General features: G+C 33.3%; 5 protein-coding genes and 1 long non-coding RNA gene across 12 annotated transcripts; 4 read left to right on the forward strand and 2 right to left on the reverse strand.

Annotated features, from left to right (window-relative positions):
* Nucleotides 1-9,371: 9,371 nt before the first annotated feature.
* Nucleotides 9,372-14,116, reverse strand: LOC140442237 (facilitated trehalose transporter Tret1-like). The gene is made up of 2 exons (XM_072533315.1): nucleotides 14,008-14,116; nucleotides 9,372-11,261 (listed from the first exon to the last, which is right to left on the reverse strand). The coding sequence occupies exons 1-2, from the start codon at nucleotides 14,078-14,080 to the stop codon at nucleotides 9,895-9,897; spliced, it is 1,440 nt and encodes a 479-aa protein (XP_072389416.1). The 5' UTR covers nucleotides 14,081-14,116; the 3' UTR covers nucleotides 9,372-9,894.
* Nucleotides 14,117-50,030: 35,914 nt separating this feature from the next.
* Nucleotides 50,031-150,699, forward strand: ds (dachsous cadherin-related 1). Its single transcript, XM_072521074.1, has 11 exons — nucleotides 50,031-50,213; nucleotides 64,586-65,071; nucleotides 98,689-98,867; nucleotides 100,523-100,936; nucleotides 111,553-111,742; nucleotides 113,314-113,562; nucleotides 136,805-138,361; nucleotides 138,944-139,649; nucleotides 140,357-141,786; nucleotides 143,591-143,891; nucleotides 144,896-150,699. The coding sequence occupies exons 1-11, from the start codon at nucleotides 50,069-50,071 to the stop codon at nucleotides 147,501-147,503; spliced, it is 8,265 nt and encodes a 2,754-aa protein (XP_072377175.1). The 5' UTR covers nucleotides 50,031-50,068; the 3' UTR covers nucleotides 147,504-150,699.
* A 4,459-nt stretch (nucleotides 150,700-155,158) lies between these two features.
* LOC140437305 (uncharacterized) lies at nucleotides 155,159-155,674 on the forward strand. Its single transcript, XM_072526754.1, has one exon. The coding sequence runs from the start codon at nucleotides 155,159-155,161 to the stop codon at nucleotides 155,672-155,674; it is 516 nt and encodes a 171-aa protein (XP_072382855.1).
* A 3,474-nt stretch (nucleotides 155,675-159,148) lies between these two features.
* Nucleotides 159,149-182,397, forward strand: Traf-like (TNF-receptor-associated factor-like). The gene is made up of 5 exons (XM_072521075.1): nucleotides 159,149-159,528; nucleotides 163,608-163,911; nucleotides 171,743-172,599; nucleotides 176,109-176,261; nucleotides 179,027-182,397. The coding sequence occupies exons 1-5, from the start codon at nucleotides 159,451-159,453 to the stop codon at nucleotides 179,219-179,221; spliced, it is 1,587 nt and encodes a 528-aa protein (XP_072377176.1). The 5' UTR covers nucleotides 159,149-159,450; the 3' UTR covers nucleotides 179,222-182,397.
* An 18,691-nt stretch (nucleotides 182,398-201,088) lies between these two features.
* Prosap (SH3 and multiple ankyrin repeat domains prosap) lies at nucleotides 201,089-583,129 on the reverse strand. Of its 7 annotated transcripts, none has more exons than XM_072521080.1 (18): nucleotides 582,995-583,129; nucleotides 371,824-371,899; nucleotides 317,573-317,744; nucleotides 239,289-239,414; nucleotides 238,604-238,784; nucleotides 236,536-236,855; nucleotides 230,145-230,406; nucleotides 224,876-225,085; nucleotides 220,651-220,848; nucleotides 219,192-219,429; nucleotides 216,679-216,945; nucleotides 216,353-216,618; nucleotides 215,556-215,869; nucleotides 215,119-215,407; nucleotides 213,564-213,818; nucleotides 212,096-212,309; nucleotides 207,937-208,199; nucleotides 201,089-201,499 (listed from the first exon to the last, which is right to left on the reverse strand). In XM_072521080.1, the coding sequence occupies exons 3-18, from the start codon at nucleotides 317,720-317,722 to the stop codon at nucleotides 201,231-201,233; spliced, it is 3,822 nt and encodes a 1,273-aa protein (XP_072377181.1). In that variant the 5' UTR covers nucleotides 317,723-317,744; nucleotides 371,824-371,899; nucleotides 582,995-583,129; the 3' UTR covers nucleotides 201,089-201,230. The 7 variants fall into 7 exon arrangements, with proteins under 7 accessions (XP_072377181.1, XP_072377180.1, XP_072377182.1 ...); XM_072521079.1 differs by lacking the exon at nucleotides 582,995-583,129 and adding an exon at nucleotides 544,506-544,757; XM_072521081.1 differs by lacking the exon at nucleotides 582,995-583,129 and adding an exon at nucleotides 423,847-423,865.
* Nucleotides 583,130-765,370: 182,241 nt separating this feature from the next.
* Nucleotides 765,371-886,702, forward strand: LOC140432917 (uncharacterized). Its single transcript, XR_011949842.1, has 4 exons — nucleotides 765,371-765,999; nucleotides 848,230-848,378; nucleotides 881,035-881,290; nucleotides 886,266-886,702. It is a non-coding gene; the product is annotated as an uncharacterized lncRNA (long non-coding RNA).
* Nucleotides 886,703-905,924: the final 19,222 nt, after the last annotated feature.

Raw genomic sequence — 905,924 nt, forward strand, 5'->3', positions numbered from 1 at the left:
TGTTAGGAACGCATGTATTGCTTTTCCTATGGGTCTATGTCCGATATTATTTGTGCTAATTTAGCTGCAGTTCAAATATTTTATTTAATTAATAAACCCAAAGTACCATTAGGTATTGTATTGTTTCTTTGATTTTTTTCCACGCTGCGATCTTCCTTCTCATTCCATGAGCCCTTGTCATGGCGTGGCAACAGTCTAAATATCTATTGGCTGCCATACTGTCCTAGATGGACGGCTTCATGTAGGAATTTTCCGACCGAGGTCTTTATTTCGTTTGCCCATCGTGTTGAAGATCTTTCTCTTAGTTTTCGGCCTTCTATCTTTACTTCCCCTACTGATAGTTTCATGATCCCCGTTCTTCTAGTAATGTGGCCGAAGAAGTAATTTAGGTATGTTCAGTTTACTTTTTTTAATAGCCTGTCTTTTATATAAAGCTCTTTCAAAATTGAGAGGCTGGTTCTGTGTTCTGTCCAGGACACGAGTTGAATTCTTCTGCAGATTCATCTACATTTCAAAGGCTTACTTCTATCGATTCATCTGCGTATTTAGCTATCGGATGGTAAATTCGTAAAAGAATGCATGGTTGCTGTAAGCAACATTATTTGTCCAGAAAAAAGTAATGAGTTTCAGTCTTTAGATTCTGTCTGATCGAATTGACGGTATCGCTGTAATTGCCTACACTTAAAACAAAATACAAAAGCTTTAAATACTTTTTAATAACTATGAACGAGAGCACTGACACAAGCGATACTGGCCAGTTGCTGATTTTCATTAGAGGAATTGATCAAGAGTTTAGTATTACCGAAAAATTAGCAAGCTAGCAATCCCTGAAAGGCAACACTACAAGAATGTGAATTATGATTCGTGTTTTGAGGGCAATTAAAAGGTAAACTTGCCTAAAAAAAATATGTAATATAACCACGGATGCAGCACCCAATATGATGGGCAGGGCTGTAGGGTTTATGGGAATATTTTGTAAAGAAAAGCCTAATAATAATGTATTATTTCTGCACTGCTTATTATATCAGGATATGTTGTGTAGAGCAGCTATTTACATACAACCCGTATTGAGCGTGGTTGTTCTTATTAACAATACGTTCTTCTTCTTCTTTAGATGCAAATCCACTAATGGATGTTAGCGATCACATTTTCCATTAATTCTCTATTTCTTGCAATATGTATCAGAGATTGTATGTCGTTAATCCCTGTCCATTGCCTTATGTTTCGGAGCCAGGACATTTTCTTGCGTCCCATTCCTCTCTTGCCTTCAATTTTACTCTCGATTATAAGTTGGAGGAACTGGTATTTTTCATTTCGCATGATGTGACCTAGATACGCCGTTTTCCTTTTCTTGATGGTTTCGAAAAGTTGGCGTTCTTGGTTTATTCTTTTAAGGACATCTATATTTGTGATTTTCGCTGTCCATGGTATTTTTAGGATACGGCGATAGAGCCACATTTCGAAAGCTTCTAATCTGTTTATATCCCTCGTTTTGAGTGTCCAGCCCTCTACGCCATATAGCAGCACTGACCACACGTAGCACTTAGTAAACCTTAGTCTCAGTTAAAGATCGAACTCTGAACAAGTCAGTACCTTCTTGGATTTTACGAAAGCTTGTCGAGCTTGCTCAATGCGACATTTTACTTCCCTGTCCGATGCCCAGTCTTCAAAAAGCCACGATCCCAGGTATTTAAATTTACTCACTCTTTCAATGGACTTAGTATTCAGTGTTATGGTGGAGTTTTCAAGTGCATCCAAGTTTCTGGAGATGATCATAAATTTGGTTTTTTTGGTATTAATCTCTAATCCCATTCGCTTACTGTATTCTCCGATTATAGTGACAAGTTGTTGAAGATCGACTATGTTGTCACAAATTAAGACACCATCATCAGCATATCGTATGTTGTTGATCAGTACTCCATTTACTTTGATTCCCATCTGTGCATCCTCCAGAGACTCTTGAAATATGGCTTCCGAATAAATGTTAAATAAAAGATGGGAAAGCACACATCCCTGTCGAACGCCCCTTCTTATATGTATGGGTTTGGATATAGAATTGTCTATTTTTAACTGTGCCGTTTGATGCCAGTACAAGTTTTCAATGCATCTTATGTCTTTACAATACGTTCACAAGGTTTAATATATAGACAACTCCAATAGTTTTTAAAATCCACCGAAAGGGAATTTTTTAATCTTCCCAACCATACTAAAGTGAGATGGTTAAGCTGCGGTAACGCATTTGAGAGAGTATGGAATTTAAGAAAGGAGATTCAGAACTTTTTGACGAAGCAAGGCAAATGGGACGACCATCATCACATCTGATCATGCCTGACGAAAATTGGCCCTCTAAATTCGGATCAAGGACATTGACCAACCTGAGCTTAGTATTCCTTGTTATTATTCGATCTTTCCATATTTTAATTAATCCTCTGCATCCTTGTTTTAATCTTTTTTTGCCTTGAAATCTGAAAGTTCTTCATTCTAAAGCTTTAATAAATTCTGGAATATTCTATTCCCTTCTTCCCTGAAAAATTCCAAATATTATCTATTCTTATTTTTATGTTAATGTTATTTTTATATTAATGAAATAGAGATGGATCTATTTTCCTTTAATATTACCTTCTGCATTAACTATTGCCTTCTTAAATATTGGAACTGTTATATCGGTGGTTTAGTAACAATCCTTTTGTTTTGTTTTTGTTCGGAATACTTCATTTAGCCATTCACAAAGTTTTGTCCCTTTGTCTAGATATTTCATTATTTTAGACGTAATTTCGTCCTGTCCTGGAACTTTACCCATCTTTAGTGTATCACAGTACTTTTGTGATCTTAATATTGGTTGACCTGTACTATCATAACTTTTTCGTCTTGTATTCCTTATTGGGATTACTCTCTGAATTATGTTAGTTCTTCTTTTTGTTTTTCCGTCTATTTATTTTAATCAGGACGTGATTTTTCTTATTTTCCATGTTTTTCAGTCTGTCAAAGCTGTGTCAAAGTGTTTTATTATATATTAATTTATTATATTAATAAATTAGTTTTTAATGACTCAAATAGTTTTCATTTATTATATCTCGTTTTGTCTCAAAAAACATTATTTTTCTCAAGACAACCCATCTGTCCATGATGCGATAAAGAATTACTTCAGTTGGAATATAAATGGACCGCCTATCCACCATATTGTCCAGACTTAACTTCGTGTAAGCTAAGCCCGGTAAACAACCTTTTAGAATTAATGGTAATATCATAGCCAGTAGAACGAGAAGATAAATACGAATACTGGCAAGAAACTGATCTTTCTTTGTAATGCAACTGATGAGGTCAAAATTTCTCTTACGAGGTGCAGTAATACGTCCAGCAGTCAAATACAGGACGCTAAAAATAAGTAAATAAATTATTGTGATGGACACTTAATATTCTTTGAGTAACATATGGCCCTTACAGAGATAGCGTGACAAACGAATGGAGGCGCAGAAACAACAAGTTCGAGAATCTTTTCTCAAAGTGATACGTAGTATTGAAAATCGCCTTATATACAATGTGTTTTGGAAAAGACCAGATGTAAGAAGATGTGTAGGACGCCCCAGAAAGAAGTAGAAAGATGCAGTCAGAGAGAATCTGGAGAAAATAGGAGTGACACAATGGAAAATAGTGGCACATGACCGACAAGAATGGAAGGTAATAATAAAGACTCGCGGCAAAGACTCACGAAGAGTTGTAAAGCCATTGATAATGATGATAACCATAGTCAACCAGGTGGGTGGTCGACCAAATAGATGTTTATTTCCTACAAATATTCAGATGCTATACGAGTCCTGTCAGAGCTACCATACTATCTCGAAATTAAATGTTTTATTAACACTTTTCTCTAATTGACTACGATACCTTGGAATTTTTTCTGCGATTTTAATAGCATATCTTTTTCCTTACTTATGTACTGATATTAACGTGCTTCTCTTACATTTTTTATTCCTCTTTACAATTTTGTAACGCTCCCTAATTTTTAACAGCTTAATGTGACGATCACAAAATAATTGTGTGCATTCACAATAGCGAATAACAATTTTTTTCGTAATTTTCGAGATATTTTTAATATATACAGTAATAAAATCTGACGTTGACAAAATCTAATCTTATTTTAGTTCAGTAAGCTACGAAACAACAATTTAACTGTATTTACGCGAATGACTAAAACAAACTTCTATTTTAAGCTAGTTTTCTTTGCGAAATGACTGATTTATGATGGTTAATTTTTGTTTGTTTTTTTGTATTTGAACAAAATTCGCTAGATAAAAAATTGGAAAAATATGCTATATTTAGAAGGAAAGTCAAATAAGAATATTGCAAATACAATAACCTCAACCGTAAATATAATTAAAAAAATGGTAGCAGTTTCTAACTTGTAAAACTTTTTAGTAATTGGTATAAAATTATATAATTATATTCCTAGAATTATCTGCAGAACGTTGTGCAATGATACTGACCTTGCTGCAACATCCGAAATACTTTAAATCATTGTTTTTGCTATGGAGCATAACTATTGTAAAAGCAATGATAATGGGTGAAATACACAAAACAAACTTTCTTCTAGTTGTTGTTGGATATTCTTGTTGGATGCTCGCGATTTGTTTGGCCAACTTAAGTTTGTTTACAGCGACTCTGAACTTGATGTTTTACTTGTTGCTCAAGGCTGAACAAAACGAATCAGAAAACCAATTGTAAAATCATAGGACATGGATATAACAATATATATATATATATATATATATATATATATATATATATATATATATATATATATATATAGATAGAACAAACTGAGACATGGAAATATCATACAAAATATAGAAAGAAATAGATGAAGATCCAAGTAATATACGAAAGAAATATATAAGTCATAAATATCTAGGGCCTGCGTAGCGCAAGCGGTAGGATGCTTGCCTCGCACGCCGGTGGTCCGGAGTTCGAATCCTACCGCCGGCAAGAACAACTAGACATTTTTAAAAATGTCTATAGGCCCCAGGTCGACTCAGCCTGAATAAAATGAGTACCTTGGGTAAAACCAGGGGTAATAATTGGCGGTTGGAGCGTAGCACTAGCCATGTTACCTTCCTTGTATACCGTAGGCCCTAGATATAGCAGACTACCCTGCTATACTCCCAAAGCCGCGCAGCGGTATAAAACGGGAGACTATTATTATTATTATTATAAATATCTAACAAAAAATCTAACTACAAAACGATATTTAAGTTAATGGACCAAAGTTATAAATACAAAACAATTAAGAGAAAGGAACTAGTTACAAAAACAAAAAAGCCAAAGAGATATGGTTTAAAAAACTAAGGAACAATGTAAATAAATAAAGCCAAAAATTATTAAACAAGATGTAAAACAGCGTCAATATATAGCATAAATTAAAAGAGATATCAGGAATCCAGAAGAAAAACCAGATCAGTATGTTTAACTATCTATTGTATATGAAAAAATATTCAATATTTAGCCAATATTTATTTATTCAGACCTAAGAACAAATAAAAAACATGGACTGAATAGTTACGTGAATTATTTTTAGCCAATATAAACAACTTTGCTGAAATAAAGAGTGAAACCGGCCAAATATATTAAAAGAACTGGTATTATACTCGTATTATGTACACCTCATGAATGATAGTTATCCTCAGTTATTACAATTTCGCAAATAGAGAATTCAAAAGAATGCTATGTTCACCGAACAATCTCGTAAACGAATCATTTACTTAAGATATTTCTTAAAATGAAAAGCTAGAACTCGAAAATAAACATTTCTACAAAATGTAATACGAGAGATGCAAAGATTGGGGAATTCGTATCGCAAAACACCATGACCTGGTTAAGAAACCAAAGAGATTAATTTGGTTGCACCACAAAGGAACTGTGTAGAACAGAAGTATATACAAGTTAAAACGACTTGATGATATCCAATCTCCGTTAGGAGAGGAACATCAAGAAAAACAATACTTTCAATGGTAAAGGCAATGCAACTTTTAATGTGTTGTTTATCATTTCTTTGTTTTTATTTTATTCAGTTTCTCTATAATTCCCAGTATTAATTTGTCGTTTGCGTTCAGCAAATGTAATAAAACCATTTATTACTATCACTTTGTTGCAGAAGTTATGTTATTTTTGACATATAAATAGAATGGTTTAATATTGATAAGCTGGTGACGAAGTGCGCCTTGGTTTATGACCGTAATTAAGCAATGTTATGTTTGAATGGCAGTGTTATTACGCTCTTCCGGAAACATGATGTTAGAAGACCTTGTATTATTTCGTAGATAAGATTTGAACAAAATGTTTTAAAACAAAATGTGTAAATGTTATGAGTAGTATAAGTTTCTAAACAAATAATTAATCTTAATATAGAAAAAGAAAGGAAATAAGACTCAGTAAATGATTGCGACAATGAAACCAACAACTAAGAACAGGCGAGCACTTGCAAAATAAAAGAGAAGAACATAGGAAAATATACAGGAAAATATCACTTATGGCAAACATTTTTTTGGCAGAAGTGATCAATGAACTCCGCAAAAACAGCCAGAATCCCATCCTATTATATATCAGATCTGACAAGGCTCGTTTTTTTAACCTCGTGAGAGAATTTTTGACCTCATTAGATGTTGCTTTGCAAGGAAAGATTTGTTTCGCCAGTATTCGCGTTTCAATTTCTCATTTTACTGGCTGTGATATCATCGTTAATTCTAAAGGATTTTTCACCGGTTTTGTGGACAAGAAATAGTCAAACGGCGTTACGTTTGGACAATAAGGTGGATAAATGGTCAGTTTGTATTCCAGTTGAAGTAAATTTTTTTATGCAAATGCCACATAATGCGCAAACGAGTTGTCTCGATAGAAAATAATATTTTATGCAAAAAAGCAAGATACGACGAATGAAAACTATTTGCGTAATTAAAAACTATTTTATGACAGTCTCAAACAGCTTTGACAGACTGAAATACATTCAAAAGAAAGGAAATTTTGTTCTGATTAGAATACATAGATAGAGGCAATACTTGAAAGAACTAACAAATATCAATGAGAAATACAAGATAAAAAGATTATGATAACGAAGGTCAATCAATAGTGATGAACAAGATCACGGAATACTTTCACAGATCTTGAAATTATTTTAAATAAAGTTGATGAAACAACTGAAGCTGTTTTTAAAAGTCATCCACAAAAGAATTTGCAACAAATTGCACCCAATCAGTTTGGATTTGTAAACGCCGTTGATACGAGGGGCAGGTGTGGTTTTAAAAATGTAGAGATGTCAGCTGTAATGTTTTTGCATGCCTGATTGACTACAAGAAGGCTTTCGATAGTGTCAGGCATAAACAAATGATGAAAGTGCTGAAGAGGACAGGTATTGACGGAGGAGACCTAAAAATAATAGCTACCCTGTATTGAAATCAATCAGCGGTGTTCCAAATAGATGGAGAATATAGAGATCCGGTCAAAATCTACAATGGTGCAGAATTTCACCAATCTGTACTCGGAGCATATTTTTGAAAAGGCTCTAAAAGATTTTGAAAGCATCTCAATAAATGGAATCAAGCTCAATAAACTGCGGTATGCAGATGATACAATAGTGTTTTCCAATATCATAAAAACTTAACGAACAAAATAACGGAAACAAGTAGAACATATGGACTGGATATAAACACCAGTAAAACCAAGCTAATGATCATCAGCAAGGAAAACTTAACTGAAGCAAATCTGTATGTGAACCAAATAAGAATCGAACGTGTCTTATAGTACAACTACTTGGGAACTATAACCAATGAGTCTTGGACAATATCCAAGAGATTAAATGTCGCATCGGAAAGGTAAAAAGTGCATTCTTGACTATGAGCTCTGTGTTCAAGAGCGATGACCTCACCCTAGAAACAAAAATAAGACACCTTAAATGTTACGTGTACTCAGTGCTTGTGTACGGAGTAGAAACGTGGACATTGAAGGCAAAAACTTTATTAAAACTTCAAGCTTTTGAGCTATGGTTATACAGAAGGATCCTGAAGATACAATGTACAGACAAAGTCACCAATGAAGAAGTACTGCGAAGGATGAACACAACCGCGGATTTGGTCAACATCGTGAAGGGCCGTAAGCAGTACTTGGGACATATAATGAGAACTCAAGGCAGATATAAGCTACTTCAATGCATTTTGCAAGGTAAAATTAAAGAAAAAAGGGCCCCAAGACGAAGAAGAATATCCTGGCTTGCTAACTTGAGAGCATGGTATAGAAAGACCTCAACATAGCTATTCCGTATAGCAACCAACAAAGTCATTATAGCCAGAATGATCGCCAACGTTCGGAACGGACAGGCACCCTAAGAAGAAGAAAGTTTATGTGACATTATTGTAGCTCAAAGTTGGAAGAGCTTTTGATTTATATAACGTGCAGTCGGAAATCATAAAACTGTTAACTACTATGAAAAAACACCCAGGAAGTTTATATGGGAGTGATAGAATAACCTGATTAATTAATTAAATCAGTAAAAAATGAAATGTATATGCTTGTAAATATAAAAATATTCAATTGGCACAACTCATCACAATTATCAGCACAAAGTGAGACCACTTACCTTTTGTTCTAATTCTCGTTGCAGGAAATGTATATATTCCTGGCAGAAATGAACTTTCGCTAAACCCGCAGTTAAGAATTGATGTTTTGCAACACACTGTGGAAAAGATTCTGTTGATTTTGACAAGGCTACCATTCTATTTACGGAACGACACCTACGCCTCCCCTACGCAAACGGTAAAGCTTTTACCGCCTAAAAGTCAAGAAATCACGTGGAAAATAGTTGGAAAACTCTCGATTTGCAGCCTTATCAAACTAATAAAAAATCAAAAACACTTGCCAGTTTATTGATAAAGAAAAAATATACGATTCGGGATTAAAACTAATGAATTGAGCAACTTTTATAAAATATGTAGAGATTTAAAAAATGATAATTTTAAACTTTATAAGAAAATCAGGGAACTTACTGACAAGACAAGAAAATAACAGTAATGTACTCTCTGAACGAAATGAGAAAATAATTCAAGACATTAAGGATATATTAAAAAGATTAAGATAGTATGTACAAGATTGACGTTTAATCTTTGGCAAGTTTTGATTATCCTTATCACCAAATTGATTAAAAGCAGGTGCCAAACTGCTAAAATTTCCTGTATTTAGGTTAAGGGAGATAACTATTTTAAAATTGCTGACAGCTATGTTGGTGCTGATTTTAAACTAAGTTGGAAAAAAAATAAAAAACTGGAAAAAGTATTTTTATAAAAATATATTTTAAATTATATAAATTATAAACAACAATAAATATATATACAGATACTGTAATCACAGATTAAATCTTAAATTAGATACTAATATTAGACAGTTTAAAAAAACCTATACACTATTTTTAAACATAACATTCTTTACAATATACGAGTATTTACCTTTTCAGGAAATGCTTAGGTCTTTGAATATATGAAGCCTAAAAAATTATTCCGTAGTTAAACTGACAGTAAAATCTAAAGCAATAAAGAAATCGTTATAATAGTTACACTCAGTAACAGAGAAACTAATTAAATCGAGCTGCAAAATAGCACCCAAAGCTAAATAATTAAGATTATTTCGTAAATGAAATATCAATGTCAAAAAACACCACATAACTTGATGTAGATGCAGAGTTAAAAATATCAGCGGGAAATAAAAAAGAGATCAAATTTTTTGATACCTGCCACAGCATTAAACCAATTATCAAGTGAATGGTTCAATTTTTACCATCTACGGAACGTATGTAACGTGAATAATTCTAAAATTTACAGTCTTAATAAAGTTTTACTATGAAAGTTTGTTATTTGTCTAAATTCTGTTGACGGTATTCCTCATTTCCAGAGTAGTCGTTTGTTCTCCGATTAAATACTGCTGAATTTCCTCTAGTGTTTTTCCTTTAGTCTCCGGTACGTACTTAATCACAAAAACTAACCCGATAGTACTGCAAATTGCGAAGAACAAAAAGGGTACCGACATTGTCTGGAACTGATCTATAGTAATCTGAAATATTTTAGATACAACAACGCCCATGAGAACAGAAAAGGTGTCAGCTATACCCAAAGCTCTAGCTTTGACATTAGTTGGAAAGAGTTCGCTGAGAACACTCACTGGACCGTATGCCAGTCCTATACTGAAGAGAACGTTGTACGACACTAAAGCTGTTATTGGTATCCAATCCAAGTTTTCGATGATGCCTGCCTGGAAATCTTTGAGGTAGAAATACATACCTAGTAAAAACACAGATATAGCACAACCTGCAGTGGAAATGATCATTAAAAGTCTCTTTCCGAATCTGTCCACTATAAAGTACGTGCTGGTTGCCACTGCAACTAACTCCACGCAACAATAGACAATTACTGAGAGAGTGGGATCGATACTACTACCAGATTCCCTAAAAATTGTTTCTGTATAGAACAAACATGGGTTTTTACCACTAAATTTGTTGGTCAAATTTAAGATCAAGAAAATACAACAAGCTTTTCTGTTACTGGAAACACTGAACAAGTCAATAATGCCAGCTTTCTCGGATCGTTCCTGACGCGTAACTGCTTTGCATATACTTTCCATTTCATCGTCAACTGCTGCCTTTCCTCTAAATATCTCCAACGATTCCTTGGCTTTAATGTAGTTATTCCTTTTAACGTAAAAATAAGGAGACTCAGGCATAAACGCAAAGAACAGAAAATGTACTATAGGTATTGCAGCACAAACAATACTGGAAGTAAATATATTCATGATAGATCCAACAATATTTATAAACAAAGTACCAGTTATAGCGAATATAGCTATAGTTGCAGTCAGAAAACCTCTGATCTTGGGGTCAGAAATTTCTCCAATGTACATCGGTAACGCTGTATACGAAGCTCCTTCCGTAGCTCCAATAATGAACCTATAAATAGATATTTCCCAAATTGTCGTCGAAAAAGCAATAAGAATGAAGCTTGCTGCTACTATCGGAGCCATTATTAAAACCGTAACCTTGCGGCCTAGTATATCAGATACATACATAGCTGCGAGGGCTCCGAACGGTGATCCAAGTAGTGGAGCGACAGCACACCAGGAACCTTCTTCGTTTGTCGGAGGTGTTATTGATTCTGTGTCGTTTGCCATCAGTTTCGGTAGGTACGGAGATGTCCAACCAAGATTTATCCCAGAACTCATTATCGAGAATGCTCCTGAAAAAAAAAACATTTACTTATATTATGATCCTTTTCGGAAAAAAACAAAATCTTCACTCGGATTTTCGGGTAGGGATTATTTATAATGTAGGATATGGTAGAATCTTGAAATCTTGACAGTTTTACACGAAAGAGTATGGAGTTGGTGAATGCAGTAAAAAAAAGGAGAGTACAAATTGAGTGCACTCAAGAAACTAGGTGGAAAGGACAAAGAACGAAAGATTTACGGATACAAATTGTGGTATGTAGGGAAGCTTAACACTAAGGATAGGATTGATATAATTGCTGAGAAAGAAATGAAAGAGAATGTAGTAAAAGTTGTAAGAACGCGCAATAGAATAAGGGCAATGAATCTTTCAATAAATTCGTTATGTATGTGGACCATTATTGTTGTTGAGTTCAGTGTTTCCTTTATTAACTAGATATATTTTTAAGGGATGTTGTTCCTAATATGTTATATAACTGGTTTGTCTGTATTGATTGATTTCACGTAAAATTCTTATACACATTTTTGAAGGTTCTAAAAGGTGCTTAAAACTGCTTAGAATAAAAATATGATGACTAAAAACGAATTATCGAGACTAGTGAATCTATGTGAAGAACAGTTATTTTGTGACGTTACTCGTGACGTCTTGTCCTGGCGCTAGTTCCATGACGTTCGCCTCTGCATTTTACTATAGATAAAAAAATAATACAATGCTAGTATAGCAGCTTTTCTTCAAGAATGCAATATTTAAAAAAGAACCTTTTATGACCAATAGGAACCAAGATAACAATGTTTTCTTAAATTATATTTTCATTATTTATAAACACTAAGAGCTGAAAATTGAACCTATTTTAAGTGAAGATCTTACTTTTGTGATACAACGTATAGATGACATATACAATGAAGAAGTTAAAAGTTATAACCCGGTAAAATGGTGGTACTCGTAAAATACCGAGTTCTGTTCCGTTTTTTTTTTGGAATGGAACTTCAAATTAAAGCGCGCTTTAAAAATTTGCAATATCTAGCCTTCTGTGGCACAAAGAACATTCATTTTTTAAACTGAAGTAACTCGAGAAAATAATAAGAATACCGGAAAAGTAAATGAATTATTTTTTCTATAAAAAATTTTCGTAAGAAATACTTAAATTTTGATACGAATCTGTTTGTATTTGAAAGAAGAATTAACAATAATTATTATACATTTTTATAAATGATATACATTAAACAATAAACGTTAAATATTTATTACGAAATACTAAAATATTGCAGTTTTTTGGCGCGCTTCAAATTAAAGTTCCATTAAAAAAAAAGGAGCTCGAACAGGCGGCATTTTATGACTACCATCACTTTAACGAGTTATACCTTTTTATTCCTTCTCGAACTATAAAATGAATCATCAAATTTAGATCTTTGTTTATAATCTGTTCAACTTTTAACTAACTTATGTTTTTTTACCATGTTTTCAGTGAGCCGACTTTCAAGTGCGTGACATAAAAAATATTAACGTTATTATAAATGTTTTTTTAATATCAATTTTGATAAAATTTTGAAATTTTTTAATCTATCTTAAAATTGAAGCCTCAAAGAATCGATTGCGATTTGCTGCAGTCACTGTTTGGAAGTACAATTGTTTAAATAATCGCTCTCAAATTAGGAATAAACAAATTTAATAACGTACAAACTATTTGGTCTTTCCAGCTGAGGTTTAACACACTTCAGTAACTTATTAATTGTCATAATTTCGTAGTAGATAAATTACATGGCATTATCCAAATAACAAAGCTATTAACTTATAAATTAGTGCAAAAAGATTTGTGAGTAGCTATCCCTCACATATCATTTAGAACCTTTAAAAACCTGTATAAGATTTTAGATAAGTGAAATCGATGTTTTTTCATGGAGAGACTGAGGTACTAGGATTGATATAATATAGTAAGGGGATAGTAGATGAAGATGCATACCATAGCTTGAGAGTGAAAGAAGTCGAGTGATATATATTTTCTAACAGAAAGATCGAAATGAAACTGAAAGAAAAATTCTATAAACTGCCAATTGGTCATTTTATTGGGCAATTGATGCAAAAACGACGGGAGTTAGGACTGGTTGAGCACCTTTGATATGTCACTACTCAAAATAGAAGCCTAGAACTATAATTAAGAAACAGAATCGGCATAAGGATACATACTAAGAAAAAAATATTGTAGGGAACGAAAAAATTGGGTCGGTAAACTAAATATCAACGCTTCTTGAAATAAACAAAAAGCATGAATAACAGGTTCTGCAGAAATAAGTAATAATAAGATCAATTAAGTAAAAGAGAAATGAAATTAACATCTCTAAAATCGTATAAATGTACTCATATACGATTAAAAATTGTGGAAGATTATAAATTATAATACTCGCTCAAGAGTAATTTTGGGTGACAATAATGAAAAAATTACTCAAAAACTTAACAAGGCGGAAAATAGAAAATTTAGGTAATAACTAAAGAAAAAGCCACCCTTCCCAAAATTATTTAATGGAGTAAAATAACTAGAGAGCAAAACATAGACGTTAATACTTTATTCTCTAATTAAAAAGTTTTAAATTAAATGGAATTGGATGAGCCAAAAAAGTCTGGACGATATATATTAACTGATAACTTTTGAATTAGCTATGATAATAGATATAAAAGTATTTAATACGTTTCAAAGGGGCAGTGCTCATAGATTAGTGAGGAGACATATTTTTTTTAAATGAATTTTGTAGTGACTTTACCTGTAATAGTGGCTACATATTGAAATAGATCACCCCTATTGTAAAACACTAACTTCTTAATATCCACAATCATTTTGGATAACACTGATAAACTTTCTATAGATGTCAAGCTTTTAGTACATGATCCATTCTTTTATATTAATATACAAGGTAAATAAACTAATCCCATTACAATACTTTTTGTAGGTACTCACGAGATCTCTTGAAAATCGTTTTGACAAAGACGATAATATGAAATATTTGCTTTGTTTGTGATAGAGATTCAAAGTAATTTGTAATTTTTTTTTGTATTTTTAGTCTACCGAAATAAAGATAAGAAATAATTTTCCAGTATTTTCCTTATTTAGAATTACTTAAATACACAAAGTATTATATAAAACTAAATTATATAAACAAATAATAGTTATGATGACATGGTTTTTACTATTTCGTTATCAAATAAGAGATTAACAAGAGAAAATAACTTACCTAGCTTATTTTTGTACTAAAAATAAAACAGTTTCCATAACAAACATTTATTCTTCTTCAAGGACAAAACCACTAAGAAATTAATTTTAAAAGTTTGTCATAATGTCTGGGGAATCATTACTTCCTTAATTAAACAATTTCCAGTAACACTAACAAATTTTCTCTAGCTGCTCTATCTGAGTGTTTCGCAAAATGAGTGGCCTTTTGAATTCTAAATTTTATCGGATTATCTGGTTGAAACCGTCGTCTTGGTCTTCTCTCCGGAATGTTTCCAGAAACAATTAACCTCTCTAAATTATCTCTTCGAACTACGTGACCCAAGAACTTTAGAATTCTAGAAAGCTAACACTGACTGTTTAGGTAAACTTTGTCGTTCTCGTTAATCGGATAAATTTCTCAGGTATACCAAATTCACACATTTGAATTATCTGAATTATTTGAATTAATTATCTTGCTTTGAAGACGTCCATTAGCTCTTAGTGGCGGACTTTATCGAAAGCCTTGTTGTAATCTATGAGGCAGACGTACATATCTTGGTTCACATCCAAGCATCTCTGGATTAGCACGTTGAATGTAAAGGAAGCTTCATGGGTAGCTACGCCTCTACGGAATCCAAGTATTTTGTAAATGCGTTTATGGATGATCTTTAAAAACATTTTAAGTGTGTGTGACATCAGGCTTATGGTGCGGTGGTCGGTGCATTCTCTACCATTTTTCTCTTTTGGGAGACAAATAAATGTTGAGGTCAACCATTAAAGAGCTTTAAGAGGACATCCATGTACTCATTTTCTATTATTTTAAGGATATCAATAGGCTGTTGATCTGGCCCCGGGCTTTTTCCGTTTCTGGTGTTCTTTAGTGCATACAATATTTCTTTCTTTGTAATTTCTATACTTGTTTCTCTGTCCTCGAAAAATATGTCTTGTAGGTTTCCTCTTTCTTCATCGAAGAGCTCTTCCATAGTATATTATTTCCATTGTTTTAGCTTTTCGTCAGTCGTTATCATAGTATTTCTATTTTTATCTAAAAGAGTTGTGTTGTGGTTTCTTTTTTGCAGCTCTGCCATTTCTTTAGCCTTTTTATGTAGGTTAAATAGCTCGTATTTGTTCTGAAGATATTTGATCTCTTTACATTTTTCCTCATAGTAAGTTTATTTTGCCTATCTTATAATTTCTCTGATTTCGTTGTTAATGATTTTGTAATTTGTCTTTGTTCTTGGCTTGTCTTCTTTGGTCCATCCTGCCGAGTATTTCGTCGGTCATCCAGTAGTCTCTCTTTCTTATCGGTTCTTTTATATTGAAATTATTCAATAGTACATTGAAATTACTTTAGATAGAAGAGAAAGGAGTACATAAAAGCCTTCTCGAAAGACAAAGGTGCAAATATCTCCTAGCAAGCTCTTGATTTCTGTATATTGGTCTTGGTATCTTCTCCCCATCTGGTAAAATAAAGAACAGTCATAACCAAATCATCATCAAAACATATTTGTGCGTTTAAAGGCAATACATAATTGTAATAAAATTTACTACCAAAGCTTTTTCCAACCCTCTTTTACGTTTATTCTTCATGAAAAAACATATATTTTGTTAAATATCACGGCATGTAACATGATTTTTAATGTAGTTATGAATTCACATCTAGCAATCATTTCATGTCGCTCTTTCATTTTATTACCCTTTATTAATAATTTCCAACATTTCTTCTAACCGATACTTATAATTTTTAATTTTTATGTCATAAGTCGACTATGAATTATTGATTTGTTGCTGCCAACTAAATGTTACTGAATCCCTGCGGAACACCCTATAGTATTACCTTAATTAATAAAACAGCATATCTTTTCGTAATTAATTACATTACTTACTTTGAAAAATATAAAATTGTTATCATTCCTATTTGGATTTGTACGTGTGATTTGAATGGCAATGTCTTCAGATGAATTATTAATTTCCCATAACTAATACTATTATAAGTTGATGATGTACATCGTAAGCTCGATCAGGAGATCCTCATTAAAAATTACAGTACAGAAAAGAAGTACGCACTTGTTTGATGCAGAAGAAATACAATTAATATTAATATAGAAAATTGTTTATAAACTACTTACCAGGTCTTGCAGGCCTATGGGGAAAAGATTCAATTAAACTTTTTAAATTGTTTTTTTCCGGATTTATATTTAACATGGCATATACAGCTTAAGATAAGGTATTGTTTATTGGCTTGAACAAGAGTAATAAAAAAAACTCTATCAAGAACTGAACAAGCGAGAAAAACATTCTTAAACATGACCCTTTTTGGATGTTGCTTGAACCATCCATAAAATAATAGAAAATGGGTACATGGATGTCTTTTTAAAGCTCTTTAATGAAATTTATCAGTCAGGTGATATACCCAATGAATGGGTGACCTCAATATTTATTTGTCTCCTAAAAAAGAAAAATGCTAGAGAATGCACCGACCACCACATCATAAGCCTGATATCTCACACACATAAAATGTTTTTAAAGATCATCCACAAAGGCATTTACCACATACTTGGTATGGATATTAAAAAGGTCTGAATTGGTCTGTTTCATAGATTACAACAAGGCTTTCGATAAAGGTTGCCACAAAGAGCTAATGGACGTTCTCAAACCAAAGCAATTACAATGAAATGACCTTTGAATTATAACAAATCTATAATATAAACAGCAGGCTCACATACATATTAATGAACACACATCAGAAGAGTTCGAAATTAAAAGAGGAGTGGGATAGGGGTGTGTATTCTCACCACTACTATTCAAAGCATACTTTGGAGAAATTATGAAAAGAGCTCTGGAGGGAGAAGCAGCAGGAATAAAGAGCAATGGAACATTAATTAACAACATTAAATATGCGGACGATACTATCATAATAGCACACAACCTCCAAGACCTCCAAAAGCTAATGAACAAGATAGTTGAGTATGGAGAAGAATATGGATTATCAATAACCATCAAGAAAACTAAACTTATGAGGATATCAAAAACCAAAAATAATGATGAAAGCCTGACAATTAACGGTAAATCTTTAGAACAAGTTGAAAACTACAATTATCTTGGCACAATAATTAATCACACAAACGATTACTCCAAAGAAATAAAAATTCGAATAGAGAAAGCACGAACAAACTTCAATAAAATGGGAAAGGTACTTTGTGCAAGAGAACTGAAATTAGATTTGAGAGTTAAGCTGGCAAGTTGTTATATATTCTCGACTCTGCTTTACGGGATAAAAGCATGGACACTTAACGCGTCGACTATTTAAAAGTTGGAAGCATTTGAACTGTGGGTGTATAGAAGAATCCTGAAGAGATCAACGAAATCATGAGAAGAGTCAACAAAAGAATTGAAATATTGGAAACTATCAAGACACGAAAGCTGCAATACCTAGGGCATGTTATGCATAATGAAAGATACAACATACTTCAATTAATTATACAAGGAAAAATCCAGGGCAAGAGAAGTGTAGGAAGGAAAAGAGCCTTATGGCTGCGTAACTTAAGGGAATGGTACGGATGCATATCAATCGAACTATTCAGAACGGCAGCATCTAAGATCAGAATAGCCATGATGATTACCAACTTCCGTCGCGGAGATGGCACGTAAATGGTTGGTGGAGAGCGAGTCCTGGGTTCGAAACTAGCGTTTGGAATTGGTACTTGGTTCAACAGAACAAATTACCAGGGATAAGATAAGATAAGATAGATAGATAGATCTTTAGATAAATAGATAGATAGATATGGTAAAATTACGTTAAAATTACCATAGATAAGTAGAAAAAGATAGGAAAGGGTGCCACCTAACTTTTTGTAACTAAAAGAAGAAAGTTAAGAAACCTTAGATCTAAAAGAAAGTTAAGAAACAACAACACGATATTCTGAAAACCGAAAATGTAAACTATAGCTATCAAATGGTCTAAATTTAATATTTATTCAGGGAATTTGTTGGTAGTGAATAATAAAAACAGGTTATTAAAAAACAAAAACAATTTAGAACTCTACAATATGAAAAGTAAAAAGAACTCTGTCGTAAAACGAGAATAGAATCCGCACTTAGTTTATTTATGGAATAAACTTGGCACTGTATTTATTAGATTAAATTCCTGTGGTTATTAAAATACAATGACTCTATATATAGTAAAGTAGAATGTAGAGTAAAATACAGTTAGTGTAATCTTCTTTGATTACTCTGGTAATTAATTTTACCTCAACAGGTGGACAAAAATATGATCATCATCATCATTCTGGCTGTACAACCTCTCGTGGGTCCTAACCTCCTCAAGAATTGGTCTCCAGTCGTCCCTATCCATCGCCTTTCTCCGCCAAGCACGTATTTCCATATTTCTCATGTCTTCATCGATGTTATCCAGGAACCTTGTTCTAGTTCTTCCCCTTCTTCTCTGACCAACGGCTCTGTCAATGAGCGTTTTTCTAGCTGGGATAAAGATATGATCTCAAATTGTAAAAGATCACAGCAACTCTCAAAATTTTTCAAAAATAAAATAATTAACTTATAATCGTTGTCCTCTTCTAGTAAACTAAACTAAACTAAACTTAGTAAATAACTACTAAAAAACTGATAATTAATTCAACTGTATTAGTATTACTAAGAATACATATGTATTTATCTTATTAAGGGATCGGATATTAGTGTCGTTCGATATCTCTAACGATAGTTCATTAGTAAAAATGTATGAACTTGTGTAAATGGATATTTTTTAATTTTTCAACAATATACTCGATTTTTCTATCAAAATGTCATATTCTAGTAATAATCAGTAACGCGCACCAATGTTATTTAATAGCGAACATACCAAGCCCGATATTAGGAATTCATAAGCGTTTTGATTCAAAGTGTTAAGAAATAAAGCACAAACCACTAAGGCAACACCCTCCATTGTCTTCCAGTCCATTTGCTGACAATGGATTCGCACCAGTGCCGGCAATATCGCAAATATTATGGTAAACCGTGATGATGGTGATCCCGAATCTGCATACAAAACGTTACGAAAATGTACACATTCAGAAGAAGAAAGGGGGCGATTTGCATGTACCAAAATTGTATTTAAATTTCGAACAGATTTGAGATTAAAAAAGGACTGAGGATATTTGCAAACAGAACAGGCGGGATGCTGGCCCAAGAAAGTATAATATATATATATATATATATATATATATATATATATATATATATATATATATATATATATATATATACAACGTCACCTAGGAAAAAAATCTGAACAAATCAACTGACAGATAAAATAAATTAAAATTATCTGGAAAATAAATTGTGTTTATTATAGCTCGTTATTATGTTGTAGGTTATCGCGAAATCAAAAATATAACCGAAATATTGTTTATCATGGGTGAGAGACATGGATAATAAAATATTTAATGAAATCGGAGAGTATGATCAGTATGATGTTTATTGTTTATGTGCGAGAATATAATATTTGACGTAGAATTGAACACTTTACTTTTTGTAAGACTTTTTTAAAGGGTTAAGACAGGTGTCAACCGACAGTGATTTATATTCTGAGAAAATTTTCATTTACTTAGTATAGGGATTTAACATTTTCATAATCTACATAATTAAAAAATGGATTAATTAACCTTTTTCGAGAGATATTGGTGCTATTGATTCTATAATACTAGTATCGGATTCCAAAATGAAAATATGCACATAGTACCTAGGTTGTCAGATTCTTTTAATAATTATAAAATACATTCAATTATATATATATAAAAAAAAACAAAGTAAGTATACAAAATATCCAGAGTGTAGTAGGAAATTTTTAAAACTTTCTATAAATCTTCTATATAATATATGGAATATTGCTTTTAAATTCTGACAATTTAGTGATGCTTCTTGGATATGGTTTTCTAGGTACCTACCAAGTAGTAATAAATAATTCTGTATTCTTGATAAGAAGTTTAAATGGAGATAATAGAAATGGGTTCTTACAAGGAGATTCTGATTACAAAATCAAGCCATTTTTAAGATGTCCACTAAACAATCCAAATTCTATAATGAATTTCATATTAGAACCAGATATACAACATAACTTTTTATGTATGTAAGAGAAGGTTTAGGTACTATTTCATCCAGGGGAAGTGGTTGTAAAGTTGAAAAAATTCAATCGTTCTAATCTACAGTAAAATTCTACGAGTATATCCTAGCGAGATATCAAAATTAAGACAATTTTGAAGATGAATTGCTAAAAGAAGACATTACATAACTTTTTGAAGTTAAAGATGTTTGAGTTAACCTTATATAAAATTTTAGTGTTCTGGAAAAACCTGAAAAGAATCATTAAACGTGTATTACTTTTTTTTTCGTTATTAAATTTTTCTTTACATAATTTAATTTATTCTTGCCACCACAAATTGTATAATCAAAAGAGATATTAAAACATTATTGTGATTTCTTTGACAATTAATTAAATATTGGAATGTTCCGAAATAAATTTTACGTTTATCTTACAAATAAGTAACCGCAACATAATTTGACGTGAAAAGACCGGTACATTTTATTTTATAAATAAATGTCTATCCTTCAGATAAATATCTGTCAGATAGAACAATAATTATCTGGATGTGAAAAGACCGGCCCTCGATGCAAGAAGTTAATTATTTTAAACATTTAATTTTTAATTCTTTTGAAAATTTTGTTGATCCTAAAAAATTGGCTGCGAATTTGGTGATCGGTAAAAAATATAATACAAATCTCGAGCTTTCCCAACAAATAAATTGCCAAACTAGAATTACGCTGGTTTTATACGTAGATCGATTTCTTAAGACGACTTTACGCAAAAAGTTCAGCGACTCTCCAAAAGTGACTTATTTGATTAGATGCAATTGATTGGATCCCCCGTCGCATGGGGACGGGCAAAATCACTAGTATATTATAACGACATAAGTGGAGAACCAGCGAAGACTTGTCCAGAAAAAAACAAAAACTTAATAACTCCTTTAGAAAAATGGACGTGCTTCCGGTCCAGAGAATCAGTACCTCAAACTTGAAAAGGCAATAAGAAAGAAAGGAAGAATCACAGAGGCATAACAGTAACAAGCACGCCCAGTAAATCATAGAGGAAAATGATAAATAAATAGAGAAAAGAGAACAACAAAACGGCTTTGGAGAATGCAGTCAACTATTAATAGCATATTCTGCCTAACTTAAATAGAAAAAAGATCGCAAGGTCAAAAGAAGTGCATCTATTAATAGATCTGAAAAAGCATATGATACTGTTGCGATAATAAAACTATAAGAAGCCTTGGAAAAACGTAAATGTAATTGTAATAATCGCCAATAAAGAATTATATGAAGGTACAGGCAGAGTAAAAACAGTATTCCTATGATTATAGGATCACAGTTCTAACGTTAAATTACAAAATAACCTTCTCTTTATTGCTATTCGTAAACCGATATTTAATTTTGCAACTAGAAAAAAATTAGCAAAATCGAATAAATACTGTAAATATCATATAAATTGATATCATTAGTGACATAAGTATGTTTCAGTATGTCTAGTATGTAGCAAATGACTGCTCTAAGCAATGAACATAGTTGTGTAGATTATTTCGTTTAGGTTACAAAACTGTGTCGCTGCTAAAAGCATTCTTAACATTCAGGCCAGCCAATAATTGTCCATGTAAATGAGCAAGCTGTGTTAGTTTACCATTTTGGTGCAATTGATCCGAATTTTACTAGAAAATCAACAATTTTTATGTTCTTAACTCCTATCTGCTCAAATATTAGTAATCTACTCGGCGGTTTTAAAAATTACATTTTATTAGGTTACCACAGAATGTAGACAAGAACTTGAGTACTTAAATAAAGCAAAAATTCAAATGAATATGCCAGACAATGTTAAAAGGAAGTAAAATTGAGAAAAAGCAATAAAAAAGAAGTGAAATATTTTTGTAGAAGAAATTTGCGAAACAAAATTGTAAATAGACAAAATTACACGATAATTATTTAATATAAAAGCAAGGTACAATCCACTTAAACCTTGCAAATGTAATTTTTAAACACAGTTCTACACAGTGCGTGTCCAACCCTCCTTAATATTTTCTGAACTATAAAACTTATGTTAATACATTTTTTGTCACTAAACTAATGTACCTGTGTATTATTTTTATGATATTTTATTGACATAAACATTTAAAATAGCGGACAGACGCCATTTTTTAAAATTATTCTAAATAGAATCCTATGGCAATTAACACCTAATTTCAAAAGTTGTTTTGTTACTCAAAACGTTCGTTAGTCTTGTAAGTAAATTTGGAATAGAATAGAAATATATGCTTTATTGTCACTGAAAATTGTGCAATTGTGCAATTTTATGGACAAAGCTTACTAAAAGTCAAAAAAAATAACAATAATAATTAAAATTTACTAAAATTACATAAATCGTTAATATAGCAAAATAAAATATACAATCCATTGCAAAATTTCACTAAATTGCAAATTGCATTACGAACTAGTTTACAAATAAGTTTAAGCTGCTGCTTGTGATACCCAAATATATATAAAAAATACTTTGTTGCTTTTACCTAAACATACTGTAATTTCTTAGTTATTCGTTAAGAAACTCTGCCACTGAATAATATGATTTTTCAGGTAGATAAGCTTTTGTCAATTTACGGAACTTAAGAAAAGAAGTTGTAGATTTAAGTTGCAAAGTGAGATGGTTGTATAATTTTTTGCCGAATATAATATAGATTTCTTTACTAAGTTCGCTAGTCTTTACCTTTTATGAAAAACGTTTGTATAGGTCCATTTCTTTTTTCAGTTTCGCACAATCAATTCGTTGTCTTATTGACATCTTTCAAAAGCATGACGTTGTCAAAATTTTTCTGACATGTGGCAGGTAATACATAGTTTGAAAGTTGTAAATACAGATTGTTCGAAAAATCCAATACTTTCGTATAAGTAAAGTAAATTTTGTAAGATATCTCCTCTTCAATATTATTATTAGAATTTTTAATATCAGATTGAGATAGTTTTGAACTTTCTGAATGTTGACTACCTCCATTTTAAATATAATTGAATCTGATAAACAGGTCAACAAAACCGTTCAAAAAATTGTTCTGTTATTGAAATAAGGCAATTGCGCAAATCAAAAATTTTTTATTGTAAACAAGCACACTGGAAGTAGGGCCGTTGACCCGGTAGATGGCGCTGATAGACTCAACGGCGTGGGCTCGCTTGGCTGTCCTAGCGTATATACATACATTTAAAGACCGATGATGATCGGTTTCATATACCGAGTGGACGAAAAAAAAACTGTAAAACTAAAAAAATGTATCTCAAAATTTAGCTTCTAATTATTATTATTTACTATCTGAACTGTTATATTATTTCATTGGTCAAGTAGATAGAACAGTTCTTGTCTTGCTTTTCCCTGTTCTGAAAAATCTCATCTCTCGCTAGTTTCAACTGTACTTATTTTAATATTGATGTGAAGCTATTTTATTGTGACATCTTAATTTACTATTTTTACTGGAAATTACTAAATGGAGAAGAAATACCTGCGGAATGGACACAAGCATACATCACATCCATACATAAGAAAGGAAACAACAAAGAAAAACTAGAAACTGACATAATAGGAAAAATTGGAGAAGACCAAGCAGGGTTCACAGTAGGAAAATCATGCCTAGACCATACATACACATTAGAACAACTGATAGAGAAGAAAATGGCAAAAGGTAGACCGGTCCATCTGGCCTTTGTTGATCTAAAGAAAGCATATGACTCAATACCTAGAGTTAAATTATGGGAAGCAATGAATGATCTCGGAATCCGACAAACACTAATAAAAGCAGTTAAAGCACTATACAAAGAAAACAAAGTAGCTATTAAATGTGCAAATAAAGCCTACAATCCATTTAAGACGACAAAAGGACTTCTACAAGGCTGTGCTACGTCCCCTACTCTGTTTAAAATATTCTTGGAAAAGACACTCAAACCATGAAGGAGAAAGTGCGAAGGAATGGGCATACCAGTAAGAGACGAATACCTATACACCTTAAGTTTTGCCGACGATCAAGTAGTCATCGCACAAGATGAAGAAGATCTCAGCTTTATGCTCAGAAAACTAGAAGAAGAATATAAAAACAACGAAATGGAAATAAACTTAGAGAAAACCGAATACCTAACAACAGAAAACAAGGATATGAGAAACCTAGAGATAGACGAGGAAAGACAAATAAATGGAACAGATAAATTCAAGTATTTAGGAACCATAATATCGAACCAGGGAACAACAGAAGAAGATATAAACAACAGACTGAGACAAACAAGAAACTGTATAAGACAACTAAACTCAGTGTTGTGGGATAAGAACATTACGATAAAGACAAAAAAGAGAATATATAGCACCCTGACAAGAAGTATCCTGACATATGGGTCCGAAAACTGGACAATAAACAAGAGAAATAGAGGTAGAATAAGAGCAGTAGAAATGGAGTTCCTGAGGAGAAGCTGTAGACTTACAAAAAGAGACAGAATTGAAAACGCAGAGATTAAGCGGAGAATGGGAGTGCAATCAGACATAATCGACTATATAGAGGAGAAGAGACTATCCTGGTACGGCCACGTCAGAAGAGCGGACAGAGGACGCTGGATAAACAAAATCACAGACTGGAGCCCGATTGGAAGAAGAAAAAGAGGAAGACCCCGAAGGTCATTCAGAGATGAAATCGACGAGGCTATGGAGAAAAGAACCCTGCGAGATGGAGACTGGAATGACAGGGAAAATTGGAGAAAACGGTTGAGTGAAGGAAGACGGTGAAAACTGTGGAAATCCTTAGTAGTAGTATTGGAAATTAGCAACAATTTTACTTAAAATGCTAAAATAAGTTTATTTTAACGTTTCAATTTCCACTTCGGAAGTCATTCACAAAATACCGTATTTTGGAAACGATTTTGGAAGTAGAAATCGAAACGTTAAAATAAACTTATTTTAAAGTAAGATTGTGGCTTATTCCCAATAAAAATAGTAAATTATAGTTATCTCTGTGTCGTTGTCCAGGTCTTTTATCCATGTACTGTAGTAGGTGTAACCATTGTACTTTCTTCTCTTCATCGTCATCACTGGCTCGATACCACTTTTTTGGTCTTAGTCTATTCCAGGATTTTTTTCTATTCTGATCTTTTTTGTGCTTTTTTTTCAATTTTTATTTTTAAGGTTGTTACATCATTTTCTATTTGTTTGATGTATCTCAGCTTCGGAATCCCTTTTGTTCTTTTTCCTACTGGCTGACTACTAGAAAACTGCTGGATATCTACAACGTTTGCTTATTTGGCTTGGTATTCCGCCTTCTTCCATTCTTTCCACATGTGCCACCCAACGCAGCCACCCTATTTTAATAAGTGTTTCGATATTTTTTTGTTTGTTGGTCTTTTTAATAAAAGTATGTCAATAAATGTATTGACAGAAGTCTGGACACTAAAAAAACCGTTCCGTCTATTTGTGCTAGTCATACAAAGACGTCAATTCAACACAATAATTTGTCACGTATTTTTATTAATTTTATTAACAAGCCTGGACTGGATGAATAGCAAATTTGAGCATTAACAAAACTAATGTATAAAACTACTTCATTATTCTGTCTTCTATGTTCCAAATTTGTACCGTAAACAAAGTCAAAATAGCCTTGTTAATAGCCAACGTCCGAAACGGACAGGGCAAAGGAAGAAGAAGAAGATATTCCAAATTGAACATACACTTTCCCTAATTTCTTCCTGTTCTGTCGGTCTTGAGCTTCCTGCAGCCAGTTCTTAGCAATTCTTTTCACGTCTTCTGTCCGTCGTATAAGTGATCTCACTCTGTATCTTCTGTCTGCTCCTGTTCCACCGCCCGCCATCAGATTTCACTTAAGCCATGCTTTGCGCGCTTTGATATCCATGACGCCTGTCCTTCTTATTTCTCCGTTTCTAATCCTGTCCTGGGTTAAGGAAATTATTTTGGTGCCATAAGTGATAGCTAGTAATACACATTGGTCGAACGTCTTTTTTTTCAAATATTTTGTTGAGCTTGAAGATGGCTGATAGAGTTCCATATGCAGCCCATGTTAAAGTGATTCTTCTCTGCAGTTCAATGGGTTGGTTGTTCCTAGCAATTTGGATTTCCCCTATCTAAGTATTTATATTTTTATGAACTAATCCTATTTCGTTGCAGTCTACTTTTGGATTTTCACTTTGGATTTATCATGTATTGTGTCTTTTCAAAATTTGTGTTCAAATCAACTTCCTTACAGACATCTAACTCAGTAAGCAGAGTTTCAAAGTTAAGTCTTATTAGAAATATGTCGTCCGCAAAGCGTAGGTGGAAAAGTATTTCGCAGTCCATTTTGACGTCCCACCCAAATGGTTTGACAGTTTGTTCCAGGACTGTCGTAGAGTTTAAGAGAAAACGAGTCTACTTGTCTGATTTCTCTTTTGATTTTTATACATGTTGTATCTATGTGTAATCTTACGACCATGTTGGATTATTGTATATGATTCAGATCAGTTTGGAGTACCGATAATCTATATGACTTTTCTCCAACGCTTTCATTACGCTCTTAATTTCTATCGTACCAAATGCTTTGCGAACGCTTACGAAACCCAAGGAGCAACGGTCGATTGTATTCGATGGATTTTTCTATAATCCCTTTTATGCAGTGGATGTCGTCGTTAGTGCTTAAACTTCTCCTAAAACTCGTCTGTATCTTATGTTAGTAAAAATAATTTTCTTTCTATTGTCTTTGTTATTATTCTTGTAAATAGCTTATAGAGGTAGTTTATAGGTCCGTAATTCTCGAGGTCTATTGGATCGCCCTTTTTGTGTAATAAAATGGTAAATGCGCTATGCAATCTTGTGATTATTTCGATTTGGTGCAGACATAAGTTGAATAGTTCCTTTATATTTTCTAAAAATCTTTCTCCTCCAATCTTTGCGGATTCTATAACGTTATTGTTTTCATAAAACTTATTCTGTGCTGGAACTCTTATTCATGACCAATCTCTTACATGGTTCGTACATACAAACTACATAAATCCCCGTTTTGGGCTTTACCAAAGTAAATATTAAATTTTGGGGCGTCATTAACCTTAAATAAATTCAAGAACGTGATCGGTTACACAAAATGATGTTCAATAGGTCCAGATATCTAACAACTAGTAATCCAGCAAAGCTTGGTTACAAATTTATCAATGGATTGCAGTCAAAAATATTTTTATGGTATAAGGTTTCTATTAACTGTTAAATACATCTTTTCAATTTTTGTAAGATGTGTGCTATAGAGTATCTGTATTGTTTTTATAATATGAGGAAGTCGTTGTATTATATCGATAAAACGGTGTCTTCGCTCGCATAGAGAAATTGAGACACACCGTATAGTAAGAATCCGGACCGGATACTTTAGCTTGCATCGACGATGGACCTGGGCCGGTTTATGTACTATTAACATAGCGGACCCGAAAGCGACTCCTGACACATTCATATCGAGAAAGTGGAATCTAAGAGAAAATGCACATTTTTAAACTTTATTGCTACCTATTTTGACTTTTTTACATTATTGTTTGGATATATTTATTATCGATACTAGTCTTCTTCTTAGAGCGTTGTCTCACTACGGAAGTTGGCAATCATATTGACTTTTTTTATTTTCAAAGTTGCTGCTATAAGCAAATCGATCGATCTGCATTGATATAAATCACGTAGATTCTTAAAGACTGCTCTGTTACCTTCGACCAACAGATCTTCTTCCTTAAATCTTTCCCTGTATTATGAGTCTCAAAATTTCATATTTTGGTCCCCTTATCCCGTGGCCTAGGTATTCCAGTTTTTCTGTTTGTATAGTGGTGATCGGTGTTTCTTCATCAATCCTCTTCAGTACTTATTTATTTGTAATCATATGGTATTTTTAATACTCTACCATATAACAAGAGTTCGAAAGCCTCGATTATTTTTAAAATTGAATTTTTTTAGTGTCCAAGTCTTAGCTTCATATAATAATATTGAAAATATTGGTTTTATTCGTATAAACGCTGATCTGGCAATTTATATTCGCCTGTTTATTTCTTATGATCATTGGTTTCATTGATCAAAGTTCTTAAGTACTGATATTTTTCTACTTCTTGCTGAAAACATTTGTCTGTGGTGCGTTCTCATTTCGGGAAAGCGTATTTCCAAGGTTGTAATTGTAATTGTAATTTCATGGGATGTAAATTTTGGAAAAAGTGTAGCTTCAAATTCCCAGTCGATTTTAATATTTAAACTAAGTGATTACGAGAAGAACAAATAGATAGTTTGTTTTTATTTATAAATAGAAAACTCATTTTATAAATAGGTATTTGATTAATAAATACTACAGTGCGAAAAAGCAGAGGATAATTTTCCGGGCGACCACTTTGAACACAACTTTTTTATTTTGAAATGTTTTACGGGACAATTGCAGAATTTAGACAATCAAAGGTTAGCATCAGTTAAAGTCAACACAGTATCACAACAGTTACACCACCGTTATTTGTAAAACAACGATCTGATTAAGTTAAAATTTTGTGGTGTGGTGTTTTGATGGGAGAATATCTGTGGCCACAAATTTAGCTGGTGGAGGTACCGTGTGAATTTTTGGTGTTGGATTGGACAACCAACTGATCAACTGATATTTGTTTTTCAAGATTATTTGGTACAAGTAGTTCAGGAAACACGTAAAGGATAGCTCTGGCTATTACCTCAAGCAGGATAGGTATCGTTGTGCATGAAGATAGTATTCTTCTTCTTTCCTATAAGCAATTCTGTTTGTTCGTTGGCGGATTGCGCAGTCGGCCGATATTTCTTCCATCGATTGCTGAAAATGTATTGGTGGTTTGTCTTCTACCTTATAATTTTGTTAATAACTGCTGTTAGTTGTTACACGATACTTTAGTATTTCACTTATTACCCAATCTTCACCTGCAGCATTTCTATTCTTGAAAAATACCCAAATGTGTTTCCTACACGTTCGTGTTAATTTCTTCGATAGTAATTATTTCTGGTTCCAATGTCATTTTTTGTCCTATTGTATATAGCTTCTTTAGATATTCAAGTCATGTATTCTTTTCTATGTGTTTGTGATCTATGATTTCCTTGGAGCACGTATTTGGTTTTTTATCTTGTAATTGTCGTATGCTTGTTATATTTTAGTTGATATGCAGGAATTTTTCTTCTCTTTACATTTTTCCTTTACTTCACTTCTGGACAGAACTATCTTTAACTTTGTTCCCAATGTGGAGCAATTTTTTTTATTTATTTTCCTTTCGTCAAAAACGAAAAGAAAAAATCAAATATTTGATTTAATTTTTGGCCAGCTTTGTTAACTTGCAAATCGCTTTTTCTTTAATGATATTGTAAAGTGCAAAAAACTGGTCTCTTCTTGTTCCTAGTATAATTGACTTATAAGATCCACATAAGAGGTATTTTTGAGGACATTTAGCGTCAACCAGTTCATTGACAAGTATACAAGGGCATAAGAAGATTACAAGAAAATACAAAATGAAACACATGCATTTATAAGAAGAACTTATATTAAGAACAAGCACTGGAAACACTAAACAACGAAGGTAAAAGAATTAATAGACAAGCAACACATCGAAAGGGATACATGGATTGACTACCAAAAAATTTATATATAGAGGAACAACAAATGACATTGAAACCATAAATATTAGAAATAACCAAAATCGAAGAAGTTCACATATGCAAGCATAAAATATGATCGTCCAGAAATTAAAGAACATTTTTGCATAAAAAAACAACAAAGGATATCAACGCAAAATTTTACCTTAATGGCACTATACGGCGTAACCGCCACATTAACTGTGAGATGAAATCAAGAATCTATAAGGCCAGTATAAGACCAATAATGGCGTACGAATCAAAAACAAGAGCTGACACTGACTCAGCCAAAACACAAAGAATTCTGGAAACCACAGAAATAAGATTACTCAGAAGACTTACAGGAAACATAATGAGAAACCGAATAAGTGACAAGTGACTAAAATAAAATGTAATGTACGCGGTATAAACGGGTTAACACTAAATAGAAAAAAGAGAGGAGGAACAATTCCATCAGTAAAATGGCGGACACTCTTCCATAGTGACAATCTTCCATATGAACTGGCAAATAAACAAGCAAAATTGTTTATATAATGGAAGAAGTAGAAGAAAAAGAAGAGGAAGAAGAAGAGTCCATTGACGACGAAGATCAACAAGATTGTAAGAAGGAAAGTATAAGTAGCAGTCCTCTACGGTGGTGAAGCGTTTTGGCTAGAGTAAAGAAGAATAGGATAGTTTTTTTGTTTGTAGGACTGTTTAAGATATAATATGATCTGAATAATATTGTCTGTTTTTTAGTAGGACCGAGAGAAACTTTCCCCGGGAAAGTTACTAAACTTGAAATTATATCTATACCCTTTAAGTTTCGCTTTTTGCTTGTTGTAGTAATGATGGAGGAAAACAATATTTGGGTGCAAGTTTAGCTTCTTTGCTATATAAAATAGTTAAAGAAGAGAATATTTTCCAGTTAAATGTAAAAGTGTATTCCAGAAATCACACAAATTACTTACACAGCAGAGCGTGGCTTCAAGAATCATAACACTTTAAATTTTATCAAACTTTAATGTATTTACTACTTCTGCTAATTTAGTAGTAGTTAGCTACTGCGTTCTACAATAAATAAATATTTTGACGGACCCAATATACAAAGATTGTTTCATTTGTACATGAAATGCTTTCAAAACGTTTCTTACTGTATATTTGGAATAGATATGAAAGAGACAATATATAATCGTCTGGCGCACTTGTAAACTAAACGTATATGTACAATTACTAGCAGGAACGATTTGATTCAATTCTATTATTCCACGCTTGCTTTTTAGCAATCCTCGCGAGTTCGCTACTACTCCTTCTGACATTCAATGAATGCCTCGCCGTCAATATTCACTGACAGCATAATTTGTCAGTAGTAAAAGTACGTCCTTGGCGAAACTTGAACACTTTATATCACCGAGCACAGGTGATTCTGGTTTATAAAATTTCCACAAGTTTTACCCGCGGCCGATCTCGTAATAATGTTTAATAAGTGCGCGATTACAGGGTTCGCCGATCATAATACGAGATCGACGATAATTTATCCCCCTTGTGCGCGTACTATCCGTGTTATTTTCCTCTCTTTCCTCGCCAGAGAGTGGCGTTCGGTAGCGTCAGCCCTAGGCGGCGACATGCAAATGGAACCTTACGGAAAGCCGACTGATATGGCGATTTAGCAAAATTTTCGTGCGGAAGCCACTGATTTGCACCGGATAATTGAATTAGGTACTGAAAATCGGAGCCGGATTGTGAAATATTAGCGCCTTGAGCTACGGCCGATTTTAATCCTGTTGCCTTAACGAAATCAATCAAGCAATTATTTCGCTATTAAACGTTCCAACAGGTGATTGCTTATATATTTTCTCTTTCTTTGCCATCTACTTTTATTAGAGTAAAATGTAGAACGTGAATCATTTAAACTATTTAATGTATCAATTTTCTTCAATGCCAATTGTTGTTCTAACAATCTGTACATCATTTTTCTTCTTCATTGTTTATTCTTTCTTCTCATATTCCTCCAGTTCTCACTCGTTTGTTCTCATCGATTGTTCTTAGTTTATTAATAGAGTTCTTTTGTGTATGTGAAGAGTTTTAGCTGTAAGTAAATGCAGGCCCGTTCCTAGGGGAGTGAGCGCCTGCGTGCAGGATTTTTTGTGCGCCCCCATATTATGTTTTTAATATACCTATATCATAACATGTTCTTGTGATATAATTGAAAATACGATATGAATGTAAAAAGAAAAATAAAACGAACCATGTTTGAAAAAAGGTTTTATTTTCAAAATTAAATGAAGAAAAAAGCTCATTTTAAAACAATATTATTATATAAGATAACAGTAAGAAAGAAAATACTGAATTCGCAAATTAATAAGGCATTCTGCAATATAACATGAAACAATAACGAAAAGGAGATACTCTCAATGCAAAAAACCTTTATTAAATAATACATATATACCAAGTGAAAAATAATTAAATAACAAATATTGGAATTACAACATGATACGTCGTGCTTTCACAGATGCAAGCTCATTAGTCATTTCATTGTGATCAATGGCTTCACAAATTTTATTTTCAATTGAAATGAGTTCCAACTTGAAGGTTAGCTTGGACAGCATTTGGTAAACTGAACTATATACTCAGAAATCAACAAATTCAATTACATCTCAGATCTAAAGTTTTTGATGCATGCATTATACCGATATTAACTTATGCGGCACAAACATGGACAATCACAAAAAAGAATATGAATATACTTAGAGTCACTCAACACGCGATGGAAAGAGCAATGCTAGGTATATCACTTAAAGACAAGAAAACAAACACATGGATAAGACAGAAAACCAAAGTCACCGATGTGGTGCAAAAATCATTAAAGTTGAAATGGAAATACGCTGGACATGTAGCTAGGAGCGATCTAAACAAATGGCACAGATTAATTTTAACCTGGAGACCATACCAACACAAAAGACCCAGAGGCAGACCTCCTATGAGGGACAGATGATCTGAAAAGGACTGCCGGGAAAACTGGCTACAAGTAGCGTACAATCAAAAACAATGGAAATGAAGACTTGAAGAGGCTTATGTTCAGATGTGGACGTGAATGGCTAGACGAAGAAGAAGAAGAAGAAGACTGCCAAATCTGATAACCTTTCTTGGCACATTGACGTTCTTAAATAATTTTTTATGAGCTTTAGCTTTGAAAAACTCCTTTCGCCAGATGCCACCGAAATTGGAAGGGCAGGAATATTCTCAAGGCTATAAATAGATTTGGAAACAAGGATTGTAAATTTTTCTTTATTATATAATTTAAAATATCTATGGGCGAATCCGAAATTTTGCTAGAGTTTGTGATTGGGTTAAGAACTTTGTATGACAGATTTTCATTATGCAAATCAAGACCATCAATATCTTTGCATACGTTTCCTTCATGTTGAATTTGTAAAGCTAAATCCAAATCCATACATGATCTTTTAATCACATCAGAATCTAGATTTTGAAAATTATCCAAAAATACAAATAAATCGTGGCACTTATCTATTCCCTCAAAGCGTCTTTGTAGGGATTGAATTGTTGTGTCCAAAATTTGAAAATAAAAACTGATCTTAAATTTTTGTTTTGGATCGAATACTGTTTCATCTGTACCTTCATACGAAAATTTAAGCTTCGTCTTTCTTTGTCTCAATAATGGAAATGTTTGCTCTACATCACTTTTTTCTGCTTCTGCTACATTCTCATTCATGAAAATCTCGAAATGTTTGTCTGACCTTTTTTCAGTGAAATAAATAATAAGATTTTTTTATTTCTGTATGGCATTCATTTAAAGTTGTATTTGGATTCTGAACCATTTTACTTACTATATAACTTTTGTTAACACATCATGTCAAATTATAATAGAAAAAATCAATTTGAACGTTTTAATTTTGTCTAATAGTGACCTTGCTGAATGTTTCGTGTTCATATCTCTTGAATTATCTTTCACCAAATCATGTAAACTTTTACAAATTTCGAGGAATTGAAATCTAAGAGGGCGAATGGCTTTGACTCTGCTTTCCCATCGTGTTTCACTTACTGATTTTAAAGTTAAGTTTGGTACATTCCTTTTTAAAATGTCCAATCTGTAGGGTGAAACAGAAAAAAAAATTGAACAACTCCTGAATAATTGAAATAAAAACTACAGTCTCATATGAAATTTTAGCTGCATCATTGATACTTAAATTAAAAGTGTGAGCTGAACAAGGCAAAAACATTGCTCTGGGATTAATTTTTAGAATTTGAGCTTGAAGGCCCACATGCTTGCCAGACATATTTCCCCCATTGTCGTAACCCTGACCTCTTATGTCATCAAGGTTTATTTCAAATTTTGATAATATTTCTTCTTTTAAAAAATTGAAGAGCCTTTCTCCTCTAGTATTTAAAACTTTGAAAAAACCCAGAAAGTGTTATCTAATTTCGACTTCATATGGAGAACAATAAACGAAGCGAATTATGACCGTCAGCTGCTTAACATGGCTAGCATCTGTAGATTCATCCAAAATAATTGAGTAATATTTTGCTGTTCTGAGGCAACTCAGAATTTCTTTCTGAATATTTCTTGACAATAAATGAATTAATTCATTTTGGAAGCGATTGCTTAGGTAATGAGGCATATTTCGGCACAACCCTTTAGACCTTCGAATATTGCTCAGGTGTTCCATCATAATTGGATCGAATTTAGCAATCATTTCAACTAATTTCAAAAAAATTGCCATTATTAGTCTCATAAAGATTCGTACTGTCACCCCTGAAAGCTAAATTTTGGCCAGGTAAATACTACACAATACAAATCATTCTTTTAATGATTCCACGCCATAGCTGTTTTTCAATTTCATAATATTTTTGTTGCTCTTTATCAATAGTACATTATTTACTCAAACGCGGCGAGCGGCATTAGACGGCGCGTCGTTTGCTGACACTAATAAAATTGTAGGGTGGTAATTTAATTAGTAATTTTGGTATTATAATAGGGAATAGCAATCGGATGAAGTGATTGCTTTAGCGCTTACCGGGGAAATACTGAACACTGACTTTTTTTGTTTTAGAAGTGAGAATATTTTTGTAATGGTAACCAAATATTTGGCGCATCTAAAATTTAGCGCCTGCGTGCGGGGCATTCATTGCATACCCGCCAGGAACGGCCCTGAGTAAATGCCTGTAAATCTAAGGCAGAATGACATCAATAACGTCAACAGGAAGAAGCATTTTCGTTTTTTAAACGAAGCATTTGACAGAATATTAATAGACCTAATTAAGTTACTAAAATATAAAACGAATTGATTAAGTACCACAAAACAATAAAGAAAGGTTACGCAGTTGGAAGAGATGACATAGCATTGTCAAGCATATTGGTAGAGACGGTAGATATATGCTCCAACAATTCGAATTTTAATTCATGGATTTTAGCCATTGCCAAAATGATCATATGGCATGATGCATTGTCCTGATGAAAAAGGATTTTTTTTATTCTGCAAACCAGATCTTTTTTCACGATTTTTTTCTTCAGTTGGTTACAATAATATTTAAAATTTATTCTTTTACCAGTTTCCATCTAATCCACAAAAAATTCCTTTCGCGTCTTATAAAACTGATGCTCACACCTTCTTGGCCAATTTCTGGACACGAACTCTTTTCAGTACCGAAGAATCGTGTTCACGCTACTATTTAGCCACTTTATTCTTCAATAGCGCTCTAAATGTTGCTAAGAAAGTCATATTCGAAAGTGTTTTTTTTTTCAGTGTTAGCGAATGCGCCACCCATACAGCTTCAGTGAATACAGCTTTCTGAAGTTCAATAATTCAGTCAAAATCTATGTTAGTTTCCCGAAGATTCTCTAATACGATATCGCATATTTTTTCTACGATTTTTGGCGTTGTTGTTGTTTTTGGGCGTCCTTAACGTGAATCTTCAAGGCTTGTACGACATTTAAATTCAGTAACCCATCTTTTTACTATACTAATTGAAGGCAAAAAAAAAAAAATTGATCTCAACTTGCTTCTTAATAAAATATAAATGAAAATGAGAAGACAAACAAAGAAATTGCAAAGAACTAAAAAAGAGAAAAAAATTTGCATTGAAAATATGTGGCAATATACAAAATAGAAGCAAATAAAATTGTTTAAGAAAGACTATTGTTTTTTTTTTTAGTAATTATTGATTGTTTAGATCCAAATTCTTGAAGATGTCAAGTCTGACCAATAAGATTCTGTCTGTCTGAAACCGGATAGACGTCCCTCACCGTGTACGACTACAACTACGAACTGCTAGATGTGCGAATCGGTCGCATTTTCCGATGTACTTACTTCACAGTAATTGTTATGTACGTTATAAAAACTAGCCGAGGACATGTTGGTCTTCCTCGTCGCGATTCCTTGGCTTAATCGCAATCGTGTAAAAGAATACAAAGAGTAGCTTGTGCCAGAGATGAACAAAGCCACGCAAATGACTTAATCTCGGCATTTGCGCGTCGATGCTGCCGATGTCGCCGCCGATGCGTTTCCCCGAAATAATAGTCTTTCCCTTACTTATCCTCTTAACATAACCAGTGGCGCAACATTATCTACTACTATCTTCGTACTAACAGCGACATGGAGATAGTTAATAAATTTTTCATCTTCTTTGGTAACGTCTTCCACAGTTGTTGATAAAACATTATTACGAAGAAATAATTCGATACCACGACAGATAAGTCAGGAAATTAATGTATCAAGATAAATATTTGTGCATGTGTAACGGTATAAAAACTTTGTTAAATTAACGCAAAAGTAATAGTTTATTAAGAATAACGCTTATTATAAAGATAGATTAAGTAAGAGTGCATTTTTACTTTGCTAGCTTGTTGTAGACTGCATATGCTTCTGCATTTATCAATGATTTCTTTAAGCCTGTTGTTGATGATGAAAACATTAGACAGGGTTGCAATTGAACGGATGTTATAGATTATAAAAGCTTTCTATTGTGTAATTATTGCAGCTTTTTCTCACAGCTTCTCAAATTCTTTTAATGTTGTGAATCAGTTCCCATTACTTTCATTTTTAGGGTGACTAGGATTGAATTACATTTAGTATCTAAAGACACTTTATGTGGGTGTAGTATGAATGTTTTTAACTCATTAATATTGGTTAGACTAAACGCGCCATTCCTGAAACTTCAAAAGATCCCTATGATGTAAATCAGTATTACACATCTAACAATTCATCAAAACACAATTACCAATTGCTTTAATACCACGCTTAATCGGTAACACGTTACCTTTGCAGCAGTATTTTGTGATCTATGGTCGAGTAAGCAAAACATCCTGAATTAAACATAATTTCTATAAAAACTAATCTAATAGCTGTTATATTATAGCTTATAGCCCGTCCAGATTTAGCCATACAGCTCACACTCCCTCTAAGGGGAAAATTCACTCATCCCAGATACTTACGGTATCAAAAATATTGAGTTCTGGTGGGACTCTTTCCGTGTTATCGAGCCCTAGGTGACTTGGTTTGTTGGAGTATCTCCCAAAAATTTTCGTACACATCTGGACGTCGCGAGGAGAACTGCTTTCTGCATAGCCTTATAAAGATGTTCATTTAGACCCAGCTGTTTTATGTTCGCTAGGAGGTTTTTGAGAATAACACCAGTAGTAGATAGAATAGTACGTACTGTCTGGGTACTTTCCATTCTCCATTGTCTCCTGATTTGGATTTCTAGATCTTTTCGTTGTATTTAACAAGCAAATTATTGGTGTTATGTATCGCCACATCAATGTGTTGTTTACCTTGTAAGTTTATTAACTAGTATGAGATCTGGTCTATTATGTGCCACTGGTTGGTCTGTGAGCACAGTGCGGTCCCAGTATAGCTTGCAGTTGTTATTTTCAAGCATTATGTCAGAAACATATTGATAATAAGGAAGATGGTCGGTTTGGAGAAGTCCCAGTTTGTCAGCTAGTTCTTGGTGAATAATCTTTCCTACTGAGTCATGGCGTTCTTTATAATCAGTTCCGACAAACGCCTGGCAGCCCCCGGCGAGATGTTTTCTTGGGCTTGGCATCCATACCGGCATTTGTCATTTTTAGCTTGAGGATCTTTAACAATATATTTCAGGTAATTTTTAGTTGGAATAACCTGATCCTGAATGGCAAGTGGCAAGTAGAAAGCCCTCAGTCTCGGGAAACATCTTTCCTGATATCAACCAATAATTCGACGCTGTATTGTCGACATTCTTGGCTGATCTTATTGAGATATCGCCCATGCAGAGGTTTACTCATCTAGGTGCACATTTTTTCTTGTTTGGTCAGATGGTTTATGTGCATTTCTTGTTCCCTCAGTTTAAGCGGTGTTGTATCATCTACTGCTCAAATTGCTCGATGTAAGGTAGATGTCTCAGCTTGCACCTGAAAATAAGTTCTTTAATTAGCAACCCGTCTATCCAATTGCTCACCTATGTTCATAAGTCCTCTTCCCCCTTGATATCGCGGTAATATTGTTTTCTCTACTGTACTGCGTGGATGGTGTTTTTGCGCCTTTGTGAGAAATGTTCTTACTTTCCGCTGAAGACTCTCTATATCTGTTTTTGACTTTATAATACCAAATGAGTAGCTCAGCGCGGAACAGGCGTATGTATTTAATGACTTACACAAATTTTTACTATTAAGATATGACCGATTTAGTTGTCTTACTCTTCGTACAAACTGTTTACACGTTAAAGAAAACTGCGATTCTTCGAATTAAATAACACCTAAAACTACCAAAGAAATTAAATCCTAAGAAGAATACCAAAAGAACATATTGATAGACCAAACAAGGAATATAAATATAGACGAAATAGATGCTGACGGTTTCGTTTCGATTCAATTTATGACTCTCATCATTCTTCTACACGTGTTAGGTTAATCTTGTATCAGTAAGCTTGTGAGAAGATTTAACTGAATCAGCAACTGGGTCCACGCTGTACGTTGCGGTTGTCCACGAGTTTTTTCGAGCTACGAACTGTCTTCTTTGTGTGCTGTTATGTTGTTTTTTTGTATGATTTCTCTCTGGTGTTTTGTTTTCTCTTTGGTGTTTTTATTATTTTCTCTCTAGTATATGTTTGATTTTATTCGATTATTTGTTGTTTCGTCTTTTGTGCTTTCATCTATGGAAAGCGTCATACCTCATTATCTCTCGCATTATGTGACTTGGATGGTTCTCTATCTCTGCGAACATTGTCCTTGCTTTGTCTTTCATAATCTCAGTCGCTCTGATTTGCTGCAATTCTCTAAAAAGGAATCTTTCTGCAACGTATCTCGGTACGTTGGCTGCTTCTCTTAGGCTGCTGTTGTGGCCGCTTGTATTTTCTTTTTGAATGTATTGCATATGTCTCTCCATGTGAGATGCATACGTTAGTATAGGAAGAATTATACTACTTATTAATCTTATCTTCGTTTTTATTCTTAGTTTGCTTTTTCTTCCTGCTAGGCCTCCTATTGACGCTTTGGCTATGTTGGCTTTTTGTATCGTAGCGTCTACGTGTTTACTGAACGTTAAGCCTTTGTCCATAATTACTCCGAGGTATTTCGCTTCGCTTTTCCATTCGATGGGGTTGTTTTGCACAGTCACTTGTTCTTCTGGTTGCTGGTGCATCTTTTTGAAAGGTACAGCCTGCGTCTTTTCGGAGTTTAAAGCTATTTTCTTTTTTAAACTCCATTTATCTATATCATCTAACGCTGTTTGTAGGTTGTTTATCGCTATGTCTATGTTTCTATGTTTGGCCGCTATCGCTGTGTCGTCGGCATATAGGCTTAGTAATGTACCTGTTGTTCTAGGTATGTCTGCTGTGTATATTGTGTATAGTAGAGGTGATAGTACCGCTTCCTGTGTTACTCAAGCCTCCGGGTTTCCTAGTTCGGACAGGACTTGTTCTATTCGAACTCTGAAACTACGATTGCTTGAGTACTAAGAGATTAGTCTTGTCATTGCTCCACTGTAACCGTATCTTCTCATTTTATAAATCAGTTCTTTATGCCAGACTCTGTCGAAAGCTTTACTTACATCTAGGAAAGCAACTCCTGTGTATTGTTTGTCGTTAAATCCAGCTGCTATGTACTCTGTTAATCTGACTACTTGTAGCTCACTAGAGTGCTCTGATCTGAAGCTGAATTGTGCTTCGGGTATAATATATAATCTATCTGTTTCAGCTTGGAGTCTGCTGAGTATTACTCTCTCTACAATCTTGCTGATTGTAGGTAGTAAGCTTGGTAGTAATTTTGCGAGAATGCGCTGTCTTTTCCTGGCTTTGGTAACATTATGACATGGGCCTCTTTCCATCTGTTTGGGAATCTTTTAAATCTTAGCATCGAGTTTATATATTTTATTTATTTATCATATCATATTTATCATATAGATATTTTTATTTATCATATAGATATTTGTTAATTATACTATGGCTCTCGCTGGTAGGTATTATAGAGCCCTGTTTGTTATTTGATCTGGAGCAGGTGCTTTTTTCGGCGAACTATTTTTAATTAGCTCGTCTAACTCCTCCGGTGATGTATGAAGGATGATTTTGTTAAGATTCTCGGGTCTTTGTCTTTTTCTTTTGGCTTCTTCTATGAAATCAATGTCCTCGTACTGAATCAAAACGCGCCGCCTAGCAGGCAATTATATAAATAAATATAGATGGTTCCGTTTCGATTCAATTCGTTTCACACCATTCTTCTACACGTGTTTCAAGGTTGACCTCAAGGTTCACCTTTTATCAAGAAGACTTGTGAGACAATTATTCTGGATCAAAACGCACCCGATAGTTGGCAATTATAGTAAAATAATGTACCAAAGTATACAATTAGCGACCTCTAACAGAATATTAATACCATAAACATGTATAAGATAGACATACATGAGGAGGTACAAAATAAAAAGAAAATTGAAAAAAAAAGCATTCATACAATGATATAAATCAGAATACTGACTTAGAATCGTTCAAAACAAGTCACCGTCATCTTAGAAAGGAAACATTAAAGAAAAACTGGAAAAACAAAGAGCACAAGAAGAATAACAAGAAAAAGTAAGTAATAAATAGATCATACAGCAAAATCCTGGAGATATGTCATTAATTTTAATAAGAAAGAGAAGAAGATTAGCACTCTACGCCAATGATTGTAAGGAAGAGTTTGCATAACTAAGCAAGCTCTCTTAATTGATTGCTTACAACCGGTTGAACCCAGCCTCTAGTTCAGGACAAAGCCTATCGTAATTGCGAAACATAATGAATTAGTTTCACATTACACTCTTATTTTGTTATTTTTTACTATATATAGAGGTTTGAGTATTTCTCAAGCGGCCTTAAAAAGTACTACATAGCTTTGCAAGCATCGTATGTTGTTCAATCGTCTCATGCATCAAATGAGGGTAAGGAGATAAAATCACGTTTGCTTTATTTTTGTAATTATAAGAGACTTCAGAGTAAATATGTTTTTTGAAACTATTCTTCTAAATTACCTGACAGTGCGTTAATATGGATACTCTTGTCAATAGCCATCTTATCTTAACGCAGTGGAAAAGCCCAATTAGCTTAATACGATATGAGAGGTAGAATTAATAGTAAACCAAAATTATCACCAACGTTAATGTCCAAGCGTGACACAAAGTAATAAAAAGAAAAACAACAGCAACGGGGTAATTTATTTGGTCAAATTATTTTCATTTTACAAATTGTTTCTACATAATATATCATTTCTCAATGATAGTAACTCTGCTCATCTTCTTTTGGGTGCCGTAACTAATGGAAGTTGGCGATCACTTCTACAAATTCATCACCATTTTGGACTTTTCCTGTTACAATTTGGATGTATCGTCCTGTCCAGTTCTTGATGTTATGCAGAACATAATACGTTTCCGCCTGTTTTATTTTCATTTGACTTCTTGTTCTGAGCCTAAGGTCTCATGTATCCAGCATTCTAGATATTTAAACTTTTCAACTTGTTTAATTATATTTGTTTTTAAGTCACCATAGAATATAATAGATAATATGAAATAAATTTAGATAGCCGACAATTTGGTTTTAAAACTATGACAACACTTATATTGTTTGGTAAAGAACACACTACACCGTAAGGTATCACAAAGAACTATGCAAAATCTAGCAAATGTACGTTCTAGAGCTTTGTTATTACAAAATGTTAAAAATTAAATTTCTGCAATTCCATATCTTTCTTCTTCAATACTTTTCTGTTATATGCATTCGGTATATAGTAAAAAGTATCAAAAGCCATCTCCAACATATTGTACCCATCACATACACAAATTGTGATTATTTTCTAGGAGTATTTCTATGTTTCTACAATACCAACAATAAAATTTCTCGGTAAAAATTTGAAAGTTCTTACACAATGGCATTTATTCGAATGTGTTTTCAACATGCATGGTGTCTACAAAATCTATTTACAAGTAATTATCAACTCATCTAAAAATACTAAAAATCTTGACAATAAAAGTTTTTACAAGAATTAGAGAAAGTTATTACCTGGTGGAAAACGGCGCCTTGATGTAATAATATGTCTCTTGCAAAAAATTGTATAAACTTTTTTGCCTTTTTGTCTATTTAACATTAATGTTTTGATGCACTAGAGCTGAATATTTCTTAGTTTTGCTGATGCTACCTACATATGCGCATGACACTGACTGGACACTGTGGTATTGGATTGTTTTCAAAACAAGACATAAATGTTGTTTTGATAATTTCTATTATATCGAAATGTGTAACTAGCAGACAGAGCTTAATAAAATATGACATAATGCTAGTTGTTCGGTCCCTTCACACATATTTTTCTTTTCACTAATCTAAGTATTTTATTAATAATTTCTTTTAAGTCGCCATATTAATATTATTAAGAGATAATTAGGGACGATTTGGCGTGCACAGCTACACTCAGTATTCGTATAATCACCGTGCGAGAAACACTCCAGTTTTTGTGTAACCATCCACTCTCAGTGTGATTTTTCTTAAAACATAACACCAACATTGTTAAAATAAATGTATGATAGATGTAAGTCTCATAGGTAATTAAAACATCTATACAGAAGTCATTGTTGATTGTAATGCTAAAATAGAAAAACACACTATATTTTAGCAGTCATCTAGCGAGATGGTGAACAATATGCCAAAGTAAACCAATGGGAAGGGTAAAAGTGCAGTGGGGTTTACCCTTAAAAACAATTTAGGCATAAATACCTTAACCACTTTCTTATTCAAAAAGATAGAACGAATTTGATATATCATGTACACATAGAAAATCTTTTTAGTAGAAGATCATAGTGGAAGATCTTTTTTGGGGTGAACCTCACTTACTTCTCAGGGGTATGAAAAATAGATTACAACCTAATCTTAGACCTACCGAATAAATATATAAAATTTCATAAAAATCACAGCCATTTCGTATGAGTATGGCAACTAAATCTGTGACACTAATATGGATATAAAAAAAGGGGGTTAGTAACAGAGGAGTGAAAATAATTAACTGCATGTATTTTTTAAAGCTGCCTCATAAAAATATAAAAATAAAAAATTTTGTTTAAAAAATAAAAGAAATTGGGTTGGACCACCCTTATTCCTTAAGCCGCGTTTACACGATGACAATTGGCGAGACAATTGTCAGAAGACAACTGACTGGCATGAAATTATTGTCTTCGTCTAAACACTTCAGACCAATTGCCTTGCCAACTTGCCAAAATTCAGTTGTCTCCGGGAGTAGACTGAGGACAATGAGCTGCGCCCAGTGAGCCCCCCCCCCCACTCGAAATCTCAATTGTCGCGACAATTGGCGCTGTGTGAACGGTGTAAGCCAGTAGTGCTGTCTTGTTTTTTGCCAGTTCCCTCACCGGACACAACAGATAACGAGCAGTCGGCCATGTTTTAGCTGTCTACTGCCATGGCAATAGTTGGCCCCGTATAAACATCTTCTCGTTCAACTGGACTGGCCTTCGACAATCCGCAACCACGTGATGGCAATTGTCTCGCCAATTGTCAACGTGTAAACGCGGCTTTAAAGTGGGTATGAAAAATAGATCACAACCTATTCTCAGATCTATCGAATACACATGTAAAATTTCATAAAATTCGGTACAGTTGTTTCGGAGGAGTATGGCGACGAACACTGTATATATATATATATATATATATATATATATATATATATATATATATATATATATATATATGTATATTTAAGTATAAGTAAAATGTAATGGCATGTCTCGCAAAACAGGAAAACAAAATAGGTATATCGATGGAATGCCAGTAGTTCAGATTTCTTTGTTCAGATGGCGTTAGGATTTTAAATCTAAACCAATATAAAGCTTTAAACAATTTTGTATTCAATTCTACCTTAAAAATATTATTAAAATTAATTATTAATATGTAATTAATACATTATTATTAAACTAAATATGATTGAAATGTCAAATGGTGGTAGTTCAAATTTCTTTCCGATATGGCGTCGTTAGTGTACTGGATAAACGGTGTGACTTGCCATCATAGCCTTTATATAGATAGATAGTATTATATTCAGGTCTTTGTTCTATTAGTAATGATTTGTAATACTCTTGCCAATTTTCTAATGATATAGAGTTTATTTTTACTTCTCCTTTTCCAGATCGAATATTTTTTTATGAATCTCCATGATTCTTTAGATTATATTATATAGTACTTCTAAGTAAGTATCTAACTCCTGACACTTGTCTTTGGGTTTTTTGGTAATTCTTTAGGAGGTTATTTCCATATATAGGCGATTCGATGCCATAGGCGTCGTGGTGTACGTTATGCACTATGTTGAATTCACAAAATTAAAATTTAAAAATTACAACAAAACTACTAATATGCGCTACTAATAATTAATAATTATAAATAGATTTGTACAAAAAAAAAACAAATCTTTTCAATATTATAACAAATATTTCAGGTTATACCTACTCGTTCATCTGAGGAGATGTACCTCATTATATATTTTTTACACTATCAGTGGTTCAATAATTACAGAAAATAAACTAGTTGCTCTATCCCCGATCTAACTAATAATTATGGTAATATCCATCTTTCTACTCTGTTAACGACTTGAGGTCGTCTTCGTCTAATGGGAGAAAGTGGGGCAAACGTGTAAGTTTATCCGCACGCATTAGGTAATTGAGCTGGCAATGAAAATTGATTCGTAATAATTACTATCCCTCTTAACTAATACATTGATTTTGGACTGTTTAATCGTAAATTGCTGAAAATAATTTATCCATATTATCAATAGAAGCTGTACAATAGTCCTTTTTATTTGTGTTATCCTCATAATATTATTATTATTGCCAAATAAAAATATACCAGAGATAAGGAAAGACCCAATAGAAATTACTAGAATCCAACAAAACTATGAGATTAGAAAAACGCAAGACTATTTTTGGTCCACAAGAAAGGATGAACTGTCAGTCTATATTCCTAATATCACGTATGTGTAGGATTTACATCAACGTATCGTTAAATAACATATCCTTTGGAATAGACGAATTCCAAATACCATAACAAATAATACTTCGATACGAGTACAGTATGATAGGTCGATTATATACAGTAGTGGAAAAATAAAATTCAACACACTGCTTTATGTTATTCAGAGATATCCAAAACGCTTTTGACTTCTTCTTCTTAACGTGCCTGATCCCTAAGGATATTGGCGCTCATCATGGCCCATTTGACTCTATCTGCAGCTGTTCTGAAAAGTTCTATTGACGTTTTCCCACTCCATTGTCTCAGGTTCTTCAGCCAGGACGTGCGCCTTCTCTCCGGTTCTCTTTTGCCTTCCACCTTCCCTTGTATGACCAGCCGCATCAATTCGTATTTCTTGTTTCTTAGTATGTGACCAAAGTAGCTCATTTTTTCTTTTCTTTATAGTGTTGAGTATTTCTTTATCTTTTTTCATTCTTCGTAGCGTTTCCGCATTTGTTATGTGTTGTGTCCGAGATATTTTCCACATTCTTCAATAACACCACATTTCAAAATCAATGAGTTTTTTCTCTGTCGCCTCTGTAATTGTCCAGGCCTCAACTCCATACAACAGGACAGAGAACACGTAGTATATCAATACTCTAGTTCTAATTTCGATGTTAAGTTTTCCATTGCATAGTATTGCTTTCATCTTATTAAAAGCACTTCTAGCTATCTCAATACGCCGTTTTATTTCCGTACTTCTATCCCTTAGCAACCTAAGTACTGATATCTGTGCACCCTGCCTAATGAATAATTGTTTTATGTAGGCATCTTGTTCATAAGAAGCAAAAATTACGATACATATTGTAAAAAAAATGACTAAAACCTATATTAGGGTATGGGAGAGACTGACAAATTTCATTTGAAAGTAGGATTGTATTAGGTAACAGCGAAACTACAGGGTTGCATTTCCTGGTGCTTAATGGATGCTGATGATGTGTAAAGGCGGGTACACATATGTGAGCAGAACTGTTCGCGAACCGTTTGTGAACGCTATATTTGTTAATTTGTACGACGGGACGAACCGCTTGCGAGCTGTTCATTCGTTGCTCGTCAGGAACCACAGCCTGTCGGTTTTTGGGACGAACACAAAGAATGTTCGCAGTTAAATTTGGACGGAGTTCGAGACTATAAATTGTTTCTGCTAAGTGTGCGATGAGATCATTCGGTTAAACAAAATTGCTGAACGAGCGCGGCTTATTCAAAAGTAACGAGAGAGATTAATAACAGATAATGTAAACAAAATACCGAAATGTTTAGAATAACGAAGTAAATTAATTCTCGGTTTGTTATTAGATACTTAGGGTATTGGATAGCGGGAACATAAACATATTTTCAACGAACTCTTCGCGAACAGCTCACGAGCAATTCGCAAACAGTTCGGCTCGCATATGTGTACCCACCTTTAGTAGGAAATACTGAAAGGGATTCAACGCAAAAACTGAAACAGTGCAGATAAGTTCTTAAGGAAAAATGTATAAAACTATATAAAATTTAAGTAGGGCAAACACAGAGTATTTGGAATGTTTATTTAAGGATGGTTTTGCTACAAATAAAATAATAACCCGCAAAGGAATAAAAGCAAAGATATTGTATATAACAGGTATCAAGGATTATCAGTTGTAAATCCTTATTATTACTAAATTACGCTTTCTAGATATTTAATATTTATACCGAATAGAAGATTTATATTTGTTAACATATTATCCAAACCTCCTTTAACTATGATAACTATCTTTCTAAAGAATTTTATTGTATTACAAGCACAGCTAAATCCCCCTTTCAGATTTTTTTGCGTGTTCTAAAATTTCTTTTTTTTATCTGTTTCTGGTTTTTCTGGTCGAGTTCACACGACTTCCACAATATGCTTTAGAGTAGAAGCATTAAACAACTAGAATTTTCAATTCGTGTAGACAAACTATATAAACGTTTTTTGATACTAAAAAGTTGATTATTATTTTCAAAACGTATACGTGTCCTTCTTACCCCTAACTCGTATACGGTGTTACGGCTTTTTTCAGCATGCATATTCCTTAGTAATGACGTACCTCCCACCTCATACCTGAGCTATAATCAGTCATGTCTAAGAAAACACTTCTAAAACTCACTCGGATGGGACTTTGATATATTATTTGTGTGAAAGACAAGATGTTAAAAAGATCCAGAATTTGTTGTACCATCATGTCAGCCTTAAACCTTTCACATACCTATTGGGTTTCACTGGATTACCGGGGCGGGTAGAAAGTTTTGTTTCGCACGGGACCACCCTAAAAGAAAAACTAATGTAAAAGAAATAAATAATAGTATACGAAGTTTTCAAAATATGATACTGCAGATCCTCTAAAAGTTTTCAGATGTAAAAGATGTTTTTTTAGAGGTACATATTTTTAACTGTTGGCCATTTTAACAGGTGTCAAGTGTTTAATGTAAGTTTGGTTTGGCATTTCAGCGTAAATAGACATAACGCCTGAATAACGCTTCCAAATTTTACAAATTTATTTTGAAAATATTTAGTCCAGGTTTAGTCTAAATGATAATATGCACCCACAGACACGTCGTAGAGTGCGTACAGAAGAAACTGTTGCTGTTGTAGACCGTAGCATACAGGAAGACCCGAATCAGTCTATCTGCCATCGTGCACAGCGGTTGGATACTTGTCCATCGACTTTATGGAAGATTTTGCGGAAAGACCTTACTTTGCGAGCTTACAAAATCCAACTTATGCAAGAATTAAAGGTACATTATCATCTAGCAAGGTCTAGATTCGTAGGTTTGGTGAGTAGGTCCAAAACGAAATTGCCGTTGATTTTTATTTTCATAAGCGAATTTTGTTTAGTGTTGAAGCTCACTTTTGGTTGAATGGCTACGTCACCAAACAAAACTGTCCTATTTGGAGTTAAGATACTCCTCAAATGTATGTTGAGAAACCATTACATTCAGAAAAACTGAGTGTTTGGTGTGCTTTATTGTCTGGTGGAATCATTGGACCATACTTCTTCAAAAACGATGCTGGCCAGAACGTTACAGTCAATGGTGACCGCTATAAAGTCATGATTACTGTCTTTTTTATTCCCCAATTGAACAAACATGATGTGCAGGAGCTGTCATTTCAATAAAACGGCACAACATGTTACATAGTTCGTACAACAATTGATTTATTAAAGCAAATGTTTGCTAACAGCATAGTTTCACGTTTCGGAGCGTGAATTGGCCTCCAAAATCGTGCGATTTAACACTGCTAGACTATTTTATGTAAGGTGATAGTCCACGCCGATAAGCTTGAATCCATTGACCACTTGAACGAAAACATTCGCCGCGTTATTGCCGATATGTCGCGGCAAATAGTGGAAAAAGTGATTGGATGAAAATTGGACCTCCAGATTAGACTACATCAGATCCAGCCATGACGGTCATATACCAGAAATCATATTTAAATTATAATACCAAAAGACCAAAAGATTATCTTTCGAGTAAAGTCAATTTCATGTCAATTGATAAAAATGATCTTTGTTTTATTCTATTTCAAAGTTCTATGCCTATAAAAAAAACACCCTTTATCTATTTTGACATCTTTTTTTGAGTTGAGATCTATTGAATCTATAGATATCGGCAAGAAACTTTATTATTTTGTCTTTAAGGAAAAGGTTTAAAATTTAGTAATCTAAATATAGAATGTTTATCTAAAGATGAAACAAGTCCTCTATTTTAGTTTTAGATATCTAATATTTTTTTTACATTTACGTGTTCGGCAGCTATGGACATTCGCACAGGGTCGATTACAAATAACATTATAAGAGATACAGTAGCATTAATAAGTTATGTCATATAAAAATATTTTTGAATTTGAATAATACAATGATATATTTCAAAAAAACTGAAAAACCCTGTAGTTAAGAGTCGTTGAAACTAGCTATAAAAATAGGTTTAAATACGTTTGAATCAAATAATAATCATGGTTTTATTTGATAAACTAATGACACGAAATACATCTTCCCTGCTCGAAAGGGAGACTACTTTTTCCACCGGTTAATGCCAGCCAACTGGCTGCCATTAACTGGTAACAGGAAACGGCAACTGATTTCACTGTCAGTTGTCACTGGCATGCTTGACAGATAAGCCGACATCTGATGTCGTCAGGAAGCAGTGTGTTAGTTTGGTGTGGCCAATACGGATTCTTAAAAAATTGTAAGGTCTTGTCTAGAGAGTCTCTTGGGGCCGATATCTAAAATTTGTATTATAGACTAATCGAAAAACAGATAGCGTGCAGTAAAGATAAAATTTTTGTCTGCTGGATCTTTCAAATCAAGTGATATATAAAATTTTAATTCTGGTCTACTTGTAGATGATTTTAACTGATTTTGTTTCTTTTCTTTTACAGGTCTCTGCTACAGATCCAGATTGCGGCGTCAATGCCATGGTAAACTATACCTTGGGCGAAGGAAACACAAAGTTAAAGGAATTCCACGTTCGTTCTGATAGTGGTGAAATATGTATCAGTTCCGCACTAGACTACGAAACACGAAATGTTTATGAATTTCCTGTTATTGCTACGGACAGGGGTAAGTCTAAATTTTTGCTATTATTTATAATTCGGTAAATGATGGTGTAAAAAAGTTTCAAATAATTCAAGCGTTTGCTAGTCTCTGTCACATATTTAACGTTTTTTCTGAGAAAATGTACTAAAAGCTATTGAATCAGAAACGGAAGATTATTATTACAGTGTCACCAGAATACATGATATTAATAACCAATATTAGTTGTATTCATTTAACCGTAATGATAGCCGATAAGATAGAAAATTTAAGAAGAGTCGAGTGCATAAATAAAAGATTGTGACGATCTCATGGGAAAATCAGTTTATGAACGTTGAATTTTTTTAAAATAATGAAGGAATTAAAAGATATTTACTTAGTTAATCCTTAAGCCCTGTTTACCTTTCAGGTGTAAGTCATTTGAGGTTTTGGGGTAAAATCCTCTCCAAATGCCGCGGTTCTTTGCCATCGACGCCGCTTTTTTCCAACTGTTTCCTCGCCTCTCCAGCGCTTTTCAATCTCGCTGTTCCACGACCATGCTGGTCTTCCTCTTCTTCGTTTTTAGTCCACTACTGCTTGCCACGCTAGGTTCACTTTTCTATTATCATCCATGCGGACCAAATGACCAAATTGTCTTTGTTCGACTTTTTCTAAGACCGATACAACATTGCATTGTTCCCGTATAAAATCGTTACTTAGTCTATCGCTTAACGTCCAAATTTCTGAGCCATATAGTAGCAAGAGTACGTATACACTGTTAAACACTTTTATTTTGGTGCTGATACTGATCTCATTTCTTCGAATAAACGCCTAATGCATAGTAACCTTTAGTAGCATTCGTTACGTCACATTGTTGATTACTGGTTCCATTTTTCTCTCCGCATTTACAGTCGATCTGTTGATCTCTTCTGACATGAATTTCTTCAGCTTTCTGGGAAACCACAGTATTTTTAATTTCCTCTAGGTTGATTCATTATGTATTTATTAACACATTTATTTCAAACTTTTTGTAGGTTTTTTGTCTATTTGCCACAATAACTAAATCATCAGCATAGATTAATTCAGATATGAATATTTGTCGTAATTTTCTGACTCCTACTCCTAAGTGTTTGGCACTTCTTCAAGCTTTTTGGCTATTTTATGCATTAATGTAGCAAACAAGAGAGGACTTCTTCTTATCTACGATAAATTTTCGTAACAAATTCTTTCGATTTTTGGTTGCTTATTCTGATCACATTTTTTGTACAGCTGTATATACTTTACTACTCTACCCTAGAGCATACTCTACCTTATTTGACGTTTCGGCTACAGGTACAGTTCAAACATCGATTTTAGTATTATATTTTTAATTTTTAAATTTATATATTCAAATTATTTTCGAGACTTGCGGTCGTATATTCTTTATAAAATATCGCATTTTTCAAAGAGATATTTTAATAATGGAAATAGATGTTGCAAAACTAGAGAAACTATCTCAAGAATGTGATTCCATATATCACTTCCAAATACACAGTTAAAGCATAACATTGGCATTCTTAAACCATAACCCATCAACTACTTATTTATGAAGTGCAAACAAAACAAAAAAGGTAAGATCACGATGTCATTCCTCACCATCGATGTACCCACGATAACGTGCATCTCCATGTTTCCGAGAGGCCGGCAGCTGTTTTATTTTTCTATAACGAATCAGAGCTGGAATGGTTACTGTTACTTCTAACGTATTGGGCAATTTTGATTTAAAAGATGTTTCTAACTTCAATTTCATTATTTTATTAAAATTTTATTACTATAGTCGATTTGGAAATATATGAGTTCAGTTTTATGACAGAAGATTACAACCATCTTTGTACAGGATTCTCCAAAAGAGTTATTATATCGATACCTTCTTGTCTTAGTTTTCTACAAGACGTTAACCGACAAACGTCGGTTATAGTACAAATACAATATAAAATGTAAATAATTATGCTTTAAGGGTTTAAACCAGAAAATTTTTGTCACTATTATTGTCTGCTTACAGTTTTACAAATAAAATGAATGTACTTTACTTCGAATTGTTTTACATCATTGACTTTTTACTGGGGTTTTCTCCCTGTTGACTTTTTCGGTGTTTCTGTAATAGTTAGTTGCTTTCGTCGTTTCGAAAATTTTTATGGTTGCTTCTTCAACTCCGGTCATGGTTAAACACTTAAAAACTTTACATACTTAGAACATTACCTATTATTATGATGTTCATGTACATAAGCGTATTATACATTTAAAACTATAGTTTTCAAATGCACTGTTAAATTAAAGGACATTTCAGTTTTTTCTGTCAATAAATGCATATTTTATTAATTTTAAATCATTTCCTTTATTTTGTTAGTTGTCTCTTGTTTTTGGGCATAGTTTTTATTGAATTATATATTTGGCAAGTGAATACAACCTTTTTAGCTACCACAACAGTTTTATTCGGATTCGAATTTTATTTCAATTATTCGAACACTTTATTCTCCAGCGCTTTACTTTGTACAGATATTAATTTGGTTGGTGACTTTTGCATGGCGTTTTGACACAATATATGACATTTAACATGACACATGACATTTGATGTGAGATATTTCAGTCTGCATCACTTCTCATGTTCGATGTCACGTATTATATTGATAGGCTTTTGCCAATTTCAAGAACTTAAGGAAAGAATTTGTAGAGTTAAGTTGCAAAGGGAGATGGTTGTAATATTTTTTTTGGCGAATATAATATAGATTTCTTTATTAACTCAGTGGACGGGATGGGTAAATACACATCAAAGGTTCAATTTCTGGTGGAGTAGTCATGATTAGGTCTAGCCGGAAAAACATGTAAGTGTTTACGAATTAAGCAAACAGTTTCTAAAATATATTAAGAGGAAAGAGTTAAAATAGCGTTATTTTTGAAGTAGCTTCTGCAATGTGTTATTCTACTGAGGCCAAAAAGATACCGTATTGCTCTTACACAATCAAAAGCTTTGGCATAATCACAAAAAAATAGTGGCAAGGTAAAGATTATTGTTTAGTGCTTGATAGACCTCATGTAGTACAGAAAACGTAGCATCACTGACTTTGTGTCTCTCAATAATTTGCATAGGACCGGTAGTAAGGCAATAGATCTATAGTTGCAGAAATTCGATTTTTCACCACCCTTATAAAGAGGAATAATAATGGCTATCTTAAGGAACTCTCGAAATATTCTTTTTTCAAAGGAATCATTAATAAGTGGGTCCAGGACTTCCAACACATTTTTTGGTAGATTTAGGAAAGTGTTTATGGATAGTCCATCAGTACTACAGGAAGATTAGCTTTTGATACTACCGTTTGTTTGGATCAGTTCAGATTTATCAACTGGTCTTATAAAGAATGAATTCGAGACCTTTTTTGAATTGTGGAGATAGGAAATAGGATCTTGTTATGGCAAAATAGTTGATGTTATATTTTTATTCACATTAACGAAGAATTCATTTAGATTTTCAGGGTTTGGAAGAGAAAATATTTGAGCTGTATTAGTTTTATTTCGAAGATCGTTTACTATGGACCAAGTTTCTCCTACAACATTTTTAGAGCTTCCTAGTCGATTTTGATAGTACATTTTTAGCTGTTTTGATAAGATTTAGATAGGTTCGTGTAATGACAACTAATTCTCCACTAAAGTTGCAGCTTTGCAGATATGTGCTTATTTTGTATAATAAAGCATAATTTGCCACTAATCAATCTTATACCAGCGTGTTCCAAGACATTTTGATGCTGAATGACTCAATTTTCTTCAAAACCACAACACTCTGTAGACATATCGAAATTTTATGCTAGTTATCTTTATGTATTTATCCGAATTGTCCAAATTGTTTTATTCTTTTATTATACAAATCAATTTGTTAGAAGTAGAAAGTGAAAACGCCATAAAGATAAAATTCCCAAACTTACATATCATTCAGTTTTTTTATAAATAACTAATCGGCCATAAATTTAAAGGATATCTAAAATGACCCAATAAATACACAAATGTTAAAAGGTCATAATTTCTTTCTATTCAATACACCCATGCACATTAGCATGACAAACGAGAAGTTTTGAAGTCGACACCATCTTTATGGTAAAACTAAAATCCGCGCAACCATTTTGATTTATGCCGGATATAAAATAGCACCGGTTCATTTGCCTAATACCTACAAGGAGACCCCTTTAAAAATACGAAATATAAAAGTATGTAAAAAAATTTAAAAATACTAGAATTTTGCAACGAAGCACACTTAACTTTAAAACTTACAAATTTTATTTATATCGGATTTTTTTTAACTGCTGTTTGACGTTTCGATTGCCACTCTCGAAATCATTTTTAAAAAAGATTATTTTAAAAATTCTGAGAAAATATATAATGGTATAACCAACGAGTTGTTGGTAGGTTATGTTTTTCAAAATTGATAGTTGACATGCTTGGCCTCGATCTTGTAGGCAACAGTATGCTTATGGTTGAAGAAATTATAAGTTATTTTCGAGGGTGTTGTTGTTGCCCTCGGGGTATCAAGTTCTGACTGTTTTGTGTGTTTTATTGTCTTATATGTTTGTGTAATGTGTATCGTAGTCATAGTTGTGTAACGTAGGTTGTGTAACGTGGTTTATATGTTAGTGTATTTTGTCTTGCATATGTATTGTGTATAAATTGTAGGTGATGTCTCTGACTTCCTATTACCACGCAATTGTTGGTATGTTCTTATTAATGACTTCTAGTATTGACAACTACCGTTACTAACTGTAGGAAAGCCTGCTATATTTTGCTGATGGGTTTGCTACACATTTTTCTTCATTAAGTAGGATGAGAGCTGCTTATTTGACCTTTCTCTTTTTCATGTCTGTTTCTGTCATGATCATTAAAGGATCTTTACACTGTGCTCGTTGTCCCAGGTATGTTTGCATATATGGGATCTGTCAAGTCTTTGTTCTTGATGTATGTTTTATGCTCATTTATCCTGACCCTTAGTGATTCCTGTTTCTCCCAGGTAGAAATTGTTGCATTTACAGGGTATCTTAAAGACACAGTTTTTTTATCTTTCATTGGAGCAAGTATTTCGTGTTCTATCATATAATTATTTGATAATTCCTTTTTTGATGTTTACGTTGTTGTTTGAGTGGTAATCTAAGTATCTCTTGGTGTTGGTTGGTTTTGTATAAACTTTGTTTACATATTCTATGCCCTCTTTTGTGATTAATACATCCAGAAAAGGATTTGGATTATTGTTTTCTTTTTCCATGGTAAATTTAGTTGGTTCTTCTGTATTGTTGATGTCCACCAGAAATTTATTCACTGCTTCTGGTTCATGCTTAATATCCGAAATTTTGCTTATATAAATCATTATCTAGTTGAAAATAAGTATTGTTTCTGTAAAATGGAAGTATCTTGATGATAGCTGATAGGTACATTCAGTTTGGTTTTATTGTCAATGTATCATGCTTTTTATTATTTTTTAAAGTTTTCTTTAATGGTACATTGATAAAAAACCTGGTGATATCGAAACTAATTAGCATATTGTTGGAATTCAAATCTATTTCTGCTAGTTTCTGTAAGAATTGCTGTAATTTTCGTATTTCTATGACTGTAGTAAAAAGATCTAATAGTTGTGCAGTCAGCATGAGAGGACTATCAACTATCATCAAGCAGCTTCAAAATTTGACAAATCGTTGGGTTATAAAACGGTACATTTTCGTCAGCATCAAAAAATATGTTATTATTTAAATTTTAAATAGAAATTTACGATGACTTTAAATATGACTATTCAGTTTGAGAAATGATACCAGGACACCCACGTTTCTTATTCTATCCAGTCAGCGTGGATATAATTAAACAATATAATTGGAAGTTACCCATGTTGACATTTTCCCATACATTTATAGTGATGGACACCCAAAATGGATTATCTTTTTGAAAATTTGATCAGTTACTTTTCTTTTAATATTACTAGGAAATTGACCATTATTAGCAGATAGGTTTATAATGTAAAATAAGATTAGAAATAAAATAAGGTTATATATTTTATTATTTGGTCAGCACCAACTGGTTTGGTATAACTTAAGAGACCTACCAAATTTTTAACATCAAACGATATTACCTCATACAAAAAATGTTACAGGAAGGGGACTGGCTAAACAGGAAAAATTGGAGAAAACGGTTGAGTGAAGGAATACAGTGAAAGCTGTGGAAATCCTTGTATATATATACAAAAAATGTGTTATTAATTATCATAATTAAGAAATTTTTAATCATATAATTTTTAAAGTGCCTTAATATTGTGTATTTAGCTAAGAGAAAAATATTCATAAAATCTTTTTGGTATTTGCTTATAATTTGTCAATGTTTCATCTCAAATTGTCCTTAGTTGTCTCTTCCCTCAGTATTATTTTTGTTTTTTCCAGTTTGATGATTTACAGTATTTCGGGTTTTGATCCCTAAAGAGCCAATTTAAGACCCCACGATGGGTCATCTGTCAATTTCCTAGAAAAATACACAGGAATTCATCTATTAGTGTTCGTAATCTCTTTAGTATGATAGGAATATATAAAGTTGTATTAACTTAAATCAGTCCTTAGCTTCCGAACAATATCTTCTTCTTCTTCTAATGGCGCTACAACCCTTTGTGAGTCTTGGCCTGCTTAACAATGTTCTTCCATTCTGCCCTGTCGGATACTTTCCTTCGCCACTGCCTGATGTTCATGGTTTTAAGATCCCTCTCTACGTCGTCTATCCATCTTTTACGGGGCCTTCCTCTTGTTCTGTTTCTTTGGGGCTTTCATCTCTGGACTACTTTTACAGCTCGATTATCTGGCATTCTTTCTAGGTGACCAAGCCAGTTTAGTCTTTGTGACTTTACAAATCTGACAATATCTGCGCTCTGCATTAGTTAATCCAGCTCGTGGTTCATTTTAATTCTCCACGAACTATCGCTGCATTGGGTTGGTCCAAATATCTTCCTTAGTATTTTGCGCTCAAATATTCTCAGTTGATTTTCATCAGTGGTTGAGAGGGTCCACGTTTCACATTCATATGTGACCACTGGTCTAATTACTGTTTTGTAGATTTTCAGCTTAGACTCACGATTCAGTAACTTACTTTTCATTAAGTCTTTGTATGCATAAAAGCACTTATTACCGCTAAGAATCCGTGCTTGTATTTCTTGACTGATGTTGTTGTTGTCATTTATTATTGAGCCTAGGTAGGGAAAAGTGGAGGCATATTTGTAGGTATGGTTGTCTACCTTCAGATTCTCATGTTCATTCGATTTTGTGCACTCCATATATTTTGTTTTGCTTTCATTTATATATAGACCAAACGTAGCAGCTTCTCGTTTCAGTTCTATAACTTTTTCGCTTAATACCCTTTTGTTGCGGCTTATTATGGCAACATCATCCGCATATTTGCATAGATCTTGTATTAATACAGCCGTTTATATCCAGTTTTCTAACAACAGCTTCTAAAGTTAGATTAAAAAGTGTTGTTGATAAGGCATCCCCTTGTCTAACTCCATTTTCAATATCAAAGGCCTGCGTCATATCTCCATCTATTCTCACCATAGCTTTGGAACCCTCCAGAGTCATTCGTATAAGTTTAACCAACTTATTGGGTATCCCTAACATAGATAGTTGCTTTAACATCTTTTGTCGATCTACTCCATCAAACGCCTGTTTGAAATCGATATACAAGTTGTAAATAGGTATGTTATATTCAACACATTTTTCATGTATACCTCTTAACATATGTATTTGGTCTATAGTTGACCTCTTTGGTCTGAAGCCACATTGGTATTCACCAATAATCTCCTCCGAAAACGATATCACCAATAATCTCTTCCGAACAATATAGCTATACAATTATTCTTAAAAAAGGTACCGTCAAAGTATACATGTAAATCAGATATTGATGACACCCTGTATAATGGGCGACAATTATTCATTCAATGTAGTACCTATAAATTTCGTTTCCTTGTATCTTTTCAGTTAAAATAGAAACATTAACATAAATGAATCGAAATGATCTCTCATAACTAGTTTGTTTATTAGGCTCAAACACGAATCTTAAACAGATTTCAGTACGTTTTAATTTATAATCGGGTTCTTACATTTATACATAGGCGTAATAAAATAATAAATATTATTGCTGGTACGGACGGTTTAATTAATTTTTTTATTAATCAGCGAGAGGCAGGAAACGAAAAAGGTACCAAGATGATTGGGTCCGCATGAAAAATATTATAGATCTTTTTTTGAAGAAAAATTTCATTCAAGACCATTTTTTGTGCTATTTATATTATAAGTACTATATTTATTAAGAATTAAACACCCCTTTTATTTATTGGTTTATTTTCACTTTTCCACCTCTAAAATAATTCTCAAAATACACTCATGGACAAAAATATCGAATATTTTGGAATTTTCCAATTTTTTTTTGTAGTCACTATTATTTCAAAATAATTTTAGATTACTGATAATACTTATATATGTAGTAGGCTGATGTACTCAACTGGTTTAAAATATATTTATTTTCACGTTTATTTAGTGGTTAGTGTCATTCGTACATTTTATCAAAAAAATCCTTCTTTACGTAAAGGAAAAATCATACTAATTCGGTTATTTTTAGTTTAATTTATTAAGTTTAATTAAATATTGTTTTGATTTAACTAAGTTTAAAACATGTATCGTACCAATTCGGCACTGCGATGAAGTCCAAGTAGTACATATTGTAATTTTGTACGAGGAGGGATATGCACAGAAAGGTATCGCACGACGTCTCAGCAGAACTGAATCTATAGTTTCAATTACTCTAAAAAGGTACCGCGAAACAGGAAATTGTGTACGAGGGCCTGGTCAAGGACGCCCAAGGTGCACAACTGCAATTGATGACCGTTTTTTGGTTCTTAATTCTACACGAAATCGTTCATTGACATCGATGAACCTCATAAATGAGCTATTAAATGTTAGACAAGTTAATGTGAGTTCACAAACAGTTAGACGAAGATCAAAAGAAGCAAACTTAAAGCCCAGATGGCTCGCCAAAGTTCCACGTCTTCTCCAAAATCATAAAGCTCGTCGTTTGGAATTTGCAAGAACACATATTTAGTGGAATATCGACAACTGGAAAAACGTTATTTTCACTGATGAGACCAGAATCCTATTATGGAAGCCAGATGGTCAAAACTACGTCTACAGAAGAGTTGGAGAACGATTCGCCAGCTGCAGTCTCGCCCAGACCGTTAAATTTGGAGTTGCTGGCATACTTCTTTGGGAAGGTGTTAGTTGGGAGGTACGTAATGCACTTGTGGAAGTGATTGGACGGATGAGTGGTGATTCTTACGTTTAAAACATCCTGCAAGATCATGTTTTGTCATATATTGGTTACATTGGATATGAAAGATTTACGTTAATGCACGATAATGCTCGACCACCGTCTAGCCCGGATTTAAATACAATAGAGCACATGTGGGATCGCCTAAAACGCAGCATACGACAAAGAAATCTCTTTCCAAATACGATAGAGCAGCTTCAGCTTGCTGCACAGGATGAATGGAATGCAATTTCCCAAGGATATGTCCAAAATTTACTTGCAAGTATGCTGAGAACGATTCAAGCAGAAATAAGAGCTAGAGGGGGGAATACTCGTTACTGATCATGCACTTCTTTCAGTTTAAACCAGTTGTTTAAGCAATTTAAATTATCATTTATTTACAGAGAAATAACCTTATTCATTTTCCGAGTCCATGAGAGCAGCCCAAAATCGCAAGAGATGGAGAGAATTGACAGCCCGCATTGTAGGAAATCACGATCCTCAGCAATGAGGAAACGACAAGAGAGAGAACCTTATTCACCTAATATTAAACATTTATTTTTTTCACAATTTTTTCCGCATAAAAACTTAAAATTGTTTATTAAATATTGTTATAATAAACTCTATTTTACAATAAACGACTTGCTTGACCAGAATTTATTTTGAAAAAACAAAAATTTTAAAATTCCAAAATATTCGATATTTTTGTCCATGAGTGTAATTATGTTTGATGACTGGATGAAGATTCCAGAAAAAATTCAGGTAAAAAAAACTATTTCGAAAAAAGATAGAGGTGAATTAAGATATGATCTACCCGTTGTTTCTATCGATTACCTTTTTGTTTTTATTTTTATTGGTGTCTACTTGGTTTGTTAGCGATTTTGTTTAATTTCTTATAATTATGGAAGCATTTTGCTGCTTAATTGATAATATTGACAATAATGATATATAAAGTACAAAGTACTGTCTTTTAAGAAGGTTTTCAAAGGCGCAAAAAGTCAATCATTGGTTGAATAAATCATCGGCAATAAGTCAATATCAATATTTCTTTCATTCTACGTCAAATATAAGCCTCGATTACGTGTGTCTATTCATTTGTGTTGATTGTTTCTTTGCAGCCATTAATGACCAGCAATTCGTTCTATGTCATCGATCCATCTGGTTTGATATCTGGCCCTGGTTCTCTTATATTAACAATTCAGTTTGTCCATTATCTAATAACCATTCAACAATTCAATGCTTAGCAAATTTTGCTTCGCTGTCATAGAAAGAGCCGAAGTCGAAGGGTTAAAAAACGATCTCATTATGAAAGCTTAGCCGTTTCAAGCCAGTTATGATTCTTACTTACATTTTGATATTTATTTATGGAAACTCTTCAAGTCAAAAGTATCAATAGGCTAGTGAACATCTGGATCAAGCCATCTTTGCTTTTTTGCTCTACGCGAGATATTTGTGAACGTTCCGTTTCTCTTAGACTGGATAGGATTACGATGGCAACAAAGAGTTCCCTGTAGGAAAAAATTAACTTATTTGACGACGACCTAAACACAAGCCACGTGCTCTGTCTGTGGGGAAACAATACGACGCTTGGCGAATTCTGTCATCGAAAGATCCGACGCCAAAAGATCAAAAAATGACTTTACTATGCCCGTCACAAGCCAGTTATCCCTATTAGTAATATTTCTGATATCTCTTACTAGAAATTCTTCAAGCCAAAAGCATCGATAGGCTATAGTGAACATTTGGATTAAAACAACTTTTTCATTTTTGCTTTACGCGTGATTTGAACACCTGCAGCAATCAAACTCCCCTAACAGTGTCCTCAAATCAGACTAGAGGTAAGTTGATACTGGAAAAGAAGCCTAGTCGAATACACGAAAGGCAAGCCTTATTGGAAGCACAAAACCGACGAACGACACAACACAACGAAACATCACTCCTTGCCCTTAGCTCAAGAATACCATGAAAAATATTGTTTGGTAAGCGAACAAACATATTTGTATTAAAATATGGTAATACAAGAAAGACCTTTGTATAAGCAATTTTGCTTGTTTATTGCGGTTTGTTACCTGTATCGAAGATTTCTTCCGTAATCGGCCGACATTTCTACCACTTAAGGATTTATCTCTTGCTATGTTGACGACTCTTGTATACGCCATTCTACTGATGTCATTATTCTGTTCTTTTTTTCTATTTAGTGTCCACTAAATTAAAAAAGGCCAAATAAGGGAGGAGTTTCCAGCGCAAAGTTACCCCCTACTGATGGAGTATAAATATTTCTCTCATAGAGACAGGGTTATGCCTCGCAACAGGGAAATTTAGCAAAGAAATTTAAAAAAGAAATAGTTATATCAACTATGAAACCAGGAAACGATCCATCGTAATCTTACAGCTAATATAATAATTTAATTCCTACGCCACTGTCTGTGTATGAATTGATTTTGTTTCCAGATAAGACAAACGGAATTTGAAAAAAGATGAAAGTTTTTTTCGTTGTTGTCATATGTAAATAGCTACTCTCACTCATTTATAAGAACGATATTTATGATCAAATCTGGTAAATAAATTACCGATTGCCAATTTTATTAGTAGTTCGTGTGAACATCGCTGAAGAAATTTGTTGTTACATGAAAATCAGACACCTGATTCTAATATAAGCGAATAAAATAATCTACCGAGGAAAGTTATTTATATTCAACTACATTTAGTATTGATTCTGTAGTCTAATGTATTCACATATTGACAGGAGGAAATAAAAGCTGCCTGGAAGAAAGGACACATTAAAAAAGGCTGTATCTTATCATCAATATTGTTTAGTACATTCTCAAAATATTTATTATGAAATAAAAAAAATGGTTCAATATCTATGAAGATATTTTTAATCGCCGCTCTAAATACTACTGCAGCTGCCTGTGAATTCAAACCATTCTCTTAGGTACTTAAGACAGGATATATTGGTCTTCAAAAAATTTATTAAAATCCTTTATAAAAGGTATATATTAAAAAACCCAATCGGGCTATATCAAAACCACAAAACGTTTTCGGAATCCATATTCCATCATCAGTGTCTAGGTGTACCTACATGTTTAGAGCCACTAAATATCTGGGTATAAACCCGTACGGTTTTAGGATAGTTTTTATAGGAAAGTACGAATAGCACGAAATAAGTCACCAAATGGACGAAGAAGTATTGGCAGACCAAGAAAAAGATTGTGCGATAATTTAAACAATTTAGGAGGCTAATATTGAAGAAGAAACAGACTTTACAGCCTACATACAAGAAGGAAGAAGAAGAAAAACAAATATAAGGTCAGATTAGGAACCTATTCTGGTCCAAGCTTCTTTAGTTTTGATAAAGAAGGCTTACCATTTTTTTAAATTATTAGATTTATGGGTTAAACAATGAAATTTTTTGAATAGGTCCAATATAGACACGAATTGAACTAAAAAGTGAACTGGACAAAATGCACACAGTTAACGAATTAACAATTTAGACATAAATCATAATTTGCCACACAAAAAACAACAGCTTGAGAGCGGTGTAATGAACATTTTGACATTTATGACACTCCTTAATCCAATGTTTTAACCTTGTTTAGGCTATTACCTCTTCAAGGAAGGGGTACTATTTTTTTCCGGAGCAAGGAGGGTATGGTAAACGTGATGATGAATGCTTGTGGAGATGTAGATGTAGATTGCTAAAAAGTTGGAGTTCAGAAGGTGGCATGTGTGATATGGACGATATGATAAAGCGCACAAGACAAATCGTTGGCGAAGAAGGCTAAATAAGTCAAAGGGAGGTACTTGCAGGGGTTACCAGCCATACTGGGAACGGCTCTTAATCAGCGTTTTTGGCTTGCAGTTGTTAGCTGCAATATTTAATGGTAAATGATTCTAATATATCAAAATACTCATCACAAAGTTCATTTCCACTGTTGTGTGTTGAGTCCTGCGTCTTTTACTTTACTTTTTTACTTTGGAGAAGAGACGTAGGAGAACATGCTGCCAAATTAAAATGGAGCTTCGCAGGACCCAATGCCCGACTGAAGGATAAGAGATGGAACCACGAAATACAACAGTGGATGCCATGGTTAGGAAAGAGAAGCAGAGGAAGACCATAAATGAGATGGGTTGATGATATTAAGAAGATCGGGGGACACAATTGGAAGCAAGTGGCGCAAACTACAAGACACTGGATTGATTTGGGGGAGGCCAAAGTTGCCAAAATGTCCAAAGTTGGATTACTTAAGGCTGAAAAAGAAGAAGAAGTGTTGAGTCCTGAGGTTCTTTAGCTTTGATCCTGATCGTCCGATTGGAGAAATAGGAATTTATTAGTTTAACGAAAGAAGTGGGCAATCCAGAAAGGTGGTTTTTCGGTCAGGTCTGGCACACAGCTTCACATAATGCCTTCAGAACGTCCAGGAATATGCCCAAGACGTGTTTTCTTTCGTTAATTAATTGTGAAACACCACCTTTCAACACAAACCATCTTATAGTAAGAGCACTATTAAATAATTAGGTTATTGTTCTATAATTGAACACATGCGGTTGCCTCTTTGCTTATTTTCTCTTTGTGTTGTAGCGTGAGGTCGTTGCCTTTTTCTGCGCTGTCTTTTATCTATGCTGCACTATGCATATTCCATGGTCTTATCTTCTCTTTCAATGAAGTCCTCTATGGGATGGCAACCTATAGTACATAGTACGGGTTTTTTGTTGTCTTTTCAAATTTGGTGTACCATTCGAGTTTTTGTTTGTCTTTTTTTTTAATAGTTTGTTGGTTTTTAATTCCTAATTTGGTAAATATACCTTAAATATTTTTTTATTTCTGGATAATTTCATACAAGTACGTTCAAAACAAACGAAAAGATTCAGGCAATCTAGAAGAGGTGTAGGACCAATTTATTCATCAGAAAATTCTTCTCCTTCCTAGACTCACAATAGTTTTCAATAAATTTTACTTAAAATAAAATAAAAAATAATTTATACTTGTACTTAACTCACTTAACAAACCGTTTAAATAATATAAAAAATAGGAATTTTTTTAAAACTTGTATTAAACCAAATATTTTCTTTTTCAGGTGGACTTAGTACAACAGCAATGGTCAAAATCCAAATTACAGACATCAATGACAACAACCCGATTTTCTATCCATCAGAATACAACGTTTCGCTTCGAGAAAGCGGCGTATCCTCATCTGCCACCAGTCCAGTCGTTGTAGTCGCCGCCACCGATTTGGATTCAGGAAAATTCGGCGCAATCACCTACAAAATAGTCGCCGGCAACGACGCCGACCTTTTTAGAATAGAGAAAACTACGGGGGAAATATTTATTAACAGACCTAGTTTGTTATCTGCTAGAGGACAGCCATATCACAGATTAAATATCAGTGCTATCGACGGAGGGAATTTAAAATCCATCAAAGACGCTGAAGTTTTCATCAGCATTATCGACTCTGCTCAGAGGCCTCCTATTTTTGAACATACTCGGTATACCTACACGGTTAGTGAAAATGTAAGAAAAGACACTGTTATTGGAAACGTTAAGGCGACAGTGTTCAATAATGGTAAGTTTTTGAATATTTCAATACTTTTGGGTATTAAAACCATTACTAATTAGCTTCTTAGTCAATTGTTAATTTGCACTGTACACCATAAATGTATTACACTCAGTTCATTGGTAAGGTTATATTTTGTCCACATGGGAGTGGCTACAAATTACTAATAAATCACGCAGATGTATTCATAGCAAATATTATTTCTAAGTTAAAAATAAAACATTATTCACATGCTGTATAGTAACAAAATAAAACTGAGTCAATTAAAACAATTAAATAAAGGTTTACAAGAATGGTTAGAATGGCGACCTATTAATAACAAGGACCAAAAACCTACTTTAACCATGCACTTAATATAGAGGAAAAAGAAGAAAACCTGGAAGGCGAGGGAGATGAGGTAAGGGAAGTAGACGACAGGGAAGAGGAGCCACCAACGATTCTTGAAGTTAAAGATGCAGTTAAAAAACTAGCCAGAAACAAAACACTCAGAATAGATAATCTTCCAGCTAAACTATATAAAGAAGGTGGACATGATACCATAATGGCATTTTAGTATCTTATAAAAGAAATATGGATACAGAAATCGCTCCTCAATGATTGGAATATTGAAATACTTTGCACCATACACAAAAAAAGGAGATATCTGTAAATGTTCTAACCACAGAGGAATTACGCTTCTAAATGCAGCCTTTAAAATATTTTCCACAGTTCTATGTCACCATACGGCACCATATGTAGAACGGATAGTAGGAAAATACGAGGCTGGTTTCAGAGGTGGTAAATCGGCAATTCATTAGATTACAACCCTGAAACAAATTTTAGAAAAAACACTGGAATATGGCATTGATATTTATTACATATTTATAACAAAATAGTGTACGATTCTGTGAATAGAAGAGAAATGTTCAAAGCAATGAAAGAGCTAGGAATACCCAATCAATCAGTAAATTTAACAAAACTAACTCTTGAAAAAGTTGAATGTAGAGTACGAATTCAGAAGGAACTGTCTGAACCTTATAAAAAAAATAACGGGCTGCGCCAGGGAGATCCTCTCTCCTGTATACTGATCAATCTGGTTTTAAAGCATTCAACCTGCAGCGTTAAAAGAATCAACTACTAAAATGGGTTTAATAATAAACACCAACAAAACGAAGTATATGAAAATAAGCACGCAACCACAAATCCTACTACCACTTGTTATAGAAAACGACGTCATCGAAGCAGTGAACAAATTTGTATAACTCGGAGCGCTCCTTAACACTGAAAACAGATGCTATTTTGGGCTTGATCACACACATTATGATAAAGTTAGTTATCCAAGATAAAGTCACTTAAAGATAATTTGTTTTTGGTCTTTTAAGTGACATAACGGCTATTTAGTGTGTCGTTTACCGACTTACATTTAATGTTTTGACGACTAAAGTAATTATGTATAGGTGTGACAGTAAAATGAAAACATGGAACATGAAACGAGAAATCAGATAATACGAGAAGAAATAACAAGGCAACCTAAGCACCACAAAATAGCATTTGTACTGTAATTGATAATGAATATTATTTAGCGATATTTAGTGATATTTATAGAAATATCGACATATTATATAGAGACTCAAAGTTAAATATAAAGATGGTATACAAAATCCCGAAAAAAGATGAGTTCGATGTTTGTTAGACAATACTGTAACAGACCCTAAAAACTGAACAAAACTGAGCAAATTTTGTGTATATCCTGTAAATATTGCGGAGGTACTTTATATTAGATAAAATGTAAATCTATTAAAATTAAATATAGTGTCTAGTCGACTATTTATTAAGGACTGTGGCTGTACTTTATAGCCTTATTCTGTGAAAATTGATATCTCGTTGAGTTCAAGGATTCTGATCCTATTGAAGGTCTTATTTTACGACCGTTTTATTACTCATTTGCAGTTTCATTATCGACAAACGTTCTAAATAAGTTTCCTTCGAACAGTGGCGTTTCATTGAGAGTTTTTTTCCTGAATTTTCATCCTCATCCATAGGACAAAATAAGGGTATGTAGCTAAAACATCAATAAAACAATAATTAAGTGCGACTCTGAAGTTTCGCGTCGAAAAACTTAAGAAATGGCTTTGGGTAGCCGAATATGTAATCTAATAAGGTAATTCAGCCGAAGAAACGATTCTTCCCACTTCTAACAAAACTTTTTCTTCATGTTTATGAATTATTTCGAATTCAGTTATGTAGATGCCATGGTCCTCATCTCAGCCAGAATCACAAAAACTTTAAAGTAATAGGTTAAAACCTAAAATGGATATGCGACTTAAATTATAACATGTCAGTGGATCAGGTAGGCTAATGAATAAGTAGTACGGCAAGGTATACGCTTTCTTTGTTACCCATTTCATTGATTCGTACTAGAAGGAATATACGAATATAAATAAATCAGAAATAGAACGAATACTTTAGTTAGACAAATAAAATGGGAACACTGGCAGAGCTTATGTGCCGGTGTTTCCTTCCGCGTTCTTCACGACTTCTACGGAACACAAAAAGAAATATGGAGAATGATCAGAGGACAAATAAAAGAGATGAACGAACTAATAAAAACGAAACACATTCAGAAGGCAACATGGGTAGACTACTTTTGATCACTATTTACTAAAGGTGACGGTAATGAATCATTAACACCAAAGGTGACGACAAACGAAGAAATAAATTGAGGAGGAAGAGATAAAGGAAGCATTAAGGAAATTAAAAAATAGAAAATCATTGGAGAGAACAGAATACCGAACGAACTCCTAAAGTACGGAGGGCCAGATCTGACCAAACAACTATTAAAACTAATCCAAAAAATAATAGAACAAAACAAAATTCCTCAAGAATGGAGATCGAGCATCCTAATACCTCTTCTCAAAAAGGGAGACAAATCGGACCAGGAAAATTACAGAGGAATTAATTTATTAAACACAACACTAAGGGCCTATTGTTGGAACGCTTATCAGAACTTGATAGTAATCAAATATTTAATTAAAATCAAATACGTCACATTTTGAGGTTATGTTGACTGATTTATTTTATTCAATTTTATTATTTTGCGTTTTAATTTAAAATAAACCATAACTAAACTCTTTCTGATGTTAGTTTCATGTTTTTGTTTACAAATCAATAATAATAAGCAATTTTTAATAATTTTGACAGCTGCTGTGACGTATTTGATTGTAATTAAAAATTTGATTACAGTCAAGTTTTGATTAGCGTTCGAACAATCGGCCCTAAAATTAACAACCAAAGTGATAACAAATAAACAAGATTACACGAAACCCGCATATCTATGTTTCGTGGATCTTAAGAAGGTATTTGATTGGGTTAAATTAAAGGACGTTATCCAGTTATTGTACACAAAAGAGATACCTCTAGGAATAATCAAAACGATCGAAAATATCTACAAAAACAACACAATTAAAGTAAAAGTAGAAGAAGAACTAACCGACCCTATTGAAGCAGGCAATGGGATAAGACAGGGAGGTTCCCTGAGTCCATGTATTCTTCAACCTGATTATGGATAAAATAATAAAAAAAGTAAAAACTAAAAAAGAATACCAAATGGGAGAAAAACAACTTAAAATAATCCTAAAATAATAAACGACGCAATACTACTCTCTCAAAATGAAGACGATTTACAGCGTATGCTGCACCAATTTAATATAACCGCCAGAAAATTTAACATGTTAATTTCCCCACAAAATGCATAGTTACAACAGCAAATTTACTAAGATCTAAATTTGAGCTGGAAGGTCAAATAATAGAACAAATGATGGAGTTTAAATATCTAGGCATCACATTATCTAGCTACTGAGAGCTCGAAACTGAAGTGGAAGATCAAGTGAATACAGCAAATAAAGACGCAGGTTACCTTCTTCTTCTTAACATGCCATACACCAAAGTGCGTAGGCGACTATCTCATTACTAGAATTCTGTTCTTGGCGGCGTGACACAGCTCGCCTGTATTGTGTATTCCTGTCCATTCTTTAATATTCCTTAACCAGGATAATTGTTTGCGGCCGCCTCCTCTTCTACCTTCGATCTTTCCTTGTAGGATTAACTGTGGTATTTCATATTATGCTCCTCTCAATATCTGCCCAAGGTAACCAATCTTGCGTTTTTTAATTAATTCAAAGAGTTCTCTTTCCACGCCGGCTCTCTTAAGGACGTCATCGTTTCGAACTCTATCCACCCAAGGTATGCGCATCATTCTTCTCAATGACCACATTTCAAATGCTTCAAGTTTGTTGATAGATGTTTTTTTCAAAGTCCACGTTTCCATGCCATATCATTCTGTAGCGTATTTCGAAATTTAGGTTTTGATTACATAGGAGCGGTCTGAATTTCACAAAAGCTTGTCTTGCCATTTGTATTCGGGTTTTTATCTCTTGTTGTGGATCCGATTGGTCATTGATTGTGGTGCCAAGGTATTTAAAAGTTTTCACGCGTTTTATGCGATCGTCACCTATGCATATTATCGGGTTTTCTGGAGGGTTTCTGCTAATGACCATATATTTCGTTTTCAAAATGTTGATTTTGAGGCCATATTTTTTACCTATGCTATTCACCCTATCAAGTAATAACTACTGATCTTCCAAATTATCAGTTATAATCACTGTGTCGTCCGCATAGCGTAGGTTGCTAATTGGTATGCCGTTCACCTTAATGCCTAATTCCGTGTCTTCTAATGCTTCCGCAAATATATTTTCAACATATAAATTTAAAAGCATCGGAGAGAGTATGCAGCCTTGGCGGACACCTTTCCGGATTTCAAATTCATCCATATAATGGTCTTGATCAATCCTCACCTTTGCCATTTGGTTCCAGTATAGATTCTGAATAATTCTGATCTCCTTCTGGTCAATGTTGGCCCTATGTAGTAGTTCCATCATGATATCATGTTTAACATTGTCAAATGCCTTCTCGTGGTCGATGAAGGTGAGGTAGACATCTTTTCGTTGATCTAAACAGTTTTGTATTAAGGTGTTCAAACATAAAATTGCCTCTCTTGTTCCTAATCCTCCCTTAAAACCGAATTGTGTTGACCCGCTAAGTTCTTCTAGTATCTTGTACATTCTTGAGTGTAATATCCTAAAGAAGAGTTTCAGCAAATGACTCATTAAACTGATTAAGCGGTGTTCATTGCATTTTGTGGCATTAGCTGTTTTTAGGATCATCACAAAGGATGACTGCAGCCATTCTCGCGGAATGTAACCAGTATTATAAATTCTATTAAACAGGTTTACCAAGATTTCGATATTCTCCTCGTCTAGTAGTTTTATTGCTGCTATATTATTTTCATCTGGACCTGTTGCTTTATGCATCTTTGTGGTTCTAACTGCATATTCTATTTCACTTCGCATTATTGATGGCCCTGATAAGTTTTCGGAAGGAAGTTTGCACGTTGGTTGTGTTGGTCTTTCCTCATTAAAAAGTCTTTCTGCGTATTCTTTCCACGCCATTGCTATCTCCTCTTCTGACTCTATGTATCCGTTTCTGTCGTTGCGTATTCTTGTTCTGTGGTGACTTTTGTGTATATTCAATATTTCTTTGATCTTCTTATGTAGTCCAAAACTATCTCCTTTTTCCTGCAATTGTTCTATTTCGTTGCACCTTTCCACCATCCAACGTTCTTTTGCTTTCTTAATTTTCTGGCGAATTTCTTTGTGTATCTGTTTGTATTTGTCTTGATTACGTTGTTGTTTATGTTGCCTTCGCTTTTCCATTAGATCCATAATTTCGTCCGTTATCCAGGTTACCTAAATGAAACAATATGGATGAATAAAAATATCGGGAAAGAAATGAAAGGCAGAATTTGGCAAGGCCAACTTGCCCAGCGGAATTTCGATAATACCTGACAACAATAAACTCTCAGGGACTAAAGTACACGTTTTTTCAGTTAGAAGCCAGTACGAGTTCTAATTTGTAATCAGACTCCTAGGTTTGATAAAATTAAGCTCCTACTTTATTTCACCCACACTATTTGTCGTTCCTTACTTTGGTTATGTATATTTTCTTACCTTGTATATCTTTATTGATATTTATTTGATGTTTGATATTTGACTTGTTTATATATTTCCGTTTTTGTTTTCAATTTCACTAATGGAAAAGACAATCATTTTTAAAATCTTGTGACTAAGCCTAAATTTATGATTCTTATTTTAAATAGCTTTAAAATCACTATCCACCTTCTCAAAAAGCGGATCCAACAGATTTCTGTAGTGTACATATCCCCAGGAATAGATAAGATTTTCCAAGTCTTATTACAGACTATAGCAAAGATCATATACAAGATGCTCAATGAAGGAAATATCCAATTCTCGATTTAAATTTGATAAAAGTCAGTCGATTTAGTGAACGAATATACTTCAGGGATAATTTTCGAAAACCCTTAAATGTGATAGATCCTTAAGGCAGCTTTACATCTAGGCTATGCAAGTCTCATGCTATGCAAGTCCGTCTTGCATGGCACATCTCTTGCCTAGCTTGACCTTTTTGCATCAGAGATATTTCTGTGCAATTTTAGATCCCACTTTCATTGTTGCCAACAGAGAAAATATTTATCAATTTGAGGTTATTTTATTTTAAATAAATATAATTAAGTACTAAAATAAATAATATAATAAATAAATATACACTATTTATGGTTATTAAAAGGGTGAAGGATGTCAACCAAAGAAAAGAAAACATTGTTATTGTTGAATATTGCTGTTGTAGCAACAACCATGAAAAATAATAAAAAAAGAAAACCTAGAAAATGCTGGGTCAAACCTTGGTTGAATGCAGGACTGGGAAATTTGAAGTTACCCCAAGAGTTCTTGGATGCTAGAGACCTTCAAAGTTTTAAAAACTTTCTTCGAATGAACGAGTCCACTTTCCTTAAGCTCCTGGAAAAAATTAATCCCTTAATTCAGAAAAGAGATACCAATTTTCGCCAGTGCATTCCATCAAGGACAAAATTAATTATAACTTTAAGGTATCTGGCAACTGGTGAAACGTTTCGATCTCTAATGTACAATTTTAGAGTATCAGAATCAGCTATATCTCAATTTATTCCCATTGTGTGTAGGGCAATTTATGATATACGCTAAAGATAGAGATAAGGTTATGTTTTATTCTGTAATCTATTATAAATTGTTATGTTGGCAACATGAATTTTAACGATAAATTGCAAGAAAATAGCATGAAAAATAGAACATGTTCTAATTTTTCGTCTAGCACAGGAATTGCATGGAAATAGCCCGTGGGCATGCGCAGTTCCATGATCTGTCTTGCTTGGCTCTTGCCTAGCATGAAAATAGCATAATGTAAAACTGTCTTTAAACTCTTCGCTGGTTATGAACACGACATACTACATAAATGTCGCAATCTAAAACTGCAGTTATTTAAATACTATTCCATTAATACAACCTCGTTCTACAACTTTATTTTTAACTACAGGAATTCTATTTACAAAAGAAAAGCACAGCAAAATGTCGAGTTTATAGCAATGTTAACTAGCGGTAATGAAGTCGAATGCGTAAACGAAAAAAAAAACATTAATTTAGTTGATCCTTTTCGAAATTAACTTTAGAGCCGAGACTAAGTCCGTAGTTATCTTTTTTACCGATTTCGATTTTTATCCACTGAGTAACTGTTGGCTGTAGATCTTTTACAGCTTTTTAAAAACGGTGCCATGCGTATCATAATTACAGCCGGACATATACATACTATACACCGTTTTATGACTTTGACTGTTACATTTTTTTTGTTTGTGTTCAATTTTGAATGTAGTTAGTACTGTTAAAAGACAATACACAAAAGGAAGTGCTCTCTTAAAATTTTAGTGTCGAGAATATCTAATACATTTCATGGTACATCTAGTTACATCCTATTTCGATTTCCTTGCTTGCTTTTTCTTCATTACACGAGTCGTTCATTAAATTATATAAATTAATTAGTACCTAAAGGCTGCCTTTGGAAATATATATTTTTCAAAGAAATCGTTAATTACTGAAACCAGGACTTCCAACACATTATTTGGGAGATTTAAGAACATTTTTATGGATAGTTCATCAGTACTACAGGAAGATTTGCTTTTGATACTACTAATTGCTTGGATCAATTCAGTTTTATCAACTGGTCTTATAAAGAATGAATTCGAGACCTTTTTTGAATTGGGGACTTGGGTAATAGGATCTTGTGGCAAACTAGCTGATAGTTTTACTCACATTAGCGAAGTATTTAATTAGATTTTCAGGGTTTGGAAGAGAAAATGTTTGAGCTGTGTTAATTTTATTTCGAAGATCGTTTATTATGGACCAAGTTTTCCTTGCAATATTTTTAGAGCTTCTCAGAGGATAGTTATAGTACATTTTTTTAGCTGTTTTGATAAGTTTTAGATAGGTTCCTTTGTACTTGTAGATTTTTCTCCTTTTCTTTTTTCTCGCAACAACGCGAACTGCTTTAACCTTAAATATTTTGGTAGGAAACCTTGTTTATTTATCTGAAATGTAAAAATATTCGACATTATCATCAGTTGGCGCTACAGCCCTTCGTGAGCCTTGGCCTGCTTCAAAACATTCTTCCATCCTTCCCTATCGAGTGTCTGTCTTCTCCAGCCCCTCACTCCAATCTCCCTTAGATCTTCCTGTATATCGTTCAGATATCTGAGTTTAGGTCGCCCCCTTCTTCTTCTTCCGACCGGCCTGTTTAGCATAGTTATTTTAGTGGGATCACTCTCATCCATCAGCATAACGTGGCCCACCCACCTTAGGCGGTTTATTTTGATGGTCTTCACAATATCTGCATTACCAAAAAGTCTACAGAGTTCAAAGTTATATCGCCTTCTCTACAGACCCTGTTCGTTTACTCCGCCATATATGGTCCTCAATACTTTTCTTTCAAAGACTCGCAGTAACTCTTCATCTCGGGTTGTCATTGCCCATGTTTCCGATCCGTATGTGAGCACTGTGCATATTATTGTTTTATAAAGTTTGCACTTTGTTGCTATTGACATACTTCTCGCTCTTAGTTGAGGGCCCAGGCCAAAATAACAGCGGTTAGCCACGCATATTCTTTTTTTTTATCTCGTTTGATGTGTTATTTTTGTAGTCTACCAGTGATCCTAAGTAGCAGAATTCTTCTACCATTTCTATCGTTTCGTGTTGCACCTGTAAGTTATTTTGTTGAATTCTTGATATGGTCGGCATATATTTAGTTTTCTGGATGTCAATCAGAAGTCCGATGTTTTCGGCATTTTTGATACGTGTGAAAGCCTCCACTGCTTCATTTTGGGTTCTTCCAATTATGACGATATCATCAGCGTATGCCATTATTTGCATACTACGGGTATATATCGTACCTTTTAAGTTTATTCCCGAATCTCTCATAACTCATAACTCTCTCATAACGAAAAATATTCGACATTCTATCGCCTATTTTGGTTGTTTATTTCATATACTATTTTAAATTAATGTAATATTGAGAGGGAAGAGTGAAATAAAAAAAGGCTAGCGATTGATTTCGCCAGAGGGAATTTGGAAGTGTAAGTGAACAAGTTCATTATTCTCATTCCAATTCGAAATTCCAAGACCTAATTTCTAAAATGTTTCATAAAAACTCTATGAATTTTTATGATTTACATAGGTGATAAAAAACTGCTACAAGCTGTCTCATATTTCTCTAAATTACTTTATCTATTTGATAGCACTTTGCACTTTACTATTTTGACTTATATCTCTATGGTTTCTAATTTTTTCTAATGTTTTTATTAGAGGTCCAGCACCGGAGTATCTGTTCACTTAGATTAATTTGTTTTTAGAAAAATCGTAACTCATATTTGTTACATATTTCGATTACCTTGTCTCAAGGATAATTAAATATTATATTTATATACCGTAAGATCAATCAAATTTAATTAACATAATAGAAATATTTATAATTAACTACTAAAATATTTCAATACCAAACAGTATACGTATTTTATATTATATGAATATAAATAATGACACTAGACAATACAGATAAAGCCGGTACGAATAACATTTGCCAGATAGAATACTAAAAGTTTAATTAATTGCTTCCATATCTAATAAAATCTGCTAATTAATTAATTTTTATGTGCAAAATATTTTGCTTACAAATTTGTAAAAATATGTTCCTGTCAACTTTAACAAATTGTTGCTAAATGATTTCTCCTCGTATTGAACGCAAACATCAAAAAGGATTTGTAAAATTTAGATCGTTTTGATTTTGAGGCACGCAATTAATAGTGAATAGTGTGAATAATAAGTGATATCATTAATTCGTCGATTATACTTATGAAATATACATGTCTTATAACATTAAAAGTACTATTTTTCAATATATCTATTTCAAAACGAGTTAAAACATCAATTTTTGTCAAATAGTATACACAATTTTTTATTTTGATTTCGGAATTTCGTTAATAAAATATAATAAATGTACTTTCTGAATGAACGTTTCTGTCTCTTTTTTTTTCTCTTTGTCATCGTCATCATCATTCTGGCTTTACAACCCTGCGTGGGTCCTAGCCTCCTTAAGAATTTCCTTCCAGTCGTCAATATATATCGCCTTTCTCCGTCAATCACGTATTCTCATATTTCTCATGTCTTCATCGATGTTATCAAGGAATCTTGTTCCAGATAGTCCTCTTCTTCTCTGACCAATGGTTCTATCGAGGAGCGTTTTTCTAGCTAGACTATTTTGTTCCATCCGCATTACATGCCCTATCCACCTCAGACGTCCTATCTTAATATGTCTTACGATATCCATTGTCTGTTTTATTTTTGTATTTCTCGATATATATTTGTCGATTTACGGAGGAGATTAAGCCCCAAATTGCATCTGATGGCCGTGCAATCGTGCAAAATTCTGCGGTTTATCTCTGTTGTAGTAATATTTTCAGTGTTAAGTCAACTTATTCAAGAGTTGGTTTTGTTAAATTTACCAACTGATTTGGTATTCCTAGCTCTTTCATTTCTTTGGATATTTCTCTTCTATTCACAGAGTCGTAGGCTGCTTTGTAGTTTATAAAATGTAATGAGTGGCATTGATACTCATTACATATTTATAGTGTTTTTTCCATAATTTGTTTTAGGGTTGCAATCTGATGAATTGTCGATTTAACACTTTTGAAACCAGCCTGGTATTTTCCTACTATCCGTTCTGCATATGGTGCCTGCCATACCTGAGTATAATACCATAGAAGCGTAATTCCTCTGTGGTTAGAGCATTTACAGATATCTCCTTTTTTGTGTATGGTGCAAAGTATTCCAATATTCCAATCATTGAGGAGCGATTTCTGTGTCCATATTTTTTTTATAAGCTACTAAAATGTGATTATGGTATCATGTCCACCTTCTTTAAATACTTCAGCTGGGAGATTCCGGGTGATTTGTTTCTGGCTAGTTTTTTAACTGCTTTTTTAACTTCAAGAATCGTTGGTGGTTCCTCTTCCCTCTCTTCTGTTTCCCTTACCTGATCTCTTTCGTCTTTTAGGTTTTCTTCTTCTTCCTCTATATTAAGTGCGTGGTTAAAATATTTCTTAATAACTTAAAGTAAACTTTCTTATAGAATGCTCTGAATTCTGTCTCTCTGTCGAGGTTTTCTATGTATTTAAGTTCCTCATTTGGATGCTTTCGTTTTTTTCTTTGTGTATACTCTTTTCTTTTCTTTGTCTGGCAATTCTCTACAGTTGTTCTAGTTTGTTGGGTAAGCATCTTTATGTAGGCTTCATTTTTTGTTCTGATGCTTTCTTGCATTCATTGTCTCTTGCAATTTTTCTCTTTGTGTCCCTGAGAAATTTTGGTATAAATCTGCTGAAAATTCCTTGTTGTCTGAGGTTACTCACTTACGATAGATTGATAGATTATATTATGAATATGATGATATTATTACACCGTAGTATTAGCAGAAACAGAAGACCAACTAAATATATTGATGAACATATTATCAGAAGAAAGTCACAGGCTGGGCTTGGACATTAACTTTTCCAAAACCAAAATTCTGGTATTCCACAAAAACCCCCATGAACAAGTTACACCTAACATACAAATAAATGGTATCACCCTTCTGAGTTACCAAAGCTTCATATACCTGGGCAGAGAACTAAATAGTCAACTAGACCACCCAAAAGAAATTAGAAGCATTGAAATAGCAAGATCTGGTTTCATGAATATGCGTAAAATGCTCTGTAACCCCAAGCTATCAGTCTCAATAAGGTTGAGAACACTAAAGTGTTATGTGTGGTCTCTATTACTATATGGCTGTGAGACCTGGACATTAAAACAGTATGACGTCAACAACTTAAATTCATTTGAAATGTGGATGTACCGCCGAAGGCTAAGAATAAGCTGGACCAGCAGAACTACGAATGAAGAAGTACTGAGAGCAATGAACACACGCCGTCATCTGGTCAATACTATCAAAATTAAAAAGACGTCATATCTAGGACACATAATGCGCCATAGGGAATTTGAGCAGCTCCAAGTAATATTAGAAGGCAAGATTGAAGGTAAAAGGGGCATAGGACGAAAGAAAAAATCTTGGCTACGAAACATCAGAGATTGGACCCACACAAAAGGAAATGAAATAATTCATTAAGTCCAGAATAGAGAGAAATTTGCCATATTGATCGCCAACCTCAACAGAGAAGGCACTTAGGAGGAGGAGGATAGATTATACCAATTTGTAAAGATGGAAGTAGTTCCGTAGTTGTGTAGGCTTCTAAGGATATTTTATTGTAGTTACGAAGTCTTTGAAAATATACGGTTTGGTGGTCTAATAAAGTCAATTCACAAGAGATTCCACAAAACAGTATTTTTCACAATCATTGATCTATATTTTGGTGAGTTGCTTGACACAGTGACCAATTACGAAGTAGACAAGAGATGAAATCCCAAATTAAAAATTTATTCGTATTATCATTATATCATATATTACGGGTCATTCGGGTATACATATAAAAAATTTTGTTGCATATTCAGAACGTTTTATTTTGATTTAAATAAGTGCGCATTTTTTAGATTGAAATTTAGATTTATTCAATTTTATTCTCTAACAGTTGAGAGAACTGATAAAGGAATCTTATGAACTGTACCCCTATAAACAGCTTAAACGTATGAATGGTCACTTGACAGTAATTTATTAGCCTCTTTTAATACCAAATAAAGTTTATATCGATCAGTAAAATCAAGTAAACTTATAAACTGTTTTTTGTCGTTGGTAGACCAGTAAAGTGATATAAAAGAAGATAATTTGGCTTTTTAATTTGTACTGATAGTATAATTGGTTAAACATGTTAAGAGGTTATTAAAGATTGTAATTAAGTTGGTATTAATGGCATACAGTGGACAAGTAAATAACATTTAGCTAGCTGAAACTAATCAATATATTTGATATCCCATGGCAACTTGATAAAAATAAGACATGAAAAAACAACGAAGATTATTAAAAGAAAAACAATAAAAAAGCAAAATTTAGCAAAGAAACTTAACTCTAAAAGACTAAACACTTCATTCACTAAACGTGAATAGCTATAATATCTTTTAAAAAAGAACATCTAATTAAATTAAGAATCAGTTATAGAATGTTGATTTATACGAGATTATTCTTTACTTTCCTGGTATGTAGGTATCATTACCAAATCAGCAAAGACGAATCTCTCGATAACGATCTTCAAATACGCGAGGACTGGGTACATTTCTTCGGTAGTCTTCAAAAATACGCAACTCAGTTGTGTGTAGACGACTGCATTGCTTTTAAAGTGACTTGCCGCATGTCAGCCTCCCCGGTCCCTTCTGTCGCCCCTCTCTATCATGACAAGCACTGATGACCCGTTTGGTAAGCTTTTGGGGGTTTAAAACAGCAAACCAAGTTTTCACCACAGCTATAAATCTTGGCTCAGTGACAAGATAGTCTGTGATTTTCAATAGGTTATGGGCACAATCGAGGATTGTCGCGACTCAGCAAACATACGACGAAGGAATCATCATTCTTCGTTCTTCGCGTATATTTCGTCTTTTGCTACAAGCAAACGAAACATTAAAAGAATTATTTTAACTCATCGATTATGCAAATGAGATAAATCTGCTCAAGAAATAAGTATTTATCTTGAAACAGAAAGGAAAAATGTATCAGGAAGTTGTAAAACAAAAAATAAAAAACGCGAGACCAGCGTACTAATTATTATAACTAGTTTTCAACTTTTTATACATACATTAAAAAGCGTTAAAAACTAATAGATTTTGAAAGTAAATTCATTCTCAAAGATAGTCTCACTGTTTCAGCACAAACATCGATGGTATGATTGGAATTATCTATGTAACAAACAAACGGTTAAATTGTAATATTTAATTTTTTCTATGATTGTTGATTTGTTTGCCATGAAATCCTTTTCCATTGCGATCAGCGATAAGTGATTAATTTTTAAACTGTATTTAATCATGAAGGAAAATCTACGAATAAATTATGCAGATATAAGAAAATATCTGCTTGGTTAAATAATATGGAAATATGGGACTTCATAAGAGGTCAAAGAATGGAGGTAAAGGAACTAATAGAACCAAAACACATAGAAAAGGATACGTGGATTGACTACCTAAAAACGCTCTATGCAGAGGAAGAACAAACGACGCTACAACTGGAAACACCACAAATTACCACAGATCAAGAACATATAAATGTTCAGGAAGTTCGAAAAATACTTGAAAACCTGACGAACAGAAAAGCAGCAGGAAAAGTGGGGATACCAAACGGGTTAATGAAATATTGTGGAGGAGTAATGACAGAACAATTAACAACATTAAATAATAAAATACAATAAAATATTGGAAGAATGGATAACGAGCGAACTAATTCTACTATTCAAAAAAGGAGATAAAAAACAGCCAGAAAACTACAGAGGTATAAACTTGTTAAATACGAGTACTACACTAAAACTTACAACTAAAATTTACTAAATTTACTAAATTAAAAAAAAAAAGTACTAATAAATCAGAGGATAAGTTTAGCAGATGAACAACGGGGTTTTCCTAGTGGAAGATCGTGTACAGATGCAATATTCGTTATAAAGTAAATTACTGAGAATTCACTAGAGTATAATAGACCAGCATTTCTGTATCTGATTGACCTAAAGAAAGCGTTTGGCAGATAAAATAAATATTATAAAAACTATTGAAAACATCTACCAAAACAACAAAATGGAAGTTAGAATAGATGGACAACTTACAGAACCTATAGAAATAGACAGCGGAATAAGACAAGGAGATTCATTGAGCCCCATGCTCTTCAATTTGATCATGGATAAAATCATCAAAAGCGTTAACAAATGAAGAGGCTGTTGATAAGTAATATAAGATACACCATTGCCTTTATTGGTAGATTCATGAAGTTTTTTCCTTCTTGTATAGATGTGTATTAGATATCTATAGATCGGGATCATTTATTGTATCTTCGTAGCTGTCTTCTACATCATTTGTATATTATAGTGGTCCTATAGTGATCCTCTATACTTAAAAATATTACTTTATACAATTATTTTACCAGCAAAAATTAGCATCTTATTATGAAAGTTATATAGCTGATCCTGTATTTTTGTCCTATTAAATTTTTCAAAGAATTTAGCTTTACTGTTTTAGTTTTGGTTTAAAACTCTTTCAGTGCAGAATAAAAAAAAATTAAATTAAGATATATAAAATACAACTATTCGACGAACTGTTCTGTGCGTTGATTATCAGTGAAATCAAATTGCCATGAGCTGAAAACATAAAAAAGGAAAACCAATTACAGCTTTTTATTTAGCCTAGCAAAAAACGACAATGAAATTATAAATTTTAAATTAGGAATTAATGATATAAAGCGGCGTTTAATGTAAAAATTCAACAGTATTGAGGAAGTCGCGGAACTTTATATTTTTGCACGAAACGTAGCAATCTCTAATTGGTGTTAAATCTCGCTAACAAGAAGCTAATTACTTTTTACAACTTCTGAAGTTAAGAATCTGTGTAAGCATTCATTGAAAATCTTCGCCTTTTACTTACTTAACCAGAAGGAAATGGGAAACCATTATGGATGATTTATTGGACGTAATGGTTGTAAAATAGAAATGTATAATATCAATTAATTTCAGTTTGTTACAACGAAAAAAAGTTCAATATACTCAAATGAACTTACTATAAGATTATTTTTAATGTAAAAGACATTGACAATACATGTGTTTTTAAATTGTTGTTTTTGATATTTCACTTGTATTATTAAAGTTCTCACTGTTGTCAAATCTTCATAAGGCATCATCCAATTTATCAAAAGTCTCCACCTATTATATATAGTCTACCTTTCTTTGAACGATATCAGAAGTTGAGTAAATAAAATATTTTTCAGTTTATAATTATTAAAAAACTCCAAACGTTTTTGGGACTGCTGAAATACGAAATCGTCTACCGAAAATTAAAGCCTATTGAATCGCGTTTACCAGTCGCTGCGCAGATCTTTCTAGAATACAATGGCCAACTCTTCACTTACTCCCGAAATGTCGTCCGAGACATGCACACACATACACACATCCCCCGGCAAAATAATTGCCCTTTTCTGCAGTCCACAGGACCGTACCTGAAATATGCGTAGGCAATTTGGATAATTTTTTATTTTCGTATATGCTGGACAATTTAAATTTTATATAATTTAGATAATGTTAACAGATTTTCTTGTAAATGTTCTAAAGAACAGGGTTAACTTTAATTAAAGTCATTCAGAATTTTGGATTATTTGACGAACATCGAAAAAAAGTATTGTTTTATTTATTGATTGATTTATATTTTTATATTCCTTTTGTATTTTCCGGATTTGACTCCGCGTTGAATAATTAAAAAAAAAGAAAAACCATTATTTAGATGACGTTTCGGCAACGTCGCACTTGCCATTGTCAAGTCAAATAGTATCGCTTCGTGCTGGTGCTTTAAGTAAACTGGTTCTCTAAGCAATCAATTAAACCCAGCCTGGAAGACATGTTCACCCTTAGAATTACGTTCGGGTGAAACAATTCATTGCAGCAAGGAATAAACTGGTTCTCCATTGTAGTGTAGTGTTGGTTGTGTGGGTTTTTGGTGTTTTTCTTGTGTTTGGATGGCTACGGTGTCCTGTTTTAGGCTTTTGCCTCTTCAGGACGTGTTTTCCTTAGTGTTGGGTGTATGGCACTGGATTTTGGTATGTGTCCACTGGTGTGCTGCGTGGTGTTTGTTGGTGGTTGCTGCTCTCACTAGTCCTGGACAATCGGGGGCGAAAGGGATACAAGTGAACGGTTCCTTTCAAAATTTTTGGTCTAAAACAAAATTAGTAAGTATATGAAAATATTTATAAGTTTATTAATTTACTAAATTTATTAAATTATTGTATGAATATCGCGACGCGTGAGGGCAGCTGTGGACTGGTACCTCAAAAAATCGACGGGGTATCGTTGTGCAATGGGATCGGAAAACCACAGAAAACCGATCCCCCCCCCTCGTCGGTGTCAGTTCGAAATGAACATTTAGTATCATAATAAGCGACGGTAAAAGAGGGGAGTTGCCTCCTGTATGTCAATGTATTCATCAGGGAGCTCGTTGCTGACGAGTTCCAGCAGAATAGCGGGTAGGAATGGGAGTTTGGGTTTAGGTTTTCTTCTGAATACATTGCCGAGGGATGAGCAGGTAGTTTTGAGGATGCTTTGGGCTCTGAGGTTTTGGCCACGGATGGTGCGAATTGTATAACTTCTGCTCAGAGAGGAAAGCCTCTCATTGATGGGCTGGATATTCGACAGGCGATGAATGAGTGCAGAAGGATAGTCGCATCGTTTTCTGTTTAGTTTACGTAAGATTCTCCTTTCCAGTGTAAGTAGTCTATTGCTGAGATGTTTGGGCATCACAGCACAAATGCAAGATCTTTACTCGATGACCGGCCGATTCTTGGCAGCGCTTCTTGCGATTGGCCCTTTACGTATATGGGTAGGTTGTGTCCTACTTGTCGGCTTTGTTGTTCGATTTACTTGTGTATTCTTCTTCAACACCGTTTTCCATGTCATTTTAAGCAATTGAGCATCATCTCTTTGGTTTGGATTGTTGGGATTTTTTTCAATTTCTATTGCTTTAGATTTCACGTTTTTTTTATTTCAATGTTATCCAGCATCGTCGTTTGGTTCAGATTTATTTTATGTCCTGTATTTGAGATATGTTGTGCAAGAACTCATTTCAATGGCATTTCTATGTTCTTCTCGTCTAACATGGATTCTTCGATTGGTTTGTCAGATGTACGATTGATTTTCTAACGATATGGTATACTCCTTGATTTTCTAACGATATTGTTGTTTCTCCGGTTGGTAGAATAGTTTTAAGATTTTTTAGTTGGTATAAAATATCGTTTCTATTTTGAGTTTACTTACTGCTCTTTCTATTTTTTCTGTTGTATCCTTTACATATGTTAGGATGGTTTTTAAAAATCGGTTTTTTGTCTTTTGTTAGATCCTTACCGCTTCTTTGGGCATTCTGGGCCTTATAGATGACGTATGACGAGAATTCGTTTTTTCTTAACGCTGTTTTTATATTCTGCATTTCTTCAGAGAGACAGGAAGAAATTGACTAACAGGTTTATTTAATAGAATTATGTTCATGAGACAAATGTTAAACGAACGAAGAAGCAATATATCAGTATCTGTTTACAAAAGAAAAGAAGATTTACTTTATTTATAAAGCTATTTAATCACACTTAGAAAATATGGGGGAGTGTAATTGATATGTGAAGAAACCGAAATATCTGATCAGTCTGGTTTTATGCAAGACAAATCAATAGATGCAATTTTCATTATGGAAAAGATAGAGTTCTTTGAGAGATACTGTGGTGAACACTCAAGAAGAAAAGAGTTTCAAGTTTCATGTGAAAGTAGGATTCTCCAGGTCTCAGTGCTTAGTCCTTATTTATTTTTACTATTTTTGGATCAGATAACAGGTTCACATTCCCTGGTACTTAATATATGCTGACGATGGACTGTTAGTAGGAAATACTGAAAGAGATTTAGAAGAAAAACTGAAACAGTGGGTGCAAACTCTTAAGAAAAAATGTTTAATACTTGGTATTAAAAGTGGATTGAAACGATTGTGAAAAGCAATAGTTTCAAGTACCTAGAACCATTAGTACAGAGTAATATGGAAATAGATGAAGAGGCACCAATTGATGCCAAAATGACCCAGACATAGCCAATTTAGCCGTCCAGATCCAGTTTGTTGTGTATAGATTGAAAGTGGTCCTCATCTTGTAATCTTATCCGATCTTAGTTTGGTTTTTTCATTTTTTTTTGTTATTGGATGTAATTTTCTTTATAAAAATGCTGGACTAGTTTTTCTTTTAGTAATTTTAACACATATTATAAATTTATTCAATCAAAGTGTTTATCTTCTTTTTCTGCTTCAAAATGCATGCAATTTTTTTAATTATAATTTTTGACTAAATTAAAATACTGACTATACGAAAATTTCTTAAACCGTCTCTGGTCTCGTGGTTGTTGTGTTCTTCTTTCCTCTGTTAACCTGTCATACCTTGGAGTTGAATCCGTTTTGCCTAAATGCTAATAAGGCCCTATACAACTGGCAAAACAAAAAACTAACACGGTATTTATTACCGTATTATTTGATTTAATTAGTATGCTTGGGTATTATATTAAGTCTGGTCGAGAACATACAGGGTGATTTATTACACAAATAGTTTATTTATTTATTTATTTTTTGTCGAATAATTGCTCTTGCTAATGAGGTTTTATTGGATTGTTAATTAAAGCAAGGTCGTTTGGGCAAAAAATGATTTTGAACCAGTTTTCAAGCGTCACAATACGGAGAATTCAAAACACATTGAATTAACGAGGCTTTAGTGCTGGTACATTTATAGACGTTTCGAATTTGAATAAAAACTTGACAATTTACACAAAAAATAAATTGATGTATTGAACAAAAGTTAATCGCTAGTGAAATTTTTATACGACTGATCATTCATATTAATAAATTGGTTTCAAAGTAGATTAAATCTACATGCATTATGTATTTAATCAAAAAGGCATATGTTTTCGTATCTACAGGGTGTATTACAATAATAGGATAAACTGAATCATTTTTTTAATAAGGCATTCAACAAGTATTACTTTACATTTAGATCAAACTCCTTTTCTTATATAAAGAATTCATATTTTATCAATTCGTAGTGTCACGTTAACAACAAACATTCCTAGAAAATTGTTGCAAAAGGTAAGGAATAAGGCAAATATAACAAATTCATACTACTGTAAGTTGATATAATGTTCACTATACTTCTTGTTAATAATATAATGAATCTGATTGAAACCATTAATTAATTAGATAAAAACATAATAAATATGCTATAAAATCTTATTTCATTAAAATACGAAAGTATATACAATAGTAAGTAATGTAGGATACAGGGAGAAAATTCACGATCCTTTAAAATAAAGGGGAGACTCAGACAAGGGTATGCCCTGGCTTGCCTCCTATTTAACATTGCCTTGGAAAAGGCAGTCCGAGACTCACGAATTAGAGACGGCGATACTATTTACAATAGATCGATACAAATCTTAGCATACGATGATGATATTGACATAATAGGGCGTAGCAATCAAGATGTTGAGCAATATTTACTAGAATTGGAAACGGCGGCGAAACAGGTCAGTTTAGTCATCAACTAAGACAAAGCCAAGTACATGTTGGTTACTAAATATCCTCTAGCAAATGAGCAACGGGAAACAGCATTTGGAAGTTATATCTTTGAACGTCTTGACAGCTTCACATACCTTGGCTCCCTAGTGACTACTATCAATTAAACAAACAAAGAAATAAAAAGACGAATGAAATATTACAAATAGGGCACACTGTGGACTCCAAAAACAATTCCACTCAAAAAATATAGAAATAAAAACTAAAATTATTATATAAAAAGCACTGCTGAGGCCAGCCCTCATATACGGAGCGGAAACATAGACTCTAACGCAGAAGGATGAAAGACTTCTGGGAATATTCGAGCGTAAGATAGAAAAAAAAAACTAAACTAAAATGACGATCCATTAATATATATTAAACATGCAATTTGCCACACTTACGAAATAGTGTAAATAGGTGATGTAACAGCTATTAAGTGTAAACTGCAAAACTTTAACGATGACCTTGAAATAATAGCAATCAACAGATCACCATCACTGTCAAAGAATAAATTCTTACATCAGCTATACCAATATCTTGCAAATTATTCTCCTAACGGAGACGTGAGTTTGATCTTGGGAGATATTAATCTAGATATTGTACGAAATACTAGCGCCAAGTATTAATACCTGAATATTATAAGAAAACATGAATTTTTGCCTGCAATTACATCTAATACTCATGGCCTGCTTGGACCAAATTTTCATCAATTCACATATACTTCCTGAGTATATCTATTCAGTTGTGGTAGATTATGTAATCACTGACCTTAATCCAGTATACCTAAAGGTAGATTTTTGTTTGTCAGAAAAAAAGCAAAGCCCTACAGACAAATATAAAGAGTATCTTGACTATATAAAGCTTATTTCCCTTTTAATGAAAGAAAGTCTACCAGGATCTCTACCGAATCACTTATAACATATTTTTGAAAAACACGTACCGTTCGCGTCATAAAAAACTGGTACAACTCTTATTACGGAAAATCATGTTTTTCAAGTTGTGTAAGTTGATCTTGTCACATGTGTCATTCTAATTTCTAGGGAACTGTTGCCAGTTCAACGAAAATATTATATGAAATCAGGTAAAAGCAGGGCTGTGTGACAGACCGCCAGTTTTGAGTATTCTAAAAACTAAAACATCGAGCATTCTCGATCAGTCAGTCACATTAAATTTGTTTAAACATGCATCCTAAAAAATTCTCATATTAATTTTGTAATTTTTCATTATCTCAATTAAGTACTCATACCTTGATTTGTGTTTTATTATAATTTATGAAAATATTGCAATTCAAATATAGTGATAGATAAAATCAATCTAGACATAACTTTAAATTATTATAATAAAACTTTACAGTGAGGTATTGGATTGTAACTGTCACTTTATAATCTACGTAGGATAAAGTATAATGTTAGTTTTTGTTAATGTTATCGTTCATATAATAAATAATAAATTAATCTTGGTAGTTGGCCTGTGACTAAACTTATTGATACAAAATACAGTTCGTGTTCGGTAGGTAATTGAAGTAAAAAATTAGGTACAGTAGATGCATTCCAATGTTCCCTGTGCCAATAATCTAGGTTTAAAGATCCTTCAAATATTTTGGATATTAGCTGAACCCTATCTCTGGTTATTAAATTTATTAAATACGGTTTTTTGTTGTTAATGATAAAAATAATACTTATCTACTAATATCTTTATTTTTATTTAATTAGATTTAGTGCAATTCCGTTATCTGTGATGGCAACAGCGAATTAATTCACGAACCACTGTATCCAGTCTGAACCCAGGTTTACATTGGGAAAAAAAAGTGTACCAGTTTTATATGACGGGAAGTGTACAACATTCCACAAATCACGTAAAACTGGATAAAGAGTGGATTAGTTAAATGTAGTGAAGAAAAGAACAAGCTTTCTAAAACGTTACGGAAAGAACCCGATAATAAAGAGTTAAGGAAATCATTTAACGAATATAATAAAAAACTTAAGTAAGCGAAACAAATCAAAGATAGATCTGTAAATATCTTCTTGTCTTCCTCAAATAACGAAAGTGAAAAAATTGCTCGCTCCGAAAAAATGTTAAAAAAAGCGAACTTTTTTTGTTCAAACTCAGGAATTCCGCAATGAAATTTAATGGGACTTTGCAGACGGTTTACGAGAATGATTGCCTACCACGTACCAGAGATTTTAGTGGTACAAATGTTTTAATAAAATGACTTGAACGTAGTTTAGAAAATAGTTCGAAATGGTTCAATAACACCTTACTCTAAATATTAGAGTCATTGCTGCAGATTTGATTATTAATAAAGAAACAGTGAAACACATTTTCCATGAGGAACTAATCATGTGGGAAGTGTGTGCCCAAAAACACACAGTCTCGGCACACAGACGAAGATGAAACGTAAATACTCCGTCGAAAAGGACTCAGACTTCTTGAAACAGGTTACAATTTGCGCTCCAACATAGACTTTTCAATATGATCCTGAAACCAACCGGCAATTAAGGTAGTGGAGAATGAAACCAAACTCTTCGAGTGTCAAAAAAATGAGGATGAGCAAATATAAGGCGATTTGATTATTTTCTTTTATGTACGAGATGTAGTTCACTTGGAATTGGTACATCAGTTAATCAATATTATTATTTATGAGTTTTTCTGAGACGATAAAAAATTTCTAAAAAGAGATGGCCCGAAATGTAGAACGAGAACTTTTGGATACCCTATTAAGACAGCACGCGGCTCACAACGCGTACTCTATTAACACCAACTCAGAGTCATGGAGATGGAGTATCCGCCCTATTCTCGGAGCGGATAAGGGATATAAGGGATAAAATAATAAACGGATGACATATAAACCACATACGTTATGCTGATGATACTTCCATATTCGTAGATAAGTTGGAGCATTGTCAACAACTCTTGAATGATGTCTGCAGAATAGAAAACTTTATTCATATATTAGAACATTTTAAAAAACTAACTAAGCTCAAAAATGGTTACCGTATTTATGGAGTTTTTTAGTTCAAAATTATTTATTATTAAAACCAATGGTCTAAGTCGTCTTCAGTCTGAACCAAACTGAAATATCTTCAAGAAGAAATATATTTATAATTGGTCGGCGCTTTCACCAGACGAATAATCCAACATCATTAACTCAAATTAATTACACTCAACATTCCTGACAACACAAAAACAATAAGCTTAAGCATAAACACGGAGATAACAGATAATGAAGTCATCATACGTTACAAGATGACATTGATTTGTTCAATTAACAACGATTGTTTCCCACACAACTTAAACTTTCGTCGTTTGAATTCAACGACGCTGATTCGCATCGTCACCTTTGTTTGTCAAGCTCGTAAATCTGCTTCTCGTCTTCTTTCTTGTCAATCTGACCTCGCTTTAATTAACTAGGCTAAGCACGACAAAAAAAAAAGTCAGTGCTGATCGTAAACCGGGCCAACAATTTGTTTTTTATTTATTTGTTTGAAACGCAGACTGTAAAAATTTAAATGCCGATGATTGCTTTAGGTGCAATTATTAAAATGTATGCGTTACTATTTATTTGTAACTTTACTCAATATATCATAAAAAACAACAACATTAGATACTGTTCATTAGCATAGTCTATTATGGTGTTGCATTGAATCTACATTGCCTTTGTTGTACCTATAACGTTTCATCGTTGGACTCAAGATATGGCTTATTTTCACAAATAATGACTTCATTTGGTTCAAATCTATTTCCTTTGAGCATTTTTTAAGTTCTCTAAGAAGGGTGATTTTTTTATATTACTATATTGCGTGATTTAAAACAACTCATGACAGAAATTTTGAAGAATCGGTTAATGCTTTTCTCACAGTCTCCTTTGTCATTTTCGTTTGTTCTTCTACTGTATGTATGAAACTTGTGTGATTTGCGACAAATGTTCCCATAACATCAATCTGAAATTCCTCATCTAGTACTCTCCGTTTATTTCTTCTTTTATTTAACACCGAACCTGTTTTGGATAACTTGCTACAAAATAACCAACACGCTGTTGTAACATTAGATGGAAATAGTACGAGTGTGCAATAAATAAGCACAGGAGTGAGACAAGGCTGTGTACTTTCACCATTACTATTTAATATATACTCCAAAGATTTATTTAGACAAGCACTTCAAAAATATTGTTGTACTTTTGAATGTCCATAAGCAATAAAAAACCGATATACAAATTTTATTACTTAAATAAAAATTAAAATTATTGATATTTCATAAAGACACGGGCATATGAATTTTCAAACATCCTGTATAAGACAAAATATGTATTTTAAGTTGTTCGAAGAATTGTTCATTAGGCCTCAGAGACAAGACTTTCAAATATTATCGATAAGAAATTTAAATAAGTCGGTTATTGTGAAATGGTTTTACCCGGAATAAAAGTGTATATAGAAAGTGTTGAACAATGGACCGGGATTTGCGGTGGTTTTCTCCCCGAAAGATTATATCGGTAAAAGTTTATTAACAAAAGACATTGAATTGAGAAACAGGTATCGTTTGTAGCTATTAGTAAGAAATATTTGTAAAGTAGATAGATTTAGTTAGAATAATTAAAGAAGATTTGTTTTCTGGAATTACCCGAATGACGTTTTATAGAGAGAGTTGGGTGGTAACGATATACTCACAAGAGGTGGATGATTTTTATTGGTCAAATTTTGAATGCAAGGAGGTTTGGTTTTGGCTATGAGATAGGAGAGAGAAAAAAAGGTGAGTTAGTCAGTTTTCGTCGTCCAAGAAGGAAGGAGCTTTGTGATTTGTGTTTGTTTGAAGTCCCGAAGACGTAATTTACCGGGTGTGTTTATTTGCGGTGGAAAAGCTGACCAGTGTGAGGAACGGGGTACAGAGAGATAGAAAACCAAAGGGCCTAAGAATATTAATAGCAGACGAAGCCGGAAACATTTGGAGATACAAGGACAGATAGGAGAAAGGTGTACGTCATCTGGACCACAATAGGAGCAGAAGCAGAGAAAGGTTTTTTTTGTTGTGGCGTGGCCATAGAATTGCAACGGCAGAGAAGGAAAGGTCAGTCAAATTTCATTAGAGCCGGAGTGTGATTTTCATTTATTAATTAAGTAAATTGAATAAATAATAGAGACAGTTAATTTTGCGATCACTAAAAAAAAAAGGAATTATAAAAAGAGCTTAGTTATAACACATATTAAAAATCAATGTAAAATAACATTTGGGTCCATGATAGAAAACAACTTCTCATATATTTAAAGTTAGTATATTGCAAATATTACAGGATTGATTGTTGTATAAAATTTCATTAAAATAAAGGACATCTCACATATAGTTCAGTTGAAATTCTATGTATTTTATTCAGGTCATATTACCTATCCCGATTAGGACGCCAATTGGAAAATATTTTGAATCCACGATCAAAGGTAAATCGTACAATTTAAATAGCCTGAGATTGTAATTAATTAATGCTGATTTATTGTGATTAATTGGAGATTAGTTCATTTAATAAATATAGACAGGATTTTTCCTAAGTAAGCAATATAATACAATTTAAATAGCATAACAAAATGGCCCCCAACGTGTAAAGCTTTGAAAAATATTTCTAGTTGGCAAATTTGAAAGGATAGGAGTAGACGAGCAGATATTTGAAAGTTTATATGCCGGGGATAAAGTGAAATATTATGTAAAAATTGAGGACATAAAGATTATATATTTTTTTTAAGATACAATTTACCATAATTGATTTATTCGTGATATTGACAATTTATAGGTTACCATAATTGATTTATTTGTGTGATATTTAAATTTGATAATTTTACCATACTTGAATGATTTGATTGATTTTGACATTTGATATTTTACCATTTGATTTATTTGTGGGATATTGAAATTTGATACTCGTACTCAAGAGTTATTACATTTGAACAGGAAAAGTCCCGTTTGTTGCAACAGACCAGTAGAATTTTATATTTGGCGGGGAAATTATTGCACAAATTTCAAAGTTTCATATTTGGCGGGGATAAATAATCTAACGAACATGTCGGCCACAAGGAGTCAAAGCAAAACGCAAGAAAGGAAAGAGGATAAGATAGAAGAGGAAACAATTATTGATGAAGGATCGGATAATGAAGGAAATGCTACAATAATGGAGGAAAGAAAAGAAACAGGGATGTTAGAAAAATTATTAGCTATGATGCAAATACAGACACAACAAATACAAGAATCGTCACAAAAAATGGATAAAAATCAACTGGAAACAAAACACATAATGGATGAATCACAACAAAGAACGGAACAAAAATTGGACAATTTGGAAGAAAACCAAAGAAAAATGGAACAAAAAATGGAAACGCGTATGGACAAATATGAAAACGAAATAAAAGTCTGTTTAGAAAGAAGTAGGGAAGAAACAGAGAGGAAAATAGAATTGCAGAGAGAAGAAATCGAAACTAAAATGAAGGATATTCAGAGTATGCAAAAAAGGGAATTAGAACAGATAGAAATAAAATTTGAAAATGCGCTACAAGAAGACCGGAAAGAAACGGAAAGGAGATTTAAACAAATTGCAGAGATGGAGATAAGAGGAGTAGAAAGAAAGGAAGTCATCGTACATAGCACAGAAGACGTAAAAGTACGATTTGGCGGGGATATAAGGAAAATACACCCAGTGCCTTTTATAAATAACCTAAAGGAAAAAGTCAAATACATAGGACCGTTTGCAACAGCAAAGGAAACCATCAGAAACCATCTCACAGAAGAGGCAAATCTTTGGTTTGTCAGCAAGGAAGAAGAATTGGACAATTGGCAAGATTTTGAGAGAAGATTCTTAAATTATTTCTGGGGAAAAATCCAGCAACTACAAGTAAATAAAGAGTTACAAAATGGAAAATACCATGAGAGGATGGGCGTATCAGAAAAGATGTACGCATTACAACTCTATAATAATGCAAAACATTTGCAATATAATTATTCATCAGAACAATTGGTAGAGTTGATATCGCGACATTTTGAAGATACCTTGGAAGACCACATAAATCTCCAAAATTACAAGGACATTGACAGCTTATGTCAATTTTTGCAAATGAGAGAATCACATAGGCATGAAAGAAGAGAAAGAAGACCGCAAGAAAATTATAGACAAAGAGAAAACCAAGAATATAGAGATAGAGGTCAAAATTTTAGAAGAGATTATACAAGACGAGAATTCATACCTAGACGGGGATATGAAAATAGACCGAACGGAAGAGAGAATTATGAACCCAGAACCCAGAGATGGAATGAAAACAGGGATCGGGAAAATCAGAGTAGAAATAACCGCCCATACCAAGGAAACAGATACAATAACCCACGGAATGAACAGGAATCTCGCGGTAATCGATACGGGAATGATAGACCAAAAGAGAACAGAAGAGAAATAAATAATATGCAAAGAGAAGAAAATGAATATGAGAGAGAAGATGACGGGAGAGAAAACACAGAAGAACAACAGGCGTGTTTTCAAGAAGGCGCTCACTAAAAACGAAGAAACAAACAGGAATTTTTTGTCACCCCAAGGAATTTATTAAACTGGCAGGAAACAATGAAAAGAGAAATGGAGTTAATTTAAAATTTGTGGATGGATTTATAAATGAGAAACCAATTAAAATTATGATAGACACAGGCTCTGAAATAACACTGGTCAACAGAAAATTAATCGAAGAAGTAAATTTAACAAGTCTAATTTATAAAATACCTAGGGTGAATTTAGTGGGCGCAAATAAACGGACATTGGCAACAATAAATGAAGGTATACGAGTAATGGTACGATTGAAAAAAAATATGTATGCACTTCAATGTGTAATAATGCCGAATATGTCACATGACATGATTGTAGGCGTTGACGAATTAACGGAAAAACATGTAGTGATCGACTTCAAAACCAATACGATGAAAATAACCAAGGAAAAAGAAGAAGAACAGGATAAGGAACAAGAGAAACAAATTACGGACGAATCAGAGAAAGAACAAACGGTGGAAATGAACCTGGCGACGAAGAAAGGAAAAGGAAGAAAGAGGGGAAAAGGTCTGAAAAAGATCAAAGAAAAAAAAACCTGGGATTCCTCAAAAGATGAGACGAGCTCAGGAGAAGAAGATGGAAAAATTTTGACAAGAAATAAAAGCAAAACTTGGGATTCCTCAAAAGAAGAGACGAGCCCAACAAAAAAAAACACAAAGGAAAATGAAGAGGACACAATGGAGACAGTGGTGTTTGAAGAAGACACGGAGTACACGGTGAATATGTGCGAAAAATTTGATGGGAGAGAAAAAAAATTGATATGTGGAGAAGGCAAAGAAAATGATTTGCGTATAATTTTAAGAGACTATGAAACGCTGATAAATGAGGAAAACCGAGTGGCCACAAAATACGAGCACTCATTTGAGGTGAAAAACTTGAGAAATTTTCGATCGAAGACTTATCCAATTCCTTATAAGTATCGGCAAGAAGTAAAGCAAGAAATCAAAAAAATGTTGGAAGATCAAATCATTGAGAGATGTGACTCACCCTATATTAACCCAATTGTGATAGTGAAGAAGAGCAGTGGAGAGTTAAGACTCTGTTTAGATGCCCGAAATATCAACCAACACACAGTATCACAATATGAATCACCGTTAAATATCGAGGCCATTTTTGGAAGGATCACGGGATCACATATTTTCTCAAAAATTGATCTAAAGCATAGTTTTTGGTTAATACCTTTGGCTGAAAAGTGTAGAAACTACACTGCCTTTTCAATTGATGGTATAGTATACCGATTTAAGGTAGTTCCGTTTGGATTACAAAGCGCCTGTGCAGCACTTGTACGAGCTTTGCATACCATTTTGAATCACCATGAAGAGTTCATCGTCCATTACATCGACGATTTATTAATTTTTTCACAAGATATGCAGAGTCATGTGGAACATATCAAAATAATTTTGAAAGAATTGGACACAGCGGGATTAAAACTAAACATTGAAAAATGTCAATTTTTTCAAAAGGAAGTGATTTATTTGGGTTTCAAACTTGACACCGAAACTGTAAGTCTAGCCGAGGACAGAGTAAAGCTCATCGACGAATACCCAAGACCAACAAATCTAAAAACATTGCGAGGGTTTCTCGGTACGATAAATTATTTCAAGAAATTAATTCCCGATTTAAGCCAAAAAGAAATTCCTTTAATAAAATTGTTAAAGAAAGGGACAAAATGGAATTGGAAAGAAGAACAGGAGGAAGCTTTCAAAATATTGAAACAAGAATTTGCTAAAGGAACAAAAATATATCACCCTATTTACAATTTGCCGTTTATACTCCGTACGGATGCGTCGATACAGAAATTTGCAGGAGTGTTGTCGCAAATACAAAACGGCCAAGAGGTTCCGATATGTTTTATATCTCGAGTGACTAAAACACATGAGAGAAAATACAGTGTCACCGAGTTGGAATTCGCCAGTGTACTATTTTGCGTAAACAAATTAAGGTTTTACTTATTGGGAGCTAAATTCACCATCGAAACGGATCATGCAGCATTGATACACATCATGAAGAATCGATTGGTAAATAACAGAATACACAGAGGCATTCTGCTCTTACAAGAGTATGATTTCCAATTTCGATACATCAAAGGGAAAGACAACATAATAGCTGACGCTTTAACACGGGACGAAGATACAGGAAAAAAGGAGACAATTACATTACATGTGGGATTGAATATACTGACACAAGACGAAGGGATATTTTCGTTAAATGAGATAAGGACCGACCAGGAAGGCCTAGAAGAAAGAGAAAAGAGAAGAGCAGAGCTAGAAAACGAGATATTTTTTAAGAGAATAGACGGAAAGGAATTATATTTAGTGACACCGACATTGGCAGAAAGAATCATCAAGAAACTACACGAGGAAAATGGACATATTGGCAGTAGAAAGGTATGGCTTGTATTTAGGGAAAACTACATCAGTCGACAAGATTACCGCATTGCAAAAGAGATCACACAGAAATGCGAAGTATGCCAGAAATACAAGAGCAGGAATTTTAAAAACGAAAATATTGCAAAGAGCATTGTTTCCCGGAACAACCTGGACATTATAGCCATCGACATGTTAAGCGATCTAATTGTGACCACGCAAAGGAACAAGCATATTCTGGTGATGGTGGATGTGTTCTCAAAATACGTAAAATTATATAGTTGCCGCACCACAAAAGGGGAAGAAATATTGAGAAAAATAGACAATTTCATCGCTACGGTAGGAACCCCAAGAAAAATTTTACTAGACAATGCAACGTACTTCCGAAATGATCGTTTCAAGGGACAGCTTAGAGAACGGGGAATCGAGACGAACTTTGTAAGCATCAGGCATCCCCAAAGTAATCCTTCTGAGCGATTTATACAAGAGGTAACGAAATTTCTTCGTATTGCAACGGATGGTCAACATCGGCGATGGGACAGAAAATTGGGAGAAATAGAGATGTACCTAAATTCCATGCCAAGTACAGTAACGAAAGAAACACCAGAATACATCATGAAAGGCGTCATGCCGATAAGACCGTGGGAAGATCCAGAACAAAGAGAGTATCGACAGGTTATAGAAACCGTTCAGAGGAGATTAAGAAGAAGCAATGAGAAATACATCCAGAGACAGGGTCATAATAGGAAACGAAGACCAGTAACTTTCCAAAAGGGTGACAAAGTAATGGTAAGAGCATTAAGAGTGTCAAATCTTCAGACCGGTATTTGCGCAAAATTGATGCCTGTTTTCGAAGGGCCATACATAGTAAACAACGAAGATGGAGTAAACAGCTATGAGTTGAAACATATGGATTCTGAAAAGATCAGAGGTATTTATAATATCCATGATGTATATAAATATCACGAATGAAGATTTAAATTTGTATAAAGTAGATAGTAGGATAGGATAATACGTAGCATAAGTACAGATAGCATACAGGAAGTGCGTTTATTTTGCCTCGAGAAAATTTAGTTGCATAAATTGATAAATTTTATCGATTACAAAGGCGGGGATTTGTTGTACTTTTGAATGTCCATAAGCAATAAAAAACCGATATACAAATTTTATTACTTAAATAAAAATTAAAATTATTGATATTTCATAAAGACACGGGCATATGAATTTTCAAACATCCTGTATAAGACAAAATATGTATTTTAAGTTGTTCGAAGAATTGTTCATTAGGCCTCAGAGACAAGACTTTCAAATATTATCGATAAGAAATTTAAATAAGTCGGTTATTGTGAAATGGTTTTACCCGGAATAAAAGTGTATATAGAAAGTGTTGAACAATGGACCGGGATTTGCGGTGGTTTTCTCCCCGAAAGATTATATCGGTAAAAGTTTATTAACAAAAGACATTGAATTGAGAAACAGGTATCGTTTGTAGCTATTAGTAAGAAATATTTGTAAAGTAGATAGATTTAGTTAGAATAATTAAAGAAGATTTGTTTTCTGGAATTACCCGAATGACGTTTTATAGAGAGAGTTGGGTGGTAACGATATACTCACAAGAGGTGGATGATTTTTATTGGTCAAATTTTGAATGCAAGGAGGTTTGGTTTTGGCTATGAGACAGGAGAGAGAAAAAAAGGTGAGTTAGTCAGTTTTCGTCGTCCAAGAAGGAAGGAGCTTTGTGATTTGTGTTTGTTTGAAGTCCCGAAGACGTAATTTACCGGGTGTGTTTATTTGCGGTGGAAAAGCTGACCAGTGTGAGGAACGGGGTACAGAGAGATAGAAAACCAAAGGGCCTAAGAATATTAATAGCAGACGAAGCCGGAAACATTTGGAGATACAAGGACAGATAGGAGAAAGGTGTACGTCATCTGGACCACAATAGGAGCAGAAGCAGAGAAAGGTTTTTTTTGTTGTGGCGTGGCCATAGAATTGCAACGGCAGAGAAGGAAAGGTCAGTCAAATTTCATTAGAGCCGGAGTGTGATTTTCATTTATTAATTAAGTAAATTGAATAAATAATAGAGACAGTTAATTTTGCGATCACTAAAAAAAAAAGGAATTATAAAAAGAGCTTAGTTATAACACATATTAAAAATCAATGTAAAATAACATTTGGGTCCATGATAGAAAACAACTTCTCATATATTTAAAGTTAGTATATTGCAAATATTACAGGATTGATTGTTGTATAAAATTTTATTAAAATAAAGGACATCTCACATATAGTTCAGTTGAAATTCTATGTATTTTATTCAGGTCATATTACCTATCCCGATTAGGACGCCAATTGGAAAATATTTTGAATCCACGATCAAAGGTAAATCGTACAATTTAAATAGCCTGAGATTGTAATTAATTAATGCTGATTTATTGTGATTAATTGGAGATTAGTTCATTTAATAAATATAGACAGGATTTTTCCTAAGTAAGCAATATAATACAATTTAAATAGCATAACAATATATAGAAGGGATTAAAATAAATAGTAAAACTATAAATAATATTCGTTATGCTAGCAATATGACTGAAAATGAGAAAGCCCTGTAGACACTACTAAACACACTTTGCGATACTGGAGACAGTTTGGTTTAACAATAAATATAAATATAAACAAAAACGATGGTTATCTGTAAGAGAGGTAAAATCATAATAAGGATCCAGATAGAATCCAGATGGATGCCGTCCTTGGCAATTTATACCCTTCGCAGTTTCATCTAAACACTGTAAATTTTTTCGCTCTCCCACTTGTGCATTGAAATAACTAACAATTACAGCACTGCTTTCTTTTTAATGGTATTACAAAAAAATAAAAACTATAATGAATTTAGTATTTTTATTTAATTTTAAAAAACATGTATTATTTAATATTAATCTTGGGTTTTTCTTTCAGGTGGACGATCAAACATAAGATATTCAATCTACTCTGGGGATCCAGATGGTTTATTCAGTATTGACAGTGTGACAGGTGTTATAGCTACAGCATCTAATTTGGACCACGAGACTAAATCGAATGTACTGCTCAACGTGCAGGCAACTAGCGGAGCGCCCCCAGTTTATGGTCACACACAAGTGAGTAATTGTGTCTTTTTTTCTTGTACCATGCTCGACCATTGAATGTTGGAGGTTTCGCGTGGACCTGTTTTTGCCGACAATGTTGTCCTGGATCATTAAGAAATAGAAGTTTATATTTCTTTGGACTATTTGGCGTTTGAAGTCGAGTAGCTTTTTTAGCTAGTTTAATAAATCTCAAAGTTATGTTAGATCAAGTTCTTTATGTTTCGAGTTTTTCTTGTTCTTTAATGATAACGTTTTATTTTCCCCCAACCACACGATTTTCTGATGGTCTATATGTTTCTACTTTCTTATTATTTCACCTCTCTGTACGTATTGAAAGTATCGTACTGTTTATTTAATTCTTCTTTTTCTAGATAATTGTTGGTATAGATTCTGTTTTATTCTTCGACATTTTTATTTATTTTTTTTTTTTGCCGGATTTATCTTTATCGCTAAAACTTATATTGAATTTTGGCCTCATTCACACTTTGCCAGTGTCTACTTCGCTTCGCTACATCTCTTCACCGCCTGAGATACATCGTTCTAAATTTCTCTCTTAAGTCTTTCCTCTTCTTTCGTACAATATTTTATTCTGTGGTTCAAGTCTTGCCAATCTTCTCGACTTTAAAAACGTATTAACTCTTGGAAGTTCCAAATTACTTTTTATTTTCTAAAACATACTTTCTCGCAATGGTCCGTAGATCCTTTGAAGTGTGTTTCCTCTAAATATTTGAAGAGAGTCACTTAACCTTTGTCATCCACTAGGTTTAAGCAGAAGAGACTAATCAGAGTAAGATTTGAAGTAGACGGCAATGTATACTTCGGTAGCTTTATACAAGCAAAATCGCGTAAGCCTTTTGAGATCTCTTGATCTACTCTATTACATAAATCATTCTGCAAAAACACCGATTTAAGCCTGGTTTGTATGTACAATTGACTACATGGTACTGCGGCATCGTACGTGTCTCACACACAATTGAATTATTTGGTTGACCATTTAATTCCATTATCGTTTATTTACTTACTAGCTAAGGTGAAGCGCATGCGTCGTTCACTCACGAGGTGGTGACTGACACGATATTATTGAGCCAAGGGCACGCAGTAAAGTTTCATTGCGTTGTGTCGTTAGTCAGTACTAGAGCCGGTGAGCTACTCCTGCCATCTGACGCACTTACTCAAGCGGGTAGTGGTTCGAAACTATAATGCGTGAGATTATGCTTGAAAGACCGTAGTCAAAAGTGGCAATGATATTTCTTAGAGTTTCGAGAATTGGAAGGCTCAAAACATGTTGGTTAAAAATCTTTTAAAAAAATAGACGACTTATGCACCTGATCTTATACGATCTATTGACGCAGCTTGGGAATTCGTCTTTTCGATAAAAAAAATATTGATATCTATTAAACTGTTAAGGATTTATGTGGTCTTTAGCTGGTCTCGGTTCCTCCTCTTCTTTTATTTCTTCTGATTGAAATTCCGCTTCTATTGGAGATTGGAAATCATTCTAGCAATTTTAATTTTGTTTGTTATGCGCCTGAATAGTTCAATTGATAGTGCTTTTACTAGATGCGTCCAAATTCCTATTTCTGTCTCAGTAATGGTTGGTCAGAAGTTATCACGCTTTTTTTATACCTAGTTCTTACTAACTTTACTCACCTCTTATATTTTTGCAGGTGAACATTGAAATAGAAGATGTCAACGATAATGCCCCTGAATTCGACTCAACTATCGTCAGAATTTCCGTGCCCGAAAACGTCGAGACGGGCTTACCATTATACTCTGCGCATGCTAAAGATAAAGACTCAGGCCCAAACGGTATAGTAACTTACAAAATAGTCAACAATCCCTACGGAGGTCTCTTTAAGATCGATAGTAAATTGGGAGATTTGACGATTACGCGACATTTGGATTATGAAACGTCTCAGAGGCACAGTTTGATGATTACGGCTACAGATACTGGCGTGCCACCGTTATCTGCTAATTTGACAGTTTTAGTAGAGGTGCAGGACGTGAACGACAACGCTCCTGTTTTCGAACGGAAGGAGTATTCTTTGAGCATTTTGGAATCACTAACAGTCAACACACAGGTAAGTTCGAATTATTTTTGTTTCAATTAAAAACTTACGTAGATAGTTAGTTATACCACAACTAGCACTAGGGTTTTCCCAGAACGGGGTGCATAGGTGAAATTAAGAAGTAACAAAAAAAACGAATTTATAGAACCAACTGATAAGCTTTATAGTTTATTCGTCTTCCGGGTTTGGACCGTGTCATTTGTGAGTGACCCAAAAGTGGGTTCATCTCGACGTTTCGCTACAATTGTATGTAGCTTCTTCAGGAGAACAAAAAAGAAAACAAAAGACAGGAAGATGGGTAGTTAGCAACGGTAACTGTTACTCAACGCAACCAGAGGCGAATACTAACTACCAAGATGGGCATTTGGTCACAGTAACTCAACTACTTAACGCAGCCAGAGGTGAAAACCAAATGCCAGGACAGGGATTCACGTCCAACAGCTCAGAACACTAACGCGTCGAGAGGCGGGAAGTGAATCCGTCTTTTGTTTTCTTTTTTGTTCTCCTGAAGAAGCTACATACAATTGTAGCGAAACGTCGAGATGAACCCACTTTTGGGTCACTCACAAATGACACGGTCCAAACCCGGAAGACAAATAAACTATAATTCTGACTCTGGCCGTGCAAGCCTACGATTTCATTCAACTGATAAGCATTTACTTAAGAATAAGAAAACTGTTTTTAATTTAATAAATAACAACTCTGGTGCCATCTGTTGTAGATCTAAACATTTTTTAACGATTTGTCGGCGTTTATTTTGCTTTAATATATTATATAATTAATTGTATAGGATCTTTAATTAAGCAATTACTATATTTAAATTTAAATAAAACAATAAATAAATAAAAGTAATAAATAAAAATTAAGTAAGATCTCCAAGATGTCAAATATTTATCTTAACATAATATTATATTTCTTATTCATTGGTTTTATAGCATTTTTTTGTTGTTAGTCTTCTATTATCCATTTTTGGTCATAGGTCAACATGTGTTGTATATAATTCAAATCCTGATACACTACTGGTTGATTGTCTGCAAAATTCTAGCTATATACATGGTTATCATTGTAAGCAAAGTTCCTACAGCCTCTGTCACTTCTCGCATTTCGACCGCCATCGTTTTCTGTCCATCCATTCGTCTTCTTTGATGGCTCTATCTCTCATTATGTGCTGTACATTTTCTTCCCAGATAACTGAAGGCTTTCTCCTTCTTTTTCTTTGTTGTGGTATGTAATTTAAAGCTTTCTGTCTACACTGGAATATATAGTATTTTTCCTTCTTCTAATATCTTCATTACTGATATGATTTTTTCTGAATACACCATGCTCTCCTTAGAAAATCCATTTTTACTACTTCTTTTCTTTTTCTAACCTTTTCTAACTTTTTCTAATGTTTTTCGTGATCTGCCAAACTTCTGCCAAAGTCATAAAAGGCTCTACCAAGGTTCGATAGATTGTCAATTTCGTTTCTTGTCTAATATCTTTAGACCATAGTAGAGAGTTAAGAATGATTACCGCTTTTTTCCCTGCTGCGTTCTGTTCTCGATGTCTCTTTTGGTAGTGTCTTCTTTAGATATTATAGATCGGAGATATTTATATTTATTGCATGTTTTTGTGTTTCGTATTTCTAACTGGATCTTCTTCATCATCTCCTATTTTAAGATACTCTGTCTTTAACATATTCATATTGAGGCCCCATTGTTCATATTCTTTCTTTAGTTTTCTAAACATGTAGTCCATGTCTTCCACATCATTCGCTACGACTACCTGATCATCTGCGAAAAATAAAGTTGTTAGACATTTACCACCGCCTATGTCTATTCCCATTCCGGATACTTGTTTTCTCCACTGCTCTAGCGATGATTGAATATATATTTTAAATAAGGTCGGAGACAGACAACATCCTTGTTTAAGCACCTTTGTTATTGGAAATGATTCAGATATAAAGTTTCCTTCTTTAACGACACTTCTTGCATTTTTGTGTATATTTGCGATAACATCCACATACTCTCTACTGAGAACTACTTTCGTTAATGTTTGAAACAGTTTTTCCAAAGGTACCGTATCGTATGACTTCTCTAAATCTACAAACAATAGTGGGTAGATAGATTCCTTGCCTTCCGTTTTTCGATTACTTGCTGCAGAACGAATATACCATCAGTGCACGATCTTACTGCACGAAATCCATTTTGTTCTTCTATGTTTTCGTATTCTGATTCTATTCTTTTTTTATTATTCGACCGTACAACCTCCCCACTGAGCTGATAACAGTTATTCCCCTACAATTAGACCATTTGCGTTTATCCCCTTTCTTGAATATTAAGCTAATGTATCCAACATTCCAATCATCAGCGATATTTTGTCCTTTTAAGCATTTGTTAAATAGTTGAACCAACATCTCATGTAATATTTTTGGTCCATACTTTACCAACTCATTTGGGATGTCTCCAGATTCTGCTGCTTTGCCGTTTTTCGATCTTGTGAGGGCATCGCTTAACTCTCCGGTTGTTATCTCAATTATTTGTGTATGTTCGGATATTTCTTCCATTTCGATCTCTTGGAATTTACATCTTGGATATTTATACCTATCCACCTCTGCACATCTTCGATCCCACATCTCATTTTTAATTTTCACTACTTCTCTTTTTACATCTCGATTTAATTTTTTATATATCTTGCAATCTTCCTCCTTTCTCGTTGATATCCACTTCTGATAAGCAGTTTTCTTCTTATTTGTGTATTTGTGTAAGGTCTCTATGTTGAAAAAATCCATTCATAATTTTGAGAGACATTGTTTCACAAAAATCTCTTAGACGCATTCCCTTGTCATTGGTTATTTGTTCCCCATATCTTCCTACGATTCTGTTATTTTCTTCCCTCCCTACTCTGCCGTTTAAATCTCCTAGTATAAAGATTTCACAGCTTTCTTTAACTTCAGAGAGTATTTCATTCATCTTGTTGTAGAAATCGTCTTTACTTTCTGGATCTGCATCTTCATTTGGAGCATAGACTCCGACAATTACGATGTCTTGCTTATTCTCTTTTATTTCCAGTATTAGCAGTTGTTCATTTACTTCAGTCCATGATTTAATATTGGTTTTAAGATTTTTTCGAATGGCCATAGAGACTCCTCTCTTAGCTCTGTTATCTTGACTCACTCCACTGTATATATGTATATATTCTCATATCTCTTTATTTCTTTTTTCCTTTTTCTTGGTTTCAGTGAGAATACATATATCTATTTTTCTTTCCGCTAATTCTTTATTTTCTTTTTTCTTTTCCGTTGCATTAGTCGTCTTTGTTTTGATCCATCCTTTGTATTACGAGGTTTTTGGTCGAAATTGTTAGTATTTATTTCTTTTGACAAGGGATGAGTTGCTAGCCCATCGCCCTAACTCTCCTCCTTTATCCAGGCTTGGGACCAGCACCGGCATTTACTGAGCTATTCAATCCACCCAGCACTTACCGGAGGCGGAGTTGGCTCTATAGTGTTTAGAGCTATTTGTAGATAAACATTGAACAAAATTGGAAAGAGGATACACGCTTTTACAAGTCTTCAAGAGATGTAGATATATTTATTTACAAATTTATTCAATTATTTATATTAGATAAGGAATACAACAAATAAATTTCAAAATCTGCAAAACTAATTTAATGAGCCAGCTTCAGAGGGCAAGACAGGGCAGGGGCTTATACGAATGGAAGAAGTACGATAAAGCAACAAACAAACGGCTTCCGAAAAAAAAAACATCATAGCCCTTTCCAGGTCTACAAATGTTATATATAGGTCGTAATTGCAAAAATTTACATTCTTCTTTATCACGCACATACTCAATAATGAATTTCTGATAGATTTCATTAATGAAATAACACCACCCGTACCATGATTTGACAGAAAACGCCGAATAACTAGCATTCTTCCAAATACCATCGTTTCTAATAATTAATTGATTTAAAAAGAAAAAAGTGCATCGAATCGAATGTATCATACTTTATCTAAGTTTGTTACGGTTGAATTCTTCGATTCCCCAACCGTGAATAAAGCGTTTTTTGCAATTCATTTCGAAGAAGAACCCATTTAGAATTGTTTTCCCATAAATTGAGAAAAATCTTTTTCGAAGCGACCCAACAAAAACACAAATACGGACTGATGAAGGTGATGAGAACAGTGTCAAAGCTAGGAAGTATTGTTTCGTGATTAGTTTTGCGGTAGTCTCTTGTTTCTGTCTTGTTTGTGGGTCAGTAAACTTGAATAGGAGAGATTTAGTCTGATTAAAATAGTCAACATTTTTGCGGTGTGAGAAGGGGATAAATTCTGTACTATTTTTATTCTTGAATCAATATACCTTGCACTTGTATTTGACGTGTCGGGTGTTACGGTACATTTGATGCTTTGATTTGCAGTTCTTGTACCAAGAGCTGCAAAAGCATCTTCTTTTGCGTTCTTCCTAAATTTTTCCTAGCTGAGATCGATCTCATATTTCCATTTTATTGCCTGTGGTTTTTGTTTTTCCTTTTAATCTTTTTATATAAAGTTTTTTGTTCTTAGATCAAAGTATTTTACATTATGTAGTCGTTTTGTATGTAAATCATTAGTTTAAGAGTCTTCCATTGATTGAATTTTATACTCATTTTTCCCACTAGTATGCTATGATCACTACCGTGAGATTTGTCATATCGTGTTGAAGTTATTCTAGTACGTAAGACGAATCTTAACTCTTCGTTGTAGACAAAATGTAAACATTAAGATGAAGAACTACCACAATTTCACTCATTTTGACTATCTACCCTTCTTTTCTTCTCAGTCTTTTCTCTCAGTTTTCTAATGACTGTTTCATATGAACTGTTGTCTATATCTACATCAGAGTTAGAGCATGTCATAAAAACTGCAAAAGTTAGAAAAGATCTTGGTCCAGATGAAACACCAATATTTACTTTTTGTAAAAAGCATCATCCTCTATTTCATTCAATAATATTGTGCTAATACGTTTTTCTGTCGCCTTATTCGCCAGTTGCACATGCTGACAGAAGTGTAAATGACACTTCACCAGAATTTCTGTCTGATATAACTATACACAGCTTTTTCTTCCATTTCACAGCAAATGTTGCAAAATTTATTTCTCTTAGGAATTTTGGACGAGATATTTTTCCTTTCTTTATGAAGGTAACCCTAGTCCTTATCCCATTTTCGATCTATGTTTTTATTTTAAACGTCTTTGTGCTTTTTTTTGTGATTTGTGAATCCTGAATCCTCTGGTAATAGGTCTGGAAAGATTTTATCTACATCTGGTAATTCTATGGCCCCAAGGTATACATTACTCACTCGAGTAGTCTGCTTTTGCATGTGTTTCTTGGTGTTGAAGCAGCCTCCTTCGTTGGATTCTGGCTTTTGTTCTAATTGTACATTTTTATTGCGTTTTTAGGTCAAAATTATTATTATTGATAAACAATTCATTGAAATGATCAAGTTCTTTTTTGCTTCTTCTTTTTCGAGCGCCTCATCCTTTAATTACATTGAGGATCATCCCGACTCATTTTACTTTGTATGAAACAGTTCAGAAGAGCTCTATTGTTGTTTTTCCACTTCACTTTCCTTTCACTTTTCCTTGTATAACCAATCTTCATCGTTGTTAGCTTGGTAGTCATTTGATAGTTGTTATACGTATTTAATTACGTATTGTTTGATGCAGTGAGCAACAAAATAATTTCAGTAGGTAAGCAGTGGGCAATAAATATCTAGCGGAAAACTATCAAAAAAATATATATTAAGCGTGGATGATACAAGAGATGACATAACAAAGTAAAGAATTTGTTTCGATTACCGGAATCACTGACTTTCAATGGTAAGAAGCAGATAACTGGAAAATATTTGCAAACAATTTGAGTTAAAGATAAGCAGCAAGGTAAGCCAGAACAGAAGATAGTTTTATGCCTTTATCTTAAGGATTTTACGGACAGGGTCTTCAGAATAATTTCACAAAATAGGTATTAAGTTGATACATACTTCACTTTACTGTGACGTGATAAATTTGCGTAGTCGTTTCTTTAGATAAAGATCTAGAGTAGCTTATATCAGTTCCAGAACAGCGTAGAATAGGTCTAGAAAAGCTCAGAATAGGTCTAGATAAGCTTAGAACAGGCCCAGAATGTCTCAGAACTATTTAAGACCTTTTTTGTATAATACTGCTTGTTATTGAGTTAGTTGAAACGCCTAGTTCAAATTATGGATCCAGCACGGATCAAAATAGGTCTAAAACAGCTTAATATAGGTTCAGAATAGCTTAGAACACGCCAAGAATGACTTAAAGCAGATCTGAATAATTTGTATGTTAAAAACTACTTGGTATTAGTGCATTTGGAACACCCACCAGTCCAATGTGTCGTCACAAAACTGCTCAGGGTAGTTTCTCTAGAACTACCTCTTAGAACAGCTTACAAAACTACAAAACATCCTGAAAAGCTCAGAATATGTCTAAAAGGGCATAAAATAGATACAGAATAGTTTAAGATAGGCTCAGGCTAGCTTAGAACTGATCTAGACCTGTTGTTTGTAGAACATTCCTTGGTATTGAGTCAGTTGGACGATCTACTCCACTGTGTCGTCATAAATCTACAGAGTCGTTTTCCTATAACTGTCTCTGTTCATAAGAGCTCAGAATCATTTCCCTATAACTGTCTCTGTTCATAACAGCTCAGAATAGGTTAAAATATGTACAAAATAGCTTTGGATAGGTCCAGAATAGCTCAGAACAGATCTAGACCTTTTGTTTGTAGAAATCTCATTGTAGTTCACTTGCAACACTATTAAAAAACATTTAGCATATATGAAAACGCTAGTTTTCATATATGCTAAAAATTATATTTAAAATTTTTAATTCCTGACAAATACCTCAGAAATATTGGTCTAAATGAATTTATTTGACGCGTTTTATGTTGTTTCCATCATCTAAAATTGACGTTTTAAATACATTACCGGGAAACACGGTACTCTCAGGAAATTCCTTCAGTACTCTCTTATTATTCGAAGATAAAAATTGCCATAAATATAAAAATAACAGTAACAATAGGCGTTAAAGAACAATAGCGCATTGTTTGTTTTGCAGGATTTTAGTACGGGCTTATGCAAATTGACGAGGTATAAGAGGGTATTTGCCTTATTATCTGGATATTGTTGATGCGTTGTCCGCGTCTCCAGCCTACATTGATATTAAATTATGGTGTAGCAGTTAGGGCTTAACATTCACGGTATTTTAATCAGACCAACTGAAAAATTTCAATATTATAAGTCAGGATTGTTATCCGATGATTTGTAGCGGTAATGATATTGTCAAAACATATTTTTTATTTGAGAGTACTTGTTTTCCAACCCCAGTAACTTATATGCCCCAAATTGCGCAAATTTATGTTTATTATCACACGTCAAATAGCACCATACACTGTAGAATTGTTTACACAAGAATACGTAGTACACTCATATGCGAAAAATGCTTCTATTCAATTAAGTGGTTATTTTCTTTCGATAATCATATTTGGGTAAGTTGTTTTTTGTTTTTTACTGCTCTAAATAGAACAATCAAACTAGTATCCGGGTAAAATATTTTCTAAAAAGAAAAGTATTTTTGATACTTCTGAATATTTTCTATATTCTATCGTCAAAGTGTCTGAACTGTACCATTTTTATAAATATCTTTCGCATTCAGTTTCATTAGTGATTTTATAACGCAAAAATAAAAGTATAAAAGTATTTATTTGTCATTTGTTCTTTGTATTCTTTTATTCAGTTGTTAATGGTGCTAATGTTAGCGGGAGTCTAGGGGTGGCACCAATGGTTGTCAAAATAACGGAGCAGAGGCTTAAAGCAATTTAAAAAATTTGCAGGTTTGCAATTTGCAAAGTTGTAAGTTCCTATAAGAAGTTGGAGAAAAAGATCTAAGATCTAAAAAGTAACTAAAACTTAAAGTCTGACTTATATGAAAATTAAATATATAATATGGCTTTTTCGAACTAAGAAATTACTTTCCTTCTAATTTTCGGAGGAGCAATTCCGATTAATGGCTATGAGCGATGAACTGGAGTAGGTTTCAACCGATGTTATTAGAGTCGTTTGATTTATAGCGTGATTAACACGGTGAAGTGAGCGGAAAGATTTCAAACTGGGGCTGAATAGTCTCCTGCAGAGAAACACAAAGCCATAGCTGATGTTTTTAGCACACTTGACCTAGCTACCCAACTTATTCCAGTATTATGTTATTTCTTGAGGAAACCTTTGTCCTTTTGTAATCACAGTTAGCTTTTGATGTGAAAGTACGATTAAATTCTACCCCCAAGTATTTTGATTCTATACAGTTCTCTAGAAGTTCTCATTTTTTTCTTTTTTCTGCTTTTACTTTTCTGTTAACTTCTATTCTTCTATTAACTTCTCATTTATGATGGTGGAGATTCTGTGAGTATCATCCGTTAAAAAATTTTGAAAGCATGGCAAAGCAATGAAACTGGAAATATTTGGCTTTAATGTGTGCTTTACCTGATTTTAGATGTGCGACCTCCCTTGATTTTTGCCATAGCTAGGTATTTTTAAAATTCCTAAACACGGGTTCATCATTAATAAGAACCAATTTATTGTTTCTCTTCCAAAATTTTTGATCTGGTACGTTCTATTGTCATCCAAGCTTGGAAAGTACATAAGTCAGTCTCTGTCAGATCACCAAAGATAATACGTGGTATATAATTGTAATTATGCGGAAGAGGATGTAACAATGTCATGTTTTACATACACTACTATATTTGTGAAAAGTTTTTACACCTATAAACGTAAAATATACAAATAACAAGTTAATGCACCTAAAAATAACAAAGTTTTTTATATGACGAATAAATAGCACGCATCACTGATGCAATCAAGCACAATTACGATCATAAATGTTTGATGTTTTTCAAATTGATGAAAATTAGATATTATTTTGAAACCACATACCTCCAGCAAAGTTGCACGCTCTCTAATTAGAAACATTTTTTAGAAAATCGTTTATACTCTTCGGTAATTGCTTCCTCCATAAAACATTAAATATTAAATATTTGCCTTGTAGTTAATTTATTATTACAGATTTCTAGAAGTAAAACAAAGTAACGGAACACAATTACGTATTCTACTAAAGGAAATCTAATAAACAGCTTTTTCCCTACAAAAAGTCATAGAGACAAGCTCACATGAAAGTAAATAATAGAGCAAGATAATGCAGCTCAAAAGTATATAGTGAACAATTCCAATAACGGTAAAAGCGTCCGAGAAATGTATGTAAATTTCTGTGTTTCCGTGTCTCACTTTATCATACTTATTCTTAATGAAAATGCTCCAGGACTGTGTTAGTAGACCTTTTAGCGCCTTTGCTGATACTTTTGTTGTCTCTGTAGCCTGAAGTATCTTAATTATTAATATAAAAAAATTCATCCTTGAATTTTCGTACTTATCTTCCAATTTCTTTTCGGGTAATTTGCTTTCGTATTGTGTAAATGTTGCATTATTCTGTTGGGATTCTCCTGGGATGCTTGTCCTCAGATTTTACTTTTTTTCGCATTTGATAATTGATTACTCTCTTGTTATCAAACGATTAAACAAATCATGGAACGTATCCATCATTCATATTTATCCTCAAATGTGCGTATTTTTACTCGAGGCAATGCATCGATCAAGGTCTCCTCCCCTTGTTTCCACTTTCGTGTACATTGCGCCATTTATATCCTGATATTTCGTTTGTCCTCAGGTGGTGCCCATTCCAACAGTGTTTTGTCCATCGACCAGCTATGTGTCCTTCCTTTCTCCATTTTATTTGCGAAAAAAAGTTAAGCCCAGTAATCTTTTTTAATCTCGAATTGTGCCCTTATGTAATGATAAAAAATTATTTGAGTTCTTCGCAACATTTACTGCGCATATCATAGACTAAATTGAAACGATATGAGTTACACTAGACACTAATTTCATAACGAACGACACATTCATCATATAATAATGTTTAAAATATAATCCTAAATATCACCTCCCATGGTTGTCGTGTTGCAACAAAGCGCCAGTAACTGTTTTGAAAACATTTTCGTGTAGGTCACACCCACCTTATTCACATTCAAACAAGTACACATTCTTCCATACTTTATCGACTATACTAATAGAAAATTAATATTTTAACATTTACGTTTCTCATGAAATACATTTAAGCGATGAATAGTTTTATTTACCGAGATCTCAGTTGCTTCATACTTCTTGTTTAATTATCTGTGTTTGCTTAAATTAATCCTAATTGTAGAGTGCTTTAAGCATTAAGCAAAACCAGCAATTTGCAAGACCCGTCAAACTTATACTAAAATCTTTAGATATATGTAAAACTAAGATTAATATTATTATAATAATTATTGTCAAACTTGTTCAGTTACCAGGTTTGACCGATTCTTTCACTAATATTTCCTTAGCTAATTTATAATGTCCTTTTTACCATGCAGTATTAGAAATTTTCTACATTTTTTATCCAAAACTCCCCCAAAAAATAGTGGGAAATCAATTCCCACTATTTGTTCTAATCTAGCTCTTAAATTAAATTATTTAACTTCTTGTATTTTAATGATCTATTATTTTTTTGCAGATACTACAGCTCACCGCTATAGATGCCGACAGCGGCAACAACGCCAGAATAACCTATCGTCTACTATCGTATGCTAATTCTTCAGACGATTCGGATATTCAGGAAATCTTCGGCATTTTTCCCAATAGCGGTTGGCTTTATCTTCGCTCTCCACTCGATCGAGAAACTAAGGACAAATATATATTAACAGGTTAGTAATAATTATTCAATAAATAATCAATTAATACGACTGTATTTGATCTTGCATGACAACGTTTTTCAAAATGTCAATACGAACATATAACTCTACCTCCCATTTTATTGATGTTTTTGTTGAGTATAGTTGTCACTAGTACCACAGTAAACTATGGTCAACCTTACAGCAAACCAACATTAAACATGGCCTTATCAAAGCAGTCCAAAGTCAGTATAAAGGAACGACTGCAAAAATTAAAACTGGATCAAGGATATCTAAGGGATTTAAGGTTACGAAAGGACTAAAGCAGGGGTGCTGTATTTCGCCTACCCTTTTCAAAATTTATCTGGAACAAGCACTCAAGCTGTGGAAAAGAAAATGTAATGGCATGGGAATCCCTCTCAACGACGAGACTACACTGTACACCTTATGTTTCGCTGATGACCAAATACTGATTGCTCAAGATCATGACGACTTGAGTTACATGACTCGGAAGCTAATAGAAAAATATAATAAATGGGGTCTCGAAGTCAACATTCAGAAAACTGAAACCATGTGTATTGGAGGGACAAAGCAGTCCATTATATTAAACGATGGGGTAGAAATTAGACACTGTGATGAATACAAGTACCTGGGTATGAAGATAACTCAAGATGGAACACTCGATGCTGCTATAAAAAACAGAAACATACAGGGTAGAAAAGCCATATCCAGGATGAACGGCATTCTGTGGAACCAAAAAATATCTAAAACGAACAAACAACTCATATACAACACCATACTTAAAAGTGAAATCACATATGGCAGTGAAGTTTGGCCAATGAAACAAAGAACAGATAAACTGTTACTAGCAACAGAAATGGACTTCTGGAGAAGAGCAGCAGGCAAATCAAGAAGAGATCGGATACCAAATGAGAGAATACGAGAAATGATGGGAGTCAAGCATACAATAGTTGATGACATAAAAACAAAACAGTTAATATGGTACGGCCATGTACAGAGAATGCCAGATGCCAGGATTTCGAAACAGATTTTGACGTGGACACCACAAGGAAGCAGAAAAAGAGGAAGACCGAGAAGAAGCTGGAGAGAGGGAATTGAAAAAGAACTAAAGGAAAGAGAAATCTCTCCAGGCCTATGGTTAAATAGAGAAGAATGGCGGTTAGGAGTCGGAAGGCGTCGGAGAACGCTGTGAACCGATAGTAGTAGTATAGTTGTCACTATCGATAACTGTGTTACCCACAGTTATATTGATCTTCAACTTCCGCCCAAGAGGTCTACTTATCACAAAGCAATTTTTTCCTCCTTGTCTTCTTTATTGGTAATGAAACTTTCTAACCTCCTATTTTTACTTATGATGTAGTTTCTAATTTATGGTTGATATTCATTTTGGATAAACATTTGAAAATTTTAGCTGTATAGTCTGTCGAGAGTCTTCTTCATATTAACAAATCCGAGGTAAAGATGTTCATGTGTTTTTTCTTTACTTATGATTCATTCATAATTATTCTCAATCCGTTTTGCAAAGCATTTGTAAATTTGACATTGATGTTCTTTTCAAACATTTACAATTATTTCTTTTTCAGTTGCCGCCAGCGATAACGGTACTCCTTCGGAAACAGCTACCACCAAAGTAATACTAGAGATCCTAGATGCTAACGATAACGATCCAGTGTTTGCCAGAGACTCATACGAATTTAAGATCGAAGAAAATTTGAGGAGGGGGACACTCGTGGGGAAAGTCATGGCTACAGATGCTGATATTGAACAGAACGCGGCATTGAGATACAGCCTAATACCTGGAAATAGCAGTTTTCAGATCAATCAAATCACCGGTAAGTAAAAGATTATTTATTAAAGCCGGTTTATATTATTAACAGCTTTGTAATCTTAAAAGTATACTTCAATACATTCTAAAATGACTGTGTTTTTGATGCTTGAACGGACACGAAACACGTAAACTCTCAAAACAGACAAATTTTATACTTTATTGAAGTGATATTCACCTATATTCAGCGGTATTTAAGATCCAGTTGATTTATATTACACAGGTACATAGTCGTGCAAATGGGGTTTGAATTTAACAATAAACTAAGTGGTTTATTAGCACTTGGTTTATTGTCAAATAAACTATATGTAGATGGAAGATTGAACAGAAATACCAAATAAATAAAGTAAAGCGTCGCTTTTATTACTTTCTTGAAAATCTTACACTACAAAGACTGTTCATATTCTTAATAATACGAAACTACGGCGAATGTTTGTTTGATATTAGTTTTGAGATGTTAATGAGTTGGCGCGAAGACTGTTGTTGAAAGAGCGGGTGGCGTCATCTCTTTTATTGAGACACTTCGGGCGTTTTTTGATCTCAATGACTTCCCAAATCTCTCTTGATTCAAGCACCGTAGTTTGGATTACTGTTGTATTTATTCGTAATTTTTGTAGTTTTAAAAACTCTAAATTTTTATTCAAATTTACGTAAAAGTATTAAGTTGCTGGTTTGCCAGTGAGAATTTATCTTATTCTCGCTTCGCTTCGAGTTTTCTGCACTATGGGTAATTCACTCTTCCCATCGACTCGTTTGATTAGTTGATATTGTCCAGTTCTCATCTTTTTGACTGTATTTAGCTGTCGTCTGCTAAGATTGATTATACTAAATGACAGCTCCATGTCAATGTTGGGTTGGGCTGAAGTAACTTCTTCTGATCGCTCTGTATGCCTATACATATTTGCACGGGCCTGAATCAATCTCACCCATCACAAGACACATGCAGTTGTATATGTACGCAGCCAGCATGTCATTAACTAATAGCTTACTCAAAATTGCCGTGTGTTTATGTGATATATATTTTGAAATGTACCAGTAAAACCAGTAGTTTTATTTTTAGAATATAATGATAATGAGAATGTAGTAATAATAAATAAATTCTATGTTATATTTAACAAATTTTGGAAATTACTAATCATTAAACAAAATGTATATAGAAACAAATTAAGATTTTTAAAATTTCAAAGAACTTAAATGTGTGGTCTTATTATAAAAAATTATTAACAATTCAGTAATAAGCAGACATAAAATTTCATATATAATATAATAAGCGAGTTTACAGCTGGCGCCATTTCTCGTATCCTAATTTCCAGCTTTTCTGTCAAAGCAATCTTCAGTTTTTAAATATCTGGCGGTCATTGCATCTTCGACATCCCCTCTCCATGACCGTCTTGGTCTAACTCGGTTTCTTCTAGTGGGCGGAGTCCATATTTTTATCCTTTTTGATCATCTATTTTTAGCCATTCTCTGCAGGTGTCAGAGACTTCATACTTTTACACTTCTTTACATTTTTCAATCGAGGTTATTTATGGTATTCAGTAAGAACGTGACACCCACCATTTTTTTTATGTATTTTTCTCAGTGAAAAACCTGTTATTTTCAATGTTTTATAGGTTTTTTATCCAACTGGATACGATGACGATAACGCTAATATTCATATCTGAGCAACCGAGTGCTGTTATCTCTTTTATTGAGATAGTTAGGGCGTTTTTCATTCTCAATGACTTCTCGAATAATTCTTGTGAGTAATCTAAAAGTTCTGGAAGTATTCTGAAATTTAAACGTAACAATAAACGTGTTTTCAATTAAAATTGGGATAAATTTCCATGAAATAGAGTAGATAATGCTGATAAACTTGAAAAAATTATTCACCCAATTATTTTAAATAAATATCTGTGATTAAATTTGTTTGATCGTATTTCTATTGTCTCCGTCACTGCTGCAAGAGAAAAAGAAAGATCTTGGGCAATTAACCGACGATATTGAAGTGTTTGTAAGCATTCAACCGTTAAAAACTCGTAAATAAATTGGCTAAGAACTTATTTACAACAATATCCATGCAAAACTATCATAAATTAGAATCGTGGTTTCGAGCCTGTGCTAGATAGCCTAGAAACGTTGTTTCGCGAGATGGATAACCCCAACCGGTACGACTATGAAAACCAATCATGCAGCTCTTTGAGGCTGCAGTTTTTTTTTTTCGATGGCGGTGTGCACTTGAGAGGACTTTATAGCTGCCACACAAGAAAGTATAGATTTAATTAACAAATTCATAAAGCTACCTCTGCACAATAGAACACAAATTATTCCTATGGTTTTTCTGTGAATGTTTAAACGGCTGTTTCTATAATTTTAAAACAATAATCTTGTACTTTAAGTACCCTTTCGATCATTGAAGTAGCATCTTGACTTTTGAAACTAAATTGTTAGTTTTGTCTTATACATGGCACGTATATTTATTATTTGAATTACCGTGTACTTCTGCTTCTTCTTACTAACATCAATCTTAATTTATATCTGTTCCATATTGTTATAATGAGTTGTTCAGAATATATAATATTTTTGCGTTATACTAGAGCAGATGTTCCCAAATTTTTTTTCTCTCGTAGACCCCCTGCTATTCTCTTGGAAAAATTTAAATTTTTAACAGTATTAAGGCATCTATAGAACTCAGATATCAGAGAAGACAGACACTCGAACGGAAAGGCTGGAAGAATGTTTTGAAGCAGACCAGGGCTCACGACGGACTGCAGCGCCAACTAATGATGATGATGAAGTACCTATAGTTTAAAAATTAAAAAAAAACAACCCACTTTTACACATTTATTAATTAAATTTAAATCAAAATATATTACCTGATACATGAAAAAAAAACTAAGCAAAAAATAAATTTATTTAATGGTAGGGATGAACTCTATGGTTTAATAATAAAGTATCAACATTTGGCAATAATTTAATTAGATCTAATCTCAAATATCCTCAATTAATGATGTTCAGTTTGTTTCTTTTTTTTTGTTTTGAGATATATGTGATATAAATATGTAACTGTGCTGAAATCCTTTTCTACTAGGTATGAAGATGGAAGAGCAATTAAAAACTTTCTTTTTAGGGATAAGTAACAGATATGTCTTTTTGAAGAAAGAAATGTTGATATCCCTTTCTAAACTGTACATTAAGTTATTCCTTACTACTCATTCTAATCAATTCCTCTTAATTAATATCCGTTTGTTTAATATCACCCAATGGATCGATAATCCATTGCGCTAGTACCAGCGTCATAATATTTTCAAATCTAGTTTAAAATCTGAATAGACGGCATTCAAATGTTAGACTCATAATAAAACATCGTCTTCCTGGAGATTCTTTTCATCTTATTTTATTCTATTCTATTTTATTCACAGCAACTCGAAATAGATCAGTCCACTTCCTAAGATTGGCCAGCCAGGATATACGTGTACGTCCAGGGCCTCTCTTACCCTTAATCTGGCCTTATAGAATCAACTGTAGAAGTCACTGGCAGATTACCTGGGGCCATTTGAAGAACTGGAAAAATATACCACCATATTAAATTTAGCAACCAAATCTGTCAAATAAGCAATCTTCATTAAGTTTTCTTTTATATTTTCCTCGTCATTTTCTTCTTTAATCTGTATAAATAACCGCGTATTCAACGCATTGTTTTGGATTCGGTTTACTGTATCAATTAAAAAAGTTAGAGAACTAGCTGGTCTTTATCATAAGAAAACTCCACATACTATAACCGATTCGTCGGGAAAAATGATAATAGACGAACATGAAATTCGAACAACCTGGTGTAATTATATAAATGAACTGTATAATGATGATAGACCCGAAGAACTGGAGACTTTAGTTGAAGGTGAAGGACCAGAAATACTAAAATCAGAAATACTGCATGCTATAAAGTTAGCAAAGAACAAGAAAGCCGTTGGCCCTGATAACATACCGACAGAGATGTTAAAGCTTATAAATGAGGAAAACATTGGAATACTGGTCAAGCTTTTCAATGATGTTTATTCGACTGGTGATATCCCTGAAGATTGGTTAAAGTCCGAATTCATAACACTACCAAAAAAACAACGTCCGAAAAACTGTGGCGATTATAGAATGATAAGTCTTATGAGCCACACTTTGAAAATATTTCTACGCATCATCCACAGTAGAATCAGAGATAAATGTGAAGAAGACCAGGATGAAACACAATTTGGCTTCAGAAATGGACTGGGAACTTGGGACGCCCTCTTTGCACTAAATGTATTACTGCAGAAATATCGAGATCAAAGGAAAGACGTCTTTGCTCTATTTATTGACTATGAAAAGGCCTTTGATCGAGTACAGCATTACAATATTAAAAGATAAAGGAGTTGATAGTCAAGACATACGATTCATAGAAAAGTTATACTGGCGTCAAACAGCGACAGCTCGCATAAACGGAAAATCAACAGAAATATGTAAAATACAAAGAGATGTCAGACAGGGTTGTATACTGTCCCCACTGTTATTTAATTTATATTCAGATAGAGTATTTAAAGAAGCGCTGCATAATTTGGAATGGGGCATGAAAGTTAATGAAATTCTGATAAATACAATCAGATATGATGCAGACGATACAGTTATTTTAAGTGATGACATGAATGGATTACAATGCCTTTTAAATCCCATTGATACAGTGGGAGGAGAGTTTGGCCTAAACATAAACTGTTCAAAAACAAAACACATGGTGTTTAGCCGTTTAGTACATCAAGATGCACGATTATATGTTGATGGTCATATAATTCAAAGAGTGTCCAGTTTTAATTATCTTGGTTGCCATACTACTGAACAACTAGATCCAGATCAAGAGATAAAACGTAGAATCGAGATAGCCCGCACGACATTTTTAAAAATGAAGTCATTCTTCTGTAATGATAACTTGCAACTTCAACTTCGAAAGCGCATGGTTAAATGCTACATTTGGTCAGTCCTCTTATACGGTGTCGAAGCATGGACATTAAAAATATCCACCATTAATCGTCTGGAGGCTTTTGAAATGTGGCTGCACAGACGTATACTAAAAATTCCATGGACGGCTATGCTGACAAATGTGGCAGTCCTTGAGAGAGCAAATGCTGCTCGCGAGCTGCTTGATAACATCAAATGTAGAAAGATGGCCTATTTTGGACACGTAGTAAGGAGAGACCGATATAATATTCTTCAACTTATTATGATGGGTAAAATCGAAGGACGCAGAGAAATTGGTAGAAAGCAGGCCTCTTGGTTGAAGAATATCAGGGAGTGGACAGGAATGAGGAAAGCTGAGCAACTCTTTAGAATAGCTCAAGACAGAGACAGTTTCGCCATGTTAATCGCTAACGTCAAGGGGATTTGATAGGGCACGTTAAGAAGAAGTATCAATGATAAATTTTAGAGATTCGTGCGCAAGCTTACTTTCAAATTTTTAGCAACAAAATGTTGTCTACCTTTGACAGTTTGTTTCCAAGACTCCAAGTGCATTTTCTTTTAAAAAACTTAGAAATCCGCGATAACGCCCAATTATGGCAGGTGCCCCATCCGTAGCGACCAATATAATATTTTTTCCAAGAAGAAAGTCTTCAAAACACGAAATATTGATTCGCCTGTAGTATTAGTTGTCCAAAGTTTGGCAAATAACAATCTTCGTGGATATTTTGATCCTTAATTAAACGAACTTGTGTAAATAATAATGCATCATTATCAGGTATAGTTGACTCGTCCAACTGTATAGAAAAATGGGTCGTTTGTAAATAAATATGCAAGAAGCTTTCAACATCATAACTCATTTCATCAATGCGTCTTTGAATGACAACAAATACAGTGGTAAAGACGGTGAGAGGAGGTTTCCCAATAAGAAGACGATCAGTACGAAGATCACGAAAACGATGGAACGACAACTTACTGGAGGAACATTGTAAAACCGACATAGTCATGTTTACACAAAAGAGAAGAAGCAGGAACGCAGATTAAATTCCATAACTGCTATCCTCTAATGATGTAGATAATATATGAAAAAAAGTTTATAATAAATCACTGTTTTAATAATCTGGTAACATTTTTCATTGGTCAAAGATGGACAAATTTAAAAATGTTTTTATTATTTGGTCTTCCCTCGTAGATATGTATTATTACGTATAAACAATCCTCTTGGCATTTTAATAAAGGCAGAATTAAATCGTCTGTTGTAAATTGACGATTACAAATGTTCGTCTAATCCATTAAATTCTGGTGTAGGTAGGCACAAAAATATTATTTATATGATCTTGCTTCGGGACATAGAAGTTAGTTGTCATCTCAGAGTCTTAAATACATACCGGTATACCGTTATTCCCGTAACTATGACAATTCAATTAATTTTTAACTGTAGATTAATTAAATGCTAATGATGATAGTCTTCGTAAATTCGATTATTTATTGACTTAAAAAAATCGAGAAATGTGCGAATCTATTGACATTTTTCATTATACATATATCTGTTTATACAGGATTTGCCAATCAACTGAGTCCACGCGCATAGTTGGCAATATTTATTGGATTTTGTGAAAATGATAAAACAGGCCGATTTTGATTCCAATGGAGAGATCTTTTAACAATATAGGCATTTGTCATTTGTCAACCCCCTTCCTTTTAGTACCACTAATTCTAAATGGGGAATGTAACATGTGTGGTACATCATTAGACATACCTTGAATACCTATGCTGTACGCATTTCTTAATTTGTCTTTAAAATATTTTAATTCCATTATTTTTGCCAAACTTTTTAACGGGTATTGTTAATCCACTATTATTCCTACGCTGTCCTTCATAATATTGATTACGAACTCTTTTTATTTTATTCTTTTTCACCATTTTTTGTTAAATCAAGAAAGAGCGATGAAAAAAAAGGAACAAGACATGTCTGGGGCTTCCTATCTTTAAATTTAAACAGAATCAAGTCGCACGATCTTGGTGAACAGTTCACATCACTTCCACGTGAGATGACCGACCATGCTCTCAAATTATCCGTACAGAAAGTCCAATGTGGTATAAGCTGTGTGGTACGTAACATCGTCCTATTGAAACCACATGCATTCATAGAGTGGCTTGCTCATTCTCCGGATCTTAATCCGTTAGATTTTTTTGTTTTGGGCTTATATAAAATCATGTGTTTACATTAGGCGATCAACATGTTTGGAGCATTTCAAACAAATCATTGTTGATTAATGTGAACTAATACGTGGAGAAATGTTGAAAAGAGACATGATTCCGAATTTAATAATAGGTTTGCACAACTAAATATCCAAAGCTGTTAGGCAAGACCTCGAAAATACAACCGAGAACAAATTAAACATACCATTGAGAACAATAGAAGTATAAAAGTATTGAGAAAAAGACTAAAAACAGGGACAAGGCAGATAATAAATATTAAAGATAGAAATGGTCATCTTACAACCAACAGAGAGGAAATCCTTAAAATTGTTGAAGACTTCTACAAATTACTGTACTCAAGCCAACACAATGCAATTAGCAGTGAAGATCAAGTACCAGAAATATTAATAAGGAAAAAGGGCATTTTCAACCAAGAATTACAACTACTACCAGAAATCACAATAGACGAAATAATACTAGCCCTGAGAAAAGCTAAGAATAACAAATCTCTAGGCGAAGATTGTGTAGTTTGGAGAAGGCACTTGCCTATAAATAAAAAGAAAATGAAAAACCTTTCATGTACCTTTTGGACAGTAGTATACCCGACAAATGGCTCAATGCTGAGGTAATTATATTGTACAAATAGGAGCTAACCATTAATTATAAACCTACAGACCTATAAGTCTTCTTAGTCACCTATACAAACTCCTTACAAGAATAGTAACGAATCATCTTGAGAAAAAACTTGATTTCTAAGAGCCAATAGAGCAAGCGGAATTTCGTATCGGATTTGGAACAAATGATTACCTACAGAGCATTAAAACGGTAATAGAAAGACTATCGAATGCAATCGAACACTCGTTCTGGCTTCTTTAGATTTCCATGAAGCCTTTGACACGGTAGAATTTAACAAAATCCTAGAAGCACTACAAGCATGCTGCATTGACTACCGATATACAAGGTTAATTTGCAATACATACAAAACGCAACTATGGCGGTGAAACTATATAAAAACATGAATCATATCCCAATCGGCTGAGGAGTCAGACAGGGTGATATCTTATCGCCTAAACTGTTTACCGCAGTACTAGAATGTACTTGTAAAAAACTTAACTGGGAAGAGAAAGGCCTTAACAGTTCGCAGACGACATAGTTTTGTTCTCGGACAACCTCAAGACTCAAGACAACTTAAGACGAAGAACATTAGTTGCAGATTTCATAATTTCTTGAATTGGTGGACGAAAAGTTTGCTTGAGTGGAGGGCGAGGTTAGACAAAAGAAGTAGAGGAAAACTGCCTATTTCTTGGACTGACGATCCCAAGAAAATGACAAGAAATTGGATGAAAAGTGCTCAACATTAAGCATAACGAACAAAAATGAAGGAGGCCTATGTCCACAAGTGGGCGCAAATAGCTGGGGAATGATGATGATGATGTTGATGATGATAATGATGATGAGCTTCAACAATATGGCCTCTACCACTTGTCAAATTTCAAAAGACACAAACGACAGTAGAAAGCCATAAAAAAGATTATTAATTCTACTCAGTCGGATGATTATCTCGAAGCTCTATTATACATTTTCTTGTCCTTACTAGGACGCTCATATCACTATCTAATGCTCATAGCGCTATATAATTATACAATCAGGATCGTTCTTATTTTTTCGTCAATATTTCGCCTTAGTGTAGATATTGCTCATACTACATATGACACGTACATACCCTACGTAGCAAAGTAGTCAGTTAAGGTTAGTTATTTTCAAAACAAACTGTAAAAAGTGTTGACAAGATTAATTAATCAAAATATTTCATAATCAACTACTTAGAAGTTTGGTTTGATTCTGGTCTTATGTTGAGGAAAAGGGACACCCACAACATAACGAATTCTATTGATATGCTGTTTTTATTTTGTTTTCGTTAGTTTGAATTTTAGAATTATTTCCTTGCGTCATAGCCGAACTATCACATCGATATATCATATGTACGTTTTATAAAGTTTTTATGCTTGTTATGATCTTCAATGCTTTCTGAAGTTTTTCGCTTATACACTAAAATCTCTCAAGTTTTTGATCAGTGTTGTTTTTTTTGCCAAAACGTAATACCGGAGATAATTAAAATGGATCAGTTGTTTTTGTGCATGATCATCAGTTACTATTTTTGGTCTTATTGTGTATTTACCTTCAAATTCCCTAAATTAAAGTTCTTACAAGCATCAAACTAAAAACGGATTATATTTATCTTATGTTTTAATTATTTTGTCTACTTATGTTAAAATGGATGCACAAATTTATTGTAAGGAAGTCTCACACGCTGGCGAGTTTTAAAGAAAGTCCAATTCTTCAATTTTAAACATGTAAAATTACCCGTTACACATTTCACCGCTTATAGCAATTTTATGACCTCTAAAACTGCTTATTATTGCTCACAATTGAGTTATAAGTATACTAAGAACACCACTACGTTTATGGAAGTGGCACATTCACGATTGATTCATGTACCTTAATGCGATTAGCGAGTGCATTTCATGTGGTTCCGATATACATCGCGATAATCCCTGCCCAAGGAGATAATACTAAAAATGATTTATGTGATGTAGAAGGGACAAAGTGATGCTTTCTTTTTTACGCTGATTATTCTGGATCATAAATCGTGGCTACGATCAACTTTTGGTTGCCGCCTTCACAGTAAGCGTAAAAACGAGAAAGTGTATGAGCTGTACAACGTGCTTAGCTATAAGGTAATAACAATAAAAGTTGTAAACTTCAAAAATTGTCTAGTTTTACGAAATATAAAAAGTTTTTTCCAGTACTATTAGACGTCAATACGAGTCAGATTCATCAAAACCCAGATACTTACAAAGTATTACAAAACTTTTTTTGCTAAATGTGGCTAATTATCGTCTCTCTAAGTTTTGGAAATTTATTATCGACTTTACAAATGTACACGACATCTTTAATGTTGCTGCCATGACTGGAAGCATCGTAGTTGCTCCTTTGAAGTTAACCCGTTCAGCATCGCGGTTACAGATTCCCCATCCTTCTCTACGTCGCCATAATGAGTGCATCTTTATCTTGGGGATTAAGAAAAAGTTACAGGGGTGATATCGGGGCTATAAAGTGGGTGCGGCAAAGTTAGAATGCCTGATCCACCAAAATCCTTTTCACAATTAACGACGAATTGTCAAGGTGCAATATCCAGCTATTCTCAGCGAGTTCAGGTCACACACAAAAAATGCGTATCCACAGCCGTTTTTGTTAACCTCCTCCCAACTCGTAATAACAAGAAGGATTACCAATAAAAACCTAGGCGGAGAATCAGATCAAAAAGAAAGGATTATCGATAAGAACATTAAAAATGTGAATAAGAATTTTTAGTACTTGCAATAGCATAAGATGTGAGAGTCTTAGTTTTATGTAAAATGGATAAGTGGGATGTTTTATTTTAAGATAAGGAAAGATTTAAAAAGAGTAACAACCCGAGTCAAATTGTGATCAGAAACAAACAGTAAAATATAGACTAATAAATAAAGAAATATGAGACAGATAAAGTATAGAAACTATTTTTTTCATAGAAAATTCATAAAAAAAATCATTAAATGCGTGGTCCAGAAAGTACAGTAACATCAGAAAAAGAAAAAATACTTCATAAAAGCTGAAGATTTCTGTATCATGTTATAGAAAGGACATTTCACTGTAAGGTTTCCGGAGGTACCCGAAGACAAAGAAGAGGATGTCATAGATCAATTCTATGACGAAGTACAGACCATCTAGTAGATATCACCAACGACAATGTAAATAGAATATAGTATTTACAGCTTTCAAGGTCATGGTCGTTGGAAGTACCTACGTTCCCCACAAGAATATCCATAAAGTAACATGGACTTCATAGATAGATAACATCTTAATAGAAACCAGGCGCTTCTCTAATATATTGGATATACGTACCTATCTCGGGACTAATATAGATTTAAATCACTTCTTGGTAGGCGTAAAATAAAAGCAATGAAATAAAAACACAGTAGATAAGAATTTAACAGCTGGCGAGCAGTAGGATATATGTAGAAGAACAATTAAGGAAGCGGCAGATGTTGAAGCAGCGTTCGATGATGAATGTGAAGATATCACTAAGAGAAAAAACTATGCGTTTAAACCTATGCAATAAAGAAGAACACCGGATAAGGAGCAAACGTACAAGGAACTCAGGAAGGAGGAAAAACGCGTTCAGCGAACAAAAATGTGAACCTTGGAAAATTATGCAATAGCTTCAATTACTAGGAAAAAATGAAACTAGAAAGTTCTATAACATCCTAAATAAGACAAGAAAAGAATTCAAACCACGGCTGATGATGTGTAGAGACAAAAATGGGCATATAGTTAGTACCAGTGACGTAGTACAAAACAGATGGGTTGAAAACTTCAAAGAACTACTTGAAAGTACTTCTTCTTCTTTAGATGCAAATCCACTAATGGATGTTAGCGATCACATTTTCCATTAATTCTCTATTTCTTGCAATATGTATCAGAGATTGTATGTCGTTAATCCCTGTCCATTGCCTTATGTTTCGGAGCCAGGACATTTTCTTGCGTCCCATTCCTCTCTTGCCTTCAATTTTACCCTCGATTATAAGTTGGAGGAACTGGTATTTTTCATTTCGCATGATGTGACCTAGATACGCCGTTTTCCTTTTCTTGATGGTTCCGAAAAGTTGGCGTTCTTGGTTTATTCTTTTAAGAACATCTATATTTGTGATTTTCGCTGTCCATGGTATTTTTAGGATACGGCGATAGAGCCACATTTCGAAAGCTTCTAATCTGTTTATATCCCTCGTTTTGAGTGTCCAGCCCTCTACGCCATATAGCAGCACTGACCACACGTAGCACTTAGTAAACCTTAGTCTCAGTTGAAGATCGAACTCTGAACAAGTCAGTACCTTCTTGAATTTTACGAAAGCTTGTCGAGGTTGCTCAATGCGACATTTTACTTCCCTGTCCGATGCCCAGTCTTCAAAAAGCCACGATCCCAGGTATTTAAATTTACTCACTCTTTCAATGGACTTTGTATTCAGTGTTATGGTGGAGTTTTCAAGTGCATCCACGTTTCTGGAGATGATCATAAATTTGGTTTTTTTGGTATTAATCTCTAATCCCATTCGCTTACTGTATTCTCCGATTATAGTGACAAGTTGTTGAAGATCGACTATGTTGTCACAAATTAAGACACCATCATCAGCATATCGTATGTTGTTGATCAGTACTCCATTCACTTTGATTCCCATCTTTGCATCCTCCAGAGACTCTTGAAATATGGCTTCCGAATAAATGTTAAATAAAAGAGGGGAAAGCACACATCCCTGTCGAACGCCCCTTCTTATATGTATGGGTTTGGATATAGAATTGTCTATTTTTAACTTTGCCGTTTGATGCCAGTACAAGTTTTCAATGCATCTTATGTCTTTTTGGTCTATATCAACTTTCTTGAGGATCTGCATTAACTTGTGGTGTTGGACACGATCAAACGCTTTTTGGTAATCTAAAAAGCATAGGAACACATCCTTCTTCTGATCGTAACAATTTTGGACCAGCACCTGTGTTGCTACTATTGCTTCTCGTGTTCCTAAACCTTGCCTAAACCCGAACTGGGAGTCACTGATGTCCCATTCACATTTTTTGTATACTCTTTGATGGAGTATTTTTAAGAATATCTTTAAAGTGTGACTCATCAGGCTAATGAGTCTGTGATCCTCACATCTTTTTGCATTGACTTTCTTGGGCAGGGGAATAAAGGTAGAGCGTAACCACTGTTGAGGATAGCAGCCAGTTTCATAAATTAAGTTAAATATTTTGTGTAGTGCTTAAATTCCCCTTTCATCCAGTAATTTGAGTATTTCTGACGGGATTTCATCTGGTCCAGGTGCCTTATTGTTTTTTGAATTGAATATTGCCTTTTCTATCTCCTCTTTGGTGATTGAAGGGCCAGTCAGCTGGTCGTCTGTATAAACTTCACTCATGGGTCTTTCGTCATGGAAGAGCTTCTGGATATAATTTTCCCATATATCAATTTTTTCCTTTTCACCCAGCACTATCTGGTTATCCTGATTAACTATGGTGGTTGGTCTTCGTTTTCTGTATATTCCAGCAGTCTCCTTAAGCTTTTTATGTAAATTACGGTCGTCGTGCTATCGTTGTAAATGTTCTAGATCGATACATTGTTGCTTAAGCCATTCATTTTTTGCTATTCTTATTTTTGCTTTTATTTGCCTGTTAATGTTTTCATACATATTGCTGCCATCTTGTTTATTCTTGTGTCTTCGTCGTTCTTCCATTAGTAATAGTATTTCGTCTGTCATCCATTTTTTCCTCTTGTTATTTCGTTTGTACCCTAAGTTGTTTTTCATGATGTCTGTTACAGCACTTGTAATCGTATTCCATGTTGGTGTTAGATCTTCGGCAATGTTTGTCGTCAATATTTGAATTTGTGCGTTTATTTCATTGCTTATTTCTGCTTGTATCATTGGGTCTTTCAGTTTGTCCAGTGCTATATGTTGTTGTGAAAGTACCGAACTTCCGAAGTAGAACCTCCTTCAATATTAAAAGTGAGAGACGCAATTACACGCCTAATGAAAGAAGTCTAAGAGTTAATAAGTACACTAAACTCTACCTCCGCCGAGGTAGATTTATAAATTACCCTCAAAAAATGTAGTATATGACAATCTTATTCTTTAAAAGCTAGATATCTATAACCTTAGTAGAAATCGATTACGAATAATTTGGTCAACTAAATTTTGCAAAGATATTCCTGAACTATCGATATTTAAACCACAATTGTATATTGCCTTATTAATTTAGCGATAACTAGACGGTGCCGCTCTCTCGAAGAACCGTAGTACCAAAATAAGTTGTATTTTTATTTGAAAAACATTTTACCAAGCCTTATTACCTATTACACAAACACGCACACACAATTCAATAAGTGAGCGCTCTCTTTTAACTCTAAGAGCTTAATTAAAAATACAAGACACTCAAGTACATCCTGAATAAATACGACGATATACACCTCACCAGATCTTTACCTGACAGATTTTTTGATCTTTTCGTTAATAGTAAATCCGTGTATTTGGTTCCTGTGCAAACGTTCGACAAAAAGCATCTTGATTTCATGTCGATGTCGACTAAATGAAATACAAACATACTCGAAACCTTTGTTCGACCCGACACGGCGACTACACTTTTTTAGATATATAACTTGGGGTTATTTGCACTTGTGGAGACGCGAAAGACTTTCGATAGTCATAAGAAACTATATTTCAGGCTCAATCAAATGTATATAGCTTTTTATTGGAAGACTATTATTTTATTAGTTTTTTAATAGGTTTTCTGAGTTTTGATCAAAACTGAGTAGCGGTCGTAGCTCAGCGGCTAAGAAACTAGCATATCGATCCTCAGCACCATCGATCCAGATCACCTCGGTACCATAACCGATAAGACATATCTAGATATACGAGTAAATAAAATAAATCTAGGCATTAAAAACAAAAGTAGAATAAGTCTTATATTATCATCATCATTCTGGCTTTACAACTCTGCTTGGGTCCTAGCCTCCTCAAGAATTTCTCTAAAGTCGTCCCTATCCATCGCCTTCCTCCGCCAACCACGTATTCCCATATTTCTCATGTCTTCATCGATGTTATCAAGTAACCTTTTTCTGGATCTTCCTCTTCTTCTCTGACCTATGGGTCTATCAAGAAGCGTTTTTAGTTGGGTCATTTTGTTCCATCCGCATTACATGCCCTATCCACCTCAGACGTCGTAACTTAATATGTTTTATTATATATTGAACCAATAGTTGTGATATGTGACTTAAAGTAGTAAACACAGTATTCTGATTCTTTTCTCTACGGAAAGTTTTCAATTTTCCTAATAAATCTTTCAACGAAAAGATTTTATTTTATATTAATTTAAATAAGAACACTGGTTTCAAAAAATTTTTCAGCCACATAGAGTTCGACCCTGTTAAAATGGTACGTCCAATGCATTTGTTACACTGCACGGAGACTTTCATAATAGTTAACAGACAAAAGCGACGCGGTTAATCAAAAAAGAAGAGGGAATCCGATCTAACAATTTTTTCTAATCGGGACGATGACAAAAAATATTAAAATCGTTTTGAAGTATAGACCTTTGTTAGTAATGGATTGCTGAAGTTGTGACGTCGTCGTGTGTAGATGTGGTTGGTGTAGCTGAAATAAATGTTTGTATTTAAAAGTATACTGCCAGTAAAATATATGTTTTGAATAAATTAGAGATGTCGTAGAAAAACTAAAAAAGATGGGAAAACCATGTCGACTTTGACATGTCAAGACCATGTGTCGACTTTGTTAGATAGTTTATAAAGGAGTTCTTCTTCTTCTTAAAGTGCCTATCCGTTCCGGACGTTGGCGATCATCACGGCTATCTTCACTTTGCTTATTGCAGCGCGGAACAGTTCAGTGGTAGTCGTGTTATACCACTTTCGCAAATTTTGAAGCCAGGAAATGCGTCTTCTTCCCGGTCCTCTCTTACCATTTACTTTCCCTTGGAGAATCAGCTGGAGAAGGCCGTAACGTTCTTGGTTTCTCATTACATGACCTAGATATTCCAACTTTTTAGTTTTGACGGTCATGAGAATTTCACATTCTTTCCCCATTCTATGCAGGACCTCCACATTAGTAACTCTGTCAACCCAGGATATACGTAAGATGCGCCTATAACACCACATTTCGAAAGCTTCGAGCCGATTCATAGATGCAACAGTCAGTGTCCATGCTTCCATTCCGTAGAGCAGAACTGTGAATATGTAGCAGTTCAATATACGGCATTTTGTTTTTAATGATATGTCTCGACTGTTGAAAATAGTTCTCATTCTAACGAATGCTGCTTTTGCTTTTATTATTCGCTGTTTAATTTCTGTTAAGTGGTCCCATTGGCTATTTAAATTGGTGCCTAGATATGTATATTGCTCGACTCTTTCGATATTCTGTTGGTTGATTGTAAGTTGAGCGTTTAGTATTGGTTTTTTACTAATTGTCATAAATTTGGTTTTCTTTATGTTAAGAGCTAGTCCGTATCTGTTGCTGACTTCTGTTATGCGATTTGTTAATATCTGTAAGTCATTCAGATTATCGGCAAAAACTAAGGAGTTGCTATGGTTTATACCTAATTAAATTCGTTAACCTCTCTCTTAATACTTTATCAATTCCAGACTCTATGAAAATGGCGATAGTGGTACCACTGTATAAAGTACGAGAGTAAAAGCAACCTCGAAGTTATCGTGCAATATTTCTTTTAATAGCCATGACGAAGATCCTGAAAGTATGTGTAAATAACCAAATATTACAGGTGTTTGATTCATCTAGCCTTGTTGGTCTTGAGCACTTGTATCTCTTTATTAAAATACCATATTGCTTAACATCTCCTTTTCCTGTCTTTTCCAAGGCAATGTTAAGTAGGAGTTAAGCATCCCCTTGTCTGAGCCTATCCTTTATTTCAAAAGATCGAGAATTTTCTCCCTATATCCTAACGCTGGCTTTTAAGTTGGACATTGTCATTCTCGTTAATCGGATAAGTTTTTCTGGTATACCAAACTCACGTATTGATTGATATAGTACTGTTCTCTTGACACTCTCGTATGCGGCCTTGAAGTCGACGAATAGGTGATGGGTTTAATGTTAAATTCTAAAGTTTTCTCGAGGATCTGTCTATTGAATGAATCTGGTAAATTGTTGATTTTTCTGAAGTAAATCTGGCCTGGTATTTTCCAACTATGCAAACTGTGTAAACTTGTAACCTTTTGTAGAGAATATTTGCTAGTAGTTTGTAAACATTTGTTAACAAGGCTATACCTCTCTGGTTATCACACTGGAGCTGATCGCCTTTTTTATGTAACGGGCTTATTACGCCTTAAGACCATTCATAGGGCATGGTCTCATTTTGCCAAACGAGAAGTAGAAGTTTATGCAGTGCTTGTACTAGGGCGTTACCACTATTCATGTAGAGCTCACTACAAATTTGATCAGTTCCTGGTCTTTATTATTTTTAAGCTTTTTAATGGATTGAGCAACCTCTTCAGTGGTAGGTGGTCTTTCGTTTGGGTTAAATAGATTCCGACCATTTCGATATGCTACGGTGTTATCTGCTTGTTCGTTATATTAGCCGTCAAATTTTACGTCGAAAAATTCAACCCATCGGTTCAAGATTGAGGCCGTATCACTTAGGATATTTCCTTCGCCATCCTTACAGCTCCCTATTCTTGGCTTACTCTTTTCTCATTATGTTTTCATTTCTGTAGAACTTTCGAGTTTCGTTTTGATTTCTTAGCCATTCTGTGTTTTCTAACTGCTTTTTTTCAAATTGCCTTTTATTCTTCTATGTTATCTTATTTCTTCCCTTCTTATAGTCCGGGATTCCTCCTTTGCTCTTCTTGATTTGTTTGCTTGATTTGTCTTTAGGTAGTTTTACTGCGTTATTACAGTTTTTTCTTAGCCAATCCGCTGACCTTTTACCAACAGGTAGAATAAAAACAAGTATTCATTGAGAATTTAAAACAAACTTAGCATATATGGATATTAGACAATAATGTCATAAGTGCCTCTCTAGTTTATTGCCTATGGTTCTGCTTAAAGGGCGTCCCACCGTGGATCTGGAATGCTCGTAGAGGGCATTCAAAGGTAATGTGTTGTATGGTTTGTCTTGGATCACAATCTGAATACCTAGTTTCCCCATTTTTCTAGAATGTTTCCACATTTACCGCACCAAGATATGATTCTATTTAGTGTCATCCATATCTTGCGATTCAAATAAAAACCTGGGACAAGCTGATCAGAATGAAGTACTCTATGAATATGTGATTATATGCTCTCTTTCCATCTTTTCTTCTGATACTATTTTATCTCAAAATTGGCCGCTAATAGAGACCTAGAGGTTCATAGAAGCTGGTTTCCAAGAAGAATATCTTGGTCTGTCGGTATGTCTGGATGGAAAGTAAGCAAATAAAATCATTATGCATTACAATGTCTAAGAGATATTAACTGGAAAAATAAAGATATGATATATGGAAAGTACGTAAGCATATATATAACCAATAATGACAAACAAATATCAGCAGATATAGCAGAGGTAAATAGAGAAATGAAAGACTTGAGGTCAATTGCTGTGGAAATAATAAGAATGCCAAATAACCCCACATAAAATATATCTTTAAAATACAGAATATTATACGATGGAGAAGACAAAGTAGACTAGAACGAAACCAGCATATTATATAAATTGATATTTAGAGATTAGTTCAAATAGCAAGCGATTTAAGACCAAAAGTCACCAGACAATAAAAAAAACCTTCAAAGGCAGGCGAGTAGCTGGAAGTCAGTGTCACAAATACGATTATAGCCTTAAAATCGGACTAACATAAGAAACACAAGAACCTAGTTTACTTCCAAAAGGATTTCTTGTCAATTACCTCCACTCTAAATATGAAATGCTTGATTACAATGTGTTAAAATTGTTAATAATGCATACATTATTCCGCTAATACTTGAAATAAATCGTTTGGATACTTCAACGAAAAGAAAAGTCACTAAAGTCATGACACCAAACAGTTTACACATACTTATAGACAATATTTAGCAACATCTGCATTTTTTCTATCGTAAAGCGAGGGAGTGGAGATATTTTAATTGCGTGTTCTTAAGTGCCATTTTATAGTTCAATAAAAGAAGAAAATACCGTTAAGAATTAATAGGAATTAAAGGTAATATTGTTCTTTAATCAAATTACAACTGTGTAGGTGTTTAATATAGATGATTTAGGAAAAAATAATGGTAATAAATGTGAGAAATAGTTATTGTTATATATAATTTTATATTACGATTTAAATATTATAAAGTATATTTTGTATACGAAAGAACTCGTAATGTAGGTACCTATAATAATAGACATGAAGTGGACACCTAGACTAAAATGCTACTCATACATCAAAGAACGAATTGGAAAAATATTAAAATTTGTTAAAAGTCATTGCACAATGATAGGCTTAATGTTTCATAGGAAAGCAACAATAGATCTTTGCAAATCACTCCGAAAAATACTTCGCAAATCCAATAAAACAGATCAAGTGGTTATTTATAAATACACATGAAGTCCTCAACGATGTATATTGTTAATAAATTACTCGAGTAATCCACAGAGGTGACGTATATTCTGATATTCTGACAATTTCTGACAATTTTGGATGCGCCACACCCAACAAAGCCCCTGCGGACATTTGAACGATGATATATTTCTTTCAAAATGGTATCAAGAGTCTTTTCAAAGGAATAAACAATTTTGATGATTATTCATACACACTTTGTTGTATTTAAATTTAAAAATATGAAACGCTAAATTAAAAAGTCTATATTTTCGATAAAAATATTCATCAATTCTTGGAAAGCAGGAACTATTACAATTATTATGAACATTCACCACGTCATAGATAGTCCCTTATCGTTTCACACTTGACACATGATGGATTATTTACCGCCGAGATACGGCGAGATATGACATTTCTAAAGTATATCTAATAAAGTATTGTCAAAACCATACTGTTTTTGAGATATTTCAATACTTTTATAGTAGATTTCTCCAGTCTTTTAAGTCCAACCTACAACAATGTCCATAATATACGATAACATTTGAAATGACTTTTGGGTAAATAAAAATAGTTTTTGTTATATATTCAAATCAACTGTACAAATTAACAAAAGAACTGAAACTAAACTCATACCATGAGCAAGTTCATCTTTTAATTATTAGTAAAACCTTTTTTATTGTGTCTACCGATTCATTTCACATAAATATCACTTTCAGGCCATGCAACCGAGAGAAAACCGCAAATACTTCTCGGTTTTTGAAACACTTGGTTAATCTTGACACCTCGACAAGGCCTGGTTAAACAGCAAAGTTTATTTTATTTTATAAACTTTTATAAACTCTTAAAAGTAAAATATAAGAAATATCTTGTTCAATAAACTGGTGTGTATGGTTATTTTTTTATAATACATATAGAAGAAATTTTAAAAATCAAGTAATAAGCATCAAATCAATTATCATAAAACGCTATACAGATGACACGGTTATTTTTGCAGACAGTTTATACAGTTTACAACAACTAATAAACAAAGTAAATAAAGTAAGTGGAAGATTTGGACTACACGTAAACATTCAAAAACTAAGTTTATGGTCATCAGCAAAAATAAAATTAGAGGCCTCCAACTGCTTATCAACAATACTCCAGTGGACCGAGTAAAACAGTTTACCTATCTTAGAATGATAGTAAACAAACAATGGAATCACTCACAAGAAATAAAATGTAGAATAGAGAAGGCTAGGAGTGCATTCAACAATATGGCCAAACTCTTTAAAAGCGACAACCTTAATCTGGAGATAAAAGTAAGGCTCCTACGATATTATATCTTCTCAATGTTATACTACGGACTTGAATGCTGGACACCCACTGAAGCGATGGAGACAAAACTTAAATCCTTCGAGATGTGGCTATACAGAGAAATCCTAAGGCTATCATGGAACGACAAGATAATCAACAAGACTGTATTACGAAGAACGGGGAAAGAAAGAGAAGTGATGTATACGATAAAAAGGACAAAGTTATATATCTCGAATATCTCGGACACATAATGAGAAACTGCACTAAATACAGATTACTGAGGAAAAAAACTGAGGAAATAGTTCTCCACAACAATAACTAATCTATTTAAAGCATCAGTTAATAAAATAATTATAGCCAGGATAATCGCCAATATTTGAAACCAATAGGCACCAAAAGAAAAAGAACGTGTTGAGTAAAGATGGCTTTTATTCCTCCTTTAAGTACTTGGAAAGGATAAAGATATATTCATTACATTATTCGGGATGTCTCGCACGCTTCAACATCCATTATTGCTTCCTCCCCAGCGAAGTTCAAACGAGAAGGTCCTATAGAATCTCCATCGCTGCTGTTGGTGTGCTCGTCAAAATCCATTTGATTTCAAGAAAGTCTGTGCATCTTACTTAATTTAATGTACTGCTTTGCTGTATTTTTGGCCACCATATTACTGATGCATGTGGTATTGCTGATTTTGCAACACACCCAGTATTACCTCTTAGTTTTCCAGTACTTACTCCATCCTCTTTACGAGAAGAAGCAGTACCATTTTTTGAAAAAATCATCATCAGCAATTGGCACTACAACCCTATGTGGGCCCTGGCCTGCCTCAAAACAAACATTTTTTTATCCTTCTCTGTCGAGTGTCTGTCTTTTCTATCCCCTTACACCAATCTCCCTTAAATCGTCCATTACATCGTCAAGATATCTGAGTTTAGGTCGTCTTCTTCTTTTTCTTCTTCCGACTTATTCTTCTATTATATTGTTTATTTTTTGAAAGAATTCTGCTCTATATTCATAATAAGCCTATCGAGCAATTATTTTAAAGTCAGCCGATTTATAAATGACAGCCGATTTATAGGCCACAGAGAGACCTATTAGTCTGATAGGTGTAGCTTTTTCTTGTCCAATTTAGGTATAGGTATAGGTTTATCTTTTATTTTGGTCCAGCTGCTCTCAATTTTTCTGAAAAGCTTTTTGCAATTCCTGAACTATTGTTGAAACAGTTTGATGTCTTCTATCGCTTTGAGTAAAGATAGGTTTTATTACACCTATAGCTATTTAACTTCAAAAAGTACCTAATTTATTTTGTTATAAATTTTAGTAATATCTTAGCTTATAGCAGTATCTCCTGAATAAGAGCACCTTAATCTCACATACTACATGGGGATTATTGCGTTAATTAATATTCATGGAGGATAAGTTTATCAAATGAACAACAGGGTTTTCGTGGTGGAAGATCCTGTACAGATGCAATATTTGTTATAAAACAAATTACTGAGAAATCACCAGAGTATAATAGACCAGTATTTCTGTGTCTTATTGACCTAAAGAAAGCGTTTAACAGAGTAAGACTCAAAGATGTATTCCATCTTCTGTTTAATGGAGAATTTTTCCTAAATATTATAAAAACTATCAAAAATATCGACCAAAATAACAAAATCGAAGTCAGAATAGATGGATAACTTACAGAACCTATGTGTAACAACCTTCAATAGACGTAATAATCCGCCAATGAAAAAACAGAATTGTTTATAAAGAAAAAAAAAAAGAAGAAGAGGAATACGAAGAAGCATTTCGTGACAGATATGGTACTTAAAGCAGAATTATTTGAGGTGGAAGTTGTGCAATTGATTATTCTAATATAATCATCATTTAAATAAAGGGTGTGATATATATGCTAATAACAATTGACAATGCAGTTCTCTTCTTCTTCTTAGAGTGCCATATCCCTACGGAACGTCGGCGACTACCATGCTTATAATATTTTTATACTGATCTCGGTCTTGCGCTACGTGTAGCAATTGGTCCGCTGTCAAACCTGTCCACTGCCGCAAATTACTCAACCAAGAGAGTTTCTTCCGTCCTATCCATTTCTTTCGTTCGATTTTACCGTTGAGAATTAGCCGAAGGAACTCATATCTTGGTCCTCTGATTATATGTCCAAGATATTCTAGTTTACGCCTCTTAATAATATTTAATAGAGTTCGTTGATGTTCCATTCTTCGAAGAACTTCTTCGTTTCTAGTTCTGCTAGTCCATGGAATTTTTAGTATCCTTCGATACAACCACATCTCAAACACCTCGATTTTATTCATGAGCAGTTATTCATGAGAACAGTTCTCTAGTCGTTCTCAAAAAACTTTTTGCTTCGTATTTAATAAAAAACTAACTTAAGGTATTTATTCTTTTATTATGTTAATTCACCTGTGTTACTGTCTATATTGTCTTTATACTGTTTAATCCACATTACTTAAGTCATTAAATCCTTGTTATAATTCGTGGATGATTAACAGCTAACAAATTACTATAAAACGTTTATTTCTTTGTATTTGTTCTATACTAAAAATTTGTATGATTCATGATAGATAGAACTGGTGTCGTTTATTTTATATTTACATTAAATAATTTGTTTTAGGTGAAATAACTACCAAAGATCCCTTAGATCGAGAACAAAAACAATCCCACGACTTAGTGGTAGAAGCCAGAGACCAAGGCGTTCCCTCACGAAGCTCTCGAGTTGTAGTTGTCATCTCAGTACTAGACGTAAATGACAATGCTCCCGAAATAGTTGACCCACAAGAAGACGTTATCAGTGTTCGAGAAGAACAGCCTCCTGGTACCGAAGTGGTTCGTGTTAGAGCAGTAGACATCGATAATGGACCAAACGCTACAATCACCTACTCGGTGGTAAAGAATAGAGATTTTGACGGCCACAACGTTTTTTCTATTGATCCTGTAACTGGTGTCATCAAAACAAGAATGATTTTGGACCACGAAGAGAAAACTATCTATAGATTGGCAGTAGCTGCAACAGACGGTGGTCAGCCTCCAAAACAGAGTGTTCGAATTTTAAGAGTCGAAGTATTAGACCTTAATGATAACAGACCGACTTTCACCAGCTCCAGTCTTGTATTTACTGTAAAGGAAGATGCATCGATTGGTCATGTAGTGGGATCCATATCTATATCGGAACCAGTCCACGAAAATTCGCTAAATGGAGCAGGCGGATACATTACTTATACTCTTAACTCGTTATCGTCAGACACTTTGGGTGATGCTTTTGATATAGATAGAAGTACAGGATCATTAGTTGTTTCGCGACAGCTAGACAGAGAGACCCAGTCAGAATATAGATTGGAAGTGAGAGCATTGGACACTAGTGCTATGAATAATCCGCAGAGTAGTGCTATTACAGTTAGAATAGATGTAGCTGATGTAAATGATAATGCTCCTAAATGGCCGCAAGATCCTATGACTTTTCAAGTTAACGAAAATACTGACATTGGTACTTCCATCTACAATTTTACCGCCTCAGATGCAGACACTGGCAGCAATAGTGATCTTAGGTATAACTTATTAAGGCAGTATCCTCCTTCGAATTGTTTTATGATAGATTCCTTGACCGGAACCTTGAATTTGGTATCAAAATTGGATTTTGAAGTCACTCAAGAATACACGCTAGTCATTGCTGCAACTGACCAATCACATAATGTGTCTGAAAGGCTTAGTACTTCCGTTACAGCACGAATATTAGTAACTGACTTTAACGACAATACTCCTAAATTCCTATCACCTACTTCTTCTGTGTTTATAAGTGAGTCTAGTATAATTGGTATGACATTAGCACATATAATAGCAGTAGACTTAGACAGTGGTGATAATGGAAGAGTTACTTATGTGATATCTAGCGGAAACGAACATGGCACTTTCTCTTTAGGTTACGACACAGGAAGCCTCACGTTAACCAAACCCCTACCGTCTAGTCAAAAGTCTTTTTTATTGAACATAACAGCTAACGATCATGGCACACCTACCAGAAGAGCCACCATGGAACTGAAAGTGGTTGTCCAAGGTTCTATAGATAGTGTTCCCAAGTTTCTAGAGGTTCAATACATGGCTGAAGTTTCTGAAGATGTCGCGGTCGGTTCGGTCATTACCACAGTTACTGCAAGATCTGGAGTACCGTCAGAAAGTAAGTTCTTTATTTTTATAATTTTATCATTTATCATTCATCTTTTATCCTATATCAAGGTAATATATTTAGTATTAAAAATATGTTCTTGTTTTATATTATATTTTCAAAAATGCCAGAGATTTTATTTTGCTGAAATCTTGTAAGAGATATCAGAATTCGTGTCTGGTACTTAAAGAATGCGTTTTTGTCGCACCGATAGTAAAAAAAACTTATGTTTCGCGTTTACTCCTTGGAGGTTGGGTTGATGGAATTCTGGCCTCTAAGCAGGGCCACCATCCTATTTATTGTACGACGAGTCTGCCTCCCTTACACAAGAGGTAAAGCCTAAATCAAGAAAACACGTGGAAAAAAGTAGAACTCTTGGTTTGCAGCTTTATCGAAGTAATAAAAAACACTTGCGAGTTTATTGATAACGTAAAGGTAAAATATATGATTCGGAATTAAAATTAAAAAGCCCTAAATACTTTTTCAAATTGCAAATATTAATTAATAACGATCAAATTGAATTATTTGTAACGTTATCTTCTTTAAAACTAAAAATATTTTAAATAATATTCTATACAAATATTTTTTTTGCAGCCAACAACCTCACGTTTATCCTGCCCTCGGACGAAACTTTTGGAATCATCTCACCAACCGGAGAAGTAATTACGAAGAAGACACTCGACAGGGAAGAAGTAGAAACGTATATTTTAACAATATACGTTAGTGAATCTTCGCATAAAAATACCATTTTCGATATGACGACACTTGTCATTAAAGTGACTGACATAAACGATAATGCTCCAATTTTCCAGCCTGGATCTTGCTACGGATTATCTGTCCCGGAAAATTCGGATACAGCTGTTATCCATACTATTGTCGCCGAAGATGAAGACGAAGACGCAAACGGAGAAATTTTCTATAGTATAACGAGTGGCAATATAGGAAACAAATTCAGCGTCGATGCAAAGAACGGTGATATCTCAGTCAGACCTTTAGACAGAGAGAGCCAATCGAGATATCACTTAACTATAGTTGCGAGAGATCGAGGTAGTCCCTCTTTACAAAGTACCTGCAATTTAACAATTTCTGTCGAAGACCAGAATGACAACGATCCCAAGTTCGATTTGTCGAAATATTCTACTGCGATTTTAGAAGATGTGCCAATCGATACTTCGGTTCTTAAAGTCCATGCTTCGGATGCAGATCTTGGAATGAACGCCAGAATTATTTATTCATTAGCTAACGAGAGTCATTGGTTATTTCGAGTTGATAATAAAACTGGAGTTATAACTACTGCAGGGTGAGTATACTGATTATAGTACAATAATTTGCATTAGAATGCAAAACTTTTAGTTAAAATTATGATTCGTTTTCAATAAATCTAATATTCAACTCCCATTTCTCCGTGACGTTAATTGGCGCGGTTGTTGCGGATAACAAAAGTCGGGATAAGCTGCTAACTGGTTAAAGGAATATAAATTAAGTTTCACGTAAAGCTCTAATTTACAATTTTTAATGTAAACTTAAATTTTTTACACCTTTTGAAAGTAGTCTGTCTGTGTTTCTTAACGCGTATCAGTTTTTCAGCGAATAGGGCTTTATCCTAGTCCTCGAGGTAATCTAGAAGTCTATTCACGTGACACAAGACCGCTTCGTGAATTACTCGTCCTTTAGAATCGCTTTCCTTTTCTTCTCCTTCATCCCATTGCGTTACTTAAAGTGATGAGTCAACCATCCAGATGACGCAATAAAACTTCCGAAGTCCCATGCGTCATAAATTTTACTTTTGCAACAATTATTAGACCTGATGCGGGTGTTTGCATGTTACGAACTTGGGCTATCCGTTCTACCAATACTATCTATAACTCCTCGTAAGACGAGGTTTTCATTGTTTTCTTTTCTTTACGATAGAGGAGCTTTCTAATACTAACGCAAGTGAAAGAAGTTTACTCTTTAATATACTTGTTTGACTGTATAGCTTTATCTAATTCATCTTTTCGTTTACAGTATCTTCGATAGAGAACACCAAAGTATCTACAACTTCCTCATAGTAGCAACAGATGGAGGAAAATACAATGCTCGGTCCCAAAGCGTTCCAGTCACCGTCAAAATTTTGGACGTCAACGACAACAAACCCATCTTCACTCACTATCCATTTAAGCATAAAGTAGCTCCTTACATTCAACCAGGACAAATGATTCTGAAAGTAACTGCTAACGATGCCGATGAAGGTACCAACGCAGACATCGTCTATAGTATATCCAGAGATGACTCCTATGGAAAGTTTAGAATCAACCCAAACTCTGGGATCATTACTACAACGCAAAGTCTTGCCAGTAACAAAGGAAAAGTTCTATATCTGAATATACTGGCAACAGATAAAGGTAATCCCCCAAGGAGCTCCTCTGGACTGGTGGAAATTATAGTAGGTGATATGCAAGAAGGTTCTCCTGAGTTACGGTTTCAAAACGACACTTATACTGTCCAAATAGCTGAAAATGCAGAACAATTCAGAGATATTATACAAGTAGCTGCTATCAGAAGCGACGGCAGACGACAAAAGATCGTTTATTATATAGGCAGTGGCAATGAAGATAATATCTTCGTCATTAATTCTGACAGCGGCATTATTCAAGTGCGAGATCCAAAGAATCTAGACTACGAACTTCACAAAACTATTAATTTGGTCGTTGAAGCCAAAACGGAAGGTTCTCCTACATTACACGGTTATTGTAAAGTTGTTATTCAACTCACCGATGAGAATGACAACTCGCCGAAGTTCACACAACAACAGTATGCCGCTAGTGTTTGGGAAGGCAACAAAAAGGGCGAATTCGTGCTGCAAGTAGTTGCCTCAGATGCAGACGAAGGAGCCAATTCCCGTATTCTCTACCACATAGTCGACGGCAATCACGATAATGCTTTTAAGATTGAACCCGCCTTTAGTGGAATACTTAAAACTAATATTGTTTTAGACCGAGAAATTCGCGACTTATATCGGCTGACTGTCATTGCAACAGACGAAGGTGTACCTCAAATGACAGGAACTGCGAGAATTAGAATCAACGTAGTCGACATTAACGACAATCAACCGACTTTTCCACCACACAGCATAATAACAGTCAAGGAAGATACACCAGTAGGAACCGTACTAACCATCGTAACTGCCAACGATGTCGATACATACCCACCTCTTACTTACAGCTTTGCTAAGAATAACTTTAAAAACGATCTGCAGTACTTTAGCATCGATAGATACAGCGGGAAAGTTGTTTTGAAGAAACCTTTGGACTTTGAGCTGTGGCAGGAGTGCAAAATTGGGATTGTCGCTTCGGACATGGCACATATAGCTCAAACGACCCTTACGATCAAGGTCATGGATGTTAACGACAATGCTCCTGTATTCCTGCAACCGTCGTACTTTGCCAGTTTACCAGGTGAGTCAGATTACTTTATAAATTGATTTCATGATATTTTTGTCAAGTTCAAGTGAACAAATGTTCATACAAAGACATTTTTGAACCATTTTGTATTTATAAGATGTATGAGTATATAAATTCGTTAGAGAATTTCGTAAAGAAGATTTATTGACTATAGGTGCTCCTGTTCGACTTTTATTGCGGTTATTGCGTGCTATTTAAGTCAGAAATAGAGACAGTATGCTCTTTGCTCTTCCTCTTTTTGTTTTTATTTGTAGGTTTATACGAGGAACTTAATTCTAAGTCTTTTTCTGGGTCATCTCCATTTTTCTTTTATTTCCATGTCATACTGAGCGTGTAGAGTTACAATGAAATGCTGTAAGACACGGTGCGCTTTACTCTGACAAGCCTATGCTTTCCCAGATTTCGCCAAATAGTCTGTGGCATCGCTTATACAACATTTTTACTCCTGTGCTATATATTCCCTGGTTGCGATGGTAATATACCTCTGAACTGGATAATAAAGTATCGTAAAGTATGATCAGTCATTTGTGCTGTTGATAGTTGAGAAAAAATGGAAACGATTCGGAGGAGCTTGCTGATTTAGCGAAATTTGATACCATGAGTCAGATGTTTACTGCTAATTTCAGGCCACTTGTGCTTGATATCTGTATCCGTCACCTGTACAACCACCTGTTACCAACTCTCATGTTATTTGCTGCAATCTGGTGATTTGCAGCTCCTTTATCATGTATGCCGTTGAACCGCTGGTTTAAATACCTTATTCACACCAGTCCTATTTTCCTATATATTTATAGCACATTTCCTGAGAATTTTCCTACGTAGTTTTTTCTGCGCGTTCGTCCTACCCAGTATAAGACGGACACCTCTCCTCACACACTCTCCGATTTACACGGACTTGGAATGAGACTGGTGGCTCGTATTGTTCGTGGGAGAGACTTGTAATGTCAGAATGAAAGTGGTGGGAACAAAAATTTTGTTAGGCTCAAAAAACCTAACATCTGTCGTTGTGCCTACTTGCCCGGTAGAACCTATCAGCCATCGATAAAAATAAGGTGGCTTAAGAAGTAAATAATGAAGAGTTGGAGGCCACAGAGTGAATTACCAAATTTGTATTTTTTCCGAAAATATTTATGTAGCGCACTATTCTGTAATTATATCTTTTTAATTTTAACTCTACCAAAAAAAGTTATATTCACTTGTCTCTTAATCTTGAAGTAGAGAAACACTTACAAATAGACATTAAAAACGTAGACCCTTTGTCAGATTTTAATTGCGCTCCATACGGGTCGTTTTCAATCTATACAGTAAATCGTGTCCAATGTTCTCTTACTATAAACTTTTTATTTTATAATTTATGTATTTTCTTGTGTACTTGCCTTGTTGGCAGATATTTCTTGATTTATTGCTGCAATATGTATTTTCTTCTTCTATTACATTAAATCTCTGGTTTTGTTATTGATCTATGACTTTAAAATTTTTGTTACCTTCAAGTCAATTTCCCTGATTCCTATACTTTCGTTTGTAGCTTGTATTATGTTACAGTCTAGTCTTGCTCCTCTGATACAACTTACAAATTAAGTTCGTCTTCGTTCTTTATCCTTTACCTTTACCATTTTACCTTGTATCACACGTTGTACTCTAATGTCTTTATTTCTTACAATCGAGAATTGTATATAGATAATAGAGAAGTTTTTTAAAGTCAACCATCACTTTTTATTTAACACTAAAATCATCAATATTTGTTACATTGGTTTTTGAAATAAATACTCAACGTAAAATGTCTTTTATTTTTTTTTAGATGGTACTTCGGGAAGCCTCACTGACGTAATAACTCTAAACGCAAGCGACGCAGACATGGAAGACAACGCTAAAATCACTTACTCCTTGGTGGATGCAGCACCAGGATTTTCAATAGACAGCAACGATGGAATTGTAAGGGTCAATCTGTCTGCGGCCTCTCGTTACAGCGAGGACATTCTGCTAACTGTTAAAGCCAGTGACAACGGAATTCCCCCACTACACACAGTAGTACCAGTTAAAGTTAGAAGCAACGGTGGCGTTAGTACCGGGCTGAAGTCATTGAACAAAATGGAGTACAAGTAAGTCTTTTTTTCTCTTTTATATTTTTTTGTTAGAATATTAAGTATACAAGGAAACCTACATTACTTCTTGGTTTAGCGATGCTCTGAAGATCTTATAGATGGGTTATCATATTTATTGTCGGGAGACATTGATCAGTTTCGATTTATTTCTAATATATTTCTTTTGCTATTTCTAAAACATTGATCCTCAGATGGTGTATTTGGGTGATCTGCTACTGACAAATCTATTTTAATGTATTCCATTAACTTTCATTTTCTTCAGTAGAGCCCGTATTAATATTATCATTTTTATCAAGAAACTACTTCTATCATCCATCTTTGAACCATCATCTACTTACCAGAATTATCAAATTCTAGCAAACCTGTAAGTTTATTTGAGCTGTTCGTCGATATTGATTATCTAATACGTTTACTCGCTAAGTGCCACTAAAAAATCAACTATGACTACGACATTGAAGAGATTTAATACAAAACTCATTATTACCTACATACATGTAATATTACATTTAATATAATAAAGTAATTAATTTTGTGCTATGTTGGCCAAATTTTTACAACAATTTGAAGATACAAAATCTTTGTAGTAGCACAACATTTCAATCATAGTAATATTTGCTGTTTTTTTCTTTAGACCATGTATTACCTGGCTGACTTTAGAAACAGTTGTTTGATAAAAGGAAAAAGTTTCTTTACTTGAAAAAATTACATTTTAATTGAAATCCATTGATTTCCACGGTGTCATTCCTACTTCGGGGATCCTTCTTAAGATGATATTTTTTCCAAAGATTAACATATTAGATAGACCAAGAGAGATAAATTATTGTTGAGGCAATGGGGTATCAGTGAGGTGTCAAAGGCAGTGTTTTTAATATACTGCGTTTATACCAAATCATAATAAATCACCAATCGTTCTTAAAATATTAGGACTGTCAAGTAGATAATAGACAAATACAACAAATAATAGTTTGCAGTGTAGTCTAATTTTTGTATTTTTGTTTTAGGATTAATGTGCCAGAAAACATCACAAAAGGATCAACAATAATGAATCTAGCAAAACCAATTAACACACCTTCCGGATTCTTTAGAATCGTCGACGGTAACGAAGAAAGTATATTCGAAATAATTAATCCAGCCGATACGCTCATCCTCATCAAAACTCTAAACCGAGAAGTGCAAAGCAGTTATAATCTAAAGATATCGACTGATAGTTCCTCTTTGTCCCTGGTGAATGTTCAAATAACGGTAGAAGATTGTAACGACAATGCTCCGGTGTTTCAAACCACCGATTACGAAAAAACAATTAGTGAAAATCTTCCAGTTGGTTCATCGATTGAAACAATAGTCGCCACTGACGCTGACTTGACTGGCTCGCTTAATTCTGAAATTATCTACGACATCACATCCGGAAATGATGAAGGAAGCTTTAAGTTAAACCCTGATACGGGTGTATTATACGTTAATAAAACTTTGGATTTCGACAGAGGTAACACTGAATACAATTTCGTTATAAGAGCTTGTGACAAGGGCGTTCCAAGCCTCTGCTCTCTAAATACCTTCCAAATAACCTTACAAGATGAAAACGATAATGAGCCAAAATTCCCAGTATCAGAGTACTACGAATTTGTAGGAGAAAACGAACCTGTAGGTACAGCTGTTTTCACTGTCCACGCTACTGATGCCGATAAAGGTCCTTTTGGTCAATTAACTTACTCAATAGTGCCTTCGTATGCTCAACTAGATAATTCCTGGAAGTTGTTCCATATAGATCCCGCCACAGGAGTTGTTACCACTTCCACTGTGTTCGATTACGAACAAAGAAGTCGTTATAATTTTGTGGTGCAAGCCGAAGATGCTGGAGGTAAAACTACTTCGGTAAAAGTCAGGGTAGAGATTGAGGGTAAAGACGAATTTCATCCACAGTTCACAGAAAGAACGTACAAGCTAACTCTACCTACTTCCTCTGCACTTCCTGTTGGTTATGTAGTGGGACATGTCACGGCGACTGATCGGGATAAAGGTCCAGATGGAAGAGTAGTTTACCAATTGACGACGCAGCATTCATACTTTAAAGTTAATAGAACTACTGGTGATATACTTATCAAGAAGAAGTTGGATTATTCTGAATTGCCGACTTCTGGTAGGGAGATTAGTTTGGTAATAACAGCGAGTTCGGGTAGACAAGGTTCTTTGGCTAATATGACGGTAGTTGAGATCATATTAGATCCACTGGCAGATCCTGGCACTAATTTAGCTATCAACAGAGACGGAGATACAGCTGTATCGGCTGCTAGTGGTGGAATAGCTGACTGGGCCTTAGGATTATTAATTGCTTTGATATTACTGATAATTACATTCGGAGCAGTATTCGTATTCTTGCATATGAGAAATAAGCGGAATAAAAAAATTAATAAACCAAATCTAGGCAACGATACTGTATCTACGTCGAATAATTACGTGGATCCTAGCGCTTTTGACACGATACCGATTAGAAGTGGAGTTGGTTCATTACAAGGAAGCAACAACCAGTTTGCGCCTCCGAAATACGACGAAATACCACCATACGGAGCTGCCCATCCGGCGAGTTCCAATTCCGGTGCTGCAACAACTTCAGAGTTGTCAGGATCTGAACAGTCTGGTTCTAGTGGTAGAGGTTCTGCTGAGGACGACGGTGAAGACGAGGAAATTCGAATGATTAATGAAGGACCTTTGCAAAGAGAAGCTGGACATAGGAAGAGCGAAGAAGGTGATAGTCTTTCAAATACTTCGGTGAGGAATACTCAGGAGTACTTAGCACGTTTGGGCATTATTAATAATAATATATCAAGTCTACCACCGGCTAGTACTAGACTGCATACAGATCCGAGAAGTAGTAAAGCAGTACAATTAGATATTTTTGACGAAGAAGTCGGTAATGAGAACGATATTACGAATCTCATATACGCCAAATTGAATGATGTTGCTGGAAGCGACAGAGCTAGCTCTACAAACGAGGGTGCTACCGTGGGTGGTTCTAATTTAAGTACAACTATGGATCATATGATAAACGGTTACGGAGACGTGCCTGCGGTAACGCATCAGCCTTCTATGAACGGTTCTTTAAGTTCCATAGTGCACAGCGAGGAAGAATTAGCGGGTAGTTATAATTGGGACTATTTATTAGACTGGGGACCGCAGTACCAGCCGCTGGCTCACGTGTTCTCGGAAATAGCAAGACTGAAAGACGATACCGCGTCGGTTCATAGTGGGGCCAGTGCGACGTCTAGTATAAAAAGTAAAAACTCAGTTGCTCATTCTAAAACTGTACCTCCTCCTCTCATAACCAGTGTCGCGCCGCGCTCAATAGCGATGCCAGTGTTAAACTCAAGAGGAGCTGCTAGTCACCACAATCAGATGATGATGCTGCCCAGGTCGCCTATCAACCATGACGTGTCAGGCGCTACTTCGACGGCAATGTCGCCGAGCTTTTCGCCTAGTTTATCCCCTCTAGCTACCAAGTCTCCGTCGGTGTCGCCACTTGTTGCTCCGGGGTTACCAGCTGCCCATCATGTAATGGCTCGACAGACTGCTTCTAGAAATAAATCAGTGGTGGATGCGGAACTGAGAATTTAAAATGTGTATTTTATAGTAATTGTCGCGTTTTGGCTGTGCTGCATTCTACAGACTGATCCGACCACTTCTAACAAATTTTTAAGGTAGCAGTTGCGCCACGTTTTACCGAAAGTACATTCTGTGAATGTCAGTCATTTTACCTTATCAAATTGCCGTTAATTAAACGTAATAAGGTAACATATTGCTATTTTATAAATTTACCTCAACCCCAATGTTAGTTTAAATATGTATATGTATATTTTGTAGATAACAAGAATCTTAATAAAATGCTCATATAGGCAGCCAGTTCTGCCTGCCATTCTTAGCCATAAAAACTACTAACAGTTTCAGTTTTGTACGTCGAAAACAAAATTCTTTGATTTTGAATTGGTACTATGATTACTGCAGCTATATTGGTGTCCAACTTAGGGTAAGCTGCTATCTTGCATGTGAGTGATGTATCATTTGGAGTTTCATTTTCTCCAACTTACGTAGGAAGACTTGTCCAGTCATATCATACCTACGAACTGGTGGACAATCCAAAATCACTTTGTTTTACTGCTAATAAGTTTTCGTCATATCATGGCACATGGGAGAACAATATTCTGATGTGTTTTGCATCTATCTTTAATGCAGAAGATACGATGTAGTTTCCTTTACTAGAACTATCCATTGAATCAAAATTCACTTTTTGACCGATTGCTGCTCGAAATTATTCATATCTTTCAACTCTTCTTCAAATTAGTTTACAAAACACCCCTTAACACTCTCCGTATACTTTCTAGAAGTCTCAGGTAATTGACTACTTATTACTTTACCTACCACCATTTAATATTGTGCAACTTAACTATCTCCTATTATCCAACATTCCAATAATTCCTCTAATACTACCTTCTGATCGATTAAAAGCTTCCATCATTTTTTTTATTTCTTTAACACACAAAATTCTTCATTTTTGTTGCATTTTGACGAAATAAAACCCTTTTTCTGTGTCCTTATTATCACCTTCTGTACTGTTAGAATCCCTTAACCATATATTATTGCATGAAATGTTTAACTTTTCTCAATTCTTCTTCCATTAAGTTTATAACAAACTTTTTAATACTATACTTATGTCTCGAATTTCACAATAATTGACTACTCACTTGACAGCCACTACGACAAAAAAATGACACCATTTGACCATCCATTATCATTCAGCCTTATCTCTATCACTCCAGTTACCATATTCTTTGTTTTTTGACTTTTTTCCACTTTAGACACTAATATCCAAAATACTTCATTTTGTATTTTACTTTTATCTTATTTTATTATACTCTTATCCCCTGAATAAAGTCTTCCGATCTATTGGAAGCTTTCAGTTAACAAAAACTCCTTGATACCATCATCCGATCTTTAAGAAGCTTTCTATCATTTTATTATTAACCCAAAATTGATATTTTGACATTACACTGACGTTACTTTTTGGCCATCCACCCTCTTTCTATACTCCCAACATCTTTATCTAAGTTAGTAAAATCTTTCTGCCATCGATTATTTCTTGGTCTTTTTTTTAATTTTGGTCAACTCTCAGACCCTCCCGTCGGCTATTTGGTTGACAAAAATTACTCTCGGACGTTCTAAACCAAGTTTATCGTCATCGATTATTATCTCCTTCGACCACTTTGGCCTTCAAAAATGTTCAGTTTGCTTACTCGCTGACATTTCATCTCTATTTCTACACTCTCATCACCTTCATCTAATCAACTATAATCTTCCTGCCATCGATGATTTTTTTTTTACTCGCCATTATCTCAAACTATTAATTTTATTCACCTCTCCGAAAATTTGGTTGCCAAACATCCTCCTAATACCACCTTCTGACCTAGAAGTTCCCCGTTATTGATGATTGTGTTCTTAAACCAATACGATCCAAAAATTTTACTTGGTTACTCTCTGGCAATCCAGCTATCTTGGTAAAAAGGTGGAAAGATGCAGTCAAAGAAGATCTAGAGAAAATGGAGGTGCGACAATGGGAATTACTGGCACAGGACCGACAAACATGGAAGGCAATAGTAAACGCGGCAAAGACTCACGAAGAGTTGTAGCGCCATTGATGATGATGATGAATCCAGCTATCTTCCTTCACTCTTAACACCTTCATCTGACCTGCTACAATTTTCCGGCCGACTATCATTCTCCTTAAGATATAACTATTTTAAAGTTTTTAATTTTGGTTAACTTTTTAACAATTTGGTTACCAAAAGTTGTCCCCTAACACCACCCTCTGATCTTCTAGAAGCTTCATTAAATATTTTCTTCTTCAACTACTAAATTCTAAAAATGTTCACTTTGGTTACTCTCTGAGCTTCCCACTCTCTTCCTACACACTCAACACTTTCAACTGACCAACCATAATCTTCCTGCCACCGATTATTTCTTCTTTAGCCATTACTATCTTAAACTTTTAATTTTTGCCAACTCTTCGGTGATTTGTTTGCCAAAAAACTTTCTAATAGTATCCTCTGACCTTCTTAAAGCTTCTTGCCATTAATTATTTATTTCTTCAACCACTACGACCGAAAAATGCTAATTTTGGTTACTCTCTGACCTTCCAACTGAATTTCTACATTTTTTTTTACCTCTGCGGGGCCTGCTAAATGTCTCGATACATTGATCTTTTTTACTCCTTCATCTACTAACACCCAAATCTTGGCAAACTCTTTGGTCATATAATTGACAAAAACTTCGGATCTACCAAAAACCTTATCACTTAGCAGCATCACTTAAACGCACTATAACTTATAAACTGATGCTTTCATTGGGTCCACTTTTTAAAATTGACTTCCTAAAGCATATAAACTTTTGCTAGTGGCGCCATCTATACAGTAGATCTGAAACTTATTAAGTTACTTAGCAATTTAACTGTCAAAACTTTGGGAATCAAAAGAATAATAATTTCCGAAAAATGCCTAATATTAAAAATTGTAGCAAAGAATTTTGTTTTCTTGCATATTTTATGTAGGTTTTAAATTATTTTCCTTGTGTAAAAATTGTAATTATTTTTGTTTTATACTTCGAAAGCCGTGACAACGACCAATCTTGTTAACCGAATTACCATAAAGACATTATTGAAAAATGACAGTTGACATTTATGTTTATATGCCTGTACCTAATAAACCATCGACTGAACATTGCTGATCGAGTATCAGATTGTAAAAATGTATATTGTGAATAAATAAATGAATTTATTAATATAACTTTATTGTTTTTATTTTATTATATTAAACTTGCCATGTACCTTTATTCATTACCCTTGACATCGAAAATTCAAGACAAAATTACCTTTGGTTGAAAAACAGCGATTTCTAAAGTTTTAGATTTAATAAGAACACTAGAGAAAATGAAAGACTAAAAATTTTTTTTTTAAACAATGACAATCTTTCGGATTTAGTACCAGGCAGGGGAAGCAAAAACAGAAAAGGATTAGTTAGTCAATCATATGTTCAAGAATTTAAAATGCTCTCAAAATCCGAGAATGATTCGGATTTAGTACCAGAAAAGCAGTAAGGGAAAAGAGGTCAATCAAATAATGTTTAAGACTTTTAAGATTCTCTTAAAATCCGACAATTTTTCTGATTTAGTACCAAGAGAGTAGAAATGGAAAAGGTTGTTGATCAATTTATTATCATCCTCTAAAAATCTGCTAATTTAGTACCAGGAGAGCAGAAACGGAAAAAGGTGAGTCAGTCAAATGTTCAGTACTTTAACATCCTCTAAAAATCCGATCATTTGTTGAATTTTGTACCAGGAGAGTAGAAACACGAGGATAGGTGTAGATTATGACTTAGAAGTAGCGATTTTTGGAGGGATCGCATAAGATCGAAATATGAAAGTTAGCGAACGTATGAGGATCTGATGAAAGAAAGTATATCAGGACGGCACCATCCTGATGTCTCCGTAAGTAAAGGGTGGTGTTAAGCTGGTCCTGGCTGCAGCTATGGAGTGGAGAAAGGTTCGCCTCAGCGCCAAGATGGTCGACCATGCTTTCTATGTGGTTTACTAGAAATTCAGCACCACCAGTGCGTTTCTAGTTGCATATTCCCCAGCTAGTGTCGAGAAAATACATAATGAGAGGAATTTAAAATTGTTTGCATTCAAAAACTTCCCGTTTAATGAAGTTGATAAAAAGCAAACAAAATAGTCCTGTTGTAGCGTCCACTAGTATCCTTCACTTGTAAAGAAACAGACAAAAATATAAAATGAACACATAAACATTCTCTGTAAAGGTTAAATAACATTTATTGTATCTACTAAAACACCATTTTAATTGCATATTTAGACTATTATTTATCAAAACATATGCATTTAAATAATTACTATTATCATGCTATTGGCGATGTAGAATTTTTTTATTCCAATAGATTGTTTGGTTTCACTTAATGTTAGTAACATAGTTTGTGCGATAAGAAATACTTTAATTGATTGTAGTAACAGTGTTTATTTGATTATTATTTGTAGTATGCAAAGACGTCTGTAAAATAAAATTTATATTTGTCGATTTAGTTTCTCATAAAAATATTTGTGCATATGTAAAATTTGGTTCATATTGCTGTTTTCTTTTTCGATGGTGTTTTGTCCACCCAGTTGCATTCTGTCTGAGCTCTTCCACTTATAATTCTGGCTCTACCATGTTGCTGAGTCTCTTGATCTACCTTTCTTCTTCCAGTTGTTTTCCAGATTATATTATTCGTGTTCTTAATTGGTTTTAGTTTTTATTATTATTATATAAGTAATAAGGGCAGGGGAGCAAGCTCCAATTATATCCAAATAATATCGTTGTAAAAATAATGATAATTAATAATGATAATATGTAGTCCTATAAATAAAATATAGTAGTATCAGGTCTATTTTTGAAACTGTTTACTGTAGTTGCAGATAAGGTACTTCGGTCCAAATTATTCTAGACATTAGTATGCTGTTTGGCAAGAAGCTTACTCTGGACATATGTTGTCATATGTTTTCCCTTTAACTTGTAATGTTGGCCGGTTAGTCCTTCGTCTTGATTTAAAATAAATATGGTGTCCAGATTCCCAAAATAGTAGAACACGGCAGAACTTCTTCTTCTTGATGTGCCTATCCGGTTACGAATGTTGGCGATCATCATGGCAATCTTTATCTTATCTGCAGCAGCGCGGAAAAGCTGCACATATGCTGTATTGAACTAGATTCTGAGATTCTTTAACCAAGATGTTTTTCTTCTTCCTGGACCTCGTTTTCCAAATATTTTTCCTTGCAGGATGGCTTGAAGGAGAGCATATCTGTATTAATTTCGCATAATAAGGACATAACTTCTTCTTCTTTAAGTGCCATCTCCGCGACGAAGGTTGGCAATCATCATGGCTATTCTGACCTTCAAGGCAGCTGCTCTGAACAATTGCCTTGAGCTGCAATCAAACCACTCTCTCAGGTTCTTCAACCAGGAAACGCGTCTTCTTCCTACGCTTCTCTCTAGGACATAACTAGGTCACCTTAAATACGTAGATGCTCATGCTCGAATGTAGTTAGATAAGCAATGACGAGTGTATCTTCTTAACTAGGCCTTACACGGCCGAATGCGGGTCTTGTAGCTTTACGCTGCAAATTTTCGAGTAAAATCTTATCACGACTGATATCTTGACTTCACACCGACCTGGCAATCTTAAGAATGGGTCTGAATTATTTTGAGTGTAAAACATTTGCAGATCAGAGACAGTATCGACTTTGTAATTATCACTTCAAGATCGTTGTCGGTGGTTACCGAGTTAAGGGGTGTTCATTCTTATAGTACGTAGAGATGGGTTATTTCTAATGATGTGTAATACAACGCATTTCTTAATGTTAAGAGAAAGTAACCATTCTGAGGACCATTTGAAGAAAAAGTTTGTTAATAATAGCATTCACATATAATTTTGTATAATCAGCGTACATTAAAACCTTACTGGTCACAATGAGTGGAAGATCACTGGTGTAGACACAAAAGAGTAGTGGTCCAATTACTGATCCTTATGCGATTCCTTACTTAATTGGTTTGTGTAGTGAATAGGCTTCTCCAATACGAACCCGGAAGTATATCTCGGATAGAAAATTTTGAATCCAAAGGTTTAACTTTTTCCGGATACCATAGTTATCGACTTTAGCTAGTAATTGACGTTGGGGAACACGTCAATATTGTTGATAGGATGCAAGTTGTTTAAATATGACGACCAATTATTTATACAATGAAGTAAGTTTGTGATCATTGAACGACTTTTATATAGAAAGAAACTCAGATATAGCTTTAAAAATAATGGATTCCATTAAAACCGACAATAGGAACTGGGCTGATTTATTGCAATTAGGTTTATTGCCTTTTTAAAAAATAAGAGTTACCGAAGCCAAGTTACAGAATGAAAGGAGATAACGGTGGTTAAATGAGGCGTCTATTATGGAAACGAGGAGAAAAAACGAGCTTATTTTAACCAATGCAGGTAATGAATTCTTCCGTCGTTTTCGTAAATGATGTTTAATTGCTTCCGGTGTGAAAGAGACGTTTTCCAGAGTTACTTGAGATATGGACACATTATTTGCGGAACGGTATAGTTAAGTTTATCTGTAAAATATTGAGAAAAGGATAACGAATAATATTTCGAGGGTTCGTTATTCAAAGAACATTATAATTCGTCAGCTTTTTGAAGTAATGTTATGGAGACTTTAGAAGATAAAAATGTGGGTTTTGTTTTGTTTGGTACTGTTCTTAGGTTTAGTAATGATTGTTCGACTCGGTTGGAAAAAATATGGTATTGTATGATCATAAATAATTTGAATAGCAGTACGAAGAAAAGAGTCCCATATTGACGACGGATCTGAGCCATTAAGAAAAATAGATTGCCAGTCTCTCTGGGATAAAACAGAAATAACATGAAAAACTGATTAGTGGCATATGTTTGCGAAAATATTTTTTTTTTGCATAGCGGTGTAAGCTAAACTGAATCTGGGCTGTAATAAGCTAGTGGTCAGAATGACTCACAGGAGATGACACTTTAAGTGGAAAAATTAATTGATCGTCAGTTGTGAAAATTAAGTCTAAAATTAAACAATGATTGTTGGCTCTAAACCTTGTATCCTGGTTTCCGAGGATATCAGTCCAAACGGATAATCCGTATGTTAAGACTGACGTGACTCCTGACGACAGTAATGCCTTCTTGGTTGGTTTTGGACTACCTACATATATTCGGCATGATATGGCTTCCTGACTATTGAAGTTTTAGCACTGACATGCTATATCTGCTGCTTGAAGCTAAGTTGGGTAACAATCATCACTCCCAACTAGCGAAGGAATCGCTATAATGTGATTTCATGTTCTCCAATGCGGTTTACACTTTACACCTGTTTCAAGCCGCTTATTATTTTGGGCTCTTCTGCTCCGTTTTTTGTGGAGAATCACTACATCCTTTTTTTGTTTTCTTGTTCTGTGCCGTCGTTCTTCACAAGCTATTGTGTAATTTTGCCCAACTGGTGATTAATTTTCGTGGCACGTTCTCACAAGCTTCTTCTAGTTGTTCGTAGAAGTCCAATTTGTCTTCATTACATGCATCTTCTATTCGAGCGTAAACGTTTATTATTGATATATTGACTCTGGAATAATACAGTGAAAAAATAATGTAAAATTTCTAGGAATGACATTCGACCAACATCTAAATTGGAAAGAACATATTAAAAAATTGGCAATCGAATGCCAAGCAAGACTTAATATCCTTAAATCACTATCTAAAAAAGTCTGGGGGGCAGATAAACAAACTATGCTCTCTCTCTACAGAACTCTAATCAGATCTAAATTAGACTATGGCGCAATAGCATATTCATTGGCTACTGAGTCTTCCCTTAAAACTTTAGATTCAATACACAATACTGCACCCCGCATTGTCTTGGAAGCTTACAGAACCACACCAATAGAAAGCCTGTATTGTGAAGCAGCTGAACCATCACTATATCACAGAAGAACGTACTTAAAGTTAACCTATGCAATTAAATCAAATGCAAATCCTAACAACCACACCTTCAAATATGATCACCTTAACCGATTATCCACATGTTTCTCCAATAAACCACGTCTACATAAACCTTTCTACCACCGAATCAAAATGGATCTCTCATCTCTGAACACCGCCTTACCTGTTTTGAACCAGTTTTGAACTGTTTTGAACCTGCTGCACCATGGACTTTGGGAGTACCTAAAATAATAACTACCCTAACATCATTGGACAAACACACTACTAACCATAGTATAATACATCAAAATCTGCAAAACTTATTATCAAAGTATACAAATTTCTCTCAAATTTATACAGATGCTTCAAAATCAACAGATGGCGTGAGAGCAGCAGTTATATCCTCTAATATGTGTCAAAAATATAAGTTGCCAATACACTATAGTACTCTTAATGCAGAATTATATGCCATATACGAGGCACTCACATATATTATGTCCTCACCAAATCAGAAATATATAATTTTGACTGATTCATTAAACTCACTACAATCTATAGGAAGAATATACCCAGGGAATCATATTCTTGAAAAAATAAAACAAAATCTGATAGAGATAGAAAATTGTAATAAGGAGGTAATCTTTATTTGGATCCCATCACATAATGGTATTAGAGGTAATGAAGAAGCAGATAAGTGTGCGCGTGAAGCCGTCAATTCAGCTGACTCTATTATTGTGAAATACGTGATAGCTAGTGATGTTTCAAGTGTTATCAAATCGCGGATCCTAAGTGAGTGGCAAAACCGGTGGGAATTTTCAGTGTCCAATCTTCGGAATATTAAACCGGACATTAAACCATGGAGATGTCTCCCCACTAAAAGAAGGGATCAAGTGACAATAACTCGTCTTAGATTAGGTCATATCAGTGCTACGCACAAGTTCTTAATTACTAAAGAATCCGAACCAAAATGTGAGCAGTGTAACGTTAAACTCTCGGTGAAACATGTTGTTGTAGACTGTCCAGTTTTCTCCACAGCAAGAATCAATTAAGGTATCTCAATAAACTTAGAGAAAGCACTTGGTGCAAATTGTTCATTCACATTCGCAAATATGTTAAACTACTTAAAAGCTATTAATTTTGTTAATATATAATATATTTAATATTGTAAATCTGATTCTCGCTATTAACCTTCGGGTTGATGCGAATTTGTAAATAAAAAAAAAAAATACAGTGTGAAGTTTTTATTTTCTCAGAAAGACGGTTTTATTCATATAGCTCATTTCTCTTCCCTAGACCAAAATCACCAATTAATTCACCGCTTTTCCCTTTACCAATTTTCGCATTCAAGTCACCCATAATAAGGCTCTGCATAAACGCTCTGATAATACCTAATAAGGTTGAAATACGTATAAGCAGGCGGATGGCAGATGTCCTGCATTGAAATTAAATCTAAAACCGTCGTTATATTTTATTTCTTTACTTGGTTTCGAGTACTGGAAACTAATTCACTAAGAATTTTTGCCGTGATTAACGACATGTGGAATGCAAATTGTAGATTTCCTTGTCGACTAATTCATCAATCTGTCTGCTTTGCAATTTGTAGAAAGCGCAGTGGTAATAATTTGAATTAAGTTTCGGTAAGTAGGCAATCTTAGGATTTCTAATGTTTTTATTTTCTATTTCTCGCTGCTTGTTCCATCTTATTTCTTAAAGTGTTAAGATAATGTAGTTCATACTTTCTTATCACGTAAGATCTTTACGTCTTACATCTGCCAATGCTTTAAAACATTCTTTAGACGAATAATTTATATCATCATCATCATCATCCAGCCCCATTTTCACATCCATTGTTGGATATAGGCCTCCTCCAAACGTCTCCAGTTCTCTCTATCTCTAGCTGCTGCAATCCAGTTTGTTTCTATTCTCCTTAGGTCGTCGGTCCATCGGGTGGGTGGTCTGCCTCGACTTCGCTTGTCGGCTCTTGGTCTCCACTCCAATAATCTCTTCGTCCATCTTCTGTCTTCCATTCTAGCAACATGTCCAGCCCACCTCCACTTTTGTTTATTGATTCGCAGTATAATATCGTCTACGCCAGTTCGTCGGCGTATCTCCTGATTTCTCACGCGATCTTTCAAGGTCAGGCCCAGCATTGATCTCTCCATTCGTCTTTGTGTTACCCTCAGTTTTTCGGCAGTAGCTTTCGTTAAAGTTAGGGTCTCTGCTCCGTAGGTCAAGACTGGTAAGATGCATTGGTTAAATGCCTTCTTTTTCAGGTGAATTGGGGTATTTGTTTTAAAAATGTCTCTCATCCTTCCATATGCCGCCCATCCCAACGTGATTCGTCTATTTAGCTCGCAGGTTTGGTTGTCTCTGGTTATTCTGATTTCATGACCCAAGTATGTGTATTTATCGATTAATTCTACCTTGTTGTTATTGATCTGTATCTCTTCGCTGGGAACCATATTGGTCATCATTTTGGTTTTCTCGAAATTTATCTCCAGCCCAGTTTCTTGTAGTATGTAATTCAGTTCTTGGAGCATGTCTTTGATCTCTCCCAGATTATCTGACAGAAACACGATATCGTCCGCAAAACGTAGATGGTTTAATCTTTCTCCATCGATGGATATTCCTTTCTGTTGCCATGTTAGTCTTTTAAATGCATACTCAAGAACGGTAATGAACAGCTTTGGTGACATGGTATCACCTTGCCTGACTCCCCTTTTTATCTTTATTTTATTAGTTGCTGAATGTAGACTTATGTTTGTTGTGGCATTTTCATATATATTTTTAACTATATTACAATATCTGTGGTCGACCCTGCAATCTTGTAGTGCTCTTAAGATGGACGGTAATTCCACTGTATCAAACGCCTTTTTAAAGTCTACAAATATCAATGCCAAGGGACGGTTATATTCGTTAGTTTTTTCTATCAGGGTTTTTAGGCACTGCAGGTGATCGTTTGTGCCGTAATTAGGGCGGAAACCGGCTTGTTCCCGAGGTTGGTAAAAATCCAGCTTTGTCTCTAATCTGTTCGTTATTATTCGGGTGTATAATTTATAAAGATGGTTAAGGAGACTGATTGGTCTGTATCTTTCCAGGTCTGCTATATCTCCCTTCTTGTGTAAGAGTACAGTTATTGAATTATTTCACTTTGTTGGGATATTTTGATTCCATAGGCATAGATTAAAGAGCTTTTGAATTTTGGTTATCAGTACTGAGCCTCCTATCTTTATCGCTTCTGTGACGACACCGTCCTCCCCCGGAGTTTTGTTATTCTTCATCTTTTTTAGAGCCTTGTAAATTTCGTCCAAGGAAATTTCTGGGATATCTTCGGAACCCTGATTTTGAACCTTCCTCTGCTGATATTCAACTATATCTAGAGTCGATTGGTTGCTATTCGCTATGGTCGAATAATTTATAGTAGGATATAAATTATGGTATTCATAGATATTCCATGGAATAAAAATATCACAAAGAAAAAACATTTAATGTACCCATATAAAACTTAAATAAAAAACATTTAACTGAATTTATTTTGCATCCTTTCCACCGCTAATAAGGTACGACTATGACAATATCGATTTTAAAAGCTACTTAATTTTAAATGTAGGTATAAGGTTTCATAAAGATAAACGAAGATAATGTTACACTTGTTGTCGTACTCCCTCTATATGACATCATATTGTATTTTAAATTTTAAACTCTGTTGCAAATATGTCAGATATTTCGAAAAATAATTCGGCAGGCTACTTGGAATACCTTACAATACTTGGGTAAATTACTGATCTAGACGAAAACTTTGTAGATTACGAATTTAGTACGTTTGAGCTTCAACTAGCAAGGTCTGCGTGCGCGTTTTTAATCTAATCTAGTGTTTGATGTATGAACCATCCTTGTTTTATTTTCGAACCGTAAATGTGTATCACCTTCTCTGACTGATAATAGTGAATAATGTGATATGATAACAATACCGAACAAATATGGAAAATAATCGTAGGGCTACACCAAAATACACCTGCTACTTTTGTAATAAAACCCTTGAAAATGAAACGGAGGTGGTAAGTATCATAATATATATTTATTTTGTGATAAATAATATAAACATGTACTAAAAATTTCTCTTTATGTCTGTATTACCTGATGTATATGATTTAAAGACCTGATAATCTATTAAATCCATTATTGCATTCTATTATATCATTTCTTTTGGTCAAATATTCTTTACCTTTATATTCTGTTATTCAATTCTTCTGTTCATTGTACCTCATCTTTTTGTAGTAGGTACCCTCCTTTTTGTATTGCACTATGTTTAGATGCAGCATCTTCTATTTTATTATATTGGCTTTTTGTCCCAGTAGATATTTTCTCTATTTCTTGTATCATTTTTATATGTAAGACTATGTTGTTCAATATTTTCAATAAAGTTATGAGAAACCTGAATTGAAATCTTTTTAGTCTTTAAAATGTACAAAAATGTCTCAAAATGATCCACACATTTTGCTGGTAGTACCTGAAGAAAATGTTGGCTAAAGGCTTTTCTAGAACTTTCGAAGCACTGTTTAAATGAGTTGTTTTGAGGTACATCCATAATATTTTAGTAGAGTCCTCAGCCAAGATATTTATCTTTTTTCGAGACTTCTGTCCACATTTTGCTTTGGATTTTGGATTATGAGCCACAAGATGCCGTATTAATATATATCGTGTTTCAGTTAGTTTTGATGCTCTTACTAACTTTCATAATTTCGTTACTTAATGTTGAGTGGGAATCCATACTCTTTTGTCTTCTTCTTAGCCTTCTATTACCCATTTTTGGACACAGGCCTCTTCCAACTCCTTCCATCGAACATTATTCTCAGCAACATCCTTCCAATTTTGTTCTGGCTATTTTTTATTGTTATCAAATATCATGACAAGAAGTGTGTAGTGGCTATACACTTTGCTCCTCAAGCATTGAGATATTCTGCGGCTCCTAAGCATCCTACGGAGTTTTCCAAATCCTGCCCATGCCAGTCTTGCCCTTAGAGTGATTTCCTCACTTTGAAAAAAGAGAAAGAGATAGGCCCTACAAGAAGAAGATATTTATCTCATTTTCATTTATAGTTATACGTCTAGAGTAGTTTGTGTTTGTCATTGTTTTTAGTTGTGTCATATATATTTTCAGGCTTACGTATTGGGAGCTATCTGCGAGTTACTTCACTATAGTTTGTAATTCCTCGAATGTAGTCGCTATAATCACGATGTCGTCAACGAATCTGAGATGGTTTAACTTGTTGTCACTACCGTTGATGCCATATGTTAACCAATTTGTAGTTTGAAAACGTCTTCTAGGTCTAGATTAAACAGCTTTGGCGATATTACGTCGCCTTGTCGAACTACTCTCTTAATGGGGATGGGATTTGTATTATGGTCTAATTGTACTATTATAGTTGCGTTTTCATATATGTATATTATGTATTAGTTACACATTTACACGGTCGAACAACTAATAGAAAAAAGAATGGCCAAAAATAGATCTGTCCATCTGATCTTAAGAAGGCATATGACTCAATACCTAGAACCAAGCTATGGGAAGCAATGGAAGACATCGAAGTTCCACGAAGATTAATAAACGCGGTAAAAGCACTCTACAAGAATAACGAAGTAGCTATCAAAACGGGCAATAGAATATGCAGTCCATTTTAGACGACAAAGGGACTACTACAGGGTTGCTCCACATCCCCCACCCTGTTCAAAATATACCTGGAAAAAACCCTAAAACCATGGAAAAGGAAGTGCGAAGGAATGGGTATACCAGTAAGGAACGAATATCTATATACGCTAAGTTTTGCCGACGACCAAATAGTGATCGCACAAGACGAGGATGACCTCAGTTTTATGATGAGAAAACTGGAGCAGGAATATACAAAGAATGGGATGGAAATAAACACAACAATTATATAGCTTGTTCTATGGACCCATTCTATGGAATGTTAAATACATCAGCTCAATATTCAAGAAAGGGGATAAACGCAAATGCATTAATTAAATTGTGCTTTTTTAAATATTATCGATGAAATTCCACAAATGGTCGTCCTTTTTTGTTATTCTTTTCCCCTATTTTCTATACAGTGTATTTTTTTTTGTTTGCTACTGTTTGGGACACATTTATTTTTAACACAGCTTTTTATTTGGAGTTTATTTTTCTTCTTCTAGTATTAGCCGCATTAATGCGCCTATAGCTTTTGGTAAATCTACAAAGCATAGAAACATTTTACTTTGTTAGTTTTTTTTTTCATAACAACTCGGATGAGATGAGGATTTCCATGATCTAGACTAATGATATTCACTATATTGTTTCAATATCGGTCTGAAAATAGACTCAAATATTGTTTTTTAATTGGTCCTGTACCACAAATTTAGTGATTATTATCAGTTTTGCTATTTTTGGGCATATTTTGTCAAATCCTAGACTTTTTAAATTTTAATTTTCTAATGGTCAATTGTATTTCACTTTTTAAGATCTACAAACTTTTGTGACTGGCTGAGAGCAATATCGTCCCTACACTCATTAACTCATCTTTCATGTTGTAGATCAATTGCCCTTTTGTGTCTACATTTTTTGCATATTAAATTACTCTATTGGCTATTCGAATTTTAAGAAATAAACAACTATGTGATGAAAGTGAACCCGCATAGGTAAATTGCATAAAATATCTCTGAATATTTCGATTGCACTAGCTGTACTTGAATTCCATAAAAATTATCACTTAAACCATGTAAACTCTACAATTTGGAGAGATTACATCATGTCAAAAAGTCTAGATAAACTATAATCGATTGACAGATTCGGAAGATATAATTTATTTTGTAAATAAAACACTAAAATCCAAACAGTGATCTAAATCTTCACAGAATTTAATCGGAAACACTTGATAATGCTTTAATATCATAGTACGTTTCTCATAGTTTTTCAGACATGGGCGTTAACTAACGATAATGTAGAGAAGGTACTCTTAAAGCAGTATTTCCCAAACCTTTTTGCCCCGTAGATAATTTTTTCGTAAATCTTCGTAAAAATCTTGACGATAAACTAAACAAGGTGTTTTTCCATCTAAACATACGAACTTTATTAAACAAAATCAATATTTTCTTGAAGGTTTTAGGTTTATTTGAACAATGGCTTACTTCTTTAGCTTTCTGCATACTTAGAATAACACATTGCAGAAGCTAGTTTAAAAATCATGGGATTTTAACTCTTCCCTCTTTATATATTCTAGAAACTGCTTGCTTAATTTGTAAACACATACATGTTTTTCCAGCAAGACCTAATCATGACTAATCCACCAGAAATTCAACATTTGATGTATATTTACCAATCCCGTCCACTGAGTTAGTAAAGAAATCTATATTAAATTCGACAAAAAAATTATACAACCATCTACTTTTGCAACTTAAATCTACAACTTCTTCCGGTAAGTTCCGTAAATTGAGAAAAGCCTATCTATCTGAAAGACCATATTATTCAGTGGCATAGTTTCTTAATGAATAACTAAGAAATTACAGTACGTTTATGTACAAGTAACTAAACTCATTTTATATATATTTGGGTATCACATGCAGCAACTTAAACTTATTAGTTCTTAAGATTTTATTATGCAATTCGCAATTTAGTTAAATTTTGCAATGGATTGTATATTTTATTATCTTTTATTTTGTGATATTTACGATTTATGTAAGTTTAGTCAATTTTAATAGGTATTGTTATTTTGTTTGACTTTTTGTAAGCTTTGTCCATAAAATTGTACAATTTTCAGTAATAATAAAGCATATTTCTAGTTATTATTAATTATCCTATTAATTATCCTTATTTGCAATCAATCGTTTTCGAGTCGTGTGCTGCTCTCGCAGATAATACTGTATTGTTTGTTTGTTCCTTATGGCTGAAATTGTCGAACTTGTTGCACAAATTATTTTTTTAACGACGTACCCTCCTTAACTAAGTTGTATGGAATACCATGTTTATATATATTATTTACGTATGATACACCTTTCAAAAAGTCAATAACCCACCGTTTTTAGTTATTCTACACATATATTAACCAAATTATCCATCTTATCGCGTTTAAATAAATGTGTAAGCACATTGTTAATTCCGTAGGGTCATACATCAGTGTGCGGTAGCGTTTTGGTTCCATGCCCCAACAACTGCGGTGCTTACATTCAAAGAATGGCGTTGAAGAAACACAACGTCGAGTGCGTTAATAAAACCAATCATACGCTGCCTAAGCAAAAAGTGATGCGACAGCAGGTTCCAATGCAGCAAGTGCCGACACAGCAGATACATCTACAGCCGGTTCCCATACAGCCTAATCAAATACAGCAAACTACTTATCAACCAGTACCGAATTATATGGTGCATACAGATGCTAGAAATATGATAGCTACGAAACAGCTATCTAAAAGTGAGTATCTATTTTAATAACATTATGTATGAACTATTTTATTTAATAGTTGCGGTAAGAAATATAGTAGAACTCTCAAATTTGCACGTTTTGATAGTTCTGCTTTAAGATAAAGTGCGGCGGCGGGTTGTTCTGGTAATTACATACGTAATTAAAAATATTTATTTTTTGTTTGGGGATATACCGGTAAAGTAGGACATATCGTATGTTTTAAAATTAATTTTAAACATTTTTTATTTACATTTCACCTTAAAGGGACTCTCCGTCCTACTGCATGCTTGCATTCAGTGGCGCACCTAGAAGTTTTCAAGGGGGGGGCTAGGTTGAGCACCGAATTTTTTTTATGATACCTCCATGTGAGTCCTTAAAATTTGGGTTTTAGTTTAATTTAAAGTACTACAGATAGCAGTGTCAAAGGTTCAGTTATCTGTTATCCTGCCTACCAACTAAAATCACTCTCGCCTACTTGTGAGCAGTTCGCAGTTGACTTTCGCAAGTATCGTACTCCGAAAATGAGATGGCCGCTGTAAGGTTGACGACATTTTTGAAACACACCTTTCTCTTATCTAGATCTTATCTCTGTCATTGTTCCGGTTAGTGTTTCATAGGTATGAACCTTGAATTCATACCTATTTCTCTATACATTCTGTTTCTCTCCACTGTACATCTATTACATTATTGTGTGTGTAACAATGTTGGAAAATTCGCAGTATAGGCATTTATTTGTTTTTGTGCCAGGGGGAAGGGGGGCTAACCCCCAAAACCCCCCTGGGTGCGCTACAGTTGCATTGATAATATAATATGTGGAATAGCTTTTGTAATTACCCTTGTTATTGTTAGAACTATCGATACTTAAACAACTTTATAAAAACAGAATTAAATCTTAAATTAACGTAAGTATACAGTTGAAATTTTTTAAGATTCAGCAAAAAATGCAATCATATTCCCGCTCTTTTTTTATTTATTTTAAAAACACAAATTCTAAAAATATAAAAACTTTTTTAAAGTAAGAGTCTTTTTATTTTCCAAAAAAAAATATTTTTTTTTAGAAATTTTATTGTCTGTCAAACAAAGAAATCATCCTTAATTGCATTAGTAGTAGGCCACTGCATAATCTCTTCAAAAAATATCTTCAATCTTTTTTTATTAATTGGTAGTTTACCATCCGGATGGGCCAGAATTGCTGCTAAAAATGGTATTCTGTCACTTATTTTAAGTTTAAAGTTGTTAATGACAAAACCATTAATATATTCCGATACTGTTATAGTCCCTGGTTGGTTTGAAGAATAAAAATAATGGTAATAGTTTGAAATATGGAAAGTGATTTTTTTATCCTTTTCTTTTCTACCCATATTTTGAATTCCAAAGACGTTGTAGGTTAGTTGACATAAATAAACATTACCTTTATATAGCATTTTTCATATAAAAATGCTTGCACGTCATTCAAGATCTACGACGTCAGAACCCCACAGCGTTGCCAAAACATCAGAATAGTTAGTAAGTGAGGAATTTTTTAAATGTCATCTATTTGTCAAACTATTATATTAACAGTAAATGCACTTAGTTTTAATACTACTGCAATACACTAAAATACATAAGAAAACATTTTAATACAAATTTATATATTCTAAATTTTAAACTTACCTCTTTTAGGGCTTTAATAGTAAAGACGTCCCGCCATTATTTCTTGTTTAAAATAATCTATCTTATATGAAAGCTTATCAGCTTTCTACAGACTATTTATTTGTTTTGGCATAGCACAATCACAATACACAACAATAATTAGTTTTTAAAGCTATTAATCTAAATTTAATATGTATTTATAAATACAATTTATTCATGATTAAATGTGTATGATCAAATTGTGTAAGAAATCAAAACATAAACAAAATTCTTACTCTCAAAAAGCGGCAACACTTTATACACTTTTGCCACACGCTGAACTGTCAATAAAATTTGAAGTATTTCCGTATCAGTTGCGTACAATTGTCTCATCTATTTAATTAAAATTATTATTTTGTGGAATATTAGACTTACAGAGTTATTTCATAAAATTTATTTTATTAATAATAACAAATGTTTTTGGTTATTTAATCAATATAATTCTAAAATTTTCAATATAATGATGATTACATTTTTCTGATTATTACACCATGTTGACGCCTATGAAAGATCGAGCAGTTCCGTATGGGTTTCGTGTTATTAGCTGTGTTAGGAAAATTTGAACTCTAAGGTTGACGTTCTGGTAATTTTAAATATAAGTGACGTCACTTTATATAAATTGTGACGTGCAAGCATTTTTATATGAAAAATGCTGTAATTTTCATATTCTTCCCCACACAGCCTCGCTTTCTTAATAATTTCTGACTTGTGACAAATGTCAATATTGCTAAAAATTTACTCATGTTTTTTCTGAAAAGACCCGTTCATTTATATTTTAATTTTAACAAAAATTATTTGTAAATTTGGGATCTACACAAAAAATATAAAAATAACTTAGTTTAGAAATCATGTTGAAAGATCACTATGTTTCGCTTTAGTCTTCGATTTGGTAATGGCCTCATAAGGTTCGTTGCAAGATTATTAGGATGATCTTCAAGGCTCAGAGCATATTTTTGGGAGCAATTTGTGATCTCTTCTTTAACAGTCCTGACTTTAAGGTCAATCGTAATGAACAGATTAGGTACATGCCATGGTACATGTCATGTAATGTAATATAATGACGCGTAGGACTTTTGATTATAACCTCTCCGAGATATCTACATTAGACCTGGACTCTGATCCTCATAGCGGGATAACTCCCTACTGGTTTTATGATTGATTTATACACTAATATCTTATTATGTAGTTGTGATCTTTTACCTAGTAACCAATGAAGTCTGTTAAGCTTAAGGCCCAGTTGTTTTCTTTTCATGAATATATGTTTTTTCCATGTTAGCCGCCTGTCGAGATGCATACCCAGGTATTTGACATGATCTTTTCGTTGTTACACTTGGTTATTTAAAAACACTGGTGGGCGTGTGTTTTTTTTATTAGTAAATGAGATATGGATTGACTTGCTCTCGTTTACTTTTCTCTCCACTTTCTCAGTCAAATTTGTATTTTGTTAAGATTGGATTGTAGTAACTGTGAAGCAACGTTGGGGTTCAGGTGTGAAGCTAAAATTGCGTTGTCATCTGCGTACGTTTTAAACCGATGTGTACCGATCGTAATGTCTTACTAGGAAATGCCAGTCATGGAGGTAGGACTTGAGGATAAGGAAATAATTTAAGGGAGGACTTCTCTAAGCTTGTAGAGTAGACCAGTGTGCCCTTATCATGAACTTTATCAAAGGCTTGAGAAACATCCAAAAAGGCTGCTGAACAGCATTTCCCTTCTTCTAAAGCACGAATAAAATTACAGACTTTATGTATTTACGCAGTGGTGGCATGTTTATCTAAAGCAAAGCTGTTGGTAAGATATTAGTTGGATTTCTGCAAGAATTGGTTGTAATCTATCCAACAGTAGTTTTTCAAAAACTTTTGACATCATCCGTTGAGCTTCCGTTTTTGGATCGAAATCTGACAGTAAAATCGCTATATGTTTTGTGGCCACGCACAGGATACTTCCAACAATCTCATTGGTTCCCTGGAATCGATCTGCTCGTTTAATAAGTGTTGGACGAGTTCTTTTGTAAAAACCTCTTTTCTTTTGTTTCCCATTTATTATTTTTATATTTAATCAGCTGACGGTTGATATCTTTAACAGGCGTCACGGGTGCAATTGAACTACTTGATATTCTTGGTTTAGGTGGCAGCTCAGTCAAATTCACAGAACATGGTGGCTGTTCTGTGACTGCGTCACCTGACCTTGTGGTCTCTGTCACATCATTTTGTTCTCTTAAAATATATGTATTGTTATTGTTATTCTTAGTTTTTGCGGCATTTTTTACCTCCATGGAAATTTGTGGTAACTTTTAAGTTAGATAGTAAGATTTGAGTTTTACTTCTCAAGTCACAAATTAATTGATTTAGTAAATGAATGATCGTATTTTCCATGCCATCCCCACTATTTAAGGTTATCTTAGAATCACAACAAATCACACTCGTTTCATCTAAAATTTGAAGTTTACCGGCCCAATCCGGTGCCGTGCATAATTTATGGAATGCTTTTCAACACTTTACACACATATTATTGTGATTATTTTCTTAGTTTTGCAACAAGTTTTTTTTTTTAATATCCAATGTTTATTGCAATCTGTCTCATTATAAACAATAAGCAATATGTATAATATATGTACAATAACATAGTGGGAAGCTGCCCAGTGGCGAGCACCCAGGTAAAAGATAACATAAATATAATCTATGATATATCAACTAATTTAAACTTTCACTTAACAAACAGAGTTTAATACAGGTAAACATCACTGACACACATATGAGAATCACAAGGCAAAAATACAAATTAAGGAAAGATTTAGAAAACACCTGAATAGAAACTTGTTATTTCACCGCACCATGACATTATGTTCTATTTTTCCTGATTTACTAGAGGTCCAAAGGGTCTGGTCGTTTTAATCTTCTTACGTGTGAAATGTTGAGCAGATCCGTGGCCAGCGGATTTGGATGGCAGGATAGTCTGTTCTTGTATACAGAGTTTACAGCAGATATTGCTTCGCAAACTGTTGGTAGCTGTAAATCGTGGTGTAATCTGTGGTTCGTGATATACCAAGGGGCATTACAGATCTGGCGCAGTACTTTCGATTGGAAACGTTGAAGTTTTTGTATGTTGGTATTACTTGCTGTACCCCAGATTTGTGCTGCATATTGCCATACCGGTTTTAAAATACATTTATATATCAGAAGTTTGTTCTCCAGGCTAAGATTTGATTTTCGACTCATGTACCAATACATTTTCCTGTAGATTAAGCTGAGTTGAAGGCGTTTCTTCCAGATGTGGATGCCCCAATTAAGTTTGCTATCCAAATGGATTCGTAAGTATTTAACGACGTTATTAACTGGTAGTGGAGTGTTGTTTATAGAAACTGGTGGCGCGACACCTTTTTTTAAAGTAAACGTTATTTGTGTTGATTTTAAACTGTTAACTTGGACCCGCCACAGCTTAAGCCAGCTCTCTAGTTTAAGTAGGTGATTTTGTAATACCTGGACTGCTTCAGCTGCTGTAGAATTTGAAGCCATGATAACTGTGTCATCGGCATATGTAGCGATTGTTGTATTGGTCGTCGTTGGGAGATCTGATGTGAATATTAAGTAGACATTGAGAGACATCTAGAAATGCAGCAGTACAGTAATTTTTTTGTTCAAGCGAATTTCTGATAGTCTTTACCACCCTATGAATTTGTTCGATAGTACCATGTTGTTTCCTAAACCCAAACTGATAATTCGGTAAAACATTACTGTCATATAAAATAAGCTCCAGTCTTCTCAGAAAAAGCCGTTCAAATACTTTAGATATAATAGGCAACAAGCTAATAGGACGGTATGAAGATACTTCCATGTGATCCTTATTAGGTGTTGGAATCAGAACAATTTGAGCAACTTTCCATTGGAGTGAAAAATAACCTGTTTTTAATATTGAATTAAATATATAAGTAATTAAACTTACGCCTTCGTTGGGTAGATTTTTTAGTACTAAACTAGATATTAAGTCATATCCAGGTGACTTTTTAATTTCCAGATTATCAATTATTTCTTTGATTTCAGATTTCTTAACAGGTTTAATAGGTGGAGCCATTTGATATGGTGCATTTGCGACTTCATGGATAGCTTGTTCTTCTTCAACTGAGACTTTCCTCTGATGCGGTTGAAATACCTGGCATAGATGATTTGCAAAAGTATATGCTTTATCTATGTCAGTTTTAGCCCAAGTGCCATTTTGTTTCCTGATTGGCATATTCATTTGTTCGTTGTGTTTAAGTTTTTTTGTTAGTTTCCACAGCGAATAGTTTGTATCATCTGCAGGTGAGAGGTTCTTTAAATATTTGTTGATTCCACTGTCTTTATGTTGGATCAGTTTTCTTTTGAGTAGTCTGCAAGCTCTATTCAGCTTTGTTTTATCTTCTGGATGCCTAGTGAGCTGCCATATCTTTCGCAGTTTTCTTTTTTCCAATATGAGTGTATTTATGTGTGCAGGATAGGACTCGGAATTGTGTTTGTAATAAATTTCTGGGGTGGACGTCCAAGCAGCTTGCTGAATAACTGTAGTTAAGTGAGCAACTGCGTTTTCTATGTCACTATCACTTTTAAGAGGCAAGTTTAGATTGATGGATATTTTTATTTCTTCTCTATATCTGTTCCAGTTTGTTCTTTTATTAGATAGTGTTAAATGTTTAGAACAGTTATGAATTTGGCTTTGTAGATCTATGAAGAAAGGGGAATGATCTGATGAGAGGTCAAATGAAGGAGAAATTTGGAGGTAGGTATGTGATATTCCTTTTACTATAGCAAAATCAATAAGATCAGGAATTTTTTGTCTATCAGTAGGCCAATACGTAGGCTCTCCAGTAGAAAAAGGAATTAAATGATTCTCATTAATACTTTTTAATAATTCTCGTCCACGTGAGGTTACGATTCTGGAACTCCATTTATGATGTTTGGCATTATAATCTCCAGCAGAAATGAAACGGTGTCCTAGCATCTTAAAGTATTCAGTAAAATGATCAGCTTTAATTATTTTATTCGGTGGACAGTAAACAGCAGATAGAATAATCGAGCCTTGTGAATCTTCGACCGACACTGATGTGGCTTGGATGTTAACTTTACTAATTTTATTTGTTTCATGATGCTTAATGTTATTTCTTATAATAATTGCCGTATCTCCGTGGGCTTTACCTAATGGATGTTGAGTTACATAGGTTGAATATTTGGGAATATGGAAATGGCTCTTATTAGTCATGTGTGCTTCGGAAATAAACATAACATTTAGATTATGAGAGTAACTAAAGGCTTTAACCTCATGGAACTAAGTAATTAAGCCATTGGCATTCCAACAGCACATCTTTAGTTTAGTGTTGAAGGTTAAGCTTAGATATCAGAGAAATTATGAGATCAAACATCTTATCCATTCTTTCCATTAACTTATGTACTAGTAGTTCTAGATTATTTTGTATATGTTGAGGAGTTGTTGTTTCTATTATATGAGGAGTCTCATCTATGGTAGATGTATTTCTATTATCTCTTCCTGCAACAATTTTCGCATAGCTTGTAGTTGGTTGAGTGCTTGAGTTGCAACAAGTAAACTTGATTTTTTTACTCTTGCTGTCGCGATCATCCTTATCGGACGCCATCTTTTTGACTATGACTGTTCAACTGTTGATATGTATCTAAGATTATTACTATTAATTGCCACATACAGTTCCCTAGTAAGTGTGTTAAGCATTGTAGTCGCCTTCCGCAAGACTTCCCAAGTAAAACAGGTAAAAAGGGCGACATCAAACGTCGCTGCATTGTTCGCAGTTCTACAATATATGTTACCGTAACTATACATATAAAGTGCGACTCTTAAATATTAGTTTTTTTTTTAAATTTATATTATTTGTATTTATATTAGAAATATATTTAAATGAAAACAAAATGAAGAACCGCACATTCATATAGTAAGACATGGTGACATTATATAGATTCCGTACCAAATAGAATAGATATGCTGACATCTTAGCAAAGTGAGGTAAGATTCACCTTCCAGTATTGAAAAAGTGCACATGAAAGATAAATTATACACCGTATGACGTCCTTGAAGCAATAAACAACGTTTAATAAATATCTTTGAATGTTAGTTGTGATATTTTCATTGTTTTGCGTCGTACGCTAAATGAATAATTTTGTTGTTTTAGATACCAATGAGATACTAAAGAATGACAACAAGGAAGAACTCTATAAGCTCTCTAGAAAACTTGCCGATCTCGAAAGCCGCTTTCACTTCCAGCAAAAAAACCAAAATCAAACGTCTGTTTCGCTACAAAACTTCGAAAATTTAAAAACTGCCCAGCTACAGCTCAACTTAGATATAGAAAAGCTAAAATATCAAACTCAAATTGCGTACGATTGGAGAACGAAGACTGACACAATCATTAGTACTTTACGACTAAATATATCAAGTGTAGAGAATTATAAAAGGGACATCGATTCGAATTTGATGAGTTTACAGAACAGAATTATGCTTATGGAGAAATTGCAGGACCAAATTAGTTACCTGAAGGATAGTTTTCTACGGGAACAAGCTTATAACAGACAGGTGGATATGGATTTCAATGAAAAACTCGAAGAATTAAAGAAGTTGTTGGCTCAAGAGAACGCGAAGAGTGTGGCTATATTGGGAGATCTTAAAGATAGTGTAGATGGTTTGAGACAAGACATGGAAGGTGCTAAAGCCAGATTAGAGGATCAAGGAATTCAATTTACAAATATTATCTACGATTTAAGAGGGGTCGGCCAAATTGCAGCTGAAGCTAACAAGAAAATAGAGAAGTTAGAAGAAGATTTTACTGAATTAAAAAAGCAAATGACCCAGATGAAATTGGATATGGAGATTTTAGAGAGTTTGAGTGGTTCCAGCGATTTTAGACCAAAGCCCGGGAGATTGCTGTGGAAAATTACGGAAGTTGATACTAAGATGGTGCAAGCAAAACAGTCTAATAGTGTTATAAAAAGTCCTATATTCTTTACTCATGAATATGGGTATCGTGTTCGAGTGAGTATTTTTTTTTTCTTTTTTACAGATTTTTTGGACTTTATTTTTGCTTAAAACAATTTATTTCCTTATTTCCGATAAAATCTGATAAAAGATAATAGTACGAGATCGTACTGCAAGATCACTACGTTCAAAACGTTTCGTAATCTAGGGACTTAAGTATATTATTATTTTGTCGAAAACAGTGTCTCCCATTTAGTCTAAATTCCATATTTTCTCTTCTTCCTTGATCTATTAAGACAGATCTATGTCTTTTGTTTACTTACCTCAAAAACTATTTTAAAGTTAATAAATATAATGAAGTCTATTTAATAAATATAAAACAAAGTCATATTCACAAGACACAGAACACACCACGCCAATGCAGATATGGACGTTTGATGATGAAGAAACCGAACGAATAAACTATATATATCCCATTCCCACTCTTTCCAAAGACGTAAATATATATACCAGCGACGTGTTGGTAAGTTTACCGGTGTTTCAAAGTATTCAGCGAACTTGTTCAACTATTCGCTCGTGAATCGCACCGGTATGCAGAAAGTATATTGTTACGGGGGAAAAGTATATGGAACCTTTTTACTTTTCACTTAACCACATTGGCGGTATATACAGGGTGTTCCAAAAAGGTATATCATAAAAATTAAATCTTGCATTCCAGGAACAAAAATAAATTGATTGAATCCAACTTACCTTAGTACAAAAGTGTACACAAAAAAAGTTACAGCCCTTTGAAGTTACAAAATAAAAATTTCTTTTCTTGCATTATATCCTAAACTACTTGACATTTTGTAATAAAAATAGACACGTTACTTTCTTGTTCTGAAAACATTTTTCATACACAAGAAACAACAAAATCTAAGCGCACAGAAAAAATTTTTGGCCCCATCACTTTTTTCAAAAAACAGTTTTTATTGAGTTACGGCCCTTTTCATTAACCTTTAAAAAATTACGTGAAACTAAATAAATGGCTTATATGAATTAACAAGTACAAAAATGTCTATAACCTCTATAAATATGATATTACAATAAATGTTCAAAATGACCCCCATTTTCTTCAATACACATTCGGTATCGTTTTAATAAGGAAAACCGAATGCGCTGAAAAATCATATTTCTCTGAAGGAATTGATTTGCAGCTTCAAGTATTTTAACCCTCAATTTTTGTTCGTCCTCTATTGTTACAGAATATACTTTCTCTTTCATAAACCCCCAAAAACAAACGCCCATGGGGTTAAGACCTGAACTTCTGGGTGGCCAAGAAATAGGTGCGTCACGACCCCTTCCAATCCACCGACCAGAATACTGCCTGCAAAGGTATTCCCGGACTTCATTACTGTAATGCGGTGGAGCGCCATCTTGTAGAAACCACATATTTTGCTTTATTGTAATATTTACTTCTTCCAAATACTCTTAAATCGTTTGCCAAGAACTGCAAATAATTATCAACATTTAAATTGTTGGAAAGAAATACTGGGTCTATTAGATTGTTATCCACAATTCCTGCCCAAACAATAACTTTGAAAGTCCATTGGTGATTGAGTCGTTTTTTTTTGGCGTGAGGATTTTCGTCGACCCAAATGTGCTCGTTATGATGGTTTGTTATTTCATTTCTACTGAAGGTAGCCTCGCGGGAAACAAAATATTTCTAATAAAATTAATATTTCGAGTATTTTTCATTAACAACCAATCGTAAAATCCAATCCTTTTAGGATAATCTTCAACCAGTAACTCTTGAACCGTTGTTAAGTGATAGGGTTTTAGCAGCTGATCCTTCAAACTCCTCCAAACCCTTACGCGAGGAACATTTAGTTGAGCAGCTATTATCTTTATACTTGTTCCAGGGACTTCTTCAATGATTTCTAAAAGATCTTCATCAGTTGCATCCATTATTGGACGACCACTGTTGCCAGCAACTTGCGGTTGAAATGTGCCCGTTTCCCGTAAACGACAATCAATGGTCAGAAATAATCGTCTATCAGGTGTATTTCGATTGGGGTGTTTTACTGCATAACGCCTTGCGGCTGCTGCACTATTTCCTTGACATTCACCTACGATATTGCCGATAGTTTATAAAAATCCTAATGTAATCTGATCCAACTTACTCAAAGTTAAATGCATATCTGCCATTTCCTGAAATGTGTAGGTCATTGTAATATCAAAATTTTTAATATTAATCTTATTCACACAATAAATAATAGCTTCAACTATTTTTGTAATTATTGTATCCGTAAAAACTAGTTGTAATTTTAGGGCCAACTAGGGAAAAACTGGATTTTCGAAAAAGTGATAGGACGCAAAAAAGTTTTAAAAATAATGTGTTAAACTAATGATGCCACAAAATTCATTTGACTTGCACGTACTCAAAAGTTTGGGGGATTTGGGGCTGCAAATCTCCCTTAAAATTTTTCTGTGCGCTTAGATTTTGTTGTTTCTTTTGTACGAAAAATTCTTTCAGAACAAGAAAGTAACGTGTCCATTTTTATTACAAAATGTCAAGTAGTTTATGAGATAATGCAAAAAAACAATTTTTATTTTGTAACTTCAAAGGGCTGTAACTTTTTTGTGTTCACTTTTGTACTAAGGTAAGTTGGATTCAATCAATTTATTTTTGTCCCCGGAATGCGTGATTTAATTGATGACATATCTTTTTGAAACACCCTGTATAAGTATACACAATAAAAATGACCCTGGAAAGTACCGATAAGTATTAACTTCTGACATGTAGTATCGCCGCTGTTAGCTCTCAGTTAAATTTCTAAATAAGTCACCTTTAGTTTAAAATTTTTATAGTATAGTGTCAGTTGTGTGAGTTTTTAAAGCCTGCGTCAATAGATAGTATTAATCTAATGCATATTATTACAATACACAAACCAGTGTCATTGCGATAAGTAAAATAACTCTATGTTCTTCTTCTTCAAGTGCCCTCTCCGCTACGGAGTTTGGCAATCATCATTGCTATTCGTATCTTTGAAGCTGTTGCTCTAAATAATTGGTTAGATGTGCACTGGAACCAGTCTCTTAAATTACGCAGCCAAGATATACATCGTCTCCCCACGCTTCGTTTGCCCTGAATCTTTCCTTGGATAATTAACTGGAGCAATCGGTACTTTTTCCCTCTCATCACATGACCAAAATATTCCAACTTTCTTCTCTTGATGGTGATCAACAGCTCCCGTTCTTTGTTCATTCTTCGAAGAACTTCACTATTTGTTACTTTGTCCAAGGTATTTGGACTTTTAACTCTATGTTACTTATCTTTAATAGCTCGCGTTTTTAACACTTGGCAACCCTAATTTGAGTCCATTTTTTCTTAGGAAACCTTATATCATCATATTAAAAAAATTAGCTTTAATTTTATATAAAAAACATGCATAGGTATATGTTATGTGAAGCGTTGTTTATGCAGTAAAAGTAGAGATCCTGCAGTGGAATCTTAGACTATAATAATTAGTTACGTAGTAATATTTTAGTTACCTAATATATATAATTTGCTTATATATTTTTAGATATTAATGTATATGAATGGACTAAAAAAGTGGAAAGATAGATATGCCCTGCTATGTGTACATGTCCTAAAGGGCGAATATGATATGGTTTTAAATTGGCCTTGTCATATTGAGGGATACGTAACGTTAAGGCCAATAAGTGACGCAGCCGCAGTAAGTATAATATATGTAGAAGAAAACTCACTTTAACAAAAATTTTTATCAACCCTTAACAGAGTGGAAGGTATTTTCGTTAAGATTTCTTAAGCGAGACAAATTTAAAGGTGTGATCTTTCGTCTTACGTTGATTAAAGTAGAATGTGGATAATTAAAATGATTTTAATTCCTTTCCGTCGATAATTGTCTTTTAACAGTAGTTTCTTGAAGGGTGTTGGAGGTAAGCGTTTACAAAAAGCTTGAGAATGGCACGTAACAATAAGTAATACTAAAACGACGAGGATTAAGTAAACAATATCTCGTCACAGTAGGTATTTAAATAAAAACGATTACAAAATGGATAAAACAGTGTATTTCTCCTTCGATAGTGATAAGTCGACCGTTCTATAACTTTATTTGCCCGAGCCCGATCGTCAAAACTCTCTCGAAGATTACCCGATAGGGGTTTAACGTTAAATACGAGGTATTAAGGTGTATTATGGTATAGTGTAGGATTATTCTTTCTGTATCACTGTAGAGTTCTTTAATGACACTTATTATTTTTTATAATATTCATATTTCCTGTAGTGCTTTTCATATGACCGTATGACAATTTTTAAACGTGTCGTAGGCTCTCTTGAAGTCCACAATGCATATGAACAGAAGAGAATTACTGCGACTGTTCTACCATTACTCGAAGTGTGTTAATTTGGTCTATGCATAATCGGTGCAATTATTAATATAATTTCAAAGTTTTTTTTTTATTTAGCACCCCAATGTATTTACAATCTGTAATAAAATTAGAATAAGTAAATTGTGTGACAATTTTTAACAATATACATATTGTAGAAAATTGTCCATTGCAATTTCCTGTATATTCTTGGCACTAAAATAGTGTCACGTATGTCTTAGCGTTTGGTTGTTCTTCTGCTTCTAGATTCTATTGGGCTTTTGCGACTACCTCGTTGCTACCAGAACAACAATCAGAGAGATATATCAAAATATGCGTTTTTAACAGACACAAGCAGGTCTGAGAGAAAAGCATCTGTTGCTACCGGTAGTCAACTGTCGAGAGGATCCGCAGTATTTTTCGGAACCACTATAAGAGAAAGAGCTGTGAAAACGTCCGTTCGCGTTGGACACAGCTAGGAGAGAGAGGGTTTTTTTGTTTTGCTATTGTAAAACTGTCTGTATGTCTAAAGGGGTGGGGTTGAAATGGAAATAGGAACTACCAAGGGTTGGACTAAGGTAATGATTTTTAATATTGAGGTTGAGAATTATAGGAATTAATACAGCGAAAAATATAACATGGTTTTTCGTATGTGAAAAATTGAACAATCGGTTTGTCTGAAGCCGGCTTTTTCCTTCCTTTATTGGTTCCACAATGTTTGGCAATCGGTTGTTTATTATTATTGCTGTTACTTTAATTCTGGTATTCAGAAGTGTGATTCCTCTCCAATTTTCGAAATATCTTTTGTCACCCTTTTTTATTAAAAAAGGAATATTTATTAAATGTCCGTTTTCTATTATTTGAAAAACTTTTCTCTCCAGGCCCTTTGTCTTTTAACAAATCTGGTGGAATATTGTCAGGGCCAGCTGTTTGTGTGCTTTCAGTTATTCCCATATTTCTCATGTCTTTATCGATGTTATCAAGGAACTTGTTCTGCGTTTTTCCAGCTGAGTTATTTTGTTCCATCCGCATTACAAATCCTATCCACCTCTGAGGTCCTATCTAAATATGTTTTACGATATCAGGTTTCTGGTATATTCTATAAAGTTCGAAGTTGTATTGTCTTCTCCACACTCCATTGTCATTCACTGCTCCATAGATTCGCCTTAGTACTTTTCTTTCGAAACATCCAACATGTTTTCATTATTTTTTGTTAGAGTCCAACTCCCTGAACCATATGTTAGGACTGGGCGTATATAATTGTGGACTCGATGTAATTGTGGATTTAAGGAGGAGATTGAGCCCAAAATAGGATCTGTTGGCCGTGCAAATTCTGCGGTTTATCTCTGCGGTAGTATTATTTTTAGTGTTAAGGAACGCTCCAAGGTATACAAATTCGTTCACTGCTTCGATGACGTCGTTTTCTATAACGAGTGGTCGTAGGATTTGTGGTTGTGCGCTTATTTTCATATACTTCGTTTTGTTGGTGTTTATTATTAAACCCATTTTTGTAGCTGATTCTTATAATGCTACATAAGCCGCTGGTACAGCGTTTTTCCTTCTTCCCACAATATTGATACAATTAGCATAGGCCAGGATTTGAACTGATTTATTATATATTGAACCAGTGGTTGTGATTTGTGACATACGTATTACTTTTTTCAGAGCCAGATGGAACAGTATACAGGAGAGCTTTCAGTTTTTCTCCATTGCTATTTCTTGTATTGTTGGTTCATTGGTGTTAATTCTTGGTTTGTTGACATTGGGTTTTATTTTTGTGCGTCTTCTGGTAGTGCTACGACTGCACTTAGAGATTCACTGAAATATTCATGCCATATTTCGTCTTGTTTCTTTGGGAATGTTATATCTTTACCTGTATTCCTATTTACAAATTGGTTGGTGGGTAGCATATCTTTTGTTGGATAGTTATTTAATGACATATAATTGTTTCATGTCTTGTTGTTCATCGGCGAACCAAGAGTCATGAGCAAGAGTCTCTGCCCATTTTCTTTTGTTTTTTTTTGCTGCTTTCTTGGCAACTTTATTCGCTTCATATATTATGCTTTACTTTACTGTAAATGTAATAAAATGTATTTTAATATTTTTGTTTCAGGTAAAACCCTTCACAAAACTCATAACGGCCAAAAGACAAGAAGGCAACGAGGAATGCGAAGAACCCCAAGAGTCTTCCTCGTGTTATATCTTCATTCCTCATACAACATTATTTAAGAATAATTATGTTAAGGACGACACAATTTTCATCGATATTAAAATTAAAGAAACCAATAAATTGGAAACTAGTTTATAGGATAGGCTTATATAAATGCGGAGTATGTACCTGATGTATATTTAATATTTGACTTAAAAATTTGCCTGCTTTATTCTAAGACACACAGACTATATAGTGTAATTAGAACAATTTTATAAAGAGAAAGGCAGCAATGTAACCATCATCATCATCATCATCACAAGTCTATCATAAGTGGTTGGTTATGGACCTTGGCCTGCTCACAAAGAAGTCGCCACACCTGTAGATTCCTGGCAACATTCTGGCAATATATTTGGTTTTTTCCTTGTTTACCACAAGTCCTAATTCACTTGTCGCGTCCGCAAGCCTTGTTAAACACTGTACCATGTCTATCATACTTCTGCCCACTATAACAATCTCGTCAGCGAACGCGAGAATTTTGCGTCGATCTATTAAAAATAGTTTCATTCATTCTAATATTTAATTGTCTGATTGCCTTTTCCAAGGTAATATTAAAGAGGAGATACGCCAGCGTGCCCCTCTGTCTTAGACCATTATTAATGTCAAAGAACGTAGAGTTTTCTCCTTCAATTCTAACGCATGAGCTTACGTTTTGCATTATTAGTTGGGTCAACTTAACTAACTTAAGTAGGATTCCGAACTCTATCATTGCATTATATAATTCATTTCTTTGCACACTGTCATAGGCTGCTTTGAAGTCGACGAAGAGATGGTATGTATCTATGTTATATTCTAGTGACTTTTCTAAAATCTGCCTATGTGCTTGAATTTGATGTGTAGTTGACTTTCCAGTTCCAGCAGTAATTCTACATTGATATTGACCAACAATATCCTTTGTAAAATGATTAAGTTTTTCAAACAATACATTGCCTAAGATTTTAAACGCAGATCTAACAGAGTAATGCCTCTATAATTCTTACATTCCAGTTGATCACCCTTTTTATGCAACAGACATGTTATTTCCTTTAGCCACTCTTCTGGTACCAATTCATTTTGCCATATAAGTACTATTCGTTCATGGATTGCTGCAAAAACTTGATTATCACCTTTTTTTTATACATTTCCGAACATATTTGATCGATTCCTGAGGCTTTATTGTCTTTGAGTTTTAGGATAGCATTTGACACTTCTCTTGTTGGATCTTCACCTAACTGGACTGTGTAGTTGACGTTATAGATTTTGTTGATTGTCTATGTTGTAACCTCCTTCAATATCTTTGTGTGTTTTTACAAATTTTTAATCTTGGTTTAAATTCTCGACAGCTATTATTTAAGGATTTGTAGTATTTCCTCCTTTCGCTATTTTCTCACTATTTCCTATTTATTCACTACTAGAAATAGTGATCACTATCTATTTTTGCTCCTCTAAAGACCTAACATGTTAGTTACATTAAAGCAATGTAACCGAAGTTGCAAAATTACTCTTTCAAAAAAATATCCACTTTGGCTATCTCTAATATATATCTATCTCTGCTGATGACAGCTGAAGTATTTCTAGTTAATAACTACGGTAATAAAATTACTTTCAATTTGGGTATAATGATTTTACCGGGAAGGAGAAAAAGAAGTTACGATTTTGAGAAACGTGCTGAAACAAGACGAATGACAACTGGACACTGGACATTTTCCCTTTCTGTGAGTGCCAATCCATTACCGAATGTAGGCAACCAGCATTGCTATTCTTAGTATATTGGTAATAGCAGCGAATAAAATATGTAGTATTTGTTTGAAACCATGACCTCAGGTTCTTTATCCAGCAGATTTTTTGTTATGACGCCTTCTTCCTGATATTTTTCTTGTAATATTAGTTTTAATATTTCATATGTTGTCTTCTATTTAAATATGAATAGAATAAATTATGGAAAAATTATAGAAAGTGAATGTAGTGTGAATTAAACTCACAGTCTCTATTTACTTAACCTTTATTTATTTTCACAAGAAGGAGACCAGTCTCTACATTCATGTAAGACTTTATTAGGCTGGCATTATTTGTGTATGCCCCAGCTTTATGCCTTGACATTTCATAATTAGGGCTCTTTGTGCTGCAGAATTTTTAATTCTTTGGAACGTTGTGGCTTTTTGACTTCTCTAGGAAAGATATCTAGGCCGCTATGTGTTTCGCTTAAATACCTTACTGCGCTTCTTGTATTTGGTAAAAAAAAAACGTAGAAATCAGATCGCAACTAAACTGTCGAATAAGACCCCGCAAACTTTTATGCGCACATCACGTAGTTTAGCGAAGCACATAGCAGTCTAGATATACAGTTCTATACATATATATCTGGTGTTGAACTAATCTGAACGTCATCAAAACAACGGTTTGTCTAAAATCCAAACGTATTCAACACAGACTTAAATCCGGAAAACCACAGATACTGAAAAAGTAAAATAAATTAACAAAACAAGTAAATATACTACCGTATTGAGAATTTCTTAAAAGAAGTAGAGCTATCGTACTATAAAAAAACCCTATTGTAGCACTCGACAAAAGCACTTCGTAGGCAATTACCAAGTAACTAATACTGGTACTGTCACGAATGAACTCGGTTGACGATATTACTATACACTTTTATTTAATAATTTCACAATCCGTCCCTTCCTGTGAATTATATTATTTAAATATCATGTTTGTGAAAACCTGGTTAAAAGTAGTGTGCAACTTCCAGTAAACATAACCCACCTACTGTCACTGAATCAGAAATCAATGTACGAACTCATATGTAATCACTTATATCACGAATATATAATATAAATTTGTTAAAATCAAGTTTTAATTTATAAATATAGCATAAATCGTTCAAAAATATGTGGCAAAAAGTTTCCATGTCAAATACACTCTCATCATGATTATCAACCCTTTAACTCTCCCATTATACCACTAGTGTAACTGTATCTGCTATCTTCTGGGCCTCCAGTATATAAGAAACTTAACAGGACCATGTTATACTTTAATTTTCTATTATTCCCCTGGTTTTAGCCAAGGTATAACTCATTTTATTCAGGCTGAGTCGACCTGGGATAAAAATATCTAAATGTTTTTGCCGGCGCTCTCAGACACTCTACCGCCTACCCAATCCGCATTTATATTTTCAGGATACGTATTTTATTATTGTTTTAAATATTTATTGTTGACACCAAATGTTTATAAATTTGTTATATAAATAGGAAGAAATGTATTATTTGTAAAATATATGTTTAACAAAGATACTATGTTTATTGGCAGTGTTTTTTATGGTGCTATATCTTGAAATTTGTGTTGTATTTAATAAAAAAGAACGATGAGAAGATGCACAACACACACACAACAATTTTTGCTGAACCCCAGGTCCGAGTGACGTGTGTGTTCCAATGGAACAGAGGGACCCACATGTCCGAAGATCAAACCGGTCACACTCCGTAATGGAGTGACATCTATCTGACCCCTAAGGTCTAACCAACTATCCCTCCCCATCACAGGATATAATGAATGAGGAGGCTTTGTACTGAAAGTTACTTTGGATGTCCTGGGTAATGGGACATCCTCTATTTTACTTTATGTGCTTTAGCCACCTGATTTTAGGGGTAGCTGGAAGACCCTTTTCTCCCTATAAATGACTGAAGTTAATTTTTATATGACTTTGGACTTGTGTCCCAAAATGTGTATTTCGGACAGCGAGTCACCGACCTAAGCCAGTGACTCCCTGCCCGGATTGTGTGTGCTCGGTCACTCAGTCGCCGAATTGGCAAAATAATTTTTGGTCTCCTCGTCGGCTGAGCGACCAAAGGGATGATGAGAAGATGAATGACCTTCGGATGTTTATACTTACCGCATTGTTTAATCGTACTGGATCTAAAAAATCTTAGTTTTATATATAGCGTACCTATTTAAGTAAGAGTAATAATATTTCATTGGGTTTAATACATTTATTTAAACATGCTTTTTAACAAAGTATCCAAGAATCAACAATGTCCCAAAACCCCTGTTCTAACAATGATCTTGACAAGTAGTGACAACTGACAAAGAGTCTCCATACATTGTGCCTAGAGCCCCGTGACCGTAATCATAACCTACTGATATGACATCTTTCCCCTTACATTTGATAGTCCTTAAAACGCACTGGAGGCCTTTTGATTCTAGCACTAGTTCTATTTTCAGCATTCATCTGGGAGGTTGAAGGTTCCTCTACTCCACAACTCTGATTCCCAGATGAGGAGTTTAATGATCTATCATTATGTGCGAAATCAGTATTCTTCTTAATTTCCGCTTTAACTAGGGAAGGCCTCAAGTGATAACTGTTTCGCCTGACCACTTCCCCATTTTCTTTCTGCACTAAATAAGATCTGGGTGCCTCATCTATTTTTTCCAGAATTTTACCTGGTCTCCATTCTCTACCCTCTCTGACACCCACATTCTCTCCTGGCACTATTTCTCTTCTTACCTTGGTGTTTCTATCATAATAATTTTTATATTCGTTTCTTTTTGCCTTCAGTTTCTCCCACTCTTCCTCTAGATTTATGTCTTTGTGCTTTTTATTTGATGGTAGCTTCGATCTAAGAACCCTGTTAGTCACTAATTGGGCCGGTGTTTTATCTGTTCCATTTATTGGAGTATTTCGATACTCCAGGAGCGCTATATCTAAGTCGTCACACTTTCTAAGCATGCTTTTTGCAATTTGAACGGCTCGTTCTGCCTGTCCATTAGACCGTGGATAGCGGGGACTGGACGTTACAAACCGAAAATCCCAGTCTTTAGCAAATTGCTGACAATGCCACGAATTATAAGGCATGTTATCTGATATGACTTCATAGGGTATTCCGTGTGTTGAAAAAATTTTCTTTAACTCCTTGATAACCACCTAAGAAGTTTTTGAATTAATTTTCACTATATCGAGCCATTTAGAAAAATAATCGATCAGAACTAGATATGACTGTCCACCATAATCTAATATATCACTTGCTACCTTTTCAAAAGGCGCTTGAGGCAACTCTCTAAGTAATAGTGGTTTTTTAGCATTGTGACTTTTAAATATCTCACACTTGCTACAATTTCTTACCCAGTCTTCTATACTTTTGTTCATTTGTGGCCAATGTAATATCTGTCTTGCTCTCTGTTGGGTTTTCTGAATGCCAAAATGACTTGAATGCAATAATCTTAGCATGCTCTCTCTCAATATTTTTGGGACTATAACTCTGTCTTTGTAAAATATTAGTCCGTCAAGTAAATATAGTTCATTTCTTATATAATAATAATACCTAATTGATTCGCTTACTCTTGACAAAGTTTTGGGCCACCCTTGTATACAATATTTCTTTACTAGTTTCAGATCCTCATCAGCATCCACTTCAGTCCTAAATTGTTCTCTCTTCTCATCAGTCATGTCAATAGTATGAACTATTTCTGTAATAAATTTATCATCATCCACTTCATCTTTTATAAAATTCCTCGATAATAAATCTGCCACATGCATGAACTTGCCTGGCTTAAATTTTACCTCTATGTCATATTTAGATAATCTTACCCTAATCCTTTGTAATCTCGGCGACATTATGTCCGCAATGCCTTTATGCATTAATGCCTCCAAAGGCTTATGGTCAGAATCAATTTGCACTTTCCTTCCGTAGATAAAATTGTGAAATTTATTGCATGCATAAAGGATTGCCAAGAACTCCTTTTCAATTTGACTCATATTTGACTCTGCTCTCGTTAGCGCCCTAGATGCAAATGCTACCGGTCTGTTATTCTGTAAGAGACAGCACCCCAAGCCATTACTACTACTGTCAGTCTGTATCACGGTTGGTAACTTCTCATTGAAATTGGCAAGCACACTACTTGACATAATTACTTCTTTTATTTTATTTAGTGCATCAGAATGTCTATATGTCCATACCCATGCATTACTTTTTTTTAAGAGTTCTCTTAAGGGCGTGGAAATCTCTGACAAGTTTGGAATGAATGCCCTTAAATAATTAACCATTCCCAAAATTTGTTGTAATTCCTTTTTATTTTCTGGATCCTTCAATCTTCTTATCGCTTCTACTTTTTTGTTGTCAGCTCTCATCCCATCTTTATCAAAGATATGACCCAAGTATCTAACACTTTCAACGCAATATTGTATTTTGTTTGGGTTAAATTTCACATTTAGTTCTCTAGCCCTATCTAACACCTTATTCAGTGTATTATTATGCTCTTCTATTGACTCACCACAAATTAATAGATCATCGAAGTAGACTATACAACCTGGAATATCTGCAAAATTTTCAGAATTTAATTTCTGGAAGTATTCAGGTGCTATGTTAAGACCAAATGGCAGGCGGCAAAATTTATATGTGCCAAATATAGTGCCAAAAGCACATAAATTACTGGATTGCTCATCCAGTTCTACTTGGTAAAAACCCTCCTTAAAATCTAGAACTGTAAAAAATGACTTACCCTGTAACATTGAACGAATCTCATCAACAGTAGGTATTATACAAAATTCCCGTTCCAATGCCTTGTTCAGGTCACGAGGATCTAGGCAGATACGTAATGATTTATCAGTTTTCTCAACAATTACCAGGTTACTAAGCCACTGCGTAGGACCATCAACCTTTGCGATGATTCCTCGCTTTTCAAGATCAATTAGTTGATTATTAAGTTTAGGCTTGATTGTAAGTGGGACTCTACGAGGTGGCCTAGCCACTGGCACTGCATTTTCTTTAAGCTTTAAACTACATTTTTTCTGAAATTTACCTAAACCTGAAAAAACATCCTTATTCATTTCTACAAATTTTTCTTTAGAATGCAGTGTTATGTTATCAATTTTATTAATTAAATCAAGCTCTATGGTAGAACATAAACCCAAGATAGGTGTTGATCTTTCCTTTACAACAACAAAATCTAATAAATGATCAATATTTTTATATTTACAGACAAGTTTTATTATACCCAAAGGAATGATCTTAAAACCACCATATGTCTCAAGTATGACCTTAGTTTCTTTTAATTCATTAATTTTGCAAACTTTTTCAACAAAAACCTTGGGTAAAATGTTAACCTGTGCCCCTGTATCTATTTTAAAAGGTATATCAATGTTATTAATTTTTAAATTTTCCATCCAGTCTTTATTATTTTTATTCTTAATTTCATTAACAGTGATTGATGAAATCATGAAATCATCTACTTCATTATTTTCACTTTCTTCCACTTGTACCTCTCTTACTAACCTACCATGATAACACACTTTATCAAAATGCCCATATTTACCACACTTTCTACACTTTTTTCCATATGCTGGACACCTCCTTGGTCTATGGACACTCCCACAGTTTCTGCAGTTAATTCACCTCTAGAAGAACTTGCACCCCTGACTGTTTGGACTGAATTATGCCCCTGCTTGACTTTACTTCCAATTGATTCAATTTTCACCTTCTCTAAGCTGTTCTGAACTTCTTTTATTTGAGCTTGAGATACTTCATGCATTTTACATATTTCAATAGCTTTAGTCAGATCTAAATTAATTGTTTTTAACATGCTTTGTTGTGCATCCTTACTATTGGTGCCTAATACTATTCTATCTCTGACCATTGAAAATGCTTCAACACCAAACTCACAATTTCTTACTTTATTTTTTAAATTTGTTAAAAAGTGGTCAAAAGGCTCTCCTTCTTCTTGAATGCGCTTATAAAACAAATATCTTTCATAAACCACGTTTTTTCAAGGGGTAACATAAGACTCAAATGCTTCCAATACATCTGCTAGCTTTCCTTGTTGGACCTCTGTTAATTCCAAACTGTTATAAATCTCAATGCCTTCTTCTCCAATTAAATTGAGTAAAATTGCTACCTTAACTTCATCACTTTTACCACTTTTTCCTGATGCCATCAGATATACTTCAAAACTTTGCTTAAATCGTTTAAAATTTTCGGCCACATTGCCTTCAAATGATAATGGATTTGGTAACCTTGCTTCCATGATTTTTGTTTAATTTCCACTAGACTGCGCCAAGTAATAATATTTCATTGGGTTTAATACATTTATTTAAACATGCTTTTTAACAAAGTCTCCAAGAATCAACAATGTCCCAAAACCCCTGTTCTAACAATGATCTTGACAAGTAGTGACAACTGACAAACAGTCTCCATACATTGTGCCTAGAGCCCCGTGACCGTAATCATAACCTACTGATATGACAGTAAGCACTACCTATCATTAAGTTAAAATAAAATAAAGTATTTCTGAGGTATTATTTAAATTTTTTGTTGATTTGAAAGTTCTCTCGATGCCATTATTTATGAAATTGGTGACGCACATCTGACATGTTCAATTTTCCATGACTCTGGCGCATAAATCAGGCTGAATTTGACCGATGGCCTGAGTTATGTTAACTTCGAGAATTGCTATCATTTGTGGCTTATTCGCATAGAGCTGTGATTTGAGAAACGCCTACAACGAGTCTAACAGGGTCAAATCGCATGATCTTGGCGGCCAGTTAACATCATCTCCACGTGAGATCACCATGCCCTCAAATCGCTCGTGCAGAATAGTTAATATAGAACTTAGGGCTATTGGATTTTATACGTATTGGTTCTATTAAGTGTCCAAAATTACGTTGATAATCATTGACCTATAGCACTTGTCGTTGACGGCCTTTATCAAACAAATATGAACCGATTACGCGCCAGCCCAAAATTTATACCAAACAGTAACTTCTTCGATCTAATCTGGATCTCATTTGGATGGGTAACGTCCCACTGAAGGTGATTTTTCGATGAAAATTATAGTCAGTTTCCTATTTGGTTACACCTTATTCACACCAATTATATTCTTCTATTATCGCCCTCGTACCTTCTTATTCTTCTATACGTGCCCTATCAGTGATCAGAATACTATCTTATGTGAACAACTGATTCTCAGAGACTCACAACGTATGACCCGCGCGGATTCTTGTTGAAGTTTTAACGCGCTTTAAAAATACAACAAAAATTATATGAGCATCTTATTTATTGTTGAATATCATGTTTATATACAAAAACTTTATTGCAGTATATTATTTTTGTCATAGAAAAAATAGGAAGAATGATTCCCAGTGAATCATAAAAGTAATATTGTCACTATTCTGGCAAAAAATCAAATAAATAAATAAAAACAAATTAATCAGTAATTATCTTTCTTAAATACAAATACTATGCTTTCATCAAATGGAAGAATGTGTATTAAGTCAATAAGACAAGTCATATAAAAGAGAGCTATTGGATCTATAATACCACGCACAACAAAAAAATATATGTGGTAAAAGGAATTAATAAAAATTACACAAAATAAATCACTGTGTAGAGATTATGATAAAAGATGAGACAAGAGAATAACAAAAGACAAACTTTCAGGCTACTTAAGGCAATATGTAGGGACAAGTAAATAAAATATTCTTCAATGATATATATGGACAGGAAATTTTCCCATTAGTCTCCTTAATTATCTGGATAAACTAATCTCTATGAGTAGTTGTGGTAAGACTCGAAAAAAATATTTACCTTTTGCCAATCACGAGCATAGTCTCAATTTCGTACTAGATACAGATCAAAAAAGCACTCTATGACTCTAATAGCAAAACTATGAAATATAAGAAGTCTTTAATACTAATTGTTTGCAGATTTTTAAAAGAGATTTGACACACTAAATAGATTTAAAATCGACCCATCGCATTAATTTCCAACTTATTCAAAATACCTTCAAAAACTAAACCACGAGTTTAAGACTGTGTTTTGCAGTTTGTCTTGCAACCAATTAATTTTACAACTTTTAGAAATCGCCATTTTAAAGTTTCTTTCATGTTTTAAAAGATAAAGTTTCGTAATAACTAAAAAAAAGTCAGATACCTGGATTTGTCACAGTAACAAGAGAAATCTTATTTCCTCGGACTACCATGGCAACTCTTTATAAACAGAACTTGGCAGATTCAACAGGTAGAGAAGTTAAAAACAAAAGGAAAGAGAGCATATTATGCAAAAAGAAAAAAAGATTGCCAACTTGTAAAAACCTAAGCGACAGCTTCAAAGAACCTATTAAGACTTATTGTGAAGTACGTTTGTGAAACATAAAACCATGCTGAAGACGAAGATAACCCAAAACCTTTCGAAAGAAAGATGCAGAGTGATATTTATAGAATCCATATGAATTTTGAGCTAATCAATCGTACCGTTATTATAAATTTTATCAACTGTTCCGAATATAAGCCAACCGAAAATATATTACAGGGAAATGAGTATAATATGAGTTATTATGAGTAATATAAATTAATGCTTCCAAATCTAAGTCACAAAACATTCTATGACAAAATATTCAATGTCCTTAAAAAATTTTAAAAATTATTTAACATTGACCAATTAATGGAATTTTGGGTGTAGAGTTGTGTTATAGAGGTAGCACCTTTTATCGGAACGACCACATCGAGCGTCATAGACGGGAGATGGTTCTTGATAACTGGTCCTCATAAGACAACTATCTCTCACTTATGGCTCCACGTGCCACATCCCGGCCAACTGCATTAGTCTGCAGGCTAAACTAAGTGAGGGTAGCCGAATATGGCGAAAATTCCACTGAGCGATTGCCGGTATAAGCAATCCCACACTTACTGACCAACGGCTTCGGGCGGATGAGTTGGTAAGTGCTTATGTCTTATGTCCTGGCGCTAAGAAATTAGCACCAAAGGCGAATGAATCAAGTAAATGGTCAATGGCATAAGGATGCAGAAGGCAAGGATGAAACACTGCATTAAAGATCCAATTATATATCTCTAGTACACACATCAAGGCAATAAGTACTAAAAAGAAAAGAAACTGATCATGGAAATCGGAGACCAAGATCCGGCAGGGGAGGAACAGATAAGTACTCCCAGATAGAGAAACAAGTATAGAAATTACAAAAAAAGAAGTATTGTATGCAATAAAGAACACCAGAAACGGCAAAAGCTCGGGGCAAGATCAACTGCCTATTGATATCTTCAAAATAATAGAAAATGAGTACATGGATGTCCTCTTAAAACTCTTTAATGAAATTTATTAGTCGGGTGACATACCCAATGAATGGTTGACCTATAAACGCATGATAAACGCATTTACCAAATACTTGTTATGGATATTGAAGAAACCCAATTTGGATTCCGTCGACTCGTAGGTACCCGTGAAGCCCTCTTTGCATTCAACGTACTAATCGAGAGATGCTTGGATGTGAACCAAGATATGTACGTCTGTTTCATAGACTACAACAAGGCTTTCGATAAAGTCCGCCACAAAGAGCTAATGGACGTCCTCAAAGCAAAACAATTACAATACAAATCTATATTATAAACAGCAGGCACGCATACGCATTAATGAACACACACCAGAAGAGTTCGAAAATTAAAAGAGGGGTGCGACAGGGGTGTATATTGTCATCACTACTATTCCATGCATACTCTAAAGAAATTATGAAAAGAGCTCTTGAGGGAGAAACAACAGGAATAAAGGTCAATGGAACACCAATTAACAATGAACAAGATAGTTGAGTATGGATAAGAATATGGATTATCAATAAACACCAAGAAAAAAATTTATGAGGATATCAAAAACCCAAAATAATGATGAAAGCCTGACAATAAACGGTAAAACTTTAAAACAAGTAGAAAACTACATCTATCTTGGCACGATAATTAATTACACAGACTATTATTTCAAAGAAATCAAAGTTAGAATACAGAAAGCATGAACAAATAAGAAGAAAAATTAATGAAAAAAATTAATCTTTCTTGATCATATTGTATTTTTATAATCTTCTTTATTGCGATCATCATGTAGAGTAGGGATATTAATAATCCCATTCAAGGCGTTTACTTTAGAAGTAAATGGCTAAATTGTCATTACTAACAAAGTAGGTAATATTAAACTGTCAAAGGATTTTATGGAGCGAAAATAAGCAAACATAATAGGTAGAATTAGTTTGTTTGCATTTAGAGAAAGAATTCCGGACTAGAAATCGAAACATCAGTTTATAAGATTAATTACCTCAGGGTACCAAAAAAGGGATCATACTAGATCTTAAATTCTTTTATAAATATCAATACATATGCTGCAATGAACTATACAGTAAAAATATTAGTAATAAACGAGGAACGAAAAACAATTAATTGCATATCTAAAACACATGAAAACAACATAAACAAACATTAGTAAAAAATTTTTAAAAATATCAAAACATAATAATTTTTTGCCGAAATAACACAGTGACAATATTCTTGAAATAAAAAAATGTGAAACTAACATAAAACATAGCATTTATTAATAAAAAAAAACAACCTTTTGAGATTCTGTTACGTGAACTGTATCAACAACTAGTGTATTCCAATAAAAATATGTGCACTGTTTAATTACTACTAAATGTGAAATAAATAGGCACAGAAATTATATATACATAAAAATCTATCAACCTCCAACATTTCCGTTAGATCTAGCCAGCCGCGGTATAGACTAAATTATGATTTTTGTTTTATCTAAAAATATCAGTCAATGTTAACAGCCTGCAGCTAAAAAACTATGATAGTGTACTCCAAGTCCACTATCTAGTACACTAAATCTACTAAAGTCGAAACATAAGTAACAAGTAAAATAACAAAAAAAACTTCACTTTACTTCAGTGCTGAAATAACACAACAGAAATAAGAATAATAACAGATACTAATAACAGATAATAACAAATAGAAGAACAAAAAAACACCCACCCTAATCTTGATTAATATTTAAAACATTAGATAGAAAAAGACAAAGAATGGCAGAAAGAGAACACAAGCCAGAGTCAACGTCACATTTTTTCGACATGTCAGCTTTCAGTTTAGCGTCAATGTCATGTTTATCTACTTTATTGAATGCCCTTTATCGAACAATTTTAATTAAATAGGTATTTATTTCTTTTTACGCTCGTTTTTGACAGTCGTAGATAACATAGAATCATACAAACACAGTAGATAACTTAAAAATACGAGAAAATAGCTTCAAACTTCAATTAAGATGTCACATTTCGACGTGACGCTAATGTGTAGCTTTAAACTTTAAAAATATCATATTTAACGTAAAATACGACGTGGAATTACATGTTACGTGCAATATGACATTTGAAAAGTGCTATTGGACAGGGCATGTGACTTTCCAACGTGGCCTCATACCTTACGAGTTTCTTAGTGGTTCATACATGACCTTGAATGAGCCAAAAATGAACAGAATGAGCCTTAAGATTTTTTTATGAAGATTTACATGAGGAAATGGTATTTCTGGTACTTTTTTAAAAACAAATTTGATTTTTGATTAATTTTTAACCATATAGCGTAATATAATTTCTAAAATATTTTCTTCTCATAATATTAGATACTTGATTTGGGTGTTTGTTCATACAAGCTACATAATTGATGTCTGAGAAAGAATTGTTTCTTTATATAGATCATTAAGAACGCAACACTTTACATTTCTATATAAAACAAAAATCAGGATCTCTTCCGGTACTAGTTCTAACAGAAAATTGTAGTTACTGCACAAAAACTTGCAGTCGTACAGTAACTGTAACCCCATCAATATATTTACAAATTTAACCTAGTTCTTATCGATGGATAGGCAATATTTGAGCATATCTTACAAAACAAATAACACAATGTTACAAATAGTTGATAAAATACACAATTATAAACAAAAATAGGGAGTGACTCGTATCGAGTAGCGTGTAATGGTGCGAAATATTTGAGAAGTTGGTTCATTTATTACATTTTTTGAATATTATCCTTTATTAAACGATATATTATATATATTAAATGGTTGATAACTTAAAGCATTCCAAACCATTCCTCCTTTCCTTTGCGGGAGTGATCATCTAATCTAATCATAAATGAACTATATAACAGATTATACATACTAACGAAAGTAACTTTAATGTACTCTTCAATAACAGAATACATAAAACAAACAAAAATGTCAATAAAACAAGCATAAGCAATTTGTCGTCTCTCATGCCAGTATGAGGGATATACATACATACCAGACATACATACGAGATTTGTATAACAGATCTCATTCAATACAATGCAGAGGAGGACAAGGATGCATACTGTACCCTCTTTTCTTTTATAAGTATTCGGAAAAAATTTCTATGAATGCCGTAGAAGATGCAGACAAGATAATACTGGCGAAGAACAGAGAAATATTCAACAAAAATGGTTTGGAGACATCTGCAAAGAAGCTGAGGCTTCTTTTCTAATTTTAATTACACACTTATATGCTCAAGAATGCTTCAATTAAGACAAAAACAGTGTATCTATTCAAATAAAGCGACAAGGAGATAATCATTGCGAAAAGTGAGAATGTGGACTACAAAATAATTGTACTTTTATAAAAAAATCAAGTACTATACAAAAAATTTAAGTTAAATCGCGAAGGGCAAATAGGTTTCAGTAATAGTGATCATTTTATACCAAAACATTTTGGTCGATAGTTACAGTGTTGTTGCCACTATTGAGTGAAAAAGAGATTATTTAGATTTGAAAGTACCTTTTAAAACAAATTAAAAATATCTATATTCTTGATTATAATAAAAATATAAATACGTTAGCGAAAAACAACAATCTGCTGTCCAAACTGCTTAGAAGGTATAATATCCACGCCTGTGGCTTATTGCCTCAAGCTCGCGGTTCAACTTAACTTTGTCATATAGTACTTCGAATAAAATGGATAAATAGTAAAGATAACAATGGTAAATAAGGAAGAGATAAGGATGGTAATATATTGACAGAACAGCAAGAGATACTAAGTAGATGGACAGAACATTTTACGGAAAAGTTTGAAGGAGATCGGAGAGAGACGACCCCTGACATACCATTAGACCAAGCAGACAACAGAGAAAAGACTCCACCAACAATAGCCGAGATTAGAGCAGCAGTAGAAAAATTAAAGTACAATAAAGCACCGGGATCGGATCAAATAGCATCGGAGTTACTAAAGGAAGGAGGAGACGCACTACAAAAAACAATACATGAATTGATAACAAAGATATGGTCGAATAAACAGCTACCAACGGAGTGGAATAGCGGTATTATTGTACCACTACATAAAAAAGGAAATCAGTTAGAATGTGGAAACTACCGTGGAATCACGCTGCTGAATGCAGCATACAAAATAATGTCCAATGTCATTTATGAAAGACTTAGACCACACGCTGAAAAAATAGTTGGCAAATACCAAAGTGGCTTCTGTAGACAGAAGTCAACAATAGACCAGATATTTGTTCTGCGACAGATCCTCGAAAAAACAAGTGAATATAACATCGACACCCATCATCTCTTCATAGACTTTGAAAGCGCATATGACAATATAAACCGAGAATTCTTAATAAAAGCAATGAAAGAATTTAATATACCAACACAACTAATAGAACTGATAAAAGAATCTCTAAAAGTAGAAAGTAGAATCCGGATACAAAATGAATTAACGGAAACAATAGATGTGAAAAAGGGACTACGCCAGGGAGACGCTCTATCATGCATCTTGTTCAACATCGTGCTCGAGAAAATACTGAGGGACACAACAGTCAATACACGAGGAACAATAATTAATAAAAGCGTGCAAATACTAGCATTTGCAGATGATGTTGACATAATCGCAAGATCAAGAAGAGAAATGATAGAGGCATACAACCAAATAGAACGAGCTGCACAAAATAGTGGTCTTAAAATCAATCAGACCAAAACAAAATATATGCAGGTAAGAAAAAACGCAGAAATAAGGCAGCCACAAAATATAACAATAGGAGAATACAACATAGAGGAGGTAAAAAACTTTATATACTTGGGATCCCTAGTCACGTCTGATAATAACGTCACGGAGGAAGTGAAGAGGCGAATATTTATTGCAAATAAATGTTACCATGGCTTAATTAGACACCTAAGATCAGATAACGTCGCAAGAAAGACAAAATGCCAAATATATAAAACCCTAATAAGACCGGTACTCACATATGGCTCAGAAACCTGGACACTTACTAAAAGAGAGGAAACGTTGTTAGCCACCTTCGAAAGAAAAATCTTGCGACACATATATAAGGGCACAAAAGAAAACGGAATATGGCGAAGACGATACAACTCTGAACTATACAAAATATACCAGGACCCGGATATTATAACATTCATCAAAATAGGACGGCTGCGTTGGATAGGACATGTAGAAAGAATGGAAGAAGGCGAAATACCAAACAAAATATTCAAACAGATGCCAGTAGGAAAAAGAACAAGAGGAAGACCGAAACTGAGATACTTAGAACAAATAGAAAATGATATAACAACCTTAAAAATAAAAGACTGAAAAAAAAAGCACGAAACAGATCGGAATGGAGAAGAATCCTAGAACAGGCCAAGACCCAAAAAGGGTTGTCGAGCCAGTGATGATGATGAACAATGGTAAATTCTAATTAAAGAGAAAAATGAGAATAGATCTTGATAGTCAAGAAGTTTATGATAGAAAGCAAACTGAGGATTGGTCTAAATAAAACTATTTTGTTGAAGCTCAAACAGTAGAATTACAAAAGTATTACGGAAAAATGTACATCGGTAATTAAAATAATCACTTAGTTGAGAATAATTTTACCAAACACTTAGTTCTCAAACAATTTTATTTTTACTGTATTATCCGTAATGCAAAAAACTGTTTTAATAATCCCAAACCAATCGATTACTCGTTAAAACTCATTTAATATTATATCTAGCACTCTAAAATGACAATATCCATTACGGCGTCAGTTTTTTCGATGTCTTCATTCTAAACAAATTGCATCTAAGCAATTTCATTAGCACATCAATTAAAAAAATGGTTTTTTTAAAATAAATCCAACTTCTCAAATATTACAAACTGAATTCAAAAGTTAAAACAAATCACAATTACATTAACCAACAACAATAATATATATGAACACTTCAATAAGTCCAAAAATATCGTTTCTAATTAATATATATTTTGGCAGGATGAATATAATATAAATGACGGAATGTTTCTAAATACAAAGACTTGATTAAGGCAAAAAGAAGCTTTGGATTAAAAAAAGTTTCGGTTTCGCAACCCAATAACAGTTTTATTAGCTATATATAATAGAGGCAGGTCGTTACAGGCCGTTTGAAGGTGAAATATGCAATACATCTATTCTATGGCTCTACAATTCAATTGAAACCCTTGCCTTTATGAGCATTATTCATTAAGGTCTATTAGCCATTCTCCTCCACCATCAACTGCCAAGGAAATTTGCATTAACAGTTTTTTTGAACGCTTGTTGTCTTCCATTCTAAATATATGGCCTGTCCATTGAAGACGCTGTAGCTATATTATAAATTTCATAATTGTATCTGATTCGCCACCTGTTGTTCCGATTTGTAAGGCCTAGCAACAAATACTCAAATAGAATGACCCCATTTGTGTTATTTTTTGTAAATTGTTAAGTCTAGATAAGAGTTTGTAGTAGAAACAATTTTAAAAAATTACATTTAAGCAAATAGCCAGTTTCATGATTTTAGAGAGATGTAGGTGCTTCAGAAGATCAAAAGTTGTGAAATTACTATATATAAAGATAATATGTACATATTAGAAACAATGAGCTCTACCATTATGTACCAAACCACTTAATGTCCGAACTTCAAGTTCTGCACCTGACATATAGATGGTGCCAATAGTAATATATCCACATGATCTATAGAAAGTATAACCGTATAAACATCATCTATCACATTTTAGCATAATTGCACCCTTAGTTTACAGTTTATAGTGATTTATTGAAAGTGGTTTTTGCAATTTTTAAAACAATGCTTACTATCACAGCCACCTAAAGCTTACAAGCCGTGAAGTGAGAAAATTGGCAACGTTGGAGGTAGTCCGATAGCCCTGTGTTTACTTGGAGAGATTATGCTAATTTTGTTTGTATTTCTTGTATTATTGGTAAATTATTCGATTAAGAAAAAGGTATGTATTTTTTACGTATATTGTAATAATTGTGTGAAGCATTTAGATATATATTATTCAGACAAATAATACGTACAAACTGTTAAATTCACAAATTCAGACACTGCTTTAGTAATTACAAACCCCAAGTCGATGTTAATTTATTGGTACAGGGTACAGTAGTAATATGATATTCTAACATATTTTTTTAATTACAGATGCCGAGACACTGCAGTGTACCAAATTGCAAATCAAATTATGCAACTACTTTAAAGTATGAAAAGGCCCAAAGTACATTCTCTTTTCCCAAAAACGATCACCTTCGTACTCAGTGGGTTAGATCTATTAACCGTGAAGATTTCACAGTAACTTCTAGTTCGGTAGTATGTAAAAAACATTTTGATGCAACGGATATTATTGAAAGTGAGTCATTCATTGATAAAAATGGTACGGTTCTTCAACGAAATTTGGTTTTTCCCAAGTTGAAAGAGAATGCGATACCAAGAATTTTTGAAAACCAACCGTCATATTTATCTAACCCAAAACCACCAACAAGAAAAAATCCTGAAACTAGACGAGCAGAAATAAGTCTCTGGGAAGAAAATAATATAAAAGAACTCGAAAACAAAGACCTTATCGTGCATTTCAAGAAATTTTTACAAAGTTTTAGTGAGAGGGTCGAGTTAAAAAACTGGCAAATAAAAGTTGTAGAAGAAAGGATTTGTTTTTATTTATTAAATATTGACAATCAGTGCAGTGATGAGTGTATAAAAGTTATTTCAAACATTAACATTAGGAAGGAATTACTTGTATCTGTTTATGTGAAGGACATAAACAGATGTTTGTGGAACAGCTGTTAGAGAACTATATTTTAAAATTTCTGTGATTTTCTCCAATACTTTGTTAAATAACTTCACAAAAAACAAGAATAATGAAATTATGACAAAGAAACTAACTAAAAGTTTATCATTTCAATAACATTTTTCTAAGCCACTCTTAATAAATATAATATTCGCTCAAGGGATACTAGAATTCAATAAACTGCAAGTTGTTTACAAAAATATTAAAAGATTATTTTCTTTTTTTTTAACATAAATTATGTAAATAATGTAAGCTGAATGCACTTGTATTACTTTTAAATTCTATTAATATTACACCTCATTGTATTTAATGTTTTGCAGTTTTAATAGATGTGATATATATGTACCTTATCAGACTATTTTGTACGATTTTTTTACTTAATTCTAACTTTATAGCGAATATTATGATGTTCCTCTTTTATTTATTATTTTGTTGGGCTCTTTACAGTCGGACTACTTCTAACAGCTGATGCTGCGTTGCCATTTTTATTTCACGGCTTGTAAGCTTTAGGTGGCTGTGTTACTATGGTCGCCCAAAAGCCAGCAGTTGTCCCGAGAAATACAAAAAGTCAAAATCATTTTGCCTTATTTTTATATGACATATAATGAGGTAGAATGGTAGATAGATGAGATGAAAATATCTACCCGGCAATATATTTACAATGTGTCCCAAATAAATAGAGTTTTTACGTCAATAAAAGGTAATTGATGAGATTTGGATTCATCACTTCACTCAAAAGTGAAATCAATCAAAGTGTTTTATTTTTCTTACCATCATTTCTCAGCATACTTTCTCAATATCCAATATATGACGCTTACAGTAAAGAAATTGCTTTGTTTTTTTTTAGTATGAGTTCGAAGCAGACATCAGTCAAAATCAAATTAATCTCGCTCGTAATATAGAGTGTTTTAGTTTTCTTAGCATCATTTCTTAGTAGACAGCTATCAAAATCAAATAGATGGCGCTCGTAGTAATGCTCTATTTTTTGTTGACATGATTTTAAATTAAAGCTGTACGTAACGATGGATGAAAATCTGGTAATGTATTCACAATTTGCATCAAGAAATAAAGTTTTTACATCAATATAAGCCAATGAATGGGACTTCGATAGACCACTTTACTCAAAAGTGAAATGGACTCTCAGATAATTTAACATCTGCAGGTGAAAGACGTCCAAAGCAACCGAAGGTGCAAACATTACCTCGGATTCGGATATTTTGTTTATAGATTGCCTTTGGGAAGTAATAACCATCAAGAGCGAATATTATATTGTATTATTGGTGTATTTGAAGGAAGACTAAATAATCACAAATGAAGAAGAAACAATTCGTTTACCAAGTGCCAATTATGAGAAAAGCATACGAATTAAAATATGAATTGTTTGCACATCCACCACATTCTACAGATTTGGTTCCTAGTAACTACTGGCTATTTTTAGATATTAAAAGAAGACTGAGATCCGAAAGTTATTGTGAAATTAAGTAGAGTAGCGTATGAATCAGATACAGTCTTCAAAGGCGTTGTAACAACCAGCAAATAAAGAAGTTGTCAATTTCAAAAACAATAAAAATGCGCAATTACCATCGATTATTTTCGAAACTGACTCCTTCTTCGGAAAAATATCGTATTTACTAATCCAATACTGACCCGAATCAGCATAAATAAATACTTCATTCAATAAAACATTTAGCATCAGCCGTTTACAGCTATTCCGTTAAAAACTATCTTCTTTACCTTTTAGTTTAAAAAAATCCTACAAGTCTTCTGTTCTGAAAATACTGAACGAATAGATTGAAGCATATCGTGCAGTTGACACTGAAGTTAACAGTGTTCGCTGCTAAAATTAGAGCAATGGATATTTATTTGGTAGATACTACTTTTGTATAAGATAATTGTGAGACCTAGGTAGTAACTACGATCTTGCACAGCTTTTATTAAAAAAAAATTGATAAAAATTAAAGGTTTATACTTACTTAAAGTAAGTATGATTTTAAAAACTTAATTTACTGACGAAATTTAGTTTCATAGTACGTTTTGAATGCATAAAGTGAAAGTTTTGTAGCTTGCTAAACCACCATTACTATGTCGGTGTACATTTTGAAAATTGCTGTCAATAATACATTATTATTGTGCTACGTATATAATATACGATTTATATAAGATTTTATATACCTACTATTTAGTTAAAGAAACGTTGATATACCTAATAATGATATAACATGGTTGTTCACAAGTCCTGATATGGTGGTGGTAGTATAGAAAATCCTTTATTTTTCTTAGCATCATTTCTTAGAAGACAGCTGTCAAAATCTAATAGATGGCGCTTACAGTATAGAAAGTGCTTTATGGTTCTTAACATCTTTTCTCAGCAAACAGCTGTCACGATCCTATAGATGCACTTTTTCTGAACCAGTGGAAAGCTGCTAAAACCCAATAGATGGCGCTTGAAGCTTAGCATCATTTTTCAGCAGATAGCTGTCAAAATCCAATAGACATATTTATAAGACTACTTCGGAAATACAAGTTAAAAACACTGGGAACTTAATTTTGTTGTTGTTTTTATTAAAATTGGACATGTCTATTGCAGGTAGAGATACAATCATTGCTCCTGACTCACCCAATAAATACTTTCTTAAAGAGCATGTTGATGAAGCATTAGAAATTCTTATAAGACAGTTATAGGCTTCTATGAAGGATAGGTACTGTATTTCCGACTCATCTGATTTATGAAAAAGAGTCTTAATAACGTTTTTAACTGCTCAAAAAATATAGACAGTTGTTTAACCATTTATATGTGCTTTTCATTGTATTGACAACTAATCAAATAGTTGTCAAATGCGGAGTTAAATCAGTTTGACAATTTCAAAAAGACAAAGATTTTAAGGTTAAGGTGAGCACTAAACTGCACAATACGTAAGTATATATAATTTTATAACTAAAAAGTTTTGTGGAGGTAAAAATTGACTCAAAAACAAAAATACACCCTTATTAGTAAACAAAAAATATTCTGTTTTTATTTAGTTTTAAACAAAAATATTCTGTTTTTATTTAGTTTGCAATTTTAATATATATTTTTTTTTATCTAAAAAATAAACGAGTGTTTTGTATATATAAAAATAAATAAACAATTTTTAATAAAAGCTCTGCATGTAATTGTCATTGAATATCAAAAATTGAGTATTAAATCGTAAAAAAGTGTAATGTAAAAAACGACATTGATGTGTAGAGTCAGCCTTTTAGGTTTACTGACTGTGTAGTCGATTTTGTTTCAGTTTCGGTTGCGTATTGACTGCTAATGTGCCTTTTGGTACTGCGCCGACGATCCGCACTCTAGTAATCTGCCGGTTATCACTGAACTGTGGCGGGGGCGCCACCACGACGTCGCTAAAATTGGGGTTGTTCTCGCCGAACTCCGGGGGCGGCGGCAAGCAAAACTCTTCTTTTTCGTCCGTTTCGTTTTCGATGGGTGGGGGTAGTTGCGCCAAAGACACTGCGTGGCGTTTTAGTGTACCTAAAATCAAACAAATACATTCCATATAGCTACATTTCAATATTCGAAGAAAATCGGAGAAACGAAGAGAATTTAACTCAGAAACGCATATTTCATTTATAGATTTTAAAAATGCCTTCGACTGAGTTATTGAAGACAAGTTATTTAAATTTATGAAAAAAAAAACAGGATGCAAGCATCCATATTATCAACATGTATGCTCGAGAATGACAACTGCAATCTTCACCAGGACCGCACTGATTTTGAGAGATCAACAAAGTACTCTATCTTTTAAATTAAACAACAAATTATTCCAACAATCTTCTGATGATAAAGAAGTTAAGTTCATGTTTGAATACGCGGCATTGTCTTCACCGTAATGGATCGTTCAATCGGAATAAAAATAAATTAATGAAATGTTTCAAAATATTTGTAAAACTATTAAATATCTCTCTCTTTTGGTCGGGTAATTTGGTCGATCCATCTTGTTAAGGATCTTCCTCGTGATCTTCGGCGTTCTATCTTTCCTTGGATAACAATTCTTTCCATGTTTTCTGTGTCTGCTCTCGTAACATGTCTCGTAACAAATTTTAATTATTGGAGATGGACCTTACTGTAGAGCCATTTGATGAGCTTTATCTCATTGAAAAACTAAATTATTTTTCCTGTGGTCGGTCCACGCAAATCATAACATTCTCCTCCTACAGAAAATTTCAGTGGCGTCTATCTTTCTTCTTTCCACTTGTCGTAGGGTCCAAGATTCACATCTGTATGCCAGTGTTGGGAATATTAGGTAGTTGATCAACCTCATGAGATTTGAGAGTGCTTGCATATTTTGGCCATCTTTCCTCCAGCGACTTTTGCTAGATCAAATCTTCGTTTTATTTTTTCTTTTAGTGACCCTGTGTTTGTGATCAATGATTCCAGATTTAAGTATGAGGTCACAACGCCAAACTAGTCAATCTTGGTTCGGAGAAATAAGAAAGTCCTATTAAGTAAGCTTTATATTGAGCGAGTGGTCTATTATCAAAATCGCCAATATCCACCTTTATCAATTTTCTATAGAGACAATTCAAAAAGAATTATGAACATTGGCAATTATGATACTAATATTGTAACTTTGGTTACTTTTTCACAAATTACGCTGCCTCCGAGTCATTTAAAACGGGTCTAGTTAAATCAAAAGTCATTATTGTCAAATTTTATTTGATTTTAATGAAATTACACTGACACTATTATATTTTCTTTGTTTAGTGGACCACAGACTGGTAAATCCATGTTCTGTAAAGATGGTCTGTAGTATTCCAACCTTGAATTTTGGAGCCAAGTGTTTTCAAAATAAATTTCCAGCAAACTCTTGACGTCTTTTAACTTCTTGGGACTGACACTGTGTATATGGTTGGTTTCAAGTTTAGCTAAATTAATATGAGACAACTTTTTTTTAAACTTGTTTGGGCTTTGAAACACAGTTGAAACGTTGAATTTTTTATTACTCTCCACCAAATGTCTTCAGCGTTTTTGATGAATCGACGCAAATAAAGTCGTTTGCATTCGGTAAGTCTAAAATGCCACTGTCTTGCTAATTTTAGGAAGATATCAGCATCAGTCTTCCAGTCGAAAATGTTAAAATATTGGTCAACAAAGTAGTGCAGTGTTTTTTAATAATATATTTTGCAGGACTTCAAGCCTTTTTATTTTTCTTTCGATCAGTCCAAATATTTAATTGTGAGTGATAAATGAGTACCCTCTAAAAGGCTAATAGGTCCATTATCTTTATATTTCCTGGAGCTTGCTGGGATAACCATGTCGAGCACATTCTTGACTACCACATTCTGTTGCACAGCACTAGTTACCTTTGACATAATATATTATCTGTTTGGCATAAACAGTGCCAGATTAAAGAGCATCCAGCAATAGCTGAATGAGTTTTGAGACGTAAACGCAGCCTTTGAGTACCTCTAAACAACGGTAAGATTATGTAAACAAAGCTGCATGCCTGTAATATTCCTGCTGGACACTTTTGATAAAGTTTGATGTTTTTGTGAAAAGAGAAAGTGATTGTGTTGGAATTTTCTTCATTCGGCAAATTATATAATGCCCTGGCTCAAAGCTTGTGGATTATTTTTTGATACATTAAATAGCTTTCTCACCTACTTTAGATAGCTTAATTTTCCTCTAGTAATAAACAGGTGGAACCCAAATCTATACGTGTCTCGAAAAGAATAAATTAAAATTTTTGTTAAAAGCCTCTCAGAAAGGGCTTTCCTTGACCGGTTCATTCGACGGATCACTTGAGTAAAATTGGTAAAGCTTAGTAATGTTTGTCTTTAGATGGATATTTCCGTTTAAATTTGACACGGCACTAATATGACTCAATATATTTGAGCTTCATTATAAAAGCCACTACACTTTTCTTCTGATTTAAAAACTTTCCTGTCTTTCTGTCTTTACTCCTTCTTTCAATAGGTACATTATTGTAATTTTTATAAATTTCAATGGCTGTCACGTAATGCGAAATATGATCAGATATGCCTTTAGACAGATAACCGTATTATCAGTCAAATTAATGAGATATTGGCACGTCGTTGTTATCGTCGATCTCCTCGATGTTCCTGGATAAATTTCAATACTATTCAATATAAATGCATCTTGTGAAATCATTGTTGAATTGGTCTAGAATAGTTCCTTGACTTCTGCAAGATTAGTTAGTTAAATTTTTGCATTAGAAAGCTGTTAAATTGTGCTGGGCACTGAGGTTGCTTTAGTACTTTTTCGATATATCTGCAATAGAAAGAAGAGGTCCACTTGTAGCCGAGACTCTTATATCAGTAGTTTTTTGATTTTAACGTTTTCTATCATACACTGGTTAGTCAAAGACAAGAGATTTTAAACCAAAAAAAGTTTTAAACCAAACTGCTACAAATATTGCACCTATCTAAGACTTTTATTAATATTATATTTCCATTTTGCAGGTTGTCTGATTTTTATTCGGCTTTTTGTTAGTAATCAATGTCTCCATTCACTATTAATCCAACCATGATTCGAAGGATGTCTTTGGCATCGAATTCATTATCATTCCATTGCCGATGTAGCTCCCATTACGATGCAGCTTCAATCCCATAACGAGTGTGTATTTCGGGGATGGATACTTAACCCCATTTTTTCATCTCCATTTCCAGTTTTTGATTACCATTTTTCTTTTTGGGTCAGGATATTCAATTCTTTAGAAGCAGGATCACCATGCAAAGTAAAGACTATATCTATTTATCTATCGTGCAGTAGGTAGAACGAGAAATCTTCTTATTTTTCTCACAAACAAACTTAATTTTAAATTGAATTTATTAATAATTTTTTAATGCATGCTAATAATAGTTATGGTAGGACGACGATGAATGCAACCCAGTTATAATTGTTGACCTTGTTTGCCAAGCACATTTTTATTTTATAATGTATTATGTAGGTCATTGTTATACAAACATTTTCTGTGTGGTCATTATATTTAAGGTTCTAATAAACAGCTTATGTAGAAAAAACAAAATAAACATATTATTTTTGAAGTGAAAACTTCTTTAGCGACGTTATGTGCCTTTTTTTAACAAGGACTTTAAATCTATTCCTGTTCCCCTTATAAGAAAAACGAGTTCGTCTCTTACAACGCTTACAACCTAACCCAACCTAACCTAAAGATTTGAAAATAAACAAGCATTGACTAACGTAAGTCAACTATGTTGCTTGTTTTAGGTATTCAGGTCACCAGCATGAAAGAAAGTCTCCTGATTGGCGCTTTTAAACATCGGTTGTTTTGATACGAAAATTCCCAAGTCTTAGGTTACTTTGACAACAATAGCATAATTGATGGTGATTATTAAGAACATATTGGCTCTTTTAAGACTAAACGTTACTCACAGTCGATAGGTATTTATGAGACGAATTAGAAATACGAGATTTTGATACTAGACGACTTAAGTATTTTAAGTGCTACTAGAATTCTGGATATAATCTAGTATGTAAAATAATGTTTGTCAATGATAAATTTAAATCCAAATGTCCAAATACTTTGGATTGTCTTACAAGTAAGCATAATGCTTTTTATGAATATTTGCATACTATGGAGTATCCCACACGGTTTTTTTAATAAATAGGGGATTACATTTAACTATTAAAATATAAGTTAATTAATATATTGTAACGATGCTCTGCTCGTTTAATAGTTCGAACCGTGGGAGTGTCAATATTTGCGCATCCACTTCTACAACGTGACGGCGAAGTGGGAATCAGAACGGCTATTTAAGGCGTGTGAATAGCGGAATTAGACAGTCTTGTAGCTAGCGCTCTAGGCTCCCTGACTCGCCGGTGTAGTGAACCTGCGAGCCATCTTGGACAGAGAGATTTCCGTATTGAGGATCATACTCTGTCCTTAACCAAGCGGAACCCATCGGTACTGTGTATTGAACATTACCGTGGATCTGCACAGAGCCAAGCCGGACAGACAGATTTCCGTATTGAGGATCGTACTCTGTCCTTAGCCAAGTGGAACCCATCGGTATTTGTGTATTGAACATTACCGTGGGTCTGCTATTTCATTTCTTCATTAGTAATAATTAGTTTCTTTTCTTTTATAGACGTTCGCCGGGGAATTCATTCATCGCGGGACCCAGACGGAAACGTAGAATTCATTTTATTTTTGTTTTATAAGTATACAACGTAGAATTCCTTTTTTTATTTTTTATTTATTGTATATATACTAAATAGATTTATTTTTATTTCAAACCTGTGTTTTACTGAGTCTGTCGCCCCGAAAGAGCTACCCATCACAAACTGGCGCCCGAGCAAAAGTTAATAACATGCCGACAGATAAAGACACAGACTCAGTAACAGGTACGTCGTGGATAAATCGACTTTGCAAAGAGGAATTGCAGAACAAGGCCAAAAAATGCGGCTTAGATCCCAAGGGAACCGTCGACGAATTGAGAGCACGACTCCGAACCTATTTTAAAAATTGCGAGGAAGCTACAGGAACAATCGCAAAAGAAAAAACTTCCAAGGGAACAGAATCCGACACACTGACCCAGGAAATTTCGGGCATCCGAAGACAATTACAGGAATTAACAATAACGAAACAAATGGGGCAACCAGAATTGCTAAATCAAGTACGAAAGTGGAACACACACTTCGACAAGAAACATTCGGATGCAATAGAATTCTTAGAGAGGATAGACGAATTAAGCTTGGCCTACGAGATCGATAAACAAGATCTACTAAGAGCATTACCAGAATTATTAGGAGACCACGCTTTGTTATGGTACAGAAACAATAACAAAAATTGGAAGTCATGGACAGATTTCAGCGAAGATTTTAAAAAAGCTTTCTATCCAGGGGATATTTGCTACAACTAGAAGAGGAAATCCGAAACAGAAAACAGAGACATAACGAACCAGTAGATAGATATATCACGGAGATTCAAACATTAATCAGACGAGAAGGATCTTTTTCTAAAAACCAAGAACTTGAAAGGATATACAAAAATTTGTTACCAGAATATAAGCTTTATGCTCGCCGCCGGGATTTCGGAAACTTAACCGAATTACAGGATTTAGCCCAAGAATACGAAGCTCTAGAAGACGAAAAGACCCGAGCAAATCAGATTTGCCGTGGAAACTGGAGACGCACGGACCAAGCGGAGTACGATTTCAAACATTTCTCGATTCAATTCAATGCCAAATATAAACAAAATGTGGATAATCATCCATCAAACTTATTGTGCGATCCTGTGGAGTCAGCAGTAAATATGTGTCATAAATTTCGTATTTAAAAGCAAATTTTGGTATTACAATATATTTTTAGTATTTTGAAATGTGAGTAGCGTTAGACGCCGTCTTGTGTTTTCATCAGTAAACCTGAGTTCTGATGTATTGGTAAGTTTATCAATAAAGAAAAAGAATCTACAATCTTTATTTATTCTGAAATGAAACATGGATAATTGGTTGGGTTAGCCGTGTGAAGGCCCAACATAACACTACCTACCTTGGTGTTTATTAAGAACCAAAAACCTTTTGAGTGTTTTCTTGTGGTATGTTTAACTCAAATATTATTTTATATGAGATTTAAATACAATTGATTGTGAAGAGAACTACATTTTACAATTACTTTGAAGTTTCCATTTACAATTCGGAAATCGTTTTTAAAAATTAATTACCATCAATTGTGGCTTAATTCCATACAAAAACATGCCTCACGAAGACAGTTTCAAAATCTTTTTATTTTATTTACATTTAGATGGAGCAAAAGTAAGTACCTTTTATGTCAAAAGTTAAATCAGGGTAACAAAACAATAAACAAATAAATAAAATTTTTATTAGTACTAGATCCAAATTATCAGATTCTAATATAAAATAGCACCCATCTACAACGATTAGTACCACGGTTACATTATATATCTGCGATAAACAAAATCTCACCTATTTGTGCCCGCTGATTTTTGTTACCGGACACTATACTGTTTTGTTCGGTAAGCTCGGTATTCCCGCAGGGCATAATCTCCTGATCGGAACTGACCCCGGACGAGCTATTATCACCGTCTTCCAAAGCAGCGTCCGCTTCTTTCTGTTTCTTTAGAAGGTCGTCTGGGTACGATTTGGAGGATTTCAGAAGGGATCGGCCGCGCTGTATTTCCTCGACGCTAAAGCTATGCGGTATCGAGCTGCTCCCCGAAGAACTTCCACTAAAAATAAAATAATGTAATTAGAAATAAGGATACAACTGAAAGAAGCCTGTGAAGTATTTATTACAATCAAATACATAGTTGTAAGCAGAGATCTATCACTAGAGTTTAACAAGCCTGATCATGCAGACCAATCTATTCCTGTTCTGCAGTCACCGAGCCCAGACTTTGCAATAAGACGCCACAGGATGTAAAGTGTGTTCATTAACACCATTGAATGTTACTTACGCTTTTCCAACTAAACAGAAAGACACACAGTAATGGCAGCAGGTAAAGAATATGGAGAAAATACAGACACATAAAAATGAGTTTTTGTAACGATGTGCATCGCCTCCGTACCGTCAGCGCTTCGTAGATACATACGATGAAAGGACTACGACGATATAAAACAGCGTACGCCACTAGAGAGAGTCCAGTTCCGCTAGAGTGCGAATCAAGTAGAAACTCCACCGGGACCCTGGGTATCGACTGGAGGCCAACCGCTTCTGATAAAATATTGATCTAGAGGCAGCTCCGTACCTGATCTTGGAGTATTGATCTGAGACGGATCTATTGTTTCCTGTGACTAAGTACTGATTAGTCGCTGTCTACTCCTCGTCGAACCGACTGTTGATTGGCCCGTTCCACCTCTATTCCTATGACTCGTCCCTTCTCGTCTGTGCCGAGTGTGTGTTAACACACCGTAATTACCGTTTAGATTTTATAACATTTTAATTTTATTTTGTTAATTCTTTATTTCAAATATATTTTTCTTTAAAGTAAACCTGTGTTTTAATGAGTCTGCTCTCTAAAAGAACTACTTGTCACATCTTTTACCATTGATTTGGGGTAGAAGACAAAAAAGATGTGGCAGCTGGAAGCTTTGTGGCCATAGAAACCGAGAAAAAGACGAACAGGCTATATTAATTAGTTTCAATTTTTATTTGATGAATTGTGTCAACGTAAAAATGCGATTTTTAATATTACTGATAACTAGACTTCGGCAAATATGCATATTGCATATTTTGCATATTGTGCATATTTTATGCAAATATTTCATATTTTGGCATATTTGTATAAAAGTTTGCATAAAGTGCATAAAAGTTCAGATTTTTATACTGTATTTGAAAATTTTTAAACATACCAATTTATTTCAATTCTTGTATAAAATTTTGTAGTCATTTTAATCAAGAAATGATCTAAGTACGTAATCTCTACAGGTACAAAACATTTACAATTTCAAAGAAGATCAATTTAAGTAGCCCTCAACATTCTTAGAAAGTCTCGGTCACTGAGGCATTCAGTTATTGGATAATCGCTAAGGGTTCGCTCATTTGCATTTTATGATCTAATCCCCAAATCTATCTACAATTTATTGTATCTTAACAGCAGGTAAACGGCTAATAGTTTTGTTCTTAATTTAGGGATTTTCCAAAATCTCCCAGTTTATTGAATTAGGTACCTAAACATTTCTAATTTGATTCTCAGATTTGTAAATCATTTTTGTTTTGATATTCAAAGCGTAAACACTCGTTGTGCGTAACAAAAAGGAAGATTGTGATTTTATAATGCCTAAAACAACCAGTGCTTCAACTTGGATTAAACCTTATAAAGAGCTGTCTATGGATATGGGAAAAATCTACTGTTCAGTCTGTGGCAAAATTGTAAGTATCTAATATTTTCTATTAAATATCTAATATTTCATACATACAGGGTGGTTCCAAATGAAACTTACAACGTTTGACTGTAGATACTTCTCGAAAAATTGAACAAAACGATATAGTTAATGAGGGGTCAAACTTATTTACTTTTCGAGATACAGTGATACGGTGTTAAAATTAAAAAAAATTAAATTCTTTTAGTTAATAACAACAATAACTTTAAAACCAATAAACGTATTTACTTGAAATTTAGTACTCGTAAGTTGTTTTTAAATGAAAAATAGCTTCCTTTAGTGAGAAAAAATTGTCCATGGTACAATACAATGGTGTGTATTTAGAAAAATTTTTCACCTTTACTTTTTTTTTATGAAGTCAGCTATTCTAAAACACAATTATTTTTATTGTAATTGAATTAACAAAAAAAAACTTTTGTTGAATTTTAAAATAATTTATATGATGTACTAATGGTTAGTAACAAAAACTAATTTGTGGATTAATACTGCATTTAAAACACTTAGCGAGTGTTTTTTTTTCCAAACCAGTTATTTGATTAACCAAAAACACCTTGTATATTTTTATATTTTAAAGGTTGGGTTAAAATGAAGGTTTTTATTTTTATTTATAGATAGCATGTGAGAAGAAATTTCAGATAGACCAACATGTGAGAACTGCTTCACACATTGCAAAAAAAGGAAAAATAGGAGGAAAACATCAAACTTCAATGGCTAAATGTTTCCAATCTACTTCAAAAAAATTAGATGAGCAAGAAACTTTTAATGAAGACTTGTGTCGCGCATTAGTGTCTGCAAACATACCGCTTTCAAAATTAGCAAATGAAAATTTTAGTTCGTTTCTAAAAAAATATTGCAAACTTAATGTTCCAAGGATCGGTCTCTAAGAAGAAATAATGTGAACGGGCTATACTCATCGGTGTTAATTAATATTAAGGAAGAAATTGCAGATAATTATTTTTACATATCTGTAGACGAAACCACTGATTCCTCAGGAAAGTATATTGCTCATTTATTGATTGGTGTTCTTAAAGAAGATACCTTACCAAAATCTCATCTTATTTCATGCCAGCAACTTGAGAAAACAAATGCTTTAACAATTTCGCGTTTTATACAAGAAACATTAGCAACTTTTTTTCTTCTGACAACTATTCCTTCTAATAAATTACTGCTTATTTTATCGGATGCTGCTCCTTATATGGTGAAAGCAGGACAAAATTTAAAAATATTTTTCCCAGATTTAATGTTACTTGTGTAGCGCATGGATTAAACAGAGTTGCAGAGGAAATACGAAAAAAGTTTCCTCTTGTAAATACCATGATATCCAGTGTCAAAAAAGTATTTCTTAAATCTCCTATAAGAATTCAACTTTATAAAGAAATGCTATCTAACATTCCTCTTCCACCACAACCTATTTTAACGCGATGGGGAACATGGTTAGAAGCAGCTAATTTTTATGCAGATCATTTTGTTAAAATAAAGAACATAATTGATACGTTAACAGATGAAAGTTCCCAATCTCTTTTGGATTCTAAACAAACTTTTCAGAGTAACTTGCTTCAACAAGAACTTTCATTTATAAAATCAAATTTTAGTTTTGTTCAAAAAACAATTACTCAGTTAGAATCACCAAAACTGTCATTGTTCGAAAGTACAGCATTAATAAAAGAATTTGCGTCATGTTGTCGGAACGTTAGAGGTAATATTGGAAAAGATATTTTAAAAAAATTTGAAGCTACTATGGAAAAAAATAAAGGTTACCATATTCTTTCTGAAGTAGTCAGTGTTCTAGCTGGAAATATTTCGGAAACAATTAATTTAGAACCAAATGTTTTGGTTAGTTTGAAAAATGCTCCCGTTACATCAGTTGATGTTGAACGAATTTTTTCCATATATAAATATATGTACTCAGACAGAAGCCACAAGTTTTTGTTAGAAAATTTTGAACACCACTTGGTCATTTATTGTTACCATAATTCTAAATAAGTTTATTCATACTTAAAAATGATGTAGTTACTTAAAATAAATGTAAATCTTAATGAATAGTAGGAAATATTTAGTTATGTACACTTTTTTTTTAAATAAAATTGTTACTATTTTACGATTTTTTTATTTATTTGTATGCATATTTTGTAAAATATTTGCATATTTTCGGGTAAACACGTGCATATTTATGCGCATATTTTCTACATTTTTATTTGCATATTTGCCGAAGTCTACTGATAACTATCTAATGGTTACTTACCTTGCATTACTATTTCCACTATTTTCTGTAGCTTGAAGCTGTATGCTATTGATTCGACTAGCCAAACTATCGGTTTTCCTCGGAACGGTTTCGCTTTCCCCTTCGGAATCGGTGCAGCTGTAATCCGGTTCTGGTATCGGGGGTGCTCCAGGTTGCTGTGATAATTTTGGATTCGATTTGCTCGAGACTACTTTTTTCCTGCGTTCTCTTGACCCTAAAACAAAATGTTTTCATCTATTTTAGTCCGAAATGGCTAAAATTAATGCTACAACTTTAACTTTAGGCTTTTGTTGGCCAAAAAACGATAGATATTCTTTATAGAACACTGGGAATATAATGCGCAGGAGTTTGGATAGTGCAGTATGAAATTCCTTTAAGAGGTCAATCAAAAAGAAATAAAGTCACAAAAATGCATTGATGAAACACATAAATGAAGAGAAGAGTAGGGGAATACTGTCAAAAAGAAAGTGTTTTTCCACCACCAAGTTCAATGTGAAACAGATATAGGGAAATTCTATTTCATTTAACCACTGAGCGTCAACGAAATCCTCAAATATTGATTGAACATATTATGTTCCATTAAATAATATTATTTTAATATTTTATTTTGTATTTCATCAGTTATTTGCGCAGATTCATTCACTCTATTGTTAAAGTACTCATATAAAGAGCCGTTACCTATATTCCTAAATCATGTTTTAATTATGTTGTACATGACTGCATAGTATTACACGAACGATATCCTGTAACCTCAACTCATACACTAAAAGTTTCTTGCATGCTCACTTGTCACTTTAGCCATCAAGATAACCAAATTCATCCCCAATTGAACATGTGCGGTACATGATGGATTGAAGGCATCTTAGTTTGTAGCGCACTCCTTAGACTTTATAATTATTTAGATATGAATGAGTAATTGCAATGAGAACACACATAACGACATCAGTCAGATTTCTGTCAAGATTTTCGTGTAATTGTGGGTAATCAGAATACGGACCAGAGCAAGGCAGTCACATCATTTTTACAATATATTTAATTTAAGCACTACATAATTTATTACATGCTTTGGTATCTATAACTAATAACGAAATATGAATATTGACAATATGTAAAATCTCTCTTTAAACAACAGTTTGATGTACACTCAAATCATTAAGTTATCGAGATTTGCTCATGTGGAGATACCTGCAGTTCACCGGCAGATTATATCAATTATAAATAGGTAATTATACACTGGTTCACGGTTTAAGGTTGTTATACATCTAATCAATTGCTAATCTAAGAGCATTATAGAGAAATGATGCATCTAGACATGAGTAGCCTTTTTTTAAGTTGTTTTAACTGAATTTAAACTTACTTTATATTTATAAAAAATAACCTTCTTACATCACTTCAATTTTGCTTAATATCTGTAATCTTACACACGATTCATTCAATATGACTAAAGGAAAATTTTTTGTCAACTTACCAGTAGAATGCGACCTCGAAGCCCTGATTGGTTGAGCATAGGGATTACTCTGTTGTGTGTCAGCTGGTACTTTATTCGAAATATTGTTGTTCGTCGGTTTAAAAGTATTATTCGTTCTCATACTCTGCGACTTTCTGATTTGGGTTTTAGATGTATGAGACGGTAAACTTTTAGATCTGTAGCCGACTGTTTTCATATCTTCTGGAGATGCATACAATTTTGCACTGGCTGTTGGATTAAAGGAAGATACGATACCTAGAAAGTGATCAATATTTCATTACTTTGAAACATTAAGTGTTAAAAGCTGTTAAAAACTGTTAAAACCTGTTAAAAACTGTTAAAAACGGTTAAAAACTGTTAAAATTGTTACAAATATCAGGAACTGGCAAGCAGTTAAAAACTGTTACAGCTGTTCAAAACTTTCAAAAAGCTGATAAAAATTGTTAAAGCTGTTAAACACTGTTGAAACTGTTATAAAACTGTTAAAACTGTTAAGAACTGTTAAGAACTATTAAAAATTGTTAATAATTGATAACAACTGCCAATAGTAGTTAACAACCATTATAACTGAAGTTATGATTATAAGCAATTTGCATTTTAACAGTTATGTCAGATACGGAAATACGATAGATGGCAAAAGAATCACAAATCTTAGATCTTAGAAATCAAGTCATGATCAGGTAATAACTGTTAATAGTTGTTAACAGCTGTTAAAAATAGTTTATAGCTGTTTGTAATTGTTGAAAATTGTTACTGGCTATTGGTAGCCTTTAGTATAGCTCGTAACAACTGTTATTAATGTTAACTGTTAAATTGTTTAACGATTTCTACTTAAAAATATGTTCAAGGAAATGACTTTATTTCATTTTTTCCGAAAGTAATTTAGATAAGTCTAGCTAGATTTAATTAAAAGGAAACCAAAGTTTGGATCTTAAGAGACATTTGAAAATAAAGAAGTTTCATATGCATTTAAAGTTTTTATCTTCTGATTTTGTTTAATAAACAAATGATATTTAATATGAAATTAGTATATACCAATCACAAATCTGCAAAATAATTTTACATTTAGATTACAAGGAACTAGAAAAGGATAGACGGTGATAAAGAAAGACAAAGAGAGACTTAAAAGGCTAGAGACGCATATACACCGACAACATCAGAAAGAAATAAAGTTAAAGAAGGACACAAAGGACAGAGAAACACAAAAAAAGAAAATGTAAGTAAGAAAGATGAACACTGAAAAATAATGTCAAAGAGGGAGAAAAAGAGGGAAATATGATGAGATCGACAAACGGTATACAGTAATTAAGAGGTACTTAGTGCCAAAGAGAAAAAGAGAGAATGCCTAATTAGAGTAGATAAACCAACCTGTATCTATACCGTAAGTGGTCAAGGTCAAGTCTGTCTGATCCATAACCTTTCCTAGATTAGGCAAACTTGACCCTGACCACTTTCGGTCGGTATACAGCTTGGTTTATCTAGTAATGAGATACTGAGATAGAAAATTAAAGAAATACTCATATTCTTATATTGTTCTTAAACAAAAAATCCTTACCTTCGTCTGGGATTTCCCTATTCAAGTGATCATACTCTGAGTGCTTTCCTCTGGAAACGTCAACCTTAACGAGCTGCACTTGAGAAGGTATCGGTGGTGGCGGATGACTCGGAGGTGGTAAACTTCTATTTCCCAGTAAAAGTGAAATATCCTCCTGACTGCGATGGAATTTACTCGGCAACGTTTGACAATTGTAAGCTACATCTTGAACCAAATCAGGAGTGCTGTGGAAGGTTCGTTTCAGTTCTTTTCCACCGGTGAAAAGTTCTGTGAACTTCACTTTGGGGTTCTAAAACAAAAAATCATTAGTTTTGTATATGTGTTGGTCAAATTCTTGCAAGTTTAGTGAATAAAAGTAAAATATAGATTTTTTATAAATTTAAACAACTAAAAAAACTGAGAATGATAAACTGAGACATTGAAAGTGCGATACTTACTTTGGTTTTACTCCTTTTCATCTCAGCAACACTGGCATATACCCTTCCCTTGCTGGGCGAACCTGAAGAATTGGAGCATTGGAATCTGGAGCTGCTCATCAAGGAGCTTTGGCTCATGGCGTTGCTCTCTTTCTGTTTCTGGAACAGTTCTTCTAACACAGAATGTTTTAGACTAGTAGAGGAAGGTCTCTGTCTGATCGACGCTGTTCGGGGTTGAACCGGAGTAGAGGTACAAGTACTACCTGGAGTGGATTGGTGTATCGACTCCGCTGAACTTGATTTTGTTATATCATCAGTCTCATCTTTTTCTCCTCCTAGTAAGAACAATAAATATTGTTAAAAACATTTATTGTCGAGATTTTATCAATATTTACTTTTGTAAGTTAGAATTGGGTTGTTTTATGAATTATGTATAGCCCATTCACTATATGTATACAGCTTTGGAATAGTAAACAAAGTTATTTTCAAACCATTTAGATGAAAATTTGGTGTAAGACAAGGCTGTATTGTATCACCAATACTATTAATAATATATGAAGGGGAATAATTTCGAATTACCTCAATAAATATGTATATTGTCTACTTACAAGCTATCTGCAAGATTATAAGCTCTCAAATGTTGACTGCTTCTTTTCAAAACAATTAACTCTCGTAATGACAATAGCAGTGAGTATTAAAGTGATCTGGGTAAACAATAGACCAATATTATAGAAGTCCTGATGACTACTTTAGAGAGAGTATTAAAAGAATACACACACACACACATACAAATAAATATAAAAACAAAAGTCTCTTACCTAATCCCGCAACCATGCTCTTTGCTCTGGCTCTTCCGACGCTGAGCGTGGTCTTTGGATCTCTTCTGGGCGGCAACGGGGCCTGCGTTGACCTGCCCAACGTACCGCCATAGTTTACCGCTTTTCTCGGTAAGGTAGCAAATCGACTACTCAACGGAATAGTGCCTGTACCTCCTGGTAAAATGGTCGATTTGCTCATAGGAAGAACCCCACAAACAGGGGGCCCCAGAGACATGACCGTCATTTGAACCAGATCTCCAGATTTTCTATTAAAACATATACACTAGTAAGTAATTGATTTTGAAAAAAGGGAATGGAAAAAGTACCTTATAAGATCTACGACATGTTCGTGTGAAGCCGAAGAAACATCTTCGTTATTTATTTCGAGTAGGAAATCCCCCTTTTTGAGTCCCGCAATGTCAGCAACGCCGCCAGGGTCTACATCGTCGAGGTACTGAAGAGCTGGACACTTGTCTGAGGGAGTTAAATCCATAAGGGGTGAGGTGGCTTTGGCTCCACGTAAAATAAATCCAAAACCCTTCTTGCCTTTATGAAGCACCACCGTGCGTGGTTCAGCAGGTAAGTTTGCAAATCTAAAAAAAATAATCTTTATTTGTTTTCAAAACTACTAACAACTTGAATTCTGCCATTTTTTTATCAGAATATCATGCGAGATACTGTCAAAAGATCTAGTAAGTCACATAGTACTAATATGGATATTGGGATAACAATATTAAATTAGCGATCAAGTCAGAAATTAGAAATAATGCGACTTTGTCTATATTGCAAAAGTCGATACGAGACTATTTAAAGCATTTTGCATACTCAATCCATTTATTCATCCAGTGAAGAGTACAGAATAAAACATAAACTTTGCTTCCTCTTCCAGTGTCACAATCCATGTCAGAATCGTTATCTAAGACAATTTCTTCATTTTCTTTAGATGAACTAAAATCCTGATTCTTAACACCCTTCTTGCTAAACTTGATTGTTAATTTCTTCTTAGCAATAGTTTTTGCTTTCTTGTTCTTTGTTTTTGTGGAAGGCACATTGTTCATTTCCAATTTCAAAATTCCCTTTTTTCCCGAGACACTTTTCTCTTTTCTATTCTGATAAACTACTTTCTAAAGCATCTTTATATGGGGTACCTGTAATAAAGACAGATCCTTTCCTGGACTTTTTTTATGACCAGTCTAGTAAAACGACATGCTCCGTAAAGGGTTAATGTCTATACACCGCACTTTTTTATTTCTAAGATTCGAAATTCTATTATAAGATGAATCTTCCAAGTATTTGGTTGTGTCAAAACTTCTTGGACGAGTCACATGCCTTGCAAGCAGAGTCACTTGCCATTATTGCTCAGCATCGAGTAGATTTGGAGCTGGAATTTGGTCACCTTTCATTTGATGGTGAATGGAAAGACGTAATCTTGCTTAGATAGAATAGCTGCCAAGCTGTCCTTAAATTTCAGTATTTAAAAGTTACTTTAAAAGATGTTAAGAGTCTGGATGTTTTAATTTATGGATTTCACATTTTGCTTCTGAAAAATGTTGTATCATCGATTGTACATCTTCTAATTTGGTGTCTGGTAATAATCTTGTTATGTTTAAGGACTTAGTAACGGATGCTAATTTGTTATTTCTGTTGTTTGTGCGTGCTATCGTGTTTTTTCCTGCACAGTGTTGGGATTTTGAAGCGCTACGATTTAGTTTACTACTAGAATTTAAACTGCGCATATCGTCTGGCTTACTCCGATATCATCTTTGGTTGCGTTGTTATTATATCTCGTGATTTTTCGATCAACGTGATTCCATTTCGGTTTTGTCGTCAACATAACCTACATTTTGATGAGAGAAAATCCCTTACAAAAATTTGATTCTTTTGTTTATTTCTCAACCATTATGGTAAAACTTTTCACAGTTTAAACATTTCAATACAGCACATTTTTACAAAATTCAATAAGTAGTTTTTGCCATGTTGCCAATATATTCGTATGGAATACACTGGAAAACTGGGGGAATAGAGAGTGGGAAACGGTACGTTTCCGTACGGTTTCAGCTTATAGGGGACCTCATTTCTGGAGTGTCCTTTGGATTAACCTTTGGTAAATTCTTATAAGGTTTCTGCATTTTATCTTTTAAATTTTACACAACTTCTTACTGTTCCTTTTCCGTCTAGTACTCGTATATTGTCCGTATGTGATGTAATGTTTATTGTATGTCTCAATGGAGTGAGATAAACTGCTTTTGTTGGGAATTATAATAATTTTTTTCATTGGCTAGCTCCAGATTTCTTCAATTTTCTCAATTTTCCCGTTAATCTTGGCACAATATGAATAATGGAACTAAATTTATTATCTTACTTTCTTTGGCAGTTTTCTTTGTCATATATATCTATATGTCTCTGTGTATTTATCTCGTTTTTCAATTAAATGGTTTATTAATACTATTCACACAGGTTCTAAAACGAATACAGAAACCGAACATAAAGCTCATTATTATGTAAGAGTACTCGATTGATGTTCACGGAATAAAACTAAAAAATATACTTTTTGGTGAAGGAAACAGATGAAGAGTTGTGAATGTGTATTAATCCCTATTTCTACTTATTCATGTGGTTTGAACTAATCAGTAGATTGTGAATTTACTAATTGGTCAAAATTTAATTTGTGTGATTTCATTTTTGTTCTTTGTTAACTCATCATAATGGATTATGATAATAGATTTAAGAAACTAAAATTTATACTCTAAAACTGTGTTACTATTTCCTGAAGATAAAGATTTTTTTTACTACTCTAATAAAGAAAGCAATCTAGAAAATAATTATTTTTTGTACTTACGATTTCTTTGTTGCTCTTGGAGCAGTAGCAAAATGCTTAGAGGTGCTTTCCCTCCTACCGAGTACTCGGCTACTGGTCTGGCTTGGAGGTCTCGGATCTTTCGCTACCATCATCGGAGCTTGGATATTGTGATGACGTAGGCGAACTTCCTGAGCACACGACGCTGGAAAGTAACCAGTGCGGCCACCACCACTCTTTATTTTTCCCTCTAGATACCCATCGTCAGTTGCAGCAAGGACTATAAGTAAATTAAGGTTGTTTTAATAATTTAGATTAACTTTGTTATGTTATCTTTTAAAATTAAAAGGATCCCAATTTTGACAATTATATCTGCTAGTACTCATTTACAAGAAAGAACATAGCAAGGACTGTAACACTTATAAGAGAGTTGTTCTATTTAGCAAAAAAGGACAATAAATAAAGAGAAACAACAATTGCTAGAGACAAAATCTTGGGACTGGTGGACATCAAAACGGAGGTGCAACCAATATAGATTTGAGCTTATGAAATAGAGCAAGAAGTAGTTAAAAATTTGTTAATTTATGCGTCTATGTTAATGACAACTGGAATATGAGCAAAAAATAAGAATGGTCATTAAGAAGATAACCAGAGCTGTCTTCTATAACATAAAAAGATCACTTTAATAAAGATATTACATGAGTTTGACAAGTATTTGAGATGTAAATGTACCAAAGAATATTACAGATAACCTGAAGCGTTCCCAAAATTGAAATATGTCGAGCAAATGGTAAGAAATCTTCTACAGCAAATGGTAAGAAAGGAACCTAACTAATAACCTTCTACACTTCATAATACAGTGAAGAGCATCTGAAAAACCTAGGCTAAAGAAGACAATCATGGTCCCATAATCTCCAAGAATGGTACCATAAGAAATCTAATCTGATTACCAACGTTTGATAACACAGCTCTACAAAAATAAAAAAAAATTTAATGTTGGAGAAGTCATAACAAATTTTTACAGTTTTGCAATTTAGTCTTTGAAATACACAACAGATTAATGGCGTCTTTTTATTGACAGTTGAAAACGTAGATGGAATGTGCCCTTTTATACATTGGTGTTAAATTTGGGTCAATACTCATTGGTCGGTCTACCACTTTGCACAATTACACAAAAAATCAACACTTTAACATCAAGAGATTAACCTTTAGTAAATGATAGAAAACAAAACATAATAAAGGAACCATTAGTTACAAGAGAAGAAATTATATTACCACCTTTGTATATCAAATTGGAGCTTATGAAGCAATTTGTAAAGTCTTTGGACATTTCTCACGTAAATTTTCTAGAATAATGAGAGAAAAACTGACAAAAAAAAAGATATTTTTGAAATCAAAGTGTCAAAAATATATAAACTTGGTTCTTACTTCTCCAGCACCAACATGGCTGTTGACTTATAGATAGACAAATAGTCATAACATATATACAATAAAATCTTACCTTCTATAATATCTCCTTCTCTTATACTGATATGACCATCTTCTTTCGATGTATAGGATTCTATGCAGACGACGGTGCTGCCAGGCATCCAGATGGTGCAGTTGGTCGTGTCCGAATTGGCGGTACCCACTCCGGAACTGTCGCTGATGATGTCGCTTGTGTCGCCCAGGCTTTTATCTGTAACACCCAGTGCGAACACTGAGTACCATCAAATCATTTGTAAAGGCACAAGGTTAATGTTATGTGGATGAGAAATGTGTCCAACAGAACATGTTTTTTTGGAATTGTTTATTAAAATTTTAGGTTACATTTTACTATTAGGTTTTAATTTTTTTGCAAAAAAGTTTCATTAAAATTAGATATAGTACTGCTTATTCGAAATAAAGAGTACAAGCAAAATATATTTTTGTTTACTTATGTTTTAGGAAAGATCGTTGATATTTCGGATAACAATCCCTACTTAGAATTGGAAATAAAATAAAAAAACTAATATTTTTTTAAAATTTTATAATTATAAATTAATTTCTTATGAAGTTGAGGCCTTATAGCAATTAGGCTATAAGATCTTTATCAAGAGTATCTTTATTTAAATTAATAGTCCAATGGAGCTCAAAATCATAGGGTAAATATTATTAATTCTATAAAATGCTTTCCGATATTCGATAAAATGTTTCAGATTTTTAGCTTGTTTAGAAAACTATAACAAATTTTTACTTTTATGGCATCTTAATCATAATTTAAAAGAAGATACTAAAATGTTTATTCAAATTTAAATTTAAATACTTATTTAAATATATATATTTTTTAAATGTTTTACTGTGTTGTGTGAAAGATGAATTTGTAACGAATAATGATTTGGTTTAATGATTTGATTTAAAATTGGAAATTGGACAAAATAGAGAGGTCTAAGTGAGCCATTCCTGAATTAGAGCAAGTTTTTTGTTAATTTAGAAAATTAACATTCAAGGAAACATTCACTTATGCACATGCTATACATCAATCATAAAATGCAGTAGATTTTAATTAAAATTGCCACTACAACGTAATTATTGATAATAATTTTTACAAAATAGATTTTTTTAATGTTTTGAATACAAAAACTTTGGTAAATTTAATTTTAAAATCATTTTTAAGTTGTTTTTTAACTATGATCAAAATATGAGGATAAATATTAGTTATATTTGTTTCAGCAATTTCGTTGATATATACAATGTATCGAATCTGATGGTTTCACCAAAGGGAGAAATTAAATTAGAATAAATATTAACATAACGTAATAAAAACCATAAAAAACGAAGTACTTAAACTTCTTTTTTGTTAGCTATATTAAAAATATCCTAAAGGAGCAGTTGAAACGCCAAAACTTTTTCGATCCTACTCAACCATCATCAGTGAGTCTTGAAAACCAAGCAATTCAATTTATCTTTATTTAATGCAAATGGGTAAAATTCAGACTGTTGATAAAAAATATCTCTTTTCACATGTGAAAAAGTGTATTCATTTGTATAAAAAGTGCGAGGGCAGAAATAGGAGTTTCCATTGCTGTATACAAGAAATTTATAAAAAAAACAATAAAAGTTGGATAGATAACAACAACGAATATGATATAAAGACGTAAAATTGGAATAAGGAGAGAAATATAGAACGGTAAAGTTCTAGGGCCTGAAGATATCCCCATTGAACAAGTGAAACATGGTCCAAACATAATGTTAGAAACGTTCGGGGACATTTTTAATAAATGCTTAATTGAAGGCCAAAACATTCCTCCAAATTGAAATCTAACAATATGTAGGTTTCATCTATACAAAAGGAGGGGAAAGTATGCGATAATTATAAAAGCATTAGCGTCACTAGCTCGATGGGAAGGATCTATGGACGAATCCTTAAACAAAGAATAAAGGCGAAGGCAAAAATCATACAATTGTTATTGATGGCACAACTGTATATCAAGCTCGGAGCTTTTTGAATGACGTCATAGTTAGATCTGTTTCTGCACAATCTAGAATGATCGTTCCAGCGTAAATGTAAACAGCAAAGACAACGAAAAATATGAGCCAAATTAAAACATAAAAATATTTTTAAAAAACGGTTCTTCTCCTTATGATTATGCCCTCTCTCCCGGCGGAGGTTAGTAATTATTACAGCTATTTTTCTTTTTGATAATGTTGGTAATGGTTTTTCATAATGTTTTCGAGTTGTAAAGTCAGTGAAGAAGACGAAGAAGATAATATTGGCTTGAATAACTCAATGGAATTACAGCCTAACTATTTACGGAGCTTTCATGAGATTCATAAAAAACGGCCCAACGCCGAAAGGTACAAATAGGTCTACTGATTAAGTAAAGTAAAAAAAAAGTCATGAAATTCTTCGTCTTTCTCTCGATAGTTTCTCTCTATTTTACCCTGCATAATAGTAATGCAATAATTAACTTTTTTGTTAATATAATAATATATTTAATTTTTTTAGCTTCATGCTCAGTCTTTAGTGATTGCTGGCTTCTATTTATTTTTTCTAAAAAGTCTTGTAAGTCTTTCAGCTTACCAACAACTAAAACTTCCTCAAAAGGTACTCGGAGTAGAGATTAGATAGTAGTGGAGAAGTTTTTTATCTCTGTATAACACATTGTTGGATTTCTATCTATTTAAAAAAATCACCAGCTACATTCGTAGCTGCTCTTTGATTCCTGTAAAGCTGCTATATCATTATTCTATCATTGCTATCGATAGTTTATCTTATTCTCTAAATTTATCATATAATTGATCATGTTTTCATTTCAAATGCCTTTTGATCGTCAATAAAAGGTATCCTATATAAATATTGATCTTTATGTCATGCTTCTCTGGTTCCCAAGTTATTTTTAAAACCAAATTCAGTTACAATAATATCAGCATCTAGTTTTTTGTATATACCTTCTTGGATTATTCTTGTTTAAAATATATTTATTATTTTCAATATTTTTATGGTACGGCTTATGAGACCTATTGTCTGTATATGCCTGTAATTTGATCGATCCATTTTATTGGGGATCTTTCTCGTAATTTTTGGCCTTCTACCTTTCCTTGGATAATGAGTCTTTCCATGTTTTCTGTGTCTGCTCTGATAACGTGTCTAGAGTATTCTAATTTTGTCTCAAGCGAAATTAAGTACTGTGGTACGCCTGTTTCTCTTAGTATCTACTATAAATGTAGCCATTTGACCCTGAACGCTTTGCGATAATCGATGAAACAACAGTATAGTAGGATATTGAATTTTTCCTAGACTTTTCTATTATTTGTCTTATGTTCAGAAGATGTTCTCCAATATTTGTACCTTTGGTAAATCGAGTTGGCTCTTGGAATATTTCTCTTTGTAGGAAAGTTTTCAGTCTCTCATTGATTATGTGTAGCATTATTTTGCTGGCATATGAGATAAGAGTGACCGTTCTATAACTATCCCATTTATGAAAGCTACTTTTTTTGACTGTAAGATATATACACAGAAATATTTATATATCTTCTTTTTATATAGACATGACTCTGTCTGTTTTTCAATGTGCCTCCAGTAAGTTGTCGTTCCATCGTTTTCGTAGTCTTCCTACTGATCGTCTTCCTATTGAGGAACCGTCTCTTGTCGTTTTTACTACTCTATTTGATGTCATTCGGCTTATATGATCGTTCCATTCTACTCTTCTATTTCTTATCTAGTTCTTGATGTTCTCCACCTTGCATCTACGTCGTATATCTGTACTTCCAGCTCTGTCCCATAGTGTCTTACCATCAATTTTTCTAAGAGTTTTTATCTCTTCTGTTTTTCCCTACTGTTTCATCCTGTTTGTTTTCTGTGTCAGGTGTTGGTTCTGCCGCGTATGTCATTATTGGTCTGATGACAGCTTTGTAAATTCTGCCTTTCATTTCTTTCCCGATATTTTTATTTCTTAATATTGTTTTATTCAGGCAGCCTGCGGCTGTGTTTGCTCTATTCACTTAATCTTCCAATTCCTGTTAATTTAATTAACTTACGAGCAGCGCAAATTTTAAATTATGTAAGTTATAAACTACTGCGTGTGTATATAATAACAAATTATTTTTGTAACAAGGAGATATTTAAAATTTCTTGGTCCCGATTCTGCAGAGACACGTGGCCTGTCTACACTATCATAATAATATTTTAGATTTTATTTTTACATTGTTTACAAAATCTACTGCATTTTACGAAATATATACTTAAAAAGTAAAATATACGTTACCTGTCACAATACTGGCTGTATCAGTCTCGTGTCCGGGCAGAGCACTTCCCTCCGAGAGGCTGGAACTGGCTGAACTGAAAGGTGCTGAGGATCTGTCACTAGGACAAGGACTTGGAGGTAGGGCTAGGGTACTCATGGACGGTGCCCTGTTGAGCCATCCTATGGCAGATCTGCGCTTCGGATTATAACTAGGTGGACCGCGAAAAGGGACTGAAAGTAACACGTCTGACATCAAGGGGTGTGGATTATTATATGGGGATAATCACTGGGGAGTTTTAAGGGGAAATGAACAATTCTAGACAGCTATGGCCAGTTTGATTTAGTACCAGTTGTTCTTGAGTAACATTTTCTGAGTATCTTCTCAATAAACTTATTTTTTTGTATTATTGTTAAATAAGTTAGATACTTGAATTATTGTGCATGACCTTTTCCTTCGTTTGGACCATGGACCTTACCATGACGGTAAACACTATCGTGTCTACCGTCCTACTAAAGAGACTATTTATAAGTATATAGACAGTTTGAAACGTACTCGTCAAATGATCACTCAAAAACGACGTGTTTATTAAATTTAATTTGTTTTTAGACATTTCAAATAAAGAATTTGTTAACCATTATGATATTAGTACTAAATTAAAAATGCTTTTTTATAGAGGTCCTGAAATTTTATATTTGGTTTAATATTCCTGATTTTGCAGTAACTCTTTTGATTTATAATTTTGTCTGTCTCCCTTGATCTATTATAGACTAGGCGGGATCTGTAGAAATTCAGACCATAATGGACATTTTCCATAGGAAGCTATTTTTTTGCTAGAATCCCTTCAGGATGTGCCCAATATCGATAATCACGATATGCGCCAGTTGCAAACCCTGTGCTAAATTTTTTATTTAACAAAATCTGAAAAAAAATTGAAAATTTCTCATTTTTTTGCTCCTATTTTCGTTTATAATTCGGAAAATATTGATCCTAGAGAAAAAATTATCGGAAGTTAAAAGTTTCGTTATTCAATTTTACACAATATTTCGTTAGCTAGACATTGAAAATTTAATATTTATTGTTGAAAAAATAGCAATAATTGGAAAAAAAAGTACAAAAAAATGAAGTTAATCCTTTAAATGTTTTCGACTTTCTAAACTTGACATACAAGCTCCATATTCCGCCTAGAAAAACTTTTTAATATGTTTAAAACGTGTGCTAAATTTTGTTAAGATCGGTCGGATAGGTTTTGCATAATAATTTTGCAATCCAGCCTACTGGAAAAAAATCGCAAATTTTCAAATTTATAGTAGGCCTTAAATAAGGCTTTCAGATAGTTGCAAATTTTTTTACATATAAAGGAAGGCTCAAACTTTTAAACGCTTTTTGTAAAATTCAAATCGGTTCACTAGGAGAGCCTAGAAATTTTTTTAAAGTTTTAAACATTTTTTAGGCTTATAAACAAATTGAATAACTTAACGAGTTTTAAACATATCCTTCCAAAAAAAGAAAAAGACTTTAACAAAAAATTATTGAAGATTGAGTCAAAATAAAATTTATTTATGAAAAAATAAATTTTTTTTCGTTCGCCTTTGTTTTAAGAATTTAAATTATTTATTAACAATTTATAAATAGATATTTGTTTACTAAAAGTAACAATTTACTTCAATGTATAAATTGCAAGCTCAAAAAAAATGCATGAAGAAAAAATGCAAATACTTGTTTAACATACAATTGTTTATTGCAAATTTCCCAATTTGCAATTAAAAATGGTATTTGAAAATATGATATTTATAATTCTTGTTGTCCGAGACAGCGATTAAAAAAAAAGAGCCAAATTGGTTAACAAGAAGCCGAGATAATGCAATTTTTAGCGCGCGCTATGATTTTGCGCACATTTCGAGTGAATGTCCCCCACCACCACCTCTCATGCATTCCGAGAGACATTTTACGCGAAAACGGTTTTTTATTTGTCTTTCTTATGGATGTTGCCATGAAGCGCATTACGTAAAACTTTTGATATAAAAAGTACTTGAGAAGACGAGGGTATTTGTTTAAAAACGAGCCCTCTATCACTTATGGTTACACGGCAAATGTATGCACACTTTGACCTTCAATATCTCGGCAACCAGTAAGCCTAATGTATCTTTTTTCTTAAAGAAGCATCTTTTAATGTTCTTTAAGTGTATAAATTTTAAAATTGAAATGTTTAAAGCTCATAAAGTTATTCAATTTGTTTATAAGCCTAATATATATAAAAAATGTTTAAAACTTTAAAAAAATTTCTAGGCTCTACTAGTGAACCGATTTGAATTTTACAAAAAGCGTTTGAAAGTTTAAGCCTTTCTTTAAGTGTAAAAAAATTTGCAACTATCTGAGAGGCTTATTTAGGGCCTACTATAAATTTGAAAATTTGCGATTTTTTTCCAGTAGGCTGGATTTCAAAATTATTATGCAAAACCTATCCTACCGATCTTAACGAAATTTAGCACACGTTTTAAACATATTAAAAAGTTTTTCTAGGCGGAATATGGAGCTTGTAAGTCAAGTTTAGAAAATCGAAAACATTTAAAGGATTAACTTTATTTTTTTGTACTTTTTTTTCCAATTATTGCTATTTTTTCAACAATAAACATTAAATTTTCAATTTCTACCTAACAAAATATTGTGTAAAATGGAATAACGAAACTTTTAACTTCTTATAACTTTTTCTCTAGGATCAATATTTTCCGAATAATAAACGAAAATAGGAGCAAAAAAATGAGAAATTTTCAATTGTTTTCAGATTTTATTAAATAAAAAATTTAGCACAGGGTTTGCGACTGGCGCATATCGTGATTATCGATATTGGGCACATCCTGAAGGGATTCCAGCAAAAAAATAGCTTCCTATGGAAAATGTCCAATCCAAAACAGATCCCGCCTAGACTATTAAGGCCTGTGTAGACCTTTATATTCAAATATCGCCAGCCATTCGTTTATGTTTATAGTTGGGTTAACTGCTCAGCTTTTAGCTTGTTTGTAGCTTTTCGCCTTGTCTAATTAAAATTAAATGAAAGAAAGAAAATCAATAATTAGCACAAACATGTAATAATGAAGATAATTTGAAAAAATATAGCAGTTGTAAAGCTTTATCAACAGATAGTCAATCATTTGAACAAAATTAATACTTTAAAAAACATAATGGTCAACTTTTTTATTTAACTCTTATAAAAAAAGTTTTTTATTTATCTGAAATAAATATTTCGATGTTAGATCTACCGAATAGTATATCAAAATTCAGTAAAACATGCACGCGAATAAAATTAATGAAATTTATATGATAATAGTAAAAATAAATCAATAGTGGCATGCGGTTAAAAGAACATCAAACATTAAATAATAACAAAGTGAGTTAATATGATAATTTTCTATATGGATGGATAAAACGTTTTTTAAAAAATTCGAGTGATTTAGCCGTTTTCTAATATTTGATTGATTACAGACTTGACAGGTTTCAGTATATGTGCGGAATCATTCAGAAAACGTTGAAGAACAAGACAAGAAAGGATATAATGATAAAACTGTATTATACAATGGCTGCCCCTACGAAAAAAGAATTCTTGGAAGAGTAAAAGGCATTAAATAATTTTATAGACAGAAAAGTAACTAAATATCTACTTGATCTAACTAAACAAATCCTAAATTATTAATATTTGATAAATAAAGCCTCTCAGAAGCCATCAATATCTAGGACTGATCCTATAGAAGATTTTGTTTCAGTGAACCTCATGAATTATTGTTTGTTATTCTTAAAATTACTCTCAAGATTGTTTGGAATCACCTGCCTGTTGTTTTTAATAAAATCCATATCTGGTTCGTTAGAAGATCTCTGTTGTTTTATCCGTTTAAGTTTTAATTTTAATTCGGCTAACAACAGACTTTGGTTAGATGGAACATCGGCACCAGGAAGCGTTTTTACAGATTTAACTTCATTTCTGTAACGCTCACTGATGGTTATCTAGGTAATTTGATTGCTTATAATATTATGAGCGGTATCTGATGGAGATTTCCACGTATAAAATCTCTGTTTAGGCAGTTCGAAGAAGGTATTCATTACACATAGGTTATATTCTTTGCAAAAATCTGTGAAATAGTCTCCTTTTTCATTTCTATTACCCAGTCCAAAATCTCCAGTAATGATACTTTGTCTACCTTTTAGCATTTTAAGGTCACCCATAAGAATAGTAAGATCTCTAGTCTTGAGTTAGTAAGTAACAGTTTTTACACCTAAAACTTTTTACATCTGCGTAAAACTCTCAAGTTCTTCTAGTTCATTCATTTTTATACTCTTATCGAACTTTAAAGCCTCAAAAATCGATGACTTTCAACTAAAATTCTGAAAGCTTAATTCTTTAATGAACTATCTTGTTTGCTTTCCTTTTGTACTACTACTACTACAGCTAAAAATCGATTATTTTTAGTGAAAAATCAGAACAATTGAACGACAAACAAACAAAGCAAAACGCCACCATAATCAAGAAGACTAACGTAAATAGCTGATTGCTAACTTATAAAGCAAATAGATAAACTGTGAGATGAAATCAAGAATATATTAGACCAGTATAAGACCAATAATGACATACGTATCAGAAACAAGACCTGACACAGCCAAAACACAGAGAATGCTGGAAACACCAGAAATGAGAATACTCAGAAGGATCACAGAATATCAAATAAGGAGTGACGTGATCAAAATTATAATATACAAAGTATAAACGAGTGAACACTAACCAGAGAAAAAGAATGGAACAATCACATTAGCCGAATCGCGGACACAAGCGTCTTTAAATAGCAAGGGACAAATCACCAGGTGGTAGAAGTATTGGCCGACCAAGTAATAGATAAAGTGACTAACCTTGTTTTAGAATACATAGCATTAATACAGACCAAGTAACAAATTTCTGAGCGTTTAGGAACGAAGAAGAATAGAAAATTCCAGGGCAGTAGTAAAAAAATAAACTACATTGTAAGTTAGTGAAAAGTAAACCAGAACGATGGCGAATGTCTGATGAAGATGTTACACCACCAGAATAAGATTAACAATATTAACAAGTATTTTTGTATGTACGTTTCTTTAATTTTTACTTTAATTTTTTATCTTTAAATTAAAATACAAATTAACACATGTCTTCAATCATTTATTTTTTAAAAAACGTTTTAAAACATTTTTTATCTCATGCAATACATGAAATCAACCATACATCACCCAGTCTAATTCAATCGAACAACCATCTTACAACAAAAAACTTACCAACATCTTCCTGTTTGTATTTTTGAATAATCTCAGCCAGCTCCATGTTCCCAGCGATGACGGCTACTTGACAAGGTGTCTGGTTAGCGTAGTTCAAAGCTTGCCTGTCCGCGCCTCGGAACAACAACTGTCGAGCACATGATTCTTGGCCGTTGACTGCGCAAACGTGGAGCGGGGTATTCCCAGAGGCGTTTTTAGCGTTCATGTCCGCTCCGTAAAAGAGGAGGTGTTCGAGATGAGCTTGGAGACCAGTTCGACAAGCCTGAAAATATAAATATTTATTTATCAACGAGATTTATTTACAATTCAATTTCAAATATAAATATAAAGAATCCTAGACTAATTTTGTCAAACAATAATCAAAACAATAAACAGCAATAACATATAAATAACTATATCATAAAAATGAATACATTTAAAACAAAAATATGGAATCTACAAATCCTTGAAAGCTAGTTAAATGTTATGCTTAAAAACGGTCAACGATGTTCCAGTAAAATCTACACCCTCATCATGATTGGCAAGGGGGGAGAAACGTGCCACTGGACTATACAAACTATAGTTAGTGATGTGATATGAAACATCAAACAATAACAGTATTTCTGGTAACCCTAATAGGCATTTTAAAAGAGAACAGCTCAAGCAGGAGAGGGCAACAAATGTGACCAGATAACAGCATAAAAAGAAGTACTGCATCTGACATTATCCTGCGGTTTTCCACAGGATAATGATAAGTTAGATTAGCATATCTTCAGTAAGAGTAAATATACAAAAGTCTTTCAATTTAGGCTTAACTTTTTCAATAGCATGTAGATGGATTTGGTAGAACGAAGACATTGTACAATATCTTTGTCGAATGAATGGATAGATCCCTTGAATCCCTCTAGATCTAGAAAATGTATTACAGTAACATTTACTAATATTCAAACTCATTTCATGAGCTATTGACCAATTGTGAACAGTGGCTATAGCCTTATTTAAATTAATACATCCATTAACACTATTTACTCTTGCATATAACTCATCTGCAAATAATAAAAATTAGAAAAACTGAAAATCCAAATCAATGTCGTTTATAAACAGATTGAAAATCAACGGTGCAATGTGAGATCCCTGAGGAACACCAATATAAGCTGAAATCTAATTTCCTGACAAAAGCAGCATAATTAATCCTATTAAAGGCTTTATTGAAATCAGTATAAATACCATCCATTTGACTGCCACTATCTATTGAATTATACTAATGACAAAAACAATGCTGCTCTTTAATGATAACATTCGTACAATGATAATGCCAAGAAGTAAATTTTGTCACAAATAGTCCAATTAACTTTTCACTGGATTTATGTGTTGGCATGACAAAACTGCCCCGCCAAAACACTTTTTCCATATGTTTAAAATTCCAATTACGAGTGACTAATTAAACAACATGCAAATGGGTTTACTTAAGAGTATAACCACACCTTATGAAAAAATCAGAACCTTTAAATACCTGAGAATGCCTGTGCAAGAGTTATATTACAGACAGGAATGTCAACATCAGCTAAATGATCAGAATAGGAAAGTCACAAAGAACATTCAGGTATTCATTTGTGTAAACAGAAGAAAAATGAGATGTAAAAAGGTTAGTATTCTAGACCTAGTATAACATATACTACGTATTCATTGAATTATAATGAATTCAATAACACCTGGACGTAAATATCGAGAGTACGCCATTGGCAGTATACGAGTACACATCAAGGTAAATTCATAATACTGGATAAGTGCTTCAAATCAAACAAAATAGTACAAAGCAGATTAATTTAATATGAATTAACAATAGGGACACTAGACAAAAAATACTCATAGATGACATAAAAAGTAAAACCGAAATATAAAGAAGTTTACGATAGGAAACACTTGATGTGGATATATAGGCCCAAAGTTAAAGTAAAAAGAAACTTAACAGGTTATAAAAGTGACGAGCTAACTGACGAAAAGAAAAAATCAAACACGAATCAGCACACACAAGAAGAATATGTATTGGATGGCATGGGTTATATAGGCTTTGAGATTATGAAAAGCTAATAAATTCCTATCTCTCCAATCGGACGATCAGGATCAAAGTTAACGACATTTTATTCACACCCTTTACTCCACAAGCTGGAGTACCCCAGGGATCAATTCTTGCTCCAATATTATACACCGCCTACAATAGTTACATCCCCCGCCCGAAGCATAGATCGGAAACCCTTCTTCTGTATGCGGATGAAACTGCACTCCTCACGTCAGGGCCACATAGGGAGGGTGGACAATTGTCTGTATTCGAAAGAACACAAAACTATTTAGATCGTGTCATTAGGTGGTGCAATAGATGGAGAGTGACCATCTTCTTCTTCAAGTGATATCTTCGTTCCGAAGGTTGGCGATCATCAGGGCTATACGTATTTTCGAAACTGCTGACCGAAACAATTCGTTGCTGCTACAGCTATACCATTCCCGTAGATTCTTTAGCCAGGAGTTTCGTCTTCTTCCTATGGACCTTTTTCCTGCTATTTTCCCTTGCATAATTATTCGAAGCAGTTCATATCTTTCGCCTCTTGTAATGTGTCCCAAGTATTGCAGTTTTCGTTTTTTGATCGTAAATATGACTTCCTTTTCTTTATTCATTCTTCTCAAGACCTCGACATTTGTGACTCTCTCGATCCATGATATTCTCAGGATTCTGCGATACATCCACAGTTCAAATGCCTCTAATTTTTTGGTATCAATCTTTTTCAACGTCCATGACTCCATTCCGTAGAACAGCACAGAAAGTACGTAACATCTCATCAGGCGAAGTTTTATTTCAAGGCTCAAATCTCTTCCGCAGAACACTCTCTTCATTTTAGTGAATATGGATCTGGCTTTTTCTATTCTTATTTTGATTTCTGCTGAGCTATCGTTGTCTTCATTTATAAAAGTGCCTAAATATTTGTATTTGCTAACTCGATCGATAATTTCATTGTGTAAATATAAATTTTGGACATTTTGTGTTGATTTCGATATTACCATAAATTTAGTTTTCTTTATGTTCAAAGATAGTCCATATTCTTCGCTGCAGTCTGCTATCTTATTCACCAATGTCTGTAGCTCTTCAAGTGTTTCTGCGATCAGAACGGTGTCGTCGGCAAATCTCAGATTGTTTAATCTAACACCATTTATTTTAATACCTACGGATTGCTCAGAGAGTGTTCTATTCATTACGTCTTCGGAATAGAGATTAAACAGGGTTGGTGACAGTATACACCCTTGTCTCACACCTTGCTTTATTTCAATTTCTTCAGTGATATTATTCTCTACTCTCACTACTGCTTTCTGATTGTAGTACATATTTGCTTGAGTGACCATAAACGCCTCCAAAACTCAACTTATTTTATTCAAATCATCAAATTGTTGCAATGTTCATGGCCGGATAACCTTGTTAGAAGAGAACCTTATTCTCAGAAACTCAGTTTCCTATTTGGGAGTTCATTATTTTAACAGGACTCTCAACTGGAAAACTGGCATTCAAGATACCCTAGACAGGGTGAGAGGTTTAAACTCCTGGCAGCGCTGTCCGGTAAAATGGACAGGACGTCAACTAAAAACACCATCATGGCCACCGAAAGGAAAATCCTCAGATTCTGCATAAGGAAGTGCAGATACTATCAATCAGCGCATATACATCAGGCAGCCAATCTAATCTAATCTAATGAACGAAGATATGTGCAGAAAACTGGAAGCATTTGAGATGTGGCTATATTGGAGAATGCTTAAGATCCCATGGACTGACCGAGTCAAAAATGAGGAGGTCCTCAGAAGAATGAATAAGAATAGAGAAGTACTGACCACCATCAAATCTCGAAAGTTACAGTTCTTCGGACATATTATGCGAAATGAATCCAGATTTAGTCTCCTTCAATCCATCCTGCAAGGAAAAATATTAGGAAAACGAGGTCCAGAAAGAAGAAGAAAATCTTGGTTAAAAAACCTCAGAATCTGGTTCAATACAACATCTGTGCAGCTTTTCCGCACTGCTGCAAATAAGATAAAGATTGCCATGATGATCGCCAACATTCGCAACGGATAGGCACATCAAGAAGAAGAAGAAGCCCATGTAACACCGATTAAGGATAGAATCCTATCCCTCGGTAGGAGGTATGTCCTTCGGACCATTACAGGCTCTAACAACCGAGCCAAATAAATTTAAAGACGCCTTGCAATCGCCGAGGTCAAACACTCACCAGGGTTCCCAAAAGAAAAGTTCCGTTTTCTCCAGCTAAACTTCTACACAACACTAGACAAGAACTCCCTGATGAGTATTTTGAAATTCTAGAATCATTCCCCATCAAATATCGCAGCTAATAACTGCACGCCAAAAACGCTGATAAAGAGCCGTTCCTAGTATGACTGGTAACACCTGAAGTACCTCCTTCGATTTGTTTGGAATTCTACACCAACAATTCTTCTTGTGCGCTTCACCATATCGTCCACATCACTCACGCCACCTTCTGAACCCCAGCTTTTTAACAATCCAACTACATCTCCACAAGTATTCGACATCACGTTTATCCCACCCCCCTTACTCCGGAAAAAAAAGCAGTACCCCTTCCTTAAAGAGGCACAGAGCCTAAACAAGGTTAAAACATTGGATTGATCGAAAAACTACAAAGTGATTTTAATGAATTTAACTGTATTCGTGTAGGAGGTAGATCTACAACAGAATGGAAAAACGTGTACGGAAAATAATGAAAGAAATCTCAATGAAGATTGTAATGAAAACATGGGAGTACCTAACCAACTACTTAACCTAATAAGAAATCTGTATGATAAAAACTCAGCCAAAGTTATAATACACGGAATATATTCAGATGCGTCCAAAGCAAAAAAAGAAATTAGACAGGGATGTATACTATCACCACTATTGTAAAACATTCTGAATATATAATGAGAAAAGTACTAGACGAATGGGATGGAGGAATCACTATAGAAGGCAGAAAAATCAGCAACCTATGATACGCAGATGACACATATACTAACAGCGAATGAAGTCGAAATGCTAACCATCACTGAACGGCTAAGCCAGATAAGCGAAGAATTCGGACTTCAAATCCATCGCACATAAACCACGTGGTGAATTTCAAAGTGGTAAACATATTTATATATTTGTGCTCTATCCAGTCCTGATAGGACTGAGATCAAAGCCTTCGAAATGTTGGTATATAAAAGTTAGCATGTCATGGATAGAACATAGAACCAACTTGTCAATTCTAGAAGAACTTCATATAAAAGACTAATTTACTTCAGCCACATAGCTAGAAGAACGGAGATTATGGAACTATTGGTAGCAGAAGAAAAGGTAGAAGGCTAAAAACCAAGAGGAACATCCCCAAGACGATGGGCAGATCAAATAGAGACTCGGGTGGGAAAATCCCTACATAAAGCCGTATATATGACACAGAATCGCAGCCAATGAAGACAGCAAGCCAATAATATATAGTCTCACTACGCTGTGACAAGGGCTCAAGGAATGAGGAGGAGGAAGAAGAAATCAAGTAGTTGTAAGGAATAAAACACAGGAAACTTGAATAATCTCTTCATATTCAAGATGCAGTAAGACACACCTATGTTATTGACCTAGTGTACTTTAATCTTGACCAATAAAGGAGATCTTCTAAAACGACTAACCTATAAAGTAAAGTTATGTGATATAAGGAAAAAAATCTTTAAGTAGGTTAAGAACAAGAACCTGATATTATAATAACTCCTAAACATGTTTATGTTTAAAATGAAAATCTATATATGAAAAGTATCTTACCGATGTTTATGTTTATTTGTGCTATTGTTAATGTAAACCTAAACCAACCTTGGAGACGAATACTTAAAGCATTCTATTTTTAATCAACGGATCATTCAGAACAAACTGCTGATCAGTCGTTATGTGGGGTCGCAAGTTGCGATTTACCTCAATTGTAAACACGTTAGAAGTTTGTATTAAAAAGGGAAAAATAATATCTGTGTTTTCTTGGTAAAAAATATTGATCTGAACCTAAGTTGGGCGGAATGGTAAAAGTCCAACACCACCTGGTGACTCTATCTATCGAATAAGCATCTTCGGATTCGAAAAGAAAATATATGCGGAAGATAAAAACCGTAAATTCAAATGAAACATTGGAGGAAATTATCCATCCTCATACTGGTGTTGTTTCTTTAATATGGAACCTGCTGTACCTGTATCAAATAGGCGCTGATTTGGCAATAGAAGAAGGAAATTCTACCCAATTAGACACAGTAGCCCCAAAAAGTTATTTAGATATTTAAACTGTAATCTAAAAAGTTATCTATGGCCATTAAAAAGAAGAAAACTAAGTATAATTCGTATGTTTACCTGGTGCACCTCCTGCCAACCTTGCGCATCCTGGGCTCCTGTGGTAGCATGATCGTGTAGCAAAGTTTCTGTAAAAGTTGGATCTACAACTAAGGTAATGGTGTAGTAAAGGGGAGTCAGTCCTTTATTGTCTTTATAATTCGGTGAGGCTCCTAATTCTAACAGAGTTTTTAAGGCTTCTAAACTTCGATGTTCTACGGAACGGTGTAAAGCTGTCGAACCGTCTTTTTTCCTGTAGTCCAGTAACGCACCACCGTTTACTAATGCCATAAGGACTTTCGCTGGCTTTTTAATGCCTGTTGCTATGGTCAGTGGAGTTTCTAGAAAAAAATAAAATAAAAAATGGTATTAATGCTGTAACACATTCCTTTTCATATCTGAAAGGGCATATAGGCTTCTTAAATATTAGTGAAAGATAGGATATAGTGAACTTATTTACAATATTTACAAAAATGTCACCATGACGGTTAAGATATACGATAAGAACCGAACAATAAAAATAAAATGTGGGATAAGGCAAGGAGATACATTGTCCCCGAAATTATTTATAACGGCATTAAAGTATGTTCAATTGGGACCACAGAGGACTAACAATAGACGGCGAAAAGTTTAGCCATCTCCGTTTCGCAGATGACATTGTCCTTATCACAGATAATTTAGGAGAAGCCACAGATATGTTATATGAATTGGACTTTGCAATATAACTATTCAGAATAAAGTGGTAGAATTGGTGGAGAAATATACGTATTTGAGTCATTAAATAAGAATCAGCAGGAATAACCAAACATGAGAAATCCAAAGACTAATTAAATTAAATTACTTTAATGTGGGCAGCCTGGAAAACTGCGAGACACACTTAGGGCCAACATACCAATTAGCCTCAAAAGAAAAGTATTTGACCAATGCGTATTACGGGTCATGACCTATGGGGCGGAAACTATGACTCTAACCAAGACTACGGCTTCGAAATCGAAATCACAGAGACGAATGGAACGGTCTATGCTGGGAATGACGTTACAGGACCGACTAAGAAACAAAGATCTGCGAAGAAGGACGAGTATTACTGATGTTGTGCAGAACGGAATTGAACTGGAACTGGGCAGGCCCTGTAGCGAGAATGCACGACTCACGATGGACGAGCAAAATTACAAATTGGAGCAGACAAACGTAGTAGAGGAAGACCACCTACACGTTGGACTGACATCAGGCATATCACTAAAAATTGACAATAAAGAGCAGAAAATCGTAAAGAATATGGAGGAGTTGAAGAAATACCTATGTCCAGCAGTGGACGTGATAAATGAAGGCTGAATGATAATGATGATGACCTAAATACTCTAACACTGAAATTCTCTCATAAGTCCCACAATGAGAATAGAATGGAAAGAAATGTATAGAAACAGTTAAAAGTCACAACAATTCTAAAGTTGCCGAGTTTCCTCGTCAGCACGGTACTTAAAAATATTGAGAGAAAGTGTTTTCCTCCGTATTTCGCAGATTAGTATTTTAACTTCTTACTTCTCAGTATAAATTTAAAACAAAAATTAAATGAATCGCAGAATTGTATCTACATGTAGAGAAGGAAGTACTACGAGACTCATGATATTGGGTTGTTTAGGTTGTTACAGGAAGATTCTAAAAGGAGAGCTTCCTCATAAAGACCTTTTTTGCTCAGAATGATCCAAAAAGCCCAAAAAAGATAAACTTTGATCAGATAAAAGGCATATATCGAGTACAGTTGAAGATATTTTGAGCCTTTTATCTGATCAAAGTTCATTTATTCGAGCATTCAACCTTATATTTATTTAAAAAAGATAATTTTTGGATTCTGTTTAACAAAATTGTTAAACAATTTCTGGCCAAAAATTTTGCTGATCACCCTTCAGATTTGTTTATTGGGGATATTTTTGAACAGGAATTTGCAAAGAAACCGAATCAGAAACATTTTTCTTACTGGAGCGGCCTCACAACATGGACTATTTGTCGCATCGACTAGAGTGCGCATTTAAAACAGGTCTAAACTGGCTTTACTGTAATATGAAACTTTAATAAAAGTTACAAAACTCACCTCCGGTTTCCTGGCAGTGAAAATTGGGATCTAAACCCTTAGAGCATATTTTGGTAATTTTTTCCACCTGCCCGTTTTGAACGTAGTCTATAAAACGACGTAGATTTGCCCTTGTATGCAGACTTTTGAGTTGCTTCTCGTCGAGCGACATCATTTTGTAGACTCTTCTCTTGTATTTTAGCTAAAAAAAAAAGAAAACAATAAATACATCGACTTAATAACAGGGACTGTCACATAAAAATATGAAAAAAATTGTAATTTGACTAGTAGGTTAGAACTCAAATATTGATTGAATGGTATACATAACATTTACTCTTCAATTTTGAACACCTGTCATGTTTCGGTTTATCTTATAATCTTTCCTGAGTAGTACCATTATTTTATTTTGTGCATTTCCTTTCTATCAATCATCTTTCTTCATATTTTCTAAATATCGTCCAATTGAAAACGATTTACAGAGAAGATAAAATTTTGTTTGCAGGATGATAAAACAGTGAACGGAAAATCGCCCACGAAATAGAAAAGTAACAAGGGCAAAGATCTGGAGGTAACTTGCTACAATTAGCTGATTGCCGGAAAAAGGTATTTGTAGCAGGAGGCAGCTGTACTTACAACAAAAATAAATAAAAAATGTATAGGGTAAATATTTTGTAGTTAAGTGCATAAAAAATTTAAAAATACTCACCTCTAGATATCCCACTGGACCATTAAAAGGATAATCTCCAAGGCGTCGTTCCTCGTCCAGGAACTTTCCTGCTCTGCCATTATCCGGAGGACAAAAAAGGCCATAATTGAAGCTTTCTTTTAGTTCCTAAAATATAAAATACTGAATTAGCAATTAAGGTTTAAATATTTGATTTTCCTACCGCAATATACGGGTAATCTTTTAGAAGTTCAGGTTCTCGCACCAGTTCAAATAAAAAAACGTGCATTTCGATCAAATGATTAAACTATAACTAGAACGACCACGTGAATTCATTACCGAAAATTTAAGTTATTATTTTCAATAGGTACGTGCTAGTATTGATAACATTTATATTAAATAATAGTTTTTTAATTATTTCGGGATTACCAGCTGTGAATGGTTTTATTTTGAAATGTTGTACAAGCAGATGGGAAATATTTGTTTCACAACAAAACAAATATTTTGTCAGGTTTACGTAATTATTTTTATATAAAAGCATGCATCCTTTGTTGGTTGGAATATCCATCTATATCGTTTGACATATTTGACAAAGTATTTTATATACGTGAATTCATTCAAACAACGGTTATTAAAACCAATAAAGGTAAAAATAGTCCGAGAAAACTATGTTTATAATATAAGGTTAGGTTTTAGGTTGTTTTAGATGAGGTTTTTTATAGAATTGTACATCTATTTAAAGAAAGTCGTCTACAAAAACAAAGACAGAATAATGAGTTGTTTAAATATAATAGAAGAGAATAGATAGAAGTATAAGTAGATGATGTGGTTTTAAAGATATTAAAAGAGAAAATTAAAATGGCATTAAAAAACTTATATAATAGAATAAAGACTTGTTTAACCGGACCTATTCTAAAACAATGGTTACTTCTCACCTTTTTCACTATCTCTAATAATACAAGCACTGACTACTGCAGTGAATATAGAATGATGATTAATAAGTAATGTTCTCAAATTATTCTTGAAAATATTACATGGTCATATAAATAAAAAACAGAAAGAAGGAATAGGTGATGGTCAGGTTGGGTTCAGAAACGGACGAGGAACCAGTGAGGCGTTATTTACTTTTATTGTGATAGCACAAGAATGTAGGAATATGAATGTGGATGTGTGTTGTTACGTTGATTTAAAAAAAATCATTTTTGACAAAGTGAGACATGAAAAATTAGTCCAAATTCTAAGAAAGACAAGAAGCAGACAAAAGGAATTTAAGAGCAATAACAAAAACCAAAATTGTAATTGATATCGAACCCAGTTCGGAAACTGAAATCAGGAAAGAAGTTAGGCAGCGATGTATTATGTCTTCATTACTATCAATATATATAATGAATACATTTTTGAAGAAACATTACTATCTGAAAGTGAAGGAATAACAATTAACTAACGGAAGAGCTGTTAACAACATAAGATATACAGACGATACCGCGATTATTGTTGAACAATAATAGAAGTAAAGGACAGAACAGTAATAGCAAAGAATGCGTTTGTAAAAATGGAAACGGTTCTCTGCAATAGCGGTCTCAGATTAAAACTGAGAGTAAGAGTTCTAGGATGCTACGTGTTTTCGATACTACAATATGGATTTAAAAGCTAGACACTGAAGCAAGAACACATAAATAAGTTAAAGTCATTTGAAAAGTGGTGTACATATGGATGCTAAGAATAGCATTGACCTAGAAGAAAACTACCACGGAATTTTTGAGAAAACTGGGCAAACAATACCAAATAATAAACACAATAAAAATAAGAAAGTACAATATCTTGTATACGTTATCAAAAGAAAGCGATATGAAAGGTTAAGATTGATAATACAAGGAAAGATAAGAGGAGAAAGGAGTGTGGAAAGACGGAGAGTGTCATGGTTGAAACATTTAAAAAAGTGGTTTAAACGCAGTTCAATACGAAGAGTATAATTAAAAACGGTTCATAGTACCAAAAATAAGCTCGGAAACAGAATGATTTCTCGGAGACGAAACTGGTGAGAAAACGGTCTCATGAATCTAAATAGAAAGAGAACCTTGAGTATGGCGACCTGGAATATAATAGTCCTGAACAAAAAGCAGCAGCAATTAATTAAAGAATTGAATTGAAAGATCACAAGATAGATATCTGGGCCATTAAAGACATGAAAAAAAGAACAAAGGACAGCAGTGGCGAATACCTCCTTATAATAGCAGAGTTCTTAAGAATACTAGAACGAAAGAAGGTGTAGGTCTACTAATAAGCAAGAAACTGACGAATACCATGTAAAAGGTAGACTACGTGTCAGAGTAAATTCTAATTGTCAAACGGAAAACGGACCAACAAAGACTAAAAGGTGATGAATGAAATACCAACAACATTTCCATTGATCATCATAGGAGACATAAATGCAAGCATTGGTAATAGAAAAGTAAAATCTGGAATCAAAATGGGAAAATCCCTATAAAATGAATACAGAATTAATAATACATATTTAAATCACAAAAATTAACCACGAGGACACAAATCGATGATAGGCTAGATTGATAAAGTGATGAGAATACATATAAACAAAACACTAAAAATCGAAACTTAAATTATTATAGGAAAACTGTACGATGAGTCGATGAAAAACTATATCACAGTAGGCTATTACAAAAAATGAAACAACAAATAATCACGTGTGACGAAGATATCGAAATTAGTTGGTAAAAATCAACACCAACATAAAAAATAGCGGCAAAATACACGTGGAGAAACACAAATAAACAGAAACATAAGCAAAAAACACATTTTGGTTTTCACAAGAGATAAAAATAAATTGCCAAAAAAAATGCTATTTAAGATATAAATCTGAGGAGGAGGCTTATGAACAATATAAAAGAGTTTGCACCGAGACACATCCACTAGTCAGATAGAAGAAAATGGAGGAGTGGGAAAGGTTCTCGAAAGAAATGGAACATGATTTTTATGGATTACAAATGAATTACAAACGAGATGTGAAAATTCATAAAAGGTCAAAGAACAGAAATAAAGAAGTACATAAAAATTAGGCAAATAAAGCAAACAACGGAAACTGAATATACTCTTCAAACTCCAGAAATTCCAGTTAATTAATTAACGCAAATAACAGAAACTAAGATAAACAAGCCGGTACAAAGTTGAAAAATAGAAAGATGCGCAGAAATAATGGAATAGCTAATGAACTTATAAAATGTAGTGGAACACAGCTTACATAGCAAGACAATTAGCCATAATGTTTAATAAGATATTAACGCCTTCAAGGATACTTAAGGAATTGACAATGAGTACCATGATTCCTCTGTTTTAAAAAAGTAAAGAAGAGACATTAACTTATTAAGAACTACTTTGAAATTATTGATGAAAATTTAATATACGAACAAATAGTTCCATAGCGGAAAATCGTGTAACGACGCTGTCTTTTTAATCAGGCAAATATCACAGAAAACTATAAAATATAATAAAAAAGCCCACTTATGTTTTGTAGACTTAGAAAAGGCCTTTGACAGAGTAGGGCTCTTGGAAGCAATACACCTGCTATAAAATAGACAAATACCGTTCATCATCATCATTGTGGCTTTAAAACCCGGCGTGGGTACTAGCCTCCCCAAGAATTTTTCTCGAGTTGTCCCTATCCATCGCCATCCACCGCCAAGCAAGCATTCCCATATTTCTCATGTCTTCATCGATGTTATCAAGGAATCTTGTTCTGGGTCTTCCTCTTTGTCTCTACCCAGTGGGTTTAGCTGGGTCATTTTGTTCCATCCGCATTACATGCCCTATCTCAAACGTCCTATCTTAATGTGGTTTACGATATCTGGTTCCTGGTATATTCTATAAAGTTCGAAGTTATATCGTCTTCTCCACACTACATTGTCACTGCTCCATCGATTCGCCTTAGTACTTTTCTTTCGAAAGATACTAACATGTTTTCATTACTTTTTGTTGGAGTCCAGGTCTCTGACCCAAATGTTAGGACTGGGCGTATTATTGTTTTGTCCAGTTTTATTTTTGTATTTCTCGATATAATGATGGATTTAAGGAAGATATTTAGCTCAAACTAGCATCCGTTGTCAGTGCAAACTCTGCGGTTTATCTCTTAGATTTTTAGGTTAGGCAAATACCATTAGATATCATAAAATAATAGACACCATATACGCAAGAAACGGAAACGACTGAACTGACAGAATTTACAACTGTAATCAGACAAGGGGATTGATTGAGCTTACTTTTATTTAATCTTATATTATACAAGGTTTTAAAACAAATAAAAAAACATACTAAATGGGAAACAAATAAATAAAGATAATATGCTACGCCGACGAAGCAGTTCTGATAGCAGAGAATTAAGATGATTTCAACGAATGCTACACCAGTTTAATATCCAAGCCAAGAAATTTAACATGAAAATTTCGTCAAATAAAATGAAAAGCTTAGTAATATCAAAGGAACCACTAAGGTGCAAACTTAACATTGAAAAACAAATGATAGAATGTAATGATATTTACACATCTGGAAATAAACTAATCGAGCAACAGTAACATTGAAGAGGAAGTAAGGGAACAAGTGGCAAAAGCAAGAAGATCAGCAAGATGCCTAAACAACAAAATATGGATAAACAGACACTTGATACTGTAATTTGATCTATAAAATATAGTGAAACACAGCTTATAAGACAATTAGCCATAATGTTTAATAAGATATTAACGCCTTCAAGGATACTTAAGGAATAGACAATGAGTACCATGATTCCTTTGTTTTGAAAAGGTAAAGAACGACCCAAATAACTACGGAGACATTAACTTATTAAGAACTATTTTGAAATTACTGATGAAAATTCAATATACGAACAAATAGTTCCATAGCGGAAAATCGTGTAACGACGCTGTCTTTTTAATCAGGCAAATATCACAGAAAACTATAAAATATAATAAAAAAGCCCACTTATGTTTTGTAGACTTAGAAAAGGCCTTTGACAGAGTAGGGCTCTTGGAAGCAATACACCTGCTATAAAATAGACAAATACCGTTCATCATCATCATTGTGGCTTTAAAACCCGGCGTGGGTACTAGCCTCCCCAAGAATTTTTCTCGAGTTGTCCCTATCCATCGCCATCCACCGCCAAGCAAGCATTCCCATATTTCTCATGTCTTCATCGATGTTATCAAGGAATCTTGTTCTGGGTCTTCCTCTTTGTCTCTACCCAGTGGGTTTAGCTGGGTCATTTTGTTCCATCCGCATTACATGCCCTATCTCAAACGTCCTATCTTAATGTGGTTTACGATATCTGGTTCCTGGTATATTCTATAAAGTTCGAAGTTATATCGTCTTCTCCACACTACATTGTCACTGCTCCATCGATTCGCCTTAGTACTTTTCTTTCGAAAGATACTAACATGTTTTCATTACTTTTTGTTGGAGTCCAGGTCTCTGACCCAAATGTTAGGACTGGGCGTATTATTGTTTTGTCCAGTTTTATTTTTGTATTTCTCGATATAATGATGGATTTAAGGAAGATATTTAGCTCAAACTAGCATCCGTTGTCAGTGCAAACTCTGCGGTTTATCTCTTAGATTTTTAGGTTAGGCAAATACCATTAGATATCATAAAATAATAGACACCATATACGCAAGAAACGGAAACGACTGAACTGACAGAATTTACAACTGTAATCAGACAAGGGGATTGATTGAGCTTACTTTTATTTAATCTTATATTATACAAGGTTTTAAAACAAATAAAAAAACATACTAAATGGGAAACAAATAAATAAAGATAATATGCTACGCCGACGATGCAGTTCTGATAGCAGAGAATTAAGATGATTTCAACGAATGCTACACCAGTTTAACATCCAAGCCAAGAAATTTAACATGAAAATTTCGTCAAATAAAATAAAAAACTTAGTAATATCAAAGGAACTACTAAGGTGCAAACTTAACATTTAAAAACAAATGATAGAATGTAATGATATTTACACATCTGGAAATAAATTAATCGAGCAACAGTAACAATGAAGAGGAAGTAAGGGAACAAGTGGCAAAAGCAAGCAGATCATCAAGATGCCTTAACAACAAAATATGGATAAACAGACACTTGATACTGTAATTTGATCTAACATAACATATATCTCAGGAACAAGACCAGACACAAGCACGACAAGAAAATATTTAGAGACAAATGAAATGCGCATCCTCAGAAGAATAAATGAAAACACATTACTAGACAGAACAAGAAGTAATGAGATTAGAGATTTATGTAGACTATATATAATATTATTGAATGGGAGCAACGAAAAAAATACTTTATCAGTTGAATGGCAGAAAACAGACTAGTCAGAATAGTCCGGGATAATTCGCCAACTGGAGGAAAAAGCACAGAAGAAAAAAAAAAGTTTTCAGTAAATTTAGCCATATCACATGCAGCAGCAATCTATTAAAATATGAAATTTGTATTAATATTTTCCATGGTTAAAGAAGTTGCTTTTTCACCTAAGTCTAAAAAGTTTTTGTTTCGCCGAGAAATGAAAAATCGAAAATTTAATTAAAATTTTTTAAACCACCTTTATAAACTAATTAGGACTAATTTATGTATCAATTTTCTCTAAAAAATACTCTCTCAATAAAGTTTTCTCTGCCCGTTGGGACTTTATCGTCGTTTATTTAAAGCCCTTTCAAAAACCGAGTTTCTCAGAAGTTCTATCGAACCGTATGAAATAATGACCTGATTTATCAAGCCCGAATACTGCTAAAAACAGTATATACATTTTTATAAAAGTAAATTTCTAAAGAATTATCAAATATTCGGGATTTTTATACATAAAAGTAAGTTATAATAAAGATACACAGTATCTGATGGAACTGTTTAAAGGAAAGGAAAATAATAATCAACATAATAAAGTCCCTGAATTAAGACACGAAATAGAAATCAGTTTTCAGGAAGTAGAGATAGCCATAAATTCACTAAAAATATAAAGTCACCAGGACCAAACGGAATAAACAAAGAGCTTCTAAAACACCGGAGAGAAAGTATAACCCTAGAGATGACAAAACTTATGCAAAAACTAATATTGCACTGCAAGATTCCAGACGCATGTAGAAACAGCATAATGATACCAATATTCAAGAAAGGGGATAAAGAAGACCCCAACAATTATAGAGGCATAAATCTACTAAATACTACACTTCAGCTTACCACAAAAGTCCTAGCCAACAAAATCAATAAACTAATAACTTTATCAGATTAACAACAAGGATTCAGATTTGTACTAAGACAAATCACGGAAGGCCATCGAGTACAATAAACCAGCATATCTATGTTTTATAGACCTAACTAAGGCTTTCGATCGCATCCAAGTCAAAGACTTCTTACACCTACTGTATAAAAAAATATACCAATCAATATTATACAAACCTTCAAAACATCTACTTTCATAATCGAATACAGGCAAAGTGAAATGGAAAACTAACACAGTGTATACCAGTACAAAGCGGAGTCAGACAGGGTAACTAGTTTAGCCCACTTGTCTTTAATATAATATTGGACGAAATAATACAAGCAGTACGTAAAGGTTATTGTTACAGAATGAAGAACAAAGAAATCCAAATATTATGTTATGCAGACGACGCCCGACGCCGCATTAATCGCCGAGACAGAAAACGAACTCCAAAGATTAACACACATCTTCAATACAACAGCCAAGAAATACAATATCATAATATCAGCAGGTGGACGAAAAGAATTCTGGAATGGAGACCTAGACGCGATGTTTATCGTAATCGAGGACGTCCTCCAACAAGGTGGTCAGATGACATCAAGCGCATTCAGTACAAGTTGATTCAGGGTGCTCAAGATAGAATGCATTGGAATTATTTACGGAAGGCCTATGTCCAGCAGTGGACTCAAAACGGCTGATGATGAATATCAGCAGAAAAAAACAAATGTATGACATTTAAATACCCACTACGATGTAAAATCGAAATTGTTGGGAAAATAATAAAGCAGAAAGCAAGGTTTAGATATCTGAGAATAGATATAACTAGTTGCGGAGATGTTGAAGAAGAAGTACAACAACAAAGCTTAAAAGCAAGTAAAGCGGCGGGATCTCTTAATGACACAATCTGGAAGAACAAACAATTAAGACAAAACACAAAATTAAGAATCTATAAAGAGGCAATTAGACCTATATTAACATACACGACGGAGACAAGACCTGACACATCTAAAACGAGACGACTACTAGAAACAACAGAGATGAAAATACTTCGACGAATATGAGGGAAAAGTCTGGTGGATAGGGAGAGAAGCGAGAACATAAGAAGAGCATGTAATATAGAAGACATAAATGGATGGTTGACAAAACGGAAATAGGAGTGAACACATTAGTAGAATGACAGAGGATAGGATAATACGAATAGCACAAGATAAGTCACCAAATGGACGAAGGAGTATTGGCAGACCAAGAAAAAGATGGTGCGATAATTTAAACAATTTAGGGGGCTAATATAGGGGTCACAAAGACTAAACTGGCTTGGTCACCTAGAAAGAATGCCAGATAATCGAGCTGTAAAAGTAGTCCAGAGATGGAAGCCCCAAGGAAACAGAACAAGAGGAAGGCCCCGTAAAAGATGGATAGACGACGTAGAGAGGGATCTTAAAACCATGAACATCAGGCAGTGGCGAAGGAAAGTATCCGACAGGGCAGAATGGAAGAACATTGTTAAGCAGGCCAAGACTCACAAAGGGTTGTAGCGCCATTAGAAGAAGAAGAAGAGGGGGCTAATATTGAAGAAGAAACAGGCTTTAAAGCCTACATACAAGAAGAAAGAAAAGAAGTAAATCTGTACAACTGGAATTGTACAGAGTTATACTCGATTTGGAAATATATGATAGGTTTATGTAGTATGAAAATAATATGTACATAATAATAAATATAGATATGTGTAGAATATAGAAAGTGTTACGAATTAAAAGGAACTCTTCTTAGCTTTCTATCGTTCATTTTTGAACATAGGCATCTTTCAACTCCTTCCATTGATCTCTATCCTGAGCAATATACTTCTAATTTGTTCCGGCAATTCTTTTGATGTCGTCTATCCATCTCATATGTGGTCTTCCTCTTGGTCGTCTACCATTGTAAGGTCTTTAATGTTGTATTGTGGCGTTCCAACATTGGTTTTTTTTCTAACAGTGTGGCCTGCATAGCTCCACCACAGTTTGTAATTCCTTGTTGGATGCTGAGAATTCCATGGCAACAAAAAGTTACCAATGGTGAGGTACTTCAGCGCTTAAGTAAACAATCAGCATAATTAAAGAGAGAAAAATACTTGAGTCATGTGTGGAGTGGTGAATGATATGAATTACTCCAAATAATATTGGAAGGAAAAGCTCATGGAAAAAGATCAGTTGGAAGACGCCAGAACTCGTGGCTGAAAGACCTGAGGAGGTGGTTTGATCGCTCATCCGCAAAAATCTTTTACAATTGTCATTTGAATCGTCAACCTTCGAAAGGAGACGGCGCAATAAGAAGAAGAAGAAGAGATGAAACTACTTTTTTATCTATAATCGTCAATGCATTATTAAAACAATACGTTTAATATTTCAACATGGCGATTTTAAAAATTTATTTATTATGGTATTGTGCAGTATTATTGTTATTTATTCACTAACATTTATTTGTTAGATGTCTCATAGATGATAAACCTAAAGCGTCTTTAAATATTAAAAAAGTCTTTTAAAAAATTAGCTTAATCAACGTTTTAATAATTAACTACATATCTCGTTTAAAGATATTGACTTTTTGCATAACTTAATCAGAATTAACGAGCAATATTTCCCAAACCGCCTTTTCCACCAAAAACAACATCAATAAAGAAAATTAACATATAACATTTTATATATTTTGGAGGAAAAAACCGGTTTGAAACATAAATCAAATAAGTTTATATGGGAACATGAACCGCGATGGTGAATTTGACGGTGATAATGATGATCATGCTAATATATAACTAATAATAAAAAGCGAGCATATCACTAAAAAGCGTCATTAACCATGCAAAAGACTTAATTACTTCCCGTAAACTTTAATTAGATTCGACATTAATGGGTCCAGGAATCCACGCAGGAGATATATGAAACTATAAAATCCTTTTGAAATTGGTCAGCTGATTGGAAAAGTAAATTAAACAAGGACTGAAAGAATATGCTGCGGTTAATTCGTTATAAAAAGTACCGTATGGTATAATTACGATTTATAACATAATACCGTTTTTGCATACCATAGAAGTAATACCTATTTCAATAAATTTAGTTAACTACTATAAAGAATATTATTAAAATAAGGAGACAAAAAAAATATATTGAAATATCATAAAAATATTAGCACTATATTATTCTACATCGAAAACCTTTTATTACTTCTAAAATACTAAAAGGTTTTCGATTTTAAATGAAATAATAATTGCTGGAGACAGTACACAGGAATGTTTTATTCGACTAAACAATGTAAACAAACTGTGTAAAAATGTATAATGGCAAATGGATGAAAAAATATAGTGGTGACCGAAAACTGATAAAAGGACTAGAGAAAAACTAACTTCAAGCTGGTCATATGTTTTCAAAAGAGACTTAAAATGTTGAAAACAGAAGCAAATGGCTACTATTTTTAGAAAAAATTCATATTTAACAGTAATTGCAGACAGTGAATGTTGATACCGTAAGTGTTTCTCATATTTACAAAAATATCTCAGCTAACTATCTGGATATCAATGACTGCTGGAACATGAACTCTGATCACTTATCGATAATTTTAACTATGAGTGATACAGTGAGAAAAAAAGGATTTTAATCCAATATTGACTAATAAAAAACTGACTGGGAGAGCTTCAAAATAAACCTTGAACACAAAATTAATACGATAAATTACATAAATAAAAATATAAATAATAGAAAACCAAGTATAATAGTTCGTTTTTATTGTATTCTTAAGCAGTCTAGTCAGAGTATTCTTACGAATATTCAAGAACTCGGTCAACTATAAAGTGTAAACTCGGAATGCTGTAAAACCCAGTGAAATTAATAAAGTTAAACAAATTTTTATTGAAAATTATTCGTTGGAAAACCCTCTATAATATTTCTCTGATGTCTTTTTATGGTAAAATGGTAAAAAACAGATTAAGAGAGAGTCGTAGAATTTTATAAAAAAATAAGATCAACTCAATCCGAAATAAAAAAAAATAATTTCTGTTATGTATACTTATATACTCTTATACCCATTAAAATAAACGCTAAAAAAATTAATAATATATTAAAATGTCATAACAATATAGTATTTCTTCAAGTCAATCAGTAAAAATAGAAATCAAATAAAATTAAAACCTGCTGCATAATTTCCAAACGCACAACGCCTACCCTGCGATATTTGGATAAAAAACTCGTTTGTCTGTCTATGCCAAACTTTTTTGTTAGCGTAGGTCAAGTGTGCACTGAATTTTCGAATGTGCATTGACGCAAAGACAATAGATAGGTACCTGTAAATGCCATTTTGAGATTCGATATCTAGAGTAATGGACGAATAATTGGCGTGGGTTACATAAATTTGTGAAAATTGTTTAAAGTATGTTAATAAGGTCTCAATTAAACTACTGTATTGGCTGAACATATATTAATAATATTCATACATTACAACATGATCATGTCGCCCATTGTCCCCGTTGGGAAGTGGTGTTGACTTGACATTGACATATTTGACATAGTTACCAGGTTTACGTTAAGCCTATCTTACATTAATGTCAAACACCTTCCCCTTAAAGATTAAGGCGTACCCTAGGTTTAATTGTACGTCCGAATTTTGAAACATTACATTTCTTACTATCATTATTTTTTGAGCAGCTATAATGAGGACTTACAATATCAGTATTCCTATGTTCATTAAACAATTTTGTTAAATCATTATCCTGAATACATACATTATTTAAATCATTATTATCATTATCCTTATAACTATTTGGGTTTGTGTGTGGATACAACTCAGGTTCAAGATACATGTCTGCTACATCTGATTTTGTATGTGATGGTCTTATGTGTCTTGTGTTTCTTCTAACTATCCTATTATTGCATTCCTTTCTTATCCAGTACGATCTGGGTTCTTTAGCTTTTTCTACAATAACAGCTTTATACCATACTTTATCAACACTACTCTTAACAACTACATTATCCCCCCTTTTATAAGTTGTTGGTGTACGTTTACTATGTTTATCATACTGAACTTTTGTTTTTTGTTGTTGGTCCGATAACAGTTTATAAATCTCATTCTGAATTTTAGGTTGTAATTGTTCACTATTTACTGGTATTTATGTTCTCAAAGATCTACTATTTAATATTTGTGATGGAGATGCACTTAATGAAATAATAGCAGTATTATTATATTCTTAAACTAACTCACGATAATCAGAGTTTTCTGTAAAACTTTTTTTTTAAATTTGTTTACAAATTCCTACAGCCTTTTCAGCAAGGCCATTACTTTGGTGGTAATGAGGTGAACATGTCAGGACTGTAATTTGTTTATTATCGTAATATTTTTTACACTTAAATGATATAAATGGTAAATTATCTGCAATTAAAAATTGAGGATAGCCAAATCTGGAAAAAACATCTTGCATTGCATCTATTATGGCTTCAGATGTTTTATTATTTAATGATAGCATCTCTATCCAATGGGAAAAATAATCTATTAGAATTAAGTAAGATTTACCACCAAATTCCAAAATATCAGCCGCAATTTTATTAAACCTCAATTTTGGTATTGAATGTGCTAACATTGGCTCTCTATAATTATTTGGCATGAATTTTTCACAAATTCTACATTTTTTTATAAACTGGACAATATCATCCCTAAGGTTTGGCCAAAAAAATAAAGATCTTGCTTTATTAATAGTTTTACTAGTTCCTATATGACCTTTATGTAACAGAGTAATCATTTCCTGTTTTAGAGATTTTGGTACAATTATTTTATTTTCAACAAAAACAATTCCTGCTTCAACATATATATCATTTTTAATACTGTAATATGGCTTTATATACTCTGGAATCTTGTTTTCTTTAGGCCAGCCTTTATAATAAAAATCAACAATTGTAGCCAAAACTTTATCTTTAGAGGTTTCTTCTCTTATCATATTTCTTTTTCTCTATCTTCTGTGTATGATTAATATTTCCTGTGTTAACATTTCTTACAAAAAATTCATTAGAAGAGGTTGACTCACAATCATCTTTTTCAGTACTTTTAATATTTTTGACCTTGCAGGCAACTGCATAATGGTTTTTTAGTCCACACTTGTTACACTTCTTGCCATAAGCTGGGCATTCCCTCGGACCATGCTTTTTTGCACACCTTACATTAATGTCAAACAAAAATAACTTTGTAAAAAGGCAGAAATTACTGTTTTAGTGTGTAATCTGGTGATTTGTGTCTCAGTTTGCTTCAGAAATGAATATTTTTGCAAGGTAAGTCTTATTTTTGTGTGACATGTTGATTACTTACATGAAATATTGCCTGGTTTACTAAAAGATATTAAATATGACAATATATAATACATTACATGCAGAAAATAATTAATTATTTATTATAATTTGTTATAATTTGTTGAAGTATGGTCGTTTAATTCTAAATTTATTATGTTTTTGTTGAATTTTTTTGTTAGTCTGTCATACAAAGAGTTATGAGAGAATCAAACAACTTAGTAATTTCACAAAACTCTGTATTTTCTAATACTCTGTAATATTTGTATGATAGGTCAGTGCCAGGAACTGCAATGTAAGTTTTTGTTACCTTATTTAAAATTTACATTAAAAAAGCGATTTATCAAGACTAACTACTTTTTAAAAATTGTTATAGGTTATGTAGTATTGTTTAAAGACTATTTAATGAATCGTTCTGCAATGTTTATCACATATTGTCCATTACAAAAGCCACCTTTTGATGAAAAATTGAACGTTGTAAAGTCATTTTTACAAAAGTTATAAACAATTTATTCCTTTTTACAAATTTGACCTCTTTTTAACCTTTATTAATAAATAAACGCACCAAAAAACTTTTACCACAGCCCATATTAAAGATTTTTCAGTAACTGATTCTTTTCTGAGTTTTTTTTGATCAAATATAATGGTTAGATGTTAAATAGACAATTGTTATACAGTAGTTACAATGACTGTAAAAAAGACACTGTATTTTTGCTCTTTTTTCTGAGCTACATATGAAAAATTCAATTGTTTAGTAAATGATGTAAAGTAATATTTCTACCATTTTTGTTAAAGTTTAATATTTTTAATAAATATATTAAAAAAAAAACAAAAATCTGCTGATTTTAAAATAGTTCTGAGGCATTTGACTCTGAATATTTTACCAATTTGAGACAATTCAAATTACAATTGGTTCATAATTTGTTTAAAAAATTGCAAAAAAACTATCCAAAAATTTCTAAAAGTTCAATTTTTGTTTATTTTTTGAAAATGGTATATATCAGCTTGAAATTTACACCAAAAATATGCATTACTTCTGAGTTACTGTAAATATATCATCAAAGAACATTTTAAGTTGTCATAAAGTTGTTCTTCCCTAGAGTTAGATTCCCATTATTTTTCTAATGCGTTGGTTGGTAATCCTTTCTCTTCTAGATCTATCTGCAGTTCTTCTCCAAAAATCCATTTCCGTTGATCTTTTAGTAGCCACAGTTGTATAAAGTGACACTTTTCACTATTGTCTCATATATTCTCTTTTAATTTTCTTTGCTAATGGATTTGTCCCATCCCAAACAAGATATTAATAGTTAAAAAAAAATAAATGAGTCCTTTAAGTATAATTCTCTTAATCTTAAAGCTTTTCAACTCATCAAAAAACCAATTTTGTAGAGAACTTTAAGCCCACTTAAGAACACAACTCTGTTTTACTCTATCTATTGGGTCAGATGTTATGTCGATGTATGGGACTTTGCTTTCTGTATCACTGTAGAGTTTTTTGATAAGATTTATTATTTTTTCTGGTATTTCTATTTGCTGTAGTGCTTTCCATATGACCATGTGTGCCTATGTTTTACGTTCTATCATTCTACTAGTAGTGGCTATCCATTTCGGATGTTGGTGACCACCATGGTAAACTGTATTTTGCAATCTGCTGCTCTGAAAAGATTTGTGGTTGTTGTGATGAAACATGTACGTAGATTTTTCAGCCAGGAAATTCTTTGCCTTCCTGGTCCTTGTTTTCTCTATTGAAATCCTGCAGAGGTTCCAATCGAAGAGGTTCTAATGAAGGCATACATCGTGATCTCTCAGTAAGTGTTGTGGGCCATCAAAAAGTGTAGTGATAGGTTTTTAGCGGTTTATAGCGGTTAGAAAGTCACCCAAATTCTAGTGCGGTAAATCTACTGGACAACAGCAGGGAAGTGAGAAGACTTAAGAGACACAAACCCGTGGACTTACCAGATAGATTTCATAAGTAAATTGTTTAGAATATAAATTTTTTTGAAATATCACTTTTAGTTAAATTCAATAAGGAAGGTACCAGCACTGGCGGGTATTCTTCGCTCATGTTAATTTCTCTGTTTAAATTATCAAATTTGATTATTGTCCAAATAGGACAGATTGCAAATATTTACTTGGAAAATAAAAAAGATATGTAGAGAGACGCCCTTCTATTACCAAAATGTATCCTTGTAACACATAACTGTTATACAATTATTTCCGTCTTTTATATTAATTACACATACGTATTTTAGTTCAGTGTAAATAACATAGGGTTTGATCTAATTTTATCGTAGTAATATTCACACGAACCTGCAAAAACTACTTTGGGTTTGGCCTCAACGTATAGTGATTTACTTCTACCAGTTGCTAATAAAAACGTGCAAATTTCCCGTTCCAGCTTATTTATTACAAGTAATACAGCAAATGAAATTGGATAAATAACAAAATAACCATCTAATGCAAACTGTTCTAACGCTACTTCATATTTTAAGTGCATGCTCAGTTAAGATAAATCATTTTCGATCTTTCAATAAGCAGAGTCGGTTCACTCAGTTTTAGGATTAGATCTTTAATTATAGAAAAACATATAAAGTTTAGGATTTATCAAAATTATGTGTACTTAATTATTCATATTACCGTACAACAACTATATTTTTCTTTTGATTGCCTCCTGTTGAACAGATGTTAAAGGTGAAAATAGTCAATTCGGTTTAAATTTCATTAAATAACTTTCTTCTTTTAAAGAGATTTGTTAAGTTACTTTTAGAAAAATCACTAAGATTTCTGAGCAAACATTATGTTGCGTACAACTGTATTTTTTGCATTGTATCTTGACTACATAGCGTAGGCTACGAGTTATCTATAATAATAGTTATTTTTCTTCAGGTGCTAAATATGTATATAATTCTTTTCTATGGCCGCAAGACGACCAAAGTATATATAGTCGCGGCGTCTAATAATACAAATTATTCTCTTATACTTGCTAGCCAAGAATGTCGTTTTCTACCAGGTTCCGTTTTCCCTTAATTTTTCCTTGTAGTATTACTTTTAGTATCGAGTAAAGGAGTCCACTCAACACCTGTCACAAGTAAAGTATTTAACCATGTTTGTCCATATTCTATTCACAGCTTAGAGGCTTCGATCCTATTTAAAATATTTACTTTAAATTTCAACTGGCGTTGTGGAGTCAAGCGGACCCCCAGTACTTTTTAAATCCATGTAAAACTTGCAAATTTAGCATTTATGCCTGGCGGCGCCATGTACCTTCAAGTTGGTGCACATCAACTGTGATTCAGTATTGCTCTGAATAGCCAGCGATAAAATAAGAGAGTGACCATAACTCTGCTTCTGAGATGGAAGATCAGGATGACAATGATAGGACAGAAACAACAAATGGAAAGTTTTATTTTGGTAAAACTCGATACAAGTGGTCTGTTGTTCCATCTAATTCAGATTTGAATATTAGAACAAAAAAACCCAATCTGGTAAAAGTATTCCCGGGGTTAAAACGAGCTGCAAAATCTCTGATTCCTTAAAAGCATGGAGCCTTCTTTTCACAGAGGATATGAAAAACGAAATAGTTCTACGGACAATTGAAAAGAGATTGTTATTTCTAGATAAATTTAGTAATTCTGATAGAACAGAACTGAGAGAACCAACAAAGAGAGAATTTAGAGCGTTTCTCGCTATCTCGTATTACTCTGCAATGTTTAAGTCAAATGATGAAGACTTGCACGAAATTATTACAACAGATCGAACGGGACGAGACATATTCAGATCCATTATATCTTTAAAAAGAATATGTGTTGCTCGCATGTCTATATAAGTTTGTTGACTGAATAGTTAGTGTGCATATTTTATTGCTTTTGATTTAGGTTTGATAATGCAGATGGTCGAGAAGAACTTAAAACTAATAATCGAACTGCAGCAGTGCCTTGGTTATTTGAGCGTTTTGTAAAAAAATTGCCAAGACTGATATTCTATGGAAGAATTGTGTTGTATCGACGAAATGCTGATATGATTTCGCGGTAGATGTAGATTCAGCATATGCATACCTAATAAAAATTGGAAATATGGACTGAAAATTATGGCCCTAACAGACGCAAGTATCCACTATTTCTATAATGGCTATATTTACTGTAGTTAGGATAGTGATGGTTTTTCTCTAACAAATGAGGAGAGATGTTTCATGAAACCAACACAAGCGGTGTTGAGATTGTGTCATTCAGTTGCCAATTCAGACCAAAATGTCACAGCAGACAATTGGTTGGAAGAAGAATGGATCGATAGAAGATGCGTTAAGAAAACGAGGACTGACCTATGTTGGCACGCTCAAGCATAACAAAAAGGAAATACCTATGCAGTTCTTTCCTAGTCGGAGCAGAACTGAAAGGTCTTTCATTTATGGTTTTTCAAATGACTACACTATAATTTCCTACGTTCAAAAAAAGGGAAGGCAGTTGTGTTAATATCATCAATGCACCATACCGAATGTGAGGACATAGAATCTATTAAACCCGAAATTATTTGCTTCTATAATCAAACAAATGGTGGTGTGGATGCACTAGATCAAAAATTTACCACACATTCTTTTAACCGGCGAACTAGGCGATGGCCATTTACATGGATGTTATCAAAACAACCAAGCCATAGAGAGAAAAGCCTTTTACAAAATTCTTGCAAGACAACGTGCAGAACCATATCTCTATATTAGACTGTACAATTTTCGATCACCTAGGGAGCTTCCCATAGGTATCAGTAGAATACTAAAGAAAGCTTTACCTGAAGCAGAGAGGAGAGAATTAAATAATCAGAATCAGAAACGAAAGAAATGTGGTATCTGTGATCAAAAGAATGACAAAAAAAAACAAAAATTTCGTGCAGCAAATGTTCCCGAATCATGTCCGGCGAGAGCAGGGCATATATTTGCAAGAATTGCATTTAGAAAAATGTTATTTGTAAATAGTTCGCTTTTTGTTGATAATAATTGATTTAATTAAAAAGTTTGTATATTTTAGTTGCTTGTTCTTTATATGAAAGAAAACATCAAGAAAAAAATAGTGATTTTTTTATATTTCTTTTGTAAGAAATTATGTTGTTACCAAAAAACCTTGAAAAATAAGTTATGTTACATGTTTTTAGCATTTGTCAATATTAATGAAAAATAAATAGAAAATGGGCTTACATGGTTTTATTCCAGCTTAAATGATTACAAATTATAACGAACTAATGAATTATGTCTTTATTAATTTCACAAAAAACTCAAAAAAGGGGGTCCGAGAGACCCCAGGATGCAGTTGACGGCAGAATAAACCACAACGCCAGTTGAGGGTTAAGTGACCAAGTTTCGACTCTATACAGCACAATAATGTTTAATTATAATTAAAATATCTACAAAGAAGGTTCTTACTTTTAAAAATGTTGGTTTTGGCACGGCCTATCCGGTCTTTTACTTCTTCATCACAATTCCATCTTTCTTTAATGTAGCTTTGAGATAAGTAGAAATTTTGGATAGGTTTTCTTTCATATGGCGACAAAAGTTAAATTTAACCATTCCAATGGAATTTGCTGAGTCGTATTATCATTATCACAATGCTACAGCCCTTAAATGGCCTCAACCTTCTTAAGCTTTCTGCTTTGTCCTTTACTTGGCAACACCTTTCTTCTTAGCATCCTGTGTTACCGCGTCTATCCATGCCAGCTCTGGTCTGAACCGTCTTCCTATTCCCACTGGCTGTGTTAAAATCCCGCTCACTGCATAGGGTTTCGCTTAATTATAGTGGTAATATCTTTTTCTACCAATCTTATTCTTGTAGATATTTTAGATATTTTAAGTGTGTTACTCATAAGACTAACTTTTTTTGTACTAGATTCATAAAATAATTTAGGAACCCCCATTTCGAAAAAATCTGGTATAAAAGTTTTCCACACCGGACCTGCATTTACATAGTAAAACCAAGCGGAGTTTGAATTAACGGTAGTTGGGGAATTTGAATATATTATTGGAGGTTTCTGGCAAATTGAAGTTGTGGAAGAAATTTTATTATATTGTAGGCGAATATGGTAATGATTTTGAAATTATATAAATTTATTTTTTCTTATAATATAAAAAATTTGATAATACTCTGTCTTGAGATTAGTATTAAGTTCATATCTTTATCCATATATAAAAATGATTTCAATAATATCAATAAAATTAAACAAACTATCGTTAATACTGTATTGTCATAAAAACTAAACTAAACTGCCGCAATCGGCAGCTTTGGTCCTGGACAGCTATTTGATTTCTTACAGCGCAATCGAACAATGTGTTCTTGACAGAATGAAACCAATATATTGCCTCTTTCGTTTTTTTCTCATCATTCTCGTTTTACAACCCTGCATAGGTCCTAGCCTCCTCAAGAATTTCTCTCAAGTCGTCCCTATTCATCGCCTTCTTCCGCCAAGCACGTATTCTTATCTTTCATTTCTACTTGTTCGTAATATATGTTCTCCAACATTGTTATCATATTGTCCCTTGTATACTTTTTTCTTAAGATAACAGTGGTTTTATTCTTCTTGGTGTGGGACAAAAATTGTATAATTTCCTGTTAAAAGAATATAATATTTGCTTCTAGTTTAGCACCTGTTGGATCATAGACTTCAATAATATTTAAATTAATTTAAATCACCATTTTCTGGTCAGAAATTTTTACAACGTTAAAAACTCAATAAGCTGTTTTAGAATTAAGAGCATAATAATAACACCATTACGTTGCCTGTGCCTGTGAACGTCGTTCTTAAAATACTAAAACGTATTATTGTTATCTTGTAATTTTTCGCTGTTTCAGTTATTTTCTTCCTCTTCTTCTTGTAAGACATGTTTCTCTTTATTCTATTATTCCAGCTCTTGTGTTGTTGATGTCAAACTGTCATACCATTACTACTGGAGTCTTTTTAGTGGTCTTTTTGTATTGAGTTTATATGTTTTTCTGTCGAGATGATCTTTCCATTTGTGGCATCGTGCTTATGTTCATCTCACCACATCCTGGACTCAGTTTCTTTCAATCTATCCTCATTCATGATTTTATCTCTAAGAGAAATTTTTCTTATGGTTCTCAATACTTTCATTTCTGTATTAAGTTATAAATTAACTTTTCTACAAGTTGCCGTAATACGAAGATCATCTCGGTTGTAGATCTATTGGTACTAAATCCTTGTTGTGCTTCTGATATTCAAACAGTGTTAATTAATGTCTGTGACAAGATTTTTGTTAACAATTTCGATGCAACGTCTAATATCTAAGCCTTGGCCAAAGAAGTTCTTGTTGACAACCTTCCATAGAGGTATTAATATGCCAATGAACAAGAAATTTTTATATTGTTATTATTATGCTTGCTCTCCATTCTTCTGATATGATACCATATATATTTTTGTCGATTCTGGCACGACCTCTGGGCTACTGTATAATAAGTTCGTTATCGATACCATATCCGTTCATGGCGATTTTCTGTTTCTAATTTTCTTCATTGCTATTTGTACCACTTTATTAGTTATATCTTTGTCATTGTCAATTACTTCATCTCAGTTATTTTCAAGATATTTATTATTTGCCCTTTTTAGAAGATTAACAAATTTTCTCATCTGTAAATTTATTTATTTATTTATTGACGGGCTAAACCCTTTTTCAGTTTGTGTACAATATGTATAAAATACAGTAAGATACATAAGCTAGCTACAACAGTTTTTTAACATGTTTTTTAAATGATGCAGTTGAAGTATTAAATAATTCTAAATCTGTTTGGTAATTGTTCGCCGTAATCCTAGAAATAACTTTATTAAATCCATAATTGTAGAATGGAAATCTACAAAAATATTACCCTGTTCCAAAAATCTTGATTTTGTAGCCGATGGTTAAAAGCAAATATGTCTTGGTTGCTTCTGTTGTGTTGTAAGAGCTTATTTTTTGCTGCAGTTCGGTACCTAAGCCGCGTTGCTTTAATTCTGCGCCAAGTTGTTGTCTTTTTTTCCGAAAACTGTGACATAATTCTTGGAGTTTTCGCACCTTCAAAGGAATTCTCTTCTAATCTCTCCAAAAACGACGATCTTCATGAGCGGTAGACATTTTTGGTCGTCCAGAACTTTGCTTTCTTTCGAGAGTTTCTTGTTCTCTCCATCTTTTATTAATATTACAGACTGTTGTTTTGCTTACATTAAAATGGTTCGCAACGGCAGATAGTGACCAACCATCTTCTAATTTAGTTACAATTCTTGCTTTTAGTTCTTTGCTAGCATATGGAGCCATTTTTTGAGGTTGAACCGAATAAATTATCTGGCAAATTTTAAGATTTGGCAGTGACAGTGACAGTATGTAAATAATAAGTATTTATCCTTTAAAATACATTGCTCAATTTTCTACAAAATACGTTTTAAGAGCGGTATCAGTTTTTTTAGGAACTAGCTGTACATGCTTTTAACAACCCATGTGCTAAATTTCATTGGTTTTTGATTTTTGATGTGTTTTCAATAGGAATACCACTAGTGATTCAATTTTCACGATAAGTCTGTCGATTTACTTCTAAACGAAACTGAGTTGCTTGAAAACACCACGAGTCCGTAGGACGAGTGGTGTTTTCTTTAAGAAACTCAGTTGAGTTTAGAAATAAAAGACAGACTTATAAGCTAAATTAAATCACGAGTGGTATTTTATTAGACTATTTCATGAAAAAAGTGATAGGTCAAAAATTCAGTAGAATGAGAGGAAGGAATTTAATAATAATAATTTGTTATAATTATTTTTTACCTATAACAATAAATAATTTGTACACGAAAAAAATACATTATTCTCGACTGTAATTATTATAAACGGTGCAATTGTAAAAATTTTGAATAGTATGTAAATTGTCTCCATATATAAGATTTAGATTTTCTTGTGTTACTCGGTATATTTTCTTCAATGTCTTGGTTTATAACTTCGTTTGAAGTACCACCGAAACGACTCATTTTGACGTATACAGCTACAATAATTGTTTTGGCAAACGTCAAACTTTGCTTTGCGATCGGTATCCATGGTTACGTCGTTGAAAACACGAAGCTGACACCAATCAGAATTGAAAGACAGTTGGTGTTTTCGCGATAACACAAGCTGTCTTTGGTTTGTGATTGGTCAGATTATGTGAAAATTTTAAGATGAGTGAAATAGTCAATCAAACAACATAATTTAACGTTACTAATATCTTCTTTTAACAAATTAATATTTAAATATTGGTAACACTATATATAAGAGGGCAAGTAAAAAAGATGTTATATTTTACAAGACTAATTAATTGCGTCACCACTAACACACAAATAAGTTTCCTTAATTAACCGGATCATTATAAATAAATTTTATAATTTATATCGTTCAGGTTGTATGGCTACTATAAAATTATTATTTATGGTGCTTTTAATTCATTAATATGTAGTGATCTTTTAAAAACTGTTATAATTTAATTTATGTTATAATATTTTATATATAATATACTATACTATAATATACTATATTATAATATAAATTGCATAAAAAAGATGCACTTTTCTCCTTTAAAATGATTTTTGATTTTAGTCAATAGGACATTCTGATCATACGATATCGAATTTTTACCGTCGAATTGACACAAATTTTATTTAAAATTTATTTTGCGCGCGTAGCTGCCTCGCTTCAAGCGATATTTTTGGGAGAACAGTTTATTTTACACAAAAAGTGCTAATGAACATTTTTGTTCAAAATTATCTTAGCTACATTTTTTATTTAAAATATTTTTTTCTACGACACACAGATTCTTGGTAAATCGAGATTTTTCGTTTGTTTTTTCCCCTAAGAGCGGAGGTGGTTTTCGGGTAGAAGCCAAGTATATATATAAGGTTCTTGAACTCCTAAGTGGAGCATAGAGCTTCAGTGAAAACGCGCCATCGGGTTCTATTTTGCGCTAAGGCCTTCACCTCATTACAAGACTTTCCTTGACCTCTTATCTCGTCCATGATGGATCTTCTCCAAGTTTGTACTGGACGACCTCTTTTTCTTTTCCCTTGGGGATTTCACTCTAGGGCAGTCTTTGGGATACTGGAACTATTTTTTCGAAGTGTGTGACCGATCCAGCCCCACTTTCTGGACTTAATTTCATTTTGTACCCTCTTTTGTTTGGTCAGGCGTAGCAGATCTTCGTTTCTGATGGTGTTAGGCCAGAATATACGATTCTTCGTAGACATTTGTTAACAAAGACCTGCAGTTTGTCTGTGAGGGTGTTGGTCACTTTCCAGGTTTCACATCCGTAGAGTAGAACAGACATGAATTTGATCGGAATATTCGAATCTTTGTCCTTGTAGTATACTCGCCAGATCTCCAAACAGGGTTGAGCGTGCTGAAAGCTTGTTGGGCTTTTTGTATCCTCATACGAATATCGTCTTCTGTACCTCCGTTTTCTATTATGACACTTCCAAGATACGTAAAGTTTTTCACATTTTCAATCTGCATATTGTCGATAGTAAATAGCGTGTTGTTCCTTGCATTAATTCTCATGGACTTGGTTTTACTAATATTGATTTTCAAACCTATTTTATTGGCTTCAGTGGACAGCAAATAGAGAGAGTGACAAAATATAAATATCTGGGAGCTTACATCAACACAGAATTAGATCCAGACCAAGAGGTCCGGGTACGAATAGAAATGGCAAGGGCAGCGTTCTTAAAATTCAAACAATTGTTCTGTGACAAAAATCTGAATACTGCGCTGAGACTGAGGTTTGTTGAATGTTACGTCTGGTCGCAACTATTGTACGGGGTAGAAACATGGACACTTAAAGCGCAAATAGTTAAAAAGATTGAAGCCTTTGAACTTTGGATATACCGGAGAATGTTGAGAATTCCATGGACTACCAGGGTCACCAATGAGGAAGTGCTGAGAAGGATGAGTCGAGACAAAAAATTGTTGAGAACGATAAAAGTACGCAAGACTGCATACCTTGGACACATACTAAGAAATAATAAATATAGTCTTCTGCAGGTCATCATGCAGGGTAGAGTCGATGGCAAAAAGGGAATAGGTAGAAAGAGGAAGTCATGGCTGCGAAATATTCGAGACTGGACAAACATGACTGTAGACGAATTATTCCACGTTGCAAAAGACAGAGAAGCTTTTAAAAATGTGGTCGCCAACCTCCGTTAATGGGGACGGCATAGGAAGAAGAAGAAGTGGAAAGTGTTTCCAAAATTGGTAAGCCAGATCTTGGAACCTTTGTCCGCGTAGCTAAGTAGTATAAATAAATTCATTTATTTATAACAAAACTAAAGCATATTTGGCATTTGGTAATGGTAAAGCTATTATATTTAACAATTTTTTTTTGAAAATTACCAAAATCAAAAATCTTCGTCGGACCGGGCGGGGTCTATTTTGACCCCAGATCACAATTTTTGGCTGTTATTTTATAGATCTTATTTTTTAATCGGCAGTCTTCCCTCAATCTGTAGTTTATATATTGTATTGATAAAAAAAATATATGCCTACAAGAAAATTTGACAGTTAGATTAAATTTAAACTTCAATTTTATAGGCTGGGGTCCCCTCCTAATACCCCGGTCAGCCTTTTATGTCATATAAAATGAATTCTAATAATAAAGTTGTAATAATGTGGGAATCCCATAGATTTTAGTTTACTATCGTTTTATAAAAGGGTTTTACATGTTTATTTGGGGAATTCCTCGAGCTGCGATAAAATGTAACGAAATAATATAAATATATTGAGTTCCAGTGTCAGTTGGTTTCTTGTCGTATTTGTGAATAGTGAACATAAGTTACGTTTCATTTATATCTACATGAAAGCAATTGACTGAAGATGAACTTTTACGCTTATTTGAAAATGATGATCCAGAGCTTGATATCAATGAGGATACATCAAGTGATTTAGAAGAGGAAGACAATGTAACAGAGGTAGAAGAAGAAAATGACCTTATTATTGATTAAATCATAGAGCAAAATGAACCAACAGTTAGTGACTCCGAAGGCTTACCGGTATATGTATCTAAAGATGGAACTGAGTGGTCAAGGTTGCCAAAAAATACAAAAGTGAAACGCGCAAAGGCCAATATTCTAAGACATGCTCTAGGACTTACAAATTACAGTGATGATATATCAATTATCAAAAACGCTTTCCTTCTGTTTTCTTTCAGACGAAATTTGAAACATAATTTTCATGAAAACTAATCAGAAGGCTCAAGCGTGTTACGATAAATGGAATAGTAAAAACCCAAATAAAACTAAAGTGTATGTTTGCGTTGATTCTGTAGAGATTCAAGCCTATATTGGAGTATTGCTTATAAGTAGAGCTTTTCATGGATTGAAAGAGGAGATCGATATGCTTTGGTGTGACGATATTGCTTATTGCCGTCCTATAATACCAGCTGCCATGTCTAGAGATAGGTTCAAACAAAAAACTTCATTTATACGTTTTGACAATTTTAAAACCAGACACGAACGAAAAACGGTAGACAAACTGATTCCAATAAGAGATATATGTGATATTTGTATTTCTAATTGTAAGAAATCACTTAATCCAGCCGACCATCTGTGTAGATGAGCAGCTCGTGTCTTTTAGAGGTAAAGCACCATTCCGAGTTTATATGAAGAGCAAACCTGACAAGTACGGATAAAAGATATGGGTCCTTGTGGACTGCATTACTTCTTTCATTGTAAACATGCAAATTTATTTGGGTAAGCTTTTAGATTGCCAATAAGAAAACAAGTTAATTTTTAAATCTATTAGGTAATTTTTAGGAAAACAATGTCCTAAGGAGAAAAAGCTCAAGGCCAAAGAGTTGTCCTAGACTTGATAGGCCATTTAGAATGAGGGTTTGAAATAACAACTGACAATTTGTTTACAAGTTTACAACTTGCGGATAAGTTATGGGAGAAGAATATAACTCTCTGTGGAACTCTTCGAAAAAATAAAACATTTATTCCAAGGGAGCGTCTACCAGCATCATATAAAACAGATTATTCAAGTATGTTTGCTTAACAGGTACGCTCCCCATTCACCTCCTAGCTAAAGAAAGATACACTTTATATAACAGAGAAAACGGTCATTTACCGGAAATAAAATCCGAAGTAAGATCACATATGCTCCAAATATGGCAAAATGAATGGGAGGCACAAACGGAGAGGGCACAATGGACCAAAATGTTAATCCCTGATGTGGTAACTTGGTCTAAATGGAGGTTCAGAAGGTTAAATTATTTTTTTACACAATTTCTCACCGGCCATGGCTCCTTTAGGTCATACACGTATAGAATAAAGAAGACAACAAATGTTTTGTGCATAGACTGTGGTGTCATAGACGACGCAGAACACTGCATTTTTGCTTGCACTACTTTCCAAAGAGAACGGAATAATCTAATATCAAGGCTAGGAGCGATAACGCCCAACAATCTGATACAGAAAGCGACGCAAAACAAAGAATCCTACGATGTTACTGTCGACATAATTACGCAAATTATAAAGAAAAAGGAGACGCTAGAAAGAGCGAGACAGAAACAGGGTGGTTGAGGTAACAAATTGCATAATACGCTGTCATGAGTTCTTTACAGCTCGGCTGCCCGACGGAATAGACGGCACCTTTACAGCCAGATCTGTAATTATATTACGTACGTAGTTTTCACGACCTCATGCCTTTTTTAATTCACATTCCTTCCTTGTCAGGCTGAACAGACCTGCACTTTTATGAACCCATATTTTGTTTCCCCACAATACCGTCTCTGCATATCATTTTAAGTGGTTCATATCGTTTTTAGGTAAGAACCCTTTTACAATTTTCTCCCAAATTTTCAGACTGCACAAGGCATCTTAATGTTTCGTTCACCTATTGAACTCGTCCGGGGGTGCCTTGTCCAAAGAAGGGGTGGTTTTTAGTTGGTAGGCGACTGGTCAGGGGTGCATGTGGCGCATATAATCCATACTTTGGATGCTATGTCCTAGCATGTGCTCCTTTCCGGATCGAATCCAACAGTACTAGGGACATCTTCCCTAGTCGGTTTAGAATCTTTCCACCTCAGTCCAAAAAAAAAAGTATGTTTGCTTTTAGAAAACATCGAACGTTAGTCTCTTATGTTCCAAAACCAAGAACTACAGAACCAAGTAGACGTTTTCGATGGTTTGCATAATATTGAATGGTATGTTTCTTTTATACAGTAGGTGTAAGACGTCTTCGACTTGGATGCGATCGAAAACCTTTAGTCAGGTCTATAAAATATAGATATGCTGGTTTATTGTCCTCGATGGCCTTTTCTGTGATTTGTCTTAGTACAAATACGGCATCTACGCAGGATATTCCGGATCTGAATCCTTGTTGTTCATCTGATAAAGTTGTTAGTTTATTAATTTTGATGGTAAGGACTTTTGTGGTAAGCTTAAGTGCGGTGTTTAGTAGATTTATACCTCTATAATTGTTGGAGTCATCTCCTTTCTTGGACATTGGTATTATTATGCTGTGTCTCCATGCATCTGGAATCTTGTAATATTAGTTTTTGTATAAGTTTTTTTATCTCTAGGGTTATACTTTTTCCTCCGTGTTTTAGAATTCAGGTCCGATATTGTGTTGATTATTATTTTACTTTCCTTTAAACAGTTCTGTCAGGTATCTTTCCCATTCGTTTGTTGGTATGCTATTGTATTCTTTCAATTCTGCCATTTCTTTCCGTTAGTTTCTTACGAATCTCCATATTTGTTTTTGTGTACCGTAGAAGTCGCTTTCCATCCTTTCTGTAAACTGTTCCCAGTATACATTTTTTGTTCTTCTTACCAACTGCTTTGTTTCATTTCGTATGTTTCTATAGGTGTCTCGGGATTCTGGAGTATTTGATGTTTTGTACTTCGTGTAGGCCTCTCGTTTCTCTTTACATTTCTGATTTTTCTTAAAAACATAATAATTCAACGCAAAGTCAAACGCGATAAACCACAGAAAACATATAATATGTATTAGAAGATATAAAAAAGCATAAAAGAAATTCAAACTTTTTATTTATTCAGTGTATGAAGCAAAAATGTCAAGGGAGTTCTTGACTTGCTTATTTTTAATTATTTTTACTGCTCGGGAAAGTTTACCACTGTATAATCTTAATTTAAATAAGTTAGAAAGTTTTGGAGTTCTGCCGAAGTTGAAATACCGACAAAACAGCGAACTGAGTTTATGTTTAGCTTGAGAGGAATTAGGAAGTTTTTTAATAAACATGCAGAAAGTAAAGGAGCAGATGCTATTTCTAACTACTAAGCTAACAAAAGTATAAATACCGGAAGGAACTAGGATCAAATTAGATGGACGTATATTTTAGTGATGGCTGTTGGTGTTTTGTTTTCGTATAATTAAATATCTTTGACTTTACAATAGTTTATTGTTATTTTTCGTAAATGGTCTAGAACAAAGCGCTGAAGATTTTTTTTGTTTTTCCGGAAAAACATTAACAATGCAAATGTTTAATAAAAATGTAAACACACAACTTAAATGCTACAATAGCAAGAAACATAAAAGCAAGTTATAAGCATTAACATTGCTTTAGAAGAGTATGAAAGTGTATATTAAGGATGGAATTGTGACTGAGTTTTTCAGAGTTGGTCATAATCTGATAGAAATTTCGTTCAACTTACTTGTATTAGCATGGAATACAGCAACTGGGGGAGGAACATAGAAATGGTCAGTCTAGACAACTTTATAAGGACCTAAAAACAATGAAGGGCAACCCGACCAACAGCCCAAAATTTATAAAAGACGATGCAGGACAATTGCTCACACACGACGAGGAGATAAGCCGCCAATGTAGAAAGTATGTTGAGCAACTCTTACATACACAAAAACCCACAACGACAGGGCAACAAAGACAGTACCAGTTAGCCGAACCTCAAATACCAGGGCCACACTAGCTGAAGTAAAGTCCGCATTTTCGTCCAGACGGCATACAGCATACAGGCGGAACTACTAAAAAAAGGGGGAGAAAAGCTCCACCTTGAGATATATCATCTTATAAGAGAAGTCTGGGAAAGAGAAGAAATACCGAAACACTGGCATGAAAGCCATATAGTACCTATCCACAAGAAGGGAGACAAACAAATATATCGGAACTATAAAGGAATATCGTTAATCAATACAACGTACAAAATTATATCCATAATACTGTCTAGAAGGCTAACTCCATACGCAGAGGAAATAATAAGCGACTACCAAAGCGGATTCAGACCGGAAAAGTCGACCATAGACCAGATATTCGTCCTACGCCAGGTGCTGGAAAAAAACTAGGAATTCAACCGCGATGTACACCAAATCTTCGTGGACTTTAAACAAGCTTACGATTCTGTTAGCAGAGAAGCATTTTGGGAGACCATGGTAGAAATGGGAGTACCTGGAAAGCTGGTACGATTAGCACAGGTGAACACAGAGAACGCTTTCGCACGGATCAGAATGGGCAGTACCACGTCGGAGGAATTCCTCATTGACACCGGCCATGGACAAGGAGATCCTCTCGCCCCCCTGCTATTTAATTTTGCACTGAAACATGCGGTAAGGAAAGCTTAACCACAACTGACAAACGGATTTGCCGCCCAAGGATCAAAAATACTAATGGCGTTTCAAGTACCTGGGAGCGACCATAACATCTTATGATCATAACATAAACAGGCATATTACTCAATAATGACCGTACTTTAATCAAAAATACTCTAAATACAATCAAAAATAAGAGTGTACAAGACAATAATTCATCCCACAATAACGTATGGAAGCGAGACATGGACTCTGAACCAGCGGCAAACGACAAAATTAGTGGTACTGGAAAGAAAGATACTGCGGACTATCTATAGGCCTTGCAGAGAAGAGACAACAGGAGAATGGAGAAAAAGGCACAACGATGAACTTCAGATAGTATATGGAGATGAAAACATAGTACGCTACATTAAAGCAAACCGAATAAGATGGGCGGGCCACGTACTAAGATCAAGTGACGAAAGACTCCTGAACGCCACATTCTGGGAAAGGCCCGATGGCAGAAAGTCAGTTGGTCGCCCAAGAAAGAGATAGAAGGACGCAGTAGCCAGTGATCTACGCAAAATGGGAATACAGCAATGGGAAATAGCTGCTCAGGACCGACAACAATGGAGGGAAATAGTAAACGCGGCCAAGACTCATAAAGTTGTAGAGCCAAATGATGATGATGAATTTTTATTAGTAGATCAGACTCCAATTAGTCAAAAAACGCTGAATTGTGTATGCTTAGAACAAAATCAAGTTCATGTTTAATGTTAGCCAATTGAAATAGTTTTTTAATGTATGTCACAATATTGTTCTGAAGCTACTTTCTTGTGGCATTTTAAATTAATTACTATTTAAATGGAAATAAGCCACAATTAAAGGTTAAAATACATTTATTGACGTTTCAATTTCCACTTCGGAAATCGTTCTCAAAATACAAACATTAGTAAATTAAACAAATTTTGTTTTTTGTTACTTAGTGAAAAAATCTTCTAATAATTTAATTTTATCTGACTCATCTATATTGACAATTCAGACATACATTATACATTTTAAAGTAGACGACTTTAAAATGATATTGCCAATATTGTTGAGTTGCGTTCCTGGGACGACTTTACTTATAAGATAGTTCATTCGATTACATGAAATCAACTTTAACTTGAGAATATCCGTCAGAAAAGATCATAAAATGTAATTCGTCTTTAAAAAGACAAATACATGCCATGATGACAGTAAAATTCTCCTGTTAGTGATTCCATAGTAAATTATGAGGGAAAAACCAGGAAAAAAACCTCATAATACTATCCCGACATGGTAAGTATTTGATCGTGCATTTAGTTTACCTTCAATAAACACCAAATTCCGATTTTATATGTTTGTTATTTAAAAAACATAAATGATGTATTCTCTATATGTTACTGACTTACCAATACTGGTATTTTCCTTTTAATAACTTCCTCTTTCAATATGGGTAACCAGATCCTACTACATTCTGCCGAGGAATTCGCGACACAATTGGTCTCATTTAGCATAATTAGAGCCGCTTCTTTGATTTTTCTCTTTTTACCATCCGTTTCTTTTAGGACTATATTTGAATCATTCCATTGAACCCTATGTTCATTATCCCATGCGTGTTTACAGATTTGAGATCTATCAAATTCTCTATTTTTAATATAGGATTGATGTTCACTTATTCTAACATTTAATGGTCTTGATGTTTCACCTAAATAAAACTGATCGCATTCACAAGGTATTTTATAAATGCAATTCTTTGTCCTTTCTTGTTCATTGTTAGGTTTGGTTTTGGACAAAATAGATCTCAACGTGTTTGTTGTTTTGAATGTTGTTGAAATGTTAAATTTATTTCCTATCCTTTTAAGCTTTTCCGATAATCCTTTTATGTATGGTATTGTTATTTTCCTCGTATTATTCCTTGCATATGCTGCAGGATCTCGTTCTAAGTTGTTTTGTTCTATTCGATCGATTGTTGAAAATTCCTTATTTATAAACGATAAAGGATAATCATTTTTTAATAAAACAGATGTTAACAAATGTTTTTCCTCCAAGAACGAATTTTCGTTAGAACAAGTAATTTTGGCTCTATCGTATAAGGATTTAATAATTCCCTTTTTAATATTAATATTGTGATTTGATTTGAAATTTAAATATCTGTTGGTGTGTGTTGGTTTTCTATACACCTGAGTTTCGTATCCAGTATCGTTCTTAGAGATTAAAACATCCAGAACAGGTAATGTGTTATTATATTCCTTTTCCATGGTAAATGTTATTGTCTCTTCTTTATCGTTAATATCATTTAGGAATGTGTCCAACAACTCTGATCCATGAGGCCATATTGAGAATACATCATCTACATAATATCTCCACCATACTGAAGGTTTTAAATTTTGTTTAGAAATAATATTTGTTTCAAAATCTTCCATAAATATATCGGCTAATAATGGAGATAAACTAGAGCCCATTGCTTGTCCAAAACTTTGTTTATAGAATTCATTATTTAGTTGAAAGTATGTATTATCAGTACATAATGTTATTAACTCCATTATAGCTGATATATTTAGTCTTGTTCTAGTTGCCAATGTATCATCACTTTCTAATTTTGTCTTGACTATATTTAAAGTCTTATCTAATGGCACATTCGTAAATGAACTATTTATGTCAAAACTTACTAAAGTATTATTTGAATTAAATTCAATATTTGATAATTTATTTAAAAAATGTTGTGTATTTTTTATAAATGTGTCATTTTTATTTGCAATTGGTTTTAAAATATTTAATAAAAATTTTGATAGTTCACTACAAGGAGAATTCATGGTACTACAAATGGGTCTAAGTGGTATATTCGTTTTATGAATTTTCGGTACTCCATAAAAATGAGGGGTCTTACTGTAATGAGGTGTAATTAATCTTCTCTGATAACTGGGTAAACAATCTTTAAACTTGATTTTAAGTATGTCACAATTAAGAAACACTATGTTGTCCCCATAAATGATTCCTTAATGCCACTATCAAAATTAGCCAAGATTCTTCTGAACTAATTTAATTTTTTCGAAATTAATTGAATTGCTAATCAGATATACTAATATATTTGTTTATTGGGATGTAAGAAACGACAGAACACATAAAACTATGTTGTCGTCTAAGCCCATGACAAAGAAAAGGAATGCAACCTTTGGAAAATTGTAAAACCTTGTACTGTTTAAAAACAATCAAAGAGATGTAGATACTTTAATAAGCTCGATCCCCATATTTGGTTCTATTACCAATGTACTAATCATAGCAATATTCGCTACCCACAAGTAGAGCCGTGCAAAAATATATCCAATAATGTTTTACATACACAACTATTCTATTTAATTTTCCAATTGCAAAAAATTAACTTAGCTCGGTCATAAATTTACCAGTCACGCCGCTTAAAATTACGTTGTGTTTTTTTATATCAATTTCGGCTCCTTTGGGTGAATTATCTTTATATACCTTAAGAGATTACGACAATTACTCTTTTGTACACTCTGCATCAGCTTCGATCGTGATACGAGATACAAAAGACGATGAACTTTAGCATCTATTAAAGCCGAATCTGCAAGTAACGTTTAACGAAAAAAAGGCGCGGTCACACATTTAAAATAAGATGCTAATTTTTAGTTACTAGTGCGTTCAAGAAAGGATACGAGGGATTTTTAGAAAATACACTACAAAGTGTTTAAACAGTCAATGGTATCTGTAAAGTCAGAGAACAAATTGAGATCAATAAAATAAACATTTTTATTCTTCTCTTTATTCCGATTACCGAATATAGGCCTCTCCTAATCCTCGCCATTCATCTCTGTTGTCATTGTCTTTTTGTAAGACGTTTCCACATTGGTCCTGCGTTCTTTTAATATCGTCGCTCCAGCGCATTTGTGGTCTTCCTCGTAGTATTTTTTCTTCATACGGCCGCCAATTCCTGATTTCTTTATTCCACCGGCCATCCTTAAGACGTTCGTTATGTTCAGCCCATTTCCATTTCAGTTTAGTCGCCTGTTCGACAGCATCTTTTACTTTTCTTCTATTACGAATATCTTCATTGGTTTTTGAGTGAGATACCCAGCATCTATCGTTCCATAGCTCTCTTGAGTTTTCCTGATCTTCTCCATGTTTATTTTAGTAAATGCCCAGGTTTGAGCTCCATATGTAAGTACAGGTAGGATACAGTAATTAAACACTTTGGTTCGCAGTCTTTCAGATATATTTTTTTTTAAACATAAAATAAACAAATAAACAGTTTCCTTGAAACTACAAACAATATTACAATACTTGATAACTACTTTAACTGAATGACATAATCATTTAAAATCTCAATTAAGAGACATTTGTGGATATTTCGAGGACATCTTACGGAACTGTCGTATCAGAGCTCCTTCTTTTATAGTTATTTGCCCCAAATAACTGATCTATCAGGGATCGACTAAAGGCAAGGTGAATCGGTTCCGTAGTATGGAGCTAATCTCTCGATATGAACTAGTTTGGGTTTACTTCAAGTTGAAAACTGGATGCGGTACATTAGATCGTTTATTTTCTGTAGGACGGTGTACGGATCCTCCCAGTTTTTCTCTAAGTTTCTGAAAAAGTACTTTCTTACTTTTGGGATTATAATAACCATACTAGGTCACCTCTTTTGAATGTTATCTTGGTAGCCTACATGTACAGCCTGGCCTTGGCTTGATCACTTTGAAGCTTCAAACTTTTACGAGCAAACTCTTAGACTTTTTGCAATCTTTATTTCAAATTTTTGATTTACGTCAGGGATGAAATTTCTTTCTCTTCGCAGGGATCCAATCTTCTTAAAATAATATCTTGAGCAAGAATGATGAAAGAGTTGCCAATGTGAGGTTATAATACTGGTATATGAGAAATAAGTTCATACTCACAATCTTGGGTAGTTTCTATTTTTTATTGTAAATTTATAGTAAATTTTGGGCATCAATAAAAAATAAAAACTATTTAAAATTGTGAGTATTGACTCATTTCTCATATACCAGTATCTTGAGGAAGCTTCCTTACTCTTTCAGTCATCATCATCGATAGATATAATCGATCGTTTCATGTTCAGAACTTCTTTATAGTCAAACATGAATAGAGGAATTACAGTATCCTAATATTTTTGACTAATGAACAATTAAAAGGTATTGACAAACAGTGCTATTATTAGTTCAGGAAATGAAGCTCGAAAAAAGTTAAAACCTCGCAGTTTTTTCGTCCTGCATGGATTGAGTTGAAATTTTAACAGAAGGTAGGTGATAGCCCAAGGATCAAAATCTATATCGAATCGAAGTGCGATGAATGGTTTTAGGGGTGAAAACTACCCCTAATTTTCAAAAATTATAAAATAACATATTAAACCTGAATATGGGTAAGATTTGGTTTGAATTAGTTAAATAATGATTATTTTATACTTTTGAATAGAGTTCCATCATATTTTAACCCTTAAAAAGCAACCCTTGTTAGAGATTAATGTAAAAATATACTAATTCTAAAAAAATGATTTCGCCTTGGATCGATTTGGATAAAAATTTGGATTTAAGCTCAACTCACCCTCTGCTTTATAGTTTATGTCATGCTGATGAACCCTGATTGTTCTTAGTCGTGAAAACTACCCCCAATTTTCAAATTTTTTCAAATTACAAATCTTAAGATGAATGAAATTTGGTTTGGATTAGTTAAATAGTGATTTTTTTATACTTTAAAATACAATTTCATAAATTTTCAACCCTTAAAAATCAATTGTTATGAGTGCTATAGGTAAAAACAATTTTTTGCCAAAATTTTGCAACTTTACAACTTTTGAAAATCACCCTTAACAACATTGCAGTTTTTATAAACTAATTTTATCGATATAAATTGAAAAAAGTAGAATTAAATACAAAAAAATTTATCAACATAAAAAGGCACCATATATTCTTATACATTTACATAAATAGTTGAAAATATTTACATTTATAGGTAAAACAATTATAATATTAATTTTATTCGTCATCAATTATATATTCATCGTGATCTATGTCATGCTCATCTTCTTCAATTATTGGTGGACTATTATTCCACCCTTCACCTGAGCACCCAGAACAAGTAGAGTTACAGTATAAACCAACTTTTCTGCACCCACATGAAACGCCGCATCCTTTTTTGCATTGGCAAAAAATAATTTTCAAAAGCTTTTCAAATATGAGCAGATGTTTTATTCTGTTGTATGGGATTTCAAAATAAGAACGCTTAAAATTTCGAATGTATAACGCCCCACTAACTAATATACCGGTTTTGTAGATTATTATGCTCCGAAATGTACTGTACTATACTAATGGAATTTTCCGGAAAAAAAAAATTAATACAAGGATCTGTGAATTAAATCTTTTTGGAACTCTTGGTTTTTAAATGGGGTGAGTTTAAAGGGCTCGAAAAAGATGGTGCTTGATCGTAAATCGATGCTTTAAACGGCTATATCTCGCCAAATATTCATTGTACAACAAATCTAAATAAAGGAAAATTTTAGTCATTAAAAAAGCTACAATTTAGTAAATTTTTATTTATTTCATATATTCAGTATTTTCGGGGATATTTAAAAAAAGAAGTGTAAAAAATATGAAATTGTAAATCGTTTCTCGCTTTAAGCTGTACTTTTTCTAAAACTAAGCATTTTAAATGGGCCAAACTTCTTGGACGTATTAACAATACATGGACAAAGAGAATTGCAGAAGGGTGAATATCGATTTTAATTATAGAGGTGGTTAGGGGGTTGTTTTCATCGATTTTTTCGTAAAAAAATGAGGTATTGACCTTATTTTCATCATAACTCACTCAATTTTTGAGCTAGAGTCTTTTTTATGATAGGTCTATTTATGCTCTTTAAAAAAGTTTCTATGAGTTTTCTTCCAAAAATGCATCATTTTCCCGATATTTGACTTTGAATCTTTCAAATTTGGCATTTGAAGAAAACCGCTGAACATTGATAGGCCGTATTTCGGTTCCTATTATATCGCAAAAACATTTCAAAAAATGAATTGTATTTGTCTTTTTAAAAGCTATAAATTTGTTCTCTACAATTTTTTTGATAAAATGAACCATTTTCGAGTTATTCGCGAAAAATCGATTAAAAACGTCGATTTTTTCGTCTAAAAGTTGTTTGATTCAATCGCGAATAATTTGAAAAATATCAGTTTTACAAAAAAAATGTAAAGAACATTTTTTGTTTAGAATCACTTTTTTAATCGAAACCTCTGGTTAAAACGTAAAAAACAATTTTTCACCCCCGAGATGGGGTGGCAAACACCCCCAAGGCTTTAGCGCACTTTGGTCCGATATAGATTTTGATCCATAGGCTATTACCTACCTTCTGTTAAAATTTCAAGTCAATCCACGCAGGACGAAAAAATTGCGAGGTGAAATGCTTCATTTCCTGGACTATATGTACTACAACGATTTCGTCCAAGAATCGCAGAATATCCACTGCAAGTCGTTCAAAGGCTCTCCGGAAATAATTGTGCTATTTTATCACGAGTTTTTTGGCCATTAAATAAATCGCATTTCTTATACCAGTCTTCTACATCTCGTCGACAATTAATCCAGAAAAATTTGTCCAAACTCTGGCAAGTGTTCTTACTGCCGTAAAGTTCCTGTAACACACTTTTTTTGTGTGATTTTGGCAGTACCAATTGGTGGACTGTACGCACTCCATCGGGACCATCCCACCTGCGATATAACAGACCATTGGAAAGATACAAAGATTCCCACTGAGTATTTGGTTATTTCATGCCAAATAGGTCTTACTCCATTTTTAAGCTATTCTCATATGACTTTTAAGTCATTATCTTTCTTTTACAGTTCTCTTAGGCTTACCACTTGATGTTTTAGTGATGTAAAGAATTTTGCTTTTCTTTTTAGCTGCTGACCTTGTTCTGTGCCTTCTTTCAACCTCAGGTCTCAAGCCCCTTGGTAATAGCTTCACTTTCTTCTCGAGTTCTCTGAATTGTCGTTAGTCTAAGAGATTTGGATTTTGTAGTTTTGTAACTTTTTCTTTTATGACTATTTTCTTCATTTACAATATTATTAGTGTTTACTAAATCCAATTTAGAATTTTTTATTATTTATTATCAGAATCCACTTAAGTTTACAGAAACCACTAACCACACACAAGTACTCACATTCTATTTCCATTCCTTGGATTTTTTGTACCATTTTAAAGCTATTACAACATACAATACAATACAATAACCTTGTCTTAAACCTTAATAGGTTTTATGCAGCTGTACTGAGAGTGTGGTTTATGTTTTAAACTTCCTGGAGTTTCATTTTAAAGAGTTTTAAAAGATCATTACCATTTGTATTTGATGATCCCTCGTATTACATTTTTTCGTTCGTTTGATGCTACCCACACTAACGACCATTGAACGATTAACCTTGCTTTTAATATTAATCTTGAAGGTCAGTTTTTAAATTTATAGTCTTCAGCTTAACACCTGTTAACCACCAATCATAACTATAACATTTTTTTGTTGCTATTTTAAATATATTAACGACTTTAAAAAGCCGTAAAAGTTAGGTGAGATGTGGGATTTAAACCTACAATCTTTTCCTCGAGTTGTAGCTACCGAATGGACGAGGAAATCCAACAGTTAATACTTAAAAGTCAAAAAGTGGTGAAAAAATATGGATCGAATTAAGAAAAATTATTTTAACAATTTAATTATTTTTAATAATGATTAAAGCATATCTAGAAAATTAAGGATATAGGATTGGATGGGAAAGAGTGTATTTGTAAATCATGTGTAAGATCAATAATGATATTACGCGATAAAAATCAAAAGCAGATAGAGCAAAAACAAAAAGAATACTACAGAGGAAGTACTCTTCTTTGTCAACCATTTTCCATCCACTCCTGAATGTAGGTCTCTCCCAATTGCTTCCATCTTTCTCTATCTTGCGCCAATTTAATCCACTGTTTGCCTGCCACTGTTCTTATGTCATCTACCCATCTTTTTTGAGGTCTTCCCGTGCGTCTTGTTGTCGTCCTTGGTCTCCATTCTAGAATTCTCCGTGTCCACCTGTTGTCATTATATCGGGCTACGTGACCTGCCCAGCGCCATTTCATTTTTGCAATTTCTTCCACAATATCCCTAATCTTCGTTCTACGTCTTATCTCGGTGTTTCTAATCTTGTCTCTTAGTGATATTCCAAGCATGATTCGTTCCATTGCTCTTTGCGTTGTTTCTAATTTTTTAGCAGATTTTTTGGTAAGGGCTACTGTCTCCAAGCCGTAAGTACAAACTGGTAGTATGCATGTGTTATACACCTTTTTCTTTAAGTTTACAGGAATGGGGGTGTTTTTCAAGATATATGCTAATTTGCCGAAAGCGCCCCATACCAGTTGTGTTCTTCTTTTAATTTCAGCATCTTGATTTGGTTTTCCTAGTTTGATAACATGACCTAGATATACATAATGTTCAACATTTTCTATGGTATGATTTTGTATTGTTATATTTGTCTGGTCTCGGCTCAGTATTTTTGTTTTGCTGTAGTTCATTTTTAAGCCTACCGCTCCTGAAACTGCATTTAATTGTTGTAACATATCATTTAGTTCTTGGATATTGTCGGCTATTAAAACTATGTCATCTGCGAATCGCAAGTGGTTTAAGTATGATCCGTCGACGTTGATACTCTTATTGTTCCATTCTAGTTTCTTAAAAATGTCTTCTAGAGCAAGGGTAATTAGTTTGGGAGAGATGGTGTCTCCTTGTCTTACTCCCCGTTGTAGTCTTATGGGATTAGTTTTTGTGCTTTCGTCCAGCTTTATCTGCATGGTGGCATTTTCATATATGTTTTTAATTATGTTAGTGTATCTTGAATCTATACGTGCATTTTCTAGATATTCAAGCACTGCCCATAATTCGATGGAATCGAATGCTTTATGGAAATCGACGAACGCCATATGAATTGGAACATTATACTCGGTGCATTTTTCTATCAGTGTTCTTACGGTGTGCAAGTGGTCTATGGTACTAAAATGTTTTCTGAATCTAGCCTGCTCGATAGGTTGATAAAAATCGAGCTTATGTGTTAGGCGGTTGGTTATGATTTTAGTTAGTAATTTATACAGATGTGAGAGCAAGGATATTGGTCGGTAATTCTCGATGTTTGCTTTGTCTCCTTTCTTGAATAGTAAAATGACTTCGGAGTTGTACCATTCTTGAGGAATCTTTCCTTCATCAATTGCTTTATTAAATAAAATATTTAATACCTGTTCTATTTTTCTTCCACCGATTTTTAACATTTCGACTGTAATTTTATCCTCTCCCGGACATTTATTCGTTTTTAGTTGATTTAGGGCCATTCTTATTTCATAGTCGGTTATGTCCGGTATTTCTTCTGAGCCGGTGTTAATTATTGTTCGTTCAGTACGTCGTTGTTGTGGTTGTGTATTTGCCGAGTATAATTTAGTGTAGAATTTTTCAATGGCCTCGCTTATTTCCTTTCTGTCTCGGACGGTGACGTTTTTCTCATTTTTTATTTCTATGATTTTTCTTGTGCCGTTTGAGTTTTTTGCTTTGAGTACTTTCATATTGCAGTTATCTTGTATTATATTTTTTATTAGATTGTTAGTATAGTTTCTATGATCGTTCCTAATTTCTTTCTTCACGTTTTTGTTTAAACTTTTGAAGCTGAGGAAGTACAGAGATCAATAATTGTTAGTAAAAGAAAAAATAAAGGGACAGATACCAAATAACCAAATAAGATATGTGTGTAAAATTCATGATTTTGTTCAATGATGAAGACAGAAAAGACGAAAGCGGATCCAGTATGTTACATGAATAAATAGCGAGAGAGTAGCCCAAAAAACAAGGAATTTACGACCCACAGTCAAGTAGCAGCAGTATAATTAAGTATAATTGAGGAGCTTTTTTACAAAACTGCATAAATCCACTTTTTAAAAATTTTCAGGAGACGTAAAAACGTGCTGCAGCTGTTGTACTAACATTTTTGAAATTTCAGAGAACGTAATCACTTGAGGTTAGATTTAGAGAAATAAACCGTTAATTAACATTATTTTTATTGATTTGCATCAACAAAATCTAGCCATGTGTCTGTTGGAGATATCGCGTTTTGTAAAAAAAGATGGGAGATATTAACTTTTGTCAAACTAACAATATCTTAGAAATAAGAAATTTAAAAGGTACCCACGAAAACAAAGGAGGAGTACAAAAAATTTAGATGTGATCATTTTTTGGCTCATCCTCCAAGCAATCACACTCGCTATCATGGTAGTTGTGGGTTTCTGGATCTGGATCACTAGTAACTTTGTGGTGAAGAGCATTAATATACCAATGAAGATCAGCGATCTCTTTCCAATTTTGTCTAAAGTGGGTTTGCGATAAATGAAGGACATCTTTTTTTTTCTCTTTAGTCACGGAATGAGATAGTGGGATTTGGGGAAGAGCCTGAAGAAAATCATTTTTATTTTTTTTTTACAATTCTTCTAAAAGTTTCTGTTCCACTATCGAACTTACAGTTGGCGCAGCATTTTATTTTGGTTGAAGTATGCCGGTCCCTTTTTTGATTTTCTTATTAATGAGCCGTTAGGTTTGGCTGATTCCTTTTATCTTTTGATAAATTATTTCAAGGCTTTTAATATCGTATATCACCCAGTCTTGTCCCGGTTTCTGTACAGAGCCAAACTGATACCAAAGATGGTGTCAGTTTTTTTCAAGCGCTTGTCCACACGGCCAAAAGCTCGATCAGCTAGAAGCAAACTTTTTCCACGAGTCGGAAAGGTTACATGAATTTTCTGTACATTCTCTGGAGACTCATTTTTAAGCCAATGGCACAAAACATGAACAATATGAGCATTTTTATTTTGGTCAGCGCAACCATCACAAAATAACGATACTGAAGAAAAAGACGAAATATATTGGCGTCTTAAGTGAAGGATGAGTGCATCACCGATTGGAGTTTTAGGGAGTGGGTGCACTTGTTGCAAATTAAAAACAAAACTATAAGTATCACTGGGAACTTCCTTCATTAGTTCCCAGCTTGTGAATATGAAGTTTAGTCATTGGACTAATTCTTTCAACTGAGCCGCGAGCGTTTTGTTGAATAAGATATTTCAGATGAGTGCTCGTAACGCATGCGTCTGTAGCTGGAGAGGAAAATTCAATGTTAAAATCGGTTACAAAAATACGGTGAAAACATCAATAGCTCACGTGCAAATCGGTAGTGTAAGCATCCTTAAACATTTTATATAACTTATTTACACTTCTAAAGAAGGAGATGTTAGGTTTTGTATAAAAAACGAGTGAACATAGGGTAAAGGTTTTTGAGTGGATTAATTAAGTTTTGTGGAAGAAACGTGATTGTTAGGATTATTTTAAATGGGAAATATTAACTTTTAACACATGAGACTTATACACAAGATCTAAGGCAGACCAAACTCTCGAAATTCAACAAAATGTGTATTTTAGCCGGAAATGGATTTATGCAGTTTTGTAAAAAAGCCCTTAAATTAAGCAATTATGACTAGACAACATCACAAGAGACATGTGAACAAGGGTAAGACTGAAGTTGAGATATAAAGAATAAATAGAAGAAGATATCGCAAATTTAAAAAAGAAATTTAAAATAAATTGCGAAGATTAGAATGAGAAATTTTTTTTAAGCAAGTTAAAACCCAAAAAGAAATGTCGAACCAATGATGACGATGATTTACACTAATATTAAAGTTTTGAACTGTAACATATTTTATTATATTATAATAATGAAACAAATAAATTACTGGAATATATGCACTCTACATTGTCGTAGAGAATTAACGTTACTTAAACAACGACATATTTCACTAACTTTAGTAATATATTAACAAACACACAAAGTTCAGCTGTATACACATAACATTTCTGCCCGCGTAAGCCTTCTACATAGAACAGTTTGGTTTAGCATAACTTAATATTCGTTTTACATTCTGATTTATGTAGTTAACACTTAAATGGAACATAGGTAAATATTTATTTGAGTAGAAACTAAATTATAATGAATTCATTTGTATGTAGTGCATTGTAATAAAATAATGATAAAGACGTAAAAGTTTAATAATATCTGCAATTGGTCTCATTTAGCATAATTAAAGCCGCTTCTTTGATTTTTATCTTTTTACCATCCGTTTCTTTTAACACTATATTTGAATCATTCCATTGAACCCTGTGTTCATTATCCCATGCGTGTTTATATATTTGAGATCTATCAAATTCTCTATTTTTAATATAAGATTGATGTTCACTTATTCTAACATTTAATGGCCTTGATGTTTCACCTAAATAAAACTGATCGCATTCACAAGGTATTTTATAAATACAATTTTTTGTCCTTTCTTGTTTATTGTTAGGTTTAGTTTTAGACAAAATAGATCTCAATGTGTTGAATGTTGTTAAAATGTTTTTAATTTAATTTAATTTCAAATAAATTCAACATTGTGTAGCAAATTCCTCGGCAAAATGCAGTAGGATCTGGTTACCTATATAAAAAGAGGAAGTTAATAAAAGGAAAATATCACTATTAGCAAGTCAGTAACATATCGAGGATACATCATTTATGTTTTTTAAATAACAAACATATAAAATCAGAATTTGGTGTTTATTGAAGGTAAACTAAAGGTACGACCAAATTCTTACCATGTTGGGATAGTATTATGAGGTTTTTTTCCTGGTTTTTTCTTCATGATTTACTATGGAATCACTAACAGGAGAATTTTACTGTCATCATGGTATGTGGTTGCCTTTTTAAAGACGAATTGCATGCTATGATTTTTTTCTGACGGATATTCTCGAGTTAGAGTTGATTTCATGTAATCGAATGAACTATCTACGAAAAAAGACATCCCAGGAACGCAACTCAGCAATATTGGCAATATCATTTTAAAGTCGTCTACTTTAAAATATATAATATACCTATGTCTGAATTGTCAATGTAAATGAGTCAGATAAAAGTAAATTATTAGAAGAATTTTTCACCAAGTAACAAAAAGAAAACAAAATTTGTTTAATTATTAATGTTTGTATTTTGAGAACGATTTTCGTCGGAAGTGAAAATTGAAACGTTAATAAACCTACTTTAACCTTCAATTGTGGCTTATTCCCATTAAAATAGTAATTGTCCATAACTCCATTAATTTTGCTCCGATCACTCTAAAATTTTAACTGGATTTTCTTAAAGAGTTCTCTAATAAAAACTAAAACAAAAACGCAAAAATGGCCAACCCTACCCCTACCCTTAAGGTTGTAGTCGTATTTGAACGTTGACTATGGGTCGTAAATCCTTTGTTTTTAGGACAACTCTCTCGCTATTTATTCATGTATGTAAGATACTGAATCCGCTTTCGTTTTTTCTGTCTTCATCATCGAACAAAACCATAAATTTTACAAACATCTCTTATTTGGTTAATTGGTATTCTGACTCTTTTCTTCTGTCTTCTACTAGTAATTATTGATCTTTGTACTTCCTAGTATTCTTTTTGTTTTTGCTCTATCTGCTTTTGATTTTTATCGCATATATCATTAGTGATCTTACACATGATTTACAAATATACTCTTTAACCTTTAAATCCTATATCCTTAATTTTCAAGATAATATGCTTTAATCATTATGACGTGGTTGCGTGTTCAGTCCTCTACCTGTTAAACATATACAACGTACCTGAACTAGAAAAGGATACTATAACCACCTGTGCAGATGATACTGCTATCCTAGCAGTACCACTGATACCAGAAAAGAAACAGCAGAAAAATTACAGCAGTTAATAAAATGCAGAATTGGACTAAAAAGTGGAGTATCAAACTAAATAAATTTTTCCGTATAAATTTTTTATCCATTTATGATTAATTTTAACACCCTCAAAATCATTGATTAATGACCCCTATTAATGAATGATTTTCTATTAATGAATGATTTTATTATAGGCAACACAACATACATTGCTTGTATAATAATTTAACCACATTTTAACGCTCTGTGATTGGCAGTGACCTGTGGTGTAGGCAACCAAACATATAGGTACCTATTTATATTCCCACTAAAAAATTATTTAAAATGACATAGCCGCTGTAAGAACTGTCTGCCATTGTATGTCATTATTTATCGTTAAGTAAATAAAAATTTAAACTAAGATATTTTTGAAATGAAAAAGACAGCAAAGATTTGATTTCACGTACAAAGCGTCTATGTATCTGTTGATACGTATTTCGACTTAATAAGTCTCATCAGAACAGTTATTCATAGCCGTTCTTAACGTGAAAAATAATCTTTTCTGTCTTTTAGGAAGCAACAATAAAATGGCTTCGTTATGGACGCAATAGCGACATCTGATAGAAAAATCGGTAAGATAGTTTCGAAACAAATTCAGATTTCTGCTTTAATCTGAACCTTCTATAAATGCAAGGTATAACAGACGTTGATAAAGATGTTAATAGAGACATAGGGAATCTAAAATTTGCATTCCACGACATGTCTATCAACTAAGCAGAAATCCTTAACGAATTTGTTTCTTGTGCTCATACAGAGTAGATCCGAATAAAATGTAAAAAGACAGAAAAGATTATTTTTCACGTTAAGAACGGCTATGAATAACTGTTCTGATGAGACTTATTAAGTCGAAATATGTATCAACAGATACATAGACGCTTTGTACGTGAAATCAAATCTTTGCTGTCTTTTTCATTTTATTCGGATCTACTCTGTATGAGTACAAGAAACAAATTCGTTAAGGATTTCTGCTTAGTTGATAGACATGTCGTGGAATGCAAATTTTAGATTCCCCATGTCTCTATTAACATCTTTATCAACGTCTGTTATACCTTGCATTTATAGAAGGTTCAGATTAAAGCAGAAATCTGAATTTGTTTCGAAACTATCTTACCGATTTTAAGATATTTTTATTTCTGAAAAGTTCGGTAGACGGAAAAGTTTTGTAACGAACTCGTGAATTAAAATGGCGATTAACAATCTCGAACATTAACATTAATATATCTCAATTGTTAATCGCCCTTATTAATACACTTGTTGGTTAAATAACTATAAATCAATTCACGTTAATTTTTAAAACTTTAATTATATTGATGTTCACAATGTTTTATAGCCGTGTATTAAATATCGTCTTGTTATTCGCACTTATCATTCGATGTATATCAACACAACTTAAAAAAAAATAGCCAACATCACCTTCGGATATTTATCGACCACGACACTATTTATATAAAAAACAAATCTGATTTTTAAATGATCTTGAAAATCTTTTAGACATCTAATTACGTCTTCAATCTAATTTATCTGGTTCAACTAATATGAATATTAATCGGAGTGACGGCTAAATAGAAGTTTTAAATTTCAAAACAGGTAAGGCACTCATTTTCTGCCTCCGCACATGCTTTTTATAGCAATATAATCAGAGTCGGACTATAAGAACGATGCATACGTGATTTACATAATGTCTTATATACGGTGATCGCATATTTTGTTGATTCTGTAGCTGTAAAAACCATCTTAATAATATTTGAATTATGAGCTGCAAAACATTCTACCTTTCTCATTCTCAAGACATTTTATTTTTATCTTGTGTTATCACTTCTTGATCTTTGATCTCTGGATACTTTTCATAGAGATCGTTGGTAGATTGGGATTCTTCTTCTTCTTAAAGTGCCTATCCGTTCCGGACGGTGGCGATCATCACGGCTATCTTCACTTTGCTTATTGCAGCGCGGAACAGTTCAGTGGTAGTCGTGTTATACCACTTTCGCAAATTTTGAAGCCAGGAAATGCGTCTTCTTCCCGGTCCTCTCTTACCATTTACTTTCCCTTGGAGAATCAGCTGGAGAAGGCCGTAACGTTCTTGATTTCTCATTACATGACCTAGATATTCCAACTTTTTAGTTTTGACGGTCATGAGAATTTCACATTCTTTCCCCATTCTACGCAGGACCTCCACATTAGTAACTCTGTCAACCCAGGATATACGTAAGATGCGCCTATAACACCACATTTCGAAAGCTTCGAGCCGATTCATAGATGCAACAGTCAGTGTCCATGCTTCCATTCCGTAGAGCAGAACTGTGAATATGTAGCAGTTCAATAGACGGCATTTTGTTTTTAATGATATGTCTCGACTGTTGAAAATAGTTCTCATTCTAACGAATGCTGCTTTTGCTTTTATTATTCGCTGTTTAATTTCTGTTGAGTGGTCCCATTGGCTATTTAAATTGGTGCCTAGATATGTATATTGCTCGCTATATTGGGATTAATTTAATTAATTGGCTAATTTAGTAAATCCTCTCCGATAGTTTATTTGCAACCCTAGTTACGCTGAATATTGAGTTACCACAAACTGCATCCCGAACTTTAGTGAAACTTTGTGACAAACTCACTCAAAGATCATCCAAACAAGATACAATCCAAAACTGTAAGCTGAATAATTAATACAAATGCAACTACACACTTCAAGGAGATAACCACAGGCAATATAAATAAAATAAAAATAAATATATCAATAGAATAGTGAGAAAAATATGTCATAAGATTATAAATAAGTCAATGAAGAGAGAACCCAAAATCATTTTCTAATATAGCAAAAATCAAATAGAGTATGGATGAATAGCAAACTAAAAAGAAGAAGTAAAGCCTAAAAGACCAAAATATCTGGTAATTGAAGAATAAAAAATGTTAAGCAGCTTGAAAAGCCATAAAGAAAAGTCCGTTATGGATTTATTAAAAAATAGCGCCAATCTTTCAGTATCTAGTTTTGGTGTACCAAACACAAATTTCTACGATTATTTTGCGCTGTCTTGATACCTGAACTTTGAACCTTTAGTTGTCATCGGCTGAATAATTCTCGATAGCAAATTCTTTTCCCCATCATCATCTAGCCTTCATTTATCACGTCCATTGCTGGACATAAGCCTCGTGTGGTGTGGACGTGTGGTCCGACAGGGATGTATACTATTATCCCTGCTGTTCAACATACACTCTGAGGAAATATTTCAAGAATCAATAGAGCAGTTTGAATTAATGGAGAATGTATCAATATCATCAGATACGCAGTAGACACGGTGTTATTTGCTGACAGTTATGAATCCTCCTAGGAGTAAATGAATAGAATCACAGATTTAAGTCAGAAATGGTACTTTTACTAACCATTAAGGAAACAAAATGTATGATGATCTTTAAGAAGAAACAGCAATTTTGAAGAATTATTGTGAATGGTCAACCTATAAAAAGAGTAAAAACATACCGTACCTGGGTACGAACGTCAATGAAAATTTGAGCCATTCCCTAGAAATCAAATGTAGAAGAGAAAAAGCCAGATCTACACTTAAAAAAATGCCTAAACTATCCAAATTCCATGATTTATCAGTATCCATCCAAATCAGGTTACTAGGATGTTATATCTTTCCTATACTATTGTACGCAGTTGAGTCGTGGACTCTCACAGATGCTATCTGCAAGAAAATTGACCGTTAACCATAAAAAACAGTCAAAATCGAATACCTCGGTCACATCATGAGGAACAGCGAAAGATATAGGTTGCTGAAATTAATTCTGCACGGAAAGATAAAAGCCAAATGAGGATCAAATCATTTCAGATCAGCAGTTTGCAAATTCCAGATTGCTATGATGGTCGCCAATATCCGAAACGGATATGCACTACAAGAAGAAGACACAACGTCAATGCTTATTTTTAATTGTCGGTACTACAAATATATGATGACATATTTACCTCGAGAAAGGCTCATAGTTATGTTTAATTTGTAAACTAAATTGCTAAAAATATCGATTTTATAAATTATTAACAAGTTCGCGTTAACGACGGCCCTGTTTTAATTCGGTATAAATTAATTTCTATAATATAACAACTCCGGTGAGCCTAATGTAAAATAATCGTCACGAAAGGTTTTTGCCGTAAATGGCGTGGATCGCGTTCACTGCTTTTGGTTCATCGACTTTCAAGTCATACTTTTTTGTTTCAATCATATTACTTTATTTAAAAACTGGTAATATTTTGGTTGTACTGGTAATGTTTGGTAATATTTACTTCCAAAAATTATGCAAGCCCAACGCTTTTATGCCCACAAAAACTACGCTTTTACTAAAAATAGTGTCCACTCTAAAAATGATAAAAAAATCAATTTCTATTTCAAACCTCATAAGTTTATTTTTTAATATTTACTCCATTTTTCTAATAAAATATTAATTTATTGATTATTTTAGACTGTGTAAATATTAAATGCAACGCCCATGTTTGGGTAATGTGTCAAATGTTTTACATCAAAAACTACAGTTAAAAGAATTTCGTACTGTTGTAAATATTGATTTGAATCAACGTTATTAATTCTAATTAAAAACAAGCCAAGAAAACATTCAGTATCTTACTGGGAGCTGCCAGCTAAATTGGCTAAATATAAAGAAGAGCAGGTCTCAGTAAGAAATATCCTTCATCAAGAGATAACAAACTGGGACTTCTCAAAATCAACAATCTCCCTTATTATCAATAGGTCACAGACAATACGCTGGATGGCATGGATTAAACCTTATAAAGAGCTGTCTATGGATATGGGAAAAATCTACTGTTCAGTCTGTGGCAAAATTGTAAGTATCTAATATTTTCTATTAAATATCTAATATTTCATACATACAGGGTGTTTCCAAATGACACTTACAACGTTTGACTGTAGATACTTCTCGAAAAATTGAACAAAACGATATAGTTAATGAGGGGTCAAACTTATTTACTTTTCGAGATACAGGGTGTTAAAATTAAAAAAAAATTAAAATTCTTTTAGTTAATAACAACAATAACTTTAAAACCAATAAACGTATTTACTTGAAATTTAGTACTCGTAGGTTGTTTTTAAATGAAAAATAGCTTCCTTTAGTGAGAAAAAATTGTCCATGGTACAATACAATGGTGTGTATTTAGAAAAATTTTTCACCTTTACTTTTTTTTATGAAGTCAGCTATTCTAAAACACAATTATTTTTATTGTAATTAAATTAACAAAAAAAAAACTTTTGTTGAATTTTAAAATAAGTTATATGATGTACTAATGGTTAGTAACAAATTCTAATTTGTGGATTAATACTGCATTTAAAACACTTAGCGAGTGTTTTTTTTTCCAAACCAGTTATTTGATTAACCAAAAACACCTTGTAAATTTTTATATTTTAAAGGTTGGGTTAAAATAAAGGTTTTTATTTTTATTTATAGATAGCATGTGAGACGAAATTTCAGATAGACCAACATGTGAGAACTGCTTCACACATTGCAAAAAAAGGAAAAATAGGAGGAAAACATCAAACTTCAATGGCTAAATGTTTCCAATCTACTTAAAAAAATTAGATGAGCAAGAAACTTTTAATGAAGACTTGTGTCGCGCATTAGTGTCTGCAAACATACCGCTTTCAAAATTAGCAAATGTAAATTTTAGTTCGTTTCTAAAAAAATATTGCAAACTTAATGTTCCAAGTGATCGGTCTCTAAGAAGAAATAATGTGAACGGGCTATACTCGTCGGTGTTAATTAATATTAAGGAAGAAATTGCAGATAATTATTTTTACATATCTGTAGACGAAACCACTGATTCCTCAGGAAAGTATATTGCTCATTTATTGATTGGTGTTCTTAAAGAAGATACCTTACCAAAATAACATCTTATTTCATGCCAGCAACTTGAGAAAACAAATGCTTTAACAATTTCGCGTATTATACAAGAAACATTAGCAACTTTTTTTCTTTCGACAACTATTCCTTCTAATAAATTACTGCTTATTTTATCGGATGCTGCTCCTTATATGGTGAAAGCAGGACAAAATTTAAAAATATTTTTCCCAGATTTAATACATGTTACTTGTGTAGCGCATGGATTAAACAGAGTTGCAGAGGAAATACGAAAAAAGTTTCCTCTTGTAAATACCATGATATCCAGTGTCAAAAAAGTATTTCTTAAATCTCCTATAAGAATTCAACTTTATAAAGAAATGCTACCTAACATTCCTCTTCCACCACAACCTATTTTAACGCGATGGGGAACATGGTTAGAAGCAGCTAATTTTTATGCAGATCATTTTGTTAAAATAAAGAACATAATTGATACGTTAACAGATGAAAGTTCCCAATCTCTTTTGTATTCTAAACAAACTTTTCAGAGTAACTTGCTTCAACAAGAACTTTCATTTATAAAATCAAATTTTAGTTTTGTTCAAAAAACAATTACTCAGTTAGAATCACCAACCCTGTCATTGTTCGAAAGTACAGCATTAATAAAAGAATTTGCGTCATGTTGTCGGAACGTTAGAGGTAATATTGGAAAAGATATTTTAAAAAAAATTTGAAGCTACTATGGAAAAAAATAAAGGTTACCATATTCTTTCTGAAGTAGTCAGTGTTCTAGCTGGAAATATTTCGGAAACAATTAATTTAGAACCAAATGTTTTGGTTAGTTTGAAAAATGCTCCCGTTACATCAGTTGATGTTGAACGAAGTTTTTCCATATATAAATATATGTACTCAGACAGAAGCCACAAGTTTTTGTTAGAAAATTTTAAACACCACTTGGTCATTTATTGTTACCATAATTCTAAATAAGTTTATTCATACTTAAAAATGATGTAGTTACTTAAAATAAATGTAAATCTTAATGAATAGTAGAAAGATTTAGTTATGTACACTTTTTTTTTTAAATAAAATTTGATGGTTTGTAAAATTGTTACTATTTTACGATTTTTTTATTTATTTGTATGCATATTTTGTAAAATATTTGCATATTTTCGGGTAAACACGTGCATATTTATGTGCATATTTTCTACATTTTTATTTGCATATTTGCCGAAGTCTATTAATAAACAAAGGAAGTATGATTTTAAGAAAAAATACTATCTTGAGCTAGTGTGGGCCTACTTACAAGCGTGTGATATAAAAAATATCAAAGTTTTTATAAAACTTGTAAGCCAAAAAGTTAGTCCTTTTTTAAACGGTTTTTTTAATAACAATTTTCATAAAATGTTAAAATATTTTTAATGTATCTTCAAATTGAAGCTTCAAGGAATCGATTGCGATCTGCTACAAATTAAATAAACTGCAAACTATTTGGCCAATATAGCTGAGATTTACCACACTTTAATAAATCATTAACTGCCATAATTTTAAATAGTTATATTGTCATTATTCAAAAACAAAATTATTAACATTTAACAAAAATAAAAGTTTTTTGCAATTATCTCGATTAATTGTTTATGTATTTCAATTGTGAAACTCGCAAACTAAAGATTTTTTTAAAATCTACAACTTTTATTTAAACTATTTTTTTCTAAAATCTATAAGAACTGTTTTACAGACCAATGACTGGGGTAATTGGTAAGCAAGCTGATTTTTTTCTTGTAACTTTTACTTCTACGACGACACACTGATCATTAAATGTTCCTTTTTTGAAAGAGATAGTATTACCAGCATTAAAATCTCTACAGAAACTCCTCATATTCTATTCATATTCATAGTCATTTATCTAAAAATCTATCACTATACGGTCTAAATCGATTCTAACCTATCTACAGCATTCATGCTCTACAATATCTAGGTCATGCATTAATGCGTGCAACTGAGTGTACCTACCCTATACCAAGTGGCCACCTACGAGTGTTACGAGTGTAAAGCACCACCACCACAAATGAAAAACAAAACAAACATATTAAAACATCATCAAATTCACCCAAGTATCGCTGAAAAAAAGTCAGTCAAGTTAGTAACATAACAATAATTGCAATTCTGTTTAATGCTAGTGTATTTCGTTAATTATATTAGACAGCAAACTTTGGTTAGATTTTTTTGCCCCAACTTATTGCTAAAACATATGTAATATACCACCAATACCTTCATTTTATAAAATATATAAACTACATAATTATTGTCTCTTTTATGTTATATTTATTTAGCTAGTTCTACTGGTAGATAAAAAATCTTGAATGTCCATTTAAATTAAATTGGGGCTTACAAACTTATCTCCATTAATAAAATACCACTTGTAGTGCTATTATAACCGCAGATATACAAGTAATAGTTTTAAAAGCATGTGCAACGAGTTATGTAGCCAAACACTCAATCGTTTTATTTTACGAACATTTAGCATCGCGCATGTGTTTGCCATCTACTATAGAAGATGGCAAAAAAACATTTAAACTGAAGCGACAAAAAATGCATTATTTGGGTAACAAAATATCCAAATAAAGTTATAGTATTGGCATTATAGTTGATAATATAACTCAAAAAGGGTTTTTAATTTTTTTCGCTACTCAGATTGTGTTTGATACGTAAAATAAATATAATCCAAGTATAAGCAAAATAGTCACCTTCTATGGCCAAATTGACAATACCTTTAAACATAACTAAAAGAAATTATATAAATATGATAATGGGCGATTTAAACACTCAAGTCGGTCAAGGAGAAGTAAAGAATCGTGTCTGGAGATGTAGTTTGGAAAAGAAATATATGTAAACGTAGCTATAGGCTTGTTGAATTCTCGAACCCTGATGAATTATAACTGCAAATACTTTGTTCAGATTTTCTTAACTCTTGAAGGTCACCATCACCAAGCTAGGAAAAAAATTTGTTCTACTTTTTCAAATACCACCAAAAATATTGGCCTGCAATAGAAGATCCAGAAACATCAGTCCTCAATTCAAACGTGGACCTTCATTGACTAAGGCTCTTTAAAACTTTCTTCTCATAAACTCTGAACTAAGAATCCTGAGAGTAATATTCAATGGCATCTGTGAAAATGAAAGTGGAGGTACAACTATGAGATATATTACCAATAAAAACAGTTATCTAGTGGTGAAGATGTCGTATTTTCCATAAAAATACATAGATTAAGATGGGTAAGAGATTTAGCAAGATCACAGCAGAACAAATCCTTATATCACAGCCTGGGGAAAGACTATGGAGTGGAAGGCCAAAACTTGTATGGAAGGATGGTGTAAACAAAGATGCTGAAAAAAGGTGTAGCAAACTGAAAACGATCGGCAATGGGATGACTGACTGCACCAGCAGCATTCTAATGGTGAAAATAATGCGGAACCAGCAACTGTCGACCATAAATGGGAAAAAAAATTTAACATGAGCTTATTTCTGGTGGAAAATAAAAGAAACACTAAAAGAAAAAATAAAACCTTGGAGAATGAAGAAAGAATACAGCAAAATACTTGAATAAGACAGGTATTAGATTTAGCACAAGGACATAATATCCTTAAAAATAGTAAAGGCGATAAAACTGCTGATGTGAATTATACATTGTTTTAATGGACCAATTGCAATATTACGAGAATCACCAATATTACTAGAAGAAATAATATATGCCATCAAAAACACTAAGGAACGCGAAGCTACTGGGCCAGATGTGCTCATCAAATTATTGAAATTCATTAATTAAATATAATACATCAGAAAGCCGCAATGAATCTGCAGTGTCTGTGTATGCAATTGATATTTATAGCCAAAAGCTGCTCAGATCACAGATCTTTAATGAGTTATAAATATTCTTCTATTTTATACACAGTAGAATCGTTAAAACCCTTTAATATAAAATTGATGAAACACAATTATTTGGATTTAGAAATGGTATAGTCATAAGGTCACTGCATTTATAGCGACGGTCAGCAAGTTCCGCATCGTCATGATGTTTTGCAAACTTGGACAGAATATGGAACTTAAAGATGGAGAACAAGAGTCAACCAAGATTGTGTCAACATACAACGTCGAACCTCTGATTCAAAACGAAAAATGCTGATATATGTTAAGTAAACCAAACAAAAATTCAATAATATTTTTTTTTCTAACTGAACACAACGCTTGCTCGCCACAAGTCAGGTATCTCTGCAGTAATTGCACTTACATACCTGCAGTTTCTATGTCTACTGAACATTCGGATCAAGCCAATGTTTGCCCTTTTACTTAAGGCGAGGTTTCTGTTCTTAGGACACCTGTTTGTAGCACTAGGACCCGAGGTGGGTTTTGGCTGACTGCACAAGTTTCCATCGCACATGGTCGTCCATAATAGTCGGTGGCCCAACGCATTCGTGGGCATCCTAAGGGTCTTCTCCCTGTTGGAACTTTCTTGGCAGTGGTTACTAACGAATACTGTTCGAATTCGGTATTGGTTAGTGACGATTTTTTTCTCCAAGCATCGTGAGTTTTATTTCCATTGAATTCAATTTTATGTAACAATAAAACACTGAAAACTTTGTTTTCAAAACTTCCACAAAATTTATTTTAAATTCTTATTACTACAGCTGTTTCGGCTGATTGCTTTTCTCAAGTGATCTGTTTTTGGCATGGGTTTATACTTTATAGTCTCTAATGAAATAGGTTGAGGAATGGAGAACTGTTTGTCTCAAGCTGGTCATTCAGAATTATATCTGTGTTTTTTAATTTGTTTATTTCCATAGATTCTAACAAAGATAGCTTAAGGCCTTTATTTTGAATGTGTAGAATTTTAAATTTGTCATTAAAAGAATGATTATGATCTAGAAGGTGAAGTGCGTATGTAGAATCTGTTTTTCTATTATTGAAAGCCCTTTTATGTTCTGCTATTCGTTTATTAAAATTTCTACCTGTTTGACCAATGTAAGTTTTTGGACAGTCGCCACATTTAAGTTTGTACACACCACTGTGTAAGTGTTTTTTATGTTGGCTCTTGTTGTTTTTAATATATTTGCCTAGGTTGTTATTTGTTCTGAAAGCTGGTGTTATTCCAATATATTCAATTCAATTTTCATGAAAAGAATTAAATTCTTTTATTACCCTAATTACTTAATTAATTAATAATATAATCCTAGATAATTATCAATACCGCTAGAACATCTAATTAAAAAAATCAACCTAAAGATGATGGAGTAAAGCACAAAAATGTTACAAACGCCTCAGCTATCTCATCTACGATAAAATATTTACGAATCAACAGAATATCGATTACTTCAACTATTTTAATAAAAATACTTCGATGGCATTTACTAATTTCGTATTTAATTAGCATATTTTACTAATTAAAAACGATCTGGCAAAAACTTGCTTTAATTAATTGTTTTATTAGCCTTAATGAATTCCGTCTTTTTGGATTTTGCTGCCAAAAAAAAAATTATGGTTTTTCAGTCACCTGTGAGTTTATTTATTTATTTTATAAAAATGAATTTGGTGCTTTGGATTTGAAACTATACTAAAAATTAGAAAAACAAAACAAAATATAGAAATAAGAACAAGGTAAGGGTTAATTATAGGGTGATTAAAAACTATTAATCAAGAACTAGCAAAATCAAACCCTTATTAGAAAATGCAAAATATACAAACTAAAAAATAATCGTTGGTTTTTCTCTTGCTAATAAACAATATATAAATATAAGGTTGAATGCTTGAATAAATGAACTTTGATCAAATAAAAGGCATATATCGAGCACAGTTTAATTTAATCTTGCCCAAGTACTTTCGATCCCTAGATCATCTTCAGGGGCATTTCGTCAATTGCGGCCTATCTGACAAGAACAAAATGTCATAAACATATAATTGTACATTACACTACACTAATAACCAATATGTACGACGTATCTACATTGTCTGATTTCTCGATTTATCATATTTTGTTACTAAATATCTACATAACACCCTGCTGGTAGCTTTTTACTCATCTTTTCACCACTGTATTCTTCTTTTGCTTTGAATTAATTTCGACAACACAGGCACAGACAATAGGGAAATTAGAAAACGAATAAGCCAGGCCCGTAGAACAATTGGATGCCTTAACGGAGTTCTTTGGAGCTCAGAAATTGGTAAAAGACGAAAATACAATATATATGAATCTCTCATAAAAACCAGCTTAACCTATTGTACAGAGACATGGAGACTAACAGAAAGCAATAAAAGAAAACTCGAAGCAACAGAAATGGATGTATTTAGACGATCACTTCGAATATCTAGGGCAGACAGAATTAGAAACGATGAAATAAGGAATCGGATGGGGGTAGATAGATCACTGGCAACAGACATAGAAAGGAAACAACTTATATGGTATGGCCATGTTCAAAGAATGCCAGAAACAAGACTACCAAAAATCGCCATGAAATGGATACCACCAAATCGTAAGAAACGAGGAAGACCAAAAAGAACATGGAAGGAGGGAATAACAAAGGCAATGAGCTCCCGAGACTTGACCGAAGAACAATGGAATGATAGAAATTCGTGGAAATTAGGCATCGGACAACGACGCAAGACGTTTTGAAACCGATATATATATATATATATTCTTCTTTTGCATTTTAACGAACACTCTCATTTCTCTGTCGCTAGGGGAGGCTTTCTGGTACATCTACAGAGGCCCCAATGTCACCTAGCCATATTTTGTTTTCAAATATTTACGTAACGCCCTATTGCTATTTTTTTTTCCATTTAAACGAACACTCTCACCCCTTTGACGTTAGGGGAGGCTTTTTTATATCTACAGATGCCACAACGCCACCTTGTCATCCAAATCTGTCATCAAAGTGATGCAAAGTGGTGCAAATACTTTATTCATTTCAACGAACACCTATTTTTCTACTTCTCACCATTTTCACCTCTAAAAGACCCCTCTAATGATAGAAGAGGCTTTCTTCTACACTTATACTTTTTGTACAACACCCGTTACATCCCCAGAGGCTACTTCTACGGGCCCAACGCCATATATCTAACCATCCAGCTGCCCGCCATTTTTGATTTGAAATTCCCATATTTTATCTTTTATTTAAAGAAGAAATATCAACAAATAACAGACGAATTACAAAAACCAAAAAGTCTAAAATAAATAAAAATATACGAAAAATGAGAAATGTTTAGAAATGTCATCATCATCAGATCGATCTCTCTTTTTAGATCTTGGCATATTCTGATCTCTTCCTTGATTATTTTTTCATTGTGCCATATATCCAAGTTTTTGTTTTCTTTTTGACCTTTTTCAGTTCATAAATAAAAACATGTCCTATCAAAGTTTAATGTATTTGTCAGGATCAATTATAAGAGGTGCAGCAAAGTCAAACACATAGCGGCCTAGTTACAAACATATTTCATCAACTAAATAAAGATTCTGGCTTTTGGATTCTGAAAGTGGCTGTATCTTGGGAACCCTGTACTTTCTATCATCTAAAATCGCCATCAGAGCTACCACCTATGAATTCAATATCCAAAACAAGACCAGTGCCGACACACGCTACAAAAAGCACGTCCTGAAGAGGCACGAGGATATGTCGAAACTTGCTAACCCATATACACCAAACAAAGAAGAATACAATATCAATGACAATACTATTTATGGCAATCGTATTTGCTATATACATTAATATCCAATAATACACTTAATCCAGATAATTAATATTTAGACACAAGTTCTAAGTACATAGTTTTGTTTATCAACTTGGTAAATATTGTGGGATATTGCTAACTCATTAATCTCTTGTAGATACTATTATCAGTAATCTATATAATCTTATAATTTCACCATATACCGTCTTAGCATTTAAAATGTGTACATAAGACCATTCATTTCATTCAATAATAAAAGTAAATAAATTTCTCTTAGAAATTGTTGAAATCAAAACACAATATATACTCTCTGAGAAGACAACAATAACCAAAGAATATATAGTCCATGTAGAGTACAAATTGGATTAAATAAACACACGGGATCTGACCTTTATCACAATAAACAAAGTGCCACATGTATGAAGCTTTTAGAAGTCTGTCCTATCACACGAATCATAAACATGGTCAAAAACGATGCAAAACTATTGGCTACGTTTATACGAAAAATTTTGATGGACTTATACAGGGTGAGTCATAACTATTGGGACATAGACTAAGGACAGGTTATTTGGATCAAAATATGGCTATTGGGCCAAATATGCCTTAATGTTAATAAAATGTTGCTGAGAAAAAAGATACAGGGTGTTAAAGTTAATTTTTGTTTTTCGTTTTTTGCTAATAGTTTCCCTGTATATTTATAAATTGCTATCAAAATTGGCACAGAGGCATAATCTTAGACAAGAAATAGTATTTTATTTACAATTCCACTATCAAATACCAAACTAATAAACAAAGTTGCAACTAACGTAAGGTTTCCGTTTTGACGATAAATCAAAACTAAACACACTTTAACTTAAAAGAACTCACAAAAATTCAAACTAAATGTTCTAGATGGTCTTCTCCGATTTCTATGCCTTTTCTAATTCTTTTTATAAAGGATTTTCGGACGTTAAAAAAATATCATTCTGTCCCCTTATAAGATTAGCTGCATTTTGAATGTATCTCCAAAGTTCGTCTCGTGTATTAATTTCATTAGCATAAACTAAGGACTTTATATGTCCCCAAAAATAAAAATCTAGCGGGTTGTACTCAGGACTTCTTGGTGGCCATTGAAAATCACTGCCTTTGCCAATCCATCGTTGAGGAAATACGTCATTAAGATGATTTCTAACAGCTAATGAAAAATGAGGTGGCGCTCCATCCTGCATAAACCACATTTTTCTTCTTACATCCAGTGACAGATCATCTAAAATATCACTAACAGTATTTTCCAAAAAGAATAAATAAGAATCTCCATTTAAATTCGGAGGAAGAACATAAGGCCCTAGTAGTTGGTCGCCTATAATGCCACACCAAATATTCAATTTAAACTCATGCTGAAAACGTCTAGCTTTAATAGCATGCGGGTTTTCTTCTTCCCAATAATGACTATTTCGCCAATTAAAAACCCCTCGTCTGGTAAAAGTTGCTTAGTCGGTGAACATAATTTTCTTAATAAAGTGTCTGTCATTGCGATGTTTATTCAGAATACGTTGGCAAAACTGTAACCGTCGTGGAAGATCTGTTAGAAGTAAATTTTGAACAGGAGTGAAGTGATTAGGATGGAGGTTCTCTTTTTTTAGAATTCTAACAATAGACGACTGACGTTGCTGCTGATAGATATCGTGAACTTATTTCAGGATTTTCATCTACTCGAACCAAAAGTTCATCTTCTTGATAAGGTGTGATTTGTTTCGGTCGACCACCCCGATTTTTAGTATGAAATGACCCAGTTTCACCTAAACTACGATATAATCTTGCAAAAGTTTTGTGATTTGGTTGCCTTCTGTTTGCGTATAACATTCCTTACCTTCTGGCTGCCGAGCGACCGCAAAAATTTTCTTGTGCGTATACGCAAATCATATCTAGTAAAATGATTGTGACGAGGCATTTCAATCAAAAAAAGTAATGATTACTTTTAAAAAATGCAACATTACACTACAGTGTCACATCAAAAATAATTTACTCTGAACAAATGACATTTATCAACAACAATTATCTGACAGTCCAAAGCACACTTTTCATAAATGAAATAATATTTGAAATCCTTTTTTAAGACTCTAAGCAGTTCGACTGCGTTTTTATCGAAAACGGTTGAAATTATCATGTTTAAACAAAAGTACCAATTTTACGTAAAAATGATGTTTACGTCATATTTTCTAATAAAAATTACTAAAAAGTTTCATCAGAAAAAGTTTAGACTCAATTTGATCATTAGAAATGATCCACGTGGCGCCCTCTATGACAAAAAGTAAAATTGTAAATAAAATACTATTTCATGTCTAAAATTATGTCTCTGTGCCAATTTTGATAGCAATTTATAAATATACAGGGAAACTATTAGCAAAAAACGAAAAACAAAAATTAACTTTAACACCCTGTATCATTTTATTAAGGCATATTTGGCCCAATAGCCATATTTGGGTCCAAATAACCTGTCCTTAGTCTATGTCCCAATAGTTCTGACTCACCCTGTATATAGGCGTTAAGAGAACACTGTCTGGTTAAAATATGTCAAAATTATTTGTAAAAAGCACCATAGACTAGAGCTTATAATATTCGAAAGAAGAAGAATAATAGATAAACTCAGTTTTAATATTATTGTTACGCAGGTATACCAATCTGTTTGGTAAACATCTGAACTGAAAAACTTAAGTGATGTATTTGAAAGATTGAGAAATGCCAATTTACACTCGTACTATTTAGGACATATCGTTCAGCAGAAGGAATTAAAACTAATATAGAGAAGATTTCAGTTATTAAAGATTGGCCTAAACCAGGAAATAAAAAGGAAATTAGAAGTTTTCTTGGAGTCTGTTCAAATTATCGAAAATTTATTAAAGATTTTGGCAGCATTGCTAAGCCGATTTATCGACTTACCTAAAACAACATTGGATTTTATCGGACACCAGATTGTCAAAATGTCTTCGTAGATTTAAAAAAACGATTTAGAACAGCACCTATCCTAGCCTATCCAAGAGAAGATGGCAAATTTCTGTTGGATTGTGACGCATCTCGGCATGGTATTGGCACCGTATTATCACAAGATTAGGCAGACGAAGAAGTTATTGCATATTTTAGTAAAACAACAAGGCTGAAAAGAATCATTGCGTTACCAGAAAAGAGCTCCTAGCTATTATAAAAGCCAGAAGGACAAATTACTCGGTGGATAAAGAGACTCTAACAGTATAACTTCGACGTAATACATTAAAAAGGGCCTCTTTATAACAAGGCCGATATTCTTTCTGGGCGACACTGTTTGGAACGACAATACCAATAGTAAAAAATACGTAAAGATAAAGAGAAATAACCGAAGAAGTAAATTTCCAGATAACCACAGTTATACAGGAAGAATTTATTCTCCTGTATATTGTAAACCGGTTATTTTCCATCGACGATGATCACCAAAAAAAATTAAATTTCCTCAAGATCAAATTTTTTAAGATGGACTCTCTGCGATGAACAATGTTTATCCCTGTGGCAGATCGAAAATTTAAAAGAAAATTTTTACAAAGTCTATGAATAGCATCCCCTTTCTATTACTTTTCCTTAGCAGTAAATATATTGTAGGTTGTTGAAGGCTCGACTTATAAAGTGTCTTTAATTATGCGGTTAATGAACTGGCATGGGTGGAAGAGCGTGATTTGGTAAAACGGACTAAATAAATGACAGCCACTTTGACAGATGTAGTTTCAACAATATGGCTTATGCCAGCTGTCAAAAATTGTTTCAAAACTTTTATATAATTTCTTCTTTGCAATCTTTGCCTAAAATGTCTAAATACTGTCATGCAGGACATATTTCCTTCATTCTTTCGTTAAGATAATGTACATACTTTCAAATTATATAATTTACATCAGATATAAATCTCTACACCTTCGACGTACGTGACATTCACACAGGTAAGTATTATATTTAAATTAGTTGTTCGAAATTAGATTATTTATCATTATCAAATTAGATATTTTAATATTACCCAACTTTAAGGATACTTAAAATACTACTATATTCTCAAAACTGATATCTTGCATCGTTACGTTAGACAGTTGTATGTATTAAAAAACGCTATTAAAAATGATGTTTTGTTATTCAAATAACAGCAGAAAAATAGCAGAGACGAAAACACTTAGAAATTGATGGTAAGACACTATGGGACAGAGCTAGAAATACAGATATACGACGTAGATGCAAGGTGGAGAACATCAAGAACTGGGTAAGAAATAGAAGAGTAAAATGGAACGATCATATAAGCCGAATGACAAAAAAATAGAGTAGTAAAGACGGCAAGAGACGGTTTCCCAATTGGAAAACGATCAGTAGGAAGACCGCGCAAACGATGAAACGACAAATTACTGGAGGCACATTTTATAACAGAGAGAGTTATGTATACACAGAAAGAAGAAGAAGACATATTTAGATCTATTCATACGCATTGTTCTTTGTATTGCTATGAATTGCCTTATAAATCTCTTCTATTTTTATCTTCACTAGTTCTATAATGTAAGGACTTCTTTGGTCTTTCTTTTCTTTTTCTCTTTGATAGTTTTTATTACTAGCACTACTAGTCTGTAATATTTTTCGTATATTTGTATCACGGTAGCTCCTTTTTTTTTCTGGTATCTGTAAGACACGGGATAAGGAGCAAATGTACAAAGATCTTAGGAAGGAGGAAAAACGCATACATAGAAGGAAAAAGCGGACCTTCGAAAACCAGATTATGCAAGAGCTTCAATCATTAAAGGGGCAAAATGAAACTAGAAAGTTCTATAATATCCTAAATAAGACAAGAAAAGAATTTAAACCACGGCTGACGATGTGTAGAGACAAAAATGGACATATAGTCAGTACCGCTGACGCAGTACAAAGCAGATGGGTTGAGCACTTCAAAGAACTACTTGGTACCGAAGTGGAAAATGATGCGTCACCCCAAAAACCAAAAAATAACACTCACGTAGAACCTCCTTCAATATTTGAAGTGAAAGACGCAATCACACGACTCAAAAATAGCAAGTCCCAGGAGTGGATTGTATCCCCGCAGAGCTCATCAAACATGGAGGTAACAGCATTATGCACCAAATTCACAACATAATAGTCAAAGTCTGGGAAAAAGAACAAATGCCAGAGGAATGGTGCACTGGAATCATATGTCCACTGCACAAAAAGGGAGATTTGTTGGAATGTAAAAATTATAGGGGTATAACTCTTCTGAATACAATGTACAAAATATTCTCCAACACCCTGTACAGCCGTTTAAGTACGTACGTGGAAGAAATCCTTGGTGAGTATCAAAGCGGTTTTAGGCCAGGTAGGTCAACAATTGACCAGATTTTTGTGCTACGTCAAATCTTAGAAAAAACCAATGAATTTAATATTGACACGTTCCATCTCTTTGTGGACTTTAAGTCAGCGTATGATAGCGTCCTAAGAGGTAAATTATACGAAGCCATGAATGAACTTAACATTCCCCATAAATTAATAAGGCTCGTAAAAACAACTATGAGTAAAGTGATCTGCAGAGTGCAAATACAAGGCGATATGTCACAAGCGTTTAAAACATATGCAGGGTTACGGCAGGGAGACTTTAATAAATCAACGCAGATTATGGCTTACGCTGACGATCTGGATTTGATCGCACGTACTACACGAGGACTTAAAGAGATGACTTCCACCTTCTTGACAGCCGCACAAAATATGGGCCTTAAAATAAACGAGGAAAAAACCAAAATGTTAGCATCTATTCCAAATAACAGAGATAGAGCTAGAAACGCCGAAGTAAACTTTAGTATAGACCAATATAATTTTGAGGTAGTAAATAAGTTCACATATTTGGGTTCTCTCATAACAAACGATAATGACACATCTGAAGAAGTAAAACGGAGGGTACTGCTAGCAAACAAATGTTATTTTGGACTAAGCAAGCAGCTAAAAAACAGAAATTTAAGCCAGAAAACCAAACTAATAATATATAGAACACTCATCCTACCAGTGCTGACATATGGGTCAGAAACATGGACCATCTCCAAAACAGACGCAAATCTTCTGCTCGTCTTCGAAAGGAAGATACTAAGAAGAATAATGGGCGCATTCTGTGAGAATGGTATTTGGAGAAGGCGATATAATTTCAAATTGTACGAGAAGTATAAAAAAATAGTAAATGGTAGAGATGTAATATCCTTCATAAAAATAGGTAGGCTTAGATGGGCTGGACATGTGTCAAGAGCAAATGAAAATTACCCACCCAGACGAACTCTATTATCGGTCCCAGTGGGAAATAGGAGTAGAGGCAGACCACGACTGAGATGGAGGGAGGGTGTGGACGAGGACGCAAGGAAAATCGGCGCGGCAAATTGGCAACGGTTGGCGATGAACAGAAACGACTGGCGAAATAGACTGGGGAAGGTCAAGGCTCAACTAGAACACCTAGAGCTGCAGCACCACTGATGATGATGATGATCTGTAAGACACCCCCCTGTATTCATTATTTTGTTTGCTCGGTTTGTTTTTATGGGATTTTGTAATGTGTATACATAGCATCTTCGCCAAAAAATGCTTTTTTACTGCGCTGTCGGACAAGTTCCAAAACAGTTTTTTTTTTTTTCATAGAACACTATATAATTTAACATGACTTTAAGTAAATATTTCAAGCAGTTTTACGGGATTTGCGGAATTTTGAGTGGTACAAATGTTTTGAAGAGAGAAAGGAAGACGATGACAATGGCATTGCCGAATATGTGAACATTAGTAAAGAAACAGTGGGACACATTTTGAATAAGTAATTAAACATAAGGAAAAATTCGCAAAAATAGAATAGGAATAGGAATGACAAAAAGTTCACGGATCCTCCAATAAGATAACGCGTAGGCTCACAATGCGCAGAGTTACGGATCATCCACCATATTCACCACATTTAGCACCTTGCGATTTCTATCTGTTTAAAAATCCAATCTTGGTTAAAGTGGAAATTAAAAAATTATACAAAATGGATGCATAAAGAAGTTATATCAACAGTCTAGGAACATAATCGACACAGCTCGTATATCGTCATTGTTTCCTTTTCAGTTGGTGTTACTCTAAAATATTGGTATTCTTTTGTATTCCTAATCGCCTTTTCATTAATGTTTAAATATTAGGCTACATAGTACACTTTTTAAAAATATCAAATAGTTTGTTATCGAACGGGAAAATAGAAAAGATAAAATGAAAGGGGTCACTTTTATATTAAGACTTAATAATTAATATGTATACGGAAGTCATCTAAGAACAAATTAACATATTTTTTTACAAAAAGTTCCACAAAGATTTCAAAAGAGTCTGTTCTTTACGTATTTTCTAAGAAAGCACATATTGTATACATCTCCTCCGCGAAATCCTATACGGATGAGAATCATAATACTCTCAGTGACATAAATCATTCGCGAAGAAGGTAGTATCGAAAAGCTAGATTAAAAGTTATTGAAAAATAATTCCTGATTTTAGATACGTGATTCATGGCACCGGATGATTTCTGGTCGGTCATGATTTACTGCTGAAAAAATCGTGTGCTGCCTTCAATAACCAGTCAGATTTTTAGGCTTGTATCGACAGAAAAAAATTAATTAAAGCTTTTTTGTTGTTGTATCGACAGCCTGGGTTTTACGATGAACAAATATATGGTAATTTATTGCTAATCCTTTTATTTATACTGATAGAAATATATTAAGTACAGGGAAGTGGTCAATTCTATTTTAAAATGGGGTATTAAAATATATTATTAAAAAAACAGAGCCTTTTTTATCTTTGTATTAAGATTAATAGGCACCTGTCTACTAGTTTCTCCACTCGTTCGTCTAAGCATTCTTATAGCTAGTTCCATGCAATATTATAAATATTTATTTTTAGTTTCTTTGTAATATTCCAATTACACAATACAAAACTTTCCTTTTTCAATTATATTCATTTTGCTTATCTACTTTATGCATCTACATCTTTTTCTCCACTACTACGTAATATATTGGTCCTAGATGCATAAAACTATTACTTGACATAATTATTTTACGATTCAAAGTCATCGTCAGTACAGGAAGTCGAGAATGCAATACAAACTCTAAAAAATCGGAAGTCATGCAGACCACAAGGTATACCAAATGAATTATTAAAACATAGCCCCCAAGTATTACGGGAATTACTTACGTATGTCTTCACCTTATTCTATAATGGACACGACTTATCACCGGAGTGGACAAAAGCACATATTAACAACATCTACAAAAAAGGATATAGAAAGAATTGTTTAAACTACAGGGGGCTAAGTGTCCTAAATTCACTCTCAAGACTGTATGGAAAAAAAATAAAAAACAAAATTGAAAAAGAGATGACAGATGAAGAACAGAATGGCTTTCGTGCAGGCAGATTCTGTATGGACAGTATATTCTCTCTAAAGCAAGTTATCGAGAAAAGATTAGCCCACAACCTTTCAACTCATATTGTCTTTATAGATCTGGCAAAGGCATACGATAGTGTACCACTTTCAATGCTTTGGGTAGCAATGGAAAAACAAGGAATAAGCAAAAAATATATACAAGCAGTACAACAGCTCTACAAAAATATGACGGCAAACATTAAAATTGGAAATAGATTAACTAGAGAAATTCCTATTAGTAAGGGCCTAAAGCAAGGCTGCTGCATAGCACCTACACTCTTCAAAATATATCTAAATGAGGCACTCTCAGTGTGGAGAAGAAAGTGCTGCAATATGGGCATCCCAATCGGAGATAATAGATTGTACACGATACACTTCGCTGACGACCAAGTCATTCTAGCTGAAGACGAGAGTGATGTAGGCTACATGCTTAGAAAACTGGAAGACGAGTATTCCAAATGGGGCCTCACATTTAATATACAAAAAACTGAGTACTTAGTTGTAGGAGAAAAACCAGAAAGCCTACAAATCGAAACGGAAACTATAAAACCAAAAGACAATTTTAAATACTTGGGAGTCCAAATAACATCAAAAGCAGGAAGTAGCGAAGAAATACACTCCAGAATTGGCCAAGCAAGATCAGCCACCAGACAGCTACACGGACTAATATGGAATAAAAAAATAACAAAAGAAAATAAAAGAAGAATTTATAAAACAATAATAGAAAGTATTGGGCTATACGGCGCCGAACTCTGGGAAATAAACCAAAGAAACAAATCAGAAATTAAGGCCATGGAAATGAACTACTGGAGACGATGTTGCCAGCTCACTAGACTTGATAGGGTGAGAAACGAAGATATTCGGAGAGAAATGGAAATCGATCTAGACATAATAGACACAATCGAAGCCCAAAGACTTAACTGGTATAGACACCTTCAGAGAATGCCTAAAAATAGATAGTCAAAAAAAAATAGAAGAATGCACTCCGCCAACTAGAAGAAAACGAGGTAGACCAAGACGATCCTGAAGAGACGATGTCGACGATGCAATGACCGCCAGAGATCTAACAACTGAAGATTGCTTCGACAGAAAACGCTGGAAATTAGGATGCGAGAAGCGGCGCCAGCTGTAGAAGACTCTCTTGTTATATATAAAGTCATCATTTTATTTATAGTAACTCCATGTTTAAATGGACATTACAAATATTCTGTTTAAAACCTTTTCCTCAAGATCTTACCTCTGTTCTTGCTCCAGTTTTTTTTCTAAATACGTTTTAGTATTTCCTAGAAAAACTACATTAAGCATCAAGAAATGCAACTCTGTAATTTCCCTATTATCTAATCCAGCCGAAATAAATGGAGCACTGAGCATTTTACCACAATATGACTTTTAAGAGTAACTTTTCTTCGTTTCTCGATAATATTTTTTATACTGTCGTTAGTACAGCTGTCTTTTTTAAAACCTTGTTGTCCTCCTATAATGGCCTCTGTAATATATTTTAATATACTTTTCATCATTTTGGAAAATACTTTAAAATGCAATCCTATCAATGCTCCCACTGGCTGAAATGGTTGAAATATATTTTCTCTTTGGGATTTCTTGTTTATGTTCTGTTTTTTTTTGTTATTAACGTATATGTTGAACTGGCTTATTTCTCTTTTCCGCCGCCTTCCAGAAGGAGTAATCGGTCCATTTAAAATCAGTTAGTTCTCTTATCTACTTACTGATTGATTCGTTTTTAATTTTAGCGATTTCTCTTTGCAACTGTTGTGTGAGCCTGTTTAGCTTATTTTTTTTTTCAGTTAATCGAGTCCTCTGCCATACCTTCCAAGCCTTTTTTTTTTCCTGAATAAACTCTCTAATTTTTATGGAATAACTTTTTCCTAATATTGTTCTTTGACTTGACAGAATGTTGGATGTTTATCATAAATAAAGTACACATTATGAGCCCTTAAGTAAAAATGGAGATTAGCTCTAGATCGAGACATAGTTAAAAGCCAATTTTGAGAACAAAAACAACACTTAGAACGTCAGGAATAAAAGAATCTCTGTAAAATACAGAATAATCTAAGATCGGGGCACACAGGGGAAACGAGAATGGAACCACCATGTTACACGGATAGATAGTGAAAGCTTAGCCTTAAAGATAGCTGATAATCAACATCACAAACATGCCTATAGTCTTAAGATCGAACAAGAACAGTCAGAAGACCTAATGTAAAAAGAAGACGAAGAAACTTTATGATGAATCTTACATTAAACACAAGGAATCTGATAGATTTCAAATATACAAATATGCATTGGGCAACTAACAATGAAAAGATTTATCCACAATTTTAAAAGAAACTAGTAAAATGAAGAAAATTGAGACCAGCTCCCTTCTTACTAAATGCAGAAAATTGCTCATTAAACCGTCAATAAAATGTTGAAGGATTCAGTCACCGATATGAAAAAAGCCTTCTTCTCATTGCGCTATCCCCTTTTGAAGGTTGGAGATCCAAATGGCAATTGAAGCTTTGAAAACAGCTGCACGAAGGTTTTCTGCGAATAAGCGGTCAAACCATTCTCTTAGATCTTTCAGCCAAGAGTTCAGACGTCTTCTTACACATATTTTGCCTTGTACTTTACCTTTCAATATGATAAGAAGTAATTTATATCTTTTACCAAAGTATTGTACTTTTTGCTCTTTCATTATTTGTAGTAATTCTTTTTGGATACTTATGCATCAACTTACCTCATCGTTGGTAACTTTTTGTACCCATAAAATTCTTAGCATTCGCCTGTATATATAGATCTCAAAGGCAAAAAAGAAGTAGGTAATAAAAAATACCAACATTGATGAGAACATATCAAGAACATCTCAGTTGTTTTTATTGCCATTGTACGTGATAGCGTTAAAGAATATTAGATATTTTACAATCACATAGTTATACAAATTTTTGTTTACTTTTTTATCTTGTAATTTTTTTATGTTACTAGGGTTAAAAGTTTATATTATATGTGATTAGAAAAAATCAACTAATAATTAAAATCTGCAAATAGGACAGTGAAAAGAATTCCATGCCATTATTGTACATTTTTCAATGATGTATTAGCGTACGTGACTTCACGCTGACTAGGGCGATATTATTCCATACCTTTATTTGTTAAACAACGTTAGTGTGTTGTAATTTATATTTAATAAACAAAACGATCGTAATCGTACATTCTTTCAAAGGTAGAGGCGCCTATTGTTATTTTAAAATAAATTTTGTAACAAGCCACTTTAGATAACGCACTGGGTAATCCTCTATCTAATATTAGCAAACATCGATGGTGTATAGGTTGACAATTTGAAAATGTCCCACCACTAATGACTTTATTACGATAAAAGTTGGAAAAACTGGTTTATTTGGCAAAGTGAATATTTTAAGGCCCCAAGATATTTAACTTCCTACCAAAGGTAAATGTTATCATTAAAATTATAAATGGGACAAGAGGTCAAGTGGCACATCAAAGAGTATTTAATTTTCTCTTCAATTCTTAGAAGTTTGAAAAAATCGCATTAGGAAGCTACAAAAGTAATTAAATGTATTTAGTAGAACAGTGTTTTTCAATCTGTGGGTCGCGACACCTAAGGGGATCGCAAAGCTTTACTCGGAGGTCGCCGTAGAAAGAAAATATTGCACAAAAAAAGGTCTACTTCTCTTTTTAGTTTTAATGTCTACCATTGAAGAAAATGTCAGTTCACAAAATTATGATGTGGCGAATTGCAGTAATAATTTAAGAGCTTCACTTGCCTGATCTACATATTCGTGTTTTCTTTTCATCTAAAATACGTCGACACTTTGCGACTAAAACTCCATTTTAAACATACCATCAGCAGCTAAATCTAGAAGACATTCTTTTATTTTTGTGGTTCTTTTTTATATCCACATCCATTGATTTGTTCAAAAAAAAAATTTAAAATCCGTCTAGCTATTGTCAAATATATCAAAAGTTGCTCTTGTAAATTATGCAAGCTCTGTATCATACAAGGAATGTGAGCCGATACTGCAAAATTTTGGTCTGTTGTATTATTTTCAACAATCTTATAAACACATGTAAAATACTTATACATATTGTTTTGTCGAGAAGTTGACCACAAACGAAATTTTGCATGAAATGCTTTTACTTTATCTTTAGCTATTGTTCTGAAGCTATTTTCTTGTGGCATTTTAAATTAATTTATATTTAAATGGGAATAAGCCACAATTAAAGGTTAAAATACGTTTATTGACGTTTCAATTTCCACTTCGGAAATCGTTCTCAAAATACAACGAATTAAGTATTTTGAGAACGATTTCCGAAGTGGAAATTGAAACGTCAATAAACGTATTTTAACCTTTAATTGTGGCTTATTCCCATTTAAATATACATTAATTTATCTTTAGCTGTTAAAATATTTTCTTATCTTCTTTAAAAGTTCTTGTCAAAGTTCATCAAAAGCCTTGGATGAAAACAAAGGAAGAGAATACAGAATGGGAAACAAAGAAATAAAAATACTATGTTACGCAGACGACGCAATATTGATAGCCCAATATGAAGATAGTCTGCAAAGACTGGTCCACAGATTTAACATAAGAGCAAAAAAATTTAATATGACAATCCCATCCCAAAATACATGGGAATTACACTGTATAGCTATAGAAACCTGGACAAAGAAGTGAGAGATCAAATACAAAAAGCAAATAGACTGATATAATGATTTAATAACACTATATGGCGAAACAGACACATTAACACTGAGATGATGTCAAGAATTTATAAAGCCAATGTAAAACCAATAATGACATATGCCTCAGAAACAAGAGAGATGAGAGTACTGAGAAGATTTACAGAAAATATGCTGAATATGTCTTCACTTCTCTGTCGATCATTCGAAGAAAATGTAATATACAGTGTATAAATGAATGAACACAAAATAGAAAAAAGAATGAAATAACTATATAAGCAGAATGGAGGACACCTGTGGCGTTAAAATAGCAAGAGATAAGTCACCAATCGGCAGAAGAAGTATCGGGCGATTGCGCAAAAGATAGAGTGACAAGCTCCAATAGAGGTATTAATTCGTCAATGAACAACCAGAATGGCTTACAAAGAGAAAGAAAAAGAAGAAGTTCTTGTTCGATATATTAAGGTGACTAAAAATATCTGCCAAAAATGCCAATTTTAAGAGCCAAATAGGGTCAGAAAAACGATAAGCATATTCAGATTTTGCATCTTGTAAGAACATTAACAATTCAGCTCTCAGTTCCAGAGTTTTTGGTAATAGCTTTTCTTTCGATAACCACCTGACCTCTGTGTGATATGGAGATTTTAATGAAGCGAGCCCATTTTTCACAGACGATTCTGAATAGCTTTGCAAAGCTGTACCGTTGATAGAATTCACAAATTGTATTACCTCCTTGAGCACGTCATTTAAACAAGTTGTTACCTTAGCAGCTAGAGCTTGTCAATAAAGAAAACAGTGTGTCCGGGATATATTTGGCAATATCGAATTTAATTTTGCAATGAATCCGCTATTTTTGCCAGTCATAACTTTAGCGCCAACGCTACAAATAGCGATACAGTTTTTCCATTCAATATTGTAGTTGCAAGTGCTTTCTAAAAACATATCGTCCAACCACTGTCCAGTAGTTTTTGCAGGAAGTGCTTTGCAAAATAAGATTTCTTCCGTGATACCGCCACCTGATTTAAATCACACTAATGCTGTAGATTCATCAAATTGCAAAGCAAAATTTGGCTGTTCCTTAATTTTTTGACTCCTTGTTCTTGAATGTCATTGGTCATATCGTTTATTCTACGTGGAATAGTATTGTCAAAAAGTGGTATGTTTTTTAATCTGTTTGCCTCCTGTTTCCTGACCATAATTGAAACCATATCAAGTGCTGCTGACAAAATAAGATTTTCGACAATTGTGTGTGGATTCACTGCTTTAGCAACTCGATATGTCCCTTTGAAACTAGGTAATAATGTTGACTCGTTGTGGCTTTATTTTTTCTTTTCTGCAATCTTGCATTAATCGGTAAAACAATGATTTGTATAGTTTAGTAGGAGTCTGTATCTTTCTGTACTTCTTCATTTACATTTGGACTTCTAAGCCTGTTAGTGATGTTTTTCGAGTCCGTTCTGCAATTGTTGCATCTTTGAGTCTTTGCACATTTTATTTCTTTCGATCCATTTTATTTTCTTTCCTGACGTTTGAAATGAGTCTATGTTTGCGCCTCTATAATTTGTGCAGTTCATTACGCCTGTTCTTCTTCATGTTCTAGTTCAAGTTCTTCTACTATTTCGTTGTCCAATCATAATCGTTTAGAACATAGATAACGCTAACACAAAGGAATATAACAACATAGACTCTGCATGGGAGAATATAAAATTAACTTTGACATACGCATCAGGAACATGCTCTAAAATCTATCAGACAACAGCACTCAAAGGTATAAACAGACAGAAACAGAGGTAAGGAAAGTAATGAAAAGGAAAAAAAGAAGTGCTAGCAACAGAGATATAGAAATAATAGTAAAAACAATGATGTAAGACAATTCTTAACAGAAATTTCAGGGATCAAGGCTGATTACCAAGCCAGAACAGGAAACTTTCTTCAACAAGACAGCAGAGAGATTATTAGTAATGCCGAGAAAAATATTTAAACCTGGAAGGAAAACTTCTGTCAACTGTAAACGATAAATCTAGCGAAAATTCATCAAACATAGATGTGCATACAGCTTAAATATAAGACCATTACTCGATATGTCATAAAATAATCCAGTAATTCAAAAATTAAAAATAATAAGGTACCAGGCAGCAATGATATGCCCGAAGAATATCTATAGTGTATTTTTATGTATGAGAGAGTAATAAAACAATAAATTATGTATGCAAATCCCTAAACTGTTGATACGGGTGACTCAATGAAAAACAGATATTTGTCAACAAGTTTACAGAAGTATATAGGAAAACAATTTTAAATTGAGTATGACCACCAGGTATAAAGGTTGGAGCAGAATAGAATACAATAGTTGTGAGGGTTACTAATCCCTAAATAAGGTTGCCAGTGTCGGAGTGATGGAGGTTAACAGGTACTAATGAATTTGCAAGAAATGTAAGATGTTTATTTTATTGGTTATATATAACCAATAAAAGTTTAATAAGTACCTACCTATTTGCAAAATAAAGTTTAATTCTTTAGATAAAATAAAACGTTTTATTTTATCTGAAATGAGTGCATTCCACGAAGTAAGGGTTTCAACAATCAAACATTTAATTCTTTAATTCCAGGAATCTACGACAGTAATTGACTAGATAATTACCTTCTAAACTTATTCCACAGAAAATGTGATAGTGGGTTTTTCCATTTTGTAGGAAGGTCCAAGTGGCGTATTCAAAATTCTTAACAGTTCACTAAAAGTAGGTACTTCAGTTGCAAGGTGCAGTTTATTGTGTATACTAGTGTTATGGAAAATTTGGAAGTGCCGTGTAAACGCCGAAAAATTGGTCCTCTAACAGTTAATGAAAAAACATTAATATTTAATTGTTTTAAATCATTTACAGACAAACGTTTATGTGAAAGTGTTGATGAGACCGCTGAGTTAGTTAGCAGTACACTTGGTGTTGGGAAATCTACGATTTACAGAGTTATTAAAGAAGAGAAATGTGGTAGTTTTCAAATGCCACGTAATGCTCCAGGGAAACCAAAATTTCAAATAGAATATCATTTTAAAGAAGGACTTCGACGGAAAGTGCATGAATTCTTCTTTAGACAAGAATTTCCAACATTGGATAAAGTTCTTGTCTCAGTTCGAGATGATAAGGATTACCCAGAAATGAGTCGAAGTACGTTATGGAAACTTTTAAAAGAAATAGGCTTCCGCTGGAAAAAGAATCCCAGAAAGTCTATTTTATTAGAAAGAAGCGATATTGTCATATGGAGAAGACATTTTCTAAGAACCATAAAGGAAATGAGAAACCAAAAAAGAAAAATATTTTATCTTGATGAAACATGGATCAACGAGGGTCATACACCAAATAAATTTTGGCAGGATGAAACTGTTACAAGTCAAAGGCACGCTTTTGTAAATAACTTATCTACTGGTTTAAACCCACCATCAGGAAAGGGACGCAGGCTGATAATAGTACACATTGGCAGTTCAGACGGTTTTGTTGAAGGTGGTTTATTAACTTTTGAATCAACTCGTACCGGTGACTACCATGAAGACATGAACGCTGATGTCTTTCAAGAATGGTTCGAACAAATGATAGATCTTCTTCCTAAGAACTGTGTAATAGTAATGGATAATGCAAGTTATCACTCCAGACTTATAGAAGGACTGCCCACAACCAAGTGGTTAAAAAAAGACTTGCAGAATTGGCTGAGTTCAAAAAATATTACGTACCATCCCGGATCTATAAGAAAGGAACTTTATTCGTTGTGTGCCCTTCATAAAGAAAAATTTAAAAAATACGAAATTGATGAAATTGCCAAAAATCGTGGAATGACAGTACTTAGATCCCCACCATATCATTGTGAATTAAACCCGATTGAACTGGTATGGGCACAGATAAAGAGTGAAGTTTCAAGAAAAAATACCACTTTTAAAATTCATGATGTTAAACAGTTGTTTTTGGAGGCCGTAAATAATGTAAAACCTGAAAACTGGGAAAAGGCAGTAAATCACACTATTAAAGAAGAGGAAAAAATGTGGAAGCTGGACAATATTACTGATAAAATGATCGAGCCAGTTATTATAAATCTTGGTTCTGAAAGTTCATCTTCTGAATCTGATTTGGATTTGTAACAAGTAGCTGTAAGTTTTATATTAATATTTTTATTCATCTACTTAACATACCTTAGACGGTTTTAAAAACTCTTTTTCTCTTTTGTAATTTTTAAAAATTAAAAAAAATGTGAATTTTTTAAAACCCTTTTTAATGTAGGCCAGTCAGTTCTAATATAGTGTGTGATAAAAGAGGTCACTTTTGTTTACATACACATAACACTTTATAACACTGAAATAATTCATTTATTTTTTACAATTATTCAAAGTAATTTTTCAATTAATCTTGAGCACGCCCATGGAGTGGTCGGAGCTACCAGTTAAAATTATGCTAATTACTCTCTCGTTCATAAAAATAAACTATAAAACACTGAGTGTGAAACTAATAGTGAAACTTTACAATTAAAAGGCGCATACTGAAAATGTTTTTATAAGATTTGGGCATAGAAATCCCACATTTTTGCGAATTTGTATCTTTCGGCGTATCAAAACACACCGCGACGTTTTAAAAAGCAATAAAAGACCCACATTAATAGCCCTACAAAGCATTTTCGTGTTTTGTTAGTTTATTACCTCAGAACTACGGCACTAAATTTGTTAACAAAAACCCTCCACGCTTTTGTTTTGTTTGTTGGGTAGTAAATTTGAAAGCGTGGTTTATGTAGGTGGAAATGTCGTTGGTTTTATTAGGAACGACGTTATTTTTTTTATTCGCGTAAGGGTCTATTCACACGATACGGTTTTCGATAGTTAGGAAACCTGTAAATGATGGACAAAAAGAAAGTGACTGAAATGCTCAAAGAAAATATGGTAAAAAGGTTTTGAAAGTTATTGGAATATTGGAAGCTTTAAATTTAAAAACTCTTAGAATCACAAACTGAAAAGATACCAATACAACACAAAGACACATAAGAAATAGTACAGACCAAGTTTTTATTAACCGCCTCTAAATATTATATACTCTTTTTATACAAAAGCATATCTTCAAGAAAGAGGCCAACCCGGTTTGTACTAAATCCAACACTTCCTTAATAGTTGAAATACATAACTCTTGTATACCAGTATACCAGAGCCAAAGGATGTTTGTTAAATTATTTCAAATCAACTAAACCGTATATCAAATTGTAAACTATTATTATATAAAACATATTATATATCTTGTCTGTGCATGTCCTTCCTCTAATAACCTTAGTGGTTGATGCGGCTATCTTTGAGTAAATAAAAAAAATTAAATGCTTAAATATACAGTTTGTATTTGATATCTGAATTTGGAAAAGTTGATATCTACTTACAATAAATACTCCTATGCAGAATGATGGATATAATACTGTGTACTTGCTTTTCTAATTTATTTTAACACATTTACATAACTTTTTAAAACTTTATAGAAGCCTTATTCCAGAAACTACTAACTCAAACACTTTGACACAGACAAACTTATAACTATTTGTACAACGAATATGTAATTTTCGATAGTATTTATACATTTTTGGACAAACAATGCAGTTGTTGTTCTTTTCAAGGTGAATTTATCATTTATCATTTTTCCGTATAAATAAAGGACAAGGTGCTATCAACGGTATTTTGATAGTGATTTATATCAGCTAGCAGTACATATTTATATCGTAGATTAGTGTGAAAAACAACAAGTTTTAAACGAACTGTGTGCGAAGTAATATTCAGAAAAGGACCTTTTACTGTATATGAGTACCAAAAAATTGTTCTTTTTTCTATGTTTGTCTTCAATACTTTCCTCCATTATGAGATGAAGAATGGTTATGTCCACTTTCCTGATAATTTTGTGCTAGATAAGCTATTTTATAAATACTTAGCAGTTCTCTATCTACTTTCATAATTTTTGACGTATTATTAATTGTTTTGCGTTACTTTTTTGAGATACTAAGCTTCCCCTGTATATTGTGTATTGAGTAGAGAGAACAGGGAGAGCAGAGAAGAGAGAACGTACAGAATCCTGCTGCAGTTGTTCTTTTACAGCTTATATGTATCTGCAAGATTATTGTGTTTTACTCGCGTATAATATGCCTTTTGTAATCTATAATAAATCGATTCCATAAGTTTCAAGGAAATCATTGTGGAAATAACAATCCAGATGATAAAGCAACAATTTGGATTGCTGTGATTCTTACAGATAATTCTTTGAATTTTAGAGAAATAACTAATTTTTCGCGAACTAAGAATATGGAACTGGAGAAATATAGAACGTTGGAAATGATGGAACGACGATTCCTATTAGTAAAAATATGTTTTTTGCTTACTCAAAAAAAATATCGTTGAGTAAACAGTATACATATATAAAAGAGACAAACTAATGATAAAATTGGGAAAATTCGTTGTTTAAAATATTGTGGAAGACTTAAGAGTTATTCTAAGGCATAAATCACAGACAAAAATATCAGAGATCATTGTAAGGTAAATTTTGACAATACATTTGATAATATCGTCTAATTATTTTAAAAAGTTCATGTCAATACTCGTTTATAACTCAGTAATATAAATAAAATATTATATATATATATATATACATATATATATATATATATATATATATATATATATATCAATTCGTATTCATAATTTAATAAGAAATAAAACTCTTACCTTCGGTAGCGCAGCCAGACACTGTTGCTTGACATCCCAGACTAATTGATCCCTAGGAAATTGGAGGCATTTTTGGACGTTAAGTTCGGGGACATGGATCCTGACCAAGAGGTGGCCCTCCTCGGGGCCTCTCTCGTCCTCCTCCTCCATCAGTCGGGCTAGTTCTTCACATCTGCAACAAATTTAAATTGTTAAGAATAAACGAAAGAGAGAATCACCCATGCTATAAGCCAACCACCAGAAGTCAGTACAGACACATATTCAAATACTGAATTTAATATCGGCTTTTTGCACCGAAAAAAAATCAGTATCTCACTTGTAATCTACCTAATACTTCACAGTTTTCACGAACTGGGAATCTAAATTCGCCGATGCATTTTCGAATGGCATCAAGATCGAGGGAAAACGGCTAAATTGTGAGGTTCCAAAATCTAACAGTTCCGTTCCGGTCCGACTAAAATACTGTGCTGCAAAAGCGGACATCTCAGCAAATAATGCCGAAAAAAAGATTTATCTGTTCATTCTGTGGACAACAACACAGGTCTTCTGCATATCCCAAGATATCTGATCCAGAATGTCCCAACTGTAATGGAGCTTACCCTGCATTCTCACCAAGATGCTCACACCGCAAAACACAACCCAAAAATTTCAAACAAAAACCCAACTTGTATACTCACCCATACAAATCCCTTCATACGACCCTTCATTCCTCGAACATGAAATCATTAATTCATTTCACTTCCATGATCCTTTTTAATATAGAGGAGTGACACTATCCGTTATCTCAACCAAATGTCCAACACATTATATGGGTACGCAATATCTACCTCCTGTTATAATAACTCAATAAACCAAACCTTCACCCAACTCCGCACATATACACATAACACAACACTCACATGTACTCCGATATACACTTATCATATACCCACATACATCATCTAAATATATATACTCTTATTATAAATATATATACCACATATACACTTTACCTCCACCAAGCTCACAATCATAAACATATAACCACCCAGAGAAAAAGCCGACAACACACAACCAATAACTATACCAACATACCAATAACCCATAAACACACACATCCTAATATCAAACAACAAACATTGAGCATCACAAACACTCCTTAACAGTCGAATTCAAATCACAAGGACAGTAGCCTGGATAGTGACCTGGACTCTAACAAAAAATAATGAAAACATGTTAGAATATTTCGAAAGAAAAATACTAAGGCGAATCTATGGAGCAGTGAATGACAATGGAGTGTGGAGAAGATGACACAACTTTGAACTTTATAGAATATACCAGGAACTTGATATCGTAAAATATATTAAGATAGGAGGTCTGAGGTGGATTTGACATGTAACGCGGATGGAACAAAATGACCCAGCTAGAAAAACGCTCCTTGATAGAGCCATTGATCAAAAAAGAAGAGGAAGACCCAGAACAAGGTTCCCTGATAACATCGATGAAGATATGAGAAATATGGGAATACGTGCTTGGCGGAGAAAGGCGATGGATAGGGACGACTGGAGAGAAATTCTTGAGGATGAATTTTATAAACTGTTTTATAATTTAAAATGCTCATTTTGTCATAAATAAATCTAACATATATTATTTTATTTACTTCTTGTTAGTATGTATGATTTGAATTCTTTGATACTTGCTTGAGTAAAAGAAATCACGTTAAGGTAAAATCAATAAAATAACTAATAATAATCTATTTGAGTCCGCTAGATGCAAAACTCTGTATTTGCAAAAATTGTAAAAATTGAGTTTTAGCTGACAGTTATTTGTCACATGTTCTAGCTATCTGCTGATGTAAAAATTCAGCAGCAAAGTAAGGTATTTACTAAGAAAAAGGCATTAGAAATCTTGAATCAGACGCAAAACTATGTATTTGTCAGCCTATGCCAGTTGCATAACTGTGTAATTGCAATTGGCCAATCGCTTACATTGTTTGAGTCACATGACACGTCTCATGTGCACATGTCAATTATTCCATCATTCGCCATTACCGGTTTCACTGTTTGTTATTTGAGTACTAAAAACACCAAGTTTATTGCAAATAATTAACATTATGGATCTTCATGTGCATATTAGACCTTGTGAAAAAGGAAAAGGGAGAAAACGAGTTGTACAAACAGAAAAATGGAAACGAAATGTAATGAAACTTAAGAGGTAAGAGGTGTCTACAATTAACTAGATAGGTTTGGGACTTATTGTCAATATTTTTAGGCATAAACCTAAGGATTTACCCGGTTTTCCCACCTGTAACCATACAAAGAAAGTGTATTGTTGTATAGATTTAAAAATGCGAGACATTCAGCGTTTCCATAATAATCTGTATTCAACAACTGACAAAATAAAACAAGATATTTTTTTGCTGAAATTTTGTGAAGGTCAAAAGCCCAAGAGATCAGGTACAAACCTACATGGAATTTCAATTAAATATTTTGTTCCTACAGTAGAGGGTGGACTTTTAAGAGTATGCAAGACAGCATTTCTTGGAATAACTCATTTAAGTTCTGAAAGAATAGAGCGTGTTGTAAGAACGTTTGTTATCCGGGGTGAAATACCAAAAGAGAGAAGAGGGGGAGATACAACAAAAGGTAGATTTGATTCAATAAAATTATTTATCCAAACATTTATGGGGCGTTTGAACGGTGCAGAGAGTCATTATAATAGAGGACGATCGACTAGATTGTATTTACCATGTGATCTGAATTTTACAAAGCTTTACAGAATGTATTGTCAACGTCATCCACATCATTCCGTAAAGTTATCATATTTCCGAACATACGTTAATGAACACTACAACATATCATTCGGCACTCCCTTAGTAGATGCTTGTTCTGCGTGTCTCAGAGCGAAGGAAATTTTGAGAAAAGAAAATTCAGAAGAAGAAAAGTTAAAGGTTATAACAGAGCAGAGAGTTCATACGTTAAGAGCTAAAGCCTTTTATTCTTTGTTAAAAAATGAATCAAATCATAACATACAAATATTTTCTTTTGATTGTCAAAAAAATCTTTCTTTGCCAAAGCTTCCCGACCAGGCGGTTTATTTCTCACAGCAAATAAATTTTTATAATTTCACCATCGTGGCTGGAAATTTGAAATCCCATCTTTCTTCTACAAATGTGACGTCATATGTGTGGCTGGACCATCCAAAAGATTCAAATGCTGTTGCCTCTGCTGTACATGATACTCTCATAAAATTCAACTTTAAAAATCAAATCTAAAAAGTTCACCTATTTGCAGATGGATGTGGTGGACAGAACAAAAATAGCACGATGATGTCTATGATAATCTACTGGTTGGTTTATGAAGCACCTGGTCACATCAAGGAAGTGGAGTTTACGTTTCCTGTTGTTGGTCATTCCTTTTTGCCACCAGATAGGATTTTCGGTATGATAGAAAGGGAGATAAAAAAGAAGAACGTTGTAATAAACAGAAAAGAATATGAAGACATAATTGGAAAACACTCAAAGGTGCTGAGACTTGGTAAAGACTGGCAGATATTAGACTGGAGAAAGACGAGTGACGTTGTTGTTAAAAAACCTTCCCAGTGGCATTTTAAATGTAATGCAACGAAACGATTTATATTTTCTAAGGACAAAGATTATATGGCTACGGTAAGGGGGGAAATATTTTATCGTTCTGACATAGGGTTCAGCAAGTCTATAATACGAAAAGGGAAAAAGATTTCTTTATTGAAACCAAGGTTACAACAGATTAGATGTTCATTGAAAGGAGATAAATCGTCCATAGGCACTCTCCTTTGAAACAATTTTGGTGAAAATTGGAGAGACCAGCCGGATCTCAAATTTTATAAAATTATAGATACTGGCGTACAAGCAAATAATAACGAGAGTGCTGCAGAAAATGATCATATTGATGATGAGGACCCAGAGGAACTTAGAGTTTAGGAATTAATATAAATATATACATATTATAATTTGTAATACCTTTTGTACTTTGGATAAAAATAAACTTCACTAAAAGTTTACTTCCACATGCTTTCTTCCTTATTCCTACCACACTAGGTTTAGAAAACAGACTAATATAACAACCACTAATATCGTTAATGGTTGACTATTATCATGTATTTGCAAATGTTAGTTGCATAAATCTGTATTTACATAGTTCACTTGCAAAACTCGGTATTTTCAAATTTTTCTTCCTTTTCTAGCAAACCCAATAACTTTTCTAAGAAAAAAATCATTATATTTTACCTAATAAAGCATTTATCTATCACAAAAAAGTGCCATTTATTATGTCTAAGGTTTTTTGTAAAATTTATCAGTTTTTTGCAAATAACTCAGTTTGACTTATACAGTAAATACAAAGTTTTGCATCTAGCGGACTCATTTATTTTGATATATACTCAATAGTTACCATTTATAGGCACATACTTTGTTGAAATATCATTTTATAAACCTAATACAATGATCTTCACCTAAAATTCTTAAAAAACTTGGTAATGTAACTCGACCTAAATTAGGACCAGTAATTTTAACAACAATGCGGTACGTGAAAGTGAAAGTGAAAAGCTGAGGAAAAGTTCTAAAATATAGATTAAGAAAACTATAAAAAATACTAAAATTAACGAAGTAAAAAAATAAAATGTTTTGGAAATTTTTATAAATCGCTCTCATCTGAACTAAGCAAAAATGAGTTACAATGTTTTTCATATCAGGTGTCGATATATACCTGACAAATTAGAACTTTTTTACTGGATATATTGTTTATGTCGCTTTTGCTATTTTAAAAGATGAATGAAAGTGTACTACGATGATGATGAGCAAGAAATTATAATTAAACCTACGTGCTGGTTGAGGTAAAAGACCACATGTCCTCCAAAATTTCCTTCCTCTTTCTTTTTTTCCAAAAGATCGACATTTTCACTTTTTAGTCTAGACAAATAACAATTTAAAAATCACTAATTCATTAACAAATAACAGGTTAACTGTTTTTCACACGGAGCACATGTTTCACGAAACAAATTTTGCAAATCCAAGTGACGTGACGACCTATGTTCAAACAACTTACATTCTTCTCAAACAGACACTCACTCAACAATGATGTCTGTCTGTTTGTTTTAGTGTGTGTATTTTATCTATACTGAGATTAGATTAGACATATTTTTAATCTGTGTTTTGCTATATGCAAATTCTTCAGATATTTGCATGACAGATCAAGCTTAATCAGATGGTCTATATAATTGAATGTAGATATGCATTAGTGATGCCCCGATAGTAAATAATTTGTGACTAAAATATCAATGTTAATAGTTATCATAATAAAATTTTATTATGATTACTATTTATGTTCGAATTCAAATTCAAATTCTTTATTTTCTTTCTGACAAACATAGTTTGTATAGAATTAGTCATAAATATACATTGCTATATTAATAAATATATCAATTTATTGAAAGTGTTACACCTCTTAAAAACTGAACGTAACGCCTGTTTTGCTAGTGTTAATTTTCGGTCATGTCAAAAACTACATTAAAATGAAATTTGTAATATAAATAGGAAACTTTATTAAATGTAACATAAATAAAATGAACTAAATTATAAATTAATAAATTCATAATTCCAAACAATTTACTCATCAGCAATAACTATTTACTTAAATGTTTAAAATGATATTCACCAACCTCCAAACAATTATAAAGTTGCTGTTAAAAATTACGGAGAACATTTAAGAGAATTTTAGAAGTTACTAGACTACAATCATGCAGTCTTTTTATATAACCCCATATGAAGAAGTCCAGGAGAGTTAAATTGGTGGATTTCTTCTCCTGGACTTCTTCATATGGGGTTATTTAAAAAGCAAGATTTATACCTATCATTCCAGCTTTATTGGAAGGACTAAGATAACTAATAGTAGATGCATGTAGTGTAGTATACTATGTATATCAATATAATCTATTTTAAGGTTTATTACAATATAAGACAAAGGTTTCTTTTAACCATATTGCGGCACCATCCCCCATATCTAAGTAGCAAATTTATAGAAAGAAAAACTTCAATGTCATTAATTAAATCATTGGTTTTATTAACCATAAAACCTTGTTTATATAAACATAAAGCATCTGAATTAAATCTTATGTTCTTGGTGTATTCTTCTTGCCTATGTATAAAAAACGTTAAATATAAACATTTTCTTGCCAAAGTGCTGGACGTATGACTTTTTTGTTTATTAAGTTTGGCTTTATATATTTTTCTGGTAAACGGAAGAGAATATAAATCCAGATTCTATCACTGAACACAGATTGCATAAACAGGTGCAACAATGCACAGATTTTAAAAATTTGATCAAACTGCCTTTGAACATTTTTGGGGACCATCTGTATTATAAATGTAAGTCAACATATTTAGAGACATTTTTTAGACAGTTCGACTTCGTACTTCCAAAAATGAGTTTTCTTCTTGCTGGTGTACTGTTTGCCATGGTGCATCTGTACTTTGTCCAGATGTTAATAGTTGACAAATTCATTGTCCATGTCGTTGTTTATTTAAATCAATTAAACTTAATATGTCCTTGCACATGAAAAAATACGATTTTGTCGTAGTTATAAATTTGCCAAAAAGTTTACCATGTTAGGACGTGCCCAAATTTATTAACAGACTTATAGTATGCTAAGCGATTTTGTACTGGCTTTGTGGCCAATAAATTGGTGGGAATAATTTGTACCTATTTTAAATTTATCGCCACAAACTGCGGCAAATTCGATATTATTAATGCAACTAGGATTATTTCAATTTATCTGGCAATGAATTTAAACTTGTATGGTAATCCAGATTATTAGAGAAATTCCCAGAGACACTTTAATATTTTATTACAGACTACATAATCTCCATTAATAATTTCAGTGCATAACTGAATAGTGACTTTGGAATGACCTCTGCGGCAGTCTGGGTGCATTAAAGGATTTAATCAATGATTCATGTGACACAGTTTCTATACTAAAATGAGTTAATGGAGTCCTAGAACGTCTGTAAAAATAAAAAGCTTTTTTAAGTAGCATAGGGCAAAAGCTTTAGTGATATCAACTGATATTTTTCAAAGAATAATACTAAATAAAAACCTTCCAAACTAAGGAAATCTAATCATTATATGAGAAAGTAAATAATATTAAAAATTACCTCTAAATGGTACTTCAGTCTGTGAATCGCTACATATTACATACTAACTTACAATTTTTTATATCACCAACGAGATGGTAGCTGTAGACAACCAGCTATGTCGACTATGCCGACATCTGGAGCGCCACAAGCATCTTCACAATCAAATAAAAAACAAACAGAAAAAATCCATGAGAAAATTTTTCCCATCCGCCAACTAAAGTGAAATGGTCAATGGTGCTATAAAAGTCGTAAGGAAAGAAGTGATTCTTCTCTTCCTTAGATGCGATAAAAGTTGTACCGTTCGTTAAAAAATATTTAAAAGCAATATTTACGACTGGATGCTTGGTAATATGAAGAAAAACAGTGATTCAAGGTCTTAGCGTTAAGCGTCTACATTATCGTCGTCTGGATATACAAATCCTAATTCAGAAGAAAAAAACATGCTGAGCCTCAATGCTTTTGGTATCTACCTCAGCCCTAAACCAGCCTGTAGTATTATACATAATTTTTTATATAAGTCACTTCCTTGTTGTAGAATCCGTCTTGTTCCTTATTATGTAATATATCCCTTTACAAAAAATTCTCTCTTTCGTACTCGTTCTTCTTTTCTACAACTTTATAAATTTCGTTCTGTAATTAAATTATTAGAACTCCTATAATATTCTTGAAATTTTCAACATTTTAGTTTTATTTTCTCCCGTAAAGTATTTTGTTTTACAAAGTCCCTTTCAACTCATAGCTTAGGCATACCTAAATAGCGGTGACGGTAGAGAAGGGCCTCATTGAATTCGCGATGGATACACAAAAACATTTCAATTAAAGAAGGCGCGCGCAACAGGCGGGCTAATTTCTCATAATATTCGTTATTAAGTAGGAGGTTACCTCCGACTCCTTAATTACAACACCCGTCGCAAAAAAGGGGACCGTACAATATGATTACGTAGATTTTTGATTTTGTATACGTCTTTAATGAGATCGAGGCCACAAACGAAACGGAGAATAATCAATAATTTTTATTTAACTTTTTAATAAATATATAAGGATGTTTTAAATAGTATATAAATATAATAGTATATATATATATATATATATATATATATATATATATATATATATATATATATCGATTATATTGACGACAAAAGGACTTCTACAAGGCTGTGCTACGTCCCCTACTCTGTTTAAAATATTCTTGGAAAAGACACTCAAACCATGGAGGAGAAAGTGCGAAGGAATGGGCATACCAGTAACAGACGAATACCTATACACCTTAAGTTTTGCCGACGATCAAGTAGTCATCGCACAAGATGAAGAAGATCTTAGCTTTATGCTCAGAAAACTAGAAGAAGAATATAAAAACAACGGAATGGAAATAAACTTAGAGAAAACCGAATACCTAACAACAGAAAACAAGGATATGAGAAACCTAGAGATAGACGAGGGAAGACAAATAAATGGAACAGATAAATTCAAGTATTTAGGAACCATAATATCGAACCAGGGAACAACAGAAGAAGATATAAACAACAGACTGAGACAAACAAGAAACTGTATAAGACAACTAAACTCAGTGTTGTGGGATAAGAACATTACGATAAAGACAAAAAAGAGAATATATAATACCCTGACAAGAAGTATCCTGACATATGGGTCCGAAAACTGGACAATAAACAAGAGAAATAGAGGTAGAATAAGAGCAGTAGAAATGGAGTTCCTGAGGAGAAGCTGTAGACTTACAAAAAGAGACAGAATTGAAAACGCAGAGATTAAGCGGAGAATGGGAGTGCAATCAGACATAATCGACTATATAGAGGAGAAGAGACTATCCTGGTACGGCCACGTCAGAAGAGCGGACAGAGGACGCTGGATAAACAAAATCACAGAATGGGGCCCGATTGGAAGAAGAAAGAGAGGAAGACCCCGAAGGTCATTCAGAGATGAAATCGACGAGGCTATGGAGAAAAGAACCCTGCGAGATGGAGACTGGAATGACAGGGAAAATTGGAGAAAACGGTTGAGTGAAGGAAGACAGTGAAAACTGTGGAAATCCTTAGTAGTAGTAGTAGTATATCGATTATAATTGCGCCGAGCTTTCGACATCCTCTTTGATGTCTTCTTCAGGGCTTCCGAGGTCTCAGTCTCCCAAACCCCAGACACTACTACACTGATCACTAACTAACGCATCTCCGACTAAATCTCCGACAATGGTTTGGGATGACCTCAGCGGAGCTGTTTCGCAGAGCAGTCAACAAAACCATGATAGCCTTGATGATCGCCAACATCCGGACCGGATAAGGCACTGAAGAAGAAGAAGAAGAAGATTGGCTGATCGTCGGCAAAAGCAGATGAAGAACAGCTCTTTCTTATCTTAGCAGCGACGAGGACATTAGAAAGAGGATAATATTAAAAAAGTTGCAATTAGACAACTGCATCCGGACAACTGAAATAGAAACACCAAAATAGGAATTAAAAGACGCCTTTTTAAGAACATTATAAAGAGTATTGCGGTATATGGATCTGAGGAGTTAAAGATTACAAAAAAAAGAAAACAGATTTAAAGCAGTCGAAATGAATTTGTAACATCGAAGTTGCCTCTTTAGATTGGTGGACTCTTTTGAGTGGCCAACCCTGTATATTGATTCACAATTTAAAATTATTTTACATCTATAACAACTTAGTAACTCTAATTACTGACCAATGCTAATAAATAATTGCTTTATTATGGTTGATCAATTAGCAGAGATACTACTTATAGCGCAATTAGCTTTTGATGGATGTTTAATGAAAGAATGTGATTTTAAAAGTTGCCGTGTCGCGATGATTTAAATATACATTTTCGTTGGAAACTTTTTTCTGGGAATAAGCGTCCCTATGACATACAGTCGCTCGGTGAGGGGTTAATTTGAAACAGAAATGTAACATCCGCTACGCAGACGCCTCGCTATACGATGTTAACGGAACCGGATGAAACACTTAGCTCTCAGAATCGTATTTGGTGAATCGGAGTGTTGATTTTAATCATATCCTCTTGCAATTATTATATTACTTTGTAGACATGTCGTAAACAAGACTAAAACAAAGTGAAAAATAAACAAGAAATGTTGAACCGATTCAGACACGAAGTGAATAATTTAATGCTCTCTTGAAACAGTTACAGATAAAAGCTATTTCGTTTAGCAGTCCGGTTTAAATACGGTTTAAATTGAACAAGGGATCAAAATCAACATTTTTTTCATAGTTTTCACAACATTTTCTCATTTATCTCGAAAACCATTGATTTTTAAAAAATGTGTATGTAGTTATATGTATGCGTATGCATACATGTTTTATGTATACCTATATTAAATGTTACTATTTGAGCTTTAAATAGATGCTGAAAACTGGAATAAACAGTATTTTTGTAGGTAATTGTATGAAATATTTGCAAAATTATAAACACGCTTACCATTTCATGCGGTAGTTATGGCTTTGAAAATTCGTCTACTAACATTAGAAGGCCCATTTCGTAGATATTTATGAAACTATAGTTTTAAATTCGTATGTAGTAATAGGATAAAAATATTAATTTTCCAAAAGCTTAAAAAAGTCTCCTTTTAGAGACTTTTAACGTCTTAAAAGAAGACCCCTAAAAAAAATCCAACAAGACTGGTTCAAAAAAGAACATAAAACTAGATTTGAAACAAACGATCAAAAGAAATAAGAAGGCAATGTGGATTATATTTCCCAAATCTTCAGAGAAATACAAAAACATTGTTGTCGGAATGAACCGAGAGATTTATTTCAAAAGGTAAAACTCCTTAACAGAGAGTTTAAACCTCAAACGTAGTCTGTGATGGATAAGAAAGGTAAAGACCGATATTGACAAACTTTTGAAAATGTGGCGAAATTGTTAGGGTGATTTACATAGAAATAACGAGACTCTATAGCTCTCCGACTACACTAGATAACCTAGTGGCTTGCTCTCTGAAGTAAAAGCTGCAATTAAATAAAACGATAAAGGGAAATAAATGCCTATGGAATTAAAGTAATACCAAAAGAAAGGCTGCAGTCACTAGGTAACAAAGGATTACATATCATCCATTCTATTTGTGTCACCGTTTGTAATTCGAGAAAATGGCCATCTAATTGGTGTTCCTCAATTTATATTCGTGAGTAAAATGTAAACGTGAGCAAATCCTGAACCGTAAACAACTCATTGAATAGTCGAGAGCATTTCATATACCTATAATATTATGCTTGGTTAACTACCAGAAGGCATTCGATTGTGTAATTTGGATAAATATTTGGTCTATTTTAATAGATATTTGTGCACCGATGGCTTTAGAAAAATGGGTATATGGAGTAACGGTGGCTGGCAGAAAAATCTTCAATTTAAGATTTGCTGGTGACAATACACTTACAGGATCTAATGAACAAGAAATGCTAGATATTTTACGAAGAGTTAAGTTGGAAAATAATAAAATTGGTCTTAAAATTAATAAACACAAGGCTAAAATAATATTGATAGACATATTCCACACTATTTAACTGACTAACCACTTGCTGGAACATGAGATAGTAGTCAAGTCTTTATCTGGTATAATTAACTACGGCAACTGCAAAGCAGAAATTGTAAGACGCATTGATATCAGAAAGACAGATCTATATTTAAAAAAAAATCAAGACGAGACTGGGGAATGCACTTGTAATCCCAAAACTTCTATACGTGATAGAAACTTGAAGTCTTTGCGCACAAGAATACCACCAAAAATTAATACCTTTGGAAAAAGGTTTTCGAGAGTAATGCTGCGCATACCCTGGAGAGCTCATCGGATAATAATTTTCATTTTTAAACAATTTGACATTAAAAAAAGGCTATTCACAACATGTCTGCAGCGAATTCATTAAACAAACAGTTCTTTGGTTACGTGGTTTGCAGAGGTGACGATAATTTAGAGATTAATTGATTCTGGAAACGTTCCAGGGAGAAAACCAAGAGGAAAGTCACCAACCAGATGGTCCGACCAATTTCAAAATTCAGCAAGCCACTTATTCTGCGAAATCTTTAGAGCAGCTGAAGATGGAGACTAATGAAGAAAATTTATTATGAGTTTTGGAAGAAATTACTATCCTCAGTAATGGAGAAACGACAAGTGAGAAAGTGCTATAGATAAACAGAGAAGAATAGAAAAAAGCTGAAAATGTCAGTTTCGGGACCCCCAAAAAGATGCCAAAAAGTTTGTCACTTCATCCTAAAATCTCGTCTCATGGAGGGGGGGGGGCGGAAAGTTCAGAATCTGGACCTTGAAAAAAATGTTTAAAACAAAAATATAGCTGAGATAATTTTGAAAGAATGTTAGCACTTTTTATGTAGAACAAACTGTTCTATCAAAAACAACACTCGAAGCGACTGGCGATTTTGAATGACAGTTACACGCGCGAAATCACTTTTTTAAATAAAATTTGTACCAACTCGACGATAAAAATTTAATATCTTTTAAAAATGATCTCACGTTACGGGAAATTTTTTCACGAGAACGGCCTTAGTGGTGAAATTTGCAGTTGAAGTTGTATATTTTTGAAAAACTCTATTAGGTGCAGATCCGGCGAACACGCTGGCAAGGTTCATTTTATTAATTCCATCTTCCTCTAAATAGCGCTTCCTCGAAATGCAGAGTGATGTCGCGCATTATCTTGCATTAACAGAAAATCATGGCCGATATATTGAGAAAAGGGTACTACGTGATTTGCTAAAATTTCCTGAATATACCGGTGCGCAGTCAATGAACCCTCAATAAATACCAATTCAGTATGCACCTCTCGGGATATTCTTGCCCATAGAATCACCGAACCCCCTCCATGGCTAACGCGGGGACTGAAAGCGCACTCCGCAAATCTCTCTCCAGTTCGACGCCATACTCGTTCTCTCCCATCTGATGAGTGAAGACAGTATCTCGACTCATCCGTAAAAAGAACATTACTCCATTGCCTAAATTCCAATGTAAATGTTTCCTGGAAAATTGTAGTCTAGTAACTCTGTGCCGTGGAAGTAATTTGGGCTCAATTGCTGGTCTGTAACTTTGCCAACCAAATTCATGTAATCTTCGACAAACTGTAAATACACTTACATTATTGCCTCGAACCTCTTGAAGCTGATTTCTTGTTTGCACCGCTGTTAAATTACGATCCCGCAAATCGTTGCAACGGCTTTCGCACAATCTTCGACACTGAGAACTATGATCAATCATAGGTTAACAAAATGTCAGTGTCAATATGACATAATGATAACAGTTACCAAAGCCACCTAGTCGTATTACAAAATTACTCCAAAATAATCATAATTTAAAAAGTCTTAAATTGTGGGTGGCAAATTCATTTGGCTCTAAAAAATGAACTAAGGCATATTTTGACATGAAACGAAAAACACAAAGCTTAGGAGACATGGTTGCAACCGAAAAATAAGGTTTTACGAACATTTGCAAACGGAATTATTCCACAGAATGTTTCAAAGTCAAATATAAAATTTTATCCAAAAACTGACTATACCAAATTAAAATTTATAAACTTATATACAGAGCGTTAAAAAAAAAATCATCAAAATAGGGCTAAAAATTAAAAAGATTGGAATACCTTGAGTTTGACCAAAATTTTCTCCGTCGCGTTTTTTTGCATGTGAATGTAGTTTTATATTATACTAGACAATCTTCTTTCTGTTGTCTAGAAAATTTTAGCTGGTCAATGTTGTTACCGGCTGTATGTCACTTGTAATTGCTAATTAAAGAAATACTTGATGATCTTTGGAAAATATTTAAAAACACTGTTATCCAAATGACGAAGAAAGAACGAAGTACGTGACACATAGAGAGCAGACAAAAATGAAACCCAAACAGTGTGATGAACAAATGAAGGAAAACAAGAAATGATACTGAAAAACAGATTGAAAATTAGTATTAGACCAAATTATAACGAAGTCACAGAGCGACTTTCCACGGAAAAGAAGTACAATTCAAAAGAAATGGCGAAAAACAGAAAAGACTAAGAAATTTTGTAAATAGAATAATTTATAGAATACAATAATAAGATATTATTGTATTCTATAATATCATTGTTTTTGATTTTTAAATTAAATTCAGTTTATTTCCTATTATATCCCAAATATTAAGAAGGAAAATAACATACCCATAACCTTCATAAAGCCACATAAACGAGATCCTATCTCGTTTTATATAAAACTCTGTCATTTTATCACCAAAACACAAAACTTTCGTTACGATATTTAATCAATTATCACTATACACTATCATTAAAGCCTTTTTAATCCACAATATAACGAAACTTGCACTCCACGCACCTGTTACACCTAGCCAACCAGTAACTAGATACTCGATCGGAGTTTCTTGTATTCGAAGACAACAAACAGGTACATACTAAATACCTTTTTAATTATTGTTTATATTAGAGGTGTTTAGGTATGTAAATATATTTTATATTGACTGGAAATACTTGGCTTCGATTCAGCGGTCAACGGAAACCGATAATGTTTACCTTTATTTTTCGATAAATTTCGTTAACTTTCCTACGCACATGTGGATAGTCAGTAGCGGTGCTGAAGAGGCTAAGATTCCACAGTGACGTGGATAAAGACTGTAAGGGTGTATTTAAGGTAGTTCTATATACAGTGACTTCTATCTATATATAGTTTTCCCGAAACTTTGTTTTTCCATGATTTTGCTGAAACTTTGCACAGTTCATATTCATAGTATTACTTAGTGATTGCACTAAGGGATTTTTAATCGGTCGACGCGTTCTTGTTTTATACAAAAAATATATTTTAAAAACTATGAAAATGGGAAAAATGCTAAAAAATATGAAACGAAAATTCATTTAAATATATTTCAAAACTTCAAATTTCATTTTTTTTAATTCTTTCGTTCAATTATGAGCAAAATAATTGAATATGACAATCTTATCTCAGAAAACTAAAACAATAGTAGTCAGCAAAGAACCAACCAGATGTAAAATAGAAATTAATGGTATCAATATTGAACAAGTAATGGAAATAAAATACCCTGAAGTTCCACTGTTCAGCTTTGGAGACCTGGACAAAGATGTAGACTGAGAGATCAAGTACAACAAGCAAATAGACTGGCAGGGTACCTTAATAACACTATATGACGAAACAGAATCATTAACACGGAGATAAAGTCAAGAATTTATAAAGCCAATGTAAGACCAATAATGACATATGCCTCAGAAACAAGTCCCGACACAGCCACAACGCAAAGGCTACTGGAAACTGCCGAGATGAGAGTACTGAGAAGAATTAAAGGAAATACGCTGAGAGCTGAGACATCGAATGAGAAGTGAAGACATTAGAAGAAAATGTAATGTACAGTGTGTAAATGAATGGACAGAAAATAGAAAAAAAAGAATGGCATAACCAAATAAGTAGAATGGAGGAAACCCGTGTAGTCAAAATAGCATGAGATAAGACACCAATCGGCAGAAGAAGTCTCGAACGACCACGCAAAAGATGGAGTGACAACCTTCCATAGAGGCATTAATCCGCTAATAAACAAGCAGAATTGCTTATAAAGAGAAAGACGAAGAAGAATTATGAGCCAACTGCATAAGCTATAAGAACATTTTTAAATTTAGATGAACTTGCACCGAAATATTCTGCAAAAAATGGGGGACGAGGAAAAGTGCAGGAAAAACAACAGAAATTTTGTTTACAACTTATTTAACTGCTAAATTTTAATCTGTGTGAATTTTAAATAAAATAGATTTTTGATTTTTAAAATACATTTATTTGAAAAAGTTGTGTTTTTTTTTCTTCACGAGCTATGTAACTCTTTAATTCAAACAACTTTCGTTAACAGTAACTGTCAAACCATTGTACAAATAAATAAAGACCAATGCTAGTTACTTAGCCTCAATATATTTTCATTAGTATTGAATCAGATAACAACGGAACTACAGGGTAAGATTCCTTCGCTCTTGACTTATGCTGATGATGTAGGGTTATTGGAAAACAGTAAAAATGATTTAAAACAAAAACTGAAATAGTGAAGGTGGAAACCAGCTCTTGAGGAGAATAATTCAAAACTTAGTCGAACAAAAATGATTATTTGGAATATTTATTTAAAGATAGAGTTACTACATATAAAGTGATATCTTGGATAGTGGATGAATGTAGAAATAATTCCAAGTACGTAGGATCGGTATTACAAAGTAATACTCAAGCTGAAGGGAAAATTCTGTAAGACAGTCATAATATTAGCTATGATGTATAAAATTGAATGTTGTTTAGTTAAAAAGAAACAAGAACAAGGAATGCATGCCGCGATAATGAGAATGCTCAGATGGATGACTGAAAAAGGATAAAATTAATAATAAGTATATTAGGGGATATTCCATGGACTAGCAGAACTAGAAACGAAGAAGTTCTTCGAAGAATGGGACATCAACGAACTCTATTAAATATTATTAAGAGGCGTAAACTAGAATATCTTGGACATATAATCAGAGGACCAAGATATGAGTTCCGGCTAATTCTCAACGGTAAAATCGAAGGAAAGAAATGGATAGGACGGAAGAACTCTCTTGGTTGAGGAATTTGCGGCAGTGGACAGGTTTGACAGCGGACCAATTGCTACACGTAGCGCAAGACCGAGATCAGTATAAAAATATTATAAGCATGGTAGTCGCCGACGTTCCGTAGGGATATGGCACTCTAAGAAGAAGATATTAGGGGAAGTCTAGGAGTCGCACCAATTGATGCCAAAATGAGATAGCATAGGGTGATGGTTCTCGATGTTCAACATCGAGACATTAATGACCCAATACGAAGAATTGCTCATCTGCGGGTTCCTGGAAGAAGTAGGAGAGGATCACCAGAGAAAACCTGGAAGCAGACGCTTAGGCAGGATATGTCGGTAAATGGGATTAATATTAGTATGACCCAAAATAAAAGCTTGTGGCGAAATGATGAGGACTTGTAAAGCAATGCAGTTATCAACAAATATGTTACTCATGAAATTTATTATAAATACCACTTTATTAACGGTATTTCTGTTTACTTAGAAATTTATGTACATGTGTCATACAAATTATAACTTATAAAATTTTGTGACTCATAATTATATTAACAGAATTAATAATCAAGATAATATTGTGCCATCGATAGTTTTTGTCATTTAATATCTAAGTATTTACTGCAGGTAATAGTAAACAGTGGCGATAAAATGTTTTTCTCTTATCTTGCGATTGTTTAAAATATATTTATCTTTGAGATCCTAATTTTGTAATTGTGTGTGTCAATAATACGCATTAGATAAAAACTTTCTTGTAAATAAATCGAATTCATAAAACTGAACAATAAACTTTTGCCTAAGAACAGAAAAACTCCCAAGGTTTGATACTAATTTATAACTTTTATAAAGCTGTGTTTCTCCATATACAAGTATAAATTCAATTTAATTAAATAGAGGAGATCCACTGGATAAAAAAATACGAAATATAAAAAAAAACAGTTCCTAAATTATACGTTTCTAGAAAGATTAGGAGAGAAATAGCAAAGATGACATGATGGGAGGGCATATATACCCTTCACAGACCTGTTCTGCATATATTGGTATATCCCAAGACACAAAATTTTTGCTTAAGGAGAAATATAATGGGGCAAGCTTATCCCGTATAGAAATAAAATGAAAAATAATGATATTGATGGTACCAATTCCAGTTTTTGACTTGTTTTGTTTCGCAATTCGACTCCTTCAGACCACTTCGTTAGTATAATGCAGCTTAATCACTCTTTTGTATCACAAGATGATTCTATTTACCCTAAGTCTAAATGGAAAACTAAAAAAGTCAATTGGCGTCAGTGTAATCTCTTTTCACACCTTGATTATGATAACATGCTTTTTTTCAACAATACTAACGAATAATACGAATTTCTCTTAAATAGAGTTTGCTTTAAGCCATTCAATTCATTTTAAAAAACCTTTTAAAAATAAACGGTTGCTGCCACCGTACTGGGACGAAGAATGTGACGTTAGAGTCAGGCGGAGAAAATACCTATAAAAATTATAGTTCATTAGAAAATTTTAAAGTTGTTAAAAAAATAACCTTAAAAACTAAATAATTGTTAAACACTAAAGCAAACAATTACCGGATAAAGTATTGCAGTAATTTGAATAAAAATACCCCTACAAATAATTTTTCGCAACAAGCAAAAAAATAAAAAGAATTCCAGCATCTGGTTATATATGTATGTGAAAGTTTCGATTGGCAGGAATCTTTTTCTCAAAAATTGCACCCGATTGCGTATGTAATAATTTTGAAAAATGATGTAGCAATAGAACTAGAGTTTGCTTTAAAAAAAAATGGAATAATTCAGCTCCTAGTTTAGATCAAGTCACAAATCATACGATCTGGATCTTACCTCGCAGAGAAAAATTATTTCTACTTAAAATATTATGTTGTAACGTTATAAACGTCACATCTTTAGTAATTTATATTTTAATAATTATTTCATTTTAATTTCTTTATTAATTTCTTTATCTTCAGTTTAATTTTTACTATTTTTCACAAAATAGTTGGCGCCCTATGTTTTTTCTTTTCTTCCTCTGTCTTTATTTTCTCTCTCTTTCTGTCCCGTAGAATAAATATTCGCCCTCTCTCTTTTTGTTCGGCAGACTATTCTGTTCCGTGTTGACAGACAAGCTAGTTTGATGATATCTATAGCAACATCCTATGACATCTGTGCTAACTTCATTCAGTCTCCCACCTTCTGTCAAAACAACTTTTCTGTAGTGGGATTATTTTTTGCCTCTTTTTGAACTTTATAAAAGAAGGCAAAAATTATTAAAAGACTCATTTTTATGGTCTACAAATTCTCTTGGGTTTATTAGACGTATCAAAACTTTATTGGTTTACTGGACAGTTTACTGGACATTTTATTAGTTTACTGGACAATTTATTGGTTTACTGGACAGTTTATTGGTTTATTGGATTTATTGGCTTTATATCAACCACCTTATTTGGAGTTCAACAATTGGTCAGGACATACAGCCACGTGTGACTGCAGCTCTCCAGAAGCCACAAATTCTAATTGGAGGACCCAACAGCTAGAACACACAAGCAGTCCATTGAAGCAATAAGTAACACTTATTAACTGTTAAGCTTTGGCAGGGTTAATTATTGTTTTTTTTTTATTCATTTAAATAAATATGTTGGGTTAAAATTTGTCTTATTTGCTATTAACTGAGAACTCAGGTTCAATCCCTAGTTTAAGACAAGACGAACTCACCCTTGAGATACTGAGCTAGGCAAGGTATAGACGATCAGCTCCCATGGTTGATTGAGGTATTATTTTCACAATAGTACTTCAATTCTCTTTGGTAGTCTCATCGTTACAATGTACACTCCTACCGCCCTATTTATCATATTTCGTGCATTTTGTATCTAATTTAACAACTATGCAGTTTAATATAGCATTTACATGAATAAAAGCTCATATTGGTCAATAACATAATAAAACAGTAGATCAGTTGGCAAAAGACAGTATTTTCAATGGCGAGGAAGTTTAAATGATATTGGACTTTAAGAATGCATATGCATAACCAGAAGTAAAGCCAAGTTATATGATAACTGGTATTAATACTGTCCAAATCGTCTGACAAAGTATACTCTTTTGCTTCTGAAAATCCAGATGGATTATTGACATAAAAATTTATATTTTTGAAGATACGGTATTGTTCCTATTTCTCAATTAAAATTCGGCCACGCATATTATCTCGCACATTTATATAAAATTAATTTAATACAGACGGGTTTGTGCGAAAATTGCAATACAATAAGTGACTCGTTCATGTGACAAGTATGTGATACCAAAAAATATATTGAATACTCAGCTATTGCAAGAAACGGTATATCCCCTGTATAAACTTATGAACTTACGATCTTTAAACAAACCGTTAATTTTTATCATTCTTGTAGGTTTTGTTGAGTCTTGTAAATTGCAACTTTAGCTTAGGTCTAGCTTTAAGTTACCTTTATTTTTTTTCTTGGTAACAATATCCCTTATCCCCTAGTCTAGTTAGTCTCTTCTTAACGTATGGTCCTAAAGTTTTGGGAAAAATGTCATCAGTTATTGACATTTAATAAACAAAGCAGAATATTTTGGTTTGTGCTCTGTAGAATGTCTTATAAAATTGATATTCGTCGAGGTGTTTAAAATATGGTTGGGCGAATGTCGAAACGAGATATTGTTAATATTTATCGAGATCAAAACATAAGCAAATCGACAATTTATCGCAAAATCAGAGAATGTAAAGAAGGGATACCATGTGTTAACTTGCGTAAAAGTGGCCGACCGCGGATTTTGAACCATATAAGAGAGGCAAGACTGGCAAAACTGGCCAGAAGATTTCATGTTAGAAAGACTACAGTATACAGGACCCCATCGAGTAACAATATTATCTAGCGGAAAAGAAAGAAAGCTCCAAAATACACAGAGGATCAATTAGAGAGAATTCCGAGATGTTGCCGCGCGTTAAGGCGAGTGCATTTCGTCAACAAGTTGTTTCGTGATGGACGATGAAAAATATTTTACTTTGTCCAACTCTGAGATGAAGGGTAACGATGGGTTTTACACGAACGATTACGAAAATGTACCTGATGAAATAAAATTCAAAAGTAAGAAAAAATTTGGGGATAAAATTTTGGTATGGTGTGCAATTTCTAAGGCTGGCTTTATCTCACAGCCCTACATTGGTGTTGTTCGAGGCGAAGCCTTAAACGCAAATATCTATATTCAAAGATGTCTCTCTAAATTGCTTCAGTTTGTAAACACACATCATGCAAATGATCAAATAGTCTTTTGGCCAGATCTTGCTTCATGTCATTACGCAAGGATCACAAGGGACTGGTACGAAACTAACAACATTACCTTTGTACCGAAAGCAGACAATCCCCCCAACCTACCTCAGGCTCGTCCAATTGAAGAGTTCTGGGCAATATTAAGTCGGAAAGTCTATAATAACGGATGGGAAGCACAAAGTCAGGAACAGTTAAGACGCCGCATATATACAAAAATTAGAGAAATTGACGCCGAGGTCGTCCAAAGAATGATGCAACGTGTCATGGGAATTATTAGGCAAATCGAAAATAATGGTCCCTTGTCTGTCATTTGAATTTTGATTTATAATAAGGATAGTTAAGTTAAATTTTTGAATAATTTAATAAAAATATAAGATTATTGTGGTCAGAGTTATATGCTCTTGAAATTTTTCCCAAAACTTTAGGACCATACGTTAGTCATACTGCCCTGGTGACAGTGAAAAGTTTTTTCCCTCGCCTGTCCTTGACTGTTCGATTAGGTTCATAATAATCTTAGTGTATGGTAGGTTTAGTTATGCATTATTTTGAGAAATGTTGCACACATTTCCAAACACATTATACCAGACGAAATAAATATCTGTCCCTCTTCGATTATATTATATTTGGATAAACTTTCGCATTCAGGTAAATGAAAATTCTGGCAGTCATCCCCATTTATGACTTTATCTCTCATTTTTCCTCTGATTCCTTTTCTCTATTCTAATGTTGGTCTTCCTCTTCGTCTTCTATTCCATGGAACATAACTTAAGGCCTGATTTGGCCATTTTTGCCATTTTTTATTTAAATTATTTCTCATTCGTTGTGTATATCAAATGATATACTTTATGTTTTTGTTGGATTTCTAATAATATTTTTTTATATTCTTTGTTCTTGTTGTTACTCTTTAAGTTCCTTATCTCGCATTTTTACTCTTGGATCTCACTTTTTAATGTTTGAGATTTTGGCATTTATTTTGCTTTTTACCAGTTAGTCTGCATTCCCCCTCGTCTGATACGCACATTTGTTTACCTCATTGATGTCTGGAGTAATACCATGATCTATGATGTTCAGTAACTCCATCCGGGAAAATATCAGTATACTGTTTTAACATTCCTTTCCCGTGAACTTGCTCCAATTGTCGGATTATATACGATTTTATAAATAAAACAATTTCGTTTTGATATCTGATAAGGCAATCGTTGATACAGCTATTTCAAGGTTTTCCAACTATTGTTTTTGTATAAGTTATTTTTATGTTGTGTTTGATAAACACTTTCTTATACCTTGTGTCATATAGAAAACAATACGTATTACTAGTATTTCAAGACAATATCGTACCGACTTTGAATTTCACGAAGTTGCTATAACTACTTACATAATCCTTTAATAAAATGTGGTAAGTATACAAGACTTACCTTGCACAGTATTCTATATGAGTCCGCTAGATGCAAAACTTTGTATTTACTGTATAGGTAAGTCAAACTGAGTTATTTGCAAAAAACTGATAAATTTTGCAAAAAACCTTAGACATAATAAATGGCACTTTTTGTGATAGATAAATGCTTTATTAGGTAAAATATAATGATTTTTTTCTTAGAAAAGTTATTGGGTTTGCTAGAAAAGGAAGAAAAATTTGAAAATACTGAGTTTTGCAAGTGAACTATGTAAATACAGATTTATGCAACTAACATTTGCAAATACATGATAATAGTCAACCATTAACGATATTAGTGGTTGTTATATTAGTCTGTTTTCTAAACCTAGTGTGTTAGGAATAAGGAAGAAAGCATGTGGAAGTAAACTTTTAGTGAAGTTTATTTTTATCCAAAGTACAAAAGGTATTACAAATTATAATATGTATATATTTATATTAATTCCTAAACTCTAAGTTCCTCTGGGTCCTCATCATCAATATGATCATTTTCTGCAGCACTCTCGTTATTATTTGCTTGTACGCCAGTATCTATAATTTTATAAAATTTGAGATCCGGCTGGTCTCTCCAATTTTCACCAAAATGGTTTCTAAGGAGAGTGCCTATGGACGATTTATTTCCTTTCAATGAACATCCAATCTGTTGTAACTTTGGTTTCAATAAAGAAATCTTTTTCCCTTTTCGTATTATAGACTTGCTGAACCCTATGTCAGAACGATAAAATATTTCCCCCCTTACCGTAGCCATATAATCTTTGTCCTTAGAAAATATAAATCGTTTCGTTGCATTACATTTAAAATGCCACTGGGAAGGTTTTTTAACAACAACGTCACTCGTCTTTCTCCAGTCTGATATATGCCAGTCTTTACCAAGTCTCAGCACCTTTGAGTGTTTTCCAATTATGTCTTCATATTCTTTTCTGTTTATTACAACGTTCTTCTTTTTTATCTTCCTTTCTATCATACCGAAAATCCTATCTGGTGGCAAAAAGGAATGACCAACAACATAAACCAACCAGTAGATTATCATAGACATCATCGTGCTATTTTTGTTCTGTCCACCACATCCATCTGCAAATAGGTGAACTTTTTCGATTTGATTTTTAAAGTTGAATTTTATAAGAGTATCATGTACAGCAGAGGCAACAGCATTTGAATCTTTTGGATGTTCAAACTCCAGCCACACATATGACGTCACATTTGTAGAAGAAAGATGGGATTTCGAATTTCCAGCCACGATGGTGAAATTATAAAAATTTATTTGCTGTGAGAAATAAGCCGCCTGGTCGGGAAGCTTTGGCAAAGAAAGATTTTTTTGAAAATATTTGTATGTTATGATTTGATTCATTTTTTAACAAAGAATAAAAGGCTTTAGCTCTTAACGTATGAACTCTCTGCTCTGTTATAACCTTTAACTTTTCTTCTTCTGAATTTTCTTTTCTCAAAATTTTCTTTGCTCTGAGACACGCAGAACAAGCATCTACTAAGGGAGTGCCGAATGATATGTTGTAGTGTTCATTAACGTATGTTCGGAAATATGATAACTTTACGGAATGATGTGGATGACGTTGACAATACATTCTGTAAAGCTTTGTAAAATTCAGATCACATGGTAAATACAATCTAGTCGATCGTTCTCTATTATAATGACTCTCTGCACCGTTCAAACGCCCCATAAATGTTTGGATAGATAATTTTATTGGATCAAATCTACCTTTTGTTGTATCTCCCCCTCTTCTCTCTTTTGGTATTTCACCCCGGATAACAAACGTTCTTACAGCACGCTCTATTCTTTCAGAACTTAAGTGAGTTATTCCAAGAAATGCTGTCTTGCATACTCTTAAAAGTCCACCCTCTACTGTAGGAACAAAATATTTAATTGAAATTCCATGTAGGTTTGTACCTGATCTCTTGGGCTTTTGACCTTCACAAAATTTTAGCAAAAAAATATCTTGTTTTATTTTGTCAGTTGTTGAATACAGATTATTATGGAAATGCTGAATGTCTCGCATTTTTAAATCTATACAACAATACACTTTCTTTGTATGGTTACAGGTGGGAAAACCGGGTAAATCCTTAGGTTTATGCCTAAAAATATTGACAATAAGTCCCAAACCTATCTAGTTAATTGTAGACACCTCTTACCTCTTAAGTTTCATTACATTTCGTTTCCATTTTTCTGTTTGTACAACTCGTTTTCTCCCTTTTCCTTTTTCACAAGGTCTAATATGCACATGAAGATCCATAATGTTAATTATTTGCAATAAACTTGGTGTTTTTAGTACTCAAATAACAAACAGTGAAACCGGTAATGGCGAATGATGGAATAATTGACATGTGCACATGAGACGTGTCATGTGACTCAAACAATGTAAGCGATTAGCCAATTGCAATTACACAGTTATGCAACTGGCATAGGCTGACAAATACAGAGTTTTGCGTCTGATTCAAGATTTCTAATGCCTTTTTCTTAGTAAATACCTTACTTTGCTGCTGAATTTCTACATCAGCAGATAGCTATAACATGTGACAAATAACTGTCAGCTAAAACTCAATTTTTACAATTTTTGCAAATACAGAGTTTTGCATCTAGCGGACTCATATAGTTATCTATTAATTATTTTATCTATTTGTCATATATTTTTTTAATTATCGGAAACGTATCACGCACGAACTATTATTGGTCTTTTTTTACCATAAATCATTACATATCTATTATAATCTATAAAGCTAGATTAAATAAGAGAATGAAAATATCATATTAAATTTTCTTTAGTTATTGCTGTCAGATATCCTAATATTCCTGGAGTTCTGAGAACTTTTAAAGCAAAGCTTCCACACTAGCGATATATTACTTTTTTCTCTTTACTAAAATGCCGAGACGAGCGTCACGAAAGTAGCGCTACAAGATGGCGTCGTCACGGGTAGCGTCACAAACTAGCGGTATGTAACAACGATTTACTACTATTGATCAATTTGTTTTTAGTCGTCCTATATTTATTCTCCAACTGCTTGAAAAATGACTAACAAAATGCAGATATTAAATGAGAAAAAAAATTCAAAGAATATCTGGAAATAAAGAAAAAGGAATCGATTCGCAACGATTGGCAAAATTTAAAAGACATAAATGTCATTAAACTAATAACAATATTGAATCATCTGTTCCTCAGTGTCGAGTGACAGGTCTAGACAGATTGAGATCTCAGTGCCGTTTGACGGTTCTCGTATTTTTGGAGAACAAGATACTGATACGTCACGATTGAGCGGAGTAGGCAGATGGAGACCCCGAACTGAATCTGAACTAATCCAAACAACCAGTAGTATCAAAAGCAAATCTTCCTGTAGTACTGATGGACTATCCATAAATATTTTCTTAAATCTCCCAAATAATGTGTTGGAAGTCCTGTTCTCACTAATTAACGATACCTTTGAAAAAGATATATTTCCAGAGTGCCTAAAGACAGCCATTATTATTCATCTTCATAAAGGTGGTGAAAAATCTAATGTCTGCAACTATAGACCTATTGCCATACTACCGGTCCTATCCAAAATTATTGAGACTTATAAAAGCCCGACGAATAATCTTTATACTGCCACTGTTTTTTGTGACTATTCCAAAGCTTTTGACTGTGTAAATTACGACATTTTGATAAAAAAAACTAAATTTCTACGGAGTTCAAGGTATTTCTTTGAATTGGTTCCAATATTATCAATTTTTCTTTTTGCTGGTGATACCAGTATTACCTAAGGGAACTCTAATATTGTAACTCTTCATGCACTTATAACTTCTGATTTACTAAAAATAAAAACCTGGTCCGACGTTAATTTACTCTCTTTTCACGTGAATAAGACAGTAGCGTTATCCTATAAAGGAGCTTTTCAACCCTTGCTTCTTAATAAAAGCCAGATTAGTATCGTTAATTCTTTAAAATTTATTGGTTTTTTTATAGACAGCAACCTTAAATGGTGAAAGACACAGTGAACAGCGATGCACAAGCCCTTTTAGGAGTCCGTGTATGGAGAAGATCAGCCAGATAATAAAGCAAAAAATAAAGGAGGTTAAGGCTTAATTTGGTCTGTAGTGCCGTAGAAGAAGAAGAACCTTAAATGGTCCCTTCATAATGATTTGTTAAATAAGAAACTAGCCTCAGGCTGCTATGCAATAATATCTGTTTCGAAGGAAATTAATTTAGCATCTTCCAAAATAACATATCTGTTTGAGGTTCTAGTACAGCTGCCTAATCTGATGTTATTTTTAAATTACAAAAAAGAGCAATACGCACGTTTTTTTTTTGGCCTTAGTAGAATAACACATTGCAGAAGCTACTTCAAAAATCACGGGATTTTAGCTCTTCCCTCTCTATATTGTTATGATTGTTTATTTTGAGTTCAAACTTAGTTTATTGAGCCAATAAAAAAGAATTATAACTTATCTGTTATCAAAAGTAAAATAATCCTTATATTACCTGTGTTCGATGGATTCAAAAGATTTTCTAGTTGTCTTTTATCGGGAGAGAAGAAAAAGGATAAGAATACAAATATATTATATTACAAAGATTTACGTTTCTTTATTTTATATGAACGAATAAAACAATTATTAAATTCTGTCGTTATCTTATCAATCAGCATACAAGAAAATAAATCAAATTATTATGATAATAAGATTATAAAGCTACATACATTTATATTACGTGAAAAACCAATTTTACTTAAAATTTTCTTTACTTAAAAAAAGAAACCACGAAACTTTAAACTTTTGATTAGTCTAACAAAACCTCAGTTCTTAAATTTGAATGCTAATGACCATGACGTCAAAACGATCCTTCACAGATATAAAATTCAATTGTACAAACACTTACAGTTTATTTTCTTCTTGAGTTGTATGTTGGAACATACCCAGAAAAGTCCAGTCTCCTCAAGGATGTGATCTCCCCTCTTTGGCACCTCGGCTCCTTCTTAACGTCTCCGCAAACCTCCTGCAGACTACACAAAAAACACCTGATTCACTTCTCCAAACTCCGCTACTTATTTATGACACCAGGACCTCCTTTTGTCAACTTGCCGTAAGAATACTTTCACATATACTTTATAAAATGCCCACGGTAGATACAAGGACCTCTTTTAATCTACTTGTTATCTCCTTCTTCAAACTATTCACTTCTTTTCGTTACGCCGGTATCCAAACTCACGAACCACACCCTATCTTGAGACAAACGACTGTTTCCTTTCGATGACCAAAATATGACTGACTTTTCCTGTCTCATGATCGACTACCAAATTCCCATTTAAAAACGACCGTCCAATCAAAAAGCTCAAATTGTGTTTACCATGATTTTGGAAAAGCCTAATTTCGGTTTCAGAGAAATCTAAATAGTTTACTTTAAAATTGGTTTTTTCAATACATCATTTATACATATTTCAAAAGATTAGAATATGGTCATTTAATACTCGACTATACAAACAATAAAAAGATTAACTCACAGGTAAAATGTCTTCTAATTCTAAACAAAGGTTTTTTGATAATTTTGTTTGAAACGGAAAAAGGTCGTTTGCCAAACAAATTTCTATTCTTATCTACACTAAATCTTATCTTAAATTACTATATACAATTTGTTTCTATTGATATCTTAAAATTTTATTCCGATGGATATTTTTATTTATTTTTCTTTGGTTGGGAAAGAAGAAACATAACAATATATTCTAGAAACTGTTTGCTTTATTCGTAATCACCTACATGTTTTTCCAGCAAGACCTAATGATGACTACTCCACCAAAAATTCAACATTTGATGTGTATTTACCGATCCCGTTCACTGAGTTAGTAAAGAAATCTATATTATATTCAGCAAAGAAATTATACAACCATCTCCCTTTGCAACTTAAATCTACAACTTCTTTCCTTAAGTTCCGTAAATTGACAAAAGCTTATCTATCTGAAAGACCATATTATTCAGTGGAAGAGTTTCTTAATCAACAACAAGAAATTACAGTACGTTTAGGTACAAGCAACAAAGTATTTTTATATATATTTGGGTATCACATGCAGCAGCTTAGCTTAAACTTATTCGTAAACTAGTTGGTAAGGTTTTACTATGCAATTTGCAATTTAGTGAAATTTTGCAATGGATTGTATATTTTATTATGTTTTATTTTGTGATATTGACGATTTATGTAATTCTATTAAATTTTAATTGTTATTGTTATTGTTTTGTTAATTTTTAGTGACAATAAAGCATATTTCTGTAACTCGAAAAGTACTATATTCCTCTTGATAATGGCTCAAAAATGGGTGCTGAAACGTCGAGTTTTAAATTTTCAACGATGTTCTTTCCGATAACTTAGTAATTTATATTATCATGTTTAAGAAAGCAACTGGTTTATCAACGAATAGCAAACTACTTTCTTAATATAAAACCACTTTCATATAAAGCTGAAAGAATTTTCCTAACGTCTATATTTTTATTTCTCTCGCGTACAAAACACATTAGTCGAGTACTGTATTAAAATTTGGGACTATAAAACAAACATATAAATCTTTATCTAATCGTAATTGCCTATGAAAAATTTAATTGATAATTACAGAGTGAAAGTTGATAATAGTTTCAAACTACATATAAGTTTGAGTTCCTCGACGAAATGCCAAAACGTCACGACCTTTTCATCAATAAATTAAAAAAAATGTTTGTTACATGACACATGAAGAAAGCATCCGCCTTATGCCCGTACTATTAACTCTTTCTCTCGTCACGATAAAGTAATTTTATAAACGTAGTAGAAAAATTGTTGTACTTAATTCTTATTACGAAATCAGGCGGTTGTTTGAATGGTACGCCATATGTAATTATGCGTATACCCCCCAGGTAGAAAATATATGTCTATAGTGGCACAGTAGCAAAACTTATTAAGTATTTTATTGCAGTGATTTTCGCCATATATAGCAGTTACATCACCACTCTCACTTATAGTGCTAAGTATTCTTCAAAGTCTCTTTGATAATTCCATTTGATTCCCTGGGTTACCCCTTTTTAAAATTTGTGTCGATAATCTACAATTTGCCAGTGTCGAGTTATTGGATAAAATTATAAGACTTGTCTTGATCCGTAGAAATGTGTAACATTGAAAAATTATGGGAAGTAAGAAATTCTTTTCATTGTGATGGTTAAATCCAAACTACCATCAAAAATGTTTTCGTGGCTATCTATCTCAGACTTACCTAGACTTAAAAGAGCGATGTTAGGATATAAAGAAAGCATTTAACACGTGCTGGAACAATATTTAAAAAAAGCTGCACATTTTTATGACATATAGCATTTGAGTAAGAGTTGAAGGTTCACATTCAAAAGAACATTTTGAAGAAAAGTTCCTCAAGGTTCTATAATTAGTCCGACGTTATTCTCAATAGCTATAAATGATATAAATACAAATTTACAAATACCTTTGAAAGCTCGTTTTAACGCAGATGGACTAGTGGTCTATATCAAGGGCAAAAATCCCTCTCTTATGTTGAAATCCTTCCAGAATTTTCTAGAACAATTAGAAGAATGGTCCTACGGCAGGGGATTTAAGTTTTCCGTATCTCAAAACAGTGGAAATGGTTTTCACGAATAAACATGCTTTCAGTAAACCAATATTAAAATCTTGAATATGGTTCAATCAAAAACCGTCTTGGAAAAAGCAAACAGATCAACTCGTCGCACCAGCAAGAAAAGATTAAATTAAAGAAATATATTAAGAACATTATCTAACAGGGATTGTGGTACTTATTATGATATCCTAATTAGTCTGTATACAGTATTTATTAGATCTAAATTAGATTATGGCTCTATTGCGTACACATCTACGTCTGACACAACACTGAAGCTCTTGAAAATTTCAACAAAAATAAAATACCAAAACGCTTAATCCTAAACGATTCTCTTGGGGCTGTACAAATTTTAATCATGTGTATCCTAAAAGCTCCCTAGACAAAATGGTAAAATCTGAACTAAAATAGGCTCAAGAAAATTCCAGACGCATTACCTTCATATGGAACCCATCTTGATGTTGATTCAACATCAATGGGTTCAGAGGGTATCAACCCCCAATTGATATTGATGGCAACGAAACGAAATTTTACAGGTTTATCAATCACGTGGTCTATAAACTCGTTCCATTAGACAGAGATTTACAAACAAGTATTAAAAATTTTGGATTTTTTAAAATTAATTATTTTTATCAACAGGAATGTTATTATTTTTTCGCATAGCAACATTTAATATAGTATGGTAATATTATTGTACTATTTTAACGTTGGCAACACCGCCCTATCTGCCATTTATAGACAGAATTGCGTCCTGTCAACTAGTGTGCATTTTATAACCTCAAATACTGTCTGTGAACATTTGAATTATAAACTGTTTTTATTGCAGAGGTGAGTTTTTATCCTTTTTTTATTATTTTTAGGTTATAAACATATGCAGTAAAGTTATTGGTATAATTAACGGTATTATACATTTTTAGATGGGGAAAAAAGCTGATCTGTCACCAAAACTATAGACCAAATACATATGTTAAGAGGTATACATGAAAAATGTGTTGAATATAACATACCTATTTACAACTTGTATATCGATTTCAAACAGGCGTTTGATGGAGTAGATCGACAAAAGATGTTAAAGCAACTATCTATGTTAGGGATACCCAATAAGTTGGTTAAACTTATACGAATGACTCGTGGAGGGTTCCAAAGCTATGGTGGGAATAGATGGAGATATGACGCAGGCCTTTGATATTGAAAATGAAGTTAGACAAGGGGATGCCTTATCAACAACACTTTTTAATCTAACTTTAGACGCTGTTGTTAGAAAACTGGATATAAACGGCTGTATTAATAAAAGATCTATGCAACTATGCGCATATGCGGATGATGTTGCCATAATAAGCCGCAACAAAAGGGTATTAAGCAAAAAAGTTATAGAACTGAAACGAGAAGCTGCTACGTTTGGTCTATATATAAATGAAAGCAAAACAAAATATATGGAGTGCACAAAATCGAATGAACATGAGAATCTGAAGGTAGACAACCATACCTACAAATATGCCTCCACTTTTCCCTACCTAGGCTCAATAATAAATGACAACAACAACATCAGTCAAGAAATACAAGCACGGATTCTTAGCGGTAATAAGTGCTTTTATGCATACAAAGACTTAATGAAAAGTAAGTTACTGAATCGTGAGTCTAAGCTGAGAATCTACAAAACAGTAATTAAACCAGTGGTCACATATGGATGTGAAACGTGGACCCTCTCAACCACTGATGAAAATCAACTGAGAATATTTGAGCGCAAAATACTAAGGAAGATATTTGGACCAACCCAATGCAGCGATGGTTTGTGGAGAATTAAAATGAACCACGAGCTGGCTGAACTAATGCAGAGCGCAGATATTGTCAGATTTGTAAAGTCAGAAAGACTAAACTGGCTTGGTCACCTAGAAAGAATGCCAGATAATCGAGCTGTAAAAGTAGTCCAGAGATGGAAGCCCCAAGGAAACAGAACAAGAGGAAGGCCCCATAAAAGATGGATAGACGACGTAGAGAGGGATCTTAAAACCATGAACATCAGGCAGTGGCGAAGGAAAATATCCGACAGGGCAGAATGGAAGAACATTGTTAAGCAGGCCAAGACTCACAAAGGGTTGTAGCGCCATTAGAAGAAGAAGAAGAAGATTATACATTTTTAGATGGGGAAAAAAGCTGATCTGTCACCAAAACGAGTAGGCCAGGTATTTTCACTTCTAAAAGCTGGACAAATGTCTCAAAATGAAATAGCAGCACTGGTAGGAGTATCAAGACGTTCTGTAAGGAATAAAAAACAGAAAATTGCATCTAGAGTTAATTTGGATACAAAGCGTCAGGGTCACAGCGGAAGACATCGAGTGACTACTCCTAGGACTGATCGAAAAATAAAAGATATTTGCCTAGTAAACAGAAAGAAAACACTGGTCGAAAACGAACTGGTAGCTAGGACACCAGTTCTAAAGTCAAGGCTTTCTCCGGTTATGATAAAGAAACGTTTCGAATGGGCACAAAAATACAGAAACTAGACAGTGGAAGACTGGAAAAAGGTATATTTGTGTTGTTTTGCTTGAATATCAATATAAAAAACTGAAAAAACATGAGCATTTTTAAAAATTTTGTTTATTTCAGGTCTGCTTCTCGGACGAATCCGCTTTTCAAGTTTTGACAGAAAAAACAAAGTTTAACTAAGTTTTAAAGAGAAATAGAAGCCCGACTGCATTGTGCCCACCATCAAACACCCACCGCCACTCATGGTCTGGTCTGTGGTATCTGGTAAAGGTACAGGCCGTCTCTACGTGGTGGAAAACACGATGAGACAAGACCAGTACCGGAAAGTACTCGAGACGAGACTTTTGCCACAGCTGCAGGAATGAAGAAGAGGAACCCATAATTATGCACGATGGTGCTCCTTGCCACAAGGCTAAGAGTATTTAAACTTATTTTAAAACAAAAAAAAATTAAGTTCTTGGCTGGCCAGGCAAGTCGCCTGATATGAACGCTATTGAGAATAATTTTTGTTAACTTTTTTAGTACAGTTTAATTACCTAAGAGTTAATATTCACAAACAAGAACAAAACAGTAAATTTTTTCAAACAAATTTGTCCTTGCTTTGCCTAATAATTTAGCCAGGTACTGTATGTCTATATGATTTTTTGCGATCCTAACCTAACCTCACTTTTTGTCCAATTGTAAATAAATATTTATTGTTTTAAATATATATTATAAATTAAGTAAATTTTTGTTTTTTGCAATTCTACTTTAATGTCATCAGGCAATAATATTATTAAATTAATTTTTCTTTGAATTTTAAGACTAAAAATTTGGAAATATTGTACATCTTTTCTTAAAAAAATTAGGTATTTTTCAGCTTTCATGCTGCAATCGACAGTTGACATCGATGCTTTTTATGATTTTAACTCGGAAAAGTGGAATCACTATTACTATTACTGTAGCAGTTTGCACTTCAACAAATATTGCCTAAGTATAATATTATAAGTTATAAACATTTTACGATGACAAGAAATTTGGTCAATATGAGTGCTTTAAACTTGACGTATATCCCCTCCCGACAGCTGCTCAGAACGAATAGGCAAAATCAAAGCAAAATCAGCTATATGTCTTCAAATATTTGTTATCATTCACCCATCATATACATTGTAAAACCTTCATAAATCTGTGTAAAAGATTTTTACGTAAAATCGACGATTTTTTCTTGATTGACCAAGATGTTTGTTTAAGATATTCGCGAAACACAATATAATATTATGCTGTGTATTTCTGAACTACCTATTTGCTCATTTACTACAACTAACATATACTTTAACTGCAATTTCTTGAGTAAAAGTAGTCAGGTAAAATATATGTGACACTACTCGTACTGCAAAAAAATCTATAATCGCTACGCCTCTGGCAGTCTGCTATATTCATTTATACTGTCAACAATGAACGCAAATAGGAAGCAGGCACCTGGCAGGATAATTGATTGTACGTATCGAGACCTACTTTGGAGATTCTGAATTGCTTTTCCTTGTTCCGTGGGTCTTGTCGCTAGCTAAATTATAGAGACTGTGCTAGACACACTGCAATTATGGTAGTGCATCCGAAAACAAGCTGATAATATCAGTGTTTCAAAACTTTGAGGATTCAATTTCGTGCTTGTATAATATATAAGCTGTGGTCAAAAAACAATTTTAGCATTATAAAAGTTAACAAACAGTTGAAGTTGAGATTATTAAGTGTATCTAGTTCTATGGCTCTTTATTTGTTGTACAGTTTTGATCAGGACTATAAATATGATCATTTGTACTTTCTTAATTTATTCGCTAATTTAAAAATCATAGCTTCCATTAAGTCTTCTGCTATGATCATTCTCTTTTACGTTATATCTATATGTGGTTCACTATGGCATTTCTCAAAAAACTTCTATCTCATCATCATTATTATTTGGGTTTTTATCAAGATTAAAAGAAGCGAAAGACAAGGATGCTTAGTGTTGTCATCGAATGCTATAGTCTGTGAACTAGTACGCATTTCGATGCGCATCGCCCCGCCTTGAATTTTCCCATTGGCTCTTGACCTGGAAATCCCTATTTATCTCTCGAACAGCGCATATAAATATTGGCGATTTTCAGGTCAGCAAGTCAGTTCCTCACGGGCTCGCCGAGAGCTTAGTGCTCTCGGGGCTCTGCTTCCTGCATTTATTTTCCATACTCTGTGGCTGAGAATTGTTTCAACTTAACTTGGTGTTTTTATTTCGACGAAGAAATTGTCATGTAAGAAATATCTTGCCTTTTTCAAGGCAAGACACCGAAGATAAATATTTTCCAAGTCCATAACCCGAAAATGGACTTAAGTAGAGGAGCTCTCGACAGTATATTCGAAGCCCTCTACAGAGCACCCGGAGACAACAGAAGGTGGTTAGATCCTTATTTGTTCCCCCGAGGTGACAGTGTCACCTATTAACCAACATATTTTCTTTGATTTATTTAAAATAACTTGAGCCATTCTAAGACAATTTAAAAAAATTTTGTAATTTATATAATCGAGCATCCTCAATCACAAAAAATCACAAAACTTGTGAATTGGGTATTCTTTTAGGATGTTCATAAACCAGGAGCACTGCCTGCATCCTGGTCTGCTTCTACTTTCGACAGTGCAGTCAATATACCGTTCTAAAAATATATGAATGGCTATAAATGTTCAATTAACTCTTCTTTTAGATTGCAGACTGAGTATGCCACTTTCATCGATTGTAGTTTTCAACTTGTTCCAAAGTTTTACCGTTAATTATCATGGACAAAAACGTAGATGTTGCGGCGGTTGGGGCTGGCAAAATTTTACCGACCGTGGGAAAAAGCGGCATCCTTTGATGTTTGTACCTGCTCAGGTATTCGAGTGACGTCAAGCTCACTGACAAGTCGAGTCTTTTCGTCTCTTTCGTTGTCTTCTTTTCGTCAGCTGATCTGTTTCTTGTCACATGTCACCTTCTTTTATTCACTAATTGAACGTCCACTGCTTGCCAGAAAAACCCAATATTTTATACACTGCTACATATAAGCTTGCGTTTTTTTCGTCTAGTGCTCGACACAGATTTTTCGCCCAGTACTCTACATAGGTCTACGATTCTTTCCTCCAGTGCTTTACATAGGTCTACGATTATTTCCTCCAATGCTCTATATAGGTCTACGATTCTTTGGCTAGACACAGGTCTTGTCGTTAACATCATACGGTCACACTGCCCAAATTAGATAACCAATATTATAATAAAATTATAAAAGACAATAATTTCAAGCAGCTTATTATGCGTATCTGTTACTGTTGTATCATGGTGAAGAGAAGTAAAACAACTTTTCTTTTCTTTGGTACATACAAAAGAAAAGTGTATCCGTTCTGAAATTCAAATATACTGGAAGAAACTTCTCGTTATATTGCGTTTGGTCCCAGACACGGGAGCAACCAATCTTTCTACAATGCCTTTCGGAGAATTGCTAACTTGGAATGGACCTTCCGGCTGTTGTCCTACATACACCTCCATATTGAGTGGTAGTTCGTATGTGCGTCCCCTAATACATGTACCTTGATTACATATTTTGATGGCTATTTGGCATATATTGCCTGAAAGCACATCTCCCTCTGAACGATTTAAGCTTCTCGTTAATTGTCAAAAATTAAGAGGGAGAATGAGAAGATTTTCAATTTTCCACCAACCTGTAGAAGAAAGCTCTAATATGAGCTAGTTTATCTAACTTGACTTTTAATTTACGGTTTTATTTGTTATCGAAGCTTAGACATAAAATTAAAAATTCGAATCGAGGTTGGCTCGTTGTGCAATGGAAAACATTCATTCCTGTTTTGTCAGTGTTCCACAATTCATATAAATGACGATGGTTATTTCTGAATGCATCAGACAGGTAAAGGAGCCCCTATACAGCCTTGATTTCTATCACATGTATTCCCATATTGTGGAGATTTTTTTGCAACGTTCAGATTTTTCTGCAATTCGTTGGTTAGTATGCTTAACCAAGTTAACAATCATTTGTCCATCAATAAATAGCAGGAAGCACTCAATTGGTGTCTTGGCATGCTTTACGTGATTTTTGACTGCCGGTAAATGTGTAATTAAGTTTTCTGTTCTTGTTCCAAAATTTCGGTTATTGGGTTCTTTACTCCATTTCATTCCATTTTTTCCGGAATAATAACAACTTTGTCTGATACTTTCTACTAAAACAGCTTGCTGATTTCCATTCTCTTCTTCGGATTCTTGTTCCATATCGGGATAATCGCTGTTGATACTTACATTGTCAATATTGTCTTCTGCTCTAAATCTAATGAGCAATAAATTAGTCTTCATTTTCACACTTCCCAGATACATGAGATGAGCCTGCTCTTTTTCAAAGTCGCCCATTATTTCCAAATCTACGAGAGTGAAATTATGAATAACTCAATATAAGTAGTAGTACGGTATATCTAGTTGCCGACTGACCTGACTACATCAGATTGTAGACAAATATGTATTCGAAAGCTACTGAAGCGTTGTTGGCGTTTGGAGTGAAATTTGAACTTATAACGGTTACTCTCTGAACTCTGGGGTTTCTCACACCCCACGTGTCGAACGCCGGGTTAAGAGAAACTGGAGCAAGGTGATTGGTTAACGAGTTTATTTATTATAATTAGGGAAGTATTAATTATTTATAGACAAGTATATGAAGAAACCGATATATCCGAAAATCAATTGGGCTTTATACAAACAAAGCTTATAAATATGCCCTAAATGCCCTAGATAAGGTTTCAAACGCTTTACAATACTTAAGTGCTCGGTGATTGTCTGATTTTAACAATTTTTATTGGTAATAATTTTTGTTTAAGTACATAAAATCATCCAACCGATTAGTATTTCTAATGTACTGGTAACATGATCGTTTCCTTCATTTTGCGAGTGAAATGAGTGTGGGGGAATTTTGAGAGGAAATAATAAGGTCCTGGTACTTTCATAACTTTCATCAGATGTATCGCGTTTTTGATTTCCGACTCCGTAATAGGTAGCCCAATGTGATTTAGATAGCATAGATTATTGTACTGCTATTTCGTCACTATCAAATAGAGCTCTCACATAATTTCTAAGTTTCCTAAGTTTCTAATTCCACTTTTGCACAAAGTTTTTTCTACTATTATTCTTCCAGTACGATCAATTATTCTATTCGGTTAGTTATATCTGTGAACAACGGCTTTTTCCGGAACTCACTTATACAGACTATCTCTCAAGCCATGAATCAATAACTTGTTTGTTGCATTTCTAATTATTTGTTGTATTTTCACGTGTTATGTTTTGCTCTTAATTTTGACTTATCTTATTTTATCAAGTTACTCCAGAATTTAAGCTTTTTGCACCTCTTAATCACATTGAAGCATTTTAGAAGACTTCTCCTATTTGTACATTCTGTATTTTTTAACCTTTCTATGATATGTTTATAACTATTTTTGTTCCTTTTAATTTTATTCAAATGTCAACATATTCTTTGGCACTTTATCCTGACTGTCTCAGTTTAAAGTTAGTCACTCATATGCAAATTTCTTATCTTATATTAATTTAATGTCTAAAAAAACAGGATAGCAAGAAACAGGAAAAGACAAATTTACGACTATCATGTCCAACGCCAATAAAACTGTGTTCTTTCGCCGCCTTCACTTTTAATTAATTGTCACCCATAGTGAACTCGGAGATGGCAAAACTATAAATATTTTTTTATGTCTCGACAAAGGTTGCTGCCTGAATAGCCAAGTCTCAAGCCGTTATATAACCAAATTAAAAGACAACTGGCAGATCAACACAATAGCGAAGTTGAAAGTTCAACATCCTAAAATTTACATCGTCGTTTGTAATAACTGAACGGAGGACCTTACTAAACATGGCAAAATTGGTTTTGTGCGTTGTACGATAAATTATTATTACAAGCAATGTTCAGTGGTTAATAATTTTAAACAATAAGCAGAAATATTTTATATATACGGAATAATACTTCTACGCAATTTTATCGTTACGGTGTCAAGTGTTTATTTTTCAAAAAGGGTACGGCATACAATAGAAATTTAACAAAAAAATAGCAATAGAAGTTTTAATGTGGATTTAAATAAAAAGAAAAAACAACTAAATATGTACCTAAATATTTAGATTGCTACAGTATCTATTCGAATCACCATCTTATAGACAACTTTAAGTGAAAATAAATTATTGGCTTACAAATGTAAAAATTCGAAAACCCACAGAATGTAGACTTGCGTATATCTTGCGAGGCCCCTTCCAAAACGGAGATAATAACAGCTATCAAATCTCTGATACATAACAAGTCTCCGGGAATCGATAACATTGCTGCCGAAATACTTAAAACTGATCTGCATCTAACTGCTGAACTTTTGCTTCCCATCATCCGAGAGGTGTGAGAAACAAACCGCGTTCCAGTGGGCTGGAAAAGAGGTATCAATATTAAGCTTCCAAAAAAGGACAACCTCACACTGTCCAAAAATTGGAGAGGAATAACCTTGCTTACCGCAATAAATAAAATCTTTATGACCATCATACTTAAAAGATTAATAAACAAGATTGAATTTCGAGCTGGTCAAGCAGGCCTTAGACCAGAATCCTCCTGCGTAGACCACATTAATACTGTGAGGGTAATAATGGAACAATCAATTGAATGGAACACAAACCTATACATGGTTTTTGTTTACTTTGAGCGTGCCTTTGACAGCTTATCTCATGCTGCTTTATGGAAAATTTTAGAGCTAAGAAACATCCCGCATAAAATAATTTCCATTATAAAGTCACTGTATACTGAGGCGAAATGCAGCGTTACACACAATGGAATCAACATCGACGAATTTGACATATTTACTGGAGTCCGACAAGGATGCGTGCTTTCTCCGTTTCAGAAGTAAACTATGTTCTCCGTAAACGAGACTCCGACACAAGAGGGATAAAATGGACGTTAACCACACGCCTAAGCGATCTGGAATACGCCGACGATATCTGCCTGTTAGGACAAAGGTTCCAAGATGTGGCTGATCAATTGGAAACACTTTCCACTGAAGTCAATAAAGTAGGTTTGAAAATCAATATTAGTAAAACCAAATCCATGAGAGTAAATGCAAGAAACAACACGCTATTTACTATCAACAACATGCAGCTCAAAGAATGCATTCAGCATGCTCAACCCTGTTTGGAGATCTGGCGAATATACTACAAGGACAAAGATCTGCATATTAAATTCAAATGTCATGTCTGTTCTACTCTACGGATGTGAAACCTGGAAAGTGACAAAAACCCTTACAGATAAACTGCAGATCTTTATTAATAAATATCTACGACGAATTGTTCGTATTTTCTGGCCTAACATTACCAGAAACGAAGATCTACTATACCTGACAGAACAAAAATAGGTAGAACATCAAATAAATTCCAAAAAGTGGGGTTGGATTGGTCACACACTCAGAAAAGATAATTCCAGTATTGCAAAGATTGCCCTAGAGTAGTATCCAAGAAAAAATAAAAAGAGGTCGCTCAGTATAATCATGAAGAAGATCCATCATGGACGAGATAAGAGGTCAAGGAAAGTCTTGGAATGAGGTGAAGGCCTTAACGCAAAATAGAACTCGATGGCGCGTTTTCACTGAAGCTCTATACGCCAATTAGGAGTTCAAGAACCTTATATACAAATTTAAAAATTAGATGGATTCTATTTTATATTACTTGTACTAAGTTCATACAAAAAAATAAAAAATCATGCAAAATTGGGAGGAATACAAAACGATTAGAAATATGGTTAGTACTTTAGCTATCAGAAGAGAAAAAAGGCTTTCTATTTTATTAAGTCTTTGGGATTCCTTAAAAAAATAGGTCTTGGTAGGGATACTCAAAATACTACACGACTATCAGAAAATTTAAGTATAATTTCTGCAATGAATGAATACTTTACAAATTTTGTTCCTACCATGAATCTTGAGTTACCTACCACTTAACAGCTTTTATAATAGTAATCATCGTGTAAATATTGGTTCAAATTTTTCTTGTATCCAAGAAAGTAACATATTAAGTATCAAAAGTACTACTATCGCATGTGACAAAATAAATATACTTACGATTAGTATGTCGGTATAAGCCGGTACAAGCAATCCTCCCACTTACTGACCAACGGCTTCGGGCGGATGAGCTGGTAAGTGACAGGGCACTCCTTTGTCCTAGGGTTGGGAAACTGGCCCTAAAGGAGGATGAGCTAAGACATTAGCCAACGGCATAATGATACAGAAGGCAACATGAAACAAAGGCAAAATAAGATAATGAGAAATTAAATAGATTACATAATGATCAAAGAAAGATATCGGAATGGTATTACTGCAGTCAAAACACAACCTGGAGCAGATATAGCATCTAACCTTAATCTCTTAGGAGCACATATGAAAAATAAAATGAAAAGAATAGAGAAGACAGCAAAAGTGGAAATAACTGATATAAATGCACTAAGAGATCTCCAGAAATTATAGAAAATATAAAAAAAAAATAAATAAATGAACGTCTAAACACCGTACATATTAAAGGGGAATGCAATAAAGAAAACATCAACAAAAACTGGAAAAAATAAAGGCCTACTTAATAGAGCCTTTAAAAAAGTATCTACGCAAAACCAAAGAAAAGAAAAAAGATTGGATGACGGACGAAACACTAAACTTGATGAATAAAAGAAGAGTATATAAGGACAAAAATAAATGATTGTACCAGTAAACACAAAACTAAATACGGCGACAAATTCGAATAGCAAAAGAACATTGGTTAAAAGAGAAATGTGATGAAATAGAAATGCTACAAAACAAACATGACAGCTTTAATTTATACAAGAAAATAAAAGAATTAACTAGAAGACCAGAATACAAACAAAATATACTAGTTGATGAAAAAGGAGAAACGGTAATGTATACAAAAAACAAATGACGGTATCGGCAAACTATATAGAACAGCTATTTAACGACAAACGAGACAAAATAGATAACGAATATTTCGTTGAAGAGACTAGACCAGAAATAACAGAAAGTGAAGTAAAACACACAATTAAAGTAATGGAAACTGGGAGAGCAGTAGGACCAGACGAAATACCGACAGAAATATTGCAACTTATCGCCGACTGCAATATACATGTTATTGTCGAATTATTTAATATCATATTGGCGACGTGCAAGTACTTGGATGTGATACGAGAAACGATCGTGCGCGAGTAGCGGAGAAATCTTGCATTTTTTACTGCACATTTCATAGATTTCATAAATTCATATTGTTAATTGTCAAATTGTCATATTTCATATTCGTTTGTTTATTTACACCTTCTGTCACTGAAGAAAATGGGATTTAGTAAATGATGTGTTATAAATTGTAAAAATACAACAAAAAATTGTGAATTTAAGTTTTATTCGTTTCCAACTTCAAAGCACAAATCACTACAAAAAGCATAAGTAACATAACCTAAATTATGCATTATTCTTCCGCCCGATTTTAAAGTCAGTTTGAAATAAATAATAAATAAAAATTCACTTTTAAGTGTAAATTTTAGTTTCATAACACTCACTCAGAGTTCACTTTAACCCAAAAATCATATGGCTCAGATTTGTTTGTCTAATAACACTTGCTTGTATTACATAGCTTTGTCCATTTTTTCTAAATTCTTCCACATTCTTAACATGATTTGCCACTACTAAAGCTTTTTTCTTTGACTCAGTGCTTGGTTGAAAAGTTATTTGGTGATTTACTTTCTCAAATCCAGTTTTTATTATTGCATCCATATTAACAGTAATGCTGTAATTTAATAATATATTTATTTGTATTTACACTACATACAACGTTTACCGTTTAATAGCATACCTACATAACCTCAATCTTACTTTTTCTTCTTATTCTTTTTTGTGGCTACGTCCTTGACATTTATCCGGTAACCTCGATCTAACATGAAAGCGCAGTAAATTTTGCTGATTTACGACACCAGGTGTCGCTCTTCCGAACTTGCACGGTCCGAATACACAACAGGTATATTACCTAAAGAATGGCTTCTATCAACATTTTTGACTATACCGAAAAAAAAGCAAATAGCAGAGCAGATAAGACCAAGACCAGAAATTGTAACAAGGAAAAGGGGCATTGCCAACCAAGAATCAGAACTGCTACAGAAAATCACAATAGACGAAATAAAGCTAGCCCTAAGAAAAGCTAAGAATAACAAATCTTCAGGCGAAGATTGTGTAGTTACTGATGCAATCAAAATCGAAGGCACTTGCCTAGTTAAGAAAATAAAAAACCTTTTTAACATGTGCCTTTTGTACAAAAAAAAGAGATCCCCATTAATTAGAAAACTACAGACCTATAAGTCTTTTTAGTCACCTATACAAACTCCTTACAAGAATAATAACAAATCATCTTGAGAAAAAACTTGATTTCTACCAGCCAATAGAGCAAGCGGGCATTCGTAGCGGATTTTTAACAAAATGGTCATCCACAGAGTATTAAATCGGTAATAGAAAAGACTAAAATACAATCGACCACTTGTTCTGGATTTTGTAGAATTCCATAAAGCCTTTGACATGGTAGAATTTGACAAAATCCTGGAAGCACTACAAGCATGCCGCATTGACTATCGATATACAAGGTTAATTTACAATACATACAAGAACGCAACCATATTGGTGAAACTACATAAAACCACGGATCATATCCCAATCGGCAGAGGAGTCCGAGTGGGTGATACCTTATTGTCTAAACTGTTTACCGCAGTACTAGAATATGCTTTAGAATAGACTAGAATATTAACAAATTTAAAATTAGCAGACGACATAGTTTTGTTCGGACAACCTTAAGGAGATATGTACAATGCTACATGAACTTCAGTTAGTGTGTGCCAGTGGGGGTCTTAAAATAAACATCTTCAAAACAAAATTCATGACAAACCTAGTACCTAGCGGAAATATCAATATTGGAGACAACGAAGTAGAGCTGGTGGAAAATGCGAAAATGCGAACTTCGAAGAAGAATAAACCTAGCATGGGCAGCCTATGGAAAACTCAAAGACATCTTTAAAAGCGATATACCAATTTCTTAAAAACGTAAAACATTTGACCAATGTGTGTTGCCTGTGATGACCTATGGTGCCGAAACTTTAACGTTGACAGATACAACTTCTAAAACGCTGCAAATAGTTCAGAGGAAAATGGAAAAATCAATGTATATCGTTTCGTGAACGAGTTCGAAATGAAGACTTAAGACGAAAAACAGGAGTTATCTAATAACTGACTTTGTCTCAAATTGCTTGCAATAATTCTCGACGTGACTAAAACACAACAAAGCGTAAATCACTTAATTTAAACTTTTAGTCCTTTCCTAGTGATAATTAAATAATTGTCTTACACAATATAGTTTTATACTGGGTAGTCGGTATATCCGTTTTTTATATTGTGAGTACAAGATGTTCTTGATAATTAGCTTGATTAATTTCAAATCAATTTTCTTTGCAGAAACAAATAATTATCGAAAATGTCTAAGACAAATTGTGTACTAGCAATAACTAAATGTTTTAAAGCAATGTCTGGGGCAAGTGCAATCCGTCTTAAAAAATCGCATTACCGAGTCCACTATCTAGAAGTTGATTGTATGTGCTACCCCCCACATTGTATACCTATATCATATAACAACCTCCGAGATATGATTTGACACTTGGAAATATTTACGGTGACCCCTCCCCCACCCCCATTGGCGGTCAATGCCTGTCTGTTCGTGAGAGACCGCGATGCACGATGCTGCAGTGTTTGTTGCCATAGCCTCGCACAACAAAAAAATGTTAGAGGTAGAAAGAATAAATAACGGTTTCTTCATGTGGTAACAGTCGTTCGAAAAAGTCTTATTGGGACAGAACATCTACAATTTTAAACATAAATGCTTGGTACACCGCGTTTTTATTGTCTAACTGCACAATGGCCTCATTGTATAAATCGTCTCTACAAGGGGGGTTGGATATCTCCAACCCCCCTTGTATATAGAGATATGCAGATAGTGTTGATGAGAGCTACACAGTTAGTGATATAATAATAATACTTTTGTCATTTATGGTGTATTTAAAGTTGTTTGTTACTAATAATAAGAATAATGTACCATAATTCTTGCTGAAGAAGGATTCTTGAACTATTGAAAAGTTCTGCGAATTCTTCTATTGCATTTACATGTAAGCTACTTTTTTTGCTTACTATTTTTAAATTATTAAAAAACTTAACCTTAAAAAGTTAATGTAGTGATTTGATACCAACCTTAGACTAGCAATATTATTAAATATTCTACGACCAATATTATAAGCCTCGTTTTATTTCAGAATCAAATAATACACCAAGCAATGGTGTTTTAAATGAAGAGCATATTATCAGAGATGCCTTGAATTTTGATGAAAAAAATATTCATGGTGGAAATGAAATCTGATCTGCATTACTGAAATGGGAAGATAAGATCATTCCTGGCAATGATATAGCATAAATCATACTATGGTCAGTACGGCCAGAATAAAAATTCTTTTGGATACTCAATAAGCATCCTTACGTAAAAATCATCACTCAGAAATTTATTCAATCCTTCTATGAGCCTTGGTAGAATATCAGATCGATTTTCATCAATATCTTCAGGATTTGTTTTTTCAATAAATGAAAATGAGTAACCAAAATGTTTATAATAAAAATAATTCAATAAAATAGAGTTGCCATATAACTATACTAGCTAAGTACACACAAGTACTCACAATCCAATGTTATTTATGTTTGATATGGTTATACTTTACTAACATAAACAACTTTTTTAATTAAGAAAAAAACACAGCTAGAAGGATTCGAAATTTCAAGAAAAACAAACTACAAACTTCTATGTATATGTAACTGACAAATTAAATCTCTAATAAATATCTGTAACGAAATTAATAAAAACAAAATTATTTACAACAGAATGGAAATTCCTATTAACAAATCATAAAACAACTTTTTCTATTTTCCTTTTTTACCTAGTTTATACATTTTAAAGACAAGTTTGTTATCGACTAATCACAAAAAGCAATATTTTTAAACGTCCAACCTTCAAAATATTCTTTGAACCAAATACTTCCAATGAATCACACTTGGATTTAATTAGTTGACAACAAAACATATAGAAAGCATTATAGACGATCTCAGGAGGTAATTGGTCAAGTAAATAACCAATTACCTGCTGTAAGTTGACTCATTTTTTGAAATAGGTGGATCATTTAATGAATCATTATCACTCAGAAGTTTCTAGTAAAGGATCACACCCACATGGAGGCGTACACTGTCCATGCGCTGATAGAGCGAAAGAGAAAAAAACTTAAAATCCGAAATAAAATAAACGCCCTGGGACTGGCAGCAATTAGTCAGACAAACCTCAATTAAATATACTCTACATAATATGAAACGAGAATATTTTAAAAATTTTAGGTCTTTGTATGATGTTAAAACATCTCAAAATCCGCCTTTGATTAATATAAAAAGAGACATTAACAAACAACAATAAAACAAAACAGCATGGGAACTCTGTTTTTGAAAAGTAATTTTCATGATGAAAAGCAGGAGATTGACATTGTTAGGTTTCGAAGCAGACATCTTACATTGCCAAAATATTTGCAACTAGTATCACAACAAAAGTATAATGATCTATTGCCATTACTGCCATCTGTTTCTAAATTTTGCCATGATTTTTTTAAAAACTTAAAGCATACTAGTAATACTAATAGTGACTATCCAGAAGGAAATTTACTGGAGGATGACTGAGGGGTTTGTACGTAAAATACCATTTTGGATAAACACATAGATGTATTATTTGTATTTGTAAAGGTGAATTGTATGGTTAAATAAATTTTGTAAGTCAAATAGTATTGTAGTTTTTATTGAATACCCCAAACTAAGTCTTACACTACAATAACTTTATTAGAGGGATACAACACCACGGCCATTAAAATGGTTAAAAAACACAGAAAAAAGTTTTTTAATTATAACAAATGCATTATGTAAATAACAATAGATAGAATGTTCTATTAAAATGTTTCAATATCTCAATAAATAGCTGCAGTAATAATACTTTTTGGGGAGAAAAAGTTTAAGACGGCTCTCTTGTAAAGTTATGAAAATGGACATAGTGTTGTATCCTTATATCCGAGGTAGTAGTAGTGTCCCGTGTAGTAGTGTCTTAGGACTCGGGAGACTGTGACCTCGGATACCCTGAAGAAGACATCAGAGAGGATGTCGAAAGCTAGGCGCAATGGAAATCAACGCGGTTCAACCCGAAAGATTGGTGAGTTTAATATTAATTTTTATAATAGTATTAATCTTAGCTCTAGGTTTATAATCATCCGTTGAACTTTCCGAGTTTCACTTTGTATCAGCCCGAGTGTCTGATAAAGCAGGGATGCTAAAATGAGTCATAACAATATTGATACCGATTAAAGCACGGGAAGTTTAACGAATTTGTCCTCCTATGCCATATATTTGCCATTCAATTTAACAAAGCGATAGTAGCTTTTGCTAAAAGATTTAATCTTTTACATACACAATATATAGAGTTATTAATGCGATTTTATCTTCTCCCATCTCGCAAATTTATATGTTATGCCATATAACTATAAAAATTCTATCACCTGACCTTTTCTTAGCTTTCGGTAAGTTACACTGATTATTTTTAAAGGTGTGTTGCGGTAGATTTGGAACATTTATGCACATTTATCGAAAAAAAAAAAACAAACGTTATCTTAAAATGAATTACTATTCAAAATAGAAATATTTATATGAGATAGAGATTTATATGAGAAAATATATAAAATATTAAACCTCACTTTTTGATTATAAAAGTGAGAAATGTAAAAAATAGAAACATAGAATGTATAAAAAGTCTTCTTCTTCTTCTCTTTCGTACGTTAATTTTATGACCTGTGTTTACTGGGTAATAGTTAAGTTAGTCTTATTTATGATCCTGAAGATCAGCTGTCGTGTTATCTTCTTGGTGGTCTTCCTGGGAGCCTTCTTCTGTTTAGTTTCTCACCTCTTACAATTTTGGCAATTCTATTTTCTATTGTTCCCGTGACATGTTTTCTATTGTTCCCGTGACATGTTCATTCCAATGTCTTCTTCATTCTCGTCCCTATCTTACTACATCATAGCCACATTTCCCTTTCTTACTCGACCCTGTTTAGTTTTTCGCACATAGACCATAGTGTCTTCATCTCAGCTGTTCTGTTTTTGTGTTTAGGTCTATTATTTTCGTAAAGACTTTCGATGTTGTGTCAAGCATTGATCCTTCTCTGTGAATAACTAAATTTTTTTGTTTGATATTAATGCTTATTTTTCACTGTCGAATTACTTCGTCTTCCCGAGTTATTTTGTTGAAATTTTTTGCTATTTTCTTTGATAGGCGTGATTTTCCATATTTTATTTATTCGTTTGTAATTATATTTTTTCCTGGTGCTCTTAAGTTATTAATTTTTCGTAATGTATTTTAAAACTTGACGTCACAAATTTCAGATGCGATAAAAATATGGCACGAATAAAAAATAACAATATTGTTGGGCCGTTAACTTTGTAATTTCAAATCAAGGATTTCTTGAATATCCTCAGTCTTGTCCATCCTAAGCAAGCTGATTCCATTATGCTAAATAACATTGAGTCTTACAGGAGCATCTTTCACAAATCTAGCAGGACGGTGCGAAATAAGCAATTAAATAGCGTACAAGGTTACCGTAATTAAATCCATTACACTTAATTTTTTAGGAATATCTTAAATTAAAATGAACAACATTTTGAATAATTTTTAATATATACATTTGAATAATAGTGTATATGTTTTATTTTTGATTGTGTATATTATTTTTACGGTAATTACGTTATAATTAATTGGCTCAGGTGCCTATAGATATGGGCATGTAATAAGACAAAGGGATTCCTAAGCCCTACTCTTTTCAATAGCATATCATGGATAAAGTCATAAAGAGCGTCAATAAAGGAAGAAGGAAGAATAAAATTAAAATTCTCTGTTACCCAGACGATGCAATATTGATATCCCAGAATTAAGGTAGCCTTCAAAGACTAGTTCACCGATTTAATTCAAGAGTAAAAGAATTTAACATAAAGATTTCAACTCAATTGAACAAGTAATGGAAATAAAGTACCTAGAGATTACACTGTCCAGCTGTGGGCACGTTGAAAAAGAAGTAAGAGATCAAGTACAAAGAGCGAATAGTTGAGCAGAATATCTTAATAATAGTATATCGTTCAAAAGATCCGTGTGTGTCAAAGGGCGATGGAGCGTGCTATGTTGGGCGTTTCACTACGAGACAAGATCCCAAATCGCCAGCTACGACAAAGAACAGGAGTGGCTGATGCAGTAGAGAGAGTAGCAACACTAAAATGGAACTGGGCAGGTCACGTGGCTCGAATGACAGACAATAGATGGACAAAGCGGATACTGGAATGGAGACCAAGAGATGATGCCTACCGAAGTAGAGGTCGTCCACCAACACGTTGGACTGACGATCTAAAACGTTGTCATAGGAATTGGATGCAAGAGGCACAAGATCGAAATAGATGGAAAATTATAAGGGAGATCTATGTCCAGCAGTGGATAAGCGAAGATTGAATGATGATGATGATGAGTATATCGTTAAACCGACACATTAATTGTGAGATATCAAAAATCCGTAAGGCCAGTATAAGACCAATAAGAACGTATGCATCAGAAATAAGACTCGACACAGTAAAAGCACAGTGAATGCTGGAAACTGCAAAAATGAGAATACTTAGAATAAGAGTTACAAAAAACACACTGAAAGACCGAATAAGTAGTGACGAGATCAGAACAAAATGTAATATACTGGGTATAAATTTGTGGACACGAAACAGAAAAAAAGATTGGAACAATCACATCAGTAGAATGACGGATATAACAGTCATTAAAATAGAAAGGGACAAATCACCAAGTGGTAGAAGAAGTATCGGCAAATGACAATGACTAGAGATGGCCTGAAAATCTTCCCTAGAGGCAACAATATGCCAATAAACTAGCAAATATAATGTGATTGAAAGAAATAGGTATATTTTTATACTTATAGTTCAGAGCAGGAGTAGTTCATAGATGGAAAGTGGATGTCTTGGTATTCAAAGAGTGGAACGGTACCAAGTAATCCTTTAACCAAAATAGACCTTACCAATATATATAATATATAAACTTTTATATAATATTAAATAACCTTACAACCATTAATCTCATTGCAGGAAATTTCTAAGTAGTTCTTTAATTGTTCTCCACTCAAAACAAAATGGTCCTGCCTTTCCAATTTTTCCCTTTATTTATTGGAATTAAGATAATAAGGTGAGAAGTTTCCAAATTGCCACCCTGTATATGTAAATAATATAAAAAAGAAATTTAATAACTACAGAAACGTAAGTCGTTCTCTCAGCTCGACATATACAAAAGTATCTGTTTACAATGTGCGTGGGCCTTCCACTTTCCGTTTTAGTAGGCGAAAAGTCTCACAAGAAAGATTATTTTTTATTGCGATAGCGAGATCCAGATATTAACAGATATGGACTTTTATTATTTATAAGCTAAACGGATTGTGTTCAGATCTGTAAAGATTTTGCGGAAGGCAGTGGCGTAGATAAAAATTTTTTTAGGTATTTTTTAATTTACAAAATCATTTTTTTGTAAAAAAAGTTACGTGCACATTTAATAATGATGAAATATATATATATATATATATATATATATATATATATATATATATATATATATATATATATATATATATATATATATATATATATATATATATATATATATATAAAGGGGAGAGCAACACCAGTGCTTCCATACTCGTAGTAGGAAGTACACAAGAAAAGACTAAAAAGGAATAGAAAAAAAATTAAATATTAAGGATTAAAAACGGACAAACATTTGCACAAAAGGAAGAACGGGCTCTAAGCCAGACTCTAGGTTATGTTCTTTGGTTCTAAACAAGCTTTACATCATCATTAACCTTTGTGTCTAAAAAGTTAGGCGTTTTTTTTTACTTTCTGATCTTCCTTATTAAACAAAGTACAAAAAATTCTGGAGGTTTTTTTCTATTTTGTTCAATCCAGGGCATATTTAAATATTCACTTAACATGCTTCGTATATTAATTGGCAAAAACCTGATCGATGAGCGATAAACGAACAGCGAATTAATTAAAGCTTTGGTCCGATTATTCAGATAAATTTTACGTTCTTCAATAACTCCAGTATAAGTTTTACATACTATATTTTAATTAATAGCAGCAACGTCCAAATCCGTAAAAAAATATCAAGTGGTTAGCGGCAACAAAATCTGGAAACAGGATACTTTGATTTAATTCGTCAACCACATCGAATCCTCCTTTTTTTAGATTGTAGAACATAACAATCTCAGGTTTTAGCTGTTCACCAGACTAAGTATCCATGTAATCACCGAATTAATATATAGACAACATCACTGCTTTTTCCCTGCATATGTTTTCATATTGCAGGTATAAAACATTCTCGAATCTACTGAGGCATGTGTTTTAATGCCATATTTGGCAGGTTTGTTCAATATATTGCCGAAATTGCAACGTCCTTTAAAACTTTTTAACATTTCATCCACCGTACAATATTCTCCAACTTGGTAATTTTCTTTACATCTGGACACGAAATGATTCAATGTTTGTCTAATTAACATTGTCAAATCTTAGTATCCGTTCTAAAAAATAAAAGCGTTTTCGTGACATCGTTAGTATAAAACAAGCAGGTGAAAATATCGAATTCTTCCAAAGTTTCTTAGTATTTAGATATTGAGCCTTCCGTACTCCAGCCATGTATAATAGGCCAATAAAAGCATATATCTCTGTAGTATTCATTTTCTTTGCAATCTCTTTCTCTGGTATTAATTGTCTCGTATTATGGCTATATAAATATTTGTGTAATATACCATTTTCTCCATCATTGCTTGTGTAATATATAATCATCAGCAAGTTTCCGAAGCATTTGTATTTTTTGCAACATTTTTTACTTCGGGAATATGACTAAAATTATTCTTTCTAGGCATTCGTACATTTGGTCGTGGAGAATAAGCCATCCAGTAAATTTTTCTGTTTTTACCAGGAAAATTGTGTCGAGACGCATAGGCACAATTATCGTCAACTTCATTATGAAACGCCTTCATCGGATTGTTCGGAGTCCGTATTATGTTCACTGTATTCACTGGGAGCCATATTTTCGATGTCTACTCGTCCGTCATCTTCCATCATTTCTTGATTTGGGCCTTGTTCTTGGCAGTTCCACGGTATGTCAGCCATCATCTTTTCTCTTTGAATATCTTCATATCGAATTTACCCTACGTCTATAAGCATTCGTCCTCTACTAATTGTGTACTATTTTAAATTATATTCTAACAATAATAAAACATACTGTATATCAAAAAACTTACATTTACTTATCAGAATTTTCTTTGACCCTACAAGCTATATGTTAACGTAAGAACTCGCTCGATGTGAGAAATTCTCACAAAGGTCTGCACACTCTTAAAAATTTTAAAAATTATGGTTTTTAACCGATAGTACTAAAAGACTTGCACACAAAAATTTATTGCACACCACCACATGACAAACGTGTTAAATTCTGCTACCCCTGTTTAAGTTTGGGTATCAACTTCCTTCGTTTGATTTCTACTTCTTTAACCATTTTAACTAATAATGCTCGTTGCATATCATGAAAATTAACAGAATATAATTTTTTACAGTCTTGCTTAAAATTTTCTTGTCCTATTCTGGCAAAACAATTACACTTGCATAAATACTAACGAAATTCCTACTCCTTGCGTAATTTTCCACCTTGGTCAACATAGTATTAATTGATATAATCTATACAATATGGTTTACTCCCTTTATTTTTACAACCGTTGTTGGATATCGGTGATTTTTTTCTTTAATAAACTTTGAAAAACACAATAAATAACACAAATGCTTCAGGCAATAATACAATAAGGAATAGGTACTAGAGGACATAATCCAAAAGTACAAATACCTATAGATAGAAAAAAATCGTATATTTTTAGTAAAATTTGAAGTAAAACAACTAATGAAACAATAGAATCCACTATGTAAGATAACTTACTTTCGCGGATCATCTAGTAATAATAATAACACACACAAAGAAGTAAACAAAACATCACGAGAAAGGTGCGACGAGAATCTGAAAAATTTGAAGTTAAAAAGAATTTTGACACGAAACAACAGAATCCACAGTCTAAGGTAATTGGCTTTTGCAATTGACCTAGTAATAATACTAACACAAAAAACGGAACAAGGCATGACAAGAGAGGTAATATCGGAAACAGATAAAATTTCGATTGAGAATAAAAAAAAAGAACAAATGTTTGAGCCGAATCTGTTTACTCTTAAAGTTGGAACGACATGAAATTGAGTTATAAATTTATGGATAGAACAAAATTTTATACTTTCACTAAATTAGGAAAAACAGTTTAAACACTTCTTTTATCAGGTAGGGTGCTAGATAGATCATTGCCGTATTTTTCTATTACCATATTACTAGACCATTTGCAAAGACCTGCTCTTCTATTATTTTTGTGTCAAGAAGCAAGATCAGATCAAACATCAGGAGCGACCACTGGAGGAGAAAAAGCACTCCTGCTTTGGGCACCACTAGCTGTTTTGGTCACAATCTTCTCTTCTTGCAGGTCTTTTGAAATCAGCCTATTTTCCAACACTGCTTTGATCTAGTTGCTTGTGGTAAAAAATATCCCTGTTGATGCTGCTGCATCATAAAATATATTTGGTACTGCATTTTTAAATGCGCCTTCTATATCTAGAAAGTTTCTTTTTAGTAAATCACCATAGTAGAAATGCAAAGATTTCCATTGACGAAACCAAAAATTCAGTTTTTGGCTTTAATCTGTGCCTTCTATAAATTTGCAAGGCAAAACAGACGATGCTAAAAGGTGTAAGAGAAGTATGGGGAATCTAAAGAAATCTATGGCGTACATATTGAAGCCATTTTATTGTTGCTTCTTTTGCCAGAAAAGATTTGATTTTACTTTTAGAGCTTCTGTACCAGACGCTCTGATGAATCCTGGTAGGATGAAATAGGTATAGGCGAATATATAGAGGCACTATACGTAAAATAAATATTAGCTGTCTTTCTTTTATTTCGGTTTACTCTATATGAGTATAATAAACCACTACGCCAAGGATTTTTGCTTAGATAATAAAGTATAGAAGGATTATTTAAAGATGATGATATAACGGAAAACAAAATGTATAAGAAATCTAATTAGGAAAATTGATCCTGTGAAAGATCCTGTAAAACGAATAATGATTATAATAATGATGAAAGCAAAAACAACAAATAAACCTTTCTAAATTGTTCTGAATACCGACATACTGTAATCGACAGATATTTTACAAAATAGCATAAATTAAAAAAGTGTTTCCATTGAATTTCTTCTATCAAAGTATTTATAACACTATTTCTATAATAAAACTTTATATATTTTTTTAAAAACTTACAACAATACTAATAATAAATTATTATTATAAATAGATTTAAATAGACGTACGCCAGTGAATAATTGTTCATCTAAAGTTAGTGACCATGCGGAATGATTTATCGATACTTACTATAAAGCTTGGAGAAGAAGAACCTGCAATAATTCTTCAGGTGACATTCATGAGGGCGTTTGAATACTTCAATTAACTGAAAAAAAAAAATAAATAAAATAAAGAAATGCTAATATACCCTTAACTAGAAAATTGATTTTATTTTTTAAGGTCTGTGTTTTGTATTCTTTACATAAATAAAGTTAATACAATAAAAATGAACTAGGTAAAGGAATCGATAAGTAGAAAATATAAGCATATTTTTCTCCCACTTTATTATTATTACTAATAATAATTTTTACACTATTTCAAAGACTTATCTTATTGGTTATTATCTTGGACCTCCTTTTTCTTCTTCTTTTTGTGTAGGCATGACTGATTTTTGATGTGTCTCCTGTGAAGTTGTCTTTCAATGTTGATGTTCAAAACATTTAAGGTTTGATAAAATTGAATATTACTCTAGAACACTATGAACTAATCTGTATAAATAAAAATTAATCTCTGAAATGTTTGTACGCGCATAAATTCAGAACGACTGCACCGAATTAGAGAATTCTTTTTTTGTTGTATTTGTTATTATCTGTCGAAGATTTATTGTAAAAGATAGATTTCAAGAAATTGTACGAAAAGACGTAAAAAACAGTTTTTCTGTCATTTTAAATAGCAATATAACTAATAGACGTCGCGATACTATGATCAACATAGAAAGCTATAATTAGCAAAATAAATGTCAGTATTGATAGATTGACATAACGACATAACTGATCCCATCTGATAGCATATCAGATGGGAATATATTATGTCAATGAAGCAGTTTGGAGAATCTTTTCATTTTCCATGAAAATGATAACAAACGTTATCAAACAGTAGTTAATTTAGATGTTTACCTAGTGAATAGACAACGACTTTATTTCACGAGAAAAAACGCAACGCAAAGAGCTGAATGATTACCAACAACAACGTTGAAATATTATCCCTTCTTAAAGAGAGACTTAAGAACATATATTATATTGTTAGGTAGATTTAAGTTCGGCGGTAAGTCAAAAAGGGTTTATTAAAATAAAGTAAAATAGTCACTAGAATATAACATAGAAACACACCATCTCTTCAAAGCAGCCTATGACAGTGTGAAAAGAACTGCATTATATAATGCAATGATAGACTTTGGGATCCCACTTAAGTTAGTTAAGTTGACCCAACTAACAATGCAAAACGTAAGCTCATGCGTTAGAATTAAATCAGAAAACTCTACGTTCTTTGACATTAATAATGGTCTAAGACAGGGGGACGCGTTGGCGTGTCTGCTCTTTAATATTGCCTTGGAAAAGGCAATCAGACAATTAAATATTAGAATGAATGGAACTATTTTTAATAGATCGACGCAAATTCTCGCATTCGCTGACGATATAGTTATAGTAGGCAGAAGTATGAGAGACATGATGCAGTGTTTTACAAGGCTTGCGGACGCAGCAAGTCAATTAGGACTTGTGGTAAACGAGGAAACAACTAAATATATGTTGGTTTCTAAAAATCCTCGAAATATCCAACAGAGAATTTAAATTAACAGCCATATCTTTAAGCAAGTCAAACAATTTACATATCTTGGATCGCTAGTAAACTCAACAAACACGACAAGCGACGAAATAAAAAAGACGCATAGCAATAGCAAACAGAACTATACGAAAATGGTTGCGTTTAATTGCTATCGACACATTTAACTTCAGCAAACAGAACTGTTCACGGCCTCCAAAAACATTTAAAATATAAAAATATAAAACGTGCAGTAAAGCTTAATATATACAGGTCCCTAATAAGACCGGTTTTGATATATGGGGCTAAAACGTGGATCTTATCTCAAAATGATCAAAGACTTCTTGGTATTTTTGAGAGAAAAATTCTTATAAAGATTTTTGGGGCCGTAAATAAAAATGGGCCATAGCATCGAAGATACAACTTTGAACTATATCAGTTATACACCGATCCAGATATTGCGAAATTCGTTAAAGTGCAGAGACTTAGATGGGCTGGACACATTGCTAGGATGTTAGATCACGAATACACGAAGAGATTAACATTTTCAAAACCAGAGGGCACAATAAGCAGAGGACGACCACGAATGAGATTGATTGATGATGTGGAAGAAGACCTACAGATTCTAAGGGTTAGAAGATGGAGGGAAGTTGCCAGGAATCGACAGAAGTGGCGACTTCTTTGTGAGCAGGCCAAGATCTACAACGGGTTGTGGAGCCACTTATGATGATAACAAAATTAAAAGTGAAATTTAAAAAAAAAAAAAATGAAATAAAATTAAATTAAATTAAAATTAAATGAAATAAATTAGAATAAAATGGAATGAAGTGGAATAAAAATAGAGTAAAATAAAATAAAATAAAATAAATTAAAATAAAATGAAATAAAGTCGAATAAAATAGAATAAAATAGAATAAAGTCGAATATTATAGAATAAAATATAATAAAATGGAATAACATAGAATAAAATAAATTAAAATAAAATATAATAAAATAAAATAGTCATTTGTCAAAAATTTCTCTTAGTTAATAGACTGGAAAGAGTAGCTTATTAAACTTTCATACATTGTTTAGTTTTAAGGCGGTAAGAAGTTCGCCAGATCAGCTAGTAGTCAATCGAATTTAAAACTACGGACTGACAAAAATTTTTCTAGACATTGTACTATTGATGAGTTGAGAGCACTTCTGAAAGTAAAAAATTAAAACTTGGCTGATTTTATAACATACATCTGGCAACAGATTACAAGTCAAGGTTGACTAAGTGTTAGTATCCTAAGCTAAAAAAAAATTTTAAAAAGTAATTGTTGTCGGGATTCTTGACCGATGGTATAATTTATGTCCATGTAAACGAACTTAATATACGAGAAAAATAAAATCTGACAAACGTTACAAAAAATAACAATTTAATCATCGTACTGCAATCGAACTGCAACAACAAAAGCCAAAATGCAAGCGTCAACTATTAAGAAAGAACAACAGTTCTAGCTCATTCCTCCAAAAACTCGTCAGTATACCCGAAACTTTACAGTTTACCCAAAGTACATAAGACAGGGTTACCAGGTAACCACTGGCAAAATTTTTGGCTGACCAGCTACAATCATAAGCAGAGGTAGCGGACTGTCACGTCAATAACGCAAGCGATCTTTCGAACGTAGAAAGGACTTAAGTAGAGTCTAGGCACTTATTACAGTGTAGCCCAAAATAAACAGTACTAAACTTGTAATTATTTTATTGTTTTAAAAAATACATATTATTGACACTTTATAACATGTTCCAAATAAGCTTCTCCTCTCTTAAGACAGACTTCATACAGATATTCCAGATTTCTCGTAATGTTATGGAATAAAAGTTGTCTCAAGTCCGCGAAGAAGACTCTAACGGCATCGTTTAACTCATTTATGGTTTGTGGTGCCCGTTTAAAAACGGCAGTTTTAGACATGCCCCAAATGTATGCGTCTGGAGGGATGTGCAGGACAGGGAAAGTCAGTAAATCGTGAAATGAATTTGTTTGGAAAATGTCCATGATAAAATTGACGAACTGCGACAGCAGTGTGACAAGTTGTCACATCCTGCTGGAAAAATTGTTCTCGAAATACCAAATTACGTGCACGACAAAATTGGCGTAGATCAGGGATAAAGCGTGTTAAAATTTGTATGTACCTCTGTTATATTAAGTGTGACTTGCCTGCCATTTTCTTCGATAAAGTATAGACCAATGATTCCGTGTCACGAAACTGCACACCAGACACTCACTTTTGCGCTATGTAAAGGAACTTCTTGAACTTCATCTGGTCTGGCAAAGCCCATAAATCGATTTGTGCGACGATATACATGGCCTGACAAATTAAAATGTGCTTCGTCTGAAAACCATACATTTTTCAAAAATTCAAGATTTTCATACTGTAATACAAGAATTCTGGCACAATATTCCACTCTACTGTGATCATCCCTGGGTTGTAATTATTGATGTACCTGAATCACATACGAAAATGAATCCAGCTATTTCACGATTCTTTGCAAGGAAGTTCGTTTTAAGCCAAGATGCAACGCGCTTTTTGTCTGGCTGGCTTTCGGATTTTCCAAGATTCGCTAAAAACACGTTCATGATTATCGTTGTTGTTAACTGTCCTGGGACGCCCGTTAATTGTTAACTGATCACAAACGTATTGCGGACTTGCACTATTACGTCGGCCGATTCCGCATGAGCGAAAATAATGCTCCACAAGAAACACTTTCTCCTCTGTACTTAACACCATTTTTAACAATTAGGCCTTAATAATTAATTGTTTAAGGATTACTTGACAGGTTTATACTAGTTAATTTGAATATGACAGCGCGCACAAAGAGACATCTAGGTTTCAGTTTCAGTACTGTTTATTTTGGGCACTACTGTAGTTAGCTTTGATGTACCCTTGTTATTCACTAATATTCCAGTTAAAGAATCATTAGAAATTATACTCAATACCAAAGAATATAATAAACGTGGCGAAGCATTGCTTGTCTCAAATAACACCTATTAAATCTACAAGGACCAGAAGTACAGACAAATTGAAGGAGCAGCGATAAGTTTACCACTGTCTGTCTGTCTTTTTCTGGCTTCTAATAAAATGATCAAAAACCAGAAGAATGAACAAACATTAGAAATATGAGAAAGAAAAATTGTTTGGAATATATATGGGGTAACCAAAAATAAGGATCATAGATGGTCAAGAAAAAAGAATATAGAGAGGATAATCATAGGAACAAAGAAACTATTGGTGACACACAAAAACAGGAAGACCAAAAACATTTTTTTTTATTTTATAAAATATTTAAAACTTATATAAAATTATTATTGTTAAGTATCGGACTGAAAAAATAAAATACAAGAAAGGAAATAATGTATTCGAAATGCTCTTCATAGATAAGTACATATCTCTCCAGATTTAACTCTTGTTAAGAAACCGCCGTTAGTAAGAAATTATGTAGAACATTTCTCACAATATTACCAAAATCGTATAAATTATATTTCCCTCATCTCTTGCCCGTATGCAGTTAACTATACCATACAAGAGTGCTGCCTGTGTTGCTTGCAATTTCATAAGAATTTCATTGGTATTTAGCGTTTTATTTACGACAGGTTAAAGAAAGTAATTCTTTTCAATGCAGCGGCGTCACCTATTACGTATTTGTCGGTCGCCTTCGAGTAGACCTTACCGTAGGTATATTGAGCGGAATAAAATTATAATCAAACTGATGTATTTAGTGCAGCGGCAGATAAAATATTGGCAGTTACATTAATGAAAGTAGTCAGTTCAGGCACGCGATTCCTCCGTCAGGTTGTGTTTTATTAGTACAGCAATAACGGACCAAGTGACGTTAGAAGGGGAGACAGAGAAAGAAGAGGTTTTGAATAGAAAGATACTGTTTATAACCTATTTTTAGTTGGTTTTTATTATTGTACCAGATTTTTATTGAAATGTTGAAGATAATTTGAGCTCAGTAGCACTTTAATCGCCATTTCGGATATATATGGCCGATACAAGCAACAAACATAGGCATAATAAACAAGTACCTGAAGAACTGGAAGAACATTCAAACAGCTATAAAGCACACGAGCTTTATGACAATGCTACGTATTTATCTCGAGAAATCAAACCACAAACACAAATTATATGACGGAGAACTGATGCCAAAAAATACTGCGAAAAACTGTTACATGATATTGATGGACCCGTGAATAACAATCCAGATTCTAATCACATAAAGATGAAATCTTCAGTTTTAAGATTGAAAGGGGCAAAGCTTCCTGGATAGCTTGTATTTTTTGCTAAAGCCATACACATTACAGTATTTTTGTTTTTTTCTATGATATATTCTATTAAACGAACTTTCAAAATACTTTCAAAAATTTTTCTGAAGAAGGAAATAATAGAAATGCCATTTTTTCAGGTATCAATAAATTTTTAATGTCTTCATTTCTTATTCTTTGGAAATTCGTAGTGATTTTCCATTTTTATAAATTTCTACAATTTTTTCGTTTTTTTTTCTGCACCATATAATATACACCAGGTGTGCCAAAAGTAGTGGGCCTGTCTCGAAATTTACAGCGGATCAAAAAACTGAAAAACGTGTGTTTAATATTTTTCAAAAATCTTTCGAATGACACCTAACAAGACCTTTAAACTCTTTAATATATTGCAATCTTTGATAGAAACATCCATTTTTTTTTATTGACGACGTGTATGTTTTATGAAAAAATAAGTTACTTGTATTCGAGATATTTTTCAAATTGTTGGTAGATGGCGCTATAATAAAAAAATACGATTTTGATACATTGAAACTAAGAAAATTATGGAAACGGTCAATATTTCGAAAAATACACTTTCAAATGAAAAATCAACTTTGAAATTTAATAGAAAATACAATTTTTTATTGCAGATTCGGATTCTACGAGGAAATAGATTTTCCTCGTAGAGTCTGATCTCAATTTTTTTTATACGCGATAGATGGCGCTGCAATTGCAGAAACACAAATACAGATCAGATAGATGGCGCTTTACTTGCAAAACAATTCTTTCTCGCAAATGAAATTATTGCTCCAGCTAATACATCTAGTTACAATCTATCTAACTCGATGAGCTTATAATGAGCAGGTTAACGTAATTCATTGATTGTGTATCTACTGTGAGGATTTTCCATATAAAATGATTACAATATTACAATATTGCACTAAATTATTGATTATTTTAATTGTTTTAAACACTGTCATCAAAAAATAAACATTCCCACGTAAGATTTTAAAATTTTACCTCACCTTACCCCATAGAGGGTATTGGTGTGGGTCGTCTTTGGTCTCACTCAATAGATTTTAAAAAACTATTACATGTTTTTTGGTTTTTCATTTGGAAGTGTATTTTTCGATATATTAGGGCGTTTGTATAATTTTCCGATATTCCGTATATATACGAATAAATCGTATTTTTCCGATTATACCGCCAATAATAATTCGAAAAATGTCTTGAATAAATACTTATTTTTTATAAGGAATCCAAATCGACAATAAAAATGGAGGTTTTCATTTATTATTTCAAAATTATCCTTTCCCATTCTCAGGAAGTGCGGACGGGAGTCGTGTTTAGTATTATTCGATAAATTTTTGAAAAATAGTAAACACGTGTTTTCAGTTTTTCAATACAATATTAATTTCGCGAAATATTTGACCGTCCGCTTCTTTTGGCACACCCGGTATAAACTGATTTTTATGATGAGCCCGTAGATGCTAAATTTTCTTGTGTCAATATCTGGGTAATTTGTTTGAGCTATTCTTATTATTTTAATAAATATATTGTCAAACACCATCTTATGACGTTACTGTGATACCTACTGCAAAAACTACAAAAATACCTAGTATTTACAATGTAAAGAATTTAACGACACAATTATTGGAAAAAGACGTTTTTGAAAGTTTTCATATTTACCATTTTAAATCAACTTGTTTTCATTTTGTCATTTTATTTTATAATTTTTAATAGTTTTTTATATTACAAATACGTAACACAAAATTTACAATTCCTTTTCTGTTCTTTCTCGATGTCAAATATACAAAACTCAAAGATTAACACGATATGAATTCCTTTCAAACACCAACGGTATAAAGCTGTACAAAATCCCTTTTTTTATCTCCACACTTTATTCTCAGCATTCACGTACTTTTTATCACGTAATTCATCCGTCTAAAAGATAATACTTTGCGATTGGCAATAGGCATGGTGGTATACATAGGCGTAGGTAGGTAAAGGTTTGTGGAGATTAATGTGGAAAGCCTGGTGTTGGTCTGCAGAATGTGCACTTAAATTTTGACCATGACGGAGTTGGCGTATGCATGTTTCGCTCTCTTATACTGTATGTTTTAATAGTATCAGAAAAGTAGCTGAGAAGAGCTGAATTGTAGAAACCCAGGACAGAGGGAGATGGAAAGAGTTCTTCTCCACAATGTGTGGAGAAGGATGCTAAATAGGTAGAATTTGTACAAAAATGAAACCCAATCATTGCAAAGCAGAAAGAGACATGTTAGCTTAAGACGCGCACAGACTTACAAACCAAATGTTGCTTGTGAACCAACAAAGATCCGTCTCTAGTGAGAATTTCGACTAACACAAAGGAATTTTTATTTAGAGTGTGGACATAGTGGTAGATTCTAAGTTACTGTGATAAACTAGTTACTGTAATATTGTTCTGAAGCTATTTTCTTGTGGCATTTTAAATTAATTTATATTTAAATGGGAATAAGCCACAATTAAAGGTTAAAATACGTTTATTGACGTTTCAATTTCCACTTCGGAAATCGTTCTCAAAATACAAACATTAGTAAATTAAACAAATTTTGTTTTTTATTGAATAATATAATAAAAAACAAAATTTGTTTAATTTACTAATGTTTGTATTTTGAGAACGATTTCCGAAGTGGAAATTGAAACGTCAATAAACGTATTTTAACCTTTAATTGTGGCTTATTCCCATTTAAATTTAAATTAGTTACTGTAATAAGTTACTGTGAAAAATTAAAAGCAAAATATCTTGAAATGATTGGTAAATTATATTTCTGGTCTTTTCTGATAATTCTTCAAAAATCTGATGTCAAAAAAAATTTAAATTTTGATCTGATGACATTTGACTACACAGATTAATATTTAAATCCATGGGTAAAACAGTTGGGCCAATTCAAAATCTATGAAAGTGCACAACACGAGACGAATTGACATAAAATGTTAATTCGACAAAATTTACAGAGGCAATGACATAAGTATTTAGATAGATTCATAATTCATAATTAAGCTTACGATTTTTTAATAATTTTTTAAGCCGTGCCGAATAGAAGATAGTTTCATCAGCAACACACAGCTTCAGGTAGTCAAAAGATGTTGAAATTGATTGATCCGTTGAGCAAGGTTTACATTCACATTTGTTAATAGTTGTAGACCACGCTACTCACCTTGAATAGATTACGTATCACATCAGAGTTAGTAATAGAGTGTCGCGAGTCACTACCTCGAGCTCTGAATGGTAATACCAGCATCCAGAGGTGGGTTAAAGGCAGACCTAAAATTCTTAGGACCTGGAGATCTTTTTGGTTGGTCAACTACAACAATCGCGGAAATTGTCAAATGTCACTCCCATACTCAAACCGTAAGAAAATGGAAAGAAGGGCAAAGATGTAGACTTGCCAGGATAACACTAAATAACCTCGAAAAGTCAACATCAACCAAGTACTTGGGAATGGCCAGGAAAACCCTACACAGTTGGTTTTTAAATTGGTAATTGTCAACTAAGCAAACACCTCCACACACTGGGGCTAGTAGACATACCTTTATGCAGGAAGTGTGAACCTTCCTTGTCCACCTTCCTAGAAATGGCACGATAGACAATGAGCTAAGGACGACAGCTCCCAGAGAGGATGGGTTAGGAACGACAGATCTCTACTCTACAGATACAGATAGCTGTAGACCAAATTATATCCCTTGACAATAGTAGACAGCTTTAAGGAAGATAGGAACAATTTTGTTAAACGGTTTATTTAATAAAATTATGGAAATGGGACATATGTCAAACAAATGAAGAAACAGTTTATTGATACATGTTTACAAAAAAATGAAGATATACAATAATACACAAGCAACAGATCCATAAACTAATTAGTCACAGCATGAAAATATAGAAGAGAGAAATTGATAGACGGAAACATGAAGAAACCAAAATATTTGAAAATCAGTGTGCGTGTATGCAAGACAGATCAACAGCAAATGCAATTTTCGTTATAGGTAGCTGATAAAAAAAGTAGGTATAAACAAACGCCCATAACTAACAGTAGAGTTTGGACGGGATAAATAAAATGGAAGGTGGCGAGCAGTGTGTTAGAGAACGTTCTAATGAAACTGAAAAGAAAATTCTACAAAACTGCCATAAGATCAGCTATGAATTATGGAAATGAATGATTTTGAATGAATGAATGAATAGGTGTGACAGATATAAGAATGCTTATATATTCTATAAGAAGGAAAAAAGAATGATGATATTTGATTTTTAATCTATCGTTAACCATCAAACCTAAGCCCAAAATGATCTATTCCTAATTTTACAATTGTACAATAAAAGATATAAGTTATAATTGTTTACTATATTTTTAAAAGCAAAGGCACAAACATTAGAATGTTTCACAGTACAAAACTCTGCTAAAACAGTGTAGTAAAAATACTTAATACATGTATCATGTACGTCTATGTCAGTTTTAGAGACAATAACATAATATCGCTGTTTACAGATACCCGCACTCAATAATTAAGACTTTATATGTTGTAAATCAGATCCTACCTTAAGGATCAGATACTTCTCCGTCTCTATGGCTGTGTGACTACTCCAAGCACCAGTGGCGGATTTGACAAGGGGTAACGCAACGAAAATTTAAATTTGTTTTTAACGAAATAATTTTTGTACCAAATAACAGATGCTATATTCAGTGACAAATCTGCAAAATTTATTAATTGTAGTTTTTCCTTTTATCTTTTATTGTAATCTCTATTAAGTGACCATAACAAAAATATCTGTATTGTTTTGAAAATACTGTGGACACTGTTTGTATTATTTTGACGACGTTTCGGCAAGGAAGCACTTGCCATCGTCATGTCAGGTAGTAACGCTGCTTGCTGCTCAACTGACTCTCATGATCGGTGCGGTTACTTATATAGCTGATCAAGGCGCGCTTCTCTCGAACGGTCCTTGGCAAGGATCCACTTGTGATCCGTCTTGTCCGTGTGTAGGTAGGAGGAGTCCTACTAGTCGGCCTTTAACTTAGTTCTTAAAGGTTCAACACCTATATATGTATATGTATCCCTAGGTACAGTTGGTTCCTAAAAAACTGATACGACTCTTAGTAAGATTTAATCATTTTGAGCAGTGTATTTGATTGGTCTGACATTATATTCTATTTATTATGACAGACAAATAATAAAATAAACAATCAATTGATTACATATGTTAATTCATAAATTTTGTGTAATAATTATTAAGGTCTAAATTTTGATATTTTGAATTTCTGCATGTTATAAAGATTATATAAATGATAGTTTTTACAAAAAAACACTCGAAAGAAAGCGAGGGTCTGGAAGACCAAAACTATACTAAATTTAGGTATGTAGAAATAAAATTAATATTTTGTAATATCTTCATTAGGATTGATAACAGCTTGTAGTCTTCGGTCCATCTGCGTAAAAGAAACGATGAAATTGTCTTTTTCAGAGAGCTCTTCCCAAACCTGTTGTATACCCTGCCACAGCTCTTCAGCATTTTGTGGTATAAAATTAGACTGATAAAAAAGTTTTATAATAACCCCCTATACATTCTCTATTGGGTTTAAATCTGGACTGTAGCTGGGCCATGGTAAGGTTTCGACGTTGCTATTCTGGAGCCACTGGTTTATTATATTGGCAGTGTGAACAGGGCAATTAGCTTGTTGGAGGATAAAATTATTTTTTGGATACAGCTGTTCTACACTGGGAAACATGATGTTTTCTAGAATATTCAGATAAGTCTGCCCAGCAAGTTTGCCATCAGTACACTATACCATTCCCATTCAATTTTGCCCTTTTTAGAAGATTGAAAAATTTTCTTATCTGTAAATATTACCTTGTCCCAAAATCTTGATTTTGTAGCTGATGGTTTAAAGCAAATATAAGTCTTGATTGCTTCTGTTGTGGTGTAAGAGCTTGTTTTTTTGCTGCAGTTCGGTGCCTATGAGGCAATGCTTTAATTATGTGCCAAGTTGTTGTCTTTCTTCTCCGAAACTGTGACATAATTCTTGGAGTTTTCGCACCTTCAAAAGGATTCTCTTCTAATCTCTCCAAAAGCGTACGATCTTCATGAGCGGTAGACATTTTTGGTCTTCCAGAACTTTGCTTTCTTCCAATAGTTTCTTGTTCCCTCCATCTTTTATTTATATTAAAAACTTTTGTTTTGCTTACGTTAAAATGGTTCGCTACGGCAGATAGTGACCAACCATCTTCTAATTCCGATACAATTCTTGATTTTAGTTCTTTGCTAGCATGTGGAGTCATTTTTAGAAGTTGAACAGAATAAGTTATGTGACAAATTTTAATATTTGGCAGTGACAGTGACAGTATGTAAATAATAAGTATTTATACTTAAAAATACTGTTGTAAAAACAACCTGTATAATATTGTAATAGTATAGTTATTTTATCAAATTGTGCGCTCAGGTCGTCAGCTATCGTGTTAACGTGTGTGCGACTGATTCCCTACATCAGGGACCCGTCCTCCCCTCGTTATATAACTTAGGACAGACAGTGCTAATTTGCCTCTCGGCAAGTAAAGACGGGCTGGGGTGTGATCCCGAAAAGTGCGTGGTGCGTAAGTGATAAATGCGCTTGTAAAACCCGGTGTTTTGTGTTAAACGTATATCAGTTTGTTTCTCTCAATTCTATGTATCTCTGTTACTGCCTCCCAGCACTGTAAAGTTAATGATATTTGTATAACTCCTTTTAGTATTATCAGAATTGCGATAATTATCAATGTTGAATTAGCCCTTAAGTTCACTATAAATAAATCGAAGGAAAAATACATTTTAATTGTTTTATTGCTTCAGTGGTCCTTAATAAATATTTTGAAGCAATTAGGTGTTCAAATACGCCTCTCTTAAATGTGGATAGTTTGGCAACAAAGTTTACCCTTTCCATCAAATACACTGCTCAATTTTCTACAAAATACTCTTTAAGAGTCGTATCAGTTTTTTAGCAACCAGCTGTACAACACCGTGATGCACTTTGGTTGACAAGGGTGAAGTAAATAGTTTCTTACTCCCTTTTTAATTAACATATTATATATTTTTAAACATCAGCTTTAAGTCAATATTAAAAAACGATAATAAAATGTGCCCAAGTAATAATAAAAATCTTTGTTTCAAAACAGCACCAAGGTACGATTTCCCCTATATAAAATAACAATAAAACCAAAATAACATTCACCGATTATAATGACTTTTGACCTCAGAATTGGAATATTCAACAATTTTAATTTTATGTGCGGTTTTATTTCCCATAAAACAACTAGCAAATGTTTATACATGGCTACAAAAACAGATTAATATTATTTTAATTCATATACTAATAAAGACGAGATATTAAATATACCTTTAAAAAAACATAACGGAATTTGATATACTAATGGCCAATTTTTTTGGTGCTTTTTTTTTGTGTAAAATAAAAAACAATACTGTGAGAAATTCCGACCAAAAACAATATAAAATTGTTATGTTTTTTTATTGCATGACTATGAAATTTATCAAAACAATTCAGGCGCACATTTATAACAGTACATACAAATTTACACGTTAGGATTTAGACTTTTTATGTAATTGGTAACCGTTAACGATAAATTAATACCTTTCCTATTATATTCTAGACAATATGATTATAAATTTCAAGAAAATGTACGGAGTCAAATGTTAAAGATACTTAACAAAGCTAGGATGATCTTGTGGTCTAAAAATGTTATCGTAATTTTAACTACAGGTTTTCATTTTGTCAAAACGTCATTTTAGCTTGTCAACACAATTTGGCTATTTTTCGCAGAATTTTCCTTCATTTTGATCTCATTTTTTCCTTGTTTTTTCAGTTGGACATTTTCAAAGTTTTTAGATTATATTTTTTCACTGGCTTATATCTGAGTTTGGTATTCCCTTTGATTTTTTCCACTGTCACCGGTCTTTTCATTTCCTTTGAATTTTTCTTATTCTCCATCTGTTTAATTAGGCCCTTACGACGTAAACGTGTAATCTATATAAATGTTTTTTGTGTACTGTATATAGTTCAAAATTATATCGTCTACATAATATATTTGACTTCCCCTAACGAGTGCTGTTATCCCGTGTCTTCTTTAAATTTTTCTTTGAGAATTATATTCGTTTTTTCAATATTCCCCTTTGTTGTGTTTTTTTTTATTTTTTTTATTTTATTTATTTAATACACGGGATAACCCCATTAACAGTTTAAATTACAATGTACAATATCATAAATCATTAATCAATATTAAAAAGTTTATAAAAGTTTAAAAAATGAGACTAAACATTTTCCACCCTAAAAAACAAACAAAATATAACAGAAACAAAATTTAACAATCCCAATATACATATCACAAAGCAAGAGATATTTTTAACTGAGTTAAAGTTATATTAAAAATATCAAAATCACGAACATTTAATTGCCCCATGTCTTTGTTTAATGGGTTGTGAATACCATAGGTTCTTCTATGGAAATGAATATTAAAAACATTGTGATAACTAGACTTCGGCAAATATGCATATTGCATATTTTGCATATTGTGCATTTTTTATGCAAATATTTCATATTTTGGCATATTTGTATAAAAGTTTGCATAAAGTGCATAAAAGTTCAGATTTTTATACTGTATTTGAAAATTTTTAAACATACCAATTTATTTCAATTCTTGTATAAAATTTTGTAGTCATTTTAATCAAGAAATGATCTAAGTACGTAATCTCTACAGGTACAAAACATTTACAATTTCAAAGAAGATCAATTTAAGTAGCCCTCAACATTCTTAGAAAGTCTCGGTCACTGAGGCATTTAGTTATTGGATAATCGCTAAGGGTTCGCTCATTTGCATTTTATGATCTAATCCCCAAATCTATCTACAATTTATTGTATCTTAACAGCAGGTAAACGGCTAATAGTTTTGTTCCTAATTTAGGGATTTTCCAAAATCTCCCAGTTTATTGAATTAGGTACCTAAACATTTCTAATTTGATGCTCAGATTTGTAAATCATTTTTGTTTTGATATTCAAAGCGTAAACACTCGTTGTGCGTAACAAAAAGGAAGATTGTGATTTTATAATGCCTAAAACAACCAGTGCTTCAACTTGGATTACACCTTATAAAGAGCTGTCTATGGATATGGGAAAAATCTACTGTTCAGTCTGTGGCAAAATTGTAAGTATCTAATATTTTCTATTAAATATCTAATATTTCATACATACAGGGTGTTTCCAAATGACACTTACAACGTTTGACTGAAGATACTTCTCGAAAAATTGAACAAAACGATATAGTTAATGAGGGGTCAAACTTATTTACTTTTCGAGATACAGGGTGTTAAAATTAAAAAAAAATTAAATTCTTTTAGTTAATAACAACAATAACTTTAAAACCAATAAACGTATTTACTTGAAATTTAGTACTCGTAGGTTGTTTTTAAATGAAAAATAGCTTCCTTTAGTGAGAAAAAATTGTCCATGGTACAATACAATGAAGTGTATTTAGAAAAATTTTTCACCTTTACTTTTTTTTATGAAGTCAGCTATTCTAAAACACAATTATTTTTATTGTAATTGAATTAACAAAAAAAAACTTTTGTTGAATTTTAAAATAAGTTATATGATGTACTAATGGTTAGTAACAAAAACTAATTTGTGGATTAATACTGCATTTAAAACACTTAGCGAGTGTTTTTTTTTCCAAACCAGTTATTTGATTAACCAAAAACACCTTGTATATTTTTATATTTTAAAGGTTGGGTTAAAATAAAGGTTTTTATTTTTATTTATAGATAGCATGTGAGAAGAAATTTCAGATAGACCAACATGTGAGAACTGCTTCACACATTGCAAAAAAAGGAAAAATAGGAGGAAAACATCAAACTTCAATGGCTAAATGTTTCCAATCTACTTCAAAAAAATTAGATGAGCAAGAAACTTTTAATGAAGACTTGTGTCGCGCATTAGTGTCTGCAAACATACCGCTTTCAAAATTAGCAAATGTAAATTTTAGTTCGTTTCTAAAAAAATATTGCAAACTTAATGTTCCAAGTGATCGGTCTCTAAGAAGAAATAATGTGAACGGGCTATACTCGTCGGTGTTAATTAATATTAAGGAAGAAATTGCAGATAATTATTTTTACATATCTGTAGACGAAACCACTGATTCCTCAGGAAAGTATATTGCTCATTTATTGATTGGTGTTCTTAAAGAAGATACCTTACCAAAATCTCATCTTATTTCATGCCAGCAACTTGAGAAAACAAATGCTTTAACAATTTCGCGTTTTATACAAGAAACATTAGCAACTTTTTTTCTTCCGACAACTATTCCTTCTAATAAATTACTGCTTATTTTATCGGATGCTGCTCCTTATATGGTGAAAGCAGGACAAAATTTAAAAATATTTTTCCCAGATTTAATACATGTTACTTGTGTAGCGCATGGATTAAACAGAGTTGCAGAGGAAATACGAAAAAAGTTTCCTCTTGTAAATACCATGATATCCAGTGTCAAAAAAGTATTTCTTAAATCTCCTATAAGAATTCAACTTTATAAAGAAATGCTACCTAACATTCCTCTTCCACCACAACCTATTTTAACGCGATGGGGAACATGGTTAGAAGCAGCTAATTTTTATGCAGATCATTTTGTTAAAATAAAGAACATAATTGATACGTTAACAGATGAAAGTTCTCAATCTCTTTTGGATTCTAAACAAACTTTTCAGAGTAACTTGCTTCAACAAGAACTTTCATTTATAAAATCAAATTTTAGTTTTGTTCAAAAAACAATTACTCAGTTAGAATCACCAAAACTGTCATTGTTCGAAAGTACAGCATTAATAAAAGAATTTGCGTCATGTTGTCGGAACGTTAGAGGTAATATTGGAAAAGATATTTTAAAAAAATTTGAAGCTACTATGGAAAAAAATAAAGGTTACCATATTCTTTCTGAAGTAGTCAGTGTTCTAGCTGGAAATATTTCGGAAACAATTAATTTAGAACCAAATGTTTTGGTTAGTTTGAAAAATGCTCCCGTTACATCAGTTGATGTTGAACGAAGTTTTTTCATATATAAATATATGTACTCAGACAGAAGCCACAAGTTTTTGTTAGAAAATTTTGAACACCACTTGGTCATTTATTGTTACCATAATTCTAAATAAGTTTATTCATACTTAAAAATGATGTAGTTACTTAAAATAAATGTAAATCTTAATGAATAGTAGGAAATATTTAGTTATGTACACTTTTTTTTTTAAATAAAATTGTTACTATTTTACGATTTTTTTATTTATTTGTATGCATATTTTGTAAAATATTTGCATATTTTCGGGTAAACACGTGCATATTTATGCGCATATTTTCTACATTTTTATTTGCATATTAGCCGAAGTCTAGTGATAACGAAGAGCTGGATGAGGAACATTAAAGTAAATCTGACTTAACAGGTTCGGACAATCTATAAATCCATGTATGATCTTATATATAAATATAGTTCCTGAAATATCACGACGGTTGTTGAGTGAGGGTAAAGATAATTGTCGTTCAATACAGGAATAATCATGATTTTCAATAGTAGTGTGGACATGGTCGCCACAATATCTCAAAAATTTATGCTGGACTCTTTCTATGGTATCACTATTGTTCTGAAAATAGGGTGACCAAATAACTAAGCAACAATACACTAATCTTGTTGAATTATAGAAAAAATACCTGTAATTCCTAGTAACGAAACCGAGAAGTCTAGATGACTTTCTTGAAATAGAGTTTATGTGGTCACAGAAAGTAAGCTTCTCATCGAAAATAACACCCAAATCCCGAATAGAAGAAACATAATTCAGTGGCTGATTATTAATAGTATAGCTTGTTCCAATTCTATTGACTTTACGAGAAAAACTTATAAAACAACATTTTCTTACAGTTAATTGGAGTTTGTTCTGATTGCACCAATTTTGTAGTAGGTCTTAGTCATCTTGTAGCAAGGCTTGATCTTTTAAGCTATCTACAACTTTCCAAAATTTCAAGACATCTGCCAACATTAGACATTTGCTATTTAGGAAACAGAAAGTGATGTCGGTAACGAAGATATTAAAAAGAAGTGGAGAAGTGTGGCCTCCTTATAGAACTCCAGATGTTACTGTGATACTGTCAGACAGATGACAACCTATCGACTCTTTGACTTCTCCCATATGTAGAGTTTTTAATCCATTCAATGTGTATATTGCATCTACCTGTTTACGGTCTTCCATATGAGATAATGTATCAGATTGATAGCAAATCAAGTTTGTTGCAGTGGATTTTTTGCTATGAAAATCATGTTGTAATATTCAATATTGTCTTTCTGACCATTTTTAAATATAGAAACAACAAAGCTTTCTTTCCATGAAGAAAGAAACATAGAGGTTTCCAGATATCTATTAAACAATATAACAAATGGTTTTACAAGGTTACAGACACACATTTTTAATAAAACTGTATACTTAAATAATAGCTGTTAATAAAACTAATAGGAACTCCATCTGGGCCAGCAGTAAGCTTAAAAATATCGGTTCTGGTAATCTTAGAAACACAAATATTTGTACTAAAGTTGCTACTACAATTGTTTGTACTAAATTTAATGGATGGATAGGTATGTAAAGGTTGTTGTTATTTGGTGAATACATAGTTTGGAAGAACTTCATAAATAAATTATTAGCTATGTCTTGACTTGATAAAATAAAGAGTTGGGTAGGTTATTACTAGATCGCTTATCATTGATGAACTTCCAAAATGATTTTGGATCATTTCTTAGGTCAGTATCTATACCTTTAATATAGATGCTGAAGCAAATTTCAGACAGTTGTTTACATTCAGCTCTTAGGTGGGAAAATCTAATATAGCCATCATCAGAACGATTATTACCATAAATATACTGAGCATATGTTTTCTCCAGAGTCAGTCTTCTAAGATCAGCAGAGAACCACATAAGAAAAGTTAAAGTTCTATATTTCTTCAATGGCACAAGTAAGCAACAGGTAGCACAAAATTCATAAGTAGACGTTTCTGCAAAATAATTACCTGTATCTCGAATGTGGACAAGCCAGAGCATTTTTCTGCAATATGTATCCTTGAACGGCAACTGTCGCTTTCTATTATTTGCTTTTCATCAGTACCAAGATCTTGTGCACAAGTGGTACAATTATTGGTCATTATAACCTCAAAATTTTATCTTCAAATATTTCGTAATACTCGGCTTTTTGCGATCTATTATTGATGAAATATAAAAAGCAATAACCAAATTAACTATTACGCACAATATTATTTTTAATGTGTTTTGAAAACGTAAAAAGTTTTTGGAAAAATAAAGCAGCATAATTTTGTTTGTTTTGATAACTTAACCCTTAACTTGAGATATTATATCTCTTTCTTAATTTCTGTCCATCATTGTTCTTATTTTAAACAGTTTTCTACTTTTGTAAAGCTTTTGATAAAATATTTTGATTTCCAGTATCCAAAATTCAAAGGCTTCGATCTTCTTAAATATCTGCGCTTTTAGTCCATATTTCTTCACCGTATAATAGTGGAGATCAGACGTTTCATTCAACAAACCTTAGTCTCATCGCCGTATAATGATTTCTGTCACATGATAATAGCCTGAATTTTATGGTCTAGATCCAGTTCAGAGTTGATCAAGGCCCTTAGATATTTATCATTTATTTATCTTTCTCTTTGTTACCAACACAGGATTGTTCATTATTTGTAGCACATTTCGATACCCATATCGACCAAGCACTCCGTTTTGGTTAGCTGGAGACAGGTGATCATCGGCTTTTCAAGGAAAAAAACATATTTAAGATATAAATTTGAATGATTTGTATGACGATATGTAAAGCAAATTTCTATCACATTGTTCGTACTTGATATTGATCTCGGATTTCACTAACAAAATTCCTTATTCATTTTGGGTCGATTTCTAAAAAAAAATCAGTCCTATTTTAATCCTAGTTTTTTTGTACTTGGATGTTTTGCTAATAACATTATATTATGTATAATAATGGATTTAAAACTAAAATTAAACTGGAAGGATGCCAACAAAATGTAGAAAGGAAGAATAGCAAAACAATGGTATTTAAAAGTAAAAAATAGGCAAAAAAAGGAAGAAAATACCAACGAACATATTTGTGTAATTGTCGAAAGACCGGAAAGATTTTGTTTTGTTAAGCATGATGTACCGTGTAATATTAACACTGACCTTTTCTCCAATTAACACTGCTCTAGACCTAGAAAAATAAAATAATGACCAGCTGTTCGCAACAAACATTTAAATATATAGTTTATTTAAGTGCTAATTGGTCGCTTTTCTTACACAAACAGCAACTACACACTTTTAACAATAGAAAATCGTTCAACAAATTTAGTATTTCGTGCTCATTGCTTTTCAAAATGATTGGTCATTGACTTAACCTCTTTTTTGTCAACATTTATCTCGGATCGTTATTATTAATACCGTCTACAATTTTCATTGCAATTTACGCAATTTGTATCTACTTACAGTCTGTCAGTTACATAAAATAAATTAGTACGTAACTGATGAAGGTAAGTAGGCTTTTTGGAATTACATCTGTTGTTTGTAATTTACGTTTTTGGCGAAATAGGTTAAACTTGTTTACAATCTTATTTACTATTTATTAGAATGAGAGTATAATCATAAAATTGTTTAAGAAGAAATTTTGATACGGAATAAAAGGGCAAATTCTCAAGGTTCTGCAATAAGCCAAACGAAATCTTAAAAACTGGCAGGAATGTACTTAAAACAAACTAAAAATGGTCGCACAAAAGATTCATCTGTATTAGTCTAATAGTGCTTTTCGCTCTTCTGGAAAAACTCATTTCGCTTGCTTGGATTGTACGGTTACCTCTTTCTGTCGTTGCCCAACTTTCATATCCATATAACAAAATAGATGTGGTACTTGTCTTGTAAAGTTTTATTATTGTATTGTTTCTTGTCTTGTTCTTTAATGTTTGCTGTCCATTTAAGTGGCAATCTTGTGAAATATATTCTTCTTCTTCTTCTCTTGGGTCTACAACCCTTTGTGAATTTTGGCCTGTTTAACAATGCTGTGCCATTTTGACCTGTCGGTTACTTTTGTTTTCCACTTCCTGATGCTTATGGTTTTAAGGTCCTTCTCTACATTGGCCATTCATCTTTTATGGGGCCTTTATCTTGTTCTATTTCGTTAAAGCTTGTATTTCTGGATTACTGTTACCGCTCGATTATGTTTCATTCTTTTTAAACCATTTTCGTCTGACGTTTGTGACTATAAATATAACAATTTCGGCATTAATTCGTAAAGCTGGTGGTTCATTTTAATTTCCCACGAATTATACCAACTTTTAATGAACCAGACGTCGTAACATTCATTACAACACAGCGACGTTGATACGTTTATTTTAAATCTTTAAAGAAAAGAAGGAAAATCTGCATACAGACACCTATGACTCACCCAGGTAGTGTTGGGTTCTTAATAACCTAACGAAGTTGTACCAGGACGAGATGCCCGAAGGAGTTAGACCTTTGACACTTCGTACTGTCACCACTCCGAGACGCTGGGGGTTAAACTAAAAACCTCTTCTATATCAATCCAGACATCGGGAGGGAAGGGCTGATTCCGTGAATTTGTGGATCCGTGTCCACCACCATAAAGGCACTGATCAAACGGTGCCCTCCTAAACCTGAAAAGGTAGCTACGGAAACAGCCATGGCCTGTGAGCATTTGCATAAAATAATAATCTAGCTGCCTATGCCCACAGTCAACCTAGCTTCGAAGGTTCGGGATTAGTGACTTCATCCACTCCGCATATTACGTGTTGCCTTCCACTCTTGCTGCCACTGACCGATTGAAACTAACCCCTCGGCCAGCCTTATCTCATTAATCTCTCGCTCTCCAATGTTCCGCTTCTAGCTAACCACATCCTACAGCTGTAGGAAAAAGAAGTAGAGACCGTTAGCGAATTAGGTGGTTGGATGAAGTTGAGACCGACTAAGGCGTATTAAAAATCAAAAGATGGCCAAAAACTGAACAGAATGGCAACGAATCTTGGATCAGGCCAGGATCCACAGAGGATTGTCGAGACAAAGATGATGATGGTGATGAGAAACTTCGTTTATATTTATTATGGTAACTATAACTGCTTGTCTGTGTTAGTTTGGCTTTTGATGACCTGAGAATTTTAAAGATGTCTGTCAAATTTATTTTCGTATTATTTTAATTTCGTATTTTTAGGTAAATTACATTATAAGTGACTGGATCAATGACAAGTTTTTATTGGGACATATGTCCGCCTATTACTATTACTATATACAATACCCATTTAAATTGTTATGCTTGCGCAAGTATGTTATAAAGTTTTTCTGGCAATTAATTGTTTTAAATACATGTTTTTATTTCGACCAACCAACCGAAAAATGTCTTAGATTCCGACAACAATATAATCGGACAAAACGATTATATCGAAGGTTAAAAGACAAAAAAATAAATAATAGTTTACCAAACACCGCGAGAAATCCCAAAGTTGGGTAATTTTTAAGAAAGAACAACAACAAAACGTTTTATTAGTTAGCAAGGTTAATATTAAATTTATTTGGAAATTTGGTGGTTAATATACCGAGTCATATATTATAGAAGAACAAAATTCCCCGGTTACCACTTTTGATTTTCCAGATATTTATTTATTAAGTCCTTTAGGCTAGTTTCCGTTGAATATATTTATTTCCTAAATATTTAGCAAACGAAACAATTTCCTACTCTTAAATCTAAGCGTAGATATTATTATATCTATAAAGACATAAGACAGAGACAGATGGAAAGAGCTGAGGGAGACCTATGTCCAGCAGTGGACGCATACAGGTTGATGATGATGATGATTATGACTAATGGGATAGACGGGCTTAGAAACCGAAATATCAAAGGTATATTAACGCTATAAAAGGAACTATATAGAGTGTTATATTCGTTGATAAGTTGTCTCATAAATAGTCAACACAAAATACTGTTTACTATAAAAGCCACACACACACACACACACACACACACACACACACACACACACACACACACACACACACACACACACACACCGTTCATATAATACCATTGTCTATTCTTCATGTGTAACAGTTTTATTTAAACTTGTCACATATAAATCATTTACTAGACTACACAACATGAGACATTTAATAACAATAATTAGATAATTGCGATATTAGAAAATTATATGTGACCGACTTTTAAGTCGCTTATTTTTTGTACCATGAAACAAGTACGTATTATATAACCATTATTTAGAAAATTAGCGCGAAATTACTCTATTACATTTCAAAAATAATAAAACTGCTGTACCGTATCATTGCTACTAAATGTGGTACACTGTCTATAGCTTAATCAATCTCGTAATATGTTTTTGATAACATAAATTAATATTTAAGACATGTTAATGAACGAGAAACTTTATGTAACAGAACGGGTGGTGCCAAAATTAAATTTAAATTGAATTTATAGGTAAAACAATATTGTTATATGCTAATTTATAATAATCAAGAAATTTACCCATTAAACCAAATATTGTTCCAAACTTTGGTGTAACTTACCAAAAATTTAAGGTACACTAATGAAATATCACGAATAAAATAAAGTCAAATAAACAACTTTGGAAAACTGGATTGGTCTGAAGGATAAACTAAGTGAGCGTAACCACATGCGGAAAGCAGTACCGAAGAAACATCGGAATCAGTAGTCCTCCCAAGATCCATTAACAGTATTCTTACAAAGGTGGAAGAATGATCCGAGGTTAGGGCACTCTGTTGCCGTTGAGTAGAAAAGTTAGCTTGAAAAAGAAAAGAACCAATAGATTCAACAACATCAGGATACAAAAAGCAAGAAGAAACTCCAGCATTAAAGATTATGAATATCTTAGTAAAATAATTTATCGTGGCAAGTGAAATCTAACACACAGCTACAGTTGACAGCTAAAAATCGATGGCCGCATTAAATGTTTCTCTGGAAAAGGCAAAAACCCTTTCCAACAATATGGCACATATTGGATTTATTGTATGTAAAATATATTCGACAGAAAATTAAAACTAAAAACATCATACTCAACCTTATGTAGGAACAAGGACTCATGTCAGATAAAGATCAAAATTAAATAGAAAAAGGTTATGGCTCTATGATGACCATTACAGAGCACCTGAGGAAGCATCATGTCAACCTTATACTAGGCGACTTTAATGCAAAAATCAGTAAAGAAAAACTAACTAACATCACTGGAGAATACAAGGCGAAATACTATGATAAATATAATTTTGCGAAGAAGAAGAATATTTTGGTTATATCAAGTTCTTGGTTTAAACTGCCTTCCAGAAATCAAAACTCTAAAGCAAAAACGTAATTTTACTAACAATATTGTTATGGATTATTTCCATTATCAAAATTATACATCAAAATTATACAACAAAGTATCATCTCTCAATCTCGGATACAGAATGGGCAACAAAAGAATTGGTATGGTGTGTTACGCAGATGATGCAGCAATTATTGCCGAATCAGAAGATGATCTTCAGAGACAGCTCTTTCAGTTCTCTCAAATAAGCCGCCAACTAAATATAACCATTTCTACCAACAAAACTAAATGTGTGAAAATAGCAAAAGATCCGCTCAGATGTAAGTTAGTGGTTGAGAACAACCACATAGAATAGGTGATGCAATTCCAGTTCAGATATCTGAGCATAGAATAATCTAGCACACACGACCCAGTAAAGGACCTAAAGAGTTAGATCAACAAAGCATCCGCATTGTCGGGATGTCTGCGGGTTGTCTGGTCAAATCCGTATATGCACACAGATAGTAAAATTAGAATCTACAACTTGCATATGACCGATCATGACATATGGCATAGAAGTGCGCCAAGATACCAACAAAACGAAATAGATGCTAAGGGATGCCGAAATGAAAACCCTAACAACAATAGTGGGCCAAACAAGAAGAGACAGGGTGAGAAATACAAACGTGAGAGAGCAGTGCAAAATTCAAGATATTTTAAGATGGGGAAGGCAGCGTAAGAAGATGTGGTACAATCAAGTAAGACGAATGGATGAGAATAGGCTCCCGAAAATTGCCCTAGAAAACAACCCGCCCGGTTTAAGACCTCCCGGAAGACCACCTAAAAGATGGAGGGATAGTTTACAATCTACCTCCCAGGAAATTAACCAGAGGCAGCTTCAGAATTAAACAGATCGAAAGATCTCCAAGAAGTAGAAAAAGAAGAAGAAGATCAAAATTATGTATGAAAATACCAATAATTTATAAATCATTTATAAAACTTAAAATAGCTTCTACTAACCGTGATCTCTAGGTAAACCCCAAATTAAGGACATTAATAATTTACGTTTTCTTTATTTTGTCATATGGAATGGCTACTGAAGGACAATACTATTATATAAAAAACTGAAATAATATTAAATTTGGTGTTCAAAATAAAAGGACATACGTGGAAAACTATACAAAAAGTTATATTTCCAAACACTGGATCATTTTAGTATCTTATCAAAGCTGTACCTCATGGACAAAAAAGCTGTACCAGTATAGAAGATCAATACCAGAAGATCAATAAACAAGTTCATCATTACTGCTTATGATACCAAATACAAGTGACGAACATGAAAGACAAGAAATAAAAGGTAGTGATAGATTGCAATACAACTCAACAATAAAATTGAGAAGAATAGATTTCCATTACTATACATAGAGCGAAATTTTGGACAGTCTATCGGTAGCAACATATTTTTTACATTTATATGTATATACATCAAGAATATTATTAATAAGCAATAGCAATGTCAGGTTTAAATCACGAAAACATGTTTATATACCTAGTCGCTTTAATAGTTTTTGGCAACGAACTGCAACACAACATGCCCAAAATTTAGTAAAGGTATTAATAAAAATTAAGGAAAGTTAATCTGAAATTTAACTCAAAGAGTTGGATACGATGGCTAAATTATTCTAGCACCAATATTTCAACATTCCATCATCCTGTTGAGTTTTGCTTGACTAATGTTGAGTTCACCTATGCCCTGTGTGCCTATATTGATCCGCTTCAGTTTGACACTTTATTGTTAATAATTAAAAAGACATGACTATTTCTATATTAACTTAAAACGCTTTTACATACCTGGATTATGTAGAGTTTAAAAATATACAAAACGGAATACCCTCGCCCTAAGACTTTCTCTCCTTCTTGACTAGCTTTACAACTGGGGTGAGTCTTCGCCGCATCCACTATAGTCCTTCATCTTCTACAATCTTGCGCTCCATTATTGTATCCCAATCCTAGATAAATCTGTCTCTACATCATCCTTTCATCTTTTTTTGGGACGGCCTACTGATCTTCTACCGTCTGGTCTTTAGAAAACACAGTCTTTAGTACTCTGTCTTCCTCCGATCTTATCCGGTTAGCTTTTATATGCCTGACGATTTTTTCAGTACTATACAGAATTACCAATTCAGCATTGCGGCGCCTTCTCCACTCTCCTGTTAATTCATTTCTTTGAGGTCCAAATATCATTCTGAGAACCTTTCCTACAAATATTAGCAGCTTATTTATTTTCCTCTGATGTAGTGTTCGTGTTTCACTTCCATGTGTGGGTGAATAATTGACTGTGAATAATAATTGTCGAAGACTCATACTACCTGTTTTCTTCTCGAGTTATGGAAACACATCTCTTATGTCTCTTGTAGAATGAGCGACTGCATCTAGATCATCTTCATTAGTTTTGATTCTCGATTCGCAAATCCTCCTGTCAGCTCAGGTGATATTTTACTTATTGCATATTCTAAGACCAAATTGAATAGCAACCATGATATGAACTGGCATCGATGTTTTGTTTCCTATCTTTACCTGTGCACATGAGTCTGTGACGCACATTCGAATTAGCTTCACTAATTTTCATGATATTCCTATTTCTAGTACTGCTAGTCAAGCCTACTTCTTTTATCGAATCATTTGCTTGCTGGAAATCTACGAAAATTTAGTGTCCATATCAGTTGAATTTCCAGTTTTCTTTAAGATTTGTGGTATTGTAAATATTTCATCTATTGTTGACCTTCCAGCACGAAAGCCGTATTGGTAATTACCTAGAATATCATCAGAATACGGAGTTTAGCATGATAATTGATATAACTTTATGGTTGCTCAAATTCGGTTGTGTAATGACTCGGCTGTGAATCTGCACAGTTCGGGGGTAAATTCATTCTAAACCTGCTCTATTTTAGATTTAAGTTCCTGTAGGAATAAAGGAAGTTTATACTGTTGTTTCCAAACCAGTTTTTTGTGGTTCTGGTCACTCCGTCCTGCTGAAAAATATAATTGTCGCAAAGATTTAATTTTACAATCCTTGGATAAATAAAGGTTATTTAAAAATATTAGTTGAGATTTCGCAGCATTTACGGTACCCTTAATAAATTCCAAACATCCTAACCTTGAAACTGCCATAAAATCCCAAATAATAACTCCTAGGAAATTTTACGGTACGTTTCAGACAGTTTTTGTGAATGGTCTCATGCTTATTGCGAATAACGTGTTCACAGCAATCACCAACATATATTTCGACCAAGACCAAGAATAATTTATTAAATTATTAGAGCTCGTATTTTCCTGGAATAAGTAGGTACTTGCTTAAAACCACACTCCAGCCAGAGAATTTTTTAAAAATCAATAATATTAAATTAAAACGATTTATTGGTCTCTACTGGAGTGCACAAAAATGTAAAAGAAAACCGAAATATGCAGATCATAAGGCTAACATGGGTACATTTTTAGACTAGCGTAGCAGAATGCATTTTAAATAATATATTAGACGTGCGCAACGATTCGTAACTGTACCTCTATATTATAATAATGCTGTGCTAAAACAATACAAAAGCTACGAAAATTAGAATCGGTACGAAACACCCTGTATCGAGCGCCATGTAAGTGTATGGAGTATGGACAACGTTCACGCTTGACCTGGTGAATGCTTTTCAAGAATTGTGCAACATGTACATATAATTCTAAGTACTATTAACTGGTTACAAGGTATTTTATTTGAAGTATCTACTGTGAGATTTGCAAAGAAATTTATAGGTTATCGAGCGGTTTCAGAGCAATTAAAAAATTGCCGTTTGTTTGGATATTATCATTTTTTGCCTCTCCTGTGCCAAGGTATACATAGAATGCGTTGTTTGCTTAAGAACGTGACATCGATACGAGTGGTTTGGCTTTAACGGCGATATTTTTAACAAGCAAAAATGCAGAAGATTTTTATTAATAGTAATATAATGCCATACAGAACAACACAATGTAATGTAAAAACAACGTGCAAAAATTTACTCCCAAGTATCTTAGAAGAGATTTGGTATATGAGAATACAATAATTTGTCACGAGAACAACGCAACCATTAGTGAAAAATTGTAAATTATAAATGACTTAACAAGAGAGAGAATCCAAAGATGTCGGTGCCCTGTTTTTAGTATTATAGGGAGTTAAGTTAAAATTGTAGGGAGAAAAGGTATTTTGCACTTCGGAAGCTTGAAGAGTAGATGTCCTCTAAAGAGCAAAAAGTTTTGATAAGATTTTGTGCTCAAGAACGTTCATTTGTGGTTCTAAATTTACTGCCTTAATAATCTTGAACCCTAAAAATAGGGTGATTATAAGATGTTTATATCAGCATCCCAGTCAAGTCCTACCTTGGAGCTGGGTTTTGAAGGTGTTATGAAGTGTTTTATTTGTAGAAATTATTATTTTAATTACACGTTGGACTTGTTTTTTGGTTCTGTGTTTAAAGTTTATGCTGAAGCTTGAGTTGTTAAATTACTGGAATGGAGCTTAAAACGAACTTTTAAATGCTTTAGATTTTAATAGATTGGTGATCGAGGGACTGATAATGGTTTATCTTTAATAACAGTAATATGAAGGCATTTGTCTTAGATTTTCCTTTTCCAATTTGGAAAGGAGAGTGTGAGAATGTAGATTTTAAGAACAAGAATTTTTGAAGATGCTAGAAAAGAAGATTACTGTTATAATGATAAGACTTTAAGAAAATAAATGCATCAAGGAACCGAATACTGATAAAATAAAAAGAATGAAGGAATGTACAGAAAAAGAATAATAAAATTGCAGAAGGAAGTTCATACAAGTATACGTGATGAGATAAATTAAGATGTGTAAGATGGTTCTTACCAGATGGTGACTGAAAGGATCGAAAGACCATTCTAGATTGTTTGGGATCGCCCATGAGAGGAGATCTAGCTTCCCTTTTAGGAAGATTGGAAACTTCTCAACCAACTAAAGGCAAACACTTGGCTGCGACAACGCGATTGAAGATAGGAAAGGTAACAGGCCATATGTGTTACAACCGAAGATATGACAAGACAGATTGACAACTGAACATGTAAGCAGTAATTGTAGATTAAAGGGATCAATTATCGCAGCACGGTTGTTTCGACTTCAACCGAAAATAGTTTGACATGGAAAGACTAATATTTGTGTAAATTGTCAACATGGATATGAAGAGCATACAATGTTTGAATGTAAGAACTGGATAAAAAAACATAAGAATATCAGGTGGACTGGTATTGCGATATCAGATAAGAAGTTAGTACTTTAATAATTTGTTCAATTTATATGGGACAATTTAATATTCAAACACTATATTACTGTATAGATATAAATGATAACACATTCTTAAACACCAAAAAATATTTTTTTTTTATTAGAAGAAGATGTCGCATCCACCAAAAGGTTATACACATATATATAAAATGTTTATGGATGTAAGATAATTCACTATATTGTCACAGGAACAGTTTTGACCTAAAGCCTGTGGTAGAGCGAGTGGATCTTGTAGCGCTGTCTTTCTTGGTCATATTTACTACAAATTGTTAAAAAGTGTTCGACTGTTAATCGGACGTTACACTGATCACATATAGGTGGATTTTTCTTTGTGAAAAGGTAGGCGTGCGTTAATCTGGTATGTCCTAGAGGTAAACGCGCAACCGCAATTTGTTCTCGTCTATTGCGCGACGATGGAAACCACTGAGACACATTATTTTTGATTTTATTTAAATTGGAATTCGTTTGAGACCACTCATTTCGCCACAAACACAACACTTTTTAAAATAAGCTTTTAAGTCACTGGAAACACACTTGTCTATAGGCTCCGACAAATCACTTAAAATTGCCTCTCGTGCAATCCTGTCAGCTTCTTCATTTCCTGTTATTCCAACGTGTGAGGGAACCTCACACCTGAGAGTTAGATGATACTGAACGATTGTCTACAGAAGAGTCACTATCTAAGTCTGAAATCTCTTTCCCTAAGTGGTTGTGTAGTTTCTTTTGAAGTTTTGTAAACTTGCTTTTTGTAGATCTATCATTTGCATATTGATAGCTGCTTTGTAAAAGATGGAGTAAACCAGCCATATCAGTTGTAAATTCTTTTACGACGCTAATAGTGTCGGGGGAGCCTTGGACATTATCAATCAGTAAGAACAATTGGTGGAAATTTAAAACGAATGGTGGGGTATAATTATCAATGAAATTTTCAAGAGTTTCCCGTGTAGATTGGACTTTAGATGAGCGAGGTTTTTTTAGTTTAGAGAGTTTGGGTTTTGCAAACAGATTTTCTGATGAAATTGCTGAATCTGAAGGAGGCGTGTCGATCTCACCAATACTGCGTTTTATGGAAGAACTTGCGTTTTCGCAATTGCTATTAGAGTTTTCACTTAGATGATGTGGCTTTATTACATTTGGAAGTACTGGAGCAAACTCATTGGTAGTGACAGAAGTTGAGCTTGTAGTTTTATTTGTAAGATTGGTTAAAATGGTTGTTTCAAAAAATTGTGGTGATGTATCAGTTTTATTAGAATTTTCTGCAGTTGTATCTAATGGAAAAGGAGCTGATAGATTGGAAAATATTGCTTCCGAAGTTTGTGAAAACGGTATTGCCGCTGAAGGACGTTGATTAAAAGTGTTGCTATGAGTAGGAGTATTAGTAGTTTCTTTGTCGTGGAGATTTGTAGGTGTAGGTGATATGCTCGGATTTGATAATGAATAACTTGATGACTGCTGGGTGTTTGGTACCTTGTGTAGTATCCTTATTGAAGCTGTTCGATTTGGTACTTCATTGTTTGACTCAATATGAGTTGATTCCGTTGCTGAACTGGTTTTGCATTGGGATGATATGTGTCCTGCATTTTTGCAAATAAAGCAGGTGAGTGTACCTTGTGACAAAAATATGCTGTAAGGTGTTTGGTCGAAATTTATTAGAATAGAATCTGGAATTGGTGATGTTATAGGGCTATATAAACTTGCCTCCGAAAGCTCAATATGTGACTATATTCGGGAAGAGTCGAGCTAATTTTCAGAAATGTTATTGGGAAAATAAGCTTTAAACCGATATTCTGTAATTCTTCAACTAATACTTGATGAGGAATTGACGGGCAGACTCCAGACAAGACTAGTCTTTCTGCTGGAGAGACAAGTCTTCGTGCTGTTACAACTTCGCCGAGTACTTCTATAGAGCCATGTTGTGTCATGAAGTTATCTACTACGGTTTTGTTTGCCAAATACATGCAGATTCTATTATGAGATAATCTAGATGAAAAAATAATATTTTTTGGGTTGATGATTGTACCCAAAGGAATGAGATAATCCTGCAGTTTAGCATTATCGATACAACTAAATACAATTGCTTGGTTCTTACTCGGAAAAGAATGTGAAGCGGCTGAAGCATAACTGTTTGTGATATTCGAACGTTGATTTACTGGACTGGTTAGATCGGAAGGTGTGTTTACATTGTGTGAAGTCATTTTAAGCTACGGTGGCGAAGGCCTTACTCTGACTCTGGTAAATGAAAAACCAATCGCATGCTACTATAAGCTACTTATAGCAGCTAACCTCACAAAATGATTGTACGGTAGTGTATATTTATTATTTGACGTTTTCTTTTCACAATAATAAAATAATAATTACGTATAGATGACTTACGTAGTAGTATCTAGTAGATAAACACTTTAATTTTAAAAAACTATTTAATAAAACCACTTGTTTTTATTAAAAACTAGGAGTACGATATCAGTACAACTTAACCGTACCTTGCCAGGGCCGGTCTACCAAAAAATATTCTTTTACCAGTTTTGTGACTGTCTATTAATTTAGGTTTCTTAAAAAAATACGAAATATGTTTCTTTGCTCAGTATCGGAGCGTATGCCACTGTAAAGATCACAAACATGCAGCAGGGTAAACAGGCATTATATTTTTCTCTGACCTATATTTTTTCATCACTTCACAGCCATCCATAAAAAGATGTGACATTTTGTTCTTTCTAGGCAACAAACATTTATAGTGCGGTCATTTTTTGCAAAAAAATGTTTTTGTCGTCAAATACTACATGGGTGAGAAACATTTTATATTGTACCACTTTAAGCTATTCGTTAAATTAAAATGTTTGTGTATTGTACTATGTTATTCAGCGTTTATGTTTACTTTCGTGTTAAAGCCATATAAATTTTATTATACCTTGATTTTCAGTTTGCTTAAGATATAGAAAAAAGTTTCGTTTATTTTTGAAAGCAGTGTAGAATAGCCATAGAATCTTGGCTCAACGATAAGGGTAAGGAAATGGAAGAATATTATAGCAAACGTGACAGCTTTAATGTGCACAGAAAAGTCAAAAAAGTAATAGACTGCCGGAGTGATGACGTGTTTTTATTGACATCTGTCAGTTTCACTTTCCAAACAAACCTTGTGGATAATTTGTATTTTTCGTTATTTTTTAATTTTTTTTACAGAATCTTTTCGCTTTTTGCAATATCTAAGTATTCTAATAGTTACTACAACAATTTTACAAGGTTGTGTAAATAATAAAGCAGTTTGTTTTATAAAAGTAGCAATAAAATACCTGTATTAGTAAAGAAAGGTTAGAATTTCTTTAATTTAAACTTTTTAATTATATTTCATAGAAATATAATACCGAATTATGATGGTATTATCGTAAAAAAGAAGAAAAAGCAGCAGAAGAAGCAACATTTTAACTTTATAGAAATTAAAAAGTCTTGGGGTTAATCAAACATTGGCTTTTCAACTGTTATTTGAAAAGTAAATAGCAGTATGGCCGCCGTAACGTCACATTCCGGCTGTCCATTGGAAATACCAGGAAGAAGATGATTAGGATTATATCCAATAAGTAAGGAAATATGGTATTTTAAACTGAAGATAAGGTAAAAACATGGCACAATTGTATTTAAAATATATTCCAAGAGCATCAGCGTCCTTTCAAAAAGCCATCTAACCCGAAGAATGCTGTTAGGACAGGCAAAATAAATCGTCATTGGAAGTGACGTTTAACAGTCAACTCAAAAAAGGTCTTCTTTTGTCCTTATAAATAGGCTTTAGTTTTCACACATACGCTTTTTTTTCAATAGAACTTCGAGTTTGGTTGAGCGTTTGTAGCTACCATCTTTGTCGAATTATAATCCCTCTCATTGGATATTTTATTTTATGGGCTCCTTTAACTTCATTTTTCTTTTTTTTTGTTTATATATTTCTAGTGTTCCGTACTTTCCTAACAATCTTGCTTGTGTATCAGGGTTCTAATCCTACTTAATGATAGTTTAGATTATTGAGTATTATAAAGGGTGTTTTTTTTAGAGGTATAGAACTTTGAAATGGAATAAAAGAAAGATGATTTTTATAAATTTTCATTAAATTGACTTTATTCAAAATATAATCTTTTGGCATTATAATTTAAATATGATTTCTGCCATATGAACGTCATGGCTGGCTCTGACATAGTTTCTCTTGAGGTCCAATTTTCGATCACTTTTCCAATATTTGTCGCTGTATATCAGCAATAATGTGGCGAATGTTGTCCTCGAAGTGATCAATCGTTACATGCTTATAGGTGTAAACTAACAACTTCACATATCTCCACACAAAATGGTACAGCACTGTTGAATCACACGATCTTGGAGGCCAATTTACTATGCGGTTATCAAACGTTTCCTTCAATAAATCAATTGTGGCACGAGCTGTGTGATATGTTGCGCCATCTTATTGAAACGACAGCTACATCACATCATAGTTGTCTAATTGGGGAATGAAAAAGGAAGTAATCATGGCTCTATAGCGGTCACCATTGACTGTAACGTTCTAGCAAGCATCGTGTTTGAAGAAGTACGGTCCAATGATTCCACCAGACCATAAAGCACACCAAACAGTCAGTTTTTCTGGATGTAATGGGTTTTAATATACATTTGAGGATTATCTTAACTCCAAATAGGGCAGTTTTGTTTGTTTACGTAGCCATTGAACCAAAAGAGAGCATCATCGCTAAACGAAAGTCGCTTATGAAAATTGGAATCAACGGCAATTTCGTTTTGAACACACACCGAATCTACGAATCTACGCCTTGCTTAGTGGTAATGTACCTTTAATTCTTGCATGAGTTAGATTTTGTAAGCACGCGAAGCAAGATCTTTCCACAAAATCTTTCATAAAGTGGATGGACACGTATCCAACTATTGTGCGCGATGGCAGATAGACTGATTCGGATCTTCCTGTTTGCTACACTCTATAGCAACAACATCTTCTTCAGTACGCACTGTACGATGTATCTGTGGATGTACATTATCATTTAGAGTAAACGTGGTGCAAAAACGTTCCATAGTTAATCGAATTAGTATTAGATATAAGTATTTCGAACAAAACCACAATTTTTAAAATAAATTTGTACAATTTGGAAGCGTTGTTCAGGCGTCAAGTCTATTTATGCTGAAATACCAAACCAAACTTAACATAAATCCATTGAGTTAGAATCTATGGAGAGGGCATCACGTGACTAAAAACGACCTCACTTCGGCCATATTGTTATGATCGTTTTGACAGATCGTGTATGATTGTTTACGTTTGTTGTTTTTCGAATATTTTTAGTTTTATAATGCTTTTATAAAAACTGTAATAATATATTGTGATAGTGCATAATAATGGTTTCTTGTTCTCAACGTAGTTGCAGTAGCAGAAGCAATGTTAATAAAAAATCTTCAGGAATAAAGTTCTACAGGTTTGTATACAAATATGTAAACAAAGTAATGGCCCGTACTTCAGACAATAAATTAATAATAGTATTTGACTGTATTAATTTATCTTTATGTATATCGTGTTTTTAGTGTTTACCGCGGGATAAATAAATCATAGTTAATAAAAATGTATTGCACTTTTTTGGATTATGATTAAATCTTCTGAATAACTCATATTTGTATAGTAGTTTTAATATTATTGAGTCAGGCTCTGATCCCCCCGCTCTATTGGTATAATCGTTAGCCACACCTACTGACGCCGTTTTTAATACAAACGTTAATATGCTCATAGCTTCTCCATAGATTCTAACTCTATGCATAAATAACTTTACAGCTGTCAAAATGGCCGACAATTAAAAAAGTGTTACCAACTTACATTTTTATACCTCTAAAAAAAAACACCCAAGCCGGTAGTAGTTATGTACTTACTTATGCAACCTTTAAACTTTAACATATCTGCAAAAGTGTCAAGTAGACTTAATAAAATACAGCAGATCATTTTGTGCAGATGGAAAATAGTAAATTATATTTTCGAAAATTAAAAAAAAAATCGTCTATTTTACTTCTAAAATTAAAAAAAAAAAACAAGAACTAGAATATCGCGACGTTGCTACCTAGAAAACCTCACAAAGCAACGAAATCTTCTTAGTTTTTTGTCAAAGGCAAATGGGTTTTGACACGGGTCTCCTCCATTCTGCTTATATGGTTATTCGATTCTTTTTTTCTATTTTGTGTCCATTCATTTATACACTGTACGTTACATTTTCTTCCAATGTCTTCACTTCTCTTTTGATCTCTCGGCGTATTTCCTGTAATTCTTCTTAGTACTCTCATTTCTGCCGTTTCCAGTAGCCTTTGCGTTGTGGCTGTGTTAAGTCTTGTTTCTGAGGTATATGTCATTATTGGTCTTACATTGGCTTTATAAATTCTTGACTTCATCCCAGTGTTAATGTGTTCGTTTCGCCATATAGTGTTATTAAGGCATCCTGCCAGTCTATTTGCTTTTTGTACTTGATCTCTTACTTCTTTGTCCAGGTCTCTACAGCTAGACAGTGTAATTCCCAAATATTTTATTTCCATTACTTGTTCAATACCGATGCCATCAATTTCTATTTTACATCTGGTTGGTTCTTTGCTAACTATTATAGTTTCAGTTTTCTAAGATGAGATTGTCATATTAAATTCTTTTGCTCTCATGTTAAATCTGTGGACCAGTCTTTGCAGACTATCTTCATCTTGGGCTTTCAATATTGCTTTGTCTGTGTAACAGAGTATTTTTATTTCTTTATTTCCCATTTTGTATCCTCTTCCTTTGTTAACGCTTTTGATGATTTCATTCATCATCAAATTGAATGGCATGGGGTTCAATGAATCCCCTTGTCTTATTCCGCTGTTGTCCTTCTATTCTGACTTTCATTTTGTTGTTTTGGTAGATTTATACGCTGGTTTTTGTAATATTTAGAGGAACTTCTTTGTTATGTATTATATGTTTATGTATTATTCTTTGTTATATATGTTAAGTTTTTGTCGAATTTGCGTTCGGTTTTGTGAAAGTTTCTGTGTATTATACAGAAGTGAGTTTTTGACGTGACAACGTCTTAAATTAGGTTGTGGCTCGGAGTCATTCATGAAAAAGTGTAACGCCCGCTCACGTCTGTTACAGTGAGTCACCGAACGAGAGAGAGGCCCGCCGGACCGGCGAATGCCTTGCGTCTCTCTCCCACTCAAACATGATCGGTCCGCTGCGCGCGCAGCACTAGAGAATTAGGCGCGTTGAATCGGTGCGTGCTTCCGTGCTTGTGTCTCTGTCTTTCTCGAGCGTTCTTGGCGTTCAAGACACATTACAGCAGAAACACTTCCTTTTATTTCATATTTCTCCTATCATCGTCCTATCCTCAACAAAATCACTCAAATAGAAATTAGTTAAGTTTAAGTTTACATGTACAATGTTTTAGTAAACAAAATATATTTCTATAGTTAAAATTTGTGCAATTCTTATTTTCATTCAATTCCTTGTTCCTATTGTGCAATTTAATAATATTCATATCAATAAATATTCTACCGAGAAAAAGACGTTGTCACGTAAAATCTTCGCCCGTAAAACCGACTTTACAGGCAACCGATTTTTTTATCTAGGAAAATTAGCTGTCATTTACTCAACTCAATATTTTTGTACCAAAATTTTAAATAACACTCTTAAAATATTGTACTATAATGTACTAATGTTATAAATATTTTATATTAATCAATTTAAAAAAAAATAATTTTAAAAATATATTTAAAATTTGGAAAATAAACCCTGCCCCTAACCTTAAAGCTAAAACAGTGAAACGTGTGAGTCACTAGGAAAAAAAATGTAAAAAACTTTTGAAACAATTAAACAAAAATATTTTATTTGCATATTGTTTAGTTAATGAATTTGTATGATTAATGCACAGAATTCAATAAAAAAAATATCTGAAATTATTAAATTAATCTTTCCAATGGAGTGTATAAAACAATATAAATAAAAAAAAATATTTTGTCCCAATTCACCTGTACTAACACAAGACATTTATAAACATTCCTTTAAAAATTTATTTTCAAAATATAAGCAATTAACTGAAGGGACATCATTTCCACACTGAACTGAAAAAGTATGAAAAGACGATGAAAAAATCAGTGTTGTATCAAGAGCTGGAAAAATTGCCCACAGGTTTTCTTAATTGTCTGGAAAAAGGATCTTTGAAGATAATAAAGAGTATACAGTATTTATTTTACTCATAAATGATCAGACAAAAATGTGTTTAAACATTGTTGATCCCAATTTATTTGTCTGCAAAAGCAGATGGTTTTGCGTGATGACTACACTATTAAAAATACGTATCAACAGCAAATAGACCTCGGAAATGGCTCTATATAAATAAGTTATTTTCCAAAAATCAATTTTCGTTGCTTTAGGTAACGCCAATAATTTTTTTTTCAGTAGTCATAGTTCACAGCTTTATATAGAGAGAATTTTTACCATAGTTTTATATATTCTCTGTTTATATCCAGCAAGGAGACTCCCGTTCTCGTTCCAGGTAGCGCGTAGAAAACCCTTATTGCTCCTAGTACGACATCACTCTCAGAAGGGCATTTCCTCCTTCCCCACAGTCTGACTCACGCAGTCTAACTCATACAGCCTGACCCACTTTTCTAGCTTTAACTTCCAGCATCTTTGCCTTTTAGCTTTGCCTTGGTCCAGCTGTCTTTCTCCCTCTTCTTTTTTCTTGATCACTTCAATCTGATTGATATCTTCAATCATTCTCTCAACCATTTCTCTCACTGTCACAATTCACGCCTGTCTCTCTTTCCATTCTGTTCCTTTCTACTATCCATCTGTTGCACTCTGACATCGTATGTGTCACAGTGTCCGAGTGTCTACAGTATAGGCATTCATCGGTGTCAGCCTTTCCGAACCTAGAGAGGTAGGCCCTAAAACATCCATGTCCTGTTAGCACCTGCGTCAGGAAATAATCCAGTCGCCTGTGTCCACAGTCCACTCAATCTCTTATGTTCGGGATCAGAATTTTTTTCGTCCATTGTGCCACATCCTCCGTCTTGTTCCATTCTTCTTGCCATCTTTCAATTGACCTTTCCCTTTCCTGTCTTCTCTTGGCCATAGTAAGGTTTGGGCCTCTTCTCTCATTGAGCTCTTTTCTTTTCACCGCCAAAACATGCAACGGAACACATCCAGTAATCCACAAGGCTGCCGCAGACTCAGTCCTGTAAGCGCATGCCACTTGCAGCAGACTTGTTCTGTCCACTCATGTCATGAGCCTCCTATAGGCCGTTATCTCTACCGCCCCGCTCCAGACTGGTGCCGCGTAGAGGACGATCGACTGTATAACACCGTGTAAAACGCTCCTCCTTTCGAAATTGGCTCAACGTTACGCATCATCCTTCCCAACGCATATGAATAATGCAATATGAATACCTAGATATTTGTAGTCGTAGCAGTGATGTATCCTAGTTCTGTCGTCCAATATGAGATCTGTTTTGTTGATCACCAGTACATAAGTAATCGGTTTTCTTTTTATTGAATTCTAGATTCCATTCCTCGTACTATTTAATTCATTTTTGTACTATTACTTGATTGTCTAAAAAGTTGAGCGAATATTATGGTGTGTGTGTTGGTGAATGGTATTTCCATTGTTCTACATTTTTGTTTTCATCTTTTTAAAGGGCCTTCAGAGCATATTTTATTTTAAGATCCTTGCTTCAATCCCTTTGATGTTACAAACCCTGTTATTTGTGTTCCAGTTTTTATTCTTTTATGAATTAATTGTATAGTACTTTGAGGACTTCTAATAATTCAATATTAATATTCGTACTTTTAATTGTTTGTTTGCCACAGCTTCTTCAATGGAACGCTATCGTAAGCATTCCGCAGGTCGACGAACAACATATATTTTTTTTATATCTAATTTAAGAAGAAAATGTGGTCAATAGTTGATCGTGGAAATCATAAGACTTTTTTTAGACTGGACATATACTAAAACAAAAATTACAATTTTTGTTATTAATGGAAAAGTCTATCAAATAGTAAGACTTACATTATAAGTTAGAAACTTGGACTAAAAGTAATCGACAAAAATAATAAAAAGTACGACCAATGCTTCGATACGGCCAAAGTTTTTTCCCCCACCTATCGCCAATCTCCAGGCACTAAAAGAAGATAGACAACAACACCGACGTTTATCATTTCTAGTTGAATTAGCCTTATTGTTTCACTTTAAAAATCAACTTCAACAATAAATTTTGCTTTAGGGCAGTCTCACACCTTAAACTGTATTATAAAACTATGCGTGCGTATTATTCTGACATGCGAGAAGTTTAAACATAGTAGTATTGTGTTTAAGTCGAAGAAAAAATAAACATAAGACTTTGGAATGTGCAACTAAAACCATTATCTATAAAGAACAACTCGTTGTTTGAATTTTCATGAGACTATGCTTTTGAAAAATGTTATTGCGTATATCCGTTAGACTTATTTTACTACGAAGAGTGTAAAATAGAGTTATTTGTATGCAAATATTATACAGAGTGATCAACTTTATGATTTTCTATAGTTTATTTCATAGTGAGTAAACAAAAATAATTTTTGGCACCCTTAATTACATTTATCAATCGGCTTCACACATAATAATATGTTCTATAGAATAAAAATATGCTTTATTGTCACTGAAAATTGTACAATTTTTATGGACAAAGCTACTAAAATTACATAGATCGTCCATATCACAAAATAAAAGTTAATATAATCAATTGCAAAATTTAACTAAATTGCAAATTGGATAATAATACCTTACGAATAAGTTTAAGTTTCTGCATGTCATACCCATATACAGGGTGAGTCATGAGGAACTTTACATACTTCTACCATGTAGAGTCCCTCAGGGAGCATATCATGTGGCCACTAAAAAATGTCAACTCCTCTTCTTTATTAATTAACAGGGTGATTTGTGTAATTGACCATTTATTTCATTTTACTTTAGTGTTTATACGGCTCATTTGATTTTTTTAATTTTTGCATGATACAGTACACTACTATCAAGCATTCGACTGGTATTAGCTAAATTAAAAAATTCCAGGACTGGCTTTGGAAAAATTAATTTAGGGATTCGTATTAAATATTACACCCTGTACATATTTTTTTTTAAATGCAATAAGTGATTTTCAAACTACATAAATAGCCAATGAAAACGACATATGCGACAATGTTGTCGCACTTTTATTAAATTTTTAGTGAACGATCAAATCTTACCAAAAATAGAACAACCATAATGAAGGTAATTAATTTAAACAAATGTTATAAATTTCAAACATTTTAATTGAAATGATAAACTGAGTCACTGCACAACAAAAAACAGTAACTACAACAATAACGAAGAACAATTTAAAAAAAAACTAAAAATATGTACATAGTTATGATAAACCCATAAATTAGAACTGGAAAAGATACAATAATGGTAACAAAATAAAGATAATTCAAAATAGATTTTCGAAATGGAACCCTGCAGCCTGTACACATTTTTGTTGCCGAATTGTTAATTGACGTATTGAATTACGGATACTCTGGGGATCGTTTCTAATAGTATTACAACAATGTATAATTCTATCAATTAATTGTTGTCGGTTATTATAGTTTATTTTTATGAACGAGAGAGTAATTAGCATAATTTTAACTGGTAGCTCCGACCACTCCATGGGCGTGCTCAAGATTAATTGAAAAATTACTTTGAATAATTGTAAAAAATAAATGAATTATTTCAGTGTTATAAAGTGTTATGTGTATGTAAACAAAAGTGACCTCTTTTATCACACACTATATTAGAACTGACTGGCCTACATTAAAAAGGGTTTTAAAAAATTCACATTTTTTTTTAATTTTTAAAAATTACAAAAGAGAAAAAGAGTTTTTAGAACCGTCTAAGGTATGTTAAATAGATGAATAAAAATATTAATATAAAACTTACAGCTACTTGTTACAAATCCAAATCAGATTCAGAAGATGAACTTTCAGAACCAAGATTAGTAATAACCGGCTCGATCATTTTATCAGTAATATTGTCCAGCTTCCACATTTTTTCCTCTTCTTTAATAGTGTGATTTACTGCCTTTTCCCAGTTTTCAGGTTTTACATTATTTACGGCCTCCAAAAACAACTGTTTAACATCATGAATTTTAAAAGTGGTATTTTTTCTTGAAACTTCACTCTTTATCTGTGCCCATACCAGTTCAATCGGGTTTAATTCACAATGATATGGTGGGGATCTAAGTACTGTCATTCCACGATTTTTGGCAATTTCATCAATTTCGTATTTTTTAAATTTTTCTTTATGAAGGGCACACAACGAATAAAGTTCCTTTCTTATAGATCCGGGATGGTACGTAATATTTTTTGAACTCAGACAATTCTGCAAGTCTTTTTTTAACCACTTGGTTGTGGGCAGTTCTTCTATAAGTCTGGAGTGATAACTTGCATTATCCATTACTATTACACAGTTCTTAGGAAGAAGATCTATCATTTGTTCGAACCATTCTTGAAAGACATCAGCGTTCATGTCTTCATGGTAGTCACCGGTACGAGTTGATTCAAAAATTAATAAACCACCTTCAACAAAACCGTCTGAACTGCCAATGTGTACTATTATCAGCCTGCGTCCCTTTCCTGATGGTGGGTTTAAACCAGTAGATAAGTTATTTACAAAAGCGTGCCTTTGACTTGTAACAGTTTCATCCTGCCAAAATTTATTTGGTGTATGACCCTCGTTGATCCATGTTTCATCAAGATAAAATATTTTTCTTTTTTGGTTTCTCATTTCCTTTATGGTTCTTAGAAAATGTCTTCTCCATATGACAATATCGCTTCTTTCTAATAAAATAGACTTTCTAGGATTCTTTTTCCAGCGGAAGCCTATTTCTTTTAAAAGTTTCCATAACGTACTTCGACTCATTTCTGGGTAATCCTTATTATCTCGAACTGAGACAAGAACTTTATCCAATGTTGGAAATTCTTGTCTAAAGAAGAATTCATGCACTTTCCGTCGAAGTCCTTCTTTAAAATAATATTCTATTTGAAATTTTGGTTTCCCTGGAGCATTACGTGGCATTTGAAAACTACCACATTTCTCTTCTTTAATAACTCTGTAAATCGTAGATTTCCCAACACCAAGTGTACTGCTAACTAACTCAACGGTCTCATCAACACTTTCACATAAACGTTTGTCTGTAAATGATTTAAATCAATTAAATATTAATGTTTTTTCATTAACTGTTAGAGGACCAATTTTTCGGCGTTTACACGGCACTTCCAAATTTTCCATAACACTAGTATACACAATAAACTGCACCTTGCAACTGAAGTACCTACTTTTAGTGAACTGTTAAGAATTTTAAATACGCCACTTGGACCTTCCTATATACAAAATGGAAAACCCACTATCAGATTTTCTGTGGAATAAGTTTAGAAGGTAATTATCTAGTCAATTACTGTCGTAGATTCCTGGAATTAAAGAATTAAATGTTTGATTGTTGAAACCCTTACTTCGTGGAATGCACTCATTTCAGATAAAATAAAACGTTTTATTTTATCTAAAGAATTAAACTTTATTTTGCAAATAGGCAAAGAATTAAACTTTATTTTGCAAATAGATAAAATAAAACGTTTTATTTTATCTAAAGAATTAAACTTTATTTTGCAAATAGGTAGGTACTTATTAAACTTTTATTGGTTATATATAACCAATAAAATAAACATCTTACATTTCTTGCAAATTCATTGGTACCTGTTAACCTCCATCACTCCGACACTGGCAACCTTATTTAGGGATTAGTAAATCCTCACAACTATTGTATTCTATTCTGCTCCAACCTTTATACCTGGTGGTCATACTCAATTTAAAATTGTTTTCCTATATACTTCTGTAAACTTGTTGACAAATATCTGTTTTTCATTGATTCGCCCGTATCAACAGTTTAGGGATTTGCATACATAATTTATTGTTTTATTACTCTCTCATACATAAAAATACACTATAATATTCACTGCGTAAACTAGTTGCTTCACTCGTCCCCAAATATGGTAATCAACGGGATTGAAATCAGGGGATCTTAAAGGCCACGAAATAGGACCTGCACGTCCTATCCACCTGTTGCCATAAACATTATTGAGATGTTGTCTCACTGCCAGTAAAAAGTGTGGGGGTGCCCCATCATGCTAAAAATACATCCCTCGGATAGCAACGTTCGCGTTGGCAAGTAAATTCGGCAAAATATTTTGTAGAAAGTTCAAATAGACCTGCCCTGTTAAAGGACCATCAAAAAAGTGAGGACCTACTAATTGGTTATTTATGACACCAATCCACACGTTAACCGAAAACCTAAACTGAGAACGACGTTCTCGAATAGCATGGGGATTTTCTTCTGCCCACACATGTGAATTTCGTGAATTATTTATCCCGTCTCTGGTAAATTGGGCTTCATCTGTAAATAGTGTCCTGTTATTATTATTAATAATACTTTTAGGCACAATATGTCAGTAACATCTTTAGAATTACAGTTAACCTGAATAAATTTTTAAAAAAGTTTACTGTTTTTTCATCAAGAAACTCCATAAAATAAAGCCACAAACGCCGTTTGTAGCTTTATTAAAAACACACTTCCCGACACATCTTTCAATTATCTTGCCGTTAAGGATAAAAATTAATAATTTCAACCTTTATTAAATTTCAATCATCATAAACCTAAGATGTACCTCCAACGCGTCTAGTACAAAAGGCTTTGTCTAGTACTTACTGAATGTGGTTTTATAGAGACATGTATTTTTATAAATAAACCGTACCGTTTTATGGCATGCCATAAAATCTCCGGGTAAGTTTATTGCGAAGATCAAACAAAGCTATCTAGATGGAATTTATGGTACAGGTAATTTTTACACTACAGGTGTTTTTTTTTTCGTGAGGTTTTAATGAATCATTATGTGTTTGTACTTCTTATATGGGTAGAAAAATATAGAGTGAATTGCTTAAAAGGCGTCGCTGATTAGTTTGATTTCAATACAGGATAAAAATTCAGTAAAATATTTCTGTATAACTTCATAAATAAAATGTTCAATATGGTCTTATTCTTTTAATACCTTAGGCAACAATTTATCTGCTAATAGGTCAGTCCATTGACAAAGCTTTGGGAGTCATGGGTATTTTTTGCCACCAATTCCTCCTTTCCTTCTATTCTTCCTTAGAGTATAAACTGCTATATCGGGTATCTGTTAACTCTCATTATATAGTTAAGTTTCTCTCTTTTTTATCGTTTTCGTAAATTAACGTTCTGTTTCTTTAACATTTTGGGAACTTAATTTTGAAAAACGCTGATTTTGTTCTGAAGATTAGTAAAATTATTAGATTGTTTGAGAAAGTACCGTTTACTGATTTGTTGGTCATCTGAATCTGATTATGCTGTCCTGAATGGTGAGAGTGATATTTTTAAACGAATATTGATGATATAGTAGTTATTTTAGTTCTGTTATTTTATTATAAAAATTTGTTATATGATTTTACCTTTTTTTTGTCAAAAAAAAACTGATAATATTAAGAAGAATCGTAGTTTAGAAAGAAGAAACGGGGCAACAGAGGAAAGAGACAGAGAAAATACCCAAAGTCGAAAACTACGTGGCTAAAAGAAGAGAAGTTTATAGTAGTATAGAAAACTTTGTAGAGAGAAGATTATAGCTAGAAAAGCAAGGAAGAAACATACATAAACAAAGAGGTATACTTTCTACCATGACGTTAAGAAATCCATAGAAACTAAAAAGAATAATCCACAATATTGCAGAAACAAAGATGATTTACTTCTAGGAGAAACAACAAAAAAATTAAAGAGATGCGCGGAATACTTTAAAGATCTGTTAAATTCAGACCAACGAGAGGAACTAGAGGAAAATGAGAATTGGCAAGAAGATGGAAAATTAACTTTGAATGAAGTCAAGCTTTTTAAGGAAGGCAGTGAATGAAAAAATATTTAGCTTGGCAGTAGTAGTTTAGCGAAAGAAAGAAATGCCGAAACAATGAAATAGCTTAATTATCCTTTCTTGTTTTCTGTTGTTTTTCGTGAAACTGAGTCGTCTTCTTGTATTTTTGTTATTTTTTTTTATAGCAGTCCATGTTACTGTAACGTCTGTCTGTATCAAGTTCTCCAGCGGTTCTATTTCTTTTTCAACCTTGATACTTGTTTCATTTTTTTAAGGTTTTTCAGTTGTGAGACGTCTATTTTTCTTGACACTTTTTTCCTTTTAACTTTAAGGAAACTTTTTAGTCTAAAATCCATAAGAACTGGATTGTCAGCTTCAGGATAGGTTTTAGTAGATTTTATGTACTTCTTGGAGATGTTATGGAGCAAAATGAAGTCAATTTAATTTCTAACAATTTTATCCTTTCTGTCTGCAGGTGATTTCCAAGTGTATAGCCTTCTAGGATGGTGTTTGAAGAAGATGTTGGCTACTAAAAGGTTGTTCTCTACGCAGAATTGTACCAGTCTCTTCCCCATATTGTTTCTGGTACAGAGACCGTATGCTCCTATGTTGTCTCTTTCGGCACCACGACCAATTTTGGCGGTTCACCCATTATCATCGTTATCTCGCCTTTTTTGTCCGGCGCATTATTTCATCTATATTGTTATAATACTTTTCAATTTCTTTCTGTAATTTGTCACTTGTTGGAGCATAGACTGGAATAATATTCAGGTTGGAATCGAGGAAAAGATGGTCAGACAATGTCAATTGAGGCTAAAAACCGAAGTAAAACAGGCATTTTGCCTATTTATAAAGTAGGAAGAAGAAGAAGAAGAAGAAGAAGAAGAAGAAGAAGAAGAAGAAGTCTATAACTGACATCGCAATCTTGTCCGATACTAATATAGCCATTCCATATTGAAAGGCTATACGTTCCAAAAATTATTAGGAAAAGATTAATGAAATATGAAAATAAAGATATTGGAGAATACCAGGGAGGATTTAGACCAGAAAGACAACTATTTATCAAATTAGTATATTTTGAGAATCTACAATACAGTAATCAGACACAATGTGAGGTATGCCAGCGAAACGTGATTATAAAACAGCAGGAAGAAAAGAAAGTGCAGATCTGGGAAAGAAAGGTGCTCAGAAAAAATTTTGGAACCCAAATAGCTAGATGGCTTGGTCACATTATACGAATAGAAGATAATCAAAATGTTAAAAAAATACTGAAAGAGAAATAAATGGGAAAAAAAGAGGAGGATGTCCAAAGAAAAAATGATTTGAAGCAGAAAAGCAAGATTTATCAAAAATAGGCGTGAGAGGTTGGAGAGAAAAAGAAAGGGACCGGAAAAAATGGGAAGAAATAACTAAGTTTTTGGAATCCAGGGGCCTACAACGCATGTAATGCTGTGGTATATTACCTGTTAAGCTAATTAATAAGCCTCTTTTTCACGAAGCAAGTAGGGGATGTAGCAAGCAACCATAGCGAATTTTTTCTGTGATTTGATCAGACTATTGCACCAGACTTTTTGGGGATTGATACAAAGGTCGATTGCAGACGTTGAATGGGAATTGTGGCTACCTAATATTATATTATTAACGCATTATATTAGCCACATCTAATGTTGTTAATGTTCCCGTTAACAACATTAGATATGCGGACGACACTGTGATCTTAGCCGAAAACATTGAAGATCTTCAGAGACTGATGACCAGAATAGCAGAGTATGGAAAAGAGTATGGTCTAACAATGAATGTCAAGAAGACGAAATTTATGAGAATATCGAAAACTCAAAGAAATAACGAGAATCTTCTAATAAACGAAACCAACGTCGAACAAGTGGACAAATAGGCATACCTGGGAACAATGATTAACTCCACAAATGATTACAATCAGGAGATCAAAATAATAATAGCAAAGGCTAGAGCAAATTTCAACAAAATGAGAAGAGTTCTATGTACCAGGGATTTAAAACTGGAACTAAGAGTTAGGTTGGCGAGGTTGTAGTTAGTTGCTATGTTTTTTCGACCTTATTTTATGGAATGGAATCTTGGACCTTGAATGCTACATCAATGAAAAAACTGGAATCATTCGAACTGTAGGTGTACAGAAGAATTCTGAAAATATCATGGACAGAACACGTCACAAACAAAGAGGTTCTGGGAAGGATGAACAAAGAAATGGAAATTTTAAATACAAGAAAAACAAGAAAATTAGAATATCTTGGACATATTACACGTGGAGAGAAATACACTTTGCTCCAACTGATTATGCAGGGAAAGATCCAAGGAAAGAGAAGCATAGGGAGGCGTAGAATGTCATGGCTGCGCAACCTGAGAGAGTGGTACGGATGTACATCAAATGAACTTTTCAGAGCAGCCGTCTCAAAAGTCCGAATAGCTATGATGATTGCCGACCTCCGCCGCGGAGATGGCACTTGAAGAAGAAGAATATTATATTGGACTTAAAAGTTCAATTATTGTATCGATGACATTTTCATAAATGAGTCTTAGTAATTCGATAGGCACATCATCTGGCTCTTCGCAGTGTTTTGTGTTTTATCCTTTCATTTCTATTATGATTTTAATGGTAGATTATTTTAAAAGAAATATTTATGATATAGTAATTAACTGCATAGTAAAAACAAAATACACAATCGCAAAAAAATATGAAAATAAAGATTTTTCTTAGTTGCGTGATTATTATCCGGCTGCGAATTTATAAGTAGAGAAAATGACTTCAACAAGTCTTGTAATTGTGTTTATTAACTAAAACCAAGTTAAATACGAGCTTTGCTTCTTAATATTGTCAGTTTACCTCTTGAGCCAATTAATTAGCGTATTGTCTACGAAACGCTTATTTTAAAAAGTGTTTCAATCTTTTTCTCCGAGTTTTAGCAGCACAAAAGAGGTAAATTTTAAAAAATCCAATATTAAAGGCCGTTCATTGACGTTCGCTCTAGTCTCTTATTCACCGGGGATGCTGCAGAAATTTCTGCGGGCAAAAGTACACTCTCGCAGAGGTCGATGAACTTTTTAGTGGTTTGAAGCTTGCGACGGGATTTTGGACGCTTCCGCATTACGTCCTTCCATTATGTAACACTAATATAGGTCAAACTGTTCTGGTTTTCACTCTTTTTACACGTATAGATGCATTCGTGGACGAGAGGACAGGTCGTATGTTATGGCTAAATTGTATATTTCGATTTTCGATTCGGTGTGCACAAAAATATTGAAAGGACGACAAAAATTGATTACACGCGAACTTTATCAACAGCAACTAATTTTTTAAGAGAAAAACAAACTAAACTAAAGAGTATTTTGACTAAATGTGGATTGGAAATTTGCAATTGACCAAGGTCTTAGAGGAATAAGCATAAAAATATATTCATGCAATGTGATTAAACAATCATATACAAATATGTTATCTGAAATTATAAAAGTTGAGAAATCAATAACGTATAGATGAAATCATAATAATAACCCATGTGATACACCTTGGTTAACCTTAAAACCATAAGACATTTTTATTAATTTTAACTACGATAGAAACTACATTATTTAAACTTAAACAATTTAAGGAATGTGTGTTTCTTATTTGTTTGTGTCTCTAATTCTTAGTGCTTTATATGCTCTATTTATAATCGATTCAGGATTAAAAGATATGATTTTCAATAGATTGCCGGTATTTGGTAAACTGTTCTCATTAACAATAATCTATACTTATATTTATAATCTTTATGTCTATATCCCAATGTATATGGAACCTTGATTTATTTTATCACCTTTATAATATTACAGAAAAATTTGATTCCATATCAGGAGCATTTTATTTCAAATAGGTGGTCAATTCTTCATCACCGACCCGTCCGGCAAGCGTGGTGTTGTAATGCCAATATACCCCGCAAAACACAACATGTTGAACCTGAAACAAAATGGGACGATACCCCAGGTGGGTAGCAGCTCAGAATCCCACACCGGAAAACCGGTCAGCCTCACGGATTCTGGGGGAGGCACAAGCTCAACAAAACGCGCCAAAACAGATACGAAAAAACAAAAATAGTTACTACTAGCCAAATACAACATCCAATCGATGTTGTATTTGGCTAAAGATGAAAAAGTCTACGAATTAGAAGAAGAACTATCCAAAATAAAGTGGGATATTGTAGGACTGTCAGAAGTGAAAAGAAGAGGCGAACAATACATGCATCTAAACTCTGGAAATCGCCTATACTATACAAGGTAAATAGACGAAACATATGGCGGAGTAGGATTACTTGTCAAAAAGTATCTCACACCATTTATTTCTACATATAAAAGGGTTTCTGATAGAGTAGATTATAATAGACCTAGATAATAAAACCCAGATCAAGGTTATACAAGTGTATGCTCCGACAAAAACACATCAGGAAGAGGTAGTTGAAATGTTTTACGAAGATTTGATAACAGCATTAAAAGAAAATGATACAAAGTATACCATTATTATGGGAGATTTCAACGCAAAATTAGGCAAAAAAGAAGAAAATAATTAAACTAAAATAGGGATGCATGGTTATGGCATACGAAATGAAAGAGGAGAAAAATTATATAACTTCATAGAACAACAAAATTTATATGCCATTAACACACTTTAAGAAACCAGCAAACCAAAAATGGACGTGGATACCTCCCGATAAAAAGACGAAAAACGAGATCGATTAGTTCTTGTGTGGAAACAAATACATTCTTGAAGATATAACTGCTCTCAATCGATTCACAACTGGCAGCGATCATCGCCTTTTGAGAGCAAGGATTCTTGTTAAACAGACGAAAACCAGTAGAAACAGGCCACATAATTATTATAATCAGATAGATCAAACTAAAATGCCACAGAAGAGAGATAAGTACAGAGAAGTTTTAAAACAGAATTTGTAAAACATTATCAACAAGAATATTCCGACATAAACACAATTAATAAAGAAATGCAACAAAAGCTCTTCAAAGTAGAACTGACTGTTGCAAAGAAAATGAAAAATAAGGAAGACAGAATAAGTGATGGAACAAAACGGTTGATGAAAAAGAGAAGCACATTTTTAAGTGAAGGAAACCGAAACACCGATGGTTTCAAAGAATTGAATAAACAAATATAAAAGGAAGTAAAAGAAGATTTAAGGATCTACGATGTAAACAAGGTAGAAAAAATAAAAAAGAACCGAGGCCTGAAATGTTTAAGATCAAACTTAGGAAAGCCTATAACAATCTCATTAAAGGATAAAGATGGAAAAGAAATAAGAGAAAAGAACGAAATCCTAAAAGTTACTCAAACATTTTACCGTGATTTATATTCCTCAAACAAGAATCCAGATAACACTGCAAAGAAAGATCTTAAGAGAAATATAACGAATGTCAACTCAGAAATACTCCCTAAAATATAATCCTTCGAAATAAAACAAGCTATGACACAACTAAAGAACAATAAGGCTCCGAGCCCAGATGGAATACTTGTAGAAATGTTGAAGAATGGGAGTGAAATTATTCTCGAAGAATTGAAAATTTTTTTCAACGAATGTCTTCACAGAGGAGAAGTCCTAGAAGATTGGAATGAAAGTTTGACAATACTTCTCTTTAAAAAAGGAGACGGGAGAGAGCTGAAGAACTATAGGCCAATATCCTTGCTGTCCCAAATGTACAAACTGTTTTTGAGAGTAATAAATAACAGGTTAACGTCGAAGCTCGATAGCTATCAACCGGTGGAGCAGGCAGGATTCCGAAAGGGTTACAGTACAGCGGATCATCTTCTTACAGCCAAAACGCTAATAGTGAAAGCCAATGAATATCACTTGAACTTATACATTGGCTTCGTTAATTATGAAAAGGCATTCGACTCCATATAACTTTGGGCAATAGGGAGAGCTTTGAACAACTGCAGGATAGACTCCCAATACAGAATGCTCATACATATTATTTACAAGTAAGAGAATACATCTTCCTGGGATAGATAATAAAAGTTAACAAAGAAAATCAAACTGCCGAAATTACCAGAAGCATAAGATTAGCGTGGGCAGGATTTGGAAAACTGAGTTTGATCTTGAAAAGCACTAAAATAGAACAATATTTGAAAATCAGAATTAACTCTTGATTAAAATCGTTAGAAACAAATAGGGACTAAGAAATATGAATATAACTGTACAAGCTGCCACCTGGATTTGGTATTTTTTAGTTTATCTTGCAATTTCTTACATTTTTCCTTTTTTAATTTTTTAATTTACTATTTTTGTTGTTCATTTTATTTTCAAATCTATAATAGTGTAATACATAAGAAAACCCAATTATTTAGAGACATTTTAAAAAGAATCAGATAAAATGGTGGACAATATTTGGTATTTTATTGGAATAATTGTGAGGACACTCACTATGAAGGATACAGAAGAATTAAACATCAATAGCCAAAATACAGTTCTTAGATTTACATACATTTGATTTCAAGAGATATTTTTGTTAGTGTATTAAAATCAAAACTCACCATGAGTGTTTCTTGAACTAACCTGAAACAAAAATAAATTTTTAATAAAACAGTAAATATTTTCTGTCCTGTAATGAAGAAAAATATGGTGAACAATTTGAAAATAAATATTGGCCAAAAAAAAATTGGGAAAGAAGAATACGTCTAAGGATATTAGTGATATATTATATTTACAGATTTTGCATTTTTTCTTTACCAATTTTATTTACGTTCTTCGGTATTTAGTGTGATTTTCCATTTTGTGATTTTTATTGTTTTTAATTAAATAGTTTTTTATTTAGCAAAATGTTGCTTAATCTACTGTTTTTTATTCTTTTGATTTTTTCAATTTATATTATTTTTTGTAGTGTTATATATGTTGTTATTTTAGATTTATTACACGCTGCTTCTATATTCTTTTTACTTGTTTATCCTATTACCAACAGAACTTGGTGCCTGGAGCCAGGTGTTGCTTTGGCTCAGACCACTACCCAGCAGTAGCTTGCTTAGCTAAAATGATAAAAAAAGTCGAGAAATGGAGATAGATATGTCAAGTATAGGTGAAATAAATAATAAAATATTTACAAAAGTCAAAAACATCCAAGAAAGTGAAAAAAAAAACGTACAAAATAAGTAAAAATTAAGACAAAAAAAAAGCAATTAAATTGGCGACAGAAGATAAGCAATAACCTCAAAAATGAAATATCAGAAATGGATGTCGAAATAAATTTTAGTGCTTATAAATCAAGCTAAAAGACTTTATTTAATATAAATTGATAGACAGATTTATCTAAAGAAGAATAAGATAAACAAATTGAGGGTGGTTGACCAATTAGTACAAAGATGTGAAATAAAAATTTCAATATAAATGTTTGTCTTTTTAGTTTTGCATATAGCCGCTTAGAGGATGCCACCACTAAAGCCTTTCAACATAAATGTTACCTTAATCTTTCGTTGACATAAATCGAAAGTTTCATTGCATTGATACAACAAGTCGTGTAGATACAGTGAATTTTTGAACTTAGCAAGTCGGTCGAAAAGTGAATCTTAGCCGAAAACATTTTCGAGCAATATTTTTGAAGATGATTATTATAACAGCAATGTCTCGCTGAAATGGATTATGTGTTTGGAAATATAGCGTCATACCAGTCAACTATTTCCTGTTGGTATTGCGAATTTCAATGTGGTCGTTGATGCATTGATACGTGTAGTATACCGAGAGATAGAGGCATCTTTGGGCATTTAAGGACCTCAATTCAAATGATCCTACATGAAAAACTGGGTTTTACAACGTTGGTTACCCGTTGGATCAGATCCCAGAAGAACAAAAAGCGGTTCGCGTCAATTGGTGTCTAAAAACACTCTAACAGTTCAACAAAGAACGCTCAAAAAACGTTTATATTATTGTTAGTGAGGATGAATCTTAGATTTACTCCTACGAACCGACAAATAAACGCCAATGCGCTGTGTGGGTAACGATGGGGAAAAACCAACAAAAGTGATCCGTTCACAAAGCGTGTCAAAGAAATGGTCGCAACTTTTGTGTCAAAATCTGGTCACGTGGCAACAATTGCTTTAGAAAATCGAAGAACGGTTACTTCTGATTGGTATATAACCGTTTGTTTACCAGAAGTTATTGCGAAACTCCGACAAAGCAACACACAACGGCGAATCATCCTACATCAGGACAATGCAAGAGCTCACACTGTCCAAAGAGTTTTTGGAGCTTTAAAACATTGAATTGTTCAACCATTTACCTTATAGTCCCGACGTAAGTCCAATTGACTTCTTCCCAAAGATCAAGTATTCAATGCTTGGATAGCGAATCCAGTGCTTTAAAATAACGATTTTGTCGGTTTCAACTAAAGACTGGAATAACTGTTTTACCAATTGTTTTGAACGTATGCAAAAGTGTATCGATCTTGGTGGGACATATTTTAAAAAGCAATGAAGTACTTTAAAGTCTATGTATTTTTTGTCTGTATGGCTATATGCAAAATTAAAAAGACAACTAAAAAATTTAAGTAGAAGTAGGATAAAAATAAAAAGCCTGCTCAAATATTCAGAGAGTACATTAATAATGGATATATCAACAATTTATGTAGGACCAAGTGTGAATTACCTTTTTGTTAGATCTTTTAATACAGTATACACCACAGGGATAAGAGATTTCTATAGGGATCCCGATAACGCTATTACAAATATGGCAGCGAATACCGAACTATAGGATTAATAAATCATACAGTTCTTTTTTTTTTTATTAAATATTTTTGCACAACGCAGCCTTGATTTAAAACAAAAAGTGTATGTACGTGGAAATATTGTATCTTGATAACCTGCTTGTAGCAGCTTCAAAATGTATTACCAGCTCAGCAATTTTTCCTATTTCTTTTTACGATATCCAATCCTTAGTAATCTTCAGTCGTTTCCACTTTAAAAGCTACTTAGATTTTTAGTGCTGCTGCTTCCAAAGTTCCTCTAATCCTCTATCCTAATCATAATCCACTGTATTCAATCATAATCGTATTTCTCGCCTTATACGTTTCCAATTTTATCATTTTCTCGAGCTTTTTTGCTATTATGGCTTCATTTCTTCTATTTATTGTTTGCACATACTTTTTGATATTCTATCTCTTGATTTTATTACTTTTTTCCTTTTCTTGTCTCGTCATGTCTGTTAGTTCCTCGTGTAGTTTTGCTTTCTCCTCCTTATTTCTTGAGCCCTTGTCAGGACGTGGTGACACTCTAAATATTATTGGCTGCGATCCTGTGCCATATAAACGGCTTCATGTAGGGATTTTTCCACCAGAGTTGTCATTTGGTCTGCCCATCGTGTTGGAGATCTTCCTCTCGGCCTTCTACCTTTTCTTCTACTACCAATAGTTTCACAATCCCCGTTCTTTTTGCTGTGAGGCTGAAATAATTTAAGTACGCTAGGTTAACTTTTTTGATAGCCTGTCTTTTATATGAAGCTCTTCCAGAATTGACAGGTTGGTGCTATGTTCTGTCCAGGACACGCGTAGAATTCTTCAGACAGCCCACATCCTCAGTTTTGCCTCAGCTTATGTTAAATCACGTTCATTAAAATTTCTACGTGCCTATTAGTTACTTTATTCTTATTCTTTATAATGAGTTTTTTATTATTGTTAATTTTGACTGTCACTGAGGGCTTACCATGCGCGATTTTATGTTCTGTGTTTACAAAGTTTTATTCCCCAATTTTTTATCCATTTTTTCAATTCTTTTCTTTTCTTAAATTACATATTTCATCCTGAATTTTTTTAAATCTTTCCGGATTGATTTCGTCGCTTACAAGTTCTACCATAGTTTCTTTCAATTCTTGATTTTCTCGCACTTTAGTAATTGGGGACCGACCGAAATAACTGTTTACTTTATTTGAAAGTATCTGCATTATTCTATTCTTCTCCTTCATCCTTTCATCCATCTACAAATTGTTTAAAATAATAAATAAATCTCCTTAAATTACCTTTTCACGCCTATGTATTGTTTTTATAAAATATTACTAATTGTTCTTTTACTGTTCACAAAACTTTGTACCATTTCGTACTAAAGCCGCTTGAACTACTCAGAACTCGCAGCGCAATATTGTTTGTATGCGCTAACCGTATCATATTTGAAAAAGTTTTGATTATATTTACAATTTATCTTATTCGTTAAACTCACTCTCTCAATATTAGTCCACTAAAAAACGCACTTTGCGAAAATATCAACTCAATACTGCCCGAAATTTGGAATTAACCTTCCGTTAGGCGCGCCCACCAAAGTAACTAGAACGATCCCGCCTATCTCGGACATACGCCTCTGTAGTTATATTATTTTAAGCAATAATTGAAAATAATAATATTATATAATATTTATTTAAATCTACATAGAGGTATTCTACAAGACAAGAAATCATTATAGAAGTAAAAATCTTGATATTATTGTTGTAATACGATATTCAAGAACTCCAACTAAGTTAAATTTCAAATTTAATAATTTTTACATAAATTAAATTTTGGTAACTTAAAAAGAAACATTTATATTAAATTTTATCATTCTATAAATGAGTTTTATGCCTTTTCCAACAAAAAAAAATACTTTAACCATTTTTTCTCTTAAATGCTTCATAAAACCAAAATTGTAAGTTTTTAATGTAATCTTCCTCCTCAGATTCTATCGTATTTTATTCTAACTTAGAATCTCCTTCACATTCCTGGATAACCTTAACTTTGTCAATGTCACTGTCGTCTATAAAATTTTCTTTATCACTCGAATTATTACATATGTACCATATACGATACAGGTATAACCTACTTGAATACACTAACCTCAAGCGTCAAAATTTGACAACGGATTAGTATTACCAAAATAGACAAATAGATAAAAGCACGAGTCATCACTCTCTCAAATCGAAAGGATAAGTAACGAAGCCGTTTTACACACGTCTATAATAGTTTTTTAAAGATACAGTTTTCTTATTGTCTTATTTGTACCCGTCGTCCATCTTCTGGCTGCGTGTTTCTCGTTATCATATGCTTTCCAACCAACAGAAAAAGTTAGACATCTTGTAAACACTAAATGAACCAAGCTTTCATTCAAAATAGTTTTGAGTGTCATCCAAAAGATATATTTTACTATAGAGTGTTAAAATTCTATATACTAGAAATACATATAATAATGTTTTCCCTCGTATATTGCTATAAATTTAACCTTGTCCGAAAATCTGAATTATATGAATGAATATAGTGTGTCATTCTTTTATTCATTTAAAAATTATTAAAATTCGTTTATAAATAAAAAAAGTTACAAAAGAATTTAAACGTTCAGCATCCCAGTTTTTATTTATTACTTTTATACTGAAGTCAAAACACTAATATTATAAGTATCAACAGATATTAGCAAACAGAATAAATCATAGAGTATATTACATATAATTAATAAACAGTTGTTATTGCTTCTAATCTTATTGTTTGGCTTGTCGATATTTCAAGCTTAATTACTATTATTTACATAATTAATATTAGGTAAAGATAAAAGTAATAATATCGCTTTACATGTCGAATGCTAGTCATGCCTCTCAATAATAACATAAATTAGAAAACTATTTATAGCCAATCTTGAATATTTCAATAAATCGAATAGTTTGAACACAGTCATAACGTTTATGAATTAAAATGTATTAAAAATTTTTTTTCGCGTATAAAATTACTTCTTTTAAAGTTCTGTGTTCTTTAGAAGGTTGGCGATCTTCATGATTACCTGAACTCTGTTGATTGCTGCTCAAAAAAGCTGGTTAGACGAGCAATTAAACTACCCTCTAAAATTGTACAGCCATGATATACATCGCCTTCCAATGATACGCTTTCCTAAAATCTTTTCTAAAGCCACATCTCGAAAGCTTCCACTTTCCTCATCATCACTTTAGTCATAGTGGCTGCCTTTGTACCGTATAGCATATATACTATACTAGAGCATATATACTATACTATACTATACTATATACTATATATGTAATATCTTAGAGTAATTATCTGAATATCACAAAGTTTTATTGCAAAAAGATTGCAAGATGTTTATATTTACATACACATCGGATATTATGGCCACTAATAATAAAATATTAAGTTGGGCATTACTGTTTGGTTTCTTGATAAATTAGAAACTTGATTTTGTCCAAGGTCATATTTGAGTCTTAATGTAAACTTGCCATACAAACTTTTTGGATTATTAGTCTTATATATTCTTATATATTCTTATATATTCTTGCCATCGACTCCGTTTGGATGGGTTTGCTGATTGTCGCTTCCAGATTAGTAGAATAATAAATAACCCTACCCCAAATGTCGGAAGTTTGTGGAGATATATACAAGATAGATTATGTCATGACCAGGAAATAACACTCTTATTCGTACGAAAACATACCCTGCGGATGGTTTTGGCTCAGATCATAATACTGTAGTCTCTATCATCGAGGTTAAACAAAAAATAAAAAACCTATTGTAAAACCTTGGAACTTGGATAAACTGAGAAATAAAAAATTAGAAAAGATAGAGAGAACGAAATGTATAGAGAGAACATTGTATAAATCCAATCATAAAATCAGTCTAACATAAATAAGCAAAAGAAACAAAGTGTGCGGTCAAATTTTACAGAAAAGTGTCGGAAATAAATTCGCTTCGGCTATATATTTCTTAGAAAGGATAGTTTAAAAATGCCTTTAGTAGGTACACAATGAATAATATTGAATAGCCAGGGTCAGTGTAAATAGAGACTGTTGTCTTCATAAATCATACTTTCATACATTTTATAAATACAATTTTTAATAAACATTTCTCAAAATTTGTAGCTACCTAAATACAAATACTTCTTACTTAATATTTTATTACGATATTATCACTAAAGTATTATTATGTTACAGCTCATATTCCCTTGTTCAATATTTGATTGGGTTTCCATTCCTAGTCAGAAATTACGTGTCAGAAGTGATATATTTCTTAGAAAAGATTGGTAATTAATATTCTTCTTCCTTTGCCCTATCCGTTTCGGACGTTGGCTATTAACAAGGCTATTTTGACTTTGTTTACGGCACCTCTGAACAGTTCGGTCGATGTTAGTCCGAACCATTGTCGCAGGTTATGCATCCATGAGTGTCGTCTTCTTCCCGGTCCCCTCCTACTGTCGATTCTTCCTTGGACTATTAACTGTAGCAGCCGGTACTTAGTATGCCTCATAACATGTCCGAAGTACTCAAGCTTCCGTTTCTTTACGGTGAAGATTATTTCTTTGCTTTTGCCTATTCTCTGCATTACTTCCACGTTAGTGATGTGGTCTGTCCAGGATATCCGAAGAATACGGCGATATATCCACAGCTCAAAGGATTCTAGTTTCTTCAGGGTGGCTTCCGTTGTGGTCCATGCCTCTGCTCCATAGAACAAGACCGGGAAGACATAACACTTGACCAGTCTTAATTTTAGTTCCATTGAGATTTTGCTTGTGAACCACTTTTTCATATTGTTGAACGCGTTTCGCGCTTTTTCAATTCGTGATCTTATTTCTGTTGACTGGTCCCATTTTGTGTTGACTGTGGTTCCAAGATATGTGTATGTCTCCACTTGTTCTATTTTTCGGTTGTTTAATGTCAATTGCATCGGAGGTTGTTGTGTTCTGCTGATGAGCATGCATTTATTTTTGGTTGTATTAAGTTCTAAACCATATTTTTGACTTGCTGTGTGTATGCTTTGCATGAGTCTTTGAAGCTCGTTGCAGTCATTTGCGATAATAACTGTGTCGTCAGCATATCTAATATTATTGATTACCTCTCCGTTTACTTTGATACCCTCCGAAACTTCTCCCAGTGCTTCTCTGAAGATTTGTTCAGAGTATATATTGAACAGGAGCGGCGAGGGCACGCTTAATATTATACCTATAATTTTATGATAAGAAATAGGAGTGGTGCGTATCTCAATATTAAAATAAGTGAATTGTTAAGAGAAAAGGGCAAGTATATACTAGTTATTGACAATTACTATTATAACTTCCATAAAGTGTTTGCTAGTTGCAAAGCATTTGATAAAACTCAAAATATTTGTAACAGTGTAGTTGAATATAGTTATAACTACAACTATAAAAGTTAAAAGCGAAATTAAACAAACAGACACCGAAACTTTTACTCTAGAAAATGTATATTTGATTAGAAAAAATATTTATAATGACAGAAAACCAGTTATTCCTAAAATTATGAAGTGCGTGCAGGAAATACATGAATAATAACTCCATTGAAGTGACAACCGATCCAAAAGAACAATTTTGATTAAAAATGATCCAGTACAAAAATCTGTTGCTTTTTCTTGTATCTAAAACTTAACATTTTTAAGTAAATTAGAAGCAATTTATGTTGATAAATGTAGATGGAACTTTTAAATTCTGCGCAAAATTTAAAGAACAATATAAAGAAATGAAAAATTATATCAAAAATTACAGAAAATTTTTTTTAATCTCGAACAATCTCGTTGCTTAAGAAATTATTAAAATCAGTCAAACTGCGTGTACCAGAATCTGAAGGTAGATAAATAGTACAAAAGGTACAACATAGTTACTTTCCTACAATAATGTGGATATAAAAATTTTAATTCATGGACTTGCTGCAGCTCCCTCCTACAGGTCTTGAAACAAATGCTACCAGAATGTTACCGAACCCCTGGAGAAATATTACAATTAGAACCTCTATTTTATTTAGTTTCAAGTTTATATTTTATTTATATTATCAGATATATATATATATATATATATATATATATATATATATTAAACTTAGAGCTAAGATTAATATTATTATAAAAATTAATATTAAACTCACCAGTCTTCCGGGTTGAACCGCGTCGATATCCATTTTGCCGAGCTTTTGACATCCTCTCTGATGTTTTCTTCAGGGCTTCCGAGGTCTCAGTCTCCCGAGCCCCCAGACACTACTACACTCACTAGTCACTTCTAGTTCACTCACTAGTTCACTACTACTAGTAGTAGAGTGTAGTAGTGAACTAGTGAGTGAACTAGAAGTGACTAGTGAGTGTAGTAGTGTCTGGGGGCTCGGGAGACTGAGACCTCGGAAGCCCTGAAGAAGACATCAGAGAGGATGTCGAAAGCTCTGCAAAATGGATATCGACGCGGTTCAACCCGGAAGACTGGTGAGTTTAATATTAATTTTTATAATAATATTAATCTTAGCTCTAAGTTTAATTGTACTAACCGCGGAAATCTTTCCGAACATATATATATATATATATATATATATATAATATATATATATATATATATAATATATATATATATATATATATATATATATATATATATATATATATATATATATATATATTAAGCTAAAACTAAAATGTTAAAACATTAGCATCATTGTATACAAAAACTAAATCACCTATTAGTATTATGGAAAGTTCAAATGTAGTTTATATAATACCATGCGAAAATTGTGATAAGTCATACATCGGACACACATCTAGAAATCTAATAGGCAGACTAACATCACATAAAAGTGACCTTAGAAATAATAAAAATACGTGTGCATTAATAGATCATGCAATTAATAAAAATCATTCATTTAATTTCAATGAAACTAATATATTAAGACGTGAAAACCAATTAAATAAAAGAGAATTCTTAGAAATGGTATGCATAAATAAATATCAATGCGTTAATAAAAAAACTGATATTGATAAACTAAGCAATATCTATAATTACATTCTATCTTACGAAAATTAATACTATAATTTTCTAATATTAGATTTTCTGACTATAAATACTATAATTTCAAAAAATTTAAATATTCATTTTTGGCGCCACTTTGTACGTAACCATAATAACAATCAAAAGCTAGTTATCAATAACAAAAAATATAATAAACAGAAACAAGTGTCTTTCTGACCTAAATCAAACATCAACATAATCAATGTCATAATGAATTTCTACAAAATTAAATAAAATTAAAATATTGTACTTCATAACTATATAATTTTATTAAGTTAAGTTTTAATGTTTTGTAAATTTGAAAATTTAATGGATTAACCCCATGTTGTAAGTTTTTATACTAGTTTTATACAATGCTATTTAATTATAATTTCATTGTATTTACTGATACCATATTTTAGCATATCCTGAAGAAGCAAATAAATTTTGCGAAAGCTTGATAAAGAACAAAGAGTTTCACTTTCCTGCCCTATTAATGACTGCAACCTCAAAATAAAACTTTATTATATATATATATATATATATATATATATATATATATATATATATATATATATATATATATATATATATATATATATATATATATATATATATATATATATATATTTAACTAAAATAAACATATTGTAGGTTAAAAATTGTCGAGAGCATTATTGTTGATTGGATTTTTTATACCTATCTAGATTTTTGCAACGTATAAATTTTATTTAATGAATTTTCAACAAATATTGATTAAACAGTATTAAAATTGCCCCACACGATCGTAACAGCATTTTATGATTAGTTATCTGCATTTATCAAGGCATTTAAAACCCACACGAAATGAAATGCAGGAAAACGAGCATTGTAATGGATTAGTTGCATTTATGTATAGGGTGATTTATCTAGAATCGATTTGATTATCAACGAAAAGTTGGCCAAATATAGGAAACTAACAGCATTAGCCAGAGTAAGAACGTTTTTGGGATCTATAATGATAGAGAGAATTTACTAGATTTAAATAAAGTAAAATACTTCACTTACGTAGGAATTACTTTAAAAAATGCATAAAAGGAAACTTAAAATACGGTCTCGTGACTCTACGGTCTGTATTTCTAAGTATTAATTCCGTTAGTTGAACAGGCTGGAGCGTTATTTTAAATTCTAATCTAGCTTGAGACAGTTTTTGAATAGTATACAGTTTTGAAATGTAAATATAAATGTGAAATGTGAAAATGAAATGTAAATGTATAGGTAATCTGATGACTACTTTTTACTCTGGATTTTTCTGAATAAACTGTCCCAATCTAAAAATTTGGACAGTTGCTGATATATAAGGTCGAAAATAATACTAAATAAGGAAATTCAAACTGAAGAAATAAAAAGAAGAAGAAAGTTAGCTTGGGCAGCATTAGGTAAACTGAACTATATACTCAGAAATCAACAAATTCAATTACATCTTAAAAAAAAATCCACAAGGAAAATAATTCCTGTAGCTGGCGGTAGACCACGTATAACAAAAGAGGTTAGTCTTTGTATGTGGGTATATTTTATTTTATAAAAACCCTTAAAAGGGCAACATTAAAAGCACGAACGTTTTCGGAACAACTGTTCCATCATCAGGTTAAAATACCTAAAATAAGTATAAACTATTTAATTACAGCAAACATGGTTTAAAATTTTGACTAAGGTTAAAGAAACAATAAGATGGTTATACTTACAGGTTACCATGCCTGAGCCACCAAAATATTTGGGTAAAAACCCTTTAAAATGAAATGTGTTACCAAAGATTGTACATGATGTTGATAATATTATACGATGTTTAATATTTTAATTAGATTTTACTTCAGGTAACATACACCCATGCTTAAGTGAGTTCCAGTGTCCGGAGAGTAAACCTCTTCAAACGGACTTCAGCTGGCAACTGATTGATAAGACACCTATGAACGGTGTCAAAAACAAAATGTCAATGAACCATGAAACAGTGTTAGTTAAACATTATATTACTACAGCCAAAAGATTAAAAAACTTTGATGATGTTAAAATGATAACAGCAATCCAGGTGTTGGGATTTAAAAATTTTTCTATAATTATTTAATATTGAATATAAAAGATGTAAATTACTGGTGTTGTTGAAGGTCATGTTTAAGAGGATGACGTATGCATTAGGCAGCTTATGTTACTCTTTATCGTATGGAGTGTGGTCTAAAAGGTGTAATTTGTGACGAATTAGCTGAAATATATGGAAATGTCCTTTTATGTTGCTTACATCTAGGACAAGGAAAAATAAATAGTATATATTTGTAGCTAATGTAAGACTTCGTATGTAGATGAAATTGTTTAATACTGCTTGTATCGTAAAAATTTTAATATAATTGAGTCCAATACATTGAGAAAAGGAATTGAAAATCTTCCGGCTGAAGGAATTAAAGTTATAATATATGTGATTAAATTTAAAAATTTGGAAAGGCTGAGATCCTCAGAGACCTGGCAGGAATAAAAGTAAATGAAAAGACTAAAGAATAAAGGAGAGTGGGTTAAAGGGGAATGAATGAGTTAATCAACAAAATTAGAGATGATAGAGGTCCTTCATGCTTAAAGCATCTAGCAACCTGAACAAATATACTTTCTGAATGTGAATTCTGATGAATTGCTGGATTGTGTTTAAATGTTTACTGAGTTTAGAACTAATGAGTGGATGGTAGATATATGAAAAGACAGAGAACTAGTAAAAGAAAAAGAATGGACAGGAATATGATGTAAACGTGAAGATTGTAAAATAATAAAATAGTGAGGTATAATAGATATGATGTTAACAATAGGGGGCTGAAAAATTCTTTTATAGGGAGTGTTGTGACAGTAGTGTAGAGAGAATGGTTGTTTTAAAAAGCAACAATTGTTGAGAAGGATTAAGGTGTTGACGATTATAGAGGAAGGTCAGATAAAGAAGATGGGGTAAATTTGAGAAGTGTGGGTTATGAGAAGAGTTGTCGGTGTAAGGGTTGGAAGTCACGGTTGAAAGATACATGGCGATTAACGCAGTTGGGGCTTCTTTGCTTTTCCTTGACTATTTCCAAGTCTTCATATAGATCTAATTTTAGAAAATTTTTTTGGGGTATATTATGTAACAAAGAGACGTCTTCTGGTATGTTGAGGGTATGTTTATGTTGTGCAAGATGTTGTGAGAAGGTGGAAGTGTTCTCTTTTTTAGTGTGTTCTAGGGAACGGGAAGTTAGTGATCTACAGGTTCTAACTATATATGTAGCATCACAATCAGAGCACTGTAATTTGTAAACACCACTACGATCCATGTAGTTGATGCAATCTTTTGAATTGGTTAAACATTGTCCTAGATTGTTCAGGACTTTAAAAGAAATGTGGGTATTCTCAACAGATCTTTTTAGGATATATCTGATATCTCCAGAAAGACGTTCTTGAAGGTAAGGTAAGGAAGCATAATGAGGTTTAATGGTCAAGTCTCTGGGGAACGGGGAACTGGGGAATTACATCTTAGATCTAAAGTTTTTGATGCATGCATTATCTCGATATTAACTTATGCGACACAAACATGGACAATCACAAAAAATAATATGAATATACTTAGAGTCACTCAACACGCGATGGAAAGAGCAATGCTAGGTATATCACTTAAGGACAAGAAAACAAACACATGGATAAGACAGAAAACCAAAGTCACCGATGTGGTGCAAAAATCATTAAAGTTGAAATGGGAATACGCTGGACATGTAGCTAGGAGCGATACTAACAAATGGCACAGATCAATTTTAACCTGGAGACCATACCAACACAAAAGAACCAGAGGTAGACCTCCTATGAGATGGACAGATGATCTGAAAAGGACTGCCGGGAAAAATTGGCTACAAGTAGCGTACAATAAAAAACAATGGAAAGGAAGACTTGCAGAGGCTTATGTTCAGATGTGGACGTGAATGGCTAGACAAAGAAGAAGAAGAAGAAGGTCGAATGACACACTGTATTTCTTCAATATATTGAGTATTTGATGTTTCACATTAGTAGATGCAAAAGTAAAAAAAAATAAATGAATTAAGAGACATACATCAAAAAATGTCTCTATTTTTGTGAATCTAAACTCAGCGTCATTAAAAGGTTTAAAGATTTCCTGGCTAGTTTCATCTAATGTCAGTTGAATTTTTTCTTTCTAGGTGCTTTGTCATTTTTAAGAAGTTGAGAAGCCACTAAGACATTTGGAGAATTGCCAGCGTTTTCAGTGAAGTCTTAACCAAGATTCTTCAATAGTTTCTAAGCCAATCTAATGTTGTTTGTCAAGTTGATGTGTTTCGGGAGGTTACATAATTTTTATCCTCTATTTTATAGCTCGCCCAAAACCTTTAAAAAATCCACAATTAAAAAGTTAAAAAAGAAGTATAAACACTTCTGTTTTTTTTTAATTTGAGTATATAAATTTTAAAGCATTATCCAAAAGGATTTGTTGAAACATCTAAAATGTTGTTGCTGGCAGCCTATCATAGTATGTTACATAGACTAACAGCAATTCCTATGTCAAAATACAATTTTGAGACAGAATTAAATATCATTAAGCAAATAGCAGTAAACAATGGATACAACGAACAAACAATTAATAAAATGTTAAATCAAAAACTACACAAGAAAGCCCTGAACTTAGTATTTCCACCACCAGAGAAAAAACCCAGTACCTTCTGCTCGATTACATATACAGGCAAAATATCAACAAAAATAGCCAAACACATAAAAAAGAAAGGAATAACACCAGCTTTCAGAACAAATAACAACCTAGGCAAATATATTAAAAACAACAAGAGCCAACATAAAAAACACTTACACAGTGGTGTGTACAAACTTAAATGTGGCGACTGCTCAAAAACTTACATTGGTCAAACAGGTAGAAATTTTAATAAACGAATAGCAGAACATAAAAGGGCTTTCAATAAGAGAAAAACAGATTCTACATACGCACTTCACCTTCTAGGTTATAATCATTCTTTTAATGGCGAATCTAAAATTCTCCACATTTAAAATAAAGGCCTTAAGCTATCTTTGTTAGAATCTATGGAAATCAACAAATTAAAAAACACAGATATAATTCTGAATGACCAGCTTGAGATAAACAGTTCTCCCCTCCTCAACCTATTTCATTAGAGACTATAAAGTGTAAACTCATACCAAAAACAGATCACTTGAGAAAGGCAATTAGCCGAAACAGCTGTAGTGATAAGAATTTAAAATAAATTTTGTGGAAGTTTAAAAACAAAGTTTTCAGTGTTTTATTGTTATGTAAAATGTTATTTTCGGCCTTATAACACATATCAAGATTTACTGATGCTTCTCTATTTGACATTTTTCCAAGATGCATTACTGATTTACGATCTAAGATTAAAGTTATAATGGAAATCCATATTAGCATCACACTGTAAATAGAAACGACTATCAAGGTATTTGCTACCTACACTTCATTAATTACTAATCCAAGTGCAATATTGTTTTCCGCGCACGTATCTTATCCATTTGCTATAAATAATATGGTGTAATATACTCAAGATGACAAGTTAATTTCATATTTTATAAACTGTAATATTTGTTTCTGTACAGCTGAAATTATTGCGATTGCTAATTGACATTTATATATTATATACAACATATTATTATTCTAATCCGGTTACGTAGTGGAATGTTTTATCGTATATAATATCATAAGTATGAATGCTTGTTGCCTGGCAATTTTCGCGAATTAAATTTTGACAATTAAGTTACGAGACGTCAGTCGAGTGATTTTATCAAAATTTCATAAGCGAAAATTGCCAAAAGGCAACAAACTTGAATACAACCAGAAGAAAGTTTTGCCGGTAAATAATTTTCTGTCGAATGATATTCGAGAAGACTGTTTCACGAGACCATTAATGTACCATCTCAACGAAACATAATCTTTATTTATTTGTTAACAATATTAAATGTACAATTCTGTGGCTAGAAGGCAAAAGGGGATAACTCTCATTTGGAAGTTGTTCAGTACAGACATTTTTAGTTCATATGGGCTTTTTGTTACATTATAGACGTAATATTAGTAACGTTTGTATATTTCTAGATCCGACTTACATTCTGTTAGATATATTTTGGTCTTTTTTCTTAAATTAATATCTATGTGTCCAATATTTTGATAAATTAAAAAAAATATTTTAGGATATTTATTATTTTTAATTATTTCAAGAAAGCATAAGGAGATAAGTCAAGTTATAGTTGAAATGGACATAAAATCATCTTGGTAAAGGGGGTTATGTAGATTTATACCCTTATGCTCGGTAGTAACTTAACTAACAGTATATGTGCACTGTAGTGTTAACTGCAGTTATTTCTACTTACAACGGGCAACCACAATAAAGTAAAGAAAATATTTTGTTCTGAATATACCATTGACAGAACAAGAAATAAAAAGTGAATTTTTTCAAAAAGTTTATTAAACATGGAGGTTTCTACAGCAATCTGATGATACGTTTACAAATTAACAATTGATCAAGATGATACTTAGAAAGAGAATTAAAGGCGCATTCTAAACACAAAATAAAAATATATATTCTATATAATACGAACAGAATAGCTTTCGCAGAAAGAAAAAACAAATGATGAACACAAATATTTTTCGGAAGCTGTTTCTTTAAAATAATAAATTACACAAACTTTTTGTTTTAGAATATTTTATTAAAAATTGTCATCACTAAAATAATTATCTATGTCTGGATCTGTGTCAGCAGTATTATCCAGATCTTGTGAATTTGGTCCACGATAAAATTATTTTGCACTCTTATTAACTAACTCAATAAGGTCTAAAAGATCGCTTACTTTTTCACTTTACAAGTTATCTAAAATAATGTCCTTGATATCGATGGGTGTATCTTTTTTTTGTCTTCTAAAATTTATTTCTTGAAATGGCTCATATTCCTGAAGCGATGTTTTAAAATTAATAATACCAAATTCCTTGGTGTATCTTAGCCATTTCATATTTCTCCAGCAAATTTCAGTCTTATTGTCTGTCTTCTTTCTCTTTATTAACATTCCTTAGAATATATTTTTAAAATTAAAAAAAAAGATTTGGGGTCATTTCAACTACCGTAAACTGTTTGGTTTGTTTTCTCTGTTTTTTGTTTTTGTTTAGCGGTAGTAGTACGTTCTGTTCCTGCAGATCTTACTAAGTTATACCAATCTCTAGGTACATGGATAGGAAATAAGCATTTTTTTTAATTTCTCTATTGTTGCGTGATCTACTCCATGTTAGTATGGCCAGGCACTAAAAATTTATGATCAATTACCTTTAAGTTATTATTTTGACTTAATAAAGGGGTAAACATTGCTGCCAAAAATAAGTTTTTATTTTGTATGCCACAAGTATCACTGCATAAAATAACGTGCTCTATTTCAGAAGGTAAATTGAAAATATGATAAATCACTACCATTATAATGTACTATAAAATAAAACCTCTTTTTTCAAGAAAACATCGATCATTAGTACGTCAAAGAAGAAGAGTTATAAAATGAGTACATACAAAACTATTTTCCATTGGTTAAAAAAGTGAAGGATTTTTCTTTATTCGAATCAAAGGCTGGGTAGGTATGAACGTAATTTACTAATATTTCAGTCTTGTTGGGAACAATCGGATTCAAATCTGAAAATAACGGTAAATCAGTACTATGTATAAAGTATTATAAAAAAACTTCACCCTACATAAAACATGCAGACTTATTTTCTCCAATTTTCTAACTAATTAGGACTATAAAAATATTTAAATGTATTTAAAAATGTCAATAAACGTATCCTCTCCTATCCTGGTAAAAAATATGTTACCAGGATAGGAGAGGAAATATGGATCCTGTAAGGTCACTTCATTTTAAGAATAAAATAATACCACAGTATATTGCTTAAAAATAATAGCAATATACTGTGATAATACTCACTATATTTTTTTTCCTCACGACCACGATTTTCTTTGTTTTCATCTAGATAATTCCCTGCGAAACAAAATCACAAAATATTATTTAAAAAATTTAAATATATTGGCAATTAACTTACTTGTATTTGATGGCTTGTAATCGTTATTGTCGTTGTTTAAACACCTTGATACAAGCCCTTTAGTTCATTCGCGAATGGAGGAATAATAATTGTTATTTCGAGTTGCCATCGTAGTGAACGTTCTTTGCATGTGCTCTCTTCACAATCTAGACAAGTACTGCCAAGAAACTGATACGAATATGATTTGCGTGGACACCGCATTCTTGCAAAAAGGGATAACTTTGTATATCCTAGCGATACTTTCATATATATTTCTTTTATCACATTCCGGCAAAAGGGGATATATTGATTTAATGCCTTTTACTAGCACACATCTTGAATAATTCTAAAGTTAACATGACTTAAATAGTTTTGCTTTTCAGTTAATTTCATAATGTTAGAAATATTGTGCACATATATCATTTTACTAGTAATTACTATTTTGCACTCCAGAAGATATCTTGAGTTATATCCTTAAAACAGTCGATTAAATTGTAGCCGAGTTACCCCTTTTTGATCAATATTGATGATATTTTAATTAGTAAACTTTCACTTAACTCTCTTTACCAAGATTGTGCAGAATCAAAAATGCTGTCGAATGGTATACATAACACTATTTTGCAAAAAATCGACTTATCCCCTTTTGCCTTCCAGCCACAGAATTATAATAAGCTATAGTAGTTTGCCTATTCTTTTCTACCAAAGCACGATTTTGTGTATTGTTGAACTGTAGCATTTGGGAACACGAGGATCCAGCTGCATTTATTGTTCTGAGATTTTCCATCAACTTCTGGTGGTGACTGGAATCCAGCTGCAGATATGGTTTTAGAGAGCTTGCATTTGAGTGACCCGCTAATTTAATTAACTCATGTTCAGAAACACCTTGCTTAAACAAGGCTGACGTAGCTGAAAATCGATGAGAATGGTTTGTTATTTTATGTTTTTTTTCTGTTTATTTCAATTTTTTCAGCTGACATTTTCGTCCAGTTGGATACGGTGTTGATTCCAAGTGGACAGTTTTTGAACCAAGATCCATTCTTCCAGTTGGGGTGAACGGTAAGAAAAAGTCTGTCTGATAAAACCTTTGGTCCCCTTTTTTCCATTAATTTGAAAAATAATCTAACTGGGCATAAATTTTCGTTTGATGAATTTCTTACCAGCCATTTGCAAAATGCCAAACTTTTCGAACCGCCTTGATTTGTTTTGTAAAAAATGCTGTTGTAGTCAATTCGGCCCGTAAATTCTCCCATAACATCAAATTCCTTCTGCAAAAAGTGAATCTTGCAGTTTACTGACTCATTACCTCTCCAAGCAAGTTTAAATGAGCAAAAGTGAAAAAACTTTTTTTTGTGTTCCATCGGGGGTTTTCTCGTCGTTGCTTTGGATGATTTTTAATAGTTCTTCAGTGGATAATGCTTTTGAACTGAGTTTTCTTTTTCTTAGACACTTTAAAGCTGCCTCCGCTTGGTATCTCTCGCCAATCTTGCACATTTCAAAGATATATCTGTGAAAGGGTCGATTTTTATGCCGTACTCCGTAAAATATTTTTCTTGTTCCATTTTTGCTGTAGTATTTCACATTGACTTTACAGACGATTCTTTATGGTGTTCGCCATTGCCTTTTTTCATGTTAAAGGTCTAATCCTCGAGAATTTTGCTAGAATCGTTATGGTAAAACATCTTTCGAGCGAAAAATTTCTCACTCGTAGAAACTCTGAAAATTGGGTCCAAATAGAGCTTCTGGACCTTTGCGTGTTCAATGTGGGACATTTTTCGAAACCAATTTTTAGATTTCTTCACCTGACTGGCATCCAAGTCTTGATTTTTCGTCTGAATTTATTAAATCTGCCCAAAATTAATATTTGTCATAATTTTATCGTTGAGAAATCACGGACAGGAAGAAGTTTTGTCAGTAGGCAACGTGGCATTGCTATAACGTTTTATCAGTTAAAAATAGTCTAGTGAAATAGTCGGTTAAAAAAGTCATTCTGAATTTTTAGTCCTCTTCCCTTTGTATAGTTTCCTTTCGGCTTTTTTCTTGAAAATCTTGTTTTTTTTTTCCTATTACAAAATGGCAATCTTCAAGTGGCTGTATATCCAAGGAGGGCCTTTGTAACGTCTCTTGATTTGTTAAATCTTCTATTATAGCAGCATTTGTTAACCGATTTGTTCCAGATGTTAGCTGCTAGAAACTTGACTTTTAACTTATCTCGTCTACTAAAGAACACACACTTATTAGGCAACATGCCATTGTCTTTATACGAGGCATCTTGATACGAAACCACAAGAAAATTACGAAAAAGATGTCCAAAATAGATGTCGCTGTGAAGATGGAATTGTAAAAGCTCAGTAATGAAGAATAAGAAGGTATTATAGTTTTGGTTTCACAATATCAATATCACATGAATAAAAAACAAGCTTGTAGTATATTCCTATATCCTTTCTACAACTAAGCATATATTCTTCTTTAAATACAATCGTCTGTATTAATTCATGTGCGCTAGTGTGACTAACAATTGCTGAACTTGCAATAACCTAGACGACAGTACTTCTTATAATCAATCAAACTAATATTAGTAGCATTTTTTTTGGCAGATCTTGGACTTTCTTGTATGTCTTAATGTATTGCCTTAATTAGTTTAAACAAAGACTTAAGCAATGTCACACAATATTACAGTCTTCATTCGAACCTATTGAGCCGTGTCACAGTTCTTGTGTATTTTTGGTTTGAGTTGCGTAAATGGTTTATTTAAGATGGTCCCAGTGGAAAAAATCCAAAGGTTTGAAACCTAGAGATCTAACTGACCATTCTATTGCACCTACGCGAGTAATTCACAGTGCGAGAAAACGCTCCTCCACTCCTGAAACCTGAACTATACGTTAAGGCAATGTTCTATCTTGCTGAAACATTACCAGTTCCTATGACAGATTATCGCCGTTTCGTAAAGTTCTGTGATCATAGAATCAAAATATGCAACTGAGCACAAACAAGCTACAACATGTGTGAAGATAAAAACACGTACCGTAAATTTGAGTTCAATATATGGTCCTCCTAGACACTTCATTAAAAGAGAACAATATAAAGAGTTTATGAACACTTAAGGAAAAAGATACATCATCGGTGACTTTAATGCAAAGAATACCTACTGGGGCTCTAAGCTAAATACAACTAAAGAAAAAGAACTATTGTCAGCTGTTAAAAAACAGAAGGGTAAAGTAATATCTACTGATAGACCAACATACTGGCCTACCGATAGGAACAAAATTCTAGACCTGATTTCTTTATTTACAAAAATATCTCAGCTAACTATCTGGATATCAATGACGGCTGGAACATGAACTCTGATTACTCACCGATAATTTTAACTATAAGTGATACAGTGATTAAAAAAGAGTTTAATCCAATATTGACTAATAAAGAAACTGATTGGGAGAGCTTCAAAATAAACCTTGAACATAAAATTAATCTTTCTGTGCCATTGAGAAACACGAGGCAACTTGATGACGAATTAGAAATTTTTATAAAAAATATCCCAAGTAGCTTGGGAAAATACTCCCACAATAACTTCTAGAACAAAGGGGAACAACTATCCAAAAAAAAATTAGAGAACTCATAGTAGAAAAAAGGAAGTTAAGAAAAAATGGCAGCAATACAGAGCTCCACCAGACAAAACTAGTCTAAATAAGCTACACAAAAACTAAAAAGGGAGATACAGAATATAAAAAATTTACCAATTAATGCTTTTTTAAGTAATTTAATAGCTGACCAGAACACAGATTATTCGTTATGGAAGGCAACAAAAAGAATGAAGAGACCAACTATTCATTATCTTCCTATCAAGTTGGAAAACGGCAACTGGACTAGAAGTAACGAACAGAAAGAGAACGACTTGCAGATCATTTAGAAAGCTCGTTTAAACCTAACGACAATGATGGCGAAGAACTGAGATGGATATGATGTTATAACAGGAGAACTATTAAAAAATCTACCAAGAAAAGCCATAGTTAAGCTGACACACCTAATAGATCCTGCTTTTAGATTGAGATATGTTCCCATACTCTGGTAAGTAGCCGAAGTCATTATGATCGCCGAACCAGGTAAACCTCCTAATGAAGTGAAATCCTATCGACCATCACTCCTTCCGGTAATGTCAAAACTATTTGAAAAACTTCTATTGACAACATTAAAACCAATAATAGAAAGAAAAAATCTTATACCAAATCATCAATTTGGCTTCAGAAATAAACATTTTACTATAGATCAAGTTCACAGAATAACAAATATATTAGAAAAACATTAGAAGAAAAGAAAGTCTGCTCTACAATCTTCTTGGACGTAGCACAGGCGTTTGATAAAGTCTGGCATGACGGTTTAACCTATAAACTAAGAACGTTTATGCCTAAACAGTGTTCAGAAATCTTAGAATCATACATTGCGAATAGATATTTGAGAGTAAAACAAGAAGAAGTGTACACCGACTTAAGAGAGATCAAAGTTGGCGTGCCACATGGGGGTGTATTAGGTCCGGTCCTGTACCTATTTATACGTGTGACATTCCAGAGCTAGAACAAACACTTTTGCCCCTTCGTAGATGATACAGCCATATTAGCGATAGGAGACACTAGTGACGAATGGCGAATGGTGAGACCAGAAAATGTCGAATAAAATTAAATGAGGCTAAATCTGCACACATTAACTTTACAAATAAAAAAATAGAAAATTTCCCAGTTAGAATAAATGATACCCACTTTCCTTATGCAACATCAACAAAACACTTGGGTATCAACCTAGACACAAGGCTGCGCTGAAAAGTCCTCCACCAGGACCTAGGTATGGAAACTGTGACTGAAATAATCAAGATAACAGCAGAAAGTCACGAGCAGAGGCTGCATAGTCATGTGAATGTCGAGGCAATCCAGCTTCTTGACAATACTGAACTAAAGAGAAGACTCATAAGGATAAAACCATTTGAGTTAGTGTAGAGTATAGTGCTGTGATGTTATTACATGTTAATTGTAAGAGTATAGCAGAATACAAACACCGTACAGGTGTTATACCAAAAAAGGATCAATACCAGTAATAAGTAAGAAATTATTAATCCCTGCAATGATGAATCTAATGTAACTTTTTATAATATTTTTATTGTAGCGTATACGTTGTAATTTAACTAACAAAGTTTAGTGAACATTTCATTTTAATAATAAAATGGTAAATAGGTAAATAAAGTTAGATTTATTGTAACCATAATTTTTTATTTCATTATTTAGTGTAATTTTTTATCCTGTTTATAAAACTCCGCACGTCTATCCACTGCACGAGTCCACCAATTCTATATTAGATCGACGATACCATACAATTGCCGTTAATACTCCAAATAATGTTCTTGATTGCTTCTTTGTAGCCGCAGTAGCTGTAATTGCATTGTCCTGCTCCCGAAAGGTCCTCCATAAATAAATTAAGGCAAGCTCCAACCATACTTCGCGAAGGAACAATCCTGGTAATGGTAGTTAACTGTCAGGAGATTTTCAGGAGGTTATTTACTGCTAGAATATAATTTCGGTCTAGAAATCTTCTGAATAATAAATCTCGGTTGTCTACAGGTTGTTATTTAGATGCTTTCTGGGAATATGTGACACCCTAAATAAATGCTCAAATCTTCACCACCAAATAGTGTAGATATAAAAAATATAATTGTGTATTACAAAATCTTAAATAATTAAAGTGCTTATTGAAAATGGCAAATAGCCAAAACGTTTTAGCCAAATTATTAAGTGTTTTATTTATATAGTGTATTTTTATGTATGAGAGAGTAATAAAACAATAAATTATGTATGCAAATCCCTAAACTGTTGATACGGGTGACTCAATGAAAAACAGATATTTGTCAACAAGTTTACAGAAGTATATAGGAAAACAATTTTAAATTGAGTATGACCACCAGGTATAAAGGTTGGAGCAGAATAGAATACAATAGTTGTGAGGGTTACTAATCCCTAAATAAGGTTGCCAGTGTCGGAGTGATGGAGGTTAACAGGTACTAATGAATTTGCAAGAAACGTAAGATGTTTATTTTATTGGTTATATATAACCAATAAAAGTTTAATAAGTACCTACCTATTTGCAAAATAAAGTTTAATTCTTTAGATAAAATAAAACGTTTTATTTTATCTATTTGCAAAATAAAGTTTAATTCTTTGCCTATTTGCAAAATAAAGTATAATTCTTTAGATAAAATAAAACGTTTTATTTTATCTGAAATGAGTGCATTCCACGAAGTAAGGGTTTCAACAATCAAACATTTAATTCTTTAATTCCAGGAATCTACGACAGTAATTGACTAGATAATTACCTTCTAAACTTATTCCACAGCAAATGTGATAGTGGGTTTTTCCATTTTGTATATAGGAAGGTCCAAGTGGCGTATTCAAAATTCTTAACAGTTCACTAAAAGTAGGTACTTCAGTTGCAAGGTGCAATTTATTGTGTATACTAGTGTTATGGAAAATTTGGAAGTGCCGTGTAAACGCCGAAAAATTGGTCGTCTAACAGTTAATGAAAAAACATTAATATTTAATTGTTTTAAATCATTTACAGACAAACGTTTATGTGAAAGTGTTGATGAGACCATTGAGTTAGTTAGCAGTACACTTGGTGTTGGGAAATCTACGATTTACAGAGTTATTAAAGAAGAGAAATGTGGTAGTTTTCAAATGCCACGTAATGCTCCAGGGAAACCAAAATTTCAAATAGAATATCATTTTAAAGAAGGACTTCTTTTTCTTAAAGAAGGAATTCTTCTTTAGACAAGAATTTCCAACATTGGATAAAGTTCTTGTCTCAGTTCGAGATGATAAGGATTACCCAGAAATGAGTCGAAGTACGTTATGGAAACTTTTAAAAGAAATAGGCTTCCGCTGGAAAAAGAATCCCAGAAAGTCTATTTTATTAGAAAAGAGCGATATTGTCATATGGAGAAGACATTTTTTAAGAACCATAAAGGAAATGAGAAACCAAAAAATAAAAATATTTTATCTTGATGAAACATGGATCAACGAGGGTCATACACCAAATAAATTTTGGCAGGATGAAACTGTTACAAGTCAAAGGCACGCTTTTGTAAATAACTTATCTACTGGTTTAAACCCACCATCAGGAAAGGGACGCAGGCTGATAATAGTACACATTGGCAGTTCAGACGGTTTTGTTGAAGGTGGTTTATTTTCTTTTGAATCAACTCGTACCGGTGACTACCATGAAGACATGAACGCTGATGTCTTTCAAGAATGGTTCGAACAAATGATAGATCTTCTTCCTAAGAACTGTGTAATAGTAATGGATAATGCAAGTTATCACTCCAGACTTATAGAAGGACTGCCCACAACCAAGTGGTTAAAAAAAGACTTGCAGAATTGGCTGAGTTCAAAAAATATTACGTACCATCCCGGATCTATAAGAAAGGAACTTTATTCGTTGTGTCCCCTTCATAAAGAAAAATTTAAAAAATACGAAATTGATGAAATTGCCAAAAATCGTGGAATGACAGTACTTAGATCCCCACCATATCATTGTGAATTAAACCCGATTGAACTGGTATGGGCACAGATAAAGAGTGAAGTTTCAAGAAAAAATACCACTTTTAAAATTCATGATGTTAAACAGTTGTTTTTGGAGGCCGTAAATCCTGAAAACTGGGAAAAGGCAGTAAATCACACTATTAAAAAAGAGGAAAAAATGTGGAAGCTGGACAATATTACTGATAAAATGATCGAGCCAGTTATTATAAATCTTGGTTCTGAAAGTTCATCTTCTGAATCTGATTTGGATTTGTAACAAGTAGCTGTAAGTTTTATATTAATATTTTTATTCATCTATTTAACATACCTTAGACGGTTTTAAAAACTCTTTTTCTCTTTTGTAATTTTTAAAAATTAAAAAAAATGTGAATTTTTTAAAACCCTTTTTAATGTAGGCCAGTCAGTTCTAATATAGTGTGTGATAAAAGAGGTCACTTTTGTTTACATACACATAACACTTTATAACACTGAAATAATTCATTTATTTTTTACAATTATTCAAAGTAATTTTTCAATTAATCTTGAGCACGCCCATGGAGTGGTCGGAGCTACCAGTTAAAATTATGCTAATTACTCTCTCGTTCATAAAAATAAACTATAACAGAACGACAAACCCAGGAATTAAAATTCTATTTATAGAGTGTGTCGCATCTACTAACACAAAGAAATAATTTTTATTTAAAAAAACAATAATTTTAATAACTAATTAAATTAAAAAAATATATATATTTAAATCAATAATTTTCATAGAACAAATGACAACGTATCAACGTATACATTTTTCAATTCTTTTACGATTATGTCTGGATACTCGTCTAAGTTCTGGGATGCTGATATCTTGACAGGTTTTATTCTGACACAAAGTCCAACCCGATTTCTGTACCACGTTTTAAAAACTTTACTTTTTATTACTTCCCAAAAATAAAAATCGAGTGGTGTAATATCAGGGGACCTCGGACGCCAGGGTTCAAAACGATTTTTTTTCCTATCCAGCGCATAGGAAATTTTTGATTTAACCATTGACGAACAATCCTTGAATTGTGAATGGATGTACCATATCTCTGGAAATACATATTCTGTCGCACATTGAGAGGAAGTTCTTATATAGCATCCAATAATTCCTCATCGAAAAAGTTAACTAGAAGACCAGCATTTAATGATTCATTAGAGAAAAAGAACCTATTATTTGGTTTCCCAAAATTCCACACCAGATATGTACAATTTTGAGATGTCGGTAAAGATAATCGTATTCAGAAAATGCCTGTCATTAAAAAAATTACAATAACAATAATCTAATCTCATATTCTCATCACCCTCTTTTAACATACGTAAGAATTTTGGTTTATAGGGCTAGATTTTATGACATATGATTTTATACTTGCTAATATTCAGCTGAGATAATAAATCATGAAGACTCATGCGTGGATTTCCTGCCAGTATATCGTTATCCTCAGGAAGCCGGTGTATTCGCCTAGTTTGGCCATTTTAATGGATTTTAATAACACTGCCAGTTTCATTGAAAAGAGCTTTTTAAACGGCTGTTTTTCCATGTGTAAGGGGAACACGTTACGGATCTCTCTCTGTAGCAACTCTGCTTCTACGAACAACAACTCCAAACAATTGGATTAACGTCAACGGCATTTTAATTCGGTGATCACTAAAATAACCTAAATAATAAACTAAATGTAATAAACTGAAAGTTTATTCTCATTGACATTAATATATTTATATAAAATTCGATTAAAAATTGCAGTTGCGTCTATTTTTAGTGCACCTGAGTCTATTTGAACTATATTCCTGGTATATATTGCCAATTTGTATTCACTTATCTAGTACACTGCTGCCAAATTGCCCTATTTTCCTAGTACACTTAACAAATAGGCATTTCATCGGTTTCAATGACTTCTCTTTTGAAACGTTCCATTCGCATCATTCCGTTAGATGCACCTCCCGGAGATGTTATCACAAAGCATCAAATAAAATTCATTCCAGTTTCCCATTTAGAGCTGTATCAATTACCTTATCAGCAAAGAACGAAATTCCAATCTCCGGCATAGCGACAAAGAATCATTTCGCCATCATAGGCGAACGACAGAGCTAGCGGGAGAAGTAGACGAAGACGGGGTTATGGCGTCGTCACGGACCGGAGACAAGGACGGATAAAAAACAGTGGAGAGTCTCGCGCGTTGCCTGGCAACGTGGCAGACGCCGGCTGATCAATAGCGGCAACCTGAAAATGTTTCCAGATGCCGGTGGCCTCATGTATAGGGAGTATTATAGTTCGGTCATTTGTTCACCCACTAAAAGATACACGCAATAGATATATAGGAACATAATAAAATAAAATTTACATATAAGCCAAATCAAATTTACAAAAGTCTCGAGGGAAACTTAGTTGTCCCTTAATAGTATAAATATAAGAATATTTTATTCTTCATTCCACGGTTCTGACATCAAGCTTTGTTTGTAAAAGGAATATATATTTATTACTTAATTAGTCAGTTACTCAAAATCTTTCTAAAAATAATTCACAAGAAATTTATGAATATTTAGACAGTCCTAATCAAATAAACCATCCATCCAAATGGGCAACCCCTAATGAAGTAAAAAGTCTAATAAAAAACCTCAATATAAAAAAAGTCGCCTGGATAACGGCCAACATATTAAATAATCTACCCAGAAAAGGAACAATGAGTCCTACTCAAATCATAATTTCGATACTAAGAACAGGCTATTTTCTTGCACAATAGAAGTTACCAGAAATCATTACCACTCCAAAACCAGGAAAACCTGCACGTGAGATTACATCATACCGACCAATTAGCCTATTACCAATTATGTCCAAAGTCGCAGAGAATACAAATATTATACCTAGTCGTCAGTTCGGTTTTCGCCAAAAACACGGCACAACTGAACAAGTGCTTAAGGTGGTAGAAAAGATACAATCAGCCTTCGAGGAAAAGCAATGCCATTCTACTACTTTATGTTAGTCAGGCATTTGGCAAGGTCTGGCATCCAAAATTACTATTCAAACTGAAGAAAGCAATATCTTAGCCTAAAAGACTATTTTATTCATGATACGAGGAACCTGTGTCTAACATCAACAACATAAATGCAGGGGTATGGCAAGGCAGTTTCTTAGGACTTATTCTATACGTAATCTTTACAGCTGATTTCCTAACTAAAGAAGAATCGATTTATAATCGAAACATTAGCAGATGGCACTGCAATTCTTGTCAAAAACACAGATCCCATACAAGCAGCTAAAATTTTCCAACAAACCATACATTTAATTGAAATTTGAGCTAAGAAATGGAAGATAAAGATCAACGAAGCAAAATCAGTTAACGTGATATTTACTTAATGTCACAAAGAAACACCAAATACCCTAATGTATAACACATTCCTAAAAATGATACTGTAAAATATCTTGGATGATACCTTGACAAGAGGCTAACATGGAGGACATACATCTGGATAAAGAGGAAGCAATTAGGAATAAAATTCAAAAACACTACTGGTTACTCGGCCGTAAACCCACCTTATCATTATCTAACAAAATATTAGTGTATAAAGCAATCATCTCTGCAAAGTGGTATTGCTTGGCCCGTCGTTCACTAGACGCAATTGACTGATGTATTAGCGTGACTTGGGTCTTCCAAATCTCTCGTGGGCTTCCTTCAATTTTATTTGCTTCTGGGTGAACGTCGTGTTTCACCTTTATCACAAAAATCATCCTAGTACAAACATCTTCGTTGGTAGACACTTTTTAGAGCACGTACTCTGATTTGGCGAATAGTGATTGCTGATTGTATAGGGTATACCTAATTGGAAGTGTGTGTATAATATTCGAGCATTTGTTCTTTACTTCAGAACTCTTGAGTCGCGGGTGTAGTTACTAGTCTTTCAGGTTTCGAACTCTTACAAGACTGTCCACCCTTCCAGTTTCCTGGGAGCTTAGGTTTTAGAATTATCGCAGATTCCAAATTTCTAAGTGGTGGGTAAGTTATTGTTTCGTACTCATCCAGCTAATTCCACAACCATTGAATTGAATTGGGATTGAACTGTAGGGAACTGCAGCAGATAGCGACATAGCAATATTAGAGCGATTTTAATCTAAGATACTTCATGCCATTACTGATGTGCCGTAGTTCATGCCAAATGCAGACATTTACAGGGACTTGAGAAGATCGAAACGGTGAAGAAAATTATTGTTAAAAGTAGTAATTATTATTTTAAACATTTGGAAAAACACCCCAAAAAGTTAGCAGTAAATTTATTGGAAAACTCTACACAACTAAATAGATTGAGCATTAGAACCCCTTTTGACTTTTCCATCATTTAGTAAATAGGTGTCCAGATTTAGTTTAGTTATTATTAATAAACTTACTAGGAGTTAATAGTCATTGGACTAAAACTCTTGCTTGCACATTATGTTCGTTCAACCAAAATACTTAGTGTTACTTGTTTGTATGTAACGGACTTTTGTTCTGCAAGCAGAAGAACAAGGGAAGAAAAGAAGAGGTGGACTACTAAGGAAGTGATTTGATGCAGTCCGGGCTTATATAGAAGAAATGGAAACAATGGACTGGAGAGAATAAGTGAAGAACCGGATCAAGTGAAAAAAACTAGTCAAGACTATAGAAGCCAAGAGCCTCTAAGGCCTGTAGTGATGTTATATATTTACACTTAATAATGCAAATCATTCCTTAAATAATGACAATTCAGAGATATATTATACATGTTAAAGTTGAAGGCCTTAAAATAATAGATTTATAATGTATTTATGGGCAGACGAAATTTACTTAAAAATGCCTGACAAAAAAATGATAGAATGTGATTTTCGTTTATAAAGGCAACCACATTCTATCATAATAATAAGATTCTCTCTTTAGAAACCCTATTTGTAATTGAGGAAAACCCAAGAAAACAGTTTACTCTCAGTATTAACAGCAAATTATTCCAATTTTATATGTATGTGCCTTTAAAACCTAATTGATGTATCCTCGATATCTCATTGATTTACTGGTGATATTTTATTTTTTAGTGATTTCTTCTTTTAATATTGGTAACCAAATTAAAAATATGATATTTCCAATTAAAAATAAGTTCATATATTGTTATTTTTCTTTATTAGTTCAGTGAAATAATTTATATTTTGACGTGACAACGTCTTAAATTAGGTTGTGGCTCGGAGTCACTCATGAAAAAGTGTAACGCCCGCTCACGTCTGTTACGATGAGTCACCGAACGAGAGAGAGGCCCGCCGGACCGGCGAATGCCTTGCGTCTCTCTCCCACTCAAACATGATCGGTCCGCTGCGCGCGCAGCACTAGAGAATTAGGCGCGTTGAATCGGTGCGTGCTTGTGTCTCTGTCTTTCTCGAGCGTTCTTGGCGTTGGAAAACCGAGAAAGCGTCATAATACAAGTTCACACGCGTGGTTAAAGTATCGTCAGCTGTGTCTGTAGTGAAAATGTGGAGTGCTTAGATTCGTCATTTACAATAACTACAACAATAAAGGTAAATAATTGTACACTAATATTTCATTATCGTAAACTATGATTGATTGATTAATTGTTAGATTGACACAAAAGTTGAGAAACTGAGTTTATAGGTTATGTCATACTATTGACAAATGTTGATAGTGTTAAGTAAATTATTAGTTTAAATCACTCTGCAATCAATCGTAATTCAGTCGATTCAGTCATATCAATAAATATTCTACCGAGAAAAAGACGTTGTCACGTAAAATCTTCGCCCGTAAAACCGACTTTACAGGCAACCGATTTTTTTTTTTTCAATGCCGACCAATCGACTTTAAGCGAACCATTGATGGCTGATTAAATGGATTTATTAGTACTGGCTTTATTATTACTACACTATAAGTAACTACGTTAAATTTTAGAATGAATTTAAGCTCCCGTACTGTATATAGAAAATTATAAATGAATTTGTGGAATATCCTGAATATTTCTCCACTTTTGGTTTTAAAATTTATTACAAGCTGGAGTGCGACGTGACATAGAAAAATTGAATACTTCAAAAATTTCACATTCTTTGTACTAAATTGCAATTTCTCGTTAAAAATTAAAAATATATAAAAAATCCTAAAAAATATATAAAATGTTCGAATAAATACAGAAGGGATCATGTATTGTAAATTTTGTTCGTCCGCTCTAATATTTCGGTTTGCAAAAAAAGCCTTTTGGTTATCTACTAAATTTCTGAGCTCAGGTTGTGTATTTGTAATCTTTTTAACACTTATTATACACTCTTTTACAAACATTTTTAAAACTACTTCATTAGTTTAAATAGAAAGACTGTGCGACTTACTAATGTATAGTCTTCACATTTCTTCGCGTTCTTCGTAGAGTTTTTAGGTATTGCTATGAACGTGGAAGTCAATCATTGTCGTAGTATTTTGTCATGCACTAACTGTCAGTGGAGCAATCCAGTCTACTATTTTAACAATCAGATTCTGGGATAGATAGATAGATTTTACTAAATTATTTTATAAGAACAACTGCAAACCATCCTGGATGAAATACCTCATGAAGAACCCTTAATTCTTATGGGTGACTTTAATTCACGAATCGGAAATGAAATAGTTTCAGGAGTAAAACAAAGATTTAATGAAAACCATATCAACGCAAATGAATAACCCATGGCTAATCTCTGTGCTTTTAACGAACTGAGAATCAATAATACATTTTTCGGCCATAAGCTCCAGTATAAATATACATTTGAAAACTCCAGGGGGCACAAATCTATTATTAATTTTATAGTCACTAATAGAAAAATCCACCTAAAGCAGGTTCTAGATATCCGAACTTTAAACTCAGCAGACGCAGGTAGTGAACACAAACTAGTACTAGCACAAAAAAGAATGAAAATAACACCAAAACATTTTCTACATTGAAATCACCAAGGAAAAATTTAATGTAGAATCACTGTGGAATGACTATACAAGAGAAATATACCAAAGGAGGCCAGCACAGAAGACACAGCTGAAACAAATAGACGACGTCGAAGATATAAACGCGAGCTGGGAGAAAATTATATAGAATAATAAAGAAGCCGCAGCAGAAGCTCTAGGAAAACGCAAAGTCATACTGAACAAAAGAAACAACAACAATACACCATGCTTCAGAAAAAAAAAATGTAAAAAGAAACGAGAGGCCTACACGAAGTACAAAACATCAAATACTCCAGAATCCCGAGTTATCTATAGAAGAATACGAAATGAAACAAAGCAGTCGGTAAGAACAATAAAAAATTAATACTGGATACAGTTTACAAAAAGGATGGAAAGCGACTTCTACGGTACACAAAAACAAATATGGAAGTTCATAAGAAACCAACGAAAAGAAATGACAGAATTGCAGGAATACAATAACATACCAGAAAACGAATGGGAAAGATACCTGACGGAACTGTTTAAAGGAAAGGAAAAGAATAATCAACACAATAACGTACCTGAATTAGGACACGAAATAGAAATCAGTTTTCAGGAAGCAGAGAGCCGTAAATTCACTCAAAAATAAAAAGTCACCGGGAGCAGACAAAATAACCAACGAGCTTCTAAAACACGGAAGAGAAAGTATAATCCTAAAGATGACAAAACTTATACAAAAACTAATATTGCACTGCAAGATACCAGACGCATGCAGAAACAGCATGATGATACCAATATTCAAGAAAGAAGATAAAGAAGACCCCAACAATTATAGAGGTATAAATCTACTGAACACTGCACTTAAGCTTACCATAAAAGGCCTAACCAACCAAATCAATGAACTAACACTTTATCAGATGAACAACAAGGATTCGGATCCGGAAGATCCTGCGTAGACGTCGTATTTGTACTAAGACAAATCACATAAAAGGCCATCGAGTACAATAAACCAGCATATATATGTTTTATAGACCTGACAAAGGCTTTCGATCGTATCCAAGTCGAAGACTTTTTACACCTACTGTATAAAAGAAACATATTAATCAATATTATACAAACCATCGAAAACATCTACTTCTACATCTTCTACATCTATAGAGAGGACGAAAACAAACACATTAGTAACATGGCAGAGGAGAGGATAGTACAAATAGCACGAGATAAGTCACCAAATCGACGAAGAAGTATTGGCAGACCAAGAAAAGATGGTGCGATAATTACAATACAGGAAGGAAGAAGAATTTTTTGTGACAATACATCTCTTGATGACGATGACGTAATTAAATTGCAGTTGCACTGCTGATGTGCAGTCTCCTGTGTAGTTTTGGTATTCCATATCCAGTAGTTTGGGACTTTGAGATTTACAAGTATTTAACAAGATTTACAATTCAAGTAGGTACATTTGATTTGTATAAAGTGTTTTAAAGTTTTAGATCCAGTACTAAAAACGTAAAATAGAGGCAAGAATTGGCAAGAAAAGGCAAGGAAACCACTGCTTTTCATTGCCTTTAACTAACAATAGCTAGACACAAATCAATATTAATATAATTCATCACTTAGAATAAAAATCATCTCTTCTTCGTCACTGTTTTGTGTAGATAAATTTTAAAATTTATTCGTGGAATTTTATTTGCATAAATATTATATTTCATAACACTCCCATGGAAATAAAAATATTCATAAACGATTTCAGCCGGTTCAGTTTTTAATGCGAGAGTGATGTATGTAGAATAGATAGCGAGTAGAAGATAGAAAACGTTATCTCGTTCCTAAGACATTAGGTTGAATTAGTCGTAGAATATCTACCTGAAAAAAAAAACCGTAATTGATACCGCATTGATAATGATGAACGGTCCAATTTATTAACTGTAACCGATATACAAGGTGACCATGCTCGTATTAGAAACTATAAAACATTTTAATGATTGTGAGATATGATCAGAGTAATTTTTTTCGTCGGTATTTTTTAGACATGAATATTTTAAACAGCCAGAACAGTAGCTTGGTATCTGCAGTTGTTACAAAAAAGAACGATGTTGAGTGTTAGTGTTTGAAACAATTAACAACTTGATATACTTATGATTAGACTTGCTTTAAATATACAATATATGCAAAATGTATATATTGCATATTTCGCATATTTTGTGCAAATATCTGGGGATTTTGCATATTTATACAAAACATTGCATAAAATGCATAAACGTTAAAATGTTCAATTTATTTCAATATTTCAGTCTTTAATATTACCCACACTACCTATAGATACTTTACCTAATGTTTCAAAAGTTTCAAAAATTTTTCAAAATGTTTTGGGTTTCAAAAGTTTATGGCAGGAATACAAATTTGTTCACTGCTTCGATGACGTCGTTTTCTATAACACGTGGTCTTAGGATTTGTGGTTGCATGCTTATTTTAATATACTTCGGTTTGTTGGTGTTTATTATTAAACTCATTTCTGTAGCTGATTCTTTTAATGCTACATACGCCTCTCAAACAGCATTTTCCGTTTTCCCTACAATATTGATATCATAAGCATAGGTAAGGATTTGCACTGATTTATTATATATTGAACCAATGGTTGTGATTTGTGACATACATATTACTTTTTTCAGAACCAGATTAAACGGTATACAGGAGAGAGGGTCTCCCTGGCGCAGCCCATTAGTTGTTTTAAAAAGTTCATTAATTAATATACCATTAATAAATATATTTTTCCATTGACAGTATTTATATTTTCTAAAATAAATGCATATTTTTTTAAAGAAATGTATATTTAATGCATATTTTTACCGGCATATAACCGGCACCTATGCCAGTGTAGTTTCCAAGACTGCCAGTGGTTTTGAATTGAGTAGGGGCTCTTCAGTACTGCTTGGAAAACACACTCGGAGGGGGGTAGTTCTTAACCTCAACACGTCGCGTCCCAATGGCTGATAGGGAATGTCCTACAGATATGTGGGACAGGTGTGAATAAAGCTTTGTAAATTAAACACCCGCGGATCAACTGGGAGCGTGGCATAGGGCAGCAGCTGCGTCGATACAGGATCGGAGCGGTAGAGAAAAATCTCTTTACCGGTCTGATACTGAATAATGACAGGCGTTAATTATGATTTAACCGGTTGTGATACTGCAAAGTAACCGAACGATTACCGGTATAAGTAATTCCCCATTTGTTGGCCAATAGCTACGGGTGAAGAACTGACATGTGGTAGGGCACTTCTTTGTCCTGAAGCTAAGAAATTGACTCCAAAAGCGGAAGAGCTAAATTGTCCAACGGCATTGAGATGTAGAAAGCCACGGAATGACAATCACAATAAAGATCAGTAAGGATATCCCCAGGACACCACAATGGTTGAAAATCCAAAAAAAGGCCCTCAGTCCCGGGACTCCCTTAAGTGGAGAGAGGGTGCTAAGAATCCCCTGGTTAGCCAATAATGTCATAAAAGTTAAAAGGATCGGATACCAAGCAGGCAAAGCAGCAAATAGTATTCAAGAAATGACTCGCTTGAACATAGATATTTTATGATGCAGTGAAGTTCGATGGCCAAATTCTGGAATAAGAATTATAAATGAACACCAAATCTATTATTCTGTAGGCGATACAACAAGATACAGAAATGGCGTAGCAAGAATAGTAAAAAGGGAAATAGCTAAAGCAGTAATACGATTTACGCCCATATCAGACAGAGTTGTGCTATTGAAAATTAACTCAAGTCCCTCTAATATAAACATCATTCAGGTCTAAGTACCGACATCAGAATCCACTAAAGAAGAAATAGAAAATTCTTATCAGACTTTAGAAGTCTCTCCAAAAAACATAAACTTACTATTATCATGGGCGATTTCAATACCAACATAGGACAAGGTAAAGTCGAGCATGTCGTGGCGGCATATGATCTTGGCATAAGAAACGAAAGAGGAGAAAGGCTGCTCCAATTCTGCCAAGAGACGGATATGGTTGTAAATAATACACTTTTTAAATTATACCCAAGAAGGCTTTATACATAGAAAGCACCCGATGATACCCCAGGAAAAATCAGAAGAAACCAAATAAATAAAAGGTTTAGAAATTCTATTATGTCAACAAAAACATAGTCAGGCTCAAATGTCTTCTCAGATCATAGTCTATTTGTTGCACATATCAACATACGACTCAAAATAATTCATAAGAAAATGAGGCCCAAGATAGATATAAGACTACTTAAAGAAACTGACATCCAGAAAAAAGTAAAAACAGAGATTAATAAGAATTTTGCGAAAATAGTTAGACACTACTAGAGGCATAAAAGAACAGTAGAAAGAAATGAAGACATCTATTGCCACAATTTCGCATGAATATCTAAAATCAAAAAAAGAAAAGAAGCAAGAATGAATGACAGATAAAATATTGCAAATGATGAAAGGGCGAAGAAAATTGAAAGGTAAAAATGACAATGAATACAAAAAATTGCATAAGACTATGGCTGACGGAGAAATCTACTAAAATTGAAACACTGCAATGCAAACATGACGATTTCCATATGCACAAAATAATTAAAGAAGTACAGAACACCAGAAAACAACGCCATACAGGTATAGTTTTAGACATTAAAGGCCAGATTTTGCCACATCATGCGTAATAATAAATACCGACTTCTACAATTGATTATACAAGGCAAGATTGAGGGTAAGAGAGGCCCTGGACGTAGACGTTTATCCTAGCCAGCCAATCATAGAAAGTGGACTGGTCTAACGTTAACAGATCTATTTCGAGCTGCTGTGAATAGAATAAAATCGGTTAATATAAATCGGTCTACTTATGATTCAAAATGAATAAGATAAAGTAGGAATTTGACAAACATTCATTTAATATACACTTGTTTGAGCACAAGTTTGAGCGATCATCAGCAAATTTTGTTGAGGTATAAAGATCCATAGAGTTAGCTAAAATTGAAACAGTGACTCAACCATACGACATATTAGTAGAGATAACAGACGATTTAAAAGGTAAAGAACTGGAGCTCATTGCGACCACAGCTTTTTGAAACCCAATACTTCCGTCAAAATATTGCTTTCACTGCCCAATGAGATGCCTAGGGCTTTTACTAAATCTCTTTCAGTCAGTCGACAATATTCCAATACGATATCCTGTATTTTCTCCAAGATTTCTGGTGTTGTTGTTTTTGGACGTCTTTGACGTGGATCGTCTTCAAAGCTTGTACGATGACGCAAGGTTTAAATGCAGCAACCCATATTTCGACAGTACTAATTAAAGGCAAACATTTCTGTACACCTAAAAATACACTTTCAATTTCGTTAATAAATTTCCTTTCCTTAAAACTTAAGGACAAAAATAATAAATTAATCACTGCATGATACTTCCATTGTAAAAAAAATTTGTGAATCGCAAAACTTATGGACCAGCCTAGTATTAACTATAATTTTGTTCGATGTGTCACCGTATATAAAAAACAAAACGCAATCTGATCTCCGATGTTTAAAAGACCTCCAGCTGTCGCAAGAAGTGATTTGACCTGGTAATTTATATCAAATAATTGTACAAGTAGGTAATTGTAGTAATGAAATCGTGTGGAAATAATATAGAATTATGGTTAACTGTAAATGAGTCGAGTACAGCACACCACACCGGAAGAAAGCACTAGTCGTCTACGAAATCCTCTTGATCAGTTTAAGTCTTAATAATTAGGAATAATAAAAGAGTCCATGGAGAGATTAAGCATGTCGTAATAGCTGTACTTTTAGAACGAGATTTAAAAAAAATTACTGTAATGCTCGAGGGAAAGCAAGCGCACGCTGAAAAAAGGTTTTTCTTTAAATGGACACTTAACAAGTAGGGGATTCGGTTTTTCGTCTAGCTCAGATTTGGTTGGTATTTGGGAAAAGTATCTTCTCTCAAAGTCTTTAGTTATTTCCAGAGAAAAGAAAGTGACTGTGAAAAATTCCCTCACAGTATTGATCTTTTAGGTTAAATCATTCGCCCAAAAATAAAAAAAAAGAGTTTAAAAATACGCCTCATATTATGTATGGTAATTAAGTATGTTTTTACTTAAGTGATTTTTATCCTTTTAATTTATGTGTTGTTTTCATTTTTTTCTGTATTCTTTTTTTTTCGAATTGATAGTGTAGATATTTATTTCTTCTATTATGTCCGAAATTCTTTTAAATACCAAATTTTGTAATGCCTTGCACTTTTCTGAAATATATATATATATATATATATATATATATATATATATATATATATATATATTCTGCAAGTTTTTAGGTAAATTATCTTTTCATTATCATTCTGTGTTGCTCTTACTCCTACGCGAGGTCGGCTTTCGTAGTTACATTTCTTCAAAAGTTTCTATCTTTATCATAATTCTAGCTTTTCTACCCTATGTGGGTCCTAGCCTCCTAAAAAATTTCTCTCCAGTCGTCCTTATCCATCGCCTTCCTTCGCCAAGCACGTATTCCCACATTTATAATGTCTTTATCGAGGTTATCAAGGAACCTTGTTCTGGGTCTTCCTGTTCTTCTCTGATCAATGGGTCTATCAAGGAGTGTTTTTCTAGCTGGATCATTTTGTTCCTTCCGCATTACATGCCCTAACCAGACGTCCTACCTCAATATGTTTTACGATATATGGTCCCTGGTATATTCTATAAAGTTAGTCTTCTCTAGGATCTGTTGGCCGTGAAAATTCTGCTATTTATCTCTGCCGTAGTATTATTTTCAGTGATAAGGAGCGCTCTTAGGTATACAAATTTGTTGACTGCTTCGATGACGTCTTTTTTTATAGCAAGAGGTCGTAGGTTGCGTGCTTATTCTTATATACTTGTTTTGTTGGTGTTTATTGTTAAAGATGAGATGAAAACACTTGATGGTAAGACACTATGGGACAGAGCCAGAAGTACAGATATACGACGTAGATGCAAGATAGAGAACATAAGAATTGGGTAAGAAATAGAAGAGTAGAATGAAACGATCATATAAACTGAATGACAACAAATAGAGTAGTAAAGACGGCAAGAGACGGTTCCCCAATAGGAAGACGATCAGTAGGACCACGATAACGATGGAACGACAACTTACTGCAGGAACATTGAAAAACAGACAGAGTCATGTCTATATAAAAAGAAGAGGAATTTTTTCGATAAGCTGCTGTAATGCTATTATGGTATCGTGACCACCTTTTTTTTGCAGGGAGATTATCTATTCCAGGTCATTTGTTCTGGTTCATCAACTTCACGAATATTTGGTGGTTTCTCTTCCCTCTCGTGTGTTTCCCTTACCTCATCTCTTTCGTCTTCCAGGTTTTCTTCTTCTTCCTATCTATTAAGTGCCTGGTTAAAGTATTCCACCTATCTATTCAATACATCTTTCCTTGTTGTTCATAGTTCGCCATTCTGACTTCTGCATTGTCTTGTGGTTGCCTTGAATTATTTTCTGTTGATTTTAACTGTCTGATAGAATGCTGTGAATTCTTTCTCTATGTTGACGTTTTCTATATATTTAAGTTCGTTATTTAAGTGATTCGGTTGTTTCTTTTTTGTATCCTCTTTTTAAGTTTTTATCTTGGGTAATATAAATAATATCAACTCCCTTTGCCGACATGTCCTACCCAAGCGTCCTCCAGATCTTCTTTGGTCTTCCTGTCCATATCTGTAATGGTGAAGACTCTTATAATCTGATACATTTTATGTATAAGAGATCTGCTTTCTTTCAAAACCATCTTCAATTAACTGACTGAGTCAGAATAACAATTTATGCTGTACAATTTCTATTGGAACTAAAATTTGCTTTGTGTAGGATCAATATTGATTCAGCCATGGTACTTGGCTGTTAAGCCACAATCTCTCGAATATCTTGTACGTGTAGGAAATCAAGAAATTGTGCCGGCAGTTTTTTGGGTTCATTGCCATTTTGACTAGTTTTAGTATAGCTATTACCTTAATATTTTTTAGTTGTTCCACGATTTTATCATCCATGGTAATTTGTCGTTTTTATATTTTTTAATGGCTTATTTTTAGGTTTTCCATTGTAAAGTAGTTTTTAGTTACTATGGATATACTGATGGACTCTATAGATTCTTCCTCTACCATTTTCGCAATTTTTAAAGCGGTGTGTTTTTTATTTTATTATTTTTTATCCATCAAAACTTTTTATTTTAAAATGTCCAACAAACCATTTTCAATTAACCTCGTTGTCGAAAGAATTTATTTTAAAATGACTAAAATTGTTAACTGCATTATAATTATATTACTTTTTACATTTTCAGATCTAATTACATCCAATAATAATTTAAAAAGTAATTTCCCCAGTTTCCTCTTATTCGATACAATTTACCTTTTAAGCGACACCAACCAACAACTAGGAAATATTCCACAGGAAATTAAATACCCCAACCCGAACTTAAACGTCCACATTTATAAATACAAAGTATAAATAATGCAGATGGTGCACAAAAGTAATATACTTTTTACCTGATTGTATCTTTCAGTTCCAAATTATTTGATAACAACAAAGCAAAAGGTAGAAAATAAACAAAGATCGTGAAAAGAAAGATTCCTTGATAAAGTTACGCTACAGTTTAGGTAATATCCGCGACACCTCAAGGCAATGCAGAAGGGTGCATTGCAAGGGGTAGTAAAACTAGATGGGGACAAATACTCCCTCTCAAAATGAGATTTTTTTTATGACTACGCAATAATTGTCCAGATAATCAGAATTACGGAGTTTCTTGAGGCAGCAACGATAAAACACGAAATTTTCTTTTGTTTTACCATTTATAAGATTAGATAAATTTTTAAAGAACGTCAGTTTCCTTTTTCCTGTTGATTTTCAGTTGATTATTCGTTTTGGTGTTTGGTCTTTAGCATTGTTTAAATATCTGTACCATATTGGTTTTTTCGTCAATTGCAGTTCTTTTGCTGTTTTCATATCTAATAGCTTTGTCTTATATCGTACATTTTTTGTGCTAAATGACGAAATTTAATCCTTGCCACACTTATTATAAATTTGAAGATTAACAAAATAAAAAAAATGGTTTATACCAGGGTTAAAACTAAAAAAAGTAACGGAATGGAATCCATTGTAAAAGAATGAAAATATAACAAAAATTAAAAGACAAATAATTTACGGGCAATGTAAGGTCAAAAAATGTAAGGATATGATTTTATAGAAAATTTATGGGAAAATTTGAGATAACCAAGGTTTTGGATTTTTATTTTTATCTTCCACAAAAAAAAGTTTTTACGAAATTTGGTGAAAACTTACTTTTTTATGTCTTAATCACACTGTAATTTTTTGATAAAAACATTTATTTTTCCCCTATTTTTTCTTTTTCGACCATTTTCAAAGGCTTCAGCCTTGGTTTATATTTTCAAGGTATGCTAAAGTATAAAGAAATAATATTCGGAAAACAACCATGTTTTAGATTGCTTACAGGTTTTAATGAATTCCCTACTCCATTTTGTCTATACTTCACTTCTTCACTTTTCTTTCGATCTCTCAGCGTATTTCCTGAAACTCTTTTCAGTACTCTCATCTCTGTCGTTTCTCCTAGCCTTTGCGTTGTGGCTGTGTCGGGTCTTGTTTCTGAGGCATATGTCATTATTGGTCTTACACTGGCTTTATACATTCTTGACTTTATCTCAGTGTTAATGTGTCTATTTCGTCATAAAGTGTTATTAAGGCAGCTTGCCAGTCTATTTGCTTTTTGTACTTGATCTCTTACTTCTTTTTCCAGGTCTCCATAGCTAGACAGTGTAATTCCGAGGTATTTAATTTCCATTACTTGTTTAATACTGATGGCATCCAACTCCGTCTGAAGTTTTGTTGCGTTGATCGAGTAGCTCGAGAGAACTGTAGCCAGACCGCCGGATAAAGGCAATCTACAGCCAGGTTAGCACCCTACTGATAGACTTTAAAACCATATAGCTCATACAAACAGGATTATGCCTCGGTGTTTAATTTAGTGTGAATTATATTATTGATCTTATTGACTTTGTTCAATGAACATTTCTATAGAGCAGTTTTAAATTGATAAGGAAATTCTAGATAAATTTGGATTTTATTATCTATATTAATACATTCATCTGCAGGAAAAGGCTTGAAAACCGTTTTAAAATGTGTGCGAAAATTTCGGCTTTTTCTTTATTGCTTTTTGTCCATGCGCCATCTTCATGTGAATTGGTAGGTTGAAGAATTAAGGACATTCTATTTGCCTTGGTGCTTTCCAGAATGAATACTCGGTAGATTATGTATGCAAACGATGTCTGAAATAAGAATGTATACCATTGTTTTTGTAATTATTTAATAACGCTTTCAACTGTGCTGTAGCTCTATTCAGATTGGTCTTGTCTTATGGTGTTCTGGTCAGCTCTGTCATCTATTTCTTAATATTGGTTTTTTAATAATTTTTTAGAATAGAGTCGATGGCAAAAAGGGAATAGGTAGAAAGAGGAAGTCATGGCTGCGAAATATTTGAGACTGGACAAAAATGACTGTAGACGAATTATTCCACGTTGCAAAAGACAGAGAAACTTTTAGAAATGTGGTCGCCAACCTCCGTCAATGGGGACGGCATAGGAAGAAGAAGAATAATTTTTTGTTTGATTTTATTAGATAGTTCATAAGTAGGTCATTTTATTTCCTGGATTGTCGTAGATTTCCATGCAGCTTGTTGTATGGATTGGTTAAGGTATTATGTGGCATTATCACAAACATCTTGGCTAAAAAGTCTAAATATATGTACACACATAAATCATTGGTGTTTTTTTTTTAAGAAAATCATGTTGCTTATATGTATTTTCAATACTTAATTATTCTTGAATATACAATTAACCATAAACCATTACTAAATAGGCTTTTCCATAAAAAGAAAAAAAGATCTACGTGAATTAAAGGGCTACAAGGTAATACTCGGTGAGAAGAAATATCGGCGAGGACCAAAAAACATTCCTATCATAGTGAGATGTCGCTAATACAGAGCTTTTGGATATGTTATTTTTAATTTTTTAATTTTCGAAATCCGTCTCGGTGGTTATTCTGCCCCCGGCTCTCGATTACTTACTCCTTACAAGAAGAGTTCGGATTTCACTTGGGAAGACAGATGGAGCTGGGCGGTCGCCTTGGCATAAACTTAAGAGCCATTTCAATTAACTCAATCTCAATAAAATAGCAAGGGCGGCCATGTTCCACCATGTTCATGACTCTTAGTCACGTCACTCACTGATTTATAATCACTTAGGCTACCGATCGAACAGAACAAAACGGCCGATGATGGCAAATAGGCCAGTCAACTTGTTTATGATACAAAAGCAAAATGAATTTGATACCTTTAGAGAGTATAGTGAATAGGAAATTGTATCTACTTTATTTAGTGGGAATTTCCCACCATTTTAATTGATAGTATGTTTATTTTGACGTTTTGATTTTCACACATTCTTTAAATATTGTGGGTTTTAATACAAAATCTATAGGTTTCTGTTTCTCTTCAATACTGGGGTTGTTTTACTTTTTATTCTATACAGTAAAATACAGAGGCGAGCGTTACGGAACAAGCGCCACAAGAAGGCATCGTCACGGGTAGCGTTATAAAACTAATTGAGTATAAATTTTTTCTCTAAACGTAGAACGTATGTTTTCTCTAATCTCGCTATTATCAAATTTCTTCTTCTTCTTTCAGTGCCTATTCGTTCCGAATATTGGCAATCATTCTAGCTATAATTATTTTATTGACTGATGCTTTAAATAGATTCGTTGTTGTTGTGGAAAACTATTTCCTCAGGTTCTTCAACCATGATATTCTCCTTCTCCCAATTCCTCGCTTTCCGAATACTTTACCCTGTAGGATTACCTTCAGTAATCTGTATTTAGTGCTGTTTCTCATTATATGTCCGAGATATTCCAACTTTCTCCTTTTAATGGTATACATCACCTCTCTTTCTTTGCCCACTCTTCGTAATACGGTCTCATTGGTTATCTTGTCTGTCCATGATATCCTTAGAATTCGCCTGTATAGCCACATCTCGAAGGCTTCAAGTTTTTTCTCCATTGCTTCAGTTAGTGTCCAGGATTCAACTTCGTAATACAATATTGAGAATATATAACATCGTAGGAGCCTTACTTTTATCTCCAGATTAAGATTGTGGCTTTTAAAGAGTTTGGCCATGTTATTGAATGCACTCCTAGCCTTCTCTATTCTACATTTTATTTCCTGTGAGTGATTCCATTGTTCATTTACTGTTGTTCCAAGATAGTTATACTGTTTTACTCGGTCCACTGGTGTATTATTGATAAGTAGTTGAGCGTCTCTAACTTTATTTTTGCTGATGATCATAAATTTAGTTTTTGTTATATTTACTTGAAGTCCAAATCTTTCACTTACTTCATTTACTTTGTTTATTAGTTGCTGTAAACTGTTCAAATTGTCTGCAAAAATAACGGTGTCGTCTGCATAACCGATGTTGTTTAGGCGTTCTCCATTTAGAAGTATTCCATTTTCGCATTTTTCCAAGGCTTCACTAAATATTTCCTCTGAATATAGATTAAATAATATAGGTGAAAGTATACAACCTTGTCTAACGCCTCGTAGAATCTGGATCATTTCCGTTGGTTCACCTCCAAAATTCGTTCTTATTGTGGCTGATTGGTTCCAGTATAAATTTTGTATTATCAAATTATCAAATTTAGTATCTGTTAAATTTATAAATCTATTGAAAAAATTATGGTTTGAAACGATGATTGCAATAATAAAAAGTAAAAGAGAAGAAAAAAATATTAAGTAAAATGAAATGCTGGTCCTATCAATATAACCAAACAAAAAAAGCATTAAAAAAATTTAGCCAGAATGACATGGGCCAACAACTCGTTAAAACAAAGTAACATCATATTTTTGCTTACTTTGTTCTAACGAGTTTTTGGCCCATGTCATTCTAGCTAAATTTTTTTAATGCTTTTTTGTTTGGTAATATTGATAGGACCAGCATTTCCTTTTACTGGTGAAGCAAAGCCAATGCAATAAATAATAAAAAGAATAATGTAACAATAAAACACTGAAAACTTTGTTTTCAATACTTCCACAAAATTTATTTTAAACTCTTATCACTACAGCTGTTTCGGCTGATTTCCTTTCTCAAGTGATCTATTTTTGGCATGCGTTTACACTTTATAGCCTCTAATGAAATAGGTTGAGGAGGGGAGAACTGCTTGTCTCAAGTTGGTCATTCAGAATTATATCTGTGTTTTTTAATTTGTTGATTTCCATAGATTCTAAAAAATACAGCTTAAGGCCTTTATTTTGAATGTGAAGAATTTTAAATTGGTCATTAAAAGATGAATTATTTTAAGTAGAGTCATACAGTGTGTAGATATACTGTTGTATTTTTGGAAAGATCAAGGCCACTAGAGATATTACTTAAAATAAAAATTAGTCTATAAGCGATTCATTTTAAACCCTATTCATTCTACAAATTCCCAATCGTCAACATAACCACGTGTAAGCCAAACAGGGTCGTACTGATGTACGACCTATGTATCATATGATTTTTAAAAATATTTAATTTTGAAACCGTTAGTGTAAGAATTTCTTGAAATTTAATCATTATATCACAATTAAACTAAAGTCTAAAAAATAACACGACTAGTAAATAACTTAACAATAACTATAACATAAATATAACACAATATAATTAACTTAAAAATCAACACGATACAATTTGAATTTAAAATGATGGCAAATTAGGATCTGTAACATGAGAATATATCTCGCTTACGGTAATAAATTAATTTTTATAGGCTCTTGACGAATGAGACGGCGAATATCAACACGTGCTCATGTTTACTGATGGGAATTTGGTAAACGAATATACTTTACAAAACAATATCCTCTTCATTTTTAAAATGTCCTGAAGAAACGAGCTAATAATATCCTAATGAAATAACATACAAAAATTCAATCACTTTCTAATACGTACATAAACACTTAAGAATCTTAATTCACACTAACTAAATAAAAACTGACTCGGTCCATTAACTGATTAATATTTCTTTCTTGGTCTAAAGAACCTGCTAAATCAATAGTCCACGTGACATATGTAAGCGTTCATCGTTTGTTTCACTTTGCTGAATTGAGACTAACATCATCGCATGTCCACGATTTAAGATAAGAGATATCCTTAGCTTTATTTGTCTCGTTTCTGAGAACGTTTATTTTTCATGTCGTCTAGTGGCATCAATAATGATATAAACGAATTATTACGTTTAAAATACAAAGAACTATATAATATTTGTTATAAAAATGAGCAGAAAAAAGACCATTTTTAAACTGGAGTAAATATTTTTGTTTACTTTTACTTCTTTCCGAGGTTTACAAATTTGTTGCTGTTTCGGCATCACACTTTGATCTGTATTTTATAGAGCGTTCTGCATTTTATTATTTTGTTTGGTTTGTAATTTATTTAGTTAATCGATTAATTCAACCATTCTGTTAATATCGCAAACCTTCTAGGGATTGCAGTGCGAATCAGAATCATAAACGAAAATGTCAAGAAATAAAACCAAAATCGTAGATATAATAGACGAACTAACATAAGCAAAATAGCAAAAGTAAAAGGACACGCAGGTTACCAGAATGGTGAATGGTGTTAACAAACGAAGAGACATGTATCTTCCAGAAACAGCAGTGGATGCAACACTGTGAGAATCTTTGGTATAATAACCATGCAGATATATAAAAGATAAGTTAGAAAATATTGGTCCATATAACTATTCAAGAACTCAAATCTCAACATTCAAAGAATAAAAAATCAACAGGGACAGACAAAAAAATATTACAAAGATATTATACAAGAAGAATAACAAAGTATTCGAAAAGCAAGCCCACGAGAAAGTTTTTATTATAAAGAAATGTAAACAATAGTATAATAGACAGTCAAAACCAAAAAAATTAAACTAAATTATACTACAATTAAACTGCGCCGGGCTTTCGACATTCTCTCTTATGTAGTATTCAGGGCTTCTGAGGTCTCAGTCTCCAGAGTTCCCAGACACTACTACACTGATCACTATTCAATTCATTACTGCTACTGGGAACAGCGGACGGTTCATTTATACCGTCGACGATGACGTGGTTTGAGTGGAGGTTGTTGTGGGGATTGGTGTGAATATTTCTGACAGCTGGATTTTGATTGGAGACTAAAGCGGACGATGTTTTTTTTATGAGAGGTCTCCATGTCAAAGGTAATCGGATGCCATCATCTGGCATTCACTCCATGTCATTTTTGAAATTAAGATTTTAATTAGCCGGTGTACCGAACGATATTTTCTTTATGAGAGGTCTCCATGTCGAAGGTAACCGTATGTTGTCATCTCTTTTATTGAGACAATTTGGCTTTTTTCTAATTTCTATATCTTCTCATATAATTCTCGGTTTATAGAAGCGGATCTATGGTTCTGGAGTTTTCAAAATTTCTTTTGTTACCGGTATGAAGATGGTATTAATCTAGTGCTGAAATTGAGTCGGAATTGCTAACAGAAATGGAATTCTTATAAATCCTATTTTGGATTCTACGATTTCTTTGGCTCATACATATTAAGATCGGTGGCAATTTGCACAAGGAATTTCATGAACTCCATGTTGTCTTCATTTGGAATGTTGTCTTTGATTGATCGGACATCAATCGGATCATAGGAGAAAAGATGAAAGTTTTTGTTGGAGGGTAAATATTGTCTTTAATCCTCTTGATTTAAGAATTTGGTCGATTTTGTCAGTGACACCTTTGATGTAAGGAAGAAAAGCTTTCGTATGGTAGAGGTCTGAGCCCTTTGGTTGAGATTGAGTGGGAGATTGATATCTGTGGATGCTACTATTGATGTGATTTTTGCGATAACCGTTTTGTATAAGGGCTTGTTTTAAATTAGAGAGGTCAGCGGTCTACTTGCATCATCTTAAAGACATATTCATCTGGAGACAAGGGTATTAATAACTGAATTAATTTATGAAGGTGGATGGTAAGAGTTGACATGTAAGAAACGATGGGTGGTATGGTTGGTTTTCGGTAAACAGAGTGATGAAAACCTTGGGATTAGTTTATATCAGTTGTCCAAGAAGAGTGAAAGGCATTATAACACTTAATAGACACAAAAATAAATATGGTAGTCTGATAATTAAACTTCGCTAAAGGTCTTCAAAACAGGCGTTTGTTTTATCAATTATCTCTTCGTTCAAGCTGAATTTTGTAGGTGTAAGCAATTTCCTCAGATTTGAGTAGACAGAATAATCGGAGAGGGTCAAATAAGAAGAATAAGCTGAATGAAAAAGCAACTCGAATAGTACCTTATGAATTTTTGACATTATTTTAACGCTCTTGTGACCCGCTGCATTGTCTTGGAGTCTCTTCTGTATATGGGACCGTTTTTTACCGAGTTCTTGCTTAAATTTCAAGATTGTCAATTCAAAAATACAGTGGTAAAAAAAACTTTGCCAATGCATTGAGCCATTCTTTCATTCTGTTCTCTGGGGTGTGGTAGTAGATCCAGGTTTCGTCAATGGTTACCAATCGACGCTAAAAGTCGAGGGTTTGAGCTTCAAAAAGTGCAAACACTGCTGAGATGTGGTCACACGATCATGTTTTTGGTCAATGATCAGCAAACGCAGTACTTATCGACACATATCGATAGAAGAATTGTTTATGAAGTATCGTTGAACAAGTTGGCTACTTCACCTTAAGATCTTTTTCTATCTTATAATTAAACGTTAAGTTTACTGAATTACTTCAAAATATGTGACACTGAGAAGATTTATTTGTTTATAACTTTAAAAGTACATCTCGTAACATTACAAGCATCAAATTTGAAGTCCCTATATTGCAGAATATATCGGTTTTTGTATCCTGGTTTTTGTACAATTCGGACCATCCGTTGAAATATTTCGTTAAATTCATTGATCTTACCAATTATGAAACAATGTCGTCAACAAATCTGAGGACCTTACATAGTCGTCATCGATTTTGATTCCTTGTTCATCGCATTCTAATTGTTTATAGAATTTGTGGATATATTTATCAAATTAGAAATAACGTTGATTAAAAACTGAGGTGAATTTTCAATTATTTTAAAAATTTAAAAGACAGTTTTCATCGACTCTCGTGAGACGAGTGTTAAGGCCTAAACCCAGAAAGTTTAGATCTCTTTTACATTTTGTGTTGTGTTCTATTCAAAATTTGTCTAGGTCGTGATAATATTTTTATAAGTTCTTGGACAAAACTGTAGGAAACAGTCCTGTAGACAAACTGTTTAAGCTGTAAGTTTCTAAAATCAAAACTATTATATATTTCCAAATCGACTATAACGAAAACGATTATAATGATAATCATATCAAACACACTAAATGGAAAATATCCATTTTAGTAAATTTTATAACCATCTACCTCTTTAACATTTAGTCCGTAATATTCTTATAGGGTACAATCTCTTATCTTCGATAATCTCAGCTATGGCATATAACAAAAAACCATTATAAGCGTTACAGCCACACGGCACAAACGTGTCCATTCTTCCTGTTCGAGCTCCGGAGATGAATTTTAATAAAGCACAGAGAGAGGTTAAGATGGTGTAAGTTTGTGGTCGGTTTATGAATTATTCACACTTTGTAGGCATTTGATAGTTGCACTACGTTCCTGTCAACGGCACGGTGCATGCCTTAACAACACTTAAAATGCACTTGTTAGAATTTGTGAGGAAAATACTTTATGATATTGAAATTTTACGAGCGGCGGTCGTTGTTGAGGGAGTGTGTAGAATTTTTAACGATTCCTGGAACTGTCCATGTGTGAGTTTACCCCTGGCTATAATGCGTAACTTGTTTATTATCTTTAATGGGAATTACCTACAATTTTAGTTGAAAATACATTTATTTTCACTAAAAAAAAAACATAACAAAAGGCAATAAATATCTTTCACTTAAAAATAAAACAGGGGAACTGTAATTTCGTTTTATTAAGTGTGTGACTTGTTGTCAACTAACTTTTGGTTTCGAATCGAGAAATAACTGCAGATTTTTTTTACCACGTCAACTTTATAAGATAGACGTTAGTCCAAAAATCATAAAAATGGTCATATAAAGGAAAATAAAGTAAAACTTACCAAATATATTGTTTACAAAAGCATTTACTAGAAGTTAAATTGTTTTTATACAAATAATTGTTTTAGTAGCGAACGTTAATTACATATTAAAACAAAAAGTTTTACTTATATTTGTTTCTAGAGTGTTAAATGTAAAGACATTCTCGCTTGATGCTTAAACCATAGTCAGCCATTACATGTACATCTCTTCCACATGATGCTGAGCCACCACGAGCATCTAATTTTTGGTAGAATCGTTTATCCTGCCCATCACTGGCTGCATTAAGACTTTTCGGAAAATCAGCAAGGTGGCTATGTGAAAAATGCTATTTAATTCTCATGTTCTAAGCTAGCAATTTGAAGCTCTCCAAAAGGTGCTCTACAATTTTAGAAAATACGTGAACCGTCAAAAACACTTGCCTTTATTATAATGTTATTTTTGTCAACAAGTTATTGATGTAGATCAAGACAGAAGATCTGTTGGCCGAAGACAGAATTCTTTATTGTAGAATCTGTTTTTTATTGTCTTTATAGAGAGAGAGTCTGGAATCTTCAAAATACTAATTTTAGTGCAGGACTCGTTCTTCGTACTTCAGATGATAGTTCGCGAGGTACTTTAAAACGACCTCTCATCGCCGAGTCTACACCAAACGCCTATCTACTAAACCAGACCCTCCTCTGTCATTAAGCGATTGGAAAGCGGAATGGCTGCTGTAAGACGGGCATCACTGTCGAAGTACTACCTTTATTTATCCACAGACTGTTAGCAAGAAGGCTCTCTGTCCCTTTTCCTAGTGTTTCCTTTTTTGGTCCCAAAAACGGTTTTTTTAGAGGCATCTCGTTCCAGGTAGCGCGTGGATGATTCTCAATGCTTCTAGTCTGGCGTCACTCCCAGACGGGCATTTCCTCCTTCCTCACAGTCTGACTCACGCAGTCTAACTCACATAGTCTAACTCATACAGTCTGACTCACCTTTCTATCTTCAACTTCCAGCATCTTTCCCTCTTACTTTTGCTGCTGGTCCAGAAGTATAATTTATAAGTTGAAAGTTCGGGGTCTCAATCAAAAGCTCTTAATACTACTGCAAAAGGAATAATAGTTAATGAAGTGGTATTAAAGAATGTAAGATTTGCTGATAAGGCTATATTATTAGCGTTGAATATAAGAGATTTGGGAACGATTGAATTATTATTCTAACAATAACAGTTTTTGAATAAATCTTCATCATTATCAGTGGCATTACAGCTCGTTATGAGCCAAAGCCTTCTTCAGAACAATCTTCCATTCGCCCCTGTCTCTGGCAACTCTTCTCCATGCTTTAACTCTGATGGATTTTAGATCATCCTCTATGTTATCTTGATACCTATGTTTTGGTCTTCCTCTGGCTCGTCTTCCCACTGGTCCTCTTCGGTCGAAAATTTTTCTGATCGTTGCATCTTCATCTCGCCGAATTACATGTCCTACCCTTTGAAGGCGTGCTAATTTAATACATTTTACATAGTCAGGTTCCCCAAAACTTCTATATAACTCAAAGTTGTAGCGCCTACGCCACAAAGCCTGTTCTTGGACTCCTTCATATATTTTCATTAGAATTTTTCTCTCGAAACGTTTAAGCAATTCTTGGTCGTTCTGTGTAAGTGACCACGTTTCAGACCCGTATGTTAACACTGGCCTTATTAGTGTTTTATATATGGTAACTTTAATTTTTCTGGGTAGTTTTGGGGCCATATGTTTCCTCAAGCCATAATAGCACTTATTGGCAAGCACTATTCTTCTTTTAATTTCTTCGCTAACATTGTTGTCTTTGGTCAGCAGCGAGCCCAGGTAGTCGAATGTGCCCACACCTTCCAGTTCCAGATCATCAATTAATAGTCTAGGTATCTGGTTGCCTGATCTAGTACAATACATAATACTGTGCGTTTATTTTTAATCCCATTCTAAGTACAGACGCCCTTAGTGATCGAAATGCTTCGATCAGAGATTCTGTGGACCTCGCAATAATGTCTATGTCATCTGCATGTCCGACCACTTGTACAGATTTATTAAAGATGGTGATATTCGTATTAATATAGCACTCTCGAATTACTTTTTCTAGTGCATTTGAATAAATCTTATTATAATAAACAAGGCGCAAAGTCCGGATCGGCATTTAATTATTGGTAAAAGAGTCATTGAAAAACTATCATTCTAAATATATTAAGGATGACTGATAACTTCAAGATAAGGAAATAAAAAGTAGAAGAGATATTGCACATACGGTCTTGAATAGAATGAAAGTTCTTTTGCAACCGAGACTTACATCTTTGATTGGGGATGTACTTAACACTAGAAGAACATAGAAAACATTGAAGTGTTTGAGATGTTATAATACCTTTGTAGTTTAAAAATTTTGTAAATGGATATAATAAGAAATAAAGAGATTAAACGAGTGTTCAGAGTTTTGACAACAGTAGAAAGGAAAAATCTTCAGATACCTGGTGATGGCGGAAAATACTGCTGAAAAATGTAATGCATGGCACAATAAACGGAAAAAGGGTGTAGGCCGAAAAAAAACCTGAAAATTGCGTTAGTTATTAGTAGCTGAGAAACTGTAGTTCAAGTGAATTATATAGAAGAGACAACTATAATGTTAGACTAGCCGTTATAATATATAATATCCAATAGGAGTGGCACTAAAAGAAGAAGAAATACGGAAATACATAAACGAACAAACTATAAAGAAATATTTCTTGCACGTCTATAAAATACGTAAAATTAAAAATTCCTTCAGAAATTGATTATTCTACCTAACGATTTCTGAATTTAAATATTTTCGAAGCGCCTCTTTGAAGTTGATACCGATTATTCTATTAAACGGTTTAGTACATTATTACAGAGTGTTTAGTGGAGAAGATTATAAAGAAAGGACAGATATAATGTTAAACACATCAAATATTAAGGCAGGGCTATTATTATTAAGAGTACCCGCCTGAGAGGCAATTTTGCCCATTTATTGCCGCACTTATTGACGCGGATTTTATATTCACGCTAATATAATGTTAATAGCTTTGAATATGTTAATATTCTATCTACAGGATGTATCAACAAATATATAATAAAATATCGGCCAAACCAAAATTGTTATTAAAGAAACATGAATACACAAAAAACATTAGTTTACAAAACAACATAATATAAACAGAATGGATAAAAATATACTATCTAAACAAATAGAATAAAAAAGATATTTATTCTTTATTCGTTCGTCTTCTCCAAATATTCTCTGCCGTCTTTATTCCTCCGAAGATTTTTCTGAACACCTTTTTTCCCCAGATCTTTACTTTCTTTTCTTCCTGCTGGTTCATAACCCACCTTTCACTGGCATACATCACTGTGGGTTTGATTACTGTCCTGTAGACCCGCAGTTTAGCTATTCTTGACACATTTTTTGCTCTCATTAATGAATGTAGTGACCATATCGCTCTGCTTCCCTTCATTAATCTTTTGTCTATCTCTTTTTCTTTTTTTCCCGTGTTCGTTATGGTTACTCCTCAGTATCCAAATTCTAACACTTTTTCAAAACTATGGACAGTCTCTTTTCTTTCATTTTGATATATTTGTTATTATTTGTTACGTCATCTCTCATTTCCATATATTGCGTTTTTGTATGGTTTATTAATCCGTATCTTTTCGCTTCTTCTTAAAATTTCTGGAAAATTGTTTCTAAATGTTTTTTGTTCTCGGTAGTATCACCATATCATCCGCGTACGCTATGTACTGTTCCCTGCTATTGAAAATAGTCCTGCTTGTGCTTATATTTGATCTTCTTACGATTTGTTCTAATACTAGGTTGAATAAATTTGTTGATAGCGGATCCTCTTGTTTTAAACCTCAATTCACTGTGAACTGTCTTGAAAAGCTTCCTTCCTATTCATCGTGTTCCTAAGCGTCATTCTCACTAGCTTTATAAGCTTTTCTGGTATTTCTAATGTTCTTATGGCCTTATATGGCATCGTTCAATTTAGGGAGTCATATGCTTGTTTAAAATCGATGAATAACATATGTAGTCCTATCCTAAGTTTTGTTCGTAGCTATTATTTTGTATTAAATTTTAACATACTTATTTAATTAGTAGTTGTTCTTCCTGATCTAAAACCTACCTGGTATTCTCCAATCACTTTGTTATTATATTTTATTAATCTTTTCCTAATAATTTTTGCAAGAATTTTATAGACTACTTCTAATAGTGCTATACCTCTATAGTTTTCGCACTCCGTTTTTTATCTCCTTCTTTATAGATAGGACAAATAAAAGCGCTATTTTATTGTTACGGCATTTCTTCCTTTTGATAAAATTATTAGTGTCAAGTGAAATATCCTTTTCTTCAATCTTTCGCCACCTTTTTCTACTAGAAGTAACCCTTCTTTGTTTCTGCAATACTGTGGATTATTCATTGTAGTTTCTCTGAATTTCTTACCTTCTTGGTAGAAATTCTTTACCTCTTTGTTTATGTAGGCTTCTTCTATGTTTTTCAATCGCTATTCTAGCTGTTCTCTTTTCTTTTTTCTGCGAATTTTCTTTTTTCATTCCCGTTCTTCTCAGCACATAGTTTTCCATCGCATTTTGGGTATTTTTTTTATCTCTTTGTAGTTTTGCCCTTTTTCTTCTTGCCATAACATTCCTACATTCTTCATCAAACCAGTCTTGCCGTCTTTTTATATGCTCTCTTCCTATACACTTTTCCGCTGCTTCTACCATGGTTGTCTGTATGATCTAATGTTTCACTCTTGATATATAACCTCTTTGACTGGATTCTCTACTTTTTTATTTATTTCTTCCTCTAGTTTGTTTACAACTTGCTTCTACTGAAGGCGCTCTAATTGGTAATTTAATCTATCTCTAACAGGTTTTGGTATTATTGGTAGTTCTTGTTTTAGTTTTGCTATTATTAGTGTATGGTCATTTGCCCCTCTGTAACTCCTGCAATCGATTATTGCCTTATCATGTTTGCTTTACATTAGCACATGATCTATCTGATTGTTTATTTTTCCATCGGGTGATGGTTTTGGTTTCCAAGTCTTTATCTTCAGTGAGCGCATGTAAATTAATGATACTTATCTTCATATACTTTTCTCTTACTGTAAATCAATGATACTTATCTTCCTTTACTTCCTATACATAGTGTAGCAAAAACAGATGGAATATCAGAAAGTCGTTTGAGGATAGTATATGCAAGTCCTCTAATATCATATTTCTTAAGTGTATTGTATGTGAAACAGTGTCAAGTGCCTTGATAAATCTAGAAACATACAAAGAGCTGGTCTCTCATTATCTAGAGCTTTGTAGATGTTAACTGTTAGAGCAAAGATTGCATATTCAGTGGATTTTCCTTCTTAAGACAAATACTGACATAAAGATAGTATATTGAATTCGTTAAAAAAAATTGTAAATCTTATTTTAATTATTTTTTCTGATAATTTGCTTATGTTTGAGATTAGGATGACAGGCCCATTTTGACAATATATTTCTTCGCCAGCAGTTTAATAGTTCCATTTTTTAAAATATCTGAAAAAAAGGGTTTTGAAATCTCTTTTGTTATTTTTTTTAAGTTTAAGATCTAATATTATCATGTCCTGCTGACTTTTTATTTTTTAAAGGTTTCATTAATTCTGCAACCTTATTTTCAGTTTTTGGAAATAGGTACATAGTATTATTTATTTCCAATATATTTTCTCGAAATTTACTTGACTTAGGAATCATTTCTGCATATCGTTTTCCCAAATCGGTATGGTAGTCTACAAATTCATTTAATACGTCTGTTTTATTAGTTAATATTTTATCATTTTGTGTTTTTATCAATTGTGTGTTTGTTTTTGAAGCTGTTTTTCCACATAGTTATATTTACATATATCCATAAGTTTTTTTGACATATTTTTATTAGCATTTATTAACCCTTCTGCATAAGCTTTTTTAGCTTGTTTACATTTTGCAACATTATTTTTATTTATTTTATACATGTTCCGTACATTTTTATCATGGGGATGAGTTTTTAACGACTTGAATAAATTATTTTTTTCATTTATTGATTTAAGTAACGGTGTTGGTATCCATGGTTTTGTATATTTTTTTTTTGTTTAATTTTTATTTTGTAAGCATTTAAATTTATATAATCTTGTAGTTTTGTAATGAACAATTTCATGTTTTTATTAACATAAATGAATGAATTAATTAAGATTGAGATAAGAAATATCATTAGGGATGCCAAATCACATGATTTATCACATAGTAATAAAATGATAATGATAATTTGTGACATGAAAACGTATACTAACCAAAAATAAGAGATTTTGAAAATTTTCTTAGCTTTAGAACAATATATTGAACCCTTTCTATTCTTTGTATATTAACTGATGTATATTGTCGCTTATTATAACTATTACTGGAATAAGTACTTTCACCAGTTCATTCTTTTGATACTCACTTTCAATCTATTATAGATATGATGGATTCTCTATGGTAAAGTATTTATTTCCACCTATAAATTCGACCTAGTTTTGTAAGATATGCATTCAAAGAAGCATTTCTCTTTTATTTTTAATTATATTTATTATAATAAGTACCGTGTAATGCCTTACTATTATCATAAGCGAGCAACGATTCGTTGATTTGTGATATCTAGTTAATTTACTGAACCTTGTACAGGATGTTGGATTTTGATTTTTGTTTGAGATTCTGAGTTGATTTACCAGAAGAGTAAATACATTACGAAGGTATATTTATATGTATATAGTTTATCTCAACGGTAAAAAATAAAAAATAAAATGGTCAGAGATGTGAAGAGGTCAAAAACAATTTGTATAATGTTAAAACTAATTTCCTCTGGCCTGTTTTGCGGTAAATATTTTATATTTTTTATAATATTTTAGATATTAAGGATATCTATTTATTAGAGATATTAAGACTCAGAATTTCCTGGCTAAGAAACCTAGGAGAGTGGTATAGTTGCAGTTCAGATCTTTTCAGAGCTGCCGCCAATAAGGTACGGATAGATATGATGATAGCCTACCTCCGATAGGACAAGGAACTTCGAAGAAGAAGATAATATTTTTCAGATTGAATATGTGTAAAAATGTGAACCTATGAATAACTGTAGCAGTTATATTAAAGAGTTCCACACAACTGCTCTTATATTATCGTAATCCTTTTTTATATCTGGTCTTTCATTTTTCTTATCAGGTCTCATAACTTGCTATCTCAACCTATTAGAAGTTAGTGCAGACCATCGAGAGTCTTGGTCTGTACGTGTCTTCTCCATATTCTTACTCCAATCTGTCTCTCTCTAGTCTTCCTCTACATCGTCCAAATATCCGAGTTGAGTTCGTCCCCTCCTCCTCCTCACAACCGGCTTGTTTAGCACAGTTATTTTAGTGCAGTGTTACTTTTATCCATTTGCATCATGTAGCCCACCCATCTTGAGCAGTTTATGCCTGATGATATTGCTTTCTCCATAGCCGCTGCTCATTAACTCCGCTGTATTCCATTCTTCACGTAGAGTGCATTTTTGCAATACCTGTGTCAGTAGCTTATGGAAAAGGGTTGCAAATTTAAATATTTTTTCTAAGAGGTTGGCTTATCCAGGTGATTTTTTTTTAGCTATAGAGTGAATTATTTTATTTACTTTTTCGGTGATTGTTAGTTCATTCTTTTCGTGCTTGAGCTCTATGGGGTTCTCATACTCATTTCCTATTTTTTTCATTAAGTAACGTACTAAAGTATTCCTTCCTGTCACATTTTCAGTACTTTTACTTTTTTGTTCAAAAAATCTCCATTCTGAGACTTAATCTGATTTGCTTGAGTCTTTGAGTCTTGAATTTTTCTTTTAGTGTTAACGTTTTTTGAATGTTCTGTGTTTGTGGTCTCTGTTGAATCTTTTTATTTTTTATTCGATATTTTTCAACATAAGTTGCAGAATACAACAAACCATTGGCATTGACTAGGAGGAAGCATTCGATGCCATAAGCTATCAGAAAATGTTAAAAGCATTGACAGAATGCCGAATAGACCATCGCTATACTAACATAATTAAATATCTACCAAAATGCCACAGTTAGCTTACGACTATCTGAACAAGAAACCAATAAATTCTGTATACGGCGAAGAGTACGGCAAGGAGACACAGTCTTTCCAAAGCTATTCACGACGTTTTTAGAACATACTTGTAAGAAGGCATATCTGAATGAGCATGGTATTAATATAAATGGAGAAAAGCTCAGTAATTTAAGATTTGCAGATGGCATCGTCTTCTGGATGAAAAGAGCTGAGGGAGACCTATTTACAGCAGTTTACGCCTACAGGTTGATGATGATGATGATTTTTCAACATTGCTTCTAGTTCTCCTGATGATCAATCTGAGATACGCGTTATTTTTTCCTTTGGTTACCTCTTTGCATTTTTCATCAAACCTATTGTTTTGCTATCCTTTAAATACCTTACCCAACATTTCCTCTGTTGTCTCTTGAAGAGTGAATTTTAGTTTATGTTAAGTTCAGTGGAGCCTACTTCGGTACTGGTGGTTTCTGTTAGTTTACAATCTAAGCATATTTAAAATCATTTTATAACGTCAACACACTTTAATTTATCAACGTTGTTCGGTAAAGAAATAGCTGACAAAAGTTAATAATAAAAAGCTTCTCATCCACCAATACTTAACGAAGGCAACGTTGCTCAGGTTGTGAGCTTCATTGGGAATGGCTAAGGAGATAGATGATTAATATCTAGACAGAGTTAACTGAAAATACAGTCTCGTCATAAGTTTTAAATTAAAGAAATTCCAAAGAAATTTAGCATGCTAAGATTTCCGACTACGAGAAAAGGATCTGAGTCGATGTAAGCGCCTTCATAGCTTCTGCAGTCTAATATGTTTGACCTAAGTCTTAAATCAAACAATACGTGGTCTATTTAATTTTGGGTCTTTTTATCTTGGGACGTCCACGTTATTTACGTATATACTTATGTTGGAAATGTGTACTGCTAATGGACATAGTCAAAGATGTAAAATTTACAATTCTGGTTCTATTGTTACAGTCTTGATATACACTGTATCTTACCTTAGCATTTATGTCCTCAATAATCATCTTAACATCGTCATTAAGACATAGTCTATAAGTTTGTTGCAGTTTATCATAATTTTCTTATTTATTATTTATATCTGGTTTTGTAGAATAGTAGTAGAAGTCAAATAATTTTATTTGAACTTTGAATTATACTAAAAATATGTATTATTTTTTACGTACCAATTGCAATGTTGATACACCTGCTACTCTAATACTTCAGTGATACCAACCTGAAAAAAAGATAACATCAGGTTAATATATTAGACACTATTTATTTAATAGAAAAGTTCTTTAAGAAGATTTAAATCTTTTTTAGGTTTAGTCGAGCAAAAAAAAAATGAACAAGGAATAACAAAACAAAAGATTGTATTTATAAATTATCTTGGCAAAGCGGAAATTTAATTTGGGCGCAACTTTAAGTTTAAAAATGTTTATTAATCTTGTTGTTTTGAAATGACCAGATAATGATATCCAACAGTGAACGCCGACTAGAAAAGTAATCAAAAAGTTTACAAAATGGGGTGTGAAAATAAATATAAATAAAACGTAAGATCTAGAAGTTGGAAGAAAACCATCGAGCAAAAAGACAAAAGAGGGAATGTAAAGGTAGTGGGGGGCAAAAATATTGTTAGACAGGAAGTGCCATCTTGAGAGGCCACATTAAACAAGGAAAGAGAGACTCTTTCCTTGTTTAAGAAATCAAATTTAGTTGGGTTATGTTATTGCTGATGTTATTGTTTGTCCCAACTGTCAGATGAAAAATTATTTGTATTTTCTATTGAAGTTTTTTAACAATTGTTTCACATTTTAGACTATTATTGTTATTATTTAATTAAAACTTTATTATGTTCTAGTGTTAAAAAAAGTGTATTATGTATTAATATTATGTAATATAACAAATAAATAGATAAATTAGAACACCTACACCACTGTATGATTATTGTGAAGTGTCATGAAATTTAAATTTGGCGCATTCGCATTTCCGGATATGTCCGCCATCAGAGGCCACTTTTTTGGTCTCCTTCTCATAACGATTAGTCTTTCCTGTCTTTTGTCTTTTTGCTTGATGAAGAAAACCAAAAAAATCACATTTTAATGAGTTTTTTTGAATGTGGTAACGGCATATTCAAAATTATTCATTCTATTTAACGCAAACTGTCAACACATTCTATTTTCAAAAATTATAAAGTTCGGTTCACGTTGCTTCAACAAAACCACATTATTGCATGTTCTAACAAAGCTGTAATTTTACTTTTAAATTTTTTACTTTTTCTTATGTTTTGTCTATTTTACTCAGTTTACCGTGATCCAGTGAAATTTTCCTATTTAATCTACTCAACCTATTCATCGAACTATTCAGATCAGAATAGCCATGATGATTTCCAATTTCTGTTACGGAGATGGCACGTAAAGAAGAAGAAGTAAAATTTTATGTAAAATACTTTCAGCTTTTAGACATGGCTTTAATTGTTCGGTGGTCTTTGCATTTCGGTTGTGTACATCTTCTTATCCTTCTTCTTCATTCCAGGTCTTAGTTATGTTTTGGCACCTTAAACTTTCATTGATTTATTCTTCTTCTTCTTTAGATGCAAATCCACTAATGGATCTCTATTTCTTGCAATATGTATTACAGATTGTATGTCGTTAATCCCTGTCCATTGCCTTATGTTTCGGAGCCAGGACATTTTCTTGCGTCCCATTCCTCTCTTGCCTTCAATTTTACCCTCGATTATAAGTTGGAGGAACTGGTATTTTTCATTTCGTATGATGTGACCTAGATACGCCGTTTTCCTTTTCTTAATGGTTTCAAAAAGTTGGCGTTCTTGGTTTATTCTTTTAAGGACATCTATATTTGTGATTTTCGCTCTCCATGTTATTTTTAGGATACGGCGATAGAGCCACATTTCGAAAGCATCTAATCTGTTTATATCCCTCGTCTTGAGTGTCCAGCCCTCTACGCCATATAGCAGCACTGACCACACGTAGCACTTAGTAAACCTTAGTCTCAGTTGAAGATCGAACTCTGAACAAGTCAGTACCTTCTTGAATTTTACGAAAGCTTGTCGAGCTTGCTCAATCCGACATTTTACTTCCCTGTCCGATGCCCAGTCTTCAAAAAGTCACGATCCCAGGTATTTAAATTTACTCACTCTTTCAATGGACTTAGTATTCAGTGTTATGGTGGAGTTTTCAAGTGCATCTAAGTTTCTGGAGAGGATCACAAATTTGGTTTTTTTGGTATTAATCTCTAATTCCATTCGCTTACTGTATTCTCCGATTATAGTGACGATATAAGTTGTTGAAGATTGACTATGTTGTCACAAATTAAGACACCATCATCAGCATATCGTATATTGTTGATCAATACTACATTCACTTTGATTCCCATCTTTGCATCCTCCAAAGACTCTTGAAATATGGCTTCCGAATAAATGTTTAATAAAAGAGGGGAAAGCACACATCCCTGTCGAACGCCCCTTCTTATATGTATGGGTTTGGATATAGAATTGTCTATTTTTAACTGTGCCGTTTGATGCCAGTACAAGTTTTCAATGCATCTTATATCTTTTTGGTCTATATCAACTTTCTTGAGGATCTGCATTAACTTGTGGTGTTGGACACGATCAAAAGCTTTTTGGTAATCTAAAAAGCATAGGAACACATCCTTCTTCTGATCGTAACACTTTTGGACCAGCACCTGTATTGCTACTATTACTTCTCGTGTTCCTAAACCTTGCCTAAACCCGAACTGGGAGTCACTGATGTCCCATTCACATTTTTTGTATAATCTTGTATAATTTCTTTGTATAATTGATTTATTAGAAGAAGCATTCTTAAGTAGTATGTAAACAGTAGATAAGTATATAAGTAAAAAATTTTATGTTTATTTAGCCTGTTTCTCTTTGTAAAAACAATGTTTTTTTTAAAACAATTTTTCATTTTTTATATGGGTTGAGCAAGTTGATAAACGCACTATAGACGCATTTGACTCGATTCTTAGAGATATGAACCTTATAAAAAGACCTCGAAATATTGTTACCGAAAAAAATTACTGTTTACCAAAGTCATGTGTTACGTAGAGATGGTCTGGAGAAGCTGACACTGTAGGGAACGGTGCAATCAGCGAGAGCTAGAGGAAGAGCACCAACAAGATACGTAAATCACATTACAGAAGAAGTAAAAGCCCAACTAAACCATTGCTTTAGAATTGCAGAAGACAAAGAAAGTTGGAAACAAATCACAAAAAATTCAAAAGATGTCATGATGTCTGAACCCGACGACCGAATTGGGTCTAGCTTTAGGTTTAAGTGTACAAACCTCGCAACCCTTTCTGAATTATTGATTATACGTAGGCGGTTCGATAAGTACTTAGCCTTACAGCTCGATGGTGCCACTATCTCAAGAAAGATCTACTGTCGTGTAATACTTTTTCGTAGACAGCTATTGCCAAAATTTCAGTCAAATCGAACTCATAGTTTTGTTTCGATCGCGTATGAAGGCGGGCGTGTCCGCGGATTTTAGAAAAATAGAAAAAGACTTCGTTTCTTGTTTTTGCAAACGAAATCACGCAGAGAAATCAAAGAGCGCTTAGATGCTGTGTCGTCGACTCTTTTTCTTCGATGGCAACCCTCAAAAATTGGTTTAAGGAATTTCAACATGGTTGATAAGCCACGCTCAGGTGCCTCGAAATCTACTACCATGGAGGATACCGTGACAAAAATCTACGATCTCATATTGGCAGACCGCCGACTGAAGGTACGTGGGATAACTCATGCAGTGGGAATCTCAAAGGCCGAGTATGTCATATCCTGCTTGAAATTTTGCCACGTTTACTCATTCCACACAACAAGCTTAACCGTGAGACCACTTCCAGCAGTGCTTGACGCTATTTAAGCATAATACGAAGAAATTTCTACATCATTTCGTAGCCATTGACGAACCATGAATTCATTGGTATACACCAGGGACCAAGAAACAGTTAAAACAGTGGCGGAACTCGGCGAACGTGCTCCAAAGGAGGAGAAGACTGCCTGTCGGCTGGAAAAGTAATGGCTACCATTTTCTGGGATTCAAAAGGGCAAAACGGTCACAGGCCTCTACTACGCCGAATTATTGGGCCGAATTGCAGAAAAAATGACCCCATTTAGCGAAGAAAAAGTGCTCTTTTAACATGACAACGGACAGGCGTATACCTACGCCGTTGCATGGCGAAATTGGTTGAACTGAAATGGGCTACCAACTGTTGTCCCATCCACCATATTCTCGAAATTTGGCCCCGTATGATTTCTTTTTATTTCCAAACTTAAAAAAGGCACCGCCCTAGTATATTATGATTTTTTATCTCCGCCATGGATTTTTTACATTTATAGTGCACTCGTAAAATTGAAATAAATTTATTTTTATGTATATTTTCCTTAGCCGTCAAAGTGTGGGTTTATTTTATTAGTATTATTCCGCAGTCGTTGAAACTTCTCAAAGTTTTTTATTGGCACGTTTGGTTATGTGAGAAAAATATTTTCGCCATATCCTTTCGTAATTTAGTTAAACTTTCGGATAAAAGTTAGGTTGTATTTTATTCTTCTCTTTCTTCTGACTGTTGCTGTACATTGTTCTATAAAGTCGTTTTCTAACTTAAATTTGTTGTTTTATGAGTTAGACCGAGACGTATTGATTTTTATGTTTTATAAAAGTCGAAAAATGTCCTATTTAAATCACATTTTGGCGAGGCGTCAAATTAAATCACGAGGCGTCCAGTAGTGTATGTTATCTTTAATAATAAAAGCAAGATAGAAGGACGAAGGATAGTTGGTTGACAACAAGCATTGTGTCTGGGAATGAGACGGGTATTTGTAGTGTCGATTAAATCTTTCGACTTGCGCACTATCAAAACAAATTCGCCAGAACGATTACCAATATTAGAGAGTCCAAACAGACTATATAAAAAAGAAGAAAGCTAAAAGTGAAAAAGAAATAGTGCTATTTAGGTAGAAACATTCACCGAGTAAAAAGTAAATCACTTCTAGTTCATTCTGTAGATATAACACGTATCGTATACGTATGTATCGTAAAAATATAATCGTCGAAAACTTCAAAAGTGAGTTCTCCATAACAAACTGTGATCAACAAATCTTGTATCTCCTTCAATATTTGTATTAATCAAACGACATTATACCAGTTAGAATTTTAATACAATAGTCGAACCTTATTTGTTTATCTGGTTCAACTATTCCTACAAAAGTCCTTCCTTAATCCATGTTTCATTAAAAATAAAAAAATTAGTGTCTTATCTACTCAGTTTTCGAATTTCTTTTAAATTATCGCCTCCCCCAATAAATTGCTTCTTTCTTTTTACAGCGAAGATTTTCTATCGTGCTTCTTGCATAAAAAAATATTAAATGATTAATGAAAGCGGCTAATCCATCCAGAATTGTCATTTAATATATTTAACAGTTAAGATTTTTTAGATGGTTCGAAATATAAGTAAATTTAATAACAATTCAGAAGCAATTTTCTTAGTCAATACAGGGTGTCCCATAATTAATTGGACATTAGCTAATGGGTGATAGCTGACATCAAAATAAAGCGTTTGAGCTTAAATTGCTTAGGCAAAATGTTGCTAGTTTTCGTTCTACAGGGTGATTCATTAATATTTTTTTATATTATTTTTAGGGATATATTGAAAACTATTCAACCGATTTAAGTAAAATTTGGTATCTTACTATTATTTAGTATGCTTAATATGAAAATGATATTAGTTTTACCGATGTCACTAGGTTCATTGGTTAACATTGGTTCATTAATTAGACCATAATTTTTTTTCCCGCCCTGTATAAACATTCTAGGAAAAAAACATAAAATAACATTCAATTCTACACAAAAAAGGTATTCTTGTTTCAAATCAAAAAAGTACACCGTTTTCGAAATAAACGTATTTTTTAGAGACGTGCATAAAATAAAAAAATTTTACAAAAACTTATGTAAATTCAAACTTTATTCAACAGGTCTTAAATAAAAGTGAATATTAAATGTATTAGTAGTAGATAATTTTTGCAAACAAAATGCATATGATTGAAACAATTATTTTTATTAAACCATTGATCCAGTAACAAATTTTAAAAAAATCAGAAATTAAATTAAACAATGAAGTGAATATAAAACAATTAACAAAGTGAATAATTCAAAACGAAACGAAAAAAAATTACAATAAGTGTTCAAAATGTGCACCATTAGATAAACTACATAATCTAAATCTTTTGTGTAAGTTTTGTCTTATTTTAAATAATGAGTTTCTTTGGGCCCTAATTACGTTAACTCCCTCTACAATATTTTGCCATAACTCGTGACGGTTATTTATTTTTTATAAACAAGTGACTTTAGGTAGCCCCACAAGTGAAAGTCTAGGGGATTTAGTTCGGGACTGTGTGCTGGCCATGGGTATACACTACCTCTACCAATCCACCTTTGAGGATAAATTTCATCTAGATAATTTCTAACTTCTAGGCTATAATGTGGTGGTGCACCATCATGCATGTACCAAGAGTTCCGTCTCAAATTTAGAGGTATGTCTTCTAAAAGAGTTGGTAAATCTTTTCTCAAAAAATTTAGATACGTTACTCCGTCAAGCCTAGTTGGTAATTCGAATGGTCCTACAATACAATCCCCAAATATGCCACACCAGATATTTATGGAAAACTCGTGTTGAAAATGATGTTCTTGAAATGCATGAGGATTTTCTGTCGCGTAGGTATGGCTATTGCGCCAGTTAAATACGCCCCTTCTAGTAAATGTGGCTTCATCGGTAAATAAAATTTTATTATAAAACATTGGATCGTCTAAATGCCGCCCCATCCTAAACTGACTAAATCGGAGCCTTGCTGGAAAATCCTGTGGTAAAAGATTCTGTACTGGAGTAAAACTATACGGATACAGATTTTCTGTCCGTACTATTCTTGACACCGTAGATTTGCTTATACCAGTGGCCGCAGAAACAAGCCTTTTACTGGTTTCTGGATCTTCTGCAACACGCACAACAATTTCATCCTCCATATCCGCATCAATTACTCTCGGTCTTCCAGCATTCCTATTTTTGGGATGAAATGACCCTGTTTCGCCTAATCTGTCGAACAATGATTTAATAGTTTTATGGTTTGATTGCCTTCTATTGGGATAAAGTTCGAAATAGAGTTCAGCTGCTTTACGAGAACAAAAATTTTCCTGGGCATACAAACAGATTATATCGCGCATTTCTACATTAGAAAATTCACTATGACGTGGCATTTTTCCTTTATCTTAAGTGGTTTATAAAAAACTTAATAGCACTTTGACAAATAATGACTCGCCCTGCACTTTGACAACTAATAATAAATATATTCGTGGTTACCTTTGACAACTAATAATAAATAAATTCGTAGTTACGTCTTGACGTTGTCATTAAGTTCAAAGCATACTTGTTTTGCAAAAAATTAAATAGAGACATGCATCATTAACAAAATACGTTTATTTCGAAAACGGTGTACTTTTTTGATTTGAAACAAGAATACCTTTTTTGTGTAGAATTGAATGTTATTTCATGTTTTTTTCCTAGAATGTTTATACAGGGCGGACAAAAAAATTATGGCCCCATTAATGAACCAATGTTACAGTAGGTGGCGCCACCTAGTGTCAATGGAAAAACTAATATCATTTTCTTATTAAGCATACTTAATAATAGCAAGATACCAAATTTCACTTAAATCGGTTAAATAGTTTTCAATATATCCATAAAAATAATATAAAAAAATATTAATGAATTTCCCTGTAGAACGAAAACTAGCAACAATTTTCCTAAGCAATTTGAGCTCAAACGCTTTATTTTGATGTCATCTATCACCCATTAGCTAATGTCCAATTAATTATGGGACACCCTGTATATTTAAATAAATTACTTGTGGTAAAAACAATATTCTGAAATAATTGTTTGCATTATAAAAGTAGTAATGTAATGACTATTAATATTACACTTAATAAATTAAACGAATCCTATTAACCTATATAGCATTTATAATAGCCGTTAACTGTAAACTTCTGCAACAGTTGTATCTCACGAGATTGTTTGTTGGAGTGCCGTATGCTTCAACCAGCTATCGATATTGGCTATTATTATAACACCTGTTGCATAAGATGAAAATATTGAGGACGATTTTATTTAAACAATTAAATTAAGTATTTTATTATGAACATGGCTTTTGAAATTTATTCGATTTTGAAGTCTATTTAAGAAAAATAATTCATAACGATTTTGAAATGCTTTTTGGTTAGCTGATACATTGCTTTCCTTATATGAATAAGTATCCATTTATTTATTTTATGTTTTGTTTCGTCACCGATTGAAAAATGAAAACATACAAGTTAAATTAATATTTTATTGAAAATACATCGACAGATAAATTTATATACAATTATTAATACTTACTATAACTGAATAAGAAGGATGAGCTTGATGGTCTCATACCAAATATTTAATGAGTGGTTGTAAATTCGTAAGGTAAAGTCTTATCTATGTTCAACGATTTGCAAATCTATTTCTTTTTTGACGTGACAACGTCTTAAATTAGGTTGTGGCTCGGAGTCACTCATGAAAAAGTGTAACGCCCGCTCACGTCTGTTACGATGAGTCACCGAACGAGAGAGAGGCCCGCCGGACCGGCGAATGCCTTGCGTCTCTCTCCCACTCAAACATGATCGGTCCGCTGCGCGCGCAGCACTAGAGAATTAGGCGCGTTGAATCGGTGCGTGCTTGTGTCTCTGTCTTTCTCGAGCGTTCTTGGCGTTGGAAAACCGAGAAAGCGTCATAATACAAGTTCACACGTGTGGTTAAAGTATCGTCAGCTGTGTCTGTAGTGAAAATGTGGAGTGCTTAGATTCGTCATTTACAACAACTACAACAATAAAGGTATGAATAAATTTTGAAATATATATATTCTATATAATACTATATACATAATACATAACTATACATACAATAGACATAATAATATATATTATGTCTATTGTGCAATTTAATAATATTCATATCAATAAATATTCTACCGAGAAAAAGACGTTGTCACGTAAAATCTTCGCCCGTAAAACCGACTTTACAGGCAACCGATTTTTTTTTTCTTAAGCAGATTGGTAACCGAGCTAAAACCTTTTTCCACTACGTAGGAAAATGGAACGGCTATCAAAAACCTTTTACGACAGTCCATAACGCGGGATAAGGAAAAGATATAACTTACTGAAGTCGGAATTGTTGATACTCCTTTCTGAATTTCACTTTAAATAAATAAATAAACACTATATTTTCTTTTTGACAAACATAGTCTGTATATGGGTAGATTTTTACACTGACCAAAACCGTGTGGGTTACTAACAATTACATTATTTATAAGTAAAAATGAAGTCTTTGTAAATAGCTGCATTCAAAGATTTTTTAAAATACCTAAGGAATTGTTATCGGACAGAAACCACTTTTTTACTCTCACTTTTTTATAAATTGGTAGCACCTTTCTAATTTTTATGTAATTTGGAAAATCGCCATTTGAAAACAATCTTCTTCTTCTTAAAGTGCCCTCTCCTCAATGGAGGTTGGCTACTACAATTTTAAAATCTTCTCTATCTTCAGCTGTTCTTATTAGCTGTTCAAAATTTAGCCCTGTCCATTGTCGGATGTTTCTGAGCCACGATAGTCTTTTCCTTCCTAGGCCTCTCTTTCCCTCGATTTTTCCTTTCACTATAAGTTGGGCATATTGGTACTTATTATTTCTCAGTATGTGGCCTAGGTTTGACGTTTTTCTAACTTTTACTGTGTTAAAAAGTTCCCTTTCCTTGCCTATTCTATGCAGCACTTCTTTGTTTGAGGTATGCGATGTCCATGAAATTTTGAGTATTCTCCGGTATATCCACATTTCAAAGGCCTCCAATTTATTTACGGTTGATGTTTTAAGGATCCACGTTTCAACTGCATATAGAAGAGTCGACCAGACGTAGCATTTTGATAAACGTAGTCGAATTTCGAGTTTTATTCGAGAATCACAAAGCAGTTTTTTTATTTTTTCGAAAGATTTTCTGGCCTGTTCTATTCTTGATTTTATTTCTAGATCAGGATTTAGGCTGCTATCGATCCAACATCCCATGTACTTAAATCTATTGACCTGTTCTAAAATGTGACATCACTTTGGTTTTTTTAATGTTTATTTTCATTCATAATTGCTCACAGGTCGAGTTGGTCTTGTCGATGAGTCGTTGTAGACCTACGTCGGAATCCGCAATTAACACTGTATCATCGGCGTATCTGATACTGTTGATATTTACGCCATTCACCTTGACTCCATCCTTGGAATCCTCCAATGCTTCTTTAAATAGAAACTCGGAGTAAAGATTAAACAGCAGAGGCGACAGAACACATCCTTGTCTAACTCTCCTCCTAATTTCTACTTCTGCGGAAGTGGAACCTTCGATCCTAACTCTGACGTTTTGGTTCCAGTACAAGTTTTTTAAGAATTTGATGTCTTTTCCATCTAAAACGACTTCTTGCAAACGTTCTAATAGTAGGTCGTGTCTTACTTTATCAAATGCTTTTTCGAAGTCTATAAAGCATATAAATATATCTTTCTGTTGATCGTAGCATTTTTGGGCGAGAACGAGTAAATTGAACAGGGCTTCTCTCGTTCCCATGCCGGCTCTGAATCCAAACTGATCGTCTCCGATGATTGTTTCGCACTTTCTATAGATACGATTATGTACGATTTTTAGTAGGACTTTTACTGCATGACTCATAAGGCTTATCAGACGGAACTCATTGCAGTGTTGTGGGTTTGGCTTTTTTGGTATGGATGAATATTGACTCCAGCCAATCTTGGGGTATTTTACCTGTATCATAAATGCGATTGAATAAAAAGACAAATATTTCGATATTTTCTTCGCTGATTAATTAAAAACAATAATTGAAAACAATAAATTAACTAAATGTGTTATTGGCGATATTATAAAAGAATAACCTTTTTAGTAGAAACCCAGGAATTTCATCATCTATCTAAAACTTATCAAAACAGCTAAAAAATTTACTATCAAAATCATCTGAGAAGCTTTAAAAATGTTGCAAAAGAAACTTGGTCCATAATAAACGATCTTCTAAATAAAACTAACACAGCTTAAACATTTTCTCTTCCCAATCCTGAAAATCTAAATAAATACTTCGTTAATATGAGTAAAAATATAACATCAACTATTTCCTATCTCCCCAATTCAAAAAAGGTCTCGAATTCATTCTTTATAAGACAAGTTGATAAATCTAAACTGATCCAAACACTCAGTAGTATTAAAAGCAAATTTTTCTGTAGTACTGATGGACTATTCATAAAAATTTTCTTAAATCCTTCCAAAAAATGTGTTGGAAGTCCTAGTATCACTTATTAATGATTCCTTTGAAAAAGGTATATTTTCAGAGTACCTAAAGACAGCCATTGTTATTCCTCTTGCAAGAATGAGATCACATCGACCAGAATGTGATCCGTAATTTAATTAAAAGTATGTCTCTTCAGATACAAGCTGTCATTAATGTAAGAGGAGAAAATACATGCTATTGATGAAGATTTTTTTTCAATAATTCTTAGTTTTATTAATTTTTTTGTCAATTTTTTAACAATAGTCCCCACTTTCTTTTAACTGTAAACTGGTTACTTCTAAATTTTTTCCCGCCAGTGTATATAGACCACTTTGAAAATCTATGATCCACACTTTTCAGATAAGTGGACACATACATTGTTGGTTTATCGTTTTTACAGAAATCCAAACAAGCGTGGAAAGACGCCAGAAGAGATTGCAAGACGATATTTAACTTATCACTAGGAAAAAATGGGTTTCGATTGCTCTAAATATAAAGACGTAAAAAAACTTTGATTACTAAAATACTGAAGCTAAATCAATGTTGAGAAGAATATAGAAAAAAAGACATCAATGCCTCAGCCTACAATCTTTCACTTTGTCTATCTTTAATTAACCATGCAAAAGCTTTCAATAACGTAGAACTGTATGCATTCGGAGAGGCACTAGAGAAAAGTCAAATAGGCTCCAGATACAGAACATTAATACATAATACAGAACCATCGTAATTAGAGCAGGTCTTGGAATTAGTTATCCTTTGGTTAAAAAAATCGGTTGCCTGTAAAGTCGGTTTTACGGGCGAAGATTTTACGTGACAACGTCTTTTTCTCGGTAGAATATTTATTGATATGAATATTATTAAATTGCACAATAGGAACAAGGAATTGCCGCTATAAACTCAGTTTCTCAACTTTTGTGTCAATCTAACAATTAATCAATCAATCATAGTTTACGATAATGAAATATTAGTGTACAATTATTTACCTTTAGGCTACATTTACGCCTTACACCTAACGGTAGAAAGGCTTAGGACTAAGTAAGTAAGTAAGTAAGTAAGTATTTACCTTTATTGTTGTAGTTGTTGTAAATGACGAATCTACTCACGAATTGAAGACAAATCTCACGATCTCACGATTAAGGTCTTACATCTTACGATTTTTAAATTTTTTTTAAATTTCAAGTGTTTCTAATAAAATGCATGGGAGGAAATCAGCTTTTTTTAGATTGTCACCTTGAAATATCCATAAATTGACTGTATTTTTGTATCAAAGTGGGCTACTTCAATTAACTCAATTAATATACACAAAATAATATAAACAAAGCTTAAAAGGTTCTTTATGCTTTGAAAGTGGTTTATAAACAACTGAATTGTAATGTATATTTTACCGCCTTTAATAAATATGAAGTATAGACTAAATTTTGTGTAAAGAACAAACATTCAACAGACCTAATAGTAAAAACATATTGATTTAAGTGTGAATTTGAGATAATGTGCTGACAAAATGTTAAATCCTAAGAAAACAAAATTATGTTTTTATGTATATTCATTATACTTAATACTCTTGGGTAAAATACCTCATATCATATATGTCTTTAGACACAGTTAATAATTTTCATTGAAGTTTAAACTATAAAGAATGTTTACAATCATTGCTCAATATTAAATGGATAAATCCATAGCAATATTATAAAAGAATATAGGTCCCTAGGTAATTTCCTAAAATTATATCTGATACTGGTGGTTCCCCCTAAAATAGGACACTGTAAGCACTCCACTTTTCACTACAGACACAGCTGACGATACTTTCAACGATTTTCAACTTTAGCGATTCAACGCGCCTAATTCTCTAGTGCCGCGCGCAGCGGACCGATCATGTTTGAGTGGGAGAGAGACGCAAGGCATTCGCCGGTCCGGCGGGCCTCTCTCTCGTTCGGTGAGTTACTGTAACAGACGTGAGCGGGCGTTACACTTTTTCTTAAATGACTCCGAGCCACAACCTAATTTAAGACGTTGTCACGTCAAAAGTGATTTACTACTACAAAGGTATTTAAAATATATAATAAGTACCCAAACTGTATATGTAATGTTGTATTCTACTACGGACGCTTTATATATTTTTTCTTTTATTTGATTTTTTATTTGTCTGAAACTAAAACTAAAAAAAACTCGCCATACGGGGAGTAAAATAAAGTGTGACACTTTAGAATGGTGCTAATGGTGTATATAGGGAGTATTAGTACAATGGATCTTCGTGATGCCTTCGAAATTTAGATATGCCGACGTGTACTTACATCTCGTGTGAATATCTCGTCATCAATGACGAAGTTTTGAGAAGAATAAAAAAAAACAGAAAACTGTTAACATTATTCAAGATGAGAAAGACACAGAGCAAGCACATATCTGTCTTGGATACAAGTCTTGGATGTAGGAAGTATTTCCGGGTAAAGCAAATCCTTGATTCGACACGACTCAATTCACATACACCCTTTAGAATGCTCGCCGAAATTGTTGCAAATCTACACCGATTTATACATCACTTAAAGGAAAAGAAAATCTTAAGAAATATGTGTTCCGATTAGAAACCCAGTAGTAATGAGGTCAATGTCATATTTATGGGCCAGCATATTATATTGACTAATTATGGAAAATGTGTAATGAACTAGGTTTTTTTAATCAGCTAAATCTATTGCTATTCTGTGCTTCTAAAATTTCTTATTCTTTTTAGAATAAATTGTGTCGATAAATTAATCATCTAGTTCTTTTAATAAGCCAGCAAGTACTTTCTATTACAAATTAATACAAAATTAAACCACACGCAGATACTTGTTCGGTGTAGTTATCAATTTAATTGCTTTTAAAGTTGTTTAAGTATACACGATATGAGAACCTGCAGGCGGATGATCTAATAATACCGAGGACACAATTAGCGGGCTAAATCTATTGTTCCAATTAAACCATGGAATTGCATCATTACATCTCATTACGTGTAATAATAAACAATAAATATTATCGCGAAAAAATACAGCAGGATGATGAGGTAATCATAAAATGTACAATCTAAATAAAATCGTAGTACAGTTTAAAAATGTTATTTTAATGTGTCTTATAATTATGGAAATCATATTATCATCATGATCGCGTTATTCCCATTTGTTCCGATTTGAAGTTGTCAGTCTTCAGGTGGCAGTTTGTTCCTGTGCAGTTGAAATGTTCTAATGTCATTTCTGATATCTTCTTTAGTTTCTTTGGTATCTGCAGTTCCTTTAATGCCTTTTTATAGTGTTGTAACGTACAATAAACCTGGACGGATTACAGCAGCCATATATGCCACCTTCGATATATAGTTCATCTGGGAGATTATCTATTCCGGGTGATTTATTTCTGGCTAGTTTTTTAACTGCATCTTTAACTTTAAGAATCTTTGGTGGTTCCTCTTCCCTCTCATCTGCTCCCATTACCTCATCTCTTTTGTCTTCCACGTTTTCTTCTTCTTCCTCTATAAGTGCCTGGTTAAATTATTCCACCCATATATTCAATACTATATGTATTGAATAATACTATATGTAACCGGTAAAATTTTCCCAGTCGGTCTATCTGATTTCGTTGGTGTCATTTGTCAATGTAAATAAACAACTAGATTAAGTTAATTCTCGTGGAAGATTTAGAGACGAAATTCTAAGTGTTTCTCTATCTAAGATCTGTAAAACCCAAATTACAACCTCTCGGTAAATTTTTAGGGACATACATTGAGGGGAAATCGATATAGAATACTACAACTGATCCTTAAAGGCAAAATAGAAGGCCTAATAGGTGTAGGAAGAAAACAGGTTTGTTGGTTAAAAAACATTCATGAATGGACTCAAATGCAGGACAATTATTCCATGTGGCAGAAGATCGAGAAGCCTTGACAATGGTGATCTCCAACGTCAGATAACTCTGATATGACGTGTGAAGAAGAAGAAGCAAATGTTTATGGTATGCAGAGTGGAAAAAAATGTTGCAGTATTAAATACACTTTAAAGTCAGTTTTTTTTAAGACTTTAATATATACCGTAGATTTAGGTAAAGAGGACAGAATTATTTACTTGAATGACGCGGTCATCATTAGAATATTCTTTATATTATGTTTACTAGTGCTCTAAAAATTTCATTTGTTAACCGATAACGTGCAAGATTGCACTGCCATAACATTCGCCTTATTATTATTCTCCTTACATCTGTATACCACCCCTAGCAGTATAGATCCTCTTATACTGCTAAGGTTATACCACAAACTCTCATAGTGTTGCATCCATTGTTGTTCGTTAATGATTTCTCAGTGGGTGGTATCATTTTCTCGTTATTGTTGGATTAGTTAACTTAAATAAACTACACGGTAACACTCTTTGGTGCGTATACAACTGGCATAACACCAACTATGATGTACAAAACTAAATGTTACTAGTTAAAAAAAAGAGGAATGCAGGTGGTGAAAAAGGGGTTAAATTATGCAGTGAATTATGTAATGTGAAAATAAGTTATACAAAAAATTGCAAATTCCTGGAAGTAGTATGAGAGGCAGACCAAACAAGACACTTAGGCAGTGCATTACATATGGTTATGTTATACTGTTAGAATGTTTGTTTGATGATGTTATACAGATAATATTAATACTGTCAAATTTCCAGGACTACATATAGATAATTTACTCCTCTATCATCATTAAAAGATATCTATCATTCAAAATGTGTATGCTCAACAAACATTAGCTACATTAAAAAAATTTAAATAAATAGTAATCCGTACCTGTACCGATGTAGAAATACATATTGGCAAAGCAATAAAAAATCGATTGATTCTCGCCAAATATAAAAAACCGATTGAGACTAATTCAGATTTAACAATAGGTCCTAATTTGTCTGACGAAATTTGGCACGTGAAGAAATCATAATATATTCCCAGGTATTCAGACAGACCATTCATTTAGACGAGTTTTTTATCGACCCACAATAACAAGCCTCCATCCAATAACAATGTAGTTAGTTTGTGTGAGATCCGTAACAAATAAGAAAACAAATTTTGTCGTGAATGACTGGGAGATTTAGTTGTGAAGTATTGGCATTGCATGAATGGTAAAAGGTCGAGAAGGACAATATTATCCGCTTTTGCATGTATAGAAATATTTAAGAACACACATTGAAAACAATGTATTTGTAATAGTTTTAAAAAGCTCTAAAAACTACAACTAATGACGAAATAATATTAAATGTCGATTTTATATGAAATTGCAGCAAATTATAAAGAAAACTTATAAAGACTTAAGTAGATACGTGACCGCTACACAATAATTCACTGCACTCTTTGTTAGGCGTGCTTAATTTGAAATTTCACTACACAAAAAAAAAATGTTTGCCATTGGGGCCCCTATGGTCTGCAGTTTCAATATATCAAGGTTTTTCTCATCTTGATATTGACTTGACTACATTGATATTAAGATTCCAAAGAGGGTTTCAATAAATGAGATTAGGATTCCTCATCATATGACGAAACATCTTCAGCTTCTCAGACGTTTAGTTAAGCCAAATTTAATGATTTGGTGTGTGATTTGGCCATTTCAAAAAAAAAAAACAGAAAATACAGTAATTACCCTCCAAATTACAGAAAAAACATCTACTTCATTACTCTTCGAAATTTTCATCTTTCCGGATAATATAATATATTATCCAAGGTTGACAAGGAAAATGATATTCCTGTAGTTGGCTGTACACTATGAATCACAAAAGTTTTATTTAAAAATCCTTTATAAATGGTATAGGTCAGGGGCGCCTATATTGAACCGGCTCGGCTCCTAAATTGGCCCTTTGCAGATTTGAGCGAACCGACAACAAGTGGTGCTATCCGATAATACCAACTAGAACTACATCCCGTAGTGTTAGAGTTTAAACACATGGGCAGCTGTAAACAACGGTTGATAAAATATTAGTGTTTTCTCAAAGATACTACTACTTACCGTTCAAGTAAGTAATCACAACATTTATTTCTCAAGATTCATTAAAAAGGCTTAGGGATTGTTTTCGTGACCTAACCTTCAAATTTGATATTGTTAAGCTTTAAAACAAGATTTCCTAAATTGGACCAGCAATTCACTTGTAAATTGGACCGGTCCAATGAACCGTATTATAAATTAAACCAGTCCCATTTAGTTTTAGATAGATTTATTTTTTAATAAATCTTCAACAACGTCAATGTCAGAAAATATTAGTCAAGAAGCGAAAATATCAAATTGGGAGCATTCCTAGTGAATAGAAGAGGGTAAATACTACTGTGGTTTGTTGTGCTAGTGCAGCAGGGCAGTTTGTACCATCCATAATAATTTTTAAGATAAAATTGTCATTATTGGCGATACTGGATATATCAGTAGCGATCTTTTTGTGGCATGGCTCAATCATTTCATTGAAATAGTTAGCCAATCCCTGAGGCCTCAGTTATACAGTAAAAACTTAAAAGCTCTACAAATTGCCAGTGATAATGGAATTAGGTTATTACAGTTACCAAGTCACACTACACACAGACTTCAACTGTTGGATGTTGGATTCTTCAGAGCCTTTCAAAATGTTTATGGACAAGGCTTTCAAAAATGGTTGTGGTATAACGTGGGTCAAACGTTTTCAGGTTTTCGAGATAATTGGAGTTGCTGCAACAGTGAGAAATGCACAAAACGCTTTTCGGGCTATTGGCACTTGGCCTATAGACGAAAATGTTTTGAAAGAAACTGATTTCAGCTTCAATAATGTTTGATAGTGCATTAAACTCTAACCATGAATCCCAACAGGAGGCATTCTCTTCTGAAGAAGATAATATTCCATTGGCAGAACGAACGAAGAGAGCAGCATCAACTTCCATAAATACTATTTCAGTTCAGGATATTTCGCCGTTACCTATAAAGAAATCAAAATCATCAAAAGTTTGCCGCACCCAGGACTCAATTGAATTGACTAGTTCCCCGTACAAAACGAACTTGAGGCATCTAAAGTAAAATCGGTTAAAACTACTTTAAAACTGTCAAAAATTGGTTATTAAAAAAAAGATAGCAAAATTAGGTGTAGCTAAATATGATTTGCGAGCCATTGATAAAATAATAGAGAACACCTTTATAAAATATGTTTTTTTTTCTTTTTACATTCTTTTTTTTGCACATGAAGAGTATTAAAACAAGTTTACATAAGCCTTTCGTCTGGAGAACAAATTTGGCAGATTAAATATTTTTTTTGTAACAAAGAATTCCAATAGTGTCGATTTCGCAGTAAAGTGCACACTTCCCAAAATGAACGCTACCTGTAACTCCGCTTGTTTTAAATGTCTCATTTGTGCTTCGACTTTCTGTTCAAATGCAACGGATAAACGTTTATTATTGCCACCATTAGTGTTTATTAGTGCCATTATTTGTGTTTATTTATTGATAAAAATGCCTTTGACTGTTGAAACGGCACAAATTGTTGCACTTGTGGAAGACGGTCACACTCAACGGCAACTCACAAGAACTGTTGGCGTAAGCCTTTCTACGGTTCAACGTGTGCTTCAACGCTTTCAGGAGGCAAGTTTGCTAACCAGGCGACCTGGCTCTGGACGAAGGAGAACGACGACGGCACTAGATGACCGTTTCCTTGTGTTTCAGTCTTTACGAAACCGGACCTTAACAGCGGTTATGCATCAAAATCGTCTAGAGGAAGTACGAAATCGCAATTTTAGTGTTGCAACAGTCAGAAGAAGACTTCGTTCTTCTTGACTATCTTCTCGGGTAATGGCTAGAGGACCGCCACTTCGCCGGGTGCCTTGAGTTGCACGACTAGCTTTTGCTCAACAATACGCGCATTGGGAAATTAACGATTGTAGCAAAGTGTTATTCTCAGATGAATCCAGTTTCTGCCTAACTGGATCCGATGGACGTGTAAGAGTTTGGAGGAGAACCGGTGAACGATTTTCACAAGCTTGCATTGCTCCAAGAATGCCATTTGGTGGACGCTCGGCCATGGCTTGGGGAGGTATATCTTCCGACTTCCACATAGAATTACCCTTCATCGAAAATGGGTCCCTAACTGCACGAAGGTACATTACGGAGATTCCGAAAGAACATGTTATGCCCAACATGACAGGGCTTGGAGAAAACGCCGTTTTTATGCAGGACAACGTGCGATTGCACGTTGCCGGGATCAGTATGTAATGCTAGGACGAAGTTAGAATTACGAGGGTAGCCTGGCCAGCTAGGTCTCCGGACCTGAATCCCATCGAACATCTGGGACGATTTGAAAAAACGTATTCAAACCCATACACCTCCTCCTAACAACGCACAGGAGCTTAAGGATCTGTTAGTGAGAGAGTGGAATAACATACCACAACATGTAATCCGGAGAAAAATTGAGAGTATGCCCCGTCATCTGCAAGAGGTTATTAGAGCAAGAGGAGGCAATACACGATATTGGTCATTAAAATTTCACTGATTTTTTACCACGTTCTGTATTTTCCATCTTTTTTCGTATGTCTTATTTATCAACAATTTGACTTATTTTCTGTTTTTTTCAATAAATACAATAAAAAACCATTTTTTTTCTTTCAAAACAAAAATCGATGACAAATAAAAAATACATTAGCCAAAAAAAGGTTATTACTGCACCAGAGGCAAAAATATTTAAGAAACTTGAAATTTTCAAGATGACCCGGATTTTATGATCGCGAGTGTATATTATACTATACAAAGGTTCAAAATAATAATCAAGATCTTTGTATAACAAGAAAACTTTTATTTTGTTCACACTATTAATATAATTTTATACTAAATTTCCTCACCATCTGAGTCATCATCACTATTCTCATTGTCCTTTTCAGCCGGTGTGCTTTCTTGAAATAAAAGTGTCTACTTTCTTCTGTTAAATACTTAAACAAATCTCTCACGTCTTTTATTTTAGACTGATTAATAGAAACCCGAGGCAAAGGTGTAAGAGTATGATCAAATGGTAATGTTTTTGAATATTTCAAAGGGGTAAACATTTCAAAGTAGGTTTTAGAAGCAGCCAGTGTCCCACAAGCTTTATACTTTAGCACGCGATACTGTTATATTTTAAACTCACAATCTTTATTCACAGGCTTCTTTAAAAAATAAAGAAGACGTGCTGCATCCCAGTCACATATTATAGAGGAGTTATGTTTGCGGCAAAAAGGAGAAGGAGTTTGTCTCTACTGTACGATTTTTTCTAGGTAGACTTTGGGTTCCTCGGCATCTTGAACTCATTTTAAGGCCTGTCTTATAACCCAAAAATTTCTGTCGCACTTACTGAAGGAGTGCATCTGATAGAAGAACAATACGCTTGGTATTAGGATAATCTGTTAATTTATTGTGAATACAGTCAAAGATGAATAAAGCAATACTACTTGCTCCCTTTTTACATTAAGATTCATGAAGGAATATACATATGATAATCCATCATTATACTACTACTACTAAGGATTTCCACAGTTTTCACTGTCTTCCTTCACTCAACCGTTTTCTCCAATTTTCCCTGTCATTCCAGTCGCAGGTCCATCGCAGTCCATCTCGCAGGGTTCTTTTCTCCATAGCCTCGTCGATTTCATCTCTGAATGACCTTCGGGGTCTTCCTCTCTTTCTTCTTCCAATCGGGCTCCATTCTGTGATTTTGTTTATCCAGCGTCCTCTGTCCGCTCTTCTGACGTGGCCGTACCAGGATAGTCTCTTCTCCTCTATATAGTCGATTATGTCTGATTGCACTCCCATTCTCCGCTTAATCTCTGCGTTTTCAATTCTGTCTCTTTTTGTAAGTCTACAGCTTCTCCTCAGGAACTCCATTTCTACTGCTCTTATTCTACCTCTATTTCTCTTGTTTATTGTCCAGTTTTCGGACCCATATGTCAGGATACTTCTTGTCAGGGTGTTATATATTCTCTTTTTTGTCTTTATCGTAATGTTCTTATCCCACAACACTGAGTTTAGTTGTCTTATACAGTTTCTTGTTTGTCTCAGTCTGTTGTTTATATCTTCTTCTGTTGTTCCCTGGTTCGATATTATGGTTCCTAGATACTTGAATTTATCTGTTCCATTTATTTGTCTTCCCTCGTCTATCTCTAGGTTTCTCATATCCTTGTTTTCTGTTGTTAGGTATTCGGTTTTCTCTAAGTTTATTTCCATTCCGTTGTTTTTATATTCTTCTTCTAGTTTTCTGAGCATAAAGCTGAGATCTTCTTCATCTTGTGTGATGACTACTTGATCGTCGGCAAAACTTAAGGTGTATAGGTATTCGTCTCTTACTGGTATGCCCATTCCTTCGCACTTTCTTCTCCATGGTTTGAGTGTCTTTTCCAAGAATATTTTAAACAGAGTAGGGGACGTAGCACAGCCTAATATGACCTAATCCAATATAATACCTAATCCATCATTATGAACGTCTATATTGATTACGTATATCCATAAATGTCTTTTATAGAACTATTTTATTATACTGAGCTTTAGCAACGTTAAATTTTGTGCGTAATCAAATTCCAGGACAAGAATACCACTATCATATGTTGTTTTTTTCAAGTAATCATTTTTTAGCTTGGAATATGCCTCGAGTCTCTTTATATGCAGATTGTAATCAACACGGGATTCATCGGCTAGAAAAATAAGGGTAATTTCTAAAAAGAAATAGTACCTTAATGAAATATTAGTTCAAAAACTAGCCTATAAATTAAAAACCACGGCGGCTGCTATCAAAGTACCAACATTTTCATCATGAAGTCTCTTCATACATGTACTTACTAGGAATTAAAATGCATATATGTATCTCACGTAACTGCTGCTCGTGAATATTAAAGAGGCAGCTACTAGTACTAGTAGTACACTCTGTAAGTACTTTTCTAATTAATGCGTGGAACGTTTTTATTTTCCCATTGATTAAATACGTTGGAACTATTCAATACATGTACCTTGGAGATAAGCGTTGTTAAATATGGATTTTCTCACATTATTTTTCGCTCAAACGGGCGTTTCGTAATGTGCTTAACAATTGGACGAAAACACTGCAGGAAGTGTTAGATTAATCAATGAAATAGTACACCGAAAAGTGTTTGTATAGAAAAGTATATTAAGTTAAATACAGAGAAAAGCAATTAAGTCTTGTTTAAAGTCAACATACCAGCCCTTAACTATTTTTTCTTGACGGAGAATACTTCAAATATAACTTATCGAGCTTCTGCTTTTCCGGAGTAATAATTTTTTCCATCAGAAAGCAATGTTCTATGAACGTATGATAATATCTTGTGTATTAAATACGATATTATCGTATATAATAACAAATTATTTTAGTAAAGGCGTCGTTTATAACAGACCGAGGAGTTGCTTAACCAGTCATCCACTCATTTAAATATAAATGATGTAATTGAATCAGTAATTAACCGTATTCAGATCATTTAATCACTTTTCGACTATTTTCGGTGTTTATCGTCAGTGCATTTAACGTTTCTTTAATTCGCGGTAATCAAATATTCAGATAAAACGAAAATTAAACAACGGTGGCTTAATTGCTCTCGGTGCCGTTAGAAAATCTATAAAGTTTCGTAGGAATGGCATTGTAAAACTTTTCGTAGTGCTTGCATTAAGGAAGTTAAGCTGGAAAAGGTGCAATTGATGGTAGCGTACATTTTATGGCGGCGAGAAATAAAATGAAATTGTTTTTAACAGAATTACCTGTGATAACGTTGGTAAAAAATGTTCCGAAAAGTGGTAATAGATAAATAAGGTGCTGGCATCAACTTCTTCTTTCATATATACCTAAACCTGTTTATTTTGTATTCATGTATATTATATGTTAATGTAGCACTTTCAATAAAACTGATTGGCTGGAGTGTAGATTTGGTCAGACTCATTAATTGTCTCCATTTTTGAATGAAGTATTCAAAATGCTCCATTTAAGTAAAAAACTTTTATTCATTAATATTTTGTAATTCATTTTATATGGAAAAGCTTTTTGTACCTAGTAGTAAATGATTTTTGCACGTGTACAAGTATCACTGATTGTAGCCGCAGGCGCACAAATCGTACATCGTGCAGACCAATCGAAGAATACAGGTAAGATAAGAAGCACATCGAAATGCCATCGAAAGGAAAGGCGTCATCCTTAGCACATCATTCATAAGCACAGGACATAAAGTAGGCTTAAATCTAGCAACAATGCTAGCTATCATTGAAAATAGGACAAAAAGTACAATCAGCAAAAAAAAAGAAACTGAACAACATCCTAAAAAATTAAATACAATAAATGATGCCTGAACACCAAATTACACGAGAACCAATTGTACAAAAATAAAGAAATCAAACACACAACTAACCTGCGAATAAAATCCCACCACATTTTAGCGCACCGTACTAAGCAAAAGAAGCGTTGCAACATATTAAAGCGAAATTATATAAATATCTCAAATAAAACTTTCTGGCATACCTACAAGACTTTTGTTTGGGCTTATAATCGAATACAAGGCCTGTGTCTACGCGTCACTAAACAATCGCTAACTAACACCTTTGTGACAATACAAAGGAAAATCTTCACAAAAACTGTAGGAAACGTGCATACTTTTCGTCAGCATTAATTTACCAAGTTGCGAATCTACCATTAATAAAGGGCAGAGTCGGCTTCCTTGGCAAAAGATACATATTCTGCACAATAACTAGCTCCAACAACAGAGCTAAGCAAACTCTAAGGAGTCCTTGCCACCGCCGAGGGCATATACTCACCAGGTCGAGAAAACGGAGAAATCTTTTGATTTTTTTTAATTTGTATACTTTTTAATTTTCATCTGTTTTAAGCAAAGTGTAAGGTTTATTTGAACTAAACTACTTCGTCTGTATCTACCTTACGAATAAGTGATTAAGATACATTAAATATTACATAAATAGTTTTATTTCATCCTCCATAACTTAAGAGGAATCCAACAGGAAACTATTGTAGAGGTATCGTCAGTGTATCTTAAATCATTGCTACGAATACACTTTTTGTTTTGTTGTTCAAACTAAAATCTTTTACACATAAATTTTGTGCAGAAGTGGAACAAGAATTTATTCTGTACGCAGTTCATTGGCGATCTTTAAATTTGTTTCTTGATTCCAGTTTTATTTAGCGTATGGACTTTCACAGTACGATAAATATACAAATACAATAATATATACATATATATTAAATATATTATTTAAACGCTAAAGATGACAGAATGAATGACACTAAATATTAATGTCCAATTTACATAGCCATTCAATTGCTTCTGGGGAACATTCCGCAAAGTCCTGATTCAAGCAGTCTGAAACACAATGGCTTATGGTCTGTCTAGGTTGTCCGCAATCGCACTGTGTACTTTCTGCACGACCCCACCTGAACAGCGAATCAGCACATTTACCATATCCGGTACGTATACGATTAAGCCTTGCCCAAGTGGACCGGGGCAGATTTGATCCGATGAAACCCTGAGTTGGGGTGGATATCTTAATATAGTCCGATTCTACTGTTGGCATCCATCTTGTTGTCCATTGCCTATGTATCTCATAGGAATTACCAATTTTTCGGGCAGATCGTATTGGAGGATTTCTAGATCTCAGTCGCTGGTGCTCTTTTGAGATGTCTGGGATATCTTGATGTATTGGTAATTGTACGTTGGCTACAATTTTCTGGTACTCTCTCACTAATGCAGCTGTACGGCGTAGATCTGGTGGAGCAATATTGCTCAGAGTAGGCAGCCATCTTACTGGCGTTGGTTTTATTGTTCCAGTGATTATTCTCATGGTTTGGTTAAGTTGGACATCGATTTTGCTTGTATGTGCACTATTTAGCCATACTGGTGCACAATATTCTGCCACTGAAAAAACCAAAGCTAGAGCAGAGGTCCGAAGAGTATCTGCAGAAGCACCCCAAGTTGTTCCGGCAAGTTTTGATATTAAGTTATTTCTTGTTCTTAGTTTACCGGCTGTGTTTGTAAGATGACTTTTGAAGGTAAGTGTTCTATCAAGTGTGACGCCTAGATATTTGGGGTTGTTGTTATGTTTGATAGCTGTATCATTTAGAGTTACATTGAGAGTATCGCCCGCAAGTTGATTCGACAGGTGAAAGAGACAGGTTTCAGTTTTGCTTGTGTTAGGATGTAAGCGCCAGTTCTTAAAATATTTACTTAGTGTAGTTAAGTCCTCGTTTAGAGCTCGTTCTCCTGCTTCTTTACTATTATCTTGGAAGCCAATGGCCAGGTCGTCAGCATAAGCAAATTTTCTTGATTTTGTTTCAGGTATATCTGCTGTATAAAGGTTAAATAATAAAGGAGCTAGCACTGAGCCTTGAGGTAAGCCGTTGTTAAGTTTTCTAACGTTACTCTGTGCATCATTCATATATACCTGAAACAGTCTGTTAGTCAGTAGATTGTTTATCAGCTGACAAGTTTTGATGCAAGGTATGATTTTCATCAGCTTATAAATAAGGCCCCCTCTCCACACAGTGTCATACGCAGCCGTGAGATCTATAAATGTTATGGCAGATTTTTCGCGTCTTTCAAAGCCAGCTTCAATAAATGTAGTTAAGGATAGCACTTGGTCACAGCAACTTCGTCCTCTTCTAAATCCAGCTTGTTCAATTGGTATCGCATCCTCAATGGTGTCACATATTCGGTTATATAAAAGCCGTTCTAGTAATTTATAACAGCAACTGAGTAAGGCAATAGGCCGGTAACTTTCAGGCAGCTTGTTGTCTTTGCCAGGCTTCTGTATTGCGATAATTTTTGTTCTTTTGAATTCTGGAGGTAGCACAGCTGTATTCACAATGTCGCTAAAGAATTTTTTGAGCCACTGTCGTGTTTTTGTACCAGTGTGGACTATAAACTCAGGATACATTCCACCGAAGCCTGCTGCTTTTCCTGTTTTAGTTTGATTAAGCGCTTCGTTTATTTCATCCAATGAGAAGGCACGTGAGTATTCTGATGTTGCGGGAGTATTTGCTTTAAGTTGTTTAAGAGCTCTTTTTACGGTAGATGTATGAGTTTTCTCAGATGGAGCTCAAGAGTTCTCGTTTATTCTATTGGCTATTTTATTTGGCTCAATTGTTGATTTGTTTAAATGTTGCGCTCTTCTTGCTTCGCCCAGTTTGCGGATCAGTCCCCATGCTTTTCAACTGGAACGTGAGAAATCAATATGTTCTACGGTAGACTTCCATTTATTAAGTCTTGTTGAGTCCAGTAACTTCAGTAAGTTGTCACCAATTTCGGGATCTTCTGATTTCAAAAATTCGTCATATAGTTTTTGGCTTTCTTCCGTCCAGCCTGGGATGTACTCCTTTCGGAAACCTCGGGGGATATGTTTTTTAGCGATAGAGATAACCATTCCTAAAAAACGGTGATAATTGTTGGCCTTTGGGTCAATGAAGCGAATGCAGGTGTCCAGCTCTTTGGTGAATTCGGGCCAATTTCCTTTGTTAAAATTCCAACGGGGTCTCGGCGTGGATTCAACGATAGGAATTTGTATGCCTAGTTCGATTATGACAGGTCGATGTTGGCTGTGAGGGAAACTGGGAAGTACAGTTCGAGAGCTTGGAAGTGGTTGCATCTGTGAGTTAGTGAAAACCCAGCATAGATCAGGGTTGTAGCCTTTGCGCCATCTTCTAGAAAAGAAGGTAGTTTTATCTTTTAGACTATGGATAAGGTGAATATTATTTTCTTCGTTCCACTTCAGTAGATTCTCCCCATTTTCATCATTGTTTTCATATCTCCATTTGTTGTGGTGACTGTTAAAGTCCCCAATGTAAACTGTAGGTTGGTTGTCTACAGCTTTTATTACATCTCCTGGCCATTTAGTTAATGGTGGTTTGTAGATGTTTTTTATGATTACGCCATTCACTTCTGTAGAGACTATGGACACATTATTTTCGCAGCTGCAGTCCGTCATCTTAGCATTTTGTATAATGTTATGCACGTAAGTTGCAGTGCCATAAACATTGCTGTAAGTGGCTCCAATCATGCTATATCCCGGAATTTTACCCCTCTTAAGAAGCTCGGTTTCCGATGGTGCGTGAGTTTCTTGAATGGTTATGACGTCAACGTTATTTTCGATTAGTAGTTTTTAAAGAAATTCGGATTTTGATCTACTAATTCCTTCTATGTTTATTTGACATATACGGAGGGTAGGCCCGATACGTCTCGTCAAAGGGTGTTGATAAACACCTTTGTAGTTTTCCATATTTCTATATGGAGATTCCAGTATAATTGGTGTATCATTCAAATGTCACCAGAATATAATCTCAACTCATCTTATTTTTTTTAATGTGGACAAATTTTTCAATAATGCTTAGTTAGTTTTTGTACAAGTTTGTTTTATACAATTTACATGGAAAATTATTGAAGCTGGATTTAAGATCGATTAAGATCTTGTTTGTGACACCACTGGATACAGAGAAATTTTAAATTTTCAATTTATATCTTCGCTAGCTAAAGACGAACTTAGCATACAATGGACAATGTTATAGGAAACACCTTCTTAATTTTGTGTGTCGAATCGTAGAATACATTTGAATAATGTTATATTTATTGCAAGTAATTTTTTGTTAATAAATATTAATGTGTCATTTTTGTAATACATGTTTTGTTACGAATTTGTTAACATGTATTAATTGGAAATTGTAGGTTACGTATGGTATGGTGTACATTTTTTTATTCAAAGTGAAAATAAAATAAAGGCAATTTATATTCAGATATTCCATCTGTGGTTTACATATATATTGCATGGTGGCCAGTTGAAAATCTACTACCATTAATAACTTCAGTTTAACCCTATTAAAAGGATTAAAGTTAAATTTTGTTTCCCTGTTTCTTAGCGTGGAGAGAACGATGGTTGTCTATTTTGGCTCTGTTTAGATTGTTTTAAAGTTAACATGAAGTCAGTAGTGGTCAAAAGCTACTTCAGCACCTAGATACGTCTTTGCAAATTTGATAGAATTTCTGTATCTTCTTAAGTGTATTTATAACCACATAATTTATCTGGTTTCTTACGATTTTACCCTCTGTAGACGTATTTCATCTATTGGTGAAAGCTTGTATAATGTGCTTGTTATAAACATTTCTTTTTCTTGGACAGATTCGACCAATATTCCATGTTCTCCAATCAAATCTTCGCATTTTCTTTGTCTACTTTTGGCATTGAAACCACTCATTAAAATAAGTATTTTATGTTTTTAACATGTTTTAATACTTGTTCGATATGACCGTAAAAGTCTTCGATATCTTTGTCTTAACTCTGAGTTGTAGATGCATAATTTTGCACTATATTTATTTTAATTTTTGGGGTCATCATCTTTCTAGCTTTACAACCTTCCTACAAGGGACCTAGCCTCCTCTATTCCGAGAATATGGATTTTCAGTCCAGTTATTTCCTTTTCTAAATTATTTAATGTTCCAGCTTAAAAAAGACTTCTTACTATCAAAATTCTACTGAGGCCTTGTCTGTATTTCAATTTTCAAATTTTCCATTGCTTTCTCCATCGCAGTTTAAAGAAGATTTAAATTTCCAGTTTCCACTAATAGATTGATTTAGGATCATTTCCCTTAGACTGCTTGACATCAGAGTAGGATGCGAAACTTTGATAATTACGTAAAAGAAGGGGTCTAAAACATAATCTCAGGTACCAGTAGATATAATTATGTCTAACGTAGGCAGAGACGCATCCCTGAAGTAGATCTATCATCTACCGGTATCTACCCGCTACGTAAATACCACGTGGGTTTGTACGAATTAGCTAAACTTTTATAATCAACAATTTTTCTAGAATTCTAAAGGAAATTGGTAATAATTTAATATAATAATAATTCTGTTTCTTCTCCTAATATGAAAATTAAAATGAGCTGAGAATCTTTCCATGTTAGAAGGACGTACCCCTTTAACTAAATCACCATCGATGAGAATACTTTTGACTCCATTTTGTTTTCGTATAGAGGTCGCTAGAATGGTAAATAATTTCATAATAACTGCATAAAATGAATGTATGGATGGATGGAATAAATGTATTCTTAAAATCATCTTGTAGTTTTTAGCAAGCTCAAAATAAACTAAAATAATCTTATTGTTCTTCAAGCTGTTTGTATCTAAGCCTGACAAAGGTCTCCCCAAGAGTTCTCCGATCTTCTCTGTCTTTTGTTATTTTAGGTTAGGGTTTGCTTTGATGTCGTTTTTGTGGTCTTCTTTAGCTACCACTGTATTAATAAAATAATGCAGAACAAAATTTAAACACGTACGTAAACAAGTGGAAGATCAAGTGAATAAAGCCAACAGAGCCGCTGGTTGCCTAAATAAAACAATATGGAGAAATAAAAATATCGGGAGAGAAACGAAAGGCCGAATTTACAAAACAGTCATCAGACCAATAATGACATATGCGGAAGAAACAAGACCTGACACAGAGAGGACAAAAAGAATGTTAGAAACAGCAGAGATGTAAACACTTAGAAAAATTGATGGTAATCCAGACACTATGGGACAGAGCTAGAAGTGTAATCAAGAACTGGTTAAGAAATAGAAGAGTAGAATGTAACGATCATATAAGCCGAATGACAACAAATAGGGTAGTAAAGACGGCAAGAGACGGTTCCCCAATAGGAAGACGATCAGTACTTTTATATAGACAGACAGAGTCATGTCTATATAAAAGGAAGAAGAAAAAGAAGAAAATTTAAACAAATAAACAAAATGGATGAAAATTCACTAATTAAATAAATACTACAATACAAACCGAAAGGACGCTCGTTAAAATGCACTAAAACACAACAAACGCCTGTTCACGTTCTTTTTATTAAAATATTTTTGTGTGCCATAAATAATTAATCTTCTTTATCGATGATTGTTAGGATTTGATCAATTTTAAAACCAAGGACGATGTATACTTAAATATATATTATTAGGATCATTACGACACAAAATTGATACCGCAGTATAATTAAGGATATTTATCAGATAAAAAGGCACGATATATGCGAATTTATAAAAAGTTACGAATGCAAATCTATATTTTAAATCAGGAAGAGTAATTTACCACTATTTTATTACGCAATAGCTTGGTTTTATTGTATTTCTACCACACATCATCTTTGGTTTTCAGCAGAGTGATTTTGCTGGTCACGTATTAACCACAACACTTCTATTGATCTACTTACAAGCCGTTGTTTAATACGGTTATTTTTTTCATGTACCTAAACTATTATACTGATATTTGAATTTCAAAAAGTTTTACATATTACTACTGACACGACCAATAATTAAAAACTTCGTTAAACAAAGCATTTTCAACTGCCATTATAGGTTGTATCTAATGTTTGCACAATTGCTTTGTAACTTTAATGTAACTTTATTTAAAGTACACTCAATAATTAACAAATTCGGTTTATATAGTAGCACTAATATATTTTATCAAACAGTTAAACTTTCGTGGACTGGCATAACGGTTTGACGATGGATTACTCATGTAAAAATTCCTGGGACTCTTGAATAAATTGCCGCTACAGGCTCAGCATACAATACAACAAATCTGCGTCTATTTCCTAATGGGTACATGTAAACTCATCTCAACTCTTACTTACTTACTTAATCAGTAGACCCATTTGTACCTTTCGGTGTTGGGCCGTTTAAAATACAATTCATTACATTACACTATTTGACAGTCTTCTGAGGTGTCCTAGCTCTTAACGAACTTTCTCCATTCCTTCCTATTGGATGCCATCTGTGTTGCTTCCTGCCAAGTCTTACCCTTACTCTGTAGTATCTGCGAGATGTCACTGTTCCATTCTTTAATGGGTCTTCCTCTTCTGTTCTTCCCTATTGGTTTGGCGTCCCACACTCTTTTAACTTGTCTATTATTGTCCATCCGGGTTAGATATCCGAACCATGCCAATTTTTTCTCTTTGATTGAGTCGAGTATCGGTTTGATTTTGAGTCTTTCTCTTATTTCTTCATTTCTGATTCTATCAGTTCTTTTTACTCCTATCGTTCTTCTGAGGTATTTCATCTCTGCTGCCTGAATTCTGCTCTGATGTCTTTTGTTTAATATCCAATTTTCTGCTCCATATGTCACTGTAGGTCTATATATTGTTTTGTATATTGTCATCTTGGTCTTTGTTGATATTTCTTTCTTATTAAGGAATCCTCTATTTAGTGCTTGGAATAGTTTTCCTGTGTTTTCCATTCTGTTGTTAAGATCATCCTCGATGTCTCCTTTGTTGTTGATTACTGTTCCTAAGTATTTGTATGAATTTGTCTGTATTATTTTTTGTTGGTCTATCATTACTTCTATTTGATCTTCCGTCCCTTGTTTCCTTGATATTTTCATTATTTGAGTCTTCTCTTTGTTTACGTTTAAGTTGTATTTGCTTGCTTCTAGGTTCCATTTCTCTAAGTTGTATTTCAGTTTTTCTGCAGTTTCCGCAATTAATACTATGTCGTCTGCAAATATACACATCTCAGCATTTATCATTTGCATTCTGTTCCAACCGATGCAGTATTTCTTGAATGTTTTCTTACATTCTTTCACTATCTCATCTATTACATTTATGAATAGTACTGGGCTGAGACTTCCCCCTTGTCTAACTCCTTGGGTTGTTTCAAATGGTTCTGACTGTATATTTAACATTCTTACTGTATTTGTTGTTTTCATGTATATACTCTTTGTTGCTTCTATCAGTTCTTCACTTACTTGTTTCTTCTTTAGGCTTTGCCATATATCTTTTCTTTTGACTGAGTCGAATGCTTTTTCCATGTCTATAAAGCTCAGATGTATTTCTTTATTTTTCTTTAAGGCTTTTTCTATTACTTGTTGCATGTTGCATATATGGTCTTGTGTGTTGTGTCCTTTCCTGAATCCACTTTGTACATCCTCTAATTTATGTTCTATTTCTTTTCTAATTTTCCTTTCTATTATGGTTTCGTATACTTTTGCTGCTACACATAGTAGTGATATACCTCTATAGTTCCTACAGTCTCTTGTGTTTCCTTTCTTGTATATAGGTATAATTACTGCATTTGTCCATTCTCTGGGTATTACTTTTCTCTTCCATATTAGGTTATATATGTATAACAATTTTTCTTTTGCTTTTACTCCTATATATTTCATCATTTCTGGTGCTACTTCATCGCTTCCTGGTGCTTTTCCAATCTTTATCTTTCTTATTGCTTCTTCCAGTTCTTCTTTTTCTATAGTTTCTGGATTTTCCGTGTTTCTCATGGATACTCTCCTGTTGTGGCTTTCCTTCTCCATTGTATTCGCTTGATTTCCATTCAGTATCAGCTGAAAATGTTCCCTCCATCTTTCCATTATTGTCTTATCGTCGTTTATTATTGTTCCTTCCTTGTTCATTATTTGTTTCAGTTTCGTTTCTTTGTTGCTTCTTAGGTTTTTCAGTGTTCTGTAAAATAATTTTACGTTTTCTGTGCTGTTTTCTTCCATTTTTTCCCCGAATTTTTCCCAACTTTTCTTTTTCTCTTTCTTAACTATCTCTTTAACTTTTGTTCTTTGTCTCTTATAATTTTCATATTTTTGTTGTGTTTTGTCTTGGATGTATTCTTTCCATAATTTCTTCTTTTCTTTTATTTCTCTTTTCACTTCATCGTTCCACCAAGATGTTCGTTTTCCTCTGTTGTTATTTTTTGTGGTTCCACATATTGATTTAGCTGTTTTTATCATCGCATTTTTAAATTTTCCCCATTCTTCTTCTATTGTTTCTGTTATTTCATGTTCATTATCCATCTCTTTCTCTAGTCCTTCTGAGTATCTTATTCTAGTTGTTTCTTCCCTTAGTTTATAAATTTTTATTATTTCTTTGTGTTTTCTGTTTATGTTCTCATTTCTTTTTATTTCAACTCATTATCATAAATACCCTCGTAGATAGTATAAACTCATCGCCGCAATAAAAGCTGGAATTAAAAAAATAGACCCAGAAAAATTTGCAAACTGATCATTGGCCTACCTGCACTCCGTGGTAGGTTAATGGTTGCAACCCACTAAGAGTTGATAATTTGAAAGAATAATCCGATATAATAAGTCCGATTGCAAATAAACCATTGAAGTTGGAAACTATTTCAGATCTAACCAAAAATAGCACATGCTCACAAATATTTTCCACCTAGTTTGAGTTTGATTTAAGGTTAATTTTATTTCCACCTAGTTTGATCTCTTCGAACACTACTCTGTCATCGCCAGGGGATTTTTTATTTTTCATTTCTAAAAGTGCCGTTTTGATTTCGTAGGGAGTTATTTCTGGCGTTAATTCTGATCCCTGGTTTGTGATTGTGGGGTTTTGTGATATTGAAGAGATACAAATGATATTTCTTGTGTGACGTACATCTTTAGATACAATTAGACTGGGTATTTTGTCTTCGTTTATTGACACCTTGTGCTGATCGATTCTTTATGTATCTTCTCTCAAAGCTTCTAACTTTATTGTTTTTGAACTCGAATTTCTATAATTTTTGATTCAATATCCTTTGATATAAACGTCTTATAGATCCATGTTATAAGAAATGTATTTTAAAAACTACATACCAAGAATTGAAAATAATTATCATTTAGGCGGTACTCTAGATACACTTAATTGATCCGCCCACCGTACTCTACCAATGTGATCATTAGCAAAGTCTAAACAAGGCGGTACAATTTTTTCTAGGACTGTTTATAAATAGTCCGATTCGTTGCTGTTATCAGCACTACCGAAAACTGTCTATACCAATAATCGTAAAATAAATATTTTAGACCACGTAAATAAGAAATTATCAAGACAATTAGTTAAAACGATTAAGATTAATCAAAAAACCGAAAAAACAATCGGTGGGCATATTGAAACACCGTTAAAATGAGCTGTGGTAAAAGTTTTTTGGTACATTTATCAACTAATAAACAATTAAAATGGAATAAATTGTTAATATCTTTTGCAAAAATTATTTTACTCCATGGACAAACTTGCAAAAGATAGTATAGAAACAGGAGAATTAGGAACTGATGAGAACGTGCCACGTTCGAAAAAATTGGTATGTTTAAGCCTCGTGTACCCTCGAGAATCTTCTTCATTTATTTATTGTTATATTGTTTAAGTGTTTCCTTCAACAGTTCCCGATGTAGGTATTTGTTGCGGATATCGTTGATGATATTCCTGGTTCGATTCATTTCGTTGACTCTATTGCGGACTCTATTGTCGAAACTATGATTGGTTCAGCTGTTTTCCGCCTTATTGGCACATATTGTAGTCTGAATGAGGCGGTTTTTTAGTTTTACGATTGCCTTTCTCAGTAATTGATGTAGAGTTTTAATTAATATTATAAGAAAAGTAGTTTGCACCGTGAAAATGTATTTTAAGCTTGTAATACAGGAATCATAAAATTGTCTCTTTATGTTGCTAAGCAAACTGGTAAGTTTAAATATCTGTTTTCCATAGTTGTTAATGAAGAATTACTTTTCCGCCATAATAGCATTCGAACAAGTAAAGATATGACTGAATTTTTGGTAATATACATATCTAATTAAAATTGACCTTTTTAGAGCGTTTTTTACCATTTATGACCTAAAAGCAATATTTTTACCTTAAAGTGAGCCTCTTTTATAATGCAAATTAAAAAAATACCATTATAAAATACAATAGTTAATTTAATATTAACCCAGTTATACCAGTCAATGTTTTGGCTTTTATTTTTCAAACCTTTGCATCAAGGTCACGTAAGTCAATTTAATAATAGCCGTTTGTGCTGTTAAAATCATTATACATATTCATGTCTATAATTTGTGCTTTCCGAAGTATGATTTATAACTATTTTGTTATTGTTCCAGGCGAGACCGTTGGAGAGGTCAGGGTGAGTATTTCTCAAATATAGAAGTGTGACACAAATACCAATAACTGTTTGTTTATTATTTAAGTTTACGAAAATTTACAACAGTGTTTTATAAAATTTCACATATATATATATATATATATATATATATATATATATATATATATATATATATATATATGCATGTATTATATGTATAAAAGATTAAATCTAGCAAAAGCTGCTATCGCTTTGTTGAATTAAATGGCCAAATATATGACCTACGAGGACAAATTCGTTAAACTCGAATTGGTATCAATAAGGTGTAATGAATCATTTTGGCCTATCCCAGCCTCATCAGAGACTTGGGCTGATACAAATTCAAACTGGGAAAGTCCAACGAATGTCTCCTAAAGCTTCACCACCGCAGTGGTTAGCGTACAGAGGCGCCACCGGCTTTTGCGGCCGTGAACGAAAACGATATAATAATATCGTTTCCTGTCCTCTGGGCTATGCGAAATATAGTATAAAAGAATAAATCTTCTAGCAAAAGTTTCTATCGCTTTGTTGAATTAAATGGCCTAATATATGGCCTAGGATGACAAATTCGTTAAACTTCCCGTACTCGAATCGGTATCAATAAAGTGTTATGAATCATTTCGGCCTATCCCAGCCTCATCAGACACTTGGGCTGATACAAATTCAAACTCGGAAAGTCCAACGAATGTCTCCTAAAACTTTATATGTGTGTGTATGTGTGTATTCTATTGTAGATACAGAAATTTTTTAATTCCTGGGATTGTCTGTCTGTTACAAATAAAACACTTAATAATTGTTTTAACGTTTCGGCAATTTCCAATTTTCAATAAGCTCTTTAATTATACAAACATTTCTTAATATAATTCATATTTATGGTTGAGCTGTATGCTTCACGGATCTGTACTAATCTATCACCTCTCTTGTTTTTGTCTCGTCTATAGTGTATTTTTATGTATAAGAGAGTAATAAAACAATAAATTATGTATGCAAATCCCTAAACTGTTGATACGGGTGACTCAATGAAAAACAGATATTTGTCAACAAGTTTACAGAAGTATATAGGAAAACAATTTTAAATTGAGTATGACCACCAGGTATAAAGGTTGGAGCAGAATAGAATACAATAGTTGTGAGGGTTACTAATCCCTAAATAAGGTTGCCAGTGTCGGAGTGATGGAGGTTAACAGGTACTAATGAATTTGCAAGAAATGTAAGATGTTTATTTTATTGGTTATATATAACCAATAAAAGTTTAATAAGTACCTGCCTAATAGGTACCTACCTATTTGCAAAATAAAGTTTAATTCTTTAGATAAAATAAAACGTTTTATTTTATCTGAAATGAGTGCATTCCACGAAGTAAGGGTTTCAACAATCAAACATTTAATTCCAGGAATCTACGACAGTAATTGACTAGATAATTACCTTCTAAACTTATTCCACAGAAAATGTGATAGTGGGTTTTTCCATTTTGTAGGAAGGTCCAAGTGGCGTATTCAAAATTCTTAACAGTTCACTAAAAGTAGGTACTTCAGTTGCAAGGTGCAGTTTATTGTGTATACTAGTGTTATGGAAAATTTGGAAGTGCCGTGTAAACGCCGAAAAATTGGTCCTCTAACAGTTAATGAAAAAACATTAATATTTAATTGTTTTAAATCATTTACAGACAAACGTTTATGTGAAAGTGTTGATGAGACCGTTGAGTTAGTTAGCAGTACACTTGGTGTTGGGAAATCTACGATTTACAGAGTTATTAAAGAAGAGAAATGTGGTAGCCACGGTTCAAATGCCACGTAATGCTCCAGGGAAACCAAAATTTCAAATAGAATATCATTTTAAAGAAGGACTTCGACGGAAAGTGCATGAATTCTTCTTTAGACAAGAATTTCCAACATTGGATAAAGTTCTTGTCTCAGTTCGAGATGATAAGGATTACCCAGAAATGAGTCGAAGTACGTTATGGAAACTTTTAAAAGAAATAGGCTTCCGCTGGAAAAAGAATCCCAGAAAGTCTATTTTATTAGAAAGAAGCGATATTGTCATATGGAGAAGACATTTTCTAAGAACCATAAAGGAAATGAGAAACCAAAAAAGAAAAATATTTTATCTTGATGAAACATGGATCAACGAGGGTCATACACCAAATAAATTTTGGCAGGATGAAACTGTTACAAGTCAAAGGCACGCTTTTGTAAATAACTTATCTACTGGTTTAAACCCACCATCAGGAAAGGGACGCAGGCTGATAATAGTACACATTGGCAGTTCAGACGGTTTTGTTGAAGGTGGTTTATTAACTTTTGAATCAACTCGTACCGGTGACTACCATGAAGACATGAACGCTGATATCTTTCAAGAATGGTTTGAAAAAATGATAGATCTTCTTCCTAAGAACTGTGTAATAGTAATGGATAATGCAAGTTATCACTCCAGACTTATAGAAGGACTGCCCACAACCAAGTGGTTAAAAAAAGACTTGCAGAATTGGCTGAGTTCAAAAAATATTACGTACCATCCCGGATCTATAAGAAAGGAACTTTATTCGTTGTGTGCCCTTCATAAAGAAAAATTTAAAAAATACGAAATTTATGAAATTGCCAAAAATCGTGGAATGACAGTAGTTAGATCCCCACTATATCATTGTGAATTAAACCCGATTGAACTGGTATGGGCACAGATAAAGAGTGAAGTTTCAAGAAAAAATACCACTTTTAAAATTCATGATGTTAAACAGTTGTTTTTTGAGGCCGTAAATAATGTAAAACCTGAAAACTGGGAAAAGGCAGTAAATCACACTATTAAAGAAAAGGAAAAAATGTGGACAATATTACTGATAAAATGATCGAGCCAGTTATTATAAATCTTGGTTCTGAAAGTTCATCTTCTGAATCTGATTTGGATTTGTAACAAGTAGCTGTAAGTTTTATATTAATATTTTTATTCATCTATTTAACATACCTTAGACGGTTTTAAAAACTCTTTTTCTCTTTTGTAATTTTTAAAAATTAAAAAAAATGTGAATTTTTTAAAACCCTTTTTAATGTAGGCCAGTCAGTTCTAATATAGTGTGTGATAAAAGAGGTCACTTTTGTTTACATACACATAACACTTTATAACACTGAAATATTTCATTTATTTTTTACAATTATTCAAAGTAATTTTTCAATTAATCTTGAGCACGCCCATGGAGTGGTCGGAGCTACCAGTTAAAATTATGCTAATTACTCTCTCGTTCATAAAAATAAACTATAACCCGAAATTTCTTACTAGTTTAATCGAGTTTTCTTTTCCTACTTTGTCGTTTAAGTCCCCCATTATTATTTTAACACCTCTTATTTTAGTAATTTGATGATAGCTTTTTTGATTTGTTCGTAAGATCTATTTCTTGATCTTTCTTCTCTGCTGAAGGTGCGTATGTTTATATTAAGTTTAGTTTCCCTTTTTTTCTTGTTATTTGTTACAAAATTACAATTAAAATTTCCACTTTGCGGAAAGGGGTCCTCAAAATTCTCAAGAACCCTTAAAGGTTGAAAAACCCAAGATTAAAGACCGACTATCGTCAACCACATCTTCAAAACATCAACCACAATAAATATATGTGGTTTGCGAAATTGAATTTTTGTTCGCACCACCTTCGCGGTTTCAAATATCGAGAATTGTTTTGCATTAAAAGGTGTGACTATTTGAATGCCAAAACTGTTTGTTGAACTGTAATTAAAAAGTTTTTGCTCTTTCAAATTAACAACTTCCAATGAAATTCATAAATAATGATCACTTGTGATGCAAGATGTGTTTTTAATGGGAATTAAAAATATTTTGGCAATTGTTTTAGTCATGCGTGTCGAATATAAGCTGCACCTACCAATACGAGGTATCAATATTAAAGGGGAGCAATATTTTGTAACATCATTGTTTTAAAATTATTTTATTCTTACATTTTTTTTTCTATGATTCTCATAATTTAGATATAAGTCATTTTGTGTGAGGACTGTTCAAACTAGATAAGATTTTAAATCGATGCGTTCTTGTCTCAGTTTTGTACAAGAATAACGACGATAGCTCGTAGATCATTCCTACTCATATTAAGTAAATCTTTGGATCTTTTCTCTGGATCTCGCCTATCTAGTAGTTTCGCTTTTTTAGTTCCCTTCAATACCGGTATGTTCAGGCGCCTACTTGCTTACTTTGTTATTTTTTCCGATCAAAATTAGATTCTAAAACAGTTCCAAACTAACTTGAAACGATTCCAGTGTCTTTAGTGTAGCCTGTCCATTCGATATAATTTTTATAAATATGTCCCACAATTCTTTATTAGTTCCTGCAGGTACATCTTTATAGCTAAACTATCACTTGGAAGATAGAAGAGGGACTAAACCTAGACTTTTACTAAGGCTTCCTTCTTTTCCTCCATTTACTCCAGCTCCAACTCCTTCATCGTTTTTAAAACCTTCTTTATTCCGTTTACTATAATCATGGAAAGATAAACGGCTTTTCGAAATCATATTTAGGTTGCATTGCATCTGGCAACAGTTCCAACTTTGGTTGATTTTTAATTATCTCACCATATTTCTCCACATACCTTTATTTTTGCTTCCTGGCGCCTGCTTATCCGCTTTCGATATGCTTCTACCTTCTGGATAACACTTCTCAGCTACCAATCAAAAAGGATTCAAGCGAAACCAAAAAGTATATGTAAACGCCAAGACCTTATGTCGAAATGAATTAGTATGGAACCATAGTATCAATAGTATGGCAAACATTCTTTTATGTACATTTTAAAACTATTTTTCTTTGTAATTTTGAGTCTATAATATTTTTATAGACTCGTATTTTCTTAATATACAGGGTGGTCCTAAAGTAATTGTACAAACAGAAACCATAGATTCTGCACTTTAAAATATTACGATTTAAGCCAACTTGCTTTAATAAAATGTTGATATTAAGAAAGATACAGGGTGTTAAAGTGGAAATTTAAAATTCTATTTTTCGCTATAACTTTTACGTTTGTAAATATTTTTGGACAAAAATTTATAATTGGACGCTTTTAAGTAGGATAAATTATAATTTTATACATAAATTAATGTTACTGATAGATGGCGCCACATATGCCACAGGTGTGGCATAGATTTGCGCTTAACTTTTTTGCTCTTAAAGTTACCTCTATTTGTGTTAAAAAATATTAAACATACATTATTTTTACAAAGAAAAGGTATACTTGTTAGTAACCTCAAAATTTAACCGTTTTTGAGATAATCGCATTTTATAAGTCAGCTGCCTCATAATTCTTAGTTGTGATATTTGTGCGGTAAAGCACTCAATACCTGTAGATAAGCATATTTCATAGTTTATTCTTATTAAAATAACTCAAAGATGATAATGTAACATTACAAAATTTTTGTTATGGCTGCTAAATGTGTTATTGGAGAAAATATTATTCATCTTCTTCTTTAGGTGCCGTGTCCGTATTCAGACGCTGGCCGTCATCATGTATACAATTTCCCTTTTCTATCGTTTCTTAAATTTATATACCTACTGGCGTTGTATTACTTTTTCCCTATTGTAAAATGCTGAAAAACCAAAATATATGGTTTATGTAAGATGGTACACCACCACATTCTAGAGAGAAGGCGTTGAGAACATAGTTAAATATACCTTTTCTGAACGTTGGATTGGACGTGGCAGTCATATTCCTTGGCAATGTGGTGAGATATTGATATAATTATTTAATTTATAAAAAAACCCAAAATAATACTTATTATTCATTACGTAAATTGTTGTTTACCCATTTTTATTATGACAAATGGTAACTAAATCACAGGTATGAAATAACACACGTGTCTTGTTTCATAATACTTTTGCTACAAATCTTACCTTAAAGACTCAGCATTTTTACAAAAACATCATCGTTGGCCTAATAACCGATATTGTTATAAATATAGTAAACAAACAGGCAATTTAGTTCAGCATAATATTAGTTCGTTAGTTCATAATATTATCATCATTATCATAATAGTCCATTTGTTCAAAAGTAATTATAGTTACTCGTAAGCTTATATGAGTGTATATAAGTAACCAATGAATGAGATACATCACAGTTTAATACATTATTTAACCTTTGCGACATAATATACTATAAGATTTGGATATAGATTCGTCCATTATACATTATAGCCACCACGTAGCCCAGAATTTAATCCGCTTGATTTTGGTGTATGGGGCGTATTAAAAGAACGTGTCTATAAGAATGCCATGAACATTTGCAACCAAATATGGGAAGAAATAAATACTGCAACAGTTTCTTTAGAACCAATGATGCTATTTAATATGAGATGATTTTTATGGAATATATTGACAAATGAATTAATGAAAATGGTAGACATATCGAACACTTACTTTAACAAAAAGTTTAGTAATTTAGTTTAACTATTTCTTAATTTGGTTTGTAAACAAAATGTTTTGATTACGACTTTAATTTAACATAAAATATAAAATGTTTGATGTAAAATCCTATTATTCTGTTTTTTGTCATATCCTATTATTAATTATCCTGCTGATATATTTATTTTATTTAATATTTCGTTAACTACTAACTTTAGTTATTGGTATTTTATACCAAAATTTAGATTTATTAATGTTTTTGTCTATTTTTTCTTCGTTGCCTGAGGTAATTGCCTTAACTCAGAAATATGCAGCTGATTTGTAAAATGCGATTATCTCGAAAACTATTAAGTTTAAAAGTTATTAACAGGTATACCTTTTTTTTGTTGAAATAATGTATCTTTAATATTTTGTATCACAAATACAGTTCACTCAAAGAGCAAAAAAGTTAAGTGCAAATTTATGCCACATATGTGGCATATGTGGCGCCCTCTATCCGCTACATCAAAGTGTGCATCAAATTATAATTTCTTATATTTAAAAGTACCCAGTTGTAAATTTTTGTGCATAAATGTTTACAAACATGAAAGTTATAGCCAAAAATAAAATTTTTAATTTGCACTTTAACACCCTGTATCTTTCTTAATATCAACATTTTATTAAAGCAATTTAGCTTAAATCGTAATATTTTAAAGTGTAGAATCTACTGTTTCTTTTTGTACAATTACTTAAGGACCACCCTGTATAACTTTATATTGTTGTTTTTATTTAGTGCAACCTGTAGATTACTATAGAACCTTGATTGGTAGCCGCGCGATTTCCGGAATGAAATAAAACTTGGATTTTTCTACCGTCTTAATTTACTTTTGTAAGAGAATTTTGACGATAGTACAAAAGATAAATGGAAAAGACGCCCAATAATGGAAACTTTTATTAAGAAATGGAAAAAGTATAATCACACTTTTCAAAGACTCTCATTAGCGTTAGGGGCTCTTGTTGGAAATTGCTTAGAATAAAATTTAGAGGGTGGATAATGAAAAAGATCAAAGTGAATAAAATGTCAGAAAAATGTATGGTTAAAGTTAAAGTGAGAAAATTGTTCGCCCTTTTATATAATTTATTATTATTTATATTTTTATATAATATATGTATATATGATCTATCCTCTTAAGTATTTTTCTCCTCCTCTTTTCACTTACTTGCATCTCAATAATTCTTCATAATAGTTTATTATGATTACGAAGGACTTGCTCTAAGCATTTTAAGTCCAGTCGCTCCCGACGTATTTTAATTTTGTATTAAGTATTTTATACTTAAGGGAGGTGAAGCTACTTCGGTCCACACACACTTAGTCTTGTACAAACCAACGCGATAAACACTCCAATTTTGTATAAAACCACCACCCAAGTTTAAAGAGAAGCTATCCATGAACCAGTGCACTCTGGAAGAAGCAGAAGTATTAATTCAACATCACAGGTACAGTAATTTGATTTGCATACACACCAATATTTTATATTTAACCTATTTCGAAATACAAGATAATACCAGCACCTATAAATAAACATTTGGACAATGGTTAATTCTCAATATTTTTAAATACAATTGTTACACACTGACTTTGACTCTATTGAACAAAGTGGTTGTTCTTTTTCTTCTTTTAAAGTGTCCAATTGCTGCGGTTGCAGGTTTCGACATCTGCTGTATTATTTTGTCTTTTAAATACGTGTAAGCATTTTATGTATGTCCATAGTTTAGAGTTTTCTACTGCATTTTCTTTAATTATTTGTCTATGTTGGTAGTTCTTGTGTTGGTCTTATTCATGCTGGTCGTAATCATGTTTTTAATGGTAGTCCTGTCGTCTTCTTCTTAGCATTTACCTGTCAGAAAGTAGTCCTTCGTCCATCTTAGGTCTGCTACTGGTGATCAAATCAACGCAGTGTTCTTGAATAAAGACTTGGTTGATGCTTGACTTGACAGTTGCACCTCTACATCATTAGTTCGTTCTACTACTTGTTTAATATTTATAGCTCTTAGGTATGCTTTATATCAGGTATCGTTCTCTTTTAATTTTGTATAAATTTTTATATTTCTTTTTAAAACTTATCTTTATAAGTTTTTTTCCATTTAGGATTGTCTGAATTTTTCTTAGATGAATCGTGTCCTGTCTCTCTGTAAGCTGTTTATCTTGTATCTTTGTGTTATTTGTAGATGTTATTTGTGTTATTGCTACAGTCTTGTAGGTATACTTTCCTTTTCTCGTACGCTAAATCTTCTAAACTTTGGCTTTCTATAATACTATGTTTAAGATTTCATAGCATTTGGGTAGTTTTGCTCGTTCTTGAAGAGATATTGTGAGACCGTGAATACTAGACCAGGCTGTAGGAGTATATTTCCGAGAACTTGTGTTTTAAAATAGTCCTCCACAATCCCCAAGCACACCACCAATCCCTGTCCCTCGAAATATGGATCAATTTCTGGTTGTACTATTTTTGCATTGAAGCCGCTTGATTTTCGAAGTAGCGTTAAGCGCTTGGCTCTTATTTTTTTTTAGCCCTTTTTCTATCCGAATTGTCGAATAAAGGCCTCTCCCATTTCTCGCCATTCATCCCTGTTGTGTGCTAGGCGTTTCCACATTGGTCCTGCGACTCTTTTGATATCGTCGCTCCAGCGCATTTGAGGTCTTCCTCTTGGTCTCTTCGCATCGTACGGTCGCCAGTTTCCGACTTCTTTGTTCCATCTACCATCTTCGAGACGTTCGTTGTGTCCAGCCCATTTCCATTTTAATTTAGCTGCTTGTTTCGCGGCGTCCTTTATTTTTGTTTTGTTCCGGATTGCTTCGTTCGTTTGCCGATCTATTAGTGAGATACCAAGCATCTGTCGTTCCATGGCTCGCTGAGTTTTTCGAATCTTGTCCATGTTCTTTTTTGTGAATGTCCAGGTTTGAGCTCCGTAAGTGAGAACGGGAAGGATACAAGAATCGAACACTTTGGTTCGAAGGTTTTGGGGTATCTTTTTGTCTTTCAGTATGTATGAGAGTTTTCCAAATGCGACCCATCCAATTCTTACTCGTCTGCTTATTTCGGTAGTTTGGTTTTCTTTGTTTACCTTGATATTCTGACCCAGATATATGTATTCTTCTACATGTTTCACTTTTGTTTCTTGGATGTTTATCCTCGGTTGATTATCTTTATTCGACATTAGCTTAGTTTTACTCAGATTCATTTTCAGTCCTTTTTTTATGGATTCCGTATGAAGCTCATTGATCATCGTCTTCAGTTCTTTCCAGCTGTTGGCTATTAGTACTACGTCATCTGCATATCTTAGATGGTTTAAATACTTTCCGTTTATCGACAGTCCCTTCGTTTCCCAATTTAGTGATTTAAAGATGTCTTCAAGTGCGGCAGTAAATAGTTTTGGAGATATGGTGTCTCCCTGTCTTACTCCTCGGTTGATTTTTATTGGCCTCGTTTTCATTCCGTTATCCATCGTGACTACCATTTCAGCGTATTGGTATATATTATGTATTAATATCCTATATCTAGAATCTATTCTGCTGTTGACCAGTGCTTCCTCAATAGCCCATAATTCTATGCTGTCAAAAGCTTTCTCGTAGTCTATAAATGCTAAACAGATTGATAAATTGTATTCGTTAACTTTTTCTATTAGGACCTTTACTGTGTGAAGATGGTCACATGTACTGAACCCTTTTCTAAATCCGGCTTGCTCTACTGGTTGATATACATAGAACTTTGTTGTCAATCTATTTGTAATTATTTTTGTGAATGTTTTATAAAGTTGTGATAGTAGTGATATTGGACGATAATTTTTCAGATCTGTATTGTCCCCTTTTTTGTGTATTAATATTGTGTTAGCAGTATTCCATTCCCTTGGTATGTTTCCTTCAAATAGGCATTTATTAAAAAGTATTTTTAGGTACCTGATGACTTCTTCTCCTCCTTCTTTCAACATTTCTGCCAGAATTCCATCACTACCCGGTGCTTTATTTCTTTTCAATTCTTTAATTGCATTTTCTATTTCTAGTTCGCTTATTTCGGGCATTACTTCAGAATTTACGTTTGTTATTTGTCTTTTCAGATTTTGCTTTGAAGAGTCGGGGGGATCGTTTTTTGAGCGGTATAACTCAGTATAGAAGTTTTCAACTATGTTTGATATCTGAGCTTTGCTTGTTTCTAGTTGGCCTTGTTGATTTTTCATAGTTATAATATTTTTCTTTCCTAATTTCGGTTTGATATATTTCAGACTTTGATTTTTCTCTATCACTCTTTCTACATGTTCTTGTTAATGCTTTTTAATATCGTCTTTTATCTGTTTTCGTATGGCTCGATTAAGTTCTTTGTATTCTGTGGTATTTTTTTTTGTTTAGTGACAGGAGCTCTTTTCGTTGTTTCAGCATATTCTTCGATTCTGCACTTATTTTGGATTTTTTGTTGTTATGGCGGGTTGCTACTTCTGCATTCTGCTAGCATTCAATAGTTCTTTTGTTATAACTGAGTTAATTTTATTAACGCTGAGTTGTTCTAGATTCAGTGCTTGGGCGGTTTTTAATTTGCTAGCATATTTTTCTTTATCGACTTTTAGCTTTTCTGTGTCTATTTGTATCGTGTTATTAAAGTTAATTCTACGTTTGCTATACTTAATCCTTAGTTTAGCTCTAACCATTCTGTGATCACTACCCAGAGAGACATTATTTATTACTGTTACATCTTCTACGATACCTTTCTTGTTACACATGATGTAATCGATTTCGTTCCTTGTTTTTCCGTCTGGTGATAACCACGTCCACTTTCTTTGCGGTTTTTTCTTATAAACTGTGTTCATTACGAAATATTTGTTGCTATGTAGGAAGTTAACCAGGGTTTCTCCTCTCTCATTTCTAACACCATAGCCGAATTCACCAATATAGTTTTCGCTTTCTTCTAGTCGTTGTCCAATCTTAGCGGCTCTTATTACCATCTTCTATATGTCATCACTATATGTTCTATGTGTGTGTAGTCTATGTTTATTAGGGCTGTGTAGAGGCCCAGATCAAAATTTGACGCCCGGAGATATACAGGGTGCGACAAATAAACGGTATAGGGAAGTATTTACAAAAAATGTTGAGAATAACGTAAATATTTCTAAAATTAAAAAATATACAGGATGTACCATTAAAAAAACGAAGTAATAAGCAACTTCCAGTATAACCGGAAGTAGCAAATAGTATTTTCATTAAATAGGTCACTCTTCAAAACCTCTTTATTCCAATTTTCATGATTTAATTACCATTAGTTCTCAAGATATTTCTAATTAGCCGTTTATCTGTCGCACCCTGTATTGATCTCCACCTTGGATTGTTGTCCAAAAGAGTTTATAGTGTTTTATTTTGAGGCTGAAATGTTTCCGTCTGATGTTTTTCTCGTAGCGTGTTAGTTCTCTCAGAATAAGCTTTGAGTGGTGTATCGCTGTATAACGTCTGTGCCTTCCCGAGCATCATTTGCAGTATTTTCTGTTGTATTGTTTCCCTATACATAAACCTGTTGGACACGTATTGGAGCGTTCTAGCAGCTATCCTTTTGCTCTTGTTTAGCCTTGCGTGTATCTTTTTGTTTGTTTTACATGTATGCCCCCATGCTGCTGAGGGTAGGACAACGGTGTTGACTAATCTCATTTTTGCTTTGAAGCGCTTTTAAGAATTTACTTTTTGTTTCTCTAATGCAACTTATCTACTGAATGTTGACATGTGCCATAAATATCGGTAATTCGGTGGCGTTTCTACATACTTGGCTTTGTTTGACTATTTCTATTTCAATTTCAACGATATTTCGGCCTAGTTATTTAGTTGTGGCATTTTCTAGAACACTATAGCTAGGGGCTTCTTGTCCTTTACGACTATTTTCCGTTAAATGCACCACAATTCTTTTGTCGAGCTTATTTTATTGTTTTTAAGTGGTTTGGTCAGGTCTTAGGCTTTTTATAAATATAACAATATCGTCGCTCGTCAGCCTATAGACTCTGTAACGTTTCTGGGGTTCCAGGCATGTCATTGCCTTAATATATTAAACAATTTTTTTATCTCATAAACTCTGTTATTTCCTATTTGTTCCGAGCTAAAAGTACTGGTTTCATAGTTTTTTTTTTGGCATAGACTTTTAGCCATTCAGCCAGACTCAACATGGTAAAAAAAAGATTGTCTGATTTTATAATAACATAAATATACAAAACAGTAAACAGGTAAACAGGGTCACTCTCTTCTCGCCTAGGGGCCCATCAAGGCATTTTTTTTTACATACAACACTAGGCCACGGTAAGAAAGGAATTTAAACAATTGGGTTAGAGACAAAGGATTTCATAGTTCATGTAGTTCATTAGTTTTTCTATATCTTTTGCAGTTTTCCATGTATTAATCGCAGGGAGAAGAGAGGGACTGCACAAATTTAAATAACCGACATTTCGAAAATATTTATTTCCATTCATTTGTGTAATACGTGACATAATATAGGATATAATTATTATTTACATAAAAAAACTGTTCCGCTAGTTCCCGCATATACTATATCATACCCTTGACCCTCTAGTATAATCCAATATATAAAAATATCGTGTTATACAAATCAGTTTAACAGTAATTCAATCTCGTGTTTTGCATAAAATAAAAATTTCTTCTTTCTTCTAGTAAATAAATATGCGTAGTATTTATAAAATTAAGTAATATAACACCTGTGAATTAATATCTTTTTCTTCGTATCAGGTAGGTGCAACATGATTTAGTCATGGATCGCTTTAGTCATAACGTTTTCCGCATTCGTTTTGGATATTACGAGGGTTTCCCAAAAGTTCGGAATAAAGAATAAATCATTATCTCATTTGTCACTGTTTTATATGCTGTAGGATCTGATTCCAGGAGCTTTATGGGCAAACTTGGATAAAATAATTAACAAGCTTAACCTTAAGCTTCAAGAAAAAGTGTATGAATATGAGAAGAGGACTATATTGAATCCAAAGTCAGTAAGGTTTTTTTATATATCAATAGGAACTTGTGTATCAATTTGTAAGACTAGGTAGATAGTAGTTTCCGTAAAGAAAAAAATATAAGAATATGACCAACAGATCTGTGTACTTAAAATTTAATACAGATTTCCCTTATACTAATAGAGACTTTTGTGCCAAGTTTTAACGTCCTTGAATTTTTTCTCCATAAACAGCATTATAATTAGGGAAGACTTAGTTCAACAGCGTTTTTATTTAGACCAAGAGAAAAATATGTATGTATGCGTTATTTTCTTTAAGCTCCCATTCATTGAAGAATTAGTTTTAATTGAAAAAAATGCATTTTTGGTTTTGCCATTATCGACTTCGATATTTGTAATCCTAACTAACCAGAAGAACCTCAAAATTCGTCTATAACACTTGAACATTTGGAAATGAATTGAGAAATTTTGATACTAACAACAAATTAAAAATCACGAACACGTTATTTAGACTTAACAGATATTTATAAATAGGCATAACGTGCTTAAGGATAGAAATTGATAACAGACAATAAAGTTGTCTGCAGTTGAAGAAATTGCAGCGAATTTTCATGTAGGAACAGACAACAATGGCTTAAATCCCGGAATGAAGAAGAATAAAATGACATTAAATGGGACCTAGCATACAATCTATGTCACCAAACTAAATTTTCAACTGTCAACTGTTGTTAACTTTGCATTTTTTAAAACGAAAATTGAAAAAAATTTCAATTTTTGTTGTAAAAGAAGCAGTGGGTGAACCATTTAAACAGACAATGTATTTCACCGTTTAACAGAAACGTCATTGAAAACGCTACGTTTAAAGTGGCTACAGAAATTCTGGTTTGCGACTGTTTTAGCGCAACAAGTAGAAGTTTCGATATGTAACAGTGGATAATATTATCGATTCAGCACTCAACTGAGTTAAATCAGCAGTCAGCTGAGTTAACAGCAGCAGGTGAAAGTTGTCGAAAGCGCCCAAGGACGCCACAATCACGAACATCCCAATATTTTTGGGCTGCGCAGTATATTTTATTGACCGATTATGTTGAGCAAGGAAAGGAAGAAAATATGTAAGAAAAAAACAGCTAAAAATAAAGAAGAAAAAAGTGTTCTTTTATTAAGAAAATGAGTGTATGACAATTCAACAATTCACTGTGTTCCTAAAGGCGCGTTTTCACGGGTCGATCTGGATTGAACGATTTAGGTCGATTATGAAATCGAAAGCAAATTGAATATGTAAACCATAAATCGACTTGGCCGTTCGGCGGAGTGAGTCGATTCGACGGAAGTAGAAAGACTGTCTACTTTTGATGGGCGATTGTCGCCGAATCGATGACGAACGACTGGAATCGAATGTGTAAACATCTCGTCGAACGAAAACACAACGTGCAGAAAGCCGAGTAGAGTACTTCTAGCGTGTATACAGTTGTTGTTTTTAGTGCGACAAGCTGTAATTTTGGGAAAAAATGAGTGAAAATGGTCAGATGCAGACATGGCAAGATTTTTGGATGCTTAATAAAACTATGATGTATTATGGAATCCACAAACTGAGCTTTATAGCAATCTACAAGCGAGGCGAGTAGCATTGCGAGCAATTCTACAACATATGAATAAACCGAATATGTCTGAAAATTACTTGAAAAATAAAATAAAAAATATTACAACATACAAATTGCGCAACAAATTAATTGCACATCTACATTAATCATTTCAAGTGATGCCGTTTTGTACCACAATTAATTCAACATTTATCGCCTGTCGTGTAAACCTTTTTGCTTTCCACACAGATCGAATTATGGTCGAACGATCCAAATCGTTCAACCTAGATCGACCCGTGAAAACGCGCCTTAAAAGCGCGTTTTCACTGGTCGATCTAGGTTGAACGATTTGGATCTTTCGAGCATAATTCGATCTGTGTGGAAAGCAAAAAGGTTTACACGACAGGATATGAATGTTGAATTAATTGTGGTACAAAATGGCGTCACCTGAAATGATTAATGTAGGTGTGCAATTAATTTGTTGTGCAATTTGGGAAGAAATCGCTAAATCAAACAAAAAGAAAAAAAAACGAACGTTGTGGACCCGACCGTGGATTGTGAGACGAAATACCCATGGTGCATCACAAATCCTGCTTTAAGAAATTGTTGTGGAAGATCCAGAGGCTTATAGAAATCATCTAAGATTGGATAATGCTCACTTTAGAGAACTTTTAGAAAAAACTGCTGAGACAAGTCAAAAAAACGATATAAATATGCGTGAAGCATTACCAGCAGGGCTAAAATTGCAAATAGCTCTTCGATTTCTAGCCACTGGAGACAGCTATGTGTAAATGATTTATTAAGGACTACTATAACACAATGAATGTTTTTAAAAATAAAAAAAAATATTATCTACCTACCGTGTTTGATTGGCTTTTTCCGCCTCCCATCGTTACTCTTCACAGAAAACTATCAGTATGTTTAAGCCAAATTAGAACCGGTACATATAAGTCGTCAAGTCCAGGGCCACTCTTTAGTGATTTCAATACTTTGATCAATTCACGATTGTATGTTGTTCTAATATATTGGGTTTATTCATATGTTGTAGAATTGCTTGCAATGCCTCTTGCCTCGCCTGTAGATTGCGATAAAGCTCGGTTTGTGGATTCCATACTACATTATAGCTTTGATAAGCATCCAAAAATCTTGCCATGTCTGCATCTGACCATTTTTCAGTCATTTTCTCCCAAAATTACAGCTTGTCGTACTAAAAACAACTTTATACACGCTAGAAGTACTTTACTCGGCTTTCGGTACGTTGTGTTTCCGTTCGACCAGGTGTTTACACATTCGATTCCAGTCGTTCGACATCGATTCGGCGACAATCGCCCGTCAAAAGTAGACAGTCTTTCTATTTCCGTTGAATCGACTCACTCCACCGAACGGCCAAGTCGATTTATGGTTTACATATTCAATTTGCTTTCGATTTCATAATCGACCTAAATCGTTCAATCTAGATCGACCCGTGAAAACGCGCCTTTAGATCTTACCCTCTGTATTTATAAACCATAAAGAGTGTTCCAGAAAACCGGATTAAATGAGGAACTTATTGCTGAAATTAAGGCATAATTTGAATCCAAGGGCGAAATTGTTCTACAAATAAAGCATCTATCTTATAAATTTTGGAATCAGTTTATTATCCTAAAAAGATGCTATTTTAAAAAATCGAAGTCGAATTTTGGCTTAAAATTTAATTTTATCAATTAAATCCAGAAATTCGTGCAGCTTTACAAAACTCGTTTATGAATGTAAAAAACACTTTTTTTATTCTGCTACCGATTAATGAAAAATTAAGGTCGCGCTACTAAAATTTTTACACTTCCTCTTTTTTATGTTATAACAGCCAACTGTTAATTATCTACTCTAATTATTTTATAGAATTGCATAACGCTTATTGTTAAAAAAAGTCGCAATTGATGTTTAAAGTGTTATAAAACAATAAAATTGTGTTTTTATTTTAAAATAATTTAAGTCGTTATTCAAATAATTCGTTATAGCAGTTTTTCTGCTCTAGTAATTTCTCACCTATCCAGATTTGTATTATTTCTTTTTTATTTGGAGCCTTGTCGGCGGAATAAAATAAAACCAACAGAAAAACAGAAATTAAGAATTTAAGTTTTCTGTTTTTTTCTTTAACATACCTAAGTATGTAAAAAGTTAAAAAATGATCAAGAAAACAGGGATGTTGACTTACTAAAATATTGCTTTTAATACTTTTTTTATATTTTTATGTATCATTTTGACATAAACTTTCCTATTACAAATAAAAAATTTAAAGCTAATAGTAATAAATAGGTTATAGTGTATTTTTATGTATGAGAGAGTAATAAAACAATAAATTATGTATGCAAATCCCTAAACTCTTGATACGGGTGACTCAATGAAAAACAGATATTTGTCAACAAGTTTACAGAAGTATATAGGAAAACAATTTTAAATTGAGTATGACCACCAGGTATAAAGGTTGGAGCAGAATAGAATACAATAGTTGTGAGGTTTACTAATCCCTAAATAAGGTTGCCAGTGTCGGAGTGATGGAGGTTAACAGGTACTAATGAATTTGAAAGAAATGTAAGATGTTTATTTTATTGGTTATATATAACCAATAAAAGTTTAATAAGTACCTACCTATTTGCAAAATAAAGTTTAATTCTTTAGATAAAATAAAACGTTTTATTTTATCTATTTGCAAAATAAAGTTTAATTCTTTGCCTATTTGCAAAATAAAGTTTAATTCTTTAGATAAAATAAAACGTTTTATTTTATCTGAAATGAGTGCATTCCACGAAGTAAGGGTTTCAACAATCAAACATTTAATTCTTTAATTCCAGGAATCTACGACAGTAATTGACTAGATAATTACCTTCTAAACTTATTCCACAGAAAATGTGATAGTGGGTTTTTCCATTTTGTATACAGGAAGGTCCAAGTGGCGTATTCAAAATTCTTAACAGTTCACTAAAAGTAGGTACTTCAGTTGCAAGGTGCAGTTTGCTGTGTATACTAGTGTTATGGAAAATTTGGAAGTGCCGTGTAAACGCCGAAAAATTGGTCCTCTAACAGTTAATGAAAAAACATTAATATTTATTTGTTTTAAATCATTTACAGACAAACGTTTATGTGAAAGTGTTGATGAGACCGTTGAGTTAGTTAGCAGTACACTTGGTGTTGGGAAATCTACGATTTACAGAGTTATTAAAGAAGAGAAATGTGGTAGTTTTCAAATGCCACGTAATGCTCCAGGGAAACCAAAATTTTAAATAGAATATCATTTTAAAGAAGGACTTCGACGGAAAGTGCATGAATTCTTCTTTAGACAAGAATTTCCAACATTGGATAAAGTTCTTGTCTCAGTTCTAGATGATAAGGATTACCCAGAAATGAGTCGAAGTACGTAATGGTAACTTTTAAAAGAAATAGGCTTCCGCTGGAAAAAGAATCCCAGAAAGTCTAGTTTATTAGAAAGAAGCGATATTGTCATATGGAGAAGACATTTTCTAAGAACCATAAAGGAAATGAGAAACCAAAAAAGAAAAATATTTTATCTTGATGAAACATGGATCAACGAGGGTCATACACCAAATAAATTTTGGCAGGATGAAACTGTTACAAGTCAAAGGCACGCTTTTGTAAATAACTTATCTACTGGTTTAAACCCACCATCAGGAAAGGGACGCAGGCTGATAATAGTACACATTGGCAGTTTAGACGGTTTTGTTGAAGGTGGTTTATTAACTTTTGAATCAACTCGTACCGGTGACTACCATGAAGACATGAACGCTGATGTCTTTCAAGAATGGTTCGAACAAATGATAGATCTTCTTCCTAAGAACTGTGTAATAGTAATGGATAATGCAAATTATCACTCCAGACTTATAGAAGGACTGCCCACAACCAAGTGGTTAAAAAAAAACTTGCAGAATTGGCTGAGTTCAAAAAATATTACGTACCATCCCGGATCTATAAGAAAGGAACTTTATTCGTTGTGTGCCCTTCATAAATAAAAATTTAAAAAATACGAAATTGATGAAATTGCCAAAAATCGTGGAATGACAGTACTTAGATCCCCACCATATCATTGTGAATTAAACCCGATTGAACTGGTATGGGCACAGATAAAGAGTAAAGTTTCAAGAAAAAATACCACTTTTAAAATTCATGATGTTAAACAGATGTTTTTGGAGGCCGTAAATAATGTAAAACCTGAAAACTGGGAAAAGGCGGTAAATCACACTATTAACGAAGAGGAAAAAATATGGAAGCTGGACAATATTACTGATAAAATGATCGAGCCAGTTATTATAAATCTTGGTTCTGAAAGTTCATCTTCTGAATCTGATTTGGATTTGTAACAAGTAGCTGTAAGTTTTATATTAATATTTTTATTCATCTATTTAACATACCTTAGACGGTTTTAAAAACTCTTTTTCTCTTTTGTAATTTTTAAAAATTAAAAAAAATGTGAATTTTTTAAAACCCTTTTTAATGTAGGCCAGTCAGTTCTAATATAGTGTGTGATAAAAGAGTTCACTTTTGTTTACATACACATAACACTTTATAACACTGAAATAATTCATTTATTTTTTACAATTATTCAAAGTAATTTTTCAATTAATCTTGAGCACGCCCATGGAGTGGTCGGAGCTACCAGTTAAAATTATGCTAATTACTCTCTCGTTTATAAAAATAAACTATAATAATGACGTGAAACAATCAAGTCAAGAAACTGAAAAATTTGATTGCATTATCTAGAGCATTTCCTGGGTTGTGTCTTCTTTTTCTTCCTTCTTGTATGTAGGCTTAAAGCCTGTTTCTTCTTCATTATTATCCTCCTAAATTGTTTAAATTATCGCACCATCTTTTTCTTGGTCTACCAATACTTCTTCGTCCATTTGGTGACTTATCTCGTGCTATTCTTCTATATTGCATGCTCTTCTTATGTCTTCGCTTATTTCCCTATCCAACATGCTATTCGTCGGAGTAGTTTCATCTCCATTGTTTCTAGTAGTCGTCTCGTTTTAGATGTGTCAAGTCTTATCTCCGCCGTGTTTGTTAATATAGGTCTAATTGGTGCTTTATAGATTCTTATTTTTGTGTCTTGTCTTAGTTGTTTGTTCTAACTAGTTATATCTATTCCCAGATATCTAAACCTTGCTTCCTGCTATTTTTATTTTCCTATCAATTTCGATTATACATCGTAGTGGGTATTTAGATGTTGTCATACATTTGGTTTTTTCTGCTGATATTATCATATTGTATTTCTTGGCTGTTGTATTGAAGATGTGTGTTAATCTTTGGAGCTCGTCTTCTCTCTTCTTTCTTCCCCATTCTGTAACCATGACCTTTACGTACTGCTTGTGTTATTTCGTCCATTATTATATTAAAGAGAAGAGTTGCGAGATTACTATAAACATAAATAAGAGATCATCAAAAGCTTTTTAATTTAACCATAAAATGCCACTACCAAAATATAATAAACACATCTGATAATCGTTCTGAAACTGCTTGTAAAATTATATCTTATTTTGCAAAATGTAAAAAACATGAAAGTAATATAACGCTATCAAACTGGGATAACATAATTACAGATTCAATAGAAATAGCCAATATTTTATGCTTATTTTATAAAAATGCTCCATTAGAAGCAATTGTGACCATCCCAAAAAAGCTGATAGTACATATAATTGTAAAAACACTGATTTGCATGACCAATTTCGTCTTCTTTCGTACACTACATTAGAATCAAACGAATTATTCAATCAAAAACGAAAAAACTAAAAATCTCAAGGCTTTGATGAAATCCTTGGGTTTTTACTAAAAAAGTTTGTTTCTTTTTTAATATCGCCATTAACATATTTAGTTAATTTATCATTTTCAAATGGCAACTAAACTGGAAAGGCGCTATCAATTCATAAAAAAGGTAACACTAAACAAGTGAATAATTACCGTCCAATAACAATTTCTTCGGTATTTTTAAAAATCTTTGAATACAGCTGTTTACAAAGGCTTAATTCATTTTTACAGATAAATAATATGATTTTTAGTAACCAACATGGTTTCCCGTCTAAAAAATCTAACCATACAGCAATTCATTCCTTTGATGATACTCTCACAAGTTTATTAGATGCAGGAGAAAGTCCTGGTAGGATATTTTGTAATCTCGGCAAGACCTTCGACTGTGTCAATCACGAAATTTTAATTTAAATAATTAAAAAATATGGGTATTCAAGGACTGCATTAAATTGGTTAACATCTTATTTAACTGCACGTCAACAGATATGACAGATTTGCCGAGAAGTCAGATTCATATTCACCTATATTAATATAGCTCAATTTTAGGAACAATTATATTTCTTATTGACGTCAACGATGTTGTCTCGGTTAACTCAGATGTTTATTCTACAATATTTACGGATTATATAAATGCCATAATTAACGGATCTGAAACGTCTTTGGAGTCCAAATTTAATCGTTTACTGTCGGACCTTTACACCTGGTTCTGTAATAATAGACATATTACACCGTAAGGATGTAGTGGCGTCATGTAATTTTTTTGACTATTTGTGTCCAATTATCCCTCTCCTGTACGTGTTCTTTTGCTTCGGAGAATGAGTAATCAGTCATCTCCTTTATTTGGTCCGATCATCGTACTGGAGATCTTCCTCTGGATTTTTTACCCGCTACGTTACCTTCAACTATCGTTCGCTCCATGCCTTCTCTTCTTCTAGTCTATCTGTCCAAAATATCTCAGTACATTTTAGTTGATAGTTGTGATGAATCTAGTTTTTATATAAAGTTCTGCTACAATTGAATTATTTGTGCGATGGGCGGTCCATGGTATGTGCAACATTCGACGGTAGACCCACATTTAAAACGCCATTATACGCTTTGAATCGGATTTTTTTATTGTTTCTGAAGCATAGGTGGCGATAGGAAATATCAATCAATTTTTGGTTTCTTGGGATGTCAGTGTTCTTCCAAATTTTTGTTAGTTTGGTTGTTGCCAATCTGGCCATTGGGAAGCGTAGATAGATCTCGTTTTTGCATCCTCCACTGTTAGTAATAACGGAGCCTAAGAAATTAAATTGCCTGACCACTTCGTAACCTTCCATGATTCTTATCTCTGCCTGGTTGTGTCTGATTCTATCAATGATCATCACTTTGGTTTTCTGTATATTTATTTTCAAACCATATTCCGTACTTAACGTGCTTAGCCTATTCATAATTTTTTCCAGTTCTTCTGGTTATGACGCCAATATAACAGTGCCATCAGTATAACGTAAGTTTTTGATTTTTCTTCCTCCTATCGTTGCTCCACCTTGCCCTTCCTCAAAAACTTAATGCATATTATGTTCACTATATATATATTAAATAGAATAGGGGATATTATGCATCCCTGTCGAACTCCAGATTTTTATTTGAAGTTTTTTGAAACCACATTATTAACTCTTACATTAGCAGTATTATTTACATATAGTTTTTGTAATAAATAGCGGCGGGCGAACTTTCGACACCAAATTGTCTTTGTACCTGGGGTAATCGAAGGGTCAAATTTTATTATAGGAAATTTCGACACCGCGGCGTAAAGCAAGTAGGTAGGTAATTAGCGGCGATGGACATTTGCACCCAAGCAGGACAAGCGGGTTTTCCCAATATTTATTGTCACGGCGGGGGGCGTGGCACTTGTGTACTTGTGACTAAATTATTTCAGTTGTAATTTATTTCTTGTTTGACGTTGACTTGTGCACGTATACGGATATTTAAAAAATGAGTTTGATAACAAGTTCCCATGGTCGAGATTTATTAGTGGTGGAGCATCATTCGTTCTCGAAACAGAAAGTGTTAAAAAGCGGCGAGATATTTTGGCGCTGCATCCAAAGAAACACTAAGTGTTCCGCAAAAGTGTTTACAATAGGCTGTAAGGACCTCACCATCACAAGAAGTGATTTGGTACATAATCATGAAGCCGATCCAAAAAAGCTTGAAGTAAAGATGGTAACCAATGCATGTAAAAGAAAAGCCCAAGAGGACATATTGGAAAAGCCTGCCAAAATTACAAGAACTGCTGTTGCTGAGTGTGATGCCAATTTGCTGACGGTTCCTGACATAGCTAGCATAAGAAAGAACATTTACAACTGTCGTCGTAAACTGTTACCAGGTCCGTTACCAAGAAGCATATCAGAAGTCCATAACGCGGTTAGTAATTATTCTCCTAAAACCTGTCGCAATGAAAGTTTTTTGTTTTTAAATCATCCTGAATTAAATGTAATTGCATTTTCATGCGAGACAAATATTCGTTTGTTGTATAAATTAAAAACTTTGTATATGGATGGTACATTTTCATACAGTACCAAATATTTTCTACAATTATTTACTATACATGGCTTGGAAAATGGACATTATGTTCCTTTAGCATACTGTTTGTTAAAGGACAAATTGTCAATGGCATACAAAAATTTATTTTCTTTATTAAGGTCTAAGATTTTTGAAACATTTCAATTATCATCAGAGCCAACTGAAATATTTATTTACTTGAAAAAGCAATTCACTGTGCTTTATTGTATATGTGGCCCAATGCAAAAATTAGTGGATGCCGTTTTCACTTACACCAAAACTGGTTTAAAAAAATTCAATCTTTGGGTTTGGTACAAGAATATAAGGATACAAATTCAGAAATTGGAAAATGGTTAAGGCATACGTTTGGTTTAACTTATTTAAATCCAATAGAAGTTGAAGAATGCTTTCTTTATGATTTAATGTCATATAAACCTATAAACGCAACACTTGATATATATGCAGATTATTTACTGGAAAATTACATTTTCGATAGCGCTCAATTTCCACCACACATATGGTCTAATCAGAATCCGTCTATTGCGAGGACCACAAATGCCTGTGAATCCTTTCATTCGAGATTTAATTCTTCTTTTTATTCAACACATCCTTCTATTTTTATTTTTATTGAAAAGTTAAAAGAATTTCAAGTAGACACTTATGTCAAAATAAATAGTTTACATATACCAGCAAAAATCAAAGATACTACTGTTAAGGCTAAATTGGCATTTTTGGAGAAAATGATGGATAAACTACGATCCCAACAAATACGTAGGTTAGATTTTATAAAAGCTGTATCTTATAATTCCTATAATAGCAAATAAATCATTGTATACAAGTATATTAACGGTAAAATGTACAAAAATTAGGTACTAGTTGTATTATATTTAGATATTATTACAGTTATAAAAAAATAAAATGCACATTACTTTTATTAAAATAAATTAATTAATTAATTATGGTATTTTATTTATGTCGCAGCTATATTTATTTGGTGTGGAATATACCTGTAAGATAAAAACGGGAATTGGGGCTGGTGTCGAAAATTGCCATTAAATTTTAGTCGCTACCTGCTTAGTGTCGAAATTTCCTACGCCCATAAATAGATTAGATGTTCTGATGTACCCATTTCTCTAAGTATATGCCACATTTTATCCCATTTTACGACATCGAATGCCTTGGAATAGTCAACAAAGCATTAAATATGTTTCTATGCTAAACTCTCGAGATTTTTCGATAATTTGACGAATATTAAGAATATGTTTTCTTGTATCATTTCTGTACATTTTAGTGTTTTATTAGATGCCAAAAATACTATAATCGAATGTAAATTAAATAAATGACCAAAAACAGGTTGTAAGCAGTTGTTAAGTTGGTATTAATGATGTGTCTAGTCTAAGGTATACATTTCGGGAGCAGTTACAGAAAGCTGGCTCTTTCAATGATTCGCTCCGTTCTGGACTCGTCACATGAATCCAGAGCCTATTTCTAATTATAGATTGGGAATGCCCATCTTCCAATTATCATTCCAATGAGCAATTTTCATATTACTTTAAGAATAAATAATAACAACTAGGTAAATAATACCAAAACAAATTCCCAAAGTAAGAGACCTAACATCGCCCAATATAGAATCATCACAAATTACTCCTGGAAAAATTTCTAATTAGAATAGCACTAATCACGAAAAAAGCCAAATATTTTTAAAACACAGAATATCTGGAGGATTAAATGCGAAATAGCTACATAAAAAACATTTAAAATTTTTTTTTTAAGTAACCTGCGTAACAAAGAGAAGAAATGTAAACGAGATAAAAAATACAAAGAAACAAGAAACAGCATCAATATTAAGATAATAAGCATAAAAAACCCGATTTACCAAAGCCATGAATCGCGACATTTATGTGGAACGTAAAAAAGTTTTGTTTGATGAATATAAAAATCTGAAACCAAACAGAAACTTATAGATGTAATGAGAAATATACCTATAGAATAAGAAAAATGAAGTCAACATAAAAGTAAAAAAAAAAATATCAATAAAACTCAATTGAACAATCACGAGTTTTTACAGAGAAAACTAAATTAAAGCGAGGGTAAACGATGTATTTACAAAACGAATTAAACTACACCGTGGTATCAGACAAGGTGATGCACTGAGCCCATTACTATTTATTTTATCATTATGGATAAGTTTGAGGAAAGTCTGCAAAAAAAAGAATACTACTAAAATACTATATTTTTACTAATCATTGAACAATTACTTTGCCTATTTAGAAAACTCGAAAAAACAGGAACACGGTTGATACTAAATGTTTTATGTTTTTGTAGTTTGGTTTGATAGTTTTATTGTAATATTAGTTATAGTAGTGAACAGTGAAATTTGAAGAAAAAAAACGCGAGCGCCGAGAACCATTGAAGAGGTTCTGTAAGTAGGAAAATACTAAGAGACATATTACCAAATAACGAAATAAAATATAATATCTCTATAACAACCAGGATATACGATGGGAAAGAAGGAGGAGAAGTGAGTAGATAAGAATAGATAGTGCTAGACAAACCCAAGGACCCAAGGTGTAATATTAAGAAGATTATTGCTATTGTTTGGGATAGTGTTGGGAAAAAAATTTACAGAAAATAGCAATACTTGGAGAGGAACAGAAGAGACTTATACTCATAATATAAATAGATATTGGAATATTATCTATATAGAAAAAAATAATCATCTACCAGAACTTTTAGATGACAGCCCAAATCAAATACAACGCATTATTTTGAATGATTTGACAAATCATTAAATGGAACTCTAATATTCTTAACACTAAGGTAAATTAAGAGTATTATTCCATCATGTAACTAATTCAAAAAGCCGGTACCCTGTAAATCCTTCGTGTCTTTAACCAAAAGTGGCAATGTACGTATTTGGACACGATTTTATGTAACAAGTTGTACCATAACAATTATTAGGTAGTACTCTTTCACTCTGATTTAACGGTTGTGACATTCCAAAAGGTCATCTGTCCTTCTATGTGTAGGTATATTACGGCACATACACTTTTCCGTTGTTTTTTCTTGCCAATTTAAGAAAATAATGAACCTCGCTATCAAATCTCATATTTACCTTAGTTATTGTTATCCTACACTTCAGTAAAATAAATCCTTTTTTATGTAGCTTTAATAAACTGCTCACCACACACAAAAGTCCTATTTCACGTTACTTTACTTCGATTTGAATAGACGTCATCGAATAAGAGAATCGCAGAAACAAAACACTACGAAGCCTGAACCACCTGAACACCGAAACAACGAACACAGAACGCACTCGACCGTTCGCGCTACAAACAAGAGACTGGCAAAAGCGCTTTAAACAGTTGAACGTAGCATGCCGTGGGCCCACCGTTTCTCTCCCATACATAGCACACTATCACTTTTTTTGAATATCCCGCAATGATTGATGCTATGTTGTTGCGAGTCAAACTACACTTCTTTCTTTCGTTGTTTCTTTCTTTCGGCATACTGTACATGGGTGGAAGAATACGGCAGTGGCGTACAACCCTTTGTACTTTAACAAAGCCGAATGACCCTATTATCCGATTGTTTATATATTTCATTATTTCATTACTTCATTTACAACTATCACTAAGGCCTTCTCAGTACAAGACAATTAGATGAAATTATGAACTGCTAAGATGAATTTATAAAACAAAACAATGGTTTGCAAACACAACTTTAGCATGGTTCTGATTAATATTCGTTCTATAAGATATAAAACAGATGAATTATTTTTGTTTCTATAGGAATTAGGATTTCTTCTGATAGTTGCGGTTTCCGAGCACCGGCTTGAAGTTAACGAGTCTTTTTTGTACAAAAATATACCACAATAATTGCTAGGTATGATCGTCCAAGTTCAGCTCATGGTGGCACCCTAATTCTTTCTTCAAATATTGATTTCTCTCCTATAAAAAAATATGACCTTCTGTTGAAAAAATCTTTGCATTTTTTTCATTTTTGTATTTATAGATCACCTGATTTTTCCACCGAACTATTTTATTAGAACCTGTTAAATTTGTTAGATGACCTACCCAATAAAAGCAGAAAGATTCTATGCGTTGACTTGAATATTACTTATCCTTGGTCAATATATTCAAATCATATGGTTTCACAATACACGATAATTCTCCTACAAGAATTACTAAAACAACATTTACTATAATTGATTATATTGTCTCAAATTTCTCACCCCTTGTTGTACGCTAATGCTGACGTTGAACTATCTGATCATGAAATAGTATATACCCAGTTTGATAATCTTAACAAACAATCCTCGAAAACCCAACGATTAAGAAGGATTTTCCGCTCAGAACTTTCGAAAATTCCAAAATTTGTGCTTGATTTCTGGGTGGCACTTTCCCTCTGTGGATGTGGACTATAATTTTAGTGTTTTTTTAGATAGGCTTGTCTGTATTTTCAATAAGGCATTTCCTTTAATTACAATTAATTCAAAGCCTCACAAACCCTGGACTACCGAAGGTATCCGCATATCAGCCAAGAAAATGCTTTCACTACTGCATATCAAAAAACTTAACTGAATATATCTCTAAGTACAGAGGAATCTATCCAAAACTTATCAAAACAGCTAAAAAATGTACTATTCGAATCGTCTGGGAAGCTCTAATAATGTTATATATAATAAATGATCTTCGAAATAAAACTAACACAGCTCAAACAATTTTTCTTCCAAACCCTAAAAATCTAAATGAATATACTTCGTTAATGTGAGTAAAAATATAACATCAACTATTTTGTCACAACAAGATCCTATTTCATATCACTCCAATTCAAAAAACGTCTTGAATTCATTATTTATAATACCAGTTGATACATCTGAACTGATCCAAATAATCAGTAGTATCAGAAGCAAATCTTCCTGTAGTACTGATGGATTATCCATAAAACTTTTCTTAAATTTTTACATGACGTCTATCAAGCACTAAACAACAATCTTCACACTGCCAGTATTTTTTGTGACTATGTAAAAGCTTTTGATTGCTTAAATCACGCCATTTTGATATAATAACTAAATTTCTACGGAATTCGAGGTATTTCTTTAAATTGGTTCCAATCTTACTTAAGGAATAGGAAACAACTATTTAGAGCAAATGATACTGACTCTAGTCACAAAAGATCTAGTCCACATTGTATGTGGAGTATCACAAGGTTCGGTATTGGGTCCACAACTTCTCCCTATCTTTATAAATGGCATCACTAACTTAAATATCGATGACTAATTTTTTTTGCAGATGATACCAGTATTACCTGGAGAAACTCTAATATCGCAACTTTACTTAAAATCAAAACCTGGTCCGACTATAATTTACTTTCTTTTAACGTATATAAGACAGACATAACGTATATAAGTTATATATTAAGTATATAAGATAACGTATATAAAGGAGCTTTTCAACCCTTGCTTTTTAATAACAGCTAGATCAGTATTATTGATTCTGTAAAATTGCTTGGTATTTCTATAGATAGCAACCTTAAATAGTTCCTTCATATTGATTTGTTATGCTAATGGCCTTTCTTTTTGAGGTTCTAGTACAACTGTCCAATCTGATGATATTTGTAAATTACAAAAAAGAGCAATACGGTATTTTTTCCCTCAGTAGAATAACACATTGGAGAAGTCACTATAAAAATCACGGAATTTTAACTTTTTCCTCTTTATATGTTTTAGAAACTGTTCGCTTAATTTGTAAATACCTACATGTTTTTCCAGCAATACGTAATTATGACTACTCCACAAGAAATTCACCATTTGATGCCCATTTACCGATCCCGTCCACTAAGTTAGTAAAGAAATCTATATTATATCCGGCAAAAAAATTATACAACCATCTCCCTTTGCAACTTAAATCAACAACGTCTTTCCTTAAGTTCCGTAAATTGACAAAAGCCTATCCATCTGAAATATTATCTGATTATATTATTCGGTGGAAGAGTTTTTTAACGAATAACTAAGAAATTGCAGTACGTTTGGGAAAAGCAACTAAAGTATTTTTATATATAATTAGGTATCACATGCAGCAACTTAAAATTATTCGTAAACTAGTTCGTAAGGTTTTATTATAGCCCAGTCTGGTTATACAAAAATCATCGATTTCACGGCAAAATGTTTCGCAGATATCTGAAGCTTTTAAGACATAGGTGGGGGTTACTAGATGACGAATAGATAAAAAGATACTCCTATTTTTACCTTGCGTTTTTTTAAACAATAATTTATGGTCAGAATTTGATTGTTTATCCATAAGTTTTTCCCTTATAATTTAAATATGCAATATTTATACCATTTTTTTTATATTAAGAATATCTTCATTTTCCCGTTTTTTCAATCAAAATTGATCAATAATTTACGGAGATATTTGCAAAAAAGCAGTTTTTTTGCACTAATGTATAAATTTAATTAATTTTTTTATTAACAAAATAAAATGTTATTAATATATTTCAACATTAAGGACTTACAGTCCTTTAAATTTGTGCGAAATTTCCCCCTGATCGGTTAAACAGTTTAAAAGTTATTCAATCTGTTTATCCCTGGGACTAATTATTTAAACCATTGATCTTGCCCTATGAATGATGCTAGACACATTTAAGAAATTTTATAGGATTCTGTAAGACTTATACTATCTCAGAAGTTAAATGAGTATTGAGTTTTCATCGAAATTATTTACAAAATAAACGTTTGAAAAAGGGGTATGTTTTTTACTTATAAACAATTGTAATAACTTCTATATTTTTCAAGCTACAGACTTGTACGTACAACCATTAGATAGCTGTTAAAAAAACTCACATTTCACAAAAAAATAAACCTTCTATGAACAATAGGAACGAAGTTAGCGACAATTTTTTTGTTAATTATATCTCCATTGTTTATAAACATTAAAAAGTAGAATTTGCAAAAATTTTGAATGAAAATCTAACCTTTATATTGAATTTTATAGCTATAAAATTCATCCAATTTTTCGAAACTTAAAACCTTTCGAAACGAAGTTACTTTCGAAAGATCGACATAGGAAAGTGGAGGGGCAACTGTTTTAGCTCCTCGCTGCAAAATTTAATATTATGTTTATCTCTTTTACTTTTTTGTGCATATTGAACGCATCGTACTTTTTCTCATAGGTTTCCATTTCTTCACATTGTTCTTTAATCCACTCCTCTTTGGCTTCTTTTATGCTCTTTTTTATGTGTTTATTTATTTCTTTGTATTTGTCTGGGTAATTCTTCATCTTTCTTCTTTGTTCCATCAAGACTAGTATATCTTGTGTCATCCACCCCTTATTCTTTGTTGTTGTTTTTGTAAGATGTTTCTTTCCTGCTGTTTGTATAGCTGTATTTATGTACTTTAATTTTTGGTTAACGTTGTTTGTATCGTTAATTTGTTGCTGCACTGAACGGAGGTTTTCATTTATTTCTTCTCCTGTTTCTTGTCGTATATTTTTGTTTCTAAGTTTATTTAAATCTAGTGCCTTTCTATGTGGTCTTCTAATCTTTTTTGGTCTCGCCTCTATCACAGTAACAACCGGGTTATGATCTGAGCCTATATTAGCTCCTGGGTACGTCTTAGTACATTTAACAGCATTATGATACCTCCTTGCTATCATAATGTAGTCTATTTGATTTCTCACTATTTTTTCTTTGGTATGTTGTGGAGATGTCCATGTATATAACCGTCGAGGAGGTAATTTGAAAAAGGTATTTGTTATTACGAAGTCTTCACTTTGGCAAAATTGAATTAATCGATCTCCTCTGTCATTTCTGTTTCCAAGCCCATATTTTCCTACTTGTTCTCCTACCTTACCTTGACTCACCTTAGCAATAAGATCGTCCATTAATATGTTAATGTATGGAAAGACTGACTTAATAAGTGAAGACAAACAGCCTGCAACAAAAAGGTTCAGACCTGACAGTGAAGTCGAATAAATGAACCAAATTTTAACTTTTAAACCAATGTATGTAAAGAAAATAAAAAAAGTAAAGTTCAATAAACATTGTAAAATTTATAAGGCAAGTGATGAAAAAATCGACTTATTTTATCAAAGCAGTAAGGCGATTAGATTAATATTGTATATCATATTTGTATGAAAAATAGAATAAAAATCAATATTGTTAATTATAAAAATACAAACAATTATAATTAATATAAGGAATATAATAATATAATGCGTAAAAAATTACCTAAAATTTAATTTTTAAAATATATAAGTATTATTACATCATTGATATAAAATGAAAAAAACATATGTTGATTTTCCGGGATTTTCCGAGATTTATGGGGGGTGAAAATTATGTCATCATTATTAATACTGCGACAGACTATTCAAGCAGATTAAAAAAAGTAAGTACTTATGGTGAATTTCAAATGGACTCAATTTTTCCGAGTTTTCCCATATTTTCCGGCCAGTGAAAACTATGTAGTTATTCATATTTCGACGAGCTACCCCGGAATAAAAAAAGAGGCTTGCAGCTGCAAAGGAAGCCGACATAATGTAAATTTTTCCTACGTGTTGCAATCTGAAATTCCGATGCCGAAAAAAAAACGGAGCTGAAACAGATATCCTCTCCACTTTCCTATGTCGATCTTTCGAAAGTACCGTCGTTTCGAAAAATTAGATAAATTTTATAGCAATAAGTTTCAATATAAAGTTTAGATTTTCATTCAAAATTTGTGCAAATTTTACTTCTTAATGTTTATAAACAATGGAGATATGATTTTTTTAAAAATAGTCACTAACTTCTGTCATTCTGTCATTTGCTAGACCTCAGCTCCATATTTTTCGATGCTTTCGACTTCTGATTTGGATTTTTGTATCTCTTCTAATTTGTGTGTTCCACAGCAAGCAATTTGGTTGTTTTGTCACCTACTTACCTTGTGCAATCTAATTTCAGTCACACTAGAGCCTTTCCTTAGCCACTCTTTAATAATTGTAACTCTAATGTACTTGTATGACCCAACATTCCTAACATCACTTTTAAACTGATTCCGATTCAAACCATTATATTATTTAGCGGTATTATTTGGCGATTAGCAGTATTATTTACATACATTTTTGTAATAAATAGATTCGATGTTCTGGCGTACTCATTTTCTTAAGTATATGCCACATTTTATCCCATTTTACGTTATCGAAGGATAACATTGCAATAGTCAACAAAGCACAATAATGATTCTAAGTGAATCTACTTAAAATTTTAACATCCTACATAATTATTACCAACCTAGAAAACATCTATCTAAGGGGTTTTCACCTATATATTTTATAGCTATAAAAATGTCTACGCAGTACCAGCACTGCATTCCGAAAACGTTCTGTGATTTAGCCCGAAAGGGTTCTGTTAAAAAAATAAACATTTTATAAAGAATTTTTTAATGTGGTTATGTAATTTTTTTGTGGATATTAATAATGTGTCTTTTGTTTTCCTACCTGGAACGAATCGGCATTGTTCTTGGGGAATCTGTGCTAAGAGAATTACTTCAGTAGCATATTAATGCTACTTAATTGTACAATAAGGGCCGATTGTTCGGAGGCTAATCAAAACTTGATTGTAGTCAAATATTTAATTAAAATCAAATACGTCACATTTTGAGGTTATGTTGACTGATTTATTTTATTCAATTTTATTATTTTGCGTTTTAATTTAAAATAAACCATAATTAAACTCTTTCTGGTGTTAATTTCATGTTTTTATGTACAAATCAATAATAATAATAAGCAATTTTTAATAATTTTGACAGCTGCTGTGACTTATTTGATTTTAATTAAATATTTGATTACAATCAAGTTTTGATTAGCGTTCGAACAAGCGGCCCTAATTGTTGCAATCTGTGGATGAACCTTTTTTTATATAGGAATAAAAGTGAGCTTAGAAAAAAGTATAGATATAAGAGTATTTTCTTTTATATATACATAATGTTCTTCCTGTGCTGGTAAATCTTTAACCTTTACACCGATTAGCGAACCGCGTTTTGATGATCGGCTGTATGAGTTTCTCGTCACACCTGTTTATAATATTCTTATTAAATTTCACAAGTCCCATATTCTAATTTTTTTACTTCTTTATTGTAATTTATTTATGCTGAGATATTTAAACGAAATACTTTTATAGATACTTGGCAGTTGCGTGCGAATAATTTACTCTTATCCATTACACGTACTACTATTTTTAATTTAGTTAATTTTATAATTTAAAGTTATGTAGCATTACTTATATATTAAAATGCCCTCAAGAGTATTATCCATTTAACACAGTTTTTTATTGTTTCGAGTTTGACATCTCATCTATCTTAAACTTGCGTGTTCGATAATTGAGTGTTTGCCATGATTTTTTGTTTACTTTTTATTCAACATTAAAAATGTAATTACTTTATAAAAGGACATACATTTTATTTTTTTGGGAACGAAATGGGCCATATAGATTGAACTTTAGTTATGTTAAAATTAGTTTTGAAATTAATTCATAACAAAATGAAAAACAACACCAAAACAAAGGCAATCACGAAAAGAAATACTTCAAATATAAATACATTAGTAAATGTCAAACTAATTAAACAAGTTAAAAAGTTTAAATACACTCGCGATCATAAAATCCGGGTCATCATGGAAATTTCAAGTTTCTTAAATATTTTTGCCTCTGGTGCAGTAATAACCTTTTTTTGGCTAATGTATTTTTTATTTGTCATCAATGTTTGTTTTGAAAGAAAAAAAATGGTTTTTTAATGTTTTTATTGAAAAAAACAGAAAACAAATCAAATTGTTGATAAATAAGACATACGAAAAAAGATGGAAAATACAGAACGTGGTAAAAAATCAGTAAAATTTCAATGACCAATATCGTGTATTGCCTCCCCTTGCTCTAATAACCTGTTGCAGACGACTGGGCATACTCTCAATTTTTCTCCGGATTACATGTTGTGGTATGTTATTCCACTCTCTCACTAACAGATCATTAAGCTCCTGTGCGTTGTTTGGAGGAGGTATATGGGTTTGAATACGTTTTTTCAAATCGTCCCAGAGATGTTCGATGGGATTCAGGTCCGGAGACCTAGCTGTCCAGGGTACCCTCGTAATTCCAACTTCGTCCAAGTATTACATACTGATCCTGGCAACGTGCAGTCGCACGTTGTCCTGCATAAAAACGGCGTTTTCTCCAAGCCCTGCCATGTTGGGCATAACATGTTCTTCCGGAATCTCCGTAATGTACCTTCGTGCAGTTAGGGACCAATTTTCGATGAAGAGTAATTCTGTATGGAAGTCGGAAGATATACCTTCCCAAGCCATGACCGAGCCTCCACCAAATGGCATTCTTGGAGCAATGCAAGCTTGTGAAAATCGTTCACCGGTTCTCCTTTAAACTCTTACACGTCCATCGGATCCAGTTAGGCAGAAACGGGATTCATCTGAGAATAACACTTTGCTACAATGCGCGTATTGTCGAGCAAAAGCTAGTCGTGCAACTCGAGGCACCCGGCAAAGTGGCGGTCCTCTAGCCACTTCTTCTGACTGTTGCAACACTAAAATTGCGATTTCGTACTTCCTCTAGACGATTTTGATGCATAACCGCAATTGAGGTCCGGTTTCGTAAAACCTGAAACACAAGGAAACGGTCATCTAGTGCCTTGGTCGTTCTTCTTCGTCCAAAGCCAGGTCGCCTGGTTAGCAAACTTGCCTCCTGAAAGCGTTGAAGCACTCGTTGAACCGTAGAAAGGCTTACGCCAACAGTTCTTGTGACTTGCCGTTGAGTGTGACCGTCTTCCACAAGTGCAACAATTTGTGCCGTTTCAACAACAGTCAAAGGCATTTTTGTCAAAAAATAAACACTAATAATGGCACTAATAAACACTAATGGTGGCAATAATAAACATTTGTCCGTTGCATTTGAACAGAAAGTCGAAGTACAAACGAGACATTTAAAACAAGCGGAGTTACAGGTAGTGTTAATTTTGGGAAGTGTGCACTTTACCGCGAAATCGGCACTATTGGAATTCTTTGTTACAAAGGAAACCGCAACAATTATCCGAAACGTGCATTATTTTGTATTTGTGTTATTATTATTATTTACGATAAAGCTCGTTAAAAATAAAATATCGGTGATTTTCAAGGTGACCCGGATTTTATGATCGCGAGTGTATCTAAGATGCTAGATACATGAGACTCAGAACAAGAAGTCAAACGTAGAATAGAACATCCAGAAACGCATTTGTAAAAATAAAACAATATTTCACCAATCATCAACCGAGATCTGGATCTAACTCTACGATATCGCATGGTAAAATCCTATCCATGTACACAGTATCCTACTATACACCACAAAGATAACAGTCGATACCTTACAGGGTGACTCCACAAGATATCTAGTTAAAAAAAGAATAACCGAAAATATCAGAAACACATATATCCCAGAAAATGATGGAGTAGAATAAAGCTGGGCAAAAATTAAGTCATATCTTTACCTCGGCCAAGGAAGTAGGAAAAATAAAAAATGATCACTGGGAACGCTGTTTGAAAGAAATGGAACATGATTTTTACGGTCTGCAAAAGGAAATATGGGCGCTTCATAAGAGGTCAAAGAATTGAGGTAAAGAAACTAATAGAACCAAAACACATAGAAAAGGATACGTGGATTGACTACCTAAAAAAGCTCTATGGAAAGGAACAACTTCTTCTTAGAGTGCCGTCTCCCTACGGAGGTTGGCAATCATAGTGACTATTTTTTTTTTGAACTTACTGCTCTAAACAAATCAATCGATCTACATTGATACCAATCACGTATATTCTTCAACCATGAGTTCTGCCTTCGGCCAACAGATCTTCTTTCTTAAATCTTTCCCTATATTATGAGTCTCAAAATTTCATATTTTGGTCCCCTGATCACGTGGCCTAGGTATTCCAGTTTTCTGGTTTGTATAGTGGTGATTAGTTCTGTTTCTTTACGTACCCTCTACAGTACTTCCTTATTTGTAATTCTATCAGTCCATGATATTTTTAATACTCTGCGGTATAACCAGAGTTCGAAAGCCTCGATTCTTTTTAATTTTTTTTTTAATGTCCAAGTCTCAGCTCCATATAATAATATTGAAAATATATTACAGCGAATGGTACTTAGTCTGATCTCCAAATTTAGATTTTTGCACGTTAGGAGTGGCTTCATTCGTATAAACGCTGATCTGGCAATCTCTATTCGCCTGTTTATTTCTGCAGTATAATCATTGGTTTCATTGATCAAAGTTGTAATTAGCATGTACTTCGTTTTTTTAGCGTTTATAGTAATTTTTATCTCTGCACTATTAATACTTAAGCTTTCGATAAGATGTTGTATATCTTCTATACTCGTTGCTATGATCACAGTGTCGTCTGCATATCGTAAGTTGGTAATTATTTTTCCGTTAACGTTAACTCCCACTTTGATATTATTGAGCGTGTTTTGGAAAATTTCTTTGGAGAAGAATTACACGAATAAACACAAAATAGAAAAAAAAGTCAGCATTCGGTAAAAGAAATATCGGATCACCGCGCAAAAGATGGAGTGATAACTTTCCATAGAGGTATTAATCCGCCAATAAACAAGCAGAATTGCTTATAAAGAGGAAGAAGAAGAAGAAGAAGAAAAAGAACTTAGAGACACCTCCAACCGTTTAGAGACCTCCATTAGAAGAAGATCTATAAACCATACAATCGGTTATTGTAATCTTCTAAAACTGAGCACTGAACCTGATTCGTTTTTACCTGCCTCTATTTAATTAATATTAATTTCATTAAATAGTAAATAGTTAAATTTTTACTTTGTTTTTATTAGTATTCACGTCTGTTATTATTGAAGTCAGGAATTATGTGATCATTACTAACTCTTCTAATATATATGGCACTTAAACTTGAAGTTTCTATATTTTTGGTATTGTTTCCTAAGGCTTGTTACGATTTCATAATTCCAGACATGCTTCTTGGTTTTACATCTGGGCTACATGCAAGCTAATTTAGAATTTTAACACTTAAGGAAGTGGAAAATTCTTTCTAGTTAACGTTTTTCTAATATATTACTGTAAATCCAACTGTTCAGATTTTTTAAACAGTTGATAGTTTTTATTAATGTTATATTGTTGCTAACATTTACAACAACTCGTTATTTTTATTAAATACGTATTGTATTACATTTCCTAAGGTATTAAAATGATATAAAAATGACTTTAAACGATGCCTTGCCGTTTTTATTGTTAAATTTTTTATGCTATGCTCCAGTTCTTCTGAAGTGCCACTGTAATTGCCTAATCGTTTAAGATAATTAAGACGTGTTTGACAGGATGTTAACAAATGTTTTAACATAATAAAATCCACTGTTAATAGCACTTTATTTTGATAAAAATGGGTTTCATTTGTTGTCGAGGTCTTACTTCAAGTTATATTGGTCGTAAAATCAAAAAGTATGTTAAGTCCGATTTGTTTATTTACTTTTTGCAAAGTGCCATACAAAAAAAATATTTTCATTAATTCTAAACTAATATCTACCAACCTTTTTCAAACATTGTTACATGTCCTATTTTTCTATATCGTTTCTCAACATTTGTTTCGTTATAGACATACTTCATGGTTTTAGATCTAGACTAAAAGCAGTCTATCGGACGTACTCAAATAATGTCTTATCATATTAGCTTTATATGAACCGATTGTTGCGCATAAAGATGTCCTTTACATTTTAGCGTTTACTGAATAATCACTAGTGTCTTCTTGGCAGCAGGAATGCAATAAGGACTTCCGACTTTTGACAGATAGTAGCGGACATTAGATAGTTGTTGAAGCTATATCTGCCACATCGGATGTTGATATAAGGTTGAATGCTCGAATAAATGAACTTTGATCAAATAAAAGGCAGATATCGGCACAGTTATCGGCAATTAAATCTTGCCCAAGTACTTTCGCTTCCTAGAGCAACTTTAGGGGCATCTGAAATAAGCTAAGAAACGTTTTTTTAACTGAAGAAAAATTAATCAACTTCGATAAAAAAGTTGATGGTAGATAAAATTTTTTATGCGATTAACGTTTTAGACTTATTTCGTCAATTTTGGCCTATCCAACAATCAAAGAATGTCATAAACATAAAATTATACATTACACTACACTACACAAGGACAAACAGTTTAAAATTTTTCAAAAATGCTCTAGGAAGCGAAAGTACTTGGGCAAGATTTAATTAATAAACTGTGCTCGATATCTGCCTTTTATTTGATCAAAGTACATTGGATGTTGTTTATTTAGCCTGTTTGTCCAAATCACCATGAATAGCAAACAAAATATGCAAATGATATTTTTTATTTAAAGCAAAATTGCCGCATCCTCCCAAAGGATATTAGCGACGTTCAGGATGTCATATACACGTCTTTTCAAGGTATGTTTTGTACAGTCAAAAAGAACATGGTCTATACTGTCTACTACTTCACAAATTAAACACTTTGGAGCTTCGCTGTTTAAGAATACGTGGGCGTGTGAATACCTACTATGGCCCAGTCTGGGACGTGTTAGGATTACTTGGGATCTTATGCTTGTTGCTGTTAGTTGCCATGGAGAAATGCTACAAATAATTAAGATTTTAATTTAGTTTTGACACGGAATTTTGCTTTTCCCGGTTTCACTTTATTTTTGAAAAAGGCTTTTAAATCATTTGCCACACTCGACTCTGATATTCGACCTCTGATTCGTCGTTATCGGGAGTATCGCGAGCACTTATATCTGCTAATTCATTGCCTTTGATACAAATGTGGGAAGGTATCTACAAAAAGTTTACTGTTCTGGTGCTATTGGGTTTTCTGAAGTTCCAATTTTATCATTTATATATATATATATATATATATATATATATATATATATATATATATATATATATATATATATATATATATATTTAGGGATTCTACAGTATTCACTGCCTTCCCTCGCTCAACCGTTTCCATCTCTCTCTCTCTGTTGTTCCATTCTCCATCGTTTAGTCCTCTCTTACTCATGGCGTCGTCTACTTCGTTCCTCCAGGATTTTCGGGGTCGTCCTCTTTTCCTTCTTCTTATGGGGCTCCATTCGGTTATTCTTTTTATCCATCTGCTGTCGCTAGCTCTTCTTACATGTCATTTTTACTATGGGATATTTTGGGTAAACATTTTGCATGGCTTTAATTTCACTGAGGCAGTCGGAAAGAACGACACTATAGATGTTTTTGGTATTAATATATTGTAGGCCTTTGCAATGCAAAAACTTCTGATAAGTACATTATAGAATAAGTGAGAAGGTCAAATTTAAAGGGACCGTCTGACATAACAATAGCTGCATCAACTCCTGTTCGGTTTTTGATATATCGAAAAATACACACAACGCAAAAGTCTAGGGATATTTTTATAAATAGACGTATTTTGTTTTTCTGTAATCAACTTAAAAAAAAGAAATACAAAACTTGTAGTCTAAATTGTTGTTTAATATGTCAAAAACCATAAATTGCAAAAAACAGAAAATTGGAACAAAAAAAAATATATTGCAAAAAGCAGAAAATTGGAGCAAAAAAAATATATTGCAAATCACCCATCTTTCACATACCACCATAAAATGTCAAAAATACGAAATATAAACTTAAAATAAAGTATGGCCACCACGTTGGTTTATCACAGCTCTACATCTACTCTTCATGCTCCGAATCACATTGTTAATGTCTGCTTGAAGTAGTTGTGTTCATTGTTCTCTCAGAAGCTCTTTTAATTGAAATTCATTGTAGATATTGCCCATATGTGGAGTAATTCTTCGTTGGAGCATGTCCCATACATGCTCAATGGGATTCAAGTCCGGTGATTGTGCTGGCCACGGCAATACATCAATACTCTCGTTATCCAACCAGTTTGTTACAATATGCGCAACAAGTGGCCGAGCGTTATCATGCATAAAGTAAAAATTTTCTCCAACAGCATCAGCAAACGGCCGCACAACAGGTTCAAGAATAGTGTCCAAATATTGCTGACTTGTGAGAAAGCCGCGTGGGAACAAGAGGTTAGTTCTTCCGTCAATCATGATTCCGCCCCATACCATTAATGTACTACCTCTGTATGTATACACTTCTTGAAGATGTCATAATCGTTCTCCATTTCCGAGTCATCTCCATACTCTTATCCGACGAGAATCTGGATGAAATCCATATCTAGACTCGTCACCAAACAAAACTGTGGCCCAGTCATTGTCAGTCCAATTCTGAAACTCTTGAAATCAGGTTAATCTTGCAGCGCGATTACCTCTAGATAGAAGTAGACATCTCAGTAGTCGCCGACTACGAAGATTGGCTTCATGGAGGCGATTCCTCACAGTACTGCTGCTAATTGTTACATTATGTGCAAGATGTAATTCATTAACCAACTCGGTTGCTGTGATTTTTGGCTGCCTTCTGGCATTTAAAATTAAATATTGGTCTTTAGCAACGGTTGTAGAGCGACCACGTCCTGGATGTTGCTCGGCTGGACACCCAGTGTCTCTAAACCGACGTCACAAACGACTTACGACGCTTTGGGAGACACTCAGCTGGTCAGTAACTTGAGTTTGTCGCATACCAGCTTGAAGGAGGCTCACAGCTCTATTCATCTCGTCCAACGTTAAATGTTGTCGTTGCATGGTAAAAAGACAATATCTTTAACTCACCTATTAAGCAAGAATGGTATAAAGTGACTAAAATTAAAAAACAAACAAAACATAAAAATGTCGATTTTTTGTCCCTTATAAAAAACATTCTAAAACACGTATTGCTATCAGTTTTACAATTTTTTGTTGATAAGAAGTGAGTGTCTGTATCAACAATTATAGTACAAGCAAATTTATATGGTCATGAAATTTCTGTCATTGGTATTGTCAAATTATTAAAATATCCTTAGACTTTTGCGTTGTGTGTATTTTAAACTGATCTTTGTACTGTTGGTTCAAGATAAGGTTTAGCTCTGCTTTAAACATTACTGGATTTGTTTGATCCTTAATATTTAAGCTTAATAATCTTATGATATTCAGTGGTGACAAAATACACCCATATCCAATGCATTTCAATTGATTCAGAAATATCTAGGCCAATTCTAACATTTGCTTGCTCTGGATAGAATAGATTTTGTATCATTCTTAAGTCTTTGTCATCTATTCCTACTTGTTCAATAATTTTTATCAATTTTCCATGCCTAAAATTGTCTAATTTAAACACCTATTTGCAGAATTTTGGAGTGTTAAATAATTTGATCAAAATAATAATTAAAAAAATCTATCTTTTAGTTTTGTGGTATCAGTTTATCTATCCACTCGCAGCCGATGTCTCATGTTCATGATCAAGTTATCCCTCTAAAATTATGAAAACGTTTTTACTTTCAATTTCATGAAAGTTAGTCTTCGAAATAGTATACAAAGATAAAATATATTCTTCATACTAACTAAGAGAAAAACTGCGGGAAGAAATATATTTAGCTAGAAAATATTCGAAAATGGTTTTCAAAAAATTCTGAAATAAAAATCTTTAACCTACAAGTATTATGATTGGCAGTAGACAATGCAAATTTGACAGTTTTTGACATACTTAACCTCAGTCTTAGGGGCATCAATCTATCTGTTTACACTTTTGAAGTTAAAAATTCTCAGGGCAGATGAATCAACTCTATTACCAATGTGAAATAGGGATAGGGTAGACCAAGTACTTGATGGAGGGATGGTGTGAAGCTCTAGGCTCAACTAGGGCTGATGATAAAAATATATATTAACTAAAAAACTTCAAAGTTTTGAGCCAGATTTACTTCCCTGGATTATTATTTCGATTCATAAATGTTTACGAAATATAATGTTTTGCTCTATTTTAATTATATTTTTATTTTAATTTATTTAAAACCTTTTGTATTATTAGAGGTAAGTTAATTTTTCTAAATAATTTCTACGCTCAAATTAATGTTACCTTCTTTTAGAGCCTTGCTAGTATTGCATACTAAATCGTATCCTTACTTAAATTTATATTTATAGAAATATCCAAAGAATATTCATCGTTCACGATTTTTTACAGGATAATTAAACCCACCTTCGAAGTCTTGTCAATGAATCCGCATGTGACTAACTAGGCTCTACTTTATTGCAAAGTGATACAGCTAACAATCTCATAAATAGGTAGAACTTATAACGTAGATGCAGCATGCGTGTGTTGGCTACAAGAAAGATATGAAGAATCTACCGTGTGAAAAGCATGTATATATTAAGGTTCCATGGTGCATAGTGTAGTAGGAAATATTAAATTTTTTTTTATTTTATTTTTATTTATCTAAATATAGTAACTCGACAACTATGGTCATTGGTACAGAAAATATAACATTAGATATATAATAACTACTAATATATATGCTATATTAAATAAAGAAATCAAATAATAATTATATCACATTAACTAATGTATATTGTTTTGAATGAAAGAAAGAGGTATAACGTGGCCTTACTTACGGACCAACAAGTGGAAAAGAGATTAGAAAATGAGATTAACGCAAGATTAGAGAAAGACAACTTGATATTTGATACATTGGAAGAAGAATGGAGTAAAATCGAAACATCAATGACAGTAGCAGCTAATGTTTGCTTAGGCAAGACAGGAGTGAAGAGAGAAGAAGACGAGAAATATAATAGAGCACAAATGCTAAAAAATAAGGCAAAGTTGGAAAAAGGCAATAATATAACTCAAGAAACAACTACAGAACATCAGAAGAAAAGGAAAGAAGCTAAAAGAATCTGCAGGCAAAAAAGAGAGAATATTTGGGAAGAAAATTAAAAACAATAGAGATGCATTACAATAGCAAAGAAATAAAAAATTTCTATCAAGAAGTGAAGAAAAACAGACAAACAAATAACACGCAAACAATTTTTTGTAGGAATAAAAAAGGACTGCTCATGGAAAATACTGCAAAGAAATTAAACACATGGACATAATATTTTTGTGCTAAATAATGAAGAACATATGCAAACAGATGAGGCAATGGGCCAGTCAGAGGACAATGATGATGATTTAAGGAGGGGTCACACTGCAAAGAAAGCTATGTAATTTGACACTGAGAGTGTGGGGAGAGGAGAAAATGCCAGAAAGATGGAATAATGCCGTAATCTGCCCAATACATAAAAAAGGTGACAGAACCCTTTGTGAAAATTACAGAGAGATAGTGCTACTGGATGTTGTACAAAATATTAGCAAAGATCATACGTAATAGGTTGAAAAAATACGAGAATGGCATAGTAGGTGAATACCAAGGAGGGTTTAGAGCAGGAAGATCGACAGTGGACTAAATGTTTACCTTAAAATTGATACAAAATAACAGTCACGAACAAAATCTAAGACTCCACATGCTCGTTATTGATTTTAAACAGGCATATGACATTATCGATTGGGAAAGTTGTATAAAGCTCTACAATATTTAGGAATATCAAAAAAGTTAATAAAATTATTGAAAATGTCCCTAACATGTACACACAATAGAGAGGTCATAAAAGGAAGTATGTCAAATCTGTTTTCGGTTACAAGAGGATTAAGACAAGGGTATCCACTTTCTACTAATCTGTTTAACTTTGTCTTAGAGGCAATAATGAGAGAAAGTAAGATCCAAACTACGGGTACCATTTTCCACTATAAACAGCAATGTATTGCGTACGCAGATGATGTAGTCCTCTTAGTAAGAACAAAAAAAGAACTTGAACACATGTTTAAGAACTTTGAAGATAAAGCAAGAAAATTTGGGTTGTATATAAATGAAGTGAAAACAAAGTATATGGAAATGCGTGGTGAGATAACAGAACACAATTAATTCGTCATACTTAAAACGAGAGGAAAGGATTACAAAATTGAAAATGTCAACCAGTTCGAGTATTTGGGTGTAACAATAACGAATAAAAAGAAGGAAGAAAAAGAAATAGAAATGAGACTATTAAAAGGAAGTAGAGCAATCGGCTCAATAAACAATATTCTAAACCAAAAAATGCAGGGCAGCAAAAATATGAAACAAGTCATTTTCATCAATAAGAAAGATGAAATGAAAATCGAGATATGGGAAAGGAGGGTGTGGCGGAAGATTTTTGGTGGTATTAGGATGGCGGAGGAAAACTGGCGAAGAAGAACAAATAAAGAAGTAATGGAGATGTATGGAAAACCCATAATTGTACAAAAAGTCAAAGCACATAGAATCAGCTGGTTAGTTCACATCACTAATGCCAGAGAAACCCCGCCTTAAAGGAGGCGGGGGTAAAATGAAGAGAGGAAGACCACGGAAAAAGTGGTTAAAAGCAGTTAAAGGTAATTTAAATGGTATAGGAGTGAGTACAGGGTACAGAATTGGCGAGAGAGAACAAACGACCGGAAGAAGTGGAAACAATTAACGAAGAAAATAGAAGCCAAGAAGCCAAGTTTGTTGTGATTAATTCGTCTAATAAGAGTCTTCTAATAATCGATGCTTCTCTTCTAGTTAAGAAGTCCAGTAACAGATGACCAATAAATGGTTGGAGTTCATGAAGAATTGATTTGTTCTTTTGCGATAGGTTTTGCCAGGTATCCTCTATTGACTTTTTGGAAACCAGTTTAAAATGGTTAGCTAATTGAATTATGAAAAGGAACTAGTTAGATGGAAATTAATAACATAAATAGTGGAGTAATTAATTCAGGAGGTAAAGGTTTTATAATAGGATTTTGGACATTTTTATTGGAAGAAGTTAGTATTGTGGCAATTAGTGAATGAACGGGATTAAAGGGATTTGCAGATAATACAGCATATGATGGAAGATATTGACGTCTTTATGTGGGAGGAGGTTCATTAAATTCGCAATACATGCTCTCAATAGGAGTGAAAGGCATCTAGACATAGACGGGGAATGCTATTGTAAACAGAGTTTGATAGAAATTTCTCAGAAGGGCGAGAAAACTTTTCTCACCCGTCTTTAAAAAAAAGACTAATCTTTTTTTTAAATAATTTGTGTTAATGTTAACAGATGGTCAGTTGCTGATCTGTTCACTCTAAAACAATCTGCTGCTTATATTTAACTATATTTATTTTCGATTGTATTTTGAATATTATTTGACAAATGGAATATTAAATTTATTCGTTAAAGTAACGCTGCAATAGTTGTTATATTTTATTTTATTCCCGTTTTTTGTGTATTGTTCTTCTTCTTCTTTTGATGTAGTCATGACTCTGTTTGTTTTTAATTGTGTCTCCAGTGTGTTCTCGTTCCATCGTTTTCGTGGTCTTCCTTCTGATTGTCTTCCTATTGCAGAACCATCTCTTGCCGTCTTCACTACTCTATTTGTTGTCGTTCGGCTTATATGATCGTTTCATTCTACTCTTCTATTTCTTTCCCAGTTCTTAATGTTCTCCACCTTGCATCTACGTCGTGTATCTTTACTTCTAGCTCTGTCCCATAGTGGACTTTCTCCAGTCCACTTTGGATTTTTTTATTTTTATTTCTTTATATTGTTTAATTCAGGCCACCTGTAGCCACCAGCTTGTGTATTGTTGAAAGATGATATTATAAAGTATGCCGATGATGATTTTGGACCTCTTGTTGGTTGTGTCCATTTGAATATGATCATTGTTTGAAAACTAAGATTGGATCATAAATAATATATGTTGTATTTTTTGTTGTCTTTTCCTTAAAATTTTAAATGGATCGAAAGTAAAAGTTTGATGATGATAGTCGATGGAAATTCTATCTTAGGTGATCTGCTTTCTTGGATCTGTTACAGCTGCTGTTTGTTCTTTTTTCTCTTTTCGATTACTATTGTCGTTCTTATGCGAAACTTGGCAATAGTTTTTCAGATCGCTAAAATAGGTCATCTTCTTGGAAACTCTTAATTTATGTTAATGCTCTCTAGCTTTTTTTTTCTGCTAGGACCAATTTGATTGCCGTTTGTCCTGTCGTCTTGATCGACTATAGAAATCTGATGCGTCGATTATAGTAACGTGAAAAAATATTTACGGGTTGCTCAAATGGGTACACTTAAACGGCATAATTTGATATATCGATGACTAACAGATTAATTATGGTACAAATAAGAGCTACACTCCAATCTCAATGTACACTATGTACCAACAATACGATGCTCCGTGTATAAAATTTAATGTTATGAAAATAAAACATTAAGACAACTACAGAATGTGACATAATCCAATTTTAAAATATCTTGAAGGTAAAAATTAACCTTATGTAAAATTACGCATTTGATTGGATATCTCCACATATATTTATCATTTTCCAACTAGCTTGTCGTATATTTTTTTTGCTACTCTTCAATTAAAATCCCTAAATAATATTTCTTTATTTAACTGTTTGAACAATGTATCCATTTTTTGTATTTAACAAGACATAATTTGCCAAATGAATTGAACAGTATATAAAATACTTTGATATAAGACGATCATTGTACCTTAATGTAAAATTAAATTCAAAATACAAGTCTAATACGTACTTTTCTCCCATGCCAACAGGAAAACATCTTAATTCATTTATAATTATCAATTAGAAATGCGACACTGGTTTGTTGTGAGTGGTAATGCCCAGACTGTACCTGTTTTGCTGTACGATTATAACTAAGATAACTAATAAGTGTTTGTTTTTGCTTTAGAAACTTGCTTTAAATTGCTAACCACAGAAGCAGGATGTTTAGTTTGAAATGTCTACGGTAGAAGTATCAAATGAAAGCCATTAATCTAGTCACAAGTTTTTCATAGAGACTCCGGAAACGGCAAACCAAAATGGAAGTTCCTAAAACTATTTTTTTTTAGTAAATCAGGTCGTTAGTTATCTATTCAAATTTGTATCACCACAAATATAAAGAGAGTAGAGACTTTTTAGGCTTTTCTCTGTATTTTCTTTTTTTACTCATTTACTTTTCGATAAAGACATATTCCAATTTTTTCTTCGTCTTTGTGTGTAATTTCAATTTTATCCAGTGATACTTTGAGTTGCATTTTGTCATCCCTCTGGGTGTATTTGTATTATTTTTTGGTTTTCCAGAACGTGGAACCAACAGTATGTATGTCTGTCTATTTGCAAGCTGCGTAACTTTTTTAAAACGTCTATTACGCGGGTTTTCCTTCGAGTTTTTTAATTTCTGCCCGTATCTCGTAAACTTATTCCCAGATTAACCCTCTGCAGAGTTCATTGTGTTAATTGGGATAAAATCAGGTAAAGTTGAAGGAACAAAGTTAGAAGTTAAATATTCCTGATTTTCTTGTCAAAAGCCAATCAACATTTTCTCAGATCGGAAAATATAGAACATTTGAGATGTGTCCAGGAAGTCTACACGTACAGTGGTGATCAATGATATGTAATATAATTAATATGCGTTTTCCAAATCGGTTCCTGATAGCTCAACAGTACCTGGGTATCATTCTTCAAACTATTTTTTATTAATTTGCCAGTAAGATTGGCGAAAACTTTTTTCTCAGGCATTGTAATGCTGTCCAAGTGTCTCAATCTTTTTTTACAAACTCGTTGACCATTGTATTGCGATGACCAGTATAATCCCCAGACCTCAGTCTCGTTGAATATACATATACGGAATAGGGTTTAACAATGAAAAATATGGCGACATTTACAATCTATTTTACTTTCGGGGGAATCCATTGTTCTTTTGATGCTTTATAAGATATTTGGCATTGCCGTTCTATTCGTTTCCATTACAACTCTGTAAGGGCAGCGTTTGCACACTCTAAATAAAAAACAGCCGCAACAATCTGATCTAGATCGTTGTTTTTAACTGTTTCAGTGCAATAAATGGAAGTGTTTAAAGCAATGTACTAGAATGGATGACAAATAGTTACACTATTTCATTTCTGAGTCAATTGGAAATGATCTGATTGAAAAACAGCAAGTAAAATCTTAAAAAAGCGACTAAAAGTTCAGATGCCTCAAAAGAATGCTCCGAAAAGTTTCTTCTGCCAATAGATAATTTAATTTCAAATTATTTCTAGATTGTGACTCTGTTTAGCCTTGTTTGATGTGTAGGAAGTACTTCAAATACGCCAGATTCTGTCCCTTACTTCCAGCTATGCTTATATATATATATATATATATATATATATATATATATATATATATATATATATATATATATATATATATATATATATATATATATATATATATATATATATATATATATATATATCTATACTTAAGCCTTACGTAAAAATAATTCTTGAACATAATTAATAGCTAAAAATGCTTCTTGATGTTAGGAATATCTTTGGTCTTATCTATAGTCATTGCTTCCAGATGGAAGGAAATATTTAAGGAGTTCCAGGATCTATAAAACTAAAATAAAACCGATAATAAAAGATATTTAATTATGTCTATTTTAATGTGTAATTATTTTATGTTTAATAATTTAAATTTATATTAAAATACTCCCATTCTATGAACTAGACCTTCACCAATTCATTTTGCATAGTATTTGTAGTGACAGCTTTGTCGATAATAGAATAACATCAACGCACTATGACTTTTTATATGGGAGGTAAAGAAAATTATTTTTAATTTTGTATATATTATGTTTTGTTATGTAAACTAGGATCTCATTAAAATCGTTGAGCCGTAGATGTTGCACAAATGTTGTACGAGTATAATTTTTGATTTCATTATTTACAATCCCATAAAAACTTCTTTCAGTTTCTGCTAGATATATTTTAAAATCAGTTTTTTATTTTGAAATATAATCCAATCCAAAATAAAAACATAATAAAGATGAGAAGTACAGGCTAAGAATATTTTACTACCCACCACAATAAGATATTAATACACATAATTGACATGGTAAATTAATTGCAATTCCATTGCTTCCAGTTTCTGCTAGATATATTTTAAAATCACTTTTTTATTTTGAAATATAATCCAATAAAAAATAAAAACATAATAAAGATAGGAAGTACAGGCTAAGAATATTTTAATACCCACCACAATAAGATATCAATACACATAATTGACATGGTAAATTTATTGCAATTTTTCCACTTTCTAGTAAATTGCTTACATACTCATTCATCACTTAATATCTAAAAGATACATTTCAAAATATATTCTTCAAACGAAGAAATATAAAAGAACTTTTGGCTGATGTTAGAGTAACATTTATGTTTTTAAAACCAATATTTATGTATATCTCATCTTTGCATAAATACCTTACCGTAAAAACGTCATAGCAACGTCACGTTTCCTACTGACAAAACTCCTTCCTGCCGTGATTTCTCAGCGACAAAATTATGACAGATCCGTCACGAAGGTCACGAAGAATTCTAATTGTTGTCAGTTTGACAAACGTCATTAAGGTGTAATCAATTTTGGACAGATATAATGAATCCAGACAAAAAATTAAGATTTGGATGTCAGTCAGGTGAAGAAATAAAAAAATTGGTTTCGGGAAAATATCCCATTGAACACGCAGAGGTCCAGAAGTTGGACCCAATTTTCGAAGTTCCTATGGGTGAGAAAGTTTACGCTTACTCGACTGACGTCTCGTAATTTAACTGTCAAAATTTAATTCGCGAAAATTGCCAGGCAACAAACTTTCATACCAGTCAAAAATATTGCCGGCAAAATTTTCTCTTATGATAATTAGGATACTTTGATCATAAATGACAATTTCAATTTAACCTAAATTACTACTGTTTCTTAAAATTAAGAGCTTACAATGCTTACAATATAACGTCTCCTATCTAAACTAACAAGATCAAAGTGCACCAATCTAACATGCACACAATAAGCTTTGTCTTCTTCAATCTTCTAGATTGCTCAGTAATATTGAGAAACTGGATTGCCTCAAATATTCTCGTGCCAATAAAGTCGTTACTCGTAACGTCCCGCAATTTTTTTTCTGATTATATCTACAGTTTCCAATCCTAGGTCCTTATGGAGGTCACTGTGTATAAAATTGGGCAGGATGCTAGTGCTTAGAATCAGAAATAACTTCACCCCTAGGATCTTTTGTTTCTTCGATAGCTCGTGGACTGTATATTTATTTTTTCTGTAAGGTTAGTTGAAGGTAACTGCATTCTCAATCTTCTAATTGGCTTACCTTTAAGGTTTTCTATGTATTGTTTGTTTAATAAAACTCAAAAAATCCCAAAGACTATAATATCTAAACACTTTCCTGTCTTATATTAGGCTAAATGTGGGCAAACATTATATCATTATAAACAAATATACTATAAATATATAGTATTTTGTTCTGGAATCTTTGTATTATTGTCATATTGCTTAGTTTAGTGGAGTTTCTTCCAATTGGCCAATACATTTTTTATACCTTATATTTAGTTCTTCACTTTTGTTCTTGACCTAAGCCTTCTGAATTTCTCTTTTTCTTTGTCAACCATTTTCCATCCACTCCTGAATGTAGGTCTCTCCCAATTCCTTCCATCTTTCTCTATCTTGCGCCAATCTAATCCACTGTTTGCCTGCCACTGTTCTTATGTCATTACCTGTGTCATTATATCGGGCTACGTGACCTGCCCAGCGCCATTTCATTTTTGCAATTTCTTCCACAATATCCCTAATCTTCGTTCTACGTCTTATCTCGGTGTTTCTAATCTTGTCTCTTAGTGATATTCCAAGCATGATTCGTTCCATTGCTCTTTGCGTTGTTTCTAATTTTTTAGCAGATTTTTTGGTAAGGGCTACTGTCTCCAAGCGGTAAGTACGAACTGGTAGTATGCATGTGTTATACACCTCTTTCTTTAAGTTTACAGGAATGGAGGTGTTTTTCAAGATATATGCCAATTTGCCGAAAGCGCCCCATGCCAGTTGTGTTCTTCTTTTAATTTCAGCATCTTGATTTGGTTTTCCTAGTTTGATAACATGACCTAGATATACATAATGTTCAACATTTTCTATGGTATGATTTTGTATTGTTATATTTGTCTGGTCTCGGCTCAGTATTTTTGTTTTGCTGTAGTTCATTTTTTTTAAGCCTACCGCTCCTGAAACTGCATTTAATTGTTGTAACATATCATTTAGTTCTTGGATATTGTCGGCTATTAAAACTATGTCATCTGCGAATCGCAAGTGGTTTAAGTATGATCCGTCGACGTTGATACCCTTATTGTTCCATTCTAGTTTCTTAAAAATGTCTTCTAGAGCAAGGGTAAATAGTTTGGGAGAGATGGTGTCTCCTTATCTTACTCCCCGTTGTAGTCTTATGGGATTAGTTTTTGTGCTTTCGTCCAGCTTTATCTGCATGGTGGCATTTTCATATATGTTTTTAATTATGTTAGTGTATCTTGAATCTATACGTGCATTTTCTAGAGATTCAAGCACTGCCCATAATTCGATGGAATCGAATGCTTTATGGAAATCGACGAACGCCATATGAATTGGAACATTATACTCGGTGCATTTTTCTATCAGTGTTCTTACGGTGTGCAAGTGGTCTATGGTACTAAAATGTTTTCTGAATCCAGCCTGCTTGATAGGTTGATAGAAATCGAGCTTATGTGTTAGGCGGTTGGTTATGATTTTAGTTAGTAATTTATACAGATGTGAGAGCAAGGATATTGGTCGGTAATTCTCGATGTTTGCTTTGTCTCCTTTCTTAAATAGTAAAATGACTTCGGAGTTGTACCATTCTTGAGGAATCTTTCCTTCATCAATTACTTTATTAAATAAAATATTTAATACCTGTTCTATTTTTCTTCCATCGATTTTCAACATTTCGACTGTAATTTTATCCTCTCCGGGACATTTATTAACGATACCCCGAACGATACCCAACCACCGATATCCTATTTCAAAAACAAACGAAATACCAAAAAGAGCTAAGTACAAGACTAAAATCAGTAGAGACACTGAGACAAATGGATATAAACGGACTAGCCAATAAAATAAAAGTAACTGTAACAACATCGGTTAAGAAAATATGCTCAAACACGAAAACAGCCAAAACATCTAAACTTCAACCTAATACAATTAAATTACTAAAAGAAAGACGAAACAGAACAGATCGAACTTCGGACAGCTTCAAAAGTTTAAACAAAAACGTGAAGAAAGAAATTAGGAACGATCATAGAAACTATACTAACAATCTAATAAAAAATATAATACAAGATAACTGCAATATGAAAGTACTCAAAGCAAAAAACTCAAACGGCACAAGAAAAATCATAGAAATAAAAAATGAGAAAAACGTCACCATCCGAGACAGAAAGGAAATAAGCGAGGCCATTGAAAAATTCTACACTAAATTATACTCGGCAAATACACAACCACAACAACGACGTACTGAACGAACAATAATTAACACCGGCTCAGAAGAAATACCGGACATAACCGACTATGAAATAAGAATGGCCCTAAATCAACTTCTGAATTTGGTTAACTGATATTTAGACCTTGTTGGGTCCCTCTTCACTAGTCATACCTACTGCTTGGAGAGCCGTATTATCAACAAAGATGATTTCTTTCATCAGCTCCAAGTCTGAAAAAACAGTCTTTCTAGGTAATTATAAAATGCCCTTTATTTATGTGAAGTTGTGAGTACTGGTTGCGCAAAAAACTTTTTAACATATTTTAAACGATTTTATCGAAAACCTCTTTTGTTCTAGTGATCTTTTAAAAATATTTGTGATTCTGTGCACCTGGTCGATTATTGATCCTTATTACTAAACCCGAATTGATGTATTGGAATCAAATAATTAATTTGCTTTAATAATTAGTTTAATTTTCTTGAAGAGAAGTTTATCAAAAAGCTTTGATATCGCAGGGAGCAGAGATATCGGTCTGTATGACGAATCTCATGTACTGGTTTTCCTGTTTTAGAAATTATATTGACTTCAACTATTTTCCTTATCATTGATAATATTTTCATCTTAGTGAAGCATTAATAAAGTTTGTTTGCTTTAAAAAATACACATTGGCTGCAAAATATAACCGAAAGGAAGATCGAAATACAAAGTATTCCACACCGCAGAAGAATGTGTTTAGAGCACCTTTGAATTCTAACCAAAGAAGGATATCCAATCTCCTATGAGATAGGAACATAAATAAGAGAAACTCCATAATAAAAAAATTTACGTCTGAATATTCAATTTCTAATATTAATGACAAACAATAAATAATCCGTTTCCCCTGGGTACGCGCATGGACTTAATACCCTCGGCGAGGATAATTCACTGCGTATTTCAAACTCGAATGGATTTTTGAAATTTGCATTTTGCATATCGAGCTAGGGGAGGCTCGATTAAAACGTTAGAGGGCGTTCACATCGCAGAAATTGTGAAGTGTATGTGTATACCAGACGGTGTAAACAAAGACTAGAGTGATAAATCTCATGAGATGTTGCACTTCCCCTAACCAATTAGCAAAATGAGAATAATGAACTGTACACGACACAAACAAACCGTCGAATCGTTTGTAGGTTATTCAATGTAATTGAGCAAATGCATCGTTAATATTTATTTTGTTGATGGAAAAAATTTAATCGTTTGTCAGAAAAAGTCCTATTATTTCGCGTTACTCTAAATAAACATACAGTCTGTCCCAAACCCTTCTTTCAGTTCGTCACTAATTTTGACGTCATATACGATTTTAAGAATGTCGAGAATTATTGCATGACATTTTAGTTAAATCTGACAGTTGTAGGATTGTAATTGGTTAAATGTGAAAAGGTTATTTTTTTTTAAATATAAAATAAAAACTTTATTGTTTTTTAATATTAAAGGTAAAATTTTTAATTTACATATTAAAGGTTTCATCCTGTATATAAATTTTTATTGCGAATTATATTGAAAAGTCAGTTTGTCATAATTCCTATTCTATACATTCCAAGGAAAGTGCTTAATTAGCTAAGATTTACCATCTCCAATAATTCAAGTTTCATGATGGTTGTTGAAACACGTATATGTCTCCCTTTTAAACATTCTACTAAAGAGTGTTTAGTCAAACTTGAATTTGGTATTTTTGGTATGAAGGGTAACATGTTGGTCTAAAATTAACAAGAAAAAATTTAAAGACGCTAGTGACATTTCAGTAGGTTATGGCAAACCATATTTTGATACAAACCTTCACTAAACATTCTGTATACACGAGTTCTAATAACATGTTCATAGTTATTGGTTAATGAACCGCAGAAACTGGTAATAAAGTTGTCCTAGCTTCTTTTTCTAATTGAAAATAATTTAATAATTTTAATATTAGTCTTTGTTCCTTCTTGGTATATCTCAGCATATTTAAAATATTTTTATGACAATAAATACAAAATTAAATTTTCACTGTAAAATAACTGAAAATACTAACCTGGAATGACAATTATCATTTTATTCGTTGACATTGTGAAAGTACTGTCAAGATCGAGACCTTCTGCGTCAAATTATATTTATGCGCAACATTGATTGGATATCTATTTAGCGTATGATAAACTCCAACCAATTATATATCCGTAAGTAGAATTCGCTTTAATTTACAAATACCCGTAAACGATACATAATTTTTTAAGTTCTATGTATTATAATCACAGACTCACGTTTTTTTCTGTCACTTCCAGTTTAATGCGTTAGAGAGAATTCGATCAACTATGACGCACTGAAAGAAGGGTTTGGGATGAACTATATTAATAATTAGAGAACGAAATATATGCAAATTGCATATAGATGCATATGTAGCATATTTTTGCTCATTTCAAACCACATTCCATTTTTAAGTTAACCGCGATTTATTTTGAGTATTTCAAAAATAAATTATATGAAAGTTTAAAATTTTCGTCTCTCAGTTGGATATAAACTTGGATATGAATGAGCTCATTATCTATTGCTGATTATATATATGGACTTTCCCATTACTAGTTGAATTTAATAAGTATGGGTATCCAAAAAAAGATTATTTTATTAGAGTAGCAAGCTGTACCTACCAGCTTTTAAGGGTCTAATTTAATATTGATAATTTTCTTTTTGTGTTTTGAACGAATTAAACCGAGCAGCTAAGCAAAATTAATGTTGTGTAACCTGATTTACTCAGTAGTTCTTATCGAGCTTTTTCTCGCCACATCTAGTCCTAAATGATTTCAAGTTTTCATCTTAATTCCAATACGTCCAATTCTACCATTTATAATGTATAACTACACTGACCAGCGAAAAAAGTGGCCACTCTATAAATTTCCGAAAATAAAAATTCATTGGAAGGTTTAAAGAACCGTTTCATATTGTATACTAAACATCTTTTATTTTTAAAACAAAAATGGCCATTACTGCTTGATTTCTTAGCATAATTTATTTAATTAGAAGGCTACAAAAGAAAAAAGTGTAATACCGAAACGAATAACATATACTAAGTGACATAGAAATCCGAACACCCAGTTTAAATGATTTTATTTTAATAAAATTTTGTATAAGTACTTAATGAAGCATAATACGTAAATGATTAAAATTTCAAAATAATTGCATTGCTATAAAGCCCTTTTACCTTTAATAATGTGTGGATGCACCCCGATTTGTTACGCATTCTCCAACGCGCCTAGGCATGCTTCTGATCAGGTGGTCAATATCTTCTTGTGGTAGCTCATTTCAGGCAATCACCAACTCCTCTCGAAGTGCTTGTAAAGTCTGAGGAGGACGTTGCAAATTGAGCAATCTCCTACCCATCATATCCCACACGTGCTCAATTGGGGATAAGTCGTGAGATCTTGGTGGCCATGCTAACAATGTGACATCATTATGTTGAAAGAAGTCTATTGTGACTCTTGCAACATGTGGTCGAGCATTATCTTGTTGGAAAGTTGGATTTGCCAGGGTGTCAAGATAGAGTAAAAGGTGGGGTTCTAGAACTTCTTGGATAAAACGCTGCTCGTTCATGTTACCTCTGATGAAGATTAAAGGTGACCTGGAACCATAAGCTATAGCACCCCAAACCATAACTCCAACAGTGTGATGAACATATCTTTCAACAAAAAACTGTGGATTCCTCCTTTCGCCACGTCGCCTTCTAACCCTCGCTCGACCATCGTGCATGCCTAAACAAAATCGAGACTGGTCAGTAAAGACAATACTGTTCCATTACTGATTCCAGAGTGACCGTTCTCTGCACCACTGAAGGCGATTAGGGCGGTGTTCTGGAGTTAAAGGGAGGACCCAGTGTGGTCGGTATTAAAACAGGCCAAAACTTCTCATTCGTCGGTAAACACTTCCCATGCCAATAAATCTTCCGTGTTCTACAAACCATTCATTTGGAATGGAGTTGGTAGTGGAGTAATGGTCTCTTAAGACCACTAATCTTAGACGGCGATCTTTACGGTCTGTTGTTCTACAACGGCGTCCAGTGCCCCTTGCTCATTGCGTATGGCCTTCTTGAAGCCATGCCTGACAACACCTAACCACGGTGTCTACACTTCTTTGCATTCTAACTGCAACTTCCCGAAAAGAAAGTCCAGCTTTCCGAAGTCCCATTATACGGCCCCTATCAAACTCACTAAGTTGACGAAATCGTACAGGTCTCCGTACTCTAGGCATCGTAACCAATCGTAACGAATGACAAGAACCACAATCCGCCAAATTTGGATCTTTACTGCGGCTAAAATATTCATTTTTAGATTGTTAGTGAATTTAAAAACAAAAAGTATAAAAACCGGAATCTCCAACTGATAAGGATAAAAACTTTATCACTTGTTTTTTTTTTCAGTAAGATAAATAAATTTCACCAAATTTTATTGAAATTAAATCATTTAAACTGGGTGTTCGGATTTCTATGTCACTTGGTATACAATAAAAATCACAAGTGCACTTGAACAAAATTGTCTAATATCGGGTATTATGCCCTCAAAACATCAATAACCGTTTGCACACGATTAGGAAGGGAAACGAACAAATTTTGAATAAAAACTTAAGGAAGACGTTTATATTCTTCACGACGCATGTTTTGAAGTTCTGAAAGACTTTTTGGCTAGCCTGCTTGACTTCTAACCCTACGATGAAGTTCATCCCAAAGATATTCGATGATATTCCGATCAGGGCAGCAGGCTGGCCATTCTGGAATATTAATTCCTTCTTCCCCTAAGTAATTTGTCACGATTCTTGCAGTATGCGACCGTGCATTATCATACGTAAAGACGAAATTGTTCCCAATAAATGGACCAAATAGAATTACTGCTTTTGCCAAAAAATCCTTTTTAGACCGGTGAGCATTCAAGGGGCCTGAATTATTGATTAAAATAAGTTCAGTTCGAGCTTCAAATTAGATTCCAGCCCAGACCATGACACAACCACCGCCAAACTTTTTTTTTTGACATACAAGCTTGGATATATCTTTCATTTCTCCGTCTTCAAACCCTCTTCTTGGTTTGCAATTTTCGGTAATCTGGGTTGGAAATAATAGCCGTCCTTTACGGGCGGCTATTGTTCGCCATTAAGGCATCTTCTAACCATTCTCTCAGTTACATTCTCATTTTGAACCTCCTACAGATGTTTTTTTGTAGCAATTGCAATGGAATGGCAGTTTCTTAAAAGTTCCATTACAATGAAACGATCATTTCCTTGCAAGGAAACTTTTCTACGACTGGAACCAGGTCGACGTGAGTAAGTACCCGTCTCTATAAAGTGATGGAAAGCTCTCCGTACTGTAGTTCTCGGAATACCCAAAGTTTCTGATACATAAACTTGACTTCTTCCGTCTTGTAGCAATGTAATAATTCGAGCAACATTACTGTAGATAACACCATATTAATTATTTACTTAGTCAAAATTCACGTTTGAAAACATAAATTACTGTTTAATTAAATGTTTTCAACTTAGAAGATAAGCAGCGACTACAGAAAACAACAACATAAACGTCAAAACTGTCAAAAACAAGCATACGTGATCGCAATAAATATTTAAAGTGAGAAGCAATATGAAACTTCCAATGAATTTTTATTTTCGGAAAGTTATAGGGTGTCCACTTTTTTGCCGTTCAGTGTAGTTTCATACGTTGTTCTATATAGTGATGCATCTTTGGTGAATATCTCTTAAGCCATGATCTCATAGAACGTGAAGCGGCGTTCTTCATGGGTTTACAGTTGCCGAAGAGAAATAGAAAAAGACAAAATCTAAAGACGGAAACTAACGCAACGTGGAATAACGTTTTTCCCTTCAATATTGTAGTTTACGATCCCTGGCATAGAGCAAAACTGTCTATTAATGGTAGACGCGTGCAATGCTAACTTACCCCTAAAACCGTACGCACGTCTAGCGTACAGGTGTACGGTCAGTGTCGTGGAAATTTTACCATAGAGTGGTCGAACAAAGTTAAGATGGAATTTTTATCATTGTATAAATTACCCAACTTAATAAAATTTTTACCGCTAACACTGCTGGTGTACGACAGACTAAACTAGATTAAATGATATCCCACCATATTTTGGGGTATGTCAAGTGAATTTATCAAAAAGCAAATATTTATTAATTTCACAGTAACGTGGGGTACCACACTAACCGTGTTCTCTTTTCTTTTCACTTTTAGCTATTTTCTATTTCTCTTTGCCAACTTGAAGCGGCGAAAAGAACCTCTCCAAGTTTTGTGAGATCGCATCTTTATACTTTCTTACTGTAGTAAATACACTTTGAAAATATCTTCTTGTGTGAGCGATATTAAATTCGTTGTCGTCTTCTATCGACTCGGTTCTATATAATCCAGTTATATTTATTGTTGCCAACTATGCATATATTCAAACATCCCTTGAAACTAATTATATTGAGTAAATTTAATCCTATAATAACCCACAAATATGAAGCCATAAAGTTAATTTAAATAAATTATCTCTATCGATTACATTTAATATTATAATCTATTTGGGTTCGATAATATACAGTAGACTATCTTTTAAAAAATTTCAAAAAGGTGGAGATTTTCAAAAGTTTATCAAAAATGAGTGAATACGTTCAACAACAAAAACTGTGAATATTTTATCACAAAGTCAGTTCGGCGTTTTATCTAATAAATGTACCAGCAATGCTATGGTTTCTGTACTACATGAGATCTATAAAGCACTAAACAATATACTTTACACTGCCACTGTTTTTTGTGACTATGCCAATGTTTTTGATTGTGTAAATCACGACATTTTGAAAAAAAAAACTAAATTTCTACGGAATTCGAGGTGTTTCTTTGAAATGGTTCCAATATTAGTTAAGGAATAGGAAACAACTAGTTAGATCAAATGATACTTACACAAATTATTACTAGTCACAAAAGCATTGTATGTGGAGTACGACAAGGTTCGGTACTGGGTCCTCTACTTTTCCTTTTCTTTATAAATGACATCACTAACTTAAAAATCGATCGAAAAATTTTGTTTTTGCTAATGATACCAGTATTACCTGGACGAACTCAACTACAACTTTTCATGCAATTATAACTTCTGATCTACTTAAAATAAAAACCTAGTCCGACTCTAATTTAGTTTCTTTTAACGTGGATAAGACAGTAGCATTATCCTACTATAGATCAGTATCGTTGATTCTGTAAAATTTCTTGGTATTTTTATAGACAGCAACCTTAAATAGTCCCTTCATATCGATTTGTTAAGTAAGAAACTAGCCTCAGCCTGCTATGCAATAAGATCTGTTTCGAAGGAAATCGATTTAGCATCTTCCAAAATAAAATATTTTTTTTTGTTCGAGTCTCATCTTCGATATGGCCTTCCTTTTTGGGGTTTTAGTACATCTGCCCAATCTGATATTATTTTTAAATTACAAAAAAGAGCAATACGGAATCTTTTTGGCTTCATTAGAATAACACATTGCAGAAACTACTTCAAAAATCACGGGATTTTAACTCTTTCCTCTCTATATATTCTAGAAACTGTTTTCTTAAGTCATAATCACCTACATGTTTTTCCAGCAAGACCTAATTATGACTACTCCACTAGAAATTCAAGCTTTGATGTGTATTTATCAATCCCGTCCACTGACTTAGTAAAGAAATCTATATTATATTAGGCAAAAAAATTATACAATCATCTCCCTTTGCAACAATCTACAACTTTTCCGTAAATTGAGAAAAGCCTATTTATCTGAAAGACGTATTATTTAGTAGAAGAAGAAGAAGAAAGTATTATTTAGTAGAACAGTTTCTTAACGAGTAACTAAGAAATTCAGTTACTTTAAGGTACAAGCAACTAAAACACTTTCTATAATATATTTGGGTATCACATGCAGCAACTAGTTCGTAAGGTTTTATCATGCAATTTGCAATTTAGTGCAATTTTGCAATGGATTGTTTATTAGTTTGAAAACTTAGAGTCTGACTTAGTGTCTTATGACTGAGTCATATATCTTCAAAAAATATATACATAGGAATTATCATGGAAGATTTGAAACATTGAATGAAAAATTGAAGTCGCTGGAGACCAAATCTACCCAATCTCCATTGTTCTTAATCCAGTATTACTGTCTGAGTCTTAGCATTCATTTACGTTTTAAGATATACAGTTTTTCACATTTTTATAATGAGTTCACTGTATCTGACAATTTGTTTCAGCGCTTTTCTTGCCGACATTTTTTAATATATAGATTAAACACATATTTAGAAAATTAACCAGTTGTAATTCTCCAGCTGCATTTCTCGTACATAAAAAGTTTTAGTTTGAAAGAAAAATTGAATCCAAAAATCAATAAAAAAATAAACAAATAATCTTTAATAGCAAAGTTAGATTCAAAATTACAATGAATTGTTAAAAATATTGTCCATTCAGGTCTTAATACATACTAAATCTTTGGAGCAAATAAAACAAAATTTTGTGCAACATTTCTAGTGTGTTTTTGATATCGTCATAATATTTCTACTATATAATTTCTTTGTTTTTGTTCATTGTCTGTAGGTGTTGAATAAATGAAACTTTCTATCTTTAACACATTTTTTTCTGACGTTTCGTTTTCCACTTCCGAAATCGTTTTTTTTTTACTGTGGGACACTTGAAAAGGTGGGTTAAATTTTTTATCAAACAATTTTTAAAAAAAATTACAAAAATTTAATTTTTTTATCCTTTTCGTTGCTATTTCTCGGCAGCTACGCAATATAAAATTTTTGAACAGCAAAGTTTTGCAATTAAAATTACTTTCAGATAAATAATTGTAAATTGAAAAAATAATTAATATTATTGCAAACTTAGCAAAAACCATTAAAAATGATGTCAAAAATCAATGTTTTTTCTAAATATTTTTCAGTTATATGAAAATATAACTCTTTTCTAAAATATTTTTCAGTTATATAAAAGCCAGATAGAATCTTCAAAATTTACCCAAAATTTTTTTAATCACACAAAATTTCAGTACAATCAATTAAGTCTTCTTCTAAATGTTCGTATCTTGTAGAGATGTTGGCGACCACATTGACCCATCTTATTCTATTCACAGCAGCTAGAAATAGTAGGCGTTAATAGAAATCAGTAGGCGTTAGACCAGTCCACTTCCTAAGATTGGCTAGCCAGGATATACGTTTACGTCTAGAGCCTCTATTACGCGTATTTCTTATGCGTATATTGATACTTAAAGATAAGTTGCAGAGAATCTTCCTAAGGCTGTTGAAAGAGCCTATGGCTTTTTCAATATGAGTTTTTATTTCGTAGCTGGGATCCCAAGTATCTTTATTATTGCAGCCCAAATAGGATATTTTTTCCACTCCTAACGGTGTATCGCCTATTGTAACTTGGGCAGTTATATTGGCGTTGTTGGTAATGATCATTATTTTTGTCTTCTTGCAATTTAGTTTTAGACCGTATTTGTTACATGTTTCTACAACGTTGGAAGCTCCTGTGCACTATCTGCCAGCAACACTGTATCGTCTTCATATCTATTGTTTATAAGTTGGCCATTTACAACAATCCCATCTTCTGATTCTTCCATGGCTTCCCTAAAGATGTTTTTAGAGTATATGTTGGATAATGCCGGTGACAATTTGCAACCCTGTCTAACTCCTTTTTCGACTGTGAAGATCTCAGACAGTTCATTTTCCAATCGCACTGTTGCTTGTTGTTAAAGATATAAGTTTGAGATGAGTCTTATATCCTTACCATCGAGTCCTGATGTGTTTAGGATATCGAGTAGTTTCCCGTGTGGGACTTTATCAAATGCCTACTCAAAATCAATGAAACATGCATACATATCACAGTTGACATCCCTGGCTCTCTGTATTAGAACTTGCAAACTAAAAAAAATTTGGTGTATATGCGCGAGTGAATGATAGTAAGGAGTACTTTAAGTACATGGCTCATCAAACTTATTAATATATGTTCTTCACATTTTCTAGTGTTTGGTTTTTTAGTAAGTGGAATGAATATTGATAGTAGCCAGTCTTTTTTTAAGTAACCAGTCTTTTAGATGTTGTTGAATAAGCTTCGTAAGAGCTGTGATTTGGTGTGCCTCTAATAGCTTTAAAATTTCACCATACACCTTATCAGGCCCTGATGATTTCTCATCTTTAATCCGTTTAATGGTCATAGTTGCTTCTTCGTTTGTTATTTCTGGGCCGTAGGTATTGTTTATTTCAGTCGAACTTCGTGCTGTATCTTCGAATCATCATGTTTACGTTGTAGTGTTTCAATTTCCATACATTTCTCCGTCAGCTATGCTTCTTTTGCTCCATCAATTAAGTAGTTGTTGCAAAATATTTTTGCATTTTAAAGTTTTGAACAAAAGTTATTAATTTTTAAAATTATGCAGAGCCTGCAAAAATTTTAAATTTTTAAATTTTTTTAAACATGTAAGAGTGCATTTAAGCTTTGTTCTTCTTCTTCTTCTTCTAATGGCAATACAACCCCTTATGGGTCTTAGCCTGCTTAATAACGTTCGTTCATCTATTTTGTAGGAAATTGAGTTGCAAAACTTTCCTGTCTTTACAATTTTTTTTCTAAAATACATATCTGCAGAGATATAGCAGCGAAAAAGGCAAAAAACATAAATTTTTAAATTTTTTTTTTTACTTTTTTTTACAAATTGTTTGATTAAAAATTTAGCCCACCTTATGAAGTTTCCGCAAAATGAAAGGATGGTTTAATGGAGCGATTAAACCAAGAAGGGGATGTTAAAAAATATATCAACTGGACTATTTAGTCATATGGTCAATACCCAATACAGATACTAAATATCATAAAACTTTTAATATTGGTATATTTTGTAAATATTATATCATCAAGAAGCTCCCAAAAAACAAGATATTTAATTTTTTCTCTGGCTGCGTGCTGCAACCAGTATTTTATAATTCTTTTATATTAAGTTTATTTATGAATGAAATAAGTATATCTGTGATAATACATAGCAGAAAAACACAGCCTTCAAAAAATAGTATCACCAACCACTTGAAAATTGGCTATCCTCAGTGTCATAAACCAGTGGCCACAGCGGTCTGGTATCTTCGAAAAACTGCACAAGATTGATCTATTTATATACATTTAGAAAAAGCTATTTGGAACGTATATTACATTCTGAAAATATTTTCAGGCCATACTAATACAGACCTCTTCCCTCCAACTTAACAAAAACTGTAACGATGGCACGTCCGGAAAAAAAATGTTTCAAAAGCGGAGCCCCAATTCGGATTTGATTTCCGGATGAGGACTATTTCAGGGGAACACCATTACGGCTTAGAAAATTCAAGATAGGGTCTTGTAAACCTATAAAGATATGCTTATACCAAGGAGAACTACAAATTACTTGCATTTAATATAACAAGTGGAAAAGACAAAGAACAAAAGAATAGGTGAGAGATACAAATTATGGTATCCAGGGAAAAATAATATGAAAGAACTTAGTAGAAGTTATAAGAAGTGTTATAATAATGCCATTCTTTAGTAGTCATTATTTAATTGCTGTTTAGTTTACCGATTATAATTTGTAGAGCGGCTGTTCCAAATTACATTAGATGATAATTAATTTATTCTTCAAATTTTTCCTCTATAAAATTCTTCCAAATTACCCTTTTTTGTTTTATGTCTATTATTGGCCTGTAATCGATTAGACCATTTTTTTACTTTTTATCATGTACATTATTTCATCTTTTAGCCATCGTTTTTTTTTTTTTTCATTATTCGTTTTCTCAAAGAAATGTGTTTGAGTTCCTGATCCATAGCGTTTAGTCTCTTATTTTTATGTATCTTTAATTATACCTAAATCATATTTTTCACTTTCGATTCTTCTGATTGTTTTCAGTTTAAGACTACTGAAGTTTGTGATATGACTATATTTCTACACCAGTGTGTGACTTGAATGCGATTATTGCATTTCTAAATCTTTTAATAATGATGATAAAATTAATCTGATTCTTGACAATACTATTTAGACTATCTGATAGTGATCTTCGTGTATATAATAACATAATTTTGATTTGCATTTATTGTACACCTCTCTAAAATAAGTTCATTTTGAATAAAGGGTAAAGACCAATACTAAATAAAATATAGGTATAATATAAATACTAATAGTTAAATAAAAGAAAATATGATTTTTATGTGATACCGTTTAAGACATTTTGACAAAAACAAAGCAATTCAAACGGTCCCTTTATTAAAAACGTAAATTTATGATTTTCTCGCTAATTTCCATAGACCTACCTTGTTTACAAGTGTTCCTTTGTGAAAAATATCCAATTGATTACACCCGAACACACACCACACCACACTTTTACCGATAATAAACCAAAATTTCTCAATATACTTCTCTTTTTGTATAAAACTCCTAGATTGATCCGAGTTAACCGCCCCCTGCTAAAAAACTTTCCACCGCCTCTCAGCAACTGCCTCCTGCGAGGAAAACGTTGAATTGAATTGTTATTCTTGGGGGCGGCCGTGCAACGTTGCCGTCTATTTTACGCGAGTTTTGATCTGATGTGCAAGGGAATGTGTTTTAGGGATTATATGAAGCGCAGTTATGGGGATAAGTAACAAGAATATTGTAAGAAATGTAGCGGATAGGGTTTTATGTTATCCGAGGGTGTGTTAGTTGGAAGTTGAAGATAATGGCTGAGGGTGGACAGATTCGTGATATGAATTAACTTACTTAGGTTCAGGGAAATGTTCAGATTTCTCGGTTTTACATTTAAATGGACCAAAAAGCTTTTAGAATGTTTTAGTTGACAATATTTTTCTAAATATAAGGTATTGTTTAAATAATGAAAGTGGTCAAATATCGTTTTAGAAATTTATCTAATGATTATCATTTATCATCAACTTGGCCCTTCCAACGTTGATATAAATTTCGTACTCGTCTACTCCTAGACAGAATATGTTACTTGAGAGTAAGAGGAAAGTATAGGAAGATAAGTGTCATTAATGTACATGCGCGCGCTGAAGATAAAGACTTAAAGAAACCAAAACAGAGCTCTACGAAAAGCACCCTAATAGGAAATATAAAGAAATACGATATAAAAATATAAAAATATGATATAAAAATAATCATTGGTGACATGAACGCGAAAGTCGTTAAAGAGGAAATATATAATATATTTCTATATTCTATAAAATATAGAAAAATAGCAGGGAGATGAAGTTTACATCAGGAATCAAATGAAAACGGGAAAAGGTTAATAGAAGTTGGTACAGAGAACAAAATGAAGATAGCTAGCACAAGGTTTCATCACAAAGACATTCATAAGGTAACATGGACTTCTCCCGATGGAAAAATAAAAAATTAGATAGATCATGTCCTAATTGAAAACAAACATGGTAAGGCAATAATCGATAGCAGGAGTTACGGAGGTGCAGATAGCAACAGTGACCAAATACTAATAATAGCAAAACTAAAACAAGCTACCAATAATACCAAAACCTGTTAGGGATAGATTAAATTACCAGTTAGAGCGCCTTCAAGAGAAGCAGGTTGTCAACAGACTAGACGAAGAAATAAATAAAAAACTAGAGAATCCAGTCAAACAGGATATAGATGAAGAGTGGCAGACCATACAGACAGCCATGTCGAAAGCAGCAGAAAAGTGTATAGGAAGAGAGCATATAAAAGACGGCAAGAATGTAGAAATGTTTTGGCAAGAAGAAACAGGGAAAAACTACAAAGAGATAAAGAAAATGTCCAAAATGCAATCGAAAACTATGTGGCAAGAAGAAGCAAAGTGAAAAGAATTTTTGAAGATGAAGAAGCCTAAATAAACAAAAAGGTAAAGAATTTCTAACACGAAGTTAAGAAATCCAGAGAAACTATAAAGAATAATCCACAGTATTACAAAGACAAAGAAGGCTTACTTCTAGGTGTAACAACAGAAAGATTAAACAGATGGGCGAAATATTTCAAAGATCTATTAAATACAGACCAACAAGAGGAACTTGAGGGGAATCACAATTGGCAGGAAGATGAAGAAAGGACGTGCGAGGAAAGAACTCTAAATTAAGTCAAAGAAACAATAAGAGGCCTAAAAAATAACAAAAGTGCAGGAGAAAGGGGTATCCCAGTTTCACCACATTTTTAAGGAATGTGGTGAAAAATTGAAGAAAAGAATATTTTACTTGACACTAATAATTTGGCAAAAGGAAAAAATGCCGAACAAATGAAATAGTGCTCTTATTTGTCCTATCTATAAAAAAGCAGACAAAACGGAGTGTGAAAACTATAGAGGTATAGCACCATTAGTAGTCCATAAAATACTTTCAAAAATGTTTAGGAAAAGATAGGAAAAGATAAAATATGATAACAGAGTGACTGGAGAATACGAAGAAGTTTCTAGATAAGAAAGAATAACTACTGATCAAATAAGTACGTTAAAATTATTACAAAATTTTAAACCAGATTTTAAACACGCATATGACTCCCTAAATCGAACGATGCTATATGAGGCCTTGAGAACATTAGAAATACGATAACACTTGGAATACCATCCCAAAGAACTAGATGGCAACAAGGTAAAAATAAGCGAACAAAAGATAAAAATATAAACAACTACGACAGGTATCAAAAATATCTAACCCTTTGACAGGGGTCTCCAAATAACAGTAGGGAACTTCACTACATATTGCTCAGCAGAGAATGGATTTAGATCGAAAAGATATTCCTTTTCGACATTTCCTTTGAGGTATTATTTACTTTATTTGCACACAAAAGCCACCGACAACTTAAGTCAAAAAAGTTAGGCAGGACATAACCGGATTTTGGACACGTTACAACTATACAACTTATACAAAAATACTCCTGGACATTTACCTTGAAACAAAGACGTTTTAGCTAAAGTTGATTTAATCCAGTTACCAAAACTATAGATCTATTCGTAATTATGTGTAAATTATAAAAAATACGTCTTCTAGTTTTCTGTTAGTATATCCAAAAACTTTTTTCTTTGCATATTATATTGATCTTTTCACTTATTTTACATATGACTAATCCTCTACCTTGGAATTACAAAGTATAAATAAATCATCCCACTTTCTAGCTTAACGAGAATGTCTCCTAAAATATTTACAGATTATTTCTACCCGCCGCATCATTTGCACTTCATAATCATCTGTGCAAAGCTCATATTCCTTGAAATATTAATTTGCGCTCAAACAATTGCCCAACGCTACAATGTGGCAAGGCTGCAATCTAGATGAAAGCGCAGGCGTATGTTTTCCCTTTGAACTATAAACTGGACGTTGCCGAGTCGTTGGAAAAGCTGTAACCGACTAGGATAAACTGTAGATCAGTTAGTTCAAAATGAACGAATAATATTTCGCTATAAAATGAAGAGATTGATTCAAGCAACAGTTGTTATGTTTCGACAAGCTTTTACAATTATCATTTAAAAGTTTATAGTAAAGAAAATATAAATGGGCTTTAAATAATTGACTGTTAATGATTTAGAAGATAAAACTTTTATATGGTTCTAAAGCAATTTTCTTGTGACATTTACTATTTTTATTGGGAGTTAATCACACTTTCAGTTTAAAATGAGTTTATTTTGACGTTTTGATTTCCACTCCGAAAACGGTTCTCATAATACATTTTAAATTAAATAAATCAACAAACGATTTCTCAAGCGGAAATCGAATTGCCAAAATAAATGTTTGGATAAAGAAGTTTTGGGTAGTTCCCAATAAAAATAGTAAATGATAAAAACTGTTTATAATCGATTTGGAAATGCATGATAGCATTTTATGACGGAAAATTACACCGGTCTTTATAAATCTTTTACAATTGTGTCTCTTTTTTGTTTATTTCTTTATTTTCTGTTAGATCTTCTCTCTTTCCTTCGATATCTTTCTTTATTCCTTTTCTCCGTTCTTTTTATCATTTAAATCTGTTCAGTTTTTCCACCAAGTTTACCAGGTATTTTTGTAAAATAATCCTTATTTAATCCTTAATTAATTGCGAGACATCATTTTTTATCGCTAATATTCCATTCAAGTAGCAGCTGCCAAAAATAAACCGGAATAGTTTCTTCAGTTCCGTTAAAATTCCAAAAGAAATTTGTTTATTTTGACTTTGTTGTTGTAATTTACAAGGAAATTAAGACATTATTATATTTTATGGGATATATTTTGAACACATTTCACGAATAGACACGGGATTACTATAACACAAGCCGATGAGAAAGTACAATCTTCTTCTTCTCTCTTCTTCTATCTGTTTCGGATTACCATCATAGTAATCTGTATTTTGCAAACTGCTGCTCTGAAAAGATTTGTGGTTGTTGTGTTGAACTAAATACGTGGATTATTCAGCCAGGAAATTCTTCTTCTTCCTGGTTCTCTTTTCCCTTCTACTTTTTCTTGTAGAATTAATTGCAGCAACTCATATCCTTCGCTGTTCTTATGATGTAACTGAGGTATTCGATGTTGGAAGTTTTTATTGTTAGAGGATTCTCTTGGAGTCATATATATCTCTTAACGAATACCACCATGTCATCCGCGTATCTGATGTTATTGATACATTCTCCTTTAATTCTAATTCCGTCTTCAACAAAATTCAGATAACAAAGTATAATGCTGGAGAAAATATATCGACGAACTGTTCGATGATAAAAGAAGGGATCTGGAACACATAGAACTTACTTCAGAAGAAACAGGTCCAGATATTACAAAAGAGGAAAACACATTAAAAACAATGAAATGCGATAACAGCGTTGGACCTGACATGCTTCCTATCGAACTACTAAAAATTGTAGATAAAAAGCACCATTGATGTTATAGTGACATTCTTTAACCAAATTTATAGCTCACGCGTATTACCCAAAGACTGGTTAACGTCGAACTTTATTTGTTTCTATTAAAAAAAAACGCAAGAGAATGTGGCGATTACCGCACCAATAACTTGATATCCCATGTGCTAAAATTACTACTAAGTTAGTACTAATTCCACTCATAACCGAATATATCATAAACTGGACATAGACAATAATAATACACAATTTAGGTTTCGGAAAGACCTAGTAATGCGTGAAGCTCGTTTTTCATTTAATTTACTGATACAAATATGCCTGGATGTAAATCAAGAGATATATGCGTGTTTTATTGACTATATTAAAACATAAATGTCCTAAAATTAAACAAGATAGACTACTATAAGATAAGGGAAACAAACTCTTTATTTTATTAATAAAGTTTTAAATTTAATTATCTACTTGCATTTCGGAATGATATTAAGTCAAAACCGAAAACGTTAGTACTATGAGAATAATTATTAAACATGTTATGTTATTTCATACTATTATTATTGTAATAAGACCTTACAAGCCGCATATTTAAAAGCATTCTATTGTAATCGGCTATATTGGCGTTAATTTTGGTCCGAGAGTCAAGCGAATACACATTTCCTACATAAAATTGGCTAATAGTTCTTCTGCCATACTCAGAATTTTCCTACATCTAACGGTTCGTGAGAAAAATTTCCACTTGGATGTCTGTATTTGCTGAAAATTTCGTGAAAATTAAAAGTGTATATTTCGTTTAAAATTTGAATTATTTCGATTAATCGTGGCCTGCTGATTAAAAAAATCTACACATGTGGCTAAAAATTATGCACCGTTTTGCCGAAAAATGGAAAAAACTGTAGATTTTTTAATTCGATTTTTCCTCTTTTCCGGCAAACTGGGGTTAAGGGAACAGAAAAAATCACATGCTTGGAATAAGTTAGACCAAGTGCATGTACCGAAACAATAAACAAAATTTTTTTTTTGGAAAATTTGGAAAAAATGTTAAAAGGGGGTACCCTTGGATTTTTATCGAATTTGGTTAATCGGCTATATTGGCGTCAATTTTGGTCCGAGAGTCAAGCGAATACACATTTCCTACATAAAATTGGCCCCTCGTTCTTCTGCCATACTCAGAATTTTCCTACATCTAACGGTTCGTGAGAAAATTTCCACTTGGATGTCTGTATTTGCTGAAAATTTCGTGAAAATTAAAAGTGTATATTTTGTTTAAAATTTTAATTAATTCGATTAAGGGTGGCCGGCTGATTAAAAAAATCTAAACACGTTGCCAGAAATTATGCACCGTTTGGCCGGAAAATCGAAAAAACTGCAGATTATTGGATTTTTATCAAATTTCGTTAATCGGCTATATTGGCGTCAATTTTGGTCCGAGAGTCAAGCGAATGAACATTTCCTACATAAAATTGGCTGCTAGTTCTTATGCCATACTCAGAATTTTCCTACATCTAACGGTTCGTGAGAAAAATTTTCACTTGGATGTCTGTATTTGCTGAAAATTTCGTAAAAATTAAAAGTGTATATTTCGTTTAAAATTTGAATTATTTCGATTAAGCGTGGCCTGCTGATTAAAAAAATCTACAAATGTGGCTAAAAATTATGCACCGTTTTGCCGAAAAATATAAAAAACTGTAGATTTTTTAATTCGATTTTTCCTCTTTTCCGGCAAACTGGGGTTAAGGGAACAGAAAAAATCACATGCTTGGAATAAGTTAGACCAAGTGCATGTACCGAAACAATAAACAAAATTTTTTTTTTTGGAAAATTTGGAAAAAATGTTAAAAGGGGGTACCCTTGGATTTTTATCGAATTTGGTTAATCGGCTATATTGGCGTCAATTTTGGTCCGAGAGTCAAGGGAATACACATTTCCTACATAAAATTGGCCGCTCGTTCTTCTGCCATACTCAGAATTTTCCTACATCTAACGGTTCGTGAGAAAAATTTCCACTTGGATGTCTGTATTTGCTGAAAATTTCGTGAAAATTAAAAGTGTATATTTTGTTTAAAATTTTAATTAAGTCGATTAAGGGTGGCCTGCTGATTAAAAAAATCTAAACACTTAGATAGAAAATTTTTGAAACAAAAATCTAAGCAGAATATTCTGCTGATGGTCGTTTATGTGAGTTAGCTGCTGCGACCTATTCCGATTGTAAAGTTTTTATTGAAGTGAAAAGCAATATCTGTCTTTTTCTGGTGAAAATGTTGATCTGAACACTTAGTTAGATCAGAGCTGTAGAAGCCCAATGCCACACTATAATATAATAACTTCAGGATCATGAAAGTTATACTATAAGCAGTCTCCAAAGGACGTGTTAACGAACAGCTGTTAGAGCAAATTGAAATTAGATGTGGGATGAGACAGAGATAAACATTGTTGCCAATTTTTTTAATGCCTGCTCGGAAGAGAACCTGAAAAAAGCTCTAGAAGGTGAAACAGCTAAAACAACGATAAATGAAGTTCCCATTAACCCAAAATATTGAATACCTTTAGAGGCTGGTGACCAGATAGGAATATGAAAGAGGATACGATCTAAGAATGAACGTCAAGAAGACAAAATTTATGAGATTATCGAAAACTCAAAGAAATATCGAGAATCTTCTAATAAACAAAATCAACATCGAACGAGTAGACAAATATGCTTGTTTTGTAACAATGATTAACTCCACAAATGATTATTTCCAGGAAATTAAAATAAGAAGAATGCTCTGCACAAGAGATTTAAACTTGCAGTTAAAAGTTACGTTGGCTTTTTGCCACGTTTTCTCGACTTGGTTATATGGAATGGAAGCTTGGACTTTAAATACGACATCAGAGAAAAATCTGGAATCATTTGAGTTGGGTATATAGAAGAATTATGATGATTGCCGACCTCCGTCGCGGACGCACTTGAAGAAAAAGTTTAATAATTGTACGTGGACTTTGTTACGCATCTTTAATCATTAATTCAGGCCTAATAACATAGAAATGTTTATTATACTTTTTCATTTCAGTGATTAGGGTACCAGATTAGGTCAAAAATTTTGCTGCATCTTTTCAAACGGCATTATAAACTTTCAATTTGTAATTTATCATTATTTTCTTTCTTCCTCTGTTTTCGCATTGGTCGAGTGGATATTCAACGATAAAACAATATATTGGACCATATTGAAGTACTGTACAATAATCTATCATTATAATAATATAAATACGTTCGGTAATATTTGCTCAAACTGTCAATTATAATTCCTTTGTTTCTATTCTAAAGCAACGATGCCGCTAAACTAAAACAACAATGCTTGCTGGCAACCCTGCAACTACCCTCGTTCTTATCGCTCGACTAGCGCTAAAATACAACAACCGCACAGTTTTAGGTAAAGAACCGCTCGGATCAAAACCAGAAGGCAGGAGCATTTCTCTAAATCCGGAAAATTTCGAAGGGCCAGAGCTGGACTCTTAATCGTTACTTTAAAGCTCCTTCGTTATCTGCCCGAGGAACATAACAATTTATAGGCTTGGGGTTAGGGTGTACCCTAGGACGTCCTAAACGTATTAGCGAATCCTTTAAAGGTAATTCTTGATGGGCGGATAGCTCTCAGTACAGTTCAAATAAAGGATGAGTTCTGGGTAACAATTATTGTAGAATATTTGTGATCAAAATGACAAAATTGTAAAAACCAGAGAAGAATGTTGTATTGTACATTTTGAAATTGTTAGAAGAATGTTATATGTAGTTGTTTTAAATATAGATAAATCGTAATAGATTACAATTTCTTTATGTATGAGCCACGTTTTTGCCCATTTTATATTATAGAAGTCAATTCAAGTACTTGATATAGGAGAAATGTGTTTTTAGATTGAAATCTCGAGATTTTTCTATAATTTGGTCAATATTTACAATAAGTTTGATTGTTTTACTTCTTGAAACAAATTTGCATCGTTTTTGGGGAGATATCTAACAAGAAAATGGATTTTAGTCTCATATTGACGGTGCTGAGGAGAAATCTACTTTCGTGAGAGTTAAGAGATTAGCATTACTGTCTTCTTCTTCTTCTTCTTCAGCCTATTTACATCTTCTCCTGGGCAAAGGCCTTCCAATGAGTTCCCCGCTCTTCCCTGTTTTGCACTATTTGGTACCAGTTTCTTCCCACTTCCCACAAAAAAACTGATAAATCTATTATGTAACCATTAAACATTAACTTACGCTTACGATTCGTTCCCTGCTATATTTACTCCAGCTCTCTTATATGGTTGTGAAATCTTTACGCTCAAAGGAATATCTTTAAGAAGCCTTGATTTATAAAAGACTCTTGAAGGGTTCTTTAAGCAAGTTGATTTCTGACATAAAAAAAGAAAAAATATTATACCTTGACAATGTTATAAAAAACACTCTAAAAATATTTTTTTTTAATTTAATATTGAAGAAAAAATTAACTGGGAAGCCACAATCATTTGTGTTTAAAAAATATAAAATATTGGACAAGTTTGGACTCATTTTCACAGTTTCAAGATACACAAAATGGAAATTACTTTACTCACATGATTTCCAACCTTAACTGATTATGGTACAAGAACAAAAAGATTAGTTTCTTAATTTTTATTACAAAATAATTTCTTTCATCTCTTTCATACAGTTGCGGTACATTTTGTTTTTTTTTTTTTTTGTTTTTCCACTATTGTCTTTGGTAATCTGTTAGTGATTTTAATTCTTTGACAATTATTTTACAACCTTTCTTGATTCTTGTGGGCCTGTATGTTCATCTAGTAGTATATACAATTTTGGTCTTTACTTGTGGTATTTAATACGTCTATTTATTTTGACCATATTTTTGTGCTATTGTTGCGCGCACTGTAAATCTTATTTTTTCTTCTTCAAAGTTTTGAGATTCATCAGTCATCATCATCATCTTTGGCTCGACAATCCTCTGTGGATCTTGGCCTGCTCTAAGATTCGTCGCCATTCTGTTCGGTTTCCTGCCATCTTCTGATTTTTAATATCCGTAAGTCGGTTTCAACTCCATCTAACCACCTAATTCGCGGTCGGCCTTTGCTTCTTCTTCCTACAGGTGTTCCTGTGGTTAGCTTTTTAGCAGTCGTATTTTGGCATTCGTATTATGTATCCAGCCTATCTAAGTCGCTGTGTTTTAATAAACGTTATGACATCTGGCTCATCAAAGAGCTGATACAATTCAAAATTATATCTTCTGCGCCACTGCCCTTGGTCGTTTATAGCTCCAAATATTTTGCGGAGTATTTTTCGCTCAAATATTCCCAAAAGTCTTTCATCTTTCTGCGTTAGAGTCCATGTTTCTGCTCCATATGTGATGTTTTCAACAATGTTTTGTATATAATAATTTTATGAGATTCATCAGTAATTTAATTTAATTTCGATTCAGAGCAACTGCATATGTCGCTCTTAATGGACCTAATAAGGTTGAAATACGTATAATCGGCTGGCAAACGCCCTTTATTGAAATTAAATCTAATACCGTCTTTCTGTTTTAGTTCTTTACTCGATTTCGAATACTAGAAACTAATTTCACTAAGAATTTTTGCCGTTATGAACGGCATGTGGAATGCAAATTATTGGTTCCCTTGTCTACTAATTTATCAATCTGTCTGCTTTGCAAGTTGTAGAAAGCACAGGGGTAAAAATTTGAATTTAGTTTGGCAAGTAGAAATCTTAGGATTTCTAGTGTCATTATTTTTATTTGGGTATGTTGATTGATTTGTATACCTGCATACCTTTCTGCTAATGTTCATTGGTTATTTTGCACATTGAGATATAAGAATTATTGATACATTTTATAAAATATATTTATGTAACAATAACAATTTTTTCTTGCTGAGTATTTACTGAATAACAGTTACTCTTTACCCCAACCAGCTAAACCCATCTCTCTACAGTCAGACATAGGAGTGATTAATTATGGACCCAAAATATTGGGGTTGTTTGTCTCTCCCGGTGGAAATGCTTAATGGAAGAATATGTCAAAATGTACGGGGTGAAAACTAAACGGGTGGTAACGTTGAGGTTAATGATGATCTAGAATGTGGGAAAACATGGCGATAATGGGTTTTTCGGTCTGATTTTAAAACATAGTATTTGACAGGGTATCAGTGTTGTCTTTATGTATAGTTTTGGAACATTCAAAAAGTTGTTTCGACAATTTGCTTATCTTTATTATAATATCTTTATGTATTTCATCAATACGTAAAGGTGGCAGCAAAAATCTGTGAAAATTACCGAGGATATTTGCCACAAACTCACTGGGAATGTATATGGAGCATTATTAAAAACATAATTGAAAAAGTATACCAATATATAAAGACGAAATCACGTACAGTAAACTAAAATAGATTAAAAAAAGTTAGTGTATACTACATTTTCTCGAGAACACTTTGTTGCTATCTTTCAACAGTTTTCCTTGTGGTGAGTTTTCCTTGTAAAGTGTCCAAAACTTAAACTTTAATGTCGCATCTCTGTCTAACCCTAAAAAGCTTCGTAAAGCTGTTCATGATCGAACACAGGCTCAAGTAAATAAATCTTAACACGTTGCAGAGATCGTCACCTGCTACAGAAATAGTAATAGTTTTTGTGGATAGGTGGCGCTGATGTTTTCGTTACGGGCAGCTAGACAGACAGAATAAGCAAATTATTTATATTGATAATCCTTCTTTTTTGTACTTAATCCTTCATAAGAATGTTGTTAATTTGAAAATGATTGAAAGAACATTAATTTTTTGTGACACAGCTGATAATCCCAACATAATGTCATAAACCAGTGATAAATAAGTTTAAAATTATTTGAAATTATTTGTCTGATGTTAAAGTAATTTTAATAAACCAATAATGTGGGTTGCTACATAATCTGTTTAGGTATAAAATGTTATCATTAGAAAATACTTAAGTTTATAAGAAAGTTTCTCATTTCAGAAACGACTAACATACTGATGGTGATGACGACGAAAAAGACTACATTGAAACAAAAATCTTCTTTAGATACAATTTTCGAATTAGTAATTTTTATTTTACAGATAGTAACTAACGAAAATTTCTATTCATATGTCTGTTCAGAACAAATTTTCCTGCAAAACAAGGTGTACTTGACCTATAGTAACTTTTACGCAGAAAAACTATTAAATAGTATATGCTTTTAAAGGTTTATTGTTCTTTTAGATCGCTGCATGCGAAGAATAAACATTTTAGTTAGTTCCTGAGTTGCATGCTTAGCAGCCATAAAATGCGTTAATATTTTAACACTTAAAACGTACTTTCTTGGGAAAATGACGAAACTAAACGTCGTGGGAAGATTTTTTAATAATTCACAAATATTAATTTAATAAATAATTACTATGCTGCTCAAAACAATTTGAGAAACAATACTTTTATATTGTCAAAGCTCATTGCTTTATAACAGGTCAAAGGACGGAGATAAAGGCCAAATCACATAGAAAATAATACATAGATTGACTACCTTAAAAAGCTCTATGTAGAGGGAATACAAACGACACTAGAACGGGTAATATCAGAAATAACCACAAATGGTGAACTTAAATATATACAAGAAGAACATATAAGAAGTTCGTAAAATACTTGAAAAGCTGAAAAGTAGGTCACAACCAAATACCAAACGAATTACTGAAATATTGTGTAGCAGCAATGACAGAACAATTAATAACAATAATTAATAAAATTATAAAACACAATAGAATACCGGAAGAATGGAGAACGAGCGAACTAATTCTACTATTCAAAAAAGGAGATAAAAAACAGCCAGAAAACTACAGAGGTATAAAATTGTCAAATACTATCCTAAAACTTTCAACTAAAATTTTACAAGAACTAATGAATCAGAGGATAAGTTTATCAGATGAATAACAGGATCTGTGTACTAGAAGATAGTGTACAGATGCAATATTCGTAATTACTAAGAAATTATTAGATATTAGATATTAGTATAATAAACCAGCATTGCTGTATCTGATGGAAATAAAGAAAATATTTGACAGAGTAAGACTCAAAAATGTAATATATCTTCTATATAATTGGGAAGTTTCCCTAAATATTATAAAAACTATCTACCAAAACAACAAAATGGAAGTCACAGTAAATGGCCAACTTACAGAACCTATAGAAATAGGCAACAAAATAAGACAGGGGGCTCATTAAATTCTATGCTCCTCAATTTATTCATGGATAAAATTATCAAAAGCGTTAACAAAGGAAGAGAATACAGAATGGAAAACAAATAAATAATAATACTCTGTTACGCAGACGACGCAATATAGATTGCCCAAGATGAAGATAGTCTGCAAAGGCTGGTCCATAGATTTAATCAAAGAGCAAAATAATTTAATATGACAATCTCAGAATACTAAAATAATAGTAATCAGCAAAAATAGAAACCAGGTGTAAAATAGGCACATAAGCAGAATAGGGGAGACTTGTGTCGTCAAAGTAGTATAGCTTAGCTTCGTGCCCTTTTAATAAATTGGCAGGACCCTGGTCTTCCTGGCCTTTCGGCATACGACCGTTAACGAAACCTCTGTCCCTACGAGTCCGACACCAAAGTGAAGGGGCCACGCCACGTATGCAAAAATAAACGTTTCGTGGAGCTCCACCTTTCCCGTAGTACCTGTGTTGCGATTACCTCACCTACCCGTTATCCCCCACGGGCGGAATATGCTCGGCAGGCGGAGGAATTTCCACCTCGCACGTAGACAGGTCGACGCCGAGGATCTCTCCTCTACCACTCTTGATTCTCCCGGTGGGTACGTGAAGGGGCAACCAAACCACGCCTGACACAAGGCCAGGAGAGGGATCAGCTCGTTTAACCTCACCAGGCTCTTTTGGAATGAGAGTAGAGCGGTCTCACGAGAGTCTCGTCTTGGATACTAGGAGTGTAGATCGGTAACCGTGTCGCCTCGTGTGTCGTCAAAGTAGCAAGAGATAAGTCACCAATCGGCAGAAGAAGTATCGGACGATCGCGCAAAAGATGGAGTGACAACCTTCCATAGAGGTATTAATCCGCCAATAAACAAGTAGAATTGCTTATAAAGAGGAAAAAAAAATGAAGAATACTTTTATATGGCAGAAATATGTGCAGTCATCAAAAAAAATTCAAGTAGAGTAGGATGTGAAATTACTTATAAATAAGGTATGTATGTATAAAGAGATTTGGAGTAGTTAAAATGTATATACAGGGTGAGTCATGAGGAACTTTACATACTTCTACCATATGTAGAGTCCCTTAGGAAGCATATCATGTGGCCACTAAAAAATGTCAACTCCTCTTCTTTATTAATTAACAGGGTGATTTGTGTAATTGACCATTTATTTCATTTTACTGTAGTGTTGATACGGCTCATTTGATTTTTTTAGTTTTTGCATGATACAGTACACTTCTGTCAAGCATTCGACTGGTATTAGCTAAACTAAAAAATTCCAGGACTGGCTTTGGAAAAATTAATTTAGGGATTCGTATTAAATATTACACCCTGTATAAATTTTTTTTAAAATGCAATAAGTGATTTTCAAACTACATAAATAGCCAATGAAAACGACATATGCGACAATGTTGTCGCACTTTTATTAAATTTTTAGTGAACGATCAAATCTTACCAAAAATAGAACAACCATAATGAAGTATCAAATTATAAGGTAATTAATTTAAACAAATGTTATAAATTTCAAACATTTTAATTGAAATGATAAACTGAGTCACTTCACAACAAAAAACAGTAACTACTAACAATAACGAAGAACAATTTAAAAAAAAAACTAAAAATATGTACATAGTTATGATAAACCCATAAATTAGAACTGGAAAAGATACAATAATGGTAACAAAATAAAAATAATTCAAAATAGATTTTCGAAATGGAACCCTGCAGCCTGTACACATTTTTATTGCCGAATTGTTAATTGACGTATTGAATTACGGATACTCTGGGGATCGTTTCTAATAGTATTATAACAATGTATAATTCTATCAATTAATTGTTGTCGGTTATTAATATTCACTGCGTAAACTAGTTGCTTCAATCGTCCCCAAATATGGTAATCAACGGGATTGAAATCGGGGGATCTTGAAGGCCACGAAATAGGACCTGCACATCCTATCCACCTGTTGCCATAAACATTATTGAGATGTTGTCTCACTGCCAGTAAAAAGTGTGGGGGTGCCCCATCATGCTGATAATACATCCCTCGGATAGCAACGTTCGCGTTGGCAAGCAAATTCGGCAAAATATTTTGTAGAAAGTTCAAATAGACCTGCCCTGTTAAAGGACCATCAAAACAGTGAGGACCTACTAATTGGTTATTTATGACACCAATCCACACGTTAACCGGAAACCTTAACTGAGAACGACGTTCTCGAATAGCATGGGGATTTTCTTCTGCCCACACATGTGAATTTCGTGAATTATTTATCCCGTCTCTGGTAAATTCGGCTTCATCTGTAAATAGTGTCCTGTATAGCGTTGGTCGATTATTGTTAATCCATCTACAAAATTCCAACCTATCGATCTCATCTCCAGCATGTAGTTGCTGAACCATTTGAATGTGATATGGGTATAGATTTTTTTTTTGTAAGACTCTACTTACTTTTGATTGAGGAACATTGAGTTCTCGACTTACTTGTCTAGTGCTTATTGTAGGGTTCATAGTAACGGCGTCCATAATGTCATCTTCCTGCGCTTTATCTACATGTCGCTCTGTTGATCCACTAGGAAAATTGCCATTTTCTCGCAAATAATTAAAAACTGACCCAAATGTTGGATGACTGGGAGTTCGACGATTAGGAAATCTCCTGCGATATTCTCTACTAGCAGCCCTACAATTCCCATTACAGAATCCATAAACAAATATTATGTCTGCATATTCTGTGGTCGAAAACTGATGTGGCATTTTGAACGAAAGTAACAAAAGCTCTACCAAAACTAACACAATGTACTTAACGTAGATATGACAGAAGAAATATGTATTCTTGTACACATAAATAACAATTGATAATGACAATAATGACAATGGGTATAAAATATCAAGAAACGTCAAACGGTCAACGCCAACCTTCATTTTAAACTTTTTTAGATTTATTTTTATTTAGTACAGTTGATGCAATGTATTATTATTTGACATAAAATTTTAATAATTTACAATCAACAAAAACTAACACATACAAGAGGTTTGACTTTTTAATCAATTTAATTTATTATTTATCGAAAATAATGCCCCAATACGATCTATGAGTAAAAATTTAAAATTGAAAAACAATTGATTCTATCGTAGAGATAATACAAAGTGACAGTAAAGATGTTAATTTTCTACGTATTAGATTATGTTGTAGGAACTCATTTTAATTAAAATGTTTGAAATTTATAACATTTGTTTAAATTAATACCTTATAATTTGATACTTCATTATGGTTGTTCTATTTTTGGTAAGATTTGATCGTTCACTAAAAATTTAATAAAAGTGCGACAACATTGTCGCATATGTCGTTTTCATTGGCTACTTATGTAGTTTGAAAATCACTTATTGCATTTTAAAAAAAATTTATACAGGGTGTAATATTTAATACGAATCCCTAAATTAATTTTTCCAAAGCCAGTCCTGGAATTTTTTAGTTTAGCTAATACCAGTCGAATGCTTGATAGTAGTGTACTGTATCATGCAAAAATTTAAAAAATCAAATGAGCCGTATCAACACTACAGTAAAATGAAATAAATGGTCAATTACACAAATCACCCTGTTAATTAATAAAGAAGAGGAGTTGACATTTTTGATTGGCCACATGATATGCTCCCTGAGGGACTCTACATATGGTAGAAGTATGTAAAGTTCCTCATGACTCACCCTGTATTTCGAAGGAAGAAAAAGACAGAACACATTACAAATGAAAAAGTTCTGTGCAAATAAGGAGAAAGAGAGAGAACTATTATTAACAATAAAAAATCAGAGAACACTTGGACATAAATATTTTAATTCTAAGCATAATTTACTAATATCAACTGAGGTTCAGGTAATCCACAGTGTTCTTGGCAACAAAACACAAAATTTACGAGCATATTGTTGTTACCTTCATTAAAAATAAAGACGATACTAAAAGAGCAAGATGATTTACTTGTTGTATAATATCATTAATGTCTTCTCTTGAAATACATAAGCAATTAAGTACGCCACTGTAACGGTATTTACAACTTGGATCAAGGAGAACTGTAATTCGATCTCCGGTGATGAGTGATGATACTAGTATTACCTCAGGTGATTTATATTTAGAGCCAGTTATATACATGTGATATGTGACCGTACATCAGGTTAGTAATTTAGCTTTATCAAATTATTGTAATATTAATTGAATGGGACCACATTTACGACAGCAGTATCTTTATACTAAAGGAAAAATATTGAACTCGTGTCTCCATACGAACCTACAAAATTTCTATATTTTTAAAACAATTAATGTTAAATATTTTTACTGTAAACATTGTTTTTGCCTTTTTATAGTTCAGTTATCTTGCTGCGCAATCCTCGTAAAACTAAAAGGCTATTTTCCTCCCATTCTGCTCTGAATTGGACATAGCCACTCCATCCCGTACTTTTATTATCAATTTAGTTCGCAGTCTTTTAAACTCATCATACCACCTTGTTTTTGATCTTCCTCGATTCTTTTTACTTTTTCCTAGATATAGTCTCGATTTAATAATTTTTATAATCCGTCTGGTATCTACCCATTCGAAAATTGCTCCATACACCTTTCTTTTGCCTATCAGATGTTACTAATGAGTTCGTATATATTTTTTGTCGTTTAATAAGTATCATGATCATTAAAAAGAATGTAGACCAACACTTAATATACAAAAATCAGCACTAGAAAGTCATCATCATCATCATGCAACCTCTTCTGTCCACTGCTGGACATAGATCTCTCCCATTTTTCGCCACTCTTCACGGTTGTGTGCTTCTTGTTGCCATTTCTTGGATATTCGTCTAATGTCGTCCATCCAGTGTGTTGGTGGTCGTCCTCTACTCTGCTGCGTTTGTCTTCTCGTGGGCGCCTTGTGGGTAGCGGGTAGGAACTTCTTTGGAGTCCCTTGGATTCTATTGTATAGTCCTATCAGGGAAAGTGTATCAATCCCTGGCCCCCGCAGATTCCAGGAGCTTCTTGACCCGTGAAGCTAGCACCTGTTAAGGGTTCCTTGTCCAGGGTCACGGATGAAGTCCAGAATGGCATCCAAGGCGACGAAGAATACTTCCATTACGGCGAAGATGGTGGAGCTGGCAATCCTTGATTTTAGGGGTAGTATAAGATCACAAACCTAGAAGCCTCTGACCTGGAGCGGGCAACTTTAAACAGCGTCGGTACTCACAATGAGCGGCTGAATTAAAAACTCACTAACCCGCCTTGCCAGCGTGGTGTTTCAAGGCAAAAACATCCCAACAAAATGCACGAGAAAGTACTGCTCTGAAATCAAAAGTAGAAGAAAATAATATCGGACGGAGATTAAAAAATTATTAAAAGATAAAATAAAACTAAGAAGGATATAACAGCAAACTAGACCTCGTCCCGACAAAAAATTTTAAATCATGCTAATTAAAAAAATTTGTTATTATCTGAGAGGGTTAACAGATAATAATAATATGGCTTTCTCTGTATGGAAGGCAACAAACATATTTAAAAGACGAATAATTTATTTCTCAGGGCTCTTGAACCTCATGAACTTAACAGCCTATGGTTTAATGGTCCTCAATTTCTTTCAAATATTGAATTTTTGCATGCTGAAATTCCATTTTCTATTTTAGATCATATGACTGAATAAAAGGTTATACCCTTTGCTAGGGTCAAACCAGAATCTTTTTTCATAAAATTCTCTATCTTAACGAAAAATAGTGGCTTATTACCTACGATTTGTAAATAATACGAAAAATTAAAATAAAAATCTGGGAGGTGACATCTTGACAGTTGCAGAACTGGATAATAGCCTTAAAACCATTATTAAGCATGAACATTTTTCATTTTTTGAGGAAATAAAATAGCTTACCAACAATACAGCAGTTAAGTCTAATTTAAATTCTTTATGTCCATTCTTGGACTCTGAGGGACTGTTGAGAGTTGGTGGTAGAGTCCAGAACTTAAATATTTCTTCTTCTTCTTCTTCTTCTTCTTCGCGCGACTAGGATTACTCCTGTTTGTCTTCCTCTTATTCTGTTTCAGTCGTTGTTGATTGTACATTATCTTTCCACCTTTTTGGCGCCTTCCAACGGGTCTTCTGCTATGCGGCTTGTTGTTTTTACAGATGTTCGCTAATCTATCTGGTTCCATTTGGTTTACATGTTCGTTCCAGTTTTTTTTCTTTTTTGTATCCACCTGTTAATATTTTGAATTTTGCATTGTTCGCGTATACTTCTGTTGGTTTGTCTGTCTCTTAATGATATGCCCGCTATTGATCTTAATACTTTCATTTCGATATTGTTGATTTTTTGTTTCGTCTTTCTTGTATCGGTTACTGCTGTATATGTTAGGATTGGTCCCACTGTTGTCTTGTATACTTTCATTTTGCTTTCCGTGGTTAGATATTTGTTTCTCCATATGGTTTCTCGGAGGCAACCACTTACTCTTGCCGCTTTTGATGCTTGCCTTGTGGTCTCTGTTCTTATATCCCTGTCACTAGTAATCTCTACTCCTAGGTCGATAATCGATCTGGTCGAAATATTTCGTTTAATAGAAAACATCCGTTAATAGTTCTCAAAAACAATCATATCACTGATCTTTTAATTCACAGAGAGCACTTGAGACTTTTACATGCAGGTCAAAAACAAGTTTTAAATTCATTAAATCAAAATTTTTTAATTGTTAGTGCTACTAAAGAAATTAAAAGGATTTTGTGCAAATGTGTATCCTTCTTCAAATTTAAGGCCAAGTGTAGTGAACAGCAAATGGGATCTCTCCCAGAGCAAAGGGTCGAACAGCGAGGGTTTTTCAGAGTATTGGTATAGACTTAGTCTATATGAATAGTCACGAATTAGAAAGTCTGTAACGATAAAAGCATGTACAGCATTGTGTGTTTGTTTTTCTGTACGCAATTCATATGAAGTTACTCTCAGATCTAACAACTGATACTTTTTTAGCTTCACTAAAAACGTTCATTTCTAGAAGGAGTAAACCATTCAAAATCTTTTGTGACAATTGTGCCACCTTCATGGGAGCAAACAATAAAAATACAAAACATCCCGAGTTATTTTCCAGTATTGGGGGGTATATGGGAGCCTGAGATAAAGAGTGCAAAACATCATATCAAAAGGGTGATGGGAAATATTATTTTAACATATGAGGCGTTTAATACTTTGATTACTCATGTTGAAGGAATATTAAATTCAAGGCCTCTTATGCTAATTAATAGTGATTTAACTGACCTAGACTTGACCCCAGGTCACTTCCTAATAGGAGCTCCTTTGTTGCCCTGAAACTAATTTAACAGAGATTCCTCAAAATAGATTGAAATTTGGAGGTTGTGTGTTTAAATGCAGCACCATTTTTGGCAAAAGTTATACCAAGATTATTTAACGCAACTTCAAAACAGATCTAAATGGAGAAAGTCGTTGCCAAATTTTTAAGAAGTTAGACTTGTACTTGTAAAAGAGGACAACGTTATTTCTTTTGGGTGATCTATAGCAAGAATTATAAAAACTTTTCCTGGTAAAGACGGAAAGGTAAGAATGGTGGAAGTAAAAACTAAAAATGGAACATACGCTCTGTCACACAAATTGCTGTTTTATCCATTAATAATGAACAAATTTAATCAAAAATAAAAAAAGGGTGAAATGGGTGGAGTATCTATTTTTGGTATCAAAACCAAGGCCCCCCAGCATGCTGGCAAAATAAATTCTCAACACAATGTACTTTAACATATTTTATGTTTTGTGTGACACAAGGTGTCCTATGTTTGACTTTAAGTTCCAACACATGCGCATTGTTAAAAAACAAAAGGTTCGTTATACAACGTCGAGCAGAAAGGATGGCTTCGTGTCAGTCCAATAAAAAAATGTACTTAGATAGTAAAAAATATATTATATATAAAAATATAAGTGGCTCTTCCCTTTGGGAATGCAATCAGTTTCATGTAAGTTGTGTTTATGAAATAAAGGTAAAAGGTACTTTATTGTAAAAAGTTACCTAAATTATTCCTAGCCTTCTTACCTGCGAAGTTGCTTTAATGTTGAAAAATCTAACAAGGAGCACGTCAAAGAAGAGATTTATGATCAATTAGAGTCCAATTACCAGTCATGCCCAGAAAATGATATAAAAGTTTGAAGGGAACAGCTATTTCAACCCATAATAGGCAAGCACAGTCTCTGTGAATAATCAAATGATAATGGCAATAGGTTATTAAACCTAGCAAGACCACCTAACATGGTGATTGCCAACACATACTTCGTTTAAAAATATATACACAAAGGCACCTGGAAATAATCAACAGATAGACTTACAGTAAATATGATAGTATAGATCATGTTATTGTAGACTCAAGACACCAATCGATTATAATAAATGAAAAAAAGTAGAGGAGCAAATGCGAATTCCGATCACTAGCTGGTCGGAAGTAGGGCAAGGGACAGAATTTCAAACATAAAAAAGGAAAGAGGTTCTAAACATAAAAGATACAATGTAGGATTCAAAGATACGAACAAAAATAGAGAATATAAAGAAAATATAAACATCGAACTAGAAAACAGACTCAAACATAATTATGAAAACATAAATGAGGAGTGGGAAGGGTTTATAAACATCATAAAAGAAGCAGCTGAATAAATAAAGGCATAGAAGGTAAACAAAGAAGAAGCCGTGCTTTTTATAGACTCTCATCAATGAGACCACTTTCATGAATTGTCCTGTTTTTTAAGTTTTTTGATATAAAAAAAAATTGAAGTATCTATAAATAATTAAATAAATAAATACTGCAATAAGCGACCCTATATATGCATCGCCGTCCTTGGAGACGGCCTTTGCTTAATATATTAAGAACGATAGGATCGTCAATTTTCTAGATAAACGTCACTTGACGTTCATAATAACATGACTATGGTTATGTTAAAAACTGCACGTCTCTAATAAATCACACTATCAAAAACGATAAAGAATACCTCTCATAGGCGTACTAAAGTTGGTATTCTATAGAAATTCTTCGCCTTAAATTTGGCGAGACACTTCCTGTCTCTAGTACGATTGTACCAATATGTAAGATAGTTTTTATAACAGTTTTCTTTATATTGATATAGCGACGCTGAAAAAAAAATCGTCTTCTATTGGATGAAAATTTTTTTTTTCTTCGTTCTATGGTTTAAACATTTGTTGAATCGGTATCTAGATGGCGCATCTGATGACTCTGTTAGCATCTGCGTACAAAATCTTCGGCAATGTATTGTTTGAAAAACATTTTACAAAAGATATTGTTGGTCAATATTAATGCGGAGTTACTTCTGAAAAGCCAACTACACATAAATTCAAGCACATAGGCAGATTTTAGAAAAGTCACTAGAATATAACATAGATACACCCCATCTGTGTGAAAAGAACTGCATTAGATAATGCAATGATAGACTTTGACATTAATAATGGTCTAAGACAGGGGGACGCGCTGGCGTTATATGTTGGTTTCTAAAAACCCCCGAAATATCCAACATAGAATTCAAATTAACAATTATACCTTTGAGCAAGTTAAGAATTCACATATCTTGGATCGCTAGTAAACGCAACAAGCGAATCCATATTCCATGGATTCCTAAAACGTTTTGTGGTATAGCCCGATTGGGTTTTTAAATTATATACCTTTTATAAAGGATTTTTAATAAAAATTTTTGCAGTAAAGCTCAATAGATACAAGACCTTAATAAGACCGGTTTTGAAACGTGGACCTTATCTAAAAATTATGAAAGATTTAACATTTTTAAAAACAAAGGGCACAAGAAGTAGAGGACGACCAGGAAGGAGATGAATTGATGGTGTGGAAGAAGACCTACATATTCTAATGGTCAGAAGATGGAGGGGAGTTGCCAGGAATCGACAGGACTGGGGACTTCTTTGTAAGCAGGCCAAGGTCCGCAACGGATTGTCGAGCCACTTATGATGATGATAATTTCATATTTTATCAGTTGGCTTTTCGTATATTAGTGCTCAGTTAGACTTTTGGTAATTGTTCGAATTACCATAGATTTTTGAAATATCCAGATTACTGTAATTGTGGCTGTCTATCAAGTTGTAATATGTCAGATGTCACTTTTACATTTCCGTTAAGACCAGGAACCATTCTGTCTCCTGCCGCTGACCACAATGTAGTTTCGAAATAATTTTTAAACTGTTTGTCTAGTGTTAGTTTTTGTGTAAATGTACTTAAATGTTTATAACATTCATTGATGTGCTGGATAAAGAACAATTTTTGACGAAGTAATTCTAAAACGGTATATAAATTTTTGTCTCAACCATCAATTTCGAGTTTTTTCAAAGTTTGCTATTTTCTCTCACTTGAAAAGACGTTCGATGATGGAAAAAGGAAGGATTGCCTTCCAACAGATGAAGAAAGTTCTCTGCAATTTAACCTTGAACTTACATCTCCGACACAAAATCCTTAATTGTTATGTGTTTTCTGTTCCTATGTATGGAGCAGAGGCATGGACACTCACTGATACGTAGCCAACATCCATAGAGGATAGGCACTAGCAGAAGAAGAAAAGACGTTTCTTGGCTTCTTTAAGATGCCCCTGAACATGCTCTGAGAGCGAAAGTGCGAAAGTACTTCAGATTTGGAAGCGGTTGATCGGTATGTTCACTTCATCCACTGTTATTCTCAAAAACAATCTCATTGTGTATGATATTATTTCTCATTTAAGAGAAAAAGCAGTAATTTTGTACCAGAATTTGGCCGCCTTGAGAAATCCACAAATGGCTCAAGATATCTAGTCATTAAATGTTGTAGTATATTATAAAATAGGACCAGCTAGAATAAAAGCTCGTAACTTTTATTAATTCAAAGAAAAAATGAAGATATGCCTTATAATGAATGCCTTTTTCATTTGAAGAGTATTTTTCTTCCAGTTTAAATCTATTTTGATTGATTTTGTCTGTTGTATTTTTTAATACACTTAATTTTATGTTTTATATTACTCTATAGTTATATATTGATTTCTTTATTTATACTCCAGTTGTCAGAGTCGAAAATACTACTCAACTCGAGAAAATTAATTTTGGGACCCCAAAAAAGATGTAAAAAAGTATAGCATGAAATTTTAGTTTTGAGTTTAACGTTTAAAACTTTTTTTTTGATTAAACTAGTACATTTTTCAAAAGAACCAAACTTCTGCTAGTACACCAAAAACAGTCTTCTTAAATGCATTTCCCGTGAAGTGCGATCGTTTGAAATGTAAAACATTAAATTCTGCGTTTTTTATTCATATTTTAAATGCTTGTTTAGTGTCATAGGTTCTAAGGATTTATCTCTAAAAATGGAAATTTTACCATGGCTGGTTGATGAAAGTAATCAATTTTATTTATCTCACGAGAATCGTGAAAAATGGCAAAAATCGCGCCACGTTAATTTATTTAACACTTTTATGAAAACTTAGTTTATTCGTAGCAAAATACAAAAACTGCATACGAAAGCTGCACTCTTTACCTTTAAAATGCATCTTTATTGAGATTTTTGTCGATAGGACAGTTGGATCAAAAGATATCGAATTTTTACTGTCGAGCCGATACAAATTGAATATACACTCGCGATCATAAAATCCGGGTCACCTTGAAAATCACCGATATTTCATTTTTAACGAGCTTTATCGTAAATAATAATAACGCAAATACAAACTATTGCATGTTTCTGAGAATTGTTGCGGTTTCCTTTGTAACAAAGAATTCCAATAGTGCCGATTTCGCGGTAAAGTGCTCACTTCCCAAAATGAACGCTACCTGTAACTCCGCTTGTTTAAATGTCTCGTTTGTACTTCGACTTTCTGTTCAAATGCAAACGGACAAACGTTTATTATTGCCACCATTAGTGTTTATTAGTGCCATTATTAGTGTTTATTTTTTGACAAAAATGCCTTCTACGGTTCAACGAGTGCTTCAACGCTTTCAGGAGGCAAGTTTGCTAACCAGGCGATCTGGCTCTGGACGAAGAAGAACGACCAAGACACTAGATGACCGTTTCCTTGTGTTTCAGGCTTTACGAAACCGGACCTCAACTGCGGTTATGCATCAAAATTGTCTAGAGGAAGTACGAAATCGCAATTTTAGTGTTGCAACAGTCAGAAGAAGACTTCGTTCTTCTTGACTATCTTCTCGGGTAATGGCTAGAGGACCGCCACTTCGCCGGGTGCCTCGAGTTACATGACTAGCTTTTGCTCGACAATACGCGCATTGGGGAATTAACGATTGTAGCAAAGTGTTATTCTCAGATGAATCCCGTTTCTGCCTAACTGGATCCGATGGACGTGTAAGAGTTTGGAGAAGAACCGGTGAACGATTTTCACAAGCTTGCATTGCTTCAATAATGCCATTTGGTGGAGGCTCGATCATGGCTTGGGGAGGTATATCTTCCGACTTCCACACAGAATTACCCTTCATCGAAAATGGGTCCCTAACTGCACGAAGGTACATTACGGAGATTCCGGAAGAACATGTTATGCCCAACATGGCAGGGCTTGGAGAAAACGCCGTTTTTATGCAGGACAACGTGCGACCGCACGTTGCCAGGATCAGTATGTAATACTTGGACGAAGTTGGAATTACGAGGGTACCCTGGCCAGCTAGGTCTCCGGACCTGAATCCCATCGAACATCTCTGGTACGATTTGAAAAAACGATTTCAAACGTATTCAAACCCATACCCCTCCTCCTAACAACACACAGGAGCTTAAGGATCTTTTAGTGAGAGAGTGGAATAACATACCACAACATGTAATCCGGAGAAAAATTGAGAGTATGCCCCGTCGTCTGCAAGAGGTTATTAGAGCAAGGGGAGGCAATACACGATATTGGTCATTGAAATTTCACTGATTTTTTACCACGTTCTGTATTTTCCATTTTTTTTTCATATGTCTGTTTTATCAACAATTTGATTTGTTTTCTGTTTTTTTTTTAAATAAAAACAATAAAAAACCATTTTGTTTTTTTTTCAAAACAAACATTGATGACAAATAAAAAATACATTAGCCAAAAAAAAGATTATTACTGCACCAGAGGCAAAAATATTTAAGAAACTTGAAATTTTCAAGATGACCCGGATTTTATGATCGCGAGTGTATATATGGAACCTTGATTTCGCGGACTTAACTGACATTCAAAATCGACGTTCGCTTCAAGCGTTGTTCATGACAGAATAGTTCATTCGTTCATTCTACATAAAAAGGGCTAATATACATTTTTGTTTAAAATTATCTCAGCTACATTTTTTATTTGAAATATTTTTTTCTACGGCGTACAGATTCTTGGTAAATCGATTTTTTTGCGGTTTTTACCCCTCAACGAGGGGTGTCTTTTTTGGGTTGCCAAAATCAATTTTCTCGACAAAATTCAGCTTGTTCGTATCATTATTAGGGGTAAATTCTCTGACGACTGGACCATTATATTCACTTATGTTTATATTTATATTTGACTTGTATTTTCAAAAGAGTGCTACGTTTCTTCCTTTTGATTTGTAAATTAGTATTTGTCTGTTGGTAGAATATGGAAAGAAATAAAAACTTAAAAATCCGATAGACGAATGCCACACATATTTAAACCCAAATAAGATGCTTATAATATTGCTCAGGACAAAGTACTGAAGTAACTACTAAATAATGAACTATTAAATAAAATGTAAATTGTTCTCTCTTGGGCTGAAACTATAATTTCTTTAATTCGTATGAACACAAATTACATACACAAATATGTAATTTTACAAGAATATACTTGTGTGCTTAAAATTTCAACATAAATAAATTAAATAGGAATTTCCGGGTAAACTAAAGAACACAACATATGCAAATAGCGCAAATGGACGTTTACCGGACTCGAAAAACTCATGAAAAATGAGGATTACACCGAACTCAGTACCAGTACGGAACGAACACTTGATCTGTTTACTCACGTACTTAAACCACTCACGTTTTTCAACTGCTCACGTTCACACGTGCTAATTGTGTGTATTCTTGCGCCAAAATCATTCCTATTCGCTCAGATAACAGAGAGAAATGTGCAGGATGTGCACTGCAATTGCAGGACAGGGTTCTTTTAGTTTATGTTAGCTAAATAAATTTACTCCATCAAATTAAATTATCTTATTTATTAAAAGTATAGCCTAAAAAAATATTCTTATATTCACTTATCAGTTAACCTCAGTTGCTTCTGCTTCAAGAAAAAAATTAGAAGCAGGAATGGATTAGGGCAATAATCATATACTTGACATCTTTGTAGTTCTATGACATGATACTTGGACGTTGACAGATGTCATGGAACGTTACTCACTTCAGTACTTACGGAGTTACGTTATGTAGGTTACCACACACATGTTTTAATTAGTGAAATAAAGGAACATAAAATACATTCAACACCATTTGATATGACTGATACCTGATATTTAAATTTCAAATCAAATCACAATATTAATATTAAAAAGGAAATTATTAAATCCTTATACGATAGAGCCAAAATTACTTGTTCTAACGAAAATTCGTTCTTGGAGGAAAAACATTTGTTAACATCTGTTTTATTAAAAAATGATTATCCTTTATCGTTTATAAATAAGGAATTTTCAACAATCGATCGAATAGAACAAAACAACTTAGAACGAGATCCTACAGCATATGCAATGAATAATACGAGGAAAATAACAATACCATACATAAAAGGATTATCGGAAAAGCTTAAAAGAATAGGAAATAAATTCAACATTTCAACAACATTCAAAACAACAAACACGTTGAGATCTATTTTGTCCAAAACCAAACCTAACAATGAACAAGAAAGGACAAAGAATTGCATTCATAAAATACCTTGTGAATGCGATCAGTTTTATTTAGGTGAAACATCAAGACCATTAAATGTTAGAATAAGTGAACATCAATCCTATATTAAAAATAGAGAATTTGATAGATCCCAAATATGTAAACAAGCATGGGATAATGAACATAGGGTTCAATGGAATGATTCAAATATAGTCCTAAAAGAAACGGATGGTAAAAAGAGAAAAATCAAAGAAGCGGCTCTAATTATGCTAAATGAGACCAATTGTGTCGCGAATTCCTCGGCAGAATGTAGTAGGATCTGGTTGCCCATATTGAAAGAGGAAGTTATTAAAAGGAAAATACCAGTATTGGTAAGTCAGTAACATATAGAGAATACATCATTTATGTTTTTTAAATAACAAACATATAAAATCGGAATTTGGTGTATATTGAAGGTAAACTAAATGCACGATCAAATACTTACCATGTCGGGATAGTATTATGAGGTTTTTTCCTGGTTTTTCCCTCATAATTTACTATGGAATCACTAAGAGGAGAATTTTACTGTCATCATGGCATGTATTTGTCTCTTTAAAGACGAATTACATGTTATGATCTTTTCTGACGGATATTCTCAAGTTAAAGTTGATTTCATGTAATCGAATGAACTATCTTAAAAGTAAAGACGTCCCAGGAACGCAACTCAACAATATTGGCAATATCATTTTAAAGTCGTCTAATTTAAAATGTATAATGTATGTCTGAATTGTCAATATAGATGAGTCAGATAAAATTAAATTATTAGAAGAATTTTTCACTAAGTAACAAAAAACAAAATTTGTTTAATTTACTAATGTTTGTACATATTTTGAGAACGATTTCCGAAGTGGAAATTGAAACGTCAATAAACGTATTTTAACCTTTAATTGTGGCTTATTCCCATTTAAATAGTAATATAAATAATATATAATATAAATAAGTAATAGTAATAAAAATTTAAAATGCCACAAGAAAATAGCTTCAGAACAATATTACACAACAGCAATGAAATCCAAAACTAAAAACGCAATAAAATGAAATGGACATGAAATAGTTAAACAAAAAACAGAAAAGCTCGAAACTAAGCAATAAGAATTAAAAGGTCAAACATATTGATGTGGAAGAAGACAATAGAAAACGTTTGCTTAAAAAATAATAAAACAAATACAGCGCACTTACAGAAGTCATTAACGCACAACTAACAATCGATGTACATCTGATAAATCAGTGTTGGTTGGAATAAAAAACACCTAAATCATGACAAGTGGCACAAGTTATATCATTTGTTTAAAAAGCAAACGTAACAATGGCGAAAATCATCAGTATTTGCATGGTTTTTTATTAGTTAGGTTATTTTCAATAGAGGAGTTCGGTTATGTGGAATAACAACAATTAGTTTTAATTTTCATATATCTTAATATTATTGAACTTTAATTTTGAATTAACATACCAACTAAAATAATTATAATTTACTTTGTAATTTTATATTTTAATTATGTATTTTGTCCTCCCGGTATGCCCAATGTAGCAGATTTGCTACAACACAATTTTCAGCGTATATTAAACGGCCACTATACTACTCGCGAAGTTGATCGAAGTTCAGCGAGTACGAGAATGTAGACAGGTACTTCATGCGACTTCGCTTCGCCTCGTTCTACTTCCGTTACTGTCACTCGACTTTACGAGTATGCAGACGTATCAAAAGTGTTATTAGATTTTCAATGTTTTTAGCCATTTGTTCATGTAATTCTGCTTTGGATCAAAGTTTATGTCAAATCTGCAGGTAAGAGCAAGATATATTTTATTATTTACTTTGAAGTTACTCTATTGTCGACAAAATTCCATGATTATTACGGTTGTATCAGATCCGATACATAGCGTTTTTTGCATGGTAATTATGACTCCCAGTAGACCTTCAACTGATAGGTAATTAAAAGAAATACCAGCTAATTTTTTAAATAGTGATGATGATTTAGAAATAAGTGAATCTGAAGAAAGTCCTGAGTTTGCAAACTCAGAAAATAATGGGTGAACATTGAGGATTTTGCCCAATGAATTTGAAGTAGGAATTGTTGTCAACGACGACCATCCTAAACATCAGCTGAAATCTTTTTTAAAGAATACTGATGCCTGTCATAAGTCTCTTACGATGCAAAAGAGGAATATAGTATGGAAAAAATTTAATTATTGATGGGACTTCAACGGAAATAATAAACTTTCCAATAATCTTTTTGGAGTTGAACACACCTTTTGCTTTCTTCAATTACTTTTTTGATCACCAATAGACAAAAAAGTTTTTGAATCTAATCTATATTCAACACAAATAAATCCAAATAAATCAGCTGGACTAATTGATGTAGATATAAAGCAGTATTTAGATATCTGCACCTATATGTAATTGTTACAAATTCCCGATTGCTGCAGTTATTGGTCTCAATCAATAGTAAATAAAGTATCTTTAAATAAACAACGTCATGAGAGAAAAAATATTTGAATTTGTTAGCAAGAAGAAAATGTTAACAAATTTATAAGGGAAGTTCTCAGTGCTCTGCAGAGGGCTTCGACCATCGCAGGTGAAGAATCCTCTGCTAACTCCATCTTGGCTATGAATTATTTTGAACTGAAAGGTTTGGTGTAGCTAGCCTTAAAAAATACTAGCTATTTCTTTATTATTAGCTAAATATTTAACTAATTAGCTAACTAATTAACTAAAACACCAATTTTAGTATAAGTAAAACCAGCCCCAGAGTCTTAAGGTAGAAGATAGGAGAAGAGACCTAGCAAGAGGGCTCCCAAAATGTAGATAACTCTAGCAAAGCAAGTTAAGGACTGACGTGCCTGACCTGAAATTTTTATACACGCGTTTGTAGCGATTTTAGGGATTTCCAGGTCAATGGGCCAGTAGGAGGGATTTGGAGATCGACAACTTCAACGACAATACCAAATTGAATCAAAACAATCCAGATCGAAATCAGCTACATACATTACGACAAATAGTTAACTACTAATAATAAATTTTTAAGCATTTCATTAGCTGAAAAGCTTTCTGTAGATGAACAGATACGTGCTTTCAAAGCCAGGCACTATATGAAGCAGTACATGCCTGTAGAACCTTGTAAGTGGGGTTGCAAACTTTTTATTTTATGTGGTGTTAATGGTTTTTCGTTTCATATAATTTTGAAATCTACACTGGTACTGAACACAATACAACGTTAACAGTCTTAGAAGAACCTCCAGAGCCTGACCTAGGAGCAAGCGCTAACGTGCTTAAAAGAATATCAGGAATTATTTCTGATGCTCAAAATTTTGTTATCTACTGTGACAATTATTGTACGTCTTTGACATTATTGCAATATTTAGCCAATAGGCGACAGCATTGATTAAGTACAGTAAGGCGTAATCGCATTCCAAACTGTAAATTGTCGTCGGGAGATTCTGCAAAAAAAAATAAACCATGGATATTCTGTTGAATACGTATGTGATTTTAAAGGAGTAGAAATATCGTCTGGTGCATGGAAATCAAACAATGGTCAAAGAAGAAGAAGAAGAAGTAGGTCCACGAATAATTTCTAAAATTTTCTTATAGACTTCTTATACGGATTTTTAATTTATTTTATTTTAGTGTATAATATAAAAAAAAAACAAATTATTAAAAACTCAAAACTATTAAAAATGTATCTAAACAAATATAAAGAATGAAAAGCAATGTCTGCCTTTGCAGTTATAAACGTAACTATAATTTTTAAATCCACTTAGATACACACTCATAAATCCAACCACAGCTTACCACGATAATGGCTTTTCACTTCGAATTCATGTAGACCTATCCTTGCCTTATATCGTGGGCAATTGCACTCCATTAATTACTAACGAGCCCTAATACCTCGTAATTTGTTTAAGGAACTGCATTATAGATATTAGGCGGATATACATTAATTTTGGTAGCTCACAACATTCTACAAATTATTGCTGCATTCCCTACGGTATACTCTCCTCTGTAAGGACTTGTAGGATTATTTTGTACAAAAATTTAATGTTTGCTTGTAAAAAATTTTTCAACACAAATTATTATATTTCTATAAACGAAATATCGTATGGCTGTAGACTCAGAGGTTTTATTTGGGGATTGGCTGTTTATAAACCCCAAATAAACTTTTAGTCGTATAATAAATCGTTATCCAAAAAGATAAGTAGTTTAAAATTAATGATAGATCGGTGCATTTTCCGTTAAAATATACATAGGCGTAAATTCTACTTCCGGTAAAAGCAATGGGAACTTGATATGAGATAAAACCATTGTATGGAGGAAAAAATCCTTATTTTAGGATTTTTTGTCGATAAGAAATCGTAGAAACACTGAGGAAACTAATTTGACTTCCAGTAAAACCCGAGTTGCTAAAGAAAGAAGCTCTGAAATGAAGACAGGCTAAATTAATAAATAAGACCGAATTGTGCTTAAAATGTATTGTCTTATTGATTCCGGGACTTACAGTACGTAAAGTGTTCTAATCGTCGAGTAAGTATTTCAGATTAAGACAAGTTGTTTTACTACAAGAGGAATGTTATTCTTAAAGACTATAATTAATACTTTAACGCTGACTATAAACCTTCCTAGAGCAATAAAGTTGTGAAATTAATCTGGCTTTGAAAGTGGGAGGAAACAGTCCTGGCATGTGTTAGACATTAAAGCACCTTTATGATGACAAAATTAGCAATTAAAATGGTGCGCTGATTTACGATCTGCGTTGGCAAAATTTCAGTCATAAATTTTTACGTCCTTCGGTGATTGATTGAAAACTTTACGCATGTATTGATAAGATTGAAATACACAAAAAAACAAAAGACGAAAGAACTCAAATTATGTTTTTCTTTAGGTTACTGACGATTTATTAAAAATTTAATAAAAATTTAAATTTATTAAAAACGTTAACTGGTGCAAACTATAATTATATTAAAAAAGTGGATAGATAGATAGAGAGTTTATTTTAAATCATAATACAAAAATACTTTCACAAGTCATATACATAAGTAAATTCCAAGGATTTTGGGGGGGGGGCAAAAAACTGACGACGCGAAAGACGAAAAAACCTTTAACAATCTTTATCTGTACCTACAATGTCATAACAGAAGAAAATATCACCGAAATGAAAATCAAAATGTCAAAAGTAAAATGGGATATCATTGGAGTCAGTGAAGTAAGGCGACATCGAAAAAACCCAGCAACACTAAAATCAGAGCTTTATATAGTATAGGTAGTGAAACCAAATCAATCGGGGGAGTCGGTTTCTTTGCACACAAAAGACTTGCAGACAACATAGTAAGCATATCCATAAGAGTAGCCTATTTAATCGTAAAGCTAAACCGAATGTATAAAATAAAGATTATTTAAGTATATGCTCCAACAACGGACCATGCGGATGAGCAGAATGAAGAATTCTACGATGATATCTTAACGGCACTGAAATAAACACCAACACACTACACGATTATATGCAGCGACTTTAACGCAAAGATCGATATAAAGCAGAATGAACAGGAAACAGCACTAGGTAAATGCCGTTAGTTCAGATGTTTTTTGCCAGTACTAGGTTGGTCATATATTGTGTTTTGAAAAAATTAATTTAAAGTCCAACTCGTGTGCACGAGCTCTGAAGGTCTTGAAGAAGCTGGCAGGCATGATCTACCCGGTCTGCAATAAGGACTATAAATATCGTCTGCAAATCTCAAGTTGTTCAGAAATTCTCCAGTTATGTTGACTCCAATATTCTCCCAATTATTGTTTTTCATATCACTCTGCGGTAAAGCGGTAAAAACAAAGCGGTAAATAGCTTAGGAGAGATGGGATCTTCTTGCCTAATACCCCTTTGAAGGGAAATGTTGCCATAATACATTCTAACTGCAGCTGAGGCACTATTATATATATATATATATATATATATATATATATATATATATATATATATATATATATATATATATATTCCGAAGAAGAGTTGTGTATCTATGATCAATAATGCACTCTGTAAGAGCTCTTAATATGGAGCTATGCTGGACTGTCAAACGCTTTCTCAAAGTCTACAAATATTAATATCAATGGCTTGTTGTATTCTGCGTATGGGAACGCAAAATCCTGCGAATTATATATGGTCCTTGCAGGGACAGCGTGACAAATGAATGGAGGAACAGATACAACAATGAAATAGAGACTCTCTTCGGAAAAGGAAACATCGTAAGATACATAAAAGCCAATAGATTAAGATGGGCAGGCCAGGTGGTACGGAGTGATGACAGACTGATTAGCAATGTGTTTTGGGAAAGACCAGATGGTAGAAGATCGACAGGAAGGCCTAGAAAAAGGTGGAAAGACACAGTCAGGGAAGACCTGGAGAAGATGGAAGTAAGGCCATGGGAAATAATAGCACAGGATCGGAATCAATGGAAGGCAATAGTAAACGCGGCAAAAATTCACGAAGAGTTGTAAAAGCCAATGATGATGATGATGCTTGTTGTATTCTGTAACTTTCTCTATTAGGGATTTTATTACTTGCAGGTGCAGTGGCGCATCCAGGGGGTTTTTAGGGGTTAACCCCCCCCCCCCAGACCCTATTCCGATGCTGTTACTCACACATTTTAAGGACTAAAAATGGAGGTAACATCATAAAAAAATTCCGTGACCAACCAAACCCCCCCCCCCCAAAGGTAAATTCTAGGTGCGCTACTGTGTAGGTGGTCATTCGTTTCAAAGCCACTCCTAAATCCGGCCTGCTCTAATGGTTGGTGAAAATCCAGCTTAGGTTCCAGTCTGTTATAAAGAGCTTATATAAATGAGACAACAAGCTGATAGCACTGATTAGTAGAAATCTAAACAGTTTAAAGGAGATTTTGCGAAGTTGTTCAAGGAAGCATACAAGAGGGGTTTAGAGTGGTAGACCACTTTAAATATTTTCGAGTCTACGTTCATGGAACTAAAAGAAGCATAGTAATCAATAAAACACATCTGTCAGGAAACAGAACTTACTGGAAATACAACAACTTCCTCAAACATAAGAAGCTTACTCAGATTACTTAACTGAAAATTCACAGAGTGGCAATTCGACCAGTAATCACATATGGTGCTAAAGTAATGCCTGACACAGAAAGATTGAGGATCTTAGAGAGGAAAATCATTCGGAGAATAGCAGGCCCACTAGACTTAGGTAATAATGAATTTAGAAAACTAATGAACTATGAAGTAAGAGAACTTTTGAAAGGAGAATACATCGTCAGATTTATCAAGGCACAGAAACTTGGATGGATGGGATATCTGCGACACAGGGGAAGGAGAAATCTAGAAGCAGTTATTAAAAAAATCATTAAATGGATACACCATAATCATCAGACCACGAAGAAGTCCGAAGACAAGATGGGAGAACCAGATAATTGCGGACCTTAATAAGATGGGAGTTAGAGATTATAAAACCATAAGCAAAAATAGGAGAGAATGGAGAAATATTGTAAAAGACGCGAGATCAGACAACCATTTTCTCATAAAATATTTTCTTGGAAAGATATTTATGTGTATAAAAATATATGAAGAGGGTGATATAAGTTTTCGTTATTTTATTATAAAATAACGAAAATTTGACAGGCTGTAATCACCGGATTTTTGACGCGTTGCAAAATAGAAGGACAAGAATCTAGACCGCAAAAGAGTGTGCTGCGCGAGAAACTTAGAAACTTAAGGAAGTAAGTTGGTTGCACTACAACCGAACTCGAACGGTTGAGTTGTAAACAGAGTTTTAATTGCCTTGATCATATTCAACCTCCGAAAGAGGTTGAATATGATCAACATATTCAACATAACACCATAAAGAAGAGAAGAATTCTTTTATGCACATTGCAAATCTGGTGGGAAATAATAAAAATTAGTAATAAAAAGTTAAGTAATTATTTGACAAAAAACTAATAACACCTTTTTATAATAATTATTGTTTCCAATTTATATTCATAAGTTTATTTAAAGTATACACATATTTCACGGACGTACTTACCATTCATAATTTTAATTATTTGTATAATCTGCAGTAACACCCGTCAGTCAACGTTTTTTATTTGATTTAGCGGCGCTATTGGCATAAACTTAGCTTTAACAAAAACTTTTTATCGGCATCACTTCTGTCCGATTGCTTTATTAATATTCTCGTCGCTCTTCGACAACAAAAATGAGAGTGTTTGTGTTCGGATTGTTAAATAAATTCTTGAGGATTATTGTAGACACTCTTGAATTAAATTATGCCCCAACTTAGTGTTTATTTATGGGCGTATTTGTTACAAAGTACTCGTTGAGTTAGTACCCGGCTTTTATGACTTGTATGAAGTGTTATAAATAGCTACTCTTGACCACATTACCACTTTTTAACGTGTTATTAAAAGGTATTTAAAAAATTTTAAGTTTTATTACACACTTTTTTATTATTAGCATTGGCAATTGCTCAGCCAGTCACAACTATGGAATGGAAACTAGAAATCAGAAAACGGCGAAGAACTTTATAAACTGATTGTATTAGATAAATATAGATATACTTGTATATATATATATATATATATATATATATATATATATATATATATATATATATATATATATATTTCCAGATCTCTGTACTTGGTGATTTTTTCGTTGTATTTAACACGTAAGTTGTTATTGTTAGGTATCGCTACATCAATTAGTGTTGTTTACTTAATAAATTTATTAACTAGTATGAGATCCGGTCTGGTTGGTCTGTAAGCACAGTGTGGTCCCAGTAAAGTTTATAGTTTTCAAGCATTCTCTTAGGGACGCATTGATAATAAGGTAGATAGTCGTTTTGGAGAAGTCCCAGTTCGCTAGCTAGTTCTTGGTGAAGAATATTTCCTACTGAGTCATTGCGTTCTTTATAATCAGTTTCGACAAACTTCTGGCAACCTCCTTAAAATGTTGAATGGTTTCTTGGGCTTGATATCCATATTGGCATTTGTCATTTTGGACCTGTGGTTCTTTGACAATATATTTCAGGTAATTCTTAGTTGAAATGATCTGATCCAAAATGGCAAGTAGAAAGCCCTCAGTCTCGGTAAACACCTTTCCTGATGTCAAACTAGTTCGACGCTGTATTGTCGACATAATCTTGGCTGACTTCATTGAAATGTCGCCCATGCAAAGGTTTTCTCATTCAGGTGCCCAATTTTTTTTTGTTTAGTAAGGTGACTTATGCGCATTTCTTGTTCTCTCAGCTTGAGCGGTGTCATCTACTGAACCGTCAACGGAGCAGGCTGGCCACGAAGGCACAAAAAAAGTCGACTAAATGGAACTAAAGAAAAGAAAACTTAAAACGACGAAACCTAAAAAACAAGATCTAGATTCAGCCTTTTCTTCAGAAGAACAGGATAGTACAGGTAGTGGTGGAGACGAACTATAGCAAGAAAAGTTTGAAATGTTCGATACCGATGATCTCAAATTGAGACACTTTGAGCTTGCCAGATTTAGGCAACCTAGTAAAAGATCGACGATAACATATAAATATGTTGCAAAATTATAGATATTCTTTAATTAGAAGAGTATGAGATAAAATGTTTCAAGAGTGTTTAAAAAAAAACTGTGTTTTGTTCTATGGAAAATGACATTTGCAGTATAGATAAAGGCGACATTTTGGGAAAACTGCCGACCTATTATCCAGGAGAAAGGAAGAAATTTTATTCTGGGACTATTTTCCCAGGTAAACTGGACATTTATGAAAAAATATGAATTCATACACACTATTTACAAACTTTTTCAATGCTTTTTACTCATTTGTGTTAGCAGAAATTTATTTTCTTTTACTTATTTTGTAGCTCAATAAATATTTAAGCATATTCATATCAACTTGTATCTCTATTCTTAACTAGTTTTTGGGTGGCCAAAAATGGGGAAACTGTACGGCCAAATGTAGAAACAGATGACCAAAAGCAGTGATTTTTGTGGTTCAAAATATAAAACGTTATAATATGTTCTTTATGAATTGAATCTTTATGATCAGTTGATCTCCTAGTAGAGCTGATTTAAAAGTAAAAATGGCATTAAGCGTAAAGATTTTATTCCAATCTTACATGTTTCTCAATAGAAAAATAATAAAAAAAAGTTCCTAAAGTGGCCATAAGTGCTGTATCTACTCTATTCCTGAATTGTAATTACAAATGAGTCAAATCAAATTAAATTATTTGAAAAATTTTATTACCAAGTAACAAGAATAGTTGTGGACATCGAATTGCTTGAGGAAAAACGATGACGGGTATGAAAATTTAAATATCTTGGCTCCTACAAAATTGAAAATGAGACACTAGATCAAGAAATTGCCCACAGGATACAGGCTGGTTGGTTTAACTGTGAGCAGAGTACTTTGTGATCGAAAAATGAAGTGCTAAAAGTAAAAATGTACACGAGTGTGGTGAGGCCTCCGTTAGTGTAGGGCGGTGAAATGTGACCTGTAAAGAGGGTTTATAAAAAAAGGTAGGTAGGAAGCTGAATTGAAAATGTTACGGTAGTGTTGGGTAAGACTAAAAGCGACAAGATCAGGAAATACGTAATTAGGAAAAGAGCTGGAGTGACTAGAGTCTCGAAGAAGGTTCACCAACAAAGACTGCAATTATTTGGACAGAAATGAGAATTATGTGTGAAGAAATGTTTAAATGAAGAAGACACGGTGGAGAGAAACGAGTGCCGAAAAAGAGTAAGGAAGAGCGACCACTAAAAAGGGAAAAGCCGAGGACGAAGAAAAAGAATTTACAATAATAAACAACAATCTACACATAATCTTGCTTGCCGAACATGTGACATCTAAACACCTATTTGGGAAAGGATTTGAGTATGTAGAGGGCACGATATGTGCGAACTATATTTGCTAATCTGTCCTTTCTTTAATGTGGAACTTCCTGTAATATAATTTGGAAGAGTAAAAACACTTAATTGGGAACGTAGAAAAACATCGATAAAGAAAAACAAATTATTCTGCATATTGCTCAAATTGAATCACCTGAATAGTTTCTTACATCGCTAATAGATCTAATAACGTTTTTAAATAAAGATTAATGCAAAACCTAAACGCTTTTGCACGATCCTTTTGATCTCAAGCACGCTATGTTCTAGTAATAAATTATTTATAATATAATTATCATTAACATTACTGCCAGTTTTGTTTTTTGTTGCGTACGAAAGCGATACCACAGTTGTTGGTTCCGTTAATGACATTGAACTTTTGGTTTAATAATTACAATTTTCGTCGTATCCAATAAAATCTTTAAATAATAACCGAACAATGTTGAAAAATGATTGATGTACGGGTCAATGAAACGTAGACAAAATTGTTCTTGCTTTATGAATCGTTTTGTGGGCTTTGTTTCAATTTTAAAATTATACCTTTCAATTTCCGGTAGAATCGATATGACAGCCAATGTATCAAAAAAGATTATTAAAATAATAAACATACCGTAACATTTTTTATAAACAATAAAATGTATTAAGGAAAATACTTTATTTTACGAACTTTACACGAAAATAAAAATAATACAAATACCATTAAAATATATTTCAATACCATTAAAATAGGCAATTCGATGTCCCCAATGCTATTCCTCCTAACCACAGGTACTCAGTTTTTGACTTGCTAACTTTAAGTCCTCACTTTTTTATAGCTCTCCAACTTCTCTAACAATTCTTTGTTTAATGTTCCTCCACTAACACGATATCATTCGCAAATAACATTGACCAAGGTATTCCCTCCCTTAGTTTCTCTATCAGTGTATCCATAACAAGAATAAATAAGTAGGAACCTGATACAAGTCCTACACAACTCTCAGATAATTCTCAAGAACCCATTTTTATCATCATCTATAATCTCCGTAGCTCTTATCTAGGAATTGTGTCGTACTTCTTCTAGAGATCTATAAATATCAAATGTAGCTCTTTTCTTCTTGCCGCTTTTCTTAAACTGTTTTAAAACAAATAAGGCATCCGATCTCTTCCTTCTTGGTATAAACGTAAAGTTTTCTCCTATCGATGTCTCCCTCTTTTACCTTTGCCCTATAGTTTTCTCCTAAATTTTTATTCTGTACGACATTAACTTTATCCCTCTGTAGTTATTACAGTCCTGAATGTCCCCTTTATCTTGATACAGTGATACCATCACGCTCTCCCTTAATGCATTGTGCATCCTTTCTTCTTCAAATATCCTATTCATAATTTGTCACAAAGAGTCAATCCCTTTCTCTTCTAGACCCTTCTAAACCTTCACAGGTACCATATCAAATCGTACGATTTTATAACATTCTTCATCCTGCATTGACAACTTCATTTTTTGATATTCCTTGTATTACATTCTCATTTGGATTATCGCACCCTCCGTCTCTTCACTGGTGTTCTTCATTTAGCAACTCATACCATCTTTACTCTAATTTAACATCGCATCTTAACACTTTTCCGTCCGCACTCTGCTAAGCTCACGTCAGGAAAGTCCTTTGATGACTTGTTTCTTGCTTAACAATACTGCATAACCTTTTCATCCCGTCTTGGTTACTTATTATCCTCATAATTCTCTCTTTTAGACTACTCACACCTCTTTCTGGCTTTTTATTCTGCCTAATATTCTTCTATACTTCAGTATTTCATCACCAAGTTTCTTTGTCCTCAGGAGGCCCTTTTCCAGGTGTCTTTTCTAGCACTTCCTTTCCTACTACCATATCTTTTCTGTTGGCTTCACACCAGTTATTTACTGAATCGTTTTCCTTAAGCTTCCACTACTTTACTTCCTGGTGCAAATTAAGGGATAAGGATTTGCCAAAAGTATTCAATTTGATATATAATGGTACCAAGTGATAATATAAAAAATCACTACCCAAATGAATGGCGATAGTTTATAGAGGGTAGCGGTGAAAATGATGAGCCAGCAATGGTAAATGTCGATGAAGTGATTTCCTGGGACACGCAAAATATTACATTACAAACACTGGTTGCGTAAATTAAATTAAAAATGATCATGACTAAACTTTGAAAAAGTGAAATATTTGAAAGATTTTAACAAAGACTAGAATATGTCGACCAAAGGATTAGCCTGTATGATTAAGGTTTTTTATTAGACTAAAAAACTACTTAATATAAAATATATTAAATAACGACCTGAAATTTCAACAAAAAGTCAGACGTTATTTACAGTTTTTAAAACTATCATGCAGTACAAAATTTAATTACTCAGTTTTGCTAACATAAAATATGAAACCAAATGAAATGCCAATAATCTATATTTAAACACGTGCTAAAAAGTCTGGGTTAGCAATGATTGATTTATATTTTTCTAGACCGTAAAACGACTGGAATTATTCGAGTCAAAATTACATTAACTGTTTAAGAGTAAGCACAGAGTAAGTTCGACGTATTCGTATGTTTCTTTTATTATCGATAAAACATATTATCCAGTCCATGTAATTTACTAGGGACTTTAACTGCTTAAGAAACATATTGAAAGCGTTCTTATGCGATCTGAGGTTATATTTACAGTTATGTAATGTACGAAAATTTATGAGTCATTCATCGGCGTGTTAATGAAATCAAAAAATTAACATTTGTATTAACCTACATACTTCGGTATTTTGTCTTTATTGCCATAACTTGTTTACAATGGTTCGCTGGTAAATGAAGAGATCGGTGCTTGAATGCAGTTAAACTACCAGGTGTTTCATTATATTTTTATCTTTACAGAGCTAGTAACGAAAAGGTTAACAGTTATGTTTTGTTTCGGGTTTTGTTTTTTAGAAACCGACTTCAACTATTTACTAACTAACAAAGACTTACCACAAAACTTAAAACACTAAAGCCAGGAAATACACAATAGTATCAAAAATGCTTTATTCATCTTGATATGTATAAACAAACATTAGCTGATATTTGTCCAAAATTAAACACTGATTTATTCATTTATTTATTTATTAATGGTAGCAGTAAAATACAATAAAGAAAAAAATCAGTTAGGCCCCACGAATCACAATCTAAGACAGAAATAATAATCTTAAAAAAAACTAAATAAAGAATAGCAAACTTAAAAATATTAACAGAAATTTAAGTAATTTAAGTAATAATTTAAGTAAAAAGCATATATATATATATATATATATATATATATATATATATATATATATATATATATATATATTAGAAATGATTATTTCGACCAAAAAATAATTTATAAATACGTTCAATTATCGGGTAAAGTGGTCTGTAATAAAAATCTTTCTTTTTTTCGTATATATAATATATAATAACGGATTTATTATGGCTGTCGCCGCTTCTCCGCCCCCAATTTCCATCTTTTTCTGTCATATGCAGTTGCCTCTTCTAAGTCTCTTGCCGCCATTGCTTCATCAATATCGTTGCGCCAACTTCTCCGTGGTCGTCCTCTCTTTCTTCTTTCAGGAGGGATCCATTCCAGTACTCTCCTAGGCCATCTGTACTCTGGCATTCTTTTAACATGTCCGAACCAGATTAATTGTTTTCTTTCTATGTCATCATTGATATTTCTCTCCATTTTCATTTCGTTTCTTATTTGTTCGTTTCTAACTCTCTCCAGTTTCGATCTACCGCAGCTTCGTCTCAGATAATCCATTTCTGTCGTCATAAGTTTGTTTTTATTAGCTTTGGTGACGTCCCATACTTCCGAACCGTAAAGTGTAATACTTTGAACTATACTACCGTAAATGTGTTTTTTGGTTTCTCGTCGAATTGTTTTTTGCCAGAGAAGAGAGTTTAAGGCACGGGTCGCTGCTCTGCCCTTGTTTATTTTTTCCCTGATTTCATCTGCGCTATTTCCCTTCTTGTTGAAAATGACCCCCAAATATTTGCAGGATTGCACGCCTTTGATTTTGTCGTCTTCCAAGACTAGTTCACATATTTCATCTGTTCCCACTGAGAGATATTCACATTTTGTCATATTCATGTTTAGACCTGCCACCACATATTCTTCTTGCAGTTTTCTTACCATATAGCTAAGATCGTAGCTGTCTTCGGCAATTACTACCCGGTCATCCGCAAAGAAAAGTGTATATAGCTTGTTTTCTTCCACCGTTATTCCCATGTTTCTACATTTTTTTACCCATTTCACTAAGGATCTGTCCAAATAGATTTTAAATAAGGTGGGTGACAGACAGCAGCCTTGTCGTAGTCCTTTTGTTGTTTGAAAAGGAGAGGTGATTTCTTGTCCCATTTTAATTCTCGCAAAGTTTTGTTCGTAATATTTTTGAGTGGCGTTAATAAGAATTGGGTTTATTTTCAAGTTACCCATTTCTATCCATAATTGGGAGATCGGTACACTTTCATATGCTTTTTCCAAATCTATTAAAGCTATATGAGTTTCTCTATTTCTCTGCACTCGTTTTTCCATTGCAATTTTTAACGTGAAGATATTATCCATAGTGGAGCGTCCGGCCCTAAATCCCGCTTGTTCTTCGGGTTGTTTGTCTTTGATATCATTTTCTATCAGGTTTCGTAGTACTTTTGAGTATAGTCGGCCTATAGTAGCAATCACTGCGATCCCTCTATAGTTTTTAGGATCCATCTTTGTGCCTTTCTTGTGTATTGGAGAGATATACGATTGTCTCCATTCTTCTGGAACTTCTTCTCCGTTTAAGCATCTTTCGAATAATTTTCGGATCATCTCAAACAGTTTTGATGATCCATATCTAATCAACTCTGGATGTATTCCGCCTGGGCCTGGAGATTTTTTTAATTTCATTCCCTTAACTGCTTCATTCACTTGTTCTATTGATATTTCGATTCTTCCTTTTACTTCCACTTGTTCATTTGTCTGTTTAAACCTTTCTCTTCTCTCTGTTAATAAGTTCTCAAAATGCTCTACCCATGTGTTCTCTGGTATTCTATTTATTATGACTTGGTTTTTTGTCGTTGTTCTCATCGTTTTTATAGTTCTCCAGGCTTCAGAGCTCTTTGTCCCTCCTATATGGTTGTCTAGGTAATGGCATTTTTGTTCCCATGTACTATTTTTCTTTTTAACCACTTCTCGTTTGACTTCTTTATTCAAGTTTTTATATTGTTGTTTTGTACGTTCGTCTCCCTGTTGTAATAACTGTAGATATACTTCCTTCTTTCTTTTTTCTTAATTCTTTTTTTCTTAATTACTCAATATTTCGCCATTTATTTAACAGCTTCTTCAGGAGTAAACTAAAACAATTTGAACATTACAAAAAATGGCGTACAAATACATTTTAAAACACTTACAGAATTTAAAAGATTTTGCAATTAAAAAATGACATTGAAGTATTTGAAATATTGAATGTCAAGATTAAATTGTCTTAAGCACGTTCGTTACAGCTATACGATAAAAAATTAAAATGATTTCAAATGTAAAAATAAAAATAACAATAAAAGAAAAGTTAGAAGAATAATATTTCTTTGATGAATTATTAAGGTTAGTTGTTATTAAGATGAATGTTGGCTATTTTGAATATTTATAAATTTTGTTCAATATGTTACAATATATGTTACTTAACTGTCCAGTGTCCGTTTTATAATTTAAAGTGTTTTTATTTTTGTTAATGTAATACATCTCAAGAAATAATCTACTTTTGTAGTTATCATTCTGTGCCAAAATGTGAGCTTTGTTATAGTCTAGCATATGACCAGTGTTTTCATAGTGCTCAACCACTGCGCAAGTATTTTTTCTCAAGCGGCAATCACTTTTATGTTGTATGATGCGTTGTTTTAGCCATTGTGATGTTTGACCAATATAGCTATTTTGACATCCTAAACACGGTATTTCATAAACGACATTACTTTTATATAAGGTTGGTACTGGGTCTTTGATTTTTGAAAATAGTTGTTTGCTGTTCATGGTATTATATTTTGATATATTTAATATGTGAAAATTATACTTCCTATACTTTTTCAAGAACCCAACTTTCCACCTGTGTCTAGTTTCCATTTTCCAGGTACCAAATGTTATTAAAACATAAAGGGCCTTATATTAGAATCTTTTCATCACACCACTTGACACTGTATAGTTGGTTGCCTAACTACAATCACATAATTTTCTCACCACAATTTCATTTCACATATATAATTTATAAGAATAACATTGATGGTTGATACTGTTATAATTTTATTTTATTTCAACCTTCACAATTTTAAACAACGTTGGCTTCTGTCTTAAATAGACATATACAGTTACACTGACTGCTCTGTCATAACTTCCGTCATATCCTGCCAAGATTGTCATTTCAATCAGTTGCTTTGACAAAGTCCTCGTAGACATACCGTCTCAGGACTTGCAACTTAATGTAGAGTCATATGTCGCCATGTTACCAATCCAACGGTAACTTTAACATCTCAACTGTAAATTAGACATAATGTAAACTAAATTTCATTTAATAGTTTTTTAAAGGGTTTTTACCCACATATTTAGTGGCTACATCCATGTATTAACTAGTAAGTATTAACCACATTTTACATTAACCTTAGTCAAAACTTAAATTATTTCATGTTCTTTTTAATTAAGTGGTTAAATACTATTTTAGGACACTGATGATGGAATACTTATTCCGAAAACGTTTTATCAATTCAACATAGCCCAACTGGGTTTTTTATATACCTTTTTATAAAGGATTTTATTCAAAATTTTGATAAAACCTTATCACTTTAATTCACCATCCATTTTGCTTTTTTTTAAGTTACTTTCGACTAAAATAATTATATATTTCTTCTTTCAACTTAATTATTTTCGAACAAATGTTGGAGCCCTTTTAAATGCATCCGAACATGTAGTACAAAAAACATTGGTAACCGTTTTTGCAACACAACAGCTCTCGTCTCAGAGTCGACGATCCACACCATCTTTCTACCAAGTGAAATTTAGTTCTAAAGCTGTTACTGGCAATAATTTGTTTCTCATCACGACCCAAATCCAGTGAATATACACCACAATTGTTTCTACTGGAAGCAGACATCAATAACCTCAAAAGACGATCTTACGATATCGGACCAATCTTCAGACTAAATGCACAATTTAATGCTTCACTGTGAGTAAACGTTTAATTAAACTGATTAAGTGTAAAACAATTATTAAAAAAAAACTTTTTTTTATCTACCACATCAACCACTAAGGGTTAAAACTATGGACTAAAGTGTCATACTAGAATTAGCAACTAATACAAAAATATAACCAATTTTAACCAGTGTCTTTGTGAAACAGGTAGGTTCTAACAAAATAGAGTACTAAATAAACCAAAATCTTTGCCTATAATTGTAATAACAATTTTTAAATTATTCGCCTATATTGACCAACGAAAGATTCTTCATTTTGTCCTTCTTCTACAAACGACACCTTTCTAATTAATTCTGTGGAACCCGTCTTCTTTAATTTAAGTAATATTCAAACCCGTTTCAGTAGCATCATTATGGTTATTAATAAAATTCATGAGGTGAACAATGTGTCTCCGGAGGAAACAATTATCCAGGTAATTTTAGAAGAAATTGTAATTTGACCGGTAATGATAATTTCCGTTAATGCCAACCGTAATGACTGGAAATAAGAACAGTGTTAATGGTAACTGCAAGTATGTACAACTTTGTTTTAAGGCAGTAAGCTAGTGTTATGTCGAACGACAATTCGTTAATAAAGATTTAAAGAGGTAATAAAGTTCGTAATGGTATTTTCGCACCTTGTCTCTTCCTGATGTTTCGTCTATGACGGCGACTTACGTTATCAAAGTAGCAAGGGTAGCAATTGTCGGTTTTTGCTTACAGATTATGATCGTTACACGTTACTTACAGTTCATCGTTGAATGTCATAGATGTTGATACATTTATTTTTGTCTTCGTTTTACTAATTTTATAATCATCAAAAGAAAGAAAATAAATTTTATTTCGTTAAATAGTGATTGACGTTATCATAAGTTCGTTTAAAATCAATGAAAATATGATGTTGGGCTAGGGCTGAAGTAGTATCGAAATATTTAACTGATAAAGAATGTTCATAAATACGGTTATGGATTCGTCAGTTTGTCTATCCTATGTATGTATGTGGGCAACTGGAACACCATGGTCTTCATTGGTGATTTGGTCTTTTACGGATCTGACAAGATTGGACAACTTGGAGTGAGTAGTGAAAATCGTTTTGATGTTTAGAGGGATAAGAGTTCTACTGATTTTGTCAATGAAACCTTTAATAAAAGGTAGAAAGATTTTCGGTTAATCCGGCGGCAAGGTTTCTTTTTTGGATGGAGTGGAGTTTAGGTGTTTTTGAATGTTCCTATTGATTTGGGTTTTGTGGTAGCCGTTTTGTGAGAGTGTTCGCCTTATTGAATTGATTTCGAATGACCTAGATTATTGTCACTAAGTCTTATGGAACAGGAAATAAGAGTGTTGATAACTGAATTGAGTTGGGCGGGGTGATGATGTGCCTGGGCTGTGTGTCATGGACTATATATCCATAAGATTTAAATAATTATATTTTACATTATGCTCAATACATACCAAAAAACTAATAAATGTATATTCCGCATAGTTTACTCACATATGGTATATATGACTGAATTTTTAACTCCAAAGAGAATAGAAATCTCGTAGAGATACTCACTAACCAGCTAGACCTCCAATAGCAAATAAGAAAAGCCTATTGAAAAAAAAAAAAAGAATTTTACAAAAAAAATTATACTTCTTAACTTTCTGATACTTTACAACTATTCCGAAAGAAATATTTCACTTCCTTAATTTTTTGTCCTCTTCTCTTATTTAAATATTTCAAAATTAAAGTTTTCAGTCAAACTGGTGAGAAATTATAAATTAGATTTTGCAATTGACTAACTTTTCCGTATCTGGGATGTTAGTTGATTTAAATTTTATTTATTATTGGCACAGTCTAAAGCGTAAAAAAGCGAATATTTCCATGAAATTAAACTTGAATAGGCGGCACCGCAGAAACCGAATAACTGTCGAAATCAATGAAGAAACACAATAGTAGCAGCGGCATCAATAGCGTATTGTAAAATGGAGTCGGTAGTGGAAATTGACAAATAACCAAACACAAAAACCGTATAATTTAGAATGATTAAGATTCGTTTATTTGATAGATATGAAAATATTGAAATTGCTCATCGATTTATGGATGCATTTTTACTGGATTGTTATTATAGTACACTATTAAATCTTCTCTTGGGATATTATAGTTAATAAACCTAATAGTATTAATTATTCAGAAAATGTTTTTATTCAATGGTTAATTAATTGCTTTAAATACGTCAAATGACATATTTTCACATGATATATTGTTGTAGTACAGAAATAAGTAAATCATGGATCTAAACAAAGGTATAAGAGAAGATAAATAACAAAATATTAGGAGGAAAAAGCATTCTAACAGAAATACTATAATTAGGACAAAAAAAGTTATAAATTTTATCATTTTCTATGCCTTTATCCCGATCCAGGTGAACTTTGATATTACTTGGGACCACCTTTAGATTGCTCCTAATAGTCCTAATATATTCCAGTTTTATCTTTTTTTGTCACTCCACTCATTCACTTAAACATCGTCATTTCCGCCAAAAAATTCAAATCATAGATGGTCTAAAGGCATTTTTATAGACTTTTCACTTCACTAGAATCTTCCTGTCACACAACACTCGCTTCTTTCCATTTCATCCATCTCGCCCTATGTTCACTGCATGCATCTCCATCTATTTTTCCATTAGTCTGTATTCTTTTTTTTTTAAATTCCGTCTTATATCGAAGGCTTATTTTAAATCATTGTTTCAGATTTTGCATCCAAAATGTTCGCATTATTTCTCATTTACCTTTAAGTTTACGTTCTATAATCAAATGTAGCAATCTGTATATTGTACATGTATTGACATAACCAAAATATTCAACTTTTCTCTTTTTAAGAGTTTGAACGACTCCCGTATTTTTATTAACTCTGCGCAGTATTGGTCTCCATTTCTTGCACCACTCGACTATGAGTAAAGACGAAAAATTTCCATCTCAAACATGGAGCGTTTTCTACCGTTTCCCTGTGAAGGTCCTGTGGGGAGTAGGAGAGGTTACTGGTATATACTGTATATAGAATAGGCGCTAGTATTGAGCTTTGTAGGACTCCTTCTAGAGCAGTGAAGAGTGTGGACTTTATCAGCGACTTTAATACAGATAGTCTGAGCAGAGAGGTAGAAGTGAATTATTCTCAGGAAGGCCTGGTGTAGTTTTTGATTAGACCAGCGTGCCAGACCTAATCAAATGCTTACTAGACATCTAAAAAAACATCGATAGCTTGCATGTTGTGTTATAAATTGCCAGAGAAGTGAAGGTTGCTGCTTCTATTAATGCATTATGTGTGGAGTGGAGAGTTCTGAATCACAATTGAATGTTGAGTATGTTGTGATGTGTTTCTAGGTGTTCTAATATTCTTTCCTTCAGAATCCTCTCGTAGATATTGCCCATAGAGTACTTAGGAGAGAAATTGATGTGTAGAATTTAGCGCTGGTGGGGATTTTCTCTGCTTTAGGTTCCTGATAACAGCTGAAGGTTTGCATTAAAGATTTCGACTTGCAGCGGGAAGATGGGTTCTAATAGTTGTTTGAGTTGAGTCAATAACTATATCTATCTACGATATACGTAGCACTCTGTGATTGTTTTGGTGTCCAGGCCTCGGAGCCGTAGAGTAGCATTGTAAAACATAGCAGACAAATAGCCTTATCCTTTGCTCTATCTTTAGATTTTTATTGCATAATACTTTCATCATATTTACAAATTTGGCGCTAGTGATTTAAATACTAAATAAATAGCAGCGGTGAGAATATACATCCCTGTCTTGACCCTATAAGAATATCTATCTCATCTGACAGTTGATCTTTGATTCTCATTTTGACTTTCTGACTCGAATATAAATTTATTATTATTCTGAAGTCATGGGTATTCTTTATTTTTAGAATCTTGAATAATTTTTCGTGTCGAACCCTGTCGAAGGCCTTTTCAAAATCAGTGAAGAATGTGTAGACATCTTAGTTTATATCTAGATTTCTTTGCGGGAGCACAGTTATTCTGAATAAAGCATCTCTAGTGGCTATGTCATTTCTAAAGCAGCTAATTTTACCATCTAACTTTTTAAAAATCCTATTTTTCGTTCCAGGTATCTTCTTATTTGTCGATCCATATAAAACTAGTTCTCACTTTCTTTGCTCTATGTTTCTCTTATCTAGTTTATCGTACAGACTTTTAATTATACTTCATCTAATTTACTTAGCGTTGCACGTCATCCGCGTCATAGCCCATGAGGTCACATGATACCAACACGAAATATTTAGGCGGTAGGTGTGTTCTTTTTTAGAATCACTTTGCCGAGTACACAGGCATTACAGCCACTAGACATATTTTATTATATACGCGTAGAAATAATATTTAAAGATTTCTATGAATGTTAACTTAAAGAAATACACAATAATATGTTTCATTTAATTTGTATAAATGCATTATAAAGCGTTTTTATGAAGAACATTTGTTCGGAACATACTGTAACTGTAATCGAACGAAGGTGACATTATGGCATAAATTGGTAACACTTATTTGACAGTTGTAGTGTCGACTAATGTTAATAAGTAATGAAAAAAAGTGTTTTTGTTTAAGTATTCCATTTTACATCTTCATACGACGCAAACAAGCGGCTCAAATTGTTTTTAACAAGATTATTTTTTAACTCTTGTTTTGTTTCTATTTATTTACATTAAATATTAATTTGTTTTGTTGTATACACTTGTATACACTTTTGCAATAATTATGTGACCTATTTGATTTAAAATTGATTCAGGATTTTTTTATACTTTGATAACTATGTCAACTTCGATGTCTGTTAATGATAATGACGTGCAAGGGTAAGTAAATTAGATGGACTGTATATGGTTCAGCTTTAACATTTTTATTTATTTTTACAACAGATTTGTTAAAAAACTAAATATTTAAATCAATAAAAGAGTCCTGCTGTTAAATGCATATTTAATAATTTAAATTCCGAAACTGTACTACATTCCAATCGATCTAAATACGTACCGTGTTTATTTCATATACTTCTTGAGAGTACCGGGTCTTTAATGGCATAGACCAGAGTAGTACGATTTTCAAGACAATGGGTGGACACAGTCGGTTTGCGGTGAGACAAACCGTGTGCATTCGACCTAATTCTTGTGTACCTGCTCGGGTACTTGTCTCAATTTCATCCTGTATGGAAAGATATATCTAACAAAAGACCGTTCTCCTCCAGTTAAGTACCACCACGAACGAGCATCTAACGGTATCTCGGCTCTCTAGATTAGGTCACATGTACTACGGCCATCTCTCTTATATAAACTTCTCGTCTTAGAAGTAACGACTCGCGTTGATATGCTATCATTTGTTTTTTGCTGATTGTCAGATGGTTTACAGCAGTCTAGTATAGAGGAGTGCGTTTCCTGAGTACTTACCTTGGAAAATATCTGCAGAACCGGACCTGAAAAATATTAAATTTTAGTGAAAATTGCACCGCACAAATAAAATATAAAAAAAAAACAATGCTCATAAGATTTAAAAAGGTTTGTAAACAACAATTGAATGTAAATTCTTGCCAAAATAAAACTTTTATCACAATTTATTGTGATTTTCAATTACATGTAAAATTTAAAGCAACATCATCATTATTTTTGCCTTTATCATATAATATCAATTCTCTTTACTCAAGTCTTACCTTCCCCATGTCTTATTTGATCTTCCTCTTCTACTTCTTGAACATGACTTAACCTATGCTCTTTCATTTTGAATTAATTGGTGCCACCCCTCTTTCTTTTTAACTGAACAACGTTCATTTTCATACACCATAGCTGGTCTTACGGCTGTTTTATAGAATATTTTCTTCAGCTTTATTGGAATTTTTCTGTCACAGAACACTCGCTTTCTTCCACTTCATCCATTCAACCCTAATTTTACTGCGTGCATCTCCATCTATTTCTCCATTACTCTGTAAAACCGATCCTAAGTACTTAAAACTATTACTTTTCACAATTGTTTCACCATCCAAAGATATCATTTTGCATGTAGGAATTCTATCCTTAAGTAAACATTCCAAATACTCTTAGTCTTATCAAGATTTAAACCTTTTTCCTCAAAAGCCTGTCTCCACTATACTACATCATCAGGATACATTAAGCACCAGGGAATGTTACCCTCTAGTTTCGTTGTTATCTGATTTAAAACTGATGAGACGAAATAAGGACTAATCAAGGCTTTGTGCAATACTACTTTTAAATGAAATTTATCTTGTCTTTTTTATCTCAATTTATTCAGAAAGCTGGTCTTTCATTCTCATACAGCCTTGTTTAAAGACAAGCACATTTAAGACTTCTTCCATCATCATTGTCATCTTTGGCTCGACTTTATGGATCCTGATTTGCTCTAAAATTCGTTCGATTTCTGGCGATATGTTCGATTTCAGATTATGATGCCATCATCTGATTTTTAGTATCCCTAAGTTAGTCTCTTCTCCTTCTAACCACCTGAGTGTTCCTGTGGTTAGCTTTTTATCAATCGTGTTGTCTGGCATTTGTATTATTTGTCCAGCCTATTTAAGTCGCTGTGTTTTAATGAATGTTACGACGTCTGATTCAATAAAGAGTTGGTATAATTCGAAATTAAATCTTTTGCGCCACTGCCTTTGGTCGTTTATAACTCCAAATATTTTGCTGAGTTTTTAACTCGAATATTCCCAAAAGTCTTTCATACTTCTGAGTTAGCGTCCATGTTTCTGCCATGTAAATGTACGTGTGAAATACGGCATGAGCAGTGTTTTGTATATAATAAATTAAGTTCTTCTTTGGATGTTTCTTAAGTGGAATTGTTTTTTCAGTCCATAGTATGTAATATTTGTAAAGTTTTGTGTGTCTTTTAATTTCTCCGCTTGTTTTGGTGGTTGTTTTTGCCGCCTTCCTATTCTAGGAAATATTGACATCTTGCTTTCTACGCCCAATTATGTCATGCCATCAGCGTATGGAAGGATCGAGAATTTTCTCCCTGTATCGTAACGCTGGCTTTTAAGTTAAAAATTGTCATTCTCGTTAATTGGATAAGTTTTTCTGGTATAAAATACTCACTCACAAATTAATTGACATAGTACCTTTCTCTTGACACTGTCGTATGCAACCTTGAATACTTCTTCGTCAAGTAAAAATTTGACTGGCACTGATTATCCAACAGTTAGAATACTTCAGTGTGTACATGGCTGTGGAGTCGTTCTTTTTAAAACTTTGCAATCTTTTTTAATGTTTTTTAAATTGTTTCCATGTGGAATTCCCGATGTATATTTTTGTTGCCGATATACCACTGCCCTTTGACTATATACATTTAGTATTCCTAATAAGTAATATAACTCCTTATATTTCAGTTCTAGTCGCTGTATTCTGCTATTTTAGTTTTGGACCACATAAAGCCCTATAGGTACTAAACTGTTTTCTTGTAACGGACAATTTAATACTTTAGTATAACAGGTTAACTATTTACTTATTTTATAGGTATTAAAAGTGAATTCGATATGAGCAAATATTTCTTTATTAATTTTTAAGCGCCATTTGTTATTCCGTGTATTTATTTTCTTCTGCATTTTGGAGGCATTTGGCAGTGTATTTAAATGCCTCTTTAACAGTTAGTTTTGCCAGAATGCCACAAGTATATAACAAATACAGTATTGGTTCCAAAACGATTTAATGTGGCCTTCCCGCTTTGGTCAGTCGGATATCAACACATGCCTGTTCAACTACCTGCTATCCTACCTATAGTCAATACTCATCTGTTGGGGACTATCAAATCAATTACATGTAATCAAACAAACCAGAATAAAAAAAGTTATCCCAGGAAAGGCACTTCAGAAATATTGACATAAATTTTTAAAACGTTATTTACGTGGCTTATTAAAATTTAAATTTTTAATGAAAAGTAAAAGATTAGCCATTTGTTATGGGGTTCAAAGAAGAACCTTCACGATGTTAATTTTTTGAGATATGATTGGATGTTTTCTCTTCATTGCATACTGAGACGCCCAAGTGGCATTCTTCTGTGCTAACTTCCTTCCATACCAGTTTTACAAGTTTGACATCTTGGCGTCTATGGTATCCTGAGTATTCGTGTTTTTTTTTTGTTTAAAAACTAAAGATTCTTTCTTTTAGAATGAGTGTATTACGTAGGCGAATTAAGTGGGTATATTTTTTTTATTTACAAATATTGTCGCATCAACCTCTAAGGTTATTAGCGATATATAAACATATAAATGAAATAATTGACTTATAAATATTAAATTCTGTAAGTATATTAATGTCTTAAGGGAATTTTACCAATTGTTCCATTTTACATTTCTTTAAGATTTTACTTGTTGATCCGATGATGTGGTTGGTCTGTCTTTGCAACTAATATCTTGGACATTCTACGAGGACATCCTTAACACTCAGTGGAACATTACAATTGTCACATAAAGTAGGATTAGTGTGACTGTTTATATGCCCGTGGGTAAGTGGGGTATGTGCTAGACTAAGTCGAGCAAGAACGACTTGATGATTTCCACGGTTTTACATATGTTTTCATTTCGCGAAGTTTTGGAGTTGAACTGCCCACTGGTTTTGCCACAAATTTTCAAACTTCACTTTAACAAATGATTGAAAGAACCCATAGAAATTGTACAGTATGGTTGCTGTTTTGTAAGGTAGCTAGTTTTTTTTTTAATTAGTAGAGCAATTGGATGTGTTTTGTAAAGCTGGTAATGGTATTAATGGAACTGAGGGAATCGGTAATTATAAGAGCTTTGGATATATTACCGGACTTAATATGAGTGAGAGCTTGGAAGATGGCATATAGCTCGCCGGTATGTATGCAGCTTAAGGATGGTATTTTATCTTCTTTTTGATGTGCCTATCCGTTACGAATGTTGGCGATTATCCTGGCAATCTTTATCTTATCTGCAGCAGCGAGAAAAAGCTGCAAAGATGTTGTATTGAACCAGATTCTGAGGTCGTTTAACCAAGATGTTCTTCTTCTTCCTGGAACTCGTTTTACAAATATTTTTCCTTGCAAGATGGCTTAAAGGAGAGCATATCTGGATTCATTTCGCATAATATGTCCGAAGAACTGTAGCTTTCGAGATTTGATGGTGGTCAGTACCTCTCGGTTCTTATTCGTTCTTCTGAGGACCTCCTCATTTGTGAGTCGGTTAGTCCACGGGATCTTAAGCATTCTCCGATATAGCCACATCTCAAATGCTTCCAGTTTTCTGTACATATCTTCGTTCAAGGTCCACGATTCAACACCATAAAAAAGGACAGAGAAGACGTAGCATCGCAGCATTCTTACTTTTGTATCAAGAGAGAGGTTGTGACTCTTGAAGAAGGTCCCCATCCGTTTGAAGGTGGATCTAGCTTTTCCGATGCGTGCTCTAATCTCCTGGTTGTTGGTCCATTCTTCATTTATTATAGTGCCGAGGTAGTTGTAGTGCGTCACTCTTTCTACAGGGGATTGGTTGACGTAGAGTTGACCTTCTGTTATCTTTTTCTTGCTAATTATGATAATGGTAGTTTATACTCAAGTGTAATATTTGAAGTAACGACAGCTGCCCCAACTCTAGTAGATGTTTTAGAGGCATCTGTGTATACGTGATGGAAGTTAAAAAATTTTGTTTGTTAGAAAGTTTTTTGATGAAAGTATTTTTTTTAAGGAGTAGGGAATATTGTTCTTTCTAAAGATATTTAAGGATGTGTCTGATTGAGGAATCCTTATTGTCTAAGGAAGAATTCCTATGAAGTTGAAATAGGTATTTGGTATCGGAATTTGTAAAGCCATAAGAGTTTGCCTAACTCTTTCGTAGAATGGTGGTTTCACATTCCTATTTTCAGTATATAAGATTTTAAAACGATCAGTGAGTATGTTGTTTCTAGTTAGATTGTTCGGATTATAATTAGCGGCAAATGCATATGTGAGAGTTAAATGCATCCTTCTATATTTATGTCGTGCCTCTCCAGTTTCTGCTCTCATACTTTCTGTTAGCATGCTCCGAAATGCTCCTGTGACTATTTTTAATGGCGTAGTTTGAATAACGTCAAGGTGATGTAATAGAGATTCTGTGGCAGATGCGTATACTATGGAACCTTTATCTATTTTAGATCTTGTTAGGGGATTATTATAAACATGGATTAAGCAGTTATAGTCCGCTCCATAGTTTTTATTAGAGAGAGTTTTCATAAAATTGATTCCATTTTGGCACGTTTTTTTAATTTGCAGTATATTTTTTTTCCATGTTAGATTCGTATCGAAGATCATTCTTAAAAACCTAATGTCATCAGCGTAATTTAAAATTTGGTTATATAATTACGGCTGTGGTTTAATTGGATCACACTTCTTTGTAAATAACAAGCACCAGTTTTCGAGTTCGTGAAGTGCGGTTTGTAAGTGACGCAGAGCTGAGAATATATTTTTCCCTAAAGATATTAACACCAGATCATCTGCATATAATCTGTCCCAAACCAAGCTAGATTTTGATGGTATAATATTATTCATGGCAATTCAAAATAGCGTTGCTCTTATTACAGACCCTTGAGGGGTAAGATATTTTTTAATTTTAATAACAAGCCAATATCACATACTTTATGAGCTGCTTTAATTGTTTAGGAAAATAGCTTACTCAATTTTGTAATTGATCTATCGGTGAATGTTTCGTACGAAATCGAAACTGATGAGGTAGAATAATTGATTATTGGTCAAGTATAGATTGTATTGTTATTAGAAGTATCTTCACACACTTAAAAGACATCTGTACTCATAAAAATAGGACCAGTTTTATGTCGTTGGCCTCTCTCTCAGAATTGCACATAATAAACCATTGCGATAGTACAAGAATCTTTTAGAACACTTAGTTTATTGTCCATAACTATCTTTTATCGGTATTAGAATCTTTATTGCTAAAAGAGAATAATTTCATTAATAAAACGGCTTCCATGAATTATGTGAATAAATTGTTTTGCTATAATTTTGTAATTTAAGTACTTGAACAAGGGCGTAAACTGAAATTTATGGCTTGGTATCGAAGTTACGACCGGACTGTTACTCTACGTTAGAACGTTAATCGGTATGAAGGATATTTTTTAATTGCGTCACATTGGTTTATAATTTAAATTTATGCTTAAAAAATTTTGTTCAACTAGTTTAAACATAATAATAGTTATATTGAGGTGTAAAGAAAAATATACACAATAGGGATGCACGCGGGACGTACCGTCCCAAAAAAGGACTTGACAGCGATTTTTTCAGAATTATTATCCGAATGATATATGGTAATTAAAGTTCTGCAAAAGAACAAGTATCTGCAATATGTTTGCAACTTAAAAATATGTATAGAAATTAACGAAATTTTAAAAAAATATGCTTGACCATATCAGAACTATTTTAAAAAAATTTTTAAAAATTGGAAAAGTTCAGATCACGATATGAATCTGTATGCAAGACCTCGGAATTCCGGGAACCTCGGAACCTCCAGGCGAAGACCATGTTGATAATCTCCACGGATAATGTTTAAACATTGTGTTTAAACAAATACTACCATAAAACAAATTGGGTGTACTGTATTTCTCTAATATTCCATCCTCGCCACAAATTGAAAGCTTTCGATTTATCGGAATGAGGCCGTTCCTTGAAACAAGAAACAGAGACAAAACAGAGAATTAAATAAAAAATATGACAAATAGCGGCTCAATCTAAAAGCAATAAACAAAGAAATTGGATGTTTTTCTGGGTTCTATAGTAGCGAGAAAGATATCAAAGTTTTGTCACTGTACCTACAAGAAAAGTGTGCGCCTTGACGACGAACTGAATCGATATCTAACAGAAGAACGAGAAGACAGAAACATTAAAAAACATCTTCTCTAGGTAGAAAGACAACCAGAATAAATGTCCTACCTTGACTCGTTTGACCAGAGATATCCTATTACTTCCATTCCAGCAGAAAGGTTCTTCTCCAGAACCGGCTTGATCATGAGGAAACAAAGAAGCCGGATGGGACTTGTTTTTGTTTTTAATTTCATGAAAAAAGGTATTCTTTATAAAGTTCTTCATGTTCTAAACCCTAAAATGCAGTCATTAGATATTAATTTTTTTCATTAGAATACGGAATTTTTCAAAAAATATGAATTTTATAAAGGGTAGGTTGGTACTTTTATTTTTAACAATATCGACAATCGTTATTAAGTAACTTTGTTGCTAATTAAAAACTACGGTTTATAATATTGTTGTATCGTATTGTTTTTATATTGTAAATGTATAGGAAATTAAAAAAATAATAATAAACACGTTATCAATATTATAATTTAAAAAAGTGGAATAGTAGGCGGTACTGTAGACTAGCGCGGAATTTCATACGATGTTTTCTGTATTTTTAAAATTTAAATAATATATTTAAAATTAAATAAAATAATTTTATTATGTATTTATTTTTTATATTATAAACAAATTCAATAAATTATGTTTTAAAATAATTTATACAGGGTGTTTTAAAAAGGTATGTCATAAATTAAATCACGCATTCCGGGGACAAAAATAAATTGATTGAAATGAATTTTGTGGCATCATTAGTTTAATACATTATTTTTAAAACTTTTTTTCCGCTTATCACTTTTTCGAAAAACTAGTTTTTTCCTAGTTGGCCATAAAATTACAATTAGGTTCTACGGAGACAATAATTACAAACAGTTCCATCAATAATAGTCAATAATTTGAAGCTATCATTTATTGTGTGAATAAGATTAATATTAAAAATTTTGATATTACAATGGCCTACACATTTCAGGAAATGGCAGATATGCATTTAACTTTGGGTAAGTTGGATCAGATTAAATTATGATTTCAATAAACCATCGGGAATATCGTAGGTGAATGTCAAGGAAATAGTGCAGCAGTCGCAAGGCGTTATGCAGTAAGATACCCCAATCGAAATACACCCGATAGACGATTATGTCTGACCATTGATCATCGTTTACGGGAAACGGGTACATTAAAACCGTAAGGTGCTGGCAATAGTGGTCGTCCAATAATGGATGCAACTGATGAAGAAATTTTAGAAATCATTGAAGAAGTCCCTGGAACAAGTACAAAGGTAATAGCTGCTCAACTAAATGTTCCTCGCGTAAGGGTTTGGAGGCGTTTGAAGGATCAGCTGCTTAAACCCCATCACTTAACAACGGTTCAAGAACTATTGGTTAAAGATTATCCTAAAAGGATTGGATTTTGCGATTGGTTGTTAATGGAAAACACTCGAAATTTTAATTTTATTAGAAATATTTTGTTTACCAACGAGGCTACCTTCAGTAGAAATGGAATAACAAACCATCATAACGAGCACATTTTGGCCGACGAAAATCCTCACGCCAAAAAAACGACTCATCACCAAAGGACTTTCAAAGTTAATGTTTGGGCAGGAATTGTGGATAACAATCTGTATTTCTTCCCAACAATTTAAATGGTGATAATTATTTGCAGTTCTTGGCAAAGGATTTACAAGAGTATTTAGAAGAAGTCTAGGATAAATCTGTGCAGCTAAAAACTTAAAGCTTATCTCGCATATCTTTCAGTGAACTATGCCCTCTAAGGGCACTACCAATTAGTAGTTATACAAAAACTAGAAGCAGGCGAACTCAACACTCGACCATTTTAACATTAACACCATTAAAAGAACAATTAGAAAATAAGGAACAAAAAAAGCAAAAGAAGAATGAGGTTGAGAAAGTTAAACGAACAATTGGAACTACTAAGATAAAACCAGAAAAATTAGTCTAGTTAAAAAAGAAGACTTATGGCGTGAAAGCACGCCAAACACAAGAAAGCGAACTACGTGCAGTATGTTCGGAGTTTGGGTCAAATGAATTACGGGGCAGATGTCGTCTCTGTGGTCTCTGGGCTCATGCAGACTGCACGGACGCGGATACTGCTACTCTTTATATTTGCTCAAACTGTAAATGTAACTAAAGAAATATGTATTTTATACTTAAACCTAAGTAAACTTAACCATTGAACTTGTCCATCTGTGATCGATACTACCCATCTCCATTGTCGATATTACCCGATTGATCGATATTACCCGAATTTTTTGAGTTTCAAAAATATGTATTTTCAAAATATTTGTAATTATTTTATAATATTTTTAAAGCAGTAATTGGTTAACTGAATGAACTAAATGCCCATATTATAAGTTTCTAATTTGTGAAAGCTATAACAAACAGTCTATAACAGTTTTATCATATCTCCTCAGTCCTAATCCCTTTTGGGATGTGGTGACACCATCAGGCCTTTACAGTTTTTTCACGATTTCCCTCCACTTTTCCCTGTTCTATGCTAGTTGTTCGGCTTCATGTAACCCTTGGTTAATCAATATATTTGTTTGATCTATCCAACGGCTTGGAGATCTTCCCCTAGATCTCTTTCCTTCAACTCTACCGTCGACTATGAGTTTTTCCATCGTACCTGTTCTTCTAGCAATGTGTCCAAAATACTGCAAATATCTCTGTTGTATTTGTTAAGCAATCTATCCTTTACTTTAAGTTGTTCTAATATCGATACGTTAGTGCGATGATCAATTCAGAATATCCTTACCTTTCCACACATTTCGTATTGAATTCACGAGTTTTTTCGATTAGCTGTCTGACATTAAGGATGTGTTCTCTTGTGCCTTTTCCTGGAACAAATTCCGCTTATTCTTCTGATATCTGAGGCAATGGAAAAGCTTTTAGTCTTTCATGTATTACATGAAGTAGAACCTTGCTTGCATGGGATATTAGAGTTACCGTTCTATAGTTCTTGCAATCTAGCGGACTTCCTTTTTTGAATATAAGGATGATAGTGCTTGTGCTTTATCGACTTCTCCAAGGCGTTTGACAAGGTCAAACATGATAAACTCATGGAAATACTCAGGAAGATGCATATTGATGGCAAGGATCTGCGCATAATAACCAGTCTCTATTGGAACCAAAGTGCTGAGATAAAGATGGGCAACTTACACAGTGCGAAGATAGATATTAAAAAGGGTGTACGACAGGGATGCGTCCTCTCGCCGCTCCTGTTGAATATATACTCTGAACAAATCTTCAGAGAAGCACTGGGAGAAGTTTCGGAGGGTATCAAAGTAAACGGAGAGATAATCAATAATATTAGATATGCTGACGACACAGTTATTATCGCAAATGACTGCAAGGAGCTTCAAAGACTCATGCAAAGCATACACACAGCAAGTCAAGAATATGGTTTAGAACTCAATACAACCAAAACTAAATGCATGCTCATCAGCAGAACACAACAACCTCCGATGCAATTGACATTAAACAACCGAAAAATAGAACAAGTGGAGACATACACATACCTTGGAACCACAGTCAACACAAAATGGGACCAGTCAACAGAAATAAAATCACGAATTGAAAAAGCGCGAAACGCGTTCAACAATATGAAAAAGTGGTTCACAACCAAAATCTCAATGGAACTAAAATTAAGACTGGTCAAGTGTTATGTCTTCCCGGTCTTGTTCTATGGAGCAGAGGCATGGACCACAACGGAAGCCACCCTGAAGAAACTAGAATCCTTTGAGCTGTGGATATATCGCCGTATTCTTCGGATATCCTGGACAGACCACATCACTAACGTGGAAGTAATGCAGAGAATAGGCAAAAGCAAAGAAATAATCTTCACTGTAAAGAAACGGAAGCTTGAGTACTTCGGACATGTCATGAGGCATACTAAATACCGTGTGCTACAGTTAATAGTCCAAGGAAGAATCGACAGTAGGAGGGGACCGGGAAGAAGACGACACTCATGGATGCATAACCTGCGACAATGGTTCGGACTAACATCGACCGAACTGTTCAGAGGTGCCGTAAACAAAGTCAAAATAGCCTTGTTAATAGCCAACGTCCGAAACGGATAGGGCAAAGGAAGAAGAAGAAGAAGGATGAAAGTGGATGTTGTCCAGTCGTTTGGCCACTCTCCGGTTTCCCAAATCTTTTTGCAGATCATATGCATAATATTTACTCTAACATCTCCAATCTCTTTTAAAACTTCTGCGGCGATCTGGTCCGCGCCAGGAAATTTTCTATTTTTAAACTTTTTGATTGCTTTTTCTACCTCTAACTTTAGAATTTTTGGTTCTGTCTTATGTAGTCGATATTCCCACACCTACCCCTATAGCTCATGAAACAATTTAAACGAGAGAAACTCTAAACAGATAGAAATTTTTACACAATACACTTAACAAGAAAAAGACAATTTGCAAAAACAAAATATGTTCAGAAGAAAATATAATTATTAAATTTGTCTTTATAGCATTATTATAAAAATATGTTTAATTATTTAGAAAATTTAATTTAAGTCAGCTTTGAGGGACACGGACAGGCGCGAGATGTGACAGCGAAAATTGCTGCTGGACGGGACACGGGTTGGGACACAAGCCTGTCCCGCGTGAAACCCTGGTACAAAAAAAAGGGAATTAGGTCGAATATTGTGTAATAAAGAATTATATCGAAATTTAAATTTAAATTCTTCACTTCTACGTAAAAGCAGACGTTAAAATACATATATAATGTGTAGGTAAAAATGATTAAAGAACATCATAATTTCAGGATTAAGATAAACCTGTTCAACTCCGAAATGTTGATATTTGTAATCGATTTGGAAATGGTCAAGTATTTTTATCATCATTTATCATTTTTGTCACTGTATTTTTATCAAACGTGTGCTTCTTTCTATTATTGCCATTAAAACTGTAGCTAGTATTTTGCATAAATGTCAATTTTTATATCTAAAGAAATTTGTTAAACCGTTTTATAGTTACCTACCTATGATTTATTTATCGTATTTATTTTCCTACACACAAGACTCTAATATCATTTAAAACAGTTTTTTCTACTTACGCAGAATTTAAATATTGAAATTTATTACTGTGCCACGAAAGTGCAAGGTCTCTCGTAGGTTGTCGGTAATTTTTGTCGTAATTGGCGTATGATCTAATGGGGCATTGACCTTAAACCTGCCCTGTAAAAAGATGAATGAGATTTGATATTTATGGTAGCGATGTAGGTGGAGAAAATCTGAATAATCGTAACTAGCACAGTCTGAAGGGTGACAGATGGAAAAGATTGATAGAAACTGACATTAAACGGCTTATAATCAGACATCAGCGACCTAAGGAATTATTGGATCCATGTCTCTTCGTGTAAAAGATACACGATTCTTGAAACTCTTTAAAAGAGATAAAAGCTGATTTTACATGATATTTTTATGAGTTCACCATGTAAGACAAGAACAATGTGATGACGAGGCCATGGCCACTCGGCCACTATTTCATAGACGACTTTTTTATACTACAAAGTCATTTGATATCACTCAGATTCATTTTTAGAAAGTTGCAAGATTATGGAATGATAAGTCACGTGTAAGCTCTCAGGATCTTAATTTGTCGAATTTTAAATTTAAGATGACATAGTCTTATACACTGGCGGATTTTTAAAAGCGCTGTGGTGACAAGAGTAAAGGACCGTATCTGCCTAATTATCATTTGGTTTTGTAGATGCTTGGTACTTACGATGAATTGCAAACTCATTTACCTGGAACTCAAAAACTATTCCCAGAACAAAACTAAAAAAATATTAAATCAATTTTTTTTATTACAAACTAGTAACTAAAATGTCAACCATCAGGCCAACTCCTAATACATAAGATAAACGCTTGTGTATTAGCTTAAATCATTAATTAGAACATCAATCTATAACATCGAATATAAACCATGATTGGGAGAATTTGGAAATATATAAGGACATTTTTACAGAGAACCAGGTTTTACTCTCCAGGTACTACGGTGTTTAGACGTTAATATGGATGTGTATTTGTGTTTTGTGGATTTAAGAAAAGCATTTGACAATGTCAATTAAGATCAACAAACAGATATTGTTATTGATATTTTAACAGTGGGTTAAAAAGTAAGAACAAAAATAGGCAATTAACCTACTAAAAGTGTGAAAATCTTAAGAAGTGGTCGACAGGGATGTATAATATCTCCACTCCGAGCAAATATTTGGCATAAAACCTCTAAATGAAATTACAAGCTTTTGTTACAGATATTTTTTTTTAGCTAGATTTAAAATACCATTTGTCATATAAAACCTCATTATGTAAACTAGCATTTTTATTTTAGATATTTACGCAGAAAATAAACAGGAATCTTTCCGCTGATGCGGGCTAGAGACCGATTTTGGGAGAATGATATCACTCTTCAATGGACAGCGGGAGAAGTCAGTTTCATTGTTTTAGTCATGTAGAATTGGTAATGCGAAAGTTTAGTAGTGAGAAGTAGATTGAGTTCGGAACGGGAGGTAGATAGTTTCAAAAAACCGGCAAACTTTTTGTTTTATTCCATGAGTTAGAAGGAGGTGAATTTATTCTCAAAATGCTATTTGACAGTCTTTGTTTGGCAGTGTAAAAAGACTAGACATAGACATTAATGATACCTAATTTGATTTTCGCAAAGGCCTAGGAACCCGTGAAGTTCTTTTTTCACTTAATATACTGATACAGAGATGCCTGGACGTCAACCAAGATATATACGCATGCTTTATTGAATACAATAAAGCATTCAATTAAGTAGGACATCAACAATCAATGAATGTCCTGAAATCAAAGAAGATTGACTTAAGTGACCTCAGGATCATATCAAATTTATATTATAAACAGCTAGCAAAAGTACGTGTTAACGAACAGCTGTCAGAAAAATTGAAATTAGACATGGAGTGAGATGGATCATGCTTATTGTCGCCAATTCTTTTTAATGCCTACTCCCAAGAGATCCTGAAAAAAGCTCTTGAGGGTGAAACAGCTGGAATAAAAGTAAATGGAGTTCCCATTAACAACATTAGATATGCGGACGACACTGTGATCTTAACCGAAAATATTAAAGATTTTCAGAGACTGGCGACCAGAATAGCGGAGTATGGAAAAGAGTACGGTCTAACAATGAACGTCAAGAAGACGAAATTTATGAGAATATTGAAAACTCTAAGAAATGACGAGAATCTTCTAATAAACGGAACCAACGTCGAACAAGTGGACAAATATGCATATCTGGGAATAATGATTAACTCCACAAATGATTACATTTAGGAGATCAAAATCAGAATAGAAAAGGCTAGAGCAAATTTTAACAAAATGAGAAGAGTGCTATGTACAAGGGATTTAAAAATTGGAACTAAGAGTTAGGTTAGTGTTTTTTCGACTTTGTTTTATGGAATGGAATCTTTAACCTTGAATGCGACATCGATGAAAAAACTGGAATCATTCGAGCTGTGGGTGTACAGAAGAATTCTGAAAATATCGTGAACAGAACACGTCACAAACAAAGAGATTCTGAGAAGGATGAATAAAGAAATAGAAATTTTAAATACAATTAAAACAAGAAAATTGGAATATCTCGGACATATTACACGTGGAGAGAAATACACTTGGCTTTAACTGATTATGCAGGGAAAGATCCAAGGAAAGAGAAACATAGCGAGGCGTAGAATGTCATGGCTGCGCAACCTGAGAGAGTGGTACGGATGTACATCAAATGAACTTTTCAGAGCAGCCGTCTCAAAAGTCCGAATAGCTATGATGATTGCCGACCTCCCCCGCAGAGATGGCACTTGAAGAAGAAGATTTGTAATAACTGTTTATGTGAAATAATAATAAATATGTAAGTTTTTTCTTTAAACCAGGAGTTTAAAATTATTTCTTTTAAAAAGATTTTCACCCTTAAAATTTTTTAGGAAAGAAAAACCTTTGTTTCTAACCAGTAAGAGAATTTTTTAAACGATGTCCATTTTAACTCTCCAACTCTCCAACCAAAACTCGAGCACCCATTCGCAAACGTTTCAATTTATTTGCTTACCCTATCTCCAGCACAGTAATTGTTCAGTTCCCCTTTCCAACCCCCTATAAATAATTATATATTGTTACAAGTGACATCCAACTTGGTAGGCAAATAGAAATTGCTACATTTTTAGAACTTACATTAGACTCTAGTGGGGAATCATTGTTCAAAACCTCAAAATCTCATTAAATGATTTTGGGTGAAGAGTTCGTGATAAACATCCACAACTTGCCACAGAGGTTTTGAATGTTCTCCTGTCATTCCAACAACGTACTTGGGTGAAACGGAATTTTTAGCATATACAGCTACAGAAAGAAAATATTGCAATAGACTAGATACCGAACCAGACATAGACACGAGATTTCAACTTTTTTTATCAAGCCTGACATTACCCAGTTGATGATGATTTAAAAACAATTTCATGCGTCTCTTTCAATGAACTTTAATGGTTTTTAAAAGTTTGCGACCGCTAGCATTTCTTGCAGTTATTCCTAAAATCTTCAACTTAATTTGGTCTTTATCTTCTTCGGCCTTTCTCTTCAATTTATTATCAAAACCAAAATTTCATGTTGAAACTAAAATTTTTTAAATCTTAAAATTCAATATAAACGATCATAAATTATTCAAGTTATCTTGATCGTGTTTTATTTATTGCTATTATAAAACTATGTATTTTAAGCCTTTACATTACAGTAACTGTTCAATTACACTTTTTTCTTAATCATTGAACTTAATGAAGTGTAGTAGTTATTGAACCGTATGATACAAACCGAGACGCAAACAAGACTTTTATTTCGTTCTTGTTTTTTTAAGATCATCTCTTTTTATTTATTTTTTTCTTTAAGATTGTCCTCAAGCCAATTTATTAGACATGGTGGGCGAACAACGATGTTTATCGCCTTTTTAATTCAAATCGACACATTTAAGGCTCGTTAAAAGGGGTTCTTTGTTTAAATTATTTTTTAGTACTATATAGCTTCTTGTCACAGGCTTTCAAAAGAGAAAAGTTATTTATCACATAAAAAAATGGACAAAATATGTTTTTAATTGTCTTCTTTAGTTTACTGCTGCTTGGGAAAGCCACTTAAACCTTTCCCTGAAATTGCGGACAGAGGAACAACAGATGCACAAGTCATAACATCTGACAAATAAAATCAGTAATCGATTCTTCTTCTTTCAGTGCCTATTCGTTCCGAATATTGGCAATCATTCTGGCTATAATTATTTTATTGACTGATGCTTTAAATAGATTCGTTGTTGTTGTGGAGAACCATTTCCTCAGGTTCTTCAACCATGATATTCTTCTTCTCCCAATTCCTCGCTTTCCGAATACTTTACCCTGTAGGATTACCTTCAGTAATCTGTATTTAGTGCTGTTTCTCATTATATGTTCGAGATATTCCAACTTTCTTCTTTTATTGGTATACATCACCTCTCTTTCTTTGCCCACTCTTCGTAATACGGTCTCGTTGGTTATCTTGTCTGTCCATGATATCCTTAGAATTCGCCTGTATAGCCACATCTCGAAGACTTCAAGTTTTTTCTCCATTGCTTCAGTTAGTGTCCAGGATTCAACTCCGTAATACAATATTGAGAAGATATAACATCGTAGGAGCCTTACTTTTATCTCCAGATTAAGATTGTGGCTTTTAAAGAGTTTGGCCATGTTATTGAATGCACTCCTAGCCTTCTCTATTCTACATTTTATTTCCTGTGAGTGATCCCATTGTTCATTTACTGTTGTTCCAAGATAGTTATACTGTTTTACTCGGTCCACTGGTGTAATCGATTAATGAATGTTAAAGACAAAATTCTGCAAAATACTGAAACAGATACAAAATTGTTATTAAAAAAACAGAAATAGATAAAAGCCAAAAAGAAATTCTGACACCAACCAGATATAAAAAGAAACAATGGAAAACGGACGAAATATTAGATGTAATGAAAAGAAGTTAACAGAAAAATAAAGATAAATAAAATACAAAATTTAGGGAAAGAAGAATGGTTAAAGAAACAATGCGTGAAAATACAGGAATACCAAAAAAGACATTATAGTTAAAGAAGAAGGTGATGGAAAAGGAAAACCGGAAATGCTAAAGGATACAAATTGAAAACTAGTGTTAAATACTAACAAAAAATTAAAAATATGGATAGAATACATAAATGCGTTGTTCAAAGATAATAAAATAGAACAGATGGACGTAAAAGTAGAAGAGGATGTGGTTTTAAAAGTAATAAAAGAAGAAATTAAAATGGTATCAAAAATGAAAGAATTGGATTTTAGGACCAAAGTATTTATATTTATGAACTAATCCTGTTTCGTTGCAGTCGAGTTTTGGATTTTCGCTTGGTACCAGCAAAACCAATTTCATTACAGGCAGCATCTAACTCAGTAAGTATAGCTCCAATATCTTTAAAGTACACACCAAAGGTGGGTGAGCATTTCGCCGTCGACATTCATTCTTTTAGCATCCCACTCCAATTATTTGAAAGTATGTTCCAGAACTGCCGTAAAGAATTTGGGAGATAACATGTCTTCTTGCCGAATACCTCTTTTGATTTTTATACATTTTGTATCTTTGTGTATAACGTTTCTCCAACGGTCTTATTACGCTGTTAATTTCTATCGTATCGAATGCTTTGCAAAAGTCTACGTAAGCTAGGTTATTCTCGAGATCTGTTGGATCGCCCTTTTTGTGTAATAAAATGGTAAGTGCACTGTTCCATCTTATAGGTGTTTCACTTTGGTGCAGACATAAGTTAGCTTTAATTTTGTTTTTTTCTTTGGGAATTCTTAGCGTCCCCTGAACATTTAAGTTCTGCCGAGGACCAAGGACTATCGGTTTGGTTCCATTTACCACCATACCTTTCTTAGAAAGAAATAATTTATGTTTTAATTTTAAGAAGCTAGAAGCTTGCCTTTCGCCTGTTTTTGTTAGCGATACCCAGAGAGTATTACGTAGATGTGGAATTTTTCGAGATGTGACTTTACAAAAGAATTTTGAGAATATCTTACACAGATAGAGTCACGAATGAAGAAGTGTTGCGAAGACTTAAAAAAAAACAGAAGTAAATATTGAAATAAATACACGAAAACTGCAATACATTGGGCATGTGATGAGAGGAACAAAATACGTGAACCGAGGAAGCAGAATGTCATGCAGGGAAGGATTTTAGGAAAGCGTAGCGTTGGAAGATGACGAATGTCATGGCTGTGCAATTTTAGAGAGTGGTTTAATTGCTTCCCTAACCAGCTTTTTAGAGTTGCTGTAAATATAATACAAATAAACCTTGAGAAAAATAAGATTAATTAAGATCAAGAGAACAAATATTAAAAAATTATATAACTTATATTCAAAATTAATAATTTCTGAATAATTGACGACGATTTATTTATTAAATTAATTGTTGCGAAGACATACACAAAGATATTAATTAATGACGATGATTTATGCAGCAATATCTTGGCTTTTTCTTCGTAAAACAATTAATATCTTCCACGAGTCGCTCTTGGGTCGATATGAAACTAACGAGGCGGAAATATGAACTAAAATTGATTCAACTTTTTACCCGCTAATGAACTGTCATTCGCCGTTGTAATTGTTGCTAAATGCTAAACGAGATCATAGTTGATTTCGGCCTGATTCTCTGATTTATTTTGATAATTTTCATATTTATTATTAAGTCTTATCAAGATCTTCATGGGCTTCATTAATAAATTGTTTGCGGTGGGTTTATTGGTACACGAAGAAACGTTTTTAATTTGTTGGTTGTCTGCGTGTGTTTATGGAAATACAACGACGTGTTTGCTGATAAAATATTCGTATAAAACGTTCACTTTTGTCACTTTAACGACATACTTTTCCTTTCTAAGATTATTTAAATTAAAGATTTCTTAATGTTTAAAGAGAAAAATTTAAAAAAGGTATAACAACGAAATAGTTATAGTTTCTTTTTATATCTTCAATCCGATATGGGTTCGGCTTTTGACTGACATTTATAAATTGCCCATAATATATAGGTATATTCTTAATTTTATCAGATTTTTCACTACACTTATTTAGTCATTGTTTGTTTTTTAGACTTCGATTGTATAGACAACGGACAGAAACAACGAATAAACTAAAAAACTCTATATAGGTACTTCGGTATCGTTCCTGAATAATAAGTTCAGAATCGACTCAGGCTTCTGGCTTAGGACGACGATTCGTCACGAAATCCATAGGCGGTGGTTGTGAGAAATAATCAATCATTACAATGAAATTGCGTGATATAAATTATTTTCTCATTTAATCAAATGTATCGTGTTTCTATCCACTTACCGAGTGTTATTTCATAAATCATTAAGTGTCCCCAAACATCGCTACACTATGTGTATGGTTCTAGACAAGTAATGAAAGGTTTAATTATTAGTAATGAAAGGAAGGATATTGTCAATAAATTACATTAGAAGAAGATGTATTAAAACTTAAAAAGAATGAGTTAATTTTAATAGTACAAATGTTATGATAAGAAGATGCAATACCAAAACTGATCTCAAAATTTTTTAAAGAATTAAGTATTTGCAAACATCGCTACATTATATAATTTAGATACAAAGATGCTCTTAGGCCACGAGTAAAGTAGTGTAGTGGTAATGACAGAAAGATTTAATAGAAAAGCTGATCTATTTTTATTAAGAATTCAATAGCACAAGCGATAAAATATCTAAATAAATAAGAATGAATTTAAGGAAAACGGAGACCATGGCAAACACAGATGAAAAAGTCAAGAGTAATTACAATCAGACAAAACACAGACAAAGACTTACAAGGAAATCTTTTTCTTATCCGTATAGCAGAGTACAGGTCAGCTAGGTCCCACAGAAGGAAGGCTTCTGGTCCTGACGAAATACCTGTAGAATTGTTACGATTATCACCTCCTTCTTTAATAAGATATAGGTTAATATAACTATATCCAAGAAAAGGCATGCCATACAGTGTATGGACTATCGACTTATCAGTTTAATTAGTCACACGCTTAAAATTTTAATAAAAATATTGCATTGTCGCATGTATAAACTTTGTGAGGGGATAACTGGCGATGAGCAGTTTGGTTTCCAAAACGGTATGGGTACTTGAGAGGCTCTTTTGCATGCGACTCTTACAAAAGAGCATTGAGTTTAGAAAAAATATTTACGTAGGTTTTATAGATTTCCAAAAAGCCTTTGACTCAATTGGTCTGGACAAGTATAATATTAGATTGCTTAAAAATCTTTACTACAGTCAGGCCGCTTGTAGTAAGGTGGATAAAGATGTTTCAGATAAAGTTTGTATTAAGCGTGCTTTTAGACAGAGATGTGTTATGTCACCGATGTTGTTTAATGTCTTCACTGAACCAGTTTTTGAAATAGGATTAAATAATAGCCAATACTTGAAAACAAGCACGGCACACAAAGAAGACGAAAAAGAAGAAGGGAAAGGTGAATGCTCTTACCAGCTTTAGCTGGTGGATAGGTGGAACTATGGTGATAGGTGGAGTAGATGAAACTTAACCTGAAACCGTCAAGAAAAAGGAACATCCCTGCCAAAGTCGGGATTTGAGGTATTGGGCTATCTGCTCGATACTCACTAAAAATCTGAAAGATTAAAAACTCAAAAATCTAGCCTCAGAACAGGACTGATAAGCAACGATGAAAAATGCTACGCAAAAAAAAAGATTTTTCAACCTGGAACATCCAAGGAATCTCAAAGAAAACTCAAGAAGTCATAGAAGAACTTAAGAATATAAATGTAGACATAGCAGTTATTACAGAAACTAAACTATAAAGTAAAAAATCTTTCCGGGTTCGAAAACCTCTTCAGGTTCGCGGTTTAAAGGATCGGTCCATTTTTCCACTGTAATTACATAAGAACCTACAGCTCAACAAAGAATCTCCATTATGTTACACAGACGCCTCAGAAAATACATAACAAACGCCATGGAAAGGCATTCACTAAAAAATGATAAAATTGAACATGAATATACAATGAGTATCCATAATGACGGTATTAGATTTTTGTTTTGATACAGGGCAGCGACAACCGCTTATACGTATTTCGACCTCTTTAGGTCTCGTCAGAACGTTATAGCCACTGCCAGAGCAGTGTCGTTGTCGTTTATAGCTTTTTTAGCATTTTTGTCTCCTACTTCGTTATCTGCTATTCCAACATGTGACCTGCTATTCCAACCCAGAGAAACTTGATGCTTGTATCTTTAGTATGCAATTTATTTAGTTATTTCTTTATTAGTAAAGCTAATGGATGCTGCGTGTATATTTTCACGATCATTTACAGGGTGACATAGAATCTGCCACGATTGATATTTTATTCATCTCTTATTTTTATTTGCATGTAGTATCGCTTGGTAAATTGCATAGAGTTCTCCTGTTGCAGTATCTGGAATTCTATGTTTGAGAATCTCTGTGCTATTAATTATGGCCACTCCGATTGCATTTTCAGTTTTAGACGCGTCTGTATAGTATCCTGTGTAATCTGTGTAATCCGAATGAGAGTTAGAAGAGTTGTATGATAAGATTAAGGTTGATGCTATATTTTTGGAAATCTAATAGACCGCAATTAACTGTTAACTTGTGAATTTTTGTAATCCAAGGTGAAGATGATGATATATTTTTGTATAGATATAAGAGTGGTTATTGTTTCCAGTTAAGTAGGCTCATTGATAAATTCTGCGGGAATATGGGAGATTGAACTTTGAAGAGTCATCAGCCATGGATATGTCTAAAATGTTGTTCATTGGAATTTTTTTATTTACAGTTATGCTAGAAGCGTCATTAAGGGTTAATAGCTACCTACAAAGCGCTAGCGTGGGTTCACCTATTTCAACTTATATGCTATTTATCGGAATTGTTCTGTACACTACAAGTATAATCCTTAGGGAGGATACTACAATTTTGTTTAGTCTTTGGTTCGTTTTTATTAGTTTTGTTCCATTTGATAGCATTTTAGTCCCGATATTTGTATTTCAGTACATAATTTTTATTGTTCCAATGCCTAGTTTGTAACTTTTGAGTAATTGCAATTTCTTCAAAAACAATATCAATCTATAGCCGTGGGTGTTGATGATTGAATCGATGCTTTGGTATTTAATGGACTGTATTGAGTTATTTTTAGCTATATATACAATAACCTAATATTTTTGACTTGAACTGCAATTTATTGCCACTAGAACCACTGTACTGTGTAATTCCTTTATTTGAATGATGCCCATTAAGTGATATATACGCCCTTATTGGCGAAAAATAAATAGTTTAGCTAGTAATTCTTGTGACATGCTCTGTCTGGCTCACAGTAGCGTCCCCTTTTTAATTACAGCTATTAAAAAATTTAATTAAATTTTACATGATATTTTGATACTAAACAATGGGAATGGTACCTCGGTTGCCACTTTGTCTTCGTATGTGTCAGATTATTGGACCTTAATATCACCTACTGGCAAAAATGCCAATGGATAGATAAAAGTTTTAATCCCGTAAATGTTTTGTCAATTTACAGGTAGATTATTTTTCATATTAAACTAGTTCCTAATCTTAAAATGTTCCATTAAAGATACATCATTCCGCGAACTAAAATGTTTTGACCGATCCCCGCAAGACCCACACGACTAAAAAAATTAATCCGACAAATTTGGGCAAATTTGATTTGACTAATGACCTACCTGAAAAGCCATTGGGTATGAATGAATCCTGAACAGACAACATCCATCTTAATCGGGTTTGATTCTATAAATTTCGATGACGACACACACAAACACACACCAATGGTACTTGTCATGGGCGTAGGCTAGATTTTATCTTAATGTTTTATTATGTGGTTGTATTACTATTTCGCGTTAATTAAAAATTTTGTAGTTTATTTATATAGGCTTATGGTGCCATTGTATATGTTCGAGTTAGATAACTAGAAAGTTTAATTAAAGACTTGGTACAATATTATAGCGCCGTACTACTTATCACAGATGTAAACCAAAAATTACATGAAGAATAACAGTAGATAAAACTAACAAAAAAACATTTAAAAAAATAAATTATATACAAGGAAAGTAAAGTCAGATTAATTGGACCGAAATATGCCAGGAGACTAAATATACATTAATAAAATTGATATGGAAGAGAAGAATAAAAAAACGAATTCCCTTAAATAAGAAACTTTATTATCATCATCATCAACCTGTATGCCTCCACTGCTGGACATAGGTCTCCCTCAGCTCTTTCCATCTGTCTCTGTCTTGTGCGGCTTGGTCTCCACTCTAAAATACGTTTTGTCCATCGGTTGTCTGATAATCTGGCGATGTGTGCTGCCCAATTCCATTTTAACGACGCGATTTTTTCGACAGCTTCTGTTGATATTGTTCTACTACGTATTTATTCGTTTGGGATTCGGTCTCTCAGAGAGACACTTAACATCTAGCGCTTCATAGCCAACTGAGTCACGCGAATATTATTCACTACCTTTTTTGTGAGTGTTAATGTTTCCGCTATATAAGTGAGTACAGGTAACACATTGGTCAAAGATTTTCCTTTTGAGGCATATGGATAGACCCGATTTAAATACATAGTTTAATTTACCAAACACGTAGGAGCTCACATGTCTGGATACCTCTGCCCAACCGAATTACAAGTCCTATACCGTATTCATTTTACAAATTCCCAATCGTCAATAGAACCACGTGTAAGCCAAACAGGGTCGTACTGATGTACGACGTATGTATCATATGATTTTTAAAAATATTTACTTTTGAAACTGTGAAAGTGTAAGAATTTCTTGAAATTTAATCATTATATCACAATTAAAAACTAAACTCTAAAAAACACGACCAGTAAATAACTTAACAATAACTATAACATAAATATAACACAACGTATTAACTTAAAAATCAACACGATACAATTTGAATTTAAAATGCTGGCAAGTTGGGATCTGAGAATCTGAACATGAGAATCTGTCTCGCTTAAGGTAATAAATTATACTTAATAGCCTCTTGACGAATGAAACGGCGAATATCAACACGTGCTCATATATACTGATGGAAATTTGATAAATAAATGAACTTTAGGTACTTATACGATGTATTTTGTTGCCTATGTTGTTCATATTTCGCCTTAAAACTTTTAAACTTTTGTTTTCTTGAATTATTTTAGTTATTTCTCTTGTATTGTTTTCTTTTACGTCTTTTCGGATTGACCGGTGGATCTTTATTTATTTTCTTTATTGTTGTGTAATTGCAGCAGTATGTTTCCGTCAGCTGGTTTCTTTTAGCTAATTAGCTCTTTGGTATTTTGGCTTAGTTTTTCTTTATGTATCAAAATCATTGGGTATCACTCTCTTTCCGTTTCTGAGTGCCTTCGTTATGCCATAATTTGCTTGATCTACATCTTCTATTTCATCTTGCAAGTCTTGTATTTGTCTGGTTAGTGTATCTTGTCGTTGTTTTCTGGGGGAATTAATTTCTTTTTTCTTGTTATTAGGATCATCTTTGTTCTTTCCAATTTGACATTTAATAGTATCTTAGCTCAGATTAATCTGGTCGCTTCCTATTAAAAATTTGTTGAGTGCTTCAATGTCTTCGATTATTTTTTTTCTGTTTGTTATGATATAATCTATTCATTTTTGGACACTGCTATCTGGGCTGATCCATGTCCATTTATGCTGAGGATTAAATAAGAAACTTAAATATATAGAAAACTTAAATAAAGAGAAAAATTCAGAGTATTCTGTAGAGTATAAAAGAATTCAAGGCAACTACAAATCAATGCAGAAGTCCGAATAGTGATCTAAACACATCAACAGGAAAATATGTATTGAATTAATGTAACGCTCCTTAATAGACCCATTTGTCAGAGAAGAAGAGAAAGACCTAGAACAAGGTTCCTTGATAACATCGATGAAGATATGAGAAATATGGAAATACGTGCTTGGCGGAGGAAGGTGATGGATAGAGATAACTGGAGAGAAATTTTTGAGGAGGCTAAGACCCACGCCCGTGTTAAACCCAGAATGATGATTATGAAAAAAGATACTGTATATTAAGCTTTTTTTATTATTTTCAATATTAATTGAATCATATATTTATAACCTACTACAAAAAGCGACACAAAAGACATTACTTTGGAATGGCACTTGGATGAGTAAGTTCTTTATAAGTAGCGTTGTTTTTTTTGTGCCTATTTTCCAAAGTTAACTATCTTGGCTGTCCTATTCTTTAATTGCCTTCCTTTCATAGCTTTATCTATGTTCCCTTTTTCGTTCATCCTTTGTTAATTGTTTTTTTCTTAATTCGGCTAGAATGTCTGTATTTTGCTAAATTTTTCGTTTAATCACATCAGTGCAAACTCTATTTATCTAGGATGTTTGTATTCTGAAATTGTTTAAGTAATCTGAAGATATTTGGCCAGCTATATTAATTATTTTTTGATCTAAATCATCTAAATTTTGAGATTCTTGATCAGTAAAATATTTGTCTAAATAATAACAAACGTTCCGTCCATATGAGTTGTAGCACTATCTTGCTAAAACCAAACGTGCTGCCTTATTGCTGGAATTGTTTCATTTCGAAGAATGCTTTTATACTTTTGAGTAGTAAGATTATCATCGATAAAGAATGGACCAATCAAATGATTATTTATTATTCCAGCAAAAACGTTTAATTTTTGTAAATATTGAATTTGGCTCTCCCGCATCCAATGAGGATTCTGGTATGTCCAAAACCTATTACAAGTATCATTTAATTGAAATGTTGCTTCATCTAAGAATATAATGTTTAAAGTTTGAATTTTGATCTATTCTAAGCATCACATCGTCACAAGATTCTAAACGCCGCGCGATTCTAAAGCGCCATTTTGTAAAGATACAATTTATTACTTTTCAAATACGGCAGACTAAAAAATGTACTAATTTGAACTTGGGCAGTTCCACGAAGACTACTGTAAGGTTTCTCTGGAAATATTCAAATTTGTAAGGACCTAAAATCATATACTAAAAGAAGAACCAGACTCCTTTGGCAGCAGCATTGGAACTATAACCGTTCGATCTTACACGAAATACAACCGTCAATAACCAGTCAGCCTACATTTGACTATTTAGCCCTCTCAAGACGAGATCTCATTGTGATAAGACGACTTCGGATAGGACATTCAAAACTCACACACGGCTACCTAATGTCCTCTAGCATCCGTCCCTCCTGTCAAAGCTGCCAATCATATTTGACAATCAAACATATTCTCACTGAATTCCATCAACATTCGGCCAGAAGATTACAATACAAACTCAAAAGTGAAGTACGAGATATCCTAAACAACCCTGACCAAATAAAAGCTGTGCTACAATTCCTTAGAGATGAACACTTATATCAAAAAATATAATTAGATTTTAATTTAGACATTGTATAACATATTATTATCATTTCGTATTATTGTAACATATTCTTAATGTAACACTTAATGTTTGTGTAATGAAAATTCATGTTATAGTAACTGTGTAAGTGGCCATAGTAGCCGAGCACGTTAAAGTTGAAATAAAAAAATAATAATAAAATGTTCAAAGTTTCTTTTTTAACCGTTCTCTTCATAGTCGATTTGTAGATAGAACTCATTCCAATTAAAAAAGTATCATTTACAATATCTCTTGCTTCCGAGCATGACCTTTTCCTATCACCCTAGCCCACTACCATTAGTTATGATATTCTTTCTTGTTCATTAAGATTAACAATTTTGAAAAAAAAAACACTTTTATAAGTTTACACTAATGAACCACTTACTTAAAACGTTTTTAAAAGTGATACGTAACAGAATATATCAAAAATGTGAAGAATAAGTGTCATGGACACAATTTGGATTCCGCGACACCTTAGGCACCCAAGAAGCTCTATTCGCTATACAAGTGCTTATCCAGAGGTGCAGAGATGTCAACTGTGATAAATATATTTGTTTTATAGCCTACAAAAAGGCATTTAATAAATTAAAACATGACAGGCTCATATCCATTTTGAAAGAAGCGGGCTTGGATAATAGAGACTTGGGAATTATATATACCAAAATCTCTATAATCAGATACTATGTATTTTCTACATTATTATACAGAATAGAGGCATGGACGCTCTCTGAAGCTTCTTGAAAGTTTTCCATTTGTAATGAGCTGCCATTTGCAACCAAAAAAGATAATAGACATTTTTTAGTAAAATTTTCTTTGCTTCTTTTATCATAGCTAATTTGTTTATTATCTTCTATGTAAAGTAACTTTTTATTTCATTTAGTTTGTGTACGTAGATATACTATTAAAAACCCACATAAAGAAATTTCATGTTGTAGAAAAATAATGAAGCTATTTAATTATCCATATTTACTGACAAGTGTAGACTAAATAAACATCAATTATGTAATTGATAATTAATTTGACTATTGACAAATAACAATATCAAGATTGTTAAATAACGTTTTTGGATTATGCAGTATATTTTATTAATGTTGTTGATACAACGGCAATAAATCATTTTCCCGTGTTGTCTTCTGAGATATTTCAAGAACAACGGCAGTTATACGCAATCAATGATAAGACAGCTGAAGAATTATATAAGAACAAATAAGTAAGAGTAAATGGAATAGGTCTAAAGATGGTGGGGCCAGAGGAGGCTCTGCTTCGGGCTAGAAATCAAACATTCCAACGTAATACGTTGTATATTGAATCAATCAAGTCTGCCGTGCTAGGCTGGAGGAAATTCACAACGAGATACTTGGTACACTGCTAAAAATGTCAAGAGGGATAGGAAGAAAATCCTGCAATTCACCTATTTAGTGTTATAAGTGTCAAAAAAGATGGAGACAAAATTGACAGGTTCCACTATTTATACTGAACAATTTATAAATCATTGAAAGGAGAAAAGAAATGGTACAATGATAAAACGTTATCAATGGCCAAGATCTACTCTGTTATATGGCTGTAAAAAGTGAGCAATGACTTTTTTTCGATATGTAAAAGACTTGGTAGACAGGTTAGGATTCAAAACTTGAAATTACTTATAATATAAAATCATTATTAAAAAGTTTTAAAAAATGAGACTAAAAATCTTACATACTAAAAAAACAAACAAAATATAACAGGAACAAAATTCAACAATCCCAATATACATATCACAAAGCAAGAGATCATTTTAACCGAGTTAAAGTTATATTCAAAAATATCAAAATCGCGAACATTTAATAGCCTCATGTATCTATCCAATGGGTTGTGAACACTATAGGTTGTTCTGTGGAAAGAAATATTGAAAACATTGTGGTAACGTAGAACTTGATGGAGGACATTAAAGTTAATCTGGCTTAATAGGTTTGGGCTTTGGTTTTAGATTTTCAATAGTAGTGTGGACGTGGTAAGCACAATATCTCAAAAATTTATGCTGGACTCTTTCTATGGTATCAATATTGCTCTGAAAGTAGGGTGACCTAACTGAACAGTATTCCAAAATAATTCTAACTAAGCATCAATACACTAATATTGTTGAATTAATGTAGAAATACTTGCAATTCCTAGTAACGAAACCAAGAAGTTTAGATGTCTTTATTGAAATAGAGTTTATGTGGTCACAGGTAAGGTAAGCTTTTCATCGAAAATAACACCCAAATCTCGAATAGAAGAAACTTTATTGAGTGGCCTATTATAAATGGTATAGCTTATTCTAATTCTATTGACATTACGAGAAAAAATTATAAAACAACAATTTTTTTACATTTAAGTGGAGTTTGTTCTGATTGCACCAATTTTGGTAGTCGGTCTAAGTCATCTTGTAGCAAAACTATCAATAACTTTCCAAAATTTCAAGTCATCTGCCAACATTAGACATTTGCTATTTAGGAAACAGGAATCAATCTTAGAAGGACAAATATTTGTACTGAAGTTGCTATTTAATGGATGGATAGGTATGTAAAGGTTGTTATTATTTGGTGAGTACACAGTCTGGAAGAAGTTCATAAATAAATAAATTAGCTATGCCTTGACCACAGCATTAAAAGAAGAAAACTAGAGTATTTGGGTTACATACCAAGAGGAGAAAAATATGAGCTGCTGAGAATTATTATGCAAGGAAGGATCCAAGGAAGAAGAAGCATAGGAAGAAGACGCATCTCCTGGCTGAAGAACCTTAGAGAATGGTTTAACTGTAGTTCACTACAACTTTTCAGAGCAGCAGCCAACAAAGTGACCATAGCCGTTATGATATCCAACCTCCGATAGGAGATGGAACTTTAAGAAGAAGAAGAATGCCTTGACCATTTGTTGCAGATTGGACTTATATAAAATAAGGAGTTAGGTAGGTTTTGAATAGATCGCTTATCATTGATGTACTTCCAAAATGATTTTGGATCATTTCTTAGGCCAGTATCTGTACCTTTAATATAGTTGCTGGAGCAAATTTCAGACAGTTGTTTACATTCAGCTATTAGGTGGGAAAATCTAATATAGTCATCATCAGTACGATTATTAACATAAATATAGTGAGCATATTTTTTCTCCAGAGTCAGTCTTCTAAGATCAGCAGAGGATCACTTGGGAAAAGTTGAAGTTCTATATTTTCAATGGCACAAAGTAAGCAATTCCTATAGAGAGAACTTCATAGAATAATTTTTTAGCAACTTCAATATCGTTAACCATACATGATAATAAAACGAAACAATGCAAAACGAAATAAAAATAAAATATAAAAGGAATAGAAGATTGGACGAAGTATTGGACGTCGCATAAAAAAAATATGCGAATTTTGATATCCCCACTATAAATTTATGGAGATAAACATTTTTACGGTAAATTTGTGAAGTTAAACGATTAAATACCTTGGCAGCTGGATAAACGTAAATTGTGACTCTGATGAAGAGATAATATCCAGGATCGAAATATCACGTAAGGCTTTTATAATCTGGAATCCAGTTTTATGTAATAGAAACTTATCGATGCATATTTTCAAGAACATTCTGAAATCGTATGTGTGATTTTTCTAGTATATGGTTGTGAGACATGGACATTTAAAACCACAATACTAAGCAAATGAGAAGCATTCGAATGGTGGGGCTATCGACGGATCATAAAAATATCATGGGTTTCACATACTTCTAATGAATATGTTCTTAAAATGAATAATTCAGAACGTCTGCTCAAACATACTATAAAGAGGAGAAAAACATAATACTTCCACTATATAATTAGGAACCTAATTACTAGTCCGCCTTATAATACAAGGAAAAGTAAAGGGGAAGAGACGAATTAGTCAATAGCAACTTCCATAGCTGCGTAATATTAGGCAATGGTGTGGTTTTACAGTAGAAGCATTACTTCACGTAGCAACCGATGGAGAATGGTTTCAGGAAATTGTGAACAAGATGGCAGCCAATATCTGAATATGAGGACGGCACTTATAGAAGAAGAAGAAATCATTAAAATTCAGTGTAAAATGTTGACAGTGTTCTATAAAAAATGGTTTGTTCGTGTTTTGTTATATGGACAAAAACTTGGAGACAGCTTGTGTCATTTTAATTCCTTTGTCGTTAGTGTCAATACATTGAAATTCCTGATTGCTACAGACTTCTGCTAGTGATATAGTTTTCGATATACCCTTCTTTTATGTGTTCTTGGTCTAATATTTAGTACGTTGTGTATATATTAAATAAAGGTATATTTATTTAGAGCTACAATTTAGTCCAAGTGATGTCTCTGTAGTTTTCTTTTATAACGTCGAGTCTCTTATTGTCTCCAATGGTGTTATTAGTTGTTTATTAAAGTATGCGTTTCTTCAAGATATTTTTTACATCGCTTTTTAACACCCTACTTAAAACCAGTACCTATTTTATTATTTCCATCTCAGATACATTTAATCTAACTAAAATCTCTTGCTTACTTTGCTATATGTTTTGCTATTTTATAAACCTTTGCTTCTCCTTCCCTTGTATTTAGTTTATCCTCTTTTTTCCAAGGATCTACACTATACGAAACGATTAAATTATTCAGTCGTCCATCTTCTATTTATTCTGCTAATGTTACAATTATGCTCTTCTCCTACTGCGACATCTATTGTTTTAAGTTTTCCCTCTAAGCTATTTATTTGTCTACCTGCGTTTTAGTTTTATATTTGACATATGCCTTTGCACTGCTCTTTGTATTTATGCGTGTATTACACAAAAAAACCAGAAAGTATCGAAAAAAAATCATATTATCAGACATCAATAAAAATATTTAACAGTGTACACTGAATCAATCAAGTCTGCCTTGGTAGGCCAGAGGAAACTCACATCGAGAAACAAATGGCAGTTGCCTTGTGCTGGTCTGCTGGATGTGGACTAAAGTGGAAATTCTTAGTCGATTGGATTGTTGCAAACAGCCATTGGCACTTTTGTAAGTACTTGAAATGGAAACAACTCCAAACAATGGGAATTGCTGTCGGTTTGGGGCATACAAATTAGCGATAGGTACAGAAAACAACGCCAACGTGACTAGCACTAATTTTTCTAATTCATTCCAAACACAAAAAGTAGTGGCGCTTACAGTTATACAACGTCTTTAAACTAAAGTAAAATGGTTGTAATGTTTTTTCTTAGTTTCTTAATTCTAGTTCTTAAAATACAGTGTTCCTAGCTTACCTGAATTTCTTGCTATTTTAGCCCTATTTTTTCCACTTATCAGGCCTCCGAATCCAAAACGAGCTCTTCTTAAAAACACTGTAATATTAGTTTACTTTAAAGTATTACTTTAAAAACAAAATAATATCGATTTAGAGGAGTTATACCACTATAGTTTATTTTTATGAACGAGAGAGTAATTAGCATAATTTTAACTGGTAGCTCCGACCACTCCATGGGCGTGCTCAAGATTAATTGAAAAATTACTTTGAATAATTGTAAAAAATAAATGAATTATTTCAGTGTTATAAAGTGTTATGTGTATGTAAACAAAAGTGACCTCTTTTATCACACACTATATTAGAACTGACTGGCCTACATTAAAAAGGGTTTTAAAAAATTCACATTTTTTAAAATTTTTAAAAATTACAAAAGAGAAAAAGAGTTTTTTAAAACCGTCTAAGGTATGTTAAATAGATGAATAAAAATATTAATATAAAAGTTACAGCTACTTGTTACAAATCCAAATCAGATTCAGAAGATGAACTTTCAGAACCAAGATTTATAATAACTGTCTCGATCATTTTATCAGTAATATTGTCCAGCTTCCACATTTTTTCCTCTTCTTTAATAGTGTGATTTACTGCCTTTTCCCAGTTTTCAGGTTTTACATTATTTACGGCCTCCAAAAACAACTGTTTAACATCATGAATTTTAAAAGTGGTATTTTTTCTTGAAACTTCACTCTTTATCTGTGCCCATACCAGTTCAATCGGGTTTAATTCACAATGATATGGTGGGGATCTAAGTACTGTCATTCCACGATTTTTGGCAATTTCATCAATTTCGTATTTTTTAAATTTTTCTTTATGAAGGGCACACAACGAATAAAGTTCCTTTCTTATAGATCCGGGATGGTACGTAATATTTTTTGAACTCAGTCAATTCTGCAAGTCTTTTTTTAACCACTTGGTTGTGGGCAGTCCTTCTATAAGTCTGGAGTGATAACTTGCATTATCCATTACTATTACACAGTTCTTAGGAAGAAGATCTATCATTTGTTCGAACCATTCTTGAAAGACATCAGCGTTCATGTCTTCATGGTAGTCACCGGTACGAGTTGATTCAAAAGTTAATAAACCACCTTCAACAAAACCGTCTGAACTGCCAATGTGTACTATTATCAGCCTGCGTCCCTTTCCTGATGGTGGGTTTAAACCAGTAAATAAGTTATTTACAAAAGCGTGCCTTTGACTTGTAACAGTTTCATCCTGCCAAAATTTATTTGGTGTATGACCCTCGTTGATCCATGTTTCATCAAGATAAAATATTTTTTTTTTGGTTTCTCATTTCCTTTATGGTTCTTAGAAAATGTCTTCTCCATATGACAATATCGCTTCTTTCTAATAAAATAGACTTTCTGGGATTCTTTTTCCAGCGGAAGCCTATTTCTTTTAAAAGTTTCCATAACGTACTTCGACTCATTTCTGGGTAATCCTTATCATCTCGAACTGAGACAAGAACTTTATCCAATGTTGGAAATTCTTGTCTAAAGAAGAATTCATGCACTTTCCGTCGAAGTCCTTCTTTAAAATGATATTCTATTTGAAATTTTGGTTTCCCTGGAGCATTACGTTGCATTTGAAAACTACCACATTTCTCTTCTTTAATAACTCTGTAAATCGTAGATTTCCCAACACCAAGTGTACTGCTAACTAACTCAACGGTCTCATCAACACTTTCACATAAACGTTTGTCTGTAAATGATTTAAAACAATTAAATATTAATGTTTTTTCATTAACTGTTAGAGGACCAATTTTTCGGCGTTTACACGGCACTTCCAAATTTTCCATAACACTAGTATACACAATAAACTGCACCTTGCAACTGAAGTACCTACTTTTAGTGAACTGTTAAGAATTTTGAATACGCCACTTGGACCTTCCTATATACAAAATGGAAAAACCCACTATCACATTTTCTGTGGAATAAGTTTAGAAGGTAATTATCTAGTCAATTACTGTCGTAGATTCCTGGAATTAAAGAATTAAATGTTTGATTGTTGAAACCCTTACTTCGTGGAATGCACTCATTTCAGATAAAATAAAACGTTTTATTTTATCTAAAGAATTAAAATTTATTTTGCAAATAGGCAAAGAATTAAACTTTATTTTGCAAATAGATAAAATAAAACGTTTTATTTTATCTAAAGAATTAAACTTTATTTTGCAAATAGGTAGGTACTTATTAAACTTTTATTGGTTATATATAACCAATAAAATAAACATCTTACATTTCTTGCAAATTCATTAGTACCTGTTAACCTCCATCACTCCGACACTGGCAACCTTATTTAGGGATTAGTAACCCTCACAACTATTGTATTCTATTCTGCTCCAACCTTTATACCTGGTGGTCATACTCAATTTAAAATTGTTTTCCTATATACTTCTGTAAACTTGTTGACAAATATCTGTTTTTCATTGAGTCACCCGTATCAACAGTTTAGGGATTTGCATACATAATTTATTGTTTTATTACTCTCTCATACATAAAAATACACTATAAAACAGGTGTACAGATGCACTTATATCTCTTCTCTTTCAAGGCCTACTCATAGTTTTTTTTGCACTTATCTGGCCGTCGAATCAGAAACGAACTCTTGTTAAAAACACTGTAGTTTATAATAACGTAAAACTCTGCAGTTTACATTAAAATACTACTTTAACAACAAAATAATATTGCTTTAGAGGAGCTATACCACTATCCATCGAAAATGATACCAAACTCAACTAACAGTCTGACACAGTGGAACAGGGGTACAAATGCACCTGTACCTTTTCTATTTCAAGCCCTACTCATAGTTGGCTTGAGGGCCTGAAGTAACGGCACCTGTTAGACTAATCGCTTAAATCTCTTTACCTCCAAATAGAATGAAAGATTTCTAGTTCAGCTATGCAGTTTTCTCAATGTTTACAAAAATGTCACTTATACCCCTTTACTTCTAGAGTTCTTAATTATAATTTTTTTAATTTGCATTCAAAATCTTGCAGTAAAGTTATTTGCAGACCTTTTGCCTTTAATTTTTTCTAAAATATGTAGATACAGCAACGAAAAGGAAAAAATATTAAATTTATTTTTTTTACACAAATTGTTTAATAAAAATTTTAGCTTATCTTTTGCAAGGTCCGCGTAGTAAAATTATCATTTCCAATAACACAGGTCTGCGACCAAAAAATTGTTTAAAATTTAATAACTGATTTTCATACTGTGTTTAACGCTGATTTCGGGAAAAATAGTGGAAAAATTCCATTACGTACAGTTATTTCACAAAATGAAATAATAAAGAGTAATTAGGAGAAACCAGCAGTATTTTTAGGTCAGCACTTGTTTTTGCCGTTCCCCTACCCATCCACCATTAACAAGCAGTGAGCCTTTGGAAATGTCTTACAATTCACAGCAGCTTTTCGCTAGGTATTGTTTTTATTAGTGCTTTAAAGTGGTGACTATTTTCTTGTATTGTGAAGTTATTGTGCTGTCTAGACATTGGACAATGGATACCAGAGAATGTATAAACATGACAGAATGCTTCTGTTACATTTGCGGTAACTATACCGTTAAACATCAACAAAGAAACGTTTCCGATTTCATTGACAAAGTATATTTTGCTTATTTTGGTATAAAGTTAGGCGATCAAGATAAGCCTTGAGCCCCAACATAAAGTTTGTTCAGTGTGTGTTGAAGAACTGAGGTAATAGTTTCAAGGTAAGGATTTCTTACGTTTTGGAATGCCAATGGTTTAAAAGGAGCCCAAAAATCATATTTATGACTGCTATTTTTGTTCTTGCAACGTACGAGGTTTTAATTTGAGAAACAAAAAAGATATTTCTTACCCTAACATTTAATCATCCATTCGCCCTGTTCCTCCTGGACCTGAAGTGCCAATCCTCCAGATTCTTTGGATAATATACATGATGATCAGGAGCCATTGGACCAGCAAGGTGATAGTGAAGAAGACAGTGAATAATTTAGAATCTAGATTGAAAATTAAACATATGTTTGTTCCGAAAACATTCTTTTCTTGGTATCGATCTAGGAACAATATTTGTATTTTTCTTCTCCCAAGAAGATGACCTGGTGTTTTGCAGGATGTTCCTGGACTTATGACACAATTCAAACTAGAATATGCTCCTGATAAATGGTGACTTTTGATTGATTCTTCAAAAAGAACCCTTAAATTTCAATAAGTATGCTTCTATACCAGTTGGACACTTGGTTTACTGGAAAAAATATTACGAAAACTTTGAACTGGTTTTAAGCAAACTGTGCTATTCAGATCACAAATGGACGTTATGTGCTGATTTAAAAGTAATTTCAATGCTGCTTGGTCAATAAAGTTCCTATACAAAGTTCCCTTGCTTTCTCTGTCATGGGACAGTCGAGACAAAAAGTAACACCACATAAAAAAAACTTGACCCTTGAGAGATATCTTACAAGTAGGGGTTAAAATGTTGACGAGACAAAGAGCTCAAAAAGGTATTATTTCCACCACTTCACATTAGGCTGATAAACTAATTTTTCAAGGCATTGACTAACGAAGGGGAGCGATCTATCATTAGAAAACTAATGAAAGATCAAAAAGAGGTTAGTCTTTGTATGTGGGTATATTTTATTTTATAAAAACCCTTAAAAGGGCAACATTAAAAACACGAACGTTTTCGGAACAACCGTTCCATCATCAGGTTAAAATACAGGTTACCATGCCTGAGCCACCAAAATATTTGGGTAAAAACCCTTTAAAATGTAATGTGTTACCAAAGAGTGTACATGATGTTGATAATATTATATGATGTTTAATATTTTAATTAAATTTTACTTCAGGTAACATACACCCATGCTTAATTGAGTTCCAGTGTCCGGAGAGTAAACCTCTTCAAACGGACTTCAGCTGGCAGTTGCCTCTTTGGTAACACATTACATTTTAAAGGGTTTTTACCCAAATATTTTGGTGGCTCAGGCATGGTAACCTGTATTTTAACCTGATGATGGAATGGTTGTTCCGAAAACGTTCGTGTTTTTAATGTTGCCCTTTTAAGGGTTTTTATAAAATAAAATATACCCACATACAAAGACTAACCTCTTTTTGTTATACGTGGTATACAGCCAGCTACAGGAATTATTTTCCTTGTGGATTTTTTTTAATGAAAGATCACTTCCACCACTTCACATAAAGTTGAGGCTAATAAAACAATTTGTCAAGGTATTGACTAAAGAAGGGAAGGCAACTTTGTGGACAAAATGGAAACAAATTAAAAGGCAGCATGGTTATCTTTTAAATTAGTTGCTGTTGGCTTCCCAAGTAAAAAAAGACATCCAAACTACAAGAAAATCGTCGCAGACATTATCGACAACTTTAAGAAGCTGCGCTGTAACATAAGCAATCAACTTCACTTTGTCATGAGCATGTGATAGCATGTGATAGCTCGTGAGCATGATAGCAAACTACTGCTGGATCATGAAAAGAGATGATTCTCAACGACTTCACAGCTGGAAAAGCAGTAAAAGAAGCTTTGGCAGAAAGCGAGAGCGTTATTATAAGGACTTAGGAACTTAAAGAAAAATATAACTGTAATGGAAATTAGTTTAGAACATTATTAATAAATAAACTAAATTTTATAACGTTGGAAAAAGGTGAAACATTACTTAAATTATATTATTAGTATACCCAAACATACTGCCTACTTTGTGAGAAAACCTGACGTGATAGACAAAAATGGTTTGCATTTTTAAAATCAGCGCAAGAAAGTACATGAAAGTCAGTTATCAAATTTCAAACAAATTATGTACTGAATGTATGTACTGAACCAATGTACCAGCATTGATACAAACTTTCTTATTATATCAGATTCTCTAAGTGCCTTAAATGGTGTCAAGCAGATGTATCCTACTCATGCCAATTTAGCATTAATAAAAGACATGTTATACAATGCCCAAACATGTGGTAAAAACATAACATTTTTATGGGTACCATCCCATGTTGGGATAAAGGTTAATGAAGCAGCTGATAAAGCAGCAACAGAAACTATCAATAACATGACAATTCCTATTATGCAAAACATACCAATTTCAGACCAAAAAACATTAATAAAAACTTACATGAACAAAACCTGGCAAGTAAAATGGAACCAAACAGAAGCAAAATTAAAAAGTATTAAACCAGATGTTACTTCTGCTTTACTACCGCTCCCAGCTAAAAGACATGACCAAGTAGTTATTAACAGACTGCGGCTAGGTCATACAAAATTTACACATGGATACATCATCTCCAAGGACCCTCAGCCGATTTGCCACATCTGTCAAACACCATTTTCAGTGCAACATATAATGATAGACTGTCCAGTGTACTCAACAGCAAGATCGACGGCAAAACTAAAACACAATTTGAAAGAAACTCTTAAAGAAAACATCAGCAATACAATAAATTTTATCAAAAATTGTAAACTGTATAACAAACTGTAACATACCATAAAATGTTTGTATTTTCCAAAACTGTTATGTAAATTTTAATAATATACTAAATGTAACTTTTCTAAAATAAAGATATACCACCCGCTAATAACCCTAGGGGTTGATGCGGTAAAAAAAAAAAAAAAAAAAAAATTTTCAAACAACTTTTAAAAAATATTTTTTGCAGGCCTGTGTAATTATACGAAGCGATTAAAGCACAAAAATAGGATCCTATACGATTTACCCAACCCACAACATATACCGCCTGATGTATGACTAGATTTGCCTAAAAATATAAAAACCCTTTAGTCTCTTTTAAAATATAGACAACAAAATAAGCAATTTACTTTACTTACAGTTAGATCAAACTATTGTACTCAAATCTCAGGTCGTTTACATTTATTGTAGGTAGATAAAAAATGTAACAATTTTTATTCGGCATATCTATTTACGAATAATAAATAGTTTGGAGACACTTTTTACCGCTTATTTCGAACACCTAATGACCGAATCTCGTTACGAACTTCCTCGGACAGACAAGTTTAAAGAGTTCCTGCTGTGATTATAAACCAATCGTTGGATATTTTACTAGAATATAATTTTACACTTCCTTCTGTCAAAGTGAACAAAAAACGTTGCCGGCTTGTAACACACATCACAAATACAAAAAATATAACGATATCTAGTCGATGCTGTTCCGTTTTTGATGAATATATCAACTGATTTGGTACTGACGATTTGGTCCAGTCGCAATAAAGAACATTCTGGAATTTATATTGGAATTTTTATATCTATTCAGATGTTCTCGAATAGTATAATAGTAAAAAAAGATTATGTATCATTTTTCTCGGAAAAAATAATATTAGAAGTATCAACAGCGATAAAAGAGAATATAAATCCTAAGAAAGCTCCAGAATATGATCTCATAACAGGAGAACTATTAAAAAATCTACCAAGAAAAGCCATAATTATTAAACTGACACACCTAATAAATGCTGCTTTTAGATTGAGATATGTTCCCAGACTCTGGAAAGTAGCCGAAGTCATTATGAATACTAAACCAGGTAAACCTCCTAATGAAGTGACATCCTATCGACCAATATCACTTCTTCCGGTGATGTCAAAACTATGTGAAAAACTTCTATTGAAAAGATTAAAAACAATAATAGAAAGAAAAAATTTTGTACCAAATCATCAATTTGATTTCAGAAATAAACATTCCACTACAGATCAAGTTTACAGAATAAGGAATATAATAGAAAAACATCAGAAGAAATAAAGTCTCCTGTACAATCTTCTTGGACGTTGCACAGATGTTTAATAAAGTCTGGCATGAGGATTTAAACCATAAACTAAGAACGTTAGTGCCTAAACAGTATTCGGAAATCTTAGAATCAGACATTGCGAGTAGATATTTCAGAGTAAAACAAGAAGAAGTGTACAACGATTTAGGGGAGATCAAAGCTGGCGTGCCACAAGGGAGTATCCTAGGTTCGGTCCTGTACCTATTGTATACGTGTGGTATTTCAGAGCCAGAACAAAACACTATTGCCACTTTTGCGGATGATACACCCATACTAGAGATAGGAGACACTAATGAAGAAGTGATAAGTTGCAATTATCAGTAAATACAATACATATCTGGACCAGAAAATAGCGAATAAAATTAAATAAGACTAAATCTGCACACATTAACTTAAATAAATAAAAAAATATAAAATTTCCCAGTTAGAATAAATAATACCCAACTTCCTTATGCAACATCAGCAAAATACTTGGGCATCACCGTAGACGCGAGGCTGCACTGGAAAGTCCATGTCAAAAAGAAAAGAGGAGCTTGATATTAGATATAAGAAATTGTATTAGCTGATTGAAAAAATTCTACATTACCCATTCATAATAAATTATCTATTTACAAGCAAGTACTGAGGCCAGTATGGATATATAGGTGCCAACTATATGGGACTGTACCAAAGCTAGTAATCTACATATTCTCCAGATTTCTGAGATTCTCTCAGATTTCAAAACAAAGTACTAAGGAACATTGTTGATGCTCCTTGGAATATCCATAAGAGCAACCTCCACCAGGACCTGGGTATGGAAACTATGACCGTTTCATAGTTTCGAAGTAATCAAGAGAACAGCAGCAAGTCACTAGCAGAGGCTGCATAGTCATCTGAATATCGAGGCAATCCAGCTTCCTGACAACACTGTGAAGCATGTTTAAAATTTCTTTAAATAATTCCCCTTATAAAATCACTTTCACGCCACCTATGTCTATATATTTTGCTAGGAACCTTAAAAATAACACAAAAGCAACGAGCGATTTGTCATGTCTTTTTTTAACAACGAAGTAGTTCGCCAAATATTTCCTGCCTTTTTTTATCTTTCATTTGTTAAATAGAAACCCTTCCTCTTAACAAAGAAATTAGTTTCTATTCTTAAGTATCCGGCTTACCTTCTCAGAAAAACAAAGATGGTTTTCGATGAAATAATCTTTCCTGTCGAGAGAACGTGATCGAGAGAAATATAACTTTGTTGATGAACTATTTGCCTTTTATTGATTTATTACGTATATAAATTAATTTTTTTGTGGATGGTGTATCTCTTTTAGACATTATTATTGATTTATATTACTATTTGATTTATCATATAAACAGTGCATATGTGTCGAACTATTAAGTGTGTACCGCACAATCATAATAACTTTTCTCTTATGGTTTACTTCATTCTCGCGTGATTATCTTAACTGTACCTTACCTTTCTCGCTATCTTATTTTATCTGTCGTAGGTTTCCCTGTTCCTCTAAAAATAGGGTGGTGACCAATTATTTCCCTTCCCTTTATCTTCTAACTTCTCTTCCCTTTATCTTCAGTACTTCTGTAATTGATTCTTTGTATTTGAATTGTAATAAGAGCCCCGACCAAAAGATCTCTACCAGACTGAAACCCGAGCCTAGTACCGTTCTTTGTATAACCTCTACTCTGTCATTAAAGAGAGTAGGGTTTAGTGTAAAAAGAGTATTGTGCTGTGATGTTATTGCATGTTAGTTGTAGTGCATTAGTTGATAGATAAAATTAGAGTAAGCCATAGGGTAAGCCCTTAGATTTAAGTATTTGCTGTTTATTAAGTTAGATCAGCAAATAGCTGATAATTGGTTATTTGTATAAAAAATTGTATGTATAAAAAATACGTATAAAAAAATTAGAGATATTATTTTACAAAAATTTATTCTTCTATTAAAGTCATCGTCATGCAACTCTTGAAGTATCTGGGTTATATAGAGATGAGATTTATGTATTTTTAATCCTTGCAGTTTTTCCGTTTATTTTGCTACTCTTTGTATAGAGATAGTGGACTCTACAACAAATGTAACCAAATAACAATTTGAGCAATTTTATTTAGTACTCGCCACTTATTTCCTCTTTTATTTACCACCCGCACCAGCGCGCTCATTAGAACATTAGAATTGGTGAATAGATACTACCATCTGAATACCAAAGGATATTTAAATCCTACATAACAGATTTATACTGCCAGATAAAATACGGTCCGGTAATAACAACATTGAGACCTATAAACACCGACGTATATCAAAGTAGTGTGCTTTTTTCACTCTTACACTTATACACGGCGGACCTAACTACTTCTGATCAGTGACATAATCATTATCATTCTGGCTTTACAACCCTGCGTAGGTCCTTCTTCTTCTTCTAATGGCGGTACAACCCTTTGTGAGTCTTGGCTTGCTTAACAATGTTCTTCCATTCTGCTCTGTCGGATACTTTCCTTCGCCACTGCCTGATGTTCATGGTTTTAAGATCACTCTCTACGTCTATCCATCTTTTACGGAGCCTTCCTCTTGTTCTGTTTCCTTGGGGTTTCGTGGGTCCTAGCCTTCTAAAAAATTTCTCTCCAGTCGTCCCTATCCATCGCCTTCCTCCGCCAAGCACGTATTCCCATATTTCTAATGTCTTCATTAATGTTATCAAGGAAACTTGTTCTGGCCCTTCCTCTTCTTCTATGACCAATGTGTCTATCAAGGAGCGTTTTTCCAGCTGGGTCATTTTGTTCATCTACATTACATGCCCTATCCACCTCAGACGTCCTATTTTATTGTGTTTTACGATATCTGGCTCCTGGTATATTCTGTAAAATTCGAAGTTTTATCGTCTTTTCCACACTCCATTATCATTCACAGTACTTTTCTTTCAAAACATCCTTTTTATTTTTGTATTTCTCCATATATTTGTGGATTTAAGGAGGAGATTGAGCCCAAATTGAGTGCAAATTCTGCAGATTATCACTGCGGTAGTATCATTTTCAGTGTTAAAGTGCGCTCTCAGATATACAAATTCGTTCCCTTCTTCGATGACGTAATTTTCTAGTTTTCGTAAGATTTTTGGTTGCGGGCTTATTTTCATATACCTCGTTTTGTTGGTGGGGTCCTCTGGCGCAGACCATTATTTCTTTTAAAAGGTTTAGACAATTCCCCCTGAATTCGTACTCTACATTCAACTTTAGTTTTGAGTTAGTTTTGTTAAACTGATTTGGTATTCCTAGCTCTTTCATTGCTGTGAACATTTCCCTTTTATTCACAGATACGTAGGCTGCTTTGTAGTCTATAAATATGTGATTAGTATCAATGCCACATACCAGTGTTTTTCTAAAATTTGCCTCAGGGTTGCAATCTGACGAATTGTCGATTTACAACCTCTGAAACCTGCCTGGTATTTTTCTACCATCCCTTCTGCATATGGTGCCATACGGTGACATAGTACTGTGGAAAATATTTTATACGCTGCATTTAGAAGCGTAATTTCTCTGTGGTTAGAGTATTCAGAGATATCTTCTTTTTTGTGTATGGTGCAAAGTATTCCAATATTCCAATCATTGGGGAGGGATATCTGTGTCCATATTTCTTTTATAAGCTGCTTTAATGTCATTATGGTATCGTACCTTCCTTATATAGTTCAGTGCGGAGATTATTTGTTCAGGGTCAATTGTTTTTGGCTAGATTTTTAACTACATCTTTAACCTCAAGAATCGTTGGTGGTTTAATCAGTGTACCTTGACATAATTTGCCATAATTTGTCAATCTCTCGTCCTACACAAATTTCATCGAATAATCTAGAAGGTTACTTCTAAGTCTACATGAACAACATTCAGATGTTGTATTTAAGAAAATGGCTTGAAAGTAAATCAAACCATGTAACATAACTAAAAATCCGACATGCCTGCCTGTCCAACTAAATAATCAAAATATATCGCAATCCGATGAATGAAAACCTCGACATTCATCTTGGTATACGACTTACTTGAAGAAATCACATCTTTAATAAACAAAAACAACTTGGATTAAAATTAAGACATTTTTTATTGGCTACTTGAAAGATTTGAACTATCACTAGAAAATAAATCATCAGTGTATAAAGTAATTCTAAAATCCGTCTGGACCTATGGTATTCAGCTGTGTGGCGTGCAAGCGAATCCAACATTAAAATCCTGTAGAAGTTCCAATCGAAGGTCCTTAGGCAGATTTTTAATGCACAATATTACATCCCTAACGAACTCACACATGACCTTTTAGTGAGTATTATGCGAGAAGAAATAAAAAAAAGTGTCGTGATAGGCATTTAAATTGGTTAGAAGTTCATCCAAAGACTAGATTAACTGCGGTAAACCTAATGGACCACAGCAGGGAAGTGAGAAGACTTAAGAGATACAAACCCTTGAAATTACCAAATATATTTAGCAAGTAAATTGTTTAGAATATAAGAATAAATATTAACTTTAGTTAAATTCAATTAGGAAGGTACCAGCACTGGCGAGTAATCTTTGCTCATGTTCATTTCTCCTTGACTAAATTAACAAATTTGATTATTGTCCAAATAGGACGGTTTCTTTTACTTGGAAAATAAATAAAAAAATCCTATGTTTTTACTAATGTACATTTTTTTCTGTTGGATAATATAGTTCTTGATTGACTGACCACGTTTTATCTTCTTTGGTTTATTTGTTTTGTTTAGCACTGCAACCGGCCTATTTTAATCATTTTCGGTGCGATGAATTCATATCGAAATTAATTAGTTGAGTCGAAAACGTAAAAAAGCGGTAACAACATATAACGGTAGCTGTAAAAAATGAGTTACAGGCTTACCAAGTTACTGCGCTGTCAACTGGTACAGTAGCGTACAGGAAGTATGCTAATATATATATTTAAGATAAATTAGCTTACATATAACGAAGCAAGCGAAAGATTTTAATAAGATTAGATGTATCAAAGACGAAAAGAATAAAATACTAGTTTATGAAAATGATGTTTAAGGCTCTGAAAGAAATACTTTGACAGTTCAACATACAGGGTGAGTCATGAGGAACTTTACATACTTCTACCATATGTAGAGTCCCTCAGGGAGCATATCATGTGGCCACTAAAAAATGTCAACTCCTCTTCTTTATTAATTAACAGGGTGATTTGTGTAATTGACCATTTATTTCATTTTACTGTAGTGTTTATACGGCTCATTTGATTTTTTTAATTTTTGCATGATACAGTACACTACTATCAAGCATTCGACTGGTATTAGCTAAACTAAAAAATTCCAGGACTGGCTTTGGAAAAATTAATTTGGGGATTCGTATTAAATATAACACCCTGTATAATTTTTTTTTAAATGCAATAAGTGATTTTCAAACTACATAAATAGCCAATGAAAACGACATATGCGACAATGTTGTCGCACTTTTATTAAATTTTTAGTGAACGATCAAATCTTACCAAAAATAGAACAACCATAATGAAGTATCAAATTATAAGGTATTAATTTAAACAAATGTTATAAATTTCAAACATTTTAATTAAAATAAGTTCCTACAACATAATCTAATACGTAGAAAATTAACATCTTTACTGTCACTTTGTATTATCTCTACGATAGAATCAATTGTTTTTCAATTTTAAATTTTTACTCATAGATCGTATTGGGGCATTATTTTCGATAAATAATAAATTAAATTGATTAAAAAGTTAAACCTCTTGTATGTGTTAGTTTTTGTTGATTGTAAATGATTAAAATTTTATGTCAAATAATAATACATTGCATCAACTGTACTAAATAAAAATAAATCTAAAAAAGTTTAAAATGAAGGTTGGCGTTGACCGTTTGACTTTTCTTGATATTTTATACCCATTGTCATTATTGTCATTATCAATTGTTATTTATGTGTACAAGAATACATATTTCTTCTGTTATATCTACGTTAAGTACATTGTGTTAGTTTTGGTAGAGCTTTTGTTACTTTCGTTCAAAATGCCACATCAGTTTTCGACCACAGAATATGCAGACATAATATTTGTTTATGGATTCTGTAATGGGAATGGTAGGGCTGCTAGTAGAGAATATCGCAGGAGATTTCCAAATCGTCGAACTCCCAGTCATCCAACATTTGGGTCAGTTTTTAATTATTTGCGAGAAAATGGCACTTTTCCTAGTGGAACAACAGAGCGACATGTAGATGAAGCGCAGGAAGATGACATTATGGACGCCGTTACTATAAACCCTACAATAAGCACTAGACAAGTAAGTCGAGAACTCAATGTTACTCAGTCAAAAGTAAGAAGAGTCTTAAAAAAAATAATCTATACCCATATCACATTCAAATGGTTCAGCGACTACATGCTGGAGATGAGATCGATAGGTTGGAATTTTGTAGATGGATTAACAATAAACGACCAACGCTATACAGGACACTATTTACAGATGAATCCCAATTTACCAGAGACGGGATAAATAATTCACGAAATTAGTTAGTTCTGAAATTCAGTTAAGGTTTTCGGTGTGGATTGGTGTCATAAATAACCAATTAGTAGGTCCTCACTTTTTTGATGGTCCTTTAACAGGGCAGGTCTATTTGTACTTTCTACAAAATATTTTGCCGAATTTGATTGCCAACGCGAACGTTGCTATCCGAGGGATGTATTTTCAGCATGATGGGGCACCCCCACACTTTTTACTGGCAGTGAGACAACATCTCAATAATGTTTATGGCAACAGGTGGATAGGACGTGCAGGTCCTATTTCGTGCCCTTTAAGATCCCCTGATTTCAATCCCTTTGATTACCATATTTGGGGACGATTAAAGCAATTATTAGTTTACGCAGTAAATATTAATAACCGACAACAATTAATTGATAGAATTATACATTGTTGTAATACTATTAGAAACGATCCCCAGAGTATCCGTAATTCAATACGTCAATTAACAATTCGGCAACAAAAATGTGTACAGGCTGCAGGGTTCCATTTCAAAAATCTATTTTGAATTATTTTTATTTTCTTACCATTATTGTATCTTTTCCAGTTCTAATTTATGGGTTTATCATAACTATGTACATATTTTTAGTTTTTTTTTTTAAATTGTTCTTCGTTATTGTTAGTAGTTACTGTTTTTTGTTGTGCAGTGACTCAGTTTATCATTTCAATTAAAATGTTTGAAATTTATAACATTTGTTTAAATTAATTACCTTATAATTTGATACTTCATTATGGTTGTTCTATTTTTGGTAAGATTTGATCGTTCACTAAAAATTTAATAAAAGTGCGACAACATGTCGTTTTCATTGGCTATTTATGTAGTTTGAAAATCACTTATTGCATTTTAAAAAAAATATATACAGGGTGTAATATTTAATACGAATCCCTAAATTAATTTTTCCAAAGCCAGTCCTGGAATTTTTTAGTTTAGCTAATACCAGTCGAATGCTTGATAGTAGTGTACTGTATCATGCAAAAATTAAAAAAATCAAATGAGCCGTATAAACACTACAGTAAAATGAAATAAATGGCCAATTACACAAATCACCCTGTTAATTAATAAAGAAGAGGAGTTGACATTTTTTAGTGGCCACATGATATGCTCCCTGAGGGACTCTACATATGGTAGAAGTATGTAAAGTTCCCCATGACTCACCCTGTATAATTTAAAAATCACTTGAACTAACGGACACAGTAAAACCAATGGTTAACCGAACATATGCGACTGTAGTGACATCATATGTTGTTTCATGTTTTAACCTTGTTTAGGCGCCAAACCCTCTTCAAGGGTGGTTTTTGTGTTTGGGAAACGTCAGTTTGTGTATGTTGCCGCTCGTCCGAGGCTACGTGGTGGCTACAAAGCTATTATCAGAAGGATTTCCTACCTTTAGGTGCCAGTTGTACCAAGCCAGCTACTAAGTACTACTTGTACAAGTTCCATTGGAAAACGGTCCTTTTTAGATTGTTGGCCTTTTTTGTTTTGTTTGGTTTAAACGCGTAAAGAATAGCTGTGGCTGTGTCCTCACCTAGAATTAGGTATCGTTGTAAATTGAGAATGGAAAACCACAGAAAACCAATCTCTCTGTCCTTATGATTTTGAATGGAACTCTTAAGGAGTTCACTGTTTAGTGTTTGGTGTGTGTGGATTTGTGTAGTTATTGGTTGTGTGACGGATACGTGAAAAAACCGAAATATCCAATAATCAGTTTTATGCGAGCCAATTCATCAACAGCTGCAATTTTCAATATAAGGCAGATGCTGCAGTCATATAACATTACAGAAACAAACGCTCATATGATATTCTCTGGTCTTAAAAAAGCATATTAAAGTTCCTTGAGGGCTTCTGTACTAGATGTTCAATAAGAAAAAATTAGGAGAGTTTTCATTAAACAAAAACAGTGTTATAATCAAATCCATCTAAAATCAACGGTTGAATCTGCAAAAACCAGTAAGTAAACAAAGTTTGTTTACATATATTTAAGCATTTATTGTCAATCGAAAAACACCCATCATTTTTCGAAATTTTGTTGAAATATCAAAACAAGTTCTTCAGGTGAACAGGACCGTACTCAGCCACAATTTAAATTATTAATGTGGCGTTTAAATAATGGATAACAAAAATCCAGGGGACCATGTCCCTAACCCTCCTCTGAACCTTCCCATATCTAGTACTTCAACTCAATACAATTCCCAATCATACGCATCAATTACAACAAAAAATCAAACATCATCCAAATTTCCCGATAAACAGCAAGCCATCTTATTTACTTCCATTGACGACGTAAAAATTGAAGATTATCTAATAGCCTTGGGCAGTACTGTAAATCCTAAAGATATTATTTTCGCCTCACGGATTTCTCAAAATAGAATATGCATTTACTTATCCTCAAAAGAACTAGTAGATAACTTCTTAAAAAATTATGGTTCAATTAAAGTCAACAATCAAATTCTCACTGCCCGCAAATTAATCACTCCAAGTCAAAGAATTGTTTTATCCAATGTATGCCCCAGCATACCACATTCTATTTTAGAAGCAGAGCTAATAAAGCTAGGTCTAAATCTATTATCGCCTATCAACTTTCTTAAAATAAACGCGTCTAGCCCAGAATTTAGTCATATTCTCAGCTTTCGCCGACAAACGTATATTACTCCTTTAGAAAACAATGCAATATTGCCAGCTTCTTTCATAATAAATTTCGACAATACATCATACAGAATTTTCTTACCAACCGACAACCTTGAATGTTTTTCTTGTAAACAAGCAGGTCACTTAGCTGTAGTATGCCCACTTCTACAACATAACGAGCAAACTTCATTAGAGAATTTCGCCCAATGCACAGAAGCCGCCAACACTTTAGCGTCTAATGATGAATCTTGTCAAAACATAAGCGCATCTTCAGTTAATCAAAATGTCAATGTAAGTACCAAAGAACGAAATAAACAGAATACGGAACCAATGAAAACATCTGAAACGGTAGCCCAAGAAACTTCAACGATTTCCATTAAACGACAAATGTCAGAGTCTACACCACCGCTTGAAGACCTCCACAAACAACCTACATTTCAAAAACCCAAACCCAAGAAAATTAAACCGGAAAAATCCATTCACGATGAAATGCAACCATTACAACAAATGTTTGAAGACGATAAACACAATTTTACACTGAACTATAACCAAACTTTAAATTTCTTTGAATCAGCCCCACACAACGCAGACATATTGGATCTTCTTAAAACCTATACAGACAATGTACCAGGTTTCCTTAAGGATCTGGACACTATGTACACTCAAAGTTCAAAAAAACTGAAAACAAAAATCACAAACATTAAAAGAAAATTACAGCATCAACTCTCCAGAACATCTGCATCAATGGACAGCGAACTCTCATCCGTTCCAATTCCCACATTACTTGCATCCGTATCTAAGATGAACTCTCCTTCTGGCAGTGGATACCCCAAAATTGGTGCTGTTAATTAAATGCTTTTTCAACGTTTAAAAGGCATTTTGGCAGTCTATATCCCAGCGGTATTCTCTTGCTTCCTCTGTAAGTCGCGTTAATGGCTTAGCGATATCTGCAAACTTCTTAATAAACCTCCGGTAGTAAGTACATAGTCCAAGAAAACTTCTCACTTGATGTTTGTCAGTTGGTTTTGGCCATTCCTTAATGGAATCGATTTTTCCCTTATGCACGGCCACTCCTTCTTTACTGACTATATGACCCAGATAATTGACTTTACCTTGAAATAGCTAGCACTTCTTGGGGTTTAGCATCAATTGGGCAACAATATTTTTCTTTATTCCACTCTCACCTCAACTATGGTGTAATCATATGGGGCAAATCAACAAATGCACTTTTAGCAGGGGTTAGTTATCTAGAACACTGCGGACCGTTCTTTATCAAATTTAAACGGCAAAATTATGCCGTTTCCTACTGTGGTGATATTTCAAGTTCTGACTGAAATTCACAGAAAATGTTCATATTTAATAAAGCAGTCTGACGTCTACGTTCACAATACATGAAACTGTTACTACCTACGAACAAATCGCTGTAGATTACGTCTTTCAGATAAAAATTGCCTTAATATTATATTTTCCCAAAAATATTAAACAGCTAAGTTGTAATAGTTTTAAAAAAGTTATAAAAAAATATCTTCTGAAACATTGTTTTTACTGCTTAAAAGAATATATGATCATTGCGTAACATCCACTGAACTGCTTACCGTATTATATTCCTTTTTTATATACTATGTATTTTTTTTGACTTACTACAACCAGTATTTGTATTTGTTATGTAGTTAAATAAATAAATTCTATTTTATTTTTTAGAAACTAGGGCAACTGTTGACAGATATACTTATATCGATGAAGAAACTGTTAAGAATTTTTGAGAGTAGAACTCGTCTTCTGAAAAATTTAATGTCAAATTCATTCATTAATTTGATAATTTAGTTGATAACCTAAAACATTACAAAACAAAACAAAGTTGAAAATCATCACTGTACTAGATATATTCGAGCACTACACCTAAAGAGCTGTTTCCTACATCGTACAAACGCCCAGTCACCGCATCTTCAATACCAATTGTCGATTATTTTCAGTCGTGACTTCTTTCTGAAATGACAAAGAAAAGACATGGCAATGATCTCGAAAGATGATACTGATGTCGTGGCCGTGGGGGACTTTTGTTTTTGTTCTTCTCTTCTATTTCTTTTCTGTTATTCTCAAGAGCGGATCCGCAGAATTGCCGAAGGAGCGTTGGCGCCGCCGTTTAAATTAAATCACGAATTTTAAAATAAAGTAATTAGTTTTGGAGGAAAATAAGCATGAAATCGAAGAGAAGATGATGTTCGTTTTAGCTGTCGAGATAATATAGAAACATTTCTGATAGTTTCACCTAAGAAGAGATGAGCTAATAATATTAGATAAGTTTTTGATTGTGTAATTATACTTGAATTTTAACTTCTTATATTATAAAATTTTTCTACATCTACACACAACCGAATTTATATGGAATCATCTACCATTTCTTATTATTTTAAGCAAATTTAAACAAAAACAACATGCGAAGTGAAAAAATATTTATTTTTAAACAATTTAATCACCAATACATATAAATTTAAGAAAACAGTGAACTCTTGAAGTAATAAATTGAAACCACTTTTTTTTAAGATTAATAACATAAAAATTGTTAATGTAAAACGACTAATGTTTAAATTGTTTTTATTTATTTGTATTTTTTTTTAGTAGTCAGTGTAACCACCCCTAACCCTTACGCAAGTTTAAATTTGCGTGGGCATGCTCATAAACAAATTGTCAATATATTATTGTGGCAGGTTGTTCCATTCTTCAAGATCAGCTTGTACTAGCTGTGCAGTGTTTTGTGGATTCTACCTGTGAGGTCTAATTCTTCTTTTAAGAATATCCCACAATTTCTCTATACTATAGAGTTAAGGTCAGATGAGCAAACATGTCACTCCCGAATAGTGATATCTTCTGCTTCAAGGAAGTGTATAATCACTCTGCTGGTATGTGGAAGCGGATTATCATGCATGAAGATTAAATTTCCTTCCATTGTACCTCTTCAGAGCCTAACTCAAATTCTAGAAGTAAATCAACATACCTACGAGTTGTTAAAGTTGGTTAGATGAAAATTAAAGAAGTCTTCTTTACTGATCATAATGCCTCATCAGAATGTTAAGTTAATTTCTGTTTTTGTTTGTCTTCGCTCTCTAAATACACGAATTCGTCGATTATCTGATTTTTCACAAATCTTGGTTTCGACTGAAAATAGCACATTTTGCCAATTTCTAATGTTTCAGTTTTGGTGTTAAAGACACCAATTTAAGAGATTAATATTGAGCTGTCTGGATAACTCGGGAACCACTATTTCTGTCTACAGCTGTATATACTTTGGGTACGAAGTCTTTTTCTTATCATTCCAACAGAAACACTTACATATGTAGCTTCCAAAAGTTTGCCTTTAGAGCTGTGGGTTAGAAATTGTTGAGTCTCTTCTAGCTAATTGACCAATGAAACGATCGTGGCGAGCCATTACTTTGTCTTAGTCTATTTTCAAGAGTTACTAATTCCTGATACCTAGCATAAGTTTTTGACACAACGCCCTGTGTTACGTCAACCACTGCTGCTATGTCCCTCTGAGATATTCCTTGTTCCACAAGACCAATAATATTTCCCCTTTGTACCTGCGCTAACCTCACAATTTATTTTTTTTTTTTTCGTTTTTGAACGCAAAAGTAAGTTTCTTAATTTTCGTTTAATGTACAACTAAAACAAATAATCTACAACCTATTGAGCTGTGCTATCTAATTGTTTTATCGGTTTGTTAATTTTCAACAAAAACCTTTATTCTTCGCAACAATAACAAATTTTTTCAAAAGAAATAAATATTGGTTTGAAGTACCATATAAATTTGTAGATTAGGAAGTTTCTGAAAATGTTTTCTATGGCATTTTCTGGATTAAATCACAATTGATTAATTATTATGAAGATTAAATTTAACATTTTTTTGACGTTTCGACTTCCAATACGGAAATATTTTAAGAAAATTCTGAAACAAAAACTATGAACGCCCTTAATCTGTAAAAAATATAATATTTTACCAACAGGTAGTTATTTTACTCCCTGCTCAACAAGGAAAAAGCTGTATGTGATCGAAAGCAGCAATACAGGGAGAGAGACGGGAAACGATAGAGGTTTTTTTATTGTCATCCAAGAAAATACGACACTCGATCGTAAAACTGTGGTATTAAGTATAGATTAAATTTATCGAGTGCGAACTAATTGATATGAGAAACTTAACAATAAATTACGAAGTTCTGTTACGCAAAAAGCCAAGTCTCAGTCGTAAAATATAACAAGCCAAAGGACATAAAATGCAATTTATAAGAGATTTTCTACAATGTTGACCGTAAACAGTTTTGCGAAATTGGTTATATACTCGGGATAAATACTATAAGAAGAGAAATATTTATCAGGTAATAACTCAGCTTTCTAGAGGAAGAAATAAATCAAAAGCTATAGAATCCAGTCAAACAGGATATAGATGAGGAATGGCAGACAGTACAGACAGCCATGTGGGAAGCAGCGAAAAAGTGCATAGGAAGAGAGCATATAAAAAGACGACGAGACTGGTTCGATGAAGAATGTAGGAATGCTTTGGCAAGAAGAAACAGGGCAAAATTACAAAGAGATAAAGAAAATACCCAAAATGCGATCGAAAACTATGGGACAAGAAGAACGGAAGTGAAAAGAATTTGAAGAAACAAGAAGATAGAACAGCTAGAAAAGAAATTGAAAAACATAGAAGAAGCCTACATAAACAAAGAGGCAAAGAATTTCTACCAAGAAGTTAAGAAATCCAGAGAAACTGCAAAGAATAATCCACAGTATTGCAGAAATATAAAAGGCTTACTTCTAAGAGAAACAACAGAAAAATTAAACAGACGAGCGGAATATTTCGAAGATCTATTAAATACAGACCAGCAAGAAGAACTCGAGGGAAATGAGAATTGGCAAGAAGATGAAGAAGGGACGTGCGAGGAACCAACTTTGAATGAAGACAAAAAAATAATAAGAGACCTAAAAAATAACAAAAGTGCAGGAGAAAGTGGTATCCTAGCAGAGATTTTTAAGGAAGGTGGCGAAAGATTGAAGGAAAGGATATTTAACTTGACATTAATAATTTGGCAAAAGGAAGAAATGCCGAAACAATAGAATAGCGCTATCATTTGTCCTATTTAGAAAAAAGGAGACAAAACGAAATGCGAAAATTATAGAGGTATATCAATTTTAGAAGGACTCTACAAAATACTTTAGGAGCAAAAATTATTAGGAAAAGATTAATAAAATATGATAACAAAGTAAATGGAGTATCAAATTAGTCTGAACTTAGGATTATATACCATATTTATCGATTTTAAACAAGCATATGACTCCTTAAATCGAACGATGATATATGAGGCCATGAGAAAAGAAGAAATACCAAAAAAGCTTATAAGGCTAGTGAGAATGATGCTTAAGAACACGATGAATAGGGTAATGGAAAAAGGAAAGGGGGAGGAAGCTTGTTAAGTCAGTTTACAGTGAATAGAGGTTTAAAACAAGGGAATCCGCTATCAATGAATCTATTCAACCTAGTATTAGAACAAATAGTAAAAAGATCAAATACGAACAGTGCATAGCGTACGCAGATGATGTGGTGATACTAGCGAGAACAAAAAAACATTTGGAAAAAGTTTTCCAGAAATTTAAAGAAGAAGCGAAAAAATACTGATTAATAATAAACCAAACAAAAAGGCAATATATAGAAATGAGAGAAGACAACAAATAATAACAAATATATCAAAACAAAAGGAGCAGAGGCTAGTTTTGAAAAAGTATCGGAATTTGAATACTTAGGAGTAACCTAACCTAACCTAACCCAACCTAACCTAACCATTACGAACACGGGAAAAAAGAAAAAGCAGTTGTAATATAAATTATATCGAATTCGCAAGTCTCTATCAAATGCCTTTTGTAGTTGATAAAACAAATCCATTATCCATTATCCATTGTATTCCTTGTTCGTCCATAAATTTTTGGAATTCTGTATAAAATTTGTCAGGCTGTATCATATTTGGTTTTTCTAATAACTGCTGTGACTTCTTGAATGGTAATCGGGGGTCCTGTTTGGCATTCTATGTCTTCAATGGCAATCTGCCCTTCATCTGCAAATATTTCTTCCATATTTTATATATTTCATATTTCTTCCAAGTGTCTAGTCTCTCTCCCACACTAAGTAGTGGACTACCTTGATTGTCTGCCAAACATCCAACTCTTCTAAGCTTATATAAGCCTTCAGCTTCTTTAACTTTTTTGTGCATATTGAATGAATTGTGTTTCTGTTGCTATAGTTGTATTTCCGCACATTGTTCTCTCAATTGTATGTGCTTAGCCATTCTGATTACTTTTTTTATCTATTTGTCTATTCTTTTATGCAATTTTTTAAGCTCCTGGTCTATTAAATCAGTTTGAATAACGGTATTCAAATTGCTATGTTTATACTATTTTACACACTGTTCTGTGTGTTGGTTTTTCAGTATCCTGATGTCGAATTTGGGTTGACACTACGTCTAATCTTCTTTAGCCTGACCCTCATTTTGCAAATCGGTGGGTTATGGTCTGACTTGATATCGACTCCTGGGTATGTATTGACTGATGTAATGCTGTTACGGATTCTATTATAAATCATAATGTAATCTATTTGATTTCTGACTATGTGGCCTGCAGTATCTTGAGGTAATCTATCCCTACTTTAAACTATTCTTTGCACTGTTATTATTGTCAGAGAAGTATCAGGAAATCATCAATTATTTTAAGAATTTCGATAAGAAGTTCGTCGTTTTGTAATTTGTTTAAATTTCTTCGTACGGTACGTGATTTTTCATATTTGAACAAACCCTATGTATTTTATGTTTACATCATTTGTCAAAGATGTCCGCCACATGTTCTTCTTCTAAATGTTTTGTTATATAAAACAAATAAGCAAAACTAATTATAGTAGTTAAATAAAAAATAGCTCTGAATGAATAAACAAACATCCTTCGTCCTCCAAGACTCACTGAGCTGTATTATAAATACTCGGTTTATTTCAAACTTTCTATATAGATCACAATTACGGCAACTAGAAGCGGATAAGGATTTCGATGTTATCAGTAACCACAGATACATAGCCAAAGTGCACAAACATGCATATTAACCGGACGACTTAACAGAGTTGGGAAGTTATTATAGAAAGCTCTCGAAAGGAACTATACAAAGTTTTATATAGCTTAACGATTTGATGTAATCGACTGTGTGTAAACATATTAGGTATTTTTAAAAATCTGTTTATTGCTAGTGTCAACTTTACCAACAATATATCAATATAGGTCAAATGAAGTGAAATACAAGTGACATAATAAGTATAATGGCGAAATTAGATTATCGTCTTATTTCCTTATTGGTAATTTCAGTAGGACAATAATTGTAATACTGTTGTTTCAGAGTTTATGGTCCAACTTTCACAGACACACAGCAAAACAGAGAAAACATAACATCTGATCATTCGAATTCTGAGCTCTAGATTAATCTTGTAAAAAATGTTTTCATGTTCATGAGTGTTTTTCTCGCTTGTTCGATTCTTGATAGAATTTTTTTTTGGATTATACTTGCTGTTAATTTTTGCTCCCAAATATTTTATGGAAGTTACCTGGTCTATTATTTGTCCCTTGGCATACAAATGTATGTTAACTTATAGAGCCGTATTATTATCCAAGTTGATCCTCAATCTGGAAAATGTATGTATTGATGTTTGCAAAGTTTCCCTACCTTTTATTCTAATAATTTTTAATTTCATCCTATCACTACAATCTGTTTTACAATTTCTAATATTTATCTACAAGTTGTAACACATTTTACCTTAACCTATTGATGTTTGCTACTGTTACATGTAATTTTTCTTCTTCTTCTTCTTCCTCTTTATAAGCAATTCTGCTTGTTCATTCGCGGATTAACCCATGAAGGACTGGAGTTGCCATATGGCAACACTGGTATTGACGTACGAATCTTATTATTTTGAGGTTATGTTAGTTTGTTTTGTTTCCAAGAACGTGCCGGTCTGCAGAAAATAAGTGATTTGAAGATATACACCTAACAAAAACTTAATTCGTTGGTGTTTGTGAGATTTTATAGTCACCGTTTTTGATAGTTGTAAAAATGGATATAAGATTTGTGTAAGTAGCTCAATTTGTCAATTACTTCTGAATAACTATTACATCTAAGTGGCTAAAGTAACAATTATGCTCTAATAGAAACGTCATTTTCCCTCTGTGAATATTTGACAACCCTTGAAAAAAAGCGATCTTTTACAATATTTTGTTTTTATTCATCGCGTTGCCATATGGCAACGCTAGTATCTACAGGCATCTTGTTTTTTCAGGCGGGGTTTCTCTCTACAAGAAGCTTTGAACATGGTTTACGAAGATGACGTCAACGTTAGAAATATTTATGTTGAGCCCCCAAATATTGGAGACCTCACTGATGAAGATTCTGGCGAGGAGGATGGGGGAGGATTCATCGACAATCTGTCTAGAAAACAGCTGGAAGCAAATGTTGAGGTGCAAATGTATGGCGAAGAAGCAGACAAGGAGGATGACGACATCGAATAAGATGCAGTTCAAGCGATGGATATTTCCCAGGAAAGCAGCGGAAGTTTCATCCCACAAACTACCTCTCAAGTGAAGAAAATTGAATACGAGTCCCTAAATTGGATAACGGGTGATTTGGTCGACAATGCCACTAGTTTCCCAGAATATAGCTACGAACCATTCAATACGTTGACACCTGTCGAGATGTTCGAATTATTTTTCGACGAGGATATAATTAGTTACATTCTCAACCAATGCACGAGTTATGCACTACAGAAGAACTTTCCCGACCCCAAAATTTCCGCAAGAGAAATGAGGTGTTTCTTTGCCATTTTGATTCTATGGGGTATAATTGGCTCCCGGGAAAAAAATTTTATTGGGATACGAAAGGCGATATGGGTAATGCAATGGTCATGAACGCTATGCGAAGAGATCGGTTCCTTACAATTTGGCGTTTTTTCCACCTTGCAAATAATGAAGCCATCGATGAAAGGGACAAATATTACAAGATCAGACCCTTAGCTGACTATTTACAGAAAAAATATAAAAAATATTACGTCCCTGAAGGCGAATTAAATTACGACGAATCTATGGTGAAATACTTTGGATGCCACTCATGTAAACAGTTCATAAAAGGAAAGCCGATTCGTTTCGGATACAAAGTTTGGTGCCTCAACACTAAAAGTGGGTATCTTGTAAGCTTCAACATGTACCAAGGAACCGATCCCAAAGCAAATAATCATTATTATAAAGTTTTTGGAGCATGTGCGGCTCCATTCGTCACAATGCTCGATGAACTGCCCAATGATAAATCAAGATTACCCTACAAATTTTTCTGCGACAATTTATTTACGAGCCTCCACCTTTTGAAACATATAAAGGATCGTGACTATAGCCTTACCGGAACAATACGGGAAAATCGCATTCCCAAAAACTGCCCTATAGAATCGAAAGCTAATATGCAGAAACGCAAAAGGGGTGATGTAGAGTCGATTCTCGAGAGAGAAACTGGTATTATAGTTGTAAGATGGTTGGATAACAGCGTCGTAAGTGTAGCGTCAACATGTTATGGGGTGGAACCACAATCGCTCGTGAAAAGATATTCACAAGCTGAAAAGAAAATCATCCAGGTTCAAAGTCCATGCCTGATTGGTAAATATAATAATGCAATGGGGGGCACCGACCTAATGGACGAAAATATAAACCGCTTTAGAATAGGAATAAGGGCAAAAAAATGGTACTGGAGCTTGATTACCTGGATGCTAGATGCGACTATACAAAATGCGTGGGTGCTACATAAAAAATCCGGCAACAAGTTGACACAGTTAGGGTTTAGGCGTGAAATTGTGCAAGCCTATCTGACCAAATACGGAGTGCCTGCAAAACAAGGTGGCCGAGCGTCTAGTTCACTCTCAAGTCGTTCCTTTCATAGAGTATCTGATGATATTAGATACGATGGAGTTTGGAATTTACTGGAACCAGTACCAAATAAAAAGAAAATTAGGTGTGCAGGTGAAGAATGCAGGTCGATCATGAGAACAAGATGCGCCAAATGTGAAGTAGGTTTGTGCACAAAGTATAATGTTAAATTTCATACACAGCTATAGAAAGTTTTTTGCCGATTATCTCTCAATTTCATAGAATATTTTTTACTTTTATTTCATTCGGTTAATGTAGCCATAGGAACCTAGCGTTGCCATTTGGCAACAGGCAATATTTTTAGGTTTTAATATATTTAATAATTATTTTTGTCTTTTTCTAAGTAAGTTTTGTCCATTCATAAGAGTTATTTGTATTATTTATGTAAAATAAAGATTTTCGAAAACTTCGTCCTTCATGGGTTAAAATCTCTATGGAAGGTTGTCACTCCATCTTTTACGCTGTCGTCCGATACTTCTTTTGCCGATTGGTGATTTAATTCTTGCTATTTTGACGACACGGTTCTCCTCCATTTTGCTTATGTGGTTATTCCATTCTTTTTTTCTATTTTGTGTCCATTCATTTATACACTGTACGTTACATTTTCTTCTAATATCTTCACTTCTCTTTCGATCTCTCAGCGTATTTCCCGTAATTCTTCTCAGTACTCTCATCTCTGCTGTTTCCTGCTGCTGTCGGGTCTTGTTTCTGAGGCATATGTCATTATTGGTCTTATACTGGCTTTATAAATTTTTGATTTCATCTCAGTGTTAATGTGTCTGTTTCGCCATATATTGTGATTATGGCATCCTGCCAGTCTATTTGCTTTTTGTACTTGATCGCTCACTTATTTGTCCAGGTGTCCATAGCTAGATAGTATAATTCCCAGGTATTTTATTTCCATTACTTGTTCAATACTGATGCCATCAATTTCTATTTTACGTCTGGTTGGTTCTTTGCTGACTACTATTGTTTTAGTTTTCTGAGATGAAATTGTCATAATTCTTTTGCTCTTATGTTAAATCTGTAGACCAGTCTTTGCAGACTATCTTCATCTTGGGCTATCAATATTGCGTCGTCTACGTAACAGAGTATTTTGGTTTCTCTGTTTCCCATTCTTTATCCTCTTTCTTTGTTAACGCTTTTAATGATTTCATCCATGATCTGTAGGTTCTGTAAGTTGTCCATCTATTCTGACTTCCATTTTGTTGGTTTGGTAGATGTTTTCGATAGTTTTTATAATATTTAGGGAAGCTTCTCTATTATACAGAAGATGGCTTACATCTTTGAGTCTTACTCTGTCAAACGCTTTCTTTACGTCAATCAGACATTAGAATCATTTTAGAATGTAACTTTTAACATAATAAATTATGCATACTATTAGCTAGAGTGAGATTAAGACACACATATCCGGTTAGATTGTCTGTATATACATCCGTTCTACAATATCAGTTTGATTAGTTGCTACCTAAAGTCCGTTAAGACTATATCTCAAGACCAGTAACCCTCGTTGAGAACTTACGTTAACATGAAGTAAATCTGCTGAAAACTTTAACATCCCACATAATAATTATGAACAACAATATATCTAATCTAATACCAATAAAATAATATTAATTTAAATGGTTTTCACCGTTATATTTAGTGGTTTTGAAAAACTAGTGGTTTTGAAAAAAACAAAGTTTTGACACTTTGGATCATAATTTGTTGCTAATAAAACTTGAGGGTATTGGTATTCGTGGTGTAATTCTAAAATGGTTTACTTTCTACCTAGAGAATAGAAGACAAAAAGTAAAGATAACATCTAATGAACTTGTAAACGAATCAAACACATTGGATATCCATTATGGTATCCCTCAGGGTAGTGTATTGGGTCCTCTACTTTTTATAGTATTTATTAATGATATGGCTTTGTTAACTAATTCACTGACTGGGGTTAACATCATCAGTTATGCGGATGATACTAACATTCTAGTCACAGGAACGTCTGATCAAAATTTGCAAAATAAAACCACACAGATACTATCCACCATCAACAGTTATTTCTTATCCAACAAATTAGTTTTGAATAAAGAGAAATCAAAATATATGATTTTCACGTCAAATAATTTATTAAACCATCAAGCCACTATAAAAGCAGCAATAGATAAAACAGACTGCACGAAGTTGCTGGGGGTACTTCTAGACAGTAATTGTAAATGGTCAAACCACATTTCTAATTTGAAATCCAGATTAAGTAGCGCATGTTATGCATTGAGAATTCTTTCACGTCTCTTTCATACATCAGTATTAAAAACAGTATACTTTGCCCATTTTTACTCAATAGCCAAATATGGCATTGAAGTCTGGGGTTGTACATCTGAATTAGAGCAGATATTCGTACTTCAGAAAAGAGCTATTAGGATAATGTATAAAATGAAATTTAGAGATTCTTGTAGAGGCATCTTTAGACAAAACAATATTCTTACAATTCCTGGTCTGTATATATTTTCGTGTATAACGTATTTACATAGCAAAATTTATGAATTTAATAAATTTCAATTTAACCATGTTTATTCAACAAGATTCAGAGACAATCACTTTATGCTTCCACAACATCGTTCTGTTTTGTTGGAAAGTAGCACACATTATGCAGCCATAAGTTTCTTTAACAAATTACCAATAGATATACGAATGAATTTACATCAGCCAAACTTTCGGAGGTGTGTACATCAATACATTTGTGAGCTAGAGCCATACTCTAAAAATAACTTTTAAGTATGTTTTATCGTGTTTATTAATTTATATACTTTTAAGATAACTTTGTAAAATGTAACTTTGACTTGTCTCATACATGTACTTTGTATAATGTCGCATGTGATCAATAAATTTGACTTGACTTGACTTGACTTGACTAGTGGCTTTAAACATGTATATCTAGTAATTATTAGAAGCACCGAAGATGGATATTAGTTTAAAAATTTTCTGTGATTTAGCCCCTAAGGTTTCTTATAAATAAATATACATCCATACATACATACATACATACATACATACATACATATAAGTATACATCGTTAGACGACCTGCCCAATAAAAACAGAAAGATTCTATGCGGTGACTTGAATATTAATTGCGCTGTTGCATGTGTTACCTATTTATTCTTGGTATATATATTTGAATCCTATGGTTTCACAATGCACGCTAATTCTCCTACAAGAATTACTAAAACAACATCTACCGTAATTGATTATATTGTCTCAGATTTCTCACCCCTTGATGTACGGTTTACAATTATTAATGCAGGACTGTCTGATCACGTTGCAGTATATACCAAGTTTAGCATTCCTAACAAGCAATACTACTCGAAAACCCAACGTTTAATTAGGATTTTTTCCTCTCAGAACTTTCGTAAATTCCAAAATGTGTGCTTAATTCTGGGTAGCACTTTCCCGCTGTGGACGTGGACTTTAATTTCAATGATTTTTTAGATAGGCTTGTCTGTATTTTCAATAAAACATTTCCTTTAATTACAATTAAGTCAAAACATCACAAACCCTGGACTACCAAAGGTATCTGCATATCAGCCAAGAATATGCGTTTACTACTGTACATCAAGAAATTTACTACTAACGTATTTGTCACTGAATATATCTTCAAGTAGAAAGGAACCTATCTAAAACTTATCCAAACAGCTAAATGAATGTACTATCAGAATCGTCTGGGAAGCTCTAAAAATGTTGCAAGAGAAACTTGGTCCATAATAAACGATCTTCGAAATATAACTAACATAACTCATTAACATATTCTCTTTCAAAACCTGAAAATCTAAATGAATACTTTTTTAATGTGAGTAAAAATATAACATCTACTATTTTGCCACCACAAGATCCTGTTTCCTATCTCCCCAATTCAAAAAAGGTCTCGAATTCATTCTTTATGACCAGTTGATAAATTTGAACTGATCCAAACAATCAGTAGGTAGTATCAAAAGCAAATCTTCCTGTAGTACTGATGGACTAACCATAGAAATTTTCTAAAATTTCTCAAAAAATGTGTTGGAAGTCCTAGTCTCACTAATTAACGATTCCTTTGAAAAATATATATTTCCAGAGTTCCTAAAGACAGCCATTGTTATTCCTCTTCACAAGGGTGATGAACAATCTTATGTTTGCAACTATAGACCTATTGCCTTACTACTGGTCATATCCAAAATTATTGAGAGACTTATAATAAAGTCCTTTCTCATTGAAAACAACATTATATCACAAAGTCAGTTCGGCTTTATATCTAATAAATGTACCAGCGATGCTATGTTTTCTGTACTACATGGGGGTGTATCAAGCACTAAACAATAATCTTTATACTGCCACTGTTTTTTGTGACTATGCCAAAGCCAATTTCTACGGAATTCGAGGTATTTCTTTGAGTTGGTTCCAATCTTACTTGAGGAATAGGAAACAACTAGTTAGAGCAAATCATACTCTAGCCACATGACTAATGACTCTAGTCACAAAAGCATTGTATGTGGAGTACCACAAGGTTCAGTACTGGGTCCTCTACTTTTCCTTATCTTTATAAATGACATCACTAACTTAAAAATCGATGGACAATTTTTTCTTTTTGCTGATGATACAAGTATTACCTGAAAAGACTCTAGTATTGCAACTATTCATGCAATTATAACTTTTGATCTACTTAAAATAAAAACCTGGTCCGAATCTAATTTACTCTCTTTTATTGTGGATAAGACAGTAGCATTATCCTATAAAGGAGCTCTTCAACCCTTGCTTCTTAATAACAGTCAGATCAGTATCGTTGATTCTGTAAAAATTTTTTGGTATTTGGACCTTAAATGGTCCCTTCATATCGATTTGTTAAGTAAGAAACTAGCTTCAGCCTGCTATACGAGTACAATAAGATCTGCTTTGAAGTAAATCAATTTAGCATCTTCCAAAATAATATATTTGTCTGTGTTCGAGTCTCATCTTGGATATGGTCTTCCTTTTTGGAGTTCTAGTAAAGCTTCCCAATCTGATGTTATTTTTAAATTACAAAAAAGAACAATACAGTATCTTTTTGGACTCAGTGGAATAACACATTGCAGAAGCTACTTCAAAAATCACGGGATTTTAACTCTTCCCTGTTTATATATTCTAGTTTTCCAGCAAGACCTAATCATGACTACTCCACCAGAAATTCAAGCTTTGATGGGTATTTACCGATCCCGTCCTCTGAGTTAGTAAAAAAATCTATATTATATTCGGCAAATAAATTATACAACCATCTACCTTTGCAACTTATATAAAATATACAACTTCTTTTCTTAAATTCCGACTTCTTTCGAAATAAAAATTTGTTTAAAGTGAAAGCCATTACAATACTTGATAGATAGAGAAATAAAGACGAAAGTAAGAAAATAAAAAAAAATAAAGCACAACCCGAATGAAGAAGATAGTTTTGTAAATGAGCAAATTATTGTTCAAATAGTAAACAGATTAAAATATCAGTCAAATACAAAAATAACCTCAGGATAAAATGTGCGTTTTAGCGTAATATAAACCAAAAATTAATCGGTACTGGAAATCGTAACTATAGACCGTTTTCAAATCGTTCTTCCAGCTCTCGGGCGAAGAACTAGCACAATCGTAATTAGCTGTCCCTTATACGGAAAGGTGTACGGTACGGCTCGGTAACGGACCAAGTACTGCCCGTATGCAACGCTTTTTTAGAGAAAGTTAAGGTAGGGTACGCACCGTATCTATGTAGAGTACTAAAATTAAGATTAATCAGTAACTGTATAATGTTATCAGTCGGTTTTAGTTGCTGTAGTGGGCTCGTATTAAAATACAATGAATGGTACAGTTAGTGATGCTATAAAGGACACTATAAGTATATAATTTATTATTTTTTTATTTGTGGAAGCACATTTAATAATAAAGAGGTACGAAAATGAATACATATATGATAACACTTCATCATTATGAATTACGGAGGTAATCTTTTTAAAAGGGACAATAACAAAAAAAGCTACTACAGAAACTATAGAGGCATACTAAATACTTCATATAATATCTACGCAAAGATCATAAATAATAAATAAACTACAGACTCCTACGTAGTTATACAAGATTAACAAAATTCTTCTTCTTCTTCTTCCTTCTTGTATGTAGGCTTTAAAGCCGGTTTCTTCTTTAATATTAGCCTCCTTAATTGTTTAAAATATCGCACCGTCGTTTTCTTGGTTTGCTAATACTTCTTCGTCCATTTGGTGACTTATCTCATGCTATCCGTACTCTCCTATCCTCTGCCATTCCACTACTGGGTTCTTCCCACTCCTGTTTTCGTTTTATCACCCATCCATTTATGTCTTCTACATTCTATGCTCTTCTTATGTTTTCGTTTCTCTCCCTATCGAACAGACTTTTTCCTGATATTCGTCAAAGTATTTTCATCTCTGTTGTTTCTAGTAGTCGTCTCGTTTTAGATGTGTCAGGTCTTGCCTTCGCCGTGTATGTTAATATAGGCTAATTGCTGCTTTATATATTCTTGATTTTGTATCTTGTCTTAGGTATTTGTTCTCCCAGATTGTGTCATTAAGTGATCCCGTCGCTTTACTTGCTTTTAAGTTTTGTTGTCGTACTTCTTCTTCAACTATCTAACTAACATCTCCGTAACTAGTTATATATTCCTAGATATCTAAACCTTGCTTCCTGCTTTATTATTTTCCCATTAATTTCAATTTTACATCGTAGTGGGTATTTAGACGTTGTCACACATTTGGTTTTTTTTTTTTTGCTGATATTGTCATATTGTATGTCTTGGCTGATGTATTGAAGATGTGTGTTGATCTTTGGAGTTCGTCTTCTGTCTCGGCGATTAATGCGTCGTCGTCTGCATAACATAATATTTGGATTTCTTTGTTCGCCATTATGTAACCATAACCATCACGTACTGCTTGTATTATTTCGTCCATTATTAAATTAAAGAGAAGTGGGCTTAACGAGTCACCCTGTCTTACTTCGCTTTGTACTGGTATACACTGTGTTAGTTTTCCATTTATCTTTGCCTGCATTCAAATATGGAAGTAGATGTTTTCGATGGATTCTATAATATTGATTAGTATGTTTTTTTTTATACAGTAGGTGTAAGACGTCTTCGACTTGGATGCGATCGAAAGCCTTTGTCAAGTCTATAAAACATAGTTATGCTGGTTTATTGTACTCGATGGCCTTTTCTGTAATGTGTTTTAGTACAAATACGGCGTCTACGCAGGATCTTTCGGATCTGAATTCTTGTTGTTCATCTGATAAAGTTATTAGTTTATCGATTATGTTGGGTAGGACTTTTCTGGTCAGCTTAAGTGCGGTGTTCAGTAGATTTATACCTCTATATTGTTGGGGTCTTCTTTATTCCTTTCTTGAACATTGGTATCATTGTACTGTTTCTCCATGCGTCTGGTATCTTGCAGTGCAATATTAGTTTTTGTATAAGTTTTGTCATCTCTTAGGTTATACTTTCTCCTCCTTGTTTTAGAAGCTCGTTGGTTATTCCGTCTGGTCCTGGTGACTTTCTATTTTTGAGTGAATTTATGGCTATCTTTACTTCCTGAAAACTGGTTTCTATTTCGTGTCTTAATTCAGGTGCGTTATTGTGTTGATTAGTATTTTCCTTTCCTTTAAACAGTTCCGTCAGGTATTTTCCCATTCGTTTGCTGGTATGTTATTGTATTCCTTCAAATTTGCCATTTCTTTTGGTTGGTTTCTTATGAACCTCCATATTTGTTTTTGTGTACCGTAGAAGTCGCTTACGATTCTTTTTGTAAACTATTCCTAGTGTTCATTTTTTTCTTTTTACCAACTATTGTTTCATTTCGTATTCTTCTATAGGTGTCTCGGGATTCTGGAATATTTGATGTTTTGTACTTCATGTAGGCCTCTCGTTTCTCTTTTTTTTGTATTTTATTTTAAGCTGAAATTTCATGTAAGTTTCATTGATCTCGAAAAAGCTTTTTACTGTGTCGACCGAAATAAGATTTGGAAAATAATAAATGACAACGGCAATCTTTCACAATCATATAAATGCAATCAAAAGTTTGTATAAACACTGGCAAAAAAAAAGATAAATCAAAATAGATCAACGAAAGACAAGACATACAACGTTTTTTCGCCAAACAACATCAGTCGTTGTTTAAGATTTGTTTAAGAATACTTTGAAATTTATACAGCTTTACAAGCCGATGTTGTTTGGTACTTTAATGAAGTGAGAATTACAACTTTAGACTGGCTCTCACGTAGCCCAGATAAGAATCGAGTAAAACATGTCTGGAACTTGGTAAAAAGGCTTATGACTTATGGTAGGCGCAAAATTTTGGGCCAATGCTTTTTAAATGCATTTATTTTATTCAAATCCTGAGAAAACTAATAAATATTTTTAAAAAATTTAAACGCATAATGAAAGATTACATTATTACCGGGGGTCAAAAATCGTTTAAATAAACAAAAAGTTTCTTTTGAATGAGATATTTAAAATTAAAAATAACACTTAATTTTCTCTTTCTTTTCACCCCTGTAACTTATTAAAATAAACATTATAGAGGTTTTCAGGGACTTTCGGCCCTCGAGAATAATGTAATCTTTCATTCTGCGTTTAAATTTTTTAAAAATACTTATTAGTTTTCTCAGGATTCGAAAAAAATTAATGCATTTAAAAAGCATTGGCCCGAAATTTTGCGCCTACACTGTTAAGAGTCGTATCAGTTTTTTTAGGAACCAGCTGTACCTAATACCTAATAAAATGTCCTATCAGAAATATATAACTGTGATACGCCACAATTTATTGGTACATCTTGTATATTTCAAAAGAATTTTGAAATGTACTTTTATCGAACTAAGAGAAAACTATTAATTTAATTTTTTTTTAATCTTTTACCCTTGCGCTATAATCTTCCGTCCCGTTAGTGGTGACTCACCCTGTATATGTTGAATATCTTCACCCGTTATTTTCATTTCTTGTCATCGAAATTAAGTTTATCCAAAAAGGTTTGCCCAAACTAAAGGTTTATCCAACATTTGTTAATGATAAAATCTTCACGTTCAACTGTTTGCCATGCAACACCCTGTATGTCGAAAAGATATCAAGTAGCAAACAAAGAAATCATATTCAAATTGTAAAGACATGACTACCGACTACCAGACCGGTAATTAAATAAAGAAGAAAAACAAAAGTGAAGCTGCTGATTAAGGTATAAATATGTATGAGAAAATTATACGGGGTACGTTTGAGGCACACCGGAAAGCGAAAGTAGTTAAGCGTGACGCTGGTTTTCTGTCATTATTCAAATTTAGGTGCATCTCGAAAAAGAAATCCTTCAGTAATTATTGGGCATACCTATTATACCGAGAATAGTACGTTTCTTTGGTAAATGTTAATTGATATTGTTCTTGGAACCTATAGCGGCATATGCTAACACTGTTATGATCTTCTTCCTGCATCTTTTGATAGGACAACCTACCTTTCTTTCTTTCGGCTTGTTATTTATTGGTTGTTAAGTTCATTGTCGATTTGAATCCTTTCCGTTTATATGTTGCTTGATTCTACTTTGTTATACAAGAATATACTCTCATTTTCTCGTTAATGAAGTAGATAGTTGGTGTTCATTTCTACCAATTTGGACATAAGGTTACTTTATTGTAGCGTTCTATTTTTAATTGAAATTTACTATAATTTCAATTTAAATTATGTTTATTTTGGCGTTTCTAGTTCCAATTTGGAAATCGTTCGAAAATAGTAACTTACGTTCGGTAGTAAAAATGATATGGATATAATCTTGCATAGATACATCAATATCTTCTACTTTCTTAACTTTTCCCTTTTAAGGGGTTGTTGTTCCATACTCTTCTTCGCCACTCAGTTCTATGCCTCGTCTATTCTTTATTTAATCCTATCGTATCTTCTTTATTTAAGACTTTCTTTCTCAATTCCCCTACAACACAGTCCTTCTATCTTCTCTTCAGTTTTCCTCTTTTCCTTAACCTATAACTGCTCTATCCTTCGTCTGATATAGTTTTCATTTCAATGTCTGATTTGACCAATCACCTGCCCTAACTAATCATGTCGTTTCTTATCCTGTTCCTTTAATCTATCCAACCTTAACATTCCTATGTCTCCTAGCCACATATATTTCGTTTTAGACCTGCAACTTGCCAACTTTTCCTCCAATATTTATTTGCTTTCCTCCACTAACACGATATCATTAGCAAAGAGCGTTGACCAAGAAACCCCCTTCCTTACCTTCTCTACTAGTACATCCACAACAAGATTAAACAGGTAGGGACTCAGTAAAGAGCCTTGATGCAAACCAACCCTCATTAGAAAACTTTCGGTCTATCCGACACAATTCCTTACTTTGATGTACGTTGTCTTATAAACATTCTTCACAAACCTAACATACATTTCAGGAACAGAATTTTCTTTCATACTTGTCCATCGCTCTTGACTAAAAACTGTGTCGTACGACTTCTCAAAATCTATAACTATACAAGCTCTATTTTCTTCTTGCTGTATTTCTCTATTATTAACTGTCTCAAAACAAACATGGCATCAGTTGTCCATCTTATTAGCATAAAACCAAACTGTTCTTATCTTATCTTTGCTCCACAGTTCTTTCCCAAGTTTTTGTGCGGTAACTCTCTCCTGAATGTCCTCTTTACTTTTATACAGTAATACAATCACGCCATCTCTCCATGTATTGTGCATCCTTTCTTCCTCATATATACTACTTATCATTTGCCACAAAATATCATCTCTCTTAGAGCCTTTCAAACCTTCACAAGTTTTTACTTCACTTACCATTATTCATCCTGTTTAACACCTCAATAACTTCACCTCTCGTTATCATCGGTATTACTTCCTGATTTGGAGTCCAGCATCCTCTATCTGTCATCTGATGTTCTTCATTTAGCAATTTTCTAAAATACTCATCTTGGCTTTATTTTAACATCGCATCTTAACACTCTTCCATCCGCACTCTTAATCTGCTGCACTTGAGTCAAGTTCTTTGATGACTTGTCCCTTGTTTTAACAATGCTGTATTACCTTGAGTGTTTTCAACCCTCCATACAGCTGTGCAAACGGTTTCCATAGTTCTACCACCAAGTTTCTTTTTATGTGGGAGGTCCTTTACCAGATCTTTTTCCTAGCACTTTCTTTTCCATTGGTACCCCAACTTTGCCGTTGACTTTCCACCAGTCATTTACCGTATCTTTTTCCTCAAACTATTCCAGCACTCTACTCTTATACTTCTGCCAAATGCTTATCCTTTAACTTTCACCATATTACTGTTTACCCCAGATACACCATATCTGGAGTATGGAATTAGTATTTGTCTCATGCAATGCATAAATTAAACGGGCGAATTTGTCTTATATGGAAATACACCTAAGATGGCTGACAAAAACTGAAGATAGACAGGACAAAGGTATAGTGAGAAAAACATATACTCAGTGCTTAAAAATGAAATTAAAATAGAGACCACCTAAGGGAAAACGAGTTAAAAGACTTAAAGAAAACAAATAAAAATTAAACAAAAACGACGCTTTACCGATAGGGTTTAGATTAGATAATTATAATATTTACTACGGCTTTTATATTTCGTATTCTGTTCTCACGATCATCTTCTAATAAAATAAAGTAGTTTGTTATGATTGCATTTTCTCCACATAAAAATGATTATTTATATCGGTATTGTATAAACTACCTCATTTCTGAATTCGTAATGAAGTTAAGCGTTTTATTATTATGATTTTTGTTACGCAAAAGAATTCTCTGGTTGACCTCTGGTGAGGTTAACGATATATACAAATCAGTTGATACTGTTCTATTTTTATTTTTGCTATTTTAATACGTTTTATGACAGTCGACACATGTAAGAGTGAATGACTTTATTTTTAGATGAAAAGAGTACTTTTTGAACTACATACATATTCAGTACTTTTACTTTGAATATTGGTCTATATTTCATACACAGTTAATATAATAAGTAGTTTTGTCTTTCTCCTTTATTAATTAATATTAAACTCGACAGTCTTCCGGATTGAACCGCGTTAATTATCATTGCGCAGAGCTTTTGACATCCTCTTCGATGTCTTCTTCAGGGCTTCCGAGGTTTTAGTCTTCCGAGCCTCTACACACTTCTATACTGATTACTAACCAATTCATTACTGGTACTGCGAGTAGAGGACGGAAGCGTCTATATTCTTTGTTTATACTGTCGATGGTGACGTGGTTTGGGTGGAGGTTGGCGTGAGTTGTGAGTTGGTTTATAGAAGCGGATGTAGGCTATGGTTCTGAAGTTTTCAAAATTAAATTTGTTACTTGTATGAAGATAGTGTTTGTTCGAGCTGAAACTGAATTGCAATTGCGAACAGAAATGGAATGCACAAAACTCCGTGTTGTTCATTTGGAATGTTATCTTTGATTGATGATGATAAGTGACACCTTTGATGTAAGGAAGAGATGCCATCGTATGATGAGGGTATGAGTGTTTAGGTTGAGATTGCGTGGGAGATTGATATCTGTCGACGCTCCTATTAATGTGATTTTTGCAATATCCGTTTTGGATAAGGGATCCGTAATTGTTTTAAATTAGAGAGCTCAGCCGGTCTGCTTGCATCATCGTAAAGGCATATCCATCTGGAGACAAAGGTATTAATAACTGAATTAATGTGTGAAGGGAGTTGATGAGAGTTGGCATGCAAGTAACAATTGGTATGGGTGAGTTTTTAATACACAGAGTGATAAAAACCTTGGGATTAGTTTTTCTTTATGATAAAGTTGAGAAACGATAGGAATGAATCAGTTTGCATTACTATACTATACTTTAATGCATTGTTTAGTGATCAGTGTAGTAGATTCTAGTTGGGGAGACTGAGACCTTGGAAGCCCTGAAGAAGACATCAAAAAATATGTAGAAAGCTCGGCAAAATGATAATCGACTCGGTTCAACCCGGAAGACTGTTAAGTTTAATATACGTCAAAATACGTCAAAAGCATCACAAGTATATCAAACTCTGATGATTAAAAACTTGAACTTTTCTATGACGATGTAACTAAAGTCCTGGAAAAGCAACCAACTCATAATACAAATTTCAAATGCAGTTAGGAGAGACACGAGAAAATATAATAAAAAAATGTACCACCAAAATAATAGAACAAAATAAAAAATTAAATATAGTAATTTTATTAATTATTTTTTTTATTTTACGATTTTTTTTACAATCATCAATTTACAAAAGTTTATTTATTTATTTGAATAATTTTTTGTACATAAGAAAGTAAATAACAACGCTGTTAGTTAAAATCCTTGTTATAGATTATATTACTATTGAAAACGTTTACATGTTTTATATTCAGCTCAGTAGGTATTGATCAAATCCCCACTAAAATAATTAAATACATTTCTTCATATATATCTCCTGTTCTGTCTCACATCATCAACCTATCTGTCAAGGATGGCAAGTTTCCAAGTGACCTTAAAACGGGAGTAGTTAGTCCAATTTTCAAAAAGGGAGATCCATGTTTGGTTGATAATTACAGGCCAATCACCATAACAAGTGTACTCTCTTAATAAATCTACAGAGAGTGCTTCTATTTCATTATTTAATTATATCCACGCTGCTTTGGATCGAAAAAGGTATGTGGGTGCACTCTTTTTTGACTTAACTAAGGCTTTTGACTCTATTGACATTGAAATTATACTGCATAAATTAGAAGCCCTTGATTTTCGGGGTCATTTCTTGAACTGGTTAAGGTCATACTTACAACATCGTAAATTCCTAGTAAAAGTCGATAATAAGAAGTCATCTGTTTTTAATCTTGATCAAGGTGTACCGCAAGGCTCCGTATTGGGACCCTTAATATTTCTTTTATATGTCAATGATTTGATAAATTTTTTAACTGCAGACCATACAGTTCTTTATGCAGATGATTCAACAATTGTAGTTGACGAGTCAACTGAAGTCGAACTCATTTCAAAAATGAACTTAGTAGCACAGGAATTTACAACCTGGTGTAAAAGGAACTCTTTAATGGTAAATGCAAAGAAAACTATTTGTATGCAGTTCTACTCGCGTTGTAAGCCATCCCATGGTTGTAAAATCACAGTTAGTTCTGAGGAAATACCCTTTAGTGATACAGCACTATTTCTTGGTAGCATTCTAGAAAGTAATATGACATGGGATGAAAATGTCACTAAAGTCTGCAAAACAATGAATAAGGGTTACTATGCGATCCTTCAGTTGAAAACCCTATTTAACACCAATCAATTGATAAGTGTGTATTATGCATTGGTTTATTCATATATGGCCTATAATGTTGTCTTATGGGGAAACTCTAGAAACTCTTCTAGAGTTTTTATAACTCAAAAGAGAATTCTTAGATTGATATTCAATATTGATAATAGACAATCATGTCGTAAATATTTTATTGAACACATACTGTTGACTTTTCATGCTTTATACATTTATAAGTGTATTATTCACGTCAAAACTAAATTTCAAAATTTTACCCTCAACTCTGACTTTCATAATTACCCGACAAGACACGGGAGGTTGATAAGCGTGTGTAAACACTCCACAACTCTCTTTGAAATTAGCCCTGATTTTGCAGGATCTAAATTTTACAATTGTTTGCCACTTAATATAAGAAATGAAAATAATATTCAAAAATTCAAAAATAAATTAAAAGCATGCTTGATCAATTATGCGTTTACAACCTAAATGATTATTTTGACTTAATAAAAGACTACATGGAATGAGGACCGACGGGTTCAGATACGCTCTATATCGCATATCTTTTTTTTATATTAATCTATATTTTATTGATTTTGTTTTATGTAATTGTCCTATATAATTTGTTGATCATCTAATCATATTACACAATTCAGTAACTAAATAAAACCCATTAATTTGAGATTTGTGTTTCATAAAATAACTTCACTAACAACAACTTCAGCTATTTTATCTTCTTGTCCCTAAGACACATAACTCTCAGAGAAGCTCTCTCTAACGTGTACCTAAGTGAACCCGAACTAATAACTCTTGGCAAGACAACAATAAGGTTCGTTTAAGAAGACGGTGCGCAATAAAAGAAGCCTTGTAGCAGCAACTAAAAACAAATCATTACTTTATAGCTCTCAACGTTTATTTTGATTTTTATATCGCAAAACTACAATACAAGAAAGGCGGGATAGCCCACACGACCATAGGCGCAGGCATCGGAAAAATATTTTGAGTAAATTTTTTATACAGTTAATATTTTCTTTCAATGCATATTTTTCTAAAAAGCCTTCGAAAAGTACAGGAGTCTGTCGGCATTTTGCCGATTCGGCGGCTGAGTGACCGAGCAGACAAAAATCCAGAACACACTTTTGGGACACAAGTCCAACTCAAGTCAAATAATAAATTCAATCAATCATAAGAAGAAAAGCTTGTTGTCTAGCTATTCCTAAAATTAGGTGGCCTAACCACACAAAGTAAAACAGAGGATGTTCCATTACCCAGGGCATCCAAAGTAACGCTCAGTACAAAGCCTCCTCATTAGTTATGTCCTGCGATGGGGAAAGGTGGTTGGTTATAGCTTGGAGGTCAGATAGGTATCGCTCCTTTAAGGAGTGTGACCGGTGTGATCTTTGGACATGTGTCACACAGAGTCAGAAACAGAAAAGAGTCCCTGACCCGCTAGTGTAGAGGTTGGGTATGGGACTAACGCCCTACCTTGAATAAATCCATTGCTACGAAATCCAAAGTTAAATTTGTTTGACGGAACTCTCGACGACGACTTTTGCAATGCCTAAGGACAATCTGTGTTATATATTAGCACAATATAACGGTCACATTACTGCCATACAAGAATAACGATAGACAGGCCACAGAACGAGACACAAATTTGGGACAGCCTATATCGTCAATAACAAAGTCGAGAACTTTGTTATTGACAACATAGGCAATAAAAGTAGTAGAAAAATTCACATACTTAGGCTCTCTCATGACTAATAATAACTCCATAACGGTAGAAATCAGACGGAGAATAATTCTGGCAAACGAGTGCTATTTTAATTTGCGTAAATACATGAAAGTAGAAACTTAAGCAAGAAAACAAAAATAAGAATATACCCTTATATTGCGAGTGCTGACTTATGGATCGAAGACATTGACCATCTACACAGACAAATGAAAAGCTGTTGCTCATATTTAAACGAAGAATCCTGAACGGAATATTCGGTGACATCTCTGAAAACGGTATTTGGAAGAGGAGGTACAACTATTAGATTAGATATACTACAAATAATAGATATCTGGAATAAAGTAACATCTCTCATTAATATCTCTCATAAAAATAGGAAGACTAAGATGGGCCGAACATCTAGCATTCTAGCAGGATCACAGCAAAACAACCCTCTAGACGAATCTTTATATTACAACCAGTGGGAAGTAGATGAAGAGTTAGGTCAAAAGTTAGATGAAAGGATTATGTAGATGATGCTGTAAAAATAGATGCAGCAAACTGGCAATGGTTGGCAATGGGCAGAGCTGACTGGCTAAATAGACCTAGGAAAGTCTAGGCTCTACTATAAGGCTAAAGCATCAATGATAATATACTATATAATAAGTCTAAAAGTTTTGGTACAAAAATCATTGATTTAAAAATAATCAAAAACAAAAGAATATCAAGTTGCCTTTGAAAACAAAAGTTTGTTTACTTTGTTAAATGTCACTTAAAATTTATTTATTTTGAAGTTTTCGCTTTAAGATGTCATATAAATTAGAGATAAGAAAAAGTGTCTACAACTTGGTTGGGTCGGTACCCAATGCTGAAATCTGTCGAATATTCCAGAATGAAAACATTTATTGCAGAACAATTTATAGAACAATAGCGGAGTGCAAGCAGGGAATACCATGATTACCATGGCTGCAGTTTCCAAAAAGTGAAAGACCACGTGCATTTATTATACAGAAGTCCGAGAGATTGGTAAAAAGAGTACAAAACTAGGTTGGAATGTCAACGAGGGACTTGATCCTAAATATAGACCTTCTAAGAGTACAATATCGTTGGAATTGAGGAGGAGTGGTCTTAAATACCAAAATCGATGTAAGTGCTCCAAATAGTCTTAAGCACAACTCGTTCGTATACCAAGATGGTCTCGTCAACTGGGGGTACATTTTGCCAGTGTAAAAACTATTATTTTAGATGACGAAAAGTATTTCCCTTTGAGTAATTCTGTAATAAAGAGAAACGATGGATTTTATAAGGAGAACGTAAAAGAATGCCCTGACAATGTTATATACAAAACAAAGCGCAATTTGTAGATAAAATGCATGTTTGGTGTGCAATTTCTAATTGGGGTGTATCCAGACCTTTTGTGGGAGGGGCTAGGGGTGAAGCTTTGAATAGTCAGAGCTACATTGATAACTGCCTTTCCAAATTCCTTTAGTTTGTCCACGAACATCATGTTAATGATGATATTATATTTTGACCAGACCTAGCATAATGCCATACTTAAGAGATAATTAAAACTGGCTCGTCCAATCCCAATTTCGGGCTTATTGACTAGGAAGTTTTATCACAGAGGCTGGGAAGCTGAAAATGAAGAGCAATTAAGACGACGAATTTACAAGAAACTTGATCGGAATTCCGTCTAGGACCATGAGAGACATTCAAAGAAATTTACGTTTGGTACAGTAGAATGGGCAACTACATATAATTTGATAATGTAGTTTAGTTAAGTACGGAGTTATAATTTTATGATAACTAGTTATAGTTTAAAAAATTTCTTCATTAAAAAATTCGATAAATATTTTGTGGTAAAAATTTTAGATCATACGTTAATACCTATTCTTCGTTCACAAATTGTTGAGAGCACGAAATATGCCTCAAACTCATAAAACAGTCGTAAATCATAGGCGTTCCTAAGGTGTTTATTCATTAAATAATAATATAATGTTTTAATACTGTTATATATAATATTGATAATATTTTAGTACTAATAAGAAAATAAAATAAGAATTTAACCATTAACAATTTTGTAAATAAGAATACCTTATCTCTTTGGATATTTCAACACTAATCTTCGCGTTTAATCACTTTACTAGAAAACCTGGAATTCATATTCGAAGGTACTATTCGTTCCAAGATAATTAAGATGGAATTCCCCAGATTTTTAATAATATAATTATATTCGAAACTTAACTTGAAAGGGTGAAGTTATTACGAACGAAAACAATTTTTTTGTTTAGTACGTTTTTGATCGCATGTAATTTACGGCTCGTCGGTGTTTCCGCGTCTACGGCAGTAATTAGCGTCTCGAATATTTCTTTTGCGAATTATATGCAGTGCGTGAGTGATTTTTTATTCCATATACCTACGAACATATACGTACCTTTCGCTCGTGCATAGTCGAAAGTTGTGCCAACATGACTGGCGTAGGAGAGTCAACTTTATATAGGTTCCTATCAGAAAGAAAAAAACACGGTATAGCTAACCCAAACACAAACGAACACTTAAAGAGAGGGAAAAAGCCTATTGAAATTGATGAATTTGCTAAAAATGGTATTCGAAGGAAAATTCATGGATTTTTTTTTCAAAAAGGAAATACCAAACCTAAACAAAATTTTACAAGAAGTTAGAGACGACCTGGATTTGCCTCATATCGGACGAACTAAATTGTGGCAAGTTTTAAAAGAATTAAATTTCCGGTGGGAGAAATCAGACCGAAAATCACTTTTGATTGACCGGGAGGAGATAATATGTTGAAGAAGAAATTATCTAAGATCGATACGAAAATTCCGGGCTGAAGGAAGGCCCATCTTCTACCAGGATGAAACGTGGGTAAACTCAGGTCATACTCTAAAAAAAATTTGGTCAGATAAAAATATATTAAGCTCCAGGCAAGCCTTTATGGAAGGTTGGTCTACTGGTATCTCCCCACCTTCTGGTAAAGGCAGTAGATTAATAATTTCTTACATTGGCAGTGAAGAAGGATTTGTTAAGCATGGTTTGTTGGAATTTCAGTCCAAAAGCACAAAAGACTATCACGAGGAAATGACAGCTGATGTTTTCGAAGAGTATTTTGAGCAGATGATTGAACACATACCACCAAATTTAATTATAGTATTAGATAATGCACCTTATCATTCACGACTAGTAGAAAGACTTCCAACGACTGCGTGGAAGAAACAGGATATTCTTGACTGCCTGCGGAATAAGTATCTGCCTTACGAAGATGGAATGGTAAAAGCAGAACTTCTAAAAATTGCCCGGCAACACAAATCTAAGTTCAAGGAATACGTAGTTGACAAAATGATGGAAAGGCGAAACATTACAGTCCTTAGACTTCCACCCTACCACTGCGAAATAAATCCAATTGAACTCATTTGGGCACAAATGAAAAGTTATGTGGCTAGAAAAAATACGTTATATAAAATACAAGCTGTACGTGAATTGTTATACGAGTCTTTACAACATATTACAGAACAAAACTGAAAAGATGCAGTAAGGCATGTAATAGAAGAAGAACAAAAAATGTGGGATCTTGATAACATAATTGATGCGACCGTAGAGATTATTAACCTAATTATTAACCCTCAAGACGACTCGGATTCCGAAGTTGATCCTATTTATTTTGAATTTGAATAGTTTTCTAATCGTAATTATATAAGGTAAGTAATAGTAGTTGTAATCGTAAGGTATTAAAGGGGAAAGGCGCAAAATGTCGCCTGTCAAAATGTTCAACGTGTTTTAAATGTTTCCATTTTTTTTTTCAAATCCTGAGAAAACTAAAAAGCATTTTTGCAAAATTTAAAGGCAGAATGAAATATTTCTTAGAATAAATAAAACGTTTCTTTTGCATGCAATATTTTCAATTAAAAATTATACTATATTTTCTCTTTTATTTTCACCCCTGTTACATAACATATTAAAATAAACATTGTAGAAGTTTTCGGGGACTTTCTGCCATGAGTAATAATGTAGTCTTTCATTCTGCGTTTAAATTTTTCAAAAATATTTATTAGTTTTCTCCGGATTCGAAAATAATGGATACATTTAAAACACATTGGAAATTTTGCTAGGCGACATTTGGCGCCTTTTTCCTTAATTAAATAAATGTATCTTTTACAAATGGCAAGAAACTTTTTATTTTTGAATAAAATAAATAAGTTTTATTAAAAAATACAATTTACATAAGTACAATTTAAAAAATATATTTATTTAGTTCAAATAAATGTTTCAATCATATACTCTACGACACTTGTCGTTCATTTCTAACCATTCAAAATACCCCCGTAATAGGATTATAAGGTATTGTATTCCTTCAGATATAAGGTGGGTAAGTCGAAAACGTCTTAAACCGTCAGTTTTAGTTTGGTGTTTACTATTATATCGTATTACCTATCCTCTCTGTATTTCAGTTTTCTAATTAGGGTTAAACTTGTAGTGAGCTATCAACAAATTGTGAACCGACTATACCAGTATTTTAAAAAGTATTAGGTAATTGTAATATTATATTTATGAACTAGTCCTTGTATATTACCAGTGACCAGTATAAAGTAATAAAATATTTACAAGAAGTGGCACAATCGAGCTAGTCAAAAGATTAATATAAATTTCTTTTGCTTGTTTAATTCGGTAAACGAAATTATACCCACTTGCGTCGAATGTCAAGAATTTTGCACACGCCAATGACCAGTATTACCTTAACGTTTTTTGTTTGTTATCTCTTCAAACTACGTGGGCGATCTAGTAGTAGTACTATTAGTTTGCTATCCGACTTTAGGGTGTGTTTTACTCGGCCATAAAATCTATTTAAATGTTAGTGTATATGCCTAATAAGCTTTTAAGTGTTTGCACATGTGTTACACAGAAATGGTGGAAAATAGAAACGGTGTAAAATCCTTGGTAGTAAATGTACTTGCATCAAGTTCCATACGTTCCTATGGTCGCCATAAAAGCTCTCGTATACGTAATAATAATCTCATAACACCAACGTGAATATTGCAAGATTGCTACATACCGATTGTCTCAACGAAATTTGCATCTCTTGGTAAACTACATTTTTTTGTTTAACATATTCCATAAAATGTTTTCTCTGTATTTCTTCTTCAAGTTCACTCATATACCGAAGATGAAAATCTTTACTGACCGCCGCTCTAAATAGTTCTGCACTGCATTCAAACAATTTCCCCAAGTTCTTAAGCGAGTATATAACAGAAAGGATTCGTTAAAACTTAATACTTAAAAACAAAATCTGAAAAAAAAGTTATATTGCTAATACATACAGAAGACATATAACAAGTAATGGCATCCTGATGTTAAAACAGTCGTTAAATAACGTTGACTGGGCTTTAAGTTGTTTCTCTCAAAACAGCAACAGAATTAGCTCAATTTATTACCAAAATATATGGTAAAGTTAACTGAAATTAATTTTCCAATAAAAAAATCACGAACTCATAGTAAGCTTCCGTGTTCTTGGTTTGATGATGTACTAACAGTAATGCGAGAAAATCTTTCCACAGACAAGATAATTGCTCATGTTACAAAGGAATATAGTGAGTATAAAAAGTTTAAGAAGCACTATAAATCAACAATAGCATTAAAGAAAAAACTAGCTTATGAGAATTTCTTTTCCAATTCAGAAAAATATATCTCGTGATAGTTGAAAAGTTATAAATTATCACAGAAATAAATTTTAAAATTAAAAAGTCTATCCAAGCGCGATTACATCAAACGATTTCAATAATTAACTTTACTTCAGTAGCTAAACAGATTAGAAGTTCTTTTAATTCCCCAAATGAAAATGTAGCCATAGATTTTTTGAAAGATGTACACTCTCCTTGAGACTCTTTATTTTTATTACCTGTTAGTGATAATAAAATCAGGAATGTTTTGCATAGATTGAAAAATTCACACAGCACGAATTTTTATTTCCTAAACAAAAAAAATAATTATGGAAATAATCGATATAGTTAATGACAAATTAATTGTATTACTGAAGGGATTTTCTCAGATGTATTAAAAGTAACAAAAGTGCTATCAGTGTTCAAACAGGGAGCTTTAGATGAAATTGGAATTTATCTCCTATCTCAATCATTCCCATTTTTGGCAAAATTTTTGAGAGTATTCTAAATGTTCGTTTGATAGAATATCTAGAAAAGCACAAAATACTTCACTGTAATCAATATCGCCTTAGAAAAAGTGTAGTACTACACTAGCTATACAGAAAATTGTAAAAGATATAGTTGATGGCTTGGAGAAAGGTCATTTTGTGTCTTTGACATTGTGTGCCTTATCCAAAGCTTTTGACTGTGTTTCTCATGAATTACTGTTGGAAAAAATGCATAAATACGGTATCAGGGGAAACACTTTTAATCTATTTAGATCATACTTAACAAATAAGAAACATGCAGTTTTTCTTAATAACAGTTATTTTGAGTTTAACACTGTCCAATATGGGGTTCCTCAAGGTTTGATATTAGACTTAACTTGACCCTCTTTGTTTCTTATTTATCTGATACTTTTCCTATATGATGTGTTTGCTTCGCAGATGATACAACTCTCATTAATACTGATAATAATTAGCATAATTTAAAAATTATTAGAGATAGTGATACCCAGAAAGTAAAAAACTTGTTTTTACATAATAAAAATAAATAAAGAGAAAAGTCAGAATTTGATTTTTAGTTCCGATTGGAAGTATGTCTCAAGAAATAGTGTTAAACTATTAGTAATCTTTCTAGATGATAATTTGGATTGGAGTGCTCATACAGATTACTCCAGTTCTAGACTTGCTACAAGTATATTTTTAATACGCAACTTACCTTATGTGATTCCTAAAAGTATCCTTAGAATGTGCTACTTCGCACTATTCCATAGCCATCAGTATTATCGTTTAAGCTTAAAATCAAATCACACCCTTTGAAACATTGTTTCTATTCAAAAACATAGTACCTAAGTACAGCTTATACACAATAGTACTAGTTTGGTCAGGGTATTTGCCTATTATGATGATTATTTCATGTGTTCATATTTTTATTTAGTGTGTTTGTCGTTTCTTAAATTGTTAATATTAAATATCTGTTTGTAATATTTAAATTCGCAAAAAATTTATATGTATGTATGTAAAAATTTTCACTATTCCTTTGACTTGTCAAAAACAAAACTATTTTTGTATATTGACTAAATGAATTCTATTTAATTCTATTAAGGTTCTAAGTTGCCCATGATTGTTTAACTCTGTTGTTTGAGTGTATCTTCCTAATTTAATCTCGTGGCCCAGTTACTCATAGGTTGTACTTGTTCCATTTGCGTATCATTTGTTAAAATGTTTTTGGCCAGTACAAGTTTGGTCATGCATTGTGTTTTGTAAATGTTAATTGTAAAACCAAGATGATATCCACTACATGTTACAAAAAATAGATGAAGAATATACTAAGTGGGGCTTATCAATTAATCCATCAAAAACAGAGTACGTAGTAGTGGGAGGTGAAGGAAAGCATTTAGAACTAGGAAGGAAACAAATTCAAAATACTGATAGCTATAAATATCTCGGTGTAAACATTACAAACAATGGTCGGAATACAAAAGAAATAGCGACTAGAATTGGTCAAGGAAATTCAGCAATACGTCAACTGAATAGTATACTTTGGAATAACCACATCACCCGAAACACAAAAATTAGGATATACAAAAGTATCATAGAAAGCATTGCTACATATGGTTCAGAGTTTTGGGTAATAAATAAAAATGACGCATCCAAAATAAAAGCAATGGGAATAAATTATTGGAGAAGATGTTGCCAACTCACTAGAAGAGATAGAGTAAGGAATACTGAAATCAGAGAGCGTATGGGCATAGACATTGACTTCCTGGAAACTATAGAATGCAAAAGGCTGAAATGGTATGGCCATGTAGAAAGGATGAATGATCAACGATGGCCAAAGAGAATGTTACAGTGGATCCCTACCAACCGCAGGAAAAAGGAAAGACCAAGAAGATCGTGGAGACAAGAAGTAAAATGTGCAATGGAAGATAGGAGTCTACAAGTAGATGACTGGAACGATCGCAAGCGTTGGAAGCTAAGTTGCGAGAAACGGCGGCAGCTGTAATAAACTCGTTATGTATATAATTGTAAGGCCAACTCGTGTACAAATGATCTGAAGGTATTGAGAAGTTAGCAGGCATGATCTACCCGGTCTGCAGTAAGAACTATGTCGTCTGCAAATTTCAAGTTGTTCAGAAACTTCCCATTTATGTTGATTCCAATATATTCAACGTTCAAAGTTTAAAAAAAGTAAATACTTTAAGGCCTTAGAAGCCTTTAATATGTGGATATTCGTAAGTTCTTCAAATGCTTAATAAAGAAAGACAATTTATTTGTAACATTAAACACAGAAAAAAATTCCTCCTTTGGTCATGTTATAAGAAATAGTAAAGCAAAGCTTTTGTAATTAATTATCGAAGGAAAACTAGACTCATAGAAATGACTGAGAATACGTAAATGTTTGCGATTGAAAATTGTAAGAAATTGGACTCACATTGATAATAAAGATGACACAGACTCACACAGATGATACCCAATTCGGATTTAGAAAATGAATGAGAAGGAGAGAAGCACTTTTTGCTTTTTATGTTCCGCAACAATTCTTCTTAGTCGTTAACCTGGTGCAGGTATCGTGATATCATGAAGCTATTAGCTAAATTTCCCAATGTTCCTCCACGTTTTTCTATCTTCTGCCATTCTAGCACATTCTGACAATGGAGCGCCAATGGTAGCAACAATATGGTCCGTGTATCGTGTGGGAGATCTACCTCTATTTCTTTTGCCTTCTACTTTTCCCTAGTTGGTAAGTTTTTCAAGACCATTTCTTCGAAGCACATGTGCAAAATAGCTTATTATTTGTTCTGAAACAAATTTATCTACAACAGCGATATTGTTATTCATGACCAGATGATTTTGATTATTGTTAGCTCTGTCAATTATCATGATTCTCGTTTTATCTCTGTTTATTTTAAGGCCCATCGTTAAGCTTACGTCTTCTATCCGTTGTAGCAGGTGAATCAATTCAGCTTCAGAACTAGCGAGGATAGTAGTATCATCTGCATATCTCAAGTTGCAAATCTTCTTCCCGCCAATGTTGATGCCACCGTTCCAGTCCTCAGTAGCTTTCCGCATTATCCATTCACCATAGATGTTAAATAGAATTGGGCTTAGTATGCAGCCTTGTCTCACGCCCTTTGTGACCCTGAAACTATTGGTTAGTTCCCCATTTATTCTAACTCTGGCATAATTGTTATTGTACAGGCTTTTAATTAGCAGTATCAGATGATTGGGGACTCCCATTTCAGACAAATCCGCAACAATGTACAGATATAAATCAGGATTTTTATTGATTTTCAAAAGGCATTCAATATAGTAAGCCATTTAGAACTGGCTAGAGAAAATAATGTCGATAGTCATGTAAGGCAGTCGAGACTGCCTTACATGACTGTCTTGTTTTGGAATTAAAGAGTTACCGTCAAAATTGACAACTATGAAACAAAAATGATAAACATCAAAAGAAGTGTTTGACAGGGGTGTATTGTCCCCATTGTTATTTAACCTTTACAACGAATCTATTTTTAAGAAAGTCTTCTTCTTCTTACGATGCCTATCCGTTCCGGATGTTGGCGATCAACATGGCTATCCTAACTTTGCTTGCTGCTATTCTGAATAGTCCGGTTGTCGATGTATTAAACCACTTTCTCAGGTTTTGTAGCCAAGATATTCTTCTTCTCCCTGGTCCTCTCTTTCCAAATACCTTGCCCTAAAGAATGAGTTGCAACAAGCCGTATCTCTGTTCATGCCTCATAACATGGCCAAGATATTCTAGTTTGCGCTCTTTGATAGTGTTGAAATTCTTAAAATACGTCTGTAACACCACATCTCGAATGCCTCGAGTTTTCTTAAAGAAGCTTCGGAAAGTGTCTAGGCCTCCACTCCGTATAATAACGTAGAAAATACATAGCATCTAATGAGAGAGATTTTGGTAGCAAGTGGTAAATCGTGACTTCTGAAAAGAGACTTCATCATTATGAACTCCGATGAAAGTCTTATTGGAGAAAAAGTACGGTATAGAAATAAATGAAAAAATTTTGAATATAAGATTACAGTTTGCAAAAAGATTTCTTGAAATCAGTTTTGATTTTAACAATTCGTTTTGTCTGCTTAATTTTGCCTAATCATCAAGTCCTGGTTAAGTATAATTCCTAACTAAAAAAGTACTTCCTTTTATATAATCAGCTATGATCACCGGGTTTTTTTGCCGATCAATTTACATTCTTTAAAAAAAAAACTTAAAACCTATTATTTATTATAAGATCATTGTTAATCCACAATACTGACGAACGCTCACTGAAGCGAAGTACTTATTGTTACTATAATCTATCTCTTGTACCAACAATAACTATAATAAAGTGACTATTGAATTGAAATGTGATTAATTGTGTGAGAGAGAACAGCACGCGAGTGCTTGGAATTTCTCAAATGCGGCCGAGGGGAAATTTCTGGACTAATGAGCTAATATTATGAACACGGTATTTCAGATTTAATTGATTGTTAAAAGTGCATTTAGAGCAAAAAAAGTGGCTCGGCGGATAAAAATTCTCGAATAGTTCTTTGTTGGCTGTTGTAATTCTATTAGAGATAAGAAAGAACAGGTGATTGCTTGGTTTAATTACTTTTAAATATGTTTTGATGACAACTGTGAAGAATTAACAGAGTGTGGAGACGACTTGAATGGAAATAGATACAGGGTGACAATTTGAACAATTCTTACTGTTGATATGTTTTCATTTTCATATATAATATAAACTTGTGGACAAACAGGTCAATTAAAAAAAAGAGGACTTTCGGAAATATTTTTAGCCTTTATCTATTCTTATGCTTAAACAACTCTAACAATTTATACTATGCAGTTTCTATAGGGAGTACCTAAAGATCATAAAAAGAGTTAAAAAAGAGTCTTAATACCATAAAACGAAATTAAAAAAAAAACATCACAAATTGAGAAGCCGTCAATAAGAATATTCTTCTAATGAACCAGTTATTGATGTACAAACTAGTAGCAAACAAGATGTACAAAAATCACTAATATTTTCTTTAAACTCAAAGATATAAACAAATTCACGTAGATACAATCAACCGTTAATCTAAAATTAATATTAGACGAAGTTATCGATATTGTAGAACAAACATCAGAAATAAGGGTGAATGATGGTAGGATCGTGAGGAGATCAAACTTCGATTCCGATCACTTTCTAGTTAACAGAAAAATTATAGTTCCCTTAAAGATATACATCACAAATAAATTAACAACACAATATTAGAAGCCAATATAACAAGAAATGAAGAGCGAATAAAACCTTTCAAAATAAACTACCTTGAACGAGCATGACCATCATTCAGAAATGAAGATATAAGGCGTTACACAAATGTCACAGAAACCAAAAATAAAAAATATAAGAAAGACAACTTGAAGAAAAGAAAAAATTACGAAGGTCTTTATCATTATGGAAGAAAGAGGTTGATCTAAGTCTGCAATCTGGTGATAGGAAAAGGTTATTTTACTTTTGATCTTATTGTACAATAAGGCTGATGTTGAACTAATATTAGCGTTATTTGTGCGTGAACTTACTTCTCGGCAGCTCCATCATAGTCAACACCTTTTAGACCTTTCAGAGATCATTTATTTTCTTGTCCAATAAAATAAAATAAACACCTTTTTCTTCAGATCATGAGTCGAACAGATTTTTTGATGAGTTTAAAAGAAAGAAAACTCCTGGCATGATATTGACGTTAAGAAACTAACAGAACTAGGAGAAGTACAGATCCGGTGAAGATCTCGGTGTTAGTTATATAGTAATAATATACCTATATTATTAAAGTTATTCCGTCGTCAAATGCAGTAAAATGTATTTAATGTAATGTAATGTATTTTCCTCAGACGTTTAGTATTTCAGTCGACAAAAACGTAATAAAAATTCCTGTTGACAAAGTGTATTAGGATCGCCTTTTAATTATGCAAGTGAGTTTAATGCTCCTTGCACCTTGTACTTATCTATGTTCGAGAATATCATTTTTCCATTTTGCTGATCTAACATTACTTAAACAACATATCAAAGACTTGAGTGTTTGTTTATGAAAAGAGAACCGTTGCATAATATTACGAATGCTTATGTGCAAACTTTATGTCTTTAAGTTAGTTATAGGAGCCGGACTAAGCCATAAAAGCACAATAAAATCGTTTATCTAAAACCAGTTGTGAATAACAATAAGCAACAAAATTTTAAAACTTTTGAAACACAGGAGATGAAGTTTAACTTAGTCTTAGAACATAGCATAGCAAAAAGAGCTAGAAAAATCGCGACGTAATGAAAACATTGACATTGAGTGCTAAATCTTCTTTCTTCTTTGTCAACCATTTTCCATCCACCCATGAATGTAGGTCTCTCCCAATTGCATCTTTCCCTGTCTTGCGCCAATCTAATCCACTGTTTGCCTACCACTGTTCTTATGTCATCTACCCATCTTTTTTGAGGTCTTCCCTTGCTTCTTGTTGTCGTCTTTGGACTCCATTCTAGAATTCTCCGTGTCCACCTGTTGTCATTATATCGGGCTACGTGACCTGCCCAGCGCCATTTCATTTTTGTAATTTCTTCCACAATATCCCTAATCTTCGTTCTACGTCTTATCTCGGTGTTTCTAATCTTGTCTCTTGGTGATATTCCAAGCATGATTCGTTCCATTGCTCTTTGAGTTGTTTCTAATTTTTTAGCAAGCAATTTTTTGGTAAGGGCTACTGTCTCCAAGCCGTAAGTACAAACTGGTAGTATGCATGTGTTATACACCTTTTTCTTTAAGTTTACAGGAATGGAGGTGTTTTTCAAGATATATGCTAATTTGACGAAAGAGCCCCATGCCAGTTGTGTTCTTCTTTTAATTTCAGCATCTTGATTTGGTTTTTCTAGTTTGATAACATAACCTAGATATACACAATGTTCAAGATTTTCTATGGTATGATTTTGTATTGTTATATTTGTCTGGGAGGGCTAAATCGGGAGTATACAAAGCTCCACAATAACATACACTGTAGAAACAACAAAAAAAAAATATTGCTTGAACAGAAATGAAGGTACTTCGTAGAAAAACTGGAAAGACTCCACTAGTCAGAGCAATAAGTGAAAAGATGTGGGGTAGACGATATTAATTTTTGGACGCTAAACAGGAAAAAAAAAATGAATGAACATATTAGCAGAATGGAAGAAAGAACAATGGTTAGAATCGCTCGAGATAAATCGCCAACTGAACGGAGAAGTATAGGTCAAACTTTGAAAGGTTAAGCGAAAATCTGAACATCGATGCAGGTGGATGAAGTTTAAAACAGGCGATTGGCCTAGAATAAAAACGGAAGAAGAGCAAGAACAAAATTTTGGGACCGGAATATTTTGTGAAGAAACCGTGATCCAATCACGGGACTGTGATCGCGAGATAACAAATATAAAATACAAATTACGTTCACGTATATAAAAGATATTAATATAACAGTATTATTTCTATAAATGTAAAATAAAAATAATTTAATAATGCTTACTATCATCACAGAACTAATCAATGAAAGCTCTTAAAAAGTTCGAAATACATATAGAAATCATGGTTCATAAAACATTCCCGTTTTGTTGTTCAGTGTTATACGAGAATTTTGTAAATTTATTGAACATAATTCATTAATTGAACAAATATATAGTTCTACTTTAGTATGTTGTATATACAACATATACAACAAAATGAACATAATAAGCTGTGATAAAACTAAAATAATTCTAAAACAAAGAAGGAAAATGAAAGTAAGTAGTAACATACAGAGAATAGAATACACAGAACTTTTAAGACAATAAGAAAAAATATTAAGAAAGACATAAGAAAATACAATAAAAGACTGGTAGAAAATTCAATCGTAAACAGGAAAAACTATAAAAAACCAAGAAAAGCATTAATCGTTGAGAAGAAGCAAATCGTTGCTCTAACAAACGAAAACGTCAGAATTACAGACAGAAATGAAATAATACAGCTCGTGAATAAATTCTACAGCGAATTATACAAAGCCCCTGTCAAACTTGTAGAAGTAATTAGTAACCAGAAGTCCTTCCGGACGAAGTAGAATCGACAATTACCAAAATGAAAAGCGGAAAAGCAGCTGGAATAGATGCTATAACAGTGGAACTGCTTAAATACGCTGGCAATAAAACCTGGAAAATCTTAGCAGGCATATTGAAGAACTGCCTAAGATCGAGATGCATACCAAACCATTGGAATACAGCAAACATAATTCTCATTCATAAAAAAGGTAGCAAAGAAGATAGAAAAAACTACAGATAAGTCTACTACTATATTCACAAAAATCATCAACAACAGATTAACAAACGCATTAGATGCTGCACAGCCGAGAGAGCAAGCTGGCTTCAGAAGTGGATTGAGTACCATGGATCATATTTATACACTTTGAGAACTAATGAGTAGAGCTAAAGAATATGAAATACCGCTAGCATTAACCCTCATAGATTTCGAGAAGGCTTTCGATTTTATATATCTCATAGCAGCTTTGACCAACCAAGACATTGACAAACCGTACATAGAAACTTTAGCAAATATATACAGACCAGCAAAAACTAAGGTAAAAATTTACGAAAACACTCCAGAATTTCCCACGACCAAAGACGTCCGACAAGGAGACGCAATATCACCAAAGCTCTTCACTGCAACTCTAGAAAATATATTCAGCAAAATGAACTGACAGAACAAAGGAATATCCATTGATGGAGAATACCTCAGCCATCTAAGATTTGCAGACGATATCGTTCTAATTGCTAATAATCCTGCAGAACTACAAGAACTTATAAGTGACTTAAATGCAACTAGCAGTGAAGTTGCCCTAAAAATAAACTTAATAAAAACAAAAACCATGTACAACGAGCTAGTGGATGTCCAAGATGTAATAATAAACAATACTGCACTTGAGACAGTAGACGAGTATGTATACCTGGGACAATTAGTACATAAATCTGGCTCCTTACTTCCAGAAATCAACAGAAGAATGAAACTGCCTTGGGCATCTTTTGGTAGAAATGCAGTTATATTCCAAGCATAAGATGACAATCCACCTGAAGACAAAAGCATTCGATCAGTGTATATACCAAACATGACATACGGCTGCGAAACTTGGACACTAAAAAAAGACATGCTAGTTATGGCTTGAAATTTCTGTACCTTCCAGATTCTTTTCCTTACCAGATTCTTTTTTCGCGACTATAACTGCACATTTTCAATAACAGCTGTTTTACTATTTCTTATCTGGTTGACTTGTCCTTTTCTTTCCTTTTTCTTTTCCAATAACCCTTAAATTTGACCAATTTTATTAACAAAATCCGTAGATTGTAGATATTTATGGAATTCCCACAACTCACTCAGGCCAATTTGTATTTGAGACTCATTTTTGAAAATACACAGACGATTTCGTCAAAAAGCAATATTCTTCACAATTTGCGAATGAAAACTTGAATCTTTATGTAAAGTAGATCGAATTACGTTTCTTAATTGCTATAAACAAGGTGTAAAAAAAACTGCCATCAAACGAGATTTTTTATTAAGTCGTGTAAACATCAAATTTTTTTCAATTATGACAAACGATAAAAATTTTATTTGCGAGGAGTAGTTTAAAATTTATTGATTATAAATGTTAAAAATTCTTTTATATAAAACTCGTAGAATTATCATATCATACACTCTTCAATATAAGAGATAAAAAATTAAAAATGAAATAAATTGTTAATAACTTCTACAAAACTAATTTTATAACTTTTAATTTTACGTCAAAATAAGGCTTTTGTAGTGGAAAATATGTAATATAAATATTAAACTGATTCATTCAATAGTTTTTCAACAGTTAGATTTGTTTATCTCTTTAAGAAAAGTAACAATTTTTCCAACACTATAAGAAAAAAAATAATAAAGTTAGGAATTTACGATGCTTAAATGAAAGAAGATTTGTTCTGTCAAATGAAATCATAATCATGATTTCATGCTTAAAGTTCATTGTTAAGAACTCAAGACTTAAAGTTGACTTTAATTCTGCAATAATACTAGAAGAACCTAGAAGAAGATACTACATAGAAGAAAACCAAATAAATGGGAGTGAGGTCCTAGCAAATATTTTTGTATTGTTCTGAAGCTATTTTCTTGTGGCATTTTAAAGAAATTACTATTTTATTGGGAATAAGCCACACTTGAAGGTTAAAGTAAGTTTATTGACGTTTCAATTTCCACTTCGGAAATCGTTCTCAAAATACAAATTGTTTGTATTTTGAGAACGATTTCTGAAGTGGAAATTGAAACGTCAATAAACGTACTTTAACCTTTAATTCTGGCTTATTCCCATATAAACAGTAAATATTTTTGTACCAAAATTTTAATAAGAAATGTAAGTTATGTTGTTAGTTTATAAAGTTTTACTTTCTCATTTGTCAGAAATAATATTTTTTCACTAAAAAGCTCTTTTTTTTTCAGTGTAACCATCGGGAGTCCGATACTAGATTCTGTTGCAACAATCCACTGACCAGCAAGGCTTGTATATGTGAGTGTATCAGAATTTATTTCATAACTTAATGGCACGTCTACCTTTATAGTTTAAGAGAACCATGCTTGATCTTGTATAAAAAGCAGGTGTTGTATAATAATGATCGAGTGTATTGGCTATAGATAAATTTTATTCAATTTTTAGTGGTATAAAACAATTAATAATTTTTGATATAGTTTTTAAGTTATTTTCTTTTGGCCTCTACGTTTTGATGGTGTCAGTTCCAGCTCAGGAGGAAGTTAAATAATAAAAAAATAGGAACATTCTTGGTCGTCTGTTTCTGCATCATTCTACTTTCCTTTCGGTCTCTAATATTAGTATTTGTTTATTTAGTTGGATTTATTTCATTTATTTGTGTTTCCGTTTTGTTCCTTACTCTTTTATTTTTAAGTTTTAAGTTTATAATATACTAAGTGACATATTAATCCGAACATCCTTTATAAATTATTACTACCTACTTACTTATACATGGCTTTACACGGCGTATTATGTTTGCCGTTTACCACATCCCTATCGCTATTTCTTCAAGCTCTTAGCGGTATTCTTGTCTCATCAATCCTTCTCATATCTCTATACCAGAGTAATTTTCGTTTTTCTATTTCATTATTTAGTGTAGTGTATCCGTCACATTCATTAGTTCTCTAATTCGTTCATGGCTCCCTTTGTACATTCTTCTTCTTAGGGTGCCTGTCTGTTCCGAACGTTGGCGATCATTCTGACTATGATGACTTTCTTGGTTGCTATACGAAATAGCTGTATTAAGGTCTTTGTATACCATGCTTTCAGGTTAGGAAGCCAGGATATTTTTGTTTTTCCTAGAGCCCTTTTTCCTTCAATTTTACCTTGCAAAGTGTATTGGAGTAGCTCATATCTGCCTTGATTTCTCATTATATTTCCCAAGTACTGCAGCTTACGGCCCTTTACGATGTTGACCAAATCCGCGGTTGTGTTCATCCTCCGTAGTACCTCTTCATTGGTGACATTATCTGTCCATGTTATCTTCAGGATTTTTCTGTATAACCATAGCTCCGCCTTCAATATACAAGCACTGAGTACGTATAACATTTAAGGAGCCTTATTTTTGTTTCAGGGTGAGGTCATGGCTCTTGAATACAGAGCTCATAGTTAAGAATGCACTTTTTGCCTTTCCGATCAATAGCTTGGTTGTGCTTGTGTTTATATCCCGTCCATATGTTCTACTTGTTTCCGTTATTTTGTTTATTAAGTTTGGCAGCCCTTTCATGGTATTGGAAAACACTATTGTACTATCTGCATACCACAGGTTATTGAGCTTGACTCTATTTATTGAGACGCCTTCATCAATATTTTTTAGAGCCTCTTCAAAAATGTGTTCCGAGTACAGATTGAATATCAGTTGTGAAATTATGCATCCCTGTCTCACTTTCCTTAAGATTTTGACCTGATCTGTATATTCTTCATCTATTCGGAGCACCTCTGATTGATTTCAATACAGGTTAGCTATTATTTTTAGGTCTTTTCCGTCAATTTCTGTCCTCTTCAGCAGTTATATCATTTTTTCATGCCTGACTCTATCGGCATCCTTCTTGTAGTCAATCAGGCATGCAAAAACATTACAGCTGATATCTTTATATTTCTGAAACAATACCTGCACGCTAATTAAAGCTTCCCTCGTACCAACGGCGTTCACAAATCCAAACTGATTTGGCGCAATTTGTTCCTCGCATTTCCGGTAAATTCTTTTGTGGATAACTTTTAAAAACCGCTTCAGCAGATAGCTCATTAGGCTTATGGTCCAATAGTCTTTACAAACTTTTGCTCCTGGTTTTTTGGGCAATGGTACGAACTCCGGTTTGAGCGACTCTACTGGTATTTTTCCTTTCGTATGTTTTAATGCTGTTTGTTTCAATAAATATTTCAGTTAACATTTTTATTTGTTCTGCATCTAATAGCTTCAGCAGTTCTCCAGGAATTTCATCAAGTCCCGGTGCCTTTCCATCCTTCATTTGTCTGACTGCTGCCGGTATTTCTTCTGGTAGGATATCGGGACCTGAATTTTCTTCAACGGTGGGTTCTTTTATTGTTCTAAGCGTTCTTTGACTTCATCATCTGTTATTTTTCCGCTGTTGCGTTTTCGGAACTTTCCAGCTATTTCCTTCACCTTTCGATGGAAGTTGAAGTTATCATATCGACTCTGATACTCCTCTATTTCCTGACATTGTTTTATTTTTTTGTTTCTCTTTGGCTTCTCTTATCTTTCTTCTGACGATGGATTGTACAAACACCTTTGTATTGAGGTTTTTACTCCTCTTCATTTGAACATTGGGATCTTTCAGTTTTCTAACATCATACTTTTTCATCGACTTACTTGTAACCTCCTTCATTCTGACTTTGAAATTACCTAAAACTAAACGAATCCAACTTAAACTTTTTTCTTATTTCATTTTTGTTTGGCTGCTACATTTTACTGTATATTTAATTAAATGATATTATCAGACATTTCTGATAATATGGTTACCAGACTATACCGGCGAGGTATACACGCCGCGAACAACCAACCTCTCTCTGCTCCCGAGACCAAAAATGATGCCGGAAAAATTGTTTCTCAACGAGAATGAATGGAAAAAGTGGATTATTTTTTTAATGCATAGTAAAAAGGTTGGTTTACCGTTGGTAATTGGTCTATCTTTATACAGAATTCCGCACTTATTTGAAAATCTCTATAGGCGGAACAAAAAATACAAATTGAACAAGAGCGGAACAGTAATTAAAACATCTTAGAAGTGGCACTTTTCAAATATAAACAGACTCTTGAAATTTGACTACGTTTAATGTTTAAAACGCAAAAAAGATATGAACTAGATTAACTATTATGATATAGGGATAAAAAGAAAATGGTATAACTCAAAAATTTGTAAATCGCATGGACATCTTTGACAGAAACGTGCTAAGACGAATACCAGGCTCTATAAATAAGAACAACAGGTGGCGAATCAGATACAATTATGAAATATATAATACATATATATAAACCAACTTTGTTTCAGTATGTCCGCCTACAGTGTCTTCAATGGACAAGCCATGTATTTGGGATGAAAGAAAATAGTCTTTCAAAAAACTGTTGAATACAAAAATGCGAAGAGATTTATTGAAAGACCCAGAAACCGATGGGAGGTTGATGTAGATGTGGACGCTAGAAATCTCTTTGTCAGTCGATCGTAGAGCTAGAGACCGTAAACAATGGAGAGATTTACAGAAAGAGGCCAAGGCTTTGAAGTTGCAGGATATACCCACTGGTTTATTTCGTGTACATTATTTGGTTAGCTGGTCATCACTTCTTACTCGGATAAATTGTTCTCCTGTAGTTTTTTACATCGATATAAAGATTATTTTATACAATTGTATTATTTTATCGTTTCTTGTCTTTATTTTCAATGCTCTGCATTGTTTTGCGTGTATACTGAAACCTATTAATGTTGTGTTCAATATCTCTATTTTCCCTAAACTAAGATCCTAGATAAGTAATTTTTTTTTAACATCCCATTTATTTACAATCTGTAATAAGGATTACAATAAGTAAATTGTTTAATTATATTACAAGAGACTTGCAGGAGACACTACAGTGACAATAACCTATTAAATTATAATTTTAGTAACAATAGTATATTACTTTATGAGGCGGAGAAGCATGACTTTTCTTGACGCGCCCGATATTACGCGCCGAACGAAGTGAGGCGCGTAATAGAGGGCATCAACAAAAATCGCTTCTTTGCCGAATAAAGTATACTATTTTTTCTTTAAACGTAGCAATTTTCAACCATAAATAGTACAATTCATACGCTATTTTTACTCGAAATTAACTGTGACAACTATCAAAGTCGTCTAGATGTTAGAAATTAAAATAATTAAGTCGTCGGTGGGATTTGCGTCTCCCTGGTTACAGTTGTTTGACAGTTGTTTGCAATTATTAAAGACAGCTTATTGTTGTTGCAACCGCAAGCGCAAATTTAGTGCGAAAATGGAAAACCTAAACGAAATTGAGTCCGCGGCTAATGATGCAGTAGCACGTTTGGGGCCCTCCAAGTCCGATAAGAACGATAATGCTGAAAAAATTTTAAACCCTCATGATTCGCCAACATCGGGAATGATTGCTTAAAGTTGTTCTCGACCATCAGTATCATCAACAATTACCAATGCGTATCAAGAATCGGGAACATTTTTGCACGGTTTCAATTTTGAAAATGCCTCATTAACTAATTGTACTTTTAATATTACTATAAATAAAAATGATGTTTAATTGTTGTTAATGACATTTGTATTGTTGCTTTGTGATATGTTTCATATTGTTGCCATGACAACATTTTTCCCTTCTCCGTAAAGAAATGGGAAAAAAAAACTGCTGGCGGCGGAGACATCAAACTTTGACAGGATCAAGTTAGATAAGTAATGTCATCATTATTTGACGTTTGAAGAAAAAATTATTTGTGGCTCTAATATAATGTTTATAATGAATAAAAAAAAAATTTTATTTAAAAGTTTAAAATCTTGTTGGTAGATCGCTTGGAGTAAGACGCTTTAGCCTTCTGTTTGCCTGGGGTCTCATAAGGTTATTCGCTAGCCTGTTGGGGTGGTTTTGCACTCGTCTGTCATATTTTTGGGAGTAACTGACAATTTCTTCTTTGACAGTTTTCATCTGAAGATCGCGATTGATGAATTCATTGGGCATGTACCATGATGCATTTGTGATAATGCGGAAGGTCTTCGATTGGAATCTCTCCAGTGTGTCGATATTGGATCTTGACGCAGATCCCCACAGTTGGATCCCATAGCTCCATATTGGCTTTATCACTGACTTGTATACTAGGATTTTATTGTACAAATTCATGATTTTCTGTATTTATTACTACATGAATATAGGATCGTAGTTGTTATGTTCTTTCCTAAATCCTTTTTCAGCGTGCTTTAATTTTTGTTCTTTTTCAATCCTGATTTTTCTTTCTATTTAGGTTTATAGGTTGTATACTTTGATTGTCTCACATAGTAGAGATTTGACTCTATAATTTTCCCTGCTTTCTGTGTATTAGTACAATGATAGTGTTTAATCATACTCTCACGCGTTTCTTTGTTTTCACCTATATATTTCAGCATCTTATAACTTTTTTAATCACCAAACAAAATGCTAAACAATGTTTATAATTCCTGAATAAATAAATGAAATATTCACTACAATCTATACTTGGATTTAAATTTAAAATTGATCAAAAACGCAGCAGCATTTGGACGCCTTGAGCCTTCGGTATAATATAACAAATGATTTGTATCATTGTCTGCATGTCGTGATACCAACCTTATCATTACAAAATTGCCACGAGTACCACGAGCGTTACATCTCCACATAACCGGCATTTATTTCTTCTTCTTATTCTTCTACGTATTAATTGTTTGTTTGAAGACAGTCAATGAGACATATTTGCATAATCAATTGTATGAGTGTCTCAAGGACGAAACAGAACCTCGACCGCCGTGGTATCGCAGCACCGCAGCCATCAATGTCTTCGCTATGGTAAAAATTGATACACACAACTATAACCTTGTGGTCTTTTAAACGCCTGTATTGTTTATGGCTGTGTTTTCAGGGAATTGTCATAAAATACGGTGCTGTTATTATGAAGAAAGTGTTGGGTTGCGCAAATTCAAGTGTTGAATTATATTGGAGAGTTATTCTTAGAAAAAAAAATTAATGGCAGCTGAAATTTTAAACTTAATAAATGAAAGAAAACGAAATGTAACGAAAGTGTGAAGGGAGCGATGTAATAAAAAACTTAAAAAAAGGGTCTTAAATTTTAAATGAATTCACAATATCTATCAAATCTAAATCTGAAGCTATGTTTTGTAATATTTTATTTCTGAATTGTCGTAGGTATTCTTGGAATTTATTTGAAATTTTTCTTTTTGGTTTTGAAATCTTGTTTCCAAAGCACAAATTTTTAAAAAATGAATATTTTTTTTTCTTAAATATTAAATCTTATTAACGTGCATCACCTACAAAGTACAAATGAGCAGAAACAACGGAAAATTTTTATGCCAGATTAAACCAACATATCAAAGATAAACAATTATAGCGTTAAAATAATTTTAGGAGATTTAAATGCAAAAATAGGAAGAAAAGAATTATGTCAGGAAACGATAAACATAGCCTACATGAAGTAAGTAACGACAACGGGCAAAGAATGATCGATTTCGCAGCAGGCAAAAAAATAGTAATAAGCTTTATAGAAACAAGATATGCTTCAGAAACTTTAGATGTGAGAAGTCACAGAGGGGCGAATAGCAATTCCGATCACCACCTAGTGGTAATATACTAGGGCGGTCCGATAACTACTTAGCCTACAATAGAAAAACAAACATTTGGGTAAAGTAGCGATTTATTTTTTAACATAATCTTCTTTTAGCTCGATACAGTTGATCCAGCGATTCTCCAACTTCTCTTACCCTTCTCGAAAATACGTTTTCTCGAGGTCTACAGAGTAGGCTTATGATGTGACTATGAGGTCCTCATTCGACTTAAATTTCTGTCCGGCGAATGCCTTTTTCAAGTTTGGAAACAAAAAAATCACACGGGGCCAAATCTGGAGAATACTGTGGATCTTAGCCCAATTCGACCAATTTTGCTGTGGCTATAACAGAAGTATGAGTTGGTGCTTTGTCATAGTGGAGGAGCACTTTTTTTCTTTGCCAAATGAAGTCGTTTTTTTTGCAATTCGGTATCGAATCGGATCAATAATTCGGCGTAGTAGACCCTTGTGACCGTTTTATCCTTCTCCAGGTAGTTTATGTAGAGCACCTCTTGTAAATCCAAGAAAATGGTGACCATCACCTTTCCGACCGATAGGACAGTCCTCACCTTCTTCGGAGCAGGTTAGCCGGGTACCGTCCACTGTTTCGACTGTTCCCTGGTCTCTGGTGTGTACCAATGGATCCATGTTTTGCTGACGGTTACAAAACGAAATAGAAATTCCTTTGAATTACGTTTAAATAGCTTTAAACAGAGCGTCTCGCGGTTGCGCTTGTTGTCCGGATGGAGCAAACGCGGCAGCCGTTGCGCCGACAGCTTTCTCATGTCCAAAATTTCATGCAGGATGTGACATATGCGGTCTTTTGAGATGCCTACTATCTCTGCTATGTCGTGCATCTTCACTCGGCAATCTTCCCATACTAGATCGTGGACGTTTTCCTTCGTGGTAGCCATTTTCGGGATACCGAGGCGTGGCTTATCAAAAACTGACGTGCGGTCACGTTAAACCAATTTTTGACGGTTGCCATCAAAGTAGAAGAGTCACCGTACACAGGATCCAAGCGCCCTTCCATTTTGCTGAGTGATTTCCCTTCCAAAAACAGGAATCGAATCACCGAGCGATATTGCTTTTTTTCATTTTTTTAAAATATGTCGACACGCCCGCTTTAACACGCGGTCAAAACAAAACTATAAGTCCGATTCGATTAAAAGTTTGACATTATCCATCTACGAGAATGTATTACACGATAGTGGATTTCTCTTGAGATAGTGGCGCCATCGGGCGGTGAGGCTAACAACTTATCGCTAATGCCGCCTAATGTAATTAAATATAAACAAAAAATTAACGCCAAGGAAACAGAGACAAGTGAAAAAAAGATCAAATATGCTTCAGATATATTGACCTCAAATAATAAAAAAAGAGCAAGATATGAAACGAAAATAGAAAACATAATTGAACAATGTAATAAGGTAAATGAAAATTAGTTCAGAAATATCGAAAATAAGTATAAGTGGAGGGTTTTAAAAGAAGTAAAGTGATATATGGTTAAATGCTGGAATAAATGAACTTGAATCAAATATAAGGCAGATATCGAGCAAAGTTTTTTATTAAATCTTGCTCAAGTACTTTCGCTCCTAGAGCAGGGGCATCTGAAATAAGCCAAGAAACGTTTTTACATTTGAAGAAAAATTCTTTATCTTCAAGGGGCTAGTACAAAATGCTCATGTAGCTATTTTTAGTGCTGTATTTTGTATGATTTCTAGTTAAGCAAGAAGAGACTTCTTTGCAGACGAGTATACAACTGATCCATAATCGAGTTTTGATCGTACTACTGATTTGTAAATATGAATCAGACTTTTAAAATCTGTGCCCTAATTACGATTGCACAGTTTTCGCATTAAATTGAGACTAGATTGACAAGATTGCTTAATTTGCATAATATGGTATTTCTAAGATAGTTTCTTATCAAATATCGTTCCTAAAAATTTTAGGTGTTCCACATAAGTTAAGTTGTTTCTATATAACTGAAGATTTGGATTTATAGAGAGCTGTTTTTTGAAAATAAAATATATTTGGTTTTGGTTGTAGAATAAAGCAAATCTTTGAATAGCTAAATTACCTAGATCTAGAACACTGCTTTTTCTTTACGCACATTAAATAATGGACTTGAAGGAGCAAATCAAATACTTCTATTCTTAGTTATGATTTCAAAAAATATTCTTGAATCTTAAATGGTTATGAAACATATACTCTACATAAAAATGACCAACCATTAAAAATATTTTTTAACATTCACAAACGTGTTAGGCGTAGTACAGAATTACACCTTACAATAACTCCTTTTAACGATACCAAATGATATAGATGTAAAGATTTTTAAGTACTAACGCCGACACTGTAATTTAAATGATTGGTCCAGTATTCTAAATAGTTTTATCTTTGTCCAAAGGCTACAACTATCGAAATCTATTACCGAAGGTAATGGTTTAAATTAGGATTATAAAGTAGTAAATGATACAGTGTGAAATTGGTGCTTTTTATAATGCTTTTAAAATCTCCGAGGCGGAAATAAAACTAAAGAACGTCATTAATTAGTCGGTAAAGACCACCCGTGACTTTGAACTTTTTGTTTAATAAGCGAGGATCTTTGAGGTGATCCCACGCATGAAAAAGATATCGAGTTGCTTAATTTATTTTGGCAAATTTGTTATGTCTATATATAATCAGCCGTACAACACATCCATCTTTTTATTTAAATCTTTTTTTAAGTATTTTACTTTTACCATCAAGAATTAATATCGTCCGGCTTGTTTTTTAAAATAGCTGACTTAATTTAAAAAAAGTAAAAGAAAATGTTATTTTGCAAATTAGTTATTTCGCAATTTAATTACAAAGTTAAAAAAAATTTAAAAAACACATCCATTTATGTTAAATGGTTTTCCAGTTATTAGAACCTACTTAATAAATCACTACTTAATAATCATATCATAATTGCAATTAGATGTTATTATGGTATATCAAAGGACTTAGCTAACAAACGTCTATCTCAAAAAACTCGTATAAGACTGTATAGAATACTAACCTGTTGTTACATATTGGATCAGAGGCGTGGACCCTCACCAAAATCGATCACTCCTCTATCGAATCGAAAAATCGATTTTTGAAAGATAGTTACTACACGAGATACTCAGAATGGCCTGTAAAAACGGAATAGGGAGGCGTACATATAACTTTGAACTACAAAATATCTACAAGCACAACTTTGGTGGAAAACATATTACCACTATAATCAAGAAAAAACCGTCTGCAGTGGGCAGAACATGTAGCCCGGGCTTCAGAAGCGAATATGACAGAAGGACTTTAACAGAACAGTCGGTGAGAATAAGAAGATAACGAAAATTAAATTTGAAGTTGATTGACGGAGTAACACAAGATGCTGGGAAGATCTGTACTGCTAACTGGAAAACTGGAGAGAAAGAACATATAACAAATAAACAGCACTAATATGAAATAAATGAACCAACAAAAAGAATAATTGAAAAAAAAAAACAACTATACAGAAAATGGCTGACTGCAAACAACGATGAAGTTTATAAAGAATAAAGAGAAAAAGATAGAGAAGTAAGAAAAACAAATAATACAACAAAAGAATGAAGAATGAGAAAGAACTTGCTTTAATATTGAAACATACATAGGAGATACAAGAACTTCGGAGTCATGGAAAGTACTGAGAGGATTAAAACAAAACTGAAAAGAAAAAATTAAATTGGGAAATATACAGGACAAAGAATGGAAGGACTACTACAAGAAACTGTTAACAAAACAAAGACCACAATTCATTGGAAAAGAAAACAGGCGAAGACGAAGCAGATCCCCACAACAAGAAATAGAAATAACAAATAGAGAAATGTGAAAGGTCATAAAAACAATCAAAAATAAGAAAGCATCGGGATCTGCAGGCATCTCACCTAAAGTACGACTCATAAAAATTACACCGGATGATAAAATAGATATTTCAGAAAGTTCCCAAAGGAATGAACGGAGACACATATGACATCTATATTTAAGAAAGGAGATAGAAAACGATGCAAAAACTAGAGAGGAATAAGCGTAATATCATCAATAGGAAGATTATATGGAAATATACTGCGAGAAAAGATAGAGCAATCGATAAAAGGCAAAATCGGATACTAGAACAACTGTTGGAAAAGAAAAAACCATAAAATAGAGATAAACATTTGGCATTTGTGGACCTGAGAAAGGCGTATGACTTTGTACTAAGGTCAGAACTATGGGAGGTAATATACAAATTAGAAATACAGACGGACCTCATAGAAGCTGCAAAAGCTCTGTATAAAGAAAATAAAGTGTCTATTAAAATGGGAACAAGAATCATAGGAGACTTCACCACAACAAAAGAGCTCCTGCAGGGTTGTTTCACATCTCCAACCGTATTCAAAATATACTTAGAGAAAGCCTTGACTACATGGAAAAGAAAATGGGAAGGCATGGGAAACCGTTACGAAACGAATACCTATATACGTTAAGCTTTGCAGACGATAAAGTAGTGATTGCACAAGACCAAGGAGAGATCAGTTACATGATAAAGAAACTACAAGAAGAATATACCAAGGCTGGCCTAGGTATTAACCTCGCGAAAACAGAGTACCTATCTACAAGTGAAGAAGACATAGAAGATCTACAGATTGACGACAACGTAACAATCAAAAGAAAGGATAAATTTAAATACTTGGGGTTTATAATCACGAAAAAGGCAACAACAGAAAAAGAAATTAAGTAAAGATTAGAACAAACAAGAACAGCAATCCAACAACTTAACTTAATATGGTGGGATAGACACCTAAATATGAAGACAAAAACACAGATTTATAAAACAGTGCGAAGTATTGTGACATATGGACCTAAAAATTGGATTACAAACAAGAAAAACAGCAGAGAGGTAGTAGAAACAGAGATGGAATTCCTGCGAAGATGCTGCAGAGTAACAAGAATGGATAGGAGAAGTAATGACGAAATAAAGCAAAGAACATTAATATAAACAGACATACTAATATATTGAACAAAAAAGACTAAAGTGGTATAGACATGTAAGAAGAACTAGCGAAAGCAGATGGATAAAGGGAATAATCGAATGGAGCCCCATAGGAATCCCGAAGATCCTGGAGGAACGAAGTAGGCGACGCCTTGAGTAAGAGAGGCCTAAACGATGGAGAATGGGACACCAGAGAGTGATGGAAACGATTGAGCGAGGAAAGGTTGTACAGGGAAAAATCGTAGGAAGGCAACACATAGGGTTCAAAATAAACTCGCAGATAAGGAACTTAATAATTTTACAATTGTAACAAAACTTTTCGAAAATTAAGAACATGTTTTTTTATTAACTTTACTGCGTAGGTCACTGCCACAGGTACAATTTTATCACATTACAAGAATATACAGTAATATTACAATCGATAAAGAAATACATTAAATATTGGTACAAATATTATTCACCAAATTCTAAACTACGTTTCTTCTTCTGAATTTCCTGGTAAAGCCTGGTTTCATCGAGGAAATTAATAAGGTTTTGGAATTGATCTGGCGAGCTGAGAATATTTTGTAGGTTTCCGGTCAAAAGATTCTTTTTTTTTGTCGTTGAAATAGGGACAGTATACAAGAATATATTTAACAGATAGAATATTATCACATAATAGTGTCGGTAATGTGTACATGGAGGTGAATCTTGGGAAGTCATGAAATGTTTACGAGTTAGTCTTGTATGGCCGATTCTAAGTCGGAGAATTAAGATTTTGTTTTGCCGTGTCATGGAATGAAACTCAAGCTTTTTAACGGTGGGATGAATATCACGAAGCTTGGAAGAGATTATATTCCAGGGATCTTGCATCCAGACATTTGAATGATATTTTTAAAATACGACTGTAAATCTGTATGTAATTGTATGTTTTCAGTCTCCATTTTAAAAGACGCGGCTTATTGTGCAAAGAGGTCGGCTAGTTCGTTATCAGGGATTCCTACATGGGTCGGAATCCAGATCATGATTATGGATACTCAGTGAGATTAAACTGTCGAAAAAGTTTTGAGTTTTTGTATCGTGTACATACTTTTGAGAGAGTAGATACAGACTACTCTCTCAAAAGAGAGTAGTCTGTATTATTACTACTACTACGATTATTTTAAAAATCGATCCGTTTTGCTTAGGTGCTAAATACAAATTAGTTAATAAGTGGGGGGGGGTAAGACTTATTCCAGTAGGTACATAGTATAAGGTTTCTATACATGTTTTCTCAATATTCGTTTGTTTAAATCCATATTCCTGGATTTAATAGGACTCGGTTAATGGTATCACGTATCCAATGTATTTTTATTCGTCATAAATCCCATAATTGTTTGTCTTTGGTTCTTCTCTGCGTGAGCTTAAAACCTATTTTAATTTTGTAAGTTTTTCCTCCTCCTTAGTCCTAATCCCTTTTGGGTTGTGGTGACACCATCAGGTCTTTACAGTTTTTTCACGATTTCCCTCCATCCTTTCCTGTCCTGGGCTAGTTGTTCAGCTTCATGTAACCCTTGGTTAATCAATATTTTTGTTTGATCTACCCAACGGCTTGGAGATCTTCCCCTAGGTTTCTTTCCTTCAACTCTAAAAATGAGTGCCCTTACCAGCCTTAGTTTTGTGTGTATTGTTATGCTAGAATTTTTCCAAATTGTTACCAGTTTCATCATAGCTGTTCTAGCAATAGTTAACCTTCTACGTATCTCTCTGTCACACCCTCCGTCATTTGTTATTAGGGACCCCAGGTATATGTAACTATTTACTACTTCAATTCCCCCAATTTCTTTAATGTGTTAAAGATTATTTCGAGCTCTGTCTACTATCATAATCTTTGTCTTCCTCCTATTTAGCTTTAGTCCATATGTTTTGCTTTTCTTCTCCAGGCATCTCATTATGTCTTCCATTTCTTCTTGATTTGCCTCTCTAGTATGCGCTAGAGAGTATGTACAGACGCTAGTCTGTACATATTGCTACTTTTTTATATGCTGGTGATAATAAGTTGGATATAGCTTAGAGAATAAAGAATCATTTAGCAGTATGTATGCAGCAGAAGAGCGGGAGATTACAAGATATCATTCATTCTATGTTTGAAGTACAGCACATCCAACAGCTATAGTATCTTAGAAGCATCTTTGTATACAATTTGGTCAAATCTGTTCAATCTGTCAAATCTAGTTTTTAGCAATTAATTCTTTAAAGGTTTACCTTAGAAATTGTGAATTTGTCTGATGCTTATCATAATTAGTTAACGAGATATTAAAATCTGCTTTCAATTTATTCCAGGGAGGTTTAGGTAATATTAATATTGGAGTTGTGGCTGAAAGATCGATGTTATTCAGATGTGGTGAGAAATACTGTGACATACATTGAAGTTTAATAGAAGAAAGAGAGTTTAAGGGTCATGACTTAGTAATTTATAGGCTAGATTTTCGGTAATAGCTGAGATTCAAGACAAATATTTTAAAAGGAGTTGACGGCAACGTAGCCAGAGGGGAAGTTCATTAGATTCTCTGTATAAACACTCTGCGGGGCTCAACCTGAAGGCTCCAACGCAGATTCGAAGTGCAGTGTTGTGTACAGAATTAAGAAGTTCTATATATACATATAAATGAAACTGCAGTAGTCTATTTTTGAACAAATAAGACATCTATAAATCTGAACTAAGGAGTCTTCGTCTGCACCCCAATGATGATTGGACAGAGTTCTTAATATGTTTTTAACTAGACTCTAAATTAAATAAAACGTCAATAAACGTATTTTAACCTTTAATTGTGGCTTATTCCCATTTAAATAGTAATTAGACTCTAAATTGAAACAAATATTCAATATACAGAAATAATATGATAACTTTGGATGAAATTATTGTGAACAGTAATAGTGTGTACAGTATGATCAGTATTACAGAGTAAAGGGAAAATAGATGGAGATACAGGCAGTAGAATTAAGGTAGGAATAATGACATGTAAGGAAGCGAGCGGTGTGTTGTGTGACCAAAAGCAATCCTCAAAACTACCATAAGACCAACTATAATGTACGAAGCTGAATATTGGGTAATTAAAAAGAAAGATGAACAACAAATGTATGACGCAAAAATGAGGATGTTTAGATGGATGGGTGGAGTAACAAAAAAGGATAAAATTAAGAATAAGTATATTAAGGTGGCACTATTTGATGCCAAACTGAAGGAGCATGTGTTAAGATGCTTGGGATATGTTTAATTCAAGACATTATTCATCCAATTGTGGTGATCCAATGGTGATTACCAACGAAAAAGAATGAGTATGGGAGGAAGACTGAAGAAGCCCCAGGGCCATCAGTATATAGAACTCTGGATGATATAGTATAATTAAAATGCCACCTGATACATTTCATTATTTTTCAAACACTACTTAACGATGCTGCATCTAATTACTATTGTTAATTTTCTCTAATCGAATTATTGGTGTATAAAAAATGACATGAGTAAAATTTTTCCGTGTCGTAATTGATTTTGATATATGCGTGTATTTTAACTCATAATTATTCATAAGCAATAATCTATTAAACTATTAATCCATTAATCAGTTTTGTTAATTAGTCAGGCTCTCATTATGCTACATTCGATATTGCATTCAGACAGGAACGAATTGGCTCAGATGTATTTCAGATAGTAAAATTGTATTTTATTTACTTAAGATGCAGTGAAAAAACTTTTAGTATATCCTGTATAATTGTGTAATTCTGTGTATCTTGTGTAATTTCCATTACTATAAGAAACTATTTCAAAACTTCTTTAAATCTATCGAAAACGTAATAGTGTAAACGTAGCAGTGTGTAGACTAAATTTTTAATGTGAAAGAAAATCAAACAATAACAAAAGAATGTAAAAAAATATTCAGAGACAAATAAGAACCGGAATACGAAATACCAAAGAAAATTGGTTAAAAACGCAGTGTGAAGAGATAGAGTTGTTGGAAAAAAAACACGATACATTTAATATGCATAAAAAGGTAAAACAAGCAACTGATCTTCAAAAATCCAACACAACTAGCAAACTGTAAGATCAACAGGGGAACATCATCACAGATAGAAATCAAGAAATATGCATATGGACCAAATACATACAAGAACTCTCTAATGACAATAGGTCCGAACAACATCCGTTCTACGTATGTAATGACCACTTACCAATCACATCAGATGAAGTGGAAAAAGCAATATCACAACTAAACGATGGCAAAGCTCCTGGACCTGACAATGCATACGCTGAATCCATAAAACTATTTAACACCGACAGTACTCAACGACTAACAAAAATATTCAATGGCATATACTTAAACAGAGTAATACCAAGATCATGGCTTAAATCAACGTTTATAGCTTTACCAAAGAAATCAAAATCCGTATCCTAAAATGATTTCCGGACCATCAGCTTAATGAACCACATTTTAAAATTATTTCTAAAAATTATACATCAAAGAATATATTCGGTACCTCGGAGGTAAAGGACACTATGTCTATTTTCTTACTTTTTCAGGAGAGCAGTTTTAAAATTTTTTAAATTTGTAATCAGTAAATACTCAAATGTTTCTTATATTTAACCAAGATTAATATATTATTATTATGGTGTGTATAATCGTTTTTCATTCCATGAAGTGTTAAATACCTGAGGTTTACCGTTCATTATTTAAAATTTTTTTAAAAATGTGTAGTTGGACATAGTGTTGTTTACCTCTAACAACTTTTTTAAATAATGTGGCATTGCATGTTAAAGTCTTTACGAAATAAACAATAGAAACACATTAAACAGCCTATACTAGTATTTTATTAGAGGTAAATATTATAATGTTATAATAATTAAGTAAAATTATAGACGACAAGTTTCAAAATTGTTAAAGATGTTCCATATCATCTTCATCTTCTTGTGGGTAATCGTTTGTGGCTGCATCGCTGTGTTAAATTTTGATAAAACGCATGACAAACTGACGGAACAAAAGGCAGTAGTGCAATTAAGTCATTGTACTTTTGTTTTGTGATTGGTAATGGGATTACTGAGACTTGATTTAATTGGGCTGGAAACGTTACTTGCTGTCTTCGATACCTCATGAAGTCCACTTCATACATATTTTGATTATTGAAATCGGTCTTATAAAAGAACTTTCCAATGTGTTCTTGTTGGACTTGTAGGAAAACACATGTTGACAGTAGAACAGGGTCTTTATTAACATTTTTTTTTCTATTTACAAAAGGAGGATTAGATGACAATTTCTTATCGAACAGCGTTTTGAAGTTTTTGAAATCTGCAAGTTCCATATTGTGGACTATGTATTTACCTGATGTTTGCCTAACTAGTTGTTGCCAGTCCCATTGTGTTAAAATGGCCAAATTGGAGAGTTTCTTTCTTTTTCTTTTGATTAAAGAATGAACAGTGTCTGCTTCCATATGTGTGTGCCCTTTCAGTAAAAACTTTTGAATGATCGTCTTTATTTGCAGTATCCAAAAATAGCACATTATAATACTTATATTTTTATTTTGTCCATAGCAGTTATCGGTCCAAAGAGTGATGTCCTCTATATGAGTACCTGGAATTGTATTGTCAGCCCATTTCAAAATTGACGAGGCAATTTCATTTGCACCTCGGGCCCCTTTCGATGCGTCCCACAATTATACATTGTATAGAAGAATCAGTGGCATCATGTAATGTAAAATTTAATGTCCAAAGCTTCCTTTTCTAGAAACGAATACAATTGTTTGTTAGTGGTGAAGGCAAACATTTTTGCAAATCACCAGATAGTACTTTGTATTTTGGTGACTCTTTAGCTATTATAAAGTCCAATTGTTTTAAGTTATACCGAGTTTTAGATTCATTTAATTGAGCGGTGAATGTACTGCATGTATCGCAAATGTCTCTTTCGGGCGGTTTAAACGAAAACTTGAAGTCTTTATTAAAAATATCTGCCTACAACCACTTTTTTGCTCTGAGCTTTGGATCTACATGTCTTTCTTTCATTGCATTCATCAATGTACAGTTGATATATCTTTTCTATTGTAAGTTCTGTGCCCAGATAATCCTCTTACTCCTTTCTCTGGAATAATGACTCTCGTATTTTGGGAATGATTTAATATGTTGATGTATACTATTTATGGTTTCGGTAGGAGTTTTATTGGTTGGCGTGTGTCTACTTCTTTGATCAGTTTTCAATAAACCTCCTGGCTCAATTTTTTTCAACATATTTACTACTACTAAATTAGATATACAAAGTGTGTTTAAAAACATAACCTTGCACACATTCAATAGCTGATTGTTTACTGTAAAATGGTAGTGTAGTGTATTATTTTTAGATTTGGTAGAATTTGGATCTTTTTTTCTTGATCGAAGAGTAGGTTGGATGTCGATACATGAGAAGATAAATTGCTTAAGATCTGAAACGTTGGTCTCAGTCCAGTATGAGTTGAAAATTTTTTGTCTTTCGTATTCTGACAATCTTTCAGAGCATTTCATGCGACACATGCAAGGAGGCTTTAACATTTTTGCAGGCATGTCTTTGCCTCTTTTACTGAGATACTCTTTCCCACCAGCTATTTTTCGTTTGCGAACATTACAGGCCCAATTTTGTTCATTTACTACACGTTTTTTACCTTTTTGTTTGCACTTAGTTATATTTTGTACCTTTCGTTGTACTTTTCTCTTCTAAAATAACTTCATTATGTTCATTGAAATTGCCTGCATCACTGCTTAGGGATAAATCGTCCTGAAGAAGATTTTTTTATTGCCCCACTAATCGTAGGAGTAATAATAGCTTTCTCTTTTACCTTTGTTTTCGCTGGTTTACTTATACGTCTCATATCATTGTCGTCCGATTTTGTACTTTCACCACTTGGAGGCTCATAAATTTTATCAATATCCGAATTTTTATCTCCAAACAAATTATCATTTTCGTCCACTTCTTTCTTATAACGAATATATTATATCAAACCGGCTAAAAGAAGGACTTGAATCGTGTTTTATTATAATTTATGAAAATATTTTAATTCAAAAATAATGTTAAAAAATAAAACATTTAGACCTGACTTTAAATTATTATGTTTAATTTCAAATCGAGAGCAAACGAATGATAGTTTCTCGTAAAGTGTAGCACAAAACTGTATTGAGTTGTGGCATACTAGAAGAATAAATAAAACACACTGGAAAAATTAAAAATTTAATTTGAAATTAATACAAAATGAATAACTTTTACAGTGAACAAGTGTGGAATTTAAATATATGTATTATAATTCGAAACTGCTGAAATAATAGTATTTTGTCATATCTCCATTATTAAAAAATTCTTCAAACATTTTGGACATTAACTCAACCGTCTCTCTGGTTATTAAATTTATTAGATACCGGTTTTTGTTGTTAATAATAAAAATAATATTTATCTAAACACATTTTTGAACGTTATGTTTTTTTTATTTAGATTTAGTGCAATTCCGTTATCTGTGATGGCAAAAATGAATTGTTTCACAAACCATTGTCTCCAGTCTGAACCAGAGATATGTAGGAGAGGCTCTCTTATCTCTGGTCTGAACACTGGTTTACATTGGGAAAAAAAAGTGTACCATTTTTATATGACGGGAAGTGTACAAGGGTACATAACACTATGTCCGGATGGTAAATGACGGTGCACACATATAGTAGAGGTAAACAACACCAAGTCCACATGGTGTTGTTTACCTCTGACTGGAAGTGGACTTGGTGTTTATTAAAAAGTCGGTAACTTGATGTAAAATTGTATCTGGACATAGTATGGTTTACCTATGTGTAGAGCCAGAAAAGTTATATTCAAAAGTGCAATAATCTAAATTTCGATAAAAATGGACATAGTGTCCTTTACCTCCGAGGTACACATATAGACTATGCGAAGAAAAAATCAGCCGTACATAGTTTACGAGAGAGGCTCTCTTTAACATACAAGTGCTATTTTAACGATGTAGAGATGTGAATTGCGATATTTATGCATGCTTCATTGATTACCATAAAATATTTGATACAGTAAAACACGACAAGCTGATGGAGATATTAACAAATATTGGAATAAACGCCTACGATCTAAGAATTATTCGCAATCTTTACTGGAATAAAACATCGTCTATCCGTACACAGGCAGGAGAATCCGATGATATCAAAATCAAACGTGGGGCCCGACATGGATGTATACTATCACCCTTGCTGTTTAACATATACTCTGAGGAAATCTTTCTAGAAGCAGTAAAGGATTTTGAAGTCGGAATTCGAATTAACGGAGAAGTAATGGATCATATGTTTACAGATACGCAGATAACACGCTAGTATTCGCTGACAGTTATGAAGCCTCCCAGGAGTTAATAAATAGAATCACAGAAGTGAGTAAGAGATATGGACTTTCATTGAATATTAAAAAAACAAAATGTATGATGATCTCTAAGAAGGAACAGCAAATTGAAAGAATCAGTGTGAATGGTCCACCAATAGAAAGAGTAAAAACATACACTTGGTACGAGCGTCAATGAAAACGAAATTTCCTGATGCCTAGTATATCCAGATTGTATAAAAAGTTTTGCAAAAATAAAATGGGGAAAGATGACCCCAATATCGACAAAGAAAATGATATATTTTAAATTGTTCCTACATTTTCTTACCTCAGCCCTCAGATTCCCATTCCGTAAGACATTATAGAGGAAACTAGAAACTCTTTGTTAATATAATTTTACTCGTCGTTTTTTTTTGTGCTTATAATCGTCGTTAAAATGTCGACAGTGTTTTAGTTTCTGCCTGCAAAAGTGTTAAAAAGTAGTTATCTAAAAATAATAGTAATGGCATACAAGTTGCTAAAACATATTAGCCCTCTTACTCTATTACGTAACTGCCTAATTGAATACCGTATAGAAATATTGGTGTAGTTTATCGCTTACTGTGGTTATTGCAATATTGAAAGTTCATTTTAATCAGAGGAGCTTTATTTGTGCCGAATCGAATTTGTGTGTATTGTGCCTTTATCTTAAATGATAATATCTCACAGCACAATCATCTCAATTAGCACAAGAACGATTTACATAACAGTTTAAACAGGTCTTTCTTATTTAACCGAGGATAAATTTTTTTAATAGTCGATCATCAATCAGATATTGGTAACTTACACGTAACATTATGATTAATTAGTTTTTGTGAATAACTGTCTAAGGATATTAAGTCAGTTTAAGTGTTTTAAAGCGTTTTGTAAAAAATTTTTAACATCATAATCAATCATATTATATTTATTTGATATAGAAGTAACGGAATAACAATTATATAGATACAATTACATAAAATAACAAGTATATTTTGGTCATGGAATAAATTCTAGACATAAGAGGCCTCAAAGTAATAAACGGAAACAAAGATCATTAATTAGCTACAACAAAAGTCAAAGCTGGAATATATATCCATAAATGCAATAAATCAAAAGGAAAGAAAAATAGAAAAGCTCTGAAAGGCAAAACGGCTGATAAGGTATTTGGAAAAAATAAAAGAAATATGGCCAAAAAGAAATGAGCTAGAAAAAAAAGCTGATAATAAGGAAGAGATGATAACAAAAACAAGCAACCGAAAGCATAAAGAAATGGCAGCCGAAAGTTCTAGAGAACTATATAGACCAACCTCCTAATAAAACAGGAAATTACAGAACCAACTCTATTAAAACACTAGAAATAACGAAGGCTGTTAGTCACTTAGAAGTCGAAAAACTGATGAAAGACACGCACAAGGTGTCTTTATAGCTCGACCTTTTCCAGGTTCTCCACCACCTCCTTATGCTTTATATAAGTACCTCTATTTTGTAATGTATGGAAATTGCACCACGATTCCGTCTTGTTTTTTATGTGAGGTGGCCCAAGGCTTCTCCGACTGTCTTTTTGTGTTATCTTTTCTATTTGTTTCTACGGTTACATGTCTGTATAGGGCTGGGGTGTTTCCTCGCGTATATGGGTTTTCCATTTTTCATCAATCCAATTGATTTGTGTCTTCTAAAAGAAAGAAATACCGTTTCTATTAGTATCTTCTTCGTCGTTGCCATAAATGTCACCTTTTGTACGATGTCTAATTGTAATATGTTGTCTGATTTTTCTGGTGGTGCTTGATTTCTCGATAACGTTCCGTGCTTTGGTCCATATAAAAGTCCTTTTCTGCTGTGTATGAAGTTGGCCCAGTGAGGTCCATTAAAGTTTACGCTCTTCGCAGTTTGATCAAGAGGGAGTGTGCACTGTGATACTCTGTGATTTCCAGTGTATTTCACACACTTACCGAAGCTGTAATATCTGCTACTATGCTGATGGAAGTTTGAAAATAATTCTTTAGGAAACACCAGAATTGCACAAACAAAAAATTTACATGACAGTGAACATGATGGTCAAATAAACTGCATTTGAAGAAATCTAGAATACTTTTAACAAGCTAAAAATGAACAAAGCCCTGAAACTGATAACAGTAGAATTTCTAAAATAAAGGTAAAAAACACTAACTCGCACTACAGGAATATAGCACTACATCAGCTAATAACGTTCATATGATAAAAAAAGAATACCAACAAGATGAATGCACCAGGAACTGATCAAATTTGCAGTGTGCTCTACAAGAATGGTAGATCGCATGCAAATATTCTCTATGAAAGTCTACTAGTTTACACAGTTGTCATAGTTGGAAAATACCAGGGCGGATTAACAATAAGACAAATCCTTGAGAAACATTAGAATTTAACTATGAAACTCATCGCCTATTTATCGACATCAACGCCACATACGACAGTGTCAAGAGAACGGTATTATACCAATCAATGCGTGAGTTTGGTATACCAGAAAAGCTTATCCGATTAACGAGAATTACAATGTCTAACTTAAAAGCCAGCGTTAGGATACAGGAAGAAAATTCTCGATGCTTTGAGATAAAGGATGGACTCAGACAAGAGGATGGCCCTGACTTGCCTCCTATTTAACGTGGCCTTAAAAAAGGCAGTCCAAGACATTGCGGCAAGAATTAGAGACCGCCGGTATTATTTACAATAGATCGATACAAATCTTAGCATACGTTGATGTCGACATAATAGGGCGTAGCAAGCGAGATGTTGAGCAATATTTCCTAGAATTGCAAACGGCGGCGAAACAGGTCGGTCTAGTCATCAAAGAAGACAAAACCAAATACATGTTGGTTACTAAGGATAGTTTTTTTTTAGTATAGGACTACAGAGGATCGCGATTCCTGAGCATCGAGATCGCATACTTATAGACGCAAGCTCGATAACGACCACCTGATCGTTCCAAGATCGGTCAACAGCAAGAACGCTGGCTGGACAGGCACAAGTATAATCAAATACAGAGGTTTTAAGATAGCACGGACAAAAAGTAGAAAGCCCCATTTCCCAGTTCTCCATTCATATTTGGCTATAGAATTGGATGTATGTTTTTTGATTTCTAATCAATGTAATATTTAACAAACCGATAATATCCTGCAACAGGGAAGTCATCTTTGCAAATGTTATAATAAATATACAAAATTTAATTGGAACAGCGATAACGATTCTTGACTTTAGATTTCGGAAAAGTATACACTAAATGTTTTGGTGTTAAACAAGCGACAACAAAATAGCGTCAGAAGCATTTTATATTTAGTTTTGGTTTCTATAAGTGTCGCAATAAAAAATCATTGTGTTTTTTATAATTTTCTGTCCAGATACATATATTCTATATAATTTCTATTAGTGAGTTAGATAAATGTTGTTGAAATATCGATAAATTTAACTTCTCAATCTCATAGAACTGGTATGAACGAATTAAAATTGCCACATTAAAGAAAAATGATCCTTTTCGAGTAATTTGTTTGTCAGATAAACCCACTCGCCTTTAAACACATCCTAAACATAATAATTACGTGCAAGTGAAGTTACAATGTTGAATTCAGGTTTTAATGTTCTTTTAATTATACATTTTAAGAACGGTACCGGTCCCAGTCTTTTATAAAAAATAATGGAGATAGGAGTGCGTTGTTTATACATGTATTTATGCGATGAAAACCGGCTTTTTCGTAGTTTATGTGGACAGTGTTTGAACTGCCGACTTTTTTATTCGTTATTGGTGTTTTAGCAGTTTTATACTAGATTTATACCAACACTGATTTATATATCGAAAAGAATATAGAATTTTTCAGCTTCTACATAACTCTTTAATATCCTTTCTTTTTTGTTTTGTGTCTATCTTAAGTCTATTGCCTCTTTCAACTGTACATCCTAATATTTTTTGAATTTTTTATGAAGATTAAACGAGTCATATTTGCTCTATTATTTTAATGTCTTTACATTATTTCCTAATCAATTTATTATTGGCCGGTCTAATAGCACTACTTATACCTTTGACAATGTTTTTCTTATCTGTTTTTCTATACTTTCCTACAGTTTGTTTGTTTTTCATTCTTCTTATTATCAAATAGTTTTGTTCTGCTGATCCACATTGTTTAGTATTAGTGTTGCCCAAAATCGGTCTTGGTCTTGCAGTCTTGGTCTTGTTCTTGCGTTTTTGCAAGACCAAGACCAAGACCAAGACCGCCTAATTTTAGCAAGACCAAGACCAAGACTGACCATGCAAGATTTAAGCAAGAACAAGACTAAGCCTGCGAGACTCTTGCGTCTTGCAGTTAGGACTGAGTGTGGTTTTAGCGAGTATAGTAGTTCGGGTAGGTATGCTTAAAGACTCTATGAGATGCAAAAAAATATGTAATAAAATTTGAAAAACTGGACTTATGCGAATTACAAACAATACCATAAACATACATACCGAATTAAAATTTAAAAAAAAACACATTTGACACGTGCTCAGAGGTCATAATTACAATGTAAAAATAAAATATTTTGTACATTTTCCAGCAGACTTCTTCGCTCTGAAATTAATTGTACATATTTTGAGAATAGCCGCTCTCTAATCATAAAAATAGTCTTCTTACATTGCGACGCCGACAGTAATATCGTATCGATATTTTTTAAAATATGTCACCCTAGCTAGTCAGGAGTAATCTAAATAAACAAATCTTATCAGCCTAAGGCTATAAATTGTTTCTGCTGAGTGTGCGATGAGATCATTCGGTTAAAGAAAATTTGCTGAAAGAGTCAAAAGTAACGAGACAAATTAATAACAGATAATGTCGCCTACCGTGTAAACAAAATACCGAAGTATTTAGAATAACGAAGTAACGATATATAATTCTCGGTTTGTTATTAGATACTTAGGGTATTGGATAGTAACGAACATAAATTATAGTAGTATAGTAGTTACTTTTTCGACATCACTTAACTTCATTCCCAATTGAGCTTTCCTTTCAGTCTAATGTAATAATTGTTTTTTATCTAATCCTTGTTGTTCCCGGAGTGACAAGTTTACAATTTGACATGAGGGACAAAGATTCAAATAGTTTTAGTCGGAGTAATGAGCGTTGGAGTTATAGATCTAAAAGCCCTAAAAGCAAATTTGATGAGTTTTATCGAAATAATTTTTGCATCCCAAATTGTTTTGTGTAAATTGTGCCTACATAGGAAGGTTGAAATGAAAATGAACACCAGAAACACGTCAGGTTTAAGGAAGCATCTAATATCTTTTCACAAAAAGGAATTACAAATATTTCTTCCTGAAAATCCAAAATTCGGTAGAGATATTACAAGCTTTTTAATAACCGCTAGAAAAAGTGGAGATGTAAAAAATATACTTATTACCTTATTACCAATTACATATATTATCTACCTACTACTTTAGTTTGGTAAATTAATGTATTTATTAAGTAGGTATCTCCTTAATTTAAAACAACTTCTTTTGATTTTCATTGCTTTGTTACCTATTCTTTATTCTTTATTTTTTATGTAACTATAAGTTAGTTTTTTATATAAAAGTAAAAATAAGATTGGTAAAAATATTTATTTTGCTTTACTAAGTGGATTATAGTTTTTTATCTGATCACCTAAAAAATCTGTGCCCTTGATACATGTATGTGGATTTTTTGCCCATCATGTCCATCAATCCTTTTCTAGGCAGATAATATTCTTTAAAGTGCAGGCATGCTGATGCCTGTTTTTTTTTGTGTTTTAAACACGTTTTAGCACATGTAAGCGTAGTAAATGCAAACGTTTATTAAGAAACAGATTGACTTCCTTGGGGCATGGTAGATAAATGAGTTAATTAGAGCATAGGCACAAATCGCTTAAATCCTGGCTTCAAACCCCACCCGATGTCAGTTGTTTAGACATTTATTAATTTGGTTGGTCTTTATTATTCTTCTTCTTCTTCATGTGCCGAGCTCGATTGTCGAGCGTTGGCTATCAAATTGGCTATAGTAATATGTTGACGGCAGCTCGGAAAAGAGATGCAGAGGATCTGTTAAACCAATCTCTCAGATTTCTAAGCCATGAGGTTCTTCTCCGACCTTTAATATGGCTTTATTAAAGCTATGTTAATTCAAGCTTAAAATGTACTTACTCTGTTACGTTGTTCTAAGATCTAAAGTAACGTTTAATAAATAGCAATAGGCTAAGAGGTAACTGCAAGACATGCAAGACTCTTGCTGCAAGACCAAGACCAAGACCACGACCGGAAGTGCAATACCAAGACCAGGTGCATTGCCGAAAGACCAAGACTGTCTAAGTCTCGTCTTGTTCTTGCATTTGGGCAACACTATTTAGTATTGCGACGCCATTTTCTATATCCGTTCTGTTTTCTTTATTTGTCATTTTTTGCCTTATATATTGTTGTATGTGCAGTGTTTTTTTGTATACATTTAATTATTCTTAAATCGTATTATTCTCTTTCGACTTTTTTGACTGTTTTCAGTTTAAGACGAAGTTTGTCCACTAGTTGATTGTGATCTGGTTTTAAGTCCTAACTGAGCTTATTACATTTCTAAATCTCTTATGAATCTTGACAAGATTGTGGATTATGCAGTTTAGACTATCTTTCATCCCTTTTTTTTCATTCCAAATGACCTAACCTAACCTATTATTTAACCAACCCTATTTTTTATTTCCTACTCTTGCATCAAAGTCTTCCATAAAACTCTGATTTCATTGCTGATGCTAATACCCTATAATGATCGCATACTTTTCTGTCTCATTTTTCGTTGATAAAGCTTTTATATGCTAAATTCCTATCTGTAGGAAAATTTTAGCTTACAATTAAGCATTTATTAAAAATATTCCTTAGCACAAATAAGCATTTATTAAAAATATTCCTTAGCATTTCGAACAATGTGGCTAGTCTATGGCTCACTACTTCAATGGAAATGTCTTCAGTCCCTAGAGCTTTACCATATTTTATTTACCATAAAGTTGGTACAAATGGTTTGTTATCAATCGCAACAATGGATGAGTTGGGTAAATGGTGCCTAAGCTACTCATGGAACTTAAGGAATCTGTCATTATTGGGCACCTGTCTAAGTTGGCGTTCAGTGCATATTCTAATAGTTTGTAGACTGCGAACAGTTCTCCTGTATATACTGTGCTAAAATTTGAGATTTTGTATGAAGCAGTGTAGTCGTTGTGTATGTGGGCATATGTCTCTCCTTTTTCTGATTTTTAAGCATCAGTACCTATAAATATGTTCGTAATTCTGGTACTCATCAATCTTACTGTAAAATTGGTTAAGGATAGAGGAATCATTAAGTTGATTACTAGTCTTTGTTAAACTCAAGTCTAGGAAGGGTTTTCTGACCATCCAAGGGGGAGTGGTTAAAAGAGTGGTTTGGTATATTTTAGGGAAGACAATATTACTGGCCATGTATATATTAAGTCTTTTATAAAAAGGGAGTTTAGATTTTTTTTTGTTAAGATATGTTATGTGAAAACGAGAAGTAAAGACATTGTTTCTGATGGGATTTTCACTATTTGCTGAAACGTTTGCAGCAAATGCTAGGCTAAGATATTGTCTTCTTAATTCCAGAGGCATTTCTCCTACTAAACATAGTAAGCTATCTGTAGGTGTGGTACAAAAAGCTCCTAAGGCTATTTTTACAGCAGCATTTTGGATTATTTGCAACTCTTTTAAAAGTGATTGACTGGTAGACGCATACACTATTCAACCGTAATCGACTTTAGACCTAATAAGGCTTTTATATACTGTCAATAAAAATTGTTACATTAATTGTATTTTGTTTTGCTTTCTGTTCTGTGTAGATTATTTATCGAATAAAAATAATCTTGTATCTAATATTATTATACAAATATATTATCTTGTAGGAATTTTAGGAATCTTGTATTTCATTAATGAAATACGATATTTCCATAATACCACATTTATTGATACATTCATTGCATATTGTTACGGTTTATATTTTTTCATAGTTACTTATTGAATAGGAATAATTTTGTTATATTATCGGAAAATAATGAGTTTAGGTATAAGAAATGCTATATAAAAATGAAAGAGTATAATTAATACAATATTTCTAAAAAATAAAATATAGCGTGATCCATTTAAAAAAATTTAGAAAATCGTAATGTTTTTTTGTAGTTCACCCTGTATACAAATTTTTGTCAATAATTATATATAATGATTTTGTCAATGATAATATATAAAATAAACAATTGTTTATGCATTACTTCTTTATATACATGGTGTTGATTTCATAGGGATTTTGAAATAAAAATGGTCATAACTTGTTAAATACTCTGTATAGTAATGCGAAATTGCACTGGCGACCTTCAAGATCCTCAAGGTCTCAGATATATGGCGAAATCTACTAATATACAATATAAGAACCTTACTATCTTAGCTTCTCGCCCCACTAGCAAGTGGTCACAAGAAAGAAGAGAGAAGAATTCTATTAAAATGAAAACCTATTGACAGATGAGTAAAACTCAGGCATAAGAAAGATGTAAAAATCTTCGTGGTCGTTAATACATCTATACAAAACTTCATATACATGTAAAAATATACTTAAAATTAAAAAAAAATACATAGTTTATTTTAACTCTTTTTTGTTCAAAAGTAAATATAATATAAAAATCTTTCAAGCTTAAGTACTTAAACGTGCATATTTTTACATAATTTATTTTGTCTGTTACCCCACCATATATCTTTCATAAGAAAAAAATCAAAATTGCAGCTTCTGTACCGCTTAATATTAAGTAGTTAAATTGTCTTGAAGGTACACCTCTTAAAGGCACGTTCCATTTTTATTGGTTTACTGTTTTATCAAATAATATTTCAGCTTTACTCACACACCTTCAAAAAACAATACATTTAACAGCTATTCGTTAGTGGTATGACTAGTAATACACATTCGTACACAGAACTATTGATTTACCAATAAAAATGTAAGAACATAAAACTAGTTTTACTGATAAGACGAGTGAAAAACCTGTTCCAGATTTATTGGACTAATAGCAATTTTTGGGTGTTTTGGTGATTTATGACTGGTTTTGATTTGGACGAATCACATTGGCAGTTATCTTCATATCATACTCAATGTCATATTAAAATAAAACAAAATAATATGTTTGTCGAAGTTACGTATAAAGTATTGAAATGTAAATATTTTTTTTACAAATGCGTCAATAGTAACTACATAACCTAAAGCTTGTTTTAGGTATTTTGGTTTATAAAATAATATATATTGCCTTTAATTGATTTAGAGTGTGTATATCACTTCTACATATTGCATAATGACATCGCGTCGTTGTATCAAATTGATATGCTAATTTAGGTACCTTTTCATTTATTTTAGTTTTTTTTTGTCAATAAATAGACTTTCTTTGGTATTTTTTATCCCAATTAGATATGTGTTTACATGCACTTTATTGTTATTTATATTATTAACCTAACCTAACGTGTTTCTTTACAAACAACTATACGGAAAGAATAGCTGACAGTATTTTGTGATAAAAAGACGTATTGATGATTTAAATAGTTTTAGTAGATCATCGGATCGTGACATATGAGAGAGGGTGGCGAATATGTTAAGACAGAAAAAACACACGACATGGCGGCAATGCCAAAAGAGTATTCTTCGCCCTCTAGCCATATCATATCTCCGTTGGTATTAGTCCGACTGGAGCGTGTGATGTGTTAAATGAAACGAAGAAATATCAAATATATTAAGATTAAAAAAAAACAAATAAGGCCGCTACCAAAATGACAGTACACAGTATATTCAATATTAATGAACGTATAGCGACATACGAGAAATCATAGGACACTATGAATAAAAATATATTTACTATAAGACAAATTTTGATTTATTGACTTAAAGAAGGCCTCTGGCTGAGTACAAAATAAACAACTGACCGAATCCTAACATGCGACATAGCAAATGAAGGGAGAAGATATAACGAATATATTAAAATAGAAAAAACAAACGCGACAAGGCGACTACCAAAAGAACGTTACAGACACTATGGATGATAATAGACACACTATAAGGTAAAATTTGCTTTATTGACTTGAAGAAGGCTTTTAATTGAGTAGTTGAGTTAATTATTGAGTAGATCAGATCATACTTTATATTTACTTGGTTTACACGAAAGAAGTTTATTGTTTTATAAATTTAACGAGTGACTGCAGATTGCCATTTATTGAACTTTCTGTCGCATGCGACAGCCAGAATTATTAGTTACTAATAAAGAACATTCAGCTAGGGCATTCTTGTCCTATATATAGCACTTTTCATGCGCAGTAACTCAAGTTTTTTATTGATACCACTCTGTTTGTATATTTCTGACTATTAGCCTTGCCTTTACCATTCATTCTAAGCGTAATCTTGCTGCTCAACACCATGCTAGTTTTGGTCCTCTTCGAGTATTATTTTTATTTCTTGCTTAAACAGTGTTCACCACGTGAATTAAATCTTTACTCTCTGAAATTGAAGCAAGACAAATATCTCTCATTACTGACTTTTACGGTATTTGATAGCCTTACCTTAATGAAATATTTACATTTTTGTAAAGATCTCTTTAAAATTACGGCTGATTTATGTGCTAGTCTAGTTCGAGCCTTATAAGGAGTCATATCTAGTTGAACTTAACTGAACTATCATAAACTTAAATAGTTCCTACTCCCCGGGGTCTCAACCTTACCATATACGAAGAATATTGTAGTAGATGCTGACCACGACAGGACCGGCCTTAATTGAAATTAATAATAAATTACTTTATATGAAAATAAAATATTCGTTGGAGACGTAATTTTGTTTTCTTTTTCTCTGCATTAAAGCAATTAATTATTGTTCTACTGTTCTGAATAAATGTTGTATAACAGATTATATAACACGATAGCCCAAGTCGATAATCAAATTCGAATTAGGTATCTGTTACAGAGTATTTTATGGCATATTTAATTAAAGTCTTAAATTTGCTTCAATTTATAAAACCCGGTGAGTCTCATGCCTCTGTTTTTGCTCTGTTTTCTTCTTCTGCTGCCACTCATATCCAAGATTGGATATCAAAGGTTAGTGTACCTTTATTAATTTCTATTCTAAGTCAAGATGTAATTCTTCGGTCTGCACTAACTTTTTTCCATTATTTTTCCTTGCTACAGGGCAAGATGTAAGTCGTTGTTGCACAGAACTTTCTCGTACGGTTTGAAGACAACGTGCTTTACATTTGTTTATCCGGATCACAGTTATCACTTCCCAAATTATTGTAAATATTGTATTTATGTAGGATTAAATCACAATTGATTGTAATAAAAATTACATTTTACATTCTACCACAACAAATTTTTGCGGGTATTTAAGACACAAAAAAAATCGGTTGCCTGTAAAGTCGGTTTTACGGGCGAAGATTTTACGTGACAACGTCTTTTTCTCGGTAGAATATTTATTGATATGAATATTATTAAATTGCACAATAGGAACAAGGAATTGAATGAAAATAAGAATTGCACAAATTTTAACTATAGAAATATATTTTGTTTACTAAAACATTGTACATGTAAACTTAAACTTAACTAATTTCTATTTGAGTGATTTTGTTGAGGATAGGACGATGATAGGAGAAATATGAAATGAAAGGAAGTGTTTCTGCTGTAATGTGTCTTGAACGCCAAGAACGCTCGAGAAAGACAGAGACACAAGCACGGAAGCACGCACCGATTCAACGCGCCTAATTCTCTAGTGCTGCGCGCGCAGCGGGCCGATCATGTTTGAGTGGGAGAGAGACGAAAGGCATTCGCCGGTCCGGCGGGCCTCTCTCTCGTTCGGTGACTCACTGTAACAGACGTGAGCGGGCGTTACACTTTTTCATGAATGACTCCGAGCCACAACCTAATTTAAGACGTTGTCACGTCAAAATGAACGAGGCCTCATTGCTCCGAGCCGGAGGAGATGTGCGAGTGGTTCTTAAGACATTCCCACTGGTACACAAACGACAAAAAAATTGGATAGAAGAAAAAGAATGTGTAGAAGTAACAGCTACTAGTGCTAGACGAGAAATATTAAATAAATAAAACTAGGAAAAAAATGATAAACAATTTGCCAAAATGGGCGACAACTAATTCCTTTTGTATAGATTCTTATAATTAAAGAAAGGAAGACAAGATATGTAAAAGATAAAATTATTAAATATATAACCGGTTCAAAACAAATAAACCATTATGGACCCACTTAGGGAATTTTAAATAAATAACACTTACTGAATGTATTAATAAATTTATTAGGAGAGAAATATTAACCTATATTTGAAAAATGTTAATGAATAATTTCGAATTTTCAAATGATTCATTTCGCCGGCAAACCAAAATATCTTTACATATTGTAAAATTTAAATGATAATTAGTATTAAATAATAAAAATTATGGATTTCTTATAAAAAGTAACCACATAAAATTATAAATAAGGTCTAATAAATAAAAAAAACATATTTTCTTAAAAAAATAATGAACAAAAATTTATGAAAAATACAAATTAAGAAATGTTATTTTGTTTTGAATTATTTCTTCATGAATTTCCAGTCAAAGGGCTCCAAATGTATTCATAAATGCACCAAAATATCCATAAATCCTCCAAAGACCTCCAAAATACACAAAAAGAAACATAAACTAGATTTGTATCCATTTCATGACAGATAAAAATTTGAAATTGGATGACCAAAGCATTGGACAAAGACAAACAAAGCAGCCAAATATTTGGAAGGAAAAGATCTTCTGTAAAGAAGTCAAAGAAGAAGCTATTAGAAGCCCTATTCACGCGAACTCCGGTAAAACATAGCCTATAGAAAAATTATAACAACTTACCTGATGGAGATTTTCACAAATATCACAACATATTTGTTTAGAAGTCAAGAACAGAATGACAGTGGTTCAACCGGGAACGGTTTTATTTCCCATCGATATTATTCAGAGATCGATCGTACGAGTCAATCCGACCAATAGAAAATAAAATCTAGATGAATGTTTCTAGAAGTTCTAGACATTCGACATAGTTTTTGTAGATGTTCCAGTTGTCGCTAATACAGTGTTTTCAGCAGGTGAAAAAAAAGGGAGGCAATATGTAGTTATTTTAAATGCTGTGGTAGCTAATAGTGCCACAAAAAGTTCACATTTACTTATGTATGGATATTAAATGTCGACAGAAACAAAAGCAATGGAAAAAAAAGATGTTTTGAAAGGAAAACCCTTAAGAGGATCTTCGAAAGCTATGGACCCTATCACGACCCGAACAAGTGCCGAGGTCCTACTGTAATATAACGCTAAACATGTCGTCGAAAAAATTAAGATGTCCTGTTTAATGTCCACACGCTACTTAATAATCGCTATGTCAAGTTAATCTGGGAATAGGGAGGTCCAATAGAAAGAAGGCATTTAAGACGCCACAAATGCGTTTAAAGGATAAGATATGGTTACATTTAACAACAATGGAGCTACCCACCTACCCAACTATCATGGAAAGTGTGAGATGGAAGCAAGTTGTGTAACCAGCGAAGATTAAATCGTATATGAATCGTATTGTATTAAAATAAAGGGACAGTGTGGACAGTAGTCAACACCCCTTAAGCTTTAGGATAAGTCAACTTTTATTCTAAAGTAATTTGGAGAGCATCACTTATGACAACGGGCATAAATTGAGACGATTCGCTATTAATAACAAATTTAAAATTACAAAAAAATCTATGCTAAAAACTTTAGAAGATAATAATCACACCAACACTGTTAACTAGAGTGAAAGTTGTTTAGTCGATGAGCTGGGTCATCTTGTTAAAAGCTTGATCAATTGTCTTTCACTGTTTCTATAGTGACAAAAATTACTCACTCATAGTCACTTACAATATGATAAAAATGACTGATGACTTTGATTGCTTGGCTAAATTATGGTAAATTATTGATTTTTGTTGTCTGGGTGGTTGTGTCCTTGAGTAAATGTGGATCTCTTTATGTTTATAGTAGCTGTTTATTATTCAGAGTTCGTCTTCCATATATAAGTCTGTCAGTCTCTCGCCGTTATCGCCGACTATGTTTTCGTCATGTTGTTCTATCACTTTATGGTTATTCTTTTCGTCACCTAACCTAACATAACCTAAATTTTGTATAAATTGATAATTTTAGCCTTTTAATATTTCTTTATCAAATTGTAACAAATTACAAAGGAAAAAAATCATTTAAAATTACATTTCTGATAAGTATCTAAATTCTATCTTTAATATTGTCATTAAAAATCTCGTTGAAAAGCATTTAGAAAGCTTGTGCTACACCAACGGGGCACATAGTCATAAGAGATAAAAGATCCAAAATTATTGTTATCTGAATATTGCAAAAAATATTTTTCCTAAGCCATAGACAAAGTGGTTTTTTCTCACTACTACACGTCCTTTGTATAGAATACCATTTTACATACTTATTTAAAAAGAACTATTGACTACATCTTACAAAAATAATACAAATATATGCATTGGAATCAATCACAAGTTACAAAACTACTGTGTATTCTACAGCCACTAAGACACTGCTAAAAAAAACTTAACAGTCTTTCCAATCTCTCTTTGCGTATAATATCTGGAGCTTTTCACACAACACCAATCGAAAGTATTTATTGTGAAGATGGTAAACCGTCCTTGATCTAACTCAAAAAACCCTACTATTCAAAATTGTTTTACAGAAAAGTTCCCAAATTTCTTCATAAATAAACCAAGAACGGCCAAACCCTTCTACGTAAGGATAAGAAACTACTTAAATCAATTAAACTACACGTTCCCAGAATGCTGTAACTCCCAATCGTCCTCAATTCCTCCATGACAAATAAAAAACCCTCAGTGCCCAACCCGCCTCATCTCTTTCGACAAACATTCAACAAACCCACAGTTACTCAAATCTGTCTTTAATGCTGTGCTTCACAACTACAAAGATTATACACATATTATATACACAGATGCATCTAAATTAAATGAAGGTACTGGTGCTGCAGTCATAACCCCAACATCGACAAGTAAATACAAACTCCCTTCAGAGCACTCCATTTACTCTTCTGAACTATTAGCTCTACACCAGGTTACCCCAATACCAATTATATTATACTCACAGACTCTCTAAGTTCCGTACAGTGAATCCAATATGTCTACTTACTAACTAATCCTTTGGTCATCAAGATAAAACAAGAATTGAAACTCAAATGAATGGAAAAATATTATATTCTTCTAGATACCATCACATACTGGAATTCAAGGAAATGAAGAGCAGACAACACTGCAAAAGAAACTGAAACTAGTGATAGTGCGGAGTGTACTGAAACATTTACGAGTGCGGACGTGAAAGCGGCGGTTAAATGTAAAGTGCGATATATGTGGGAAGGAAAGTGCAAAGCGGCCAAGCTACGCGATAGTAAAAAATCCATAAAACCCTAGCTCACATTACCAACAAGTCGGAGAGACCAGGTAATATTAACGCGACTCCGACTGGGTCATACGCGATTAACTAATAGCCATGGGTTCTCCAACAAACAAGAACCAAGATGTGACAACTGTGTAGAAAAGTTAACAATCAAACATAATATAAGAGAAAAGTCCAGCTGTTACGTCCCTCCACATATTCTCAGTTTTTATTAATAATTTTTATTATTTTATTTTTATTTTATATTTTAATTCTTTACTTAACGTGTGTGTATGTTTTGTCATCGTAAATTAATACGGACCTGTACAGCCCCCCCTACTCTTAAGGGAGCAAGCGACGGGACGACACGCATATATTTCAATCTTAGTTTAGAGATAGTCCTATATCAATCGTCGCGCTAAACACTCCAGTATTTGTGTAAATAGTACCCTAACCACGTGACATTGTGAGAAGATTTTGTTCCCGAATCGCCCAGTGCACTGAGGAAGAAGAAGTATACATCAACATCACAGGTACCGTAATTTGATTGCATACACACATAGTATTTATATTAATTGATAAATTTACCTATAACTTATTTTCATATTAAAACTAAACCAGCACCTATATAAATAAACAATTATGAGTGAATGTCTCTTATAGAACTTAATATTCATTCATTGGTCCTTCTAGCCGCATTAAAATTAGTTTAAATAATTTATTCAATTAAAAACGTGATCAAATTATATAAATTTTTAAATATTTGGGCAAAGTTTCTTACCAAAGGTCGTTTAAAATCATTGAAAAATTTCCACTATCGGTACATAAATTCCACAGCCGTACACATCTTGCAACAGATGCGATAATCCCAAACGAGGGTCTCTACCTGACTTATTGTTAAATCGAAGTACAGCCGTTGAAACTTTCCAAAAACGTTCAATTTCTGTTACAATCTACAATTTAGAATTCTTTAAATACAAGGGGTTTATATGATTATATATTTATTTTATATAACTTAGGAAATTAAAAAAAACGCAATATTAATTGAACTACTGGTTTTTAAAAATATTTTATGCGTATATTTCTAGTTACAATTAAATAAATATATATTGATTTTGTTTAAATAATACTTGGAGTGTTGTTTTTTTTTGTTTGCTCGATTATACATACTCATATATAATAAATATTTATTCTTACTGATACTTATTGAGTTTCATAACTTTAAAAGTATTACATATATTACATATACGAGTACATATTGAACTTATTGAGATCATTCTTTAAAGGTTCTTTGTGTTACATAAATTTCTTTTTCTATATCTACAATAATGTCTTCTAGAAGTTCAAATAGAATTGTTCGTTTGCGTGCATTGAGAAACGTTGACATTTGTAAGATTAAACAAATGGAAAAGCTAGCAGAGGAAGTGTTGGTTGATGGTTCATTAATTCCAGGGTTTCTCTTTGCTGCAAAAGATTATGAAGCTATCAATACTAGCTTCAATAATCAGCATACTGAATTAATTAATTTAATTGCTGTCGAGGAAGACGCAAATTTGGATACGGAAGAAATAATTAGGTTTGAATTTGCCAATAGTATTAATAAAATAGCTTCTCTTTATTTTAAACATAATTCTTTATTAAACAATACTTCTAGTGGAACTCAAAATGTGTCCGCTGATCCACAAATCAAATCAAAACGTAACGTAAATCTTCCTAAACTAAATTTAAGTATATTTGCGGGCGAGATTACAGATTTCCCCACTTTTATAGACTTATATAATGCTCTTGTACATAATAATTCTGATCTTTCTAATATAGAGAAGTTTAGTTATCTTCTGCAATCACTTAAGGGAGTACCTTACAATTTAATTAAAAGCATTAAGCTGCAAGATTCTAATTATATAATTGCTTACAACACCTTAATTGATCGCTATGAAGGTAAACGAGACTTATCTAGAGCATTATGGAAAAATATTCAAAATGCCAGTGTGGTTAAAACTGATGATCCTGTTTCACTTAGAAAATTATTAGATATTTTCAATGAAAACTTAGCCTCTTTAGAAAAATTACTTTTTTCTCCCTCTCAATGGGACTTTATTCTAATGAATTTACTGATGGACAAATTGGATGTAGAAACAGTTAGGGCTTTCGAATTACACTTTGCTTCAAAAAATGTACCTTCCTATGAGGAAGTTTATAAGTTCGCATTGCAGCGTTGCACTTCATTGGAGTCATATAAAAGACAAGTCAGCAAAAATGTTAAATCTATTAATTCCGATACTTCTAATAACGTAAGGTATTCATCTCGTCAAACTTCTACATTTTTGACCAGTTCTGTCAAAAATAAGTGTCTATTTTGTGGTTCAGATCATGCTTTATTTAAATGCAATCAATTTCTTGCTGAATCACCTCAAAAACGTTTTGACTTTGCTAAACAGAATAAATGTTGTATAAACTGCTTGTCTAAAACTCATGTTACGATCAAATGCCCTTCATCCAAAAGATGTACACATTGTAATAAAAAACATCATACTTCTCTTCACTTTGATAATCTCAATGCGAATGATTCTTTTTCTTCTTCTTCTTCTCACAACGAGGTTGCTAGTTCATCTAACGATCCTATGCCTTCTGTATCCGCCTTATCAAATACTTTGACAAATAATGTCTTGCTAGCTACAGCTACAATCTATGTTCTCGATCGTTTTGGTAAAGCCTTGGAAGTTAGAGCCTTATTAGACAGTGCGTCTCAAGCTAACTTCATTAGTAAAGAATGTGCAGAAAAATTAAGTCTCCCTAAATTCAATGCGGCTTTGTCGATACAAGGTCTTGATAGAATGTGCACCCCAGCCAAATCAGGCGTAAAATTGAAAATTTCTTCGTCTTATGACATAAACTTTCATTGCGAGATAGATGCAATAATTCTTCCTCAAATCTGTCAAAACATGCCAACTGTTCCAATTTCTTTAGACAACTTGCCGTATCTTCAACATTTAAGGTTGGCTGATAAAATGGCAAATATTCCAGGTAAAGTTGATGTTCTATTAGGAGCAAATATCTTTCCTTACATCTTAACAGGAGGAATTATTAAAACCCGTAATGATCAGCTTTCAGCTCTTGAAACAAGTTTCGGTTATGTTTTGATGGGAAATATTCCACCTACAAATATAACAAATATTCATTCCTTTTTCACGTCATTTTCTGCTAATGATTCTGAGCAATTAGATGCGACATTAAAACAATTCTGGGCCATTGAGGAAGTACCAGAAGTTAAATCTTATTCTCCGGAAGACTCATTCTGTGAGAAGCTGTATACTCATACCACTTATAGAAATTCCGAGGGCAGATTTGTAGTAAAGCTGCCTTTCAAAAACGAAATACCTTCTTTTGGCGACACAAAACGTTTAGCCTTACAAAGATTTAGTTCTTTAGAGCGCAGATTTGCCAAAAATGAATCACTTAAGATTCAATATTCAAGCTTTATCAAAGGTTTCATAGATAATCATTATTTAAATCTTGTTCAGCCAAGTACGGCAATAAATAATGCTTATTATCTACCACACCATTGTATTTACAAGGAGTCTAGTACTACTCCATTGCGCGTTGTGTTTGATGCTTCTGCACACGCCCCTAACTTTCCGTCTTTAAACGATACGTTATATTCAGGTCCAAAATTACAAAATGATTTTGTAAATTTATTGCTTAAATTCAGGTTTCATAAATACGTCTTTACTGCAGATATTAAATCCATGTTTACTCAGATTCTTATCGCTCCTGAGCAACAAAGATTTCAAAGAATACTTTGGCGTTTTTCGGAACAGGAATCTATTGCTGAATACGAACTTACTCGGGTTACTTTCGGTGTGTCTAGCTCACCATATCTTGCAATTCGCACTCTACAGCAGCTAGCACTCGACGAACCGGACTTACCTGTAGCCTCATCTATACTCCTAAAAGATACTTACGTAGACGATGTGGTGACAGGAAAGGATTCTTTAGAAAATAGTGTTCTTGCTATAAAAGAATTAATATCTTTATTGAAACGTGGTGGATTTGAGTTACGAAAATGGGCAAGTAATGCCCCTCAGTTATTCTCTCTCGCTAATATTCCTTTGGATCATATTCTGCAACAGTCTTTTTCATTTGACTTAGATCGATCTTCGTTGAAGGTATTAGGACTTGGATGGAATCCATCATCTGATGATTTCTTTTACAAAATTTTACCTCTTCAAGCTTCCTGTACAAAGCGAAATCTCTTATCCCAAATAGCTCGCATATTCGATCCTTACGGTATTCTTAATCCTGTCACTTTGATAGTGAAGACTATTATTCAACGTCTTTGGCTACTTAATTTAGATTGGGATGCAACTCCACCTTTGGAAATTACTTCAAGGTGGGAACAATTTAAAATTGAACTGCCTATACTGTCTAAGTTTACTATACCTCGTCATATTTCTTTAAATGCAATTATTTCCTGTGAGCTTCATGGATTTTGCGACGCTTCTTTACGTGGATCTTCTGCTGTTACATACCTTCGTGTGTGTTATGATACAGGAGTCATCAAAACGTATTTTCTTTTAGCCCGAACAAAGGTATCTCCTACCAGGGTACAAACTATTCCTCGTCTCGAGCTCAATGCAGCAGTAATTCTTAGTAAATTATTATCTTATATACTGCAGACTCTCACTATACAGTTTAGTAGAATTTACGCATGGTCAGATTCGACTGTTGTTCTTCATTGGATTAATTCACAGCCATATAAATGGAAAACCTTCGTCAGTAACAGAATTTCTTATATTCAAGACAGGATAGCTTCAAAACACTGGCGATATATTCCTTCTTCATTAAATAGTGCGGATCACGGATCCCGTGGACTTTTCCCTGAGGATTTCTTAAATACTCCTGCTTGGTGGGTGGGTCCGGAGTTTCTTCGCACTACTGAAGATAACTGGTCATTCTCTTTGACCGATTCTATTGAACATAACTTAGAATTGAAACAGAAAAGTTGTCTTTTGTCTTTTCCATCTGATGAATTTGTCGATAATCTCTGTAATCGATTTTCTTCCTTTTCAAAATTAAAACGTATCTTTTCCTATGTTCTTAGATTTGTTGGTAACCTGAAATCAGTCAATCAACGAACAGTTGGAAGGCTTTCTATTCAGGAACAAAGTAACGCCACTAATCAACTAATTAGATTTGTGCAACAAAGATATTTGAAGGAGGAAATAGAACAGGTTAAGGGTAATTCTATAAAATTCAAATATTTGAAAAAATTAAATCCCTTTTTTGATTCACATGATCTCCTAAGAGTGGGCGGAAGACTTAGCCAGTCAGAATTAGCGTATGACAAGCGCTTTCCTCTTCTTTTACCTTCCAAAGGTAATTTTATTAAATTACTTATTTCGGAAATCCATATTGTACATCTACATGCAGACTTTTGGCAAAGATGGAGCAGAGAATATTTACATACTCTTCATCAACGCTCGAAGTGGCATAAAAATGAGGGTAATCCTAATATAGGTACACTCGTACTAATACGTAATGAGACCAAGCCTCCCTTACAATGGCAAATGGGTCGAATTAAAACTTTAATTTTCGGTCAAGATGATATTGCTCGCGTAGCTATCGTACAAACCGCGAAAGGTGAACTTAGGCGACCTTTGGTTAAGCTATGCCCTTTGCCTTATATTGACTAAAAATGCAAATATGCATTTTGGTGGGTGGGAATGTTACGTCCCTCCACATATTCTCAGTTTTTATTAATAATTTTTATTATTTTATTTTTATTTTATATTTTAATTCTTTACTTAACGTGTGTGTATGTTTTGTCATCGTAAATTAATACGGACCTGTACAGCCCCCCCTACTCTTAAGGGAGCAAGCGACGGGACGACACGCATATATTTCAATCTTAGTTTAGAGATAGTCCTATATCAATCGTCGCGCTAAACACTCCAGTATTTGTGTAAATAGTACCCTAACCACGTGACATTGTGAGAAGATTTTGTTCCCGAATCGCCCAGTGCACTGAGGAAGAAGAAGTATACATCAACATCACAGGTACCGTAATTTGATTGCATACACACATAGTATTTATATTAATTGATAAATTTACCTATAACTTATTTTCATATTAAAACTAAACCAGCACCTATATAAATAAACAATTATGAGTGAATGTCTCTTATAGAACTTAATATTCATTCACCAGCATTAACGCCAAAGCGCATGTTTTACAATATACCCAACAAACTAAATGATATTTTAGGTCTACAGTGCAATAGGTCTAACCTAAAAAGTTTCTTAACTTCAATTAACATTCTAAACGCTATCTAAACATATAAATATAATACAAATTATTGTTCTCTACTACTGTTTCGCTAATAGCCTATTTGACTGATGTGAAAATTCTAGAGAAGATAAAAGAAGACCAAAAAATGGATAAAAACAATGCGGCATTTTCCACAATTCTACAATATAGAATCCCGTTGATAGTAATGAAAACATCAAATTAACTTGTCTGTGAAGATAAACCGTCAATACCGTTACCGATATCTAATATATTTCCAATTTTTATTCCTTCTATCACTAAAGTTAATTTGACATTTTTCTATCAATTAATTATATTTTATGACGTCTTCCGCGTCTAGAAGATTTTACATATAAGCAATTAAGTAAACCAAATTGCCGCCTTCGCGTTTCGGTACTAATCAATCAATTATGTTATTAGTATTTCACACCTTAGATGTCTATCAGCAGTTACTTCCAAATATTTGATGGATATAGCCTCGGGTTTTCGTGTAAATTGATCAATCACCTATGCACCCAAATTTGTAAGAGGAAGTAATAGGTAGGTAATTGGAGTTACTTATCTATTTATGAAGAAACAAATTGTTTTTTTTTTGGTCTATGCCGAAATAAATTTTATACATTGTTTACAAAAAGAGGTCGGTTATATAACTCAATTGGTGAAACTACACACAACGCAAAAGTCTAGGGATATTTTTATAAATAGACGTATTTTGTTTATCTGTAATCAACTGAAAAAAAAGAAATACAAAGTTTGTAATTTAAATTGTTGTTTAATATGTCAAAAACCATAAATTGCAAAAAACAGAAAATTGGAGCAAAAAACAATATATTGCAAATCACCCATCTTTCACATACCATCATAAAGTGTTAAAAATACGAAATATAAACTTAAAATAAAGTATGGCCACCACGTTGGTTTATCACAGCTCTACATCTACTGTTCATGCTTTGAATCACATTGTTAATGTCTGCTTGAGGTAGTTGTGTCCATTGTTCTATCAGAAGCTCTTTTAATTGAAATTCATTGTAGATATTGCCCATATGTGGAGTAATTCTTCGTTGAAGCATGTCCCATACATGCTTAATGGGATTCAAGTCCGGTGATTGTGCTGGCCACAGCAATACATCAATACCCTCGTTATCTAACCAGTTTGTTACAATATGCGCAACATGTGGCCGAGCGTTATCATGCATAAAGTAAAAATTTTCTCCAACAGCAGCAGCAAACGGGCGCACAACAGGTTCAAGAATAGTGTCCAAATATTGCTGACTTGTGAGAAAGCCACGTGAGAAAATGAGGTCAGGTCTATCGTCAACCATGATTCCGCCCCATACTATCAATGTACCTCCTCTGTATGTATACAGTTCTTGAAGATGTCGTGATCGTTCTCCATTTCCGAGTCTTCTCCAAACTCTTCTCCGACGATAATCTGGATGAAATCCATATCTATAGTCGTCACTAAACAAAACTGTGGCCCAGTCATTGTCAGTCCAATTCTGAAACTCTTGAAATCAGGTTAATTTTGCAGCGCGATTTCCTCTAGATTAAGGTAGACATCTCAGTGATCGCCGACTACGAAGATTGGCTTCATGGAGACGATTCCTCACTGTACTGCTGCTAATTGTTACATTATGTGCAAGCTGTAATTCATTAACCATTTCGGTTGCTGTAATTTTTGGTTGCCTTCTGGCATTTAAAATTAAATATCGGTCTTGAGCGACGGTTGTAGAGCGACCACTTTCTGGATGTTGCTCGGCTGGACTCCCAGTGTCTCTAAACCGACGCGACAAACGACTTACGACGCTTTGGGAGACACCCAGCTGGTCAGCAACTTGAGTTTGTCGCATACCAGCTTGAAGGAGTCTCACGGCTCTATTCATCGCATCCAACGTTAAATGTTGTCGTTGCATGGTAAAAAGACAATATCTTTAACTCACCTATTAAGCAAGAATGGTATAAAGTGACTAAAATTAAAAACAAACAAAACATAAAAATGTCGATTTTTTTGTCCCTTATAAAAAACATTCTAAAACACGTATTGCTATCAGTTTTACAATTTTTTTTTAAAAGAAGTGAGTGTCTGTATCATGGACGTATAAACATAGAATTTATACGTCCATGGTCTGTATCAACAATTATAGTACATAACAATTAAAATTTCTGTCATTGGTATTGTCAAATTATTAAAATATCCTTTTTTGCGTTGTGTGTATTTGTGATATATTTTGTAAATCAATTGTCGACAATACGTTTTATATGTATATACTTACTTTACTTAACCGTGGCTTTACATAGCATAATTCTGTTTGCCGTTTAAGATATTTTCGTCCCAATTTTTTCTTGTCGTGTGTATCTTCTTCACTGAGGTCTCTTTTTCCATTTTGTTTTTATTTTTCCGTTCCACTACAATATAGGGTGTCCTCTTTCCTTCTTTTATTTGGTTTCGATTCTTAGCGGTATTCTTGTCTCGCCCGTCCCTTACATATATTCACACCAAAGTAATTTTCGTTTTTCTATTTCGTCATTTAATGTCTCCTTTACATTCATAGTTATCTAATTCGTACATTTCTCTCTTTGAATCTCAATCACTGCCATTTCCACATTACTGTTTTCACTTTTTTATATGACAAAACATTCTCCATTTTGATCACCTTTAGGCATAGTACTTCTTGATGTATACTGCATTGCGTATGATGCATTTGTGAACCATGAATTTCACTAAGTTTTTGTTGTAATATTGCTACGAAGCCGTTATGGAAGGAGCGCCATCTGTAGTTACAGAATTTAATTTTGACAGGAGCAGATTGTATTTTTGCAGAAGTTCAAAAACACTATTAAATATATTATTTCCTGTAGTAGTACCGTACATTGGTATTAGCTCCAGTAATTCCTCAAAAATGGTTAAATCCTTGTCCCAAACACGAAAAAACGCAGCTCATTCAGCTATGCCACCAATGTCCACACTCTCATCACAGGCGGTAAAAAAACGTTAGAAACTATATGATTTTGCTTTGATCTGATCGCTTAAATTAGTAGCAAGTTTGCTATTCACGCAATTTTTTTCGCACCTTTATTTCGAGACAAAGAAATTATTTGGAAAACCGAACTTTCAGAACAAATAATTTCTGCAGCTTTAATTAGATAGAGTTTCTTGATGAAATTACTTTCCGTAAAAGGCTTCGAGTGTTTAGCTATCAACCCGGACAGAATGTAACATGTAGCGCCTTTTCGTTTTCTTGCAATACTTTTAATATTAAGTTAACAATAAGTTAAGAATAATGTGAGATTACAAATTAAGGGATTAAGGGCTGAAATAAATAAGCAATTGTTGACAGAAAATAAAAGATTTTAATTGAAATGTATAACATTGTTTTATCTTGAATATTAACTTCAATCAGAGAATAACTGCACGAATAAATAGTCGTAATATAACTTAATGATAGAACGTTCCGAAAGGCCTTCCGGCAGTACAAAATGTCTTATTGTGTCCTTCTGGCAGGACGCTTTGTATTTATATAATATATAAATGATGCTATATATAAAAAGGACAGAATTGATACCATTCGATTCATCAAGAAATTTTGTCTATCTAGTGCGCAAGTCTCGACTTTCTAGCACCCATCTAGCATTAATTTAAAGATCCGTGGCCGTGTTTTTGCCAAAACCACGATATTTGATAAAAAAATAGCAATAACTGATGGAGTACTGCTGTTTTTCAACTGAAATTAAATTCTGCAGTACTCCATTACATTAGAAAGTCCATTTTAGATAATTGATCTAAATGATCTAACACTAACAATGATCGGAATGATTTACGCTATGAGTACTAATATACTACGTAGCAGAAGAGAATACTATCCTTTGAAAAATGAGGAATTATTCCCTGCTCTAGCCTTTTTCAAAAGATTTGACATAAGTTACCGTATGTTTGAAGAAATTTTGCAAGCTTTAGCATTTTCCGTAGAAAATATTGAAAATGAAGACAATTGGAATCCTATCAAATCTTTGTGGACATGCTTCATATAAAATGAAATGATATATTCACAAATATGTGTAGACGAATCAATGTTTTTTTCGTATGAAAGAGGTAATTATAATCCTGATAGAATGCCAGCTGTTATTAAGATAAGAAGAAAGCTTAAAGGTGTAGGTTGTGAATGTATCTTACTGAAGCTCAGTTCCATATCATGCTGCGTCTTGAAATTAACGAAGGTAGATAACATATGTCTTCTTGCTTAGTATTATATTATTGGGAAATTTTATGACTCTTTGCTTGGTATTATAGAAACTAATTCTTTCTTAGTCTATAAATACTTTAGTGAAAAATACTTAATCTGGCACTCATATTTTACATAAATGAAAGCGTTAAGTTTTCATTATAAAAGAAGTTCAGTCCATACTATCCGCAATATTTTGACTACTCAATAAGTTTTACGTTTGTTTAAATTTTCATTTTATTTCCGTATAGTTTTTTAACTATTTTTTACCTTTTATTTTTTAGATAGATTTTACATGATATAGCAAATGTTTATGCTCTTTAAAAACTTCAGGTTAGCTTAAAACAGATTTGCACGGAACTTATAAATGTCTTTGTACTGCTGGAATCTTGTAAATCCTGCTAGAAGGACAGATCATATAAAAATCGTTGAGTTCTTGTGGCAGGACATAACCTCTTGTGGCAGAAATGTACAACTGTCCTGCCGGAAGAGGCTTCTGACCGGACAAACGACTGAACGTTCTATCATTAAGCAATGATTATAACCACCTGTAAGATAATGTATTCCAGTTGATGGCTTAGTGTGAAACGAACTCCATTTCAGCCAATTAGAATTTTACATTTTAGCGCATACAATTTAAAACGATTATTAAAACTATTATTTAAATTATTTTTACTTTGCGTCGGATATATTGACTGGACCGCAAAAATGTTCATCTCGGGTCCTCATTTTTTTTTTCAGTTTTTTAGTGTTTGATCCGTTGACTGGAACACTATCATAGACCTTTCCGAAATTCACAAATTTCACTGTTTTATAGAAAATATATTATTAGTACATGAGCGTCCGGAGCGGAAGCTACTCTGTTCTGAAGTTCGCAGCTGGTCCTCCATACTTTCTTTAATGGTTCTCCCATACAACCTACCCACAGAAGGTGTGACATATATCCCTATAATTATTATTGGGATCTTTTTTTGTTTTCCTTTTTTATGTATGGACCTTAAGCATTTTTCATTCCTTCCTTGTATGTCACAAATGAGTGTGAAAATTTTGTGCATCATGTACATTTAACACCATAGTTCCATTATTAGGTTTACGATTGGAGATTATCAGTTATGTCACAAAAATTTCGCTATCAATAATTTTCAAACGGAACATATATAGCTGGATTATTCCAAAGTCCCAAACCGAACGATTAATAATTGCTAAATATAACTATTTCACATTAGTCTTGCATGCAGAACTAAAACTAAAAGGTACGATGCACAAGCAACCCCCCTAGACATACCACTACGTCACATCACACGTGTTCTCAATATTCGTGGTATGCAACGTAGAGGCGGGACCTGGGGGACAATAAAATACCATCACCAGTGTACCAAATCGCCATAAAATACCATAACCATTCCATCACCTAGAAAAAAAAATAAAATATGAATAAGGTAATGAATATTTATAAAAAAATAATCGGTTTGGAATTTCAAATTTTGCAAACAAACAAATGAAACAAATTATGAACCAACGAATTTGGTGAATAAGCTCATATATTAGTAAGACCTATGATTAAAAAATGGTTTGTAATGTTCCAAATTATTAATATTTTTTCGCGAACACTTAATTCTTCTGGTATTTTGTTATAACACAAAAATTATTTCTTTACTAAAATAGAAAACAATAAAGGCACAGGGAAAATGTTACTGCTAAAGTTATTCCAGCTGTCCAAACTCTATTTGGTAGCAAGTAGAGTAGCCTTGATCTTAGAAATTCAGTTTGACTCGCGATTATTAACATGGAAAGTCGTAATTACGTTCTTTGATAAGGGTCAGTTTTCAGCACCGTTTCTTAAAGTATTTGTTTACAGTTATTCAGATCTGCTTCAATGGTAGGTTCAGTATTATCTACGTCTTTTTTTGGACCCTCTAGGACCTATCATCAGTATAATTTGCGTTGAATAGAAGAGGAGAGAGAACTGACTCGTTCTGCAGACGGTCTAAATGACAGAGAAAAGTCTGTCATTTAGCATTTGGTTAATCAGGATATTTAATAATCGACAAGAACCATCTGGAATATCTTAAATAAAAAACGCTTTCCATGTCGTGTCATAGGCGTAGGTAAGGTATGTAAAAGCTACTGTTGTAAGTTTTTTTTTGGAATCCATTCCCAATAAATGTTGTTAGGGAACTTGATCGCATCTGCTTTTTCCTGGCTTAAATCCAGCTTGCTTTGTAGGGACATTTGGATTTGCAAATTAAAAAGTAGGATGATGAATATTCCACACTATCAGACTCTTAAAACAGCGATTGGCCTAGAGCTCTCAGGTAATGCAGAATATTTTCCTGGTTTCGATATTGCGAAGAATTTGTTCGTTTGAATAAATTAGGTAGATTCAGCTTTATGTTTACAATAGGTGTTATATCTATTCTAAATGAATTTTAAAAACTGATATTCATTGTTGGAATGCAATAATATTGTTAGGTATGTACCTATACATATCTTGAAATAAATAATGCATCTGCTATCAGTCGTTTAATATAGCTATTAGTGTCGACAACTAAACTCCTAAAATTATATTGAATTACAGTGAAAGTAGATAGTGCGAATAAAATGTCCCGAAAACCATTATCAGCTGCAGAACGGCAAGATAGTGCTAATAATTTATGGGATTCCGATGATGAAGAATCTTCTGAAGTAGGTGGCAGTGAAAGTGACTCCGAAATTGAAGATCATCTTTCGGAAGCAAGTGAAGAGGATGATCAGCAAGTAATATTGAGTGATAATGAAGAAGAATGTATAGCTACAAGTTCCCAGATTTAAGAGTGTGTAATTTTTGAAACTAAGGATGGAATTCTGTTAATTCCTTTTGTTTGTTTTTGAACAAAAAAATTGTGAACGAAATAGTTTTTTTTTTTTTACTAAAGACACAGAAGTGTACTTACATTAAAATCTGGTCAGTAAGACCAATTATCAATTTGTTTCTAAATTACTAATGAAATCTTAAAATTAGGTGTCTACTCACTAGTATCTTTCCTATTATTTCTAATAACTAGCATTAAATTTAGCATGCATACTCGCACAACACTTTACTCTGCTTTTCACTCACTCATTATACCAGTTCAAAAGGCTTTGTTCTTTTGAGCCTTCTTTCTAGGTTCGTATTGTCGAGGAGCTGGATAGCCTCGACGTTTACATGATGATGGAGTCGTTGTTCATGGCTCCCTGCAAATTTCTTGATTATCTGATTGGCGTCTTCCATCTTGAGGTCCCGGTGAAGGTCGTTGTTCCTAACGTACCAAGGCGCATCTACGATGTTCCTCAGTACTTTATTCTGGAATATCTGGATTACTTTGATGTTACTAGGCTTGGCACAGCCCCAGAGTTGGCAGCCATAGGTCCATACTGGTCTCAGTATTTGTTTATAGATTAGGAGTTTATTATTTATGGATAGAGAGGAATGTCTTCCCATTAACCAATACATTTTCTTGTAGCGGATGCCTAGTTCTTCTCTTTTCTTCTTCACGTGAGCTTTCCAGCGAAGTTTCGCATCAAGAGTGATCCCCAAGTACTTTGCTGATGTTGCAATAGGCACGTGGACATCATTTATTCTAATAGGAATATTATTAATTCTCTTATTGGTAAAATTTATATGGACTGATTTATTCTCATTCAGTTTAATTTTCCATTTTTTGGTCCATTCATGGATTTTATTTATTGAATTTTGTAGTTTTTCTGTAGCTTCTTCGACGGAGTCACTTACCGCTAAGACAGCAGTGTCATCTGCGAAGGTAGCTATGGTGTCGTCTTCTAGTTCAGGTATATCACACGTGTATATTAGATATAGGACTGGACCCAATACACTCCCTTGTGGAACACCTGCTTCAATATCCTTGAGATCAGTGTATGCATCTTCTTGTTTAACTCTAAAATATCTGTTCGCTAGATATGATTGTAATATATTTGAATATTGTTTAGGCATGAATGATTTAAGTTTATGTATCAAACCCTTATGCCAGACTTTATCAAACGCCTGTGCCACATCTAGGAAGGTTGCAGAACAGACTTTTCTTTTCTCTAATGATCTTTCAATTATAGCAGTTATTCTATGCACCTGGTCAATTGTCGAATGCTTATTTCTAAATCCAAATTGATGATCTGGAATTATTTTCATTTCTTCAATTATTGGTAGGATTCTTCGCAGGAGGAGTTTTTCAAACACCTCGGACATCACAGGTAGGAGTGATATTGGTCTATATGATGTCACCTCATTGGGGGGTTTCCCAGGCTTTGGTATCATGATCACCTCAGCTATCTTCCATAAATCTGGAACATATTGTAGTCTAAAGGCAGCATTTATTCAATTTGTTAATTTTACGATAGCTTTTCTTGGTAGATTTTTTAGCAGTCTTCCGGTAATGAGGTCATAACCTGGTGCTTTATTTGGGTTGATTTGTTCTTTAATTAACTCAGCTACTTCTTTTGGGGAAGATGGCTTGATATTCTCATCTATTTGCTTTGGTTCAGGCCAATCCTGGTCATCGTCTTGGTCATCTTGCAACTTAAATGTGTTCTCTAGATGAGTGGCAAATCTCTCTGCCTTCTGCTGATTATTTCTGGCCCAACTACCGTCTTCCAGTTTTATTGGAGGAGAATGTAATATTGGCCTTTTAATTCTTTTTGTAGCTTTCCAAAGCGAATACTCTGTGCTGCTGTCGTTTGTTAACTCTTCTAGATAAGATTTAATAGATTCATTTTTAATTTTCTGGATTTCTCTTTTAAGGAACGAAATAGTGAAGTATACAAATAAAGAAGCCGAAAAAGTCCTGGAAACTGAGAACTGTAAATATTGCGACTCTACAGAGCTATAAGCCTTTATTGAACTACTACTAACTGCAGGGCACCTGAGAGACAACAGGGTATGCGTAAACATCGACCCCTCTTTTGAAATAAAATGGCCTGGTAGATTTACAAAAGTTTTTATTTATTTATAAGTTAAGTCTTTATTTGGCTCCAAATGTTTATTACTTGTTAATAAATATTTTTTCTCCAAAAGTTTTCTTGCATTTCATCATTTTGTGCAATTCCTTCAGGTAGATCGTACCCTCGAGGTAGACCGCATGCTATAGTAGTACCTTTTTTTTAATCTAGACAATTTAAATTTAACTTTAATAAAAAATCAAAAAAGAATGTTAGAAATATATGGGTAAATAGGAATAGTACATTCAAAAACAGTTGTGCCCAACGAACCTGGTTGCCCGGTTACGTAAGTAAAAGGTGTTGCCCAGATAAGGGTTAAAATATTTTTACCCTCATCGCTTCAAATTACCGTATATCATACAATAAGTAATATATTAGTACCTGAACAGCCCCTTGTACACTGTAATACAATAAGAGCCATATTATAATGCCTTTGCAAATAAGTTTATTCACCTGAATATGTTGGCGTGTCTCACTCACGTTAAAACGAATTAATATAAAGCGGAAGATCGTCATATCTCCACAAATGATATACTAGGCATCCGATGCCTCCTCTTGAGACTTCAGCAGAGGCACACCCTGTAACGTAACCTAATGAATAGTCATTCATCTCGCAGTATCAACAAAGAGCTGTGTAGGATTGTTACATAAGTAAACTATATCTTTATATTCTTACATGATTTGCATAAAACACAAAAAGAAAACAAATAGTACGTCTCTCTCTGTCTAATTTCTAACAGCGGTTATAGTATGAGAGCCAAAATTTGCTACAGCTTCTTTTGCAAAAAAAAAGTAAAATCTTATAGTGAAAGTCAAAGTCTATCTTTACTTTACATGTTACTGATTATTTTTGTTAACATATACAGGATACAAAAAATTCACAGAAATCCTAATACTAATGTAGTTCTTATTAAATTTATAATTCTTGTGTCTATTTTATCAAAAAATTGCTATCAACAAAGCATATTCTTCTTCTTCTTTGACTACCGTGCCCAAGTTTTAGGCGTGGGTAGCTTCCATGACGATTTGCCGATATCGTTCTCGATCTTGCGCGACATTTAATACTTCATCTGCTGATAAGCCAGTCCATTGACGAAGGTTTCGGAGCCATGAGTATTTCTTCCTACCAATTCCGCTTCTTCCGTCGATCTTTCCGTTTAGTGTCAGCTGCATTATCCTGTATCTGCTTCCTCTCATTATATGCCTCAGATATTCGAGTTTTCTCTTTTTTATCATCTTTATTAAGTAGCCTTCACCTTGACCTACTCTGTTCACGGCTTCTCTGTTTGAAATGTGTGTTGAATTTGTGTTTAACCCATGATATTCTGAGCATTCTACGATATAACCACATATCGAAGGCTTCTAATTTGTTCATCATGTTAACCTTCATAATCCAGGTTTCACATCCATACAGTAATACAGAATACACATAACATTTTAGGAACTTAATTCTTAGCTGTAAGTTCAGCTGAGAATTGCTCAGAATAGATTTAAGTTTCATAAATGCTCCTCTTGCAATTTCTATACTAGTTTTATTTCTTCATCCGGATTTAGTGTCTCGTTTATCCAACATCCGGTATAAAAATAAAGCATATTAGTCAAATATAAAGCAAGTTGTTTAAATATAGCTAGTCAATTTATAAACATAATTTGTCTATCTATATATCTATATAAGGATTTTTACAGCTGTCGCCGCCTTCCTTCTTTCAGCCAACGTCTCCAGTCCTTTCTGTTCTGCCATTCTCCATCTCTAAGGTCTCGTCGTTCCATGACCTCGTCCACTTCATCCTTCCATGATCTTCGGGGTCTACCTCTTTTCCTACTTCGTATTGGGCTCTAATCCGAAATCTTTGCTATCCACCTTGTATGATCTGTTCTTGTCACATGTAACATAATTTCACATCTCACATCAAACATAATTTGTAGAGTTTATAAATCGCTAATTTTAAAAGAAGTACTAAAAGAAAAATCACAGTCAAACGATCACTACATGAAATATCAATGTAAAAATGTGAAAATAAAAATTAAATATCGTCATTAGAAGATCTTCTAGGAGATACTAAACAAGATCTGTCGATAGTCAAAGATAATGTGTCAAATATGGTTTGAACTTTGTCTTCCTTTGTCAGACAAATAAACAATTAGTAAACGAAATACGTGTTACCCAAAAATCATTAGGATCATGTGATTACTTAAGATGTCAAATCCTCAATAAAAAAATCTCCATACAACAAATAGCAGGCAAATACAAAAACTATGGCTCTAAAACCACGAATGTGTTGTCCATAGCTTCAGGCCGAAAGGTGCAATTCCCGACACCAGAGTTTTTAAATTTCTAAGTTAACTGAGCCACCACCGAGCTCGGATGGCACATAAAGCCGTAGGTCCTGATTACGTAAGTGGTAATTAAGTCATGTAAAACTTGCTTGGGCGCCATGACAACCATAACACTAGACCTGAGCCAGGAAGTTACACGAACTTTATTTTTTAAAGACTCTAAAGCGGAACTGAACACCTTGCAAGATTGTCGTATAAACAAACCAGAACGTTGAGTGGTGATCAATGCAGAATCCTTTTTGGAAGAGATACAGTCTACCAAAAAGTTGCTTTGACGATTAAAAACGCAATAATGGAAACTGGATGCAACCTGCTCAAAATCCGGAAACATGAAAAAGACATTTTTACGTCCAGCAGTGAATATACATGGCTTGATGGTGGTAATCACCATCATGGATTAAAACTTTTGTTAAAACTCCGGATACAACTGGGGATAATCTAGAGCAAGATCGCCAAAAGAAGAAGTTCTTGCCTGGAAGATACTGGTTCCAAAACCTCTGAAAGTGGTAAAACTTATACAATTATATATATACAAGCTATACGCTCCCAAAGAAGCTGAAGCTGTTTTCACTTAAAGATTCTTTTTGTGTGGAGGATCATCTTATTGTGGGTTTGGTTGTACAGTTTCTGGTGTGACTTCGCTGTTTCCACTACTTTTCTCCAATCTTCTTTCTCTTCGATTGTCCCTACTATATTTCTAATTTTCTTACTCCCAAGTCTTCTTCTACTTGTTGTCTCCATCTCAGTTTAGGTCTGCCCCTGGTTCTTTTACTTGGTGGTATCGATTCCGTTATAACTCTTAACGGATTGGTCTTCTCTCTTCTCAATATGTGTCCATACCATCTAATTTTTTGTGCTTTTATTGCTCTATGTTCTCTTGACCCACTTATTATTGTATTTCGTGATTCATCTATTGTAATGCATCCTCTTCGTTTTCCCTCTTTGGTCCCATATTTTTCTGATAATCTTCTTCTGAAAAACTTTCAATTGCTCTTCTTCTCTTGCTGTTGATGTATATGTCTCTGTAGCATATACTGCTATTGGTCTTATGGTCGTTTTGTAGATATTTATTTTTTGTTTCGGCTTATCTTCTTATCTTTCTCTTTTCTTTTTTTTTATATCTACACTTTAATTTTTTTTTATTGACTAGTGCTCCCAAATATTTGAATGTTTCAACCTCTTCGAAACTGTGTTTATCTATTGTCAGTTCTGTCATTTGTGTCTTGTGTTTCTTGCTTACGTTTATGTATTTTGTTTTATTTTCATTTATTTCCACTTCTCTTAGTTTGGCTTCGTTTTTTATTTTTTTAAAGGTTTTCTTTAATGCTTTTTTATCTGTGGCTACCATGGTTAGATCGTCCGCATATCCTTTTATTTGTACTGCATTTTTGTTTACAGTTCCTGCGTTTAACAGTTTTTTTATTATCTTGTCTAGTGATAGAATAAACAGTACCGTTGAGAGCGCATCTCCTTATCTTACTCCATTTTTTATTTTTATTATTTCTGTTCTTATATAAGTATAAGGTGTAATAAGTCATAAATTAATGTCCGAGTTATGTAATTGCCAATAAAATTAACAATACCTGCCGGTCTATCAGTTAACACCTACCAAAATACCGATATTTCATCAGACTATAACCTATTTTTACTCTACAATTAGTGTTAGACTATGAAGAGTCTGTGAAACTCAAAAATTCCTTACAATGCCACACGATCTCTCAAAAACTAATAGCAAGTTGCACAAAGAAATAAACAGTACAAGACATCTTAAAACTTGTAGACGTGAGAAAATAACGCATATATTCAACACAAGGAAAATACATTAAAATACATAATAAAATTTGAACAACAATTAAAACAACAAAATACTTATCGCTGCAAGAGTACTTTCTAGAAATTGAGAAGTTATAGCAACAGCGTGACATCTTTAATTTGCATAAGGAACTGAAAAAAAACAACGAACGGGTAAAAACAAAAGATATTCTAGTGGTAGAATATTAAGTACTTTTAAGGAAATTAAAGATTCTGGGGCTTTATGTATCATGTGCTGAATAGAAGTCCCTCGCTGAAGATGCGGCTAACAGTATTAAAGTCTGTTGGCTTTGCTATATCGATCTGAAATCTTGAATGATTGAAAAGCTCTAGTAGAATATAAATTTGGAAGACAAAGAAAATTTGTATAGAACCATGAAGAAATTTCACTCCTCCAGCGTAATCATTCAAATTCAATTCAATTCCTGTCATTGACCTCGATGTTAACTTTTGAAACTAACGTTAAGCTCTCTTACTATCACGACAATAATTTAAACTAGGTTCATATAATAGTTTATAATTTAATCTGGTCCAGCAAAGAACCTGCGTTGGTAGGCCGCTGGTCGCAATGTTGTACTATAAAAAGGTATACTTTGTACATTTAAACCTGCTCATATCTAAAGTAAACATGAAGCCGCTACGGTTGCTAAATCTATGGCGATTAATATGTAGATTGGTTTATGTTATATGGTTGAAGTAAATAACAAACTTATTGAATGGTTTGACAAGAAATAGTATTACGCGAGTTGTTCCGGGGAAATTTTTAGTAATAGGAAGTACAAATTCGAAACAAAAACAAATTCGTGACGATAATTTTGAATCTTTTAAAGTTTTTTCGTAAAATATGTAAAAAAATTTTGGCGGATACTAAATAAATTATTAATTGTGATTTTACAAGTCATTACTTAATGATTGTTCAATGGTATTTAATTAGGGTATTGATGATTATGTACATTAATACCATACGTATTACATAAATTCATACCAATAAATAGAGAATCTGGCTTGAAGGACCAATTTAAACGAGCGATAATAAAGATGATTTTTGGTGACCTCAGGCTGATTGAAAAAGATAGATATAAATATTTATCTGTAACTGGCTACTTTTACAATACAAATAAAGTTTTATATCTATCTGTATTATAATTATCGGAGTTTATGATCAAGGGATGGGTAAAAAGAAAATTATATATGAAATTTTGAGTGAGTTCTTTGTTTTTTACATTTTTCCTTTATTTTTTATTAGCATTCATATTTTTAGATCACAATATACTTGTATCTGAATAATTTGTTTGTTTTAATTAATTTAAAGATTATTATTGTTTATATAAGGGTGCGTTTTTGTTGGTTGCTTAATGTTGTTCCTATATTAGAAGATTAAGTATCAGAAATCTGTTTTGATTAGTGCAAATCAAATTCTGCTTGGTCTTGCGATTGCTGTGGCTATTTCCCAATCTACAAAACTTAGCTTAGTCAACCTTTGGTCTATGTTCGCTTATCTGCATCATCCAGAATTGTTAACGAGAATTGAATTAAAGTGCGTGTTTATGAGTTCTCTAAGACTTTCTCTTTGGTCTCCGTAATTTTGTCCTTTTTCAGGACTTTATGAATTCTAGAGCATGCCAGGATATCTGTCATATCCTCTTAAAACTCTTTCCATGAATTCCTTTTGGATTTCAATTCAATAGCAAACATTGTTACCTTATAAAAACGAAAATAAACAGAAACCTCGACCTATATCCTTGACACATCAGCCACTGTTTTTTTCCTCAAACTTTTCGTCTCACCAATAATCAAATGTGATGAAGATACTTGTAAGTTTGTGTAACCTTCTGGTTAAAGTCTAGTGCTTTTAGGAAGTGCCTCTAAAATGACAACGACTACTTAAGTAGCCAAGACCGACAACTTTAGGTGCCCTCCAAAGCATGATAAAGATACTAAAATCAAACCTTCATGCACGGCCGGTGTTGAAAAGATGACTTTCACAAAAAAATTTTTGTTCTTTATTTAAAGAGTTACAAATCATAAAATATGAAAATATATAATTTCGCAAAAACAACTTTTCTGGAAAATATTACCTAAAAAATGGTTGTCCTTTTTTTAATTGACCATTATATGCGGCAAAAAAAGAGTCACTTTTACACAAGCACAAGCATTCACAAACATTCACTTACTTAGTGTCCATATCTGGATCCTTTCTTCAAATCGCATCCAGCTGATTCTTCACCTCTGAAAAAGTCATTTTTGGCTTCCACTAAGTCACGGAAACTGCATTCTTCTCAAGCATGTAAAAACGTATGAATGCTCCCACCGCTTTATGTTTGACTTGCATCGTGACATGATAGTTCTGAGCCCATCTAGGGATATAACTCTATACTGTATAATGTAATTTTCTTTCTCGTGAAAAAGTTTTCCTTCAAAGCTGAAGATGACGCTTTTAAGGAATGGTTTTATTTAAAGTTGTGGAACTCGTGAGATTTTTACAAGATTCCAATCTCGTTGAATGCTTCGTTTGGTCAAATATAGAGTAATGAGGGGCACTTTCTGGTTTCTTCTTTTCACATAAAGAATTCAGAAACCTCTGTTCTTCTGATGTTGGGTAAAGCAATTCCCACCATAGGATATGCCTTAGAGACCAGAATAATGCCGTATCATCAGTGTAGATAAAGCTTCTCACTCTAGGGCGGTAAGTCGTTTGTATGTATGTTGTAAAAAAAGTGGTGTAATACATTCCTCTTAAGTGGACCATTTGTTTTATTTCTCCAGGGAACTTTTTTGGAAGTGGTCAAAGAGTTCATGCAAATAGGGATATAAGTTAACCCCAATAATAACCATCAGACGAAATAAACATCTATGAAAGTATTTTGCTAAAAAACATCAGTTTCAAAAAACTCCAGTTCCCACATATGGATCATAGGCATACAGAACTACATAATATCTACAAGCTAAAGGTTGGTGAAAAAAATATTACCCCTATTATTATTAAGAATTATGATGGTCATATTCAGCCGAGATTTGGTTTCTAAAGAGGTCAGTCATAAGGATGTAACAGGAACGATTGAGAAATTAAGTGGCAGCGAACACATAGAATCTCATGGACGTAGAACTTGGAAACTAGAGGCATATGACAGGGTAACATATTTGTTTTAGTACCACTGGAAGGCGAAATCGTTTTGCTTTCTCAGAATTAAAACATTACTACTTTTATTTGATATTTGCGCTTTCCTTTTTTATTTTTTAAAACACTAATTACTTTATCATACATACTGAACAACTCGTATGAAGCTGATATGAATTTTTTATGACGACCACAATACTTTCAGAAATTTTATCATTTTAGGCTTTCTCACAATCAATAAAAATAGCTTATATGGATTTTCCCACCACTCATTTATCCTTTGGACATTATGGTATAGTAAAAATTGTTTTTTGTCTAGACGCATCCTTCTTATATAACTTTTACTTGAACGATAAACATTTACCTCTTATCCTTTAATATCTGACTCATATACAAGAGATGGAAAGTTTATGACACCCTGAGGATGACAATTTGTAAAGCCACTACTCCTACGAGACGTCGTGTGCTTGTGCTTTGTATTTCGAGTATCTGCCGCCATGACTGTCATAAATATGGGAATTATTCGAGAATACCGCCCGAAGCACTATAAACAAATTACTCCTATTTAACTTACAGGGTGAGTAAATTTATAAAAAGGTAAATTAATCCAACCTTTGTTTGTTCTTGAAGTCTCACCGTGAGTTGTGAGGTATTTATTTCAAAAGTGTGTACAGAAATATAAATTTTACAATAAGAATGTAGGCAAACGATACAAAACCAATAAAAACAAGCCTAGGGCTAAAACAAGATTGCAGTATGACACCAATACTTTTTAATCACAACCGTGACTTAATCAATGAGAAGATAAAAAATGAAGAACAAAGTGGAAGCAAATTACTAACAGAATGGATGAAAAACGATTAGATAATCGACTACAAATAGGCAAGAAGCCAAACCTTATTATAAATAAGAAGACATTATCTTTATGTATAAAAATATCGCACCACGACACGAAGTGACTTTTGAACCGAATCTATACTGACGTTGAATCACTACAAGATGGCGTCGTCACGGGTAGCGACATAAAATAGCGGTTCTTGACATGGATTCACTGCTCTTAATTAATTCGTTTCTAGTCGTTATATATTTACTTTAAGCAGGTTTAAATTAAAACTACATGAAAACTAACTAACAAGATATAGACAAAATGAGAAGTAAAAAATTAAAAGAATATCTGTCACTAAAAGATTTGATTGTCAAAATTTAATAAAAGTCATAAATGTCTTCCGATTAAAAATAACATTGAACCGTCTCTTTCCATTTTTATAATAATTCTCGTTTTAAAATAATTTCCTGTAAATAAAATAGTTATTATATTTAGTTTATATAATAATTAAACTTACTATCAAATGATATTTATTTACATTTTAATATTAATATTTGGTCTGAATTTGACATGTTTGTCTTATTTAATTTTAAATATATTAATTACTATTTAAATGGGAATAAGCCACAATTAAAGGTTAAAGTACGTTTATTGACGTTTCAATTTCCACTTCGGAAATCGTTCTCAAAATACAAACATTAGTAAGAAGTTTACTACTAACAACTAACGTGCTTGTGTTTTTGCAACATGATCAATTTGCAATTGTGTTTTCGAAGCAGTTGTTAGACATTGGAAATGGTTAACTCGCTATTGACAGCTCGAAAGGATTGATCACACCCATAGATTTCTTTTACTTCACAAACTCGAAAGAAGACTTTATTCAGCATATTTTTCCGAGCATAGCGCAACAGTTTAATAGCCGTAATTGGCTGAGAGAAGGAGTAATACTGGCGACAAAAAAATACAGATTTCGATAATCTGAATGCGACCATTCAGAATTTTCTTTCATAAAAATTGTTTTCACTCAAACTAGTTGACATAGTTATAAACCACGATGATATAACTAAGTTCTCAACAATCCTATTGAGTTATTACATTTATTGGAATTGCCTGAAATACCACCTCACAATTCCCTATTAAAAGTAGGATCAGTTTTCAATATGCTGCATAACATTAAATCTTCGACGGGCAATGGAATAAGACTGATTGTGAAAAGTCTAATGATAAATTTTATTGATGCAACGATCATCAAGGACAAATACAAAGAAGGGGATGTCTTGATCCCTCATAAACCGATTATTCCTACGGACTTACCATATTATTTTAAGCGTCTACAGTTTCTCGTGCGTTTGGCTTTTGCAATCGAGATAAACAAATTGTGAGGTTAACCGTTGAAAGTTTACGGAATTAACTTAAAGCTTTCATGTTTCGTACATGAACAATTATTCGCGGGTCGGAAAACATCGGTCGGCATCGTTGTATATTTACACCTCACAAAGAAAAACAAATATTTTTATTGATTAAATCATTAAATTGATTTAAATTTTTTATTTTCTAATAATTTTTAGTTATTGAACTTGACACATTATTAAAATCTAAGGCGTTACGAAGTTTGCTGGATCAGGTAGTATTTAAAAATTAAGAATCAGAGTATCTGAGGCATATAAATACACAAAAGAGTCCGACAGGGTTGAATACTGTCTCTACTACTCTTTAGTATCTATAATAAAATGTATTTAAACTTGTGCGTTGCCGACGATATAGTTATAATTAAAGATAAAAATAATGGTTTATCAATACAACACCAAAATGCACCAAAATATGGTCGTCTTCTTCAATTAAGCATCTGTTACAAATACCTAACTAGTCATTGAAATTATTGTAACAACTGTATTTGGAGCTGAAAGCCATATGTTTGAACTAGGATTCGACACTTATTTTCGAGATAATCGGAAACGAATCATTCGATTCTCGGTACGATATAAATTCCTACGAAACGATTCCTTCCGAACCGACTCAGCCCTCTATTCAAATATAATTGTGTATGATTATATGCAGCGGTCGGGTGAAATATAACCGATTAATAAATACCATTGCGAGGAAACCATCATTATGATAATTTATATACTGACGCCGTGTACTCATCGACTACTTGAAAAACTTTTTACTTGTTATTTACGAGCCTACTAGACTAGATAGGTACCAGTGCCATTTATTATTGTGTAATAGAGGCAAAACAATTTTGTAATATGTTGTTTTTGCGGCCGTTTGATTATCAACGGAGAGAGAGGCGCTTTAGTTTTATTTGAAATCAAAACCTGTGTTATTTAATTTTTTTTATGTTTTCCTAAATATTTTAAACAGCATAGTATGAATAAAATAAAAACAAATATAATATAAGTCAAGAGGCAGTGTTTTTACGCTTTAAGACTTTGATTTTTAAATAATTTTACAGTTATTACTTCTACTGCAATCTCTATAAAACCAGGGAGCAACAATTTTCCCCAAGGCACTTTTTGGTACAGATATCTAACAAGTTCTTTTGTTAAATTTGATGATAACAATATGTAATAATCAAAATATGCAACTGATTAAACGTCATTTTTACTTATAAACAATATATAATTAATTTAATATTGAACGAATAGTAACTTTTCTAAAAATGCACAAAAAGCTTTAATTTCGGGACAATGGGACATACATTCAGATGGTCAGGAAGTTCCGCTTAATAGTTATTGCAAAATTGAAATTGTTTATCCCAGAAAGCTTTTAGCTACAACGTTATTGTGCGTAAACTATTGGGTATACATGAATTCTGAAAGCACAAAATTGAAGAGAAAGCCTTATTTTATCAAACTAAATAATTTAGTGTTTGAAAAGTTTATGTTAAATAAAATTGTAATTGTAAAATAGGTTTGCAAAAGAACTGTGATTTTCAGCTTATAAACAATTATTTATCTATCAGTTCTAGAATGTCTTCTGTCATCCATGTATTCTTTGTTGCTCACATCTGTTGCTCATCCATTCTTCTTTGGCTTTCCTGATTTTGTTTCGGATGGTTCTCTGGGTTTCTTTATATTTTACTTCATTGTGGTTTTTGTAAGATCTTCTTACGTCCATCAGTTCTAGAATGTCTTCTGTCATCCATGTATTCTTTGTTTTTCTTGTGTTCTCTTGTAGTTGTTCTGTTTGTATAGTTGTGATTTTTGTTTTGAAGGTGTGCCAAATACTTTCTACTGATTCTTCTGCTACCGCAAGTGCTTTACTGAATTTTTCTTTGAGTGTATCATTGAGTATTTTCTCTATCACTGCCTGTACTGCTGAATCTTTAAGTTTTTTGAGACTAGGTTTTATCTTCTCTCTGCGTTTGATTTTCTTCAGTTTAATAGAGATTTTACCGATAGTAGGATTGTGGTCGAAACCGATGTTTGTCCCGGGATATGTTTTAACTGCCCTGATTCCATTTCTCTAACGCTTGTCAATTAATATATAATCAATCTAGTTTCTTATTATGTGGTTTTGATTATCTCCAGGTGCTTTCCATGTATATAATCTTCTTTTTGGTAGTTTGTAATTATAATTTGTAGCATAGCTACTCTATCAGATATAGGTATAAAGTTCTTTACACATTTACTGCTTTTCTCGTCAACTATAAATGCCACTCCGTTATAATGATGACGATTGTCATTACCAGCATAGTATATCACTTGGTTATCGATGTTTGTCTGTCCAGATCCAGGCCACCTAACTTCACTGGCTTTTCATTTTTTTCACGATGTTATGAAATTTTCCTGGCATAAGGAGAGATTTTGCATTCTAGGTTCCAATTGTCAATATGTTATTTTTTTTTCCACTTTCGGGTGGTTCCTATCATTTTACGTGGAAATTCTTAGCACACCTTGACAATTTAAGGTCTGCCACGGACTAGGGGCCTTTTGTTTTCCATAACTTGCCATAGTCATAAAATCTTGAGAATATTTAATGTATTGGTTTCTCCTTGCCTTACACACCGCAGGATTATAACTGGGTAAACCAATATCTGATTGTCGCCTATAAGTATCTGATTCCAAGCCTATTCAAAAGTCATTCTTCTCTAGCCTTGGGGTTAGTAATGGCATAGCTGCTGTTCTATACCATGTCCTCAGTTGATCCGCGGGTACGTATTTGGCGAACCTTATTCGCAACGATCCTGTATAATATACAGCACGTCCCCTATCAGCCATATGGGACGCGCCGTGTCGGGGTTGAGGACTTCCCCTCCCAGTCTGTCTTATGAGGAGTGCTGAAGAATCCCTACTGTAGTTTATTATTTACAGATAATAAATTCTACAATAATTTGGTGGCGATTGTACATTTGGAGCTACAAATATAGAAAAATTCTCATCAGTAAACGTTCATAAGTCCCAGAGAAAGCACCTCAACCTAACCCCATTAACCTACGCCGCACTTATCAACGTTAAACTAATAATCAAGAAGAAGACCGTTAGCTACCGTGTACGGTTCCTCGGCCACCTTACCACGCCAGTCAAAAATGTAGATGTCGAGGATCTCTCTCCGGAAAACCACACCATACATCATCCGAAGAAGAAATTTTAACGCAGTTTCATTCATTTGGTTTATTTTTAATTCCATGATAAAAAAAAACTAAAAATGTTTTCATACATTTACATTTTTGTAATATCTTCTGTAATACCTACATTTACCTACATTTACGAAAAAATGTTTTCAGCTACCTTAAACCGGTAACCGGCTCGGTATCAATATGACAAATCTTTAGGCAAAGTAAACAAATACAGGTACAGTTAGTAAAGATATAGTGGCCCCCAGCAAATACCTTCATTCAACATTTATTCCAGGACCGGCGTACATAAACTTACAATGGTAATATTTTTTCCTATAAAATATTTGTGAAAGTTAAGTTTGGGTTTATCATGGAAGTGGACAAAAGAATTAGTGATAAGCGTTTAAAAACTGTAATGTAAATATTTTTTTATTTTTTAATCTGCTTGAACGAAAACAGAGTTATATCTTGTAAAACAATGAGGTAAAGCAAGTTACCAACAACCAAGCTTGAACTTATTGAGGAAAGCCTTATACCCACAATCTATTAAATATTTTCTAGATGGCTGTGTGGTTTTAAAACTGTATTACCAACTTTTTATCATATCACTGTGTACAGTGAATGGTTGTTTGTGTTTTTTACATCAATTGTAATACCTTTTGATACATTCTACCACCTCTTCTTTTGTGGTGCCATCTCCAGGTGCAGGTTAGCAATCATTATAACTATTTTTAACTTTTGTTCTTCCCCCTGAAAACTCAATGGAGGTGCTTCCAAACCAATCAAAAAGGTTTCTTAACCATAAAATGTTTCATCTTACTCTCGATCTCTTTCACTTTATTGTACTCTGCATTGTCAGCTAAAACAGAGCATACCGTCAATACTTGCTCATTTGTTTGACTTTTAGCCCAAGAAATCATGAATAAGACAAGAGGCCATTTCAAAAGCTTTAATCTTATGATTTTAGATCTTTGAGCTCCATATAATAATATAGATTGGGTGTGTATATGGATCTAAGTGCTGATGATACACATACTGTCAAAGTTATCACCCTTCCCAAATCAATGATACGGACTTTAAGACCACAAAGAGCAATTTGTTTTAGTGGTTTTTAGCAAATCGTCTTTCTCTCGATAACTCAAAATCACAAACAGTGAACTTTACCCTAAGACATAATATCATTTCACATCCCATTTAAAAATATTACTCGCAGGATGCTAAATTTATCGATGTCTATATCGATCAGGGACTCACTTGGGAATAGCTCATACTGAAACATTTTCAAATCTCTCAAAACTCTTTTTATTTAATAAACTAGCTAAGGTTACCTCCCTGCAAACCTTTCTTATAGCATATCATAGTTACTTTCACTCTCAGCTAACTTTGCTAATGCAATCCTTTCCTGGGGACCCTGTTTACATGTAAGATGTTTGGTCAGCAGAGAAAATTTATTCGTATAATCACTGGACAGGGTGGACAGGGTCGGGAGGATTTTAGGTAGTCTATCAAAAAATACAACACACCAATCAAACTAGAAATTGTGATGCTCTTGTACCAGATTTCAGTCGACTAAAAAAATCAGGAAACGAAACCAGATAGCTTGAAGACAAGCTTGAAGCCAGAGACAAGTTAGAAATTATCTTCTGGTAGTGGTCTTCTATTCATTTGAGAAGTACCAAAGATTTTGTAACAAAAACTTAAAAATAACATAATTAACTCTGAAATTTAATTTAGACATACATACCGTTCCCGCGCATCAGTATGCGTAGGAACGGTATGTGGGGGCCTGCGCAGTGTGGGTTGGGACGGGGGGTCGCTGAAGCAGGGGTCGCCATGTTTCCGACAGTCGTTTTGCGTCATCGCGTGTGTTTAAGCTGTTAGGCCGTCTTTAAATTTCGATAGATTCACGAATTATTCTTGATTTTATGGAGCGGATGGAAGCGATTTTTGCCTTTTCGAAATATATTTTGTGGCCTCTCTGAATATGATGTTGGTCTAGGGCTGAAGTAGTATTGGAATGTTTAACTGATATAGAATGTTCGTAAATACGGTTAAGAATTCGTCGGTTTGTCTGTCCTATGTATATACGTGGGCAACTGAAACAAGGTATCTCGTAGACACCATGGTCTTCATTGAGGATTTGGTCTTTTACGGATCTGACGAGATTGGACAACTTAGACAACGAATGAGTAGTGAAGATAGTTTTAATGTTTAGAGAAAGAAGAGTTCTACTGATCTTGTAAGTGACACCTTTAATAAAAAGTAGAAAGATTTTGGGTTGATCCGGCGGCAAGGTTTCTTTTTTGGATGGAATGGGGTTTAGATATTTTTGAATGCTCTTATTGATTTGGGTTTTGTGGTAGCCGTTTTGTAAGAGTGTTTGCCTTATTGAATTGATTTCGGATGACCTGTGATTGTGGTCGCTAAGTTTTATGGAACCGCAAATGAGAGTGTTGACAACTGAATTGAGCTGGGCGATGATGTGACTGGGTATTGAGATAACGGTTTGTATAAGTGGGATTCCGGTACACGGAATATGAAAAACTGTGAGGTGGGTTTTTCTGAATAAGAACATCAAGGAATGGCAAAGATGCTTCAGACTCAACTTCCATCGTGAATTGAATACTAGGATGTATTCCATTCAGGTGGGAGAGGAAGAAATCTAATGTGTCTTTACCATGGGGCCAAATGACAAAGGCATCAACGTACCGTAACCAGCAGGTGAGTTTAAGATTTATTGATAGGGCTGCTGTTTTGAAATGTTTCGTGAAGATATCATCTATTACGGGAGAGAGGGGGATCCCATTGGAGCACATTTGATTTGACGATAGAAATGATTTTGGAATGAAAAGTATGTATTAGACATGCAGTGTTTTATAAGAGATAATGTGTCTTGGGGGATTTTATGTTTAGAGTCCAAGATGGAAATGGTTTCAGCGATGGGAATTTTGGTGAACAAAGCAACAATGTCATAACTAACTAGTATATCTAAGGGTGAAATAGAATTTTTTTTCAGATCAATAAAATGAAAAGAGTTTTTGACAAAGGACGAAGCGTTTTCGGCTAATGGTTGTAAGGATAAAGCGGGATGTATGGCCAATTTCTGAGTGGGGCAGTTGTATGCACTGACGATGGGTTTTAGGGGAACATTGGGCTTATGGATTTTTGGAAGGCCGTATATCTGTGGAATTTGGGATGATTTTTCTCTGAATATAAGGGATTTTTTGATGTGTGAAAGTAGAGTAGACTTATTTATGATGGATTTGGTCATTTTTCTAGGTAGGTGGTGGGATCGTTTGGGACGCATTTATATTCTGTGGAATTGAGAAGTTCGAACATTTTGTCGAAATAATTAGAAGCATTAAGAATGACAGTGGCATTTTATTTGTCAGCCTGAAGGATGACAATGTCAGGGTTGTTATAAAGTTCTTTGAGGGCGCGTCTTTCTGAAAGACTAATATTTGACGGTGGGGGTTTGGAAGTACGGAGAATTCTGGCGACATCTTGTCTGGTAACTTCGGCTTGGTCGGAAGGAAGATGAGAAATAGTTTCTTCAGTTTGACAAATAATTTTCTCAGTTGGGATTTAAAGAGGAGCGACAGAAAAATTGAAACTTTTTGACAGAGCTTCGGTAGCTAAATCGGATATACATCATATCTGAGAAATTACGAACAACAGTAGAAGGTTGTTGATTTGAAATCGGCTGTGGATTTTGTTGAGAGATAAGCTAGTCCAGTTTGCGTTTTTGGGTTTGGGTTTTATTGTCAGAAATGTTTTGGGCTTTTTGGTGAGAAAGACGATCGAAAGTGTTTGGTGATAAAAACTAAAAATACAAAAGTTTTTAGTGTTTAATTGTTAGATTATATTTTTTATTAAACATTTACGTACACGTTCCTGATTTCCTGACCGAGTCCGGTACTGTTATGTCACTAATTTACAAGACCGGACTAACGGTAACTATGAAAGAGAGCTTTTGGAATTTTTAATCACTTTTGATTTCTTTGCGATGCAACACCTCATACATATAGATAGATAGACACAGATATTTCTACTGCACAGAAAGTGGAATTTTAAGTGTTATATAACCGTATCGAGGAGTATAATTATCACAAAATAAATATAAGATGAAAATGTTATTTTTCACAAGTTGTTAACTAATGAAATAGGGTACAAAATTAGTTATTTTTATTGTTATTTGAACCTTTATTAAGATATCTTCCCTCTCTCGGTTGTTTTCTTTCAGTCTGCAAGAACTCTTAAATGAAAACTCTTAAGGTTATGTAATTGCCTGGTTAGACTACAAAAATAGCACTACTAACTTGAGTTATTCAAAAAAAGCAATTATAAGCTTATTGCGCACTTTCGTCCTTATATTGCAGCAGCTTTCATTTTGGCTGAAAAAACAGTATCAAGAAAGAAGTGCGTTTAGATGGAATGGATCATTTACTGGAACATGATTGAAAAAACGCTTATAAATGTAAATTTTCGGGTTGTAAAGGAAGGTCGCGAATAAAATGCGCTAAAGGGAACATGCCCTTATGTTTGAATAACAAGAATTGTAACAACTTGTATGATCGTCGGTAGTTTTGTTGTAAATATTTTTACATAAAAGAATTTATTATGTGACATTTTCATTTTACCATCGACTTAAGGTGTAGACAAATGACTGTACTGGTTTTATACCGTTAACTCACAATAATATACATATGTCGACAAATATCTTATTTCAAAAAAGGGCAAAAAATTCCAGTTTGGACCAAAAATTTATTACATGTATAAATCCACAAGCACAAAATTGTAATTTAAACATATTCATAATTCATGACTACAACAACAGACATAACTAATGTCAGAACGTATCGCGGGGCGAACTCTGACTCAGATCACTATCTTGTAGGGGCAAAATTACGGCAGAAAATAGCGACAGTAGCAAAAGGGAAAAATACTCAAATTAAAAAATGGAATGTCGAAGGATTCAAAAGCGCAACAAAGAGACAAGATTACAGAAATGCTCTCCAAATAAAACTCAACCGAACTAGAGAGGAAGATACTGCAGAGGAGGAATGGAGACAATTAAAAACAATTATAACGGAGTCAGCAGAGGAAACTGTCGGAAAAGCCAAAAGGCAAAGAAATGCGGAATGGTATGATGATGAATGCAGAACTGCAGTAGAGGAAAAAAGGCAAGCTAGGCTTAACCAACTTCAAAGAAACACAAGAAATAGCAGTGAGATTTATAACGAAAAAAGAATACAAGCGACTAGAATATGCAGAAGAAAGAAAAGAGAGGCTATGAAGAAACAAGTACAAGAAATCGTAAAGCATAACAACAGACGCGAAAGCAGAAAATTCTATAAATGCATAAAAGAAAGCACACAGTCATTTAGACCAAAACTAACGATATGCAAAGACAAGGACGGAGAACTACTAACAGAGAAGCAAAAAATTATAATGAGATGGAAACAATATTTCGAAGAAAATCTAAATGCAGACAACGAAAATGATCAGAACGAGACAATATATTATACGGCGGAGCTGCACATCGAAAATCCGAGTTATGAAGAAGTAGTTCAGATAATAAATAAACTAAAAAACAATAAAGCACCAGGAACGGACGGAATTTCGGCAGAATTATTAAAGCATGGAGGATCCGAACTCTGGGAAAGAATCCATTACCTAATAAGATTAATATGGACGAAGGAGCAAATGCCAGAGGAATGGACAGTTGGCCTCATACAGCCAATATATAAAAAAGGAGATAAGAGGGAATGCCAGAATTATAGGCCAATTACATTGCTAAATGTAATATACAAAATTCTTTCTGGTATAATCTACAATAGATTATTAGAATACTCCGAAAATATAATTGGTGATTATCAAAATGGATTCAGACCAAATAGAGCCACTACAGATAACATATTCATACTAAGAACGATACAAGAAAAAGCTTATGAATACGACATAGACCTATATAATATGTATATAGACTTTAAACAAGCTTTTGATAGTGTGAATAGAGACAGAATGCTGGAAGACCTTTGTAATCTAGGTATACCTAAGAAATACATCAGCCTCATAAAAATGACGTTGCAGGGTTCAAAAGCCGCAGTCAGAGTAGATGGAGAACTGACTCTCCTATTTAACATCAACATGGGAGTAAGACAGGGAGATGCCTTATCAACCATGCTATCAACCTAGTTCTTGAGACAGTCATCAGAAAAACCAATATAACCGGCCATATAAACACCAAATCAGTACAAATTACTGCATATGCAGACGATGTAGCCATCATTAGTAGGAATAAGCCACGACTAATGGAAGTGTTCAAACAAATTGATCCTGAAGCAAGAAAAAGAGGTCTTAAAATAAACGAAGCAAAAACGAAGTATATGACAGTCAAAAGAATAACTGACAATGAAAATAATATCACAATAGACAACTATAATATCGAACGAGTGGATGCCTTTACATATCTCGGCACAGAAATCAATCAGAAGAACTCCGTAAGTAGCGAAATTAATGCACGTATTTCCAGCGGGAATCGTACATACTATGCTAATAAAAGATTGATGACATCGAAATTATTAGACAAAAGAACCAAAATGACTATCTATAGAACACTGATTAGACCTGTAGTAACCTATGGATGTGAAACTTGGTTAATGACGAAAAAAGATGAAGCCCAACTCAGGACATTCGAGAGAAAAATACTGAGGAAAGTATATGGCCCGGTACAAGAGGAAGATGGCACATGGAGAATCAGGAGAAACGACGAGGTTAATGAGTTAAATGAAGGTTATGACATTGTAAGATTTGTGAAAAGCCAAAGACTGTCATGGCTGGGACATGTGCAGAGACAAAGCGATGCAAAAACAACTAAGAAAATGTTACAATGGAAGCCCATAGGAAGGCGAAAAAAAGGAAGGCCCAGAACGAGATGGTTGGATGACGTGGAAGACGACCTGAAAACCATGAACATAAGACAATGGAGAAGAAGGGCACAAGAGAGATCTGAATGGAAGGACATAGCCAGACAGGCAAAGACCCATTTAGGGTTATGATGCCAAAAGAAGAAGAAGATAATTCATGACTGAAAGTGTTATTGGCGTTTTTAAATATAAAATCTATCAACCACTTCATACCCAGCAGTGTTCGGTCTTTCCCTTTTGTTGTTGGCTCTATCGATAATTGGATAAGAAGTTTTCAACTTGTCACTCTGTATATATCAAGCTCGATATGATAAAAATAGCGTAGCTCAATTAAAAGTATAAAATAACTCTTTACCAATTACTTTCCTTTTGTATTTTAGGAATAAGTTTTTTAAAGGAATAAGTTTGGAGTAATAAAATCCCCACACATTTAAATCATTCTAAAAATACCCCTTTTAAATTGGACATTAATACAAGTATAAATTATTGACTGTGACAAAGGCTATTTCAATAAATAACAACACAACCAACTACGCATACAGATAAATCAAAGATGGATTTTTACAGGTTGCGCATGTGCAATGTAAGATATAATTTACGACCACCTGTTCCCACTATACGCGAAATTAATAACTTTGAAAATCTATAAGCTGCTGGTTTGAAATAGGCAAAGAAAAATATCGCTCGGAAGAAACATAATATATTTAGAAAATTTGTATCCTAAAAAAAATGAAAAAATGGTGGAAAATGTAAGGTACACAATTATGGTGACGATAATGGTAGAGTTAAATATTAATTTTATATTGACGAAAAATACCTTTAGGTGTAAGATGGTTTGGGTTGAGCTCTGCATATTTGTCTCTCGTTTTCCTGTCATGTGTTTGATTTCGTACTTCTTTCTCTTCTGTTTCTTCCTTGCCTGATTTTCTCTATTCTTTTCATATTTTCTATTTTTCTCAGAAACCTCATTTCCTAGATCCTATAGTCTTGATTTTTGTCTCTCTGTTAGTGTCCAAGTCACACTACTGTACATAATTCTAAGCCTTTAATATTTCATTTATTTCCTGCTCCTGTTTTCCGTTTTCTTTTTTGATTGGTACTAGACATTTAAAGTTTAAAATGATCTATTTGATCTAGCTACATCCCATTCAATCTTACGTCATGTATCTTTTTCGTTCCAGCTATTACCATTGTTTTTGTTTTATCTGGATTTATTTTTATGTTTATCTTTCATAGTTCGTCACTTAATATTTATAGATTGTACTGTAGATTGCGTTTGTTTCATTATCTAGTATTCTAGTGAGAGTTTTCTCATCTTTTACTTCACTGCTTTATCTAGCACCACTGAGACGAGTAGTGGGCCCAACACGTATCCTTGTTTGACACCTTAGTGTGTTCAAAATTCCTAGGATATATTATTGGTTGTTCTTACTATGTTTCTATTATTGCTATACAATCTTTTATAATTTCTATTGTGTTACCGTTCACCTATCTTCCTCGTACTGTTTTTCATATCTCCTTTCTTAAAATTCTGTCAAATGCCTTCTATAAGTCTATGCAGCATATATGTACCCCTGTTCTTATTTATTATCTTTTCATTATTTGTCTTATTTAGGTTTTCCCTATCCCTGTATAGCTCTTTACAATACTTTAGCCATCTCTCCATTATGTTTTCATCCTTATTTTTTTATTATATTTTCTTCGTCATCTTTTATATTCATCGTTCTGTATATTTTCTTTTTAGAGTACCATATAAAAGTTTTTGATTTTTATTGTAGTTTCTTGTCATTTTCTGTTCAAATTCCTCCTAGGACCACTCTCTGTCTTTTTTCACTGCTATTTTGACTTCCTTTAGTGTTTCCTTCTAAGTTTTATAATCCTCGGGTCTTTTTGTGATCATAATTTTGTGATTAAGTGATCTCTTCCAATTTTCTTTTTTCGTTTTTATTTTTGCTTGTGTCTTATCTGTTCAGCATTGGGTTTTTCTCATATTATATATACATATTATATTTGGGCTACAAGGAAGCCCACTTTGCTTAGGCCCAAGATAGCAGACTACCTTACGCTAGCCTGCATTGATCGGGTTAGGATATCCTGTTGGAGTTCTTGCACCCAGTACTTCCACACGAAAAGCATTTGGCTGATAGTGAGCCCCTATCGCGCATCAGAGTGCTATAGGTGGGAACGGTATGGCCTGGAGCATGGAGAGCAGTGGAGTGGTTCCTGATAACAAGAATCAATACACCTTGCTCCACTGAATTGTAACACCCGAATGACATTCTGAAGGGTGTGCAAGTCTATCAAACTGGATTTATTCAAATTGCTTGACTACCTTGGTACAAGTCACACTAGTGGTATAAAGGGTGTAACGATGCTCTGATCGTTTAACAGTTCGAACCGTGGGAGTGTCAATATTTGCGCATCCACTTCTACAACGTGACGGAGTAGTGGTATTCAAACGGCTATTTAAGGCGTGTGAATAGCGGAATTAGACAGTCTTGTAGCTAGCGCTCTAGGCTCCCTGACTCGGGAAACGGGAAATTATATAAACACGTTTGGAGCAGCCGTAATTTAGCCGACCCAGAGTTTAATAACCCATGGAAATTATGCGTACCAAGATATAAAAGGAAAGATATTTTGGAGGAAAATCATGACTCGACCACAGCAGGCCACTTAGGAATTGCAAAAACAATTTGCCGAATAGCGCAAAAGTACTATTGGCCTAAGATGTTTAAACAAATTGCAGACTACGTTAGAGCCTGTACGAAGTGCCTCCAATATAAACCGTCTCAAATGCAACCAGCCGGGAAAATGCAACCGTCCACTGTAGAAAAGCCTTGGCATACTGTCTCAGTTGATTTAATGGGACCATTCCCAAGATCTGCAAAAGGAAACATTTTCTTAATAGTCGTGCAAGACCGGTTTACCAAATGGGTCGTCGCTCAGCCAATAAGAGCAGCATCTACGAACTCAATCATCGACACTCTACGATCAAAGGTAGTCATGCAATTCGGTATTCCGAAGAAAATCATCTGGGACAACGGCGCGCAGTTCACAAGCGGAAGTTTTAAGGCGTTCCTAAAATCCTATAACATAAATCACATTCTAACACCGCCGTACTCACCTCAATGCAATCCAGTAGAACGAATGAACAAAGTACTGAAAACGATGATAGCTACTTACGTGGAGGATAACCATAAAGACTGGGACAAATTCATACCAGAATTCTGCTACGCCATAAATTCGTCAAGACACGATTCAACAGGATTTTCACCAGCGCTTCTTAATTTCGGAAGGGAATTAGACATAACAGAGGCAACAAATGGACAAGATATACAGGGGTATGCAGAAAACTTAAACAAGTTAGAAGCGTTAAGAGAACTAGCGAAAGTGCACATGGAACACGCTTTCGAGGACCAAAAGAAACATTACGATCTAAGACGAAGAGACTGGCAGCCACATCCAGGAGATCGAGTCATGAAAAAGGAACACCATCTATCATCAGCTAGTGCAGCTTTCACCAGCAAACTAGCGCCGAAGTACTCAGGACCATACATAGTAACGTCAGTAATATCACCAGTAATAGTAAAACTGAAATTGGCCGATAGTAGTAGCCGCAAGCAGATGACGGCGCATGTAAAAGATTTAAAACCATGGGAGGGGGGAAATGTTACTACAGAAATCCAATCCCCACCACAACCAAACGGTATTTAAGTGGCAATGCTAGCAAGCAGAATTCAGTTCATCAACATCAAACATGGAAGACATATTAGAGATACCGGAAGAGATGACCCCTCTGGGAACGCCATAGAGACCCGAACTACCCGTGACACCAGGAAAAGACGCGGAGAGAATCATGAAAAGGTTCCACGAACTTTTTGGGACACCACCAACCCCACCGAGGAAAAAGAGCGTACCTGATACCAAAACGGGACAAGAAGCTCAATCCGCGTCCACTCCAGGAGAACCGGAACCCGGGAAACACGCCGACCTTATAGAGATCGTCCCAAAACACCTGGTCGAGAGGGGGACCAAAAGATTCAGGATATGCTGTAACAATGGGAGGAAGATTGTAATAAAGATACCGAGAGGGATAGATGGCATCACGAGGCTGTAGACACCATATACACAAAAAAAAAGGTATGTTACTTTTTTTTCAAAGAGAAGGGGGTGTAACGATGCTCTGATCGTTTAACAGTTCGAACCGTGGGAGTGTCAATATTTGCGCATCCACTTCTACAACGTGACGGCGTAGTGGTATTCAAACGGCTATTTAAGGCGTGTGAATAGCGGAATTAGACAGTCTTGTAGCTAGCGCTCTAGGCTTTCTGACTCAACGGTGTAGTGAACCAGCGAGCCATTCTGGACAGAGATAGTTCCGTATTGAGGATCATACTCTGTCCCTAACCAAGCGGAACCCATCGGTATTGCGTATTGAGCATTACCGTGGATCTGCACAGAACCAACCGGGACAGAGATTTCCGTATTGAGGATCATACTCTGTCCTTAGCCAAGCGGAACCCGTCGGCATTGTGTATTGAACATTGCCGTGGGTCTGCACAGCTAAATATTTTGTTTGCGAGCATATTCGGAGCTTTCGCTGAATTGAAGCGAAAGCGAGTATATTAGTAGTACTAATTAGTTTCTTTTCTTTTATAGACGTTTGCCGGGGAATTCATTCATCGCGGGACCCAGACGGAAACGTAGAATTCATTTTATTTTTGTTTTATAAGTATACAACGTAGAATTCCTTTTTTTTAGTTTTTATTTATTGTATATATATACTTAATAGATTTATTTTTATTTCAAACCTGTGTTTTACTGAGTCTGTTGCCCCGAAAGAGCTACCCATCACAAGGGAGACTATTATTATTTATCTCTTTTTTGTCATGTCAGAAGTTTCCTATCTGATTCTAATTTTGCTCCAGTTTTTCTCATTTTCTTTTTATTTTACTTTCTCATTTAATCTTTTGTATAGTTCATAATTTTGCGGTTTATTATTATTTAAATACTGTTTTTCCATGTCATTTTTCATTTTTTATTTCTTAATTTATTTGATTTGTCCACCTGTTTGCATTATTAGAGATAATTCGTCTGAAAAAACATATATTTTACTGCTTCGTCATCTTTGTTAGATCCATATACATACATATTGCTAAAATTATTTATTCTATTTTTAAGGCGTTCGTGTGTAACGTGTAACAATAATTACCATCGTATTCGTATGTTTTCGTGTATTTTTTTATCGTTCGTTCTGTGAAAATTATGACTCAGACTAATAAAACACTTGTTAAAATTTTATTACTTCGAAATGACGTGTTCATTGTTTTGCTTTTAGGCACGTTCATACATTTTTTCGAGAATTTCTATGTGGATGTCTGAGAGTGAAGTGTGAGGCATATGTAACGGGTGTGGCCTGTTACACTAACTAAACTACAAGATCATTCGTTAGTCGGCTACACTGCAACCAGATCGTACTCGTATAATTTTTTCTTCTTTCCTTGGAATCGAATCTGTTTCCTGGTAACGCCATCTACACCGCCGCCACAGCCATGTTCTGATTTTTATCGATTTCAGAATTTATGATTCGATCCTTAGCCTGTTTTCTCATGTCTCGGTTCGATTTCTGTCCTAACAGAAATGCGGAACATGTGAGTATTTGCATTTTTTGAGTTGAATTCGCATAGTGTCAAGAAATAAATTAGTAATTAGGAGTGGTTACAGAATATCGAAACATATGACGATTCAAAAATGAAAATTTTAAATAAGAAAGCAGAGGATATTTTGCAAAATGATTTTAAACTTATGACTAAACTACTAATAACTCCAAGCTTAGTGATGGTTAGTCTACAAACGACTGTCCTCATATTCATGGTCTTTCAAAATGGATTTGACGTAATAATAGAAAAATTTTAAAAAAATAATTAGGAATCATATTTTGCCGCAATGCATCGTGTAGATTCAATCTTAGAGCTAGGAACCTATATATTATACCGTTGATTGAATAATCCAAATTGGATTATTCAATCAACGCTTATACACATGTGACATTCCTGTACCAAATCCAAACTAATTGAGGAGATACTGCTAATAAGAATTCACCTACATAAAAACATATATTTGAACAAGGAATTATTCTACTCTATCCGATTTAATTCCGTAATAAATAGTCAAAAATAGGCCAAGACCAAACAAGTATAACAAAGATAAAAAAATGTCTTAAAGAAAATATGTACATATGTTCAGATATTTTCCTAGATATAGAAAAAGCATTTGATAAAGTGTAGCACAAAGGCTTGTTCATAAAAATCAAAAGATAACTACTCGCTCACTACATTTAGAGAATACACTATGTTGATCATAGCAAGAGTCTCAAGTGCTCTAGGACTAATACCTAATTTAATTTTAACACACCAAACATCAATAAAAAAGAATTATTCAAACCATGGTTGATTATTATTTTCATTTGGGTGCGAGAAATAAACAATAAAAGAAGATGAAAGACTACCTGCAGAATAATGAAGATCAACAAATCATAAAATGTTCATGTTTATTTGTAATCTGTGATTTATGTTTTAAATCAATAATCGCAACTACGCAACAGATAGTTACGACGGTGTAGGGAACTAATAAGTTTTCCTTTCAACTTTTCACAAATTACGCCAGAAAATTACCTTTTCCTCAAAATCAAAAGACCCTGATTTTATAAATCATTTCCTATTAAAAATGCGGAACGTCAAGAGCTTCTCGTTTATTGGACAAAAACAGAGAGTAGTCATCGCAGAGCTTCGTGGCCGAATAATTTACTTACAAGATTTTTACATTGTTTAAAAAAGTTAGGAAAAAATTCCAAATGGCGATGATCATTGCTAATGTTCGGGAAAAAACGGCACGATAAGAAGAATTGAAAATTAGTTTAACAGAAATGAGCTGTATAATATAATGACAACAAAAACAAATGTAAGGTTTCTTTACTAGTAGTGTGAACATATATGAATGCATAGTGTTTTGAGTTCATGAAGATTTTTTGGCACTTTTTTATAACGCCCATCTGTTTTTATAAACTAAAAATTATTCAAGAAGCCATTAAGATCGAAGTACGCCCTATTTGTCTCAATAATAGAGATAGTAACACACAGCTACCAATAGAGACATTTCCTCATAGATAATCCAAGTCCAAACCAACAATCCCAAATCTTCCAATAAAAGCTGATGTAAAAAAAACGTCATTAGAGCAAACTAATAACAATGAATTCATAATAACCTAACTAGTATATAATTGGATTTTTTTTTAAATGTCTCTCGATGCCACTTGAGCGCTCATCCTTATTTTTTGAGCCTTTATCAGGACATGGTAACACTCTAAATATTTTTAGTTATATATGGGTATTTTCCCACCAGAGCCTTTATTTGGTCTGCTCATCGTTTTGTTCTTCTGGGTTTTCGGCCTTTTACCTTTCCTTCTACTACCAATATTTCCATGGTCCCTCATTTTTATTAGCGCTCTCTTTTATATTAAGCTCTTCCAGAATTGACAGGTTTGTTCTGTTTCTATTCAGAACACCCGTGGGATTCTTCCATTCATTTCGAAGGCTTTCATCTCACTTCTATCGATTTTTTTGAGAGTCCATAGTCCAGTTCGGTCTCTCCATATTTTAAGTAATTTAGCTGTTGCCGCTAGGGCCTTTGCTAGTCTACGCTTAATTTCTGAGGAGCTCTTGCTTTTGTTATTTATCAGGGAGTCCAAGTATACAAATCTGATGGTGATGGTTATTTCGACTTCATTCAATGCTATAAGTTTGTCATCTACCTATCGCATGTTACTAATTTTTCTGCCTCCTATAGTGATTGCTCCATCTCATTTATCTAGTACTTTCCTTATTATATATTTAGAATATATGTTGTATAATCATTGATAGTAGCCCTGTCTAGTTTCGTTTTTTGTTTTGAATGCATTTGAATATGTTCCGTGTACTTTAAAAATTTGTCTTAGTATTTTATCAATCAGATTTCTTATTAGGTTAAGTAGGTGGTTATAGATACTTCTATATTTCCCATTACATTGCAGAGCAGATCCCATTTTACAGAATCAGAAGCAGAGCAGTATTGGTATAGGTATGTTTTCGAATATCTACTCACGCGTTCCTGTTTATGCTACAAATCGTGTTCTTCGGCTGTCTCTGGAAGTAGAAAGTCCTTTAGCAGTTCTTTGATTATATGTGGCAAGATTTTGCTTACATAAGGAATAAGGGCAATGGTTCTCTATTTGCTGCATACGGTTACTGATCCTTTTTTATGGACAATGATAAAGGTTGATTGGTTGACAATTTTTATTGACAAAACAAGTTTTTTATGTTAACAATACGACTGTTTTTTTCCACGAAACTTACAGAACTATCTTTATGTACCATCAGACAGAAAATTTTTCTATTATACGCGTATAATTTTGTATGTCGAATAATTTTCAAGAAATAACTAGAGGTAACGCTAACAAATTGCGATACGGTTTGTTTAAAGCCGACAAAGGACACGAATTAGCGTCTAGGATGATCCCTGCGCATAGTAACGGCCATTTTTGCATCATCATCGACAGCGTCTTCTTCTATTTCTTCTTCTTTTAACTTCCTAGTCCATTAAGTCGGAAAACAATGTTTATCTTTGATAGGGCGTCATTCACCGACTATCTACAGTCATCGGAAAGAGTTTAGTCGAGCGGCTTTCGACACTACAAAGTCATTTTAAACTTCCAACTGGAATTTACTATTAGGGCGTTGGCAGTAGCTTGTAAAAGTTCGTTGTAGATATCAAATTCCGCGACAATAAACTTTATTACGGGCTAGAAGAATTTATTGCATAACGATAAATATTCACAGATGCAGTTGTAGCGGTAGGTGTCGATCTTTAAATTGCGAGACTGTTAATGGTAAATGGATGGTGAACGTGATTATTGCTTTATGTTGTGCAGACAACAAACTAAAGATTGTTGCAAAAATTTGAAGCTAGAACAAAATAGTAAAAAAATATAAACAGTTTTTCAAAACGCTGAACCAATTTAAAGCTTTCCAAAAGTTAAAAATATGTTTCCCCTTTTATCTACCGCAAAGTTGTGTATGGGACTTTTACTAGAAAATGTGTGCAGACAGTATATCTTATAGAAATATTTTTAAATTATAGAATAGAATAGAATAAAAATATACTTTATTGTCACTTAAAATTGTACAATTTTATGGACAAAGCTTACAAAAAGTCAAAAAAATAACAATAAAAATTAAAATTTACTAAAATTACATAAATCGTCAATATCACAAAATAAAGCATAAGAAAATATACAATCCGTGTTAGAATAAAGGCTGGGGCCGAAAAGATACCGTATTGCTCTTTTTTGTAATTTAAAAATAACATTACAATGGGCAGCTGTACTAGAACCATAGAATAACAGAACAACACTTTTGGGGTTCTCTGCTAGAACCCCAAAAAGAAAGGCCATATCGAAGATGATACTCGAATAAAGAAAAGTAGCAGGCTGAGGCTAGTTTCTTACTTACCAAATCGATATGAATGGACCATTTAAGTTGCTGTCTATAAAAATACCAAGAAATTTTACAACATCACCGATACTGATCTTTATGTTATTAAGAAGCAAGGGTTGAAGAGCTCCTTTATAGAATAATGCTAAAGTATTAATCCACGTTAAAAGAGAGTAAATTAGAGTCGGACCAGGTTTTTATGTTAATTAGATCAGAAGTCATAATTGCGTGAAGGGTTGCAATATTAGAGTTCCTTCAGGTAATACTGCTAATCCCGTAGAAATTTACTTTTTTTATCAATGTTATCTGTTACGATTTGTTGTGCCTGCGTTAAGTCGCTTTTTTGATATTTTCTGTTAAGTATTACAATTGACCTCTTTAATTTACTAAATTGTCTTCATTTCCTATTTTAATAAAAAACTTAGCTGGCGTTTTAAGGTACCCTACTATGAGTTCCTCTTCATCTCAAGAGACTGAGACTGCAGTGAAGAGATGACCGTAACCGTTAGCCATTCAAAGTACATCATCGCCAGTGAAGAAGAACTGAAGGAGCGCCGACGCATCACAGGTTACTAACTGATCAAGTGAGGACATCGCTTTCTTTGGAATTATTCACTATCGACTAGTATATTTATATAGCATGTCCCGGAAAAGTCTTAGTTGTGAAATTCAAAGTATAGTATAAAAAATGTTTTAATTTGGTCAAATTTGTCATAAGAAAAGTCAAAAGGATAAGACACTTTGTTTGAGATACTTTTAAAATAATCCGATCATCTAGAAGAAATCATCCAACTGTAATCATATATGGAAATATCTTTCTTGTTGAACAAACTAAGAAACTGGCATTTATTTGACAAGTATATATAAAATATAAATAAAATGAATGAACTCCTGTTACTGTAGACTGATGAAATCGAAATCATTGCTGGCTGTTTTAGAGAATCGAGTTGGTATTTACAAATTCCAACAATCTATTTAATAAAGCGTATTCAAAAAGCTTTGGATAAAACTGACGGAACTATTCTTCTTCTTATGATGCCTATCCGTTACGGATGTTGGACACTAACATGGCTATTCTGACTTTGTTAACTGCTGCCCTGAAAAGTCCGGTAGTGGTTAAGTTAAACCATTTTCGCAGGTTATGCAGCCAGGATATTCTTCTTCGTCCTGGATCTCTTTTCCCATGCACTTTACCTTGAAGTATGGTCCGAAGTAGGTCATATCGTTGTTCATTGCGCATTATATGGCCCAGGTATTTCAGTTTGCGACATTTTATGGTTACGACTAGTTCGCGCTCTTTACCCATTCTGTGTAGTACTTCTTCGTTGGTAACTCTGTCTATCCAGGAAATCCTCAACATGCGTCTATAGCACCACATCTCAAATGCTTTGAGTCTCTTCAGTGATGCTTCAGTTAAGGTCCATAACTCCACGCCATATAAAAGAACGGAGAATACGTAGCAGTTTAGTAAACGAACTTTTATTTCCAATTTTATATCGTGGCTGTTTTTTTTTAATTTGACGAAAGCTGATCTTGCCTTCTCGATCCTTATCTTAATTTCCGTCAATTGGTCCCACTGTTCATTTAAGTTTGCACCCAGATAACAAAAATTGGTGATTTGTGTTATAAGTTGTTGGTTAACTAGTAATTGACCAGATGGTATCCTATTTTTGCTTATAACCATGTATTTGGTTTTTTTATGTCAAAATCAAGCCCAAACCTGCTACTTACTTCTGCCACCCTGGAGACAAGTGTCTGCAGACCTTCAAGACTGTCTGCAAGAATGACAGTATTATCAGCGCGTATCTTATGTTGTTCAATCGTTCTCCGTTTATAAGTATTCCCTCGTCTATGTCCGTTAGCGCTAGATTCATAATGTGCTCTGAATATGTATTGAACTATTGAACAATAATGGGGACAATATACATCCCTGTCGCACACCTCTTTTTATCTTTATATCATCTGTTAACTGATCCCCAACTCTAACAGCTGCAGTTTGTTCGTAATAGATATTGTTTATTATACGGCGATCTCTGCTGTCTAGACCAATTGAATTTAATATTTTTATCAGTTCGTCATGTTTTATTCTATCGAACGCTTTCTGGTAATCAACAAAACACACATATATATCACAATTCACGTCTCTACATCTTTGAAAGAGAACTTGTATTGCAAAAAGTGCCTCTCGAAAAAAGATGTTCCGCTGCATGGAAATTATTTCCACATTCACCAATTATTAATACAGCTGCTACTTTATCGGCTACAGTACGTACCATTGTGCCATAGGTATAAACGCATTTGCAAACTACAAACAAACTAGAAAATTGACACATGTCAACTTTTTTGACAAATAACCGAAGGCGGACGTTAGAATTTTAAATAATATTTAATTAATTAAAATTCTAGAAACTAGAACTTCTGCCAAACTAGAATTTTAGTATTTATTTAATTTATTCGTCAAAATCATCATAAATCCAAACAAAATTAGTATGATTGAATAGGTATATTAAAATAATTATAGTTTCGCATTTAATTAATAAATATTCGAAGGTTCGCCTTTGGTTAATTGTCAAAAAGTTGACGTTGATGTAAAACAATTAAATGCAATTAAATGCGAAACTACAATTTTAGTATTTATTTAATTTATTCTTAAGAAGCACCAAACCAAGACGACCTCAGCTACATGATGAAGAAACTACAAGAAGAATATACCAAGGCTGGCCTAGATATTAACCTCGCGAAAACAGAGTACCTATCTACAAGTGAAGAAGACATAGAAGATCTACAGATTGATGACAACGTAACAATCAAAGGAAAGGATAAATTCAAATACCTAGGGTTTATAATCACGAAAAAGGCAACAACAGAGGAAGAAATTACACAAAGATTAGGACAAACAAGAACAGCAATCCGACAACTTAACTCAGTATGGTGGGATAGACACCTAAATATGAAGACAAAAACGCAGATTTATAAAACATTAGTGCGAAGTATTATGACATGTGGGGCTGAAAATTGGATCATAAATAAGAAAAACAGCAGTAAGATAGTAGCAACAGAGATGGAATGCCTGCGAAGATGCTGCAGAGTAACAAGAATGGATAGGAGAAGTAATGACGAAATAAAGCAAAGAACATCAATAGAAACAGACATACTAACATATATAGAACAAAAAAGACTAAAGTGGTATGGACATGTAAGAAGAACTAGCGACAGCAGATGGATAAAGAGAATAACCGAATGGAGCCCCATAGGAAGGAGGAAAAGAGGACGACCCCGAAAATCCTGGAGGAACGAAGTAGACGACGCCATGAGTAAGAGAGGACTAAACGATGGAGAATGGAACAACGGAGAGAGATGGAAACGGTTGAGCGAGGGAAGGCAGTGAATACTGTAGAATCCCTAAATATATATATATATATATATATATATATATATATATATATATATATATATATATATATAATTTATCCTTCAAAATGAGCTTAAACTCCAACAAAATTATTATGATTGAATAGGTATTTTCAATACGTTTCAAACGAGGTATCACTTGCCATAAGGTCGTATTTAAAATAATCTGTCACAGTGGCGCTGTAACGTCATCTGTCACTATTACGTCACTTGTTATGACTAGTTAAAAAGACTACGTCTGTTTCTCCCTTCAATTTTCACTATTATAAGTATGACCGTTCAAAAGATACGAGGGGGGACTTGACTAGCACTGTATAAATACAATTATTATTTTTACACATCTTATGTAGTTTATATAATAATGAAATTTACTATCAAATGATACTTATATTTTATTAATTAAATATTTCATCTAAGTTTGACAGGTCTGTCAGAAGTAAACAACGTATGCTTTGTTGAAACGTTAGCAGGTGGCGTTCGAAGCAAAAATAATAATTTATTGGATTATTTTAATATAATATATTTTTAAAAATGTAAATAATAAAGAAATAATAAAATTACTAAAAATACAGAAAACAGTAGGTATGAAGCTTCGCGTTAGTGTACCCCACCACCTACTGTACTCCTGGGGCATTCATATAATTCTTCCTTAGTAAATTATTGTTAATAGTTTTTTTCCTTAGTTTGTTGTTGAATTATTGTTAATAACTGAAGTATAACAGGTATTTCAGAAAAGCAATCGACTATATACCTATATTTAACAAGTATTATGATTTGGTTTTACAATATTGTTAACTATTATAGACGTATGAAACATTTATTCAATAAATTACCTAAAATATTAGCTAAATCAATAAAAAATTATATTGTTAGGCTTATTGGTAGACCGAACTCTTTATTTTATGTACATATTAAAATTATCACTTTTGCCTGACGATTCATTAAATATTTGGCAGCACGTTTTAATTACATTTTATGAATGTTTAAACCAATCTGGATGAGAAATATAAGGTAAGTAAAAGTAATCTTATCTAAAATTGGGTTCCAATACAATACCAAATCGATCCTGTATGATTACTTTACTTAACTATCTACACATTGTATTTAAACCTCTTTGGATATTTCACCTTACAATCAACGCAACTCTCATTCATATTTTAATACAGACCTTCGAAATACTAAACATTTTCAAACCATAAATAAATTCAATTGTTACTGTATATTATTCCACATTACTTTTACTGGATATAATAAATTTTATGCGTCTTTTCAATGTTATAGATAAAAGTATTGTTCTCCTAAAAAAAGTTGATATTTTTGCTTCTCGGCATTGAAAATTAATTTTTTTATAACCTAACATGTACCTTTGTGGCCTTCAGATTTATTAGAGAATAATTTATTATAAAACAATTTAAGAGTATGTTCATTTATATAAAGTGGGGGAGATGTGTGCAAATAGTAGCATTATGAAAAATGAAACTTGTCAATAATAAATACAAAAAATGTTGAAGGTAGCAAATATCCACGGTAACGACAAGAACTTTAATGGCGATAATAATACATACTGAATCGCAGATATCTTTATTCTTGATGACAAAAACACCGTTTTAAAAAATTACTGAATGATTGAATAAATAAGTTTAGGAAGAAGTGAGCAGAAATATTGTTCAAAACAAAATATAACAAACTCCGCCTCCGGTAAGTGCTGGGTGGATTGAGTAGCTCAGTAAATGCTGGTGTTGATTCCAAGCCCGGATAAAGGAGGAGGGTTAAGGCGATGGACTAGCAACTTATCCCTTGTCAAAAGAAATAAATGCTAAAAATTTCGACCAAAAGCCTCGGAATACAAAGGATGGATCATAACAAAGACGACTAATGCAACAGAAAAGAAAAATGATATTGGCTACATGGAATGTACAAGGACTTTTAGGAGATTTAAACGGCAGAGTAGGGAGAGAAGAAAATAACCGAGTCGTAGGAAGATATGGGGAACAAATATCCTATGACAACGGAATGTGTCTTAAAGATTTTTGTGAAACAATATCTATCAAAATTATGATTGTATTTTTTCAACATAGAGACATCCACAAATTTACATGGATACAACCTACTAGAAATCTGAGATCGATAATCCACTATGTAATGCAACGTCAAAATTTTGATAAATAATTACTTCCTCGATTTATAGAATCTAACTCACACTGAGTGTGGGAAAGTGAGAGTGTCAAAAAAGCTTCTAAAACAAACTTAAGAATTTTTATACCGGATAAATAAGCAAAGCAGAGGAAAAAGTTGCTCAAAGGAGTGTTAACTTTAGACGACAACTGTGAAAGAATTATATGATAACTTTTTTGGAAAATTCTACCAAATTTTTTGAACAGATTTCCACAAAAAAAGCGAAGCATTAGGATTAGTGGGTGATAAACTAATAATTACCTTTCTACTATAATTACAAATTACTTTAAGATATTTTAAATTCCAAGTTGTTTGATTGTCTAGATATGACAGACATTATGGAGTGCTAACATTCAAAATAATGTAAATATTTGTTGCAAGGAAATTGAGTAGTAGTAGAGTAAAATTCATTTTTACTCCTCATTCAATTCTTCCACCAGTCATCTTTGGCAGAGCAGTTTTTGTCTCTTTTTATTTTAGAAATTAATGGGACCTCAAAATATATACTATTGATTCTTCTTGTGCCGAGCTCGATTATCGAGCGTTGGCTATCAAATTGGCTATAGTAATTTTGTTGACGGCAGCTCGGAAAAGAGATGCAGAGGATCTGTTAAATCAATCTCTCAGGTTTCTAAGCCATGACGTTCTTCTTCGACCTAGCCCTCGTCTTCCGTCTACCTTGCCTTGTATTATTAAGTGGAGTATATTATATCTCTCTGGGTGGCGCATAACATGGCCAAAATATTCAAGTTTGCGATTTTTAACTGTTTTGACGACTTCCGTAACTTTTCCCATCCGATGCAAAACAACTTCGTTGCGAACTTTATCCACCCAACTTATTCGTAGGATTCTCCGATACACATCCGAAGTGTATCCAACCTTCGACACCATACAAAAGAGTAGAGAACACATAACATCTCACTAATCTAATTTTCAGACTTAAGGTAATATTGTTTCCACATAACAGTTTCTTCATATTAAAGAATGCAGCTCTGGCCTTCTCTATCCTTATTCTAATTTCTTTGCCCATGTCTCAGTTCTCATTTAGATTACAACCAAGGTAAGTGATACTGTTAGTTCTCTCCAGTTGTTCATCATAAGCTGTTACCCCTTCCGGTTGTATTGGCGTTTTACTGACGACCATCATCTTTGTCGGTGTTTAGATTAAGGCCATATTCATCACACGTTGTGGTAATCCTATTAATTAGATGTTGAAGTTCTTCGTAATTGCTTGCAATTAACACTGTGTCATCCGCATATCTCAAATTATTAATATTGACGCCATTCATTTTTATACCACAATGAATATTATCCACTGCTTTATTGAAAACGAACTCAGAATAGATGTTTAATAGTAGCGGGGACAAAATGCAGCCCTGCCTTACTCCTCTTCGTATTTGAAGCTCTTCAGAAGTGTCCCAGCCAATCCTGATGTTTGCACGTTGATGCCAGTAAAGATTTTTAATAATGCGTAGGTCTTTATCATCAATACCTACCTGCTGAAGAATGGCTATCATTTCAGTATGTTTTACTCGATCAAAGGCCTTCTCAAAGTCAATAACACACATATAAACTGGATGTCAGATACTATTGATACGTTTTCTATATTCATTGTCTATGCATACGTACTAGTTATATGTATTATAATCAAAATAACTTACCTTAAAACTGGACATTAACTAGATCAGCTTTCTAACCGTGTTGACAAAAGCCACCATCTACAAATTAAAAAAAAAATATTATGAAAGTGAGAAGTGAAGTAAAGTAATATTTTGCAGTAAACACAAATTATGACATAATTCATATTTGGTTGAACCAAAACTGTCTGCCAATTTGGTATTTTTCTTTTATTTTATTATTTAATTTATTTTTAATTTTTTTTTTTTTCAATTTCTGTCTTTTATTTAAAACAAGTAATGTATCTTGTAAAAAGATATAAACTACGTACTTAAAATTAACAAGCCAATTCAAAATTTAATACTCGAGAGGAAAGAAATATAAAAATCATTTACAACTTTTCACAGGAGAACTTTTTCAACGACAACTAAAAGGAAAAAATGTTTATGTGATTTAAATGATGAACTTTTAAAAAATTTGTTGATATTAAAGAATAAAATTCGAATTAGTGATATTCTGATTCCCACGTTTTTTAATTTTCTTCTTCTTGTTGCGTCATCTGCTTTCGAAGGTTGAAGATCCAAATCGCAATTGTAGCTTTGGAAACTGATGTGCAAAAGATTTCTGCTGATGAGCGGTCGAACGATCTCCTCATGAATTTCAGCCACGAGTTCTGGCGTCTTCCAATGATCTTTTACCCTGTTTTTTATGTCTTTTAACGTTTTCTAATCAAAACCACCCATATTATGCATCAAAATCTGCACAATGTGTAAAAAAACTCTTCTGCTGTTGCAACAATCGTTGGACCTGACACGGGTGTACCCATATTAGAAAATTTGTCTATCCATTCTACCAAAGCCTTCTATAATTCCACTTAAGACAAGGTTTTTATTGTTATTCTTTCCTTCATCACATAAACGCAACTGAAAGACATTTTTGCTTTTGTTTTAATTTAGCGATACCATACTGATAATACATAAGTTTACGAAAAGCACCGTTTTTAATTCTACTAATAAGTTATAACTTTTGATTAATAACAATATATATATTCAGGGATTCTACAATATTCACTGCCTTCCCTCGCTCAACCGTTTCCATCTCTCTATGTTGTTCCATTCTCCATCGTTTAGTCCTCTCTTACTCATGGCGTCGTCTACTTCGTTCCTCCAGGATTTTCGGGGTCGTCCTCTTTTCCTCCTTCCTATGGGGCTCCATTCGGTTATTTTCTTTATCCATCTGCTGTCGCTAGTTCTTCTTACATGTCCATACCACTTTAGTCTTTTTTGTTCTATATATGTTAGTATGTCTGTTTCTATTGATGTTTTTTATTTCGCCATTACTTCTCCTATCCATTCTTGTTACTCTGCAGCATCTTCGCAGGCATTCCATCTCTGTTGCTACTGTCTTACTGCTGTTTTTCTTGTTTATAATCCAATTTTCAGACCCATATATCATAATACTTCGCACTAATGTTTTATAAATCTGTGTTTTTGTCTTCATATTTAGGTATCTATCCCACCATACTGAGTTAAGTTGTCGGATTGCTGTAAGCCTAAGCAATTTATTAAGTAATTATGTGCCATCTTAAATGGAAGAGAGTTGAGCTGATATTCCATCTGTTCTGGTGTTAAATGTCGATTGGTAAAATATTTTTTAATATAATTATTTAAATATATTCTATTCTATGTGCTTCCACAGTATTTTTGTCATTTTTCAAATTGTTTGTTTAAATCACCGATTTTGTTTTCTTTCCACATTTTATGAGCCAAAATAAAACCTACCTCACTTTCTCCTATCGAATATTTTATTGCTTTATTAGTTTTACTGAGTTACCAATTTATAGAAATGCGTACAAGCTATGATTAGCATTTTATGTCTGTGTACATGTGTGAAAAATATTGAATTATACATTACAGGTTTATAAGAAACACAACAACCTGATTGAAGGTTGAATTCTTGATTTATAATGTCGAATTGTCATCGTGCACTTCAATCAACTAATATTTTTAACCTTAGGGAGTCAGGGTAGCTCCGGATTCTTTTTGTACATTTTTTTTAAATATCTTTATATAGATATCATTATAACAATGAAAATTAAGTTGGCAATTTTCTGTCATTGACGAATTAAAATAAATCATCTTTTTAACTGTTACATTTTTCACCTGTTGATTCAATTGTCGTAGCCCTTTCTGCCTTTTATTTTCTTATTTTCTAGTTCTTATTCAAAACTTATTGTGTGTCTTTATCATACAATCCAGCTGGTTTTAGTATTTTTAGCAATTTGTTTTGTCGAATTTTGTTAAAAGCCTTTTCAAAATCAATTACATGGATGTTTACATCTTGATTTTTATCTTTACATCAATGTATCAGTACTTAGATTCTCTCGTATCCAAGCCTAAATCTGAACTAAGTATAACCTATTCTCTCCTCAAAGATCATGTTAATATCGTTAAAACGGGACTCATCAGACTTATTGTTCGCTAATCACCGCATATCGCTACATGGGGTGTTTCTTTGGTGTTTTGATGAAAATGGACTTAAGGCCAATCAGTTGGTAATATTCACATGTCATAAATTCTGGTAAAGGAATTAACTTTGTTCTAATTCTATTTCTCCCCACCAACTTTATTCCATGTTCTTTTTTTACTGCACTCAATCTTCTAGTATTCTGGTTATTTCTTGTTAAAAAACTACAAAAGGAATGTTGATGCAGCTGAGATATTTAGAAGATAGTTCGGTATATTTCGCAAAGATGAAATTTGGAATATTGATGTGATAAAAAAATCCAATTGCTAATACTCCTTAGTATTCTTTCAAGCTACTCCAGTTAAAAAAAAGTGAATGTTCTGCGTAGAATAGAAGGCGAGATAGTGCAAATTTTTCAGCGCACTTCAATTTAAAGTTCCACTCTAAAAAATCTCTTAAAGTTCTTTCTTCCACTTTAACGTAGTGGTATTTTACGAGTACGTAAGAAAAATGCTATCTTGGTAGCTATTGGTCATAGAATGTTCTTTTTTTAACATTGTGGTTTTTCACCATATTTTTAGTTAGCCTACTTACAGTGGCGTGACATAGAAAATGTCAAAGATATTATAAATCTTTATAAGCTTAAAAGTCTGAAAGTCTAAATTAAAGAATATGTTGCGATTTGCTTACTACCTCTATAGTGACTGTTTGGACAAGTACAATTGTTTAAATAATTGCCCTCCGGGATAAATAAATTTAATAACTTACAAACTATTTAGTAGATCTAGCTGAGATTTTCCACACTTTAATAGATCATTAGCTCATAGCCTTTAAGGATTTGTCATCAGCTTTCCCACATATATCTTTTAGAACCTTTAAAAACGTGTGTAAGATTTCTACGCGAAATCGATGATTTTTCACAGATAGACTGAGGTAAACCGGAATATACCTAACAAAAGGGGTGAGTTGCAATAGTATTTTTCTTCTTTTTATCCGTTTACCTATTATAGGCAATAGTCTTAGAGAAAACGTTATTTCTTGCATTCCCGAAATTCTTCAAAAATGATCAGAGTTTCCTTAAAAGGCGTTGCAAACAATTTAAATCATTGTTTGCTCTTTTACACACTCTTTTGAACTCATTGTACGATTTGTTTTATATCTTTTTTAAACGGCCTATATCCCCATAAACACATAATTAACATGGTATCGCCACTCACTATAAAAAATGTATCCTAATTATACATTAGGATAGTGCGTGCCTGCAGTGGCGTTTCAGCAACTTCCTTTGTGTTAGAGAGGAGGTTTTAGTATTCCACAATCTATTGTTTTAGTCTCTCGTGCGTAAAAACTAACGGTTAAATTTGCTTATACGATAATTAGTTAGATTATTGGTGCAGTATTTTTGTTTACAATGTATATTTGTACATAGTTTTATGAATAAAGGCCTGAAAGAATTGTACCCGCATTTAAAAATGTCATAAGCTCAATTAGCCCCAATGTAAAAAGAAAAAGTAAGAGATTCATACAAAATGCGAGAATCAGATCCAAAAGTTTAACTTATTAAACAAATATTAATCGTTATAATTATATGTACCTATTATATTATCCTATTCTGAAAGGAACTAGTCCTCTTCGTTGATTTCTTTCTTCTTTCCTATTTCTGCAGGTCTCTTTCCATTATTTTATTTTTGTGCCTTTTTGCATGTAGTCCAATAATCTTGTTCTTGATTACCCTTGGTTTTTTCGTTGCATTGGTCGTTTCTGATGATGTGTTCTATCCCTTCCTAGCGTTGTTACTTAATTACTCTCACGATATTTTTATTTCCAAATTTTTTTTCTATCTTTATTTCTTTTTAATTTTCTTGCTTTCTTATGAAATGATGTTAGGTTGTCTTCTTTGTCTTCTTCGTTTTTGTTCATTACTGTGGCTTCCATCACTTGTTTATTTTTCTTGTTTATTAGCATCTTTCTGTTTCTTAAAAAGTCTTGGTTTTTTTATAATTCTTTCTCGAATTCTGTCTTTTCTAGTTCTTCAATGGTCACTTCAGTTTTTTTCAGCTGTTATTTTTGTCCTCTTAAATACGGTGTTTATTCGAAGTAGACAGTTTTTGAACCAAGATTCATCCTTCCAGTTGGGGTGAATGGTAAGAAAGAGTCTGTCTGATAAAATCTTTGGTCTCCTTTTTTCCATTAATTTCAAAAATAATCTAACTGGGCATAAATTTTCGTTTGATGAATTTCTTATCAGCCATTTGCTGCTTGCCAGCTGCTTGCTGCTCCATCGGGGATTTCCTCGTCGTAGCTTTAGATGATTTGTGATAGTTCTTCGGTGGATAATGCTTTTGAACTGAGTTTTTTTTTTCTTAAGCACTTTTTAGCTGCCTCCGCTTGGTATTTCTGGCCAATCTTGCATATTTGAAAGATATATCTGTGAAAAGGTCAATTTTTATGCCGTACTTGTTTGTCAAATTGACAACAATAGAATTACCAGACACCTCCGTGACGGATCTGTCATCATTTTGTCGCTGAGAAATCACGGACAGGAAGGAGTTTTGTCAGTAGGAATCGTGGCGTTGCTATGACGTTTTATTAGTTAAAAATAGTATAGTGAAGTAGTCATTAAAATAAAATTTAAGTGTTTACAATTTAGGAACAATAGAATTTTTAATTTTCTTCTATTTTTGCACTAATAATTGTATATTTCTCTAAACGAATGTAAAATACATTTTCAGTTAAAATCGTATTTTTGCTTGTCTTTGACAGTGCTTTAGATATTGGTCGAATTTGCTACTAACTTTTTCAGCACAGCCAACCGTTTAAGTCAAAGCTCTTATCTCTAATCCAAAATTCGTGAAATGTACTATAGTTCCAAATATTATGTAATTAGTTAAAAATATACATTATAGCACTACCCTAAGTCTGAAAAAGTATAGCTGCAGATTATTTACTAACAATAATGTAAAAACTATTCACTTAATTAAGTCTAGTCAATGAGTCTCAATCAGTAAAAGCAATAAATTGTTATATTCCTAAGCCCCAACTAATAACAGTACAATTACTCCAGATTTGGTTGCCATTTGTGATTCCAATGCGGGCATTTAAAAATCAAAAGTCCAATCAAACCAGTCGATGCTCTTTCTACAACTTTTACTTTTTTGATTGGATTGTAAAACAAAATTACGTAAAGGGAGCATCTCTTTGTATGGCGGCGTGACACACTTGCGAAAAATGTTCACTTTCAATACAGTCACAGTCTTACCATGTTTGGCCCACTTGCTCTCTTCACCAATTCGGTAATTGCATGTTTACGATGGGATTGTGCGTGCTTACAGTGGCGTGGTAATTTCAGATTGTTAGTATAATGTTTGATGATATTATGACACGAAGTCAAAGGTACGACTTTTGTGTTCAGCATTTTGTCACTGCTTTTTTATGTACTGTAAATGTGCTCGTTTAAGTCAAATATGAGTTGTGTTTGTATTTATCACTTGTTGGAAGTAATTCAAATATGTCTTAGTGTAAAAATTGTCCCTAAACATGTTGATTTGCATTTTCGAGATTGTCCCCGAAAATTGATAAGACAGTTGGCACATTTTTTGTGTCAAGAATAACATTCTAGAAGTAATTTTTGAACCTATAACAGAAGAGCATCCGGATGAATATCCGGTCTTCTAAAGTCACAATTTACCAGAAAAACTTTGGTTAGAAGATGTTTTTATGCAACGGTTTTTCTATATAAGCGAGAAAAATACATCAAGAACATAGAGTTTTATCCAAATGTAAAAATTTTGATTGTTTATAAAGTTAAGTTTTCATTCTATAATTATTCTTTGTCTGTCTGAAATATGGAAACCCTCAGACTCATCAGGTTAATCTGGCAGTCAGGTAATATTTTTGTGAATTATCTAAACGACTTTTATGATTCCGGAAATCCAATAATAAAGTCTAAACGTGTAACAAACAATGTAAACATCTCTTTGATGTGAACATCAAAGAGATGCTTACAATAGGTGCTATTGTTGGAATGCAATAATATTATTAGGTAGTCAGGTTGTATTTCAAAATAAATATTTTAAAATAAATAATGCATCTGCTAATAATTGTTTGATATCGATGTTAGTGTCGACAAGTAAGCTCCTAAAATTATATTAAATTACAGTGTAAATAGATAGTGCGAATGAAATGTCCCGAAAACCATTGTCAGCTGCAGAACTGCAAGATATTGCTTATAATTTATGAGGTTCCGATGATGAAGAATCTCCTGAAGTAGGTGGCATTGAAAGTGACTCTAAAATTGAAGATCATCTTTCGGAAGCAAGTGAAGAGGATAATCAGCAAGTAGTATTGAGTGGTAATGAAGAAGAATGTGTAGCTACAAGTTCCCAGATTTTAGAGTGTGTAATTTTTGAAACTATGGATGGAATTAACTGGAAGAGTCAACCACAACCGATAGGACGTATGCCATCCTGCGACATAATAAAAATCAAAGTGCACAAAGTAATGTTAGCCCCTGGTCAGAGTGTAGATGATCCTGTTGATTCCTTTTGTTTGTTTGTGGATAAAAAATTATGAACAAAACAGTGAAGTGTACAAATAAAGAAGCCGAAAAAGTCCTGGGGATAGAGAACTGAACAACATCCGTAATGTAGAGATACTTTGGAGTAAGTTTTATGGACCTACTATATTTAAAGCTGTGATGGGGTTAAAACCAATTGGTTAAGATTGGTTAAGGCTACAATGACAAGTTGTTTGCAAAGTCGAAATACAGGGGGAAAAATCACAGGCATTTGAAACGCATGTTGGGCTGCGACAGGGAGATGCGCTGGCGTGTCTCCTTTTCAACATAGCTCTGGAAAAAGTGGTCAGGGATACCCAAATAGACAACAGAGGAAACATTTTTAATAAATCATCCCAAATTTTGGCATATGCAGATGATGTTGACCTAGTTTCCCGCACAACACGCAAGCTAAAAGAAATCTATACCACCTTGTCAAATGCCTCAAAAAATATGGTCTTGCAAGTAAATGAGGAGAAAATTAAGATAATGGCATCAACACCCAACAATAGAACCAGAAACATCGACCACCAATTCACGGTTGAGAACTCTACCTTTGAAGTGGTGGACAAATTCACATACTTAGGCTCCCTGATCACCAAGGAGAACGTCATGACGGAAGAAATTAAGCGTTAATTAAGAATAATCCTAGCAAACAAATGCTATTTTGGACTGAGTAGACATATGATAAGCAGAAACAAAAATAACCTGTACAAAACCCTTATACAACCAGTGTTGACATATGGGTCAGAGACATGGACCATTTCCATGGCAGATGAAAACCTCCTGCTTATATTTGAACGAAGGATCCTGAGAAGAATATTCGTTGGCATCTGTGAAAATGGTGTTTGGAGAAGGAGGTACAACTACGAGATATATCACAGATGTAAACATATATTTGGTGGTAAAGACGTAGTATCTCTTATAAAAATAGGAAGACTAAGATGGGCAGGACATCTGGCTAAATCAGAGCAGAACGACCCTCCTGGAAGAATCCTTATGTCTTAACCTGTGGGAAGTAGAAGTAGGGTAGGCCAAAACTCAGATGGAAAGATTGTGTAGATGAGGATGGTAGAAAAATCGGCGCAGCAAACTGGCAACAGTTGGCAATGGATAGAACTGACTGGCGTAATAGACTTGGGAAGGTCGAGGCTCTTTTATAGGGCTGTAGCACCAATGATGATGATGATGGGGTTAAAACGATTCAAAAATTTGCTAAGATTTGTTCGACGATAAGGACAAGAGGTCTGAATGAAGAAGGAACGACAAATTAGCAGTAATGCGGGATGTGTGGAATAAAGTCAACCAAAACTTTCAGAAATACTATTTACCAGGAAAAAAATAATAACGGTAGATGAGTAACGTGTTCCGTATTGAGGTAGGTGCCCTTTCAAGCAGTATATGCCTTCAAAGCCAGATAAGTATGGTGGGCCTCTGACACGGAAACATATTACCCTTTAGGTGGAATACCATATACAGGAAAAAACGGAAATACAGTAGCAAAAGGTCACTCCAAAAGCATCTTTTGTTTCTTACGTTCCGAAAAAACAAAGAAGTGTCCTGATCCTGTCTACGATGCATCACAATGCTTACTGTGCAAATGATGTTGACAAAAAACCAGATATGATACTCTATTATAATAGTATAAAATGTGTTGTCAATACGCTAGACCAAATGGTTCAGAAATATATGTGCAAAACACGAACTAACCGTTGGCCTTTTGCATTTTTTATGAATATTTTAGACGTGGTGGGGGTAGCCTCACTTATTACTTGGACAGATTTACATCCAAAATGGAACGAAAACAAAAATAAAAAGCGAAGATTGTTTCTTACAACGACAGCAGAACAACTAATGTTGCTCAAATTTTAAGAAGAAAACCAAGGGGGCTACAATGGAAAACAAAAGAGTGTATTGAAAAATGCTTACAGGAAGTTGAATCACACAAAAAAAGCAAAAACTAGAAAAACCTCCAATTTTAACAAAGAAAATTGTCACATGTGTCCAACAAAAAAGGACAGGAATCAAAACAAACTTGTGAAATATGCAGTAGAAATGTGTGTAACGGTCACTATATAATTAAAAAAGTTTGTAAGTCTTGCAATAAAGAAAAATAAATGACTCTTTTTCGTCTCCTTTCGAAGGTTTGGCAATTGTAGTTTTGGAAACTGCTGCGCAAAAGATTTCTGCGGATGAGCGGTCGAACGATCTCCTCAGGTCTTTCAGCCACGAGTTCTGGCGTCTTCGTACTGATCTTTTGCCCTGTACTTTTCCTTCCAGTATAACTTGAAGTAATTCATATCTTTCGCCTCTCAATATATGAATATATGACTAATCTATGGTTTTTTTATTTTAATTGTTTTTTTTTAACTTAATACTTAACATTCATTTAATTTATCACATCAATTAGCTATTCTAGTTGGGACTAAGCTAGTCTTGTGGCATAGTCCCAACTCAAATAGTAAATTGATATGACAAAGTATTCATTTGTAAAAGTAAAATAATAATATTCTTCTGATTTATGCGTTTTATTCATTTTGTAAAGATTGTTTTTGTCTGTACTTTATACATGAGCTTCTAATTACTCTAATCTTTTCTTAGAAGGGTTTTCACACAATAATGAAAGGCAACAACACCGTAATCTTTTCCAGGGTTTGCGTAAACATCGACCCTTCTTTTTAAATAACATAACCTGGTATATTTACAAAAGTTTTTATTGATCTATTAATTAAGTCTTTATTTGGCTCCAAATGTTTATTACTTGTGATTAAATATTTTTTCTAGAAAAGTTTTCTTCCATTTCATTATTTTGTGCAAATCCTTCAGGTAGATCGCACCCTCTAGGTAGACCTCGAAATATAGTAGCACCTTTTTATAATCTAGAAAATTTAAATTTAACTTTAATAAAAAATCAAAAAAGAATATTAAAAATATCTGGGTAATTATAAATAGTACATTCAAGAGTAACAGTGGCGACTGTGTAAAATCCTGTCTCACTTTTCGTCTAATACTTAGGTCTAAAATCTGATCTTCTCTTCGTATATTAATTTGTTCTTCGATTCCAATATAAATTCGTAATTAGTCGCAGATTTTTATTATTAATATATTTATTTTATCGAAATATTCTTTTATGGTAGCTTTTTTAGGTGATCATTGTGAATAGCAGCCATTTTTGAGATTACACAGGTATTTAATGTGTAAATACTGACAAATTTTGAATTCTGTTCCTTTTTAATACTATTTTTACGGAGATAAAAATAGAAAATCGAGGAATCAATGCTGTTGGCAGGAAAAGCCGCACTCATTTCAGTCGGAACGAAGTAATTTAGCTGCAGAGTAAAAATCGGAAAACGTACAATACAACCCAATACTCTTACCATTATTCTACGTCCTAAATGTCTAGCATAGACATTAGTCACTCTATTGTCGAATGCACGAAATCGATTCTCCACAGTTATATTCGTTTAGTGTGTAAATAAAATGATACGTTAAAACATCCATTATGTAATTTCTCTCGTTGGTGGATAGTTGATGGCGATATTTATAAATTAGAAATCAGGAACGTACTTGTACTATGATAATTGACAAACTTGACAAACCACACACCTCAAAAATGTCTCAGAAAGACCATTAAAATTCCACTTTTTTCAATAAAAACCTAAAAGCTTTTTTGTTAATACATACCGTTTGATTTAAAAACTTCTCTACAAATGAAGGTATGTTATGTAAATGAATCTGTCAATTGCACTGTTTCAGTAAGGCAAGGAAGGAGCCTCCACGAGATCGGTAGTGCCACATCAACTATAAAGTAAGCACTATTGACGGCGTCCCCTGGAAACGTCTACTAGTGGACGGATAATCCTTCCAACACCGGACCAAACCAAATCAGATGGCAAACATCAAGCCACAACGGTTCTTCTCAGAGCCAACACTGACAGTAGCGAGATAAATATCGAGGGCATCACTACAGCCAAACAAGACATCCTATTAGAATTCTGCGACAACACGAAATGTGAGGTAGTGTGCATCCAGGAAATCCACAGAGACTTAAATGCAGCGAGACTGAAAGTCTCCGATATGAAACTGATTGCGGAGATACCACACAATAAGCATGGGAGCGCGGTATTTGTGAGAACTCGAACCATATTCTTATCTGTGGGAACAACAAATGTACACGATTTAGAGATAATACCCACTGAGATCGGAAAATGCACAATAACCTCGGTATTCTTCTTCTTCAAGTGTCCTCTCCGCTACGGAGTTTGGCAATCATCATTGCTATTCTTATCTTTGAAGCTGTTGCTCTAAATAATTGGTTAGATGTGCACTGGAACCAGTCTCTTAAATTGCGCAGCCAAGATATACGTCATCTCCCCATGCTACGTTTGCCCTGAATCTTTCCTTGGATAATTAACTGGAGCAATCGATACTTTTTCCCTCTCATCGCATGACCAAGATATTCCAACTTTCTTCTCTTGATGGTGATCAAGAGCTCCCGTTCTTTGTTCATTCTTCGAAGAACTACACTATTTGTTATTTTGTCTATCCAAGGTATTTTCAAAATTATTCTGTATATCCATGTATGTAGCATCTAACCAATCTCATTTTCAGGTTTAAATGAATGTCATGACTTCCCAGAATGCCCTTCATATTAACAAAAGCAGCTAGAGCCTTTCCAATTCTCGTTTTTATTTCTTCTGTGATGTCATTGTTGATATTAACGCTTGTTCCCAAATATTTATATGTGTGCACCCGTTCAATTTCGTTATTGTGAATGTACAGGTTTGCATTCAATCTTTGTTTTTTTGAAATAATCATGAATTCCGTCTTCTTGACGTTCATTGTTAACCCTTGGTATACAAGCCCCGAAACCAGCCTTTTATATTTTCATTCCCAACTAACTTCCAATCACAACTCAATCAGCTTGTACTGGTAGACTTTAACAGCCACAGTTTACTCTGGGGTTATGCAGATTCGAACGCAAATGGAGATGCAGTGGAAGCATGGGCCGAAATGAGTGGCTTCACGTTAATCCATAATCCTAAACTTTCACCATCTTTTCATAGCAAAGTTTGAAAAAGAGGATACTACCCGGATATCTGTTTTTCAAGTAATAACCTTCAAGACCGATGTACCAAAGTAGTAAATAGCCCGATACCAAAAACTCAACATAGACCAATTGGTATGAATATCTTTCCAATTGTCAGACCACAAGCTATTCCATTCAGAAGGAGATTTAACTTCAAAAAGGCAAACTGGCAAAAGTATGCAGACATACTAGATTCCGAGCTGCTACGTCTGGAATCACAAGTAGAAAACTACGAAAAATTTGTAGAGGTACTCAAAAATGTGTCTAGAAAAGCTATCCCCAAAGGATGTAGACAACAATATGTTCCCGGGATGCCCAGCGAGTCCAAAGAACTACTGAGAACATACGAAACCCTCTATTTTACTGACCGTTTTAGCCAAGAAACGGTTGACTGCGAAGCAGTACTACTCCAACAGCTAAGTCAAGCCAGACAGGAAAAGTGGATTCAGATCCTGGAAAAACTGGACATGACATATAGTAGTAAAATAGCATGGAACCTTGTAAAAAAACTTAGCGGTGATCCAAAAGAACATAAACCACCTTGCAAGGTTACAGCAAACCAAGTTACTGCTCAACTCCTTATGAATGGAAGAACTACGAACCGATATAAGGACCCAAACACTAGAAGAAGACTGGATTCGGAGAAAAACTACGTAGGAACTCCTTTTACACTAAAAGAACTCCAAGACAGTATGAACAGGTTAAAAAATGGGAAAGCTGCAGGTGTGAATGATATATGCAGTGAAAAAATAAAGCACCTAGACAACAGCTACAGACAACATTGCATAAAAACGAGAGGGAAAGTAACAACTAGAAACAGCATACTCAGAAACATAACGGGAGGTAAATGGGGTGCACGTGCTGGCGTTTTAAGAACAACGGCACAGGCACTGTATTTGGCACTCATACCAAACAAGTTGATACTGCGCTAAATGAGACGTGCAGGATAGTAACGGGGTGCATGAAACTAACTTCACTCTCAAATCTATATAAAGCAGCGGGTTTTGCAGAATCCTCAACACACAAAGGCGTAGCAGATCACATAGAGAAAATTAAACAGATCGCGGACGAGCGGTATGCCCTATACAAAGCTCGAACACCACGAAAGTGACTAAAATCTAGTAAAAGCTTTCTTGGAACAGTGCAGGATGAACCGCCTGACTATTTTCCTTTTCCTTGGGTTCAATGGACCGGCCAGTTCCTAGACTTTAAAACGTGGAAAACTATGAATAGGATAGGAACGGGAGTCGCACCAGTAAAATCAAACATGGCAAAATGGGGAAAAATAGACCAAGATGACTGTGTCTGTGGAGAAACACAAAATATGGAAGATCTGCTTACATGCAGAAACTGTCCTCATCGATGTACCTTCGAAGATTTGTGGCTTGCCAACAAAGATGGAACTGACATAGCCCGATACTGGGCCGAAATTTTATTAATGACATGTCCGAACACGATAAAGTAAGAACGCAAAAGTGACAGCGCCTCAAGTTCGTACGATTAATTGCTTTAAATTGTAAAGAAATACTGTTTCAAATTATAAAGATAGTCTGTACATACTTTAAAATTTTACTAAAACAAGATTATTAAACGCAAAGATAGCTATGGAGCGTCTGCATTTAACCACACGTTCAAATTGTAAATGCTGTGAATATGATTCAGGCTGGTCTTTCAAAAGCTGATGTTGAACAATTTGATAATGTTACTGAAACACCTGCAGGTTGTCAACGTAAAACTACTCCTCTGCAGGATCGGTATGTGGTAGGATTAGCTCTTGCAAATTTACGTATAACCGGACTTGAACTCTATAGCCTTAGAAAATATTCATAACATTACTGTATGTGACCAAACTTTGAGGAATAGTGTATTCCGTGAAACTGACCTGCACGCAAGACGTCCATTGAGGGTTCCCATGTTACATCATGAAAATCGTGGACTTAGATTAAAGTGGATACAAGAACAGGTGCAGTAGGACTTACAAGAATGGAGTTCGGTGTTATTCACAGATGAAGCTAGGTTTTGTCTCTACCCTGATTAAAGAACAGTGAAAGTTTGGAGAGCACCTGGTGAACAAGAGATATCAGGCATGTACAGAGTGTTCGAACATATAGTGATCTACCAGTTATGACGTGGGCTGGAATAATTTTTCATCATCGAACTGTTCCCGTTTTTGTAGAAAACGCATTGTGGCCAGCACAATCACCAGATCTTAATCACATCGAGCATGTTTTCAATATGCTTCAGAGACAGATTGCTCCTTATCTGCACAATATATATTAGACAAGGTCTTTAAGACCTTCTTAACCAGGAAAGACGTCAAGCTGTAATTAATGTTGCTGAAGAAAACACAGATTATTATACGCATTTTTTGTTATATTTTTATATTTTATTTGACTTATATGATAAAAATTTCCATTTAGTGCATTTTTTCACTATTGTTTGATTATTTCTCCACAAAGAAATTATATTGCAATAAAATTAAGCTGAACGTATTACTGACTAATAAGGAATTATAACGGTATGTCAATTTTTAAAATCCAATCAAAATTGATGTATATATGGGAAAAAACTTTGTATTCTTTAGACTTTCTTTTATTATTTTTGATGTATTTAGTATGCTACCGTTAAAAAATCTTATGAAAAATATAATTAGAAAGAAGCAGAATCGTATATAGCATAAAAAGTAATGAAGTCGAAAAATTCTCTTATTATGTCGCCCTTCTTTTTATGGATTAAAACAATTTGAGTTCTTATTTTAAACTCATTACATTCCATAAACGCCGTCCATCAGTTACAGGGATATGTCAGATGAAAATATGCGGATGTTTAAAGCAGGGATTTCTTCTACAGTTTTTGATGAAGTTTATTCACAATTGAATGCTGAATATGCCACAAATTCATTTGTTAGCATTTTAGATTACAATCTAAATTTATATTGTCCAATAAAAACACGGTATAAACATACATGACAAATAAAGGAGTACCACAGGGATCCGTGCTGGGACCATTATTATTCCTAATTTTTATTAATGACCTACCAGATCACATAAGGGCACTTATAATATCAATGTTTGCTGATGATACCTCGTTAATAGTCTCTGCACGTACACTAGAGGAATTAAAAATGACAATGAAGACTGTTGTTGACTGCTTTATACGTTGGTGTAATACCAACAGACTAATATTAAACATTGACAAGACGCAAATTATTTATTTTCATTCATACAACTCATCTAAATATGACTATATCTTAACCATCCACGATAGAAACAATATGTTATCTTCCACTCACTCTACAAAGTTTTTGGGTGTATTCATTGATTGTAATCTCAAATGGTCAGAGCAAGTGAATTCAGTGAACATGAAATTGAATAAAGCTTTTTATGCTATATCTAGAATTAAAAACACACTACCCATCTCGGCATTAATGAACGTTTATTATAGCCTTGCTTACAGCCACATGTGCTACAATGTAATTTTGTGGGGGAACTCAGTAGATAGTAACAAAGTGTTCATTAACCAAAAAAAAATTATCCGTAAAATTTTTAATTTGCATTATCAACAGTCTTGTAAACCAGTTTTTATTAAACATCAAATTTTAACTTTCTACTGCCTATATATCTATAAATGTTTACTTTATGCCAAAGAGGAAATCAATTCATTTCCAGTAAATTCAGACAATCACTACTACAATACAAGAAGTGCTGAGTCTTTACGAGTTCCTAAACACAGAACATTCAAATTTCAAAATTGCTTCAGATATATGGGACTGACCTTATACAATCATTTGCCAAAAATTGTGAAAGAAATACCACTTATCTCTAAATTTAAAAAAAATGTTAAAGATTTACTCTTAAGAAAAGCATATTATTCTATAAATGAATATCTTGAGGACAAACTGCAATAGCTTCATATTTTACTTGTAAAAATGTTATTTTATATATTTTATGTTTTTGTCAATTTTTTTTTACACTGTGAATATTGTATTATACACATTAATGTTTTTTATACCAAATTCTGCAGTGACGTATCCTTTACATTTATTTTGAATGTCTTAAAGGATCAATAAAGATGACTATGACTATGACTATGACATGAACAAGAGATCAAAGTTATTGTTGAGGGATAAATATTGCCTTTATTCTCTTTATTCTCTGTAGATTTAAGAATTTTGTCAATGAAACCTTGGATGTAAGTAAGAAGACAAGTTTTCGTATTGTGAGAGTCTAATGCTGTGGATTGAACTGAACAGAAGTTGATTCCAGGGATCCTCCTATTGATAACGTATGGTCCTAAAGTTTTGGGAAAAATTCTGGTCTGATTGAGAAGCAAAATGCATTTAACAAAGAAGGCCATGGACTTGAAATGTCATCAGTTATTAACATTTAATAAACAAAGCAGAATATTTTGGTTTGTGCTCTGCAAAATGTCTTATAAAATTGATATTCGTCGAGGTATTTATAATATGGTTGGGCGAATGTCGAAACGAGATATTGTTAATATTTATCGAGATCAGAACATAATCAAATCGATAATTTATCGCACAATCAGAAAATGTGAAGAAGGGATACCATGTGTTAACTTGCGTAAAAGTGGCCGACCGCGGATTTTGAACCATATAAGAGAGGCACGATTGATTGAAGCAGCTAAGAACAAAATTGGGGTCTCACAGCGAAAACTGGCCAGAAGATTTCATGTTGGAAAGACTAATGTATACAGGACCCGATCGAGTAACAATATTATCTACCGGAAAAGAAGGAAAGCTCCAAAATACACAGAGGATCAATTAGAGAGAATTCCGAGATGTTGCCGCGCGTTAAGGCGAGTGCATTTCGTCAACAAGTTGATCGTGATGGACGATGAAAAATATTTTACTTTGTCCAACTCTGAGATGAAGGGTAACGATGGGTTTTACACGAACGATTACGAAAATGTACCTGATGAAATAAAATTCAAAAGTAAGAAAAAATTTGAGGACAAAATTTTGGTATGGTGTGCAATTTCTGAGGCTGGCTTTATCTCACAGCCCTACATTGGTGTTGTTCGAGGCGAAGCCTTAAACGCAAATATTTATATTAAAAGATGGCTCTCTAAATTGCTTCAGTTTGTGAACACACATCATGCAAATGATCAAATAGTCTTTGGCCAGATTTTGCTTCATGTTCAACAACATTACCTTTGTACCGAAAGCAGACAATCCCCCCAACCTACCTCAGGCTCGTCCAATTGAAGAGTTCTGGGCAATATTAAGTCGGAAAGTCTATTATAATGGATGGGAAGCACAAAATCAGGAACAGTTAAGACGCCACATATATACAAAAATTAGAGAAATCGACGCCGAGGTCGTTCAAAGGATGATGCAAAGTGTCAGGGGAATTATTAGGCAAATCGAAAATAATGGTCCCTTGTCTGTCATTTGAATTTTGATTTATAATAAGGATAGTTAAGTTAAATTGTTGAATAATTTAATAAAAATATAAGATTATTGTGGTCAGAGTTATATGCTTTTGAAATTTTTCCCAAAACTTTAGGACCATACGTTATGATTTTCGTAGTAACCGTTTTGGACGAGAGTTTGTTTAAAATAAAAGAGTTTGGCGGAGAGTCCATATATTTATATGTATATACTTAACAAATCATTCTCTTATTTAAGCTTTTTGAATTTTTCGACTTTGTTCCTATTGATCATGCAGCAATCATAAACGATTTTTTTTTGTTTTTTAAAAGCTTCAATTTATCAACCATACAGTTTTTTCATAAAACGCATAAATTTTAGTTATTCGCAAAAAAACGATTAAAAATCTTAATTTTTTTTTTTGAAAAACTGCATTTATTTATGCATGGAACATGTTTTTGCTAAAAATTAGTTTTTTTATCGGTTCCTCTGGTCAAATTGATCGTTCGACTATTCTCTTTATAGTGTTAAAATTTTAAGTCAATCAATGTATTTTAAAAAAAATAAAAATACTTCTTAACAAGATCACCAGCTGCAAGTTGTTCAGTACTCTTTTCTTTTCTCTCTTTCTTTAGTTTTGTTCAGTATTCGTTTTTCATCTCGTCTCAGGTATCTGTACTCTTCACCCACTATTTTCTTTGTCTGTTAAAATTAAACTGTCCTCAAAGTCCACTTGGATAAATAATACAAACTATGACCAAAACAGTATCCATCACAGTTAATAGTTTCAGAAGACAACTTTCTTTGTTTAATGTTTCTTTTCTCCAATTAATGTCAGTGCAAATTAAAACATAAAATTATTGTGTAATTTATTATAGGTAGTAATATATGAAGACATTCTCCTTGATTATTTACTTGACTTTTAGTATTTACTTTAGTATATGTAAAGATATTAAAATATCACATACAATCATTTTCCTTATAGGCAATTATCTTGAGGATAATATAACTAAATCGATGGTAAAATATAAAATATTTTAAATTCTCTTCGGATTAAAATTGTTCGGATTCCATTTCATAAGAAGATGAGTGCGCTTAAAATATTAAGAAAATGAAGTAGATATTTTGTTAATTAGAGGAATGTATTATGTTATTTTGAACTCACAGCTGGTGTATAGTATAGATATACAGGGGGAGTTTGTAGTGCGGCATTGGTCAATAATTCTATTTTGGTACAGAATATTCAAAAAAGTTATTTCGAAAAAACGTAGAAAATGATATTATCCAGGCTTGGATAATACAGTGCATTCAACGAACTTACACCTCTAAATGATTAACGGAATTCGCAGAACACGTAGTAAAAGGGACAATAAACTGCACTGGTGTTCTCCATAATGTTTAACACTTTGCTAAATTTTAGATATAAAATAAATATATAAGACATTAACCCGTTGTTCATAGTTTTGCATGTATTGTTACATTTTCTTTAATAAATAGTATTCTTGCATAATGTTATTTAACGTAAATTATGGGTTAAAGTTAGGGTTTTGGTAAATATATTTAACTTTTTAGTTTTAAATAAAAATACTTGTAGTAAAAATAAAATAATTGTGAGAAATATTTTAATTTGTTTATATACGATTTCCAACCATTTCTAAACTTTTTATCAAACATAATTAAATTACAATCGGCATTCCTAATGATCATTGGGCTAATTTGCTTAATGTGTTTAGGATCTTTGTAAGCGGGTATATTCGACATCTCAAGCACAAAAGTTAGAAAGTTTCAGTTATATTGATCTAAACTCAGTATATTGTAATTCAAACTTGTAGTTTCAAGTAACCACCATGCCTAGACGTAAGTTGGTGAAATAATTGCAAATGTACATAAATACTTTACCATGAAAAGAGACAATGGTGGTCCTTTAAACTGTAATGAAGACTGTCAGAGATTCTCAAAAAGATCTTACTGTGACTGAGTAACACGAAGACAAGAAAATAACTCGTAAAAACAATCAACATGTTAGTTAGATACTTTACTGACAGAAATAAAAAAAGATAAGTTTCTTAAATTAAGAGGACTAGCCTTTGGAAAGGGTTGGGAGATTTAGTGAAATTAGTGAAATTAATCAAGTGATTATAGATTTACATAATGATAGCGGTAGTGAATTTAATGACGATAATGATGATTTATAAATTTAAATAATCAGTAAGTACACTATTATAATGTTATTTATATTATTATATTATAATCTATTATAATTTCCCATGTAATACAGTTGATCTAATAAGAATTCAAATCTGTGTTTTTATTACACACAAACTATCCATTACAAAAAACGTCATCGAAGAACAGGAGATTCAATTTTCCAAATTAATATTTTGCAAATAGCTTCCGACCTGGAAACAGAACCGTATTAAACACATAAATAAAATGTAGCAAGACAACAATTTTAAAACAATAATATGACCTAAAAAGGGAAAGTAATATTCTTATTATTTTATAACTAAACTTCTAAAACTCACAATACAATTTTTGGCGAAGGTGCCGATTTCGACATTCCAAAGAAAGTAAAAATCGGTTTAAAACGTTCAATGTATTTTAATTTCCGGTCTTCAGCTATTTTTATTATTCCAATCAACTTCTATACCTCCATCTTCCTCTACTCCGCTTCTCCAACACCACAGTAAGTTCTTTCGTTTTGATCTACTACTAGATCGACAATATGAAGTCCATTATCAACCTTTAACCCTTCGATGTCATCTAGATATTTTTTTATCTTTCTCTCTTTCTCTTTTCTGTTAACCTAAACTAGAAACCTCAAATTATTATAGTGATGACAACTTTAGCATGGTTCTGATTAATATTTGTTCTATAAGATATAAAACAAATGAATTATTTTTGTTTTTGGAGGAATTAGGATTTCCCCCGATAATTGCGGTTACCGAGCACTGGCTTGAAGTTAACGCGCCTTTTGTTGTAGAAAAATATACCACAGCTCATGGTGGCACCCTAATTCTTTCTACAAATAATGATTTCTCTCTTATAATAAAATATGACTTTCTGTTGAATGAATCCTTTTTTGAGTTTTCATTGATTTATAACAAGAATCTTAATCTATACATTCTTTGCATTTATGGATGACCTGATTTTTCTACGAAACTATTTTTTCAGAACCTGTTATATTTGTTAGACGACCTATAAAAGCAGAAAGATTCTGTGCGGTGACTTAAATATTAATTACGCTATTGCAAGTGCTACCCAATTATCCTTGGTCAATATATTCGAATCGTGAGGTTTCACAATGCACGTTCATTCTCCTACAAGAATTACTAAACCAACATCTACCATAATTGATTATATTGTCTCAGATTTCTCATCCCTTACCCAACGTTAAATAGGATTTTTTCCGCTCAGAACTTTCGTAAATTCCAAAATTTGTGCTTGACTTCTGGGTGGCACTTTCCCTGTGTGGACGTATACTATAATTTCAGTGATTTTTAGATAAGCTTGTCTCTATTTTCAATAAGACATTTCCTTTAATTACAAAAATTTTCTAAATCTTCCAAATAATGTGTTGGAAGTCCTAATCTCACTAATTAACGATTTCTTTGAAAAAGGTATGTTTCCAGAATACCTAAAGACAGCCATTATTATTCTTATTGCTCTAACTATAGACTTATTGCCTTACTACCGGTCCTATCTAAAATTATTGAGAGACGAAGCCCGACTTATGTCCTTTCTCGTCGAAAAAAACATTTTATGACAAAGTCACTTCGGCTTTTTATCTAGTAAATGTACCAGCGATGCTATGTTTTCTGCTTTTCTGTACTACATGAGGTGTATTAAGCACTAAACAATAATCTATATACTGCCACTGTTTTTTGTGACAATGCCAAAGATTTTGATTGTATAAATCACGACATTTTGATAAAAAAAAACTAAACTTCTACGGAATTTAGGTATTTTTTTGAGTTGGTTCCAATCTTACTTGAGGAATAAGAAACAACTAGTTAGAGCAAATGATATTGACTCTAGTCACAAAAGCATTGTATGTGGAGTACCACAAGGTTCAGTACTGGGTACTCTAGTTTTCCTTATAAAGGGGCACAAATAGGAGAAGTTTAATGGAGGCCTATGTCCAGCAGTGGACGTGATAAATGAAGGCTAGATGATGATGGGTGATGAAGTAAAAAACTAGCCTCACCTTGCCATGCAATAAGATCTCTTTCGAAGGAAATCAATTTAGCATCTTTCAAAATAACATACTTTTCTTTGTTCGAGTCTCATCTTCGATATGGCCTTCCTTTTTGGGGTTCTAGTACAGCTACCCAATCTAATGTTATTTTTAAATTACCAAAAAGAGCAATACGCAATTCGTAAACACCTACATGTTTCTCCAGCAAGACCTAATCATGACTACTCCACCAGAAATTCAAGCTTTGATGTGTATTTACCGATCCCGTCCTCTGAGTTAGTAGAAAAATCTATATTATATTCGGCAAAAAAATTATACAACCATCTCCCTTTGCAACTTAAATCTACAACTTCTTTCCTTAAGTTCCGTAAATTGACAAAAGCCTTTCTAGCTGAAAGACCATATTATTCAGTGAAACAGTTTCTTAACGAATAACTAAGTAATTACAGTACGTTTAGGTAGTATTTTTATACATATTTGGCTATCAGATGCAGCAGCTTATACTTATTCCTAAACTAGTTCGTAAGGTTTTATTATACAATTTGCAATTTAGTTAAATTTTGCAATGGATTGTATATTCTATTGTGTTGTATTTTGTGATATTGACTATTTATATAATTTTAGTAAATTTTAAGTGGTATTGTTATTTTTTTTGTGAGCTTTGTCCATAAAATTTGACAATTTTTAGTGACAATAAAGCATATTTCTATTCTATTCTATTCTAAAAAGTCAACACCTCAGTTTTGGTGCCATCCTCCCTTGATATAAAAATATCTTTATAAACGGTAAAAACATTTTTAACTCAAACAAATTTTAAGTCAAACAAGAATTGAGACAAGCCAGTATGCTATCTAGAGTATTATGTAATCTAACGTTTGAAATAATACTTAAAAGGAAGAGAAAAACAAAAGCAACGAAAAAAGTAAATAATGAACAAACTAAAAATACTACGTTAAAGAACCATTTACAATATTTTAGCAACGTAAATAAGAAGAGTAAAGCAGCTTTTTCGATGTGCAAATATATAATTAGTATTCTCTTATTCTTCATTCTTCATTAATCAGAGGTGTACTATTGTAGTGATTATCATTTTATATTATAATAAGCGGTTGATAATTCTCCTTGTGTGAACTTGAAAATACTTGAAGTTAACAGAAAATAAATTATTTTGCATATAAATCAAGTATCAACACTAAATGTGCTCTTTATTATAGGAGTAAAGTTTGAATTTCATCATTTTCAACGATTATAAGGAGGTTGTCGGTTCAGCAAAATGAAGTAAGCTGAGTGCACTGTCGGTCTATACGGAATAAAACTGAGTTTGTTATGTGTAATTTATGCAAGCTGTATAAAAACACGAGACCTCGGGATTATCGCATTTTTCACAGGAAATTGTAGTAATATCTCCTTGTACGTGACTATTTCTTAACAACCCAATTTACTTTGATATGATTAAATTAGATCTGCGTAAACCAGTATATTTTCTGTTTTAAATGAGTCAGATATTTAGATTCTAGAAACTAAGAATTTTATAGTTTTAATTTTCACTACATAAAATAATAGAGAAATTAATAATACGTTAATAGTGATTTTAAACTAATACTGAATTTAAAAAATAAAATATTATAAAAACTACTCAATTGACAACTGGAATGGCAAAGACCAATTTTAAAAATAGTTTTAAAAAATTAAAATTTTATCCATATATGGTACAAGATCGGAATAAAGATGATTCTGATCGTAAATTAGAAATTTGTGAAATGATGATGAATTTTAACAATAACTATCCCATCTATGTTTACATTTTTAGATAAAGTCACATTTTGTCTTAATGGCGCCAGATAATCCTGACTAGATGAAGTAACACTATACAAAGTATCGCCAGAAAGTAAATGTCTAGACAGGAACTGATAAAGTAAGAATTTTGGGTCCCTAACGTTGAAGTTAACGTTTATTGCTCTACCAAAGAAAACAAAACTGTAATCTGCAATGATTTCCGGACCATCAATTTAATGTCCCACATTTTAAAGTTATTTCTTAAAATTATAAATCAAAGGATATAATATCTGTACTCCGAAGGTAAAGAACACTGTCCATTTTTATCAAGAGTGGGATTATTGCACTTTTGAATATAACTTTTCCGGCTCTACACAGAGGTAAACCATACTATGTCCAGAGACAATTTTACGGCAAGTTACTTCCAGTCAGAGGTAAACAACACCATGTGGACTTGGTGTTGTTTACTTCTACTAAATGTGTGCACTGTTATTTACCATCCGGACATAGTGTTATGTACCCTGGTACCTGGTGGAATTGTCATGAACTAAAAAAATCGTAACAATTTTATTTAGTTCACAATAGTATTAGACTGTTGAAATGACAAACAAGACACTTCTGTTACAGGAGCGCGTAAAAAAGAAAGAATGAATATGATGGAAGAAAGAAGACAACACAAATGCAAAAATCAAGTGAAGTATCAAGAAACAAGTCACAATATAAAAACAAAGATAAAGGAAGCGAATCAACGCTGGCTGAAGGAGAAATGCGATGAAATCGAAGAGTGCGACAGAAGATATGACTACCACAACATGCACAAAAAGATCCAAGAATTAACAACTAAAAAGAAAACCAATAATCCCCACCCGACACTAATAGACGCAGACGGTAACCTTATATCAGACGACTTGAAGCTCATTGACACATGGAAAGATTACGTAGAACTACTTTTTAACGATAAACGCAGAGCGACAGTGGACCAAGATGACGACATGACTGGACCCGAAATACTAAGGTCTGAAGTGGAAAAAGCCATTTCATCGACAAAACACCAGGTCCCGACAACATACAGAGCGAGATCATAAAACTCCTATGCGAAACTCCTCGATTTTCTGACAGGTACGACAAAGGGGAGATTCCGGAGGAATGGCTTCGATCGACCTTTGTAGCCATACCTAAAACACCAAGTGCAAAACACTGTGATCAACACCGCTTAATATGCTTGATAAATCACATTACCAAAGTTTTCACCAAAATCATACACAATAGAATATATAACAAATGCGAAGCAAATATATCGGAGTCACAGTTCCGATTCCGAAGCGCATTGGGCACAAGAGAGGCGATCTTCAGTCTGCAAGTTTTAATTCAAAGATGCAGAGACATGCACAAGGACGTCCACTTGTGCTTCATCGACTTCTCCAAGGCACTTGACAAGGTCAAACATGATAAACTCATGGAAATGCTCAGGAAGATGCATATTGATGGCAAGGATCTGCGCATAATAACCAGTCTGTATTGGAAGCAAAGTGTTGAGATAAAGATGGGCAACTTACACAGTGGGAAGATAGATATTAAAAAGGGTGTACGACAGGGATGCGTCCTCTCGCCGCTCCTGTTCAATATATACTCTGAACAAATCTTCAGAGAAGCACTAGGAGAAGTTTCGGAGGGTATCAAAGTAAACGGAGAGGTAATCAATAATATTAGATATGCTGACGACACAGTTATTATCGCAAATGACTGCAACGAGCTTCAAAGACTCATGCAAAGCATACACATAGCAAGTCAAGAATATGGTTTAGAACTCAATACAACCAAAACTATATGCATGCTCATCAGCAGAACACAACAACCTCCGATGCAATTGACATTAAACAACCGAAAAATAGAACAAGTGGAGACATACACATACCTTGGAACCACAGTCAACACAAAATGGGACCAGTCAACAGAAATAAGATCACGAATTGAAAAAGCGCGAAACGCGTTCAACAATATGAAAAAGTGGTTCACAAGCAAAATCTCAATGGAACTAAAATTAAGACTGGTCAAGTGTTATGTCTTTCCGGTCTTGTTCTATGGAGCAGAGGCATGGACCACAACGGAAGCCACCCTAAAGAAACTAGAATCCTTTGAGCTGTGGATATATCGCCGTATTCTTCGGATATCCTGGACAGAACAACTCACTAACGTGGAAGTAATGCACAGAATACGCAAAAGCAAAGAAATAATCTTCACCGTAAAGAAACGGAAGCTTGAGTACTTCGGACATGTCATGAGGCATACTAAGTACCGGCTGCTACAGCTAATAGTCCAAGGAAGAATCGACAGTAGGAGGGGACCGGGAAGAAGACGACACTCATGGATGCATAACCTGCGACAATGGTTCGGACTAACATCGACCGAACTGTTCAGAGGTGCCGTAAACAAAGTCAAAATAGCCAACGTCCGAAACGGATAGGGCAAAGGAAGAAGAAGTATTAGATTGTTAAAAGTTGTACAATACATATGTTGTTTAATAATTGCAAAATGTATCCGATCTCTCGTGGGAAAAGAATACTAAAATTACTGTCATATAATATTCCTAATGAAACAACACCTACAGGTAAGCTATTGTTTAATAACACTGATTTAGTATTTTGCTTACCTCAAATATTTAGGTTGTATATTCTTTCGACGGATGAATCTGGACGAAGATGATGATGCGGATATTGATAAAACCTATAGAAGCTCATAGGTGGTTAAAGCGCAGAATCAGACGACAATGGTGTGAGACGTATAGGTAAACCAACGAACACAAAGGTAAAAGAGAAAGGTATTATACTACTTGTTACGATAAATTCTGACCCAAAACGGTAAACATGTTTATTACTAATATGCTTATTCATTCGAGTATTTTCTAGGTAATGTCTACCTGACACACGATGGGTCTCCCTTTGTTATAAAAACAATAATTCGAACCTTCTGGAGACGAGCTGATGTATATACCAGTTTTGAGAGACCATTTTGCCGCTCTGTCGAGAGGGCCGTCGACTTTTCGAGATAACGGCAGTTTGTGTATATAAATGAAACATTTTATATGGAAGAAAAGTTAATTTTGAAGACTCGCGCTCGCGATTTAATTGTCACGTTCGTATACATAAATTATGTAATAATTAGTCAAATAAATTGTTGTACAGTGGTTTAATAAATTGATATAAATTATCGTGTTATTTTAATAAATTAAAATAAGAACAATATAATAAATTAGAATTAAATAAAGACATAACATACTCCTACGACTAGTGGGGCAATAATAAAAAATCTTCTTTAGGACGATTTATCCCTAAGCAGTGATGCTGGCAATTCCAATGAACATAATGAAGTTACTATGAAATGCTCTGAAAGATTGCTAGAAGATCGCTATAATGCTACTGGACTGAGATAAACATTTCAGATGTTAAAAAGCAATTTATCTTCTCATGTGTCGACATCCAACCGACTCTTTGATCAAGAAAAAGAGACCCAAACTCTACCATACTATTTAAATGGGAATAAATTAAAAGTTAAAATAAGTTTATTGACGTTTCAATTTCCACTTCGGAAATCGTTCTCAAAATAAATGTTGCAGTTTCGCAACTGTTAATAAACATTTATTAAATATTAAGACTTTTCTGGTAGTTTTGATTCTCCCCGTATATCAAGATTTCATGTATAAGGGTGCATCTGGGTTAAAAACTACATGCTACGAGACAGGCAATCTGCAAAATGAAACAGATGTGTATTTGAGATAAGCGATGCATCTACACAATCAGAGTCGAGTTTTATCTCTCAAACCACACACATGTGTGTGCGTTTGGGTTAAGAAGAGTACCTTAAGACACTTGCCAGCGGTCCTTTGACCGAGGAAGTCGGTTTGATGCAGAAAAGTTGAAATTAGAAATTTTGTGGTTCCTGTTATTCGTCGGTGAAGACATATTTTTTGCGGTGGCCGGAGTGCCATCTTCTCATTGGGTAAGGAACAATACCATAATTTTGTTGCTGCATATATCAAGTACGTTTACTTGGTATATAGATGTCATATTTGCTTCGAACTTTTTATCAGTTGTGCCGCGATCGCGATTGAACTTGATTGAGAACATTTCATTACCTTTATGTAGATTTGTATATTTTTCATATTATAATAATTTCACTATTCTTTTTGTATATATATCACAGTGTTGTGTATTTTATTACCTAATATTAACTCATAATGTGTATTATGAGTATACTTTTGCATTGAGTTTAATAATTTGTTTTTATATGACATATATATTCATATTTTTTATTTTTTGTATATTATTTCTATCTATAACGTGGTATATATACAATCGACAGTTTTGTTTTGTTTATGGTTCTCTTTTTGTGTGTAAGTTTGTACTACATATATTCTTCTTCTTTTAAGTTTATATTCTTCTTTATTTATAATTGTAGGTATATTGGGTTATGTATATTTATGGTTTATTTCACCTCTTTTTAAAATAGAGTTTTATACAGTCCACTTGTTTTCATTTCTTTTATTTTAATATACATACCCAATCCAAAAGGGGGCAACCAGCGTGTTCTAGATTGAACAAAATATCTTCTCTCCCCCTTCAGGATGATCCCAATTGTTATATTGAGGTCATCGTATGTGCAGAACGCACCAATAAAATAAAAATTAAAAAAAAAACAAAATTTGTTTAATTTACTAATGTTTGTATTTTGAGAACGATTTCCGAAGTGGAAATTGAAACGTCAATAAACTCACTTTAACCTTTAATTGTGTCTTATTCCCATTTGAATAGTAATTATATTTCCAATATTTATAATCCCGTCCTGCATAGATCATTTTATAAAAATCCCCTGAGTAATCATCATATCAATTGCTTTTGATATTAAAATCTAAATTTGCATGTGTGTGTTTGGCTATGTATATTACACCGGCATAATTACAAATTGTCATTATGTTCTGCATTATCAAAGCTTCCTGTTTGAACATTTTTTTTTATTATTTCGACATTGGCGTTTCTAGTGGCACAGGATGTGCTACATACCGATTTTCTAGTGTGTATAATAAACAAAATATTTTTCGGTTATATAGTACCTATTCTGGACAAAACCCAACGCATTAGTTATACTCTAAAAAGTTATCAAATCATAATTGCAGCATAAGAATACAAATGTTAGTTACTTCACATAAGAATAAAAAAAAAACTTTTTTTTAAGATCATCTAAAACGAGTTTGACTTTTTTTATGTATTCTTGTTAGGTTATGTATTAACCTAATATATACAGGTTATGTTAGGTTAGTTTCAATCATAGACATATAATACAAATAGAATACATGATCATTACCAACTTGAGTCCTACGACTTCGTAGAAGTGTCACCTAAGGTCATAATAGACTTTGTTAAAGAGACTGAGCGAAAGAAACAACTTTAAGTTGTGGGGATCAGTCATAATAGACGTTTTTGAGTCGAATAGAATGGGTGATTAATCACCCACTTAGACCCACAGGCCCACAAGCACCCATAGACATACGAACCCCTTCCCATATTAGTTGGCCCACCTATGGAATTTGCAGTTTAAATTACCATAAACAAATTATACTCTGCATGTATTTATAAGTTCCCATATTAATTAATATGGCATTTTTATTAATATTTATTAAAAACATTACCCGTATTTTATTTATTTGTAACAGTAAAAAAATTCAGAAAACTACAACTAAATGACATTAAAACAATAATATTGTCAGTTGAAGTCAAATCTATTCTGTAGTATTGTAAAGCTTTTTGACGTTTGTGGATTGTTCAATGGGTAGAAGTGAAGTTATCGATGAGAAAATTTGTTCAATCAATATTAGATTTTTTAATTCTGGAAAATCCAATTCGGAAATCGCGAATATGTTGCAATTCTCACGTTATAGTGTAAGAAATATAGTCAGAAGATAAAAAACTACAGGTTCGGTCGTCACAAAACGTAGAAATGTACGAAACAGTAAAATAACTGAAACAGATCGAAGGGCATTAAGACGCATTATAGTGAAAAATCGACGAATAAAGTATATGGAGTTATGCCTTTTATGGAGTAACGTTATTGAAAGACACGTTTCCAGATCAACATGTCACTGAGAGGCCTATAAATTAGGATTTGGTACTTAGAAAGTAAGTTTTATAGTTGAAAAAATTAGTACGAATTGTTTTTAATAAATTGCATTTTATTTTAGGCTAAGGAAAAGACACTTTTAACATTACAACAAAAGAAAAATAGACTATGGAATGGAAATAAAAATGGAATTCAATATAATGGAGTGATGGGTACAGATTTGAAGTATGTGTTGGAGACAGTAGGAGTCGCGTCATTCGCAGGAAAAATGAAGCTTTCCATCCCGACAGCCTGAAGAGAAAAGTCAAATTTCCTATATCTGCCATGATCTGGGAAAGCATGTCGTCAAATCGGAAATGCGGAATAACAATTAAATCTGTATTTGTTTCTAGTCTATAAGGACGTACCACCCTCTATACCCTCAGTTTTTCAAATTCATACTGTCTAATACATCGAAGATTATCCAACAAGCAATAAAAGAAATTATTTACACCCTTGCTCTTAGCTGTTCAACAAACAACCTACTATTATCTGGAGATATTAACTGTTCAGCTATAAATATAAACTACTAATAATATATTACCCTCATGCGGTCATTAAAATACTTAGTTGCAACGTTATGGTGGTAGCGCCAATATGAAATAGGAATAAAATACATAACAAAGTAAAAGTGATTCTCAAAGCGTGAATTGCTCAGGTGCGGTGTTATAGTATTAAAATTATATTACTCTTTGCTAAATAAAATGAATTAACCAAAACATTCAGAGAGAATTTTAAGTAAGAAGTTATAAATTTAATTTGTTAAGTTGTACTAGGTAATAAATTATGGTATGTAACAAATTGACAATTGATTGATGTCTTCTTTTTTGCCTTTCTTGTAGGTGTCCATTTAAGTATTTGTTTTGGTTGTCTATTGTTTTATAACTCAGAATGAGTTTTAAGTTTAAAATCTTCTTTTAATATATCGGGACGACAATTTTCTTTATCGAATCTTACAATCACTAGCAACCGAGCAATACCGTATTGCAATATTTTTGGATTTTAAAGACCATTTAACTCTTCTTCGAAATTCGATATTCTGAAAGAAATATATTCATGGAATAATCGTGGAAATTGCCTAAAATGTATTAAAAACCGGTCTTCTTGTGTGAGAATACATATTATTTACTCGACGGAGAAAACTGAAGAAAATGGAACACTCAATGATCGGTTTTAAATATTCTTAGTGGTAATAAACAATATTATTAACAACAATCTTAATAAGCCTATAAAGGCTCGACTTTTTGCAAATGACCTTGCCGTCTTTATAAAAGAAAACAACACCACGTCAATGACAAATGCTTTGCAGGATTTTTTGAACCAATTAGAACAATTGTCTCTGAATACCGGATTTAAATTTTTAGAAACTAAAACATCAAGAACGTTTTTCTTCAAAAAGGTTTCATCAACGACCCCTACCTTAAAATTATACAATACCACCATCTCATTTCTCACCAAACGGCAAAGTTCTTAGATATTGTGGTTTGATCAACAACTTACATGGTAGAAACATATAAAAAAAAATACTTTTATCATGTCACATAAGACTGAATTTAATAAAAACCATGACAAACCAAAACTGGGGAACAGATCGGGAAACTCTGTTTATTTATAAAACATTAATTAGATCTAAATTATATTATGGATCAATTGCATATGCATCTAATTCAAAAAATTTATTTAAAAAACTTGATAGCATACACAAGGCTGGTATTAGAATTGCACTTGGAGCCTTCCGGACAACTGCCACCGAAAGCATATTGAGCGAAGCCGGCAAACCACCTCTACACTACCGAAGATTAGCTCTATCTTAGCCAAATCTATCGTCTGAGATATAAACAAACTCTTTTGTAATGCATTTAACATGTATATCAATTTTAACAATAGTAAGCCCTAAAATATAAACAAACTCTTTTGTAATGCTTTGAACATGTATATCAATTATTACAATAGTAAGCCCTGTGTCCCCAAACCTTACTACCAGAGAATCCGATGATATAGCTCTAGCCTGAACATTCGGTTTTCAACAGTACTTCAAACTAATTCCATTATGAAACTAGTCCCATGGTTTTTAAACTCAGATTTAAATCAATCCTAGACCAACCATACAATGAATGGATTAAAATATATACACATGCATCCAAAGGTGAACTTAGAATCGGAGATACAGTCGTAACGCCAAATGACTCTGTTCAATCTAAACTTTCTCAGAATTTCAGCATCTATACTGAAGAACTTATAAACCACAAATCATCCTGATAATACTGCACACTAAGGTTCCGCCATAAGTATCAAAAGCAGTATAAAACATTACCAACTACAGGCAATTAAAATATCGCACTTGCAGGCCACAAACATAGTAACTGAAGACTGGATCTCTAGCCGGTGGTGATGCTACAATGCGAAACATCCTTTTTGGGGCTCTAGATTGATGAACTCACGTAGCAGACAACTACTTCAGGCAATTAATATCAATAACCTCAAAAGTTATTCTACAGGTAAACCTACATATTGGGCAACAGATAGAAGAAAACTTCCAGCTCTCCTTGATTTCTGTATAACCAAAGGTACAGCAGATAATCACCTAACAACTAAATCATCCTTCGACTTAACATCCGATCACTCGCCAGTATTTCTTACCATGTCTTCTGAAATAATTTATTTACCTAGACCTCCTACGCTTTATTCATCAAAAACCAATTGGACTTTATTTAAAGAAACCATTACTAATAACTTAAATAATAAACCTAACAAGGAGTTCTATCCCGAGGCCATTACATAAAAAATTCTAGAAAAGAGAAAACTTAGAAAGACATGGCAAAACAATCAAACACCGACCAATATAGCTGCATTTAACAAAGCAGCAAAAAACCTGAAAAAACTAAACAATTAAGATATACCGCAATCCGACAGTGCAAAATACCTTGGTATTCATCTTGATAGATGACTTACTTGAAGAAACCACATCTTCAATAAACGAAAACAACTTGGATTAAAATTAAGACAACTTTACTGGCTACTTGAAAGAAGATCTGAACTATCACTAGAAAATAAATTAATAGTTTATAAAGTAATTCTAAAACGCATCTGGTCCTATAGCACCAAAAACCGAGTGTCAGAGTGTCTGGCGATTTAAAAGTTTGTTTCAAAAATAAGATGTCAATAGTGATAATTCTTAGGTTTTCTCTGGATATTGAATTTTTTCACAACAAAACGGTTTCAGAACCTATTCATTCAATGCTTATGTGTTTCGGCTGTCGTCTTGTTCTTATTCTTGAAATTGGTATCATCAGGGTGCATTGGTTCTTTGATTTTAACTTCAAGAATGATGTTGCTGTTGTTTTTATAAATTTTCAAGCTTTTGCGTTTCTCGTCTTCTTTTGTATTTTTATATCTCTGCTATGATTTATTTTTATATACTGCAGGTGTTGTATTATCATCGTTTTTCTCCTGGCTCTAACCCCGTCTGTCTTACTCTATTTTTGTCGTTCCAGGTGCCATAAAAATATAAATTTAAGAGAGCACATGTCTGTAAAAGCTAACAAAAAACTTGATGTGGCACTCCGAGAGTGGCCGAGAAGGGAATATAGAAGGGAAGAAAATAATGTAGAAATAGAAATGTAAATATCAAGATATACATAAGATAATTTAAGCCGAATAAAATTGTCAAAATTCTTTCTTCTTTCAACATATTTTTAAGGTAGCTCGAAACACTAATCAACTAACTTTATTAATAAAAATAATATAGTTATGCATAAACACACATAAAATAACCTTTATCAGTTAACAAAAATACAATTATTTTGTACAGAATTATTAAATTCTACGACAAAACAAAAAACAAATTGCATTATGATATTATCTTATATAAAATATTTTGCCACGAATTGAATTGATATCAAAACAAGTTCATGCACGACATGTGAATACGACAATAAAAATCCTGATTAACTTAACCCATTAAATATCGTTATATAATTCAAAAAAAGAACATAAATATCCGGTATCTGCCTCCAGAGTCATAGTTTTATTTTATCGTCTCTATCGAACCCCTCCCTAAACAAACATAAAGTATTTTTTATATTCCTTTTACTTTAATTAGAAACTGACAACTGAGCGGGAAAACAAACGGCATTAGACAATTAATTAGACAAATGTAAACATCCGGGATAATTTTTCACGTTAGGACCATACAAGGGTCCCCGAAAAATATTTGTTATAGTGTAACGAGTATTATCTCTATCGGTACTGAATAAAAAAAAAAAGAGAAGAGAAATGATAAAAGGTAAACTTGAAAACACAAATGATTTTGTGGAATCTATAAATCAGGACATAAAACATTTTCTTTGTAAGGACGTTGAAACCATTTATGGATGTAATGCAATCACAGAAACGCTAATAACTGGAAAAAAAAATAATACTGTATTAAAAAAGAAAACCAAGAGAGAGTACTTACAGGATACAGAAATACAGGAGCTTGAACAGAAAGATGTCAAAAGCAATTTGTAAAGATCAGAGAAGGTATAATACTATGGAGGTATAATACTAAGAAAATGCAAAAACTAATTGAGGAAAATGGAAATGTGAAGATGCTTAGAAGAAAGAATGCTTTATGATGGTAAAAAGAAGATTATTAAACTGAAAAATAAGGAAGGTCATATAATAATAAACAGAGAGAGTACTAGAGGTAACAACAAATTGTTATACAAGCCAGTTCACAAAAGGAGACAAATTCCAAACTTCTCTCTAGCATAACAATAGAGGAAGTGAAACGAACCCTAACAAAAATGAAAAAAAAACAAGGCTTTGGAAGACGACCAAATAGTAGTAGAAACTTTTAACGTTGGAGGTGAGAAATTGCTAGAAGTAGTATCTGAACTATTTAACCTATCTCTAAACCAAACTATAGTCCTTACACAATGGAATAATGCAATCAATATCTTTAGACATAAAAAGGGGATATATCAGATCTTGAGATTATAGACCAATAAGTCGGTTGATGAATGACCACCTACAAGTACTAGAAACAATGATTTAAAAGTATTTTGAGTATAATAAACCACTCACATTGATATTTCGATTTTAAGAAAGTTTTGATCCTGTTGAAGTTTGATCCTATTGGCGGTAAGTCGAGCAGACTATACATACGCCGAAATGAAAAACATATACAACAACGCAAAAACATCTGTTTATGACTTTACGGATTGATTAATTAGACAAGGCGACACCATCTCCTCTCAACTATTCACGGCAGTTCTGGAATACGCGTGTAAGTAACGAGATTGATGTAAAAGAAGAACAAATACTGATGGTGAATACTTAAAAATCACTTGAGTGTTTCACATGATATTAATACTACAGCTGAGTTTAAATGAAGCTTACAAAATGATGAAAAAAATTTAACAGGCGATAGAACAAGTGAGCCTCAACATAAACTTTCAAAAAACGAAATACCAGACCAATTTAATTCCATGTGATGGAGATAGGGGGTAACAAAATGCATCTGGTTTTAACTAAATTTACTTAAGACATGAAATAATAGTAGAAAAATACAATAATACCTGTGAGTTTCAGCGCCGTTTAAGTTTCGGATTGACAGCATTTGGTAAGATGCGACATATTCTAAAAAGAACGCTACCGATTTGCTCAAAGAAAGAAGTTTACAACAAAAGTTTACTGCCGATAATAACATATGGTTTCAAAAAATTCATCAATTAACCTATATTGATTTATTGATGAACGTAGGAATCCCGTAAAGTCGCCACAAAGAGCTAATGGACGTCATCAAAATTACAATACAATGACCTTCGAATTATAACAAATCTATATTATAAACAGTAGGCACACATACGCATTATTGAATACACATCTTCTTCTTGGCATTAATGAATACACATTCTTTCTGGCTTGGTAGCATAGACATCAAAACAAGTACATCTGAATAAGTTGGCCGCCTTTGAATTTTGGTGTTACAGAAGAAGCCTGCGAATATCAGGGACTCGAAGAATGTTAAACGCAGAAGTTACTAGACGAATAGGAAAAGAAGCTAAAATATTGTTTACTACCAAAACGAGAAAACTTGAGTACTTAGTGCATGCAATAAACGGGCCAAAATACTCATTATTGCAACTTATTATGCAAGGCAAATAAGAGTAGACTAATGAGCTAATGAGGCTAATAGGCCAGTAAATTAATAAGAGTAAGCGAATGAGCAATGGAAATAGGAAAACACGAAGAGATATGATACCAAACAGGATAGTAATAAAGAAAGAGAACTAAGTAAACAGCAGATGTCATAAAAAATTTCACAAACCAAATGGAAACGGAGGCCATATAGCACGTTTAAATGATAATAGGTGGACTAAAATACTCATATAATGGAGATCTAGAGAAAACAAGAGACGCCGAGGTAGACCACCAACAGGATAGACAGGTTAGGACGACTTATGAAAAACAGCAAGAAATTAAAAGAGAAAGCACAGCATAGAGAACAGTGGAAGAAGATGAGGGAATGCTATCTCCAACGGTGGATGCAAGAGGTTGACAGATGATGATGATGAGAGGTTTAAACCTGGATAGCTAAAAATATTTATTTAAAGTCTTTTACTTAAAAAAGAATTACCGTTCTTCATATTATTAACGGAAATGAACATAATAACAGTGAAAACGTGTCAAATTGTCACCTTGTATATATGTTTAAATAATTTGTCACTAAAATATAAACTTTTTTGATCAATCTGTTCTTTTTGACAAATTTTACGATCCGTGTTGGGCAGTATATTTATTTTATTAACCCACCTTGTAGCTATAGGTTAATATTTTTATTAAACCTAGAAAAACTTGGTTGCAGGTACCGTCAGAGGCTATTCACGACCTAAAATTAATACCAAGAGATTCCCATTATCGGAACCCATGAACCGGAACCCATTCTCGAAAGAAAATACTTCAAGATCCACAGGAAGAACAAATGGGTACCTGAGCATTGTGCTATCTCTACAGGTTAGCTTTATATATGTACTTTTATAAATTCTAGTCTTTGTGGTTCTTTCGTTGAGGTGAGGAAGTTTAGAGGTGATACGGGTCAATTGGTATTCCTGTTTGCGATAAAAAAACAGCTAACAATAACTTATGTAAAGGTTTTTCGCATTAAAAGTTTAGTCAAATAAGATTGATTATGAAATAGTAAAATACATATTGGAAATGTGTTGACAGTTATACATGAAATGTAGGTGGGTCTAATTGCTACTGGTAATTACTAATAATTAAATATCTTTATTGTTTTAATTGTAATGTATAAGACAGTTTTTTTATGTAACAGTGACGAATGCTTCAAGAATTAGAATGGAAGGATAAAATGTGTATTGCACAAATTATAATGCATGTTCTTCATTTACAAACTCTACGTTATCGTTGGATATCCGATATCAATTTATAAAAACGTTAATATACTCCATATTGCTATACGGAGTGGAAACATGGACTCTCGGAATTACAAGTATGAGGCGTATAGAAGCCTTTGAGATGTGGGTTTTTCGAAGGATGCTGAAGATCTCTTGGACAGAGCACGTGACCAACGAGGTGCTAAGAAGAATGGGTACTGAGAGAGAACTCCTAAATATTGTAAAAAACAGAAAAACGAGTTATCTAGGACATATTTACAGAGGAGAAAAATACAACTTCCTACGACTTATAATGGAAGGGAAAATGGAAGGAAGAAGAGGTCCAGGAAGAAGAAATTGCTCCTGGTTGTAGAATGTAAGAGACTGGACAGACATGGACACACATTCGATCCTAAGAATAGCTCAAGATAGAGAGCAATTTGCTGTAGTTATAGCCAACCTTCAGTAATGGAGAAGGCACCTTAAGAAGAGAAGAAGTTCTTCATTTTCATCCTAGGCATTTCAGAATGCCTGTTCCAGCATCAAAATTTCTATCTTTTCTACCTTTCTTTCGGTTTTTTAGTCTTGGTTTAGTTACTCGATTTTCCAATGTGCTCTGTTTTTAATTTTTTTTACCGATTCTCGAAAGTCTGGAATATCTTGGACAAAGTTCGATATTCGTTATCATTGTAGCAGAATACGATTGTTTTGAAAGTATATAAAAATTGACAGAGTTCAGGAGGCCAGGAAAGGGTTAGATCATCGATTGTTCTGAGTTTAAAATATATACAAAATTTAAAATTTGATGATAACAGGAAAGCAAAAGAGAGAAGGAGTTCTCCGACAGTTTTGATGGTATAAAATCTCCTCAAAATCAACAAAATTTTATATGTATATATGTTCAAGAAAAGTAAAAGGGAGAAAATGGTACCAGGCGCTGAAGTGTGGCCCATAAAGAGGGTTCAGGAAAATAAAATTGACATAGCTGAAATGGAAACTCAGATCATTGCCTAGTGATCTCAAGATTGAGGGCTAGAATTTTAAATACTAGTAAAGAAAATAAAATGGATAAAAAAATGGAATGTGCAAAAGCTGGGAGATGCGACAATTGCAGAACGGTACTCGGAAACATCACCACCAGGCTAAGAAATCAAAATGTAAATGAAGAAGGCCAGACAGATATAGACTCCTACTGGACCAGAATAAAGGAAGACATTGAAGCGAAAGAGGAAATAGGAACAGAAATTTGGTTTTGACGAAAGCTGGAATAGAAATGTTACGGCGGATGTTGAGTAAGACGTAGAAGAAACACAAGATTAGGAACGACTTCATTACAGAAAGGGCCGGGATGACTACAGTCTCAACTGCAGAACAAGACTTCAATGATTTAGTTACGACAATGAAATGAAAACTGTGTGGATCGAAGGATACAACTGTTACAAGTTGAGGGATAGAGAGGTAGAGGAAAACCGAGAAGAGGATGAAGGCACTTTATGGCAGAGAACTTGTGAGAGACAGGTTTAAATGAAGAAGACACGATGAACAGAAGTAGACAAGGAAGAGTAAGGAACAGTGACGTCTGAAAAGGAAAAAGCTGAGGAAGAAGAAGATATATTCGTTATACAACAGATAGAAAAACAGGAAAATATCGTAACTAAATTGACCAGTACAAATTTATAACAACTATTTTGTTATTCCAAATATGACCATTAGAGACGCGATAAAATTACGACCTTCCCACTGTGACATTTTTATGATATTTTTACCCGAATTGACTGTGTTGGAACTCGTTAGAATTTCTATTTATAGGATATTTGCTTAATGCTATTAAAACCAACCTAAAATAGTTATATCTTTAACCAAACTATTAAAATTTAAATAGATTATTAATAGTGAATATAATCAATTATGGTTTATTCTCATATAAATGTAATGAACTTAGACATACTACAAAAAAAAACAGTTCCATAACCTTTTTAATATGTTTTTATCAGTGTACTTTTAAAGAACTAGAATAGCTTAAGATAATAGTAAAAAATGTATATATTCGTTTTGAAAATATTAACAAAAATGTCCATATAGTACTAATTTCTCACTTACATTCACTGAATAACAATAAATTGAATAATAATCTTAAACTGTTTTCTTGTGGCATGTCTAAATTAAATATTGTGTCTATATGGAATTAAGTCACAATTGATTGTAATGATAATTTTACATTTTTAAATAAATAGCTAGCAGGTATTAACAAAAATGACTACCTACTGTCATTTATAAGCAAGGAATTCCTCAAGATTGAACGAAAGAGAAAAAAAACAACAAAACATTATAATCAATCCAGAAAACTCACAAAAAGAGACTCAAAGATGACAATAACATGTAAAGAGATTATCAGAAAAATTAAAAAGGATAGGAAATAACTACAACATCACAACAACATTTGAAACAACTAATGCACTCAGATCTATTTTGTCTAAAACCAAATCAAACGATACTTAAGAAAGATCAAAGAACTGCATCTATAAATTATACTGTGAATGCAACAAATTTTATGTGGGAGAAACCGCAAGACCACTAACTGTCAGTATAAACGAGCATGAAACATACATGGAAAATAGAAAACTCAAAGAGACAGCGCTCATCCTCCTTAATGAAGAAAAATGTGGTGTAAACCCATCAGCAGAATGTAGCAGACTATGGTTTCCAATGCTGAAAGAAGAAGTCAACGACAAAAATATACCAACAATAGCGAATTAAGAAATTTTGAGACACTCGTCTTCAATCATACACAGTGCATAGTTAACACACAACACACATACAAAATACACGAACACGTATTGTATCACACATACAAACGCTTGTAGCACACATTAATAGTCCAGAACACTTAAATAATCAGAATTTTAAGTTCCACAGGGTAATGGTAGAATTAAAGGGATATTTGTTCAACAAATTAGGATGGCGATATTGCTATTTAGAGCGTACTAAGTCTTGTAATTACTTCCAATCCGAAGGACCACCCAGTGGCGTGGGAAATAAGAAAACAAGCAGTTCAAATAGTACGTAAATTAATAGTTTAATTTTACTACAACTAAGCTAATATCTAGCCAAAGTTTTAGCGCAAGTTCTTTATTGAAATAGCCCCAATCACTGTCTATACACTGGTCCACGACATACTACAAACATAAGCACTGATACAGATTAAATATTACTACTAACTATCACTTCAACTAAGGACGTTTTCTTATATATGAATAAACTTGATAACTAATGAGCGTTCAGCTTTTAACTCAGCTAAAAAAGATATGTAACGATAATTACAATGCGCGAGATAAAACTCTAAAAACAAAAAGCGACCAGCTTAGCTGGGATACAATTTGAGACTGATTTCGCGATAGTCTAAAAACTCTTAATCCAAAAATACGTCGAATTATATCGAATTCGAAACTAAAAACTAACTAATATTCGAGCGACCAGCTAAGCTGGGGTACAATATTATACTGACTTAAAATTCCGATTTTCAATACCTGACTATTGCAATGGATTTTCGAGCGGCGGGGGAGAACTTCGATAGTTCTATACAGAGGTAAACCCTATTCATTCTACAATTTCCCAATCGTCAATAGACCCACGTGTAAGGCAAACAGGCTCGTACTGATGTACGACCTATGTATCATATGATTTTTAAAAATATTTACTTTTGAAACTGTTAGTGAAAGAATTTCTTGAAATTTAATCATTATCTCACAATTAAACTAAACTCTAAAAAATAACACGACCAGTAAATAACTTAACAATAACTATAACATAAATATAACACAATATATTAACTTAAAAATTAAAAAAACTATAAAAATAAAAAGTTGGGATCTGTAACATGAGAATCTGTCTCGCTTAAGGTAATAAATTATATTTAATAGCCTCTTGACGAATGAGACGGCGAATATCAACACGTGCTCATGTTTACTGATGGGAATTTGGTAAACGAATGAACTTTAGGTAAAAATGGACCTTTTCAATTCTTGTCTAACAGAGAAATTTTTGGAATTGGTCGGATAATTGATTCTCGGATCTTGGTCGGATTAATCTGCTGGTAAACATATCTTTTAAATACATTTTCGACTTTCATGAGAATTTACCTAGGTAGAAGTTAAAAATTGTTAGTTACCAAAAGTTAATTGCTACCAGTGGCGTAGCAACACTTGGATACATTTCTTACAGAAATTTATCCAGGTAAAAATCCACCCTCATATCTTTTCATAACACTATAACACTGTGGTTACGTGAGTAAATTTTAAATTTTGTGAAATGACATAACCTCGTCAATAACTTTGGTGGTTATACGCTTTTTAACCAAATTCTGAAATAATCTTTTTTGAGAACGATTTCTAAAGTGCAAATCGAAAGGTCAAATTTATTTGTCAAAGTTAAATATTTAAAAGAAATTTATTATTTTCTAGCTATAGTAAATAAACTTTTGATTGGTTGTTTACATCAAACAGGAATAATAATAACAATATACCTGTTTAGTCAAATGCAGAAAAATGTAGCAAAAACACAAAAAAAAAATATAATTCGAATTACAATCAATTGTAGTTTAATCCCGTATAAAATAATAACACGGTCTTCTCTATTTTCCATTTTATCGTTTGTCCCATAATTTACACTTTGCTCATTATTTTCAGAATGCAGAGAACACTTTGAACGTATTTTTTGTGACTTGCTTTTGATTATTTTAATGAACAATTTTTGATTGTCTCGTTCCCATTTCGCTCCATATTGTTCCTGCTTATATATTTGACTAATTTTTTCATTTTTTCGTATTTTGTTTTTAATATAGCCCATAATCTTGTTGTTTACAAATAATTTTGAAGTAAGTTAGTAAATAAAGAATGCTGTGACATTGAACATTAATTCTTAAAACTAACAATAGCTTGACGTTTATTTTTGTTTAGTTTTGTAAAATAAATTGTATTAAGAACTTTAGCTGACAGTTTTTTTTTGTGTTTTTAAAAGCACTACAATAAAGTTTTTAATGAAAAACGCCCAATTACTGTTGTAATGATGAGGGGCTACGGCGATAGAAAAAGATCTTACAGTGAAGTAGCCAACCTATTCAACGATACTTATACCAAACCATTTTCTTGTCCATAACGGGACGGTCGAAAAAATTGTAAAGCGCTAGAGGAAACTGGATGAGTAAAAGAATGGTCTATCTGTTCGAATTAGCATTAGAACAGATAGACCATTCTTACTAAGTGTTATTTTGTTATAAATTCAATAAAAAGCAGAGCTTGACAAATACATGATGATGTATGTCTTGCATTTAATGCATAAGAATTCCTTTAAACCTTACAAAATCCAGTTGCTGCAAAAATTACATGAAGATGACTACGACTGTAGATTACAGTTTAGTGAGGTAATAATAAATAAAATTGTAACTGAAGAGAACTTCGTTAACAAGATATGTTTTTTCGACGAAGCAATATTTACACTGTGTCGGAATGTAAATCGCCAAAATGTAAGTTATTGGAGTAAGATAAAAATCCACACTGGATACGTAAAACCCATACTCAAAGACCACCAAAACTTAATGTATAGTGCTTATAGTGGGGACTCAGTTAATTGGGCTGGTTTTTATAGAAGGAAATTTAACAAGCGATAATTATGAAGTGCTACTTAGAAGTCAAATTGTACTTATTTTTCAAAACAAGTTTGAAGCCAGTTTTAATGAGATATGGTTTCAGCAACACGGAGCTCCAGCCCATTTTGCTGTAAATGTTCGGCGTTATTTAGATCAAACAGATCCTGAACGATGAATTGGTTTATTAGGCAATATTGAATGGTCTCCTATTTCACCCGAGATGAATCCTAAAGATGATTTTTATTGGAGATACTTAAAAATTAGTATCTATAAAACTAAACCAGCAAGTATTGCAGAGCTAAGGTAAAAAATTATTAATGAATCCATACCAATTTCTAGAGAAACATGGAGAAATGTAATTGACGCATTCTACCATCGTTTAAATAATTGTCAAATACACACCGGAAGACTTTTCAAACGCTTTAATTACTACTACTACTAAGGATTTCCACAGTTTTCACTGTCTTCCTTCACTCAACCGTTTTCTCCAATTTTCCCTGTCATTCCAGTCTCCATCTCGCAGGGTTCTTTTCTCCATAGCCTCGTCGATTTCATCTCTGAATGACCTTCGGGGTCTTCCTCTCTTTCTTCTTCCAATCGGGCTCCATTCTGTGATTTTGTTTATCCAGCGTCCTCTGTCCGCTCTTCTGACGTGGCCGTACCAGGATAGTCTCTTCTCCTCTATATAGTCGATTATGTCTGATTGCACTCCCATTCTCCGCTTAATCTCTGCGTTTTCAATTCTGTCTCTTTTTGTAAGTCTACAGCTTCTCCTCAGGAACTCCATTTCTACTGCTCTTATTCTACCTCTATTTCTCTTGTTTACGCTTTAATTAGTAGACAATAATTTAGCAATGTAGTAAACTTTTATTATGTTTAAAAGTTCAAAAAATTGAGGCGATTAGGCTTTTCTAGGTTTTTGTTTTATTTTTGATGTTTTTTACTCCATAAATAAAATCGAAAAAATTATATAGGGTTGAAGTGGTATTGAATTGGAGATTTCTATAAAGATACAATATATAGGGTGTTGTATTTAAAAATCCAAAGTGATACATGATATCAGAGGAATGGTAAATCTGGCAAAAATTTCAAATCTTTATATTGAAAATAGGTGTATCCCTGTTTTTGTATCTTTTGGGCCAACCATTTATGAGATAATTAGGCATTTCCGGACTTTTGGTCCACCCTGTACATTATATCTGTATAATTTCAGAAATTTTGTGAGTAGTCATATTTTTAATTAGTAACATTTAAAACGAACTTTATCACCATATAAACAAGATTTATCGACGAACTAAAATCAGAACAATAACAATTATACTAAACCCTATTACTAATAAACGAAACATTCGTTCGACGAAACTATTAAATGGGTAGATATAATGTGTTTTAAAGAATGACTAAACAAAGATCCTGATAATATTAGCATTGGTAGTCAGAAGTTTCAAAAAGTATCAGTTTTCAGAATCGTAATCGTAAACCTGATAATAAAATATGTTAGCCGTAGTTTTTCTGTTTTATTGGTTTCAGATAATACAAAAAAATATCACAAGATATGCTCAGAGCAAATCTAATGAAAGAAAAATAAAATTTTAAAAGTGCTTGGAGAATTAAAGAAATAATATAATAAAAGTAAATAAAAATTCGCTTCGGAGTGGAGCATGAAACAATTAAAAATTTAAGTTAGGACAATGATCACAAAAAACACATTAAATATGCAGAAAAATTCCCAAAGCATTCAAGAACAAGAAAGGACATTATACAACTATAAAAATTTGAGACACAGTTATTACACTTTTGTATGAAATTTAAAGCTAAATAATGCCGTAATCTGTATTAAAAAGAGAAAAGTTAAACAAAATATGAAAAAAGTCAGAGCATAACAATTGCAAGAGTGTCAATGAAAAGGGACGTAGCAGGATCAGATATAGCATATTTACATTATAGGTACGTTGACGATAACACTAAAGCAAATGAGAAAATATAATGTCCGGTTTATAGCGTCCTCTGGCTTCTGATTCCCAGTCTTTATTCACGTTAATCGGTTCAGTCTCCTGGTCGTAGATCTCTCTCTGACTCCACCTTTTGTACTTCATCCATTCATGTTGTTTTCGTCTTCCTAAATTTGCTCTGGTGGCTGCTAATTCAATATTACCTTAGAGAACAATCTTTTTTTCCGTCTACCCCCAGTATACAGCACATATTCAGCTAAGCTCTTGGCTATATACCGTGCTGTGAAACTTTTTAACGAGCTTACCTTCACAAAAACCCTGATAATAACCGATTCCCTTAGCTCTCTAAACTTATATTTTTACTTAAAACATATTTTTCCGAAACAACCTTTTGAAAAGTTAATAAAATAACAGCTGTCCCAAGCTCATCAACATGGAAGAGTTCAATTTTTGTGGGTACCCTCACACGTCGGAATAACGGGAAACGAAGAAGCTGACAGCACTGCACGACAGGCAATTTTAAGCAATTATTCAGAGCCTATAGATAAGTGTATTTCCAGTGACTTAAAAACTTATTTTAAAAATGAAGTGTTGTGTTTCTGGTAAAATGAGTGTTCTCAAACTAATTCTAAGCTGAATAAGATCAAGAGTTATGTTTTCCAGTGGATTCCATCGTCGCTTAACAGGCGTGAACAAATTGTGCATGCACGTCTACGTCTAGGACATACCAAGTTAACACACTCTTACCTTTTCACAAAGAATAATCCACCCATATGTGATCAGTGTAACGTTCGATTAACAGTTAAACACTTTTTAAGTTGTGGTAAATATGATCAAGAAAGACATCGTTACAATATCTCGAACTCTCTAGCATAAACTCTAGGTTAGTTATTGTAATTAAATATCTAAGAACATGTTATACAAACAAAACAAACAAAATATAAATAACAATTTTGTTATTTATATTTTGTTCCGACATTAATAACCTTGGTTGGATGCGATTTATTTTTTAATAAAAAAAATACATTACGTTCGGTAGGCGATGGTCTGTATTCCGTTACCAAATAAGCTCTTGTTGCTCTATTTCTTTTATGATGGTGGTTGTTCTGTTCATGAATTGTCTTACTCTTTTATTTGTTACGTGCATCATTCTCTGGTGCTCCTGATCTGCGTCAAAAATCAATTTTCAGAACAAGGAGTTTTTGTTCAGTTCTCTTAGTGAGTTGCCAATTTCACATCCATAAAGTACAACGCATTTAAAAATGCTGTTATAGAGCTATATATTTTCCTGTTTAGAGATAGTTTAGAGATGGTTTTTAACCAGAGTAGTGAGTTTAGTGCGCTAGTATTTTTTCCCTTTTACGATGCCTTCTTGTTGAAGTCATTAAGTTGAAGTTTCACTTCAACTTGTATGTTAAAAATATGGAAGAACTATTTCCAAGATGTACTGGTTATCGTGTCTTAAAACTTTTTGGATGGACCTTTGGATGTGGACATCTTCTTTTTCTTTTTATCCTCTTCTAATTTTTTCCTTCAAAGAAACGTACTTAAAACTTAATACATATTCTTCTTAATATAGGCAAGAACCTTATTATATTCTAATTCAAAGTCGAAGGACTAAATACGGAATCCACGAAATACTTATACGTGAAAAGAATATCAGAGAAGATCGCTGGGAATGAAATATTAGAAAACGATAACATCGAAGAAAACTGAGAAAACTCAAAAATATAATAATTAACGCAGCAACAGAATCAGTTGAAGAGAGGAAAGTAACGAACACTAACATTTTAAAAAAGAAAACACCATGGTTTAGAGAGGAAGTAAAGAGAAAATGTATGTAAAAAATAATAGAACAAAACAGAATTCCTCAAGAATGGAGATCAAGCATTCTAATACCTCTCTTCAAAAAGGAAGACAAATCGAACCCGAAAAATTACAGAGGAATTAATTGATTAAACACAACACTAAAATTAACATTAAGTTAACATAGCTCTTCTGCTAATAAACACTAGCAGAAGACCAACAAGGTTTTAGGTCGGGAAGATCATGCACCGACGCTATATTTATAATGAGGCAAGTGCAAGAGAAATCATTAGAATACAATAAACCGGCATATCTATGTTTCGTGGACCTTAAGAAGACATTTGACAGGGTTAAATTAAAAGACGTTATCCATCCAGTTAGTGTACGCAAGAGAGATACCTCTAGGAATAATTAAAACGATCGAAAATATCTACCGAAACATCAAAATAAAAGTAAAAGTAGAAGAAGAACTAACCGACCCTATTGAAGCTGGCAATGGAATAAGACAAGGAGATTTTCCTGAGTCCTCTATTGTTCAACCTCATTGTCATTGAGTCATTGAGAAATAAAAATATCGGGAACGAAATGAAAGGCAGAATTTACAAATCAATCATCAGTCCAATAATGACATACGCAGCAGAAACAAGACCTGACACAGAGAGGACAAAGAGAGATGTTAGAAATAGCAGAGATGTAAACACTTAGAAAAATTAATGGTAAGACACTATGGGACAGAGCTAGAAGTACAGATATACGACATAGATGCAAGGTGGAGAACATGAATAACTGGATAAGAAATAGAAGAGTAGAATGAAACGATCATATAAGCCGAATGACAACAAATAGAGTAGTAAAGACGACAAGAGACGGTTCCCCAATAGGAAGAAGATCAGTAGGAATACCACGAAAATGATGGAACGACAACTTACTGGAGGCACATTGAAAAACATACAGAGTTATGTCTATATATAAAGAAGAAGAAGAATTCAAATTCACCAGATATTCGTCTTATATTCTTATGCCATTCTTATGCAAAAAAAAGGCTTAATTGAAAGCCAGAGAGAAGCAGCGACAAAAAAAATTAGATTAACTAATGAATATATCAAATGATAATTTTAGTAGAAAACCTCTTCGTGGTCATGATGAAACGTAAGAAAACAAGGAAAAATAATTGTTTCTCGAAATTGTAAACTTTTTAGAAAATGTGACCTTACATTAAAGGCATTCTTGGAATCGTCCCCAAAAAACTGTACTTGGTTTATTCTTATATTGAAGGAAGTCTAAAAAGGCACGCATTTTTTGAAGAAATTGTGAAGGTTACAAATAATAAGTTAAAAACTTTGAAATCTTCATCTGAAACACGTTAAGCTTGTAGTGCTGAGGTAGTTGCTATGGTCAAAGATCAGCTTGAAGAAATTATAGAAAGCATTAAAGAGACAATTGATGACCCCACTGGTACAAAAGCTAGAGCTAAAGGTAAAGGGATACTAAATCAAATAAAATTCTTTGGTTTTATTATGTGTTTGGAAATAATACATTCAATTCTGCAAATGGTTGTCAAAGTTAGCAAATTACATTAATCGCCAGACAGATATTTTTGAGGCTATAGAAGAAGTTTCAAATTTAGCGCTTGGTTTGGAAAAATTAAGGATCGAAACATCTATATTTGATATTTATTCCAAAGTAAAAGCATTAAATTGACATTCCTACTCCGAGAAAATAGACTATTATATATTCCTACTCCAGATTAGACAATATTGCCGGAAATGCTTTTAAAGTTACTAATAAAAAAAAAGTGAAACTCTTTGTTTTTTATCCGTTTTTAGACCGAATGATTTCGTAAACGATAAATTTGACCAAGAATCAAAAAAAATATCAGACGAAATCATTGTTAAATATGGATGAGCTAGGAAATCATTTAAAATACACCTCAGAACATTTTGATTTAATTTCTTCAAAATAAGAAGCTAAAGTAAGACTTTTAAAAATGGAAAGAAGTAAAAATTTTCCACTTTCGAAAGCTCTTGAACTCTAGTCTAAGTTCTAGTTAAATGTCTCAGCATAATAGAAAATTGATGTTTTCAGTGTTTAACCAAATAATGGTAAAATTTACCCCACTTCTTACAAAAAGTTGTACTTGTGAGAGAACCTTTTCTAAACTGAACATCATATTCGATCAATAATGCTGCAAGACCGATTAGAACATCTAATGATGCCTTTTGTTGATGACCATTCAATAATTAACCGGGAAATATGATTATGATTGGGCAACGGAATCTTAGAGGGACATTTGGAGCAGTAGTACTAAAATAGTTAAAGATCTATCAATTGTTTAACAGTGGAGAATCAACAAGTATTTAGGGTTGGATTTCCTACCAGAAAAAACAATTGCCGATTTGGTGGTACGTCTAGAACCACAACCAGGTAATGTAAGACAAGAATAAGGGGAAAGTATAGAATAATAAAATAAAAAATGTATATGCACCAACAGAAAATACAGATGAAGATATTAAAGATAACGCTTATGAACACTTGAAAGAAATGTTTTATAAAGTACCATCATAATATACAAGAATGATAGATTTCAACGAAAAGATTCGTAGAGAAGGTGTGGTGTATATAACAAATAAGAGGATGAAAGTGTAAACACACACAGAGTAACCTAAATATTTCAACTTTTGTCACCTAAAGAAGTTACCGATACAAAAAATCAACCACAAGTTATAAAAACTACAATTTGTTGTATAAAATATGCATTTGCCAATTTTCTGAAAAGAAAAAAAGCAAAAATATCGCAATATAGAAAATCATATTAAGTGTATTTCCATTTCAATTGATATGACACAAAAAAATGAACGGGAGAGAAAAAAATATGTGCGTTGTTTAACCCTTTCAAATTTTTCGAAAATATACCAAATTTGTATCTATTTGTCGTTGCCTTAATGACTTTTATTGTTATAAAGAACAGCAAGAAAATGCAATCAAAAGATACTGTAGAAAATATGTATTTGCCAATTTGCCGGAAAGAAATTTGAATTAGCAACTTTTCAATTAATTAGAAGAAAAAGATATTGAATTTCTTGTTGATTAACTTAATCACTACGACGAACAAATCGTTATAGAAAAAAATTAAATTAAAAACCTTTACTTCCGTATTTGTCGAACCATAACAAACCACAAGTCCGTAAATTGCAGCATAAATTATATCTAGAATCAATTAAATTACCTGTAATATATGGGTGATGCCTCCGGAGGTGAGAAGACCTATTGAAAATCCTTTGGAACTGGATTTTTGCCGGCGAAATCACCGAAAAGGCGCCGAAATATCCGTACTTAACCAGCACAAATACCGCCGTAGTACCGCGTGACAATCTGAGCTGAAAAAACCCAGCCAAGTACCGCTAGTACCACTAGAGTTCCCGTTCGTCCGAGATGCCAACTTCGACTGAGTTGTTTAGTACGCTTCATACGCGAAGGTAGAATTACTTGGATAAGCGTTGTGTGTGCGATTGCCGTTTTGCTTTTTGAAGATTTTGCAAAAAAAATGCTAATATGCTAAATGAATGCATATGAACAAAGTTTGACAAACACGGGCGTATCTTCAGTATATTGTTTATAGGGAGGAAAAACCTGACACATCTCAGATAAAAAACACATAAACTTAGAGAAAATACTTTTTTATTGCAACTTCATGTTTTATCATCCTAAAATCCGTGATATGTAAATAACAATAAAAATGTAGGATGTAGATATAAATGTATATATTCATTCTAAACTAAAATTCATTAGTTCACAGTTATACGTAGCTCAGTCATAACCTAATATTCAGTTTTATTATACCTGCTTTACATTTTGCTTGAAAATTTTGAATAGGAATACCCCGTAAGTTGTTTTTTTTTTCAGTCTATGGAATACGATGCATTTGCCTCATATCTACGTTTCTTTTCCCTTTTCTCTCAAAGGGAGTTGTTCCTTTGCGTTATTTTCCAGCTTTTACATCCATATAACAGAGTAAGTGCTGCTATCATCCATTCTTTGGACGTGCCAAGATTATTTGGTTGTATGCGAAGCATAATATGTATAATGAAGTGTCGTTTAGGCTGATTCCCATACCACTCCACGTTCCATTCCCATTCCACGTCTTCAGAGCTTGCTGTAATATGTCTTAAACAAAGACGGGGACAACCCTTTGTTTAGGCATTTGTTTACCACAAATTCGTTGTATATCTTTTTTCCTGTCTTTAATTTGCTTTGTTGTTTTTACAGCGTTCTTGCACGGCCTTGATTAAGTTTAATTTAATGTTGGTGTTTTCTGAAGCTTACCATTTTTTGTGGTACACTGCCGTATGCTTTTTGAATATCCATGTATAGGAGATATATTGTTTGAATTCGTGCTGTTTTTTTATGGGCTGGGTAATCGTAACGAGATGGTCAATAGTCGATCTGTCTGCTGTGAAGCCAACCTGTTCTTTAGACTCTATATTACTGAATTCCCCTCTATTCTCTCATTTATTATTCTTTCGTAAACTCTGGGACGATGCCAAGCACTACTATTCCTAGGTAGTTGTTGACATTTGTCTTTAGCTTCCTTTTTATGTATAGTTGATATATTTGATATTCTACACGTTTCTGGTATATTCGTTCCATTCATACATTTTGTAATACATACTGGTTAACTGCAGATTTGCATTAATAAAAATTTGACAGAAGAATATGAGACCCTTAAAGGAGTTAGACAAGGTTGGATACGATCCCCACTGGTGTAAATTTATATTCTGATAGGATCTTAAAGTAAGCTCTATATAACTTAAAAAATGGTGTAAAAATTAATGGAAAACTCATAAATACAATTAGATTACACTTATCATTAAAATGCTTTGCAGTCAATTTTTCCTTCGTTAATACTTAGTTCAGTATAGGATGCAATCCAGATACAAATGTTCTTAGGCACATTTTGACGCCAAATTAAACATATATATAAATAAATATAAATTAAAAATAAATAAAAAATTATTTTTAATCATTAAACGGTCAGTATTTTTTTTTTTTTTTACTAAAGACACAGAAGTGTACTTACATTAAAATCTGGTCAGTAAGACCAATTATCAATTTGTTTCTAACTTAAATTACTAATGAAATCTTAAAATTAGGTGTCTACTCACTAGTATCTTTCCTATTATTTCTAATAACTAGCATTAAATTTAGCATGCATACTCGCACAACACTTTACTCTGCTTTTCACTCACTCATTATACCAGTTCAAAAGGCTTTGTTCTTTTGAGCCTTCTTTCTAGGTTCGTATTGTCGAGGAGCTGGATAGCCTCGACGTTTACATGATGATGGAGTCGTTGTTCATGGCTCCCTGCAAATTTCTTGATTATCTGATTGACGTCTTCCATCTTGAGGTCCCGGTGAATGTCGTTGTTCCTAACGTACCAAGGCGCATCTACGATGTTCTTAGTACTTTATTCTGGAATATCTGGATTACTTTGATGTTACTAGGCTTGGCACAGCCCCAGAGTTGGCAGCAATAGGTCCATACTGGTCTCAGTATTTGTTTATAGATTAGGAGTTTATTATTTATGGATAGAGAGGAATGTCTTCCCATTAACCAATACATTTTCTTGTAGCGGATGCCTAGTTCTTCTCTTTTCTTCTTCACGTGAGCTTTCCAGCGAAGTTTCGCATCAAGAGTGATCCCCAAGTACTTTGCTGATGTTGCAATAGGCACTTGGACATCATTTATTCTAATAGGAATATTATTAACTCTCTTATTGGTAAAATTTATATCTTCTTCTCATTGCGCCGTCTCCTTTCGAAGGTTGGCGATCCAAATGGCAATTGTAGTTTTGGAAACTGCTGCGCGAAAGATCTCTGCGGATGAGCGGTCGAACCATCTCCTCAGGTCTTTCAGCCACGAGTTCTGGCGTCTTCCTACTGATCTTTTGCCCTGTACTTTTCCTTGCAGTATAACTTGAAGTAATTCATATCTTTCGCCTCTCAGCACATGACCCAAGTATTGCATTTTCCTCTCTTTGATTATTCTTAGTAATTCTTTTTGTTTACACATGCGACGAAGTACCTCAACATTAGTAACTCTTTGTACCCATGGAATCCTGAACATTCGTCTGTATATATACATCTCAAAGGCATCTATTCTTTTTTCTACTTCAGAGTCCATTGTCCAACTTTCACAGCCATACAGTAAGACAGAAAAAACGTAACATCTGATCATTCGGATTCTAAGCTGTAGACTAAGGTCTGATCTTGTAAAAAATGTTTTAATCCTCATGAATGTTTTCCTTGCTTGTTTGATTCTTGACAGGATTTTTTTTTTTGGATTACACTGACTATTTATATTTGTTCCCAAATATTTTATGGAATTTACCTGTTCTATTATTTGACCCTTGGCATACACCTGTACGTTTATTGGTGTCTTTGAAAATACTAAAGTTTTAGTTTTGGAAACGTTTAGATGTAAACCGAACATTTCGCTGTGGTGAACTACCGCATTTATTATATTTTGTAGTTCTTGTGCGTTGCTTGCTATTAAGACGGTATCATCAGCATATCTGATGTTGTCTATGCTGATTCCGTTAATCTTAATTCCGCCTTTATTCCGATCAAAATTTATATGGACTGATTTATTCTCATTCAGTTTAATTTTCCATTTTTTGGTCCATTCATGGATTTTATTTATTGAATTTTGTAGTTTTTCTGTAGCTTCTTCGACGGTGTCACTTACCGCTAAGAGAGCAGTGTCATCTGCGAAGGTAGCTATGGTGTCGTCTTCTAGTTCAGGTATATCACACGTGTATATTAGATATAGGACTGGATCCAATACACTCCCTTGTGGAACACCTGCTTCAATATCCTTGAGATCAGTGTATGCATCTTCTTATTTTACTCTAAAATGTCTGTTCGCTAGATATGATTGTAATATATTTGAATATTGTTTAGGCATAAATGATTTAAGTTTATGTATCAAACCCTTATGCCAGACTTTATCAAACGCCTGTGCCACATCTAGGAAGGTTGCAGAACAGACTTTTCTTTTCTCTAGTGATCTTTCAATTATAGCAGTTATTCTATGCACCTGGTCAATTGTCGAATGCTTATTTCTAAATCCAAATTGATGATCTGGAATTATTTTCTTTTCTTCAATTATTGGTAGGATTCTTCGCAGGAGGAGTTTTTTAAACACCTTGGACATCACAGGTAGGAGTGATATTGGTCTATATGATGTCACCTCATTGGGGGGTTTCCCAGGCTTTGGTATCATGATCACCTCAGCTATCTTCCATAAATCTGGAACATATTGTAGTCTAAAGGCAGCATTTATTAAATTTGTTAATTTTACGATAGCTTTTCTTGGTAGATTTTTTAGCAGTCTTCCGGTAATGAGGTCATAACCTGGTGCTTTATTTGGGTCGATTTGTTCTTTAATTAACTCAGCTACTTCTTTTGGGGAAGTTGGCTTGATATTCTCATCTATTTGCTTTAGTTCAGGCCAATCCTGGTCATCGTCTTGGTCATCTTGCAACTTAAATGTGTTCTCTAGATGAGTGGCAAATCTCTCTGCCTTCTGTTGATTATTTCTGGCCCAACTACCGTCTTCCAGTTTTATTGGAGGAGAATGTAATATTAAACGGTCAGTATGAGGTAAAAATCTAAAATGAATACAAAAATATATTACACCATTTGCTTAATTGCTGCCAATTAATCTCTTAAACTCAACGTAGTTCAGTCTATTCTAGAAACAGGTACTAACAATAGGTTTTTCCGTTTTGCCTATTGATGCAGCCTCTCATGCAGCCAAGTGGATACTTTTGTAATGTAGCACAAACCGCCACGTTACAGTTTATTATTTTCTTTTTATTTTGGTAAGTTTAGCAAAATTATTTACCCCTATTTATTATGGAAACACTTTAAATAATCACTTTTAAAGACACCACAAAGAGCACCCTTAATACCATTATAATATGAAATACCGTAATGCTCATCCAGGATCAAAAACTCAAACGGTATTTTATCAAGGTAGATTTTGTCAATATAAATATAACCAAAGTCTCAAATCTCCTAAACATCACTCTGTTGGTTGAAAGACCCCTCTTTTTATTTGGGTAAGTTTTCTCTTCTTTATTTTTATATTCCCATTTCATTAGAATCGCAATTTGGACCGAAGGTCCCAATCTCAATTAAGTACGAGGTTGCTCATCTAAATTTGGACCGCATTTCTCAAGTTTGCAACAAAATTGATTCTTAATTACGACCAAAATATTTTTCGACTACATACATCGCAATCCCTCTTGAGAATGCTACAGTGTCGAAGTATTTATCAAGCTGTGATCAGATTAACTGATTATAAAACCAATTGTAGTGACAATATCTTCATCTATTGTAAGACAAATAGATCAAGCTGTCTGTTTCATTTACTTTAACAAAATCTAACTACCCATTACATCTACAGATTCTGGCCTTAATTACGACGTAGTACTTATTTTTTAATATATTTTTAACACAAACTATACACTTATTAATATTATTTGATGTTTTTAATAATTTTTCTTACGAAGTCTCCATTTTAATCATGATTAAAGGTGAAATGTATAAATTAAACATTAAAGTTTTTGTTCTCCTTATGTAGTTTGCTAATTTTATTTAAATTAATTTTTTAATTAAAGTATAAATGAATTTATATATTTTAAATATACTTTTTATGTAGTGAATTTTACAATTTTTTGTTCTGAAGCTGTTTTCTTGTGGCATCTTAATACAATTTACTACTTTTATTGGGTATAAGCCACAATTTTATTTGACACGTATTAATGTGTAACATTAATGTAACATTAAAAAACTGCCTCCTCGTTCCATGCAAAGAGATATTAAACGTACCGATAAGAAAAAGAGACAACTGGATGAGTGACGAAATACTCAGCAGAATAGACCAAAAAAGACAAACCAAGAACAAAGACAGTCACAATTACAAAATCATTAACAAAGAAATCAGAAAAATGATAAGAGAGCAAAACAAACTTACTATAAGGAAAAATGTAAAGAGATACTCGTATAAGATCTTCAGAACAAATACGACCTATTCAACCTACATAAAAGGTTAAAGAAATGGCAGGGCTGCAAAAAAGGGGGCTGCGGGGCTCTTTTAGATAAAAATGGAATGATAACTAACGACTGACGAAATACTAAAACGATGGAAAGATATATGGAAGAGCTCTTCGACGACGAAAGAGGAAACCTACAAGATATATCTTTCGAAGACAGAGAAGCAAGTATAGAAATTACAAATGAAGAACTATTGTATGCACCAGAAACATAATTTGGATTCCGTAGAGGCCTAGGTACCCGTCAAACTCTCTTTGCATTCAACGTATTAATCCAGAGATGCTTGGATGTGAACCAAGATATGTACGTCTATTTCGTAGATTACAACAAGGCTTTCGATAAAGTCCGACACAAAAAGCTAATGGACGTCCTCAAAGCACAACAATTACAATACAATGACCGCCGAATTATAACAAGTATATATTATAAACAGCAGGCACACATACGGATTAATGAACACACATCAGAAGAGTTTAAAATTAAAAGAGGAGTGCGACAGGGGTGTGTATTGTCATCACTACTATTCAATGCATACTCTGAAGAAATTAAAAAAAGATGGAACACCAATTAACAATATTAGATATGCGGACGATACTATCATAATAGCAGACAACCTACAAGACCTCCAAAAGCTAATGAACAAGATAGTTGAGTATGGATTATCAGTAAACATCAAGAAAACTAAATTTATGAGGATATCAAAAACCCAAAATAATGATGAAAGCCTGACAATGAACGGTAAAACTTAAGAACAAGTTGAAAACTGCAATTATCTGTTTACTGCAATTATAACTGCAATTATAGTATATCTACAATAATTAATCACACAAACGATTACTCCAAAGAAATCAACGTTAGAATATAGAAAGCACGAACAAACTTCAATAAAATGAGAAAGGTACTTTGTGTAAGAGAACTGAAATTAGACTTGAGAGTTAGGCTGGCAATATGTTAAATTTTCTCGACTCTGCTTTACGGGATAGAAGCATGGACACTTAACGCGTCGACTACTAAAAAGTTAAAAGCATTTGAACTGTGGGTGTATAGAAGAATTCTGAAGAGATCAATGAAATCATGAGAAGAGTCAACAAAAGAATTGAAATATTGGAAACTATCAAGACACGAAAGCTGCAATACGTAGGGCATATTATGCGTAATGAAAGATACAACATACTTCAATTAATTATACAAGGAAAAATCCAGGGCAAGAGAAGTGTAGGAAGGAAAACTTTTCAGTTTTCGAACTATTCAGAGCGGCAGCATCTAAGATCAGAATAGACTTATTATAAGTCAACAGACTTATTATTTTTACAAAATTATTCCTATTGTTGCTCTAATCTTCACCTCATTCATGGCCAGATTCCACAAGAGAGGAGATAAAACTGTTCCTGTGGACATCCTCTGTCTACTTGTGTTGATACTGTATCCCCCAGTAACTTTGCGTATTTCACACGACTCCTCAACATCCTCAGCATGCGTTCTAGTATCTTATTAAGCATCTTATTATTCTGCTTCCGTTGCCTTCTATTCTTTGATGTTGATTTATTCCCATGTTCCCATTCGAATGTCTTAGAAGCAAGTTCCAAGAATGCCATCAACAGTTTTGGCGATATGGTGTCACCTTGACTAACACTTCTGGTGTCATGTGTAAAATCGTTCGGTTTCGTTTGCGTCTTGGCAAATATTCTAAAGAAGGAAATGTCTATGGTCGATTTCGTTGTCATTTGGGGCCCTCAAGATTGTTTAAGTTCAGTTCTCCAGCACTCAAATTTGCATATTGTGTTATATTTAAAGAACTTTATTTATAGGAATTATAAAATACTTATTTATTTTTCTTGGCGAGAGACTATTTTATTTTGGAGAGATAAATAAATAAATATAAAATTTATTTATTTAAGGAGACTAAAAATTTAAGATAGTGGAATGGGATCTTTTTAAATTTATACCCTGTATTAAGACAATACGAAATATACAGACATTTCCTTTGTTCTCGGACCTTTATTTCAATTTGTCGGAAATTAACGCAATAAATCGCAGCTGGTTTATCAGCTTCTCCCAGTAAATTACGGTGCAGTATTGCTGACCATGCTATAATTTTTGGGTCTATTACGCGACCTGTAACTAGAATTTCTCAGTATCGATTCTACAAACTAATAACCCTCTTGGACCTTTAGGGTGTTAATATCAGGAATCTCTAACGACTGCCAGTTACGTTAAGTGAATCGATTAGCTGTTAGTTAGCTATATAACGTTCGTAAATTGGTTGATGGCAAGTTTAATTTCGTCATCAGTATATTTTCATTGATTTAGCCGGAAATTGGAATTGACTGATTCGGATAGGAACAGATTTAGATATAATCTTTATGGACCATTTAAACGAAAAGTCGGATTTTTATACAGGTACAAAACATTTTCCCAAACTAATAATGTTCACTGCCTACATATACCCTAACATTTTATACAGTGAGGGGCTAAATTATGGAATAAATTCATTTTTTCGTGACTCAAATCATAGACAAATCGATAATTTTTAAACAGGAATAAGGGTCGTGTGGTAGCTCATTTGAAAGGTTATTTATTATGTTGAGTGAAATAAACATTAACACAGTTATTTAAATAAGAAAGGTGGACAGATTGGAGTAGAAATTGTCGAAAACTTTATCCATGTCGGTCTCTGCCGATGATAATGGTAGAAGACAAAGATAACATCGTCTACATGATAAAAAAGCTGGACGAAGAATTTGGAAGCTGGGGTTTGGAAATTAATTATGATAAAACGTAATATATGATCATTGGAGGCACCGCAGAAGACCTGAAGGTGAATAACTACTCAATAAAACAAACAATTGAATATAAATACTTATCAGATGGAATGAATATAATAAATAAAATAAAAAAATGAAACACAATAACTCAACAATTACACTGGATTATATCGAACGACGATATTACAAACTGCTGCAATGCTGCTCACTGTATGGCTCACAGAGATGTAGATGACAAGTAAAAGAATGGAAAACAGAATAAATTCAATGGAAATAAAGTTTTGGAGAAGAAGCTGCAGATTAATGGGCAAGATACGAAATGAACAAATTAAAGAACTAATGAATGTGAAGGATACACTAAATGACGACAAAGAAAAACAAAAATTATTCTGAAAAAAAATGTTTTTGACAAATAAAAATTATTTTACGCTTAAATTTATTGTTCAAATTGATACCCACATGCCTCTCGGCAGTGATTGAACCGACGACGAAAACCTTAAACATTATGGAAGTTATATTAGAAACTTCCAATCTAATCATATTTTTAAAATCATGTAGTCATCAAGTTTTGTAGTCAATCGATGTATTCTTTTGATTTTAAGTAACTTCGTACTTAAGAACGTTATTGCCTAAACAACGTTCAGAAATCTATTCACAAGAAGAAGTGTACACCGCTTTAAGGGAGATCAAAGCTGACGTGCCACAAGGGAGTGCGCTGGAAATTCCATGTCAAAATGAAAAGAGGGGAGCTTGATATTAGATATAAGAAATTGTATTGGCTGATTGGAAAAAATTCAACATTATCCATTCATAATAAATTCTCCAATTACAAGCAAGTACTCAGGCCAGTATGGGTGTATGGGTGCCAACACTGGGGCTGTACCAAAGCTACAGTAATCTACATATTATCCAGAGATTTCAAAAGAAAGTACTGAGAAACATTCTTGATGCTCCTTGTTATATCCGTAACAGCAACCTCAACCAGGATTTGGGTATGGAAACTATGACCGAAGTAATCAAGAGAACAGCAGCAAGTCACGAGCAGGGGCTGCATAGGCATGTGAATGTCGAGGCAACCCAGCTTTTGGGACACTTAACTAAACCGAAGACTCATAAGGGCAAAACCATTTAAGTTAGTGTAAATATGTAACAGTTTGGTGTAAAAAGCAGAGCATGGTGCTGTGATGGGATTGCATGTTAGTTGTAGTGCATTAGTTGATAGATAAAATAAGAGTAAGCCATAGGGTAAGCCCTTATTGATCATTTGTGACTAGATAGCAGTATACAAACACCGTACAGGTGTTATACAAAAAAAAAGTAACTGCGTAGGAAAAAATCAGGTGGAGTAATATCTGAAGATCTGGGCTATTCTTGTTCCTCGCTTACAAATCCATCTCCTAGGAAAACATATGTAAAAAAATCCCGAAGAGGAAGTATACAGTGTGGAGGTGCGTCGTCTGACTGACACCATACCTTTTCATTTAGTAAATTACGATAATTTTCGTTTGAAAAAATGTCTGTAAGGGCCGTTATAAAGTTTATTTTATAAAAAATCAGGATAAGTTTTGTTTGTGTGATATGCACTATCAGTCGTCCAATGAGGATTCTCTTCATCATAGCTGCTTCATCAAAAATAATAATAATTGTGAATTCTGTTTACATATATCTTGCATTACTTCGCAAAAATGCATTTGGCGATCTGGATCATACCTATTGATTGCTTGGACATTATATAAATCGCATATGAAGTTAAATAGAATAAAGGCACAAAAGGAAGGGACATAAGGATTGATATGATGAAGATTGTAGAGCACAGAGCAATAGAAGAAAGAAATTAATCAAATGAGAATAAATAAAATTGATAAAAAAAACTTCTTCTAATGGCGCTACAACCCTTTGTGGGTCTTGGCCTACTTAACAGCGTTCTTTCATGCTGCCCTGTCGGATACTTTCCTTCGCCACTGACTGATGTTCATGGTTTTAAGATCTTCCTCTACATCGTCTATTAACCTTTTACGAGGCCTTCCTTTCCTTGAGGTTTCCATTTTTGGATTACTTTTACAGCTCGACGATTATCTGGCATTGTCTTTAAGTGGCCAAGCCATATTGTGCATATATTCGCCCTTTCCCCATCTTGGCATTCATATCACCCAGGACTATACCTACATCTCCACTTTGCACGTTTTCACATTTTACTTACAGTTGGTCGTAGAATTGATCGGTTACTAGTTCATCTGCTGCAAAATCTCCTTGTCTTTCTGCTCCGCAGTAGTATAAACTTTAGTCTTTTTTCTTTATGCATTCATGCCCAGTTCTTCGGCAATACTTTCATTTTTCCTGCCTGCAGCATGGGTTGAACATTCCAGGTTCCGAATTGCATATCATCCATCGTTGTTCATAACATTCGTAATATTGAATATAGATTCAAAAATCGTAAAAAAGGGCAAAAATCGCACAACGAATATTTATTTAACAGCTTTATAGAAACTAATTTGATTTGCAACAACATCTGCACTCTTCACCTTTAAAATGCATTTTTATTTTTGTCGATAGGACACTCTCATCAAAAGATATCGAATTTTCAGCGTCGAGTTGATACAATTTTTTTTTTTTTTTAAATTGACCTTATCTGTAAAAATACAGATTTTTGCTAAATCGATGTTTTCCATTCCTTCCCTACTAGGGGAGTTTTAGGAGGAAGCCCCAGGCTAGTTTCGTTAAATTTACCAACTGATTTGGTATTCCTAGCTCTTTCATTGCTTTGAACATTTCTCTTCTCTTCACAGAGTCGTAGGCTGCTTTGTAGTCTATAAATATGTGATGATTATCAATGCCATATTCCAGTGTTTTTTTCAAAATTTGTTTCAGGATTGCAATCTAATGGATTGTCGATTTACCACCTCCAAAACCATCCTGCTTTTTCCTACTATCCGTTCTGCATATGGTGACATACGGTGACATAGTACTGTGGAAAATATTTTATACGCTGCATTTAGAAGCGTAATTCCTCTGTGGTTAGAGCATTCAAAGATATCTCCTTTTTTGTGAATGGTGCAAAGTATTCCAATATTTCAATCATTGAGGAGGGATTTCTGTGTCCATATTTATTTTATAAACTGCTGTAATGCCATATTGCTATCATGGCCTTCTTCTTTATATAGTTCAACTGGGAGATTATATATTCCGGGTGATTTGTTTCTGGCTAGTTTTTTAACTGTATCTTTAACTTCAAGAATCGTTGGTGGTTCCTCTTTCCTCTCGTCTGCTTCCCTTACCTCATCTTTTTCGTCTTCCAGGTTTTGTTGTTCATCCTCTATATGCCTGGTTAAAGTATTTTACCCATCTATTCAATACATCTTTCCTTGGTTGCCATTCTGACTTCTGCATTGTCTTGTGGTTGCCTTGAATTCTTGTCTGTTAATGTTAACTGTCTTATAATATGCTCCGAATTATTTCTCTCTGTTAAGGTTTTCTATATATTTAAGTTCCGTATTTAAGTGGTTTCGTTTTTTTCTTTTGTGTATCTTTTCTTCTCTTCTCTTTGCCTGATAATTCTCTACAGTTATTCTAGTTAGTCGGGTAAGCATCTATCTGTAGGCTTCATTTTTTTATTTGTTGCATTCTTGCATTCATCATCGTCAAACTAATGATTTTTACGGGCACAAATTTCTGTTCCTATTTCATCTTTCGCTGCTGCTTCAATGTCTTCCTATATTCTGGTCCAGTAGAAGTCTATATATGTCTGGCCTTCTTCTTATGGGGGTATTTAAAAACAAAAATTGTTGCTACTCAACCAGAATCTCTGCATGATTTGCAACAAAGAATAGAGGATGAATGTCGACAATTAAATGCAGACGAGGTAAGCAATGTCAGAGAAGAATTTTAGAATCGATTGTAGCATTGTATGAAAGTTAATGGCAGTCATTTTGAACAATTATTGTGAACATTTTTGGTAGTGAAACATTCATTCTAAATGTTTGTAATCAAATTGTTAAAAAAATAATTTTTTTTTTTTCAATACAGTTTTCTTGATTTTGTACTTATTTTTCTCATAAACTAATCACTTTAAGCATCATGTCTTATACATTTTTGAAATCAGTACAAAAAGGAGAATCCAAATATAAATAGAGATAAAAAAAGGTGGAAGTAATTTAAAAAAAAAATAAGAGATGATATGGGGGGTCAGAAGGTGCCTTTCCCAACAAGCTTAAATATGACAGAATGTTTCCCCCTTCAAATATTAATTGACGTGTTTTTGCGTTTTTCCAAAAAAATTAGAAGTTCAAAAGTTATTTAAGGTGGATAGTTTTATCTGAAAAGCACTGTATATATTTATAGGTATATCTATTTTATACATAATTTACACAAATTGCTGGTATCACTTTTACAATGCAGAGGGGTCGTTTAGATCTCAGATAGTTGTCAGTTTGATTGACAGAATTGCTATACATAAAGTCTTTAGTTAAAGCGGATTAGAAAACAAAGATACTGATTATGTATGCGTGCAAATCCTTTGGGGCCGTCTCTGCACATGATACCATCTTGGTTTTAAAGACAAGGAAAAACACGGCGGGTAAAAGATGCTCCGTCATCAACAGGAAAGGATTTTAATTACAATATGAACTTCGACAACGCCACTATGGACATTGAACCGCATTACGCAGCATGCAGTTTTCATCAACAATATCCATTATTTCGAAATTGTAAACTATAATTTCCTGCTTGATGCGGATTTTGCAAAATTCTGAAAAGTGTTACCCCGGCAATATCGATATTGCAATTCTTTTATGAACGACTGATTAAACAATACATTTTTACTAAGGTATTTGTAAGGAAAGGAAATACGAAACTTCAAAATCGAAGTTGTTCAGTCATCCAGCATTTCTAATTTTTCTAAGTCACACTAAATAGGGAATTAAGGATATGTATCTCGTTTTGGACAACTGTAGCATTACAGTAGGTATTCCGTCACAGACACGAAGTTTTTTATAAAGTACGTATACTACTTCTTCATTTCTTACTTTTGATCCACTGTTGGTAACTGTTGGTCTGTATTTCACTCTGAAAGAGCTCTATATATTCCTACCATTTTCTAACGTGTTCCTCTTGTCTACTATTATTTGCCTCTTACCGTTTAATAGTATGTTTTACAGCATTTCTCATTTAGCAATTGTTCCTTTTTTTTTCTTTCAATGTTTATATCCTTTGTACCTCTCTGTGTATCCTACTATCTCTTGATCTGTCTATATTTTAGCTATCCTTCTGTACTTAATTATCTTGAGTATTTCGTCGGCCGTTCAGTCTTTTTTCTTCTTCTGACTTCTTTTTCTTCTCCGTTTTGAGTAGACATAACTGTCTATTTTTCAATGTACCTCCAGTAAGTTGTCATCCCATCATTTTTGTGGTCTACCCACTGATCGTCTTTTTATTGGGGAACCGTCAGTAATAATATTTCATTGAGTTTAATACATTTATTTAAACATACTTTTTAACAAAGTCTCCAAGAATCCATGTTCTAATAAACGTTGACAAGTAGTGACCACTGACTAAGAGTCTCCATACATTGTGCCTAGAGCCCCGTGACCGTAATCATAACCTACTGATATGACATCTTTCCCCTTACATTTGATAGTCCTTAAAACGCACTGGAGCCCTTTTAAGTCTAGCGCTAGTTCTATTTTCAGCATTCATCTGGGAGGTTGAAGGTTTCTCTACTTCACAACTCTGATTCCCAGATGAGGAGTTTAATGATCTATCATTATGTGCAAAATCAGTATTCTTCTTAATTTCCGCTTTAACTAGGGAAGGCCTCAAGTGATAACTGTTTCGCCTGACCACTTCCCCATTTTCTTTCTGCACTAAATAAGATCTGGGTGCCTCATCTACTTTTTCCAGAATTTTACCTGGTCTCCATTCTCTACCCTCTCTGACCCCTACATTCTCTCCTGGCACTATTTCTCTTCTCACCTTGGTGTTTCTATCATAATAATTTTTATATTCGTTTCTTTTTGCCTCTAGTTTCTCCCACTCTTCCTTTAGATTTATGTCTTTGTGCTTTTTATTTGATGGTAGCTTCGATCTAAGAACCCTGTTAGTCACTAATTGGGCCGGTGTTTTATCTGTTCCATTTATTGGAGTATTGCGATACTCCAGAAGCGCCATATCTAAGTCGTCACACTTTCTAAGCATGTTTTTTGCAATTTGAACGGCTCGTTCTGCCTGCCCATTAGACCGTGGATAGCGGGGACTGGACGTTACAAACCGAAAATCCCAGTCTTTAGCAAATTGCTGACAATGCCACGAATTATAAGGCATGTTATCTGATATGACTTCGTAGGGTATTCCGTGTGTTGAAAAAATTTTCTTTAACTCCTTGATGACCACCTGAGAAGTTTTTGAATTAATTTTCACTATATCTAGCCATTTAGAAAAATAATCGATCAGAACTAGATATGACTGTCCACCATAATCTAATATATCACTTGCTACCTTTTCAAAAGGTGCTTGAGGCAACTCTCTAAGTATTAGTGGTTCTTTAGCATTATGACTTTTAAATATCTCACACTTGCTACAATTTCTTCCATATGCTGGACACCTCCTTGGTCCATGGACACTCCCACAGTTTTTGCAGTTAAATTCACCTCTAGAAGAACTTGCACCCCTGACTGTTTGGACTGAATTATGCCCCTGCTTGACTTTACTTCCAATAGATTCAATTTTCACCTTCTCTAAGCTATTCTAAACTTCTTTTATTTGAGCTTGGGATACTTCATGCATTTTACATATTTCAATAGCTTTAGTCAGATCTAAATTAATTGTTTTTAACATGCTTTGTTGTGCTTCCTTAATATTGGTGCCTATTATTATTCTATCTCTTACCATTGAAAATGCTTCAACACCAAACTCACAATTTCTTACTTTATTTTTTAAATCTGTTAAAAAGTGGTCAAAAGGCTCTCCTTCTTCTTGAATGCGCTTATAAAACAAATATCTTTCATAAACCACGTTTTTTCTAGGGGTGACATAAGACTCAAATGCTTCCAATACATCTGCTAGCTTTCCTTGTTGGACCTCTGTTAATTCAAAACTGTTATAAATCGCAATGCCTTCTTCTCCAATTAAATTGAGTAAAATTGCTACCTTAACTTCATCATTTTTACCACTTTTTCCTGATGCCATCAGATATATTTCAAAACTTTGCTTAAATCGTTTAAAATTTTCGGCCACATTGCCTTCAAATGATAATGGATTTGGTAACCTTGCTTCCATGATTTTCGTTTAATTTCCACTAGACTGCGCCAAGTAATAATATTTCATTGAGTTTAATACATTTATTTAAACATACTTTTTAACAAAGTCTCCAAGAATCCATGTTCTAATAAACGTTGACAAGTAGTGACCACTGACTAAGAGTCTCCATACATTGTGCCTAGAGCCCCGTGACCGTAATCATAACCTACTGATATGACACCGTCTCTCGCTGTATTTAATACCCTATTTGTTGTCATTCTGATTATATGATCATTCCATTCTACTCTTTTCTTTCTTACCCAGTAGTTGATGTTCTCCACCGTGCATTTCCATAGTATATATGTACTTCTAGCTTTGTCCCATACTGTCTTACCATCGATTTTTCGATGTAGAGTAGTATTTCTGCCGCATATGTCATTATTAGTCTGATGACTGTTCTGTGAATTCTGCCTTTCATTTCTTTCCTTTTATTTTAATTCTCCATATTGTTTCATTCCACAACTTGTGGCTCTGTTTGCTCTATTCACTTGATCTTCCATTTCTGTTTCGAGCTTTTCGTAACTAGATTGTGTGATGCCTAGATAGTCAAACTCTATCATTTGTTTTATTATCTGACCCTTCAGCTCCAATTTACATCTTGTTTGGAAAAATTAAGATGTTAAATTTTGTGGCGGTTATATTAAATTAGTGCAGCATACGTTGTAAATCATCTTCACTTTGAGAGAGTAGTATTGCGTCATCTGCATTGTTTTATTTTAAACAATAAGAATACACCCAATCTACAAGATTAATCAGTATTAGATGATTAGATCACTAGATGTCATCTGGTCCATCCTTCTTTGTTGTGGCTACACAACAGTCAGCGCAGTACTGACCCTAATTTTTACTAATTGCTCACGTCCTTGTTGTGGCTACAATGTACAACACTAACTAAGCCTTGCACAAGTTCACACATTGCACAAGTTCAAACGGTTTAATCCTTTTGAGCCTTCGCATCTGGGGTTGGTTGAGAAGAAGCTGAAGTACTTCATGGTTTTAGATGCTTATGGAGCCTCTCTTTATGTCTCCTGGCGACTTTCTTAATTTCATTTGGAATAGATTCGACTTTAAGGTCTTTACGTAAATCGTGATTCTGAACATACCAAGGAGCACTTACAATATTCCTTAGTATTCGGTTCTAAAGCGTTTCTAATTTTCTATACTTAATTGCTTTTTTTGGTACAGCCCCATAATTGTAAGCACCAGTTTCAATATCTGTTTGTACATCAGTACTTTGTTCTGGATGAAAAGTTGAGAGTACCTACCTATCAGCCAATACATATTTTTGTATTTTATCTTCAACTGTTCAGATTTCTTTTTAACATGTTCCTTCCATTTGAGTTTGACGTCCAGATTTAAACCCAAGTATTTCGCTGTTTTCTTATTAGGATTGTTGTTTAAGATCTGGTGTTTAAGATAATTGGGAGATAATTGATTTTCTCGTTAGTAAAGTTAATATGAACTGATTTCTGTTCATTAAACTTTATACGCCATTTTTTGGACCAGCGTTAAATGTCATTAATTGCATTTTGTAGGTTAATCGTAGATTCTTCTATAGTTGCTCCTATTGTCAGGACTGTTGTATTATCAGGAAACGTGGCTAGTTGAATGTTTTCTCTCTCCAGAATGTCAGATGTATACAAAAGGTATAGTACTGGTCCAAGAACGCTACCTTGTGGAACCCCTGCGTTTAAGGGCTTTAATTCAGAGTACTTGTTTTCCATTTTAACTCTAAATGTTCGCTTGTGTAGGTATGACTGCAATATTTCAACGAGTTGCATAGAAAATATTTTCTTTAGCTTCATTAACAGGCCGTCGTACCATACTTTGTCAAATGCTTTTGCGATATCCAGGAATGCTGCTGAACAAATTTTGTTTCCTTAGAATGCTTTCTCTGTTTCAGTTATTATTCGATGGATCTGGTCAAGTGTGGAGTGTTTATCACAAAATCCAAATTGGTGTGTCGGAATAATATTTTTTGGTCAATTATATGGTTTATTCTTCGTAGTAGCAATTTTTCAAACACTTTTGAGATTATGGATAGTAAGGAGATTGGCCTGTATGATGTTAATTCATGGTTATCTTGTCCTACTTTTGGTATCATTATGACCTCTGCAGTTTTCCAAAGGATGGGAACATATCTAAGTCTAAAAGATGCATTTATTAGGGTAGTAAGCTTTACTATGGGTTTTTTAGATAATTTTTTTAGTATCTCACCATTGATCAGGTCAAACCCAGGCGCTTTTTGTATTGATGTTCTTGATTAACATTTAAACTTCTTTTACAGTAGTTAATTGTGTGTTAATAGAATCAGTATCTACTTGTTCATCGTCTACATGAGTTTCCCTAGGATTTGTTTGAAATATATTTTCTAAATAATCAACGAACGCATACATTTTCTCTTTGGGATTTCTTGCCCATATTCTGTTTCTTTTTTTCATGCAGGAGGTATATTTTGAATTGGCTTATTTATCTTTTGGCCGCCTACAGAGCGAGTAATCGGTGCATTTTTTATCAGTTAGTTCCCTCAGGTACTTACTGATTGATTCGTTTTTAATTTTAGTAATTTCTCTTTACAGCTGTTGTATAAGCCTATTTACTTATTATTAGTCTTATTTTTATTTTCAGTTATTCGAGTCCTCTGCCATACCTTCCAAGCCTTTTTTTCCTGAATCAACTCTCTAATTTCTTTGAGGTAATTATTCCCTACTGTTTTCCTTGATGTGTGGGTGTGTTGTTTTATGCAGTCTGTTGGATGTTTATCATAAATAGCTCAGTTTCTCGTTTCAATTTTTTTATCGTTTGAATAAATTCATTGAACTTAATTTTCTCATTCATTTCTGATTGAAAGTTTTCCCAGTCCGTAAACTTATTGGTCAACGCGGTTTTTACTTCAGTGGTAACAATTTGCTCACTAATGGTTAGTAGAATTGGGGAATGGTCAGATATAAGCTCCTCTGCATTCTCTATTTTTATCAAATTTGTTGCTAAACCTCTGGATATGAAAAAATCCAGGAGTTTCGGGTTTCCATTTGCATTATTAGGCCAGTAAGTAGATTTGCAAGTAGAGTGCCATATACATTTGTGTCCTGTCACAAAATGCTGCAATTCTTTACCTTTAGGTGTTGAGAGCCTGGAGCCCCAACAGGTATTATTTACATTATCTTCTCTGTTGAGGTTATTTTTAGGAGGGAAACATGCAGCTGCAATGTTAGGTGTATATTTCTTAGTTTTCACACTGATAGAAGCACATTGTATTTCTTCAGTTTCAATTTTTTTACATTTCCAGTTGAGAATACTATTTTTAACAGCGACAGTAGCTCCACCTCTGGCTGGATTTTGTGATACATCCACAAAATGTGGCATGATAGATTTGATAACCTTGCAGCCTAATAAATGATTGTCCAGTTAAAAATGTTTTTACAATTAGGAATATATCTATTTTCTGTGTTTGTAGGGTTACTAATTACTTTTACTAGTATTGTAAGAGCCCATTTGTATTTCATTGCATTTGTATTCCATTGCATTTGTTTTGCGTCGTCTGAATAGCGGATTATTTTAAGTTGTTTTTCTCCCATTCGGTATCCTTTTTTTATTTCTTATTTAAAGTCTTGTTATCGAATATTGAAATAATCAATATTTGATATATTGGTTTTTAAAACAGATGAAGCAACGTAAAATGTTTTTTTATTTTTTTAGATGGTACTTCAGGAAGCCTCACTGACGTAATAACTCTAAACGCAAGCGCCGTAGACATGGGGGACAACGCTAAAATCACTTACTCCTTGGTGGATATAACACCAGCATTTTCAATAGATCTGTCTGCGGCCTCTCGCTGCAACGAGGATATTATGCTAACTGTTAAGACTCCGCTACATACAGTAGTACCAGTTAGACTTAGAAGCAACGGTGGCGTTAGAACAGGTTTGAAGTCATTGAGCCAAATGAAGTAAAAGTAAGTTTATTCGTCTCTTATATATTTTTTTGTTAGCATCTTAAATATATGAAGAAACCCACACTACTTCTTGCTTCAACAATGCTCTGAAGATCTTAGAAACATTGAGACATTAATCAGTTTTGCTTTATATTTAATAGATTTATTTTGCACTATCTTGCACTTTTTTGCACACAGATATTTCTAAAACATGTGATCCCCAAATGGAGTATTTGGTTGGCATGCTACTGAAAAATCTATTTTTCGTCAAGTCTACGACTTATTTACAAATGTTTAACATGTATTACATTTAATTTAATTTTCTTTAGTAGAGAGCACGTATCATTAGTAGGTACTATTCATCGAAAAAGTACTTCTATCCATCTCTGAATCATCATCTGCCTACTAAAACAAAGACTTTCTCTCAAACTGGTAACTGTACTTTTCTTTTCATTTGGACACTATATTAAAACGTAATCTGAATCTGCTTTTAAAAGATCACCCTCTTCATCTAAAGTATCAAACTTACTTCCTCGTATTTATTTTAATAATACTTTGTCTAAATCTTTAAGGCATGAAGGAATAGAAGTTTCGCTACTTGATCTTCGTTGATAAGTAAACAAACGTTCATGGGGTATCCAATTGGTAGCTGTACTCAGTAAATTTCGTATAGAGTGCCAAGCATCTGGTAGAAATTAGTTATGTCTAAATTTTTGGTTTTCAATACTAGATTCACCGCCTTCCATACAACTCCGTTGTATCCCTTCAGGTTTATATGGTGTTGTTCTACATGAAGATATTCGTTTAGAGTATAAATAATTAATAAATCATTGTGAAGTAAAGCTAGTTACCCTGTCAGAATGTATATATGCAGGCATTCCATATAAACAAAATAGTTGATTCAAACATTCTTAAGCTTCCAAAATTTAGAAAATATTATTTCCTGCTCTTCTTCTGATAGCTTATCAAAGCATTTTCCTCTGCATTTCCAAGAAGGCCCAATAACTTTTGCAGATATGTATCTCATCACCGGTTCCCCTGTTTTTTTTTAACTTACCTTATTATTTTTCAATATTTTTGTTTTATTTTTTTTATTTATATTCCTTTATCTTTATCGTCTCGTGTTAGTAATATCGTGTTAGTAATAAAACAAGCTTTACTCCCTTCTCTGATAGAATAATGGCACTACAACTTCAGTCAAATAAACAAATTATAAATATTATACAAGTATATGCTCCTACGGCTGATAAAGATGATGATGAAATTGAAAGTTTCTACTACGATCTGGAACAAATTCCAAAATCAATGAAGAAACATCACACTACAGTAGTAATGGGCGATTTTAATGCCAAAATTGGACATGGATGTGTGGACGGTTATGTGGGTGACTATGGATTAGGAGAACGAAACGAACGAGGAGACCGTATGGTACAATTTTGTCAAGCGGAGGAGTTAGTAGTTGCTAACACTCTTTTCAAGTTACCTAACAGACGACTGTACACATGGAAATCTCCGAGTGACACCAAAGGTAGAGTAGTCAGAAATCAAATTGACTTTGTCCTTGTTAGACAAAGATTCCGCAACTCTATACTCTCAGCTAAAACCTACCCAGGAGCAGATATAGGCTCGGATCACAATCCTGTAGTAGTCACATTAAGAATAAAACTAAAGATCATTCAAAAACACATACAGAAACAAATTGACGTGAGAAGACTGAGTGAACAACATATAAAAGAGAAAACAATAGTGAACATCAAAGAAAATTTACAAAATATAGAGAAACTGAATAGAAATACTGATAACATAGACCAAAAATGGGAGAATATTAAACATGCCGTAATGCTGGCAGGGAGAGAAAATTTAACACCGAAAGAAAGGAAACATAAAGAATGGATGAATGAGGAAATACTACAGTTGATGTGTGAAAGAAGGGTACACAAAACAAATAATCCGATAAGATACAAAGAAACAGATAAACTGATAAAAAAGAAAATAAGAGAAGCTAGAGAAAGATGGCTAAGTGAGCAATGCCAGGAGTTGGAACAACTGGAGCGAAAATATGACTTTTTTAATGTACACAAAAAGATTAAAGAAATGACAGGAAGGAGAAGAACAACACAGACAGGACAGATCAAAGATACAGATGGTATACTCATAACAGATTTACAACAAAAAATGAATCGATGGACAGAATACATATCACAACTTTTTGATGACAAAGATAGACAAGAAATCTCAAACGAATATACAGATGATACAGGGCCTGATATAATCAGAGAATAAATAGATTATGCAATCAAACAAGCGAAAAGTGGTAAGGCCCCCGGTCCTGATGAAATTCACGTAGAACTGCTCAAACTTATGGACGATGAATCTATTAAAATACTCCTAGATCTATTTAACACAATATATAGAACTGGAATAATACCTAGGGAATGGCTCCGTTCGACCTTTATACTACTGCCAAAAAAGGGAATGCAGCGAATATCGTACGATAGCTTTGATGAGTCATGCTCTAAAACTGTTCTTGAAAATAATCCATAATAGGATCTATAGGAAATTAGACGTAGACATCAGTAACACTCAGATGGGATTCAGAAAAGGGCTAGGTACAAGGGAGGCTCTGTTTGCAATGAACGTTCTCTCACAGAGATGCTTAGACATGAACCAAGAAATTTACACCTGCTTTATTGATTTCGAAAAGGCCTTTGACAAAGTACAACATGAACCACTAAGACACATTCTAATAAAGAAAAATATAGACAGCCGAGATATTCGAATTATATGCAACCTATATTGGAATCAAACAGCAAATGTGAAGGTTGAGGGTAGGCTAACAGAAGAAATTCAAATCCGTCGAGGAGTCCGGCAGGGATGCATCTTGTCGCCACTTTTGTTTAATCTGTATAGTGAAGCTATCTGTGAACAAGCACTCGAGGAAGAAGATCTTGGTCTGATAATAAATGGTGAGACGATCAACAATATAAGGTATGCTGACGATACGGTTCTCCTAACGGGAACGCTAGTAGAACTACAACATCTCGTTCAAAGTCTCAAAATATACTGTAACAGTTACGGCTTGAAAATTAATTTGAAAAAAACTAAATTTATGGTAATCACGAAATCAAAGAACATCAGAGCTAATCTTGTAATAGACAATACAACGATTGAGCGTGTGTCCTGTTATAAATATCTAGGTGCTTGGGTCACAGACGATACTGATCAAACAAAAGAGATTAGATGTAGAATAGAAATCGCTAGATCAGTCTTTAATAGAATGCGCAAACTCTTTTGCAATCGTGATATCAATATAAAGTTACGAATACGAATGCTGCGGTATTATGTCTTTTCTACCCTGTTGTATGGAGTAGAGGCTTGGACACTAAAACAGTTGACCACAAAAAACATCGAAGCTTTCGAGATGTGGTGCTAAGGCGCATTCTCAGAATATCATGGATGGACCGCGTCACTAACACGCAAGTACTCCAAACTTTAGACAAAAGATGCGAAATTCTAAATGAGATAAAAACTAGAAAGATGGAATACTTGGGGCACATTGTGAGAGGTGAAAAGTATGAACTTTTAAGAAATATCATGCAGGGCAAAATTAAGGGCAAAAGAAGTGTGGGAAGAAGAAAAATATCGTGGCTTCGTAATCTACGTGAATGGTTCGGGTGTAGTTCGATTGAACTTTTTAGGCGCGCTGCTAACAAAGTCGCGGTGGCCATGATGATTTCCAATCTCCGCTAGGAGTGGCACGAGAAGAAGAAGTTAGTAATATTCTCCTGCAACAAAATTATATATATATATATTTAGGGATTCTACAGTATTCACTGCCTTCCCTCGCTCAACCGTTTCCATCTCTCTCTGTTGTTCCATTCTCCATCGTTTAGTCCTCTCTTACTCATGGCGTCGTCTACTTCGTTTCTCCAGGATTTTCGGGGTCGTCCTCTTTTCCTCCTTCCTATGGGGCTCCATTCGGTTATTCTTTTTATCCATCTGCTGTCGCTAGCTCTTCTTACATGTCCATACCACTTTAGTCTTTTTTGTTCTATATATGTTAGTATGTCTGTTTCTATTGATGTTCTTTGCTTTATTTCGTCATTACTTCTCCTATCCATTCTTGTTACTCTGCAGCATCTTCGCAGGCATTCCATCTCTGTTGCTATTATCTTACTGCTGTTTTTCTTGTTTATGATCCAATTTTCGGCCCCATATGTCATAATACTTCGCACTAATGTTTTATAAATCTGCGTTTTTGTCTTCATATTTAGGTGTCTATCCCACCATACTGAGTTAAGTTGTCGGATTGCTGTTCTTGTTTGTCCTAATCTTTGTGTAATTTCTTCCTCTGTTGTTGCCTTTTTCGTGATTATGAACCCCAGGTATTTGAATTTATCCTTTCCTTTGATTGTTACGTTGTCATCAATCTGTAGATTGTCAACAAAATTATTAGCACGTAAATCTTGTTAAGTTACACACATACCATGAGTACCCTGGTATCTAACATCACTTCATAGTTTTTACTTGCATAGGCCGATTCATAACCTTAAAACTTACTTGTACAATTTCGAAACTGTCCCACGATATTTCTTCTTTACTGAAATCTGGATCAGAATCTGATCCTTGAAATGGTTCCTCGGGTGAAGAAACATTAGTATATTTTGAAGATCTTGTTGACGCTTTCAGTCAGTGACTTCTATGTGTTACAGCGTGAATTAGAAGTATGCACTTTATAATATTAGCACTTAACAAGTTATTTATCCAGACATCTGATAATTTTAGATTTTGTCACTTAACATGTTTTACGACCGGAGGCTTCATATATTGATTTCGAAGTAGAAATCGAAACGACAAAATAATCATATTTTCAATTAAAATTATGAGTAATTCTCAATAAATACAGTAGATAATGTACCAATAATACAAGAAAATAGTTTTAGAATTGTAAGTGTATCATATGCAGTGTAGTCTAATTTTTGTATTTTTGTTTTAGGATTAATGGGCCATAAAACACCACAAAAGGATCAACAATAATAAATCTAGTAAAACCGATCAAGAAGCCTTCCGGATTCTTCAGAATCGTCGACGGTAACGAAGAAAGTACATTCGAAATAATTAATCCAGCCAGTACGTTCATCCTTATCAAAGCTTTAAACCGAGAAGTGAAAAGCAGTTACAATCGAAGATATCGACTGATAGTTCCTCTTTGTTCTTAGTGAATGTATATTCTGTGAATGTCAGTCATTTTACCTTATCAAACTGCCGTAAATGAAACATTATAATGTAACATTGCTCTTTTATAAATGTACCTTAACCCCAACGTTAGTTTTAAAATGTATATTTGTATATATGTATATTTTGTAGATAACAAGAATCTTATAAAATGCTCATATAGGCAGCTAACTCTGTCTGCCATTTTTACCCAGAAAAAACTACTAACAGTTTCAATTTTGTACGTCGAAAACAAAATTATTTGATTTTGAATTGGTACTATGATTACCGTACCTATTTGTTGTTCAACTTCTTGTGGTACTATACATACTTTTACGGTAAGCGACTACCTTGCATGCGTGTAACGTTTCATTCGGAGTTAGTTCCATTTTCATAATTTACGTAGAGAGACTTGTCTAGTGATATATCACATCTACGAATTGGTGCATAATCCAAAATCACTTTGTTTTACTGCTTAATAAGTTTTCGTCATATCATATGTTTGGTTATATTATTAATAAGGTCGTCATGGCTACCTGGTGATTGGGTAAATATAACCTTGACATGGGAGAACAATATTCTGATGTCTTTTGCATCTATCTGATCTTTAATGCAGAATATACGATGTAGTTTCCTTTGCTAGAACTATCCATTGAATCAATATTTACTTTTTGACTGACTGCTGCACGAAAGTATTCATATCTTTTAACTCTTCGTCAAATTAGTTCACAAAATACCCGTTAATACTCTCCCTATACTTTCTAAGAGTTTTAACAATTAACCACTTACTTCTTTACCAATTATCGTTTAAAATTGTGCAACTTAACTATCGCCTATCATCCAACATTCTACTTATTCCTCTAATATTACCTTCTGATCGATTAAAAGCTTCCATCATTATTTTATCTCTTCAACACACAAAATTCTTCATTTTAGTTGCACTTTGACTAGACAAAACCCTTTTTCTGTGTCCTTAACCTATTCACCCTAGAAGGTGACCTGCTATAGAACTCTAGCAGATCACCTTCTGACCTGCTAGAGTTTTTTAATTATATATTATTTATTTTTCCACTGATTGTTGCATAAAATGTCTAATGTTTCTCGATTCTTCAATGTGTTTATGGAATTTCTTAATGCTATATTTACTTATTCTTCAATTATACAATAATTGACAGCTCACTTCTTCAGTCACTACGACAAAAAAAAATAATAAAATTTGAATATATTATCATTCAGTCTTCTCCGAAGCCCAATCATTTTTTCTTTACTTCTTTAGACACTAACATCCAAAATACTTTATTTTGTATTTCGCTCTTATTTTATTATACTGTTATCGCCTGAATAAAATCTTCTGACCTATTGGAAGCTTCCAATTAACAAAAACTCCTTGGTACCATCTTCCAATCTTATAGAAGCTTTTTACCATTTTATTATTAACCCAAAATTGATATCTTGACATTGTAATTACTTTCAGGTCATCCAACCCTCTTCCTGCACTCCCAAGACCTTCATTTGACTTAGTAGAATCTTTCTGTCATCTATTATAACTTATTTAGCTATTAATATCTCAAAATTTTAATTTTGGTCAACTCTCAAACCCGCTCGTCGGCTATTCGGTTGACAAAAATTACTCTCGGACGTTCTGGACCAAGTTTGTCGTCATCGATTATTATCTCCTTCAACCACTTCGACATAAAAATGTTTGATTACTTACTGATATTCCATCTCCTTTTCTACACTTATCACCTTCATATGAGCAACTATAATCTTCCTGTCATCGATGATTTTTTCTTTAGCCGCTATGATCTCAAATTTTTAATTTTGTTTAACTCTTCGACAATTTGGTTGCTAAAAATCTCACCTTCTGACCTAGAAGTTTCCCGTTATTGATGAGAGTCTTCTTCAACTACTACGACCTAAAAATGTTCACTTGGTTACTCTCTGGCCTTCCAACTATCTTCCTTCACTTTCAACACCTTCATCTGACCTGCTAGAATTTTTTGTCAACTATTATTCTCCTTTAGATATTACTATCTCAAACTTTTAATTTTCGTTACCTCTCCAACAATTTGGTTGACAAAAGTTGCCTCGTAATACCACTCTCTGACCTTCTAGAAGCGTCATTAATTATTTTCTTCTTCAACAACTACAACCTAAAAATGTTCACTTTTGTCACTCTCTGACCTTCCCACTGTCTTCCTACTCTCAACATCTTCAACTGACTAACCAGAATCTTCCTGTTATCCATTATTTCCTCTACCAACATTTTAAACTTTTAATTTTTGCCAAATCTCCGGTAATTTCATTGCCAAAAATCCTCCTAATAGTACCCTCTGACCTTCTTGAAGCTTCCTGTCAGTAATTGTTTTCTTCTTCAACCACTACGACGTAGATATGTTCACTTTGGTTCCTCTCTGACCTTTCAACTCCAGTGCTACACTCCCATCACCTCTGTTGTCTGCTAAATGTGTCGATGAATTGATTTTTTGACTCTTTCAGCTACTAATACGCAAATCTTGGCCAAGTCTTTGATCTTATAATTGACAAAAACCTCAGATCTACCAGAAACCTCCAGAATGTCTCTACTTTTATACCACTCAAAATTGTTTATTTTTCCTCTTTCTTTTGTTTTTGTATTTTTTTGAAAATTTCAAGAGTAGCTTCACTTAAAGGCACTATAGCTTATAAACTAATGCTTTTATTGCGTCCACTTTTTAAAATTGAGTTACTTAACAATTTAACTGTCAAAACTTTGTGAATCAAAAGAATAATAGTTTCGGACAAATACGTAATACCTATTAAAAATTGTATCAAAGAATTTTGTTTTCTTGCATATTGTATGTAGGTTTTAAATTATTTTCCTTGTGTAAAAATTGTAATTATTTTACTTATTACAATTTTATTTATTTATTTTATTTTAATAAACTTGCCATCGACCTTTAGTTTTACTCTTCACAACAAAATTCGAGATGAAAATATCTTTTGTTGAAAAATAGTGATTTCTAAAGTTTTTTTAATGTAAAAAAACTTAAGAAAATCAAAGACTCAAGCTGAAAATATCTTTTGTTGATGCGGAAAACGGATTATCAATCAAATGTTCAAGACTTTAAAATTCTCTCAAAATCCTAGCATTTTTCGTAGTAAGTACCAGAATAGCAGAAACGGAAAAGGGTTAGTCAATCAAATGTTTAAGACTTTGAAATACTCTCAAATTCCGAAATTTTCTGGTTTAGTTAGTATTCAAAAGAGCAGAACCGTAAAAGGGTTGTCAATCAACTCTGACAATTTTAGTGTGACAATTTTGATAATTTTTCTAATTTAGTACCAGCAGAGTACTAAATCTGTGTACTACATCTGTGCCTTCTGTTTATTGACATTTAGGTTGTATTTTTTGCTTCGGAGTTCCATTTTTTATGTTATACTCAGTTTTTCTGCTGTTTCGACGAATATAACTATGTCATCTACAAATACGCACATCTTTGCATGTACCATTTGCATTCTATTCCATCGTTCTTCCTCTTCTTTTTGTATAGGAATGACTACCTGTTTTTTACTGTGCGTTTCGCTTTTCGTGATCGTCTTCCTATTGGAGAACCGTCTCTCGCCGTCTTTACTACTATATTTATCATAATTCAGCTTATGATCGTTTCGTTCTACTCTTATCGTTCTTACACAGTCCTTAATGTTCTTTACCTTGCATCTTCTTCGTCGTATATATGTTCTTCCAGATATGTCTCATAGATATAATATAATAATATAAAGAAATAAAACATTGGTCGGTTATTTACACAAATTTATTCAATAGAATTAATACATCTATAAATTGAAAACTGTCGAATCACAAAAAGAATACAATAAAACAGTGTTTTTGGTTTATTTCACCAACAAATTATACTGCGTACAGTCTTCGGATTCGAACAGGTAAAAAAGTACAACTACACAATTTTCAAATTAATAAAATTCGCCCGAATACGTACGATTTCTTCTGTATCATTTTCTAGAATTTTCAGTACTTTTTCTAAGAATTTTAATTGGTAATAATATTATGAAATAAAGTGGTTTTACATCTGTTGATAGTGATCACAATAAGTACTTATATTTACTAATACAAATAAAAACAACTGGTTCGTGTATTTTTTCTTTTACTTATACGTTGCAAATTTGCGAAGTGGATATCGAAACGTAAAAATAAAAATGCTTTTAATTAATAATTAAATAGAATAGATAACTCGAAATAGGTCAAAGGAGATCTAGATACCAATCTAGCAATTTTTGGAGCCAAGGTATTCTTCTTTCATTTAAGCTTCTTCTTCCTTAGTTACCGGTATATGTCATGAGGTGTAAACTTCTAAGTTTTTTCATTCGGTTTTCACACTATTTCGTTTCTTGTTCCATCTAACCTGTTTATTCGCAATGCTCTTCAGTAGATCCACATCCCAGAAGCTTCTAGTTTCCTAATAATGTATTCTTTAGTGTCCACCTTTCCTATCCATACAGCTATATGGAGAATTTCAGACAACGTACTAATCATATATTCATATTTTTCCCTCATTTCTACACTGTTACATTCTATAACGTATTTATGTAGACGCATTATTTTACATTTTCCCAATTTCCTACCAATTATTCCCTTTTGCTGTTTTTGAATAATTTATATTAATACAACGATTATTTAGTTTTGTTTATTGTTTTGTTTTTATCCTAAAAACCAAAATAATTGGATTTTAATTTCTACTTTTGAGTTTTGTCCGCTAACCTTTCGATACTCCTGGCCATATTTCAATATCTACATACCCGATCTTTATTAATTTTCTTATCGATATCCCTACTACTATATCTTATCGATATCCCTACTGCTTGGAACTACTAATTTTTAAGTATTCAGTTTTGTAAAGAACGAGTCCCTTCCGTCGCTAACCATCACACCAGCAATAAAGTCTTTTGATCTACGTGGTTTGCAGAATATTGGGTCTCTTCACGTAAGAGAAATCCATGGATTGGTAATGAATCCACCACGAGGCTCCATTCCACATTCAAGTTTTATACAGTCTTCATCATCTCTTCTTCTTCTTCTTCCTCTATGGAAGGTTGTCACTCCATCTTTTGTGAGGTCGTTCCATACTTCTTCTGCCGATTGGTGACATCTCTGACGACACGGGTCTCCTCCATTCTGCTTATGTGATTATTCCATTTTACGTGATTTTCTATTTTGTGTACATTTATTTATACACTGTACATTACATTTTCTTCTAATGTCTTCACTTCTCTTTCGATTTCTCAGCCTATTTCCTGTAATTCTTCTCAGTACTCTCATCTCTGCAGTTTCCAGGAGTTTTTGCGTTGTGGCTGTGTCGGGTCTTGTTTCTGAGGCATATGTCATTATTTATCTTACACTGGATTTATAAATTCTTGACTTCATCTCAGTGTTAATGTGTCTGTTTTGCCATATAGAGTTATTAAGGCATATTGCTAGTCTATTTGCTTTTTGTACTTGATCTCTCACTTTATTGTCCAAGTCTCCATAGCTAGACAGTGTAATTCCCAGGTATTTTATTTCCATTACTTGTTCAATACTGATGCCATCATACTGATATATTTTTATTTCTTTGTTTACCATTCTGTATCCTCTTCATTTGTTAACGCTTTTGATCATTTCATCCATGAACAAATTGAAGAGCATGGGACTCAATGAATCTCCTTGTCTTATTCCGCTACCTATTTCTATAGGTTCTGTAAGTTGTCCATCTTTTCAGACCGTAAAAATCATGTTCCATTTCATTCGAAAAGCGTTCCCAGTGATGATTTTTTATTTTTCTTACTTACAAGTGCATGTGTTTCGTTTCTAATTGTCTTGTAATTATGGTATGCCTCTTGTGTTTTGGTTGACGTATGCCTCTTATGTATTTCAGGTAAGCTTTTTTCTTTTCTTTACATTTTTCCTTCACCTCTGTACAAAACCATGGAGTTCTTCGCCTTGGGAACGATTTATATTTATTTATATATCTTTCACCAAGAACTTTCTTGGCCGAGGCTAATATATTAGACTCCATCTAATATATAATTGGGAGAGCTGATACCGAACAAAGTTAAGTGTTTAATGAAGACATTTTTCATTGACATTAAAGTTTTTAGCCATCTTTTTACCTTTGGGGCTTTAGCTATATAATTTTTGTTTGGACCTTCAGTCATTTTTTAGACTTTCAGCCATTCTGTACATGATTTGCTGTACTGTAGAGACAAGTGTGGCAATTTATTCAATAAAACATGTTTGTTTAGATTTTTGTGTTGCTTTGATCGTTCTTGCCAACCTTAGAGAAATTAGCCAGGGTAGGAATGTTCATGATTGTCTTCGCGGAGGTGAAAAAGAAATACTTTAGACAAGGTTGATCGTGGGACTGAAGGATGAAGTGAATCGTAGATTTCAAAACGGTGCAACCCATGTAGTTAGTACCTTACAACACCATATACTATTTGTTTATTGGGAATTTAATTTGCTCACTTTATTGTACGGACAATGCTTTAATCTCTCTCTTTCTCTCTTTGTTAAACTTCTTTATCCATCCAGTTCTGAAGGAAAGTCACTTTATTCACTGTTTACCTGCCACTATTTTTATGTCGTCTACCTATCTTCTTGTGTTTATTTTCTCACTCACTGTCTTGGTCTCCACTCTTTTAGTTACTCTACGACCCCATTTATTAATGACATTTTATGTTTGTTTACTGTTTTTAATCTTTTCATTTCTTAGATGATTTTTTGATTCTGTTCCGCAATGAATTGCTCAGCGTCCCACGCTTAATTACTTCGAACTGAAAATTAAGTCAGTTCTCATTTTGTCATCTTTCCTTGGTTTTTAATTTACAAGAATTTATAATCTTCTACTTAACAGACGTAACATAGGCAACGTTTTTAACAACTTTCTAAAATATAAATAAAGCTGTTTACATAACAAACTAGCACATCATAAAAATAATCAAAAATAAACCATTTTAGCAATTTTTAACAATGATACCTATCAAATTCGTTACGAAAATTCTAGAAAACGATCAGCACAAATTATACAAAAACAATAAACAGTCAGTGAGGTAGAATTTGCTTACAATTCGAAAAAAAAAATTAAGGCCAAATTAGTAATTGAAAACAACATTGCTATAATTTGAGTATATTTCAACCAGTGTAAATATATACAAGACAAAGATTGAAAATTGTTTTGCCTTCTTAGACATTTTCGTGTTCGATAAGAATATCAGCAATTAGCTAAAAACAATTTTGTCTGTTTCGGTTAAGTGTAGTTCAAAGTCTTTCAACACCTAAATTTTGGTGTATCTCCTTTATTTTTGTGATTTTATGGTCTCTAAATATATTATGTATATTTGATTTCTGATTTTCTTCGCTCTTGCCTGTGTTATTGATTAACTTTTGTATGTTTATTTTCCAATCTCACTTGCCACTCTTTTCAGTTGTCAATATGTTTCTGTTATCAAAATTTCTGTAAAGTTTTGAAAATTTCTGTTAGAAGTTAAAAGTTCTGAATATAGGCAAGAACACAGCAAACGCTAATTAATTATGCTGAAAATTCACCGCTCAGGTTTTAGAGGAACACATTTTAGCGGCGTGGATTTAGTAAGTAATGGCACTGAGCCAAACTAACTCCAATAAATGAATGCTGTGACTCCAACTGACAGCTCAAGGCGAAAATACCTTAGTTTGCGTAACATTATCAGAGTAAAACGTCAATCTAACTTGTTGCTTCTTCTAATTATTTTTTGCAGTTATTTTCTTACTGCTATTGTGTTGATCTACCTTTTCTTTGATATGTTTATATATTATAGCAATCTTTCTCGTTTTACTGCTACTCTGTAATGTTTAATAGACCACCAACGTTTTTTACTTAAAAACATACTTTGTTTATAGAATAAATGCTGATATTCTTCTCGAAAAATATCACTACGTATTATCCATATCTACCATTCTATTTCAAATAAGTTCCTCCCGTACAAGAATGTCCTGGATTGCGTTATTAACCTATCGTAATAAAAGATTGTGCATTATTACGTACTTTTTAGAAAATTTGTTAAAACTGTTAACGTTTTACAGAATGAACCGTATTCTTTTATTTTAGTTTTGATGCTGGAAGGAGCAACATTGGGATGAAGAAGAAAAACATTTTCTTGCAAATGGTCACTGGCTATAGTTTACATTTCTTCCATCTCTCCTTTTAAATTAAAGACAATGGGAATGGTACATTCAGGCAACTGATAGATGCTTTGGAGTGTTTCATTTGTAATGCAAAATTAGAGAGCAGAAGAATCATTTTCAACAATTGTTCACAAATTATAAAGGTCTAAGCATACGATTTGCCCGTCTAACACACAAGAAATATTTAATCATTTTTTAACTGCCTCAGAATATATGAGCTTGCAAATACATGAAGAAAAACAAACATTAAAGTCTAACAAACGAGTCAAAAATATATTTCTAGCTGTGAAATTCTAGATAAATCCATGTATTGTACCTCCATTGTAGCCAATGAGGACTCTATCACGAAAGAAATCAAAACAGGATCATTCTAGCAAACCAGTGCTATATATTGGATCGGTTGGAACACTCCCACTCTACTCATACGTCACAGAGTCTGCGCAGTATCGTCTCCCTACAAATAGGTTTAGAGCGACTTCGAACAAATCTAGAATAGCTTAGAAAGAACTAGAATAGGTCTAGATACGTTCTAAGTGGTTTCTGGACCTGCTCCAAGTTGTTTCAGACCTATTTTTAAAAAGACTGCAGTGAACAGACTAGGTCGGTTGAGACAGCACTCCGCTCTGACGTATAACAACTTAGATCAGATCTAGAATAACTTATTTGGAACAGACCGAACAAATCTAGATCTGCTCTAAGCTGTTCCTAAACCTGTTATAAGCTGGTCTATTTCTAGAGATACGACACTGCGTGTAATTGTAACGTTAGAGTAGAGTGATAAGAGTGTCGTTCAACCAACACTATATCTGATCACAACTGAACAAACTTCCGTAGACGAATTCTAATGTCGCAGCTAATGAAATCGATTATTACGCTAGGAAAACGGGTGTGTTATTCAACGGATTAAATTGAACGACTACTTGGGAAGATTGATGCTCTACTTTAGGGTTACACGTTGCCCCAGTGATAATGATGAAAATTATGAAAATAGTGATTGGTAAGAAAAAAGGCAAGACAGTCAATCAAATATAGGTCGAAAGATGGGAGTAAAAAAGTGACTATATGGACACTAAGAGATAAAAAAAAACAGAAAAATATGAAGAAGTTGAGAAATCCTAATTAAAACAATTGGTTTGATGACTTGAACAATTGAATCTTCAGTGGATTAAGTTATGAGATGAAGGAGATTCCACGTCAAAATAAAAGTCGATCAACATATTTTAAGTAGGATTAAATAACTACGATAGCAAGTATTGCATTTTAATAATAATACAACGTAGTTGGAGTTAAAAGAATGGAATATTACCTCCTAAAATTCACATTAAGTGATTGGCACTGGATATAGATTATTAAAAAGATTCCTGGTTAATAAAGGATATGTCAGAGAACTTATATCCCGCAACTTTTGTTTAAAATACCTGATGTGAAATGTTTTAAAAAGTGGAAACTTAAATGTAGAGGCATTGTTGAAATTTACTTACACATATTGCAGTTTCCTGACGACTATGTCATTTTATCGTATTATAGGGATCATCTACAAGAAGATCTGAATGAAAACTCCCAAAAGTCTTTGAAATAGAATATAGATGACGGTAATGATGGGAGATGAAACGCACTGGAACAATTCGGTTCATAATAGTAGGTCATAATAGGTTTTATAATAGTATCGGTTAAAAATCCAAGACATTCTTCTTCTTCTACAATTTCTAATAGCTTTTATACGTACAAGTTACCAATTGGGTCAAAATAAAAATGAATTTTTACTTTATTCCACGTGAAAAAGAAAGACTTTGCCACATTCTTTGCTTTAACATCCAATTCAAGCTTTTTATACATTTCATATCTTTATTATTAAAATACTCTAAAATTCATCCACTAACACTTAAATATTTAGCGTGACGGTTCACGAAAGTAGAATTCCAGCAGTGGCGTCTCCGCAGGTCCCGTTTTTTTTTGCTTAAGGGGATCAATGTTCGGAGTAGTGCGCTACTGGGTTCTATTTCGTGGACGCGATATTAAACTATTCCTCTACTCGTAACAGGTCAAATTCTTAATTCTCATTCGCATCATCAACCACTTTAAACAATCTCCAATATTATTATAAGCTAAAGGAGGAAAATTGTAAATGTAACTAGCAGTTTTTCACTTTTTATAAAGAAAAATTTTCGTCAAGTTTGTACTACGCAGTTTTTGTCATCATTTATGATGATTCAAGTGAAACTTACACATATACAAGATATCTTCGAGAGCAGGAATGAAAAGGTTCGATCGAAAATGCAAATTTACATAAACTTAATAATTAAATTAAAGAGCTAGATGATTTGGTTACTATTATAATGAACTACATTGTTAGCAGCGTGAGGAAGCTTTGATAGAGATTTTTAAATGTCAAAGGACACATAAAACGAAAAAAAAAACGGACCAAACATGTAAGAAAATGTTTTGATCTTCACTTATAGTTGAAGTGAATATTTTTCAGCTCGTAGCTGAAAAAGTTCTTTGTGCCTCATCCTTGGTTGAGTTCATTCATGACTAAATTGAACGGAATTAATGACTTGACAAATGACAGATGAAAATAAACTTGACAGATGACAGGTTTGTGGTGAAGCATCATTCAAACTGTCCTAGGTGCAACAGCCCTAATGAATTCATGGATGACATTGGAAATGTTTAAAAGATAGTAGCTGAATTAAAATAAAAAAATAAAAGATTCTGCGTTTGATGCCACTTGATGATTATACAAGAGAAAGAAAAATGTTGACCAAAAATAACTGCACTAGAAGATTTCTACTGAAGAAGAAGAGTTGTACATTTGAATAACTGGTCTTAAAATTTGCGATATCTGTTATGAAAAACGACATTTTACACAGGTAGCCAATATACGTTTACGACGTTCTATCAAAAATTAAAAACTAGTCATTAAAAAAATTGTTTAAAAAAATTTCTAAAGCAAAAAACCGATTAATAGTTCTACAATTTTCCCCTTTCCAAATATTAATGTATAATTATGCATATGATAAACTATGATAAATAATTAATAAATACAATAAAAATGAACACAGTAAACATTGAAACAATTTTGTGACAAAAGGCGACCATCCTTGTTTTGACTTATGACAGAGGATTAAAATTATTCAAATTTTACGTCGTATAAAGACTCAACACAACATTTTTTGGTTTTGGTATAAATTTTTATTTTGTGCATATTATATTAAAAGTATCAGTTATATAATGTCTTATTGTATCTCTACAATGGTTTAAAATTAATATGTAGGTATATAAAATATCAGCAGTTAAGCCTGGAAGGATTTATGAAGTAGAAAAGGTTTTCCAGCAGCTGCAGGTTTTTCCTACTGTATCAAATAAAAGGAAAGCACATAGAATAGCAAGCTGAAGTGCACCTAGTCGTTTAAAAGCTGTAAGATCAGGATTTTATCAAACTATAGTCTAGGATATATGAATATATATCTAAATATGGAACCAAATAAGGACCAATATGAAGATGCACCGTTCCCATCTCAGAGATTAGACCTTTTTAATATAGCCACATCAGTCAATTATTGAGCTGTTACGTTTGAACACTATTAGGCGCTCATTATATGTGGTATAATAAAAGAAAGCAATGAGCAAAAGAAGCATGGCTGACGGAGAAATGTACGTAAATTGGAACACTACAACGCAAACATGACGATTTCCATACGCACAAAAAAATTAAAGGGGTACAGAACACCAGAAAACAACGCAACACAGGCATAGTTGTAGACATTGAAGGCCAGATTTTGACTACTATTTAAGATAAATTACGAAGATGGAAAGAATATATTCAAGAATTATTAGAAGATGTAGCACGAATTCCAACTGAAATAAACAATCCCTACGGCCCAGAAATAACAAACGAAGAAGTAACTATGACCATCAAGTGGATTAAAGATAGAAAATCACCAGGACCTGATGAGGTGCATGGAAAAATTTTAAAGCTATTAGAGGTACAGCAAATCCCAGCTCTTACGAAACTATTCAACAACATCTACGAGACTGGTTACTTACCAAAATAATGGCTACTATCAATATTCATTCCACTTCCTAAAAAAGCCAACGCTAGAAAATGTGAAGAACATAGATTAATTAGTTTGATGAACCATGCACTTAAACATTCACTCGCGCATATACACCAAATTAGAAGAACACCTGAGTGAAGTTCAATTTGGATTCAGAGCAGGACTCGGAACGAGGGAAGCACTTTTTAGTTTGCAAGTTCTAATACAGAGAGCCATGGATGCCAACTGCGATGTGTATGCATGTTTCATTGATTTCGAGAAGGCATTTGATAAAATCCCGCATGGGAAACTAATCGATATCCTAAAAACAGCAGGACTCGATGGTAAGGATATAAGACTGATCTCAAACTTATATCTCCAACAAAAAGCAACAGAGCGATTAGAAAATGAACTGTCCAAGATCTTCACAGTCAAAAAAGGAGTTAGACAGTGTTGCATATTGTGACCGGCATTATTTAAAATATACTCTGAACACATCTTTAAAGAGTACAAAGACTTTTGCTAAAACCAGAAACTGATAAATATCGCCAAACTGATAAAAATAGAGGTGAGCAACGGACAAAGAAGTGAGAAGTGAGAAATCAAGTACAAAAAGCAAATAGACTGGCAGGATGCCTTAATAACACCATATGGCGAAACAGACACATTAACACTGAGATGAAGTCAAGAATTTATAAAGCCAATGTAAGACCAATAATGACATATGCCTCAAAAACAAGACCCGACCAAGCCACAACGCAAAGGCTACTGGAAACGGCAGAGATGACAGTACTGAGAAGAATTACAGGAAATACGCTGAGAAATCGAAAGAGAAGTGAAGACATTAGAAGAAAATATAACGTACAGTGTATAAACGAATGGATATTAAACAGAAACAAAGAATAGACTAACCACATGACCAGAATGAGGGGAGATCCGTGTCGTTAAGCAAGAGATAAATCACCAATCAGCAGAAGAAGAATCCGAGAACCACGCAAAAGATGGAGTGACAACCTTCCATAGAGGTATTAATCTGCAAATGAACAAGTAGAATTGCTTATAAAGAGGAGGAAGACGAAGAAGAAATATAATATTGTATATAATATAATTCTCTCTACATACTACTTCATAATATACTACATTATTTTTTATTATAGTTGTAGTAATTTAAAGTATAGTGATGATCTTACATTTTTTTTCATGGAGTACGTTGACCTAATTCCACAGCAACATAAAAATTCGTAAACAATCAACTGTTTATTTTGCAATTGTAATAACACCTTCGATTACATAATATGCACAATATTCAAATTCGCGTTTTTATTTCGTAAACGAAGTTACTGCTATGTAGAAAATATCAACTTAGGAAAGAATACATTTTAATCATCTGAAACGAGCCAATCTACAGTTCTACCTCCGTATCTTAAATTAAATGCAACTAGTATAAATTTTCCTAATCATTACGATATAATTTTTGACAGTCTTAATCTTTAGAGACGTTCCTAAATGCAATGTAAAAGAATAGTTCTTTTTGTCTATTATCTGAATTAGAGATACATGGTAGATACAAACTATGTTTTAAAAAAAAATTAACTATTTTACATCAGTGATAAAAAAAATGTACTAATTAGGTGGTTCTGTAATGTTCTTCGTATTTTTGTAACTGTTCTATACTCGTACAGTATTTTTACGTTTTTAATAGATAGATATAAAATAATATATGTTACGATTAGGTCAGGTATTGTGTTATTGATTGTAAATTTCTTAAAAACGAGTTCATCAAGACAGAAAACGAAAAATATTGAGTCCTGTCTAGTTCCTGATGGTAGGCAACCAAGACTACATATCCACACTGTCTAATTTTCTTTTTAATGAAGTTGTGGGGTAAAATATTTGTTATTGCGTAAAATGTGGCGCAAATATGCTAGTGTTGATGAATTTATTAAATAAATACATACACAGAATATGGAGACAAGATAAAATGCCAAAAGAGTGGAATAAGTGTATCATCTGCCCATTCCATAAAAAGGGCGGCAATCTCATCTTCAAAACTATAGAGGAATCTCATTGCTGTGTTGTGGATATAAAATATTTACCAGTATACTTAAGCATAGACTACAACCCCCAGCAGAGAAGATCATCGGAGAATATCAAGCAGATTTACACAAAGAAGTCGACCAACTTTTAAGCAAAGCCTGTGAACATGACATAAATGTCTATTGGAAGAAAACAGACTTTGAAAAAAAAATCAATACAAGAATTCAGGGGAAGAGATGTATTGGAAGAACGAGAAAGCGATGGGAGGAAGATGTAGATGAGGACGCCAGAAATCGCCTTGGCAGTCGATCGGGATTACAGATCGTAAAGAATGGAGAGGGAGGTTTGCTGAGAGGGGCCAGGGCTAGTATGATTGAATGGATGGATGGAAGAAAATATTCATTGTTAGGTAAAATGTGGTCCAAATATGAGTGTTGGTGAGTTTATTGAATAAAAAATCGCAAAAATACATCTTAAAAAACAAACGAAGGAAAAATCTCACCACACGCGTCATTTTATTATTGGGTGTTCCATAATGATTCGTAAAAAACAGTCTCCAAGACTGTTCAAATCTCCGTGATAGAATGAATACTGGACGAAAATTGGTTAAAAATGATGGAAAGCGAGATCAATTTGTCGCAATGAGTGCAACACATCTAAAAATGAAGAGTACGGGGATTTAGTGTCCAGATAAATTTATTGTACCAAGATATCAACTATCACAATATTATCGACATTGAATTATAACTGAAATAGAAGTATCTGAACAACTATCGAAACATAAAGATATTTTGATCTTGACGGATTACTAGCTGAACTTTAGACAAAAAAAATACGGAAATCGCAGAGGCGAGTACTGGTAACATCTTCAAAGAGTGATGCATTCTTCTTAAAGACCATAAAGGGACAAGTTTAAAGAAAAAATCGAGCAAAAATATAGTCAGTCCAAGGCACAAACTATACTAAGCTTCTCCACAGGAATATTTGAAAAGATCTTGTGATTGAAGCGATTTAAGTATCTCCATAAATAATCTTTTTGCTTTGGGTTTAATTTTATTTGGAAAACCCTGATGTATGTCCATGTTTTCCATCCGCATACCGAAGCCATACTTTCGATTTAACGGGATATAATATCAGAGCTGAGTACTGAACTGTTTTCACGACTATCGGCAATGATAAGAGAAAAAAAGAGCCTATTGGCGTTCAAAAGTCAGCGAAAACCAAAAACTCCATGTGAAAAAGACTGCAAAACAACGACAAAGTCTTGGTAAACAGATAGGGGCGAGAGACACATAAAAAATCATCAATCAATCAAAATCAAGACAATGAAATGTCTGGTGTTGCGGTTATAGGAAATATTTTTGATAAATGTAAAGCTTAAATTGATTTGTTTAGGATTTTTAAGGAAACAGGGAAAAAACGTAAAAACCTCAACGCTGAACAGTCTAAAAACACCGAACATTATATACGCATATGTACATGAAGTGAAACATGCGTCATCGCCAATGCTCTCGAAGCTAAGTACAGTATTCGGTTAAAATATTTTTTTGTATTTACAAGCTCGCATTTGGCCGGCATCGGCGACGAGACAATGAGCTATGTAGTCGCTGGATTCATTGCATTTAAAACAAATCAGTCGATAATCGATTACAAATAATTTCTAATTTTAAAATTCAGTTTCAGTCTAAGAGCCAAAGTTTTACGATTGACGAAAATTTTGAACATTTGCTTTTGGGCTAAGTACGATCAATAAATGGGTATTTTCCCTTTTTTGCTAGTTTTTTCTTTGATTTAGGTCAATTTTTATTGTGGTTTAATTATTATTGGAATAGTTTAGGTAACTTTAAATAAAATAGTTACTCATATTCTATCAAACACTGTTTACATTCAGTCAAATAACCGATCAGATGTTCTCACTTGCTTCTCTAGATATATATCTTTGTATATCTAGGTGATTTTATCGCGTTTTTTTTTAAATACTATACAAAAACAACGAGTTTTTGACATCTTCCGTCAAATATTGACACTACATGTCAAATCTGACGTCAACTTTTCAAACATGTCAAACACACCATTAAATATGACATCAAGTTTAGATAACCTTAAGTCAGATTTGACAACGCGTGTCAAATTTTGAGAGTTTACGTCAAATTTGACGTAAAATTTGACATAAAAACTGTTTACTGTCATTCTGGAATATACCTATATAAGACACTGAACCGAAACAACATAGCAGTAAACGTCGATAGAACAATATTGAATCATTTACGCTTGACACCTCATGTGTCTAACATCAATGTGTCGAATATTGAATTTAAGACCCTCGTTCACAAAAACAGTTCCTTGTCATCCTGGAATAAACTTGTAAAATACTCAACGGGAACAACACAGGAATAAACATCGAATGCTAAAAATTGAATCATTTTTGCTTCGTTGACGATATTTTTGCGATTTTAGATAAATTGGCGGAAGCCAAAACATGCTTAAATAACGTCAAATTTTGGGCCCATATTTAAACTTAAGACAGAATAGAATGGCGTAGAAAGCTTGAGAAGGTCGAGGCCCTCTAAGGGCTGTAGCACCAAGATGATGATGATGATTTAAACTTAAGGCCCCCTGTCAAATTTTGACAGTTCATGTCACATTTAACAGTTTCTACCTCAAAAAAAAGTTTACTGTCATGCTGGAACATGCTTTTAGGACATTGGACTGGAAAAACGGAGGAATAAACATCGATAAAGGTTAAATTAATGATTTATGCTTTGCCGACGATGTTGTTCTAATCTTATATAACTTGGTGGAAGCCAAATGGTGCTTAAATAACTTCATACAGCAAGTCAAGGAGTAATATTTTCAAATTTTGACACTTGATGTCAATAATAACGTCAAATTTTGAACCATATGTCACATTTTACACCTGGTGTGAAATTTCTAAACTACATGTCAATTATAACACATTCTGTGGCAAAAAAGTTCATATACTATTAAGATACTCGATTGAAACAACGCAGGAATAAACATCGATAGATAAAAGTTGAAATAATCATGCTTTTGTACAATTTGAGAAGATTTTTCAATTTTCAAATGCATTTGGCACAAAAGAAACAAAGTAAAAGAAGAATAAATATAAATTTCCTCTACTCTGTAGTCAAGAAGAGTTGATTTATTAAATATGGCTTATAATTTTAAAAAGGCTTAAATATCAAAATAGTTGATGGGAAAAACACTAATCAAATAAATCCTGTAATTGTAGTTTGACAGCGGTTTCCAAAGTGGAAATCGAAACGTCAAAATAAACGTTATTTCAATTAAAATTGTTGTTAATTCCCTTTAAAGATAAAAATATTTTAAAATTTCTCAATACCTTCAGAACTATATGGAAAAAAACAGATCGACAAAACAGAAAAAATAAAGAAATGATAAAACAGAGCAACCATCAGAGCATAAGAAAAACTTATTATATCAGAAAAATTTATTCCGTTTATTCTTGTCGAAGTATCAGAGGAGGAAATCTCAGGCGCCATTCCGGTTCTAATAAGAAAAAAGTTTTGAATAAGTTGAGGGTTTGACAATCAGGAGGTCTCGGCCAACTGTATGGTCCTAATTCCAAGCTGTTTTTCTCTTTTACTATGTACTAGACTTAATAAGGAGTGTCATTTCTAGTTATTTCTAGTACAATCCGTTATATTGTAGACAAGATTTTTGTTGCTACTATTGTTAGATCATCCACATTTATCTGTATAGAATTCTTTTGTTTTATCATGCGTTTTTCACTTATTTTTTTGTGTTAGATTAAAGAGTAGCATACTTAGTGAAATCCATTCATCCAGAACATTATTTACTTCAAATTCCTCTTATACGTGCAGTAGTAGATAATATTTTGTTAAAGAGAAGAGTGTCTAGCGAAGTGGAACAGTTAGTACAGTTCAGACTGAACAGTGTGTGATTAAAATATTAATATCTTGACAACTATTACAAATTATGAACATAAGAAACTCAGTCACTTTCATATAACAGCAAATCAAAAAGATCTACTTTTTTTGATTTCCAGTCCTAAATTGAAGATTACTTTAATGCAAGCAAAAATATCCCATTTATCTGATTCATTTGAGATCATTTTGAAAGTAATTTTTAAAAGCAATATGGAGCATACATGAATTTTATTATTTCTTCACAAAATATGTTTTTCGTTAAGTATAGTATATATCTTGAAACAAATAATTAAAAAAATGTAGTTACAGTATCAAAATATTTACTATAATTTGGAAAAAATGGTTTTTGGAGACTATGTTGAATCAAACTGATTGAATATTAGATTCTAGCATTTAAAATCGAATTAATTTTGTCTTGTTGGTACTCATATGTGACGCAAAAACACAGCAATACATTTCTTTTAGTTAGTTTGTTGTTGATTCCATAAGTTTACCACAAATTAATCAAAATCCAAAGAAATCAAGGTTTACTATCTCTGTCAAAAACTGATACTTTAAAATTTTCTGAGCGATGGCGCCACTGCTGTTTATCGGTTAACTAAGTACAATCTATTTTTCGTGAAAGATTGAGTTCCTCCATATTTCGGTCAGTTAAATATATTCAGTACTGAATATTTTGCCGAAATGTAGAGAAAATTCAAATATTTCATTACAAATAGATATACCATAACATAATCTAACCAAAAAAGTGGCGCCATCTTCTAGAAAATTTTATTACTTATGTCTTTTTGTAAAAAAAAACAGTATAACTTCAATACTATAATTCCTACGAGCCATATTTTGCAAAGAAACTTCAAATCCAAGTGAACTGTGGAAGTATTAATAAAGAAAATGCATGACAATGGATAGATGGCACAATGTGAAACTTTTATGACGTAATGAAATAGTCTCTACGATGTACAATATTTACTCAATTTTGGATTTGATGTAAAATTACTAACAGCATCGTTGTGTACAAAAAACTTGTGCGTCGTCAGTGTATCGTTTATTTAATACTAACTCCAGAACGATTTTCTGTAAAGACACTGTATTTTAATTATTAGATAACAATGGATGAATACAAATTAGGCCCAGGACATGAGGAAGTAGCCGCCATTTTTATTGACCTTAACAGGTAATTGACAGTTACTATTAGCGCCGTAGTAAGTTCGTTAGTTCTACAATTAATCGGTAAAAGT

Source organism: Diabrotica undecimpunctata, chromosome 1, assembly GCF_040954645.1.
Source record: "Diabrotica undecimpunctata isolate CICGRU chromosome 1, icDiaUnde3, whole genome shotgun sequence".
Lineage (NCBI taxonomy): Eukaryota > Metazoa > Arthropoda > Insecta > Coleoptera > Chrysomelidae > Diabrotica > Diabrotica undecimpunctata.

Bases quoted from the DNA above. Each gene is read 5' to 3' on its own strand.
- Traf-like (XM_072521075.1), top strand. From the start codon at position 159,451: ATGGAAAATAATCGTAGGGCTACACCAAAATACACCTGCTACTTTTGT. The intron at 159,529-163,607 runs GTAAGTATCATA...TTAATTCCGTAG, and splicing joins TTGAAAATGAAACGGAGGTG to GGTCATACATCAGTGTGCGG. The intron at 176,262-179,026 runs GTAAGTATAATA...TTTTTGTTTCAG, and splicing joins CAATAAGTGACGCAGCCGCA to GTAAAACCCTTCACAAAACT.
- Prosap (XM_072521076.1), bottom strand. From the start codon at position 322,485: ATGTCGATCTTTTGGAAAAAAAGAAAGAGGAAGGAAATTTTGGAGGAC. The intron at 239,415-317,572 runs GTAAGAGTTTTA...TTTATATTTTAG, and splicing joins GTCTGGCTGCGCTACCGAAG to GAACTAAAAGAAAGCTTCAA. The intron at 215,870-216,352 runs GTAAGAGACTTT...TGTTCTTACTAG, and splicing joins GAGCATGGTTGCGGGATTAG to GAGGAGAAAAAGATGAGACT.
- LOC140442237 (XM_072533315.1), bottom strand. From the start codon at position 14,080: ATGATTGTGGATATTAAGAAGTTAGTGTTTTACAATAGGGGTGATCTA. The intron at 11,262-14,007 runs GTAAAGTCACTA...TTTTTTTTTCAG, and splicing joins ATATGTAGCCACTATTACAG to GAGCATTCTCGATAATGAGT.
- LOC140437305 (XM_072526754.1), top strand. From the start codon at position 155,159: ATGACATTCGACCAACATCTAAATTGGAAAGAACATATTAAAAAATTG.
- ds (XM_072521074.1), top strand. From the start codon at position 50,069: ATGGTAAACTATACCTTGGGCGAAGGAAACACAAAGTTAAAGGAATTC. The intron at 50,214-64,585 runs GTAAGTCTAAAT...TTTCTTTTTCAG, and splicing joins TGTTATTGCTACGGACAGGG to GTGGACTTAGTACAACAGCA. The intron at 138,362-138,943 runs GTAAGTTCTTTA...TTTTTTTTGCAG, and splicing joins ATCTGGAGTACCGTCAGAAA to CCAACAACCTCACGTTTATC.